Source organism: Pleurodeles waltl, chromosome 4_2 (assembly GCF_031143425.1).
Source record: "Pleurodeles waltl isolate 20211129_DDA chromosome 4_2, aPleWal1.hap1.20221129, whole genome shotgun sequence".
Lineage (NCBI taxonomy): Eukaryota > Metazoa > Chordata > Amphibia > Caudata > Salamandridae > Pleurodeles > Pleurodeles waltl.
This window is the reverse complement of record NC_090443.1, coordinates 623,460,921-624,614,353: the sequence shown is the minus strand read 5'-3', so window position 1 is coordinate 624,614,353 and position 1,153,433 is coordinate 623,460,921. Positions and strand designations below refer to the sequence as shown.

Sequence of the window (1,153,433 nt, the reverse complement as noted above, 5' to 3'; positions counted from 1 at the left end):
GCCAGAACAGTAATGATTGTTGCCATCTCCCTCCAACCATCCACAAATAACTAAAAAGAGGCTTTGCCGGAAATAATCGCAAATAAATCACAACAGTACATTTAAGAGATTTGCCCTCTAACCTGCGAGAAAAGGGCTGGGATCTGTTTTTTTCCCCTGGTAAATTGCTGAGGGCTGCATTCGAAAACTCGTGGCTAAAGCCAATTTCCTCATACGCCCTCTTTACATAGGCCAGCCACGGTATATTTAAGCCTTTATAGCATTCAAGCAGCCATTAATTACATCCCTTGTAAGGGGAGCTTCTTCCAAACGGACAACCATAGTAAAGGTAGACGTGTGCGGATTATGCCACCCAAGTACCCTAAGCCCAATTTGTGGTGCCATATAAAATGCGAAGTAATGGGAGGACGGACAAGAGCTTCCTACAAAACTTCTACTTGGATTGCTGCACACTTATCTATGCCCCAAATTTCCACTCCATACGAGGCCACTGGTATGCACTGGGAGGTATATATCTTCATTATTGGGCCAGTTGACATGTCTCCTGTAGGGAAATTGAAACTGTACCACAACCCAACAGCCCATGATAGCTTCTTCCTTCACTGTACTAAGTTCAGTGCCCAAGATCCTGCTGTGCTGAAGGTAATGCCCAAATAGGGGAAAGTCCAAGTCCTTAAAAGACGCTTTTGAACTACTTCAATACTTGAAAAGTGTTGAGGCTTCAGGCTACATGACATTGTAAAAGACTTAGAAAAATTAGATGTTAAGTTAGGACTCCCCATGAATTGTACAAAAGAGCAAAAAAATAGACGTAGGGCCAGAGGCATACGGGCAATTAACACTGCATCATCTGCATAAAACAAAGCCAGGAGGGGAGCTTTTTTATCGTCGGTACATCCCTGCTACAAGATACTAAAGGGGGGGTGAGATTGTTTTTATATCAAATAAATAACAATGGTGCAAGCACACACCACTTTCATACCCCCTTTAAAAAACAGTCTCATCGGAGAGTTCTGGCCAAATCTGACCCTGGCCTTTGTGTTAGCATGCAGGGTGACTAGCAAGTGAACAAGTGCTACATCCATGCCCATACCCAGTAGGATTTTCCAGAGTTTTGATCGATTAACACAATAAAAACCCATAGACAAATCCACAAAGGTATAGGTAAAGTGGCATTTGTTTCGCCACTGTATACGTCTGCAAAATTAAATTTACATTCAAACACTGTTCTATAGTGCCCACCTAAATCCTAAAATGTTATTGGCATCAGTTTAAAATTCTCTTTCACACATTCCAACAGCCTATTGTAAATGTCCGTGCCCAAGATTTTAGCTGGCATGTCGATTAGGGAGGTTGGATGTTAACATCCTGCTGAGGACTGGCCCCCCTTCTTAAATATTGGAACAATGGTAGAGAGACCCCCTGGGGTGGGTATATTGCAATGGGTCACGCTGTTAAAAATGTTAGCCAACAGTGGGACTATAAATGCGAATTGCATTTAATCAAGTCAATCTGAACCCCATTTGGCCCAGAAGACTTACCACTTTGCTGTATGTAGTGGTAACTTCCTGCAACATTGCTTGGATGGCCAAGCCCTCTATGTCTATGATTGGAGGGTCAGCCATGACATCCGCATAGATCTGAGTAAAGTGGGCCACCCAAGTGTCACAGCGAATGTGACAGCTAGTTTGGGACACGTGGTTCAAAAGTCTCAATCTAGGCACCTCTCCCCAAAAGAACCTGCTGTTCTTAGTTTGATAATAATTTGATTAATACAAGAGTGGTCTGGGTTACTATTAAAGAGTGGAGGAAACTGAGGATTCCGGCAATACCTCAAAGTTTAGTATTTTCCAATTGCACCACTGCTGTCTTGTATTAATATTTACCCAGGGTCTTTAGGTTATTGTGTGGTTACCCTGTGTCATATAATGCATGCTTAGTTTGAGCAGCGTAAGCTAATGTGTCCCACTGCTGGTTGATGAATTTCCTCCATCGCCTGCACAAAGAAATCCTGCATGCAATTTATTTTGTAAACACAGTTGCATTTCTGCCCTTTCTCTGTGGCGTAGAACAGCGCAGTAAGGTAATTTGCTGCACCGCCCTGCGCCACCATTTCAATAAATGTGCCCCTATCTTTATTGTGTTTTCCAAGCTTTAAGAAGTGAAATTGATTTGCAAATTAGACATGACTTCACCCATCCCTTTGAATACTGCCTCCATATTTGTGAGAGGAAATAGGTCTATGCACTACTAGTATCTGACTATATGATTTAAGGACTCCCACGTCCCTCATGATGTCTTAAGAGACAGCTCTTAAGATAATATAGAAAACCAGGTGATTCATCTCTGTAGGGCAGAGATGCATACAAACCAAAATGTGCATTTGCCACACTGCCCACAAAATGTATCACCTGATGCATAATTTGCAAATTTTAATAAAAAAATGAATTTAGCTCACATTAATCAAATGTTAAAGCAGTTGCTAACACAGTGCTACTCTAGACTTTTTTTAAAAGTGAATTAGTAAACTTCAGCTATTAATCACTGTAATGAGTCATATAAAGAGGTGACAATGTTCCCATCTCCATTTGATGGACCAGGCAAAGGGCTTTTGTCTGCATCAGGAAACAAAAAACATAAGAGCTTCATTTACCAGCCCTTTGCCCCACTGCTGCACAATTTTATTCAACACAACGTTGGCGCTACCAGTGCACTACACTGCTCCATGTTTACAAATGGAGGCATTGGGCCCAATGTGTCAGTTGATTAAGCCCTGTGTCCCATTATACCCGCGCCAGGTATAATGTATGCAGGTTAGGCGTTCCCACTGGAAAAGCTGCACAGAACAGATGCAGTGAAATATATATTTTACTGCATCATTCTACAACTTCACTGGGTCAAAATTTTACCCCCTGCGAAGAGCAGGCGTACAATTGGCACAGGGCTTTTTCCCATGGGAATCTCCTCCCATTGCTGGAGTTGCGTCACTGACATAATGTATGTTTTATTTCACTATTAATAAGCATCTATGTTCACATTACAGATGCTCTTCTCACAGCTGCAGGTATTCCAAAAGTGATGTCAGACTTAAGAATATTATTCATTCTCTTTAAGTCCCAGGTCCTGAATTTTAAAGTACTTCGATAAGAGGCATACGCATACTACATATGAAATGAATTATTCTATTCTGCTGAGCTGGTTTTTTTAATGGAATGAGGTGCTACATAATTACCACAAAATGTACCTTTGCTTGATGCATAAATTAGTCAAGCTTGCTGTACATTTTGTTCCTCCACTGGCACATAATTGCTGAGGCTCTTACCATAACAAGAGAAAATAGAGATGAGTGTCTCAGTTTAATCGCAATGTACAAGGAGGATTATGTGCTAAACTCTTCGTTTTGACAGTCTTTTAACCTGCATAGAGTAAAGAGTTGAATTACTGGGTGAGTTGTATTGCACACAAAGCTTGTATAGCAACAATAATAAAAGTATTTTGATCAGTCAGATTAGACAGATCACTACTTATATCATTACTTAGCAAATGCATTTGGAAATAAGCTTCAGTCCTGAGCCAGATTTATCAAAGTGTTGTGTTGCCCTTGCGTCACACAAGGTAACACATGGACAACAAAACATTAAAGTCAGATTTACCAAGCCATACAAAGTCACCTTGAGATGCTTGGTAAATCTGGAGTTCACAAGATAATGCAAGTCGCTGCCTTGCGTGACTCTGCCCCAGGGAGGCGTTCCATAAGAAGAGTGTAAGTGTTCCCACTCATCCAACCATGAATTCTGGTGCATTCCCAGATTTACTATGAGTTTTAGAGGCATAATATTCAAGAGCGGCTTAATAAGGAGAAATAGCTTTATGTTTCCTCATTTTTCCTCTTTCTAAGTGTGCTGCATTCTGCAGAATGCATAGGCAGAGGAAAAAGCCCCAGATGATTCTTTTTGTGCAGGAATGTGTACCTTCCTGCACAAAAAGAATCATGTTTGCAACACATGCACCCTTGCTCGATGATGCAAGGATACCTGTTGTTAGCTCTAGGCAGCCAAAAGTGTACCAGGGCAAAGAGTGACCAGGATTGATGCATCCTGCTCTCTCCATTTCATTCAGCGCAGCAAAGAGTTTTGCTGCATTGCATTGCATCAAATATTGATAAATCTGCCCTCTGGTGTCTACAAAACCTATTATGAAGACACAGGTGTTGTAATCAGGCAAGTGCTAAAGAGGAGGCTGACCATCTCAAGTTGGACACAGAGACATTTCTATATTAGGCAGGACTTCCTGTTTCTAAGAAAATCTGCCATATTTCATTCTATCACATCAGCATTATAGTCTTCTGTATGAAGGTTGATGAAGATGGTGCAGCGCTGTATTGTAGGTTTCTCACTGCTCTATTTCTCTGTTTCGGAGAAGCTTGGGTGTCCTCTGGGAACCAGGCGCTCCACTATCATGAAACCTTCTGTGCAACGAGGGATTCTTAAATCATCAACATGGGTAAAACATGAGGCTTCTTCAAGCCTTTGCCTAAGGGCCCATTCTTCCAGATTTTTAGTATAAAATGTGTCGTGCTCCCGGTGGTTTCCACTGTAATTGTTTCCATTTCTGTATCCCTCGTGTGATATTTGTGTTGTTTATCTGTCTAACGGTGACTTCTGAGCCTGATTTTCATTAGTAATGCCAAGAACCACAACGAATAAGCAAGCATTATATATGTGCAAAACACACAGACGCAGGACTCATATTTATTAATTTTGTACGGGCACTGGTGTGAGACAAATCAAAGTGAACAATAGCGTTGATCAACGTTCACGTGCAAATTTACTAGTGGCAAAATGTTTCATGATTGTAGTGCTAATCGGCGTTGCATTCTGTAGCTCAATCCCTAACGATGCATGAATAGTAGATGGTACACAATCGGAACTTTGCGAGTACCCATAGGAGCTACTGCAAACCAATACTCATTAAAAGTCACACAAAATAGTACGATCTGGGATGCATGGAACACCAACATAAGCAATAGGCAAAAATATGGACGGGTGTCATTGAGTGATGCTTCACATCATAGTATGTATAACAATCAAGAAAAGTACACTGGTTACAGAAGTTACCTTAGAGGCGATCTGCATAAGGACAATTGTGCTCATCGGTATGCCTCAAGCACAAATGCCACAGAGGATACCACTGGATTGTGTTTGCACTGAGGCACAGATCTTAGGGCCAGATGCAGCAAAGGTTTTTACCCATTCTGTGTCTATGGGAAAAAGTGTTTGTACATATGGCCCTAAATCACTTCCACTTTTATGTGAGCGTGGCGCTAAATGCCTTTGGATGGGCAATGACGTATTTAGAGCAGAACAATTGCAAATACAATACTACACAAATTTTGCCCAGTTTTTGTGGAGTGACGTTATATAGCAAAGCTGATTTTAAAGGAGTATTGCATTGCACAACTCTTAGTACATCTGTCCTCATGGAGAACAAAAGTAACTGTGGCAAAGATCATATTGATGGGCACAGTCATACAATGCCCTTGAGTCTATTAAAGTATAGTGTCCAGATCCATCTTAACTCAATTGCATTCTGGAATCACAAATATATTCGTAAAATCAATCTAACTTGGATTACAGTCAGAATAAGGTGGGAAAGTTCTGCTGTGCTGCAAAAATCAACAAAATATTTCAATGCATGCATGGATCTCACACGCGAATGACTAATGTGCATTAAAGAAGCCCAAACAACCTTGCTGAAGCTACGGAACATATATTACAGTTGATTAAAAAACCCAATTTGCACGTTTCGTTTAATTAACTTGGTTTAATGGCAAGCTATCTCCAATATGCTTCTGCAGTCAGTACAGGAGTAAATTACTTACAAACAAACCAAACCAACCTTAAAGCTTAATTCAGGGTCAATCTTCATAAGTGCAACAAGTCTTTAAAAATAAAGTAAGTAATCAATAATGTATTACTGCTTTGGTAGAAACGTTTGCCTTTATAATCCATTTCAGAGTAATTGGAATTTGCGAATTATGTACACATCACGTGTGGCTTGACAACATTTTATCTATTTCCTACAATTTGCTAACAAGCTGCATTACAAACACAGTTTAATAATCAAGATTAGTATTCTAGAGCAGAGAGTAAAGCACAAAGGAACTTTTGAATCTCCATGAAGGAGAGTGTGTTTTAAACACTATGGTGGTCATTACAACCATGGCGGACGGTGTTAAAGCTGCGGTAATACCGCAAACAGGCCGGCAGACAAAAAAAGGGAATTACGACCCTGGCGGAAACCGCCAACAAAGACAGCCACTTTAACACATCGCCTGCCACGGCGGTACAGACAAACAGCGCGGCGGTCACCGCCAACAGACAGGCGGAAGACAATGTACCGCCCACACTATCACAACACACCAATCCGCCACCTTTTCCGGGGCGGATTCACCGTGGATAAAAACACGGCGGAAACAGCTTTTGCTATGGGAAAACGCTCACCTCAACACATCCCACGAGGAACGACGACTCCATGGACCCGGAACTACAAATCTTACCCGCCCTTGCATTCCTGCTCATTTACGACCAACAGCGACGTAGGTGAGTACTGCACCTACGACACAGGGGAGGGGGGAGGCAAAGGTTAAGGAGACACCCACCAAACACCCCCACCCTCGCATAATACAACATACATACCAATGCAGTCACAAAAATCACATTACCAACCCACAATCCCCCTGGAAGAATGCAATGACAAAGCGAAAAGCGGTCAAACTTTGTATTGTGCCAATCTAGTACTCATTAGAAAATATACGGATATATATCACGAAATCTGTCAAAAATAAATGTACAATACAAGAAGTAGTGCAGATATGTACACAACAATGTCCGTGCACCAACAGTCCAAAATTGCATGGGCGACGCCCACAATAGATACCTGACCAAAATCCGAGAAAACACTGTCGGGCCATCAGATAGAAACACTACAGGCACCTCAGGGGGAAGGGAAGGGGGGGCACCTCAGCCACATGAATGCGAAGCCAGATCCACGACGGGGCTAGATGCCCATTGATGTATCCTGGGGTGTGCAAAGCCACAGTCTCTCAAGTCACTACAGTGGGTGGCTTGCCCACTGTGCCATCCTGGGGAGTGCAAAGCCACAGTCTCTCAAGTCTATACAGTGGGTGGGTTGCCCACTGTGCCATCCTGGGGAGTGCAAAGCCACAGTCTCTCAAGTCTATACAGTGGGTGGCTTGCCCACTGTTCAATCCTGGGGAGTGCAAAGCCACAGTCTCTCAAGTCTATACAGTGGGTGGGTTGCCCACTGTTCAATCCTGGGGAGTGCAAAGCCACAGTCTCTCAAGTCTCTACAGTGGGTGGGTTGCCCACTGCTTTATCCTTGGGAGTGCAAAGACACATCTTCGCAAGTAGATGCAGTGCTCAACTGGTACTGGGTGGGACTGTTGCCCAGACTGGATGAGTCTCCGCGTGAAAGTACATGTCCTGTCACAGTCCCAGCTGCACATGGGAGAACGATGCCTGATGTGCCGGACTATTCATACCCACACGGTCTTTGCCCTGTTCAGCGGTCTTCACCATGGCGGTCTTGGCCTTGTTCAGCGGTGCTTTGCCATGGCTGCCTATGGACTGTTCAGCGGTGCTTTGCCATGGCGGTCTTTGCCCTGTTCAGCGGTCTTCACCATGGCGGTCTTGGCCTTGTTCAGCGGTGCTTTGCCATGGCGGTTCTGGTACGGATATTGGTGTGTGGCATGACGATCTCCACACTGGACATTGGTGTGTGGAATGACGAACTCCACACTGGACATTGGTGTGTGGCATGACGATCTCCACACTGGACATTGGTGTGTGGCATGACGAACTCCACACTGGACATTGGTGTGTGGCATGACGATCTCCACACTGGACATTGGTGTGTGGCATGATGAACTCCACACTGGACATTGGTGTGTGGCATGACGAACTCCACACTGGACATTGGTGTGTGGCATGACGATCTCCACACTGGACGTTGGTGTGTGGCTTGATGTTCCATCATTGCCCAGCGGGGCTGTGGGATTCTGGACCCTCCTGGGCTGTGACTCCAGCGGTTGCGGTGGTCTCCTGACCAGTAACGATACTTGAGCCCTCCTGGGCTGTGACTCCGGCGGTGGTCTCTGGACCAGTGACGATACTTGAGCCCTCCTGGGCTATGACTCTGGCGGTGGTCTCTGGACCAGTGACGATACTTGGGCCCTCCTGGGCTATGACTCTGGCGGTGGTCTCTGGACCAGTGACGATACTTGGGCCCTCCTGGGCTATGACTCTGGCGGTGGTCTCTGGACCAGTGACGATACTTGAGCCCTCCTGGGCTATGACTCTGGCGGTGGTCTCTGGACCAGTGACGATACTTGAGCCCTCCTGGGCTATGACTCTGGCGGTGGTCTCTGGACCAGTGACGATACTTGGGCCCTCCTGGGCTATGACTCTGGCAGTGGTCTCTGGACCAGTGACGATACTTGAGCCCTCCTGGGCTGTGACTCTGGCGGTGGTCTCCTGACCAGTAACGACGGTGCTGGCGGTTGTGTCTGGACCGCCGGAAATGATGGCGCACTTCTCCGCCGTGACACTCACAACAGGTTGGGGAGACTTCCTCGGGACCTTCCCTACCTTCTTTTGAGTTACAGATGACTCACCAATCGCCTTGGATCCCATTTCACTGTTTGTACCACCAGGAGTCTTGACACGGTCCCGTCGTCCACTCTCCAATTTCGGAGCCTTTACAGGGGGTGGGCTGACAGTGCCTTGGCTCTGGGTCCTACTGCCTGCCCTGGTGGACGGTGCACTCCAAAAACCTGGAACACGCACCACTGGTACTGGAGGCTTTTTGGCTGAGGGGCTACGTCGGGACTGATGAATTGGAGGGGGGGGGCAAAAAGGTCAATTTGACATAGGGACAGTTTCTGACGTACACTGGGATGGGTAGTTGGAGGGGATCTAGGAGTGGAGGAAGAGGAGGTGGTTGTAGGAGGTGTCACTTTAGCTGTTTTGGGTGCAGGTGCAGGTACTGGAGGCTGTCGTGAGGTGGATGGATGTTGGGTGAGTGATTGCCGGCGTTTGTGTACTTTGGGAGGGGGCGTCACAGACACACTGGGAGAGGACACAGGGGACGTGTATATGGCAGTGGAGGTGGTGAGTGCAGGTGAGCGGCTTGTGGTGCTGGGTGTCCTGGTGCGAGTCCTAGTGCCTGTAGATGTGGTGCACGCAGGTGTGTGTGTAGACGAGACTGGGAGGAAGGAGGGAGAAGAGGAGGAGGGGGACACAGTAGAGACAGTGGATGTTGCTGTGTCTGTATGGGTCTGATGCTTGTGTGAGTGCCTGTGGTGTGTGTGGTGCCTATGTTTGCTTGAGCTACTTTTGGGAGTTGACTTGTGTGCATGCTGGTCTGTAGGTGTGCTTGGGATGGGCTGGGGTACAGGGAATTGGGTCTGGGTGGAGGAAGTTGGAGGGGGGAGGCTGGACACAGGGACAATGGCTGCCATCAGTGCTGAGGCCAGAGATTGCAGGGTTCGCTGAAGGACAGCCTGACCAGAATGAATGCCTTCCAGGAATGCATTACCGTGTTTCAACTCTCGTTCTACACCCTGGATGGCATTCACAATGGTAGACTGCCCAACAGTGAGTGACCTGAGGAGGTCAATGGCCTCCTCACTGAGGGCAGCAGGGGTGACAGGGGTGACAGGGGCAGGGCCTGAGGTGCCTGGGGCGAAGGTGATGCCCACCCTCCTGGGTGAGCGGGCACGGGGCAAGCGCTGAGGGGCTGCTGGGAGGGCGGTGCTGGTAGGGGAGGTGGCGGCTGTACCTGTAGAAGTGGGGCGCACAGATGGTGCCGCCACCACAGGGGAGCTCCCATCGGCGGACGAGTCCGTGTCGCTGTTTGGTGATCCTGTGGCCGACGTGAAGCTCCCCTCGCCCTCCTTCCCACTGGTGAAATCAGAGTCTGTGGTGTGGCCCTCCATGGCCATGTGGGATGCAGCTCCCTCGTGCTCCGATGCCACTGTACCTCCGCCTGATGATGCTGTTGTACAGAAGGACAGGGAGAGCAGAAAAAGGGTGGAGACAGAAGAAAGAGAGTTTTAGTGCATGGCATACCGCTACCGTTGGCGGACAAGACAAACGCAGCAGCCCCCTGCATTATGCCGTGCTCCTGCCCTCTGCACATGCTATTTCTGGGAAATGGCCTACATGGCAATGGTAGACATCTGCCCACATGGATGGCAAAGGGGCAACTATACATCAATTTGCCATTTTTTTTGAGCTGGGGTAGAGTGCCACATGGCCTACATAACGGAGGGGCCTTGCCTACCTAACTCGCCCTGGCCTAGGGACACCCACAGCCCACCACCCCCACCCAGACAGCTCCACAGCACGCAAAGTCCATTGCATGAGGTTGAACTCACCCCCTTGTGTCTGCTGTGATGTCCTTAAGCGCCCATCCAACTCCGGGCAGGCCACCGCCAGGATCCGGAACATCAGGGGGGTCATGGTGCGACGGGCACCCCTCCCACGTTGGGAGGCCATCCCCAGCTGAGCCTCCGCCGTCTTCTTGCTGCAGCGGCGAATGTCCTCCCATCTCTTCCGGCAGTGGGTGCCCCGTCTATGGTGGGCCCCCAAGGTCCGGACCTCCTTGGCGATGGCACGCCAAATGTCCCTCTTCTGGTGGGCGCTGACCTACATGACATGCACAAGGAAAGAGGAACAGTCATTACCTACTGCACCGTCGTTGTAATTGGCCCCCTCCCAACTCTATCCCTGTGGCCCATTCATCCCCATGCATGACTGTTCTATGTACTCTGCCCCCTTCCCTCATCCACACAGCCGTCTCCACCCAGGCCTAGTCCATACAACGTGCTCCCTGTGTACTAACCTGTTGGTCTGGAGGACCGTAGAGTAGCGTATACTGGGGGAGGACCCCATCCACAAGTTTCTCCAACTCCTGTGCAGTGAAGGCAGGGGCCCTTTCCCCAGACGCAGCAGCCATCGTCGCTTCCAGACAGAGGTCACAGCAGCACTAGCAGTGTAGGTCCTCTCCTGTCGAAGGTCAGGTATCTAGTGATTGAACAGATAGAAAATGGTGGTGACGTCCGCGGCGGTGCGCATCATCACCGCCAGCGCACCTGTTCATTGGCTCCTGGGACCCATAGGGTCCAATGTTAACCAATGCAGCATTGCCCCGCGCTCTACGACTTCCTACCGCGATGGTGTCCAACGCCAGCGCAGTTACCCCACAATTCCATTGTCCCATTTCAGAGGTCAGGCAGCCGCCATTTCAGGGGCCCACATGGCTTCATTTACTACTGCGTCACACATACCGAGGCCTACACTCAAAACCTTTCCCGGATGGGTTAATTGTCTGGTGTAGTCTTGTGTATGACTGTGGGTACATACCTGGAGGAATGTTGACAGTTTTTATGCTGTTGTCCTTCTTAGGCACCGTCAGTTGGGACATATTGGAAGATGGCGGAATCCGCCGGTGTACCGACCGCTGGTGGACCTGTTGACAATGGAAGAGCGACATGTCATCGTGACCTACCGGTTTGACCGTGCCACAATCCGGGAACTATGTACCCTGTTGGAGCCAGACCTGATGTCACCAATCCGCCATCCGACTGGAATACCCCCTGACGTGCAGGTGCTGTCAGTGCTCCATTTCTTTGCAAGTGGGTCTTTTCAGACAACAGTGGCCATGGCATCAGGGATGTCCCAGCCTATGTTTTCCAACGTCTTGTCCAGAGTGTTGTCTGCCCTGCTGAAACACGTAAGGAGATACATCATTTTCCCTGAGGTGGCGGATTTGCCTACAGTGAAAGGTGACTTCTATGCCCTTGGACATATCCCGAACGTCATAGGTGCCATTGATGGGACCCATGTAGCTCTGGTCCCCCCCGCAGGAAAGAACAGGTGTACAGGAACCGGAAGAGTTATCATTCAATGAATGTCCAGATGGTATGTTTGGCAGACCAGTACATCTCGCAGGTAAATGCAATGTTCCCTGGCTCAGTGCATGACGCCTACATCCTGCGGAATAGCAGCATCCCTGATATGATGGCTCAACTCCAGAGGCACCGTGTATGGCTATTGGGGGACTCTGGTTACCCCAACCTGTCCTGGCTACTGACCCCAGTGAGGAATCCCATGACCAGGGCAGAGGAACGCTACAATGAGGCCCATGGGCGGACAAGGAGGGTAATCGAGCGGACCTTCGGCCTCCTGAAGGCCAGGTTCAGGTGCCTCCATATGACAGGTGGGTCCCTATTGTACTCACCGAAGAAGGTGTGCGACATCATCATCGCCTGCTCCATGCTCCATAACTTGGCATTGCGACGCCAGGTGCCTTTTCTGCAGGAGGATGATCCAGATGACCGTGTTGTTGCAGCTGGTGAGCCTGTGGAGCCTGTGGACAGTGATGAGGGGGAAGCTGAGGAAGATGAAAACGACAACAGGGAGTCAGTCTTACAGCAATATTTTCAATGAGACACAGGTGAGTACAATTTCATGGTTCACATTATATTACATTTCACACGTCTACCTCTATCCTGTACCTACATTTCACTCCCTATTTGTTAACTGAGTTGTCCCCTTCCATTTCAGTTTTACTAATGTGTTAACCTACGTGTCAACAGCTTGCACCCTTGAAAGGCTTGTGATGTGTGACATTGGTATGTTGACCTTCCAATGGGTAACCTTTTTTAACACTGTAATTGACAATACAAAGTTCACAATCATTGACTGACTCCAATATTATTTAGGTTTCAAGGGTGTTTATTGAAGGACATCAAAATGTAGGGGGGTTGTGAAATGGGGAGAGGTCATGGTGGAAGAATGTCCATGGCAGAGTCCAGTCTATTAGTCTCACAGGTACATTGCACATCTGGCCATTGGAAGTGGAGATGGGGCAGTTCCAATCTGGACAGGGTAACAAAGTGGGACAGTGGGGGGACAATCAGGGTAGTCCTATTTCCTGGTGGGGTCTTACCATCTTGCTCTGTCCTGTTCCTGGATCTCAGGGCCCGCTTGCGTGGTGGTTGTCCGTCTGCAGGGGGTGGGGTGCTGGTGTGGTGGTCCTGTGGCGGGGCGTCCTGTCCACTAGCGCCGGCGGAGGTGGTGGGCATTTCATCATCCTGGCTAGTGTCAGGGGCCCCTTGGAGTGTCACGGTGTCCCTCAAGGTCTTTTTAATGTCCGTCAGCACCCCTACGATGGTGCCCAGGGCAGAGCCGATGGTCCTTAGCTCCTCCCTGAACCCCAAATACTGCTCCTCCTGCAGACGCAGGGTCTCCTGCAACTTGTCCAGGACCGTTGCCATCGTCTCCTGGGAGTGGTGGTATGCTCCCATGATGGAGGATAGGGCCTCGTGGAGAGTGGGTTCCCTTGGACTGTCCGCCCCCTGTCGCACAGCAGCCCTCCCAGTTCCCCGGTGTTCCTGTGCCTCCGTCCCCTGGAACGTGTGCCCACTACCACTGCCCCCAGGTCCCTGTTGTTGTGGGGGTGGTGGGTTAGCCTGGGTGCCCTGTAGTGGTGGACACACTGCTGATTGACCTGTCCTGGGTAGGGAGGTATGGGCCCACTGGGTGGGTGCTGTGCTGGTGTTCCCAGAGGGTGGCAGTTCTGTGTTGAGCTGTGGCTGGGCAAGGGGAACCGACTGTCCTGAGGCCCACGATGGTCCGGGCTGGTCATCAAGATCCAGTAGGGCAGAGCTGCTGTCGTCACTGTGAGCCTCTTCTGGGGGTGGAGTGGTGTTGTCTGGACCCTCTGGTGTGGTGACGTTCCTTCGGGGGTCTGCCACTAGTCCGCTGTACCGCAATGTGGTGCCTGGATACCGTGGAATGCACCTTCCCCCGTAGGTCATTCCACCTCTTCTTGATGTCCTCCATATTTCTTGGGTGCTGTCCCACAGCGTTGACCCTGTCGACTATTCTTTGCCATAGCTCCATCTTCCTGGCTATGGATGTGTACTGCACCTGTGAGCCAAATAGCTGTGGCTCTACCCTGATGATTTCCTCCACCATGACCCTGAGCTGCTCCTCGGAGAAGCGGGGGTGTCTTTGGCATGACATGGGGTGGTGTGTGTGATGTGTGAGGTGGTGTATGTGTTGATGAGTGTGGTGAGTGTAGTGGTATGTGGTGTTTTGGGCATGGATGTTGTGTGGGTGATGGTGTAGTGTGCCTCTATGTGATGGTGTTATCTATTCTGTGCTGTCTCTCTCTGGCCTTCGTCTCTAATTTCTGGTCGTAGGGGTTTGTGGGTGATGTGAGTTTGTGTTTTATATTGTATTGGATGTGTGGGAGTGGTGTGTGTATGTGTATCAGGTGTGTGTATTTGTAATTGTCCAATGTGGCGGTGTTTTGGAGATGTGTGTGTATTTTGAGCGCGGCGGTGTGTACCGCCAATGGAATACCGCGGTTGAAAGACCGCCGCGTGGATTCGTGGGTCGTAATAGCATGGTCGTGTTTCTGTTGGCGTGGAGGTGGAGGATTTGTTTCCGCATATTTATCGCTGACCTTTGGTGTGGCGGTGTTGTGTGGGTGTCTGAATTTTGGCGGATTCTGTGATGTGTGTCATAATAGCTGTGGCGGTCTCCCGCCGCCGCTGCGGTGTATTGGCGGTCTTCTGCACGGCGGTAAGCGGCTTTTACCGCCAATGTTGTAATGACCCCCTTGTAAATGTGGGGGTTATGTTTTGTTGCCAGAGTAACTAGAAGCACGCAAGTGATGGACTAAACATAAATAAAAAGGACACCCGTTTCTCCATGCAATACTACTCACATTTTACATTGGCAAGATCTATTTCATAAAGTTAAATCAGTAATCAGAGGCGGGCACCTGCCCCAGTGGCAAAGGGGAGGAGATAAACTAGCGCTTACAGTGCTCCCCAGACTCCTGCAGAGCTGGCTGCTTTGTGGGTATGCAGGAGAATCCACGTCCAATCAATCACTGTGCCAGGAGGAGCGCATTTGTACCTGTTGCAAGGGGGGAGATAGACTAGCGCTTATAGTGCTCCCCAGACTTCCACACCACAAGCTGCGCTGTGTGTCTGTAGTTGGCTCCATATCCCGTTCCATCACTCACCGCGCCGGGAGGCGTGCACCTGCGGCAAAGTGGAGGAGACAGACTACCACTGATAGCGCTCCCCAGACTCTTGCAGCGCGGGATGCATGCTGACTGTGCCTGGGCAAAGCCCGGGCTAAGGGCAGGCTTGTCTTGTGTCCGTCAACGTCAGGAAGATGCAGGGCAGGACGACACCTTCAGCTTTGCAATTGTCTAACGGTGGCAAGTGTTTTCCATTCGAGCCTTGAGCTTGCCTTCTGTTTCAATAGGGCCCTTGAGATGCAACACTGGTGAAACGGAAATTGCAAGGGGAAAGAATTGTCACCTCTAAAACCCCAAACGGCATTACACTCCCTTCAGGTGCGAGCCGTGGGGGTGGTCATAGACAAAAATATTGTTTTAGCAGAACAGCGTCTGTGACTAGAACTAGAAGAGTGTCCACAAGGTCTCTTGGGGTCACAAAGATGCACTGGGGAAGAGGCACCTTCAGCACCACATAGTACGCAGCCTAGTGTGACTGTTCAGCCAGTACAGTCTCCAATCTTCACATCCAGTATGTCATTGAACTCTGATCCCCTAGACATCAGAGAGTATGGGCCATCTGCCAGAAGAAATAAGAAAGCTAAACAAACAGATCCAGGAACACTAGGGTGTTTAGTGCAAAAGACAGTATGCCTACTTTACGACCGCCAGTCACTACTGCTATACCTCACAACACTGGTGGTCTAGTAGATGCAACTATTCTAGACTAGGATTATGTTTTAAATAAATTCCAGCTAATTGTGTCTGCGAGTCTGTCTCTGATGATAGATATACTATGCAAATTCGAAGCTGCAGTTTCTCAGCTGCCAAATTCCCCTGCTAATTTGCTGGACCACAGAAACACTGCTCACGACCCTGCAGGGGCAGATAAAATGTCACAGGCTTTGAGTTATGTTTCTACCACGCCCTAAGGATCATCAAAGGCCAGATTGCCCTCTCTTTGTCCCCATCCTGCCCACTTTAGTCAATGCAGGAGGATATGATGTAAAGTTGGGGGTGCACCAGCATGTTGGTGTGCAGGGGGTACTCGAGCCTCATTAGGAAAACAAACCCAAGGACCTAGTATTAAGCAGCAGCCTATTCCCAATCCATCCCTACTCAATCTCCTCCCCCGATTGCTGCCTCCATGTGGCTGCATCACCTGACACACAATATTTAAATACCCCCAGTTGAAAAACAAAGTTTGCCACTGGTTGTTCCATAGCACAGACTTTAATATTAATGAATTTGAGGACATTCTGTTTGTGAGAAGGTTTGGGTGGGTTGGTCCTTCAGCAAGCCATAAGAACAGAGACTGTATAGTGGTGAATTGTAAAAGTCCAAGTCCCGCTCAGTGATTAATCTATTGTGGTCCCAGGAATCAGCAAAAGGGCATTGGCACTGGCATTAAAATTGTCCCATTGGGGTATTGTCACCTAAGACCTGGACTTGGCCAAAAGGAACTTCCACTCAGGAATAGAAGCCGTCACCAAATGGGTAAGAGAAAGCTGCCTCATGCTCAACTCCGAGATGACTGAGCTCATCGTCTTTGGAAACGCCACCTCAGTGGCCCACATCCCTCAGCGCCCCCCTGCACCGACTGAGTATGCCCGCAACCTAGTAATCATCCTCGACTCCTGCCTATCCATGACCCGTCAGGTAAACTCTGTCGCCTCCCCCTGCTGGCACAAACTGCACAAACTTCGGAAGATCTTCAGATGGATCCCAGCAGACTGTCGCAGGACAGTCACCCACGCCTTAATCACTAGCAAGCTTGACTATGGCAACGCCCTTTACACCAGCACCTCAACTAGGCACACCAAAAAACAACAACTCATCCAGAACGCCGCCACTGCCAGACTCATTCTGGATCTCTCTCGCCGAGAACACATCTCCTAACGCCTGAGGACCCTCCACTGGCTCCACTGGCTACCGGTCGAGAAGCGAATCACCTTCAAGCTTCTCACCCACACGTATAAGGCCATACACAACACAGGACCAGCCTACCTGAACCACGACGTCTCCTTCCACATCCCCGCCACATCCCTCTGCTCTGCCCAGATGGCCATGGTCACCATTCCTCACATCCGCAAAACCACTGCTGGAGGACAATCCTTCACCTACACTGCAGCAAAGAGCTGGAACAACCTCCCCCTGCACCTCAGACAAAGCCCGTCGCTCACCATCTTCAGGAAGAACCTCAAGACGTCGCTCTTCGGAAGAGGCATCTCTCCTCCCCTACCCCAGCGCCTTGAGACTTTCACGGCTTTACAGATATTGATTGATTGACTGAATAGAAAATCTGTCAAATGATCCAAACTCTGCTTTGATACTGACATTTTAACAAACATTTATGATACTTTTAATGCTAGTCTTATGACATCACAATTGCTTGCCCACAATTATAATTTATTCAAAGATCTAAGATCTAAAAAGAAGTCCTTCCAGCAGTCATCTGCCTGATTCTCCAAGGAGTGCTGTAAGGCAAAAGGGCAGCTAACTGTTGCTGTTAAAAAGAATTTGAGAAACAATTTCTGATGCTCAAGCGAACAACAAACATGTCCACTGTATCTACTATACAGAGCTGGATAGATTCTAATTGCTTAGCTATGGTCGAGGCAATAAAAAAAATGATCCCCTCACATTCTGGCACATTCTTGCTCATGGAAGATCTCATAGCTCTATACCAGCAATAAGACCTCAACAGTAGGTGGACCACTTTTCTAACATCTATACCGAAAATGGCACAGAGGAAGTTGTATCCAAGGCAAAAGTTTTGGACTTTGTAAATGATACCACTGATGAGCCAATTCTCTTCAAACTCAGGTCCATCCAAGCTATGCAGCCAGAGAAGGCACCAGGCCCTGATAAAGTCCACGGTGACCTGTTTAATTCTGAGCCCTCTATATAGGGGGCCTTACACAAATGCATTGTCCAATGGGATAGTTGAAGGTGGGAAAGTCCCTGAATCTTGGCGGAGTGCAGAGATTAGCCCAGTACACAAAAAAGGTGACAGAAATGTCCTTGTAGGAGGCTGGCCTGGTTTGTAGTGGGTACCTTGGGGACTTACACCTTACACCAGGTCCATTTATCCCTTGATAGCGAAAGTAGTAGTGTTCTAGCAGCTTAGGCTGATAGAGGTAGCTATAGCAGAGCAGCTTAGGCTGAATTAGGAGACATGCAAAGCTCATGCAATACCACTTATAGTTACACAGTACTTATGCACAAGTAAAGACAATACTCAGTGTTACCAAAACTAAAGGTATTTATTTGGGTGACACAGTACCAAATATATATAAGAGACAATACTCCTTCTGGAGGTAAGTATTATACACAATATATACACTAGACACCAAAATTAGACAAGTAAATAGTCATTAAACAATGCAAACAGTAGGAAATCCTATAGAATGCAATGGGAGAAAATAGGTCTAGGGGCAACACAAACCATATACTAAAAAAGTGGAATGTGAATCACGAATTCCCCCCTAGACAAGTGCAGTGTGTGCAGAATTTCCGGGAGAATACAGTAAAGGTAAGTAAATTACCCCTTCCCAGATCCCAGAAAAGCAGGAGTAAAGTACTGCAAGTTTCCTGAGTACACACTGCACCTCGTTTTGGGATTTTACAGCAGCCAACCAAGTCTGCAAAGAACAACTGCTGGAATACTGGACCTGAAGACCTGAAAAGGAAGGGGACCAAGTCCAGAAGTCGAAAGAAGTTCCAGAAAGGACAGGAGCCCCTGCCAACCCAGAAGAAGGTGCAAAAGAAGAGACCCTGGTTAGTAGAAGACTGCACCCTAGGAAGATGACAGTGGGTTCCTGCATGATGCAAAAGATGTCCCACAGCGTGAAGATCGTTGCAGATGAGATTTCATGTTGGAAGGTGCCAACAAGCCTTTGGCTATGACAAAAGTGCTTTTTTCATCAAAATGGCGCTGCATGGACCCAGGAGGGACCTCGGGGCCTCGACTCTGTGTGAGGAGGAAGAGGGGTCTCCAAGTACTTTAGAGAGCCCACAGGATGCCAGCCAGCACCCCCAGAAGCCACAGGATCTGGGTTCAAAGGAGGTGCAAAATGCAGTTGATACATCACAACAAAAGAAGGTCCCACGCCGCCGGACAACAACTCAGCGAGTTGAGCGTTGCAGGGTGGAGTGCTTGGGACGTGGGCCAGGCTGTGCACAAAGGAATTTTGCAAAGAGTGCACAGAGGTCTCAGGAGGCGATGAAGACATGATACACAGGGGTACCATTGTTCTTGGAGAAGGCAAGGTCTTACCTCCTCCAAATTACATCAGCAGGACCTCAGGACAGTCTATGTCGATGATGTCCACCCTCTCTGTCCTTAGGAGCATGCTCGTTGCCATTAGTCCCAGGGTACTGGTCATTCCCTTGCAAGGTGCCTGCTTGGAGCAGGGGAGTGACTACGTCACTTCACAGGAGATATCTTTGGTCCTTCTGGTATAGGATGAAGACAGGGAGTCCCCAGAGCATGCACACCGTGCAGTTGCTGACTTGGAGCTGAGGTTGCTAAAGAAAAGTGTCTCTTGTAGACACTTTGTTGCAGTTACAGCGTTTCTTGGAGCAGGCTGCGATTGATCCAAGATCAGAAGAGTCTGAAGTTGTTGCAGAGGATTCCTGAAGGAAACCTGCAAGCAGAAACTGAAGAGAACCCACAGGAGAGACCCTAAATAACCCTGATAGGGGGATTGGCTACCTTATCAGGTATGGCCCTATCAGGAGGGGTCTCTGATGTCACCTACTGGCACTGGCCACTCAGAGCCCTCCAGAGTGCCCCACACCTTGCAAAGCAAGATGACTGAGGTCTGGGACACACTGGAGGAGCTCTGGGCACCACCCCTGGGGTGGTGATGGACAGGGGAGTGGTCACTTCCCTTTCCTTTGTCCATTTTCCTGCCAGAGCAGGGGAGTGGGGTCCCTAAACCAGTGTAGACTGGTTTATGCAAGGAGGGCACCATCTGTGCCCTTCAAAGCATTTCCAGAGGCTGGGGGAGGCTACCCCTCCCCAGCCTGTAACACCTATTTCCAAAGGGAGAGGGTGTAACACCCTGCTCTCAGAAGAAATGCTTTGTTCTGGCTGCCCAGATCCCAGGAGGGCAGAACCCTGTATGTGAGGTGGCAGCAGCTGTAGCTGCAGTGCAAGCCTCAGAGAGCTGGTTTGGCAGTACTGGGGGGTCTATGCTGGAGCCCCCGGATGCATGGAATCGACTCCCTAATACCAGATTTGGAATGGGGAGACACTTCCATGATCTTAGACATGTTACATGGCCATATTCGGAGTTACCATTGTGAAGCTGCATATAGGTTTTGACCTATATGTAGTGCACGTGTGTAATGGTGCCCCCGCACTCACAAAGTCCGAGGAAATGGCCCTGAACTATGTGAGGGCACCTTTGCTAGTGCAGGGGTGCCCTCACACTTAGTACATTTGCACCTAACCTTCAGCAAGTGAAGGTTAGACATATAGGTGACTTAAACGTTATTTACGTGCAGTGAAAATGGCTGTGTAATAGTGTGTTCTCTATTTCATGCAGGCTGCAATGGCAGTCCTTTTTAAGGGTTTGTCTGAGCTCCCTATTGGTGGCAAAAGAAATGCTGCAGCCTGTATGGATATCCTGGAACCCCAATGCCCTGGGTTCCTAGGTACCATATACTAGGGACTTATAAGGGGGGTCCAGTGTGCCAATTGAAACTGGTAAATGAAGTCACTGGCCTACAGTGACAAATTTAAAAGCAGAGAGAGCATAAGCACTGAGGTTCTGATTAGCAGAGCCTCAGTGACACAGTTAGGCACTACACAGGCATACACATTAGGCCACAAACTATGAGCACTGGGGTCCTGGCTAGCAGGATCCCAGTGAGACAGTAAAAACACACTGACACACACTCACAAACAGGCCACATGTGGGGGTAACAATGCTAGAAAGAGGCTACTTTCTCACAGTCCCCAACAATTATTGGTCTATAAGTCTTATAGAAAACCTCCAGAAGGAATTTTGTCTTCAAGCTCGACTACTTAACTGAGTTGATCAGGCCTCTATTCTGTCCAAACTACAGGCCGGTTTTCACTCCAAGGTGAACATAATAGACCAAATCTTTTGTTTTGACCTTATTGTTAAGAAATATTTTAGGCTCTCCAAGGACCACCTTCATGGCTTTGGTGGACCTCAGGGCAGCTTTTGACCTTGTTCCTGGGCAGCACCTTTGTTCCAATCTAGCGATCATAAGCATAGACCATGCATTATTAGAAATACTCATTCGGTTACACAACAACACTTCCACACAAGTTAGGTGGGGATTGGGTGGTGAATTGACTGACCGCATACCTGTTGAGCGAGGGGTGCGCCAAGTGTGTGTACTTGCACTGACATTGTTTTCATTGTATATTAATGATGTGGCCAAATATTTAAGTGATTGTGCTCATGATTCCCCAAGGCTAGTTGGAAGTCCCATCCCTGTGCTGTTTTTTTGCAGATGACACTCTTCTGCTTGCACAAATCCTGCCTGGGCTCTAAAACGTGCTTAATAAATTTACTGACTATTGTGACACCCGTGATCCAGAGGTGAATATCTAAAAAAAAAACATAGATCTTATAATAGTGGCTTTTTTTAATAAAAGGGCCTTCCCTACAAGTGGGTAAAAAATTACAATATCTGGGGATCAGAATTGATAAACCTGGAATCCCATATTCAAAAAAGCAAACTAACAGTGTGTCATTCAGCATCAGCAATTTTAAAGAGGGTTAAGGCAAATACTCCCAAATCTGTATCAGGGCCGCAGCTCAGGCTATCACAGGTTTGATCTCAAAGGAAAACAGCTTTTTTGAGATACTTGTTTAGCTTACTACAGAGCACCCCATCACACCTTTATTTTTCAACATTAGCCTTAAAAGGTTGGCGACATGGCATCGCTAAAACCCCATGTTTACTAGACTAGGCTGTGGTCCACTCCAGAACTGAGGAAGTCATGAATTTGGGTGAACACATCACCTTGGTTTGAGTATGTTAAATTCCACCTTAACGCTCTAGGCGTGAGTGTTTATTGGAGTTATTCCTCTTCAATTAATGCTGGCACAAACAGTGCCATAAAAATGCCATTTGAAATAGTAACACCATCAACAAAAAATAAAAAAATCATAAATATTTATAAAGCGCGCTACTCACCCGTGCGGGTCTCAAGGCGCTAGGGGGAAGGGGTTACTGCTGCTCGAAGAGCCAGGTCTTGAGTAGTCTCCGGAAAGCGGAGTGGTCCTGGGTGGTCCTGGGGATGGTGGGGAGGGAGTTCCAAGTCTTGGCCGCCAGGTAGGTGAAGGACCTCCCACCCGCCGTAGTGCGGCGGATGCGAGGGACGGCGGCGAGAGCGAAGTTGGTGGAGCGAAGAGGACGGGTGGGTGTGTAGAAGCTGAGGCGGCGGTTGAGGTATTCGGGTCCCTTGTTGTGGAGGGCTTTGTGTGCGTGGGTGAGGAGTCGGAAGGTGATCCTTTTGTTGACGGGAAGCCAGTGCAGGTGTCTCAGGTGGGCGGAGATGTGGCTGTTGCGGGGTATGTTGAGGATGAGGCGGGCGGAGGCGTTTTGAATTCGTTGCAGACGTTTCTGGAGTTTAGCGGTGGTTCCTGCGTATAGGGTGTTGCTGTAGTCCAGGCGGCTCGTGACGAGGGCGTGGGTCACGGTCACCATGGAATACCACTGAAAGTTTAAAGCTGGGGACTTGGTGTATGACTCATGTAAGCCTTCACCTGCAAAGGAAATGCATATGGGCATGATTCAACCATCCTTGGATTGTACCTTTTTTATTAAATGTAAGATGGGTACACCATTAGTTAATAAATAATAAATAGGTGGAAAAGCCATCAGTCTACATTGGCAGCATGTTTGTCTTGTAACCATAGGATTGAGGATGCTGAACATGTACTATTTTTCTGTCCTGTGTGCGAGGCCTAAATGGATTTGGATTAAGCCACTCTGCATTTCTATTGACGTTGGAAAGTTTAAGGAGGCTTACTGAATGTTGTGGTCTGACACTAGGCAGGTATTACAATTTGGTATCAGCTGATACGCATATGCCACCTGGTTCACCACCGACCTCTGGACCTCCAAACATGTCTGCCGCAAACTCGAGAGGAAGTGGCACCAGGAAAAGACACCAGCCACGCACACAGCCTTCAAGAACACCATCCACAAGCACCACCAGCTCATCAGAGCCACCAAGAGATCCTCGTTCAAGGAACGTATCGATAACAACGCGAACAACAGCAAAGAGCTCTTCAACATCGTAAAGGAACTCTCCAACCCCAGCTCCAGCACCAACGGCATCCCACCTTCGCAAGACCTCTGCGACTCCCTCACCACCTTCTTTCACCGCAAGATCACTGACATCCACAACAGCTTCAACAACATGACCTCACCAGCAGCCACCAACACCTCCGACTCCTCGCCCCCCAACCACACCAACCTCCTGCTCTCCTGGACACACGTCAACGACACCGACACCAACAAAAGTAATAAACACCATTCATTCCGGCTCTCCATCTGACCCCTGCCCCACTACATCTACAACAGAGCAAGCTCCATCATCACCCCCCAACTTTGTTTGATCATCAATAGCTCCTTCGAGACTGCCACATTCCCGGAAAGCTGAAAGCACGCCGAGATCAACGCCTTAATGAAAAAAAAACAGGTGGGCCCCAAGGACCTAAAAAACTACAAGCCCATCTCCCTGCTTCCGTTCCCAGCAAAGCTACTCGAGAAGATCCTCAACAGGCAACTGTCCCACCACCTGGAGGAAAACAACACTCTAGACCCATCTCAATCTGGCTTTCTCAGCAATCACAGCACCAAGACTACCCTCGCCGCAGCAACCAACGACATCCAGACCCTCCTGGACAAAGGTGAAACTGCAGCCCTCATCCTCCTGGAATTCTCGGCCACCTTTGACACCGTCTGACACCATACCCTGCGCACACGCCTCCACAATGCAGGGATCTGCAACAAGGCTCTGGACTGGATCACCTCCTTCCTCTCCGACAGAACACAGAGAGTCTGCCTCCCACCATTCCTATCTGAAGCCACCAAGACCATCTGTGGCAAACCACAGGGTTCCTCCTTCAGCCCAACACTTTTCAACGTCTACATGGCACCACTCGCCAAAATCGTCCGATCTCACAAACTGAACATCATCTCTTACGCCGACGACACACAGCTGATCCCCTCCCTCACCAAGGACCCCGCCACAGCCAAAACCAACTTCCACGAGGGAATGAAGGCCGTCGCCAACTGGATGAAGAACAGTTGACTAAAACTCAACTCAGATAAGACAGAGGTCCTCATCCTCGGCCCCACCCCCTCCGCTTGGGACACCTCCTGGTGGCCGCCCTCACTGGGAGCTGCACCAATGCTCCCCAACCACGCCCGCAACCTGGGTTTCATCCTTGACTCATCGCTCTCCATGACCCAACAAATCAATGCAATCTCGTCTCCCTGCTTCAGCACCCTTCTCATGCTCTGCAAAATCTACAGGTGGATCCCTACGGAAACCAGAAGAATGGTTACCCAGGCCCTCGTCAGCATCAGACTGGACTACGGCAATGCTCTCTATGCGGGAACCACTGCAGCTCTCCAGAAAAGACTGCAACAGATACAGAACACCTCCGCATGCCTCATCCTCAACATCCCTCACCACAGCCACATCACAGCCCACCTGAGAAAACTTCCTGTCAACAGAAGGATCATATTCAAACTCCTATCCCACCCCACAAAGCACTCCACAACACTGGACCAGCATACCTCCACGATCGGCTCACCTTCTATACCCCGAACCGTCAGCTCCGCTCCGCCGAACACGCCCTCGCCACTGTCCCACGCATCCACAGGACAACATCCGGTGGCAGATCCTTCTCCTACCTCACGGCCAAGAACTGGAACACCCTCCCCATCCACCTACGGCAGACCAAGGACCTACTGATCTTCAGGAGACTCTTCAAGACCTGGCTGTTCAAGCAGCTCCCCCCCCCCAAAGTGCCTTGAGACCCTCACAGGTGAGTAGCGCGCTCTACAAATACACTGATTGATTGATTGATTGCAGTGTGGCTATTTTGCTGTTTTGGAAAAAAAATGGGTGTTATGTTTTGAAAATTGTGCATATCATTTCTATGAATCACTTTCTTGCTGCTATATATGCTTTCAATTTAGGGGGAAATTGGGTGCTATGCTCTGTAAAACTGTACTCTCTTTTATTTCTATGAATTTAGTTTATTATTTTTCTAACAGCTTTTTCATTAGACTGTTGCAAAGGTATATTTTATTGTTGGTTGTTTTTTACGAAGAATATCAATTGTTTAATAACTTTTTATGTAATTGTTAGACCTGGAATCCTTAGGATGGTCTTACCCCAGGCTTTTTGCCTTTCACCTCCTGTTTTGTTTCTGTATCGCTTTGTTTTGTTTGTTAGGACTCTTAGCACTTTACCACTGCTAACCAGTGCTAAAGTGCACATGCTTCTCCCCTAAACGTGGCAACATTGGTGTTTTCACAACTAACATATTTAATTTACTTGTAAGTTCCTTATTAAGTGGTATCCCCTATACCTAGATCCATCAAACTAAATGCTTCTAGTGGGCCTGCAGTACTGACTGTGCCACCCACTTTTGTAGCCCTGTAAACATGTCTCAAGCCTGCCATTGCAGAGCCTGTGTGTGCAGTTTCACTCTCACTTTGACATGGCTTTTAAAACCTCTTGTCCAGTCTTAAACTCCTCTTTCATTACCTATGTCACCCCTAAGGTAGGCCCTAGGTAGCCTGTAGGGCAGGGTGCCATGTAAGTAAAAGGCGGGACATGTACTTTTAAGTATTACATGTCCTGGTTGTTAGACCTGACAGCCTTAGGGTGGTCACCCCTAACTTTTTGCCTGCCTCCCTCCACTTTTTGGATACTGTTTTTGCTGGTTTTTAGACTCTACATACTTTACCCCTGCTAAACAGCACTAAAGTGCATATGCTCTCTCCCTCTAAACATGGTAACATTGGATCTTACCCAATTGGACTATTTAATTTACTTGTAAGTCCCTAGTAGAGTGCACTATGTGTGCCCTGGGCCTGTAGATTAAATGCTACTAGTGGGCCTGCAGCACCGATTGTTCCACCCACTTAAGTAGCCCCTTAACCTTGTCTCAGGCCTGCCATGGCAAGGCCTGTTTGTGCAGTTTCACTGCCAATTCCACTTGGCATTTAAAAGTACTTACCAAGCCTAAAACTCCCCTTTTCTATATATAAAACACCCCTAAGGTATGCCCTAGGTAACCCATTGGGCAGGGTGCTGTGTAGGCAAAAGGCAGAACATGTACCTATGTAGTTTATATATCCTGGCAGTGTAAAACTCCTAAATTCGTTTTTACACTGCTGTAAAGCCTGCTTACTTCATAGGCTAACATTGGGGCTGCCCTCATACATTTTATGAGTGGTAGCTGCTGATCTGAAAGGAGTAGGAAGGTCATATTTAGTATGGCCAGAATGGTGATATAAAATCCTGCTGACTGGTGAAGTCGGATTTAATATTACTATTTTAGAAATGCCACTTTTAGAAAGTGAGCATTTCTCTGCACTTAAATGTTTCTGTGCCTTACAATCCACGTCTGGCTGGGTTAAGTTGACCGCTCCTTGGCAGACAGGATTGAACTGAAAGGGGAACTGGTGCACTTCTAAGCTACTCTTTGAAGTCTCCCCCAGGTACATTTGGGTATATAAAAAGGGCCTCTGCCCCCACCAACTCCGACACTTCCTGGAGAAGAAACTTGTAACCAGAACCTGCATCCTGCCAAGAAGAACTGCCTGGCTGCCCAAAGGATTCCCCTGACTGCTTTCTGGAAGGACTGCTGCCTTGCTGTTGCCCTGCTGCCTTGTCTGGCTGAGGTGAAGAAGTTCTCTCCAAGGGCTTGGATAGAGGCTTCCCTCCTGTTCCCTGAAGTCTCAGGACCAAAAAGACTTAGGCCCTCATTCCAACCCTGGCGGTCATAGACCGCCAGGGTGGATGTCAACGGAAGCACCGCCAACAGGCTGGCGGTGCTTCATTTGGCATTCCGACCGCGGCGGTACAGCCGCGGTCGCCCAGCCGGGTCCGGCGGTTTCCCGCCGGATTTCCCCCGGCTGGGAGAATCCTCAGCGCCGCCATGGGGATTCCGACCCCCTTCCCGCCAGCCTGTTTCTAGCGGTTTTTACCGCCAGGAACAGGATGGCGGGGACAGGTGTCGTGGGGCCCCTGAGGGCCTGCACTGGCATGGGCAGTGCAGGGGGCCCCTAACAGGGCCCCAGCATGATTTTCACTGTCTGCATAGCAGACAGTGAAAATCGCGACTGGTGCAACTGCACCCGTCGCACCCCTGCAACACCGCCGGCTCCATTCGGAGCCGGCTTCTGTGTTGCAGGGCCTTTCCCGCTGGGCCGGCGGGCACTCCCTTGGCGGGCGCCCGCCGGCCCAGCGGGAAAGTCTGAATGGCCCCTGCGGGCTTTTGACCGCGGAGCGGCCAAGTGGCGGCGTAAGTTTGGCGGCCGCCAAACTTGGAATGACCACCTTAATCTCTTCAAGAAGGACTCCTTGTGCTGCAAAATTCGACACACAGCCTGCTAGAAACGACGCACAGCCTGCACTGTGGTGAAAATTTCAGTGCACGCTGAACCGGAACGACGCAGCCCGACTTCGCAATGAGAAGATTGACGCAGCCCCAGCGTAGTGACCAGCAATTCGATACACGGCCCACTGGATCGATGATTAGCCAAGCCGGAACGATGCAGCCCAACTTCCAGAGAGGAATCGACGCAGCACCTGCCGTGAGGTAGAAAATTTGACACAACGCCCACCGGATCGGCACAGCTCCTGTGACTTCGTCCTGCCAGCACAGGAAATCCACGCACCATCCCAGGGGCATCTGAAAACCTCGAAACCCAAAGAGGATCCACGACCGAGCACCGGAAATCGATGCACAGCCATCCCTGCATGAAAACTAAATGACACATTGCCGTGTGCGGCCCGAGTACTCAACGCACACCCCATTGTTTCCATGCATCTCCTCCTCTGCGGTTCTTTGCAGAGATTTTTCACGCAAACCAGGTACTTTGTGCTTGAAAGAGACTTTGTTTGCTTTCAAAAGACTTAAGACACTTTATATCCCTTCTCAGTGATATTTCTACATTCACTTATTGCATCTTTGATCATTTTGACATACATTTATCCAGATAAATATTATATCATAGGACAGCATTGGTAATTCCTTACTGCACCATTAAGATGTAATTCCTGATCATAAAGCAGTAGCTGCCTCATGTTTCATATCATTGAAATCCTAATGATCAGTCCTCTTTATTGGTAAAGTCGGATTGATTGTTACTATTTTAGAAATGCCATTTTTAATATACATAAGCATAGGGGCATATTTAAGAGCCCCTAGTGCCACCTTAGTGTTGCCAAAGCATCATTTTATTGACGCTAAGGTGGTGCTAAAGTGGTATTAGCCCAGCACCATATTTACAAAGAGCACAATCCATGCATTGCGCCACTTTGTAAACCCTTGCGCCATATTATTCCTGCTCCAGGCATAATGTATGCAAGGGAGGCGTTGCCCCATTGGGGGGGGGGCGAAACAAATGGAAATCTAAAAGAATTACTTGCTCCATTTTTTTTCGATACTTTTAACACCTGGTCAGAGCAGGTATTAAAAGGGGGCATACAATTATTTATAATGGGCCCCTATGTACTCCGCAGGAGTAGCACCAAAATGTTGGCGCTACTCCTGCAGTGTACATCAACAGCGTCAATAAAAATTATGCTATTGCCCTCTACCCTGCACAAAATACGACGCACACATGGTGGTAGTATGGGGGTGTTAAAGGATGCAAGGACTTTCCTTAGTCTGCCCCACAGTATTTTATAAAAGAAAGGTATGCTTCAAGTACAAAATCTATGCTAGAAGTCACGCACAAACCTTTGCACTACTGTGCAAATGTGGGCATGTGGCGCTAGGAAGCTGGTGCATAGGAAAAGAGCAGCAGCACCATAATTTAGTAGATATTGCTCTGCAATTCTATATTTTCCAAGAGCAATGCAGTGCAGCAATTTTGCTTGCTGTGCTGCATTGCACAACGTCTTCCGACAATGCACTCATCTTAGGGTGAGAGCTCCCCCATACAATAATACCTTTTTTATCGGCTAAATTATCTCAGTAGTATAATGTCCCATTAGCTCAGGTATACAAAAGGGACTAGACAAACAAGATGACGATCCTGTTTATGCTCAGGACATTTTTAAAATGCATCTGAATCCTTGGTGTTAACAAAAACAGCCTCGTGTAATTTGTCTACGGAGGAGCTTTAGGGATTTATAAAACAGTACAGCGATATTCCCTTTTAATGTTTATAAAATGAGCTCATGCCCTTGAGGACTGTAAGCCAGTCAGGTTTTCAGGCTAAACCCTGAATACGCAAATAAAGCACATTTAAATGCAGCGCATGCAAATGTTTATCATGTATATTCCTTTTTATGTCATAAAAGCCAGCATGGTTTATAGCTCACAAGGACCCTGACTTCATACTTTTGCGATGCACAATCCTACAAGTTTGACAATTTTCTGTCAGACAGCAAATGTTTTTGGACTGGTTAACATTTTTTAAGGTTTCAAAGTACTTTTGAATCTTTGAAGCTTCTAAGCATCTCCTTAGGTTTATTCAAATTCAACTGGTGCTTTCTCACTGTCAGCAATCAAAATAACTCTGAAATAAAGCAGGGACGTGTGTGCATTTGGGAGCGGATGCTTAGGGCTCAAATGTGCATGTCATACACAAATGGCTCTCCTTCCATTTTCACAAGAAACATGCGACAACAACGATAAAACATATGTCTGACATTTTTATCATTTGAGGGCTGCTTGCTACTAACGCGCTCTTTTCCCAAGATGTCGCATACAATAGGTGGATGTGCTTTTTACTTACACTAAATGATGAACACTAAAGATTTTTTATCTCGTTTTGTCTGTGATCTGCTATCGAGAGAGCAGAGGCAGAATTAAGGCGCTGGTGACCTCCATTCTTGTCTTCAATACGATTACTTTTATTGCCACGACACAAATGTCTACGTCAATGTAGTCCTTATGAAAGGTGACAGACTGGAAGCGCTGTAGGATGAATTAAACATTGTAGAATGTGCTTTGCATCGAGTAATACAGCGACAAATGCTGAAACGTGCAACGGCAGGTATGAGAGCCTTCAATATATGTTTGAAAGCTGCAGCTGAATACTGTTAAGAAAAACCTTTCAGGTAAAAGTAGTAGTTTAAGGAGGGTGTCGGAGTATTTCCTTACAGGACCCCTTTGTGGGGCTGTAATGTCCCCTAAGCAGGGCACATTAAAATGTGAAAACATTTTCTGAAAACAAATACTGCGCACAATAAAAAAATAAAAACGTGCATAACAGAAACGCATACATCTGAAATATCAAGATCTGTTTACAAAACTTCACATTTTTGATGTTCTTTTGTCTTCTTAAACAACTAATGCTCAAGAGGTTTATTGCAGAATAGAGCTGCACACCTAGAAAGAGGAAAAAGCCTCCATTGTTTTTGTGCAGGAAGATGTCCCCTACTGCACAAAAACAATTGTGCCAACAACGTAGACACCTTTGAACTATGCTGCAAGGGTGCCTGCATTGGGGAAAAACACCAATTTGTGCACCTGCACAGGCACAAAGGACAAAAATTCCCTGTAAGTAATTAATATATCACATTCCTGGCCTTTCCTTTTCATAAGGGCAGCACAGCAAAAAGCCTTACTGAACTGCCTTGCACCAAAAATTTAGAAATGGGGCCCATAGAGTTTGGTGCACACATTTGTGAGTCACTAATGACCTGGAATTCCCAGTGACTACACTAGCTGCACACTGCTGGTGGGTCAAGAGCACCTCTGGGGGCGGGCATGCACTACATGGCCTGTGTGGGCTAATGCCAGCCCAGTGTTAAAATACCTCTGTGGCATGCTTCTTCTTATCAGCATAGTTAGGCAGAGGCATGGCATTCTGACCATTAAACATATGTGACCCTTGGAGTCATTGAAGCAAAATTATATATTAGCAAAGGAGACTCAGCTATAAACTCACAGCATATTTGTACTTACCAACAGCTCCCCCCAACTCCAAGGTAATCAAGGAGGTCAGCCTCCCAGCTGACCACATCTGCCCAGTAATGCTAGAGCTGATGCACTGTGCGCCCACCTTGAAAATCCTTTGCATGTGCAGCCACACCTCCCACCATCTCCTGGCCCTGGGTTGGATAGCCCTGGATTACCTGACCTCCACTGACAATCATGTTGGGAAGGTAGTGGATTATCAGCCACAGGAACCCCCAAATGTCTGCTTGGACATGTTGCACACTCTGACCCTCCTAGACATATCCCTCACCCCAAAAAAGAAAATACTCAAATAACAATAAAATACCTAAGACCCCCCAACCACCCTCGATGTGTGTAGTTGTAATGTGTGAGTATCTGTGTGTGAGTGTGCAGTTGTGGAGGATGTTGTGGTTATGTTATGTGGGGTGCAGAGTAAATAGTGTGTGTATGTTGTGTCATGGATGTATGCTAATGTGTGTTTGTGGCATGCACCTGTTGTGGTAGAATGGCGATGGATAATAGTGTGTATGTGGTTGGATGCAGGAGGACACATATTGCAAAGGTACAGTGTGTTTGTGCAACTTACCTCTATGCCATAGCTACTGCCATTGTCCGATGCTTATTGGGTCCTAGAATGTCCTCCCTCTGTCAGCAAACCAGTTTGGCGGTAGCAGTGTCAAGATCTCAATCAGGGCCTATGTATTTTTAATCCATAGTCACCAGGATCTCTTCTTCTCGTTTAAATTTATAATTTTCTGTGGAATTTATGAATGCCGTTGTATCACTTATGTAGGTAGGGTGATTGATAGTGAAGGCTTCAATAAAGAAATCAGCATATTGTGACCAATAGTTTTAGGATGGAGTTACATCCAAAAATGATTGGACGTCTTGGTGGCTTGAGAGGATCTTTATGTATTTTTGGTAAAATATCAATTGCAGGAACTGAAGGATCTGTGTTGTTTACAAATGCTGATTATTTAGCAGTTAACCAACAATAATCCAAGCCTTTAGAGCTCAAAGAAAGAATGTGTTTTCTTATCTCCCTGTAGGATTCCTGGGGAGCTTTCTATAATGATCCTGATGAGAAGTTGTCTGTTTACTTCTTCATTATAGACAGATCTGTCCATGATCACAATCATTCCTCTCTTGTCAGCCAGCTAAATAATGACCTCTTGTAAGGACTGTGGATGTTGGAGAGCTATATGATAATCCTTGGTTAGATTATCTTGACTGTAATGCAGGATTTTAAAGAGGTTGTCAAAATGGTATTTTCAAATGTTATAATTTCCTTTGAAACCATGTATTTTGTCGGGCTGAATGTTGTATTGTGAAAGACCTTGGTGTCATGCAGGGATTGGCTCCTAATTTGAGAAGAAATGTTTGATATGAACAGATCTGAAAAATGGTGATGTTGAATACAGGTTTCAAATTGATCATTGTTGTGTGCTGGAACAAATGAGAGCCCAGATGTTAATACAGAATTTTCAGTTTATGTTAGAATATAAGAGGGATAGGGAGTGTCTGATACCTATCTACCATTCATAATATTGATTTCTTGTTTGTCTCTGGCCGGGGGTATACTGATTGGGGTACAATCCTCTCCTCCATCCCCTCTGTCTCCTGTGGGGGCCTGAGTCCCTGTGGTTCTGGCCTAAAAAAGCCTGATGAGGGGGTCATGGTCAACCATCATGGCCGTATGGATGTGATCCACAGTGGCTCTGTGTCCAACTCTGTAGACCCACAGCTTTCCGGTGTACTGGCATACTCAAATCCTCTTTCAAGCTGAAATACTGGCTGGGGGATCAACTACAGATGTTGATGATATGTTTCTTGCTGTTTTAAAATCAGCACAGCAACAAGTTTTCCCCTGTGGCTTCTCCAGCAAGGCTGCATCATGGCAGCGCTCAGGACAGGCCAGCGGCTGAGGCTGGTAAAGGAAACTCTCTAGAGGCCTTCACAATGTGAGAAGCCCACCTGAGATCTAGGGACACTGCAACAGGTGACCAGGGGGCAGCAAGAGGGCCACTGAAGGTCACCGGGCAGCTTTAATTGGGCACCTGCCTGACCTCAACATGGCAGCTGGCACGCAGTGGCTCCTGCACACACCGTCAGCAGAGAAGTGTACAAACTTTGGAGTGTGCGAGGTGAAATGCTGCTCCCACCAATTGACTCTTGCACTCTACAGGCCTGGTGGCAGTGATCTCCCTGCTCCTCCTTGGTTCTAGGCCCATCACACCCTCACGCTGCTCACCCCTAGATCCCACCCTATGAGACTGGGCCCACCGCAAACTACTTGACCCCAGCTGCTCTTCTGAAAAGGCCTGACTACTGCATCCCTATCCAGTGCGAGCCCATAGAATTGGCGATTGAGGGCTGATAGCTGCACATTGCGTGATCACCAAGAAGTTTTGGGGGGAGCAGACCCGACCATCTACGGGACGAGCAGACTCTACTTCACCTTTCCATAAGAAATATCTCAGTACAGGGATCACTATGTCACATGCAAAGACCCCCCACCTTGGCTCCAAGACACTGCATGAGCTTCTGGTCTGGTTCTTTCTCGTTGCCAGGTTACCTTGTGCTATCTATAGGTGACCACTGCCTAGTTGGATAGGGGGCTGGCTCACCCTGCCAGAACATCAGATATCATCTGCCTGCCTAACTTGCTCTACTGGACCTGACTCCACCGGCCATCGCCATTGGTACTGACCTGCACTCCCTTGTTCCCGGGGTGTCCTTTGGGCTGTTTTTTCCCCCTGATTGCCAGTTGATGGCCCCCTGATCACTGGCATCCAGCTCTCCAGTATTAGCAGGTTATATGTCATCAAAGAGGACACAATCCAACAGGGTGACAAGTTACTTCTCCCAAGCAGCAGCAAAACACCTGAGTGAAGCTCCATACTCTGGCAAGACCAAGACTTCGACGAAAGATTACCTCTTGTCATCTCTCAGTGACTTTAAGAAGGAATTCAGAGAGGAGCTTAGAGCAGATTTAACCTCCTCTCTGGAGACCGTAGGAGCAGAACATCAATGCCAGGCTTTTCTCATTTCAGGCCAATTTAGACTCGTGGGAGTGCGCACACTCAATCTCAAACAGAAATGCTAAGATCTAGACCAGAGAGTGTCCCCGCTGATGACCGAGACAGAATTCATGTGAATGCAACTGCAAATGTTTCTTCTCAAGTGCGAAGACCTACAAAATCACTCCAGACGGGATAACATCTGAGGTCTGAAGAAAGGAGCAGAGGGACCGGACCTGGAAGCCTTTGTGGTGGGCATGTTCTCAGAGCTCCTGGAAGAAATCAAGCAGAAGTGAAACTGGAGAGAGTTGACAGGGTAGGGCCACAAATGTCTGGAGATTGGAAATACCCTAAAGACGTTCTTGCCAAACTGGTGCCCTTTAAGACTAAAGAACTGATTCTTCAGACAGCCTGAAAGCATGACCTGGTTGCATTTCAGGGTGCCATATGCTCCCTTCTTCAGGACATCACCCCGGCTACCCTAGTGAGATGATTGCAACTCAAACCTGTAAACGACTACATGCCCAAAGAGCATGTTAAATACTGCTGAACTTAACCCTTTGACATATATCCTTTGAGTATCATAATAAACAGCAACATTTAACTGACATAGAGGGTGCAGCAGCACTGCTGGGCCTGCCTACAATAGCACCCCGGAGCACTGAGGGTGAGAGAAGAGACAACCCTACAGATCATGTGTTAACCAAACACGGTGGAAACTGGCAGACGCAACGTAAAAGGAGGCGCACTGGCAAACAAAACACCCTTGTGAGCTCTCCATATACCACTGCAGTAGACTCCGGGGAGGGTCCCCAGGAGGAACCTTGCTGGACTCAGGTGCAGTCACGATATCTTGAACTGCCCTGCTACATGCACCTGGGGCCTGCTATGACTTTGAACCAGGGAACTAGCCCAAAAAAATAACTGTCAAGGAACACCCACCACAGCCCCTATTTGAGAGAGTGGACCTATTAACAAAGCACAGATAACTTTGGTAATTTAAGAGAAGCCTGCAGAGTGTGACAGTGGGCATGGACCAAAGATCCCAGATTTTATGCCATTTGTGACTAGTTGGCTCCAATATTTTTATAGATTTTTCATATTGTTGTTGCATCTGTGGAGACGAGTGAAGCTGGAGTGGATGAGAGGAGGGTGGGGCTGAGAAGGGGGGTCAAGCAAGGTGGGGCTAGTGACACTGGAATAGAAGCTATGTTCATGTAGTCGCTACCTCTGCCATCCCGAACCACTAGCATGACACCCATACATTTAGAACCAATGGCTTTGCACACTGTCTGCTGGATTATTAAGGGCCTCAATTTCCCAGTTAAACATCACAAATGGTGGAAATACATACTATACCAATACCGCGGTGTGGTAGCACTGCAGGAAACCTACCTCAAACATACTGAAGACCATAGGTTAAAACACAAGTCTTACCTACTGATCTACAGGTCACTGGCAAGAACTAAACATAAGGGGTGGCTTTGTTTTTCCACTCATCCCTGAAATTCCAAATTACAGGCTTCAAATTGGATGAGGAGGGAAGACTTCTCATGGTTAAAGACTTCGTCAGAAGACATAAATATATAATAGCCACAATTTACCCTCCCAACTTGGGTCAAGTGGATTTTCTCCTCTCTCTTCCCTCCCTCTTAGGGTGGTTTGTAGAGGGAGACATTAGAGTATTGGGCACCTTTAATCTAATTTGGGATCTCAGTTTAGACAGCACTCATCCCCATTTACAATATATACAGGCACTTTTACAAAATGTGCGAAACAGAAGCTGAGGAAGCTTGATCTGCGAGACGCTTTGAGATCTCTTCCCCAATGACACAGAACTACACATTCTGTCATTCCCATCATACATATTTTTAGACTCAACTGTGTATTTGTTAACCAAGTTTTACAACATTCTATCACAGCAGCCAACATTCACTGGTGGGTAACTGATCCAAATGGAAGATAGAAAGACCGAAGTATTTAGAACCTTCTACAAAACACTTCAGACACTGCAGACACACCTAAAGAATTCTAAGCGGAAGGTACTCTGCCTAAAATCACACCCACTCAGCACACATTTCAAGAAGAACACATTAGCAATGAAAAGGTCCAAATGGCAATACAGTCCCTCAAGTTATACAAATCCCAGAGACCAGATGGGTTCACTGCTCAGTTTTACAAGACATTCAGTTCCGACCTAGTCCCAAATTTGACTAGCCAGTTTAATTATATAGAAGAGAGATAAGCTGTGTCCCCTTCGATGGGAGCACTCTGATTTCTGACATCCCTAAAAGGGGGAAAGACCCCAGCAAATTTGCGTCTGTCCGCCCTATTGCATTGCTTACCCTTGACACAAAACTATACACTAAAATACTAGCTGATTGGCTTAAAGACAGTATGCAAGAATTGATCCATCCGGATCAATCTGGTTTCATTAACGGAAGACCCATGACAATCTAAGAAGAGTGATCCACTTGGTGGAAAAAACAGCCAAGAAAGAAATACCAACTGTGTTACTGCAATTTGATGCCAAGAAAGCATTGAACAGGGTGGATTGGAACTTCCTCTTTCATTCTCTCAAACACTTTGGTGTGGGGGACAAATTCATAGCGATGATCTGGGTCAAAGATGCACACCCCTACTCCAGAGTTCTAGTGAACAGGACCGCTTCTGACTACTTTCCACTAGAACGGGGCACCAGGGAAGGAAGCCGCCTTTCCCTTCTTTCATTTCCCCTCAGCATTGAACCCCTAGCCATTAGAATACAGGCCTTCCACCTCACACAGGATTTGCCTTGTTGATTAGATATCCATAAAATATCCTTGTTTGTCAACAATGTCCTCCTGGCTCACCTACCCCCAAGAATCACTGTCAGCCTTGCAGGTTTAGCTCCAAGCATTTGAGCCCATTACTGGCTTCAAGGTTAAGCTCCATACTTCTTTTTTACTTAACCTTACTGACTGCACAATAGTAATTATGGAGGTGATAGCCTCCTCACCCTTCCAATGGGCCAAAAAGGAAATAACTTATCTAAACATAAAGGTCACTCCAAGAATGAGCGACCTTTATAAAGCACATCATCCCTACTACTACAACAACTAAAACAAGACTTTAAGAACTGGGCCCCACTAAATTTGACTTTGTTAGGTCACGCTAATGCTATAAAAATGATAGTATTACCGAAAATCCTATACCTTTTCCAGGTCCTTCCTATTGACATGGATAGAGACATTTTTTGACACCCCACTCAATGTTTACTGTCTTTATCTGGCAAAATCGTAGAGCCTGACTACCACATAAACTATTGACCCTGCCTAAAGAGGAGGGTGGTTTGGGTCTCACAGATCTTCCTCTATACTACAAAGTGGCACACTTGTGAATAATAATGGAATGGTCCTTGACGGAATCTGAAAAACACTGGCTGCATAAGGACAGGGCAGTGACGGAAAGAACTACTTGAGATGTCCTGTGGGAACCTAAGACCGACCGCCTGCCCAATGTCTACTTAAGCACTCTGACTAGAATGACTTTGAAAGTCTGGGATGGGGCAACCCCTGTATACAACATGAGGACCTTTCCTTCACCCTACAAATCTACTCATTACAATAAGATATTTCCACCATCTTTAACCCCTGGCCCCTTTGAGGCTTGGCGAAAGGGAGGTTGCATTTCCAGATCCGACCTCCTCTATAGGTGGCAAATTCTTACGTTTGACAACTGCTGCTGTGACTTTAACCTGTCAGACACAGAGCTTTATCAATATACCCAACTAAAATACTGGGTGATGCAGGCAGTCACTAGGGATCTACTACCCATGGAGAAATGTGTGCACTTTCCAAGGGGATACTGGGGATGTATCTCCTTCCTCTACTCACTCCTGCCCCCCCTGCCAGCACTAGCACTCCTAGACATATACCTCTCTGGGACCAGATATTAGGGATTCCAGTTCCCCCAGAACAATGGCGTAAACTTTGGAATGATATCCCCAGATTCAACAGGTCAATGGGTCTCAGGGATGCACACTATAAAGTGCTTTATGATTGGTACCTAAACCCAGCAAAGCTCCCTAAAATATTTCCAGGGACATCGGATAGATGTTGGAGGGGATGTGGGCTCTTGAGAGATTTTCGATACATTTGGTGAGATTGCCCCGCAATACGCCCTTATTGGATGGAGATTTTAACACAGGTGAGGCTACCCTCTGCCCCACATGCCACGGTTTGTCCTTCTGGGGTTGTAGACCAATCCCTTAAACATCAAAAAGCAGCAGATCAATCTATTTTGTGGCTGGGCTTAGAAGCAGCTAAGATGACTCTGGCTGCAGCCTGGATGAAACCTGAAGTCCCCTGAGGGCCTCATCATGGGTGAATGACAGATATTCTAACAGATTCTTGGAAAAGCTTTGACTACTACTACATATGGGGCCCCTGGTGAGGTTTCAGTCCATCAGCCTTCTTCTATTTTCCTGCCACACGTACACAAGAGCGATCCACCTGAATCAGCTTTAAGCCTCCATGCTCTCTCAAGAGGCCCTAATCCTGGCTCCTGCTGGGTCTCCAAAGATCCTCCAGATGAACTCATTTCCACTTCTTGCAAACTAGCCCTTTGTATAACTAACATGCATGTAGGGGCATATTTACAAGAAAGTGGTGCATCAGTCCCAATGCACCACTTTACTTGCGTTCCCCTGCACACCCTAACCACACCATGGTTACACTGCATTTACAATATGATGAACCATGGCAGTTGTTACCACAACAGCATCTAAATGTTTTACATTATTGTGGTGCTTTGCTGCACTAGGGCCAAACATGTTGGAGCTAGTGCAGCAAAGCACAGAGAGGCCCATAGGCCAATACTTTAATGCCTGCCTCTGTCAGACATTAAAAATTATGGAAAAAATGAAGCATTGAAATCTTATATTTTCACTGTGCCATGTTTTAGGCCTACCTGGGGAGTAACACATGCCTTGCATTCATTATGCCTGGTACAGACATAATGTGTCTCAAGGGGTTGCAAAGTGGCGCAACTCATGCATTGTGCCACTTTGTAAATATGGCATGTTGAATGGCCTACTTAGAGCCGCTTTAGCATGAAAAAAATGATGCTAATGTGGTGCTAGCAGGCACTATGGGCTTGTAAATCTGCTTTATCTGTTCCCACCATTTTGGGATGTTGGGGGCAGGGGTTATATTGGGCACTGATGTAAAATATTGAGATATGCTAAATGACATTGATGTAAATGGGTACTTTGTTAAGTTATTTGCACACTGACGGACCTCTATGTATGACACTGTTTCAAACTTTGGCATCTATTTTGCAAATGAGGTCTAATACCCTGACATCTTGTTTTTTAAAATAATTTCTATGCCAGAAAAAACATTAAAGACATTTTGAGAAAAAAAGCCTAATGATATATAGATGGTTGGTTGCTGTAATAGTTGATGAGTGAACTGCCTGAAGCTTGGTCGCTATCTGTGTCTGAGCCTGTATCCGAAAAGCTTAGGGGCTAGCGCAGTTGTGCATCATTTTTTTAAAATTCAAGCTGGCATCATTCCTTAGCGCCATCCATTTGCGTTATTTAAGAAATGATGTAGGATGGCGCTTAAGGAATGGTTAACGTAAAAAAAAAGTTTTGTGGACCATAAACATGTTGCAAAAGGGTTAGCAACATTTTTTACCGCATTGGAGTCAAAACAAAATGAACAAGCAGGAAAGAGCGCACTTGCAAGAGGAGATGAATTTGTCAGACCAGGAGAGACCACAGGGAAACCCCATTCACCCAAGTACCAGCCAGGAGGGCCCAGAAAAGTCCCAGGAGAAGAGAAAGCACAAGTGTTGCTTTAGCGAAGAGGAGAATGACATCCTGGTCAGAGAGGTGATGGAGCACCAACACCAGCTCTTCGTCTCCTCCAAAATGCCAGTTGGTAGGAGAGATGCAATATGGCAGCAAATAGTGGTCAAAGTCAACAACGTCGCAGAGGTGAAGAGAACTGTCACTGAGTGCAAGAAGCGCTGGCATGATTGCAAGCACAGGACTAAGGAGAAACTGGCCAGGAACCAAAAGGCAGAGCACTGCAGACTGGAGGGGGAAATCCCTCACCACAGGAGGGACTGGATGAGCTAGAGGAGATGGTCACAGTGGTCATACCGGAGGAGCTGGTCACTGGAATCGCAGGAGAGCGCAGACTACCAAGAACCACCACAAATGCAGGGTAATTTGCGGGGGGATATCTGGAGCTCCACAAATGATAGAAGGGGAAGGAACATAGGACACACTCAATGCATCCAAAAGGGTTGCATCGGGACACATAGACCCTGAGTCAAGACACACCATCCCCACCCAAGCCACACATGTACTGACGCTTTGGTTGTGCTATGCACTCCAACATATACATAAAGTCAACATAAGCCACTCACTATGACTATACTCCACCATGTAAATATGCACCATATTTCCTGGAAGGCAAGTGCAAATATTGTGGCTGTGCCATTACAACACCCATTGCATATTGTCAAAGCCCCTGTACCAACACAACGTACACATCAGAGACTAGGATGGAAGTCCATACCACCCCATGGGTGGTGTCAGTGTGGTGTCTCTGGCCAAATTGCTTCCTTTCCTCATTGCCACATTGCCTTTACTCATGTGTGCTGCATCTTGCAGCACACATTGAAATGCCATCTCATCAAAAATAGCTTGTACATGTGCAGGAAGGGACACCTCCCTGCACATGAACAAATCATCCCTTCAAGGCAACCACCCCGTCATCATGCTTCAGCAATGCCTGTATTGGTGCAGGGGGTATTGCAGGGCTGTACTGTATTCAAGTAAATATGGCACATCCCTGTGTATCTAACCTGCTGCAGTGTACTGCAAAACATATTGCAGCTGCCATGAGCCATGCCACATGAGGAAAATCTGTCCTAAAGCTTGCAAGCTGTGGAACACAACCCATACGGGGTGAACTCACGACTCAGAGACAACCATATGCGCCATATGGAAATGGCCACAAAATAAAAAACATACAGCATATTGTGCATGTCTGTGAACATCATGTGCGCAGCTTAAAAAGACGAAACGCAGCAGGCCTAAAGAAAACGCGACAATCCCTATTCGTACCCAGTGAATCACAATATGTGTAACAATAGTGGCTATATAGAGCCTATGGTGTGCAACTCCACCAAGGCCCCTGCTGCAAAAAAAAGCCTAAGAGTCAAAAGAGAACCCCAACAATACAGAACGTTTAGGGGATGCACCACTCCAAAATATCCAATAAAACACAGTAAATATAAAAAGTCCAATGCTGTTCAGTAAATAACAGTGCAAAGCTTCTGTAGATTTCTTCCTGAAGACTTTTAATTGGTGTAAGGAACTTGTTCCAACATAAGGTTCATGGAAAAGAAACAGCCAACGCGTTTCGCCCAATACAAAAGGGCTTCTTCAGGGCTGCAAAGTGACAGATAACCATGACAACATAAGATAAAAAGACATGAACAGGGTAACATGAACAAAAACATTATAACATACAAATGCTACTTTACATACATGTAACAAAGACAAAGTTACTTTGTAAATGTACAGCAATGGTTCATAGAGACAAAAAATAGACAATATTTTAGTCCCTACCAATGTCAGGTCATGCATAATCGACAGAACCGGCAAGGATCAGTGCAAGGGTCAGAGATAGAATTCAAGAAGTACAACGTGAGAAAGTGTGTACGAAAACGTAATGGAGCGAATTTATCATGAGGAAAGAATCACGCATGGTGATATAGAGAAGCAAGAAAAACATCCCTCTGCCAATAGATCGAGATTCCCATAAGTAACCAGAAAAACAATGTGAGATAGCAAGAATTTTCTCAAGTCAAAAAACGTGCCAAGGTCATACTCCAAATGAGACAAAAATGTATTTGGCTCACAATGTGCAAGTGCACGGAAGCACAAAGTAATCCTAATGGGAAAGGAAAGAAAAGAAAAGAAAAGAAAATACAAACCTATAACAATATATATAGTCAAAAGCAGGGGTCACTAGTTGCATAGCCACAGAACAAATGTATAGCATTATCCTCCCAAATCGCAAGTCAAGTTAGAAGAAAACAGGGAGGAAATGGGGAGGGCGAAAAAATGGGCATTTAAATATGTATGTGCCAGTAGTAAATTGAGGGACCACTGTAAAGCCTATGTCCCCCAGTGTATAGTCAATCAACATGAATTAGACACGCAAACGGCACCATCGACAAACAAATTAGAATTGCAAGGTGTAGCCGTGTTCAAAAGAAAAAGGCTATTTCAGCCTTACCTGGGAAAGAATACCGCAGTACACTGCTGCGTGGCGATCGAAGTTATTTCAGAGACCGGTAATTGAAAACACAGACGGGCCCGGTCGTAAGCCACCTGTCCCACCGTTTAAGGAAAAAGCTCCGCAATAGATTGCCGCGCGGCAATTGAAATAATATCTGGGGCCGGAGTTAAAAATATAGACGGGCCTGGCCATGTGCCGCCTATCCCGCTGGTAGAGTAAATAATCAGCGTCCAGGTAGGTGAGTTTAAAAGAGAGAACACCGGTTGCTTGAAAGTCCCACCCTAGCCGGGAAGAGAAGTGTAAAGATAGACGACAGGCTGTAAAAAGCGGTTGTCATATTATGATCGATATGCGGCGGCCATATTGAAATAAGAAAAACATGCCCAAGAGGAGTACAGACCCGGTAATTTGGGGAACTGAAAGAAAAAACAACAACAAACCAAGAAGAATATTAGTAGAAAAGGACATGAAAAATCTAAAAAGAGATATATATAATAGAACTAGTGAAGTGCAAGAGAGAGAAGGGAACTGGGAGAGAAGGGAGAGAGAAGCAGTAAAAAGCCCAGAGTAGGAAAAAGCACAGAGTGAAGAATAAAAAAGCCAGTTCTTTTCCCACCAGGGCAAAGATACTATCACAAAAATATCATCCAGGTCAATAGAGAAATATGAAATTACAAAACAAATGACAATACAATTTTTAATTATTCCTAGAAAGAACCTATTTTCATGATAATGGGAAAATAGAATATATAAATAATTTTTTGATTAACCCCAAAAACAAATTGTGGAAAGCTCCAGCTTCCATGAGCATAGAAGATACATATAACATTATTCCCTTCTGTGCCCAGGACGTAATGGTTACGTCCTGAGGCACAGTGCTCGTGTGCCCAGGACGTAACCATTACGTCCTGGGCACAGAGCCCAGAGGGAGCGCTAGCGCTCCCTCTGTGGGGTTCCCCCCCACCCCCCCAAGGCAGGGCTGGGACGGGAAGACCTTCCCCTTCCACCCCCCCACCTCCCCCCTGTGATGTCAGCGCGCGATTGCACGCTGATTGTCACAGAAGGCCTCCTCCAGCTCAGCTTCCAGCGCGATCGAAAGAGAAATGCAAAGCATTTCTCTTCCGATCACGTGGAGGAGGCCCGGAGAGGCTTCAAAGAGACGGAAATGTATTTCCTTCCCTTTGAAGTCTCTCTGAGCATTTCAAAAGCCAGATTGCAAACAATCCGGCTTTTGAAATGCCCACTAGACATCAGGGATGTTTTTTTAGAAAAAGGAAATTGGCATAAGAGAGCGACACCAGGGATATATATATATATATTTTTTTATTTTAGAGGTGGGGAGCGACCCCTTAGGCAAGGGTCGCTTCCATAGGGGGCAAATTATATTTAAGCCATTTCTGCCCCCCTTGGGAGCAGATTGGCCTATTTGTATGAGGCCAATCTGCCCCCAAGGGGGACAGAAACCACTAGACACCAGGGAGTTTTTGTTGTTGTTGTTGTTTTACAGATGGGGAGCGACCCCTTAGACAAGGGAGTTTTTTTTTTTTTTTTTTGTGAATTTCACGCAAGGGGAGCTACCCCTTAGGCAAGGGTCATTCCCCTGGGGGACAGATTTATTTTAGGGCATTTCTGCCCCCTTGGGGGGCAGATCAGCCTATTTTAATTAGGCCGATTAGAAACCACTAGGCACCGGGGATTTTTTGTTGTTGTTGTTGTTTTACAGATGGGGAGCGACCCCTTAGACAAGGGTCGCTCCCCTGGAGGAGCAAATTGTATTTAGGCCATTTCTGCCCGCTTTGGGGGCAGATCGGCCGATTTTGGGTCAATCTGCCCCCGGGGGGGGGGGTAGAAACCACTAGGCACCAGGGATTTTTTTTTTTTGCGCCGTCACGCAATGGGAGCGACCCGGTAGGCAAGGGTCGCTCCCGGGGGGGTTGGGGAGGGCAAATTTATTTTAGGCCATTTCTGCCCCCCATGGGGGCAGATCGGCCTATTGTTATTAGGCCGATCTGCCCCTAGGGGGGGCAGAAACCTCTAGGCGCCAGGGCACATTTTCTTTTTGTGTTTTTTTTGTTTGTTTGTTTTTTTAGAGATGGGGAGCGACCCATTAGGCAAGGGTCGCTCCCCTGGGGGCCAAATTGTATTTAGACTATTTCTTCCCCCCATGGGGGCAGATCGGCTGATTTTAGGTCAATCTGCCCCCAAGGGGGGCAGAAACAACTAGGCACTGGGGATTTTATTTTTGCGCCATTGTCACGCAAGGGGTGCGAACCCGTAGGCAAGGGTCGCTCCCGGGGGGGGGGGGGCGGGGGCAAATTTATTTTAGGCCATTTCTGCCACCCCTGGGGCGGATCAGCCTATTGTTATTAGGCCAATCTGCGGGTGCAGAAATCTCTAGGCACCAGGGCGATTTTTGTTTTGTGTTTTTTTTTGTTTGTTTGTTTTTTTAGAGATGGGGAGCGACCCATTAGGCAAGGGTGGCTCCCCTGGGGGCAAATTGTATTTAGACCATTTCTGCCCCCTTTGGGGGCAGAACGGCCTATTGTTATTAGGCCGATCTGCCTCCAGGGGGGGGGCAGAAACCTCTAGGCGCCCGGGCGAATTTTCTTTTTAACTTTTGTTTTTGTTTGTTTGTTTTTTTAGAGATGGGGAGCCACCCATTAGGCAAGGGTCGCTCCCCTGGGGGGCAAATTGTATTTAGACCATTTCTGCCCCCCTTGGGGACAGATCAGTGGATTTTGGGTCAATCTGCCCCCGGGGGGGCAGAAACGACTAGACACCGGGGATTTTTTTTTGCGCCAATGTCACGCAAGGGGAGCGACCCCGTAGGAAAGGGTCGCTCCCTGGGGGGGGGTTTGGTGGGCAAATTTATTTAGGTCATTTCTGCCCTCCCTGGGGGCAGATCGGCCTATTGTTATTAGGCCGATCTGCCCCCGGGGGCAGAAACCTCTAGGAGCGAGGGTGAATTTTTTTTGTGTGTTTTTTTTTTGTTTGTTTTTTTAGAGATGGGGAGCGACCCACTAGGCAAGGGTCACCCCCCTGGAGGGCAAATTGTATTTAGACCATTTCTGCCCCCCTTGGGGGCAGATTGGCGGATTTTAGGTCAATCTGCCCCCAAGGGGGGCAGAAACAACTAGGCACCAGGGATCTTTTTTTTTGCGCCAATGTCACGCAGGGGGAGCGGCCCCGTAGGCAAGGGTCGCTCCCCGGGGGGATTGGGTGGGGACATTTATTTTAGGCCTTTTCTGCCCCCCCAGGGCCGGCTGAGCTAGAGGCCAAAATCCACAGGTTGGCACTTTGCAAAAAACACCTCTGTTTTCTGTGAAAAAATTTGATGTGTCCATGTTGTATTTTGGGCCATTTCCTTTCGTGGGCTCAAGGCCTACCCACACAAGTGAGGTACCATTTTTATTGGGAGATTTCGGGGAACGCTGGGTGGAAGGAAATTTGTGGCTCCTCTCAGATTTCAGAACTTTCTGTCACCGAAATGAGGGGAAAAAGTGTTTTTTGGGTCAAATTTTGAGGTTTGCAAAGGATTCTGGGTAACAGAACCTCGTCAGAACCCCACAAGTCACCCCATCTTGGATTCCCCTAGGTGACTAGTTTTAAAAAATGCGCTGGTTTGCTAGGTTTCCCCAGGTGCCGGCTGAGCTAGAGGCCCAAATCCACAGGTAGGCACTTTGTAAAAAACACCTCTGTTTTCTGTGAAAAAATGTGATGTGTGCACGTTGTGTTTTGGGCCATTTCCTTTCTTGGGCGCTAGGCCTACCCACACAAGTGAGGTATCATTTGTATCGGGAGACTTGGGGGAACGCTGGGTGGAAGGAAATTTGTGGCTCCTCTCAGATTCCAGAACTTTCTGTCACCGAAATGAGAGGAAAAAGTGTTTTTTGGGTCAAATTTTGAGGTTTGCAAAGGATTCTGGGTAACAGAACCTGGTCAGAGCCCCACAAGTCACCCCATCTTGGATTCCCCTAGGTGAATAGTTTTCACAAATGCGCTGGTTTGCTAGGTTTCCCCAGGTGCCGGCTGAGCTAGAGGCCAAAATCCACAGGTAGGCACTTTGTAAAAAAAACTCTGTTTTCTGTGAAAAAATGTGATGTGTGCACGTTGTGTTTTGGGCCATTTCCTTTCGTGGGCGCTAGGCCTACCCACACAAGTGAGGCACCATTTTTATCAGGAGACTTGGGGGAACGCTGGGTGGAAGGAAATTTATGGCTCGTCTCAGGTTCCAGAACTTTTTGTCACCGAAATGAGAGGAAAAAGTGTTTTTTGGGTCACATTTTGAGGTTTGCAAAGGATTCTGGGTAACAGAACCTGGTCAGATCCCCACAAGTCACCCCATCTTGGATTCCCCTTGGTGTCTAGTTTTAAAAAATGCACTGGTTTTCTAGGTTTCCACAGGTGCTGACTGAGCTAGAGGCCAAAATCCACAGGTAGGCACTTTGCAAAAAACACCTCTGTTTTCTGTTAAAAAAATGTGATGTGTCCACTTTGTGTTTTGAGCCATTTCCTTTTGTGGGCGCTAGGCCTACCCACACAAGTGAGGTACCATTTTTATCGGGAGACTTGGGGGAACGCTGGGTGGAAGGAAATTTGTGGCTCCTCTCAGATTCCAGAACTTTCTGTCACCGAAATGAGAGGAAAAAGTGTTTTTTGGGTCAAATTTTGAGGTTTGCAAAGGATTCTGGGTAACAGAACCTGTTCAGAGCCCCACAAGTCACCCCATCTTGGATTCCCCTAGGTGTCTAGTTTTCAAAAATGCGCTGGTTTGCTAGGTTTCCCCAGGTGCCGGCTGAGCTAGAGGCCAAAATCCACAGGTAGGCACTTTGTAAAAAACACCTCTGTTTTCTGTGAAAAAATGTGATGTGTCCTCGTTGTGTTTTGGGCCATTTCCTTTTGTGGGCGCTAGGCCTACCCACACAAGTGAGGTACCATTTTTATCAGGTGATTTGGGGGAACGCTGGGTGGAAGGAAATTTGTGGCTCCTCTCAGATTCCAGAACTTTCTGTCACCGGAATGAGAGGAAAAAGTGTTTTTTTTGGTCGAATTTTGAGGTTTGCAAAGGATTCTGGGTAACAGAACCTGGTCAGATCCCCACAAGTCACCCCATCTTGGATTCCCCTAGGTGTCTAGTTTTCAAAAATGCACTGGTTTGCTAGGTTTCCACAGGTGCCGGCTGAGCTAGAGGCCAAAACCCACAGGTAGGCACTTTGTAAAAAACACCTATTTTTTCTGCGAAAAAATGTGATGTGTGCACGTTGTGTTTTGGGCCATTTCCTTTCGTGGGCGCTAGGCCTACCCACACAAATGAGGTACCATTTTTATCGGGAGACTTGGGGAAACGCTGGGTGGAAGGAGATTTGTGGCTCCTCTCAGATTCCAGAACTTTCTGTTACCAAAATGAGAGGAAAAAGTGTTTTTTTGGTAAAATTTTGAGGTTTGCAAAGGATTCTGGGTAACACCCCATCTTGGATTCCCCTCGGTGTCTAGTTTTCAACAATGTGCTGGTTTGCTAGGTTTCCCCAGGTGCCGGCTGAGCTAGTGGCCAAAATCCACAGGTAGGCACTTTGTAAAACACACCTCTGTTTTCTGTGAAAAAATGTGATGTGTCCACTTTGTATTTTGGGCCATTTCCTTTCGTGGGCGCTAGGCCTACCCACACAAGTGAGGTACCATTTTTATCAGGAGACTTGGGGGAACGCTGGGTGGAAGGAAATTTATGGCTCGTCTCAGGTTCCAGAACTTTTTGTCACCGAAATGAGAGGAAAAAGTGTTTTTTGGGTCACATTTTGAGGTTTGCAAAGGATTCTGGGTAACAGAACCTGGTCAGATCCCCACAAGTCACCCCATCTTGGATTCCCCTTGGTGTCTAGTTTTAAAAAATGCACTGGTTTTCTAGGTTTCCACAGGTGCTGACTGAGCTAGAGGCCAAAATCCACAGGTAGGCACTTTGCAAAAAACACCTCTGTTTTCTGTTAAAAAAATGTGATGTGTCCACTTTGTATTTTGGGCCATTTCCTTTAGTGGGCGCTAGGCCTACCCACACAAGTGAGGTACCATTTTTATCAGGAGACTTAGGGGAACGCTGGGTGGAAGGAAATTTATGGCTCCTCTCAGGTTCCAGAACTTTTTGTCACCGAAATGAGAGGAAAAAGTGTTTTTTGGGTCAAATTTTGAGGTTTGCAAAGGATTCTGGGTAACAGAACCTGGTCAGATCCCCACAAGTCACCCCATCTTGGATTCCCCTTGGTGTCTAGTTTTAAAAAATGCACTGGTTTGCTAGGTTTCCACAGGTGCTGACTGAGCTAGAGGCCAAAATCCACAGGTAGGCACTTTACAAAAAACACCTCTGTTTTCTGTTAAAAAATGTGATGTGTCCACCTTGTGTTTTAGCCATTTCCTTTCGTGGGCGCTAGGCCTACCCACACAAGTGAGGTACCATTTTTATCGGGAGACTTGGGGGAACGCTGGGTGGAAGGAAATTTGTGGCTCCTCTCAGATTCCAGAACTTTCTGTCACCAAAATGAGAGGAAAAAGTGTTTTATTGGTCACATTTTGAGGTTTGCAAAGGATTCTGGGTAACAGAACCTGGTCAGAGCCCCACAGGTCACCCCATCTTGGATTCCCCTAGGTGTCTACTTTTCAAAAATGCACTGGTTTGCTAGGTTTTTCCCAGGTGCCGGCTGAGCTAGAGGCCAAAATCCACAGGTAGGCACTATGTAAAAAACACCTCTGTTTTCTGTGAAAAAATGTGATGTGTCCACGTTGTGTTTTGAGCCATTTCCTTTCGTGGGTGCTAGGCCTACCCACACAAGTGAGGTACCATTTTTATCGGGAGACTTGGGGGAACACAGAATAGCAAAACAAGTGTTATTGCCCCTTGTCTTTCTCTACATTTTATTCTCCCAAATGTAAGGCAGTGTGTAAAAAAGACGTCTATTTGAGAAATGCCCTGTAATTCACATGCTAGTATGGGCACCCCGGAATTCAGAGATGTGCAAATAACCACTGCTTCTCAACACCTTATCTTGTGGCCATTTTGGAAATACAAAGGTTTTCTGGATACCTATTTTTCACTTTTTATATTTCAGCAAATTAATTGCTGTATACCTGGCATAGAATAAAAAATCCCATTACAAGGTGCAGCTCATTTATTGGCTATGGGTACCAAGAGTTCTTGACGAACCTACAAGCCGTATATATATACGCAACCAGAAGAGACCAGATAATGTAACGGTATATTGCTTTAAAAAATCTGACATCACAGGAAAAAGTTACACTGTAAAACGTGGAGAAAAATGGCTGTTTCTTTCACCTCAATTTCAATATTTTTTTATTTCAGCTGTTATTTTCTGTAGGAAACACTTGTAGGATCTACACAAATGACCCTTTGCTGAATTCAGAATTCTATCTACTTTTCAGAAATGTTTAGCTTTCTGGGATCCAGCATTGGTTTCTCACCCATTTTGGTCACTAACTGGAAGGAGGCTGAAAGCACAAAAAATAATAAAAATGGGGTATGTCCCAGTAAAATGTTAAAATTGTATTGAAAAATTGGGTTTTTTAATTCAAGTCTGCATGTTCCTGAATGCTGGGAAGATGGTGATCTTGCCACTGCAAACCCTTTGTTGGTGCCATTTTCAGGGAAAAAACCACAAGCTGCCTTCTGCAACCCTTTTTTCCAATGTTTTTGAAAAAATCTAACTTTTCGCTGTATTTTGGCTAATTTCTTGGTCTCCTTCAGGGGAACCCACAAAGTCTGGATACCTCTAGAATCCCTAGGATGTTGGAAAAAAAGGACGCAAATTTGGCGTGGGTAACTTATGTGACCAAAAAGTTATGAGGGCCTAAGCGCGAACTGCCCCAAATAGCCAAAAAAGGCTCGGCACAGGAGTAGGAAAAGGCCTTGCAGCGAAGGGGTTATTGAATTAGCATTTCTTTTAACACATACATAGATAGAGATCTAATAAAACATATTGTCAATCAAATGGATCGATTGAAAAAGGCTTCAATATACAACAGTCAAATAAAATAACTCTAGAGAAGATCACTATAATGAGATAGTTTTAGAAGAAAGGCCGTATAGAAATCTCAAGGGGCATGTATTTCAGTGATCAAATAAAGGTAATTGTGAAAATATGTGGTAGACAAAAACATCTTATAAGTAATAATGAAATTCATGGTCTGTATTGTGTCCCAGCTCAACTGCTCGTAAACGGCATATCCAAGCTGCCTCCCTCCTGCGTACTTGCAGTTCTCTATTTCCTCCTCTAGGATTTGTGGGATATGGTCAATCCCTTGGAACCAAATCGAATTGTCTTGAGGGTGGACCAGTCAGTGTCATGTGTGATGACAGTGGGTACCTATTATCATTATTCTTAATGGAACGTACGTGCTCCTGTATTCTATGTTTAAGAGGTCTTATAGTGCTACCCACATATATTTTATTGCATGCACACCCTACAATGTAGATCACAAATTTGGTGTCGCAATTAATAAAACTATTAATTGTGTAAATCCCTGTGTTGTTACAACAAAAGTTACTGGTTTTGTCCAGACCAAAAATGCAAACATTACATTCATGACATGTGTAGAAACCAGAAGGCTTGGTGGGAAGCCATGTAGTTGCATTAGGTGCAGAAACATAACTAGGGCAAAGATAATCCCTCAGTGTCCTGCCTCTTCGGTAGGTAATCTGAGGTGCTCTGTGAAGGGACCCTTTGAGTCCAGGCAGGTCAGTTAGCAATTGCCAGTGAAGTTTGAGTATTTCATAAATACCCTGACTGTGGACCGTGTATCTAGTCACAAAGGACAAATGTTTGGTGTGTTTTTTGTTTGTTCCCCTAGTTTTCAGGGTCAGGGTGTCCTTTCTAGATGTACTCATAATACATTGTTCTCCTTTTGAAAGGATCCTGTGATTATAGCCTCTGTTGGTAAATCTCTGTTTGACTAGTCCAATCTGTTCACAAAATTGGTCATCGGTGCTGCAATTACGCCGCACGTGTGTCATCTCACCAAAAGGAATATTATTAATTACAGAAGATGGATGCGCACTGGTCGCATGTAGGAGGCTATTGCAAGACGTGAACTTCCTGTAGAGGACACTTTGAATAGAATTATGTTGTTTGAAGAATCTTATGTCCAAAAAATCGATAGTGTCCCTACTGTAATGGAGACTGAGTTTTACATTATAAGGATTTTTGTTGAGGAAGGCGTGATAAAAGGGAAGTTGTTCTATAGACCCATTCCAAATCAAAATGATATCATCAATATACCTCCCCCAGATTAAAATAAATTCTGTCCAGGGGGAGGCATGTTTGCCCCATGCATGTATTTTTTCAAACCAGCCCATAAAGAGACAGGCATATGATGGGGCAAATTTGGAACCCATCGCTGTCCCTTGTATTTGATGGAACCACCTGGTGTTATGCAAAAAGTAGTTTCTGGAAAAAATAATATCAATCATTTCAAGAAGCATCTGGTTATGGGCATTATGGTCAGCAGAGCGAGTATTTAAATAAGAGGTAACGGCCAACAGTCCAAAGGATTTTTGGATACAAGTATAAAGACTACTAACATCCATTGCAACGAATAAAAGGTTATCTGACCATGGAAAGTCCTCAAACTTATTGAGGATGTCTTTACTGTCCTGTATAAATGAGGGTAAATTACAAACAAACCTTTGTAAAAAGAGGTCCACAAATTCAGATAGCCTCTCATTAGGAGAATCAATCCCCAATATAATAGGTCTACCTGGAGGGAAGTTACCATCTTTGTATATTTTCGGGAGGATATATATGCAAGGATATCTCTGATGTTTCACAAGAAGGTATTTATACTCATGGTCAGAGAGTAGACCCTGTTCATACCACCCCCACAATTTGTTGTTGATTTATTCTGTCAGCTCAAGAATTGGATTAGTAGTGAGACATTTGTAACAGGCAGTGTCAGCCAATTGTCTATCTCCTCCTGCATATAGTCACTTTTATTCATAATGACTACATTACCGCCTTTGTCTGCCTCACGGATTACAATCGATTGGTCATTTTTTAGGCTATTGAGGGCCTTACGTTCTAGTGTGGACAGATTGTCTTTTTGCCGCCATTTGATTTTGAGCGTGCTTAAATATTTGAAAAGGTCAGATGAAACCTTATTCACAAATAAATCACTATTGCTGTGTGTATTGGTAGGTGTAAATTTGGACCGTAATTTGAGGCCACTAGTAATATTGAGATCCTCCTTAATTCCAAAATCTATTCTGATGTCCTCAATAGGCATTTCTCCACCATCTTGTAAAGACATCAGTAATTGTAAATCATGTAAGTCCGATATAGATTCAGTGACTAAATGGGTATCATCACCAATATGATCCACAGTCTGAAATGAAGGGATTTCACTGCTATGATGCTTACCAAAGCGGGAAGAAAGGTAATTCTTCAATTTCAGTGGCGAGTAAATTTTAATAAGTCAACAAAAATTTCAACCTGGTCATTAGTCTGTGTGGGACAAAAACCCAAGCCTTTCATCAGTAAATTACATTCCATTTTACTCAGGGGAAGGTCAGATAGGTTAACAATAGTCAAATCGCCCCCTGGTTCACTTGCCTTAGGGGGGTTAGTGCTAATCCTTCTTGAAGAGGGTATGACCCCCCTGTTTTTCTGAACCTTTTTCTCCATTGTTTGCCACCCCTTCTGGTCTTGTTTCTCTCCAGTTTGTTTTATTCCAAGACGTAGTTGTTCCATTTCGACAAAAAAATTTGAGGCACTGTGGGGAGTTTGCTTGGAAGGACAACTTTCTTTAGAAGCACTGCTGTCCAGATAGGACATAGAGCTACCACTAGAAAGATAGGTATCACTTGAGTGTGTGCCCCTATTAGTTACAGGTTCAGTGACCTTAACATTATCGTATTTTCGAGCAAAACTATAGATTCTACCTAATTTATAGTCAAGGTCATCACGTTTGACTTTACGTAATTTTTTGTCACGATGATAGATTTGATAGTCGTCTACTATCCTATTCAAGATCTCATAGTTCTTTTTGATAGAATCTTTTTGGGAAGTTCATCAATCTCTTTTTCCATTGTCTCTATGTCACCCTGCAGTTTAGTGACCTTTTTATCATTATGTTTTATTAAAATACGCATCATATTCAATGATGCATTTTGCAAATTGTCCTCCCAGTCCTTGAGTGCTTCCTCATCTAGGTCATCATAGGTTGGAAATATCAAAATTCTAAGACCTCTAGGTATTTTGTGGTTATCTAGATATTTTTGTAAGGTGATCCCGTCCCACCATCTTGCTAGCTCTTGCTTTTTTAATTTTTCTAATTTTTGAAATTTTACCTTTAGGCTATTGGTCTGGCGTGTAAGTGTACTAGTTGAAACTGAGCCAGTTGAGTGTGTAAATAAGTCCCTTGCCAGTTCTTCATGATTGTCTTTGAACCGTGACATGTTAAATTCGGGTAGGGTGTGAGTAGGAGCCTTTACAATGAAGTTAAAAAGACGAAATGCAGCAGGCCTAAAGAAAACGCATCAATCCCTATTCGTAACCAGTGAATCACAATGCGTGTAACAGTAGTGGTTATATAGACCCTATGGTGTGCAACTCCATCAAGGCCCCTGCTGCAAAAAAGAGCCTTAGAGGCAAAAGAGAACCCCTACAATACAGAACGTTTAGGGGGTGCACCACTCCAAAATATCCAATAAAACACAGTAAATATAAAAAGTCCAATGCTGTTCAGTAAATAACAGTGCAAAGCTTCTGTAGATTTCTTCCCAAAGACTTTTAATTGGTGTAAGGAACTTGTTCCAACATAAGGTTCATGGAAAAGAAACAGCCAACGCGTTTCGCCCAATACAAAAGGGCTTCTTCAGGGCTGCAAAGTGTCATAAAATCATAACAACGTAAGATAAAAAGACATGAACAGGGTAACATGAACAAAAACATTATAACATACAAAATGCTACGTTACATACATGTAACAAACACAAAGTTACTTTGTAAATGTACAGCAATTGTACATAGAGACAAAATATAGACAATATGTTAGTCCCGATCAATGTCAGGTCATGCATAATCGACTGAACCGGCAAGGATCAGTGCAAGTGTCAGAGATAGAAATTCAAGAAGTACAACATAAGAAAGTGTGTACGAAAACGTAATGAAGCAGATTTCTCATGAGGAAAGAAGCAAGCATGGTGTTATAGAGAAGCAAGAAAAACATCCCTCTGCCAATAGATCCATATTCCCATAAGTAACCAGAAAAACAATGTGAGATAGTAAGAATTTTCTGAAGTCAAAAAACGTACCAAGTTCGTACTCCAAATGAGACAAAAATGTATTTGGTTCACAATGTGCAAGTGCACGGAAGCATAAAGTAATCCCAATGGGAAAGAAAAGAAAAGAAAAGAACAAACCTATAACAATACATATAGTCAAAAGCAGGGGTCACTAGTTGCATAGCCAAAGAACAAATGTATAGCATTATCCTTCCAAATCGCAAGTCAAGTTAGAAGAAAACAGGGAGGAAATGGAGAGGGCGAAAAAACGGGCATTTAAATATATATGTGCCAGTAGTAAATTGAGGGACCACTGTAAAGCCTATGTCCCCCAGTGTACAGTCAATCAACATGAATTAGACACGCAAACGGCACCATCGACAAACAAATTAGAATTGCAAGGTGTAGCCGCGTTCAAAAGAAAAAGGCTATTTCAGCCTTACCTGGGAAAGAATACCGCACTACACTGCTGCGCGGCGATCGAAGTTATTTAAGAGACCAGTAATTGAAAACATAGACGGGCCCGGTCGTAAGCCGCCTGTCCCACCGTTTAAGGAAAAAGCACCGCAGTAGATTGCTAATTATTGAAATAGATTGAAATAATATCTGGGGCCGGAGTTAAAAGTATAGACGGACCTGGCCATGTGCCCCCCGTCCCGCTGGTAGAGTAAATAATCAGCATCCAGGTAGGTGAGTTTAAAAGAGAGAACACCGGTTGCTTGAAAGTCCCACCCTAGCCGGGAAGAGAAGTGTAAAGATAGACGACGGGCTGTAAAAAGCGGTCGTCATATTATGATCGATATGCGGCGGCCATATTGAAATAAGAGAAACGTGCCCAAGAGGAGTACAGACCTGGTAATTTGGGGAACTGTAAGGAAAAAAACAACAAACCAAGAAGAATATTAGTAGAAAAGGACTTGAAAAATCTAAAAAGAGATATATATAATACAACTAGTGAAGTGCAAGAGAGAGAAGGGAACAGGGAGAGAAGGGAAAGAGAAGCAGTAAAAAGCCCAGAGTAGGAAAAAGCACAGAGTGAAGAATAAAAGAGCCAGTGCTGTTCCCAACAGGGCAAAGATACTATCACAAAAATATAATCCAGGTCAATAGAGAAATGTGAAATTACAAAACAAATGACAATACAATTTTTAATTATTCTTAGAAAGAACCTATTTTCATGATAATGGGAAAATAGAATAGATACATTTTGTGGAAAGCTCCAACTTACATGAGCATAGAAGATACATATAACATTGAATTTACATTTCTTTTAACACATACATAGATAGAGATCTTATAAAACATAATGTCAATCAAATGGATCGATTGAAAAAGACTCCAATATACAACAGTCAAATAAAATAACTCTAGAGAAGATCACTATAATGAGACAGTTTTAGAAGAAAGGCCCATGTAGAAATCTCAAGGGGCATGTATTTCTATCATGTGTGCAGCTGTACAAGTAGCTGCAATCTCACCATCGGGCAAGATTGAGGGCCAGATCAAACAGAAAATAAGGTGCGTGCTGCTGTGCCAAATTAGGCAGCATCACGCACTGTCATTTTCAAAACACACGGATGCGACATATACATAAGAGAACAGTGCACCCCATGTACCGTCTGCGAATTTTGGAAATTAGCTGTTGTGCGTCAACACAGCCACCCTTGCACCATAGTACAAGGATGGCTGCGTTGAGGGAGAGATTGTTTTTGTGCAGGAAGGAACATCTTCCTGCACAACAACAAACTTAAAGGGTAATTTGCTCTCACTATGTGTGCTGCAGAATGAAGCACACATAGAAAAGCAAAAAATCTAGGAGACATGTAAGCATTATTCCTAGATTTTGCCATGCTAAACCCACCCCTGTGCTGGTGTTAGATATTGACATAGTGTCTGGTTTACAATTAGTCCCAAATCTGAGGTAGTGTCAAACACAATGCACACATCTTGCAATCGAAGTGCAGCGTGTGAGAGGGCCATTTATACAAGGTTGCGTCAAGAGACAAAAAGTGGCTTCATGTCACCTTGTAAATATGGAGCAGGCCATTGAGCCACCAGAGCTTCAACAAAAGTGACACTTTGATGGAGCTTGGGGCACCTACATATGCCCTAAAATACCTAGTGAGCTTGACCCATGTGTGATACACAATGCTACACATAGGTACAACTACACCCTTGGTTCAGTAACATGACACTGAGCCTCCAGTGGCAAATAAATGATGTCCCATGCCAACAGCCAAAACAATACAATATTGATTTTACACTATCTCATTGCAGAGGATGATGGCTTACCTCCTGCCGACCTGCCTTTCCTGGATTTTGCAGATGACATGGATGCCCAGTTGCTGACCATTAATGAATAGACTCTCCAGAATGTCTTAGAATCACTCCAGACACCACCTCCAGTTGCAGGGAGGACACACAGCATTTCGGGGTCTCCCATGAACCACCCAGCTACCAACACAACCCACCAGCCAGTACACACACAGCCCTGGACTCCAAGGACCCAAAGATCAGCTTTCAGAAGACAGTGGTAGGAGTCCAGCAGGAGCTGGCTAAGCAGGTGCGGGTTGGTATAGAGACCATGGGAGGCAGCTTGGAGGGACTGCGGACTTGTCTCAGTCAAAATAAGGACAACTGAGCTGCCATAAGAGGCACCCACTCCCCATTACGTGGACTCCAGCAGGCTCTGGCCAACATAGCTGCTGTCATGAAGCAGAGGCTACAACAAATGCCCTCCCAAACTGGCAGCAGCTAAACAAACAACAGCCTGGGGGCTATGCAGAATACCCTGGAGTCCATACAGCGGGAAGTGGCCTCTCTCTGGGAAAACATAGCTGTCTACTACTGTGATGTTGCTGCAGTGTTGAAAAAGCAGCAGTTCCTCCTTGCTGCAGTGATGCCTTATATGTTCCCATAAATAGCAGCTGCTGGGGCCTTTGACTCCACATCTCTATCCCCTAAAGTGTGTGTGGCCCCCTCTACCTCTACAACAGCATTAGCCATGGCACAGGAGGCACCACACACAACAGAGGATGAAGATGTGGAAGGAATAACATTCACAAGGAAGAGCACCGGCAGCACCAGTCTGTGCCACATGACAGTTTCTTCTTAGTGCTTGGCATTGTCTCTTCCAAACCCATTGGCAATGTTTTTAACTCCTCACTAATGCACACTACTCCTAACCATGTCTCATGACATGTCCCTCAACCCTGGACTCCAATTGTGCTACATATGGCTAATGTTCACTCATGGACATTGTATAGAAATAACAAATATAATTGAACCTATAAATAAAGCACCTTGTACACATGTAGCATTTCTAAGTTTGCTGTGATCCAGCTACTCAACTTAAAAATAGCATTGTGTCAATCCATGTCAATGAGTACAGAATACCAGTACATGAGTGCATGACTGTCAGACACAAAGCCACACACTAGGATCCTATCATGAGAAAGGTGAATAATGATTGTTGGAAAATGGGTTATTGGTAAGGGCAGGTAAGTACCTACACTTAGCAGAAGGACACTAACCTCCACTTAGGTCCAGTTTGGTATCAGTAAATTAAACCCAGCTCAACCCTTGGTAGCTTGGCAATGAGCGACAAGGCTTAACTAAGGAGACAGAGTGTAAAGCATTCAAATATTACAAAACAGTAATTAGATAAAACACAGGAAACAGTTTAAAAATCCAAAATCAATTTATAAAAATAGAAAAATGAATAAAATCAGATAAGGAGAACCGGAGATATGAATTTTTAAAGCATTATTACTTTCTAGCGCATAGAAACAAAAAGCGCCAATCTGAGCATCTTGTCGCACCTCAACCGGAGCAAAGTCAAAGTTTAAGGCCGACCGCGATGGAGCCTGGCTCGGCTACAGGCCACAGGAGGCCTCGGTCAAAAGTTTACCTTAGGACTAGTCGTTTTTCCGAAGATTTTCTTTATCTGGACTAACCTGCCAGTACAATCCGACCTCCTGCAACTCTTCTTCGGATACGTGTCACGGGAGCCCTCAGTGGAGATTTTTACCTTCAGACGTAGTCATTTTTTCGAGGTGAAAATCCTTAGACCGGGGCAAACCTGGATCTTGATCCGACGTTCTTGGAGCCCTCCTCGGATACGCTGGCTGGGAGGTCCCAGTCAACTTTCTACGTTTGGACTTAGTCTCTTTTTTGGAGAGTTTCTTCACCGGGACAAACCTGCAAGTCAGGCCGGGTCGCGGTTCAGGCAAGCCAGCTAGAGTTGCCGCAGCGGGTCGGTCCCTCTATGGAGCTTTTTTCCAAAAGTTCTCCAAACTTCTGGATCTTCTCCCAGATGTTCCTTTAAGGTACGTTTGGGGTCCACAGCTCACCCCAAGGTTCCAGAAGCTCTGAGATGCTCCTTCAGGTGTGGACTACAACTCCCAGAATTCACCTGGTGCAAACTCCTTTTTGGCCACTGGACAGTGGTCAGCTGGTTGGTTTCTTCAGTAGTTGGTTCAGGGGACTCTTGTTAGCAATTTTTCACCTGTAGGAAAAAGGAAGTCCCTCCTTGAACCAGTTGAAGCCAGGGAAAGTTCTTCTTGTGGTGAAGCCCAAGTGTGCAGCTGGTGCAGTCTTTTGGAGTGCAGGGTCCAGGTGCAGGCCAGGGGTCCATCAGGGCAGTCCTTCTTCTTCTGTAGTTCTTCCTGGTAGGGATCTGGTAGGGAACTGGTACGGAACTGAGGTGTGGGTGCAGGTCTGCCAGTTTTAAACTTGCTCCTGGGTGAAAAACAGGGGGCTTCTGGTTCTCCAATCAGGGGTAGGGTCCTTCCCCCTGTGATGACCACTTCCTGGGAAGTGTGGCAAAAATAAATCCCGGGGGACAACATTCCTCAAAAATCCATCATGGCTGATTTTTGGAGGTTACATCTGGCTGAGTCCACCCACTGGTGTGGCTAAAAATCTTAAACACACTCCTCTCCTGCCCTCTGTTAATCTAGTCAAGGGGGCACCTAATTGTCTGGGATTGCAGGATGTGAGGGTGTTGCTGGGTTTCTCCAAATGTCCTTCTCTACCTTTGAAGACCAGTTTGGCAGCCCTACCCCTTCCTGCTTCACCATCTGCTGAGGGGAGACCTCCTCCCCCAGGCACATCTCTTTGTGTGGAGCCAGTCCACTACACACCTAATCAATGCAGCCTGGCCAGGCTGCCAGAGGCTGACCAATCAGAGCACAGCAGCAAAAACACTGCAGGGCTGAAGTTGAAAACTTTTCAGGTAAAGTTTAAAACTCTTTGCCTGAACAAGTTATAATAAATCCCACAACTGGAAGTTGTGGGATTTATTATAACAATTAATTTGATACCAAACATCTGGTATCTGTTACTTAAGGGGACTTTAAAAATTAAAATAAAGTCTCCCCATTCTAGCCTATGGAGGCATTCACTACAATGAGGGAAAACACATTTGTCTGTTTTACCTCACCAGGGCTTATAAAACTATTTTAACAAGGTCCCTGCTTATAGTTACATGGCACCCAGCCCTAGGGCACACCTTAGGGGTGACCTATATGTACAAATAAGGTAGTTTAAGACTTTGGAACTACTTTTAATTCCAAAGTCGAATTTGCATATAACTTTAATTTAAAAGCAGCCAGCAAGGCAGGCCTGCCTTTAAAATGACACTGGGCACCTCAGCAGTGCTCCTACGGGTACACTACCTATGCTGGGGTCCCTAAACCTACATGCCCTACCATGTACTAGGGACTTATAGGTAGGTTGACTTAGCCAATTATAATTAACCTAATTTGCATACTGCTTTTACACAGAGCACAGGCCCTTGGACTGGTTAGCAGTACCCAAGGCACCATCAGAGTCAGGAAAACACCAGCAAAAAGTGGAGAATGGGGGCAAAAAGTTAGGGGCCTCTGCAATCAGCCCTGTTCTCTCACAATGATGTTGTCGGGTACAACCAACTTACTGAGTATTCTATATAGATTTTGAACAGATATCGTTTGAAGGAGTCAATGGAACTTTACCAAGATGGGAGTACCAGTACAACTTATTTGTGTGGTACAGGAGAAGCTAACCTTATCTGTGATGGCCACTTGTCAGTGTTGCAGGATACAGTTGTAGGCAAATTTGGATACAGTTCCAAATTTGCCTGTTGTCAGACGTGCCACACTTGCCAACAATGAAATTGCAGGACCCCACCAATGACAGGTCAAGTACCATATTTACCTATCCAAGATAAAGTATACATACACATTGTGAATGTCTGGTTCACTGGATGGCAATTGTATGACGGTATATAGTTGACGGTATATAGCAGCCAATCTGACAGCTCATTTTTCATAGGGGATGCACATGGTGATCCTTGGAAATCAAGACACTAAGCATACCCGAGGCCATTCCTCCAACCTGGTCAGTGCACTCATGAGAACCCTCAGACACTCAATCAACTTACAAAATTATTAGGCAAAGAAAAACAGGATTTATAGTAAAACCGTTTACTTACAACTAACCTAAAAACTACCCTATGCTAAACTAACCTATACTAACTTAACTTAACTAACAACTACACCTATCTAACCTATTCTAAACTTACCTTACACATGTAACACCACACTCTAAACATTGCCCCCCCCCCAAACCCTTTAAGAGACAAGATACAAGTAGGACAACATAAACTATGACTACACATGTACTAACCTAACCTATGGCCTAAACAAATATACATTTTTTGGGGGGGTTTGGTACTTTTTATTTTTGGTATTTTTAAATAATTTTTTATATACACAATACCCCAACATGAACCCACACCCATATAAAGTGAAGAAAAATCCACCCCCCAACTACACTTAACCTAACCTATGCCTACCCTACATTAACCTAATACTACCCATCTAAAACCCAATCTAAAACTGCGTACAACAGTAAATGGGATGAGAAGGAACTGAGAGGTTGACGAACAATACAAGTTAATTTCTTCAATTTCTTTAGTTTCTTTTTGATGTAACGCAACATCCTCCTATTCTCTGCACTCTCCTCCTCCAATTTTTTAAGTCTGGCTAAACACGTGTCTTGTTCAAACTGTCTTTCAACAACTGCAGCAGATGGCTGAACAGATGCCTTATGTGGAGGACCGTGGACCTGCTGAGAACCCCTGACCCCTGATGTTTTTCCGACACTGTCCTTGTGTGGCTGTGTCTGCTGTGGAGGTCCACCATGTGCAAATGCACACCATTCCCCTGATTCCTTCTCACTGCTGAACCTCCTTCCCATTTGGCGGTATCCTGCTTCCACCTCCAGTATGTGCTGGTAACTTATGGCCCTGCAATGAAAAGCGTGTCTCTGGTCTGGCTGTTGTCATATTGGCAGCTGAAATATAGGGAGAAACAAGCATCAATTTCAGCATTGGGTGGAGTTTGGGCAGACATATTTTGTACCCTGCATCTGCAGATAACAAACACAGTCCACCACACATTCCTCAACAATGTCTTACTCTTAATGTATGACTATTTCCTAAGAGCCATCTACAGTATCATGTACATGTCACTGAGATGACTGCTATCCATTGTTAAGCAACAGGGCCCAGAGCTGAGTGGACAAAGTTGTCCATGATCAACATTTGTGTCATCAAACTTGTGAGGATCAGGTGCCCCAACTAGTCTGGATTGCCTGTGTCCCTGTGCATAAGGGGGGCTGGGCATGCAATCCATCACCTAGACACCCCTAGTGAAACATCAAGGCTTGCCCAGTCAGTATGGATGCATGGCTGGGCCATACGATAAGGGGTCTGGAAACTTCCCACCGCCTATTCTAAGGTTTGGTAAATTCTTATTCATGTGTCCTTGTGTAAGACCTGGCATGAGCATATGTTACAAGGGGGCACACCATTGTCCATGATGTGCCCAGATGTAAAACTGATGCAATGCCCCCAACATTTTGGCCAAAGCCTGACCTGCACATCAAAGTGGTCTACACGTTACATAACTAAAGCCCCCTACCCTGTGATATGTTGTGCTACATGTGTTTAGAGACACATACATAGTGGCTTATTGATGCCCGCATGCTCACAGTGCATTTGGCACTGCACTGGGTATTGCAACAGTATCCTGATACATTGTACATCATTTTCACATGCATGTCAGACATCATCAAAGGAACAGGTACACACACAGCATTCACATCATGTGCATATGTGATGTGATGTGACCTACATGACTCACAAATATCATGATGGCAGGACCATGTTGTGAAAACTGCTGAGATGTGGTGTGGAAAGAATCATAGATGTTTCCCACAACCATCTGGAGCTGAATTGTTTACTAATTATGTACAATACAGACTGTTGTTCAGATCAGTACGGGTCCTTGCAGTACTATAGCCTCAATATATATCTGAAGGGTAGTGAGGCACGTGTGTTAAATGTGTCTCTTACATAAGCCCCTAGAGACCTCTGAAGATATAACCCACATCTGTACCATCTTGTCAGTAAGTGTAAGCTATGTGTGGTACACAGTACTGTCAATAGTGCTGTGACAAAGTGGTTGTCAACAGGCATGCTATGAACATAAACAGCTGCCCTGACACCTATCATGGTAGACATCAATGAATATGTGGCCAGCCATTACAATTCCTAATACACACAATTCCATGCTAGCACATGTTGCCCCTCATGCTATAAGCAAGCCATTCTCATTGCACAATACAGACATGGGGGCATATTTAAGAGCCCCTAGTGCCACAGAAGCATCACTTTTCATGAAGCTCCTGTGGTGCTATGCCCTGCGCCAAATTTACAATGTAGCGTTAAGCCACTTTTAGTGGCTTAACGCCACCTTGTAAATACGGCCCCTTTACATGCAGCACTTAGGGCCAGATGTAGGAAAGCTTTAGCGACTCGCAAACGGCGAAAAACACTGTTTGCGAGTCGCTAAAGCCCATCTGGTATGTAGAAATGCATTTTGCGAGTCAGAACCGACTCGCAAAATGCATTTCAGAGTCGCAAATAGGAAGGGGTGTTCCCTTCCTATTTGCGAGTCGCACTGGTATGCAATTCCATTTGCGACCGCGAAAGCGGTCGCAAATGGACTCGCAGTTACCATCCACTTGAAGTGGATGGTAACCCAATCGCAAACGGGAAGGGGTCCCCATGGGGCCCCTTCCCCTTTGTGTCTGGCATTCAAAATAATTTTTCAGAGCAGGCAGTGGTCCAATGGACCACTACCTGCCCTGAAAACTACCGAAACAAAAGGTTTCGGTTTATTTTTCAAAGTGCAGCTCGATTTCCTTTAAGGAAAACGGGTTGCACTTTGAAAAAAAAAAACTGCTTTATTTAAAAGCAGTCACGGACATGGAGGTCTGCTGTTCCCAGCAGGCCTCCATCCCCGTGAGTGGCCTGAATCGCTATGGGGTCGCAAATTGCGACCCACCTCATTAATATTAATGAGGTGGGTCTTTGCGACCCCATAGCGACTCGCAGAAGGTGTCTGAGACACCTTTCTGCATCCCAAATTGCGACTTGCAATTTGCGAGTCGCAGGGACTCGCAAATTGCAAGTCGCAATTTGGGAAGTTGCTGCATCTGGCCCTTAGTGTCGCAGAAGCGTGCAATGGATGTTGCTGTGGGTGTGACACAGCAACACCCACTGCATTTTGACGCTGCCCCGATATACGAGCTTTTGTAAACCTGAGGCAGCACAAAAATCTAATGCCACCCAAGAGGTGGTGTTAGAGCCGCACAACGAGAAAAAATGCTTTAATTTCTCCTTGTTTTTTGCTCTTTCTATGTGTGCTGCATTCTGCCATTTAAGATTGTTTTTGTGCAGGAAGTTGTGCATTGTATTCAATTAAATACAGCGATTCCCTGCATTGTGAAAATGATGGCGCACGATGCTGCCAAATTTGGTGCAGCACAGTGGACCGTCACTTTCCATTAAATCTGGCCCTTGATGTCACCATCCATTCTCCAATGATATCATAATCATTCCACACTTAAGAATGACTCACACCAAACCCTGGATTGGCACACCTGATGCACAAGATGACATTTACTGGCTGCATTGAGGTCTTCAAATCGGGCCACCTCACCAACAGTGTGGGTCCACCTGCAAGTCACAAATGGAAAACATTGATTAGTGTAATTTGTACATATCAGTTAATGGACGACATTTTTCACTGTCAACTTGTTAGACCGATTGAGCAAGTCATCCTAGTGGTAGATCAGAGCAACTGACAAACATCTGTGATGAGTCAATCACACATAGTCTCAGATAATGTAGACCCATGGACCTACAACCCTTCACTGTCCTTGACACTCCTATGGTGATTCCTACTGCACCATTTACACATGGCATTGTCATGTAGGTGTCTGTTAGCTTTACACCTCCATGACCATATGGGACTGCATGACACTGTATACCTCATCTGAGGGTCATGCAATGGTTGTTGCAGTGCCTATCCCGTTGTGACACCCATAGGATTTGAGCCTGCCCCAGATGTTGTAGACATCTACCTCATTGTCATAGCAAACTGACAAACAACTGCCCAGGGGCTGTGTGGGTATTTCAAAGTGTTGAGGAATGCTGTTATGCATCCTTGCATAAAGTAAGTAATATGTGTGTTCCATCACAAGGCACATACACGGTTAATAATGCTATGTGTGTTTACTCATGTAAAAATAGTTGTACCTACCTGCACAATGACTGATTGAAATCATGCATGTATTGCACATGATGTGTGGCCAGCCATTGTTGGCATGGAATACCATTATTTGTATAGGGAGAGATAAGAACATGACATATACCTCAACACGGATACACTTGGTCTTTGGTCCGAGGATGCATTTGTTGGTGCAGTTTACTGAGTAATGTGCCAGTGATGGAGCAGGTGCAGGGCAGCCCCAAACTGTCAGTGATAAGCAGCAGGCCTGTGGAACTAACTCAGCACATGTGTGTGTAGTTATAGACATAGTTTAGGGTGTATGTGGTATACAATGTACAGGAAGAGGAAAGTGCTAGTAGTCTGGACCCAGTGCATGGTCAAGCTCCCTTACCTGTCCTTGGCCAATGAAACAAAGGGGTTGATTGAACAACAGTGGTGCAGCACCAAGTGCATCACTACAAGCCTTATGGCCCTCAGTGCATCCCTACCCCGCCATATGTGTGCCTAAAGAGAATTAAGGCACAGCATGATGCAGGTAAGGTCCATCCTCATCTATTTATGTGTAGGTAAATGATGTACTCAGCAGGAGTTGCAACACAAAAGATCATCATGACTTCTGCTGAGTATATGAGGGCCCATTACAAACATTTATATGCCTCCATATTACACCTGCTGTCAGCAGCCGTTCAGAATGCATGAAATATGCAATTTAGGTATTTCTCATTTTTCCGAGTGGCTTATACATTTGCCTTGTTGGACTTGGTATCCTTACGTGGTCTCCCCTAAAAGTTTGCCTCTGTTTCCCTGGTTGTTGATGTATGCTGGACTCTGTTTTTGCTGTTTTTGTTATTCTGGGCACTTTACCACTGCTATCCAGTGCAAAGGTGCAAGTGCTCCTATGTTAAATGAATGTGTAATTGACTTTCAATGATTGGCATATTTGATTTACTAGTAAGTCCCTAGTACAGTGCACTAGAGGTGCCCAGGGCCTGTAAATCAAATGCTACTTGTGGACCTGAAACACTGGTTGTGCCACCCACATACGTAGCCCTGTAAACATGGCTCAGACCTGCCACTGCAGTGTCTGTGTGTGCAGTTGTAAACTGCCAATTTGAGTTGCTGAGTGTACCCACTTGCCAGGACTAAACCTTCCCTTTTTTATGCATGTAAGGCACCCCTAAGGTAGGCCATAGGCCGCCCCATGGGCAGGGTGCAGGGGCAGGGTACAATGTATGTAAAAGGAGGGACATGTACTTATGTGTTTTACATGTCCTGACAGTGAAAAACTGCCAAATTCATTTTTCAATGTTGCAAAGCCTATCTCTCTCATAGGTTATCATGGGGACTGCCTTTAAATATTATGAAAGTGCACATTCCCTTTGGGAGCAAATAGAAATCTGCAAATTAGGGTCTCTGAACTCACAATTTAAAAATAACGTCTTTTAGTAAAGTTTGGTTTAGATTGTTTTTGGATTGTGTGTTAGATATTCTTGCTCTAACCATTCTGTGACTCTGCTTATTAGTGGATTCCCTATCTAGGTCAGTTTGACAATTGAGCTATTTGCACCTCTCTCTAGACAGTGACACAAAGGGAGCCTGCATATCCTGATGAGCCATCTGGTCTGAGGGAAGGGGAGGAGTGGTCACCTATACCTCACCCATGCAGACTCCAACCCCCTGGTGGGTGCCTGGGGCCTGGCCTGGGCAAGGCATGATCCTGTAAACAACAGAGATTTCTCTTTGAAGTAGGCATACTTCAAAGGCAGAAAGGAGTATAAGAAAAGGACCCAAAACCCCTGACAATCAGATTACTTCTGGAATCAAGAGGAACCTCTGCCAAGGAGAAGATCTGAAGAGCTGAGGAGAAGTGCTGCCCCGGCCTCTGACTGTGCTTTGTTGGGCTATCCTGCAGTTGCTGCTTCTGCCTGTGAAAGGGGACAAAGAGTGGACTTTGTTGTGCATACCTGCTCGAGAAGAATCTCCAAGGGCTTGAATTGAGCTTGCCTCCTATTGTTGAAGTCTCAGGGCCATCAAAGATTTCCCCTGGCAGCACCTGGACTCTCTGCTGAGACTCCTGCCCTGCAAGTGGTGCCCTATCCAGTTCCTGGGCCCTTGAAAGTTGAAGATGGCAGCCAAGAACTAAAAATCCATGCACAGTTCACCATGCAGGGAAATTTTCAACGCACCCTTCGTGACTCGGCTGATAAACGACGTGCCGCCAGCTTTGCAGTTGAAATCAACGCTCTACCTGCATTGATCCACCTGCATTGTGGCTGGAAGATCAACGCAACAACGCAAACCGCACGAAATTTGTATCTTGACTTGTGTATGTTGGAATTTTGTCGTTTCGGTATTGTTTTGTTTAGATAGATTACCTATTTTTCGAAACCTGTGTAGTGTCCTTTTGTAGTGTTTTCACTGAGTTACTGTGTGTGTTGGTACAAATACTTTACATTGCTTCTGAAGTTAAGCCTGCCCGCTCGTGCCAGGCTACCAAGGGGGTGAGCGGGGGTTAACTGAGTGTGATTCTCCTTTACCCTGACTAGAGTTAGGGTCTTTGCTTGGACAGGGGGTAACCTGACTGCCAACCAAAGAACCCATTTCTAACACCTCCCAAACAAGTTTTGGTACCCCCTCCCATACATGATGTATGGCGCAGGCCTCATTTTTTTGCTGCTCAATACCAAGTTGCACTATGCATGCATAACAACACTTTGTAATGGTTGTGCAGGGAAGATAGTATATCTGCCCTGCCTCGGCTACATTATTGTATGGCCTAAGGTGGCACTGAGGCTCTTCATAAAGGTAGCACAAAACATGTCCAGATCGATAACCATGACATGGGCCACTCAACAATATCTGCAACTGATATGCACATGCAAAAAATTGACTTTGTATGGAAGTGAGATACTTAGCAACTGCTCCACCAATCTCAATGCCCAGATGATCCAGCAGATCTTGCTCCCTTGTGATGAGGTCTGCCCATTAGTGCTTCAGTTGGTGACCGTTCTTTCCTGTCGCAAACACTCTTGTCAGGTGGTGGAGCACCATGCCCCACTGCAGCTTCCTGGACTCTGTGGGGTAGCCTTGAATGACACGACCACCCAGTACCAGCATCATGGAGAGGTAGTGCTGTACCAGCCATATTAAACACCCCAGCTCATTCCAATCCTGGCCATCCTCCCTGTCCCTGATATACTCGACTGCAAATGCAGTTCACCCAAAAAGAAAAAGAAAAATCCCTATGACAACCCCAACTACCCTAACAACTATACTACCCAGACAAACACCTTGCAATTCAGAGACAGAAACAGAACACTTAATATAAAAAAGACAGGTTTAAAAGAAAAATAAAATGCAACAGCTACAGGATACCACACAATAAAAACTCACTGTACCATGTTTGCAGGCAGGATGTCCTGTTTCATCACTTCCTGGGTCTGTGTGTTACGTTCCCTATCATGCGCCGTTTTTTTGCCACATGACGTCATGAGTCGATTTTTCCACATTTGTGCGTGAAATGGTCTGTGGACATGTGACAGACATTCAGGGGCTAGGAGTCTTTCAGCTTAGGAGAATAGTAAGGTGTGTGCGTATGCGTGTTCATTTTTGACGCATGGCGGTCATGTGTCAGTGTTTCACCAGTGTGCATGACATTGCCTGTGGACGTGTGATAGTCGTTCAGGGGCTAGGTGTCTTTTAGCTTAGGAGAATAGTATGGTATATGCATATGCGTGTACATTTTTGACGCATGACGTCGTACATCGATTTTTCACCATGGTGTGTTAAAAGGCGTGTGAACGTGTGACAGACACTCAAGGCCCAGGCGCCCTTTTACTGGAGTTGTAATTTTTTTTACAAATGACGGGATTGCGTGGAATTTTGCAATGTAGGCCTTGCGTGCTCCCTGATTCACTTACCATATCACATGGGCTGTGCTACAATGTTGTATATATGGTATGGCTACCCTTGTGTAACTATCCAGTCATGTCATAACGGTGACATTGGTATGTTGAATCTATAGGTCTATTAATGAGTCTGCTGCATGTGATTACTCATACCTTGGGCATATGTGCATGTGCAGCTACACTGTGTCTACATACATGTTGCCACATGTGTGCTATGTGTGTATATATGTGTTTGAATACTAATTTGTGAGAGTACTACATTGTTATGTCTGATATACAAATGTACACATAACAACAACACAATATATATGATGGTCTATGTCCAACCCATGGTAATGCGAGTGTCACCCTTGACAATTTGTACTCAGAGTATGCAGTGGACTAGGACTGGGTTAACATCATGTTACCCCTGGCAATGGGCATGTGCATTTATGTCCACTTATTGGTGTGTTGTTGGTGTTTACTTCATGATGCTCTGCTACACGTTTGACATATGGTTCCCTGTGCATCTTAATTGCAGGAGATGGTGTGTACACATGTGTTACTGAAGGTTGGTATATGATGTGTGTGTGTGTGTAAAGACATGTGTAGTGTCATTTCTGTAGCATATGACCACAGTGGTGTGTTCATGGGATGTGAAACCTCACATTACTATCTTCCTACATGGACAGATGTTGCCATTTGACAAATGGATGTGTAGTCACATCAGTGCCACCTATGTTTCCATATGTCGAAACACATGTGAAGGTCATTTCTTACAGGCACTGATCTTGTTATACCTATGCCCTTACATTTTGTGCTAGGTTGCCTTTTTTTCAGAATTTATACACATAAACACACCTGAGGTATTACAGTGGTACATGTGTGCTGAGATATGTGGTATATGTGTGCATGCCATCAAATAGGCACTCACATTTGTCCACATCATGTTTGTTATGTCTGTCACATACAATGGCATAACACTGTGTAGCAGTGTTCTAGTCTAGCATAGATGGCAGCCTACTCATCATCACAACTGTGTGAGTTTGTATGGCAATACAAACCCATGGTTAAATGTGAAGGGGCAGGTTAATGGAGCTCCAGTTTACTCAGCCCCCGTGCACATACATCAGGCTACTGACAATGTCATACGTTTATGTAGCCAGAGCAGTGGTATTTGGGTTTTTTGAGCAAGGTTCTAGCCTCTTCGTGATTGCTACTCAGCAGAACAATGCACATTCCCCTGCAGACAAACACATGCACAATTGTGATCAAACAGAACGGGATATCAAATTTTCTTCTGCGGTACTTGATGGCAGCCTTCCCCTCTCATGTACAGAGGACTGGGTACCTGCACGTGTAGGACATGTCTCATTATTTGATGTCCTTAGTTATTTCCATGTGCAGCTTGTTTAGGGGTTGTATATCTGTAGTGACTTCAATTTTGGGAACATGCCAGGGTAGAGATAATGTTGTCTGTCACTGCCTCCTGTAATGGTGGCATGCGATGAGCAAATACCAGGGTATGGTAGTGGCAAACATGACTGGGTTATCTACTGACCTGGTCACCCTCTCTGTACATATATTAAGTGTTGACATATAAACATTGATGTGCTGCACAGTAGGTATTTGTCTATGCGTGTCCCTGTGAGAAAACAGGGCTGATTACAGAGGCCACCTAACTTTTTGCCCCCATTTTCCACTTTTTGCTGGTGTTTTCCTGACTCTAATGGTGCCCTGGGTACTGCTAACCAGTCCCAGGGCCAGTGCTCTGTGTAAAATCAATATGCAAATTAGGCTAGTTATAATTGGCTAAGTCAACCTACCTATAAGTCCCTAGTATATGGTAGGGCATGGAGGTTTAGGGAACCCAGCATAGGTAGTGCACTGCACTGCTGAGGTGCCCAGTGTCATTTTAAAGGCAGGCCTGCCTTGCTGGCTGCTTTTAAATTAAAGTTATATGCAAATTCGACTTTGGAATTAAAAGTAGTTCCAAAGTCTTAAACTACCTTATTTGTACATATAGGTCACCCCTAAGGTGTGCCCTAGGGCTGGGTGCCATGTAACTATAAGCAGGGACCTTGTTAAAATAGTTTTATAAGCCCTGGTGAGGTAAAACAGACAAATTTGTTTTCCCTCATTGTAGTGAATGCCTCCATAGGCTAGAATGGGGAGACTTTATTTTAATTTTTAAAGTCCCCTTAAGTAACAGATACCAGATGTTTGGTATCAAATTAATTGTTATAATAAATCCCACAACTTCCAGTTGTGGGATTTATTATAACTTGTTCAGGCAAAGAGTTTTAAACTTTACCTGAAAAGTTTTCAACTTCAGCCCTGCAGTGTTTTTGCTGCTGTGCTCTGATTGGTCAGCCTCTGGCAGCCTGGCCAGGCTGCATTGATTAGGTGTGTAGTGGACTGGCTCCACACAAAGAGATGTGCCTGGGGGAGGAGGTCTCCCCTCAGCAGATGGTGAAGCAGGAAGGGGTAGGGCTGCCAAACTGGTCTTCAAAGGTAGAGAAGGACATTTGGAGAAACCCAGCAACACCCTCACATCCTGCAATCCCAGACAATTAGGTGCCCCCTTGACTAGATTAACAGAGGGCAGGAGAGGAGTGTGTTTAAGATTTTTAGCCACACCAGTGGGTGGACTCAGCCAGATGTAACCTCCAAAAATCGGCCATGATGGATTTTTGAGGAATGTTGTCCCCCGGGATTTATTTTTGCCACACTTCTCAGGAAGTGGTCATCACAGGGGGAAGGACCCTACCCCTGATTGGAGAACCAGAAGCCCCCTGTTTTTCACCCAGGAGCAAGTTTAAAACTGGCAGACCTGCACCCACACCTCAGTTCCGTACCAGTTCCCCACCAGGAAGAACTACAGAAGAAGAAGGACTGCCCTGCTGGACCCCTGGCCTACATCTGGAACCTGCACTCAGAAGAACTGCACCAGTTGCACACTTGGGCTCCACCACAAGAAGGACTTTGCCTGGCTTTAACTGGTTCAAGGAGGGAGTTTCTGTTTGCTACAGGTGAAAAATTGCTAACCAGAGTCCCCTGTACCAACTCCTTAAGAAATCAACCAGCTGACCACTGTCCAGTGGCCAAAAAGGAGTTTGCACCAGGTGCATTCTGGGTGTTGTAGTCTGCACCCTCAAGGATCATCTCAGAGCTTCTGGACCCTTGGGGTGAGCTGTGGACCCCAAAAGAACCTTAAAAGAACATCTGGGAGAAGCCCCAGAAGTTTGGAGAAGTTTAAAAAATGGTCCATATAGGGACCGACGCGCCGCGACAACTCTAGCCGGCTTGCCTCAACCACAACCGATTTGCAGGTTCGTCCCGGTAAAGAAAATCTCCAAAAAAGAGACTAAGGTGGTCATTACAACCCTGGCGGATGGTGTTAAAGCGGCGGTAAGACCCCCAAGAGGCCGGCGGTAAAAAAATTGCAATTACGACCGTGGCAGAAAACGCCAACAAAGGCAGCCACTTTAACACTACGACCGCCACGGCGGTATAAACAAACAGCGCGGCGGTCACCGCCAACAGACAGGCGGGAGACAATGTACCGCCCACACTATTATGACAGGCCAATCCGCCACCTTTTCCGGGGCGGATTCACCGCAGATAAAAACACAGCGGAAACAAGAATTTCGAAGGGAATATGCTCACCTCTACACACTCCACAAGGAACGAGGACACCATGGAACCGGAACTCCAAATCCTACCTGCGATAGTCTTCCTGCTCCTCTTCCTGGAGCACGAACGCCGGCGGGGAAGACCACGGTGAGTACTGCACCTACGACACAGGGGAGGGGGGAGGCAAAAAACAGGGACACACACACTTAACACCCCCACCCTCACCCACTACAACACACACACTAATGCATATCAATACATCACAGTTACACCCCCAACCCCGCCGGAAGAATGCAAAGACCAAAGAAAATGAGTGTAACCATCGGAATATATTAAAAACAAGTATGCAGAAACATATATACATACACCATGCACAAAATAAATACCAGGCATAGTAGTCCAGGTACTGCAAAAAGAAAGTCCGTGGAACACTGGGACCACACGGTATGGGCGAGGCCCACACAAGATCTCCGACCATGACGGAGAGAACACTGCAGGGGCATCAGATACCAAGAAAACAGGCACCTCAGGGGGAGGGAAAGGGTGGCACCTCAGCCGCTTGAGTGCACAACGCCAAATCCACGAGGGGGCCACATGCCCACTGTTCAATCCTGTGGAGTGCAAAGCCACAGTCTCTCAAGTCTCTACAGTGGGTGGTTTGCCCACTGTTCAATCCTGGGGAGTGCAAAGCCACAGTCTCTCAGGTGGATAACGGTCTCCACTGGTTCTGGATGGGGCATTGTGCCCAGAGTGCTTCATCCTGTGAAGGACAGAGGTAGTGGATGGATCTTCCACTGGTTCTGGAGGGGGACTGGTGCTCAGAGTGCTTTATCCTGTGAAGGACAGAGGTAGTGGATGGATCTCTCCACTGGTTCTGGAGGGGGACTGGTGCCCAGAGTGCTTTATCCTGTGAAGGACAGAGGTAGTGGATGGATCTCTCCACTGGTTCTGGAGGGGGACTGGTGCCCAGGGTGCATCACTCTCCACGTGACGGACCCAGTTGCGTCAGTGCCCCTGCCGCTCATGGGCTAGCGGTGCTTGAGTTGGTGGTGCCCTGTTCAGCGGTGCTTGAGTTGGCGGTACCCTGTTCAGTGGTGCTTGAGTTGGCGGTGCCCTGTTCAGCGGTGCTTGAGTTGGCGGTGCCCTGTTCAGCGGGGCTTGAGTTGGCGGTGCCCTGTTCAGCGGTGCTTGAGTTGGCGGTGCCCTGTTCAGCGGTGCTTGAGTTGGCGGTGCCCTGTTCAGCAGGGCTTTTGCTGGTGGTCCTTCATGGCCCAGCGGGGCTGGTGCTGGCTGTGGCCTCCTGGGCAGTTGGGCAGTTGGGCTGGGGCTGGCGGTGGCCTCCCGGGCAGCTGGGCTGGGGCTGGCGGTGGCCTCCTGGGCAGCTGGGGCTGGCGGTGGCCTCCTGGGCAGCTGGGCTGGGGCTGGCGGTGGCCTCCTGGGCAGCTGGGCTGGGGCTGGCGGTGGCCTCCTGGCCTGCTGGGCTGGGGCTGGCGGTGGCCTCCTGGGCAGCTGGGCTGGGGCTGGCGGTGGCCTCCTGGCCAGCGGGGATGATGGCAGTCTTCTCCGCTGTGCAGCTCTTCCCAGGCTTGCTGGGTTTCTTGTGGTCCTTCCCCACCTTGGAAGGTGTCAAAGCTTACTCCACACTCCCACCGGGACCCCTGGGAGCGGCTTTGGTGGCTGGAGTCATCCCCCTCTCCCGCCGGGCACTGGCCAACTTCTGATGCTTCACAGGTGGGGACTGTCAGTGCTGTGGCTCCGTGCCACACTGGCTGTCCTGGTGGCCGGTGCACTCTACATACCGGTGACTACAGGCACCACTGGTGCCGGAGATGTTTTGGCTGAGGTGCTACTTCGGGACCTATGAGATGGACGGGGTAGGGGAGGTGTGGGAAAAATGTCAAGGCTGGACAGGAAAAGCTTTTTGGACACACTGGGACGGTTAGCTGGAGGGGGTTTGGGAGTCGAGGAAGAGGTGGTGGTAGTAGGAGGTGTTCGTTTGGTGACTTTGGGTGAAGGTGCATGCGCTGGAGGCTGTCGTGAGGTGGATGGCTGTTGGGTGGGTGTGTGCCTGCGTTTGTGTATCTTGGGAGGGGGCGTCACAGACACACTGGGAGAGGACACAGGGGACGTGTGAATGGTAGTGGGGATATTGACTGCACGTGAGCGGGGTGTGCTGGTGGGTGTGCTGGTGAGGGTCGTAGTGGCTGTAGAGGTAGTGCATGCAGGTGTGAGTATAGAGGAGACTGGGAGGGAGGAGGGAGACGACGACGAGGGGTACACAGTGGAGGCAGTGGATGTTGGTGTGTATGCATGTGTGTGTTGCTTGTGTGAGTGCCTGTGGGATGTGTGGTGCTTATGTTTGCCAGAGCTTCCCTTGTGTGTTGAGGTGTGTGCAGGCTGGTCTGATGGTGTGCTTGGGATAGGTAGAGGTACAGGGGATTGGGTCTGGGTGGAGGAAGTTGGAGAGGGGAGGCTAGAGACGGGGACAATGGCTGCCATCAGTGCTGAGGCCAGAGTTTGAAAAGCTCGGTGAAGGGTCACCTGACCAGAATGAATGTCCTCCAGGAATGCATTAGTTTGTTGTAACTGCCTTTCTACACCCAGGATGGCATTCAAAATGGTAGACTGCCCAACAGTGAGGGACCTGAGGAGGTCAATGGCCGAGGGGCTGCTGGGAGGGCGGTGCTGGTAGGGGGGGTGGCGGCTGTACCTGTAGATGCGGGGGGCACAGATGTTGCCGCCGCCACCACAAGGGAGCTTCCACCAGAGGACGAGTCCGTGTCGCTGGTGTCAGCTCCTGTTCCCGCCGTGGAGCTCCCCTCGCCCTCCGTCCCACTGGTGAATTCCGAGTCCGTAGTCTCACCCTCCAGGGCCATGTGGGATGCAGCTCCCTCGTGCTTCGGTGCCACTGCTCCTCCGCCTGATGATGCTAATGCACACAAGAACAGGGAGACCACAAAAAGGGGGGGGGGGGCGACAGAAGAAAGACATGTTGAGTGCATGGATTACCACTACTGTTGGCGGACATGACAGACACAGAAGCCCCCTGCACTACGCCGCGCTCTTGGGCTCCACTGTTCAATTCCTGGGAAATAGCCTACAAGGCTATGGACAACATCTGCACACATAGATGACACAGGGGCATGACTAGGTGTACTTGGTACTCTACAGAGGTGGGCTGGGGTGCCACATGGCCTGCCTTACGGAGGGGCCTTGCCTACGGAACTCGCCCTGGCCTAGGGAAACCCACATCCCTCCTCCCCCACCCAGACAACTCCACTGCACGCAAAGTCAGCAGAATGAGAGTGTACTCACCCCCTTGTGTCTGCTGTCATGCCCTCAAGCGCCCATCCAACTCCGGGTAGGCCATCGCCAGGATCCTGAACATCAGGGGGGTCATATTGCGACGGGCACCCCTCCCACGTTGGGAGGCCATCCCAGCTGAGCCTCCACGTCTTCTTTCCCCAGCGGCAAATGTCCTCCCATCTTTTCCGGCAGTGGGTGCTCCGTCTGTGGTAGACCCCCAGGGTCCGGACGTCCTTGGCGATGGCACGCCAAATATCTTTCTTCTGGTGGGCACTGACCTACATGAAATGTACAGGGGAAGAAGAGAAGTAATTACCAACTGCACCGTCAAAGTGATTGGCCCCCATCCCTAACCTGGCACATGCATTCACCGTCTTTCATGCACGCAGCACTCTGCCCCCTTCCTTCTTACATCCAGCCCTCTCCACACAGGCATAGCCCATACAACATGCTCCCTGTGTACTTACCTGTTTGTCTGGAGGACTGTAGAGTAGCGTGTACTGGGGGAGGACCCCATCCACGAGCTTCTCCAACTCCTCCGATGTGAAGGCAGGGGCCCTTTCCCCAGACGCACGAGCCATTGTCTCTTCCAGACCGAGGCCACAGCAGCACTTGCAGTGTAGGTCCTCTCCTGTCGAAGATCAGGTATCGAGTGATTGAACAGATAGAAAATGGCGGTCACGTCCGCCTGGGAACCATAGGGTCCAATGTTGACCAATGCAGCATTGCGCCGCAGTCTTCGACCGCCTACCGCGACGGTGTACAACGCCAGCGCAGTTACCTCACATCCCATTGTCCCACTTTAGAGGTCAGGCAGCCGCCATTTCAGGGTCCCACATGGCTTCATTTTCAACTGTGTCACACATACCTAGGCCTAGACTCAACACACATACAGGCCACCTTTTGTGTATGATTGTTGTTCTGGGTAAACTGTGGGTACATACCTCTGAGTTGTTTGACTCTGTGCTCGCTGTTGTCCTTCATAGGCACCATCCGCTGGGACATGTGAGGAGATGGCGGCATCCTCTGGTGTACCGACCGTTGGTTGACCTGTCGACAATGGAGGAGTAACATTTGATAATCACCTACAGGTTTGACCGTGCCACAATCCAGGAACTGTGTGCCCAGTTGGAGCCAGACCTGATGTCAGCAATCCGCCATCCCACAGGTGCTGTCAGTGCTCCATTTCCTTGCAAGTGGGTCATTTCAAACAACTGTGGCCATGGCATCAGGGATGTCCCAGCCTATGTTTTCCAACGTATTGTCCAGAGTGTTGTCTGCCCTTCTGAAACACATGTGGAGCTACATCGTTTTCCCTCAGGTGGAGGATTTGCCTACAGTGAAAGGTGATTTCTATGCCCTGGGACATATCCCCAACATCATAGGTGCCATTGATGGGACCATGTGCCTTCCCCCCCCCCCACAGGAGTGAACAGGTGTACAGAAACCGGAAGAGTTATCATTCTATGAATGCACAGATGGTATGTTTGACAGACCAGTACATCTCCCATGTGAATGCCATGTTCCCTGGCTCAGGTCATGACGCCTACATCCTGCGGAATCGCAGCATCCCTTATGTGATGGGTCAACTCCAGAGGCACCGTGTGTGGCTATTAGGTGAGCACATGGAAGCTAGTCAGTGGGAATGGTTGTCTGGGGTTATCCCTCCAGGTTCGTGTGTGTCTAACAGTTGCCCCTTGCCATTTGCAGGTGACTCTGGTTACCCCAACCTGTCATGGCTACTGATCCCAGTGAGGAATCCCAGGACAAGGGCAGAGGAACACTACAATGAGGCCCATGGGTGAACTAGGAGGGTGATCGAGCGGACCTTCTGCCTCCTGTTGGCCAGGTTCAGGTGCCTCCATATGACAGGTGGATCCCTTTTCTACTCACCAAGGAAGGTGTGCCAGATCATTTTGGCCTGCTGTATGCTTCACAACTTGGCTTTGCGACGCCAGATGCCTTTTCTGCAGGAGGATGGTCCAGATGGTGGTGTTGTTGCAGCTGTGGAGCCTGTGGACAGTGATGAGGAGGAAGCAGAGGAAGAAGACATGCAGAACAGGGACTCAGTGATCCTGCAATATTTCCAGTGAGACACAGGTAGGAATACAAACCTGCCTACTACATGTACTTTGACACTACTACCTCTCTCCTGTCTGTCGTTTTTCACCCAGTATATGGTCACTGAGTTGTCACTTTCCCTTACGATTTCACAGATGTGGGTCCCACTGTGTGACATCCGCTTAGATTTCTCATGGACTAGAGCTGTGTGACATAGGTATGTAGGCATTACTTTTTAAAAAACATTTTGTCACTGTAATTGCTAATACACTATTTCGAAATCACAGACAGACTCCAGATCATTTTGTGCTTTAGGTGTGTTTATTTAAATGCTCAATATTGGAGGGGGTAGTGAAATGGTGAGGGGTGATGGTGGAGGAATGTCCATGGCAGAGTCCAGTCTATTAGTCTCACAGGTGCATTGCCCATATGGGCATAGGAAGTGGAGCTGGGGCAGTTTAATTATGGACAGGGTGACAAAGTGGGACAGTAGGATGACAATCAGGGTGGTCTCATTTCTTGGCGGGGATCTTGACATCGTGCTCTGTCTTTGTCCTGGATCTCAGGGACCATTTGTGGGGTGGTTCTCCCTCTGCAGGGGGTGGGGTGCTGGTGTGGTGGTCCTGTTGCGGGGCATCCTGTCCACTAGCGCCAGCGGAGATGGTGGGCAGTTCATCGTCCATGCTAGTGTCAGGGGCCCCTTGTAGTGCCAAAGTGTCCCTCCTGGTGTTGAGTGCTTCCTTCAGCACCCCTACGATGGTGCCCAGGGTGGAGCTGATGGTTCTGAGTTCCTCCCTGAAGCCCATATACTGTTCCTCCTGCATGTGCTGGGTCTCCTGAAACTTGGCCAGTACCATTGCCATCGTCTCCTGGGAGTGGTGGTATCTCCCATGATGGAGGAGAGGGCCTCGTCGAGAGTGGGTTCCCTTGGCCTGTCCGCCCCCTGTCACAGAGCAGCCCTCCCAGTTCCCCTGTGTTCCTGGGCCTCCGTCCCCTGGACCGTGTGCCCACTACCACTGCCCCCAGGTCCCTGTTGTTGTTGGGGTGGTGGGTTATCCTGGGTTCCCTTTAGTGGTAGACACACAGCTGATTGACGTGTCCTGGGGACAGAAGTATGGGCCCGCTGGGTGGGTGCTGTGCTGGTGTTTCCAGAGGGGGGAAGGTCTGTGGTGGCCTGTGCCTGTGTGAGGGGAACCGACTGTCCAGAGGTCCCCGATGGTCCGGGCTGGTCATCTAGATCCAGTTGGACAGAGGTGCGGTCATCACTGTGGGCCTCTTCTGTTGGTGGTGTGGACATGTGTGGACCCTCATGTCCGGTGACATTGGGTAGGGGTCCTGCAGGAGTATAAAAGGATGTTTATTAAATCTGTGTGTGTAATGGTGTGCAATGGGTGGGTGACCGTGTACCCCAGTGCTAGCATTCCTGTGTGGGAGCTTGTGTGATGATGGTTTAGGTCGGTGTAAGGGTATGTGCAGTGGGCATGGTGATGGGTGTCCATGCTTTGTTGTTGGATGCAAGGCTTGGTGTTGGGATGTGTGGTTTGTGATGTTGGGACATATGTGAGGAGTTGGGGTGCTGGGGGTGAGGGCAGGGGTATGTGATAGCATGCAGGTAGGGTGGGGGATGTAATATTAAAGATTTGGCTTACCAGAGTCCATTCCTCCTGCTACTCCTGCGAGGCCCTCAGGATGCAGAATCACCAAGACCTGCTCCTCCCATATTGTTAGTTGTGGGGGAGGAGGTGGGGGTCCGCCGCCAGTCCGCTGAACCACCAGGTGGTGTCTTGAGACCACAGAACGCACCTTCCCCTGTAGGTCGTTCCACCTCTTCCTGATGTCTTCCCGATTTCTTGGGTGTTGTCCCACTGCGTTGACCCTGTCCACTATTCTTCGCCATAGCTCCATCTTCCTAGCTATGGAGGTGTGCTGCACCTGTGATCCGAATAGCTGTGGCTCCCCCCGGGACGATTTCCTCCACCATGACCCTGAGCATCTCCTCCGAGAACCTGGGGTGTCTTTGCCGTGCCATGGGGTGGTGTAGGTGATGTGTGGGGTGGAGTGTGTGGTGATAAGTGTGGTGATATGTAGTGGTGTGTTGTGTGAGGTGTGTGGAAGTTGTGTGGGTGATGGTGTTATGTGACTGTGGATGCTGTTGTTCTTGCTGGTGCTGTCTCCCTCTGGCCTTCTTTCTGAATTTTTGGTCGTTGGGGTTTGTGGGTGATGTGGGTGTGTGTTTTATATTGTATTGGGTGTGTGGGAGTGGTGTGTGTATGTGTATCAGGTGTGTGTATTTTGAATTGTCCAATATGGCTGTGTTTTGTAAAAGTGTGTGTATTTTGAGCACAGCGGTGTGTACCGCCAATGGAATGCCGCGGTTGAAAGACAGCCGCGTGGATTCGTGTGTCGTGATAGTGTGGGCGTATTTCTGTTGGCGTGACGGTGTCGGTTTTGTTTTCGCCAGTTTATCACTGACCTTTGGTGTGGCGGACTTGTGTGGGTGTCTGACTTTTGGTGGATTCCGAGATGTGGGTCATAATAGCTGTGGCGGTATTCCGCGGCCGCGGCGGTGTGTTGGCGGTCTTCTGCACGGCGGTAAGCACCTTTTACCGACAATGTTGTAATGACCGCCTAAGTCCGAAGGTAAACTTTTGACCAAGGCCTCCTGCGAGCTGTAGCCGAGCAGGGCTCCATCGCGGTCGGCCTTAAACTTTGACTTTGCCCCGGTCGAGGTGCAACCACATAACCCGATTGGCGCTTTTTGTTTCTAGGCGCCAAAAAACAATAATTCTTTAAAAATTCATATCTCCGGTTCCCCTTATCTGATGTAATTCATTTTTGTGTATTTTAAAGATAAAAATATAATCCAATTTTATAAATTGGTTTTGGAGTTTTAAACTGTTTCCTGTGTTTTATTTAATTACTGTTTTGTGATATTTGAATGCTTCACACTCTGTCTCCTATGTTAAGCCTTGCGCTCTTGCCAAGCTGCCAAGGGTTGAGTTGGGTTTAACTTACTGAGACCTAACTGGACCTAAGTGGAGGTTAGTGGCCTATTGCTAAGTGTAGGTACTTACCTGCCCTTACCAATAATCCATTTTCCAACAGTCCCTTTTCATGTTTTTCAGCAATACTGGTAAGGTATGTATTGTCTCCTACATTGCTCCCATTCTTCTACAGCAACATTGTCTGGTCATACATGGACATGATGCAACATGTGACTTGTGTAATTTGTAAATGTGCACACCTCCTACTATTGGCTACATGATAGTTACAGTCCCATTGACAGTATTTGTGAGATGTAATGTGTGCCACACACACATAACATTTCACCTGCTACAGCACTTGTGCTGTGTCCAAGTGACCTCCTATGTTGTATTTGCAAGTATCCGTGGCTATCCCTCAGCTGTCCATCCACATCCTCTATTGAAAATGGGTATGCATTTCTTCCAGCATGCCACAACCTAGGTAACTCTTACTATGACTGAATGAAGTTGAGGTGTAAAATCATTTCAGTGCTGTATTTATCATTAGCCAAAGGCAACATATATGATTAGTTCTACTCCCATTCAGTTTAATGATGGGTCTCTGACATTATTGACCAATACTGGACATAGTTACACATCCCACACCTGATTGCGATATTGGAGGCCAAAACATGTATGGGACCATTGTTACTGTTGCTAGCATGCACTTGTTCTGTCATGTGAGTGACAATGCGTGAAGTGTATTCCTATGTGCCATGTGATGTTGTTATACAGAGCATACTAGGTAAAATTGTTGACACATGTCAAGCATCGTTGATACTAGCAAACCGGTTCCTATCTAGGACATACACCTGTACATCAATCTTCACATGGATTTGCTGTGGGATAGTAATTCTGCCCCCATAGTTGCTTAATTTGTTTGGCAACCCATTGTGCACTCCATAGCCAACGTGTGTTCCATACGTGAGGTACACTTCACCATGTGTCAGGGTTGTGCCCAATGGCAGTGCCAGGACATTATTCCATAGATACACTGCGCAGGCTCTGCATCCGACATTGGTTACAATCCCTGGACAATTACTGAAGGTCCATAGTTGCCTATGATGTACCTCCCTTGTCACACATGCACCATTCAGACAAAGCTGCAATCATCCTTAGATGTGACAGTGTTCAGTTCCAACATTACTTACACTTCATTTGTTCACAGCCTCTACCTTATGTGTGCACCGATGCATACATCTTGGTAGGCATGGTGTTGTTGTTGTGGGGAATGTGCAAGGAATTAGCACCTTGGCCACTTAACGGCAAAATATATTTAGTGATGTATCGATCTTGGCCTTCAGGAGTAACATGCCCGTAAATTGAGTGTCACTGATATGTGAGATTGAGGCAGTAGACCTTCTTACATCACAAACAATGTTGCTATCATACTTGTAACTTTTGTGTTTCTTACCTGCTCCCTGAGATTTGAGTCACATTCCAAAGGTATATGTAGTGGAGAATTACTAGACCAAGGTGAATCAGGTGCAAAGTATTTTATTTGTGCTATTTACAATGTGATGTTGTTAGTCCAGTCACTATGTATAGAAGTTCTCCACAATATTGAGTCTCCTGTGAACTCCTGCAGCACTGTTCTCTTGTTTCCCCATCCAAATTATCTGCTCCATCATCATCCTCCTCCTCATTGGGGACATCAACCTGTTCATCCGAAGGGACATTTGTTCTGACACAGATGTTGTGGAGGATTGCACATGCCAGAATGATTTTGCATAAGAGTGGTGGATGTAGGATGCTGGTCTGGCTTATAGTGGGTACCTGATGGTACTTACACCTATTGCCAGGTCCAGTTATCCCTTATTAGTAGATTAGTAGTGTTCTAGCAGCTAAGCTGATAGAGGTAGCTATAGCAGAGCAGCTTAGGCTGAACTAGGAGACATGCAAAGCTCCTACTATACCACTTATATCATATAGCACTATATCACAAGAATCACAGTACTCAGAGTTACTAAAAATAAAGGTACTTTATTTTAGTGACAATACGCCAAAAATATCTCAGAGGATATACTCCCTTAGGAGGTAAGTAAAATACACAAAATATACACACAAACCAAAATCAGGTAAGTAGGGGCAACACAAACCATATACTAAGAAAGTGGAATGCGAACCACTTAGGGACCCCAGGCCTAGTGTAGTGTGTATAGAGTCACTGGGAGTGTTAAAAAACACTAAGGGTGTCCAAGATACCCCACACCAAGACCCTGAAAAGTAGGAGTAAAGTTACCCTATTTCCCTAGAAACACCCTAAAGTCGTGATAGGATATTCTGCAAAGACAACAATGACTGCAAAGCACTGAAGATGGATTCCTGGACCTGAGGACCTGTAAAGGAAGGGGACCAAGTCCAAGAGTCACAAAAGTGTCCGGGGGGCAGGAGCCCACTAAACCCCAGATGAAGGTGCAAAATGACTGCCTCCGGGTGGAAGAAGCTGAAGATTCTGCAACAACAGAAAATGCCAGGAACTTCTCCTTTGCACAGAAGATGTCCCATGGCGTGCTGGAGGATGCAGAGTAGTTTCCATGCAGAAAGACCGGAAACAAGCGTTGCTAGTTGCACAGGTCGCAGTTCAAGAAAATGGGTGCTGCCCGGGCCCAAGAAGGACCAGGAGGTCGCCCGTTGGAGGAGGAGACAGAGGGGGCACTCAGCAGCACAGAGAGCCCATGCAGAAGCAGGCAGCACCCACAGAAGCACTTGAACAGGGGTTCAAGAAATCTGAGCACGGGTGTAATCTCAACACTACAAAGGAGGGTCCCACGAAGCCGTTGGTCAACTCAGCAAGTTGAGCAATGCAGGACAGAGTGCTGGGGACCTGGGCTATGCTGTGCACAAAGGGTTCCTTGCAAAAGTGCACAGAAGCCCTAGCAGCTGCAGATCACGCAGTACACAGGATTACTGTCTGGCGTGGGGAGGCAAGGACTTACCTCCACCAAATTTAGAAAGAAGGACCACTAGACTGTCGGGGTCACTTGGATCCTGCTTCTGTGTTCGAGGGACCAGGCTCATCAAGATGAGTGGGGACCCAGAGGACTGGTGATGCAGAAGTTTGGTGCCTGCGTTAGCAGGGGGAAGATTCCGTTGACCCACAGGAGATTTCTTCTTGGCTTCCAGTGCAGGGTGAAGGCAGACAGCCCTCAGAGCATACACCACCAGGAAACAGTTTAGGAAGCCAGCAGGATTAGGCGCTAAAATGTTGCTGGTAGTCGTCTTACTACTTTGTTGCAATTTTGAAGGTGTTGTGGAGCAGTCAGCAGTCGATACTTGGCAGAAGTCGAAGAGAGAGATGCAGAGGAACTCTGGTGAACTCTTGCATTCGTTATCAGAAGAGAAACCCACAGGAGAGACCCTAAATAGCCCTCAGAGGAGGATTGGCCACCTAACCAGGTAAGCACCTATCAGGAGAGGTCTCTGATGTCACCTGCTGGCACTGGCCACTCAGAGACCTCCACTGTGCCCTCACACCTCTGCATTCAAGATGGCAGAGGTCTGGGACACACTGGAGGAGCTCTGGGCACCACTCCTAGGGTGGTGATGGACAGGGGAGTGGTCACTCCCCATTCCTTTGTCCACTTTCATGCCAGAGCAGGGGCTGGGGGATCCCTGAACCAGTGTAGATTGGCTTATGCAAGGAGGGCGCCATTTGTGCCCTTCAAAGCATTTCCAGAGGCTGGGGGAGGCCACTCCTCCCCAGACCTTAACACCTATTTCCAAAGGGAGAGGGTGTAACACCCTCTCTCAGAGGAAATCCTTTGTTCTTCCTTCCTGGGACTGGGCTTCCCGGACCCCAGGAGGACATAAGCCTGTCTGTGGGTTAGCAGCAGCAGTAGCTGCAGTGAAAACCCCAGGGAGCTAGTTTGGCAGTACCCGTGGTCCATGCTGGAGCCCCGGTGATGCATGGGATTGGCACCCCAATACCATATTTGGCATGGGGGAACAATTCCATGATCTTAGACATGTTACCTGCCCATATTCTGAGTTACCATTGTGAAGATACATATAGGTATTGACCTATATGTAGTGCTTGTGTGTAATGGTGTCCCCGCACTCTCAAATTCCGGGGAAATTGACCTGAACAATGTGGGGGCACCTTGGCTAGTGCCAGGGAGCCCTAACTCCTAGTAACTTTGTACCTAACCTTCACCAAGTGAGGGTTAGACATATAGGTGACTTATAAGTTACTTAAGTGCAGTGTAAAATGGCTGTGAAATAACGTGGACGTTATTTCACTCAGGCTGCAGTGGCAGTCCTGTGTAAGAATTGTCTGAGCTCCCTATGGGTGGCAAAAGAAATGCTGCAGCCCATAGGGATCTCCTGGAACCCCAATACCCTGGGTATCTGGGTACCATATACTAGGGAATTATAAGGGTGTTTCAGTGTGCCAATCAGAATTGGTAAAAATGGTCACTAGCCTGCAGTGACCATTTTAAAAGCAGAGAGAGCATAAGCACTGAGTTTCTGGTTAGCAGAGCCTCAGTGACACAGTTAGGCACCACTCAGGAAAACACAGTTAGGCCACAAACTATGAGCACTGGGGTCCTGGCTAGCATGATCCCAGTGAGACAGGCAAAAACAAACTGACACACAAGTAAAAATGGGGGTAACATGCCAGGCAAGATGGTAGTTTCCTACAGTGGACATACAAGAGGCTTCCTCCTCTCAGGGCCAGGCACCTGAACCTTAATTTCAGAAACCCAAATGTCCTCTCCACCACATTGCATGCTCTTCTGTGCCCTTCGTTGTAGGCACACTCTTCTACCATTGCGGGATTAGCAAATAAAGTCATTACCCATGGCTGTATGCCGTATCCTCTATCAACTGCAAAGGAATGAGAGAAGATATGATGGTAAAGTTTGATAGTGGTTTGGAATATACCATGGCAGTTGTTAGTTGGAGTTGGAGTGGTGACTCAGACTTGCTTGTGGTATAGTGTATGTTCCTGTTCTAGCGAAATGGTTTAATTGGACTATGTTGATGGGCATAATAATCTTAGGCAGCGCCTCAAAGACCTGGGAATTTTTATATTGATTCCAAAGTGAGGGTTATAATTTAGCAAAAATGTGTTGTGTAGTCCATATCCGAACCAGTGACTTATTGTTAAATAGAACCTACCTCCTCCTTGCACCATAATGGTGTCAGATGTAGAGACACCATGGTGGCCCTACAAAGCCAAACTGTGCCGTCCATGTTACACTTAGTGACCCTTTGTGGCAGATGATGGTTGTGCAGCCATCAAGTGAACAAGGGTGTATGTCACACATTTTTAGGACGATCTCATTTGGTGCAGTAGTATCTCCAGGAAGCCAGGGGCATGTGTCTGTTGTGAGAGAACAGGGCTGATTGCAGAAACCCCCTAACTTTTTGCCCCCAGTTTTCACTTTTTGCTGGTGTTTTCCTGACTCTGATGGTGCCCTGGGTACTGCTAACCAGTTTCAGGGCCTGTGTTCTGTGTAAAATCAGTATGCAAATTAGGCTAATTATAATTGGCTAAGTCAACAGACCTATAAGTCCCTAGTATATGGTAGGGCATGTAGGTTTAGGGAACCCAGCTAAGGTAGTGCACCCATAGGTGCATTGCAGAGGTGCCCAGTGTCATTTTAAAGGCAGGCCTGTCTTGCTGGCTGCGTTTAAATTCAAGCTACATGCAAATTTGACTTTGGAATTAAAAGTAGTTCCAAAGCCTTCAACTACCTAATTTTTACACATAAGTCACACCTAAGGTGTGCCCTATGTGCTCCTAGGGCTGGGTGCCATGTAACTATAAGCAGGGACCTTATACAAATAGTTTTATAAGCTCTGGTGAGGTAAAACAGCCACATTTGTTTTTCCCTCATTGTAGTGAATGGCCTCCATAGGCTCTAATGGGGAGACTTTATTTTAATTTTAAAAAACACCTTAAGTAACAGATACAGGAAGTTTGGTATCAAATTAATTGTTATAATAAATCCCACAACTTCCATTTGTGGGATTTAATATAACTTGTTCAGGTAAAGAGTTTTAAACTTTACCTGAAAAGTTGCCAACTCTAGCCCTGCAGTGTTTTGCTGCTGTGCTCTGATTGGCCAGCCTCTGGCAGCCTGGCCAGGCTGTCTTGATGAGGTGTGAAGTGGCCTGGCTCAGCACAAACAGATTTGACTGGGGGAGGAGATTTCCCCTCAGCAGATGGGAAGCAGGAAGCGGGAGGGCTGCCAAGCTGTTCTTCAAATGCAGGGAAGGACATTTGGAGCAACCCAGTAACACCCTCACATCCTGCAAACCCAGACAATTAGGTGGCCTCTTGATTAGATTAGGAGAGGGCAGGAGAGGGGTGTGTTTAGGATTTTTAGCCACACCAGTGGGTGGGCTCAGCCAGATGTAACCTCCAAAAATCAGTTTCAGCCATGATGGATTTTTGAGGAATGTTGCTCCCTGGGATTAATTTTTGCCACACTTCCCAGGAAGTGGTCATCACAGGGGGAAGGATTCTACCCCTGATTGGAGATCTAGGACCCCCCTGTTTTTCACCCGCGAGCAAGGATAAAACTGGCAGACCTGCACCCACACCTCAGTTCCCTACCAGATCCCTACCAGGAAGAATTACAGAAGAAGAAGGAGGACTGCACCAGCTGCATACTTCGGCTGCACCACAAGAAGGAGGACTGCACCAGCCGGAGGACTGCACCAGCTGCATACTTCGGCTGCACCACAAGAAGGACTTTGCCTGGCTTCAACTGGTTTAAGGAGGGACTCCCTGTTTGCTACAGGTGAAAACTTGCTAACCAGAGTCCTCTGCACCAACTCCTGAAGAAACCAACCCACTGACCACTGTCCAGTGGCCAAAAAGGAGTTTGTGCCAGGTGCATTCTGTAGTCCACACCCTCAAGGAGCATCTGAGAGCTTCTGGAAACTTGGGGTGAGCTGTGGACCTTAAAAGAACCTTGAAAGAACATCTGGAAGAAGTTTGGAGAGCTTTGGAGAACTTTTGAAAAAAAGCTCCATAGAGGGACCAACCCGCCGCGGCAACTCTAGCCGGCTTGCCTCAACCGCGACCCAGCCTGACTTGCAGGTTTGTCCCAGTAAAGAAAATCTCAAAAAAAGAGACTAAGGGGGTTATTCCAACTTTGGAGGAGGTGTTAATCCGTCCTAAAAGTGACGGTAAAGTGACGGATATACCACCAGCCGTATTACGAGTCCATTATATCCTATGGAACTCATAATACGGCTGGTGGTATATCCGTCACTTTTAGGACGGATTAACACCTCCTCCAAAGTTGGAATAACCCCCTAAGTCCGAACGCAGGAAGTTGACCGGAACCTCCGAGCCACAGTATCCGAGGAAGGCTCCAAGGACGTCAAATCAAGATCCAGGTTTGCCCCGGTTGAAGGATTTTCACCTCAAAAAACAACTAAGTCCGAAGGTAAAAATCTCCACCGAGGGCTCCCGCAAGGCGTATCCGAGGAAGAGTTCCAGGAGGTTGGATTGGACTGGCAGGTTCGTCACGCTCAAGAAAATCTCCGGAAAAACGACTAAGTCCGAAGGTAAACTTTTGACCAAGGCCTCCGGTGGGCTGGAGCCGAGCCGGGCTCCATCGCGGTCAGCCTTAAACTTTGACTATGCCCCGTTCAAGGTGCGACCAGATGACTAGATTGGCGCTTTTTGTTTCTATGCGCTAGAAAGCAATAATTCTTTAAAAATGAATATCTCCGGTACCCCGTATCTGATTTGTTTCCGTTTTGGTGTCACTTTATAGCTAAAATTATTTCCTATTTTTATAAATTGAGTTTGGATTTTTAAAACGCTTCCTGTGTTTTATTTAATTACTGTTTTGTGATATTTGAATGCTGGATGCTTTGTCTCCTAAGTTAAGCCTTGTCGCTCGTTGCCAAGCTACCAAGGGTTGGGCTAGGTTTAATTTACTCAGACATAATTGGAAATAACTGGAGGTTAGTGGCCTATTGATAAGAGTAGATACTTATCTGTCCTTACCAATAACTCATTTTCCAACATCTGTCAAAGGAGAAAGAGGTCACCTCAGTGGGGGGGGTAGGAGGGGCAGGTCTGTGGTCTGGGAAGGATGAACACTTAGAAACATGCCAAGAGCCACATGGAGATCATTAGTCATAACAATACATATCCCTCAGCTGCCCTGGTGTGTGTGGTGAGACAACAGTGATGTAATATGACATAGTTAGAACTACCTCTGTGTCAGAACGATGAGACATGGCATAGCAAGGAGCTACGAATGGAAAAGTGTATTGCAAGAAAGCCAGACCTGTAGAAATGTGCTCCTTAACCTGACAGTGTCACACATGTGGTTCAGCTAGGAACAGATGATTTATACGACCCCATTGGGGTATCACATCCTACATGAGATGTGGTCATAGGTAAAAATGCAGCATCTGGCAAGAGGGAATTTAAAGGCAAATTGCTTAATAATGCCACAGTTGCCTAATTCGGAGGATGTGAAATAGGGAGCAGTATAGGGAAAGTAAAAGCTAGTCCACCACTACAAAAGGCTGCATTCATCAATGGTTTGACACTGTGATGGATGTATCCAGTCATGTATGAAAACTCAGTAGATACAAATATGCAAATAAAATATTACTACCATGTGGGGTACAGCCTGAGCCACAGGCCTCAAGTCCACCAAGACATGTCAGTACTCTGGACATAGCCACACATAGGGGGTCATTATGACCCCGGCGGTCGGTGTTAATATGGCGGTAGTACCGTCAACAGGCTGGCGGTACTTACCGCCACATTATGACATTGGCGGGTTGGCTGAAGCCAACCAGCCAATGTACTAATCTGACCTCCATGGCGGTAACAGCCACCGGGCTGGAGATAGCCATCTACAACCTGATGGATGCCATTGTCACACCTGCAGGATTATGACCCCCCCTACAGTCATGGTTTTCGTGGTGTTCGTAATACCATAAATACCATGGCGGTAGGCCCTATCAGTGACAGGGAATTTCTTCTCTGTCACTAATAGGATGCCCCCACCCCTCTACCTTTCCAAACACCCCCCAAACCCCTCCCTACCTCTCCAAACACCCCCCCCCCATGCCCCACCCCTACAAACAGGCCCCCCATGCACACACACACACACTTATTCGCACATGCATACACGCATGCACACATCCAATCACACACACACATTTGAACACACTTCAAAACATACATGCGGACACACATTCCGATTTCTATACATACACGCATTCACACTTCCATACATTCACGCATGCAATCAACAAAAAACACACACCTGCGTTCACCACACACTCACATATAAATGCACATACACACACACCACCCCACCACCCATCTCCCTTGTCAGAGACCTGACTTATCTGGATCCAGGGGGTCTTCTGGCAGGAGAGAGGATGGGGTGCTGCTACCGCCGGCAGAGCCCACCAGCAAAACACTGCCAATATGACTGGCAGGCATCTACTGGCATGGCGCTGCTAGTGGTAGCAGTGCCGCCTTACTGCCATCCACCAGGATGGCCACAGCTGTATTTCCACCCTTCTTGTGGTGGAACTCCAGCTGTAGTTATAATTTGCGGACAGCTGGTAGCCGTGCTGATGGTCTTTTGGCTGCTGTCGCCACGGCGGTAGGCGTTTTTTTACCGCCAATGTCATAATGAGGGCCATAATGTTGATGTTGTAGGCACATGAGTCAACGTATGGTTTGGGTTACCTCATGTGTGGCAGTAAGTTGAATACTTGGCCCTGAACGAGGAGTTGGTAGGTACAAGTACAAGTGAGTTGCCCTGTATCAAAGGATATGTCATACAATGCAGACATCCAATAATTGGCAATCATCAACTGGTGTGGGGGTATGTGCAAGTAACTTACAGATGTGTGACATTGACCGTAGCCTCAGTTCTGATAGACAGTACCCACTGTCTGATTTGATGGTGCAAAAATGGAATGCAACCTTTCAATCTAAAGAGACAGATATAGGAAAGACATGGGAGGGGCATGGCCTCACATATTCCTGTGGTCTCTCAAGGTGTATTTGGTACATAGATTTGGCCTGGATATGTGTAAACCATTCAACCATTGACCACAAGAATGAACGATGTGCATGCAAGGCAGCACAACAAGGCCCTGTGCCATAGTGTACAGTATGAAACCCAGATGGCAGATGCTTTACAAATTGTGTTCAAAAGCCACTTTACATGCACAGTAGCAGTCGGTATTTTGATGGCCACAGGGAATGCATCCATGCTAGGGATTAGTTGTAACCTGAACAGTAGTAGTGTCCACATGTTAAGACACAATCAGCAGAGGCTTCACAGAAAAGAATGCAAATCAACTTGGCAAATGTGAACAGGATCTCATCTCATGACTGCAGGTAGGCTTAGTGAGCTATGTGACTGTATTGCAAAATGTGTCATGTGAAGGATATGTCTGCTTTGTCTGCCACGCAGTTGATTAAATAGAATTGTAGATATATTGCCATCTGAAAACAAGCCAATGTGCAAATTGGACTCCATACCTCTGAGTAACAGACATCCAATGCTACAATGTTGTATACAAGTTGAAGCATTAGCAAGTCTGAATGAGATCCACATTATTCACGTCAACATCTAACATTGTTCTCTCACATTGCAGAGGATGTACCTACAACTCCTGACAGCTGCATATCAGGGAGGGACAATCTAAATGACAATGAAATCCTAGATTAAGACACCCTCTGGGAATTACTGGACTCCTTCAACACACCATTTCTAGCTGCAGGAAGGGTGAACAGCAAAGTGGGGTCTCCAGAGGGTCCATCCAGCACACACCAAACACCACCTGCAAAGCACCCCCAGCCACGATTCCAAGGAGCCCCAAGTAGTTTTCAGCACTGTGCAGTAGGAGTCCAGTGAGAGATTCTAGATGGTGTGGGTGGGGATGGAGACCATGGTAGGGCATCGTAAAGTCAATCCATAAGTGCCTCAGTCCAAATAAGGGCACCTCATTCACTATTTGAGAGACCTACACTCCACTTAGTGGACACCAACCAGCCCTGGATGATATTGCTCGCATCATGAGGTAGAGGCATGAACAACTGCCCTGCCAAAGTGGTACCAGCAAGCTTGGCAAACAGCTGGGGCAAATACACAACATCCTGGAGACCCGGGAGTGGAAGCTGGACATATATATCGCCACTATGGATGCCTACCGCCGCAACATTGATGCTTTGCTGACCAACTACCAGACCCTTTTCAGTGCAATTCTGCCTCACCACTTGGCCCAGAGAAATGCTGGTGCTGACAGGGGATCCACATCTTTAGCCCCTGATGTGTGTGCACATCCTTTGCATCTGGCACCTCCAGCACCTCCCTTACAGGAAGCAGCACAAACATCAGAGGAGGAAGATGTGGACGTTACCGCCTTCAGATGTAAAACTTCCCAAACTCTGTGCCAAATTTACTGTTTCTACTTTGCAATTTGTTCCTCCATTCCTGTGTACATGACAACTGCAACTGTCCTCATTTTACTGTCCCATCTGTTAACTTCAAACAAATTAGGGGGGCCAATGTGGCTTTACTCCCTATTGGCAACTCTCTTCCTCACCTCACTGAAACACTCCCCTTTCACATATGGACAACGCAATTAATCCCCCCATTTGACTTGGTTTCGACATTCTGTGGCTCTGATCAGATGTTGGGGTTGTTGTACCAAGGATGCCACTTGCAACTTGCTCCTATGTCCACTTGTACATAAAAACACTTCACACATACAGCCTGTTTTATGTCTAGTAATTATAAGATGGAGTACCCCATCTTTGTGCTGGCCTTTAATACTCTACAGAAACGCAAACTAAAATAGCATGGAATAGACAATTATAGAATTTAGCCCAGGGAAAGGATTCAAATATATGTGAAATGTATGTGCATGGAAACTAGCAAGTAGTCACCCAAAGTCGCATGTATGAAGATCTCCATCCAAAGATATCTCAGTGTTCATGCACAAATATGTGACTGTCCAGGTGGTAGATATGTGAGTTGATGCTAGCCAACTCTCGACTATGATGTGACAAATAAGTGTTGCAAGGGTATGTGAGAAAGTGTATAGGAACTGGATGTGAGTCAACACATCCCTGATAAATCTGAATTCCATCAGATATTTGTCCTTACTTTACATGCAGCATCACTTACGGTACACAGTACAACATTTGGATGAAAAGCTGTATGTCATCTGTTGGTTATCCACAACAAGAATGGCACTTTGTCTGCACGTCATGGTGAATGATCCATTTAGCAATTCCTGATCAAACTTACCATTCTGTACTCCTTTGGTCCTTCAACCTGTCAACTATGTTTACAAGTAATGTCATGAAAGCCAATGTCATGGGTCTAATCCAGCAAAGCCGTATATGTGAACTGCCACACTGTGAGTAAGGAAGCAGTATTGTAATTAAATAAAAAATATTTATTATACACAAAAATGCAAGTACTATATTTAAAAACAAACTAAGCTAACCTGCCTTACACACTAACACTAACAAAGTCCATCCTAATCTATGCAAACTATTCTATCCTACCTTTACCCACAAACAACCTAGGCTACATATACTTACTGTAGGCATAACTACACATAAACACATTAGACCTATTAAACATACATCCCCCCACACACCTTAATACACAATAGGACAAGAGGCACACATACACTAAACCTATACATAAACTAAACATAGAAATGTAAACAAATATATATTTTTTGTTTTTTCTTAAAGTTTTGCTATGTTTTTAGTTTTTAATATACACATACTATATATCAATCCCCATCCACTAAAGAAACTAACAACCCTAATTCCCAAATAACAACAATGAAATATTTAAAACTAATGCACCTCAAAACTACCTAATCTAATACTATTCTAATCCTTACACTATACTATGCACACATCAGAATAACAAGAGAAAACAACAGAACAGTGAAGGACCAACTTGTTCAGGTCCTCTACAGGTGGGCCATAATAGTGTCCACTGATTTCTGTAGTCTGTCCAATTTAGCCAACACAGTTGCAACCAATAGTTTCAGGCTTGCCAGCCTCCGGTGAATGTCAATATTGTCATGCGCTGCACTTGAGCTAGGCCCGGGTGGATCTGGACTACCTGTGGTGGCAAGGGTGGTGGGGCAGTTGAGGGCCCAGGAACAGCTTCGGTATCTTGTGGAGTGTTACTATTCTTACCCACATCACTTGGGATTGCCCTCTCTCCCATTGTAGCTACCCATGGTGGTGAGCTTCAGGATCCTTCAGCCTTTATCCTTGCCAACCTCTGCCCCTTTCACCTGAATGCTATGCAGACACGTCTGATGTGGCTTTATCTCTCCAGGCAGTGGACATATGCATGTTCCTGCTCTGGGTTCATGTTTTCTGTTGGAGAGGTAGGGGAGATGTTTCAGACTAAGATTAACTTGTCCCTGTTGTCTTCATTTACATGCATGAACCTGTGCCATAAGCATCAACACATAGCTGCACAAGTGGCATTTCCAGCTCCATAAATGACTCCTATATTAGTCATCATGCACAACTGTCACAGGATGCATGTTATTCACCTAATACTTTGACCATGTAAGGATCTATCCCAAGAAGATATGATGGGATCATTATTAAGAGGACAGGACATCCAGAATTTTTTCTACTGATTATTCACCTCTGAAATGAACCTATTTCTGGCCTAGTATGTGTAAAAAAAAACTGCAGTGGGTGGAGTGTGAAATGGCCTGCATGCAGACAACAATGTGCACACATGCCTGTGGGGTTGAACACATTATCCTTATGCCTGTCAGAACGCTACAAAGGTATGGACACATGTCCTCTATAGGGTATTGTGTATATGAGGCCATGAGGTAGGCATTTAGCTGCATTGTCATGTGTGTAATGCTGACATGTTGAACATTTACTAAAACATAATCTGTCTACAGTGGTTAATTCATAAACACGTCTGTGTAGACCAGTCAAACTAAGGGTCTCATTGAGAAGGCCCTAACGGCAAAATGCGCCACCAGAGCGTAATTTGTATTACGCTCCGGTGGCACAGTGTGCCAGCCCATGTTTACAAGGCCACAAGGCCACCTTGCATGGGTTTTCATGACAATGTAAATATGTCACGAATGACCCTGCGTTAAAGGGGCATTCCAAGACTGTTGCGTGGGGTGTTCCCACAAAACACCCATGGATGGAACCCAAAGGAATGTGACCCATTGATTTACAAGTCTGGGAATGCGTCAGATTCCTACACTATCTTAGGGGTGGTCTAAGAATAACACAACGGGAAGAAATATCTTAATTTCTGCCGTTTTTTTTCCTATATGTGTGTTGCATTCTTCAGCACACATAGAAAGAGAAAATCAGCTCCTGCGATTGTTTATGTGCAGGAAGGTGTCACTAACTACACAAAAATAATTATCCCCACAACACAGGTACCCTTACACCATGGTGCAAGGGTGCCACCATTGGTGATAGGCAGCAATTTGTGTGCCAGTGCAGGGGTAGAGGGCAGAAATGTGCCTTTTCTTGAGATATGGTGCATTTCTGCCCTTTGCAGGTGGTGTAGAGCGGTGCACCAAGGCACTTGCTATGCGGTCTGTGCCACAGGCCCTAAATGTGTCTAACATTGCCATGTGGACAACAACACTAGCAATGTGCATCGTACAGGCTGAGAGACGTTCATCTTACAAATGTGTTGGTCACCTCACATTCCATACCAACATACTTTGTCACAAAAAAGCAAACTGGATATTGATTCTCCATCACCATACCCTATCTCACATGTCACTGATATGCAGTGCTCATAAAGATGCGCAGGTACCCATGATGCTGGGAGGACAAGTGCAGCATTGAATGATTTTTGTGTGCCAAGGATTGAAGGAAAGTTTGCCATTACCATGGAGAAAGGACCTACTCACTCACTGCAACAATTTCAGTATGTGATATGCACAATATTTTAGCTACCCTGATTTACACATGTTGAATATGCAACATCATAACTGCTTCAGCAGCATGTGCACCGGTGTGGAATCATGTTTAGGGATGTTGAGTGTGCTGTCATGGTCTGCCAGGTCCACTGTAGTACTAACATTGTGTAAACACAAAACCGCTAGGGATCTCAGAACAAATAGCAGACTGTGTAGCATGAATATCTGAGAAGCCTTCAATCAATCTGACTGTACCATACAACAATTATGTTGCAGGTTTTGGGTCACAGATTGTCATCTCTTGTCCATGGTACATGTAACATATTTTTCTAATCAAACTTACCTGATAACATATAGGGCAGGTGATGATAGATGTGCCATAAGCATCAACAACATAGATTGCACAACATCAGAACATAATGTTGTGATACAACCATCATGTGTGTCTCATTGCATAGAATATTGTACTGCAATGCAAAGTGAGCTTTACAATTGTTCATGCCACTTGGGCGTACTACTGTTGTGCACCAACATGTCAGCAAAAGCTTGGTTTAGTCGGCCTATGATATACCTTACACATGCATGCACAACAACATATGTAAACTCAGACATTCTTGACAGTGTACATAATCAGGAGACACTCACTGGTAGCATTAGGACCCTGGAAGGTGTCCACCTCACCACAGGTGTAGTTAGCAGGTCCACCTGAAAGACAGGAAAGGGTACAATGCTTAGTGAATGCTGAACATCTACAATGTGTACCTATGTAGCACAGTACATTGACGTCAATAATGACTGGTACTGCCAATACATTGGACATGAGTACAGGGCTAAGTTTGAAGGTACAGATAATGGATGTAGGTTCCCCATGTTGCAGGGTACTTTGACAGTATCTGGCACCTCACGAATCAAGTGCTGGAGATTGTATGTCAGTACTCACTAAACAATTCCCAAAGTCTCACATAGCACTGATAGGCCTAGCCCTCACAGCATAGTGTATATTTGTAAATGTGATGCCACTGTGAAAAGACCCCTGTGCCATAATATTTGTAGTCAACAGTCATTCAGAGTATAGCGGTATCCTGACCAAAATATGTGCCTCAAACATCATGATACATTAGTCGAGGATGTTGTCGAAGCCCCTGTGTGTCGCAGGAATGACACTCCAAAGAAAAGTTTTGTGGAGCACACTGTGGATCCATATCTGCAAGGCCACTTCAAAAAAGCCTGTGTTGCTTTTCATGGCCCCATAGAAATGGAGTAAGTCATAGCAGCACAAGTTGCTGCATTGCCTCACTTTGTGTCAGGGAGGCGTTCCTTGGATGTTGCAATGGGTGTACTGACACAACACCCATTAATTTTGAAGCATTCCCAGACTTACACATTGTTGTAAACTTGGAAATTTATCAAAATCTTATACAACCCCAGGCGTGTCATAAGGGTGATGCAACGGTGAGTAATATGTTCAATTCTCCATATTGTCCTCTTTCCATGTGTGCTGCACTTTGCAGCATACATAGAAATCAGAAAAGGACTTTTGTGATTGAAGGGACACCTTCCTGCACAAAAACAATCATCCCTGCATCGCAGCCACCAGCACTTTGTGCGCCATTGCAGGGGAAAATAACTGGAATGATCTGTATCTTGTAGATACAACGCATTCCTGCACTTTTGTTTTAGACACAGGCAGCGAGGCAGGAAGGCTTGAGATGCTGCTCTGAGTCAAAATATTGTAATTGAGGCCCCTAAATCTTGACATTTTTAATGCAAACACACAATTACAGGATCATGCAATCTATGAACTTACCGGTAGGTCCTCCAATTTAGAGTCCCAGCTGATCAAGTAGATCCCCCTCTCGGCTCACAGTGTCTTCCCAAAGTTGTTTGATTTGGTGGATGCTCCGAGTGACATTGAAAATTCAGGCCATCTGATACTGGACCTTGGCCCAACACTGCTCCAGAGTTGGGTATCCCTTCCTATCTCAGCCTCTAGTGTTTAACATGTTTGGCAGATAGTGGACCACCAACCAAAGCAGTCCCCAAAACTCCACCTCCAACATATTTTTTACTCTGACCCATCATGACATTATCAAAAATAAGAAACCCCACCTGAAACACAGCATTCTAAATCGTATCATTCGCCCTACTCCAGCAACTACTAAACCCTGAAAAGGACAGACAACCAACAATACAATTGTACAAGAATGGACAATATACACTTACATGACATCAATGACAATAAAACTACACAACAAGGACAGCAGACAGCACAATAGGACCAAAGAAAACACTCACACTCCAGACATCTCCAACTGCCAGCACAGAGAAAAAGACTCTAAAGTGAAAGTGAAAGGGAGTTCACACTTCTTGGTTTGCAGCCTGGCTGAGACATTGCAACATTTCCTCAGTGCCTGCGTCACGTTTTCAAAGGAAGCGTCACTTTTACTACTGAAGCATCACTTTTTTTGGGAGTGTCACTTTTCCAACTGTTGCGTCATGCTTCTTTAGAAAGAGTCACTTTTTGTAACACAAGCATCAGTAGCATTATGTTTTCTCCACAAACATCACTTTCCACATCAACCTTCAAGGGCGTAATGTGGCATAATAATACCTCATTTCTCCTACTCCAGCAGCAGATGTGCTACTTTGTGTCTGAATGCATCACTTTTCATACAGAAGCATCAATTTTGTGACACATTGCTTGGAATAAGCATATGTGGTGTTGAAATTTGAATGTTTGCACATCTTCTTCTTACTGAGGAGCTTTTACACTTTGCCTGTGTTGCATGTTTATGTTGACTTTGTGTATATGAGTGAGTTGTTGCATTCAGGGGTGCTTTTTATGACTGACATACATTGACAGTGCATCCATTTTTGTGATGCTCCAGTGATGCAAGCTGCTGACCCATACCTACAAGGAGATGCAAAGCCACTTTGCATGCCTTACATGGCCTTGTGGTCATGGAGTAAGGGAACACTATGCAAGTTTCTGCTTTGCCTTACTTAGCATCAGGGAGGCATTTCCATGGCTTTGCTTGGATGTTAAAATGCAACACCCATGGATTTTGATGCATTCCCAGTTTTACAAAGTTAAGTAAACTCGGAAATGTGTCAAATGCCTATGCCATCTCAGGAGTGGTGTATGGTTGATGCAACGGGGAGTAATATCTTTCTTTATATGTGTTTTGTACTCTTTCGTAGTGTGGTGCATCTTGCAGCACACATAGAAAGATGACAACTCCTCTTGTGATTGTGTTTTGGCAGGAATGTATCCCATCCTGCTCCAAATGCAATCATTCCCACAACTGAGACACCCTTGCACCATGGTGCAAGGGTGCCTGCACTGACCCGTGGCAGCAATTTCTGTGCCAGCGCTGGGGAAACGGACAGGTATTCACCGTATCTTGTCGATACGATGCATTGCTGCCCTTATGTTTTGATGCAGGAAAGCAAAGCGAGAAGGCTTTCTGTGCTGCCCTGCGCCATAATGTCGTATATGAGGTCCATGGAGCTGACACTAGGACAGACAATATATCTTATTGTGACAAACACAGATTTGTAATACTGTTCCCATATCATGTCAATAATTGGATGACGCTGGTTATATTATGAATGTCTTGACAGAGGTCTGTCACTGCTGATCAGTGCCAAAGTGCATGTGATCCCTGTCTAAATTATATGTGTATATGGCTTTTCCATAATTGGCATTTTTGATTTACTGGTAAGTCCCTAGTAAAGTGCACTAGATGCGCCCAGGGGCTGTAAATCAAATGCTACTAGTGGGCCTGCAGCACTGGTTGTGCCAACCACATGAGTAGCTCTGTAAACATGTCTCAGACCTGCCACTGCAGTGTCCCTGCGTGCAGTTTTAAACTGCCAATTCCACCTGGCAAGTGTACCCACTTGACAGGCCTAAACCATCTCTTTTTATAAATGTAAGGTACCCCTAGAGTAGTCCTTAGGTGGCCCCATGGGCAGGGTGCAGTGTATGATAAAGGTGGTACATGTCCTGATGTGTCCTAACAGTGAATTACTGCCAAATTCGTTTTTCACTGTTGTAAGGCCTATCTCTATCATAAGTGCTGCCTTTAAATATCCTTAAAGTGCAGTTTCCCTAAAAGATCTGAAAGAGATCTGGAGTTTGCGGTCTCTGAACTCACAATTTAAAAATACATCCTTTAGTGAAGGTGGTTTGCAGATTGGTAGTTTGAAAATGCCACTTTTAGAAAGTGGGCATTTTCTTGCTTTAACCATTCTGGGATTCTGGCTGTTTGTGGATTCCCTGTCTGGGAAAAACTGACATTTGGGCTGTTTGTAAATCTCCTCTAGACAGTGACACAAAGGAGATGGGATGCAGCCAGCATATCCTGATGAGCCATCTGGGCTAGAGTGGAGGGAGGAGTGGTCACTTAGTGGTCTGTGCCTGCCCTCACACAATGCAGTCTCCAACCCACTGGTGTGTGTCTGGGGGATGGCCTGGGCAAGGCAGAATTCTGTAAACAACAGAGACTTTTCTTTGAAGTTGGGCAACTTCAAAGGCAGAAAGGGGTATAAGTAGTGGACCCAAAATCCCAGACTTTAGATTTCTTCAAGATTCAATTCTGGAACATCTGCAAGAAGAAGAGCTGAAGAGAAGTGCTGTCCCTGCCTGTGACTGTGCTTTGTTGAGCTTGCCTTTGTGGTATATTCCTGCTTGAGAAGAATCTCCAAGGGCTTGGACTGAGCTTGCCTCTTCTTCTGAAGTCTGTGGGCCATCAAAGACTTCCTCTGCCAGCACCTGGGCTCTCTGCTGAGACTCCTGCCCTGTCAAGTGGCCCTGGGCCCTTGAAAGGAGAGGCTGGTGGAAAATCAAGAAGATCCAAGGAAACGATTCTGGACTGATGCCGCTGCCGAATCCAATGATTCTGCCTACAACCAAAGCCGTGGTCCACACTGGAGTGTAACAACCCCGCAGGCCTGACACCGCTGCAGCCAAGCTGAAGTCCGCGCTCCGTGGAAGTCGCTGCATCACATCGTGACTGCCAGATACAGACTTCCCCAGAACTGCGATGATCCAACGCTTCGCACTGCCGCTGTCTCACCTCCAATGCTCCGCAGCAAGGACCCGACACCTCTTCGTGACACCTCTGCTCTGCAGCACCGGAACTGACACCACAATGTATCCAGCTATGCCGCGATCCCCGACTCCATGCACCGGCTTGTTTCCTATTTTTCACAAGCCATGCACCGGCTGTACCTGGGGGTCCGTGTGACTCCATGACCAACGCCATTGATATCACCCATTCGAAGCACTTGTGTTTCTAAGCGCTATACTGAAGCTTAATCTTTAAAAAATCTGAACTTCGTTAGTGTATGTTGGATTTTTGTCATTCTGGTCTTGTTTTGTTTAGATAAATATTGGCTATTTGTCTAACCTGGTGTTGAGTGAGTAATTTTGTAGCTTTGTCCCTGAATTAGTGTGTTTGTTGGTACAAATGCTTTATAGATTGTCTCTGGGTTAAGCCTTTATGCTTGTGCCAAGCTACCAAGGGGGTGAGCAGGGGTTAATCAGGTGTGTTTCTCCTTTGCTCTGACTAGAGTGAGAGTCCTTGTTTGGACAGGGAACAACCTGACTGTCAATCAAAGACCCCATTTCTAACATTGGTGATCAGCGGTGAGGATAGAACTTACATTTGTACTTGACATACAGTGATTAAGTGTACACTACTGTTTCTAGTGCAGACCACTATGTAACCACATACCACTTGTTTTGTGATTTTGCTTTTTTCTCTTCTTGGACTTCACCCGCTTACATTTTTTTACTTTTAAACTTCTCATTGGGAACTCTTTGTTCTGCCTCGGAACTTTGCACTTTTGACTTGCCATAATGTCTCAATCTGGATATGCACCAGCTGGAGCTGTTTTTGAGTTGGAGAAGCTGGATAGTTATACAGTTGCTCAACTGAAACAGTTCAGTAAGGCTATTGCCTGTCACATTAGGAGCTCCTCCAAGAAGGAGATGCTGCAAAACAGCACTGAGAGCCTGGATGACAGCCAAGGAGGTTGGGGGGGGAACACAGGGGAGGAGATTGAGAGTGACGAGGTACAAAACAGCCATGAGGGTGTTGTACAGATACCTGTATTGCCTGGGGGGAGGGTCTCCAGGGTGGGTAGCAGTGTGTCCTCTAAGGTTCTGACTCCTGAGGACTTGCAGGACTGACAGGCAGAGAGAGCTCACCAATTTGAGATAGAGAATCTCAAAATGGAGATGGAGGAGAGGGGGTGGCCATTGTGGAGAAGAAGATACTGCTGGCTCATGAGCTTAGTTTAAGGGAACTAGACCAGAGGAGCAAGTCTAGTAGAGATGGGGACACCAGTACCGTAGTGCAGTCTGAAAGAAGGGTGCTCATTCCCAAAGACCAAGTTTAGGATTCCAAGAGGGAGGATGATATCTACTTGTGGTTTAAGTGGTAGGAGTCTGCTCTCTACGTGAACATGGTCCCTGAAGCACATTGGGGGACGGGTCTGTGGAAGCACTTCGAGGTAGAAGGGAGGGACACATTGGCATCCCTAGGGGATCCTGAGGGACTCACCTACACTATCATGAAGGGCGCCCTACTCACAAGGTATGGTCTCACCCCTGAGCAGTATAAGGACAAGTTTACGTCCTGCAAGAAGAAGAAATCCCAAGCATGGTTAAAATGTGTTGATTCTTTCTGCAGGGCACTGGATGGTTGGGTGTAGGGCAGAAAGGCAACAACTTATGAGGGGTTTTACAACTTAATTGCTTGGAAGCTCTTGTACAATCTAGTAGGCTGGCCTGGTTTGTAGTGGATATCTTGGGTACTTACACGTTACACCAGGTCCAGTTATCCCTTATTAGTGAAATGTAGTAGTGTTCTAGCAGCTTAGGCTGATAGAGGTAGCTATAGCAGAGAAACTTAGGCTTAACTAGGAGACATGCAAAGCTCCTGCAATACACATATAGTCACACAGTATTTATACATAAGTAAAGACAATACTCAGTGTTACCAAAAATAAAGGTAGTTTATTTGGATGACACAAGGTCAAAAATATCCTAAAGGCAATACTCCTTCTGGAGGTAAGTATTATACACAATATATACACTAGACACCAAAATAAGGTAAGTAATGAGGCATAGGATAATGCAAACAAAAGGAAATGCTTTAGAATGCAATGGGAGAAAATAGGTCTAGGGGCAACACAAACCATATACTAAGAAAGTGGAATGCAAATGATGATTTCCCCCCTAGACAAGTGTAGTGTGTAGAGAATCGCTGGGAGAGTAAGAATACAGTAAAGGTAAGTTAATTACCCCACCCTAGGGCCCAGGAAAGTAGGAGTAAAGTACTGAAAGATTTGAACCACTACAGTCGTGATTAGAGTTATTTCAAGAACCAAGCAAGACTGCAAACAACACATGGTGGATTCCTGGACCTGAAGACCTGCAAAGGAAGGAGACCAAGTCCAGAAGTCAGAAGAAGTTCCAGGAAGGACAGGAGCCCCTGCCAACCCAGAAGAGGGTGCAAAAGAAGAGTCCCTGGTTGGGTGAAGACTGAAGCAATGCACTCATAGAAGATGTCAGTGGGTTTCTGCATGATGCAATGGATGTCCAAAGAAGAGAAGTTGGATGCAGGCGAGTTTTGGTGCTGGATTCTTCCAAAAAGCCTAGGTTCTGGTAAAGTTGTGATTTGCTTCAAAGTGGTGCTGTGTGGACCCAGGAGGGTTCTGGGGGCCTCAACCCTGCATGAGGAGGAAGAGGTGGCAAGATCAGACAGCACCCACAGGAGTTCCAGGACACCCAGGACACGTGGACAAAGGAGGTGCAAAATGCGGTTGGTGCAGCACTAGCAAAGGAAGGTCCCACGCCGCTGGAGAACACCTCAGCGAGTTGAGTGTCGCAGGATAGAGTGCTGGGGACCAGTGCCAGGCTGTGCACAAAGGAATTTTGCAAACAGCGCGCAGAGGCCTCAGGAGGTGAAGAAGACGCAGTGCACAGGGTACTGTCGTACTCAGGGAAGGCAAGGTCTTACCTCCTCCAAGTTGGGACATCAGGACCTCAGGACAGTCTGTGTAGAAGGGCTCTACCACCTGTATTCCAAGGAGCACACTCGTCGCCAGGAGAGGAGTCCAAGAAAACCGGTCGTCGACTGAGAAGGTGTTTGCTTGAGCAGGGAAGTGACTCCGTCACTCCACTGGAGATTTCTTCAGTCCTTATGGTGCAGGGTGAAGACAGGGAGTCCCCAGAGCGTGCACACCATGGAAACCGTTGCAGTTGCTGGCTGGAGCTGAAGTTGCAGTGGAAAAGTAGCCCTTGTGGATACTTTGTTGCTGTTACAGCAGTTCCTGGAGCAGTCTGCGGTTGATCCGAGGTCAGAGGAAGAAGTAGTAGTTGCAGAGGATTCCTGCTGGAAACTTGCAAGTAGAACCTAAAGAGAAACCCACAGGAGAGACCCTAAATATCCCTGAGAGGGGGGTTGGCTACCTTATCAGGTATGGACCTATCAGGAGGGGTCTCTGACGTCACCTGCTGGCACTGGCCACTCAGAAACCTCCTGAGTGTCGCCACACCTTGGAAAACAAGATGGCTGAGGTCTGGGATACACTGGAGGAGCTCTGGGCACCACTCTTGGGGTGGTGAAGGACAGGGGAGTGGTCACTCCCCTTTCCTTTGTCCAGATTCGTGCTAGAGCAGGGACTGGGAGGTCCCTGAACCGGTGTAGACTGGCTTACGCAAGGAGGGCACCATCCGCGCCCTTCAAAGCATTTCCAGAGGCTGGGGGGGCTACCCCTCCCCAGCCAGTAATACCTATTTCCAAAGGGAGAGGGTGTAACACCCTGCTCCCAATGGAAATGCTTTGTTCTGCCTTCCTGGGACTGAGCTGCTCAGACCCCCAGGAGGGCTGAACCCTGTCTGTAAGGTGGCAGCAGCTGTAGCTGCATTGCGAGTCTCAGAGAGCTAGTTTGGCAGTACTGGTGGTCCATGGTGGAGCCCCCAGGATGTATGGAATAGGCTCCCCAATACCAGATTTGGAATGGGGGACAATTCCATGATCTTAGACAACTTACATGGCCATATTCAGAGTTACCATTGTGAAGCTACATATAGGTATTGACCTATATGTAGTGCACACGTATAATAGTGTTCCTGCATTCACAAAGTCCTGGGAAGTGGGCCCAAACTATGTGGGGGCACCTTTGCTAGTGCAATGGTGCTCTCACACTTAGTAACTTTGCACCTAGCCTTCATTAAATGAAGGTTAAACATATAGGTGACTTATAAGTTACTTAAGTGCAGTAAAAATGGCTGTGAAATAATGTGTGCACTATTTCACACAGGCTGCAGTGGCAGTCCTGTGAATGGGTTTGTCTGAACTCCTCATGGGTGGCAAAAGAAATGCTGCAGCCCATAAGGATCTCCTCGAACCCCAATTCCCTGGGTACCTAGGTACCATGTACAAGTGACTTATACAGGGGTTCAGTGTGCCAATTGGAATTTGTAAATGAAGTCACTAGCCTATAGTGACAAATTTGGAAGTAGAGGGAGCATAAGCACTGAGGTTCTGGTTAGCAGAGCCTCAGTGACACAGGTAAACACTACTGACAACACACACATTAGGCCACAGACTATGAGCACTGGGGTCCTGGCTAGCAGGATCCCAGTGAGACAGGCAAAACACACTGACATACAGGGTTTTCACTATGAGCAGTGGGCTGTAGCTAGCAGGATCCCAGTGACACAGTAAAAACACACTGACATACACTCACAAACAGTGGGGCTAAAAGTGGGGGTAACCATGCTGGAAAGAGGCTACTTTCTCACATACAGTCTTTGTTTTTCAGAGCTGCACCAGCACCTGATTGACAGTAAGCTGACTGTTGGCAGGAAGCTTGCGCAGGAAGTGAACCATTGGGAGAGCACTGGGGTCCAAAAGAGGTATGGGGAGACCACATCAAGGGGGGGCAGGGTCCCTCTCAGATGAAGTGGGAGGGGGTAAGGGTAAACAGGGCGAGTTCTCTATAGGGCCCGAACCTAGTTCCCAGGGTAAGGATTTCCAGCCCCCAGTGAAAAGCAGCCATGGTGTTCGTAAAAGAGACCAGCAGAGGGGGGTCCCCGCAGGTGTTACGCATGTGACCAGGTGGGTCATGTGAGGGAGGATCCCACAGGAGCCAGTGTGACTGCTCTGAGAAGTCACCTGGTGTCTGAAGAGAAGGTTGTTCCCCAAGTACTTCACCAAGTAGTAGCAGTAGACAACTCAGGCCGTCTGTGCAGAATGGGGCAGGTTCCCTTTGAATGGGGGGGTCTCTGATGCCTTGAGAGTAGCTGTGAGTCCAACCCTGCCTGTAGATTGTCTGCTTGGCAATAACCTGGAGGATTCCTCTTGGAAGGAGGTGGAACACAGGTCTTGTTTGGAGATGTTGGGTTTGCCTGGGTGGGTGGGTGTCATTGACCGGGTCCACCCGGTCAATGACAGCTCGTCAGGGTGATCAGGAGACCTTAGAGTCCAAAAGAGTGGCCCAGGTGTCTGCCAGAAGGAGGAAGGGCAAGGGGCACAGGAAACCTTCTCCAGAAGTTCCCACGGTCCTAGAGGAGGCTGAACCTGAGGGGATGTCCCATAGCCTACAGGGAAATAGGTGGTTGAACTGGGAGAGGTCCCTGATCTGACTCAGTGGCAGCAGGAAGGGGGGCCCACCACAGAAGCATTCTGTGAGGGACAGAAGACATGTCCTTCTCTGGAGGGTTTGCGGCAGCAGGCTCCAGACCAGGCGTCTGGCAATGAGTCTGGATCATACTTGATCTACTGGGAGGACAGCCTCCTATATAGTGAGGTTAAGGTTGCAGAGCTTGGGTCAACCCGTGTGCTGGTGGTACATCAGTGCTTGAGAGCCTTCCTACTGGGTCTGGCTCATGACGTGCCTTTAGCTGGACAATTGGGGCAGGACAAGACCTTTGAATGGCTTGTCACCTACCTTTACTGGCCCCAACTGTGCAGGCACTCTTTTGTTTTTTCAATATTTTTATTAACAATTTGCTGTTATACAAGTACAGAATAATTTGGTGTGGCAGCTGGTGTTTCCCATGCAGCTCAGGGTGTTACATACTTTGGTCGAACATCACATACTTTCTTTTACCTTTACCTCAATTTAAATGTTTTATGATCTAATTCTGAAGCCTCGTGCATTTACTTGTGCGCCATATGAGAGCTATGCCATCAATCTGATTGTTGTACATCTAAAACAGTCTTTAACTAAAATTAAACAGGTTAATGGTGCGATGAAACTTGTAAGGGCAGGCTGTTCCATTGTCTGAAGTCAACCACTTCTCCGTTACCCTTTGGAGCAGAGTTGGCACTTTTCATGCTATCTGTCCCTTTTTAATCCCAAGACGATAACTCCCTCAAATAATGCCAGTTTCCCTCTAACCCCACTTGTCATTTCTGTGATCTTGGGCCGTGTATCCCATATCTGTCTTCACTTCCCTTCTAGCGTCTTCTAGGTTCCAAACCCTGGATTCATCCTTCCCTACCCCAGGAGTTGTGTCATTGCCGACCTCTATCTTGGTCCTTTAGTTTAATTTTTATGTCAGTCCCTCTGTAGTTGTGTCCGTACCCCTCAGCATCCCCTCCCATTTTGTCAGTATCTTCTCCCATTCTGGAGCGATGGGGGTCTGGCGGAGTCCATGCTCCTCCTCTCTCTTCAGTATCTGCAGTTCTGCTCTGGCCCACTTCTCTACTTCCCATCTCCATTCCATCACTGATGGGCATCTGGGGGATTTCCACCCCAAGGTAATCAGTCTCCGGTATAAAACCAGAGCCAGGTCCAGAAAACGACCCCTCACCTTCCCACGTGGGAGTCCCGTTCTAAGACCCAACAGGCACATATTTGGGGATAGGGCCAAATCCCTTTACAGTAGTCTGGAGAGGTCCGCCAACACAGTGCCCCAGCCCTGTCGCAGGTCGGGCAGCTCCACACCATATGGTTGAAGTCTGCGTTCACATCACTGCACCTGGGGCATGCCCTGGGGACCCCCTGTACATTAAAGATAAGCGGTGTGGGGTGAGGTACGTCCTGTGCGTTTAATTAAATTGAGTATATCTCAATCTCATGTTTCTCGACACTTCCCTTGGGTACACTAGCACTCTACTCCACTCTGAGTCTGTTATTTCATTTTCCAGGGATCTCTCCCACCTCTCCCATAGGGATTGCATTGGGTCAAGGGCTCCTTCCTGTTGGGCTCTGTAAGGAAATGCCTCCTTGGCATGGTTACCCCCTGACTTTTTGCCTTTGCTGATGCCAAGTTATGATTTGAAAGTGTGCTGAGGCCTGCTAACCAGTCCCCAGCACCAGTGTTCTTTCCCTAAAACTGTACCTTTGTTTCCACAATTGGCACACCCTGGCATCCAGGTAAGTCACTTGTAACTGGTACCCCTGGTACCGAGGGCCCTGATGCCAGGAAAGGCCTCTAAGGGCTGCAGCATGTCTTATGCCACCCTGGGCACCCCTCACTCAGCACAGACACACTGATTGTCAGCTTGTGTGTGCTGGTGCTGTGCCATGCCAACCTCACACTGCCTATGGCATAGATAAGTCACCCCTCTAGCAGGCCTTACAGCCCTAAGGCAGGGTGCACTATACCATAGATGAGGGCATAGGTGCATGAGCACTATGCCCCTACAGTGTCTAAGCAAAACCTTAGACATTGTAAGTGCAGGGTAGCCGTAAGAGTATATGGTCTGGGAGTCTGTCATACACGAACTCCACAGCACCATAATGGCTACACTGAAAACTGGGAAGTTTGGTATCAAACTTCTCAGCACAATAAATGCACACTGATGCCAGCGTACATTTTATTGTGAAATACACCCCAGAGGGCATCTTAGAGATGCCCCCTGAAAACATACCCGACTTCCAGTGTGGGCTGACTAGTTTTACCAGCCTGCCACACACCAGACATGTTGCTGGCCACATGGGGAGAGTGCCTTTGCCACTCTGTGTAGGAAAGTACCATCTTGCCTGGCATGTTACCCCCATTTTTCACTGTATATATGTTGTTTTAGTTGTATGTGTCACTGGGACCCTGCCAGCCAGGGCCCCAGTGCTCATAGGTGTGCCTGTATGTGTTACCTGTGTTATGACTAACTGTCTCACTGAGGCTCTTCTAATCAGAACCTCAGTGGTTATGCTCTCTCATTTCTTTCAAATTGTCACTAACAGGCTAGTGACCAATTTTACCAATTTACATTGGCATACTGGAACACCCTTATAATTCCCTAGTATATGGTACTGAGGTACCCAGGGTATTGGGGTTCCAGGAGATCCCTATGGGCTGCAGCATTTCTTTTGCCACCCATAGGGAGCTCTGACAATTCTTACACAGGCCTGCCACTGCAGCCTGAGTGAAATAACGTCCACGTTATTTCACAGCCATTTTACACTGCACTTAAGTAACTTATAAGTCACCTATAAGTCTAACCTTTACCTGGTAAAGGTTGGGTGCTAAGTTACTTAGTGTGTGGGCACCCTGACACTAGCCAAGGTGCCCCCACATTGTTCAGGGCCAATTCCCCAGACTTTGTGAGTGCGGGGACACCATTACACGCGTGCACTACATATAGGTCACTACCTATATGTAGCTTCACAATGGTAACTCCGAATATGGCCATGTAACATGTCTATGATCATGGAATTGCCCCCTCTATGCAATCCTGGCATAGTTGGCACAATCCCATGATCGCACAGGTCTGTAGCTCAGAGCTGGGTACTGCCAAACTGCCTTTCCCAGGGTTTGACTGCAGCTGCTGCTGCTGCCAACCCCTCAGACAGGTGTCTGCCCTCCTGGGGTGCAGCCAGGCTTGGCCCAGGAAGGCAGAACAAAGGACTTCCTCAGAGAGAGGGTGTTACACCGTCTCCCTTTGGAAAATGGTGTTAGGGCTGGGGAGGAGTAGCCTCCCCCAGCCTCTGGAAATGCTTTCATGGGCACAGATAGTGCCCATTTCTGCATAAGCCAGTCTACACCGGTTCAGGGACCCCTCAGCCCTGCTCTGGCGCGAAACTGGACAAAGGAAAGGGGAGTGACCACTCCCCTGACCTGCACCTCCCCTGGGAGGTGCCCAGAGCTCCTCCAGTGTGCTCCAGACCTCTGCCATCTTGGAAACAGAGGTGCTGCTGGCACACTGGACTGCTCTGAGTGGCCAGGGCCAGCAGGTGACGTCAGAGACTCCTTCTGATAGGCTCCTTCAGGTGTTGTTAGCCTATCTTCTCTCCTAAGTAGCCAAACCCTCTTTTCTGGCTATTTAGGGTCTCTGCTTTGGGGATTTCCTTAGATAACGAATGCAAGAGCTCATCAGAGTTCCTCTGCATCTCTCTCTTCACCTTCTGCCAAGGAATCGACTGCTGACCACGCTGGAAGCCTGCAAAACTGCAACAAAGTAGCAAAGACGACTACTGCAACTCTGTAACGCTGATCCTGCCGCCTTCTCGACTGCTTTCCTGGTGGTGCATGCTGTGGGGGTAGTCTGCCTCCTCTCTGCACTAGAAGCTCTGAAGAAATCTCCCGTGGGTCGACGGAATCGTCCCCCTGCAACCGCAGGCACCAAAGAACTGCATCACTGGTACCCTGGGTCTCCTCTCAGCACAACGAGCGAGGTCCCTTGAATCCAGCAACTCTGTCCAAGTGACTCCCACAGTCCAGTGACTCTTCAGTCCAAGTTTGGTGGAGGTAAGTCCTTGCCTCCCCACGCCAGACTGCATTGCTGGGAACCGCGACTTTTGCAGCTACTCCGGCCTCCGTGCACTTCCGGTGGAAATCCTTTGTGCACAGTCCATCCTGGGTCCACGGCACTCTAACCTGCATTGCACGACCTCCTAAGTTGTCGTCCGGCGGCATGGGACTCCTTTGTGCAACTTTGGGTGAGCACCATTTCTCTCCACTTCGTAGTGCCTGTTCCGGCACTTCTGCGGGTGCTGCCTGCTTGTGAGAGGGCTCCTTGTCTTGCTCGACGCCCCCTCTGTCCCCAGACGCAATTGGCGACATCCTGGTCCCTCCTGGGCCACAGCAGCATCCAAAAACCCTAACTGCACGATTTGCAGCTAGCAAGGCTTGTTTGCGGTCTTTTGTCAGGAAAACACTTCTGCACAACTCTCCACGGTGTGAGGGATCCATCGTCCAAAGGGGAAGTTCCTAGCCCTTGTTGTTCTTGCAGAAACTTCAGCTTCTACTGTCCAGTAGCAGCTTCATTGCATCCACAGCGGGCATTTCCTGGGCATCTGCCCATCTCTGACTTGCTTGTGACTTTTGGACTTGGTCCCCTTGTTCCACATGTACCCTCGACTGGAAATCCATCGTTGTTGCATTGCTGGTTTGTGTCTTTCCTGCAGAATTCCCCTATCACGACTTCTATGTCCTTTGGGGAACTTTAGTGCACTTTGCACTCACTTTTCAGGGTCTTGGGGTGGGCTATTTTTCTAACCCTAACTGTTTTCTTACAGTCCCAGCGACCCTCTACAAGGTCACATAGGTTTGGGGTCCATTCGTGGTTCGCATTCCACTTTTGGAGTATATGGTTTGTGTTGCCCCTATCCCTATGTGTCCCCATTGCATCCTATTGTAACTATACATTGTTTGCACTGTTGTCTAATACTATACTGCATATTTTTGGTATTGTGTACATATATCTTGTGTATATTTGCTATCCTCATACTGAGGGTACTCACTGAGATACTTTTGGCATATTGTCATAAAAATAAAGTACCTTTATTTTTAGTATATCTGTGTATTGTGTTTTCTTATGATATTGTGCATATGACACTAGTGGTACTGTAGGAGCTTCACTCGTCTCCTAGTTCAGCCTAAGCTTCTCTGCTAAGCTACCATTATCTATCAGCCTAAGCTGCTAGACACCCTATACACTAATAAGGGATAACTGGGCCTGGTGCAAGGTGTAAGTACCCCTTAGTACTCACTAAAAGCCAGTCCAGCCTCCTACATTGGTGGCAGCAGTGGGATAAGTGCTCTGTAACTACTTACCACTTTTGTCATTGTACTTTTCATAAGAGAAAAATATACAAAACAAGTTCAGTGTATGTACACCTAACCAAAATGTTTTGCATTTCTTTTCTCACCTCTTTTCTAAAGTGCTGAAAAGTACCTCTAAACTTTCTAAAAAGTTCTTTAAAAGTTTTTTAAAGGTTTTTTCTGTCTTTCTAAAAGTTCTGAAAAACTTTTTCTTCCTTTTTCTATCACTTAAACACTTTCTAAAATGTCTGGCACAGGCCAAACTGTTGTTCTGTCCAAACTTGCTTATGATCACCTTAGCTGGAAAGGAGCAAGGAGTCTCTGCATAGAAAGAGGTTTAAGTGTAGGGAAGAATCCCCCTAGAGAACTGTTAGTGAATATGCTTGTTGAACAGGATAAGGCAAGAGCTGGCACAACTGTTGAAAAGTTAGCTGATGGTTCCCACTCTGATTCTGGGGCACCCCTAGCAAAAGAAGTGGGAGGGAAACTTCCAAGCCTGCCCCCTAGCAAGCCACCTAGCATAGTTGGTACTGATGTTGAGTCACATCATACAGATAGTGTGGTCTCACATCACAGTAAGAGTATTCCTTCTTATCATAGTAGAAGTGCTGTTTCTGTTAGCCAAGCTGTTAGGGTGCCTTCTGTTAGGGCCAGGTCTCCTTCTGTTCTATCTCAGCATACTTCTGTCTCTAGACATGCCTCACCCACCCACCCTGATGACAGAGTGTTAGAAAGGGAGCTCAATAGATTGAGAGTGGAACAAACCAGACTGAAGTTCAAGAAGCAACAGCTGGATTTGGATAGGCAGTCCTTAGAGGTGGAAAGGGGAAGACAGAAATTGGGTTTAGAAACCCATGGTGGCAGCAGCAGTATTCCCCATAGTCATCCTGCAAAAGAGCATGATTCCAGGAATCTGCACAAGATAGTTCCCCCTTATAAGGAGGGGGGTGACATTAACAAGTGGTTTGCTGCACTTGAGAGGGCCTGTGTTGTACAGGATGTCCCTCAAAGGCAGTGGGCTGCTATCCTATGGCTATCATTTAGTGGAAAGGGTAGGGATAGGCTCCTTACTGTAAAAGAAAGTGATGCCAATAATTTTGCAGTTCTTAAGAATGCACTCCTGGATGGTTATGGCTTAACCACTGAACAGTACAGGATGAAGTTCAGAGAGACCAAAAAGGAGTCTTCACAAGACTGGGTTGATTTTGTTGACCATTCAGTGAAGGCCTTGGAGGGGTGGTTACATGGCAGTAAAGTTACTGATTATGAAAGCCTGTATAACTTGATCCTGAGAGAGCATATACTTAATAACTGTGTGTCAGATTTGTTGCACCAGTACCTGGTGGACTCTGATCTGACCTCTCCCCAAGAATTGGAAAAGAAGGCAGACAACTAGGTCAGAACAAGGGTGAACAGAAAAGGTCATACAGGGGGTGACAAAGATGGCAATAAGAAGAAGGATGGTAAGTCTTCTGACAAGGGTGGGGACAAATCTAAAAATGAGTCTTCATCAGGCCCACAAAAACACTCTGGTGGGGGTGGTGGGTCCAAATACTCTTCACATCAAAACAAAGAAAAGAAACCATGGTGCTATTTATGTAAAATAAAAGGCCATTTGACAACAGATCCCAGTTGTCCAAAGAAAAGCACCAAGCCTCCTACCACTACAACCCCTACTGCTACACCTAGTGTCCCTACTAATAGCAGTGGTGGTGGGAGCAAACCTACTAATAGCCAATCCAAGGGAGTAGCTGGGCTCACTTTTGGTAACTTAGTTGGGGTTGGTCTTGTTAGGGAGACCACAGAGGCTGTGTTAGTCTCTGAGGGGGCTATTGATTTAGCCACCTTAGTTGCTTGTCCCCTTAACATGGATAAGTACAAGCAACTACCCCTAATAAATGGTGTTGAGGTTCAGGCCTACAGGGACACTGGTGCCATTGTTACAATAGTAATAGAGAAACTGGTCCACCCTGAACAACACCTACTTGGTCACCAGTACCAAGTAACCGATGCTCACAACAACACACTTAGCCACCCCATGGCTGTTGTAAATCTCAACTGGGGGGTGGGGGGGAGGGGGGGGTTTACTGGTCCAAAGAAAGTTGTGGTTGCCTCAGATTTACCTGTAGACTGTCTACTTGGAAATGATTTAGAGACATCAGCTTGGTCAGATGTGGAGTTGGAGGCCCATGCAGCAATGCTGGGCATCCCAGGGCATATTTTTGCTTTAACCAGGGCTCAGGCCAAAAAGCAAAAAGGACAGGGTGACTTGGATTCTGGAACAATGGACCAAGTGCTCCCTAAAGCTAGGGCTAGTAGAAGTAAAGCACTACCTACTATCCCTCCCTCTACAGTGGATTCTACTTCTGAGGAAGAAGAATTTCCTCCCTGTGCAGAACCTACATCAGAGGAGCTGGAAGCAGACACTGCTGAGCTTTTGGGTGAAGGGGGGCCTGCCAGGGAGGAGCTGAGTGTGGCACAGCAGACCTGTTCCACACTAGAGGGTCTAAGACAGCAAGCTGTCAAACAAGCAAATGGGGATGTCAGTGACTCTCACAGAGTTTACTGGGAGGACAACCTCTTGTACACTGAAGCAAGGGATCCTAAACCTGGAACTGCCAGGAGATTAGTGATTCCTCAGGAGTACAGAAAGTTCCTCCTAACTCTAGCCCACGACATTCTCTTAGCTGGACATTTGGGGCAAATGAAAACGTGGGACAGGCTTGTTCCCTTGTTTCATTGGCCTAGAATGTCAGAGGACACAAAAGAGTTTTGTAAGCCCTGTGAAACCTGTCAAGCCAGTGGCAAGACAGGTGGCACTCCAAAGGCACCCCTTATTCCACTGCCTGTGGTTGGGGTTCCCTTTGAAAGGGTAGGGGTTGACATAGTTGGCCCCCTTGACCCTCCTACTGCTTCAGGCAATAGGTTTATCTTGGTGGTAGTGGACCATGCCACCAGATATCCTGAAGCAATTCCTCTAAGGACTACTACAGCACCTGCAGTGGCAAAGGCCCTCCTGGGAATATTTTCCAGGGTAGGCTTCCCAAAAGAGGTGGTATCAGACAGGGGAAGCAATTTCATGTCTCTTACCTAAAGGCCATGTGGAAGGAGTGTGGTGTTACATACAAATTCACCACACCCTATCATCCACAAACAAATGGACTGGTGGAGAGATTTAACAAAACTCTCAAAGGCATGATTATGGGACTCCCTGAAAAACTCCGCAGGAGATGGGATATCCTTTTACCATGCCTCCTTTTTGCTTACAGGGAGGTACCCCAGAAAGGAGTGGGCTTCAGCCCCTTTAAACTCCTCTTTGGACACTCTGTGAGAGGTCCTCTAACACTTGTTAAGGAGGGTTGGGAACAACCTTTAAAAGCTCCAAAGCAAGACATAGTGCACTATGTACATGGCCTCAGATCAAGGATGGCTGAGTACATGAAAAAGGCCAGTAAAAACCTTCAGGCCAGCCAAGAGCTCCAAAAGCAATGGCATGACCAGAAGGCTGTTTTGGTTCAGTACCAACCAGGGCAGAAAGTGTGGGTCTTGGAGCCTGTGGCCCCAAGAGCACTCCAAGATAAATGGAGTGGACCCCACACAATTGTTGAGAAAAACAGTGAAGTCACCTACTTAGTTGACTTAGGCGCTGCCAGGAGTCCCCTTAGGGTGCTCCAGGTCAATCGCCTGAAACCCTACTATGACAGGGCTGATCTCACCCTGCTCATGGCAACAGATGAGGGACAGGAAGAAGAGAGTGACCCTCTCCCTGATCTCTTCTCTTCCACAGAACAAGATGCTCTGGTGGAAGGGGTTGTACTGGCAGATTGTCTTACTGCTGAGCAGAAAGACCACTGCATAAATCTCCTGGGTCAGTTTTCTGAACTCTTCTCTACTGTGCCAGGCACCACTTCTTGGTGTGAGCACACTATAGATACTGGAGACAGCTTGCCTGTCAAAAGTAAGATCTATAGGCAGCCTGACCATGTCAGAGACTGCATAAAACAAGAAGTGCAGAAAATGTTAGAACTGGGAGTCGTTGAGCACTCTGAAAGTCCATGGGCCTCTCCTGTGGTACTTGTACCAAAACCTCATTCCAAGGATGGAAAGAAGGAAATGCGGTTTTGTGTAGACTATAGAGGTCTCAACCAAGTAACCAAAACTGATGCTCACCCTATACCCAGGGCAGATGAGCTCATAGATACACTGGCATCTGCCAAGTATCTAAGCACTTTTGACTTGACTGTAGGGTATTGGCAGATCAAATTAGCAGAAGATGCAAAAGCAAAAACTGCATTTTCAACCATTGGAGGCCATTACCAATTCACAGTAATGCCTTTTGGATTGAAAAATGCACCTGCCACTTTTCAAAGGTTGGTGAACACAGTCCTGCAAGGGCTGGAAGCTTTTAGTGCAGCATATCTGGAGGATATAGCTGTCTTTAGCTCCAGCTGGGATGATCACCTGGTCCACCTATGGAAAGTTTTAGAGGCCCTGCAAAAGGCAGGCCTCACTATCAAGGCTTCAAAATGCCAGATAGGGCAGGGGAAGGTGGTTTATCTGGGACACCTTGTTGGTGGGGAACAGATTGCACCACTTCAGGGGAAAATCCAAACTATTATAGATTGGGTTCCCCCTACTACTCAGACTCAGGTGAGAGCCTTCCTAGGCCTCACTGGGTATTACAGGAGGTTCATTAAGAACTATGGCTCCATTGCAGCCCCTCTTAATGACCTCACATCCAAGAAAATGCCTAAAAAGGTATTATGGACAGCAAACTGTCAGAAAGCTTTTGAGGAGCTGAAGCAGGCCATGTGCTCTGCACCTGTCCTGAAAAGCCCTTGTTACTCTTAAAAATTCTATGTCCAAACTGATGCATCTGAATTAGGAGTAGGGGCAGTCCTATCACAACTGAATTCTGAGGGCCAGGATCAACCTGTTGATTTTATTAGTAGGAGGTTGACCCCTAGAGAACAACGTTGGTCTGCCATAGAGATGGAGGCCTTTGCTGTGGTCTGGGCACTGAAGAAGTTGAGGCCATACCTGTTTGGCACTCACTTCATTGTTCAGACAGACCACAAACCTCCACTTTGGCTAAAACAAATGAAAGGTGAAAATCCTAAATTGTTGAGGTAATCCATATCCCTACAGGGAATGGACTATACAGTGGAACATAGACCTGGGAGTAGCCACTCCAATACAGATGGACTCTCCAGATATTTCCACTTAGACAATGAAGACCCATCAGGTAATGACTAGTCTTATTGTCCTTCGTTTGGGGGGGGTTGTGTAGGAAAGTACCATCTTACCTGGCATGTTACCCCCATTTTTAACTGTATATATGTTGTTTTAGTTGTATGTGTCACTGGGACCCTGCCAGCCAGGGCCCCAGTGCTCATAAGTGTGGCTGTATGTGTTACCTGTGTTATGACTAACTGTCTCACTGAGGCTCTGCTAATCAGAACCTCAGTGGTTATGCTCTCTCATTTCTTTCAAATTGTCACTAACAGGCTAGTGACCAATTTTACCAATTTACATTGGCATACTGGAACACCCTTATAATTCCCTAGTATATGGTACTTAGGTACCCAGGGTATTGGGGTTCCAGGAGATCCCTATGGGCTGCAGCATTTCTTTTGCCACCCATAGGGAGCTCTGACAATTCTTACACAGGCCTGCCACTGCAGCCTGAGTGAAATAACGTCCACGTTATTTCACAGCCATTTTACACTGCACTTAAGTAACTTATAAGTCACCTATATGTCTAACCTTTACCTGGTAAAGGTTGGGTGCTAAGTTACTTAGTGTGTGGGCACCCTGACACTAGCCAAGGTGCCCCCACATTGTTCAGGGCCAATTCCCCGGACTTTGTGAGTGCGGGGACACCATTACACGCGTGCACTACATATAGGTCACTACCTGTATATAGCTTCACAATGGTAACTCCGAATATGGCCATGTAACATGTCTATGATCATGGAATTGCCCCCTCTATGCCATCCTGGCATAGTTGGCACAATCCCATGATCGCACAGGTCTGTAGCTCAGAGCTGGGTACTGCCAAACTGCCTTTCCCGGGGTTTGACTGCAGCTGCTGCTGCTGCCAACCCCTCAGACAGGTTTCTGCCCTCCTGGGGTCCAGCCAGGCTTGGCCCAGGAAGGCAGAACAAAGGACTTCCTCAAGGAGAGGGTGTTACACCCTCTCCCTTTGGAAAATGGTGTTAGGGCTGGGGAGGAGTAGCCTCCCCCAGCCTCTGGAAATACTTTCATGGGCACAGATAGTGCCCATTTCTGCATAAGCCAGTCTACACCGGTTCAGGGACCCCTCAGCCCTGCTCGGGCGCGAAACTGGACAAAGGAAAGGGGAGTGACCACTCCCCTGACCTGCACCTCCCCTGGGAGGTGCCCAGAGCTCCTCCAGTGTGCTCCAGACCTCTGCCATCTTGGAAACAGAGGTGCTGCTGGCACACTGGACTGCTCTGAGTGGCCAGGACCAGCAGGTGATGTCAGAGACTCCTTCTGAAAGGCTCCTTCAGGTGTTGCTAGCCTATCTTCTCTCCTAAGTAGCCAAACCCTCTTTTCTGGCTATTTAGGGTCTCTGCTTTGGGGATTTCCTTAGATAACGAATGCAAGAGCTCATCCGAGTTCCTCTGCATCTCTCTCTTCGCCTTCTGCCAAGGAATCCACCGCTGAACGTGCTGGAAGCCTGCAAAATTGCAAAAAAGTAGCAAAGACGACTACTGCAACTCTGTAACGCTGATCCTGCCGCCTTCTCGACTGCTTTCCTGGTGGTGCATGCTGTGGGGGTAGTCTGCCTCCTCTCTGCACTAGAAGCTCCGAAGAAATCTCCCGTGGGTCAACGGAATCGTCCCCCTGCAACCACAAGCACCAAAGAACTGCATCACCGGTACCCTGGGTCTCCTCTCAGCACGACGAGCGAGGTCCCTTGAATCCAGCAACTCTGTCCAAGTGACTCCGACAGTCCAGTGACTCTTCAGTCCAAGTTTGGTGGAGGTAAGTCCTTGCCTCCCCACGCCAGACTGCATTGCTGGGAACCGCGACTTTTGCAGCTACTCCGGCCTTCGTGCACTTCCGTCTGAAATCCTTTGTGCACAGTCCAGCCTGGGTCCACGGCACTCTAATCTGCATTGCACGACCTCCTAAGTTGTCCTCCGGCGGCGTGGGACTCCTTTGTGCAACTTTGGGTGAGCACCGTTTCACTCCAATTTGTAGTGCCTGTTCTGGAACTTCTGTGGGTGCTGCCTGCTTCTGAGAGGGCTCCTTGTCTTGCTCGCATGCCCCTCTGTCCCCAGATGCAATTGTCGACATCCTGGTCCCTCCTAGGCCACAGCAGCATCCAAAAACCCTAACTGCACGACTTGCAGCTAGCAAGGCTTGTTTGCAGTCTTTCGTCACGAAAACACTTCTGCACAACTCTCCACGGCGTGAGGGATCCGTTCTCTAAAGGGGAAGTTCCTAGTCCTTGTCGTTCCTGCAGAACCTTCAGCTTCTACTGTCCAGTAGCAGCTTCTTTGCATCCACAGCTGGCATTTCCTGGGCATCTGCCCATCTCCGACCTGCTTGTGACTTTTGGACTTGGTCCCCTTGTTCCACATGTACCCTCGACTGGAAATCCATCGTTGTTGCATTGCTGGTTTGTGTCTTTCCTGCAGAATTTCCCTATCACGACTTCTATGTCCTTTGGGGAACTTTAGTGCACTTTGCACTCACTTTTCAGGGTCTTGGGGTGGGCTATTTTTCTAACCCTAACTGTTTTCTTACAGTTCCAGCGACCCTCTACAAGGTCACATAGGTTTGGGGTCCATTCGTGGTTCGCATTTCAGTTTTGGAGTATATGGTTTGTGTTGCCCCTATCCCTATGTGTCCCCATTGCATCCTATTGTAACTATACATTGTTTGCACTGTTTTCTAATACTATACTGCATATTTTTGGTATTGTGTACATATATCTTGTGTATATTTGCTATCCTCATACTGAGGGTACTCACTGAGATACTTTTGGCATATTGTCATAAAAATAAAGTACCTTTATTTTTAGTATATCTGTGTATTGTGTTTTCTTATGATATTGTGCATATGACACTAGTGGTACTGTAGGAGCTTCACTCGTCTCCTAGTTCAGCCTAAGCTTCTCTGCTAAGCTACCATTATCTATCAGCCTAAGCTGCTAGACACCCTATACACTAATAAGGGATAACTGGGCCTGGTGCAAGGTGTAAGTACCCCTTAGTACTCACTACAAGCCAGTCCAGCCTCCTACACTCTGTGGCTAGTAACAAAGCCTGTACTGGGTGGAGGTGCTTTTCACCTCCCCCTGCAGGTACTGTAAAACCTGGCGGTGAGCCTCAAAGGCTCACCCCTTTTGTTACAGCGCCCCAGGGCACTCCAGCTAGTGGAGATGCCTGCCCCCTCCGGCCACGGCCCCACTTTTGGCAGCAAGGCCGGAGGAGATAATGAGAAAATCAAGGAGGAGTCACTGGCCAGTCAGGACAGCCCCTAAGGTGTCCTGAGCTGAGGTGACTCTGACTTTTAGAAATCCGATTCCCCCAATAGGATTAGGGTTGTTCCCCCCTCCCCTCAGAGAGGAGGCACAAAGAGGGTGTAGCCACCTTCAGGGCTAGTAGCCATTGGCTACTAACCCCCCAGACCTAAGCACACCCCTAAATTGAGTATTTAGGGGCTCCCAGAACCTAGCAAGATAGATTCCTGCAACCTGAAGACGAAGAAGGACTGCTGACTTGAAAGCCCTGCAGAGAAGACGGAGACACCAACTGCTTTGGCCCCAGCCCGACCGGCCTGTCTCCCCACTTCAAGAAAAACTGCAACAGCGATGCGTTCCCCAGGGTCCAGCGACATCTGAAGCCTCAGAGGACTACCCTGCATCTAAAAGGACCAAGAACTCCCGAGGACAGCGGCCCTGTTCCCAAGAAACTACAACTTTGCAACAAAGAAGCAACTTTTAAAGACCACACGTTTCCCGCCGGAAGCGTGAGAGTTTCCACTCTGCACCCGACGCCCCCGGCTCGACCTGCGGAGAACCAACATTACAAGGAGGACTCCCCGGCGACTTTGACCCTGTGAGTAGCCAGAGTTGACCCCCCTGAGCCCCCCCAGCGATGCCTGCAGAGGGAATCCAGAGGCTCCCCCTGACCGCGACTGCCTGCTTCTAAGAACCCGACACCTGGTAAAGAGAAAGCACCCGCAGCCCCCAGGACCTGAAGGATCCGACCTCCAGTGCAGAAGCGACCCCCAGGTGGCCCTCTTCCTTACCCAGGTGGTGGCTACCCCGAGGAGCCCCCCCCTTGCCTGCCTGCTTCGCTGAAGAGACCCCTGGGTCTTCCATTGAAACCTATTGCAAACCCAACGCCTGTTTGCACTCTGCACCCGCCCACCCCGTGCCGCTGAGGGTGTACGTTTTGTGCTGAATTGTGTCCCCCTCTGTGCCCTACAAACCCCCCCTGCTGGCAGACTGGAACCGGGGAACCCCCTTCTCCATTGAAGCCTGTGCGTTTTGGGCACCACTTTGACCTCTGCACCTGACCGGCCCTGAGCTGCTGGTGTGGTAACTTTGGGGTTGCCCTGAACCCCCAACGGTGGGCTACCTTGAACCCAACTTTGAACCCTGTAGGTGGTTTACTTACCTGCAAAACTAACAAACATTTACCTCCCCCAGGAACTGTTGAAAATTGCAGTGTCTAGTTTTAAAATAGCTTCTTGCCATTTTTGTGAAAACTGTACATGCTATTTTGGTTATTCAAAGTTCTGTGGCAAGGCCGGGGAATGAAGGGGTCCCCCAATCCTCTTGCACACCTCTTCCAGCAAAACATGGCTACTTTCGTCATCGGACTATCCATTTGGCGTGCCACCTTCTTATTAATCAACTGCGCAATGACTCGATCCGTACCTCTATCTCCAACAGTAATCCTTCTGTCCAGGTATCCCTTACCAGCAAACCAACTGGCGACCCATTGCAGCTGGCACGACAGGTAATAGGCCTCAAAATCTGGAACTCCCAGGCCTCCTGCTAAAGTTGGTCTACAAAGGGTTGGGAGTGCAGTACGTCTGCACCCGTCATCCCAGATGAGCTCCCTAAGTAGAGTATTTAACTCACAAACCCACGCTGAAGGAATCAATAATGGTAAGTTAGCAAAATAATAGAGGAGGCAGGGGAGAATGATCATTTTAGATAAAAAAAATCTGGCCATGATGGATAATTTTAATGAGCGCCAGAAACCGACTGAGGCTCTCAGGGAGCGGAGTGCCCATCCAATGTTTCCATCTCTCAGGTCCCCAGTCTGTCTCATGGTATATTTGTATACCCAAATACTTAAAAGTGCGTGAAGCCCAAACTATGTCCCCAGGGCAGGAGGAGGGTCACCCATAAGTTTGTGTTAGGGGAAAAACAAATGTCTTGCTTCTGTTGAGGCACAGACCTGAGAGTGCACCGAAATAGTCCAGCGTCTGCAAAGCCCAAGGTATGCCCGACTCTCCATCATTGAGGTATATAAGTATATCATCGGCATATAATGAAATAAAATGTTCTGATTGACCCCATTTTACTCCCTTGCCAGTGCCCTTGCTTCACATTGCAACTGCCAGTGGTTCTATGGCCAGAGCAAATAGAAGCGGCGATAGCGGGCACCCTTGTCGCATCCCTCGGTATATAGGGTAGGTATCCGATATCATTCTGCCCATCCTCATCCTCGCCAGCGGGGACATATACAGTAAGTCCACCCATTTTATCCAGCCTTCTCCCATTCCCATCTGCCACATCACTGTTCTCAGATAGTCCCATCTGACCGAATCGAAATCTTTCTCAAAATCTACTGCAAGCAGCACTCTTGCCCTTGGCCTCTCTTCTTCGGGCATGTGTAAGATGTAACAAGCGCCTCAAGTTCAAAGAGGTGCTGCGGTACGGGACAAAGCCATTCTGATCGGTATGCACTAACCCGGTGATGTGGCATGGGACTCTATTGGCTAAGGCTTTACTGAGAATTTAAAAATCGTTATTCAACATCGACAGGGGTCGGAAGTCCGTTAGTGAGGCCTCTTACGACTTCGTTTTGGGCAAAGGGACCACCAGTGCTTCCCTAAGCGAGTCCGGTAGCATTCCCCGTTGCAATACCTCCGTATACATCTCCACCAACTGGGGGGCTAACAGTGTGGAATATTTTTTGTAAAAGTCCATGGGAAATCCATCCGTCCCTGGGGTCTTTCTGGGGGCCAGCTGTGCTATAGCCTCCTGTACCTCGTCAACCGTCAGCAGGCCTCCTAAACTATCCTGTTCCTTGGGTGCCAGCATGGCCAGAGGGATTGGATGCAAAAAGTTGTCAAGGTCATCTGCTCTAAGCTCTCCCGGGGCCCCGTAGAGATGGGAGTAGTACTCTTTGAAGGCGTCATTTATGGGACCCGGCATACACTGACGTTCTCCCCTTTATCATTGACACTTGTAATGGGTCCACTGTCCCCTTCAGCCCTCACTAACCACACCAGCATTCTACCTGAGCGGCCCTCCTAAGCCTGGAGTGATGCCAGATATTTCCGAAGGCTGTGACAGCGGAGCTGCTCTTCCAACTGGGCATATGACTTCCGTACCTGGACATATCTTTCCTGCACTGCGTCCCCGTTCTCCCCACCCCGTTCCCCTTTGTGTATTATCCTCTCCAAACTATTCAGTTCGCGTTCTAGGGTGCGTCTCACTCCGACTGTCTGACCTAGACAAAAATCTCTAGTTGTCACCTTGAGAGCCTCCCATTCCAAGGATCTTGAAGAGGCTGATCCTTTATTGGTTTTAATATGGTCTGAGAGGTGTAGGTGAAGGTATTCTCTGTATGCTTTGTCCTCTAACGAGCCGGGGGTCAGTCTCCATGTTGGGCCTATCCATTGTCGCCTTCCAGGTAACCAGTAGGGGGTTATGGTCTGATACTGTGCGAGCAAGGCATTCTGTGCGGGTCATTCCCTGTGCTAGATCTGCTGTACACACCACCCTATCTATTCTGGTATGTACTTGGTGTAGTCCCGAATAGAATGAAAAATCCCTCTCAGTGGGGTGTTGTACCTGCCATACATCCACTAGGCCCCACGCATTCATCCATTCTCTCAATTTTCTCACCACTCTATGTGTTGCTGCCCCTGTAACAGGCGGAGAGGACCGCTCTAAGTCCACATCTAATATTCCGTTAAAGTCTCCCCGATTAAGATACCCCCGGTTTGTTGGCGTGTGAGATGACTCGAAAGTTGCGTTAAAAAGGGGACCCGATCTTGGTTGGGGGCGTAGACAGTGCCCAGGACAATTGGAGTTCCATGAAGCCTCCCCTCCGCTATCACAAACATACCCTTAGATATGACTTCAAAGGGAACCCCCTCTCGTATCCAAATCAAGGCACCCCTTGCGTACGCTGAATAGCAAGTGGCAAACACCTGCCCTCTCCATCTACGCCTCAATCTCTCTACCTCTCTTGTGGTTAAGTGGGTCTCTTGTAGCATTGCCACTAGTACACCTCTTCTTTTAAAAAAGGACAGTATTCTGTGATGTTTGGATGGGGACCTCATACCGCGTACATTACATGTTAGTATATTATATTCCACCATGGGGTTGTCTTATTAGCATTCCAGGTTGCCCACCCATGCCCCGGGTACAGTCTCTCCATGTTTCGGGGTGTTTACATAAGTATTTCTCTCCGCTCTGCCCATCGCATCTGCAAAAGTTGTAACTGTAAAACTCAACTCCCTATTCCCAGGGCACCTAGCAAACAGTAGGTTGCCCAATAAACTGTGCAATAGTGCAACATGTTCAACAGAGTATCTAAAGTTCTCGCCAGTCTGATTGGTTGGACGAGAACTCGTGTGGGGGGGGCATAGTCCGGATGTGCCACGTGTACATACAATTCACCTTGCCCCAGGGTCGTGGTATCACATCTGTTACCCAAGTTCGTCTGATGTCTGGGGGGTTACCTTCGGAGCCTGCGGCGAGGATTCCGATCATCCTATTGAGGACCCGGCCGTGCCATCTGAGTCCACTCCGGAGCCTCCCAGGGGGGATGCCTCTCTGCTCATGGAAGCCCCCCCTCAAGGGCTGCTCGCTTTCCAAGTTCTTTCTGTGTCTGCGTTGGTATCCCACGTGAGCGGTCCCTGTTCCTCCGCCTCCCTGGAATGCTGCGCTTTCTAGTATCTCTTGCGTTGACTTTTGCACTCTGGGCCGACTGCCCCCCCCCATGAGCTTCATACCATTCCCAGGCCTCCTCAGGGTTCTGAAAAAACAAAGATTTACCCTTGTGCGTCACTCTCAAGCGAGCCAGGAAGAGGAGTGAATACTGAATCCCTGCCGCTCTGAGGGCCTTTTTGACTGCCATGTACGAGTTTCGCCTGACCTGGACCTCAAGGGTGAAATCTGGGAATAATGTCACCTCTCCATTCGCAACTTTGAAGGGGCCCGTCTCCCTGGCCCTCTGGATTAGGGCATCCCTGTCTCTGTAATGCAGAACTCTAGCTATCACCGCTCTGGGTGGTCTACCGGGGTAAGGGGTCTCGAGGGCACTCAGTGTGCTAGTTCAAGCATAAAAAACGGAGTCAGGTTGTCTGCTGCTACAACCGTGCGCAACCACTTTTCCAAAAATGCCACCATATTCGTCCCTTCCGCTCCCTCTGGCAGGCCTACCACTCAGATATTGTTCCTTCGGTTCCTCCCTTCTGCGTCCTCAGCTCTCTGTTCCAGCCGCTTCACTCTGTCGTTGAGGTTCTCTACCATTATTGGTATGTCTCTTTCTTTGGGAGTGATATCCGCCAATGCGGTCTCCGCCTCTTTAACTCGATCAGTTAGTTTTTGATGGTCTGCCCTCAGAAGCCCCACCTCTATAGCCACTTGATTGATCTCGTGCTGTAGTGTAGCTTTGGTGTCTTCGATTGCCCCTAGTATCTTGTCGAGGGTATCCTGCACTCTAGTCTGTGAAAAATTCAGAGGTTCCCCCTCTTTGGGGTCAGTGTGTGTTGGGCGGTCCATAGCTTTGGTCTTGTGCCAGCTTTTGGATGACATCGGACTTGCAGTGCTTCACTTTGGTGTTAACAGGAAGGTGAGCAGGACCATTATATTTCACTAATTCACGTAAGCTCAAAAGCTTATCTTAGGCCAGTCAGTCACATCCAGCAGTCCAAATCAGCTCTTCCACTCAGTAGTGTTGTGGTTTTCTTAGAATGTTCCTCCTCTTTCACCTGGTTCTCTCACTCCTGGGGGCCCAGCTGACCCTTCTTATTGTCGCCCTAAGCACCGGGTCCAGGTCTTTACTGCTCTGCACTTCCAGCGTTTCCTCTATCGGGTGCAGTACACCACCCAGGGCAGTAGCAGCTATTACAGGCCTTCTCATTTCAACCTTCACCTTAGTCCAAGTGCGCTCCCTCCTTCCAGCTAAGTTTGGTAGGATTCACCCCCTCACTTCTGCTTCACGTTCTTTTGGGGAGCTGGACTCACTCCTCGTGTCTAAAGATTGTGCGCAGTGTGAGATCGCTCTGTCCGCACAGGTGTTTCACTTACTTTCGGTCCTCATTCCCCAGCGTCACTTCCCCGTTGTGGGTGCCAGGTCCGCACCGACACTGCCGGCGGGCCAGGCACTCCACCACGCCCTCACCGCTCACGGGCGCTCTATCCAATGCACTGCAGCATGTTCTCTGCTAGGCCGGGGTGAGACCGCCCTTCAACGTCCTTGGCAAGTCTCCTGGGCTTGTGCTCTGTACCTCGGTCCTTGCTATCCAGCATTACTTCTCCGTTGTGGGTGCTGGGCCTGTGCCAACACCGCCGACGGCCCGCACACTCTGTCGCGCCCTCAGCGCCCACGGGTGCTTTATCCAATGCACTGCAGCGCATTTTCTGCCAGGCCTGGGTGAGACCACCCTTCAATGTCCTCTGCAAGTCCCCTGGGGGTGTGCTCCGTGCCTCGTTCCTTGGTCCCCAGTGGTACTTCCTCGTTGTGGATGCTGGGCCTGCATCGACACCACCAGCAGACCGCGCACTCTGTTGCACCCTCATTGCACACGGGTGCTTTATCCGATGCACTGCAGCGTGTCCTCTGCCAGGCTGGGGCGAGACCGCCCTTCCATGTCCTCTACAAGCCCCCTGGGGCCTTGCTCCGTGCCTTGTTCCTCATTTCCCAGCGTTACTTTCTCGCTGTGGGTTCCGGGCCTGTACCAGGACCACCGGTGGCCCGCTCACTCTGTCGCGCCTTCAGCGCATATGGGCGCTTTATTCAATGCACTGCAGCGTGTTCTCTACCAGGCCAGGGAGAGGCCGCCCCTCTACGTCCTCTACAAGTCCCCTGGGGCTGTGCTCCATACCTCGGTTCTTGTTCTCCAGCGTTACTTCATCATTGTGGGTGCCGGGCCTGCACTGACATCGCCAGCGGACTGCACACTCCGTTGCGCCCCCAGCGCACACAGGTGCTTTTTCCGATGCACTGCAGCATGTTCCCTGCCAGGCCGAGGGGAGACCGCCCTTCAACATTCTCTTCAAGTCCCCCGGGGGTGTGCTCCATGCCTCGTTCCTTGTTCCCCAGCGTTACTTCCTCGTTGTGGGCGCCGGGCCGGCACCGACACCACCGGCAGACCGCGCATTCCGTAGTGCCCTCAGCGCACACAGGCGCTTTGTCCGATGCACTGTAGTGTATTCTCCACCAGGCCGGGGGGAGACCGCCCTTCAATGTCCTCTACAAGTCCCCTGGGGCCGTGCTCCGTGCCTCGTTCCTCATTCCCCGGTGTTACTTCCTTGTTATGGGTGCCGGGCCCGTGCCGTCACTGCCGGCGGACCACGCACTCCGCTGCGTCCTCAGCGCACACGGGTGCTTTATCCGATGCACTGCAGCATGTTTTTTGCCATGTTGGGCGAGATCGCCCTTCAACGTCCTCCTCTGGCAAGTGCCGGAGCCGCCGACAGGGTTGCTTCACCATGCGAGTCCCTGGCCTCGACGACGGGCGCAAGCCCAACGGTACCGGCTCCAGCGAGGCCCCCCAGGCTCTGGGATCGTACTCCCCCTCGTTCCTCTGGACCCCAGACGCCTCTGGGTACCGACTCTCCAGGTCGATGGTCCCTGAAAGTGGGCTGATTTCAAGGATTAATTGTATGCCCCTCCGGAGCCACGTTCTCAAGCGTGCACCATCTTGGCTGCTTGCCACGCCCCCCAATGTGCAGGCACTCATATGCACACTGTAGGTCTTGCCAAACTTGTCAGGCAAGTGGCAAGAGCTGGGGAGAGATATGAGTCTCCCCTCCAACCTTTTCCTGTGGTCAGCACCCCATTTGAAAGGGCTGGTATTGACATTGTGGGGTTTCTGGATCCCAAGACAGCCATGGGTAACAGGTTTATCCTGGTATTGGTGGACCATGCCACCCGATACCCAGAGGATATCCCTCTGACGTCAATCACAGCCCCTGTGGTCGAAGGTGCATTGATGGGGGGGTTTTACCCGCATGGGTTCTCCAAGGAGGTGGTATCTGATGGGAATACCAACTTCATATCTACGTATATGAAGTCTCTATAGAACGAATGTGGGGTAAACTACAAGCTTACCACTCCTTACCATCCCCAAGAAAACATCTGGGTGAGATGTTATACTGCACTTTAAAGGGCATGCTCATGGGCCTGTCAGAGCCCTTACTGTGTAAGTGGGACATCCTCTTGCAATGCCTTTTGTTCCCCTACAGGGAGGTGCCACAAAAGGTTCTTGGATTTAGCCCTTTTGAGTTACTGTATGGTCACCCTGTCAGGGACCTTTAAATCTCGTTAGGAAGGTGTTGGAGAAAGCCTTCAGTAAGCCCATGTCAGATATATTCAATAACATGCTGCCTTTTAGGAACCAGACTTCCCGCTTCAGTAAGCTTGCTAAAGAGAACCTAGAAGCAAGCCAGGAAGATATGAAATTGGGGTACGACTAGAATGCCACGCTGGTTGAGTTTAATTCTGGGCAAAAAGTGTGGGTGATGGCCCAAATGGAGCCTCACGCTCTCCAGGACAAGTGGACTGGGCCTTTTGAGTTGGTGGACCTCAAGAGTGATGACACCTATATGGTGAACGTGCAGACTCCTAGGAACCCTTTGAGGGTCCTGCATCTGAACACCCTCAAGCCTCAGTTTGACAGGACATAAGTGACTATGCTCTTGGCAACAGATGATGGGGTGGAGGAAGAGAGTGAGCCTTTTCCTGACCTCCTGTCTGCCAAAAAGAAAGATGGTTCAGTGAAGGTTGTGAACCTCTCCACCTCACTGACTCTAGAGCAATGGAGGGACTGCCACAAGGTGTTGGGACAATTTGCTTCATTGTTTTCCTTGATCCCAGGGATCACTTGTTTGTGTACACATGATGTGGACACTGGGCACAGTCCTCCTGTGAAACATAATGTTTACCAAGTGACTGAAAAGGGTATGGCCAACATTAAGGATGAGGTATCAGAAATGTTAGCTCTTGGGTTTATTGAGTTTTGCAGTAGCCATTGGTCAGTCCTGTGGTCTTGGTCCCAAAAGCTGGTGCTCCTGGTACCACTCCCAGAACTCCGGTTCTATGTGAATTACCAGGGACTCAATGCAGTCACTAAGACTGACGCGCACCCCATCCCCCGAGCTGATGAGCTCATTGATCAGTTAGGGGCTGCCAAATATCTCAGCGCGTTTGAATTAATATCTGGGAATGGGCAGATTGCTCTGACTCTGGGGTCTAAGGAGAGGTCTGCATTCTCTACCCCAGATGGGCACTACCAGTTTAGGGTGACGCCCTTTGGGATGAAAAATTCCCCTGCCACCTTACAAAGGCAGGTTAACCAGGTATTGGCTAGACTGGATGATTTCAGTGCTGCCTACCTGGATGACATTGCTGTGTTTAGCTCCACTTGGGAGAAACACTTGCAGCACCTCTGCAACGTGTTAGAGGCCCTGCAGATGGCAGGCCTCACCATTAAGGCTAGCAAGTGTCAAATAGGACAGGGTTCTTTAGTGTACTTGTGGCACCAGGTAGGGAGTGGACAGGTGATACCCCTACAAACCAAGATTGACACATTTCTGGCTTCGGAGCCTTCCAAGACCCAGTCTGAGGTGAGAGCCTTTTTAGGTCTCAAAGGTTACTATAGTAGGTTTGTTAAGGGGTATGGCAGCAGTGTTGCTCCCCAGAGTTAACTTTCAAGAAGCAACCAAAGATAGTGATCTAGACTGAGTCTTGCCAGACAGCTTTGGATGCCCTGAAGGCAGCCATGTACATGGCACCCATGCTGAAGGCACCCAACTTCTCTAAAGAATTTCTTGTGCAGACTGATGCTTCAGAGCATGATGTAGGAGCAGTGTTGTCACAGCTAAATGAAGAGGGCATTGACTAGCCTGTAGCCTTCATTAGTAGGAGGTTACTTCCCCAGGAACGTAGGTGGAGTGCAATTGAGCGTGACACTTTTGCTGTGGTCTGGATGCTGAGGAAGCTGACAGCCTACTTGTTTGGGACTCACTTTCTGGTTCAGACAGACCCCAGGCCCTCAGATGGTTAATGCAGGGTACATGATTGGGATTTTTTGTTTACTAGTAAGTCCCTAGTAAATTGCACTACAGGTGCCCAGGGCCTGTAAATCAATGCTGCTAGTGGGCCTGTAGCAGTGGTTGTGCTACCCACATGAGTAGCCCTGTAAACATGGCTCCGACTTCCACTGCAGTGTCTGTGTGTGCAGTTTTAAAATGCCAATTTGACCTGGCAAGTGTACCCACTTGCCAGACCCAAACCTTCCCTTTTATACATAAGGCTCCCCTAAGGTAGGCCCAAGGTAGCCCCAGGGGCAGGGTGCAGTGTATGTTAAAAGTGGAACATGTCCTGATGTGTGTTACATGTCCTAACAGTGAAATACTTCCACATTCGTTTTTCACTGTTGCAAGGCCTATCCTTCTCATAGGTTAATGTGAGGGTTCCCCTTTGAGAGCAAATAGGGATCTGGTGCTTTGGATCGGTGAACTCACAATTTTGAAATACATCTTTTAGTGAAGGTGGTTTGTAGATTGTTAGTATGAAAATGTCACTTTTAGAAAGTGGGCATTTTCTTGCTTTAACCATTCTGTGACTCTGGCTAGTTGTGGCTTCCCTGTCTGGGTCAGACTGACAGTTAGGCTGTCTGTGAATCTCCTCTACACAGTGACACAAAGGGAGCTGGGGTGTAGCTTGCATATCCTGATGAGCCATCAGGGCTAGAGCGGAGGGAGAAGTGGTCACTTACACCTGAATGGACTGTACCTGCCCTCACACAATGCAGTCTCCAAGCCCGTGTCTGGGGCCAGGCCTGGACAAGGCAGGATCCTGTAAACAACAGAGACTTTTCTTTGAAGTTGAGCACATTCAAAGGCAGAAAGGGGTATAAGTAGTGGACCCAAAACCCCAGACATTAGGGGCCATATTTATACTCCGTTTGCGCCGAAATTGCGTCGTTTTTTTTGACGCAATTTCGACGCAAAACTAACGCCAACTAACGCCATATTTATACTATGGCGTTAGAGGCGAATAGCGCCAAAGTTCCCGGAATGTGCGTCATTTTTTAGCGTGAACCCCTTCCTTGCGTTAATGATATGCAAGGGAGGCGTTCCCGTCTAAAAAATGACTCCCAGGCCTTTACGTGGTATTTATACTCCCGGGCAAAAGAGACGCCCGGGAGTTGGCGTGGCTAAAAACGGCGCATTTGCGCCACTTTTTAACGCCTGCTCAGGGCAGGCGTTAAGGGGCCTGTGGGCTCAAAATGAGCCCACAGGTGCCCTCCCATGCCCCCAGGGACCCCCCCTGCCACCCTTGCCCACCCCAGGAGGACCCCCAAGGATGGAGGGACCCACCCCAGGGACATTCAGGTAAGTTCAGGTAAGTATAATTTTTTATTTTTTATATTTTTTTTGGGTGGCATAGGGGGGCCTTATTTGTGCCCCCCTACATGCCACTATGCCCAATGACCATGCCCAGGGGACAGAAGTCCCCTGGGCATGGCCATTGGGCAAGGGGGCATGACTCCTATCTTTACAATGATAGGAGTCATGTTGATGGGGGATGGGCGTCGTTAAAAAATGGCGCAAGTCGGGTTAAGACGATTTTTTCGACGTAACCTGACTTGCCCCATTTTAAGACGCCCATGCGCCATTTTCCCCCTACGCCGGCGCTGTCTGGTCTACGTGGTTTTTTCCCACGCAAACCAGGCAGCGCCGGTCTGATTGCGCCGTCTAACGCCATTCCATAAATACGGCGCCCGCATGGCGCTTCAGAATGGCGTTAGACGGCGCAAAACTTTTTGACGCTAAACTGCGTTAGCGCAGTTTAGCGTCAAAAAGTATAAATATGGGCCTAGATTTCGCCACAATTCACTTCTGGAACCTCTGCTAAGGAGAAGAGCTGAAGAGCTGAGGAGAAGTACTGCCAATGACCGTGCTTTGTTGGGCTATCCTGCAGTTGCTTCTTCTGCCTGTGAAAGGGGACAAAGACTGAACTTTATGGTATATTCCTGCTTGAGAAGATTCTCCAAGGGCTTGGACTGAGCCTGCCCCCTGTTCTAAAGTCTCCGGGCCACGAAAGACTTCCTGTGCCAGCACCTGGGCTCTATGCTGAGTCTTCTGCCCTGCCAAGTAGTGCCTAGTCCAGTCGCTGGGTCCTTGAAAGGAGAAGCTGGTGGAAAATCAAGAAGATCCAAGGAAACCAACTTCAAACGACTCTGGACTGATGTCACTGCCGAATCCTGTGATATTACCTGCATCCGAAGCCGTGGCTCTCGCTGGAGTGTGATGACCCTACAGACCCAATGCTTCTACAGCCCCGCTCAAGTCCATGACTACGTGGCACCATGTCGTGACCGCCGAATACCGACTCTGCCAGAAGTGCGTGCATCCAACAATTTGCACCAATGCTGCATCATCTCCACCACTCTGCAACAAGGACCCAAAACCTCTTCATGACACCTCTGCTCCTCCACTCCGCAGCACCGGAACCTATGCTGCATCGGATCCAGCGATGCTGCGTTTCCCGACTCTGTGCACTGGATTGTTTCCTCATTTTCACAAGGTACTGTACCTGGGGGTTTGGTGACTCCGTAACCAGTGCTATTCGCGTTGGATTATTGGGAATGACTCCACCACAATGCACTGATATCACCAATTCGAAGCATTTGTGTTTCTAAGCGCTATCCAGAAGTAAAATCTTGCAAAAAGTGATAACTTTGTGTATGTTGGATTTATGTTGTTTTTAGTCTTGTTTTGTTTAGACAAATATTGGCTATATTTTATCCTGGTGTTGAGTAATTTTTAAGTGTTGTCGCTGAATTACTGTGTGTGTTGCTACAAATACTTTACAGATTGTCGCTAGGTTAAGCCTTTCTGCTTGTGCCAAGCTACCAAAGGGTGAGCAGGGGTTAACCAGGTGTGTTTCTCCTTTGCCCTGACTAGAGTGAGGGTCCTTGCTTGAACAGGGGTCAACCTGACTGCTAACCAAAGACCCCATTTCTAACAGTTCATATATGTGGTCCAACTATGAAGTGTTTTCATTGTTGTCATACATTTCTGCAACTGATCTTGATTTCTGTCTGCATTACAGATAATGGGCCACATTTTCCATTTTCATTCACAGGGCAACACCAAAATGATTGTGAATGCACTGCATATAAGGTAACATGGTCATATGCATATATATATATATATATATATATATATAATAATGTGGCCACAATATAAGTATACAGACGCATTAATGTTCTTTTCCCCTGCACTGGTTCACAATGGACTTTATCTATATTGTGATGGGGTGTCTGTCAGTTACTGCACATTTACATAAGTATACAGACGCATTCATGTTCTTTTCCCCTGCACTGGTGCACAATGGACTTTATCTGTATTGTGATGGGGTGTCTGTCAATTACTGCACATTTGCAACACACATACTCTGTAGATGTGCACAACAATCTTCCACATAAATGCATTTGACACATGTTGTCGATGTGTACACATGTTTTTGACTACATAATTCTGATCTGTCATGTTACATACACATGTCCAACTCAGTTTCTGATTGGCTAGGTTCACACAGGTTAGGTATCGATGTATGGAGAGTTAACAGTAACTATGAAAATAGAGCCCATAGACCTGTGTTTTCAAAACTGTTTATTTACATATTTACGGTCGTTTGTCAATGTATTTGCACATGGCATATATTCTGATCACATAGGATTAGTCCAAAAAATAATTGTTGACTATGTTGTTCCTTCTGTGTATTCCAGCTGCAGTTCCAACTATTTTGGCTCTGTTTACCTCATCTGAGTCATCCTCCTCCTCTGGTTCCTGCACATCCTGGTCCCATGGGACATTTGTCCATACACAGTGTTGAGCAGGATACAGCACACTTTTTGCGGGGACTACAGCAGTCGGCCCTGGATAAATCTAGGTACCTGAAACATGACTTCAACAGGCCAAATTTGCTTTCCACTACGCTCCTGTTCTTGCCTAGGGCTCTGTAGTATTTTTGCTGTGCCTCAGACTGTGGATATTCAAACGGGGTAATGTCCCACGCCTGTAGACCAAATCCTTGGTCAGCTGAAAAGGCAAAGGGAGATGAGTCCTGTGACATGTAAAATTGATGAGTGCATTTAAGATGTGCCCTGATTTATGGTACCAGTATAGGGTACACCCCTCCTACATGTGGACTGTGAGGTTTATTTAAAAGCAACTTGCACCACTGGTGCTTGACTTTTTGGGAGGCACTGCAGCTCATGAGGTGGAGCCATGTGTAAATGGCCTTACTAAACCACTTTACATGACTTTTCCTGACCTTGTGGTGATGGAGTATGGCTTGGAACCTCAAGTTCCTACATCGCCTTTCTCTATGTCAGACCTGGCCTTCCATGTGTGTTTTAGGGTTTTTTCCATGCAATACCCATGGTTCTTGATGCATTACCAGATTTTCAGACATCTGTAGACTTGGGTAAGCCTCTGTATCTTGTGGCCCCTCAGGGAAGACAAAACGTAGAGTACTATCTATGTTACCCCTTGTGTTAATGATGGGACCTGAGTTAGATGTTTTTGTGCAGGAAGTTATCACTACTTGCACATAGACAATTGTACCAACAATGCAGGCATCCTTGCACCATCATGCACATGTGCCTGTGTTGGCACGAGGCACCAATTTGTGCACTTACGCATGCGGTAGGAAGAGGACTGTGCCATGCGTAATTGATACGACCCATTCTTGTCCTTAATTTTGAAGCAAGGGTAGCACTGGGTTAGGTCCTCCAGCTCTGCCCTCCACAAACTATGTTGGAAATGAGGCCCTGTGTGGGTTATCAGACACAGATGTGTCCATTGGATCATTCCACATTTGTTTTTGTTTTTTGTTACTTGCTATGTACTTACTAACCAGTAGGCTATTCACATATTGGCCATTCTAAATCCTTTCATTGATGATTGAGTGGCGAAAGATGTATGCATGATGCACTGTCCCAAGAATTTTGGCCAGGATGTTGGTAAATAGGCCATGATGATCCACAATGGCCTGGATGTTCATAGAGTGGCTGTATTTCCTGTTGCTGTATATGTGTGCCATAACTGCTGGAGGAACAAGTTGCATATGTGTGCAGTCCGTGGCACCCACCAAATGTGGAAAGGCAGCAATGGCGTAGAATCCTTGTTTACCTTGAACTGCATTTGCTGTGTGTTGGGGAAAATGCGGTACTGTGGTGTCAAGGATATGATGGCATCCAGGACATTACTGAGGTACACAGAGAATGATGGTTGGGAGATACTAGCCACCCTCGCTGTGGTAGTCGGGACCGCCCCCGACGCCAACATGTGGAGCGCGGACATGTGCTTCAGCTGTGGCGGTATGTTGGTGACTCAGGCAGTTCTTGTTTGGAACCTAGGTGATATCTGGTGTAACAATTGGACAATCAAATGCCTCTGTAGCCGGTAGTCGATGATGACTGCATCTTCCCTTAGGTTAAGGAGGGTAATCCGCTGATAATATACACACTCCCATCTTCTGCACACTCTTTGTGGTGAGGGGTGGGTTGAGGTGGGGGTGGGTGGACAAGTTGTGGTCTTCTCTGTGCAACTCCTAGCTGCAAGATGAGAAGTGCCATGTTGTCACTGGGCTTAACAGACTATTCTGTGTTCTCTTTATGCTCCAGTGCCAATGCATCATTTCGTATGCCTGGGTTATTGATGTCCAGAAATGTTGACGCATTTGTACACTTGTGGTAAAACTCAATCTGATGCGTCTCTTTTAATTTTCTTTGTAAATATCTATGCATCAGTTTTGAGGTAAAACTTTTCAAAGAACACCTAACTTGCATCCATTAGTACTTACATAATGCAGCAGGATGAGGCGTAGACCACTTTCGATGCAGGAGAATTAAAAGGACACATCTGCCTAGATGTGACACCTTGTAAAGATGGAGCACTGACTGCACTGCGCCGGAATTGGCAGCGCCTCGCTCCTTCATTTTCACAATGCATGGATGCACCGTATTTAATTGAATATGGTGCACCCCTGTGTTGTTCCCGCACTGGTGTGCAAGGATGTCTGCGTTGAGGTGTTTGATTGTTTATATGTGGCAAGGTGTCCCTTCCTGCACATAAACAATCTATAATGGCGATTTGGCCCTTCTGTGTGTGCTTCAGAATGCAGTACACACAGAAGTGCCAAAGCATAATTTTCAAATGATTGTTTATGTGCAGGAAGGGACACCATCCCACACATAAACAATGAAGTCTGGCATTTTGCTCTTTCTAGACATGCTGCAGAATGCAGCACGCATAGAAAAAAAAAAAAAACGAGAAGGAATAAAAGTATTCCTCCTCGTTGCGCCTTGCTAACGCTACCCCTGGGGTGGCGTTAGATTTTGGTGATGCCTCAGGTTTACTAAAACTCATAAATCTGAGGCAGCGCCAAAATACAATGGGTGTTGATGTGGCACACCCACAGCAACACCCATTGCACGCCCCTTCCCCGCAAAGGGCTACGTGTGACGGAGCTGTATTTACAAGTTGGCATTAAACCACAAAAAGTAGCTTAACGCCACCTTGTAAATATGGCGCAGGGCATTGCGGCACTGGAGCATCCCTAAAAGTGACGCTAGGGGGCTCATAAATATGCCCTTTAATGCGGTGCCTTTTAGTGTTCTCTCCCTCATTTTTTCATTAAATCCCCTCTCAACATTAACGCCCTAATCAGTTTCCAATGATTATTTTCATAATCTCATCTACAGTTAAGAATCGCCATATCATCTGGAAGCATGATGCTTTCTCTTTACGGAGCGGTTGCTGCTCGGCACACTCTCCGATTAGCCCCTTGAGGCCACGTGCTTTCCTCATCACATTTAGGCCCATATTTATACTTTTTGACGCTAAACTGCGCTAACGCAGTTTAGCGTCAAAAAGTTTTGCGCCGGCTAACGCCATTCTGAAGCGCCATGCGGGCGCCGTATTTATTGAATGGCGTTAGCCGGCGCAAGCAGACCGGCGCTGCCTGGTGTGCGCGAGAAAAACCACGTACACCAGACAGCGCCGGCGTAGGGGGAAAATGGCGCATGGGCGTCTTAAAATGGGGCAAGTCAGGTTACGTCGAAAAAATCGTCGTAACTCGACTTGCGCCATTTTTTTTCGACGCCCATCCCCCATCAACATGACTCCTATCATTGTAAAGATAGGAGTCATGCCCCCTTGCCCAATGGCCATGCCCAGGGGACTTATGTCCCCTGGGCATGGTCATTGGGCATAGTGGCATGTAGGGGGGCACAAATAAGGCCCCCCTATGCCACAAAAAAAAAATGAAAAATAACAAAAATTATACTTACCTGAACTTACCTGTACTTCACTGGGATGGGTCCCTCCATCCTTGGGTGTCCTCCTGGGGTGGGCAGGGGTGGCAGGGGGGGTCCCTGGGGGCAGGGGAGGGCACTGTGGGCTCATTTTGAGCCCACTTGTCCCTTAATGCCATCCCTGACCCAGGCGTTAAAAAGCGGCGCAAATGCGCCGTTTTTGGCCACGCCCACTCCCGGGCGTCATTTTTGCCCGGGAGTATAAATACCACGTAAAGGCCTGGGAGTCATTTTTTAGACGGGAACGCCTCCCTTGCATCTCATTAATGCAAGGAAGGGGTTCACGCTAAAAAATGACGCTCACTCCGGGCACTTTGGCGCCCGAAGCGTCTAACGCCATAGTATAAATATGGCGTTAGTTGGCGTTAGTTTAGCGTCGAATTTGCGTCAAAAAAAACGACGCAAATTCGGCGCAACCAGAGTATAAATACGGCCCTTAAAGTCTCCTGCCGTTCAGGTGGCAGTGTATGTGTGTAAGGGCGTATTATCCCGGACATTCATATTTTGTTTATTTTGTAAAGATTTACTCCACACGGTGACGCATCGAAAGCTTCTGCTTCAAGCTATATTAATCCTTGTTGAAATGTTACTGGCTCCACTCTCTCGACCACATGCTTAATGTGAACAACTACTATGCTACTACCCTTCTGGGTGTTGGGATTTCGAGGTATTTTATATTTCCATATCAACTCTTATTCAAGTTTTCTACTTCTACAGCGATCACCGTATATTCAGTTTTCTGGACCAGATCTGCTTAACGCTACAGTGTCATATCTATTTCAGCCAAACAACAACTTTACATTATCATAATAAGTGCAGTGATATTCTTTCTATGATGCATGTTATATAACAATCCTAAATCACATTTATCATAGTATCTCTCTGGTTATGGTTTTAACTCACTTGTTTGCTTGCAATATACTTACAAGTAACTATGCAAACAGCTGTTCTGTTCATGATATGTCTTTTTAACTCTGTCATAATTATTTTGTATTTTGTGTACAATCATCTTCAACCATGGTAACTTTATATAGGTGTTAGACCCCATTTCGATGTTTGAAGATGGTCTCGCGGATGTTTACCAAGTGAGACGGAAACGTTGACGCACAACCCATTTTTCCTCTGGACAATTTATAACACTAATAAGAGTTTCATTTGTGTCAGAAGACATTCTGTAGTTGTATATTTGAAATTGGGTAGATGTTGCATATGTCAAGCGAAACCTTGAAAGTTGGATTACATTGTAATAAACACTGTCAATGTAAGGTAAGATATTGTAGGTTAAGAACCCCTATATTATCTTTATGAATATTCTTAGAAATCTTTCTTTTAATGAGTGCTTTATTCTAATACAAATGTGAAAACACATACACCTGCCTATATGATTGGTCTTTTTCTCTTTGAATGCATGATTGATGTAAATCCCTTGTTGGTACTTTTATCTACTTTATTGCAGGTGCACTAGTAGCATTTAATTTACATGCCCTGGATACAGCTAGTACTATTTTGCTAAGGAGAAATAAATTAAGGGCCATATTTATACTTTTTGACGCAAAACTGCGCTAACGCAGTTTTGCGTCAAAAAAATTAGCGCCGGCTAAGGCCATTCTGAAGCACCATGCGGGCGCCGTATTTAATCAATGACGTTAGCCGGCGTTAGCCGCCGGCGCTGCCTGGTGTGCGTGGAAAAAAACGACGTACACCAGGCAGCGCCGGCGTAGGGGGATATGGAACTTGGGCGTCAAAAAATGGGGCAGGTCAGGCTGAGGCAAATTTTTCGCCTCAACCCGATTTGCGCCATTTTTTTAGACTCCCAAACCCCATAGAAATGACTCCTGTCTTAGCAAAGACAGGAGTCATGCCCCCTTGCCCAATGGCCATGCCCAGGGGACTTCTGTCCCCTGGGCATGGTCATTGGGCATAGTGGCATGTAGGGGGGCACAAATCAGGCCCCCCTATGCCACAAAAAAATATATATATACTTACCGGAACTTACCTTAATGTCCATGGGATGGGTCCCTTCAGCCTTGGGTGTCCTCCTGGGGTGGGCAAGGGTGACAGGGGGTGTCCCTGGGGGCATGGGAGGGCACCTCTGGGCTCCTTCCGAGCCCACAGGTCCCTTAATGCCTGCCTTTTCCAGGCGCTAAAAAACGGCGCAAAAGCGGCCGTACGTCATTTTTTTTGACCCGCCCACTCCCGGGCGTGAATTTTGCCCGGGAGTGTAAATACGGCGCACATGCCTCGGAGTCAATTTTTTAGACGGGAACGCCTACCTTGCATCTCCTTAACGCAAAGTAGGTGTCCACGCTAAAAAATGACGCAAACTCCATGGACTATGGCGCTAGACGCGTCTAACGCCAAAGTATAAATATGGATTAGTTTTGCGTCGGAATTGCGTCAAAAAAACCGACGCAATTCCGGCGCAAACAGAGTATAAATATGCCCCTAAATGTTCCAATTTGGTGTGATACAATTCTACCATGTTTAAAGGAGAGAGAGAGAGCAAACACTTAATCACTGCTTAGCAAAAGTAAAGTGAACAGAGTCCTAAAGGCCAACAAAAACAGGTCCAGAAAACAGGAGTGTGGGGGCAAAACTGTTTGGGGGTGACCCTGCAGAAAGGGTCAAGTCCAACTGTGTGTTAACATTATATTAAGGGAAATAGCCATTAGGCATATTGCCTGCTGGAATATTTGGAGTATGTAAAGTTGTACCAATCATCACAAACTTCAACTTAAATCTAAGGCCATATGGGTTTTGTGAGAAATTGATTTGTTGGTTGACTGGGTTGTTAAACCTGGTCAAGTTACAGCCACAGCCACAGTCACTGTGAGGCTGAACTACAAGCAGTCACTAAATTAACCTGTGCTTAACCCTGGATAACGTGGCACATAAACCAGTCAGACTTAACTCAGAGGCAATGTGTAAAACATTTCTGGAGCACTCAAACAGTAATAACGTGAAAACACAACACAAGAAAAATCCCAACCCAATTTAGCAAAATATAGCAAATTATAATAAACTATTTGACACCAAAATGACAAAACTCCAATCAAAAGAACTGGAGCTGGTTCTAAGAGCAGTTTTTAGCCAAAATGTAAGTCCCAGGTTTTGGATTTTGCCAATCTGAGGACCTTTAGCACCTCCACCAAGGGTCAAGGGCTGGAGAGGCACCATTTGGGAGGTTAGCAGCCACTCAGGCTGGGTACAGGTGCAGGTTCAAGATGGTGGAAGCCTGTTATGTCCCTGAGTCTCTGAAAAGGAGGCCAACAAACTAGCCCTTGAAGTCACTCTGGTTGTCCAGGATTTAGGTGGAGAAGCTGGGCTCAAGTAGCAGGGCAGGCCTCTGACGGTTCATGGCAGGCACCAGGCAGCAAAGCAGTCCTTCCAGTTGCAGCAAATAAGTCTTGTGGTATACACAGCAGGCCACAGCAACAGGCAGTCCTCTGAGAGGACTTCCGCAGGTCCAGAAAGTGAACTGAAGAGTTCGTCAGAGAGCCCTATTTCTTTTTATTCCTAGTGCCATCTATGATGTGGGGAAAGATTCTAGAGGTTTCTCTTTGAACTACTTGAAAATTCCTGCCCCCCCCCCCCTGGTTTCAAGCTGGCTGCATAGACAATGAATTAGTAACAAGCCCTTTGTGTGAAGGCAGAGCACAGTCTATGCATTTGCATGTTGGGCTGTGCCAAGCTCCGACCCTGTATCCTTCCTGAGATGGGCCATTCAGGCACACCTAATCCCTCTATTGTGTGACTGTCTGGGAGGTATTTACAAAGTGCTAACTGTCAACTACACCCAGTCATGTTGTTGTGTAGCCATTTTAAGTACTGCTCCATGCACGTTAGTTTAATAAACTAGGCCGCTGTGCACCTTGACCTAGATATATTTTATTAAGATTCGCCCTGTTACTTTTACAATAACCAGTTTTACGGTCTTGTTTTAATTTCTTCTATCAAACTGTTTTGCTTAGTTCAGCACTGTGTTCTGAAACAATGCATTCTTGATCACCCTGTGCTTCAGTCAGGGCTACAGTCTGGTAGATTGCTGGTAAACGTAAAAGTTTAGTCTCCAACATTCATAGAAAATACACATCCTTACGTAGGGACATTTTCTTAGCACATCTGCTGTGTTAGTTATAAAAACACTTTCTAGTCATAGTACACGTCAAGAGGGAGATTTCAGCCAGGGAACCACAACTGTATGCTGAATGCTCAGCAGCAGATGCTGATGCAGATCACAGGCCTTTGCTCAGGTATGAGGGTTGATGTCCTCCCGAGGGGAACCTGAAAGGCAGGATTAGAGCTTAAAATGCTATGCTCGAAATATGATTTATATAGGGAATAGCCTTTCGACTCTAGTGGCACTATGATAGCATTATTCTTATGCTTCAGTCTTCACTATTTTAATATTGTTGTGTTGTTGTATTGTTGTGTTGTGTTGTGTTGTGTAGTTCCGGTTATTGCAGCTCACGCTTTGCTATCCAAAATGCAGTCGTTTTCTTAAACCAATCTTTAAAACTTATACTGCCTTTATTGTCATTTATATATGAGACCGCACTGTGTATGAGAGAACCGGTTGTGACTTGAGTGACCACGACTTCCCTGAGAAGCACCAATATGTCATGCGCTCGGCTGCCCAATCATCTCTACCTCTTGGGAGAGATGAGGCACTGCTAGTTAGCCGGAGCAAAGCCCGGATTTGGAGCGACAAGTGTCATCCACCGTGGGTCAGACTCAGTCTCCCACACTGTGAACGATCTTGCTGCTCAAAATCCAGTAGTCTCATTAGAATAATGAGAGCCTACACGACAATGTGACCCAGTGGAGGCTGCAGGCATCAAAAGAGAGAGGACAAGAAAACGCCATCTTAAAAAATGTGGCATTTCCAATATTGTAAATTAAAATCTGGCTTTTTAATACCATTTAATAACTATTTCATAGATATCAAACTTGAAATGCTTAGCTGCCCAAAGTCAAAGGTTAGCACTTGTTAAGTGTAATAACACAACACAATCTTATCCTATGGACAGCTAACTACATGTTCATCCTTTTAATTACAATGCACTCTGCCCTACAGGCTACCTAGGAGCTACATTTGGGGTGACGTATATGGAATAAAAGGGGAATTAGGCAAGACCTGGCAAGGGGGTTATGTTGCCAAGTTGAATTGACGGTTTAAAACTGCATTCAGGATGCAAGGGCAGGCCTGGGACATATTTTTATGGGCAAGTTAGGTTTGTGACACAATATGTGCTGCAAGCATACTATCAGCATTTAAGTTACAGGCCCTCAGTATATGGTATACCACTCTACAAGGGTGTGAGCCAATTTTACAGTGTTTATAGGAAAGACCGCAAGCACTTAGCACTGGTCAGCAATGGCATACTGCACAGAGTCCCAAGGCCAACAAAAATGAATTCAGCAAAAAAAGAGAGAAAAAGGCAAAACTTTTGAGAGTGACTCTGCAGAGAGGGCCAGGTCCAAAAGGTGTATTATGGAGTTGATGTTAATGAGGAGCCGCTTCATGATGACGTTTAACATATTTATGGAGCTATGTAGCCTGGTGTGGGTCTAGTATTAGCACCAGCAATATGAGAACCATGGGTTGGGTGAATGGCCAAGGTGTGGGCTTAGAATGTGATTGATATTAAGAATTAGAAGCAATGCCTAGGATTTAATATAGCATATTGTATTGATTCAAATGATTACATTTGTGTTTTAGATTGTCTGTATATGAATACATGTATGTTTTCATTAAAAGGGCTAATGTGTTTTTGTCTTGTCCCCTTTTATTTTCTCATACCTACAACTCAAGCATGTAATGATACCTCATGTGCATTTGAAAATAATTATTTTACCAACAAATAATGCTCAATTATTGGGTTTCACTTCTAATATAAAAGGGGGCATACTTACAAGCCCTTTGCACCTCTTTGCACCACCCTAGCATTATTATTTTTAATGCTAAGGAGTTGTTAAGGAGGCCCTTACCATGCACCATATTTACAATGTGGCGCAATGCATGCATCTTGCCACTTTGTAAACTCCTGCGCCACAATATACCTGTGCCAGGTATAATGTATGTAAGGGGGCATTGCGCAGTGGAGTTTACAAGATTTCCTGCAACACTTTTTTCATCATTTTTAATGCCTACTCAGGGCAGGTGTTAAAGTGACGCTCCCATAATAACCTATGGATCTCCCTGTGCTTTGCTGGATAGTACTAATCCATCAAAGTGCCACAATAACGACATAAATTATGATGCTATTGTGCTAACTAACGTGTGCCATGGTGCACTGTATAGTAAATACAGCGCTACCGTGGTAACCGTAGGGGGCGCAGGGCAATGCAAAAAAGTGGCACATCAGAGTTGATCTGTTACTTTCTTGTAAATATGCCCAAGGTATTTTAAAAATGTATTTAGAATGTGTCATCTTGCTTGGTTCAAGTGCTTAGATGTGTAATCTAGTATTCCAATGATATACTCAGAAGCAATATGCCATAATGCTTTTAGGGGAAGATGAAAAGTGTGAACATGCATCTATCCTCTCTGTGTTGTTATTTTTATTGCAATCTTAAACAAACAGTTATGGATTATGACATGTGTATGATGGATTTTAATATGGCAACAATTTTTTTTTTTTTGGTTATATCTTCGCATTACTGGTGCTGAATTTAAATATGAAGTTTTATGAACTGTGTTATATGCTCACTAGGTCCTGGGGTAATATAATTCTTATGGTACTATATGTATTCTCTGACCGGAACAAAATAAGGGGCTTATTTACAAGCCCCTTGGCGCAGGGCGGCGCAGCAAGTGTCTTGCTGCACCATCCTACTCCCCTGGAAAAGGGCAAAATGTTCTGTATCTACAAGATATGGCACATTTCTGTCTTCTCTCCCTGTGCTGGTGCACCAATTGCTGCCTAGCGCAATCACAGGCATCCTTGCACCAAGAGATCCATGGGTGTTGCATGGGAACACTAACAGCAACATCCATGGAACTCTCATTTAAAGCAGTTTTATGCATGAAAGGGGCCCATATTTACAAGGCCATTAAAAGCCACACAAGGAAGGCTTTGCGTGGCCTTGTAAATATGGGATGACACACTGTGCGACCAGAGCGTAAAACAAATGACACTCCAGTGGTGCAGTGTGCCGGTAAGGCCTCCTAAATGAGGCCCTAGAAGTGTAATGTATTCCTAAGGTTCTGTTTTGTCTGCACTTAGATCTCTTTAGATGAGATATGTGGATTGTATATAGTAGAGTAGATTGTCACCCATGTTATCATTTTTTGCAACTTCTTTGAAGATTTTACCTGTATATATGTTTTTTTTTTCTAATTTGTAGCACTGGATGAAGCTTGTGATTTATGAGCTAAACTCCTTGGCTGTCTTGCTGTGTTTTATGCTGCTCATCAGAAGAATAGTAAAGAATAAATACTAAAGACTCTTGGACTTCATCTTTTCTTGGACTGAAGAGACTTTATTAGTTATTTTGTTGCCTCTCCATTTTATGTTGTTACTGGTGGATGTCTGCCTAATTGATATTCCACTTTATTTTTGGAGGCCAAAGAGTTTGCATAACTGCACATAAGTACATGTATGTATGTTTTGGCCTGCATTGGACACACAACAGTAGGGCTTTATAGAATATAGTCAAATTGAGACCTGGTAATTTTCATATAGGCAGCTTTTAATGACATATGATTCGGAAATATCAGGGGTGATTCAGATGCGGTCACTTAAGTATAAAATCTGTAACATTGTGATCTACTTTGAAACTAAACATTTCAAAATTAGCGAAATTAAAACAATGATTCTATGTCAGGACCGGAGGCTTCAGATTATGCTTTTCTCTCTCTTTACTGCAAAAAAACAGCAGCCAAATAAAACACTTTACTTCCAAAAACTACATTTCCCATAACTTCTGTAGTCCATAATGTCCACAAATCACAGGTCTGCCCCCTGTATATCTAACTCTGAAAACACAGTCCTTCCTCTTTCTTTGCTGCTCGCAGCCTGAGATAAGTGTTTTACCCATTTATGCTCTTATTTATGACAACTGTTATTACGATTTTATGTGTAATTGCAGTGTGGAGCTGGAGAGGTGCTTGAAATGCATCGTGGTGCTTCAGTTTCATTTTGCCTCTGCACACGTGTGATCGCTTTTCTACTGAGGTTGCGATCATGCTGCTAGCGCTATTTAAAGTTTGCTGCGTGACGCGTGGTTATTACAGAGCTTTGCCCGACTGAATGAAGCGTCAGAGTCCTTAGGACTCCGGGACCACATACGCGGTGAAAAGAGGACTAGTCCTCTTTCTCTCTTCACCGTCGCGCATGCGCTCTCCCTGTCTCCTCAGCAGTGTATGAGGCATTCGGGAGAGACGCTGCGTGATCGAATGCACATTTAAATTACCGATCTATTTAGCACCTGAATGCCGACGGGGCGAATAAACGTGATTAGGGCCTTCCCTTCGGGGTAATGTGCAGGAACTCCCTCCACATCCTAATCTGCATTAAAAAAAAACCACACTATAAATATATATATATATATATATATATATATATATATATATATATATATATATATTGACTTTTGTGAGCCTTCCTGCTAGGTTACTTTGCAACACCCCCCATTGAACTCCTTCATTCACCTCACAAGAATCATGGCGTACAACGCCGAAGAGGATGAATATGACCAGGATCTTCCTGAAGTAGCTGATGATCAGCATATGGAGGAGAGATTCGTGGAAGCCTTGGGATATCACCTCCAAGACTCCGTAAATCAGGCTCTTATAAAGGCTTTAAAGCCCTTTACTCAACCACTGGCAAGATTTGGTTACCGTGGATTGAAAGAGCGCCCATTGATTGAATCTGGTTCCCACCTTGGCCAGAGTATATATGGGGGATTTCCCAGACGAGCCTCTCAGGGACCAGCCTCATCAGCAGAAATCCTGGCTCAGATGGCTGCATCGGTGATAAAAGACCACGAATATGGTTCCTTTCCGGCCCTGGATGTTTCGGAGACCGGGATTGAATCACCTGTTCATACAGAAGGCAATGCCTCTTCCAATTCTCCATCCTCAGGTTCTGATCAAGATCAAGCTGACCCCAAACCTGCGGGTAAGTGCAAACGTAAGTTGCGTAATATGCAGAAAGGGGACCAACCTCCCCGCACATTGTCATTTGACCCTGAAAATATAATTCATCCACGATCCACAGAGTGGATTCTATGTGCAGAGGTGGCACATTACTAAGAGGACCGAATCAGTAAAGGTTTTGATCGAGACGTACGCAATACTTTGCGATCCGAATGCCCTAGGCCGTCATTGCTGAGCAAGATGGCGGAGACGCCTGAGCTTGAACCCAATATGGCCACATTCATAAAGAAATTTTCGAAGGACCCTAAAAAGAGCTTAGAACAGGCCTGGAAAAGTTGTCAGGACAAGCTTCTAAATATTTCTGGCCCTCTAACAAAGATCTAGGAGCTAGCTGTTCAAGCCAAGGAATCTAACACTCCCATAGATCCACACATTATTTTGGAATGGGCACTAAGAGCCACAATGCTAATTATGCCATGTCTAGAGAGCGCAGATGCTCATTTTTTATAAGAATCGATCCCAAGCTAGCGGAGCTAGCCACTAACGAAGCAGGTTCTTTGGTGAATGGCTTGCTCTTTGGAGACTAATTAGTCAAGGACTTTTCATAGATGCGGAAGTAGAGGCTCTTCTTCTCAAACATGCCATCATCAGATCAAGCCCTCATCCTTCCGGCTTCGACAGCTCTATTTTTCTCATGCTCAATATAAAGGAGTTCAACACCTGGGTGGTTTACCTCCATTTCAAGATGGACGGTATCCATCTATTAAGAGATCTACTTCAGGAAGGAGACTAAATGGTGCATCTGGATCTCAAAGACGCTTACCTTACGGTTCCTATTTTCTAACCTCATCGCCGGTATCTTCTATTCCAGTGGCGAGATCTATGGTACGAGTTTTCAGCTCTCCTGTTCGGGCTATCTTCCGCTCCTTGGTGTTTAATCAAGCTTCTAAGACCGGTGGTACAATTTCTCAGCGAAAGGAGCATTTGCCTCATTATATATCTGGACGACATTTTGATCATGGGTCAGACAGAAGAGTCAGTCTTGTTACATCTCTCTTTGACGGTCCAGCTCTTGTAGGATCTAGGGTTCCTTATCAACTCAGACAAATTGATAATGATTCCGTCCAAAGTTATAGAATTCTTAGGTTTTCAGGTAGATTCTGTCAAAGCCCAACTGGTATTACCTTCTGCGAAGAGAAGTTCCATCAAGAAGGAGTTGAGGCGAGCCTTTGCCTCTCCGACTATATCATTGAAGACCCTGGCTCGCCTTGTGGGTCTATTAGCTTCATCCATTCAAGCAATTTTTACAGAGCCTCTTCATAACAGAACCTTACAACTTTTGCATCTTCGCAGGGGACTATCATATTTCGAACAAATTGGCCTGTCTAAGTAAGCCAGAGAGGAAATTGAGTGGTTGCTAGCTCACATGGATGCTTGGAACGAACGGCACACCCATCTTTGCATCAGTCCCGGAGAGTCCGATGCCAGCAGATGGGGCTGGGGAGCTCGTTGTGGTTCAGTCCAGACGGGGGGGCGATGGTCGACGGAAGAACTGAAACTTCATATCAACTGTCTAGAACATTTAGCGGGAGCTTTTGTAATCCGATCCCTTTCCCCTCGACAAGCCAAATATGGCATCCTTCTTCGTAAGGACAACATCTCGGCGGTTCAATATATCAATCGACTGGGGGGAACCAGATCGCATGTTCTGGTGGGGATTGCGAAAGAATTCTGCCAGTTTTGCCTTCATCACCACATTTTGGTGACAGCAGAATATTTACCTGGTCATTCCAATCTGATAGCACATTGGAACTCTCACTTCCGCAGAGATGGCAGCGATTGGAAATTGAATCCTGTAGTATTCCAACAACTGAATCTTCAGTGGGGCCCTTCTTCAATGGACCTATTTGCCTCAAGACTCAATGCTCAACTGGATCGCTTCTTTGGTTGGAGGCCCGATCCCTTAGCACTGGGGACAGATACATTTCTGCAGAATTGGGAGACAGGGATCCTTTATGCGTTTCCCCCTTTTTTCCATGATTCAGAGAGTACTCTCTCATGCGAAAAGACAGAAGTCAGAATTGATTCTTGTGACACCAATTTGGAAAGCTCAACCTTGGTTTCCAGTTGCGATGTCAATGTCTTGTGCACAAACTATAGAGATTCCCGGGGAACCAAATCTATTGCTGAACCCAGTGGGATCTCAGCACCCCCTGATAATGCTGGGGCAGTTATCGCTCATGGTGTGGAGAGTTTTCGAAGATGATAGTAAGTGCAAGGAGTTTCGGACAAAGCTTTGTTATTTCTCTCCCAAACTTGGGCCCCTTCAACCCACAAGAGGTATGAATCTTCATGGAAAAGATGGGTTAGATGGTGTAGTGAACAATGTGTTGGTCCCCTGGGGACAAATATTACTGTAATCGTTAACTTTCTTTTTGATCTAGCCTCTCAGGGTCTAGATTACAGAATGATTAACAATTTCAGATCCGCTGTTTCTGCGGGTCACCCTCACTTGGAAGGGAAACCTGTAGGTGAAGACTCGTTAGTATGTAAGTTGCTTCGGGGAATTAAAATGGTAAAACCTCCCCAACCCAACTACTCAGCTTTATGGGACATAGATGTGGTGTTACGATTTTTAAGAAATTGGCCATGCAATGAGGATCTTTCGCACAAACAGTTATCAGCAAATGTAACCGTATTACTTTGTCTTTTAACCTGCCGACGAGTCTCAGATGTTCGGGCCTTGGATTTAGCAAGTAGAGTATTTACTCCTTCTAGAGTTTCATTCACTATTTCTAACTGTACAAAGACAGCTTCTAGATGTGTAACTTATCCAGCATTTCCACATTATCAGAAATGATGTATTGTCAAATGTTTGAAGGACTATGAAGAGTGTACTCATACACTTTGCAGAGATTTTCAAGGGCAAATGCTAATTTCATTACAAAAGCCTTTTGGTCCAGTATCTGCAGCTAATCTGGCCATATGGGTTCGATGGATTATGCGGAGGCTGGAATAGATGTTTCAATGTTTGTGGCACATTCAGCTAGTGGAGCTCTCTAAGACTTTTTCAGTTGGTTCTCGTTTGGAGGCTATAATGAGAGCGGTTGATTGGTCTTCTGATTCCACATTTAAAGTTTTCTATTACAAACCTATTTTTGATGTTGTTTCCACAGTGGTGGATCAGCTTTGAACTAGCATAATCTGAAGTCTCCGGTCCTGACATAGAATGAAAGAAAATTCTAGCTTACGCATCAAGAATTTTCTATTTTATTAAGGACACAGAGACGAGGATTATCCCAGCCTTTAGATATTGACATTCTTTATCCTGTTGTTCTGTTTGGCAATACTATGTACGTTATGTGAATTATATGTGCCTTCCCATCATGTTAGATTGCATGTTTCCTTTATTTTTCTCAGGTGGCGAAAATAAAAATACCTGATTGATCTTGTGGTAACAAAGAAGGGAGAAGTTGGTTTCTTCAGACAGAAAGACAGTCGACGACCTCGTCAATGGAGTTACATTTTTCAGTTTCCAGTTCCTAGGAGTCAAGTATTTGTTTGGAATTATTGCAAAGAAAGAGGAAGGATTGTGTTGTCAGAGTTAGATGTACAGGGGGCAGACCTGTGATTGGCGGACATTATGGACTACAGAAGTTTTGGGAAATTATGGAAATGGGAAATTTAGTTTTTGGAAGTAAAGTGTTTTAATTTGCTGCTGTTTGGTTGCAGCAAAGAGAGAGAAAAGCATAATCCTCGCCTCCGTGTCCTTAATAGAACTGAAAATTCTTGACGCGTAAGGTAGAATTTGTTTTATTCTCTTTACAAATGTATCTTGCAGTCCATTTTTAGTGTTTTGTTATGCAACACTGAGGGTGATTTATAGTATGCAATTGTGAGTTTGTGTTCTTACCTGTGAACAAGGAAACAGGGGTTTCCGAAACGCATCGGGTTTTGGGTGCCTGGATGCAATAAAACTTCACCTTTGCAAGACATTATTTTGTTGTGACTGTTTTACTCACCTTGATTGGTTTTACGATGAGGTTCCTGCCATGAGAGACTCTTTTGGTGATTTGTTGGGGATCACGACCCCGCCTAGGTCTGCCGCATTGTGGCTACGGACATAGCAACTAACAGCATTTGTATATGTATATATATAATTTGCACAGTGGCAGTCACCACTGTGTAGTTATACGTGAGTCAGAGCTACCATAGGAAGATAATTTCTTGTTTTGCTAATAATTTTTGTGCTGTTTATCAAATCTTCACAAAACTTTCAGAACAAATGTTCATCCAGTCATGCTCCTATCTGGAAAGCTTCAAGGTGACTTAAAAAAGGGAGGGCCCAAAATACTTTTTTCCCAATGCATTTTGGATCCAGAGAAAATAGCTGAACAGAATTACAGTAAGGGACAGATATTTCAAACATTTTTGCGATCACAAGCAGCCCAATGGGATGTTTGTGATTGCATAAATGCATTTTGGTTTATATCAAGTCCAATTTGCGATTCAGTAACTTGTTAGCAGATTTGCGACTACATACCGATTCGGTATTAGGAAGGGGGCGTGTCAAGGTTGTCCCTTCCTAATACCGATAATAATAATAGGTACCGTATTTTCCGGCGTATAAGACGACTTTTTAACCCCTGAAAATCTCCTCAAAAGTCGGGGGTCCTCTTATACGCCGGTATACGGTGTGCTGAAAGCCACCGTGCGTTGCATTTGGAAATCGATTCCAAGCGTATGATGGGTTCCGCATCCCACAAGATTCAGCTACTTGTGGACACAGAGCTGATTGGTCAACCGTGAGTTGAGCTGTCCTTACCGTGTGCCGCAATCCTCGCTGGCAGTTGTCTGGACAGGCACGTATTCCTGCATGTGCTCCAGGCTATTCCACTTGCACTGTTTTATGTTTACATGTTTGATGACAAATAGCCTTCTGTTTATAAGTGACAGTTTTCCTACTAAGTACCTGCATGTCATAAGCATTTGAATTAAAATTACCATGTTAAAATCAAATCTGATGTTTTAAAATTTTTATTTGGTGTGCGTTGGAAGAGGGGTAGTCTTATACAGCGAGTATAGCCCAAACCCTATATTTTAACATGAAAAGTAGGGGGTCGTCTTATACGCCCAGTCGTCTTATACGCCGGAAAATACGGTATGTATAATTGTTTTGTGACCCATTCGCAAAGGGGAAGGGGTCCCATTGGGACCCCTTCCCCTTTGTAAGTGCATTCAAGAACATTTTTAAGAACAGGCTGTGGTACCACGGACCATTGCCTACTCTTAAAAAAGGTGAAAAGAAAACTTTTCATTTTTGTTTTGTAAATGCATCCCATTTTCCTTTAAGTAAAACGGACTGCATTTGGAAAAAAAAAGATTGCTTTATTTAAAAGCAATCACAGACATGGTGCTCTGCAGAGCCCAGCGGGCCACCATCCCTGTGATTGTAGCTATTCGCAATGGGTCGCAAATTGCTACCTACCTCATGAATATGAATGAGGCAGGTCCATTTGCGAGCCCATGCGAATCACTATATGAAACTCCTGGAGTTCCATACATTCCAATAGCGATTACTTAATTGTGATTTGCAAAAAATCGCAAATTGGTAATCGCTATTGGAATTAATTTTACATCCGTTCCTAAATGTTTTATGCTGCTCATCAGATGATTAATAAGGAATACATTATAAAGAACTCTTCGGTGTGACTGATTGCAAGTATCATGCAACATCTGGAATAAAGTAAAGAAAAGAATATAACTAGGACACATGATCAAGCTTCACAAACCTATATTCAGGCCTTCCAGTTTTGACTGTGATCCAAGGTTGTAAGAAATTATCAACTCCACCATGGCCAAAAACAAGGCAACAGGAGCCAGCAGTCAGCAACAGGCACACCTGTAGCAGCAGATCCTCTTGAGGTGTCCTCAAATGCCATTGCATGACTATCCCAAAGTGAGGCCTTGCAGGGGGCATTAAAGAGTGTGGATGTCCACTAATCATCCATTCTTCCATATCACACATATAAAGAGCTGCAAGCCACACTATTTACTTCAATTGTGGTGGCAGTAAGTGATCAATGCAGAAAGATTGGCATGATATCATTACCACACAATGGCTCCTGGCTTCTGTGTCTTCTTCTGATCTTAATATATTTTTACAAGAAGTCTCACTGCTGAACTTGGGTGGATGACAAGTGAATGTCTTATAATGAAACTCAAACAAATTATGGCTCAAGCTCCAGATAGGTTCTGCTTCTTCCAGTTGGGCAAAGTTCATATAAGATTTGTTTTAACTGTGGTGCCTGGGGACAGCTCTCAACTTAGGTATAGGCTATGAATGTCCAAGGGAAACAAGCACTCTCTGTACAAACTGAAAGGTCTTCAGAAGGTTTATATTCATTTGCAGGACCTAAGGATATCTGATTCACAGTCATCTGTGCCCAGGATATCCGAACCTCTGCAATAAAATAATTCTTTAAGCAGCCTAACACTATGGAAGTGTTTCAGAAAGTGAGAGCTGATCTTGTGGTACCCAGTCAGACTGCTTTGGATAGCCCTAAAAGATTATAGGTCATGTAGGTCTAAAATATCCGTACCTTTGATTTTGAGATGCCAGTGGCAGCAGGGTTTGACAATGAAGCCTAAAAGAATTTTGTAAATAGGGGATCTTAAGAAACATCACCTTCTGCGTAGAAGCATTGATAGATGAAAGCATAAATGTCAGACTGATAGCTCAGAGGGATGCAGCCTTAGGTGCACTATATTTATAGTTGAAGATGTATTTGTAAAAAGTACAACCTCTGTCCTCAGAATGATGTCTTTAATATATAACCTGGTCCAGTGAAATGTATGTAGTACATAGGTCAGTGAATAGAGATTAGAAATTCCAAATAAAAGTTATCTAAAGCTGATCCAAGTACTACAGCAAACACCCAATCCTTCCTACTCTTGACAGTGAAAGCAAAGGCACATGATTCACATGGCACTGTTTCACGGAGTCTTTGTCTAAAGGGACTGAAGACCGTTGGGACTTATGGGACTAGGAAGCATATTTTCAAGCCCCTTGCACTGCTGTTGTGTCACTTTTTCAAACCTTGAAATCATATCCATGAGACCATGCAAAACAACTCTGCATGGCTTTGAATGGCCTCATAGATATGGAGTAAGGCAAGCCAGCTCAAATCACTAGGTTGCCTTATTATGTGCAAGGGAGGAGTTCTATGGGGGTTGGAGTGGGTGTTCCCACACAATACCCATGGAGTTTGATGCATCCCCACAATTTATAAACCTTGTAAACCTGGGATGTGCCAAAACCTTACGCCTCCCCAGGTGAGGCGCAATGAGAACAAATATCTTCATTTCTCCTCATTATTCTCATAGAAAGAGGAAAACGCCACCCAGGATTGTTTCTGTGCAGAAAGGTGAACCTTCCTGCACAAAACCAATTCTGCCTACAACACATATACCCTTGCACCATGGTGCTTGCATTGGCGCTAGGCTGTTAAAATTGTGCCAGCACAGTGAGAAAGGACAGGAATGCGCAGTATGCCACAGATACAGCACATTCCTGCCCTTTCCCTTTGACACAGGGAAGCGCAGGAAGGTGACTTGCCCCGCTGCTTGTGCCAAAAGCTCATAAATAAGGGTGTTGGGGCCTCATTTACAAGTCTCTAGCAGCACACTGTGCCACTGAAGCGGCATATTTTTTTACGCTCCGGTGGCGCAGTGTGCGAGCTCATTTTTAAAAGGTCACGCAAAGCGGCCTTGCATGGCTTTTCATGGCCTTGTAAATATGGACCCCTTTTATCCATAACTCTGTGTGAAAAGGGGAATTCCATGGGTGCTGTTGTGGGTATTCACACGCAACACTCATGGAATCTGTCAGAATATGACACATTCACAGATTTACAAGGCTGGGAATGCATTAGATTCCTAGACCACCTCAAGGGTTGCGTTAAAGTGGCACAATAGGAGAGAAATAACATTATTTCTCCACATTTTTCCTCTTTCTGTGTGTGCTGCAGACGGAAAATGCCATTAGTGATTGTTTATGTGCAGGAAGGTGTCCCTGCACATAAACAATTATCCCTACAATGCAGGCACCCTTCCACCATGGTGCAAGGTTGTCTACATTGGCACTAGGCAGCAGTTTGTGCACCAGCACAAAGGAAAGTACAGGGATGCGTCATATTTCTGTAAATGTGGCGTATCCCTGCACTTTTGAAATGACGCTGCACGGTGCAGCAAGCTGGCATAATTTCTTTGTAAATGAGCCCCTTGGGGGCATATTTTTGAAGCCCCTAGCACAACATTTGCATAATTTATTTTTACACAAATGTGGCATTAAGGTGGCATTCCCCACGTGCCATCTTTACAAAGTGGCGCAATGCAAGCATTCTGTAACTTTGTAAACCCTTTGCGCCGCATAATGCCTGCGCCAGACATAATGTATGCAACGGGGGGCCCCAGAAAAATGTCACAGTGAAATTTACTAGATTTCACTGCGCCATTTTTAACATCATTATTAATGCCTGCCTGAGGCAGGCATTAGCATGACACTCCCTTTGAAAACAATGAGCCTTCCTGTGTTTTGCTGCATTAGCACCTTAATGTATGGCGCTAATCCAGCAAAGCGCCACATTACCACCATAAATTATGACGCTAATGTGCACATGATGCTCTTGCTGTGCCATATTGTAAAAATGGCACACACATGGTGCTGTTAGGGGGACGCAATGGGGCACTAGAAAACTGGTGCATCATGAATGATGCCCCACTTTTCCATAGATATGCCCCTTAGGCCCAGATTTATACCTCTTGACATAAAACTGTGCTTACGCAGTTTTGCTTCAAAACGTTTAGCGCTGACTTGTGCCTTTTTGACACCACCCAGGTGTCATATTTATATTATGACACTGGGTGGTGCTAAAAATAGGTTAGAGTAAAAAAGTTTTACGTTAACCATTGCGCCTTGTCGTAAGGCAAAATGACATTAACGCCGAAAAAATGACTCTAACCTGTTTTACGACAAGTAAACATGTCACAAAATGGAAATGCACAATTTTTACCCGCCTTAGCATCACATACAGACGCTAACGGAGAAAACAGTGCAAAGGAGAGGCAAAATGGAGCCAGAAAGCCAGGAGAGACCCGAGGGTGACCCCAATCAACCAGGAACCAGCCAGGAGGACAGAGACAAAACCCAGGGGAGGGAGAACAAAAAAAGAAAGTGTTGTTTCAGTGCAGAGGAGCACAAAATCCTGGTGAGATAGGTGACTGAGTATCAACATAAATTCTTCATCACCTCAAAATTGCCAATTGGCAGGAGAGAGGCAATTTGGCATCAGATAGTATACAAGATTAACAGTGTGGCAGAGGTGAGGAGAACCGTAACAGAGTGCAAGAAGCGCTGGCATGATTGTAAGTGAAGGACAAAGTATAAAATGGCACGGGACATCAACGCAGCACTAAAAAATAGAGGTGGTAGTCGGGCACTACACGAGGACTTGGACAAGATGGAGGAGATGGTTGCAGCGCTCATCCCAGCAACTGGTCACTGGAATCGCAGGACAGGACAGCGCAGACTACCAGGAAACACCACAAATGCAGGGTAAGTTGCATGGGAGAAACTAATGATAAATTGTCAAGTGCAATAAGGGGTAGGCACATAGGACTCACACAATGCATGTCAAAGGAGCGCAGAGGGACACATTGTACATTAAACAAGTTGCACCATTCAAATAGAAGCTACACATGTACCTACGCCTTGGTAGTGCCAGGCACTGTAACACATACACAACCTAGACATATGTCAATCACCAGGCCTAAATACCTGCATGTACATATGCAGCACATGGGATGGATAGCATGTATAATAACTGTGCCTCTGGTAGTGTCATCACAACATCCCTTGCATATAATCATAATAACCCTACCAACATGACCAAGACTTCAGCGACCAGGTAGTCAGTCAATACCCTACCTGGGGTCACATCATGGTGCTGCCTCTTGCAGTAACACCTTTCAACTGCCTTGCCTTATTGCCAAAACATGTGTGCTGCATCTTACAGCACAAAATTAATTGCAACTGTCTCAGACATGTGCCAGTAGCACCATCACCCCGCACATTGGTAACACAGCCACATAAGACAACCACAACTCCATCATGCAGTGAGGATGCCCCCTGGATGCCGGGAACCATAATCTGAGCAGGTGCTGGGGGAATAGCAGTGTGGTCCTGTATCACTGGAAACATGCCTCCACCCACACCAACTAAACTGGTGTAGTGTGTAACCACACATGTTGATGTTAAACAGAAATATGCCACTACAGAAAATCTGCACCACAGATAGCAAACTGTAGGTCACAACAGCTACAGGCTGAGCCCACAACTATTCTGACACAACCATGTGAGACACATAGGAATGGGGAAATAAACACACACATACAACACATGGGGTATGACTGTGAACATAATGAACATAATGTTGTATAATTCCACATTGATGGGCGGGGATAGTGCATGGGAAGTTTGGTGTTAGTAAGACTGCCAATGCAGTGTACCTTTTGCAGTTGGCATGATGAGTCACACGTATGGGTGGCGGTGGAAATCTGCCTGCTCATTGTAGCTCTGTGGGGCACTTAGCACCACATTGTTGATGGATCAAATAGAGTCAGTGCCAGTCTTGGGGTGCTTTGGGTGTGACAGGACACGCTGCACTTAGCCCTGCAAATCAGGCAGTGGAAAGGGCAAAGGAGCAGGGCATAGGACCCCCTGCACTGCCCATGCTAGGTGCATGGGCTGTGCAGGGGAACCAGGGGCACACCACACCACATCACCACCAACGTTTGCATGGAGATTTCAACATGAGGAGATATCAATGGTAGCAAGAGCAAAGTGCCCTGGCAATGCCAACCCTGGGGAGGTGCAAGGTTTCAGTACCACATGGATGTAAGTGAAACATGTAAGACTGGGACAGCGGCATATTCACATGTGTGGTGCTGTGTCTTGAGCACTGCAAAACCCATTGCAAGGCCTCAACATGCAAACTGATGCATAGGGAGACTTGACAATGACAAGTTGGTGTCAAGCCGCAGAAAGGATATACATCACACCTAGGAGATATGATGCAGCCAATTGCCCCACCTGAGCTTCCCGTCATGTGACACTCAGGCGGGGCAAAGGGCTGATAGACTGCAACCATGTTGTACAGGAACAATGTTAGGGTAGCTATGATAACAATGGGCCTCCATTAGCAAGTCAGTGACGTGACATATCAACTGCCACAACACAGAAAGATTGATTTTACACAATCTCATTGCAGAGGATGATGGCTCTCCTGCAGATCTGCCTGTCCTGAAGTACCCCGATGACCTGGATGACCAGCTGACAACCAGCAGCCAAGAGACCCTCTAAGAAGTCCTCCAGACACCACCTTCAGTCGCATAATAATGTAGCAGCCATCCCAGATGCCCCACCCAACACCCCAATAGTATGACCTACCAGCATCGACACAGCTTAGGACCCAGGGACCAGCTTTGAGAAGACAGTGGTAGGAGTCCAGCGGGAGCTGGCCAAGGAGTTGCGGGTGGGGATGCAGACTATGGCAGCAAGCCTAGAGGGTATGTGTACGTGCCTCGTTATGGCCAATGAACAGACTGCAACCAAACGAGGCACACACTCCCCAATGCATGGAGTCCAGCAGTGTCTGAGGAACATAGCTGCTGTCATGAGGGAGGGGCCACAACAGCTGCCCTCCCAAACTGATTGAGAACAAGCTGGACTCCATGCACCGGGAAGTGGCCTCCCTCAGGGCAGACATGGCTGCCTACCACAGGGATGTTGCTGCTATTCTAAAAAATCAGTTCATCCTTGCTGTAGTGATGCCATATCTTGTTCCACAGATGGCAGCTGCCGGCCATTGGGAGTCCATATTTCAAACCACTGACGTGTGTGTGGCCACCCTCTTCCTTCCCACCACCATTAAGGGCAGAGGAGACACCACACACATCGGAGGATGAAGATGTGGAACAGATCATCTTCACTTGTAAGAGTTCCCGGTAGCACCAGCCCATGTCACATGGCCAGTGTTTTCCTTTGCCCTGTGCTTGAAATCATGCCAGTGTTAGCACAGTTGGATATGTGCACTCTTGAAAGACACAGTGTTGACCTCTCTGCTATGGACTGTCATTGTCTCTCACGTACAAATGGGCAAATCATGTTCCTCCGCACTTAACAAAACTTTACCCAAGCATGTCTCATGACATGTCCCTCAACCCTGGACTTGTGTCACATTTGTATGGATTTCACCAATGGAGTCACCAATAGGGTCACAGACCTGGACATTGTAAATATTACACTATGACACTTGTGAATAAACACCCCCAACACAACCACCATGTCTTTATGTATTGTGACACATCTACTAAGGTTAGGAATTGTGATGTGTGTGACCATGTTTTTAGTCACAGAGTATCAGTACAAGAGTACAGAAATATGGGGGCACATATCTATGAACAGGGTTCCTACATAATAAAGGACAATTCTGGTCTTATCCCCTACAAGCTATTCACTGAGTATGTCAAAAATGTACAACACATGTATGCTTCACCCACTACATACGGCAGGAATGGCTGTGAAACAGTTCTCGGGTAATATCATCAGCTGGGAGTACCAGTAGAACACATTGGTGTGAAACAGAGGTCTTAACCTCATCTGTAATAGCCACTGGTCAGTCTTGCAGGATAGATTTTAAATGTAGGCTGTTGTCAGATGCGCCACAATGCCCAACATTCCTACACAGGACCCTAACACCGACAGCTGAATTACGACAGCTACCTCTCCAATACAAAGTAAACATAGTTACCCTGAGTGGTGGGTACACTGGATGGCAGCTGCATAGACAAGCGAATGTGTTGTTGCTGCCAATGTGACAGCTCAGTCGTAAACAGGTGATGAACATGTCAAGAGAGGGATTTCGATGCAGAACAGAATCCCTAGGCCAACACACAATTTTCACTGTGCACTCATGGGAAGTCCTTGAGACACAAACATATGACACAAAAAGTAAATGAGTACACAAAAATGTTTATTAACCTGAAACTAAACTAAAAAAATCAAGGTAACCTATCCTCACCTAAACTAACCTATTTTAACTGTACTTAACCAACAACTAAACCTAACTACCCTATGCTAAACTTACCTAACACATTTAACAACAAACTCTAAACATTAGTCCACTGCCCCCTAACCCCTTTACATTATGAGACACATGCAGGACAACATATTCTAAACTACACATATACTAACTGTTGGCCCTTTTCCCTTTTGCAGGGTCATCCCCAATCTTTTTGCCTTCTGCCTCCTATTTTGTCTGACCTGTTGTTGTTGGCTTTTAAACTCTGAGCACTTTACCGCTGCTAATTAGTGCTAAAGTGCATATGTTCTTTGTGTAAATTGCATGGTTGATTGGTTTATCCATGATTGGCATATTTGATTTACTAGTAAGTCGCTATTAAAGAGTACTAGAGGTGCACAGGGCCTGTAAATCAAATGCTACTAGTGGGCCTGCAGCACTGGTTGTGCCACCCACATTAGTAGCCCTGTAAATATGTCTCAGACCTGCCACTGCAGTGTCTATGTGTGCAGATGTACACTGCCAATTCGACTAGGCAAGTGTACCCACTTGCCAGGCCTAAACCTTCCCTTTTCCTACATGTAAGACACCCGTAAGGTAGGCCCTAGGTACCCTCATGAGCAGAGTGAAGTGTATGTTTAAGGTAGGACATATACTAATGCGTTTTATATGTCCTGACAGTGGAATACTGCCAAATTCGTTTTTCACTGTTACAAGGCCAATCTCTCTCATAGGTTAACATGGGGGCTACCTTTAAAATTATTAAAGCATGGATTCCCTTTGGGAGCAGATAGACATGTGGAGTTTGGAGTCTCTAAGCTCACAATATAAAAATACATATTTTAGTAAAGTTGATTTTAAGATTGTGTGTTTGAAAATGCAACTTTTAGAAAGTGAGCATTTTCTTGCTTAAACTATTCTGTGACTCTGCCTGTTTGTGGATTCCCTGTCTCGGTCAGTTTGACAGTTGGGCTGTTTGCACCTCTCTCTAGACAGTGGCACAAAGGGAGCTGGGGTGTAGCCTGCATATCCTGATGAGCCATCTGTGCTAGGAGGGAGGGGAGGAGTGGTCACTTACAACTGAAAGGGCTGTCCCTGCCCTCACACAATGCAGTCTCCATCTCCCTGGTGTGTGTCAGGGGCCTGGCCTGAGCAGGATTACACAAACAAGAGAGAATTTTCTTTGAAGTAAGGCTACTTCAAGGTCAGAATGGGTATAAGAAGGGCACCCAAAACCATAGAGTTTAGATCACTTCTGGAACCTCTGCCTGGAGAAGAGCTGAAGAGCTGAGGAAGAAGAGCTTCCCTGCCTGTTACTGTGCTTTTTGGAGCTATCCTGCAGTTGCTGCTTCTGCCTGTGCAAGAGGACAAAGACTGGACATTGTGTGCCTTCCTGCCTGTGAAGAACTCTCCAAGGGTTGGAAACTGAGCTTGCCTCCTATTGTTGAAGTCTCAGGGACAGCGAAGATTTCTCTCTGCCAGCACCTGGAGCCCCTGCTGAGACTCCTGCCCTGCCCTGCCAAGTGATGGCCCATCCCGTTCCTAGGGCCTTGAAAGGAGAAGCTGGCAGGCTAAGTTTGAGAAATCCATGTACAGACCGCAGTGTGTGAAAAGATTCGACGCAACCTCTGGAAAAACAACGCACTGCCAGCTTCACAGCTGAAATCAATGCTCTGCCTGCAGCGCAGCTGGGAGATCAATGCCCATGGCTGGAGAAAACAACGCTCAGCATCGCTGACGGAGGCTGGTGAGATCGCAACCCACACTGTGCCGTATTTGTATCACCGTGCGGCAGGATTTCCGATGCATACATTGCTGGGCATGTAAAAACGATGCAAAGCCTGCCTGGACCCGACAGTGCTTGTCCGGATCGACGCATCACTCTCCTACAGAGAGAAGAAATGACACATGCCGATCTGACTGAAGCAGAAACGACGCACGGTCTCGCTTTTGAGTGATATCAATGCATCGCAGGCTTCTTTCGATGCATACTCGCCCTTGCTGGGTTATTTTTGATGCAACCCAGGTACATTTTCACGCTAACAGTGATAGTGTTCTGTTTAATAAAACTTGAAGACTCTTTTTACATTTGAATTAATAACTTGTGTATGTTGGATTTTTGTCATTTTGGTCTTTTTGGTCTTGTTTTGTTTAGATACATATTTTCTATTTTTCTAAACCTGTGTTGTGACATTTTGTAGTGTTTTCATTAAGTTACTGTGTATGTGGGAACAAATACTTTACACCTAGCACTCTGAAGTTAAACCTGCCTACTCGTGCCAAGCTACAAAATGGGTGAGCGGGGGTTAGCTGAGGGTGATTCTCTTTTACCCTGAGTAGAGAGAGGGCTCTTGCTTATACAGGGGGTAACCTGACTGCCAACCAAAGATCCCATTTCTAACACTAACTATATCTAAACAAATGTATATTTTTTTGTATATTTAAAAACACATATATACCCCAATATCACCCCCCACCCACCCACAAATTAACATATAAAAAGTAGAAAATCCACCCCACAAACCCACTTATCCTAACTAAACTACATACCTGCACTAACCTAACACTAACCCCCTTAAACCCACTTTAAGACATGAATATAAATGAGGAGGGAGGAGACAGAACTGAGAGGTGAGAGTTCAAAAAACAATCATAGATTTGCCTTCTTGAGGGTCTTCTTTATGTATGTCAGTCACTTTGTATTGGCTGCCACCTCCTTCTTCAAAATGTCCAACCATTGCAATACAAGTGAGACGTCCCTCTGTAGATCCTGCAGAATATTAGGGTCCATGGCAGCAGGTGTTTTGGGCTGATGCACCGAGGTCAAAGCTATTGCAGTTGTGGCAGGTGTTGTTATGGCAGCTGTGCCCCCATGCACTGCTGTGGAGCTGGGTCTCCTCTGTGTGGCCGCTGCCAGTATGGGGCCCCCCTGTGTGAATGCCCGCCATTCCCACGTTGATCTCTCAGCACAATAGCGGTGAGCTATTCTCTAGAATCTAGATTCCACTGCCAGGATATGGCGGTAGCGAACTGACCTTTTTTGGAATGCACGCAGTTCCTCATTGCTCATGTTGGCAGCTGTTGAATGGAGACAGGTAACCATCAGTGTCAGCATGTGTGGAGTATGTACAAATTATTGGCTCACACTCTACATCTAATTACATATACACTCCAACTCACATTCCAGAAAAGACAATAGACCTGATAAATTTAACAACGCTGCCTTAGTATAATTTCATTGACAACTAAGCGACGACACAACAAGATTATGAATCAAACCAAATGAGGTGTGCATTGTGTCTGTGTAAAATGTAATAATGCAAAGGCAGCGTAAACTTCACAAAGATCAGGTCCAAACGTCCTCATCTTCTGTGTCAATTTTCAATCATATATCACCAGTGACTTGAACATGTTATTGGGAGGATGGGATGCTGTTGATAACTATAAGGGGTCAGTGCTGATAGGTACACATGCAAGCCTGATCAATATGACTGTCACTTACACAGTGAGCATCATATCTACCTAGAAATGTGGTATCCATCTCCCCCTGCGCTTAAGGGGGGATGGTCATGCAATCCATCATCTCAACTGTCGTAGTCATCCACCCAGGCATGCCCACTCATACATGGAGTCATGGAATGGACCATATGTTAGGAGGGCTGGCAACTAGGAAGCTGGTATCCTTTGGTCTATCACATCTACATTCGTGTGTACAGATGTAGACACCCATCAATACCTGATCTGCCAATACCTCTCCACACATATCCATTTCCATGCCAGCATACGTTTGGCCTTGACCTGCATGCACGTCAATTACATTCCACATAAGTGTTAAATACATGGAGTGCAAAATATGGAGCGCCAGACTGGGGGACAATTGCCAGCCCAGTCCTCCATATTCATGACAATACAGGGATGCACCAAATTGGGTTCAAGATGGTGCATCCCTGTGTTGTGAGAATGATGGAGTGACCCACTGCCAATATTCTCACAGCGTTGCACTGCTTAGTCACATATGGCCCGACATGTGGCTTGTCATCACCTTGTTTACACAATGCTGGCCATTGAGCACCACGTGCCTCACAAGATGTGACCCTCTGGTGGTGCATGGGGAACCTTTCAATGGGACACAATGTCACCATCCATCCTATTTAGATATCTGATCATTTGACAAGCTTATCACATCTAGCACTGTGTGCAACACACATGACTCAGTCACACCAAACCATGGATTACTTCACAGGGCACACATTATCACACTTACTGGATATGCCTGGGTCCTCATATAGTGCCACTTCACTGATTTGTAGGGGGCAGGTTCACCTGTGAGATATGAAAGGAAAACCATGCTTAGTGTCATATCACTGTCACTACTCATGGATATCAAATTTCAGAGTGTACTATTTTAGAGGAGTCAGCTAGTTATCCTAGTGTAAAACAGTGCAACAAGCACACCACTACAAACACATGATGACACAGACACTCAGGTGAGTGAGAGCCCCACATCTGCTCACTTACACTGGGCCAGAGACTCATGTAGTGCTACACCCTGCAACAACCATATGTGGGCAATCTATAGAAGATGGAACTCCATGGTATAAGTGGATGTTGTGTAACAAATACATGACACTACCCTGGTGCTTTGCAAGACAATTGACTCAGGTACTCAAGCTTGTCCTGCAAGGTACCGAGAGGCACTATGTGATGGACATGCAGCTCAATACTAAGTCTGCAATGATCATGCACCGAGTAATTCATGACTGATGTGGCAAAGGTGTCTAATGGTATCAAATGCCCCATTAACATTCCCCCTCAAGGCGGGTAAGCCTCCTTTGCTGACATAATGGCAGGGGCAGGGGCAGGGATCATGTGCGTGAAATGATGACAAAGTAGCACTATACATGCATTGCCCTACTTTGTTGACACAATCCAGGTAAATATGGTAGGATGCCGTGTCTTGGCGTATCATACATGACACTATGCAGAGGCCCAGGTGCCACCATGGCCCCTGAACTGTGTGAATTAGCGATGGTTGTGCATGACTCATCTGACCTGCATTTGTATAATGGTAGGACATGTGAACTCTGGGGGTTATTACAACTTTGGAGGAGGTGTTAATCCGTCCCAAAAGTGATGGTAAAGTGACGGATATACCACCAGCCATATTACGAGTCCATTATATCCTATGGAACTCGTAATACGGCTGGTGGTATATCCGTCACTTTACCGTCACTTTTGGGACGGATTAACACCTCCTCCAAAGTTGTAATAACCCCCTCTATGTCTAGATTGGCGCAGTTACACTTCATTCTGGTTGCATACAACCTGTCCACAAGCATTGCATGCAGCACTCCAACACATCTGCTACTGTCATTCAAGAGCAGTGAACAGTAAATAGTATGCCAATGGGAGACTCACCAACAGGTGCACCGATCTTGACAGCAAGATGATTGAGCAGATCCTGCTCACTGGCCACCAGATCTGCCCAGCGATACTTGAGCTGGTGCTTATTCCTGGTGCTCTTATAGACCCTCTTCAGGTGGTGGAGCACCTTGCTCCCATGCAGCTGCCTGGCAACGGTCTGGTAGCCCTGGATGACTCTGCCCCCCATCCCCAGCATCATCGGCAGGTAGTGGGCTATTAGCCACACAAAGCCACTTAACTCTTTGTCTCCATCCTGGTCAAACTCCCCCTACCAGACATGTTATTACTGGAAAGGTTGACTACAAATACTTAAGCCCAATAAGTAATCCCAACTATCCCAACTTAACAACTAGCCCGGACAGACACTCCACAGTATAAATACAAATATACACAAAAGACACACACGATTACAAAAACTGGGACAAAATGCAGACAATATTTAACAAAACACAACAGGAGGGACACCACAAGATACAATATGCAAGGAAATCACAACAACCAACTCCAGAACACAACCACACAGTCTAAGTGGCACAGACTGTAAAGAGAAAGTGAAACTATACCCACTGTACAGTGCTTGTAAACAGGATTTCCTATTACATCACTTCCTGTCCCAGTGTGTCACGTTTTCAGTTATGTGTATTTATATGACACATTTGACATTTGCACGTGTATCATTTTTATTGACGCATTACTGTTATGCATCAAATTCACTGGAAACCCGCATTGAGAAGAGTGCGAAGGTGGAATTCACGCTAAGGGCCCATGTGTCATATTCTTTGCGGATGTTTTTGATGCATTTGCGTCAATTGTTTTGACTCAATTATTGATTGCGTGTTTTTGTTCCAATGTCTTTAGATGCACCCTGTATCAACATACAAATCAGATGGGCTGTGCTGCAGTGTGCATATTGTGTAGGGCCACATGTGTTAGTCCATGCAACAATGTGATGAGGGTGTGATTGGTCTGTTAAAATGATGTGTGTGTTAAAGAGTCAACAGCATGCAAATAGTTGCCTGTCGTGCATATGTATGCATGTGTGCCAACAGTGTATCCACATATATATGGCAGTCAGTACAATGCAATAGTTCTGGTTTGTGATTGTTAACTGTGTTTTTGTATGCGATGTGTGATGTTGTCATACACAGCATAATATTTCAAACTAAATACACAGCTCAAGCATTATTGATGATGGCTGAACCAATGCTACCTAGGAAATGTTACCCGACAAATGTCTCCATATGTAGATTTGGAGTTTATGGAGACTTGTGTATGACCTTCATATATGTCTAACATGTGTACATCTTTGGTACATACTGTGCATAACACACTTTGCCTACATTCCACCCAGATTATGTTTTGACCATAAATATTTGACTAAACTCATTGCATTTAGCAATGGTTGTTGGTTTTGTGTGGTAGTTCTGCAGCCCTAGCTGCATATGTTCTCATCCATACTGAAGTGCATTCCACAGACGTGTCTGTGCAATGTGTGAGGTCATGTGTACTCTGTGTCAGGATTGGGCCCCATGGCAGTACAGATTACCATGGATGTACTGTGCAGGCAAAACTTCTTTCATTGCTTGTTATACCTGGGCAAATTGTGCTGATAATTGTTACCAATTATGTCCCCCCATTGTCACACATTTTTCGTGCAGCCATTGCAACTCTCACACTGAATTGTGAAAGTGTTCTGTTCCAACATGACTAAATTTCTAATTTAGGTCATCCACTAACTCATGTGTGGGCCACTTGAATACTTCCTATTTGGACATGATGTAGTTGTGTGTGATGAGCTATTGATGAACAAGCTGGCAACATGGTTGTACAAGATATGTTGTGGTTCATAGATTGTGTCCTTCAGATGTCACATACCAGTGATGAGGCTATTAGTGATGTTTGTGATGGTGGCAGTGCAATCTTACACATCACATATCATGTTGCAACAGTACTTGTCAGATTCGTATTTGTAACATGCTCCCCGAGATTAGACTCACAATCCTATGGTATATGTAGTGGAGATTGAAGAGACCAAAGCAGGATTTGTTGTATAATTGAAGTGTTTAGTTACAAATATCTACAGCTCGCAATGTTCTGGAAGGAGGTCGGTGAAATAGTTAATAAAATCTTACCTTTGAACTGTCAGGTAAACCCCACATTGGTTATTTTTGGCTGTCAATTGGACTCCATGAAGCTAAATAGAGATAATGCCAAACTGCTTTTCTATATGATGTTATTGGCTAGGAGGGAGATATGTAAGAAATGGACAAGTGCCTCTCCCCCGACGGCGCTAGAGAGGAAAGATTTGTTATTATATAATCTAATGTTGGATGTAATAGAAAACGAGGAAGCAAATAAGAAATATGGATTCTGGGATCCATTGAAGAGATGGCTAGAACAGTAATAAATGGTCGGTCCGATGATTACACTAAGTGCTGGTCCCCGGAAATGCTTTGAAGGTGTTCCTTTATTTTCTTTAAGGCTCACTAATCAGGGATGTGGATTACTCCAGACAGTAGCCTCTAGTGGGAGATTGAATGCTAATTGAATCGATCTCCTAGATGAGGCCTCCATAATACAGTGGTGCCAGATAAGTGAATGAGGAAAAAAAAAAAAATTAAAAAATTGACAAGGTGATTTAACTCCTCGGGTGCCCAGGACGAGGTGGTTATGTCCACTGACTTGGCGCTCAGGCCCCAGGGACGTAATCACCTCATCCTGCTATGGGCCCTCAGGGGGAGCGCTAGCGTTCTCCCCCACCCCCCCAAGGGCCTGGCACCACTCTCCCCTGGGCAGGGATGAAAGGAGAATCGCTTCCCCTCCACGCCTAGACCCGCCCGTGACATCTGATGACGTCAGCGTGCGATCACGCGCTGACCTCATCAGAGGCCTGCCCCTGAGCTTCCAGCGTCGATCAGAGGAGAAATGCTTTTGCATTTCTTTTCCGATCACTGAAAGGGCCGAGAAAGGCATCAAAGGAAAGGAAAGGTCTTTCTTTTCTTTGATGTCTTTCTCAGCATTTCTGCTTCCCAATCGAAAATGCCCAATAGACACCAGGGATTTTTTTTTTAGGTAATGGACATGAAGGGAGCGGTCCCTTCGGCAAGGGCCACTCCACCGGGGGCCAAATTATTTTTGGGCCATTTCTGCCCCCCCGGGGGCAGAATGGCCTATTTCAATTAGGCCGATCTGCCCCCAGGGGGGACAGAAATGGCTAGACACCAGGGATCGTTTTTTTGTTTAGTTTTGTTTTAAATGTGTGGGGAGCGGCCCCCTAGGCAAGGGTCGGCCCCCGGGGGCAAAATTACTCTCAGGCCATTTCTGCCCTCCTTGGGTCAGATTGGCCTATTTCTAGAAACCACTAGACACCAGGGCCCATATTTATAGTTTTTTAGAGCCGCATTTGCGTCATTTTGTGATGCAAAAGCGGCGCAAACTTACAAAATACAATTGTATTTTGTAAGTTTGCGCCGCTTTGCGTCGAAACGTGGCGCAAATGCGGCGCTAAAAAAGTATATCATCAGCTGGGAGTACCAGTAGAACAAATTGGTGTGAAACAGAGGTCTTAACCTCATCTGTAATAGCCACTGGTCAGTCTTGCAGGATAGATTTTAAATGTAGGCTGTTGTCAGATGCACCACAATGCCCAACATTCCTACACAGGACCCTAACACCGACAGCTGAATTACCACAGCTACCTGTCCAATACAAAGTAAACATAGTTACCCTGAGTGGTGGGTACACTGGATGGCAGCTGCATAGACAAGTGGATGTGTTGTTGCTGCCAATGTGACAGCTCAGTTGTAAACAGGTGATAAACATGTCAAGAGAGAGATTTGGATGCAGAACAGAATCCCTAGGCCAACACACAATTTTCACTGTGCACTCATGGGAAGTCCTTGAGACACAAACATATGACACAAAAAGTAAATGAGTACCCAAAAATGTTTATTGACATGAAACTAAACTAAAAAAATCAAAGTAACCTATCCTCACCTAAACTAACCTATTTTAACTGTACTTAACCAACAACTAAACCTAACTACCCTATGCTAAACTTACCTAACACATTTAACAACATACTCTAAACATTAGTCCACTGCCCCCTAACCCCTTTACATTATGAGACACATGCAGGACAATATATTCTAAACTACACATATACTAACTGTTGGCCCTTTTACCTTTTGCAGGATAATCCCCAATCTTTTTGCCTTCTGCCTCCTATTTTGTCTGACCTGTTGTTGTTGGCTTTTAAACTCTGAGCACTTTACCGCTGCTAATTAGTGCTAAAGTGCATATGTTCTTTGTGTAAATTGTATGGTTTATCCATGATTGGCATATTTGATTTACTAGTAAGTCGCTAGTAAAGAGCACTAGAGGTGCACAGGGCCTGTAAATCAAATGCTACTAGTGGGCCTGCAGCACTGGTTGTGCCACCCACATTAGCAGCCCTGTAATCATGTCTCAGATCTGCCACTGCAGTGTCTATGTGTGCAGATGTACAATGCCAATTTGACTAGGCAAGTGTACCCACTTGCAAGTCCTAAACCTTCCCTTTTCCTACATGTAAGACACTCCTAAGGTAGGCCCTAGGTAGCCCCATGAGCAGAGTGCAGTGTATGTTTAAGGTAGGACATATACTAATGTGTTTTATATGTCCTGACAGTGGAATACTGCCAAATTCGTTTTTCACTGTTGCAAGGCCAATCTCTCTCATAGGTTAACATGGGGGCTGCCTTTAAAAATGATTAAAGCATGGATTCCCTTTGGGAGCAGATAGACATGTGGAGTTTGGAGTCTCTGAGCTCACAATTTAAAAATACATCTTTTAGTAAAGTTGATTTTAAGATTGTGTGTTTGAAAATGCCACTTTTAGAAAGTGAGCATTTTCTTGCTTAAACTATTCTGTGACTCTGCCTGTTTGTGGATTCCCTGTCTCGGTCAGTTTGACAGTTGGGCTGTTCGCACCTCTCTCTAGACAGTGACACAAAGGGAGCTGGGGTGTAGCCTGCATATCCTGATGAGCCATCTGTGCAAGGAGGGAGGGGAGGAGTGGTCACTTACACCTGAACGGGCTGTGCCTGCCCTCACACAATGCAGTCTCCACCTCCCTGGTGTGTGTCAGGGGACTGGCCTGGGCAGGATTACACAAACAAGAGAGACTTTTCTTTGAAGTAAGGCTACTTCAAGGTCAGAATGGGTATAAGAAGGGCACCCAAAACCATAGACTTTAGATCACTTCTGGAACCTCTGCCTGGAGAAGGGCTGAAGAGCTGAGGAAGAAGAGCTGCCCTGCTTGTTACTGTGCTTTTTGGAGCTATCCTGCAGTTGCTGCTTCTGCCTGTGCAAGAGGACAAAGACTGGACTTTGTGTGCTTTCCTGCCTGTGAAGAACTCTCCAAGGGTTGGAAACTGAGCTTGCCTCCTGTTGTTGAAGCCTCAGGGACAGCAAAGTCTTTTCTCTGCCAGCACCTGGAGCCCCTGCTGAGACTCCTGCCCTGCCAAGTGGTGGCCCATCCAGTTCCTGGGGCCTTGAAAGGAGAAGCTGGCAGGCCAAGTTTGAGAAATCCATGTACAGACCGCAGTGCTGGGAAAGATTAGACGCAACCTCTGGAAAAACAACGCACTGCCAGCTTCACAGCTGGAATCAATGCTCTGCCTGCAGCGCAGCTGGGAGATCGATGCCCACGGCTGGAGAAAACAATGCTCAGCATCGCTGACGGAGGCTGGTGAGATCGCAACCCACACTGTGCCGTATTTGGATCACCGTGGGGCAGGATTTCCGATGCATACATCGCTGGGCATGTAAAAAAGATGCAAAGCCTGCCTGGACCCGATAGTGCTTGTCCGGATCGACGCATCACTCTCCTGCGGAGAGAAGAAACAACACATGCCGATCTGACTGAAGCAGAAACGACGCACAGTCTCGCTTTTGAGTGATATCCATGCATCGCAGGCTTGTTTCGATGCATACTCGCCCGTGCTGGGTTATTTTTGATGCAACCCAGGTAAATTTTCACGCTAACAGTGTTAGTTTTATGTTTAATAGAACATGAAGACTCTTTTTACATTTAAATTAATAACTTGTGTATGTTGGATTTTTGTCATTTTGGTCTTTTTGGTCTTGTTTTGTTTAGATAAATATTTTCTATTTTTCTAAACCTGTGTTGTGACATTTTGTACTGTTTTCATTAAGTTACTGTGTATGTGGGAACAAATACTTTACACCTAGCACTCCGAAGTTAAGCCTGCCTACTCGTGCCAAGCTACAAATGGGGTGAGCGGGGGTTAGCTGAGGGTGATTCTCTTTTACCCTGACTAGAGAGAGGGTCCTTGAGTAGACAGGGTGTAACCTGACTCCCAACCAAAGATCCCATTTCTAACACTAACTATATCTAAACAAATCTATATTTTTTTGTATATTTAAAAACACATATATACCCCAATATCACCCCCCCACCCACCCACAAATTAACATGTAAAAAGTAGAAAATCCGCCCCACAAACCCACTTATCCTAACTAAACTACATACCTGCACTAACCTAACACTAACCCCCTAAAACCCACTTTAAAACATGAATACAAGTGAGGAGGGAGGAGACAGAACTGAGAGGTGAGAGTTCCAAAGACAATCATAGATTTGCCTTCTTGAGGGTTTTCTTTATGTATGTCAGTCACTTTGTATTGGCTGCCACCTCCTTCTTCAAAATGTCCAACCATTGCAATACAAGTGAGACGTCCCTCTGTGGATCCTGCAGAATTTTAGGGTCCATGGCAGCAGGTGTTTTGGGCTGATGCACGGAGGTCGAAGCTATTGCAGTTGTGGCTGTTGTTGTAATGGCAGCTGTGCCCCCATACACTGCTGTGGAGCTGGGTCTCCTCTGTGTGGCCAATGCCAGTATGGGGCCCCCCTGTGTGAATGCCCGCCATTCCCACGTTGATCTCTCAGCACAATAGCGGTGAGCCATTCTCTAGAACCCAGATTCCACTGCCAGGATATGGCGGTAGCGAACTGACCTTTTTCAGAATGCACGCAGTTCCTCATTGCTCATGTTGGCAGCTGTTAAATGGAGACAGGTAACCATCAGTGTCAGCATGTGTGGAGTATGTACAAATTATTGGCTCACACTCTACATCTAATTACATATACACTCCAACTCACATTCCAGAAAAGACAATGGCCCTGATAAATTTAACAACAACGCTGCCTTAGCACAATTTAATTGACACCAAAGCGACGACACAACAAGATTATGAATCAAACCAAATGAGGTGTGCATTTTTTCTGTGTAAAATGTAATAATGCAAAGGCAGCGTAAACTTCACATAGATCAGGTCCAAACATCCTCATCTTCTTTGTCAATTTTCAATCATATATCACCAGTGACTTGAACATGTTATTGGGAGGATGGGATGCTGTTGATAACCATAAGGGGTCAGTGCTGATAGGTACACATGCAAGCCTGATCAATATGACTGTCACTTACACAGTGAGCATCACATCTACCTAGAAATTTGGTATTCCTCTCCCCCTGTGCTTAAGGGGGGATGGTCATGCAATCCATCATCTCAACTGTCCTAGTCATCCAACCAGGCATGCCCACTCATACATGGAGTCATGGAATGGACCATATGTTAGGAGGGCTGACAACTAGGAAGCTGGTATCCTTTGATCTATCACATCTACGTTTGTGTGTACAGATGTAGACACCCATCAATACCTGATCTGCCAATACCTCTCCACACATATCCATTTCCATGCCAGCATACGTTTGGCCTTGACCTGCATGCACGTCAATTACATTCCACATAAGTGTTAAATACATGGAGTGCAAAATATGGAGCGCCAGACTGGGGGACAATTGCCAGCCCAGTCCTCCATATTCATGACAATACAGGGATGCACCAAATTGGGTTCAAGATGGTGCATCCCTGTGTTGTGAGAATGATGGAGTGACCCACTGCCAATATTCTCACAGCGTTGCACTGCTTAGTCACATATGGCCCGACATGTGGCTTGTCATCACCTTGTTTACACGATGCTGGCCATTGAGCACCACGTGCCTCACAAGATGTGACCCTCTGGTGGTGCATGGGGAACCTTTCAATAGGACACAATGTCACCATCCATCCTACTTAGATATCTGATCATTTGACAAGCTTATCACATCTAGCATTGTGTGCAACACACATGACTCAGTCACACCAAACCCTGGATTACTTCACAGGGCACACATTATCACACTTACTGGATACGTCTGGGTCTTCAAACAGTGCCACTTCGCTGATTTGTAGGGGGCAGGTCCACCTGTAAGATATGAAAGGAAAAGAATGCTTAGTGTCATATCACTGTCACTACTCATGGATAACAAATTTCTGTGTGTACTATTTTAGAGGCGTCAGCTAGTTATCCTAGTCTAAAACAGTGCAACAAGCACACCACTACAAACACAGATGACACAGACACTCAGGTGAGTGAGAGCCACACATCTGCACACTTACACTGGGCCAGAGACTCATGTAGTGCTACACCCTACAACAACCATATGTGGGCAATATATAGAAGATGGAACTCCATGGTATAAGTGGATGTTGTGTAACAAATACATGACACTACCCTGGTGCTTTGCACGACAATTGACTCAGGTACTCAAGCTTGTCCTGCAAGGTACCCAGAGGCACTACGTGATGGACATGCAGCTCAATTCTAAGTCTGCAATGATCATGCACCGAGTAATTCATGACTGATGTGGCAAAGGTGTCTGATGGTATCAAATGCCCCATTAACATTGCCCCTCAAGGCGGGTAAGCCTCCTTTGCTGACATAATGGCAGGGGCAGGGATCATGTGCGTAAAATGATGACAAAGTAGCACTATACATGCATTGCCCTTCTTTGTTGACACAATCCAGGTAAATATGGTAGGATGCCATGTCTTGGCGTATCATACATGACACTATGCCGAGGCCCAGGTGTCACCATGGCCCCTGAAATGTGTGACAGCGCGATGGTTGTGCATGACTCACCTGACATCTGACCTGCATTTGTATAATGGTAGGACATGTGAACTCTATGTCTAGATTGGCGCAGTTACACTTAATTCCGGTTGCATGCAACCTGTCCACAAGCATTGCATGCAGCAACACATCTGCTACTGTCATTCAAGAGCAGTGAACAGTAAATAGTATGCCAATAGGAGACTCACCAACAGGTCCACTGATCTTGACAGCAAGATGATTGAGCAGATCATGCTCACTGGCCACCAGATCTGCCCAGCGATACTTGAGCTGGTGCTCATTCCTGGTGCTCTTATAGACCCTCTTCAGGTGGTGGAGCACCTTGCTCCCATGCAGCTGCCTGGCAACGGTCTGGTAGCCCTGGATGACTCTGCCCCCCATCCCCAGCATCATCGGCAGGTAGTGGGCTACCAGCCACACAAAGCCACTTAACTCTTCGTCTCCATCCTGGTCAACCTCCCCCTACCAGACATGTTATTACTGGAAAGGTTGACTACAAATACTCAAACCCAATAAGTAATCCCAACTATCCCAACTTAACAACTAGCCCGGACGGACACTCCACAGTATAAATACAAATATACACAAAAGACACACAAGATTACAAAAACTGGGACAAAATGCAGACAATATTTAACAAAACACAACAGGAGGGACACCACAAGATACAATTTGCAAGGAAATCACAACAACCAACTCTAGAACACAACCACACAGTCCAAGTGTCACAGACTGTAAAGAGAAAGTGAAACTACACCCACTGTTCCGTACTTGTAAAAAGGATTTCCTATTACATCACTTCCTGTCCCAGTGTGTCACATTTTCAGTTATGTATATTTATATGACACATTTGACATTTGCATGGGTATTTTAGATGCATGACGCACGTGTATCGTTTTTATTGACGCATTACCGTTATGCGTCAAATTCACTGGAAACCCGCATTGAGAAGAGTGCGAAGGTGGAATTCACGCTAAGGGCCCATGTGTCATATTCTTTGCGGATGTTTTCGATGCATTTGCATCAATTGTTTTGACTCAATTATTGATTGCATGTTTTTGTTCCAATGTCTTTAGATGCACCCTGTATCAACATACAAATCAGATGGGCTGTGCTGCAGTGTGGCATATTGTGTAGGGCCACATGTGTTAGTCCATGCAACAATGTGATGAGGGTGTGATTGGTCTGTTAAACTGATGTGTGTGTTAAAGAGTCAACAGCATGCAAATAGTTGCCTGTCGTGCATATGTATGCATGTGTGCAAACAGTGTATCCACATATATATGGCAGTCAGTACAATGCAATAGTTCTGGTTTGCGATTGTGAACTGTGTTTTTGTATGTGATGTGTGATGTTGTCATACACAGCATAACATTTAAAACTACATACACAACTCAAGCATTATTGATGATGGCTGAACCAATGCTACCTAGGAAATGTTACCCGACAAATGCCTCCATATGTAGATTTGGAGTTTATGGAGACTTGTGTGTGACCTTCATATATGTCTGACATGTGTACATCTTTGGTACATACTGTGCATGACACACTTTGCCTACATTCCACCCAGATTATGTTTTGACCACAAATATTTGACTAAACTCATTGCATTTAGCAATGGTTGTTGATTTTGTGTGGTAGTTCTGCAGCCCTAGCTGCATATGTTCTCATCCATACTGAAGTGCATTCCACAGACATGTCTGTGCAATGTGTGAGGTCATGTGTACTCTGTGTCAGGATTGGGCTCCATGGCAGTGGCAGTACAGATTACCATGGATGTACTTTGCAGGCAAAACTTCTTTCATTGCTTGTTATACCTGGGCAAATCGTGCTGATAATTGTTACCAATTATGTCCCCCCATTGTCACACATTTTTCGTGCAGCCATTGCAACTCTCACACTGAGTTGTGAAAGTGTTCTGTTCCAACATGACTACATTTCTAATTTAGGTCATCCACTACCTCATGTGTGGGCCCCTTGAATACTTCCTATTTGGACATGATGTAGTTGTGTGTGATGAGATATTGATGAACAAGTTGGCAACATGGTTGTATAAGATATGTTGTGGTTTATAGATTGTGTCCTTCAGATGTCACATACCAGTGATGAGGCTATTAGTGATGTTTGCGATGGTGGCAGTACAATCTTACATATCACATATCATGTTGCAACAGTACTTGTCAGATTCGTATTTGTAACATGCTCCCTGAGATTAGACTCACAATCCTATGGTATATGTAGTGGAGACTGAAGAGACCAAAGCAGGATTTGTTGTATAATTGAAGTGTTTATTTACAAATATCCACAGCTCGCAATGTTCTGGAAGGAGGTCTGTGAAATAGTTAATAAAATCTTACCTTTGAACTTTCAGGTAAACCCCTCACTGGTTATTTTTGGCTGTCAATCGGACTCCATGAAGCTAAATCGAGATAATGCCAAACTGCTTTTCTATATGATGGTATTGGCTAGGAGGGAGATATGTAAGAAATGGACAATTGCCTCTCCCCCGATGGCGCTAGAGAGGAAAGATTTGTTATTATATAATCTAATGTTGGATGTAATAGAAAACGAGGAAGCAAATAAGAAATATGGATTCTGGGATCCATTGAAGAGATGGCTAGATCAGTAATAAATGGTCGGTCCGATGATTACACTAAGTGCTGGTCCCCGGAAATGCTTTGAAGGTGTTCCTTTATTTTTTTTAAGGCTCACTAATCAGGGATGTGGATTACTCCGGACAGTAGCCTCTAGTGGGAGATTGAATGCTAATTGAATCGATCTCCTAGATGAGGCCTCCATGATACAGTGGTGCCAGATAAGTGAATGAGGACTAAAAAAAATAAAAAATAAATTGACAAGGTGATTTAACCCCTCGGGTGCCCGGGACGCTGACTTGGCGCTCAGGCCCCAGGCCCCAGGGACGTGATCACCTCATCCTGCTATGGGCCCTCAGGGGGAGCGCTAGCGTTCCCCCCCCCACCAAGGGCCTGGCACCCCTCTCCCCTGGGCAGGGATGAAAGGAGAATCGCTTCCCCTCCACGCCCACGCCCAGACCCACCTGTGGCATCTGATGACGTCAGCGTGCGATCACGCGCTGACGTCATCAGAGGCCTGCCCCTGAGCTTCCAGCGTCGATCAGAGGAGAAATGCTTTTGCATTTCTTCTCCGATCACTAGAAGGGCCGAGAAAGGCATCAAAGGAAAGGAAAGGTCTTTCTTTTCTTTGATGTCTTTCTCAGCATTTCTGCTGCCCGATCGAAAATGCCCAATAGACACCAGGGATTTTTTTTTTAGGTAAAGGACATGAAGGGAGCGGTCCCTTGGGCAAGGGCTGCTTCACAGGGGGCCAAATTATTTTTGGGCCATTTCTGCCCCCCGGGGGCAGAATGGCCGATTTCAATTAGGCCGATCTGCCCCCAGGGGGGACAGAAACGGCTAGACACCAGGGATAGTTTTTTTTATTTTGTTTTTTTAAATGTGTGGGGAGCGGCCCCCTAGGCAAGGGTCGTCCCCCGGGGGCAAAATTACTCTCAGGCCATTTCTGCCCTCCTTGGGGGCGGATTGGCCTATTTCTAGAAACCACTAGACACCAGGGCCCATATTTATAGTTTTTTAGAGCTGCATTTGCTTCATTTTGTGATGCAAAAGCGGCGCAAACTTACCAAATACAATTGTATTTTGTACGTTTGCGCCGCTTTGCTTCGAAACGTGGCGCAAATGCGGCGCTAAAAAAGTATAAATATGGGCCTAGGTATTTTTTTTCTATATAATATTGAATGAGGGGAGTGGCCTCATGGGCAAGGGCCGCTCCCCAGGGAGGCAAAATATTTTTAGGCCTTTTTTGCCCCCCCTGGGGGAAGATGGGCCTATTATAAGTAGGCCGATCTGCCCCCGGGGGGCAGAAACCCCTAGAAACCAGGGATCATTTTTTTTGTTTATTTATTTTTTTTTATATTTGGGAGTGACCCCTTAGGCAAGGGTTGCTCCCCGGGGGGCAACATTACTCTTAGGCCATTTCTGCCCCCTTCCTTGGGGGCAGATTAGCCTATTTTTATTAGGCCAAAACCACTAGACACTAGCGATTTTCTTTTTTCTTAAATTTCACGCAAGGGGAGCGACCCCTTAGGCAGGGGCTGTTTCCCTGAGGGAGGGGGCAAATTTATTTTTAGGCCATCTGCCTGGGGGCAGAAACCACTTAGGCATCAGGGATTGGTATGTGTGTATGTGTGTGTTTTGTTTGGGGGGCAGCCCCTTGGGCAAGGTTCACTCCCCATGGGGACACATTACTGTTGACCATATCTGCCCCCTTTGGGGGCAGATCAGCCTATTTTTGGAAGATCTCTCTGCTCCCAAGGGGGGAAGAAAGCTCACCAGAGACCTGGGAAGATTTGTTTTTCAAAATAAGATGGTGGGGCTATGGCCGTACTCCCGCCGCAAATAAATGGGGCCAAAGTTGTTCTGCCCACCAGTACGCAGCTAGGGCAATTACCCCGATCCACACACCGGGGGGGGCAGAAAGTCTACTAGATGCCAGGGAATTTTAAAAAACAAAAAATAGTGTGGTGGTGGCTACCAACCAGTATGGCTGGTTATGCCCTCACCCCAACTGAAGGGTGTAACAGTCTTTCAGCTCTCCCCCTGCACGCTAAAACATCTTATCCCACAGCAAACAAGAGAACATTTGATTATTTTGGGACTTGGTTTTACATTTGGGCCATGAGATCTTGGCTAACACTCAAAATCATCCCACTTAGAATGATGAGGGCTGCACTTTTTGGACTTTGGGACGCTGCCATGTGATAAATACACACATCCTAGACACATCTGAAAACTAAACATCTGGGTGAGTCCAGGGTGGTGTGCTTCACATGCACCCCGCATCATTTTCTTACCCAAAATGCCCTGCAGACCTCCAACTTTGCTGGAAATCACACATTTTTCCCACATTTTTGTGATGAAACTTTCTGAAATCTGCAGGAATCCACAAAATTCCTACCACCCAGCATTCTCTTATCTATGCTGATAAAAATTCTGCTGCACTTGTCAGCCTAAAAATGTTTATTTTTCAAACTGCCCTTTTGGACGTGCTTTGGTTCCCCTTCAATTTTGACATGTTTTTGGCTCTTCCCTGTCACAGCCACTTGGCCCACCTATACAAGTGAGGTATCATTTTTACCGGTAGTCTGAGGAGAACGTTGGGTGGCAGAAAATTTGTCCTGGTATTATGATCCCACACAGAAATGAGGCAAAAATGTGACTCTTTTTAGCTAAAAAGGAGGTTTGCTGAGGATTCTGGGTAAGAAAACATTGGGGGATTCATGCAAGTCACACCTCCCTGGACTCCATCGGGTGTCTAGTTTTCTGAAATGTCTGGGTTTGGTAAGTTTCCCTACATGGCTGCTGAGCCCAGGACCAAAAACGCAGGTGCCCAACACAAAAAAACAGGTAGTTTTGCATTTGATAGTTTTTATGTGTCCAGATAGTGTTTTGGGGCATTTCCTCTCGCAGGCACTAGGCCTTCCTACACAAGTGAGGTACTATTTTTATCAAGAGACTTGAGGGAATTCTTGGTGGAAGGAAATGTATGGCTCCTCTCACATTCCAGAACTTTCTATCACCGTAATGTGAGGAAAAAGTGTTTTTTTGCCAAATTTTGAGGTTTGCAAAGGATTCTGGGTAACAGAACCTGGTGAGAACCCCACAAGTCACCCCATCTTGGATTCCCCTAGGTGTCTAGATTTAAAAATGCACAGGTGTGGTAGGTGTCCTTAGGTGCCAGCTGAGATAGAGGCCAAAAGCCACAGCTAGGCACTTTCCAAAAAACAGCTCTGTTTTCATTGGAAAAATGTGATGTGTCCATGTTGTGTTTTGGGGCATGAAATTGGTAAAACCCATGTTTTATCTCCTGCTGCTTTTGCTGGGTCTTGGGGAAGCTGATGTGGTGGGATGTCAGGGAGATTATTGCATCTAATAACTTTGGTAGGAATGCAGAAAATGACGCCTGTGACACACCAACAACCAGGCCACTCGTTGTTTGAAATGAGCCACTTGCCACCATGTGCAGGACAGCTAACAGCTTTGTCACAGGTGGTATGTTGTGTGGAGTCAGCAGGCTGGCTGTTATTTGTGGCTCAATGTGGTGCAGCAGGTGAAGTATGGCTTGCCAGTTGAGTCTGTATGTCCTTATGATGTCTTGTTCCCTGAGGCCATGTACGGTTGTCCTGTTTCTGAATACCCTCTCCTGCCTTCTGCGTTGCCTTTGTGGGCCGCGTTGTGGTGGTTGTGGTTGCTGTTATTGTTGCTGTCCTCTGCGTCATCTTGCAAGCTGGAGCAGTAGCACTTCCATCTTGTCCTCTGGTTTTCTGATCTTGCTTCTGTGTGTTTTCCTTAAGTAGTGATGTGCTTGCCTCATTTAAATGCCTGGTCTGACCCAGGCATCAAAATTTGATGCACATCAGAGTTAACATAATTTTTTGGGTCCACCTCCCACCGGTGCATCTTTTTTGCCCGGGTGAATAAATATGGCACAAAGGGCTCAGAGTCATTTTTTGACGGGAACACCTACCTTGCATCTCATTGATGCAGGGAGGTTTCACGCATCCAAAAAAATTATATTAACTCCAATATTTTGACGCTAGACGGGTCTAGCATCAGAATATAAATATGGAGTTAAGCTTGCGCTGAATTAGTGTAAAAAAATAAATGAGGCTAATGCAGTGCAAACAGGATATAAATATGGCCTTAGTGTCTTTAATACTTGAAAATGGGGCTAGATGCAGCTTAAAAAAAACAAAGCAATAGGAAGAATTACAAAGTTGTAGTAACATACAATATTGGTCAGGTAAAGAAATGTGCATAAAGGCATTACCTTCATCACTCATAGCAAACACACAGTAAGCATAGGTACATCAGTTTCAGAGTGCAACATACAATTGAAGTCAGAATTTCAAGCATTCAAATGTTGTCATTTCCATTAGATCATTGCAGATTGTCTACCGATCTTTGGTCTCACCATACTATAGCATTGGCACAATTTCTGGAACCATTCACAAAGTACCCCACCTGGATAATACAGGATCAGATGTCATAATGCTGGTCAAAATGAGAAAATGTATGCGGATAACAGTGTCTTGGATCAATACACTCCTAGCCATGTTATGCATAGTTCAAAAAAGAAATCGTCACAGTTCTTACCCTCCCTGTCAGGCATTAATGCTTACAGATCTATTAGATGCTCTTGTCTGAAAGGCAATCCGTTTTTGGAATAATGGGGACTCCTTATAAACAAATGTAGTATGTTTATTAATAACTTATCAATGTGGATGTATATTCTATAAGAATGGTATAGCTGGATGGGTGATAAGGTCTTTCATGGATGGTGAGTGGATAGGCAACACTGTGACACATTTGATTCTTTTTTCCCAAATAAGGTGGTGGGAGAGCTGTATCTAGTTAATTGAAACCTAGAGCGAGAGTATTTATATTGTCATCCCACAAATGGAGGTGATGATTGGTCTCTGGTAGAAAGAGAAGAAGACTGTTGGAAAACAAATTCTCCTGGCCCGACTGTCCAGAAGATTAAGCATCAAAAACGGGGAGCGCATCCAACATCAGATTCTTGCTAGTGCATCCAAAAATCACGAATCTTAGTATAACGACATTTATAGATGAATATTTCGAAAGCAAATCACAGGTGACATAGAAACAGGCATCAAATTTGCACTACTTAAAGTCAACAAGACACCTCCAAATTATCAAAAAATAAAGTATTTATTGGTAATTTAATGATGTCAGTGACAGTAATTTTCATAGCATTGCAGGCAATTATGAGAAAAACTAATATACCAAAAAAAAATCTAAATCCAACAAGGAAAGCAGATATCGTCATATGTCTGATACATCCTCATAATTCAACCAATCTGCATAGTTTATATAAAGCTTAATGTGCACACTTACACATCTTTGCAGCCCAAGTCATTTTAAACCCACATTCTTTTTGATCAATACAAAATATCACTCTGTGCATTAGAGCAATAGGAACATTGATATAGGCAGCATCCATAAAACTGGAAGCAACACACAGAATTTTAAGTACAGTTATGCAAATGCTAAACTAAAAAAGTAAAGCCACCATTTTGGCAGTTCTAAAAAAGCAATGATTTCTTATGCCTTTATCTTCAGTTTGAAAATGAGAAGCTGTGTGCTGTTACTGAAACTGAACTGGCGACAGTGAGTGCATATTTGCTATTAGAGGGGAAATATTTTTCTTGTTTCCTTATGTTTGATTCAGTTGTACTCCCTAAAATAAATAAATCAAAACAGTGACTACACATCTATGCCAGTCGCTTAGGTCTTTAGCTTACAAAGTCTATCTGACGAAATGAATCATCTGATATCTGAGCCTGCATATCATCTCAAACCAAGCACACGTGAGGGTGCTCCATCTGTGACCTTCAACTTAAAAGTAAGTACAATATATTCACTTACTAAGGAAATAACACGCTAAAACGCTGTTAAGGAAGACAACAAGTATTACGTCTGTACCCTCCTCAATGTACTTACTAGAAAGAAGTACCAATTGCATTCTTTTGTCTCTTTTTTCACATGGGCTTTGAATTACGGTGTTGGCACGATTATGTAGCCAAAAGCTTTAGGAATATTGCACGTAATTACACTGATGCTGGGCAAAGCTGTACCAAACCATGTACCACATCCCATCTTACGCTAGTTATAGTACTCGATCAAAGTGGTTATTTTTAACCAGTCCCAGCATATAGAGGCCTATTCACAAACTGCACTTAGTAGTATATTTAGTACCACTACAATGGTACTACTAACAGACTACAAAATGCTAGTCACATACCTACATGCAAATGTCTAGGCCTCCACCTCTCCCTTCTTTTGTGTGAGATGATTTTGAAACCAGCAGTGGAGACCTCGGCACAGATAATTATATGTATTAGTAGTAACGCGAGACAGGCTGAGGGGAGTGGCTGGAAAATGAGCTGATTATTAAAATGGGAGGGGTTAAGGAAGGAGTAAAGAGGGGTTATGGGCAGGCTACAGAAGTGTTCAGGAAGAGATTCACCCACTCCAAGTCTCAAATTACCCTTTTATAGTTACTACACTTAAAATGGACCCAAAACAGCTGCAGATGTAACCCAACTTAGAGCAAGAGTACGTCCAGCACCATACATGGCCAACCACTGGTCCTGAAATACCTTCCCATAGAAATATTGGAGTTAGAGACTAAAAATAGAACCCCACTGGAATTACTGTTATATTAAATAAAGTTAAACTATTTAAACACATACATTTAATCTAATGTTAGAATATATATAAACCATGCATTATTGTAATTTTGTAAATATGTTAATAACCTTATTAAATGGTAAAAATTAAGTAACTTTCATTTTTATTACATTAGAAATATCTATAAACATCACAACTGAAAATAATAATACCTTTTTCTGAGCGTTGGGGTGGTAACCCACTCACAAAAGGTAAGGAGATCACCTAGGACCCATCTCCCTCTGGTAGTGTAAAGAAAATGGGAATAGGTAGTGGTCCACAGAACCACTGCCAACTCTCCAAAAACACTGAAAAAAACATGGGCCTTATTTATACTTTTTGGTGCAAAACTGCACTAAGGCAGTTTTGCCCCAAAAAGTTTTGCACCGGCTTGCACCATTTTTTAGCACCAGCTGGGCACCATATTTATGGAATGGTGCAAGCCGGTGCAAAGGGTAGGCTAGCTTAAAATAAAATGACGTTAGGCAGTTTTGAGTCAAAATAAATGATTCTGACTAGATTAGCATCATTTTTTGACGCTAAGGGGCATATTTATACTCTGTTTGTACTGAATTAGCGTATTCTTTTTTAACTCTAATTCAGTGCAAAACTAACTCCATATTTATACTTTGGTGCTAGACCCATCTAGCACCAAATTTATGGAGTTAAAGTCATTTTTTGGAAGTGGAAAACTACCTTAATGAGATGCAAGGTAGGCGTTCCCGTGCAAAAAAATGACTCCATGGCCTTAACACCATATTTATACTCCCATGTAAAAATGGTGCAAGGGAGGGAGGAGGGGTCAAAAAATGGGGCAAAGCTTGCTTTGCCCCATTTTTTAAGACCAGGGTCAGGGCAGGTGTTAGGCGACCTGTGGCCCTATTTCCATGGTGGAACACCATGGAATAAGCCCAGAGGTGCCCTCCCTAGGCCCTAGGGGCACCCCCACCCACACTAGAGGGACTGCGAGGATGGGGGACCCCATCCCAGGTAAGTACAGGTAAGTGCATTTTATTTTTGAAAGTGCCATAGGGGTCCCTGAAATGGGCCCCCATACATGGCACTTGGTGCAATGGCCATGCCCAGGGGACCCCTGTCCTCTGTGCTGGCCACAGGGGTGGTGGGCATGACTCCTGCCTTTTCTAAGGCAGGAGTCATGTGGCATGGTAGGTTTAGCACCATAAAATGACGCTAATCTGGTTGAGTGATTTTTTTTTTACACTAACCTGCCTAAAGCCATTTTTTGGTGCTAAACCCTCTTCTTCTATACTGCCAGCCCCACCCGACTAAAGTCATTTTTTAAAAACTCTAGCCTACCCTTTGCACCGGCTTGCACCATTCCATAAATATGGTGCCCGGCTGGTGCACAGAAATGGTGCAAGCCGGTGCTAAACTTTTTGGTGCAAAACTGAGTTAGTGCAGCTTTGCAGCAAAAAGTATAAATAAGGGCCAATATTTTGTACGTTTGCGCCACTTTTGCGTCATAAAATGACATTAATGCGGTGCAAAAAAAGTTTAAATCAGGGCCTTGGTGCTAGATGAGTCTAGCACCAAAGTATAAATATGGAGTTAGTTTTGCACCGAATTAGAGTTAAAAAAAAATGACACTTATTCGGTGCAAACAGAGTATAAATATGCCGCAGAGTATAAATATGCCCCTAAATATGGCGTTAAGGCCATAGAGTCATTTTTTGCACGGGAACGCCTACCTTGCATCTCATTAAGGCAAAGTAGGTCTCCACTATCAAAAAATGACTTTAAATCCTTAAATTTGGTGCTAGAGGGGTCTAGCACCAAAGTATAAATATGGAGTTAGTTTTGCACCGAATTAGAGTAAAAAAAAATGACACTAATTTGGTGCAAACAGAGTATAAATATGCCCCAATGTTTTTTTTAAAACACAGCCATTTCCTTTAAGGAAACTGGATGCATTTAAATAAAATGCACTTTATTTAGAGCAAACATAGTGGTATGCTGATCATAGTAGGCCACTTTCCCCGTGATGGCCACCAATTGAAGTGAGTTGTAATTCATGACCTACTGCATGAACATTAATTAATAATCTCACATTGTGACCAACTCCGATTCCTCATTTTGTGAACCAACATATTCATTCACAGGTCAGTTCACAAAATACTTTAGTGGTCTCAAAAAGTAGGTATGCAAATTTCTACCTCTTTTTGCAGCCACATTTCAAACACATCTGGCTCTTGGAGCTTATTTGAGAGCTGGAGAACCAGTTTGGGTCCTAGAAAAACAAACTATTGCCGACAAACAAAACCGTTGATATGCTGTTTCCAGTGTGGCTCTATATGGTACTTGGGATCTTCAGCGGAACTACCTTCATTTGTTCGGTGGCTATTGATACGTTTCAATAAGTCCATGCTGCCTTCTACATAAGTGGTTAGGCATTGTTTTTCATGGAGTACCTCAATTATCACTAATGTTGTAATTTTCTTGTTCTGTTATGCTATAAGAAGGTAAACAGAGTGTATTGCCAACATCATCACCAATGCCTATATACGAATGACAGAGGGACTGATTTACATCAAGAAATGTAATGATGGTGGTGAAGTGCACTCAGTGGCTGCCACACATATCTCTGAAATAGTAATACAAAAGCAAAATGTATCTGCTTGAGTTGAGATGAAATTAAACCCCCTCTGAGTGCCCCATTCCTCTGTACAACACAGCCTCCCCATTAAGAAAGCTGAATTCATATAGTTATGAAGACCTTATGAAGAAATTGAATGATTTTTGGTCTATCACAGGTTTAAAGCGCAGCGGGCATCCCGGTTATGCATCATTAGAATTAACATGGCTAAAACATGTAAAGATATATCTTTCAACTGATTTGCAAGTATAAGAAAAGCCGTTCTTGGAAAGAAAAATCTTTCTAAACCAGAAAGACTGGGCATTCATCTCCCTAAAATGGTATTATGTCAGTGCTTCAAAATTATGCATACATTAATCTATTTACGGTTTTTTCACTTATAATAATCATTATACTGCTTCCAGCTAATATTCAAATGGTCAAAATCAATTGTGTTTCAAACTTTTTTTCACTAGAATTGTAACTGAAAATTTCACAGTGCAATGTAAAATAATACTCAAACGACTAAAGAGGCTATTCAAATGCCCTGTCATTTCCTCCATCAAGTGTGCATCCCCAAGTACTCTAAGGAATAACTCAACAGTTAAACATTCTCAAACACAATCATTGAGAACAAAAAGTGTCAAGGTTCTATAGAGCACTTCCGTTCTCATTATCCAATTAGGCTCATTCTGGCAGCTAGTGAACTTCACAAATCGTTTTGTGGTACTGATCCTTTCCTTCGTTTGGGTGTAACTTAGGCTATCTACTCTTTGTAAAAAAATTATTAAAACAATTTATCAGATGTATACGTGAGCAATATTGCTTCAACAACACCTCAACTCAAAAGAGCCATTTAAATCAATAGGTAGTAAACTATTTATTTCAAATATCTAAAATGCACCCCTTTACATAAATGTTAAATGTCATCTATTCAGGTGTTTATGCAACATTTCCATAACCAAAAACCGTTACTGCCAAAGGCAATTTTCATTTTTTAACATGTGTGAGAGTTATGTTCTGCAGATCCTCTGTAGAGTTGGTTGTTGCAAGGAAACCTATTATTTCGACATTACTAAAATATTACCACAGGAGTATTGACAATGTTATCTCAGTGGAACAACCAAGGAATGATTGTGCGCCTTATTATCCATACTCAGGGGCGAATTTACTAAATGTTAGTGCAACCCAAAGAAGCAAGCCAAGTTGCTGCACTGTTTTGCATGAAAAGGAATGAGCAGAATTCATGCTCAACATATTTACAACTATATATTGTGCTGTTTAGCTCTCTTCCTATGCTGATGCCCATATAGCTATCTAGCACCAATGCAGCCACCCTTGCGTTGCAATGCAAGAGAGCCTGTGTTACGCGCAGGATTGTTTTTTGCAGAAAGGTATACCTTCCAGCACGAAAACTATCCTTAGAGGCATATTTCTCTCTCTATGTGTCTTGCTGAATGCAGCACATGTGGAAAGAGAAAACAAGGAGAAATGCAGATATTCCTCCTTGTTACGCCTCTCAATGCAGGCACACCATTTAGGTGCAAACCCAGGTTTACTTACTTCGGTAAATCTGTGTTTATGTCAAAATACATGGTGCCGGAACCAAGTTGTGCAACTATGAAGCAAAATGTTACTAAGTTTGGGACTCAATATGTTTGCTGTGTTCTGTGTTGTTAAACAATCTATTACTGCTAACCTATCCCTGAAGATTATTCAGCATTTCTGGCAAAAAATTATGCAGTGGAAAATAGCTTTTGCACTTAAAAGAAATCACAAGTTCCAGAGGATTATCCATGTGATGCTCCTGCAGTGCTATGTATTCCGAGTCACAAAAAGAATTCAGGATTGAGGTTCAGGTTTATCTCACTTGGGGTTCTTGGAGACAAAATAAACAGCTTCAGCAAGAGTTTGACAAACAATGTATCCAATATTGATGAATCCGCACCTGCCACAGCATTAAATCTTGACCTGCTGGAAGATTCTTATTTTTATTTAAAAAACTATGTCCGGTGGTAAAAACTTGAACCTGGTTGACCCGCTTAATGTATCTACACTCTACTCCATCATTATCAGGCTGAAATGTCAACTAGGTACCTGTCAACCACAAACAGTGACGTTCATTGGAGCTTTACCTTTATAGCTACTTTTTTTCCCCAAAACGTTCATAATTCATACTTTCAGTTCCCCTTATCCTGTTTACTGAGCTGTGTGTCTTTGTGCTCACTATTTTTTTCCTATTGTTCTACTTTGGTTTGTCAATTGTATTGTGTTATGTTCTTTGCTTTAAAGTTGCAGTACTGCTGTACTTAACATACACGTCTCTGGGACCTGCTTGCTGCTTGAGCCATAGCTAGCAAAGGGTTGGATGAGATTTTCTCAGAGGTCTGTTTTGACCTAATCACAGTAGGTTTATTACGTTGGTAGGCATATTCTCCAAATTAAGACCCCATTCCCAATGTGAATCAGCTATCATTACTCCTTTGCCACTGCCCCACTTTGTTTCAGTAGTTTACTTATTGAACTTCCTCCATATATGCATCTACATTCTAGACTTAAACATTTAAAATCTCTACTTATATATAGAAAGGTTGGCTGCTGAACCAGGCACATGATCACTAATTAGTCATACATTAGGTAGGCAACATATTTTTTCTGGTGGTTAAAAGTCTGAACAAGAACTCCAGGAATCATCAGTATGTCAGAGAACTAGTTTCTGAGAGAGTTATGAAATTCAAGAACACTGAACATAATAACATCGAGAATAACTCATAACGTTTCTCTCATCTTTGCTCCCAGTCATTTCTATCCAAATCCTTGACTTGGAATTTAAATGCATTGAGTCCTAGTCAACACCCCTTTGATCACACTTTGCCTTTTCCTACTTCTGTGGCATGTTACTACTTCTGGGGCACCAGTCTTGGTGCATATTCTTCCATCATCTTCAAAGAGACATGAAACATCAGTTCATAATAGATGTAAAAAACACTTTAGTTGACTAGCTCTTGAGAATCCACAACCAAGTTGACGGTTTCTTCAAAATTCCATAGACAAAACAATGGATAAACATTGAACAGTATGCTTTCCAGGGAAAACCTTCCGATACCAAACATTAAAAGTATAATAAATGACCCATCCTTGAGTTGCAAAATGTGGTATTATTCTTCCTAAAATGTATGTTTTTAATTGATGGCGGATGTTCCCTTCAAAAAGCTTCGATAAAGATCTGAGATGAGATTATGGGATTTATTAGTATATGAAGAAGAAAAACACATCTTCTTAGAAACTATAATTTGGTAGCTATTCTGTAGAAGCACAGACAAAAAGCATCCTTTGTGCTACAATCATCCACAAACGTGGCCATGGCTGATCTGTGTTACAGTAACCAATAAATTGTACATTCAATGTATTCAGTAGAGTGTATTATTTGAACTCAATGTCGATCTTCAAAGCAAAGTAACTGATTTAGTTTTCAACATGAAAAAGCTGCCATTGTGAGTGCAACGTGTTTTAAAAGTGTTTTTAAACAAAAATCTTAGTGTGTCTCAATTTACAAGTGTGCAACGATGAAAATCCCAGCTGCCACGACGGCTCTTATTTTAGTATATACTACCCCAAGTATCATCGTTACAACGACGGTCTCACAAATATGAAGCATGTTGCTAGAGAAAACCACGAACACGGTTTTTTGAAAAACATGTCAAACCCCATGGATGGTACTCAAGATGGATGCACCACTCCTGATACTATTGCTAGGTGTCAACTTTAGCTAATTTTTATGCCGAGAGGAGAAACGAGAAATATTGCCCCCTTTTCCCCAGTATTACATTGGCTACAATCCTCATATTGCACTGGACTAATATTTCTAATACAAATTCAGAAATCATCCATTACCTCTCATATGTAGACACTCGCCCTATTTACATATTTACACATTTGACCAAACCACACGAGAGAGAAAACATGCGACATTCTGCATAGTGAACAAACAAATGTAGAAGGAAAAATGAAGAGAATATTTCTTATATACAGGATTATTCTATGGAACAAACATATTATGGACATTAAATGCTTTTGTGGCTGTCAGATTTCCAGTGAGCAACACTGCAAAACAGATAAAAACTTGTGGTGTTTGTGAAATGTTTTAAAAAATGTACATGGAAATGTTATGATGAGTGATAAAAGCCTCACGACAAAATAAAAGTGAACTTTTTAAAGTCGGTGAGAATCCCATTCTCAGTGAACTTTTATTTCAGAGTTTAGATTAGATTCATGTCACTGGCGAGAGGTGGTGCTGTTTTACTATTTATTTCTTAATGCTAGATCATATTTCAAACTCGGACAAAAGGTGTTTCGCTCTCTGCCATACTATTTAAACCAAATGTACGGGTTGTATGTGGGAACAACGCATGCAAGGCTGAAGCTTGGTCTATAAGAATGGGGGGGTGGGAGCTTCAGATTTTCCAACAATCACGCTGGCATTTCTTGTTAAAACAAATTATACAGCAAGCAGGGCACACAAGAGGGGCTTAAAGGACAGCTGAAAAAGATAGGATTGTGGAATGTTAGGGGTGCTAAGTGAGAGAATACACATTATTGTGTAAAATAACCAACATGTGTAGGCCCAGATTTATGAACAAGAGGCGCGTCAGCTGTGATGCACCACTTTTTAATGCGTTCCTGTACTGGCACCTAACGACACCATGGTTGCGCTGTATTTAACATACGACTCACCATGGCGGTAGTTAGAACAATAACGTCAACATTTTTTACGTTATTGTGGCACTTTGCTACACTAGCATAAAAAATGTTGACACTAGTGTAGCAAAGTGCAAGGAGGCCCATTGATTTAAATGGGTGCATAGTTTTAACACCTGCTCTGAGCAGGCATTAAAAAAGATGCCAAAATTGCACAGTGAAAATTGTTTAGAGCCTCCTAGTGCCGGAATGCCCCCTTTGCATACATTATGCTTGGCACAGGCATAAGATGTCGCAAGAGGTTACGAAGTAGTGCAATGTATGCATTGCGCCACTTTGTAAATATGGCACGGGGAAATGCCACCCTAACACCACATTTGCATTAAAAAGAATTGCGTGGCACAAGGTGGTACTATGGACTTCTGACATCTGGCTCAACCAACATGTTTAAAGTCTTTCCATGCACAGAGAGGGAGAGAGTGCGTGAGTTTTTGTCTGTGTGTGTAAAAATGTATGTGCTCACCATACCCTACTGAAAGCACCTGTCCCCAACTATTTATCACAAAATACATTGATCCGGGGAGTGTAACACGCCAAACACCTCCCACTGAAGCTACACACCTGAACGCAAGCCTTTACTGTGTTGTTACTCTGTAGGTTTTACAGCAAATGTGTCTTTACCACGCATGCATATACCATGCATATTGTTAAAACAACATGCCTTAAGGAAAATGCTGGACTTCGGAATTGTATGATTTACTATTCCAACTCCAGTCTGAGCAAAAGTATTGAAAGCCTTAGACTTTAAAAGTCCAACACTGCTTTCCCTGAGGCATGTCGTTGTAACAACATGAGTGGTACATGAATGCGTGGTAAAGATGCATTTGACGTAATGGCCATGTTGTAACTGCAGCACGCAGTTCGACCGTCATGGTAAAGGTTGTTTGCCCAGGGCTTTATGTCAATTCCTTAAGCCAGGAAAAAACAAAAGCCAACAAGAGGGGAAGATGTATATAGTAAAATGTGTGTGTCAAATATGTGTTTTTTTGTGAAATCACATATCTTACTGTTATGCGGGTGTCTTCATGTCAGGGTGTTAGGTAAAGGGTGCACTTTGAGTACTCATCCCATGCGAGCACCATAACACAGAGTTGTCACTCAAAACAAGATTATGTGTGATTATGATGTAATTAATGAAAAAACCATTAAAAACCTGGCCTTGCATGATTTTTATCATTCACGCAATGCAGCTCATCAGTATTTTATACAGAGCCTCATTGCAGGCGGACAGAAAAACTAGAACTCTATAGGGCAGTACATTTCCTGAAAGATGGATGTTCTGCTCATGTTACAGGTGCGTATGTAAAATAAATTTCTTTTTTAAATTCAGATGGTAAAGTGAGTCACAGAAATTCTTCTCCCGGACTGACTGCAAATATTGTATTTATGTCTTAGGCTGCCTTCATTTTTTGGCTAACCATCCCTTATGCAGGAACCTTCCTTCCAATCTGTTTGAAATCAGTGTTGTTTTGCCTACTGTATGTTGTGTTCCTATTCTGTTATTCCTTGTGCTTTCATGAAGAGGTAAACAATTTAGATACATATTGTTGATGGGGACAAGAAAAATGGGCAAATAGTTGGCCTCCAGTCTAATGGCACAGACAAGCAACAGAAACAATAGTTATAGAGTTTCTCCAAGTGAGAGGAGTATGCAGCAGTGTGGGCCTCACTTTGGAGGAGGGATAGCTATGAACACGTTCACCTGAACAATGTAGAAGAATAAGGTTCAAATCCTTCTGTGATTACTTATGGTCCGATGCTGAGCTGACATGACCCAAAAATTCGGACTGGACTGCTTCTTTAGCTTGAGGATTAAACTGATTTTAATATGGTTTGGTCCCATGGGTAAAGGGTGAGGAAAGGTAAAATATAAAACTGTCCTGAATAAATGCAATGCAAAAGAGATATCTGACCCGAGCTATTCAAGGTACACTTTACAGTGAGTTTGATGGCAACATGAAGTATGAATTTAATTACAAGTCAATTGAAGGAGGGAAATATACAATCAAAGCAAGAATTAGTCGCAACATAGGGAAGTGTGCAAATGACTTACTCATAATCCTCATTACTCCAAGTCCCACTCTTCTTCATAACAATTCTAATGAATTAAGATGAGTCCTCATCATTGAGAAATGTATGAAGTTGCCTAATACGTTCATGTGGTTGGTGAGCAACTGCATGATGCACCTACTTGCTTTTGAGTCACACTTCATGGAATACTACAAGCAACATTTCAGGCACCCCCAAACATACCTGCTACTCTCTGCTGAAGCCAGAAACATGTCTAGAATCCAAGCACTGGCTTTGCCAGCACTGGAGGCAAACACTTTTCTACTTGTGAGTAATTCAAACACATTATGAACTGCATCTACCCGAATGCAATGGAGAAATGGTGCTGAGTTGCAAGAAAAGTGCTCCAACCCTCCATGATTGCTTGGCTCCTATGGCAGTCCTGTGGTTGACAAGCAGGATGCCCTTGGATGTCACTGTAATTCTAGCACCCCCAAATCTGTCTGTTGTTCTCTGCAGAAGACATTCAAGAACCCAGAAACATGAATTCAGAAATTCTAGCACTGATTGTACCAACACTACTGGCAGTATGCTCATGTACTCTTTATTCCTGTGGTGTTGCCATGTAGAGAAGTAGGGCCTTATTCAGTGTTTGGTAGAGCAGATATGAAGCAACTCCCACAGTAGTTTTTTCCATTTAGAAGTTGGGCAGCTCTCTTTACGCTGGTGTAGACTGTGCTGGTGGGACCACTGTACAGTCATCGTTGGTGTTCTTTTGGTTACACAGCCACCGCTGTTAGAGCATCAGGAGATCCGTGAGGCATGGTGGACACAGGCAAGAAAAATATATTTTTTCTTTTTTTATAAACAAATCACTGCTTTCAGATTTGTTTCTAAAATACAAAAAAGAATGCCTAATGGGGTACCATAATATGAAGGCCTACGTAGCATTTATTTGTGACAAAAATGTTCCTGCCAGGTTGACAAGATCACTTTCTTAGAAAATCACCCAACCAATAGGCAGTTCAATCTTAAGCCCTTATTATAAGGTTTTGCACCACAAAAGGATGATGGATGGAGTGCTGAATAAAACAAACACTCACCCCCAGTCACAGATCTGGGTTTAATCCATCATTGTTTGCTCACCATGCCACCCCAGTTTGGAACCAGACATATACAAATCAGTCTTGACCCTGTTCCTCCTGGGAACAGTCCAGCCTGAACTGCCAGGCCAGGTCCTCCCTGGACTGGGAACAAACATCCTGAGATCATTTTCAAGTTATCATCCTTCATCAGCAAGACTAGATTGAATCCAGTGGCACAGTGAGCATGGGATCCACATCTGGGCAAACTCTTACCACTTAGGGCAACTTTAGCAACACAAAAGGATGAAGGACAGAGTGCTGAACAATGCAAAACACTCACCCCCAGTCACAGATCTGGGTTTAATCCATCGTTCTTGTGCTCACCATGCCACCCCAGTTTGGACCAAGCCATATGCAAATCAGTCTTGACCCTGTTCCTCATGGGAACAGCACAGCCTGAACTGCCAGGCCAGGTCCTCCCTGGACCGGAAACAAGCATCCTGGGACCGGTGTCAGGGTATCACCCTTCATCAGCCAAGGCTAGCTTGAATCCAGTGTCACAGTGAGCACAGGACCCACATCTGGGCAGGGTATGCCCAGAGGTGGGTGCCTTGCTTGCTGATCCTGACTGATTTGCATATGGCTGGGTTTGAACTGGGGTAACGTGGCAAGCAAAATAAGGATGGATTAAACCCAGATCTGTGACTGGGGGTGATTGCTTGAAAAGTTTCAACACTCCATCCATCATTTTATTTTGGGATGTTGCCTTGTGCACCCTAAGTGGCTAGGGTATGCCCAGGCGGGGTTCCCTTGCTTGCTTCATCACTGAAATCAAACTAGCCTGGCTGATGAAGGGTGATACTCTAGAACTAGTGCCATGATGCTTGACTATTGTCCAGGGAGGACCTGGCTTTGTAGTTCGGGCTGGACTACTCCCATAGGGAGCAGGGTCAAGACTGATTTACATATGGCTGGGTCCAAACTGGGGTGATGTGGTAAGCAAATTAATGGTGGATTAAACCTAGATCTGTGACTGTTGATGAGTGTTTGAAAAGTTTCAACACTCTGTCCATCATTTTATTTTGTGATGTTGCCACGTGTGCTCCAAGTGGATAGGGTGTGTCCAGACATGGGTTCCTTGTTTGCTGCGCCACTGGATTCAAGCTAGCCTGGCTGATGAAGGGTGATACCCTGAAATGTGTCCCAGACTGCTTGAATCCTGTCCAGGGTGGACCTTGCTTTTCAGTTTGGGCTGGACTGCTCCCATAGAGAGCAGTGTCAAGACTGATCTGCATGTAGCCGGGTCCGAACTGGGGTGACTTGGCAAGCAAAATAACAATGGATTAAATGCAAATCTGTGAATGGGGGGGGTGAGTGTTTGAAAAAGTTCAACACTCTGTCCATCCTTGTATTTTGTGATGTTGCCTTGTGTGCCCTTAGTGGCTAAGGTATTCCCAGAAGTGTGTCCCTTGCTTGGTGCACCGCTGGATTCAAGCTCGCCTAGCTGATGAAGGGTGATACCCTGGAACTGGTCCCAGAATGCTTGACTCTTGTCCAGGGAGGACCTGGCTTTGCAGTTTGTGCTGGACTGCTCCCATATGGAGCAGGGTCAAGACTGATTAGCATATGGCTGGATCTCAACTGGGGTTATGTGGCAAGCAAAATAATGGTGGATTAAACCCAGATCTGTGACTGGGGATGAGTGTTTGAAAAGTTTCAACACTCTGTCCATCATCTTATCTGTGATGTTGCCACGTGCACCCCATGTGTCTAGGGTATACCCAGACATGGGTTCCTTATTTGCTGCATCACTGGATTCAAGCTAGCCTGGCTGATGAAGGGTGATACCCTGAAATTTGGCCCAGACTGCTTGAACCCTGTCCAGGGTGGACCTTGCTACGTCGTTCGGGCTGGACTGCTCCCATAGAGAGCAGGGTCAAGACTCATCTGCATATGGCTGGGTCCGAACTGGGGTGACGTGGCAAGCAAAAAAAGGATGGATTAAACCCAAATCTTTGACTGGGGGGTGAGTGTTTGAAAAAGTTCAACACTTGATCCATCATTTTATTTTGTGATGTTGCTTTGAGCGCCCTTAGTGGCTAAGGTACGCACAGAAGTGTGTCCCTTGCTTGCTGTGCCTCTGGATTCAAGCTCACCTAGCTGATGAAGGGTGATTCCCTGAAAATGGTCCCAGGATGCTTAAATCCTGTTCAGGGACAACCTGGCTGTGCATTTCGGGCTGGACTGCTCCCACTGGGAGCCAGGTAAAGAATGATTTGCTTATGGCTGGGTCCACACTGGGGGTGATGTGGTAAGCAAAATAACAATAGATTAAACCCAGATCTGTGACCGGGGTGAGTGTTTAAAAAGTTTCAACACTCTGTCCATCATTTTTTTTGTGATGTTGCCTTGTGTGCCCCAAGTGGCTAGGGTATGCCCAGATGTGGGACCCATGCTTGCTACAATACTGGATTCAGGCTAGCCTGGTTGATGAAAGGTGATACCCTGAAACCGGTCCTCGGATGCTTGAACCCTGTCCAGGGTGAACCTGACTTTGCAGTTTCAGCTGGACTGCTTCCATAGGGAGCAGGGTCAAGACTGATTTGCATATGGCTGGGTCCAAACTGGGGTAAAGTGGCAAGCAAAATAAAGTTGGATTAAGCCCAGATCTGTGACTGGGGGTGAGTGTTTGAAAAGTTTCAACACTCCATCCATCATTTTATTTTGTGATGTTGCCTTATTATATGGTTGCCTGTTTTGGTGGGCTGAAACTGATGATTATGAATTTTCTCTCTGAAGTGATTTGATTTGAGATTTTTTAAAGCACGCGATTACCCAAAGGCATCTTGGGGTTGACCTTTTCTTGTGTCTAGGCAATGCCTGCCATAAGGGGGACAAAGACTAAAGGGAGAAAGAAAACAGCCAGGTTTTTAGATATTTGTGAAAACTAAGCCTCACTTTTAATGTGCAGGAGCAATCTGTTACAGAGTTTACATGTGGAATAAACAAAACTGCGGCCACCCAAGGAAGCATTCTTAATTCTTGAAACAATCACTAAACTAGAAGCTGTGGATCTAAGCAATCTTTTGGGGGCAATCCACCTAAATTGTTTCTTAAAATAGTCTGATCCAATTCCATGCAAGGCTTTACATGCCAAGCATAAAGTCTTGAAGGCAATCCTTTTCCTGACTGGGAGCCAAAGAAGTTCTGCAAAGGCACCTACTACTTGACATGAATTTAGGTATTTTTTTGTGGGTAATATCTACACAGCCCCAGAGAGGCCAGGCCCTTCTTAGTGTGGTTTTCCCTGATTCCGGGGGAAAAAGTGCTGACATATCCTGCCTAGTGGTGGACATAAAATGGTGGCCTCACTGGCCTGTATTATGCCCCTGACTCTGTCTGCTTTGAGTATGTGGAAAGCATCAGCTGGAGAGAAGATGGGTGTTGGGAAAAGTGGGGTGAGAGAGCTAGGGGCTAGTGAAGGATTGTCCCTGTCAGGGGGAGTTTTGTTTGCTCCTCCTGTACTGCTCCCAAGATTTGGGTTGGGCTGGACTGTGTTCCAACCTGTAGACCCTGCAGCATGCAACAGGGTCCAGTATCTTTAGATATGAACATTGGAGAACTGATAATTCCAGACCCAGAGGCACTCAGAATTGCAGGTGGCTGAATTCCATCCAGCACTATCAGTCAGGTTGACATTTTGCCACATGTAATCAGGACATCAATAGGAACCCTATCTTCCACAGGGTGGATTTAGGCAAGGTATTATGAGGCTGACCATCTGGCAGGATCTGAATGAACCCTTTTGCATATCCCAGTCTCATGCAGTAGCTTAACATGGTAAATGAAGGCTTAATCAATTTCTCGACTAGACTAGAGGGGAGAATGAAGAAGTCAGTTACCCTTAAAGATTAGATATATTAAAAAAAAGATCAACAGCCTGCACACTTCAAATATTCGAAGTGGCACCTTGTCAGGAGATGAGGGTCCTAGATACATTAGTGAGAGTATACTACCTGGAAAACATTTCCAAAAATGATATTCTTGGTTCAGAGACCTTAATCTCCCAAATGCACTGACGCAAGGTAATTTCTACTAAACTAAATCATACCCTTAATAGGGAGAGGGTAACAGTCTAAAACTGTAAAAAAGGTAAAGTGATGTACCCTTGGAAAACCAATGAAATGCCCAATAGCAGCAGCCACAAATCTCAAGGGGAGGGGCAGGGAGAAGGTGGTACGGGGTGAATTAAATAATAATTTGAATGAAAAAAAAGTACCTGTTTCTTCTGCTGCTGCCGCCTGCCTTGATCCTCTTCCCTCAGTGTGGTCTGCCAGCATTCCCTGGGACACCAGCACAGGCTCCCCAGCAATACCGGCATTACACTCATGTTACACCTAGCAATGGGAGCAGCGTCAGGATTGGTCTGAGTGCTTGGTCTGCCCCCTAGACAGTGCACTAGGGTCTGTGAAACACAGCCGGGTTGGAGAAACCCAAGTGCGCATGTCAGTTGGGCTGGCCTAAGATGGTCAGCCAAACTAACATGCACACTTAGTGCACTGACTCCACTGCTCCTCTCCCCCCCCCCCCCCCCATTGCCCAGCCCTGCCCCTCCCTGCACCTCCTGGCAGAGCCAGCAGCTGAAAAATAAAAATATTTAAAATATTGTTTTATTTTTCAGCTGCTAGCTCAGCCGGTGGGGCAACACTCTTTCGCCACTGTGAAGGAGCCGCCCCTTCCCAGTAAGGGAAATGAAGAGCAAAAGACGCAATTTTCAAACTAGGAATAAATGACTTGGCATGTGAAATTTGGCATGAGAATTTCCACCATCACACAGAAGGCGTTAATAAAAGCCAATTTAGGTTGGCATTTTTCTTAAAAACCTGCTATATAAGCATCCTGGTATCCAGGAATTTGGATGCATTACTGGACTGAGGATTTAAGTCATGAGAAGTACACCAGCCCATTAAATGAGATCAATGTCGAATGCACATTAAAAAGATTGGGGTGTGTGGATGCCTGAATTCCATTTTCACTAGGTTGATGGAGAGAAAGAGTGGACATTGAAATAACCTGAACTGACCCACAGGGCAGATAGAACAGAAGGGGCAATGACACCCAGGGCTACGATCGTGCATTTAGGGTCAACCTCTGCTGCTTCCAATTGAATATCCTGTAGCACTGATAAACAAATAGAAACTGGAGAAAATACATCTAGAGGCCATGGAGAAAAAAAGAAACATTAAATTTAGCACTTGCAACCGTAAACAATATGTCTGGGATTAAAACGTTGGGAGAAAGGAATATTCCTGTGTGGCACCACAATATTTTCTGGGAAAGAAAAAAGGGAAAGACAGAAAGAGGCAATGATGTGACAGAGGTGAGGGCACATGTTATTGTGTTACAAATATATGGATACAGAGGTGAAGCAGGCTTCCATGGCAATCAAAATTATTTTTTAATTCTAAAAACTAGATTGAGATTTTGAAGCTTTGCATGGTCCGTATCTGTAGTTGCAGGGAGCTCTATCAGTTACACTCCACCACGGTAGAATGATGCAAAGGGAGGCAATGTGCTGTGTAAATTATTGGATCCCAAAAGCGAAAATTGCTTACCTACTTAATCATATAGGCAATTTCTTAATTCGTTTTCAAATATGCACAAATAAATAGGAAAAACAGCAATTAACAAGTTATTGAAGTTAAAAAAACTTTTTGTGGTCTAGTGACAATGCAAATTAACTTTTGTGTCTCTATCTGTAATTGCCTAACAGAGATTTCACTGATAAAATAAGGGGCATATTTAAGAGTCCCTTGCACCACTGGAGGATCAGTTTTAGTGATGCTCCGGTGGAGCTATGCACTGCACCGTATTTACAAGCCACTTTTTGTGACTTAATGCCACCTTCTAAATACAGCCCCTTCATAGGCAGCCCTCTGCATGGAAGGGGTGTGCAATGGGTGTTGCTCTGGGCGTGCCACAGCAACACCCATTGCATTTTGACGCTGCCTCAGATGTACAAGATTTTGTTAACCTGAGGCAGCGCCAAAATCTAACGCCACCCTAGGGGTGGCGTTAGCAAGGCGTAATGAGGAGGAATACTTTTTTGCTTTTTCTGTGAATGCTGCTTTCTGCAGGTCGTATAGAAAGAGCAAAATGCCAGACACTATTGTTTATGTGCGCGAAGGTGTCCCTTCCTGCACATAAACAATCATTTCAAAATGGCGCATTAGGCACTTCTGTGTGTGCTGCAGTTTGCAGCACACACAGAAGTGTCAAATCGCCATTAGTGATTGTTTATGTGCAGAAAGGGACACCTTCCCACACATAAACAATCAAACCGCTCAACTCAGACATCCTTGCATGATGGTGCAAAGATGCCTACGTTGGCGCAAGCAGCTTCATTTAGTGCCAGCACAGGGGACAACACAGGGGTGCACTGTATTCAATTAAATACGCCGCATCCCTACATTGTGAAAATGACAGAGCGCAGCACTGCCAATTCTAGCACAGCGGTCATTTTCAAATATGGGCCAATATGAATAAATAAAATTGACTCGAGTGAAATAATTGTGAAGCGTGTCTGTGTGCGCGCTATACAGTGGACTTTTTAGTTGTTTTGCAATGGTCCACTGTCTTAACAGGCCTTGAAAAGGTGACGTGATATTTGCAAAAGATAGTCTTCATTTGAACATACCCAACTGAAACACATCCATTTACAATGCTCACCACCTAAATTATTATTTTAAATGCATTTTCATTTCATTAAGAAAAATAAAATGGCCAATGCAAATTACATGTGTTTTTAGCTTTGACAATATATTATTATATTTCCTATTTATAAATATGTTAGCACACTTTTAAAGATTATCCAGATAACACCTGTGCAAAATAAAAAGGGGTTGCAAATAAATAGTCTAGTAAAAAAAAAAAAAAGATACGCCTGTAAAATATATCTGAACGATATTAGACTGTTAACGATTACATGGGTTTGTACATTCTGCAGAAAGTTCAGTATCCCGAAGGAAACAATTACTTACAAATTCAGATAGAGGTACATGGTTTCTAAAATTTCCCGAAAACGTTTGTCACTTTCTTATCAATTTAACATATACTCTTCATTCTACAATGCTTAAGTTATCATGATGCTACTGCTCTGCCTGTCAAAGAACTGGATTAGGGAACAAAATAAAATTGCTATTAAAAAATGTCCATTGTCCTTTAACCTCATAGGTGGCCAAGTTTGGGAGTAAACAAAATACTGGAGCGCGGCATTCCAGAAGAATTGCGGATAAAGCTGGAAGACGATGTTCTCATGATGATTTGTGAAGTCACTGGAATCAAATACCTAAAATGAATAAGAATATAGATCAGTAAAAATGGAAAGGGCGCGCTTATAAAAGTAGCATTAGCTGTAGCAATCCGAAGATCATAACAGTTACTGACGCTACAATGAATTCTACAAACTGTGCATCATAACGTGAGCTATCTCTTCAGTCGGAAAAAAAGAAATCCTGCACAACGCTGGACATCTTTATGAACTTTATAAACAATAAGTGGACTTATGTTTATATGGTTTATGCACGTAAAGTAACATTATCACCTAAACACTGAAAGTCATCGTTCCCAGTAAAGAATGTGAATTAATTAATAATACAGAAATACACCAAGAGTTGTACTTTAGGCACTGCCAAGGAGGCAAAACTTGGAAAAGTTGTAATTTTATGAATATCACCTGCAGACATTTGGCTGCATTGTTTGCAGTTTCTTCCTCCACTTGAAACGCGCGGCCGCTGCTGGACTGATTTTAGGAACTCTGAACCCCAGTGCTCCACAGTTTTACTGAGACATTTCTGATTTAGAAATGCAAAACTGGAAAAACACTCTAATTAATTAATCAACAAACACATTTTATTGAGTTTTCGACATCTGTAGCATAAATGACTATATTGAACGTAAAAAGCGCAATCACGAAAACGGCTTGCTGTGCTGGGCCCCTCTCCCGTAGCAGGGAATGACAGGGAAAGTTGTCCGATCCGGCAGAGTCCAGTGAAGAAGGCAGCGGTGGCAGGGGCTGCCTCCGGCCAGAGATCAGCTAGAGATCAACTGGTGGCTATACCACACACGTGCTTCATACTGTTGCTTACTTCAGTTCTTTAGCTGACTAGTTTAAAAACTTCTGTAGACTGCACCTACCATCACCCCTCCTCATAGCTGCTTCTTGCAATGTCTACAATCAGAATAATTTGTATTACTTCATCACCTCACAGTTAAATTTACAGTTGCCATGGTCTAACATCATCTGTAGGCTCATCTATATTTTGACAATGGCCACTGACACGCTGTGTACTAAAGTAATGTAATGAAATCTTTAGCCTCATAATTTCAATAAGGTGATAGAAGCACTACCTGAAGCTTCAATTTGCACGATAGCTTTAATGCACATAAAAGTGCCTTTAAGCAGAATAAAATCATATTCTATCACAGTAAGAACAGCAATATCTGGTGCTTCTCTATCTTCAGCTTATTAGGACTGGAAATTTCGCCTAAGGAAAGGACCTTATCCATCCTAGAGGAACTACTGAAGGAGAAACAGAAAACTTATGTAATCAACTGTTTGACTGCTCTTTAACTTTAATGTCACTTGGCGCTGCAGAAAGCATTGATGGTGATCACCCTAAATCAACACCCAAGAACACCTTCATGACAGCATAAGAACATGATCTCATGGAGCGTGAACTAAAACTTGCACATGGAATGAGTAACACTCAGAATTGCTTCATGATTATACATTATAGGATGTGCCCCCTGAATATGAATAACTGCACTATCGATGGGACACAATATCGAGGACAGAACGCTGAAAATAAAATACTGACAGGTACGCAAGTTTAGATTTTCTACACCTAATTCCACATATATGTACCTACATGATACATACATATTCAAGGTATGCAGATGTGGAGACACTGGAATAATAAATCCATACTTCCTTATATGCACTTATCTTTCAATGTTTTGGCCCTCAATATTTCGTCCTCAGCCTTCTTGTACTACAGTATTGTTGATGTAGCTATTCAGTAGTACAAGCCAGTTTTGGGTATACTTAATGGCACTCCAGGCAGCATCATGTAACCAATTACTCTTTCAAATACCAACATCTCAGCCACACCCCTAAAAACAGAGCATTTTAAAGACTGGCTAATAAGATATTTTGTGAAAATCTCTGGTGGCATGCTCACACTGCCCTCGTGTTACATTCTAGACATACATTTATGGAGAAGTCTCTTGTTAGTTCTGCATATATGTTTGACTATAGAAGGTGGATTATGACTTTGGGAGGGTGACTGCCTGCCTCAAGAAATAATAGCACTTCTTGTCAGGGAAAAACTTCAAAGTTACTAAATTAACTTAAACATAACCCCCGGTAGCTATGGCACACAGCAGACAGGCTTAATTTGTGGCAATGTGTAAAGTATTTATGCAGTACTAGAACAGAAATGAAATCAAAACACGAAGCAATACAAATCCTAAGTTAAATAAGAAAAATAGGCTAACATTTATTAAACAAAATGACACTGAACTGACAAAAATCTAATAAGGTAACCGGAGAAATTAATTTTTAAAATGTTATTCAAAGATAGCACCAAATAGCATAAAACACCAATGGTAGTCTGTGAAATCAGGAGACCTGGTTTTAGGCATGATTTTAGGTTGACCACAATGGAACAGGAAGAACCCAATGATGAAGCATGCCACCAAGGGGTAACCCGGGTGGGTGAAGGTTACACAACAAAAAGCCTTGTGCTTTTTCCAGAAAGGAGGATTAGCCCACAAGTTTGAGGAGGGCTCCTGTTTCTAATGTACTTTCAAGTAAGGAGGATGAGCCTTGCTCTGTAAATACCTGTTACCTCTCCCCATTTCATATATAAATTACCACAACTGAACCCTGGTCGGATACACCAAGTGGATTAGTCCTGGTGAACATTATGGAAGTCAAAAAGTTCTAAAAAGTTTCTAAGTCCTACTTCAGAAAGATACTTTACCACTTTTTTGAAAAAAATGTTGAAATTGCTTCTAAGTCCCAATGAAGAAAGGGTCTTTGTCACTTTTTGAACAGGAAAAATCCTACTCGTGTGGGCTGCCACTGAAATTCAATCAACCAATCTATTAGTTGATTTATAGAGAGCAGCTAATCACCTGCTAGGGAATCCAGGAGCTTCCATGTTATAAGGGACTCATTCGAAAAGCCAGGTCTTGAGATCTTCTTTGAATTCTGGTAGAGAAGGGAGCTCCAGAGCTGGAGGTGGAGGCTATTCAATATCTTTGCTGTAAGATAAGAGAAGTGTCCTCCACTCGTGCTTCTGTTGATGAAAGGAATCTGGGTGAGCAAGAAGGAGGCAAAGTGAAGTTGTCTGGAAGGTTGGTGAAAGTTCAGAGAGTGGTTTATGTAGGTCAGTCCAAGGTTGTGCAGCACTTTGTATTTGTGGGTTAGTAGCTCAAACAGACACCTCTTCTGAACTAGGAGGCAGTGGAGTTCCCTGAGATGGAGGGTGATGTGGGTTTGCAAGGGAAGGTCAAGGATGAGTCTGGGGGTGGTGTTCTGAATGGTCTGTATTCTCTGGAGAAGGTGTGTGGCGATCCCTGAGTAGAGGGCATTGCCGTAGACCAGTCTGCTGGTGATGAGGGCTTGAGTGACGGTGAGCTTGGTGTTCAGGGGGAATCATTTGAAGATCTTTCATTGCATCTGCAGAGTGAAGAAGGAGGCAGCGGAGACTGCGTTGTTCTGGGACTTCATGGTAAGCCTGCTGTCAAGGATGATGTTGCGGTTCCTTGCGTGGTCTGTTGGGCAGGGTGCTGTCCCTACCACCACCAGGAAGTTTTTCAGGGTAAGTTGTTGTTGCTGAAGATCAGTACTTCCGCTTTGTCAGTGTTGAGCTTCAGGCAGTTGTTTCTCATCCAGCCAGCAACGCTTGTCATATAACAGTGGGAGCTGGTTCTGGTGGTGGTGGGAAACTTGGACATGGAGAGAGTGAGTTTTGTGCCATCTGTGTATATGATGTTGAGTTCATGGGATATGATGATGATGGCCAGGGGTATCATGTAGGTGTTGAAGGGGGTGGGGCGATGAGGGAAGAGCTCATGCAAACACTGCAGATGATTTCTGTCAACATCAGGGCAGTGCGCGCTCTACGGGTGACTAGAATGCAAAAACCTAACAATTTCAAGCTAACATAATGTATGCATTGTGCTGATATGATGTTGTTTAACCTTTTGCATTACAGAGTTCAATCCTGAAGACTTATGTTTAGCATGCATAGAAATACTGTTCACATGCAATGTACTGCTGCAGGCTTTCAGACTGTGTCAGGGTATGGTCCCCGTCCAGGGCCTTCTAGAAGCTTTCCCTGCAGCATGCCTGGGTGTGGTTGGTGGGCTGGGCTAAGACTCTATAAAAGGGAGCCAGCCCAGCTCCACTTGCTCACTATTCAGAGGTCCCGGTGCAGAGTAGCAGCAACTTCCTGAGCTCCTGTTCCTGAGGCCTACTTTGATCTTCCAGGCCTTTTCCCCTTCATTTACATTGGTGATCCTTGATCAGGGCTGTAAGATGGAGGTCGGGCTGGACTCCCGATCCCGTTTTCGAAGGCATCTGAGCTCTTGGGCCTAATTTTCATGTTGAGAGATTTTACCTTGTGCGTGTGAATATGCTCTGGGTTTTTTCTGGCATTTACATGTTAATATTCGAATCCGCAATACGCGCGATTCGTTCCTCATGCTTTAACCCTTGATATTCATTGTGCGCTACCATTTCTTGGCAGTTACATGGTGGCATTCGAATCGGCAAGACGCGCGATTTGTTCCTCGTGCTTTAACCCTTGATATTCATTGTGCACTGCCATTTCTTGGCAGTTACATGGTGGCATTCGAATAGGGAAGACGCGCGATTCGTTCCTCGTGCTTTAACCCTTGATATTCATTGTGCACTACCAGTCCTTGGCAGTTACATGGTGGCATTCAAATCAGCAAGATGCGCGATTCATTCCCCGTGCTTTAACCCTTGATATTCATTGTGCGCTACCATTTCTTGGCAGTTACATGGTGGCATTCGAATCGGCGCCATTCAATTCTTGTGTGTAATTTATTTTATTCCTTGTACGCTACCATTTCCTTTTATTCATATGGTAGTCTTCGAATCTGCAAGTCGCGGGATTCCTTTTCTTGTGTTTAATTCATGATATTCAATGTGCGCCACCACTCCTTGGCATTCACATGGTGGCCTTCGAATCGGCAAGTCGCACGATTAATTTCTTGTGTCTAATTCATGATATTCATTGTGTGTTACCATTTGATGACATTTATTGGCTGACATTTGAATCAGCAGAACGTGCAATTAATTTCTTGTGTTGAACTCATGCTATTCAGCGAGCGTTACCATTTCATGGCATTTACTTGGGGGTGCTCGAATCGGCAATACGCGCGATTCAGTTCTTGTGTTTAAAATCACAGTGTTCATTATGCGCTACCACTTCATGGCATTTCCTACGTGACCTCCGAGTCGGCAAGACATGCAAGTTATTTCTCAAGTTTAACTAATGTTATTCATGGTGCTTAATCATTCCATGGTATTTACAACCTTTGTGAAATTCTGCAATGTGCGTAATTCATGTTCCTGCAATTTTGAGAAAACCAAAAAAATGCTAGAGTTCTAGATGTGATGTTGTATGTACATAATAAGTTCCTCAAGCACGATTCATATGATGGATTAGAAATCATTCAGATTATTTCCTGATCCTCATGCAAAAGATAATACTTGAATTTGAAAGTTGCATTTAATCCTTTCTTGATTCCCTCACAGGTATCTAGTCATCTTGAACCCTAGTTATTTAAGTCTATGCTTAGGTTGTCCATGTTTTCAGAATGACAATGCTTAGAGTCATAGCCTAGTACTGATTAATATGATATAATCTTGATATTGTGTGTTTTAACCTTTTTGCTTCCTACAGGTCTTCTTCCCAGCTATTCCCTTCCTAATCCCCTTTTCCCCACTTGGACTCTCTTGGATTCTGTGACAATTCTAATCAGAGTATTGGAACTGTCTTGTGGTGGAAGTGTTGGGAACGTGCACAGACCCCGATGATCTGGTGACTCCGACAATTTCCTTGGGTTCAGAGATGAAATGTGAACTTTTTGTGTTCCTCCAGTGAGAAATGAGAAGATCCATCTGACAATGTCCTCTTCGATGCCAGTGTTGTGTAGTCTGGTGATCAGTGTGGTGGGATACGGTGTTGAAAATTCCTGAGAGGTCAAGGAAGATCAGGGCCACTGTCTCTCCTTAGTCAAGAAGAGTTTGGATGTTGTTGGTTGTTGCCATCAGTGGGGTCTTGTTGCTGTGGTTGCTACAGAATCTGACCTGTGAGGAGTCAAGAAAGTGGTTCTGATCAAGTTGTTTGTTGCTGGCTCTTTCCAGCATCTTGGCTGGAAAAGGGAGTAAGGGGAACGCCGGTAGTTCTTGAGTTCACTGGTGTTGGCTGACAGTTTCTTGAGCAGAGGTTTGACCTCGGTGTGTTTCCAGTCTTCTAGAAAGGTGGCCATAGGGATCGAGGTGTTGAGCAGGGAGGTGAGTTTGTGACTTATTCTGATGCTTCTGAACTTGACGATATGGTGTGGGATGGGGTCCATGTGGGCTCCTAAGTGGATAAAGTTCATCATGGTGCCCGATTTTGGGGAATTGAACAGGTTCCATGTAGTCAGTCGGTGGTCAGTGCTGGTTTTGGTGTCGCTGTTGGTGTGGTGATTGAGGAAGTTTGCAGACTTGGGTTGGGATCCAAAGGTTGTGTAGATAGTAGCTATCCTATTGTGGAAGAAATTGGCAAGGTTATCACAGACTTCCTGAGAGGGGATGGTGCTGTTCTCTGTGGCTGGAGGGTTAGTGAACTCCCAGACGATGTTGACAAGTTTCTTGATGTGGTTGGCACTAGACAGAATGCAAATCGCAAGGGTGTCTTCCTTTCCCTCACTAGCTGGTGATTGTGGTTTAGAGTGTTTTTAGTGAGGTTCTCTCGTTGACCTTGATGTGGATAGGAAAAATCAGAGGGGAGTGAGAAGCTTTAAAAGGAGAACCCTGAGCCTCCCAAATATCAACAACTCAGAGAAGGTTAGTCTTATCCGTTATAATTCCTTTACCTCTAAAGAATCAATTTGTAGGGTCCTACATATCATTGGATAAATGTAGAGTCCACACACAGCTTAATTACTACCAAATGTGGCATGCTTCATCATAGGAACCTCACCCACTAAACCTTGTGTAAGTGGGTGTGCTCAACACAGTTTGTAAGCAGAGCTCTTATCTAAGAATGAGGGACTATTGGTGTATGTTAAAATGGCCTTCATGATCCTAACCCCATTTTATTTTTGAGGTCCTCTGCCTGGGTTAAAAACAGGAGGATGTTGTCGGGTATTATGGCCCATAACATCAGTGGTTTGACATGTTTCAACCTTCTATGTGTCACTCAGGGTCAAAAGGCTTTCTTCAGGACCAAAAAAGAGATTTATCTAATCCTTATACTACCAATGTGTCAACAATTATATTAAACAAACAACATGTAGCATGCATGCAACATATAGACCATAATAGACCTTTTCCCCTTTATAGTCTCTGGATAGAGGAAAGGAAATTAAGTTAGACATGATCTCAGGGTTTTAACTCTCACCCCTTTACATGGTGTTTATACATGCTCATTGCACAACATGCCTTGGTGTGCATTCAAGCATGCAAACATGTGAGGTATCACTGCTCTCACGCTGGTGGAACGTCACCCTATATGATGTATTGTGGGAAATCCATTTGGAAGAACTTTAGAAAGCACATTTTTAAAAAACACCAATTAAATCAAAATAAAGTGACAAACCATGCACACATGAGTGACTACAGAAAGAGGTCTGTCCTTTAACCTACATGTAACACATAATCATTAAGCTCCATAAGGCAGTGGGGGCAGGCATCCCTGTAGTCACACACAGAGGAGAAAATAAGATAATGAGGTGAAGGGAATATTATGAATCCTCTGGTTCCAGTGAGCCCCAAGTGCCCCTCAACTTACTGTGTCAAGGGACATCGTCCTCTTTTAACACCTATTTGGCTCCCTGTACACACTGGATATTATCTCCATGGAGGCCAGGAGGCTCTTAAATGGAATAACCAATTTTAGTGCACTATGTTTTGTGACTGGTAAGTTTTTTGTGTGTCATCCGAGCAATGGAGCGGCAGGGTAATGTAGTACCACATTTTACTGGCCCTCTATAGATTGAGGAGATAGTCACAGGATGCTTTTGGAATGCCTATATGCAGCATTTGGGGTAAAGGGCTTTACATTTGAGAATGGCTGGACAAAATCATATCATTCCCTGACCTCCACTTGGTTTGAGACAAGAGGTCTGCAATCACAGCAACAGGCAGGGTTCGGGGCTGATGGAAGATGTAGTCCCACCTCACTCGCACCCACCCTCGCTTGATTTGAGAGCAAGGTCTGCAATCACTGTGCATGATGGGACAAGGGGGAAATAGTCATGGGTCAGTTTAGTAGACTGCAAAGAAGGTGTGATGCAGTACAAGTGTATTCAGATATTTGCAAAGGATGGTGGTATTATAAGATATTCCATCTTGGTATGTCGTCATTCAGTCATTGTTTATGAGTTGACAATTTATAGATCCAGCGTTGCTCTCCCTCGAACAAGATTTTCTCCAATAGTCTGCCGTCCACCACAACTTGTTCCGTGATTACCCATTTGAGGTCTTTAACTGAGTGTCTCGAATTTATGTAGTGTTCTACCATTTTTGTGGTGTTGCGTCCACAGTGGATATTGCTCATTTGTTCACATATTCTTGTGCTGATTTGTCTAGTTGTCATTCCTATACGTTTAAGAGTGCACGGACAGGTTATCATGTATATCATCTGTTTTGTATTGCAATTTGTGTGTTTTTTCAATTGCCATGGGGAACGTACACCCAGATCCATTTCCTTCATTGGTGTTGTTAAATGACAGACACTGCACTGCCCATAAGGATAGTGACTTAATGCTCTGGGTAGGCCTAGGTCATTGTGTATGGTGTTGACCCTTTTAACGGTGTGCTTGGGTCCTGTATGCACCAGTGTGTCTCTAGTACTTTTGGCTCTTTTGTGTGAGAACAAGGGGTAATCCCATTGTCTATTTCCTGTATTTAGAATATGCCATTTGCGTCTGATAATTTTCTTTATATTGTCGGGAGCGATGTTGAATGTTGTTACATATGCTAGTGGGGGTTCTGTATTTTCTTTCACTGGGGTGTCAAGTAATGCCTCACAATTATGATTCTCTGCCTTTTTCTTCATTTCCATTATTGATCCATTCTAGGTACTTCGATACTCTCAGTTTATTAACTGAATTCTCAGCCTATTGTTTGAAGTCGCTAATAAGACTGCAATTCCATTGTAGATGGAGGAATTGTCCAGACAACAGGAGGTTTTTCCGTAGTGGACATGGGCGGAAACTGTAAAAACTGAGAAGGTTGTTCTTAGCAGTAGGTTTGTAATGAGTGTCTGTTTGTAGTGACCCCCTTCGGAGAATATTTTTGCATCCACAAAGGTCAGCAATTTATTGCTGGTGGTGTGAGTGGATCTCAGATTTCTGTCTTGACTATTCAACCATGTGTTGAAATTCAGGACAGTGTGAATGTCTCCCCTCCATAGCAACAGGATGTCATCAATGTAATGTTTCCAATTGGAAATGTGTTGGTGATATGGGTTGTTTTCATGTAGGGTGTGCTTCTCTCTTGATTGTACACATACAGTCCAGCTACTCTTGGGGCAATGGTACTGCCCACTGATGTTCAAGTAAGGAATTATAATGGATAAGGCTAACCCTCTCTGGTACAGTGAGTCCTTGCTGTTGAGCTATCTTTGTTTGTGTTGTTTGCAGATGTGTTTTGCCACTCTGAGTTCTCTGGTGTACCAGTTGGTCTGCTTTGTGGATCTTCTTTGGCTGTTGTTTTTGATGAGGGAAAACTTGCCCACGCAGCATGTGATCCATGAGCTGACATTTTTGATCTTTGGTTGAGGGATGCAGCGGTGTTGGAGCCACTGAGGGTGTTGGTCCTTTGAGTGCTGCATATTTTGCTCCAGCAATGGTGGCGGGGGGCATTCTGCCTCATGTGGAGTGTTTTGCCACTCTGAGTTCTCTGGTGTACCAATTGGCCTGCTTTGTGGATCTTTTTGGGCTGTTGTTTTTGATAAGGGAAAACTTGCCCACGCAGCATGTGATCCATGAGCTGAAATATTTGATCTTTGGTTGAGGGCCGCAGCGGTGTTGGAGCCACTGAGGGTGTTGGTCCTTTGGGTCCTGGATATTTTGCTCCAGCAATGGTGGTGGGGGGCATTCTGCCTCATGTGGATGTTGCCATAAGGGCTGGTGATGTTAAAGTAGATTTTGTGGTGGTCGATACAGGGGAGTTTGGTGATTTAGCTGTACTTTACACTGTCCTGTCAGTGAACATTGAGTCCAGCATGTGTTCTGCGGTGTGAGTGGGGTCATGGACGTGTTTGGTGAGTCCTATATTGTTCCTGCATTCGAGGAAGTTCGTGGTGTTGCTGTAGTGGAAGCTGAAGTCACTGAGGAATATGAAGTCCTTGGCAAGTGGTGGGGTGAGATTTGTGATGGAGGTGCAAAAGATAGGGTGAGGTCCAGGGGGCCAGTAGGAGAGGGTGCTCCTGATGGTCGCCTTGTGGACAGTTTAGATCCTGAAGTTGAGGTGTTCAATGATCGGGTTGGGGATGTCCATAGTGGTGGTCCATTGGATGGGCTCCTTGTGGATATAACGATTACTCCTACGGGTCTGTTGATTCGCCCTGGAAGATGACCTTGTAGCCATCGGGTATTGATGTGGTCATGTCAGGGTTGGGACGTGGGGGTTAAGCCTGGTTGCGGTGAGAAATGTAATGTCGGGTGCGATAGCGGAGATGATGCATGCAAGTTGGTGGTGGGGTGCTGTAGTGGCATGGAGGGGGGACTGGGTAGTGGTGGGTGGGGTGATTGCAGGTGTGAGGTTGCTGGTAAAGTTACACTGGGTGCTTGTGAAGTGGCCTATCGTAGTATGGGGAAGGTGCAGCAGCAGCATTGGCTAGGGAGTCCAGGATTTCGTGTGTGGAGGTCAGCAGCAAAGTAGGTGAGGATGGGGGCAGAACCAGGGTTTCTGGTGCTGGGCGTGGTCCAGGCATGGACAGACTCAGACTGGCTTGCCTTTGGACTGCTTCAGGTGTGCCAGCGGCATGCCCGCTGCCATAAAATAGGTCCTAGGAGGTGGAAGGGATGCAGGGGTTCAGTGGGCAACCTAGCAAAGGCAGGAAGGAGAAGGTGGGAAACATGCGGGAGAGCAAGTAAGGAGCAGGGGAGGTTGGAGGGCAAAGGAGGGGTGTGGAGGCGCTGGCAGGGGGGAGAAAGGCAACCACAAAAGCAAACTGAACAAAGCAAAAATGAAGAAACAAGAATGAGAGAGCGCAAAAGTGGTAGATAGATAAACAGACAGAAAACAGAAGCAAGACAAGAGTGAGGAAGGAAACAGTTGTAAAGAGATAGATGCAAACAAAAGCGAAACAAAGGTTAGAAAGCAAAAGAGGAATGAGTAAAGGACAAATTGGCAGCAAGAGAGAGGGTGTCAGATTGACAGCACAGAAGTCTGAGAAGGAAAAGGGCAGCTGGAGACCCAGATCAGCCATCTGAAAGGGCCTGGACTGGTAGGAGGACCAGTCAAAGTGAGTTAGGAGCCTGGGTCTGGGTACTTGCTCCAAACTGTAGCTGTCACTGTTGAACCAAATGCGAAATAACTGAGACACAGTATTCCAGCTGAGAGCACTGGAAATTTCTTGCTGAAAAATGTCTAAAATGCAGAATGGGACTTTGTAATTGTTTTGGAGATACTAAGAACATTCTCTGTAACAAATCCCAAATACAATCCCATTTTGAGTAACTGCTGGTTGAATACTCTTTCCTTTGAGTCCCTCTGGAGCTCAGGAGGAAAGATTTTCAAACGTTTCCAAATTTTCTTCGGGTGCCGAAAAAGGAGTACATTTCTAAGGCCCCCAGGCCCTCAGGGAAGCGTACTAAGACACTTTCAGGGTGTCAGGCAGTGGCCAACAACAAAGTCAAAGTCAGGTCAGTTGCCTCTGATCAGCTATATACTTCAAGGAAAAAACCTGTTGTAGCTTGTTGTGTACCTGCAGCTACACAAGTGGTCAGCCAATGGACCCTTGAAACCAGATCTTTGTCCTGTGTAAAAAGAGGACCAGTATTTTGTCAGTCTTTCAGGGTTCCTCTCAGGTCACAGACAGCAGGTCTAATCCTCTTCCTAAGCATGGTGCAACATTTATGCCTGGCACCAACTAGTGTGTGTGGGGGGGACTCTGGTGCACTCTCTAACCAATTGGATAAAAGTTCCCAGGGGCAAACTTTCTCCATTTTTCAGTAGTTTCTTTTGCACTGCTGCAAACAATATCACAGGTCCCTCATCCTCAAATTACAAGATGTGGAAACCCTTCTTCCCTTGTGCAAAGCCCGTGTGCTTATCCACATATGTGGTCAGAGTAATGGCAGTCCCCTCCTCTCTGGTCACTTTCTGATCAGTTCTTGAGGTAGCCTACCCCCAACTAGGTTTGGTGTGAGCCAGAATATAGGGACAAATGCTGGGTCTTTTAAGGTGTCACGTAACATTTCCTTGTGACAGGGTACCCACTTTGATGTCACTTAAGCTCTTCGAACCACCCTAACTGATCTTCCTGCAAGGGGGAGAAAACACATCCTCACACCTAGGTCATTGTCTTTGCTCTGGGAGCAGTTTTCAACCATCTTTCACACTGCATTCAGTCCAGGTAAAGGCTGTGCTGTTGCTGGAGAGCATGTGCAAATTAGCCTCCAGCAGTTTCGGGTAGTGTAACTTTCTGAAAGTTTGATTTCCAATGTATCCAATAAAAATCTGTTTTCATCATTAGACTGTATTTTTATTATATATAAAAAATAAGCCTTTGAATGGAGTCTGTAGCTAGTGCAGGTCAAACGTTATAGATTAAAGTGCATGATCTATACTCTAATTTTTCCTATTCGGCAGTTTCGACATGACCAGTCACAATTTCATTTTGGGCCTACTCACTATTCAAACATGCCCTTTCTGATGTCACACATGTTCCACTTAATATTATGCACTTTAGTTTATGGGCAGCAAGGTGTGCTTAGGGTGGGTTAATTAATATTTAAAATCAGGTTTTGCTACATGTCAAATGGGTGATTTGGACAGGCCCGACAGCAGGGTTCAAGCTGCTGCTGTCAGGCGACACAGGGTAGGTTTCAGCCATGTTTTCACTGCAACTATAGTGGAGGCACAATGGGTGCTGCAATCTAAAGGTGGCAATTAACTTTCCATGCCAGGTGTGTATTTCTGCACCAAATGCAGGAAACTGAATTGAGCCAAACAGGTTTAAACCAATTTCTACATGTTTAAAGAAGGAGCAAGAGTACTTTACTCCTGTTTATCAGGGATACCATACACAGAGTTCCAATTCCAGCAATCAAGTAAGGTAAATATGGGAGGAACATCATGCAAAAGGTGTCACTTTATTCACAGAACATATGATATCCATTTTTAAATCACCAGGTGGTTCTAAATGATAAATGAGCTATTTGAAAATAAATGATCTACTGGTATGTCCAGAAGAAAAGAAAATCCAAAAGGACTGCTAAACAGACAACATCATTCAAACAATCCTCCACTGACCCTGGATAATGCCCACTCTCCTGGTGTATCACTCTATCACCAAATGGAAATAGTGAAAGCTTGTGAATCTAAGCATGGTCCAAAACTCACGACAACTCACAATAGTACTCGAAAAAGGCCAAAACAGCAGAAATGCACCTGCTATTCTGTGCACAAGAAGAAATATCATAATGTCTGCACAAGTCTACACACTCTTACTGTATTCAAACTGGTGTTATCCCACCTCTTGGTATGGTATCCCACAAAATGACTGTCAAATTCCCCAAATAGATGTGGCAAAGATCCAAACTACCTAACTGTATAGAACAGAATGCACATCAGTCACCAAACTCTCATTTTTAGATCAGGCAGAGGGAAAAAGTTTAAAATAATACATTAATTTGTGCAAATCTCTGGCAATACAAACCATTGGGCCTGAGCTTTAGCTCAGCAGCACTTAGGCAAAAACTCTAGATCCCATTGTAAGATTAACCTACTTACAAATGAGGCTCTTCTGAATAAATTGTTTTCAGAAATATCTGGTTTTGGTAGGTTTTCCTAGATGGCAGCTGAGAACGGCCCAAATTTCGCAGCTATCCATACCACCAATAAAGGTAATTTTTCATGGTAAAAATTTCATGCCTCCACTCCACATTTTGGGGCCATCCTTGACACCAGCACTAGGTCCAGACACACTTGGGTAATGTTTTTATCTGGACACCTATTGTGGAAAACAGTTATGAAGGTCCAAGTGTAAAGTGCCCGAAGCCCAAAAAAGGTCTCAGCACTAAGGGTGAAAAAGCCTCACCAGTTAAGAGATTAGGAAATATGGTATCCAACTATAACGAAGGTTTACGATTTGCCTCTTCCCACCAACTACTGCTGATTGTTATTGATTTTTAAAAAAATATTGTACCTTTATTTTAGAATCGTTATGGTATTAGTTCACTACTTTTAACTGTTTGCTTTTTATTGATTAATTAAACGCAGCATTTGGAGCAGAATACATATTAATAAAATACACTTTACAAAGGCAAAGCCTGCCCATGACCAATGGGACCCAACAGCCTTTCAGAAACCCACTCCATCAAAGTCGACCTCAATGTGCGTCTAGCTCCAGATCCCCTCCAACCATTAGCTCTTTAAATCTTGTTGTTAATTTTCAACTTCAAAACTTTAACAATTATGCCTTTGGCTCCCTTGAAAATATTTTGACCATTTTGGTGTCACCCTTTATTAAACAGAATGATGAACATCACTAGAATTTCCTTCTTGGGATCAGTATTTGAGGTGTGTCAGTACCGAACAGGTGTTTTGGGAGTTAGTTGGTGCAGAATAAAATACTTTGCTAAGCAGTTGCAACAAATAAGGTGCCAGTTCGGGAAAGGATCAGCCCCACCAATACCTTCAACGCATCTATCACATCATCAGCTGTATTAAAGACACAGAAATGTTATGCTACGTTACGTTCTGAGTACTTGTAGAACGCACAACTCACCCAGGAGGGTATCTCAGTGGAGATACGGGGGCCGCATCGGCAGTGTCTGTGGTATAGGTAAAAGGCCACGTCGTCAGACTCCTGTGGAATTGAAATTCTGAGGAGGTAACTCAGTTGTTTAGGGGGAGACTGTTCCAGGCTTTAGGAACGAGGTATTAGAAAACGGAACCACAGGCTTTGGCATGCGTATTCAGGGGCATGTGCAAGTAAGAGGCTGGCTGTGTGTGAAAACTGATGCACTGTTAAGGTATGCGGGGCCTTGGTCGTGCAGGAACTCACCAGGAAGGCTGGAATCCCTAAACCATAGCCTCCAATGACATGATGGACAGGCAATTCACACAACAGACTGCAATTGAGGCCCTCAGTTTTATGTAACGACAAATGTAACATAGACTTCGGGAAATGTGAATTTCATGGAGATGTGTCAAAAAGAATAATTGCACAGTTTTCAGCTTTAAATGTTTATATTTCTCCAGCCCATTCAATGCATTAACAACATATGCAGTATATAAGATTTCAGGTGAATACATGCATGGTTTCAGGAATTCAAACTATGTATTTGGTGCATTTGTGTTACACACAGTAAAGCTAGCACATAAAAATCCTATTTTGTCAAAATAAAAAGTGATTAGTCCAGAAAACATTTAAATTTCATCAACAAAAAACAAAGTCTAAGTAAAACAGCAAGTGCAAATGCTTCCCAATAAATTAGTAAGAAGACTGAGTGGGATTGCTCTAACTCCATTTCAGTGTCCCTCTGAGAGTGAACACTGACCTAATTCTCTATAAATCCATCCAACAAGCGCTATCGCTTCAATCATTAAAAAATCATTACTGACATTAGAAATGTTTCTTGATCAGTTGGTTTGTAACAGACTAAAATAGTTTACTATATGAAAAAACAAGGGATCCTGTAGAGCTTTCTTCACTTTATTAAAAATTCAGAACAATGTGGGACCTGAAAACTTAGGGGAGAGGGTTCCAGGAAAACTCTGTGAAGAAGAATCACAGAATCACTTAAAATGAAATATCATGGTCTGCAACAAAATAATGCCAGAGACAGCAGGAAAAAATAGTAAATTTAATCTGAAAAATCACTACGTACCACACTCTGGATTAAACATAATAGAAGCTGATATGTAAAGGTTCCATATTGATCACATTTTTAAAAAAGTGTTGAAACTGAGTTAAGAAATCGGATGAAGGAATTCTAAAATGCCCATTGCTGGGAAAGAAAAAGATCTCTCCACATGGCTCTGGAAATCGTACCACCCTGCCCGAGTCCAACATACTAAGAAGTAATATATGACCACCAATGATCATGGGTGTTAAGCCCTATTCTATCAAAATTCTTTTGACAAGGAACTAGACCCACAGTGGTGCTCTGAGGAACACACCTTGTTCATCATCCTTGCATGAGTGCAGCTACTGTCTGTTCATTTGACTGCAGAGGACTGAAACTGGTAGCAGCAAAAAGGATTTTAGTACTGAGGCAGGCCTTTGTTAGAGAAAGGGCCAGCCAGCCTCTGTCACCTTTTTCAATACTTTGCCAGCTGTTGGACTTTTTCCTTTACGCAGGGTCATCCCCAGTCTTTTTGCCTCCTTCCTCCTGGTTTTTCTGACCTCTCGCTGTTGGCTCTAGGACTCTGAGCACTTTATCACTGCTGACCAGTGCTAAAGTGCAGGTGCTCTCCCATCTAAAGTTGGTATGATTGGCTTATACCTCATTGGCATATTTTATTTACCTATAACTCCCTTGTACAGTGGTATCTCTATACCCAGGGCCTGTAAATTAAATACTACTAGTGGGCCAGCAGCGCTGCTTGCGCCACCCACTGAAGTAGACTTTCAAACCTGTCTCAGGCCTGCTAGATCAGGGCCTGTGTGCGCAGTTTTCTGCCTCAGGGACCTGGCATCTAAACTTACTTGCCAGGCCCAGAACTCCCCTTTTACTACATGTAAGTCACCCCTAAGGTACGCCCTAGCTAGCCCTATGGGCAGGGTGCCATGTATGTAGAAAGGAAGGACATGTGCCACATTGCATGGCCTGTCCTAGTAGTGACAAACAGCCTAACTTGGTGTCTCACTGCTGTGAGGGCTGCCTTCTCATAGGATAGCATTAGAAATGCCCTGCCTTATGTGTAAGGGGTATTGTCTGATTTATGAGGGGTAGCGTAGGCATGTTTGGTATGGTTGTGATGGTGATAATAAATGCTGCTTACTGGTGTGGGTGTATTTTTTATTACTATCACAGAAATGCCACTTCTAGAAAGTGCGCATTTATCTGTGCTTATGACTCTGGTGTTTTGCAGCTTGACTCCAATCCACGTCTGGGTAGAGTGACAGTTGGGGCTTTGGGCATACTTTTCAGACAGCCTGTACACAGGGAGGGTGGAGGTGTCACAGAGGTGCATCTGCATACTGAATAGTCTTCCTGGGCTGAGAGAAGGGAGAGGCGGGGCGCACCTGCATTTGTAAAGACTGTGCCCTGGCCTCACACAATAGGGTCGTTAACCCCCCACTGATGTTTGGAGCCCGTGCTGAAAGGAGAGAGGGGGCACTCCCAGAGCCAGTTGTAACTGGCTGGAAACTCCTCTCCCTACCATTGTAAAACACTGTAAGAACTGACTATAAGTACAGGGGAATTTTCCCCACAATTTGGAAACTCTTGGAATCATGTCGGAACTGGACACCAAAGGCTGAAAGGACTCACCAGGGACCGCCATGGACTGCTGCTGCTGTGCTGACCTGTGACCTGCCTGGTCACTGTGAAGGACTTGCCACTTGCTGCCTTTCCCTTGTGCTGGCCTGTAGCTGGGCCCTCCACATGAGGACCTTGTCTTAAGATTCTGCTCCCAGGGGCAGGGTGCTGTGGCCCTTGATCCCTGCATCCATTTCTTCACGAGGGGTGCTTCTCCGTGGTTGTGGCTGCCATAGCACTGATTGCAGCGCGCTTACGGAGCCTTGGGAGCTCGTAGGCTCCTTGCTGCATTGTGCCCCTTTAAATAAGATCACCGCAGCGGGCCGGGAAGCTGGAAGAACACTCGCCACCGCATCAGGTGCAGGCGAGTGTCTGCTTGGGCCCCAGGAGAGGTCTGATCTTTTTGTGGCTTCACGGCAGGACCAGGGGAAGGCGCGGGGAGTGCCCCCTTCCCCCTGGCCTCTGCGTTAGGAGCAAGACGCTCCTTTTCTGCTGTTAGGTAAAACGGGCATTATTGTGGGCCCCCCCCTTGGTGGAAGGACCAGTGGAGGCCCGGGGGGGCCCCCAGAGATCACAGGTCCCGGTAGGGGCCTGTCATTAAACCGGAGGGGGTGCGTGGTGCCCCCCTCCTGCCCTAAGTTGTTTTTGCTGGCTTTGACCCCCTTGTGAGGGCCGGTTGAGGCCCTGGGGGACCCCAGTAATCACGTTCCCCAGAGGGGCCTGTCTATAAAAGAGAGGAGGTACATGTCGCCCTCCTCTGACCCCAGAGTATAAGGGAGGCCCCCGTTTTGTGCATAGGAGCACCGGGGGCCCCATTGTTCGCCTTCTAGGCACTGGAGGTGCCTTCATCCAACCAGGTACTGTTTAAAGGACCAATATAGTTGCAATCCAAAGTTCTTTCTACAGACTTTTGTTTGATTCATATATTACCTCCCTGCGTTTGATGTTCTTACATACGTGTATGCAAATGTTCCTTTTATGGATATGCTTGCTAATATGTTTTTCTAACTTGCCATATGTTTTCTAATGTTCCTATTATGGGCATTTTATGATAATCTTATGACAAGTGCTGTGATGCAATAACTTGTTTTCCTGACTACTGCTTATGTTGCAGAATACTGAGTAACCTGTGTGTTATGTGTGACTACTGCTAGGTTGCAGAGTAACTAATGTGTAACGTTCTGACAACTGCTAAGGTAGCAGGATAGTACTGATATGTGATGTTTGGTCTGATAATTGAGTTGTGTACAATACAGTATATTTTCATATAATCTGGTGTTGTGTTTCCTTTGTGGTGGGGATATTGCGTCACATGTGTTGTGTGTGTTGTGCAGACGCTTTACACATTGCCTCCGGGTTAAGCCTGACTGCTTGTGCCAAGCTACCAAGGGGGTGAGCAGGGGTTATCTTGGATGTGTAACTCCCTTGCCCTGACTAGAGTGGGTAAGTTCTGCCTGGCTGAGGTGCATACCCTAGCCAACCAGAAACCCCATTTCTAACACTGGTCGTCAGCGGTGAGGATATGACTGGTGCTTGCACAATACCATTGTGACTCATTATTTCACTACAAGGATTGCGTTTAGACCATCACATGTTTGGCTTCTCTTAACTTTCTCTCTTTGGTCATTTTTCCTGTTTTCAGTTCTCACGCTTGGGTATTGTGGTTGTCACATTTGAGTTATTTGTACCTTTTCAAGATGGGGCTTACCTTTGATTTAGAGGACCTGCCGTTTTACACGCAGGAGGAATTAGAGGTGTTCTGTAGAGAGAGAGGGCTGCCTGTAGAAGGGGACCTCAGGAGATCTCTGAATTTCTTTGAAAGGTTTGTGACATATACCCAGGGAGGGAGTCTGCTTAGGGAGTACCCAGAGGATCTTGAGTGTAGCGAGGGTTCCCAATGGGAGGGCTCCCAGACCTCATCCCTAGAGAGTGGTAGAGAGACTGATCAGGAAGGTGAGAATGACCGGTTGGGGACGCCAGTTGACAGGGAAAGCCCCAGTGATAGGGAGTCCCTTGCTGGGTCCAGTGTAAGAAGCAGGGCTACCTCTCATTCATTGATGCCTGATGAGCTAAGAGATAGGCGGGAAGAGAGGGACCTGAAGTTACAGTTAGCGCGCCTAGCTGTTGAGGAGAGAAGGGCTGAGTTAGAGAAAGCCTTAGTACAGGAGAGAATGGCAGAGGCGGAGAGGGCCTTTGCCAGAGAAAGACTCGCTCTAGAGCGCAGTCTGAAGGTTCTGGACTCACCGGCGCTGCAGGTGGAGTCCAGTGGTGGCAGCAATGTACAGTGCTGTAGCAAAGATGTTCCTCACATACCCATAGATCTGGTACCTAGGTTCCAAGAGGGGGGTGACATACGGCAGTGGTTAAAGGAATATGAGAGGGCTCTGGTAGAGCGCAGGATCCCTGAGAAGGATTGGGGAACTGGCCACTGACTCTAGAAGAGAGTGACAGGGAGGGGTACTCCGCTGTAAAGAATGCACTGATTGTGAAGTATGGTTTTTCCCCTCAGGAATACAGAAAAAGCTTTATGGGTGGTAAGAAACTATCCCACCAATCTTGGGAGGAGTTTGTGGAGGATTGCTGCATTGCACTAGATGGATGGGTGAAGAGTAGCACAGTAAACAATTTTGAAGGGCTGTTTAATCTGATTGTCAGAGAGCACCTGCTTCGCTGTTGTTTTTCAGAGTTACGCCAACACTTGTCAGTGTGTGAGCTCTCTGACCCCAGGGATCTTGCAAAGGAGGCAGACTTCTGGTTGCATACCAGAGGGTCTGGTGTGGCATTAGGGGGTGTTCCTAATGAGAGTGGTCTAGGTGTTTCCCAACCAGGTGTGGTGGGAAAGGCTTGTGTCCCAGGTAGGTCCCAGTGTATTGGGGCAGGTAAGGCACCCCATGTCCAGTCTCAGATGAGAAGAAATGGGGTTGGGCTGAGGCCCAGGGTACCCGAGCTCAAGTCCCAGGTCCTGGAGGGTTCCATGAGTGAACGCCAGGAGGTGAGCCTATACTGTGCCGTAGGGCCAGCTGCTCAGAAGGATCCCATTTTGTCATTAGGACTTGGACGGGTGGCTGGTGATAGCGTTCCGCCGGTCCTGGTGTCTGGTAGTCTCGCTCTACAGCGGAGGAGGCACAAATCCAGGCATAGGGTTGAGAGGGGGCTGCGGGCCCCAGTGGAGAACCTGGAGGGTCAGGGGTCAGCTCTGAGAGCAGAGACCCCCAGGAATGACCTTGGTGAGACCATTTCTGGGCTGGGGGGAATCCAGACTCTGCCAGATGGGCAGAGGTCAGGAGACCTGCGCCAGCCAGACTCTTGTGTGGCCCTTGGGGAAGGTGTTTCCCTGGTGGGGGGTAGGTGTGCCCCCCAGGAAGTCCTGGTGCACCAGGCAATGATTCAACCGGGTGGTGACTCTGGGTTGGATGATCAGGTTCAGGGGGGAAACTCTGACCTGATGGGCAGTAGGTGTGCTCCCAAGGAAGTCCTGGTGCGCCAGGCAGTGGTTCAACCGCAGGGTAGTGACTCTGGGTTGGATTGCCAGATTCAGGGGGTAAGCTCTGATCTGGTAGGGGGTAGGTGTGTTCCCAAGGAAGTCCTGGTTCGCTGGGCAATGGTCCAGTCTAAGGGTGTCGTCCCTGGACTAGATAGACAGGTTCAGGGGGTAAACTCTGACCTGGTTGGGGGGGCGGTTAGAGTGCTCACCCCCCGTGTGAAACTTCTGGTGGCTTCTCCCGAGGTGGGGAGACGCAGGACTCTGGAAGTGGGGTTCAGGGAGGGGGAAGCCCGCCCCGGACCCCGGTGCAACCCAAGGGTGTCGTCCCTAGGTTGGGTGGTCAGTCGCCAGGTAGTGATCCTGGGCTGGCGAGAGAGTTGTGCAGGGCTGCTGTACCCAGCACCCTGGCAAGTGTGGATTCTGGTGATACTCCTCCTAGGAGAGGAGGGCGGGATCCTAGACGGAGGGGTAGAGGGAGGAGAGCCTCGCCTTTAGACCCTGTAGAACCTATTGGTGCGGACCCTAGGTTGGTGGATCAGTGGCAGGGTAGAGCCCCTGAACTGATTGGAAGTGGAGTGGAGACAGGTTGCTTTGCACCTGGGACTACCGCCCCCCACTTGTTATGGTTTCAGAGACCAGAGGCTCCTAGATGGCCTGGGGCCTGGTTCTGGCCATTGGCAGCTAGAGAATCCCCGTGGGTTGGTCTAGGCTGCCTGGGAAGCATTGACAGAGAGATCCAAGTGGAGTCAGGAAGGCGTAGAACTGGAACATGCCCCTGCTGTTGTGGGCCTGGGTCCTTGTTTATCGCCCCAATCAGGGAAGTACATCAAGGTATTGATTGTTCTCCCCTGGCTTTTTGGCTGGTAGGGGGTTGTGTTGGACTTTTTGCCTTACGCAGGGTCATCCCCAGTCTTTTTGCCTCCTTCCTCCTGGTTTTTCTGACCTCTCGCTGTTGGCTCTAGGACTCTGAGCACTTTATCACTGCTGACCAGTGCTAAAGTGCAGGTGCTCTCCAATCTAAAGTTGGCATGATTGGCTTATACCTCATTGGCATATTTAATTTACCTATAAGTCCCTTGTACAGTAGTATCTCTATACCCAGGGCCTGTAAATTAAATACTACTAGTGGGCCTGCAGCGCTGCTTGCGCCACCCACTGAAGTAGACTTTCAACCTGTTCAGGCCTGCTAGCGCAGGGCCTGTGTGCGCAGTTTTCTGCCACAGGGACCTGGCATCTAAACTTACTTGCCAGGCCCAGAACTCCCCTTTTACTACATGTAAGTCACCCCTAAGGTACGCCCTAGCAAGCCCTATGGGCAGGGTGCCATGTATGTAGAAAGGCAGGACATGTGCCATATTGCATGGCCTGTCCTAGTAGTGACAAACAGCCTAACTTGGTGTCTCACTGCTGTGAGGGTTGCCTTCTCATAGGATAGCATTAGAAATGCCCTGCCTTATGTGTAAGGGGTATTGTCTGATTTATGAGGGGTAGCGTAGGCATGTTTGGTATGGTTGTGATGGTGATAATAAATGCTGCTTACTGGTGTGGGTGTATTTTTTATTGCTATCACAGAAATGCCACTTCTAGAAAGTGCGCATTTATCTGTGCTTATGACTCTGGTGTTTTGCAGCTTGACTCCAATCCACGTCTGGGCAGAGTGACAGTTGGGGCTTTGTGTATACTTTTCAGACAGCCTGTACACAGGGAGGGTTGAGGTGTCACAGAGGTGCATCTGCATACTGAAGAGTCTTCCTGGGCTGAGAGAAGAGAGAGGCGGGGCACACCTGCATTTGTAAAGACTGTGCCCTGGCCTCACACAATAGGGTCGTTAACCCCCCACTGATGTTTGGAGCCTGTGCTGAAAGGAAAGAGGGGGCACTCCCAGAACCAGTTGTAACTGGCTGGAACCTCCTCTCCCTACCATTGTAAAACACTGTAAGAACTGACTATAAGTACAGGGGAATTTTCCCCACAATTTGGAGACTCTTGGAATCATCTTGGAACTGGACACCAAAGGCTGAAAGGACTCACCAGGAACCGCCATGGACTGCTGCTGCTGTGCTGACCTGTGACCTGCCTGGTCACTGTGAAGGACTTGCCACTTGCTGCCTTTCTCTTGTGCTGGCCTGTAGCTGGGCCCTCCACCTGAGGACCTTGTCTTAAGATTCTGCTCCCCAGGGGCAGGGTGCTGTGGCCCCTGACCCCTGAATCAATTTCTTCACGAGGGGTGCTTCTCCGTGGTTGCGGCTGCCATAGCGCTGATTGCAGCGCGCGTATGGAGCCTTGGGAGCTCGTAGGCTCCTTGCTGCATTGAGCCCCTTTAAATAAGATCACCGCAGTGGGCCGGGAAGCTGGAAGAACAATGCGCACCGCATCAGGTGCAGGCGAGTGTCTGCTTGGGCCCCAGGAGGGGTCTGATCTTCTTGTGGCTTTACGGCAGGACCAGGGGAAGGCACGGTGAGTGCCCCCTTCCCCCTGGCCTCTGCGTTAGGAGCAGGACGCTCCTTTTCTGCTGTTAGGTAAAACGGGCATTATTGTGGGCCCCCCCCTTGGTGGAAGGGCCAGTGGAGGCCTGGGGGCCCCCAGAGATCACGGGTCCTGGGAGGGGCCTGTCATTAAACCGGAGGGGGTGCGTGGTGCCCCCCTCCTGCCCTAAGTTGTTTTTGCTGGCTTTGGCCCCCCTTGTGAGGGCCGGTTGAGGCCCTGGGGGGCCCCCAGTAATCACGGTCCCCAGAGGGGCCTGTCTATAAAAGAGAGGAGGTACATATCGCCCTCCTCTGACCCCAGAGTATAAGGGAGGCCCCCGTTTTGTGCATAGGAGCACCGGGAGCCCCATTGTTCGCCTTCGAGGCACTGGAGGTGCCTTCATCCAACCAGGTACTGTTAAAGGATCAATATAGTTGCAATCCAAAGTTCTTTCTACAGACTTTTGTTTGATTCATATATTACCTACCTGCGTTTGATGTTTTTACGTACGTGTTGTTCCTTTTATGGACATGCTTGCTAATATGTTTTTCTAACTTGCCATATGTTTTCTAATGTTCCTACTCTGGGCATTTTATGATATTCTTATGACAAGTGCTGTGATGTAATAACGTGTTTTCCTGACTACTGCTTATGTTGCAGAATACTGAGTAACCTGTGTGTTATGTGTGACTACTGCTAGGTTGCAGAGTAACTAATGTGTAATGTTCTGACAACTGCTAAGGTAGCAGGATAGTACTGATATGTGATGTTTGGTCTGATAATTGAGTTGTGTACAATACAGTATATTTTCATATAATCTGGTGTTGTGTTTCCTTTGTGGTGGGGATATTGCGTCACATGTGTTGTGTGTGTTGTGCAGACGCTTTACACATTGCCTCCGGGTTAAGCTTGACTGCTCGTGCCAAGCTACCAAGGGGGTGAGCAGGGGTTATCTTGGACGTGTAACTCCCTTGCCCAGACTAGAGTGGGTAAGTTCTGCCTGGCTGTGGTGCATACCCTAGCCAACCAGAAACCCCATTTCTAACACCGGTCCCTACAACAACTTCATCCATCAGTGAGCACGACGTGTAGCCTGCCTATGTGAGTATATACAATTGCAGATGTGAGTGAAGCAACTGTGGTGATGTGGCTTTTATTTTGAATGAGGACAAAGCCAGTGACACCTAAAATGGAGGGAGGGAGAGAGAGTACAGACAGCCAATGTAAACTCCAGGGTCATTTCAGTCATTCCAGGAATGTATGTAGTAGGCAGGACAGAACAGTGTTTAGGAAAGGCCAAAGTGGGTCCATCTGAGTCAGGGAATCCTCCCCCGCAACCCACCCCTTTCTGGCCCTTGGTTCTCTAGGAGAGTAACCCCTCAATGGATAACAAATAGATGAGTTAGCAAAGATATTTTTAGTACCCTTCTTTAGGGATTCTCCTGAGAGGAGACCCCCATTTACACTCCACCTTCCTGCCTTTAACTTGAAGAGAGGGACCTGGGTGAGTGCTGAGGAGGGGCACTATGTATGCCATTATAAGACAAAGATGCTGCTCAAAAGAAGAGAGGACTCCAGCAACATTACTGCAACAGGAGGCATGTCCTGTACTAAGACAATGATTATGAGGGCCCGAGTCTGAATGTATCTCCTCAGCCGTGGTCACAAGTTCACCCTTTGGTCAAGAGTGTTCAGAAACTGAATCAGAGGCATGTACCTTTGAGAAAAATAGTGTCAGGTTGTGCTGAATTCCCCTCCAAAAACCAGATGAGGTTAGACTTTCAAGAATTCTAATGTGCTAAGAAAATATCAAAACTAGCCTGAGGTGAGCCACCACTGTGACTGTCTGGGTGGTATAGTTGCAATTGAGACTGAGGAACTCTCAATTGGCATGATCACCATGATCATGGACTCCACCTTCTCCAGGCTGCTCAAATGTACCAGTTGTTTCTAGGTACTGGCTATCCTTCCAACCTTCATTGGCTGGGCAAGGGTTGGAGCCTCACTGCATGGCAGGCAATACACTGCACACCACCTATGCCGGGCTCACTGTTGCTGACAGCAACACACCAGGCACACCTGCTGAAGAGACTGCACAAACATTCCAGTAGAGCAGGTACTGTGAACTTCTTTCTCAAGTGAGAAGATAGTGGTCAAAAGTGACTAACCAATAGCTGTGTGAGCTAAATGGCAAGATCAATTCCCCTCCATAATAACACTAAGACTCCCCCTTGCAGAGATATATGTCAAGATATTTCACATTCATAGAATGTCCCTCTAATCCCCTTTTATTGTAAGCCAGAAAATGCCTTTTACCTGCTGCGTAAAGTAAGTCTAATTCTATGTAGGACAGCAACAAAGGGCCTCATTCTGACCCTGGCGGACGGCGGAGGCCGTCCGCCAGGGTACCGCCGCTGAATGACCGCACCGCGGTCAAAAGACTACGGCGGCCATTCAGACATTTCCTCTGGGCCGGCGGGCGCTCTCCAAAAGAGCGCCCGCCGGCCCAGAGGAAATGCCCCCGCAACGAGGACGCCGGCTCAGAATTGAGCCGGCGTAGTTGCAGGGGTGCGACGGGTGCAGTTGCACCCGTCGCGTATTTCAGTGTCTGCTTAGCAGACACTGAAATACTTTTCGGGGCCCTCTTACGGGGGCCCCAGCCGTGCCCATGCCATTGGCATGGGCACGGCAGGGGCCCCCAGGGGCCCCGCGGCACCCCCTACCGCCATCCTGTTCCTGGCGGGCGAACCGCCAGGAACAGGATGAAGGTAGGGGGTGTCAGAATCCCCCATGGCGGCGCAGCTTGGAGACCGCCGGTTTGCCTCTTCTGACCGCGGCCGAACCGCCGCGGTCAGAATGCCCTGCGGGGCACTGCCGGCCTGTCGGCGGTGCTCCCGCCGACCCTGGCCCCGGCGGTCTTAGACCACCGGGGTCAGAATGACCCCCAAAGTCTTTTAATAAACCAAAGACCTGGCTAGAAAACAGTATATTAAAAGCTATTTGTTGTTTGATGAGTTCCAAGGGCCAGCCACATGTACAAAGCTTTTTTCTCATCCCAAACAACCCGATTTACAGAATCGGGATGTTTGAGACATGCGAATCGGGCCGTTTGCGACAGGAAAAAAGCATTTGGTGATGCACAAACCCAACTTTGCGATTTGGTAATCTCATTACCGAATCGCAAATAGAGTTTGCAAGTCGCAATTAGGAAGGGGCGTTCCCTTCCTAACTGCCAGTCGCAGTGCGATGTATGATTGTTTTGTGACTGTGAATGCAGTCACATAACAATCGCAGTTAGCAACAATTTCAAATTGGCACTAACCCATTCGCAAATGGGAAGGTGTCCCAATGTGACCCCTTCCCCTTGTGAATGGTAGCGAAAATATTTTTTCAGAGCAAGCAGTGGTCCCACGGACCACTGCCTGCTATGAAAAACAGAAAAGAAAACTTTTCATTTTTGTTTTTGAAATGCATCCCATTTTCCTTTATGGAAATGGACTGCATTTTTAAAAAAATACTTTATTTAAAAGCAACCACAGACATGGTGGTCTGCTGTCCCCAGCAGGCCACCATCCCTGCGAGTGTAGCCATTCCCAATGGGGTCGCAAATTGAGACCTACCTCATGACTATTAATGAGGTACGTCATTTGCAACCCCATTGGGAATCGCAAACAGTGTGAGGTACACTGTTGTACATATGGGGGTCATTACAACCCTGGTGGTCTTTGACTGCCAGGGCTGTTTTGTCGGAAGCACCGCCAACAGGCTTTCAGTGCTTCCTTGGGAATTACGACTGCAGCGGAAGCCCAGGGGATTACATGTCCCCCTCCCGCCAGCCTTTTCATGGCGGTTTGAACCACCATGAAAAGGCTGGCGGAAAGGGGAGTTGCGGGGCCCCCTGCCACAGCCCCATGCAGCTTTTCACTGTCTGCCCAGCAGACAGTGAAAAGTGCGATGGGTGCAACTGCACCCGTCGCACAGCCGCAACACCGCCGGCTCCATTTGGAGCCGGCTCCCGTGTTGCGGCCCAGTGGGGATCTCCAAAAAGGCCCCGCGGGAGTGCGGCCGCATTGGTGGCCGCCCGGTGGTTTCAACTCCCACCAAGTTTGAAATGAGGGCCATGGTTTTGTGACTCGCAATTTGCAATTAAAAAATGAGTCGCAAAACTCTGGGTCGTACATCTGGCCTTAAGTCTCTAACCCCACACCATTAACTTCAGCAAACCATCCACGAAGAGTCTAGGGCTAAAGAAGCATACTTGGTGCTCAATTTTGGATCCAATAGTATGGTTATGCCCAGGTAACTGGCTCTGAATGCCACAATGTACACAACTAGTACTTAGTTAACCGGGGGCTCCTGGAAACGTTCCAAAACTCATATAGTAGGAAAAGGTCAAATGCAGTAACTGTCTTCCACAACAGTTTAAGATTTTGGTACTGGGACAGTCATGTAACCCCACAATCTCACTCAAAACACATAATTTTAGGAAAACATCTCTTGAATTATCCCTGCTAATTCTAACTGTCTTGCTGGAAACAAACACGGGCAAAAAGAATATTGAAGATGGAGTCCAATATTTAGTGCTGCATAATATACCATTTCTTCAAAGACATAGTAGGAGACTAATTTTGGGGGGAATGTAGACAATTGAATAGTGGGGACAAGTTCAGTAAATATATCACAGAAGTGTACTCTCAATTTCAAAAGAACAAGAATTTTGTTAGCTGATAGCTGCTAATGAAGGTGACATTAGGACTGAGATGGAAGAAACTGAAACAATGAATTGGTAGAAAAATCCTTCCTATCACCATCAGCAGAACTAGCAAATAGCAAGGAGAAGACAGAAACATGTTGTTGGGGTGCCTATTAGAAACTATGCAAACAGAGAAGAAATATGACCTTATCATTTACACCATAGTGTAGGGCAATCAGGAAAAGAAAGGAAGGAATTGGAAGCAAAACAAAAGCAAGATGAGATAACTACAAAACGTATACATCTTGAATAACCATTACATAGAAGTGAGTATTACAATGTCGGCACAGGAGAAAAACACCAACACCTTCAACATGAGTGCTGCAAAAACAACAATAGGGGGTCTTCCCAGAGACGTGTTAAAGCATGGGCAAAATGGGCTCTGGCCCAGGGCCCCAGGATTTCAGGGGGCCTCCTGATAGAGGCAGCTCCGTTCTACAGAGACCCTTGCCTGGTGACCTCTAATAATTCTTAAATATATTGTTTTAAACACTGTCTTCCTTTCAGCTATTTTTAATGTGTCTATTACAGACATTTTGCAGACAATGTTTTTTTATGTTTCATATAACATCCATAAAAAAGATTCTTTTATATCAAAACTAGACCTCACATCTGAGAAATGGGATGGTGTCACAGAGATTATTTGCAGTAATATTAGTGAAAACACATCATTATCCCTGAATATTAGGTGTAAACACATTTAGAATTTGGAGGAGTGTGCCTGTACACTGTCAGTGACCTATCCAAAGAGGCCATGAAAGAGCTGATATTGGATCATAAATTCAAAGCTGTTCCGAACATGGGCCCCCAAAATACGTTTAGCCCAGGTCCCTCAAAATCCTTTAGATGTTCCCGGGTCATCCCTCATTTAAATGATACAAAATCAACATGCAGCTTTCCTCTTTAGGTCAAGCCTAGGCAGCACATGCGCTGTCTCTCAATAAGCTGTATCTACTGTATGGGGCTTCAGCATGCCTGTGACTGGTTCCTTCATGTGTTTTTCAAAATTCCCTTGTTTTTGTTGTTGTATAGATTACATTTGTCCCTCCTTTTTGCTCACGCCCTGGAGACTGGCCCTCTCACATGAATAAACTCACCATGGGCCATATACATTGGTATATTTTATTCTTTTGTCTCAGCTTTTAATTTAGGATTGTTCTATTTATTTGTGGTTTTGCTCCCGTGCGGGTTTCCCCACACCTCGCTAATGTGACACACTTTCAGGACTGTAGTCTTCATTTAGGCACCCCGTGTGTAGGTATTTTCTTCTCAACCTTTTGTTTGCCATTGTTTAATGTGTTTTAATGTTTAAGTGAGTTTATTTTTACCATCGGTATGTGTTTTCATGGAAGAGACGCCGCCGGGACTCGAGCCCTCTTTCTCAGTTCCTAAGTCGCATGTCTATGGGCCACACCATCATTCTCTCTATTGAGGACTCAAGGAGAGTGCATTTGTTATTTCGCTGCATTCCTCATGCATGTCTCTCTCCCTGCAGTGCCTGCCCCTTCCACACAAAAAGCTGGTGCTTCTCAACCTTTCAATTGCAATTGTTTAATGAACTTTAATGAATTTTTAAGTTTTAATGTTTAGTGGGTTTATTTACCATGTAGATGTTTTTTTCAGGAAAGAGCCACCGCGGGGATTCAAACCCAGTTTTCCAATTCCTAAGTCGGTAGCTCTGAAGGTTACGCTACATCCTCTCTAGTGAGGATTCAAGGAGAGTGTATTTGTTATTTCACTGCGTTCCTTATGCGTCTCCCCCTCTTTTTGCTTCCATGTCCTTAAAAAAGCTGATGCACGCTGAGCAGTTATCTCGTATCTCACAACCAGTGTTCCCTATAGGGTGTGCGTGAGCGCACCCTAACTACACTTAGGCCCATAGTTATACTTTTTTTGCGCCGCATTTTTTGTATTTTGTAAGTTTGTGCTGCTTTTGCGTAAAAAAATGATGCAAATGCAGCGCTAAAAATTTTTTTAATATGGGCCTTCGAGCGCAATCTCTAATGTGATGCGTTCACCCTTCACAGGTCACACAAAGGTGTGTTGTAGGGCAGTTTGTAAGACGTGAGCTGAGCAAAAAAACGATCACTTGTTTTAAGGAGTGCAGGATTTGTGCAGCAATCGTGGGTGAAATAGCAGACCACTGTGGAACAAGAGAGCATGAGCAGTATGTTAGTATTCCTCTTGCACAGCAGTGTATCAGGGCTGCAGAGGCTCACAGCTTGAGCAGGAAGTGACTCCCGCACCAGTCATTTTCTGCACTGTTTTCCGAGTCAAGCGGCTGCTGTTGGCCTTCACGGTCAGCGGCGGCTCTCTGGGCATGACTTGTTCCTTACAGATGAATGCAGTTTTAAAGGTAATGCTAATCATCATTGTTCATCGTCCAACGGCATGAAGTGCGGCATGCTGATTGTTCTTTATTTGAAGTCTGGCGTGCTTAGTCTCACTGTAGTGACGTAGAGGCAGGTAAAATACATTGCATAAACCCTCTGAAATTGTGAGTTGGTTTAATAAGGATGAAACCTACCAGGCCCTGAAGAGTAAAGTGCTCTAGCTGCAATCATCCAGCACGAAGTCAGTGACTGAACACATTCTACATTTCACACAGTTGAGAGCACACATCACTGAACATTGCAGCTAGTGCATTTCTATATAATATAAATGATATAAGCAAAACATTAGTAAAAGGTGCATCACTTACCTGTACTCAGAAGGCAAGCATTTAGAGCTTAATTTTAACTACTACTTAATTTACAGAAGTCCTTTCTAAAACAGCCTCTTTCATCTTATGTCATTATGTGCTCCCAGTGCATCAACACAGTTAAGATCAGTCATTTTATAGAGCTTCTTTGCCATCTGTGAAGCATTCCCCTACTTTTTTGCAAATTAGAGAACCGTCTTGGAATGGTTAATTCTTATGTTTTAAATGCTTCAGCTGAAGCGTCATGCAGTGAGTCACTTGTGATGTGAAACCTAAGATGTGCAGACAGCTAAATAAGTCTTTCTGCCAGGGTGCCTTGTTCCCTGAAAGACATGCAAATGTGTGCAATGAGTTAATCTGCAAATGTGTATGGTCATCTGCAAATGTACAGGATGCTTGGGAGCCGGTATTGGCCTTAATTGATGGAATCACTCAAAGCTTTGTGATGACAAAGATTTATTTTGGGGTGGTAGTGCAAAGAAATAACAGCTGAGCTGTGAATTGCATGTTTTTAATTGAAATTGTATTTATATAGAGTTTACAACCCCTACTGATGTGGCGAAGGCACAGTTATATAAAAAAAATTGCATTACATTCAGTCTGGGTATTATTAGAATCTGTATTTTGGAAGCATCATTTTATTTTAAACCTTTTTGTGCCTTTTGTAGCAATCTATATTATACTGTGTGTAACGCAAATTTAAAATAATTACTTACATATTTCCACAGCACTGAAAATACACAAATCACTATTCTCCACTGCACCAATCAAGATTTAGGCAGTCATTCTGACCCTGGCGGTCAAAGACCGCCAGGGCGGAGGACCGCGGGAGCACCGCCGACAGGCCGGCGGTGCTCCAATGGGGATTCCGACCGCGGCGGTAAAGCCGCGGTCGGACCGGCAACACTGGCGGGCTCCCGCCAGTGTACCGCCGCCCCATTGAATCCTCCAAGGCGGCGCAGCTTGCTGCGCCGCCGAGGGGATTCCGACCCCCCCTACCGCCATCCAGATCCCGGCGGTCCGACCGCCGGGATCCGGATGGCAGTAGGGGGGGTCACGGGGCCCCTGGGGGCCCCTGCAGTGCCCATGCCACTGGCATGGGCATTGCAGGGGCCCCCGTAAGAGGGCCCCTAAATGTATTTCACTGTCTGCTGCGCAGACAGTGAAATACGCGACAGGTGCAACTGCACCCGTCGCACAGCTTCCACTCCGCCGGCTCGATTCCGAGCCGGCTTCATCGTGGAAGCCTCTTTCCCGCTGGGCTGGCGGGCGGCCTGAAGGCGACCGCCCGCCAGCCCAGCGGGAAAGTCAGAATTACCGCCGCGGTCTTTCGACCGCGGAACGGTAACCTGACAGCGGGACTTTGGCGGGCGGCCTCCGCCGCCCGCCAAGGTCAGAATGAGGGCCTAAATTTGGTGACCCTCCAGTTACAGACTTCCACAGTGTATGAGCTAATAGTGGCTTCATAGTGTACTATAGTGCATTTCACACTAACAACTTTTTAAATTCATTTTTCATTTAAGCTGCGTGTTATTTTATATGTAGCTACCTGACAGTAAAAGACCAAAAAACGTACAGAGTATTTTTTGTCACACTCTTGACCCCCACCCCAATGCACGCTGCCTCCCCACCCCCTTTGCATGCAGTATCAAAGTTCTCATACTTTTTTAATGCACTTCGACCACGGGACATTTCAATGATATGAAATGTATTTCTGGCTAATACAATTCACCTACGTCAATTTGCGTAAATAAAACACCCGGGCGTCATACATACATGCAAATGCTTTATAACACGTCACCAGTAGCTCTAACTCTCGCAAATGCGAGACCGATTACATTGAAAATGCTTTCTATACATTTTTACCAGACCTGGCAACCGGAAGTCGCCTCTTGTGAGGGCGGAGGATAAATGAAGTCCTGTTAGTTAAAGTTTTCATTGCCCTTTTACAAGACACTACCAATACATTAGAAGCTGTTACGTCGTGTTTACCTGTGGTGGTAGTTTTACTTTGAGTTTTGTGGTTTTACATACCAATATATCACTCAAGACACACAAGATGGAACCTGATCACTGAAGTATTTTGGAGCATTCGAAGTAGTCCTCATGCAGTACTTTTTTACTACCTCTTACAAGTCTTTGTAAATCAGTCCCAAATATCTTTAATGGAAACAAAATGTGATTGTACAATTAGCAGAAAAAGAAAGCACTGTGCTCTCGTTGTACTTTTACTTTGAGAGAGTTAGGCTTTTCGGTCTGTAACAGTAAATACAAGGGTGCTCCTGTACCAATCATTCTAGTACTCATAAAGGCTTTTGGGACTCGGCCTCTCTGTGTCTTATGGGAGGCAAAATTGAAGATTTAACAGACCTTCAAATCGGCAGTAGACTGCTATTAACCTGAGATCAATGAAGTTTCAAAAACGTAATCAAATCCAGTTCACCAGCTTAACGTAAACGGAAGATTTAGATTTTCAGTATGACTAGTCCTGCCTGAAATAACAATACTAAATGGGAAAACGCAAAGCTGCTATCATTACACCTGGTGAACATCTTATGGACAAAACGTATTTTGTAAGACACAAGATATTTACTAATTAACAGAACTGGCATTTGTATCGTCTAATGAATGCAAATTCAGCACGTAACGTGCATTTGATATGTATTATCAGGTTTGTGGAGTAGGGGGATCCACTGGGGATATAATGAGCTTGTGCGTTTTCAGTGTGCTTGTCATCCTGGATAAAAAAAGTTAATCTTTAAACAACGTTCTTGTTTTAAGGAGGAACGTCTCCGATATGTTGTGGAGCTGTGCCCTTCCCATCCTTTCTTCTTTTATCTCTGAAATGTCCTTTGTCTTTTTTAAATAGTTTGTGGGGACCTTGATCAATAAACTCCCCTATAGCTACAAACTGTTTCTTCTCAGCCACGGGGTTTTAATGTATTTTGGAAGGAGAGCTCTTAAATTAGCCTGTCCATCCTGCAGTTTCGATCGGGTAGCCATAACAGGCATAACAGCACTCAGTGGAGCACCCTACTCACTTTCCAACATATATAAATTAAGACCACAGGCTTGAGTCAGATTGGGACTCCTTTGTCTTTATTTTTTTATGTTTGAGACAAACGTTATATGCAAAAGTTTTCTAGTTAATATTGATCACAACAACGTGTCCACAGTAAATAATTTGTGAACATTACAGTTGCACCTTTCATTAGGCTACCGGTAGCTGATAGCACATATTCATTTTTGTAAGAATGTCAGTTGCAAGTCAGAGGATGGATGCTGCCCATAAAAGACCACCCCACTCCCACTTAATACTCTACTGTTCTTTGTTTGCAAGGCTGTCACAGTGGAATATAAAATGCTTCCCACCACAGCCTCTCCCGGACAGAGGATCCAATCATCATCACATAGGCAGGGATGAGGCAAGATGGAGATGGTGTGAGCTAGTTTACCTGAGATCAGGATAGAGGAGGCGCTGCTTGACTGGAGCATTAACGGCAGTCACAGTAGCTGCAGCCCTGTGGAGACGTGGCTCTGGAGACGTTGTTCAATCCTGCTGGAGGTGGCCTCAAGACACGCATTTCACGGTCCCTGGTCTCTGGGAAAGGCGATTTAGCCTGGCACGGACACGCTGCTGCTGGCGAAAAACCAACGGAAGCGTAAACTACCCTAGGAGATCCTGTGGGTATCCTCATGGGGTAGAATTTCCTTTTGTAAAAACGGAACGAGGCAGAAGCGGCTCAGGCACTCGCAAGCTGCTGCCGAAATCTGGTGAGCTCAGGCTATTGGGGAAGGACACAAACCCCACAAAAGATACCACTCCTGCTGTGGCTCTGGTTGCTGGGCCCCGGCCCTCCATAGCTGACTGCCTCATGGTGACTGTGGGTAGGGGAGCTAGAAAGTTCCTTGTAATACAGGATGTACATAGGGACAAAGAAGAGACTTTGATTAACCTACCTGGAAGCTTAAATAAAGTGGATTTCCAAGGGGCAGACCGTGACCTCGTCAACAGGTAGGCTTTGACCCCTCCCTCAATCTCTCTAGTGAATCCACCATATGCCCAAAGGATTTGATGCCCCAACATTTTGGCAGCCTGCTTCTGGATTCCGCAGCCTAGGTCAATGACATTTCTCAGCATATAACTGGGGGTGGGGGGCTGTGGTAACTCCTACACAGACTGACAAGAGCTACTCCCTAGAGGGGCTCCATCCTCTCGCTATATACCCCCCTAAATACATTGGCCAGTATAAGTATGTGTAAGACTGCTCCAGCCAGTAATAGCGGGACCTTCACAACCTCCATAACCTCAATGGTAGAGGACATAGGATTGGATACGTTATCTGTGCTTGAGCTAACTGAAGAAGGCAGGATCCACAAAAATGATAAGGGCCTTGCTACCATATAAAAGACCCTCTGGTGACAACCAGAGACAATACTGACATATACATGGTACTAGAGGAACTCCCAGAACAGGCTGATAGTTTTTTTTTTGTTAACAGAAGGCTCTAACTCCTCTTGCCCTGAAGAGGTTTACTCTGTATCTAAACAACGACTGACTCATCGGAAGACTTGAGTCCAGTAACAGCACATAGGCATGCTAAGCGTCATAGAAGGACTGAGACCCAGCAGTCTGCTGATGGGGGGATATAGTGAGGAATCTACCAGCCCTTGGACTGAAATGGTATTACTCAGCACCTCAGAAGATCTATGATTATCTGCCCAACCTGCAGCAGCACCCTACACTGTCTGCAAACCCAGCGGGTCCAGCAGGAGAGCTGACACTGAAACTGATATATCATTGCATCAAACAGCATCAAGAAGAGACTTGCTCCGATGGGAGTAAGGCAAGGATAGCAACATAGAAATGTCAGGGAGCAATGAGAAAGATTTTTAAAGCTTGTATTGAAAGTTTAGAAAGGATTTTTGCAGTGGAAACCCAAGCTTAAATACTAGAGACAGACCTGATGGGTCTCAAGGGTCAATCATGGCCCAAGAAGCTCAGATCCTACATTTACAATGGATGCTTGAGGATTTTGGGAATAGACAATGACGAAACAATGTGTGAATTCTGGGCCTTGTAGAAGGAGTTAAGGGCAATGACATCAAGACCTTTGTGAGCCAGCTATTCAGGGGGGCCTTTCCTGGACTGGAATCCTGGACCTGGGAACAGGAGGTGCAGAAAGTTCATCGGTACCACCTTATGCTGAGAAAGCAAAACCAACCATGGGGGTTGGCATGCCCGGCCTATGGCAGCCATAGTGCTTTTGACAACTTTTTTTTGAGACGGGCTGTTTTTGACAAGGTGCGGCCTGATTCCAAACTAAGCTTTGAGGGTGCTCTTTCTTCACAAGTCCAAACTTTTGTCATGTCACTGCTGAACACCAGTGGAGACAGAGACAACTCATCAAGCCATTTCAGGACAAGGGTGCAGAGGCCTGTCTGGTGAACCCTGCATGGCTTAAACCCCTCTTCAAGAATCAGACCCATGTGTTTACCTCTGAAATCAAGGTTAACAAGTTTCTAGATGAACTTGGGGATCGTGGTTGATGGTGTAAATTTCACAGGTGGATTTGCACGGGAAGCATGGGCTAGTTAAGTTAAAGTTTTGTTAAAATCTCCTCTTGATCTGTTCGTTCTTCTCCCTTTTCTTTCCTTTTCTTTCTGTTGTATAGTAATGTTTCAGATTACTTGAGGAGGAACTTGACCGCAATCCATGAACTAGCTCTCTTATGCACAGATGACTTGATTATACTTTTCTTATTCTTTTTGGTGAGAAAGGGGTTTGCACTTGTCCATATTTGTGCCGGGGGGAGTGAGCCATCACTCCGACCTTGGTCTGGATGCCTTAATCAGTAGATCTAGGAGGCGTGGGAGTGGGGAGGGGGCTGGCACCCAGGGGTGTTGGATGGTGGAGTTGGGGTGCAGGGTTGGAAGGGAGTAGGAGGGGTGGTAAGCAAAAAAGAAGTGGAGAAACTTGAGAAGTTTATTACATTTCAGCATGTTGGTTGGCAGCAGCTAGTTCATAAGAGACTGTACTTTGAGTATTGTTTAAGGATGAGTCTGTGGGGTTTAAAACATCTAGATTTTCATAGATGGACTGAGTAGCTCTTTTACTTATTGCTACTATTAATAACTGTGGGCTTAGTCAGCAGCTAAAGAGAAGAAATGTAGCTGGAGGGCTGAAATTACTGCAGACGGATATATGATGTCTTCATGAAACTCATATATAAGGGAGGCATAAAAAACCTGCTGGAAACTCTGGGATATGATCTACTGGGGTACACTACACAGGGTACAAACACACAGGGGCGGCAATATTTGCATGTGGGAATTTTTGCAGACTGATAAATATGGCAGATGGGTCTTACTCGAATGTTAGTTTGCTGAGGGGTTAGCCACGATTTTCTCTATCTATGGCTCGAATTTGGATAACTCTACTGTCTTAGAATACATGAAGAATGAGCTGGCACTCTGGCCAACACCAATTATTGTTTGAATATAAACATATTGAGTGGGCAAGGGGACTTAGATGAAGGGCATTATTCCAGCAGGAAACCCAAGGTTTATCGAGCACTTCAGCATCAGAAGCTGAGTCAGGGCCTGGTGGATATCTGGCAAAAGATCAAGTTCCCAGATACTGGGTACACTTTTTTTCTCTGCTCCACACAGGAATCATGTCAGATTAGATTATTTCTCTACCTCCATGACTATGGTCAGTGGGTTACAAATAGACAAATGTCCATGGATTTTTTCAGATCACGATCTGCTGGTGATTGAAGTTTCTTCCCAGGACAGTAAATGGTCCTCATAGATGTGGTCATTTGATAGGGAACTACTATTTAATGATGAATATGTTTCTCATATGAAAGAATGGATCCCAGAATTCATGGAGAGAAATAGATGTAGCACATCTGCTGCCATGTTCTGGGAAGCACTGAAGGCTGGAATAATGGAGACCTTCTGTTTTAGATTTAAACCACAAAGGATCCTCTTCCAGTTTCTGAGAGAGAAATGCAATAAACTCTCTGCTGTAGAAGCTCAAGTGGCTGAGACTAATGCTGATGGGGGTGAATTTCAACAAATTCTGCATAAACTAGCTGTGATTAAATCTGCTATTAATAATGTATCAACAGGTAAGGCTGCTGAATAATATATGGTGCAAATGACAAATATATGGCACACAAAAAAGAGCGTTATGAGTGCAGCGAAAGAGTAGGTCATCTGCTAGCGCTCCGCACTAGGCAAAAACAGTCTACGTATGGGGAAATATCAAAGATCAGAGATAAGGGGGTGTCAGCTAGCTGATACCCCTGAGGTAATTAAGAAGAAGTGTTTATAAATTCTACCAAGAATTGTATCAAACTGAAGATGGGGCGGAGAACCAGGGCATTTCTCAATATCTGGATTCCATTGTGGTGTGTAGAGTCCACTCACAAGATTAGGCCTTCCTGGAGGCCCCCTTCTGCTGTGATGAAATTTATGAAGTGCTCAAAGCTCTTCTCTCAGGCAAAGCAGTGGGCATGGATAAAATCCCTCTAGAGTTCTACCAAGTGCTTTTCACTGTTCTAACAAAGGACCTGACTGGGACTTTATGTGGAGTACAGAAAGGCCAACTGCCCCCCTCTCCTGGGCAACCACTAATATTGTGATTTTTCATAAAAAGTGATAACCACCTCATGATCCTGAGTTATACAGACCTATAGCTCTCATACAGCAATGCTAAATTGTAATAACAAATTCTGGCTGTTAGGTTAAGTCAGATTATCTGCAAATTAGTATCGCCTCGACAGCACGGCTTCATACCTGACAGAAGAACTACTGATAATGTCAGACAAGTTATAGCATTATTTGACAGGGCTGGTGTGAAGGGGGTTTCTATAGCCTTTGTGCTTTTAGATGCAGAGAAAGGCTTTTGATCAAGTGGCACTGTATTACCTTTGGGCAGTGAAAGGATGGAATAACTTTGATGCTGGGTTCATTAGGGATGTCCAAGCGGTTAATAAAAATCATACAGCAAGGCTCAAAAGTATGGGTGGCGAAACTGATCCGGTGCAAATGAGCCAGGGTATGAGGAAAGGGTGCCCATGCTCACCCATTACTTTTCTCTTTATATATTGATCCTTTTATAAGGAAACTAGAAACCAATGATTTAATTAAACCAATGAAGTCTCAGGATTCAGCACAAAAATACTTTCATTCTCTGATGATATCATGGTTTTGACACCTGGCCCAAAAGTAACTATCTTGAAGCTACAAAAGGAGGCTATAAGTTTTGGAAAGATTTCAGGTTATCCTTTGAACTGGAACAAGACACAGCTGGCAGTAAATGATCGGGTACATCTACAGGATAATCGAATTGTGGATAATGCAGTCTAATTGGGAATAAATATTATAGCTAAAATAGATCAGGTGGTAGAATTAAACGTGACCGCCGGTAATACAAAAGACTAAATTGGACTTTAGGAAAATGGACAATCTCCATCTCACAATAATTGGCCACTGTAATATTATCAAAATATTATTTCTGCCCATGGTTCTTTACTTTTTTCAGGACCATACTTTTAAAATTCAAAAAGCACTAGTATCCAGTAGCTTCATATGGTCTTACACTAAAGCTAAGAGGGCCTTAAAGTATATGATGTTTCCCAAGGCAAGAGAGAGCTGGGCTGCTCCAAATTTCAAGTTCTATCCATGGGTGGCCACCTTGCAATACATAAATTACCTAGTTGGTGGACAGTAGATTGACTCCCATGAGGTGGAGATGACACCCACAATTCATGAAGTGCTATTAGGAGAGGAATGCTAGGCTCTATTTTTGAGAATCGTTGAGCCAAGCTACTACAAAAGATCAAATTTAATAACCTACAAACTGCCTTTAAGATAAGGGTGGGGAGGTTAAGAAGAAGATTGGTATTTGGATATTTAACTTTTATACTCCCATGTGGCAGTCTATGATTTTCAATAATGCATACTGCTAAAGGGATAAGAAAATTAGGTGACCTTTTTGATAATAACCAATTGATGTCTTTCGGAGACCTTCAACTGGAATTTAATCTCGAAAAGAAAGGCTTTTTAAAATACATACAGTTTAGAGGCTTTTTACATAGAAAGTGTGGCGGAGCTACTAGATTCAATAAGGAAACATTACTAGAATTACTCCACAGCACTATTGTCACATAGGTTCTCATTAGGATAATGAGACTATTGGATTTGGACGGTAGGATAACCTAGGTTGTGGGTACTGAGTACAGTTCCACACCTGGTGACCGCTGTTGCCCTAATCCGGGGTTTCCGGCTATCTAGCAGTGCCCCATCTATGACCAAGATGATTGTGGCTACCGAGCTCATGGTAAGATAGACTCCCCAGGGAATCATGGTAGATCAGATCGCATCCCGTTCTCTCAGTTACTAAGATCTCACTCAGGCAAAGACAACAGAGGCAGAATATATTTAAATATGCATTTATAAAAGTATCTGCATCTTAGATAAAAGCAGGTGCATAACAATAAGGAGGATAATGAAAGACAATGGAAGCAGGCATGTGACTAAAATTGTAAAACACAAGAACAGTCCTACCTTGTTGTCTAAACAGGGGAGTGGATCTATAATCCCTCGCCTAGGCTAAGTATGAGCACAGCATACTAAGCCTAATCTGCCCTTCGGGTTTCCCCCTGGGAGAACATCAGCCCTCATACCTGGAAAAAGAGGCCTGAGGTCTAAAAAGACAACTTCCCCATCTGGTTCAGTGCTCAGCCGTAAAAGCAGGTAGCTGTAGCGAAGCTTGCAGCGATCAGCATACCGTTGTGGTCATCTGGCTGGAATCTCCCTCTAACGTGCCTGGGGCTAAGGGGTGTTTTATAATAAAAACTGTGACATTCCAAGAAATGGTCCAAACGTATGAGTGTGTTGTTTTCCGTGAATGCAGGAGACCCATCATACCATGTTTGTCGGCAACCCTATCTGACTATAGCCTTGGAGAAAGCCCAAAGTAAGCTATATGTCCTACTAAGAACACAGTGCTTTCCTAGGTGAAAGGACAATAAGATACAGAGAATTAAAACAGCACGGCAAATGTATTGAGTAGCTATTGTTAGAAAAACAAAGCGATGCCTAATAAAATGTAGACGGGTGAAGTGCAAAGCTGCAGAAGTGGTTAGCTAAAACAACATGCTTAGAGCATGGCTAAATTAGCTACACAACACAATGGGCTGTAGGAACAGTCATATTTATGAATATGACTTTATGCTCAATGATCTTTAGAACCAGTCAGACAATTGGCTGAGAAGGATAAGGGCCACAGACAGCTTCGAGTCACTAGAACTCAACAATATTCTATTATTATCTGCGGGGAAGTAGTCACATTTTAAAACACATTTTAACTTCTACTACACTCTGGCTAAAGTAGTGCCTGCACTGTCAAAGTCTGGAATCACACATCTTTCAGCTGTAAAGGCCCTAGACTCTTATAAACAAGAGATATCTCACTTTCTGTGGATTGTCTTACACACTTATGTGGCATTATCTCCCCAACTAATGCTCTGAGGAGTTTACGACAATGCAGTTGGCAGTGATGGGCAATTTTTTGTTTTTATTGCAATGGTGGTATCTCATATCTGTATTGCTTCAGTCTGTCTTAATCCAGATCCTCCTGCACTCCATCAGTGGTTGGCCAGGCTGCTCTTACTGTTTCATCTAAAGAACAGCCTATATCTTCAAACGGGCAAAAAAGCTAGGAAGAAGGGGAAGAAAATCTGGGCTCCTCTGGAGGAGTGGCCACGAGGTAGCCTCAGTCAGTACTTTAATCTATTAATAACTGTTTTGATGTGCCTTCCACGCTCAATAACCTGTGGTATATACTGTATAACTGGTCTAAGAAAATAGCCTAATATTATCAGGATGATTGTTTGGGCGGCTATAAAAGTATATTTTACTATCACTGATGAATTTCGATACATGCAGTAAATTATGAATTAATGTAATGAAGCAACTGGGCATGTTGAAATGACATATTGAATTTTGTCTCTTTCCACCAAAGTATATGTACATTTTCTTTATTATTATTAATTGGAGCATGCTGAAATTAATTAATGATGACTTATTTTGTGAAAAAAGCAATACAAATATTTTTTTTAAACCATAGGCAGGGACCATTGCGTTGCATTCTGGAATTGTGATCATCCCAGGATCCTCACTAAGGATGACATGTGTGACCTAGACTGAAAAACTGAACCGTTTGAGCTTAAAGGATGAAATAGCTGTGTTTGATAAGGGGACTCAATCAACTGCCTGAATGTGGACATAAAAAATCGGCTACATGTGCTCACTCAGACGTTGTGCTTGCATTTACAACTGATATTTAATTTTTAGGAAATCAAAGTGTAAAATGCAGAAACACATAAACAATGCAAGAAAAACATGGACAAATACAGACATTTTGTTTCCCTATCTACAATAATGACGTGAATGCGTACAATACCCGGGAAATTGCTATTAATACCACAGTATTTTGTATTGTATTATTTTAAACTATGTTTTATGTTGAGTTATGTTATGTGTATCTGTAAATCACACTATCACCAGTGAGGATATCCTGGCTCTCTGTAGACATGTGTGTCTAGCCCTACCTATGGTAGGATGGTTAACTGAAAAGCCAGGTCTTCAGGTTCTTGCAGAATTCAAGACTAGAGGAGGAAGCTCTGATTTGGAGAAGGAAGTCATTCCAAGATTTAGGAGCGATATAGGCCTGACCTGGTTCTGTGTATGTGTGGGATGTTGGTGATTAGGAGTCCACCAGAGCAGAGTAGTCTGGATGGTTGACGGAAGAGGACTGTTCAGGTTGTGGAGAGCCTTGAAAGCGTGTGAGGAGTTTGAATTGAATGCCAGTGTAGCTCACTGTGGTGTGGTGTAATGTGCGTTCTGTGTGGGAGGTTGAGGATAAGTCTAACTGCAGAATTCAGGATGGTCTGTAGCCTTCTAGTGAGTTGTTTGGTGATTCTGGCATGGAGGGTGTTCCCATAGTCAAGCCAGCTGGTGATTAGGACATGAGTGACAGTTTTTCTTCGGTTGCTTGGGAGGCGTTTGAAAATCTTCCTCAGCGCCTTCAGGATGTGGAAGCAGGATGCAGTGACGGGATTGCTTTGTGCAGTAATGTCCAACTATCTCTAAATTGAGAGCCCCTAGTGTTTTACGTGGTTCATAAGCCCCCATTATGTAGCTCATGCATACTGCATTCAGCAGTACCCAGGGTTTAAAGTCATATATTCAGACCCAGATTTCCAAAACTTTTGCATTGGGTTTGCATCACAAAAGTGTTGCAAACTTGCACAATTTGTTTTGTTGGATTTACCTTGCAGTGAAGAACTTATCTCATTTTAGGAAACTGCCTCGAAACTAAAGCAAGATTTGCTTCAGTCTGGGAGCAGAAAGGAGAGTGCCATATCTCCATATATATGGTGCTTTACTCTTCTCACCCTGTCACACACCACACCACAGCAACTCTGGGTGCTACGCTGCATTGTTCAAGTGTTGTAAATCTGGTGCTAAGTTTTTTAAGTGGTTGACTGACTATTCTGTGCTCCCTGATGTGGAATTTCCATTGCAGCGGTAAAAGACATTCCCAAGCTAAACTGACAGCCGTAAATGCAATCAAGGATTGAACAGAGAGAAAACACTTACGTCAGTGAATATCTTGCTGATAATAATGAAAATGAGCAGCCTATTAAAGCTGAAAACCCTGTTAAGGTTAAAAAGATGGCAAACTACAAAGAAAAGTCTGCACATGAGTGCTTACAAGCAGTCCTATCTTCATGTCACATGACCATGGGTATCCAAAACTCCTTTCGTGCCTACCAAAAGCATAATGTACTCACATTAATGATAAAACGGAGGTTTGTCCCTTTTTTGGGATGATCTATAGTATCTCCCTCTCTCACCCTGCACCCCATACCTCTCTCTTCCTCATCTTTCCCCACCCAGCATCATCTTGCCCCCCAACCCACTTGTTTCTTTTTAACCATTTTCCTCCATCAATTCTATCAAAAGGCAGCCACTTTAAAATGTTTTCATCCTTCCAAGACAGACGTAATTATGAGGGTATAAATAGTTTTGTAGTACTTCAACAAATTCCATTAAAAATTGACAGTCATGCGTCCACATCCACTGAGGCCACCTTTGAACAAGATGTATTATAATAAAGCATAAGGAATTCAAAGATGGCCACCACAAAAGTGCGTATATCCACAGTAGCCCTTATTAAACAGCATTTATTAAAATTGTACAATTACATTCAAAGATAGCTGCCATGGATGCACATACATCTGCGATGGCCATACTTTAATGCATTTAGCCATGTCTTAAAACCTGCTCTAAAAATGCCCACCACAGCTGCATGCACATTTGTGTCAACCAGAGGCGTAACAAAACTTGAGTGAGGCCCTTGCAAAGTACTTTGAGAGGGCCCCTCCACCCGACCCAGTCAGGGGTGTGCTGACCGTGCGCAGTGTACGGCGCTGAGGGGGCCCCTGGAGCTCGGCCCTCTCACCCCCTGCACCGAAGGGCTGCAGGGGCCTTTGTTACATTACTGCTGTTAGCTAGCTCAACCAAAAAACACTTTGAGAAAACCAATAGGTTTCATTGCTAAAACGTTCTGGCTACAGATAATGGGGAAATCTGCGTAAAGGGCGAGTCTCATAAAAAGGAAAACAGGAGTTTTGAACAGAGCCACTAAAGGAAGATAACTGACAGAAAAATAATTACATGTATCATTTCTAGCAGAACGGGGTGCAGATGCGGTGCATGGACGCAGTCTACGGACAATCCACTGTACAGTGCCTCCAGCATTAGCATTCGAAGCTCAGCAGTTACGCCAGTGTCCTTGAGACACCACTAAGAGACATGTTTACTGATAAAGTTTAGAGATTAGAGAGATGCCTACCTCGTATCATCCCAATCGGGATTTACTCCAGTCACTGATCCTCTGGCATCCATTGCATATTTATAAACCAGCAGGAGGCAGTCTTTGCAAAGCTTTACCAGTCGCTGGCAACACTGGAGCTGCAGAGGACTAGCCATTTCTGTGCTTTTACTGAATATTGTCTCCCACGATGTCCTGTAGAAAAGGAAACAGAAAAGGCCACATGTTTTCGGTTACGAACAAAAATCAAACAGTTTTGCAGTTAAATAGCAGGATTACCAGGGTAAAACAAACATCATACTTTACAAATGGTAACAATTGTAAACTATTGCATACAAATATTCAGTGACAGTGGCATAATGGTAACAATTGTAAACTATTGCATCCAAATATTCAGTGACAGTGACATAATACAATATATTGTGCTCTCCCCTGCAGAATGTGATAAGGGGACACCTGAGTCTCCCATATCTCAAAATTATTCACTGGCCTTGGAGTGAATGGGGGCGCCGCAGTACTACCAGGAACACGTCCCTAATATTCATTAGGCAGGTCTCATCTCGGTGATCGCATTACAAAACGCATAACTATTTTTTAAAGCAGCCTTAAAGAAACTGAATCTTCTGTTTTTAAAGGTGTTTTTGGCAAACTTCAGTGAGAGCAGACAGTGGTCCCCTGGATGACTGTCTACGTCCCTCGAAGCTGCCACCCCCATCCTAAAGTATTTCTGTCCCTTTCAGAATCAACTTGGGGGTCAGTAACGGATCAATGGTTTGCAAATGGAATTGAGATTGCAAACTTGGACTCATATCCATTCCGAACTGTAATTTTGTATGGGTCGTAAAACTCATTTTGGGAATCTGAAAAACTTTTCTGAATCCGAAAATGGGATTAGTACAAATGATTAAAGGTTTTGGGTATCCCCGTATCAACTACTGGGGATTTGTGGGCTCCCGATTGGCAATCACATTTTTTTACTAATCTAGTCTGTCATCTTCATTTCCAGCGTGGCAATAGGCTGTAGGAATAAGTTGTGGAGACGTGTATGAATAGTAACACATTTGTGAGTTTGTGTGTGGTCCCAACTTTCAGGGCATCATTGCCCTGGGATGCCAGCTCCCTAAACCTAGAAATATTGACCGTAGATTGTCAAGAAGTGCAAGTTAGAAAATCGACTCATCTTGCCATCAGGGAAATGAAAACAAAACACATATATGTGTTAAGATAATTAGGAGCATTTGACATTTATTAGTCTATCTTAGTAAACACAACACATCCTGCCGGAAAAAAACACTTAAAGAGCTACTTTATTGTTCGTTCAACATTTGACCTTTTTCAACGCTATATGGGGTTGCTGATGCACCTGCCAAACACCTAATTCCAGCATCACTTATCGGTGTCCCGCTCATGATTACAAAGTGTGCATCGGGTCATCTGTGACTAACTCATGCTTCCATGGTCCACAAGGCTATGCAAGCCGAAGAGGAAAGGGAGTAGCTAGGAAAAGGAATAGCTAGCATCTTCCCCTGTTGCCATGCTTGCTTTTAAAACAGGGTGCCAGGAAAGCTATCAGTTGTCACAGGATGCCTTACTTTTCATTTTCGAGAGAAGAAGGTTCCTCAATCGGCAACAAATGTCATGTTGCTTATAGAAACGGCACATGGTGTGTGGGCCAACAGTCCTCTGTCTCTGACCCACTTGGTACAAAATGCTACTTACGAAGGAGGACCCGGAGTCCCGACCTAGTGACCCCTAGTCCACCCCAGTAATACCCAGATATTGCCAGTAAGCCCTAGCCCAGCTAACTGGCAAGTGATCTGGTGCCTTCATCCACCCAGTGCAGCCCAACGAATGTAAGTTCAGTCAACAGAATCCCCAACCATCCAAGTGATTCACATTCGGGCATGGCTGCCAATCCAGTGGTATGACTCCTTGGTCTTGTCCAGTGATGGCCACTTTAAATCTAATGGCCTCCTCTTTTCTAGCCCAGTAACTACCTGTCTGGTTCAGGACATACACTTATTTCAGTGAAAAATAACACTCCCTGCCAGGCCTAGAAACGATGATTCCAGCCCAATGACTATCAGTCCAACCAGGCGCCACACAAGCCCAGCGAGGTAACCCCAGTCCAACCCACTGACTGACAGTCGAGCAACTCTCAGTCTAGACAACTGGAATCCCCGGGCTCAGTCCAGACTCCAAATTGTTAAGAACAGTGAATGAAAATCAAAGGTAGTGTTTTCAATACATATGTTTTTTAATATGTATACAGTGAATGAATCCACGTGTGTGCGCAGTAGTAAAAACATTTAGACAGAATACTGTTATTTTAAAAAGATTGAATACATTCAGATTGACTTACCTTTGAATAAAATTAGTACTGTGCAGAAAGAGTATCCAGAGTAACGTTCCTCCATGTACAGAAGCTTTAATTGCTCAATGCTATTCCTATGTACCATTGCTCCCAATTACATACTTTGTACTCTTACTTTTACTTAGAACTGTTGTAGGAAATTGGGTGGCTAATTGAGACAGGCAGAAACCCCAGTTGCATACCACCATAGTCACTACACTAACCTGTGCTTAACCCTCTGGTAGTTTGGCACAAAAGCAGTCAAGCTTAACTTAGAGGCAACGTGTAAAGTTTTATGGAGCACACAAACAGTAATAAAAAAAACACAACAGAAGAAAACGTCCAACCTGATTCAGAAAAACAGAGTACATTTTAGTAAATAAAATTATACCAAAATTCCCAAAATTTAATCAGTAGAACGAGTTATGAGCTTTTCAAAGTTTAGGTGAAAATAGCGACTAGGAGCTTTAAGTAAAAGTCACCAGTTCAGGGTTTTAAATTACAATTCAATTGACTGTAAACGTAATTTCTCTATTTTTTCCCAGACTGACGTTAGCACCCATTGAGTGCAATAAGTTAAACCGGTGTTAGTCTAGGGGAGAGATAATCTTACAACTCTGAAAAACGAATTCAGAAGTTTTTCACTGCTATGACATTTACAATTTAAATACACGTGTCCTACTTTTTAAATAGCAAGAATCCTACCCTAAAAGCCTTTAGGGCCTACCCTAGGGCTGAATTACAAGTATTAAAAAAGAAGGTTCAGACCTGGTAAAAGGTTTATTGTGTCAAGTGCCAAGAACACTTTTAAATGCACTGAGGCTGCAGTGGCAGGCCTGAGCCACGTTTTCCACTGCTACTTTAGTGGGTGGCACAATGGGTGATGCTGTCTACTAGCAGCTTTTAAACTACAGGCTCTGGCTACCAGTAGTACAATTTACTAGGGACCTACAAGTAAAATAAACATATCAATTAGGTGTAGACCAATTTAATTATGTTTTAAGGAGACAGCACAAGCGCACTGATTAGCAGGGCTATAGTACACAGTCCTAATACCAACAAAACAAGTTCAGCAAAGTCGGAGTGAAGGCAAAAAGTCTGGGGAATACTACACTGAGGAAATGAGGTCTAATGGCTACTTACTCCTTCCTACGCATAATCTTACTCTTACATACTTAGAAATGCACCTCCTAAGCACTACTCTTACTCCTACTTTGACTTCTACTGATTCCTACATATTCTTTTGTATTACTCTTGCTTAATCCATCTTTTACTCCTTCTTGATTTTACTCCTAAATGCACAGAATCTTACTCGGACTGCTGCTTCTACTTCTACTTTTTCTACTTATTCTATATTGCTCCTATTAATAACCATACTTACTTTTACTCCCACTCATGTCTATTTCTATTCATTCATAGCTCCACCCACATATTTACTCCTAGTCTTACACCTATACTTGCATCCAGTTACTTGTACAGATATTCCTACTTAAGTCTGTTTTTACATTTACTTACATCTACTCTCTCTTCTTCTCTTAATCTTACTTATAAACTTAATCATACTCCTACTCATATACTTACCCCTACATACTTCTACACATACTCTTGATTATTCCTGCATACCCCTACACTTAATCTTACTCCAACTCAAATTATTACACTTACTTCTTCTTCAGCCTCTACACTCACTTGTATGTATGGTTACTCTTACTATTACTTACACTACTCTTAGTTCTACTCTGCTAATTAATCCTAGCTTCCCCTCCTTACTTCTCATTTACCCTTACTCCCTCTCATGTCCATTCAATCCCAATCAAACTCCCACTTATAACTAGCAGTACCTCCTCTTACCTTTATTACTATTAGCAGCTGCTCTTATACCCAGTTATTTTTAATTGTATACCCAGTTATTTTTACTTTCATACCTACTTAAGTTGAATTTTACTCAATTTTACTCACATGTTTCTTCAACTTATTTCTACTTTATATTATGCCTATTTAGTCATACTATTAATTAATTTGTCTGTCCCTTTGTCTCTGTCCCTTCATATCGGTCCTTCTCTGTCACTGTCCTTATCTCCGTCCCTGTCCTCTCAAAAGCCCATGTTTCTGTGCTGCTCTGTTACAAGGCCTTGTCATTCTCTTTGTGCTTATTTCTCTCTGTTCCCTTATCCTTGTCCCTCTCTCTGGCCCACAGTCCCTACCCCTTTCTCTGTTGCCATGTCGCTGTTCTTTTCTCATTCTCTTGACCCTCTGTCTTTGTCAATCTGCTGAGTTCCTCCTACATTGCCTCTATGCCTGTGCATGTCTCTCTCTGTTCTCTGGTCCCTCTATTTCTCTATCTATACCCAGCTCTATGCCCGTCAGTCTTCATTTTTGTCCCTCTTTCCTTGTCTTAGTCTCTCCCCTGTCGATCAGTACCTGGGTATCCGTCCATTTGTCTTTGTTCTTCTGTCCCTACCCTTTGTCCCTTACCCCCCACCCCTCTCCCTGTCCTCATTATTCTCTCCATGTCTCTTTCGAGCCCTGCCCTTGACTCGGCCTCTTTCCTTCTCCCTGTTGCCCTGTTCCTCATTGAACCTGCTCCTCTTTCCGTTGCCCCGTCTATGTTTCTGTCACTCTGGCCATATCCATCTTTCTGTTATCTTTTCTATTTTATTCTCTTCCCTAACTAACTCTGACTATCTGTTATATGCACTGTACCTTTGTCCATGTCTTTCTGTCTCGGGCTCGCACAGAGGACCTGAGGGGTACTTGTGAGAAGGAACCAGGTCAATGTCTTGGCTGGAAGGAGGGCAATCCTAAAGTCCTACCTCTAAGTTTCTACAGCAAAGAGTAAAGAGCAGTAGAGCCAAAGCCAGTGAGAAGACTATAGAAAACCTAATTAAAAATAATGGAGCCTGTAGGAGCCTGGTTGTGAAACTGGTGCCTGCCACCAGGGGCTGTCTGGCCTATAGGCCAATCTGACAGTGTCAGAAAGTTTGGTCTGATAGGTAAGAGCGTGTGCCGCTTCTTTTGGCTGTTTGTGCCTTTATATGATCTGGTGAGACAGTTTTTATAGTTGATTTCCCTTACATTGAACATTGCCTACAGCAAGGGCAAATGGATGCAGTCGCCCATACCTTGTACAACACATATTCTGCATGTCCTTACAAGTTCAAAACTGCCTCTATTTACAGAATGTGGGCCACTTTTCTAGATATCAGATTCGCCAATTGGGCCCTCTTTAACCTATTGGGTGGCCAGGACGAGCTGGTCTCGCCCTCAGCATCGGTTGCCCCGTGCCGAGGACGAGACCAGCTCGTCCTGCTATGGATCCCCGGGAGGGAGCGTTAGCACTCCCCCAGATGGCCAAGCACCCCCCTCCCCTGGGCAGAAATGGAAGGGGAATTGCTTCACCTTCCACCCCCTCCCCCGTGACCCCCCTGTGGCGTCTGATGATGTCAGCGCCATCAGAGGCCTTCCCTCTGGCGCTGGACGCTCAGCTTTGCATTTCTCCTCCGATCACGTGGCGGGGCAGAGATTCATGAAAGGAGAGGAAAGGCCTTTCCTCTCCCTTCATGTCTCTCTGAGCATTTCTGATGCAGATCACGATCGGGCAGCAGAAATGCCATTGGACACCAGGGAATTTTTTTTGTTTAGCATTTATGAAATAAGGGGTGTGGCCCCTTGGACAAGGGCCGCTCCCCAGGGGGGCAATTTATTTCTAGGCCATTTCTGCTTGGGCAAGAGTCGCTCCCGGGGGGGGGGGGGAATTATTATTAGGCCATTTATGCCCCTGGGGGGCAGAAACCACTAGACACCAGTTTTTTTTTTTTTTGGGGGGGGGGCTATTTCAAATAAGGGGAGTGGCTCCTTGGGGGGGGGGAATTATTTCTAGGCCAAATCCACTTGACACCAGGGATAATTTTATTTCTTGTTTTTTTTCATTTATGTTTGGGGAGCGACCCCTTCGGCAAAGGTTGCTCCCGGGGGGGTGGGGTGGGGGGGTGGATTATTATTAGGCCATTTCTGTCCCCGGGGGGGGGCAGAAACCACTAGACACCAGGGATTTTTTTTTCCCGTACTTGCGCATAAGGGGAGCAAGGGTCGTTCCCGGGGGTGGGGGAAATTATAATTAGGCCATTTCTGCCCCCCCTTGGGCATTGGCCATAGACACCATGGATTGGTGTGTGTGTATGTGTGTGTTTTGTTTGGGGGGGCAGCCCCTTGGGCAAGGATCGCTCCCCATGGGGGCACATTACTGTTGGCCATAACCTTGGGGGCAGATTGGCCTACTTTTGGAAGGCCCATCTGCCCTCAAGGGGGGCAGAAAGCCCACCAGAGACCAGGGAAGATTTTTTTTTTCAAAATAAGAGGTTGGGGGTATGGTCATACCCACACCACAAATAAATGGGGCCAAAGTTGTTCTGCTCACCAGTGGGCAGATTGGGCAATTACCCCTGATGCACACCCTGGGGGGACAGAAAGTATACTAGATGCCAGGGAATAAAAAAATAAAAGAAAATAGTTGAGTGGTGGCTACCAACCAGTATGGGCCTGGTTATGCCCCCACACGAACTGAAGGGGCTAACAGTCTTTCAGCTCTCCCCCGCACACTAAAACATGTTATCCCATGGCAAGCAAGAGGACATTTGATTATTTTTGTTTTACGTGTGGGCCATGAGAGTTTGGCAACTCTCAAAATCGCCCCACTTGGAATGGTGAGGGCTGCACTTTTTTTTATTTTGGGACGCTGCCATGTAGAAAAATCCACAAGACCTAGACACATCTGAAAACTAAACATCTAGTTGATTCCAGGGTGGTGTGCTTCACATGCACCCCGCACCATTTCCTTACCAACAATGCCCTGCAAACATGCAACTTTGCTGGAAAGCACCCATTTTTCCCACATTTTTGTGATGGAACCTTCCAGAATTTGCAGGAATCCACAAAATTCTTACCACCCAGCATTGTCTCATGTATACCAATAACATTTTTGTTGCACTTGTCAGGCTAAAAATGTTTTTTTTCAAACTGCCCATTTGGACCCACTTTGGTTCCCCCTCAATTTCGATGTGTTTTTGTCTCTTCCCTGTCACAAACATTTGGCCCACCTACAAAAGTGAGGTATCATTTTTATCGGGAGACTTGGGGGAATGCTGAGTGGAAGGAAATTTGTGGCTCCTCTCAGATTCAAGAACTCTCTGTCACCGAAATGTGAGGAAAAAGTGTTTTTTTTAGCCAAATTTTGAGGTTTGCAAAGGATTCTGGGTAACAGAATCTGGTGAGAGCCCCACAAGTCACCCCGTCTTGGATTCCCCTACGTCTCTAGTTTTAAAAAATGCACAGGTTTGGTAGGTTTCCGTAGGTGCGGCTGAGCTAGAGGCCAAAATCCACAGGTAGGCACTTTGCAAAAAACACCTCTATTTTCTCTGAGAAAATGTGATGATTCCACTTTGTGTTTTGGGGCATTTCCTGCCACGGGCACTAGGCCTACCCAAACAAGTGAGGTACCATTTTTATCGGGAGACTTGGGGGAATGCTGGGTGGAAGGAAATTTGTGGCTGCTCTCAGATTCCACAACTTTCTGTCATTGAAATGTGAGGAAAAAGTGTTTTTTTAGCCAAATGTTGAGGTTTGCAAAGGATTCTGGGTAACAGAATCTGGTGAGAGCCCCACAAATCACCCCGTCTTGGATTCCCCTAGGTCTCTAGTTTAAAAAAATGCACAGGTTTGGTAGGTTTCCCTAGGTGCCGGCTGAGCTAGAGGCCAAAATCCACAGGTAGGCACTTTGCAAAAAATACCTCTATTTTCTTTGAGAAAATGTGATGTATCCACTTTGTGTTTTGGGGCATTTCCTGTCATGGGCACTAGGCCTACCAACACAAGGGAGGTATCATTTTTATCGGGAGACATGGGGGACCGCTGGGTGGAAGGAAATTTGTGGCTCCTCTCAGATTCCAGAACTTTCTGTCACCGAAATGTGAGGAAAAAGTTTTTTTTTAGCCAAAGTTTTAGGTTTGCAAAGGATTCTGGGTAACAGAACCTGGTCAGAGTCCCACAAGTCACCCTGCCTTGGATTCCCCTAGGTCTCTAGTTTTCAGAAATGCACAGGTTTGGTAGGTTTCTCCATGTGCCGGCTGAGCTAGAGGCCAAAATCCACAGCTAGGCACTTTGCAAAAAACAGCTCTGCTTTCTTTGTGAAAATGTGATGTGTCCACTTTGTGTTTTGGGGCATTTCCTGTCGCGGGTGCTAGGCCTACCCCCACAAGGGAGGTACCATTTTTATCGGGAGACTTGTAGGAACGCTAAGTGGAAGGAAATTTGTGGCTGCTCTCAGCTTCCAGAACTTTCTTTCACCGAAATGTGAGGAAAAAGTGTTTTTTTAGCCAAATTTTGAGGTTTGCAAAGGATTGTGGATAACAGAACCCGGTGAGAGCCCCACAAGTCACCCCATCTTGGATTCCCCTAGGTCTGTAGTTTTCAAAAATGCACAGGTTTGGTAGGTTTCCCCAGGTGCCGGCTGAGCTAGAGGCCAAAATTCACAGGTAGGCACTTTGCAAAAAACACCTCTGTTTTCTTTGAGACAATGTGATGTGTCCACTTTGTGTTTTGGGGCATTTCTTGTCGCGAGCACTAGGCCTACCCACACAAGTGAGGTATCATTTTTATCGGGAGACTTGGGGGAACAAAGAATAGCAAGTGTTATTGCCCCTTGTCTTTCTCTACATTTTTTCCTTCCAAATATCAGACAGTGTGTAAAAAAGACGTCTACTTAAGAAATGTCCTGCAATTTACATGCTAGTATGGGCACCCTAGAATTCAGAGATGTGCAAATAACCACTGCTCCTCAACACCTAATCTTGTGCCCATTTTGGAAATACAAAGGTTTTCTTGATACCTGTTTTTCAATCTTTATATTTCAGCAAATGAATTGTTGTATACCCGGTATAGAATGAAAACCCACGGCAAGGTGCAGCTCATTTATTGGCTCTGGGTACCTAAGGTTCTTGATGAACCTACAAGCCCTATATATCTCACCAACCAGAAGAGTCCAGCAGACGTAACAGTATATTGCTTTCAAAAATCTGACATTGCAGGAAAAAGTTATAGAGTAAAACGTAGAGAAAAATGGCTGTTTTTTTCACCTCAATTTCAATATTCTTTTATTTGAGTTATTATTTTCTGTAGGAAACCCTTGTAGGATCTATACAAATCACCCATTGCTGAATCCAGAATTTTGTCTACTTTTCAGAAATGTTTAGGTTTCTTGGATGCAACATTGGTTTCACACCCATTTCTGTCACTGACTGGAGGGAGGCCTGAAAGCACAAAAAATCGTAAAAATGGGGCCTATGTCCTAGTAAAATGCCAAAATTGTGTTGAAAAATTGGGTTTTCTGATTCCAGACTGCCTGTTCCTGAAAGCTGGGAAGCTGGTGATTTTAGCACTGCAAACCCTTTGTTGATGCCAATTTCAGGGAAAAAAAAACACAAGCCTTCTTCTGCAGCTCTTTCTTCCCATTTTAAAAATAAAAAACGAAATTTTCACTGTATTTTGGCTAATTTCTTGGTCTCCTTTAGGGGAACACACAAAGTCTGGACCACTAGAATCCCTAGGATGTTGGAAAAAAAGGACGCAAATTTGGTGTGGTAGCTTACGTGGACAAAAAGTTATGAGGGCCTAAGCGCAACCTGCCCCAAATAGCAAAAAAAAGGCCTGGCACCTGAAAGGGAAAAGGCCTGGCAGCGAAGGGGTTAACTTTGCTGCCCACACCTATTATCTGTCCCAGTATGAACCTGCCTGTGGCCAGGAGGAAAATGCCACAAACCACACTGAAATTTGTTCAGTTGGGCACTATATCAATAAATCATGTGATTATTTCATACTGCATTTTTTCCCTCCTGCACAGGTGCCCAATGGCTGTCGATCCTCTAAAATTGCCACCACTATATCCCACTGAGATGGTAAGGCCTTAGTGGGCTGCAGAGAAATCAACAAGTGTGTGTTAGTGCATTTTTCAAAGGGATACCAATTAGGAGTAACCCCCTGTGGAACCAGATGGTGTGCCCGCATTCTAGCTTCACAGGCTGGCCAGAGTGACATGTAGGATTGCTGTTTTGCAAGAGGTCTCCCCAAGAAGCTTGGGAGAACACTCTACAATTGAAGTAAGCATCACTGCCAGGGCCAAGGTCGCTCTCCAGTTGTCTACAGCCTACGCCCATTCCTGTAAGAGCATCTATGGTCTAAAAGGGCAGAAGCAAGTGAAAAACACAAGATGTCTGCACAGCCTCAGATCTGGGTTTGTTAATTGCACCACAGGGGGACTTAGGAACACACATCAAAATTAAACACTAGTGATAAATAAAGTTAAAGGTACAGAGCTGCTTCAAAAGAAAAAAATGGAAAGTGAAAACCCCTCGTAAGAAAGAAAGACTTCTCAGCATTCAAGATGACACAGCAGCTCACAGACTGGAGTTGCAAGCCCACCTAACTATGTGAACTTGAGTATGGCTAAATATTTTGGCTTTATTCAGAAAATTAGGATATGTGTTAATGTGAGACATATTTGCATGTCACGGCCTCAAAATGCACCTTGGTCCTGGTTTATCATGCCCATTGTCTATTATACTGACTTTGAAGGATCACCCTGACAAGAATTGTGAGTAATTCTTGAAGTGGGCAGACACTCACCTCAAATTATAATCCAATTTTTAAACACTTGTAGTACTCTTGATCCTACTTCTGAATTCCAGGGGTATGCCAGGGGTACTACAAGAGCAAGTCATGTCTACTGATAACCAAGTCGTTCTGAATCAGGCCCTACAGTTCTAGGGTCATAGGGTCATATGTTTTTTAGGTCTGACTGAATGCACGCAGTCTCTTTAGCGGAGATCATTATTTCAAAGCATGTAGGCTTGTGTCATTGACTGTGGATATGCCTGTCAAAGACAGTCACCCTTCCTTTTAAAATTGTGACTGTTTAGACAAAGTCCATGGACCTGACCATTTTGATCGTAAAACCCATACTGTTGCCAGAGATCTCTCTGGTGGTACCGCTTGCCTTTAGGATCATGGCAGATTGTATGCAAATTGTCACAAGGTGCCCTGCACATAAATGAAAAAGATTTGGTTTATGAGGATAGTTGCCTCTTGTATTGAATGTTTAGGGTACCTGGTGTCCACCCTAGAGGTTCTGCAAGGCCCCTTTCATCAAGGTTTCAGTTTGCAATTCCACAAGATATCTGGTAAATATTTGTAATTTAGTACATATCCTTTATTTGTGTGTGCATTAAATAACTTTTCGTTTCTTAAGAAAAAGAACAGAATGTATTTCTCTTAGAGTGGGTGTGATTCTTTTATGTATAGATATGGTAAATAGTCAACTCTGAGCGATATGTAAGCTAATCAGTTGTGCAAATACAATCGCTAAATAAATATGCCAGACACATCAGCTGCTTTTCTCAACATGTTAAAAACATAAAAGAGGCATTCATGTTGTGCTGGCAGTCTATATTCATGTTCGAAACAAATCTTTCTGGTGCAAATTGGATGTGAAAATGCGACTGTCAAAATACAGTATTCAAGCATCTTACTCAAATGCTGAAATACTTTTATCACTTTAAAATGGAAATGGGTGGTTTGAAATGTTGCCTCATAAAATATATATACATTTACCACAGAAACTCCTGCGGGCATTTTTTCGTTCCAGTAGGGCATATTTAACATTCTTCATCTTTAAAAATATATTTTCTATTGAATGCAATGCATCTTTTTAAAGATGGTGCCCTGTACGGTCTACTGTATCATTGTTCACAGCATCTCTCCCTGCATCCCTTTGCATTTCATATGTGTGTTTCATGGTATGCAGTGCTTTTCTCCTTCAACAGCTAGGTAATCCAATCAGAACATGAAACAGCAGACCAATCCCTTCAAAGAGTCTTTCCTTCGGCAAATATTTATATTTGAAAGTCCTCACCCTTTCTTTACAAAATCAAAAGTAATGTACCTCTGAAAATATATAATGGATTTATTTTAGATACTTTTCCCTATCGCTTAAGCAAACTCTTTTTTATTATTACATTTCCCCAGGGAAAAAAATAAAAATCAGTACGAAGTGGTTTCAGGGTGCTTGTATATTTCCTCTCGCACCCTCATACTGTAACCAACTCCCCCCTCCAGTGTGACGTTTGGCTAGCTTTGTTTATAATAATTTAACGTCTGTATAAAATAAAATCTCCGAAAGCACCACAGTTAAGGGGCAATTAAATCAACAAAACAGAACCTTAAAATGCTCTAAAATTCACTAGTTGTGGTTTGCTAATGCATCGTCACGCACTGCTAATGATGCTTACCACCACTGCACACAGCCAAAGAAGAGTAATGTACAATATACTTACTTACATGGGTTTAGAGACAGCTCTCTTCAGTCATTAGTCTGCTGAGTATCATTCACATTTTGCTCCTGTCGCACACAGCCGGCAGCATGAGGAATGGAGGGGGTCAGCCTACTTCAGCCACTTGTTCCATTCAGAGTGTGTGAGAGTGTTCTACTTAAGCATAATGTCCTCACCCACAGAGAAAGTAGTATCCATCAGTACCCTGGACGTGTGCCCATTTTGTGTATTTTAATAATATTTTGGATTTTTTTAATCTTTTAACTTTGCGAAGGCCCAGCAGCTCTTCAGTTATTGCTGGAGGGCTTTTGGTGCAGCTTGCAATGTTATACATCCTATCATCTTTGTGAGAGGGATTCCCACCCATTCAAAGATGTCCACTTTTGAATGTGCATGCACACATGCACATGCATGGTTGGCCGTCCTTGCGAATGAGCTTCCAAGTGATCCAAAGACGTATGCCTTTTTAGTGTGCATGTGCGTGCATGCTCACAGATGGGTGACCCTCTCTGAATGGGCTTTATATCCATTGAAAGGCAAATGAACATGCAAGAGCAGACAACTTTGAATGTTTGAGTAAAAATATATCACAAAATCATTCAAAGATGTCCGCCTGTGCTTGTGCTCACACATGTATGGACAGGCGGTCATCTTTGAATGTTTCTGTAAAACAGCGCTACAAAAACACTAAAAGATGGCCAGGTGGGTGGTCATTTTGTTAAATGTTTTTGCAATTAAGATTTAGAAGAAAATAAAAAAGGCAATGCAAGGCAAATACTCTTGCAGTCAATGCTAGACCTATTGCTTTTGCTAATGTAAAATTAATCAGCGTTTAGGCTTCAGTGAATTGTTATTATGTGTTTCTCCTTTTCAAATCAAACTTTAAAAATACAACTGTTAGTGTCCTCTGCAGAAAACAGGAAGAATTGGAGGATACGTTGCAACGCTAAAAACATATATCAGCTATGCAGTACACCTATAACAGTAGTTCAACGGTGTAATATGAGATATTCTTTTCATGTTTCATGTTTGACAATGGTTTATTAATTACTAATTTCAGTTATAATTACTTTATTTTTTAGCTTTCTTAACTTTAGGAAAGGAAACTAATTGTAGGACAGGAGCCATGGCCCTGCCTGCTCGAATTTCCTATTAGGTCTATTGAAACTGGTGGTCATTTTAATATAATTGCTAATGCCACATACTGAGGCTCTCACAGGTGGGTCATTAATTGAAGTGATAGTTATCGCACCTGATAAAATATGAGTCAGAATTTATTGAGTACAATGAATATCACCCAATATCGAGTTTTCACTCATAATCAGGAAAGCTTGAGGATTATGGTGCTTACTGCACCAAATTGTGGATGTCCCAATATTTACTGGTACTTCACCCAAGTAAATATTGACAAGTTTGGCATGCCAAAATGTACCGATTTACATCGCAACACTCGATATCCGGTGATATTCATTGTACTCAATAAATTCTGATCCATATTTTATCAGGTGCGATAACTATCGCTCCAATTAACGACCCACTTGTGAGAGCCTCAGGAGTTACCGCACATTTCAGAAATACGGGCCTTACTGTCAAGGCAGTAGTGTTTGGAAAACGTGTGCGGAGATGCCCATGTTGCCGCATGACATATGTCAAGGACAAGAACTCCATGTGCTAATGCTTTAGCTCTGGTAGAATGAGCACGCAAACCCTAAGGGGGTTGCTTCTTAGCCAATGCGCAGCACATTTTAATGCAGAGTACAACACATCAGGAGATGGTCTACTTCTGCATTGCCGACCTTTCTTCCCACCCTCCTAACCAGAGAAGAGTTGATCATCCACCGGGAACTCTTTTGTACAATTAGGTAGAACGCAAATACTCCTTTAGGGTCTAGGCAGTAGAGTCTCTCCTCTTCCTCAGAAGGATATCGGGGTGAGTAAAAAGTAGGCAAGGTGATGGTTTGGCCTACATGAAAAGGAATAACCACTTTTGGCAGAAAAGAGGGCTTAGTGCAAAGCACTACTTTGTCTACGTAGATGTAAAGGTAGGGTGGCTTAGATGACAATGACTTAGTTCACTCAACCCGCGGGCAGATGTAATGGCCAAAAGGAAGGCTGTTATTAATGTTAGAAGTCTGAGAGGACAATTGTGAAGTGGCTCAAAAAGAGTGCACATTAGGAATGTCAGAACCAAATTCAACTCTCATTGAGGTATAATGAATGGGAATGGAGATAACATATGGTTAAGACCCTTAAGGAACTCAATACAATTGGAGACTTAAACAAAAGAAGTTAATGCAGAGATAGCAGATAAATTTCCTTTTGGAGTACCCATATTAGAGCCCTGCTGAGCCACAGAAAGGATAAACAACAGGACCTCAGAGAAAGGCGCAGAGGGGAGGTCAACAGACGTTTCTGTGCACCATGCTACAAATTTCTTCCAACAACAGGCGTATACCATTTTGGTGGAGGGACACCTGGCTGCCAAAATAACATTACAGACTTTGGGCAGAAGTCAAAAGTGTTCAATGGCCACTGCTAAATCTCCATGCAAGAAAGTGGAGACTGAAAAGGTTTGAATGGAGAACCTACAACTGCTACTGCAACAGAAGATTGTACCGAAGGGGCAGTCTGATCAGAAGATTGATGCCCATGCTCAATAATTTGGGCTACCAGCCTCTTCGTGCCCAGTCTGGAGCCACAAGGATTACTTGGGCCCCGTCGTTCTTGATCTTCTTGAGAACTCTGGACAGAAGTCGTATGGGCAGAAAGGTGTACAGGAGGCGTGAGTTCCACTTGAGATGAAAAGCGTTGCTGAGTGCTGCCTTGGAAACTCCAATGCACAATACTGCTGACATTGCGCGCTTTCTGTACAGGCGAACAGAACTAACCAAGATTTGCCCCACTGCTGAAAGAGACCTTGTGCCACTTCCAGATAGAGGCTTCATTCGCGATCGACCATGCATTGGCGGATGAGCGCATCTGCTATGATGTTCAGAGAGCCTGCCAGATGTTGAACCATTAAGGAAATGCCCTCATGCTCCAGCCATGTCCAGAGGCTCAGAGCCTCCAGTCAAAGGGTCCACGACCCCACCCCCCCCCTGCTTATTGCAGTACCATATGGGGTGGTGTGATCCATGAACACCTGCACTAGCTTCCCTTTGAGAGAGGGAAGAAATGCTTTCAATGCTAGTATGATCAACTGGAGCTCCAACAGGAGACCAGACACCTTAGATCTCAACCTCTCCAAAGTGGCCGACTCATCCCAGGAGTGACGCATCTGTCACTACTCTCAGATCTGATTGAGGAACGGAGAGGGATCTGCCTCTGGCCCAAACGCGGTTCTTTAGCCACCACCACTGCAGATCTTGCGCAGTTCCCTCCAAGATCAAGATCTGGACTATGTCAAGACATTCTCCTGATGCTGTACCCACTGTAACTTCAGGTCCCACTGCAGAGCTAAATATACCATCTGGAATGTGTCACCAATAGGATGCAGTAGGCCATGAGGTTCAGCAGCCTCAAAGTAATTATCAGGATAGAGGCTGACATATCGGTATTATAGCCTGAATATCCTGGACTCGTCGCTCGTGAAGATAAGCCTGAAACTGCACTGTGTCCAAAAGAGCTCCAATGAAAGCGAGCGTCTGAGAGAGAGTCAGGTGTGTCTTCAGCACGTTTATAGTGAACCCTAATGAATGCAGGAGGTCCGCTGTAGTCTGGAGGAGGGAGTCAACAGCATGGGGTGAGCCCGCCTTCAATAGCGAGCCATATTGATAGGGTAAGACTGAAACCCCTGATCTGCGCAGATGAGCTGCGACTACCATCATCATCTTGGTAAACACCAAAGGGGCACTGGTAAGGCCAAAGGGAAGCACAGTGAACTGAATGTGCTTGTGGCCTACAGTGAACTGCAAGTAACATCTGTGAGCAGGCAGGACGGAAATATGACAGTAAGCATCCTGCAAGTCTAACACTACCATCCTGTCTCCGAGGTCCAGGGCAGATAGAACATGTGACAGAGTGAGCATTTTGAACTTCTCCTTCTTGAGAAAGAGATTGAGGGACCATAAAACTAGGATAGGGTGGATGCTCGTGTCCTTTTTGATCACCAGAAAGTATTAAAAATAACAACCACGACCGTCTTCTGGCACAGGAACCCTCCCTATGTCTCCCTTGGCCAGGAGAGCTGTAACTTCCTCTTGGAGAAGTGCCAAATGAGCATCCATCATTCGGACATAGGACAGTGGCATAGATGGAAAGGTACTTTTGAAGGGAAGGGAGTAGCCCCTTCAGACTATCTGCAAAACCCACCTGTCTGACATGATGAACTTCCAGCAGAGAAGGTGATGGCGGATTGTGCCTCCGATTGGTCCCTGATGAGGAAGTGTCAGACTAGGAAGGTTTGGAGTCAGCTATAGGGGGAGGGGGTGACTGGTCAGACCGCTGGTTCCCTGACCCATGAGTATGGTGGATCTTGCGTCCCTGGCCACGCAGAGGCTGGGCAGCATTCATAGCATGGTGGCTGGAGGAGAACCGACGTGGCTGGTTGCCCCTTCTGTAGCCACAAAAGTGGCAAAAGCAGACTGTAGGGGATAAGGGACCACCATGCAGCCCAAGGACCTGGCCGTAGCATGAGAATCCTCGAAGCACTCAAGTGTCACCTTTGTTTCTGAAGAGATGGGTGACATCAAAAGACATGTCCATAAGGTTAGCTTAGACGTCCCCTGAAAAGCCAGACATCCTCAACCAGGAATGACGCAACCGCTATGGCCAGTGAGAAGGTCGTGTCAAGTCCACATCACATTGTGAACTTAGATGCATCTCTCCTGTCATCAACTGCTTGGGAAAGTACAGTCTGGGCCTCCTCTGGATCTGTGGCAGTACTTGTGCAACCGTATCACACAGCGTGTGGCAATAACAGCCCAAAAGGCATGTGGTGTTCACAGACCACGATGCCAGGCTGGCACAAGAAAGCATCTTCTTCCCCAGTGCGTCCAGCCTCTTGGATTCCCTATTCAGGGGTGAGGAAGGTAATGCACCCTGGGAAGTGGAGGCTTGGATAACCAAGCTCTCAGCTGGGTTGTTGAATCATGAAACCTGGGTCAGCCGGTGCAGGGCAATGGCTGAGGGCAATATTCCTGTTCATAGAAGAACCTGAGCTGGGTTTGGACCAACTACCCAGAATGACATCTGTAAGGGCTTCATTAAAGGGGAGCAGGGGCTCAGAGGATCAAGCCACATGCTGAAGCACTTCTGTCAGGAGGTTAGTCCTGACTGCCACCAAAAGCAGCTCAAGGTCCAGGACCTTAGCTTCTCTCTGTACCACCACTGAATATGAAACTCCCTCCTACATAGCCACGGTAAGGGGAGAGAGCATGGCAGTATCTGGGGAGCTATTCAGTCCACTGGCTTCACCCAGATCCATATACCAGTCTTCACCCAGATCCATATACCAGTCAATGTGTTAGAAATGGGGTCTTTGGTTAGCAGTCAGGTTACCCCTGTCCAAGCAAGGAGCCTCAATCTAGTCGGGGCGAAGGAGAAACACACCTGGTTAACTCCCACTCACCCCCTTGGTAGCTTGGCATGAGCAGGCAGGCTTACCTCAGAAGCAACGTGTAAAGTATTTGTTCCACCACACACAGTAATGCAGTGAAAACAATACAAAATGAACACCACACCAGTTTAGAAAAATAGGTAGTATTTATCTAAATCAAACAAGACCAAAATGACAAAAATCCAACATACATAAGTTAAAATATAAATTTTCAAAAGAATAAGAGTCTTACTTCATAGAAAACAATGGAAACAATAATTTTGCACAAAATACCTGGTTAGTGTAAAAAATAAAGCCACATGGGCGAGCGTGCTTCGGAAAAGGCAGCGATGCATTGATTGCTTCCTCGCAAGGGAGACCGTGTGTAGTTTCTTCTCTGGTCGAGTTGGCGATGCGTCATTTTTCTCCCGCGCAGTGAAGCAATGCTTCGATTTCTGGACGGGGCACCTCGGATCCGCGCAGAGTTGGGTTGACTTTGACGCCCAGGGACGAAGCGTTGAAAATCCTGTGGCACGGTGTTAGTCTCATGTGTCCTGCCCCACGCTGCATGGGGATTGTGTCGTTATCAGCAGCTGCAAGCGGGTGTTGCACGTCCTTTCTCCAGCTGCCATCCATTGATCTCCCAGCCGCAATGCTGGTGTACAATTTTAGCTGTAAAGCCGGCGACACATTGTTTATCAGCCGCGTTGCAGATAGTGCATCAAAAATTTCCCCGCACAGCATTCTGCGTATGGATTTTCAGCTCTTTCCTTCCAACTTCACTTTTCATGGAAACCACTTGGCAGGGCAGGAGACTCAGAAGAGAGTCCAGATGTTAGCAAAGGAAGTCTTTGGAGGCCATGAGACCTCAAAACAGGAGCCAAGCTCAGTTCAAGCCCTTGGAGATTCTTCAAAAGCAGGAATATACTGAAAAGTCTAATCTTTGCCCCGTTTCACTGGCAGAAGCAGCAACTGCAGGATAGAACAACAAAGCAGAGTTACAGACAGGGGCAGCACTCCTCCTCAGCTCTTCAGCTCTTCTCCTTGGCAGATGTTCCTCTTGGTTTCAGAAGTGATCTGATTTTCAGGGGGTTTGGGTAGCGGTATACCCCTTTCTGCCTTTGAAGTAGGCATGCTTCAAAGGAAAGTCTCTGTTGTTCACAAGATCCTGCTTTACCAAGGCTAGGCCCCAGACACATACCAGGGGGTTGGAGACTGCATTGTGAGAGGGCAGGCACAGCCCATTCAGGTGAAAGTGACCACTACTCACTCCACTCTAGCACAGATGGCTCATCAGGATATGCAGGCTACACCCCAGCTCTCTTTGTCTCAATGTCTAGAAGGGATTCACAAAAAGCCCAACTGTCAAACTGACCCAGACAGGCAATCCACAAACAGGCAGAGTCACAGAAAGGTTTAGGCCAGAAAATGCCTCCTTTCTAAAAGTGACATTTTCAAACTAACAGTCTAAAAACAAACTTCACTTAACCCCTTCTGTGCCTTGGACGAGATGATCTCGTCCAAGGCTACAGTTCCCCTGTGCCTTGGACGAGATCATCTCGTCCTAGGCACAGGGGAACTTGGGGGCGCGCTAGCGCGCCCCCGTGCACCCCCTTCCCCCCCCAAGTCGGGATGGAAGGGGAAGACCTTCCCCTTCCACCCCGACCCCCCCCCGCCCCCCCCTGTAACGTCAGCGCGCGAGCGCACGCTGATTTGTCACTGGGGCCTCCCTAGTCGCGCTGGAAGCTCTGCTTCCAGCGCGATTGAAAAAGAAATGCAAAAGCATTTCTTTTTCAATCACTTGGGAGGCCCGGAGGGGCTTTAAAGGGAAGGAAAAGTATTTCCTTCCCTTTGAAGTCCCTCCGAGGGTTTCAAAAGCCGGATTGCTTGCAATCCGGCTTTTGAAACCCCACTAGACACCAGGGATTTTTTTTATTTTTATTGAAACACACAAAAGGGAGCGACCCCTTGGGCAAGGGTCGCTCCCAGGGGGGGCATTTTTTTGAGAAGGCCTTTTCTGCCCCCCCTGGGGGCAGAAACCTCCAGGCACCAGGATCCATTTTTTTTTTTTTTTTTTTTATGTTTCATTTCTTTTTTTTTTTGGTGGGGAGCGACCCCTTAGGCAAGGGTCGCTCCCCTTGGGGGAAAATTATATTTTGGCCATTTCTGCCCCCCTTGGGGGCAGATTGGCCTATTTTGATGAGGCCAATCTGCCCCAGAAACCACTAGACACCAGGGAATTTTTTCTTTGCGTGAATTTCACGCAAAGGGAGCGACCCCTTAGGAAAGGGTCGCTCCCTGGGGGGGAGGACAATTTATTTTAGGCCATTTCTGCCCCCCATGGGGGCAGATTGGCCGATTTTAGGTCAATCTGCCCCCAAGGGGGCAGAAACCACTAGGCACCGGGGATTTGTTTTGTGGCGCAAATGTCACGCAGGGGGAGCGACCCCGTAGGCAAGGGTCGCTCCCGGGTGGGGTGGGGGTTGGGGGGTGTAAGGAAATGCCTCCTTGGCATGGTTGCCCCCTGACTTTTTGCCTTTGCTGATGCTATGTTTACAATTGAAAGTGTGCTGAGGCCTGCTAACCAGGCCCCAGCACCAGTGTTCTTTCCCTAACCTGTACTTTTGTATCCACAATTGGCAGACCCTGGCATCCAGATAAGTCCCTTGTAACTGGTACTTCTAGTACCAAGGGCCCTGATGCCAAGGAAGGTCTCTAAGGGCTGCAGCATGTCTTATGCCACCCTGGAGACCTCTCACTCAGCACAGACACACTGCTTACCAGCTTGTGTGTGCTAGCGAGGACAAAACGAGTAAGTCGACATGGCACTCCCCTCAGGGTGCCATGCCAGCCTCTCACTGCCTATGCAGTATAGGTAAGACACCCCTCTAGCAGGCCTTACAGCCCTAAGGCAGGGTGCACTATACCATAGGTGAGGGTACCAGTGCATGAGCATGGTACCCCTACAGTGTCTAAACAAAACCTTAGACATTGTAAGTGCAGGGTAGCCATAAGAGTATATGGTCTGGGAGTCTGTCAAACACGAACTCCACAGCACCATAATGGCTACACTGAAAACTGGGAAGTTTGGTATCAAACTTCTCAGCACAATAAATGCACACTGATGCCAGTGTACATTTTATTGTAAAATACACCACAGAGGGCACCTTAGAGGTGCCCCCTGAAACTTAACCGACTGTCTGTGTAGGCTGACTAGTTCCAGCAGCCTGCCACACCAGAGACATGTTGCTGGCCCCATGGGGAGAGTGCCTTTGTCACTCTGAGGCCAGTAACAAAGCCTGCACTGGGTGGAGATGCTAACACCTCCCCCAGGCAGGAGCTGTGACACCTGGCGGTGAGCCTCAAAGGCTCACCCCTTTGTCACAGCCCAGCAGGGCACTCCAGCTTAGTGGAGTTGCCCGCCCCCTCCGGCCACGGCCCCCACTTTTGGCGGCAAGGCTGGAGGGAACAAAGAAAGCAACAAGGAGGAGTCACTGGCCAGTCAGGACAGCCCCTAAGGTGTCCTGAGCTGAGGTGACTCTGACTTTTAGAAATCCTCCATCTTGCAGATGGAGGATTCCCCCAATAGGGTTAGGATTGTGACCCCCTCCCCTTGGGAGGAGGCACAAAGAGGGTGTACCCACCCTCAGGGCTAGTAGCCATTGGCTACTAACCCCCCAGACCTAAACACGCCCTTAAATTTAGTATTTAAGGGCTACCCTGAACCCTAGAAAATTAGATTCCTGCAACTACAAGAAGAAGGACTGCCCAGCTGAAAACCCCTGCAGCGGAAGACCAGAAGACGACAACTGCCTTGGCTCCAGAAACTCACCGGCCTGTCTCCTGCCTTCCAAAGATCCTGCTCCAGCGACGCCTTCCAAAGGGACCAGCGACCTCGACATCCTCTGAGGACTGCCCCTGCTTCGAAAAGACAAGAAACTCCCGAGGACAGCGGACCTGCTCCAAGAAAAGCTGCAACTTTGTTTCCAGCAGCTTTAAAGAACCCTGCAAGCTCCCCGCAAGAAGCGTGAGACTTGCAACACTGCACCCGGCGACCCCGACTCGGCTGGTGGAGATCCGACACCTCAGGAGGGACCCCAGGACTACTCTGATACTGTGAGTACCAAAACCTGTCCCCCCTGAGCCCCCACAGCGCCGCCTGCAGAGGGAATCCCGAGGCTTCCCCTGACCGCGACTCTTTGAACCTAAAGTCCCGACGCCTGGGAGAGACCCTGCACCCGCAGCCCCCGGGACCTGAAGGACCGGACTTTCACTGGAGAAGTGACCCCCAGGAGTCCCTCTCCCTTGCCCAAGTGGAGGTTTCCCCGAGGAATCCCCCCCCTTGCCTGCCTGCAGCGCTGAAGAGATCCCGAGATCTCTCATAGACTAACATTGCGAACCCGACGCCTGTTTCTACACTGCACCCGGCCGCCCCCGCGCTGCTGAGGGTGAAATTTCTGTGTGGACTTGTGTCCCCCCCGGTGCCCTACAAAACCCCCCTGGTCTGCCCTCCGAAGACGCGGGTACTTACCTGCAAGCAGACCGGAACCCGGGCACCCCCTTCTCTCCATTCTAGCCTATGTGTTTTGGGCACCACTTTGAACTCTGCACCTGACCGGCCCTGAGCTGCTGGTGTGGTGACTTTGGGGTTGCTCTGAACCCCCAACGGTGGGCTACCTTGGACCAAGAACTGAACCCTGTAAGTGTCTTACTTACCTGGTAAAACTAACCAAAACTTACCTCCCCTAGGAACTGTAAAAATTGCACTAAGTGTCCACTTTTAAAACAGCTATTTGTCAATAACTTGAAAAGTATACATGCAATTTTTATGATTTAAAGTTCCTAAAGTACTTACCTGCAATACCTTTCAAATGAGCTATTACATGTAGAATTTGAACCTGTGGTTCTTAAAATAAACTAAGAAAAGATATTTTTCTATAACAAAACCTATTGGCTGGATTTGTCTCTGAGTGTGTGTACCTCATTTATTGTCTATGTGTATGTACAACAAATGCTTAACACTACTCCTTGGATAAGCCTACTGCTCGACCACACTACCACAAAATAGAGCATTAGTATTATCTATTTTTACCACTATTTTACCTCTAAGGGGAACCCTTGGACTCTGTGCATGCTATTCCTTACTTTGAAATAGCACATACAGAGCCAACTTCCTACATTGGTGGCAGCGGTGGGATACAAGACTTTGCATTTGCTGGACTACTCAGCCAATACCTGATCACACGACAAATTCCAAAATTGTCATTAGAAATTGATGTTTGAAATTTGAAAAGTTTTCTAAATTCTTAAAAGACCTGCTAGGGCCTTGTGTTAGATCCTGTTTAGCATTTCTTTTAGAGTTTAAAAGTTTGTAAAAGTTTGAATTAGATTCTAGAACCAGTTGTAGATTCTTAAAAAGTATTCCAACTTTTAGAAGCAAAATGTCTAGCACAGATGTGACTGTGGTGGAACTCGACACCACACCTTACCTCCATCTTAAGATGAGGGAGCTAAGGTCACTCTGTAAAATAAAGAAAATAACAATGGGCCCCAAACCTACCAAAATACAGCTCCAGGAGCTTTTGGCAGAGTTTGAAAAGGCCAACCCCTCTGAGGGTGGCAACTCAGAGGAAGAGGATAGTGACTTGGAGGACAATTCCCCCCTACCAGTCCTATCTAAGGAGAACAGGGTCCCTCAAACCCTGACTCCAAAAATAATAGTCAGAGATGCTGGTTCCCTCACAGGAGAGACCAACACCTCTGAAATCACTGAGGATAGCCCCAGTGAAGAGGACATCCAGTTAGCCAGGATGGCCAAAAGGTTGGCTTTGGAAAGACAGATCCTAGCCATAGAGAGGGAAAGACAAGAGATGGGCCTAGGACCCATCAATGGTGGCAGCAACATAAATAGGGTCAGAGATTCTCCTGACATGTTGAAAATCCCTAAAGGGATTGTAACTAAATATGAAGATGGTGATGACATCACCAAATGGTTCACAGCTTTTGAGAGGGCTTGTGCAACCAGAAAAGTGAACAGATCTCACTGGGGTGCTCTCCTTTGGGAAATGTTCACAGGAAAGTGTAGGGATAGACTCCTCACACTCTCTGGACCAGATGCAGAATCTTATGACCTCATGAAGGGTACCCTGATTGAGGGCTTTGGATTCTCCACTGAGGAGTATAGGATTAGATTCAGGGGGGCTCAAAAATCCTCGAGCCAGACCTGGGTTGACTTTGTAGACTACTCAGTGAAAACACTAGATGGTTGGATTCAAGGCAGTGGTGTAAGTAATTATGATGGGCTGTACAATTTATTTGTGAAAGAACACCTGTTAAGTATTTGTTTCAATGATAAACTGCATCAGCATCTGGTAGACCTAGGACCAATTTCTCCCCAAGAATTGGGAAAGAAGGCGGACCATTGGGTCAAGACAAGGGTGTCCAAGACTTCAACAGGGGGTGACCAAAAGAAAGGGGTCACAAAGACTCCCCAGGGGAAGGGTGATGAGACAACCAAAACTAAAAATAGTAAAGAGTCTTCTACAGGCCCCCAAAAACCTGCACAGGAGGGTGGGCCCAGAGCCTCTTCACAAAACAATGGGTACAAGGGTAAAAACTTTGATCCCAAAAAGGCCTGGTGTCATAGCTGTAAACAGCATGGACACCAAACTGGAGACAAGGCCTGTCCCAAAAAAGGATCCACTCCAAACTCCCATCCAGGTAACACTGGTATGGCTAGTCTCCAAGTGGGATCAACAGTGTGCCCAGAGCAAATCAGGGTCCACACTGAAGCTACTCTAGTTTCTGAGGGTGGGGTGGATTTAGCCACACTAGCTGTCTGGCCGCCTAACATGCAAAAATACAGACAGCAACTCTTAATTAATGGGACTAGAATAGAGGGCCTGAGGGATACAGGTGCCAGTGTCACCATGGTGACAGAGAAACTGGTTTCCCCTGGCCAATACCTGACTGGAAAAACTTACACAGTCACCAACGCTGACAATCAGAGAAAAGTACATCCCATGGCAATGGTTACTTTAGAATGGGGAGGGGTCAATGGCCTGAAACAGGTGGTGGTCTCCTCAAATATCCCAGTGGACTGTCTGCTTGGAAATGACCTGGAGTCCTCAGCATGGGCTGAGGTAGAACTAAAAACCCATGCAGCAATGCTGGGTATCCCTGAACTGGTGTGTGTGAAAACAAGAGCACAATGCAAGGCACAGGGTGAACAAGTAGAGCTGGAGTCTGGAAGAATGGCCCAGCCTACCAAGAGGAAAGGAAAGTCAGTTGGGAAACCAACTGCAACACAGCAAAAGAAAGGGAACCTCTCTTCTCAGGAAGAAGTTCTGCCCTCTGAGGGAACTGAGCCTTTGGAGCTTGAACCTTATCAGGTTGAGCTCTTGGGCCCAGGGGGACCCTCAAGGGAGGAGCTGTGTAAGGGACAAGAAACCTGTCCCTCTCTTGAAGGCCTTAGGCAGCAAGCTGCTGAAGAGTCCAAAGGCAAGAAAAATGGAACGCATAGGGTCTATTGGGAAGATGGACTCCTGTACACTGAGGCCAGAGACCCCAAACCTGGTGCCACTAGGAGAGTGGTAGTGCCTCAGCTGTTCAGGAAGTTCATCCTAACATTGGCCCATGACATTCCCCTTGCTGGACATTTGGGACAAACCAAGACGTGGGAGAGGTTAGTCAACCACTTCTACTGGCCCAATATGTCCAACATGGTTAAGGAGTTTTGCCTCTCCTGCCCCACCTGTCAAGCCAGTGGTAAGACAGGTGGGCATCCAAAGGCCCCCCTCATTCCACTTCCAGTGGTGGGGGTTCCCTTTGAAAGAGTGGGTGTGGACATAGTTGGTCCACTAGAACCTCCCACAGCCTCAGGAAATATGTATATCCTGGTAGTAGTGGATCATGCTACCAGGTATCCTGAAGCTATTCCCCTTAGGTCGACTACTGCCCCTGCAGTAGCCAAGGCCCTCATTGGTATCTTTACCAGAGTGGGTTTCCCTAAGGAGGTGGTGTCTGACAGAGGTACCAACTTCATGTCAGCATACCTAAAGCACATGTGGAATGAGTGTGGAGTGACTTATAAATTCACTACACCATACCATCCACAAACTAATGGCTTGGTTGAGAGATTCAACAAGACATTAAAAGGCATGATCATGGGGCTCCCAGAAAAACTCAAAAAGAGATGGGATGTCCTCTTGCCATGCCTGCTTTTCGCTTACAGAGAGGTGCCACAGAAGGGAGTAGGATTCTCACCCTTTGAACTTCTGTTTGGTCATCCTGTAAGGGGACCACTTGCCCTTGTTAAAGAAGGCTGGGAGAGACCTCTCCATGAGCCTAAACAGGACATAGTGGACTATGTACTTGGCCTTCGCTCTAGAATGGCAGAGTACATGGAAAAGGCAACCAAAAACCTTGAGGCCAGCCAACAGCTCCAGAAGTTTTGGTATGACCAAAAGGCTGCACTGGTTGAGTTCCAACCAGGGCAGAAAGTCTGGGTTCTGGAGCCTGTGGCTCCCAGGGCACTCCAGGACAAATGGAGTGGCCCTTACCCAGTGCTAGAAAGGAAGAGTCAGGTCACCTACCTGGTGGACCTGGGCACAAGCAGGAGCCCCAAGAGGGTGATCCATGTGAACCGCCTTAAGCTCTTCCATGACAGGGCTGATGTGAATCTGTTGATGGTAACAGATGAGGATCAGGAGGCAGAGAGTGAACCTCTCCCTGATCTTCTGTCATCAGACCCAAAAGATGGCACAGTAGATGGAGTGATCTACTCAGACACCCTCTCTGGCCAACAGCAAGCTGATTGTAGGAGAGTCCTACAACAGTTTCCTGAACTCTTCTCCTTAACCCCTGGTCAGACACACCTGTGTACCCATGATGTGGACACAGGAGACAGCATGCCTGTCAAGAACAAAATCTTTAGACAATCTGACCATGTTAAGGAAAGCATCAAGGTGGAAGTCCACAAGATGCTGGAATTGGGAGTAATTGAGCGCTCTGACAGCCCCTGGGCTAGCCCAGTGGTCTTAGTCCCCAAACCTCACACCAAAGATGGAAAGAAAGAGATGAGGTTTTGTGTGGACTACAGAGGGCTCAATTCTGTCACCAAGACAGATGCTCATCCAATTCCAAGAGCTGATGAGCTCATAGACAAATTAGGTGCTGCCAAATTCCTAAGTACCTTTGACTTGACAGCAGGGTACTGGCAAATAAAAATGGCACCTGGAGCAAAAGAGAAAACAGCATTCTCCACACCTGATGGGCATTATCAGTTTACTGTTATGCCCTTTGGTTTAAAGAATGCCCCTGCCACCTTCCAAAGGTTGGTGAATCAAGTCCTTGCTGGCTTGGAGTCCTTTAGCACAGCTTATCTTGATGATATTGCTGTCTTTAGCTCCACCTGGCAGGATCACCTGGTCCACCTGAGGAAGGTTTTGAAGGCTCTGCAATCTGCAGGCCTCTCTATCAAGGCATCCAAATGCCAGATAGGGCAGGGAACTGTGGTTTACTTGGGACACCTTGTAGGTGGAGGCCAAGTTCAGCCACTCCAACCCAAGATCCAGACTATTCTGGACTGGGTAGCTCCAAAAACCCAGACTCAAGTCAGGGCATTCCTTGGCTTGACTGGGTATTACAGGAGGTTTGTGAAGGGATATGGATCCATTGTGACAGCCCTCACTGAACTCACCTCCAAGAAAATGCCCAAGAAAGTGAACTGGACTGTGGAATGCCAACAGGCCTTTGACACCCTGAAACAGGCAATGTGCTCAGCACCAGTTCTAAAAGCTCCAGATTATTCTAAGCAGTTCATTGTGCAGACTGATGCCTCTGAACATGGGATAGGGGCAGTTTTGTCCCAAACCAATGATGATGGCCTTGACCAGCCTGTTGCTTTCATTAGCAGGAGGTTACTCCCCAGGGAGCAGAGTTGGAGTGCCATTGAGAGGGAGGCCTTTGCTGTGGTTTGGTCCCTGAAGAAGCTGAGACCATACCTCTTTGGGACTCACTTCCTAGTTCAAACTGACCACAGACCTCTCAAATGGCTGATGCAAATGAAAGGTGAAAATCCTAAACTGTTGAGGTGGTCCATCTCCCTACAGGGAATGGACTTTATAGTGGAACACAGACCTGGGACTGCCCATGCCAATGCAGATGGCCTTTCCAGGTTCTTCCACTTAGAAAATGAAGACTCTCTTGGGAAAGGTTAGTCTCATCCTCTTTCGTTTGGGGGGGGGTTGTGTAAGGAAATGCCTCCTTGGCATGGTTGCCCCCTGACTTTTTGCCTTTGCTGATGCTATGTTTACAATTGAAAGTGTGCTGAGGCCTGCTAACCAGGCCCCAGCACCAGTGTTCTTTCCCTAACCTGTACTTTTGTATCCACAATTGGCAGACCCTGGCATCCAGATAAGTCCCTTGTAACTGGTACTTCTAGTACCAAGGGCCCTGATGCCAAGGAAGGTCTCTAAGGGCTGCAGCATGTCTTATGCCACCCTGGAGACCTCTCACTCAGCACAGACACACTGCTTACCAGCTTGTGTGTGCTAGCGAGGACAAAACGAGTAAGTCGACATGGCACTCCCCTCAGGGTGCCATGCCAGCCTCTCACTGCCTATGCAGTATAGGTAAGACACCCCTCTAGCAGGCCTTACAGCCCTAAGGCAGGGTGCACTATACCATAGGTGAGGGTACCAGTGCATGAGCATGGTACCCCTACAGTGTCTAAACAAAACCTTAGACATTGTAAGTGCAGGGTAGCCATAAGAGTATATGGTCTGGGAGTCTGTCAAACACGAACTCCACAGCACCATAATGGCTACACTGAAAACTGGGAAGTTTGGTATCAAACTTCTCAGCACAATAAATGCACACTGATGCCAGTGTACATTGTATTGTAAAATACACCACAGAGGGCACCTTAGAGGTGCCCCCTGAAACTTAACCGACTGTCTGTGTAGGCTGACTAGTTCCAGCAGCCTGCCACACCAGAGACATGTTGCTGGCCCCATGGGGAGAGTGCCTTTGTCACTCTGAGGCCAGTAACAAAGCCTGCACTGGGTGGAGATGCTAACACCTCCCCCAGGCAGGAGCTGTGACACCTGGCGGTGAGCCTCAAAGGCTCACCCCTTTGTCACAGCCCAGCAGGGCACTCCAGCTTAGTGGAGTTGCCCGCCCCCTCCGGCCACGGCCCCCACTTTTGGCGGCAAGGCTGGAGGGAACAAAGAAAGCAACAAGGAGGAGTCACTGGCCAGTCAGGACAGCCCCTAAGGTGTCCTGAGCTGAGGTGACTCTGACTTTTAGAAATCCTCCATCTTGCAGATGGAGGATTCCCCCAATAGGGTTAGGATTGTGACCCCCTCCCCTTGGGAGGAGGCACAAAGAGGGTGTACCCACCCTCAGGGCTAGTAGCCATTGGCTACTAACCCCCCAGACCTAAACACGCCCTTAAATTTAGTATTTAAGGGCTACCCTGAACCCTAGAAAATTAGATTCCTGCAACTACAAGAAGAAGGACTGCCCAGCTGAAAACCCCTGCAGCGGAAGACCAGAAGACGACAACTGCCTTGGCTCCAGAAACTCACCGGCCTGTCTCCTGCCTTCCAAAGATCCTGCTCCAGCGACGCCTTCCAAAGGGACCAGCGACCTCGACATCCTCTGAGGACTGCCCCTGCTTCGAAAAGACAAGAAACTCCCGAGGACAGCGGACCTGCTCCAAGAAAAGCTGCAACTTTGTTTCCAGCAGCTTTAAAGAACCCTGCAAGCTCCCCGCAAGAAGCGTGAGACTTGCAACACTGCACCCGGCGACCCCGACTCGGCTGGTGGAGATCCGACACCTCAGGAGGGACCCCAGGACTACTCTGATACTGTGAGTACCAAAACCTGTCCCCCCTGAGCCCCCACAGCGCCGCCTGCAGAGGGAATCCCGAGGCTTCCCCTGACCGCGACTCTTTGAACCTAAAGTCCCGACGCCTGGGAGAGACCCTGCACCCGCAGCCCCCGGGACCTGAAGGACCGGACTTTCACTGGAGAAGTGACCCCCAGGAGTCCCTCTCCCTTGCCCAAGTGGAGGTTTCCCCGAGGAATCCCCCCCCTTGCCTGCCTGCAGCGCTGAAGAGATCCCGAGATCTCTCATAGACTAACATTGCGAACCCGACGCCTGTTTCTACACTGCACCCGGCCGCCCCCGCGCTGCTGAGGGTGAAATTTCTGTGTGGACTTGTGTCCCCCCCGGTGCCCTACAAAACCCCCCTGGTCTGCCCTCCGAAGACGCGGGTACTTACCTGCAAGCAGACCGGAACCCGGGCACCCCCTTCTCTCCATTCTAGCCTATGTGTTTTGGGCACCACTTTGAACTCTGCACCTGACCGGCCCTGAGCTGCTGGTGTGGTGACTTTGGGGTTGCTCTGAACCCCCAACGGTGGGCTACCTTGGACCAAGAACTGAACCCTGTAAGTGTCTTACTTACCTGGTAAAACTAACCAAAACTTACCTCCCCTAGGAACTGTGAAAATTGCACTAAGTGTCCACTTTTAAAACAGCTATTTGTCAATAACTTGAAAAGTATACATGCAATTTTTATGATTTAAAGTTCCTAAAGTACTTACCTGCAATACCTTTCAAATGAGCTATTACATGTAGAATTTGAACCTGTGGTTCTTAAAATAAACTAAGAAAAGATATTTTTCTATAACAAAACCTATTGGCTGGATTTGTCTCTGAGTGTGTGTACCTCATTTATTGTCTATGTGTATGTACAACAAATGCTTAACACTACTCCTTGGATAAGCCTACTGCTCGACCACACTACCACAAAATAGAGCATTAGTATTATCTATTTTTACCACTATTTTACCTCTAAGGGGAACCCTTGGACTCTGTGCATGCTATTCCTTACTTTGAAATAGCACATACAGAGCCAACTTCCTACAGGGGGGCAAATTTATTTTAGGCCATTTCTGCACCCCGGGGGCAGATCGGCCTAATATTAGGCTGATCTGCCCCGGGGGGGGGGGGGGCAGAAACCTCTAGGCGCCAGGGCAATTTTTTGTTTTGTTTGTTTGTTTGATTTTTCGAGATGGGGAGCGACCCATCAGGCAAGGGTCGCTCCCCTGGGGGGCAAATTGTATTTAGGCCATTTTTGCCCCCCTGGGGGCCCATGGGGGCAGATTGGCCGATTTTAGGTCAATCTGCCCCCAAGGGGGCAGAAACCACTAGGCACCGGGGATTTGTTTTTTGGCACCAATGTCACGCAGGGGGAGCGACCCCGTAGGCAAGGGTAGCTCTCGGGGGTGGGGTGGGGGCCGGGGGGGACAAATTTATTTTAGGCCATTTCTGCCCCCCCTGGGGGCAGATCGGCCTATTACTAGGCCGAACTGCCCCCAGGGGGGGGCAGAACCCTCAGGGCACCAGGGCCAATTTTTTTGTTGTGTTTTTTTTTTTTTTTTTTTTTTTTTTAGATGGGGAGCGACCCATCAGGCAAGGGTCGCTCCCCTGGGGGGCGAATTGTATTTAGGCCATTTCTGCCCCCCTTGGGGGCAGATTGGCCGATTTTAGGTCAATCTGCCCCCAAGGGGGCAGAAACCACTAGGCACCGGGGATTTGTTTTTTGGCGCCAATGTCACGCAGGGGGAGCGACCCCGTAGGCAAGGGTCGCTCCCGGGGGGGGTGGGGGCTGGGGGGGGCAAATTTATTTTAGGCCATTTCTGCCCCCCCTGGGGGCAGAACGGCCTATTATTAGGCCGAACTGCCCCCAGGGGGGGGGCAGAACCCTCAGGGCACCAGGGCAAATTTTTTTGTTGTGTTTTTTTTTTGTTTGTTTGTTTTTTTCGAGATGGGGAGCGACCCATCAGGCAAGGGTCGCTCCCCTGGGGGGCGAATTGTATTTAGGCCATTTCTGCCCCCCTTGGGGGCAGATTGGCCGATTTTAGGTCAATCTGCCCCCAAGGGGGCAGAAACCACTAGGCACCGGGGATTTGTTTTTTGGCGCCAATGTCACGCAGGGGGAGCGACCCCGTAGGCAAGGGTCGCTCCCGGGGAGGGGTGGGGGCTGGGGGGGGCAAATTTATTTTAGGCCATTTCTGCCCCCCCTGGGGGAAGATCGGCCTATTATTAGGCCGAACTGCCCCCAGGGGGGGCAGAACCCTCTAGGCACCAGGGATTTTTTTTTTGTTGTGTTGTTTTTTTTTTGTTTGTTTGTTTTTTTCGAGATGGGGAGCGACCCATCAGGCAAGGGTCGCTCCCCTGGGGGGCAAATTGTATTTAGGCCATTTCTGCCCCCCTTGGGGGCAGATTGGCCGATTTTAGGTCAATCTGCCCCCAAGGGGGCAGAAACCACTAGGCACCGGGGATTTGTTTTTTGGCGCCAATGTCACGCAGGAGGAGCGACCCCGTAGGCAAGTGTCGCTCCGGGGGGGGGTGGGGGCTGGGGGGGGCAAATTTATTTTAGGCCATTTCTGCCCCCCCTGGGGGCAGATCGGCCTATTATTAGGCCGAACTGCCCCCAGGGGGGGCAGAACCCTCTAGGCACCAGGGAATTTTTTTTTGTTGTGTTGTTTTTTTTTGTTTGCTTGTTTTTTTCGAGATGGGGAGCGACCCATCAGGCAAGGGTCGCTCCTCTGGGGGGCAAATTGTATTTAGCCCATTTCTGCCCCCCTTGGGGGCAGATTGGCCGATTTTAGGTCAATCTGCCCCCAAGGGGGCAGAAACCACTAGGCACCGGGGATTTGTTTTTTGGCGCCAATGTCACGCAGGGGGAGCGACCCCGTAGGCAAGGGTCGCTCCCGGGGGGGTGGGGGCTGGGGGGGGCAAATTTATTTTAGGCCATTTCTGCCCCCCCTGGGGGCAGATCGGCCCATTATTAGGCCGAACTGCCCCCAGGGGGGGGCAGAACCCTCAGGGCACCAGGGCAAATTTTTTTGTTGTGTTTTTTTTTTTGTTTGTTTGTTTTTTTCGAGATGGGGAGCGACCCATCAGGCAAGGGTCGCTCCCCTGGGGGGCAAATTGTATTTAGGCCATTTCTGCCCCCCTTGGGGACAGATTGGCCGATTTTAGGTCAATCTGCCCCCAAGGGGGCAGAAACCACTAGGCACCTGGGATTTGTTTTTTGGCGCCAATGTCATGCAGGGGGAGCAACCCCTTAGGCAAGGGTCGCTCCCGGGGGGGGTGGGGGCTGGGGGGGGCAAATTTATTTTAGGGCATTTCTGCCCCCCCCCTCCCGGGCCGGCTGAGCTAGAGGCCAAACTCCACAGGTAGGCACTTTGCAAAAAACACCTCTGTTTTCTGTGAAAAAATATGTTCTGTCCACGTTGTGTTTTGGGCCATTTCCTTTCGTGGGCGCTAGGCCTACCCACAGAAGTGAGGTACCATTTTTATTGAGAGACTTAGGGGAACGCTGGGTGGAAGGAAATTTGTGGCTCCTCTCAGATTCCAGAACTTTCTCCCACAGAAATGTGAGGAACATGTGTTTTTTTAGCCACATTTTGAGGTTTGCAAAGGATTCTGGGTAACAGAACCTGGTCCGAGCCCCGCAAGTCACCCCATCTTGGATTCCCATAGGTGTCTAGTTTTCAGAAATGCACAGGTTTGGTAGGTTTCCCTAGGTGCCGGCTGAGCTAGATGCCAAAATCTACAGGTAGGCACTTCGCAAAAAACACCTGTTTTTTTCCAAAATTTAGGATGTGTCCACGTTGCGCTTTGGGGGGTTTCCTGTCGCCGGCGCTAGGCCTACCCACGCAAGTGAGGTATCATTTTTATCGGGAGACTTGGGGGAACGCTGGGTGGAAGGAAATTTGTAGCTCCTCTCAGATTCCAGAACTTTCTGCCACAGAAATGTGAGGGACATGTGTTTTTGTAGACAAATTTTGAGGTTTGCAAAGGATTCTGGGTAACAGAACCTGGTCCGAGCCCCGCAAGTCACCCCTCCTTGGATTCCCCTAGGTCTCTAGTTTTCAGAAATGCACAGGTTTGGTAGGTTTCCCTAGGTGCCGGCTGAGCTAGAGGCCAAAATCTACAGGTAGGCACTTCGCAAAAAACACCTCTGTTTTTTTCCAAAATTTAGGATGTGTCCACGTTGCGCTTTGGGGTGTTTCCTGTCGCCGGCGCTAGGCCTACCCACGCAAGTGAGGTATCATTTTTATCGGGAGACTTGGGGGAACGCTGGGTGGAAGGAAATTTGTAGCTCCTCTCAGATTCCAGAACTTTCTGCCACAGAAATGTGAGGAACATGTGTTTTTTTAGCCAAATTTTGAGGTTTGCAAAGGATTCTGGGTAACAGAACCTGGTCCGAGCCCCGCAAGTCACCCCTCCTTGGATTCCCCTAGGTCTCTAGTTTTCAGAAATGCACATGTTTGGTAGGTTTCCCTAGGTGCCGGCTGAGCTAGAGGCCAAAATCTACGGGTAGGCACTTCGCAAAAAACACCTCTGTTTTTTTCCAAAATTTAGGATGTGTCCACGTTGTGCTTTGGGGTGTTTCCTGTCGCCGGCGCTAGGCCTACCCACGCAAGTGAGGTATCATTTTTATCGGGAGACTTGGGGGAACGCTGGGTGGAAGGAAATTTGTAGCTCCTCTAAGATTCCAGAACTTTCTGCCACAGAAATGTGAGGAACATGTGTTTTTTTAGCCACATTTTGAGGTTTGCAAAGGATTCTGGGTAACAGAACCTGGTCCGAGCCCCGCAAGTCACCCCTCCTTGGATTCCCCTATGTCTCTAGTTTTCAGAAATGCACATGTTTGGTAGGTTTCCCTAGGTGCCGGCTGAGCTAGAGGCCAAAATCTACAGGTAGGCACTTCGCAAAAAACACCTCTGTTTTCTCCCAAAATTTAGGATGTGTCCACGTTGCGCTTTGGGGTGTTTCCTGTCGCCGGCGCTAGGCCTACCCACGCAAGTGAGGTATCATTTTTATCGGGAGACTTGGGGGAACGCTGGGTGGAAGGAAATTTGTAGCTCCTCTCAGATTCCAGAACTTTCTGCCACAGAAATGTGAGGAACATGTGTTTTTTTAGCCAAATTTTGAGGTATGCAAAGGATTCTGGGTAACAGAACCTGGTCCGAGCCCCGCAAGTCACCCCTCCTTGGATTCCCCTAGGTCTCTAGTTTTCGGAAATGCACAGGTTTGGTAGGTTTCCCTAGGTGCCGGCTGAGCTAGAGGCCAAAATCTACAGGTAGGCACTTCGCAAAAAACACCTCTGTTTTTTTCCAAAATTTAGGATGTGTCCACGTTGCGCTTTGGGGTGTTTCCTGTCGCCGGCGCTAGGCCTACCCACGCAAGTGAGGTATCATTTTTATCGGGAGACTTGGGGGAACGCTGGGTGGAAGGAAATTTGTAGCTCCTCTCAGATTCCAGAACTTTCTGCCACAGAAATGTGAGGAACATGTGTTTTTTTAGCCAAATTTTGAGGTTTGCAAAGGATTCTGGGTAACAGAACCTGGTCCGAGCCCCGCAAGTCACCCCTCCTTGAATTCCCCTAGGTCTCTAGTTTTCAGAAATACACAGGTTTGGTAGGTTTCCCTAGGTGCCGGCTGAGCTAGAGGCCAAAATCTACAGGTAGGCACTTCGCAAAAAACACCTCTGTTTTTTTCCAAAATTTAGTATGTGTCCACGTTGCGCTTTGGGGTGTTTCCTGTCGCCGGCGCTAGGCCTACCCACGCAAGTGAGGTATCATTTTTATCGGGAGACTTGGGGGAACGCTGTGTGGAAGGAAATTCGTAGCTCCTCTCAGATTCCAGAACTTTCTGCCACAGAAATGTGAGGAACATGTGTTTTTTTAGCCAAATTTTGAGGTTTGCAAAGGATTCTGGGTAACAGAACCTGGTCCGAGCCCCGCAAGTCACCCCTCCTTGAATTCCCCTAGGTCTCTAGTTTTCAGAAATACACAGGTTTGGTAGGTTTCCCGAGGTGCCGGCTGAGCTAGAGGCCAAAATCTACAGGTAGGCACTTCGCAAAAAACACCTCTGTTTTCTCCCAAAATTTTGGATGTGTCCACGTTGCGCTTTGGGGTGTTTCCTGTCGCCGGCGCTAGGCCTACCCACGCAAGTGAGGTATCATTTTTATCGGGAGACTTGGGGGAACGCTGGGTGGAAGGAAATTCGTAGCTCCTCTCAGATTCCAGAACTTTCTGCCACAGAAATGTGAGGAACATGTGTTTTTTTAGCCAAATTTTGAGGTTTGCAAAGGATTCTGGGTAACAGAACCTGGTCCGAGCCCCGCAAGTCACCCCTCCTTGAATTCCCCTAGGTCTCTAGTTTTCAGAAATACACAGGTTTGGTAGGTTTCCCTAGGTGCCGGCTGAGCTAGAGGCCAAAATCTACAGGTAGGCACTTCGCAAAAAACACCTCTGTTTTCTCCCAAAATTTTGGATGTGTCCACGTTGCGCTTTGGGGCGTTTCCTGTCGCGGGCGCTAGGCCTACCCACACAAGTGAGGTATCATTTTTATCGGGAGACTTGGGGGAACGCTGGGTGGAAGGAAATTTGTAGCTCCTCTCAGATTCCAGAACTTTCTGCCACAGAAATGTGAGGAACATGTGTTTTTTTAGCCACATTTTGAGGTTTGCAAAGGATTCTGGGTAACAGAACCTGGTCCGAGCCCCGCAAGTCACCCCTCCTTGGATTCCCCTAGGTCTCTAGTTTTCAGAAATGCACATGTTTGGTAGGTTTCCCTAGGTGCTGGCTGAGCTAGAGGCCAAAATCTACAGGTAGGCACTTCGCAAAAAACACCTCTGTTTTCTCCCAAAATTTAGGATGTGTCCACGTTGCGCTTTGGGGTGTTTCCTGTCGCCGGCGCTAGGCCTACCCACGCAAGTGAGGTATCATTTTTATCTGGAGACTTGGGGGAACGCTGGGTGGAAGGAAATTTGTAGCTCCTCTAAGATTCCAGAACTTTCTGCCACAGAAATGTGAGGAACATGTGTTTTTTTAGCCAAATTTTGAGGTTTGCAAAGGATTCTGGGTAACAGAACCTGGTCCGAGCCCCGCAAGTCACCCCTCCTTGGATTCCCCTAGGTCTCTAGTTTTCAGAAATGCACAGGTTTGGTAGGTTTCCCTAGGTGCCGGCTGAGCTAGAGGCCAAAATCTACAGGTAGGCACTTCGCAAAAAACACCTCTGTTTTTTTCCAAAATTTAGGATGTGTCCACGTTGCGCTTTGGGGTGTTTCCTGTCGCCGGCGCTAGGCCTACCCACGCAAGTGAGGTATCATTTTTATCGGGAGACTTGGGGGAACGCTGGGTGGAAGGAAATTCGTAGCTCCTCTCAGATTCCAGAACTTTCTGCCACAGAAATGTGAGGAACATGTGTTTTTTTAGCCAAATTTTGAGGTTTGCAAAGGATTCTGGGTAACAGAACCTGGTCCGAGCCCCGCAAGTCACCCCTCCTTGAATTCCCCTAGGTCTCTAGTTTTCAGAAATACACAGGTTTGGTAGGTTTCCCTAGGTGCCGGCTGAGCTAGAGGCCAAAATCTACAGGTAGGCACTTCGCAAAAAACACCTCTGTTTTTTTCCAAAATTTAGGATGTGTCCACGTTGCGCTTTGGGGTGTTTCCTGTCGCCGGCGCTAGGCCTACCCACGCAAGTGAGGTATCATTTTTATCGGGAGACTTGGGGGAACGCTGGGTGGAAGGAAATTCGTAGCTCCTCTCAGATTCCAGAACTTTCTGCCACAGAAATGTGAGGAACATGTGTTTTTTTAGCCAAATTTTGAGGTTTGCAAAGGATTCTGGGTAACAGAACCTGGTCCGAGCCCCTCAAGTCACCCCTCCTTGAATTCCCCTAGGTCTCTAGTTTTCAGAAATACACAGGTTTGGTAGGTTTCCCTAGGTGCCGGCTGAGCTAGAGGCCAAAATCTACAGGTAGGCACTTCGCAAAAAACACCTCTGTTTTCTCCCAAAATTTTGGATGTGTCCACGTTGCGCTTTGGGGCGTTTCCTGTCGCGGGCGCTAGGCCTACCCACACAAGTGAGGTATCATTTTTATCGGGAGACTTGGGGGAACATAGATTAGCAAAACAAGTGCTATTGCCCCTTGTCTTTCTCTACATTATTTCCTATTTTTTCTACCATCTATTTGAGAAATTCCCTATAATTCACATGCTTGTTTTGTCACCCCGGAATTCAGAGATGTGCAAATAACCACTGCTCCTCAGCACCTTATCTTGTGCCCTTTTTGGAAATGCAAAGGTTTTCTTGATAGCAATTTTTTACTCTTTATATTTCAGCAAATGAATTGCTGTATACCCGGTATAGAATGAAAACGCACTGCAGGGTGCAGCTCATTTATTGGCTCTGGGTTCCTCGGGTTCTTGATGAACCTACAAGCCCTATATATCCCCGCAACCAGAGGAGTCCAGCAGACGTAACAGTATATTGCTGTCCATAATCTGACATTGCAGGGAAAAGTTACAGAGTAAAACGTAGAGAAAAATTTATGTTTTTTTCACCTCAATTTCAATATTTTTCTTTTTCAGCTGTTATTTTCTGTAGGAAACCCTTGTAGGATCTACACAAATGACCCCTTGCTGAATTCAGAATGTTGTCTACTTTTCAGAAATGGTTAGGTTTCTGGGATCCATCATTGGTTTCATGCCCATTCCTGTCACTGACTGGAAGGAGGCTGAGAGCACAAAAAATTGCAAAAATGGGGTATGCCCCAGTAAAATGCCAAAATTGTGTTGAAAAATTGGGTTTTCTGATTCAAGTCTGCCTGTTCCTGAAAGCTAGGAAGCTGCTGGGTTTAGCACTGCAAACCCTTTGTTGATGCAATTTTCAGGGGGAAATCCACAAGCCTTCTTCTGCAGCCACTTTTTCCAATTTTTTTGAAAAAAACGAAATTTTCACTGTATTTTGGCCAATTTCTTGGCCTCCTTCAAGGGAACCCACAAAGTCTGGGTACCTCTAGAATCCCTAGGATGTTGGAAAAAAAGGACGCAAATTTGGCTTGGTTAGCTTATGTGGACAAAAAGTTATGAGGGCCTAAGCGCGAACTGCCCCAAATAGGCAAAAAAAGGCCTGGCACAGGAGGGGGAAAAGGCCTGGCAGCGAAGGGGTTAAAGATATATTTTTAAATTGTGAGTTCAGAGACTCCAAATTCCTAATTTCTATCTTCTCTCAAAGGGAATCTGCACTTTAATAATATTTAAAGGCAGCCCACATGTTAACCTATAAGAGAGATAGGCCTTGCAACAGTGAAGACTGAACTTAGCAGTATTTCACTGCTAGAACATGTGCAACACATCAGTACATGTCCCACCTTTAACATACACTGCACCCTGCCCATGGGGCTACGTAGGGCCTACTTTAGGGGTGCTTTACATGTATAACAAGGGAAGGTTTAGGCCTGGCAAGTGGGTATACTTGCCAAGTCAAATTGGCAGTTACAAACTGCACACACAGACATTGCAGTGGCAGGCCTGAGCCAGGTTTACAGGGCTACTAATGTGGGTGGCATAACCAGTGCTGCAGGCCCAGTATTAGCATTTGATTTACAGGCCCTGGGCACATCTAGTGCACTTTACTAGGGACTTACTAGTAAATAAAATATGGCAATCATGGATAAGCCAATTTACACATACATTTCACTTAGGAGAACTTGCACTTTAACACTGGTTTGCAGTGATAAAGTGCCCAGAGTATCAAAACAGCAAAAACAGAGTCCAGCACACATCAACAACCTGGGAAACAGAGGCAAAAGGTTAGGGGAGACCACACCAAGGATGCCAAGTCAACAATGGGGTCTTGAAGGTCATATTCCAAATGGTCCAGCAACCTTTCCACTTGCTCAATGTAACCTAGACCATAGTAATAAGGCTCAGGATCCATCATAGAGGGCAAGGCCCCTGCTGGTGCTGGCGTTGTATGACGCCCATCTGACTTCATGTCAGATTCAGCAATAATGGTCTGGATGGCCCGACCCGGAGGCATGGGCAGTGCTGAGAGCCTTGACATAAAAACCAGAGCCGGGGAAGGTAGAAGTGGTATGACCGGTGCCGATTCGGATCCATGAATGGATCCTTGGGTGCCCATTGGAACCGAGGCTGAAGCTACCAGTGTGAAACCCAAATGGGCCCCTTCTGGCTCTATGAGGCTGAAAGGCATGCCAGAGGAGTCAGACTGCCCAAGAGTATAGCCTCATAAAACTGTTTGAGCTGGACAGGGGTTGCTCCCCGAAACTCAGGGAAGCTCAAATTCAGCCCTGACGCAGGCTCCTCTGGTGGAGGCCTAAATCGACGATGCTCCCGTTCCCTCATCTCATTGGCTGACGAATGAGATGAAGTCAAAGAACGTTTTACCTTCTTTGACTTCTTCTCATGTCTCGACTAAACCGAACGTTCCGAGGACTTGGAGTGGGATAAAGAAGATGGGGATGGGCTCCGCAACTGAACCAAAGACCTTCCTCTTGATCGAAATCGGGAATTATGCAGAGCCAAGAGCCAGGCTGCTATCAGCTTTAGGGACCGTTCCCGCAAAGCCTTCTGATTTGTGGTCTGGCACTCGGAGCAAGACCTCCGTCATGGTCCCGATCCAGACATCAAAGGCACACAAGGTGTGGATCTGTCACGGTCATCGCCCAAAGTCAGGACTTAAACCCGGTCTTATGCAAAGACATCCCTCAATGCACCAGGAGTAGAAACACTAAAAAAAGCTGTGACAAAAGTAAAAAAAAAGACCAGTCAGAAAGTGACTATGGGGTAGTTCTTTTTTCGGATCAGCATTGGTTGGTGCGGAAAGAAAAGAAATGACGACAGTCACCTGGGTGGTACCTATTTAGGACCCACAATGTCATATCCAGTGTAGGCGATACTGACAACAGACATGGAGACAATTGATGCCACCTAACGGTGCTCAGGGGTGCTGCTCAAGAATAATGTCTGGATCCAGACTGACATCTGGGTGAAATTCTAAGGTAAGGAATCTGCAACTAGATGTCTCTATCAGAATGGACTTAATTTCTAGTTTATCAGCTGAAGTACAACCCAGAGGCAGGTGATGTGTGATTGTACAGTTAAATAAACTCCCACAAACCCATCCCCACTTGCACCAACACCACCTTCCCTTGTTCTTGAACATAGCTACCAAGGTTTCTAAAGTTTTTCATGCCTACATATTGAATCCCTTAAAAGTTATTTGAACTGCATGGAAGTACCTTGGAAACATGAATTTGTGTAGTTCCACTTAAGGGAATTGTAGTTGTGGGGTCAATTGTGACTCATAATGTTGCTGGGTACCAATGAGGGTGCCAACTAGTTTTGCAATACCTTGAAAGTGGGCAAGCCAATATAGCCTTCGCCTAAAGTCTGGGGATTTGTCTTTTTCCCCACCATGCCATAATTGCTTGCTTCACCTTTAATAGTAAGAGGGACCTCATTTTTCATTCTTTAAGGGACAGATAACAATAAATATGTGTGTATAATTATAGAAGTTGAAAGACGTACACAGAAAGAAAAAATCCCACATATTTAGAAAAATGTACTCCTCTTTTCAAATATAAGGTTCAAATAGGCCACCTGTATAAGTATGGACCTGGAGAGCAATCAAAAGATGGTAAAATGTCATGATGGATGCCAACAAACCAGAACATTAAGATAATTGCAAACCAACACACCATGACCAAACATTTCCAATATATTTTTAGCAAGGCTGTTAAGGACCAATGAAGCTGGATGAGACTCCTGGGAGGAGACCTGCCTCTAAACAACTGGAGTATTAGCTAAGGGGGGTGAGAACCCAGCTTAAATATTCATCACAATCGTTGTCCAGGTGAGCCAAAAAAGTCACTAAATAAACCTGTGCTTAACCCTCAGGTAGTTTGGCACATAAGCAGTCAGGCAGAGCTTACAGGCAATATTTAAAGTATTACTGCAGAACTAAGAGAGTAATAATTTGAAAACAAAACACAAGAAAAGTTCCAACCAAATTTTTACAAATAGAAATATTGTAAAAAATAAATAAAATAAAAACAACAAACTGGACATATTAATACTTCTACCTGAATTAAAATAGTATCAAAAGGCACACAGTGCCATTGAAAGTTATGTGGTAAAGCTAGACTAAATCAAAATCAAACGTTAGGGCCAACAGCGAAGAAGCACAGGTGGGAGGCAGGGACATGGCTAGTCCCGGTAGTAAGTTTACCTTCAGATTTAGAAACTTTCATGAAGAAAAAGGGGTTGTCAATGATTGTTTAGTGTGACAAGGCGCAAGTTGGATGCGAAACAAGGCTAAACAATGATGGGTTACTGAATTACTGGGTCTCAGTGCAGTCATCGATGAAGGCAGGAAAGCTCCACGCAGGCAAAGTTCAAAGTCCGTGCACAGGAAGGTCTTGACATCAGCTTTGGCTCTGCATCGGTCTCGGTGAAACCTTCTATGTTCAAACTTAGAAATATAGCCCCAGATCCTAAAGAATGGGGAGGAAGAGTACACTCTAACACCAGCCAAGGATCCAGGAACTGAGGGATGCAGGACACCAATGGGGTTTAGGACTCACTCCATCAACAGGGTCTAGGGCAGGTTCATTTGGTACAGGTCGGCAGGGCAGTTACATGAAAAGGCCCCTGGAAGCTTGATGTGTCCCTGTGGCTCAAAAAAGAGGTCATCCAACTGACCCTTGGAGCCACGTCTGGGTCCCAGGTACAAGGCAAGTAGGACCAGTCTTCCTTAAGGATTCAGGGCAGTCCTTTTTGCTAATCTTCAAAGGTCCAGAAGTGTTGTGAAACGGGTTCTGGGGATGCCAGTTCCATGCCCAGTACTAGCCTGTTGGTGGGTGAAACTCCTAGTCACTCTCTAACCAATGGGGTAAATGTTCCCAGGAGTGACACTACTCACTTTAACAGCACTTCCTGGGTGTTATTTTAAACTATCTGACAGGGCCCTTTTCTACCTAAATCAACATGGCAGAACCCTTCTTCACCTGCTCAGAGCTTCCTGTGCCCACCCAGAGGTGTGGCTGTGATAAAAGGCAAACCCTCCTTTGTGGTCACTCCAAACCAGTTCTGCAGCAGCTCTCTCCTCCCACTGTGTTTGGAGCCAAGCTGCATAGGAAAGCAAAGGGTAGGTAGGCTTAGGTGTGAGCTACATCTGTCAGTGATACGGAAGACACCACTTGACGCGCAGGAAGGTGCACATCTCCCAGGCCATCATGCTCAAGGAAAGAAAACACCTCTCCACACCCTATCCTTTTGTCTGCAATACATATAACACCTCAGGAGAGCCATTAACAGTCAAGTGACAGTGAACACTAGCAGAAAGGCACATTTTGCTTAGACAGAGAAATTACTTGCTTCTAAAAGTGTAAATTCTAAAATAGTAATATAAAACCGAACTTTACAAATCGGTTGGAGTCTAAATTAACATTATTATTAAATTCCTATTAAAATGAGTCCTTGAATCATGGCACTTGCTGCTCCCAAACTGAAACTAAACTTTATAACTTGTTATAAAGTAATCCAGTGTTTTCTTATGGGAGGGCATGCATTGCCAACATGGAAAAATGGCTTTGTAGGATTTTCACTGCCAGGACATGTCAAACTTTAAGTATACATGTCCTACCTTTAAACCATATGGACATCTAGGGTGTACTTTAGACTCGCAAATACTAAATGGGAAAGTTTACGCCTTCAAAAAGGTTGATTTCATCACATGGAAGTGGTAGGTAAAAGAACTGTACACAAAGGCTGCATGGGCAGGCCTGGGGACATGTTTTACAGTGCTACTTCAGTGGGTGGCACAATGAATGCTGCAGCCCCCTTGTAACATTTAACTTACAGGCCCTATGTACACAGTGAATTGAATTAAATATGCCAGGTAGGTGTATGCCAATGTTACCATGTTTAAAGATGAGGGGGGCAATGCTTTCCCACTAGTAAGGTAGCAGAAGTTAAGTGTGTTGAATCTTATGCCAACAAAAACAAGGACAGTTAAAGAAGGTAAAAATATGGGGTATTACCACACAAAAGATGGTCATTTCCAACACTATCCTATCTCTTCCTCCACATATCTAAATCATACGATACCTGATAGATTATCTAACTATCATTTGCTGTTTTAGTGTTCCTCAGATACCAAGAGAAGCCCTGTTAGTAGAATGCCAAAGCATGGGAGTAAAATGATGGACTTTAAAATTGTAACAGAGAGACACAATTGAGGACATTGAGACACGGAGATACAAACACTGTGGCCCATATTTATACTTTTTTTGCGCCGCGTTTGTGTCACTTTTTGATGCAAAAGCGGCGCAAACTTACAAAATACAATTGTATTTTGTAAGTTTGCAATGTTTTTACGTCAAAAAGCGGCACAAACGCAGCGCTAAAAAAGTATAAATAAGGGCCTGTGTTTGGTAACATAGATGTGAAAAAATGGTAAAGCAGTCTGAATTATTTATTTATATAGTGTTCCCTTCACACAATAAATGATTAAGGGCCAGATGTAGCAAAGGTGTTTACCCATTCTGTGTCTATGGGAAAAAGTGTTCGTACATATGGTTTATGACTGCCAGGTTGTAGGACCGCCGACTGCCACATTATGACCATGGCAGTTGTGCTGCGGTCGGACCACCATGATTCCGCGTCCTGATGGGTTAGCGGTCCACGCGGTTCATATCCGTCAGGGCAGCGCTGCCCTGGGGATTACGATCTTGTTCTCCTCCAGCAATTTTATGAAAATCCATGAAAAGGCCTGGTGAGAACTGGTGCAGGGGCCCCTCGGGCAAGCACCGAGTGGGATACTCGTAATGGGCCTGGCGGAGAGGCAGCCACAATGTCGGCAATCTACCCATCGGAATTTCAGTGGACGGGTTTTTCCATCAGCTGAAATCCAAATGAGGCCCAGTGTGTCTTACTGTAAACAAACTAAGCCCCTCATTACGACCCTGGCGGTTGGCGGAGAAGTGGCGGTCTTCCTGCCAACAGGCTGGCGGTAAAAAAAATGGAATTATGACCATGGTCATCCGCCAGTTCTTCGTTCCGAACACCAGGGCGGAGATGACCTCTGGGCTGGAGACTTGAGTCTCCAGCCCGGCGGCCGTCCCAAGACTGTCAGCGGTATCACGACCCGGCTGACCGCCATGGATTTCATGGGGTTGGAAACCGCCATGAAATCCATGGCGGTAAGCACTATCAGTGCCAGGGAATTCCTTCCCTGGCACTGATAGGGGTCTCCCCCAACCCCCACACCCCTCACCCCCCAAAGGTGGCAGGACCCCCCTCCCCACCCCTACCCCCAACATCGCAACCTAGACACACACCAAACATGCATGCAGACACCACCAACACAAATATCCGCACACATATCAACAAACATGCCAACAGCCACACACAGAGACATACATGCAGACATCCATTCAGACATACATACAGACAGACACGCACATTTCCAAACACAAAACACCCCGCATGCATACACGCACTCACACACCCCCTCTACATACTCACACGCACACCTCCATGCATGCACACAACACCCCCCCACCCCCCTCCCCTAACAGACAATCAACTTACCTGGTCCGTTGATCCTCAAATGGGTACGGGATCCATGGGGGCTGCTCCGCCGCCAGCACCCCATCAACAGAACACCGCCACGCGGAATCACGGAACGTGATTCGGTGGGCAGTGTTCTGTTGACGGGGCGGTGGAGCAACCTCCACTTCCCCACCGAACTCCAGTATGGCTGCTGGCGACTCTCCGTCCAGAAAAGGACAGAGGGTTGCCAGCAGTCATAATTTGCCGAGCGGAAAACCACCTGCACTGGCGGTCTTCAGCACGGTGGTTCCTCGGCAGTCTTGCAAAAAGACGGCCGAGGTTGTAATGACCACCTAAATGTTTGTGTAAAGTAGTCAATGCATAGCAATTGTTGTACTTAGTCTCTGAAATTTTACTTCTAGGTCACCGTTGAAATTTCTACATCAGCCTCCAACTGCATTACTGATGTAAGATACATCAATTTTTTAAACCTGTTTAGTGGTACAATTTTAGAGACAGAGCATTCGCACAATGGCACTGGGTAACAGTGTCACAGCATAAAGATTCCTAATAACACCAAAAATGGAGTTCAGGGAAAGGCAAAAAATCTAGGGTGGCCATCAAATTAATTAAATTCAATTTATTAAACCTAAGTCAATGGTGCAACAATAAACATACATCATGCAAAAGTTAAACGCTACAAAATGCAAAAAAGCAAACATAAGTGAACTACAGAACATAAGATTAAGAAGCTGTGATGAAGTGGATTCTGTTTTTTTTTTTATTTGGTCCGCCTATATTTTGAATCTCGGCTCTGACTGAGTCTCAGTAACTAAGGCCGTCATTACAACCCTGGCGGTCGGTGATATAGTGGAGGTAATACCGCCAACAGGCCAATGGTAATAAATATGAAATTCTGACCACGACGGAAACCGCTCAGACAGACAGCCACTTTAACACACCGACCGCCAGGGCAAAATCAACAGGCACTATGGCGGTAAACGCCTACAGCCACTGTATAATGACACACCAATCCGCCACCTTTTCTGGGGCAGTACCAACAACATCAAAAGCCTGGTGGAAACACTGCACAGAAGGGAAATGACTCACCTCTAGAGACTGAAGGAAAAACCACGCCATCATAGAGCCCGAGTTACATGTGTTCCCCATGCTCTTCTACATTCTGCTCCACTACGAACACCAATGCCAGCGAAGATGACCACGGTGAGTACTGCCGCCTAGCACACAGGGGAGGAGGAGAGGAAAAAGAGAGTGACACACACACGCAACACCCCCAACCCATAAGCACAACCAGATGCACTAACATTACATATTCACCCGTACTCATCAGGAATAATGCAAGGACAACCAAAATAGAGTAGAAAGAGTGTAATAAGATAAATATATTAGTAATATGTGCAGCCAAATTAAAAAGTATGTACATATTCACAAATCAAGGGACACTGCCCAGTCCTCAATGTCCGTGGGCCACAGGGCCGCATCACAAAGCCCAAGGCCCCACCTCACTCCTGCAACAACACGCAGAGAACACTGCAGGGGCATCAGGTTGAAAATAGCCAGGCAACTCAGGGGGTGGGGGATGGGGGGCACCTCAGCCAGAAGATGGTACAACGCCACTGGTCCTGGAGGGAGCAAAATGCCCATCACTCTGTCCTGGGGAGCGCAAGGCCACAGTCTCTCAAGTGGGTGACTTGCCCACTGGCTCTGGAGGGGGCATCATGCCCTGTGCTTGGTCCTGGGGAGTGCAAGGTCACAGTCTCTCAGGTGGGTGACTTGCCCACTGGCTCTGGAGTGGGCAACATTCCCATTACTCTGTCCTGGGGAGTGCAAGGCTACAGTTTCTCAAATGGGTCACTTGCCCACTGGCTCTGGTGGGGGCAACATGCCCATTACTCTGTCCTGGGGTGTGCAGGGCCACAGTCTCTGAAGTGGGTGACTTGCCCACTGGCTCTGGAGGGGGTATTGTGCCCAGTGAGCTTCATCCTGTGGAGGATGGGGTGAGTGGATGGCTTCTTCACTGGTTCTGGAGGGGGCATTGTGCCCAGTGAGCTTCGTCCTGGGGAGGATAGGGTGAGTAGATGGCTTCTCCACTGGTTCTGGAGGGGGCATTGTGCCCAGTGAGCGTCATCCTGGAGAGGATGGGGTGAGAGGATGGCTTCCCCACTGGTTCTGGAGGGGGGCATTGTGCCAAGTGCAAAGTCACAGTCTCTCACCTGGGTGTCATACCCACAGGATTTGCAGGGGCCAGGCCACACAACAGCCCATGGACGCAGGACTACACACTGTCTGCCGGCTGGGACGGCTGCTCAGTGGTGACAGTGGTGGTGCTGGTGGCAGTGCTGGCAGTGTTCGCAGGAGGCGCCAGCCCATCCCCTGCAGCCTCAGATGGCTGCCATTGGGGCTGCTGCTGGTGGCGGTGCTGGCAGTGGTGGGGGAGGCTCCAGCCCATCCCCTGCAGCCTCAGACAGCTGCCCACTGGGGATGCTGCTGCTGGTTGCAATGCGGGCAGCTGTGCTGTCAGTGGTGGGGGAGGCTCCAGCCCATCCCCTGCAGCCTCGGACGGCTGCACCACCATGGTTTGTGGTGTGGGGTCCGAATGAGTCCCAGCACCAGGCCCCTTGTCTCTACTGCCTGCTGTTGCAGGTCCCTTGTCCTTCCTTCCTGCAGCTGGGGCTGCCTCCTTGCCCTTCCTTCCTGCAGCGGGGGATGACTTCTTGCCCTTCTTTGACACACTTGTGGCAGGCACCCTTTCCGTCTGACTGGCTGGTGGCCGGGATCCTTTCCCACCTGGAGTAGCTGGGGACAATACTGTGCCCGTGGACTTTGTGGCTGAGGTGCTTGCCTGGGTTTTGACCACCCTGGCCTGATGTGAGGGACGGGGATGAGGGCTAGGGAAGAGGTCAGTGTTGGCGAGGAAAAGCTTCTTATGGAAATTGGGGCAGGAAGAGGGAGATGGTTTGGGAGTGGAGGAAGAGGGAGTGGTGGTGGGAGATGTCAGTCTCCTGTGTTTGGGTGCAGGTGCATGGGCTGGATACTGTTGTGAGGTGTATGGCTGTTGGGTGTCTGAGTGCTTGCGTTTGTGTACTTTGGGAGGAGGCGACACAGATACAGTGGGAGAGAACACAGGGGATGTGTGCATGGATGTGGGGGTGGTGACCACCAGTGAGGGGTGTGTACTGACAGGTGTGCTGGTGATGGTGGTAGTGGATGAGGATGTAGTGCTTGTAGGTGTGAGTGTAGACGCAATTGGGGGGGAGGTGGAGGATGAGGAGGAGGGTGATACAGTGGAGGCAGTGAATGTTGGTATGTCTGCATCTGGATGTTGTTTGTGTGAGTGCCTGTGGGATGAAGTGTGGTGCATGTGTTTGCCATGTCCACCTTTGTGTGTTGTCCTGGGCGCCTGATCGTCTGCCTGTGTGCTTAGGATAGGTAGGGGTTGAGGGGAATGGGACTGGGTGGAGGAAGTTGAAGGGGGAAAGGGTGGAAACAGGGACAATGGCTGCCATCAGAGAGGAGGCCAGAGCCTGGATTGATCTCTGTTGGGCCGCCTAGCCAGTGTAAATGCCCTCCAGAAATGCATTGGACTGTTGGATTTGGGCTGCCAGCCCCTGGATGGCATTCACAATGGTTGACTGCCCAACAGAGATGGATTGCAGGAGGTCAATAGCTTCCTCACTCAGGGCAGCAGGGCTAACTGGGGCAGGGCCTGAGGTGTCCGAACTATCCCCACCAGTCTCCGCCGTTATGCTCCCCTTGCCCTCCATCCCACTGGTGCCCTTACTGTCAGTGGATTCGGCCTCCTGGGTCCTATGGGATGCAGCACCCTCCGTCGCTGGTGCCTTTGTTCCTCTGCAATGATGGTAATGCACATAAGGACAGGGGGACAAAACAAAAAGGGGGGGGAGACAAAGGATACACTTGGTAATGGTCGCACCAACACCATCGTTGATGTACACAACACACTCACACGCAGGGACCAGCCCCATGCATTAGGCAGTGCACTACCAGTCACAATGCTAGTCACCAGCCCATGGATAGGGACATCCAATGCAAATTGCAGCATACCTGAGACCCACAGACCCTTGCCCAGTAGTGGATGCCTACTAGCATGGTTGAAGGACTTTCACATCAGAATCCTGCACAACATGGGACCTAGATTGCAATGCCAGGCCTGGCCTAGGGGCACCTACAGGGCCCCCACCCCCCACCTGGATACCACCCCACCAGGTTTAAGTTGAAATTAGGGCACTGTACTCACCCCCTTGTGGCTGCTTTGATGTCCTGAAGCGCCCATCTAGCTCCAGGTAAGGCCACTGCCAGTATGTGGGCCATCGGGTGGTCAGGGTTCGACGGGCACTCCTTCCTCATTGGGAGGCCATCCCCAGCTGGGCCTCTGCCATCTGCCGTGCCCAGAGTCTCAGGTCCTCCCACCGTTTCCACCAGTGGGTGCTCCACCTGCTGTAGACCCCCAGGGTCCACACGTTCTTGTCGATGGCATTCCACATACCCTTCTTTTGATGGGGCTGACCTGCAGGGAAATAAACACACGGAAAGGTATGAGTCCGACCGTCCTGCCTGTTACACTCATGGCCCACCATGCCCCTTCCCATCCCCATTAGCACAGACATAGCCCACCATACATGCTCTATGCTGCCCAGAGCCCATCCACCAACCCCCCCCTACATGAGGCCTTCACACACAGCACTCCATGCACTCACACCCCATGCATCATACTCGCAGTGTACTCATCTGTTGGTCTGGAGGCCCATACAGCAGTCCGTACTGGGGTAGGACCCCATCCACCAGTCGCTCCAACTCCACCAAGGTGAAGGCAGGGGCCCTTTCCCCAGTAACATGAGCCATGGTCAGTTCCAGACACAGGTCACAGCAGCACTTGCAGTGTAGATCCTCTCCAGTTGAAGGTCAGGTAGCAAGTGAGTGCACAGATAGAAACTGGTGGTCACATTTGTGGCGATGCGTACCGTCACCGCAGGTGTACATCACCATTGGCCACTGGACCCCATAGGGTTCTTGACCGCCTCCCGCAATGGTGCACAACGTCAGCAGAATTACCTCATTCCAACCTGTCCCTCCATACCGGACAGGCGGAAGCCATTTAAGGGGGGGTGCAGGCCATGGATTCTAACTGCGTCACAGTACACAAATGCACTATTTGGACATCTGCAAGAAAAAAATGTTACAATCACATTGAACTGTGGTGGTTGGAATGTAAAGATATTGACCAGCTACTCACTCTTTTGCCCCATAGATTGCAACCGCTGTGGATGAATAGGAGATGTAGACATCTCCCCGTGTACGGACCCCTGGTGGATTTGGCAACAATGGAGGACAGGCACATTATCCTCACCTATAGACTTGACAGGGCCACAGTCACAGAGCTGTGTGCCCAATTGGAGCCTGACCTAATATCTGCTATCCGTCACCCCACCAGGATCCCCCCTCTTGTGCAAGTCCTATCAGTGCGCCATTTCCTGGCAAGTGGCTCTTTCCAAGTGACAGTGGGCTTGGCAGCAGAAATGTCACAGCCAATGTTTTCAATAGTGCTGACCAGAGTGTTGTCTGCCCTGACTAAACACATGTGCAGCTACATTGTTTTCCCCCAGGTGGAGGATTTGGCCACAATGAAAGTTGCCTTCTATCCAATGGGACATATCCCCAACATCATTGGGGCAATCGATGGAACACATATTGCATTTGTCCCCCCCCGGCGAAATGAACAGGTGTTCAGAAATCGAAAGAGTTTTCACTCCATGAATGTCCAGATGGTGTGCCTGGCGGACCAGAACATCTCCCACATCAATGCAAAGTATCCTAAGTCTGTGCATGATGCCTCTATCCTGAGGAATAGCAGCATTCCCAATTGTGATGGCCAAACTCCAGAGGCACAGGGTGTGGCTAATAGGTGAGCCCTGATTCCCACCGAGTGGATGTTGGTGTATTGGTTACCTGTGGGGATGTTAATGAAGTGTTATTGTTTCTGTGTGTGATATATTGTGCATAGTTGTATTGCCCTCTATGGTTGGATTTGCGCTGGCACCTTTTCCTTGTGTGAGTTGTTATGTGGTGGGCTAGGTGATTCTCTCTAGTGTGCATGCTGTGGTGATAGGTGTCCATGCAGGTCTGTGAGGGATGTCCATGCATTGGTGTTGCATGCAGGGCTTGGCATTGGGATGAGTGGGTTGTTATGGTGGGATGTGGGGGGGTGGAGTGATGGGAGTGAGGGTGAGGGTGGGGTATGTCATGGCATGCAGGAGGGGGGTGGTAGTAGTATAGAGTTGATTTACCAGAGTCCAGTCCTCCTGCTACTCCTGCCAGGCCCTCAGGATGCATGATTGCCAAGACTTGCTCCTCCCATGTTGTTAGTTGTGGGGGAGGAGGTGGGGTTCCACCACCAGTCCTCCGGACAGCTAGTTGGTGTCTTGCTGCAATGGAACGTACCTTCCCCGTAGGTCATTCCACCTCTTCCTGATGTCATCCCTTGTTCTGGGGTGTTGTCCCACGGCGTTGACCCTGACCACGATCCTCTGCCATAGCTCCATCTTCCTAACAATGGATATCTACTGCACCTGTGATCCAAATAGCTGTGGCTCTACCCAGATAATGTCCTCCACCATGACCCTTAGCTCCTCCTCAAAGAACCTGGGGTGCCATTGTGGTGCCATAAGTGTGGTGTGATTGGTGTGGGTGAGGGTATGTAGGGTGATGTGTTGGGGTGTGTGTTGTGAGGTGTGTGGGTGGTGTATAGGTGATGGTGGTATGTGGCTCTGGTTGGGTGGGTGCTCTTGCTTTCTCTCTCTCTGTTGGCAATGGTTAGTAGACGTAAAGGGTTGTGGGTAATGTTGGTGTGTATTTTATAGTGGTGTGTGTGTGTGGTGTGTGCATATGTGTCAGGTGTGTGTAGTTTGACTGGACCAATGTAGTGTTGTTTTGTTAGGTTGTGTGTATTTTGAGTGCGGCGGTATGTACTGCCAATGGTTTACCATCATTGAATGTCTGAAGCGGTGATTCATGAGTCATAATGTTGTGGGTGTAGTTCTGTTGGTATAACGGTGCGGGTTTTGCTACCGTCAGTTTATCACTGACCTTTGGTGTGGCGGACTTGTGTGTGTGGCTGTATAGTGACGGATTGGTATGTGTGTGTAATAATATGGTTGGCGGATATCTGCCGCAGCGGCGGTATGTTGGCGGCAGTCGGCATGGCGGTAAGTGGGATTTATCGCCAATGTCATAATGAGGGCCTAAGTCTCATTCTCTGTATGCTTTGGTAAAATGGCTTTAAGCGCTAACAGCTAATACTGTTTTTCGAAATGAAGCTTACCACTTTACATCGCTGCTCTATATATGTGACCACAAGTGAACAGTGCGAGCACCCGTGCATGGACTGAGCGCATGGGACTACTTTTTATCTCAGACCCGTATCTGCATCCAGACAGCCTGTTGAAGATGGGACTAGGAAAATTAAGTCCTATGCTACATCCAAACAGAAACATCCTAATTTTTTTCCGGCTATAACATGAGCCTTAAATGTTTTACTGTGATTCTGTAGCACTCCACTGTATGTCTGTATAGCATTCATACTGTAGACGAAAGCTGGACCAAAACATCAACTCATACACATTGGCTCAGCGTATAGAATAGATGAAGTTTAATGTCACTCTTCCTAGGTTTAAAAAGGTCCTGAGTGCAAAAATAATATTATCTTGGTCATATATGAACTTCTTCAAGTACTCTAGGTGTTGCATTATTTTTCTGAATCAGCCCCTATGGCGAATCTGTCCTTGAACCACCCTGGTGTCCCACATAATTACCTTGCTGGAATGGAGATCAAAGTATCTCACAGACAACAGCCTCATTTGGCGAGGTTGGGGAAAACCTGCTTGAGCTATTTAATCTCCACTTGCTGATAAGCCTGGGCAGGGTGCTCTCCTTGGATATTTTTGAGACATTGGCCAGCTTGGGGTGCCAGTCAGGGACAAACCTAAATAGACTGGAACAGCTGACCAAAGCTTGAATTCCCCATTTTAGAAAACTACTAAAATGCTGTTCAAGGGGATAGTTTGAGGTGGAGGGATGATTTGGTGCCTTTGGAGTATGGAGAGAGGATTAACATTTAGATGTGCTGAGACATGCAGAAGGCAAAGACAGATGGGCCCAGCATGAAAGAAACCCATGTCACATTCAACCATTGTCTGGATTGAAGGGACAATCTTGTCTTCCACTGACATGACCCTGTTGTACCCTGTTGTACCTGTGCCATCATTGGTCTCTCCATTCACTCTGGTGGACTGTAGAGGGTGGACTTTCTGGAGACCCTTGATGTGAGGGTTACTCTCAGACTTCTGTGGACAGGTACTACGGAGTACACCATTGGGGGGGACCCCAGTGCAGGCAGGTAGCATAACCTGTCTTGAGGGACACAGGGTGCTGCTAAGGGAGACTGTGGGCCAAGGAGATTACTAGGAACCCAAACGGAGGAGCAAGCCCTGGGTTTTGTTCAGCTCCCTGCTGTCGGAAGAAGGAAGATGGATGCTGGAGCAACAGGAAAGCCTAAAACAACAGGCTGAAGAGCAGGGCCACAGCTCTATTTCATCGGAGGGACAGCAGTGAATTACCACCCACAGACAACATATAAATATTAAGAGTCCGGGAAGCCCTGAATAGACACTCCTGATGTGAAAATCACACCAAGGAGGACAGAGAAAGCAGTGTGTGCTTGTCCTGTGGGTGGCTGGTTGGTGGGTTCCCAATGCTGTTGGACAATGCAATCTAGACTGTGTTCTGTGATTTTGGAAATACAATACTTAAGGATGCCAGTGCCTCAGGGACCAGTACATGTGGTGCCCCACAACCCCAAACCTTTCTATTCCCCCAAGAAAGGCTAGTGCATCATGGGAGGATTGTGCACTATTAAGCATTGCAAAGCTTAAATGTTGGATTTGCTCGCTGGGAAGACCAGCAAAAAAAGAGATTTGTGGACCTTTGCAGAAAGCTTTGCACAAAGCTCTGAATTCGCTTCAACACCTTACATCTTGCCATAGCCATCGTTCCTCTGTTCAACTACTGATTCACTAAGTTCAGGTTCATGGACTTCTGGCGCAAAAACACACACCCAACAACAACTAGGCTAAATTGCCCTAGCCTCTGATGACTGGACCTTGCTCTTTGCAATTCTGGAATGCAATGGGAACAACTATCGGTGGGGATACAAGCCTACAGGACTGCAAGTAATAGGTAAGCCTCAAGGACTGAGTCTCCCCTGTGGCACATGATGCACCATCTGGACTACTGTCTCCAACCGTTCACCTCTTAACTGAATGTTCTTTGCTCCACTGCACGTGAGTGCAAGAGCCACCTCCCTTAACTAGATATCAAGAGTGCTGAGACCCAGGTTGTCATATGTGAACCTGCAGGCAAGCCACACTGGACCACTGCACTGATGTGGGTGTGAGCAACCATGTGAGTGACCAAATCTTATACTGATGTCCACTTCCATTAGGACAATTAGGATCCTCATTTATAACAAAAGCTGATATTCACGGGGATCTTACCTACGTTAAGGCTATAAGCATTACACCTAACACGACATATTCCATATTATCATTGAGTTTCATTTTAATTACAGACAGTAACCAATGCATTAATAATAGTGTGAAGAAAATAAGCCTCTAATGTGTATAATATATGTTGTTGTTTCATAAACATGAAGTTCAGCACTACAAGTTTTACAAAGGTATAGCTTTCCATCACATCACTGTAATATAAAATAGCTTCCTAAGCGGCGGTGTGCAAAAGAATGTCCAGGATATGCAATCTCCTGGCTGTGGGAGAACATTGTAATTCGTTGCAACAATATATACACATTAATCATTTTTTGTCAAGGACATTGATTTTAGTCTGCACATTGACCTTAAAGTAATTGGCATTGTTTCATTTGTTTCGTAAAAAATGCCAGTTGTTTCAGATCAAGGATTTGGCGTCGTTTTTTAATGTGATTCTGATTTTGAATATAAGCTTTCAACAAGAAAGACTCATTGCAGTGGCTCGTGACCTACATACTAATATGATGTGTTATATTTGTTTATGGAGATAATTTAACATATTGTAAAAACATTTGGTTAGAATGCAAAAGTTTTGCTTCATTCATCTAGCACATCATTAAAGCATCTCCATAGATATCAGCGACCTGAGTTGCCGCGACTAGTCCCTTAGTGTGGGTTAAATCATAAGTTTACAATCAGCTGCAAGTTGTGAGTGTCCAAAATATGCACAGGTCTCAAGCCTAGAACAAATATTGAATCAGTCATCTAAAACTGTTTTATAGGGTTTTTTAAAAACAGGATTGCTTTTCAATATGTGTGAATCAAATATTGCCAAAAATATGAATTTTGGTTCCTGCCAGCCCACCCAAGCATTGCCCATTTAGACTACGTCAGACTCATTTGGGTGTATTTGATGTTCCAAATAAACATTAATTTGCAGAGGGTTTCCCTATTCTGATCACTAAGTAAACAGCCGTGGAGGTCTTCCCCCCGTGTTCGTGATTGGTCATGTGTTATTTTCTTACTCAGTGTCTTTTTTCTTTCTAGCCATGTATGTTCATTTGGGTTGTGTATATGCTTGGTTTAATACTGTGTATATACTGAGGACTGCCACATTGTTATGGGGGAGAGGGACTATTGGCAAAGTTGTAGTTAGGGTAACCTTTTCATTCTTCAGTGGCAAAGCCTGTTTTTACAAGTCAAAGACTTAGGGCCAGATGTATCATCAAGGCCATTTGCGATTCGGAAATAGCGATTTTTAAGAAATCGCTATTTCTGACTCGCAAAGTGCCATGTATCACATTTGCAAATCAGTAATAGAGATTTCTTAAAAATCGCAAATGCTATTACCGATTCGCAAATTGCAATACCGGCCCCATTCGCACCTAGGGGCCTGTTGGCCCATATCTGCAAATTTTTTGTATTTCCAAAATTGCGATTTCTGAACCAGAAATCGCAATTTTGGAAATGCAAAACCCCAGGGTGCTGGGGGCCTAAGGCCCCCTCTGCTGCACCCCTACATTTTTTTGGGGACATGTAAGGTGCACACATGCCAAAAGGACATGTGTGCTTTACATGTACAATTTAAGAATGCATTTTAAATGAATTTTTAAATTTTGCACGTGGTTACCACCAAGTTCAACTTGGTGGTAATTAGCTGTTCCTAAATGCCAAAATCGCATTTAGGAATTGCTTCAAGGAATCCTTATTTGCAGTTTCTAATTTAGAGAGTCGCAATTTGTGTCTCTCTAAACAGGGTCGCAATTTTAACCACTTCGCTGCCAGGCCTTTTCCCCCTCCTGTGCCAGGCCTTTTTTTGCCTATTTGGGGCAGTTCGCGCTTAGGCCCGCATAACTTTTTGTCCACATAAGCTAACCAAGCCAAATTTGAGTCCTTTTTTTCCAACATCCTAGGGATTCTGGAGGTACCCAGACTTTGTGGGTTCCCCTGAAAGAGGCCAAGAAATTGGCCAAAATACAGGGAAAATTTTGTTTTTTTCAAAAAAATTGGAAAAAGTGGCTGCAGAAGAAGGCTTGTGGTTTTTCCCCTGAAAATGGCATCAACAAAGGGTTTGCGGTGCTAAACTCAGCAGCTTCCCAGCTTTCAGGAACAGGCAGACTTGAATCCGAAAACCCAATTTTTCAACACAATTTTGGCATTTTACTGGGGCATACCCCATTTGTGCAATTTTTTGTGCTTTCAGCCTCCTTCCAGTCAGTGACAGGAATGGTCATGAAACCAATGCTGGATCCCAGAAACCTAAACATTTCTGAATAGTAGACAAAATTCTGAATTCAGCAAGGGGTCATTTGTGTAGATCCTACAAGGGTTTCCTACAGAAAATAACAGCTGAAAAAGAAAAATATTGAAATTGAGGTGAAAAAAACATCAATTTTTCTCTACTTTTTACTCTGTAACTTTTCCCTGCAATGTCAGATTATCGAAAGCAATATACCGTTATGTCTGCTGGACTCCTCTGGTTGCGGGGATATATAGGGTTTGTAGGTTCATCAAGAACCCGAGGAACCCAGAGCCAATAAATGAGCTGCACCCTGCAGTGCGTTTTCATTCTATACCGGGTATACAGTAATTCATTTGCTGAAATATAAGGAGTAAAAAATAGCTATCAAGAAAACCTTTGCATTTCCAAAAAGGGCACAAGATAAGGTGTTGAGGAGCAGTGGTTATTTGCACATCTCTGAATTCCGGGGTGACCATAGTAGCACGTGAATTACATGGAATTTCTCAAATAGATGTCTTTTTTACACACACCCCTATATTTGGAAGGAATAAATGTAGAGAAAGACAAGGGGCAATAACACTTGTTTTGCTATTCTATGTTCCCCCAAGTCTCCCGATAAAACTGATACCTCACTTGTTTGGGTAGGCCTAGCGCCCGCGACAGGATATGCCCCAAAACACAACGTGGACACATCACAGAAAACAGAGCTGTTTTTAGCAAAGTGACTACCTGTAGATTTTGGCCTCTAGCTCAGCCGCCACCTAGGGAAACCTACCAAACCTGTGCATTTCTGAAAACTAGAGACCTAGGGGAATCCAAGGAGGGGTGACTTGTGTGGCTCGGACCAGGTTCTGTTACCCAGAATCCTTGGCAAACCTCAAAATTTGGCTAAAAAAACACATGTTCCTCACATTTCTGTGGCAGAAAGTTCTGGAATCTAAGAGGAGCGACAAATTTCCTTCCACCCAGCATTCACCCACGTCTCCCGATAAAAATGATACCTCACTTGTGTGGGTAGGCCTAGCGCCCGCGACAGGATATGCCCCAAAACACAACGTGGACATATCACAGAAAACAGAGCTGTTTTTAGCAAAGTGACTACCTGTAGATTTTGGCCTCTAGCTCAGCCACCACCTAGGGAAACCTACCAAACCTGTGCATTTCTGAAAACTAGAGACCTAGGGGAATCCAAGGAGGGGTGACTTGCGGGGCTCGGACCAGGTTCTGTTACCCAGAATCCTTTGCAAACCTCAAAATTTGGCTAAAAAAACACATGTGCCTCACATTTCTGTGGCAGAAAGTTCTGGAATCTGAGAGGGGCTACAAATTTCCTTCCACCCAGCGTTCCCCCAAGTCTCCCGATAAAAATGATACCTCACTTGTGTGGGTAGGCCTAGCGCCGGCGACAGGAAACACCCCAAAGCGCAACGTGGACACATCCTAAATTTTGGAAAAAAACAGAAGTGTTTTTTGCGAAGTGCCTACCTGTAGATTTTGGCCTCTAGCTCAGCCGGCACCTAGGGAAACCTACCAAACCTGTGCATTTCTGAAAACTAGAGACCTAGGGGAATCCAAGGAGGGGTGACTTGCGGGGCTCGGACCAGGTTCTGTTACCCAGAATCCTTTGCAAACCTCAAAATGTGGCAAAAAAAACACATGTCCCTCACATTTCTGTGGCAGAAAGTTCTGGAATCTGAGAGGAGCTACAAATTTCCTTCCACCCAGCGTTCCCCCAAGTCTCCCGATAAAAATGATACCTCACTTGCGTGGGTAGGCCTAGCGCCGGCGACAGGAAACACCCCAAAGCGCAACGTGGACACATCCTAAATTTTGTAAAAAAACAGAGGTGTTTTTTGCGAAGTGCCTACCTGTAGATTTTGGCCTCTAGCTCAGCCGGCACCTAGGGAAACCTACCAAACCTGTGCATTTCTGAAAACTAGAGACCTAGGGGAATCCAAGGAGGGGTGACTTGCGGGGCTCGGACCAGGTTCTGTTACCCAGAATCCTTTGCAAACCTCAAAATTTGGCTAAAAATACACATGTTACTCACATTTCTGTGGCAGAAAGTTCTGGAATCTGAGAGGAGCTACAAATTTCCTTCCACCCAGCGTTCCCCCAAGTCTCCCGATAAAAATGATACCTCACTTGCGTGGGTAGGCCTAGCGCCGGCGACAGGAAACACCCCAAAGCGCAACGTGGACACATCCTAAATTTTGGAAAAAAACAGAGGTGTTTTTTGCGAAGTGCCTACCTGTAGATTTTGGCCTCTAGCTCAGCCGGCACCTAGGGAAACCTACCAAACCTGTGCATTTCTGAAAACTAGAGACCTAGGGGAATCCAAGGAGGGGTGACTTGCGGGGCTCGGACCAGGTTCTGTTACCCAGAATCCTTTGCAAACCTCAAAATTTGGCTAAAAATACACATGTTACTCACATTTCTGTGGCAGAAAGTTCTGGAATCTGAGAGGAGCCACAAATTTCCTTCTACCCAGCGTTCCCCCAAGTCTCCCGATAAAAATGATACATCACTTGTGTGGGTAGGACTAGCTTCCACGAAAGGAAAGGGCCCAAAACACAACGTGGACACATCACATTTTTTTATAAAAAGCAGTGCCTACCTGTGGATTTTGGCCTGTAGCTCAGCCGACACCTGAGGAAACCTAGCAAACCAGTGCATTTTTGAAAACTAGAAACCCAGGGGAATCCAAGATGGGGTGACTTGTGGGGCTCTGACCAGGTTATGTTACCCAGAATCCTTTGCAAACATCAAAATTTGGCCCAAAAAACACTTTTTCCTCTCATTTCGGTGACAGAAAGTTCTGGAATCTGAGAGGAGCCACAAATTTCCTTCCACCCAGCGTTCCCCTAAGTCTCTCGATAAAAATGGTACATCACTTCTGTGGGTAGGCCTAGCGCCCACAAAAGGAAATGGCCCAAAACACAACGTGGACACAACATATTTTTTCACAGAAAACAGAGGTGTTTTTTGCAAGGTGCCTACCTGTGGTGTTTGGCCTGTAGCTCAGCCGGCCCCAGGGGGGGGGCAGAAATGCCCTAAAATAAATTTGCCCCCCCAACCCCCACCCTCCCCTGCCGGGAGCGACCCTTGCCTACGGGGTCGCTCCCCCTGCGTGACATTGGTACCAAAAAACAAATCCCCGGTGCCTAGTGGTTTCTGCCCCCTTGGGGGCAGGTTGACCTAAACTCAGCCAATCTGCCCCCAAGGGGGGCAGAAATGGCCTAAATACAATTTGTCCCCCAGGGGAGCGACTTTTGCCTGATGGGTCGCTCCCCATCTCTAAAAAAAAAAAACAAAGAAAAAAAAGAAAAATTCCCCTGGTGCCTAGAGGTTTCTGCCCCCCCCCCCCCGGGGGCAGATCGGCCTAATAATAGGCCGATCTGCCCCCCGGGGGGGCAGAAATGGCCTAAAATAAATTTGCCCCCCCAACACCCACCCCCCCCCCGGGAGCGACCCTTGCCTACGGGGTCGCTCCCCCTGCGTGACATTGGCGCCAAAAAACAAATCCCCGGTGCCTAGTGGTTTCTGCCCCCTTGGGGGCAGATTGACCTAAAATTGGCCAATCTGCCCCCAGGGGGGCAGAAATGGTCTAAATACAATTTGCCCCCCCAGGGGAGCGACCCTTGCCTGATGGGTCGCTCCCCATCTCTAAAAAAAGAAACAACAAAAAAAAAAAACACAAAAAAAAAATTGCCCTGGCGCCTAGAGTGTTCTGCCCCCCCCGGGGGGGCAGTTCGGCCTAATAATAGGCCGATCTGTCCCCCGGGGGGGCAGAAATGGCCTAAAATAAATTTGCCCCCCCAACCCCCGCCCCCCCCCCCGGGAGCGACCCTTGCCTACGGGGTCGCTCCCCCTGCGTGACATTGGCGCCAAAAAACAAATCCCCGGTGCCTAGTGGTTTCTGCCCCCTTGGGGGCAGATTGACCTAAAATTGGCCAATCTGCCCCCAGGGGGGCAGAAATGGTCTAAATACAATTTGCCCCCCCAGGGGAGCGACCCTTGCCTGATGGGTCGCTCCCCATCTGTAAAAAAAGAAACAACAAAAAAAAAAAACACAAAAAAAAAAATTGCCCTGGCGCCTAGAGTGTTCTTCCCCCCCCCCGGGGGGCAGTTCGGCCTAATAATAGGCCGATCTGTCCCCCGGGGGGGCAGAAATGGCCTAAAAAAAAATTGCCCCCCCAACCCCCACCCCCCCGGGAGCGACCCTTGCCTACGGGGTCGCTCCCCCTGCGTGACATTGGCGCCAAAAAACAAATCCCCGGTGCCTAGTGGTTTCTGCCCCCTTGGGGGCAGATTGACCTAAAATTGGCCAATCTGCCCCCAGGGGGGCAGAAATGGTCTAAATACAATTTGCCCCCCCAGGGGAGCGACCCTTGCCTGATGGGTCGCTCCCCATCTCTAAAAAAAGAAACAACAAAAAAAAAACACACAAAAAAAAAATTGCCCTGGCGCCTAGAGTGTTCTGCCCCCCCCCCCCCGGGGGCGACCCTTGCCTACGGGGTCGCTCCCCCTGCGTGACATTGGCGCCAAAAAACAAATCCCCGGTGCCTAGTGGTTTCTGCCCCCTTGGGGGCAGATTGACCTAAAATTGGCCAATCTGCCCCCAGGGGGGCAGAAATGGTCTAAATACAATTTGCCCCCCAGGGGAGCGACCCTTGCCTGATGGGTCGCTCCCCATCTCTAAAAAAAAGAAAGAACAAAAAAAAAAAACACAAAAACAAAATTTGCCCTGGCGCCTAGAGGTTTCTTCCCCCCCTGGGGGCAGAAATGGCCTAAAATAAATTGCCCTCCCCCCCAGGGAGCGACCCTTGCCTAAGGGGTCGCTCCCTTTGCGTGAAATTCACGCAAAGAAAAAACTCCCTGGTGTCTAGTGGTTTCTACCCCCCTTGGGGGCAGATTGGCCTCATCAAAATAGGCCAATCTGCCCCCAAGGGAGGCAGAAATGGCCAAAATATAATTTTCCCCCAAGGGGAGCGACCCTTGCCTAAGGGGTCGCTCCCCACCAAAAAAAAAAAAATTAAAAAAAAAAAAAAAATGGTCCCTGGTGCCTAGAGGTTTCTGCCCCCCCTGGGGGCAGATCGGCCTAATAGTAGGCCGATCTGCCCCCAGGGGGGGCAGAAAAGGCCTTCCCAAAAATATGCCCCCCCTGGGAGCGACCCTTGCCCAAGGGGTCGCTCCCTTTTGTCAATAACAATAATAAAAAATAAAAAAACCCTGGTGTCTAGTGGTTTCTACCCCCCTTGGGGGCAGATTGGCCTCATCAAAATAGGCCAATCTGCCCCCAAGGGGGGCAGAAATGGCCAAAATATAATTTTCCCCCAAGGGGAGCGACCCTTGCCTAATGGGTCGCTCCCCACCTCAATAAAAAAAAATGAAACAAAAAAAAAAAAATGGTCCCTGGTGCCTAGAGGTTTCTGCCCCCCCTGGGGGCAGATCGGCCTAGTAAGGCCGATCTGCCCCCAGGGGGGGCAGAAAAGGCCTTTTCAAAAAAATGCCCCCCCTGGGAGCGACCCTTGCCCAAGGGGTCGCTCCCTTTGGTCAATTTCAATGATAAAAAAAAAAAACCCTGGTGTCTAGTGGGGTTTCAAAAGCCGGATTGCAAGCAATCCGGCTTTTGAAACCCTCGGAGGGACTTCAAAGGGAAGGAAATACTTTTCCTTCCCTTTGAAGCCCCTCCGGGCCTCCCAAGTGATTGAAAAAGAAATGCTTTTGCATTTCTTTTTCAATCGCGCTGGAAGCAGAGCTTCCAGCGCGACTAGGGAGGCCCCTGTGACAAATCAGCGCGCGCTCGCGCGCTGACGTCACAGGGGGGGGTGGGGGAGGTCGGGGGTGGAAGGGGAAGGGATTCCCCGGTCAGCCCTGACCTAGGGGGGTGGGGGGGCGGCCCTCGGGAGGAGCGCTGCCATGGACGTAACCATTACGTCCGTGGCGGGGAAGGGGTTAAGGAATCGCTATTTTAGCGATTCCTTAAAATTGCGTTCAGCATGTATTTCATACATTATGAAATGGCATTTTGCATTCGCAAACGGGCATTCACACCGTTTGCGAGTGCAAAATTCTTTCATACATCTGGCCCTTAATTACTGCTAACATGAACATATTGTTGACTATACAACAGCTCTCTTCTCTCCATTCTCCAATGTGAGAGTTAACTCAAGATTGTGATGTATAGGCTTGCATGAGAAGTAGTGATAATATGTCCCATAATAGCATGAGGGGGGAAATTATTTTGGATTGTAGGAGAGTGCTGATCACCAGCGTCAAAAAGGAAGTCACAACAGGTCCCTTAGAGACCTCCCCTACAAACATGTTCTAAAAGTGAACAGTAATTTTTGGTCTCCATCAGAAACCATTCAAAAGTCACAAGCAGCTGGGCAGCCGCATGCTGAGTAGACCCAGTCCATCCTGAAGTTCAACTCACATCATTATTTTTCAGGATGTTCTAAGTCTCCTGCATCCCCAAATCAATTTGTCATTGTATATTTAGAATTTATAAGGCTCAGGTTTAGGAAGTGTTACTGGCAACATTTCAACTCGCTCCTGTCATGAATAAAACAGTGTGTGCCATCTTTGCAGATCCGTCTTCAGTTCCTCATTAAAATGCTGGATAGTTTGCCTTGTACAAGTCCTGGATGGTGGGAGGGATGTGCACATAATTATTTTTATCTTTCGCCCATTTAAAGCACAAAACAGATTCCAGATGTATTCTTGTCTCCAAGTCTCATCCCCATCAATTCAAATATTGGGGATTCACAGTAAAAGGGGACTTCCTTTCATAATGGTATGGATATCTAGAATTCTCTGGGTGAATCTCTCGTGATTCCTCAGCAACAAGAGGATATCACTGGCAAATAAATATATTCTGTGATCTATAGAATTAAAGGGCAAACCATTGGCCCCTCGTTCCTGCTCATTTTAAGGTCTAGGGATTCCTCTATCAAGGCAAAGAGGAGAGAGGAAATTGAATACCCCTACCCGGCGCCTGTACTTAACATAAAGGGCATCGATTACCCATTGTTTACCACAACTCTGTCAAGGGGTGTGACTGCCTGTTGGAAATGCCCCCTCTCTACAGGGTCACTCCCATATTTTTCGCCTTTTAACTTCCACTTTTTGCTAAATTCTCTTTTGTTGGACTTAGGGCTCTGAGCACTTCACCACTGCTGACCAGTGCTACAGTGCATGTGTTCGCTCCATAAAAGCTGATTTGATTGGTATATACCTAATTGTCATATTTAAGTAACATATAAGTCCAGAGTAAAGTGCACTATCTGTGCCCAGAGCCTGTAAATTAAATGCTACTGGTGGGCCTGCAGCACTGCTTGTGCCACCAACCCAAGTAACCCTTAAACATGTCTCAGGCCTGCCACTGCAGAGCTGGTATGTGCAGTTAACACTGCCATGTCGACTTTGCATTCAAAACCTCTTGCCAAACTGTAAATTCCCCTTTTACTACATATAGGTCACCCCTAACTTAAGCCCTAAGTAGCCCATAGAGGAGGGTGCTATGTAATTAAAAGGCACAGCATATATTTTTAAGTTTGACATGTCCTGGTAATGAAAAACACCCACATTTGTTTTTCACTACTGAACGGCCTACCCCTCTCATATATTAACAATGGAGATTCCTTATTACATTTAATAAGCTGTAATTCCTAATTGAGAAGGAGTAGACATGTCATGCTTAGTACCGCTGCAATTGTAATAATAAATCCTGCTTAATAGTAACATTGAATTTATTGATACAATTTTGTAAATGCCTCTTTTAAAAAGTAAAACAACAATAGATACTTATGCTGATAATTATTTTGTCCATACAGTTTCTGAGAGTGATCAAGCTTTCAATTTTCTTAACCTCATAGTCAATTAGTTAAATCTTTAGTTACTTTAAACAAAATATTTATACAATTTCCATATTCTTAAGACAAGCACTGCACTTTTGACAGTATTTTAAGCCCAAAGAATAAAAAACACATAAACCATATTTTAAACATCAACCTCTTGGACCTGGCCCTTTTTGAGGGTCATCATCAAACTTTTTGCCTCCTTCCTCCTACTTTTTTGACCAGTTTTTGTTGGCTTTACGACTCTGTGCACTTAACCAGTGCTAAAGTGCACATGCTCTCTGTATAAATTGTATTTGTGATTGGCTTTTCCATGACATATCTGAATTACTAGTAAGTCCCTAGTAAAGTGCACTAGAGGTGCCTAGGGCCTGTAAATCAAATGCCACAAGTGGGCCTGCAGCACTAGTTGTGCCACCCCCCCTGAGTAGCCTTGTAAAGATGTCTCAGACCTGCTACTGCAGTGTCTGTGTGTGCAGTTTTTAAAACTGCCAATTCGACCTGGCAAGTGTACCCACTTCCCAGGCCCAAACCTTCAGTTTTCAATCATTTAAGACATCCCTTAGGTAGGCCCTAGGTAGCTCCATGGGCAGGGTGAAGTGTATGTTAAAGGTGGGACACGTACTGATGTGTTTTACATGTCCTAAAAGTGAAATACTGCCCAATTCGGTTTTCACTGTTGCAAGGCCTGTCTCTTTCATAGGTTAACATGGAGGCTGCCTTTAAATATACTTAAAGTGCAGTTTCTTTTTGAGAGAAGATAGAAATGTGGAGATTGCGGTGTCTGAACTCACAATGTAAAAATACATATGTGGTAGGAACACACAGAGAACAGTATCTGGGGTATGACCATGGCGTTTATTACTGGGGCCTTCGACAACAAAAAGAAAACAAAATAAAGGAGTTCAGTCTTCTTCTGGGTATAGTTCAGTGTTATTATTTTGCCTGTTTTCCTCTCCTCTTTCATTCGCTTTCTTAGGTGCTGTCTATTTCATTTGTTACGGGAATGTGTCAACTCCCTCCAAGCTCTTCGTCACCCGGGATCATGAGGAGAAAAGAAAACAAAGGCCCTCTTTCACATAAGTGCTGTCTGATTGTATTTGTATCTTTATTTTTCTTTTCTTAGGGGCATGCAAGCATACCCACAGGTACCGTGAGGGGAAAGGGGGCGGGGAAGGTAGGAACTTACGTTAGTCGGCATAGAGAAGTATGCACCGGAACACCTGGGTGTCGTGTGTCAAGAATTCTTGGGATCACTCTAGTGCCGCCGTCAACCATAGAACACCTGGTTTGTATCAATGGGTGGAATTAGAATAGTGTCAACTGTGTCTCTATGCCCCCCTTTTCCTTTTCCCATTCCTGTCCTTTTTCCCTGTGCCCAACCCTGAAACCGATCACGTAAGCCTGCAACGAGGCTGGGAAATCAACATATCGCAGCTGGAGAAACGACACAACACCCGCTTGCAGCTGCTGATAATGATACAAACCACATGCACCGCAGTTTTCGAACACCGTGCAACCAGATTTCTCACGCATCATCGCTGGACGTCATAGTCATTGTGAACCTGCGCAGATACGAGGTGCCCTGTCTGGGAATCCGTGCATCGCTCTCTTGTGGGGTAAAAGACTACGCATTGCCTACCCGAACGGAGAAGAAATGATGCACAGCCCACTTGCGAGTAAAGTATTGATGCATCGCTGACTTTTCCGATGCACGCTCGCCGTGCGGCTTTATTTTTAACGCAAACCAGGTACTATGTGTAAAATCAACGTTTCCATTGTTTTCTATGGAGTAAGACTCTTATTCTTATACAAAATCATATCTTGACTTGTGTATCTTGGATTTTTGTCATTTTTGGTCTTGTTTGATTTAGATAACTATTGCCTATTTTTCTAAACTGGTGTGGTGTCCCTTCTGTAGTGTTTTCACTGTATTACTGTGAGTGTTGGTACAAATACTTTACAAATTGCCTTTGAAATAAGCCTGACTGCTTGTGCCAAGCTACCAAGGGGGTGAGCAGGGGTTGTCTTAGTAGTGTAACTCCTATGGACCTGTCTTGAGTGAGGGTCCCTCTTTGGACAGAGTGCAAACTGACTGCCAACCAGGGACCCCATTTATGACACAAACCAATAACAAAACACAGTTCACCCTTGTTTGATTTCGAAGTGGTTCAACCTTGCTGAGCAAATAGGCCCAACCCTTGAATTCAGTACTTTTAGAAAGTTCGCATTTTCCTGCCGTTAGCCCTGTGCGCCTGCAATCTGTCTCCAAAACATGTCTGGGCTGGGTTGACAGCTGGGATTCTGTATGCCCTCTAGAAAGCCACAAACAAAAGTATCTTAGGTGTGATTGATGGGCCATCAACATTCTGATGGGCCATCTTGGTTAACCCCCACTTATCCCCTTGGTAGTTTGGCACAAGCAGGCAGGCTTACGTTCAGAAGCAATGTATAAAGTATTTGTACCAACAAACACAGTAACTGAGTGAAAACACTACAAAATTACACAACACATTTTAAAAAATAGATAATATTTATCTAAACAAAACAAGACCAAATTGACAAAAAATCCAACATACACAAGTCAAGATATGAACTTTTAAAAGAATACTCCTTAGAAAACAGTGAAAACGGTATTAGTGCACAAAAGTACCTGGGTAGCATCAAAATAAAACCGCACGGGTGAGTGTGCGTTGAAAAAGGCCAGTGATGCGTCGATTTCTCACCCTCAAGCGAGAATGTGCATCATTCCTCCTTCCGTCAGGTCACATGTGTTTTCTTCTCTCCCACAAGAGAACGATGCGTCGATCCGGATGGGCACCTTGGATCCGGCCATGCTTTGCATTGATTTTCTGCGATGTTGCATTGAAATTCTGTTGCATGCTGTCAAGAACCTGCAATGCGTGGGGGCTTGCATCGTTAACAGCAGCCGCTGTGGGTGTTGTGCATCATTTCTCCAGCCATGTTGTGTCAATCTTTCAGCCACAATACAGGTGGAATGTCAATTTCAGCCGCAAGGCCAGCGGCGCATCGCTTATCAGCCTGTGAGGTGGGTGGTGTTTTGAAAATTTCCCCACATGACGGTCTTTGCGTGGTTTTTCAGTTCTTAGCTGCCAGCTTCACCTCTCCAGGGTCCAGGAACTGGATAGGACACCACTTGACAGGGTAGGAGTCTCAGCAGAGAGTCCACATGCTGGCAGGGAAAGTCTTCGATGGCCCTGAGATTTTAACAACAGGAGGCAAGCTCAGTTCAAGCCCTTGGAGATCCTTCACAAGCAGGAATGCACAACAAAGTCCAGTCTTTCTCCCCTTTCACAGACAGAAGCAGCAACTGCAGGATAGCCTAACAAAGCACAGTAACAGGTAGGGGCAGCACTTCTCCTCAGCTTTTCAGCACTTCAGCTCTTCTCCTTGGCAGAGGCTCCTCTTGATTCCAGAAGTGATCTGATTTTCAGGGGTTTTGAGTCCACTACTTATACTTCTTTCTGCCTTTGAAGTAAGCAAACTTCAAAGGAGAGTCCATCTTGTTTGTAAGATCCTGCCTTGCCCAGGCCAGGCCCCAGACACACACCAGGGGGTTGGAGACTGCATTGTGTGAGGGCAGGCACAGCCCTTTCAGGTGCAATTGACCACTCCTCCCCTCCCTTCCAGCACAGATAGTTCATCAGGATATGCAGGCTACACCCCAGCTCCCTTTATGTTACTGTATAGAGAGAGGTGCAAACAGCCCAACTGTCAAACTGACCCAGACAGGGAATCCACAAGCCGGCAGAGTCACAGAATGGTTTAAGCAAGAAAATGCCTACTTTCTAACAGTGGCATTTTCAAACACACAATCTGAAAAATAACTTTACTAAGATGTATTTTTAAATTGTGAATTCAGAGACCCTAAACTCCACATTTCCATCTGCTCCAAAAGGGAATCTGGATCTAAATAATATTTAAAGGCAGCCTCCAAGTTAACGTATGAGAGAAGTAGGGGTTGCACAGTGAAAACTGAATTATGCATTATTTCACCATCAGGACATATAAAACACATTACTATATGTCCTACCTTAAACATACTCTGTACCCTACCCATGGGGCTACCTGCGGCCTACCTTAGGGGTGCCTTACATGTAAGAAAAGGGAAGGGTTAGGACTGGCAAGTGGGTACACTTGCCAAGTCGAATTGGCAGTTTAAAACAGCACACACAGACACTGCAGTGGCAGGTCTGAACCAAGTAGCAGCTTCAATCACTGGAAACAGACTGATAGTGCTGCTGAATGGGTATCCTACAGGATTTGGACTTGGGAGCACAGGAGGAGAGGGAACTAGCTGCATCGCTGCACACCAGCACACCACTGGGGCGGGAAAGACTGAAATTGGGTCTTCAAGGATCCCAGGAGATTCACTGATGAAGGTGCATAATAAACACTTTTGACTGAAGTCCTGAAGAGACAAAAGGGAACACTTGAGTATGGCCTAATAGCCTGCATTTCGTACTGCAGCCACCAGTGAATGGGTAATAACCTTGACCATGTTACATGAAGAAGGGTAGGATGAGATTTCCCAGGCCGCTACTAGAGCTCTAACCTTAAGGGGGACTGTGTTGCTGCTTTTGAATGTCGTATTTCTTTTTCATAAGTGGATTTAGAATTTGATACCACTTTTTCTCATTAAAGCAAGTATTTAGCTGGACATTGATTTATTGTTTGTACTGTCTGCACTTTGAATTATAAGTTGTGTTCACTTACCGGTATCTACACCCCTCCCCCGGAGGGAGCCTTGATTGTTCAACCATGGCTACCACTGAGAGTCAAGTGCAAAAGAGGTACTTGGCCTAGTTGAGCTGGATCCATAGTAGAACAGGCCTGGAGATATCAGGAGTAAAAGGACTCAACCTCCACGGTTGGGCCCAGTAGCCCAAGGCATGCCCCACGGCCATCTGAAAGGGGCTGTGATACTACTCCATTGGTGGCTGTGCCTTGCACTCTAGGTATCAGCAATATGCCTTATGCCCTTTTCCGATAATCCAGTCCCAGCCCCACCTCTACAATCTTCAACAATTAAAAAGACAACATTGAATATTATGCATTAAAGGAATGAATCCTGGAGTGGTGAGCTGAATCCCTCTGGGCGTCGTGATGGGCCCACATCTATGAGCAATGGTGTAGAGATTAACATTTTAGTGCCATAACAAAAAGACAAATTATGTGACAAGATGACTGAATATGATGTAGTTATCGAAGATTTACAGTCAGAACACACATTGTTCTTACCCTGAATTACAGAAACAATTCCACAGGCCCTGGCCATGGCTCCACAGGAGGCGGTTTATCACACGGTTAAAACTACGGTATAAATGTAAACATTCGACATCAGAAACCTTCCAGATGCGCTGCAGCACAGAACGAACGCTGACTCGGACTATATCCAAAACCTGCAGAAAAATAATTCAAGTAATCAAGGTACTTCAAAACACAAGCATATTAAAGGAAAAACCTCGCGCCAGGACCCTGTTTTCTTTTTCGACACAGAATAAACGGCACAAAGTAATCACTTCACATCACAGGCAGACTCCAAAGAAGTGTTATATTTCATTTTCGAACATCCCTGCCATGCCATTCTTCTAAATCAGAGCATCAAATTGCGTTATAAATATTAATATTTTTATTCTGGTCCGCTTTGTTGAAATTACGGGCGCTGACCTTCAGAATGAGAGGCAAGCAACAAATGCGCATCTTCATGAATGGGTTTTATATAATAATAGCGGTATTTACAGCGAGCCGGTTTAAATCCTGGGGCAAGCAGTCAGTGCAGAGTTCTAGATTGGAATTCAGTTGGCAGTCGCTCAGGGTGATGTCTTAATCAACGAGGCCATTATAGCATTATCAGACCCACTGTGAAATGTCAGCACTTCTCTATAAGAAATGCACATACCTCCTCCTGCTGAGGAAGAATGACGCAACATGGGCGGAAACATCATTGCCTGGGCATCTCCTGCTTGGTACGAAACTAACACTATGGGGCATATTTACACTCTGTTTGTGCTGAAACAGCGTTATTTTTTTAATGCTATTTCAGCGCAAACCTAGCTCCATATTTATATTTTGACGCTAGACCCATCTAGCGTAAAAATTTTGGATTTTAAGTAATTTTTTGCCTGCGGAAAACTACCTTGCGTCAATAAGATGCAAGGTAGAGGTTCCCGGGAAAAAAATGACTATAAGGCCCAGGCGCCTTTTTTATCCTTCCATGTAAAAATGGTGAACGGGAGGGAGGTGGGCCTAAATAATTAGTGCCATTATTTAACGCCTGGGTCAGGGCAGGTGTTAGGGGACCTGTGGGCCTTTTTCCATGGTCAGAGACCATAAAAAGAGTCCACAGGTGTCCTTCCCTGGCCCCAGGGAAACCCCCACCCACATCAAGAAGACGCCTAAGGATGGGGGGACCCCATCCCCGGTAAGTAGAGGTAAGTATATGAAAAAAAAAATTAAGTGCCATAGAGGGGGCCTAACTTGGGCCCACCTACATGGCTCTCGCCCCAATGGCCATGCCCTGGGGAAATAAGTCTCATGACTCATGTCTTTACTTAGACAGGAGTCATGTCCATGAGAGCTGTGCACCAAAATATGGCACTAATCAAGTTACAGTCATTTTCTTGACTCTAACCTGGCTAGCTCCGTTCTTTGACATACAACCTCCAGTTTTCCCTCCACCTCCTCCACCTGGTTAGCGTCAACTATTTTGACACTAACCAGGCCTTACCGCCGGCTAACGTCATTCCAACAATATGATGCCCAGCCGGCATCTTGGGATGGCGCTAGCTGGCGGTATACTTTTTGATGCTAAACTGCACAGTGCACAGTAGATAATTATTTATCTGGACAGCCAACATGTGTTTCTCTCCCTTTGATGTACTGACCTGGGGCTTTTCAAGGCTATTTGCTCACATCCTCTGGAAAAGAGTCAGATTGTAGGGTAAATCGTCACACCTCACGACTCCTATGAGTAATGCCTGAGTTTGGGTCCTCAGAATTATACGGTTAGCTTTCTGTGATCCTCCTGAGTGTCAGAATAGCATTTTAGTGTTTCTGGTTGGTATGAGAGGAGCTGGTTTCCAGTTATACATTCTTCCAGGTGGTTCTTATTTAGCTAAATCTGCCTGCATGAGGCCCAACGAGGTTTGGAGGGGCTTTAATTAGAGGACACGCTGAAAGATGGTGTGAGATGTGATGTGTGCTTTTTGGTTTGCTTCATTTATCTGTGTGCCGTCATATGAGGTTTTATAGGGCTTTTTCTAGAAGGACGGTTTGCATCAGATGTGGTTGTTTAGTCTCTGCAGTCGTCAGGTCAGTCTGGTTAAGGTAGGAGTATGTATTCTCAAAGTGTACGAGTCCTGTACGAACATGTTTAAAGAGAAGACAAAATCCTGTGTGGAAAGGTAACCAATGAAGAGGGATAGTACGACTGAGCTCAAAGGTCTTTTATTGTACAAATCTGGCGTTTAATATGGATATCACTCCGCCTAAAGTCAATGTACAAGTGAAAACAGTAGATACATATAATAAAGATTTCTGCTTGTCATGCAGCGTAAAAGAAAGGCAACAGATGTTGTGACATTATTCTCATTACCTTATGTAAACCCCCTGCGTGAAAATAATAAGAAACAAACTTATGACCAGATATGCAGCACCAGTCTAGAACTTTATGCCACAGATATTTTGCACACTTTAGCTTTTAGACACATCATTGTTGGTACAGATTTTTTATGTCATGGCTTCATTACAAAATTAGAAATGTATCTAAAGAAAAATACATTCCTAATTTTATTTTAGAAAGGAACATATATAACATTTAATAGAGTGAAAAACTAGCAAATACAAACTACAATTTCAAGGTACTGATGCCAGATGGTAGGAGACTCGGGCATATTTACGAGACCCTTGAGCCACCATTGCATCACTTTTTGTGATGCAACAGCAGCACAAACCTATAAATCATATCTATGAGACCACACAAAGCCACGTTGCATGGCTTTGAATGGCCTCATAGATGTACGGTAAGGCAAGGCAGTGCAAATCTCTGTGTTGCCTTACCCTGAATTAGGGAGGCATTTCATGGGTGTTGCAGTGGTTGCTTCCGTGCAGCACCCATGGATTCTGATGGCTCCCCATATTTACAAGACCTTGTAAACCTGGCGATGAGACAAAACCTTACACCTCCCCAAGAGGACAAGGACAAATATCACTACTTCTCCTCATTCTTTCTTCTTGCTGTGTGTGCTGCATTCTGCGGTGCCAGTATGGGGGGAAGGGCAAAAATGTGCTGTATGCCATATATACAGTCCATTCCTTTGCCTTTGGCACAGGGCAGAGCAGCAAGGTGACTTGAGTATAGGCATCTGTGTGATCAGTGTCTTTGGTGCCTTCCTTCAGATATTTTAGGGCTATCTGAGAACTTACTGTTTACTAATGCCCCCTTACTACAAGATGATTGCTGCCAGCTATATGAACTTAGATGTTTCCAGAATTGTAGAGGGGCACTGTCTGGGCATAGGACTTCATTTCGTGAGAATGTCAGTCATTGCAGAAAGGACATTGCATGCCTTTTGAAGACAGCACTGATATGACACAGTGTAATGTCCTTAACCCCTTTTCTGCCTTCTATTTGCTGATGAGAGCAAAGAAATGGCAAAGGTTGTAAACTACAGAGAGCAAATGTGGTCTTCCAGCTCGTTTACTTTTACTTTCTGTTGTTGGCGTCATGACCCACTGGTCCAAAGATAGGAAGGGAAAGGCCAGGGGTACCAAAGGACAAGCCAAGAGAAACAGATAGTACACTTTCTTACAACTAACTGACGTTCATCAAAAATCAGGAAAGGAAGACAGAGGAGATATGGTAGCAGTTCCCGGCCTAGAGAAATGTTCGATTGTAGAAGGCCATATTTCACAATGAACAGATCTGATATAATTTACTCTCCACGAGATGCATAAATATTTTCGGACGTTTTGCAATGCATTTTTCATAAGGCTTTTGCGTTTCTTTAGCCTCTTGCTGTTGCATTTTGTCCCAGTGTCTCCTGGTTTAGCTTGGAGTGTGACATGTTTTTACATTCACATATGTAGTATTAATCAGTATTTCACTTAGGTCATAGAAGAGGACAAGCTGAGTAGATTTCTGGAAGTCATTTTAGCTTGACTGAACTACAACTGGATACATGCATCTAACATGTTGCTAACATAACGTGCTATGAATAAGTGGCCTACAGAATCTCTGCTACAGTGGCTAAATTAATGACTTTAGGTCGAAGGGAAATAAGCTCTAATCCGTGCTTCTCCACTCGATAACAATATCTGCTTCTAGGCAAATTACTTCTTGTCCATTTGCCTTGCATTCTAACACCTGCCTAATCTGGAAAAGTTTAACTATAGGTTGAATGACAGCATGAAGTGCAATACAAATTACTGGGCATTTAAATGCGTTTTCATTAACAGATGAGTGCCTCAGGTCTCTGCCCATCAGAGAACATGTGGTGGCACCTTCGGGGAACTGTGACCATAAACATTGCGGCTTGGCAAGTTCAGAACAAGGAACTTCCGCTATACAGGTAAGATAAAAGCTACAAATGATTTTCTAGAAATAAAAAGATAACCCTACGAAAATGCAATTAAAGCAAGTGTGCCTTTACAGTATTAATCAAGGATATGTATGGAGGATGGACATGTATGAATCAAGAATTTACTGATGACTGCTCTGGGGTGGCACAATGTGTAGAGCGATCATGGGTGACTTCAGTTCCAGAGTAATTCCTAAGTGTACAAGTCACGGTCTGGACCTGAAATCTGTGAAACGGTGCCTCAGCTTCATGTGAGGACTGCTGCAGGGAGACATGGCTGACAGGTGACTCCCAGTCCACAGTCGCCCATGAGTCCAACAGCCCTGCATAACTCCGGCAATGCAAGAGAAAACAACACCTTGCACTACTATAGCATGTCAGCTGGAGCAAATCACGGGGCAAGGGTGGGATTATGTGCACATGTGCACTAAGTGAGCGGTAAAGGAGTGGGCTGTGTTGCTCAAATTTTATTTAGAAGAGAAGATACAGGCATTGAACTGAATTTTGTCGGATAGTTCTTGAGTGGTTTTAGTCCTCCTTAAGTTATTGCACTGGTATGTAGTTGCTTCTTGCGATTTATGCGATATTTCACTTTATTGAAGGTCCCTAGTTAAGGGCAAAGGCTGGCTTGAAGGTGAAGAACTCGGACTCGGGCTACGTACGTCCCTATAAGGAACCAAGTCAATAAGAGGTTAGATTAGGACATTTATTTTTCTCAGTTGTGGATCTAACTCTTGACAAGTATCAAGCCATGTTACCTTCGTTGTTGCTATTGTGAGAGAACATTGTCGAGTATGTCAAAAAGAGCCAAGCTGCCACTATGGATGGACCTATTCATGAAAGGAAAATCAACATGGTCTCCACTGTGCTCGTTTTTAAAATGCATACGGTTTTTTAAAAGAACAGATTATTACTACCGAAACCTCTGGTTTAATTAAATAAAAGATGGCTTCTTCTGATGGACTATCACCAAACGCTACTAATGACTGGCAGGAGACGTTAGTGCCGGGTGGCTCACGTCACACGGCGCACAAACTTGCGAGGAGCGAGCGAGAAGCGAGAAGCGAGGCACCGAGGCGGTGGGAGGCTTTCACAGGCAGCAAGGGGGGTGTGAGTCAAGGCGAGACTGCGCTGACCCCGTCAACACCCGTCAACACCCGCCCCAGCGCTTCAACCTCAGCTCTTGCCCGGCTCAGCTCAACCGAGGTTCCAGACTCTAGTGGCTCCCGGAGGAGAGGCAGCGGTAGATGAGCCGTAGTCCACAACACAGCACAGAAGGCCCTGACCCTTCACCCCATGGACTGATCTGCGGGAAACAGCCCTCATCTCACAGCCCTCATCTCACTAACAGAAGACAGAAGCGGAGATCGTGGAGCTCCTGGGGGGGTGCATGTGAGAGCCAGAGCACAAACTCGGTTCAACGGAGGCTCGCGTGCCTAGAAGGGTAGAGGCGGACGAGCACGGCCACAGGTGAGAGCGGCGAGGCTGGAGCGGCCCCGGCTCAGACTGCGATTCGGCGACCCAGAGAAACGGAAACCCGGGCGCCCAGCAAGGTTGTAACAGTGCCGTCTCGGTCCAGGTACCTGGATCCTGGCAGACAGCGAGAGACCATCAGACGACGCGAAGACAACTTAGCCGGTAGGAGTGGGGTGCATCGGCGGGGGCTGGGGCTACTGCGGATTTGCGCATCCTGGGGAAGACACTAACGCCTGGAGACAAAAAGCTCCTGCTGCGTAGGTAGCTGCTCGTTTTATGGAAGCCTTGACCGCCACCTTGGATTAAAATGAGTGATTAGGAGCAGGAGCTATCTATCTTTGACTGGCCTCCCATTTTCGCAGACCCGCTTTTATGCATTGTTCAGAGGACGGAGAGGCAGCTAAGTGCGCGGGTCCCTTTTTGGTCTGAATTAACTTACCGACTCATCTTGAGACTCCGGTTCTTCGTTTATTTACAAGTGCCCTCCCCCAGCCAATCTGCTCGCTTCGAAGCATCGACAGCCCACAGACTGACCTGATCCGCGGCTGCCCGTCTTTCGTTGTGACGTTTCCGGGGGTGAGATCGTGCACGGCGCCGGCTGCGGGGGGTCGCGGACTCCGGGCGGACTCCGGGCGGGGGAGGCGAGACAGTGACGAGGTGTGGAGGCAAAGACGGAGCAAAGACGGAGCAGAGCAAGGGGCTCTGTCGGTGTTTGTATACTGCCGAGACCAGGCTCTTTCGGTGTCTGTGCCCGGATAAAGGGCGGACAGTTTGTGACGAGGTTCTGGTTTATACAGGCGGCTGACCTTTGTGACCTGTATACCTGTACACTGAGAGAGTTCATTAAGTGTTTTTTTGGGACTGTATGTAGGTTGTGTATATCACATTTTGTTTTCAAGCAGCCCTTATTATCTTATTATTTGTGCGTAATTTGGAAAAGCCTTATTCGAATTTAAAGTGATAATTAGTGACTGTTAAGCATGTCAAAGCAAAAAGTCCCCTCTATACCCCAGACATTGGATAATTATTTAGTGAAGATTGTTAGTAAAATTAATTGCGAGAAGAGACAATCCCTAGGGCTTAGCAGCCCCCCCCCATTATTTAGTGTGCAACTTTCACCTGCTCCATTGGCTCCACTGGCTCTGGATGACAGTAGTAGTGTCTGCACTAATTCCGGTGTTCCTGATAGGGAAATGATTATGCAGAATACTTCTACCTTAGCCGATCTAGAGGTTTCTACTGACCCCATAGTGCAACATCCACCCACCCCACTTCCTAGAGTGGTTAGAGCATGTAGAAGGACCCAGACTAAATGTGGGGGAGCTCGGCCCGCAAAAAAAAGATTAGTCAGCCCACTCAAGAATCCAGATAAGGATGAGGATAATATGGCAAATATCGACGACGTTAAACTAGATGCAGAAAAAACAAAAAACTTAGTAAGTATTATTGACTTAAAGATTAAGGGTATTGTCAAACCTCTTATGGTAAAAATTGATCAGCTAACCGCGGAGGTTAATAGATTAGGCGATCTCCTCAAAACAACACTGGTGGAAGTAGATAGTGTGTCAGCCCCAATAACAATAAGTGATCATGATACTCAGGTTGCTCCTCCCGGTGATGTTACAGGTTTAGATATTAGTATGAGTGTTTTACAGAACTACCCGACAGCACAGTCCTTAGCCTGTAATGATAGCCAGGTTGTTTTAATACCTGATAGAAAAGAGGATTGGACTGAGGTAAGGCGAAGGCGCGCCATTAATCTCCCTCCTGACTGCGCACCATATGTGGTAGTTTTAGCTAATGTTCCCCCTGTTGCAAAGGGGAATCATCAGGAAACCCACGAGTCTTTAAAAAATAAAAACGTTTCCTGGATGCACAGGCATTGTGGATTCCCAACTGAACTCTCAGATCAAGTTCTGACTACCAGAAGGGTAAATTGGATAGGGAGCTCTAAGAAAAGTTTTAGTGGTGACTGTGTCATTATAAACTTTAAACACCCTCAACATGCTGCCACTGTATTAATAAGAGCTGCCTTATTACCAATTACTGATAATAATGTGTGTGCCCGCTCGCTTGCTTTCTTTTACAGCCATCATAATAATGCCCCTTATGGGAGTAGAGGAAGTAGATTATGCCCTGCTACACACAGGCTATACCCTGATATTTCAATGCAAAACCGGTTTCAACCCCTAAGTTCTCTGGATGCAAATGATTGACTCAATGAGGGAGGGCAGTTCTTACCCCAGGTGATTATTATTCCCTGTGTGAATACCATGGCCCAAGAGATGCCCAACAACACAGAAATTGAATTGGCGGTGGATATAAGGGCACCGCCTGATTGTGGGGACATAAGAAATTCAAACCAGAATGCGAATTGGGGACGAAACAATGGTATGGTGCCTGATAGTAATTGTGTTAGGGGTAAGGATACTATTACTATTGTTTGTTGGAATGTGGCAGGGCTGAAATCGAAGGAGAGGGATCCGGGATGGTTAACGTTTATTAATGCCCATGACATTTTATGTCTTCAAGAAACATGGTGTAAAGATGAAGTTAACTATGAGGGATTCGTTTCTTACAATTTACCGGCGTTGGGAGGTGGTATAGGTAGAGCGAAAGGCGGTCTCCTTATACTTGTAACGATCTGTCGTCCTATTGTGGTTAAAAAGTATATACCTGTAGGGGACCTTGTGCAGATCCTCTGGCTTGTGGATGACAAAGACCATAATGTTTTATTGATTAACTATTATAATAACATTTTTGATGTTACCCGGGTCAAAGTAGTAACAGACTTAGCGGGCGCTGTCGAAAATCTATGTCTGGAACAGAATGTTGTATTTGACTTCATCTGGGTAGGGGACTTCAATACTACTTTGTGCGATTTGTCTACACAAATGGTTTGTGGGGTTACTAACAGTGCCGGCTGGGATGTCCCGCATTTTGGACATAACAGTTATGGGGAAGCACTGCATAAGTTCATGGGCTGTTATGACCTGGAAACAGTGGAGTGCTGTAAAGATGTTAATGGTTTACCCATTCCCACTTTTAAATATTGGCACACCAGCTCGGTCATTGACCATGTGATCACATCTTCTAATATTAGTTCTTACTGTGATCCACCAAGAATTGAAGTAACTACCCTAAGTGACCATAACCGTATTATTCTGGACACTACCCTTTGGACCGGTAGTTCGGTGGATGTGGGAATTACTATTTCTAATGTAGAACCACATAGGACTAACGGTGTAAGGCTAAGATGGATTGGTGAAAGAGCCGATGATTTAACTAGCTCCATAATTAATGAGAGCCTGCTGGACATTGCTTCTATTTTAAAAAATAGTTCTGACTCTGAGAGGGTTTTATATTGTTTTAACCAAATTAATAAAGCTATTGATGCCAAGTTTACCAGTCGCAATAGTAGGCAAAGTAGGAACGGACCGAGATGGTTTAATCACCTTTGCACTTCCGCACTAACTGTCCTCAAGCAGGCTTTAGCAGCGAGGCCCAGGGACAAAAAACTGGTAAATAAATTAAGAATGGAATATAAATGTGCGCTCAAACAGAGGAAGGGTGAACTGCAGCAACAGGCTTGGGATTCCCTCAACCAAGCTGCTGAATTATCAAATTGTACATTATTTTGGGCCACAGTCAACTCGCCTTTTCTAAGGGATGAAAAAACACCACAGTTGACTTCTAATGTTTCTAGCGAGGGTTGGATTGCACATTTCTCCAGCATTTTTGACTCTGATAAAGACAATGATCCTAGTCCCAATAAGTGGCCTACTCTGCCTTTGGATATATCCGTTAGTGAGGTTAAATATGGTATACGGGCTAGTAAAGGAGGGAAAGCTCAGGGCCCGGATGGGGTACCTATAGGCGTTTATAAAGCTGCGCCAGATGTCTGGGGCCCCCTTTTAACCATTGTTTTTAATGTTGCCGTGTGTGCCGGGGCCCCTGTAACTTGGGGTGAATCAATCATTGTGCCAATTCATAAAAAGGGAAGTAGATCTGATGCTAAGAATTACCGCCCGATCTCTCTCCTTGACTCTTCAGTCAAGGTTATGAGTAGAGTGATGTTAGTAAGATTAGAGGAATGGGCTGAGCAGGATAGCATACTGGCTGATAGCCAGTATGGTTTTATGAAGGGACGAGGTACGCTCGACCAGTGCATCAATCTTGATCTACTGATCGGGAAGTATACTGAAGCGAAACCCGGTTCCCTGTATCTTTGTTTTGCTGACCTGAGCAGCGCATTCGATATGGTAGATCATTCCATTTTATGGCCAACTCTGTTAAATTTAGGAGCCCCAGAAGGTATAATCTTTTTCCTCGCTAGGTTATACGAGAAATTGAAAACCAACGTACGTTTTGGAACCAGAGGAGAATGTACTCCAAAAATTTGTGTTACACGAGGAATTAGACAGGGTTGTGTTTTGGCACCTCTCTTATTTATTTTATTTATTAATGGAATTGATGATATTTTAAAAAAGGTTAATGCTGATGCTCCTCAGATCAACGGTGTTCCGGTGCCGGTGTTATTATATGCCGACGACGCTGTTTTACTCTCTCGAACACCTGTCAGATTACAACGACTAATGGATAGTTTTTCCTCCTTTATTAAAGATAGAAAACTAGTAATTAATAAGGGCAAAACGTATACCATGACCTGCTGAGCTAAAGCCAAAACGTTAAATGCCTTTTTTATAGACGGCGAAAAGGTGCAACAGGTGGATAAATTTTGTTACCTAGGTATTACCTTCTCTAACGACAGGAAATGGAATAATGAATTTAATAACATCCGGAATAAAATGGCAAAAAATGCTTATGGTATTTATAGATTTGCTGCAAAAGTTGGGGATCGTCGAACCAGGGATATGCTCAAGATTTACCAAGCTAGATGTGTGACTATTGCTCTGTATGGGGCAGGAGTATGGGGTTATAGCTGTACCTACAACTTACAGTTGGAGGAAAATATGTTTCTAAAAAAGCTCCTGTCTTTGCCCATCTCTGCCTCAACTGAATTAAGCCATCGCGAATTAGCCATTAATTATTTAACTGATCTGATATCACTTAAACCATTGATGATCTGGCGGTCTTTTTGGCTTGGCGATGAGAAGCTACTTAACAGGACTATTGTTGAGGATTGCCTACGTTTGGATAAATATCAAGATATTCCCTGGGTTAAATATGTTGTTGTCTGTTTTTCAGACATTTTTAATCTGAATATTTTAAATAATCCTAGTGCAGCAACCACGATCTCCAAATCAGAAATGAAAAGTATATTTCTAACTTATGCAGAAAGGAAACGAGCAACCATAGCCGGATCATTGTCCTCCGTCATTTTCTATAATAGATACAATCTAATGGAGGGTTTTCCATCTTACCTAACTATGGTGACTAGGAATTCTCATAAATTTGTGCTAACCAGACTAAGATTTGGGATGGCACATTGTTTAGTAGCCCATCCAAACATTAAGAAACACCCGATTGGGCCATGTAGGTGCGATAATGTATCTACACAGAGCACTGTGCACCTTCTGCTGTTCTGTAAACTGTATACATGTTTTCGTATAGTATTTTTGAAACTTCTGTTTGTTAAATACGGAACACATACAGTTAAACATGCCATGGCTTTAATTTTTTATCTACAATCGGCAGATATTTGTTTTTATACTGCCACCTTTTTAAATCAGTGCATCAATTCCAGGAAAAGTATGAGTTTCTAATGTATTTTATTATTCATTTTATATATTTATGAGTGACCATATGTATTATTCAATGAGCCATTAACAATAATTAATAATTGTAAGTTTTAATTGCAATGTCTTTGTAAATATGTACTGTTGTCTTTTCTTTTTTCCTTGTTCATGCTTTTATGGTCATTTATATGTGCTGAATAAAGCTTTATGAATTGAATTGACTGGCTTGGTATTTTGACTCATCATTGGTTAGAGTGTAATAAACTGTCAAAAACCTGTATCTGCATCCCATCCTGAGGTTGGGAACCCACTGTTATTGACTCATTCCCTGGGAAATGAAGAGGAGAACAAAGGTTAAGTTTAAGGTGGTAAGGCCCTCCGAGATGTTTGAACCTTTTGGCAATTTATGCACTTTTGGGTGCCCTGAACTAATGATTGTTGACCCTAGCCACATAGGGCGCACATAGCAACATCACAAAAATACTGGGGGTGAGCGTTTGAAAAGTTTCAGCACTTCATCCATTATTCTTTTGTGTTGCTAAAGTTGCTCTAAGTGGGAGGGACATGCCCAGATGTGGGTCCATTGCTCACAGTGCCACTGGATTCAAACAAGCCTGGCTGATGAAGGGTGATATCCTGAAACCGGTCCCAGGATGCTTGTTTCCGGTCCGGGGAGGACCTCGCCTGGCAATTTGGGCTGGACTGCCCCATAGGAAACAGGGTCACGACTGATTTGCATATGGCTGGATGGATTAAACCCAGATCTGTGACTGTGGGTAAGTGGTTGAAAAGTTTCAGCACTCCGTCCATCATCCTTTTGTGTTACTAAAGAAGCCTGTAAATATGCCGTTCCTGTAAGAATAGATCCAGTGGGTCCATTGCCATTGCAAATAATAGGGGGGACAAAGAGCATTCTTGTCATGTGTCCTAAGTATTGGGAATGGGTCTGGTGTGAGACCATTAGCTTGGACCGGGCCACAGGCTGTTCATATAAGAGCTTGAGGAACCAGTGTGGAATCTCAATAGAGTGGTCATTAGAAAAGTACATTCCTTAGAGTTGGATGCCTTTTCTGCATCCAGTAAGGCCATAGCTGCCTCCGTCTCAAGGTCCATAACTACTGAGAAAACTGTTCTATGGTTTATTGGTGTTGACATGTGTGGCACGATGTCAGGCTGGGCCAGGGAATACAATTTTTTCCATGAGTAGAGAGAGGGGATTTGCTAGCATTTTAAAAAGTATTTTTGTTGTCTAGATTTATTAGAGGCAATTGGCAATAAGATGTGTATCCTACTCTGGTCTTTCCTCAGACTGGGAAGTACTTTGGCAATAGCTGGACTGAGAGCCATCACCTGCAGCAGTCGCAGGTGAGATTTGTCTCAGCTCAGTAGGTTGCGGTTTTTCTTAACCCAGAAAATGGTTGAAGACATTCTTTTGTGAAGGACAGGAGTAAATTTGTTTTTAGTTTCCAAAAGTAGTGGGGCTGAACGGAAGATGTTTCTCGATAGCGACGGGCTGGTTTTCCTCATACAGAACAAATTAACACATTTTCAAATTTGCAAAGGTGGACTTATATTTCTGAGCACCCAAACGTGTTGCATGTGAATACTCCTTTAAACTACAACCAGAGCAGCTGCCACGTGCCAGAGAGACCTTCTTGAAAACTTTGTGACGTCAATGCAGGTAGTAAATTTGCCCTACTCGCAGGAGTGGCCACGCAAGAGCAAATTCTCTAACTTTCACTGTGAATCAGGTCCTATATGAAAAAGCCAAATTGTATTGTCAAACCTCTTGTGGAAAGACACTTTCTTTTCATTCGATGTCAAGATGTGTGCTGTTTTAGGGGCGGCACCGTTAACTCAAAGGAATGTGAAGATCAACATTTTGCCAACTGAGGCTGGCAAGTAGGCCGGTAGAAATAAGTCACTCACTAAAATGCGAATCAAGCTCTGTTTTTCTAGTATGTCTGTTCACTGTGTATGCATCTTATTCTAAAAAAAATAATCAAAAAGAGTGTGCTAAATAAAATCAAAGGGGGCAGGAGGGGGAAGGGGAGAGGTCGGAGCAGCTAAAAACCTAGAATTTGCTTGTTATAGTTATAGTTATATTCGCCGCGTTCTTCAAGTCAGACTCTGGCACTCGCATGCATGTCCTGAAACACAAAGTATCACAACTGGCAACAGACCAGAACGGAAAGCTGGACACAGCAGGCTGACTTTTATCTGCTTCAATGTTATTAAAACATATTAGCGCGATAAAAGGCCTTTTAATGCAATGTAACTAAAAATGACATGCCAGCTGTGGCATACCTTGGCATAGGATGCCATTTCTATCCGATCCACTTGCCATCTAATACATATTTAATGCTGCTTCTGGCACAGTATACACTGAAACACCCTCCTCGGTCCAGGCAGAATTGAGTGCTTCATTTCCGTCTGTAATAAACTTGATATTCTCCAGGGCGCACAGCGCATCTGCTGCTTCGCCTTGCATTCCAAAGGAGAAGGACAGAGCTGAGTATGACATGATACCTGTGGGTTATTTAACACTGAGCGATACTTTTCCAAATTGATTGGTTATGATTATCCAGTTTGTCATATGTCAGGTATTAAAACCAGGGCGTTCTTTTGCGCATATCGTCCTTGTAGTGTCTGTATTATAGTTTTATTTGAACTTCATGTACCTCGTAGGATTTCTTCTCATCACATTGAAACCTTACAGCTTGATGACGAGCGCTTTATCAGCTGCTAGAGGCCCAGAGCCTGAATTCTAGCCCTGAGTAGCAGGCGATGGCCTATAATGAAGTAGAGGGCTTTTGACAACCTCAAACAGAAACCAACAAGGCTATTGTAACATTCCACATACTGAGGGTAGAATATGATCTTCAATGGAGCTGTCAACATTCTAATGTTCTAATATAGCCTTAGAACCCGCCGTAGCAGGCTCTACCTGCCATTAAAGGCCCGCTCCCGCGTTACAGGCCTGAGCCGAACAAGGGAGCAGGACTTTAATGGCCAGTATAGCCCAGCTACGATGGGCTATAAGGCTATTAGAACATTCTGCCAGTTGAGGGCACAATGTTCTAATAAATAAAATGAAGTCCTTACGGAACCCAAGGGGATTAAAATCCCCTCAGGCTCTGTGAGGCCTTTGTTCACAGCTGATGCTGTGAACAAAGAAAATGGGAATGTTGATGCTCGGTCTTTTACCGGCCAGTAAAAGCCCAGAGCACTCCATTGTCTCCAATGGAGCTCCCAATATTCCAATGTTTTAATATGAGTTAAAAATAGTTCTTTGTCTTAGTAGTGTCACCTTCCAAGGGTTAAGACTGGAAGAGGACTAAAGCAATGTTGCAAGACAGTAATTCTTTTCAATTTCAATCTCAAAATAAAACCTCCAGTAATAAATGGGCAAATACACAAATATTGTATTACAAATGCTTAGCTATACTGCATATAAAATAATAAACTATACTGCATAGAAAGAAAAGTAAAAAAAACATTAAGGAGGTGTTTCATTTGATTTGATTGATTAATTAATCATTTATACCCTGTGACACCACAACTCTATTCACCTGTAGACAAAAAGAAGGCAACCGAGTAATCAAAGTATCATCCCTTCAATAGTCACCTGACAGAGATCACCTTACAGCAAAGTCTGATGCCAAGAGCAAATCTACATAGCTGGAAGAGGGGGCTGTGGGTAAGCAGTTATATCTGCTTCCACAAAATAAGGAAGACAGCCTTCAGAAGATGGAGGTTTTTTTCAGCGCCTGGGTCAAGGCAGGCGTTAGGGGACCTGTGGGCCTATTTCCATAGTGCAACACCATGGAATAAGCCCACAGGTGCCCGCCCCAGGCCCCAGGGACACCCCCACCCACACCAGAGGGACAGCAGAGGAAGGGGGGGCCCCATCCCAGGTAAGTATTTTATTTAATTTTTTAAAGTACCATAGGGAGCCCTGAAATAGAGCCCCATACATGGCATGTGAGGCAATGGCCATGCCCAGGGGACCCTTGTCCCCTGTGCTGGCCACTGGGGTGGTGGGCATGACTCCTGACTTTTCTAAGACAGGAGTCATGTGGCATGGTAGGTTTAACGCCATAAATGACTTTAGGCAGGTGAGAATCATTTTCTTTACTCTAACCTGCCTAACGTCATTTTTGGGTGCAAATCGCCCTTCTTCCATACCGCTAGCCCCACCCGACTAACGTCATTTATTTTTACACTAGCCTACCCTTTGCACTGGCTTGCACCATTCCATAAATATGGTGCCCGGCTGGTGCACAGAAATGGTGCAAGCCGGTGCTAAACTTTTTGCTGTAAAACTGTGTTAGTGCAATTTTGCCCCAAAAAGTATAAATCAGGGCCTCAGTGCATTCTGGACTCCTGAATGACTTCAGGTCCATTTAAGAGTGAGACATGCATAAACAATAATGTCACCACTCAACTTAGATCTTATATGCAAACCTACCACTAACTGTAAGCATCTGGTAAGAATGTGCTAAAATGGCATGTTTAAAAAAAGGTACCATATACCACTGTGCCACTGTGGTACCAGAAAATACCAGAGCATTGTCTGAAATAAATTATATGTCCTAACTTTCTTCTGAAAAAATTTCTCCGCTTTGGAATGAATATCAGAAAACTGACACCCCACCCAGAGGGACGATGTTTCTGCAAATATTTAGGACATATTTATGGTTGATGAATTTCTCTGAAAAAAACAAAGGTTAAAGGGCTGACATAGCTGGTGATAATGGGAGGTAAAACAAACCGTTTTAACCTAAACAAAAAACTGACATTTGCCAGTTATAGTTATCTCAAGTAACTATAACTTGTGCCCTAACGTAACAACAACTTGGCCCCCTCCAAAGACAGTGTTGTCTTCAATGATGTCATTTCAGATGTTGCAGTGATATTGTCATTGAAGTCATAGAACATGTCATGATTGATGTAATATGCAAGGTAATTAGCTGTATGTGGCAAAGGCGTGCGTTATAGTTACTTTAGGGCACAAGTTATGGTATTTGAAATAAATAAACCTGGTGAATTCAGTTAGTTAAAAGTTTTTTTCTCATATAAAGTCAGGTATTATTACAATTCCTACCTATAACGTCACTTTAACAGTTGTTTTTTTCAGTTTATTTTTATGGGTTTTCTTTAGATGTAAAATAAGATGTTCATTGCCATGTGCAGCATGGGGTTGGACACAAGGCATGCACCCAACCTCACAACGGTGCCCAACCCTCTTTTCTAAAATGTATAAATATAAAAGGCAAGCCTATCGGCTTCATCAGCAAGTGAGCACATCAACGTATAAAAAGAAGACATGTTGACTTTGTGAAAAGAACACCAATAATCATAATTAAATCTATGTTTTATAAATACCTACATTGCAATGTTTAATAATACTTATTGTCACATTATATTAGAAATAAAGCATTTGCAACCATAAAGGAGTCTTTGATACTCTTTGGTCACATTTTTAAGCCACAAAATGTAGCTATGGTGCCAAGGTCAAGGGGAATCTGAAGTCCAGCTGTAGAGCACAGAGCTCCAGGTTGAAGTGCTTTTAAAAACAGGGTAAGCCCTCCTGGGGTCAATGCCCCAGGCGATCTACTGCATTTTTATATGTTGCTGGGGGGCTGCTACGCTCACTCCAACCCTCCACAACTGTTAGAAATGGGGTCTTTGGTTGGCAGTCAGGTTACCCCATGTCCAAGCAAGGACCCTCACTCTAGTCAGGGCAAAGGGGAAACACACCTGGTTAGCTCCACTCACCCCCTTGTGGCTTGCATGAACAGAAAGCCTTATCCCAGAGACAATGTCTAAAGTATTTATACCAACACACACAGTAACACACTGAAATACTACAAAATGGACACCACACAGGTTTAGAAAAATAGTAAATATTTTTCTAAGTAAATTAGGCCAAATACAATAAAAAAGTCCACAATACACAATTCAAAATACAACTTTTGCAATTAAAAACACAAAAGTAGTGCCTAAAAGCACCAATGCTACAATTTGATGTTAAGCGGCATCGTGACAGAGACGCTTCCCACAATGCTACGCCACTGGTGCCATTTACGGAGTCACATGGACTCCCAGGTACAGTACCTTAACAAAAGTGTGGAAAACAGGCCGGGCACAGAGTCGGGGGTGATGCGTTGCTGGATCTGAGGCAGCGCTGGTTCCGGTGCTGTGAGGGGAAGGAGCAGAGGCATCATGAAGAGGCGTTGGGTCCTTGCTGCGGAGCGGTGGAGGTGAAGTGGCGTCGGATGTGAGGAGTCAGTCCCTGGGAACCTCTGGCAAAGTCGAAGTCCAGAGAAGACATGATGCTGCGGGGCTACTTCACGGGGTCGCAGTCACATCACAGGGTCACAAGCGCTGCAACAGAGTCAGGTGTCACGAACGTCGGTGCTACAACACTCTGATATTGTGAGTTCCTGGGGACGTCAGCGGCATTGGTGACGTGAGGCCTGCAATGTAGTTGGGGTCGTAGCACTTCTGCAAGGTCCATGGCTTCAGGTGCAGGTGGCATCACGAGTTCCGTGCAGCAGCATCCTTAAGAAGTCACACAGCGTTGTTTCACAGGATTTTACTAGAAATTCATTATCAGGGGCCCAGGAACTGGAATGGCACTTTTTGACAAGCTAGAGAGAACAGCATGTAGACTCAGAGACTGTTTGGTGAAGCCTTTGCTGTCCCTGAAGCTTCAAAACAGGAGGCAAGCTCAGTCTAAGCCCTTGGAGATTCTTCTCAAGCAGGAATATACCACAAAGTTCAGTCTTTGTCCCCTTTCACAGGCAGAAGCAGCAACTGCAGGATAGCCCAACAAAGCACAGTCACAGCCAGGGGCCGCACTTCTCCTCGGCTGTTCAGCTCTTCTCCTTGGAAGAGGTTCCTCTTGGTTCCAGAAGCAAATCTTGAAGAAATGTAAAATCTGGGGTTTTGGGTCTAATACTTATAATCCTTTCTGCTTTTGAAGTTGCCCAACTTCAAAGAAAAGTATTTGTTGTTTACAAGATCTTGCCTTGCCTACGCAGGGCCCCAGACACACACCAGGGGGTTGGAGACTGAATTGTGTGAGGGCAGGCACAGCCTCTTCTGGTGTAAGTGACCACTCCTCCCTCCACTCCAGCCCAGATGACTCATCAGGATATGCAGACTACACCCCAGTTCCCGTTGTGTCACTGTCTAGAGAGATTCACAAACAGTCCAACTGTCAGTCTGACCCAGATAGGGAATCCACAAACAGGCAGAGTCACAGAATGGTTAAAGCAAGAGAATGCCTACTTTATAAAAGAGGCATTTTCAAACTAACAGTCTGAAAAATAACTTCACTAAAAGATGCATTTTTTTATTGTGAGTTCAGAGACCACAAACTCTATATTTTTATCTGCTCTCAAAAGGAAGCTGCACTTTAAGAATATTTAGAGGCAACCCCCATGTTAACCTAAGAGCGAGATAGGCCTTGCAAGAGTGAAAACCAAATTTGGCTGTATTTCACTGTCAGGACTTGTGAAACACATCAGTGCATGTCCCACCTTTAACATACATTGCACCCTGCCTGTGGGGCTTCTTAGGGTCTACATTAGGGGTGCCTTACTTGTATAAAAAGGGAAGGTTTAGGCCTGGCAAGTGGGTGCACTTGCCAGGTCGAATTGGCAGTTTAAAACTGCACACACAGACACTGCAGTGGCAGTACTGAGCCATGTTTACAGGACTACTCATGTGTGTGGCACAATCAGTGCTGCAGACCCACTAGTAGCATTTGATTTACAGCCCTAGGCACCTATAGTGCACTTTACTAGGGACTTACTATTTAAATCAAATATGCCACTTATGGAAAAGCCAATTTCACATAGGGAGACCTTGCACTTTAGCACTGGTCAGCAAAAACAGAGTACAGCACACAGTAACAACCTGGGAAGTAGAGGCAAAAAGTTAGGGGAGACCACGCCAAGGATCCCAGGTCTAACAACAACAATAAAAATAAATCTTCCTGGTGCCCTTGCCCCTTCTAGGGGCACCACCAGGATCAAAATATCTACATCAAATATATATATCAAAAGCCCTCAGAGGCGATGGCGAGCCACTCCTTAGATACATGAGTAATAACTGAGCAGCTCCAACCACTTATTCGTTATTCTTTCTTTTTATTTTTTATTTGGGTGTCCTCATCCCACCTGGGGCACTCAAATGTTTTATCCACTTTGGGGCCCATACCTGCTCATCAGCCAGCACTTATTTTGGGTGCCGGTGGGAACCTGTCATTTGTCTTTTACATAGGTGCCCAGTGCCAACCTGTGGCACCCACACTTTTTTTTACAGTAGGGGGCTGCAGAGGAGCTCCAAACCGCTGGGAAGCCTGGTAGCTCTCCAGCAAGCACTGATTCTTGGTACAGCAGAAGCCTGCTCCATTCCTTTGCTCTTGCCCTCCCACCACATCTGCCTAGGGGGGCAGGGTACCTCTATTCTGCTCCAGTATGTTTTTAAAAACTGTTTATCAAGACAAGGGACTGTGTCCCCGAGCCTTAAAGTGGCTGCTGGCACATTTCTGTTGATGTGGTGGCAGCCAATCAGATCTTATCTTTAGATGTATGGGATCGGCAGACCCTCCACTGTGTAACATTTACATAAATTCTGAACCTTATTTGCTCAAAAACTAATAAACAGATTTACAGATTTAATGAGAAGCATGCTTTCTGGACCAAGAGCTAGCTTTCTGCCAAAGTTGGTGCAATTTCATTCAGCCTTGTTTTTCAGAATAACTGTCCAGTTTTCTTATGGAAAATAACAATAGGAAAATGTGTTTTGGGGCCCCCCTTTTTCTCGCCCCTTGCTTGAAGGATGAGCCAAAACTTTCCAGGAAGAAGCTGAGGTGAATGAGACTGTGTAGGAAAGTTTTGTGAATATTTGTCAAACGGCCCCAAATTTATTAGCAAACAAAAACAAAATCAATTCATTTCCTACTGAAACGTTTGTCCTAATCATAACTATCCACTAAGTAAAAAAAAAAAGAATTATATATATATATATATATATATATATATATATATATATATACACACACACATATAATACTTTTTGGACACAATATAAGTATATATATATATATATATATATGCAAAATCTTCGCAGTTCTTAAAGACTGCCACCGGCTCTATGAGAGTCAAAAGGTATATATGAATCACATTTTTAACTGTTCACCATGGAAAGATTCCAATTTGGAAACAGGTACTGAATGCCTTTGGCTTGTGATTCCCAGAGCCAGTCATTTCACGATTAGTTGGCCTGCATTATGACATTTGTTGTACTTATCAAGGAGCGTTAAGTGTTCATGCTGACTTTTCTCCGTTGTGACTCACGAGGATTTTTGAATTTGTGCACCGAGATTCACAAAGCATATTTCAAAATTCAGATAAGGGCAGGGTTTGAGAATGAGAAATCTATTCATGAACGTGGCCCTGCAGTTAAAATGATATATGTCTATAATTTTGGTTGTGTCCTTCATTTTGGCCATGCAGTGAATTAAAAACCGTTTTGATATACTTATGCGATTTCCCATGATCTGGAACAACTGAGGTGTGACTTGTTCCTGAACCTTAATGACATCTCCTTAAATGATAATCATTCAACCTGTAATGTTACAAACATATGAACATTGCCACAGCTTTCTATGAAGCAGAAACATGGGCGTGGTGTTGAAAATGAGCCTCACCTTTCTTTGCTTTGAAGAGTCTAATTTTATCAACCAATAAGAAGCAACTTTCGCTTTGTGATGTTTCCAGTTGTCCCTGATCTGCAGAATCAAAAAATACAGGCAAGAAATTAAAAATAAAAACACATATTTATATTTTGAAAGAATGTTGGCACATTATTCTTTTACTTTTCATATTAATTAAGCAATTTAATGCAACATACAAAAAAACTGACAAACGAAATCTTATTGCATGCCTTCATATCCAAATTGTGTTTAATTTGCAATTACAGATCACAAAGCGCTCATTGTGACCCCTTGTGAATTTCAAGAGTAAATGGGACGCAAAGAGTAAATGGTGTCCTCCCACATTGTGAAAATGAAGGAAATGAAGGCATGTACACATGCCATCCACCTGTTATTGCAGTCGCAAAGCATTAAGTGGTTAGCAAGTACCAAGGGAGAAGATCACCCTGACAAAGTGCAACCTGTCAAATTTTGATAGATTATGCTCTGCTTGTGAAGACTAGGGACATCTGGATGAGCATACAGCAGCTCCATGGACTGCTGCATGCTCTCCTCAAGCTCACAATCAGTGTGCCACTTATTGCATTGTGATCCATTTTCCCATTAATGGCATTGGTTACAGTCCTGGCATACTGCACCTTCAAATTCTGTGAAGGAGTTCTGCTGCCTCTTGTGGGCCTCAATCCCTAAGATCCCTGCAACCACAACAGGTCTCAAGGGGTCAAATCTGATTCCCATCAGGGATGCTGGCTGGAAGTGGGAGTGCAGGAGGCTCTGCAATCCCCACAGATAACCTTAAAGTAGATCACATTGAAAGTTTGCTCCATAGAGGCCTTTGCAGGCTTGTCTTGCTACAATTCATGCTTTTTCAGTGACACACAATTAAATAACTGACAGCAGCTTCTGGCCCACTGCTGATAATTCTATTACTCTCTTTGAGTTTCCTTTCTCTGACTGCACAGTGCTTGGCTTCTTGACCTTTCTAACACTGTTGCTGGGAAGCAGGAGAATGTTAGGATACAGTATGCCAATGTTTTATAAAACACATGTAAACAAAAACATTTCTAGTATTTAAAAATAAATCTGCAGCAATGCTTCATACTGGGGCTGATTATCGGTATACAAGCTGTTTATTATACCGAAAAACATTTTGCCGCCTGCACTGCAGCGCTTAATTAAACAGCGCTGCAGTTGTAGGTGGTGAAAAGCTTGTGGTCACAGTGGGGAGGAAAGGGCAGCGGGGGCATGGCACAACCCCCACCTGTAAAAAGAAACAAGCATTTGCAAAGTAATAGGTCTTGCATTAGCAAGAGTTAGAGTGGTTGTGAGGTAAATGATAATGACAACCTCGTATTTGGGACCTTATAAATATTTAGCCATGCAGCACATTAAACCTTTATCAGAAATGTTTGTGCATTCTTTCATACACTTGGCATTAGACTATAATGGTCTGAACAGCCCCAATAGACCACCACAGTAAAAATAGCATTTGGAAGAAACATGGTCATGTAACCACATATTCAGCCCTTAAAGGGCATAATCACATAAGAAAGACTGATAAATAACATCGTAGTGTAACCATATAATCAGCCCTTTTAGAGCATAGTGTATTACACATTTTCAGGCCTAGCAGGCCTTATAAATACAAGTTATCTGTGGAGTCAATTACACAAGGGTGCAGTGCCGCAGGCTGTTACTAGATGTCCCTATAGAGGCAACAACAGAAGGTGCAGTACCATTGATCATAGCTAGATGGCCCTGTAGAGTCAACAGCAGGAGGTGCAGTACAACTGGACGTGGCTAGATGTCCCTGTGAAGCCAAAAGCACTCAGAGTGTAGTGTTACAGAACGCTGCCAGAACTTCTTCTGACGTCAGAAGCTCAGAATGTCCCCCAAACCCAGAAATGGCTGGAGAAGTACAAGGTTCCCAGTGAAATGGCTGAAATATTTAGCCATGACACATATTAAACCTTTATCAGAAATAAACTGTGTTTGTGCATATATTAAACTTTATCAGAAACAAACTGTGTTTGTGCATTAGAAGAAGGTGCAATACAACAGGTCTTGGCTGGATATCCCTGTGGAGCCTACTGAGTTAGAAGTGCCTTGGGACAATTATCATCCTTCAGCCCATGGAGAGCATAGTCCATTGTACATTTGCAGGCTGAGCAAGGTTGTCAGAATATTATTACAAACAAGGCCCTTTTAATGCAAACTCCTCTCAGCTGTAAAAACAAAAGCTCCAGGTATCAGAGAGAAGTTCAAATATCCATTGAATCGTGGAAGAGGTTATGATTTTTGGGCCCCTCTAAACTAGTGTGGCCCACAAGATGGCCTGGACATTAAGAGTGCATCATTTGGAATGTTTTGATGGTGGCCCCATTGCCCTAGGACCACCACAGTCTGAGTTATGGCCAAATATGTTTTGTAAAAGGAATGCATGCAAAGCAATATGGGGTAAGTTTCACTGAGTGTAGTGAACATTGTAGTCTCAGCTCTCCCGCTGTGCAGGGAGAGCCGCTGATTCGGATCCTGGGTCAATTTCTTGCTATAGAAAGTCTAACACCACAAAAACGAATGTACAAAATACACACACAACACAACTACTTGTACTTACTAATTATGTAAGGTAAGGACCAAGTGAAAGGCAAATGCTAAAAACAAGCTACAAACTTCAAAATGCTTACAAACAAGGCCCTTATAACACAAGCTCCTCTCAGATGTAAAAAACAAAAGATCAGCTCCCAGAGAGAAGTTTAAATATGCATTGAATGGTGGAAAATGTTATGATTTTTGTCCCCCCCTCTAACCTAGTGTAACCCACAAGATGGCCTTTGTCAGAAGGAGCACATCATTGTGAATGTTTTGGTGGTGGTCCCATTGCCCTAGGACCACCATAGGCTGAGTTATGGCAAAAAATGTGCTGTAAAAGGAATGCCTACAAAGCATTATGGTGTGAGTTTCTTCGAGTGCAGTGAAGATTGCAGTACCAGCTCTCCTGCTATGCGGGGAGAGCCACTGTTGAGGATTCATTCCTGGGTCAATTTCATGCTATATAAAGCCACAAAAAATTTACAAAACACATGCACGACACACCTACTTGTATTTACTGATTATGTAAAGTAAGAACCAAGTGAAGGGCAAATGCAGAAAAGGAACCGCGAGCGAGAACACGAGTGCTTACTGACAAACATGAAAGGCAGGAAACAAAAACAAATAATCCGTCCAAATAACAGAAAAACATTCTAGACGTAATTAAACTGTACAGGAAGTGAAGTATCGGCTGCCAAACCAGTTAGAAGGCAGCAAATTAACAGCAACACTGCCTTCAACCTATAGTAAGCGGCAGGTAGTGGCAGGCGGGAGCGAAGTCCTATACTCATTCCAACAGGTCTTGCAGACAGCGCATGAGCGCTGTCTAGTCTCGACCTAAAAAAGGCAATCACTGAGTGTCTTTATCAGACCCACAGTATGTTGGGAAGTAATAATGTACTAGTAAACACGGCTGTTAGAGTGGTGTTTACATGTGTGGTATTACCTACCCATTTTGAGTTCTGTATCTCGGGTAACATGTCAGGACCACATTTTTCAGATGCACCGAGCTACAAATCTCACAACATTTCAATATTTCAGGGTGCAAATTTTGCCAGGTTTTACCAGACAAAAAGTGTGTGGGAAAAAATGTAGTTTTTTGGAAAGTATCATTTTAGTGGGAACCAAACAAACCTGTGACATAGTGCTGGTTACCATCTTTCTTCAGTATTGGCACCTGAAAGCCTCATATCCCTGTATATTACATTTTACATGCATTATTAGTTTTGTGTAAACAGTTTGTTTGATGCCGTTTTACAGTGTCACTTATAGGACTAAAAACGCAGAACAGCAGAAAGAATCCTGGCTCCATAATAGGCAGCAACATGCTGATGGTTAATGTACAGAGGGAATAAAGTATGGATCAACTGTTACTGCTCGTAGGCCTTATTGTTACCAGAAAAACATGCTGAATGTGAGGCACAACCCAGCAGAGCATTATTACAACTACTGGGTGCTAACTCCTTATACAGCGTGTTATTCAGCTTTGTGATATGCAATGTTAAACGTAGTTACAAAGAGTCAAATTATTCTTGAAATCAATGTTATTTATCCCACAAGTGCATTAACCACTGAACCAATGTGCCTTTAAGTGACGATCAATTGTTTTCAAGTATCAGCTCTTGGTCATTCAAAGCTATGCTAAGGTGGCCCGAGTCCTTTGTTCTAAGCACCCACCAAAGTGTGCTTGCTTTTAGGTGTGACAGAAAGATGTGAAAGGAAATAAGAACACATCTTATTTAGTTTATAGTATTTACTAAGTAGCTAAATCTCATAACAAATATTATGTGACCACTAGTTTCAATTTTATTTTTTACAAATCATTAAATAAATATTAGATGGTACAAAGTTACCCTAACCCACTGATTTACTAGTTGTATCAGAGCTGATTCAGGAGATAGTAAGGCTTAGTGGGTTGATAAGCGACAGGATAGGTTCAGCTTACCTTTCTGCCATAGGGGTCAGCACCAGGTTACAAGGTTATTCTGACATTTGTAGCTGCTAATCATGGTTAGGGTGAAGTTGCAAAAATTAGTGATGGATGTTGTTCAATATGAGCTCCACGCTGCAAACTTCCTGCCCAGCAATCGAACTGCGCATATCAGTTTTGAAGATTTGGTTGCCAGATTACATCTTGTGGGTAGGACCTATCTTTCCATGATGTGTTTTTGTTTAACACATACATTTATTCTGTGAGTTGCATTTTTTTTATTTTATTTACACCCTTTTGACTAAAATGATTTCTACCAAGAAAAAATAGAAATGGTGTGACCTGCCGAAAGGACGTGACCTGGCAATTATAGGGAAAACGCATGAGATGACACAGGCCACAGAGCTCGTCCTCTTTTGAACATGGCTTCTGTTCCTGGCACAATATTGTAAGAAGCACAGTTCCAAAAGATAGTACTGAAGGTTGTTATTCCATTTTAGATCAGCTCTACGTGACGTACTAGGCATAGAGTAGTTCTGAGGGCAGTGTTTAGCACTCTAAAGTTTTTTTTATCACACTATTCATTATTGCAATTACTTTTTCTGATGGACAGTACCTCTGCTGTGACCCCGTGTTTCAGAATGAGATGAAATCCCAAACATTCTGTTACATTTTAACACTTGAGCTTGTTCTCATCCTGACCGAACACTCTTAAAATATATTGCTTACCAGTGTGGATGACATGTCGCTCCTACACCTTGTAGTCCTCATTGTTTTATGCAACAATTCCTACAAGTCGATTTACACACACACAATTCATTGTCTCTGTATAATTGCGTGTGATTAAAAGTTCTCTGACACCCTATATTGGTATGAATAGCGTTATAAAGGAAATGAAATACACTGGAGATTAAGGGAATGGAGAGATGTGTGACAAGGTCATTGGCGGGACCAGACAAAGATACAGAGGGGCATATTTAAGAGCCCATTGTGCCTCCGGGGCATTACTTTTTGTGACGCTCCGGTGGCGCTATGCCCTGCACCGTATTTACAAGGTGGCGTTAAGCCACTTTTTGTCACGTTGTAAATATGGCCCCTTCACACGCAGCACTTTGCGTGGAAGGGGCGTGCAATGGGTGTTGCTGTGGGCGTGCCACTGCAACACCCATTGCATTTTGATGCTGCCCCAGATTTATGAGTTTTCGTAAACCTGAGGCAGTGCCAAATTCTAACACCACCTCAGGGGTGGCATTAGCAGGGAGCAACGAGAAGAATTACTTTTATTTCTCCTCGTTTTTCGCTCTTTCTATGTGTGCTGCAATCTACAGCACAAATAGAAAGTGCAAATTGCCAATTAAAATTGTTTATGAGTAGGAAGGTGTCCCTTCCTGCACAAAAACAATCTCCCCCTCAATGCAGCCATCCTTAAACCATGGTGCAAGGGTGGCTGTGTTGCCACTTGGCTGCAAATTTAGCACCAGCTCAGGGGACAACACAGGGGTGCGCCGTATTCAATTAAATATGGAGCATCCACGCATTGTGAAAATGACGAAGCACGGCGCTGCCAATTTTGGCGTAGCATCGCGCTATGTCATTTTCTGTTAAATATGGGCCAAAGATTTTGCAGCCGGCCTTGTACATGACATTAACCTACTGGGCTTAGCGTGGTTCTGAGTGCAGTGTTTGACACACTAGTTTATTTTCCACACTATGGTTGATGACAACTACTTTTTCTGGAATTACATTTATGATGGGCAGTACTTCTGCTGTGGCCCGGTGATTCAAAATGAGATTATTTCTGATATGAAACAATTTATATTTTTTATTTTGGCAATGCACTTGTTTTTGGAGCTACAAAGAACTAATTAATCTGAGGCACCGTTGGAACTTTGCGAAGTGATAAGTCTTTTCTCAATGTCACGATGAGATACAGTGTGTTTTCCATTGTTTGTGTTTTTATGTGTACATGAGCGAGAGGTTGAACAATAAAAACAATTATTACACCTCCATGAACGTGAATATGCCGATCTTTTTGCACAACCCTGGTGGCAACAGCGAGTGGTCATAATTTTAGCCACACTTTTTTAGTATTAGAGGCTACTAGAGAAAAAGAAAAGGTTTTCGAATTTGTCCACCCAGTGGTAGAAGCTTAATAAACAGTGTCACTTTGTGTTGAGACACCTTTGGTCCCCAGGGCTGTCTTTAGAAAGACTACTGCATAATTTTAAACCCGGCTTTTTCTAGAAAAAACAGAATTGTCATTCCACTGGTGTACTTTAGCTGCACAAAGAGGCAGTTTCTAGGGAGTATGTATTATCTGCAAAAAACAGTGGCTTACCGCTCCATGCGTTAGCCATATATTTATGAACATGTGCTCTGAAATGCACTAATGGACCTCACTCACTTCCCAGCTTCCTCGTGCGCTACCTGGGATTCGTTCCTTTCGTACACTTGCTCTTTAAGTAGAATAGGGATTTTTCACAAACTGAAGACCTTAGCAAGCTGATGCTGCTGGAAAGCACCTCCCGCCATCAAAACTGTCCCAGCACTAATGATTCCCATCCTCTTTCTATAAATGAGATGGGCAGTTTGCTGTTTTTATGAAATGTCGGTTTGCCGTGCGAGGGTTTCAAACATCCCTCTCACTCCGAAGGGAGAGGCTGGTCACAGTGCAATGCAAAAATCATGCTGGGGCAAATGGAAGCGCAAATCACATTCAAGTTTCACGTTTATTTTGTTTTATATAATTAATTAAAAAAAATTGAAACGCTAAAGTCAATGGAAATTCATACAATATTGGCAAATGATCGTCAAATAAAAATAATAAAAATACACATAAAATAAGATAATTATGTTTATAGGTGGAATAACAGATATTAAAAGATTTGGGCCATGTGGGCCCGTTTATGACCTTGTAAGGGCCGTATCTTATTTTATTCCTTATGGGCATCTCCTCATGAAGTGCAAATAAGCAGATTTAACAGTTTCAAGAGTAAAAGGAATGTGTTATTGTTCGTGTGCATCAGAGGCTCATTAATGAGTAATTTTAACTTTGGGACTAGGGGTGACCCGTTGAAATGTGCAGTACTTCTCAGTTCTTAATTTACCTGCTAACCAGTTTAGTGTTAAAGTGCTTGATATCCTTGTCCGTGCTCTACCCCAAAGCCACAAAGCTTATTTGCTTCCAGGGTTTAAGCTTTCATTCCTGGGAACACTTGGTGCTGCTTTTGCTTTCTTGTTTTCAATTGTAAACTCTGTGCTTATTGTGCAAGGAGTTTTTATAAATCATGCCGGCCTTACTCGTTCCTTAATTTTTAGGGTGCATGCGACACACCACCATTCTCTGGCCCAATATTGCGGAGTTCCTTTAATGCTAATTTTAAAAACTTTCTTCCATGATAAACTATGGGGATAGAGGCTCCACTCAACCAAGTGGTTAAGGCTTGCTTGCAGGTGCGGATATGAAGTTTCAGAAATGTTGGTTTTAGTAACTTTCTTCTTTGACTCATTATCACCGGACACAAACAAAGGATATGTACTATTGAATCTAGTTTGTATCCACATAAATGAAAGCAATGATTTGACTTTTGGGTCTTCCAAGTTGGGATTAAATCTTTGGTATCCATATGCCCAAAGCGATAAAGCACAAACTGATATTTTAAGGACGGGAAAAATGAGCTGATGTCCTCCTGCAGTCTCAGGCTTTTATATGAGTTGATTACTATCCAAGCATGCCATCTCTTTGCGTTTAAGTGAGACAAATATCTGGTTTAGCAATTGATTACCCTAAAAAAACAAATCACATTCGTACAAAGAAAGGATAAGAAGCCACCTGATAGGAGCAATTGTGATTCTAAAACAAATGTCGCACTATGGGCCATATGTACGAACACTTTTTCCCATAGACACAGAATGGGTAAAAACCTTTGCTACATCTGGCCCTATATCCTTTGATGCCTGGCCACTTTAGCGATATAAATAAAAAAAAAATAGGCATTTGATAACTGAACCTGCCAGTATAAACATTAAAAATCATCAAATAATAAAAAAATAAGAGACAACATTGTGTGGGGACTAAAGGGATGAAAATGGAAAATTCATAAATGCATGGAAGTAGTACAGATCTAAGTTTAGATCAAGTTTTGCCCATGTGGATGGCTAGGGCCCTTGACTTTATCACAGAATGGAGTAATTAAACCTTTCGGTGCCCTGGATCAATCGGAAAGGATTAAATTCCCTCATGTTGTCCCTAGGTTAAGTGACCTAGAGACAATTAAAAAAAATAGCTGCATGAAAGAATCCCTGTGTCAGGAGCATGAGGGGACCCCAACATGACAAGGCTTCATGAAGGGGCGTTGCTGCTTCATTAAAGTCCTTGACATTGCAGGCAAATGAAGAGGATAACAGTCCCTTAATTGATCTGTGATAATGACACTGATAATCTCAATATGTTTATATCATACTATTTGGTTGGATCGGAAATATAAATTACCAAGAACTCTATAATAAACTACATTTAAAAATACAATTAAAACCATTCCCAGCCTACTGCTTTCAAAGTACACATTCCTTCTTCCTTTTCCTCCTTTGAGACATTTTCTTTCTCAGTATGGTCTAAGAATGGAACTGTCTCTCATACTGAGGACAAACTTTGTGTAGATTAATCGAAAAAGTGATTTTATCATGGTTACTCCTATTTACTTTGATACTTCTTAGTATCTAACGCAATGGAACAAAATATATGGAGAATAATGTAATGTTAACTGTTTAACTCAATATTGTCAATTGTTAAGCTACAACTGTGAAGACAAATGTTTTTTCAAAACTGTATGGACATGCAGAAATAACAAAAATTCACAGACACACTATAGGTGGCTGATATTGAAGCACATCTACCAGAACCTTACTGAAAGTATTCACAAAACGGCTCTGTTCCTCTTGTGCCATTTTCTGCTCTTGACAGCTATCCAAAGTCAGAGTATGGAAAATGCCAAACGTCCAATAGGGTGTTCTCACCGGAAGTAAACCTTTATCTTTAAATATTTAAATTTCCTCTTTCATCTTTGCTTGGATTCAAGGCAATAGTAACTTGAAAGAGGAATACACCATCTGTATGCAGCAGTCTCGATCTTTCTTTGGTAACTTTATGAGCGCAGACTTCGAAAGAGATTATGGCTATGCAAAATACTCCCTGCCACTCTAAAGGTGATTATATTACCAAGAGTGTGCCTGATGTTGTAATTGCACATCTCAGCCAAATAATGAGCTCACTCAGAGTTCTTTTGTAATCCCATTTTGGTCAGAATTATGAGTTTCTGCCTGAGTATTTAGAAAGCAACCCTAATTGGGGGCAGAGAGCTCCTAACAGCTCTGTGCCCCAGAGCCACTGAACCCATTGCACTAATGAAACCTATGCCCTTGACAAACCCTGGTGACCCTGGATAATAACTCTGAAATGCAGACGTGAACATACAACCAGCCCAGGAAGACTCACATATATTGTCTGTGCTTGCTGAGCACAACCTGAATGGTGAGGTAGAACAACCCTTTTCAAACATCAGTACATATACTGGTTCTTCTGGGATCTTTGTTACCTCTAATCAGCAGCCTTTATGACTCAAAGAATGGAATGTTTAGGTTACTATGATGTTGGAGATATCCTAGGGTAAAGACCTCAAGAAATGTGAGCTGGGGCCAATGTTTTGTTTTCATTTCTGTTTCACAGCAGGTGCCATCCTTGGAAATTTGGAATATCTTCAAATCAGACCTCATGAATACTTAGTTGTGGAAGAACTTAGTAGCAGGTATTATCTTCTCTATATCAGCTCTTTCAAACCATCTTGAGGATGGGTGGGGCAAGCCTATGTGTATGGGAGGGGCATGGATGTGTAGAAGCTGACATTAAAAATTTGTTCAGAGGTATATTCTATACCTAGTGAAAATCAGATAATCTAATGAGACTATCTAAATTCGCAATTTTACTTTTTGCCCCGCTCGCGTTTTAACTGTGCTGTAGATACATGTACAATTTAGATCTTACATGGCAGAAAGGGACATATTTTTAACAATAATTGTAATGTTATGATGTTGTTTTTGAAGGTTTACATACTCTGCCAATGAAGACTCAAAATACAGACTTTTAACTGGTAAAGAGGAGTCTGTGCTCCATATGATACTGTTGTGGAATACCAGCTTTGGGACTTTCTTTCAAATAACTATCAAATCAAATATTGTCTGGTGAGCTAAAAAATCCCACTTTTTGGTTGGGTTACTTAAACTATATTTTTCCTGAAAGTTGGAAAGGGGCTGTAATCAAACTTATTAAAAATGGCCCTTTCTGCAGGGTCATCCCCAAGTTTTTGCACCCCCCCCCCTTCTTCTTGCTGGATTTGTTTTTGTTGACTTTAGGACTCTGGGCGCCTTACCACTGTTAATCAGTGATAAACTGCATACACTCTTTCCCTAAAACATGGCAATGTTGGCTTATCCACAATTCGCATATTTAATTTACATATAAGTCTCCAGTAAAGTGCACCATGTGTGCACAGGTCCTGTACATTAAATGCTACTATTGGGTCTGCAGCACTGTGTGGTGTCCTACCTTTGCTTGTTATGGAATCTGTCTAGATTCCATGAAGAAATGTTTGTGCGTGCGGGTGACCGATTGAGAAGGAGTGAGAGGCGTCAGTTGAGTGCGCTGGTGGTTAGGGTTTTTGTCCAACTGTACTGAATAAACCTGTTCTTCCTACCAGTGGACTGCTGCTTCTCGATATTTTATTCACATCCGCTACCACACTTGGCGAAGAGTGTCTTACGAACCTGGCAGGACCCTAACACCAGGAAAACATCAGTGGGGAATGCATGGATCCCTGCTTTAAGACTGTGAGTGACACATCATTTGACGTCTTTCTACGTTCTCTCCACTATTAGCGAAGTAATTTAACTCGCTGCAACGCTATAGTGCAAACAGTTTGTTTTTACTAAGCGGATATTTGAATTACCTGTAATGGCCGCTTTCAGCCTCGCGCTTGCTCTCAAGCGCAAGAAATGGCACGAAGAAGCCTCGCGACAGACATTCCTCGAGGCTTGCAAGCGCTCTCGAATTTCCTTCTCATGCCATCCACGAAGGACTTTATTTCCCTGTTGACGCAAAAGATCCTGCCTTCCTATTCCAGGCAGAAAGAAGAAATCAACAAGGGACTTTATTTCCTATGTCAGCGTGTAGCACCCTGACCTACAGAATAAGAAGAACAGTTTGGCTGCCATTTAATTTTTGTGTGAGACAGCATTTTCCCTATCAGTGTGCAGTACACTGCAGTACACTGATATACAAATACAAGTGGAACACTCTAGCCATGTATATTAATTAAACTGGAAAAGACTATTAGTCAAAGGAAAGAGATAGAAGAGAAGAATATTCATTCTTTGTTCTGTTTTATTTCACTATATTTATACATTTCGTTTCTTTTTCTCCTTATTTTTTTTTTCCAGTCTTACCTTCTATTTGGAAATGCAGAATGTACCTGCACCAGCATTTTTCTTATCCTCTCCAGATGAACCACCAGTTCCATGGGTGAAGTGGAAGAAGGTGTTCTCGCATTATGCAAGAGTGTGTGGAACGTCATTAAGAGCCGAAAGGAAAACCTCTCTTCTAATGCACTGTTTAGGGTCAGAGGGTCAGGAAAGTTTTGAACATCTTCCAGATCTTCAGGACCAAGAAGCCACAAACCTGAACAAATTTCAAATTTGTATCAAGAAATTGGATTTACACTATCTGCCAAAAGTTAGCACAGTTCTTGAAAGATTTCATTTTGGGCGATATACTCAACGTTCAGGGGAAACAATTGAACAGTATATCACTGAATTGCGTAAATTGGCTTCAAAATGTAATTTTGGAGCATCTTTAGAAGAAAGACTGAGAGATCAGTTGATGCTGGGTAGCAGTTATAAAAAGGCCTGGGAAGGCATGTGGCATAAAGACAATCCATCTCTACAAGATGTGTTGATTACTGCAAATAATTTTGAACATTCTAAAGCATGTACTGAAGTTTTAAAGAAGGAAATGCCACTGGTCTCTAATAATTCTGAAAATAGAAAATTAGATTTTGTTCATACCATACAAAAGTCTAAATTTACCAACAAAAGCACTGAGACTAGTAAAGTCATTGGTGTTTTCCAGCAAGGAAAATGCTTTAGATGTGGCAACAAAGGTCACTTTGCAACCAATAAAGGATGTCCTGGTTGGAAGGCTGTGTGTAAATCCTGTGGGAAGAAAGGACACTTCACCAGATGTTGCAGATCCGTAAAAGACTCCAAAGAAGTACAAGAAATAGACTTAAGTGAAAAGGACCCGGATGAAAAGTACAACATTTTTCAAGTTAAAGGATTTTCTCCTAATGGTCCGATAGAACAAGTCAAAGTCAACGGAAGTGTAGTTAAAATGATCTTTGATTCGGGTGCCAAGATAACTTTGATCCTGAAAACGGTTCATGAAGATGAATTGGCGGGGCGAGTTCAAATGTTTAAGCCAGACATTAAACCTAAGGGTTATGGTGGTGTTCCAATACGCCTGTTCGGATATTTCTGGGGAACTATTGAATTAGGTGACATGATTATACCCGGAAAGATATATGTTTCAATGAAGGGCAATTCTTTAATAATCTGGATACACCAGCGTGATCTTAACGTATACTTAGATCCAAAAGCTGAGTTCCCTGTGTGCATTAAGAAGAGGATGGTTAGGTCGGTGTATGTTGATTCTGTTAATGTGCAGGAGGAGAATGCATCTATGGAGAAACTAGAAAGTGGTGTGAAATGCACGAAAGAGTTTCCGGAGGTATTTACCCAAAAAAATGGGATGCCTTAAGAATTATTTACACCTAATAAAACTGAAATCTAATGCCAGCCTGATGGTAGCTAAAGTTAAAGGGGTACTGTTATCGGTACAACACAGTATGAAGATGGAATTGGATAGGTTAGTAAGTGAAGGAATTATACAGGAGGTGGAGGCTACGGAATGGTTGTCTCCCGTAGTTATGGCCCGCAAGGCTAATGGGGGAGTGAGATTATGTGTGGATTTGAGGGAGTTGAACAAAATGGTAGTGGTGGATCACTATCCCCTGCCTAATATATCTGAGTTGTTGTGTTTTCTAGATGGTGCCCAGCACTTCTCGTCCCTAGATTTACGCATATCATCAAATAAAGTTACATCCAGATTGTCAAGAATTAATTGCTTTTGTTACACCGTTTCGTACATTCAAGTATGCAAGAATGCCATTTGGGCTGATTTCTGCCGCTGCAGTGTTTCAAATAATTATGGAACATGTTCTCAGTGGTCTAGAAGGTGTAAGAGTATACCAGGATGATGTGTTGATTGTGGATTCGTGTGGAAAGGAGCATGATGTGGGGGTGAAAGAGGTGTTATCGAGACAGAGTGACGCGGGGTTAACCCTGAAGACAGAAAAATGTAAGCTTAATGTAAGAGAAATTGAGTACTTGGGTCATGTAATAAGCAACACTGGTATTCGGCCAAAAGAAGACCTGGTCAATACTATTAACAGTCTGAGATCTCCACAAAGTAAGGAGGAAGTGTTGAAGTTCCTGGGAATGACTGAGTTTTATAGTAAGTTTATTTCCAATATGGCTCAAACAACTACAGCCATGAGAGAACTGTTGCGAAAGGGGAAGGAATTCCTTTGGACAGAAAAATGTGAGGAAGAATTTTGTTTTTTGAAACAGAGTCTGAATTCTGCTCCAAATCTGGGCAGCTTCGATAGTAGAGATGAAACGTGGGTAGTGACTGATGCAAGTTCCAAAGGATTGGGAGCAGTCCTAATGCACAAGAAGAATGGGGTGGAACGGACAAACTTGTTCGTCTCGCGTGCACTGAGAGGAGCAGAGTATAACTATTCAGTGGTAGAAAAGGAGGCGCTTGCCGTGTATTGGTCAGTGTACCAAATTGAGAAAGTTTTTGTGGGGAAGGCAGTTTTTGGTTAAGACGGATCACAAACCACTGAAAGAAGTGTTTGGTAAGAAAGGAATTGATGTAGTGTCACACAGGATACGAAAATGGGTTGTGGAGTTGCAGGAATTTAGTTTCGAAGTAATGTATATCCCTGGTGTAGATAATGTGTTGGTGGATTGCATTTCAAGGATGGTGGAGGTTGATAGCAAATTGGGTAAGGATGGTGAGGACTCTGAAGAAGAAATTAAAGTTTGTGAAATTTTGGAAGGAATTGTTTCTGAGGAACAGTGGAAGGATGAGTTAAAGAAGGATGAGGTTTTGATGAAGGATATTCACAATGTAGGTAAAGCTTGGTGTGAGAAGAGTAAGTGTGAGGATTGTATGAAAGGATTTTGGCAAGTCAGAAATGAATTATCAGTGATGGACGGACTACTCATGAGGAGCACGAAGTTGGTTCCACCTGTTGGTGTGAGGCATATGTTGATGAAGCATGCTCATGCTAGTCATATGGGCATAGCCAAAACTAAGGAAAGAGTGAGGGAAGGATATTGGTGGCCTGCCATGGACATAGAGATTGAAAGATTAGTTAGGAAGTGTGTTGAGTGCTCTCAGAGTGATAGAAGCTTGAAGTATAGGACACAACTGATGGTCTTAAGAGAGCAAGCTAGTGGTCCATGGTCAGATATAGCACTTGACATCTTGCGACCGATAAAAATTAACTCTCTTGACAGGTATGTGTTAGTATGCATTGACATGTATTCACGTTGGCCAGAAGTAAAAATGGTGAATTCAGTGGAATCTAGAGTGGTCATTGGATTTTTGGAAGGTTTGTTTGAGAAGGAAGGTTTTCCTGCTTCAATTTTATCAGACAATGGTGTACAATTTACCTCAAGTGAGATGGAGAAATGTCTTCCAGAAAGGGGGATAAGACATAAAAGGGCTGCTCTATACCATCCTGAGAGTAATGGTGTTGTGGAAAGATTCATTAAGGTCTTGAAGGAAAGTATACAGTTGGCAGTGTCTTCAGGTGGTAATTGGGAAGTTGCCATAAGTAAAAAGGTGAAAGAGTATCACTTTACTCCACATTCTTCCACTGGAGTTTCTCCGTTTCAATTGTTCAGAGGAAGGAGACCTAATACTCACATTATGCCCTCATGGGTTGCTGATAAAAGATTGTTGGTGGACAAGCAGGTTGATGATACTGGAGAGTGGAAAGAGAAGGAGAAGATGGTGCGTAGAAAGGTGTTGTTTGATGAGAGAAAGGCAGTTAAAGAGACAATAGTGAGAGTGGGAGACTGGGTGAAGATAAAGTCACCTAAGAAACTAGGTTCTTGTAAATTTAGTCAACCCTTCAGGGTGATCAAAGTATTTAGGAATGCGGTAAAAGTGGATAATCATAAAGTGTGGAACTTGAACAGAGTGGCAAAATGTATTCCAGTCAGTGAGAGTGACTTGGAAGTGAGGATGCCAAGTAGTAAGTTTTCAGGAAGCAACTCTGTGCCAGGATGCAGACCTCAACGTGTTTGGAAAAGGCCTTCTTATATGAAGGATTATGTCTTATAAAGGGTTAATATTACATGCATATCTTGTACATCTCTTTAATAGATGTTTTTTTTTCTCTTACTGTCTATGTTACTTTTGCAACATAGGGTAAAATTGTATTGGAAAAAAAAATGTAAATTACGTTTTTTTATGTTGAAGTGAGGGAGGTGGTGTGGTGTCCTAGCTGTGCTAGTTATGGGATCTATCTAGATTCCATAAAGGAATGTTTGTGCGTGCGGGGAGATTGATCGAGAAGGAGTGAGAGGCGTCAGTTGAGAGCGCCGGTGGTTAGGGTTTTTGTCCAACTGTACTGAATAAACCTGTTCCTCCGACCAGTGGACTGCGGCTTCTCGATATTTTATTCACATCCGCTACCACACACTGCTTGTGCCGGCCATGTAAGTAGTCCTTTAAGCATGTCTCTGGCCTGCCACTGTAGAGCCTGTATGTGCAGTTTTACTCCCATGTCGACATGACATTTAAAACTCTTGACTCCCATTTTATTACAAATGAGATACCTCTAAGCTAGGCTCTAGGTAACCCATGGGGCAGGGTGCTGTGTAAGTAAAAGTCAGGACATATATTTTTTAGTTTAACTTGTCCTGGGAGTGAAAAACTCCCAAATTAGTTTTTCACTACTGTGGGACCTACCACTTTCATGGGATAACACTGGGGATTCCTTAATGCATGTACTAAGTGTAAGTCCTGACTGGAAGGAATTAGAGCAGTCATGTTTAGTACCTATGGAATTGTAATAATAAATCCTGTTTAATGATAAAGTCAAATTTATCATTATCATTTTACAAATGCCACTATTATGAGGTTGTGATTTTTGTGCTCTTAGCCCTGTGTGCCTGATGCCTGTCTACACATCTGGGGTGGGTGACCGCTGGGCTGTGCATTCCCTCTATACAGCCACATACAATGGGAGATTAGATGTGACTTGATAAGCCTCAATAAGCCATTAACTGGCTGGTTGGAGAGGTTGCAGAGCTTAGCACTGCCTCATTTACAACTCAATAGGCTTGTCCTCTCCACACAAAATAGGGATGCATTGTCACTCCAGCCGGCTTGGAGCCAGGACGGGGGAGGCAGGGCATTTGTGCATTTCAAAAGTATGCCTCTAGAAGCTTCTCCAGCCTTCCAGAACCAAGTGACCAATGTATAAATACTGGACCTCAGACACCACCACTTCAGTACACTTCTGGACCATTGAAAACTCTGCCAGGAAGGATGACTGAGTGACTGAGCTTCAATTCACTCCTTGAGCTATTTACATTCAGCTCAAAATAATACACATATTTTTGGTTGGAAGGAATAAACTTATTGTGAATGTTACTGGGCCTCGTCCACACAAACACAGATAAGACAATACGGAGCTAGTACTTGCAGGATACAGAGGAGCCATAAGTCATCTTAAATATCCCTAAATCTAAATTAAAGAAAAATCTCTTGCCTTTCATGTTTCATCCCAAAGTGATGGTAATTATTTATTAAATAAACTGTCTGTCTCCGTAGTCCGATCTTTGTAGAGCACAAATACAAACTTTCCCTATCTCTCGAAACTTCCAGGTCCCTTAAAGAGATACAAGATTTTCAAACTATGAATATGAATGACCCACTTTTACTAAATTCCATCTATTTATTATACAGTAAATTCAAATGAGTGTATTTGCCGGTGTGTCAGGTAATGAGGCACTGTGAGGCACGGGAGAAGGCAAACATGGAAAAGTATGCACACAGGACTTTGGAAATTACAATGTTTGATGTGTACAACTACTTTCTCGGTCGGAGCTGCAGTCCCACCTACCAGAAGATGAGCATAAATAGACACATGTCTGGGTCATTAGAGGAAGATAAAGTACTTAGGCCTGACTCACAGAGAATTCCCTTTTCTGGCAACAGCGGTTGTTGTGACTCTTCTGTACTTGCATTAGTTTGCACTCGGCTTGACTTGTTCCTTCACCTTTATTGCTTTTCCCTGTTTGCTTTCCATGATGATCCTGTACCCTCTCTGGTTGTGCCTTGTTATCTGCATCCTTACCCTTTTCCTGAGTTTGGATTCTTCATCCAATTTCCTTACTTTTTAGTGCTGTAGCGATCTTCATCTTTGTTCCCTGTGCTAGTTTTGTCATACACAGAGGCCAGTACAGCGGTCCATCTGCGTACACTGGGAAATCTCCAATCTATGGTGTTTATATCTCTTAGTTTCCTTCCTATCATAGTAATTTGTGTTCTCTCACTCGTAGGTGGAGACCTAGATTTGATAAGTCTAACTTGAGATGCTGCGCATAATGAATCCAATAGAAATCTTCGAACTACTAGCCTCCCTGAGTGTGTGTCTCCCTCTCCCTCTCACTCTCTTTCTTTCTATCTCTCTCTGTCTCTCTCTATCTCTCAGTTTCTCTCAGCCCTTTTACCCGTTAGTCCTGATCTTCTGTACCATCCTTAATCAACCTCTAGCCTAGAGGGAAAGGGAGATATTGGCCTCAATATATTTGCACTTGCAATGCTGTGTACATGTCAGTTTGTTAGACCCTTATGTGTAATTGTTTTTAGTGTCATAAATCCCTGCCTCCATTGTTTTCTATGGGTGTGGGTTGTGGTACCTGTGAGTGGCCAACTGTGGTGCTTGACTAACTCTTTTATGGGTGGGCCCATTAACATAGCCCTCTTTAAACACGTCCTTTCACCTACCTAAACTGAACATACCCTTCCCTAAATACCTGCCATTTGATAGTAAGCATTCCCCATTTTCCAGTCACTCCCCTGATTCCACCCATGTTTCATACAAACGTGTTTACTTACTTGTGCAAATATCTCCATCTAAATTGCAGAGATCTCCACATAGAAAAGACAGGAGAGGAGGAGGACTATGCATGTAGGTATGTGAACAGCATTATTACTTTGTGTACTACAAATACATTTCTTGAATAGGCCCCAGAGTTTTTAATTTCCCAAAAACTATTATAGCTAAAACATTCTGAAGATGCTCCTCCTTAATTTGCAGCAAAGGTCTTTGAACAGCATCTCTTCTCCCCTGTTTATAGGTGACATCGTTAACACTGAGGCACTGAGATGGAGGAGAAATACAGAATGCACCAATGGTTCAGATTTGCAGTTTCAAGCACTATGAGAATTCATAGCAATTTTGTAAACCATCTGTACCTAGAAAAAGGGGAGAAGGGATGCCACTCGAAAGAGTAGACAAAATTCAAAATAGAATAATATATTGGTTTAACTTCATTTTAAATTGATTTCATTTTTAAATCGTTAAGGGTTGTATCACTACAGCTTTATATTAATGTGCAATAATTAAATGCATTCCACCTCAACAAAGCTGATTTTAGATGTGGCAAAGACGATTTTGTCCCCTACTCGACAAGTGGCTTCACTACTCTCACAGGACTCCCAGATTAATCTCTAAGACCAGATAGGAGAATCATCAATATTGCTCCACAACTCATCAAGAAACTCAAGAAAATTCACCTACATGTCACTATCATTGGAAAGCTTGTATTGGCTCTAACTTCAAGCCTACATCATATTCAAGACCTGCTGCATCACTCCCAAGTTAGATGCAAACATTACCCCAGCCTTTGAGAAAATGGATATGTAGAAATACACTCAAGGAAAAACCTGGAAACAAATCTTCTCCATCTAAATTGAATAACATCCCTTCACACATCAGCTTGCCAAATCAGCACTGCAATTCAGAAAAATATGAAAACATATCTCTTCAGGGAACATTTAATCTAGTGCTAAGAGACACTAACACCTTACGCTTTAAGGCACCATTTTCTCTTTCCTAATCAATTTCTGGCATGTACACAATTTTTAATCATCTTAGTTCCCTGTGTGTGAATGCCAGTAACGCTACTGGACAACAGAAATTGCTCTCTGCTAGGTTAACACAGTGGCCCTCAGTCAATTCAAGCTCATAACCTTGAACTGGGCACAATAAGGACTTTGTGCACAAATCAGGATTTCAACTTGTGTGACTTTTCTCTGGTGGAATTTATTCAAGGAACCCCCCTGCTTTTCCAATTTCTACAGCTGCAAAAGGGGGACTACATGTGGTATCAAAATGGTATCACCCAGTAAGGGGTGTGGAACTCCGAATGGGAATATGACACAACACATGCTGAATACTGCACCTTAAAACATCCACCTGATAAACAAGCATTGGCAAAGCCGGGACTTCCTGACTTGGCGATGGAGCTATTGGCTTTCCCACTGCTAATTTTCTTTGCTTCAAGTGACTTTAACATTCCTAGACATGCTTGGAATCAATGTGCCAGCCATATTGAAAGGTTAAAGAATGTCAAAAGCAATCTAAGATGACAGCATGTGTGAGGATGCACTAGCAGCTATCTTGAAATGGTTTTTATTACACTTTACGCAAAAACATAAAAAAATGGCCGTCTGTGCATGCACACTCATGGGAAGCCACTTTGGAATGCTTTCTGTCAAAGTCAGTCTTAACAGGTCTACTCAGTATTACATCCTTCCGAGGTGAATCAAATGAGCTGGCTATCAATAAATATATGATTATAGAACTCCAAGATGCCCCAAGCGATGAATATTTGCTTTACAAATAGACATGTTATGTTAATGTGCTGACACAATGTGTGTGGTGTAATTTCACCACTATGGTTTGTGAAATAGCTCTACAAAATTCAAAACCTCTGGATTCAATGAGCTAATTCTTGTAAATAGCATTGTGCATGAAGGTGTTTGCATGTTTTAGCACATTAAAGCCAGACCAATTGTCTTTACTAGTGGCACTTCGTATGCCATAAAAAGACAATAGGAAGCTACACTACAATGTATAGTAAAAAGATATTGCTACAGAACTCAATGGTACTCGTATTATCGATCTCAGAAGGATGAAAAACTAAGGTCCATATTTATACTTTTTTAGCGAAGCATAAGTGTCATTTTTGATGAAAAATCGGCGCAAACGTACAAGATACAATTGTATTTTGTAAGTTTGCGCTGCATTTGCGTAAAAAACTACTCAAATGCTGCGCAAAAAAACTATAAATATGGGCCTAAGTGGACCCCAGGAATTCAAAACTCTCCCCATGAGGTCAAACACAAATTCCTGGGGTCGATATATTGGTTCACTGATCCACCATACCCATTTTTCATATGATTTATAGTATTGCCTTAGAAGCCGAAACAATAACTAGCCAAGCTTAAATAAAAAAGAAATGCAAACCCCATCTTTCAGTTGAATAAAATGCTTCTTCACACTATCGCATCAAATGCTGAACCACGAATGACAGCAGAAAAAGAAGGAAAAATATGCACATAAAACAAAATATATGTGTACTTTAAAGATATGCTTTCATTGATGCTGAAATAGAAATTGGCATTTACGACCTTTATCTGCTTTTTTGTGAAATAGCATTATTTAATGCTCAGATAAAAACATGCATTAACTTATCGTTATCTAGCCCTGGCCCTGACATCATTACACTCACATCCATTCATGATATAAATATTTTTTATTCAACATGATTTGTTTAACCCATTACTACGAGGCTCCATTGTACTGTAAAGGGATGCAATGTTTGCTCTACTTAATGACATGTTGCGTGGAAGTGAAAGCTCTCTTAGCAATAGCACTTTGCTAATAGGGTCTCCTTTCTATTTTATGTAAAAGAAATGCTAGTACTGTGAATGTGGTGTATATTGTGGTGGTTGGATGCAAAATGTGACTGACACCACAACAGACCACTGGATTAACAGGGCTGATAGTTATACTTAAAGTTATTGTTGGACCTGGCTCTTTTTACAGAGTTAGCCCTAATTTTTTGCCATCTTCCTCCAAATTTTTCTAACATGTGTTGGTTGTCTTTAGGACTCTGGGCACGATACCACTGTTAACCAGTGTTAGAATTTGTATGCTCTCTGTCTAAAATGTACTTGTAATTGGTTTCTCCATGACTGGCATCATTGATTTACTAGTAAGCCCCTAGTATAGTGAACCAGGTTATGCTCAGGGCCTGTAAATCAAATGCTACTAGTGGGTCCGCAGCACTGATTGTGCCACCCACACGAGTAGCCCTGTAAACATGACTCAGACCTGCCACTGCAGTGTCTGTGTGGGCAGTTTTAAACTGCCACTTTGACCTGGAAAGTGCACCCATTTGCCAGGCCCACACCTTTCCTTTTACTACATATAAGTCACCCCTAAAGTAGGCCCGAGGCAGCACCATGGGCAAGGTGCAGTATATTTAAAAGGTAAGACATGTGCATGAGTGTCTTACATGCCCTAATAGTGAAATACTGCTAAAATTGGATTTCACTATAGCAAGGCCTATCTCTTCCATAGGGTAACATATGGATTGCCTTGAAATATCTTTTAAATGTAATTTCATTTTGGGAGCAGATAGAAATGTAGAGTTTGGGATCTCTGAACTCACACTTTAAAAATACATCTTTTGATGAAGTTGGTAGTGAATTGTAAGTTTGAAAATGCCACTTTTCAAAAGTGGGCATTTTCTTGCTTAACCATTCTATGTTTCTGCCTGAGTGTGGAATACATGTCTGCATTGGGCTGTTTGTGAATTCATTCTAGACAGTCACACAAAGGGAGTTGAGGTGTGCCTTGCTTTTCAAGATGGGTCTTCCTGAGCTAGAGTGCTGGGAGAAGCTGACACTTGCAACTGAATATGGCTGTACCTGTTCTGACACAAAACAGTCTCTAACCCCCCTGGAGTGTGTCTGGGGCCAAGACAGGGAAAGACAGAGCCTTGTGCACTACAAATACTTTTTTTAGGGTTGCCTACTTAAAAGACAGGAATGGGTATAAGTACTGGACCTCTAACACCACAAAGTTAGAACACTTCTGGACTGAGGACATTCTACTGGAGCTGGATGGTATTGGAGGAACTGTCATTCTGCCTATCACTTTGTTGTACTGGTCTGCTGCTTCTGTCTTGGGGGTTGAAGGACTAGACATGGATCTAGGACTCTCAGCTCTGTCTTGCACGTGTTCAGGGCTCCGTAAAATCAGGGATTTCTCTGTGAATTATTTATTTTCAAAGAATAGAAGTAGAATATCGAAATACCCCATATTATCATTGGTTTTGAAATTTTAATCAATGCTATGGCTCGATCTTAATAGATTTCTTCTCATCCACTAAAGGGCAATAGTTTGAAGCTAGAGTCAAACTGTTGATTCACCTCATGAGTCATGGCTACCCAGAATACAATTGCAGAGTTTGCTGGACCTGAGAACTCTTACTCCTCTTCTCTGTGTGCTAATGGATATAAGTGAAGCCAACAATATTTTTGAAATATGTCTTTTGCAGTAACACCGTTGATGATTTTGGTCTATTAAATGTTAAACCATGTTAATAATGCTTTATTTTCCCTCCTATTATTCAGACATGTCATGTTGTATGATAACGGTTATGATAGTTACTATGCATGCCATCCCAATCTTGTCTATTTAGAGCAATACAAATGTGACTTTGATGTGGAAATCTAAACTTTGATTACCCCCCATATCTTTCTGCTTCATGGTGGCCCTCAAGACACCTGGTGATTACCATCCTTCCAACCTTTCTGCTTTATCTCACTCAATAACCCTCCGTTCCGAATCATGGTGGTGAAAGAGTGTAGCTTGGCTGTGCCACTATGTCTCTGGGAAAAAGAACGTAAAGGGGTGATCAGTTTCTGGTGATCAGAAGATGGTGGCCACATTTTGTGCAACATTTAATACGATTCATTTAATTCCTGCACTGCAAAGCATGTGAGTGGAGTGCATCTTTGTTCATGTAATATAATCAATTTTATGATTATCTTTCTGAAATTAACGTTTTAATAGTACTATTTTGTACACCCATCTTGTATTTTCTTATTTGTTGTGTTTAGAATGTATGTAATTCAAAAATATATTTGTGTTTTAATAACTTGGCTGGAGTGGAGGCCTACACATATAATTTTCTTTTTCCATTTAGCATTCATTGTGGAGTTGTTTTTTCTTAAATGTTTCTTTCGAGATTCAGGTATTAGGAGTGGAAACTGAGTCAACAAGAAACTCACTGAAGGATTAGAAAGCCTGGGGCGAACTATGCAAGGATGAAGAGAGGAATATTCTGGAAGCTTGGGAGGCATAACTCTTTTGAATTTGCTGAGACTGAAGAGTATCAAGATGAGATGCGTCAGGGGTTAAAAATTGTAACTTCCAATTAATTTTAATTAGGGTTTAATTTGAGAAGCATCAACTTTGATGTCATTGTCCTGGGGAATTATGATTTGCGGAGGGTTTAGTTAGTGAAGATTCAGACCCTTGCCTGTCTTTAGAGCTGAACAGACCCTTATGAGGTACAGACCTCATACTTTTATGTGGCTTCATGCCATCACACCTCTCTTAACAGAATATTCTACGGAATTTCTGTTTGCAGACTTTTCTCAAATATTTTTCAGGTTAGGATGGTGAGAGCTTAGTTTAAATGGTTAGGCAGGAGAGTTTGGTTCTTGTGACCTAGAATCATATGCTTTTCCTGATCTTTTGTATCATTGTAATGGAAGTTTAAGTCTTGTGTATGCTAACAAAGTTTAACATTGTGCGACGCTTTAATTCTCCTTTATTTATATTATATGTTTATACTATGGCTTTGAGGTTCATTTATGTAACATTGACTTAGAGTCTGTAATAAACCCATTTAACACTATGAATTGACTCTGACTGTTATTATTTGACATTTGGGTTCTAATGAAATTGTTTGATGAAATTGAAATGTGTTACCCCTCACCCCTAGAAAATGAGAAGAAAAGATTCATCAGACCCCAGAATTAGTAAAATGGCCGCAGGCTCTATCAGTGGGATTATTTGCACACTTTTTCAAGGTGTATGCCAACTCAGACCTCCACCCCACCCTGTGAGTTTGTTTATGTAATTACACTGCATTAAAGCATTCACTAGAAGTCATCAAAACCTTTTCATTTAAAAAAAAAAAGAAAACATACAGTGGAGAAACTAACATTGGTTGTTGCAAAATAATAGTCAATCTTTCTTTTGTAATTCATTAAGATATTCTTGAGCAAAATAGATGTCTGAGAAGATCTTTAATGAGCCTTTTGCGAGCACCTTTCATTTAGCCGGCTATAGGAGCATTGCTTAAGCACTTCTTGTTTTAAAGAAAGAAGTGAAGTGTCTTAGTTCCCTCCTCTGCTTTGAGGTTTCATAAGACCTATTGAAGTAAATCCCAAAATTTAATTTATTTAATACTTTAAACTCCTTTAGTCACAAAGCTACAGCTAATATTGTTTTCTTTTGTATGAAAACCACCAAAATTCACCAAAATATTTATTGGGTGGGAGTTGTTTGGTCTTGCTGAGAAACTAACTCATTGAGCTCTGGTAATTATTATGTCTTCCTCTTTAGTCCCTGGTAGGACCTGTGATCAAACCAATCTCTCTACTACTTCTTTGATGGATGAGTTTTGCTCTCTCTCTGTCCTAGGATCCCTACACATCTCAGACTAGATTTCCTCATTATATTTTCCTGAATCTCCAATTGAGATTATAAGAGGGATAATTATTTTTGTAATGATTTGGTTTGTTTTTAAAAAGTGCATTGGGAATCTTCACATTCTGATACTCTTTGTTGAAAATCTTCAACTTGAGTGGCAAGACCATGATGTTTTTAATATGCTTTGTATCTGAGAGCACAGCGATGATGCAACTGAAGTTTGATTTGTTTTTGATACTTTAATTTCTGCCACAATTATTTGGGTTCAATATTCGTGACCAGATTCAGATTACATGCTTGGAGTAACTGCTCCCTATCCTGATGGCTGACCTGCCCCAACTGCTGGTCCTGCTAAAGGTGAATAATGGCCTGGCTCCCTGGCTTCTGATTACTATTTTTCTGTGAGGGGAGATTAGCTTTTTAGATGACTGTTGGTGCATCTCACGGGGATGTAGAAATAACACCATCATCCCCTGTGTGAGTCTTTGTATTTAACTGTTTAGGTCCTGCACCTACCTGGTAAGCTTTAGTTGTGAAAACAGAGTGTCTTATTCAGAATCTCAGTATGCGCGTCTATGAATGAATTGGGTGGAATGGTCTCTGAATCATTACTGTGACTCTCTGCTACTGTGTCTCTGGTAGACTTGTTTTATTTTAAATCATGTTAATTGAGGTTCTTCAATTGCTGAAGTTCCGTGTTATGATATTTAATACTTCCTCCTCCCCCTATGTTCAGACACTAAGGCCGTGATTTATGCTTTTAGATGCTAAACCACGCTAACGCAGTTCAGCGGCAAAAAGTATACCGCTGGCTAGCGCCATCCTAAGGTGCCCGCCAAGTGTCATATTTATGGTATGACGGTAGCCGGCGGTAAGACCCGGCTAACATCATAAAAAGGATGCTAGCCAGGTGGTGGAGGCGTAGGGGGATCAGGGGGGTTAGCGTCAAATGATGACGCTAGTATGGGCAGAGGCATAAATAATTACTCTAACCAGACTAGCGTCATTTTCTGACATTAAAACCCCATGGGCATGACTCCTTTCTTAGTTTAGGCATGAGTCATGCCACCCACCCCCCAAATGGCCATGCCCAGGGGACACATGTCCCCTGGGCATAGCCATTGGCCCAAGTGCCATCTGGGGGGCTACAAAAAATAAAATTAAATACTTACCTGTACTCACCTATATTTACCTGGGATTGGATCTCCATCCTCTGCTGCCCCTCTGGTGTGGGTGGGGATGGTGTCCCTGGGGCTAGGGAAGGGCACCTGTGGGCTCTTTCCATGGTCTCTGACCATGGAAAAAGGCCAACAGGTCCCCTAACGCCTGCCCTGACCCAGCAAGCTTAGCACTATTATACAAGCCCCCCAACCCCTGGGCTTGATTTTAGCACCAGGGGATAAATATAGCACTGAGGCCATATCGCAATTTTTTTGCCCAAGAGCCCACCTTGCATCTCATTGACGCAAGGTAGTTTTCCACAGGCAAAAAATGACTTTAACTCCAATATTTTGGTGCTAGACATGTCTAGTGCCAAAATATAAATATGGAGTTAAGTTTGCGCTGAATTAGCTTAAAAAAAATGATGCTAAGTCAGCGCAAACAGAGTATAAACATGCCACTTAGGGCCTTATTATGAGTTTGGCGGACCGTTTAGGCCATCCGCCAATCTTCCGATGGGGAGGTTGCCGCCATAGTGGCTACCTCCCCGCCGGGCCAATTATAAGTTTCCTGCTAGGTCAGTGGGCGGAAACGTGAGTTTTTACCCGCTGGCCTAGCGGGAAACAGCCTACAGCATTGTCTCTGGCTCGTAATCGAGTTAGCGGCAATGTTGTAGGATGCAGGGTGCACCAGCACCTTCGTAATGTTCACTGTCTGCAAAGCAATTGTGCAAGCAAGGGGGGGGCCCTGCACAGCCCATGCCAAGCGCATGGGCAGTGCAGGGCCCCCCCGGGGCCCACTGCACCCGTTCTCCACCAGCCTCTTCATGACGGTGCGTGGAGAATGAGGTCGTAATCCCCAGGGCAGTGCTGCCCTGGTGAATTAGGACCATCGCAACCACCAGACTGCTGGGATCTCTGATTCTGGTGGTGCAGGTGGTCCCACAATGGCACGTCCGATGTGGTCAAAATATGGTGCTTGGACCGCTGCATTGGCAGTGGTCCGACCGCCATCCACAAGTCTGGCGGTCAAGTGACTGCCAGACTTGTGATGAGGCCCCTAGTTGTCATTGTCCCCTGTTCTGCTTGCAATTTCTGATGAGGGAGAGATTAAGGTCCAATCCCAGAAAGGGAAAATCTGTTACCAATTTCCTTCTCTTCCATGCCCAAATGGGCACAAACAATTGTATTCTTGAGCTCTTTGTTACTCTGACACTACCTCTGATGAATAGTGTTTAGCTAATGTCATTTAATGAAATGGTAATAGCAGATTTCTCTAATTCATTTACACAGGTTGCCTATTTATTTAATACAGCTAGCATTTTCTGCCCCCGTTTTTGTAAGGTGAACCCGTGCCTCTTCTCAATGAAGTGACCCAATTTTAGCCTTATTCGTTTGCTGACGAGTTAGCATATCAAGAGAGTTTATGTGATACCCTAATTTAAGGGGGAAACTAGATATCAGCCAAACACAATTTTTCCTGGTCGTGTGGTGGCTCATTTTCTTCTCAGCGAAGTCAAAGGAAAACAAAATTTCTCCCTCCTCCAGCTCCATTTTTCCAGGGATCTTTCAATGTGGCTTCCAAGGACCCTGAGCTGCACACCTGGTGTGCATTGGCATGTAAGAAGCTGGACAGGATTTTTAAAGCACTCCACCTATTGCTGGGGCGCAGGACCAAATGGGATTTAATTTGAATGTTGAGCACTTCAGGCCTGCCAACTCTCACGGTGCCACCATGTGTTACATAATATCTGCTCCTTTTATACAGTTACCTGGTGAGGAGCCAATATCATATGATGGCAGGAAAGATGACCATGAACAGCATTACAAAGAGTGGATTTCCAGCTGATTTTAGGAGGCTCTGGGCTGCCCATTAAGAGGTGTGGAAACACCCCAGGACATCAGTGGCATCCTCAACAAGCTTTTGTTTTTTAGGAACAGGGGTTGGGAAGGAGGGGGCAGACTGTCTCTTAGGTAGCTATTGGCATGAGGCTCAGACCCTCCTAGGTCATGCCCCCTTCTTAAGAGTAAAATAATTGTGTAAATTGGCATGTCTGGCACTGTACCATTGCCTATCCGCCTTGTCTCCTCTGAAAATGTCTTTGGGGCTTGGTTTCCTCCAGAATGGAACTCATAGGACTGGTGAGGAAACAAACCACTCTAACCAACATGCATGGAGCTTCACCTTCTGGCATCCGTGTGGTTCAGCAGTACAACCAAATGATTCTTGATTCTAGGGAGCTTGGGCAGGTCTCAGGAACCTCATCCATGCACCTCCCTCGTTTCCCGGTCATGCTCCTTCATGACGTTAGTTCTGCAGAAATCCTAGAAATTGTCATGATCCAGCTCTCACCTCAAACTTCCAAATCTGAAGACATTTAAAGGTCATTTCAAGGCTATGAAAAGTACAATTTCCGATGGAGGATCTGAAACTTGTAAGTACTATTTACTGTCAGTGAAACAAACATAACTACTACTAGATAAGTTAAGTTTCAAAACCTCTCAGTCTCTATGAATTGCTGCATGGCATATGGAATACTTAACCCCTCGGCTGCCTGAAACGAGGTGGTTTCATCCTCGGCCGTGATGCCTATTTCAATTAGACTGATCTGCCCCCCGGGTGAGTGGGGGAAGAAGACACATGGCACCAGGGATACAAATTTTTAAACTTTTTAGAGGTGGGGAACGACCGATTAGGCAAGGGTCGCTCCCCTGTGGGGGCAAATTCTTTTTAGGCCGTTTCTACCCCTGTTCGGGCACTAGGACTACCAACACAAGTGAGGTACCATTTTTATCAGGAGACTTGGGAGAGTGCTGGGTGGAAGAAAATTTGTGCCTCCTCTCAGATTCTAGAACTTTCTATCACCGAAATGTGAGGAAAAAGTGTGTTTTTTGCCACATTTTGAGGTTTGCAAAGGATTCTGGGTAACAGAACCTGGTGAAAGCCCCTTAAATTACCCCATCCTGGATTCCCCCAGGTGTCTAGTTTTCAAAAATGCACAGGTTTGGTAGGTTTCCCTACGTGCTGGCTGAGCTAGAGGCCAAAATCCACATCTAGGCACTTTCCAAAAAACACATCAGATTTCACTGTAAAAATGTGATGTGTCCATGTTGCGTTTCCTGTTGTAGGCACTAGGCCTACCCACACAACTGAGGTACCATTTTCATCGGGAGACTAGGGGGAACACAGAATAGCAGAACAAGTGTTTTTGCTCCTTGTCTTTCACTACATTTTTCCTTCCAAATTTAAGACAGTTTGTGAAAAAGAGGTCTATTTCCGAAATGGTCTCTAATTCACATGCTCGTATGGGGACTGTTAGAAATGGGGTTTTTGGTTGGCAGTCAGGTTGCCCTCTGTCCAAGCAAGGTCCCTCACTCTAGTCAGGGTAAATCACACACAATCCAAAATCAGCCTGTGCTCACCCTCCAGTAGCTTGGCACGAGCAGTCAGGCTTTACTTAGAAGGCAATGTGTAAAGGATTTGTGCAATAAATCATACAACACCATAGCATAACATCACAAAAATACACCACACAGTGTTTAGAAAAATATATAATATTTATCTGGGTATCTTCAGGTCAAAACGATCAAAGTTGCAATACGAATTTGTAAAGGTATCACTGAAAAGTGATATAAAGGAGGTGATTCTAACCGCGGCAGGCGGCGGTCACCGCCCGCCATGCGGTTACCGCCAAATGACCGCACCGCGGTCTCAAGACCGCGGCGGCCATTCTGGCTTTCCCGCTGTGCTGGCGGGCGACCGCCAAAAGGCCACCCGCCAGCACAGCGGGAAAGACCCAGCAACGATGAAGCCGGCTCCGAATGGAGCCGGCGGAGTTGCTGGAGTGCGACGGGTGCAGTAGCACCCGTCGCAAATTTCAGTGTCTGCTAGGCAGACACTGAAATTCTTTTTGGGGCCCCCAGGGGCCCCGCGGCACCCCCTACCGCCATCCTGTTCCTGGCGGGAGACCCGCCAGGAACAGGATGGCGAGGGGGTGTCAGAATCCCCATGGCGGCGGAGCGCGCTCCGCTGCCATGGAGGATTCTGTAGGGCAGCGGAAAACCGGCGGGAGACCGGCGGTTTTCCTAGTCTGACCGCGGCCGAACCGCAGCGGTCAGAATGCCCTGCGGGGCACCGCCGGTCTGTCGCGGTGCTCCCGCCGACCCTGGCCCGTCAGAATGACCCCCAAAGTGTCTTAAGTCTTTAGAAAGTAAACAAAGTCTCTTTCAAACACAAAGTACCTGGTATCTGGTGGAAAATCTCCTCAGAGGGCCACAGGAGAAGAGGTACGTGGAAAACTGGTGTGTGCGTCGATTTCTCCTCAGCACACACGGACTTGCGTCGTTATTTTCCACGCGGGGAGTCGTGCGTCGTTTTCCGGCGCGCGGACAGTCTCTTTCTGTAGTTCGCGGGGAGTACCAGATGTCCTGGGTCTGTGCGTGGATTTTCCTGCTTGTTTTCTGGCTGCGCGTCGTTCTGCGGGGCTGCGCGTTGAAGTTTCGATCTCACGGCAGGCGTCGCGTCGATTTCTCCTGCGGAGTAGGGCGGCGTTGTCCTTGCGAGGCCGTGCGTCAAAGTTTTGATCTCACGGCAGGCGTCGCGTCGATTTCTCCTGGGAAGTCGGGCGGCGTTGTCCTTGCGAGGCCGTGCGTCAAAGTTTCGATCTCACGGCAGGCGTCGCGTCGATTTCTCCCGGGAAGTCGGGCGGCGTTGTCCTTGCGAGGCCGTGCGTCAAAGTTTCGGTCGTCCCGAAGGCGTCGCGTCGATCAGCGTCAGTGTGCGCGTTTTTCTTGCCGCGGAACAAGCTGTGCGTCGAAAAGTTCGGCGCACGGAGCGTCCAAGAGGAAGAGAGAAGTCTTTTTGGTCCTGAGACTTCAGGGAACAGGAGGCAAGCTCTATCCAAGCCCTTGGAGAGCACTTTTACAGCCAGACAAGAGTTCAGCAAGGCAGCAGGCCAACAGCAAGGCAGCAGTCCTTTGTAGAAAAGCAGACAGGTGAGTCCTTTGAGCAGCCAGGCAGTTCTTCTTGGCAGGGTGTAGTTTCTGGTTCAGGTTTCTTCTCCAGCAAGTGTCTGATGAGGTAGGGCAGAGGCCCTGTTTTATACTAAGTTGTGCCTTTGAAGTGGGGGTGACTTCAAAGAGTGTCTAAGAAATGCACCAAGCCCCCTTTCAGTTCAATCCTGTCTGCCAGAGTCCCAGTAGGGGTTGTGGCAGTCCTTTGTGTGAGGGCAGGCCCTCCACCCTCCCAGCCCAGGAAGACCCATTCAAAATGCAGATGTATGCAAGTGAGGCTGAGTACCCTGTGTTTGGGGTGTGTCTGAGTGAATGCACAAGGAGCTGTCAACTAAACCTAGCCAGACGTGGATTGAAGGGCACAACAAGATTTTAGTGCAAAGAAATGCTCACTTTCTAAAAGTGGCATTTCTAGAATAGTAATATTAAATCCGACTTCACCAGTGAGCTGTACTTTATATTACCATTCTGGCAATACTAAATATGACCTTCCTGCTCCTTTCAGATCAGCAGCTGCCACTTCAACAGTGTATGAGGGCAGCCCCAATGTTAGCCTATGAAGGGAGCAGGCCTCACAGTAGTGTAAAAACGAATTTAGGAGTTTTACACTACCAGGACATATAACTACACAGGTACATGTCCTGCCTTTTACCTACACAGCACCCTGCTCTAGGGGTTACCTAGGGCACACATTATGGATGACTTAAATGTAGAAAAAGGGGAGTTCTAGGCTTGGCAAGTACTTTTAAATGCCAAGTCGAAGTGGCAGTGAAACTGCACACACAGGCCTTGCAATGGCAGGCCTGAGCCAGGGTTAAGGGGCTACTGAGGTGGGTGGCACAACCAGTGCTGCAGGCCCACTAGTAGCATTTAATCTACCTGCCCTAGGCACATTTAGTGCACTCTACCAGGGACTTACAAGTAAATTAAATAGTCAATCATGGATAAACCAATCAGTAGTACAATTTACACAGAGAGCATATGCACTTTAGCACTGGTTAGCAGCGGTAAAGTGCCCAGAGGTCAAAAGCCAACAACAACAGGTCAGAAAAAATAGGAGGAAGGAGGCAAAAAGTTTGGGAATGTCCCTGTCAAAAAGCCAGGTCCAACATGACCCCCTACCAGCCTAAAGCCAGGGGAGAACAATCACTATCCTGATGTACTTCCCTGTTTGAGGCGACAGAACAAGGACCCAGGCCCACAACAGCAGGGGCATGCTCCAGTTCTTCGCCTTCCTGACTCCAATTGGATCCCTCTGTCCATACTCTCCGGGCCCACTAAGCCAACCCATGGGGAACCTTTCTCCTTACCTGCGGATCCCATCTGTGCAGCACCTAACCTTACTTTGCTCACAGATGTATCCCAGGAGCAGGATAGTACCACCATGACCAACACAGTGGTGTTGCCCACTCTACCCCTGGCGTGTGACACTTGTCCCCTCCCCAGGGATAACTCTGTCCACCCGGACAGCAAGCCACAGTGATTACTGACAGCTGCCAGGGATGAGAGCCAGGTCCCAGGCCTCTCAAAGCTCTCCAACCACTGTGGCTGTGGAGAGTGGGGGGCGGTAGCCCCAGGTGCTGGGCACCCTTTAACCACTCTCCCTTCCACCAGGTCAGGGATGACAGCCTGAACCTGGTCCTCCCCTCTGGGGCTCTGTACCCTCCCTCCTGGAGCGGTACCCCCAGAGTCCAACATGGTCAGGGTGCTTACAGAAGTCGCCCTGTACCATTCCTCCACCAGTGCAGGGCTGTTAACCTGCAACTGGCCCTCCAACCTGGGGTCTGTACCTTCAGGTTGGACTAGGGCCCGGGGTGAGGCTTCCCTCCCCCTGCCCTCCCTTCTGGGGTCCAGCACCCTCCAACTAGGAGTGGCCTCCTCAGAAGACAACATGGTAGGGGCACTGTTATCAGTAGCCCCTCCCTCCAGGTCCGGGGGGACACCCTGAACCTGGTCTTCCAGCCCAGGGTCTGTACCCTCAGGTTGGATCACTACCTGGCAAACCAGGACTTTCTGGGAGGCACACCTACCCCCCACCAGGTCAGAGTTTAACCTCTGCACCTGACCATTCAATTTAGAGTCACCACCCTGAAGTTGAACAATTGCCTGGCACGCCAGGACTTCCTGGAGGGCACACTGACCCGCCACCAGGTCAGAGTTTAACCTCTGAACTTGGCCATTCAACTCAGAGTCACCACCCTGAAGTTGAACAATTGCCTGGCACGCCAGGACTTCCTGGAGGGCACCCTGACCCTCCACCAGGTCGGAGTTTAACCTCTGAACCTGGTTCTCCAACCTAGGGTCACCACCCTGAGGTTGGGCAACTGCCTGGCCCACCAGGACTTTCTGGGAGGCACACCTACCTCCCACCAGGTCAGAGGTTAACCTCTGAACCTGGTTCTCCAACCCAGGGTCGCCACCCTGAGGTTGAACAATTGCCTGGCACGCCAGGACTTTCTGGGGGGCATACCTACCCCCCACCAGGTCAGAGTTTAACCTCTGAACCTGGTCATCCAACCCAGAGTCAACACCCTGAGGTTGGACAATTGCCTGGCACGCCAGGGCTTTCTGGGGGGCACACCTACCCCCCACCAGGTCAGAGTTTAACCTTTGAACCCGGTTATCCAACCCAGAGTCAGCACCCTGAGGTTGGACAACTGCCTGGTACACCAGGACTTTCTGGGGGGCACCCCTACCCTCCACCAGGTCAGAGTTTAACCTCTGAGCCTGGTCATCCAACCCAGAGTCAACACCCTGAGGTTGGACAATTGCCTGGCACAGCAGGACTTCTTGGGAGGCACACCTACCTCCCACCAGGTCAGAGTTTAACCTCTGAACCTGGGTATCCAACCCAGAGTCACCACCCTGAGGTTGAATCTTTGCCTGGCATGCCAGGACTTCCTGGAGGGCACACTGACCCTCCACCAGGTCAGAGTTTAACCTCTGAACCTGGTTCTCCAACCTAGGGTCACCACCCTGAGGCTGGGCAACTGCCTGGCACACCAGGACTTTCTGGGAGGCACGCCTATCTCCCACCAGGTCAGAGTTTAACCTCTGAACCTGGTTCTTCAACCCAGGGTCACCACCCTGAGGTTGAACAATTGCCTGGCACGCCAGGACTTTCTGGGGGGCACACCTACCCCCCACCAGGTCAGAGTTTAACCTCTGAACCCGGTTATCCAACCCAGAGTCAGCACCCTGAGGTTGGACAACTGCCTGGTACACCAGGACTTTCTGGGGGGCACACCTACCCCCCAACAGGTCAGAGTTTATCCCCTGAACCTGGTTAGCCAACCCAGAGTCACCACCCTGAGGTTGAACCATTGCCTGGCAGGCCAGGACTTCAAGGGAGGCACACCTACCTCCCACCAGGTCAGAGTTTAACCTCTGAGCCTGGTTCCCCAACCCAGGGTCACCACCCTGAGGTTGGGCAATTGCCTGGCACGCCGGGACTTTCTGGGGGGAACACCTACCCCCCACCAGGTCAGAGTTTAACCTCTGAACCTGGTCATCCAACCCAGAGTCAACACCCTGAGGTTGGACAATTGCCAGGCACAGCAGGACTTCTTGGGAGGCACATCTACCTCCCACCAGGTCAGAGTTTAACCTCTGAACCTGGGTATCCAACCCAGAGTTACCACCCTGAGGTTGAATCTTTGCCTGGCATGCCAGGACTTCCTGGCGGGCACTCTCACCCCCCACAAGGGACACACCGTCCCCAAGGGCCACACAAGAGTCTGGTTGGCGCAGGTCTCCCGACCTCTGCCCATCCGGCAGAGTCTGGGTTTCCCCCAAACCAGAAACGGCTTCACCTGGGTCATTCCTGGGGGGCTCTGCTCTCAGAGCTGTCCCCTGACTCTCAAGGTCCTCCACTGGGGTCTGCAACCCCCTCTCAACCCTATGTCTGGACTTCTGCACCCCCTCACTAGGAGGGGTACTGCCAGACACCAGAACTGTTGGGATGCTGGCTACAGTCACCACCCCAAGTTCTTCTGACACTGCGGGGCTTCCCTCAAAAGGTGGTCCTACGGTACAGGCTAGGCTTCCCTCCTGGTGTTCCCTCATGGAACCCTCTAGGACCTGGGACCTACCTGGGACACTACAATCCTTTCCCAGCTCACTCGGTTGGGAACCACCTAGACCACTCCCTTCAGGAGCACCCCCAAATGCCTCTTCAGACTCTCTGGTACTCACCCAGAAGTCTGCCTCCATTGTAAGTTCCCTGGGGTCAGAGAACTCACACTCCACCTGGTGTTGACGTAGCTCTGGAAAATAAGGACCAGACATATGCTCTCCAGCAATTACATCACTCTGCTCTTCACATGTATTAACCACAGTACCCTTCACCCAACCACCCAGTAACTCAACCTTGGAAAAGCACTCTACCTCACCCTCCTGAGACTGGTGAGACAGTATCTGTCTGTCCCTGACACTCAACCCATACTCTTCTGGGATGTCTCTACACTCTATATCCAGGACGTCCACCAGGGGGGAACCCTTTTCTCTGTCACTCTCTGCTAGACTCAGTAAAGTGTCCCTCCCCCCAGTAGGAATATGACTCCCTGTGCCAGTTCCCCAATCCTTCTCAGGGACCCTGTGCATGACGGGAGCTACCTCATACCCTTGAACCGCCTGGGGTGTGTCAACTCCCTTCTTCAAGTTGGGCACCACATCTCTGGGCTTGTGCCTTTCTTCAGCAGTACTAGATGCAAGATTTTTGCTGCCACCATCTGAACTGGACTCAGCCCTTCCGGCCTCCAGTTTCAGCTCTTTACAGCTCAGCTCTTGAGCTGCAATCTTTTCTTCTTCCAGGGCTAAGAGTCTTTTTGCCTCAACCTCTGCAAGATACTCCTCTAATTGTTGCTCCTGTCGCCTTTGACTTCGGAGCCATTCATCTATCTCTGGGTCTCTTTCCTCATCTGAGTAGTCTTCCTCCTCATGTGAGCAGTCTTCCTCCTCATGTGCGTAGTCCTCCTCCTCATCTGAGGGGTACTTAGTCATTTGGCTTCTTGCTGCCTCTCTCTCTGCCAATCTTTCCTCCCCCCAGACTATGTAGTTATGTAGCATCTCCGCCTTAGTAGATCTCCTTGCTACAGGAAGGCCCCATTTTCTGCAAAGCTTCCTTAGGTCAGCCTTAGTGAGGTGGTCAGTACGAACAAAGAATGAGTAGGTAAGCAATCCCATTCTGATACGATCTTACCAGCAAAAACCAAAATCCAAAGTCCAAAATATCAATAGTATATCCAGGAGGACATCAGAGAATCAAAAGCCAAAAAAGATGAAAAATCAAGTTGACCTTCAACTGTGGGTAGGTAGTGAAATACTTAGCTACTGTATGTCACTGCACAAACACAAGTCCTATCCTCACCGCTGATCACCAATGTTAGAAATTGGGTTTTTGGTTGGCAGTCAGGTTGCCCTCTGTCCAAGCAAGAACCCTCACTCTAGTCAGGGTAAGTCACACACAATCCAAAATCAGCCTGTGCTCACCCTCCGGTAGCTTGGCACGAGCAGTCAGGCATAACTTAGAAGGCAATGTGTAAAGCATTTGTGCAATAAATCATACAACACCATAGCATAACACCACAAACATACACCACACAGTGTTTAGAAAAATATATAATATTTATCTGGGTATCTTCAGGTCAAAACGATCAAAGTTGCAATACGAATTTGTAAAGGTATCACTGAAAAGTGATATAAAGTGTCTTAAGTCTTTAGAAAGTAAACAAAGTCTCTTTCAAACACAAAGTACCTGGTATCTGGTGGAAAATCTCCTCAGAGGGCCACAGGAGAAGAGGTACGTGGAAAACTGGTGTGTGCGTCAATTTCTCCTCAGCATACACGGACTTGCGTCGTTATATTCCACGCGGGGAGTCGTGCGTCGTTTTCCGGCGCGCGGACAGTCTCTTTCTGTGGTTCGCGGGGAGTACCAGATGTCCCGGGTCTGTGCGTGGATTTTCCTGCTTGTTTTCCGGCTGCGCGTTGTTCTGCAGGGCTGCGCGTCGAAGTTTCGATCTCACGGCAGGCGTCGCGTCGATTTCTCCTGCGGAGTCGGGCGGCGTTGTCCTTGCGAGGCCGTGCGTCAAAGTTTTGATCTCACGGCAGGCGTTGCGTCGATTTCTCCCGGGAAGTCGGGCGCCGTTGTCCTTGCGAGGCCGTGCATCAAAGTTTCGATCTCACGGCAGGCGTCGCGTTGATTTCTCCCGGGAAGTCGGGCGCCGTTGTCCTTGCGAGGCCGTGCGTCAAAGTTTCGGTCATCCCGAAGGAGTCGCGTCGATCAGCTTCAGTGTGCGGCGTTTTTCTTGCCGCGGAACAAGCTGTGCGTCGAAAAGTTCGGCGCACGGAGCGTACAAGTGGAAGAGAGAAGTCTTTTTGGTCCTGAGACTTCAGGGAACAGGAGGCAAGCTCTATCCAAGCCCTTGGAGAGCACCTTTACAGCCAGACAAGAGTTCAGCAAGGCAGCAGGCCAACAGCAAGGCAGCAATCCTTTGTAGAAAAGCAGACAGGTGAGTCCTTTGAGCAGCCAGGCAGTTCTTCTTGGCAGGGTGTAGTTTCTGGTTCAGGTTTCTTCTCCAGCAAGTGTCTGATGAGGTAGGGCAGAGGCCCTGTTTTATACTAAGTTGTGCCTTTGAAGTGGGGGTGACTTCAAAGAGTGTCTAAGAAATGCACCAAGCCCCCTTTCAGTTCAATCCTGTCTGCCAGAGTCCCAGTAGGGGGTGTGGCAGTCCTTTGTGTGAGGGCAGGCCCTCCACCCTCCCAGCCCAGGAAGACCCATTCAAAATGCAGATGTATGCAAGTGAGGCTGAGTACCCTGTGTTTGGGGTGTGTCTGAGTGAATGCACAAGGAGCTGTCAACTAAACCTAGCCAGACGTGGATTGAAGGGCACAACAAGATTTTAGTGCAAAGAAATGCTCACTTTCTAAAAGTGGCATTTCTAGAATAGTAATATTAAATCCGACTTCACCAGTCAGCAGGACTTTATATTACCATTCTGGCCATACTAAATATGACCTTCCTGCTCCTTTCAGATCAGCAGCTGCCACTTCAACAGTGTATGAGGGCAGCCCCAATGTTAGCCTATGAAGGGAGCAGGCCTCACAGTAGTGTAAAAACGAATTTAGGAGTTTTACACTACCAGGACATATAACTACACAGGTACATGTCCTGCCTTTTACCTACACAGCACCCTGCTCTAGGGGTTACCTAGGGCACACAATAGGGATGACTTATATGTAGAAAAAGGGGAGTTCTAGGCTTGGGAAGTACTTTTAAATGCCAAGTCGAAGTGGCAGTGAAACTGCACACACAGGCCTTGCAATGGCAGGCCTGAGCCAGGGTTAAGGGGCTACTGAGGTGGGTGGCACAACCAGTGCTGCAGGCCCACTAGTAGCATTTAATCTACCTGCCCTAGGCACATGTAGTGCACTCTACCAGGGACTTACAAGTAAATTAAATAGTCAATCATGGATAAACCAATCAGTAGTACAATTTACACAGAGAGCATATGCACTTTAGCACTGGTTAGCAGCGGTAAAGTGCCCAGAGGTCAAAAGCCAACAACAACAGGTCAGAAAAAATAGGAGGAAGGAGGCAAAAAGTTTGGGGATGTCCCTGTCAAAAAGCCAGGTCCAACAGGGACCCCGAATTTCAGAGATGTGCAAATAACCACTGCTTCTCACCACTTTTATCTTGTGCCCATTTTGGAAATACAAAGGTTTCCTTGATACCTATTTTATATTTCACCAAATGAATTGTTGTATACCCAGTATACAATGAAAAACCATTGCAAGGTGCAGCTCATTGATTGGCTCTGGGTACCTATGGTTCTTGATGAACCTACAAGTCTATATATCCCCGCAACCAGAAGAGTCCAACAGATGTAACATTATATTGTTTTCAAATATCTGCCATAGATGGAACAAGTTATAGAAGAAAATGTGGACAGAAATGGCTCTTTTTTCACCTCAATTTCAATATTTTTTTATTTTAGCTGTTACTTTTTGCAGTAAAATCTTGAAGGATGTACACAAATGACCCCTTGCTGAATTCAGAATTTTCTCTACTTTCCAGCATTGGTTTCACACCCATTTCTGTCACTAACTGGAAGGAGGCTGAAAGCACAAAAATAGTGAAAATGGGGTATGTCCCAGTAAAATGCCAAAATTGTGTTAATAAATGGGATTTTCTTATTCAAGTCTGCTTGTTCCTGAAAGCTTGGAAGATGGTGATTTTAGCACCAGAAACCCTTTCTTGATGCCATTTTGAGGGAAAAAACTGCAAGCTTTCTTCTGTAGCCCTTTTTTGAAAAAAACTAAATTTTAGTTGTATTTTGGCTAATTCCTTGGTCTCCTCCAGGGAAACCCACAAACTCTGGGTACCTCTAGAATCCCCAGGATGTTGGAAAAAAAGGACGCAAATTTGGCGTGGGTAGTTAATGTGGACAAAAAATGTATGAAGGCCTAAGCGCGAACTGCCCAAAACCAAAAAAAGGCCTAGCACAGGAGGGGGTAAAGGCCTGGCAGTGAAGGGGTTAATTATGACTTGTGGCAATGTCAATGTGAAGGATACCACCTCAAAGTTACAAAGTATATTATAATTCACTTTGCACTTCCTGACGACACACATATCATTTATTCACCATACAACATCAAACAAAGTTTTATTGCCACAATGCTTATGTTCAACCTTAAACTGTTGTAAACGACATCAGTAAAACTAGCAAGGGTGTTTAAAGGAAGGCGGGATTATATCATGAACCCCAAGATATTATCAGTTTTTCTTTGTATCTGGGTGGTGACTTGACTTGGTATTCAGTGCAGGTAATTACACCGCGAGAAGAAATGTCAGACATCATTCATCACATTTTGAGTCTGGGCCCCAGTATTTTGTTGCACCACTTTACTATAGGAAAATAGAATCAAATCTGTGACGTGACGCATGGTATTAAACAGCTGTAGCTGGTTTCATTTAAGAAGAAGGAGCACATTGTGAGCTTCCTTAGGCCCACATACTTACATATAAGTAATCCGTGGGTTTGTTACTTCAGTTTAATTAACTAAGACCCACAGGAGGTGGTCTCACAAGTCATCACATAAAACGGCTCTGATTTGTCAGTGCAATATACCTACAAAAGGCACCGTATTTCTCCAAAAAGTAAACAAAATGAGAACCTGGTAATATAGCTTACGGCAGATAACATACAAGAATTAAAAGGAGGTGAGAAAAGGCATGCAAAGAACACTCCACACTATTTGTAAATGTAGGGAGTCAGGTTACTTCAAGCTGTGCCACAGAGACAAACAACCAAAAACAAGGTATCATATTCTCGTCGAGGCTACTGTGTGCAGTGTTTTATCTTGCACTAAATGCAGATTATCTGTGTTGTAACGAGACTGTGTACAGTGAGGGTTAACCTGACCATCTGATTATTATTAATAGAGATGGAATAAGCTCTGTACCTCACTGAGCACAGCAGTGAATGGTAGGACACAGCATGTATTGGATAACAAGGTTGTCTCAGTATTCACATTCACAATGCTCCTGCACTGTCAACCTGGTCTCTTAAGGTCCCAAGGAGTTGGGGTAAGCAAGTAAATTTATTCAAAAGACAATCTTCTCAGTTTTAGGATTTCTTTTCCTACTGCCTGGATGATGTTTACTTTTTCACCAGTGGAAAGGGTGGGTTTTGAGTCACTGTTCCACAGAATGCGAGAGGGAGTGGAGATTGGAATGTAGAGAGAGAAAGCGTGGGCATGAATGGAAAGGATAAAGAGAAAGAAGACAAGTTATGGAGGAGGGATAGCATGGGGAAAACAAAGGGGAGGGAATAAAGGGAGAAATGGAGAAGAGAGGAAAGAAAGGAAGGAAAAAGAGAGCGTCAGCTGTAGCAGGGAGATGACAAAGTCAGTAAATAAAAGGGAGACTATAATGGTGAACACAGAAAGAGGTAGCAAGTTAAAGGAAGCGAAAGAGAGACTTGGGCCCTCATTGTGAACTTGACGGTAATCACCGCCGACCGCCGTGCTGACGGTGAACAAAAGACCGCCAGTGGCAGTGAACTGCATACTGCCGAATAATGATGCCAAAAAGATAAACCTCCAAAAATCCAGCAACCTCCACCCACCACCACGGCCAACGACGGCAGAAAGGCAGTATTCCCAACCCCACCACCACTATGCAGACAAATCTTCCGCCCAACAAATCATGATGCACAAATCAGCTTGGTGGACAGTGAATGCCGAACGACCATTGGCGGTACGGACCGCTACGGCCTGCAATGGGACCCACCAACAACAAATGCACACATTGGCAAGTTTGAAACCCACACACCCGACACACATCCACAACACTATAAAACACACACATACACACCCCACAATCCTTTGCAATGCCAATAGCACAACAGATATTGACAACACAACACTCATACACTGAACTCAACATCACACAAGTCACACACACAAATACACACCCAAAACCCATTCATACCCCAAACACCAACCAACAGCACAATCTTCAATACACCTACAACACACCACCCACAACACACACCATTACACCCCCTAAACATCCCTGCTTCACAGACAGGAAGCTAAGGACCATGGTGGACGAAATACTCAGGGTCGAGCCACAACTATTCAGGGCACAGTTGCAGCAGGCACCCGTGGCCACGAAGATGGAGCTATGGCAGAGGATAGTTAAAAAGGTGAATGCAGTGGGAAACCATCCACACACAAGGGAGGACATCAGGAAGAGATGGAACGACCTGTGCTGGAAGGTTCGGTCCATGGCATCGAGGCACAACATCGCCATACAGAAGACTGGGGTGGTCCCCCACCTCCTCCTCCCGAATACACCGATTGGGAGGAGAAGGGCCTGGCTATCCTGCACCCAGAGGGCCTTACCGGAATCACTGGAGGACTTGACTTGGGTAAGTCAACTACAATATCTTAACAGTCACCACACCTGTAATGCATGTATCACCCCATCCCCTCACTACCATCAGGACATCATTCCCTACCCAGTCCACAACACCCACATCCATGTCCCCTGCATGCCCAAAAGCTCACAAACAAAGCTCTAGCCAGCCCCCTGTGCACAGTCACCTACCCCCGCATGAAATCCCAGTGGCACTACAGCACCCACAATGCACCTCCACCCCCCACATAAAATGCAACAAAATGTACACAAAGTGACCGTGCCTGCCACTACAGGGGAATATAAGCATCAAAGAGTGCAGACCAGTGCAGCAATTGCCGAAAAAGTACAGGACACCCACATGTCTATTCTCCCACACACAGGCACCACCACCCATGCCACCTGGATGGAGATGTCAAGGAGAGCCAGTCCTCCACCTGAAGACGGAGGCCCCACTCAGGAGAGTGCAGAGGGATGTCTGGACACAGAGGAAATCCCTGGCCCATCCCACAGTCCTGGACTGTCACCCTCCAGAAGCCCCACCCAGGACACCACTGACACCCTTACACTCAGCCACCATCATCAGTTCTGGCCAAAAGACCCCATACTAGTCCCTCCTGGCAACGGACTGGCTGCCCACATGTACAGAGGCCAGAGTCTCCACCCACCAACAGGCAGGATGATGACGGGCCCAGTGCAAGTGGGACTGTCAGACCTGTGCAGGGGACTAGGGCCAGTGGGAGGGCATCAGAGGCCCAGGGGGGTGGCCAAAAGATGGATGCTACAGCCCAAGAGGTGATTTCTGAGGTCCTGGGAGCATACCACCATACCCAGGACAGGATGGGCCAGATCCTGGCCACTCTGGAGCAGAATCAGAGGCTGCAGATAGCACACCACCAGGAGGCCATAAACCAATGGAAACAGCTCAATGCCACCATGGCTTCCATTGCAGGGGTGCTGCAGCCCCAGTACCACAGCCAGCCTGAGTCCTCCACCCACCTGCAAGCTCCTACCACTAGCCATGACACTGCCCTGCCATCTAAATCTGCAGCACCCACTAGACTGGTAGCAATGCCAGAGGACTTACAGGACACCAGCACCCCTACCACTGCAGCCCAGCTGCACCTTCCCAAACGTGCCCTCAGACCTAGATATCCCACTGAAACACCAGCCAAGACCAAGACCAGCACCAAGAAGTGAGTCTGCCCTGACCTTTCTCCCTTGTGTGCCACTGAGCTACCTTGTTGACATGCCACTGCCATCACACCATCTTCCAATGGCCACATGAACTATACCCCAGTGCAACTAACAGCTTAGCATATGTACCTAAGTAGTTTTTTCACCATGTGCCCGCTCCCTTTCACTGTCCCAACACGTATGTATTTATTGCCGTTGAATAAATACACCTATGCACTCAAATTATATGTCCTTAATCAATATGAGAGATCAATTATGAATGTGAATGCATTCGCCAGTTACTATCATCGTCACACTTTTATTGCAGGAGGGGATCCAACACACTGTCGTGTCTGAAGTATGTCACGCTTTACCTAAAATTGTGTTCCCTAGCACATGCCACTTCAGTTATGATTTAGCACTGTCAAAAGACACCACAGTACTTATTACATTATTCTGACTGAAACTATGCAGTGAAGACATCAGCATCATTGAACAGTACCTTAGAGTCACTGGAAGTATAGCCAGATTAGCTGGTTCCTGGAGTTGAGATCTTCCCCCCTCTTCTTCCTCACCATCACTCTAATCCTCTCTCTGAGGTTGCAGGGCTGGTTGGACAGCACCCTCCTCTTCCAGGAGAGGGATAGCTTTCCTCACAGCCATGTTGTGCAGCATGCAGCAGGCCACCACTATCTTCCACACCTTGTCAGGGACATAGCACAGGGATGCCCCAGAGAGATAGAGGCAACAAAATCTTGCCTTTAGGTGTCCTATAGTGCGCTCCATCACCCTCCCAAGTACGACCATGGGCCTTATTATAATTACTTTATGCATCTGTCCTGGGATTCCTCACAGGTGTCAGGAGCCATTGCAAGTTGGGCTAGCCAGAATCACCTGCAACAGTGGGCGAAAGAGGACTTGAACAAACTTCTTTTACTTGCATACAGCCTGGCAGTCAGCTATGTAACTGATCCAGTGCTGCTGTTTCTCAGGACAAATGAATCATGGACTGATCCTGGAAACCTGGCATTGACATGTGATATGTACTGATCAGCAGTACACACCAATTGTACATTCATGGAGTGATAGTTCTTACGATTTCTATACACCTGTTCATTCACTCCTGGGGGTATGAGAGCTATGTGGGTTCCATCGATGGCACCTATCACATGTGGGATATTAGCAAAGGCATAGAATCCAGATTTTATGGCGGTGAGTTCAGCCCTTTGGGGAAACTGGACATAAGTTTGCAAGTGTTGAATGAATGCATCCAGGAAATTGGACAGGATATGGCTGAACATTGTCTGTGAGACCTCTGCAGCAATGCCCACTGATACCTGAAATGAGCCGTGGCCAAAAAATGGAGCACAGATAGCACTTGCACAGTTGTAGGGATGGCATGCTGATTACGATTGGCTGGCTTCAGAACAGGGTCCATTTATGCACAGAGGTCATGGATTCTAGCTCTATTAAGTTGGTAGGTGATTATGATGTGACATTCCTCCATAGTGGCCAGATCTACCAGGGAGCTGTAAACAGATGGGCCCCTCCCTCACCACGTTGGTCTGTACCTATGGGGGAGGAAAGAACACATTTTGAGTGTCAACATACACTTGCCTCAAATGATGTCACTGTACTTTTCAAAATGCATCAAATAGGTAACGCACAAAAACAGAAAGAATGAGGAACACCGTCAGGTTAATGTGTGCTGAGGTTTCTCTGTCAAAATGGCATCACATTGTATACACACTTCCAACCGGGACTACATGTGTGTATCAAGTAATCATGTCAGTATTTGACGAATGGGAGAAAGAATGGGGCCATGGATGAGGTCCCCGGCAAGGCTATTGAGACGAGGTGAAAGCAAAATGGCAGCCTCCTGCCATCCAGGTATGGTAGTGTGGAAGTGACTTAATTCCGCTGGTGTTAGTCGTCATGGCGGAAGGCGGTGTTCACAGCTGTGCACCTAATCATTTGATTACCTGGTTGTCAATAGGGAACCTGGCCCAACCATGATCGCCGCCGGTGGTGATGGTGCACACCACCGCGATATCTACCGCCATTTTGACAGACACTTGACTCCTGCATCACATGAAGGGTAGTACTCCACTGCGTGTCCTGCTGTGTCCTGACTCTAGTCCCTGAGACGGCACGTATCACAGGGGAACGGGCCCCGACATTCACCGCGGAGGAGCTGGAAAAGCTGGTGGATGGGTCCTACCCCTGTATGCGAACTGGTGAGTTGCCATCTGTCATCCTTAGATGTGTGTGATTGTAGCAGATGCCTGTATGCATGTTTGTTTGAAGTGTGACTGGCACTTTCTGACTGTACTTTGCTCATATGCATGCCTAAATGGGCCATGTCGGTATGAAGGGGCATGGCATTTGTGTACGGGGCACCCACACTGATGTCTGTTTCTTATCTCTGTGTGTCCTATGCAGGTCAGCGCCCATCAAAAGAAAGGCCTGTTGCAAGCCATCGCCAAGGAAGTGCGGACCCTGGGGGTCCACAACCGGTGGAGCACCCACTGCAGGAAGCGGTGGGATGACCTGAGGCGCTGGGCCAGGAAGACCGGAGAGGCCCAGCTGGGGAAGGCCTCCCAACACAGAAGGGGTGCCCGTCGGACCATGACCCCCCTAATGGCCCGCTTTCTGGAGGTGACCAATCCGGATTTGGATGGGTGCTTGAAGGCAGCACAGCAGCCACAAGGGGGTGAGTACCAACACTGTTGTGATACCACTTTGATGGGTGAAATTGGGTGCTGTGGGATGCATACATTGTAGTGCCAGGCACATAGACAGGTGTGCCCCTGCAGTCCTGCCCCCTCCACGTCCTTGGGATAGTGTCATAGCTAGTTTTGATAGGTCTGTAGGCCTATGAGGGGTCCCCTTATTGTCATCTGGTATTCATTGTGGCCTTACAGACTTGTAATTGCATTGCGTTGACAAGGTCTCTCATAGGTGTACTTCACACAGTGTATCAGAGTCGTTTTTCATGAAGGTTATGTGGTGTTTTCTGGGGCCATGCCTACTAGTCAGGGGCACATTCATAACTCAGGTTGTGTCTGCTGAGAGTTCATGCCTGACCTGGGAGGGAGTGTCTGTGATCCAATATGTACATATTTGCAGGATTTGATATACTTCATAGCATCATCTGGCAAGGGAGCTGAGGCAGCGGCGAGTGGGGATGCAGCAGCCCACGGTTCCAAGGAGGCAGAGTTAACCAACGACAAGGGGACCAGGGGGTTGGAGAGTGAGGGAAGTACCACAGGGGAGGCAACTACCACTGGAGGTAGTGACTCAGGTACCTCCGCCAATGGCAGCACCCTGGTGGTGGCGGACCCTACCGGGCCCACCCATTCTTTGTCATCTTCCGCCACCCCCATACCATCACCGCCCTCCCAGTTGCTCTCCACCGAGTTGCCCGTGCCCGCTCATCCAGGAAAGTGGGCTTCTCCTTTGCCACGGCACAGCTACACCTGGTACGAGCACTTCCTCAACGTCCACTCCCAGACCTGGTTCCAGACCCCCTCCAACTGCAACTAAGAAGCTTTTCCTATCCTGTGTTGACCTGTTTGAACCCACTGGCCCACCCCGTCTTGTCCTTAAACGTTCCCATGTCCTTGCCCAGTCCACTCCTTCCTCGTCTAAGTCTGCCCCAGTCCGCTCTTCCCATTCCTGTGCCCCTTCCTCAGGGAGGAAGAAGCCCTGTATTGCCCCAGGTCCCTCTGCCACCCTCCAGTCCAGGCCCACTCCCCCTCCTTCCAAGGGCAAGCCCAAACACCCTCCACCTCCCAAACCTAAGCCCAAGACCCCCATTCCAGAACTAAGTACCCACCCCCGCCACCCATTGCCCCTGTTCCCTGAGGTGCCTGGCTGCCACATTGCTGCCTCTTTCCAGTGGAGTTCCCTTTGCACACGTGGGAGTCACGTTTGGGCTATATTTGCCCTTTAGGGACTTTTCGATGGAATGGCCAATAAATGTATTTATTCAATTAAAATGTAAGTGCCCAGTAGTGCTGTTGGCACAATATAGTGATGTTGTTCAGCGTTTCACTGTGGGGGTGTGGTGTGCACAGGTGTGTACATTGGTGCAGGTATTTGTTGGCTTGTGTCTGGTAGGTAAATGTTGTTATGGTATATATGGCTTGGGATGGTGGGAGGAGTTGGGAGTGTGTTGCGGGGTGGGGTGGGTGGATGTGTAACTGTGCCTTTTCTTCCTATGTGAACTAGGCTGCGGTACTTAACGTTGTCGTGTTCATTGACGGTCATGGTCCTGGAGGAATATGGCAAGGAAAAGCACTGGCATTATTTCCAACTCTCGCTCCATGTCTGCTTCGCCATGTTCTGTGTACCTCCAGAGTCCCGCCCCAAAACTGATGGTGGTGTGGTGTTTCATTATTTGTTGGGTGGGTAGGGCCTTTTCGCCGGTCTGATGGCGGCCTCCCCTGTCGTCGTTGGGACTACAAAAATGGAGGTGTGTGGATGGCCCGCTACTTGTTTCTCATGTGCTTCATTATTTGGCGTTCTGGACCACCAGCCTGTTGGTGGTAGTTCCCGCCACCGCTGACGGTGCAGTGTTTACCTCCATGTTCATAATGACCACCTTTGTAACAATAAGAATGTCAGAGAAAGGATAAGAGGACTGAGAAGGGAGGCAGAAATAGAGCAGGAGACAGGGAATGGAAGACAGGATATAGCTGTGAAAGAGAGAAAGAGGAAAGAGACTGAGCGGGCTGCGGGACTAAAGGGAAGTGAAAGAGTGAGCATAGGACACAGACAGAAGACAGTAAAGTGAGGATGAAGGCAAAAAAGATATGGAATGAGGATAAATGAGTAAACAGTAAAGGGACCAAGGAGACAACAAGAAAAATTTGGAGAGAAACCAACTAGATGGGGACATGTTGGATAAAGTGAAAGGAGAATGAAGGGAGAGAAAAGAGGGGTGGAGGTAGGTAAGAGACAAGAACAGGTTCATAGCTATCATCAGTCTAGCAGGGGCTGTGGCAGTGAGCCCAAGAGGTTGAGGAGCCCAATGCACCTCAGATAGGAATATCTGCTAATGCTGATCCTTGGGGGCAAATGGGCCCATTTTCTTGAGTGAACAAAGGCATCTTGACCAACGACCTACATCAGTGCATCATCAGTCTGCTCCTTCCAATGTCAGGGCCTGCGCATACAGATATAGATATTGAGAATGGTAACCACATGATTTGGCCGTTTTTAACCATTCCATACCTTGCAATCACAGCAAGATTTCCATTGTGAGTCACATAAAAGGTGGACATCTCTTTGCCACCCCTGTCCAAATGGTGTTTTGGTTCATTAAAAATTATATTTATTTCCAAATTATGCAAAGTAAGTTTGTGAATCTGCTCCTAATACTATGTTAACAAAATCAAGAGCAACTATCTGACTCCGGACATTCCCCCACAACCACCAATAAAGAGGCGTTACACTATTTATCTCTATCCTATGATAATGTACACATCCTTGAATCATTCCTTTTGTACTACTCTGAGCAGATTTACACCGCTCTCTAACATGGACTGTACTCTTCATATACATTTAATGGGACTATTATCAACACAAAACTCTCCTTTTTCCAATTCCACTAGATTATGAATTGGAAAAAGAAGGAAAAGCAGGCACAGGCATGATTGGATTGAACGTATTTTTTTTTTCGGGTCTGTCTAGAGAAAGCTCTCTCTCTCTCTCTCTCTCAATATATATATATATATATATATATATATATATATGTGCCAGAGCTTGTGTCATCAATACGCAATACAGAGAGGGAGGTGCAATGGAGTGGCTACACACAGCCACTGATTGCTGCAGGTGTCACTCGCATTGTACAGAAGTCCAATCTAAAGTTGTTTGGGAATTAAAACTGTCAGCCATGACATTCAATCAATGTATTTGTCAATCAATCAATTTATTTGTAGAGTGCAGCGGGGGGCAGAAGTGAAGGTCAGAGGGGATCAGGTGAAGAGTCAAGTTTTGAGGTTCTTTCTGAATTGTGATAGAGTGGAAGATCTTCTGAGGTGGATAGAAGGGAGTTCCAGGTCTTGGTGGCGTGGTGGAATAAGGACCTTTCCCCAGCTATGGCCTTCCAGACGCGTGGGACGGCGGCGAGGTCGGAAGCAGAGTTGCCAGGTGGGAGTGTGGAAGTGGAGTCTTTGTTTGAGGTATTCTGGTCCAGCATTGTGGAGGGCTTTGTATGGGTGGGTTTGAAGTTTGAATGTGATTCTCTTGTCTATTGGGAGCCAGTGCAGGTCTCTCAGTAGGGTGGAGGTGTGGCTGCGTTTGGAGGCATTCTTGATGAGACGGGCAGAGGTGTTCTGGATGAATGTAATCTATTCTGTACCTTGGTGGTGGTTCCGCCGTAGAGTGAGTTGCCGTAGTCCAAGCAGCTGTTAACGAGGGCCTGGGTGACTGTTCTTTTGGATTCGGTTGGGATCCATTTGAAGATCTTCCGGAGCATGCGCATGGTGTTGAAACAGGTGGAGGAGTCTGCGCTAGCTTGACGGTTCATCGAGAGTGCTGAGTCCAGGATGAAACCGAAGTTGCGGCCGTGGTCGGAGGGGGCCGGAGAGCTTCCAAGGGCAGTGGGCCACCAGGAGATGTTCAGGCTGAGGGGTTGTTGCAGATGACTCGGACTTCTGTTTTTTTGGTATTTAGCTTGAGGCAACGCTCCTTCATCCAGGCTGCAACTGGCCTCATTCCGTTATGGAAGTTGTCTTTGGCTGTGAGTGGGTCGTTGGTGAGGGAGTTGATTAGCTGAGTATCATCGGCGTATGAGACAATGTTGAGTGTGTGGCTCAGAAAGCATGTCAGAGTTGTATCAGAGTTGGCACCAATCTGCTATGGAACTCACAAAGTAGCCCTGTGGAGCTGAAAAGCCCTGCTAGGACAGACTGTAGGCACCACTAACCTCTTCTGAATCTCATACCACCAACATCATAACAAAATGTTCATCCAACAACCAGTAACCTTTCTCCAGTGACTATCTCCTTCTCTCCATATAGTCACACTCCCAACCACCACTAACAGAAACTTATTTCCTTGTGAACATCCTAACACTAACTGTACAGCTACCACTAAACACCCCTTCCGTGTTTTTCATCCTACTTGTTCAGTCTGTACACATCCCATCTCTGCTGGAGTTAGATTCGAAACATCTATTCATATCCCCTAACTTCTGACCCATCTTTGCTTCTAGCTTTTTGTCAATAAACATTAGACTCACCAATGTACACACCCCAAGGATTCGCTCCGTGCCAGTGCCAAGGCCTCGATTTAGTGCTCTGGCACCAATCCATTCCCTCTCATATCCAATTGTATCTCTTGAAGGTTGTTTTATTCCTGTGCTGCAGAGTTTTCATTCTCAAAGTCACATACTCAGCTTTGCAATATAGCATTTATATGTAGTGTTATAGTATAATATAGTTTTTCTGTAGCTCCTCGTGATGCTGGCTACATTTGCTTCTCTGCAGCTTCTCAGAGTACTGCAGCTATCCTTCCTAGAAGAATGCTTCACATTGCAATATCCTAACTGTGGTCCTTCTAAGAAAAAGACTACCTTTATCTGCCCTATTTGACTTGTCAGCCTTAGGCTGGTCTTCCCCCAAACATTTTGCCCCTCCTTCTCCATTTTACTGAACCTATTTTGGTTGGCCTTAGAACTCAATGCTCAAGCGCTTGTACTCTCTCCTTAATACATGGTGGAATTGGCTAATACCCAATTGGTATACTTAATTTACTTGTACGTCCCAAGTAAAGTGGCATTTCATGTGCCAAGGACCTGGAAATTAAATGCTTCTAATGGGCCTGCAGCACTGGTTGTGCCACCCACTTTAGTAGCACTGTATAACATGCCCCAGGCCTGCCATAGCAGCCTGACTGCAGTTTCAGACTGCAATGTGGAGTTGACATTTAAACCTCATAGCTAAGCCATAAACTCCCTTTTATTACATAAAAAGCACCCCTAAGGTAGGCCCTAGGTAGTCAATGTGCAATTAAATGGTTGTGCATCTACCCTTAACTTTTAAATGGCCTGGTAGTGGAAAGCTACTAGATTTATTTTTCAGTACTATGAGGGCTACGCCTCCCAGAGTATAACATTGGGGATTCCTTATTATATTTAATAATCTCTAATTTCCAATTGGAAGCTGGTTGCTTGTCATGTCTGGTGTTGGTGACATTGTAATGATAAACCCTCTTTAATGGTAAAGTCAATTTTTTCAGTATATTTTGAAAATGCCACTTTCTGAAAGTGGGCATGTTCCTGTCCTTAGCTCTTTTGTGCCTGTAGCCTGCCTTGGGTCATATGACTGGGTGCAGCTGACAGACTTTGTGAATTCTTCCCAGGCAGTCACACAATAGAAGGATTAGGTGTGCCTGGATGGGACAGCTGCTGTCAGGGAGGGGGCGGAGCTGAGCACAGCCCCACTTACAACCGAATAGCCTGTGTTATACCAGCCCTGCATTGTCACTTCAGCCAGCTGGGAGTCTGGGCAGGTGTGATAGAGAATTCCATGCACTTCAAAGCTACTCTCAAGAAGCTTCTCCCACCTTCCAGAACTTCTCTCTGCCAGGAAGAAGGACTGCTATCTTGCTACAATGGCTGCCACTCTGCTGTACTGCTGCTGTAAAGGAACTGCTGCCTTACTGTGCTGGCCTGCTGCCCTCTTGCCTGGGGATGAAGAACTAGACCTGCAACCTCATCTTGAACCCAGGACCCCAGGCTGACTGAAAGGGCTTGTCTGCTGGCCTCCAGATCTGAGCCTCAGGGACATAAAAGGCTCCACAACCAGCTCCTGGACATGGCTGGAGTGCGTTCCTGACACCAAATTGTGCCTCTTAGGTCCTGGACCCTTGGTGTAGCTCACAGGCTCTTGAAATCAAGCTTTTGGGCTATTCTCGACAACAAAAGGCCCATTCAGTCGTGAACCGCACCACTTGCACCGAAATTCAGCACAAGCTGCTGCCAACCCACCTCTTTGCAGAGCAAGCATCGATTGTCCACAGAGGACTGCCACTGCGAAGTTCCAGCCTGCCCATCTGCAACCCCCGGCCTGCTCTCCGTGCCATGCTTACCAATGCCTGCGATGCACTCTTTGCTCCATGCAACCCTCTCCAATGTGAATAGGACTCTTGGCACAAAACATGAGAAGGTAAGCCTTCAGCTGGACTAATCTAGGACTGTATCCAACCCACGCACCATCATGGTCAGCCTGAAATTTTTACTTTGACCGGATCCAGCACGACCAGATATCTCCAGTTGGCATTTTATGCTTTTCGGTGATATTTTTCACTTTTATATTTAAAGATCATAACCCGGTTCTACTGATCGGATTTTTGTTATTTTGGTCTTGTTTTATATATTAAATTCAGATCTATTTTTCTCGCCCAGTGTCTGATCTTTTTGTGTGGTATTTTTACTGTGTTACCATTTGAAGTGTTAATTTGGGGTTTGCGTGTGCCTTACCCTGACTAGGATTGTGGTTGCTGCTTCACCAGGACACACACCCCAGTCAATCAGTAATCCAATTTCTACCACACCCAGATGTGATCAAGCTGGAATTCGCACTGGCGTGCCCCTCAGCTGTCCTTCTCACTAGACTGCTACTCACTGCACCAGCTTCCTAGTCCCAAAAGTGTTCCTCCCATCTGTGAAGACGCCTTCCAGTAGCCCCAGCAGAGCTTCACACTGACTACTCCATTCTCAGCTGTACTTTTCATTGTACAGGCCCGATAGCTGTTGTTTATCACAGAGAGCACACCAGAGCTGCTGGGTTTCTCACATTGTGCTATTTATGGGATTGACCTCCCACTGTGCTGCTTGATCAACATTTCACTACAACAGCTCTTCCATGTCCAATGGTGCTTCCCACATGAGTACCCCTGTAGCTGTGCTGCTCACTGTTGTGACCCTACCCCCACATTGTACTGTGTCCACTCACTTTAATTTTCATTTGAGAGCAGCTTTTCACTGACAATGAAAACCTTAACCCTTTTCTGTTGATGGAATCTAATATACATCAGGACACAAGGCTCTAACTGCTAACCCTGGGGCCTGTTACTGGTATCTGATGAAATTTCACAACCAGCTCCCTTTGGAATGGGGCCCAAAGATTTCCTGTGGGACAAAAAGGAGCAGGGCAGATCACAGGTGTGTCAGATTGTGAGGAAAGAATGTAAAGCTTTAGTATTAGTGGGTGCACATTAGACACTGATATTACGCCCCACATACCAGGAACTGTAGGATGAAATTTCACCAAACCACGAAAAGGTGCAGCATGATGAAAAAAACTTAGAACCATGAAAATCTGTTGATGTTTCATTGATTCCTTTTTAAGTAATGTGCCACCACACTGCTGTAAGAAAACCCATAAAAAATTGCTGGACTCCTTCTTTTAGCTCTCGAACCCTTTGACAAATCTGCAATAAATGTGCTACCCTTCTAGATTGAATTTGCAATTATGATTTCCACAAGTTTAGCTAAATTGGTCATGGATGAAACAAATGTATTAAAGATGCAAAAAGAGGTTTCCCTTTGGAGTCAGGTGTCACGGTTAACGAGAGATGAGTGGCTGCAATTATATAATAATAATGGCAGGGAGGCCAAGCGATCTCTGGCAGAGGTCAATTGTTCCTAATGGAGGCAAGCTTCAATCCAATGCTATTTCTTCATATTCATTTGGTGTAACATTCATATATGTATCTTTTAGCGTCACTGGGGTGGACATTTTTTAAATGGATGCAGTCACTCTTTAACACAGCGTAGATAATTTACTAATGTTTCGCACGTAGCACAAAACTACGTAAAGCATTGCACTGATTTACTTACATTATGATGAAACGCCTCGCATGTGCAACCTGTAATACATAAACCCTAATGTTGGGGGTCCTGCTATGACAGAGTCCCTGAGACGCATAAAACATGTAGGATGATCAAAGTCGGGTTTCCTGCTCCAGCATTTACCTCTTCCAATATTGCCTCTGCTTCTTCATCTGTCTTTCCCGGAAACCTGATCCTCATGTCGTTGAGGACAACGAGAGTCTGCTTTGTCAGTTCTTCCTCTTGCTCTTTGGTCCTGTGAGGCAACAATGTTTCGCTCTACAAAAGAAAAGAAAATATTCTGAGGGGAGCACGGATTAGCACTACAGCAACATTTTATTAGAGAGGTTTTGACATACTCATAAACTCATGGTAGAATTTAAATGAAGTAACTTTATTCCACACTGATTTGGGGCGTCCTTCTCAAAGTGCGCGCAGCCTGTTTTGCATCCAAGTCTAGGCCTCCTCGCAAACAATATCTTTAGCAACAGGAGCCGTCATGGAATCACCTCGCTCCTCTGGGGGTTCTTCATTACCTACGCTGCTGTGCCAAATGAATGCATTTCCCAAAATAAACACATCGATTGATGGAATCGTTAAACTAACTGTGACATTTCAATTATGCGCTGCCGTTTTTCCAGCAGCAGTGCGTCTAACCACGAAGAAGGCAGGGCGGTGAATGTCGCAAAATGAGTTATGAGGAGTTCAGCCATGTTCGTGGGGCAGAAAAGAAATTACGACACATGAAGTGGAAAACTGAGCCCTGAGAACTAAAGGAAAATGGCGCCAAAGGCATGACGCCCTAATAAATACAATTGTCTTGTGAGACAGTCACGTACATCACATGAAAGCAGATAGATGTTGTTGTGTGAGGAGCGAGCATCTTATAGGAAACTTAACTCAGATTTGATTTCGTATTACACATCCTGAGGAAATAACGCAGAGATATACTGTAGGGCACGCCATTCAAATACGCATGGCGGAAAACTGTTGACTGTTAGCTCGCTCAATCTGCGCCACTTGAAAGATCGTGGTCTGTGCACTGCAGGCTCCTGTCTGTGCCAAAATCAAGATTTCCAGAGCAGTCACAATGAGACCCAAAGTTTAGCAAATATGATGCCTCTATTAGTCTAGCAGGTGCTTCCAATAGAATTTTTTTTCTCAAATTTCCTTCACCAGGCAAACGCTTTATAAAAATTTAATTAAGTTAATAGTTTGTAGGGAAGCAACACACAAAGTGAATGCATAAAACTAAAGTTGTGATAATACCGACATAAGTGATGTTTCAAGTTGTTACTGAATGTCGGCAGACAATGTGTACAGTAGATGAGAGAACACCCATGCTGCTTAATTTAGTAGAATGCATAGAGCGGTACATTGACGACTGCTCGCCAAGTCAAAAAAATAATTCTGGATCACCTTGTATTAATGTAATTGTGAGTACTCATTCTCATATAGAACCAAAAAAGGCCCACTTCAGTTTCTTTAGCATGCTGGAGTACCCAATAGCTCTTTTTTTATTTTCATAATTGGGGGCATATTTATACTTTGTGATGCATTTGCGCCATCTTTTTACGCAAATGCGGCACACACTTAACTCCATATTTATATTTTGACTGTAGACATGGCTAGCGTCAAAATATTGGAGTTTGCACCATGATTTGGATGCGTAAACCTACCTTGCATCAATGAGATGCAAGGTAGGCGTTCCCATCCAAATATGGGGCTATCTCCACAGCACCTTATATATCCCCCCGTACAAAAATGACAAACGGGTGGGATGTGGCCCCAAATAAAGCTTATCGCCATTATTTAATGCCTGGGTCAGACCAGGCATTAGGGTACCTGTGATCCCATTTACATGGTCATACACCATGGAATGGGCCCACAGGTGCCCACCCCAAGCCCCAGGAACACCCGCGCACACACCAGAGGGACACCAGAGGAAGGGGGACCCCATCGCAGTTAAGTAGGGTAAGTATAGGTGATTATTTTGGTTTATCTTTTTTAGTGCCATTGGGGGCCCTAACAAGGGGCTGCCTGCACGGCACTGGGTGCAATGGCCATGCCCTGAGGACACTGGTCCCCTGTGCTTGTCACTGGGGTGGTGGGCATGACTCCTGTCTTTTCTAAGACAGGATTCATGTTTTAGGATGGGTTTGCGCCTGGAAATGACGCAAGGCTGGTTAGCGGCATTTTTTATTTTTGCTGTTGTGCGGCATTTATTGACGCACAACCTCCTAACCCCATGTCATTTTTGTTGACGCTAGCCCAAGCTTAGCACCGGCTTGTGCCAATCCATTCATATAGTGCCCAGCTGGTGCTCAGAAATGGCGAAAGCTGGCAGTAAACCTTTTGGTGCAAAACTGCGTTAGCGCAGTTTTGCACCAAAAAGTTTAAATATGCCCCATAGTGTACACATCTTGCTTAGCCATAACTGTCAATTTACGAAATAAAAAGACCATACAAAGAATATTAATGACAATAAAATCAGTCACAATGTTGTTAAAAAAGAGAAAACTTCCACAATTTTCCGAATTGGTTCTCCTTCATCTGCTACTTGGGTCATTCTGCTGTAAACTGCAAAGTGAACCTGCAGTCTGGAATTAATTTGTTGAAGCCTGAAAAAATGGGGTAATGGAAAGAATGATGCATTTTAACATGCATGCCAGGAAACCTTCACCAGTATCTTACTGAAAAGAAGATACCACTCTGGATAGACACAATTTCTAATAAATGTCAAGCGGTTCATTTCTTGGTCAAAACCATGAGTGTGAAACACTGCTCAAAAGGTGCTGAACAGTTAGTATTAAGCAACACAATTCGCAAATATTTCACAACAAGGAGCTGTAATTTAAAATAAGAATTTGGAGGCTTTGCAAAGAAGTCAGGTCTTGTCCTGAGACGAAGAATTAGTCTGCAGCTTAGTTTGCCTCCAATGTATGCCTCTGCATGCAATAGCGAAGCAAAGCAACCAGTAGAGCGTTGAAGTGACACAGGTATTAATAAAAAATGACTGCATATGTGTGATACAAAGAGCCTTCCTTGTCAAATACGACAGCTGTGGAGGGAACATTTACAATTATGAAAATATAATTAAGTTGGATACTGTTTCCAACATGTTTTTGTTTGAATTGGTTTTGTGTTTAAAAGAGCAAAATTAATTTAATCTCTTTGCTTCTGTATCTGTGTTTTATATAATCCAAAATGAGTACTACCACCTTCAGATCCACCTTGCTTTGTCTTAAGCTTGAAACATGTACTCCCACTGGATTCTGCAGACCTCTGTATAATTGTGTGGTGACAGAAGTTAATTTAATTTTTCAGTTTAAGCTTTGCAGGAAACCCCGCATGGGTATTTCAGGAACTTAACAGTATACAGAACATTGTTGCATGAGCATGTTATTGAGTCCTAACTCTGGCCTGATTAATAATGTGGTGTAGCGCGGGTTGGTGGCATGAATACTCAAACAAACATAATATTTTTTGAGATAGCAGTGAAGTGTCCAATAATAAGTTGTGTGTTTTAGAATCGATAAGTTGTGACATTTAATTTTGATTGTGTGGATAGGCAACAGAGAAGGAGGGACACATTCTAGGCATTTAGGGCCATATGTACGAACAAATTTTTCCCATTGACACAGAATGGGAAAAACCCTTTGATACATCTGGCCCTTAGTGTAACTTTACACAATAAAAATGATAGGTTCTGAATTTTCCTGACTAACATGGCAAATAGTTTCAAGTACTGAAAAAGAACGCTCAAGTTTGTCTGTGTAACCAAGGGATAGATGTTTGGTATCTTCCAGGGTTGAAAGCAGTTGAGGACTGATTTCACTATTCTAGATTCTTAACCCAGTACTCTGATACTGGTCTCTTCTGGGCCATCCTTGACGGAAATCTGCACGTACCCACTGGAGTTGTGCAATTTACTGGAACAGGATTTGTCTTAATTTCCCTCTCTAAAAAGTAATACAGCTTTCCTTGGTTCAATGTACGTTTGAAAGCTGTGTTTCATGGGTGGACGGCACACTGAGCACATCTGCATGCCAGGACTCCAACCTGCAATACTATTTTATGTGAGTGTTCACTTTTGAATACTACAAATGTTTCTATAAATGTAATTAAACTACAATCTGGGGTTGAGGATAATGAGCCATCCAGGAGGGCAGAGCAAGCTTTAGTGGGCATGGGCACTATATATATATTTCAAGATGAGAGTTGTCCTGATCATACTGCATGTAAATCTGGGGATGGGTATAACTACTGACATGTGACTCATTTCTGGAGAAGGTCTCTTGCAGAACATGTATAGGATTCCCAGCAGGATCCCTGAGATAGTGCCAGCATAATGTGCCACAATGCATTTGAAGTCAAGTTGGCTGAACTCGCTAATGGTGGGTAAAATGAAGGAGACCAGAGAACTCCTTCACCATGAACTTACCCCCAGCTATTAAAATAAGATGGGAAATGAATTTCCTTGTAACACTGTTCACAAAAAACCTCGTAGCATAGAAAAAGGGAGTGCAAGAACATTTCAGTATTGCTTTATGAGCACTGATTAACAGTATGCTTGACCTTGTGGCACTTCTGAACCAGTTTAGATACACGCAAAGGTAATCTCTGACTGTTGTAAGGTGACTTTTTGCTTCTTGACTGAGCAGAATTAAAAGAGTGTGTTCACAATTCTGTTTTCAAAAATCAGATACAAACTGAGAGTTAAAGATTCCCAGCCACATCTGCATGGATATTTGAACCTGATTTGTCTGAGAAAGCTCCATGCTTAAAGATGCTGCTTCATTAGTGCTTGATTCCGAAGGGCTGCATCTAACAGATGTAGGTGCTGGTGAACTTCAACAAAAATGGGTTTGGAGCAACTTCAACAATAACCTGATTTGAAATTAAAGAAACTACAAGTCAGTCTAATGCCTTAGAAGACTTACTTACAAGAAGCGATGTGACGAAATTATAGCAGAATTAGCCAGATCTAAAGATACAGCTCCACCTCAAAAATGATTAAACTGAAGAAGGGTTTCCAGAAAATATCACACAAAAGTGTGTACACATATACTAAAGAAGTCTACAATATCATAAAAACAGGAACATGCTAACAGAAGCAAGAATTCATTTTAAAAAATAAACCAAGCAGGGTGGGCTGCAGGCTCACAGTGGTCATTCAGTTGTCAGTCATGTGGACACTTTCAGCAGATGCAACTTGGCTCAGATTTGTTTCAAGGACATGATTTCTCACCAAAAGTCAGACCATTTTTGAAAGAGTAAGAGGTTAAGGAAGAGGGCGCACCAGACAATAGACAAAGAGGGTATTTAACAATCTTCCAAAAGATGAGAGGGTTGCACCACAATCGCTCCAGCAGAGACAACATATGTATAAAGCAAACAAACAGCATGGGTGTATTAGTGATCCTTGACAAGGAAACATACAGAAAAGTATATATATGACTTCTATCCAATACAGAGAATACAAGAAATTAACAATAGACTATACTCAGGATATAAGAATAGAAAAGTTCAGTTTGGATGAAGAAGGAGAAGCAACCAGTTTGATTACCAAAAGAATAGTCAGAATACCTAGGGGCCACTGATCCAATAGACTCTGCTTCTCTATCCTCCCCAATCGTTCTACATCTTAAAGATCAAAACATGTGCTCCTACTGAAATGACACAAATGACATCTTGTACCTTTTTCAGTATCTAACATATAATCTGGCTGTTGATATTCTGATCTTTCTTAGTGTAGTGTCATTTTGTATCAACATTTCCCAAAAGTCTAATCTGTCTTTGACAAAGGAATAACTGAGAGAGCCAATTGGTCTCCTTTTATCTTCATTGACTTGTTCAGTGATCGCACCACAAAAGTAACTTTTTTTCCAAATAAAAGGGATGTCGATGGGAGGTTGCTTCACTCTAATTCTGTCTAAAGTATATGTAAATCACCAAACTCTAACCCTTACAATACCACATGCACCTAGGGTAACATTACACAGTCATCCTCATTATTTGGTAAGGCTCCAAGTGAGAAGGATAGGCCTTAAGTGAGTGGTTTAAATCCAAAGGCCCATGTCTAAGATTCAAAATGACTCTCAACAAAAAAATGTTATCTTTTAGGATCTCCTGCTGAAATCAAAATATGGATCCCCAAAGTGGGAGGCTTATAGGAAACCAGCTGATAGAAATTATTTACTCATTATTCACAGCTATAACCAAAGGACTATTTGTGAGAGTTCACCTCTTTTTCATTTTCTAAGGCTCCTGTGTGACTGTTCCCAAAATGAAAAATCAAGACACAAGCCACCACAATGTCTGCAAAACTACAAGTCTGGAAGTAAACACCCTGTGAAAATCATTGTGCTACATGGAGGGAAATACACCTGCAAAGCACTTTTTGTATCACATAGAACACGTAAAAAAGACTTAAAGACTTGTGTAACAACATTTGACTCCCTTTCTAATCAGTTTAAAAACACAGTAATCAAACATTGGAAGAGTTATCTAGCATGAGCAAGAAAAATCCTTACATTAGACAGGCCGAAAGCGTTAGAGTCCATCTGATTCACGTACGGTAGATGATGTCTGTACATGTTAATTGGTTTTCTCCTGTAGGAAGCTAGCCTGGTGTGTGGTGGGTACCTATGGTACTTACACCTTATACCAGGTCCAGGTATCCCCTCTTAGTGAAGTGTAGGCAATGTCTAGAAGCCAGGTTCTCTAGAGGTAGCTGTGGATGAGCAGCCAAGGCTTATCTAGGAGACATGCAAAGCCAATGTAATATCATTGTAGTTACACAGCACTTACACACATGAAAGAATACACTCAGTGTTACAAAAATAAAGGTATTTTATTAAGGTAACACAACACCAAAAATACTATAGAGGCAAAACTCCCTTAGGAGGTAAGTAATACACAAGATATATGCACTAGATGTCAGAAGTAGGCATAAGAATAGTTAGAAAACAGTGCAAACAGTGTAAAACACAATAGAGAAAAGTGGGCCTGGGGGAGCACAAACCATATACTAAAAAAAATGGAATGCAAGAGTGTCACCCCCACCTAGGTAAGTGGAGTGTGTAGAGGGTCGCAGGGGGTACCAGGAAGGAACAAAGGTAAGTATCACAACCCCCTGAAGCAACCAGAAAACAGGAGTACTTTACTAGAATTTCCCCAGAACACCCACTTAGAAGAAAGGAAGAGAATTGCAAAAAACAGAGATGACTGCAAGAAACTAACAGTGGATTCCTGGAGAGAAGGCCTGAGGAGAGAGGGAACCAAGTCCAGAAGACACTAGTGAGTCCAGTGGGGGCAGGAGCTGAGGACAGCAGGAGTTAGATGATGGTGAGGAAAAAAAGTCAGCACTGCAGTCCCGGAGTCGGAGTTGAGTTCCTGGAGAATGTAGGCGATGTCCCAAGCTGGAAGGAAGATTGCAGTTAGGTTTGCTTGTCCGGATTCCACCAACAAGCCTTGGCACAGGCAAAACTTGTGGTGGACAGAACGTGGTGCTGTTGGGGACCAATAAGACCCAGGAGGACTCAACCCAGGAAGGGGAATCAGAGGGGGCTCTCAGTTTTGCAGAGAGCTCACAGAAGCACAGGCAGCATGCACAGGAGTTCCACAGGATGCAGACACAGAAGTTGCAAAAGGAGCCCATGCAGCACTACAAAAAGGAGTCCCACTCCACAGGAGAGCCACTCAGTGAGCTGTGCAGTGCAGAAAGGCATGCTGGGGGCTGTAGCTACATGATATCTGAAGACCCCTTGGAGGAAGTGCCAACAAGTCTTGGCAGCTGGTACTGTCCTGCGTGGGAAGGCAAGGGCTTACCTCCACCAAAGTTGGAAAGCTGGTAGAGAGGACCATCTGAACTACTTCCGACCACCACCTGTGTTGCAGGATCCACGCAGCTCAGCAGGAGAGGGAATCCATGCAGCTGGTCATTGTTGCTGTTGGTGCCTGCAGGTGCAGGGGATTGACTCTTTCACTCCAAGGAAGATTCGTTCTTCTTTCCTGTGCAGACTGAAGATGGGCTGTCCTCAGAGGTTGCATGACCAAGGAAATGTTTTAGAAGTTGGAAGGAGCAGTGCAAACAATGTTGCAGGACGAAGTCTTCATATTTGTTGAAGATTGTAGGGTCCTGGTGAGTCCAGATGCAGTTTCTTCGGTCAGAACCCGAATCTGAGGAACCACCCAAAAGAGAGACCCTAAATAGCCCTGAAAGGGGGGATTAGTCACCTAGCTCGGTGATCACCTATCAGGAGGGGGCTCTGACGTCACCTGCCTGACCTGGCCACTCAGATGCTCCCAAGGTTCCCTGCCAACCTTGGATTCAAGATGGCAAAACCCAGGGACCCTCTGGAGGATCTCTGGGCATCACCCATGGGGAAGTGATGGACAGGGGAGTGGTCCCTCCCCTTTCCATTGTCCAGTTTTGCACCAGAGCAGGGACTAGAAGTCCCTGAACTGGTGTAGACTGCTTTATGCACAGAGGGCACCAAATTTGTCCTTCAAATCATACCAGTGGCTTGGGGAGGCTACCCCTCCCAAGTCAAGTAACACCTATTTCCAAAGGGAGAGGGTGTAACGCCCCTCTCCCAAAGAAAATCCTTTGTTCTGCCTTCCTGGGCTTCAGCTTTTCAAGCAACAGGAGGGCAGAAACCTGTCAGTGAGGTGGCAGCAGCTTGGGCTGCCTGGAAAACCTCAGAAGGCTGTAGGAGCAATGCTGTGGGTCCTCTAAGGAGCCCCCAGAGTGCATGAGATCATACAACCAATACTTGCAGAAGTATTGGGGTACAAATCCAACATGTTTGATGCCAAACATGCCTAGGTTCAGAGTTACCAATATGGAGTTACCAATATGGACCTATGTCCAGTACACGTGTAAAATGACATCCCCCACTCACAAAGTCCAGGAAAGTGGATCTGGAGCTTGTGGGGGTACCTCTGTTAATGCAGGGGTTCCCTCACACACTGGTTCCTGCACCCAGCCCTCTGGGATGAGAGAGCCACCATAGGGGTGACTTACAGTGACCTTGTGCAGTGACCTATAGTGAAAACAGGTGCATGCACCCGATTCACGGAGTCTGCAATGGCAGTGCTGCAGAACCCTTTGTATGGGCTCCCTATGGGTGGCAGAATAACTGCTGCAGCCCATAGGGTCCCCTGGAACCCAAATCCAAATGCCCTGGGGACCTATGTACCATATACTAGGGTCTTACATGGGGTTACCAGTATGCCAAATGTGCAGTGAAAACTGGTTCCAGCAACCAAATTTAAAGGAGAGGGCATAATCACTGGGATCCTAGATAGCAGGATCCCAGTGAACACAGTCAAACACACTGACAAACAGGCAAAAAGTGTGGGTAACCAAGCTAGAAAGAGGCTGCTTTCAACAACTCCACAGTCCTTTCAGCCTTTGTATAGTAACCAAGAGTACCACAAGATCACCAAAATTGACCTACATCTATTTACAATTTAAAATCTAGTCAGCTCGGAAATACTTGGCACTGTCCTATACAGTTTTAAAACCACATATTTCTTCCCTCTCATGCAGACGGAGTAGCTGTGGTCTTGCTGGAAATAACAACAGTTCAGTACAGATCCAATGCTCTTAATGATATGATATGATATATATATATATATATATATATATGAAATTTCTTGGTGTTACCGCCATGCACGTTTACATGAACCAGAAATAATCCCCTGGAGCCAATGTGCAGAAACGGAGAGGCACGAGCCACCTTTGTCTGATGCCATGACTGAGCATATCCTGACCTTTCCACTGACCTTTTCTCAAGAAACCTGGCACCTTCAGAATGAATAATTAAACATTTTAACCACGGAATTAAGAAATTACACCGATATTTGGCTATCATTTGTGGTGAGTTGGACCAATTATCCATTCCTGGTAGTCATGGTGAACCATCGGTAATCATTTTTCACAAGTGGCAATGCGAAATTTCTCTTTCACCCTTCAAATTCAAAATATGAGTGTGCTCGAGTTAATTCGTTTAAGCATTCTATGAAGTAAGATCAATAAAAGTGAAACACGAATGTCTTTTTATGTGAAATCTATACGTACATTTTCAAAGCTATGGGTAGGATTACGAGTGAGGCTGTTCATTATGGGCAAAATGCATGATGGTGGGAATTCTGTAACTGGATGTTATGCTTCAGTCCCAGAGCAGGAATTCATAAATAGTAGGAACTTAACAAACTCAGCAAATATTAATATTCATGCCCCACGTGTACGCCAATAACTTTACTCATCCTAAATGTTTGCATTAGTACCGATACTAGAAAAAATCTAGGCATTAGAGGATCATTTTACTCACCGCGGATGAATAGATTGTACCCAAGGTGGTGGTGTGAGGCACTCTGTTCAGAAATGGACTTCGATTTAAAGAATGTGATCTGTTCCCTGATAACGGCCTCCTTACTGGTGTGGATGGTTTTGCAGAAAAAACTCGCTGTTCAGAGCAATGAGACTGTGACGTCATGGCAGACATTGAACGAGGACAACTCACAGAGCGCCTTATGGGGGTTGTAGAAGATGGTGAGGATGTGTGTGACGGCACTTTTACATTTTTGAGAGGGGGTTTCCAATGCATCCTACCTGCATAAGAAGACATATCTCGTTAAAACAAAACACAATATGTATCTACATTACAAATCTTAGGTCCTTGTTCGTGTGCTCATGTATCCTTTACTAGCCTCTTCCATACTATATGGTCTTCACTTACCTGAGAGATATGTTTTTTTATACTATAACTGTTAGACAATAAAATGTACAATATGCATTATAGGAATTGATAATAAAACGCTCAGAGGTACTGTTCCTTACAACAGGATACATTCATCCTTATCTTTATTCACAGGGAAATACATCACCTCATTTTAAGGCCCTAAATTATCACAATATATCACATTACACGCTCCTTGAACTTGACAAAAATAGTAAAACTAACAAATAACTAAACTCAGAGAAGGCGATAAAAGGCAGGTATAGGTTTTGCCCAGAGAACATGCGGTTTCTAGTTGCAAACAACTGTAGCCCCTATGTGATGTCCTTGCCATTGGTTACTGTGCTTGGATGACTAGCAATCAGTTCCTTGGCTGTTGTTGCTGAAGTCAGTGCTGCACAAAACGTGCTGTATCTGCACTCTCAGTGGCACAACAGACTCCAGGGACAGTTTGTCCACATGCTGGGCATCACAGGGCAGTAAAAGGAGCAGATGCAGTTTCTCTTTTAGGGCTGAGGGGCTGCACCCCTCTGAAATTCCTACACATTCATATAAAAAATATCAAATAGATCGATCTGTTTAGAGACACAATCAAATCACTAAACAAATCAATCCATTTAAGTCTGATCTGTCTGTCGCAGACTGACTGCCTTGCCACGCTTTGAAGCACGAGACGGAAGCCAGGGAGTAAATCAGCTTTCTACACTGTGACGCATGATGCAGGGCTGACTGCTTTAAAGTACTTCATTTCCATTGTGGTCTATGGCAGTATCCATTATAGGCCAGTGATACTTTTAGCATCATGATTTTGGGCGTCAGAGTCTTCATCCTTGCATGAGGGCAGCCATCTGTCATTAACAGGCATGGTCCCCACCATTTTCCCATTCGTCATGCAGTAGGAGTGGATGCGAGCATGTGCGATTTAGTACTTTGTCTTTGGTAACGGTAAGTGTTATAATGCTAATCTTGTGTTGTTTTTACTTTACTGAGACCCATTGTCACACTAACCTCCCCCATGTGACACCCCAGGCCCTGGCTGCAGATCCCTGGCTCCTTTAGAAGTGGAGCTGCTGTATTTGTTTCTCGTGGAACTGTTCCAAAAGGCGAGCAGGGTCCTGCTCCCTTGCAAAATGGATCCAAATATCTGAGTCAAGCGAAAGGGAATAAATACATGCTTACAGTAAAGGTAGTTATCTGCTGTATGGCATTAAAGCCTTTCCCATCTTCATGCCATTAAAATTAATGCCACAAACATGGATTGATATGCAAGCAATGAATGTTAAAATGTATGTAATGTGTGTCAGCCCTATAGTTCCTCTTATTTCACTTTTTACTTAATGTTGCATTCCCCAAGAGAGTTAGCTGTTTCATCATGCTGTGTTTCTTTGCATCATATTACTCTTGCATAGTGCATACTTTGACTCGTGCCAGGTGTTTATGAGGGCCTTTGATTGAGAGTGCTGGTGCAGAGGCTGAAGGAAAAGCAGTGTCTGACAGTGGGTTGGTCTCTCTGCAGAGCACACAGAACAATGGTTATTTATTACAGTTGCAAATGAAATTCAGTGTGAATGTGTGTGAAGGGGTGCGTCAACATATTTAGAAGGCAAAAGCAAAATGAACTAAAGTGTTTAAATGTGAATACGTGCAGTATATGTTTGGGGTGGTAAGATGTGGGCGATGCAAGTGAGTGCTTTCAGTGAAGAGGGCAAAGCGGGTGCTGAAGAGGATAGAGAGGAGGTTGAAAATGTGCTGATCGATGAGATGTGAAGAGAAAAAGGGATACATGTCTAACGTAATGCACACATAACTGAAGGCCATACTCCTTCCATAGACCTCAATAAAATTTAAGTCACAGTCTCACAAGTTCAGAATTGAAACATTTCCAATATTAACTATTTATAACTAGTCATTTTTGTTACTCATTTATCTTAAACTGCTAACAACCACTGATAAAGCCAATAGTACTGGCAAGTTTTAGGTGTATGTCAGTTGTGTTATATTTCTGGATGCAATAAGATCTCAGAGAGAAACCAAAATACAGGCTGGGTGGCACACTATAGGAATAACAGAAATTTATTTTCCTTGTTCCCTTTTAGAGAGCTCCCACTTTTCTCATCCCACTTAAAGATTTGTCTGCATATATATCTGTAAGCTTGATTGCAGCTAACAGTTCTGGGTGCTTGCTGATGGCTGGTTAGAGCATTTTCTTCCAAAGTTGATGCAGCGTGCAGTGCAAGACAATGGGCAAGCACACGCTTTAAAGGGTCTTAAGTTGTCACGCTGTAAAATGTGCACATTGAAGTAACTGTTGAACATATTAATGCAGTATGATATGGGGCAGTTTTTAATGTGTTTAGTATTTCAAGACTATTCGTTCCCACTCTTTATAAACCTTGCTTTCTCACTAAATTAATTTGCTCTCAAAAACACCATTTGTTAATCTTTTTTTAACTTTTTTCTTGTGAGGAGGACTCACCTAGGACCCCATGTTTGACCATTAAGCTTGCTCGCTTCACTGGCTACATAAAAATCATACCCAACTTTTACGCCCCACCACTTTCAAATGTCACCAGCTGCCACTGAAAAGGAGGCTGGCAAAGAAACCAAAGCGGTCAAAACTGTGACCATTGGTAAAAATAAAACATCAAAAACATACCTGAATCTTACCCATACAATGCTTGCCTAAGTACTGGGTTTTGTGGGGAACAAGTATAATAAATATTGTTTTCTTAGGGAGACAATAAAGCAATTTGGAAATTCAAATTGTATTTAAAGTCAGTAATTATTAAGTGTAAGTACGATCACACAATCAACAACTAAAAAACAAACTTTTGTATCCCCTTTAAAGCTGTTTATAAATTAAGAAATGTATTTTGGCCAGTGAGAATCTTGTAGCTGATCAGATGTCAGAGTACTGATGTTTTCACCTGCAGAGTTAACCTGACTAAGTTATCCCATTCTCCCTTGACCTACGAAGCTAGCACTGGGGCAAAAGCAAGATGAAGACGTACACACTTAAGAACTCCTTCAGCTCACTGTCAGCTATACTTCTTTGAGACTGAATGTAAGAGGTCAAGGTTATGTGTTTATGACTTCTTTCTGCAGAGGGTTGGAGTTGACTTTATACTGTAGCAATCTCAGTACCCTTAAACATGATGCGCTTTGAAAGCTGGAGGTTATACTTCCTGACGTTCAGAGCAAGACCCAGCTTTAACTGCAGCTGAATGATGGACGGAACTGCCAACCTTGAATATGTGGCGGTGCTCTGGTGAGCGAATCCTTGCTATATGGGACTAGTGCTAGACTACGACTCCATAGGTCAGCAACTACCAGTGCCATGCACTTGGTGAATATGCCAGGTTCCTACTTCCAGATGAAAGGTTGGATCCTGGTGTGGTTGTGCTGGGCATCCATCATTAAGCACAGATAATTTCTGTGGCAGGGATGAATATAAATGTCACCCATTTGATTAAAGAAAGTATATTCTGTATAATGGCAAAGCATGAAACCCAGTTTTTTAGATACTTGTTGAGTTTATATAGATCCGACTTCTAAAGCAAAATACTCCATGCATTTGCTCCTTTCGCATACCTTGTATGGTGCTTTTCACAAATAATTTGAGGATCTCGTCTTTCGATTCTTATAGGTGTTTGTGAACCTGCTTTCTTGATGGATCTGAAGGAGGTCATTCTGTGACCTTAAAGTTCTTCCCTGGGTGGACCATATTCAGTATACAGCTGTTTGACTCTCGGTGATGCCAATTCAGCAAAACATGATGGCACTAGACCTCAAACACAAGGACAAAAATGGAGGCAGAAATATGAAAGGGAGTCAGGACCGCATGTTCTGGCTTTGAGGTTCAGAAGATGGTCCTCATCCTTGGCTAGACTAGTTGTTTTGACCTCTGTGCTGTCTCAGAGAAATTGTATATGTGGAATTATGCAGCTAACGCAAGGTAAGTAGTATGTTAATTGTTCTGCTTATTTTCTCTGAGTAATGCTTTTCTCAGCTGTGCAATTAGTATAAATCGAGACCACAAAGCTTATATTAAACGTGTCAGTGGATTCAATTAGTCAGATCTTTATTTGACTCACGCTGGAGTTGCAAAACCTGTGCGTGCCATTACAAAATGCACACTTAAAGAAACAAAGCATTCAAATCTTTAGCAATGTCGTGCACGGTAAACGTCCCGTCCCCGCCCTATGAACCTCCCCGTCCCCGCCCTATAAACCTGTTACTATGCTTCAGGTTTTTATGGGCGAGCGCAAAGCGATCCGTCCCGTGTTGCAACCTCTCTTTGGGCTTCAAACCACGCCCATGTCAAGTCAGTGTCTTTCATTGGTTCGTGAGCTTGCCTTTTAAAATCTGGTTGCTTTCATTAGTGAAAGGCATGCATAAGTCTTGCTTTTTCCTGTGTTTAGCCCACCTCGAGCACAGCAACCAAGTACTGAAAACATACGAGGCTCCAAGTTTTCCGTCCGGTTTCTGGACTACTTTTTCTCTTTGCATGACATCGACTCTTTTACATAGTTAATTGCACTTTTGCTAGTTACATAGATAATTGCACTTTAGGCGGTTACATGGATAATTGCACTTTTGCCGATAGGTTTCACTACGAGTGAACTGTTATTTCCGTTTGTGTGTCTGCTTTGCACTGATGGTGCCCGTCAGCTCGCTTATGTGAAACTTTTACTTTTCAGTTTATATGACAAGAAAAGTCCGGTTAGTTATGTGAAACTGTTCAATTTTCATTTTCAATTTATGTGGCAAGAAAAGTCTGGTTAGGAGTTTACAATGCTAATTGCTCTAGCTCAAGCAAACGTGAGACCGGTTGCATTGCAAATGCTTGTTTACTGTGCTGCAGCAGGCACTTAAATAAATAAACAGCAATTGAAAAAAAGTCAATTACATAGTCGCCCATATTAGCCACTTGCTCTTCTTCTGTAATAGCTTTCCTATTTCCAGGATTCTTCCACAGAGCAGAGCTGCTGTGTCATCCGGCATATTAAACAGTAGCAAATAAAAATGCTGCCAGCCTACATTGTGGAAAATAAAGGTGATGTTCAAACTGCCCATACCAGCTTGACATATACAGCTATATTAAAACACTCTTTCCCATTGAACCTCGCTCTCCTGACCTCACTATAAGTGAGATAATTACTGAAACGGTAAAGAAATGAGATAAAGTGCTTCCCCTTGCTGTACTACTTTTCCAAGGATGACTCACTAAGGGCCTCTTTTCGAGTTATGATGATAAATACATAAAGCCATCAGGTAGCCAGAATTAACCATTCTGACAGATACCTCCACAAATATATACTCTTATGAGGAGTTAAGCCCAGAGGAATGTGGAATAACAGTGTGAACCTGGGTTTACCATATGGAATTACAAATGGAATTGACAATTCCATGGGTTTTACGTACATATTTACCAACTGCTCTTAGCAAGGGATAAACATGTGTGACTGCTGGTGAAGGGCGGAAAGGGGGAATGGGGTTCTTGACAGTGGGCAATGGAATGAGAGGATGTTGTCTACCAGGGGTAGTACATGTTCCATCTGTGCTTCATTATTGCATAGGACAGGTGGTGGGGGATAAGGCAGGATGTGCTGCAACACTCTTCCTATGCAATTTTATTGGGTTGATTTTATGGTCAGTAAAATCCTGTAGTGTTTCCGGAAGCATGAATTGCATTCGATTTACCACATTGCTTAGTCTTTTATAAGGATAAAGTAGACAACAACATTGATATATTTTTTGTGCTCACTTTTCAGGTCTGTGTTACAACCAATTTAAAGCCAGTGGTAACAAAAATAAGAATGCCCTATTTAATTTCACCTCTTAAAAAGCGCAACGATAGAAAGAGGTACGTAGATCATTTAAACGTACTTTTTGTTGTTGCAAATGAGCTGCCTCAGTGTTAATACTTTGAGGTGACGTTATTAATTGCAATGTGCTATAGCAGAGCTAAATTACAATTATGATACTGAGTGTAGAAGTCGGAAAAAGCTTGCCGAGGCTGACCGCAATGCTTGATTTGTGTGGATGGTTGCAGGTGGTGGACACGGACCCTCATTTTGAGGAGCAGGGCATATTGTTCATCATTTGACTTTGGCCCAGAGCAAGACAGAGAAAGTAGAAAAGGGAAAAAGAAGGCAGAAGAGCAAGATAGAGACATAACTACAAAGAGAGAACACTGGGAAGGAAATTCCTACAGGAGAGAGCTAAAGATACATAAAGTGTAGGGTGAACAAAGTAAAAGGTCTGAGGTTGTGTCCTGACTATGCAACCCAGTATATAGCAACCATGTCATTTGGCGGTGCTGACAGTGGAGCACTAAGAAAAACATTTGGTCCTTGCACTTATTTAACAAATTAAGCTCTACAGACCACCAAACTAACTTCCATGTATATATATATATATATATGTATATATATATATATATATATATATATATATATAATATATATACACATATATTATAAATATAACATATATAAATGGCAATAAATATTTCGTCCATTGTATGTCTTAAATCTATGCTAAAAAGGGACATTTCCCTCAAATACTTTAAAATACCCCTTAGACCTTCTAGACATACTATATAACGTTGGTAGGTAATATTCATTTAACCACTGTGGAGCATTTTTACGTTTTTAAGATTTGAATTATTTCAGAAAGGGAAAACTGCCAAAAGTCTTAGTTAATAGTGATGTTTACAGATTAAATTAAAGAAAACTATTTCTACATTTTCCAATGGAGCAACTTTCAGAGGCAACAATATTTTCCTCAATATCTCTATATCAGGTAAGATTGATTTAGAAACTAATGCTTAAGAGGTCTCCATGTTGACTTTCGTAATGGCAAAATTAATGCAGAATTAACAACACTGTAAGAACACAATGCTGCTTTTAATGTGATCATAAAAAACCTTTAGTATAAACTCAAAATGTATATCACCATGAACTAAAGTGGCAAATTACTAAACTTTATGTTCAATAAAAATGATTGACACAGACGCTGAGGTTGAAACCTTTGCCACACATATATTGGGTCTTATACCAAATATAATATAGACTTGTGTTCCATTAATCACAAGTCTAGTAATTATAGTTTTATAAGATGTTTACTTGTCACAATCCTGGCATGTACTACTTTTAAAAATGGTGCAAGCCCAGAAAAAATCCCTATTGGAATAAGTGTTTTGAGTAGTGAACATACTAGACCGTTCCAAAGATTTATATTTTTGTTCATCAATATCATATGAAACTCTTTTCTCTTTTTTCTCATTATGATCTTCCTTTTCTAGTTCCTCTTCAGACTCTGAGCTGCAGCTGTTACTGCTGCTGTTGCACGTGCTGTTGCTGCTGCTGTAGATCTTGTGTTTCTTTGAGGTGGTTGTGCTTTCCGGCATGGATGACAGAGTCTGAAATACAGAAAAACAAGCAGGATAGCACCAAATTCACCAACAATGAAGCAACATCAATTAGATATATAAATCCAGAACATACAATTCTACTTTATGCAGTACATCTTAGGCCAATGTGAAATGTATTTTACAACAGAGTAATGGTGCATCATTTGTGGAATTTTGCATCATGCTTGCTATGCAAAATTCTTGATACCACACTATTATGACTGGTCACCTTATTAAAAACCATTGACACAAAAATTGTACTTTGGGAGCACAAGAACAACGGGAATTACTCGTGTAAGCAGCTGTTGGTTACAGCATTTATGTTTTCTATGCTACTTTTCAAGCACAAAAAGCGCAGGAGAATTTTGCACTAAAATATTGCATCAAACGTCAGAGTTCCACTTCATGTAATTTTATATAATTTTTCTGAAAGTTCACTTAATTACACAAAAGGAAATGTTGCAAACTTGGCACATGCGCAGCATATTTGTTAGTCCAGAAAAGAACAAAGGCCATGTCTTATATTTGGTGAGTACCTTTTGGTAATAAATATATTTTTTAGGTGAATGTACAGAAGGCTGAGATAGTCCATACATGCTATCCACATCACAAAAGCAGCACAAATAATTGGGGTATTCAATTATCTAACAAGCACATTAGATGCATTGGTATATAAATAGTGAAGGCTCTATTGATGAAACCAACAGCGAACCCCAACACCCTCAGTAGCTACAGACCCATCTCGCTCCTGCCTTTTCCAGCTAAAGTAATGGAAATGCCATCATTACCCAACTTGCAAACCACCTATAACCCCATCAACTGCTATCAGTCTGGTTTTCACACCAACCACAGCAACAAAAACAGCCATCATTGTGGCCACCAATGACTTCTGCAGTATCCTCAACCAAAGAGAAACAGCTGCATTCATCCTCCTTGACCTCTCTGCAGCTTTCATTTTGTCTCCCACAACTCGCTCATCAGAAAGTTTCAACACTTGGTTATCTGCGGAACAGCCCTCAACTGAATACCCTCATTCCTCACAGACAGAACGCAATGAGTTAGCCATTCCCTTACACATCAGAACCCAAGAAACTCATCTGCAGAGTTCCTCAAGGAATGTGCTCAGCCCAACACTTTTCAACGTTCATACAATGCCTCTTGTGGACATCATCAGAACCCATTGCATCAACATAGTATCCTACACAGGTGACGCACAGCACATGCTCTCCCTCACCAACTCATCAGCGTTGTTGCTTGGATATAAAATAACTGCTTCCAGCTCAACACAAACAAAAAACAAACTTCTTATTTTTGGCAACAACCAATCCAACAGGATGCCTCTTGGTGGCCCTCTGAAATTGGCCCCTACCAATCCCTGCAGACCACGCCAAGAACCTCAGGATCATTCTGGACACCAACCTTTCCATGAGCAGGCAGATCAAAGCCAAAGCCTCATCATGCTTGCACATCCTTTGAATGCTATTAAAGATTTTCAAGTGGATCCTACTTAATACAATATGAACCATCATTCTGGTTCTTATCACAAGTAGATTTGACTATATAAACGCCCTCTACTTCGGAATCCCAGCCCATGTTCTACACACTCCAAATCACCGAGAACGCCGCTGCTGGACTTATCCTGAATATTCCACGAAATAACCACATCTCTCCACACCGCAGCAATCTCCATGGGCTCCCATTCTAAGTAAGATGTAAGTTCAAGCTACTCACCCACACCTACAAAGCTCTCCACAACACCTGTCTAGTCTACCTCCTGCACCACCTTAACTTCTACCAGATACCTTCAATCTTCATCTCAGGCAAGAGCACACCTCCCTTGCACCACCCTCCTGCAACACCTCAGAACCTCCCCATCCCTCATGGACTTCTGAAGAAACCTCAAGACATGGCGCTTCCAGACAAAACAGGCATGATTTTCCCTTCACCTCTCAGGCCTGCCCTACTCAGCACCTGGATAACTTAGCGGATGTTTAGCAGCGCTCTACAAATCTACATAACAAGAACACATCCAAAGTTGTGGTGATACATATTGAAGAAGCCTTAGCCAAGAGAACTAATGATAGTAATGGACAGTGTCCATTGACTCTGGTGAAAAGTTATCATCAAGCACAGTGTATTAGTAATACATTTCCATATATATTTTCAACATTTATAAAGTAGATATGTAGCACACTAATTATAATTAAAGTTTGGTTCAAACATGCTTGTGATCTATTTTCAGATAAGCGTTTAAGACAAAGGGTGTTAAGTTGATAAGTAGGAGACAAGTTGATTTGAAAGATGATCAGTTGGCAGGTGTTTTTCTCAGGCAAGTAAAGGCTTTGAGAAAGGACACTGAAATTTAAATATACATGAACTTTAATCAGTATGCTCTTACTTAAAGGTGGGAGTTAAGAGTCAAGGCCAGTTGATGTAATGAACGCAAAAAAGGATTTTCTTTTTCAGTGAGTAAATACATATTTGTTACGGCGAACAAATAATAACTGTCCTAGGAAATGCATGCAGAGAAGGCTGTGCATTATTTGCAAATAAGAACAGGCACACAAGCCTCTTCAATAGCTGAGTGGATAATCAGAAATGGCGCAAGAGTGTTTTATTTTTCACAAAATGTGATAAGTTTGTGAATGAAAGAGAAGTTGAGTTTAATGGTCAGTTCACAAGTGTTTCATTCTAACAGCTAATCTCCCTGAGGATTCCAAAGGCTGCGAAAAGGAGATAAAAGTAAAAAGAAAAATACAAGAATTAGTGTGTTGTTACTTTGCCAGTGGCCAAAAAAGGGCAGACCCACACAATTTCAGCTAAAGTCAAAAGATGTAATCAGAAATGCCAATCCAGTACATTATTAAGCCACCTGAACAGGCACACTAGACTGCATTAGAGGCTGCCACATGGATCCGAAGGCCAGACTCCATTTTGAACATGTTAGCCTATCTACTTTAGACCCATATGTCGCTTGTCACTATCTTTTGCATAGTTTGTAAAAAGGTTAAATCATGCAAACAAGGGCCTTGATAAACACCTAAGGCAAAATAAGTTTGAGACCAGTTCCCTAATATCTATGTTTCAAGGTCAGACAATTGATGCATAGTGTAATCATGTAGTCTGAATTGACATACTTTTGTGATAGAGTTCATACCGGATATGTCTTTAACTATCATACTGGCTCATACAGGTTAGGTCTGGACCTAAGTTGAAAGAGCCCTTGTAGGGTAAAGGTCAGTAGTCAATCCTAAAAAAAAAAAAAAATCATGGACTCACCATCAATTCAGGAAGGTCTTAGCCCCAGATTATCGCAAGAGGTCCTTCAAGACTGCCATACAGTTGCAGCATTCACCCCTATGCTGATGTCAGGTAGAGAGATTCTCAGCCCAGATGATGTGTGTTTGAATTTCGAGGGAACATTCTCCCCTGGCTGAAATCCAATAACCACAGCTTCTCTGCTGTGAACAGTTTTGAAGTGTACTGAATCCCAGGAAACTCTTGCAGCAAGTTACCTACTTCATGCTCTCACAATGTAATGCATAGAAGTATTAATAAGGGTGTTAGGTTGTCAAGAACATTCCAACCATGTTAGAAGAAAAAGTTACTTACCTGCAGTAATGATCTTTTTGGTGAATAGAGTATACACCAAAAATATCATTTGGTGGCAGCTGGAAGTACTCACCTGTAAAACAGTCTCAGGTCACAAACCGACAGTAGGGTGTGCCAGTCTCGGTTAACAGTTGAAGTGTTCTTCCTGAGGCCATATGGCGCCCATACTGGGGTAACAATGTAAGTTTATGTTTTCCAAACCTTCAAGGCAAGAGGACAGACTGACATCAACTGAGTAATGTTGTATCAAAAAAAATCAGTTTGGGATCTGATCAACTTTCTCTATAACTCATCCATCAAATGGGGAGGCAGATGTGTTGGTGAGGAATCTGCAGGTAGACAGAGTATCCACTAAAAAGATCATTACCACAGGTAAGTAACATTTCTTCTGCTGGATACTTCTACCTGCAGATTCCTCAACTGTAGAACAGCTATCACAGCAATACCGTACCCAGAACAGTTAATGGTTGGTTAGACCAGAAAATACTGCAAAAGAGATAGGGCAAAGTTCCCGTCACTGTGCACCTCGAAGTCCAGACAGCAGTGCTTGGCAAAGGTATGCAAAAAATGCCCATTGCTGCCTTTCAGATGTCTGCTATAAGGACAGCTCTTGCAAGAGCAGACTTGATGGCCCTAGCCCTGGTGGAATGGGCCCTGATCCCCTCTGGTGCTTCTTTCTTTACTGAGACGCAGCAAGTCTTAATACAGAGAATAAACCACCTAGATGGTATTCTCTTCTAAATTACCCTGCCCCTTTTTCGTACCAGTGTCCAATGAAGATTTGATCATCCAGGTGAACAGCTTTTGTACGGTCCAGATGGTAATTGACCTCCCAACTAGGATCCAACCTATGCAACCGCTCATCCTCTTTAGTAGAATGGGGAGAAGGACAAAGGTTGGAATGGTAATGGATTGACCAAGGTGAGAAGGTGTCACCACCTTAGCAAGGAAAGCAGTCCTGGTACACAACACCAATTTGTTCAGGTAAAAAGAGGTGAATGGAAGACGACAACTAAGGGCTTGCAACTCACTCACTCTTCTAGCAGAAGTGTTGGTTATTAGAAAAACCGTTTTGAATATCAACATAGATAATGAGCATCTAGGAAAAGTCACAAATAGGGTCCTCATTAAAAAAGTCAAGACTAAATTCAAATCCAACGAGGGAACAAAAAAAGGGAGTTGGAGGGTAGAGACTAGTCAGTACTTTGAGTAAATGCATGACATTAGGAGATTTGAAAAGAGACAGCTGATGTGGCAGAAAGAGGAAAGAAAACAAGGCAGCTAAATACCCCTTAAAAGTGCGAACTGCACAGCCCCTCTGCACAAAAGAAGCACATGTTGCAAAATATATGATAATTTAACCTGTAACAGGTCCACATTATTTTCTGCACACCACAAAAGAAAGTTGTTCCATCTGCCAGAGTACGCCAACTTAGTGGAAGCAAGCAATACAGATAGGATAAAATCATCCACCTCTGGTGGCAGCTAGAAGTAGCGCAGGAGACCCCTCTCGGTCTCTAAGTATGTAGGTGTACGCTTCGGAGACTGGGGTGCAGAACCACCACCCCCGACTGTGAGAGAAGATCCAGCCTTAATGGCAGGCGTAGTGGGGGGCATCTGGTGAGTCGGAGAAGGTCTACATACCATACCTGTCTGAGAGGGTTATGAGAATAACTTGGGCCTGGTCTTGATGAATCTTCCTCAGAACCTGAGGAGTCAAAGGTATGAGGGAAACAAGTAATGCAGCTGAAAGCTCCACCTTAACTGAAAAACAACCCTCAGAAGTTCCCTCAACAGATACTGGAGGGTACAGTACTGTTGGCATTGAGCATTGTCCAAGGAGGCAAACAGATCTACCTGAGGATTGCCCAACTGGCGAAGGTATCCTTGACTACCACGGACAGGAGACACCATTTGAGATCTGCAAGATGATGCCAGCTGAAGCTGTCTGCTTTGACATTCAGAGACGCCATTAGATGACTAGAGGTTAGCAAAATAATCTGGCAGTGTAGTCAAGACTACAGACTCATTGCTTCCGACAGAGGAGCTGAGAGCCTACTGCCCCTTGCTTGTTTACATACCAGACCGCTCTTGTGGTAAATATCAAGATCTGGGAAGACCATCCTTGGATGGAAGGGAGGAAGGCCTTGAGCACCAGTCAAATCACCCCACCCACAGTCCTAGCAGGTTGATGAGAAGAAATTGTTCTTCTGAAGAAGAGAGGCCTCTGATCTCCAGATTCTCAAGATGCATTCCTCACCTGATAGTGGAAGCATCCATTGCAACCATGGTCAATGCTGGAGGGAAGAGGGAAGGTCATCCTAGAACTCAAATTTGCCTTGTTCCCCTACCAAGCCACTTCTGCTGCAGCACTGGGGGAGATTATGATAGAATCCAACAGACTCCCCGTACTGAAGCCACTGTCTATGGAGGCAGCACTGCAGGACCCTCATATGTCAATGTGCGTGTGTGATCAGAAGAATAAGGGAAGCGAGCAGACCCAAGAACCTTAGGAACTCCATGACTGGAATTCCTGTGCCTTAGAAAAAGAGTGAGATACCCGATGATCTAAAATGGGCAACTACCATGGCCATCACCTTCATGAAGACTCAAGGCATTGAAGTCAAACCAAAAGGTAGCACTGCAAATTGGTAATGCATAGAACGCACCACAAACCCCAAGTACTTCCATTGTGACCACAAAATAGGGATGTGGAAGTACACATCCTGCAGGCTGACAGGCACCACCCAGTCTCTAAGTTTCAACACTAATAGTACTTGAAATAGGGTCAGCATCTTGAACTTTTCCTTTTTGCGGATAAGGTAATGTCCCTAAGATCTAGGATCAGATGCAGACTGCTGTCCTTCTTGGGCACTAAGAAGCAGAGTGCATAACAATCTAGCTCCTTCTCCTGTTCTAGCCCCACTGCTCCTTTTAATAGGAGTGCTGCCACTTCTTGTTGTAATATTTCCAAGTTATCCAGAGTTGGGGTGATGGAAGAAGGGGGAATAGAAGGTTAGGCCTGCAGGAAGGGCTTACCTTTCCACAATGTGAAGGAGCCAATGGTCTGCAAGCTCCAGGTGTGAACCGAGAAGAGAACTCGGACTGCTCTACAGTGGGAGCCTTTTCTCCCAACCATTTGGAACCATCAAATGGAAGGTCCAATAAATTTGCTTGTACATCCGAAAAGAATCCTCAAATCTTAAACCAGGCATGTTTTCTAATGGTCACCGAAGTGCCCATGGACCGGGCTACCAAATCAGCAGTATCCAAACCTGACTTAATGTGTCATTCTACATTCTGACTATCTGTGAGGACTTCTCGGAAATGGCCTTTCAGGTGTTCAGGCACATAAGAAACCATTATCTATAGCATAACTAATAAAGCTTGTACATATTGAGCCAACAAATAATTTGCATTTAGGGATTTTAATGCCATACGTCCAGACAAAAACATTTTCTTTGCCAATGCCTCTAAATGTTTAGACTACCTATCTACTGGGTTAGATGGAAAGGTCCCTTGTAGTTGACTGGAAGAGTCAGGAGCTTGAATCAGCAGCCTCTCTGTTGAAGGGTAGGTCAACTAAAAGGCAGGGTCACCTGCAGCTGGGCGGTAAGATCTGGCCACTAGCCATTTTACTAGAAGGACAAAAGAAAACATTTCCCAGGCCAACAGAGTCTAACAAGTCCTCATTAAATAGTGATAATGGTTCAGAGGCTCATAATAAATTAACGGCTCATCATACATTAGTTTTAAATTCCTTGCAGGTAGCTCTAAATCAAGAACGACAGACACTTTTTGAATAATTGAGTGCAGTGACAAAACATCTGGAATAAGAGGGTCAACATTAAACTGCATTTCTATCTTTGGGGAACCGTCTAGGCCACTAGCAGATGGCAACCCAGGTAAGGCAAATAGATCCACTAGTTCATATTCTCCATAAGGTGTTTGGGTCAGAGTCAGAATCAAACAATTGTACCACTCTTCTTTAGTCACAATTTGGGCCTTCCTACGTGACCTCTGGTAAGGAGGATCTGTTAGTTACGGAGGAGGTGGGGGTGGTAAGGAATATGACTGCATAGTCTGTAGAGGCTGGGTTTGTGCTTTCTGAGGCCACACAAGGCACAGTGTCACTAGAGGGTGAGTACAGTTAAGCAATGGCGAAAAAGGAGGATTCTGTGTCGGTGCGGTCAGGCTGACGCTGAATGGCATCAAGGCCAAAAACATGAGGTACTGTTGAATTCTCTGAAAAATAATGAACATTGTGGTCAGTGCCTAGACCAGGGAACTCCGGCAGAGAAGGTCTATATATAGAAGGTTCTTGCGCTGAAGTCTATGGAATGAAAGGAGACAGCACTTGTGGAGTCACCATCATTGCGGGAACAGTGACGCCAGGTAGTGGGTCTGACGGAGGAACAGGTGCACAGGTGTCGGGAGCATCACGCTCCAAAGGATCAACTCTGAGGATGAACATCCTGTGGGAGTCTGGGATTGTTTTGGGGACTTACTTTTTCCTGAGTGCTTCTTGAGGTTTTTTTTGTGCTTCTTCCTTCGGATCCCAGATGAGGAAGGTGATCTGGAACGGGGTCAAATATGACTACTATAATGTCTATCATCATGACTGGCTATAAAGAGCTTTGCTTTGTGCTCTTTGGTGACGTTAGGTTCATACTAAGGCAAGTGTCGCAGTGACAGGAGTCATAGTCAGAATAAAGCCACCACAGACAAAATGGGTGGGGGTTTGTGATGGACACCTGTCCCTCACAATCCTGGCAGGGCTTAAAGCCTGAGCACTTGGGAGGGGACCTGGTAAAGCACAAAAGAAAGTTCTTTGAAGAAAAATCTCAGGAGAGAGCAAGCTCTGGATCCATGTTGAAAGTGTGGAAAAAGGGAACTGATGTCATAGCGCCACGGTAGGGGCTATACTACCTAGGGAACAATACCTGACATTACTTCTGGCATCGCCCAAGCCTGGTGCTCCCTACCAGTGTTTGAGTGCTGTGAAGTTTTCTGGATCCAGTCTGATGACTGGGATAATTCTACAGGTGGGGAATATGCGGGTAGAAGAATCCATCAGAAGTGTTCAAATTATTCTCACTGTCAGTGAAATGCATTAGTGATGTTTTAATTATCTTCTGTGTGGTAATGCATGTACTAAGCAACAGGATGAGATTTGAAATAAAAACACTTTTAAATGTATTGTGTCTTTTTTAAGTACAGTACTTCTTTGTGCTATTCTAAAGAACACAATTAAGTGTGAATTACCACTGTATTCTCAAATCCTTTACAGGACTCTTAGTAGCACAGAAAGCACACACACCACATGAACAAGCAAGTTAAGTTGGACTGTGTGTGGCTACAACAACTTGAACTTTCATGCTCAAGAGTTGGTGCGCTGATCTAACTTCAGGCATCCGTGGATGGGAAAGCCAAATGTTGATGAATAGCCTTCGGATCTGTGTGAATAAATGAGCTCGAAGTGGCCACGGTATTGGCTTTATGCACCACATCAGTCTAATAGCTTGTGGCACAAAGTGCAACTGCATGCTCCAGACTTAGGAGATCCTGAAGATGGCCAATGAGAGTGCCTGATGCCGGTGTGGCGCAGCCTTATTGACATGAGAACCAAGCACAATGACCAAGTTGTAGGTCTTTAAGTGGCAGACCAAGACTAGAAAGCAGCATCAATGAGGAATACGCCGAAAATGGAAAGGAGTTTGCAAATGAAAAAGAGGGAGCTGATCCAAGTGCCATTACAGAAAACAATAGCAAATTAAACAGCTGGAGTTCCAAGGTTGAAATCTCTCCATTAGTGACAACTATCCATCCACAATAGTATGTTATGTACAGCCTGCCATCAGCGTTTAGCCTGTAACTTGATCCCATTGATGAGCTGTGCAGTGGCAGCATGGTCATGGGGAGTTCATACACAACATGGCTTTCAGTGCAGCTCTTCATCTATCCCATAGTCCTTTACCATACTTTAATAAAAAAAAACAATAACCTATACTACGCCAACCTCTGCTATCTTCATATAGGCTGCCTTTTCTCCTTCCGCCTTAATGTTTTTAAAATTTTAAGAGCAATAGCTGGTGTTCTGCCACTCAGTCCCCCCAGCCACTGGCCAGCTGTCCATTTTTCGTTTTTATTCTACCTGGCCTTCATTTTTTTATTCTACCTGGCTTTATGCATCTTTCTCCCCGACACTGAACATTCAAAGTCCCTCTAACACTAAGGGCAGTGCTCTTCAATGTCATTGAGAAAGCAGAGAGCAGGTGTTGTCGTAACGATGACTTCATCAGACCCACTGGAAGCATGGAGAGAATTGTGCTGGGAGTGGCTCTGACAGAGATACTGTGAGGATGGAGAGGACTCAACCTTCCTGTCACTAGATTTCAAAACTCCTAGAAGGCAGAGGAGATCGCTCATCTTTCCCCACCTCCCTCAGATCTACAGGTCCGCGGAGACACACGGAAAGAAGGGAAAGTTAGGGGAAGAGACAGTCAATAGTAGGCACTCCATTGTTTCATTCGAGTCTCTGAAGATCTGGGAGAGGAAACAAACACATTTTTGGTCCTATACCTAGGTTCAGATCCTGCTTTCACTCTTCAGAGCAGCGAATAACCTAGTTGTGAATCTAGTATTGTGTTCAGAAAAGTCTAATAGAAGCCACACATTACATCATAATTGTCTAGATTCATATAGAATGGCCTTATATTAATCCACAAAACTCAACTTACTGCATATTAACCATGTTTTAAGTTGCGAAGTTTCACTGGGCATGCTACTTCCGATCTACCCCAACTGGGAGGTTAATAATAACCTGTTTCTACAATCCCACAATTACAGTAGGATCCTGTGCTTTTCAAAGCAATAAAAGTTAGTATAAACCACATGCTCTCTTTGTGACCTAAATATAATGCAATTATCATCATCAAAGAGTGATAAATCTTGGAGAGAGTTATTTGATAAACTACCCACCTTTCCTTCCCTATCTCCAGGTGTGTCAACTGTCCGTTTTTGTTACATAGTCAGGTTTTACCGCCAAGTAAAGTCGAAGCACAGTGAAACGCATTGTTTATTTGTGTCCGGATGATTACATTACAGCGGAAAAGCAATACTACTGTTGCATTTGTGTAACAAATTATTTTCCACTTCTACTTCATCAATACTTTTACAATACAAATTATGTAATATGCTACAATAATAGAACCAGAAACACAATAAGCAAGTGTCACACTGAGTGAAATCTTTAATTTTTATGTTTAAGTTGAACTAATTTTCTTTTATCCTTTTAATTTTATGCTTTGTTTTTCACAAAGCATGTAGGATAAAAGATGCAATACAATAAAAAATCCATTAAATCAAGTAATGTACTAATGACAAAATGTTAGCAGTTTTGGAAATCATGCAAACACAGGCAATATCCTCATAAGCACTTTGAATATAGGAGAGCTAATTATCTAGAAAGTATCAACTATTTTACTGCCAATGTAACTAAATGTAACTGAATTCTAAAAGTGCTCACAGCACTATGGCCTTGATTTTGACACTGGGGAGGAGAGGCAGAAAAAACAAATTCACCTTGTGGCCGCTTCCTGCTCTGGTGGGGAAAATAGACCCACACAGCCTTACTGACGTTCGGGGAGGTCTTGTTTGAAAGGGGAGACTCTCAGGTTATGGAGGACAGCTCTGACGTAGGATCAGAGACTGAGACAGCAGATACTGGGACAGCATCTGAGGGATAGGATAATGGTGAAGAATCTCGGAGGGATTTTTCTGTCAGAGGAGTTCCATTTGATAACTCCTCTTCCATTGATTATGAGGGAGGTGATGAGGACAGTCCTGCTGTCCCTTCGCAAGCACAGTCTGTGCAGCAGGACAATAGCGGTTTAGCCCAACCCAGAGAGCAGGTGCATGTGGCGGCAAGCACAGAGAGAGTGCTCTCTTGGGAGCTCCCCAATTTAGTTCAGCCCTAAATTCCACCCCCCAAATCGTATTGTGGAGACATCAAAATCATCTATCACAAAACAACCTGTTTTTTTAAGGCAGGCATCTGTGTTTTTGGTCCTGGACTATGCGGCCATATAGGGAAACCTACCAAACCTAGACATTTCTGGAAACTAGACATCTGGGGGAGTCCACAGAGTTATGATTTGTGTGGATTCCCCAAAGGTTTCTTACCCAGAATACCCTGCAAAGGTGAATCAAAACATTTTTTTTTCTTGCATTTCTGTCACATAAACTACAGGAATATGCTGCGATCCACAAAATTCCTACCACCAAGACATTCCCCACCTGTCCTGATAAAAACGCTACCCCACTTGAGTGCCTGTGTCTAGTGCCTGCATCAGGAATGGATCACCCCAGGGTCAACAGTTGCCCTCATGTAAGGACCAACATTGACCTTTGTGTGATCTATTCCTGTTGTGTGCACTAGGCCTACCCACACAAATGAGGTACCATTTTTATTGGGAGACTTGGAGGAACGCAGGGTGAAAGGAAATTTGTGGCTCCCCTCAGATTCCAGAACTCTGCCGCACTGAAATGTGAGGAAGAGTGTTTTTTGTCAAATATTGAGGGTTGCAAAGGATACTGGTTAATAGAACCTATGAGAGCGCCACAAGTTACCCCATCCTGGGTTCCCCTAGGTGTCTAGTTTTCAAAAAATGCACAGGTTTGCTAGGTTTCCCTGGGTGCCGGCTGAGCTAGTGGCCAGGCGCGCTGACTTCGGATTCTATTCACGATTTTTCAGAAGAGCGGAGCCATGAAGAACGCTGACCACTGGTGTTGGCAACTAGGCCCCTGTCCCAAGAAATACATTCACAGAACAGGGAGGATGGGTGGTTTGCTAAGGAATCTGAAGTTAGATATACTCTCTACCAACTAAGGTGTTACCAAAGGTAAGTTACTTTTTCATCTGATAGACTTTTAGCGGCAACAAGCAATACTATCCATGGAGGTGGGTCTGTAGACCAGTTTCAGAAGAGGAAGTCCTGCAGGACTGAATGAGCAAAGTGCCTGTCATGAGGGACCTGAGTGCCCAGGTAGTAATGTTTGGTAAATGTGTGCAGGGAAGACCACGTTGCCTGCCAGATATCTAGGACCGGAACTCCATGTGCTAACATGGTGGTGGAGGGTTTTGCTCTGGTAGAATAAGCGTGCAAGCCATCAGCGGGTTGCTTCTTGGGCAATCCGTAGCAGATTTGAATGCAGATCCTGGCCCATCTGAAGATGGTCCTTTCTGCACAGCACAAACCTTTTCAGCTCTGACATACCCCAAAGTGTTGAGCATCCACCCGGAATCCCCATGTGTGGTCAAGGTAGAATGCCCATGCTCATTTGTTGTCCAGACAAAGGAGAAGTTTCTCATCCTTTGGAGGGTGAGGTGGAGCATAGAAAGCAAGTAACGTGATGGACTGAACTACATGAAGTGGCGTGACCACCTTCGGAAAAAAGAAGGCTTGTATGTGAAGCACCACTTTGTGAGGATGAATAGGCAAACAGGGCAGCTTAGATGACGAAGTCTGTAGTTCACTAATTCATCGGGCAGATGTTATTGCCACTAGGAAACCCGTTTTGACAGTGAGCAACAGCATGGGAAAATTGTGAAGTGGCTCAAAGGGAGCACACATCAAGAATGTGAGAACCAGATTCAAGTCCCACTATAGCAATAAAGTAAGAATGGGGAAAAAGATTAACTAAACCGTTCAAGAATCTATGTATAATACGAGATTTGAAGAGAAAAGGTTGATCAGGCAATCTTAGGAATGCAGAGAGAGCAGAAAGATGACGCTTAGGAGTGCCCAGAGCAGAGCCCTGCTGGGCAAGAGATAGAATAAAGAGAAGAACCTGTGAAAGGGGAGCAGAAAGGGGATCAACATTTCTGCCCGAAAACCAAGCCACAAATTTCTTCCAACAGCAGGCTTATACCATCTTGGTGGAGGAACGCCTGGCTGCCAAAATGATATTACAGACTTTGGGAGGACGTCCGAGGCTGTAATCTGCCGCCACTCAATCGCCGCACTGGAAAGCAGAGGCTGGACAGCTTCGGGTAGAGATCCCTCCCCTGCTGCTACAGCATAAGATGCCTCAGACAGGGCAGACTGATTGGAGGATCGATGGTTAGGCTCAGTAGCTGAAGATACCAGACTCTCCATGCCCAATCCGGGAACACAAGGATTACTTGGGCCTCGTCATTCTTGAGATGTTGGCAGGGGAACGGTAGTCATGAATGTGAGGGAGTAGCCCTTTCAGACTATTTTCAACACGCACCTGTCCAGTGTTATGGACTGCCACAGGAGCAGGTGATGGCATATCCTGCTACCAACTGAGTGTCCATGATGGTAAAAGAGCAGATTGGGAGGGTATGTTGGCTGCAGCTGTGGGTGGGCACGCAACTGTGGACTGACCTGACCTCTGGATGCCTGTTCCACAAGATCTGTGGATACAACACACTCGGCCACACAGAGGATATGGAACATCCACAGCATGGTGGCTGGGTGAATACTGATGTTCTAGGTTGCCTCTCCCGTAGCCACAAAAGGAGCGAAAAGCAGACTGAGGGTGGCGCAGGGCTGAACATAAGCCCAAGGAGCAAGCTGTAGCCCAACTGTTCTTAAAACGCTCAAGTGCTGAGTACGCTTTGTCTCCGAAGAGACAAGAGCCATCTAAGGGCATGCCCATTAAAGATGTGATATCCCTTGAAAAACCAGTAGGCTTCAGCCAGGTATTTCGCCTAAGGGCCAGCGTAGACGAAACTGATCTGCACAGTGAGTCTGTTGTGTCAAATCCACAATGAACAGTGAACTTGGCTGCATATCTGCCATCTGTTATAGCTTGGAAAAGCACAGCCCAGGCTTCCTCTGGGACTGCTGAAGGCAGCACTTGAGCAACTGTGTCCAACAGAATGTGGCACTAGTGGCCCAAAAGGCATTTGATGTTCACCGACTGCAATGCCAGGTTGGTGGAAGAAAACATTTTTTCCCAAGCACCCCCAGCCTCTTGGATTCCCTCTCCAGAGGAACAGCAGGGAACGTGCTACAGTTAACATGGGAGGTGGAAGCCTGGACCCCCAAACTCTCAGGGGAAGGGTGTTGAGTGAGAAGAGCTGGGTCCCCAAGAGTGGGGTGATTGTGACAGGTGCATGTCCTATTTGCAGGAGCCCCTGTGTTGGGCTTGGACTAGGTATACAAATAGACATATGTAGGGGCTGTGTTAAATGGGAGGAGTGTTTCAGAAGGGGAGAATCGCAACTAAAGCACCTCCGTCAAGAAATTAGTGTTGACTTGCACCGAGGACAGCTGAAGGTCAATGCCCTCTGCACCACCATTTCAAAAGATGCTCCCTCCTCCGTAGCCACAGTAGGAGAAAGCATGCCAGTAGCTAGGAAGTGTCCAGGCCACTGGCTTCACCCAGTTACTCACACCAGTCCATATCTTGATCATAAGGATGAAGTTCCTCAAGGTCCAGTGACTACATCCCATTCCTCCCAGAGTCCTAATCATAGAAATTGGGCTCAGGAAAAGCTCTCGATAGACCCGGATACGACATTTCGCTATGCCACCTTCAGCTCTGCATCAGATCAAACTGGGGAAAGCACCGCCGGTGTGTGCCTTCTGCGCCAAGAGTGTTGGCATTGGCACCGAGGAAGTGTGAGGTGGTACAAATGGTGCTGGTGCAGATCACGAAGGGAACCTTGGGACCAAACTGGTGCTAGGGCTGGAGCCACTGGTGAGGAACCAGAAGGGGCCCCTGCTGACCTCACGGGACCTAAAGGTGCGCTGGAGCAGTTGGTCCGTCTAAATATGAGGCACAAGGCGTACTAAAATTCTATTAGGTGGATTGCTGTGGCTCCCAGAAACTTGGAGAGGGTGGAGTTAGCCCAGGTGCAGGCTCAACTGCTAATTGAGGCCTAGAATGTGGACGCTCCTGCATCTCATTGGTCGACAGATCTGGAGAAGTTGAAGAACGCTCCGACTTCTTCTTTTTGTGCCGGACTTACCCGAATGTCCAAACAACTTGGAGTGAGATGATGACCTTGGACTCTGGGACCGATCCAGGACCTCCCGCTCAAGCTTGAACTGCGCAGCTTCACATGATGGACCGCCATCAGCTTTAGGGACCACTCCCTCCAAGCCTAAGGATTCATGGCATGGGAGCCAGAGCATGACTTCAGGTCATGTTTGCATTTGAAGCACCACAGACAAACAAGAGGCAGGTCCGTCACCCATATTGGCTGGCGATAGGCCCACATGGCCTTCATTGATGTCATCCTGCCACATCAGGAGGAAACCTAAAAAAAACTCAACAATAAAGTGAAAAAAGTACAGTCAAAAAGTGAATGAAGTGATAGGTTTTCCCAGATCGGCACTGACTGGCATCGAAAGAGAAAAACTGACGTCAGAGCGGCTGAGTGGTGCCGATATAGGTCTTGGGGGTGTCATTTCTGGTGTGGATGACACTGACAATGTACGCAGAGCCGAACGCTGTCACCTACTGGCGCACAGGGGTACTGCTCACAAAATATCTTCCGGATTCAGTCTGACACCTGGGATAATTCTAAGGAAATTAATGTGCAGCTAGAAGTCTCTATCAGATGCTGCTGATACTGCCACCTGCCAGGTCTATTCTATCATACTAGGGCCAGCCCCCAGACATGCTTTTATAATGTTTTTCTGCAAGAACTGCATGAGTGGAAATCAGAACTGGAGACTGTCCCCCACATGTACACTGGATAAGAAGAAAGACTGCTCACCATTCCCTAAAGGAAAAACTTGTGTTGTTCTCTTGAATGAGGAAATATGTTGTTACTCATTTACTTGAGTGCAGCTGCAAAAGTTAAGGAGCTCCTTCACTTGTATGTGGATGCTCTGCTTAACGCACAGCGTGTGTGAGATGCTATATTGCGTGTGTTTTTTCCGGAGTGGGTATCTCTGTTTTCTAAATGCTATTATTATGAGTCTGTTGCCAAATTTATTGAAACTTTGACTGTGTAATATGCACAGCACTGAAGCCCATAGGCAGTGCTTAATTTGAGCCAGTAGTTTCCGGTGCTCTGCACTGGCATTTAATTGTGAGCACCAGCACTTATGACAAACTGCCACATGATGGCATTGCGTGTTTAACTTAGAAATGAGGACCACAAAAGGCCGTTATTAATTCAATATACATTAGAAAGGACTAATACCTGCCACACAAGCCATTCTTATAGTAATGGGCTTCTGGAATATTCTGATGTCATGGTTAGTAGTTGTGTTGGTACTGTCATAGGCAGCTCTAGCAGGAGAAATGGGTTTGGCAAATGACAATGGTCTCCTAACAAGGGCCCTGGCACTTAATTTATTTTACAAATTAAGTACTGTATAGGTACATGAGTTACAGAAAATCAGTTCAGCACACTCATGATATCTGCACAATACTGTAGGGAAGGATAAGGGGCTTCCATTGCTTGGAGAGATTAGTCCTTGTGCTTCACATATTTCATTAATACACTTTACCATGCTGTCTCCGCTTAGTCAAGGGTCTATTAGCAAGATGGGCCTTAAATAACCCATGGGCAGCAAACAGGTTTAGTGCTACAAGCCCTGCCGGCCTACATTACAGCAGCAACTGGAGTTTGTAGAAGCTCTGGGCTTTAAGCAAGTTCAGTGCTGCCATTAACCATTTAGCCCAAACCAGTATTAAAAGTGAGCTACACATCTGGAAGAAAGGGGTGGGAAAAATTAGGCACCAATATTTATTTATCCATGTGTTATAAATTATGCACAGAAACAGACACTGAAACAAAGAACAACAAGGGGAGAAGACATGGCAAGCTATCACAAGCCCTCCTGCAAACACCATTCTTACACTAAAGTAAATGTTTAATATGTGCTACAGGTAACAATAGGGGCACTGGTATTGTTCAAAATACATTTATTATAAGTATTGTCCCAAGTTCACTGCTCCTACTTCATTACACAGATCAAAAAAAATAACACAAAAGTGGCCCAATCTGCTCCAGGCCAATGAGTTTAAACTGCACAGGAAGGCCAATGGACAACTACACTGGGTGAAACTGTGAACCTCAATGACAAGAATAAGCAACTGCCAACCAGATGTGAAGATAGATCCAAGGAAGACAATCCCCTTCCGGGACTGGTCTTCACCCTTCCCTGGGAAAAGGTAATCCCCGGTGTCAGGATCAGTCTTAGGGACAGGCAAACACTGCAAAAGTCAAAATACTGGGGAGTCCCTAGCATGGAGTGCTGCACACACAAGATCTAAAAAGGAAAGTTGACCTTGCTAAACCTCCTTGGCTCTCATGGTAAATGCGGATGGGCAGTTAAGGCCTAGTTCAGAGGAAGTGATGTGAGATAAGTTTAGTAAGAGTACAATATAATTATTACAGTTTCAATAAAGATTCGGTGAGGAGGGTAATTTGGGGAGTCCCTTGAAGATAAGCAGTTTGCCATTTGTTTTGTCTGGTTAGCGAGCTGAAACGAGTGTGTGACGGAGGGGCGCTACTTATAATAATTTGAAGGTGGTGAATGAACTGTAAAGGAAGGTTATAGCTATAACTGTAGCACTTTTAAAGGTTGTGTAGTTTACACTGGTTTGTATAGGGAAAATAAGTTGTCCTAACTACAACTCAGCTTTAATCTTTGTTTTTTTTATTGAAATGCAATTTGTTTTAACTTTCAATAAAAATGTATTTTCAATCGTAGATTCGAGTGACGCAAATGGAGAGTTGTTATGTGGAGTGTCATACAGTACAGTGGAGGAGGGTGTTTAAAGTCTATTGTCAAAGAGCAGAGTATAATAGATTGGAATAGAGTGGAGTAAAATAGAGCATATAGTGCAGTGTAGCAAAGTGTTATATAGTGTACTGGCATGGTGTCTCATATAGTGGAGTCAAGTATCGTAGACTGGAGCAGCGAGTTGTACAGTGGAATGGCATGTCAATCAGTAGAGTAGGGTATCACAGACTTTCACAGAGGGGAGTAGAGTGTTTTAGGGTGGAGTAGGGTGAAGTAGAGGGCCATAGAGTGGAGTATCATCAAGTAGAGTGTCGTACAGTACAGTGAAGGAGAATGTTGTAAAGTGGAATGCCCTGTCCTATAGTGGAGTGGCATTTCAAAGAGAGAAGTTGAGTGGTGTGTCACTGAGTGTCATACAGTGTAGTATTGTGGCGTAGAGTGGATCGGCATAGAGTGGAGTAGAGTGCAGTGCCACAGAGTATAGTACAGTGTTGTAGAGTGGAGTTGAATACAGTGGAGTAGAATGTCAGACAGTAGAGCAGCATAGAGCAGAGTACAGTACAGCGGCATAAAGTGGGACAGAGTGGAATACAGTGGAGTGGAGTACACTGGATTGGGGTAGTGGAGAGTGGGGTAAAGTGACATACAGTGGAGTGGCATATCATAGACTATAGTGGCATAGAGTGCAGTAGAGTAGAGTGACATAGCATACAGTTGAGTAAAGTGTCATAAATTGAAGTTCTGTGTTGTATAGTAGAGTGTAATAGGGTCATATTGCATTGGAAAGTGATGAAGAGTAAAGTAGAGTAGAGTGGCACAAAATACAGTTGATGTTTGTAGAGTGGAGTGGTACACAGTACAGTACAGTGTTGTACAGTGTGGTAGAGTGGATTGGCATACAGTATTAAAGTGTACAATGGCAAAGAGTGTCATAGAGTGGAGTGGCATACAGTGAAGTAGTAGAGTCGAGTGCTGTGCCAGAGTAGAATGGAGTAAAGTGCGGTGCAGTGGCATACAAAGAGTTGAGCACAGTGCCGTATAGTGGACTAGAGCATCACAGAGTAGAATGGGGTGGAGTATTGTACAGTGGCATACAGTATAGTACAGTGTTGTACAGTGGAGTGAAGGGGTATAGACAGGAGTTAAGTATCTGAGAGTGTCATACATTGTAGTAGAGGGTCCTAGCATGGAGATGCATAGAGTACACTATGGAGCAAAGTTGTGTGGAGTGGTGTGCTGTAACGAAGTGTGAAGTAAAGTACAACAGAGTGTACTAGTATGTCATAAAGTGGTATGGAGAAGAGTGTACTGTTGTGGGTTAGGTAGTGAATTGTTATAAATTTGAGTAGGGTCTAGTACAGTACAGTGGACTGCTGTGTCATATAGAAAGGTGTGGAAAAGAGTATTGTACATTGGAGTGCACTGGTATAGAGTAAAGTATAAAGGAGTAGAATGTTGTATAGTGCCATGATGTGTGGTAAACTTTTATACAGTGGAGTTATATAGAATGTTGGTGAGTGTCATACAATGGAACGATGTAGAGTGGAGTGGTGTACAATGTAGGGGCATAGAGTGGATTATTGTAAAATGGAGAAGCATACAGTGGAGTAGTGTACAGTGTAATACTGTACAGTGGAGTGGCATAGAGTGGAAAAGTGTAGAGCTCAGTGGTGTACTGTGGAGTGGTGTAGAGAGGTGTAGGGTACAGTGGATTAGACTAGAGTGGGGTGGCATACATTTAAGTGGTGTAGTGCAGATTCAAGTAAACTGTTATAAATTGGAGCAGTGCCTCAGATAGTAGAGTGGAGTGCTGTGTTGTACAGTGTTGGAAACTGACAATGAGTGGAGTAGAATGTTGTACAGTAGAGTGTAGAGGCAAAGAGTTGAGTGCAAATTTGGACAGTGAAGTGTATGGGGATAGAGTGGAGTAGAGTCTAGCAGAATGTAATTTAGTGTAGTAGATGATTTTGTAGAGTGGAGAAAAGTACACTGGGGTGGCATAGAATGGGGTAGAGTACAGTGGTGTGGCATAAAGTGTAATAGCATATAGTGTAGTAGCGTACAGTGGAGTGGCATAAAGTGTAACAGCGTATAATGTAGAAGTGTACAGTGGAGTGGTGTACAGTGAAATGGTATAAACTGGAATGGTGCATTGTGGGTGGGGTAGAGTTTAACAGCATACAGTGGAGTGGGGTAGAGTGGAATACATTAAAGTAGAGGAACAAGGACTGAAGTTGTGTATACTGTAATAGCATAGGGTGGAGTGGTATACAGTGGAATAGCACTGAGTGGAGAAAAGTGGATTGCCCCAGAGCAGAACAGTATACAGTGGAATAGTGTAGAGTGAAGTGGCATACCGTGGAGTTCTGTAGACTGGAGTGGTGCACAGTGGAGTGGGGTAGAGTGAAACAGCATACAGAGGAGTGGCATCTAAGGGACTAGCATAGAATGGAATGGTGTAGAGTGGAGGGATGTACCCCCAGTTGCGTACAGTAGAGTGGTATACAGTGGAGTGGCATACAGTGGAAAGTGTAATCAGTAAAGTGATGTAGATTAGAATAGCGTATAGTGGACTAGAGTAAAGTGCAATGGCATACAGCAAAGTGGTGTAGACCGGAGTGGCATACACTGGAATGGGGTAGAATGTGATAGCATACAGTGGAGAGGTGTACAGAGATTAGGCATCCAAGGAAAGAGCGTAGAATGAGTGGAGTAGAGTGGACTGACATACACTGGAGTGGAGCAGAGTGAAATAGCATACAATGGAGTGACATACAGTGGAACAGCATAGAATGTAGAGGCATAGGGTGGAATCGTGTAGAGTGGAATAACATATACTTGAGTAACCGAATAGCAAAGTGGTATGGCATATAATGAAGAGGGGTGGATTGGAGTTGCATACAATGTAATAGCAAAAAGTGGACTGGAGTAGGATGGAGTTCTGCACAGTGTAATAGCATAGAGTGGAGTAGAATGCAGTATTGTACAGTGGAGTGGCACAGAGTATGAGAGTGTATAGCAGAGTAGTGTACAATGAAGTAGGGTATAATGGAGTGATTTAGACTGGAGTGGCGCACAGTGGCGTGGGGTAGAGTGTAATAGCATACAGTAAAGTGGCAAACACTGGAGTGGCATCCAATCAAACAGAATAGAATGAAATGGTGTAGAGATGAATGCCATACATTGGAGTGGCCTATAATGGAGTGTTGTACAGTGGAGGTGCATAGAGTGGAGCAGAGAAGATTGGACTTTCATAGAGTAGAACAAAATAGAGTGGATTAGTGTATAGTGTAGTAGCGCCCAGTGGAGTGGTGAACAGTGGAGTGACATAGGCTGGAGTGGCGTACAGTGTAGGTGCGTACAGTGTTAGAGGGTAGTGGCATACAGTGGCATTGTGTACAGTGTAATAGCATAGAGTGGAGTGACGTAGAGTGGAGTCTTGTACAATGGAGAGGTGGAGAGCGGAATAGTGTATATTGGAATGGTTACAGTGGTGTGGCATACAGAGGTATGTGAAATTTAGCAGCAATGGAGATTATGGTGTGCAGAGTAATGCAAAACAGCGAATTGTACTGCTTCAGAATTACCCATGAACCCATTAGTGCAGGGCCATGCATTGTGGCCTTGCATTGCCTTGCAAATCTGACTAAAGTATTGCATTGCACATGCGACACCATGCTCGACACAGGGGTACTGCAATCAAATAATAAAGCTTGGCCTTAGTTTTATCTTGGGCCATGGAATAATGTGATAACTTTGCAGTATACCATGGTACATGGCAATGACAAGCCAGTATAACTCGGTAATGGCTGTTTTTAGGGAATGAAAAGGCAGCCATGTTGTTTTGACTACACTTTTGTAGTGTTCCGTGTTAGGGTCTTGGGAAGAGGTAAGTAGTAGGTCATTACCCATAACTTCTTCATTAAAATGGCAATAGGTAGGGACATTATTTTTTTTAATAGATTTACAGCAATGTACAGCAGTGGTTTCAGAAAATGTTGTGAAATTCTGAGAAAGTAATGTGGTGACAGATATCACTATGTTTAAATTCCTTATAACATTAAAACAATACTTACCCTCTGTTGGACCTGGCCCTTTTACAGAGTCATTCCCCAGACTGTTTGCCTTTTGCCTCCTTATGTTTCTGGCCTTTGTTGACTCTGAGCACCTTTTCACTGCTAACCAGTGCTAAAGTGCATGTACTCTCCCTTACAAAATTGGTATGATTGACTTATACCTAATTGGCATATTTAATTTACCTATAAGTTAGTTGTAAAGTGGTATCCCTGTATCCAGGGCCTGTAAATAAAATTCTGCTATTGGGCCTGCAGCGCTGCTTGCGCCACCCACTGAAGTAGCCTGACAAACCTATCTAAGATCTGCTAGTGCAGGGCCTGTGTGCGCAGTGTTCTGCCACAGGGACCTGGCATCTAAATTTACTTGCCAGGCCCAGAACTCCACTTTTACTACATGTAAACCCTAGCTAGCCCTATGGGCAGGTTGCCATGTATGTAGAAGGCAGGACATGTGCCAGATTGCGTGGCCTGCCCTGGTAGTGACAAACAGCCTAACTTGGTGTCTCACTGCTGTGAGTGCTGCCTTCTCATAGTATTGCATTGGAAATGCCCTGCCTTATGTGTAAGGGGTATTGTTTGATTTGTGAGGGGTACCGTAGGCATGTTTGGTATGGTTGTGATAGTGATGAGAAATGCTGCTTACTGGTGTAGGTTTTTTACTATCACGGAAATGCCACTTCTAGAAAGTGTGCAATTATCTATGCTTATGACTCTAGTGTTTTTCAGGTTGCCTCCAATCCACGTCTGGGCAGACTGACAGTAGGGGCTTTGTGCATACTTTTCAGACAGCCTGTACACAGGGAGGGTGGAGGCGTCACAGAGGTGCCTCTACATATTGTAAAGCCTTCCTGGGCTGAGAGAAGGGAGAGGCGGGGCACACCTGCATTTGTAAAGGCTGTGCCCTGGCCTCACACAATAGGGTTGTTTACCCCCACTGATGTTTGGAGCCTGTGCTGAAGGAGAGAAAGGGCACTCCCAGAACCAGTTGGAACTGGTTGGAACCCCTCTCGTCCCCATTGTAAAACACACTGTAAACTTAGTATAAGTACAGGGGAATTTTCCCCACAATTTAGACATCATTTGAGACATCACTTTGGACATTCTTGGAACTCCAGGAATCTTACCTGGAGCTGGATAGGACATGTTGAAGTGACTCATCAGGACCACCTTGGACTGCTGCTGCTGTGCTGACCTGTGACCTGCCTGGTCACAAGGAGGAACTGCCACTGCTTGCACCCCCTTGTTGTGCTGACCTGCTGCTGGGTTCTCCAGCCCTGCGCCCCCTTCTTCACCTGTTGTCTCCAGAGGCAGGGTGCTGTGGCCCCTGACCTCTGTAAACTCTCTCAAGCATGAGGAGTGCTGCTCTGACTGACTAAAGCACTGTGGAAGCGCTCCTGCGTGCCTTGTTGGTGCTTTTTAAAGCACTTCCTGGCTGCCAGAAATCACTGCCGCAGCTCGGGGTCACCGTGGGGCCCCTCGCGCTCTTTAGGAATTGCTCTCTGTGCCCGACTCACCACCGGGGCCAAAACGCAAGGCATTTGCACTTTTAAAAGCACCCTTTCAGGCCCCCAAAATCACCGCCGCAGCCTTGGAATCTGCTGTGCCCAAAGAACAAGGATCGCGCTTCTTCCAGTGCCCCCGGGGCACGAGTAAAAGCAAAGCGGAGCAAGAGTGCTCCTGTCAGCGCCCCTGGGGCACGGTCCGCTCCTTGGAGTGTCCCCGGGGTACCAGCCACCTCCGATTCTCCAGGAATCACTGCGGTGGCCCAGGACTCGCACACCACATCCGGTGCGGGTGAGTGTCTTCTCGGGCCCCAGGAGGGGTCGGAGCTTCAAAAGCCTCACGAGCAGGACTCGGGGGACGGCGAGGGGAGCGCCCCCTTCACCCAGTCTCTGCCTTAGGAGCAGGATGTTCCTTTTTCTTCAAAACTGGCATTTTTGTTTCACTTACAACAGGGAAAGGAGACCTCGACGGAGGCCCCTGTCCTCTCGCCCCAATAATTGTTTGTTGGGCCTCGCCTGGCCCCACTCCGTGGACAGGGTGTAAAGAGGCCGAGGCAGGCCCCCACCAAAGTTACGGGCCCCCCGAGCAGCCCGATTACCATGATGAGAGGGTGCCGAACACCCCTCTCCTCCAGGAGCACCGCGTGGCCCTCGTTGTGCGCACAGGAGCGCCAGGGGCCCCTATGCTCCTCCTTTAGGCACTGGGAGTGCCTCTTCTTCAGGACACCAGGTACTTTCTAGGAGATATTGGCTCCAGGAGCCTAGTATAGACCTTGGTGGGTTTATAGGTTTCCTACCTTCTTTCCTGCCATTACATATATGTGCTGATGTTCCTTTTATGGGCCTGAAATGCTGATATGTATTTTTATGACTTGTGATATGTTCTCTAATGTTCCCTTTATGGGTATTTATGAGGTATTCATGACAAGTGCATAGAATTCTTACTGTAATTCCTGACTACTGCTTATGTTGCAGAATCCTGGGTACTTACGTGTTCTAATGTGACAACTGCATGTTCCTGCAGAGTATTAGTAACTTGTGTAACGTTCTGACAACTGCTAAAGTAGCAGGGTATTACTAGTGTATAATTTTAATCTAATGATGTATTGTGCAATACAGTATATTTTTACATAGCTCAGTGTTGTGTTTACTTTGTGGTGTACATTTTACGTGACGTGTGTTGTGTGTGTTGTGCAAACGCTTTACACATTGCCTCCGGGTTAGGCCTGACTGCTCGTGCCAAGCTACCAAGGGGGTGAGCAGGGGTTATCTTGAACGTGTAACTCCCTTGTCCTGACTAGAGTTGGTGGGTTCTGCCTGGCTTAGGTGCATACCCTAGCCAACCAGAAACCCCATTTCTAACACCCTACTTAACTGCGGTACACAAAAAGCATCATCTCTGCACCATAATGTATATCGCTGCCAAATTTCATGTAAATCTTTTTAGGCATTTTCACGCAACATGAAATACAGCAGTCTATGGAAAATGTATTGGTGTTTTGGGATCCCACCTTTTATCTTGGCAACCCCTTAACGATTCACCACAAAAAAATTACATAATTTGAAAATGCTATTGGTCTGGTACGTTTTGTGGTGATTTTTCAAATGGGTGGAAAGTTATTAGGAAGCTAACAGCTGAGAAATTCCTATCTTTGGAAATAGTAAACTGTAGCTACAGAGTGGCAATCAGATTTAATGTGATTTCTTTCCTTTGATCTATTGTATTTGTTATGTATTTGTTTTGTATTTGTTTATTGGTTTACATAGCAACGTGACCATAAATATGTCTTTTGATTGTCCATGTAGTAATTATGAAACATTATATATACAGTCTACTTTTAGAAGGATTGTGCTACATATGAAACCAAAAGTGAATGAAAGCCAATCACTGTTGTTATAAAAATTAAGATTATTATTGTTTTCTTAATGACCAATTATCATGTCCTCCATATAGTAGTTTGTGTAGCTCACTGCTACATCACTTTTCCACTCTGTTGCACATAGCACATAAGAAAGATGTTTTGTTGAGTGCAGTTTTATTTTGTGAGCCTCAGGGGATGCAAAGAAAACGTATGTAGATTAAAGATGTATTCTATTAATTACACATTTGTTTATAGGTTTCTATTAGCATCAATGGGTCTTTCGGTTGTTCAATCTGAAACTGTAAACATGCAGTCTAGTTTATTTTTGGGGTTTCTTTGCTACTTTTACTAGTATTGTGCTGCAAGACACCATTAAGTTATTGGTGGCTATAACTTCATAACCATTTCATAACATACGTTGCAATAGCTAAATAAGGAATCATTTACACACTCAGCCAGTCCCAAAAATGTATTCTGCTGAAAAGGCCATAAAAGATCAAGGTAAAAACATATTACACAAACAGTTTTTTCAGACAATAGGCAATTAAAAAAGAACAACAGCATATAAAAGACAATTAGTTAAAAATATACCCATGACAATAGGATGTGTCAAGGCCAGACTCAAAACCTGGGCCAATCAGCAGTATTTCTTCCTAATGCTGAGATCCTTGGCTGAAACTAATTACAGCATCACAAATCTCAGGCAAATCAAGGTACAGTAAAAATCGAAAACCTTCCTGATGTGAATTAAAACTATGTGAATGCAGGAGTGGAAGTAAAAAATACAATCTCACTGATTTATATAGTGCACACAAAAGAAAAAAGTGCAATGTGCCTTGCCCCTTATTGTGGGAAAGCTAAAAAAAATGCAATGTCCCCAAATGGAGCCTGCTTAAATCAAACCTATATTGAGTATGTCCTATATAAGAAAGGTAGCATTTCAACTTGTGACCAAGTGCTAGGACATGACAATGTGCCAGAGAGATAAGCTGAGCAGGTTACTGCCTATGCATAAGCTGCACCTACTGAAAAAAGGCCAACTTTAAATAGGCTCTAGCAGACCGGGAAGCTCGCGCAAGATTATTGAAAAGCTCGATGGCTCCCAATCAACTAAACGTGTGCTTAAGGTACCCAAGCCAAGACAGTCCTGCGTAATATGTTTAGAGAATCCTAACTCCGGTTTGCCCAAATTCTAACCACACTAATAAGGGTGCCAGACTCAAAATGCTCCCCTCCTCCAAAATGTAATCCCACTTCTGTGTTAAAAAAAAAAAAGGTTGGCGTTCCCTGAAGTACCATCAAAAATCTTCAAAGGAAGCTAGTCTCTAAAAGTTGAGTGCAGAGCAAACACAAAACTGCCACACTCCAGCCCCATGCACCATGGCTTTGTTTGTTGCACCCTCAGTAACATCAAGGACCTTCAGTTAGCTTGTGGGTCGAAGGGCAGTGTCAAATCACAGAAACTCTCTACTTTGGCAACTGAAGCACCCAAAATACAAAAGGTTTTAGATTTAGAGCCTCATTACGACTTTGAAGGTCTTTTAGTCTGACCGCCGAAGCCGCTGCAGGCCACAGACCGCCAGTGCTGGTGGTCTGTTGCCCGCCATATTAGAAGTCATTGGAGGACTTCCGCCCATTTATGGGCAGAAGTCCGACTCCGAAAAGACAGTTGTATCTCCAGCACAGCCACACCAGGAAGACTTGCCGTAATATGGCTTGGCGGAGTCCTGCTGGCATGGTGGTGCTGGCAGTGCAAGACTACCAGGACCTGTTCCCTCCTGGATGACCTCCTCGACGGAAGGTAAGTGATCATCCAAAAGGGGGGGTGGGATGTCTGTGTGTGTGGGTGCGTGTGTTATGTGGAGGGTGGTGGTGAATGCGTGCATGTATGGGATTGAATGTGAATGTTTGAGTGTGTGTATGTGTGCGTGTATGGGGGTGTCTGAAAGCGTGTGTGCGAGCAAGATGGGGTGTGTGTCTGCATGTCTGCAAGTGAGTGGGGGGGTGTCTGCATGTTTGCGAGTGAGTGTGGATGTATGCGCATGCTGAGTGGTGTGTATGTGAATGCATGTGTGCGTGAAGTGTTTGGGGGTGTTTGTATTGTGTGGACAGGTGGGGGGGTGCACGTGTGTGGACATGTGGGGGTGCATGTGCCAGCAACAGGAACGGGGATTCCTGTCGCTGGGTGCGTGACCAACTGGCAGGCCAGGCGGTGTTGTGGAGGTATGCCATATGTCAAGCCCCACAACTCATGATGTGGTGGTTTTTACCACTGAGTCCACAGCAGTAAGACCTCCACAGCGAGGCCAGCCTCATAATGAGAGCCTTAGTGTTGTTTATAAAAGACTTCTGCTGGTTAATAATCAAGCCTAAGGATAGCATAAACTCTAAAAGGTGTCCAGGGTTTTCTGAAGGCTGACTGCAGTCCTAGCTAATAGGATGAAACTATCTGCATAAAGAAGTACCCAATTTTGTTTCAGTAGGTGAGCTTCTAAACCATGTAAATAAATTAGAAACAAAAACAGCGCTAAGGATGCAGCCCTTCACAACACCTTGATTACGGGATACAGTTGATGTACTTGCTCTCCCTGGGCCAATACGGATCTTAACCAAAGTGTTCCAGTGCAGTCACCTAAGAAGAGCAACCAGGAGTTTTTCTTCCACCGACTGCCCAACATATCCCATAATTTGGTCTTACTGACACTGTTGAAAGCGTACAACAGGTCCATGAATGCTACGTATAAATATCCTTTCATGGACTTGCTGTGCTTACCAACAGTGAGCGATCGATAGGTCAAAACACAGCTCAACCATACCCATTCCTTGTCTGAAACCATATTGGGCTTTAAAGAAACAGAGAAGATGTCATTTAAGATAGCCCAACCCTATAGTCATGCCAAAAGGACCCTACCCAAGATCGTGACTGTAGAATCTAATGGGGAGATTGGCCTGTAACAGACTGGGTCAGATATATTACCTTTTTAAAGCTAGGTACTACAAATGCCTCTTACCATGTGGAAGGGAGTTATCCAATAATAGCAGCCCTAAAAACGTTGGTGAGTATTTGGGCTCAGAGGTCAAGGTTATCTCTGAACAGATTTGCCGGGACTCCGCCTGGCCCTGGAGCTTTCCTACACTGGCTATGCTTAACAGCCGCCTCATATTCCTTCACAGTGATGGACTGCCTGAGCTTACATAGTCTCATGTACACTGCTCCGAAGTTTCATTGCAGTCTATCCAGCCATTTTGCTGCTACTTGAAATACAAAGGTCTATGCAAAATGCATTGGATTTCAAGCATGTTTTTTTGGGCCACGCTTTTTTCTTTGCACCCCCTTGACAAAAGGCTGCAAAACTTTAAATCGTCCAACCATATAACAGATGCAACAGGTTTGAAAGTTTTGCGGAGATTCGTCAAATGAGGGCAACGTTATTAAGAGACAAAATTCCAAGAAATCCCTACTTCGGGTAATCCTAACTATATCTACAGAGTGGGGGTTGGATGTTTGTGCGGGTTGGGCACTTATGAGCGGTTGGGTGCTGGGGCTAGCCAGAAGCAGAACCCTGTGCCCAAACCCCAATCCAGGGGCCGTGCGAAGCAGGAGCTTGGGTGCATGTGCACTAAACACAGCTGAAGCACATGCACAGCCAGACAGTTTGCAGTAGGCTTCCAGAGGGTGTTGGACATATAAATATGATAAAAACAGAGAAATTCACTGAGAAAACCAAGTGTTAAACTGACGTTAAGGATAGATCTTTGCTTACATTTACAAAAACCCAGTATTTAAAAAGAAAAAAAAGTTTTAAAGTGACGTAATAGCTAGGTTTTAAAATGGGATAAGTAATAAGATATAAAAAACAAGAAGGTACTGTAATTCACCAATTACAGTTTAGTGAACTAACTATAACTTTTACCCCATCATACAATGCATATGACTGCATATATTATATTATTCAGTACACTCTCTCAGTGTTGTGTGGTGCGGTGAGACAGTGGGGTGTGGAGCAGCAGTGGTGGTTGAGAACACATGGAGGGTTGCAGAGAGGTAGCAGTGGGAGGGTCTGGATTCCTGGCACTGGGCACAGTCCAGGCACAGAGAGACACAGATGGGCTTGCCTTTGGTGGCTATGCACAATGAGGATTGGGAGCATCCAAGCCCCAGGGACACCCATCCCCTGCAGATGCCTAATCCATATTTTGTTTTTTAGTTTTTTTGTTCTTAATTTTTCTTAGATACCACTTAGGTACTCCTGTGGTGCCCAAAGCTCAAGCTTCACCCAATAGAACCGTGGTACTGTACAAGCTGTCTCATGGAACCTTGTGCAGTACTTTGGGGTGAAACATGAGTGGTGTCACCCACAGGAGAGGCTGCTCTGGGGTCCCACGAGAGAACAGCGGTACCCACTGCACACATTTTGTTTTATATATGGCCCCAGTGGGTGCCTCTGTGTCCCCCAGAGAAGTGCATGGGGATCAGCTTGTCCCTACCCTGCTGTCTTATAAACCAATTTTTATTTTTTTAGGGCACTGGGACCAAGTCCCCGACTTCTCTAATGCCATTTGCAACATTTCTGTCCGAGTTGCAGCCATCTAATAACATTTCTTGCACTGTGGGACCCTTCCCAGTTGTGCAAGAATGAAATGGCTGATGGGAGAAAAAACTGTAGCCTTCCGGAGGGCTCTCTTTGTAAATTTTTGGAGCAGTGGTACTCCCATAGAACCACCCATTAAGATATACCTACTTTTTTAACCGCTTCAAGCTCAAACCAAGCACCTCTTTAAACATTTATTATTCATAATCAGCTGAGTGATTTACCCCACATAAAAAAACATACTTTACAAATAAGGTTCTATTTTTTGCCACATTTGGTGTAATACCATTAAGCTGTATGTTTTCCATATCGGAGAGCACATTTTCCTATGGAAATTAATATGGGAAATAAATGTTCTGGGCCTCCCTCTTTTTCTTGGTCCCCACTTAAAGGATCTGCACAAACATTTACATGACAGAGCTGAAATGGATGAATATTGTTTTCTGGAAGGTTTTGTGTAGATTTGTCAAATGGTGAAAAGGTTATTATGAAAACAAAAATTGCTCTTAATAGGGAAAGTATGAGAAAGTATGATTATATGATTACACAGTGGCTATATATATATATATATACAGATATATATATATGTAGATATATATGCACATATTCACTTAAAAAAAACTAAAGGTTACAGGGACGTTCTAGTTGGGCTCACATTTTAAATGCCCAAAACCATACAAATTCAGCTGTTATAATCAGAGTTATTTCAAATAACTATAACTCGTGCCCTGAAGTAACTACAACTGCGTCCCAGACATGCACTGTTTTCTTTTTAATTTTACTGCAGGTATAGTTACCTTAGGGCACGAGTTATAGTTACTTGAAATAACCCTAACTATAACAGCAAGATTTCTATAGCTCTGTATGTTTAAAATGTGAGCCTAACTATAATGTCCCTGAAACCTTTGCTTTTTTAGTGAATTTCTATGGTTATTTTAATTCTATTTCCTGGCTATACAATCCCAGTAACCTTTGTTTTTTTCAGTGAATTTCTAAGGTTTTTTCAATGTGAAGTAATTTAAATGACTTTACTTTAATCCAACCACTACCGCACATGGACTTCAGCTGTGTGCGGCTAGGCCATTTTCCATACTTGTAGTTTTTTAAAGGAAGTACACAATCTCTTGTATCAGCATCAGTTGACAGGCAAGAACCCACTCGTCACAGCCACTACATAAGATATTGTGCTCAAGCAAGGATACAAATACCTCTTCAAGGTTTACAGATACGTTTTCAGAGTGAAAATGCAGAGAAAACACACTTGTTTTGCCTTGGCGATGCGCATGAAGATAGGATGATTAGTAATTTACAGAAGTCGAGCTTCGAAAATGAGATATATGCCAGGGTGAATCAGGCCCTGCATATTTATCTATTAGAAATATGCAGGGCAGGATTCATTCTTTTTTTAATTTATTTTGCAGGGACCGGGGGGAGGGCCTCAAGACCCCCGAGGTCCAAGCCACTTCTCACCTCCTGTAGGAGCCAGCATTGCTCCTGCATGCAGGGAGCTGCTGAAAATGCATGTCTGCAGCCAGCGAAAGCGATGAACTCTCCGCTTCCAGCAAGTGAGAGTATTTATACAGCTCTGGCTTGCTGGAAGTGGAGTGTTTGCTAGGTTTTAAAATGAGATAAGTAATAAGATATAAAAGACAAGAAGGTACTGTAATTCGCCAATTACAGTTTAGTGAACCAACCATAACTTTTACCCCATCATGCAATGCATATGACTGGATATATTATATTATTCATCACACATTAAATGGTATGTCAGCATGGACCCCCTCTTTATAATTCAATGCAGCCCTGAGGAGATGGTGGTTCCCCTGGGCTCCATGGGTCTGCAGGGCCCCCCTGTTCTTTTCCATTATTAGCCCAGAGGAAGTGGGGGTCCACGCGGCGAAACTCACATATTTGTAAAATATAGCCTCGGAGAGGTGGTGGTCCACAGGCCACCCCCTATTTATTTTATTATGAAGCCCCAGGGTGGTGGTGGTCCCTAGGGCGCATGGGGTCCGCGTCACCCCCCAGCCCAGTTATCACATGTAGCCCCAGGAATGTGGTGGACCCAGGGCTTTTTAGAGCCCTAAGAGGGGGGCCACGTGTGCCCCACTCCTCTTTATTTATTTTTTATAAGGGAGCCTGTCCTTGGGACCTGGCCCACCTGGGGCAATATTAAAAGATTAAAAGCAACTCAGGAGATCGTGATTGTTTTTTGTTTTAATTAACCGCAAAATGAACAAATATTCACAAAGTTTGCTGTGAATTTGTTTTGTAAAAAAATCATTTTTTGCTCTGGCACGGTTCCAGAGGGATCCCTGGACCAAGGCTAGGGAGTTAAGTCATTTCTACCCAATCCCCTTATCTTTTTTGTGCATTTATTTTAGGGACTCAGCTGAAGCTGAGTCTCAAAATGGAAGCCAACATTTCTGGTTAAAGTGTTGGCAGCCAATCAGATCTCTGCACGAGATCCAGACTATTCACTAATTATTCGCACTTTTAGATATACAACTTTAGATTTCCTTTAATAATCTTGAAAACTACTGAATGGATTCACCCCAAAGAAAACAAGCATTTGCAATGCAATGGGTCTCACGCCTACTCGAGTTAAAGCTGTGAGCTTTGTAAACTCCTAACTGGACATTTCTTGCCACATAAAATGAAAAGTAAAACAATTTCACATAAGCGAGCCAACGGCCACCATGAGCACAAAGCAAACACACAAAAGGAAACCGAAGTCTGCTCAACTATGGTGGAGGAGCATCGTCACCCCCACCCCAGCAGCAGGAGCTGCAAAATGAAAAATTAAAATGATAATAAACAGGGTTTACTATCATTTTTATTTTTCAGGGGTGGGCCATGGGTGATGACAGGGATGGAGGGGGAGTGCACAGCACTCCTCACAGTGTGCATGTATGTTTGGCTGGCCGTCTTAGGCTGGTCAAACACACATGAACACTCGGCTCTGTCCCACGCGGCACTGTGTTGCCGGGTTGGAGAGAGCAGGCAGAGGTTCCCACTCTGCCTCTAAGCGCCAAGCCAGGGCACTCCAGCCAATCCTAATGCTGCTCTCATGCGACAGCAGCATCTGGATTGGTTGCTGGGCAGGCTGGGAGCCTGTGCTTGCAGTAAATGGAGCGGGAGCCAGAAGAGCGGCAAGGCTGCTGTGGCGGCGGAGAGTTTCTTTTTTTTTAAATTCCTTTATGTTGTTGTGTCCCCACCCCACAGCTTTGACCCTGGTCTGCCTCTGGTTGGCATATATTGTTAAATTACATCATATGACAAGCAGATCGCATGAGAGTGGCTTAAGCGGCAATGGAAAGAGAGAGCAGTGCAGATTGGTATGATTAAAAAGTGAGAGGAACATAATATTTTGTAAAATAATTCACATTTTTTGGGCTTTCAAAACAGAGATGAGAGAGTGCTTGTGCTTTGTCAGTGTGTGCATGCATAAATCCCAGGTGAAACCCGAGAGACAACTCCCCATACACAACTGAAAGCACCTGTATCCAACAATTCATCAGAATATACATTTATTAGTGGGGTTGTAACACCTCAAATACCCCCCTGAAACTACACCCCTGAGTGGGAGTGAAGATGAGTAAGTGAGAGAATGTGAGTTAGAGTGAGTGAGGAACCTGCCAATTTAGAACTGCAGAGAGACAGGAACTGAAGAAGTAAACGCAGCTTCCCTTTTCGCAAACACCCTTCATGAAGCATAAGAAGGTCTAAAACATGCGGGACACTTTATTTGTATTCTACCAAAAAAAATAAGGCAAGGAGTGAAACAAAGCCGCATCTACTAAAATATCAAAGGGGCTGGTCCACCTAAAACTGATAGCATGCCTGTGTACATGGACAAAGAACAAGTAAATACTCAATAAAAATCCTGAAATGCTGGACTTCTTACAGGGTACCAAATATTATTTTATGAAAATGAAAGTGTGTCTTTGGGCACAGAATGGTTTAACATAAGAATGGATGCAGGAAAATGAAGCGCATGGTGTCCCTGCCACTTGAGAATGCTACAGTCATGTCTATGCCTGGGCCTGAGTGGGACAAATGGACAAGGCAGGCCCATGCATTGTAAAGACCAATAGGACCACAATGGGACAGAGTGGAAGGATCCTGGTCCCCCAAAATATGTACTGGTGGGCCCACTGGCACCGGCTGGCGCAATGTAACCACTGGGTTAAGGAGAGGGCACTGTATGGCCATAAAGACAGGGTGTTGGGTCGTTATAAAGTAAGGTTTCATTTTAAGGTGTAGGTTAGCATGGGGTTGGTACACTTACTCTTTAATCTATCTTCCCCAATGTAGTGGTAATCTCAGAAGTGGTAATTTCAACTGTGGTAATCCCTGCAGTGGTAATCTCAGCAGTAGTAATCACAGTAGTGGTAATCACAGTGGTGGTAATCTCAGTAGCGGTAATCCCTGCAGTGGTAATCCCAGATGTAATAATCACAGTAGTGGTAATATCACTAGGTGTAATCTCAGTGGTAGTAATCACATGAGTGGTAACCTCAGCAGTGGTAATCCCTGCAGTGGTAATCTCAGAGGTAATAATACCAGTATTGGTAATTTCATCAGGGGTAATCCCTGCAGTGATAATTTCAATGTTGGTAATCTCAGCAGAGGTAAACCCTCCACTGGTAATCTCAGAGGTAGTAATCACAGTAGTGGTAACCTCAGCAGTGGTAACCCCTGCAAGGGGAATCTCAGAGGTAGTAATCACAGTAGTGGTAATTTCAGCAGTGGTAATCCCTGCAGTGGTACTCTCAGAGGTAGTAATCACAATAGTGGTAATTCAGCAGTGGTAATCCCTGCAGTGGTAATCTCAGAGATAGTAATCACAGTAGTGGTAATCTCAGAAATGGTAATCGTGGCAGTGGTAATTTCAAAGGTGGTAATCTCAGCAGAGGTAATCTTTGCGCTGGTAATCTCAATGATAGTAATCACAGTAGTGGAAACTTTAGGAATGGTAATCCCTGCAGTGGTAATCTCAGAGGGGCTCATTTCAATATAGTAGATTCTATGTAGCGGTACATGGACTTCGTGCTGGGTCCTCGGTCTGATATGTTCATTGCATTTGTGTGTGAATAACGCTCAAACTTTTTCTGTTTATAACGCGCTTCCCTGAATAACATGTTTTAACCACTTCCTTCTCAGCGAGAAAAAGGATGTCTGAACTCAGTACAGCTCAGCGCCTTCCTGAGGGGCACCATCCTCATCTAAAGGTAAACATCTTCATTTGTTTAGTTTTTACTCCACAGACTAGGGCCTTATAAAACAATGGGACCCGGACAGAATCTATTTCACAAGCATTTGCAATGCAATGGGTTTTGTGTTTACTCGAGTTAAAGCTATTAGTGTTGTAAATTCCTAACTGGACTTTTCTTGCCACATAAACTCAAAAGAAAAACGTAAGCGAGCCTACGGCCACCATGAGCACAAAGTAAACACACAAGAAGAAACAGAAGTCCGCTCGCAGTGAAACTTATCAGCAAAAGTGCAATTATCCATGTAAACGCAAAAGTGCAATTATCCATGTAACCGGAAAAATTGCAAATATCCATGAAACAGGGTTGATGTCATCCAAATCGCTCGACTTCTGCCCAGTGAGATCGTGCTGCCTAGGAAATAAAGTGAAAAAATAGTGCAGAAACGATACGGAAAACATTGAGCCTCGTATGTTTTCAGTAGTTGGCTGGTGCGCTTGAGGTGGGCTAAACACCAGAAGAGGCATGACGTATGCATGCTTTCCACTAATGAAATCAAGCTCATTTTAAAATTCAAGCCCATTAACCAGCCAAACGGATGGGCTTGATATGGGCGTGGTTAAAAGCCCACAGAGAGATTACACCAGGGACGGAGCGCTTTGCGCTCGACCCTAAAAAGAGATCTCAGGACCAAAAGCTAAATTTCTGCCAAATTTGGTGTAGTTCCTTTCAGAGGTTCGGGCTGTAGTCGTGTTCATACTGCCTATGGGAATTAAAATAGAAAACACACTTTTTTTTACCCCCACACCACCCTTTGCCTCAGCCTCTGCTTGAAATTCAGCTCGAAACCTTCCATGCAGAAAATGACTGTTTGGGACACTTTGGAAAATGTTGTGAAGCTTCATCAAACAACACTTTTGCAATAGAAACTAGGTCCTAACTATACCAGTCACCAGTAGATTATATATATATATATATATATATATAGATATATATATATATATATATATATATATATGTGCCTGTGTGTATATATACACACACATATATGGAAATATATGTGTGTGTGTACATATATATATATATATATATATATATATATATAGATATATATATATATATATATATATTTGTACAGATATATATATATATATATTTGTACAGATATATGCACGCTATGTATATATCATAGACAATGATAAGTACCAAAGGAATAGTGACAGAGGAAAAGAAGTAAGACTTAACTAACTTAGTAGCGATGAAACTGGATGCTTTCCACCCCCAATTTAACTAGCAATAACTTGCAAAAAAACACACTAATCTACTTTTATCCATCCTGTGATTTTTGTTTCCCCACCGCATCTGCGAAATAATATTGTGAAGTTACAATATGATCATCATAGTGCACTATGAAACCTTGGCTTTAACAAAGAAGTGGAACTCCCAATCGCAGAGACAACATGATGCAATTTCCTTCAATAATGTCGCGCTTGAGAACAACAGTGAAGTCACCAACTGTATTTTACTTTAGGGTCACAGGCTAGGAAAAGTTAATTTCCTCAACCTTATGCAGGCAAATACCATTTGAAATCAAGTCACAACGGGCCTTGCTTCCGTGAAGCGTGTCTCAGAACAGAAATCACTCTCACTGTCAGCAACACAGCAGGTTGAAACTGAACCCCACCGCCAGTTACACCCTACCTCGTGCCCACTGACTAGGTAAGCCTTATTGTTTATGTCTGTGCAGGATGTTTCGGACCGGTAACGAACCACTTCTCGAACTTTATATTTTTACATTTCTACATTCAATTAGTCAGATGGTTACTAAGTACAAGGCAGACGTTTAGGCCATATTGCACCAGTTATAACATTCAGCTCAAGGAATTATTTGAAATGAGGCATAAAATGTTAAAATGAGAGTGCAAGATGCTTTTGTTCAGAGAAGACATACTATCTTGAAGCGAAGATCCATCAGTATTCACGGCGACACTCAAACACTCGAAGCTCAATTTCCCATGAACACGAAATGAAAAAATAGAAAGATAAATCAGAAACACTTTTTTTCTCAACTATATATCTTCACAAACACCTAGGGCCATATTGGAAAACCTCCCTTCCACCTGCCTTCTGATAGAAAATGGGGAAAATATTTGATAAGTCACGTCTCATATCGCTTAGAAAATCTTTCACAACAGAGGGACAGGAGATGATGTATGAAAAAAATCAAAGACGGACATATGCAAAAAAATGATCAATCAATATTTACCGCTGCTATTCAATGACATTGTCTATAAGGACCTACAAATTAAAAAGCCAGCACAAAACTGGTTAGCATAGTCTTTATGTAAATCAGTTGAGTTTTATAAGTGAAATCTTTGGTTATTAGTTTTTCATTTAGTTGACTAAAGACACACTAACACTTCCAAAGTAGTACTCAAATATAAAATAAATGTGTCTGGGCATGTAAATCCCTGAAAAATACTTACTATAACACATTTACAACTGTGCATAAGGAACTTCCACACTTGTTGCAGATGTACTAGCATTAAATCTGATTGTAGGACAGAGTACTGTTTCTTGACACCACAGATGGACCATTTTTTGTGGAGGAGCCACTGTTATCACACAAAGGCCTAAAGTCTGGTAAATCCCATCTACAAGCAGTATCAGGTGCAGACACTTGTGTAATTTATTAAAGGACAAGTTACTTACCCTCGGTAATCCCTTATCTGGTAGGTAATTTATATGGCTGCAGATTTCTTACCTTTTAATTCACCACAGGCTTCAGACTGGATCCAGAAGATTTTCATGAGCATTAACCCTGCACGTTGGTAGTTGGTGTTGATCAGCTACACACCCATCATCAGCATCATTGCGCGTGATATGGGTCCTATATGGGTGACACCCTGGCACGCTGACGTAAGTTTCTTTTCACAACTTCCCATGTCAGAAGTGCAGAGCCATGAAGAACACTAACTACTGGGGCATGACAACTAAGGCTCTCAAAGGGGAGTTCCTGCCCCTAGAAATCAGTTCACAGAGCGGGAGGATAGGTAGATCGGTAAGGAATCTATAGCTAGATATAGGCCCTCATTCTGACCCTGGCGGTCAAAGACCGCCAGGGCGGAGGACCGCGGGAGCACCGCCGACAGGCCGGCGGTGCTCCAATGGGGATTCCGACCGCGGCGGTAAGGCCGCGGTCGGACCGGCACCACTGGCGGGCTCCCGCCAGTGTACCGCCGCCCCATTGAATCCTCCACGGCGGCGCAGCTTGCTGCACCGCCGCGGGGATTCCGACCCCCCCTACCGCCATCCAGATCCCGGCGGTCGCCGGATGGCGGTAGGGGGGGTCGCGGGGCCGCTGGGGGCCCCTGCAGTGCCCATGCCACTGGCATGGGCATTGCAGGGGCCCCCGTAAGAGGGCCCCTACATGTATTTCACTGTCTGCTGCGCAGACAGTGAAATACGCGACGGGTGCAACTGCACCCGTCGCACAGCTTCCACTCCGCCGGCTCGATTCCGAGCCGGCTTCATCGTGGAAGCCTCTTTCCCGCTGGGCTGGCGGGCGGTCTGAAGGCGACCGCCCGCCAGCCCATCGGGAAAGTCAGAATTACCGCCGCGGTCTTTCGACCGCGGAACGGTAACCTGACGGCGGGAATTTGGCGGGCGGCCTCCGCCGCCCGCCAAGGTCAGAATGAGGGCCATAGTCTCTACCAGAAAAGGCATTACCGAAGGAAAGTAACTTGTCCATCTGATAGAGACTTCTAGTTGCAGATTCCTTACCTCTGAATAGTTCCCTAAGCAATACCATCCCAGGGGGTGGCTGCGAACCATGTTCAGACTGGAAAGTTCTGCAGGACCAAGCAGACAAAGTGCCCGTCCCTACGGACCTGACTGTCCAGGCAGTAGTGTTTGGTAAACGTGTGCAGAAATGCCCACATTGCCGCCTAACAGATGTCAAGGACTGGAACTTCACATGCTAACGCTGTGGTCACAGCTTTAGCTTGAGTAGAATGAGAACACAAACTCTCAGGGGGTTGCTTTTTGGCCACTGTGTTGCAGATTGTGATACAAAGTATGACCCATCTGGAGATGGTTCACTTCTGCATTGCCCCACCTTTCTTCGCACCCACATACCATATAAAGAGTTAGTCTTCCACCCAGGACTCTTCGATACAACCAAAGTAGAACGCGAATGCTCTTTTTGGGCCCAGGCGGTGGAATCTCTGTCCAGTGTGGGGTTGCAAAAAGTAGGCAAGGTGATGGATTAGCCTACATTAAATGACATGACCACTTTTGGCAAAAAAAGTCCCTACTGTGAAGCAACACTTTGTCTGGATAGATAGAAATGGTTGGCAGCTTAGATGACAATGCCTGGAGCTCACTTACCCTGTGGGGAGATGTGATCACCATAAGGAAGGCAGTTTTCAACATGAGAAGCCTAAGTGGACAATTGTAGAGAGGCTCGAAAGGAGCACACATCAGAAAGGTCAAAACCAAATTCAGATCTCATTGGGGTATAATGAATGGGGATGGATGAAAAAGATGTGCAAGACCTTTGAGGAACCTCTTTCAATAGGGAGACTTAAATAAAGGAGGGAGATCGAGCAACCTTAAAAAAGAAAAACAAGCACACAAATATCCTTTATGAGTGCCCAAAGCTCTGCTGGGCAAGGGAAAGGATAAACAACAGGACCTCAGAGAGAGGGGCAAAAAGGGTGTGAACAGATTTGTTTGTGCACTATGCTACAAATTTCTTCCAACAACAGGTGCATATCATTTTGGTGGAGGGGCGTCTGGCTGCCAAGATGACATTACAGGCTTCAGGAGAAAAGTCAAAAGCTATCAACTGCTGGCACTCAATCTCCACGCAAGAAGGCAGAGAGTAGACTGGTTCGGGTGCAGAACCCTCCCCTGCTGCTGCAACAGAAGATGCTCCTGAAGGGACAGTCTGATTTGAGGATTGATGGATATGTTCAGCAGCTCAGGATACTAGACTCTTCATGTCCAGTCTGAAGCCACAAGGATTACTTGGGCCCGGTCATTCCTGATTGTCTTGAGAACTCTGGTAGGAGTGGTATATGGGAAATGCGTACAGGAGGCCTGAACTCCACTTGAGACAAAAAGAGTTTACAAGTGATTACCACCTGGGAAAGTCCAATGCACAAAACTGCTGAGATTGCCATTTTCTGTGGAGGTGAACAAATTTAACCATGGCTCTCCCCACTGGTGAAAGAGATGTAGCGCCGTCTGAGTTCTTCCGCTCTGGCATTCAGAGAGCTCACAAGATGTTGAACCACCAGGTATATGCCCTGCTGTTCCAGAGGGGCAGAGCCTCTTGACAAACAGTCCCCCACCCTACCCTGACCTGCTTGTTGCAGTACCACATAGCTGTGGTCCGTAAACACCTGCACCATCTTTCCCTTGATAGTGGGAAGGAAGGATTTCAATGCCAGCAGCATGGCAGCAGCATCACAAGGAGCTCCAACAGGTTGATGCGAAGGCCCACTTCCGCCATAGACAAGAAGCCTCTGATCTCCACCTCCCTCAGGTGGCTGCCCCATCCCAGGAGTGATGCATCTGTCACTATTGTCAGATATGGTTGGGGAAGGGAGAGGGATTTGCCTCTGACCCAGTCATGGCTCGTTAACCACCACTGCAGATCTTGCGCAGTTCCCTCTGAGATCTGGACATTGTCCAAGAGATTCCCCTGATTGTGCGCCCACTAGAACTTCAGGCCCCACTGCAGAGCCTGAGTATGCCATCTGGCATGTGTCACCAGCAAGATTCAGGAGGCCATGAGGCCCAGACGCCTCAGAGTCATTCTCACTGAAGTGCTTGTGGCCTAACATGAACTGCAGGTAGCGTCTGTTGGCAGGCAGGACAAGCATATGAAAATAAGCGTCCTGCAAATCCAATGCTACCCTCCAGTTTCCTGGGCCCAGGGCAGATAGAACCTGAGCCAAATTTAGCATTTTGAACTTCTCCTTCTTGAAGATATTGAGGGAAAGAAGGTCTATGATAGGGTGAAGACCCTTGCCCTTTTTGGGAATGAGAAAGTAGCAGAAATAGAAACCACAGCCTACTTCTGGGACAAGAACACTATCTTTGGCTCACTTGGCCAAGAGAGGCGTAATTTCCTTGCAGAGAAGGGACAAATGATCCTCCATCATCTGATTGTAGGATGTGGCATAGATACAGTGGAAGCCTTGAAAGGGAGGGAGTAGCCCCTTCGGACTATCTGCAAAACACATCTGACTGACATAATTCATTGCCAGCGGAGCAGGTGATTGCAAATCCTCCCACCAACTGGCCCATCATGGGTGTGGGTCAGACTAGGAAGATTTAGAGGCTGCTGAGGAGGTGACTGCAGACCTACCAGACTGCAGACTGACTAGACCGCTGGCCACCTGACCCATGAGGTCACTGAGCTCTGCACCCATGGCCGCGCAAAGGCTGGGCAGCATGCGCAGCATGGTAGCTGACTGGGAATGGGTGTAGTTGGAGCCTCCTTCCATAGCCATGAAAGGTGGAAAAGGCAGACTGGGAGGGAGGTGGGGCTGCCACATGGCCCAAGGACCTGTCCGTAGCCTGAGAATCCTTGAAGTGCTTAAGTGCTGAGTCTGCCTTGTCTCCGAACAGAGGGGTGCCACCAAACAAAGGGTATGTCCATCAAAGAAGCTTGGACATCCCCTGAAAATCCAGATGTCCTCAGCTAGGCGTGGCACATCAGGGTCACTGCTGATGAAACCACTCTGCTCTGCCTAGTGAGTCAATCGTGTCCAGTCCTCAACAAATTGTGAACTTTGCTGAGTCTCTCCCATCAACATCAGCCTGAGAGAGTACATCCCAGGCCTGCAACACTTGTGCAACCGTGTCCCACAGTGTGTGATAATAGAGGCCCAAAAGGCATACATTGTTCACGGACCGCAATGAAAGGCAGACGGAAGAAAATATCTTCTTTACAAGTGAGTCCAGCCTTTTGGATTCCCTGTCCAGGGGAGTGAAAGGGAACTCTCACTGGGAGGCAGTGGCTTGGACCACCAAGTTCTCAGGTGTGGATTTTGCGTCAAGAAACTTGGGTCCCCAGGTGTGGGTTGATGGCGGCTGGCAATCATCCTGACCAGGTACTCAGTAGGATGTCAGTGAGGCCCTCACTGAATGGGAGCAGAGATTCTGAGGAGGAAGCTCCCGGTTATAGCACCTATGTCAAGCGATTAATCTCTGTTAGAAATTGGGTCTCTAGTTGGCAGAGGTATACACCCTTGTCCAAGTAGGGACCACAATCCTAGTCAGGGTAAGTCAAAACACAACCCAAATTATCCTGTGCTCACCCTCTGGTAGCTTGGCATTGAGAAGGGAGGCTTAACTTAGAAGGTAATGTGTAAACTATTTGTGCAATAAATCATACAGTAGCACAGTATCAGGTTTAGATAAATAGATAGATAAATAAATAGATAATATTACTCTGAATAAAATAAGGTTGAATTGATGCAAATTCAATGTACACAAGCAGAGTTATGAATTTTGAAAGATTAAATCCCACTAAAGCACTTAGAAACACAATAGCTCCAACTGGAGCTATCACAGCATCACTGACAGAGTTGTTCCCAATTCTCCAACAACACAGGTGCCGGTCACAGGGTCGCACAGACCCCCAGGTACAGTACCCTTTGAAAATGAGTAAACAAAGATGTTGCACGGAGTCAGGGAGATTAGGCGTTGCTAGGGCCGGTGTGGTTTCAGTCCCCTGCGATGTTCGGGGAGGTGAGGTGTCCGTTCGGCACTGTGAAGCAGGTTGAGGAGAGGCGTTGGTTCTGTCTGGTTGCAGAGGAAGCTGGTGTGGGGTTGGTGGCGATGCCTCCATTCCTTGTGACCTGGCAGGCTCGATGGATCCAGTCGGTCAAGACGTGATGTGTTGACTTCGCAGTGTCACAATGACCCTGCATTCATGTCAGCGGTGTTGTTGCAATGTCAGACTTGTGTTGGAGGCCGGGGTTGTTGCGTGCAGAGATGGCCATGAAGCAGGAGCAGACTGTGGCATCTTCGCTGGCATTATTGAAGTCATTTCCTGTGTCCCAAAAATCTGAAAACTAGCTACAAGCCAGTAGAAGATGTCTTTGCTTTCCCTGAGACTTCAGAACAGGAGACAAGCTCAATTCATTTGGAGAGCACTTTTGGGGAAAGCAGAGTCCTTCCAGCAAAGTCAGAGGCCAGCACGGCAACAAGCAGGGCAGCAGTCCTTCTCAGCGAAGCATTCCAGATGAGTCTTTTGGGTAGCCAAGCAGCTCCTCTGGCAGAGGTCAAGTGTAGATCCAGAAGTGTCTGATTTGGTGGGGTCAGAGACCCAGTTTATATACCTCAAAATGCCTTTGAAGTGGGGGAAACTTCCAAGAGTGGTTTTGAAGTGCACAAGTTCCCATTTCAGCCCAGTACTGCCTGATGGGATTATCAGTGCTTTGTGTGAGGGTATGCCACTGGCCTTTGAAATGTAAGTGGGAGCCCCTCCACCCTTCCTGCCCAGGAAGACCCATTCAGTATGCAGAGGAATGCAGATGTGACTGAGTGCCCTGTGTTTATGGTTGTCTGGATGGAATGCACAAGGGGAACTGTCAACCAGCACAGAGAAGACATGGATTAGAGACAGGCTGTAAGGCACAGATGGAAGTAAGTGCAGAGAAATACCCATTGTCTAAAAGTGGCATTTCGAAAATAGTAATATTAAACCCAACTTTACCAGTAAGCAGGATTTTCTATTACCAGTCTGGCAATACAAAACAAGACACTGCTACTCCTTCCAGATCAGAATCTACCACTTAACAGTACATGAGGGCAGAGGTGAAGGCCTCACAGTAATGGCAATTGAACTGATGTGTTTTTCACTACCAGGACATGTAAAACACATAAGTACATGTCCTGCATTTTACCTACACAGCACCCTGCCCTATTGGTTACCTAGGCGCCTACCTTAATGGTGACTTATATGTGGAAAAAGAGGGGCTTAAGGCTTGGCAAGTGGTTTTAAATGCCAAGTCGAAGTGGCAGTGAGACTGCACACACAGGCCTTGCAATGGCAGGCCTGACACATGGTTAAAGGGCTACTTATGTGGGTGGCACAATCAGAGCTGCAGGCCCACTAGTAGGATTTAATTTAGAGGCCCTTGGCACATATAGTGCACTTTACTAGGGACTTACAAGTAAATTAAATATGCCAATTGGGTAGGATCCAGTGTTACCATGTTTCAGGGAGAGAGCACATGCACTTTAGCACTAGTTAGAAGTGGTAAAGTGTCCTGCCTCCTAAAGCCAGCGAACATGAGGTCATAAAAAGAAAGGGAAGAGGGCAAAAAGTTTGGTGTGACCCTTCAGGGAGGCCATTTTCCACCAGAGCCTAGATACCTTCAGACACATCCCATTCCCGATAAAACCCCGATTGTATGTTGCGGTTGTCTTATAATTGTGGTTGTATGCACAAAGACAACAACCTTGAGTAACAAGTTCATGTTGGTAGCTTTCCACTCCATCCAGCCATGCTAGGCTCCTGAGTGCCAAGATTGTAAATCCTTCCAAAACCATGCACTTGTGGCCCATAAATAACCTCAACCATGTGTTGCAAGAATCATGTTATCTGTATTACCAAGCATTCAATCTGGTGTGTGATCCAGCTAAAAAGAAACCAGGCCTTTAACACATCTATCTGGGGTCGTAGGATCAAGAGGCCTAGCATGTGGGATTTATGGAGGCTTACCTTGAACCTCAACATCTCTCCATGTTCCTTTAACTTTCACATCAGCTGTGGGATAGCCCTCTATGGCTCATTCAGTGTCAACAAAATAGCATCAGTGTACATTACAATCTTAGACTCTTCTGCCTATTTATACTCCAGCATCTTCTTGTTATTGGAGATTCTTTCAGCCAGCACCTCTATTTTGAGTACTAAAAGAATAGGAATGAGGACAGAACTGTTGTGTACCACACCTGATCCCAATGAGTGGGGACATTACACCACTGACTCTAACAAGTGAATGAATGTCTCTAGCTACAGAGGGTCTAAGTTCTAAATCTAGGTCCCAACCCAACCATCTCTAGGGTCCAGCTCTGGAACTGCCAATTGACCGGGTCAAACTTTTACCAACATTTAAACAGAGCAGGATATCCAATATCTGGGTTCTGTGGGTATTGTCTGCAATATAGTTCCTCTTCTTGGTGTTATGACCTCAGCTTCATCCGGAGATGAAGCCGGATTGGTCCAGGTCAAACAAACTCACTGGGCCTAGCCTGGCTGACAGAACTCCTGTAAGGAACAAAGCATCTATATTTAGTAAATAAATGGAGCGGTATTTGGTAGGATCCTTCCATGGCTAAGGGATCATTATTACTATGGTTTCCCTCATGGTGCAAGCTGTTAGACCTACTTGGAGATTGTGTTAGAAAATGTGGTTAGGATCGGGGTAAGTACTCTGTACTAGGACTAGTAAAATAGGGGCACAAACCCATCTGCGCCTGTCACCTTACTGTTCTGTAATTTAGAGATGCATGTGATGACTTCCTCTAGTCTAAAGTACTGCTTCAATCTGTCTTTCCTTGTAAGGGATTGTACTCAATATCCCTCAAAGTTGGAGGGCATTATTTTCCCTGCTGTGTACAATGTACAGTAGAACTCATTGAAAAAAGAGGCTATCTCATTATCTATTACCGTATTCAGGCCATTTGGGTCACTGATTGTTTGCATCCTAAGCCTTTTGCGTTTGGCCCATCCTTTACCTGCTAGTAGTCAGTGTGGCCTGCTGCTGAAGATTTTTTGCTTAGGGTGGGTTGAGGTATATTGCACTTTGACTCAGTGCAGAGCCTTCACCTGCTACCTAACTGCTATGAGTTCCCACCATAATTTCATGCCATCTGTACTCTTATGTACCTTTTCCAGTTCTTCCAGCTGGACTTTCAACTGTATGGGTTTGTCCTGTCTATTTCTATTCATCTCCAAGAAAATGCCACCAGGCATCCAAGTGCCAGTGCTTTGAGATTCAATGGGATTGTCTTCAAATTGGCTATTCCTAAGTAAGGAACAGCCACTCTCCCTCTGTGCCCGTGTACCTAACCACAGTGAATATTGGGGCATGGTTTGGCAAAACTATACATCCTATGTCTGATGAGGATAAGCGAGGGGGTGATTGGATTGTCATTGAGCCTGGTGTAGATTTGATGAACGTTTATGGTTAATTGATGATTTATAGATAGAGGGACCCTCATGGCAAAAAAAATGTTTTCGGTTGACTTGCGGATCTACCGCAGTGCACAATGCGACTCCCAGTGTAAATCTGAGATGGTTAAGCAGATTCTAAGCCCAAATGGAGAAAAAAAACTCACACACCATACCCCTGTCATGCACGGATGAAGGGGGTTGTATTAAGGTACTCTAATTATATATTACTTTGTGTTAAAAAAAAACATAGAAATTCACTGATAAAAACGACGGTTACAGGGACGTTATAGTTAGGATGACGTTTCACCTACACAAAACCATAGAAATTCTGTTATGCTTATCTGCAGAAACTATAATTTGTGCCATTAATTATGTTTAGGCCACAAGCTACAGTTTCTTAAAATAAGTACAACTATAAGCATAACTATAACTGCTGAATTGTTATTGTTTGTGTGGTTAAATAAGACCTTAACTATAACATCCCTGTAACGTTTTTTTTAAAGTGAAGTGAATTTGTTTTTTTTTATATATATATGGAAAATGTCACTTACCCAGTGTACATCTGTTCGTGGCATGAGACGCTGCAGATTCACATGCTGTGCATTATCCTGCCATCTAGTGTTGGGCTCGGAGTGTTACAAGTTGTTTTTCTTCGAAGAAGTCTTTTCGAGTCACGAGACCGAGGGACTCCTCCCTTTCGGCTCCATTGTTCATGGGTGTCGACTCCATCTTAGATTGTTTTCCCCGCAGAGGGTGAGGTAGGAGTTGTGTATATAGTAAAGGTGCCCATGCAATGGAGTAAGTATGTATGTACATAATGTGTATAAAACTAGTAAGTATTTACAAAATTTACAAATGTACAGGTTTTATTCAACTTAAAACCGCTACAGGCTCCCGGGGAGGCGGGAGGGCACATGTGAATCTGCAGCGTCTCATGCCACAAACAGATGTACACTGGGTAACTGACATTTTCCGTTCGATGGCATGTGTAGCTGCAGATACACATGCTGTGCATAGACTAGTAAGCAGTTATCTCCCCAAAAGCGGTGGCTTAGCCTGTAGGAGTTGAAGTTGTCTGAAATAATGTTCGTAGTACAGCCTGTCCTACAATGGCTTGTTGTGTTGTTAACACATCTACACAGTAATGTTTTGTGAATGTATGAGGCGTAGACCATGTGGCTGCCTTACAGATTTCTGTCATAGGTATATTTCCTAGAAAAGCCATTGTGGTGCCTTTCTTCCTAGTGGAGTGAGCCTTTGGCGTAATAGGTAGATCTCTTTTTGCTTTGATAGAGCAGGTCTGAATACATTTCACTATCCATCTGGCAATGCCTTGTTTGGATATTGGATTTCCTGCATGAGGTTTTTGGAAGGCTACAAACAATTGTTTTGTTTTGCGAAACTGTTTTGTTCGATCAATGTAATACATCAGTTCTCTTTTAATGTCTATTGTATGTAAGGCTCTTTCGGCTACTGAGTCTGGTTGTGGAAAAAAGACTGGGAGTTCCACTGTTTGGTTTAGGTGGAACAGTGATATAACTTTTGGTAAGAATTTGGGATTTGTACGGAGAACCACTTTATGTCTATGTATTTGTATAAAGGGTTCTTGTATAGTAAATGCCTGTATTTCACTTACTCTTCTAAGAGATGTGATAGCTATTAGGAAGGCTACTTTCCAGGTTAAGTATTGCATCTCACAAGAGTGCATGGGTTCAAATGGTGGACCCATGAGTCGTGTTAATACAATATTGATGTTCCACGAGGGGACTGGTGGTGTTCTCGGGGGTATGATTCTTTTTAAACCCTCCATAAATGCTTTGATGACTGGGATTCTAAAAAGTGAAGATGAATGTGTAATCTGCAGATAGGCAGATATTGCTGAGAGATGTATTTTAATAGAAGAAAATGCTAGTTTAGATTTTTGTAACTGTAATAAGTAGCTTACAGTGTTTTTTGCGGAAGCATGTAGTGGTTGAATTTGATTATTATGGCAGTAATAAACAAATCTTTTCCATTTGTTTGCATAACAATGTCTTATAGTAGGTTTTCTAGCTTGTTTAATTACCTCCATACATTCTTGTGTAAGGTCTAAATGTCCAAATTCTAAGACTTCAGGAGCCAGATTGCTAGATTGAGTGATGCTGAATTCGGATGTCTGATCTGTTGTTTGTGTTGAGTTAACAGATCTGGTCTGTTTGGTAGTTTGACATGAGGTACTACTGACAGGTCTAGTAGTGTTGTGTACCATGGTTGGCGAGCCCAGGTTGGTGCTATTAGTATTAGTTTGAGTCTGTTTTGACTCAATTTGTTCACCAGATAAGGAAGGAGTGGGAGAAGGGGAAAAGAGTAAGCAAATATCCCTGACCAACTTATCCATAACGCATTGCCCTTGGACTGAGAAGATGGATACCTGGAAGCGAAGTCTTGGCATTTTGCGTTTTCTTTTGTTGCAAAGAGGTCTATTTCTGGTGTTCCCCAGCGTAGAAAGTAAGTTTGTAGTATCTGGGGATGAATTTCCCATTTGTGTGTTTGTTGGTGATCTCGACTGAGATTGTCGGCCAACTGGTTTTGAATCCCAGGGATGTATTGTGCTATTAGGCGAATGTGATTGTGAATCGCCCAATGCCAAATCTTTTGTGCTAAGAGACACAGTTGTGATGAGTGTATCCCTCCTTGTTTGTTTAGGTAATACATTGTTGTCATGTTGTCTGTTTTGACAAGAGTGTGTTTGTGGGCTATTAGTGGTTGAAATGCTTTCAATGCTAGAAACACTGCTAACAGTGCTAAATGATTTATATGCAGTTGTTTTTGCTGAACATCCCATTGTCCCTGTATACTGTGCTGGTTGAGGTGTGGTCCCCACCCCATCATAGAAGCATCTGTTGTGATTATGTATTGAGACACTGGGTCTTGGAATGGCCGCCCTTTGTTTAAATTTATAGGATTCCACCATTGAAGCGAGAGGTGTGTTTGGCGGTCTATCAACACTAGATCCTGAAGTTGACCCTGTGCTTGTGTCCATTGTGCTGTTAGGCACTGTTGTAAGGTCCGCATGTGTAGTCTTGCGTTTGGGACAACGGCTATGCATGAAGACATCATGCCTAGAAGTTTCATTACAAACCTTACTTGATAGTGCTGGTTTGGGTACATGTTTAACATTATATTTTGGAAGGCTTGTACTCTTTGTGGACTTGGAGTGGCAATCGCCTTTTGTGTGTCAATTGTTGCTCCTAAATATTGTTGTATTTGGCACGGTTCTAGATGTGATTTTTGGTAGTTTATAGAGAACCCTAGTTTGTGTAGGGTTTCTATGACGTATTGTGTGTGTAGAAGACACTGTTTCTGAGTGCTGTTTTTTATAAACCAATCGTCTAAGTAAGGGAATACGTGCATGTGCTGGCTCCTGATGTAAGCGGCTACTACTGCAAGGCATTTTGTGAATACCCTTGGGGCTGTTGTTATCCCGAATGGTAACACTTTGAATTGGTAATGCACGCCTTGAATTACAAACCTTAAGTATTTTTTGTGGAAAGGATGTATGGGTATGTGGAAATAAGCATCCTTGAGATCTAATGTTGACATGTAGTCTTGTTTTTTGAGCAAGGGAATCATGTCTTGAAGTGTCACCATGTAAAAGTGATCTGATTTGATGTCAAGATTCAGTGTTCTGAGGTTTAATATGGGTCTCAGAGTTTTGTCTTTCTTTGGAATTAGGAAATACAGGGAGTAGACACATGTTCCTTTTTGATGGTTGGGCACTAGTTCTATTGCTTGTTTTTGTAACAATGCTTGTACTTCTAGTTGTAACAGGTCTAAGTGTTGTTTGGACATATTGTGTGCTCTTGGAGGCACATCTGGTGGCAATTGTAGGAATTCTATGCAGTAACCATGTTGGATAATGGCTAGGACCCATGCGTCCGTAGTTATGTGTTCCCAGTTGTGGTAATATGCGGTAAGTCTCCCCCTACTGGTGTTGAGTGGTGGGGGTTTGTGACATTGAAGTCACTGTTTGGTTTGTGGGGTTTTTGGGCTCTGGAATTTCCCTCTTGGTTTAGGGAATTGTCCACCCCTATATTGTCCTCGAAAAGCTCCTCTCTGATACTGGCCCTGATATGTGGGTCTGACTTGTGCGGTGGAAGGCTCTGTGGTTTGGGAACGAAACCCGCCCCCTAAAGTGCGGCTTTCTAAAAGTGCCTCTGCTCTGTGGGGAGTAGAGCGTGCCCATGGTTTTGGCCATGTCTGTGTCTTTTTTGAGTTTTTCTATTGCAGTATCGACCTCCGGCCCAAACAATTGTTGTTGTTTGAACAGCATATTCAGCACAGCCTGCTGGATTTCTGGCTTAAATCCGGAGCTCCGTAACCATGCGTGCCTACGAATTTGTTACTGCAGTGTTCACTGTCCTTGCCACCGTGTCTGCTGAGTCCATAGCCGACCGTATTTGGTTGTTAGAAATAGTTTGACCTTCCTCAACAACCTGTTGGGCACGTTTTTGGTACTCTTTGGGAAGGTATTGAATGAGATGTTGCATTTCATCCCAATGTGCCCTGTCGTATCGAGCCAGTAGATCCTGAGAATTGGCAATCCGCCATTGATTGGCTGCCTGTGCTGCCACCCTCTTGCCTGCTGCATTGAATTTCCAACTTTCCTTGTCGGGCGGTGGTGCGTCTCCTGAGGATTGGGAGTTTGCCCTCTTTCGTGCTGCTCCCACTACCACGAATCAGGAGTTAATTGTTGAGTGATAAACACAGGGTCCGTTGTGGGAGGTTTATATTTCTTCTCCACCCTAGGCGTGATGGCTCTGCCTTTTACTGGGTGCTGAAACACTTGTTTGGCATGTTTTAACATGCCTGGCAGCATTGGCAAGCTTTGGTATGAGCTGTGAGTAGATGACAAGGTGTTGAACAAAAAGTCGTCCTCTATGGGCTCTGCATGCATTGCTACATTATGAAAAGTAGCTGCCCTTGAAACCACCTGCATATATGCAGTGCTGTCCTCAGGTGGTGACGGCCTAGCCGGGTAGCAATCGGGACTATTGTCTGAGACCGGTGCATCATACAAGTCCCATGCATCCGGGTCATCTTGGGTCATCCCCGTGTGTGTCGCCGACTGCATCATTGGTGGCATTGCCACCGGGGACAGTTGTGGCGAATGTAATGGAGAATGCTGTGGCAAGAACCTTGGTGGTGTTTTCTCTTTAGTCACTTTCGCTTTTGGCTGCATTTCCGTCTCATGGAATGCAAGCTTCCTCTTCATTTTTATTGGAGGAAGAGTTTGAATTTTCCCCGTGTCCTTTTGTATATGCAACCTCCTCTGGGTATGGTCTGGCTCTCCCATGCCCAGTTCTTGTTCAAATCTGTGCCCTTGCAACTGAGTTGAAAGGCCTTGCTCTTCTGTATAGGAGCCTGGTTTCGGCTCTGAGGCTGCATGTTTTTTAGCACCGAAGCTTTTTTTACAGTCTTTTTTAAGCGTTTTCAGAGGAAACCTCCTTGACTTTAGGGGTGCCGAACTCTTGGTGCTGAGATGGTTCAGAGCCGGTATCTTGACCAGAGTCGGATGTCTTCGGCTGCTGGGAGGCCTTTTTCGGTACCGATGTTTGGTCACCGTGTTTTCGGGTTAAGCCATGGCCTGTTGGCAGTGGCATCCCCTTGGCCTTCATTATCTTTGAGTGAGTCTTTGGCGGGGCTGGTTTACTCACAGTTTCTTGCTGCGTCTTCGGCTGCTCACTTTTGGACTCCTCCGAGTCCGAATCTCGAATGTAGAACCTCTCCTCTTCATCGACGTCGATCTGCTCGGCCGGTGTCGACACCATCTGGAGTCTTCGAGCTCTTCGATCTCGTAGTGTTTTCTTGGATCGAAATGCCCGACAGGCCTCGCAAGTATCCTCCCTGTGTTCTGGGGATAAACACAGATTACAGACCAAGTGTTGGTCTGTATAAGGATACTTTGCGTGGCAGTTGGGGCAGAAGCGGAAGGGGGTCCAGTCCATGAGGTTTGAAGATGGACGCAGTCGGGCCGACCAGGCCCCGCTGGAGAGTGGAAGCCCCGAAGGGCCGCCGGAGCGCTTCTTTCTTCGGTGTTGATGTGCTAACACTAAACCGGTACCAAGCGCGATCAATACCGTCAAATTTTCCGATAACTAACTAACTTTCCCGAATTGAAAAAAGGAGCGAAGAGGAACACGTCCGAACCTGATGGCTGAAATAAAACAATATAAGATGGAGTCGACGCCCATGCGCAATGGAGCCGAAAGGGAGGAGTCCCTCGGTCTCGTGACTCGAAAAGACTTCTTCGAAGAAAAACAACTTGTAACACTCCGAGCCCAACACTAGATGGCAGGATAATGCACAGCATGTGAATCTGCAGCTACACATGCCATCGAACATATATATACATATATCATAGGGGCAGTCACCACTAGATAGTTATATAAGTTAGGATTGAGTTTCCATATGAAATGCCTTTTTTGTGGTGCTGTGCCCCAGCCAAGTCCCAAGATGGCTGCCAACACTTCCTTGTTGAAGTGTTGGCAGCAAATCAGATCCCAGCACCAGATCAGGAGGATTTGCAGAGCCTTCGGGTCGCTACATATACAAATTCGTTTTTTCTTCAGTATTTCAAATACTACTGATCAGCTTGACACCAAATAACTAAAAGTGCACTTTCAGGACCAAGAGCTAGCTTTCTACTAAATTTGGTGTAAATCCTTCCACTGGTTCGACTGCTATTCCTGTTCAAAATACCTATGGAAATTAACATGGAGAAAACACGTTTTGGGAACCTCCTTTTTCTCGGCCCCCGCTTCACAGATGACCTAAAACTTTCCGGACAGCAGCTGCCGTGAGCATCATATTTTTTGGGAAATGTTGTGAAGATTTGCGAAATGGTGCTAAAGATATAGGCAAGTCAAAAAAAATTATTTTTCTATGGAAACATGGTCCTAGCTATAACTACCTACTGGCAACCGCCAGTACGATATATATATGTATATTTATGTATATATATATATATATATATATATACACACACATACACACACCTTATACATTATTTTTCAAACAAAAATATTTTGGTAGCAGTGCAAACTCTCATAATGCTTGTGATTCTTCATTCACTACTTTTGACTCCGAACTTTCTTACCCCACCAAACAGTACCTGACTGCTTTCAATCATGTACAGCAGTGCACCTTTGCATCAGTTTTGTGGCTCCGGTAAATAAGTCATAGCCAAGTATTACACATTATTAGCGTAAAATGGGGTATTACAATACATGCTTTGTTTCCACTCACTGCTCACAATAGTTACTAACTGGATGCAGTAAGGATTACACGAGCGGGATTATTGACTGTGTGCATGTATTTCTCTTGATTTATCCACGCACGCTCTCTTAGGTGTTTATTCATCTCCACATACGGGAAAGAAAAAAAAAAAAAAACACTGTACCCTTGCAAAACCACCTCAACGACACAATGTTCTCAGGATGTGTTACAATATGATACTCTACTGTAAAGTGTTTGGTGCACTTTGTAAAAGGAGTATTTACCAACGTTGATTTAAAATAATTGTTACGTGATGTCATCTTGGGACTACTGAGTTGTTTCACAACATGTTGCTTGTATTCACACCTATTACAAAAGTCTCGTAAAAATAAGTATTTTTAATTCTTTCATCTTTCTTTGTCGGTTTCTCTCTAGTCATTCTGTACAGTACATTCCAAGAAAAAGTGCCGACTCGCTAACCATCCCAAACAGAACAAACAAAAAAAAGTACTCCTGACCAAAGCCTACAGATCAGAGAACAATGTGAATACTGTGTCCAAGCGAGCGCAATGGGATTCCAGGTTTTGGCACCAGAGACGTTGAATGATCCGTGATGTCAGAACAAAAGCCAGACCAGCCAGAAACATTTTACTTGAATGAAAGTCCCAGTCATGAGGAAAAGCTGATGCTGCTCTTAGCAGAGAAATATGTGATTCTGTGTTGACCTCTCCGAACTAACATAAATAATTAACAATAGAGATGCAGAATATTAATTAACTATAGTTCCCAGCTAGTGGTATCCTATAACGAGGTGTCCAAAATGGCGTGCAAGCTCCTGAGCTGACAAAAAAAAGCAACAAAGAAGGACATGCTGTGTCTCGAGAGCTCTATGAGGCGCCAAAAGAAAACTGTACTCAAAGGGCTAGACAGAGGAGTACGTTGAGTTAAATGCATATTTGAAAAGAACTAAGAAGTCCGAGGTCTAATTGTTGTTGCTCACTCTTTGTCCAAAAACAATAATTTTGAAGAGAAAAACAAGAATGCCACAGCGGTGAGATGTGCGACTGGGCATGCCAGAGCGTATGGGGTATCTTATACAAGGCTAAACTAGCAGAGTAAAGTGTTCTTCATTCATGGAGTGGAGAAAGAACAGAGATAGCAGGGGAGAAGGGCACAGCAGTCAAAAGGAGAATCGAGATGCATGCGCACAAATTGACTGCAATCTTCGAATATTTTTTTTTTGTTAACCCGTTTGCTGCCAGGCCTTTTCCCCCTCAGGTGCCAGACCTTTTTTTGGCTATTTGGGGCAGTTTGCGCTTAGGCCCTCATAACTCTTTTGTGCTCATAAGCTACCCACACCAAATTTACGTCCTGTTTTTTCCTACAACCTAGGGATTCTAGAGGTACCCATAGTTTGTGGGTTCCCCTGAAGGAGACCAAGAAATTATCCAGAATACAGCAACAATTTCATTTTTCGTAAAAAATTGGAATAAAGGGCTGCAGAAGAAGGCTTGTGTTTTTTTCCCTGAAAAAGGGCATCAACAAAGGGTTTGTGGTGCTAAAATCACCATTTTCCCAGCTTTCAGGAACAGGCAGACTTGAATCAGAAAACCACATTTTCCAAACAATTGTGGCATTTTACTGGGACATACCCCATTTTTACTACTTTTTGGGGCTTTTAGCCTCCTTCCAGTTAGTGACAGAAATGGGTGTGAAACCAATGCTGGATCTCAGAAAGCTAAACATTTCTGAAAAGTAGACACAATTCTGAATTTAGAAAGGGGTCATTTGTGTTTTCATAAAGAAAATAACAGCTGAAATAAAAAGAATATTGAAATTCAGGACAAAAAAACTGCCATTTTCTTCACATTTTACTCTATAACATTTTACTGCGATGTTAGACTTTTTAAACCAATACACCGTAATGTCTGCCGGACTCTTCTGGTTGCAGGGATATATAGGATTTGTAGGTTCATCAAGAACCCTAGGTACTCAGAGCCAATAAATGAGCTGCACAATGGGTTTTCGTTCTATACCGGGTATACAGCAATTCATTTGGTGAAATATAAAGAGTGAAAAAAGGTATCAAGAAAACCTCTATATTTCCAACATGGGCACAAGATAAGGTGTTGAGAAGCAGTGGGTATTTGCATATCTCTGAATTCTGGGGTTCCTATACTAGCATGTGAATTACAGGGCATTTCTCAAAGAGATGTCTTTTTTACACACTGTCTTACATTTGTAAGGACAAAATGTAGAGAAACACAAGGGGCAATAACAATTGTTGTGTTATTCTGTGTTCCCCCATGTCTCCTGATATAAATGGTACCTCACTTGCGTGGGTAGGCCTAATGCCCATGACAGAAAACGCAACATGGATACATCACATTTTCCCAAAGGAAACTAACGTGTTTTTGGGAAAGTGCCTAGCTGTGGATTTTGGCCTATAGCTCAGTCGGCACCTAGGAAAACCTACCAAACCTGTGCAAATCTAGACACCTAGGGGAATCCAAGATGGGGTGACTTCTGGGACTATCACCAGGTTCTGTTACCCAGAATCCTTTGCAAACCTCATAATTTGGCCAAAAAACACGTTCTCCTCAAATTTCCGTGATGGAAAGTTCTGGAATCTGAGAGGAGCCACACATTTCCTTCCACCCAGCGTTCCCCCAAGTCTCCTGATAAAAATGGTGCCTCGCTTGTGTGGGTAGGCCTAGCGCCCAGAACAGGAAGAGCCCCAAAACACCACGTGGACACATCGCATTCTCCCAAAGAAAACAGAGCTGTTTTTTGCAAAGCACCAAGCTGTGGATTTTGGCCGCTAGCTCAGTCGCACCTAGGGAAACCTAACAAACCTGTGCATTTTTTAAAACTAGACACTTATGGGGCTCTCACCAGGTTCTGTTATCCACAATCCTTTGCAAACCTCAAAAATTGCCTAAAAAAACACTTTTCCCTCACATTCCGGTGACAGAAAGTTCTGGAATCTGAGAGGAGCCACAAATTTCCTTCCCCCAAGTCTCCTGATAAAAATAGTACCTGACTTGTGTGGGTAGGGCTAGGGCCCACTAAAGGAAATGCCCCAAAACATTATGTGGATACATCAAAATGATCAAATACTAAACTACCTGCTTTTGCGGGGGTGTGGACCTGCGTTTTTGGTCCAGGGCTCAGAAGCGATATAGGGTAACCTTCCAAACTCAAACATTTCTGAAAACTAGACACCCGAGGGAATCCAGGGAGGTGTGACTTGCATGGATCCCTCAATGTTTTCTTACCCAGAAGATGCTCTGAGATGCTCCTTGGGGGTGCGGACTACAACTCTCAGAATGCACCTGGGACAAACTCCCTTTTGGCCACTGTACAGTGGTCAGCTGGTTAGTTTCTTCAGGAGTTGGTGCAGGGGACTATGGTTAGCAATTTTACACCTGTAGCAAACAGGGAGTCCCTCCTTGAACCAGTTGAAGTCAGGCAAAGTCCTTCTTGTGGTGAAGCCCAAGTGTGCAGCTGGTGCAGTCTTCCAGAGTGAAGTGTCCAGGTGCAGGTCAGGGGTCCAGCAGGGCAGTCCTTCTTCTTCTGTAGTTCTTCCTGGTAGGGATCTGGTAGGGAACTGAGGTGTGGGTGCAGGTCTGCTACTGGGTGAAAAACAGGGGGGTCCAGGTTCTCCAATCAGGGCAGGGTCCTTCCCCCTGTGATGACCACTTCCCGGGAAGTGTGGCAAAAATAATTCCCCGGGAGCAACATTCCTCAAAAATCCATCATGGCTGAAAGTGTTTTTTTTGGAGGTTACACCTGGCTGAGCCCACCTACTGGTGTGGCTAAACATCCTAAACACACCTCTCTCTTGCCCTCTCCTAATCTAATCAAGGAGCACCTAATTGTTTGGGTTTGCAGGATGTGAGGGTGTTGCTGGGTTGCTCCAAATGTCCTTTCCTGCCTTTGAAGACCAGTTTGGCAGCCCTCAACCTTCTTGCTTCCCCATCTGCTGAGGGGAGAGCTCTTCCCCCAGGCATATCTCTTTGTGTGGAGCCAGGCCACTTCACATCTCATCAAGGCAGCCTGGCCAGGCTGGCAGAGGCTGGACTATCAGAGCAAAGCAGCAAAAACACTGCAGGGCTGAAGTTGGCAACTTTTCAGGTAAAGTTTAAAACTCTTTACCTGAACAAGTTATATTAAATCCAACAACTGGAAGTTGTGGGGTTAATTCTAACAATTAATTTGATACCAAACTTGTAGTATCTGTTACTTAAGGGGATTTTTAAAATTAAAATAAAGTCTCCCCATTCTAGCCTATAGAGGCCATTCACTACAATGAGGGAAAAATGAATTTGGCTGTTTTACCTCACCAGTTAGTACACTTACATGGCACCCAGCCCTAGGGGCACATAGGACACACCTTGGGGGTGACTTATATGTAAAAATAAGGTAGTTTATTTCCAAAGTCGAATTTGCATGCAACTTTAACTTAAAAGCAGCCAGCAAGGCAGGCCTTTAAAATGACACTAGGCACCTCAGCAGTGCACCTATGGGTGCACTACCCATGCTGGGGTCCCTAAACCTACATGCACTACCATAAACCACAGACTTATAGGTAGGTTGACTTAGCCAATTATAATTAGCCTAATTTGCATACTGATTTTACACAGAGTACAGGCCCTGGGACTGGTTAGCAGTACCCAGGGCACCATCAGAGTCAGGAAAACACCAGCAAAAAGTGAAAATAGGGGCAAAAAGTTAGGGGGCCACTGCAATAAGCCCTGTTTTCTCACAGGATGTGAGTGTTGGAGGAGGGTTTAAATGTTTCAGAAAATAAAAGCATGTGCTCATGAAGCTTAAAAAAGAATGCAAGCGGCCTGGCATCATTTTGCAGCTGCCAGGCTCTAATAATAATAATAATAATAATAATAAAAACGTATTAGATGGAGGGAAAGCCATACTGGGAGCATTGGGGTAGAGGAGGTGAAAAGTGAAAAGGCAGCCTTAGGCTGGGGAAGACTTCAAGGAAATACAAACACTTTTCTGGAGTGCTCAATGGTAAATAAAAATGATCCCAAGAAGTATGCAATGAAAGTATACAGTTTATCCAGTCAGAACACTGTGAGACTAAAATGCTCCTGGAAAGCACAGAGAGAGAATACACAGGGAAACTGTTAGACCTGGCATCTTTTGGTGTGTTTCCCCTACATGTTTGCCTTCTGACCTCCTGTTTTTATGGTATGCTTGACTCTGTTTTTGCTGGTTTATTGTCTCTGTGCACTGTACCACTGCTGGTCAGTGCTAAAGTGCAAGTGCTCCCTATGTAAATTGTATTTGTGATTGGTTTATCCACGATCAGCATATCTGATTTACTAACAAGTCCTTAGTAAAGTGCACTATGTGTGCCTAGGGCATGTAAATCAAATGCTACTAGTGGGCCTGCATCCTTGGCTATGCCACCCACATGAGTAGCTCTGTAAACATGTCTCAGACCTGCCACTGCAGTGTCTGTGTGTGCAGCTTTAAACTGACAATTCGACCTGGCATGTGTACCCAATTGCCAGGCCCCAACCTTCCCTTTTACTACAATTAGGCCCTAGGTAGCCCCATGGGCAGGGTGTAGTGTATGTTAAAGGTAGGACATGTACTGATGTATTTTACATGTCCTGACAATGAAATACTGCCAAATTTATTTTTCTCTCTCTCATAGGCTAACATGGGGACTGCCTTTAAATATCTTTTAAGTGCAATTCCCCATTGGAGTTTGGGATCTCTGAACTCACAATTTAAAATACATCCTTTGGCAACGTTTGTTTTTAGATTGTTAGTTTGAAAATGCCACTTTTAGAAAGTGAAAATTTTCTTGCTTAACCATTCTGTGCCTCTGCCTGCTTGTTTATTCCACAAGTGGGTCAGACTGACAGTTGGGCTATTGTGAATTCCCTCTAGACAGTGATACAAGGGAAGCTGGGGTGTTGCCTGCATATCCTGATGAGTCTGGGCTAGAGTGGGGAGGGAGGAACCAACACTTACACCTGAAAGGGCTGTGCCTGTCCTCACACAATGTGGACTCCCGCCCTCGGGAGTGTGTCTGGGGCCAGGCCTGGGCAAGGGAGGATCTTGAGAACAACAGCGACTTTCCTTTGAAGTTTGCCTACTTCAATGGCAGAAATGAATATAAGTAGTGGACCCAAAACCCCAGATTTTTATAACACTTCTGGATCAAGAGGAACCTCTGCCAAGGAGAAGAGCTGGAGGAGTACTAGTGCCCCATTTGCTGTGTGTGCTGGGTTGGCCTGCAGTTGCTGCTTCTGCCTTAAAGAGGGCAGAGACTGGACTTTGCTGTGTATCCTCGTTGTGTAGTTTCTCCAAGGGCTTGAAGCAGAGATTGCCTCCTGTTGGAAGTCTCAGGGATATCAGAGACTTCAGTTTCATCTGTCTACAGCACTGGGAACTGTGTGTTTTGTGCTGCAACAGAAGCAAAACCACTGTGACGCTGTCAACGATGCTGTCAATGACGCTGCTGACTGCAACGTGACCTGTTCACACCGCAGCCTTGGCATCTCTGATGCCGTTGCTCCACACTAACACTGATGCCGTTGCCTACACTGTGGCCTGTGGACACCGCTCGTGAGGTACACAAAGCACTGTCCCATCCCGCACCACATTCCGGTCCATCGACACCAGCACTATCAACTCCATCATCATCAACAGACGCCTCTATCTGCACCCGACCCTTGGGCACCGCACAGAGCCCACCACGCATCGCACCACCACCTTGGGCCTGCTGATGACAGAACTTCAGCAACGCTGCTGCTGCTGCCTACACCGTGATCTGGAGACACCACACGTTGCACGGCCCACTTCACACCACAGTCCTGGTCTCACAACACCTCACAATGCCATCACTGAGCCGCTGCCTGCACCGTGACCTGTGGGCACTGCCCATCACATCGTCCCGCTTCACATAGCAGCCTCGCCAACTTCAACACCAGTGCTCCTGACTTTGTCATCAGCCCGGAGTTCTATCTGCAACATGTGTAACTTCAACGGCCCAACAACCCCTGCACCGACCTCCGGAACCGACGTCTGCGACACCAGCAACGCTGCACGCCGGATCCCATTGTGAAGATCACAATGCAGTGCATTTCTAAGGTACTCTTTGCAGGTCTTGCCGACACCATAACTGGCCTGCAACTCCGCAGCAGGCCTGAACTGTTGGATTGTTGTTCACGATGCCGTGATAGCCACAGACGGAGCTATTGACTTCAAGGAACTGTATTTTTAAGTTAATTCTTGAAATTCCGATTTTAATTACCGTATGTTGTATTTTTCTCGTTTTGGTCTTGTTTTACACAGATAAATATTGGTTATTTTTCTAAAACTGGTGTGGTGTCCTTTTGTAGTGTTTTCACTGTATTACTATGTGTTATGTGCAAATACTTTACACATTGCCTCTGAGATAAGCCTGACTGCTCGTGCCAAGCTACCAAGGGGGTGAGCAGGAGATATCTGAGCTGGGTGTCTTCCTTATCCTGACTAGAGTGAGGGTCCCTATTCGGACAGGGTGCAAACCGACTGCCAACTAGGGATCCCATTTCTAACAGACACCATTGTATCAAGAGCAAACAAGTGGGACAAAAATGCTATTCCCTGAGCAAAGTGGTAGCTCGGAGACCACTCTAAGCATATGTTATGCACTGGCAGTGCTTACTTGTAATAGAATGAGTGCCAGTGCCCAAAGTTCTGCTCAGAAGCCCAAGGCTGTCGCTATTAAATGTCGGTGTGCCGAATACCAAGGCTGTGTTTTTGAATCCACCTCATGCCAGTTCCAGACACTCCGGACCCATTTATCGCTTGCAGGTTCCTGCTTGCTTCCTTCGTGACCCTGTTTCCAACTTTCCCTTCCTCCTCCTTTCCACTTTGTCTGTCTCATGCTCTTGTTAAATGACTGATGAGAAAAAATAACTGCTGGCCTCCAAAAATGAATGCAGAAGGGCCCCACTTGCAACAACCGGCTCAAATTAGGCACAGTATATTCGTAACCATAGATTATGCCAAAAGACAAATATGGCTGTCTGCAGCCAAGGCCTAAAACAATAGGTTACCCTTGAAAATATTAACAAGAAAAAACAAGAAAGAGTCCACCACCTAGGACAACAGAATGAGGAACTAGCACTGAATAAAATAAAGGAAAGTCAGCACTGTAAGACACAATAGACATGATCTTCTTTCACACACCGAATGCACCTATTTTATATCAGCAAAACCACCGTCCTTAACCTGCTTGCTCCATGAACCACTGAGTTTCTAGCTGGAAGCACTTCCGTCTGGAAGAACATCATATTCTCACTGCTATTACAATATTGTTTTAGAAGGAGTACCTGTCAGTGTGCAACAGAATCATAATACCATAAGCTTCTATGACTGGTATTAAGTAACAAAATGAGGCATTTAACATGTTTGTATTCCACTTAATTTTGCCCATACTTTGAGTTTAAAAAGTGGAAAAATAATTAGCTTGCCAGAATTGACACAATACTCTGAGAGGAAAGAGGGAATTCCCAGTGGTTACAGTGCCTATGTCTGCACAGATACAAACAGTTTTTCTTGCACATTAGCATACTAGTCAGGTGTCCTCTTGCAACTTGTAATACCATCTGCCAGGCCTGGTAGTTTGGCTAACAATGTTTTGCATACTGGAATATGCAGTTTAAATTGTCCGATTATCTGTTTGTGCATCCACCTTCGCATGAAAAACACTGTCGCCTAAAAAACACACAAACATTTTAGAGATAAATTAGGGGACATTATGTCATATTTTATAACTAGCCTTTTACGTGCCTATTTTCCCCGTTAGAATAATCTATCATACAAAAAACTGATTGCAGTAAACGCAGAGAGCAATTTTAAAAAGTGATTGCAGTTTGTAATTAATAACATCAGAATTTCACTGCTAACGTTACATTTCATAAATTGTTTTTACTTCTGTCTCCTTTTTCTCGTCATTACCTGACATTTTAATTGCAACTCTAAAACAACTGTATTACTTAACCAAAGTGATCAAGCTATCAGTCATTTCTCTTACTCACGCATTCATCTCAAGGCTGATTTCCAAAGGAATAATGACCCAGCATAGTGATATAAATAACCAGTATGAGGGAAGGGGGCAGAGTAAAACAATAATACATGTAATAAAGTGTCCAGAAAACCCAGTAAAATGTCAAACTTGACAAGTTAACAAATAATATTTTTCAAACACCACATGTATTGTACTATTTACCATAGAATTCCTTAGATTTTCATAATCTGTCCTAAGTAAATTTGTCCTTTCCCAACAGCAGAAATGTATTCATATTCTAACAGCCTCTGGTTGACGTGAAAGAAGGGTAAAATATTTTAATATCTAATTTGCATATTTTGGATGTCACTTTATCCTTCTGAAAATAGTATGACGTTTTCCGACCACTCTTTAGATGGAAATCCCAATGTGCAGACCTGACCCATGGGGCAGCCACAGGGGAAGGGGGCATATAATGGGTGGGGGTCAGGGGTGGGGTAAATCCCACCAGCCTACCATGGGGAAAAACTGAGAAAAGGCATGAGGTGAAGTCCTGGACTATTTTGACATTGGCCCCCACCCCGTGGCACTAGACAGTATTTCTGCCCCTTAACGGGGTAGAATAGCTGTTTATCTACACCCTGTCTCCACATATGTCAAAACTAACACCAAAGAAAATCCAATTTTCTCTCATTTGTCATGGTGAATGGTTGCACTATTTGGGCTCTGGGTTAGCTGTGAGCTGAGGAACCCTACCAAGTCAGAGCATTTAGGAAAACTAGAGACACATGGGAATTCAAGGTGATGTGGTTTGCGTGGATCTCAGCACATATTCTTACCCTGAATGCCCTATAAACATAAATGTTTGGTTCAAAAAGGCTATTTTTACCTTATTTATGTGACAGAAAACTCCACCAGTTTCACCCTACAGGCAAAGTCTTACCACCCTGTGTTCCCACATTTGTCCAGATTAAAAGCCTGCCTCCTATGTGTAGGTGGATCTAACACGTCACAGGATCAGACTGAAAATGTGTAACCATGTGGATACCTCAATTTCACTATATTGACTTCACACAATTAAAGTTTTAACCGGTTCCTGTAGTGGGCAATAGGTCTGCCCACATACCTGTGGTACTGTTGTTATCAGGAGCAGTGTGGGAATGCTGGGTAGGAGGAATGTTGTTGATCCCCAGAGATTCTGGAACATTCCCTCACAGAAATCTAAGGAACAATCTGTATGTTCAGCAACAGTTTAACTTTACATGGAATTCTTAGCACAAAATATTTGTGGAATCCATGCCGGTCACTGCCCTGGACTCATATTTGGGTAGAACTACTATATTTCATAGGTACATACTAAAAAACTGTAAACATGTGAATACCTATTTTTCGCCATATTGACTTCAAACTATCCACGTTTTGGCAGGTTCATGATGAGGGCAATAGGACTACCCACACGAGAGGGGTAATATTTTTATTGGGAGAGGTGTGGAAATGCTGATGGTAGGAATATTGTTGATCCTCCGAGGTTCTGGAGATTTCCCTCACAGACATGTTGGAGAAATCCATGTTTTATTTAGCCAAAGTTTGAAGCTTGCAGGGCATTCTGGGTAAAATAAATGTAGTGAGGTCAATGCAAGCAAATTCAGAAAGGAAAATCACAATGTTTGTTGTGTTTTGAGGTCTTTCCTGACATTGGTGCAGACCTACCTACACACAAAAAAAGTACTGTATTTAGCAAGATTTGGAATACTGAGTGGTTGGAGGTTTGTGGATCCCACCATTAGATACCAGAACGTCCCCTCACAGAAATGTGAGGAAAATCCATGAATTTAGCCAAAATCTGACGTTTGCAGGGGCATGACAAGTTAGTGACAACCATACAGACAACACCACCATCGACTCCCAGGTGTATCTCTGCCTGAAATGTCTAGGGTTCGTAGATTTCCCTGCATGCTAGCCTAGGCCAGGCCCAAATAACTCAACCTCCCACATCGCCAGACAGAGTGAATGTGAATGGAAACAATTTGATGCTTCCTTGTTGCAATATGGGGCCCTTCCTGTCACTGATAATAGGCCTACCCACACAAGTAGGATGCAATTGTTATTGGGAGAAGTATGAAAACACAGAATAGTAGAATATTTGTTATTATCAAATACATTTATGTCTATTTTTGGCTTCCAATTGTAAGCCAACATATAAGTGAGAACTAATTTTACAAAATGCACTATGAATCCCATGATATTATGGGTAACCCGAAAATCTGAGTTGTGCAAATAACCACAATTCTTAAAAGTATTATCTTGGTACATTAAAAAATGCATAGGTTTCCTTCATACCTATTATTTATTCATTGGATATGAGATACAATATGAATTGATTCACTGCCGGTACACAATGAAAAATCATAGTAAACCGCAGCTCAGTTGGTCTCTGAGTATTACATGTTTTTGGACAACCAACGGTATATCTCTGTAAACAGAAAGTCAGGTGGATTTAGAGGTACATTATCTTTTTCTAGAAAAATATATTTTTCTTTTAACAGAGTACATAGTGCATATCAACAAGTACATCTTCAAAAGTGTAGTCAAGATAACAATTCTGCTTTGAAGGTTCTAGTGGTAGTTATAGTTAGGTCTGCTGTTCCATAGGAAACATTTTTTTGTGTTGCTAATAACGTCGGCACTGTCTGATGAATCTAAATGAAACTTTCCTAAATAGTGCTACTTTTGACCAGTTTGACTGAGGTCCCCAGGGCCTAACAAGGCTCAGGAAGGGGGGCATTCATCCTCCCTCTCCTTCACTTAAAGAAAGCGCCACTGAGGGAATGGGTCCCCATGGCCTATCAAGGCTTTGGGAGGGAGGCCATGTGCCCCCTCCCCTTTAATTAAAAAAAGGCCTAGGGGATGGGGTCCCCAGGGCCTAACAAGGCTAGAGAAGGAGGGCCACTTAGTTCCCCCTCTCCTTTACTTAAAAAAACATCCCTGGTGGATTGGTCCCCAAGGCCTAACAAGGCTTGAAGAGGGGAGTCACGCGGCCCCCTCCCCTTTAATATAAAAAAGCCTTGTGGGATGGGGTCCCCAGGACCTAAAGAGAAACAAGGAGGGGAAACCTGTGCCTCCCCTCACCTTCTTTGTACGTGTTGGTCCCAGGGTTGGGCTCCCTGGGGACTATAATGGTTAGGAGATGGAAGCCCCACAGCCCTCCTCCCCTTTTTAAAAAAAAGGTCCTAGGGATTGGGTCCCCAAAGCCTAATGAGGCTCAGGGTGGGAGCCCTGTGGTCCAACTCCCCTTACAAAAAAAGTCCATGGGGGATGGGGTCCCCAGGGTCTGAAAAGGCTCAGAGATTGGGGCCACTTGGCCCCCTCCCCTCTAAAAATAACATAAGGCCCTTGGGTTGGGTCCCCAGGGCCTAATGGGCTTAGTGAGGTTTGGAGAGAGGGGACCCTCTTGGCCCCCTCCCCTTTAAAAAACATAAGGCCCTGTGTCCAAACCCCCAAAGGCTGTGTTGGCAGGGGTTTACCTTTACATTATGGAAATAAAATATTACTTTATGTTAAAAAAATTCTACAAATTCACACAAAAATCAACATTAATGTTTTGAACTAAAAAAAAACACAGAAATGTACCAGCTATAGTTAGCAGACCCCTGCTTGTGACCTCACCCAATACATCACTCATGACATGTTCTGTGACATCATTTATGACAAAACTGATGACACCTCAATTGACGTCATTGATGATATCACTCATGACATCATCCAAGCTTCATTTGTTCATATATTGCTCTATAAATCAGTATGGCAGTACAGGCCTGAACAAAGTAGGGGCATATTGCTCATGCATCTTTGCCCACAAATGCACCCTGCCTTAGAGATGGAAGGCCTCCCAGGGGTGTGACTTACCTATAATGCATGCAGTGTGTAGTGGACATGCCCGTTTTCCATTTTAAGATTGCACAAGGCCACTCAGCGGCCATGCCCGTTTTGCATTTTAAGATGGCACCAGGACATTCAGCCTGGAATGGCAGTCCTGGGTGCACTTGGATGCATGGTTCCTCAGGTGGCACAATCTGTGCTGCTGCCCTCAGGGGGCCTATCCTTAGTACCTTGTGCCCTGGGTACCTTAGTACCATTCACTAGGGACTTATAGGGGCACCTAAAGGTGTTTCCAATTGTGCCAGTGCATCACAACAGTTTTGGGAAAGAGATCTGGCCAGGGAACCTTGTTAGCAGGGGCCCTGGGCACTAACAATTTTGAAAGGACATCAAATACCAGGTAAAAGGTGGGGGCTAACCATGTCAAAAGAGTCTTTTTCTCACAGTCCACTAATTCTATTTCTAGTGATTGCTATTTTTCTGAGACTTGACGTTTGGCCAAAGGAGTATCTCTCAATATGTGGTCCACTGTATAAGAATTGCTTGCTGCCCAGATAAGTTGGGGCAAGGAGACCAGGAATTTATTTGTGGCAGTGTACTCTTCAAAGTAGGTTTGTATTTTTTCTTTTTCAGCCGGACTCCTGTATTTCAAAGTCAGTATTCTCCATCCGTGTGGCTTAGGCAACTGCAACTGTAAGTTGAGGTCATTTTGATTATTGTATGGTCAAATATTTCATGCTCAATTATCAAACAGAGAGATGCAACGCACAGAAGAGTTGTTTTGAAGAAAAAGTAGTCAAGTCGTGAATGGGCAAAGGTGCTATTGGGACATGGTCCATGATCAAGATGGTAAGAAGGGGTCTATCAGTGTTATACAGTTTTTCGGGGGGGTATACCTGTGTAATATGGGACTCAGTGCAATGGTACACACATCCCCTATCAAAGGTTTAGCATGGCCTATCTGCGTTAAGGTTCAGTTTGGCATGAGGCAAAAGGGAGTTTAAGTGTTTTAAATGCATATATTGAGCCAATCACGTATTGGGATTGCTGGATAGATACTTTTTTCAAAGATAAAGTGCCCCACCTTGTCATTCCAAGTTTTTGTAATACGTATTGCTAAGCAGTTGTGGAGAAGGATAGCCACACTTCTGTGGCCCAAAAGCAGTCAGGCTTAACTTACATGTAATGTGTAAAGTATTTATGCAGCACGCAAACAGCAATACAGTAAAACACACAGCACAAGAAAAATCGTAAACCTATTTAGAATAATAGAGTACAGTTCCATAAAGGAAATGATACCAGAACAACAAAAATCCAATAAGTAGAATTGAAGATAAAAGCACTAAGCCCCACTTGTGGTCATCTGGTCACACTAGACTGGGGGAAAGTCACATGTTCAGGCTGACCACGATGAAGCACAGGTTGGATCCAGGGTCTAGATTGGTCCCACTATAGAGTTACCTCCCAAGTCTGGAGCAAGGAGTTCTGTTCTTGCTGGAGAAGGCAGAGGAGGAAGCTTTCAGTGCAAAGAGAAGGATGAATGTTAAAGACAGTCAAGGCTGTAATGCAGAGATCTGGTCAGCATGGGAACTTGGTACTGGTGGGTGTTGCAGGATGTCACTGCTGTTGTGTGAAGTGCAGGTCTCACATTGCTGCTCATTGCAGACAGTTGCTGGCGCAAAGAGCAGATTTCACCAAAGCTTTGTGTTTGCAGTGGTGTTGCGAGACAGAGCTTAGGTATGAACAGTCCCGTTCATGGTCACAAGGAGGCCAAACTTCAGGATTTCACCTTTCATTCTTGGAGGAGATTCCACTGATGACAGCAATGGGTCCAAGACCTGGTGGGCACCTGTTGGGATTCATGACTCACTCCAGCAGAGCCCAGCAGCAATGATTATTTTCTTTGGGAAAATGATAAACGTTATACACAAATGACCCCATCATGAATTCAGAATGTTGTCTACTTTTGAGAAATGTATAACGCACCATGTTCAACACATGAACAAGATTCCTGTGGTGTGACTGAACATGTCTCTGGCCACAACCACTGCATTGAACACATGTACTCTTGTTCAGCAGGTCTAAATGAGTCCTTATAATCAGCCCGTGCTCCACTGCAGTCGGCCAGAATTTCTAAATTTGGCCCAGTCCAGCATGACCAGATATCCACAGTTGGTGCTTTGTGCTTTTCAGGGCTATATCTCCTGAAGTCTTTCAAATTGCATATCTCTGGTTCTACTGATTGGATTTTTGTTGTTCTGGTTTTATTTATTAAAATTGACGCTATTACTCTAAATTGGGTTGGTGTGGGATGTTTTTATTGTGTTTTGTTTTTATTTTATTCCAGTTTGAAGTACTGCAAAAATACTTTGCATATTGCCTCTAAATTAAGCCTAAATGCTCTGTGCCAAGGCAGCAAAGGTTTGAGCATAGGTTAATTTGGCCTTTCCTTGTGCATCACCCAGACAAGGATTCTGGTTTCTGCTTAGGTGGGGTTTCACCCCCTCAATCAGTAACCCAATTTCCAACAAAGAATATATACATTTTTTAAGTGTTTATAAGCAAGGGCCCAGCAATTTCCTCACAATGTAGTGTTATTAAAACTAAAGCCCTTTAACAATTGGAGCTGCAAGTAAAATGATATGCAAAAGAAAACTGCAGATAGAAAGAGAAAAAATAAATCTAAAACACAATGGGGGTCATTTCAACATTGGCGATAAAAGCCGCTTACCGCCATGCAAAAGACCGCCAACACACCGCAGCGGCTGCGGAATTCCGCCACGGTCATTATAACCCACAGCTCGGAATCCGCCAAAATCCAGACACCCACACAAGTCCGCCACACCAAAGGTCAGTGATAAACTAAACTAGTGATAACAAAACCTCCACCGTCACACCAACAGGAATACGCCCACACTATCATGACCCACGAATCCATGCGGCGGTCTTTCAACCGCGGTATTCAATTGGCGGTACACACCGCTGCGCTCAAAATACACACACATTTACAAAACACAACCACATTGGACAAATCGAAATACACACACCTGATACACATACACACACCACTCCCACACACCCACCACAATATAAAACACACACCCACATCACCCACAAACCCTTAAGACCACAATTGCGACTGAAGGCCAGAGAGAGACACCACCATCTACAAACTAGCATCCACAGGCACTCAACACCATCACTCACACAATATCCACCCACCTCACACAATACACCTCTAAATATCACCCCACACATCACAACACACCCCACCCCACACATCACCCACATCACCCCATGGCACCACAAAGACACCCCAGGTTCTCTGAGGAGGAGCTCAGGGTCATGGTGGAGTAAATCATCCGGGTAGAGCCACAGCTATTTGGATCACAGGTGCAGCACACCACCATAGCTAGGAAGATGGAGCTATGGCGAAGAATCGTGGACAGGGTCAATGCAGTGGGACAGCACCCAAGAACTAGGGGTGACGTCAGGAAGAGGTGGAACGACCTACAGGGGAAGGTTTGTTCCGTGGTCTCAAGACACCACATCGCGGTAAAGAGGACTGGCAGCGGACCCCCACCTCCTCCCCCAGAACTAACAACATGGGAGGAGCAGGTCTTGGCGATTCTGCATCCTCAGGGCCTCGCAGGAGTAGATGGAGGAATGGACTCTGGTAAGTCAAAGCTTCATTATTACATCCTCCACCCTACCTGCATGCCATCACAAACCCCCACCCTTGCACTTACCCCCATCACTCTAACTCCTCACAGATGTCCCAATATCACAAACCACACATCCCAAATCCAAGCCCTGCATATAACACCAAAGCATGGACACCCATCACCAATGCATGGCCACTACACATACCCATACACCCCCCTAAACCATTATCACACAATGTCCTACACAGGAATGCAAGCACTGGGGTACACGGTCACCCACCCATTGTACACCATGGCACACACAGATACAATAATCATGCCTTTACACCCCTGCAGGACCCCTACCCAATTTCACCGGACAGGAGGGTCCAGATATGTCCACTCCCCCCGCAGAAGAGGCCCATAGTGATGACAGCAGCTCTGTCCAACTGGATCTAGATGACCAGCCAGGCCCATCTAGGACCTCGGGACAGTCGGTTCCCCTCACACTGGCACAGGCCACTACAGAGCTTGCCCCTCTGGAAACACCAGCGCAGCACCCACTCAGTGGGCCCATACCTCTGTCCCCAGGACACGTCAATCAGCAGTGTGTCCACCATTACAGGGAACCCAGGCTAACCCACCACCCCAACAACACCAGGGACCTAGGGGCAGTGGTAGTGTGGGCATACGGTTCAGGGGGCAGAGGCCCAGGAACACAGGGGAACTGGGAGGGCTGCTGTGTGACGGGGGAGGACAGCCCCAGGGAATCCACTCTCCACAAGGCCCTTTCCAACATCATGGGAGCCTACCACCATTCCCAAGAGACTATGGCAATGGTACTTGCCAAGTTTCAGGAGACCCAGCGGCTGCAGGAGGAACAGTATTTGGGCTTCAGGGAGGAACTCAAATCCATCAGTTCCACCCTGGGCACCATTGTAGGGGTGCTGAAGGAACTCGTCAACACCAGGAGGGACACTGTGGCACAACAAGGGTCCCCTGACACTAGCCTGGACGATGAACTGCCCACCACCTCCAGCGGCGATAGTGGACAGGAGGCACCGCCACAGGACCAACACACCAGCACCCCACCCCCTGCAGATGGAGAACCACCCCGCAAACGGTCCCTGAGATCCAGGACAAAGACAGAGAACAATGCCAAGACACCCGCCAAGAAATGAGACCACCCTGATTGTCTTCCTTCTGTCCCACTTTGTTAGCCTGTCCATACTAAAAGTGCCCCAGCTCCACTTCCTATGCCCCTTTGGACAATGCACCTGTGAGACTAATAGACTGGACTCTGCCATGGACATTCCTCTACCATCAGCCCATTTGACAACATCCACCACTATTGAGCACTTAAATAAACACCCTTAAATCAAAAAACAATCTGGAGTCAATATGTGCTTTCGAAAATGTGTATTTGCAATAACAGTGGCAAAATGCTATATCAACTGTAATGTCAACATACCTGTGTCACACAGCACTAGTCCATGTGGAAACAAAGCAGATGTCACACAGTGGGACCCACATCTGTGAAATCGTAAGGGAAAGTGACAACTCAGTGGCCATACACTGGGTGAAAATGACAGACAGATGAGAGGTAGTAGAATTAAATCACATGTAGCAGGCTGTGTTGTCTTCTTACCTGTGTCTCACTGGAAGTATTGCAGGATCACCGTATTCCTGTTGTCTATGTCCTCTTCTTCAGCTTCCTTGTCTTCACTGTCCACAGGCTCCACAGCTGCCACAACACCTCCATCTGGACCATCCTCCTGCAGAAAAGGCACCTGTCGTCCCAAAGCCAAGTTGTGAAGCATACAGCAGGCCACGATGATCTGGCATACCTTCTTTGGTGAGTAGAATAGGGAACCACCTGTCATATGGAGGCACAGGAAACTGGCCTTCAGGAGGCCAAAGCTCCTCTCTATAACCCTCCTAGTTCGCCCATGGGCCTCATTGTACCGTTCCTCTGCCCTTGTCCTGGGATTCCTCACTGGGGTCAGTAGCCATGACAGGTTGGGGTAGCCAGTCACCTGCAAATGTCGAGGGACAACTGTTAGACACACACTAACCCTTAGAGACAACCCCAGACCCAGACAACTATCCACACTGAATAGGGTCCATGTCCTCACCTAATAGCCACACACGGTGCCTCTGGAGTTGCCCCATCACATAAGGGATGCTGCTATTCCGCAGAATGTAAGCGTCATGCAGTGAGCCATGAAACTTGGCGCTCACATGGGAGATGTACTGGTCAGCCAAACACACCATCTGCACATTCTTTGAATGGTAACTCCTCCGGTTTCTGTAAACCTGTTCACTCTTGCGGGGGGGGGGGGCAAGGCCACATGTGTCCCATCAATGGCACCTATGATGTTGGGGATATGTTCCAGGACATAGAAATCACCTTTCACTGTAGGCAAATCATCCACCTGAGGGAAAATGATGTAGCTCTGCATGTGTTTCAGCAGGGCAGACAACACTCTGGACAACACGTTGGAAAACATAGGCTGGGACATCCATGATGCTATGGCCACTGTTGTTTGAAATGACCCACTTGCTAGGAAATGGAGTACTGACAGCACCTGCACTTGAGGGGGGGTTCCTGTGGGATGGTGGATAGCTGACATCAGGTCTGGCTCCGACTGGGCACACAGTTCCTGGATTGTGGCACGATCAAGTCTGTAGGTGATGATCACATGTCGCTCCTCCATTGTCGACAGGTCCACCAGTAGTCTGTACACCGGAGGATGCCGCCATCTCCTCACATACCCCATCAGACGGTGCCTAAGGAGGAGAACAGCGAGCAGAGAGTCAACCAACTATGAGGTACGGAAACACAGCATAATCTGAAATATTAGCAAATCGACATATGCCTGTATGAGTGTTTAGGCAAGGCCTAGATATGTGTGATGCAGTCCAAAATAATGCCATGTGGGCCCAAAATATGGCAGCTGCCTGACCTGTAAAGTGGTACAATGGGATATGAGGTAACTGCGCTGGCGTTGTATACCGTCGCGGTAGGCGGTCGAAGACCACGGTGCAATCCTGCGCTGGTTAACATTGGACCCTATGGTACGCACCGCCGCGGACATGACTGCCATTTTCTCTCTGTTCAATCACTTTATACCGGATCTTTGACAGGAGAGGACCTACACTGCAAGTGCTGCTGTGACCTCCACCCCACCCCAGCACCTCAGCCACAACATCTGCGGGACCATTGGTGCCAGTAGTAACCGGCTTCTGGAGTGCGCCAGGCAGCAGGGCTGCCAGTGTGGGGAAGGGGCACAGTAAAACCGGCAAGTCTGGGAAGATCTGCACGGCGGACAAGACCGCCACCATCCCCGCTGCCCAGGACACCGCAGCCACCAGCCCTGCTGCCCAAAACACCGCCGCCAGCAGCACCACTGCCCAAGACACCTCCGCCAGCAGCCCCGCTGCCCAGGACACCGCCGCCAGCAGCACCGCTGCCCAGGACACCGCTGACAGCAGCACCGCTGCCCAGGACACCGCTGCCAGCAGCACCGCTGCCCAGGACACTGCCACCACCAGCCCGCTGACCAAGATACCTCCGCCACCAGCCCCGCTGCCCAGGACACCGCCGCCACCAGCCCCGCTGCCCAAGACAGCCCGCTGCCCAGGACACCGCTGCCAGCAGCACCGCTGCCCAGGACACCGCCGCCAGCAGCACCGCTGCCCAGGACACCGCCGCCAGCAGCACCGCAGGCCAGTGAGCGCCAATGATTCTGACGCTACTGAGGCCGCCACGGGCAGGATGAAGCACTCTGGGCACAAAGCCCCCTCCAGAACCAGTGGAGAAAGACATCCACTACCTCTGTCCTTGGCAGGATGAAGCACTCTGGGCACAAAGCCCCCTCCAGAACCAGTGGAGTATTACATCCACTACCTCTGTCCTTGGCAGGATGAAGCACTCTGGGCACAAAGGCCCCTCCAGAAACAGTGGAGAATGTTATCCACTTGAGAGACTGTGGCTTTGCATTCCCCAGGAAATAGCAGTGGGCAAACCACCTACTGGGGAGACTTGAGAGACTGTGGTTTTGCACTCCCCAGGATAAAGCAGTGAGCAAACCACCCACTGGAGAGACTTGAGAGACTGTGGCTTTGCACTCCCCAGGATACAGCAGTGGGCAACCCACCCACTGGAGAGACTTGAGAGACTGTGGCTTTGCACTCCCCAGGATAAAGCAGTGGGCAAACCATCCACTGGAGAGACTTGAGGGACTGTGGCTTTGCACTCCCCAGGATATAGCAGTGGGTAACCCACCCACTGGAGATACTTGAGAGACTGTGGCTTTGCACTCCCCAGGATATAGCAGTGGGCAACCCACCCACTGGAGAGATTTGAGAGACTGTGGCTTTGCACTCCCACGGATACATCAATGGGCATTGAGCGCCCTCGTGGATCTGGCGTCGTGCACTCATACGGCTGACGTGCCCCCCCTTCCCTTCCTCCTGAGGTGCCTGTTTTATTTCTATCTGATGCCCCAGCAGTGTTCTCTCCGTCTTGTTTGGGTATTTTGTGTGGGCCTCGCCCATGCCTTTTGGGCCCTGTGGTCCACAAACTATGATAGTGGAATACCTTGGGCTTGTGTTCTTGGTGTATATATTTGTTTATAGTGTGAATATCTTAATATATGTATATATTTTTTATTACTGTCTTTGTATATATTACAAACGTTCAACTCATTTCCTTTTGTCCTTGCATTCTTCCAGTGGGGAATGGTGTAACTGTGATGTATCATGATGTATTGGTGTGTGTGTTGTCGTGGGTGAGGGTGGGGGTGGGGGTGTTGCGTGTGTGTGTCACTGTTTTTTCCCTCCCCCCTTCCCTGTGTCGTAGGTGCAGTACTCACCGCGGTCTTCGCTGCCGGCGTTCGAGCTCCTGGTAGAGGAGCAGGAAGATAAGGGCTGGAAGAATCTGAAGTTTCGGTTCATGGCGTCCTGGTTCCTCGTGGGATGTGTAGAGGTGAGCGTTTTCCCTTCCAAGTCCTGTTTACGCTGTGTTTTTGTTTGCAGCAAATCCGCCCTGGAAAAGGTGGTGGATTGGTGGCTTGTAATAGTGTAGGCAGTACATTGTCCTCCGCCTGTCTGTTGGCGGTTACCGCCGTGGTGTTTGTTTGTACCTCCTTGGCGGTCGGAGTGTTAAAGTGGCTGTCTATGCTGGTGGTTTCCACCACGGTCGTAATTCCATTTTTTTTACAGCCGGCCTTTTGGCAGTTTTACCACCGCTTTAACACCGACCGCCAGGGTTGTAATGACCACCAATATCTTTTGGATGGGGTAACTCCACCAATTTGGCACAGAACTACACATTTTGAATACATGACCTTTTTAAACCATAAATGGCAAGAAACACAGATGTCCTCTCCGAGTTTCGGTTTTCAAATGTGCATTAAAAACAATACAACTCAATATTTTGTTCATTCCAGGCAACGTAGTCGACAGGGAATGCCGCAAATCACATAACTCATGTCAGGAACATGGTACCCAGGCGTGCCTCATTTTCATCATCATCATAGAGAGTCAGCACTATCGTTTTTAATTGTAACTCTGTATTGAAGATACAGTTATACAATAAGGTAGACAAAACTGAGGCTGAAGTATTACAATGTTTTACTCAGCGAAATACAAGTGTGTCAATTCAGTCTCTTCCAGGCCACGCAGCACTATAACAATGCCTTGGGCAGCAGGTATTAGTCCTTTTTAAATCACATTAAAGTAATATACAGCTGTTGTAGTGTTCATCTTTAAATTAGACAAACAACACCACTATGCGGCAGACAACATAGGTACTGCTGCTGACAATTAGGTGTCAGTGCAGAGTACTGGAAATCAAAGGCTCAAATTAAGCACTGATTTCAGGTGTTTTCTGAGGTCAATGAGTAAGATATTCTTTCATTTCCAAGCAATGTAATGCGAGTTCAGCTTTAAGGGCTACTATTTATCATTTCCCTGAGAAAATGATGAAAGAAAGCAAATATTTCTTGAAAAACAGAGTATCAAATTCCACAATTTTGACACAGGTAGAAAGATGTTAAAATTCACCACTTTTCCTAGATGTGTACCAGCAACAAAGACTTATTTAAATTCTGACTAAAGGCCATTGCCCCTTCTCCATTTGAATGGAAATGTCAGGTTACTCCATGACCATAAATGCAGTCCAGAGCAAAATTTCAATTACGTAGGTTTACTTAGTGTAAATTCTGTAATTTTAAACTATGCTTTTATGTGAAATGCCGTGAAATTATGCCATCACACCCACACCACTTCGCGCAACTGGAGGTCAATCGGGTAACAATGTATTGTGGGAGCACCACAATAAAGCAAATGGACAAAAAGCATGTGGATATTGCTCAGAGCACTACTGTTTTTCGGGCTCTTTTTTAGTGTGAAGGTCGGAAAAGTGACCAAAGTGTGCATTTCACACCAAAATGTAAATGCAAAATATTGCATTGCGTTTTGCATAACTATAATTTTTCTGAATTGTTTCTTAACTATGCAAAAAATATCAAATTTTGCACACACCCTGAATAAATGGTGGTGCAATATTACCAAAGCAATGCACAAAATGTAGCCCCAATCTAAAATGTATGATTTACAAAGTCAATAATATCTAAGGTGTGAGGGCACTCACACGTTTTGACCAAAGAGAGGAGTATGACTTTCAGCTTCATATCTGACCCTCTGACTTCATTACTCATCAACATCCTTCTATAAGTGCCCTCTCCATTGGATATTATTACTTAAGTAACACTCCGTCATTTGCAAAGAAAGCCACAGGAATTTTTTTTTTAAAGCAGCTATCCCAGCCCAACATGAGAGTGTGCTACCAGAACCATTTTACAATTCGTATTGTAGGAAATAAAGTTTTTAAAGTTCTAATAAGGCCATGCGTTTGCGCATTTGAAAATTCAGTAAGATATTAGGGGTCAAATTTACAAAATTTGCAGCACCGTGAAGTGTCACTTTAGAGACACAGGGATGCGCTGTATTTACAAAAATACCGGTGCTAAATTTAGCTGCCTGCACCAATACAGGCATCCTTGCACCATAGTGCAAGGGTGTCTGCATTGAGGGGAGTGATTGTTTATGTGCAGGAAAGTGTACCTTCCTGCACATAAACAATCTACTTTGGCGATTTGGCACTTCTATGTGTGCTGCATAATCCAGCACACATAGAAGTACCAAATCATAATTTTTGAATTATTGTTTATGTGCAGGAAGGGACACCTTGCTGAACATCAACAATCATTCAGGGTATTTTGCTCTCTCTATGTGTGCTGCAGAAAGCAGCACACATGGAAAAAGAAAAAATGAGGAGGAATAAAAGTATTCCTCCTCCTTGTGCCATGCTAACGCCACCCTTAGGGTGGCATTAGTTTTTGGCGCTGCCACAGATTTACGCCTTCTTGTAAATCTGTGGCAGTGTCAAAAGCAATATGTGTTGTGGTGGAACACCCACATCAACACCAATTGCACGCTCCTCTGATGCAGAAAACTGCATTAGAGGGGCAAATATTTACAAGGTGGCGTTAATCTTGTAAATGTGGTGCATTGCACAACGTCAATGAAGCGTCACTAAATGTGACGCTCCAGTGGTGCTAGGGCCTTGTAAATATGGTCCTAGGTGTTTTCTGTAAATTCTACATTGTCGCACTACATCATTGGGGTAACTTCACCCAAATCATACATGCACTGGAGTGAAATGACATGGTCTCGAAGTCCCCTTTTCTTCCATGACATCACAGTCATGACAGGCCAATGTGCATCTTTAAAAACAAGCTACTGTTGAAAGTTAGCAATAAGAGAATCAGAACAAATAAACACCCATCAAATGATAACTCAGTAGTCGACAGGGAGGCAGCAGCAGCAACACAGGGATGGCAATTACTACTGAGTCCCCCATCTTCTTGAAGCTCTTCACCACAGGAATAGTATTTTATAATAAATGTGAACCTGCGATCCCTGTATAAATGCCAGTCTCTAATTTCCTTATAACAGGCAATGTGTGTCAGCCCATTTCACTTGTAATAAAGAAATTACATAGCCGTTCAACTGCAATAATTTATTATAGCTGAGTTTTGAGAGATTGCCTGCTGGCAGAGCCAGATACCCAGATAATAGGCAGTCCACAGAGAATCATTAAAGCTGCATTTTAAAAATGAAAAGGAAACATTTTCTGCTTTGTTTCTCTAAATGAACAGGGACAAGCAAAAAGCAGATACTTATGGCAACATGTTTATGTTTTCCACGCTTAAGGTACTTATAAAAAAGGCAGAATTTTTCTGTATTTTTTTATGCATTTTCAGCTAAAGCCTTTTTTTAATCTGGCTTGGCAATTAATATCACACTGCTTTTTGGTGTGTTTAATTTTACACTGGAGATCATAATAATGTTCATCTTTACAAACATTCTATCTCTTTCATAGGAAGTGCACCACACCAAGGTTATACGTTATTTTTGGGAAGAGGTATGGCATGTGTTAGACTTTTTTGCTTATGCAGGGTCATCCCCAATCTTTTTGCCTCCTGCCTCCTATTTTTTTCGGACCTATTTCTGCTGGCTTTTGAACTCTGAGCACTTTACCACTGCTAACCAATGCTAAAGTGCATATGCTCTCTGTGTAAGTTGTATGTGATTTGTTTATCCATGATTGGCATATGTGATTTACTAGTAAGTCCCTAGTAAAGTGCACTAGAGGTGCCAGGGCCTGTAAATCAAATGCTACTAGTGGGCCTGCAGCACTGGTTGCTCCACCCACATAAGTATCTCTGTAATCATGTCTCAGACCTGCCACTACAGTGTCTGTGTGTGACGTTTTAACTATAAATTCGACTTGGCAAGTATACCCACTTGCCAGGCCTAAACCTTCCCTTTTCTTACATGTAAGGCACCCCTAAGGTAGCCCTAAGGGCAGGGTGCAGTGTATGGTTAAGGTGGGACATATAGTAATGTGTTTTATATGTCCTGACAGTGAAATATTGCTAAATTCTTTTTTCACTGTTTCAAGGCCTGTCCCTCTCATAGGTTAACATGGGTGCTACCTTTAAATCTGATTAAAGTGTAGATTCCCTTTGGGAGCGGATGGACATGTGGCGACTGGGGTCTCTGAGCTCACAATTTAAAAATACATATTTTAGTAAAGTTGATTTTAAGATTGTGTGTTTAAAAATGCCACTTTTAGAAAGTGAGATTTTTTTTTTGCTTATACCATTTCTGTGACTCTGCCTGTTTGTGGATTCCCTGTCTGGGTCAGTTTGACAGTTGGGCTGGTTGCACCTCACACTCGACAGTGACACAAAGGGAGCTTGGGTGTAGTCTGCATTTCCTGATGAGCCATCTGTGCTAGGAGGGAGGGGAGGAGTGGTCACTTACACCTGAAATGGCTGTGCCTGTCCTCACACAATGCCGTCTCTGACCCCCTGGTGAGTGTCTGGGGCCTGGCCTGGGAAAGGCAGGATTTCACATTCAAAAGAGACTTTACTTTGAAGTAGGCCTACTTCAAAGGAGAAATTGGTTATAAGAAGGGCACCCAAAACCACACACTTTAGATCTCCTCTGGACATCAAGAGGAACCTCTGCCTGGAGAAGAGCTGAAGAGCTGAGGCGAAGTGCTGCCCTGCCTGTGACTGTGCTTTGTTGAGCTATCCTGCAGTTGCTACTTCTGCCAGAGTAAGAGGGCAAAGACTGGACTTTGTGTGCCTTCCATCTTGTGAAGAAATCTCCAAGGGCTTGATTTAGAGCTTGCCTCCTGTTGTTTAAAGTCTCAGGGACAGCAAAGACTTCTCTCTACCAGCACCTGTAGTCTCTGGAGAGACTCCTGCTCTAACAAGTGGTGCCCTATCCAGTCCCTGGGCCCTTGAAAGGAAAGCTGGTGGAAATCCAAGGAAATCAACTTTGGACGGCTTCGGACCAACGCCGCTGCTGAATCCAGTGACGCCGCCTGCAACCGACTCCGTGATGTTCACTGGAACGCGACAACCTTCACAGGCTCGATGCCGCCGCAGCCCCTCTGAAGTACGCGACTCTGTGGAAGTGGCTGCACCATGTCGTGACTGATGCCGCTCGAAGTGCGCGGATTCAATGTTTCGCACAGATGCCACGATCCCGACTTCGCGCATCGGCTTGTTTTTACTCTTCACCAAAGGTACTGTACTTGGGGGTCTACGCGACTCCGTGTCCGGCGCTGCTGGTGTCGGCTTGTTGGGAACGACTCCGTCACAATGCCGTGTTAACACCTCATCGAAGCATTTTGAGTTTCTAAGCGCTATTTTTTAGTTTAATCTTTAAAAATTCATAACTTGACTTGTGTAAGTCGGATTTTTGTCGTCTTGATTTTGTTTTGTTTAGATAAATATTTCCTATTTTTCTAAACTGGTGTTGTGTCATTTTGTAGTGTTTTCATTAGGTTACTGTGTGTGTTGGTACAAATACTTTACACCTAGCACTCTGAAGTTAAGCCTACTGCTCTGCCAAGCTACCAAGGGGGTAAGCAGGGGTTAGCTGAGGGTGATTCTCTTTTACCCTGACTAGAGTGAGGGTCCTTGCTTGAAGAGGGGGTAACCTGACTGTCAACCAAAGAACCCATTTCTAACAGCATGTCTAAGTATTATATGAAATAAAGTACCCTTTACATATGTTGTATCGATATTTGAGGTCATTTACAAGTTTCATAACCTCATAAAGGAACTCAGCCTTCAGCCTCATTCCTCTATTTGCTCACTGAACTCCTTAGTGACTTGCAATATCCTCATAATGGACTTGCACTATCCTTATAATGTACAATAGTTTTTTTTTATATAATCAATAAATATTTATTTCTCCTTTAATAACCAACTTTTCAGTCGCTTTAGAATACTCCGGTGGGTGTCTTCCTCTCTCAGAAGTAAAAGTTAAACAAGTGGAAATTGTCATATTATTTTACGTATCTCCATGATCTGTACCTCAAGCTAGATAAACATTAAACTTCCTCAGGTTTTTAAGGATGTTTGAAGGATCAAACAGTGCATGTTTGGCATCTTTTCACAATACAGTTACAGTTAACAAGTGAACCCATCATGACTGGGACTTAAGTAGATGCACCAGAAATCAGGGTGCTCTGACAGCACTAACTTATGACTCGAGAGACTTCCCTATTCATAATTCTAGGGTGCATTAGACAGAAACACATTTTATAGATCACGCAATTCCAAATACCAACAGTTTCCTTAGCTACAGCATGTCTGCTAAGAGTCTTTTGAGCTCTCAGTTGGCGGGGGTTGACACTGCAGAGCAGTGCCTGTTTAGAACCACAAGTGCATTTTCAGACAAAGCTAAGAAAACACAAAGCTTGCACTTCAAAAAAATCAGGACGATTGCTGTAATGTCTTGCCCGAACAGAGCACTGTGCTGAAATCATTAGTTCTCCCTTCCTCAAATGGTAAATTTAAGTGTATGTCACGGCAGAAATTGACAAAATGTGTCCTATAAACATGTTTTGGACAGATGCTCACATTGTACCTATTTTGTATACATAGCTCAATACTGTATTGCACATCGTCAGCAAGTGTTAGTAGACGTACCCCAAGAGCCTATGAGATTAGAGGGAGATGATATGCCAATGTGGCTTGCTTGTGGAACCAGATATTAATCTCCACTACAGTAAACTCCTGAAAACTGAATTAGAAGTGTTCTGCCAGAGACCTATGAGGACAGGTGTTAGACCTGGCATCCTTGGCGTGATCTACCCTAACTTTTTGCCTCTGCTTCCCAGGTTGTTGCTGTGTCCTGGACTCTGTTTTTGCTGTTTTTGTTACTCTGGGCACTTTACCACTCCTAACCATTGCTAAAGTGCAAGTGTTCCCTATGTGAAATTGTATGTGCAATTGGCTTTTCCATAATTTGCATTTTTGGTTTACAAGTAGGTCCCTAGTAAAGTGCAATATAGGTGCTTAGGGCCTGTAAATCAAGTTCTACTAGTGGGCCTGCAGCACTGATTGTGCCACCCAGCCCTATAAACATGGCTCAGACCTGCCACTGTAGTGTCTGTCTGTGCAGTTTTAAACTGCCAATTCAACTTTGCAAGTGTACCCACTTGCCAGGCCTAAACCTTCTTTTTTATACATGTAAGGCACTCTTAAGGTAGGCTCTAGGTAGCCCTATGGGCAGGGTGCAGTGTATGTTAAAGGTGTGATATGTACTGATGTGTTTTACATGTCCTACAGTGAAATGCTGCCAAATTTAGTTTTCACTGTTGCAAGGCCTATCTCTCTCGTAGGTTAACATGGGGGGGTGCCTTTACCTATTCCTAAAGTGCAGTTTCCCTTTGAGAGCAGATAGAAATTTGGAGTTCGAGGTCTCTGAACTGACAATTTAAAACTTCATCTTTTAGTGAAGTTGTTTTTTAGATTTTTAGTTTGAAATTAGACATGTTCTTGCTTAAACCATTCTGTGGGTATGCCTTTTTGCAGATTCCCTGTCTGGGTCAGACTGACAGCTAGGCTGTTTGTGAATCTCCACTTGACAGTGACACAAAGGGAGCTGGGGTGTAGCCTGCATAGCCTGATGAGCCATCTGGGTTGGAGTGGAGGAAGGAGTGGCCACTTACACCTGAATGGGCTGTGCCTACCCTCACACAATGCAGACCCCACTCCCCTGGTGTGTGTCTCAGGCCTGGCCTGGGCAAGGCAGGATCCTGTAAACAACAGAGACTTTTCTTTGAAGTTGGACAACTTCAAAGGCAGAAAGGGGTATACACTTTGGACCCAAAGCCACAGACTTTAGATTTCATCAAGATTTGCTTCTGGAACCAAGAGGAACCTCTGCCAAGGAGAAGAGCTGAAGAGCAGAGGTGAAGTGCTGCCCCTGCCTGTGTCTGTGCTTTGTTGGGCTATCCTGCAGTTGCTGCTTCTTCCTGTGAAATGGGACAAAGACTGGACTTTGTGGTATAATCCTGCTTGAGAAGAATCTCCAAGGGCTTGGACTGAGCGTGTCCCATGTTCTGAAGTCTCAGGGCCATCAAAGACTTCCTCTGCCAGCACCTGGACTCTCTGCTGAGACTCGTGCCAAGTGGTGCCTAATCCAAGCCCTGGGCCCTTGAAGCGAGAAGCTGCTGGAAAAACCAAGAAAAAATGTGTAAACCGACTGCGGACTGATGCTGCTGCCAAATCCTGTGACGCTGCCTGAAGAGCGATGACCATGCAAGCCTGATGCCGCTGCAGCCTCGCTGAAGTCTGCGACTCCATGGAAGTTTCTGCACCACATCGTGACCGCCGGATATTGACCACGCCGGAACTCTGCAATCCAGCATTTCGCACCAACGCTGCCTCACGTTCACCGCTCCACCGCTAGGACCCGGCGCCTCTTCGTGATGCCTCTGCTCCTTTGCTCCGCAGCACTGAAACTGGCACTGCCGCGGATCCAGCGACGACACGATCCCCAACTCCATGCACCAGCTTGTTTTCACATTTTGCTAAGGTGCTGTACCTGGGGGTCCATGTGATTCTGTAAATGGTGGCAGTGGTGTCGCATTGTGGGAAACGACTCCGTCACGATGCTGCTTAACATCAAATTGCAGCATTGGTGTTTCTAGGCACTATTTTTGTGTTTTTAATTGCTAAAGTCCTGTTTTTAATTGTGTATTGTGGAGATTTGTTGTGTTGGTCTTATTCTACTTAGATAAATATTTACTGTTTTTTTAAACCTGTGTGGTGTCCATTTTGGAGTGTTTCAGTGTATCACTGTGTGTGTTGGTACAAATACTTTACACATTGCTTCTGGGATAAGCCTTTCTGCTAGGGCCAAACTACCAAGAGGGTAAGCAGGGTTTAACCAGGTGTGTTTCTCCTTTGCCCTGACTAGAGTGAGGGTCCTTGCTTGGAGAGGGGGGTAACCTGACTGCTGACCAAAGACCTCATTTCTAAAAATGGGGTAATTAGGAAGTACCTGAATGGGGCACTGTACTTCTTATCTGATTGACCTCTAACCCCTTTAAATAAATACATAAAAAATATATGACATAGGTTGTAAGTCTGCAACTGCAAGAGAGACCCAAACTGTGCTGCAGAACACAATTGACAACTCCAGTCATTGCTGAATAGTTTGCTTTAGCCTTCTACAGTCATTTGTAGGAAATGTCTTCTCTAATGGCTTTCCAAGGGAGAATTAGCAGAAAAAAAGCAGAATTAGACAGCATGTGATCCTAATCCTCGGTCTTTGGAGAGATGGCATGTGGTGAAGATTCACTCAACACATGTTTAGTCTCCTCTCAAAGGGGGCTAGGGGTGTCTGTGGGCGCTAACGTCCCTGTATCACATGGTCCTCTTCTGTCGAAGGGTAGACAGATTTTCACATGGGGCAGTCCAATATGATCCGGTACAAGCTTCTCCAATATGTGAAAACAGCTGAGATCAACAGATTCTCTAAACAAAGGTTCAGGGCCACAAATAGTTGTGTTGGCATGAACCAATGGAGCACATGCAGTGAATGGTGCCTATCTAGGAGGACCAAACAGTGATTGTTGAAATACTGCAAAAGTCTCACGCACTTACAATCGCATGGAGCCAGCTACTAGCCCAACTAAATGCAGCACGATGTTATTGCTAGTGGTTGGGATTTTCACAAGTCTTCACCCATCATCTTCAAGAGTTCCTCAGCGTACTTCAATAAATGCGATGGGAATGTCCAGATATGGTTCCTGTGCCCACTGTGCCACAAGATGGCAGATATGCTTCACTGAAATGAGGCCTAAACCAGTCTGGATTTGCTTGTGCTGCCATTTAGAGCCATTCGAGTATGGCAGTTTGGGCTACATAGTTCATATTGGAGCAGTAAAAAGGCTGAATGACATATCACTGATCCCTTTCTAAAGTTCCAATGGCAGGTGGGGGAAATGATAGAAGGGAATGTGTTTGTGAGTAATTGCATTGGCTGACTTTAGTTACACATAGCTGGCTGTGACAAGAAAGGTTGACATGCTTTAAAATGAGATGGACTCATCTGATTCCTTCACAGGGACACAGTTATTACAGAGCCTTATGATGTCTGAATATTCTGCCCCCCTAACATGCACCCAACTTCCTCCCAAATGCCGAGCCGACTATCCTACATAATATGGTTGGTTAGTCAGGGGCATAACGCAAGCCACTGCTGCACAGAATCCCTCAAACATTTGGGCCCCCCTACTCAGCCCAAAGTCTCTGAATATTTGTGAGTTATTGGTGACTCAGGGGGATGTTATGACATTCTGCAGGGTGGTCCCATCATTTTGCGTTATGCATTTGTGATTGGCCCAAGCTTGTGAGGTAAGGTGAGTCAAAAGTGACCCTCACAGCGGATTGAGAAATCAGAGGCTAAAAAATTGAAATAGGATTGCTCATCATTTACATTATATTTGCCTGTCTCATCTGCTAGATGGTAAGTTATGCATGTTTTTAAGTTATTACATGACTCACTCTGGACATCAGCAAGAAATATGTTCAAGTTCCTAAACAGACTTCTGAAAGTTCATGGCATCCATTCAAGATGAGCAAGCATTACAAAGCCAATAGGTTTCTCCTGCGTATAGTAAAAATAAATTACACACACACACGGACAGCAGCAGACACAGTTCAAGCTAACCTCACACACAGAACAAGTTAAATGTATACAACAGGCATAAACAGTGTAAATAATCTTTTACACACCACATGTGCAGCACATTTCAGGAGTACAAGTGAACCGTCTTAGTTTGCAAGGGAAAGATGAACAAGAGAAAAACAAAATTACACACTGATGTGATCAACATCCCAAGACTACTTTCTCCACCTCCTCAATATTCAATATTTTCCTCAGTATTTAGACTGAACTTGCTACTTTGTATGAACAGTGGACATCCTGATCTTAAATAGCTCACACCACTTGCACTTATGAGCACTGCGCCATCTGCATATTTGCCAAGTATGTCATTAACCAAATGGATATAATAACAATTTACTTTTTGAAATTCAAAAAGCCATTGTGTGCTTTCACTCAATGAATGTGTTATTATTTAGACTGTAATGAGACTCACAAAATATGTATTCTAGTTTTGCAAGTATCAATCAACCATAAATATCAAACCATAATCTTTGATATTTAATCCTCAAGAAAGTATTGAAACTCATTATCTATGTTAATCTCCATTACGACTGCTCTGAGTTTCAATATGAGTTCCCTGTTATAATATCTTGGATCTAAGGTTATATGTTGTGTCCCATGACATTTGACTCCTAGGCTCATTGCTCATGTAGTGCTCGTAGTGCAATGAGCAGTAATCAGGCACCTTATTTTATTTTGGCTGATTCTGCTGATGAGTTCAGCCACTCTCTCTTAAAGTGCTCTTACTGTCGTAACAATGTAGATTTCACCACATTTACAAATTATTGTGCTAACAACATATCTGGTAGCAAATGTGATGTTTGTACCTACTCAGTACCTATTACTTGTATTATTCTGTAAAGATTGTATTTTGACAGATGTTGCAGTTTCCACACTTATAGAAACCCTTTCCAAATTGTGTGATGGTTGTCTGGTATTTTATGTACTGGATAACTAGGGCCACTATGTGCCTTCCCACTGAGAAATAGGAGTATCAAGTAACCCATTTCGCTATGGTTTCATTATTCGTAAGTAAGCTCCAATGTCTGTTGAGTATTCTACTAAATTTGGCTGTACATATATATGCCATAAGAAGTTATTAGTCTAGTGACCTCTGCTCTCACTCTGTCATATTTGTTTCTTATCTGGAACAAACCTCACTTGCCTATCTTGTGCTTTAGTCCTCATTGTGGCTTTATCAACCAGAGGTTTCTGATAGCTCTTGATAAGAAATCTGGTCTGCATATCTTGAAGACTTTTCAAAGATCCAAGTTCGAGACCTCGGATGTGATATGCTTGCTTGTGACAGAGTTGTGAGATGTATCTTTACCATACATTCCACCTTCTATCTTTTGCAGGTTAACGCAAGGTTCGCCAGCTCAAAAGGAAACATTTAGTTAAGAATGACACTTATAATGTATGCATTATGACTGAGGTATTGAAAAACTATTTTTTTAGTTCCCTACCTGTTCCTGACCAAATCATAAGGTTGCCATCTATGCACCTCCCCAACAATGTACTTTGTCTACCAATTTACTTCCATGTGTGACCCACACATGCACACTCTCACACCAGCCCAGGAACAGGTTGGCATATGAGGGGGCAAATCTGGAACCCATAACAGTTCCACACAAACTTTGGTTTCAGTCTCCATTGAACAGATATGTGTGGTTACAAAATAATGTTACTCATCTTCCAGAGCACATTAGTATATTCAAAGAAATTGGCTAGTCTTTTTTGAGAAAGTATTCCAGGGCATGGATTTCCCATTCATGTGAAATGTTAGTATAAACTGTGTGACCAATGTTAGTATATAAAGCGTGACACTTATCCCAAGTTACATATTAATTATGTGTTATGTATACTGAATGTAGGATAGTAAGTTACTGACGGATATTTGTAAAATATGTCTACATGTTCAGAAATCTTCTCAAAGGGTTACTGAATGCCTGAGGTTATCGGCCTGCCTGGTGGAGAATCAGCATTCATGTGTATGTTAGTTAATGTGATTAGGCCCAGGAATCTAGGCTTCCCTCCTTCAAATACCTAAATTAACCTTCATTAATGTGTCTCTGGTCCACCCATAGAATCAAACCATTTTACAACAGCAGATTACATCTCCATTCCAGATTTCTTCTGCTATTAGTCAGTAGCAACATTTTGGACATATGCTTTCCAACGGCCTCTTCAGACTTTGACAAGTGGCCACAACACAATTGCAAGGACACCACAGCACTCATAAGCAGCCCTCAATATAATATCAATCAAGAAAAGTCCACGGAAAACTTGAACGATTAGACCATTTTATTGATGTCTCAAAGCATCAGTCTTGCAAGCATTCAAATGAAGCAACATCCACAGCCAACACGTGTTTCGTCACCTCTGTGACTTTTTCAAGGCTGTAAAGTATACAAAATACAATAAATATAGAAATCAAAGAACAAAATAAGTCATTTGAAGATTAGGACAGAAAACAGAAGTTTACAGACTTCAAATAGAGCCACGTAAAGGTCAAGGTATACACGTCGACATGCTCAAAAACAAAAATTGAAATGGGCTATGTACTATAGTGAAGGCCATGTGAAGGAGCCAAAAAAGGAGACGAGCACTAGAAAACACAAAGGGATGACACCAGAAGGATATTTGTGCAGTAAAAAAGTGTCAAACAAGAAAAACATGCAGACAAAAAGAATAAGATTAGGGCTGGGTCATAGTCAGGAGGCAATGTAGCCGATGCAGTAACGTGGAGAAGCAACACAACAAGATAAAGTGCTTTACCACCAAATCCAACAGAAAAAGAAAAGAAGGAGACACCAAGGTTATTAAAAAACCAAGCAAAGTATTTACCTAAAAAGCCGCCTTAGGTGTCATGAACTGAGTACACACCATTCTATATCCCAATCACAACCATGGCAAAAAAGGCAATAGAAATCAAAATAGATAAATCCCGATTATTGTAGACATTCTGTTTCTGAAAAAAGAAACAATAAACGGAATCCAAAAGGGAGTAATTACAAATATGATGTAATCCAAAACACCTTACATACAAGTATGAAAGAGCAACATGCTACATACCCTAAAGTACTTGGGTTTAGAAAGCTACATAGCGTTGACTACCTAGTAATGTAACAAGGTGCCCATTATACTAACGTCCAGTAACATTCAAGATTCATTGATGGTTGGTGACCATGATAAGTCACACGCCAAAAAAGAAATATCTGCAAAAACAACAGATGAAGGGTGGAATTCAGAACAAATTAAACACTCACCCCAATCATAGATCTGAGCTTAATCCATCAGTGTTTTTGCTTGCCCTGCCCTTCCAGTTTTGACCCAGCTTTATGCAAATCAGTCTTAACCCTATCTTAACTCTCTCCTGTTGTTTTTGCAGGAGAGTTGAAGGCAGCCTTTGATGTCCCTGAGACTGCAGGAGAAGCAAGGGCAAGCCAGCAAGCTCTTGCAGATCACTCTGAGGTGAAGGTAGAGTCCTAACAGCAGGGTCGGAGAGCAGAAGGCAGCACGGCAAAAAGCAGAAGAGCACTCCTTCCAGAAAAGCAGTCTAGTTGAGTCATTTGAGCAGCACAGCAGTTCTTCTGACAGAGGTTCAGTGCCAGGTCCAGAAGTGTCTGATTTTGGGGGTCAGATACCCAGTATGTATTCCCAAAAGTGGCTTTGAAGTGGGGGAGACTTCAAAGAGTGGTTTTACAGTGCACCAGTCCCCTTTCAGTCCAGTCCTGTCTGCCAGGCTATCTGAAGGGATTATCAGGCCTTTGTGTGGGGTCAGGCCCTTGTCATTTGAAGTGTAAGAGTGAGCCCCTCCACCCTTCCTGTCCACGAGGAGCCATCAGTATGCAGATTAATACAGATGCAGTTGAGTGACCTGTGTTTGAGACTACTTGGATGGATTACACAAATGCAGCTGTCTCCCAGCCCGGTCCAGATGTGCATTTGAGACAGGCTGTAAGGCACACAGAGCAGTACGAACATGCCTACTTTCTAAAAGTGGCAATCCTACAATAGTAATGTTAAATCTGACTTCATCAGTAGAGATGATTTATTATTACCATTCCATAGATATGAAACATGATGTAATTACTCCTTTCTGATCAGGAATTATAGTATAAAAGTATATTAAGAAATTCCCAATGCTGGCCTATGAGAGGAGCAGGTCTACAATAGTGAAAAAAGACTTTGGTAGTTTTTAACTATCAGGACATGTAAAATGTAAAAGTACATATCCTGCCTTTTAAATACACTGCACCATGCCCTGTGGGTCACATAGGGCCTACCCTAGGGCGACTTATATGCAATAAAAGGGGAGTTTCATTCTTAGTAAGCGGTTTTAAATTCCAAATCAAATTGGCAGTAAAATTGCACAGACGGGCCTTACAATGTCAGGCCTGAGACATGGTTAAAGGACAACATATGTGGCTGGCACAATCAGTGCTGCAAGCTACTAGCAGCATGTAAATTACAGTCCCTGGGCACAATTAGTGCACTTTACTCAGGACTTATAAATGAACATAATATGTCAATTGGGTAGAATCCAATGTTACCATGTTTAGGGGAGAGAACACACCTATTTTAGGACTGCTCAACAGTGGTAAAGTGTGCAGAGTCCTAAAACCAACAAAAACAAGATCAGTTACCAATTAGGAACCAGTGGAGTCTCTGAAGAAGAGGTCTGTCATTAGCATGGCAGTTTAACCAAGCCACTACTCAAGCCACATATTTCTGAATTATTTCTGTGTGTCTCAAGAAGTTGTTGGAGCCACCTAAATATTTAGTGCTAAACTGAGTTGGATCTCCCTGGCTATACTCTAGTGCTGCAATCTTCTGTAAGAAAAGGCACTAGCTTAGACAGCAAAGATATGTAGCGGTAGTAAGACTTGTCAGGTCATTTGTGTTGCTCTCCATGCCATACACATTAGCAAAAATCATCATTTGGGTTTTGGCCTCTTTGGAGAGAAGAGTTTCAGAAACCTCTAGTTTCAAGAACTTATATGACTCATTCAGCTTTTTGATGAAGACATGGTTGCACACCAGCATTAGCTCAGTCTTTCGAGCACAGAGAGAAAGACAGCTCTCTAGAATTCAATTGTCAATATAATCCACTTGTTTGGACAGCACAGTGGAGTTTGATTTAAAAACAGATGCTCCTGTTCAATAACCTCCAAATTACCACTTGACAGTGTAGTGTGGTTAGTTTTACGTATTCATTGCGCTTTAGCTTCAGGCTTTAGGCCTTTGTGCATTTTGCCCTGAATATATTTTATTCATTTGCTAATAGCTTAGAGCCTCTGTGCACTTTGCTCTACATGTTTTTTATTAGGCTTCGTACTGTTATTTTTCAAATAGCCAGTTCTACGGTGTTGTTTTTTATTCATATCACACTGTTTTGCCTACTTCAGCACTGGAGTTCTCCATAACATGTTTACTCTGTGCTTCAGTCAAGGATACAGTGTGGTACATTGCCGATAGACGTGGTAAGAGTTTAGACTGGGCATTCCTGCGTAGGGACATTTTGTGATCACGCTGACATGTTAGTTATAAAATTACTTCCTTGTCCCAGTACACGCAAGAGGGAGATTCCGACCAGGGAACCACAACTTGACGCTGACTGCCTCGTTGCAGATGCTGAACCAAGATCACAGGTCTTTGCTCAGGTATGAGGGCTGATATCCCCACAGTGATTCTAATAGGCAAGCTGAAAGCTTAACATGCTGTGCTCTAAATAGAACAAGCAGAGGGAGAGTAGAAACGGTTAGGAATTATGATAGCTTTATTTCTATGTTTTACTCTCCTGGTTACTATATCCATCCTACTATTTTGTACTGTTCTGGTTATTGCGGCTCACGCCTTAATATCTAAAATACAGTTGTTTTATTAAAACATTATATAAAACTTATACTGTCTTTGTCATTTGTATATGAGACCATATTGTGAATGAGAGAGTTGGTTTGGATCTGAGTGACCGCGACTTCCCTGAGAAGTTCCAAAGATGTCATGCGCTCGGCTGCCCAATCATTTCTTCCCCACGGGAGAAATGAGGCACTGCTAGTTAGCCGGAGCAACAACCGGATTTAGGGTGACAGAGTTCCTTACACGTGGGTCAGACTCAGTCCCCCACACCGTTATCAATCCTGCTACCTAGAAATCCAGTAGTCTCATTTAGAATAATGAGAGCCCACGCGACATGGCGCCGCCAACGTTTGGTCTGGCTCTAATGTTTGGGTCCGACTGACTCTCTCGGTCTCGTATATATTTTGACTCCTCGGTTCCGTATGCAGAGACATCCGTGGGGCTGAGGGTTTCCGCCACCACTGGTTGGGTACATCCTATTACTTAGTGGTTGGTTGTTCAAGCTTGAACTTTGAAAGGAAAAAACCCCGATATTGGTGTGCCTTCTCTGACCTGCAGCCGTTTTTTATGAAATGGCGAATCCTAATGTAGTGAACATAGCAATTAATATGCGACATCCGCTCACGGGACATCTATTGACACATGGACTGACAGTCCAGGGGGGTCCAGTCACTTTTGTGGTGGACGCCCATGCAGCCTTTAGAACTGAACTTTTTTATTCTTGGGTCGCTTTTCCAGCAGTGGATGGGGGAACAAATACTTTTCACGAATACACAGTTCCGAATGCCCCTGGGCAATACAGGGCTTACGCTTATTTAGAAATATCTCTATCTTATCAAGAACACCATAATTGGCTTGATGGCGCCCTCCCACACACAATAGCACAAGTATGGTTAGGTCCACTGAGTAATGATGGTCCTACCTGGCCTTTATTGGCCACATATACACCACATCCTGCGGTTGCTCAATTGGCAGTGGTTGCAGTTCGTCGTTTATATACAGAATTAACAGCTACATATAGACGATTAGTTCAGTTTGTAATGCAGACATTAAATACGAATGCAGCGCGTGCTGCTCCAGCGCACCCACAGGCAGTGGTTCCGGGTCTTAATCCGGCCACTGTACACTCAGTTATGGGTAAAGCACCGGCTAAACGAGAGGAGACTCCGTTTTGGCTGGCGCAAAAAATTAATACGCTGGAAGCAGTATTTCCCCATACGGGACCTCAGGATAAACATAGAATTTTGACGATGTGTTTGCCGTACGGGATGGTTCCTCCGGTGGACCTTTGTAATACCTGGGGCATGGTGTTTGCTGCGCTCTACACTACGGCACACGGTACACCGACATTAGCTAATTTACCGGACGTACTTAAGCAGATACAGGAAGAATATGGGGCTGCCCCTGCCTTGGATTTGGGCATGCAGTTGCTGAGTAATTTTGCCACAGTTTCTTCTATTATTTTGAGTAATCTCAAAGGAGAGGCAGTAGCACTAGCTGTGCGTATGCGTCTTCGGGATGTTCCGCTGCTTCAACAGGAGCAGGAGCTTCCGAGAATAATAGCGGAAACATATTCTAGTATTGGTCGTGATAGCCTAGGGGCTAGACCACAAAAACCCCAGTTACAGGGTAAAAATAATAAAGATCATGCTAAACAGCAACAACCTGAGGGTTCGAAAAAGCGCTGGGAAAAGAAACAGCAAACACCTAAGAAGGATGATGGGCAGTCTCCGCAGCCGGAGACCACTCAGAATAAGTATAATCTCAGGAAAAGGGATACTTTGAAGACGCCTGATAGATATCAATATACTGATACACGCCAATCTCGTTCCTTTCAGGACTCCTCGGAAAAGAGAAGTGAGAGAGGTGGGCGGTCAGAGCGGAGGACGGAGTACGTGAAACCGAGACAGGATTCACAACGCTCAGCAGAGGTTTCTATTAAACAAGAAGAGAAACCGCTGCAACAGAAACAGCAATTCAAAAAGAAGAAAGTGGCAGCTGTCTCAGTTAGACATGCCGCTCAAGAAGAGAGTTCTCTTGACGAACAAGACATGGGCGTTAGCACTGTTAGACAGCGCGGCAGAGGTCACAATAGTTCGCCGGAGTCTTCTAGAGCATCTGGAGGTGAAAGCAACTGATGACTTCATACAAGTCGAGACGGCGGATATGCGAGTCTCTGATCCTGATAGAGTATATGAAGTAACTCTGCGATTGGAAGGGGACATTGACCGTGTTATAAACGCCATTTTTTGGGACCATGTGGTAAAATCATATGATGTTCTGTTGGCCGAACAAGATTGGCCACCTGACTTTGTTCGCGACTGTCCAGTTGGGGAGGAGGTTATTGCACCTTCCTTCTCACCACTTGTTCCGAGAGAACTCGCGGAGTCCTATAGTAAATCATGGGCTCTGGCACAGGCTCCCGCCTTGTATAGAAATAACGTGGGGTGGGACAGACAATCACCTTATCATGTAATACCGATAAAGGGCGAACCTCAGCCACAACCGCAATATCCTATCAAATTTGAGGCTAGGGCATCGGTTAGGAAAATTCTTACTGAATTGGAGTATCAGGGTGTTATTGAGCCCTGTGTCTCGCCGATGAATAATCCCTTGTTTCCGGTTGCTAAACCGGACCATTCATATAGGATAGTGGTGGATTACCGACATTTGAATAGTCATACACGCACATATGCAATACAGAATTCACATAGCGCAGCGCTTATGAATAATATAGTGCGTAAAAAATACAAAACAACATTGGATATCTCGAATGGATTTTTCTGCCAGAATATAGCACCCGAGAGTCGGGACAATACCTGTTTCAGTGCGTTTGGCTCTCAGAAATTTTTTTGTCGTTTGCCTCAGGGGTATAAGAATAGCCCAGGACTGTTTTCGGCTCGTGTAACTGAAATGCTGCATGAGTTCGACCCTGAAGCATTATCATATGTTGATGACATATATCTGACAGATGATGAGATTCTGCAACATCTAAGGCGTGTATCGCGCATTGTTGTGGGATTTGCAGATATTGGCTATAAGTTCAATTTTAAGAAATCAAAGATTGCTTTCCTCAGCGTCATTTTCCTGGGATACGAGTTGTCGAGTGAGGGTAAGAGCTTAGCGCCACATTTTTTGGAGAAATGTGCTTTATTGCAGCCTCCTAATACGGTTCGGAAGCTCCAGTCATTGTTGGGGTTTCTGAATTTTGGCAGAACTTACATTCCTGAATATGCAACGCGTATAAAACCATTATACGAGTTGATTCGCCCTAATTTTTCGAGTAAACTTTGGACGATTGAACATACACACATACTGCGAGAATTACAGAGTGATCTTTTAGCAGTTAAACACTTACACACTCGGGACAATAAGACACATTTAGTGATCAGGGTAATACCTGGGGCTGTTGGGTTTACTTATGTCACCTTTAATGAAGGGGAGACTGTCCCGATTGCATACAAATCTCACTTGTATTCTGCTGCAGAGCAACGTTTTGCACAAACTGAGAAAATTCTCACTGCAGTACAGATGGCTGTTATTAAAGAAAGACCGCTGGCCCAGGGTCAACGCATAGTTGTCGTTTCCCCGGTTCCGGCCTTAGAGGCTGTTACTAAAGCGAGTGTTCCTAATTCGAAGGCTCTACACCCGCGATGGATACAATGGGCTACGTCTTTGACAGCCACTGATGTAGATTATGTATTTGACCCTAAACTGCAGACTCAAGAATTTCTTCAATACGAAATAGAATACCCTGTTCCTGCTGGTACATTGCCTATTGACCAATATGAAGTGGTCATGTATACTGATGGCTCTGCGCAACCGGCGGTTGGGACTAAACAACAATATTCTGCTGCATGTGCGGTGGTGAGCGGCACTATGGAGGGGGAAGTGTTCTGCCCCCGACATACTTATACTAAAACCTTGGGAGATTGCGCGGCACAGCTGGCTGAGCTCAAAGCTCTATTGTTAGCGTTGGAGCACGCGGATCCGGCACTTTTAACCTTGCTGGTCTGTGACTCCTACTACTGTGTGCAGTCTTTCAATGAATATTTACACTATTGGAAGATGAATGGGTTCAGAGATTCTAAAGGCAACACCATTAAGCATAAAATGTTATGGGGTAAGGTTGCGGATCTAAAGGAAACGCTTCCTAAAGTCCATGTTGTGCATACACTTGGACACCAGCGCGTTGGAATACACGTTGCTGGGAATACTTTGGCTGATGAAGCCGCGAAGTCGGCAGTGGCTGTCGCCACTGTGGCCGCAGTGACTCGTTCGAGTTCAAAACCAGACACAGAAATTTCAGCTGCCATACAAGCTACTGCTGATGGCACGCCCTTTCCTAAAAGGATTTCCTTCGAAATATAGTTACTGCTTGAATGGTGCACTAAATGCTACTGTTACAATTCCAGTCATTGGTGTACGTGAAATTCCCAATAAAATTGAGAGACCTCGATTAATTTCTGCAGCACATGAGGGGGTGGCTTCTGCACATGCTGGGGTGGCTGCCACAATTTCACTTTTACAGGCTCGTTACTGGTGGCCTGGTCTCTATAAGGAGACAAAACAGTATGTCCTTTGTTGTGACATTTGTCAACAAATTAAGACATCGTCGGCTAGACGCCCGCAGCAGACGCCCCTTCTGATTTCAAACAAACCATTACAGTGTGTGTACTTGGATCATTGTGGTCCGCTGACACCAGATAGTGCATACAAATATATATTGGTTGCTGTAGATTCGTGCTCCAGATTTGTATGGGTATGGCCACAACGCTCGGCTGACGCTCGCACTGTTATTAAAGATTTGCGCATCTTTGTCGATATATTTGCAGTTGCGGCTTTTCATTCGGACCAGGGCCCTGCTTTTGCCTCTAAGGCATTCAGGGACACCATGGCTTCGTTGGGGGTCCAACTCCAATTCTCGTCTCCATTTCATCCCGAGGAAAATTCTGTCGTGGAGCGTTTAAATCGTGATTTAAAGCAGTCCTTAACGGCCAGAGTTATAGGTACGGGTCGTGGTTGGCTAGCCCACCTATATGGAGTACAGAGAGCACTTAATAACTTGCCTAGAAGGTCACTGGGGGGTCGTACTTCATATGAGTGCCTGTTCGGAACACGAATGTATGTTCCTGATCTAGATGGTCCTGGTGTGGAGGCGGCAGATACGCCCTTTGACATAAATGATCGTGTCACTGTTTTGCAGGAGTTAAAACAATTCCGTGAAGATAACTCTTCTGCCAATGCTGCCTCCTCAGGAATTAAGGATGAGCCAGTAACACCTACTGGTTGGATACCCAGGATTGGGGATCTGGTGCTTGAAAAGGTCGCAGTTAAAAAAGAATTTGGTCCTTCTTATCGAGAACCTGTCCCTGTGTTAGGGGTGAGCGGCACGAGAACTGTGATTTTACCGCCGCTGCGAGGGGCCAAAGGAAATCGCTTTGTTTCCATTGATAATGTCAAGTTACAACATGTGGCCGATTCTGCACAGCAAACCAAGGGGGACACCCAGTAGTTCCGGAATCCCTCTCACTACTGGGGATGAGGTCCCGCTGCAGGTGATTTTCACCGACACTGTTTCCTCTCCGAGCTTGGGGAGGGTGGATGATGATCTTGCGATCGTTCCACCGACGGCGATTAATATGGAATCTTGTGATCAAATTGCTGTACGTTCTACTGATGTTTCTGAACATGTGGTTTATAGCGTGCCACGGCGGGAGTCTCTGTCTGCTTCTTCGTTCAGAGTTGCACCTTTTGTTAGAACTGCTTCTGGCTGCTTCAACGACGCTGATAATGATGGGTCCGGCTCCTCGTCTTCGATGTCTTCTGTCCACGGTCCACGACGGCTGCTGGGATGGCTTAAACGAACATATTTTGTTTTTCCTTGGAACTATTTTTGGCTATTTTTGGCCGTGATGACTATATTATTATGGTTGGGATTTGTGGTTACTTTTTTTCTGATAATACATGGTCATTTTCTTCCAGATCGATCAACATTGAGCACGTGGAGACTGTGTTGAAACCACATTTATCGTCTCATATGGTTCGAAGAGACTTGTCCACAGTGAACATTTCTGCTATACCAGTTCCGGATGGAATTTTGTGGGATAAAGTAATGTTTGATATATATGGTCCCACTGAATTGATTCAAATACTGTATGTCCTCAAATTATCAATGAATGATATTGTTATACCTGGCATTGTTTCTGATGATTGGGATGTGAAGACAGTAGATTCTATGCTAACGGATTTGCAATATTATACTGTCTATGACGATGAAGATGCTTACCAGTTTAGAGATAATCATGGTGACATGTTTTGTTACAACTATTATGGATACCACTTTATTCATAAAGCTAGTAGCCCTAAGTCCATGTTTAATTATGTGCAATGGGAACATTGCTCGACTCCTCCACAAGGGAGTTCAAAAACGTATTATGACAAATTTGCATATTTTACTGGGCATGATCCGCGTAATGCTAGGTCCTACTATTTTAAAGTTACACCGTATTCTAATAAGCAAATGTTATTGACCGATACTAAATTACTGTATTCTAATTTGTTTGTATCTAAACTGTCGGTCGAAGGATATGAATACTGGTTGAAAACTGTTGACTTGAAAAGTGTTTGGGGTACGAAAAATTGGCAAATGCGAGGCAGGGACACGTTATTTAGAGCATGTATTATCCCTGTGCAGATGATTTTCCTCAATGGCACAGTACAACAGACTAGCTGTTTGGGCTTAGCGACAATTAAGGAGTTAACTTTGCCTAGTATACCTGTCCCTTCTAAATTACAAAATTGGCAGCACTATATGAATGCTACTTTCGGTGACTTTACACATTGGGTCCAGAATGGTACACTTAACACTTCATCGTTACATCCAGGCAGGTGGTTATTATGGCCTGTAGACACTAATATGTGTCATCAACATTTTGTCACCTCTTCAGGGGGGTTCAGGACTAGTAGGGCAGACCCTCGTTACGTTTCACCAGAACATGCTGATATTATAGCTACATACAGTGTGGGGAAGCTGTGTCAGCAATGGTTGAAGTCCTCCACGCTGGATGCAGTTAAGTCACATCTCATGTTACTGTCTAATAATACTGATTTACAAGATTTTTTGTCAGGTCCCAGAGTACCACGGAAGAAAAGGTTCTTATACGAGGTTTATAATGAGATTTGGAAGCTTTCACAACAAGAGGCTGCAGCCCGGTTGAGGCAGATTGATCAAGCAAATCTGATGCAGACTTTGGTGGTCATTCCGACCTAGGCGGGCGGCGGTTGCCGCCCGCCCGTCGGAATCCGCCTGAATACCGCCCCGCGGTCAATTGACCGCGAGGGGTATTCTGACTTTCCCGCTGGGCCGGCGGGCGATCTGATTCAGATCGCCCGCCGGCCCAGCGGGAAAGCGCCTTCCACAAGGAAGCCGGCTCGGAATCGAGCCGGCGGAGTGGAAGGCGTGCGACGGGTGCAGCAGCACCCGTCGCGCTTTTCAGTGTCTGCATCGCAGACACTGAAAAGCCTAGTTGGGCCCTGTTAGGGGGCCCCTGCCGTGCCCATGCCATGGGCATGGGCACGGCAGGGGCCCCCAGGGGCCCCGCGACCCCCCCTACCGCCATCCTGTTCATGGCGGCTTTCCCGCCATGAACAGGATGGCGGTAGGGGGGGGTCAGAATCCCCTCGGCGGCGCAGCGAGCTGCGCCGCCTTGGAGGATTCTAAGGGTCAGTGGAAAACCGGCGGGAGACCGCCGGTTTTCCCGTTCTGACCGCGGCCAAAGCGCCGCGGTCAGAATGACCAAGGGAGCACCGCCGGCCTGTCGGCGGTGCTCCCGCCCCCGTTGGCCCTGGCGGTAGGGAACCGCCAGGGTCAGAATGAGGGCCTTTGTCTGTTGTTGATAATGGCATGCATACCCTTTCTGAACGTGTTTACACGATTGACAGCATTGTGTCCTCTGCTATTGACATTATTAAATCGGACATGTCTTCTTTATATCATGGGCAGATTCAGACGCGGTCCATCATGTAGCTGGGTTGGACTCTTCAGACCTTGAAGGCGGGTCGCGTTCCATGGCAGCACGTTCGTGCCAGGGAGATCTTTATCTCTTTTAATTTGACTCGTCAACAACAACTGATGGCTAAAAAGGAAGCGACATATGTTATGTTAAATATTGAAAAATTAGAGAAACTGCCTTTCACGGTAGCTGAGATTCCGTCAGCTGAATGGTTGATCCATGGGCTTATTAATTTGCCTATCTCTACTTTGCAATTTACTTCGTGTTTGAAGCATATTCCGGTGGGTAGATATGAACTATTGGGAGACAGTTACATACACGAGGTGTGGGACCTTCCCTTTCAGTACAGATGTGTTAATGGTTTGAAGGAGGTTTTTCTTAGCGGCAGCGAATGCGAAGCTTCTGTCAGCCATTCAATGGTTTGTAAACAGCTGTCCTTGCACGGGGCGTGTAATGCTTCGATTGCTAACTTAGCTTGTTATCTGAAGGGAGTTCCAGTCCCGGTTATTAAAAACACTTTCCAGGTGCTTTCTAACGGCAGTTACACTGTTCTTAACAGCGAACGCTGCTGTGGCATGCGTGCCGGAATAGTTTACATCGTCGTTGTCAACAATGCCGTTACGTGCTGCGGGAATGTGTTGTTTCCCCCCACTCAAATTAGGGAGGTAGCGGACATCTGGCCTCATATTGCTACTTCCAAGGTTGATTTCGACAAGTTGAGTCGGCTAAAAGCTTTATTGTTTCAAAAGCATGTGGCCCTTACATCTGCTAGCGAGACCTACGCACTTCAGGTGGCAAGGTCATCGGCGGAGATACAGTCCCTTTTGAATACTAACTTTCCGACTCACTTCGGTGAACTTGTGGGACGTATATTTAATGCATCCAGCACTGCTGGTATTGCACATTTTTTCAAAGTCGTTGGTGTTGGTTTTGCTCATACCTTCTCTTCAATATTCGGTTTGATACCCTCGGCTATACATTCTATTTTCTGAAGCGTTTTTGGGGGTTTCCCGATTACTTTGGCTTTATTGGCTGGAGTCTTGCTGTTATTGCTATTTTTTCGCAATGGCTGTCCCGTCACGACGAGATCCTGTACTGCTGCTCCCATCAGCGCAGCTGTGTCGTGAACGCATGATGCAGCATTTTGGAGCACCACTCCTGGGACAATTGGAGTGCGACTGGTCTCTGTCATTCAGACCGGTTTTGGATTGTGTGCAACCCGTGTTTCGGTGCCTTTGGTGCTCGTTTGAACATGCACTGGCTCTCTGTCTCTCATTGCAGCGCCCTCCAATGGTCGATGCTGATCTGTTGATGTTCCCGATGAGGGCTCATTCCTAGACTTGTGCACTACGGATGCGCTTGCTTCGTGAGGCAGTTTATGAGATTCCCTTCCTGGAGGAAGATGGTAGTGTCTCTTTCATAGGCCCTACACGGGGTGCCGCCCTGAATGGTTTTGGGGCTTTGGATCACACCTGCTCCATGGTACTTTGTGGCGTGGATCTTCCGATATTGACATATATCGAAGTGGAGGAACTCCTACATTCTATTGCTTCTGTCTGATGATTGGATTTTACAAAATTGACACTATATTGAATTTGGTTATGCTCACATGTTACCTAAATTTATGACTTTGTTGTCTTCTCACCTTGTCGAAATACTTGTTTTAGATATTGTTTATATTTAGGGCATACTTTTATGTTATTGGAACCACTTGCTACCGACAAGGGGAGGGTGTAGTGTGGTTAGTTTTACGTATTCATTGCGCTTTAGCTTCAGGCTTTAGGCCTTTGTGCATTTTGCCCTGAATATATTTTATTCATTTGCTAATAGCTTAGAGCCTCTGTGCACTTTGCTCTACATGTTTTTTATTAGGCTTCGTACTGTTATTTTTCAAATAGCCAGTTCTACGGTGTTGTTTTTTATTCATATCACACTGTTTTGCCTACTTCAGCACTGGAGTTCTCCATAACATGTTTACACTGTGCTTCAGTCAAGGATACAGTCTAGTACATTGCCGATAGACGTGGTAAGAGTTTAGACTGGGCATTCCTGCGTAGGGACATTTTGTGATCACGCTGACATGTTAGTTATAAAATTACTTCCTTGTCCCAGTACACGCAAGAGGGAGATTCCAACCAGGGAAGCACAACTTGACGCTGACTGCCTCGTTGCAGATGCTGAACCAAGATCACAGGTCTTTGCTCAGGTATGAGGGCTGATATCCCCACAGTGATTCTAATAGGCAAGCTGAAAGCTTAACATGCTGTGCTCTAAATAGAACAAGCAGAGGGAGAGTAGAAACGGTTAGGAATTATGATAGCTTTATTTCTATGTTTTACTCTCCTGGTTACTATATCCACCCTACTATTTTGTATTGTTCTGGTTATTGCGGCTCACGCCTTAATATCTAAAATACAGTCGTTTTATTAAAACATTATATAAAACTTATACTGTCTTTGTCATTTGTATATGAGACCATATTGTGAATGAGAGAGTTGGTTTGGATCTGAGTGACCGCGACTTCCCTGAGAAGTTCCAAAGATGTCATGCGCTCGGCTGCCCAATCATTTCTTCCCCGCGGGAGAAATGAGGCACTGCTAGTTAGCCGGAGCAACAACCGGATTTAGGGTGACAGAGTTCCTTACACGTGGGTCAGACTCAGTCCCCCACACCGTTATCGATCCTGCTACCTAGAAATCCAGTAGTCTCATTTAGAATAATGAGAGCCCACGCGACAACAGAGTGCACATATGTTAGAAGGTTTATTGGTGGTGGGTACACAAGTACCCTAGTTATATTGCAGGGTAACAAAAATAATAAATATGGCCCCTTGAACATTGTGAGAAAAATAATGGGTTTAAGGTAAGTAGGAAATATTTTCTGAAAGTAAACAGTTGCCATTCTAAACACTGTTATGTTACGTTATGTTATGAAAAATTATAGAGCGCATAGCTATCCTAAGGCCTCCCAGCCATATTTTTAGTAGCCGACGAAAGGGTAATTCGTGGCTGGTTTGACAAAGGAAGACAGGTAGGGAGTTCCAGAGTTTAGCTCCGAGACAGGACATGGATCTTCTGCCCCATTTGGCCTTTTTTATTGGCGGGATTTACGCTAATGCTGCCGATGTTGACCTAAGAAGTCTAACGGCTTATAAAAGATAACCAAAGTTCGCAAGTACGGAGAGCCTTTGACATAGAGAGCTCTATGGATGCAACAAAGTGTCTTGAACTTTATTTGTTGTCTACTGTCTACAATAGTGATGTTGTGAGTCTAATGTAGCTGGCAAGAAAGCATATAGGGTATTTCAAGTGAAAGCCACATAGGCATGTCTGATCTTGGAGGACAAAAATGAAGAGGCATATTGGTGTACTACTTTATAAACCACGAAAAGGGACTTGAATTGTATGTGCACTGCTAATGGACGGCTGCATAGCTTAGCAAAGTAGGGAAAATATGATCTCATTTATAAAATCCTACTAAAGGTTAGGCAGCAGAACTGTATGTTGCAAGTACTGGACAGAGAACTTTGAAGAGACTAGGTAAATACTATTTCCTTTGTTCAGGCAAGATAGGAGAAAAGCACTTTTGGCATATGTTGAAAAGAGCTGTGTAATGAACTTAGGCCCTCATTACAACCCTGGTGGACGGCGATAAAATGGAGAAAAATACTCCCAACCGGCTGGCGGTACTTTTCCCCATAGTATGACATTGGCGGTTTGGCTCAAGCCAAACCGCCAATATACCACACCGTCCGCCATGGCGGTAACGACCGCCGGGCTGGAGACTGCAGTTTCCAGCCCGGCGGCTGTCACTAGCCTGCCCGTGGAATTACCATGGTTTTCATGGCTCCCTTACCGCCACAAAAACCATAGCGGTAGGCACTATCAGTGACAGGGAATTCCTTCCGTGTCACTGATAGGGGTCTTCCCTACCCCCCTCCCCTGGTTCCTCTCACTGCAAACCACCCACAACATACAAGCACCTTCACCCACCATCTAACACACACATATACACACTCATACCCACATTCATGAACGCATGCATACATCCATTCACACGCACATCCACACACACTGACATACATATATGCACACACGCATGCACACAACATACACACACACACACACAGACAACACGCATTTCACACCCGCATACACGCACGCACAGACATACATACACACACACACCCACACACAGACAACACCCCCCTCCCCTGTCGGAGCACCTGACTTACCTGATTGCAGGGGGTCCTCTGGCAGGAGACGGGACGGGGCGCTGCTGCCATCAGCATTGTCCCCTAGCAGAACACCGCCAGGCCCTATCATGTGTCATGATACGGTCCGCGCCGGTCTACTAGCGTGGCACTGCTGCTGGCAGCAGCGCCACCTTACCTCCATCCACCACCATGGCCGCAACCGGATTTCCGCCATCCTTCTGGCAGAATTCTGGCTATGATCATAATGTGGCTGATGGCTGGTAGCCGCAGCGACAGTCTGTTCTAGCCCGTCGCCGTGGCGGTAGGCGGTATATACCGCCAATGTTGTAATGAGGGCCTTAATTATTGATTGGGGTGGATGGTAATCCACCGCAAGTGATAAAGTCATCAAAAAGTTAGGTCCAGTCAAGAGTTTCAGTAATTTAAACTTGGAATCAACTCCTGGTAACTATGGCCCTCATTCTAACACCGCCGCTGGCGGGAACCGCCATATGGCCGCTCCGCGGTCGAAAGACCGCTGGGGCCATTCCGACTTTCCCACTGGGCCGGCGGGCGCTAGCCAATATAGTGCCCGCCAGCCCAGCGGGAAAGAGGCCTGCAACACTGAAGCCGGCACCGAATGGAGCCGGCGGTGTTGCAGGTGTGCGACGGGTGCAGTTGCACCTGTCGCACCTTTCACTGTCTGCTAGGCAGACAGTGAAAAGCATACTGGGGCCCTGTTAGGGGGCCCCTGCACTGCCCATGCCACTGGCATGGGCAGTGCAGGGACCCCCAGGAGCCCCAGGACACCCGTTCACACCAGCCTGTTCCTAGAGGTAAAAACCGCCAAAAACAGGCTGGCGGGAAGGGGGTCAGAATCCCCATGGCGGCGCTGCTTGCAGCGCCGCCATGGAGGATTTGGCCAACTGGGGGAAATCCGGCGGGAAACCGCCGGACCCGGTTTTCTGACCGCGGCTTTACCGCTGCGGTCAGAATGGCCCAGGAAGCACCGGCCGCCTGTTGGCGGTGCTTCCGTCATTTTAGCCCTGGCGGTCTCGGACCGCCAGGGTTAGAATGACCCCCAAAGTCACAAAGCGGACAGACTTAACTTATAGAAAATGTGTAAAGCATTTAGAAGTACCAAAACAGGTTAAAAGACAAAGGCAGAAAACAACAAAACTCCCACACCAATTATTAAAGCTAGAGAAATGTGTAAACGTAGCAGCACAAAGCACAAATGATAGTCTATGGAGTGGTAGGCCAGGGCCTTGGAACAATTTGAGGCAAACTGAATGGGGCCCTTGTTGGATGCAATACATAGATTGGTCCTGGTGAAAATGTGGAAGTCAAAAATGTGAAAATGTTTTTAAGTCAAAATAAAGAAAGGCAATTTGTATTTTTTCTAAAGAAATGTGGTCAAATGTCTTCTAAGTCCCAACGCAGAAAGGGACTTTGTCACTTATTGAGAGAAAAATCCTCCCTAAGGGTAGGCCACCTTTGTAAAACAGAAGGCCAAATACTTTAAGCAGGTTGGTCCTACTGGAACTCTAGAGCTTAGGAGATTTCCCGCTGAAAACTTTCTAAAACCCAACACAGAATGGGCCTCAGTCATTTTTCTTTCAGATGTATTAGGAGCCTTGACTGGCATGAACCTGAATTTAAATCTAACTGCTGGTCGGGTACTTTTCCTCACAAGTCCTCCTGAGGCTCTGGAGGAAACATTTTTCAAGGTTTCCAACCTTTGTTTTAGTTCCCAAACAACAACATGAATACACTTCTAAGTTCCCTAGACCTCAGGGGAGGGCACAAAAGGTCCGCCAAGTGACCCTTGGAGTCCACTTCTTTGCCATGGGTACAAGAGAAAGTAGATCCATTCCTTCAGGGCCCTCTCAAGTCACAGACAGCAGGTCGACTCCTCTACTGATCTTCTGTAGGTCCAGTAAGTGTTTTGAGGATGGTGCTGGGCACTCCCTAACCAATGGGGTAAATGGTCCCAGGGGCAATCCTACATACGTTTTCAGTAGTTCTTGTTTGCCTTATTGCAAACAGACCCAAAATGCCACGTGCCAAGCCATTTTAGAAAATGGAAAACGTCTTTGTCCATTTTAAACTTGGGATCTGAGGCCTAGGGATGTGTAGGAGAATGGACTATGGAAATCATCAGTGTATACCGAAATCTAACACTAAAATCCAGTTTGAAGCTGGTCCTATGCCAAAAACAAACCAGGAGACAGAGGTCTAGTAAGACAAAGGCAGGGGCCCTCAGGTACCATAGCATTAGCTTGTGGCTCAAACAGACCTGTCAAGCAGGATCTTACATTGTGGTGCCAGCAGGAAATAAGCCCCCCCATCACCCTTCTGCTGAGCTCAAAGGAGTCAATCCTGCCCATTTAGGTTAACTTGTCAACCACAGTGTGCTATTGTGTAGCTCATAGAAGGCATTTCTTTTCACACCTCATTCAGAACTAGAAAATGGTAGGATCTGCATTAGAGTTAATGCAAATTAGTCTCTAGGAACTTCAGGCAAGTTACATTTTCTTAATATTTACAAAAAAATCTGTTGAATTACATTTTTATTAAATATAACTGCTATAAAATGGTTAATTAATTTTCTAACTGGTTCCATTTGTGAATAGTATTAGTATTTTATTATGTACTCTGATTTTCTACATAGAACGGCTAGACCTACCACAATAGCTTTTTGGGCCTTGTTACTGTATGAATATACTAATTTTCTACGTGTTCTAGTTTTTAATGCCCTAACATGTGGGCCACAGGGTTTACAGAGGGGTAGACTACTAATAAATGAAAGATAGATTTTTACCTCTCAAAAAGGGTTACAACAAGAAGTCACACTGCAGATTTTACACTGCAGAGGTCATGTTACAATCCCAAGCCATAAGTCATGTTTCCTTTATCACATTAGATGATGGCACTACAAGTGCTGTAATCCACATGTGGCATTTACATTTCCATGTCAAGGGTGGAATTTATACACCACAAACTATGGCCTTGGAGGAGAGTTACATTTGTCAATCAGAGGTTAGCCACATTCTACATGTTTTAGGGGTCAGAGCACATACACTGGCACTTGACGGAAGAGCCCTAGTGTGCAGAGCCTAAGATTGAATTACCTTATAAAAGTCTCCTTTCACCAATTTTGATTCATTTAATTTGAGGTATGCTTGGATGGATGCTTTAATTGTTTTTAGAGATGTGCAATGAGAATTGGAAAAGTGTCACTTTTTCTTAGAGGATGAGTTTTTTTGCCAAGAAAACTCACAGATTCTTTTCCAAATCAAATGGAGTTGAGTACATTCCCATGGAAGAGCACCAGAAATTATGAGCCCATGGTGGTAACTCCAAGATTATTAGCAGAACTTCTGTATGTCATATTTATTTTCAGGTAGTCTGGTAGACTGTCTGACATTAGGTTTTGGTTGAGAAAACACATTATGAAGGAGAAGAATAAGTATTATCTTTGTGGAACTAAGCCGAAACAAAAACCTGGGTGTCAACAGCATACATGAACAGACTGATAGAGTATTCTTGCTAATGGGATCATTAACAAATTAATGAGCATTGGTGGCATGGGTGGACCATGAGGTACACTCAAGCGAACTGTCTTTGAGCCAGACTAGAAAGAAGCAGCAAAAAACGGTTGTGATTGGTTATCTAGAGAGACAGACCGACAATAGGGAAGTACCTGTCATGTAATAGGCCAAGGACGATAGATCAGGAGGGGAATATTGATCGTGCTGAAGGCTGCTAAAATATTTAAGATAAGCAGCAGACAGATACTATCATTACATTCCTAAAACCTGAGTTAATTCATGTTAAACGTTCCATGAGTTTGGTTATTATGCCTCTCAAAACTCAGTTTGATAAGGGTCCAAGATATTGTTTGTTTCATAAACATCCTGAAGCTGGCTAGTAGCTGCTGAGTCCAGCAGTTTGGTGAGAAATGGTTGATGTTAGAGCACCCAAAAAACTAGCCATCTCTTTCTAGTCACAAAACGGTTTTAAGCAGTGGGTTCATCAAAGCTGATGTCCAGGATCAAAGTACACACCCATACTCCTGATTTATTTTGCGGCAAGGTGAGTAATTAATAAAATAAAGTTTACAAAGAAGAGTTCACCATTTGGCTAGCATCTGATAAGAAAAATGTCAAAACGTGTAGGTACTACTACCTACAGGAGATGATTATATGACACTTTCTACTGTTGGTCACGGCAAAGAGAGTACCCCTAATTTGACAGGCAAGCATATGTTCTTGATTTTCTATAAAAAATAGGAAGGTAAGTTATAAGACTATGGGGGTTATTCTAACTTTGGAGGATGTGTTAATCCGTCCCAAAAGTGACGGAAAAGTGACAGATTTACCACCAGCCGTATTCCGAGTCCATTATATCCTATGGAACTCGTAATACGGCTGGTGGTATATCCGTCACTTTACCGTCACTTTTGGGACGGATTAACACTCCTCCAAAGTTAGAATAACCCCCTATGTGTGCCTGACACCCTATTATTTTCGATTTTTCTTCTACCTGAGTGTTCAAATGTGAAACAACCTTGAAGATTTCTTCTACTTTATTAGGATAACTTGACTCGAAATATGTGCATTCCTCACTACTACAATCTGATCCTTATAAAGGAGACAAAAGTTTTTGAAAGACTGGCTGGTACTTTGCCTGCCACTTTTTTTCCACACAGCAGGTTTTAAATGTTCAGTCTCAAAATGTAATTTGCCTCTGGGGCGTGTTTGATATTTTTGGTTAGAAAACAAGCTTTTTCAGACTCCCTCTCCTTAGCTGTACGTTTTCGAGTGGAAAATGAGAAAACAGTGTCCCAAATAATTTGTCAGGTTAAAAAAGATGTGCCGCAGGGAGGTAGAATTAGTGCCACAGAATTTTAGTTCCTGGGGTTTAGGGCCTGAGTTGGACTTCCTAGCACATGGAATGTAGAATGAGACTGCAACTTGATCTCACTAACGAAATCTGTTTGAAGGATTAACCTTAAGAAGTTCTGATGTTGACAAATTGCCCTGCGCAATTGTTCATTAGAAAAATATTTAGAGAGGCAAGGTTATACACAAACAGTTTTATTTGAGGCCACTTCCGGACATCAGGCCAGAGATTTAAATCTCCAAGCAAGACAAGAGGGGCATAGCGACTGAAACCAGTCCTGATAGAATTACGTAATAGAAAGGTATCAAAGCTGTTTTGGGACAGTGCACATTAGCACAACAGAGTGGTCAACCTGAGAGAAAGCATTAATCAGTGAATTCATTAATCCTAAACCTGAAACAGAACCTTCTTGTGCTAGAATCACCAAAAGACTTAGGGCATCATTACGAGGTCGGCGGACGATTTAGGCCATCCGCCAAACTTCTGATGGGGAGGTTGCCACCATAGTGGCTTTCTCCCACCCGGACCCATTAAGAGTTTCCCGATAGGTCAGCGGGCAGAAACCTCAGTCTCCACCCTCTGGCCTAGTGGGAAACAGCCTATAGCATTGTCTCCGGCTCGTAATCGAGCCGGCGGCAATGCTGAAGGATGAAGGGGGCACCAGCACCCTTGCAATGTTCACTATATGCAAAGCAGACAGTGAACATTGCAACGGTGCTGGCCAGGGGGGCCCCTGCACCTCCCATTTCAAGTGCATGCGCAGTGCAGGGGCCCACCTAGGGCCCCCTGCACCAGTTCTCTGCCGGCCTTTTCATGGTGGTGCTACCACCATGAAATTGCTGGCGGAGAACAAGACAGATTAGGACTGCCGCAACCACCAGACTGCTGGGATCTCTGATCCTCGTGGTGCTGGCGGTCTGTCTGTGGCCCAACCACCATAGTCATAATGTGGCGCTAGGACCACTGCATTGGCGGCGGTCCGACCACCACTGCGAGTCTGGCAGTCTGGCGGTCGCCAGACTCATAATGACCCCCATAATGCTTAATTGAAGTACTGCATTCTGTGTGTCCAAGAGTAGATAATCGGCACAGTAAATTAGATCAGCTTGCAGCATTCACCCATGTCACCTCCAAACTGCAATGCAGTCCTTGATTATATGGCTCCATCCCGCCACTATTATGACTATATGAAAGACTTTAAAATTGAAGATCACCTGGAAAGTGACAATTTTCCACAGAAGATAAAACTAACAATTGGTAAACATAAATTGGCAAGGACTTGCACTACAGGTGTAGGAACAGTGAGATCGAGGGCAGTGTGCGTGAAGGGGTCCTCCAGAGCTGAAGAGCAAGTGTTACAAAAATGGGTTTGCTTCATTCAGACCGTTCTATTACTTAGATACCACTGCTCATGATAACAACTGATACCGGACCGAAGCAATGATAATCTTACACTATCAACTGATAAATAGCTATCCAAAACTTAATAAAGATAAAAGCTGCCAGTCGGAAAGCTAGAATTCATGGTTCATGGTTTGCGCAAAGAGAAAAGAAAACGTTTTCATTTATCATGATTAGTCTCCAGTTCACAACAGGAGGCAAAACTAAGAAGAAGTGAGTTGGTCAAACAACGTAAACATTATTAGACGTTAATTTAGGAGGTCAAAAGATCTGCAAAAGAACAGTTGTGATGTTTTGTTCATAAAACATGCTCTTCATCAAATTACAGTACCTTCTGGAATTGGGTAAATACCCGGGTCAACTGAGTCTCTGACCATAAACAATATAAATATAGCTGTGTGGGAAGAGTTGTAGCTTTCCTGTTTAGGACCAAATATGCCCCACGGAAACCTCTCCCAAAAAGGTCAAACAATCCTCTAGGCAGAGGATATTTACAAGAAAAGAATTTGCAGGGAAATAAAGAAGCAATAGCTTCTATTTAACCAATCCAATACCTTCGCCCTGACAGGGTTTTTACATTAATCCAACCCATAAGAAAGGAAATAAGGATGGACCCTCTAAAATGATAGAATGATAGGTCTCCCCGATGTGGAAACTAAATATTATACCTCAATAATTCTAAAAGGTGTTCAGGAGTCGGCAGATCGGATGAACCTGATATCATGGTATACCACACAGGATTTCGGAAAAACAGCAGAACCATTGATAATATTGTGATGTTCGGCCTATTAGCCCACACCGCTATATCCAATAAAAGCTCCTTAAATATCTGCTCTGGCAATAGATGAAGAAAATGGGTCTGCCAGCAAATACATTAAGGTGGTCATTCTGACCTCGGCGGTAAAAGGCGCCTACCGCCGGTCAGAAATCCTCCATAATTCCGCCGCGGTCGCAGTAATCCGCCACGGTCATTCTGACCCGCAGCAGCCAAACCTCCGAAAATCCGACAGCCACAACAGACATCCAGACCAGCGGTCGGCGGAAAAGTGGAGGAGACCAAACCTCCACCGTCACGCCAACAGAAATACGCCCATGCCATTACGACCCACGAATCCACGCGGCAGTCTTTCAAACGCGGTTTTCCATTGGCGGTACACCCCGCCGCGGTCAGAATACACACAAACGAACAAAACTCAGCCACATTGGACGATTTGAATTCCACACACCTGATACACATACACACACCACTCCCACACACACAATACAATATAAAACACACACCCACATCACCCACAAACCCCTTCGACCAAAATCCAAAAAGAAGCACTGAGAGACACAGCAGCAATCACAGAACACCATCACACAGAGGCACACTACACCATCACCCACACAATATCCACACACAAAACAACACACACCACCACACTCAACACACTTAACTACACATACTCCACCCCACACATCATACACACCACTCCATGGCACCCCAAAGACACCCGCGCTTCTCAGACGAAGAACTCAGGGTCATGGTGGAGGAAATCGTTCGGGTAGAGCCCCAGCTCTTCGGCACACAGGTCCAATACACCAGCATTGCCCGGAGGACGGAGCTATGGCAGAGGATTGTCGACAGGGTCAACGCTGTGGGACAGCACCCCAGAAATCGGGAAGACATCAGGAAGCGATGGAACGACCTACGGGGGAAGGTGCGTTCCATGGTATCCAGGCACAACATCGCCGTGCAGAAGACTGGCGGAGGACCCCCACCTCAACCCCCACAATTTACAACATGGGAGGAGGAAGTCTTGAACATCCTGCATCCTGACGGCCTCGCAGGAGTCGGCGGAGGAATGGATTCTGGTAAGTTGAAGCTTCAATACTGCTTCCCCCCCACCTGCATGCCAAATCATACCCCAACCCTCACCCCCATCCTCGAACCCCACCCTCACCCCCACCCCCATCCTCACCCCCACCCTCACCCCCACCACCATCCTCACCCCCACCCTCACCCCCACCACCATCCTCACCCCCACCCCCAGCACACCTATTCCCTGCCAATGTCTCACCATCACAACCCACACATCCCAAAACCTAGGCCTGCATGCGTCCACTAAGCATGGACACCCATCACCAAAGCATGCCCAATGCATATACACATCCCCCCCACAAGCCACCCTCACCAAAGCCCCCACACACGAATGCCAGCACTTGGGGACACGGGAACCCACAGATACACCCATATGGCACACATTGAAACTATAACCATACCTCTATACCCCTGCAGGACCCGACCGCCAACACACCGCCACGGAGGGCCCAGACTTCTCCACACCCCCCACCCAAGAGGCCGTCAGCGATGACAGCAGCTCTGTCGACCTGGACACTGATGACCAGCCCGGACCATCGGGGACCTCTGGACAGTCGGTTCCCCTCAGACAGCCACAGGCCACTACAGACCCAAACCCCTCTGGGAACACCAGCACAGCTCCCACCCAGCGGGCCCATGCCTCTGTCTCCAGGGCGCGTCAATCTGCGGTGTGTCTACCACTACAGGGCACCCAGGATAACCCACCACCCCAACAACAACAGGGACCTGGGGGCAGTGGTAGTGGGCACACCGGCCAGGGGGCAGAGGCCCAGGGAAACAGGGCAACTCGGAGGGCAGCTGTGCGACAGGGGGGGGACGGGCCCAGGGAACCCACTCTCCACGAGGCCCTCACCACCATCATGGGAGCATACAACCGCTCCCAGGAGACGATGGCGACGGTACTGGCCAGGTTCCAGGAGATCCAGGTACTGCAGGAGGAACACTATCGGGGGTACAGGGAGGACATCAGAGCCCTCGCCTCCACCCTGGTTACCATGGTAGGGCTGCTGCAGGAACTCATCAACACCAGGACGGACACTCAACAACAACAAAGGGCCCCTGCCACTAGCCTGGACCAAGAACAGCCAACCACCTCCGCCGGCGCTAGTGGACAGGAGGCCCCCGCACAACAGCAGCCCACCAGACCCCCACCTCCTGCAGGAGAAGAACCACCCCTTTTTGTTTGTCTTTCTGTGCTTGTGTGCATCAGCATCATCAGGCGGAGGAGAAGTGGCATCGGGGCAGGAGGGAGCTGCATCTCACATGGCCCAGTAGGGCCATGCCACAGAGTCTGACTGGACCAGTGAGACGGAGGGCGAGGGGAGCTCCACAACGGGGACGACTGGACCCTGCAGCGACACGGACACGTCCTCGGAAGGGAGCTCCCTTGCGGGGGGGCAACATCCGTGCCCCCGCCATTACAGGTACAGCCGCCAGCCAGCGCACCATCTCCGCCCTCCCAGCAGCCCCTCAGCGTTCGCCCCGTGCCCGCTCTGCCAGGAAGCCGGGCATCTCCTTCGCCCCAGGCACCTCAGGCCCTGCCCCTGTTACCCCCGCTGCCCTCAGTGAGGAGGTCATTGACCTCCTCCGAACGCTCATTGTTGGGCAGACTACCCTTTTGAATGCCATCCAGGGGGTGGAGAGGGAGGTTCATCGCAGCAATGCGTACCTGGAGGGCATTCATTCGGGTCAGGCTGCCCATCAGCGATCGTTCCAGGCTCTGGCCTCAGCACTGACGGCAGCCATTGTCCCTGTCTCCTGCCTCCCTCTACTAACTCCCTCCTCCCAGTCTCCTGTTCCTCTGCCTGTCCCACCCACACCATCAGACCAGCCTGCACACACCTCAACACCCAAGAGCAGCTCATCCAAACATAAGCACCACAGATCACGCAGACATTCACACAAGCAACATTCCGATGCAGACATGCCAACAGTCACTACCACCTCTGTGACCCCCACCTCCTCGTCTCCCTCCTCCCTCCCTGTGACGTCTACACTCACACCTTCATTCACCTCACCATCAGCCAGTGTTTCCATCACCAGCACACCCTCCAGTACAGTCCGCACACGTGCAGTCACCACCCCCACTGCCATTTACACGTCCCCTGTGTCCTCTCCCACTGTGTCTGTCACCCCCTCTTCCACACCACACAAACGCAGCCACCCACCCACCCAACAGCCATCCACCTCACGACAGCCTCCCGCTCCTGCACCTGCACCCAAAGACAGCAAACTTGTTTCGCCTACAACCACATCCTCTCCCTCCACTCCCATACCCACTGTACCTACCACTCTCCATTGTCCCAAGAAAATCTATCTCTCTACTGCTACCTTCTTTCCTGACCCTGAGCCCCCCCCTCCTTCTCGTCGGGGTAAGAAGAGCACCTCAGCCACCACCAGCCCTGCAGCCCCCTTGACAAGGGTGCAGGGGTATTGGAGCCCACCAGCCCGCAGGTCTGGATCTTCGCCCAGCAGCAAGGGGACAGCCAGCCCACCCCCTGGGAAGAGGAGCAGAAGGCGGAAGGGCCGCCGCAGGAGCCCGGGTTCTATATCCCCCCAGGACACTAGCCAGCCACCGTCAACAGCCACAGCTCCACAGGGAGGAAAGGGCCACAGACTCCCGACTAAGGAGGGCAAGGGCAGCAAGGCGGAGAAGTCAGGCAGCAGGCCTGCTGCCCATGGAGGACCCGTCACAGCTGCCCAGGAGGAGCCCACAACCCCCATAGCCGCTGCCCAGGGAGGAACCGTCACAGCTGCCCAGGGAGAGCCCACCACCCCCATAGCCGCTGCCCAGGGAGGAACCGTCACAGCTGCCCAGGGAGAGCCCACCACCCCCATAGCCGCTGCCCAGGGAGGACCCAGCCCAGCTGGCCAGGAGGGCCCCACCACCCACAGCCCAGGTGGGCATTGAAGGAGCACCATCCCCGCTGCCCAGGAGGGCACCACCAGGCAATGAGCAGTTGGCCATAGAATGGCCGCCGTCTCCAGCACCGCTCCGCTGGGGACCGCCGTCTCAAGAACCGCTGAACTGGGCCCTTCAAGGCAAGAACCGCTGAACTGGGCCCCGCCGTCTCCAGCACCGCTCCGCTGGGGACCGCCGTCTCAAGAACCGCTGAACTGGGCCCTTCAAGGCAAGAACCGCTGAACTGGGCCCTTCAAGGCAAGAACCGCTGAACTGGGCCCGCCGTCTCCAGCACCGCTCCGCTGGGGACCGCCGTCTCAAGAACCGCTGAAGTGGGCCCTTCAAGGCAAGAACCGCTGAACTGGGCCCTTCAAGGCAAGAACCGCTGAACTGGGCCCCGCCGTCTCCAGCACCGCTCCGCTGGGGACCGCCGTCTCAAGAACCGCTGAACTGGGCCCTTCAAGCCAAGAACCGCTGAACTGGGCCCTTCAAGGCAAGAACTGCTGAACTGGGCCCTTCAAGGCAAGAACCGCTGGCCCTTTGGCAGACGTGGCAGGGCAGGATCTGTCTCGGGCAGGGCTGCAGGATGTCCTCTGGCCAACATGTCTCCTCCAGGGGCAGTGGAGTCTGTTATGGACTGTTTGGACTGTGGCTTTGCACTCCCCAGGATGGCCCAGTGGGCAGGCCACCCACTGTATGGACTGTACGGACTGTGGCTTTGCACTCCCCAGGATGGCCCAGTGGGCAGGCCACCCACTGTATGGACTGTACGGACTGTGGCTTTGCACTCCCCAGGATGGCCCAGTGGGCAGGCCACCCACTGTATGGACTGTACGGACTGTGGCTTTGCACTCCCCAGGATGGCCCAGTGGGCAGGCCACCCACTGTATGGACTGTACGGACTGTGGCTTTGCATTCCCCAGGATGGCCCAGTGGGCAGGCCACCCACTGTATGGACTGTACGGACTGTGGCTTTGCACTCCCCAGGATGGCCCAGTGGGCAGGCCACCCACTGTATGGACTGTACGGACTGTGGCTTTGCACTCCCCAGGATGGCCCAGTGGGCAGGCCACCCACTGTATGGACTGTACGGACTGTGGCTTTGCACTCCCCAGGATGGCCCAGTGGGCAGGCCACCCACTGTATGGACTGTATGGACTGTGGCTTTGCACTCCCCAGGATGGGCCAGTGGTCATGGAGTCCCCTTGTGGATCTGGCGTTGTGTACTCAAGTCACTGAGGTGCCCCCCCCTTCCCTTCCCCCTGAGGTGCCTGTCCTTTTTTCTTTCTGATGCCCCTGCAGTGTTCTCTCCGTGGAGTTCTTGTCGTGGGACTGGGCCTTGCCCCTTTGCTCAGGACCCCTGTGGTCCACGGACAGTGGTTGGACTACATATAGTAGATGTATATATTTTGTACATAGTTTATTTATTTATTAGGATTACTGCTGTCCATTTTTCAATATATCTGCCCGTTTAAGATCTCTTCTTTTGGTCTTTGCATTATTTCGGAGGGGGGGGTTTGTGGGTTGTGACAGTGATCTGTGGGAATGCATTGATGTGTGTGTTGTAGTGGGTGTGGGTGGGTGGGTGTGTGCCGGTAATCTTTTCCCTCCCCTGTGTCGTAGGTGCAGTACTCACCGATGTCTTCCGCGCCGCCGGGCTTGCTCCTGGTACAGGAGTAGGTATAGGAGTGCGGGGATGACCTGTAACTCGGGTTCCATACTGCCGGAATCTCGCGTGGAGTGCGTAGAGGTGAGCGTTTTCCTGTTCGTAGTCTGTTTCCGCCATGTTTTTATCGGCGGTGCTCCCGCCCCGGAAAAGGTGGCGGATTGGTGGGTCGTGATAGTGTGGGCGGTACATTGTCTGCCGCCTGGCTGTTGGCGGTGACCGCCGCGCTGTTTGTTTGTTCCGCCGTGGCGGTCGGAGTGTTAATGCGGCGGGCTGTGTTGGCGGTTCCCGCCAGGGTCAGTATTGCATATTTTGGACCGCCGGCCTGTTGGCGGGTTGGCCGCCGCTTTATCACCGACCGCCAGGGTCAGAATGAGGGCCTAAATGTATTGAAATAACTGGATTCAAATCAAATTTGGAAGAGATGGCACCCTATCAAAAAAGTATAGGTAAACAAGGTCTTGAAACAAGGGTGTTTGCTTGTCCCTATTTTATTTCATCTGTTTGTGGCAGATTGGAGTTCTCTATCTTAGGAATGTCTGTGGAAAAAATTAGCCTGGAAATTTAAGATGAAAAAGTTAAGATTACGTTTGGGCTTTTTTGATGTCGGCAAGAACACTCATGTCCGGAAATACACCAGAGCCAGGAAGGCCTGTCTGTTTTACATATATTTTAAGGAGTCAATGGCGCACTTTCCTTCGTAAATGCCAAACGTTTAACCGTGAAAGAAGGAACTGCTCAAGCTTTTGTTTTGCCGGCTTGTCATGTCTCCTTGTTTTCGAGGAACTGACAGTAGACTAGTGGTAACATTTCTTAAATTTATGGACAAAGTATTAGAGGTCATCGCCATATAACCAGACACCGTCTGCATATGGATGGTTCATTTGTAGTGACGTCAGCTGTCTGTAACTACAGTGTCAATTTTTTAAAAGTTAACTGATATAGTATTTACCTGAAAAGTATTAAACTGTACTTTGGGGCTTCAGATTTATTGATTCTGCTATAGTTATGACCTTTTAATGAGGATCGCCTTTGAATATATTTTACCTAGAAATATTGTGCCTGTATCGATCAAAGCAGTACTGTTTATCGGGCCAGAAGCTGATTTCTCCTGGCGTTGTGCTTTTTTGTACCAAGAAAGAACTAGCACCTTCAATTGGTTCTATTCTATGAGATATTTTATTATTTTTATCATAATTGTATAATGAGTTGTACTGCTAATTTTAAATGGTTTTAACTAAGTAACCAAATAAAATATGTATATATAAACAAAAAGACCTAAGGCCTCATTATGACATTGGCAGCAAATGCCGCCTACCGCCATGGCGACGGCTGCCAATATACTGTCACTGTGGCTACTGACCGTCCATGGAATTATGACCGTAGCTGAAATTCTGTCAGAAGGCTGGCGGAATTCCGGCTACGGTCATGGCAGCGGACGGTGGTAAGGTGACGCTGCTGCCAGCAGCAGCACAACGCCAGCAAAACACTGCCTACTGTATCATGTTCCATGATACAGCCTGACAGTGTTTTGCTGGTGGACGAACAGGAGGGGGTGTTGTGTGTGTGTGGGGGTGTGTGACTGTGTTTGAATGCATGCATGCGTGTATAATGCATGTGTAATGCGTGTGTGCATGAGTGGGTGTGTACGTGCATGTTGTGTCATGTGATTGCATGTGTGCCTGGATGTATGTTCGTGAGTGTTGCTGTGAGTGTGTATGAATGTATGCATGTGTGGGTGAATGTGTGTATGCGTGTGTGTATGGGTGTGTATGTATGTGCATGTATGTGTGTACAGTATATGTAGGAGGGGTGGGAGGGGGAGTGGAAGGGTATGGGAGGACTCTGGGAAGGGGGAAGGGTGCGGGGGAGACCCCTATCAGTGCCAGGGAAGGAATTCCCTGGCACTGGTAGTGCCTACCGCCATGGTTTCCGTGGTGGTTCAGAAACCATAGAAACCATGGCGGTGGGTGGGGTCAAAAGCACTTTGCTTTAAAGTGCAGCTAACAATAGACATCAATTGGAATTAGAATGCTCTGGCTTTTTTAACTTTTGTGAATGCACTACTAAGAGTCAATGGATTTAGGGGATGCTGTGGCTGCAATATGTACTGCATAGTTATACATTTACTGAATTTCCCACATAAGTCCCATAAGTCACACAATTTGCTGATTGCATCAACAATGTTGGCTCTATATCACATGGAAACAAAAAGGGCATAATTACTCTTATAGAGAGGGTCTAAGGCAGAAGTATTGAGGGGTTTAGGCAGAGTAAGGGAGGGGTTTGAGGATGGATAGTCATCCACCCACAAAAGAATAAGCCTACTACTATTCACAAAAGGCACTTCTAAAGTTACTAAAGGCAGAAGGGGACATAAGAGTAGTAAACTAATCCAGTTCAAGGTCTAGCATCACACATGGCTGATGCCTGGTTTTGCAACTCCCTCCCATAGAAAATAATCACACTTGAACTTTAAATTAAAACACCATAGGAAATTATGTTAAATTATTCAAAATATAAATAAATAATATAATATACTCTACCAAGGGAGACTCCACTGTTGGGTGGGGAGCTGCCTCAGGTAAAATAGAGTGAACATTTAAGATAGCTTAATACATTTCAAAGTAAACTAGTAAAAATATTTTTATGTTAAATATTATTATAAATTAATTTCATACATGTATTTTAAGAATAAAAGAAATTAAAAAAAATTGACAGCACTATAACTTAATAATAAATTAATAGGCTGTACAGTGTCTTTAGTTTCTGTCATGCATCATAGACTTTGCCTCTTTTCACAGCCCTGAGTTCTAGGCTCCGTCTGGTGGGACCCTTCATCTCAGGTACACTCGTTATTCTTTCAATGAATGGAAAAAACACAAGAAGCAATGCATTAGTGGTTGATCATCTTTCATCTACTCTGAGACCAATGTTTCAAGACAACAGGTGCTTTTGGTTACTGATGGGGGGTAGTCTGCAATATTTGTCAGCTTAGCGTCTGTACTAAGACCCTGGTGCCAGCTTCCACAACCTTAGCACTTGCTAACAGTGCTCACCTGGAAACCTGAGACCTTGAGCTGTTAAAGTGACCTAGAGGGCCCATGTTGTTCAAAGTACATTTTCTCAATAATTTTTCAACAATCGGCTATCGTACCCTTAAGTAGAGACAACATATACTATAGTATCCCATAACTGAACATAAAAAAAAATGTTGACAAAAGAGCAAGCAGGGAAGGAAGTATCAAATGCAAACTTTACTAACCAATGTCAGATCGACAGTCAAGAACAGGTTTAACATCAATGACTTCGTGTTGGAACAAGAAGCTCATCGGATGTTTATTAGAGAAGCTTCACTGACTTTGGACTGCTTATGTATTTTTGATCTTTTCTCATTAAAAAAACTTGGAATCCTATACATTGAAAGATTGGAGAAATTCTAAAATAGTGCTGCAATAACATATTATGAGTTAATTAACATCTGTATCCCTCAGTGCACACTTCCATGATACAGGCCTTTTTGAGACAATAGTCACATTTTAAATGCGACTTTGGGATTTTGGTTCTGCTCAAAGCAACCTAGTGGGAAGGTTGTTCCAGCCTAAAAATGACAGTCAAGGAGGTCACATGAATTTTAAAGCATCTTTGACACAGAGATTCTATTCTAGAGACCTAAGAGTTCTGACCATCTGATATGAATGGTAAAAGATGCCATGCTTGGTTGTATTCCAGAATGTCTTCAACAAAAATATACACTGACATAAATATTGTAGCCTAATTACCATTCCCTAAAATACTGCTCCATTGGGTGTAGATTTTTTTTACAAAGATGAAGAATAGTAACCTGTTTCTAGATTTCTGTTTGAAACAGGCACAAGCCATTTAACATTATTTTATAAATGGGCAATACCTAAAGCCATTAGTCAGTGTGGCTCTTGAGGCTGTCACATTTCCATGAACTTTCTTTCATGAAAGTGCAGCACTGGATGCTATTTCTAGACTGCCTTGTTGAGTAACACTCGAGGGCATATTTACAGACCACCAGGGCCATCGGACCATCACTTATAGCAACATTCTGGTGGCACTGTTTACTGCTCCACATTTACAAGGCAGCACTAAGCAATGCTTTGTGGCTTAATGCCGCCTTGTAAATATAGTCCCCTCTGATGCAGTTTTCTGTGGCAGAAGAACGTGCAATGGGTGTTGCTGTGGGCATTCCACCACAACATCCATTGCTTTTGATGCTGCCCCATATTGACAAGGAATCGTAAATCTGAGGCAGTGCCAAAAACTAACGCTGCCCCAGGAGTGGTATTAGCATGGCACAACGACGTGGAATATTTGTATTCCTCCTCATTTTTTCTTTTTTTATGTGTGCTGCATTCTGCTATTGTAGATTGTTTATGTGAAGGAAAGAACACCTTCCTGCACATAAACAATCATTCCCTTCAACACAGACATCCTTCCACTATGGTGCCAGAATGCCTGTGTTGGAGCTGGCACCTAAATTTAGCACCAGCGCTAGGGGAAAGACAGGTGTGCACCGTATTTTTGTAAATACAGTGCATTCCTGTGTTGCAGAACTGACGCAGAGCTGCCAATTTTGGTGCCACACCATGCTGCGCTAGTTCCATGTAAATATGCCCTCCAGTTTCATGATGTACCAGAAGGCAATACCTCAGGTTAGTACTGCATTACCCATAGGCATCTCCAAGGTAAAACCAACACCACTGCCCTGTCAAACATTTCAATGTGCTAAATAAATACGCCAATGCTATGCTATGCAGGTGATGGTTGTTATCATAGCTCTAATTGCAGGTCCTGTATGTTACAGAGAAAGCAAGAAACTTTCTCTTTACACTTATATTTAGATGTATTACTAGGGGGTACACTTACAAGTCCCATGCGTCACTGGTGCATCACTTATTTTGATGCTCTGGTGGCACAGAGTATAGACCCAATTTTCTGAGGCCATGCAAAGCCACTTTGCATGACTTTTCATGGCATCATACATATGGAATAAGGCAAGGCAGCTCAAGTCGCTTCCCTTCCTGCACAAAACAATCCTGCATGCAACACAGGCACCCTTGCACCATGGAGATAGGCAGCAAATAGGGCACCAGGGCAGGGAGAAGGGACAGAAGTGCTGGGTATTTTATAAATACGGTGCATTTCTGCCCTTTCCCTGTGGTGCAGGACAGCACAGCAAGTTCACTTGCTGTGCTGCCTTGCTCTACTTTCTTGTAACTATGACCCTAAATATTAATGGACACAGAAGCTCCCCTTGAAAATATCATTTTGATGAAACAGGAGTAAAAGCATGTCAAAAATGTCAACTGTGATTTTAAGCATGTACATTATAATGTGAACATAACTTCCACATGTACATTTGTATATTTACTTTTGCGAGTCCTATAACTTGTGCTTCATTTGTGTGGACTAAATAAATATGCTAATGCTATGTTATGTAGGTGATGGTGATTATAACTGCTCTAGTTGCACCTCCTGTAAGTTACAGAGAAAGGAAGACATTGTAGGGGTCATTATGACTTCGGCAGATGGAAAAGCCCGTCTGCCAAAGTCCCGACAGGCAGGTTGCCGCCAGTGAGTCCGCCTTCCCGCAGGCCACATTAACAGTTTCCTGCTGGCCCAGTGGGAAACAGCCTACAGCATTTTCTCTGCCTCATAATAGAGCCGGTGGCGATGCTGGCCATATTCCGACTGCCACAGTGGCCCTGGCGTTCAGTGGCTTTATTCTACATCAAAGAGACCTTGTTAGTCAAGGAGCCATTTCTTTTCATGTTACACCTCATTAGTCAAATGATGAGACCCAAATGAACTTCTTTTCCAGCCACCACTATAAGAAATTGGGTTACTAGCTGAAGGAGGTGACACTCTACTCAAACAGCAACCACAGTCCTTATCAGAGTGAAGTCACAAGCGAACCCTAAATAAACCGGTGTTCAACACTTGGCAAAGAACAGTCAGGCTTACCTTAGAGGCCATGTGCAAGGTATTTATGCAGCAATTCACACAGTAATAAAGTGAAACACAACAGAAGAAAAATCTCACACCAACTTAGAAATACAGAGTATAATTTAACAAAGTATTTAAGATAAAAATGACAAACATCTAATCAGTAGAACCAGAGCTATGCAATTTTAAAGATTTGAGTGAATATAGCACTAGAAATCACAAAGCACCACCTGTGGTTACTTGGTCACTCCGTAACAGGACACAATCACAAGTTCAGGCTGACTGAGATGGGGGCGCAGGCCAGGTACAGGGACCAAGTTGGGCCCATTGAACAAGAGTACGTCAAATCCTGGTTGCAGAGTGTTGCGAGGTTCTGCGTCGAGGATGCGTTATGCACCTGAGGCGATGTGAAGTCTTGGTGTGGAGATGTTTTGCACTGCATAGGATCACAGAAGCCATGAAGGTGTGATGCAAAGTCCTGTGTTGTCAATGTGTTGTGCACCACCTGGTTCCAAAGAAATTGTGGGGCTTGAGATGTGGAATAATTGTTGAGGGTGCTGTCGATGAGGGGCCTGTGAAGTGTCAAGGATGGTTCGCATAGCAACTGTTCCCTTGGTGGCTGTGGGATCCTATGCAAAGACCTGTATGTAGTTTGGTGAGGTGATCCATCTTGTTGCGGTTCTGATGTGGAGTTCTGAGAGCCATTGTGTTGTGTGGCGGCCGATGTGCTGGAACCACAATTCGGCTAGCAAAGCCCCTTCAAGTCCACTTCTTAGAGTCCAGGACTCGTATGGCACCAATTAAGGGGGCAGAACACACAGCTTGCAGAGTCCAGGTGCTTGGTTCAAGTTGTTGGAGCCTGTTCTGTCCCTGAAACTCTGATCAGAAGGCCAACCAACTAGCCCTTGGAGTCTCGGTGGTGGCCTGTGGTTCAGTATGAGGGTCAAGTCCTTCTTACTCAGACGGGAGGGCAGCAGTGGCAGTCCTTCTTGCAGCAGAGCAGCAGAGCAGTCCTTCTTCTGAGTCTTCCACAGGTTCATTTGTGTAGTGAAGAGTTGGGTCTGAGGGTACAATACTGGGTTCCTACTTTGTAGTAGTAGAATGTTATGGAGGTTTCCACTCCCCTGAGTTGTTAGGCGTGCCCTTTCTCCCTGCCCTGGTTCCAGCTCGATTGGGGACACAAGACACTAGTGACAAACCCTTTCTAAGTTTTTTCAGGTAGAGCATTTGTGATGTGCAATCATGGGAGGTGACAGCTCCTCCCACTTGTTAAGTCAGAGTGGCCCATACTGACAACACCTAGTGTCCCTTTGTCTCACTGTCTGGGAGCAATTCAGAGAGACCAACTGCAAGCTACATCTAGTCATGTGGTCCAGGAAGCTAGATGCAGATACCAATTGGCTAGGACATGAAAATGCCAATCTTCTATAAGTAGCATTTAACGAACTGTGACTTGAAATCCGACTTTACCATTAAAGAGGACTTTAAATTAAAATTCTTTAGATGCCAAACTTGGCCAGACTTCCTGTCTCAAATGAAAGTTACCACTTATTAAATGTAATAAAGAAACCTACTGTTAACCTATAGGAGAGGTAGGCTTTCCTGTAATGAAAAATTAATTTAAGATGTTTTTTGTCCCTACCAGGACATTTAAAACGTAAAAGTACACATTCAACTTTTTAAATATGCTGCACTCCGCCCTATAGGCTATTTAGGAGCTACCCTAGGGGTGACCTATATGTGTTAAAAAGGAAGGTTTAGGCTTGGCAAAAGGTTTATTTTGCCAGGTGGAAACAGTAGTCTAAAACTACATTAAACACACAAAATGTGATAGGAGGAATGTTTGCAATTTGTCTAACCACTGGCAATAACTCAGGGTAGCATCCCAACCCATCATTCTTTTGTACAGAATGCCACCCCAGCTTAGACTCAGTGAAATGCAAATCCGTCTTAACCCTTCTCCTCATGGGAATAGTGCAGTCCAAGCTGCCAGGCCAGGCCTTCTCTGAACCGAAACACAAGCAGCCTAGGGCTGGTTTTGTGATGATAAAGGCTCATGAGCCAGGTGAAGCCTGGTTCAGTTGCACAATGAATGTGGGACCTAAGTCTGGGCATACCCTTGTCACTTAGGGTAGTATATCAAATAAACAAAAGGTGATGGAAGGAATAGTTGCAATTGTCTAACCACTGGCAATCACTCGGGTGGCATCCCAACCCATTGTTATTTTGCTTTCTATGGCATCTCAGTTTGGACCCAGCCATGTGCAAACCATCCTTGGCCCCGCCTCATGGGAACAGTCCAGTTCGATCTGCCAGGCCAGGTCTTCGCTGAACAAGATCTCAAGAAACCTAGGATCAGTTTCACAATGAAAAGGGCTCATCAGCAAGATACAGCTCAGTTCTAGTGGCACATTGAACACAGAACCCATGTCTCGACATACCCTTACCACTTAGGATGGCACATCAAACACACATTAGATGATTGGAGTAATGCTTGCAACTACTCATGCCAGGTCTGAGACATGTTTAAAGGGCTATGTAAGTGGGTGGCACAATCACTGCTACATGTTTACTAGTAGCATTTTAATTTACAGGCCCTAGGTACCACTCTCTCTGGTACATACAAGTAAATTAAGGCCCTGATTTATACTTTTTTTGTGCTGCGTCAGCGTAATTTTTTGACAATTGTATTTTGTCGGTTTGCGCTGCTTTTGTGTCAAAAAAGTATGCTAATGTGACGCATTAAAAGTATAAATCAGGGCCTAAATGTGCCGATTGGATGCAAGCCAAATTCACCATGTTTAAATGAGAGAGCGCAAACACTTTAACACTGGTTAGCAGTGGTACAGTACGCAGAGTACAAAAAACGGGTTCACAGAGCAGGAGGACAAAATAAAATTTGCAGGCGATCCTGCAGAATCCATCTCTTAGAGTACTTTTTGTGTTATTGAAATGAGATGTTTCAGAAAGCCATGAATATACCTATTCAATTGATAACCTCGTTGTGGGATCTTCCACTTCAGCAGTCATAGCACAAGAACATCTGCGTGTCACAATATAAGTGTATGTACTTGCAGGTAGGATAATTGTGTAAACAATTACAATAAAAAAAGAAAGAAATGTTCTGTATGTAACAGTTCGTCTAACTTAAGTATTATATTCTATACAATGCTGCCATCTACAGGATTTGGGTGCAAGGTGGTTCTTTGTAAAAGCACTGACTATTTATATTGTTGTTTCTGGTACTACATTACTGTCCATAAAATCTGAATTAATACACTCCGGTGGAAAGAATATTACAAGAAATTATTTTGATAATTATGATCATCACACTTAGGTATAGTTATATACTAAGAGAAAATAATTCAATGAAGATTTTTTTTGCAAACAGAGAACTGAAAAAGAAACAGGTGATATCCCCCCCGATGTGAATTCTATATTTTGCAACCAGGTCTCTTCAACCAGTTGCACCTTTTACTGGTCCAAGAAAAGACAATGACCATCACAAATATTAAAACCAAGGAGTTTCCTCTGATGGGAATACTAATTTATTCTAACTTCTGCGTTTTATGCAATATGAATTAATTTACCTTATTGTTTTTTCTTGCGAAGTTGTCCAACACTGAATCATTTTAGTTTCTAGCGTGTTTACTTCTTATTCTCATTTTTCTTTCGGAAATACCTACCTATTACCGTTAAATGTGCATTCAAGCACAACATAAAGGACGTTACATATGTCACTTCATGTGTATATCAACACTTTTATTTGCTGGGAAAATGCTGGCATTTTTGTTTTCTGCAAACCCACATACAGATTACTTGCTACCACCATCGAATTAAGGTCCAGATCTACAAGAAAGTGGCGCATTTGTCCCGACGTGCCACTTTTCTTGCACCACCCTGCCCCACCTAACAACACCATGGTTTATGACCCTATTGTAGTGCTTTACTGGATTAGCGAAATAAATGATGGCGCTAGTGCAGCAAAGCACTTGGGAGGCCCATAGGTTACTATGGGCCTGTCTCCTTAACGCCTACCCTGAGCAGGCGTTAAAAATGATGGAAAAAAATGTTGCAGTGAAATCTTGAAGATTACACTGTGCCATTTTTTGTGGCCTCCCTGCGTGGGAACGCCCCCCACCTTGCATAAATTATGGCCCATATTTATACTTTTTGACGCAAAACTGCGCTAACGCAGTTTTGCCACAAAAAAATTAGCGCCGGCTAACGCCATTCTGAAGCGCCATGCGGGCGCCGTATTTATTGAATGACGTTAGCCGGCGTTAGCCGCCGGCGCCGTCTGGTGTGCGTTAAAAAAAACGACGTACACCAGGCAGCGCCGGCGTAGGGGGATATGGGGCTTGGGCGTCAAGAAATGGGGCAAGTCAGGTTGAGGCAATTTTTTCGCCTCAACCCGATTTGCGCCATTTTTTTTCACTCCCAACCCCCATAGAAATGACTCCTGTCTTCTGTCCCTTGGGCATGGTCATTGGACATAGTGGCATGTAGGGGGGCACAAATCAGGCCCCCCTATACCACAAAAAAAAATAAAAAAATAAACTTACCTGAACTTACCTTAATGTCCCTGGGATGGGTCCCTCCAGCCTTGGGTGTCCTCCTGGGGTGGGCAAGGGTGACAGGGGGTGTCCCTGGGGGCATGGGAGGGCACCTCTGGGCTCCTTCAGGTCCCTTCAGGTCCCTTAACGCCTGCCTTTTGCAGGCGCTAAAAAACGTCGCAAAATCGGCCGTACGTCATTTTTTTTGACCCGCCCACTCCCGGGCGTGAATTTTGCCCGGGAGTATAAATCCGACGCACATGCCTCGGAGTCGATTTTTTAGACGGGAACGCCTACCTTGCATATAATTAACGCAAAGTAGGTGTCCACGCTAAAAAATGACGCTAAATCCATGGACTTTGGCGCTAGACGCGTCTAACGCCAAAGTATAAATATTAAGTTAGTTTTGCGTGGGAATTGCGTAAAAAAAAACGACGCAATTCCGGCGCAAACGGAGTATAAATATGCCCCTATACGTGTCACGGATAGAATGTGGCGCAAATTATGGTAGTGTGGCGCAAGGAGGCTCAAGGGCCTTGTAAGTCTGGCCCTAAGCTTTCTGAACATCAACTTGATATTAGGGATTTATTTTAGGGAGCCGAGGGTGTCATGACAATGCACTATGTTGGTCATTCTGACCCTGGCGGTCTTTGACCGCCAGGGCGGAGGACCGCGGGAGCACCGCCGACAGGCCGGCGGTGCTCCAATGGGGATTCCGACCGCGGCGGTAAAGCCGCGGTCGGACCGGCACCACTGGCGGGGTCCCGCCAGTGTACCGCCGCCCCATTGAATCCTCCGCGGCGGCGCAGCTTGCTGCACCGCCGCGGGGATTCCGACCCCCCCTACCGCCATCCAGATCCCGGCGGTCGGACCGCCGGGATCCGGATGACGGTAGGGGGGGTCGCGGGGCCCCTGGGGGCCCCTGCAGTGCCCATGCCACTGGCATGGGCATTGCAGGGGCCCCCGTAAGAGGGCCCCTACATGTATTTCACTGTCTGCTGCGCAGACAGTGAAATACGCGACGGGTGCAACTGCACCCGTCGCACAGCTTCCACTCCGCCGACTCGATTCCGAGCCGGCTTCATCGTGGAAGCCTCTTTCCCGCTGGGCTGGCTGGCGGTCTGAAGGCGACCGCCCGCCAGCCCAGCGGGAAAGTCAGAATTACCGCCGCGGTCTTTCGACCGCGGAACGGTAACCTGACGGCGGGACTTTGGCGGGCGGCCTCCGCCGCCCGCCAAGGTCAGAATGAGGGCCTATGTCTCCAAAGACACAAGTCTTTTGCAAGTACACCACTGGCTTCACCATCTAACACCTGTGTCAAAGTCTTCTCTGTTGTTTAAATTCATCAATGCTTGGTAGGGACCAACCTAACCTCACGCTCTGGAGCAAGTGATAAAATGTGGTCTGTCTTTTTTCCTCCTTCACCTAAATTACTTTTTGTCTTTGTAGTTTTCTGTATCAATAACTGCTTTCTTTTGGTATTTCTGACCTTGCTATATAATTGGTCAATAGTCCAAGTTTTGTAACGCTAAGTTAAAGATTGTTTAGGTAATGCAATAAATGATTTATAACACCTTCGAACTCGCGTGAACTGGTAGTGGGGAATGCTGCTATTGGTGCTAATAGGCAGGGCCGGCTTTAGGGCGGTTTGACCGGTGCAACTGCACTAGGCGCTGACCTGGCAAATGGGAAACTGACCTCAGGGGGTGCGCTGTGTCCTGCAATCATTTACAATTTAAAAGCACTTGCTGCAGAGTTCCTTGTGCGTCCAGCTTTCAGGCAGCAATAGAAATGTCAAGATAACTCTTGTGATTAATGTTCCTGCTAGAGAGAGATATCAGAGTTTTGTCTAGTGGACCTTTTAATTCACAATAAAGTAGCGAAGAGGGGTAATACGCCTGCTAAAAAGAACAGATTTTTATTTTATGTGGTATCTGTGTAGAATAGTGAAACCAGCCTTTAGCGGCACTTTAAAACAAATGAAATATATGTGAGGAAGGGGCTATGGAGCGATGAGGGGCACTTTTGCCTAGTGGTGGAGAGGGAATCCGAGGAGGTGGTCAAGAGGTGGCATCAAAAAAGATTGTTACACCAGGCACCACTAGGGCTAAAGGAGGCTCTGCTATTAGGATGTACATGACTTTCGTGTTCCAATCTGGGAAAGAGAGGAGGGTGGATCTAAGATTATTCTTAAGCAGCAGAAAGACAGAATCACCTGGTAATGAATGGCTATCATTTACCACCTAAACGGATGTCTTTTGTAAGTTCTTTTATTGAACATTTTCAACATATTTTTACATAAGAATAACAAATTAACATTTTTCAGCGATGATGGTATATAGTACAGGTGCCATGTCGAGTTACACACCTAAACATCCCAGCTTGTTGTTAAACTAACAGAATATAATATTACTTAGATATGACCAGCATGAGCCCTGTCAGGTAAGGACAGAAGGTACCTAGTCATAGGTGCTGAGAAACCTTTGGCTGCAACTTTCGTGGAAACTTTTCCGCATATGTCTCTAGTTGGTCTTTACAATATGCAATATCACTGAACCACTCCCTAAGCTTTGGGCATTACTTTTCCCCCCAATTTATAGCCACTCTCCTCTTGGCCGATAATAGAGTTACTGCCATCAGCGTATGGTTTGTTGGGTGCAGTGGCTTAACATATCCCAGAAGACATGTACGTGGATCACAGGTCATAGGTTCCAATGTCACCTCTGCTAGGGCTTCCATGTCTTGTGCCCATCCTGGTGAATCTTAGCGCACCCACATGCCAAATGTAGAAAATCCGCACAAGTAGCCCCGCATCTTACACAGATATTGTCAAACCTGAGCCCATATCCAAGCAACTTAGCAGGTGTGTATTACATCTGTTGCAGGATCTTGAAATGGATAATTCGTAAGTTACAGTTTGATGTAAGCCTCCCTATTACGGCACAGCAAAACTTCCATTCTGACACTCTGAGTGGAGGGTCCAGGTCAGTGTTCCATTTATCTAACATTGCACTTGAGGTCTTTACCTCATCGGGCTCTGCTGCAGTATATAGCTTAGTAATCAGACACTGGTGGGTGGAACTAGTGAGCAGTGTCTGAAGTATCCGACAGTGATATCCAAAGTTGCATGTATGTGAAGTGAGTCAGGGGTAATCGGCAATGTTGCTGTGGCAATGCCAAACATTTCAGAAAGTGACCTTCCGGAAAGGCAGCTCGCATTGTCTTCAATCACACTCTGGACAAGAGGGCCAGAGCTCTAGGTTCGTTCGTAATAGGTAGGGGTGGGTGATATGCTTGTGGAAGTGCTGGTGCATATGGTGAGTTTGTCCCTGCATGTTTACTGAGTGAATGCCAGGCTCTTGTGGTGCAGTTCATAATGTTAATGACCCTACAGGCCACTCCACTCCGTGTGTGTGGAATCATCGAGTGAAGTGGTATAGGATGCACGTCGTGCTGTTCAATTGATAAATGCTGTGTATACCTAAAGGGATGCACCCTATAATGTGTGTGTTGTGTTTGGGCGCATAGATAATATAGATATAGTTCCAGACTATTGAATTCCCCCTGATCATTGGGGAGTATATGCTCTCTCCAGGTGATCCTTGGTTGTTTACCTGCCCATGCCAAGTTATTTCTTGTCAGATTTGAGAGTTTTGAAGAAAGCCTACATGAGCTTTATAGGTATAGTGATAAATAAATAGAGTAACCTCAGCAAGACTATCACTTTTATCACTGCCACCCGGTCCACCAAGGACATCAGTAGCCATGACCATTGTTGCATCTAGTCTTCCAGTTTAAATACTGCCCTGCCATAGTTGTACCTAATCACTAACTTCAGGAGCTCAGTGCAACCAGATGCCTAAATATTTGAAAGTGTCTGAGCACCATTCCAATGGGAACTCTAGTGCATGAGGTTTGGTAATGGTAGTGAATGGCATTATATAGAATTTCTCCCAGTTACTGCTTAAACCGGAGTGACGCTCGAACCGTAGATATTTGCAGATGAGTGTTGCCAGATGAGTCGCAGGATTTTGAACAAATATTACCATGTTGTCTGTGTACAGCGATATGGCTAATAGGTGAAGACAAAATCTCAAGGCAGCTGAGGCATGCCGGTGTCGAATCACACAAGCCTGAGGATCTAGTACTAGGGCAAAAAGGATCAGTGACAACAGACAGTCCTGCCTCGTGCCCCTGTGCACCTTAATTATATTGGATGTGAGACCATTGACTCGTACCTCAGAAACTCCCTGTGAGAGCCATGCCAGGGCAATATCATCCAGATACTTTGGTATCTCAGCAGAAGGCACCATCTCCCAGGACTCATAGAGTTGTGAGTAGAAGGCAGAGAACTCAGCCAGAATTGCCAGTGTTTGAAAACAGGGTGTGCCATCTGGTTTACTTACACAGACTATGTGAGTGTTTGCCCAGGGTTCCCCCCTCTCCACATGCCCTTGCAACGTGTCTGCATGAGAGGTGACGGGCCTCTTGGTCTGCTCTCACACTTTATGTAGTGATCTACTCCTAGATGGCTGCCAGGGTACTAGGCCTAGGACTGGGTTCAACATGTACTCATGCTTTAGAACATGTACAGTTGACTTTATCTTCTGTAATTAGGCTCATATGTCTTTCAGTATTCCCCCTGTGTGCCTATACATACCCCCCTAATAGTGGCTTTAGTGGCTTCCCATAGTGTACCCGCACTCTCCACGATGTCCTTACTGGTGATAAAGTATTCTAAGATAGCCTTATGTAGTCCCTCTAGTAACACTGTGTCCAACAGTGCTGTAGGGTGTAGTCGCCATTAGAACTGTTTGGAAGTGTGTGTAGGGATGGCCAGTACCAGTCTAACTGGACAGTGATCTGAAAGCACTTTGGGCATGTGACTGATGTCCCTCACCCATGTCTGGACCTCTTTCATTACCAGCCAGTGGTCTAGGTAGGACCATGACCATGCACCAACGAGGTTAATGTAGACACCTTTGCTCCCAGATTATGAAAACGCCGTAGGTCAGTGAGTCCATAGTCTGCCATGCTATCTCAAAGAACCTGGGCCGATTGTTTACCTTGCCAGCTCGCTGCAGCTGACTTGTCCAATTCCCTCCTCAAAGCAGTTCTGATGGCAGTAAGGTGTGCAATCAACTCTAAATTTGAGTATAGGGTCGTCGATGTTGGGGCCATAAGTATGGTCACCATAGTGCCACTTGTTTACCTTGTACAATAATGTAGTATCCCTGGTCATATGCCTCTCAGTGTGTGGCTCTGTATGGCACTCAGTTAGAAATGGGGTCTCTGATTGGCAGTTAGTTTGCACACTGTCCGAGTAGGGACTCTCACTCTAGCCAGGGCAATGGAGATACACACTTAGATAACCCCTACTCACTCCCTTGGTAGCTTGGCAAAAAGAGTCAGGCTTATATCAGAGGCAATGTGTAAAGTATGTGTACCAACTCACACAGTAATACAGTGAACACACTACAAAATGGACAACACACCAGTTTAGAAAAAAAGGCAATATTTATCTAAATTAAACAAGGCCAGAACGACAAAAATACACAGGTAAAGTTATGCATTTTCAAAGTAAAAAGAGCCTTACTCTATAGAAAACATTGGAAACATTGTTGGTGCACAAAGTACCAGGTTTGCGTAACAAATAAAGCCGCCTGGGCAAGCGTGCGTCGGAAAAGTCAGCGAAGTGTTGTTTTCTCACTCGCAAGTGAGGCCCGCATCGTTTTTTGGATGGGGCACTTTAGATCCGTGCAGGTTCTCAATGATTTTGATGCCCATCGATTATGCATGTGAAATCCGGCTGCACGGTGATGGAAAACTGCGCAGCGTGGGGTTTGCATTGTTTTCAGCAGCTGCAAGCGGATGTTGCATCATTTCTCCAGCCGCAATGCAGGTGATGCAGTGATTTCCCAGCTGCGATGCAGGTGGTGCATCGATTTCTGCTTTCAAAGGGAAACTGGACTTAAAAGATATTTAAAGGCAGCCCTCATGTTAACCTATGAGAAAGATAGGCCTTGCAACAGTGAAAACCAAATTTGGCAGTTTTTCACTGTTAGGACATGTAAAACACATCAGTGCATGTCCCACCTTTTACATACACTGCACCCTGCCCATGGGACTGCCTAGGGCCTAACTTAGGGGTGCCTTACATGTAAAAAAGGGAAGGTTTGGGACTGGCAAGTGGCCACACTTGCCAGGCCGAATTGGCAGTTAAAACTGCACACACAGACACTGCAGTGGCAGGTCTAAGACATGTTTACAGGGCTACTCATGTGGGTGGCACAACCACTGCTGCAGGCCCACTAGTAGCATTTGATTTACAGGTCCTGGACACCTCTAGTGCGCTCTACTAGGGACTTACTAGTAAATCAAATATGCCAATCAGGGATAAACCAATCACCAATACAATTTACACAGAGAGCATATGCACTTTATCACTGGTTAGCAGTGATAAGGTGCTCAAAGTACTAAAACCAACAAAATCAGGTCAAAGAAAATAGGAGGAAGGAGACAAAAGTTTGGGGATGACCCTGCAAAAAAGGTCAGGCCCAACACACTCCCTTCTTAACCAGTAGGAGCCCCCCTCTAGCATATGTCGAGCAAGAGGAAACCACCAATAACCTGTCCATCTCGATCCCACCATGCTTGCTAGACAATGGTGTTGATCTAAGTAGGCAAGCAACAACCAAAAAGTGGGTGAAAACTATGTGAGTAACTGGCGCTCTTGCTCACAAAAAGTCTCCCAACTGTTCTAGATAAACGGTGACTCTAACTAGGGCTTCACCCCCACTAAACCCCAAACGATAACTCCAAAGAAGTTATCCAATACATAACACTATGTAGTGGCACACGTTAATATCAAAAGATAATTACATAGTATTAACACAAGTCAAAATGAAGGCCAAAGTGTGTCTATCCCAAGTTTTGAAAAAACGTTTATTTTAAATAGATTGTTCTGATCCAAGTGAAATTGACGTCCCCAAACTCCAAAAGAAATGTAATCTTGTTCCAAATAAATTCACATATCCGATCTTCAAGAGTAATTTCAAATTCCACTTATTGTTCAAAAGAAAATCACATTTCCGATTCTCAAGAATATTCTTAAATTCCACTTGTTTGTCAACACGCGTTTCGTCCGGGGAATAACCCAGGACTTCCTCAGGACCTCCTTATAATTCTAGATTTGGTTCCTATTCCATATTCAAAAGCCAAAACACGTATCAGTTGATCTGTCCAAACAAATCTTAACTCCTCTGTTCAGTCACAGTAGGATGCCTCATACATATATCGGCCGGCGTATCCTATATAATTTCTTTATATTCAACTAGTGCCTGATAACGGTCTTCTGCGAGTACGCCGAACGCCACTATCAAAAGGGAAAAATTCCCACTGCACCATTTTAAAATCTGTGGTCTTCTGGTTAATGCTCTCTTTATTCTTTCTCTCTTTCTATCCAACGGGCAACAGTGTCTGTGAACGAGATATTTACGAAATTTTATGTGGAGTCTTACATATAACCGCCTCCGAGTAACCCCTAACTGTAAATCTATGTCCCATGTCCTCAATAGCCTTGTGAAAATCACAATTTCTGCTGCAATTTCGTCTCGCTCTAACCATTTCCCCTAATGGTATAACCTCAATTTGATGTTTGGGATGCGCACTTGTTGCATGCAACAAGGTATTGCATGATGTTGGCTTTCGGTATACCCTGCTCTCTATCCTGTTGTTTTCTACAAACAATTCAACATCTAAAAATTCTATACAAGTTGTACTATATTTATGTGTGAATTTTATATTTACCTCATTCTTGTTAAGATGGCTGCAAAAACTCTCTAATGTTTCCACATCTCCTGTCTATAGCATAAAGCAATCATCGATGTATCTCCCCAATATAGAATATGTGTATGCCAAGCCGCTGCCCCCGGACCCACACCCACTTTTCCTCAAACCACCCCATAAACAGGTTCACGTATGTGGGGGAAAATATTGAACCCATTGCAACTCCCTGTTTTCGTTTATACCAATCTCTCTTGAAAAGAAAATAGATGTTACTCAAAATAAGATCAATCATACATAGTATCATGTGCGTATGTTCCATCAGACTAGCTGATCTTCTGTTAAGAATATATTCAATTGCCTTCATTCCACATTCATGTTGTATACTGGTATATAGTGCTACCACATCCAAGGTTACCATGATCATACCTGGTCCCCACTGAATATCTGATAACAGGCTCAATATGTGTTTAGTGTCCTTGATATATGAAGGCAAATTGCATACAAATGGTTGCAAAAATATATCCACAAACTCTGACAATCTCTCAGTGGGACCCTCATACCCGAAACTATCGGTCTTCCTGGTGGAAATTTAGATTGTTTGTGTATCTTAGGCAGTGTGTACAAGCATGGAAATTTGGGACGATGTACCTGTAAATATAAATATTCCTCCTCATCTAGTAAGTTCTTGTCCCACCAGCTTTTTAATAGTGTATTTATTTTCCCCGTTACTACTGGTATCAGGTTATATGAAAGCCTTTCATAACAATTGGTGTCACATAGTTGTGTGTAAATCTCATTCTCATAATCTACAAGTTCATAACTACTGTATTCCCACCCTTGTCAGCTCTTTTGATGATTAGGTCAGCATGCAACCTCATTCCCTTGATGTTGTATTGTCTTTTTTCCCCAGGAGGGGTGAAGCACCACATTCCGATCTTGATAATTCAGGAGCCGCACAATAATGGGGCATGGAGGGGCCATGGGGGGGTGCTTTGCTGGCAGAGATCAATGTTCTTGTTCCATTATTAGCACACTAGAAAGCTGTTCTGGTCCAAATATTTCTCTTTGTTCAACGTAAAGCTCCATCTTCCCGGTGTTGGTGGTCTCCAAAATGCAGAGAATTCTCAAATTGTTGCGGTGTGAACTCACCTCAAGATCTTGATTCTTGGCTTGAATGATCTCCAGTACCTCCTCCATGTTCAGGCATGTCTCTTTTGTGGTTTGCAATGTATCTTTGGTCATGGATATGCGCTGCTGCACCTCTGTCAGTCTTGTTGCTTGTTTGTCTATTTTAGTTGTTATGTGGTCTATGCTCAGATTCAATGTGTCTACTTTGCCATCTATCAATTGTAAGCTCTGCTGCATAGCCAGTAGCATGTTCGCCAGTGCAGTGGACCCTTCAGATTGGTTATCATGCTCAGACTCTGAGACATCATCACATGGAGGCTTGCTGGCATGCCTGGTTTCAAATGTACGGTGAGTCTGGTGCTTGTCCATCTTTCCCATTGCAGGGATGTGGTGACAATGTATTTCACACCAGGAGGTTTAAAAAGTTCACTTACTTAGGAGTTCAGGGCATCAGCAGCTGCCTGATAGCCAACAATGCAGCAACACAGTCACCCTTAGGACTGTCCCGAGTGCACTAAGCGCCACTGCACCTCCAGGAAGTACACATGTAGGTCCTTTCACAGCGTGTTCACTTCAGCCTATGCCAGCAACCATTGTAGAGTACAGCGAGTGGTTCAGGACCAGAGCGCAACACAGCAGTTCTGCAGTTAGGTAACTGGTCTCCTCTTCAGTGTGTCCACAGCGGCACGTGGGCCCCACCTTCCAGGTCCCCTCACAGCGTGTTTCTTTCAGTCCAAGCAGGTTGGCAAGCAGAGCGGTTATCAGCCACTGAGTTGGGGGTGTTGCCCTTCAGTATAGTAATCCCCTGCATGCTATTCGCTTCCTGTGGCTGACATGCATCGCAGGTGGTGCTCATCGCTGCTATCTCTTCATGCATCTGTCAGAGCCAACGAGGTCCAATCGCTACTCCACCACCCACACAGCGCCTCCAGGCTACCTGCCATGCCACACCGCCCCTGCTGTCCCTCCTGGTGCCTTCTGGGGTAATTGGGTTTGCTGCACCACTGCTGCCAAGTCATATTTCTGAGGGGGATTATTATGCCTCGAATCTACTGAATCTCATGCTCCTGCAGTTTGGCACCAGCACCATGTTTCTGTTACTCGCAGCACTCAAGGTTGCCGTCCATGAGGCGTTGTCAGCCACAGTGTCTCGCCAAATCATAATTGCAGGTGCCATCCACTCTCGTCATCATCCCCAACACATGGCGCACTGTATTCAGGGCAGATGGATGACCGGGTGCAAGCTTTTGAATGTATTTGTTTCCCGGTCCACAGAGTAGCATTACAGTGCAGCCATCTTGCGTCAGGCTCTTTAGTGCCCCCTAACCTTAAGGGAGGACTGACATACATAAATAAGGTGCTAAACCAGAAGAAATAAACAAAACTGACTTAAATTGTCTCAAATGGAGAATTCATCCAAACTTTCAAGCTTATTATCAAGTGAGAGTTAGGTTAAAAAAGAAACATTTCTTTTACAGAGCTGGATTAAGAAAAAGAACATATCTTTTACAATTGTTTGAAATCCTTAATGACAAATAAACACACCTTGACATGTGTCCACTATATGCAAAGGTGGTGCACATAAAACCTTTACAAATATACACCTTTTTGTCTAACCCAGCTACCTTTTGCAGAATGCAGTCTGCCTGTCCCTCTGCCTTTCTATGATTTAGAACACATAATGGAAATGTGAAGGCTTGTTTTGTTAACCAGTGCTAATATCACACAAGTTATGATGGAGATTAATATGTCACACCTCGTTAACAGTGTAGGGCTTTCCTCCAATTTTAACAGACCGGATAAAACTTAATAAATTAATGTTTACCGATAAGTAATCTTTTGTTACCTCAATTGTCCATATGATGAAATAAATATTAGCCTTCCTGCCCTCATATCCAGGGTTACTAATTCAATTTGTATGTAATGATTAAACTCATTTGTATGTAATGATTAAACTCACTTAAATGCAAATATAGTCAAATATCCCCATATAATTGAATCATTGCGAGCAGATAATTAGCATATAATAATACATTACAGTTGTTGGGTCGAGAAAGTACCCTGCATGGTAAAACGACATGTACCCTTACTCAGAGTGCCCAACTACATGTGAAGCTGGAATCTTGACTTTTTGCTTGGCCATAGCTTCAGGCTACTCTAGAATGTGTGCAGAGGCCTAAGCCTTCCCTCCTAATGTGAGGTTCCAGAATCACTTATGTCCCCTGGAGAGGTGCACCAAGTATGCCCTCATAGTGGGGCTAGGTCTATTGCACACATCCTGGGTGCATCAAATATAAAGCTGTGGTGCCAGTGTAACATGTTTTGGAAATCAGTAGCCATTGTCGCTCGCTGTTTCAAGACCTTTTCCTCTGTATCAAGTAAAGGTGAGCCTACTGGCTCCTCTTGTGTAAAATTCTGCTGTTCTGTTCTTATGTAAAACCCAGATTCTTGTGCTAATATGTTGTGAGCATGTCAAGTGCATGGATTCAGTGAGTGTGTAGCATATGCATGATAGCAGGCCTCCGTATGTTGTGACAGTCTCTGGACTAGTTTTAGTGGGATCTTCTTTGGATTCCCATGGTTGAGTATGGCACAAGAAAGAGGATGGAGATAGCTTTCCCATACACTGGAAGTGTACTGAATGCATTTCTGGTCATGGGGGATGGAGGATCAGACAATGAAGTGAAAGGATAGGGACAGGGTTACCATTGCAAATTCAATGAGAAACTTTTTAGCAAGACCTGACAATTAGTTCTTTATGAACACAGCCCTTTGTAGACAGTAGGGGTAATGGATGCAGACTGCAATTCCTGTTATTCATGATGAGGCGGTTTCTAGACAGGGCCTGCCCTTTTGTCTATCCTAATAATTTCTTCAGGGTAGTTGATGACATCCTGGTACAGAGCTCTCAGAATCCATTATGCCTTTGCTGTGGATACTCCTGCTTGGAGCCAGCCCCATTAATCCCTGCTGTGAGACCCATTATCCTGCATAAAGGCTGTGTCTGAGGAACATCTAGAAAATGTAATTTGAAAGAGAACCACTCCAAACCCCTTTTGGAGCTTTAGACAGTGGATCTACATTCCCTTTCAGGAAAATCTGTATAAGTAGTCCCAAGTTCTTCATGACGAAGGATAGGAGTGCTCCCCAGAGAAATCAAACGACTACTGTGTGACTAAGGCTGCTGTCTGTATGACAGCCAGTCTCCCCGAGGTGAGGGAATATCACCTGAAGGTTGCAACTTCTGCTTAAGGACTTAGGAGTCTGCCTAGTGCCTAGAAGCCTACCTGCCAACTGAGAGAGGGAAAAAAGTGTCTGTCTCTGCAGGAGAAGAGACTGTCCAGGAGGAGAATGGCAGTGTATCCCTAATGTGAAGAACACTCTAAAAAAGCTGACTGCCCTAGAGAACAAAGCCAGTTGGAACGTGAGCTGTGTGGGGGTCCTCTGGCATCTCTGAGAAGTTTAAATATGAACTGAACTAAGACTATGCAAGTACGACCACCACTGTATTATTTAGCAGCCTGTTGTGGGTTGAAGAACTGGTTCTGCCACTGCTGATGCTGCAAAGAGGAGTTGCATCATTGGAGAAGCAGAGCTTGATTGGCATGGAAGGCCGTAACTGCAGAATACACTTCACCCCTAATGAATGGGCCTGGAGGCTGCAATTGTGGGCACTCATCTGATACAAACCAGAGGTTTGCAACTGCCGAAGAATTTGTGCCGCTGCCTGGCACCTGCTATGCTGACTCCATCCAGATATTCCTATTCAGAAGGGAGTTCACTGCTGCGGCCCCCTGCAGTGTGCAGCTGGTTCTCCAAAGAGCAGGTACCTGCCACACCATTGGGGCTGCAACAACCATTGAGCAGGTAAAGCAAGACTTAGAAACTTAGGAACAAGGAAGTAAAAGCAAGCAGGGGAATCTGGCATGCAGACTTTAGACTTTTTGCCAAGGTGAATATCTGTGGTGAGAAAAGTTGCACATCCAAGTAGTAGGTTAAAAGGAAGTGATCTATGCTTGTGTCTAATGAATGCCTGTGCCTGAATCATCCTGGGGAACAGAAGACATTAAAGATCTCCTACAAGAGGAAGTATAGTACTGTACTTAAAATTGTACCTGAGATTATAAGACTGTAATTGTAAATCCTGATGAATTATGTAATATTTCATTTTGCTGTGAAATTAAAGTACTTTGTTTCATGAAAAGATAAGAAGTGAGTTGGTCAATACGTTATTGTGCCTGTTGGTTAAACACTAAGGTGGTCATTACGACCCTGGCGGTCTGAGACCGCCAGGGCTAAAGTGGCGTCCGTACCGGCAACAGGCTGGCGGTACGGAGACCCATATTTCGACCGCGGTCGCAACGCTGGGGCCGGTGGTTTCCCGCCGTTTTAGCCCCGGCGGTGATAATCCACCAGGGCAGCGCTGCAAGCAGTGCTGCCCTGGGGATTATGACTTCCCTACCGCCAGCCTGTTTCTGGTGGTTTGCACCGCCAGGAAGAGGCTGGCGATAAGGGGAGTCCTGGGGCCCCTGGAGGCCCCTGCACTGCCCATGCCACTGGCATGGGCAGTGCAGGGGCCCCTTAACAGGGCCCTGTGCAGCTTTTCACTGTCTGCATAGCAGACAGTGAAAAGCGCGACGGGTGCAACTGCACCCGTCGCACGGCCGCAACACCGCCGGCTCCATTAGGAGCCGGCTCCTATGTTGCAGCCGCATCCCCGCTGGGCCGGCGGGCGTAAACTAGGTTTGCGCCCGCCGGCCCAGCGGGGATGTTGTAATGGGCACCGTGGGAATGCGGCCGCGGTTACAGCTTCGCCACCCACCAATGTTGTAATGACCCCCTTAGTGAGCTCTTGTGCCTCACATTAACTCTCTGAGAAGTCTAACTACCTTGGCAGTCAAATGCAAAAAGGTTAGCAATTGGATTAGCTTTCAGAGTATTAGAAGATAGGACCCCAGGCCATCACTGGCAACTGACCTCACCTTCTACAATTGGGGGTTGAGTGTCCCCTAGCCTCCTTGTGGCATCCTGAGAAGGGCTGACAATGGTGCAAAATAGGAACTCGTTTTTTAATTAGATTGGTATAACCCTAAACGTTGTGACACATAGCTCCACTTAAACCATATATATATATGATTGGCAGGTAAATATATGCTAACTTTTCTCAAAGTAGCATAACTAATACTTTTATTTCATGTAACTTTATGCTTTAAAATACTGGAATTGGCATTCTGGGGTTACATGAGTTCCCATCTGGAGGGGCCCTGTCTGGCAGTTCAGAGTGGATTATTTCTTTTGGAGCAGGACCAAGATTGAGTTTGGATGGCCGGTCTCTGTCTATAGCAGCATTATGGGCTAAGAAACAATGGAATGGAATGAGTCCTGCGTGATCCCCAGTGGCTGTGATTAATTCAAGCAGTACTTACATTGCTTTGTTTTTGTTGTAGTAGGTGAAGTAAGTGCAGCAAGGCAGCCTGGATGTAGGTTGCAATCTTACAATGTCACAGGACTCAAGGTTTACTTGGCCTCAGTAGGACAAAACCAGTTTGGGGTGGTCGTATTCCCATTTGAAGGGAGCCTGGCCTGGTAGTTTTGGTTGGTGTCTATAGAAGCAGCAACAAGACTGATTTTAACAAGGTAGTCTCATTCTAACATGGAATAGTGGGCAGAAAACAATGGACAAGAGTGCAGCCTTGGTGAATGCCACTGGCTGAGATTAATGCAAGCATTCCACCATCACTTTGTTGATTGTTGTACCTGGCTTATACAGCAGTCAGTTGCTTGCCCTAGAGAGGTAGGGGGCTGAACCAAGGGACCAGCAGGGTGTCATGTCTACTACTTTCTCTCTTCTCCCGGCTGGAAGGCAATCCTAGGACTATGAATAAGAGGAACACGATGATGGAGAGAAGGAGTGGGTCAGGGACCAGTGACACACTTCAGAGACTGAGACATCTGTATAGACTGTGTCAAACCTGGGATATGCTGTTTATTCAAGATACATAAAGATAATCAGAACTGTAATTCTGAAGTGTAGATGTCTACATGCACATCGATTTAAAATAAAGATTTATATTTTAATAATCGATATTCTTACATAGAGCCCACTAGAACAACAACATGTCATTGAGAAAAAATCAATATGAATAACTGCAGCAGCACCGAGGCCCAATACCACTTGCATAAGCACTGACCTTGCTGCAAATAGTACTGCATAAAGTTTAATATGCAAGCTGGAAAACTGGGATTCTGTCTCTTATGAGTCAGGTTAAATTTCACGTGGTTGGAAAATGTTCTGAAATGTTTAAACTTAACCTCTACAACTATCCTGTTAAGGATGGAATAATGGAGTAGTGTGAGTATTAGAGTTAACTCTAATATTACTTCCTCTTGGAGTGAGGAGCTTCTTTTTGCATGAGGTGGGAAAAGGCAAAAAATATAAATTGCAAAAACCTATGCATTAGTCATTAGTTAAGGGTTTCAAGAAGTTTAAAACACAACAGTGCTACACTTATTGGACTACAACTTCTGGAGGTAGGAATGACACAATATTATTAGTATTGCACTAAGAGAGCTCCCTGTGAATACCAGCTTTGCTCATTATTGGTGTGAACCCTGAATATCGAAGCCAGAATATCATGGGAGGTAATTATCGAGAACAAAATATTAAATCCAAAATACTGAAAGGTAGGTATAGATTTTCTATATTTCTATACCTCGAATCAACAAATATATATGTATATGGTACAAAGATGTGGAATAGTAAATCTATACTTTCTCCATATGCACTTCGGTATTTTATCCACAATATCCTTGTGCTATCATACTAATTATATAACATGTCCAAAGGGCCTGGCTATCAGCAAAGGAAAAAGTAGGGTAGCTCCTCACCCACAGCATTTACAACATTCTGAATCGCTGTAAAATCTATTCCTCCAAACCTCTAACAGCTGTTCAATAGCAAACCTGGTAATCTATCAAATTACCATTGTGCTTGACAGTAAAAGCACCTCAAGTTTTGTAGCACAAAATATTAAGCTGCCAAATAACAAGTAACATAGGCCAAAGTGGGTCATAGTACGAGGTGTTACAGGCAAGAGCCATTACAACCAAAAAAGCAAAAGTAGACGAGAAAATAGTCGAGCAATCGGAGAAGCGATATACCTTATAATACTGTTATAAAATGAAGCACCACTCAAGCACCTTGACAGAGAGCAAGGGTGAAGATCTGGATAAAGGCAGTGCTTAATTTGTGCTTGTTGTTTCCGGTGCGGAGCACAGGCACTTCTTTTTTAGGGCCGGCACTTAATTTTCTACCTCAAGCATTTACTGCAAGCAAAAGACACATATGGGAAAGACAGAGGAAGAAAAAAACAAAAAGGCGTCACAATGGGAGAAAACAGAAAGCTGCAAGAGTTTGCTGAGGGGGAAGGGAGTGGCTTTGAAGAGGTCCGAGATAGCTTCAGGACTTAGCTGCCTCAGTATTCCGTGTTCGCACATTTAATTGCAGCAGCTGCATGTTTTAAGAGGAGGGCTTTGGGCACCAGCACATTTTTATTTACAAATTAAGCATTGGATAGAGGTGAACACATCTGTTGATCTTCTAAACGCTCACCATCAACAAATGAATGAAAGAGGTGATCTGTCATAGGAGGTGACATGCCAAAACGGGAGGAGTGCAGTAGCAGAATTTGAAGGCTGGACGGTGCAGGAATGAACACCCAGTAGAATCTAGTGCTGACCTACAACGTAATACCTAGTCAGGAAACTAGGGGAGAATAAGGCTGTGGAGTTGCGAGAGAGGAACAGTTGTCGAATGTAGAATTAAGAGGATACTGAAACACTAATGGTGAGAAATACAACAGAACAAGTCACAGGATGACAGGACAAAAGATGCAGCTTGCAGAGCCAGACAGATTAATCTCATCATTATAAGATGCTACAAGGCGATGAGAAATTCGTTACCAAAGCAAGTCTTGTATGACTCAAGATTAGACCAGAGAAGCTCTAAAGCACTCTGCAACGGAAAGGATCTAAATGCTCCAGTGTCAGGTCATCTTTTCCCCATGTACAGCCCTTTTTTTCTACACAGGGTATCCTCAAATGAAAGTACACCTTGGAGCTCATATAGTTAATCAAAGTAAGAAGACTATGAACTAACATCAATAGTCTGCTTACTTTGAAAGATACTAGGAAACGTCTGCATGATTCTGTAGGGAATGACATATATTTTGTTTTATGGGGGAGAGGATGTGGCATTAGCGTTAGGCAGGGCTGCTGACTTTGGAATGAGGGAACTAGGTTGGAGTTCTGGGGTCAGCTCACCAACCGATGTTTTAAAAAAAATCACTATACCTCTGCCTAAAAAAAATAATCTGACCTTGGGTAAAGTAAATGGTGCTCCTTTGAAGTTCTCTTGTGCCCTTGGGCCGAGTTTGCACTATATAAAACTGCTAAATGGAGGGCGTGGCCAAGGCATCAAGATGGCGGTCGCACTCTCGTAGTGCTCCGGACCCCTCCGTCATCCGCCTTAAACAGCGCACTTAATCTGCCTTCATCGGCGACAAATACCCACTACCGGTGCTATTTGGTCTCCCCTGGCGGAGCCGAGGGAATCTCTGGGCCCCGTGGCTCAGCTGTGCAGCGCCGATTGTCTGGGGCGGTCCGCACTCAAAATGGCAGACGCACACAGCTGGTGATCGGAGCGGAGCCAGCGGCCCAGGGTGGCGAGGTATCTGACCTGGTCGGCGGCCGCCTGGGAGAGGAGCGGGCACCTGCCGGAGTGGCACAGCAGGACGAACGCTGAAGGTGGAGCCGCCGGACGGTGCGGTCGCCACGGGAGACGGCGTAGAGGTGGATCGGGGCACCCAGACGACGGAGGCGCACCCGGGGAACGGAAAGGCAGTGAGCCGTGGAGCTGAGGCATGGCTGACTGGTGAGCTGCGGGAAGCGGTGCTGGGAGGCGAATCGGGGGCAGCCTATGCAGCGAGGAAGAAGGGCACCGCCTGCCTCAGAGCAGGGGGCGCGGTGTCCTGGGCCCCCTCCTCCCCCCCTGCTGGCTGGGGTGCCCAGATTTGAGGAGACGGTGGTGAGGAGAGGGACCAGAGGCGAGTGGTGGCAGACTAGTGGCAGGTCGCAAGTGTTCCTCCTCCCTCCCCCCCACAGCAGTTTCTCTGGGTCCTGACGAGGACTGTGGGACCCACAGAGGACAAAGAGAAGAGGATGCTAAGAAAGAGCCTGATGAAGAGGGGTGATCTGGGCAGCTCAAAAGAGGACATATGGTCTTCTGAGTCTCGACGCCGGGTCACCACAGTTGACACTGAGTGTGGTTGGATGGTTGAATATCGACCCCAAGATCCTTGAAAGGGCCTGCTGTCCTGAGGTGAAGAACAAGTTTGCATCAAAACCTAGGCCTTGAAGGGTGGCTATGATGGCCCTGTGATCCCGCATGGGGTGCTAGCTGAACTCTCTCTGTGCACTCCGACCATGGTGTCTTGAACCATAGCTGGGCCTTGGAGGGCAGCAATGGGCAAGGACAAATCAACGCGGCCACCAATGGCACAGATGCGCATAGACCAATTTATTACGGGTTCTGGTGGGACCCATGCTGAGGACCGTTCTCTGAGCGGTGGAGATGGTCCGCCAGCGGCTTCCAGCGACCTGGCAGCAATTCTTCAAGCTATTCAAACGTCTCAGACGGCTGTAGAGGCCAAGATCGGGGAAGTACGAGTGGATGTGTCCCTGGTTCGTCAGGACCTCCGTAACGCAACAGCCTGAATCACGGAGGTGGAACCAAGGATATCCACAATGGAAGACGATCTGACTGCCCTGAAGACACAAGAATCTGCCCGCACGTCAGAGCTATATCGGAGAGCCAAAGATGCTGAGAATAGGTCCAGGCGCAACAATCTTCGCATTGTGGGCCTTCCGGAGAACACAGCGACATCATCATTGGCCTCCTTCTTGGAGGACTGGTTCCGCTTCTGGATGCCGGAGGACCGCCTCACCCCATGGTTCACGATTGAACGGGCCCACTGGGCTCTGCACTCCAGACCTCCACCGAGTTCCCCGCCCAGACTGGTGATACTCTGTCTCTTCAATTTTAAGGACAGGAACGCTGTGCTGCAGCGTCGCTCCTTTTTTGAAGTAAAGCAGAAAATGAGAGCGATGGACATATCATACCACCTTTTATTCCCAGCAAAACTCCAAGTGGTACACAGGAACAAGACTCACTTCTTCGAGCACCCAGCCGCGGCGTGGTCTTGGTTGACGGAAGAGGTACCGCTCGGCCCACCCAGTGAGATACAATGGCTAACCCAAAATGGAGTGCCAACGAACAGCCAGCAGAAGCGACCATCTGGCCTTCACCAACGGATTTGCTCGAGGAGGCGTAGGGCGTGCCGGGACTCTCGCTCCGGCTCCCCCTTGGAAACCTCTACTAAAGAACTATCAGGTCAACGAACGAAGGCAAGTCGGGTGGGTAATTGGGGAGACCCGGAGCCGCAGGGATCAGCGCATACCCACTTTGGGACATTGGAGGACTCAGATCTGTCCCGAAGCCTGATGCTTTGACTCTGCTTGAAGGGAAGAGATAATGGAACAGGTGATGCACGCTCTGATGGGAACACTACCACAATGAGGTTGCTTACTATTTAACGCTCTTTTGATCTGACACTATTTAAGTACCTTCAGCTCCAGCATGCCCTGGGTGCTCACATGACCCCCGCTATCCCGATACCGGAATTCAGTCCACTTGAGGCCAAGCTGCTCATGGGCAATCTAGGGCGAAAGGGTGTTTCCCAGATTTATAAAATGTTAGTTAACAATGCCCCGGGCTGTTTGGATTCGAATTGGAATAAATGGGAGTTATGGGTGAGAGAGGCGCTGATGGCGCTTAGAGTGCTGGTGGTGTCGGCGAGGCTTCGCGGGGTGCAATTTTACTACTTACAGAGGGCATATCTAACGCCTGACAGTTTGTATCGTGCAGGGCTTTGCACCACAGCTCAATGTCCACGATATGCAGGGGAACCGGCTGTTTTTTTTCATATGGTATGGTCCTGTCTGGTGCTACAGGTTTATTGGGGAAAGGTAATACGCTAACTGAATGCGGTGCTGGGGCAGGAACAACAGATGTCCGCCAAATTAGTGTTAATGGGTGTGATGGAAGAACTGAGGGGCACGCGAGCGAACCGTGCCTTTGTGAGTAAGGCCCTGTTGGTCACTAAGAGAGGCATTGCAGCTGCTGGGAACTCATCTATGGGCCTGTCCCTTCAAAAATGGAGACATGGGGTGGACTAGTGCGCAAACCAAGACAAATTGGTGTAGGAGTCAAGGGGCTGTCCCCGGAAACATGAGAAGGTGTGGGGAGGGTGGGTGGGACTGCTGAGGTAGACAGCTGGGACGTTGTGGCTCCTGCTGTTATGTTAAGAAATGGACTGAACGTCTGTCGCATGGATTTGTTTAATGTCAATGTACTCTGGAGTTGGAACTCACCGTACTCACCTGTGCAATCTATTTTGAGCTTTCTTTTTCCACTTGGTTTCCCTTTCCCTTTTCTTCTTCAAAACAATAAAAATGTGTTTATAAAAACTGCCAAATAAATAAATATGCATTTCAGCTGTTGATATACAGACCCAACATTTAACAATGAAAGGTTTAGTGCTGGTGCTGAACGCAACAAGTAAAAAAAGTAAGAAAAAAGCAATAGGAATGTTTATCTATAGCAGTAACCAATAAGAAGACAAAGAACTGGGGGTTTGATTTACAGCCTGGCAAACAGATTACTCTGTCACAACAGTAACGGATATCCCATCCACTAAAATCTAAATCCCATTATATTCTAAGCGATTTAGATTTCAGCGGACAGGATATCCATCACCATTGGATTAACCTATTCGCCAAGATCTAAATCAGGCCCTAGGTCACTTAAATGAACTAACTTACCACGTTTATTATGAAAGATGAGGGTCCTATGAATTGCAAAAATGTCCTGTGATGTATGAGCTGAAGACATAAAATGGAAAGCAAGTGCCAGACTTGAAGAATATTAATAGGGAAAGGAAATGAGTTGGAGAATTATGTGACTTTTGCTTGGGGATGTGATGCTGATTTTACTAATATAGACCAGGGGCAATAAGCCTCCTCCCCCGAAGGACAAAATATGAGATTACAGAAAGCAAAAGCAGTCATATTGTGAGCTTTGCTGGTACCTGTAGGGACTATTACACAACAATCAACAATATGGAAGGTGTCACAACGTCATGTTACAAAAGATACTGTCAATGATTAAGTTATTGAAGATCTGGGCATTTTAAAAGGCATATATTTGTGATTTGTGAAATCAAAAGGAAAACACAAAAGTTATTTAAACCATTGAGATCAAATATCTGCCTTTAACTACTGATTACAAGAACATTAATCCTAACAGATATGCCTAAAAGGCGTATAGTTAAAAATATAAGCCTGATAAAATCAATGATACATGAAAGACACACGTGCTTATGTTGTAACTTTCTAGGGGTACCTTTGGTCCTCGTTGACTGCTTGACTTCCCTGTTAGTTTTTCGTCATCCAGTTCACATTGTTCAAGGAGGTCTAAAATATCTTCTTCCTACGTATATAGAGGTGCAACTATTAAAATACAGGTCATATTCACACTTATAAAAAAAATGTGTATTAAATTTAACTAATATGTTTCGTAGTTCTTTCTGTATTGCCTGGTGTCTAATCCTAAACATTCCTAGTGATACAACCTGCACCAACAATGCAAAACCTTCTCCAAAATAATGTACAGTACAGGTGAAAAGCTTCCCATTATATTAATGTGGCTTTATTTTTTTCCAGTTAGTCTGTGGTTAGCTTTGTATTGCTTCATGACTTAGATTTAAATCCCCATGTGTGGAAACACCAGTCTTGATTACTAGATTTCCTGACTTTACTCTTTATTTCATTAATTTAAAAAGGGCTTTTCTAGCATCCTTTATTATTCCATACAACATTAGACTAGATGTCCGAAATGTTTTACCCGTTATGAGTCCAGCATTTCGCTAAATGTGTGGGTTTGGGATAGCTTAAACGTTTTTTCATAAACAAACTTTTATGGACGGCTAAAATGGTTGAAAAATGGTTTTCAAATCACTATTTAGAAGTGGCATGCTGTGGGCATCCCTTCTAAATATCAATGCGGTATCAATGGTTTGTCATCAGATTCCCATTGCAAACCATTGATGAGTTACTGACTTCCAAGTTAGAGTAGTAACTTGTTCCCCAATGGGAAGGGATTCAGCCATATGTTTCCGGGGGTGCAGGTAGTAGTCGCGGGGCCATGGCCAACTTTCATTGAAACTTTCCAAAAAAGAACAATTTTTGTTGAAAGCAGCCATGTTTCCTTTAAAGAAAATGGGCTGCATGAAATAAATCATTTTAGAAAAACAATCACAGTTATGGTGATCTGCTGACCCTTGAGTCTTTTCTCCAAAGAGTAATGATTTTTAGGGTTTGCTTGACCTATGTGACCGGTGGATGACTGAGACTTCTAGGTTTGGATCACAAACATTTTTGGCTGGTGCTATTTCATGTCCTTGATGACCTTAAGGCAGTGCATGCTTTAAATACTTTTTACCAGAATTCTGGAGGTGACAATGATAACAAGAGCATTTGTGCACATTTAATGTATGGCATTTTGAGTGGTGGTGATGTCTTCTGTTACTTTTTGTGCAGCTATTATTGTGCTCCATTATTACTATATGATTCTGTTGAGTTGTACTGTGGTTGTGCTGTTTAGACTGATCGTTGTAATGTCTCTTGCTACACTTCAACTCTTTTGTGATTTTGCTTTGAATATGTTATTCTGTTATGTTCAGTTGTTTAAGTATGTGAACAAATGTAGCCATATTTCCAATCAAAAGCAGCACATACCTTGAAAGTTCCTTTATTGCAAGCAAAATCTTCCCACTGCCTAAAGTGGTAAAAGAGCACTGTTTGAGCTCCTCAACTACTTCCGGTCCAGTCAACCCCAAACTATGGCAGTTTCTTAACTTGGTGCTCCCAGTGCTCAGTTTATGTAGTGGCATTCTGTTTTACTAACCAGATGATTTAACTATCGAAGAAAGGATAACCCGGAAGAGAGCAGGTAACCCGTCTCTTTCTTCAGCTTCCACCTCACATCCAATTTAATCTTCTTCTTACAGAGCTACTGTAATCATAGCTGAGAGCTCGGGCTGAAGCAGAGCCATGTATGTATGCCCACTGCACAATACTGCAATTTCCACAGCTAAAACCTTTGTTCTTAGATGAAGAGGAGAACTGCAGATTGGAAATGTTATATTGGTATTTACTGATCAGTTACGAAATTTGCCACTACATGCAAACGACTACAGCAAAATGAAAGCATTTTCTCACAAAGAAAACAATAAAAAGAGAAAGCCCTGGCGACTCCGCTAATGGCCTGCCTGGCACAGAACTCTAAGTAAGCCAGGTGGTCTTCAGCCAGAGGAGCTGGAGACATCCCTCCTCTGATCTGGTGGACCAGAGGCTGCCTGCCAAATTCTATACAAGCCCGCAGGCTACAGCACAGAAGGCACCCAGCTGGAGAAAGCACTGAACTATTCTGACAACTTTATATCAGCCTTCACCACCAGCCCCTGTTACCATTTACAAGTCTCAAGAAACTATGGAAGTTATTTACTAATGTGTTCGTGTTTGTGGCACCATGTGACAAAAATCATTGCACCAATTTAATAACTGCTAAAAAGTAACCATGCGCCCCTCATTAAAAGTCTAGCCGTAAACACCGATACTCAATGCCTTTGACGCTTATGATAACTTTAATTCGAACTCCCTTGCACTCAATTACTGCTGTTGCCTACTTTTCTGGTCGGGCTACTATTGCACGATTGTTGTATTTTTACTTCACTTTTTAGTGACTACACCTTGGTAACGTTTTGACTGTGTACTTCCTCGGCCATTACAGTCACTTGCAGGATTTTTGCACCTGTAAATAGTTTTGTCTTTTCTGGCCCATCCCTTCCTTAGAGTTAGCGTGACCTCAGAAAATTATGATTATCCTCTAAAACTAACTATTAATTGGTTAGGGATGTGGAAGGCACGGCTTGGGTGCTCACTTTCTTTGTTATCAATAATTGCTCCAGCAGCCAAGTCTGTGACATCCTGTCAGGCATCTCACAATATCTGTTCCTTGCTACAGTTGAAGAAAAGAATGATGAGCCTTTTAAGGTTGTAGTTTATTTTTCTCACAGTTCTTTTTAAAATGTAGTTCGAAATTTTATATAGTGCAGAATGTTGCCATAATTACTTGAAGGCCCTAATTATAGAGTCATGACCTGATTAATGTTGTTCCCCTATTTCTAACTTCTGTGTACAAGCATTACAAAATATTTAGGATTTTAAAAGAGTATCTTACTCAAGGGCCTACTTACATTTTGTGATGTTTTCATATCTAGCTTGCAAGAGGAAATAAAGAACGGTTTTCTGAACAGTGTAACACTACATTTTAATAACTACTTGCGTGTTGTGTTATGTTCTGGTGATACAGTTTCAAATCCATGATTGTGAATGCACATCACTCTTGATTCAGATGAGGGAAGGAATTAGGATGGCCACCTTCATCCAGTTCATTATGGAAGATGTTTCCAGTTCAGTACTTTTGAGTGACAATCTAATGAATTCTGGGTTTTGTAGTCTTGAGTAGTGGTACTTAGACCAGCACACCTGAAAACAATAATTGAAATTTAAAATGTGAGGCAGGGAGACAGGGTGAGTAATGACCTGGAGAGAGTTGGTCACCTTAGACAGGATTGAGACTCCCGCTGTGACAGACACAACCTACACCCACAATGCTATGTGCTCACTGGCTAGTTGTCTTAACTAAAAATGACCATTATGAGAAAATAATTATTGTAAATGCAAAGTCCACTGTGTCTTTTTTTAATTACATCGCTTCAAAGTTCGGGAACAGATTTTCCACTGCTAAGATTACATAACCCTTTGTTAGAGAGCAGTATCCTGTATAACAACTAGACCCCTGAACACGCTAGGGCCCAATGAAAAGCACATTGAAGGAACAATAAAAAAAAAGGTAAGCCTGCTGCGTGTGCTTAGCATTAGAACCTTGTAGCACGTACATTGTGAGTTCCACACGCCATTTGGTATAAAGCGACTCAATGGTATGATTCCAGTAATTGCTTGAAACCGGTTATAGGTTCCTAACGATGGCTGTTGGTTGCCCTTTTTAACCTATTTCTGTTCTTTCTCTCAGAAAGACACAGGCTTGTATCAGCAAATGGGACAAAAGGCTCCTACTTGTGTGCGGGTGCACTCAAACTGGGTGCATCACGCACAGTTCTGGGCCAATGCACCCCATTGACCAAAAAAAGCACTGACTTGCACATGCTGTTCAAGTGTGCACATGTGCAGGAAAAAGTGTAGGAGACAGACACCGAGCTCAGAGTGGTCCTAACAATCTCTGATAGTGTGCATGGGTTATCTTGAACTTTCAATGGGGCCCTCTGGCTCCCTACGAGACTGGATGCAATACTAGGTTGCACTCGCTGGTAAGGCTCCCTTCAAGTATCCGCTTGACGTATTACAGGCATCCCTCAAAAAGTTAATGCATCCTACTAAGGTGTGCACTTGATGGAGTAGTTGTTGGATTGCTAAGTGTGTGTTATCTCCCAATTGATACATGCGCAAGAAGTCTGCCGCTTCTTGCCTAAGCACATGTTTTGTTAGCGCCAGTATGCCCACAAGCAATGAAAATGGGAATGTTTGTATCTGAGTGCAGCACAAGTAGGACAAGTAGCTGAGGGAGTTATTGCATTGAAGGAACAGAAGTATAATTTGGCTCGTTGAGTTATATACCCCAAAACCTATATTCTCCAACTGTATCCAGTACGGAGTTTTCTGCTGGGCGGGAGGCATTTCCTCAGGTTGCAAGAGCCCTAGCACTGTGAGTTTGCAAAAAACGTGCCAAACAATCAGATAGTGGTTTTGCTGGAAAATCGGACAATCTTGAAGACCCGCCGGTGTTAAACATGTTTTCGCAGAATAAATTGTTGTCATTATTACAGCATACCTATCATTAACACTTCTGTAATCAAATAGCTCTCTCTCATGAGAATGGTAAAATAATGTAATATTCTTCTGAAAGCTAGTTCATCAGTGACTTATTTTGACAAAAGCGCAAACACTGCACCTTCATTCTTTTTAAAGGGTTGTTCATCTCTCGCTGCAGTGAGGCTGCTCTCCCGGCCAGGAATGTCTGGAAAGCCGTAGTTAACAAACGTTCATATTTTTCCAGGAGGAACTTATCATCCGGGGGATAAATTCGCCTGTGGGAAAAGAAAAGTAGGCCTTAGAGGACAGGATAATAATGTGCAAGCATTGGGGGAATTAACAACATCACAAACAAGAAATGCTTAACGTGTGAAATGTAGATTTCTCTCTTAAGTGTGAACGATCATCAGTTGCAAAGTCTAGCCTTGACTCTAGTTAGAAAAGCTGAAGAATCCATTCTTTATCCCAGAGCAGATATCCACAAAATTGTTTATTATAGTGTTCTGCATTGATGTTCATGTTACCCTGTGACCTCTACAGTCTAAGGGTACATGGCGCTGCCTGCTTCCAACATACCCACTCTACATTGCTTTTACAAAGTGTTCAAGGTCAAATACAGCAACAGAAGACTGCTAAGAGCAGGTGATCCGAGATGCTCTACATTTAGTGTAGAGTGGATTGAAAGACCACATGGTAGGTGAAGAGCAAAGTTGTGAGTGTTTTATTCAAAGGTGGGAAGCCGTGCTAGCAAGAGGAAGAGTGTTCCAGAGTTTGGTGGGCAGAGCAGAGAAGAACCTGTTTCGTCATCATGCATATTTGAAAGGAGGAAGTTAACAGCTGGCTGAGCGGGGAGCATCAGAATCAGGCATATGATAAGATTTGTTGTGTCTGTATTGGAGGACTAAAAGGCAATTGTAGGTTACACGAAACAGCTTACTTGGGGCCTGATTTAGAGTTTGGCACACAGGTTACTCTGCCACAAACATAGTGGAGTATAAGCCAGCGGACTGTGAGCTTTCCACTGTGGTGCCCCAGTTGGTCCCAATAATGGAAACCTTACTCTAACAGTCTGACTTAGTGATGGCCATCAGAGTAAGGGCATCACACTGCTTTACTTATTTAGGCAGATGGTTTGATTTTCACTTTTTCTATGTTACCGCCAATAATTGCTGTTCCAATTCACATAGCTTGTCACACTCTTGACATGATTTTCAGCTCCTAGAATGCATTCAGTTTTGAGTGTGACTTACTCCTCCCTTGAACTGATCATTCCACCACTTACTTCATCTGCACATACTGTTTCACACCACACTATTGTAGAACATTTCTTCCAGAAGCTGGGTGAGAGGTAGGGTTCTGGGAATGGCTTTAATTATTTCAGACATTTGCAGGAAGGTACCTTTTCTGCCTTTTCAATCTAGGTTTAAATCTTTACCTTGTGGGGTCCCACTGGGATTCCCTCTGAGCCCCTCAGCCTTTAATATTTATACTTGCCCAACAGCCTATAAAATCCAGCCATTTTGGTCATAATTTTACTGCTATGCTAATGTCACACAGTTTCTGATGTATCTCAACTTTGTAATAACCAGTACCAGTGTCAGATACCATTAGGCTATGCACAAATTACAAGTTTTATGTAAATCGCTCCAAAACTGCAGGTCGAGTTCCCACTGTATGCAAATTGAAAGCACCATGAGTGCAGCTACAAAACAAAAGAAACAATGACAAGTAACTGGCAATTATGCACATCGCTCAAATACTGCCGATCGAGTTCCTGCTATGGGAACTTGATTGGCAGTATTGGAGCGATGTGCATAACTACGAGTTACTTGACATTGGTTCTTTTGTTTTTCAGTCACGCTCATGGCAGCTATGGCGCATTCAAGCTTTATACGGCACAATGGGCAGTTTTGGAGCACTCTGCGTGACTACTAGTTACGTCGCAATTGTTTCCATTTTTTTATTCACGCTCATGGCAGACGTGGCGCTTTCAGGTTTTATACAGCACAATGGGCAGTTTTGGAGCACTTTGAGTGACTACTAGTTACGTCACAATTGTTTCTGTTTTTTTATTCACGCTCATGGCGGACGAGGCGCTTTCAGGTTTTATACAGCGAAATGGGCGGTGTTAGAGCACTTTGAATGACAGTTACTTCTCATTGTTTATTTAGTTTTTCCGACGTGCTCATGGCGTCTATTGCACATTGACATTTGGCACAGCGTAATGGGCAGTATTAGAGCGCTTTGCATGACTGCCAGTTAATGCTCATTGTTTCATTTGTTTCTCATTTGTGCTCATGGTACCCATTGCACTTTCAAGTTTTACACAGTGCAATGGGCTTTATTGGAGTATTTTGCATGACTCCCAGTTACTTCTTATTGTTTGTTTTATTTTTACTTCTCGTTCATGGTACCCATGGCGCTTTCAAGTTTTACACACCGCAACATAGAGTATTGGAGAGCTTTGCATTGCTACCAGTTGCTTGTCGTTGTTTGTTTTGTTTTTCCTTTGCGCTCATGGCACTTTTAAGTTTTATACAGAATAATGGGCAGTATTGAAATGTTTTGCATGGCTACCAGTTACTTCACATTGTTTCTAAGTTACCTCACATCACAGTTACGGCGAGGACAATGCATCCTGTTTGCAAACAGCTTACAAAATGTCAGCATAAAGCTTCTTTAACTATAGTTAAGCACTTACATTTTGTTCAGTGTTGTATAGAGCTGTGATACCCTATCCTTCACATTTCTTGTTTCACTGTTTCTCATTAAAAGTTTGCTTTTATCATGCATGATCTTTAGAGCTGCTTACTCACTTGTATTATGAAGCAGGAAAGGACCAAATTATGAGGCAGGGTGAACAATTTATGTGGCAAAAAAGTCCACTTATCCCTTTAAAATGCCAATAGCACTAACTCTCGCAAATGCAAGACCTATTGTATTGCAAATGCTTGTTTGTATTTATTTTGGATGTGTCTGAAAGCTAGGGGCATAATGGACAGACATATAGGGCCTGAGTACGACCTAGGAGTGGGGGATACTCCGTCACAAATGTAACAGCTATCCCGTCCGCCATATTACAATTCCATTATATCCTTGGCGGGCGGGATATCTGTCACATTTTTGACAGAGTATCCCATCCGCCAAGGTTGTAATCAGGCCCATAGTCTAGATGAACTAAAATGCTTTTTCTCAGTATTGCAGTTATTCCAAAAACTGTTTTGACGGCTCCTGAAATCAGACACACTAGATGTGCTAGACACTTTTCTTTGCAATGAAATAAATGCTACAAATGCTTTGCATTCAGCTGCAATATTATTCAATATCACAGAACATCTTAGGCACTCTCAACTACTCAATTGAATTTGTATCACACTGGTCAATTTAATTGTCCTTTAAACTGGCATTGGTTAATTTTTCCTTATCCTGCAAAAACAAGAAGAGTTAGTATATTTCTGAGCAAACCTACAACAAGGTATTTCGAAGCCACCTATAGTAAAATTAAAATATTGCCCCAAAATACATAGTTTTAGTAACACGTTGCTCACAGCACTGTATAGCAATAATATGCATTTGAATGCAATGAAAAGACTAGTGACATTTCATGTACTTGTCAGGAAGTTTTGGCATTGTTTGTTCCAAACACCTGTAACCAATATGTTAATAGAACAGGACATTGGAGCAGGTAATGTGTATAAAAACGTCTGTGAATTTTTGTTGTGTTCCTTACTATTCTGGTGGTGATGTGTTCTGTTGCTTTTTTAAGCTGATGTGTATGTTTGCTAAATTATTGCAATGTCAGTTTGTTTTTCTGTACTACATTTGCTAAGCGTCCTATTTTGACTGTTTTGGTTTGATGTGTCTTGTTATGTTTTGTGCTGTTATGCTGTTTTGGGGATGCTTTGTGTTATGTTCCATTGTTAACTTTTGATATATCAACAAATGCTGCTACATTTTCAGCTAAAATCAGCACTTACTTTGAACATTTTTATGATGAGCAGCTATTTACCACTGTCTATTGTGTCTAATGTGGAAAAATAGAGCTGCCCAGCTCTTTAATGACATAGGAAAACAGCCAACTCAAAACTGTGGCAGAGACTGTGCCTTAACTTAGTGCTCCCAGTGCTCACTTTATGGGATATTTTCCATACTCTGTTATGTACTGAAGTAGTCTTTTATACATGTCTCATGCCTGCCATTGCAGTGCCTGTGTGTACAGTTTTAAACTGCCATTTCAGCCTGGAAAAATAACCCCTTTGCCAGACCCAAACCTTCCTTTTTAATACATATAAGTCACCCCTAGGGTAGGCCCTGGACAGCCTGGAGGACAGGGTGCAATTAATTTAAAAAGCAGGACATGTACTTTTAGGTTGTACATGTCCTGGTAGTGCCAAACTTAAATTTGTTTCACTTCTGCAAGGCCCATCTTTCCCAGAGGATAACATTGGAGTTGCCTTATTACATTTTGTAACTGTTCATAAATTCTGTTCGGGAAGAGATAATTTCTTCAAGTTTGGTGTCTCTGGGATCGCAATTTAAAATCCTAACTTGTAGTGAAGTCAGATTTTAAATTCCAATTCTGAAAATGCCACAATTAGAAAGTTTCCTTTTTCTTGCCTTAGCCATTTGGGGCTTGATATATCAAAGGGTTTTACCCATTCTGTGTCCATGTGAAGAATATTTTAGTACATATGGCCTTTGGTGCCTCTAACCTATCCCTGGTCACATGACTGGCTGTAGTTAGCAGCTCGACTCTGTGTATAACCCCCAGACATCTACACACAATGGGAGACTAGGTGTAACTTGACAGCCATCCTGGGCAGGATGGGAGGGAGGGGCTGGTTGCAGCCTCACCTCACTTACACCTGAATAGGCCGTGTCCTACCCCGACACAAAAGGCTGTATACCACTGGAGACAGGGCTTGGAGGGCAGGACATCTGTGCACTTCAAAGGCATGTCTTTGTAGTCTCCCGCACTTCAAAGGTATAACTGGGTATAAGAGCTGGTCCTTGGCAACTACCACTTCAGTACACTTCTGGACCTGTGGATACTCTCCGTGGAAGAAGGACTGCTGTACTGCTGAATAATTGCCACCCTGCTGCACTGCACACTGCTGGATTCCTGCTTTGCTGTGCTTACCTGCTGAATCCTGCCTTGGAAAGGACTGGACCTGCATCACTTGAACCCAAAGTGACTCCAAGGGCTGCTTGGCTGGCCCCCTAACCTGGAATCTCAGGGACATAAAAGACTTCCAACCACCCTGCTTCTGCACCTGTTCTCTGCCATCTGTGAGTCTACCCTGCCAGGTGACGTCACCCCAGTCCAGGACCCTTGAAACCAGACTTAAGATGCTTAGCAGCAGAACCAACACATCCTCGGCTGAGCAGCACATTCTTGAGCAGAACCATTGTATTGCCGCTGCTGCGTTGATTGGAACTGTCGCAAAAGACTTGCATCATCACCTCATCCCACATCTGGGTTCAACGCCATGGCCTTCGGAACCACCACTGTGTAACACTTTTCCTGACGCAAGCTCCTTGCATCTACCATTGACGGAAGCCTCTATAATGATGCCAAAACTATGCATCACAGCTTCAATGCTTATCAGAACCAAAGCATTGCCTTGATGTCTCAAAGTTACTTAGACACTGGCACTTGCATAGAAAGTCCTGTCAAAAGAATCCTCGACATTGACGGAACAGGACCTCCGACTGCAGAATCACTGCATCTCGGAACGGACGCATCATCTCAGCAGTGAGACACATCTACAGCGTAGATCGATGTAACGCCCCTCAACTATTATTTACAGTACTTTGTTCAGCACGTCTCACTGGGTCCCTGTAGCCAGCTCATGCTCCCTTGCATTTTGCCTGAACTTGTAAGTTTGTCCCAGGCCAGCGTGACCAGATACCCCTAACAGTACTTTGAGCTTCTCAGCACTATTTTACTTACATTTGGTCTTGTTTTATTTATTAAAATCTGTTGTATTTTTCAACTTTAACTCTAACAATGTAAGCCTTCTGAAGAGGGAATCATGAGATATGGAAAGCTCAGTTGCAGACTTCTTAAATGTCTAAAGCACCTGGAATATTTGTACAGAATGCAAATTTCACTTTATCTATTTTGCTTCTCCCTGTATGTGCATGTATGGCATTTTAATTATGCTACTGTATCAGTACCTTTAGCTTTGATATACATAAAGGTCCCATTTTAAGTGTGGGGGAGAAGCTGCCCATCTACAATTTGAATGATTAAAATAGCACTGACAATCATCATCAGTGTGTTTGCTATGTAAAAAATAAATGTAGGCAGAAGACGATCTTCCAGTGCTCCACAAATCCAAAGATTGCAATTCACTAGTCCACATACTTTTAAATGACCATAAATGAGTAGCATGATAGTAAATAAAATGTCTCACAAAGTAGATGGACAGAATGGTATTTTATTTGACAAAACAAGGTATTCTGTGAGTTTTCATCTTGGTATCAAAAGAAGTAGGTAAAAGAAAGGCAGCGATACAACAGTCTTTCAGACATGGAGCCATGTGGTCACCATATGGATGAGTTGAAAACACAACAGGAAATGCCTAAAAAGAACAGAAAATGCACATGAAAACATAAAGTGGTATTACCTGTAGTTCCCCATATGTCTATTTTCATATTCCTCTCTAGATAGTTGCTTACGGACTTGTACGAGGCTTTCTTTCTAGAAGATGAGAAATACAACAATTTCATGACAACTACTATAAATGTGATTATACATTCAATTCTGTCATTCCTCAGCAGTGTTGTAGAAATTTCTAAATAATCTTGTGTAATCGCTTTCTCTGGGGCATTGTGATATTTGGGATATTGTTTAATGACCTTGTAAAAACATAACTTTGAAATCTCTGCCTTTCAGAACCTACGCAAAAATTGGTAAAATCAAACACAAATGCAGATACAGATTACCAGAAATGAGTTTGTTTGATGTATGAGGAACTGACGGCACACCTCAATTATAGGAAATAGCTAGATAACTATATAAGTTACAGAGATATTTAGGCAACTCCACAGGGTAATCAGGAAGAAAATAACAGAGAGAATATAGAAAAAGTTTTTTAAAAGTCTTTCAAATATAGAAATTTAACCACTTGGCGGCCAAGGACGTAATGGTTACGTCTGGTGGCGCACCGCTGAGGGGCCACAGACGTAACCATTACATCCTTGTACCGGCCCTCTGGGGAAGTGCAAGCGCTCCCCATGAGGGCCTAGGGCTGGGATGGAAGGGGAATCGCTTCCCCTTCAACCCCCAACCCCTGTGCGCTCCCCCCAATGACATCAGTGCGGGAACCTCTGCCATGGAGAAGAGCTGATGAGCTGAGGAGAAGTGCTGCCCCTGCCTGTAACTGTGCTTATCCTGCAGTTGCTGCTTCTGCCTGTGAAAAGGGACAAAGACTGGACTTTATGGTATATTACATTCTTGTGAAGAATCTCCAAGGGCTTGATTTGAGCTTGTCTCCTGTTTTAAAGTCTCAGGGCCATCAAAGATTTCCTCTGTTAACATATGGACTCTCTGCTGAGACTCCTACCCTGCCAAGTGGTGTCCTATTGAGTCCCTGGGCCCTTGAAAGGTGAAGTTGGCAGACAAGAGCTGAAAATCCACACACAGAACGTCATGCAGGGAAATTTATGATGCACCACCTGCAACACGGATGATAAATGATGCATGACCGGCTTCGCAGCTAAAATCGATGCTCCACCTGCATTGCAGCTGGGAGATCGATGCATTGTGGCTGGAGAAACGATGCACAACACACGCCTGTGGGTGCTGATAAGGACGCAAACCCCACACAGGGTGGTTTTCTAACACTGTGAGACAGGATTTTCCACGCATCATCCCTGAGCGTCAAAGTCTGCCAGACTATGCTCAGATTCGGGGTGCTCTGTCCTGAAATTGAGCATCGCTCTTTTGCTTGGAAGAAAAACAAAGCATTGTCGACCCGAATGGAGAAGAAACAACGCATGGCCTCACTTGTGAGGAAGGAATCGACGCATTGCTGCCTTTTCAGATGCAGGCTTACCCGGGCAGCTTTATTTTTTACGCTAACCAGATACTTTGTGCAAAATCATCAATTTCCATTGTTTTCAGTGGAGGAAGACTTTTATTCTTTTGAAAATTCATATTTTAACTCGTGTATGTTGGATTTTTGTTGTTTTGGTCTTGTTTGATTAAGATAAATATTACCTCATTTTTAAATTGGTGTGGTGTCCATTTTTTAGTGTTTTCATTGTATTACTGAGTCTGTTGGTACAAATACTTTACACATTGCTTCTGAGTTAAGCCTGCCTGCTCGTGCCAAGCTACCAAGGGGTGAGTGGGGGTTAACCAGGTGTGTTTCTCCTCTGCCCTGACTAGAGTGAGGGTCCTTGCTTGGACAGGAGGTAACCTGACTGCCAACCAAAAAACCCATTTCTAACACTCTGGTGTAAGTGTGCTTTTGGGTGTCAGTGTATTTATGTGAGAGACAGTATATGTAAGTGAGTGAATAAAAGTGATGAGTGTGAGTGAGAATGTTTTGTTATGCTTGTCAATCTGTTGTTGGCCCTGACATACTGAATTTAATTATTATCTTATAGAGAGACCTGTGGTAAAATATTGATGCTGGCATACGTAAGGCAATTATTAGCATGGCAGACACTTGTGACATGGGAAATACTGGTAATGACATACTTGATGTAATTCTTGGCATGCGAGACACCTAGAAAATATATTGGTACTTGCACGTTGGAGAGATTTCTTGGCACAATGAAAGACAACCTTACATATGGGAGAGGGACAGCCATGAAAAACTGTTTGTCCTGACATTCTAGAGTAATGTTTGACAATAAGGGTCAACTAATATACAAGGACGAAAAGAACAGAAATATTGCACTGGCATACTGGAGGTGTGAGAAAATGGGCTGATTGCAGAAGCCCCCTAACTTTTTGCCCCCATTTTTCAGTTTTTGCTGGTGTTTCCTGGCTCTGATGGTGCCCTGGACACTGCTAACCAGTCCCAAGGCATGTGCTCTGAGTAAATGGATTATGCAAATTATGATAATTATAATTGTCTGTGTCACCCAACCTATTGGTCCCTAGTATGTGGTTGGGCATGTAGATTTAGGAACCCCAGCATAGGTGGTGCACCCATAGGTGCACTGTTGAGGTACCCAGTGTCATTTTAAAGGCAGGCCCACCTTGCCTACTGCTTTTAAATTAATATTACCTTCAAAATCGACTTTGGAATTAAAAGTACTTCCAAAGTCTTAAACTATCTTATTTTTACATATGTCACCCATAAGGCATGCCCTAGGTGTCCCCAAGTTTGGGTGCAGTGTACTATAAGCAGGGAGATCTTATAAAAGATGTTTTATAAGCCAAGATGAGGGAAAATGGCCACATTAGTTTTTCCCTCATTGTAATGAATAGGATCCATAGGCTAAAATGGGGAGACTTTTTTTTAAATTAATAAAATATCAAAAGGAGCTTCAAGTTTGGTATCCAACTGATTATTATAATAAATCCAACAACTTGCCATTGTTGAATTTAATTTAACTAGTTCTGGGAAAGAGTTTTAGAATTCTACCTGAAAGTTGCAAACTTCAGCTCTGTAGTGTCCTTCAGTGATTGGCCAGCCTCTGGCAGCCTGGCAAGGCTTTCGTGATGAGGAGTGAAATGGCTTGAGCTGAAGACAAAGAAAATGCCTGGGGGAGGAGATCTGCCTCAGCAGATGGTGAAACAGGAGTTTTAGCCACACCTGTGGCCTAACCTCTAAAATTCTGATTCTGCCATTTTGGATTTTTAAATAAAGGAAGTGTTCATCAAAGAGGGTGGTAGCCTGCCTGTGATTGGGCAGGTGCCCTTCCCTCCTTTCCACCACAGGAGCAATGGTAAATATGGCAGAACTGCACCCACACCTCAGATCCCTTCCGGAAGAAGATACTGGAGAAGAAAGACTCCCTTGCCAGACCCCTGACCTGCACCTGGACACTACACTCAAAAGGACTGCACCAGCTGTACACTTTGGGCTTCAACAAGAAAAGGACTTTTTCTTGCTTCTGCAACTCCAGGAGTGGACTCCCTGTAAGCTACAGGTACAAAGGAGATGCCCAGAGTCCCCTGCATCAAGTCTTGCAAGAAGTACCCAGCTGACCAGTATTCTGTGGCCATTGGAAGATTCTGACGAGGTGCATTCTGGGAATCGTACATAGTCCTAACTCCCAAGGAGCAACTCAGAGCTTCTGGAATCTTGGATCAAGTTGTGGATCCTTCAAGGACCCAAACACGACCTCTGGAAGAAGATCCAGCAGGTTTGGAGACATTTGGAGCAACTGTTGTAAACAGCTCCATAAGTTGAAGGGGTGAATTGTGGGAGTTGTAGTCCCAGACCCCAAGAGACAAACCAGAGCCTCTGAACCCATGGCTGGTGCTGTGGACCACTTTCCTGTAACAAGAAACATTTATTTCAGTAAGTGTAACAGTGTGACATCATTGGTGATCTGAACTCCAGGGTTGTCCCTGTCCAGTGTGACCTTTTTTAACCCTTTGAGCGCTATTTCCTTCTTAGCGCTAGAATTACTTTTAATCTTTAAAAATTCATTTCTCCGGTTCCCTATATTGGATTTTTGTCATTTTGGTGTCATTTTAAAGATATAAATATACTAACTTTTTATGGATTGGTGTTGGATTTGTATTGTGTTTTTTGTTTTACTTATTTAGTTATTTGTGATTTTAAAATGCTTTACACATGTCTCCTAAGTTAAGGCTAACTGCTTGTTGCCAAGCTACCAAGGGTTGAGTAGGGATTAAGAGCCACATGTAGCAAAGTCCAATATTGCGACTCGGAAATTGCGAGTCTGTCCGAGTCGCAATTTCCGAGTCGCAATATCAGATGCAGAACGGTGTCTCAGACACCGTCTGCGACTCGCTATGGGGTCGCAAAGACCCACCTCATCAATATTAATGAGGTGGGTCGCATTTTGTGATCCCATAGCGAGTCCCTGCACTCACAGGGATGGTGGCCTGCTGAAGTCAGCAGACCTCCATGTCTGTGACTGCTTTTTAAATAAAGCAGTTTTTTTTTCATTTTGCAGCCCGTTTTCCTTAAAGGAAAACGAGTTGCAAAATGAAAAAACTTCCGAAACCATTTGGTTTCGTTTTTTCAGAGTAGGCAGTGGTCCATAGGACCACTGCCTGCTCTGAAAAAATATTTTTAGCGACATTCACAAAGGGGAAGGGGTCCCATGGGGACCCCTTCCCTTTTGCGAATGAGTAACCACCAATGTGACACTGGTGGTAACTGCGAGTTGCTTTGCGACCGCATTCGCGGTCACAAAGCAATTCTGAATTGCGATGCGAGTCGCAAATAGGAAGGGAACACCCCTTCCTATTTGCGAGTCGCATTCACAAATTGCAAGTCGGTACTGACTCGCAATTTGTGAATGAGCATCGCGTTAGGCTGTTTGCATGGCGCAAACTGCGATTTTCGCAGTTTGCACCATGCAAACGGCTTCCTACATCTGGGGTCAGTTTACTTAGACCTGACTGGATCTAATGGGGGTTAGTGGCCTATTGCTAAGTGTAGGTACCTACCTGCCCTTACAAATAACCCCTTTCAAACAGAAGGCATCTATAGCTTATGGTGCACCCTTGACAAAATGCTACTCCTGGCACAAGAGAACTAATTGTTGACCTTTGGTAGCATCCATAGAACATTTTGGAAAAATTGAGTCAACTCCTTGGGAGCGTCAGGTTTCACTGTCTTGGTACACCATGAAAGAATTTGAAAATGTAAAGAGTGCGTATAACTTTTTTGAACATGTATGTGAAAATTATGCATTAAAATTCACTGTATAACTACCTTATTTTCAACATTTTCATGGGGAGAGAAGCCCAGAGTAGAGACCTGGCTTTTTCACTTTGCTCGTTCACACAATACTGGGCAAGTACTACATCCCATAATTTTCAAACATGAAGTGACCACTAAAATACAGGTGGAATATAAAATAGAAGTTTGGCTGTGTAATTAATCAGGACGTTTTTATGAAACTTCAGCAATACCAATTATTGGTATGTTGTCATGACAACATCACAATAATTGATATAACTTCCTGGAAAGGAACAGGGTCAATGGGTGACACTGCCTGTGTTGTCATTAAGGTCAAAGGGAATGTTGTGTCACCTCCACTATCCCTGTCATTTTGGCAAATTGATGCTCGTGTTGAGGCTGCGCTCTTAGTTCTGTGAAGACTCCAACAAATCAAAAATCTACAGACCACACAATTACTACACCTCCTCTACAGGACCACATTTCACGTGCCCTCCTAATGCTTCAATGTTGGTATTGCAAGCAGACATGCCTTTTAACCCAATTTAATGTGGCTGTTTCTAAATGCTGTAATATTTTTAAAACAATACACAAGAATGAAGATTAGTCTTTAAAATATTAAACAGTCACAATTAATGAGGGGGAATTAGAATGGGACAGGAATAGATTGACTAAATGCCTCAGTACCAGTTCCTCTTTCCTTCTCTCAAGTGTGTGACGTTGTTTCTCCCAGTCAGTCGAAGACGGCGAGAGCCTCTTCATTGATCCTTGACCATATAGTCTCTTCTGAGCTTGGGCTTTTTGCTGCGCAAGATTTTTTTTCTTATCACTTGCCCTAGAAGCAGAACACAATTTGAGTTGGTCACATATAAATACATTTACTCTACAGGCACATGCTGGTTTTGATGTATAAGTGGGCACCTCTGCTACCAAGAATGTGCTCAGTTTGAACTCATAAAGTATGCTATTGATGTTAAATGTATGTTGTCAATATTCAATTCATATTTTTCTCTTTTAATGATGTCTTATATTACATATTTTTTTTTATTTAGAAGAATATCATGTCCATCGTAACCAACTGGTTTATGTTTGCAAAGCTTCTACAGTGTGCTGCCTGCCATGTCTTCGTCTTTGTTATAGTAAACATTTACTTGACTACCAACGGTTTCGGACGGTTGTGGATTCATGGTTGTTAGGAATCTAATGTACTCTTTGCCTGGAATTTCACAATGAAAGATCATGACCTCACATCATGGAAAATAAGTTAAACTGTAACACATCGTATTGTCAGAACTAAAGCACACGCATTCCATACTATAAAGCTAACGCTGTTGAAATGCAGACCCAACGGCACCTGCCATTTCTGGTACATGCTATAGTGGGCAGAAGAGGAAGACAAATGTGAATGACACAACAAAAGACCAATGGATAACGAGGGCTGACTATAGGTAAGTATATTATACACGTGCGCGCACACACACACACACACAGATTCTCTCTCTCTCTCTCTCTCTCTCTCTCTCTCTCTGTGAGTGAGAAAATACATAATGGGTAACTTTGTAATACAGGTTAATAGCGACACGAAGGGGTTCTGGTGACATTTAGAAGCCATAAAGCACATTTTAAGGGAATAAAAGAAATATATTAAAAATGTGCTTTTCTTTGTAGTATATTGGAACTATATAGCAGGTTTAAAAAGACATACTTAAAAAAAGGAAGTGCAATGTAGGAGTATAAGGTTTTCCTGACAGGTTCTGTGTTTGCAATATTTATTTTCACACACTGAGGATTCATTAGTAGATGCTTGCATGATGGCTGGGCTGCATGGCGAGGGGTGCTGATTTAATGTTCTAAAAGCAGGATCATTATTGTGAAAGCTTTTCTGTTTTTAACCTGCAAATACCAAAAGCTGTTTTTAACTTTTTTATTTGTTAAGGGAATAACAAATATCCTGCAAATGAATAAAGCAATGTGAATTATAGGAAATAATTCACAGACCTCATTTCTGTGAAATACAAGCTATGAAACTACTAACAGACATTCAATAAGGCCTAGCCATGTCACACACATATAGATAAAGATATAGCATTCAAAAGATCTAAGCTAATGCCAGACCTAGTCAGTGCACTACGCAACACGCATTAGGAAGGTTTCTGCATTCAGATATCCAGAATCATATGCCACTTGCCCATTAATAGATAACAGTCTGAGGTCCTTGCACTAACAGGCCAACCATGAACATTAAGTGGTGAGGATGAAAGTCTACTAGGTTCTTTGCTGTCACCCTTAGGAATTCTTTACATCTAGAGGTACAAAATAATCCAAAATGTACTGAAACATAAAGACACCAAAATGCACAAGTTACTTCACACAACTGTGTGTACAAAATATGATCTCATCCGAAGGACCACCAAACCTTTGTGTCATTATAAGACCCTCTGCCCAGCACAGAAAATGTAATAGTTTTCAAACTTCAAACAAGGGATGAAGCCTCCTTTCACGAAAGGATTGTGACAAGGAAGCACAGTACGAGGTCTAATGGGTTCTACCAATCAGGCATTTGCTCCTGTCCTTACTACTTGGAGTAGCAGAGAAGCCCAGGATTCAGCCTTATCTGATTTGCTGAAACTATACTGAAAGGCAGAGGTGCTGCATCATCCTTCAGGAGTTTAGTGATTTACAGAAAATATTAAATTTTTCTTGTTTATTGCCCACCTGTAACCTGTAATGCTGGTGAGGCATGTGATTGCTTGCACAGGTGGCTGCTCTGAAAAGGTCAGCTATTGAAGCACATATGACACCTGTCTGTGATGCGACAATTCCACGTGTAGAGCGTTCTTCTGCCACTTAAGGGTTGTGAAACCAAACCAGTGAATGAATAATGCAATGAATGCAAAGCCCCGTTACCCGAGTAGTAGCACAATCCAGCACTACAGACTTGGATGGCTCCAGGATGATCAGTAGTTTCAAACAAGCCAGACCATATGCATTTTATAGTTTTCTATGCCTGCAGTTTGTTTAAATTGTTGCTTGATCCTAGCACTCTGGGTTCTACAATTCATTGCCAGCTTCGAAAATAGTTTCTGAGTCACAATTTAACAGCTCTGTAAGTTCAGGGCTGAGCTACAGGTTGCTCCGTTTATTTTCTCAAACAGCTTTACCCACAAGACTCGTCCAAATATTGTCTGTTTTGAACTGTCATTTTGAGACTGCAACTAAACAGTTCCTGATTCACAAAGTTTCTTACTACATGAGCCAAATTGCACACAGTAAATATTGGGAACTCTGCATGGGTAACTGGTGAGTTACGTGGTGCATTGAGTAGGAAAATGTTTTTCAAGGAAATACATTTCCGTGAACAAGAAAATGTAAAACATGGATTGTATCAATAGCTACGCTCAGCTAGGGGCAGAGCCGAGTTCATCCATGAACTGCAAACAGCACAAGTGGAAAACAATGAGCAATGATTTCATCTTTGTTTCCAAGCTATACTTTCGGCACTTCATGCACTAACTCGAAGAAACTCATATATTTGAGTTTTAGACACTGAAAATGCATAAAAACAGGCACCCGGTTCTGCAATGAACCAGCACAAGATATGGCTCTATATTTTTTAATTTCTGTTATTTCATAACCTGATAATCCAACACAATCATTTACTACAAAATGCATCAACTCTGTTCATATAGGGTTGGGAAAACACAGGTGTGTGCTAGAAATGTATGCAAATTGCATAACTTTTCATGCATATGCTCCAAAAATAGTAGGGAACACATGTCTGTGCTTTCAGTGAGTTAAGTAAACAATGCATAGGTGAACACCTTCACCTTCAGAAATATAAAACTTCTCCGTGAATTAGGTAGTCAACCTTTACTAAACTATGCAACGTAATGCACCAAGAATGGATTATGGTCACTTTCGCGTGACAGGAAAAATCTTGTGTCCAAGATAAAATAACGTTAATCAACAAACAAAATTCAATATGACTTATTTTTTATAATAATACAAATGAAGTGTGTCTTGTATAATGTTTTCAGGTCGGGGTTAACCACTTTGTAATCCTGCAAATAACAGATTTTGCCCATTCCGGATATCAGTAGAATGTATGTCTGAATTTACTTTCTTGAGATCGGAATATGTGTCTTGCTGGCTGCAAACACATGTTATATGTTAGACCGCAATAACATTTGCCCTAGTGGGCTAGGCAACATTTCACATATTTAATAAAATCCTATACTCTTAGGTTATACAATTATCTGGTGTGATAAACAGCACATTTTACAATTGTTGTCCTAAAGAAGGTGCATGTCATGCAGATTAGGGTGCTCTCTGCACAAAAATCTGCATGTCCTAGTGTTTACGGAAGGTTTTTCTCGTTTGTGCGTTTTACGCAGGTTTGACTTGCCTAAATAAATGCAGGCATTAGGACTTAAAGCCCCCAGTAGCTACTGTGAGTAGTGAGTTCCGCACCAAAGTAATTCTGGAATTCAACCCAGTGCAGTGGGCTTTGAAAATGACTGCTTGAGATATGATACACATTTTGAATAGAGTAGGAGGGAGGGGGGCAAGGAAGGCCCTTCCTTGATAATGGAATTTTTTTTGGATCGGATTTAAAAGGAACCAGTTATTTGTAGATGATTTTCGGAAATGCGCTAAACAAGTTGAGTTCTTACATCCTTCGTGCATTTACCTATCTCGGCTGCAGGCACAAAGGAATATTTTAATATCTATGCCTGTGATGCACGTGTTGTTTACGATTAAAAGCCACATTGCCGACTGCATATTACCAGTAGCATGGGACAACAGTACTAATACTAGATGGCTGGACCGAAGAACACCAATACCGCACCTACCACTGTCACCAATAATTGTATACTATGTCACTTAGACCCAGATGTAGAAAGCATTTTGCATGGTGCAAACTGCGAAAATCGCAGTTTGCGCCATGCAAAATGCCTTTTGCGATGCACATTCACAATTTGCGAGTCGGTACCGACTCGCAAATTGTGGATGCGACTCGCAAATAGGAAGGGGTGTTCCCTTCCTATTTGCGACTTGCATCGATATGATAAATTGGTTTGTTACCGCGAATGCGGTCGCAAAGCAATTCTCAGTTACCACCAGTGTCACACTGGTGGTAACCCATTCGCAAAATGGGTTTTGTGAATGTTGCCAAAAAGGGTTTTTCAGAGCAGGCAGTGGTCCAATGGACCACTGCTTACTCTGAAAAACCGAAACCAATGGTTTCGTCATTTTTTTTATTTTGCAACTCATTTTCCTTTAAGGAAAACGGGCTGCAAAATAAAAACAAAAAACTGCTTTATTTAAAAAGCAGTCACAGACATGGAGGTCTGCTGACTTCAGCAGGCCACCATCCCTGTGAGTGCAGGGACTCGCTATGGGGTCGCAAAATGCGACCCACCTCATTAATATTAATGAGGTGGGTCTTTGCGTCCCCATAGCGACTCGCAGTCGGTGTCTGAGACACAATACTGCATCCGATTTTGCGAATCGGATATTGCGAGTCGCATCGACTCGCAATTTCCGATTCGCAAAACCGGACTTTGCTACATCTGGCCATAGATGCCGGAATAATGCATACAAGTGCGCTAGTTTGAGGGAACAGCCACCACAAATACTATCAAGGACAATTCCAATCATAACATGTATGAAAATGGTCCACATTTCACGATCTTCCTTGTTCTTTCAGACTCAATGCACTGAAGGATGATCCATGACCTGATACGTTTCCAATCCTTAATTAGATCTTCATTTAAAATAGTTTTATTGAATCCAGCGCGTGTCGATCTTGCTTTTCTACGTTGTTTCTCAGGCCTCAGGTTTCATAAATTAGATCCGTTAGTTAAATCAGCTCCCCAGGGCACATCTCTTGACAGCCTGCATGGAGAACTCTCCTGGGGACAGATTCAGACTGATTTAACTTATTTATGAAATCTGTGGTCAGACAGGCCAGACAAACAACATAGAAAAACAACTGAATACATTCATTGAGCAAAGCAAGCTGTATAGCGAGCCCTGAAGACGTTCTTAAAGAACACGACGCCTGGGCTACAATTAAATTGTTTTAAATCCAATAAAGGACTGGAATGGGCATGTCATAGATCATCCTCCATTACACTGAGTATGAAAGAATAAGGAAGCTTGCAAAATGTAGAGAATTGTAATACATGTAGAGACGTCATGACATTAGACATTGTTGGTACGAACATAGTATTAATTGATGCATGGGGGAACAGTATTTGATTTTGAGGATTGGAGGGGACATTATATTTGCATCTTCTGGTGCCCCCATGGAGACTAGGTTGAGAGCTCCACCCTTTCCATCAATAACTGAGCATTGCAGTAGTACTAGAGATTTATATTCTGAATGTGCCTGTAAATGTAATGGGAGCTCTCAGAATATCTTGCTACCTCTCTTCGTTGTCTGTACATTATTATATGAAACATTGAGTCAACACTGGCTAGTGCCTGTTATTCGAAAATGTGATATCATGAGAGGCAACGAAGCTCAAATACGACCTACTCACACAGCAAGCAATATATTTGCAGCTGTCGAAGACGGGGGAGGCTCATGGCTGCCAATGTATCCAATAGTCTGCTGTGGAAAGCATTGGGACGGTGAGTAGTGAGAATTCAACAACAGTGATGCACTATATGCTACTTTTACCGTTATAATGTGAGATTTCTATGTTTTTGTATTAACTGATGTGGACACTGTGTGTACTTAATGAAATTAAAACTAGGACAGTAAGGATTCTCCATTGTAGGCTTTAGGGTTGACTTGATTTTCATTTTTCTAAACTGAATATGTAATCGTGTTCTAAATGACTACATGTGTGTTATTTACATATGGTAAACTGTTGGGACTACCTGATCAAACTGTAGTATTTGAAGACCACTGCCAGAAGCTTTTAATCAGGTGATCTCTAAAGTTGTTGTGGAAATATATGAACCATGTAGCATCTGTGAATAGTGTGTTACTATATTCTGTTTTTTAACATGGTTTCATAATGTTTCTAATAATAAGACACCGCTATACTATTTAAAAAAATACCTCTTGCAAGAACCTGCTTCCCTAATCCTAGTAATATTAAAGATCAACTCACTTTAAAATATGATTATCCAGTATGCTGTCTTTACTCTGAAAGAGATCCACACTGCTGCCTGGAGTATATCATTCCTCTTTTTGTAAACTAATATATTTTGTTAGTAGTTGCTAGAGTTTTAAAACAATTTGTTTACCTCCAACAAACTCCCTAATTTACAATAGCAATTTCCTCTATTATTCTGTACCCACATTATGAGTCAGTCAGTGGCCAGTTAGACTTGTAAAACAAAGTATAATATTTAGGGCCTGATTCTAACTTTGGAGGACGGTGTTAAACCGTCACAAAAGTGGCGGATATACCACCTACCGTATTACGAGTCCATTATATCCTATGGAACTCGTAATACGGTAGGTGGTATATCCGCCACTTTTGGGACGGTTTAACACCGTCCTCCAAAGTTAGAATCAGGCCCTAAATGTGTTAAATTAGGTTTTTCACAACCACCAAACCCACCTATTCACAGACAGCGTAGTGTCAAACAATAGTTTGAATTTATTTCCAAGGTACTACCGATATAATAATTCCCTTAAAAATAGGCCTACCCACCCAGAAGAAATGTTTGTTTTACCTGAAAATAAAGGTTTGTTATAGTGGGTACATTAAAAAACTATGATATAGTAAGCGGCATGGCCTACACCAAAAGAGCCAAGCGAACTCTGAAATGGCTCCTGCCCAACTCCACAAAGCAGTGCCAGAATCCTGCCCGATTTCAATAATGAACCCCCAAGAAATTCCAACGGCTTCCTGATATTCACTCGCTGTCCCCCCGGGATGAATGGATGGTGGGAGGGAGCTGAAGAACTGTTGGTGCAGAGCTGCATTCAAATCAAGATGACAACTGGGAGGTGTGCAGCCTGGTTTGAAACAAAGGAAGCAACTCCACCTGAGCAGTGGGGAGCTATGCTGAATAACATTGGCTACTGGCTGCTTCTGCTAGGCAGAGTTCAAAGAAGGGAGAGGACCATGAAGGAGATGAGAGTGGGTTGAGCTGAGCTGCAGTTGCTCCAAGACTGTGGCTGGGAGCTGCGCGGTCTAGTATGGACAGAGAAGTGGCTCTGACTGAGTGTTGTTGGGCATTGCTGGTGGCTCCATCCAGCAGTGGGTTCAATCTGGACTGGTAGACCTCGGTCAGTAGAACTGGGGATAAGGGCAAGTAAACAGTACATCAGAGAGGTGAGATTCCTCATTTGGAGGATGTGCATACAGAATACAAAACAGTGTCAGGTTCACTGGCTGAGGTCTTTGGAGTTGGCACGACCCTCTGTTAGATTGCGGGCATCCCTAACTATGAGGGGAGTGCTCTGTAACAGCCAGTGTCCTGGGAAGAGGGCAACCAGGATGTCTGGAGTGCCAAATTGAAGTGCAGGTAAAGTAGCAAGAACCTTTGTGAGTGGATTATATAGAGTGAATTGCTCACCTAGTTGGAGGGAACCCTGAGAGGTGAGAATCCAGAAGAGGGCAGAGGGGCATGCAGAATCATATGGTCCTCTTTCCTGTATGCTGTAGAGTGTAGCAGGGAAACCAGTATGCTGACCTGACTGCAGATGAATCTGAGAAGCCCTAAGGAGACATGGTTTTAAGAGCAGAGGGGGCAGCCCTGAAGAAACTCCCACATGGGGATGACGTCCAGCTATTCACATTGCCTCCAATAGGTAAGAGTTATTAAAAGAAGTAAGAAAATGGGAAGGTACAAGCTACCAAAATCCAGAGGAGGTACTACTGATGAGGATTCACTGACTGGTATTCCACCACTAGTTGAAGATACAATGGCAAAGGATACATTTCTCAATATCTTAATACAGATAATGGAATCCAAAGAAGCACTGGAGCAAAAAATTGACACATTGGCCATAGACCTCAGCGTACTGGAGGCTGATCAGCAGAAAACAGTGGAAAGGATCCCAGAAAATAAAAAAATCCTGGATGTCCTTCAGTCTGCAATGAAAGAAATCTTTCAGCACATGCCTGACATGCAAAAGGAAGTCTCTGTGTTGAAACCCAAAGAAGGAGATGTGGAGGGAAGATTCCATTGCAACAATATAAGAACTATGGGTCTATCTGAATAAGCGAAAGGCCACTATATGGTCACCTTCCTGGAATTTTGGATACTGACAAGACTACAGCATTTCAACATATAAAGAGCCCATACAGTGCCTGCAGCATTGCCTGCGTCTCTTGCATCCCTACATTTGACAGTGATCTGGTTACTCAATTACCACAATTGAGAATCTGTCCTAGAATCATCCTGAAAGGCGAGCTCACTACTTATAGAAACCCAAAGAATCTTCATTTTTCATGACTATACTCCAGTTGTGAAAGCTAAAAGATGCTTCTTCCTAGAAGTACATCAGCGACTTTGCTACCTAGATGTTAAATACATATTGATAATTTACTGCAATTTTAAACATTATACTGGATGACAGAACGCTCTTCTTCTCTGAACCCAGTGAGGCATGTGACTTGTAAACCCAGTGGGTATTGAATCATAACAAACAGATTCCCAAAGCTCTGCCTCAAAGACCAGAGAGATCAAAGACGAAAAATGATTGATGAGCAAGTTCCTCCAGACTAACAGTGGAAAAGATTGTAATCAAACGAAAAGAAGTATTAAACATTGCCAGTCAATGGGATCAAGAGTGATCACCAGAATGGGACCCTGTCTTGAACCCTGACTCTTAGCAGCTAGAAACACATGAGGAGAAAGTTGAGAAGGATGATTCTGTGCTGCCAAAATAAACACCAATGGTAGCAAATGAGATTGTATCCTGAACATACTGGTGTTGATTCTCCCAGATATAAACTGATCTGAATCTGTACAACAACTCTCATGGGAATAGACACTGCAGAACTGAGCAATATTAACATGGGTACCTGAAGGGTCCACTCACCAGCATTGCAAAGCCTAGTGACAATATGTTATGGGCTGTCTTCATAATAGCATGGTACCAAAAGGTTGGATGGAGAGAAGAGCCCTAAGGGCACATACATTGTGCAACTGTGATCATAGCTGAATTTCTGTGGAGGGTGCAGGACATTACCCAAGATCACGCTCCACTACAATACTTTACTCGAGTCCTAGATGGAGAAAGTTTCCCATTACACTTTGGGTTAAAATGGGCATCAGTGTAACTACACCAGGCTATGCGGGGAAAACAGTAGAAGATGTTATTTGTTTAAAGTTAATTACTAGGTGTGGCCAGACATATATTAGTTGTGAAGCAACTCAGCAAGCCACAATGCAACAATCAAAGGTACATCGCTTAGCATGGCTAGAGCAAGGTCTTGCCCTAGTTGTTTCCCAGTAAGGAGAGATATTCTTGTCCTTGCTTCATTGATAATCATCAATGTTTGGTACTCACAAGAATGATGTGTTATCATGGAATGTGCATGGGTCTGAAGTCTGATAAAACCATGCAGAATTTACACCTGCATGAAAAATGGAGGTATTATTATTAAATTTCTTCAGGACACACCTAATCAAGAATGAATTAGAGAAATTGCACCATAGGTGGGAAGGGCAGTTATTTGGCACTTCAAATTCTTCCTATGCTAGAGGCACACTTACAAGGATAGACCTGGCCAAACATATAATTAACAGGGAGGGTAGATAAACAATATTAGATGGTAAATTGGTTGGTTGATTGATTAGTTTGGTCACATATTCAGCGAATACTGCACAACCTGACTTCCTTGACTCAGTGGCTAGACATCCCTAATCACCTGGGCTGCACAATGCTTTGAGGAGGGGACTTAACTATGTCCCAAACATCAATATGGACAGATCACTGCCAGCTATCAAGCTACCCACCTTACAACAAAGTTCTCTGAAAGTTGATGTATGGCGCATAATGCATCCTGAGTGATAAGAGCATTCTTATTGCTCACATGTATACACCCTCCATTTGAGAATCAATCTGTTCCTGAGACACCGAACATTTCAGGTGGAGATTGCTCACTTTGAAATTTGAGTAAAACACTATCAGATCATGACCCATTAAAGTTAGTTTTGGCATGGATGCGCTTACAAGAAAAATGGTGATGTGTCGCCTGCAGCCCCAGCTTTTCTTGGACCACCATTTAGAGTGGTACTCTGAACCATTGAACCATGATCACACAGTTATTCAAAGAAAATCTAGGCACTGCAATGGACCCAACCACTGAATGGGGACCATTTGCAGTAACAATAAGAGGCGTTTGCCTGAGTATGTTCAGGAGGGATTTAAAACAGGCATTAACAACACAAGAAAACACATTAAAGGTGCTTAAGAGTGGAGTTATTATCAATATGAAGAAATGTTCCAAGTTAATACAAAGAAATAAGGACTACAGAAAATCCCTGGATAGGTTCAGCCTTCATCACTACGTGGTTGTAATGCAGGTTTATGTAGTTTGTGGCTCTGTTGGAAAATGGGTTATTGGTAAGGGCAGGTAAGTACCTAAACTTAGCAATAGGCCACTAACCTCCACTTAGGTCCAGTCAGGTCTCATTAAATTAAACCTAGCTCAACCCTTGGTAGCGTGGCAACGAGCGACAAGGCTTAACTTAGGAGACAAAGTGTAAAGAATTCAAATATCACAAAACAGTAATTAAATAACACACGGGAAACAGATTAAAAATCCAAAATCAATTTATAAAAATAGGAAATATTTGTATCTTTAAAATGACACCAACACGAATAAAATCTGATAAGGGGAACCAGAGATATGAATTTTTAAAGAATTAATGCTTTCTAGCGCATAGAAGCAACAAGCACTCAAAGGGTTAAAAAAGGTCACACTGGAAAGGAACAAAGTCCAGTGTTCAGGCCATCCACAAGGTAACATTGTCACACTTACTTTCAGAAGTGTTTGATTCAGGAAAGTGGTCCACAGCACCAGCCAAGGGTTCAGAGGCTCTGGTGTGCCTCTTGGGGTCTGGGACGACAACTCCCACAATGCACCTCTTCAACTTATGGAGTTGCTCCAAACGTCTCCAAAATTCTGGATCTTCTTCCAGAGGTCCTTTTTGTGTCCTTGAAGTGTCCACAGCTTGATCTAAGGTTCCAGAAGCTCTGAGTTGCACCTTGGGAGTTGAGACTACAATTCCCAGAATGCACCTGGTCAGAATCCTCAAATGGCCACTGGACGCTGGTCAGCTGGGCTCTGCTTGCAGGACTTGATGCAGGGGACTCTGGGCAGCTCCTTTGTACCTGTAGCAAACAGGGAGTCCCTTCTTGATGCAGTAGAAGACAGTTAAAGTCTTTTTAGTGGTGAAGCCGAAGTGTGCAGCTGGTGCAGTCCTCCAGAGTGCAGTGTCCAGGTGCAGGTCAGGGGTCCAGCAGGGCAGTCCTTCTTCTCCTGTAGTTCTTCCTTGTTGGAATCTAATAGGGATCTGAGGTGTGGGTGCAGGTCTGCCAGTTTTATCCTTGCTCTTGGTTGAAAAATAGGGGGGTCCTGGTTCTCCAATCAGGTGCAGGGTCCTTCCCCCTGTGATGACAACTTCCTGGGAAGTGTGGCAAAAATCAATCCCAGGGAGCAACATTCGGCAAAAATCCATCATGGCTGAAAGTGATTTTTGGAGGTTACATCCGGCTGAGCCCACCCACTGGTGTGGCTAAAAATCCTAAACACACCCCTCTCCCGCCCTCTCCTAATCTAATCAAGGGGGCACCTACTTGTCTGGGTTTGCAGGATGTGAGGGTGTTGCTGGGTTGCTTCAAATGTCCTTCTTTGCCTTTGAAGACCAGTTTGGCAGCCCTCCCCCTTCCTGCTTCACCATCTGCTGAGGGGAGATCTCCTCCCCCAGGCACATCTCTTTGTGTGGATCCAGGCCACTTCACAACTCATCAAGGCAGCCTGGCCAGGCTGGCAGAGGCTGGCCAATCAGAGCACAGCAGCAAAAACACTGCAGGGCTGAAGTTGGCAACTTTTCAGGTAAAGTTTACAACTCTTTACCTGAACAAGTTATTTTAAATCCCACAACTTCCAGTTGTGGGATTTATTATAGCATTTAATTAGATACCAAACTTCTGGTATCTGTTACTTAAGGGTTTTTAAAAAATTAAAATCAAGTCTCCCCATTCTAGCCTATGGAGGCCATTCACTGCAATGAGGGAAAACAAATTTGTCTGTTTTACCTCACCAGGGCTTATAAAACTATTGTTATAAGGTCCCTGCTTATGGTTACATGGCACCCAGCCCTAGGGGCACATAGGGCACACCTTAGTGGTGACTTATATGTAAAAATAAGGTAGTTTAAGACTTTGGAACTACTTTTAATTCTGAAGTCGAATTTGCATGTAACTTTAATTTAAAAGCAGCCAGCAAGGCAGGCCTGCCTTTAAAATGACACTAGGCACCTCAGCAGTGGACCATGGACCCAAATGCAAACAAGGAAATTGAGCTACTGTGTGGTGGTACAAAACAGATAAAATTATCGGCACGAATGGAACTATCTATTCAGATAAGACAGAGTCATTGGGTTCTGAAGGCTTTATTTGCTAGGAAAAATTATGTCAGCTTAGTCGACTGTGATGTTCTTCAGAGCCAAGAAGCCAGTGCCAGAGGATGTTGCAATTTAGGCAAAAAAAATTAAAGTGTACAGTGGGATACCCTGGTGATAAGCTATTTACTACTAAGGATGGCAAAACATTTACCCTGGGTTGCTGGTTCAATATGTAATTGAATGGGAGGTTTTATATCCTCACGGAACTGACACACTACATCCTGATAAAAGCAATGGTTTCTTTATAATGGGTCACTTATGGATAGTGCATCAACAGCCTCTTACTCCTTAGATTTCTTAATTTTATCACAATATGAACCTTCATCCATCTTTAAAATAAGATCGATGTTTTATTGCCGCTGGCTAGTGAAAATGGAGTAAGACATCAGAGGTCAGTCTGGCCTTTTCTGGGCTGCCAAATTTCTTTCATCTGTTCACAGCAAGAGTCCATGAATTACCATCAAGTCCAGCCACTGCTTGTTAATGTCTGCGGTAGGGTTCATGGTGTCCTGGTTATGTTGCTTCACCAGAGATTGGAGAGGATCATTTTCATCCTGCAGCCTTTTAGCCATTGTGGGCCTTACCAGCACCATGGTCGTGAGGATCTGTTGCACTGATGTGTTAAACTACAAGCCCTCTTTCTGCTGGAAGAATTCCATCTCTCACAGTGTAAATCTCTGTCTGCCACCATACATGCCCACATCTCTTTTTCAGGTAAATTCAGATAATAAACCAAGTGGAGTAGTGACAGCCAATGGTAACATGGGTGTGTGTAGCTTAGGAGTGCGACCACAGCATAACCGGGGGATTGTCGCAGAGGTCCCGTCAGAGACCTTGATGGAACAGTGATGTGGAGGACTGCTCATGGCTACAGACATCAGGTGAGTGTTGGGTCGTAAGAAAGATAGAGAAGGTCACACGACCTAAGGCATGTGTCTGTTACCAGCCATAGGTGATATGGGACAGTGGCAGCCTTAGACCCTCACCATGATCAACGGGCAATGCAGCTGCCAGCTAATCCTCTCAACCTATGGTCATTTTGGTGATTAATCAGTATCACACCTAGATTATAACCAGCAAACTTACAGATTGCTGAAGCTTAGAAAAGGGTGCAAAAAAAAAAGCACTGAGGTGGCAGAGCGGCAGATCGGCAGAGGCGAGGCCGGAAGGCAGGTAAGTGATTTTTTTATTTTAATTATGATAACTCCCTCCCCGTGCTCTGCGCGCTGTCCCACCAGCCCTGCCCTCTAGCAACGCATCATCACCCTGGAACACCCACTCTCCACCACTAGAGTAGGTCTCATATTACACCGATGTGTGGTGTGGTAATAGTATTCCTGGGTGAAATTGATTTGAAAGTGATAATTGGTTTAAGAGTGCAAATTTACCTTTTGTGAATTGTTGCATTCATAAAACAAACATGCGATTTTACATACACAAATGGTTTAGTGAATCAGGCAATAACTGCACCTGACCTAAAGCATAAAGTTGGCTTCCTCTTTACTCATTGTAGAACCTCCCTCTTCCCAAAACCCTGATACCCTTATACCATTAACACAACCACTTCGAAGACTGAGACATTAGCTCATTTTTGCCAACAACTATTAAGTGATTTGAAGCTAAGCATATTTTTGTTATGTAGCAATTACACACCAATAGATAAATATTGTTATTGTTCAATTCTGGTGTTTATGAGTTAAATAAACACATGGGGCCTGAAAAACAAAGGCAAACTTACACTTATGTAATTTTACTGTTGTTTGCTGTTCACAAAGGTATTTTACGACTAGAATCTTTACGAGTGTGGAGTCTCTGCACATAAAAGATAGGACAGTCCTTTATTTTATGAGTAGAGACTCCACAATTGTAAAGATACTCCTCATAAAATACCTTTGTGAATGGCAATTAATGGTAAACTTAAACAAAAGTGTAAGTTTACCATGGTGAATCTGGTGCATGATGTTTTACAAGAAATGCAAGCTCTTAAGGTGTCTGAAACTCAATCATGTTTCCCAATAAGTGAATCCTTCGTTCCCCGTTTCATAACCTTGTAAAAGGCGAACAGTCTCACCTGATGTTGAGAAGCGTTAAGGCGTTCAAAAGTACTCCTTTTTTGACATCATAGTCTATTTTTTGGTCAGTACCAAAACTAGGGGCTCGATTAATCTGAAAAATTGGAAAACGCAAAGCAATAGTTACGTAAGTATAATTTTATCTCTCACTATACAAGAGCTTCCCTTTGTATTCAAATCGAAAAGCACAACACACTCATATGATTAGCTACACCATAACATGAGATCAAACTGAATTTATTGTAATAATATGAAGACATTTCGGGCCATGAGAGTATCTAGGTAACATAGATTCCCACCCACAATTCCCGAACATTTTCTCAATTTTGAAGATGCGTAGAAACCATTGCAAATGGTTCACAAATGTACAGATGTCAGAGATTTTCAGGCATACTTATATCCTATAACTTATCGATGTGCAAGCAATCTTCCGGAGCAAATAGTCTTGAAATATACTGTTGCATTTTTCCCTTTCTTTCTCTCTCTCTCATTAAAAATCTTGTCAACGCATTTCCATGTAAATACATTAATTCCCCTACATACTTGAGAATAAAAGTAAGTTTGAAGAACTTTCCCACTCTTCTTGCACACCGACTGCATCCTTTTTCAGGACCCAGGGCATATGTGCAAACAGGGCGAAAAAAGCAAGCGGAAATACGTATTAATACCCAGAAATATATCATTTTGTCTGTTGTCCCAACATTTCGAGTGTCCACTCCGACAATTATTTCCAACCAGAATGTATTGCTTCAAGAAATCTGCAGTCCTATTTTTGCAACTAAAGGAACTCTAAATCACACTCAGAAATGTCCCATTATGTGTTTGTAAACTATATGAATAATTGGAGAGGTGTTATGAAATGGCTTTTTCACTTTAAGCCAGAATTTAGTAAATTTAGACTTTTGACCAACCGACACTCATGACTGCAAAAGTTTGATTAATTGCCCTTATGTCTTTAACCCCCAGTTTAACACATTCCAATCACTATATCTAAAATGGTTTTATTCAACCTTATTTAATTATTTGTATATTGTATAAATAGGCCCTTCTTAGGATTTCATTCCATTATCACCAGGAGCCGTTTTTAAAAAGCTAAATAAAGTAGTAGTAATTTGCAAGTTATTTGCACAGGGCCTTAAATTGATTAACCCAGTACAAAAACACACATTGTTTCTTTTAAATATAATAATGTGCATTTGCAAATTAATTTTTCTGGAGGGCTCTAGACTATGCCACTATACATGCAAGTATATCTGCGAGGCCAAATTGTCGAGGCATTTAACTATTTCAAACTTTGTCACCTACCTATTAAATATCCTGAAGTTGATACTATTATCCTGTGAAACTGTAGAGGGAGCGGAAAGATCTGAGTGATAACTACTATCTATGGTGTAAAACCACCATAGGTGCATAATTCTATATGGAATGGGATTGCCCCATCATTCAAGGTTACTGGGTTTGCAAACACAACACCACAGAACTAGTCACCAGGGCATCACTTGCATTATTGACAGGGACGGCTTCTCCGCTATGGCGGAGGAACGTAGCCCCCCTGCCGGCAGCAGCAGCCGCAAAACGTTTATAGTAAAGACATTATAACCTCTGCTTATTATGTTTTAACTATAAAGGGGCGGGCCACAGGAGTGACCAGGACAGAGGGGGAGTGCACAGCACAACCCCTCAATGTGCATGTATGTTTAGCCGGCTGTCTCGGGCCGTCCAAACACACATGCACACTGTGGTCTCTCCAGCCTGGCACTCTCCAGCCTGGCACTGTGATGCCGGGCTGGAGAGAGCAGGCACAGGCTCTGAGTCTTCCTGGGAGTGCCCTGGATGTGCACTCCCTGCCAATCCTAACGCTGCTCTGAGCAGCATCAGGATTGGCCGAAGGGCAGGCTGGGAGCCTGTGCCTGCAACGCAAGATGGAGCGGTGCAGTGGTGGCACTGAAAAAAGGTACTTTAAAAAAAAAAATTATATTCATTTTTTTTGTTTACAACCCTGCCACGTGCCACCCCACAACTTTTTCCTCCTGCGAACCTCGCATGATTATTGGGTATGATGGAGAGCTGGGAGGGATCCCGGGGAACCCACCTGTTGGTGGCCATGGGACTAAGTATTGTGAAACGTGATATTATTGCTCATCATTAGTATTCATTGACACAATGGCTTCTGGGAATAGACTATAGTGCCAAGGTGGAGGTGTCAGTGTAAAAAGCACAAGGATATCAGTAAACACCATGGTGGGATAACTTCCAAAGTATACTAAATATAATATAATGAAATTCATTGTTGTACAATTTGCTTGGTGTAACCTGTAAGACAAATGCTCTGTTTAAACATACCCTTTATTCGAGACATCAGTGTCACCCAATGTCTAGTAAACGATAGAGCATGCACTGCCTCAGGTGAGTCTTAACCCCTTCCAAGCCACAAACATAATGGTTATGTCTGTGGCTGCACCTCACAGGTGCCACGGAAGTAACCATCATGGCCATGTACCGGCCCTCGGGGGAAGCGCGCTAGCACTCCCCCCGAGGGCCGTAGGTCAGGGCTTATGGGGAATCACTTCCCCTTCCACCCCAGACCCCCCCGAACCCACCCAGTGACATCTGATGACGTCAGCACGTGATCGCGTGCTGACCTCATCAAAGGTCACCTCTGATGCAGGAAGAGAAATGCTTAGCATTTCTTTTCCGCTCAGGACGAGGGGGGGAAGCAGAGGCATGAAAGGAAAGGAAAGGCCTTTCCTTTCCTTTCATGTCTCTGCAAGCATTTCTGATGCCTAATCGCGATGCGATCGGGCAGCAGAAATGCCCACTAGATACTAGTTTGTTTTTTTAATGTTGTTGAATAAGGGGAGCGGACCCTTGGGCAAGGGCCGCTCCCCAGGGGGCCAAATAATTTTTCAGCCATTTCTGCCCCCAGGGGGGGCAGAAAACCCCTAGACACCAGGGATACATTTTTTTTTTTATATGTATGTGAGGAGCGACCCCTTAGGCAAGGGTCACTCCCAGGGGGGGAGGCAAATTATTTTTTATTGGCCCCCTGTGGGCAGATCAACCTAATATAATTAGGCCGATCTGCCCACCGGGGGGCAGAAACCACTAGACACCGCAGAAGTTTAATTTTTTTTATACTTACGCGTAAGGAGTGGCCCTTTGGGCAAGTGACGCTCCCCAGGGAGGACAAAATATTTTTAAGCCTTTTCTGCCCCCCCTTGAGGCAGATCTGCCTAATCTAATTAGGGCGATCTGCCCACCCTGGGATATATATATTTTTAATTATACTTTATGTTTTTATGTATGGGGAGCGACCCCTTAGGCAAGGGTCGCTCGCCTGGTGGGGAAATTGCATTTAGGCCATTTCTGCCCCCCCACATGACATTTACCCATTTAGTTGTGAGTATGGGCTTGACTTACATCTTGACGGTATTAGCACAAATCCACGCAGTGGTGGACCCGAGTAAGCCGTCAAGTTAACCGCCGTATTTTAAATGTATTGCGACTGAGGCACTGACTGCCACGAAGGAGTGTTCTTCTGAGCCGTCAGGCTGGCGAGTTCCCACTGACCATTTTTAGATGTTACAGTTCTGCAGGCAGATTGCTGATGGAGGGAGGCAATCTCGGGACCCTATGGACATCTTATAGCAGCAGTGGACATGGAAGAGAAGGAAGTCTAATGCACACACACACCCTCACACACACACTGTACCTTAACCATATGTGTTCCCTTGCATTACACACCTCATACACACTACTATCCATTGCCATTCCACCACAACACATACATGCATAAAACAAACATTGCCATTCACCCATGACAAAACATACACACACTATTGATAATAAACCCACACACAACAGAACCACGGCAACCAACACAACTACACACTCATCTACACAAGTACACCCATACAAAAATACAACTACACCCGACAATGGCCACCACAAAACAACAACATTAATTTGAATATTACACACAGCAACAGAATGCACAACCAAACATGCACAACATCAGACCCATATGCAAGTGGCACACATACAGACACAAAAACATCACCCACTCCAGCTTCTTCCACATTAACCGGCCAATCCAACTGCACACACACATACACGTACTGACTCACATATACAACTGGAAGCACAAGTTCCCAGGTACAAGTCCCATTGCCTATGGACATAGTTGACAAGTGTGAATGTTATGTCATTGTGGTGCCAGCATTCATTTAGCAATGAATACTGACACCAAAATGACATCTGTGTATGTTTGCGATATGTGCCTTGTACCAGTGTGTCCCCATCCATGTCCAGCACAATTGTGTTCCTGACTCATGCATGTCACAGTCATTTTAAGAAATTACCATCACATGTAAATGTCTGCAGTGGTCCTAAGCTCATGTGCAGTGTCCACACCATGTAGACTGGCAATGCAGATTCCCTACCTTTGGTTCTGAAGACAGCGGTGGGGTTTTTTCTCAGTGGTCCATTGGCAGCAGTGACAGGAGGCCTGGTCCAGTTGTGTCCAGTTGAATACTAAAGTGCCAAGTTGGCTTGGTGGGAAGGCACATTCAAATCAGCTCAGCGGGAGGATGGCTGGAGTCCCACCTTCAGCTGCTTTTTTCACCGTCAGTACGGTTGGGAAGTTCTCACAGAGTTGGCAGGACTTGGGCAGGTTATCATCTATGGGACCGTCAACATCTAAATTGGGCAGGCGAACCACCTCGTAGGCGGACAGTTTTCGTAAAAAAAACAATGGTGGGACAGTTACCGCCAAGAATGAAATCAGGCCCTATTTGTTTCAAAATGCAACATTAGACCATCCACAGGATCACCATTCGCTTGCTGATGTATGCTAATGTAGTACACTCTTTTATCACAACCAGTGATTTAGGCCAGCATCCCTACTCTCAAAATAGTTGCTGCACCACTGCCTCCCTGGTGCCTTTAAGTTTGCACCATGTATCTATGGACAGTAATACCATCAACTACCACGAATAAGGCAGGGATGGAAGGTAGACTCTAATAGCCCTTCTGTGAATGAGAAGTGTGAGGCTTGTGAGCAGGCAGCAGCATTAAATATTGATGTTGTTCAACGCCTCAGCTTGATCCCTCTATTGTATCTTTTTATAGGTGTTTAACAATGTACTACTTCTGTGAGTATTTATGTGTTGTCTTGAAACTAGCTGTTTTATGGCATTATATTAACTACTTGTAGTGCTTTACAGCAGGTTGGAAAAGTACAATCTTATTAGTATCAGTAAAACGCTTCATTTGTCATAAACAAAGTATTCTCAGTTTGTGGAATTCACAGTCATCCTAGCTGCCTACTGCTTAATATGGCAAAAGTTACCCAGGCGCACCTTACGAAGGAGGCGCCCCATTATGAACATAAACCTTTTATTTCATCATTCTGCTTTGTTTGCTGCCACAACTGTAAGTAGGAGATAACAGTAATTTACAAAATGAGATGCTTCAACTACAATAAGGCATGACATAAGCGATCTCATCGGGATTTATAAACACGCTTTAATTGGTTGCATTGTTTTTGCTCACATTATTGCTGTACATTTTTTTGCAAGCTCGAGTTTGTTAACGGATCGGATTACTGCCTGTGTCCTAAAAGAGAAGGTATAAAAGAGCACGTATAGAAAGACATCAAGACTCTGTTTTTCATTCATGTATGCTTTTACTTTTGAATAGCTGAATGTGAATATGGGGATATGCAAATAAAACTACACAGGGCCTGAATTCACTCTTTTTCTGTTACTTACATTTGCATTCAATAACTTCTTTCTTTGCGAACATGGTGCAAATGTGAACAGATTTCTAGACTACCCACTACTAGCAAATCTAACAGGTCTGACTTTACTACACCAATGAATGAAACGACAGACATGCTCAGATACGCAGAGACAACTTGGACATGTTAGATTTCTGTCTGTGCCTTGTTTTTTACCCCTACTCTGACAGGCCTTACCCCCCTCAGGTGCCAAGCCTTTTTTGGGCTGTTTGGAGCAGTTTGCACTTAGGCCCTCAAAACTTTTTGCCCACACGAGCTTCCCACGCTAAATTTGAGTCCTTTTTTTAAAACATCCTAAGGATGTTAGAGGTATCCATACTTTGTGGGTTCTCCTGAAGGAGACCAAGAAATTAGCCAAAATACAGTGAAAATGTAGGTTTTTTTTAAAAATGGGAAAAATTGCTGCAGAAGGCTGGTGTTTTTTCCCCCTGAAAATGGCATCAACAAAGGGTTTGCGGTGATGAAATCACCATCTTCCCAGCTTTCAGGAACAGGCAGACTTGAATCAGAAAACACGTTTTTCAACACAATTTTGGCATTTTACTAGGACATACCCAATTTTTACTATTTTTTGTGCTTTCATCCTCCTTCCAGTTAGTGACAGAAATGGGTGTGAAACCAATGCTTGATCCCGGAAAGCTAAATATTTCTGAAAAGGAGACAAAATTCTGTATTCATCAAGGGTTAATTTGTGTAGATCCTACAAGGGTTTCCTGCAGAAAATAACATCTGAAATGAAAAAATATTGAAATTGAGGTGAAAAAAAACAGTAATTATTTCTACACGTTTTACTCTGTAATCTTTTCCTGTGACGTCAGAGTTTTTAAAGCAATATACTGTTACGTCTACTGGACTCTTCTGGTTGCGAGGATATATAGGGCTTGTAGGTTCATCAAGAACCCTAGGTACCCAGAGCAAATAAAAGAGCTGCACCTTGCATGTGAGTTTTCATTCTATACCGGGTATACAGCAATTCATTTGCTGAAATATAAAGAGTGAAAAATAGGTATCAAGAAAACCTTTGTATTTCCAAAATGGGCACAAGATAGGGTGCTGAGAAGCAGTGGTTATTAGCACATCTCTGAATTCCGGTGAGCCCACACTAGCATGTGAATTACAGCATGTCTCAAATACACGTCTTTTTTACACACTGTCTTATATTTGGAAGGAATTTTTTTTGTGAAAGACAAGGGACAATAACACTTGCTTTGCTATTCTGTGTTCCCCCAAGTCTCCCGATAAGAATGGTACCTCACTTGCGTGGGTAGGCCTAATGTCCGCGACAAGAAACGCAACATCTACACCTCACATTTTTACATTGAAATCTGACATGTTTTTTGCAAAATGCCTAGCTGTAGATTTTGCCCTCTAATTTAGCTGGCACCTAGGGAAACCTACCAAACCTGCGCACTTTTGAAAACTAGACACCTTTGGGAATCCAAGATGGGGTGACTTGTGGGTCTCTCACCAGGTGTTGTTACCCACAATCCTTTGCAAACCTCAAAATGTGGCCAAACAAACACTTTTTCCTCAGATTTTGGTGACAGAAAGCTCTGGAATCTGAGAGGAGCCACAAATTTCCTTCCACTCAGCGTTCCCCCAAGTCTCCCGATACAAATGGTACTTCACTTGTGTGGGTAGCCCTAGCGCCCGCAACAGGAAATGCCCCAAAACACGTGGACACATCACATTTTCCCAAAGAAAACAGAGCTGTTTTTTGCATAGTGCCTAGCTGTGGATTTTGGCCTCTAGCTCAGCCGGCATCTAGGGAAACCTACCACACCTGCACATTTTGTAAAACTAGACACCTAGGGGATTCCAAGATGCGGTGACTTGTTGACCTCTCACCTGGTTCTGTTACCCAGAATCCTTTGCAAACCTCAAAATGTGGCCAAACAAACACTTTTTCCTCACATTTCGATGACAGAAAGTTTTGGAATCTGAGAGGAGCCACAAATTTCCTTTCACCCAGCGTTCCCCCAAGTCTCCCGATAAAAATGGTAGCTCACTTGTGTGGGTAGGCCTAATGCTTGTGACAGGAAATGCCCCAAAACACTATCTGGACACATCAAAATTATCAAATACAAAAGTATCTGTTTTTGATCCTGGGCTCAGCAGCCATCTAGGGAAAACTACCAAATCCAGTCATTTTTTAAAACTAGACACGCGAGGAAGTCCAGGGAGGTGTGACTTGCGTGGATCCCCCAATGTTTTCTCACCCAGAATCTACAGCAAACCTCAAATTTGGCTAAACAAAATCACATTTTTCCCCCATTTCTGTGTGGGATCACCACACCAGAACAAATTTCCTACCACCCAATGTTCCCCTCAGTCTCCTGGTAAAAAGTATACCTCACTTGTGCAGGTGGGCCAAGTGCCCGTGACAGGGAAGAGCCAAACACATGTCGAAATTGAGGGGGAACCAAAGCGGGTCCCAAAGGGCAGTTTGAAAAAAGCATGTTTAGGCTGACAAGTGAAGCAGAATTTTTATTGGTATAGATGAGACAATGTTCGGTGGTAGAAAGTTTGTGGATTCCTGCAGATTACGGAAGGTTCCATCACAAAAATGTGGGAAAAAGTGTGATTTCCAGTCAAGTTGGAGGTTTGCAGGGCTTTGTGGGTAAGAACATGGTGTGGGGTGCATGTGAAGCACACCACCCTAGAATCAACCAGATGTTTAGTTTTCAAATGTGTCTAGTTCTTGTGGATTTTTCTACATGGCAGCGTCCCAAAGTCAAAAATGTGCAGCCCTCACAATCCCAAGTGGGACGATTTTGAGAGTTACCAAGCTCTCATGGCCCAAATGTAAAACCAAAACCCAAAATAATCAAATGTCCTCTTGCTTGACATGGGATAAGATGTTTTAGTATGCGGGAGAAGAGCTGAAAGACTGTTACCCCTTCAGTTAAGGTGGGGGCATAACCAGGCCCATACTGGTTGGTAGCCACCACCCCACTATTTTTTTTTCTAATTCCCTGGCATCTAGTACACTTTCTGCCCCCCCCCCGGGTGTGGAAACCTCCAACTTGACTGGAAATCACACATTTTCCCCACATTTTTGTGATGGAACCTTCCGGAATCTACAGGAATCAACAAAATTCCTTCCACCGAATATTGTCTCATCTATACCAATAACAATTCTGCTTCAGTTGTCAGCCTAAAAATGTTTTTTTTTCAAACTGCCCTGTTGGACCCGCTTTGGTTCCCCCTCTATTTCGACATGTGTTTGGGTCTTCTCTGTCACAGGCACTTGGCCCACCTACACAAGTGAGGTATAATTTTTAACGGGAGACTGAGGGGAATGTTAGGTGGTAGGGAAATTTGTTCCGGTGCGGTGATCCCACACAGAAATGTGGGAAAAATATGATTGTTTTTAGCTAATTTTGAGGTTTGCTGTGGATTCAGGGTGAGAAAACATTGGGGGATCCATGGAGGTCACACCTCCCTGGACTCCCTCGGGTGTCTAGTTTTCAGAAATGTCCGGATATGGTAGGTTTCCCTAGATGGCTGCTGAGCCCAGGATCAAAAACGCAGGTGCCCCCCGCAAAAACAGGTAGTTTGGTATTTGATAATTTTGATGTGTCCAGATAGTGTTTTGGGGCATTTCTTGTCATGAGTACTAGGCCTACCCACACAAGTGAGGTACTATTTTTATCAGGAGACTTGGGGGGACGCTGGGTGAAAGGAAATTTGTGGCTCCTCTCAGATTCCAAAACTTTCTGTCATCGAAATGTGAGGAAAAAGTGTTTGGCCAAATTTTGAGGTTTGCAAAGGATTTTGGGTAACAGCACCTGGTGAGAGACCCACAACTCACCACCTTGGTGCCTAGTGCCTAGTACACAAGTCTTGGATTCCCCTTGGTGCCTAGTTTTCAAAAGTGTGCAGGTTTGGGAGGTTTCCCTAGGCGCCGGCTGAGCTAGAGGCCAAAATCTACAGCTAGGCATTTTGCAAAAAACATTTCAGATTTCAATGTAAAAATGTGATGTGTCCATGTTGCGTTTCCTGTCGCGGACATTAGGCCTACCCACGCAAGTGAGGTACCATTTTTACTGTGCGACCTGGGGAAACACAGAATAGCAAAACAACTGTTATTGTCCCTTGTCTTTCGCTACAGTTTCTCCTTCCAAATGTACAACAGTGTGTAAAAAAGACGTCTATTTGAGAAATGCCCTGTAATTCACATTCTAGTGTGGGGTCCCCGTAAATCAGAGATGTGCAAATAACCACTGCTTCTCAACACCCTATTCTGTGCCCATTTTGGAAATACAAAGGTTTTCTTGATACCTATTATTCATTCTTTATATTTCAGCAAATGAATTGCTGTATACCCGGTATTAAATGAAAACGCACTGCAAGGTGCAGCTCATTTATTTGCTCTGGGTACCCAGGGTTCTTGATGAACCTACAAGCCCTATATATCACCGCAACCAGAAGAGTCCAGTAGATGTAGCAGTATATTGCTTTAAAAACAGGAAAAAGTTACAGAGCAAAACGTGTAGAAAAATTGCTGGGTTTTTTCACCTCAATTTCAATATTTTTTCATTTCAGATGTTATTTTCTGTAGGAAACCCATTACCCCTTGATGAATTCAGAATTTTGTCTCCTTTTCAGAAATGTTTAGCTTTCCAGGATCAAGCATTGGTTTCACAACCATTTCTGTCACTAACTGGAAGGAGGGTGAAAGCACCAAAAATAGTAAAAATGGGGTATGTCCCAGTAAAATGCCAAAATTGTGTTGAAAAATGTGTTTTCTGATTCAAGTCTGCCTGTTCCTGAAAGCTGGGAAGATGGTGATTTCATCGCCACAAAACCTTTGTTGATAACATTTTCAGGGAAAAAAGCACAAGCCTTCTGCAGCCCTTTTTCCCATTTAAAAAATAACAACGACATTTTCACTGTATTTTGGCTAATTTCTTGGTCTCCTTCAGGGGAACCCACAAAGTATGGATACCTCTAGAATCCCTAGGATGTTGGAAAAAACGGACACAAATTTGGCCTGGGTAGCTTATGTGGACAAAAAGTTCTGAAGGCCTAAGGGCGAACTGTCCCAAATAGTCAAAAGAAGGCTTGGCACCTGAGTGGGGGAAAGGCCTGGCAGCAAAGGGGTTAAAAACAAGGCACAGACAGAAATCTAACATGTCCAAGTTGTCTCTGCGTATCTGAGCATGTCTGTCGTTTCATTCATTGGTATAGTGAAGTCTGACCTGTTAGATTTGCTAGTAGTCGTTAGTCTAGAAATCTGTTCACATTTGCACCATGTTCGCAAAGAAAGAAGTTATTGAATGCAAACGTAAGTAACGGAAAAAGAGTAAATTCAGGCCCTGTGTAGTTTTGTTCGCATATCCCAATAGTCACATTCAGCTATTCAAAAGTAAAAGCTTACATGAATGAAAAACAGAGTCTTGATGTCTTTCTATACGTGCTCTTTTATACCTTCTCTTTTAGGACACAGGCAGTAATCTGATCCGTTAACAAATTCGAGCTTGCAAAAAAAATGTACAGTAATAATGTGACCAAAAACAAAGCAACCTCATAAATTTGGTAGTGATTCTGTGAACACGCATAATTAAAGCGCGTTTATAAATCCCGATGAGATCGCCTATGTCATGCCTTATTGTAGTTGAGGCATCTCACTTTGTAAATCACTGTTATCTCCGACTTGCAGTTGTGGCAGCAAACAAAGCAGAATGTGAAATAAAAGGTTTATGTTCATAATGGGGCGCCTCCTTCGTAAGGTGCGCCTGGGTAACTTTAGCCATATTAAGCAGTAGGCAGCTAGGATGACTGCGAATTCCACACACTGAGAATACTTTGTTTATGACAAATGAAGCGTTTTACTGATACTAATAAGATTGTACTTTTCCAACCTGCTGTAAAGCACTACAAGTAGTTAATATAATGCCATAAAACAGCTAGTTTCAAGACAACACATAAATACTCACAGAAGTAGTACATTGTTAAACACCTATAAAAAGATACAGTAGAGGGATCAAGCTGAGGCGTTGAACAACATCAATATTTAATGCTGCTGCCTGCTCACAAGCCCCACACTTCTCATTCACAGAAGGGCTATTAGAGTCTGCCTTCCTTCCCTGCCTTATTTGTGGTAATTGATGGTTTCACTGTCCACAGATACATGGTGCAAACTTAAGGTACCAGGGAGGCAGTGGTGCAGCAACTATTTTGAGAGTAGGGATGCTGGCCTAAATCACCGGTTGTGATAAGAGTGTACTACATTAGCATACATTAGAAAGCGAAAGGGGATCCTGTGGATGGTCTAATGATGCATTTTGAAACAAATAAGGCCTGATTTAGTTCTTGGCGGTAACTGTCCCACCATTGTTTTGTTTATGAAAACCGTCCACCTACGAGATGGTCCGCCTGCCCAATTTAGATGTTGACGGTCCCATAGATGATAACATGCCCAAGTCCTGCCAACTCTGTGAAAACTTCCCAACTGTACTGACGGTGAAAAAAAGTGTCTGAAGGTGGGACTCCAGCCATCCTCCCGCTGAGCAGATTTTAATGTGCCTTCCCACCAAGCCAACTTGGCACTTTAGTATTCAACTGGACACAACTGGACCAGGCCACCTGTCACTGCTGCCAATGGACCACTGAGAAAAAAAAACACCGCTGTCGTCAGAATCAAAGGTAGGGAATCTGCATTGCCAGTCTACATAGTGTGGACACTGCACATGAGCTTGGGACTCTGCAGTCATTTACATGTGATAGTAACTTCTTAAAATTATTGTGACACGCATAAGTCAGGAATACAATTGTGCTGGACATGGATGGGGACACACTGGTACAAGGCACATATCGCAAACATACACAGATGTCATTTTGGTGTCATTATTAATTGTCAAATGAATGCTGGCACCACAATGACATAACATTCACACTTGTCAACTATGTCCATAGGCAAAGGGACCTGTACCTGGGAACTTGTGCTTCCAGTTGTATATGTGAGTCAGTACGTGTATGTGTGTGTGCAATTTGATTGGTTGGTTAATGTGGAAGAAGCTGAAGTGGGTGATGTTGTTTGTGTCTGCATGTGTGTCACTTGCATATGGGTCTGATGTTGTGCATGTTTGGTTGTGAATTCTGTTGCTGTGTGTAATACTCAAATGAGAGCTGTTGTTGTGTGGTGGTCATTGCCGTGTGTAGTTGTGCTTTTGTATGAGTGTGTTTGTGTAGATGAGTGTGTGCTGTGTTGGTTGCCCTGGTTGTGTTGTGTGTGGGTTTAATATCAATTTTGCATCATGGGTGTATTGCAATGTTTGTTTTCTGCATGTATGTGTTGTGTTGTGGTGGAATGGCAATGGATAGTGGTGTGTATGAGGTGTGTTGTGCAGGGGAACACATATGGTTAAGGTACAGTGTGTGTGTGTGTGAGGGTGTGTGTGTGCGTGTGCCTTCCTTCTCTTCCATGTCCACTGCTGGTATAAGATGTCCATAGGGTCCCGAGATTGCCTCCCTCCATCAGCAATCTGCCACCAGTACACTGTCTGCAGAACTGTAACATCTAAAAATGGTCAGTGGGAACTCGCCAGCCTGGCGTTTTAGAAGAACACTCCACTTGCGGGTTACTCGGGTCCACCACTGCGCGGATTTGTGGTAATACCGTCAAGGTATAAATCAGGCCCATACTCGCAACTAAATGGGTAAATGTCATGTAGTAGGGCAAAGTCTTCAAAATGGCCCATTTGTATAACTTAATTGCCAGAAACAACTACTGGAGTGGTATATTCATTTTGTCTGAGAAAGTGCAAGGCCTTAGTTCACTATCACAGTTTAGGGTGCCATGTTATGACGAACATTGGAAACTGCAGCTTCTGCAAAAGAACTGGCATTGTACTATGAGCCTTCCACTGCCAAACAAACAGATTGTGTCCCAGGTTCCAACATGAGTCAGATGGTCTCAGCAAGACACACATACTCAGGAATTCAAATAAAGGTGCACATTGTACATGTAGGTTTATTTTCAGTAGCATTTTGTTGAATACAAATGTCAAATTATGAACCATATAACATTACTGAATACTTTTATACTCACCCACCAATGATTTTGGGTGTTAATATGGGACAGTTTATGTATGCTGTGTTGCTGTTTTAACTTGTTGCGGATGTGGTATAACATATAAAATAGACCAGAAGATCTGAAGAAGAATGAACCTGCTTTCTGTGACCCCTGATGAGCCCTGAAAAACTGGTCCTGCTCTCTCTTTTATCCAGGGCATAGAGGAGGACTCCAAAAGTCACTTGGCTGACCTGCTGCATGGCTCCAGAGAGACAAAAAGCTGCAAGAGGGCTTTTCATGAAGTAACCAGCTGACCAGTGGCAAACGGACATGGACTGGACCCAGGTGATGCCCTCTTCCTGGCACAGTGTGATCCTCTAAGTGACTCGCCTTCGAACCTGAAGGGTTACAAAAATGTACTCCAATGGTAAACTGAGACTTAAAAGGCTACAGGCCTGATTTAGAGCTTGGTGGAGGTGGTTACTTGATCACAAATGTGATGGATCTCCCGTCTGCCATATTACAATTCTGTTATAGCCTATGGAACTTGTAATACAGCAGATGGGATATCTGTCATGTTTGTGGCAGAGTAACCCCTCCGCCAAACTCTAAATCAGGCCCTAAGTCAGAAGATCAAATGTTTGACCAGGCGTTTGTGATGCCCCATGACTTGAATATAAAGATATAACACATGACAGGACTGAGGCTCAGTGGCCTTTAACACCCATCATGGAATGGACTTACAGAGCAGCTTTCTATCCACATGTAACTCTAGACTGTATATTTCTATGATGTTATCACTGATGTCATCAATGATGTAATTAACTATGTAATTTGGAATGTTCTTGGTGATGTCATCAATGAGGTCATTTAACTTGTCATGAGTGAAATAACATATGATGTCATAAGCAGAGCATGGAGGGGACACAAGTTCTAGTTAGTTCAGTAAACTATACCTGGAGAGTTTCAGTAGTTTCATCTTTTTTATTTCACCTAACACTATAATTGTACTCTAACCTTGTGTGTGTGTATATATGCACATATATATATATATATATATATATATATATATATATATATATATATATATATATATATATATATATATATAAATTGGACATACATACATATTACCTAGTGGCAGACACCACTAGGTAGTTATAGTTAGGACCATGTTTCCGTAGAATAAGCATTAATTGGCTTGCCTATATCTTTGGCACGGTTTGACAAATCTTCATGACATTTTTGAAAAAAAAGTGTGCTGGTGATTCTTGTTCCACATTGGAGGTTTTGGGGTTGTCCATCAAGCGGGGGCCGTGAAAAAGGGGACGATCAAAAAACTTGCATTTCCCCTGTTAATTCCCATAGGAGTTTTGAACACGACTACAGCCCAAAGTGCTGGACGGAATTACACCAATTTTGTCAGAAAGCTAGATTTTGTTCCACAGATTGTGCTTTTGGTTATTTGGTGTAATTCCATTGTGTATATCTAGGGCTGTGGATCCTCCATGGCGACGTCATGAATAATAAGAGCTTGTGCAGAGAGCTGCAGAGCTCTTATTGGCTGACAACACTTTAAACCAGGAAGTGTTGGCAGCCATCCTGGGAGCCAAAAAAAAGTGAAAAAAAGAAAGGGGTCCAGGTAAGACACACCATGACCCCTCAGCCCTGGTGCTGGGGTCACAGTTGGACCCCGCCAGGGCACAAAAGCACAACAATGTCGCAAATTCATGGCGAACATGTAAGAAAAAACAAGCACAGGCTCCAGCACTTGTTTTTATGAAGCCCCGGGCTGGGACAGGTCCCGGGGTCATGTTGAAATAAAGGAAGAGGGGGCGCACGGGTCTCCCATCTTAGGGCATTTTTATGTCCTGGGGACCGCCACCTCCCCAAGGCATAAATCACATAGAATGCATGGTGTTGGACTTTTGCTTATGCAGGGTCATCCCCAGTCTTTTTGCCTCCTGCCTCCTATTTTTTTCTGACCTGTTGCTGTTGGCTTTTCAACTCTGAGCACTTTACCACTGCTAACCAGTGCTAAAGTGCATATGCTCTCCGTGTAAATTGTATGTAATTGGTTTATCCATGATTGGCATATTTGATTTACTAGTAAGTCCCTAGTAAGGTGCACTAGAGGTGCCAGGGCCTGTAAATCAAATACTACTAGTGGGCCTGCAGCACTGGTTGTGCCACCCACATAAGTAGCTCTGTAATCATGTCTCAGACCTGCCACTGCAGTGTCTGTGTGTGTATTTTTACACTGTAAATTCGACTTGGCAAGTGTACCCACTTGCCAGGCCTAAACCTTCCCTTTTCTTACATGTAAGGCACCCCTAAGGTAGGCCCTAGGTAGCCCCAAGGGCAGGGTGCAGTGTATGGATAAGGTAGGACATATAGTAATGTGGTTTACATGTCCTGACAGTGAAATACTGCCAATTGTGTTTTTCACTGTTGCAAAGCCTGTCTCTCTCATAGGATAATATGGGGGCTACCTTTAAATATGATTAAAGTGTAGATTCCCCTAGAGAGTAGATGGACATGTGGAGTTTGGGGTCCCTGAACTCACAATTTAAAAATACATCTTTTAGTAAAGTTGATTTTAAGATTGTGCGTTTGAAAATGCCACTTTTAGAAAGTGAGCATTTTCTTGCTTAAACCATTCTGTGACTCTGCCGTGTTTGTGGATTCCCTGTCTGGGTCAGTTTGACAGTTGGGTTGTTTTTCACCTCACACCAGACAGTGACACAACGGGGGCTGGGGTGTAACCTGCATTTCCTGATTAGCCATCTCTGCTAGGAGGGAGGGGTGGAGTGGTCACTCTCATCTGAAAGGACTGTGCCTGCCTCTGACAATGCCGGCTCCAACCCCCTTCTGTGTGTCTGATGACTTGCCTGGGCAAGGCAGGATTTCACAAGTAGGTGTGAGTCCCCTTTGAAGAAAGGTGACTTCAAAGACTAAAATGGGTATAAGAAGGGCACCCGAATCTACAGACTTGAGAAACACTTCTGGAACCAAGAGGAACCTCTGCCTTGAGAAGAGCTGATAGCTGAGGAAGACGTGCTGCCCTGCCTGTGACTGTGCTTTGTGGAGCTTTCCTGCAGTGCTGCTTCTGCCAGAGTAAGAGGGCAAAGACTGGACTTTGTGTGCCTTCCATCTTGTGAAGAAATCTCCAAGGGCTTGAGTTAGAGCTTGCCTCCTGTTGTTTGAAGTCTCAGGGACAGCAAAGACTTCTCTCTGCCAGCACCTGGAGTCTCTGGAGAGACTCCTGCTCTGACAAGTGGTGCCCTATCCAGTCCCTGGGCCCTTGAAAGGAAAGCTGGTGGAAATCCAAAGAAATCGACCTCGGACGACTTCAGACCGACGCCGCTGCTGAATCCAGTGACGCCGCCTGCACCTGACGCCGAGACCTTCGCTGGAACGCGACGCTCTTCGCAGGCCCGACGCTGCAGCAGCCCCGCTGAAGTCCGCGACGCTGTGGAAGTCGCCGCACCACGTCGTGACCGACGCCGCTTGAAGTGCACGGATTCAACATTTCGCACAGACGCTGCGATTCCCGACTTCGCGCATCGGCTTGTTTTCACTCTTCACCAAAGGTACTGTACTTGGGGGTCTACACGACTCCGTGTCCGGCGCCGCTGGTGTCGGCTTGTTGGGAACGACTCCGTCACAACGCCGTGTTAACATCTCATTGAAGCATTTTTGTTTCTAAGCGCTATTTTTGAGTTTAATCTTTAAAAATTCATAACTTGACTTGTGTATGTTGGATTTTTGTCGTTTTGGTCTTGTTTTGTTTAGATAAATATTTCCTATTTTTCTAAACCGGTGTTGTGTCATTTTGTAGTGTTTTCATTAAGTTACTGTGTGTGTTGGTACAAATACTTTACACCTAGCACTCTGAGGTTAAGCCTACTGCTCTGCCAAGCTACCAAGGGGGTAAGCAGGGGTTAGCTGAGGGTGATTCTCTTTTACCCTGACTAGAGTGAGGGCCCTTGCTTGAACAGGGGGTAACCTGACTGTCAACCAAAGACCCCATTTCTAACACATGGGCTGAAGCGCCTCCCCCCACAGCCCTGGAGATAACCACCTCCCTGGGGCTTTGCTTTATAATGAATGCGGTGGGATGCGGGCCCTCTGCTGCCCCGGGGACTGCCACCTCTCCGGGGCTTTCATCAAATATAATGCAGGGGGTCAGCTACCTCCACCCACCCCCCCAACAGTCCCAGGGACCGCCAACTCCCATGGCTAAAATCAAATAGAATGAGGGGGCACAGCTCCCCTTGCAGCCCCAGGGACCACCACCTCTTTGTGGCTGAACTAAAATAACTCTGCTGTGGACCCCCATGCCCCAAGGACCACCACCTCCCCAGAAATATTTTACATTGGAGGGGGGCCCTCCTCATGGAGCCAATAATGGCCCTGGGACAGCCACCACCCAGGGGCGGCCCCTGCTATGTCATTGGGTGCCCAGCCCTGCGATATAAGTGTTGACAGCTCCCACCAAGTCGGAGCAAACACTCTACTTTCTATAAGTAAGAGCTGTCAAACTGCTCCTGCTTACAGAAAGTACATTTTTCATCTGGTTCCCTGCACACAAATATGCATGCAGGGAAACAGATTAAAGCATTGCTGTAGGAAGCGGGAAGTTGCTATTTGAAGCAGCTCCCTGCTTGTGGGAGCAATGCCAGCTCCCACAAGATGCTGGGAGCCACTAGGACCACAGGGGCCTTGAGGCTCTCCGAGGCCCTGTCACTCTCTCTCTCTTTTCTCTTTACCATCCCATAATTGCATGGAAAACAGAGAGTGAGAGAGAGATTGTTATTGCAATGGTCACTCCATGCAATGACTTCATAGCATCAAACTAGCAAGTTGTTTGGTGCAAATGTTATACTTTCTTTTTATGGGCAGCAGACAAGAGTCATTTCTGGCCTAATGCTAAAGCTTTTGGACTGTAGGTAGGTTGAAGGTTCAAATCCTAGCATCTCATGACAGTGTGTCTGCTTATTTTCTAGTGTTTTGACTGTTAAAACTTCCTAGCGATGGAGCATTAAAGTCTTTTCCCCCTCAAAATCTGTGGGTTAAATGTCATAGCTACGTCTGGGCACTGCATAATAAGGAGTCACCTCTGGCCTAGTGGTTAAGGTCTCAGACAGGCACACTGATGGTTGAGGGCTTCAGTCCAGGTGAGTTGATGGTCAATTCCTACTTTAGTTTCTTTTCAACTATAAATAGTTAAGTTACATACTGGAAGGTGATCTCACTTCTTTTAATTGAAAAAAACATTTTTCTTTTCAATTTGTTCAGAAATATCTTTTTCTCATTATATCATTCATCAAAGCCTGAAAAAACCCTACTGCTGTCTCTGGCTCTTTCTCTCTGTGAAATATTTCTCTAAATCGCTCTCTCTTTCTCAATCTCTCACTTTCACTCTCTCAGGGTTGGGTGGTTAGGGGGGTTAGCCATACGGTCTGGCTGCGGACCGTATCCTGCGGCCAAACCCACTGCACATTGGCAAAGGCTGTGCACAGTCAAGGTTGGGTTGTTATAGGGGGTTGGTCACAGGGTCTGGCCGCAGCCCAGGACCTATAGCCAACCGCTGCCACGCATGGCCTATGCCATAGAAATTCACTGAAAAAAACAAAGATTGCAGGGACGTTATAGTTCAGAATTAAAATTAAAAAAACATATAAATTCACTTAAATAACCAAAGGTTACAGGGGTGTTATAGTTAAGCTCACGTTTTAAACGCACAAAACTATAGGAATTCCCCTGTTATAGCTAGAATTATCTCAAGTAACTATAACATTAACATTATAGTTACCTTAGGGAACAAGTTATTGTTACTTGAGGCAACTTTCTATGGTTTTGTACGTTTAAAATGTGAGCCTAACTATAACGTCCCTGTAACCTTTGTTTTTTTAAGTGAATATATGTTAGACTTGACAGCCTTAGGGTGGTCACCCCTAACTTTTGCCTGCCTCCCTCCACTTTTTAGATATTGTTTTTGCTTGTTTTAAGACTCTGCACACTTTACCACTGCTAACCAGTGCTAAAGTGCATATGCTCTCTACCTTTAAACATGATAACATTGGATCATACCCAATTGAATTATTTAATTTACTTATAAGTCCCTAGTAAAGTGCTCTATATGTGCCCTGGGCCTGTAGATTAAATGCTACTAGTGGGCCTGCAACACTGATTGTGCCACCCACCTAAGTAGCTCCTTAACGTTGTCTCAGGCCTCCCATTGCAAGGCCTGTGTGTGCAGTTCACTGCCAATTCAACTTGGTATTTAAAAGTACTTGCCAAGCCTAAAGCGTCCCCTTTTCTACATATAAGTCACCCCTAATGTATGCCCTAGGTAACCCATAGGGAAGGGTGCTGTGTAGGCAAAAGGCAGGACATGTACCTGTGTAGTTTACATGTCCTGGTAGTGTAAAACTCCTAAGTGTGTTTTTAAACAGCTCTGAGGCCTGCTCTCTTCATAGGCTAACATTAGGGCTACCCTCATATACTGTTTCAGTGGTAGCTGCTGATCTGAAAGGAGTAGGAAGGTCATATTTAGTATGGCCAGAATGATGATACAAAATCCTGCTAAATGGTGAAGTTGGATTTGATATTACTATTTTAGAAAGTGAGCATTTCTCTGCACTTAAATCCTTCTGTGCCTTACAATCCACGTCTGGCTGGGTTCAGTTAGCAGCTCCCTTGTGTATTCACTCAGACACACCCCAAACACAGGATACTCAGCCTCACTTGCGTACATCTGCATTTTGAATGGGTCTTTCTGGGCTGGAAGGGTGGAGGACCTAACACTTACATGTCAAAGGACATTAGCCTGCCTTCACACAAAGGACTGCCACACCCCCTACTGGTACCCTGGCAGACAGGATTGAACTGAAAGGGGACCTTGTGCACTTCTAAGCCACTCTTCGAAGTCTCTCCCACTTCAAAGGCACATTTGGGTATTTAAACACGGCCTCTGCCCCTACCAACTCAGACACTTCCTGGAGAAGAGAACATGAACCAGAACCTGCAACCTGCTAAGAAGAACTGCCTGCCTGCCCAAAGGACTCACCTGACTGCTTTCTGTGAAGGACTGCTGCCTTGCTGCTCTCTGGCTGTGCTGAGAAGTGCTCTCTAAGGGCTTGGATAGAGCTTGCCTCCTGGTCCCTCAAGTCTCAAGCCCAAAAAGCCTTCATCTCTAGAAGAAGGACTCCTTGTGCAGCGAAAATCGACGCACAGCCTTCCAGAAACAGCACACAGCCTGCATAGTGGTGAAAAATTCACCGCACGCTGAACCGGAACGACGCAGCCCAACATCGCAATGAGAAGATTGACGCATCTTCCTGTATGCAAGAACAACTGTTTCATCTCTTCTCTGCCTTCATGTCCACGTGCAGGGAAAGAGAAGAAACCTCCACTGCCAGTGGGTGGGAGCACTTTGACAACCAGAGAGGTTGCTTTTGCTTGGTGGGACTTGTCAAAGTTCCTGCCAAGCAAATAACTATGTCCCAGGTTGGGCCCCCCAAGGACACAGCAGGAGCGGGCCTTGCGGGGTGGTAGTCCCCGGGGACATTATTGACTCCAAGAGGGGGGCCGCGTGGCCTCCCACTTTTACTTCTCAGGGACAGCCCCAGGGAGGTGGTGGTCCCAGGGACTCTGTGTGGCTCGGGAGTGGGGTTATGCGGCCCCTATCCCACTGTTTTAAAAGCAGTTGGCCCCGGTGAGGTGGTGGCCCCGGGGGCCTAGTGGAGTCTGTGTGGTCCCCCATTACACATTATTTAGCCCCAGGGAGGTGGTGGTCCCTGGGTCTTGGCGGGGAGGTCTCTACAGCTCCTGCATTACTGGTTATTTAGCCCCGAGGAGGTGGTGGCCCCCAGGGCTTTTAGAGCTTCAGGAGGTGGCCCGAGTGCTCCCCTACTTTTTTATAAGTGAAGCACTGGGGACGTGGTGGTCCACTGGACTGCAAGAGCCTCAGGTGGATGCCACCACCCGCCCACCTGATTTCTTAAACAATGTCCCTGGTCCCTGGGCCTCCCAGTGGCATTTTTCGAAACAAGTGTGGGGGCCGGCACTTGTTTTATTTTCTTAATTTTCACCGAAGTTGCTGCAATTTTGCTGCAATTTTCGGTGAAAATGTTTTTAAAAATGCTTTTTCGCCCTGATGGGGTCCCTCCTCTGGGACCCCAGCAGAGAACTAAGGGGTGAGTGTATTACTACCCTCCCCTCTTTTCTTTTTTCAATGTTTTTTTCAGGGACTCAAGCAAAGTCCCAAGATGGCTGCCAACACTTCCTCGTTGAAGTGTTGGCAGCCAATCACATTTCAGCAGGGGGACTGTCAGATCCTTGGAGGATCCGCATCCCTAGATATACAAATTAGCTTTTGTTTTGATATCTCAAAGACTACTGAATGGATTTTCACCAAATAACAAAAAGGACACTTTCTAGACCAAAAGCTACCTTTCTGTCAAATTTAGTGTAATTCCGTCCAGCGGTTCGGGCTCTACTCATGTAAAAAAAAAAGCCTTTGGGAATTAACATGGAGAAAATAAGTTTTGGGACCACCTTTTATTCTCGACACCCGCTATAGTGGATCACCCCGAAAATTTCCAGACAGAAGCCAAAGTGAGCGTCACATTTTCGAGAAGATTCATCAAAGGCACTAAATATATAAGGAAGCCTAAAAACACTTTTTCTGTAGAAACTAGGTCCTAACTATAATACATAGTGGTGACTGCCACTAGATAATATGTATGCATACAGATATATATACATATATATATTTACTGAAAAAAACAAAGGTTGCATCTACATTATAGTTAGGCTCCCATTTCACTCACACAAAACCAGTGAAACTCAGCGGTTATAGTTACCTGAGGTAATTTACACCCCCGCAATGCACTGCTTATGATAGACTGGGACGCGGCTTGAGAAAATTGCCAGTGGCTGATGTTAATTCAAGCATTCCATCCAAGACTTTTTGCACACTTTAGTGTGTCGCTGTAAATGGGTCAGGTATGCCTAGACGTGGGTCTTCTGCCCACTGTGTCACTAGAACCAAGCTATACCAAGCTGTAGAGCACATAACAAGTGTGAAACCGGTCCTGGGTTGCTTGTGTTCCAGTTCAGGGAGGACCTGGCTTGGCAGTTCGGGCTGGACTGTTCCCATTGGAAGAGGGTCAAGACTGATTTGCATATAGCTGGGTCCATTCTGAGGTGGCATGGTGTGCATAACAACAATGGATTGGAATGCAGCCTAAGTAATTACCAGTTGTTGAGATTAATTAAATGCCACCCATCCTGTTTAGTATAATTTAGAATACTTATATATTAACACCATTACAAACTGCCACATTGCTTTGGGTTAAGGCAATATCTTATTTGTAACATAACTTAAAGAGTTGCAACTTCTGTTTGTATTTAAGGCACCAGTGGGGATGTTTCTTACATTTCTTCTAACACTATCACTATTAGTGTTGCTCGAGAATGGGCCCATACATTTGCCATTTGTTCTCATGTGTACTAATCGTATTATTGCTCTTCTTTCATGATCAAGTCTTCCTAAATTAGGCATGGAGGGTGAAATAAAATTGTTTGTGGCTTTTTACTGTAATTATGTCACAGTGGCATACTAGTTATTTGAAACAGCACTGATCCTGCGTTAGTATGGTTGAGTTTTTCATCAGTGAATCTGTGATTGAGTGTGAATAATAACCGGCCTTACGATTTATTATTTTATGTTAATATATAGTTGTTCTAGTAGTACGTGGCAAGATAATTCGCAGTACCTGGGTCTCTGAGTAGTATTGGACTATAACTGCTTCAAATCATGTCATGCAGTTTCCATTCGACCTACTTCTACCAACAGGTCTTCATAACAGCAACACAACATTTAACTGAAATTGAAATATAGAGCGGTGACATGTTGCCTTTTCTCCTCTCATGAAACTGCATGCTCTTGTGTTATTTGTTGCAACTGAGTGATAAGAATGTCAATGGAGCCTGCATTTTGATTTGTTGTAATGCTTTATGGTAATTCCATTTAACAGGCAGTTGTTGGAAAGTCAGCTGGTTGGTGGGCACTTGAAATAAAGTTACTGTTCTGAACATTAAGCGTGGCGTTTATTATTATTTTATAAGAACACATTCTCAACAGAAGTAAATAACAGATTCTCTCCCAAGAAAACGATCATACTCAAAATTTTAAAAAATGTGACTTACCTCAAGAAGCCATGGTTTTAGTTTTCTATCCAGAAGAATGTCAAATCCTAAGACTTCAAAACAGACGCTCTCGCTTCCTGGCGGTTGCCCAGGCCTGCACATACGGTAAGCATGAAGGACATGCGGTTCTGCTACTATCAAAGTCTTTACAACTAATTCCTAAGGAGAAAGCATAAACAGAAAATTGCATGATGGAGGGGTTGGGAGACACCCACAAGCCGCAGTGGCACAGATGCTATATGCAGTGTCATAATGGAACATATGGGGCCGCGCATCAGAAGGGGATGAGGGGCGCCTAAGTCTCACACATCTCACAGATATTCATCTACCCTGGCCTTTTGGGTGGGGGGGATATAAGCGTTGGGGGCCACATGGGGGTTGCGAGTCCCCCTGCAACTCGGGGGCTTCAGGGGCCTGCTTTACACTCCTGGCCGAGTAGCCACCTGTCATCTGACAAGGCTTGGGTCAGTCCTGTCTTTTTAGCCAACAGCATTTACTTTCTGAACTTTACAAATAAAAGAAAAACTTTGCTAGCTGCTGCTGGATGAAAGACAAGGACTGGCCTGTAGTGTCGCACAGGACCCAGGTGGGAATAATAGCAATGTCCTAAAGAGGTAATCATTCAGTATAGTGGTTTAATATATTCATATAATTGTGTAAGATTAAATCATTCTAAATAGACACATTTCAGATCAATCAATAAGCAATATTGAACAAAATGTCGTTAGAAATTGTGCATTATTTATAATATTAAATCAAACAATTAATAGTTTTTTATAAAAATGTGAAAAAGTACTCAGTGCAAAGTGTGGACATACAAGCATTAAATCAATTCAAGAAAACTAGGGCGTGAATGAATCAACATCATCATCCTAGTGACATCGAATTTTGAAGGACACAGTGGCTGTACGAGGTGTCTGTACTTTGACCCCTTTATAATTGTAGTCACCATCAGTACAATAAAAAGTCAAGCATGAGCACCAGTGGCGGACAATAATTAACAAAAAAAAGTGGGATGGTATTATTCAAAAACAAAGCTCAAAGAATGAACTAAAGGATGCCATGGTGTTCAAAACAAAGAGGACCTCATAAGAAATTATATAATATATATGCTTCAATTAGCCAAGCGACCATGAATCTAATATACAACTAATTTGGACCACAAATAAGGGCTCATAATCAGTGTGCCAAACGTAAATGAGCTATCATAGTGAGATAAAAAAAACACGTGTTTTTTTATCAAAAAAGCTGGCAAAAATCAAGAGTTCACTGCAGACTTAATCGTAAACTGGAATTAAATTCCCAGAATGTGATAGACAAGATGGAAATAATAGGAAACACTACATAATTATTAACATATCAAATGGGTTTGAGGGATAATCAGATAGGTTCCTTATAATGAGTGGAAATGCCAAACTCGACTCAAATTGTATGAATTTCAAATGGGATGTACTGAAATAAAGCGCTCTGCCTCATTAAAACCAACTTAACGACAGAGTCTCTCCATCGGAGCCTGTTACAAAATCACTGCACAATCTCAAAACAACTTAAGGAATGGGACACAGAAAAGCGATACAAGGTAACAGTGTCCTGTCAATGAAGAAAGTAACCGAAAGGAGAGACGCCCATTTGCTACCAAATGAAATGAAGTGCACAAGGAGCGAACTGGTACCAAAGTGCGCAGAAGACACCACAATCCTCAGTCTCCTTCAGCGTATGGGTGTTTGGGTGTGAACAGCAAAGGGGTGCATAGCGCCACAGAAAGTTATGTCAAGATGGTACCACGTCCAATTAAGGAGTGGAAAGCAAACTAAAACCCAGTTTGTACATAGTGACAGATGATCTCGTGTATTTTTAAGAACACAAATTAGAATGAGCAAATAAGCAAAAACATTTTCTTGAGGACAGAAACTGGAATTAACAAATAATAGAAAACACTACTTTAGAAGATCGTGGTTTGCAGACCAAAGAATTGGAAATTGGAAGAAAGTTAAAATGTAAGAGAAAAATGATATGTTCTACACATGAAACACAGAGGAATATGGTATATCTTTCCACCCAAAAGGGAATAAACTCATCATCATCTGATGTAAACAGACTGCCTATTGCTGTTCACAGTAGGTCCGAAAATGAATGCACTTCAAAATAAAGTAAGGCTCAAATGTTCAAAAATAGCTTATTTCAAGTGTAGATGTCCATGCATTGCAACTGCAGCGGGGGAGGTAGTGGTATGTGTTTTTCTCAAATGGAATGAAGATAAAATGGATGACCACATTGAGGGAAACTGTCCATTGTGGTTCACATTCAAGATGGAAAGTTAGATTATCATTCCATTCTATTTGTCGAAAGTGTTAAGGACATTAAGGTCATTTACAATAGAATTACATAAAGTATACATCTCCATTCAAACGTGTCAATGACTGGTGCTACATCAACAGCCCTGGTGGTTTTGCAATCACTTAAATGACCTTTCTCTACAAGTCTGTCTCCCTTTGTTGCCCTGTCATGAACGCTGCTACTAAAAGGGGATTAGTAACGCAACATTTGATATGACATTTGTGCTGTATAATTTGTGTTTTCATTTTTTGCATAGTCTGTCCAATGTAAATTAGTTAGCCTAGGCACCAAATGGAATAGATGACAAAAGCAGAATTACAGACAGAAAAATCCTGTACTTTATATGAAATCTGGTCATGTATAAATTCCCTGGTGTTTGTGGTAAGGTCAGATAGTTCACAGAGTACAGAGAGTACAGCCGCCACATTGTTGTTCCCATAATAGTGAGAGATGTCCCCAGGTTTGGATAATAGATGATTTTGAAGCTAGGTTCTCTGATGCTTGCATGAGCGAAATAGATCTTTGCCATTTCTTGCATGTTTGAACGAAAATAAAGGCGATCAACTATTAAGCCATAGACTGTAAAATTCTCCAGTTTTGTTTAAATAACTTTGGTAACGAATTTGCAGCAGGGCTAAATGTGGTTACACAAGTTATATACGTTTGAGTGGTTCCTTGGTATGTGAGGTGAGTATTCTCCAGGGCACCCCCCTGCTATGTTCATGGAGTATTTTATAACGCATTTAGTGCACCCTCTTCCCAGTAATCTTCTACTCAGTATTTATGCCTTCCCTCAATAAAAGTCTTCCTCCCACTTACAATTTCACCTAATCTGTAAAAAATTTCAAAAGGATAATACATTCATTAAGGCCAAAGGATAATCCCTATCATACTTAAGTAAGGAATTTCACTCCATTTGGGTATTCTAAACAGGCTGGTCCCTAAGTTACTATTTGCATTTCTAATGTTAAGAGTTAGAAAATGTAAACTACAATTACTATATTGAAATGTCAATTTCAAAAGTCTCTGGGACTGGTTAAGCCAGTTGAACAAATACCTCTGAGATTCAAGTTTTCCATGTCATATCATGAAGATATCATACACATAATGTTTCCTAACCCAGATATTTTCTTTAACTGGATTAATGGTGTATATAATAATACATTTTTCTATATCATCAACCTAGAGTGTGGCAACACTTGATTTGAAGCAGGAGCCCATAGCGACTTCTATTATTTACATAAAAACGTTTCTGTGAAACATAAAACAGCTTTTGGTCAGAACTTTGTATAATAGGGAAATTAGAAAGTCAGTACAGACTGCAACTGGAGTAGATATCTTATTGAGCCAGTCTTCTATCGCTATAGTGGCATCTTCTTCGGTAATATTTGTGGATAGTGACTCAATGTTTGAAACTTACTAACAGCTCTTGATGAGTGTCAATAAAAAATATTTATTGTGATTGATAAGATCAGTACGGCTGCTTACAAACTGATAGTTTTGCGTACAAACAGCTGAGAAGTGAAATTGATAAATTTGCACAAAGAAGAGTTCGTTTTTTATTGTAAGGTATGTATTAAAGAAGGTCCTGCTTCATCCTGCTGCAGCATTTTCACTGCCCCTCCATGCCGTCAACAGTACATATTTATACCTGCCAACAGAGAAGAAAGGAGCCTATTTTCTTTAGCCTGAGTTAACCTGTGGTATTTAAAAGTTACTTATGCAGATAAAAGAAAGGAAGAACTGACTAAACAACTGTGGGGAAAATTCGAAAGAATTAGTATATCACCTTCTTTAAAGTTCTCCATTATGCAGGTAACAACGAAGAAGGAAGAGCCCCTCAACAGTATGAAGACATCTGGAGTTGGGCGTTTCAGATGTTTGGCAGTACTAGTACTAGTACTAGGGAATGGACTTCAGGAAGTAACACAAGTAGTCTTATTCATTTGGGTACCAAGGCCAACTAGACAAAGGAAAACTTAAGTTATTGCAATTCATCACCCGGTATAATTTAGGATGGTTCTCTTCCCTGTGTATATTTCTAGATAGCTAACGTAATGAAAATGCTATCTAAAGAGTATTATGTTTCTTCGTAACTTGTCCTATGAAAATATTTTTTGTTGGTGTGTGCATCTGTACTGCTCAAAGGCAAGAGGTAAATATATTTGACTTATCATCAAAAATGTGGCTTTTGCCACTTAGACTGGTCTCTAAATAGTTCAAGAGTGTGTTAATAAATGCATTCTACTATATTCATAAAACATGTCACTACTTGCCCCTCTCAGAAGAGTACTTTTTAAATGTTTTTATTAAAGTGTGTTAAATAAAATCAGTCCTCAAAATTAATAAAAATATTACCAGACCTGCGGGTCAAGTAACTTGAATAATCTATTCAAACTAACTGTAATGTACTTGATCTGTAAACGGGTCTCAAATTGTGTGATCCTAGGCAAATAGTTTACAGAGTTGCCTTTTTCTTCATTCTCATATATGATTGCAACTTCAAATATGTGAGCTCGGCATTTCTGCAGTACAAAAAACTTCCTTTGTTCGATTACCTAGACTAAATTTTGCTCAATGTATCACAAGAATATAGCCCACATATAGGGGACAAATGACCCATGACTTGCTTTAAGTTAACTAATAGCATTGCCATCAGGGCAGGAGGATTCTCAGTTCGTTTACACACTCACTTTTAATAAATATATTACTACACCACAATGTGGTAGCATACTGTAATGTAGACACAGACAATTTCTAAGAAATGTCCAAAAACCTTTCCACTAACTTGCAGCTTTACTGTTAAAACTATATAGTGTATTAACAATCTGCGAAAATTGGGCTTCTGAAAACATATCCTTTCCAAATCAACAAGTAAAGAATTCTGATTTGTTTTCATCATATTAACATTTTTTCACCACACAAGTACAAAAAATGGGCTTTCACATCTACTGAAATACATTTTGAAATGTTTGCACAGTTGACTTAGTCATTTAAATGCTATGTGTTATGAAAAATCTGACAATCTATAGCCTTTTATTTCACACTCTAAACAGCAGGTAAGGCAGATCACCTTACAAAATCCTGGAACTCTGCAGTCAGAAGGAAAATGTATTGAAAGACAAACTGAGTTTTGACCTCTGTCTGTGAGCATATAGCAAATGTGACATACAAAACAAGATTTAAAGGCACATTTTATTGCTGCTCCAGTTTCAAACTGAACAGAACACCTGTTCTATGGCTCAACTTGATAAAAAATGACTCACCATAGCAAGTGGTCGAGTAGATTCGGGCCCTGAAAATCAAACTAATGTCACACAACTCTGGTACACGCTGAGTCTTCTGAAGACGACTGTGTGAACGGATTTAGTTCATTTACAGAAAAATGTAAAGATGAGATCTATTCAGATGATGATATTGGAGGAAAGTCTATAGTTCTAGCCTTGAAACTGAGGATCTTCTTTTTCAAATGGCTGATGGGGTAGAAAAATGATTCTTTTAATTGTGAAATTGTGGTTCTGAAAGTAACATGCATGGATAGGAAAATGACACCAAGCTGTCCATGAAAACAGGAACAATAGGACCCTATTCAAACAAATTAACTTCACATGTGTAGATTTAGTCACATACAAATTTACTCTTACACTTTGTAGTAACTTTATTACTTTTGGCTATTCACCATTTTGAAGTGCATAGTTAGTATAAATTGTAGAATTACTTATCTCCGCCCTTTAAGTTTAGAGGGCAGAGTCTGCATAAATATAATTTATGGCCATAAAGGTAATAAGTAACTACAATTGTACTTTATATTCTGCACAGTTGGTGAAGACCTCTGCCCCTGGGGCGAAGAGGTTCACACCTGAGGTAGAGACCTCTGCATGGAAGGGAATGGCAAAATTATATAAACCTAAACCAAATCATACATGTCTGATACCCATTCCCTTTCAGCAACATAATATTCTCCACACCACAGGCTCTGTTTTGTTTCCCTCTTCATCTTTCTGCTCCTGCAGCCACCATTGTTAGAAATGGGATCTTTGGTTGGCTGTCATGTTACCCCCAGTCCAAGCAAAGACCCTCACACTCATCAGGGCAAAGGAGAAACACACCTAGCTAACCCCTACTAACCCCCTTGGTAGTTTGGCACGCGCAGGCAGGCTTAACTCAGAAGCAATGTGTAAATTATTTGTACCAACACACACAGTAATACAGTGTAACACTACACAATGGACACCACACAAGTTTAGTAAAATAGGCAATATTTATTCAAATCAAACAAGACCAAAAAACAAAAATCCAACATACACAAGTTAAAATATGAATTTTCAAAAGAATAAGAGTTTTACATCATAGAAAACAATGAAGGTTTTGATTTTGTACAAAGTACCCCGTTAGTGTCAAAAATAAAGCTGCACATGCGAACATGCATCAAAAAAGGCAGCAATGCGTCGATTCCTTTCTCGCAAGGTAGGCTGTGTGCCGTTTCTTCTCCGGTTGGGTCAGTGATGAGTAGTTTTTCTACCTCGCAAGAGAATGATGCGTTAGTTTCCGGACAGGGCACCTCAGATCTGCTCAGAGTCGGGTTGACTTTGATGCACAGAGACGATGCATTGAAAATCCTGTTGCACGGTGTTAGAAAACCGCACTGCATGGGGTATGCGTTATCAGCAGCCGCAATCGGGTATTGTGCGTAATTTCTCCAGCCGCGATGCATTGATCTCCCAGCCTTCATGCAGGTGGAGCATTGATTTTAGCCGTGAAGCTGTCAGCACGTTGTTTATTAGACGCGTTTCAAATGGTGCGTCGAAAACTTCCCCGCACGCGTTCTGTTCATGAATTTTCAGCCCTTCTCTGCCAACCTCACCTTTCAAGGGCCCAGGGACTGGATAGAGCACCACTTGGCAGGGCAAGAGTCTCAGTAGCGAGTCCAGATGTTAGCAGGGGAAGTCTTTGATGGCCCGGAGACTTCAAAATAGATGGCAAGCTCCGTTCAAGATCTTGGAGATTCTTCTAAAGCAGGAATGCACAAAAACATCTGGTCTTTGTCCCTTTTCACAGGCAGAAGCAGTAACTGCAGGATAGTCCAACAAAGCACAGTCAGAGGCAGGGGCAGCACTTCTCCTCAGCTCTTCTCATAGGCAGAGGTTCCTCTTGAATTCAAAGGAAAGTTTCTGTTGTTCACAAGATCTTGCATTGGCCAGGCCCCAGACACACACCAGGGGGTTGGAGACTGCATTGTAAGAGGGTAGGCACAGCCCATTCAGATGTAAGTGGCCATTCCTCCCTCCAATCTAGCACAGATGGCTCATAAGGATATGCAGGCTACACCCTAGCTCCCTTTATCTCATGGTCTAGAGGGGATTCACAAACAGCCCAACTGTCAAACTGGCCCAGACAGGGAATCCACAAACAGGCTGATTAAGCATGAAAAAATGCCTACTTTCAAAAAGTGGCATTTTCAAACTAACAATCTAAAAACCAACTTCACTAAAAGATGTATTTTTAATTTCTGAGTTCAGAGACTCCAAACACCAAATTTCTATCTGCTCTCAAAAGGAATCTGCACTTTAATATTTATTTAAAGACAGCCCCCATGTTAACCTATGAGAGAGAAAGGCCTTGCAACAGGGAAGACTGATTTTAGCAATATTTCACTGTTAGGACATGTAACAGACGTCAGTATATGCCCCACCCTTACCATACCCTGCACCCTGCCTATAGGGCTACCTAGGACCTACCTTAGGGGTACATCACATGTATAAAAAGGGAAGGTTTAGGCCTGGCAAGTGGGTACAGTTGTCAAGGTGAATTGGCAGTTTAAAACTGCACACACAGGCGCTGCACTGGCAGGTCTGAGCCATGTTTACAGGGCTACTAATGTAGGTGGCACAACCAGTGCTGCAAGCCCACTAGTAGCATTTGATTTACAAACCCTGGGTAGCTCTAGTGCGCTTTACTAGGGACTTACTAGGAAATGAAATATGCCAATGATGGATAAGCAAATTACACATACAGTTTACATATGAGCACTTGCACTTTAGCACTGGTTAGCAGTGGTATGGTGACCAAAGTATCAAAAACAGCAAAAACAGAGTTCAGCATACATCAATAACCTGGGAAGCAGAGGCAAAAAGTTAGGGGAGACCACGCCAAGCATGCCAAGTCTAACATGCGCCCCCCAGCTGAAAGTGGCAGAAACGACACAGCCTCATTGGAGTTCTCATCACTAAGGGTGAAGAAACTGGACAGACTATCAGCTTTGGTGTGTTCTGTACGAGGGAGGTGTTCCACTGTAAAGTCCATACCCTGTAGGGAAATGGACAACCTCAACTGTTTTGGATTCTCACTCCTCATTTGCATGAACCAGTTGTGGGGCCTGTGGTCCGTTTGAACCCTGAAGTGACTCCTAAACAAGTAGGGTCTAAGCTTCTTCAGCGCCCAGGCCACAGCAAAAGCTTCACGCTCTATTCCACTCCACCTATATTCCCTGGGTCATAACCTCCTGCTAATGAAGGCTACAGGTTGATCTAGGCCCTCTGCATTTAGCTGTGATAACACTGTTCCTATACCATGCTCTGAGGCATCATTGTGCACAACAAACTCCTTGGAGAAATCAGGTGCTTTCAGCACAGATGCTGGGCACATGGCTGCCTTCATGGCATCAAAAGCTGTCTGACAAAATCTCTTTCCAGGTCATCTTCCTTGGTTTCTTCTTGGAAGTGAACTCATTCATGGGGGCAACAATGCTGCCATATCCTTTGACAAAACGTCTGTAATAGCCAGTGAGGCCCAAATAAACCTCACCTCTGGTCTTGGGAGGATTCCAGGCCTGATTGGTGTTAATTTGTGGCTGTAGGGGTGCCACCTGGCCACTCCCCACATGGTGTCCAGTCAAAGGTGCTAAGGTATTTGGCAGCTCTCAACCAATTGATGAGCTCAGGGGATGGGGGTGCGCATCAGTCTTAGTGACCGCATTGAGACCCCGGTAGTCCACACAGAACCAGAGTTCTGGTGTGGCATCAGGAGCAGCAGCCTTTGGGACCAAGACCACAGGACTGGTCCAAGGACTACTAGAAAACTTGATTACCCCTAGGGTTAACATCTTTGATACTTCATCTTTGATGATAGCCCTGACCTTATCAGTCACCCTGCAAACCTTCTGCTAACAGGTGGACTGTCCCCAGTGTCCACATCATGTGTACACAAGTGGGTGACCCCTTGGATCAAGGACAACAGGGAGGCAAACTGGCCCAAACTGACCCAACACCTGACGACAGTCCCTCAGTTGTTCTGAGGTCAGGGAGGGGGAGAGATTCACTCCCTCCACAGACCCATCCTTCTCCCCAGCAGACAGGAGGTCAGGAAGAGGCTCACTCTCTTCCTCCACCCCATCACCTGTTGCTAGGAGCATGGACAATTCATACCGCTCAAAGTGTGGCTTGACGCTGTTCACATGCAGGACCCTCAAGGGGTTCCTGGGAGTCTGGAAGTCCACCAGGTAGGTGACTTTGCTCCACCACCTCAAAAGGCTAGGTACACTTGTCCTGGAGCGCCCTAGGCTCCACCGGCGCCATAACCCGCACTTTCTGTCCAGGTCAAAACTCAACCAGAGTGGCATTCTGGTCATACCTCCGTTACATGTCTTCCTGGCTTGCTTCTAATTTCTCTTTTGCAAGAGCTCTGAAGCGGTCAGTCTGGTTTCTAAAAGACACCATGTAACTGAATACATCCTGGGGAGGTTTACTGGGGACTTTCTGTAAGCCTTCCTTCACCAGATTCAAAGGTCCCCTGACAGGGTGAAAATACAGTAACTCAAAAGGACTAAATCCAAACCCTTTTTGAGGCACCTCCCTGTAGGTGAACAGAAGGCATGGTAAGAGGACGTCCCACGTATGCCTCATGAGCTCTGACAGGCCCATAATAATGCCTTTCAAGATGCGGTTGAACCTTTCACCCAGACCATGCTTTTGGGGTGGTAAGGAGTGGTGAACTTACACGTTAGCCCACACTCCTGCCACAGAGATTTCATATAAGTAGATATGAAGTTGGTAGCCCTATCAGATACCATTTCCTTGGGGAACCCAATGCAGGTAAAAAACCCCATCAATGCATGTCCCACCACGGGGAGGTGATTGACCTCAGAGGAATGGATTCTGGGTACCGGGTGGGATGGTCCACCAAGACCAGGATAAACTTGTTGCTGGCTGTCTTGGGATCCAGAGGCCCCACAATGTCAATTCTAACCCTTTCAAAGAGGGCACTAACCACTGGAAAAGATTGAAGTGGAGCCTTGCATTTCACCCCACTTTTGCAAATTGCCTGACAAGTCTGGCAAGACCTACAATGTGCACCTGAGTGCCTGAGCATCTAGGGCCTATAGAAGTGGGTGAAAAGCCTGTCAAAGGTCTGGTCTTGCCCCAGATGTCCAGCTAAAGGCACATCATAAGCCAGACCCAGAAGGAAGGCTCTGAAGCACTGGGGTACCACCAGCACACAGGCTGGCTCAGGCTCAGCGACCTTAGACTCACTATACAAGAGGCTGTCCTCCCAATAGATCACGTAAGATCATGGCTCCTTGCTAGTTGCCTGGTCTGCAGCCTGCTGCCACAAAACCTCCAGAGTAGGGCATACTTTCTGTGCTTCACAGAATCCCTCCCCGGTGGGTCCCCCTTCCTGCTGCCACTGTGATAGCTCAGGGCCCTCCCCCAGCTCAGCCACCTGTTCCCCCTGTAGACTCCGGGGTGTCACCCTCAGGTTCAGCCTCCTTCATGACTGTGGGAACTTCTGGGGCCGGTTTCCCACACCCCTTGCCCTTCCTCCTACTGGTGGACCCCTGGGCCACTGTTTCAGGCTTTAGGGGCTTCTGGCCATCCTGATGGGCTGCCATTGACCAGGTAGATATGCATACCCAATCAGGCAGACCCAACATCTCCAAGTGTGACATTGTGTTCCACCTCCTTCCAAGGGGAGTCCTCCAGGTCACTGCCAAGCAAACAATCCACAGGCATGGTTGGACTCACAGCTACTTTCAAGGAACCTGAGACCCCCCCCCCCCCAACATTCAAAGGGAACCTGTGCCACTCTGCACAGGCTCTCTGAGCTGTCCACTGCAACTACTTGGTGAAGTACAAGAGTCACTGCATGTGCTGAAGGACAATACTAAGGGCAGGTTTCTCAGTGCAAACCCAATTATACAAAGGTATGTCTTTATGGTAACAATGCCATTAACAGATTGTAGAAGATTACTATCACATAGGTGATAGCAGTATACCAGTACATAGGTGATACCAGTATTAATTGCTTTATTAAAGTCAAATCTGACTGTAACATTTATATGGTTAATCTGTTTTATAAATGTCCTTATTCCAGTTGTAAGGTTCTCTTTTGTTGTCCCACCCACCACCTGCCACAATATTGACTTCTGCTTCTAGCACTGCACCAAAACCTAGGCTGGCACCACAAAGCACAATGACTGTAGAGACTGGTAAGGGAAGTATCTGTTCTTTTGGCTATTGACAAGGTAGTTATGTCTATTGTAACATATTTGCAACCTGGTCAATATGTCATGCAGGTGATGAATAGTGTATATATTAATAAAAATAATCCCAGTCTGCAAAAAAGAGGATATGAGTGACCTTCCCACCTACAGGCCTACCAGCTTGTTAGGCAATTGCAAACAGTTTTTAGTAAACAGGTATTTTTCAAAATACAAACATGGATGGATGACAACCAAATCCCGTCTAATCTACAAACTAGTTTTAGGGCATATATGAACTGTACAGATCAGGTGTTCGTATTCTTATTAATTCTATGGATGACAGTCATCATTAATAAAAGGCACTTGTATGTAGTATTTGTAGACTTAAAATCGGTCTTTGACATGATTCCTCTGTAAAAGCTATGGCTAACCTTGAAAGAGATGGGGATGCTGTTAGAATGGAATCTTTATTAATTAATTAGATTACATAGTGGGAACTATACACTATGCACAAGTAAGATGGTGCAACAAGGGTAAATTAACAGACTGCATAGATATATTGAGAGTAGTGAGACAGGGGTGTGTCATAGCCCTAACTGTGTTCATGCTCTACATAAGTGGATTAATAAACACCTTATATGACTGTAGAGGTGATTACCAGTGGCTAGCTAATGACCGAATTCCAGCTCTCCTCTTCACGGACAATAGGCTGCTAATCTGTAAAACACCTATGGGATTACAGAATATTCTAGATCAATTTTCAGACGCATGTTTGGCCTGGAAATAAATGTTACTAAAACCAAATTCATGGTATTCCAGCCACATAAGGCCTTTAGTGGAAAAATGAGGCTAGGATCAGTCAATTTTGAACAGGTCGAAGATTTTGACTACCTTGGTGTGAGATTGTCTAGTAATCAATCATGGGCCGCCCAGATACTGAAAAATCATATGTCGCTCCAGCATGTTAAGGCTGCAATTACGAAAAAATTAAACAGGTGTATTTTTCACCAATATCACCATTTCTCAGATTTTACTGTGCCAAGGGACTGACTGTGGCCCTCTACAGAGCAAAACTAAGGGGCTTTGACAAAACCAGGGGTTTAGGCATAATAGAGAATAGGTTTTCTCGATCAATGCTGGTCCTGCCCAAAGTTCTCCACTTACTCCCATGTGCCTTGATTTAGGCTGGCAATGTTACACATACCACAGCTCTCAAACCCCAGATGGGCAAGTCACAGATCCCAGTGAAACAGGAGGTTGCAGATGGTAAAAAGCTGGAAAGCCAACAAGTGATACCCTGGCTCAAACATGTTAAAATGTGGTTGTATGACCTGGGCTTGCAAATTGCTTGAGATAATCCAGGGAGTCTATTAGGGGAATCGTATCCCAACTGAGGAATAGATATTGCGATTGCACCCAGAGCAGATGGATGCCTTTAGCAGCACATGGTCCTTTATCAGGGCATTTTAATTATATTAAATGTGTCTCAGTCTTTGGGCAATTCCTTAATTGAATAGAACCTCCTCTAGCATGATCTTCATTTCTGAAGCTTAGATCTGGGATCCTCCAAGTGAATAAGCTCAGGAATATGTGGCAGGTGAGAACCATATTGCCCACGTGTCCTGCATGTTTATCTAGCACTGAAACTGTGGAACATTTTATGTTTTTTGCCCTACCTTTGCAAAGCGGAGAATGTGGCGACTGTCCATAGTGTGATATGCAGAAGCCATGCACATTCTAACATCTAAAAACACTGAGGGCCTCATTACAAGTTTGTGGGGCGGAAAAGGCTGTCCGCCAAACTCCCACGTTCAGGAGACCACCAGTGCTGTCTCCTTCCCGCCGGCCTTATTATGAGTTTCCCGCTGGGTTAGGGGGCGGAAACACAGTTTCCACCTGCTGGCCTAGTAGGAAACTCACAACAACAACAGTGAAAGTATATATTGTCCGATAAAATTGCCATATTTGACTTGGCATTCTTAAGGAAGCACTTTAAGGTATGTTAGGCCTTGTCTTAACTTGCAGGGGAGGAATCTTTTTAGGTTTCAAAGTCAGTATTTAAACCATCCAATTATCATTATCATGTATGATTTCAGATGGCTCACTCCACTATGTATGTATGGAAGATGATAGTCAATGTCAAAATAGAATAGATTAGGTGGAAAGAAGTAAACAGAGAAAGAGAGCGAGAGAGTGTGTATGTGTGTCTGTGTGTATTTGTTGTTATGAATATGTGTATGTATGTTAATGTTCAGCTGCCTTTTTTATTAATTGCAGGGTATAGCTTATTCAGACACCCAGGTATGCATGGGCAGTGGCTCTGGGCTCAATTCACAAAAGCATTCATGAGTATGTGAAGAAGCAGTACTACAGGAGTACTCTATTAAATACTCTTGCATGCCTTTCTGAATTGGTCCAGAAACATCCAGCTCCCTATTAGGAAAAGTGTACGAAGCACACAATCTTTCTATTTGTATTAACTGTACATAAATATCCCTTAAAAGTTCAATTTTATTTTCATGTTAGAGGTTTTGGGGTTAATTCACAAAGGCATGTAAGAGTACATCAGAGTACTACTGAAATACTATTTTATATACTTAAACATGCCTTTGTGAATATGCCTATCTGTGCTTCAATGAAACATTCCTGGTCAGAAGTGGCAAGGTTGTCATGATTGGCTTGTATCATCACGTTATCGCAATTGTCAATGTTTGTGCATAGGACCTCATTATAAGTTGACCAGAGTGGTATCCCCAGAGGTGATATTACTCTGGCCAATTCAGAGTGGCCCAGTGTTTCCACTCTCGGCAATACTGGGTTTAGTGGCAAAGGACCCATTTTTTCAGGGTGCTGATCTGCACCCTGTACAGTAAAACTGCTTATGAAGAGAAGGAGGGGTGTAGCATAGCTTCTGTCCATCCCTTCCAGATTCAAAAGGGAAGCAGACAATACTACCCAGGGAAGACTAAAGCATTCTCTAACCCCAGATGTCTTCCGCATAACCCACACCAGCCCCACTAATTTTGACCACTAGCTCAGAGCAAGTAGTGAATAGCAGCAGATTTGTCTCTGGAATCTGGGAAAATGTGTAAAAAAGGAACCTGTTGTTCCATGACCACCAGGGTAATTCCCAGTCTGGGGATAAAATCTCAGAATGGCAAAATCTAGGAATGGGAATAGTCAAACTTCTTCTGAGTGTCCCTGTTTCCTGCCCTGTAAAATTGCCCCAACTGAAATTAATAATAACGGGGTATTACTAACTATAAGGGGATTTATCAAGTGATTACAAGTGAGACCCTGATAGTCTCCTTAGAAATGAGGGCCCTCCAGGGGAATCAGTAGTTTCAGGCCCAATTCTTCTACTAATTTTTCATTTTTCTTGGGCCATTCACTATGAGATTTCAGCTGCTTACAGCAGACAAAATCAATGAGCAGAATAAAACAAATCTGCATTGTACACTTGGATCTCATAAATTCATGGGGGCATGTGATGAACCATTTGGGAAGCTTACTGTACGGATACAGTGCTCACATAACCTGCTTTGAACTCCAGAGGCATTGTTTCCCAGTTAGAGCGTTATCTTCATTCAGCCCCCACTTCACAAAGGCTACCAACAAAGCTGATATTTGAATGTAGAGCCGACGAATCAGACTCCACCAGTGGAGGATGGGTTACTCCGTCACAAACGTGGCAGATATACCGTCCCCCATACTACGATCTCCATAGGCAATAATGGAATCGTGATACGGCAGACAGGATATCCATCATGCTTGTGATGGAGTAACCCCCTCTGCCAAACTCTAAATTAGGCCCTTAGTGTTTACTGTCTTCATACTCACTTAGATGGGAACCTTAATATCTACAGCACTTGAGTGTATTGAATTAATATTGCATCTCACTGTATTAGGAGTAGAGATAAGCCCTGAATTCAGCCAAAGTGAGGCAGCAGCACTTAAAGGATAATTTATGTATGCTTTTCTTGGTGAACAGATGGATTAGGGATTCATGGAAGTTTAGTTAAAGGATGTAATGCATTTTGCTTATCTCTTTTAGATGCTGCTGCAAGTTCTACACAGTGGAGTTTTGGTAATCTACCTAACTAGAAAAAATAAAGTATGTCATTGAAAAAAATCAAGTTATATATCAAAACACTGGATTGCTATTTCAACAATAAAATAAATCATATAGGGCTAAATACATTAATATGGCATAGTATGGCAGGACGCTGTCATTTACAGACAGCACATTTTCCATTAAAAAAGCTATTAAATGTTCACAGACCTGCAGTTTTACTGATAAAAGTAGGTAGGGTACAACTGGCATATGTGGAAATCGATTTTTAGTGACTAATTATCATTTCTCATCACTAAGTATCTTGATTTATTTTGATCCTATTAAAACTCTTTGATTCCAACACACTTCAGAATTACAGAAACTGTGTTTTATTTGTGCTTTCATAACTGCTTGGGTATTTTGAAATATTTGTCCAATACCTATAAATGTATTTAAATTGTATTGTGTTAAAAACAATTGACATCCCTTCTTTAAATATTGTATGTTTGTGTAAAAAAGTAAGGATGTACATCTGCGCCTTGTACTCCAGCAAGATTGGCACATAGTTCACTTTAAAAAAACTTTTCACTTTTCTGCCAGAAAATGAAAAGTAAACACCAATCTCCAGGTTAAATGAATAACCAGACATTTCTCAGAAGCCATAGCCTTACATTTGACCTCTGGCTCGGACGCACAGCAAATGTAACAGGAGAAACACAAAAGACAACATTTAAAAGAATCTTTGTTGCTCATTCACCTTGTGAACTCCAGCATGGTTATTTCTGGGGGTGCTGCAGGAACCCGGCATCCCTACTTCCAGCAACTATACACTGCAATGTAAAACCGGACCAAAATTGCGTGCTCTCATAAAAACCATGCAGTGCTTAGATGTGAAAGTGTTGGGAAAGTTAATCGATACTTATAATTTTGGGACACACTCAATGCTTTACATTTTATTGAAGGAGCAAACGTGTTTGTCCTTTCTTCCGATATACTACTATACGTAGCTCACTAGATGGAAAGTAAGATTACCCTAGGTAAAGTCATGCAAATGCCCTTTTGGCAAATTTAAGCATGCATGGGAATATCATTTTCACATTTGCAGCACTTCTCTCTCTTTAAGAGGGGAAGGTGAGTCAGTCTTAGGGACCGCAAATGTATTCATCACATGGGGAGACATTTCTTCTTTTGGAAACATAAAACATTGATAAGAAATGGGGTTTTCACTCATCTCATCTGGTGTATACCAACGTCATTTAGAAAGTTAGAAGGACTCAGACATCTTCAACATTGTGTGATGGTAATGAATGCTCACTGGTCAGATAGCAGACAACTGTGTCCATGCCCAGTTTTGTTCTCCATGGATGTCGTAAGAAGTATGTACACATCTGTCACCACTGTACAGGTGGGCATCTACTGTTTAGGGGCCAGACCTCACCATGTTTGCTAGCGGTCCTCTGAGGTTCCTAGTTTGTGCCTGTAGTTGCAAATGGTGGCACTGACACTAATTTTGGGGACCACAGCTAATTGTTCATTATCAGAGTTTGACCCAGAGCAAGAGAGAGGAAGGCTAAAAAGGGATGGAGAAGGAATGAGAAAGATAGGAAAACAGTGACAAACAGAAAAGGCGGACAAGAACAGGAACCTGCAAGAGTAAGATAAATAGACAGCATGTGTAGGGTGGTGGACAAAAGAAGCATCGGGTGGAATCAAGTCTAAGCACCCTTGGTATTCAGTAATGCTGGCAGTCAACAACGTAATTCTTTTACATATTAAGCCTGCTACCACAGTGGGAGAAAATATCTGTTGAGAGATGGGCATATCGTTTCTAGATATGCCAACGCAAAAGATAAATAGCCAGGGTGGGAACAAATGAGATACCTTGATACCTTTTATAGATATTTTTCTGGACACTATCCTGGAGGTTTAATATATTCAAACCAAAATACATTTTTGGATCAGAATAGGTCTCCGAAAACATAGCAGGGTCTGAGTTGAATAAAGCCTTTATATTTTTCGGAATTCTTTGTGGATACACAATTAAATATGTCGCTTTTGTACACTGAACAATGTGCTAGCCAACGCTGCACAAACAATTTTGACTTCTATTCTGGCCATGAAACATGGCTTCAGCATTTCAGGAAAGCACTCAAATTGACAAAACAATACAATGATTTCTTACTGAAATGTCATTCCAGAATTTGACAACATCGTGGTCGTTTGTCTGCAGAAACTCGGTGAACCATCTGATGGAGCGCTTGCTGCCTTTATCTTCGGTTTCATCCCGTTCGAAATTCTCGTTGTGTTTATTCACGGAGTAGTTTGTCAGATGCATGTACAGCTGGCTCTGCAACATGGAAAGATAGAGACCATCTCATGTAATGTGTGTTCACCACAGGCGTCTAGCAACCGGCAGAAACAAACCACCACTATCACACCGAACGGCCATCACTCTCTGTTCTCATCTTTAATGCAACACTTAATTTCATATTTAGTGAGATGAGCCACGTATTAGCCTGTCACCACTGTATAATTTGAGAATCTGCAATCTGGAAACGCTCCTCGCAGCTGCTACATGCATACGAGCTGTCAATGTTCATGTAAGCAATAACTACACGGAAGAGCTATGTGCACATCGCCATTAACATATCTCCTGGCACCATTATTTCTGACTGCCACAGGCAATGGTGTCTCATATAGCGGGAAAAATGATTCCACCGGGTACCCATCTCCATCTGTACCGTTCACGACCAATGAATCAACCGTCTTTGGTTTTGCCTTATGCCTGCTGAGAAGCGCTAACGCAGCAGAGGCTGATGTGTTCTGCTAATGTGCCATGTATCTCGCAGACTGATTGCGCGGAGCTGGGTGTAAGAATTTATCCTTGTAGAGCTCCACCACAGTGGATTAACGTATCATTTCTTAATGTTACTCAACACTCTCTTATCAAGGGTTAGACTGGGGAACCAAAGCGGCCCTGGAAAAAATGCTCAGACCAGTCTGCTCCCTTCATTTCCTCGCACAACCTCTCGCTTTCCATCCATTCTCTCTGGCCCCGTCTCTCAACTCTCCCTCTTTCTCTCTTATCGCTTTCTCTCTACATTCATTTTCTCTCCTTCTCTTTCTCTCTTTTTTGAAGCCTCGTGTGCCTGCTGCAATTAACCGTGCGGAGTTACGAAATTCACAGAGGCACCGAGAGGGGTCCCATGCCCTAAACATTGTCCACCAAGGGCTCCAGCCCAGGGGGGGAAATGCCCAATGGACTGAAAGGCCTGTCTCACCCTGCTCTCACTGATCTAAATTTGAATGTTTGAAGTATGATGCAAACAATATACATTCTCTGATACAAAAGAGACAACAATTAGAACTAATATGAATATATAAATTTCAACAATTTATTACCATATCTAAAATAGCATATTTGAGCATGTACAAATAAATAAAACAAATAAATGTGAATGGACAGATTTGCCAAGGAAAAGGTGCAGTGACATTCTCCAGAGCATGAATAGCCAGCCTTTAGAGATGAACAACTGGTAACAAACTTGATCACTTTGCAACCTGCTTTACAATAACGACAGGTCATTTGAAGAAGTTTTTAAAAGAATCTGTTTGTGGCATGTAGTGCTGTAGATTCACATGCTTTTCTTACTCCTGCCCTCTAGTGTTCGATTAGGATGTGTACAAGTTGTTTTTCTTCAAAGAAGTCTTTCAAGTTACAAGGTTGAGTGGCGCCTCTTGTCGCTGATAGTGCACACAGGCACCAACTCTATTGTTAGATTGGTTTCCCACAAGAGAGTGACAATGGAGCATGTAAGTGTAAGTAATGAGATGTCCATGAGAATTTAATGTAAAAAAAACTGCAGTGTCCAGGGATGAGGGTGGGCACATGTGAATCTACAGAACTACATGCCACGAACAGATGCTTACAGGATGAGTAACATATTCCTTTCAAAGCATGTGTGGCTATAGATACACATGCCTTGCATAGACTGTAAAGCAGTCCCCTTCAGAAGTGGTGGCTAACCTGTGGGTGTTGCAGTTTTTTGAAAAAGTGTACAAAGCACTGCCTGACCTACATTGGGTTGTTGAAGTTCAAAAAAACATCCACACAATAATGTTTTGTGAAGGTGTGTGGTATAGACCATGTAGCCACACATATGTCAGCTATTGGAATGTTTCCTGGGAAAGCCACAGAGGTTACTTTCTTCCTAGTATAGTGTTCTCCAGGAGATGTAGGTAAAGTTCTTTTGTCTTTACCATAGCATATTTGAATGCACTTTGTTATCCATCTGGCTATGCCTGATTTAAATATAGCGTTCCCTTTATGGGAAGGTGAAAAAGCAAGCAACAGAAAGCTGCCTAGTTTTCCTGAAAATGTAAGTTCTATCAATGTAGAGGCTAAGGGCCCTTTTAACATCTAATGTATGGCGAGCCCTCTCTGCAGCTGTATCTGGTTGTTGGAAAAAAACTGGTAACTCGATTGACTGAAGTGAAAATAGGAGACAACTTTAGGGAGAAATTTAGGGTTTGTGTATAGGACCACCCTGTCTCTGTGTAGCTGGAAGAAAAGTCTTCAACGGTTAATGCCTGGAGCTCACTAACACTTCTAAGTGAGTGACTATAAATAAAAGTTTCTAAGAAAAGAACCGAAGGGAGCATGTGTTCCCATACAGTGTGTACAAACAATATTAAGATTCCATGAGAGTGCAGATGCAACCCATGGTGGAATAACTCTTTTGAGCACTTTTCATGAAGGCTTTAATGACTGCTATCTTGAATAAAGAGACACGTTGCCTTTTTTGAAGATGGACAGTTATTACAGCCAGATGAAATCTTATGGATGTGAATGCTAACCCAGATTTTTGTAGCTAAAGCAAGTAGCAGACAATTTGTTGTGCATTATCTTTGAAAGGGTGAATGAGTTTTGAATGACAGTAGCTGACAAATCCTTTCTACTTTGCCGCTTAGCAAGCACTAGCGGGATGTCTACAGGCACTTTTAAGCATGGTCATACATTCAGATGGCAAGTTAAGGTATCCAAACTCTATAACCTCAGGAGCCAAATCAACAAGTTGAGAGCTTTGGAATCTGGGTGCCTGATTTTTCTGTAGTTCTAGTCCGGAGTCGGTCGAAGTCGATTTCCTTGGATTTCCACCAGCTTTCCTTTCAAGGGCCCAGGGACTGGATAGGGCACCACTTGTCAGAGCAGGAGTCTCTCCAGAGACTCCAGGTGCTGGCAGAGAGAAGTCTTTGCTGTCCCTGAGACTTCAAACAACAGGAGGCAAGCTCTAAATCAAGCCCTTGGAGATTTCTTTACAAGATGGAAGGCACACAAAGTCCAGTCTTTGCCCTCTTACTCTGGCAGAAGCAGCACTGCAGGAAAGCTCCACAAAGCACAGTCACAGGCAGGGCAGCACTTCTTCCTCAGCTATCAGCTCTTCTCCAGGCAGAGGTTCCTCTTGGTTCCAGAAGTGTTTCTCAAGTCTGTAGATTTGGGTGCCCTTCTTATACCCATTTTAGTCTTTGAAGTCACCTTTCTTCAAAGGGGACTCACACCTACTTATGAAATCCTGCCTTGCCCAGGCAAGGCCTCCGACACACACCAAGGGGTTGGAGTCTGCATTGTCAGAGGCAGGCACAGTCCTTTCAGATGAGAGTGACCACTCCACCCCTCTCTCCTAGCAGAGATGGCTAATCAGGAAATGCAGGTTACACCCCAGCTCCCTCTGTGTCACTGTCTAGTGTGAGGTGAAAAACAACCCTTCTGTCAAACTGACCCAGACAGGGAATCCACAAACAAGGCAGAGCCACAGAATGGTTTAAGCAAGAAAATGCTCACTTTCTAAAAGTGTCATTTTCAAACGCACAATCTTAAAATCAACTTTACTAAAAGATGTATTTTTGAATTGTGAGTTCAGGGACCCCAAACTCCACATGTCCATCTACTCTCTAGGGGAATCTACACTTTAATCATATTTAAAGGTAGCCCCCATATTATCCTATGAGAGAGACAGGCCTTGCAACAGTGAAAAACGAAGTTGGCAGTATTTGACTGTCAGGACAAATAAACCACATTACTATGGGGGTTATTCTAACTTTGGAGGAGATGTTAATCCGTCCCAAAAGTGACGGAAAAGTGACGGATTTACCACCAGCCGTATTACGAGTCCATTATATCCTATGGAACTCGTAATACGGCTGGTGGTATATCCGTCACTTTACCGTCACTTTTGGGACGGATTAACACTCCTCCAAAGTTAGAATAACCCCCTATATGTCCTACCTTATCCATCCACTGCACCCTGCCCTTGGGGCTACCTAGGGCCTACCTTAGGGGTGTCTAACATTTAAGAAAAGGGAAGATTTAGGCCTGGCAAGTGGGTACACTTGCCAAGTCGAATTTGCAGTTAAAACTGCACACGCAGACACTGCAGTGGCAGGTCTGAGACATGATTATAGAGCTACTTATGTGGGTGGCACAACCAGTGCTGCAGGCCCACTAGTAGCATTTGATTTACACGCCCTGGGCACCTCTACTGCACTGTACTAGGGACTTACCAATAAATCAAATATGCCAATCATGGATAAGCCAATTACGTACAATTTACAAAGAGAGTATATGCACTTTGGCACTGGTTAGCAGTGGTAAAGTGCTCAGAGTTCAAAAGCCAACAGCACCAGGTCCGAAAAAATAGGAGGCAGGAGGCAAAAAGATTGGGGATGACCCTACATAAGCTAAAAAGTCCAACAGTGCCCATCTCCAAAAGGTTTATGAAAGACAGGATAATGTTGGAGACCATGCCCCCCCTGCTTCTGTAGGTAATACATGGCTGTCATGATGTCAGTCTAGACTAAGACAACCTTAGGAGTGAGGTGAGGTAGAAATGCTTTCAAGGCTAGGTGAACAGCTTGAAGCTCTACGTAGTTGATATAGAGACCCCGGTGCTTGTTGCTCCACTTATTTCATGAATACGGAAAGGGGCACTCCACCTTCCTCATGCAGTATTTGCAACAAGCTTTTTGGAGAAAAAGTGGATTGCAACCAGTAGGGAAGGAGACTGTACGTATACATAATTTACTCCTCATTGCGTGACTGGGCTTTTGATAAACTCTTTTAAGCCAAACCTTTGATTTGTTTAAAGTGTAGCACTCTACAATTTTATATGTAGAGGACTCTAGACATTGTTTATTGTTGATTAATCAAAATTCTTCTATGTGAATGATTTATAGTGTTATATAGTGGTTTTGGGTGTAGGGAAGCACAATTTTTTTGGTCTTTAATATTTCTTGTAAAATAGCCTGACGTGGTTTTAACTGTTTTGTGTATATGTAAGATGAGGCAGTTTTGTGTCATAAGATGATATAAACTGAATAATGAAATGTTGTTGGAAAATGGGTTATTGGTAAGGGCAGGTAAGTACCTACACTTAGCAATAGGCCACTAACCTCCACTTAGGTCCAGTTAGGTCTCAATAAATTAAACCTAGCTCAACCCTTGGTAGGTTGTCAATGAGCGACAAGGCTTAATTTAGGAGACAAAGCGTAAAGCATTCTAATATCACAAAACAGTAATTACATGAACCACAGGAAACAGTTTAAAAATCCAAAACCAATTTATAACAATAGGACATATTTTTAGCTTTAAAATTACACCAAAACGATTACAATCGGATAAGGGGAACCGGAGATATGAATTTTTAAAGAATGAATGCTTTTTAGCACTTTGAAACGAATTGCGCCAATCTGGTCATCTGGTCGCACCTCGACTGGGGCAAAGTCAAAGTGTTAGGTCGACTGCAATGGAGCCCTGCTCAGCTCGCGGGAGGCCTCTGTCAAAAGTTTACCTTCGGACTTAGTCGTTTTCTTGAAGATTTCCTTCAGTGGGATGAAGTCGCCAGTCCAATCCGACCTCCTGGAACTCTTACCCAGATACGCGTCACGGGAGCTCTCGATGGAGATTTTTACGTTCGGCCTTAGTTGTTTTTTTTAGATGAAAATCCTTCGACTGGGGCAAAGCTGAATCTTGATCCAACGTTCCTGGAGCCCTCTTCGGATACACTGCCTGGGAGGTCCCGGTCAACTTTCTACGTTCAGACGTAGTCACTTTTTTGGAGATTTTCTTCACCAGGACGAACCTGCAAGTCAGGCCAGGTCGCGGTTGAGGCAAGCCGGCTAGAGTTGCTGCAATGGGTCAGTCCCTTTAAGGAGCTTTTTTCCAAAAGTTCTCCAAGCATCTCCAAACTTCTGGATCTTTTTCCATATGGTCTTTCAAGGTTCTTTTGAGGTCCACAGCTCACCCCAAGGCTCCAGAAGCTCTGAGATTCTCCTTGAGGGTGCTGATTACAACTCCCAGAATGCACCTGTCACAAACTCCAATTTGGCCACTGGACAGTGGTCAGTTGGTCAGTTTCTTCAGGAGTTGGTGCAGAGGGCTCTGGTTAGCAATTGTTCACCTGTAGCAAACAGGGAGTCCCTCATTGAACCAGTTCAAGCCAGGCAAAGTCCTTCTTGTGGTGAAGCCCAAGTGTGCAGATGGTGCAGTCCTCCAGAGTGCAGTGTCCAGGTGCAGGTCAGGGGTCCAGTAGGGCAGTCCTTCTTCTCCGGTAGTTCTTCTTTGTTGGAATCTGGTAGGGATCTGAGGTGTGGGTGCAGGTCTGCCAGTTTTATCCTTGCTCCCGGGTGAAAAACAGGGGGGTCCTGGTTCTCTAATCAGGTGCAGGGTCCTTCCCCCTGTGATGACCACATCCTGGGAAGTGTGGCAAAAATCTGTCCCAGGGAGCAACATTCCTCAAAAATCCGTCATGGCTGAAACAGATTTTTGGAGGTTACATATGACTGAGCCCACCCACTGGTGTGGCTAAAAATCTTAAACACACCCTTCTCCTGCCCTCTCCTAATATAATCAGGGGGGGGCACCTAATAGTCTGGGTTTGCAGGATGTGAGGGAGGTGCTGGGTTGCTCCAAATGTCCTTACCTGCCTTTGAAAACCAGTTTGGCAGCCCTCCCCCTTCCTGCCTTTCTATCTGCTGAAGGAAGATCTCCTCCAACAGACACATTACTTTGTGTTTGTTCAGCCCAGGCTACTTGACACTTCATCAAGGCAGCCTGGCCAGGCTGCCAGAGACTGGCCAATCAGATCAAAGCCACAAAGCACTACAGGGCTGAAGTTGGCAACTTTTTAGGTCAAGTTTAAAACTCTTTACCTGAACAAGTTATAATAGATCCAACAAATGCAAGTTGTGGGATTTATTATAACAATTAATTTGATACCAAACTTGATGTATCTGTCACTTGAGGGGACTTTATAAATTAAAATGAGGTCTCCCCATTCTAGCCTATGGAGGCCATTCACTACAATGAGGGAAAAACGAACTTGGCTGTTTTACCTCACCAGGGCTTACATAACTATTTGTATTAAGGTCCCTGCTTATAGATACATGGCACCCAGCCCTAGGGTCACATAGGGCACACCTTAGAGGTGACCTATATGTAAAAATAAGGTAGTTTAAGACTTTGAAATTACTTTTAATTCCAAAGTCCAATTTGCATGTAACTTTAAATTAAAAACAGCCAGCAAGGCAGGCCTGCCATTGAACACTGGGCACCTCAGCAGTGCACCTATGAGAGCACTACCTATGCTGGGGTCCCTAAACCTACATGTCCTACCATATAATAGGGAATTATAGGTAGGTTGACATAGCCAATTATAATTCACCTAATTTGCATACTGATTGTATACAGAGCACAGGGCCTGGGACTGGTTAGCACTACCCAGGGCACCATCAGAGCCAGGAAAACACCAGCAAAAAGTGAAAAATGGGGGCAAAAAGTTAGGGGGCCTCAGCAATCAGCCCTGTTTTCTCACAAATGTGAATAATATATGATTATCCCCAGGATTAATATACTGTGTTGTCTATTCTGTTGTAAACAACTAATTGATAGCTGGAAGGGGGCTCTTGTGTTTTATGCAATGCAGAGCCCGGTATCATATCAAGGCTGCTGTTAATGAGGGATGCAGGGGCCTACACCAAGGATGCATTGCACAGCGGTAGTTCTGATGAGGCCACTGACTGCAATGCGATTGTGATGCAACGCAGGTCTTTGCAATGGAGTGGTCCACGCAGCAGCGGTGATGTGTCTGCTCTGGGTTGACCTGAGCAGTAGACAAGATGCATTGTTTCTGCTGGAGTTACAGAGGCCAGCAGCGGACTTTAGGCCCCCATTCTTAGTGTCCAGGACACTACTTGGCAGGGTAGACTCACTGATGGCAGAGTCCAGGTGCTGGGGTAGGGGTTGTCTTTTTAGCCCTCTGTTCCTGAGGCTCAATCCAAGAGACCAACCAACTAGCCCTTGGAGTCACTCTGTGGTCACTCTGGGGTTCAGGGTTCAACAGATGCATGCCCAGTCCATCTCATCCAGGCTAGAGGGCAGCAGGCAGCAGATTAGCACAGCAAGGCAGCAGTCCTTCAGAGCAGCATTCCATCTGAGTGGCAGTCTTTTCAGCAGCACAACAGTCCTTCTTCCTATCAGAGTTTTCATGGGTCCAGAAGTGTACTGAAGAGTGGTGTCTGAAGTCCAATATTTACACCCAGCTCTACCTATGAAGTGGGGAGAAGCTTCTAGAGGGTTCCCTTTGAAGTCCCGCCTTCCATGTCATGGCTCCAGACTAACTAAAGGGGGTATGCAGCCCTTTGTCTGGAGGCCAGACACAGCCTATTCAAGTGTAAGTAGGGCTGTGCTCAGATCCACCCTGCCATCCTGCCAGTGATGGCCCATCTAGGCACACCTATGCTTGCTACTGTGTGTGGCCATCAAGGAGAAATATACAAAGCCCAACTGCCAACTATACCCAGTTATGTGATCCAGAGAGAGTCTTCAAGAACCAAAAGGCTAAGGCAGGAAAATTACAACTTTCTAAAAGTAGCATTTTCAAAATTGTAATTTATAATCTGGCTTCACCATAAATTTGGATGTTTCATAACAATGCAGAAGGCATGGAACATGACTGAATTGCCTGAACCCACTTGGAAAATACAGCTTATTAAACGTTTTTCACTTCCAGGACATGTAAAACTTAAAGGTGCATGTCCAACTGTTTAAGTACACAGCACTGTGCTCTCTGGACTGTCAATGGCCTACCAGAAGGGTGCCATTTGCATTAAAAAGGAAGGTTTGGGTTTGGCAAAAGGTTTACTTTGCCAGGTCGATATGTCAGTTTAATACTGCACACTCTGGCTGCAATGATAGGTCTGTGAGACATGTAAAGTGCGTCTTGAGTGGGTGGTACACTCGATGCTGCAAGCCCACTGGTAGCATTTAATATACAGGGCCTAGGCACAGGTAGTGTCACTTTACTAGGGAGTTATAGAAATTAAATATGTCAATTGAGTATAAGACAGTTCTAACATGTTTTAAGTAGAGAGAACAGAAGCACTTGAGCACTGGTTAGCAATGGTAAAGTATGCAAAGTCCTAAAGCCAGCAAAAAATAATTCAGCAAACCGGACGGTTGAAGGGAAAGTTAAGGAGTAAACCACACCAAGGATGCCAGGTCTAACATGCAATTACTGTTTATTCAAGATTTCTTGAGGCATTTTTTAGATAAGCTGATAAACTTCATATTAGTTTCCACACACTTCTCTGCTGCTTCAGGGGATCAGCTTAAGATTTCATGTCTCAATACATAGTTAACTCTATAACTATGTAGAATATTCTAAAGCAAAAACTTTAATTGGTGGGATGCTAAGGTTGCAATATGAGGCTTAAGGCTTCTGGAAATTAGCCAGTTAGCTACTTATACTCCTGCAATGAACTGCTCATAATCACACAACATCAAAAATGACATCATTGAAAGCATCACTCATGACCTCACCAATGATATCACCAATTAGATTGGATTTGTAGCATTCCCCCCACCATCAGTTTTCTTCTTACCCTGTGCACCCACTGGATAGCGCTCTCACTGGTGCTCACCCACAGTGTCACTTACATGCCCACTTACTTAAACACTCACATGCCTTTATGCACTTATCACACATTCACCCACTGTACCCTTTACCCACCAATACATCACCTTTTTCTCATGTACCCATTTAATCATGTACCAAGTCCCCCACCCTCTACACACACACACAAGCAGCAATCCTCTTATTCACCCACTTTGAGCCTCATTTAAAGATGGCAGACGTCCTGCCATCTACCATATTTAGAGATATTTTTGAGACTGGAGTGAGAAGAGGAAATCAGACCTCCTCTTTCCCCTTGTCCTTATTGTTTGTGAGACTGGTCTCAGAATAGTAAAAATGCTGCTTCTCCCATATATGCATTTTCCACTATGCTTGTGGGACTAGAGTTCGAATGGCAGGTCTAAGCCTTCCTATAAATATGTACTTTTCCCATAGTTTGTGGACCAGGAGTTAGAATAGTACATTTCACTTGCTTTATTTATGTGATTTAATCAACGTTTGCGGCGCTGGAGTAAGTTTAATAATTATAAAAAGCATAAAAAATGATTTTAAAGATTATAATAGCATTTACTCTATTGTGATAAATCGGAGTGTTACATAGTTTTACATTTTTCTACAATGTTAGTAGAATTTAAGATAAAAAATGTCATCCATTCAGAGATACAGTTGAATTTTTTTAAAGATGTTTCAGGATTTGTGGAGGACTCCGGTTCACACTAATGTGAGAAATTGAATTTCTATTCTGTACGGCTCAGTACTGGGAACAAATATTGCAAAATCTCAGGGTTATATAAAAGTGAATTCACTGATGTTGTTTGAAAGTAGGACTTTTGCAAGAACAAAAGAGCCATATATGTGCAGTTAGTTTTTAATTTTGCACTTTTTCAGCAGTAAAGGTTTTTATGCCGGTTTTAGGGCCTGATTTTGAGTTTGACAGACGGGTTGCTTTATCACAAATGTGACGGATATCCCGTCTGTCGTATTATGATTCTAATAGGATATAAGGGTGTCGTAGTTTGGCTTGTGCTCTAGGCAAGACTGCTGGTTTAAGGATGACAGTACTTATGTTTGTAGGTGACTATGCCTGTCCTACAACAAGTCACAACTGTCGTCCCAACCCTCCCGGCTCACAAGCAGCACCTCACAGGAACCCAAATAGTGAAAGGTGATTTGTGACAGCCTTTAGGCATGGGCTCAAGAGTGTGACATCTCAGGGAGTGTCGTGGTTTAACGGAGAGTACCCCTTTCTGACATTAACACCATGTCTCAAACACAGGCAATAACGAAGATGTAGTAAGGTTTCAATAGGTTTTATTTAACAAAACTGCAATCTACTATAAGTTGCATGGGCTGCAATGATTAGGATAATGAATAGTGCAAGAAATAGAATGGTAAAGATAAGAGTCATTAATACAAAGACCCCCACCATCTTGCAATGACATGAAATGGCATGAGAGATGAAATATGTCCTAATACCCTAACAATGTAAACCTAATCTCTAACCTAAAACAGAGCTAGGTGTGTTAAACCTAATCTGCCAATGCCATGTCCATGATAAGAGCCCCCCAACCCTCGTTACCGTGGAACAGGTCCCTAGCTCAGACTTCGTAGGGACAGGAAGGCTGGGTCAGCGTCAAGGCGACGTGTAGCATCAATAACAGCAATGGCATCTGGTCAGAATCCCTCTGACTATCTGTCTAAGTGAGGTACCTTTATACAGATCTGCTCGGACCCCTAAAGTAGGTCTTTGTCACTTGCTATTGACACCTTAGCGCGGTGGCACTGATTCCGTGAAACTAAAACACTGGCTTAAGTAGAAACAAGGCAACCATTTTAAAAGATATAATTAAATAAATGCGCTAAAACAGAGCAAACTAAGTAGGGTAAAAGTCACTAGGTGATGGGGGCACAAGTCTGCAAGCCATAGGCTAAGCTAACTCCTGTTTCCTATTAAAACAAACTAGGATTCACTATAAGGGGGTTGTAATAGGCAGAGTAATTCCATCTGACAAACTCTAAATCAGGTTCTTAGTTTCTTGGCTCTTAAGCAGCCACTGAGGTGGAACACCCTTTTTATGTACAGGACAAACTCATAACTTTTTTAAAAATTTGGTTTGATAGGAAAACCTATCAAGCTAAGTTGTCGGATTACATGATGAGAGAATATTAGAATCATTACTAATGTGTACTTACATTTTCATTTTTGCACTTTTTAAGCCCTTTATGGTTTGTGATTCTTAGTATCGGTAAATCGAAACCAGGGCATCTGATCATTGCTTTGCTGGGTTTACAAAGGATTTACAAAACTCTGTAACAAAGCATTATAGAAGTTTGAGTAGTTAATGAGGATTTCTTGCATCACATTCAATTAGATCTTAGGTTGCAAGTCATCGTGCAAAGGAGACTACATTTTTGGATGCGCTTCCTTTTTAGGGACCCAATACAGCCTGATGGCTGCCTGAATCCATTGTACTTAAATTCACAGCTTGGACGGCAATTCATTGAAAAAAAATAGAGAGGAAGCAAAATGTGGAACAGGCAAGTACATCTTCTGCAACCATGCAAGATGCAATCTGTTAGGAATGGGGATTCTGGTTGGCTAGGGTATGCACCTAAGCCAGTCAGAACCCACCACTCTACTAAGGGCAAGTAAGTTACACACCAAAGATAACCTGTGCTCAACCCTTGGCGTGGGGTGACTTCAAAGGAACCCTTTTAAGTGTAACACATACCCCTTTCAACCTAGCACTGGCTCCAAACATCAGTATGGCATAAATCAGCCCTTTGTGTCAGGCAGGACACAACGTATGGGCATTTTAAGTGTGAACAACCTTTCCCTCTCCCAGCCCAGAAACACTATCAGTTTTCAGATGAATGCAGATGAATCTCCTGTCACATCCAGTCCTTCCTGTTTGTGGCTGTCCTAACCGGAAGTGCTAGATGTGGATTGGAGTGAGGCTGTAAACGACATACTTATAAGTAATGTAAACTCCAAGTACACCAGTAAGTAGGATTTCTCATTACCATTCAAAACATACCAAACATGTCAACGGTAGTCCTTCCAGATCAAAATTAACCACTTAAAAGTATATAAAGGAATTCCCAATACTAACATATGAAAAAGGAAATAGGAGGTTTGTTACTACTAGGACATGCAAACCATGTCCTACCTTTTATATACACATCACCATGTCAATAGGGCTACCTAGGGTCTACCTTAGGGATGGCTTAGGTGTAGAAAAAGAGGAGTTTCAGCCTTGGTAAGTAGTCTGAAATGCCACGTCAAGGTGGCAGTAAACGTCACACACAGACACTGAAGTGGAAGACCTGAGACAGGTTGGAAAGGTAAATTTGTCGATAGCCCAATAAGCGCTGCAGGGTCACTAGTAGCATTTAATTTACAGACCGTGGGTATATGGTATACCACTTTACAAGAGGCTTACAGGTAAATTAAATATGCCAAACAGGTATAAGCCAATCATACCATGTTTTATGGCAGAGATCACATGTACTTTAGCACTGATTAGCAGTGGTCAAGTGCCCAGAGTGTAGGAAAGTACCCTCATTTTGCCATGGTTACCCTCATTTTCTGCCTGATGTCAGTGTGCTTGACTGTGTTCACTGGGATCCTGCTAAACAGGACCCCAGTGATTATGCTCTCTCTCCTCTACATTTTGTTGTTGCATACTGGTAACCCAGTATTTCACCCACAATTGTCATACTGGTGCCCCCTTATAAGTCCCTAGTATATGGTACCTAGGTGCCCAGGGCACTGGTGTTCCAGGGGATCCCTGTGGGCTGCAGTATTTCTTTTGCCACCCATAGGAAGACCATGTAATGACTTCTGCAAGACTGCCATTGCAGCCTGCGTGAAAAGGTGCATGCAGCCTTTCACTGCCATTTACACTGCACCAGGTCACTTATAAGTCACCCCTATAGCAGGCCCTCCAACCCTGAGGGCAGGGTGCAGAGTACCTGTGTGTGAGGACACCCTTGCACTAGCAGAGGTGCCCCCACGACCTCCAGGACCATTTTCCCAAACTTCGTGAGTGCGGGGACGCCATTTTACGTGTGTTCTGGACATAGGTCACTACCTGTTTCCAGCTACATAATGGTACCTCCGAATATAGGCATGTTTGGTATCAAACATGTTGGAATCATACCTCAGGGCTTTTGCAAGTATTGGTCGTATGACTCCATGCACTCTGGGGGATCCTTAGAGGACCCCCAGTATTGCCATTACAGCCCTCTGAGGTTTTCCAGGCAGCCCCAGCTGCTGCCCCCTCACACACTGGTTTCTGCTCTTTTGTTGCTTGAAAAGCTCAATCCCAGGAAGGCAAAACAAAGGATTTATTTTGCGAGAGGGGTGTTACACTCTCTCTCTTTGGAAATAGGTGTTACAGGCTTGGGAGGGGTAGCCTCCCCAAACCTCTGGAAATGCTTTGAAGGTCACATTTGGTGCCCTCTTTGCATAATCCAGTCAACACGATTAAGGGACCCCCAGTCCCTGCTCTGGCGTGAAACTGGACAAAGGAAAGGGGAGTGACCACTCCCTATCCATCACCACCCCAGGGGTAGTGCTCAGAGCTCTTCCAGAGGGTCTCTGGGTTTTGCCATCTTCGATTCCAAGTTGGCAGGGAACTCTTGGAGCATCTGAGTGGCCAGTGCCAGCAGGTGACGTCAGAGCCCTCCCCTGGTAGGTGCTTACCTGTTTAGGTGACTAATCCCCCTTTCAGGGCTATTTAGGGTCTCTCCTTTGGGTGGTTCTTCAGATTCAGATTGCAAGACTCCAGCAGGAATCCTTTGCCTCCTCTACTTCACCTTCTCACCAAAGGAAACTGCATCTGGACCCTCCAGGAACTCTACAAACTGCAACAATAAGAAAAGGTGACTTCTGCAACATTGTATCTTCAGCTCCTGCCAGCAACTGCAACTGTTTCCCAGTTATGCATCCTCAGAGGACAGCCTGTCTTCAGCCTGCACCAGAAGAGCAAAGGAATTTCTCTTGGAGTGAAGGAGTCCCGTCCCTGGTTCAGCAGGCACCTCACTGCTTCGATGACCGGTGGCGTGGGTCCCCTCTCCTGACAAGTTGTGTGGATCCCGCTTCACGGGTGGTGGACTGAAGTGGTCCCAAAGGTCCTAACGTATTGCTGTCCAACTTTGGTGGAGGTCTCCCCATGCAAGACAATACCCCCATGCACCGCATGTTTGCAATTGCCAAGGCTTGTGGGCATCCTTCCACGAAGTTTTTCGTGCACTGTGCAGCTCCAGCCCCCAGCACTCTATTCTGTGACACATATCTTCCTGAGTGGTTCTCCGACGGCGTGGGATCCTTTGTGTAGTGCTGCGTGGGCCTCCTTTTGCACCTTCCTTTTCCCCGTGCTGTGGTACTCCTATGCATGCTGCCTGGTCTTCTGTGGACTCTCTGAATTGCTAAGAACCCCATCTGACTTCCCCTCCTTGGTAGAATCCTCCAGTGCCTCTCAATGTAGACGCGATGCCGTTCTCTCTGGACTTTCTATAATACACTGCGAGCTGTTCCAACTGCTATTTGGCGAATGAATTTAGCGAGACGAGCCAGTTTTCACATGTTCATGTGTTCGATGGAACAGTTTTACTAAATTATTACATTCAGGTATCCGAGACTAGGATATGGAAAATTACCCCCTCAAGAGCCTAGATAAAGTCCTAACTAGGACGAAACAGGTGTAGGCTGGAGTTGTTGGCTGTTTTTTCCAATCTGAGTGAACTTCACGATCATGAACAGAACAATTTCTGATTGAATTCTGTTATTGGGTTGAACCTTATTATCACCATCAGGATTTTTTCTGGATGGATTCATTTTGGACATTATTTTAGTGTTTGTTTTTGATCTATGTATGTCTAACTTGTACTGTCAAATACTGTTTGTCTAACCTGTACCGTCAAATACTGTTGAAGATGTTTTAAACATTGGTTTATTTTATTGTTTGCTTTTGATCTATGTATGTCTAATTTGTACTGTCAAATACTGTTGAAGATGTTATAAATATTGGTTTTCTTGGAATACTTGGTGTTTAGGGATTGCATCTCTTTATGTGTCTGCTTCATATCTTTCAAACGTTTGTACATATTTATTATTTTCATAGGAGTGATCCACATATTTTTCTATTTGTAAGAATCCTTCAGGTCCCTCCTGGTCCCGGGCAGCGCCATTTTCCGCTAACCGCAAGCTTTGTGTGTGCCAAGGCCTGTTGGCAGACTCCAGCAACGCAAACCAGACTGCAATCCTCCATCCCGCATGGGACATCATCTGCACCAACCAGAAACCTGCATCCATCTTCTTGGGTGCAGTACTGACAGTAGTTCGTCACCAGTGGTTCCTCTCTTGCACTTTCATACGGGTTAGCAGGGGCTACTGTTCTCCCTAGACTCTTCTGTGCTTCTTGAACTTGGTCCCCTTCTTCCACAGGTCCTCAGGTTCAGGAATCCACAGTGGGCATCTTGCAGTCTCTTCTGGTTCTTGCATAATCTTCTTTCTCGTGTTTCTGTGTGTTCTGGGAAAGTTCCTGTACTCTGCTCCTACTTTCCTGGGCTCTGGGGGGGTTCTACTACTGACCTTTGGTGTTTTCTAGTACTCCCAGCAACTCTCTACACACTTAACTTGCCTAGCTGTGAAACCGACATTCACATTCCACTTTCTTAGTATATGGTTTGTGTTCCTCGTAGGTCCATTTCTAACTATTGTGATTTTCACTATTTGCACTGTTTTCTAACAGTTTTTACAACTGTTTTTGCATACTAGTGTATATAATTTGTGTATTACGTACTTCCTAATGGAGTATAGTCTCTATGGTATTTTTGGCATTTGTGTCATCAAAATAAAGTACTTCTGAGTGTTTTATTTCATGTGTGTGAGTACTCTGTGACTACAGTGGTATTGAATAAGCTTTGCATGTCTCCTAGATAAGCCTTGACTGCTCAGCTACAGCTACCTCTAGAGAGCCTGGCATCTAGGCACTGCCTACATTTCACTAATAAGGGATAACTGGACTTTGTATAAGGTGTAAGTACCATAGGTACCTACTACAAACCAGGCCAGCCTCCTACACACAGTCCTAAAACCAGCAAAAGAAAGCTCAGAAAAATAGGAGGGGAAAGGCAAAACATTTGGGGATAACCCCACAGAAAGGGCCATTTCCAACACAATCCCTGCGGGATATTGACTAATTGAAGAAATTCTATAGGAGGAGCAAAAAGAACATCAATCCAGGTAATCAAATTGTGGCATTGCATTGGTTACTGTGGCATGTTCATTTGTTGTGCTGAATAAAATTGGGATGCTTAGCTGAAGCAAATTAAAGAACATCAGAAGATTTTAATTTTTTCTTCCAGTTATTCCAGCTATTTTTTTGTACTTATTTTAAAAAATGCTAGTGAAGAGAAAGTACGGCTATTTTTGCTTTCCTCAAAAAAAAAAATATCACAAAAAAAATATGTTGATAAAAGAAAACAAATGCTACTTTTCAGAGCCAGTCTTGTTGATATAAAAGATAAACAACACGTTTTTTGATTTTGTGTGAGTGAGTGAGAGAAAATGAATGAAGTGCAGAAGCTGAGGTGAATGAGTGACTTAAACTGTGGATCAGAGAGCAAGTCAGAGTTTGCCAAAGGAAGGAAGAAAGTGAAAGGTACTAATTGGGTGAATGTAAAAGATACAGCGTCATAAAAGTGAAGGAAAGTGAGGGTGGGAGGGAGAGAATGTGAGAGAGTGAGTGCACAAGAGAACGGAGACCTGCAATTGTGAGTAAGACACTGAATGACATGTGGTGAATAGAGTGTATTACAGTGAGTGAAGGTTTCTGAAAGTAAGGTAGTCAGTATCTAAAATATTGAGTGAGTGACAATGATGTAGAGAGTGAGAAAAAGTACACTGCTGAGTGTGAACGTTAGGGAGAATGAATGAGTAACTGTGGGTGAAAACGATTTGGGTGTGAGGGAGAGTGTCAGAGAAACAAAGTGCATGAGATACTGGGAGAGTGAGAAAATGTCTGAGAGCCCAAGTGAAAAGGAGTGAGTAAAGAGTCAGTAAGAGTGAGTGCTAGAGAGTGATAAAAAGTAAGGGAGTCAACAGGATTGAGACAGAGTAAGTGTGCATGTATGGAAGTGTGAATGTGAGTGAGTGAGTGAGTGAGTGAGTGAGTGAGTGAGTGAGAATGAAGGAGTGAATAAAAGTGAATAGGGTGAGAAGGAGAGGGAAAAATAAATGAGAATATAAGTGCAAGGGAGTGAGTAACTGTTGGCTGAAAAAAGTGAGACAGTTTGTGTAAATTAAAGGTAGTCAATAACAGAAAACCTAAGTGAGTGAAAATGCACACTGAGTGAGATCAGGTGATTGTGATAAAGGGTGTGTGGGGAACACTGATTTAAAGTGAAGAAGGGTGTGTGAGAGGATGTGACATAGGCAAATTGCATGAGAGTGTGAGTTGACATATGACTCAGGCACTGAGATAGAGGGACTGACCCTCTTCTATGCACTGCTGTTCACCATTCTTTCTAAGACAATTCAACTAAAATAAGTGGCTATTTGCCTAATTGTTCTCTGTCTTTTTAATACCTAGGTTAATGCATTTGCAGTAGAGCTTGCTCTGGTTGCAGAGTTCTGCACCATCTGACCATAATAGTCAGACTAAGAACACATCACTAAATTCCCTGTGACTTTCCACTTGCTATGGAATAAGACTGCACACACATTCCTTAAAAAGTTCTGTCTCTTGGATGTCTTAAGCCTCTGGATGAGTTTTGCTATCCCTTTCCCACATACTACAGTCTCCTCTTGTTCTCTGTGAGATGAATTCATCCTGAATGTAGAATGCTACTCTCACATGAATCTTCTAGGTAACATTTTCATAACCAGTCAAAGGTTTTTTTTTAACTTCATCTTGTTAACAAAGACATGGGTTGAACTTGGCATAAGTTTAATTTATTTACTTAATAGCAAAAAGGGCTTTTCTACCCGTCAGCTATTTCCAAGAATACTTCATTACAGATGTTAATTGGCTCGATCAGGCCAAACGTCCACCATGCATAGATTGTTCTTCAGGATAACATGATTTCATAATCATTGGTAGTTCTTGGTATCATCTTCTCAGTTTGAAAAAATACTGCACAAACTATGCTTTCTACTGTATGGTGTCCAGTGATGAAGTGAAAAGATAATGGTGCTGATTATGATTTTGGTGGTAATTATCGCCTACTGCTGCGGTGACGCCTCCAGCATACCACCTTGGTGGCAACCATCCATCTGCCAGATTATGAGCACTGCCTGACTTCCGATACAATAAGGGCAGAAATCTGGCAGTGTTCATACTGGTGGACAGTGGTGACTTGGCGCTGCTACCACCGGCACCGCCCCGCCAGTAGAACATCGCCAGCTGTATTTTGAGCTGAAATACAGCCTGGCAACATTCTTCTGGCGGAGCACTGCTTGCGGAAGCAGCGCCCTTCCCATTTCCTGCCGGAAGACCTCCTAGCCTAAGGTAAGTGGGCTTCCGACAGGGGAGAGGGGTGGGCGGGTGGTCAGTGTTGTGTGTGTGTGTCTGAGTGTGTGAGTGCATGTGTGAATGCGTGTGTGTGTGTTCTGTTGTATGCCTGGTTGTACACATGTAGGTAAATGCATGTAAGAATGGTGAAGTGAGTGCATGTCTGCATGTCAGTGTTCCTGTGTGTAAGAATGTATGAGTATGTCCGGACGAGTGCATGTATGCCAGTGAATGAGTGAATGCGTGTATGGTTGTGGGGGGGGCTGGTGTGTGCATGTCTGTGTGTATGTGCCTTTAGGGGGGGTGTGGGGGGTGAATGCATGTATCGGAGGGGATGAGGGGGTGTGAAGTGTGTGTGGAGGGGGGGGGTGAGCCTGTTCCCTGTCACTGGTAGGGTCTACCACCATGGATTTCATGGTGTTGCTAATGCCACAGAAACCATGGCAGTAGGCAGGCTAATAATGCCACCGCCAGTACTCTATGGGCCGCAGGGCCGGAGATTGATATCTTCTGCCCGGCGGCTAATACTGCCATGGTGGTATGTGTGCAGCCAACCCTCCACACTCATAATGTTGCTGTATGTACCGCCAGCCTGTTGGCAGTACTACAGCCACATTAACCAATGCGGCCAAAGGACCGCCAGAGTTAAAATGAGGGCCAATGTTTTTTCCAAAGGAGAAACACAATATTGGTTACAACTCCATATTGTTTTTTCTAACCTACCTACTTGTTGTACTTCAAAAAGTAACCAATCACACAAAAACATATCTAATTATTATTGTTGCATTCAGGGCACTGCTTTACGGTGAAGAATTATCATTCTGCATCTGGGTCACATTTCTTTTCTAGGCTTGACAGTGTGCCTGATCTTATGGAGTTGATAGAGACATGGGATTGCTTCAGGTGGATGATACATAGATTGTCATTTATGGAATGAAAAGGCATCAACTTTTACCTTTGGTGGAATTCATTTCAATGTATAACTACACTTATGAGTGGCAACCTTATGTAATGATTGTGGATTGTAGAAAGAACAAATATAAATATATATATAAATATATATATATATATATATATGTGTATGTATATATATATATATATATATATATATATACATATATATATATATATATATATATAATATGTGTGTATATAGCAGAGGTCCTCAAACAGGGTGGGCCCTAGAGGGGAGTGGGGGGGGGGGGTACAAGACTCTGGCCAAAAGAAACATTATACAGATAACAGGCCTTTGTTTTAAGCAGAATCATGTTATTGCATTTTTTTAAAAAGTAACAGTACTTAACTGCAATGTTAAAATAGGTTTAGACAGATTTAAACATTGCCATCTTTATAAAATAATTGTGAAACGTTCTAAGGGGGGCCCAATGATTTGTATTTTTCAACTGGGGGGCGCGGAATTAAAATTTTTGGAGACCACTGATATATGGTCAGTAAAAAAAACAAGGGTTAAAGTAACATTATAGTTAGGTGATAAATTAGTGATAATATTAACGTTTTGAACTGAAAGAAACACAGAATTTCACTAGTTATAGATAGCGGGGCTAACTAAAAATTGCGCCCCACCATGCATTGCTCATGACCTTACATATTACATCACTCACGGCATGTTCTATGACTTAGCACTATTCAGTACCACTACATGCTACTTTGATGCCTTGAAAAAGTCATCTTTGACAAACACGTGTCGGCTGTCTTCTTGAGTTCGATTTTATAAAAAAGACGGAACTGTAATCATCATTGGACCAGTCATTTTTACCAATAAATTCGACCTGCTGGAGAAGCAGTCCATCACTGGACTGTATGTGCTGTGGGTTCATTTATATGTTTCTGATTTACATTGTTCACTGTTTGGTAGCTTAGTGTCTGTTGCCTATCGAGCACTCATTACACTGTATTCTATTTGACGCACCCTGCATTAGGAGGTGCAGAATATCTTCATACCACTGCTACCAGTCCCTCTTATTTCTATGACATCATTTATAACATCACGAATGACATAGCAAATTACATCACTGATGAAATCACTGTTGACATAATCTGAGTAGTTTGATTCATAGTTTAAATAGAGGTTGTGGCCAACCCCTCACATGCAGCCAATCCACGTAAAGGCAGCCAACCCCCCAAAGGCAGTCGACTCCAACCTAAACATGCCCTTTGGCCGTGCACGGCAGGGAGCTGGCCACAGGGCCTGGCCCTGGGGAGCCTATTACCAGGGACCTTTTTTTTTTTTAAAGGGGAAGGGGGTTGTGTGGCCCCTCCCAGAGCCCCTCCCCAAGCCTTATTAGGACCTGAGTACCTCATCCCCAAGGGACATTCTTTCAATTAAAGAGGGGGGCACGTGACCTCCTCCCTGAGCCTTATTAAGCCCTGGGGACCCCATCTTCCAGAGCCACTACTTAAAATAACAAGCATTTACAATGCAACGGGTCTCGCGTTTGCTCATGTTAGAGCTGATCGCGTTGTAAACTCCTAACACGACTTTTCACCTATCGGGCAAAAGTGCATTTATGTACACAACCCGAAAAAGTGAAATTAACTATGTAAAGCGCTCGACTTCTGCCAAGCGAGATCGCGCTCGTAAATTAGAGAAAAAGAAGTCCACAAGCCCGATGGAAAACAGCGAGCCTCGCATGTTTTCTGTACTTGGTCGCTGCGCTCGAGGAGGGCTAGCCACCGGAAAAGGCATGACTATGCGTGCCTTCGACTAATGAAAGCAAGCAGATTTTATTAGGCAAGCCCACGAACCAATAAAAAAACACTGACGTGAAGTTGACAGGGCTTCGAGCCCTTTTCTAAATACAAAAGCATCTCGCTGCGATACGCATGCGCGAGCGCATGCAACGCAGGCTCGACCCTAAAAAGGAGGGGTGCGAGGTGGCTCTCCTCCCTGTGCCCTGCTAGACCCTGGGGACCCCATCCACCATGGCCACTCTTTTAAATTAAAGGAAGGTGACATGTGTGGCGCCCCTTCCAAGGCTGATTGCAGACTAGAGGACCATATTACCTGGAGCCTGGTGTGATATTCAGGAAAAGGAGGGCTCACGGCCATCTTCCCGGGCCAATTTCGGCTCCAGGGACCACATCTCCGGGTCCCTCTACAATTAAAGATGGGTGCACTGGTGCTCACCCACACAACCCCTCTCCCTTAATGTAATAGGCCTCAGAGAAGGGCCCTCAAGGGCCTCTAAAGATTTGATGAGGGGGGGCCACGCAGCCCCCTCACTTTATGAACACAGCCCAGGGGGTAGGCTCCCTGGGGCCTTTAGTTAGTAAATGATACTGAGAGTCTCTCCCACGATTGCTGCATTTTTGTCCTTTTGTTTTCTATTTGGCCCAGGAAGAGGGAGGTCCCCTCCATGGGGCTTAGGAGGTCAGGGTATCTCTACCCTGCCCTTTATATTATTTATATTTTTTTGTTTTCAAGTTCGGGGGGGACTAAGTCCTCGACTCCTGTAATGGCTGTCAGTAACATTTTTCTCAAGTTGCTGGCAGCCAAACTCGCCTTTGTGGGAGTCTGACTCCTGTGGAAGCAAGATGACCCGAAGGAACTAAAGCTCCCTGTGCCAATCAGAATGCTCCATTTTTACATTGCTGCTCCCACAAGAGTCTTCAGACTTTCATGGACCCAACCTTTAATATATACTATAATTTTTGTTCCTTAATTTCTCAAAAACTACAGAATAAATATACACCATCTCATAAAAAGCACAATCTGCAGACCAAGATCTAGCTTCCTGACGAATTTGGTGGAATTCTGTTCAGCAGTTTTTGCCTTTTGCTGAAGCCCCTCTTAAAGAAGTCCATGGAAAATGCATTCAGATTTTGCGTTTTGGGACCCCCTTTTTACTCAATCCCCTTGTGACGAATCACCCAACATTTTCCAGAAAGGAGCTGAGGTGGATTAAGTTTTTATTTTGAAGGTTTTGTTAAGATTCTTCAAATTATGCTAAAATGAGTAGCAAACCAAAAAACACTCTTTCTATGGAAAAGCAGACCTAACTATAACTACCTAGTGTTTTTTTTAAATATATATATATATATATATATATATATATATATATATATATATATATATATATACATATATATATATATATAAAACATATAAGAGCTCATCCCCGAGAGGGTGCTAGAGAAAAAAGAATTAAGAAAACAAGAATCTAAATTGATCACCACCTTGGGGACTGAAATACTTTATGGCCATAATACGGATGCAGAACTTAACGTACATCTGTACCCTAAAAATCTGTGTGCAGCACATCAGCATTTTCTAGGTTTTAGAATGGATTGAAGATCTTGATGTTAATTGATTTGCCCATTTACCTTATGTATGGTTGTAGAAAAATGTTTGGAAAGTATGAATTTATTTTAAAATATGTACAGAAACATGACAAATTGCCATAAAGGAAGACACAGATTGTTGCAATTATGTGGGGAGAGATGGTGATTCTAATACTGAGAAGCTTGATTGGACTTTTCATTAGTATTTTTGTCTGTTAGTACAATGCACTTTAAGTTGGCTAGTGAGGATGACACTTTTTCTTTCAGATAACTGCCTGAGATAGTATTTTATGTCCTTGAGTACAAGGAAAGTTGAGGCCCCTCCCCCTTTACTGAAGGTACTTTGCACTTTAGGATCAGCAGCGTAATTAATCAAGAACTATTTTAAGTATTTGTATTTTTCGCAGAAGCACTTTACACTTTAGGATTTAAAGTTAATTAAATTAAAAACCTTTCACACACTTATAGTTCCTGAGAAAGTGTTGTACTTTCCTTGATTGGGAGCACACTGTTTTGAAAGTTATCTGAGAATGTTGTAAGGAGAGCCCCCTTCACATCGAAAGTAATAGGCATCTTGGATTAAGAGTGAACTAGGTTAAGAATTATATGATGGATTTGCACTTTACACTGCAGTACTTTGCACTTTAGGATTTGGAGTGCAATAGTTATAGATGTACCCATTTTTTTCAATGTGCACTTTCAGCTAAAGAGTTAAGCACTTTTCTTAATGGAGGAATGAAATGAATTGGTAATGAAATGATTTAGGGGGTGATTCTCACCCTGGCGGGCGGCGGAGGCCGCCCGCCAGCGTTCCCCCCTCCAAAATACCGCTCCGCGGTCGAAAGACCGCTGAGGGTATTTTGGGTTTTGCACTGGGCTGGCGGGCGACCGCCAAAAGGCCACCCGCCAGCCCAGTGCAAAACACCCTTCCCACGAGGACGCCGGCTCAGAATTGAGCCGGCCGAGTGGGAAGGTGCGATGGGTGCAGTGGCACCCGTCGCGTATTTCAGTGTCTGCAAAGCAGACACTGAAATACAAAGTGGGGCCCTCTTACGGGGACCCCTGCAGTGCCCATGCCAGGCCCCCAGGGGCCCCACGACACCCCATACCGCCATCCTGTTCCTGGCGGGCGAACCGCCAGGAACAGGATGGCGGTATGGGGTGTCAGAATCCTCCATGGCGGCGCAGCGAGCTGCGCCGCCATGGAGGATTCATTTGGGCAGTGGAAAACCGGCGGGAGACCGCCGGTTTTCCGCATCTGACCGCGGCCAAACCGCCGCGGTCAGAATGCCCTGCGGGGCACCGCCAGCCTGTTGGCGGTGCTCCCGCCAACCCTGGCCACGGCGGTCCATGACCGCCGGGGTCAGAATGACCCCCTTAGTGATGTATTGGTTATTTTCGGAAGGATATATGCAATAAAAATTGGGGGCATAACACATATTAAAATGTAGGGAGTTGGTAACATTACAATGAAAGCCAAATGATTGGAGGTGGTTCATACTTGATATTCTCAACAGTTTTTATATATACATTATATGAATTGTTATGGTTTTGACAAGCTCACTTTGTGAACTTATAGATAGGATGGAAATTTACAAAACTAAACTTGATTATGAAATGTATAGTTTGATTTCTAAATGTGTCAACGATATAGATTGAGTACCTCGAAAGATCCACTGAATCACAATCTTGTGCAAAAGAATAGGAGAATAACACATCTAAATGGTTAGAGATTTACCTAATCTGTTGTTTACCATGAAAAGTAAAGAGGAGTATGGGTCTTTATAAAGTATTAGCTACAGTGATTGAATAACAGGTCCAGTTGAAGGCATCTTGCCGAAATCGGTTGGCCATGATTTTTCTTTTAATGCACCCTTGATTTGTTTTGACACGAAAATAAATGCTTCAACTATGTACCAGGTGCTGGGGAATAATTTTTTGCCCCTCATTATCGGAGTCTGTATGTATATTACACTTCACAGTCAGCACTAGCACCAGTGTGGTTATAGTTAGGTCAGGCTTTTCATAGGAAAGGTATTTGATATGTAATGTCAATTGTGATACCACATATCAAGTTACAATAAAGTGAGTTATTGTTTGTACAGACAACTGTAACTGACCACATTCTGTTACATAACCATAACATCATTGTACGTGTGCGTTTTTCGAGGAATCTAATAGGCTTTTATAAACATATATACATATATTATTGCCGACAATATCATCTAACAAAGCTCTTCAGTGAATATTTGGAGTTTCTGATGGTCCACTATAATCTACTTTCATAGTTTTATATTCCACTACTCTCAACCCTCTGTGCACTCACTGTCTGTCTAGAGAGGTCTCCACAAAAGAGAAGCCTTAATATTTGAATTTTAACACACAACCTGTCATTTCTTGCATGTGATAACTGTTCCTTCAAGAACAGGTTTCGCAACTTGGTGGCTGGGAGTAGGGGGAGTTTCAGAAAAGCAGTGATGCACTGTGGGAGACACAAATTAATGGGTTGTATTTCAAGGTACCAAGGTCAAGTAACTCAATCTGCACTTACATTCATTGACCAATAGGAACTGCGCACATATCATCAACGTAAGCACAAACTGAGGTGTGTAGATTTACTATTCTAACTCCATGTCTACTTACTGTGACAAGGGGCCACATGCATCAAAGAGTTTTACCCATTCTGGTGTCAATGGGAAAATATGTTTGTACATATAACCCATAACATTTTTCATCAATGTTTCTGGTAGTCAATGTTGAGCAACATTGTGTTCCAAAATACTGACACTGTAAAATCACAGGTGTAAGTATACTCTTCCAACTCCACATCTATTTACCTTGAGACTATGTTGCTAGTCAATATTGTGCAAAGTTGTGTTCCAACATACTGACAAGGTAAACACACAATGAGGGCTTTAAATTTACTCTTCCAATTCTACATCTATTTACCTTGAAAGTATGTTGGTAATTGTGTAGTCAATTGTTGGTCAGTCTAAAAAACAACCGAAGTAACTGGTTTCTCGAATGACTGCATACTGCATCCATTAGCTCTGGCTAGCCTGTTGTTAATGAACGGTTTTCACAACAGACCCATAAATACTAGGAATGCTTGCAAAATACTCTAAAAAGACGGTAACCTGTGAAAGTTATCTCCTGTGCAAACAGCTGTAAATACTTTTGACAACGAATTGTCCAAAGTAAGTAATAGGGGTATCTTGCAAACCAAAGTTTGCAAAGTACTATTTTATACATAAAAATGTTTTCTGGTGAAAAGTTAGCAACTCCACCAAGAGGTACATATTGCCAAACAATAGCATGATATAACGGTTTGATGTAACTCATTAACAATACATGGTATAAAGAGACTATACCATCATGTGATCTGTGAAACCCTTTATTAATGATATATAAATTGTTCATCTTTTGTTTTAAAACATGCTTACTATACCAATGAGTTGATGGCTGCATATTTGTTTCGGGGTTCCAAAACTGGTTCCGGTTACACATACTTAAAAGGAAAATGGAACCGGAAACTCATGTTCCCTAACAAAAGGCAAAAAGTTGCACTGCTGCAAAGAACAAAGTTTGCTTCTCCAGTATTAGGGCTCAATATCTGTAAAGTAGCATCATCGACAGAAAGCACCTTGTAGCCTGGTCAGTGGTATAAAGCACTACATAAATGCAACTTCAAATTTCAAATAGCTGTTTAGGTACATTCTTGTGGATATTACTGGGTTTAAAAGCTGAGGTTGTTTTATATATGAAAGGGCTTCTTTTTCTATGATCACTCCCTCCCCCCACAGGTCTTTGGACTGACGCTGCTGTTTTTTTTATTCTCTATGGCACTGGACCTTTCTGTCTAGGCCCCAGAGCATGTGCTCTGAACCCTTAAGTTTGAGTACAATTGGCTAAATCTGATTGGCTCACTTAAAGTACTTTTAAGTCCCTAGCATACAGTACAAAAGGTACCCAGGGTTAATAAGTAAAATGCCACTAGTGGACTGAGGCACCTAATTGTACCACCACAACAGTGGCAAGGAGAAAACCTGACTCTAGGCCTGTCACTGAAGCCTAGTCGGGCAGCTTTAACTATGCCAAACTGAGGAGGTAAAATAAACCATTTTGCCAGGTTAAAAGCTTCCATTTTATTATTAGACGGACAACCCAATGGAAGGCCTGAGTAGTCCGCATGGCTCTTTTTAATTTAACATGCTCTAACAGTGAAAACATAAAATGGCCATTTTCACTGCCGCAAGGACAGGAGTCCCATTGGCTAACATAGAGTTTCACTAGCCACCACCCTAAGTGCTACCTTCCATTTTAGACCACCAAAGATATTACGCTAAGGTATTATCAAATTAATCACTACATTAATCCTGACTCATTGCTGAGATCTGCTTTAACGTAATGTTTATTAGGGAGGTGACTTTAGGTAGCCACCACTTTGTTGCTTAAACCTTTGGTAGCCCTTCATGTTAATCTGTAGCACTTGTCACCCGATACAACATGCTGTTCCCCCGCTAGGAAGTGAGAAGCACTCCCAGGAAGATGGAACAAAGAAAAGTGATGAAGGGAGGAAGTTTGACCATCTCCAGCAGGACGATTACTGCATGGTGGCCACAGATGGCCCAGCTTCAAAGAGGCTACCGCCTCAGTGAAGCAAGTGGCAATCACATCCTTGCATGCCCGCTCCTTTGTCCAGGCAGAATGGCTGGCATCTCTACCAGGGGGGAAAAACCTGTTGCAGAACATGTTTTTCTGGGGAGAGGCTCATTATGCTTGGTATATCCCAGAGGTGCACCCAAGGCTTCTCACAGGGGGAGAAGGCTTGCGCTATCTCGGTTTAGAGTAGAAGGGGCGGGGTATCCTAGATTGTTTGAGGACCAAACCCCCAGAAAGTGACATAAAGTGTAGCCTCATGGGATCTATTGCCTCACTGGCTAGTGAGTTGTCCCCTCCCACAAATGAGAAGATGGCATAAAAGTGGCATCTAAAACCTGTAGTCCTCTGGTCACTGCTGGACTGGCAAGAAGACAGAAGGCGACCTGCCCTGCTGCTCCACAGACCCAGCAAAGAAAGGCTACATCAAGGTAGGACTGCACTTGCTGACTCAATGGACTGGCAAAGAGGACCGTACCTGCTGTGACCACTTGTGGAAGAAGAGCCCCACTTGTACCAAAAACTCAAAGAAGATTGCCCTGCTGCTCCCTGGACCCAGCAAAGAGAGGTTGTACCAAAGTCTGGACTGCACCAGCTGAACCTGAGGGAATCCACTTGTGCCAGGACAGAAGACGTGACTCCAATGGCAAAGTGGATAGCCCTCTGTTCAGCATCCAGGATACAAAAGCTGAAGGGAGCTTGCACTTCTGAGAGCTCAGCTGCCCAGGTTCACCTGTGGCCTGTGGACACTGAAGTACCTGCTGGGAGACCAAGTCCTGACCTGCTGAAAGAGTCTTCAAGTCCATGGCACTCATGGCTGTCATCACAGTGGACCGTGGTCCTCCTGCAAGAAAGAGACGTTCAACTGTGGACAACTGTTGTAACCAGAGACATGTCGGCCAGTGGCAACTGGACTTGCACTCAACTTTACTGAAGCACCATGAGAGATAAAAACCTGTGGCCCATTGGGGTGGGTACAGGAACACTCACTGCATCTCTTCCACAGCTCCAGCATTTTCAGCAGCCTCAGCATCTTCTCAGCATAATGTGTCTTCAGCACCAAGACAACTTCTTTGCTGAAACATGAATCCAGGAGAAATCTTCCCTGAGAACGCTGGGACTGTTGGACCTGACAGTTAACTGTCTCCATGGACCTGAGTGGTCCTCCTGACTGGCTTGTAACCCATTGTGGCCAGTCCAAGAGAGGATTGGTAGCCATGCTAGACATTTGACTCAGTAACAGCAAAGCCCATTACAAAGATTTATTGGAACTTAAAAGAATTTGCTTACCTTTTAAAAAATCACACCTCCGGTTTCCGTCGATAGATTTTTGATGTTTTGGTATCTACTTTAAGATAAAAATCTACTCTATTCCTATAAATTTATGTTGTGTATTCTTGTTTACCTGCCGTTTCTGTACTTCTAAATGCTTTACATTTGTTCCTTTGAATACATTTGTACCACATCTACCCAGGACTGAGCTAGGGGTTTTCTTACTACCCCACATAATAACCTAATTTCCTTAATTGTCACTGTGACAATACAATTTTATTGATAAAGTACATTCAAGCATTATTTTCTGAATAATTTTACACATCAGCTCTTTAACATACCAATTAAATATGAAATGTATACTCCATACTTGAGTCAGGAGCTAACACTAACATGCATATTTTCACTTACCAAATTAGATTCACTAGGAGGATGATACTTCTCAGTACCCATTCTCACAAGTCCATCGTTATACAAAAATATTCGTAGTGGGTCACAGGAGGTCACTAAAATGTAAATCCGCAAATCAAACTTGTAACCCTCCATGAGAAAAGGCTTGTCAAGGTACTCCTGCACAATCAAGTGCTCTTGAGATTGTAGTTTGTCTCCGCTTCTTATCAAGGAGATCCTGTTAAAACATACATAGAAATGGTAATTAAAAAGATCATCTCTGCATGCGGCTACAATATATAGGCTAGTTCAGCAAATACAGAAACACATTGGGTATTTGCAACCTGTTTTATTGCACAAAATAAACAATAACCTCAGTTGTGGGCACTAAAAATATTAGAAAGCCATGCCTAACTCTAAACACCTCAATACACAGGCATTCAAAGCGGCAAGGGTAGTGTTAACACCTATTAAATAAACTTCCTGGACTAAAGAATCACCCACAGGCCCCTCTAGATATTAATTGGTTCATCAAGAAGACTATGAAAAAAAAATCAGGAGGCGCTGACATGAAGGGGGAATAGTGTTACCACTCGCAAGCACCTCCAAATGTTGCTTGCTGAAAATATTAATGACTTATGTTAGAAATGGCTTTTCTGCAGGGTCACCTCCAAACATTTTGCCTTCCAGCTTCTCTTTTTCTGACCTCACTTTTGCTTGCTTTAGGACTCTGCACACTTTACCACTGCTAACCAGTACTAAAGTGCATAAGCTCTATCCCTTAAAACATGGTGACATTGTCTCATACCCAATTGGCTTAATTTACTTATAAGTCCATGGTAAAGTGCCCTACATGTGCCCAGGGCCTGTAGATTAGATGCTACTAGTGGTCCTGCAGCACTGGTTGTGCCACCCACATAAGTAGCCCCTTAACCATGTCTCAGGCCTGTCATTGCAAGTCCTGTGTGTGTAGTTTCAATGCCAATTCGACTTGCCAAGCCCTAAACTCCCCTTTTTCTACATATAAGTTACCCCTAAGATAGGCCCTAGTTAACCCATAGGGCAGGGTGCTATGTAGGGAAAAGGCAGGACATGTACCTGTGTAGTTTATATGTTTTGGTAGTGTAAAACCCCTAAATTTGTTTTACACTGCTGTGAGGCCTGCTCCTTTCATAGACTAACATTAGGGCTACCCTCATGTACTGTTTGAGTGTTAGATTCTGATCTGAAAGGAGTAACAAGGTCATATTTAGTATGGCCAAAATGGTAATACAAAATCCTGCTGACTGGTGCAGTTGGATTTAGTATTACTATATTAAGAAATGCCACTTTTAGAAAGTGAGCCTTTCTGTGCACTTAAATCCTTCTGTGCCTTGCAATCCACCTCTGGCTGGGTTAGTTGACAGCTCCTTTTTTCATTTTACTCAGACAACCCCAAACGCAGGATGCTCAGTCACACCTGCACACATCTGCATACTGAATGGGTCTTCCTGGGCTGGGACGGTGGAGGGCCTGATGCTTACATGTCAACGGACACTGGCCTGTCCTCACACAATGGACTGCCAAACCCCCTACTGGGACCCTGGCAGACAGGATGGAACTGAAAGGGGACCTTGTGCACTTCTAAGCCACTCTTTTAAGTCTACCCCACTTCAAAGGCATTTTTGCGTATATAAACTGGGTCCCTGACCCCACCAATTTAGACACTTCTGGACCTAAACCTGCAGCCTGTCAAGAGAAACTGACTGGCTGCCCAAAGGACTCACATGGACTGCTGTGAAGGGCTGCTGCCTTGCTGTTTTCCATGCTGCCTTGCTGGCCTCTGACTTTGCTGAGAAGTGCTCTCCAAGGGCTTGGATTGAGCTTGCCTCCTGTCTTCTGAAGTCTCAGAGCCAAAAAGACTTACTCTCTGCAAAGAACTCCTTGTGCAGCAAAATGTAGACGCACAGCCTGCCAGAAACATTGCACAGCCTGCACCGCGGTGAGAAAATCACTGCACGCCGAACCAGAACGATGCAGCCCGGTTCCCCGAGTGGAGATCGACGCAGCACCTGCGTTGCAACCGGAACTTCGACGCAGGGCCCACTGGATCAACCCATGGCCGAGCTGGAACGATGAAGCCCAACTTCCTGTGAGAAGAATCGACGCAGTGCCTGTCGTGCAACAGAAATTTCCCCACATCGCCCACCGGATTGACGCATCTCCTGTGACTTCATCCTGCATGCCCAGGGTTTCTCTGCATCGTCCCTGGGGTGTCCAAATACCCTGCAACCAGAAGAGGATCCAAGTCTAAGTGCTGGAAATCGACACAAGGCCCTTGCTGCGTGGAAAATACAGACGCATCATCTGTGTGTGCCCAGAGAAACTGACGCAAACCTCCCAGTTTTCAACGCACCTCCTCCTCTGCGGTCCCTTGCGGCTAATTTAGGTACTTTGCAAACCAGGTACTTTGTGCTTGCAAGAGACACTTATTGCTTTTAAGAACTTGAGACTCTTTTATCATTTTCTAAAGTGATATTTCAGTGTGTACTTATCAAATTTGATCGTTTTGACCTTATTTTATCCAGATAAATATCCTGTATTTTTTTAAACCTGTATGATGTATTTTAGTGGTGTTTATACTGTGTTATTGCATGATTTATTGCACAAATACTTCACACATTGCCTTCTAAGTTAAGCCTGACTGCTCAGTGCCAAGCTACCAGAGGGTGGGCACAGGACAATTTGGATTGTGTGTGACTTACCCTGACTAGAGTGAGGGTCCCTGCTTGGACAGGGGGTAACCTGACTGCCAACCAAAGAACCCATTTCTAACAACAGGTATGCCCTAAACTTCTGTGGCATATTTTGCAAATTTACCAAAAAAGTGTATTTTCCTTGTGATAGTCTGACTGTTTTTCTGTGAAGTTTACTGGATCACTGGTGATTTTACCGAAAGAAATATGAAACTGCACACACAGTGAATTTGTGCAGTAATTAACTTGCCCTATTTTTTAGGTCTCCACTCTAGACGCGCATGCGTGTCTTGAACCGATACTGATGTAATCTACATCATGGGCCCACAGCCTTCCCATTTGCTGACACCATCATCGCTCCATTTGCAGCATCCCCATTACTGAAGGGCATGCCTACATCATGCCTCTTCCGCTGCTTAGCCCTCCCAAGGGCACTGCTCAACTACTTTTTAACCTTACGCAGTGGCGATTTTTCATCAATTTCAGGACTACTTTTTTCTTTTTAAATTGGGTGACGGGGCCGCCACACGTTAGGGGCACTGGTGTGTTGAAAAGAGTCGAAGGGGCCATTTCCCTTGCTTCCACAAGGGCTGATAGCAGCCTTGCTGCGCTATTGCAGTGCATATGTGCTGTGAATGTGAAGCGCTCCCACTTTCGCATACTTACTGAGGCTCCTGTTTTTTCTTTTACTTATCCTGTCCTGATTTTCAAGCCATCCTCAGGAACGCTGTTTTAATTCACTACTAGTGAAAGCATGCAAACTCTACATACCACATGAGGTGAAGTGAGCTCAATCCCTGACTCCCACATTAGCAAAGCTTTTCCTCAGGGAAGCCCAACACTCACCCACTGTACCCCTGGCCCTACCCACGCTTGGCGTTTCTCTTCTTCTCTCCAAGCAAAGGTTGCTAACCACTGATGTCACTTCCATAGCCATAGTTTCCGAGACATCTGAGCTCTAACTAATGCCAAGACATTTAAAAAGTTTTTTTATGCTTTATTTTTTTAATTGTTTACGACTTTTTATGTAGCGATTCAGCTGCTAGCACCAAAGTTGTAAATGATGCTTCATATTTACTTTTTGCGATCAATGTTATTCGCCACTCCTGTAGGCCGCCTCCAATGCATACTATCCCAGCCTTCTCCTGCTCAGTGTTGTTCTTAGTCTGTCTCTAACAACTCTGCATAATATTGCTGCTTCATCTTCAATGCTGAGATATAACGTGAAGTACATGTGTAGTTTCAATGCTTTTCCTCATGTGAGTTGTAGTTTGCTAAGAGCTTGTTGAATGTTATGCAGCTTTTACCAGACTTCATGAGCCGGCATTTCTCACACAGAGACACAGTGTTGTTGCTTTACATATTCACATCGGTGAGTTGACAGTAATATGAAGACAAACGGGGAACAACAAAAAGAACGAAGCCAAGGTAAGTACAACGTTTTTGTGGTACTTTATTTTCCCGCTCGTGAGCTGCGTTACTTTACTGCTGTTTCTGTGTGAGGTACTTTAGGCCCAAACAAGGTAGGAAGGGAATTCTAACAACTTTGCTGGCCAACTGTGTTGTTTTAGAACCTGCACTTCTTTATTTTCGGACCCCGAGTACCAGCAATTCTCGCCAGAGGTGCAATACTTTTATTTGGAGAGTGCCATCACGTTTCAGAAGCAAGGAAGTATTCTAGGCCAGGCTACCTATATTTTTTCCACTTGAAGCACTGGGTTGAACTAACGACATGCCTTTGTTTCAGTACTTCCCAACTCATTATTTGTGCAATAACCTGCCGACCTTGCAACCATGTGCTCTTAGAAGACCAGGGGCCAGATGTAGCAAACGATTGCGACTCGCAAACGGGCCGAATCGCAATTTGCGACAGTGCAAAATCGGAAATGGGATGCAAAAAGCCCATTTCCGACTCGCAAAAAGCGATGGGACCCGTTTGCGAGTCGCATCCGGTGCGACCCCATTTTGCGACCCGCAAATTGCAAGTCGCAATTTGCGAGTCGCAAACCTTATGCAATTGCAACTCGCAAATTGCGACTAGTCGCAAAAAGCCCAGTTTGCATGTCCCATTTACCACTAACTCAGAGCAGGTGGTAACCATTACCAAAGTATAAAATGGGACTCAGAAGGCATCTGGGTTACTCAAGATGGCGGAGATATACCTGATAGCAGTGAGGAGGAGAGTCTACGCAGCCCAGCAGAGGAGGAGGAGGGGCCACAGACAGGAGAAGATATATAGAACCAGGCAGACTCTTTTTCAGCAAACTGAAGAGGAGATCTATGACAAATACCGCCTTAGCAGCGCAGCCATTCTAGAATTAATAGATTTACTGAAACCACAGCTAGAACACAAGACTCTGCGTGGCTGCGCCATCCCTACGCATGTGCAAGTACTATGCGCACTGCACCTCTTGGCCTCAGGGAGCTATCAGGGGGTCATTGCCGTGGCAGGTGGGGTATCCCAAAGTGCAGTGTCAAGGTTCCTCAGGGTATTCCTAGATGCCTTAGTCACGCACATGTCTCACTTCATATACTTACCAAGGAATGAGGCAGAAATTAAAAGCACCAAGCTGGACTTTTACCGCATTGCCCACTTTCCTCATGTCATAGGGTGTGTAGATGGGACACACATTCAAATATGCCCCCCTGATAATCTGGAACACATTTTCCGCAACAGGAAGTGTACCCACCCACTCACTCAACATACAGGTTGTTTGTGATGCCCATTATGTCATCACGGACATCGTAGCTAAGTTTCCTGGCAGTACCCATGACTCATACATTTTTAGGCATAGTGGGATACATCAACGCCTGGAACGTGGGGAATTTGGAGACGGTTACCTCCTAGGTAGAGCCACAGACACTTGCAGACATACACACAGGTCACTGTGCACGACAATCTGGACTTCCTAACCGTGTACTTTTGTGCCCAACAGGTGACAGTGCATATGCTCTCAGGCCTTGGATCATGACTCCGTTTTTAACACCCAGAACTGAATCAGAGAGGCAATACAACAGTGCGCATAAGAGGACCAGGAACCTGATCGAGCGCACCTTCGGACTGCTGAAGGCAAGATTCAGATGCCTCCACCACAGTGGAGGCGCCCTCCAATACACCCTCCAATACACCCCCATTACCGCTTTCAAAATTGTGGTCGCATGCGCCATCCTCAACAACATAGCCACCCGACGTGGGCTACCTCTCACCCCTGCAGACCCAGATCCTGATGATGAAGAGCAAGAACAACCACATCGCCATCATGGGGATAGGAGTCTAGCTAATCAAGGCAGACTGAGACGGGACCACATTACAACGCAATATTTTGGACGGTACGTGTCAACACCCACCATACTCACCTATTAACCATTTGTTAAGTGGAACAAAAATAACTGTTTTATTAATGTCATGAAGAAACTATATACAAGTTGAAATTGTCCATGGGCAGGAAAATGCCAACCAGTCATGTGGCACATTAACGCCATGTGCCACATTAATCTGTCCTGGCTGTTATCTATGATCTCCTGCCCCTCCTGCCAGCCTGGCTGGTCCCTGCTACGTCCATGGTGCTGTGCCTACCACTCCTCAGCACCCTACTGTGAGTGGCAGAGACACTGCTCACTGTTGAGCCCTCCTCCCAGGTGTATTTGTTGACTTCCTGGCTGTGATGTCATCATCATGTGCCAGGAAGTGTTTCCAGAGTGTTCTGGTATGCTTTCTGGAGTGTTCTGCTGCATCTGCAAGCAATTTTGAAGGTAATGGCAATTTGCGACACCCACTCGCTAATTGCGAGTTCGTTTTTGCACACTCGCAAACAGCGACCTCGCAAACTGCGGACTCGCACACAGCGTTGCGAGTCCGGCTGCGAGTCGCAAAATCGGATCGCTTTTTTTTCTGGCATTCCAATTTGCGAGTCGCATTTTGCGAGTCGCATCAACTCGCAAAATGCGAGTCGCAATTTTTATTTTTGCTACATCTGGCCCCAGGTCCTTTAAACCCACAATCGAAACAAAAGAATCGCAGCATTGTTCACTCTCATAAGAATCCCCACTTTAATGCCCAACCTGTGGCTTCCTATCTGGCTTTGCATAACGAAACTCAAAGGTGTGTCCCGTCTGCACCCCAAAATCCTGTGAACCCCCTACTGTCACTCCTCCCCTACACTATAACTCTTCCCTGGCTTCTTTCTCTCTTCTCACCCCATTGCTCTTTTCTACCCTTCTCCTCTCCCACTTCCTTCAGTTTTCCCTCTCCACCTCCTTATCCTTCCTTCTCATATTTATTTATATATATAAATATATATATATATATATATAGAGAGAGAGAGAGAGAGAGAGAGAGAGAGAGAGATGCTGCGGTTCTTTGACCTGTGATTTAGTTTCAGCTATAGAGGGATGCTCCAGGCAGAGGGCTAAAAGACTACCATTGACAAAGTCAATAGCTCTCGGATTGCTGAGACTAAATGGCATTGCCAATGCTTGTTATTATTTGCTCACAGCCTGACTGAGCTCCTAAAAGTATAAATGCTTGCACCACTGGGGATAAAACCTCCCACGATACCAGTAGTTCATCTCCCAAAGATGGAATGAATGAATGAATGATGTATTTCTATTGTGTCTCGGTGAACATTAACGCATGACAACACCTTAAATACAAACTTTTGGATTTTGTTTACAAACTTTACATCACTTAAAATACATTCTTTATATACAAATATATAATTATATATATAACAGAGTTGTTGATCTGTAACCTCATTGTCTTAAAAGTAATTGAACGTTTTTATTGCAAGGGTTTGCCACTGCCTTTAATAAATTGAATAACGACATAGATAGCCTAATAATCATACTTGAATTCATCCGTTCTACGGAAACTGAGGTTAGTGGAAGAATAATGACCTAAAGATAGCCGATTCGTTTTATTTCATACGTATTTACGTGTTTTCTATAGCACCAGACAGCTGACTTTCATAGAATGTGCAGGACATCGCATGGGACCCAATAGCAATCCAGAAGGATATGGGTAGGTGGGTACTCTGGAAAGAACTGCGCGGCAAGTTAGGTTAGTATGATTAGGATGGACATTGGTTGATGGTTCTAGGACTTTTTACTACAGGAAGGCCACCACTGCGCACTTTATGCTCCTAATCCTTCATCATTGTGGCTAATTGCCAATCACATCTTGAATCCGCCCGGAGGAGTATTTAAGTTTCACTATTTTTTCTGTTGTCTCATTAGGTGTGCCCTTTCACCTCCATTGGAATTCATGAGAAGCTAACTTCTGCCTGGGAACAGACAGTGTATGACCTGGTAACACTGAGGAGTGAGGCGGGCTGATAAAAGTCTCTGAAAAATTACGCAGCAGAAAATAAATTTGAAGCGTCAATTTTCCAAAAGCTTTTTTTTTTTGGCTTGCTCTCCAGTGCTGCCAGGGAAAGAAGCTATTGGCTTTTCAATGCTTGTTATTTTTTGTGGTATTTTCTTATGCTTCCTGCTGGCCTCTTCAATAGCAAGCTACTTTAGGGGGAGTAGAAGTGGGCAAAAAAAACAAAAAAATACACTTCCTTGTCCACTTCATGGTGATCGGTCACTACTCAGTAATTTTTTAGATATAATCATTTTAAAAAGGCGCCAGAAGGGCTTAAAGCGGTGAACAATTTTGTTTACCTTTGCCATCTTACGATGAGATTCAGTGATTAAAGACTCCTGCCAACATTTAACATTTTTGACAAATTATTGCTGGGAGAATGGCTTTTTCCCATCTTGAAAATCGTGAATCGATTCAGGTTCACAATTTTTACACTATGGAAAGCCAACAGCAATGTGCGGGCACCATGAAAATTGTTTGACTCTGGAGGAGTGTTTTGGGGGGCTGAGTTGGTGAAACTGAGGGAGTGGGAGAGACCCAGTACCATGCAAAATTCGCGTGCCATACCAGGAAAAAATACAGAAAACAGCAAGTGATTCATGAGTCAATACAATAACGCAAACCTTAATTTCAAGTAGTGAAATCTTCCACTATAGTGTGAAAAGTCTTGAATTGGATTTGATGTGTGACTTTAAGAATAGATTAAAAAACAGAAAGGGTATAAACCATAGACAAAGAGAGAGACAGAGAAAAAAGAGAGGGGAACACCCAAAGGTCGCACAGAAAAAGGTGTGTGAAGCAGGGTTTCGGTGCCTGCACAGGGTTGGGTGTAGAGATCTGGCCCCGCTGCGAAGAGGCAAAGACTATGGGGAACATGGGATGGCCACCACTAGCGGGTTAGATGCCCGAGCCAAGCTCTGCAACCAACAGCAATTAAGCACACCCAAAGGTTATGCGTACCAGGTGTTGGGAAGAAAATATATTCTAAAAAAGGACCTCGTAATTCACTAAAAAAATCAAAGTTAAAACCTGATTTATGGTGCTGGCTCAAATGTGTCACCACTCAAATTTGACAGTTATGGTTCACAGCATTTCTTTCAGGGAATATTGAAAGGCAGACAGACATAGATAGATAGATAGATAGATAGATAGATAGATAGATAGATAGATAGATAGATAGATAGATAGATTACAATGGAGGTGTTCTTGAGAAGGTATGCGAACATAGAAAAGGGGAAAATTTTCACATTTCCTGGAATGGTTACACCTTAAGCAGATAAGCACACTAGACATGTTTATCAATGATTACATTCTTGTGTTTTTGCAAAACGTCTACTATCTCAGTCATGTACTAACTTGCAACTAACATTCTTTAAAAACGTGAAATTAATCGGAAATAATATTGGTCCTTGTGTACTTGCACCTAAAATTCTATAGAACATGTATCTTACGCATGTAGTATACAATGTCCCTTACACACCACTCATTTTAAAGCAGAATGTAATTCATTTCAAAAGAGTACCACTAGAGGGCACTCCAACATTATTTGTGATAACTAGACTGAAAGTATTGTAAATTCATCATGTTTTATAGTATAACGCCAATTGGCATTACTCGTTATACTAGGCAGCATCATTGCGCAGCGTTTTGCACACATTCAATATTTTTATGCACTTTATACAACACGTCATGTTTATATATTATATTATACATGGGAGTGTGCAATTGTTGGATAAAATCACATCTCTTATTACCTTCCTACAATCCAGTGATATCTCTAGTCGCCTGTAACTGCTGTAGCTGCTCAACAAAAATATGCAGGGCCGGCTTTTTGCGCGGACCAAGCTATGATGGCTGTCGAGCGCTGTGTTTCAAAATAACATGTGGGGTTAAAAGCACTGCTCCAGAGCTCCTTGCTCGACCAGGACTTCTTCAGGCAACAATAAAAATGTCAAGATAACTCTGTTGACTAATGTCCATGCTGAAGAGAGGAGTTTTGACTAGCGTCAGTTATGATTTTTCCTGACGTAGCGCAGCTGGTTAATGTGCCTGTTGCCAAGAACACATACTATGCAGATCAAACAACTGAGTGCGAGTGAACAATGAACAGCGCTATACAAAATTAAATGTATGCCAGAGAGTGGCTATAGAGATATGAGGGCCACTGTTGGAGCAAGGTAGTGTGGGAATTCGTGGAAAAGGTCAGTAGGGGGTGTGCCAAAAAGATTAACACACTGAGCACCATCAGAGCTAAAGCCTCCCCTGATAATAAGTTATTAAAGCTGAGTTGTGACATTATAAAGCATACACTAGAGCTAGCAGCTAAGAGGAAAGGCAGCTCACAAGGCATGATTACTGATGCAATTTAAACAAGAGCTAGTTACTTTCTTCTGACAGATTCTTCTAAAATGAAGTGATCAGCAGCAAGGAGATATTTATGGCAACATGTTTTTTGCATATTTCTGGACATTACAGTGAAGGTAGATTCTGTTTGTTAATACGCATTCAGAAAAGCAGGATTCTTCATCTGACTTACATTAAACTGATTTTAATATCTTATTAGCAACAAATTACAAATGCTTTTTGGGTGTATTTAATGTTGTACCTCATATTCTGCTTTTTTTCATGTCTACAACCATACCATCTCTTTCATACGGAGAAGCAAGACACCAAAGTTTTAAGTTGTTTGTGGAAAGGGTGATGGTGTGATTATGTATTATAAGGAATAAAGTACCCTCTGCAGTACGTTAAAAGGATATCACCTTGGAATTCCTTGACGTTATCAAGGAACTTGATCTCCAATGCTCTATTTATTCACAGAACTCCTCTGTGATTTGCAATATCCTAATAATTATATGGAGGGAGTACTTTAGCCCATATGGAACTAAAATTAAATGCAAGCTGTACAGTAAGACAGTGCCTAAACTTACCCTACAGTTCTGCCTCAATAACCACTTCTCACCTCTCAGTCACACCTAAGAAAATGTGCTAAATGTCATGGTAGATCATGCAAATACATATTTTGTTTGCAATATGTACCCCTCTCAGGAATCCGAAACAGAATTAGTAAACAATTGCCTAATATGTGAATTAACTTACACAACACATTTGCTGCCAAGGGAAATGAAAAAAACTGATGCTGAAGGAAGGCGTTATATTTACTATTGTTTTGGCTCCAATAACCTACTTTCATGCCCCTTATGAAGCCCAAATTGCTTTTACCTAGAATAAGTATCTCTACTGTTTGTTATTTACGGTTGAAAGAGAGGGGAGGTATTGGTGACTTGCCTGAGGTTGAAAGAGCACTCCAATTCTATGGGAGCTGGCAGGCAGAAAAGCATTTCAGTATGAAGGTGGAGCGAATGAATGTAATAGGCTGCAAACTGCATACAGAAACCAGTACTCAAGGTTGCACCAAGTTAAATTAGATTTTTAGGAAGCAGTCCGCCTCTAGATGATTGGAAAAAATCCTCTTCTGGACCACGTTCCAGCAGAACCTATATGCCTCTACTGAGAGGGATTTCTTGGCCAATCACTCTCTTTTCAAAGGATGCATGTTTAGGGGCACAGCCTTGCATGATTTGAGATTCCGTCTTTGAAAGTAGGGCCGGAGTTTCGATGTGGTTGCTTTGGCTCATGCTTAACACTTGTCTAGCTGCAACAATCAGGATCTTCTATCTTCTTATGTGTGAGAAATGCAGAGCTCTCAAACTTCTGACACAGCAGTAGAGCCCAAGATAACGCAAGATAAAGAGTCATTTTCTCATGGTAAAGACATCACTTTTGAATACTTTGTTAACCTGAGCTTGAGCAAGATATTAGGCCACCTTTATAGCTTTTGTACAGGCTTCAGTGCAAGTCCACTTTCTTGAGCCAAACATAGGTGTCTTTGTATTCTTTTCCATGCTCCTTGTTAGAAAGGGGGTCTCTAGTTGCATCCTGTCAATTAGGGACCCTCAATCTAGTCAGGGTAAGGGAGGCACACAGCTAAAAAAAAACCCTGCTCATCCCCTTGGTAGCTGGGCATGAGCAGTTAGGCTTATCTCAGAGGCAATGTGTAAAGTATTTGTGCACACACAGTAACAAAGTGAAAACACTACAAAAGGACTCCAAACCAGTTTAGAAAAATAGCCAATATTTATCAGAGTAAAACAAGACCAAAATGTCAAAAAGCAACATATACAAGCTAAGATCAATTTTTTTTAAAGATTAAGGGGGTAATTATGAACCCCGGCGGTTCAGCCTGCCATGCCGGCGGCGGGTGAAAAGACCGCCACCGGCATGGCGGGCTGAACCGCCATATAATGAACACATGGAGGGCTGCAATAGGAGGCCCTCCTCCACCGCCAGGCTGCCTCCGACAGGCAGCCTGACGGTGGAGGGAATCATTATCCAACAGGGCAGCGCTGCTGCCCCTCGGATAATGATCCCTACTGCCACCATCCTTTCCCAGGCTGGCGGAAGGGGTGCTCCGGGACCCCCCTGGGGGCCCCTGCACTGCCCATGCACTTTGCATGGGCAATGCAGGGGCCCCTGTGCAGTGCCCCATTGCGCAGGCCACTGCCCGATTTACAGGCAGTGATCTGCGCGACGGGTGCAGCTGCACCCACCGCACAGAGGCATGAGCCGCCGGCAGTGTCCCAGCCCAGCAGAATGTTCTTTATGCGGCCGGTGGAGTCCCAGGGGGGCTGGCGGTCAGTTGAATGACCGCCAGCCTGAACACGGTGGTAAACACCGCTGTGTTCATTATGAGGGCCTAAAACTCAGTAAAGCGCTTAGAAACACAATAGCTCCAACTACAGCTATCACAATGTCGTTGACAGAGTCATTCTCAACAGTCCAACCCCACTCACGAGGAAGTGCGGGCCAGTCACAGAGTTGCACGGACCCCAGGCACAGGACCTTTGAAAATGATGAGGAAGAAAAGACGTTGTACGGAGTTGGGAAGGTGAGGCATTGCTGGGCCGGGTGCGGCGTCAGGTCCTTACTGCTACCGGGGAGGTGAGGCATTCCTTCCTTACTGTTAGGGAGGTGAGGTAAAGCATCGGTTCCTTACGGTTGCAGGGGAGGTGATGTGGCATTGGGGGCAAGGCATTGGTTCCTTACAATTCGGCAGAGGTCAATGAATCTAGCGGGTCATGACGTGAGGCACCAAGACTTTGCAGTGTTGCGATCACACCATGGGACCACAGGTGTTGTGGTGGTGGCAGAGTCAGAGTCCAGGTGTCATGGACATTGGAGACACAGCATTCAGGACTCACACTGTGGCGGGACTTTGGAGACGTTGCAGTGGCGTCGGGACAGCAGCGTCGATTGTGGTAATTTCACTTAGCGGGGACCATGGCTTTGGTGCAGGCAGCGAAGTTGAACAATGGAGCCAGTTCCAAAGTCGCTCTGGAGTCGATGTACTTGGTTTCTTCTTGGTTACACCAGAACTCACTCCCAAGGACTCAAGAATTGGATTTGGCACCACTTGGTGAGTCAGGACTTTCAGCAAGAGAGCCAAAGGTGCTGGCAGATGAAGTCTTTGATATCTCTGAAACTTCTAACAGGAGGCAAACTCAGTCCAAGCCCTTGGAGAACCTTTGAAAGCAGGATGTAGGAAGCAAGGTCCAGTCCTTTCACTCCCAGGACAGAAGCAGCAAGCAGCAGGCCAGCACAGCAAAACAACAGGCAGAGTGGCCGTCCCTCCTACGGCACCTGGCTCTTCTTCCTGGCAGAATGTCCTCAGTCTAGAAGGACTCTAAAGTTGTGGTCACAGAGATCCAATACTTATACTCATTTCTGCCTTTGAAGTAGGCAGACTTCCAAGGAAAGTCTTTGTAGTTTACAAGATCCTGCCTTTCTTGCCCTGGCCCCAGACACACTCCAGGCAGTTGGAGATTGCTTTGTGTAAGGACAGGCACAGCCCGATTCAGGTGCAAGTGTCAGGTCTTCTCACCACTCTAGTCCAGGAAGACCCATCAGGATATGTGGGACACACCTCAGCTCCCTTTGGTTGACCGTCTAGAGTAAATTCACAAACAGCCCAACAGACATCCTGGCACAGACATGTATTCCACAGACAGGCAGAGGCACAGAATGGATAAGCAAGAAAATGTCCACTGTCTAAAAGGGGCATTTTCAGACTTACAATTTAATTCCAACTTCACCAAAAGATGTATTTTTAAATTGTGAGTTCAGAGACCCCAAACTCCAAATCAATATCTGCTCCCAATGGGAAATTACACTTGAAAGATAGTTGAAGGTAATCCCCACGTTACCCTGTGGGAGAGATAGGCCTCGCAATAGAGAAAAAGCTAATGTAGCAGTATTTCACTATGAGGACATGTAAAACACACCAGTACATTCCCTACTTTTTAAATAAACGGCACGTTGACCATAGAGCTGCCTTTGGGCATACCCTACGGGTGAGTTACATGTAGTAAAAGGGAAGGTTTGGGACTGGCAAGTGGGTGCACTTGCCAGGTCGAGCTGACAGTTAAACTGCACACACAGACACTGCAGTGGCAGGTCTGAGACATGTTTACAGGTCTACTCATGTGGATGGCACAATCAGTGCTGCAGGCCCACTGGTAGCATTTGATTTACAAGCCCTGGGCACACATAGTGCTCTATTCTAGGGACCTACTAGCAAATCAAATATGCCAATCATGGATAAACTAATCACCAATGCAATTCTAGAAAGGGAGCAATTGCACTTTAGCACTGGTCAGCAGGTTACAGGGTAGAACTGAGGTGCCCTGATGGAGCTGCGCCCGAGGTCCCAGTACTGTAACAGCAGAGTGTACTGACTGTAAGAACTGAGGTGCTCTGGCAGACAGCGAGTGTGGGTCCCTGACACTGGCATGTCTGAGGCTTGGAGTGTGTGAACCGAGGTGCATTGATGGAGCTGCGCCCGAGGTCCCAGTACTGGAGCAGCAGAGTGTACTGACTGCAAGAACAGAGGTGCTCCGGTAGAAAGCATGTGTGGGGTTCCTAGCATTAGCACTGCTGAGGGCTTGGAGTGTGTGAACTGAGGTGCACTGATGGAGCTGCGCCTGAGGTCCCAATACTGGAGCAGCAGAGTGTGCTGACTGCAAGAACTGAGGTGCTCTGGCAGACAGTGCATGTGGGGTTCCTGGCCCTGACGCAGCTGAGGGCTTGGAGTGTGTGAACTGAGGTGCAATGATGGAGCTGCACCCGAGGTCCCAGTACTAGAGAAGCAGGGTGTACTGACTGCAAGAACAGAGGTGCCCTACAGACAGAGCATGTGGGGTTCCTGGCACTGGCAGGGCTGAGGGCTTGGAGAGTGTGAACTGAGGTGCACTGATGGAGCTTCGCCCGAGGTCCCAGTACTGGAGCAGCAGAGTGTACTGACTGCCAGAACTGAGGTGCTCTGGCAGACAGCACTTGTGGGGTTCCTGGCACTCACACAGCTAAAGGTTTGGAGTGTGTGAATTGAGTTGCACTGATGGAGCTGCACCCGAGGTCCCAATACTCGAGCAGCCGAGTGTACTGACTGCAATAACTGAGGCTCTCTAGCAGATCACGCATGTGGGGTTACTGGCACAGATGAGGGCTTGGAGTGTGTGAACTGAGGTGCACTGATGGAGCTGCGAGTAGGATTCCAGTATGGAGCAGAAGTGGCAGTGTCTTTAAGGATTGCTGAGCCCTGTTAGAGCTGGGTGCCTAGGCTATGAGCAGTTACAAGCGATCCTCCACCTTCGCTCTCAGGTCCCCACAGGCAGGCACACTCGGTAAAGGAAATCCAAGCCAAGGGAGGGCTGAAGCCAGGCAGCTGATAGAGGGTACAGAGAGCCCACAAAGGCCAAATGTGTCTAAGATAACAGCCTGATTTATAGCCTTGCTTACAGCTAAGCTCAGTGAAAAGGAAAGCTTCCCTGGACAGGAGCAGAAAAGAAAGTGAAAAAAGTGTCCCCTAAAGACCAGATAAACAGGACAAGGCGTTATTATACAGTAGTTGGACCCTGCTCCCACACAGAAGAAGGAGGGACAAGAAGCATGACTGACCACTAGTAAGCAAGGATTTTTAAATGACACTGAAACTAACAAATGAAATAGCTGGAAGCCCACAGAAGAAGTGTACTTAAAAGTATGCAAGAGGTTGTATGATTACACTCGGCCTAAAAAAAGCAGCCCCTACAGGTACTTAAGTGGTTGCATTGTGTGTTTGCGGGTGGTCAAGTGAAGAAGATGCAAGGAAGTGCATTCATGAGAGTGAAAGGAGGGTGCTGAAGATGAAAAAGAGATGACATGTTTGATACGCAGATGGACAAGATGTGAGAGAAAAAGGATGTACATATTTAACAGAATGAACATAACGGGAGGAATTGAGACACTCTTAAGAACGCTAGCCCTTCAACAGGCCTCTGTAATGTTTAATTTATAGCCTCTCAATTTCAAAATTGAATATTAATTAGTGGCAATAAAATCATTGTTATTACTGTGTTACCATAAGGAGCAAACACACACTGACAAAGCTAATAGTTGTGGCTGTTGTTTTATGTGTGTCAGTTGATGTGTAAAATATTGGGAACATAGTAATCGAAAGCTCAGGAAGGAACCATAATACAGGTTGGGTGGCACATAATGGGAATCACAGAAAATTAGCTTTAAGTTATGCCCCTAATTATGTATGTAACGCCCCTCTCAGAGCTCCCCCCTGCTTTTTTGATCCCACTTGAAGCCCTGCTTTGGATTCCATACAGGTGTAGCACAAGAGCAACCCAAAGGAATGGGGTTTGTTGGATAAGCCATGGTATATGATCTGAGTAGTTCACCCAGGAACTTCACTGTGCAATATATGTTCGTACACATTATACAACCAGCCATGGTCAGTGGTATACCATAGAGTAGCAGAGAAGCAACCAATAAGTGACCAGCATACTATATAACTGAGAGCTCCACATGGGAGGGGCAAAGATCAACCCAAAGCAGTGGGTAACTGTACATGCTACATCTTCTGACAAATTCACCCTCAAAAAGCACGAGGAGACAACCCATGGGTAATTAAAGAAAAACTAGTCAAGGCATATACTCTGCAGGATTGACCCGAGAGTGGCAGGGAGCAACCAATAGGAACTGCAATTATGTCATCACCTATAGTATTTGCTATGAGGAGCCCATACCGCAGTGGCAGAGGAGCAACTCAGCTACTATGTAAAACAAGGTTCCACCAATGTATTTCTTTGTGTAAAGAAAATATAAAGATGGGTGCGAGTCTACAGCAGACTGTCCTCTTCTGTGTCTATGCTTTGAGTGTTACTTGGATTAAGGATTGGTGATTTGCAAAGGGTGGGCTAACGGTTGAGTGACTGGTTCTTGAAAGCTCAGCATCTAACAGTGGGAGACATGGAGATCATCGAGTTAAATGCTTGATTCTGAGATACGTTGTCATTCCGTCACCAGTTTGAATCATGCAAGTACAACATAGGCTTCCCTCTTTCTGTGGTTGATACACTGAGTACAATTAACTGTGGTATCAGTAATACCAGTTATTTATAGAGAACAGAAACAGCAAAAGGACTGCATAAAGCACTACAGAAGAACACATTTTTATTAGATTATGTTATTACTTAAATGCAAATTTCTTTGTTCTTATCTCAAAAGCCCACCCCTATTTCTCTTCCTGATATTCTCATATTTCATTGCCTACTTTTTTTTATCAGAGGCCACTTGCCACCTCAGAGGTATCTTTGACTCCCCCCTAACCTACATTAACCACATGTGATACCGCTTACATGCTAAAACTCTACATAAACAAAACACATCTCTGTCCCTTTATGACCTTTTGAGTTACAAGTCTGCTGGGCCACCCTCTCACCTTCAGGAGAGTTTATTATTTCTCCTCCCATCTTCATTCCCACCCTCTTAGCTTCTGTAGAGTTTATTAATGCTTCTCCCAGATTGTTTGTCTTTAAAAACTCAATGCAACCCACATTAAAGCGGCTGTGCTCTGCTTAAGCCTCCACCAGCCTCACTTGTTTTAACTGACTTCTTTTTGCTTTAAATCGTACAACTGCATGTATATTCTTGCACTCCATACCTAATCTTGTATCCCTGGTTTTCTTCTTTACCAATGGCTGCTAATTACGAATCTCATCTCAGATACTATTTTTTACCCTCCATTACCCCAACACTCCATCTCCTTTTTGCTAATTTGCCCTCAACCAATTCAAACTCTGGGACACCACAGCATCATCTATTCTTCCGTTCATCGTACTCTTGATTTCATACATACCTGATTGTAAACCTTTCACTTGCCTTTCTCGAGTGAACTGTAGCATTTATGTTGTTCCTTACATGAACTGATCACAACTGCACTGTAAAATACACAAAGGAGTAGGAGGGCTGCCAACATTAAGTGTAGGGAGTGCTGCTATCATTAGTGCCAGGAGGCACAGCCATCTTTAGCATCTAAGTGCTTTCTTTATTTATGCCACTGAAGTGCTTATTGTTGGTGCTTTAACACTTATAAAGTATCAGCAACATGGAGTATTACAGAAAGTTTAATCATGCTTATTGCCAAGGGCTAAAGTCATGAATAACCTCTAAAGGCTGCATACTCAAGAAATGCCTGGCAACGGTCTAAGGATGAATGTCCAGGTGTGCAGATCTATGGAGGGATAGTTTGCTCTCAATTGCATTAGTTATGTGTTCAGTCAAAGAAATTACACTTTTTAATTGGCAGGGACTAATCTTTATTTCCATGTTTGAAACTTGGCTCCTTAACAGGGAATAACGTTAATACCATTTCTTACATGAATAAAGTCCATCTCTTAAGTTTCTTCCTATCCCCTCACCCTTCCCTCATGTCAATTTAGCATCCTTTTAGCAGACTCTTCTCCAGCCCCTGGCAACTATCTGTCAACTCTTTCCCACCTTTGGAAATGGTCAGAGATTTTAGCCAGCAAAGGGCATGAGTAACTCCTATTTCTAGAGCAGGAATGGGACTCGATCATCCCTAAATTTGCTAAAGTTTTCACCATGGGGGAAAAACATAATTCTCTGCAGACAAAAAAATGTGCATTTGCACAGTAGATCCGTTTGCAGGCTTGTGAACCCCATACAGCAACATTGAGATCCCAAATGGAAAATTACTTGACATTCCCATGAGTACACCTGGAAACCTGCGCCTGGCACAACTTTTTTTTTAAAGAAAAACAAGAATGTTGGTGAATAGCAAAAATTACGCTCAGGGGGAGGTGGAGAACTTGAATTATATATTTTGAAGTGTGCCCCATGAAGTTTAATAACTTCATTGTAACAGGTGCTACTGCCTTAAAAAATATTGTAAACTTTGCAAGAAATGCCATTTGTCCAGTGGCCCATTTGGGCACAATGCTTAGTCAGTAGGAAGAAAATACAATTAGCTCATAATTTCCTGATAAATACCTTCAACTTTAACATGCTACTTAAGATCACCTGTTGCTCTGGAGTGATTTTCCCTGAAAATAGCTTTTTGGGAACACCCCACCCGCTCTTTCTTAGGTTTCAGTGTTTTGCAAAAATGACCACTTCAGTATTTTAAAAGGATTTTCAGCTATCTGCCAAACTCGTCTTCCACCGCAGCCATTGCCATATTTTTTTTATTTGATTTGTCACCCTTCTTGCCTTGCTTTTCCAAACCAGGAATTTCCATGCTGTAATCTGTCTTAAATATGTTCAGAAATATGGTTTGCCAGTTGATATTTTTTTCTTGTTGCCCCCCCATCTCTTTAAATCCTTCCCTCACAAATTCTAGTTCCATTATGCTACTTTCTAAGGGATTCTTCACCACCATCGCCAAGATCATTTTAAGATGCTTCTCTTAAAAAAAAGGAAAGGGAAAGATGCTCCTTCCTGTAGAAGTTTGTTAGCCTATTACCTTTGTTCAGCACCCACAGCTATAAGTGCTCCACGAACATATGCTCTACATGCGTCGCTAGACATATCTTCAGGTGTGCAGCAGCTAATGTTGTCAAAATGTCTTTAGCTTTTCCTGGCATTCCGATAAAACGTCTGGGTGTGCAAACAATGAAATATCTTCACTCCAACTGCACCTGGTTACATTTCTGCCTCTCTATCTCCCCATATTAGAAGCAATACACATAGCCCAAGGTATGGTTCACAAGTATATGAAGGAGAATGTGTCAGGAACTCTGGCAAGGACCGGGGCAGGGTAGAAAAAGTTACAGAATATGGGTTCAAGAGCTGCTGAGATTGCATAGGGAGTTAGATGAGAAAGGTGACTTGGCTCTCTCAGCAGGGTCATCCCCAAATATTTTGCCTTCTCTCCACCTGTTTTCTGAATTTGTTTTTGTTGGCATTAATACTCCATGCACTTTGTGACTTCTTACCAGTGCTAAAGTGCTTGTGCTCTCACCTTAAAACATGGTAAAAGTGTTCAACAACTGAACGGCATAATTAATTTACTTATAAGTCCCTAGTATGTGGTACTACTTGTACCCAGGGCATGTAAATTAAAAACTAGAGGGCCTGCAGCATAAAAAAATGTAGACTTTGCACTTGTGTAGCGCACTAGTCACCTGTTAGGGTCTCGAGGTGCTGTACGCATACTGCTGTGGAACCCCTCCTGGCTTTTCCCTGTGAGGCACCCACTCCTGAACAGCCCCAGGGTGAAGCCAAGCATCCAAGCACTGTGAGGGCTGTTGTGGAGATTAAGCAAGCTATTGCCTGGAGTGGGACCCATTAATAAGATTAGGCACTGATGCAAGAATTATCAGGTCCAAGGGAATTAAGCCCAAGAGCCCCCAAGGTGGGACTTGAATGCTGGTCCAGGGCCAGATCTCTGCATCAGGGTCTGACGCTCTGACCATTGTACCACACTCCTCCACTACAAATACAGCATACATTGTGCCACCCACCAAAGTAGCTATTTAAAACATGTCATAGGCCTGCCATTTCATTTCATTTTAAACTGCCAATTCAACCTGGCAAAATAAACCTTTTCCCAAGCCTAAACTTTATTTTTCATTACATATAAGTCAGCCCTAAGATAGGCCCTAAACAGCCCATAGGGCAGGGTGCATTGTATTTAAAACATAGGGCATGTGTTTGTAAGTTTTACATGCCCTAGTAGTGAACAACTGAGTCCAAAATGTGTTTTTCTCTGTTGTAAGGCCTAACTATCCCATTGGATAACATTGGTTTACCTTACCAAATTTAGTAAGTGCTAATGTTTGGTTGGGAACAGATCGGGATGTCAAGTCTGGGCTCAAATGACTTGTAATTGAAAATTATCTTTAATGCTAAAGTCAGATTTTAGATTGCAAGTTTGAAAATGGCACTTTTAGAATGTTTTATTCCCGAAACGAGTCGAAGGCCTTCTAGGAGTTTCTAGCTGCCTAAGCCTGTTAAGAGTTCCTCCTTCAAGAATGAGTTTTGGGCCCAGGCAGTAACCAATGGCTGGGGAAGGAGATGTACCTTGCCCTACTTACACTTCAAAAAGCTGCCTCCAGCACATACACAAAGGAAACTGATGCTAGTTGTTGGATCTGGATCTCTGCAGGGTCACCCACAAAACTTTTGCCTGCTTTTGCCTGCTGAATTCATTGTTGTTGGCGTTAGGACTCTGTGCATTTTCCCACCGCTAACCAGTGCTAACATGATTGTGCTCACTCCCCTAAAACATGGTTTGAATGGCATATACCTAACTTGCATAAGTGATTTGCTTATAAGTCCCTTATAGAGTGGTATACCATATAACCAGCGTCTCTCAATGAAACTCTACCAGTGAGCCCGCTGCACTCATTGGGCCACCCATTTAAGTAGCACTCTAAAATATGTCCTAGGCCTGCCATTGCACTCTTAGCCTAGCTTTTTAGCGGCCATGTTGAAGTTGCAGCTACAACTCCTTGCCAAGCCTTAAACTCCTCTTTTATATCATATAGGACCCCCTAAAGTAGGCCTTAGGAAGCCCATAGGACAGGGCGCTATGTCCTCATAAGGTTGGACATGTATTTTTTAAGTTTTACACAGCCTGGTAATGAAAAACTCCCAAATTTGTTTTCCACCACTGTGAGACCTACCCCTCACATAACATTGGGTATTCAGTATTACATTTAATAAGTTGTCATTTCCAAACGAGAGCTGGTAGCTATGTCATGTTTGGTGCCTTTGCAATTGTGGTGAAGAGCCATATTTAATGGTAAAGTTGTTTTTTTCTGCCCTCAGACTTTTGAGCCTGTAGCCTGGGCTGGGTCACATGACTAGGTGTAACTGATAGACATTTACACAAAAGAGGGATTAGGTGTCCCGTAAAGGGCCATCTGCTGGCAGGTGGAGCTGAGTACAGTCCCACTTGCAATTGAATAGTCTGTGCTCTACCTCCACAGAAAGAGCCTAATAACCTCACATTGTTAGTGGAGCCATCTTTGAGTTAGGACAGCAGTGGCAGGAAAACTCTACTTTGTTCTTTCTTGGGTTTCAATTATTGAACTTCAAAACCACTGTCTAGAAGCTTCTCCCACCTTCGAGGACAATGGCACCAGGATATAAAGAGGGGACCTCTGGCACCAACTCTTCAGTTCACTCTCAGAGGACTGCCTGCTGGTGTGACCTGCTGTGCACTCTGCCAGACTGCTGCTGTACTGGAAGGACAGCTTTGCTGACTGGAGCCTTCTTTGAATCCCCAGAAGCCAGTCCAGCTGATGAGCCCCACTTCTTTACCTGTACCCAGAACTACCAGAAGTAACCCCAAGGGCTAGTTTGCTGGCCTCCTGTTGAGAGCCACAGGGACATAAATGGCTCCCACCATCTTGAACCCGCACATGGATCCAGCCTCTGTGAGTCCTGAACCCCCAAGAGATATACCCCCAGCCCTGGACCCTTGGCTGTGGTGCTAAAGGTGTTTAGATGACCAAAAACGAAAACTGAGGACTTAGGGGGTTATTACAACTTTGGAGGAGGTGTTAATCCGTCCCAAAAGTGACGGTAAAGTGACGGATATACCACCAGCCGTATTATGAGTCCATTATATCCTATGGAACTCGTAATACGGATGGTGGTATATCCGTCACATTTGGGACGGATTAACACCTCCTCCAAAGTTGTAATAACCCCCTTAGACAAAAGTGCTCTGAGAACCAGGAGGATACCAGGACTAACCTGTTCGCCTATCCGTCCAAGGTGAATGACCGGTCAGATTGACATTGCTGCTTCTCCTGCTACCTTCTTCTCTGCAGAAGCAAATTCGTTTTAGAAATCCTCCTCCAAAGGGGTATTCAACCATGTGGAAATGTGTTTGGCTATGCCCCGCTGGAGATTTCCGACCTCCATTTTGGCAACTAATTTAGAAGGTAAAAATCTCCAACGTGACTTCGACTCAAGGCGATCTGAACAACGACATTCCCTCCATGGACACCTCCTGCAGCCTTGCTCAGCTGAACTTTACCTTCTCAGAAAGCTTTTCTTAGAATTTCTTCTAAGTCCGAATGCAAATGGCAACCAGACCCAAAAAACCTCTTGTATCCGAACCACGCCCCATCATTTTTAGGAGCTATACTTATCTGAAAAATTTAACCTGGAAAGCTCTGGTTCTACTGAATGGAATTTTGGGATTTTGTCATCCTGGTATCATCTTATTTATTAAAATGTGCTCTATTTTTCTAAATTGTTTTGGGATTTTTCTTGTGTTGTGTTTTAACTTTATTACTATTGAGGACCGTGTAAATACTTTAGACATTTTATATAGGTTAAGCCTGACTGCTTTTATACCAAGCTACCAGAGGGTTAAGCACACGTCAATTTAGTGACTTTCTGTGGTTCACCCTGACAGGGATTATGGTTGCTGTCTGCACAAAGGAACAAAAAGTCAAAGAAAGCACAGAAAGAATAGGCGCTAAAGAGGAAATACAGCATTCAGAATAACAAACACTCAGGATGTGCAAAACAAGCAAACAAAAACGTTAACAATAGAGGAAATATGAGATAAACTACTTGGGAGCTCTGCATGGTAACCCTGAAGCCCAGTAAGTTCTTCGCCCACAACTGCAGTTACAGATTCCAAATACTCATATATAGGAGGTACATATAAAGGCGGGTTATGTGGAGCTGATGCCTTTGGTCACGTTATAAAAGTAACACAAAGCTAATACTCAAAGACAGTGAGTAAATTTGTTGGTAGAGGTCTCACATCTGTTAACCCCTAAATGTCCCTAATACCTTCAATCAATTTTGGTGCTCAAAGTTGGACAAACATTGGGACTGCAACAGCAAGATTTTTCCACCTCGGGAGTAACTGTGCCACCATAGTTAATTCTCAAGATTTACTTTCAGACTAGGTCACTGGTTTGAAACTAGAAATTTGCCAATGGGGCTAGACTGAATGCTCTACCTAGAGCTGCTATCCTTGAAGTGACTTCTGTGGGTGGTGATGTGTGCATCTAGTCATTATGTGTGTTGCACCTACTTATCCTACTATGTTTAAATAGGTTACAGTGTTAGGTATGAAAATCTGTAACTGACCGAATTGCGGGAACCTGCTTGAGTGAAAAGATGGCAATTTGAGCAAAAATACATGTAATAGAATTGCTGGTGACAGTAATACATACACATTGAAGTGAAGATACACAAGTGGATTGGTTATAAGAGTTTATCACACTGTCAGGAGTTTAGCAGCTAAACACCATGAGAGGGTCAGGACTGGTCTATGATAAAGTCACATTATTGTTGCCACATCGACTCACAAACACTAGAGTTAGATATGAGCAATATTATCCAGGAATTTGCATTGACCATCATCTTTCTTAGTGGACGTTAGTAAATGCCTAATGTTTAGCTTTATAGCAGTGGCAGAGAGGCTTAGTAGATTCAATTAACTGTATAAGAAGTTCAATTCTAGCCTTTAGAAAGGTTTGAGAAGCAACGGTTCTTCCAATTCTGTCTTTGGGGTTGTAGTTTGGTTTATTGGCTTTGATCAAGGCATAAAAAAAAGTTTACGCTCTTTATGAAGGTGGATAGTCAAATTGAGATATTCTATACCCTATGAGGGTATTCACTTATAATGATCTTACAACTGAATGTAAGGTGTGATCATATGACTTTTTTAGTGGCAACTTCAGATAAGCACAAATGCTCCGGACACCCTACTGAAGCTCACTGGGGCTATATCCTGTGGGGTGGTGCTGTCTCAGCGAAGAGCTGAGAGCCTGTTTTTTCCATTCCTGTGTGTGTGAAATTAATTAATTTATCCCAATATTTCTCTGCTTTAGGGTTTGGATTTCAGACAGTACAGCTCTGAAATAGTGAGCAGGGTTTGCCTCTTTCTGTTTCTGAGGAGTATTCCTAAACAAATGGTCTAACTCAGAGAACTACTGGGTTACATCAATTCATTCTACAAACTGTAGTTGCATAAAACTAGGCACTCATCTATGTACTGAGCCAGTACTGTTTGGCCTAAGGGAAATGTTTTATGATTTGACTTCTGCATAGTTTAAGCTAAATGCAAAGATGTCCTTGGTGATTTGCGCCATCAGTGCAGATTTTCATGGCACACATTTGAAGCCTGCCCATGTAGAGGAGTGATATATTGTGTCCACTGCAGCAGGCACACAGTTGATGTGCCACTAGCCCACTAAAATCACACCCAGGCAAGTTTGCCTCCATCCGTCTATGTCCATTCAGCGCCCGGCACCAGGTACACTGCCTGTCACCCTACATACTGCTTGGCAAGACCATCTACTTTAGTAATCGTTTGACTACATCTTTCACTTAAACCTTCCAATTCTTCCACTAAACATATCACTCACACTCATCTAAGTAAGCTTTTTCCCCCACACAGTCTTCTTCTGGGCTGCCCACCCTCTCTCATCTTTCTCACATCACCCAACTCAATTCTAACCAGGGATTTGGACACGCAATGCAGGCAACACAGACTTTGTGTTTGCTTGCCTCCCTTGATCTAACTACTCCCATGTAGCCCGCATGGATAAAAGAGGTGAAGGACTCATAGTCATTTTATAAACACTCTCTTTGAGTCAGTGAAGTAGATTTAGGTGATTTCCCTCTTGTGAAAATCTTAGAGTTTTCTTTTATACTTTTGGTCCAACATTCCCACTTTTGAATGTTACTCTACTATGCTCCTGAGCCAGTATCTTTATTTGGCTCCTTTATTGACTTCATCCGCCTTGATGTCATGTCAGCACCTCTTTTATACTGTTTGGTAAATTGATCATCTTGGCAGATTTCCTTAAATGCCCTGACTCTGACATTCTTTTGGTCTCTTGTAGTGACCTAGGTCTCAATTAACATGTCGCAGGCACCACACAACATGCCTTGGATTTTATTTTTCCCAATACTGATAATATTTCTGATCAGGTCCCTTAACCCTTTATATGGTAGGATCACTGTCTTCTCCATTCTATCCTATTCTCCCTTGGTCTTCTTCTCACTCTCTTCCTACTACTGCTTCTTTATTATGTTGGTGGAAACCCCTCCATGCCACCTTTAACCCACTCTCGATCTTCTCCTATTCCTACTTTCTCTGACTACCTGCCACCACTCTGTAGTAGCCAATAAATTTAATTTTTGGATCTCCTCCACATTGGTTCTCTTTTTCTAATTACCAATTCTCAAAACCCCTGCCACTGTTATTCTGAATAGTGGTGAGGAAAGGTCTAAAACTACGCTGCAAAAAATACAAAAGAAACTGACTTCAGGCTTACTCTTCTTCCTCTCTTACAGTGAAACCAGCCACTCTCTGTTTCTACATAGCCAATTTACGCTCTACACATGCCTTATACTATGGAGACAAAATATCTCTTTCAGTCAACTCCTCTAAGGAAATTTTAAACATTGTCAACCCCCTCACTCATCCAGCTTGGTGGTCTAACACAATTACAGTTTCACAAGAGGACTTTAAAATGTTTACATGACAAAACTATTAATATCTGTGACTCCCTTACTACTTCTATCTCCACTCAAGATCCTGCTTTAGCACATCTTTTCTTTTTACCCTTTCCCTGCTTGATTTAGACTCACCCTTAATATTTTCACCCTTCACCTTGGAAATAACAATCAATTTCTTCTAGGCATCAAATATTGTTCTCCCATTGATCCTTACTCTGCCCACACCTTTCTTTCAGATCCATCATCCATTGGTCCAGGGTTTCGAGATCTATGAAACCTTTCTCTCATTCAAGGAATTGGTCCTACTTGTTGGGAAAAGCAATGGTTGTTTCCCCTCTTACAAAAAATCTACTTCAGACCCTAAGGTTCATAGCAACGTCTGCCCTATCTCACTTCTTCCGCTGCCATAAACATCTTCAAAAAAAGGAGGTCAATCAACCAATATCTCACTTTACTAACCAACATAATATTCTAGACCCTTGCCAAATCAGTTTTCACCCTAATCATGGCACTAAATCAGCCATATATGCGACTCTTGGTGACCTAAGGCTGCTATTAGGTTATGGGAAGCTCAGGTACACTAATCCTCCTTAATCTAGTTGCAGCCTTTTACAAAGTCTCCCATCCAGTTCTTTTATCCTGGCTTCATTCTACTGGACTCAGAAACAGTGTCCTTATATGATTAGCTAAATGAGAATACACAGGCATTATGCCTCCTTTTGACTTCACATCCCTTGATGTTCTGCCAGGTGTACCTCAGAGCTCCCTCTCTGGGCTCCACACAATTTAACATTATGTTGCCCCCTCACTCACTTCATTCAGTTCTTTAGCATAACTTTTCATTCTTACTCTGTTGGCATGCAGATACTTTTTCTATCTGAATATTCTCTCCCATCTAGTTTGCAAATGTCCAACTCTGATTGACTTCAGTCATCTCACGGACGCTGAATAACATCTTGAAGATTACCATCAAGAAGCCTGGCATTCTTATCGTTGGAATACCTTTAACTTACTCTCGCCACTCAGCTTGGTGGCCCTGTGAACTTGATGTCCCTTGGCCAACTGATAGAGAAGTCTGTAACCTAGGTTTATGGATTGATTCCTCACTCATGTTAACAGCTCACACAAACAAAATATCTTCCTTTTTTTTTCATCTGCGTCTTCTAAAAAATATTAATTTTTTGTGTATTTCCTCCCATCAGGCATGGCTCAATCTTTTATTCTACTCAGGTTTGACTTTTGCAATTCTCTTTACCTGGGTCTTCCTCAACACTTTTTGTGGTCTCCTTCGGATTCAACATTCCTGCAGTCAGGCCCATTTTTAATCCACCAAAATGCTCTCACATATCCCAATATCAATATTAAACTTCATTGGTTCTCTATTCCTGCACACATCCTTTTCAAGGCCATGTCATGGCACACAGGGTGTCCTAAAAGCCTGGCTCTCTTTTTTCTGCAAACTAAACTTGTTCCTTACTGACCACCCCGTAATCTTCATTCCACTGCTGTGTTCCTTCTGAGTGAACTGAAGATATTGTACTCTTAAAGGGTGACAACTTCTTTTCTTAACAGGAAACTACATTCATCAACTCACTTCTCCTCAGTAATCGGCGTATGACAAACATCGTATTTCAGACTACTTATGAAAACTTTCCTTTTTTATGTTCCTTCTGTGATTTACTGCTTATTCTGATATACAGGGGCAAGCTGCGATGGCCAGCCCCGGCTACAGGTGGGGGCAATGCCTGGCCGGGGGGGCTAGCGCCAACGGCCTCGTGCCGTTGGCGCTTAATTTAAAATTTTGCACGCTAGCGCCTATTGGCTTGGGGGGGCAGCGGGGTCACCTTTGCGGTTGGCAGGGGCATTTAAACCTGGCCTCAAGCATGGCATACTCACCTCACTGTGGAGAGTGCTGGGTCCCTGCTGACCACCAACGCGACCCCCTTTCCTTTTTCTTGGAGGAGCCCTCCCCCCTTTCTTCTCGAGACGTTGATGGTGGAGATATCATTGATAGCTTGGAGATTTCCAGAGACTGTCATTGCTTGGTCCTACATTATCCCACCTAGGGTGTGGGGTATAGGTGTGCCTTCCAAGAGTCTGAATATGTCAGTAAGGCGCCTCAACAGTAGGTTGCGAAGGCTCCTCGACACAGCCCATTTGAAGACAATTCCCCATGGTTGCCTTAGGGGGAAAGCCTTTTTTCACAAAGATGGAGTTCACCTTTCCGCTCAGGGCAATAAACTGTTTATCGAAACCTTGTTAGCCTTTGCAATGCAAGTCTTGACCAAATCCCAGGTCAGTCCAGCAGGTGGGGAGACACGTTTGGTCGGTTAACCAACCGAGCCTGTGGCAGTGAAGGGGTCGGGTTTGGCCACATATCTGGTAGGCACCTTGGCAGCGGGGGACAAGAAGGCATGCAAATTCCTGAGGCATTTGTTTTTCAACTATGGGCAGAAGTACTATGGAGTTTAAGGCAGGATCCGAGACACCCGCTACTGCAATTGTCCGTGGCTCTACAGGTACTTTAGGACACTGCCCTGACATAGTGGGGAGTGGGACCTTGCGCTCGGGTACCAGAATCAGGCCAGGTTGCCCAGGCCCATCTCCCAAAGGGTGGCAGGGAGTTGCTCTGGCTTGTTGATTTCGGGCTCAACTGGCTTGCTGGCCGGTGGGTCCTCTCTCTCAGTGAGGGAGTGGGGGGAATTTGGGCTTGTTCAGTGCCCATACAAATGCATGAGAGAGCCCAGTGGCTAGCACTCGGGCTCACTAGTCTTTAAGGGCGCTAAGGACAGGGGGGTGGCCAAACTTAACCTATAATCTTATGTTAGTTGATTTATGTTAGTTGAGTTAGGTCTAGCCTAATTTTACATTTAAAAAAAAAAAAATCTTAATGTTGAATTGATTCAAAAGTGTGTTATACTAATATCTCATAATTTGTAATAAATATGGACTGAGAGTTGTATTCTCATGGCGCAAACTATACATCTCAGGTCAATTTCTGTCGGGTGTTGCCAGAGGGGATGGTGTGTCACAAGGCATGGCATGGGGAAGGTACCACGGATTTCACGCTCTAAGAACCCGGGCCTTGGCACGGTCCCCAGCCTGTTACTGTCCCCTCCTTAGCGCCAGGATTCCCTGCTAGGTGACTGTGCCGCTTTAGAAATTCTATATCCTCTTAAATGTATTTATTTCTTGTGAAAATTCTTCATTATATTTATTATGAAAGAAATTGCCCTTCTTATTATAAACATTTGCTACTTTAATACGAGTCTGCCACCGAACTCCAGAAGGAGATATGAATACGTCATATTAGGTAAAAGTCCAGTTTGGTTGAGTGGTGGCACATAGGAAAGTGGAGTGGAGTCAATGGAGACATTGCCATTTGCTGGAATATTTTTATATGATAGATGGGTACAAATGGCTATATTTGTCAATATGTTGCATAAATTGAAACTAAATTTGATGGACGTCAGAAAAAAACGTTCTGGGATTATGCCAGACTAATAAAGCCAACATTAGCTGACTGGTTTGTATATTCATATAATTTCTAGGTTTGAAAGGTCCTAACTCCCTCCACCTTGTATGTGCACCTAAGCTTCGTCTTTTTTACCCTTGTATATTTGACAAAATGTGCATTTAAAGTGTATCATTTGACACCTATTTTACAACAACAGTCAATGAAAGGTCCCACCCTCAAAGCACCCGTAGTCCACGCAATGTGAACTAAAAATAAGATGTTTTCAGGGTGCAGTATTTCAGAAGCATCTTCTAAAATGTCACATAGGCAACCCAGAACCCCAGCTTGCACAATCTCTCAGAAAACGCTACTGAAGCATATCCTGCAATTAACCTTTCAAAACTTGAACTTAATGTTTATAATTTGATGGAAAAAAATCCCTCGGAGACTCCAGACCTACTAGGCAGAAAAAGATATGATCTCCAAGGCACGTGGTTTAGTTTTCCAATCGGATATGTCCTTAAATACCCGTGCTAGAAGGTTACGTATCTGTAAGCTAATCAGATCTCACTGAATGCTTACACTATCTGATATCAGAGTACTGGAATGTTTCTAAATTCACTTAAGACAAAAATGTTTTTGAAATAAAACACCATTATGTTACATGCTGGTTGTAAAAGGTCGTAAATGTTGCAACACATTACGGGCCCAAACCGAAGACTAAGATGCATAATAAAGGCGAGAGCAATTAACAGCAATTAATGCCTGGCAGTTTATGGGTAATACAACTATTAGCCCAATCCCTCTAACCTCTTTCTTCACACGCAGACGCACGTCCGCGTTTCTTCCATCTGCAAGAAAATCCTGCTCTGCACTGCACAGCAGGGTCACTTAAAATGCAGGCAGACAAGTTCATCTTCATTCCAACTCTTCTGAACAGAATACTAATAACAAGTCAATGGCAGCAGTGCTTGCCTTCCAATATTTCTGTCCTGTGATGTTTTTAGCCACTGTTTCTCCTTCAGAGCACTAAGACATAGGGTGGGTCATAGGTGGAAGGCCAGGGACTATGTCGGGCAACTCCATAGTCTCATATCCCCTTGCCTGATCCTTGGGGAATCTACAGCTGATTACTATACTTAAAGAAGAATCCACGTGTATGTTAAAAATTACAGCCACGCCCTTAAAGAAGCATCACGCTTGGCCAGCTATATTTTAACAGTTGTACAATCATAGGTGCCACCTGAAGAACGGGAAGGAGGATGTTGGGGGAGGCAAGAAAGAGGTGCAGGTTTGTTGAAACTGAGCAGTACTGTCAGAAATAGGCGGATTTTGTTAGAAAATTCTCTTCTCAAAATAAAACAAAATGCACTTCCTCGCTACATAACTGAATCTATGACTCATGTCCATAACTTTGGGAGTGTCAGAAACCGCACAGCGTGCAAGTTGCTGCCTACTATGTTTTGTTTATACAAATCAGTTTGGACTTTTCCACATCACAGATCCATTTATACTTATGTTTCTTTCTCATTTGTAGTTCAAACATAATCCCTGCCTCCATTACATTTTTTAAAGAAACTACCTTAAACAATCTCTGGATGAGGTGTGGGTAGTTAAGTATATTTTAGCCGGACTAACCAAATTCAAATGTGAAGTAGAATAAATATGCTACCATACATTGGAAGCAAGAGCATCTGATTTCAAACTTTATAGTGGGATGCCAAACGTTTTGTGTTAATAGCCATTTCAGCAGACCTTAGATTTTATGTGGTGGGCCCTAGTCCCATATGCTTAGTAAAGAATGACACAAACACTTGTATATGTGCATAACTAGTCTCGGACACACATGCCTGGCCCGCTTTATTAAAAGGGTCACGAGACTGGTGATTCCCGGGATGGATAGCGGTGGGGTGGGTGAATGTACATCCTAGATGGAGGGGCTGCTTCGAGATATGTCCAGCAGAACGCCATATTCCTCCCAAAACAACAAAACAAACATCAACATGTCCAAACTGTGGAAAACTAAAACAAAACAAATAGATATCACTGGGTCCCTCAGTCTCTAGATTCAATCAGCAGGAGTGCAGCAGGCACATGGACTAACAAAGCTGTCTGCAACAGCAAATCATTGTTGTTGGACTTGGCGCTTTTTGCGGTACCAACCCCAAACATTTTTCCTTCACCCTCCTGTTTTCTTAACCAGTTTTTGTTGACTTTTAGGACTCTGCGCAGTTTATCATTGCTAACCAGTGCTAAGGTGCTTGTGCTGTTTCCTTGAAACATGGTAGAATTGGCTTACTCCCAATTGGCAAATTTAATTTACTTGTAAGTCCCTAGTAAAGTGACACTACCAGTGTCCAGGGCCTGTAAATTAAATATTACTAGTGGGCCTGCAGCAATGATTGTGCCAACACTTAAGTAGCCCTTTAAGCATGTCACAGGTCTACCATTGCAGCCTGCGTGTGCAGTTTTAAACTACCATTTCGACTTGGCAAAATAAAACCTTTTCCCAGGCGCAAACCTTCATTTTTAATACCTGTATGTCACCACTAGGATCGGCCCGGACTGCCCAAAGGGCAGGGTGTTGTGTATTTAAAAGGTTGGTCATGGATTGTTTCGTTTTACATGTCCTGGTAGTTGAAAAACCCTTTTTTTACTACTGCAAGGCTAACCGGTTCCATAGGGTAAATTGGAGTTACCTCATTACATTTAATATGCTGTAGCTTCCAAATGGGAACAGGGAACCAGTTCATGTTTGGTGTCTTTGGATTTGTAATGAAAATCTCCTTTTATGGTAAAATCATATTTTAAATTACAGTTTTGAAAATGCCACTTTTAGAAAGTTGGCATTTTCCTGCCTTAACCATTTAGTGCCTGCAGCCTGTTACTGACTCACATGACTGGGACTAGCAGACGGTTGGACTATGTGTATTTCTCCTAGACAGACATACACAATAGAGGGCTTGGATGTGCCTGGATGGGCCATTAATGGCAGTACAGAAGGGTGGAGCTGGTCACAACCCTACTTACACTTGAATAGGCTGTGTCCTGCCTCCACATGAAGAGATGCATGCTTCAGATAGTTGAGAGTGGAGCCAGGGCAGGGGAGGCAGGCCCCTGTGCACTTCAAAAGAAAACCAAAAGCTTATCCCACTTCAATAGAGGCACCTGGTATAAATATTGGATCTCAGACACCAACTCTTCAGAACACTTCTGGACACGTGGAGACTCTGTCAGGAAAAAGCACTGCTGTACTGCTGAAAGGACTGCCACTCCAATGAAAAGCTAGCCTGATGGCTATTGCCTTGCTGGTCAGCTACTGCACTGGATTGCTACCGTGCTGTCCTCCTGCCTGAGACAGAGGGATTGAACCTGCAACTGAACCCAGGACTCCCAGAGTGACAACAAGGACTAGTCTGCTGGCATCCTCTTTAGAGCCACAGGGGCATAACAGGCTTCTAACCACCTGAACCAGCACCCACATCCAGCTGGACCACGCCCCAAGTGGTGCCCCTCAGGTCCTGGACCCTTGGTGTGGTCTCAGTGGAGCTGATTAAAGTTTCTGACCTCTTCGCGACCACAAACAGGTCCATTGGTGCCAAAACCTTTTTGCTGGATGCCAATGTGGAGTTCCGGCAACCCAATTTTTCATGCTACAGCATTGACCGTTAGTGAGGAGCAATATCACAAAGCTCCGGCCCAACTGTTTGCAGTGACAACAGGATCTTTGTGCTACAGTGATGACCGTCAGCAAAGCCAGGACTGCCCTTTGTGCTAAATCAGTGACCGTCCACAACACTTAACTCCTCTTCGCAGCCCCCTCCACTGCAAACGGGACTCTTTGCGCTGGACTGAGAATGTAACTTTTCAGCGGGTCTAACGTGGTCTCTGCATCCGACCCTTTTCCCCTTCATGATTGGCCTGAAATTGTGACTTTCTCCCAGTCTCCTACAACCAGATAGCTGCAAGTGGCGTTCTGTGTTTTTCGGTGTTATTTTCACTTAAATCTTTCAAATTGCAAATCTATGGTTCTTCTGATTGGATTATTGCTGGTTTGGGCTTGATTTACAGATTACTTTTTGCTCTGTTTTTCTAAATTGGTGTGGGATTTTCTTGTATTGTGATTTCACTTTATTACTTTTGAAGTATTGCATAAATACTTTACACATTGCCTCTAAGTTAAGCCTGACTGCTCTGTGCCAAGCTTCCAAAAGGTTGAGCACAGGCTATTTTGGGGTTTGCTTCTGCCTCACTCTGACAAGAATTTGGTTGCTCCTTTAGTTGGCTTTCACCCCCTCAACCAGTACCCCAATTTCTCACAGATGACCGCACTCATTTTTAACCTCACTGAATCAGGGCACAAATACTGACGCATGGAAGTACAACATCATCTGACATCATACTTCTTGGAGTCATGTCCACAGAGTATAGATTTGGTCCACCCTGCTGACGCTCAGACTAGTTTGTGGTTAATGTAAAACTTTCAAAATGAGTACATCAGGAGTTTTGCTGGAGTCCATTGCAAAACCTTTGTAGCCTTGCTTGACACTCTCAAGACAACCTTGTAGGGATTTGGAAATTCAACAATGACTTTCTGAGGTTTTCCTCTGAAGCTTTTCTTTGGAGGCTCTTCCACCTCCTGGTATCTGTTGGTGGAGCATTTTCAAAACCATGTCTCACTTGGGGAGGCCATGGGAATGCCTGTGGTCTGTGTTTTGGCTGCATGTGTAACACGCATGGGGTGCTACAGGACTGCAGTGGAACCACTGCCTAGTTACTCATGCAACTGTAGGGATAGATGGGTCACTTTCATGATGTGCTACAGACAAATAGACCAGGAAGCAGATGGCATGAGTAGATAGTTGCTGGTTAAGTGGTCCTTTTAGAATGTCATGGGCACTTCATGGGGCTTGATGTTTCAATGTTGTCAGACTACTCTCCGACTGGAAGATGCACCACAGATAGTAGCAGTGATGTACATTACAGGGAGTGGCACTATGGTGATACAAGGAGGATAAACCTGTACAACAAGTGTCAATGACTTGCATTCATAGTTACAGAAATTCAGCCTTGGTTCATCGATGGTCAGAGTGTTGGAGTGATGTTATCAGATAGCCTTCGTAGCTGTGCGACTCTGAGTTGCTGTACTCAATGTCCTCTGCCTTGTGCAAAGTATCTGTATCTTTTGGTGTACATGCCACAGTTTACTAGGAAGCGCTGACTGTCTGTAGACATTTACAATGGGAAGTTTGGAGCATAGCTCGGTTAGTGTTTGTATGTGGCTTACTCTTGGTTCTCCCACTGGGCTAAAGCAAGGTTGCTTTTACTCCACATCAGAGGCTCACTTAATGTTAGACGCACTTACAGTAATTGTCTCCAAAGACAAATTCCAGGCTTGGCCCCATCAAGGACTTCTCTCCTTCCAAGCTTGGTCGGTCCCATGTTTCCCAGTGTGAGCAGGTTGGTCACACTCCTTTCCTTCTTCTCTGTGCTCTGTCACACACCTTGTTCTCAACTATGCTCATGAGAATTGTAGTTGCTCAAGTCTCTTCTCCTTCTTCTGGGTGCAGCAGTATGCACTGTCATTAGGACCAGACAACGGGGCAGCTCTGTTTTTGAAGGTCTCTCTAGTCAGATCAACCGATTTTGGGGTACTTGGCTCGGGAGTTCTAGTGATCAAGGCAGTCACTCATCCTCTCTATTGCTCTTCTTCTCTACTTTGGTGTGGCATCAGGCCACATGTTGCCTGTTCCCTCATCAGAGACCTTCTCGGATCTCCAGCCCCGTCAATAGAAGGAGGCTTGTTTTTGCCTTACCTTCTCTTGATAGCACAGTGCTTGCACCAGAGTCATCAATCACAGTTATTGAGGGTGGGCACTATGGTCCGTAATGGTGCAGGCAGAAGGGTCTTTATGACCTGGCCATGTTTCAGGTGCAGTATGCTCCCATCCTTCTTAGGGCAGAAGAAAAGTAATAGCGCTCTTGTCTTTGCACATCCAGGCTTTCCCGTCCTCTCTCTTTGTCTCTTGGAGGATGATGGGCTTCTGGCACTTTTGTGTCTGGGTCTGGGGGAGGTTTTCAGTGCTGGGGCTAATCAATGACATGCCATCAATGTCGTACAACTATATTGGGTCTGTGGGCCTTCTGGCACCACTCTGCCTACACCACAGTACAGGGCCCCTGTTGGACTTTTTTGCTTATGCAGGGTCATCCCCAATCTTTTTGCCTCCTGCCTCCTATTTTTTCTGACCTTTTGCTGTTGGCTTTTTAACTCTGAGCACTTTACCACTGCTAACCAGTGCTAAAGTGCATATGCTCTCTGTGTAAATTGTATGTAATTGGTTTATCCATGATTGGCATATTTGATTACTAGTAAGTCCCTAGTAAAGTGCACTAGAGGTGCCAGGGCCTGTAAATCAAATGCTACTAGTGGGCCTGCAGCACTGGTTGTGCCACCCACATATGTAGTTCTGTAATCATGTCTCAGACCTGCCATTGCAGTGTCTGTGTGCGCAGTTTTAACTGTAAGTTCGACTTGGCAAGTGTACCCACTTGCCAGGCCTAAACCTTCCCTTTTCTTACATGTAAGACACCCCTAAGGTAGGCCCTAGGTAGCCCCAAGGGCAGGGTGCAGTGTATGGTTAAGGTAGGACATATAGTAATGTGTTTTATATGTCCTGACAGTGAAATATTGCTAAATTCGTTTTTCACTGTTGCAAGGCCTGTCCCTCTCTTAGGTTAACATGGGGGCTACCTTTAAATCTGATTAAAGTGTAGATTCCCTTTGGGAGCGGATGGACATGTGGAGTTTGGGGTCTCTGAGCTCACAATTTAAAAATACATCTTTTAATAAAGTTGATTTTGAGATTGTGCGTTTGAAAATGCCACTTTTAGAAACTGAGCATTTTCTTGCGTATATCATTTCTGTGACTCTGCCTGTTTGTGGATTCCCTGTCTGGGTCAGTTTGACAGTTGGGCTGGTTGCACCTCACACTAGACAGTGACACAAAAGGCGCTGGGGTGTAGTCTGCATTTCCTGATGAGCCATCTGTGCTAGGAGGGAGGAGAGGAGTGGTCACTTACACCTGAAAGGGCTGTACCTGTCCTCACACAATGCTGTCTCCGACCCCCTGGTAAGTGTCTGGGGCCTGGCCTGGGAAGGGCAGGATTTCACATTCAAAAGAGACTTTACTTTGAAGTAGGCCTACTTCAAAGGAGAAATTGGGTATAAGAAGGGCACCCAAAACTACAGACTTTAGAAACACTTCTGGAACCAAGAGGAACCTCTGCCTGGAGAAGAGCTGATAGCTGAGGAAGAAGTGCTGCCCTGCCTGTGACTCTGCTTTGTGGAGCTTTCCTGCAGTGCTGCTTCTGCCAGAGTAAGAGGGCAAAGACTGGACTTTGTGTGCCTTCCATCTTGTGAAGAAATCTCCAAGGGCTTGAGTTAGAGCTTGCCTCCTGTTGTTTGAAGTCTCAGGGACAGCAAAGACTTCTCTCTGCCAGCACCTGGAGTCTCTGGAGAGACTCCTGCTCTGACAAGTGGTGCCCTATCCAGTCCCAGAGCCCTTGAAAGAAAAGCTGGTGGAAATCCAAGGAAATCGCCTTCGGACGACTCCGGACCGACGGCGCTGCTGAATCCGGTGACACCGCCTGCACCCGACGCCGTGACCTTCGCTGGAACGCGACGCTCTTCGCAGGCCCGACGCCGCAGCAGCCCCGCTGAAATCCACGACTCCATGGAAGTCGCCGCACCACGTCGTGACCGACGCCGCTCGACGTGCACGGATTCAACGTTTCACACAGACGCCGCGATCCCCGACTTCGCGCATCGGCTTGTTTTCACTCTTCACCAAAGGTACTGTACTTGGGGGTCTACGCGACTCCATGTCCGGCGCCGCTGGTGTCGGCTTGTTGGGAACTACTCCGTCACGATGCCGTGTTAACATCTCATCAAAGCATTTTTGTTTCTAAGCGCTATTTTTTAGTTTAATCTCTAAAAATTCATAACGACTTGTGTATGTCGGATTTTTGTCGTTTTGGTCTTGTTTTGTTTAGATAGATATTTCCTATTTTTCTAAACCGGTGTTGTGTCATTTTGTAGTGTTTTCATTAAGTTACTGTGTGTGTTGGTACAAATACTTTACACCTAGCGCTCTGAAGTTAAGCCTATTGCTCTGCCAAGCTACCAAGGGGGTAAGCAGGGGTTAGCTGAGGGTGATTCTCTTTTACCCTGACTAGAGTGAGGGTCCTTGCTTGAACAGGGGGTAACCTGACTGTCAACCAAAGACCCCATTTCTAACATTGGTGATCAGCGGTTGGGATTTGGACTTGTATTTGTACTTGACATACAGTGATTAAGTGTACACTACTGTTTGAGTGCAGACCACTACGTGACCACATACTACTTTTTTGGTGATCTTTTGCTTTTTCTCTTAAGGACTCCTTTTTGTTCTACTTCCATGATTTTGCTGATCCCTTGACGGATTCTTTTTACTTTATTGGGAACTTATTTTCTGCCTTTGGAACTTTGCACTTGTGACCATCATGTCTCAATCTGGAGATGCAACAGCTGGAGCTGTGTTTGAAATAGAGAAACTGAAGGAGTACTCAGTTGCTCAATTGAAACAGTTCCTTAAAGATCTTGACTGTCCCACTGAGAGCTCCACCAGGGAGGAGGAGCTGCAAAAGGCACAGAGGGCCTGGGAGACAGTCAAGGAGGCTGGAGGGCACACAGAGGAGGAGAATGTGGGTGGGGAAGTGCAGAGGATACACAGTGGTCTAGTGGAGGTACCTGTTACGCCTGGGGGGAGGGTCCCCAGGAGGGGTAGCAGGGTGTCATCCAAGGGGTCTGACTCCTGAAGAGTTACAGGACAGACAGGCAGAGAGGGCTCGCCGGTTGAAGTTCAAGGAGTTGAGGATGCAAAGGGAGAAGGAGTTGGAAGAAAGGAGGAGGGACTTAGAGATCAAAAAGAGGATTTGGGCTTATGAGCTCAAAATGAAGGAGCTGGAAGTCATAAGGGCTGAGTCCAGATGGAATGGTGGCAGCAACAATTTTATATCCAGTGCTGCTGAAGAAGTGCACATGCCCAGAGATGTGGTGCCCTACTTGAAGGAGGGAGTTAACACACGCCAGGGGGTTCAGGGGTATGAGGTAGCTCCAGTGATGCACAGGGTCCCTGAGGTGGATTGGGGAACTGGCATGGGGAGTCATATTCCTACTGGTGGGAGGGACACTCTACTGACTCTAGGTGAGAGTGACAGGGAGAGGGGTTCCCCCCAGGTAGAAGTCCTGGTTATGGAGTGTGAAGACATCCCAGAAGAGTGTGGGTTGAGTGTCAGGGACAGCCAGGTACTGTCTCACCAGCCTCAGGAGGGTGATGTGGGGTGCTTTTTCAAAGCAGAGTCACTGGATGGTTGGGTGAAGGGTACTTTGGTTAATTCATGTGAGGGGCTGAGTGATGTAATTGCCGGCGAGCATATGTCTAGTCCTTATTTTCCAGAGCTACGCCAACACCAGGTGGAGTGTGAGTTCTCTGACCCCAGGGAGCTTACAATGGAGGCAGACTTCTGGGTGAGTACCAGAGAGTCTGAAGAGGCATTTGGGGGTGCTCCTGAGAGGAGTGGTCTAGGTAGTTTCCAACCAGGTGAGGTAGGGAAGGATTGTAGTGTCCCAGGTAGGTCCCAGTGTAGTGGGATGGGTGAGGGACCCCATGTCCAGTCTCAGAGGAGAGGGAATGGGGATGGGTTGAGGCCCAAGGTGCCCGAGATCCGGTCCCAGGTCCTGGAGGGTTCCATGAGGGAACACCAGGAGGGGAGCCTAGCCTGTACCATAGTGCCATCTGTTGAGGGAGACCCCACAGTGTCAGGAGAACTTGGGGGGGCGGCTGTAGCCAGCGTCCCACCAGTTCTGGTGTCTGGCAGTACCACTCCTAGTGAGGGGGTGCAGAAGTCCAGACAGAGGGTTGAGAGGGGGTTGCAGACCCCAGTGGAGAACCTGGAGGGTCAGGGGTCAGCTCTGAGAGCAGAGCCCCCCAGGAATGACCTTGGTGAGACCATTTCTGGGTTGGGGGGAATCCAGACCCTGTCAGATGGGCAGAGGTCAGGGGACCTGTGCCAGCCAGACTCTTGTGTGGCCCTTGGGGACAGTGTGTCCCTTGAGGGGGGTAAGTGTGCCCCCCTGGAAGTCCTGGTGTGCCAGGCAAAGGTTCAACCGCAGGGTGGTGACTTTGGGTTGAATGATCAGGTTCAGGGGGTAAACTCTGACCTGATGGGGGGTAGGTGTGCTCCCAAGGACGTCCTGGTGCACCAGGCAGTGGTTCAACTGCAGGGTGGTGACTCTGGGTTGGATGACCAGGTTCAGAGGGTAAACTCTGACCTGGTGGGGGGTAGGTATGCCCCCCAGAAAGTCCTGGGTTGCCAGGCGGTGGTCCAGTCTGTGGGTACAGACCCTGGACTGGAGGATCAGGTTCAGGGTGTCCCCCCTGACCTGGAGGAAAGGGATACTGCTAACAGCGCCCATCCCATGTTGTCTTCTGAGGGGGCCACTCCTAGTTGGGGGGTGCAGGACCCCAGAAGGGAGGGCAGGGGGAGGGAAGCCTCACCCCTGGCCCTGGTACAACCTGAAGGTACAGACCCCTGGTTGGCAGACCAGTTGCAGCTTAACAGCCCTGCAATGGGGGAAGAATTGTGCAGGACTGCTTCTACAAGCACCCTGACAGTTATTGACTCTGGGGGTGCCGCTTCTGCAGGGAGGGTACAGAGCCCCAGAGGGGAGGACCAGGGTCAGGTTGTCGTCCCTGACCTGGTGGAAGGGAGAGGGGTCAAAGGGTGTCAGGCACATGGGGCTACCGCCCCCCACTCTCCACAGTCACAGTGGTTGGAGAGGCCTGAGGTCAGGCTCTCATCCCTGACAGTCGTCAGGGGTCACTGTGGCTTGCTGTCCTGGTGGACAGAGTTGCCCCTGGGGGTGGGACGAGAGTCACACCCCAGGGATGGAGTGGGCAACACCACTGTGTTGGCCCTGGTGGTGCTATTTGCCCATTGGGATACATCTGTGAGCAAAGTAAAGTTAGGTGCTGCACATATGGTATCTGCAGATGTGGAGAAGGGTTCCCCATGGTTTAGCTTAGTGGGTCCTGAGAGTATGGAGAGAGGGATCCAACTGGAGTCAGGAAGGCGTAGAACTGGAACATGCCCCTGCTGTTGTGGGCCTGGGTCCTTGTTCTATCGCCCCAATCAGGGAAGTACATCAAGGTATTGATTGTTCTCCCCTGGCTTTAGGCTGGTAGGGGGTTGTGTTGGACTTTTTTGCTTGTGCAGGGTCATCCCCAATCTTTTTGCCTCCTGCCTCCTATTTGTTCTGACCTGTTGCTGTTGGCTTTTGAACTCTGAGCACTTTACCACTGCTAACCAGTGCTAAAGTGCATATGCTCTCTGTGTAAATTGTATGTAATTGGTTTATCCATGATTGGCATATTTGATTACTAGTAAGTCCCTAGTAAAGTGCACTAGAGGTGCCAGGGCCTGTAAATCAAATGCTACTAGTGGACCTGCAGCACTGGTTGTGCCACCCACATATGTAGTTCTGTAATCATGTCTCAGACCTGCCATTGCAGTGTCTGTGCGCGCAGTTTTAACTGTAAGTTCGACTTGGCAAGTGTACCCACTTTCCAGGCCTAAACCTTCCCTTTTCTTACATGTAAGACACCCCTAAGGTAGGCCCTAGGTAGCCCCAAGGGCAGGGTGCAGTGTATGGTTAAGGTAGGACATATAGTAATGTGTTTTATATGTCCTGACAGTGAAATATTGCTAAATTCGTTTTTCACTGTTGCAAGCCCTGTCCCTCTCTTAGGTTAACATGGGGGCTACCTTTAAATCTGATTAAAGTGTAGATTCCCTTTGGGAGCGGATGGACATATGGAGTTTGGGATCTCTGAGCTCACAATTTAAAAATACATCTTTTAATAAAGTTGATTTTGAGATTGTGCGTTTGAAAATGCCACTTTTAGAAACTGAGCATTTTCTTGCTTATATCATTTCTGTGACTCTGCCTGTTTGTGGATTCCCTGTCTGGGTCAGTTTGACAGTTGGGCTGGTTGCACCTCACACTAGACAGTGACACAAAAGGAGCTGGGGTGTAGTCTGCATTTCCTGATGAGCCATCTGTGCTAGGAGGGAGGAGAGGAGTGGTCACTTACACCTGAAAGGGCTGTGCCTGTCCTCACACAATGCTGTCTCCGACCCCCTGGTGAGTGTCTGGGGCCTGGCCTGGGAAGGGCAGGATTTCACATTCAAAAGAGACTTTACTTTGAAGTAGGCCTACTTCAAAGGAGAAATTGGGTATAAGAAGGGCACCCAAAACTACAGACTTTAGAAACACTTCTGGAACCAAGAGGAACCTCTGCCTGGAGAAGAGCTGATAGCTGAGGAAGAAGTGCTGCCCTGCCTGTGACTCTGCTTTGTGGAGCTTTCCTGCAGTGCTGCTTCTGCCAGAGTAAGAGGGCAAAGACTGGACTTTGTGTGCCTTCCATCTTGTGAAGAAATCTCCAAGGGCTTGAGTTAGAGCTTGCCTCCTGTTGTTTGAAGTCTCAGGGACAGCAAAGACTTCTCTCTGCCAGCACCTGGAGTCTCTGGAGAGACTCCTGCTCTGACAAGTGGTGCCCTATCCAGTCCCAGAGCCCTTGAAAGAAAAGCTGGTGGAAATCCAAGGAAATCGCCTTCGGACGACTCCGGACCGACGCCGCTGCTGAATCCGGTGACACCGCCTGCACCCGACGCCGTGACCTTCGCTGGAACGCGACGCTCTTCGCAGGCCCGACGCCGCAGCAGCCCCGCTGAAATCTGCGACTCCATGGAAGTCGCCGCACCACGTCGTGACCGACGCTACTCGAAGTGCACGGATTCAACGTTTCACACAGACGCCGCAATCCCCGACTTCGCGCATCGGCTTGTTTTCACTCTTCACCAAAGGTACTGTACTTGGGGGTCTACGCGACTCCATGTCCGGCGCCGCTGGTGTCGGCTTGTTGGGAACTACTCCGTCACGATGCCGTGTTAACATCTCATCAAAGCATTTTTGTTTCTAAGCGCTATTTTTTAGTTTAATCTCTAAAAATTCATAACGACTTGTGTATGTCGGATTTTTTTCGTTTTGGTCTTGTTTTGTTTAGATAGATATTTCCTATTTTTCTAAACCGGTGTTGTGTCATTTTGTAGTGTTTTCATTAAGTTACTGTGTGTGTTGGTACAAATACTTTACACCTAGCGCTCTGAAGTTAAGCCTACTGCTCTGCCAAGCTACCAAGGGGGTAAGCAGGCGTTAGCTGAGGGTGATTCTCTTTTACCCTGACTAGAGTGAGGGTCCTTGCTTGAACAGGGGGTAACCTGACTGTCAACCAAAGACCCCATTTCTAACATTGGTGATCAGCGGTTGGGATTTGGACTTGTATTTGTACTTGACATACAGTGATTAAGTGTACACTACTGTTTGAGTGCAGACCACTACGTGACCACATACTACTTTTTTGGTGATCTTTTGCTTTTTCTCTTAAGGACTCCTTTTTTTTCTACTTCCATGATTTTGCTGATCCCTTGACGGATTCTTTTTACTTTATTGGGAACTTATTTTCTGCCTTTGGAACTTTGCACTTGTGACCATCATGTCTCAATCTGGAGATGCAACAGCTGGAGCTGTGTTTGAAATAGAGATACTGAAGGAGTACTCAGTTGCTCAATTGAAACAGTTCCTTAAAGATCTTGACTGTCCCACTGAGAGCTCCACCAGGGAGGAGGAGCTGCAAAAGGCACAGAGGGCCTGGGAGACAGTCAAGGAGGCTGGAGGGCACACAGAGGAGGAGAATGTGGGTGGGGAAGTGCAGAGGATACACAGTGGTCTAGTGGAGGTACCTGTTACGCCTGGGGGGAGGGTCCCCAGGAGGGGTAGCAGGGTGTCATCCAAGGGTCTGACTCCTGAAGAGTTACAGGACAGACAGGCAGAGAGGGCTCGCCGGTTGAAGTTCAAGGAGTTGAGGATGCAAAAGGAGAAGGAGTTGGAAGAAAGGAGGAGGGACTTAGAGATCAAAAAGAGGATTTGGGCTTATGAGCTCAAAATGAAGGAGCTGGAAGTCATAAGGGCTGAGTCCAGATGGAATGGTGGCAGCAACAATTTTATATCCAGTCCTGCTGAAGAAGTGCACATGCCCAGAGATGTGGTGCCCTACTTGAAGGAGGGAGTTAACACACGCCAGGAGGTTCAGGGGTATGAGGTAGCTCCAGTGATGCACAGGGTCCCTGAGGTGGATTGGGGAACTGGCATGGGGAGTCATATTCCTACTGGTGGGAGGGACACTCTACTGACTCTAGGTGAGAGTGACAGGGAGAGGGGTTCCCCCCAGGTAGAAGTCCTGGTTATGGAGTGTGAAGACATCCCAGAAGAGTGTGGGTTGAGTGTCAGGGACAGCCAGGTACTGTCTCACCAGCCTCAGGAGGGTGATGTGGGGTGCTTTTTCAAAGCAGAGTCACTGGATGGTTGGGTGAAGGGTACTTTGGTTAATTCATGTGAGGGGCTGAGTGATGTAATTGCTGGCGAGCATATGTCTAGTCCTTATTTTCCAGAGCTACGCCAACACCAGGTGGAGTGTGAGTTCTCTGACCCCAGGGAGCTTACAATGGAGGCAGACTTCTGGGTGAGTACCAGAGAGTCTGAAGAGGCATTTGGGGGTGCTCCTGAGAGGAGTGGTCTAGGTAGTTTCCAACCAGGTGAGGTAGGGAAGGATTGTAGTGTCCCAGGTAGGTCCCAGTGTAGTGGGATGGGTGAGGGACCCCATGTCCAGTCTCAGAGGAGAGGGAATGGGGATGGGTTGAGGCCCAAGGTGCCCGAGATCCGGTCCCAGGTCCTGGAGGGTTCCATGAGGGAACACCAGGAGGGGAGCCTAGCCTGTACCATAGTGCCATCTGTTGAGGGAGACCCCACAGTGTCAGGAGAACTTGGGGGGGTGGCTGTAGCCAGCGTCCCACCAGTTCTGGTGTCTGGCAGTACCACTCCTAGTGAGGGGGTGCAGAAGTCCAGACAGAGGGTTGAGAGGGGGTTGCAGACCCCAGTGGAGAACCTGGAGGGTCAGGGGTCAGCTCTGAGAGCAGAGCCGCCCAGGAATGACCTGGTGAGACCATTTCTGGGTTGGGGGGAATCCAGACCCTGTCAGATGGGCAGAGGTCAGGGGACCTGTGCCAGCCAGACTCTTGTGTGGCCCTTGGGGACAGTGTGTCCCTTGAGGGGGGTAAGTGTGCCCCCCTGGAAGTCCTGGTGTGCCATGCAAAGGTTCAACCGCAGGGTGGTGACTTTGGGTTGAATGATCAGGTTCAGGGGGTAAACTCTGACCTGATGGGGGGTAGGTGTGCTCCCAAGGACGTCCTGGTGCACCAGGCAGTGGTTCAACTGCAGGGTGGTGACTCTGGGTTGGATGACCAGGTTCAGAGGGTAAACTCTGACCTGGTGGGGGGTAGGTATGCCCCCCAGAAAGTCCTGGGTTGCCAGGCGGTGGTCCAGTCTGTGGGTACAGACCCTGGACTGGAGGATCAGGTTCAGGGTGTCCCCCCTGACCTGGAGGAAAGGGATACTGCTAACAGCGCCCATCCCATGTTGTCTTCTGAGGGGGCCACTCCTAGTTGGGGGGTGCAGGACCCCAGAAGGGAGGGCAGGGGGAGGGAAGCCTCACCCCTGGCCCTGGTCCAACCTGAAGGTACAGACCCCTGGTTGGCAGACCAGTTGCAGCTTAACAGCCCTGCAATGGGGGAAGAATTGTGCAGGACTGCTTCTACAAGCACCCTGACAGTTTTTGACTCTGGGGGTGCCGCTTCTGCATGGAGGGTACAGAGCCCCAGAGGGGAGGACCAGGGTCAGGTTGTCGTCCCTGACCTGGTGGAAGGGAGAGGGGTCAAAGGGTGTCAGGCACATGGGGCTACCGCCCCCCACTCTCCACAGTCACAGTGGTTGGAGAGGCCTGAGGTCAGGCTCTCATCCCTGACAGTCGTCAGGGGTCACTGTGGCTTGCTGTCCTGGTGGACAGAGTTGCCCCTGGGGGTGGGACGAGAGTCACACCCCAGGGATGGAGTGGGCAACACCACTGTGTTGGCCCTGGTGGTGCTATCTGCCCATTGGGATACATCTGTGAGCAAAGTAAAGTTAGGTGCTGCACATATGGTATCTGCAGATGTGGAGAAGGGTTCCCCATGGTTTAGCTTAGTGGGCCCTGAGAGTATGGAGAGAGGGATCCAACTGGAGTCAGGAAGGCGTAGAACTGGAACATGCCCCTGCTGTTGTGGGCCTGGGTCCTTGTTCTATCGCCCCAATCAGGGAAGTACATCAAGGTATTGATTGTTCTCCCCTGGCTTTAGGCTGGTAGGGGGTTGTGTTGGACTTTTTTGCTTATGCAGGGTCATCCCCAATCTTTTTGCCTCCTGCCTCCTATTTGTTCTGACCTGTTGCTGTTGGCTTTTGAACTCTGAGCACTTTACCACTGCTAACCAGTGCTAAAGTGCATATGCTCTCTGTGTAAATTGTATGTAATTGGTTTATCCATGATTGGCATATTTGATTACTAGTAAGTCCCTAGTAAAGTGCACTAGAGGTGCCAGGGCCTGTAAATCAAATGCTACTAGTGGGCCTGCAGCACTGGTTGTGCCACCCACATATGTAGTTCTGTAATCATGTCTCAGACCTGCCATTGCAGTGTCTGTGCGCGCAGTTTTAACTGTAAGTTCGACTTGGCAAGTGTACCCACTTGCCAGGCCTAAACCTTCCCTTTTCTTACATGTAAGACACCCCTAAGGTAGGCTCTAGGTAGCCCCAAGGGCAGGGTGCAGTGTATGGTTAAGGTAGGACATATAGTAATGTGTTTTATATGTCCTGACAGTGAAATATTGCTAAATTAGTTTTTCACTGTTGCAAGGCCTGTCCCTCTCTTAGGTTAACATGGGGGCTACCTTTAAATCTGATTAAAGTGTAGATTCCCTTTGGGAGCGGATGGACATATGGAGTTTGGGGTCTCTGAGCTCACAATTTAAAAATACATCTTTTAATAAAGTTGATTTTGAGATTGTGCGTTTGAAAATGCCACTTTTAGAAACTGAGCATTTTCTTGCTTATATCATTTCTGTGACTCTGCCTGTTTGTGGATTCCCTGTCTGGGTCAGTTTGACAGTTGGGCTGGTTGCACCTCACACTAGACAGTGACACAAAAGGAGCTGGGGTGTAGTCTGCATTTCCTGATGAGCCATCTGTGCTAGGAGGGAGGAGAGGAGTGGTCACTTACACCTGAAAGGGCTGTGCCTGTCCTCGCACAATGCTGTCTCCGACCCCCTGGTGAGTGTCTGGGGCCTGGCCTGGGAAGGGCAGGATTTCACATTCAAAAGAGACTTTACTTTGAAGTAGGCCTACTTCAAAGGAGAAATTGGGTACAAGAAGGGCACCCAAAACTACAGACTTTAGAAACACTTCTGGAACCAAGAGGAACCTCTGCCTGGAGAAGAGCTGATATCTGAGGAAGAAGTGCTGCCCTGCCTGTGACTCTGCTTTGTGGAGCTTTCCTGCAGTGCTGCTTCTGCCAGAGTAAGAGGGCAAAGACTGGACTTTGTGTGCCTTCCATCTTGTGAAGAAATCTCCAAGGGCTTGAGTTAGAGCTTGCCTCCTGTTGTTTGAAGTCTCAGGGACAGCAAAGACTTCTCTCTGCCAGCACCTGGAGTCTCTGGAGAGACTCCTGCTCTGACAAGTGGTGCCCTATCCAGTCCCAGAGCCCTTGAAAGAAAAGCTGGTGGAAATCCAAGGAAATCGCCTTCGGACGACTCCGGACCGACACCGCTGCTGAATCCGGTGACACCGCCTGCACCCGACGCCGTGACCTTCGCTGGAACGCGACGCTCTTCGCAGGCCCGACGCCGCAGCAGCCCCGCTGAAATCCGCGACTCCATGGAAGTCGCCGCACCACGTCGTGACCGACGCTGCTCGAAGTGCACGGATTCAACGTTTCACACAGACGCCGCGATCCCCGACATCGCGCATCGGCTTGTTTTCACTCTTCACCAAAGGTACTGTACTTGGGGGTCTAAGCGACTCCATGTCCGGCGCCGCTGGTGTCGGCTTGTTGGGAACTACTCCGTCACGATGCCGTGTTAACATCTCATCAAAGCATTTTTGTTTCTATGTGCTATTTTTTAGTTTAATCTCTAAAAATTCATAACGACTTGTGTATGTCGGATTTTTGTCGTTTTGGTCTTTTTTTGTTTAGATAGATATTTCCTATTTTTCTAAACCGGTGTTGTGTCATTTTGTAGTGTTTTCATTAAGTTACTGTGTGTGTTGGTACAAATACTTTACACCTAGCGCTCTGAAGTTAAGCCTACTGCTCTGCCAAGCTACCAAGGGGGTAAGCAGGGGTTAGCTGAGGGTGATTCTCTTTTACCCTGACTAGAGTGAGGGTCCTTGCTTGAACAGGGGGTAACCTGACTGTCAACCAAAGACCCCATTTCTAACAGCCCCTCTTTCACGTGCGTCACTTTCAGCCTTCTGTACCAAGCATAGTACATCCTGATGGCCTCCTTCCTTGCTGTGAGGAGATGGGGCCTCAACAGTAATGAGCAATCTCTCCCACCACAACAGCAGTGGAGTGTTGGGTAAACTGGACATGAGTCAGCTTGATGGCAGATGGGGAGCTGCTCTTTCCCCACTCAGAAGCACCAGCAATGTAAAATGACTGGTCAGTGCCTGTGTTGGGTAGAGCATACACATCTGTAGCCCTTTCTACTGCTGCCCTTGTTCAGATGGTGCAATACCACACCTCACCTCGAAGGGACAGTAACATGATCAGTCTGTGACTCATCAGGCACATCAACACAGGTAGATCCATGAAGAGCTGAGGTGAGTGGTTCTGGAGCAGTTGCAGAACAGTGTAGGGAACATACCTGGGGGCTGACAGCCCCCCCCCTCACAACTTCTGAATGCGTAAGACAGCCAGTTGATCTCTTTATTTTCCTTCCCTCAGCCTGCCATCTAGCCACTGGCTAAAAATTGGCTCCATAGCACCCAATTAATGGGCTAGAGCTCCCTCCATACGGAATTGCATCTCGATCCTGCCCCTCCGGCGATCCTAGCCCAAGGATCACCAATAATAGCACCGATTCTTACTGAGTTATTGAATCTGTCACTGGAGAATGGCATTTTTCCTTCTCAATGGAAACATGCGATTGTTAAACCTCTCCTTAAAAAACCTCATTTATACCCCCTAATTTTACAAAACTATAGACCCATCTCCCTGATACCAGCCTTTGCTAAAATATTAGAAAAACATGTAAATAGCCAGCTGTCTATTTCTCTTGATGACAATAATATTTTACACTCCTCTCAGATGGGTTTTAGACCATTGCACAGTACCAAATCGGCTCTGATTGCAGTGATGGAAGGGGCTAGACGGCCCCTTGATGATGGTCAGGTGTCAGCAGTAGTGTTACTGGAATTGAGTGCCGCCTTTGATACAGTAGACCATAGTATCCTTGTCCGGCAGATGAAGGAGATAGGAGTCACGGGGACTGTGCTAAGTTTGTTTAGTGAGTTTTTAAGCACAAGGTCATTCCAGGTACTGGATAGATCTTTCTACTCACGCAGTTTTAATAGTAAATGGGGTCTACCTCAGAGCTCCTCACTTAGCCCTTCATGGTTCAACGTCTATATGCTACCCCTTGCTAAGGTTGTGGAGCCTTTTGGCCTCTCTCTGATAACCTATGCCAATGATACACAATTGGTGTTTTCTCTGACTTCAATCCACAACTCTTTAGACACCTCGCTTGGCCCCTGCTTATGTGTAATATCTAATTGGATGTCAGATTGTAAACTTAAACTTAATGCAGACAAAACAGAGGTCATGTTCTTGGGCTCTCAAGTTCCTTTAACGCCATCTTTCTCTGCTGTGTCTTCTTTGAGAGAGCTTGCAGCACCCAAGGAATACATTAAGAGTCTTGGGATTTGGCTTCACCCGTGGCTAACCATGGATCAACAGGCAAAGAAAACCTCGGCCTTGTGCTTTGCCATATTCAGACTCCTATGGAAGGTGTTTAAAATCCTTCCATTTGTGGCCAAGAGACTAATTATACAGGCATTGATTAGTTCACGCTTGGACTATGGGAATGCCCTTTTTTAGGGTCTCCTAAGTATGTAAAGAGGAAACTCCAAGTGGTACAGAACACCGCTAGACTGCTTTTTAATATTCCTAAATATGAATCAGTTAAATCTGGATTTCTTACCCTGCATTGTCTCCCAGTCGAGCAGGGAATTAAATTCAAGGCCCTATGTTATATACATAGAGCCCTACATGATAAAGGGACCCCTCATCTGCGATCTTTGGCCACGTTTTATAAGCCCCGAGACACCTTAGGTCTTCATCAGCAGCTTTAGCAGCAATCCCCTCTGTAAAAAAGGCCAGATGGGGCGGAAGGTCCTTGTCGTATCTAGGTACGAAGCTATGGAATTCATTGCCTTTATCATTGCGGCTCACCGACCAGGAATACATTTTTAGGCGGCTACTGAAAACATGGCTATACTGATCTCTTTTATATTCACTGATAGGTTCTGCTGAAGCACTGGGAGGCCATTGGGTAGCTATGCGCTATATAAATTGACTTAACATAACATAACATAACATAACATAACGAAGCCGTGCAGTGAGATCTCTCTACTCTGGCACCCTCTGGTAGCACACCAGCAACACAGCAATATATGAGCGATCTGTATTTTCTATTCTGCATGGCATTTCGCAGCCTCCAGCTAATTGAGTAGCACATCTGGACTGACCTGCTGGCTATCCTCTGCGCTGCATGTACACAGGGTGCAGTTCTCCTGGCAGTTGACACCTTTCTTGCTCACTATATGGGAAGACCAGCATCCTGTCTCCCAACCAGCTGCCTTTACAGCGTTGGTTTCCCACCCTGAAGAACCTCACCAGAAGACACACTTGCTGCTTGCTCCCATAAGCCAACACAACTTTACAACTCAGCTTCACCCACAGCATTGACTTTCTCCATGCGGGGCTGAAGAGCTGGATAGTTTCTCTCAGTGGCCCCAACAGCTCCTGCCACAAAGTCCTTAGTGGCACTCTGCCGCCAATGTAGCTATGCCATTCACTGCCTCATGTTTTGCAGCCTCAATGGATTCCTGCAGTACTCACCTCACAACACCATCCTCCCTGGCAGGGCTGCAATGCTTGAGGCAGCATCCTCGACTCCTGAGCCAAAACAGAGACCATTATTTTCAACCTTCACTGAGCGAGGCAATGAAATGTTTGGTCGGACAGGTGCGGCAGGCTGGGTAAAGGCTGCTATGTTGTCAATGTTCTGTTGAGGGACCAAGGCCCACATGCTTAGCAAAGAACGACACTGACACCAGTAGTATGTGCGCATAACTGGCCTCTGGCTGGTAACTCCTAGGACGGATAGGTGTGGGGTCGGTGTATTTACAGCCCAGAGGAAGGGGCTGCCTGAGTGATGTGTCCAGCAGGACATTACATTACCAGGTGATAAATGATATTCTTCCATGTTGGGCGACACCATTTCAGATACCTCTTTTTGGGGTCAGTTTACTGCACCTCTCAGAGAACAATCTATCGGACTCAGTGTGAGTCTTGTGGTAAAACTGGAAATAAGTGCTCATTCCGAGGCAGTGACAAATGGCACATGGGCCTTGATTGTTACTAATGCAAATCCTTCCAGGTGCCACATAAAGTTATTTGTGTTAGGGTAAACAGGTCAGAAGGTACATCACATACGGTTTACTTGTTAATAAAACTGAAACCGCAATTTAACGTTTGGTGCTTCTTGGTTGCAACTTGGAACTCCTAAATCACTGGCTGTCAACTTCTCAAAGGAAATGTCACTTCAACATTCTATAATACAGTAATACAGAAATATTTATCCTGGGAAACAGAGGAGGCTTTACAGGTTACATTCTCGTTTACACTTGCCAAATGTCTTAAATATATTTGAGGTTGTTACACAATCACATTTGAGTTTTACAGTTTGATTTTATTAGGCGTACCACTGAAGAATGCTAACTTCTTGCTTTTCGGCTCTCGAAGCAATTGTGTGTGTGTAGTTAGAACTCCCCTTACCCCTCTGATGCCCCCCAGGTAGGTTTACCCATGTTTGCCTCTGGAACTTGTATTATTACTGCACTATGTGCGTGCAATTGACACAGTTACTCACCCATGGCCCATTGCACCATTAGCGGGCTTCACTATAAAGGTTTTTTGCCTTCGCTTCTTTCGCAGCTCTTTTGCGTAGTTCTGGAATTGGGTATGTTCTGCGGGAAATATCCATGTTCGTGGAATAAATCCATATTCCTGAGGCTGAGACTTGATCATTCTAAAAAAAAGTAAAACATGAATTTAGAGCAAAGACCCCATTGAGGCACGCAGATGTTTTTGCAAGAGAGAAGAGACAAATGACACAACAGTTCTGGAAACAAAACAACATTGTTACAAAATGTGTAGCACAATAGAATCTGTTTTAAAGGGGTACTGTGTCTGTACAATAAGCCATTGAACCAGTAAGTACAGTGTAACAACAAACATAACGCTTTAAATGACATACCATTTACCAGTAAGATTACAAAAGTCGTGGGCAGCTGAATTATTTTAGTTAAATCAGAATTACTGGAATATATATTTGGCATTCAGAATCTTGTGCAACTGTAGTATTAACGCACTATAAACAACTGTCCCCTCTCCATGTTTAAAAACTGTATGTGAGCTGACCCTCCAGAAGTGGTTCTGACAAGGGGGGGAAAGACAGGGCCCTGCAGCGCGGGGTTGCAGCACTTTAAGGTCCCCTAACCCATCAGGTGGCCCTCATTCAGGAGAAGACCAATGACTATCTATGAGATAAGGGAGATTATGAGGCCCCTCTTCACATTCTTCAGGGTGGAGGGATTAATTTTGCTTTAAGCCACAAGTACGCACAAGTGGCAAACTCTGGACTGCTATGCCTCATAGGAGGTGTTGGGAGACAACACATCTTCTACACCAAGAAGCAATTTACATCTGAGAGTTGAAAATCACATATTTGGTCACAAGTGATTTACCAAGAATCACACAATTTTAAGTACTGTGAAGAGGCCAGGATTTGAAGTGTGGTCCGCAGATTATAACGTCAGCAGTTCAGCCACTAAACAGCATCAAAACACGTGCAAACAACTTTCCCACAAACATCCGATGGTTTTCAGTGACTCATTAGTTGCATTGCCACCTTACAAATTGGTATTTTTTGCTTCCATGTAGCTGTGCAAACCTGGCCAAGCCTGCTTTATCTTTCTGCATGCTGCCCTTCTCTGTGTATGCCATATTGTGCTGGAATTTGGAGCTCCTTCATCCCCTCTCAGATTCTTTTAAGAACGACAGCAGAAGGTGATCCGCAGTGCACGCCCACATCCATGCCCAATCTCCTTCTGTCACTTCGCCCATAAGTCATTTCATTAAAATACTAGGGGTAGCAGAAGCAACATCACACGCTATTTGACCTTTACTTTCACTCACACACACTCCCTTACACATACACACACATTCACTCTTACAAAAGCACAATCTCAGCCACAAGCAAGCATACAACATACATTTAAAAGCTTTTTTTTACTTACCTCAGCTGCCCGATAGGGTCATATTCCAGCTAGCTGAAACGTATTTTTATTACACTATTAGTGAATAATATAATATTATTCAATAAAACAGTAATACAAAATGACTGAAAACTAGGAAAGTCGATCTCCAACCAACGTGTATAAGGCAAGCTGCCCCAGTGTTCTTGGCACTAACTTGGCCACCTCTGAGGTCAGGGGTCGCAAAGGCAGTACCGGGTCACAAGGGGTAAGGCAAGGATTGCAGCTGCGACCCTTGGTGACCCCTAAATGACGTCCATGACTCCACCCTCTTGTTTCTAACTTACTCCTTTGCCCGTTCTGCACTGCAGACGTGATTTACAGAGCCACACAGATACACGCATAGGATGCCTGCTAGTCACTACACATGGAGCCTCATCCACGAGTTAAATGAATGCCTCGACAATGACATCATCATCACAAGAGCAAATAACATTGACAGGAACTTGGCTGAGAAATAAGGCTGCGGGGTTTCTGCGGAGTGTGAGAAAGTAGTCTCTTTCTAGCACGGTTACACCCACTTTTGGCCTGCTTGTGAGTGTGTGTCAGTGTGTTTTTACTGTCTCACTGGGATCCTGCTAGCTAGGACCCCAGTGCTCATAGTGAAAACCCTACTTATCAGTGTGTTTTGCCTGTCTCACTGGGATCCTGCTAGCCAGGACCCCAGTGCTCATAGTTTGTGGCCTGTGTGTGTGTTGTCAGTAGTGCTTAACTGTGTCGCTAACCAGAACTCCAGTGCTTATGCTCTCTCCACTTCCAAATTAGTCACTATAGTTTAGTGACTTCATATTCTAATTCCAATTGGCACGCTGAACCCCCTCCCTCCTTATAAGTCCCTAGAATATGGTACCTAGGTATCCAGGACATTGGGGTTCCAGGAGATCCTTATGGGCTGCAGCATGTCTTTTGCCACCCATAAGGGGCTCAGACAAACCTTTCTTCAGGACTGCCACTGCAGCCTGAGTGAAATAGTGCACACACTATTTCACAGCCATTTCCATGGCACTTAAGTAACTTATGTGTCGCCTATTTGCCTAACCTTCATTTACTGAAGGCTAGGTGCAAAGTTACTAAGTATGAGTGTACCCTTGCACTAGCAAAGGTGCCCCCACGCTGTCCAGGGCCAATTTCTCAGACTTTGTGAGTGTGGGATACCATTACACACGTGCACTATATATAGGTTAATAACTATATGTAGCTTCACAATGGTAACTCCGAATATGGCCATGTGAGGTGTCTAAGATCATGGAATTGTCCCCCCATGCCAATCCCATGCATCCTGGGGGCTCCACCATGGACCCCCAGTATTGCCAAACCAGCTCTCTGAGGTTTGCACTGCAGCTACAGCTGCTGCCACCTCAGAGACGGGTTTCTGCCCTCCTGGGGTCCGAGCAGCTCAGTTCCAGGAAGGCAGAACAATGCATTTCCTTTGGGAGGAGGGTGTTACACCCTCTCCCTTTGGAAATTGGTGTTGCAGGCTTGGGAGGGGTAGCCTCCCAGAACCTCTGGAAATGCTTTGAAGGGCACAGATGGTGACCGCCTTGCATAAGCCAGTCTACACTGGTTCACGGACCCGCAGTCTCTGCTCTGGTGTGAAACTGGACAAAGGAAAGGGGAGTGACCACTCCCCTGTCCATCACCACTCAAGGGGTGGTGCCCAGAGCTCCTCCAGTGTGTCCCTGGCATAAGCCATCTTATTTTTCAAGGTGTGGGGACACTCTGGAGATCTCTGAGTGGCCAGTGCCAGCAGGTGACGTCAGAGACCCCTCCTGATAGGTGCATACCTGGGTAGGTAGCCAATCCCCCTCCCAGGGCTATTTAGGGTCTCACCTGTGGGTGTCTCTTCAGATTCAGCTTACAAGACCCCTCTACATCCTCTGCTTCAGCTACTGACCGTCGGATCAACCTCAGACTGCACCAGGAACCGCTGTAACTGCAACAAAGTATCCAGGACGACTTCTGTGACCTGCAATTTCAGCTCCAGCCAGCATTTGCAACAGTTTCCAAGGTGTGCACGCTCTGGGGACTCCCAGTCTTCACCATGCACCAGAAAAACTGAAGGAATCTCCCATGTAGTGACAGAGTCAACTTTGTGCTACTGCAGGCACCCTTGCTGAGCTTTTCTCGGGCGATGTGGGATCTTCTTTTGTTGTGCTGCACCAACCACACTTTGCATCTTCTTTGTCCCCATGTCCTGGGACTCCTGTGGGTGCTGCCTGGTCATCTGTGGGCTCTCTCCAGTGTTGGGAGCCCCCTGTACCTCCTCAGTCTGAGTTGAGGCACCCAGGTCCCTCCTGGGTCCAAGCAGCGCCATTTTGACCCAAACCATGACAATGTTTGAGCCAAGGCTTGTTGGATGAATCCAGTGATGTAAACAGCCTGCATCCAACATCTTGACGTGGGACATCTCCTGCACCACGCAGGAGCATACAGCCATCTTCTTTGGTGCTCTTCTGCAGACTTCTTCTAAGCAGGAGTCCTCTTTTCACCATCGTCCAGGTTGGCAGGGACTCCAGTCCTTCCTGGAATCTTCTGTGACTTCTGGACTTGGTCTCCTCTTTTCAAAGGTCTTCAGGTCCAGGAATCCACCATTTGTTGCTTGCAGTCTTACTTGGTTCTTGCAATAACTCTTATCATGACTTGTAGTGTGTCATGAGGAAACCTGCAGTACTTTACTCCTACTTTCCTGGGCTCTGTGGTGGGGTATTTTACTTACCTTTGGTGGTCTCTTACACTCCCAGTGCTCCTCTACACACTACTCTTGCCTAGGGGGGAATTTGTGATTCGCATTTGACTTTCTTAGTATATAGTTTGTGTTGCCCCTAGGCCAATTGCATTCTATTGTATTTTCTACTGTTTTCACTATTCTATGACTATTTACTTACCTGATTTTGGTCTCTAGTGTATATATAGTGTATAGTACTTACCTCCAGAAGGAATATTGCCTCTAAGATATTTTTGGGCTTATGTCACTAAAATAAAGTACCTTTATTTTTGGTAACACTGAGTATTGTCTTTTATTGTCTATAAGTACTGTGTAACTATAGTGGTATTGCAGGAGCTTTGCATGTCTCTTAGTTCATCCTAAGCTGCTCTGCTACGGCCACCTCTAGACGCCTAAGCTGCTAGAACCCTGCCTACATTTTACTAATGAGGGATAACTGGACCTGGTATAAGGTGCAAGAACCTTAGGTACCCACTACAAACCAGGCCAGCCTCCTATACTGAGGGATTTATTAAGGATTTCACTGGATTATATTTGAGAAGGCCATTGTTTCTGACTGGAAATGGCATTGGAAGCTCGCAAGTAAATTCAGAGCAGCTGGGTGTAAGGTTTGTGGCACCTTTGAAGGAAGAACTGGGCACTGAGTGTCAAACCCAATAGTTATTATATCAGCGTCACTTACGGGCTGCTAAGTATCTTAAAAAGACATTAACTTGAATTATGTTCATTCATAAATTAGGATACGTTTTAAAGAGAGGCTCCATGTTGACCACATACAATACTCTGTAAAAAGACTCCAGTAGATAAACACATTTCTAGTCAACAAGCAGTGGCCAGTGACAGGGAAGTTATGCTATTTTATCAAGCATTTGTCTGGTGCGCAATGACGTTGGTGTGGATTTGTAGTGCTGTAGCTTCATCTGGGGGCCAATGGGTAGTCACACGCTTCATGAGTGGTTGAAGAATTGTCTGGTTACACAGAGTCTTTTCTGAGAATAGGGGTATGTGATAAATGACCCTCTAAGCTGTACTCAAATACAGAGGAAGGGGACTTGTCACTCCACCTGTGCACACCATTGCAGAACGCATGGAATGTGCGGTGCCTTGACAGTTTCCTAAACTGTTGGTGTATGATGATATTTGCGAGCGTTGGGATTGTGCTCAATCTCTCTAAGTTTGCTGTTGTGACCGATCTCGACCACGGTGGGATACGCCAATGAGTCTGTGCCAGTTTTGAAAAAAAGTGTTGCATTCATAAGGGTACGGAAGCCTGCAAGAATGATCTTGTGGGAAAAGTTGGGTGTAATGCATGAGTGTAAAAGATGGGCTCCTAATGTGATTCAGTAGGTTTGTCTCTGCAGCGGAGACATTTAGAAGAAATTCAGCGCACTTGCCATACATACGTTGGGTCTGAGCAGCACTCTATGCATACCATAGTCTGGTTTGCAAGTTTATTTTACAGATCATGGATCTTCTGTGTCACTGGTCTCGAATTGGGACAAGCGATATCACAGTAAGTAGTTGGAGAGGTGTCAACATCAAAGACACCAGCAGACAATAAAAGACAAAACAAGTGAACAATTAGGTTGTAATTTAATAAGGATTTGACCAGGGGATTGCATTGTGCAAAGTGAAACAAAGGGACGTAAACATTGCGTCGACTTATCATTTCAAAAGCCCTTGTGCACAATGCAGAATTGCATAGAGCTACACCAGTACCTGTGTAACCCTTAGTAAGTAATTCCCTTAGTGTGAATCAAAGAAATGGCCCTCATTTAAAGGGTGACAGAAATGAATGACAACAAGAGAACAATCAGAACACCATTTGCTTCAGAACACTGGAACATAATGCACCATCCCTAGCATTAACATGAGTCAGCATCGTAGATATAATAAGTAGAGCAGAAAGGGATGGGCAGATTTGTGACACACTTAATTCTAAAAGATTGACAGAGCAGATAATCTTAAATAATGCAAAGGACTGAGTGGGACGATTAACAAAGTAAAGGTCACATGTACAAATGTCAATTGCGAGTCTTAGTATTATTCGTGAATTTGCGGCCCAAAGAAATGAATAACTATAAGTTGCGCCCTTGCCGTGCACTGCTAATTAACCCACATATTATGGCACCCATGACATCTTTGATAACATCCTTGATAATATCAATGTAATTTTTGCAGTAATAATTTTTAGGAAGAACTGTGCATTGCAAGGGCGTGAGTTATAGTTACCTTAGGGCATGAGTTATAGTTACTCTAAGTAACTCTAACTATAACTGCTGAATTTCTATGGTTTTGTACATTTTAAATGTGAGCCTAACTATAACGATATATATATATATATATATATATACATATATACATTGTGTCAATCCTATGCTTAAAGACGTTGCTATACAAATGGCAAAAGACTTAGGCTCTCATTACAAGTGTGGCAGTCTCAAGACCGCCCTATTATGACTGTGGCAGATGGGCTGCGGTCAGACCGCCGGCACCACCAGATTGCTGCCTGTCGATGGCCTGGCAGTCTCGGCGGTCACAATCCGCCAGGGTAGTGCTGCAAGCAGCACTGTCCTGGGGATAACGAGTCCCCTTTCCGCCAGCCTTTGCATGCAAAGGCTGGCGGAAAGGGGAAGTCGGGGCCCCCATGGTCAGCCCCAGCACACATTTCACTGCCTGACTTACGGGCAGTGAAATGCGCGACGGATGCTTTTGCACCTTACGCACCACAACATTGCCGCCAGATCAATTACGAGCCGGCGTCAATGTTGTGATGAGTTTTCAGCTGGGCCAGCAGGGGGAAACGCTGTTTTCACCCGCTGACCCAGCGGAAAACTCCTAATATGGTGGGCAAAAAACCTCTATTACTGGCAGTCATTTGCCTGCAGCGGCTTCGGAGGTCCTATGAAAGGACCGCCAAAGTTGTAATAAGGCCCTTATTCCCTATCTAGCTCGGTGTGGATAGCACTGTGCTGATCCTATGCTTAAAAACTTTGCTAGGTAAACAGACATTTGAGGTGAGCAAAACTAGAGTGTAGCTGGTGTTGCACGGTGCTCCTTACTGGAGCTACTCTCCACCTAAACTTGGGAACGACCCAGAGTTCTCTTTTCTAGTTAGGACCTCGGGCCTGATCACGAGTTTGGTGGTCTTGGTACCGCCATCATGGTGGAATCACCACAGCAACATTGGTGGTTTGTCTGCCCTACTATTACAATGCACGCAGTTACATAAACGAAAGACCACTGCCGTCCTGCCACCAGAAAATCTCGACCACAGTGGGATAGGCCAATGAGTCTGTCAGAGAGCGGACCACCAGTGTTACCCCCAGCCCAATTACAAAGTGCTTTCCCGAAGACGTGACTGTGGAGGTGCAATCACCACATATGAGCTGATGGAAGAGAAGGATATAAGGCTGAAACTCACCTGTACTCAGCTTCACATATCCTATGCCGCCATAGAGTTGATCAAACATGTCCTGCTCATGCTGTTCCTGCTTGATTATTTCAGAAAACAACACTGTCGTGGATGCAAGGGACAATAAGCTAAACTCTTTACTCTTTACCATTTCCATCGCCTCCTCAGGAAATAGATACCCTGCAATGGGCCTGGCAAGGGGTTTCTAGTCCCTGGGCCACACATATTTTGTGGTCCCCTGTTCGGAATTGTTCTCAATGTATGATTCAATTACAGCTCTATGATGACTTCATTGACCAGGTCACTGACAGTGCACAGGCACATTCTACAAAAGTCAGCATGTGTGCACATCTCATAATCAGGGATAGTGATGTGTGCATTAAACTGTGTCAAACAACAGCACCTCCTCATCAATTGCACACATATTAATCTCTGTAACACCCTCATATTGCTCATATCTTAGGTCCTGTTGTAATATCAAAGATACATCTGTATGGATGTGTTATGAAACTGAAACACACCTTCTCTGCTAAATCTCTGCAATGGACTCTCACATATCACCCACATCTAAAGGTAATGTCAGAAACATTCAAAGGTTACAGTGTAAAGATTCTCTGCAGAATAGGTATGCCTTTACCGGGGGACCACTGAAAGGCTGGGGCCCTGAGCCACAATTCATTTTACACATGCCTCAAAACCTCTATGTGCACAGGACCTGTGGCTTTAAGAGTACCAGGGACAACCAATTGCATAACCAAGTGCCATGCATATATGGGAAACGTGTAAGTGCAAGTAATTAAAGCAAACACAGCAGTAACAGCATTTGTCATACACTTAAAGTAGGTGTAGGGTACCCACACAAAAATGGACACATCTCTATTAAAATGATTACAAAGGTATGATAATTAAACACCCTCCATTTGTGATTAAACAAATCTCTAACTAGCACACATTAAACATATATCCAATCTAAATCACAGGTAGAAGTGCAACCTAAATTATGTTGACATTGGCCAAGCCAAGCTGAAATTAGTACCATATGAAATACTACCCAATGCAATGTCACCCGCAATTGGAATTCATCCCACATATCCATCCATTGAACATTTCCCCTTGCCCTGGGTGACTTTGGCACTGGTTCCAAGGGCAGATCATACTAACCACATCAAATGGATCATCAATCAGGGTGAAACAAACACAACTGTAGGCACACATCCAAAAGTATTCAAGAACATCAAAAAGGTAGAAAAGTAAAGGCAGGACTAATGTGTACTTAAACAAGCAATATTTAAATTTACAAAAAGAAAGACTTGGAGTAAAGCAGAGGTCAATGACCAGTCCAAGGACATAATTTGTGGTCCAGCACACTGCTGTTCCCCTAAATGTGACTCTCATTACACTGCCATGGGAACATCCCCAAGAAGGGGCATCTAGTGGCCAGTCCAGGCACCTCAATGATGTCACTTGGGAGGGGTGGGGTCAGTTTTGGGATGGGAGGGTTTGGTTTTGGGAATGGTAGGCCTGATTTTGGGAGAAGTGTCTTTGGTTTTGGAGGGAGTTTAGTCTTCTGAGGGGTATTGCTGGGTTTCGTGGTGGGGGGATCAGGTTTCTCAGGGGTGGTTTTGGATGTGGAAGGGATGGGTTAGGGTGTGGAGAAGGTCCTTTTAGCTTTGGGAGGATGGTGGTTTTGACAGGGTTAAAGACAAGGGAAAATAATATGCTTTCTATGGGAAATTGTGTAGGCTGTTCTTAAGGAAGTTGGGGTTAAAAGGTAGAGGCAGTAGAAGTGTCAGGTGTGGGTGGGTGTGTTTTTGGTGCAGGTGTCTGTGTCTCTGATCTATCTTGTTTGTGTTTTGTAGGTGTTTGTTGTGTGGGTGGGTGTGGGCATTTGCGTTTTTTCGTGGTGTGTGATGTGGACGTGATGGTTATGCTGGGTGTTGTGGATCGGTCTGGTGGTGCGACTATGGTGTCTGGAGGAATGCTGGGGGTGCTTGATGGGTCTATGAGTGCGAGTGTGGTGTCTGGGGGAATTCTGGGGGTGGTGGATGGGTCTGTGGGTGTGGTTGTGATGTCTGGAGGAATGCGTGGGTGGTTAATGGGTCTGTGGGTGTGGTGTCTGGGTTAATTCAGGGGGTGGTGGCTGGGTCTATGGGTGTACTGTCTGGGGGTATGCTGGGGATAGTAGTGGTGGAATTTTGGGATGGGTGGAAAGCTGTCATAAAGGAGGAGGGCAGAGCCTGAAAAGATCTCTGTAGGGCAGACATAGCACTGCAGATGCCTTCCAGGTACGCCACCATCTGCTGCAGATGGCCGTCTTGCACCTGGATGGCATTCAGTAGTGCTGTCTGACCCACAGAGATGTTTCTCAGGAGGTCAATAGCCTCCTCACTCAGGGAAGCGGGGGTAACAGGGGCAGAGGGTAAGGTCCTGGAGGGAATGAGACGGTTCCCCTCTTAGGTGAGCGGACCCAGGCAACTGGATGGCGAGCAACAAGGAGGGTAGAGATGGTGGAGGTGTAAGACAAAGATTGTGCTGGCCCTGTGTGTTCTGCCACTACTAGGGATGGTCCACTACAGGTCGACAATTTTGATGACGTTGAGTCTGTGTCCTCTGTGGCACTCCCCTCACCCTTTGGGCCACTGGCTCCCTCAGTGTCTGGGGTCACGACCAGAGATACCGTGGCCAGCTGCTTCTCCGCAGATGCTAACCCTGTCTTCTGCGCTTGCCTGAGATGCTGAAATAAAATATAAAAATTGTTTCATTGCATGTGCCAGAACATACTTGAACAACGGCTCTGATCACAGAACATTAATGAATTGTGTAGAAGACTCCAGCTACAAGGTCCACTATGTTGGCTTTGACATTAGCAAGAGCACATGCATGCATGCTACATGACCTGTAAACAGTGGCTCACAGTAAAGTCATAACCGTAGACAGCTCCAATTGCATAAGAGACGTTGTCTGATCACCATACTCGTGTATCAACTAGGATATTTGTATAGTTTGGCTCTTGTAGTATACCTTAGTAACTTGATGTCATCATATAGTATGGAAATGCCAAAATCATTACTATAGATTCCACACAAGGTCCTGCAATCAACAAAATGTTCATATACCTAATGCTATATCATGATGAAATGACCGTCCACTAATACAGCTATGTTGCAACAATATGTACAGTAGCAGAAATAAGGTAACATGGAAAGCTCATGTCACAATGTTGAAACTTACTAAAAGTAACTTCCTAATATGTCCAATGTCAGAAAAGACTCATGAAAGCTGTACTTAAGTAGCTTCGCTATGTATCACATGTAGCACAGAAAAGTAGAATGGAGACAATCTGGGACAATTATCTGGGAGATTTGTCTACAATTATCCACAACATAATGAATCAGCTAGGCCTAGGGACAGCCACAGTCCAGGTGTTTACTGGTGAGAACAACATTCTTACATTGCATACCTAAAAGCCAATAGTCCATTGGAAGGTTGTTGAGGCTCAGGAAATCACTATTACCTGAAGAGGTGGTTTAACATGTTTCCTAATGGAAAGGCACATCACTGTACCTTTTTATTATGTAAACACAAATTCCACTGTATTACTGAATGAAGACACACACATATGATTCCCACATTTCTGCATGTCACTCCCTGATGCATGTCACCAGTCAGCAAATGAACCTTCACAAACCAACATGAGCAAATCACATAGCTGAAAACCTACAGATCAATGGCATAGAAATTCACATTGTGAGAAATTACTATAAGTCTACATGTCATGTCCTTCATTGCTTCATCAATTGAATCTAATGACATTGAGTAATGAATTAGGGTATGTGTGACCCACCCTCCAATGTCTTAACACTCCTGTCTGTGGTAACAAATGAACTGTATACCCATCACAAATAACTATTTTCTAACACAGTTTGGCCTACACACACATTTGTGATGAAATCAGACATCAACCTATGAAGGGGTGTAGATTATGTGTGAAACAGCAGTGCATATGACACTACAAAAAGGAAAGGTACACATGCCAACATGTAGTCACTAATACTGATGGCACCAATGATGTTTGATATTGCATGTTACAGTACACTCCCCACTTACCAAGGGGACGTATTGCTCAGTGACTTCACCCAAAGTGCACTGTATGCTATGTCACATGTAAGAGGGTCACCATCACATGAGACACAGTAGTGAGGGAGAATCACTTTTAATACACTGAAGACAAGTGGCCTGTTAGGTGCAATTGTCAGCCAGAACACCAAACAGCATGACCTGATTAATCACTTTACTCAGCCATGTGTCTACTCAAGTCAGTAAGTTTATAGTGGACTGGAGTCGGCTGTGTTCCTGGTCACAAGGACAACAGGCAAAGCACATCAGCATGCACCTACTACCAGACCTACCCAAGCCATAATTCTTCTTGTGCGTCACACGTGGGCCACCCCCAGTATTGATGGGGAAATGACTGCCTGTGAAACACAAAGTTGTCAATGTAAAATTTATGACTCTGGCCATGACGTTGTGGGTCCCTCAACTGACCATCAAGCTCAGTCTGGGCCACCGCCAGTATTAGGGCTATTAGGGGATTCAGGGTCTGGCGTACACGCCATCCACGATGGGAGGACAGCCCTAGCTGGTCCTCCATGATCTTCCAGGTGCAGCATCTTAGGTCCTCCCACCTTTTCCGGCAACAGAACTTCAACTTCTGGGTGATGGCTCTCCAAATGGCTTGTTTTTGATGTGCGTTGACCTGTATGGATGCAATAGATGAATAAAAATATCATAACTGCAAATTTTAGGATATGTGTTTGTTTGACACACATTTTGAATACATCTAGCACAAGCATTATTGAGGTAACACACTATGGGGGTCATTACAACATTGGCGGTAAATGCTGCTTACCGCCGTACAGAAGGCCGCCAACACACCGCTGCGGCCGCGGAATTCCACCACAGCTATTATAACCCACAGCTCGGAATCTGCCAAAATCCAGACACCCACATAAGTCCGCCACACCAAAGGTCAGTGATAAACTGCCGATAACAAAACAAACACCGTCATGCCAACAGGAATAAGCCCACACTATCACGACCCACTAATCCACGCAGCGGTCTTTCAACCACGGTATTCCATTGGCGGTACACACTGCCGCGCTCAAAATACACACACATTTACAAAACACTACCACATTGGACAATTCCAAATACACACACCTGATACACATACACACACCACTCCCACACATCCAATACAAGATAAAACACACACCCACATCACCCACAAACCCTTACGACCGAGAATTTAGACGAAGGCCAGAGAGACAGCACAGCATAGACAACCCCACCATACAGAGGCACACAACACCATCACACATACACATCCACGCACAAAACACCACACACCCCTAAACATCACCCCACACATCACAACACACACCACCTCACACACCACCCACACCACCCCATGGCTCCGCAAAGACACCCCAGGTTTTCTGAGGAGGAGCTCAGGGTCATGGTGGAGAAAATCATCCGGGTAGAGCCACAGCTATTCGGATCACAGGTGCAGCACACCAGCATAGCTAAGAAGATGGAGCTATGGTGCAGAATTGTGGACCGAGTTAACACAGTGGGACAACACCCAAGAACACCGAATGACATCAGGAAGAGGTGGAATGACCTACGGAAGGTACGTTCCGTGGTCTCAAGACTCCACATCGCGGTTCAGAGGACTGGCGGCGGACCACCACCTCCTCCCCCACAACTAACAACATGGGAGGAACAGGTCTTGGCTATACTGCATCCTGAGGGCCTCTCAGGAGTAGCTGGAGGAATGGACTCTCGTAAGTTAAATCTTTAACTACTTCATCCCCCACCCTCACCCAATCACTCCAACTCCTCACATATGTCCCACTATCACAACCCACCCATCCCAACACCAAGCCCTGCATGCAACAACAAAGCATAGACACCCATCACCAATGCATGGCCACTGCACATACCCACACACACCCCTAAACAATTATCACACAATGTCCTACACAAGAATGCAAGCACTGGGGTACAGGGTCACCCACCCATTGCACACACAGATGCAATAATTATGCCTTTACACCCCTGCAGGACCCCTACCCAACGTCACTGGACAGGAGGTTCCAGACATGTCCATTCCCCACACAGAAGAGGCCCACAGTGATGACAGAAGCTCTGTCCAACTGGATCTAGATGACCAGCCCGGCCCATCTGGGACCTCAGGACAGTTGGTTCCACTCACACTGGCACAAGCCACAACAGAGCCTACCCCCCTCTGGAAACACCAGCACAGCACCCACCCAGCGGGCCCATACCTCTGTCCCCAGGACACATCAAGCAGCAGTGTGTCCACCACTAAAGGGAACCCAGGCTAACCCACCACCCCAACAACAGCAGGGACCTGGGGGCAGTGGTAGTGGGCACACGGTTCAGTGGACAGAAGCCCAGGAACACAGGGGAACTGGGAGGGCTGCTGTGCGACAGGGGGAGGATAGGCCCAGGGAACCACTCTCCACGAGGCCCTCTCCAACATCATGGGAGCGTACCAGCATTCCCAGGAGACGATGGCAACGGTACTGGCCAAGTTTCAGGAGACCCAGCGTCTGCAGGAGGAACAGTATTGGGGTTCAGGGAGGAACTCAAATCCATCAATACCACCCTGGGCACCATTGTAGGGGTGCTGAAGGAACTCGTCAACACCAGGAGGGACACTGTGGCACAACAAGGGGCCCCTGACACTAGCCTGGACGATAAACTGCCCACCGCTTCCGCCGGCGCTAGTGTACAGGAGGCACCGCCACAGGACCATAACACCAGCACCCCGCCCCCTGCTGATGGAGAACCACCGCAAGTGGTCCCTGAAATCCAGGACAAAGACAGAGAACAATTCCAAGACCCCGCCAAGAAATGAGACCACCCTGAGTGTCATCCCTTTGTCCCACTTTGTCACCCTGTCCATCCATCAACTGCCCCAGCTCCACTTCCTATGCCCCTTTGGAAAATGCACCTGTGAGACTAATAGACTGGACTCTGCCATGGACATTCCTCCACCATCACCCCTGACCATTTTACAACCCCCTCCAATATTTAGCACTTAAATAAACACCCTTAAATCCCCAAACTATCTGGAGTCAGTCTGTGTTTTCGAAAATGTGTATTTGCAATAACTGAGGAAAAATGCAATATCCATTGTCTTGTCAACATACCTATGTCACACAGCTCTAGTCCATGAGGAAACAAAGCAGATGTCACACAGTGGGACCCACATCTGTGAAATAGAAAGGGAAAGTGACAACTAAAGGTCCATACACTGGGTGAAAGTGACAGACAGAGTATCAGATGTAGCAGGCAGTGATGTCTTCTTACCTGTGTCTCACTGGAAGTATTGATGGATCACTGTGTTTCTGTTGTTGATATCCTCTTCTTCTGCTTCCTCGTCTTCACTGTCCACAGGCTCCACAGCTGCCACAAGACCTCCATCTGGACCATCCTCCTGCAGAAAAGGCACCTGTCGTCACAAAGCCAAGTTGTGAAGCATACACGATTATCTGGCACAACTTCTTTGGTGAGTAGAATAGGGAACCACCTGTCATATGGAGGCACCTGAACCTGGCCTTCAGGAGGCCGAAGGTCCTCTCTATAACCCTCCTACTTCACCCATGGTCCTCATTGTAGCGTTCCTCTGCCCTTGTCCTGGGATTTCTCACTAGGGTCAGTAGCCATGACAGCTTGGGGTAACCAGAGTCCCCTGCAAATGTCGAGGGACAACTGTGAGACACACACTAACCCTTATGGACAAACCCAGACACCTAGTCACACTGTATAGGAACCATGTCCTCACCTAACAGCCACACACGGTGCCTCTGGAGTTGCCCCATCACATAAGGGATGCTGCTATTCCTCAGAATGTAAGCGTCATGCACTGAGCCAGGAAACTTGGCGTTCACATGGGACATGTACTGGTCAGCCAAACACACCATCTGCACATTCACTGAATGGTAACTCTTCTGGTTTCTGTACACCTGTTCACTCTTGCAGGGGGGGACCAAGGCCACATGTGTCCCATCAATGGCATCAATGATGTTGGGGATATGTCCCAGGACATAGAAGTCACCTTTCACTGTAGGCAAATCCTCCACCTGAGGGAAAACTATGTAGCTGCGCATGTGTTTCAGCAGGGCAGACAACATTCTGGACAACACGTTGGAGAACATAGGCTGGGACATCACTGATGCTATGGCCACTGTCGTCTGAAAAGACACACTTGCCAGGAAATGAAGTACTGACAGCACCTGCACTAGAGGGGGGATACCTGTGGGATGGCGGATAGCTGCATCAGGTCCGGCTCCAACTGGGCACACAGTTCCTGGATTGTGGCACGGTCCAGTCTGTAGGTGACAATTACATGTCGCTCTTCCATTGTCTACAGGTCCACCAGCAGTCTGTACACTGGAGGATGCCGCCATCTCCTCACCTGCCCCAGTGGACGTGCTCTATGGAGGAGAACAGTTAGCAGAGGGTCAGCCAACACTGAGGTACGAAAACACAACTTTATTGCACACATTTTTCAATCCGCTATGTCCCTGTCGTAATGTGTATGCAAGGCCTAGATATGTGTGACGCATTTAAAAATAATGCCATGTGGCCCCCTGAAATGGCGGCTGCCTGACCTGTAAGTTGGGAGAAGGGGATATGAGGTAACTGTGCTGGTGTTGGACACCGTCGCAGTAGGCAGTCGAAGACCGCAGCGCAATCCTGCATTGGTTAACATTGGACCCTATGGGACCCAGGAGCAAATGACGATTTACGCCGGCGGTGACGGTACGCACCGCCGCGGACGTGACTGCCATTTTCTCTCTGTTCAACACTTGATACCTGATCTTTGACAGGAGAGCAAGTGCTGCTGTGACCTCAGTCTGGAAGAGGCAATGGCTCATGTGTCTGGGGAAAGGGCCCCTGCCTTCACCACGGAGGAGTTGGAGAAAATATCGGATGGGGGCCTACCCCAGTACACGCTACTCTACGGTCCTCCAGACAAGCAGGTAAGTACACTGTGAGCATGCTGTATGGGCAATGCCTGTGTGGAGTGGTGTGGATGGAAGATAGGGGGGGAGAATGAGGCGTGCATGAAACAACGGTGAGTGCATGTGCATCATGGCAAGGGTAGGAACGCGGGCCAATGACTGTGACATTCTGGATGGTTATATCTTCTCCTTTTCCCCTGTACTATTCCTGTAGGTCAGCGCCCACCAGAAGAAGGATATTTGGCGTGGCATCGCCAAGGAAGTCCGGACCCTGGGGGTCCACCACAGTCGGAGCACCCACTGTTGGAAAAGATGGGAGGACATTCGCCGCTGGAGCAAGAAGACGGCGGAGGCCCAGCTGGGGATGGCCTCCCAATGTGGGAGGGGTGCCCGTCGCACCATGACCCCCCTGATGTTCTGGATACTGGCAGTGGCGTATCCGGAGTTGGATGGGTGCTTGAGAGCATCACAGCAGCCACAAGGGGGTGAGTACACCCTCATTCAGCTGACTCTGCCTGCATTACGAGATGTCTGGGTGGGGGAGGAGGGCTGTGGGTTCCCCTAGGCCAGGGCGAGTTTAGTAGGCAAGGTCCCTTCGTAAGACAGGCCATGTGGCACCCCACCCCACCAGTGTTCAGAGCCAACTACACCTAATCAGGCTCGTGTGACTTCCATGTGTGCAGCAATCGGGCATAGGCCTTGTACCCCATGTCCCTGTGATTAATTAGGGAACTCTAAGTGCGAGGCATAGTGCAGAGGTCTTCTGTGTCTGTAGTGTCTGCCAATTGTAGCGGTATTGCATGCACTCGACATGTCTTTCTTCTGTCTTTCCCCCCTTTTTTTGGTCTCCCTGTTCTTGTGTGCATTAGCATCATCAGGCGGAGGAGCAGTGGCACCGGAGCAGGAGGGAGCTGCATCCCACATGGCCCTGGATGGCGAGACAACAGAGTCTGAAGGCACCAGTGGGACGGAGGGGGAGGGGAGCTCCACGGCGGGGACAGGAGCTGCGACCAGCGACACAGACTCCTCCTCTGATGGTAGCTCCCTTGCGGTGGCGGGCCCCTCTGTGCCCCCGCATCTACAGGTACAGCTGCCACCCCCCCTACCAGCACCGCCCTCCAAGCAGCCCCTCAGTGTGTGTCCCACGCCCGCTCACCCAGGAGGGTGGGCATCTCCTTCGCCCCAGGCACCTCAGCCCCTGCCCCAGTCACCCCTGCTGCCCTCAGTGAGGAGGCCATTGACCTCCTCAGATCCGTCACTGTTGTGCAGTCTACCATTCTGAATGCCATCCAGGTTGTAGAGAGGCAGTTGTAACAGACAAATGCATACCTGGAGGGCATTCATTCTGGTCAGGCAGCCCAACAGCGAGCTTTTCAGACTCTGGCCTCAGCACTGATGGCAGTCATTGTCCCTGTGTCCAGCCTCCCCCCTCCAACTTCCTCCACCGAGACCCAAACCCCTGTACCTCAGCTTATCCCAAGCACACCATCAGACCAGCATGCACACACCTCAACACACAAGGGAAGCTCAGGAAAACATATGCACCACACATCCCACAGGCACTCACACAAGCATGATACCCATGCAGACATACCAACAGCCACTGCCTCCACTGTGTCCCCCTCCTCCTCGTCTCCCTCCTCCCTCCCTGTCACATCTCCACTCACACCCGCATGCACTACATCTTCATCCACTACGTCCATAACCAGCACACCAATCACCACACACCGCTCACGTGCACTCACCACCCCTACTACCATTCACACATCCCCTGTGTCCTCTCCTAGTGTGTCTCTGAGCCCATCTCCTAAGGTACACAAATGCAGCCACACACCCACCCAACACCCATCCACCTCACGACAGCCTCAAGCCCATGCACCTTCAACCAAAGACAGCAAATGGACACCTCCTACAACCACTGCCTCTTCCTCCACTCCCAAACGCCCTCCATCTACCCATACCAGTGTGTCTAAAAAACTTTTCCTGTCCAAACTTGACCTCTTCCCCTCACCTCCCCCACCCCTTCAGTCCCCTAGGACACACCTTTCCAGGTCCCAACCCAGCACCTCAGCCACAACATCAGCGGGAACAGTGGTGCCAGCAGTAACTGGCTTCTGGAGTGCGCCAAGCAGCAGGGCAGCAAGTGTGCCAAGGAGCCAGACCACGGGCAGTTCCCCGCCTCAGAAGCATAAGAAGTAGGCCACTGCCCGGAGGGAGAAGGGCAAAACACCTGCCACCAAGGGCTCTCCCAGGACTACAGTTGGGAGTGGGAAGACAGCTGCGCCACCATCCAAGGTGGGGAAGGGGCACAGAAAGAAAGGAAATTCGCCGCCAACCTGCACAGCGGACAAGACCACCAGCAGCACCGCTTCCCAGGACACCGCCGCCACCAGCACCGCTGCCAAGGACACCGCCGCCAGCAGAACCACTTCCCAGGACACCGCCGCCACCAGCACCACTGCCAAGGACACCCCGCCAGGACACTGCCGCCAGCAGCACGCTTCACAGGACACCGCCGCCACCAGCACCGCTGCCAAGGTCACCGCTGCCAACAGCACACCGCCACCACCAGCACCGCTGCCAAGGACACCGCTGCCACCAGCACTGCTTCCCAGGACACCGTCGCCACCAGCACTGCTGCCAAGGACACCGCCGCCAGCAGCGCCGCTGCCCAGGACACCGCCACCAGCAGCACCGCTTCCCAAGACACTGCCGCCACCAGCACCGCTGCCAAGGACACCTCTGCCACCAGCACCACTGCCAAGGACACTGCCGCCACCAGCACCGCTGCCAAGGACACCGCTGCCCAGGACACCGCTGCCAGCAGCACCGCTTCCCAGGACACCACCACCACCAGCACTGCTGCCAAGGACCTCGCCGCCACCAGCAGGCACACTGAGCCACCCACCAGCATCGCAGTCCAATGAGCGCCGCAAGCACCGCCGCTACTGAGGCCGCCATGAGCAGGATGAAGCACTCTGGGCAGCAAGCCCCCTACAGAACCAGTGGAGAAAGGCATACACTACCTCTGTCCTTGGCAGGATGAAGCACTCTGGGCAGCAAGCCCCCTCCAGAACCAGTGGAGACTGTTATCCACTTGAGAAACTGTGGCTTTGCACTTCCCAGGATAAAGCAGTGGGCAAACCACCCACTGGAGAGACTTGAGAGACTGTAGCTTTGCACTCCCCAGGGTAGAGCAGTGGGCAAACCACCCACTGGAGAAACTTGAGAGACTGTGGCTTTGCACTCCCCAGGATAAAGCAATGGGCAAACAACCCACTGGAGATACTTGAGAGACTGTGGCTTTGCACTCCCCAGGATAAAGCAGTGGGCACACCACCCACTGGAGAGATTTGAGAGACTGTGGCTTTGCACTCCCCAGGATAATGCACTCTGGGCAGCAAGCCCCATCCAGGACCAGTGGAGAAAGGCATCCACTACCTCAGTCCTTGGCAGGATGAAGCACTCTGGGCACAAAGTCCGCCCCAGAACCAGTGGAGAAAGGCATCCACTACCTTAGTCCTTGGTGGAATGAAGCACTCTGGGCAGCAAGCCCCCTCCAGAACCAGTGGAGAAAGGCATCCACTACCTCAGTCCTTGGCAGGATGAAGCACTCTGGGCACCAAGCCCCCTCCAGAACCAGTGGAGAAAGGCATCCACTACCTCAGTCCTTGGCAGGATGAAGCACTCTGGGCACCAAGCCGCCCCCTCCAGAACCAGTGGAGAAAGGCATCCACTACCTCAATCCTTGGCAGGATAATGCACTCTGGGCAGCAAGCCCCCTCCAGAACCAGTGGAGAAAGGCATCCACTACCTCTGTCCTTGCAGGATGAAGCACTCTGGGCAGCAAGCCCCCTCCAGAACCAGTGGAGAAAGGCATCCACTACCTCTGTCCTTGACAGGATGAAGCACTCTGGGCACCAAGCCCCCTCCAGAACCAGTGGAGAAAGGCATCCACCACCTCAGTCCTTGCCAGGATGAAGCACTCTGGCCAGCAAGCCCCCTCCAAAACCAGTGGAGAAAGGCATCCACTACCTCAATCCTTGGCAGGATGAAGCACTCTGGGCGCCAAGTCCCCTCCAGAACAAGCGGAGAAAGGGATCCACTACCTCAGTCCTTGGCAGGATGTAGCACTCTGGGTACAAAGACCCCTCCAGAACCAGTGGAGAAAGGCATCCACTACCTCAGTCCTTAGCAGGATGAAGCACTCTGGGCACAAAACCCCCTCCAGAACCAGTGGAGTATCACATCTGCTACCTCAGTCCTTGGCAGGATGAAGCACTCTGGGCACAAAGCCCCCTCCAGTACCAGTGGAGTATCACATCCACTACCTCAGTCCTTGTCAAGATGAAGCACTCTGGGCACAAAGCCCCCTCCAGAACCAGTGGAGAAACGCATCCACTACCTCAGTCTTTGGCAGGATGAAGCACTCTGGACAGCAAGCCCCCTACAGAACCAGTGGAGAAAGGCATCCACTACCTCTGTACTTGGCAGGATGAAGCACTCTGGGCAGCAAGCCCCGTCCAGAACCAGTGGAGAAAGGCATCCACTACCTCAGTCCTTGGCAGGATGAAGCACTCTGGGCAGCATGCCCCCTCCAGAACCAGTGGAGACTGTTATCCACTTGAGAGACTGTGGCTTTGCACTCCCCATGATAAAGCAGTGGCAAACCACCCACTGGAGAGACTTGAGAGACTGTGGCTTTGCACTCCCCAGGATAAAGCAGTGGGCAAACCACCCACTGGAGAGACTTGAGAAACTGTGGCTTTGCACTCCCCAGGATACAGCAGTGGGCATGGAGCCCCCTCGTGGATCTGGCGTCATGCACTCATCCGGCTGAGGTGCCCCCCCTTTCCTTCCCCCTGAGGTGCCTGTTCTATTTCTATCTGATGCCCCTGCAGTGTTCTCTCTGTTTTGATCGGGTATCTTGTGTGGGCTTCGCCCATGCATTTTGAGCCCAGTGGTCCACGGACTATAAATGGTGCAGTACCTGGACTTATATTCTTGGTGTATATATCTGTTAATAGTGTAGTATATATTTTTGTGTACTGGATTTTAATTGATTACACTGGTTACAATAATTTCCTTTTATCTTTGCATTCTTCCGGGGGGGGGGGGGTTGGAGGGTGTAAATGTAATGTATCAACATATATTTGTGTGTGTGTTGTAGTGGGTGACGGTGGGGGTGTTGCGTGTGTGTGTCACTCTCTTTTCTCTTCCCCCTCCCCTGTGTCGTAGGTGCAGTACTCACCGTGGTCTTCGCCGCCGGCGTTCGTGCTCCTGGTAGAGGAGCAGGAAGACAAAGGCAGGTAGAATATGGAGTTCTGGCTCCATGGCGTCCTGGTTCCTCGTGGGGTGTGTAGAGGTGAGCGTTTTCCCTTCCACGTCCTGTTCCCGTCATGTTTTTGTTCGCGGTGAATCCCCCCATGAAAAGGTGGCGGATTGGCCTTTTGTAATACTGTGGGCGTTACATTGTCTTCTACCTGTCTGTTGGAGGTTACCGCTGCAGTGTTTGTTTGTACCGCCGTGGTGGTCAGAGTGTTAAAGTGGCAGTCTATGTTGGCGGTTTCAGCCATGGTCATGATTCCATTTTTTTTCCACCAGCCTGTTGGCTGTTTTACTGCCGCTTTACCACCGGCTTGGCCTACACTACACTGACTAAGGCAGCCCACTAACATCATGTAGCCCAGAGCCAACCAACGTACTGTGAAGTGTGCTACTATCAAACATAACACACCATTGTGGACACCTGAAGGCCAAACTACTTGTGCATGACTGTACAGGCACCTTTACAGACAGGCCCATTGACTTGATGTATGCAGTCCATAGAGGCTGGTACCATAGTTTAGACTACATCCTAAGACTTAGGTCACAACGAAAGGGCTGGCATGTGTGTCACTGAGAGCCTCCTCTCTGGGGATGTGTGGACATGTGGGCTACTTATTGGGATATCATACTACGTCGATGGAGTTTGTGTGGTATGTACTGCATTCACAGGACACATCATTTGCCATATAAGGCACTGTTACAGAGATGACATTCAACATACCAGTTTATGTCTTGTTTGGTTGGTTGAATGTAAAAGCTGGTGATTCACATATCATGATTTCTTCAGAAGTAACCAACTATCTGCACTGTTAGTTTGTCACATGTGCAATAGGCCTGTATACTGCAAACATTACCCATGGAAAAGGGACAACAGACCTTTAGGAGAAAGGGGCCGGTCATTAGTAAATGTCACATATTGACAATGTGGGTCAATGGAAAGAACTTTCAGTTCAGAGGTTACCTCAGTCACCATTCCAAATGTAGTCCATGTAAAAGCAATCAGGGCTACTATTGGTTCAGAAACATAATTTTGGGAACATCCAAGGATCTTCAGGTCTACAGGTAGATTACCCTGTGCATCAGTCCTATTGCCACAGTAACTCTACCCCACCCTGGGCCATTGCTCATATTGGACAAAACTCTTTGTTAGACTTTGCTCTCTGCAGGCTGAGCACACTGAACCCACATGAACATCACATTTCCACTACTTCAATACATAATAGTACATCTTGTGGCCATTCATATGTGACCTCAAGGTTGTGTGGCACTCTGAAGGGCTCAGTGAGATATAGGTAGTTCTCAGACAACAGTTTGATGAGGCCTGAATCTGGGCTGAGTGATATGTGGGACTGCACACATGGCTAACATCATCCTCAACTACTTTTAACAGTATACATACATAGCTCATGCTGTAATGCATAGACATTTCTTTGCTCATTTACCAAGATCTGATTAGCAACTATATCATAGGTACCCTGAAATATATACTTTCATTAGATATGTACATGCAGCACAAGGAGGATCCAGGACTTATCACGCATCACAATGGTGATGTTAAGTACACAACATTACATGTTTATCATACGTAGAGACCACAGTAGTCTGAATTCACTTTGGGACTCAGAGGCACTTTGTAGCCCGTGGGAATGGAAAGGATGGAGTTGAACAGAGTGAAATATAAATATGAGATAGTTACCTGTTCCTTTGGTGAGTCACTGAGCTGGCCATACAGGGGAAGGACCTCTTCAACCAGTTTCTCTAGCTACTCTGGAGAGAAGGCAATGGCCCTCTCACCTGATTGGCCTGGCATGATTGCTCCCAGAGGTAACAAGCAGCGGCTCTAATGGAGGTAATGATAGCAGCAGTGTAAGGAGGAAAGTGAGTTATTTTTCAAACCACAGCATATATGTACGCCATGTATTCAGTCATCCCTGCAGACGGACACAGCCATTGGTCTGCGTTTTTCACAATCACCAACGTTAGCCTGTGCCGATGGCTGGGTCCATCGTGGATGAAACCTCCCACCACGTGGTCAACTTCTGCCAGCGGAGGTAGGCTCCAAATGTCCAGTATGCGAGGTCAGGCATCTACCATTTTAGCTATTGGAACTACAGTATTGATGACTGTTAAGTGCATCACTACCACTATAAATGTGTTGTAACAAGTTTACATATGTATTACGCCATTGGTCTGTAATTTCTTTTACACAAACATCAGTGTAGTGCGTTATTGGGCATAAATGCCATATTACCGCAGTTCACTCTACACCGCAAGCTAATGTGATTTATGAGAATAAATCAAACTTTACAATATTAATGCACTTGTGATACATTTTTAGATGTATAATGTGTACATTTCTATTTCAGACAAGCATGATGGGGATTATAGGAGGATGTTGGACAGTACATAACTATTCGGTGAATTATGTGTAAAGCTTTCTGAACCAGTCATGTTTTGTCACATGACTTTTACTTACTCTTCATATATGTTGCTATAGACACTGTGACCAATGCTCTAAATTGTTTATACTCCACACATAGGCACCCTGGGAGAGAGAGGAGATGACAGCCTCCAGTGTACCACCCATTTCCAGACCTTCAGACCATGGAAGAAAGGGATGTAGTCAAGAAGTTTTATCTGACTAGTCAAACAATATAGGATTTATGTCATTCGTTGGAGCCTGATAACCTGCCTCAAAACACTAATCCTATATGTATCCTATGAATTGTGAGACTTATGGCAGAATTGCATTTTCAGGCCACAGGTTCCCTTCAGTATACAGTGGCTATATCTGGTGGTATGTCACAACCAATGTTAGTGGTGTATTACAAGATGTTCTTTCAGCAATGATGAACACATTGACAACTACATCCGATTCCCCAAGCGTGAGGATTTAGCCAATATGAAGGTTAACTTCTATGGGTTTGGTCGCCGCCCACATGTGGTTGGAGCCCAAATCCCCAGGTGTGAAGATTTACCAAATGTGAAGGTTAACTTCTATGGATGTGGTCACCTCCCACATGTGGCTGGAGCCATTGATGGCACCCATATTCCATTAGTACCACCGCAAGTCAGTGAACAAGTATATCGGGACAGGTAGAACTTCCATTCTATCAACATGCAAGTTGTCTGCTTAAAGGATTTGTATATCTCAAACATCTGGGCCCGGTTTCCAGGTTAAGCCCATGATTTCTTCATACTGCGAAACAACACCGTACCCCAACTGATACCACAACTACCGCCGGAGAGGGCCTGACTTGTTGGTCGGTCCGATCTGTCCTTACTTTGTGTATGTAATGTCAGGTACTTTGATCAGAAAGTGTATGAGTTATTGTAGCACTTATGTCTTTCTTCTAAATAGGAGACTTAGCATTTCCCAATTGTCCATGGTTATTGACACCGCTGAGGAATCCAACAATGCCAGGGGAAGTCCGCTTCAGTGGGGCTCATGGAAGAACACAGTGGCCAGTGGAGCGGGATTTTGGGCTCCTGACGTCCAGATTCAGATATCTGGGCAAGACTCAGGGAGCCCTCCTCTACTCACCTGGGAAGGTGTGTCAAATCACCGTGGCCTGCCGCATGCTCCACAACATATCCCTGTGATGGAACAACCCTTATATTGCAGAGGATGGAGTTCCACTGGGTGAGGATCCTGAAAATGCCAAATGATGATGATAGTGGTGAAGATGGAGGATCTGACTTGCATCAAGACCTCATTGACATCTTCTTCTCATAAGTGTAAGTATGTTGTGAAATGTCATGACTTTGACTTTTAAAGCAGCTCTTGTTGTAATAATGTCAGGAGTATGTTCATGGAAAATATTAGGAAGCTGAAGCACTGCTAAGTTCTGGAAAAAGGTAGGTGTGGAGGAAGAGTTTGAGACATGCTCATTTTGTTAGTGTTGCTTTGTTTAGCTTAGATTCTTGCCATGGACTGTGTTTTCCAGAGGTTTACTGGGTATATTGTGTCATATGCATGGTACCTTCTCCATGGCATCTTCATTTGGGCATTTCAGAGTTGTGACATTAGCAGGTATATGATGCTGTTTGGACATACAAAGTAGACATGGATTGCTCCTGGGAATGTCTGTCACAAACTTTGGGTATACAAAACTTGTACCAAGACAGCTTGCACAGTGATAGGATGGAAGATAAGAAGAATCTATTGGACTTGTCCGTAGTCGTATGGTGGCCATAATGCATTATGTGTGTCATCATGTGCTCAAATAACATGCTGTAGGTCCAAATTAGGTTAGTCTCCCTTACCATTGGCTAAATTCTCATTTTTGTATGAACTGTATGTAGCTGTTAATGTGTCTCATCACTGTAGGCCAACGTGCTTGTGGCACATCACTGACATTTGTTTGTGACATTCTACTGGATGCAGAAACACTGGATTGTAATGGCTCTGTGATCAGAAACTGTTGTACTGCCATCTGTCTGAGTCTTGGTTTAAATGATGTAGGATTCCTTTTGTGAAGTGGGGGATATGACTTTAGCTGATGACATAGACCAATTTTGTTTTGCCTATTCTACAGGAAAATGTCTGATAGATCCCCTCCTTCCATGCTGATAAGGTCTGCACCTGTAAATGTGATCTCTTACACAGAATAATTTGGCATGTATGATTTGCTATATTTCTGCCATCATGCCGGCCTAGGATTGGAACAATGGAATAAAGATGTCATAAGACTCTTGTTTGCATGTGTTGCTGTGACATGGTTACGATTCTGAGATAAGCTTTGTGTACATGCAACATATCCATGCTTACACAAGTATCTCGTTTTTGCATTGTAAAGTTCACATGGTATTACACATCTACACTTCTAGATGTGACATTTACTACAGCAGACAATGAGTTTGTGACTTGTGCATTTCTTATAGTGATAAAGGTGAAGACATACATAGTGCAAAAACAAGCATAAAAGTAAAGTGAAGTAGTCAGTTATGGTGAATGAAATCATAGCTGTAGATACCAACTTATCTGAAATCCAAAGTCCAGAATACTAATCCCATCAGAAAGGTAAAAGTGTCCAGAATTAGTCCACAGAGTGAATGTGTTACACAACAGAGTAAATTAAGGTTGAGGTTTCCTGTTGGCGGCAGTGGGTGTCTTGCCATCCGTAACTCCTGGGTTTTTGCAGGGACATTTCCACTAGTGAGGGTGGGGGAATTTGCTGCTGCTACAGAGGCAGGAGTGTCTGCAGGTTCACCTGGCAGGGCCTCCCTTCCTGTGGCTGCCACACACATAGATGGGCTAGATGTAGTTGTACCACAGGAAGAAGTAGATGGTGGTGGAAAAGCCCTGCACAGGGTTTCACGAAAGTCCATCAGCACCCCTATTAGGGAGCCCATGTTGGAGTTATGGGCCTTCATCTGATGCCGTATGTCCCTCTGCGGCTGTTTTATCTCCCACAGTTTGACAAGTATCTGGCCCATCACACCTTGGGACTCCTGATAGACACCCAAGACTTGGCTGATGATGTCCTGGGTGTGAGTGGCCCTAGTGGCCTCACTCCGCAAGACCCCAGTAACCCTGCCACAAATACTACCCCCACGAGCCTGTGCCCTTGGCCCAGGGTGCCCTCTCCCACTGAGTTCTGGTTTCTCTGTGACAGGGCTGGTGATTCTCACCTCAGTATCTAGGACTGAGGGGCCAAGATGGGACTAGCTGTGCTAGGTACACAGGCTGGGGGGACTGGGGTTGGCTGAGGTGTGTTGCAGCTGGGTGGGAGATATTGGTGTGGGCACAGTGAGACTCACTGTTGCCATCTGCTCAGGTTGACCAGATGTGCCAGGACCGTCCTCCATGTCCACACGTCCAGGAGGTTGTCACCACTAAGGGCTTCATGTTGGGGTTGAGTGGGGGTCTGTTAGGTGGACAATCTCTGCCCATGAGCTGTGTCAGATTGGCCTGCTGTGAAATAGAGAGCATTGTTATTAGTGGAAGTGTGGAATCTACATCCAAATGTTTTGTGTCACAGTAAGTAGAGACCTAGGAAAAACAAAAAAAGCTCGGGAATTACTATTGTGATATATTTCTGTGGTATTGAACTTGTTAACAAGACATTTTTAGACAATAAATACATGTATTTGAATTGAACAGCTCCTTAGATATGCTGATCTGTTGCATTTTGGGTTAAGGAATGAACATGCTATCTCACAAACATTAAAGCCAACACAGTAGAGAAGTAACATGCATTTGAGCATTCCAAGGCCTAGTTGTGTACAATACAGGCAAACACACAACTTGGCTGTATGTTTAGCATTTGTCATCATGGGAGCAGTGCAGAGTCAAATGGTCTCTTGCGACTTCCAATCAGCTGACCTAACTTAGGGGGTCATTCTGACCCCGGCGGTCTAAGACCGCCGGGGCCAGGGTCGGCGGGAGCACCGCCGACAGGCCGGCGGTGCCCCGCAGGGCATTCTGACCGCGGCGGTTCGGCCGCGGTCAGAAGAGGCAAACCGACGGTCTCCCGCCGGTTTACCGCTGCCCTTAGAATCCCCCATGGCAGCGCAGCTTGCTGCGCCGCCATGGGGGATTCTGACACCCCCTACCGCCATCCTGTTCCTGGCGGTTCGCCCGCCAGGAACATGATGGCGGTAGGGGGTGCCGCGGGCCCCTGGGGGCCCCTGCCGTGCCCATGCCAATGGCATGGGCACTGCAGGGGCCCCCGTAAGAGGGCCCCGAAAAGTATTTCAGTGTCTGCTAAGCAGACACTGAAATACGCGACGGGTGCAACTGCACCCGTCGCACCCCTGCAACTACGCCGGCTCAATTCTGAGCCGGCGTCCTCGTTGCAGGGGCATTTCCTCTGGGCCGGCGGGCGCTCTTTTGGAGAGCGCCCGCCGGGCCAGAGGAAATGTCTGAATGGCCGCCGCGGTCTTTTGACCGCGGTGCGGTCATTCAGCGGCGGTACCCTGGCGGACGGCCTCCGCCGTCCGCCAGGGTCAGAATGAGGCCCTTAATGTCTTACAGATATTTGATGTACACACTTGGTATGGTGTCACTCATGCCATTAATAGTTTCAGTTGAGGAGACCAGGCCAACATCAAGCTAAGTAGGCAGACATGTCTCCGAGTAGAGTACTAGATGTAGATTGCTCAGTCCATGAGAACTGAACCTCAGGTGTCACTCTCTACTTCCCAACACTTGACAAATGGTTGACTTCATGAGAAGTGAACACCAGTTGTAACATATCAGACAAGTGAAAATAGACAAAAAGACAATTGTGTCTTGCTTTCTGTTACAGAAACAGGGCCTCATTGTAGTTGTGGTCATGTAACCCTCTACTTCCCAACACTTGACAAATGGTTAGTTGTACATACCTGTTGTCAAAATGCAGTTAGGCTGGACCATACATTTACATATTGACACATATCATGGGTCCTTTGATGATAATGTACTAGTAATACACTTACAGACCCCATTCCAACATGTGGCATGCAATGGAGATTGATACATGTGATCTTATATGCAACAATACACATTGACACTGACAATCAAATATCTCTGATACTTTGAGTAATTCATGTTAGAAAAGTAGATAGACAACACAATAGCAAAAGCTGAGATGAGCGTGTACAGGACATTGAAGTGTTGTGACAATTAGTGAGGTGTAACATACCAGACACCACTACCCCAGCTATTGCTGTCAAGTCCTCAGGATTCAGGATGGCCACGACTTTCACCTCCCAAGGAAACAGTTATAATGGGGCTCTGGGAGGACCACCGCCGGTCTTCTAAACCTCCAGGTTTTGCTTGGAGGCCAGGGAATGCCCCTTCCCCCTCAGGTGGTTCCACCTCCTTTGTGCACAAGATGGTGCCTACAGCATTCACTCTGTTGACTATCCTTTCCCACATTTCCATTTTTGTACTGAGAGGAGTATGTTGGACTTGGGCTCCAAACAATTGTGGCTCTACTCCTATCATTTCATCCACCAGGACTGACACCAGCCTCTGAAAAACATGGATTTTTTTGACATGACATAACTCTAACTTAAAGTGGGTGACAATGACAAAAAAAAAAGCAAGTGATATTCAAACAAAATGCAACAAGTGTGTGGAAAGTGTTAAATGGGATAGGGAAAAAAGGACTGCCATTTCTCACATTAAAAAAGTCTGGTCTCTGTCTTACAGTGCTGCAGTAGAGAGGCAAAGGATCATGGTCTTGGATGGTGTGTGTTTTATAGTGTGACTTGCAGGTGTGTCCACTTGGCCAATGGATATCATCTGTGTTGTTTTTTAATCCATTCAATGGGCATTGTTCTGATGCTCTGCTGACAGCATACCGCGAAGGCCTACCGCCATCAAGGAGCCGCCACAAGGGGACTGCTAGTACAAATCTAGTTTCGTAATCGGCTTGGCAGATCGCCAACATTGCAGTTTGCCGTGGCACTGGCAGGAACCAGTCCATGGACGAGGTTGGTGGTTTGGGCTGCATACATCATAATATGGCAGGTGGAAGACTACTGGCTTAGCGGTCTTGTTGGGACCGCTGCTGTGGCAGCACGGCGGTGAGACTGCCAAACTCGTAATCAGGCTCCTAGTTTCCATAGAAAAAGCGTTTTTTGATCTGCCTATATCTTTGCCACCATTTGATGAATCTTAACAAAGTTGTCCAAAAAAAGTGTGCCAAACAATCTTCCTGTTCATGGGAAGTTTCTGAGTGATCGGTCAAGCAAGAGCTGAGAAAAAGGGGGGTCAAAATAAGTGCATTTTTCATGCTAATTCCTATAGGAGTTTTGACCACGACTACAGCCCAAACCACTGGACAGAATTACACCAAATTTGGCAGATAGGTAGTTTTCGGTATGCAGATTATGGCTTTTTTTATTTGGTTTAGATTCATTCAGTAGTTTAAGAGAAATTGAAGGAAAACCAAATGTGTCTTTCTAGAGGCGCAACGTTTTTGCGAATCCTCTCGATCTTGGGCATAAATCTGATTGGCTACCAACACTTCAACCAGGAAGCATTGGCAACCATTTTGAGGCTCAGATTCAGGGTGGTTGGATTAACGTTGATAGTAATTTACATTACTTTACATTAATAAAAAACATAGAAATTCACTAAAAAACCTAAGGTTGGAGGACGTTATAGTTAGGATACAGAATTTACAAAAAACATAGTAGTTCACTTACAAAAACAAAGGTTACAGGGACCTTAGAGTTAGGCTCACATTTTAAAAGTATGAAGCCATAGAAATACAACAGTTATAGTTATAGGGGGTTATTCTAACTTTGGAGGAGGTGTTAATCCGTCCCAAAAGTGACGGAAAAGTGACGGATTTACCACCAGCCGTATTACGAGTCCATTATATCCTATGGAACTCGTAATACGGCTGGTGGTATATCCGTCACTTTACCGTCACTTTTGGGACGGATTAACACTCCTCCAAAGTTAGAATAACCCCCATAGTTATTTAAAGTAACTATAACTCGTGCTCTAAGGTAACTATAACTCGCTCACTCGCCATGCACTGCTAATCACCCCATATATTGCAACACTCATGACATCTTTGATAACATCATTGATAATATGAATATAATATTTGCAGTAAAACTATTGAGGGGAAAAACTGTGCATGTCGGGGGCGTAAGTTATATTTACCTTAGGGCACGAGTTATAGCTACTTGAAAAAACTCAAACTGCTGAATTTCTATGGATTTGTATGCTTAAAATGTGAACTTAACTATAACATCCTTGTAACATTTTGTTTCTTAAGTGAATAAATTTATATATATAATAATATATATATGTCTACATATATATTCACTTACAAACGCAAAGGTTACAGGGACGTTATAGTTAAGTTTAAAACCTTAGAAATTCAGCAGTTACAGTTAGAGTTATTTCAAGTAACTATAACTCGTGCCCTTAGATTTCTATCGCTTGCGCCACTGCCATGCAGTTTTTTCTTCATTAATTTGACTGCTAATACTTCATTGATATTTTTAGTGATGTTATAAAAGTTGTCACGATTGCTGTAATATCTGGAGTAATTAGCAGTGCATGGAGAGGGAGCAAGTTATAGTTACCTTAGTGCCTCAGTTATAGTTACTTGAAATAACTCAAACTGATTATTTCCAAGGTTTTGTATGAGTAAATTCAGAACCTAACTGTAATTTTCCTGTAACTTTTGTTTTGTAAGTGAATTTCCATGTTTCTTAATTCTATTTACTAACTATTAGATCCCTATAACCTTTGTTTTTTTCAGTGAATTTCTATGGGTTTTTTTTAATGTAAAGTAATTTTAATCACTAGACAATAATCCAACCACTGCTGTGCATGGCAGTGGTTTTTGCCTGCAGGGCCTGCAGCCAAACTCCAATAACCACCCAAACCTGCACCACACATGGCCTTCACAGTGTGGCAAGGGTTACCCACTATAACCACGCAACTCCACACACGGCCCAAAGGTCTGTCTCTCTGGGTGTGAGAATAGGTGTGAGAGGGTGTCTCTGGGTGTGAGAGTGTCTGTCTGGGTGTGACAGTGGGTGTGTGAGGGTCTGAGTGGTTCAGAGAGTAGATATGTGATGGGCTGAGTGGGTCTGTGAGTGGGTGCGTCAATGTCTGGGTGAGACTGTGAGTGCATGTGTCACTGTCTGGGTCGGTCTGTGAGTGGGTGTGTGAGAGTCTGAGTGGGTCTGTGAGTGGATGCATGAGTGTCTGTGTGGGTCTGTGAGTGGGTATGTTGGGGTCTGAGTGGGTATGTGAATGGGTGCAAGAGTGTCTGAGCGGGTCTGACTGGGTGCATTAGTGTCTGAGTGAGTCTGTGAATCGGTGTGTGAGGGTCTGACTGGGTCTGTGAGTGGGTGCGTGAGGGTCTGAGTGGGTCTGTGAGTGGGTGCATCAGTGTCTGAGTGGGTCTGTGAGTGGGTCTTCAGTGTCTGAGTGGGTCTGTGAGCGGGTGCATCAGAGTCCGAGTGGGTCTGTGAGTGGGTGCTTCAGTGTCTGAGTGGACCTGTGAGTGGGTGCATCAGTGTTTGGGTGGGTCTATGAGTGGGTACGTAAGGGTCTGAGTCGGTGTGGGGATGGGGATGGAAGAAAATGACTGAAAGAGAGAAACTGAAAGAGAGGGAAAGATAGGGAGAAGGAGAGAGATAGAGAGTTTTATAGGTTTTGATGAATGATATACATAGAATGAGATTTCTGGACAAATTGAAAAGAAAAATGTATTTGTCAATTAAAAAGAGTGAGATCACCTTTCAAGCTGAAAAGAAACTAGAGAAGGAAAATGAACACAGACTCACCTAGACTGGAACTCTTAACTTGTAGTGTGAGGTTCTGAGACCTTAACTACTAGGCTAGAAGTGACTGCTTACTGTGCTTTGCTCAGACTTACCGATGATATTCAGCCAACAGATTCTGATGGGAAAAAGACTTCAATGTTCCATTACTAGAAATGTTTAACCGTCAAAACACTTGAGCATAAATAGACACGCTGCATGAGATACCATGATTTGAACCTTCAACCTACTGAGTAATAGCCCCAGAGCGACCCCCCCAGGGCAAAAAAGCATTTTAAAAAAACATTCTGCAGGCATCGCAGCGTATCCACCGAAAATGTTAAAAAAAACAAGCGCGGGCTCCCACTCGTTTTTAATAAGCCCCGGGCGGGCCAAGCCCCAGGGGCATTGTTATTTTAATGCAGGGCGGCAGCCCGGTCCCCCTGCTGTCTCGGGTACCACCACCTCCCCAGGGTGTTAAACAAATATGGTGCAGGGGCCTGCATGGCCCCCCTGATGCCCTGGGGACCACCACCTCCCTGGGGCATCAAAGAAATATGTTGGTGGGGAAATGCGGGCAGGCACAGAGAGGAAACTGCTCTCACAGAGAGGGAGCTCCCTCTGTGACAGCAATGCTGACTCCTGCAGGAGGTGGGGAGCCAGCTGGGACCATAGAGGCTCCCCCCATGGTCCCCAACATTGAGACTGGGTGCACTGGGGGCACCCACGTCACATGGCTGGGCCCCAGTTGATGGGGTCCCGAGGCCAAACCAGCCCTGGGGAGGAGAACCATGTGGCCCCTGCCAAGAAAAAAATTATTAGGCTGGGCACCGGGGGATGGGCTCCCAGGGCCAAGATCAGCCGAGGGAGGGGGTACGCATGGCCCCCCTCCCCCGCAAAATAAAACAATTAGACTAGTCCTCGAGGGATGGGATCTGAATGGGTGCTGGCTGGGAGCCTTCAGGGGCCTTGGAGTTCCTCCACAGTCCCAATGAGTACATGAAATGTGTTAGTCCCAGGCATGACCAGGGTACCTAAAAAACAAAAGGAATAATAAATGAGCAGCATAAGCTGCTAATTTATTATTCACTGTTCCAATCAAGGAGCATCCATTAATGCCCTGTCAGGGCTTTAATATTATATTGTTTTTACCCTGGCGATGCCATCAGAATATACAGGGGGCACCATTAAGCATCTTTTAAATGTTGTGGATGGCTGCAGAGATCATATACATGCATATATATATATATATATATATATATATATATATATATATATATATATTTTTTTTTTTTTTTTTTCTTTTTTTTTTCGATTGGGCCATGATGAAGGCACTTCGGTGTTAAAACGCGTAGCCAAGTCAAATAAAGAACTTGGATTGAGAAGCTGACACCTTGGGTGCGACTTTTTTTGCTGTATGAAATTAGGTAGCAGGAATATTAAATTGATTTATAATGGGGGCCACGACCGCTGTTCAGCACCAGCCTCGCATGGTGGATGTAGGCGGCTTTCAGTGGAACTGTTTGTTTCGCTGTATATATATATATATATATATATATATATATATATACACATACACATACACACACATACACACACACACACACACATATATATATATATACACACATATATAGAATATATATACATATATTGGGTAGTTACACTTAGGTCTGTATTTCTATAGGAAATGCATTTTTTGTTTTCCACAAAATTCTCATCTACTTCAGCTCCTTCCTGCAAATTTAAGAGTTATCCATCAAGCAGGGGCCAAGAAAAAGGGGGCTCCCAAAACACATTTTCCTCTTTCATTTTTCTAGAGGAAAATTGAACAGCGATACCACAAAAATGGCTGAGCGTATTTACATCAAATTTGACAGAAAGCTAGATTATGGTACAGAAAGTGTGCTTTTTGCAATTTGGTGTAGCTCCATTCAGAAGTCTTTGGCACTTAACGCACAAAAATTTTATATATTTCCGGCGCTCCCATCACATCAATAACAATGTGGCAGCAGGCATCTTATGAGTCAGGGCTCAGTCCAGAGTCCTGACAAATAGGTTAAAAAAAAAAGACATCAGGAGAAGTTTATGGAAAGAGGAAACTTACCTCTAAAAATGTTTTTATTAAGCCACAAATTTGAGGAGGATCACAAATTTGCAGCAAAATCTTTTGAAAAGCATAAGCCCTTGTGCTAGCGTCAACATCCCCCCCCCCCCGGGGTGGGCAAGGGCCCCGGGGGAGGCACAAAAGATTATTTATGGGAAGAGAACATGTGGCCCCTCCTCCCTAAGCCTTGGGGAGGCCCCGGGGACCTCATCTCCCTGGGTGGTCATTGAAATTTGAACATAAGGGTGGTTTAAATAGGCCCTGGATTACCGATCCCCTGGGACCAAATGCTTTAGAGAAGGGAAGGGGACATAAAGCCCACCTCCTTGAGCCCTAATAGGCCTCAGGACACCATACTCCAGGGATGGCTCAATTACTGTGTCCTAGGGAGCCTACCCCCCGGACACAGTAGTTTCCCTGTCAGCATTAGGGCAGGCAGGGAAACATATACCTGCTCTCTGCTCCCACCCAGTGTGAGCATTATTAGAGCTCCCACCATATGGGAGCAGGCATGCAAGCAAGGAAATACATATTGCTCCTGCCGAGTGGGAGCAAAAGACAACAGCTGCTCCCACCAGGCAGGAGCAATGCCAGCTCCAGCAGCACCTAGGTTGGGTGCCTGTGGGGAGCCAGCCGCTCCCCCCACAACCCCATCATATTATTTGGTGGGGTGCCCTGGCTAGGTACCAGGGAACCCACCCAGAAAGTGTACAGGAATTAAGGAATGGGATCCCTGGGGTCAATTAAGTCTTGGGGAGTGGGGCTGTGTGCCCCCTCTCCTTATTTCACATTATGGCCCGAAAGGATGGTGTCCCTGATGCCTCCCACAGACCCTGGGAGGTGGACCATGTGCTTGAAGTTTCCTGGGGAGGGGGTTGCACCAATGGGTTGGATGCAGGGCCTGGCCACAAATTCACGCTGCACATGGCCTTTGGCCATGTGTTTGCCTGGGGTTGGCTGTTCATGTGGTGTTGGTTGCAGCGTGTGGCCTCAAGCAAGGCCGTGCACTAATTCTACACCATGCACAGTCAAAGTCCATGTGCAACGTGGGATTCACTTTACGTATGGTAATATAATATCACTTTAGGTTAGAAAAATCTATAGAAATTCTCTGAAAAAAACTGAAGTTAAAGAAACCTTATAGTTAGGTGAAAATGTCAGTTAAAACATACAGTTTCAAACTAAAATCTCCACAAGGCTCGATGGCGACCGAGGACTGGAAATCTAGCTTCTGCCACTCTGAGCTTTTTCCTGCCAGCATCAACGTCTTCCTGAAACTTGGTCCAACAATGACTCCTACTCGGATACAGCCTTCTGCCTGCCCCACTGAAATCCACCTACTCCTGGACTTTTTTTGTCAAAAAATGTTCTCAACCTGAAGGTAAGCCAAGACCAGCCCCAATCCATCCCTTGTATCTGACCCGCGCTCCATCATGGTCAGCCTCAAATCTTAACTTGGCCACGGTCTCACAACACCAGATAACTGTGGTTGGTGCTTTGATCTTTTAGGAGACATTTAACACTAAAAACCTTAAAAATTCACAATTCTGGGTCTATTGACCGGTTTTAATTTGCTTTAATGTTATTAAGATTTAATCTATTTTTCTAAATTGGGCTGGGATTTTTCTTGTGTTCTGTTTTTACTTTATTTCTGTTTGTGTGCTGCATAAATAATTTGCACAGTGTCTCTAGGTTAGGCCTGACTGCTTTTATGCCAAGGATTGTGGATGTTGCTTGAGTAAGGTTTTCACGCCCTCAATGAATAACCCATTTACGTACAAGAAATACAACTATTCTCCATCTGCAAAGTACCCAAGTACCCACACAGATGAAGGCAATAAAAAAAACTGAAGCAATTATCTATTTATGGATGCAACACATTATTTTAACACGTATGATGGGGTTTACAGCATCACAACATTAGACCTAAAAACCTTTCTTCTGAGTGCCTTCCTCACATCAAGAGATTATTAAGGATGAGATATTTTACATAGGCTTGCCATCTTCCCAGGACTACTAACATAGTTTTTTCTAGTACTTACCTTTCTGACAAGCCAGAATAATGTGTTTGAAAGCATGAGTGGAAATTAATATGAAAACTATTGAGTATAAGGATGATCCATTTTATAGAATTACTTACTTGGTCATGTTTCTTGATAAGCAATCCTTCCTACATATCTCTCCCATTCCTGGAAAATGGTTAATTCGCTGTAACAAAGGTTGACATTAGTTAATGCATGCTTTAGAAACTTATTTAAAGCATGATTTTGTAAATTCAATTGACTGCATGTGTAGGCTTATAAAGCAATGTGCATGTACATTTTGACTGGCACAATTATTGTGTCTTAGGGAATTAATTTGTCACAAAGTGACTGTTCTTTCCCAAAATAAATATTTTATAATACCATTGTAACTAGACCTGGCAGAAATTTTAATTACGTTGGCAAAATTCTTGTAATTTACAAATCTTCTCTTGTGCTTAATTTCCAATTTTAATTGACGTTTCTCACTACGCAATTTTGTATAATTTTTCAACTGGGCCAAACCAGAGCATGCAGAAAATACTTACTAAGGGCCATCTTTTGCTTAAACTGATTTCCTGTGGGTATCTCACAAGACTTTGTACCCAAGGTGCACACTCATGTGACAAAAGTCACACAAGATAACTGTAAACCACATTTCATTCTACAAGTGTAAATTCCCATATGTTATATGGAATTTCTTGAAATTTCAAAAGAAAAAGTATGCAATTTTGCCCCCCTTAATTGTAACAACAGTGTCTTCTGCCTCTTCCAAACCACTATGATGAAACTAGTCTCCTAGATGTTCTAAAGTTAGGTCCCATCTGTTTAGTTTTATAAGCCATGAGAAATTAATATGCAACAGTGCTCCTCTCACCATACAGGGCTCTTCAATGAGATCACAAGGATGAGTGGTGGGAACCAAGAATCTACAAAGGCCAAGTGTACTAATTATTGACAAAGACTATGGGCCTGATTTAGTTCTTGGCGGAGGGGGATACTCTGTCACAAATGTGACGAATATCCCATTCACTGTGTTACAATCCCATTATATTCAATGGATAATATAATAATGCAGATGGGGTGTCTATCATGTTTGTGACAGAGTATTCCATCCCCCCAAAACTAAATCAGACCCTATGTGTACAATTTGGTACCTGCATCCTGTGTCCTGGGGCACATGACTGGGTGTAGTTGCCAGTTGGCCTTTGTGTATTCCTCCCCAACAGTAAGACAAAGAGGGACTAGGCATAGGAAGGAAGGATTTACATTTGAAATGGGCTGCCTCCAGCACACTCACAAAGAATTTAAGATAAGCCTATTTTAACTCCCGACAGCTTAGAGCCAGAGCAGGAGAAGGAAGGAAATTCCATAACCAGATGTGGCAGAAGTATGAAAGTTTCTCCAACTTTAAAAGCTGAACACATTGATTCCTCAGACTAACACTTTATTACACTCCTCGACCCATAGAGGACCTCAGAAGGACTGCCTTGTACTCTGGGGGACTGCCCTGCTGCTTGAGACCTGTCTTTCTACTTCAAGGATAGAGGATCATCTCCCTGAGTCCAGGGCACCCAGAGTGACTTCATGGATCAGTTGGCTGAATACAGGAATACAACAAGCTCCAGAGGCGTCTCTGAAACTCCCCAGCTGACCTGCTGCACTGGACTACCTGGACCTGCAAACAGCCCTGCTGCGCTATGCTGGAGTGAGTTCCTGATCCCCAAGAGGTGCCTCCCCAGTTCCTATACCCTTGGCTGGCATCAAAGACAGCTGCTTTTGGCCTAACTGAAGGTTTAATTAAATCGAAGAGTGATTCCAAGCCCTGCAAAAATGAGTGACTCAAAGAGCCACAAAGCCTCGCTGTTTAGCCTCATTGGAACAGACACCAGACTACAAAAAGCCTTGCGAAGCAATGCAGCGCAGTCCATGCACCAAAGACACAAGGTACATTTCTCAGCGGGCCAAACTTGGTCCTATTGTGCCTAGCCTGTGGCTCACCTATACTTGTGACTTTGTCCCAGTCCAATGTGACCGGAAGCCCATTACTGGTGCACTGCACTTCTAGGCACTATTTTCACCTAAGTCTTTAAAATTGCATATCTTCACTTCTACTGATCCAAGTTTTGTTGTTTTGGCTATTTACTAAATCATAATCTGTTTATTAAATTGGCTTGGGATTTTTCTTGTGTTGTGTTTTTAATTTAATACTTGATTACTGTTGTTGCTTATTGTGTGCTGCATACTTAACACACTGCCTTTTAGTTAAGCCTCACTGTTTTTTTACAAGCTTTCAGAGAGTTAAACACACGTCAATATAGTGATCTTTGTGGTTCACCTTGGCAAGGATTGTGGTTGTTGCTTTGTGAAGGACTTCACCCCCTCAACCAATTTCTCACAGTTCCATTCACTGGATCCAAACTGTTTGGGGATCAGTTTGAGTCCATGATAATCAGTTTGTTGAGGATAGGAAACTGCTAGCTTCAGTACATCAGCCTTCTAGAGGGAGATTATTCAGATCTTGAAGGGCTTTGGTCCAGACTTCTAAAATAAGATGGGAAGTCAGCCATTTCAGGGGAGGGTATGCGCAGAGGAGTCCTTTATGCAGAAAAATCTAGGAATCAGCAGCCCGATTCTTCGAATCAAGGGCAGCTACAATAAAAATCACGATTATGCCACAATAAAATAAACAACTTCTTTGGGAGTTGCCTCAGGATCTTTCTGAGTGCTTCTGAGGAGTCAGTGAAGAACAATTTAATTCTTCAGATAATCTGGGAGGGTTATTGCATAGAATTCCAAGATGTTCCTCCAGATGTTTTTTTGTGTAAAACTCTTGACTGCAGCTCCAGTAAAGAAGGAGACTCTTCTGAGGGGAATTGAAATATGGATTTAAAAAAGAGCGATTATTAAAGTACCCTGTAATCAAAGGGAAAAGGGTCTTATTCAATCCTATTTTTGGTGGCAAATCCAAATGGGCATTTCACACCAGTTCTGGATCTAAAGTCAGAGAATTCATTCATACCTCATAAAAAGTTCAAAATAGTGACTTTAAAAATTATCCCTCATTTTCTATCCATTGGAGACTTTTCAACATCTCTCGATTTGAGAGAGACATACCTACAAGTGCCAGTTCATCTGTTTTTTCAGAGAGTTATGGGTTTTGTATAAAAGAGGAACACTACCAGTTTCAGGTATAATAATTTGATCTCTCTTCTTCTCCCAGGGTTTTACCAAAGTGTTGGCTGTTCTTGTGGATTTATTGCATTGCCCCTCTTCTTTTTTAAAGGCACAACTGCAGATCATGAAAGTATTCAGGATGGTGGAGAATCAAAGACTTTTAATAAATCAGGAGAAGTCTCACCTAGTCCCTTCTCAAGACCTTCTGTTCATTGGGGGGCACTTCAGGACAAATATGAGGAGAGCTTTTCTGACACAATTGAAAATAAGGACTTTAATATTGGAACTGGCTTTGATATTATCGAGTCAAAGCCAGACTGCTAGACAATGGTTACGGTTACAAGGCTAAATGGCATTGATAATAATTGTTTTTAAAACACATCTCTTTATTGAGTTTTGTTTCAAAATGTTAAACAATTCAGCAATGACATACCTTCACGTGCATACAGTGGCAGTAGTTGTATACCATGCCAACAATAAATTCAAGGGGTGTCGCCCCAACCAAAGGCATCAGCAACCATGATTATTCCCTGGGCCAGACTCCACATGTATACATTGGTGAATCATCGTCTAACCTTTTGGAGTCCCTGTTCTGAGAATTCTGAGCAAACCATTCCTGTGAACTCAGGCATAATACAACAATTGCAGTGGTGGCAAAAGAAAGGGAACTTGAAAAAGGGGTTACCTTTCTCCACTCAATCTCTAGTGTTCTTGATGTCAAATGCCAATGAACTGGACTGGGGAACTGTTGTAGGGCAGGAAACTGTGTAGAGTCTTTGGTCAGCAGAGGCAAGGGAGTCTTCCAACTGGAGGGAACTAAAAGCGTTCCAGCTGGCATTAAATGATTTTTAACCCCAGATTTTTCAGCAAGAGGTCAGATAACAGGATTGTGGTCTGTTATGTAAATCATCGGGGAGCTCACAAGTTCCCGCTTTGAATGCATCAGATTTGCCGGTGGGCAATATTGAGGGGGTCATTCTGACCGCCGGGGTCGGCGATAGCACCGCCAACAGGCTGGCGGTGCTCCGCCGGGCATTCTGACCGCGGCGGTACAGCCGCGGCCAGAAGCGGAAAGCCGGCGGTGTACCGCCGACTTTCCGCTGCCCATGGGAATCCGCCATGGCGGCGCAGCTTGCTGCGCCGCCATGGGGATTCCGACCCCCTCACCACCATCCTGTTCCTGGCGGTTCCGCCCGCCAGGAACAGGATGGCGGTGAGGGGTGTTGTGGGGCCCCTGGGGGCCCCTGCAGTGCCCATGCCAATGGCATGGGCACTGCAGGGGCCCCCGTAAGAGGGCCCCACTTTGTATTTCAGTGTCTGCTTTGCAGACACTGAAATACGCGACGGGTGCCACTGCACCCGTCGCACATCCTCCACTCCGCCGGCTCCATTCGGAGCCGGCATCCTCATGGAGGGGTGTTTCCCACTGGGCTGGCGGGCGGCCTTTTGGCGGTCGCCCGTCAGCCCAGTGGGAAACCCAGAATGACCGCTGCGGTCTTTTGACCGCGGTACGGTCTTCTGGCGGTTCCCTCCAGGCGGGCGGCTCCCGCCACCCGCCGGGGTCAGAATGACCCCCTAAATTTGTTAACACTGAGGATGATTCACCTGCCGGGGTTCCAAATGTGCAGGCAGACAAACTGAAGAGGATATTTCCAACAATATCCTCAGTGTTGTTGAAAACCCAGGTGTTTCAGAAGTTGATAAAGAGGTTCAGTCTACCTGATGTAGGAAAATGCAATTGTTCAGAAATATTGCACAATACTTACATCCTCCAAGGCTTGGAGGTTTGATGCAATGCCAAACAAATTGCCGGAAGAGCTGACTTACACATTCCCTCCAATGCCATTAATTCAGAGAGTCCTAATAAAGATAAAACAGGACCAGGCATGTGTACTGTTAATGGTTCCATGTGGGAGCCGTTGTCCATGGCTTCTTTTGCTTCTACAAATGACAGAGCTCCTGCACTGGAACATTTCTCTGGATCCCTATCAATTGCTATATCCTCAGATTTCTCAAGAAGGATTGAGCTGACTTCAATTGGTGGCGCACCTCTTGAAAGGGTGAATCTGGAAGCTAGGGGTTGTCCTGTGGAGATAGTATTTTTAATTTAGCTGTCTAGGCGTCCTGCTACTTTAAAAGCTTACTCCAGGCCTTGGAAGTCATTTGAAAAATTGTGTGTCGGGAAAGTTTCATGTGGATGGAGGATTGATAAAATTAGGATTCTAGACGTTCTAAGGGAAGGTTTTGATCTGGATTTAGCAGTGTCTACTTTGTGTGTCCAATGGATGGCAGTGAGAGCACTTGAAAAAACAGGGTGTGAGGCTTTAGCCCCTTTGTTGGCTAGATTGCTGATAAGTATTGTTCTAGTTTTTTGTCCAGCCCTGAAGTCTCAAGAGCAACAGCTTTTTAAATACATTAGGTGCTAGAAGAGTCCTCTCACATTATGTGGAGAGGATGATGGTTTCTGAAAAGTGGATGCATTGTTTGTAATGTTTGGATTGGCAGGGCAAGGATTAAAAATTTCTAATGTAAAATTAAGTAGATGGCTAAAGGGGTCATTATTACTGCTTATGAATCTAGAGTTGACTTGCTTCCACACAAGGTCCAGACGTATCGCAACCTCTTGTGTAGGTTTTAAAGGCGCATTACTGATAAACTATTGCAATGGGGCAACATGGGATATCTTGATAACTTTATATCACATAACAGATTATTGGTGGAGAAAAATATATCTGCAACATTTGGGATTTCGGTGTTAAACGCAATACGGAATCAGTGATGAAGTTAATCATGATTCACATTTTTGTTTATAATAAATGTTTCTGAGCATCAAATACAGTGAAGTCAGTTTTTATGAAGCTGCTAAAGAGATACTTGGGTGTTTGCTTATACAGTAATGAGTGTGATGGGAGGTTGAACTTGGCAGAAATGGCTGGTTATTTATAGAAAACTTCATTACTCCAAGTCTATGACCACCCCGTCACAGTCCGGTTTACCATTTCTCCCTTTCCTAGGGAGTTTTCAGCTTCATTTACGTGGGCTTGGGAATACAGGATATGAGGTCAGTTCTCATGCTTTTTATATCAGGTGACAGGTATGCAGTATGTGGCCTGAGAGGAGGGGTGGGTACCATTGTATTTGTTTTTTGAGCTTTCTGTCAGGGGAAGCATAAGCTCATAGTGTAATGACTGTGACAAAGGTCATGAACCTGAAGTAATGATGTTTACTGGTAAGTAAATGGACAATAATTGGAATAGTTAATTCAGTAAATGCATGTGAAAATCACCCTGTAAAATTGCACCATTATGCCTTGCTTTTTCAGAATTTTCTCTGGGGAGAACCATCAAACCCCAACCTACAGAGAGTCAGTCTTTCTCACTTAGGTTGCTTAGTTCTATTTGAGGAAGATATTTAAGCCCCTACCACTTTAAAGTTCACGAGCCACCACTGGGCTCTGGCAGTATAATTCACAGCTAATTGTAATACTGCATTTGTTAAGCTTCTTATAGTAAAGCATTTTGTGAACTTATGGTACTGAGGATTTTCACGTTTGATTGCATTTTGGTAATTTTCAGGGTTTGCAGCATTGAGGTTAGTTGGTATATTTGCTCAGCTTTTAGTACGGTTAAGACTTCATGAAATAAGGACACCTGGCCTCATTACGAGTTCCCCAGTGTACAGTGCAATAATTATTGCACACGTAAAATCTGACAATGAGATGTTTGGATTTCATCATATGTGGTGATTACTGTCTATTACAAGTTTTGTCCCCAAAACGTAGATTTTAGTGGCTAACGCACCAAACTTTGCATGTCCCAGTATCTTCTAGATATATTTCCCCTGATAACTTTTGGGAGGTTTCTGCTAAAATCTGCATCCAGGGGATGCAGATTTAAGCACACATGGTATTACTGGCGATAAAATCTCCACAACTCATATTTGAGATATAAGAAGTAAGAGTTAATTATTGGAGTGAGGGCAAAGGGGCATTTTTGAACAAGTGACACTGGAGGCACAAAAACCTGCTGGTACACAACGTACTTTACATTATGTAGCACTGGAGTATTTCAGGAGCTGATAGCATTTAATGGATTTTATGGTGTAATTGGTGTTGTTCAACTGTGTCATGATATTGGCTGATGCCACAATACCATGAACACACTACACATCGTTTCACAACTTCACTACAACATATGATCCCATAATGAACGCATGTAGATCATTTGATTGTATTACCTATTTCTGTACCCTTTTCTAGAATTGCAACAAAGGACAAGCTGGTAGGCCTCCCAAATGCTACAGGCCAGCACCCCTTGTCTATTTCAGAGGCTGGAGAAAACAAAGCATACCATTTCTTCCAAGAACTTGATAACAGATATCAATGCCTATTTTCTAAAGTAATGAGTGCCAATGCCCAAAGGGCTGCTCACAAGCCCCTGGTCAGAGTTTTTAAATGTCAGCATGGCCAATACCAGGAATGCATAATCCTGACCTACCTCAGACCTCTTTATTCCAGTGCCAGACACTCCCTGCACTTTTACTACACTCTTGCAGGTTCCTGCTTTTTCACTTGGTGACACTTTTTCTGTCTTTTTCATCCTCCGTCTTTCCAGTTTGTGTGTTTTTCTCTTTAGCCCTTGGGAAATGTCTGATGAGGGAAAATAAGGGCTGGTCCTCAAAAATGAGTGAGCCCCACCTGAAACTGGCTCAAATTTAGCATTGCAGACAATACTAGGAGAAGAATGTTGATAAAATGTATTCTTTATAGGTAGCAGGCAACACAAAACTGTACAAAAGAGGTAGGTAGAAAAGAGGATAATGAGGACTTGGCCAGTATAGAAATGTCTAATGAGCTGTCTCTGCCCTTCAAATCCTCCAGTTGGTTTGGAATTGATGCACCTTCTTCAGGAAAGGAGGACTGTTATTTCCTGATGTGTTTCAGAGTCGTTCATTAAAGTGTATGTTACTCCTGTTTTTTCTGATTAGTGCAACTAATCAGATGAACCTTGCCCTAGAGTCCATAGAACACTCAAGAGGACAAACTGCTGTAGCCTTGACCAATACCATACGTCTATATTTTACCAAGCAAATAACAGTATCTTTTGCATCATACCCTGTCTAAGGAACGTTCCCTTTGAAGTGGACCAGAAACAGAAATGGGTCAGTTCCTGTAAGCATGCAGGGTTGTAAAGCCCAAAGACCTCTTTGCACTGCCACTAAGATGCCAGTTAATGTTTTCTGGTGTCAAACTACAACAAGGGTCACATCCCAATCAGATATGTATGTGTGAATGTACCTAAAATTCACACAACCAGATTCTGAGGAGACTATTTGAAATTGGGGGCACTGAAGAATAATGAGAAGCAAGGGGACAATAAATATGTTGGGGAACTAAGGGTATTTTGTATTCTCGCCTGTACCTCCTTGAATTACTTGGTTTATTTATCATTATATAGGTCTCAGTTCCCCAATAAGATGTCAGGAAGCCCGGTCTGGGGGCTTGAATTATCAGTTCATCCACTGCAGGGGTCACCCCATTGACAGAGGTTAGGATCTCCACAGGTTGCCTATCCTCTGAAGTTACTGTGCAGGAAGGTCCCCAAACCTTTAGGAGGGCCCCAAACACTCAAGCAGCGCCATCCTGCCCAAGCTAATCAATAGCTGTGAGGTATGGGATATGTAATTTCGCACCAGTGATGTAGCTGGTCGCGGGGCACTACCATTATCAATAAAATGTAAGCAGAGGGGAGCTGCCCTGACTCCCCTCCGTGTCCGTGTGGAATGTGTTTGACCTGCCGGTTATGTGTGAGACATAAGAATAGAGTGTGGCCAGTGGGTGAGGCTCAGAAAGGCACAGAGCGAAGAGCAGAAGCCGCTGACGCCACCTAAATTACACTCCCTGTTTCAGCATGTTATTTCTGCGCTAGCAAACGTGCAGGCAAGTATAGTGCCTTTGTCATTGAAGGGGACCCGTCTGCACAAGCCCCACAATGGAAGTACTGGGTCGACAGAGTTCTACTATTTTTCGAGGCCACCAAAGTCGAAAATGCACAGAAAAGAGCTATGATCTTGCACCTCGGGGGGAAGACATCTACAAAATATCCAAGAACCTCACAGAGGCCACCCCCAAAACACATTTGACCTTGGTAGCTGCCCTAAACATGCATTTTGAACCCATGGCAAACTCTGACTACAAATGCGTTGTGTTCAAGCAAGCCAGACAACAAGCAGAAGAATTGATCAATTCATTCCACATGAGGCTCAAAGACCTAGCCAGTTCGTAGATGAGACCGAAGAGATCGGAAGCCAAGTGATTGAGGGGTGCCCGTCAGCAAAACTGCGAGAGAGAATCCTTGAGGAGTCTGGGAGGTCCCTACCTGACATCCTCATGATGAGACGTACTAAAAAGTTATCCAAGGCCCAAGCCTCACATAGTGAGGCAGCACTCCAAAGACCAATCAAGGAAGAACCAGTCAACACAGTGGCACTGCTTCCTAACAGAGCTAGACACAGGAACAGCCAACTGCCATCAAGGCCGTGTGGGTACTGTGGTGGACCATCACACCTACCAAGTGACTGCCCCGCCTGAGGAAAGAAATGCGCAGGCTGTGGGAAGCTCAATCACTTTGTGAAAGGGTGCAGATCGAGCAAACCACGACCAGGGAACACCTCTGTCAACGCCCCCACAAGCAGGTCCGAGAGAGGCAGTGACATGGACGACGACGACGCTGAAGAACATGTCATCCACTCCCTGTTCACCATAGGCAATGAGGCCCAATCATCGAAGAAACTGCCACAGTGCCAGATCAAGGTAGGCGCACATCCAACCCTTGCTGTTGTTGACACTGGTGCCTCCATAAACATCTTGGCTGCAGATGTGGACCACCAGATGGTTCCTGCACCTACCTTAGATGCATCAAAGGTAAAGGTGTAAAAGTATGGCCAGAATACGCCACTTGCACTCAAGGGTAGATTCCAGACATCCATGGCATATGGATCGCGGTCAGTTCACGCACAAGTATATGTGGCTGAAAAAGGACATGGGATGCTATTAGGGTGCCAAACAGCAGAAGATTTGGGCATCGTCACCTTTGCTTTTGGCATACATCAAGAGTCGGTGACTGAACTCTCTCACCAGTTCTGCAAAGTATTTGAATGTATGGGCTGTTATAAAGAGGAAAAGCTACACATCGATAAGACTGTGAAGCCAGTGGCGCTCCAGCACCGATGCATTGGTTTCCACCTCAGACCACAGGTGGAGAAAGAGTTGGACAAACTTGAAGCAGCTGGCATCATAGAACGAGTCACTGGACACACGCAGTAGATATCTCCGATAGTGGTCGTGGGGAAGCCCAAACAACCAGAGGAAGTAAGCATCTGTGTAGACATGTGTCTTCCCAATGTCACCATCAAGCGTGAAAGACATCTGACCCCCACAATAGATGACTTGATAGGTGAACTGAGCGGATCCTGTTGGTTCTCCAAGCTGGACTTATGCTCGGGGTACCACCAGTTGGTTCTAGTGAAGGAGTCACATTATATAATGACGTTTACAAAGCATGTAGGATTAAAGCGTTAGAAAATAATGAACTTCGCTATCTCTAGCACTGCTGAGGTTTTCCAGAATGTTATCCATGAACTTCTAGTAGATCTGCCTGGCACTATCAACGTCAATGATTACATCTTAATCCATACAGCGACCATCCCAGAGCATAATTCCAGTCTCAAGAGCGTGTTACACCGAATCAAAGAATCCGGCGTAACCCTTAACCACTGAAAGTGTGAATTTCTCACCAGCAGGATCTTGTTTTTTGGATATGTGTTCTCAGCGGATGGCGTGGCACCTGATCCTAAGAAGGTGCAGGACATTAAGAACGCGCCCCCAACTGTTGTAGTTTAGCAGCGATTAGATTAAGCATTAGCAGAAGACATCTTGTATTTAGTAACTATTGTGAACATTTCGCGGAATCCATTTTGTATTCATGGCAGCCATTTTCTCTGCCACATGCTACCATGTGCTCTGTCCTACCTTTCTGTTAACTACTCTTGAAAATCTGCCTAGTGACAAGTTATATTTAGCATCTCCCACTTTCGCACATGCTCAGTAAGGTCTGCAGCTGTTAGTCCTTGAAAACTGTCAGCTCCTCCTACCTGTCGACTGTGCATTTTCCACATGACCTTACATGTATGCAAGTCTTGCTTATATAATTGTACCACCTCCTTTTAGCCCCTGCGTGGGTATAAAAGGACCATGCTCTCTCAGTTCAGTGTGCTACTTCAAACATTACCGAAGGGTGCTGTTTGAACTGTGGTACCACCTCATGAGGTTAATAAACTTTGTCTTTTATTTCAGTTTCTGTGCCAACTTCTTCCTACATGGTCTGAGGACTTTGTGCAGAGAAAGGTGAACCACTTGCACTAGAAGGCCTTGCTGAGGCTTACTTCAACACAACCACCAACGTGACTGAAGTCCGAAGCTTTTCTCGGAATGGTCAACTACTGTGACCGTTTCATTAAAGACCATTCCACGCTGACACAGCCACTCAGAAACCTGACAAAGTCTTCGGAATCTTGGGTATGGGGATCAGCCCAACAAACTGCATTTGAAGGAACCAAGGATGACCTATCCAGTGATATCATTCTGCGATATTTTGATCTCCGCAAAGACACAAAAACTGCAGTTCACGCTGGCCCAAAAGGCCTAGGATCCGTGATGCTCCAAAAACAAGACAATGATGAGTGGTCACCAGTGGCATTTGCGAGCCGGTCATTGACTGACACCAAGCAACGGTATTTGCAAATTGAGAAAGAGGCCATTGCTGTGCACGTCTAAACCACCACCGCGGATAGAAAAATGGATGCTCCAATTGCAGGACTATAGGTGTCATTTGGAATACCGGGCGGGGTCGGATAACCCGGCTGACTACTTGTCTCGCCATCCGCGAGCTGCCACCATGAGCAAGATCCAAGAAGCTCATGAAACCGAGGAGTATGTGAGGTATGTGTCTGCCAGGTCCCGACCATTGCCTGTCTCAACTGACATGATAATTCAGGCCACGGAGCAAGATGACTGCCTTCAGAAAGCTTTGCAAGCTATCCGTTCCAACCAGTGGCATGCTGTGAGGAAGCAATTACCCTCGCTCACACCCACCTCCAAACGAATAATGGAGAGTTTGTACCATGTTCGCAAGGAACTATCAGTGGATACCGATGGGTGATTGCTGTGAAGCTACCAGCTGGTCATTCCGTCCTCACTCACTGACCAGGTAGTGCACTTAGCACACAATGGACACCAAGGTATGGTGAAAACAAAAAGTAGATTATGGACAAAGGTGTGGTTTCCCCTGATGGACGAACAAGTTGAGAACCTGGTGCGATTGTGTGAATGATGTCAAGCCTCTGGGGACCCCAGCTGGCCCGTCCCCGTTGAGACGAAGCCAGGTCGAAGACAACCATGGGTTTCAGCCAGTCTCGAATTTGGGAGCCTACCTGATGGCCAATACACCATGGTGATGATTGACGATTTCTCCAAATATCCAGAAGTTGAGATCATCCCCACTCTCATCGTTGAAGTCGTGATCCCCCAAATAGAGAAAATCCTAGCCACTCATGGCCTTATCTCTGAAAATAAAAACTGACAACAGTCCCCCATTTCCGAATAAGGAGCTTGCCTCTTACTTTGAGACCACTGGCATCCGACATTGATGGATTACACCGCAATGGACCCAAACGAACGGGGAGGCCGAGAGATTCATGCAACCCTTAAACAAGATTGTACAAATTGCTGCAGCCAGTGGACAGTCAAGTGAATATGCCATATATTCCTTTTTACTGAACTATCGATAGACTCCCCATTCGACTACTCGCTAGGCTCCTGGGTATGTCTCCCTAGGTAGAGCAGTTGTGGATTCCATTCCTCATCACCAGCAGTGGATGCCTGGAGCCATTGATGATCTTCAGGTTCATCAGCGACAGATCAGTGTAAATCACAAGGCCAGCCACCAGCATCATGTGAGAGCTTCAGACTTACACGTAGGAGATGCTGTACTGCTAAAGGAGCACTTTCCTGGAAGCAAGTTCCACCTGCATTTGCTAAAAATCCTTGGACCATTGTACGCCGGTATGGATCCATGGTTGTGGCTCAGCGGGGGACTTCCACTGTCACAAGGAACATTTCCATGTTCAAGAGGTTTCATCCCCCACAGCCACGTGGTGGAGAAGAATCTGACCTGCTGTTGTCTGATATTGATTAGATGCCCATTCCTGACTCAGACAACGGTCTCTCAACCTCTCAGTCAATGTCCAGTCCAAATTCCAAACCAGCTGCGACATTTGAACACCTGTTGGTGTTCCAGAGCGTGATCCTAGAACCAACAGATCCACTCATACCAAGTACAGTTTACATGGCAATCTCACTCCATCTCAACAATTGCGAGACCATCTGGTGTGAGCTGATGCCCCTCTTAAGTTTGTGATTTTCAGTTATAGTGTGCTATTTGTTTTTGGGAGGAATGTAGTGTTGCGCTAGTGATATAACTGGTCGCAGGGCACTACCATTACTAATAACATGTAAGATGAGGGGAGCTGCCCTGACTCCCCTCTGTGTCCTTGTGGAATGCGTTTGACCTGCCAGTCATGTGTGAGAAATTATAAGAATAAAGAGTGGCCAGTGGGCGGGCTTCAGGAAGGCACAGTGCGAAGAGCAGAAGCCTCTGATGCCACCGAAATTACACACCCTCTGTCAATGTGTTATTTCTACGCTAGCGTGCACCGACACTAGAGGATACTCAGAGGCCCAAATCACATTCTGTGGGGGGTATCATTTTGCAATACACCACTGAGTAAACTGGATGCCGTGAATTGGGTGATAATAAACATCTTTTAGCTCTTAATGGCTCCAACAGTAGCCATCGGGGAAAAAGTCAAGCCCTAAAAATACTCTTATGTTAAATGTATGTTTGTTACTGTAATGAAATCATAACATTACTTTGACCGTATATTAAGTTATTTAGGTGTAATAAATCCAACAAACTGAAGGATATATAAACTATTGCCAGTAATTTACATTCACTCTGCGAGGCTGCAAAAGTCATGCTTATTGCATACCTGATAGTTCCTGAGCTCCGCAATCTTTTCATGCTGCACTGACGAGTCGCTCCAAATAAGATTGGCTGTTTCATCTTCATCTGGTATCTTTAAAAATCCCGCCTCCTCTATTACTAGCCGAACTGTAGTAGACAACCACAATAATGAAAACGTAAATATGCAGCGTTTTATTTCCTACTCCAAACAACAGGCGAAAAATACACGTTGTTTACAGGGGTATAGCATCCGGGGGTGATTCGGGGTGTTACACCGCCCTAGAAAATGTATTCAATAGTAAATAGTTGGGTACATGGGCTTTCAGTCGGGTATGATGAAGTGCGTTGGATTTCAACCTGGGGTTTTCATATGCCTACCCTGACGAAAAAAGCACACACGCACAGGTCTCTGTTTGGAAGGCTTTAAAGAATGTTGATTAGTTTGAAAAAAATTGTGTTTTAGGTGCCCCTAACAATGCGCCCTCCTCTATCTTTCCACTGCCCCTTAAGACCCCCTCATGTCCTGCTTCTCATATATTGTGTTTTAACAACTTATCCCAGCACGACTGTTGGGAAATCTGAAGCTCACACACCCCAGTCTTATTGACCAAGCTACGCCCCTGTTTGTTTACTTTTCTGTTCAGCTTTTGATAACATAAATCAGAATGTACAATTTACTTTATATTCTTTCGAGTTCACAATTACATTTGCACACACAGTCAGTCAGTATTCTCTGTTCGGCTCATATCGACCATAAAAGACATAAAAACACATAAAAATGAACAAAGAGATACTGGATATATTCAATATATAAACTAGATAAAAAGCGCATTGCAACTATTCTACAAAGGTCCAAAATACACATAATATAATATCAAAATATGTATGAGAAACATTCAGTCTGTTGCATCAATGTTATAGCATATGCACGCGCTGCAAGAGCTGGCCATGGTTTAATGAGCAGTGGGAACTCAAGTGATCTCCCAAAGTGCACTGAAGCCATAGTGACAATGTAATTAGAATCTGATCCTTTGTTTTGGTTTATTCTTGGAATAAGGGTGCCCCAAAAAATGTGAGACTATCTAAAGTCTGTAGACGGTGTATGGACAACAAATGTCAACTTTAACTAAAGTCCTAGCAAGACGCATACTTCACTTATTTTAGACCATTTATTAATACATTGCATTGCGTCACGTTCCATGTAAATGGCTTTCTGTTCACAGCTTATGTGCCATATGTGAATTAACCCACTAGTTCTAGATCTGAGAAATATTTGCAAGTCCAAATTTTATATTTAGATTCGACGGTTCAGGTTTCTTTGTGCACCAGCGATATCTGGAGTTTTGCTCCCAAACTAATGTTTATAAAGGTTAAGAATTAAATAGTGCGTGCATGTTAGCCAGGAAAAGGAAATATAGTTTATTAGCAAGTTGACCTAAGAGGCAAACAGTCTGAATGGCAATCGAATTTCCCTTCAAAACAAAAGAACGTGCCATTTTGCCAAGACGTGATTTAAATAATATTTAATAGGTTCAATTTGTGAAGAAAATTGGATTTTATGGAAAATCCTCAGGGAGTTAATTTATGGTTGCACCCTTGATCCCACATTTGTTAGTTCACCTACATTTAAGCAAAAACGTGCACAATATAAAAAAACACTGTAGTTCATATTTATGTGCGGAAAATCTGGTTGTTTCATGGGCAAAGTGCACATTGCAAAAATCATATGTTCAAGATCCCTTGAGTAACCTGGCTATATGAAAGTTTTCTCATTGGAGAATTAATAATGGACATCCTACCCATGAACAAGTTACCTTGAAGTATGTAGGCCACAAGCATAACTATGTAATTGGCATAGGCTAATATGACTATGCCTACTAAGCAGACAGCTGCGTGACAATCTTTGTTGACAGGGGAGGATCTGGTTAGGGGAATTCCAATCAATTAAAAGTTAAGGTAGAATGAGTGTCAAAATATGTCAGGAGAATCAAATGATGCCATAAAAGAAGCATAGATTAGTTTGATACCATGATGCAGTGAACACAGAGCAGGGAAGATATCCAAACAGTTAGTCAACCCACTTCCAAAAACCCTACCTATCCTACACTATATGTCTTTAAGAACACCACAGATATCCACCGCCCCCTCAATCGCAAAGTGAACAATCCCAAAAGGTAAACACTTTACATGTTCCTGCATTCCAACCTCAGGAAATTCCTCAACTCCTTTAGTGTCACCACTATGTACATGACATCCTACCTACTTGAATCATGCAAATCCTGCATTACTTTCTGGGAGGTAATAAAACCACTTATTGGGTCACTCCTCCACCTACTGGTAAGCCAAGTACCAAACACAATGAGACTCAGCCCCTGATATATAACTACTGTTAGACCTGACAGCCTTAGGGGTGTCTTTCTCCAACTTTCTGCCTGCCTCCCTACATAGTCTGAACTAGTTTTTGCTGGATTTAGGACTCTGTGCACTTCCCACTGCCAACCAATGCTAAGGTGCTTGTGCTCTCTCCCCTAAAACATGCCAACATACTCAATTAGCATACTTAATTTACATATAAGTCCCCAGTAAAGTGCTCTACATGTGCCTAGGTCTGTAAATTAAATGCTACTGGTAGGCCGGAGGCACTGTTTGTGCCACCCGATTAAGCAGCCCCGTAACCATGTCTGAGGCCTGCCATTGCAGTTTAAACAGCCAGTGGCAGGGCAGTGCAGGGGCCCCCAGGGGCCCCACGGCACCCGTTCCCGCCATCCTGGTTCTGGCGGTGACAACCGCCAGAAACAGGCTGGCGGGAAGGGGGTCGGAATCCCCGTGGCGGTGCTGCAAGCAGCGCCGCCATGGCGGATTCCCTGCGCCAGGGGAAAACCGTCGGGAAACCGCCGGTTCCCCTTTTCTGACCGCGGCTTTACTGCCGCGGTCAGAATAGCCCAGGAAGCACCGCCAGCCTGTTGGCGGTGCTTCCGCTGCCCTCCGCCATGGCGGTCATGGACCGCCAGGGTCGGAATGACCCCCTAAATCTTCATTGGAGGGAAAAATCGACGCCGCAGTACTGGAAGTCTCACTGCTTCGCGCTGACCATCGCAAATTAACTAAAAAGGTGAACAACACAGAAAGAGCATTATAAACCGTCCAACCGGAGGAATGGCGGCGAAGGGCTGATGAGCATAAGAATGGGATCTCGGGAGCAGCCCACATAGTTCCTCACAACACCACTCAATACAATGAAGAAGGAACCTGTATATAATATAATAACCTGGAATGTGAAGGGTATGGTGGGAATAAATAAACAAAATAGGATACATGCATATCTAAAACGCCACCATATCCATATAGCAATCCTCCAGGAAACACACATCACACCGGAAGACATCATGCGGCTAGAAAAGAGTTGGGCGGGACTAATATATAGCTCTGGCAACTCGTTCTCCGCAAGAGGATAGCCCTGGGGGTCCCCTACACAGTGCAACGCAGCATAACAGATAAGGATGGTAGGTTTATACGACTAAAGGGGCTGTTAGATGGGGAGGAGCTAATGATTAATGGGCTATATGTCCCGAACATTAGACAAGGTGATATCACAATTAACAAATGACCTAACTACACCCTGCGTATGGGACGGGGACATGAATTGCGTCCCGCAAATAGAGATGAATAGATCACACGCCCCACTGGTGGCCACCCCAAAAGCGAAAAATTCCCAGACATTACGATTGCGGATAACAGAACGCCACCTGATAGATATATGGAGGCATCTGCATCCGCACGACAGAGAATACTCCTACTACTCCCCAGTGCACCTTCTTCACGCCCGGAATGACCTCATCCTTACATCACAGGACCTAACACATAGAATAATGAGTGTAGACTACGCCGCCAGGGTAATCTCGGACCACTGCCCACTTACTGCACAAATTAGATGGGGCAGACCTCGCACCTGTATCCCAACCTGGCGCCTACAAACTAAACTACTACATGACCCCCCGTTCAGAAAGGAGATAGTGTCATGGCCACACAAACTTGCCAAGTCAAATCAAAGAAGTGCATGAGAAAAGCAAAGAGATATCCTCAGTGGAGACAGCAAAGCCCAACTGGAAGAAGGTTTGCAGAGTAATCTTGCGCTTATTTCAAAGGAAGAATCAAGAAGAGAAAATCCAAGATGGCCGCTGTGAGTCCTGAAGGTTAGTTACAGTTCTAGTCTTGCAATCGGTTGGTTGCTAGGTTACGAGCTCTCCAGCTGGAAGCCTTGCATTTCAACTGAGGTCTGACAGGAATCAGCTGTGTGGAGAGAGAGCGCGCTTCAGAACAGAAACTCCTGTGAGGTAAAATTACATTTGAAGATTATATTACAGAAAACGGATATATATTGTCAAGGTTTATTCGAAGAGTTTGATAGTAGACCGTTCCCATGGAAGTCGGCAAGGCTACAGAGTTAATGTATGAATTAACCTTATGTTTACAAGGTTCTTGTTTAAGATATTAAAGTCAAAGAAAAAACGAACTTTAAAAGAGCAAGCATCTACAAATGTCAAGGTTATAAACAAAGGCCAAGTTTAAAGGAGAAACAAACTGTTAACAAATAAGCATTTACAAATTCAATGGTAATAAACCAAAATAGAGTTTAACCCCTTCGCTGCCAGGCCTTTTGCCCCTCCTGTGCCAGGCCTTTTTTTGCCTATTTGGGGCAGTTCGCGCTTAGGCCCGCATAACTTTTTGTCCACATAAGCTAACCAAGCCAAATTTGCGTCCTTTTTTTCCAACATCCTAGGGATTCTGGAGGTACCCAGACTTTGTGGGTTCCCCTGAAAGAGGCCAAGAAATTGGCCAAAATACAGGGAAAATTTTGTTTTTTTCAAAAAAATTGAAAAAAGTGGCTGCAGAAGAAGGCTTGTGGTTTTTCCCCTGAAAATGGCATCAACAAAGGGTTTGCGGTGCTAAACTCAGCAGCTTCCCAGCTTTCAGGAACAGGCAGACTTGAATCAGAAAACCCAATTTTTCAACACAATTTTGGCATTTTTCTGGGACATACCCCATTTTTGCAATTTTTTGTGCTTTCAGCCTCCTTCCAGTCAATGACAGAAATGGGCATGAAACCAATGCTGGATCCCAGAAACCTAAACATTTCTAAAACGTAGAAAAAATTCTGAATTCAGCAAGGGGTCATTTGTGTAGATTCTACAAGGGTTTCCTACAGAAAATAACAACTGAAAAAGAAAAATATTGAAATTTAGGTGAAAAAAACATAAATGTTTCTCTACGTTTTACTCTGTAACTTTTCCCTGCAATGTCAGATTATAGAAAGCAATATACCGTTACGTCTGCTGGACTCCTCTGGTTGCGGGGATATATAGGGCTTGTAGGTTCATCAAGAACCCGAGGAACCCAGAGCCAATAAATGAGCTGCACCCTGACGTGCGTTTTCATTCTATACCGGGTATACAGCAATTCATTTGCTGAAATATAAAGAGTAAAAAATTGCTGTCAAGAAAACCTTTGTATTTCCAAAAAGGCCACAAGATAAGGTGTTGAGGAGCAGTGGTTATTTGCACATCTCTGAATCCCGAGGTGACCATACTAGCATGTGAATTACAGGGCTTTTCTCAAATAGATGTCTTTTTTACACACTCTCCTATATTTGGAAGGAAAAAATGTAGAGAAAGACAAGGGGAAATAACACTTGTTTTGCTAATCTATGTTCCCCCAAGTCTCCCGATAAAAATGATACCTCACTTGTGTGGGTAGGCCTAGCGCCGGCGACAGGAAACACCCCAAAGCGCAACGTGGACACATCCTAAATTTGCGAAGTGCCTAACTGTAGATTTTGGCCTCTAGCTCAGCCGGCACCTAGGGAAACCTACCAAACCTGTGCATTTCTGAAAACTAGAGACCTAGGGGAATCCAAGGAGAGGTGACTTGCGGGGCTCGGACCAGGTTCTGTTACCCAGAATCCTTTGCAAACCTCAAAATTTGGCTAAAAAAACACATGTTCCTCACATTTCTTTGGCAGAAAGTTCCGGAATCTGAGAGGAGCTACAAATTTCCTTCCACCCAGCGTTCCCCCAAGTCTCCCGATAAAAATGATACCTCACTTGCGTGGGTAGGCCTAGCGCCCGCGACAGGAAACGTCCCAAAGTGCAACGTGAACACATCCACATTTTTGGAAGACAACAGAGGTGATTTTTGCGAAGTGCCTACCTGTAGATTTTGCACTCTAGCTCAGCCGGCACCTAGGGAAACCTACCAAACCTGTGCATTTCTGAAAACTAGAGACCTAGGGGAATCCAAGGAGGGGTGACTTGCGGGGCTCGGACCAGGTTCTGTTACCCAGAATCCTTTGCAAACCTCAAAATTTGGCAAAAAAAACACATGTTCCTCACATTTCTGTGGCAGAAAGATCTGGAATCTGAGAGGAGCCACAAATTTCCTTTTACCCAGCGTTCCCCCAAGTCTCCCGATAAAAATGATACCTCACTTGTGTGGGTAGGCCTAGTGCCGGCGACAGGAAACACCCCAAAGCGCAACGTGGACACATCCTAAATTTTGGAAAAAAACAGAGGTGTTTTTTGCGAAGTGCCTACCTGTAGATTTTGGCCTCTAGCTCAGCCGGCACCTAGGGAAACCTACCAAACCTGTGCATTTCTGAAAACTAGAGACCTAGGGGAATCCAAGGAGGGGTGACTTGCGGGGCTCGAACCAGGTTCTGTTACCCAGAATCCTTTGCAAACCTCAAAATTTGGCTAAAAAAACACATGTTCCTCACATTTCTGTGGCAGAAAGTTCTGGAATCTGAGAGGAGCTACAAATTTCCTTCCACCCAGCATTCCCCCAAGTCTCCCGATAAAAATGATACCTCACTTGCGTGGGTAAGGCCTAGCGCCGGCGACAGGAAACACCCCAAAGCGCAACGTGGACACATCCTAAATTTTGGAAAAAAACAGAGGTGTTTTTTGCGAAGTGCCTAACTGTAGATTTTGGCCTCTAGCTCAGCCGGCACCTAGGGAAACCTACCAAACCTGTGCATTTCTGAAAACTAGAGACCTAGGGGAATCCAAGGAGGGGTGACTTACGGGGCTCGGACCAGGTTCTGTTACCCAGAATCGTTTGCAAACCTCAAAATTTGGCTAAAAAAACACATGTTCCTCACATTTCTGTGCCCGAAAGTTCTGGAATCTGAGAGGAGCCACAAATTTCCTTCCACCCAGCATTCCCCCAAGTCTCCCGATAAAAATGATGCCTCACTAGCGTGGGTAAGGCCTAGCGCCGGCGACAGGAAACACCCCAAAGCGCAACGTGGACACATCCTAAATTTTGGAAAAAAACAGAGGTGTTTTTTGCGAAGTGCCTAACTGTAGATTTTGGCCTCTAGCTCAGCCGGCACCTAGGGAAACCTACCAAACCTGTGCATTTCTGAAAACTAGAGACCTAGGGGAATCCAAGGAGGGGTGACTTGCGGGGCTCGGACCAGGTTCTGTTACCCAGAATCCTTTGCAAACCTCAAAATTTGGCTAAAAAAACACATGTTCCTCACATTTCTGTGCCCGAAAGTTCTGGAATCTGAGAGGAGCCACAAATTTCCTTCCACCCAGCGTTCCCCAAAGTCTCCCGATAAAAATGATACCTCACTTGTGTGGGTAGGCCTAGTGCCGGCGACAGGAAACACCCCAAAGCGCAACGTGGACACATCCTAAATTTTGGGAAAAAACAGAGGTGTTTTTTGCGAAGTGCCTAACTGTAGATTTTGGCCTCTAGCTCAGCCGGCACCTAGGGAAACCTACCAAACCTGTGCATTTCTGAAAACTAGAGACCTAGGGGAATCCAAGGAGGGGTGACTTGCGGGGCTCGGACCAGGTTCTGTTACCCAGAATTCTTTGCAAACCTCAAAATTTGGCTAAAAAAACACATGTTCCTCACATTTCTTTGGCAGAAAGTTCTGGAATCTGAGAGGAGCTACAAATTTCCTTCCACCCAGCGTTCCCCCAAGTCTTCCGATAAAAATGATACCTCACTTGCGTGGGTAGGCCTAGCGCCCGCGACAGGAAACGCCCCAAAGCGCAACGTGAACACATCCAAATTTTTGGAAGACAACAGAGGTGATTTTTGCGAAGTGCCTACCTGTAGATTTTGCCCTCTAGCTCAGCCGGCACCTAGGGAAACCTACCAAACCTGTGCATTTCTGAAAACTAGAGACCTAGGGGAATCCAAGGAGGGGTGACTTGCGGGGCTCGGACCAGGTTCTGTTACCCAGAATCCTTTGCAAACCTCAAAATTTGGCTAAAAAAACACATGTTCCTCACATTTCTTTGGCAGAAAGTTCTGGAATCTGAGAGGAGCTACAAATTTCCTTCCACCCAGCGTTCCCCCAAGTCTCCCGATAAAAATGATACCTCACTTGCGTGGGTAGGCCTAGCGCCCGCGACAGGAAACGCCCCAAAGCGTAACGTGAACACATCCACATTTTTGGAAGACAACAGAGGTGATTTTTGCGAAGTGCCTACCTGTAGATTTTGGCCTCTAGCTCAGCCGGCACCTAGGGAAACCTACCAAACCTGTGCATTTCTGAAAACTAGAGACCTAGGGGAATCCAAGGAGGGGTGACTTGCAGGGCTCGGACCAGGTTCTGTTACCCAGAATCCTTTGCAAACCTCAAAATTTGGCTAAAAAAACACATGTTCCTCACATTTCTGTGCCCGAAAGTTCTGGAATCTAAGAGGAGCCACAAATTTCCTTCCACCCAGCGTTCCCCCAAGTCTCCCGATAAAAATGATACCTCACTTGTGTGGGTAGGCCTAGTGCTGGCGACAGGAAACACCCCAAAGCGCAACGTGGACACATCCTAAATTTTGGAAAAAAACAGAGGTGTTTTTTGCGAAGTGCCTACCTGTAGATTTTGGCTTCTAGCTCAGCCGCCACCTAGGGAAACCTACCAAACCTGTGCATTTCTGAAAACTAGAGACCTAGGGGAATCCAAGGAGGGGTGACTTGCGGGGCTCGGACCAGGTTCTGTTACCCAGAATCCTTTGCAAACCTCAAAATTTGGCTAATAAAACACATGTTCCTCAAATTTCGGTGACAGAAAGTTCTGGAATCTAAGAGGAGCCACAAATTTCCTTCCACCCAGCGTTCCCCCAAGTCTCCCGATAAAAATGATACCTCACTTGTGTGGGTAGGCCTAGCGCCCGCGACAGGAAATGGCCCAAAACACAACCTGGACACATCACATTTTTTCATAGAAAACAGGGCCTACCTGTGGATTTTGGCCTCTAGCTCAGCCGGCACCTGGGGAAACCTAGCAAACCAGCGCATTTTTGAAAACTAGAAACCCAGGGGAATCCAAGATGGGGTGAATTGTGGGGCTCTGACCAGGTTCTGTTACCCAGAATCCTTTGCAAACCTCAAATTTTGGCTAAAAAAACATGTTTTCCTCACATTTCAGTGACAGAAAGTTCTGGAATCTGAGAGGAGCCACAAATTTCCTTCCATCTAGTGTTCCCCCAAGTCTCCCGATAAAAATGATACCTCACTGGTGTGGGTAGGCCTAGCGCCCGCGACAGGAAATGGCCCAAAACACAACGTGGACACATCAAATTTTTTCATAGAAAACAGTGCCTACCTGTGGATTTTGGCCTCTAGCTCAGCCGGGCCCAGGGGGGGCAGAAATGGCCTAAAATAAATTTGTCCCCCACCCCCCAACCCCCCTACCCCCCCGGGAGCGACCCTTGCCTATGGGGTCGCCCCCCCTTGCGTGACATTGGTGCCAAAAAAAAAATCCCCCGTGCCTAGTGCTTTCTGCCCCCCTTGGGGGCAGATTGACCTACAATCGGCCAATCTGCCCCCAAGGGGGGCAGAAAAGGACTAAATACAATTTGCCCCCCAGGGGAGCGACCCTTCCCTAATGGGTCGCTCCCCATCTCTACAAAAACAAACAAACAAACAAAAAAAAAACACAAAAAAAACAATTTGCCCTGGCGCCTAGAGGTTTCTGCCCCCCCCGGGGGCAGATCGGCCTAATACCAATAGGCCGATCTGCCCCCAGGGGGGCAGAAATGGCCTAAAATAAATTTGCCCCCCCAACCTCCCCGGGGAGCGACCCTTGCCTGCAAGGTCGCTCCCCTTGCGTGACGGCGCAAAAAAAAGATCCCTGGTGCCTAGTGGTTTCTGCCCCCCTTGGGGGCAGATTGACCTACAATCGGCCAATCTGCCCCCAAAGGGGGCAGAAATGGTCTAAATACAATTTGCCCCCCAGGGGAGCGACCCTTGCCTAATGCGTCGCTCCCCATCTCTAAAAAAACAAACAAACAAAAAAAAAACACAAAAAAACTATTTGCCCAGGCGCCTAGAGGTTTCTGCCCCCCCTGTGGGCAGATCGGCCTAATACCAATAGGCCGATCTGCCCCCGGGGGGGGCAGAAATGGCCTAAAATAAATTTGCCCCCCTCCCCCCCCCCCCCGGGGAGCGACCCTTGCCTACAAGGTCGCTCCCCTTGCGTGACGGCGCAAAAAAAAGATCCCTGGTGCCTAGTGGTTTCTGCCCCCCTTGGGGGCAGATTGACCTACAATCGGCCAATCTGCCCCCAAGGGGGGCAGAAATGGTCTAAATACAATTTGCCCCCCAGGGGAGCGACCCTTGCCTAATGCGTCGCTCCCCATCTCTAAAAAAACAAACAAACAAAAAAAAAACACAAAAAAACTATTTGCCCAGGCGCCTAGAGGTTTCTGCCCCCCCTGTGGGCAGATCGGCCTAATACCAATAGGCCGATCTGCCCCCGGGGGGGGCAGAAATGGCCTAAAATAGATTTGCCCCCCTCACCCCCTCCCCCCCCGGGGAGCGACCCTTGCCTACAACGTCGCTCCCCTTGCGTGACGGCGCAAAAAAAAGATCCCTGGTGCCTAGTGGTTTCTGCCCCCCTTGGGGGCAGATTGACCTACAATCGGACAATCTGCCCCCAGGGGGGGCAGAAATGGTCTAAATACAATTTGCCCCCCAGGGGAGCGACCCTTGCCTAATGCGTCGCTCCCCATCTCTAAAAAAACAAACAAACAAAAAAAAAAACACAAAAAAACTATTTGCCCAGGCGCCTAGAGGTTTCTGCCCCCCCTGTGGGCAGATCGGCCTAATACCAATAGGCCGATCTGCCCCCAGGGGGGGCAGAAATGGCCTAAAATAAATTTGCCCCCCTCACCCCCCCCCCCGGGGAGCGACCATTGCCTACAAAGTCGCTCCCCTTGCGTGACGGCGCAAAAAAAAGATCCCTGGTGCCTAGTGGTTTCTGCCCCCCTTGGGGGCAGATTGACCTACAATCGGCCAATCTGCCCCCAAGGGGGGCAGAAATGGTCTAAATACAATTTGCCCCCCAGGGGAGCGACCCTTGCCTAATGCGTCGCTCCCCATCTCTAAAAAAACAAACAAACAAAAAAAAAACACAAAAAAACTATTTGCCCAGGCGCCTAGAGGTTTCTGCCCCCCCTGTGGGCAGATCGGCCTAATACCGATAGGCCGATCTGCCCCCGGGGGGGGCAGAAATGGCCTAAAATAGATTTGCCCCCCTCACCCCCCCCCACCCCCGGGGAGCGACCCTTGCCTACAAGGTCGCTCCCCTTGCGTGACGGCGCAAAAAAAAGATCCCTGGTGCCTAGTGGTTTCTGCCCCCCTTGGGGGCAGATTGACCTACAATCGGCCAATCTGCCCCCAGGGGGGGCAGAAATGGTCTAAATACAATTTGCCCCCCAGGGGAGCGACCCTTGCCTAATGCGTCGCTCCCCATCTCTAAAAAAACAAACAAACAAAAAAAAAACAAAAAAACTATTTGCCCAGGCGCCTAGAGGTTTTTGCCCCCCCTGTGGGCAGATCGGCCTAATACTGATAGGCCGATCTGCCCCCAGTGGGGGCAGAAATGGCCTAAAATAAATTTGCCCCCCTCACCCCCGCCCGGGGAGCGACCCTTGCCTACAAGGTCGCTCCCCTTGCGTGACAGCGCAAAAAAAAGATCCCTGGTGCCTAGTGGTTTCTGCCCCGGCAGATTGACCTAAAATCGGCCGATCTGCCCGCAAGGGGGGCAGAAAAGGACTAAATACAATTTGCCCCCCAGGGGAGCGACCCTTCCCTAATGGGTCGCTCCCCATCTCTACAAAAACAGACAAATAAACAAAAAAAAAACACAAAAAAAACAATTTGCCCTGGCGCCTAGAGGTTTCTGCCCCCCCGGGGGCAGATCGGCCTAATACCAATAGGCCGATCTGCCCCCAGGGGGGCAGAAATGGCCTAAAATAAATTTGCCCCCCAACCCCCCCGGGGAGCGACCCTTGCCTGCAAGGTCGCTCCCCTTGCGTGACGGCGCAAAAAAAAGATCCCTGGTGCCTAGTGGTTTCTGCCCCCCTTGGGGGCAGATTGACCTACAATCGGCCAATCTGCCTCCAAGGGGGGCAGAAATGGTCTAAATACAATTTGCCCCCCAGGGGAGCGACCCTTGCCTAATGCGTCGCTCCCCATCTCTACAAAAACAAACAAACAAAAAAAAACCCACACAAAAAAAAATGTGCCCTGGCGCCTAAAGGTTTCTGCCCCCCCCGGGGGCAGATCGGCCTAATACCAATAGGCCGATCTGCCCCCAGGGGGGCAGAAATGGCCTAAAATAAATTTGCCCCCCCACCCCACCCGGGAGCGACCCTTGCCTGCAAGGTCGCTCCCCTTGCGTGACGGCGCAAAAAAAAGATCCCTGGTGCCTAGTGGTTTCTGCCCCCCTTGGGGGCAGATTGACCTACAATCGGCCAATCTGCCCCCAAAGGGGGCAGAAATGGTCTAAATACAATTTGCCCCCCAGGGGAGCGACCCTTGCCTAATGTGTCGCTCCCCATCTCTAAAAAAACAAACAAACAAAAAAAAAAACACAAAAAAACTATTTGCCCAGGAGCCTAGAGGTTTCTGCCCCCCCTGTGGGCAGATCGGCCTAATACCAATAGGCCGATCTGCCCCCAGGGGGGGGCAGAAATGGCCTAAAATAAATTTGCCCCCCTCACCCCCCCCCCCGGGGAGCGACCCTTGCCTACAAGGTCGCTCCCCTTGCGTGACGGCGCAAAAAAAAGATCCCTGGTGCCTAGTGGTTTCTGCCCCCCTTGGGGGCAGATTGACCTACAATCGGCCAATCTGCCCCCAAGGGGGGCAGAAATGGTCTAAATACAATTTGCCCCCCAGGGGAGCGACCCTTGCCTAATGCGTCGCTCCCCATCTCTAAAAAAACAAACAAACAAAAAAAAAAAAACCAAAAAACTATTTGCCCAGGCGCCTAGAGGTTTCTGCCCCCCCTGTGGGCAGATCGGCCTAATACCAATAGGCCGATCTGCCCCCAGGGGGGGCAGAAATGGCCTAAAATAAATTTGCTCCCCTCACCCCCCCCCTCCCGGGGAGCGACCCTTGCCTACAAGGTCGCTCCCCTTGCGTGACGGCGCAAAAAAAAGATCCCTGGTGCCTAGTAGTTTCTGCCCCCCTTGAGGGGCAGATTGACCTACAATCGGCCAATCTGCCCGCAAGGGGTGCAGAAAAAGACTAAATACAATTTGCCCCCCAGGGGAGCGACCCTTCCCTAATGGGTCGCTCCCCATCTCTACAAAAACAAACAAACAAACAAAAAAAAAACACAAAAAAAACAATTTGCCCTGGCGCCTAGAGGTTTCTGCCCCCCCCGGGGGCAGATCGGCCTAATACCAATAGGCCGATCTGCCCCCAGGGGGGGGTAGAAATGGCCTAAAATAAATTTGCCCCCCCAACCCCTCCGGGGAGCGACCCTTGCCTGCAAAGGTCGCTCCCCTTGCGTGACGGCGCAAAAAAAAGATCCCTGGTGCCTAGTGGTTTCTGCCCCCCGTGGGGGCAGATTGACCTACAATCGGCCAATCTGCCTCCAAGGGGGGCAGAAATGGTCTAAATACAATTTGCCCCCCAGGGGAGCGACCCTTGCCTAATGCGTCGCTCCCCATCTCTAAAAAAACAAACAAACAAAAAAAAAACCCACACAAAAAAAAATGTGCCCTGGCGCCTAAAGGTTTCTGCCCCCCCCGGGGGAAGATCGGCCTAATACCAATAGGCCGATCTGCCCCCAGGGGGGCAGAAATGGCCTAAAATAAATTTGCCCCCCCACCCCCCCCGGGGAGCGACCCTTGCCTGCAAGGTCGCTCCCCTTGCGTGACGGCGCAAAAAAAAGATCCCTGGTGCCTAGTGGTTTCTGCCCCCATTGGGGGCAGATTGACCTACAATCGGCCAATCTGCCCCCAAAGGGGGCAGAAATGGTCTAAATATAATTTGCCCCCCAGGGGAGCGACCCTTGCCTAATGCGTCGCTCCCCATCTCTAAAAAAACAAACAAACAAAAAAAAAAACACAAAAAAACTATTTGCCCAGGCGCCTAGAGGTTTCTGCCCCCCCTGTGGGCAGATCGGCCTAATACCAATAGGCCGATCTGCCCCCAGGGGGGGCAGAAATGGCCTAAAATAAATTTGCCCCCCTCACCCCCCCCCCGGGGAGCGACCCTTGCCTACAAAGTCGCTCCCCTTGCGTGACGGCGCAAAAAAAAGATCCCTGGTGCCTAGTGGTTTCTGCCCCCCTTGGGGGCAGATTGACCTACAATCGGCCAATCTGCCCCCAAGGGGGGCAGAAATGGTCTAAATACAATTTGCCCCCCAGGGGAGCGACCCTTGCCTAATGCGTCGCTCCCCATCTCTAAAAAAACAAACAAACAAAAAAAAAACACAAAAAAACTATTTGCCCAGGCGCCTAGAGGTTTCTGCCCCCCCTGTGGGCAGATCGGCCTAATACTAATAGGCCGATCTGCCCCCAGGGGGGGCAGAAATGGCCTAAAATAAATTTGCCCCCCTCACCCCCCCCCGGGGAGCGACCCTTGCCTACAAGGTCGCTCCCCTTGCGTGACGGCGCAAAAAAAAGATCCCTGGTGCCTAGTGGTTTCTGCCCCCCTTGGGGGCAGTTTGACCTAAAATCGGCCGATCTGCCCCCAAAGCGGGCAGAAATGGCCTAAATACAATTTGCCCCTCCAGGGGAGCGACCCTTGCCTAAGAGGACGCTCCCCATCTGTAAAACACAACAACTACAAAAATCCCTGGTGCCTAGTGGTTTCTCCCCCCCGTGGGGGCAGATCGGCCTAATAAAAATAGGCTGATCTGCCCCCATGGGGGGCAGAAATGGCCTAAAATAAATTTGCCCCCCAAGGGAACGACCCTTGCCTAAGGGGTCGCTCCCCTTACGTGAAAAACAAACAAAAAAAACTCCCTGGTGTCTAGTGGTTTCTGCCCCCCTTGGGGGCAGATTGGCCTCATAAAAATAAGCCAATCTACCCCCAAAGGGGGCAGAAATGGCCTAAATATAATTTCCCCCTATGGGAGCGACCCTTGCCTAAGGGGTCGCATCCCACACCTAAAAAACAAAAGAAAACAAATAAAAAAAAAATAAAAAAAAAAAAGTATCCCTGGTGTCTAGAGGTTTCAGCCCCCACTGGGGGCAGATCGGTCTAATAATAGGCCGATCTGCCCCCAGGGGGGGCAGAAAAGGCCTTAAAAAAAAATGACCCCCTGGGAGCGACCCTTGCCCAAGGGGTCGCTCCCTTCTGTCAATTTCATATAAAAAAAAAAAATCCCTGGTGTCTAGTGGGGTTTCAAAAGCCGGATTGCAAGCAATTCGGCTTTTGAAACCCTCGGAGAGACTTCAAAGGGAAGTCAATACATTTCCTTCCCTTTGAAGCCCCTCCGGGCCTCCCCCACGTGATCGAAAGAGAAATGCTGAGCATTTCTCTTTCGATCGCGCTGGAAGCTCTGCTTCCAGCGCGATGGGGGAGGTTGTGTGATTGTCAGCGCACGCTCGCGCGCTGACGTCACAGGGGGGGTGGGGGGGGGGTCAGGGGTTGAAGGGGAAGGGATTCCCCTGTCAGCCCTGACCTAGGGGGGTGGGGGGGCGGCCCTCGGGAGGAGCGCTAGCGCTTCTCCCGAGGGCAGCATTCAGGACGTAATGGTTACGTCCATGGCGCCACACGGGCGCTGCCATGGACGTAACCATTACGTCCGTGGCGGGGAAGGGGTTAAAAGAGAAACGAACTTAAATAAACAAGCATTTACAACTACAAGTTATCGACAGATGTCGAAGTAAGGATGGAGAAACTAACTGTAATAAACAAGCATTTACAAATACAAGTTATCATCAAATGTCGAAGTAAGAAAGGAGAAACGAACATTAATAAACAAGCATTTACAAATACAAGTATTGACAGAAGTCACAATAAGACAGGAGAAATTAAATAACATCAGCTGATTTGAAGAACGCATTATCACCAACTATATATATATATATAGCAACATAAAACCAATCTCTAACAAAGGTTGAGAAGTTCTTCCAGAATCAGTAATAAGCATTTTTTTAAGAAGAGCTATCATTTATAGAGAGAAGCAAGGCTACAGAGAACTCAGGATGAGTGAAGAAATAGAATTAAAGAGAATTAAGTGTTGAGAGTAGAAAGTGAAAAACTGATGTTGTATGTCCCTAGTAATCGCGACTGTGACTCTTGCAGGTGCTGTATCCAATCTTAGATGTGAAGAGGCAGACTGAGTACTGGCGTTCATCATCTCTGTGGCAGTCTCTCTACCATCCCATTCCCCTTTCCCCCTCCGGGGTACTCAGCACGAAGGATTAATATTCGTTGTGAGTAGCTCGGGTCGGGACTGAGGAGTTATCTTCTGCTTCTGAGGAAATCGAATTGAAGTATCCTGACAGATTGAAGTGCCATCACCCTAATTTTAGGGAAAAAAACAGATTTCCTCCTGAGCAGAATGGCAGAAGGAATTGATATAAAAGCATTAGCCACCGTTTTGGAAGGGTTACAGAAACAATTAAATAACACCATAGAAGAAACAGTCCAAATAAAACAGCTAATAAATGAGTTAGGGAACACCGCTAAATCAAATGAATCTGTGTTTTCACAAATCCCTAGCCCTTCACAGTCTGCAGGTATATCCACTCAAGTAATTCATGCGGTTTCCCCTATTATTCCTTTGGCTCAACCAGAGCGCTTCGGTGGGGATCCAAATAAGGCGCAGATTTTTCTGACCCAATGCTCATTGCATTTTTTATGTAGACCAGTCATTTTTTCCGAAGACCAGTCCAAAGTGGCATTTATATTGTCTTATCTGACAGGAGATGCGGCCGCATGGTCCATGCCAATAATTTCCAGAAATGATCCTGTTTTATATAATTTCCAAAATTTCAAGGAAGAGTTCTTAAGAATATTTGATCGGCGAACTGCAGCTCAAGCCACTGACAATGAACTACTGGAAATCAGGCAAGGTAATAAAGATCTAGTAGCCTATCTGGCTCATTTCAATAAACTCATTGTAGAGACTGCCTGGCCGGAGTCAAAAAGAGCCGCCATATTTTATCGTGGACTGAGAGATGAATTGAAAGATGCCTTAGCACAAGTTCCAAATAGACCCACCGAAATTTCGGAGTTAATTGATCTTGTGTTACAGATTGACCACCGGTTAACTGAACGCAGAGCAGAAAAGAGAAGAGAGTATCGATCATTTCCCCTGAGAATTGATTGCGTAAGAAATGATCATACGAGAGCCGGAGAAGGGATAACGATAGAAGAACCAATGCAAATTGGTTCCATCCGAGGTCCTTTATCTAAGGAAGAAAAAGAGAAAAGAAGAGTGAATCAACTATGTTTATATTGCGGTGCATCTGGGCATTTTGTTAAAAACTGTCCCAAGAAACCCAAAGCTCTTCAGTCGGGAAAAGGCCAGTTTCATCAGTAGAGAGAATTGCCCTGATAAAAGCAGAACCCAAGACAACTCCTTTAGATCAATGAGTGGCGAATACCTTACAAACCGCAGCGCCACATTTGGTACAAACAGTATCAGTTAAGACCCTTGAGAAGGAAATTCAAGGGATCTCAGTTATGATAGACTCTGGAGCTACGGGCAACTTCTGTGATATCAAATACGCTTGTAAAATGGGTATTCGATTTATCAAGAAATCTACTTTGGAAGTAGTAAGAGCTGTGGATGGAACCAATCTTTCTTCAGGACCCATTTCCCATGAGACCGAACCAATTCAGATGCAAGGTTTTGGTGGACATCAGGAGCAGATAATCTTTAATTTGATAGATGCTCCACAATTTCAACTCATTTTGGGTCTGCCCTGGCTTACAGAACATAATCCACAAATTGATTGGAGCAAAAGAACGATCAAGATGAATTCCTCTTACTGCAAAGAGAATTGCTTTCATGATGGAGTGGAAGTGTCCACCAAGTCCCAAGCGGCCTGTTTATCATCACACTCTTCAATGATCTGTGCACTAAAGACAGCAGAAATCCCAAAAGAATATGAGGATTTAGTCGCCATTTTTGATGAAAAGGAGGCTGAGAAATTGCCACCACATCGACCCTACGACTGCAAAATTTAACTGGAACCAGGTGTGATATTGCCATGTAGCAGAATATACGCATTGACCGAAGCAGAGAATCAACATTTAAAGGAGTTTTTGGATCAATATCTTGCTAATGGTTTTATTCGTCCTTCTGAATCTCCAGTGTCATCCCCACTATTTTTCATACCAAAGAAGGATGGGAGTCTTCGAACTTGCATTGATTATCGAGCCCTCAATCAGGTTACCATCAAGAATCGATACCCACTGCCTTTAGTGTCAGTTTTATTATACAGGGAGTGCAGAATTATTAGGCAAGTTGTATTTTTGAGGATTAATTTTATTATTGAACAACAACCATGTTCTCAATGAACCCAAAAAACTCATTAATATCAAAGCTGAATATTTTTGGAAGTAGTTTTTAGTTTGTTTTTAGTTTTAGCTATGTTAGGGGGATATCTGTGTGTGCAGGTGACTATTACTGTGCATAATTATTAGGCAACTTAACAAAAAAAAATATATACCCATTTCAATGATTTATTATTACCAGTGAAACCAATATAACATCTCAACATTCACAAATATACATTTCTGACATTGAAAAACAAAACAAAAACAAATCAGTGACCAATATAGCCACCTTTCTTTGCAAGGACACTCAAAAGCCTGCCATCCATGGATTCTGTCAGTGTTTTGATCTGTTCACCATCAACATTGCGTGCAGCAGCAACCACAGCCTCCCAGACACTGTTCAGAGAGGTGTACTGTTTTCCCTCCTTGTAAATCTCACATTTGATGATGGACCACAGGTTCTCAATGGGGTTCAGATCAGGTGAACAAGGAGGCCATGTCATTAGATTTCCTTCTTTTATACCCTTTCTTGCCAGCCACGCTGTGGAGTACTTGGACGCGTGTGATGGAGCATTGTCCTGCATGAAAATCATGTTTTTCTTGAAGGATGCAGACTTCTTCCTGTACCACTGCTTGAAGAAGGTGTCTTCCAGGAACTGGCAGTAGGACTGGGAGTTGAGCTTGACTCCATCCTCAACCCGAAAAGGCCCCACAAGCTCATCTTTGATGATACCAGCCCAAACCAGTACTCCACCTCCACCTTGCTGGCGTCTGAGTCGGACTGGAGCTCTCTGCCCTTTACCAATCCAGCCACGGGCCCATCCATCTGGCCCATCAAGACTCACTCTCATTTCATCAGTCCATAAAACCTTAGAAAAATCAGTCTTGAGATATTTCTTGGCCCAGTCTTGACGTTTCAGCTTGTGTGTCTTGTTCAGTGGTGGTCGTCTTTCAGCCTTTCTTACCTTGGCCATGTCTCTGAGTATTGCACACCTTGTGCTTTTGGGCACTCCAGTGATGTTGCAGCTCTGAAATATGGCCAAACTGGTGGCAAGTGGCATCGTGGCAGCTGCACGCTTGACTTTTCTCAGTTCATGGGCAGTTATTTTGCGCCTTGGTTTTTCCACACGCTTCTTGCGACCCTGTTGACTATTTTGAATGAAACGCTTGATTGTTCGATGATCACGCTTCAGAAGCTTTGCAATTTTAAGAGTGCTGCATCCCTCTGCAAGATATCTCACTATTTTTGACTTTTCTGAGCCTGTCAAGTCCTTCTTTTGACCCATTTTGCCAAAGGAAAGGAAGTTGCCTAATAATTATGCACACCTGATATAGGGTGTTGATGTCATTAGACCACACCCCTTCTCATTACAGAGATGCACATCACCTAATATGCTTAATTGGTAGTAGGCTTTCGAGCCTATACAGCTTGGAGTAAGACAACATGCATAAAGAGGATGATGTGGTCAAAATACTCATTTGCCTAATAATTCTGCACTCCCTGTATCAAGTAAAGAATGCTAGAATCTACACCAAATTGGACCTGCGAGGAGCATATCATTTGATTCGAGTGGCTTCAGGGGATGAATGGAAAACCGCTTTTCGGACTCGATACGGATTATTTGAATATCAAGTGATGCCTTATGGGTTATGCAATGCTCCCACTGCCTTCCAGCATTACGTTAATGATATATTATGACAATTACTCGACCGGATTGCCGTGGTTTATATAGATGACATTTTAATCTTTTCCGACAATCTACAGGAGCACATTTCCCATGTTCGATCCATCCTCACAAGGTTGCAAGAAAACCATCTCTATGTAAAATTGGAGAAGTGTGCATTTCATGTGGAACGAGTTGAGTTCTTAGGATTCATTTTGTCACCAGAAGGAGTTAGTATGGATCCTGCCAAGATAAAGACAGTGCAACATTGGCCTTCTCCTTGCAATGTCAAAGAGATCCAGAGTTTCTTGGGGTTCGCTAATTTTTATCGAAGATTCATATCCAATTTTTCTCAAACAGTTACACCCATTACTCGATTGTTGAAGAAAGGAGTGAAGTTTGAGTGGACAAAAGAAGCTGAAAATAATTTTTTGAAGAATTCCTTCGTCTCAGCTCCAATCTTGCTCCACCCCAATCCAGATGAGCCATATTATGTGGAGGCAGATGCTTCAGATGTTGCCATAGGAGGTATCCTTTCCCAGCGTCATAAAGATACAGGTCAATTACATCCAGTGGCCTATTTCTCTCGAAAATTAACACCACCAGAGATAAATTATTCAATTGCGGATTAGGAGCTATTGGCAGTCAAATAAACTTTTCGTGAGTGGAGGCATTACATTTTGGGAGCTAAGCATAAAGTGACCGTTTACACGGACCACTGAAATTTACAGTTTTTAAAATCAGCTCGAACTCTAACAGCTAGACAACTGCGTTGGTCCCTATATTTTGCAGACTTTGATTTTGTTATCACTTTCAGACAAGGAAAAGTAAATGGGAAGGCAGATGCTCTATCTCGAATTGATACCGGTGCAGTTAAAGAGCCTCCAGAAAAAGAATTGATTATTCCACAAGAGAAGTTCACATCTGCCATATTGTATGAAAATTTAACCAAAGAAATTCAAGAAAACTTAACATTCGAAGGAATGCTGAAGTGGTCCAAAGAAGGCCAAGGAAGAGAAATCAAAAAAGGTTTGCCATACTTTAAAGGTGCACTGTATGTTCCGACTGTGGAGCTGCAAGAAAAAATTCTTCAGGCTTATCATGACGATCAATTGGCTGGACACAAAGGAATTCAAAAGACTCAAAATCTAATACAGCGAGAATTTTGGTGGCCAAAAATGAGAACTCAGATAAGATAATATGTGTCAACTTGTGACAAATGTCAAAGAGGGAAATCAAATAGAACAGCTTCACAAGGTCTGTTAAGACCTTTGCCCACTGCACCCCATGCCTGGCATACTGTTACTATGGATCTTATAGTGGACCTCCCTAGTAGCCAAGGTTTTAACACTATCCTAGTTTTTGTAGACACTTTCACTAAAATGGCACATTTCATTCCTTTGAAAGAAATCCCTCGAGCCCCACAGGTTGCACAGTTGTTTACACAACACATAGTACGCGCCCATGGTATCCCAAAAATTCTAGTTTCAGACAGGGGGTCCCAATTTGTTTCTCGCTTTTGGAAGGCCTTTAGTAAAAGATTAGGAATTGATTCTCATTACTGTACCAGTTACCATCCTGAAACCGATGGGCAAACAGAGAGAGTGAATCAAGAGTTAGAACAGTATTTAAGACTCAATTTATTCGATAAAGAGAAGGAATGGCCCGAGATGATGTGGGCAGCTGAATTTGCTTACAATAATGCTGTTCATTCCACCACTGGGTTCACCCCATTTTATCTGAACCATGGTAGACATCCTAATGTAATGTTGGGTAAAGAAGATGATTCAGTGCCTGCAGTAGAAGAGATGGTGAGGGATTTGCAGACCACGTTAGTTAGGGCTAGAAAAAACATCATTCAAGCAAAAGACTCATATAAGAATCAGGCTGATAGAAAAAGAAGAGAGAGCCCCATTTATTCGAAAGGAGACAAAGTTTGGTTATCCACTCGTCATTTACGTCTCAAAGGAAATCGTAAATGTCAGCCACGATTTATAGGCCCATTCAAAGTTGACAAGATGATCAATCCAGTGGCAGTTAAATTGCAGTTGCCAGCTCATCTAAAGATACATCCTGTTTTCCATGTCTCCTTGTTAAAGAACAGTCCTCCAAATTTACGTCAAAACTCCCCTCCAATTCCTATCCAGATTAGCTCTGCAGAAGAGTATGAGGTCAATCAAATCTTAGATTCCAAAATCCGTAATGGCCAGCTTTATTATCTAATTGATTGGAAAGGTTATGGTCCAGAGGAACGATCCTGGGAGCCGCACGAGTATGTACATGCTTCAAGATTAGTGAGAAACTTTCATAGAACCTACCCAAGCAAACCTAAATTGGAGAACTGTTCCTTGAGAGGGAGTACTGTCATGACCACACAAACTTGCCAAGTCAAATCAAAGAAGTGCATGAGAAAAGCAAAGAGATATCCTCAGTGGAGACAGCAAAGCCCAAACTGGAAGAAGGTTTGAAGAGTAATCTTGCGCTTATTTCAAAGGAAGAATCAAGAAGAGAAGATCCAAGATGGCCGCTGTGAGTCCTGAAGGTTAGTTACATTTCTAGTCTTGCAATCGGTTGGTTGCAAGGTTACGAGCTCTTCAGCTGGAAGCCTTGCACTTCAACTGAGGTTTGACAGGAATCAGCTGTGTGGAGAGAGAGCGCGCTTAAGAACAGAAACTCCTGTGAGGTAAAATTACATTTGAAGATTATATTACAGAAAACGGATACATATTGTCAAGGTTTATTCGAAGAGTTTGATAGTAGACCGTTCCCGTGGAAGTTGGCAAGGCTACAGAGTTAATGTATGAATTAACCTTATGTTTACAAGGTTCTTGTTTAAGATATTAAAGACAAAGAAAAAACGAACTTTAAAAGAGCAAGCATCTACAAATGTCAAGGTTATAAACAAAGGCCAAGTTTAAAGGAGAAACGAACTGTTAACAAATAAGCATTTACAAATTCAATGGTAAGAAACCAAAATAGAGTTTAAAAGAGAAACAAACTTAAATAAACAAGCATTTACAACTACAAGTTATCGACAGATGTCGAAGTAAGGAAGGAGAAACTAACTGTAATAAACAAGCATTTACAAATACAAGTTATCAACAAATGTCGAAGTAAGAAAGGAGAAACAAACTTTAATAAACAAGCATTTACAAATACAAGTATTGACAGAAGTCACAATAAGACAGGAGAAATTAAATAACATCAACTGATTTGAAGAACGCATTATCACCAACTATATATATATACATAGCAACATAAAACCAATCTCTAACAAAGGTTGAGAAGTTCTTCCAGAATCAGTAATAAGCATTTTTTTAAGAAGAGCTATCATTTATAGAGAGAAGCAAGGCTACAGAGAACTCAGGGTGAGTGAAGAAATAATAGAATTAAAGAGAATTAAGTGTTGAGAGTAGAAAGTGAAAAACTGATGTTGTATGTCCCTAGTAATTGCAACTATGACTCTTGCAGGTGCTGTATCCAATCTTAGATGTGAAGAGGCAGACTGAGTACTGGCGTTCATCATCTCTGTGGCAGTCTCTCTACCATCCCATTCCCCTTTCCCCCTCCGGGGTACTCAGCGCGAAGGATTAATATTCGTTGTGAGTAGCTCGGGTCGGGACTGAGGAGTTATCTTCTGCTTCTGAGGAAATCGAATTGAAGTATCCTGACAGATTGAAGTGCCATCACCCTAATTTTAGGGAAAAAAACAGATTTCCTCCTGAGCAGAATGGCAGAAGGAATTGATATAAAAGCATTAGCCACCGTTTTGGAAGGGTTACAGAAACAATTAAATAACACCATAGAAGAAACAGTCCAAATAAAACAGCTAATAAATGAGTTAGGGAACACCGCTAAATCAAATGAATCTGTGTTTTCACAAATCCCTAGCCCTTCACAGTCTGCAGGTATATCCACTCAAGTAATTCATGCGGTTTCCCCTATTATTCCTTTGGCTCAACCAGAGCGCTTCGGTGGGGATCCAAATAAGGCGCAGATTTTTCTGACCCAATGCTCATTGCATTTTTTATGTAGATCAGTCATTTTTTCCGAAGACCAGTCCAAAGTGGCATTTATATTGTCTTATCTGACAGGAGATGCGGCCGCATGGTCCATGCCAATAATTTCCAGAAATGATCCTGTTTTATATAATTTCCAAAATTTCAAGGAAGAGTTCTTAAGAATATTTGATCGGCGAACTGCAGCTCAAGCCACTGACAATGAACTACTGGAAATCAGGCAAGGTAATAAAGATCTAGTAGCCTATCTGGCTCATTTCAATAAACTCATTGTAGAGACTGCCTGGCCGGAGTCAAAAAGAGCCGCCATATTTTATCGTGGACTGAGAGATGAATTGAAAGATGCCTTAGCACAAGTTCCAAATAGACCCACCGAAATTTCGGAGTTAATTGATCTTGTGTTACAGATTGACCACCGGTTAACTGAACGAAGAGCAGAAAAGAGAAGAGAGTATCGATCATTTCCCATGAGAATTGATTGCGTAAGAAATGATCATACGAGAGCCGGAGAAGGGATAACGATAGAAGAACCAATGCAAATTGGTTCCATCCGAGGTCCTTTATCTAAGGAAGAAAAAGAGAAAAGAAGAGTGAATCAACTATGTTTATATTGCGGTGCATCTGGGCATTTTGTTAAAAACTGTCCCAAGAAACCCAAAGCTCTTCAGTCGGGAAAAGGCCAGTTTCATCAGTAGAGGGAATTGCCCTGATAAAAGCAGAACCCAAGACAACTCCTTTAGATCAATGAGTGGCGAATACCTTACAAACCGCAGCGCCACATTTGGTACAAACAGTATCAGTTAAGACCCTTGAGAAGGAAATTCAAGGGATCTCAGTTATGATAGACTCTGGAGCTACGGGCAACTTCTGTGATATCAAATACGCTTGTAAAATGGGTATTCGATTTATCAAGAAATCTACTTTGGAAGTAGTAAGAGCTGTGGATGGAACCAATCTTTCTTCAGGACCCATTTCCCATGAGACCGAACCAATTCAGATGCAAGGTTTTGGTGGACATCAGGAGCAGATAATCTTTAATTTGATAGATGCTCCACAATTTCAACTCATTTTGGGTCTGCCCTGGCTTACAGAACATAATCCACAAATTGATTGGAGCAAAAGAACGATCAAGATGAATTCCTCTTACTGCAAAGAGAATTGCTTTCATGATGGAGTGGAAGTGTCCACCAAGTCCCAAGCGGCCTGTTTATCATCACACTCTTCAATGATCTGTGCACTAAAGACAGCAGAAATCCCAAAAGAATATGAGGATTTAGTCGCCATTTTTGATGAAAAGGAGGCTGAGAAATTGCCACCACATCGACCCTACGACTGCAAAATTGAACTGGAACCAGGTGTGATATTGCCATGTAGCAGAATATACGCATTGACCGAAGCAGAGAATCAACATTTAAAGGAGTATTTGGATCAATATCTTGCTAATGGTTTTATTCGTCCTTCTGAATCTCCAGTGTCATCCCCACTATTTTTCATACCAAAGAAGGATGGGAGTCTTCGAACTTGCATTGATTATCGAGCCCTCAATCAGGTTACCATCAAGAATCGATACCCACTGCCTTTAGTGTCAGTTTTATTATATCAAGTAAAGAATGCTAGAATTTACACCAAATTGGACCTGCGAGGAGCATATCATTTGATTCGAGTGGCTTCAGGGGATGAATGGAAAACCGCTTTTCGGACTCGATACGGATTATTTGAATATCAAGTGATGCCTCATGGGTTATGCAATGCTCCCGCTGCCTTCCAGCATTACGTTAATGATATATTATGAGAATTACTCGACCGGATTGCCGTGGTTTATATAGATGACATTTTAATCTTTTCCGACAATCTACAGGAGCACATTTCCCATGTTCGATCCATCCTCACAAGGTTGCAAGAAAACCATGTCTATGTAAAATTGGAGAAGTGTGCATTTCATGTGGAACGAGTTGAGTTGTTAGGGTTCATTTTGTCACCAGAAGGAGTTAGTATGGATCCTGCCAAGATAAAGACAGTGCAACATTGGCCTTCTCCTTGCAATGTCAAAGAGATCCAGAGTTTCTTGGGGTTCGCTAATTTTTATCGAAGATTCATATCCAATTTTTCTCAAACAGTTACACCCATTACTCGATTGTTGAAGAAAGGAGTGAAGTTTGAGTGGACAAAAGAAGCTGAAAATAATTTTTTGAAGAATTCCTTCGTCTCAGCTCCAATCTTGCTCCACCCCAATCCAGATGAGCCATATTATGTGGAGGCAGATGCTTCAGATGTTGCCATAGGAGGTATCCTTTCCCAGCGTCATAAAGATACAGGTCAATTACATCCAGTGGCCTATTTCTCTCGAAAATTAACGCCACCAGAGATAAATTATTCAATTGCGGATTAGGAGCTATTGGCAGTCAAATAAACTTTTCGTGAGTGGAGGCATTACATTTTGGGAGCTAAGCATAAAGTGACCGTTTACACGGACCACTGAAATTTACAGTTTTTAAAATCAGCTCGAACTCTAACAGCTAGACAACTGCGTTGGTCCCTATATTTTGCAGACTTTGATTTTGTTATCACTTTCAGACAAGGAAAAGTAAATGGGAAGGCAGATGCTCTATCTCGAATTGATACCGGTGCAGTTAAAGAGCCTCCAGAAAAAGAATTGATTATTCCACAACAGAAGTTCACATCTGCCATATTGTATGAAAATTTAACCAAAGAAATTCAAGAAAACTTAACATTCGAAGGAATGCTGAAGTGGTCCAAAGAAGGCCAAGGAAGAGAAATCAAAAAAGGTTTGCCATACTTTAAAGGTGCACTGTATGTTCCGACTGTGGAGCTGCAAGAAAAAATTCTTCAGGCTTATCATGACGATCAATTGGCTGGACACAAAGGAATTCAAAAGACTCAAAATCTAATACAGCGAGAATTTTGGTGGCCAAAAATGAAAACTCAGATAAGACAATATGTGTCAACTTGTGACAAATGTCAAAGAGGGAAATCAAATAGAACAGCTTCACAAGGTCTGTTAAGACCTTTGCCCACTGCACCCCATGCCTGGCATACTGTTACTATGGATCTTATAGTGGACCTCCCTAGTAGCCAAGGTTTTAACACTATCCTAGTTTTTGTAGACACTTTCACTAAAATGGCACATTTCATTCCTTTGAAAGAAATCCCTCGAGCCCCACAGGTTGCACAGTTGTTTACACAACACATAGTACGCGCCCATGGTATCCCAAAAATTCTAGTTTCAGACAGGGGGTCCCAATTTGTTTCTCGCTTTTGGAAGGCCTTTAGTAAAAGATTAGGAATTGATTCTCATTACTGTACCAGTTACCATCCTGAAACCGATGGGCAAACAGAGAGAGTGAATCAAAAGTTAGAACAGTATTTAAGACTCAATTTATTCGATAAAGAGAAGGAATGGCCCGAGATGATGTGGGCAGCTGAATTTGCTTACAATAATGCTGTTCATTCCACCACTGGGTTCACCCCATTTTATCTGAACCATGGTAGACATCCTAATGTAATGTTGGGTAAAGAAGATGATTCAGTGCCTGCAGTAGAAGAGATGGTGAGGGATTTGCAGACCACGTTAGTTAGGGCTAGAAAAAACATCATTCAAGCAAAAGACTCATATAAGAATCAGGCTGATAGAAAAAGAAGAGAGAGCCCCATTTATTCGAAAGGAGACAAAGTTTGGTTATCCACTCGTCATTTACGTCTCAAAGGAAATCGTAAATGTCAGCCACGATTTATAGGCCCATTCAAAGTTGACAAGATGATCAATCCAGTGGCAGTTAAATTGCAGTTGCCAGCTCATCTAAAGATACATCCTGTTTTCCATGTCTCCTTGTTAAAGAACAGTCCTCCAAATTTACGTCAAAACTCCCCTCCAATTCCTATCCAGATTAGCTCTGCAGAAGAGTATGAGGTCAATCAAATCTTAGATTCCAAAATCCGTAATGGCCAGCTTTATTATCTAATTGATTGGAAAGGTTATGGTCCAGAGGAACGATCCTGGGAGCCGCACGAGTATGTACATGCTTCAAGATTAGTGAGAAACTTTCATAGAACCTACCCAAGCAAACCTAAATTGGAGAACTGTTCCTTGAGAGGGAGTACTGTCATGACCACACAAACTTGCCAAGTCAAATCAAAGAAGTGCATGAGAAAAGCAAAGAGATATCCTCAGTGGAGACAGCAAAGCCCAAACTGGAAGAAGGTTTGAAGAGTAATCTTGCGCTTATTTCAAAGGAAGAATCAAGAAGAGAAGATCCAAGATGGCCGCTGTGAGTCCTGAAGGTTAGTTACATTTCTAGTCTTGCAATCGGTTGGTTGCTAGGTTACGAGCTCTCCAGCTGGAAGCCTTGCACTTCAACTGAGGTTTGACAGGAATCAGCTGTGTGGAGAGAGAGCGCGCTTCAGAACAGAAACTCCTGTGAGGTAAAATTACATTTGAAGATTATATTACAGAAAATGGATACATATTGTCAAGGTTTATTCGAAGAGTTTGATAGTAGACCGTTCCTGTGGAAGTTGGCAGGGCTACAGAGTTAATGTATGAATTAACCTTATGTTTACAAGGTTCTTGTTTAAGATATTAAAGACAAAGAAAAAACGAACTTTAAAAGAGCAAGCATCTACAAATGTCAAGGTTATAAACAAAGGCCAAGTTTAAAGGAGAAACGAACTGTTAACAAATAAGCATTTACAAATTCAATGGTAAGAAACCAAAATAGAGTTTAAAAGAGAAACGAACTTAAATAAACAAGCATTTACAACTACAAGTTATCGACAGATGTCGAAGTAAGGAAGGAGAAACTAACTGTAATAAACAAGCATTTACAAATACAAGTTATCAACAAATGTCGAAGTAAGAAAGGAGAAACAAACTTTAATAAACAAGCATTTACAAATACAAGTATTGACAGAAGTCACAATAAGACAGGAGAAATTAAATAACATCAACTGATTTGAAGAACGCATTATCACCAACTATATATATATACATAGCAACATAAAACCAATCTCTAACAAAGGTTGAGAAGTTCTTCCAGAATCAGTAATAAGCATTTTTTTAAGAAGAGCTATCATTTATAGAGAGAAGCAAGGCTACAGAGAACTCAGGGTGAGTGAAGAAATAATAGAATTAAAGAGAATTAAGTGTTGAGAGTAGAAAGTGAAAAACTGATGTTGTATGTCCCTAGTAATTGCAACTATGACTCTTGCAGGTGCTGTATCCAATCTTAGATGTGAAGAGGCAGACTGAGTACTGGCGTTCATCATCTCTGTGGCAGTCTCTCTACCATCCCATTCCCCTTTCCCCCTCCGGGGTACTCAGCACGAAGGATTAATATTCGTTGTGAGTAGCTCGGGTCGGGACTGAGGAGTTATCTTCTGCTTCTGAGGAAATTGAATTGAAGTATCCTGACAGATAGCCACACACATCTCTTCATATTTCACCCAAAATGTTGGGACAACAAGCTCCAGAGCTATTGAGTTGGATGCACACAAGACAGTCATAAGGGGGATATGTATATTAACGACAGTGGGTGTACGACAAACACTGAAGCGTGAGCTCCGTAATCTAGAACAAGAGGTTCACTCTTCTGAGTGCAATTTTGCAAAAGGCACGATCACACAAGCGGAGCGCTCTAGTATACGCACTAAATGGAATGAGACAGATAATCGACTCAGGCACTTTGACCACTGACATTACATGGCCCGTACACACGGAGAAGGGGACAGATCCGGCAAACTACTAGCATGGCTCATAAGCAATGAATGTCGGAATTCCCCTATAGGCACCATCCGCCTCGATACAGGAATAATAGTTAATACACAACCAGAGATAAACATTGCCTTTAGAGAGTACTATGGCTCACTATGCAAGGCGCGACCCCCACCTACTGCGATACAATTAAGGGAGTTCTTCAACAGCATTACCCTGAACCGTCTAACGGCCACTCAGGTGGCGGACTTAGACAGGCTGATAGATCTTACTGAAGTGCAACAGGCACTACAACAATTAACCCATGGCAAGGCACCCGGTAGCGATGGTATACCCATTGAATACTACAGTACGTTCTCATCTCAAACTTTAACCCCATACCTAGCAATGCTAATGGAGGCTCTAAAATGGGGCCAGCTCCCTGACACTTGCCGTGAGGCGCTGATAGCGGTACTACCTAAAGAAGGCCGTGATCCATTAGATGTACGCTCCTACAGGCCACTATCGTTGCTAAACACAGACTGCAAATTACTTGGCAAAATCCTAGCCAATCGCCTGCTCTCATACATATCAGAACTGGTCCATCAAGACCAATCTGGCTTTATCCCTGGCCGCAATACTTTTAGCAACATTAGGAATCTACTGCGCCTGATGGAAAACTTCCCTGAAGGTGGGTGTCATCGGGTAGCAGTATCACTAGACATAGAAAAAGCGTTTGACACACTAGGGTGGCCCTTCTTGATAGAACGCTCTGTCGCATGGGCTTTGGGCAGACTTATATTGACTGGGTGAAAGTGTTATACTCCAATCCAACAGCTAGGGTTAAGACAGGCGACACGATCTCCGAGGCACTCAACATAGAAAGTGGTACCAGGCAGGGATGCTCATTATGTCCGCTCCTGTTCGATCTGGCCATTGAGCCACTGGCCGCCCGTCTCCGCATAATGGCCCCGACTTGGGGCGGCCTTGACGGCCGGGCGCATCTGATAGTGTCTTTATATGCAGATGATGCGTTGATTTTCCTCCAAGATCATACGGAATCCCTGCCTGGCCTATTGAACTTACTGCAACAATTTGGCTCGGTAACTGGGTTGAAGGTGAACTGGGCAAAATCATGCATATTCCCCATGCGCCCAGTCCCCGCAATCCACAGGACACTATCTGGACTGGGTGGCCTGATAGTGGTGCCACGCCACTTTTAAGTACCTAGGACTAAACATATATCATGATAGTCGGGAGCTAAGGGACGGCAACCTTGGCCAAGTGATTAGATCCATAAGGGGCTCCCTGCCCTTTTGGTGCTGCCTGCTTCCTTTTTCACACCCTTGAACAGTTTACTGACTGATCTAATATGGGGCAATGGCCGAAGACGCGTTGCGTTATCCAAAGTATATCAACCACTTACTCTGGGGGGACTAGGGGCCCCCAGATTTGAATTATACTACGCGGCCGCCCAATTGCAATGAATATCTACCTGGATCAGGAACCCCACCAGCGCAGAAACACAGAGGTTTTTATCGGATCTCGGCAGTACCGAGGTATTGCATTATCTCATGAACCGCGAGTGCCCTAAACATGCATGCAACATCCTATTGACTACTGCGAACTGGGTCTGGGGCCGATTTGCACTATTAGGTGATAAAATCCCACAGTACTCCCCTAGGATCCCACTGTTGGCTCACCCGAAACTTGCAAAAATTGCGACCAAGGTGGGGTTTGAGCACATGGGGAGGCAGAGGCGTACGCACAATTGGTGACATATATAATGACGGGCAACTCCAAACATATGAAGCACTGGCTGACAAATATACCCTAGGACAAGGTGGCTTCATAGTCTATGGAGCAGTACGACAAGCAATACGAGCATGGTGGAAAAGCGGCAATGCGGATCCTAATATTTCTCCCATACTTCATGATTTACTACGAAGCATAACCGCCCCAACAAGCGTATCGAACATATACAAAACCCTTACCACTCAGATCGAACATAAACAGGAACAAGCAAAAAACAGATGGGACTGTGTACTATCAGAACCCCTAACACAGCACTCATGGAAACAAGCTATGAAAATGATTTATGAAGTATCCCGTAACCCCCGCTTCCGGTACACGCAGTTCAATTATGTGCATCAAACATACCTATCACCACACCGCATAACGCGCATGTTCCCCCGGTCGCCTCAGTCGTGCCCCAGATGCGGAACAGCAGAAGCCACTTTCTTTCATATGACATGGGACTGTCCCCCAATCCGAAACACGTGGAGTGACATAATAACTTTACTAGCCGAGTGGACAGACACTACACTAACCACCAGACCCCGAATTATGCTTACTGGGCATAGGACCCTGCCCCAAAAATTGCAAACAAACACTTCGATGTATCGCCCTAGCATTGGTGATGTACAGGCGCCTCATAGTCATGCAACGGAAAGCGCTGAGCGCCCCTAGTATGGCCCAATGTAGGGCTGAGCTGCTATGGTGGGCTAAAGCTGAAGCGCAGACACTGCAGCTCCTCTTGGACAAAGGAATCCTGGTCAAGGGCCTAGACACTTGGAACTCTTTCGTGATTGCTGTAGAAAGCAAGGATGATGAGCATCCTCCCTGAAAATAGTAAATAACAGACAACACCCAATATTCAAATGAGGACTACAAGACACTAACACAGGTGCTCATTGTCACACACATAACAAGTCGTAAACCAACATATGCAACCGAGATATGGCCTATGAGGACAGCCCAGGTATATCACTAGGGGGCCGGAACACTTAACTACATGACCTGCTCTAATGTGTTCAGCTGCCGTGGGTGCTCCCTTCTGCTCCGGAGCTGCCACGCCATCGCCTTTTCCTTGAGTGGGGGCTGGGCCCCCAGTCCTCTCCTTGAATTACTCCTGGGCTGTGGGGGGTGGCAGTGCGGCCCTGGCCAGGGAGCGGGCTTGTCAGAGCTAGAGTGGGGGGGCTGTACTCCCCCCCACACCTTATTCACCCACTCTGCTCTCTTCCTCCCCGACGGCGCTCGCTCAACCCGCTCCGGCTCTTTTCTTTATGTCCTTCCTCTGTGCCCTTAATTCTTTCTACTACTATCTCATATGGTGAGCCAATTATGCATCTCAAATGTATATTATCTCATCGCCCTTTTGCCCTCGGGAGCGCAGGCTCCCGCGCTTCCATGTGTGCATGGGGGGGGTGGGGCTCCTGCACAGGAATTGAAAATGTGGCAAAGCAAGATAATTTCACTGTATCTGTGCCCTGGAGCAAACTGTAATCACCTGTATCTCACTTTAATGTTGCCTGTTGGCCGATATAACAATAAAAACATATTTTTAAAAAAAAAATAAGAGATTACATGTCAGCTGCTGTCATGCAATGTCTCTTACAAATGGTGGGGAAGATTGCAGGTGAACTGGCACCATTGAATGTTCTGAAGTGATTACAAGGGCGAATCATCGCCACTGCACTCACAGCAGGAGAATACTTAAGAGCAATGCAATTGTCTTTGTCAATACTGCCAGCAGGGAGAGACTGAGATCCCTTATATCAATGCAATGCCTTTACTCTGATCAAGGATTTCAGATCATTTGCAGATTTACAGAAATGCTGCTCCAACTGGCCTAGCATGATATGTTGAGAAATGGTGGGAAAAAAAGTGCAGCGCTTTTAGATGATTAGGCACCACTTTGAGTATTCCAATGTTATTAAAAGCTGAAACTGTCAGCTCTACTCTAAGAGCAGTAGAAGAGTTGAGGGTACAAGTTCACCTTTGTCCTAACAGCCAGAACATAAGTGACTGAGATAGCTTAAGTCAGCAGATTGTCTTTAGTCCATTCAACGATTTCAGCTCTGTTAGGGATTAACGAAAGTGCAGATTGAACTGGGGCAACCATTAGGGTCATATTTGTCAGGGCTTCCTGTTGACGTTTAATTTATGTGAAATTTGCATCTATACCAGAATGGGAAAAGTGTAACTTTATATATCCTAGAAAAGTCCACATAACTTGTCAAATAGAAAATCCATTAGAAAATGGCAAATGTTGTTGTGAGTGCATCTACAGTGCTATCTTTTAATGCATTTTTTATTATTTTCATAAATTTAGTTCAAAGGTGTGCACACATCTGCAGTGGCCATCTTTGAATGGGATTTATTAAATAGACCATATTTCTAAAAGATTCCCACCGCACATGCAAGCATGGTTGGCTTTGTTGATATGGTTGCAAAACCGTTTTAAAATGACCATCCACTCACAGTTTAGGGGACAGGTAAAAGAGATCCAGGGGGCTGAGCATTAAGCCAACACTGGAGGAGAGAATGGTCAATCGTCGGGGGGAAAAAAACAAGGGTGGTGGAAAGGGAGCAAGAAGTGAAGAACAAAAAAAGTATCTCCTCACAAGCACTAAAATACAAGTTCTAAAATAACTTTTCGAAGGATTCCTCAAACATTTAAAATACTGTGACACTGAAATGCTTATTGGCTGGACAAACACAGGGATAGGGAGGAAGGCAACTGAGTTAGGAGTAGGGAAGTGAAATGGGGAACAAAGCCATCCTATCATAAGCAAGAGGCAGCCCCAAAGTCCACACTTAGTTTAAGATATGTATTGGAAATCATAGGACACCAACAGACAGCTAAATCTTGCACTGGTTGAGACCTAAGGTTTGAGTGCATGTTCCATGCATGTAATGTTTTAGGACTGACTTTTTGTTATTTTCTGTACATAAAGATGTACCTTTTCATTTTTACAATATGCAGCTCAGACTGGATCTTTGCATTATTATGTGTTAATAATGTGCTATAGTGTCTTTCACTTTCAAACCTATTACTACCTCCTGGAGTGCACCTAGACTATTCAGTTTGGCTACCTTCAGAGAATCAAGTAGACAAAGGAAGTAACTCACTTATCTAAATAGTACATGAGGCCTTGGGATACCAGTTGTAAAAACAGTATTCATACTGCCAGTAACCAATGACAATCTCAAGATCAAGGGAACCAGTCTTCTAGTAAACCACAGACATTTTTTGTGTACTGTTTTGTGTTTCAAATCATTGAAAACGTTTAGGCCCGGGTACCTGGCCTCCATTTATGACTCAGTGGGGGGTCCCAGCATTCCAATAAGGATTCAGTGGAGTTCCACAGAAGTCAAAAGGTTAGATAAGTAAAACTTTATCTTATTGGCCCAAGAGTAAGAATTGGAGAAATTATATGAATAACATTAAATTTAGGAAGAAGACATTTTAAATAAAAAAATGACAGACGCAAAATATATCAGCACAGCCGCTGCAGGAAAAACACCAAACCTAAGCAAAACAAAAGGTAACAAATGGAGCCAATAACACTCTGTGTACAGTAACAGAACTGAAAAAATCTGAAATTTCGAAATCAAATAAAACGCAAATAAAATAGCGAAAATTCATGTTATAATTCTCGAATGTGATGAATAAATATGGGATGAATGCTTTTAAGGGATAAAATGGTAACATATATAAGGGTTTTTGACAGGATGCATTTGAGAAAATTCTCCAAGAAAGTCAAGAAGAGCTTGACAAAATATTTTGACTATTTGTGGTTAAAGTTTCGGTATTAAAAAAAGAATAATACAACAGAGATTCTGGACCAGAGGTACTTAGTAATTAATTATTTAAAGCCTAATAGGCAGAGTCCTGCTCTTTGGAAATGAGCTAATGTATCTATTTTTGCAAAGAAAGGAAAAATTAAAAAATATCTTCGTGCTGTTGCTAGCTTACCATTCAAAGACATGCCAGAACTGCCACTTTCTGCCTTTTAGAGATGATCAGTTTTAAGGAAAATAAATACATGCACAAATCCTATCCATTTTGAACAATGTATCAATACCTATATGGCTTGAAGATGGCGTCACATTATTTCCAGAGCAATCCGAATACTCACTTAATCGTTCTAGTTTAACTTCTATTTAAGGTTTTCTCCATCTTTTCTCTCTTTTAACCTATCAACCTATCAATGCCCCTAGCCCATCGCCCCTCTTAAGCACATCTGACTGTACACGAGCTATAGACAAATAAACAAAATAAAATATATTTTTCTTCCCGTTCTCTGCCACAGTTTCAGAAGCACATTTTACACATTGCTAGTAGAAAACGCTGTATTATCAAATTAACTAATGTAGCTAAAATGTCAGTGTGGCCTAACATCTTGTTTCGAAGGCAATTAGTCAATACCAGGCTGCCGGTTAACCCTTTTATGAAATTCAATGCTAAAATACTTCTGTAAAAACTCGCGTCTGATCATTACGACTTTGATTTATCGAAGCCCATGGGAAAATATTGAGATTTACGAGGGATTAAAAATAAAGGTTTCTACATAAAACAATCTAGGAACACTGTTAAGTGTGGTGGAAACTGACCCAATGGAAAAACAAGAAGTATAGTAGCAAATATGCTCCAATATACAAAATTGCGGCATGCACCTCTAGGTTTCAATCTTAAACGGGCTTAAAGAAATTCCTCAGAGATCTCCGCGGGAAGAATCTCTAGCTTACAATATTTCAGGTGCAATCTTTGTTCACTGAACACATATGAAAAGCAATGCATGGTTTTGTGGCGAGGCTTCTGCTTTTTGTGTGCTTGCAAATGTGTTGGAGAGTCGAGGACCCATCATGAGTCCGTCTTGCTGAATAAGCAGCAGATGCACCCTTAGTCCATGAAGCAGAACCAGATAGAATCCTGAACTCTAATAAAGACAGTGCTTACTGATTTCATTCATAAGGGATGCACTGAACTCAAACTGCCCTCTTGAGCTGCAAAACTCCATGAAGCACTGGTGATCAGACAAGCCTGATGCTTACAGACAGGACAGAACTGACATAAGAGACAAGAATGATGGTGCTAAAAAGGTTTCGATCCCAAAAAATATAGTTTCAATGACTTTATTGAAATTCTTGAGAGCTATAATAAATAAATTAATAATAATAAATTCCTCCAAAGACCTGAGGATATAAAAAGGACAGAGGAGACCGTGGTCGACCATTCCTCTCAGGTGACTGTGAAAACAACATCTCTATTGTAATGTAAGATACATTACCCTCTTCAGGATCAGTACCTTCATGGGACTTTAGGGCTACTAGCTACTGGCTATCCCACTCTCTTTGGTACAGAAACAAATCTGCTAGATTAATGTTGTTGAGGAAGCAGGGAGGGTCGATCAATTGTCGCAAAGGCATCAGGAGGGAGGATAAAGAAGAAATAGAGGCCCCGCCCTTCGAATAATCGATTTAATACATCTTCAGTCTAGGATTGGTAGGCACATAGGAACATCTACCTATTGGGTTTTACTAACACACATCAGGATTAATGAGGTTGAATTGAACCACCAGTTGGACTTCCTCAGCTGCATTTTTTACCTGTTACTCAAACATGGGTTCTAAGTGTGTATGCCCTAGAAAGGGCTTTCAGTAGCATTAATCTTTGAGAGGCTAATGTCTGACAGGCCCAATATCAGAACTACAAATGAGAAGCCACCATAGATACAGCAAGCAGAGACAGTTAAAGGCGACCTGAGATATTAAACAAATTTGTTTCTCAAAGTCAAGAGGGCTTGCACAGTCAGCGACATCCTCGACAATGAATGCTGAGCTTGAAAGTCTGTTATGACAGCATAGTCTCTGTTGTGGCAGCAGAATGTGGTTTTAGCTGATGTTACTGCTGTGACTGCTATCGTGGTCCATGCTGTTGCTCAAGCTGTATCACTGTTCTGGTCCCTGCTTTGTTGGTGCTGTTGCCTCTGCTATTGTCGCAGCTGTAGTCTTTGCTGTGGTTACAGCTGTCTTCTGCCATTATGCATGTAAGGGTGGTACCTGTGGTCACTATTGTGGTCCCTGCAGCGAATACACCTGTGGTGGAAGCAGTCACCCCTGTTGTGTTCTCTAATGTTCTTACAACTAACATAGCAGCTGGTTAAATTACTGGTCATAGCTGCTGCTGGTTTTATAGTTCACGGCTGTGCAGACGAAATGATGGCAGCTGTTGTGGATGATGTGATGCCAACTGTTGATGCTGTTGTTGTTCTACTTTTGTTGTTGCTGTTTTTCCATTTGTTGCTACAACTTGGTTACTGCTGTTTCCCTTTAATTGGTGACATTTATTGTGGGGGTTGCTGGCCGTGCAATGGTGGTAGCTAAGGTTGCTGCTCCAGTCTCTCAGTCAGCGGTGGTGGCTTCTATGGTCGCTGGGATGCTGTAAACTTTTGTTGCTGTTGGTGTCCCTGCCACAGTGGCAGCTAAGATTCGGCTATGGTCCTTTATGTTGCTGTGATTGCTGCTCTTATAATTATTATTGTAAATGCTGTGCTCCTGCATTGGGGGAAGATGGGGTTGCTGTTTTATTCTCCACCATGATCACAGCTGTGGGTTATTCTGTGGTCCCTGCCATGGTGGCACCAGTGGTATTTGCTTTGCTCAAAATTAGCATTAACAGAGTTTCTGCTTCTGTTGTTCATTCTTTGGGAGAAGCTATTGTTGCTTTTGATGTTGCTTTTCTGGCAACTGTGGTTACTACTGTGGCCACAGATTCAAATGCAGCTGTGGTTACTAATTTGGTGCATGTTGTGGTGTCATCTGTTGTTACTGCTGTGGTAACCTCTATCGTTTCAGTAGTGTGTCCTACTGTGGTTTCCGGTAAGCAGTTTTTGCCATGAGGGTGAATGGGGCGTCCCTAAAGGTCATCCCTGTATATTTTTGCTTTGTTAATCATATGAGTTCTTGCAAACAACCACTGCTCATAAGATTATCAAAACCTAAAAAGAGTGTGTCTCTTCCGAGGTGCTCTCATGAAATAACTGACCAATTAAATGGTCAGCTTCTTTAAAAATGCTAATCAAATGTCAGTGCCCTTCTATGCACACTCTTTTTAACGTCTGGCATTAGTCACAACCTTTTTTCCCCCAAAGAAATCTACAAAAATATATACATATACTTATATACATAGAGTGGCTTTCAGTCAGCTTTCATCATCCATCGGTCTGCTCAGATGTCGTTCACATTTTTCTTCTAGCTACAATAGCATACAGTACTGGGCAACAAGCAAGTCTACCTCAGACATTTGGGGGGTCATTCCGACGGCCGGGGACCGCGAGAGCACCGCCAACAGGCTGGCGGTGCTCCCTTGGCCATTCTGACCGCGGCGGTACAGCCGCGGTCAGAAACGGAAAACCGGCGGTGTACCGCCGGTTTTCCGCTGCCCATGGGAATCCTCCATGGCGGCGCAGCTTGCTGCACCGCCATGGGGATTCCGACCACCATCCTGTTCCTGGTGGTTTTGGCTGCCAGGAACAGGATGGCGGTATGGGGTGTCGTGGGGCCCCTGGGGGCCCCTGCAGTGCCCATGCCAATGGCATGGGCACTGCAGGGGCCCCCGTAACAGGGCCCCACTGAGAATTTCAGTCTCTGCATAGCAGACACTGAAATTCGCGACGGGTGCAACTGCACCCGTCGCACCCTTTCCCGGCATCTTCGTGGAAAGGGGTTTCCCGCTGGGTGGGCGGGCGGCCTTCTGGCGGTCGCCCGCCCGCCCAGCGGGAAACACAGAATAACCGCGGCGGTCTTCTGACCGCGCAGCGGTATTCTGGCGGCTCCCGCCGTCACTGCGGTTACCGCGGCTGGCGGGAGTCAGAATGACCCCCTAGGTGTCTTGACAGTAAGTGATGGCATTTGCCTATGCATAACATGCACAGGTGCCAGAAGGTGATCCTTTAGGTGCAACGTACTGGTGGGCCAAAGCATCCTTTTTAAAGAACAAACAAGTATTTTTTATTTTGTATTAGCCCAGCAGCTCCTGAAACACTGCTATTGGACTCTCGTTGTTGATTGTTTATTTTGCCGAGGACGTCTCCACTGTGACTGCCAATTAGTATATACTCACGCTTAACAGGGTATTACGTTGCAGAGCTCCCTGAGGCGGATAAGTATCACTTTAGTTGGCCTGCCAGTTGTGTGTATTTTGAGTGGGGGTGCTCTGGACATCAGTACACTCACTGAAAGTACATGCGTTACATAAGAAGTGAACACTGATGTAAGAAATTGGGTTATTGACTTAGGAGGTTAAAAACCCTACTCAAGCAATAACCACAATCCTAGTCAGGGTGAAAAACAAAAGTCACTAAATTGACCTGTGCTTAACCCTCTGGTAGCTTGAACCAAATGCAGTCAGTTTTAACTCAGAGGCAGTGTGTAAAGCATTTATGCCGCACACAGACAGTCAGAAAGTGAACACATAACAGAAGTGAAAATCCCAACTTATTTTAGAAACTTAGGATAGGTTGTAATACATCAAATGTGACCAGAATGACAAACATCCAATCAGTAGAACTACAGTTGTGCAGTTTTAAAGCTTTAGTTAGGTATACCACCTAAAAGCACAAAGCACCATCCAGAGTCCTCTGGTCATGCTAGACCACAGGAAGTCACAAGTTCAAGCCAATAAAGGGACCAGGTTAGTATAGTTGAAGGAGGTATGTTCTAAAAGTCTGCCATGAAGAGTCCAGACCATCACAATTTCTCCTTTTCTTGTAGAGGAGTGGATTCTGATGGAAGTAAAGGTTCGATGACCTAGGGAGGCACCTCTTGGGGATCAGGGACTCATTCTAGCAAAGCCCAGCAGGGCTCAGAAAGGTTAATGTGCAGGTCCAGGCAGGTCCAGTTGCAGATATCATCAGGACAGTTGTAGGGAAGCCTCTGGAGCTCGTTGTGTCCCTGTAACTCAGCTCAGAATAGGAGGTAAATCAACAGACCCTAGATTAGCTCAGGTAGCCTGGAATGAAGGGGCAGGTCCAGTCTTTCTTCGCAGACAGCAGGGCAGGCCTTTAGCAGCACGTAAGTCAACTGAGGAACAAAACAAGCCTTAAGGAAAAAAGCAGTCCTCTGGTAGCAGCAGAACAGTCCAGAGGAATAAGGCAGGCTTCAAGAAGCAGGCTAGTTCCCTGAGGAACAATCAGGTCTCAAGCAGCAGGGCAGTCCTCTGGGGAACAAGGCACTACTTCTTCTGTAATGTCCGCAAGTCCGGGAGTGTACTAAAGAGTGGCTCAGGAGATCTGATATTTATACCTGGTGCCATCCTTTGAGGAGGGGAATCTTTCTAGGCTATCCCCATATCTGAGTGTTCCCTTCCCAGGCTCCAACAAGTCTGGGGTGACAAAAGACTAGTGCCAGCTTCCTTTGAGTGTGCTGGAGGCAGACCCTTTGAAATGTAAGTGGGGCAGGGAACAGCTCTGTCTCCAACCATCCTGGCAGGAAGGCCATCCTGCCCACATCTAGTCCCCTATAGTTCACTGTGTAGGCCCAATTCGCATTAATAATGGGGGAGAGGGGTTCTTAACAGGCCCTTGCAACTGGAAACTCCTAGAAGGCCTCACAAACCCTTTTTCTGGGAGGGGTGTAATTCCAACTTTCTATAAGTAGCATTTTCAAATTTGCAATGTAAAACCCAACTTAGCAATAAAGATTATAATAAGTTACAGTCGAAGCATGATATTTATACCTGCTCCCAATGAAAAGCACAGGGGAAACAGTCCACCTTCTGCATGCACACTTGCATCTATAGCTCTCAGGCCATCCCCTCAGTGTCCACGGGAAATTGCTTTATTCTTACACAGACGCAAAAGTATTTTCTGTTGCTTTTCGGCTGGCGCGGTTCTCATGTATTTGCTTGTGCTGTTCATATAGCCTTATTGAATGTCTTTTATTTAATAAGTAGCTATTTCTGCAACAATCTGGGTGGATGCTAACAACTTTAATTTAATTCCATGATGCCCCCCCAATTTATACGTGCTCCAGGTGAGGGATGTGCTTTCGTCTTTTCCTTTTTAAGCCAGTTCAATTGAAGGTAGACCTATTTAAGTATTTACTCAAGTTGAGTCTTTTTAATTTTAATTTTGATTTTGATCTAATTTTGCTATTTCTCAGAATGTATACTTGTGAACAAAAGATGTGGCATGCACCAATTACGTAAGTTGGAAAGAGGTCAGTATATTACACCTCTTAGCAAAGCTCAAACCACAAGAGATTCAGGCCCATATTTATTATTTTTTAGCGCCGCATTTGCTTCGTTTTATGACGCAATATCGGCGCAAACTTATAAAATACAATTGTATTTTGTAAGTTTGCACCGCATTTGCGTCAAAAAATGACGCAAATGTGGCGCTAAAAAAGTTTAAATATGGGCCTCAGTACCTTCATAGTTACACTCTGGTTCTATGTCTTGCAGTCTTGAGCTGAAAATGACACAAAGGCTTTTGAGTGAAATTTAAGGTGACATTTTGAAACTATTTGAACACACTCTCATGCGGAGGCGAGTGTTGTTTGAGAACAATCTGGAGTCTTGCGGTTGAAACTGGCTGCTAGTTGAGGACCATATTTGTGAAAACTCAGCCACAATGTCGTCAGAAATTGTATACTGGACAGGGACAGTTTATTGTAAAATGTTAAACTTATTACAAATGACCAATCGCAACAGCACAAGCACCAATTTACCATGTTTTAGGGAGAGATCACAAGCACCTTAGCACTGGTTAGCAGTGGTAAAGTCTACAGATTCATAGTGTCAACAAAACGAATTTAGAAAACAGGTGGAATTAAGATAGAATTTTGTGGGAAAACCACACCATGGATGTCAGGTCTAATCAACTGGGTAACGCGGACTGTGAAAATGAGCATTGAACAGTTGTAAGCAGTGGGTGTATTTGTCAAAGGTTTGAAACGTTGTTTTGTATCATTCTTAAGCTTGACAAAGTGAGCCTCATCAACCCATGATTCTTTAGAACAGGTATTTTGAGAAAATATTTTTGTGACTTGCCGCATCTTGCCTTGTATAGTTTTTACCAGACAGCAAGTTAATTAATAACGAGCCCTTCCTGCTTTACCAGCAGGGTGGTTTGGAACTGAAGCTTGCCTTAAATTATCTCATCAATAATCAAAATGCTTTAAAGTATAGGACAGTTTTAATGTGAAAGCAAATGCCTTTGTTTGTCTCATTTTCTCATTCATGGCCTTTCCTTCACGTTTTGAGATCCTGTGAAGGCGTAGTCATGATTCTTACACATAACATCGTTTGTATTCATTTTTAGCTTACTTTAATGACCAGACATGTCTCATCAAGGCAGTTCCAGAACACATTTCAAAATGCTTTCAACTTATATTTTACTGTTTTAAGCGCGTACTGGTAAGGGACAAAAATACCAGCTAAACCTCGGACAGTGGTGGCATTAAAGTATTTGTGCTGGCAAAAAACAAACCTTCTGAGTGGCAACCCTAGCAGTGCACTGTGACCAAGCTACATAAAGAACCACTTCAAGCAGGAACTTCACAATAGATTCCAATACATCAATTAATTGTGATTGACTAACGTTCTTTTAATATGTTTTTAATATGTTTTTAATATGTTTCCACCTTTAAAAAGAGCATAATATTTCTGTCAAGAGTGCATTAAACAGAATTTATCATGATCTGGTGCTAGGACCACATGGTGTCAGGGGAAGAAAAGGTTGATGGTGTTTCACATTATGTGGCTGGCTCAGATAATCTTGTGACATTATAGACAATAAGTATTCACACGTGTTTTTTCTGCTCCTGCCACCTAGCCTGTGACTGTATGCCCATATATGACAACACACCAGATTCAGGCAGGAGTTTCACCTTTTCTAAAGCCAAAAGTGGATTTAGAATAGTTTTCTCTTGCCTAAAATTACTTCCTCTTCAATGTATGTCAATAGGGAAAAAAAAGACTCCCTCTTAATTTTTGAAAATCACCCTCCTTCAATTTGAGTTCTGGAGTTACCCAATGCCTTTTGATTTTTCTTTTTTTTTTTATTATGGGGTATATTTATGAAACGGTTATAGAACACAGGGCAGCAAGCAAAGTTGCGGCTCTGTGTTGCTTTGAAAGGAAGAGAGCAGAAATGCACCATATCTACTAATATGGGGCACATATGCTCCCTCTTAACACTGGTGCTCTTGAGGACACCTATTGCCAACACAGGCACTGTCCCACCTTGCTGAAAGAGTGCCTCCATTACGGGCAGCATTGTTTTTGTGCAGAAGAGGAACCCTTCCTGCTTAAAAAGAATCCTTATAGGCATATTCCTTTTCTGTGTGTGCTGCAGAATGAATCACGCATGGAAAGAGGAAATAACGAGGGGGAAAAATAAATGTCTCCTCATTACATCACTCTTGGATAGGTGCACCATTTTGAAGCAAACCTAGGTTTATAAGTCTTTGTAAATCTGGGTTTGCATCAAAATACATTGGTGGATGAAAGGGAACATCCATGCTCCATCCATGTAATGCCTACATAATACAAAGTAACACAAGGCAGCGCTATGTGCTGCATTGCTTTATTTTGTATTTAGTAAACCACACCAAGCCATGCACAATGGCTTTGCATGGCTTAGTAAATGCCAAAAAGGATTTTGTGTCAGCGTTGAGTCACAAAAGTAATGCAACCCTGACTCAAAATCTTAGTAAATCTGGCCTATATGTATAATATAGTTTCTTAAAGGGATTTTCAGACAGCTCCTTTCATCCACTGGTCTTCTGTCGAGTCATTCACATTTTGCTTTGCCCACTACAGCATACTGCATGGGCAGTGGTGCAGCCCACTTCAGCCACTGTCTATCTTCATTTTGAGTGATTGCATTTTGCTCTTTCACAAGAAGAGTATCAGTACACAAGGTAATTCCCTTTAGTACTAGTTTATTATTACTTTTATGTTGCCTTTGTGTTTAGAGTCTAATGGGATAGCAGGAAATGTTGTTGCTTTTGATGTGAGCGTGGAGCACATTCCAGCTTTATTGATTTCTGTCTCCTACTAATGTTGTTTTACATTCTTTTTGGAGTAGCTGTTTAGCTGTCTGCTAGCATTTCAAAGCATACACGATTGTGTTGATTTGAAACTATTCTTCATAAAATTATCTTCTTTCTAGAATGAATGCAATAAAGTGGATTTATAATTGCACTCCTGTATGTCATGTTGGTATGTATCTTTAATGAGAACTACTGTTATACTTGTAAACAAATGCCATCTACATGTCCTGCTCGTGTGGCTGTTGAGTATGCTTTCCACACTCAGGTATGCAGAGCTTGGAGAGATACTTAACTTCTATATTACTACCTGAAGCTGTGCCATTTATACCAATTTCTTGTCCGATTTTTCTGTCTGTCTTTGCAAATCTCTCTGTCTGACTTTACAAGCTGCTTGCTGTAATAAAGCTTTCAGCCAAATTGTATCCATAAGTCTTCTATTGTGTCATTTATATTTTTCTTCCACCCTCTCCTGCGTGCATTGTGGGGCAATGGGTCAGCCCATTTCAGCATTTGCCTGGCTTCACAGTGAATTACAGCATGCTGGGCTTTAAGAAGGAGCTCATCCACGCAGAAAATGTTTCCCTTTAGTGTCAGGGACTACTATGGTAACATACTTTTTTGAGACCAAAAAATATTTTTGCCTTTAGCCAATGTGCATTTTGGATTGATGAGGGTCTGACAGCTTCCGTAACTATAACATTATGCAAAAATCAGGAGAGAACAAAACAAGAATCAAAAATCCAACACAATGGTGGCCAAAACTAGGCCTACTGACTTTGCTAATGCTTGTTCTTTTTTTAGCCATGAAATGAGGTCAGGCAAACACTTAAAATTAGCACTAGCTAAACTAATAAACAAAAAAAATAATTGAGTATAAACGTATCTACTGGCCACCTAAAAGAAATTGTTTTCCTTCATAAACAACCTGCCTCTGAGCAGACAGGAAAGCCACAGTTATTGAGGAAACAGCGACCAGCTTGTACCCTTCTCGTGAACGGGAGTGACTAACAGCTCTTGTTATTATATTTATGTAGAACACAAGAAGTTGCCTGTTACATAGGTCAAGACAAGGTGTCAAGAGTAATGGATTCATTTACAGATTGGCATAATGGTGGCCCACCATGAAATGGCAGATGCACCATTTCACTAAACCTACCATCACCCTACCCCATTTAGAGGTGGAGAACCACAGGGTGGCCATCAACAGAACTTCAGCTGGCTTCAGTTTCCGAAACATTTGGCATGATGTCCCAACGACCACAGGCCTTCCAGAATGCAGTAATGTTCACTTCACTCTATTTAGGAAGGGGTACCCATCATGACTGGCATACAGAACACACAATGGCCCTCAAACGCAAAGAGAAACTTCCCTGCACATCATGCCTATACTTACTTTGTTTTGGAGATTTGTTCTTGCAGAGCAGGCATATCAAGGTAGGTGCCTGCTAGGCAAAGAACATGTGCTTTTACTAGAGCCACTACAGCGGTAGCTCCACTGAAGGAACAGAGATTCCCACTAGAAAAGCAGGGCTCTGTAAATTGGAATGAAGGTCATCTCTCAGGGGAGTAAACCCCCAACCATTGCTGACCTGGCAGGTCACTGTGCTGTCCCTGCAGATCTAAATAACCTCCTAAGACAAGGAAAATAAATGAAGGGATAGTGGACAATTGCTTGTTTACACATTAATAATCTTATCATAGGGAAACTGTTAAAAGTATCTCACTCATCATTATGCAATATAATGGTTTTTTTTCTATGTGTCATGTTAACCATATCTATCATAAAAGCAGAACAACTACAAAGTTACCGCAGTGCCCACAAACCTACCAATTTCATATTTGGTGCCTGCGATATTTGCTGTTATTATCCCATGCTTTTTTTTCTTCTTCCTGGCTTTCCTTTTGCTGGGAGGTTCAAACGCAAATTCTGAATTCAAAGCAAGGCAGGATGTTTCTTGGTTGTCTTAGAAAAAATCAAAGTATATTTGAGTAAGAATTATGAAAATGGAACTATAAATTAAGAGCAAACATGATCAGGTCAATATGAACATCATTATTGCGACTGCATGGATTAAACCAGGAAACAGAAGAATCAACAAAGGGTATACTCTAACAATAAAATAAGTTAAACCCCTTAAATACTTAAATTAATTAATAATACTTTAGCAGACTTTGAAGACGTTTAAAAAAATTTTTTTTGGCCTTATGATACAAGATTTCAACATATCATTCACTTTGAAGCAAAATGCTGCATTGTTCTCTGCAATTAAAGCAATCTAACACAAAAAGCCCGATGTTAAACCCGTCATCCTTTGAGTAGTTTCCCCCTGACTTTTTGACTTCAAACCTCCTGTTTCTGCTGGCTTTAGCATTCTGCACACTTCACCACTGCTGACAAGTGTTAATGTGCTTGTGCTCTCTCCCTTAAAATGTGTTTACATTGGCTCATTCCCCATTGGCATATTTAATTTACTTATAAGTACCTAGTAAAGTACACTCTACGTGCCTTGGGCCTGTAAATTAAATGCTACTACTCTGTCTGCAGCACTGACTGTGCCACTCACTTGAACAGGTCCTTAAACATGTCTCAGGCCTCCCATTGCAGAACCTGTGTGTACGGTTCTGAATTGCCATGTCGACTTGGCAAAGTAAACCTTTTGCTAGGCCCAAATCTTCCTTTTTAATATATATATATATGTCAACCCTAAGGTAGGACTAAGACATCCCTAAGGGCAGGGTGCATTGTATTTAAAAGTTTGGCATGTACTTTTGCGTTTACATGTCCTGGTAGTGTAAAATAAAACACCACTGCAAGGCCTATTACACCCACATGTTAACATTGGGATTAATTTATTAAATCTTATGAGTGTAATTCACAATCTGGAAGAGATACACTTTTCGAGTTTGGTGTCTCTGGAGTCACAATTTAAAATCATAACTTATGGTAAAGTCAGATTTTAAATTGCCATTCTGAAAATGGCACTTTTACATAATTGGCATTTTCTTACTTTAGTCATTTGGTGTATTCTGCCTGTCTCTGAAAACACATCTGGGTGGGTGTCACCTGCGCTCTTGTGCATTCTCTCTAGACAGCCAGACACAAAGGGAGCGTAGGTGTGACTGATGGGCCATCCACATCCTGAGTGGCCTTCCTAGGAAGGATGGAAGGGGGAGCTGACACTTACACCTGAATGGGCTGTGTCCTGATCCCACACAAAGGGCTGCATAACCCCCTGTAGTGAGTGTGGATCCAGGACAGGAAGGGCAGGGACCCTGTGCACTTCAAAGGCCTCTCTTTGAAATCTCCCCTACTTTAAAGGCACCACTAGATATAAGAACTGGACCTTAGACGCTACCAACTCAGAACACTTCTGGACCTGTGGATACTCTGACAGGAAGAACTGCTGTGCTGCTGAAAGGAGTGCCACTCTATTGGACTCCTGTTCTACTGTGCAGACCTTCTACCTGCTGCCTCCTTGACTGGTAGTGAGAAGGACTGGACATGAATCTCCCCAACGCAGAACCAAAGTGACTCCAAGGGCTTGCTGGTATGCCTGCTGTTCTTCTGAGGTCTAAGGGACACAAAAGACTTCTAACCCTTCTGCTACAGCTCCTGGAACCATCCTCAATCAGATCCTGACCCCCAAGTTGCGCCTCTCCAGTTCTTTGTCCTTGGGAGTGGTCTCTGGCTCCTGAAATTAAGCTTCTGGTCTCTTTGCAACTGCAAATGGGCCCACTCGCACTGGAACCCTGACACTCACCCTAAGAATCAGCATGAGCCACTGCAAGTTCATCTCTTCACACAGCAAGCATTGCCACTTGTGACCACAAGGCTACAGTCTGCCCTGTACAAGGCCCGGATGACTTTTCACACCCACTGACCACAACCAGCACCATTCTCCTTGCTCTCCATGAACTTCTTTCCTGCAAACGGGACTCTTGGCTCAGCTCTTAAGAAGGTGAAACTTCAATGGGACTTGTCTAGGACTATATCCAACCCGCTCGCCATCACGGTCAGCCTGATCTTTTGGATTTAACTCAGTCTAGGGTGACCACTTTATGCTTTCAAGCACTATGTTGTATTTTAATCTTTAAAAATCCATATCTTGATTTCTACTTATTGGATGTTTTGTTGTTCTGGTCTTATTTTACTCTCAAAGTTAAGCTATATTTTTCTAAACAGGTTTGGTGTTTTTTTGTGGTGTTTTCACTGTTTTAACTGTTAGGAGTGTTCCACAACTACTTTACACATTGTCTCTTAAGTTAAGCCTGCTTGCTCTGCGCCACGCTACCACATGGCGATAATGGGTTAATTTCTGGTGTGTATCTGACTTACCCTGACTAGGATTGTGGTTCCTGTTTGGACAGAGTGCATACCTCTGTCAACCAGAAACCCAATAACTACTATATCCATCTAATGCCAAATTGAATCTAAATTCTCCCTGATTGGCCTTTTTGCTTTAAAAAAAAATATTTTTACTCTACCTGACTGTTTGTGCCCATAACCTCATCTGCAAAGATGGATTAGAGCAGGCCAACCTGGATAGCTACACCGTGGCTCAGCTCAAGGAGATTTCTCAGGAGAGAGAGCTGTCTGTGAAGAGGAGCACCAAGAAGGGGAAGCTCCATAAAGCCCTGAGGGAATGGGCATATGATCATCAAGATAAGAAAAGTGAGGATGACCAGAGCAGGACCCACAGTCTACAAAATATTAAGGGGGAGGGTAACATCCTCACACGATTGGAGATCACCACACGTGCAGGGAACAGTGTGTCCTCCTGCAACCTGCCCCCAGAGGAGTTGGAGGACAGGAGAGAAGAAAGAAAGCTCAGGCTGGAGCTGGCCAAATTGAGGATGGAGAAAGAAGAAAAAAAGTTGGTCATGGAGGCAAAACAAGCAGAGGCGGAGAGGGCCTTGGCTCAGAAACAGCTTATGCTGGAACATGAAAAGAACATGAGGGAGCTGGAGCTTAAAGCAAGGCAACCTAAAGGTTCCAAATGTGATAGTGACAGCACTACTTCAGTGCCCTCTGGAAACAAGAGGGTGCAAAAACCTAAAGACATGGTAACTGACCTTGTGGTGGAAGATGTCATTGACAGATGGTTTGAGATTGCTCTGCAGATGCACAAGATGCTTGAGCAGGATTGGGAGGCTAGTCTGTGTAGGTAAATCCCTAGAGAGGGGAGGTAATATCTACTGGCCTAGATGCAGGAGACAGGATGAAGTATCCCCCCTGTGAAAGAAGCCCTTTTCAGAAAGTATGGTCTTAACCTACAAAAGTACAGGCAGAAGATAAGAGACAGTCAGAAGCTAGCTCACCAGACTTAGGTGGATTGTGTTGATTCCTTTTGCACAGCACTGGATTGTTGGGTAAAAGGCAATTATCAGGGGCTGTACAACTTGATTGCAAAGGAGCACATATTCAGTCTTTGCTTTGCAGATTTGCACCAACATTTGATTGATAGTAAGCTCACTGACCCTGGAGAGCTTTCTAAGGAGGCAGACCACTGGGTCAGCACCAGGGTCCACAAGAAGGTTTCTGGGGGGCAGGGGGTCACAACAAGAGTGGGCATGGTCCCCTCAGAAGAAGGAGGGAGCAAGAAAAAAACAAAAGCAAGGCGTTCTCTAAAATGATTCAAACTAGCTCCTTGGGGCAGTACTCACATCTCCTAACAGAAAAGGGAAAGTGATGGTTCCATGATAGTGAGTCTTCAGGGAAGGTACCCCCTAAGTGATATAAGGGGCAACAAGAGGTGTCCCTGGGTAACAGAGAGATGGTACAGAGGACCGCCATGCCTAGCAAGACTCAGAAATATAGGCAGTGGGTCACCGTCAATGAGCAGAGGGCAGAGGCTCTGAGAGACACTGGAGCCACCATGACAACTGTGAGATGTCATCTGGTGTTCTCAGAGCAGGTAGTCCCAAATGAATTCCACCAAGTTGTAGCAGCCGGCAACCATGAAAGTCGCTACTCAGTGGCTGTGGTTCACTTTGAATTGGGGGGGGTTGGTTCTCAGGTTCCTTGAGGGTAGCTGCGAGTACATCCATGCCTGTGGATTGTCTGCTTGGCAATGACTTGCAGCATACTGCCTGGAATTAGAGGGAGCTAAGGTCCTACTTGGAGACGTTAGGGTTGCCCAAGTTGGTGTGCCTTACCTCACAGTCCATGGCACCTCAAGAAGGTAGTCAGGAGGGCCTGAAAGAATGGCCCAGGGGCCTGTCAATAAGAGGAAGGACAAGGAATGCAGGAAACCCGCTCATGAAACATTCACAGTCTGGGAGGAGACTGACTCTGAGGGGGACAACCCAGAGCCTACAGGGGAGGATGTGGCTGAACTAGGGAATCATCCTGAGCTGACCAAATGGTAGAAGAAAGGTGGTCCCACCAGGGAGGAGTTCTGCAGGGTGCAGAAGGAATGTCCTACACTTGTTGGCCTACTGCAGCAGGCCGAGGCCCGGGCAGCTGGCAATAGCACCACTGATCTCTAGATTTAGTGGGAAAATGGTCTCCTCTATAGTGAGCCTAAGGTTCTTGAGCCTGGGGCCACCATTGTGTTGGTGGTCCCCCAGTGCTACAGAGCCTTACTACTGGGGCTGTCAGGTCATTTGGGGCAGAACAAGACCTTTGATAGGCATGCTACCCACATTTCCTGGCCTCAAATGAGTAAGGCCTCAGATGTGTTCTGCAGATCCTGGCCTACCTGCCATGCCAGTGGCAAGTCAGAAGTGAAGTGCAAGGCTCCCCTACAACCTTTTCCTGTCATTAGCACCCCCTCTTTGAGACAGTGACAATCAACACTGCTGGGCCTCTGGACCCGAAGATAGCCATGAAAAACAGGTTCATCCTGGTTTTGATGGACCATGCCATTCGGTACCCCAAGGCTATCCCCTCTGAGAACGGCGACTGCATCCGTGGTGGCCAGGGCACTGATGAGCATCTTTACCTGTGTCAGGTTCCCCAAGGACTTTGAATCTGACCATGGTACCAACTTCAGATCAGGGTACATGAAGGCCAGGTGGCAGGATGGTGGGGTAACCTACAAGTTCTCCTTGCCTTACCACCCACAAACAAATGAGCGTGTTGAAAGGTTCATTTGGCTCATTAAGCGCATGAAAATGGGTCTGTCAGAACCCATAAGGGGGATGCCCTCCTGCCATGCCTTTTGTTTGTCTACAGGGAGGTATTGAAGAAGGGAGTTGGAAACTCACCCAGGAGAATCTGGAAGCCAGATAGGAGGACATGATATGGTGTTATGACCCAAGTGCCACTCTGGTTGAGCTTCAGCTGGCCAAAAAGAGTGGGAGACCAAGCCCGTGGGGCCCCAGCCTCTACAAGTCTGATGGTCTGGGCCTTATGAGGTGAAGGAGTGCAAGAGTGATGTCACCTATCTGGTGGACCTCAAAAACCCTAGGAACCCTCTGGGGCTCCTGCATGTCAACGGCCTCAAGCCCCACTTTGAGAGGTCTGTGCTCACCTTGCTGTTAGTCACTGATGTTGGGATGGAAGAGCTGAGTGAACCTCTTCCAGACCTCCTTTCCTCTAAAGAGCAGGATGGGTCAGAGGAGAGTTTCAGTCTCTCCACTAAACTAGCCCTAATGAACAGAGAGAGTACTGCCAGTTGTTGGGGCAGTTTGCCTCTTTGATCTTCTTTAATCCAGAGTTCAATACATGGTGATCCCATGACATTGATACTGGAGACAGCCTTCTTGTAAACAATCAAATTTGGAGGTTGTCTGACAAGGTGAGAGCCAGCACTAAGGAGGAGGTCTCCAGGATGTTGGTGTTAGGGGTTACTGAGTTCTCAAGCAGCCCTCAGTCCAGCCCAGTGGTGCTGGTCCCCCAGCCTGCCCTTCCAGGGATTACACCCAAACTTAAGTTTGTGTGGACTATTGTAATTTCAATGAGGTCACCAAGATTGATGTGCACTCCACCACTAAGCTGATGAGCTCATAGATCTGGTAGGAGCTGCCAAGTTTCTCTGCACGTTTGCCTTAACACCTGGATACTGCCAATAGCCTTGACCAAAGAGGCCAGAGGTCTGTATTCTCTACCCAGGAAGGGCACTTCCGGTTCAAAGTAATGCCTTTCTGGTCAAAGAATGCTCCTGCTACATTCCAGGGGTTGGTAAACCAGGTCCAGACTGGGTTGAAGAACCTCAGTGCCGCCTGCCTATACAACAGTGTGGTTTTCAGTTCTAACCGGGAGGACCACCTGTGCCACCTCAAGGAAGTGCTTCAGGCTCTGCAGAGAGCAGATCTGACTCTCAAGGTCAGTAAGTGCCAGATAGGGCAGGGCTCTGTGTTCTTTTTGGTTCACCAAGTAGGAGGTGACAAGGTGCAGCCCCTCCAGGCCAAAACTGAAACAATCCTTGCTTGGAACAACCCCAAGACCCAGACAGAGGTGAGGGCCTTCTTAGGCGTCACTGGCTATTACAGGAGATTTGTCAAGAGGTATGGCCCCATTGCTGCCCCCTTGACTGAGCTGACTTCCAAGAAGCAGCCACATTAGGTGATCTGGACAGAGGCCTCCCGGAAAGCATTAGATGCCCTGAAGGAGGCCATGTGCATGGCACACTTGCTCAAGGCCCCTGACTTCTCCCAAGAATTCATTATGCAGGTAGACACCATAGAGCAGACACAGGGGCCATGCTCTTGAACCTAAATGAAGAGGGCCTGGATCAACCTGTAACCTTCATCAGTAGGGGGTTACTTCCCAGAGAACCAAAGGGTTGGCTAGAGCTCCCCACTTTCACCTGGGGGGAAACACTTGTTAGACTTGGCATCCTTGGAGTGGGTCCCCCTGACTTCTCTTCGTTCCGACCTCCTGTTTCTGCTGACTTCATTTTTGCTGGCCTTGGGATCCTGCACACTTTACTGCTGACCAGTGCTAAAGTTCCTGTGCTCTCTCCCTAAAATGTGTTTACATTGGCTCATCCCAACTGGCATATTTAATTTAATTTAATTTACTTATAAGTTCCTAGTAAAGCTCACTCCATGTGCCCAGGGCCTGTAAATGAAACACTACTAGTGGGCCTGCAGCACTGATTGTGCAACCCACTTGAGTAGCTCTTTAAACATGTCTCAGGCCTGCCATTGCATAGCCCGTGTGTGCCGTTTTAAACTGCCATATTGAACTGTAAAGTAACCATTTTGCCAGGTCCAAACCTGCCCTCTTTATACATATTAGTAACCCCTAAGGTAAGCCCTGGACATCCTAGAGGGTAGAGTGCAATGTATTTAAAAGGCAGGATATGTTCTTTTACGTTTTACATACCCTGGTAGTGGAAATCTCCCAAAGTTGTTTTTCAGTACGCAAGGCCTATCTCTCCCATAAAATAACATTGGGATCACCTTACTACATCTCTTAAGTGTAATTCACAATCTGGAAGAAATAAACTTCTTGAGTTTGGTGTCTCTGGAATCACAATTTGAAAGCACACCTTATGGTGAATTTGGATTTTAAATTGTAATTTTAAAAAATGCCACTTTCAGAAAGTTGCCATGTTCTTACTTTAGCCATTTGATGCCTGCGGACCGTCTCTGATCACCTGTCTTGAGTGGGGGACAGCTGAGCTTTGTGTGTTCTCTCTAGATAGCCACACACAAAGATAGCCTAGTGGTCCCCTTATGGGCCATCCTGTGCAGGATAGGCGGGAGAAGCTGTACACCACCCCACTCACACCTGAATAGGCTGTGTCCTGTCCACACTCAAAGGGCTGCATACCTCCCTGTAGTGAGTCTGGCACCAAGGCAGGAAAGGCAGGACATCTGTGCACTACAAAGGCATGTATTTGATGTTTCCCCCACATCAAAAGCACCACTTGGTATAAGAACCTCAGACAACACCACTTCACTACACCGAACCTGTGGATACCCTGCGAGGAAGAAGGACTGCTGGGCTGTTGTCTGCCATTCTGTTGGACTACTGTTTGCCTGACTCCTGCTTCGCTGTGCTGACCTGTGCCTGCTGCCCTTTTGCCTGAGAGGGAGAAGGACTGGACCTGAATCTCTCCAACTCAGAACCAGAGCGACTGCTAGGGCTAGCTGGCTGGCCTCCTGATCGGAAGTCTCAGGGACATAACAGACTTCCAACCACCTTGTTCCTGCACCCGGACTCTGCAATCTGTGGGTCTGTCCAGCCAGCTGGTGCCAACCCCGTCCGTGACCCCTGGAATTGGGCCTAAGGTACTTGCTCCAGCAGAACTAACACATCCTCTACTGTGGGAGCAGAATCAGTACATCAACGCTGGTGCATGCAAAAAAATCAATGCATTACACTACTGCGTGGGTCAGAAGCGGGGCAACCAAAATCACATTGCCACTGTACTGCGCATCTTGGAACCAGCACTTCACCTTCAGAACAGACACTGCAACGTTCTTCTTGGTGCAAGGTCCCGCATCCCCATCAACTGCAGCCTTGATGTCGAAACTCTGCATCGCAGCCCTTGCACTCACCTGAGCCAACGTGGAGAAATCAGTAGTATTAAGCCCCGCTCAATGGGTGGAAAGTGGTCGTCCTGAAGGTTGGTTTGCTTTGAAGTTTCGGAACAGCCAAAAACATGAACAATTCTAGGTATCCACAAACTCCTCTCCAGCCCATTGCCACTCTTGAATTAGTCACCGATTTTTGAGTAACTCCCTTTCAGAATAGAAAGTGGATCACTCCCAAACTTACTAATGGTGCTTGGGAACGGCTTTCACCATGAGGAAAATATTTTCCTTGCAGATTAAAACAAGCATTTGCAATGCAATGGGTCTTGCATATTTTGAACAAGTTAATTGTCATGCTTTGACATTGGTGGAAACAGAGAAAAGTGAGCTTAACAAAACAAAATTAGCTTTAAAAAATAAAACTTTGCAATTTTGTTTGTCCTGCTGGGCACGTTTTTGCCAGTCACAAGCCTTTGTTTGCAGGGCACTGGAAGTTAGAACAAAATAGTACCTCGATCACGTCGGGAGCAGAGGACGGGCACTACTTAAGTGGAAATCAATTAGTGCTTGATCCCTGCTTCACACAGAGGAACGGAAATAATGCCAGACATTCCTTGATGAATTACGATGCTGTGAAGAGAGCGCCACGCACACCAACAAATGGTGAGCGACAGGCAAGCTCCAAGCCCTTTATTGAACACAACAGCATCTCACGTACGAGACGCATGCGCAAGCGCATACACTCACATCCTCAACCCTAAAATAATCCTGTGCACAGTGCTCTGCAATGGAAAATTCCACAAAAGGGGAATATGAGCGTGCAGTAGAAGCATTAGTGAAAACTACTCCTGGCACAGCTTCCCAGGCACACTTCTGGGAATGTTTGTGAATACCAAAAATCATTAAAATATATTAAGGAGGACATTTAACTACTAGCTTGTTTTATGAATTTTTTGTGAATAGGTCCCAATAAGTTTTGACCTCGAGACATTCATAAAATGTTGGCAGAGTAAAACATTGGCCAATGTGGAAAGGTGTCACAGCTTTGGGTAACAAGACCAGCCCGGTAACTACCACTAACTTGCCTGAAAAGAAGGTGGGGTAGTGTTGTTGCACTGAGAGCACCTGCAGTTCATTCCCATGAGGTACAAAGGTAATGGCAATTCGGAAGATAGTTTTGAGCAGCAATAGTGTCAGTGAGCAGCTGTACATTGACTCAAAAGGCGTGCACAAAATCACAACAGGTGATAATGAAACAAAATGGTTAATCAGGTAAACAAAGAACGGCTTAAAGGGCAGACAACCATTCACTCTGCCCACTGTAAGAGCTTTCTGGGCCAACAATAAAACAAACAAACACACATCTGAAAGTTCAGCCTGCAGAGGGTCAGTATGACCAGCGCTAAACCAGGCAAGGAGCCTCTCCCAGCATATATGGACTTTTTTAAAGGGTGTCAGTCTGCAAGATAACAGTGACTACTATGGACAGTAGATCAAATACATTTAACTGCTGCCACTCAACTGCCATGCCTGGAGGTGTAGGTTGCAGAGACTCAGGTGTAGGACCCTCACCTATTGCTTAGACAGGAAGTCCTCCCAAAACGGTAGCCAGATTGGAGGACAAATGCTCTAAACACCAAATTGCAGTAGAATGGACACTGCACTTTCTCGTTGCTTGTGAACAGATCTAGCCAGTACATGCCCCACTGGCATAAGATGGCCCTTTCTAACGTGGAGGCTGGGGGTAGAGGCAACTCATAATCCACCACCTAATGTCTGCTCATCTTAAATGCTCTGGCATGATGGCTGGCTACCACAAAGATGTTCTGCTTGTCCACCAGGGGTCTAGTGCCTCCTGGTACAGGATCTAGGATCCCAATCCACCCCGCTTGCTTCAGTACCACATGGGGGTCATGTTGTGTGTGAGGACCTTGGTCACCCTCCCATTGATTAACAGCTGGGAGGCTTTAAGGGCAGATGGACTGCACAAAGCAGAAAAATGTTGATAAGAAGCTGACCCTGTGTCTGAGACTAGATGCCTTTGATATCCATCTCTTCATGGTGATCCCATGAAGTCTAGGAGGAGACAGTACAGTGGCAAGCAGCAGATGAGGTTGGCATTTGTCTGCCACCAAAGAAGATCTTGAGGTGTCTCCTGTGGAATCTGGATGCATTCGGAGAGGCAACCCTGACGCTGGGCCCACTGTAATGTGAAGTTCCACTGCAGGGTCTGCATATGTCACCTGGAATTTAGAACATGCAGGATGCAGAAGGCTAGAAAATATAAGAAGCTTCAGAGCTATCAACACCAAGACCTAGGATTGAGCTCAAAACTTCGAGATCATAACCTGAATTTCACAGATGCACTGTGATAGTGGAAAGATCTTGAATGCTATAAGGTATAGGATAACACCTATGAAGGTTATCCTCTGCATGGGGCTCAGTAGGGACTTTCCCATATTTATGGAAACCTCAAAAAGGACACGAGTTCCGCCATCATCCAGGGATGGGCAATGAATGAATGGAGTAAGTCTGCTTTGGGCAGCCAGTTGAGGTATGGAACACAAATATTCCCATCCTCAGAAGGTGGGCATCGACAAAAGTCACTACTTTCGTGAACACTCAAGGGGCCTGGGAGAGGCCAAAGGGGGGCACAGCAAACTAGAATTGTTCTGACAACACCTTTAACTGTAGATAATGCCTGCAGGACAACAGGATGAGCATAGGAAAATATGTGGGCTGCTACTTGAGAGTGACTATCGAGTCTCTTGGGTACACACAGCAAGATAAGAGACAAAGTGAGCCTTCTGAATTTGTTTTTCTGCAGAAAGGCATTCATAGGGCGAAGGCCCTGTATAAGCTTGAGACCTCTGTCCTTCTTTGGTGCATGGAAGAAGCATGCATAGTACCCCTCTCTTTGCTCTAAAGAATGCACACACTTCCTGGCATGTCTGGACAAAAGGAGTCTGAAGGATGAGAAAGATCTACACTTAGGGAAGAAATTACATGCCCTCCCTCCTACCGGCTGAGTACAGACATGCACAGGCAAGCTACAGGGCTTTGGCAGGAGCTGCATGAAAAGAAAACTGTCTTGGCCTTGGCAAGAACCTCATCCCCAAAGGACTGGACCTGCTGGTGTTGCACAGGGTGGGATTGCTGGTGTTGTTAATAGGCTAGCCACCTTCCTGTACTGTTGGTGGAAGATAAAAGCTCCCAAAGATCATGCTGTGGTTAGACTGTCTTTTAATCAATCAAAAGTTCAAACCAGCCTTCTCCCCCAAAAATCTAGCACTGTCAAAGGGATGTCCATAAGAGACACCTGATCATCGCTTGTAAACAAGTATAATCGCAAACAGTCATTTGTTTTAACAGCTGTCCTGGTGCCAACAGCTCGCATACTCAGTCTATGACATACATACCAGCACACACTGTATACGTCATTGTGTCCTGGCCATCGTGTATTGTTTGAGCCAGCAAGGTCATGAGGTCTTCTGGGACAGCTAGCAACATTTTGCTGGTCATGCCCCATAAAAACCTGGGTGTACAAAACTAGCTAAAGAGAATATTCTCTTTACAAAGGCAGCAATATATTTCAACTCTCTATACAGACTACTTATCGGAAATGCATTAGGGCTGACTTTACTCATCAACACCTGTACCACGAAGCATTCTGCCTTAGTCAAAAAAAGTAAAAAAATAAAGTACAATAACAGGGGTCACCGGGGCTGGCCTATGACATCCGGCAATGGGTTGACTGACTGGAGAGCCCGAGCATAGCTTGGACATATAGGTGCTGGTAAGGGGCTTGATAGATGTTAATAGTAGCTCTGACAGGATTGGACTTGGTTGATGGATTTCAGTCAACAGGTTTACCTTGATTTGAAAAGTAGGCAACTGTACAACTAGATCCTGTATGCCCTTCATACAACTACTGCAAAAGAGGCACTATCTTCGATTGATGGACCAGTTGGCAAATCACACTCAGGGCCTGATTACGACCTTCGCGGATGGGATGGTCCGCTGTATTACAAGTTCCATTATATCCTATGGAACTTCTAAAATGGTGGGCGGGTTATCAGTCATGTTTGTGATGGACTTTCCCATCCACCAAGGTGGTATCAGGCACTAAGTCTCTGGAGATGTATCCAGCACACTGGCATTTTGAAAATCTAGGTTTAGTACATTTTAGTACAGTGTTTGTGGGACAGGTTATTCGCCACCTCATTGTCATCAGCATCATGGGGATTATGCCACATACCCTAACCACATCAGAGTCTGATCCAAATAAGGCATCTAGCCTCTGATAGTACTGGTCATAGGCAGAGGTTGAGGATTAGAGTAAAATTGACTGGTCACACCTTACTGATTTCATAGCGTCACATGAGACTGCAACTGGCTGATAATACCTTTTGGATCACAAACCGGCATTGGAATCAGGTCCCGGACATGCATCAGCAGCACAAAAGGGACTAGAGTGGACTTGGGAGCTGGAAAGTAAGTGTGACATAGAGTTGGAATGGGCTCAGGCATAGGCCCTACAAGGTCATCAGGTGTAGAAGCAGGAACCCTTCATAGAACTCTAACTAGAGCTCCTTCAGATCCTTGCCATGGGGAAAAGCACAAGGTTTCTCACCAAACTGCTCCATGCAATAGCAATTGCTTGTTGTGACATGGCACCTGCACCCAGTACATTCTGCGAGGAGTGCCTATCCTTCCCAGAAGCCCTTTTCAGATAGAAAATTCTGACCTAAACTGCTTCATTGGGATTTCATGTGCTTGGATGCACCATAACTAATTGTCAGTGCACTGCTAGCCATTTTCAACACTAGAAATATCATCTGAAGCTTATTTTAAGATAAGAGATTATCTACAACAGAGATCTTCAAACTGTGAGGTGTGGTTCTTGGGGTCTGTGGCTGTATTCCCAGGGGGTGGGGGTGGGCACAAATGTGGCTGCAAATACGTGTAAAAGAAAAAACTTGGAGATGCAACGGGTGATTTTCCATGTTGTCTTAGGGGGTCATTCTGACCCTGGCGGCCGGTGACCGCCAGGGTCACCGACCACGGGAGCACCGCCAACAGGCATTCTGACCGCGGCGGTTCAGCCGCGGTCAGAAACGGAAAGTCGGCGGTCTCCCGCCGACTTTCCGCTGCTCGGGTGAATCCTCCATGGCTGCGGAGCGCGCTCCGCAGCCATGGGGATTCTGACACCCCCTACCGCCATCCTGTTCCTGGCGGGTCTCCCACCAGGAACAGGATGGCGGTAGGGGGTGCCGCGGGGCCCCTGGGGGCCCCTGCAGTGCCCATGGCATGGGCACTGCAGGGGCCCCCGTAAGAGGGCCCCACTGTGTATTTCAGTGTCTGCAAAGCAGACACTGAAATACGCGACGGGTGCAACTGCACCCGTCGCACCTTCCCACTACGCCGGCTCCATTCGGAGCCGGCGTCCTCGTGGGAAGGTAGATTTGCCCTGGGCTGGCGGGCGGCCGCCCGCCAGCCCAGCGCAAATCTCAAAATACCCTCAGCGGTCTTGTGACCGCGGAGCGGTATTTTGACGGGGGAACATTGGCGGGCGGCCTCCGCCGCCCGCCAATGTTAGAATGACCCCCTTAATGTCTTAATTTACATGTACCAGTTGAAGCGCAAACAAATGTGTGTGGAAACTGTGATACTGAGTGCCATGGGGCATGGTTAGTATGTGTGGAGACAGAGTCAAAAACATGGGTAACAAAAACAAAATATTATGTATTTCATTGTTTTTTTTTTTACATTCACGTAACTGCACATAATATAATACACACTAACCTTACATAGAAAATAAATGGGTAGTTAAACTACAGGGTAGGAATGTACTATTTCATGTTATGGAAACTCAGTTAGTTAATGCAACCAACGCAGATGTCTGTGTGTATCACCAGAGAGCTACAGAATTAATCCTGATTGGTGCAGTAAGGAACAGTGACTTGTTTATTTATAGTATGACAAGGTCCCAGCCGGTGACAGAAAGTACTATAAATATGTCATTATTTTAAAATTGTATTACACAGTATAGCACGGGATAGTGTAAAATGATTTAATGTTTCAGATAAAACAAGTGCTATAAAATATACATATTAGTAATTAAGTAGTAAGACTGTATTTAGCAAAATATTTTTATGTGTCCATCAAAAAGAAGCACTCTGAGTTCGCTGATTCCATTCTTATGTTACCCCTCAAAAACTAAATATTTGTCACCATGAAGCTACAAGTGACTATCGATTAAAGCCGATACTGGCTCTACAGCAGCCTTTATACTTGGTGATTAACCAACTGCACACATTTACATTTCTTTTAGGTAGAAGACACCCTGGAGAGAGGGAGCACATTTCTTCTTTAGCACTCTATCCCTTTCTCTGTCTCACATCACAGAAGCTCCCCTGTCCCTTCCTTCGCTCTCAGTCAGAGGCATCTCAACATCAGCATTAACTGTTCAAGGCAGGTTGTTTGGTAAAAAGGGTGAGTCAAGGTGGTAGTACGAAGGAAACCAGCAGGTTTGCATTCCGATGCAGAATCCTGATCCTCCATATCTCTGGGTCCTCAGAGTATCGGTCAAGGAGATAGAGGAAAGGAGGGAGATCCAATGATATCATCAAACAGATGACCTAGAGTGGGGATGCTATGTGGGGGCTACATTTTTGTTTACTGGGCAGATACAGCTTCCTCAGAGAGATGACCCAGGGAAGAGGGCAATATATAGGAGGTCTTTTTTGGAAAGGACAATCACTAACATTAATGCAGCAGGTGCTCTGGCTAGTGGGCCCAAGTTAAGTATCTATTAATATTCAAAGGGGTTGCTAGCATTTGGGCCCAGGTCATCTTTGCTATGTACAACAATGGGCCAAGTAACAAGGTTAGTTAGCGGCAGGTGTTTTGATTTTTTTTTTATTTATTTGTATTTATTTTTTTACCACAAAGCAACAGAAAGCCTGCTTTGGCCCACAGGCCTAGGAGTGGGGGCCCAGTGGTGTGGGCGGAGTAGACAGACCAGTGCATATCTGCTGTGCCAATGTTGCTTTGGGCCTCCGAGCAATGGCCCAAGGGAGGAACAAGAAAAAGAGCAGTGAGGAGGTGAGGTGAGTGTTGGGTCTGCTTAGCAACCAAACCCTATCTCTGTGTCCATTTTTTCTTTGTTTCTTGGTTTACTTTTGTGAGACATGTCCATTCTCCGTACCCTGTAGTTGCCACCTTGTGAGGTTTGGGCATGCACCCAACACCATTCTAAACTGCACTTCAGAATCTAGGGCCAGATGTAGCAAGCAGTTTTGCCCATTCTGTGTCCATGGGAAAATGTGTTCGTACATATGGCTCCTAGTAACTCTGCCTTGCAGGGAAGACCTCAAGCATCTTGCTGGCTTGAGGGCTAGCCGCCCAAACCAAATAACTCTAACAGGACATGCTTGATCATCGTGTCTTTAATTTTCCGCCACATGAATGCACTACACATGTGATCCTTGTGGTTCACTGGCTCCCATGCTCTGATGTCCCATCTACATTTCACTTTGATTGCCCTTAGAGAAATTCTTGGCCAGGATCAGTGCTTCACCCATTTAGTGCTCCAAAAATCCTCACAGAACATAACCCTCTGTTCTAGACTGGCACCTAAGCTGATGGCTTCTCTCACACAATAAAGAGACACATTGGTGGAACCTCATTCTCCATATAGGCAGCCAAATTATGGAATCCCTATTCTCCCTTGTAAAGACAAAAAATGTGCAAGATCATTTTGAATTCAGCAGGAAGTAAAGTTCTGTCTCTTACCCAAAAGATGACCACAAAACACCTCCAATATCCCATACAGGGTCACTATGAACATCCGGTGGCTTGGTCCTGTACCAATCCAGAGAATTGGAAAATTCTATCCCCTCAAGTATGGTAGGAACAATCACTTCTGCAAGTATTTCATTCCATTCAATGCATAAGCACAGCTACAAGATCAAAGTGATAACACAAACAATCAGCTACTTTGGTGCACAACATCAAAACACTTCCCAAACATACCACATTCACAAGGACACTGCTCCAAATAAACACAATAATAATAAAAAGCTGAAACATTCTATGCCTCACTCCGTTACATGCTTGCACTTGCTGCAACACCAAAACACTTCTCACAAAGACCAGACTTCCAATATTGCACCAACCAAGGAAAATCAATGATTTACTGTGCTAACTGTTAATGCGCTCAGGAGCCTCGTAAGAGGTATGATGTAGTCTATGAATGCAACTAAAATACAATACAATAGGGTGTGCATTTGTGCCTGCAAGAAACCCACACTAATTGTCTCCATGTGAAGATAGCATCTCTCCTCTTCAGTACCTAGGTCTCTCTCTGATGGTAGAAGAGCCATTGATCTGCAGGGACCCCAAGAAATCAATCTTCAAAATGACCAGAAGACAATAACTGTAAATGGTGCACTAAGAGAATGTTCCGAGTCTTATAACTTTGGACTGTGAAACATAGGATCCTGTTTTCTTCCTTTTATCAGTTGTACCATTTAGAATGTACATACATGTTAATTGTCTGGCAATCTTGACCACTTAGCACAATGAGCAATGTTACTTAATGGTTTCTAAAAATTCTCAAAGCAACAACTCTGGCTCAAAATTGTTCTTGTTGTTTCAACTGGATTAATTGAACTGTGCTATCGATGGACCTTCACACCATTTCTTTTGAGCTAGGCCTTAATTGTTCGACCAGTGTCAAGGGGCATGGGAGGCTAACTTTCCCATGCAGACTCAGTACCCATTGTCGTGGCTGGTAAGAAACATACACAATCTCCTCTTTGCTACTGCCAGCAGTCACTACAACTGCAAGCATCAGGGCAAAAAACCTTCTGACAAATGATCAGCTCAATCAGATGCTGGAACTATCTATCACGTTTCACTGCCCTGTGCTAGATGGTCCCTGAATGAGCTTATAGGTACAAATAAAAAGAGAGATAGAATTAAGCACACCCTGTGCACATACATTTAAATAATATCTTAATCAGATACATCTTAATCATAATATAGTAATGATTTTAGGGAATTTATCATCATGCATGAGTTGGCCAAACATATCTGTACAGTAGTAAATGCATATCTTGAGCTCACAGCTTCCTGCACAGTAAGATCAAACCACTCACACCAGAAAATAGAAGTGAACCTGGACAATTTTTCATTTTTGTTTCACAAAACATCATAGGCTTAAACCATTTGGTTGGAGGAAAATAATGAAAACAGATTACCTAATTTGCGTGTGCAAGAAGGTTATTTTAACTTTGGAAGGCTGACTAGCCACCCACCCACTGGTGTAGTGGAAGGACTAACCAAGCCTGTTTGGCAGAGGACTAGCTACCAAATCAAGAGATTGCCACCTAGTGAGTGGATGACAGACTCCTGACAGACCAGTGGGCATCTTGAACACTGTCAATTCTCAATAGGGAGGTATTCGTGAAACTGGTCTGATACGGGAAACATGGAAAACATTATGGCCCTCTTTACAACACTGGTGTTAAAGCGGCGGTAATACCGGCAATAGGCCGGCGGTAAAAGAAATGGGATTTCGACCATGGCGGTTACCGCCACTTTAACACACCGACCGCCAGAGTGGTAATGGCCACTGGGCTTGAGACTTCGGTCTACAGCCCAGCGGCCGTCACAATCCCAACCTCTGGATTACGACCCGGCCTACCACCATGGTTTTCGTGCCAAACTTACCACCACAAAAAACCATGGCGGTAGGCACTATCAGTTCCAGGGAATCCCTTCCCTGGCACTGATAGGGATCTCCCCCATCCCACTCCCACTCCCACTCCCCACAGTCCGCCCCTCCTCCCCCTCCCTCTCCTGCCCCCGCACATATACACACCCACATGCGCACCCATTTACAAAAATGCACACACCATACCCACCACCACCCACGCATGCACACATACATACCCACACACCGCAACACACACCAACATACCTTGTCACACATATGCATTCACAACACAAAACACTCACAATCACTCATTCACGCATGCATCCTACGCGACTCACACCCGCATGCACGCATACCAAAACATACACACCCCCACACACACCCCCCTCTTTGGTCAGAGAAACCGACTAACCTGCTTGGGGTCCTCCAGCTGGAGACGGTCCACAGCGCTGCTGTCAGCAGCAGTGTCCGCCAACAAAACACCTGCCAGGCCGTATAATTACTAATGATACGGTCGGCGGTGTTTTGCTGACGTGGCGGTGCTTCTGTCAGCAGCGCCACCTTACCGCCGTCCGCCGCCATGACCATCGGCGGTGTTCCGCCAGCATTCTGGTGGAATACCATTGGCGGTCATGATACACGTAGACGGCTGGTAGCCACGGCGGCGGTATGTTGCCGGGCATCGCTGTGGCAGTAGGCGGTCAATACCGCCAATGTTGTAATGAGGGCCAATATGTCAAAACAGGCAACAAAAAAGTAGCTCAGCAAAAGTTTGCAAAGTATGGGATGATTTGTGAGATCTCTATGATAATGGATAATTATAAGAGAATGAATAAGAAAAGCAAAAGAAGGAACTATTTTCCCATGTTCTCCATGTTGTTCTATCACTAGTCAATATAACTGCTTCTCTTTTTCCAAATAGTTACGTTATTATAGTGCCAACAGTGCTTGTTAAAATTTTTATTTACATGTTCATTATAGTTCGGACATTATGGCACATGCTACTGGACAATGGACCTCACCATAACTGCAAACTATAGCTGAAACACACTGTATTGCATGCTAAATTAGACAATTACAAAGATGTAGCTTATACTACCCATTTCAAATGATTAATGTTGACTATGTTAAGAATATTATCTTGTTTTGGATAGGGTTAAATTATATTGATGAAAGATAAAACGTAATAAAATATTGCAAAAATATCAATGACCTCATTCGTTTTCTTATTGTATAGCTTATTCGCAGGCATTCTTTCCTACATCTTTATTATATTTCTTATGCATATTTAACTGTCTGTCTTCTCTCTACTTTCATTAACACCACTCCTCTCTTTGTGTAACAGCTACACATTTCTCACGTTTTCTTTGTGTCCCTGGCTTGCATTGAAATAGATTAGCCATTTTAGAAAGCTTGCACTAGCAGTGACTATATAACTGTACTGTGTCTGAAATACGTTTCTAAAAAAAAAATGTTTGCAGTTTGAATACTGTCAGTCTGGCCTCATCATTGCTGAAAAGGTTTTACGACAACCTGTAAATAGGCATTAATAGTAAAGGCACGCAATTGTATTCTTTCTAATTCTTCAAACTCAATGGCTAAAGATTACAAAACAGCTGACACATACATCATATTAGTAGTGTTAATTCTACTTTCCTATTACAAGCAAATAACTTACAAATTTTCACACCAGTATTGCTACACTGGTGCCTTGCTCCCTTGGGACATGTGCGGCCCTTTTCCTCTTGAAACCTGCTTATATATTGTACAGGCAGATCCTCTCTCACAGTGCCAATCGTTATGGGGGTGTTAGAAGCTCGCTTTGTTAATGTCATTTTGGTACGTCTTAATAAGACTTGAGAAAATCATTTTGCTATACATAAGCCAAAACAATCAGCTTTGCTATTGTTTTTTTATATCTTTTTAAGAGGCCGCTCACACTCATTACCAAATGGGTTGTGTGTGACTTTCCAAACTATTCTCCCCCTATCTCTGACTGTTACTTTTTAATATTCACACTTGTGTGTGACACACATTAGCATATTGTTAGAAATTGGGTCTTTATTTGGCAGAGGAATGCACCCTGTCCAAGTAGGGACCACAATCTTAGTCAGGGTCAGTCACAACACAACCAAAAATATCCTGTGCTCACCCTCTGGTAGCTTGGCACAGAGCAGACAGGCTTAACTTAGAAGGCAATGTGTAAAGTATTTGTAAAATAACTCATACAGTAACACAGTGGAAACACCACAAAAATAAACCACACAGGTTTTGAAAAATAGATAATATTTATCTGAATAAAACAAGATCAAAATACAAGGTACATAAGCAATGTAATCACTTTTAAAATGTTGCACATAGCCTTAATTCACAGAAACCTGTGAATGTGTTGAATTTATCACAAAGTACCTGGTGTGCGTCCAGAATAACGATGCAGAGGGCCGCAGAGGAAGGAGGAGTGTTGAAAAAGAAAGTGATGTGTGGGTTTTTCTGGAGCGGGAGAAGCAATGCATTGTTTTCTTGCATGCGGCCACGCGATTAGTCCATTTTTTTCACACTACAGGTGATGCGTCAATTTTCTGTCACACAGACTTGGTCCTCACTGCAATGCAGGGATTGTTATGACACCCAGGGACGATGCAGCAGAAATCTGGATGTGCTGGGTAGACGAGGCAGGCACTGTGTCAATCAGGCCAATGGTGCAGCGATTTTCCATCCACGAGACAGATGCTATGTGGATTTCCGCAAGCAGTGCGTCGAATTTTGCAGGCATTGCGCTGATTTTCCGATGCACAGGATCTCCTTGAAGAGGTGAAGTCTTTCTTGGCCCTGAGACTTCAGGAACTGGAGGGAAGCTCAATCCAAGCCCTTGGAGAGCACTTTAGGAGGAAGGTAGAGTCCTTCCAGCAGAGTCAGGAGCAGCTGGCAAAAGGGCAACAAGAATGAAGGCAGTCCTTCAGCAAAGCAGTCCAGATGGGTCCTTTGAGCAGCACAGCAGAGCTTCTGACAGAGTCCAGTTACAGCTCTAGAAGTGTCTGTTTTGGTGGGGTCAGAGACCCAGTTTATGTACTCAAAAATGCCTTTAAAGTGGGGGAAACTTCAAAGAGTGGTTTTGAAGTGCACAAGTTCTCCTTTTAGCCCAGTCTGCCAGGATCCCTGTGGGGATTATCATTACTTTGTGTGAGGACAGGCCACTGGCCTTTGCAGTGTAAGAGAGAGCCCCTCCACCCTTCCTGCCCAGGGAGACCCATTTAGTATGCAGATGAATGCAGATGTGACTGAGTGTCCTGTGTTTATGGTTGTCTGGGTGGAATGCACAAGGGGAAGTGTCAGCCAGCACCGACCATAAGTGGACTGGAGACAGGGTTGTAAGGCACAGATGGCAGTAAGTGCAGAGAAATACTCACTTTCTAAAAGTGCCATTTCAAAAATAGTAATATTAAATCCAACTTCACCAGTGAGCAGGGTTTTCTATTACCATTCTGGCAATACTAAACATGACAGGGCTACTTCTTCCAGATCAGAATCTACCACTTAAAAGTACATAAAGTTATATGAGGGCAGTTGTAATGCTAGTCTATGAGAGGAGCAAGTCTCACAGGAGTGGTAAACGAATTTGTGAGCTTTTCACTACCAGTACTTGTAAAACACATAAGTACATATCCTGCCTTTTATCTACATAGCATCCTGCCCTATAGGTTACCGGGGGCATACCTTAGGGGTGACTTATATGTGGAAAAAGGGGAGTTCAATGCTTGGCAAGTAATTTTAGATGCCAAGTCAAAGTGGCAGTGAGACTGCACACGGAGGCCTTGCAATGGCAGGCTTGAGACATGATAAAGGGGCTACTTGTGTGGGTGGCACAAGCAGTGATGCATGCCCACTAGTTGCATTTAATTTAAAGGCCCTGGACACTGGGAGTGCTCTTTACTAGGGATTTACAGGTAGATTAAATATGCCAGTTCGGTAGAAACCAATGTTACCATGTTTAGGGGAGAGAGCAAATGCACTTTAGCACTGGTCAGCAGTGGTAAAGTTCACAGAGTCCTGAAACCAGCAAAAACAGGGTCAGACAAATAGAGGGAGGTGTGCAAAAAGTTTGGGGATGACAACTCTAAGGTTGTCAGTCTAACACATCTCTTTTAAAGATAAAACAGGCTCATATATCATTGTGTTTTAATAGGGATGCTAAATTCTATGGCAGAAATATATGATTATGCTTTTTCCATCTTTACTACTCCAAATAGCAGCCAATCAAAAAACAGTAAAAACACATATATAAACTACATTTCTCAAGAGGCTTTAAACCACACTTCTTTCACAGTCCACCAACAGTATGTAGACATAGCCTGCAAAACAGTGAAGCACCATCTTGACCGCCACTTTCTTTGCTGCTCCACAGTCAAAATAAGTGTATCTCCTTTTTACAATCCCATGGTGCCTTTAATTATCAATGTTGTTGTAAAGTTATATGGCTCTGATATAGCAGTGTTGTTTGCCTATGCAATAGCTTGTGTTTGCCTTACAAGTGTTCTTCAGGATTTGAAATCACTCTCTTGTCGATCTGCTCCGCTTTCTCCTAGGTGTGTGTTGCACACGTTTTCTTTTGAAGTCCCAATTTCAAATTAGGGCCTTTGGCCTTCTGTTTCGCCTCCTGTCAACGTGGTTGCTTTTGGAAGGCAGCCGCATGGAGTCAGGACGCACATGTAGCTAAATTAGGCTATGTGTGCGCTCCTCTGGGAATCTTGCCGACGGGTCTCTTTCACTTGTACTCGGCAAGCTCTGGATTTCATCATGCTGGTGCCGTCTTCCCCGGGCTGCCACAACAGGGGCTTGCTAATAGGCAATTTAATGAGTCTTTTGAATATTTTTAAATAAATCTGAGTATTTAATTATTGCATGGAAGGTTGAATCCTTCCAAGAATGACTAGGAAATTTTGGACCTTCCATATATTTTGAGGTTTATTCATACTTGGGCCTGTAACCAGCCTTTTGCTCCCACCAATGTCCTGACGGACAGAGCCCTTCAAGGCTGCTATAATTTTCTAATTTTGGGTCTTATTCTCTTATTTTTCAGCCGTTTGACCCTTGCTTCCCTTTGGGGACTTATGATTGGGAGGCTTACCACTCTTTGTAACCATGTCTGATTATGAACACTCTAAGCAAGACCTTGAGGCTTATGGGCCTAATGAAGATGAAGATTACTATATGATGAAAGGCTGGTAGAGGTCATTGACCAATCGGTCCAACGCTTTCTTGACAAAGTCCTCACTTCGGCCCTCCAATCCCTTGCGAAGACACTTGTGGACCTCTTTGGAAGCCCTGCTGCCCCCTCTACTACCACTTCCCAAGCACCTCCCAAACCCCCTTCTCCCTTCTACAGATCTCTCCTGGTCTCATTCAGATACTTTTTCTAAGTTGTTCCAAGGGGTTTTAGGTGAGCATATTTATAGTGCCAAAAATTGCTCATGCTCTCCTACCTCACTGACATCCCCTGGTACTGATACAGATACCGATTCCACTTTTTCCTCACACCGGTCCCAAGCCACTAAACTGGAATAAGAAAAGTAAGTGTTTTTCTTCCTAGCCGTCCAAGTTCCCTTCCCACTAGTCTCTTCATTTTTTAACCCTCCAACATAATTCATCCCAGGTCCTCTGATTGTGTTCCAGCTTATGCATTTGCAGGCAATATGCAGCATTATGTCCACAAAAGGTTTGACAAAGATGTTCGGTCCTTTCTCAGAGCAAAGTCTCCCTAGCCTGATCTTCCTTGACTTCACTGACACTGGACATTTACTCCAATAGGCTCACATTTCAAAAGCAATACACCAAAGATCCCAAAAAGGGAATAGGCAGAGCCCTCAGAGTTTGTCAGGATAAACTTCTGGATGTTTCCAGCCCCTGGTGAACATTCTAGAATTGGCTCTCCACTCACAAGACATGGGCACCCCATTAATCCTGATGGGCTTGCGAGGTGGACCCAATGTGCTATTTGAATGTAGGGCAATGCCAACTGTGTCCTGGCCTCTGAAAGATGCAAGTTGGTGCTTCTGAGAACTGACGCCCCAGTTAGCTGAATTGGCTACTGCTGAACCTGGTCCCTTAAATGAATGTCTTCTTTTCAGGGACCGATTTGTCAAAAATATTAACAAATTCCTAAACTCTTTCACTTCACTGGACAAGCCTCAATCTTATCTGAAGAAGGTATTCAACCCCCTTTTCGGCTGGGCTGGCCGTGGCAGAGAACATCTGACAAATCATTTCACCTCGCAAAGTTCTCAACGAGGTTTCGTATATCAACGCAGAGGATTCTGGCAAGACCTCTCCAAAGCAGGTTTCTTCCCCTCCAGGTTCAGAGGCTTTCAAGGGCATTATCACAGAGGAGTCAATAGGGGTTACCAAGTCTCCACAGGTAATGTTTCCTCCTGTTCTTTCGAATCTTCCACTGGGGGGCAGATTATGACACTTTGTACACAATTGGGCCAAGATCTTGACAGATTGTTGGGTGTTAGACACAGCTCAGGGCTACCATATAGAACTTTCTCAGTTGCCTTTTCAAGTATCACCTCCCCTTCTTTTTTCCCATCTAGACATGAAGTTCATAGACTCCGAGATTCTAGATCGTTTGTCGAAACAGGCTATTGTACCAGCTTTTCCACAACCAAAGTGTTTCTGCAGCAATGTGTTTCTGGTTCAGAAGAAAGGTGGAAGTCAGAGGCTGGTTCTCAACCGCAGAGAGTTCAATCCCTGGGTGTTTTACTGTTATTTCAAGATAGAAGGTATTCACCTTCTGTATGATTTGCATCAAGAAAAAGATTGGATGGTGCTTCTAGGTCTCAAAGGTGCCCATCTCTCTGTTCCTATTTTTTGATCCACACAGGCATTATCTTCAATTCCAGTGGTGAAAGTGGTGGAACAAATACCTCTCCCTTCCATTCAAACTCTTGTCAGCTCCTTGGACATTCACCAAACTCATGAAGCCAGTTGTGGACATTTGAGTGGGACGGGGTTTTGCTTGATCATCTATCTAGATTATAAGGTTCTGATGGCTCAAGACAAGGCTCAGCTCCTAAAGCATCTGTCTTGAGCTGTGTCCCTGTTGCAAGACCTGAGGTGTGTAAGCAATCCCAAAAAGTACATGATGATTCCTTCCCAACAGATAGAGTTTGTGGGTTTTCACGTGGACTCAGTCAAAACCCAACTGTTCCTTTCTTTGCAAAAAGTCAAATCTAACAAACGGGAGTTGATGACAACTCTGTCCAATCAGATGGTATCTTTGAGATCCCTGAGTAGGATCATGGGTCTTTTAGCGTCTTCTATACAAGCGAGCTTCCATGGTCCGTTACACTACAAAGCCCTTCAACGCTTGAAGTTTCAGCACCTTCAAAAAGGTCTCACATACAATTCTCAGGTTCCCTTATCTCCAGAAGCTCAAGGAGAACTTCAGTGGTGGTTTCTTCACATGGAAGCCTGGAACGGCAGAACCATTTTCAGGGCCGTGCTGGATGTCATCATCAAATCCTACGCCAGTAGTTGGGGCTAAGAAGCAAGGTGTGGGCACTTTTCCACTGGCAGTAAATGGTCATCAGAAGGGTTAAGTCTTCATTTAAATTGCCTACAGCTGTTGGCGGGTTCCTTTGCTATAAAATAATGTGTCAGCAGTTCAATACATCAATCGATTGGGGGGCATCAGGTCTCACCTTCTTGCGAACATCACCAGGGAGTTTTGGCATTTCTAGCTCAGTCACAAGATTATGGTGCTAGCAGAATACCTTCCCAGCAAAGACAACAACATAAAGGATTGGAACTCCTGGTTTCTGGTGAATTACAGCGACTGGGATCTCCATCCTCGACTTTTCCAGAAGGTGGTATGTTCCCTGGGTCTGTGTCAAGGAGAGTTTTTTGCATTTCGACTGAATGCTCAACTGAAAGACTTTTACTGTTGGAAACCGGATCCGATAGCCCTTGCCATGGACAATTACCTTCAGAATTGGTCCGGCCAGATGAATTATGCTTTGCTGGCTTTTGCCATGATTCCAAGGGTTGCAGCTTGGGTCTGACGGCAGTCAGCACCATTAGTCCTGACCTCATTCTGGAGATGTTGGTGTCTCTTCCTATTCTTCTTCCTGCATTCACACATCTGTTCTTAGATCCAGTGGGCTCTCTACATTCTCTTCTCCTCCAAGGTCAGTTGGTTCTCATGGCTTGGAAAATATCAGGAGACACGGACAAGTCGAGGGCATTTAAACAGCAGTTGCCACTTTAATACAACAAGCTTGAGCTCCTTCCACCCACAAGTGATATTCTTTCTTTGATTCCTGGCCAGATAATACTGATTTGTCCAATAAACAGATTTTTGCTAAATTGACTATACTTCTATGTTTGGTTTCGTGTCGAGGGGTTTCAGATGTCAGGGGCTCTTGACTTAGCAGGTAGGTTGTTTTCATCTAATGGCATTCCTTTCATTATTTACAACTATGTCTCGGTCTATTGATTACCAGTCTTTTCCTCATAATGCAAAATTATGTATAGTCAAATGTTAGAAGGTATATGAGGAACGCACATTGATTTGTAGATCTGGTCCCTTGGGCCCTCTTTTGTTAGCACTTCAGAAATCCTTTAAGCCAGTATGTGCCACTACTTTGGCCCGATGGGTTAATTGGGTCATGGCAGAAGCTAACATTGATGTATCTGTGTATGGGGCTCATACTGCTCGGGGGCTATGGCATTCAAAGCATTTGTGCTTGGCCCCCAATTGCAAGATATTGTATGTGCCACTGATTGGTCATCTGATTCTGTTTAAGACTTTTAATTACAAGCCTATTGTGCATGCTTCTTCTGTTGTGGTTTGTCAGCTTTGAACCAGCACAACGGGAGCTTCCAGTCCTGCCATAGAATAGAAAATGTTCTAGCAGTTGCAACAAGAATTTTAGATTCTATTAAGGAAATGGAGGTGAGGTTTATCCCACCCATTGGGACAGGTAAGATGTGGTGGTAATGTTGGTTTAATATCTGCTATGTATCTCATACTTGTGACTGTTATCTTTTGCCCGCCCTTGTGATTATTTCAGGGTTGTGGTTCTGGGTTCCCATATTCATTTTTATTTTAGCTTCCGATCAGAAGCAAGGCTGAAGCATCTTGGAGCACCAGTTTTTTTTGGGAGTCAGTTCTTTTCTGGAATTCTGGGAATCTACTGGATTCGTGGTTTGGTGGTTTGTTACTATTATGGAGACTGTTTGTGATTAAAAGTTGGCTGCTCCTATCACAAAGAAAGAGGCAGTCAAGATGGTGCTCCACTGTTTTGTTGGTTATGTCTATATACTATTGCTGGACTTTGAGGGTGGCGTGGTTCAAAGCCTCTTGAGAAATGTAGTTTATATATATGTTTTACTGTTTGATTTGCCGCTATTTTGGAGTAGTAAAGATGGAGAAACCATAATCATTGCCTTTGATTCATTAATAGAATCTAAAATTCTTGTAACAACTGCTAGTAAATATTCTATTCACAGGAATAATGTCATCAACCGCCAGGGTTAAAGTGGCATTCGTACCACCAACAGGCTGGCGGTACGAAATGCCATATTACCGCCACGGTCACACCGCCGGGACCGGCGGTTTACCGCCATGGATGTCCCAGCGTCAGAATCTGCTGCCCTGGGGATTTTGACTCCCCTTATCGACATTCCCGGTGGGCCGGTGGGTGGAAACTCTGTTTCCGCCCGCCGGCCCAGTGGGGAGGTCCAAATGCGGCTGGCAGGTTTCCGGTTCAGCCTTGGCGGTCAGCCTCGTCCGAACGCCAAGGTTGAAATGAGGGCCAATATTCTTAATTGAATTAAATGTGTTACTCAAAGTAACCACAAACAGAGGCTTTAAGTTTTACAGTTCCAGTCAACAGAGCATCACTGTTTTAGACGTGTAAATTTTCTGCTATGACTAATGCTGTAGCTGCCACCAAACTCCTCACACAGTGAAATTTATTTTCTTCCAAAAAGCTCTGCTTGCCAAGAATCTTTCTCAACAGAAACAGAGTGCTGATCACTCCCCCGCACAGGCATAACACATCGGAAGAGCATAAACAGGAGAATGCAGCTGCCCTTCAATGGACAAATGCAGGCACAGAAAACTGCCATAACAGTTGTGAGAGAGGACAACTGTTGCCTCTTTAAAAAAATAAAATGCCAGCATCTATAAGTATAAACACAGAATGCTGATTTACATTATGCAAATATTTTCAGAGCAGGCACACGTACACTGACATGTTCAGTACTCAAGAATAATGTGGAAATATTTTGGGGAAAAAGTAAAGATATCTTAAAAAACGCCAAAGAATATGAGTATTTCATAAATGTACAAATAAGTTGATGTAAAGTTGGAGAGGTATTCATGGATGGGTGGAATCCGCATACCCCACTATTCATATACATTTTTATAACAGTGAAAAAAGCTAAACAAACCCCACAGCATCTAGGCAGCCTGTTTTGGAACATTCAGCTTGCCCAGTGCATGGAATGTCCTAATATCAACTACAAGTATTTCTCTCTCTTCAATCTTGCTACAAATAAAATTGGCTGGAAGGCCAGAGGTGAGGTTCGTTAAAAGTTTTTGAACATACAGCAGCCAGTGGAAACAAACTCCAAAAATCCAAAATTTTGACTCAGTTAATGTCAGATGTAGTAATGAAGCTGTGATTCCCCTACCTTGGTATTTGGTGGCAGTAGCAGCATATTTGCACAGTTTTTAATCACTAAGGGCCAGATGTCTTAAACATTTGTCCAGTCGCAAATGGCCTGATTCGCATAATTGGGATGTTTGGGACCAGAAAAATGCATTTTGGTATATATTATTTCCAAATTGCAATTTGGTAACATGTTACTGTATCGCATTTTGGAATTGTGAATACATACCGATACTGCATTAGGAAGGGGCGTGGTTAGGGGGTTCCTATCATAAACCGAATCACAGTTGTATGTAAGAATCGCAATTATGAAATCAGTATTCCTACTGAACTCCTTTGCATTTCATTAGCGAGTACTAGGGGGTCGCAAATAGACCTACCTCATGAATATTAATGAGGTAGGTCACAATTTGTTACCCCTTAGGAATCACAGCCATCAAAAGGATCGTGGTCTACTGGGCTCAGCAAACCACCATGTCTGTCATTGCTTCTAATAAAGCAATCTTTTTTTTTTTTTTAAACGCAGGCTGTTTTCCTTAACGGAAAACAGGAGGCGCCTAAAAAAGAAATAATAAAAGTTTTCTTTTCATTTTTTCAGAGTAGGCAGTCCATATGACAACTGCCTCCTCTTAAAGAATGTTTTTACAAACATTCACAAAGGGGAAGGGGTCCGTTGGAAATCCCTTCCCATTTGCAAATGGGCTACCACCTACTTGAAGTAGGTGGTTTGCAATCGCATTACTGTCGCAAACCATTCTTACATACCACTGCAATTCGGTATTAGAAAGGGAAGCCCAAAACACTCCCCTTCCTAATTCCAAATTGGTACTTATTCGCAATTCTAAAATGCGATTTGGTAACATGTTACTGAATCGCAATTTGGAATTTATAGATACGAAAATGCATTTTCCCAGTTGAAATGGGCCAATTCTGTGAATCGGGCCATTTGCGACCAGAAAAACGCTTGATACATCTGTTCCTAAAGGTTAAGGGTATATTGTGAAACTGGTGGATATAGACTGACTCTAAATTTGAGTAAATGGTAAAACAAGCAATTAATTTTGGTCCCTCATGCAAGGTGTCTTTGAGTGCTGAGATTCTGTAGCCATGGGTGAGTAGTGAAGCTGTTAGCATAGGTAGCTACCGTGTTGGAATATCTGGCACTTCCCGGAAGGAAGGAAGGAAGGAACATTGCAGCTAGTACCTGGACTGAAAGGGGATAGGTGACCAATTCAGGAATGCCACAGCCTAGAGTTTATCACACATGAAGTATGTAAACTGCAGAATCAGACAGCACACTGGTGGCCATATGAGCAGTTATAATGAAGTCGCCTAGTAAGGGTGCAGCTGCAGGCCAAGAGGAAAACAGACAAAGGATTCAATGTTGAAAGAAGAATAACATTTTCTGTATATAGCACTAGTGCAGGAACTCCATGGCGCTACACTGATCAGGAGACACAGCAACAACTCTTTGCAGGAAAATGAACTAAGTATTTAAAGTTTCCTTTCTGGGGCCCAACTAAAAGTGGAATGTGAGTTCCTTTAAAGCATTGCAGATTGAACATTGATGGTTTTGCTTTTTGTTTCTTCATTTGCGTTTTAACCATATATCAACCATATTTCATCTTTCTATCAAAATATGATCTTCCTTTTATAATATATCTTGAAAAGGTATAATGTATAATGAATATCACATCTAATTCATACTTAATTATATAAATGTGTTTTCCTAACTTATGCTTGGAGTAAATTGTCTAGTTTTCTGAAACATATGGAGTAGTGGAATCCATGCTATTAAGGGAAACAAACATTGAAAAATAGGTTGATATTTCTGTAGTCAATATTTGACATTTTATAAGAAATTTTGTGTGCGTTTTATGAAACGGAAGCAATTCAGTAGCAAATAGTGGGAGAAATATGGCCCTTTCTGGATAAAGCTATAGGTTGTACATGAAGATGTAGACAGTTTTGGAATCCAATAAACATTGTATTTACTATATTTGGGACTAATAAGATATGGCGCGCCTAAAAACAAAGAAATACTGAAAATGATTATCTGACTTAAGCCCAATATTAAATTACAGCAAAAGTCAATCTAAAAGGACAAAAGGGGAGAGTTTGAACCTACGATTAACATGAAATATAAGTTTTGCGTTTTTTTTTTAAAAAGCTAAAAATTATATGTTCATTACAATGAAAACATTCACAAATCTACTGAACAAAACGGTAAGTTGTTTGCTTACAAGTTGCCCAAAATGGGGCCTTCAACCAAATTATACAGGATAAGTGTAACTAGTCAAATAAAATATTCTGCAACTGGCATAAATTATTTGATTTTATGATTATTTTAATAGTGTATATGAGTCTCAGCTCTCAACTGATTAAGCCATCAAATGAAAATGTCACTTACCCAGTGTACATCTGTTCGTGGCATTGGTCGCTGCAGATTCACATGTTGTGCACAGTCCGCCATCTGGTGTTGGGTCGGAGTGTTACAAGTTGTTTTTCTTCGAAGAAGTCTTTCGAGTCACGAGACGGAGGGACTCCTCCTCTTTGCTTCCATTGCGCATGGGCGTCGGCTCCATCTTAGATTGTTTTCCCCGCAGAGGGTGAGGTAGGAGTTGTGTGTGTTAGTAATAGTGCCCATGCAATGGAATGAATAAGTATGTACAAATTAAGGTTAAGTAATATATATATATACAAATGTACAAATGTTGAAGATAACTTCCAACGGCTACAGGCTCCCGGGAAGGCGGGTGGGCACATGTGAATCTGCAGCGACCAATGCCACAAACAGATGTACACTGGATAAGTGACATTTTCAGTTCGATGGCATCTGTTGCTGCAGATACACATGTTGTGCATAGACTAGTAAGCAGTTATCTCCCCAAAAGCGGTGGCTCAGCCTGTAGGAGTGGAAGTAGTCTGAAACAAAGTTCTCAGTACGGCTTGACCTACTGTGGCCTGTTGTGCGGATAGCACGTCTACACAGTAGTGTTTAGTAAATGTGTGAGGCGTGGACCATGTGGCTGCCTTACATATTTTGTGCATTGGAATGTTTCCTAGGAATGCCATGGTAGCGCCTTTCTTTCTGGTTGAGTGTGCCCTTGGTGTAATGGGCAGTTGTCTCTTTGCTTTAAGATAGCAGGTTTGGATGCACTTAACTATCCATCTGGCTATACCTTGTTTTGATATTGGGTTTCCTGTATGAGGTTTTTGAAATGCAATAAACAGTTGTTTTGTTTTCCTAACCTCCTTTGTTCTGTCGATGTAGTACATTATTGCTCTTTTGACATCTAATGTATGTAGTGCCCTTTCAGCTACTGAGTCTGGCTGTGGGAAGAACACTGGTAACTCTACCGTTTGATTTAAGTGGAACGGTGAAATAACCTTTGGTAGGAATTTAGGATTGGTTCTTAGTACAACCTTATTTTTGTGTATTTGGATAAAAGGTTCTTGTATTGTAAATGCCTGAATTTCACTTACTCTTCTTAGAGATGTGATGGCAATGAGAAATGCAACTTTCCAGGTTAAGAATTGTATTTCGCAAGAATGCATGGGTTCAAAAGGTGGTCCCATGAGTCTTGTCAAGACGATGTTAAGGTTCCATGAAGGAACAGGTGGTGTTCTTGGTGGTATTATTCTTCTTAGGCCTTCCATAAATGCTTTAATGACGGGTATCCTAAACAGTGAAGTTGAATGGGTAATCTGCAGGTATGCAGATATTGCTGCAAGGTGTATTTTAATGGAAGAGAAGGCTAGATTTGACTTTTGTAAGTGTAGTAAGTATCCCACTACATCTTTTGGGGATGCGTGTAATGGATGAACTTGATTATTATGGCAGTAGCAAACAAACCTTTTCCATTTGCTTGCATAGCAGTGTCTAGTGGATGGTCTTCTAGCTTGTTTTATGACTTCCATACATTCTTGAGTGAGGTTTAAATGTCCGAATTCTAGGATTTCAGGAGCCAGATTGCTAGATTGAGCGATACTGGGTTTGGATGCCTGATCTGCTGTTTGTGTTGTGTTAACAGATCTGGCCTGATGGGTAACTTGACGTGTGGTACTACTGACAGGTCTAGTAGTGTTGTGTACCAAGGTTGTCTTGCCCATGTTGGTGCTATTAATATGAGTTTGAGTTTGTTTTGACTCAATTTGTTTACTAGATATGGAAGGAGAGGGAGAGGGGGAAAAGCGTATGCAAATTTCCCTGACCAGTTCATCCATAGGGCATTGCCTTGAGACTGTCTGTGTGGGTACCTGGATGCGAAGTTTTGGCATTTTGCGTTCTCTTTTGTTGCAAATAGGTCTATTTGCGGTGTACCCCAAATTTTGAAGTAAGTGTTTAGGATTTGGGGGTGAATCTCCCATTCGTGGACCTGTTGGTGATCTCGAGAGAGATTGTCTGCTAGTTGATTTTGGATCCCTGGAATAAACTGTGCTATTAGGCGAATGTGGTTGTGAATTGCCCATTGCCATATCTTTTGTGCTAGGAGACATAGCTGTGTCGAGTGTGTTCCCCCTTGCTTGTTTAGGTAATACATTGTTGTCATGTTGTCTGTTTTAACAAGAACGTATTTGTGGGTGATGATGGGTTGAAATGCTTTTAGTGCCAGGAATACTGCTAGTAATTCGAGGTGATTTATATGCAGTTTTGTTTGATGTACGTCCCATTGTCCTTGGATGCTGTGGTGATCGAGGTGTGCTCCCCACCCTGTCATGGAAGCATCTGTTGTTATTACATATTGTGGCACTGGGTCTTGGAACGGCCGCCCTTTGTTTAAATTTGTACTGTTCCACCATAAAAGCGAGATGTATGTTTGGCGGTCTATCAACACCAGATCTAGAAGGTGACCCTGTGCATGTGACCATTGTGATGCTAGGCACTGTTGTAAGGGCCTCATGTGCAGTCTTGCGTTTGGGACAATGGCTATGCATGAGGACATCATGCCTAGGAGTTTTAAAACCACTTTTGCCTGTATTTTTAGTGTTGGATACATGGCCTGTATGACCTTGTGAAAATTTTGAACCCTTTGTGGACTCGGAGTGGCTAATCCTTTTGTTGTGTTGATTACCGCTCCTAAGTAGTGCTGTATTTTGCACGGCACAATGCGTGATTTTGTGTAGTTGAGGGAGAACCCGAGTTTGTAGAGGGTTTGTATGACATACTCTGTGTGTTGTGAACACTTTGTTAGCGAGTTGGTCTTGATTAGCCAATCGTCTAGATACGGAAATACGTGTATTTGCTGCCTTCTGATGTGTGCGGCTACTACTGCTAGGCATTTGGTAAATACTCTTGGTGCGGTTGTTATACCGAACGGTAAGACTTTGAATTGATAGTGTATTCCCTTGAATACAAACCTTAGGTATTTCCTGTGCGAAGGATGTATCGGTATGTGGAAATACGCGTCTTTGAGATCTAAGGTTGTCATGTAATCTTGTTGCTTTAGCAGTGGTAACACCTCTTGTAGCGTGACCATGTGAAATTGGTCTGATTTGATGTAGGTGTTTAGTATTCTGAGATCTAAGATTGGCCTCAGTGTTTTGTCCTTTTTGGGTATTAGAAAGTACAGTGAATAGACTCCTGTGTTTATTTCTGTACATGGTACCAGTTCTATTGCTTCTTTTTGCAGTAGTGCTTGAACTTCTATTTCTAGGAGGTCTAAATGCTGTTTTGAAATTTTTTGTGTTTTTGGTGGGATATTTGGAGGGATCTGTAGAAATTCTATGCAATAACCATGTTGGATAATTGCTAAGACCCAAGTGTCTGTTGTTATATCCACCCACGATTGATAAAACTGACTTAGTCTTCCCCCCACTGGTGTTATGTGGAGGGGTTGAGTGACTTGTAAGTCACTGTTTGGTTGTTGGGGTTTTGGGGCTTTGAAATTTCCCCCGGTTTCTCGGGAATTGTCCCCCTCTGTACTGGCCCCGAAAACCTCCCCTTTGGTACTGTCCCTGGTAGGTAGACGGTGTTGATTGTGAGGTGCTGGCTTGTGTGGCCTGACCCCGAAACCCCCCTCTGAAGGTTGTTTTACGGAAGGTGCCGAAAGTGCCTCTGCTCTGCGGGGAATAGAGCGCGCCCATGGCCTTGGCTGTGTCAGTGTCCTTTTTCAGCTTCTCAATCGCCGTGTCAACCTCTGGTCCGAACAATTGTTGTTCGTTGAACGGCATATTGAGTACTGCTTGCTGTATTTCTGGTTTAAAGCAAGATGTGCGTAACCATGCGTGCCTTCTGATGGTTACTGCAGTGTTTATTGTTCTTGCAGCTGTGTCCGCTGCATCCATAGAGGAGCGTATTTGGTTATTGGAGATGTTTTGTCCCTCCTCAACCACTTGTTTTGCCCGCTTTTGAAATTCTTTGGGTAGATGCTCGATGAGATGCTGCATCTCGTCCCAATGGGCTCTGTCATAACGCGCTAGGAGCGCCTGAGAGTTTGCGATGCGCCACTGGCTTGCAGCTTGTACAGCGACTCTTTTCCCATCTGCGTCGAATTTTCGGCTTTCCTTATCCGGGGGTGGTGCATCGCCCGATGTGTGTGAATTGGCTCTTTTGCGAGCTGCTCCTACCACGACTGAGTCTGGTGGCAGTTGAGAGGTGATATAAGCAGGGTCTATGGGAGGTGCTTTATATTTTTTCTCTACCCTTGGAGTGATCGCTCTACTCCTGACAGGGTCTTTGAAGATTTGCTTCGCGTGCCTTACCATTCCTGGAAGCATAGGCAGGCTTTGGTAGTTGCTATGGGTGGAGGAGAGGTTGTTAAAAAGGAAGTCATCCTCGACAGGTTCTGTGTGTAACGACACGTTGTGGAATTCTGCTGCCCTAGCTACCACCTGCGCATAAGCTGTGCTGTCCTCGGGTGGTGAGGGCTTGGTAGGGTATGACTCTGGGCTATTGTCTGACACTGGGGCGTCGTATAGGTCCCAAGCATCTTGGTCATCTTGGCTCATGGTGGTGTGAGCCGGTGAATGTGACGGAGTTTGTGCCGGTGATATCTGAGTTACAGGTGGAGGAGAGGGTGGCGGAGTTGCTTTCTTTGCCACCTTTGCTTGTGGTGTCAATTGTTCAGTTTGGAACTCTAGTCTCCTTTTTCTCTTGATTGGTGGGAGAGTGCTAATCTTCCCTGTTCCACTCTGGATGAAGATCCTCTTTTGTGTATGGTCTACATCAGTAGTCTGTAACTCCTCTTCAAACCTGTGTTTACGCATTTGAGAGGACAATGATTGTTCCTCTGAATATGAGCCGGTAGTGGGTTTGGTTGCTGGTTGTTTTGGCACCGAAACTGTGTCTTTTTTTGTTTTCGGCTCCGAGGTGAATCTCTTCTTTTTCGGAGTCGAGCCTTCTCGACGTGGATCATCCTCGGTGCCGCTGTCTCTGCGTCGAGCAGCGTCGGCTCCGCTTTCTCGGCAACACTTTCTCGGTCCCGAGAATGTTGCGTGCCTGTGTCTCGACCCGAGTCGGACGATCTGGGCACCAGTTCGGCCTTTTTCGGTGCCGATGGATGGTCACCTTTATGTGTTGAGCCATGGCCAGTTGGCAGTGGCGTCCCCTGGGCCTTGTCTGTTTTCTTGTGCTGTGTGCTTTTCGGCGTCTTACTCACAGTTTCCTCGACGTCGAATTCATCCGAGTCCGATTCATGGATGGAGAAGGCTTCCTAATCTTCTCCTTGTTCCTCGAACTCTCGGTGTTCTGTCGGCGTGGACGCCATCTGTAGTCTTCTGGCTCGACGGTCACGGAGCATTTTTCGGGACCGGAACGCACGACAGGCCTCACAAGTTTCTTCTTTGTGCTCGGGTGACAGGCACAAGTTACAGACCAAATGTTGGTCCGTATATGGATATTTATTGTGGCATTTAGGACAGAATCGGAACGGGGTCCGTTCCATCGGTGTCGATGTTACACGCGGTCGGGCCGACCAGGCCCCGACGGGGGATCGAAATTACCCCGAAGGGCTACCGGAGCTCTTCACGATTCGGTGTCGATTCTAACTATCCCGATCCCGAGCGAAACAATACAGACGTAGTTTTTCGAAGTTTTGACTATCTTTCCGTCCCGAAACCCGGAGCGAAAAGGAACACGTCCGAACCCGAGGGCGGAAAAAAAACAATCTAAGATGGAGCCGACGCCCATGCGCAATGGAAGCAAAGAGGAGGAGTCCCTCGGTCTCGTGACTCGAAAGACTTCTTCGAAGAAAAACAACTTGTAACACTCCGACCCAACACCAGATGGCGGACTGTGCACAACATGTGTATCTGCAGCAACAGATGCCATCGAACGATAGTGTTATCTTGGATATGGAAATGCCCTTTTAAACAGACAAATAGTTCAGCCCGATTAATGAAGCAACATAGAAACTGGAAATTGAAGGTTTATTAAAAGTATGAAAAAAAGGAAGCATGAACCAGGTCTAGAAGATTCCCTGCTGCATCAACTTTTTGCCTCAATACATGTTTACTATATGCTGTTTATTAAAAGTAGGTAGCTAGATTTTGCTTATCACTGTGCACCAGAATAAGAGACAAAGGGGGTCATTCTAACTTCGGCGGGCGGCGGAGGCCGCCTGCCAAAGTTCCCCCGCCAGAATACCGCAGCGCGGTCAAATGACCGCCGCGGTAATTCTGACTTTCCCGCTGGGCGGCCGGGCGACCGCCAAAAGGCCGCCCGCCCGCCCAGCGGGAAAGCACCAGCAACGAGGATGCCGGCTCCGAATGGAGCCGGCGGAGTTGCTGGTGTGCGACGGGTGCAGTTGCACCCGTCGCGATTTTCAGTGTCTGCCTAGCAGACACTGAAAATCAATGTGGGGCCCTGTTAGGGGGCCCCTGCATTGCCCATGCCAGTGGCATGGGCAATGCAGGGGCCCCCAGGGGCCCCACGACACCCGTTCCCGCCAGCCAGGTTCTGGCGGTGAAAACCGCCAGAACCAGGCTGGCGGGAAGGGGGTCGGAATCCCCATGGCGGCGCTGCTTGCAGCGCCGCCGTGGAGGATTCCCTGGGGCAGCGGGAAGCCGGCGGGAAACCGCCGGCTTCCCTTTTCTGACCGCGGCTTTTCTGCCGCGGTCAGAATAGCCCCTGAAGCACCGCCAGCCTGTTGGCGGTGCTTCCTCCGTCCCCTACCCTGGTGGTCTCGGACCGACAGGGTAGGAATGACCCCCAAAATCTTGAGCTATGCAGTCAGTCAAGACCTGTTTCTTTTCTTAATGTTAATATTAAGATTTTCATATCCAATATTGCACAAAAAATTGAGTAGACTAAACAAAGGCCTTACTAACTATAATCTAACTGGTTGTATTAAGGAACAAAACGATAGCAAAACAAGTGAGAGAGAGTACATGGATATAATTCAAGTTTCAGGGAATAATATGCTGCTCACAACACTACTAATTGTCGATTTGGAAAATGGTTTTGCTAGGGTAGTTGCTCTTCTTTATTGCTCTCTAAACTCATTTTCTTGCAAGATCTTTAAGTATGTTAAAGGACTATTTGGGGAAAACAAAGTGTAGTCACTGGAGACAGTGAAGCTTAAAAGTTGAAATGGGAACTTCATGTGGGTGCCTTTTTCCACCATTATTTTTTAAAGAAAATGTGCATTTAAATAAAAGTTGAGGCTCTTACTTAAGCATTAGCAGATGAAAACTGTAACTTTCTTCTGCCCAGGGTCCACCAACCACTATTCTGTCCACCAATTTTGAGGCAGTACAGGATGCAAGGACAGCATTAGCCAGATGCCACTTTGCTGATGATAGGATTGCCCTATTTAAATACAATTTCTTTATATATATTGAATGCATCTGGCTCATGTAATACAGGAGATAGCATACACAAAGGGCTTTTGTACAGTGTGCAGAGATGGTGTACAGATAGGTTAAGTAGGAGTGATGGATATATTTGATTCAAATACTTATATAACATATAGCATGTGATCTTCACCACTCAAAAGACCACTGTTATTGCTTTATACCTTAATAGGAGTTCAGTTCATTTGAAATTCAATGCATAGGCATACAAATGTCTATAAGTGCTCACATCACATTCAGATTTTAAGTGATATTGCCTGTCCTCTGCCCATTCAAAAGACTGCCTGCACAATGCTGCAGAGGGGAAGGAGGAAACCCCTGAGTCCGTCAACAGGGACATCAGTGTTTGAATATATTAATCTGGCACCTTCTTTATTTAAAAAAGGTGACTCAACAAACTCAGAAATCAAGAAGAGGGGTCATCCATGCCCATGTGTTTGTTCAGGGAAATCTACTTCCTTTAAAGTTGAGCTGGATAAAGTTGGTAAGCAGGATTGAGTTGGAAGGCAGGCTAGTACTCCACTCAGCCACAGTTGAAAAGGGGACTCATCATTTTGGGTTAATGGAACTTTGGACCGCTTTTATGCCACAAAACAGGGCATCACTTTGAACCTAAAGTATCTGGAAACTGTATTAGGCACTGCAGTTTGTCAGACCTAAATTTTAATGAATGAATGACTGTTTTGCCATGCTTGTCCCACTCCATAGAAAGTCTGTCTCAAACAAGAGGACAGAACCTGCGCCCCCCACATCATCAACACTAAATAATTCCTACCCAGCGGCAGGATGAAAAGGAACCAGTGTCCAACAAACAGCGGCAGAAAAAAACTGTGAGGACTAAAGAGGAAGCAGATTCACACAACCCTGCATGGTGAACACAAAACCAGTGGCCCCTCAAATGACAAATGTAATGGTTATTTTTCTAGATAGCATGGTGCACTTGTGTGGCCTCAGTTGCACTAGAACAAAGTGCTCCAGAGACTCGATGTTCCTGCTGATCAAAACAACCTATAGAAGAAGTAAAAAAGAATTGGAACAGATAAAAGAACTGAAGAAAGTGATGAAAACTTAATCAGCCATTTCCGACTCAGAACGTTATTAGCAAGCATTGACAAGTAGATAAATGATTTCAAGGCTAACACAGAAAACCTAACACAAAAGGAACTCCAAAAGGATATTAGAAATTCTTCATGTGGAAAAGTGTACTGATGCACTAAGATACTACCCCACTGTCAAGGCTGTAGCAGATGAAGATTCATAAATTTCTCTGACAGCTCGTCTTACTCAGAAACTTCAAGTGATACAACACCAGCAATAAGCACCCTTGAGGGTCAACCCAGGAAGAGGCCAAGGGAAAAGGTGGTTAAAAACCAGTCAAGGAACGGGGGAGAAATGAATAAGAAAGAAGACCTACAAATGGGGTAACAAGACCTAGGTGGTCATTACAACCCTGGCGGACGGTGTTAAAGCTGCGGAAATACCGCAAACAGGCTGGCGGACAAAAAAAGGGAATCACGACCCTGGCGGAAACCGCCAACAAAGACAGCCACTTTAACACATCGCCCGCCACGGCGGTACAGACAAACAGCGCGGCGGTCACCGCCAACAGACAGGCGGGAGACAATGTACCGCCCACACTATTATGACAGGCCAATCCGCCACCTTTTCCGGGGCGGATTCTCCGTGGATAAAAACACGTCAGAAACAGCTTTTGCTATGGGAAAACGCTCACCTTAACACACTCCACGAGGAACGACGACTCCATGGAGCCGGAACTCCAAATCCTACCTGCCTTTGTCTTTCTGCTCCTCTACGACCAACAGCGACGTAGGCACAGAAGATACCGGTGAGTACTGCATCCACGACACGGGGGAGGGGGGAGGCAAAAGTTAGGGGGACACCCACCAAACACCCCCACCCTCGCATATCACAACATACACACCAATGCAGTCAAAAATATCACATTAACAACCCACAATCCCCTAGGAAGAATGCTAAGACAAAGCTAATTTCGGTCAAACATTGTAATGTGCCAATATACATGTCATACAAAAAAATACTTATATATATCTCGAAATCTGTCATATTTAAATATACAATACAAGAAGTAGTGCAGATATGTACACAACAATGTCCGTGCAACAACAGTCCAAAAATGCATGGGCGAGGCCCACAATAGATACCTGACCAAAATCCAAGAGAACACTGCCGGGGCATCAGATAGAAACACTACAGGCACCTCAGGGGGAAGGGAAGAGGGGGCACCTCAGCCGGATGAATGCAAAGCCAGATCCACGACGGAGCTCCATGCCCGTTGATGTATCCTGGGGAGTGCAAAGCCACAGTCTCACAAGTCTCTACATTGGGTGGCTTGCCCACTGTTACATCCTGGGGAGTGCAAAGCCACAGTCTCACAAGTCTTTACAGTGGGTGGGTTGCCCACTGTTACATCCTGGGGGGTGCAAAGCCACAGTCTCACAAGTCTTTACAGTGGGTGGGTTGCCCACTGTTACATCCTGGGGAGTGCAAAGCCACAGTCTCACAAGTCTTTACAGTGGGTGGGTTGCCCACTGTTACATCCTGGGGAGTGCAAAGCCACAGTATCACAAGTCTTTACAGTGGGTGGGTTGCCCACTGTTACATCCTGGGGAGTGCAAAGCCACAGTCTCACAAGTCTCTACAGTGGGTGGGTTGCCCACTGTTCCATGCTGGGGAAAGCAAAGCTACATTTTTGCAAGTATCTGCAGTTCTCTACTGGTACTGGGTGGGACTGGTGCCCAGACAGGATGAGTCTCCCCGTGAAAGTTCATGTCCTGTCACTGTCCCAGCTGCACATGGGATAAGGATGCCTGATGTGGCGGACTATTCATACCCTCACGGTGTTTGCCCTGTTCAGCGGTCTTCACCATGCCAGTCTTTGCCCTGTTCAGCGGCCTTCACCATGGCGGTCTTGGCCCTGTTCAGCGGTGCTTTGACATGGCGGTCTTTGCCCTGTTCAGCGATGCTTAGCCATGGCAGTCTTTGCCCTGTTCAGCGGTGCTTTGACATGGCGGTCTTTGCCCTGTTCAGCGGTGCTTTGACATGGCGGTCTTTGCCCTGTTCAGCGATGCTTAGCCATGGCAGTCTTTGCCCTGTTCAGCGGTCTTCACCATGGCGGTCTTGGCCCTGTTCAGCGGTGCTTTGACATGGCGGTCTTTGCCCTGTTCAGCGATGCTTAGCCATGGCAGTCTTTGCCCTGTTCAGCGGTCTTCACCATGCCAGTCTTTGCCCTGTTCAGCGGTTTTCACCATGGCGGTCTTGGCCCTGTTCAGCGGTGCTTTGACATGGCGGTCTTTGCCCTGTTCAGCGATGCTTAGCCATGGCAGTCTTTGCCCTGTTCAGCGGTCTTCACCATGGCGGTCTTGGCCCTGTTCAGCGGTGCTTTGACATGGCGGTCTTTGCCCTGTTCAGCGGTCTTCACCATGGCGGTCTTGGCCCTGTTCAGCGGTGCTTTGACATGGCGGTCTTTGCCCTGTTCAGCGATGCTTAGCCATGGCAGTCTTTGCCCTGTTCAGCGGTCTTCACCATGCCAGTCTTTGCCCTGTTCAGCGGTTTTCACCATGGCGGTCTTGGCCCTGTTCAGCGGTGCTTTGACATGGCGGTCTTTGCCCTGTTCAGCGATGCTTAGCCATGGCAGTCTTTGCCCTGTTCAGCGGTCTTCACCATGGCAGTCTTTGCCCTGTTCAGCGGTGCTCTGACATGGCGGTTCGGATACTGACATTGGTGTGTGGCATGACGAACTCTACACTGGACATTGGTGTGTGGCATGACGATCTCCACACTGGACATTGGTGTGTGGCTTAAAGTTCCATCATTGCCCAGCGGGGGCTGTGGGATCCTGGTCCCTCCTGGGCTGTGACTCTGGCGGTGGTCTCCTGACCAGTGACGATAATTGAGCCGTCCTGGGCTGTGACTCTGGCGGTGGTCTCCTGACCAGTGACGATACTTGAGCCCTCATGGGCTGTGACTCTGGCGGTGGTCTCCTGACCAGTGACGATACTTGAGCCCTCCTGGGCTGTGACTCTGGCGATGGTCTCATGACCAGTGACAATATTTGGGCCTTCCTGGGCTGTGACTCTGGCGGTGGTCTCTGGACCAGTGACGATACTTGGGCCCTCCTGGGCTGTGACTCCGGTGGTGGCGGTGGTCTCCTGACCAGTGACGATACTTGAGCCCTCCTGGGCTGTGACTCTGGCGGTGGCCTGACCAGTGACGATACTTGAGCCCTCCTGGGCTGTGACTCTGGTGGTGGTCTCCTGACCAGTGACAATAGTCTCCTGACCAGTGACGATACTTGAGCCCTCCTGGGCTGTGACTCTGGCGGTGATCTCATGACCAGTGACGATACTTGAGCCCTCCTGGGCTGTGACTCTGGCGGTGGTCTCATGACCAGTGACGATACTTGGGCCCTCCTGGGCTGTGACTCCGGCGGTGGCCGTGGTCTCCTGACCAGTGACGATACTTGAGCCCTCCTGGGCTGTGACTCTGGCGGTGGTCTCCTGACCAGTGACGATAGTCTCCTGACCAGTGACGATACTTGAGCCCTCCTGGGCTGTGACTCTGGCGGTGGTCTCATGACCAGTGACGATACTTGAGCCCTCCTGGGCTGTGACTCTGGCGGTGGTCTCATGACCAGTGATGATACTTGGGCCCTCCTGGGCTGTGACTCTGGCGGTGGTCTCATGACCAGTGACGATACTTGAGCCCTCCTGGGCTGTGACTCTGGCGATGGTCTCATGACCAGTGACGATACTTGGGCCCTCCTGGGCTGTGACTCTGGCGGTGGTCTCTGGACCAGTGACGATACTTGGGCCCTCCTGGGCTGTGACTCTGGTGGTGGCGGTGGTCTCCTGACCAGTAACGATACTTGAGCCCTCCTGGGCTGTGACTCTGGCGGTGGTCTCCTGACCAGTGACGATACTTGAGCCCTCCTGGGCTGTGACTCTGGCGGTGGTCTCCTGACCAGTGACGATACTTGAGCCGTCCTGGGCTGTGACTCTGGCGGTGGTCTCCTGACCAGTAACAACAGTCCTGGCGGTTGTGTCTCGACCGCCGGAAATGATGGCGCACTTCTCCGCCGTGACACTCACAACAGGCTGGGCAGACTTCCTCGGGACCTTCCCCACCTTCTTTGGAGTTACAGCTGACTCACCAATCTCCTTCAATCCCATTTCAGTTGTTGTCCCACCAGGAGTCTTGACACGGTCCCGTTGTCCACTCTCCAATTTTGGAGCCTTTACAGGGAGTGAGCTGCCAGTGCCTTGGCTCCGGGTCCTACTGCCTGCCCTGGTGGACGGTGCACTCCAAAAACCTTGAACACTCACCACTGGCACTGGAGGCTTTTTGGCTGAGGTGCTACGACGGGACTGATGAACTGGAGGGGGGGGCTGGGGGCCAACAGGTCAATTTGACATAGGGACAGTTTCTGACGGACACTGGGATTGGTAGCTGGAGGGGGTCTGGGAGTGGAGGTAGAGGAGGTGGTTGTAGGAGGTGTCACTTTAGGTGTTTTGGGTGCACGTGCAGGTACTGGAGGCTGTCGTGAGGTGGATGGATGTTGGGTGAGTGACTGCCGGCGTTTGGGTACTTTGGGAGGGGGCGTCACAGACACACTGGGAGAGGACACAGGGGACGTGTAAATGGCAGTGGAGGTGGTGAGTGCAGGTGAGCGGATTGGGGTGCTGGGTGTCCTGGTGCGAGTCCTAGTGCCTGTAGATGTGGTGCATGCAGGTGTGTGTGTAGACGAGACTGGGAGGGAGGAGGGAGAAGAGGAGGAGGGGGACACAGTGGAGACAGTGGATGTTGCTGTGTCTGTATGGGTGTGGTGCTTGTGTGAGTGCCTGTGGTGTGTGTGGTGCCTATGTTTGCTTGAGATACTTTTGGGTGTTGACTTGTGTGCCTGCTGGTCTGTAGGTGTGCTTGGGATGGGCTGGGGTACAGGGGATTGGGTCTGGGTGGAGGAAGTTGGAGGGGGGAGGCTGGACACAGGGACAATGGCTGCCATCAGTGCTGAGGCCAGAGATTGCAGGGTTCGCTGAAGGACAGCCTGACCAGAATGAATGCCTTCCAGGAATGCATTACCATGTTGCAACTCTCGTTCTACACCCTGGATGGCATTCACAATGGTAGACTGCCCAACAGTGAGTGACCTGAGGAGGTCAATGGCCTCCTCACTGAGGGCAGCAGGGGTGACTGGGGCAGGGCCTGAGGTGCCTGGGGCGAAGGTGATGCCCACCCTCCTGGGTGAGCGGGCACGGGGCGAAGGCTGAGGGGCTGCTGGGAGGGCGGTGCTGGTAGGGGAGGTGGCGGCTGTACCTGTAGAAGTGGGGCGTACGGATGGTGCCGCCACCACAGGGGAGCTCACATCGGCGGACGAGTCCGTGTCGCTGGTTGGTGATCCTGTGGCCGACGTGAAGCTCCCCTCTCCCTCCGTCCCACTGGTGCATTCAGAGTCTGTGGTGTGGCCCTCCATGGCCATGTGGGATGCAGCTCCCTCGTGCTCCGGTGCCACTGTACCTCTGCCTGATGATGCTGATGTACAAAAGGACAGGGAGAGCAGGAAAAGGGGGGGAGACAGAAGAAAGAGAGTTTTAGTGCATGGCATACCGCTACCGTTGGCGGACAAGACAGACGCAGCAGCCCCATGCATTACGCCGTGCTCCTGCCCTCTGCACATGCAATTTCTGGGATATGGCCTACATGGCAATGGTAGAAATCTGCGCACATGGATGGCAAAGGGGCAACTATACATCAACTTGCCTCTGTTCTGAGCTGGGGTAGAGTCCCACATGGCTTACATTACGAAGGGGCCTTGCCTACCTAACTCGCCCTGGCCTAGGGACACCGACAGCCCACCTCCCCCACCCAGACACCTCCACTGCACGCAAAGTCCACAGAATGAAGTTGTACTCACCCCCTTGTGTCTGCTGTGATGTACTGAAGCACCCATCCAACTCCGGGTAGGCCACCGCCAAGATCCGGAACATCAGGGGGGTCATGGTGCGACGGGCTCCCCTCCCACATTGGGAGGCCATCCCCAGCTGAGCCTCCGCCGTCTTCTTGCTGCAGCGGCGAATGTCCTCCCATCTCTTACGGCAGTGGGTGCCCCGTCTCTGGTGGGCCCCCAGGGTCCGGACTTCCTTGGCGATGGCACGCCAAATGTCCCTCTTCTGGTGGGAGCTGACCTACATGACATGCACAAGGAAAGAGGAACAGTCATTACCTACTGCACTGTCAATGTGAGTGGGCCCCTCCCAACTCTGTCCATGTGGCCCATTCATCCCCATGCATTTCTGTTGTAAGAACTGTGCCCCCTTCGCTCTCCCACCCAGCCCTGTCCACCCAGGCCTAGCCCATCCAACGTGCTCCCTGTGTACTAACCTGTTGGTCTGGAGGACCGTAGAGTAGCGTGTACTGGGGGAGGACCCCATCCACAAGTTTCTCCAACTCCTGTGCAGTGAAGGCAGGGGCCCTTTCCCAGACGCAGCAGCCATCGTCGCTGCCAGACCGAGGTCACAGCAGCACTAGCAGTGTAGGTCCTCTCCTGTCGAAGGTCAGGTATCTAGTGAGTGAACAGATAGAAAATGGTGGTGACGTCCGCGGCGGTGACGTCCGCGGCGGGGCGCATCATCACCGCCAGCGCACCTGTTCATTGGCTCCTGGGACCCATAGGGTCCAATGTTAACCAATGCAGCATTGCGCCGCGCTCTACGACCGCCTACCGCGACGGTGTCCAACGCCAGCGCAGTTACCCCACAATTCCATTGTCCCAGTTTAGAGGTCAGGCAGCCGCCATTTCAGGGGCCCACATGGCTTCATTTACTACTGCGTCACACATACCGAGGCCTACACTCAAAACATTTCCCGGATGGGTTAATTGTCGGTTGTAGTCTTGTGTGTGACTGTGGGTACATACCTGAAGGAATGGTGACAGTTTCTTCGCTGTTATCCTTCCACTGACGGTGCGACATATTGGAAGATGGCGGAATCCTCCGGTGTACCGACCGCTGGTGGACCTGTTGACAATGGAAGAGAGACATTTGATCGTGACCTACCGGTTTGACCGTGCCACAATCCAGGAACTATGTACCCAGTTGGAGCCAGAGCTGCTGTCACCAATCCACCATCTGACAGGAATCCCCCCTGACATGCAGGTGCTGTCAGTGCTCCATTTCCTTGCAAGTGGGTCATTTCAGACAACAGTGGCCATGGCATCAGGGATGTCCCAGCCTATGTTTTCCAACGTGTTGTCCAGAGTGTTGTCTGCCCTGCTGAAACACGTAAGGAGATACATCATTTTCCCTGAGGTGGAGGATTTGCCTACAGTTAAAGGTGACTTCTATGCCCTTGGACATATCCCCAACGTCATAGGTGCCACTCCGCAGGAGTGAACAGGTGTACAGGAACAGGAAGAGTTATCATTCGATGAATGTCCAGATGGTCTGTTTGGCAGACCAGTACATTTCGCAGGTAAATGAAATGTTCCCTGGCTCTGTGCATGACGCCTACATCCTGCGCAATAGCAGCATCCCTGATATAATGGGTCAACTCCAGAGGCACCGTGTATGGCTATTGGGGGACTCTGGTTACCCCAACCTTTCCTGGCTATTGACCCCAGTGAGGAATCCCAGGACCAGGGCAGAGGAACGCTACAATGAGGCCCATGGGCGGACTAGGAGGGTTATCGAACGCACCTTCGGCCTCCTTAAGGCCAGGTTCAGGTGCCTCCATATGACAGGTGGGTCCCTATTCTACTCACCGAAGAAGGTGTGCAACATCATCATCGCCTGCTCCATGCTCCATAACTTGGCATTGCAACGCCAGGTGCCTTTTCTGCAGGAGGATGATCCAGATGACGGTGTTGTAGCAGCGGTGGAGCCTGTGGAGCCTGTGGACCGTGATGAGGATGAAGCTGATGAAGAAGAAAACGACAACAGGGAGTCAGTCATACAGCAATATTTCCAGTGAGACACAGGTGAGTACGTTTTCAGGTTTAACATAACATTAACTTTCACACATCTACCTCTATCCTGTACCTACATTTCACTCACTATTTGTTAACTGAGTTGTCCCCTTCCATTTCAGTTTCACAAATGTGGTAACCTACGTGTCAACAGCTTGCACCCTTGAAAGGCTTGTGATGTGTGACATTGGTATGTTGGCCTTCCAATGGCTAACCATTTTTGACACTGTAATTGACAATACAAAGTTCAAATTCATTGACTGACTCCAGTTTTATCAGTGTTTCAAGGGTGTTTATTTAAGTGCATAAACATGAAGGGGGGTTGTGAAATGGGGATGGGTTATGGTGGGAGAATGTCGATGGCAGAGTCCAGTCTATTAGTCTCACAGGTACATTGCACATCTGGCCATTGGAAGTGGAGCTGGGGCAGTTCCGATTTAGACAGGGTAACAAAGTGGGACAGTGGGGGGACAATCAGGGTGCTCTTATTTCCTGGCGGGGTCTTGCCATCTTGCTCTGTCCTGTTCCTGGATCTCAGGGACCGCTTTCGTGGTGGTTGTCCGTCTGCAGGGGGTGGAGTGCTGGTGTGTTGGTCCTGTGGCGGGGCGTCCTGTCCACTAGCGCCGGCGAGGGTGGTGGGCATTTCATTGTCGTGCCTAGTGTCAGGGGCCCCTTGGAGTGCCACAGTGTCCCTCAAGGTCTTTTGAATGTCCGTCAGCACCCCTACGATGGTGCCCAGGGTGGAGCCGATGGTCCTGATCTCCTCCCTGAACCCCAAATACTGCTCCTCCTGCAGACGCAGGGTCTCCTGCAACTTGTTCTGGACTGTTGCCATTGTCTCCTGGGAGTGGTGGTATGCTCCCATGATGGAGGAGAGGGCCTCGTTGAGAGGGGGTTCCCTTGGCCTGTCCTCCCTCTGTCGCAGAGCAGCCCTCCCAGTTCCCCTGTGTTCCTGTGCCTCCATCCCCTGGACCGTGTGCCCACTACCACTGCCCCCAGGTCCCTGTTGTTGTTGGGGTGGTGGGTTAGCCTGGGTGCCCTGTAGTGGTGGACACACCGCTGATTGACCTGTCCTGGGTAGGGAGGTATGGGCCCGCTGGGTGGGTGCTGTGCTGGTGTTCCCAGAGGGTGGAAGGTCAGTGTTGGGCTGTGGCTGGGCAAGGGGAACCAACTGTCCTGAGGCCCACGATGGTCCGGGCTGGTCATCAAGATCCAGTAGGGCAGAGCTGCTGTCGTCACTGTGGGCCTCTTCTGGGGGTGGAGTAGTGTTGTCTGGACCATCTGGTGTGGTGACGGTCCTTCGGGTTCCTGCGGGGGTATAGGTACATGATTATTGCATGTGTGTGTTTCATGGTGTGCAATGGTTGGGTGTGCGTGTACCCCAGTGCAGGCATTCCTGTGTGGGGGCTTGTGTGGTGATGGTTGGGGGGTGTTCTGGGTATGTGCAGTGGGCATGCTTTAGTGATGGGTATCCATGCTTAGTTGTGTCATGCAGGTCTTGGTGTTGGGATGGGTGGTTGGTGTTATGGGTACATTAGTGAGGAGTTAGGGTGATAGGGGAGGGTGTGAGGGTGGGGGTGTGTGATAGCATGCAGGTAAGGTGGGGGATATGATAGTTAAGATTTGACTTACCAGTGTCCGTTCCTCCAACGACTCCTGCGAGGCCCTCAGGATGCAAGATGGACAAGACTTGCTCCTCCCATGTTGTTAGTTGTGGGGGAGGAGGTGGGGGTCCGCCGCCAGTCCGCTGAACCGCGATGTGGTGCCTGGATACCGTGGAACGCACCTTCCCCCGTAGGTCGTTCCACCTCTTCCTGATGTCCTCCCTATTTCTTGGATGCTGTCCCACAGCGTTTACCCTGTCGACTATTCTTTGCCATAGCTCCATCTTCCTGGCTATTGATGTGTGCTGTACCTGTGAGCCAAATAGCTGTGGCTCTACCCGTAGGATTTCCTTCACCATGACCCTGAGCTCCTCTTCGGAAAAGCGGGGGTGTCTTTGGCGTGCCATGAGGTGGTGTGTGTGATGTGTGAGGTGGGGTATGTGTTGATGGTTGTGGTGAGTGCAGTGGTATGTGGTGTTTTGTGCGTGGATGTTGTGTGGGTGATGGTGTAGTGTGCCTCTGTGTGATGGGGTTCTCTATTCTGTGCTGTCTCTCTCTGGCCTTCTCTCTAATTTCGGGTCGTAGGGGTTTGTGGGTGATGTGGGTGTGTGTTTTATATTGAGTTGGGTGTGTGGGAGTGGTGTGTGTATGTGTATCAGGTGTGTGTGTTTGGAATTGTCCAATGTGGCTGTGTTTTGTAAGAGTGTGTGTATTTTGAGCGCGGCGGTGTGTACCGCCAATGGAATACTGCGGTTGCAAGACCGCCGCGTGGATTCGTGTGTCGTAATAGCATGGGCGTGTTTCTGTTGGCGTGGAGGTGGAGGATTTGTTTCTGCATGTTTATCGCTGACCTTTGGTGTGGCGGGATTGTGTGGGTGTCTGAATTTCGGCGAATTCCGTGGTGTGTGTCATAATAGCTGTGGCGGAATTCCGCGGCCGCAGCGGTGTGTTGACGGTCTTCTGCACGGCGGTAAGCGCCTTATACCGCCAATGTTGTAATGACCACCTTAGTCCCGATATACAGCCTCCCCTATGCTACATCCAATACCACAGGATGTAGCATAAATGTCTACTTGAATAAGGTATGTAATTCATACCAATAACACAATTGGACTTGAATTCCACCAGTTCTTCAAGAAAATACAACTAAGAATATAATTTTCCAACAAGGATGACACCTCCGTCAAATGTTCACCAGGTTTAACAAAAAAACAGTAACTTTTATCCATCAGCAAGTAATATTCCTTTGGAAGTTCTAATCTTTGAAATATCCATCCTGAGGGAATTGGATAACATTGAGGAAAAAAATAAATATTTCAAGAACAACCATCATAGACTCAGAAACTGGTCCTTGAAAGACTGAAAACGGAAGAGAATATAATCATTAAACCATCCAATAAAGGTGGGGATATAGTTATAATGGACTGTGATGACTCTGAGAGTTAGATTATCCATCAACTTGAACAGGAAGCATACTAAAGAAGAATACTAGGGGAACCCTCACCTTCTATTCAGGAAGAAAGAGACAGGCTGTAGAAGCAGGTATAAATGAAGGATGGCTAGATAAAGAAAATGATTTCCTTATTACCAATACTCCACGAACACCAGTAATATATACTTACCAAAAATCCACAAGGACCACCTACATCCACAAGGTTGCCTAATAATATCTGGGGTAAACTCCCAGTTGAAGCCACTAGCTAAATATGTTGCTTTCTTCGTGAAACCACTGATTACACAAAATCTCACCTTTTTAAAAAAACACAAAGGACATCTTGAACGAAAATTTAACAAAAGGAATTTGAGGTAAGTGATGAATTATTGATGACATTGTATATAGTCATTCTGTATACAAATATACCCCAAGACGCAGCAATCAAATGGAATATTTCCTGGAAAGGAGACCTGGACCTCATGAAGTTCCCACAAAGTTTATCTTAGAACTGATATAGCTATGTTTAAAAATATTTTTTCTACCTCTACCAACAGTACTTTACACAGGTTAAGGGTACTGCCATAATGTTAGAAATGGGGTTTCTGGTTGGCTAGGGTATGCACCTCAGCCAGGCAGAACCTACCCACTCTAGTCAGGGCAAGGGAGTTACACGTCCAAGATAACCCCTGCTCACCCCCTTGGTAGCTTGGCAAAAGCAGTCAGGCCTATCCCAGAGGCAATGTGTAAAGCGTTTGCGCAACACACACAACACATGTGACGCAAAATGTACACCACAAAGTAAACACAACACTGAGCTATGTAAAAATAATCTATATTGCACAAAACATAAGTAGACCAACATTACATGTAAGTATTACCCTGCTACCTTAGCAGTTGTCAGAATGTTACACAAGTTAGTAATACTTTGCAAGAATACGCAGTTGTCACATTAGAACATGTAAGTACTCAGGATTCTACCACATAAGCAGTAGTCAGGAATTACAGTAAGAATTCTATGCACTTGTCATGAATACATCCTAAATACCCATAAAAGGAACATTAGAAAACATCTCACAAGTCATAAAACTACATATCAGCAATCCTTGCCCATAAAAGGAACATCAGCACATATATTTTATGGAAGGAAAAGCAGGTAGATCATATAGATTCCCCTAGGTCAATACTTGGCTCACTGAGCCTCTATATCTCTAAAAGTACCTGGTTTCCTAGTGTAGAAGAGGCACTCCCAGTGCCTAAAAGAGGAACAAGGGGCCCCTGGCGCTCCTATGCACGAAATGGGGGCCACGTGGTGCTCCTGGGTAGAGAGGGGCGATCAGCACCTTTCCTTGTAGAAAACGGGCCCCTCTGGGGGCCCGCGATTTGATGGGGACCTGCCTCGGCCTCCACACACCCTGTCCTTGGGGTGGGGGCCAGGCGAGGCCCAACAAACAAGTATTGGGGCACGAAGGAAGGGACCTCCGTCGAGGTCTCCCTTCCCGGTTCTCTCAAGGGAGAGAAGTGCCCGCTTTAAGGAAAAGAAAGGAGCATCCTGCTCCTAGGGAAGAGACCGGGGCAGAGGACACTCCCTGCGCCTCCCCCGAGTCCTGCTGGTGCGGGTCTGAAGCTCGGACCCCTCCTGGGGCTCGAGTAGACACTCGCCTGCACCCGATGCGGTGTGCAAGTGTTCTCAAGCAGCTTCCTAGGCCGTGTAGTGAAGTTTTGCTGACAAGTTGGAGGCGGCGGGTGCCCCCGGGGGCGCTCCCAAGAGCGGACCGTGCCCCGGGGGCGTCGATAGGAGCACACCGGCTCCGCTTGACTTCTGCTTGTGCCCCGGGCGCCTTAGATAAGTTTGACAGGCTACTTCAGTGGGTGGCGCAAGCAGTGCTGCAGGACCACTACTAGCATTTAATTTACAGACCCTGGGTATAGGGATACCACTTTAAAAGGGATTTATCGGTAAATTAAATATGCCAATTAGGTATAATCCAATCATACCAATTTTGTAAGGGAGAGCACATGCACTTTAGCACTGGTTAGGAGTGAAAAAGTGCTCAGAGTCAAAATGTCAGCCAACAAAGGTCAGAAAAATAAGGAGGCAAAAAGCAAAAAGTCTGGGGAATGGCCCTGTAAAAGGGCCAGGTCCAACATGACCCCCTACCAGCCTAAAGGCAGGGGAGAACAATCAATACCTTGATGGACTTCCCTGCTTAGGGTGATAGAACCAGGACACTGGCCCACAACTGCAGGGGCATGATCCAGTTCTATGCCAATATGAACCCAGTTCAATTCCTCTGTCTATGCTCCCAAGACAATCTAAGCTAACCCATGGAGGCGTCCTAGTTGTCTGTGGCCAGAGCCAGGTCCCAGGCCAGCCCAGGGCCTCTGGTCTCTGAAACCTCTCAGAGTGGGGGCGGGAGCCCCAGGTGCATAGCATCCTGTTTCCACTCTTCTTCCCACCAGTTCAGGAGTTACCCCCTGCCCCTCCTTCTAGAGTTCTGCACCCTCCCATTAGGAGTGATACTCCCAGAAGTAATGGTAGAGAGACTGGGGACAGCCTTCTCCACCTCCAGGCCAAGGGAGCTTGGACCCTGGACCTGGTTCTCCAACAGAGGGGAGGTACCCTTGGGCTGGTCACGAGTTAGGGGAGCGTCCTCCCTCAAACTCTCCCTTACAGGAACTGAATCCCTAGGGACTGCATCAGTAGGGATGCTGGTTACAGCAGTCTCTACTCCCAGATCTAGGGGGTTGCCCATGATCTGGTCTTCCATCCTAGGGACGGTACGCTTGGGCTGGACAGGAGTCAGGGGAGTGCCCTCCCGCAAACCCTCAAAAGGAAGGGTCCGCACCCCCCTCTGCAGGGTGGTGCTGCTGATCTCCAGAGTTCCCCCTTCTCCTTCAGACTCTAGGTGATCCCTTTTAGAGGATCGGCCTTTGGTAATGACTACCCACCTGCCTTGGGGCCCCTCCCGGGTGCCTTCCAAAACCTGGAGAGGAGGACAGGTCCCTGCGGATCCTGCACCCTCCCTGCTCAGAACGTTGTTGGGTCGGTTAAATTCTCGCCTTGTTGCACCGATAAGGAGCCCTCTAAGACATACGGAAGAGGATAGGTCCTTAACAATCCTACTCCCTCCCCGCTGAGAAAGAACTTGGCCTGGAGTATCCAGAACCTCCCCCACCCCTTCCAGGGGTGAACCTAAGACGGCCCTTGATGTCTGACCACTTCCCCTAGCACTAAGCCAGAGGTCAGCCACCTTTGCAAGCTCCCTGGGGTCAGAGAACTCACAGTGTGACAGGTGTTGGCGTAGCTCTGGAAAACAGCAACGGAACATGTGCTCACTTAGAATGAGACTAAACAGCCCTTCATAAGTGGTTACTCTGCTACCCTCCACCCTCCTCCTCAGGGTCCTCACTACTCTCATGGGTCTCTCTAGGGTCTCCCTCAGAACCACCCCTCTCTTGGGCCTATTTTTGTGCTACTGAGTCTGCCTTCTCAAAATTGAACAGGGCTCTCCTGAGGATCCCTTTATGGGCTTCACCCTCTATAAAAGGTATACCTTTCTCCCTGCAGAATCCCTTTAACTCTTCTATAGTGTAAAATAACATATAATCCATGTCAAAGGTAGATTCCATTTTGTTAAGAACACAATACTGGCATAAAGCTACAAGAGTCCAAAGTGCGAGTATACAACACAGGAGTAAAAATAAAAATGACTAGTTTGAGAGAACAGGAGAATAATTTTTTTAAAAAAGAGAATTAAAACATGTAATGGTCTAAGTGCAATTTGCGGTGCAAAAATGAGTCACAAGGTGCTGTGCAAGCGCAAGTCCAATCCCACCGCTGCCACCAAGGTTAGAAATGGTGTTTCTGGTTGGCTAGGGTATGCACCTCAGCCAGGCAGAACCTACCCACTCTAGCCAGGGCAAGGGAGTTACACGTCCAAGATAACCCATGCTCACCCCCTTGGTAGCTTGGCACGAGCAGTCAGGCCTATCCCAGTGGAAATGTGTAAAGCGTTTGCACAACACACACAACACACGTGACGCAAAATGTACACCACAAAGTAACACAACAGTGAGCTATGTCAAAATAATCTGTATTGCACAAAACATAATTAGACCAACATTACACGTAAGTAATAACCTGCTACCTTAGCAGTTGTCAGAATGTTACACAAGTTACTAATACTCTGCAAGAATACGCAGTTGTCACATTAGAACACTTAAGTACTCAGGATTCTGCCACATAAGCAGTAGACAGGAAGTACAGTAAGAATTCTATGCACTTGTCATGAATACATCCTAAATACCCATAAAAGGAACATTAGAAAACATCTCACAAGTCATAAAAATACATATCAGCAACCCATGCCCATAAAAGGAACATCAGCACATATATGTAATGGAAGGAAAAGCAGGTAGATCATATAGATTCCCAATGTAGAGAAACTACTAAAAGAGCTACTTGAATATTCATGAAGATACAATAATCTTCAAGAATGAAAACACTATAATTTATGATGATTGCAACTTTGTACAGTAAAATCTATTATAGACATATGATGCTAGGCTGCCATAATCTGGTAATTAGACACAAATCAACTTGATCCTATTATAACATTGGATATTTATTTCATTTTTGCATGATTATGCTAACATAAAATTTATAGATATCACTGTGAAAAAAGACAATAATGAAGGAACAAAATACCTAACTCAGACATACCACATACACACTAAATGGAACAGAATAGTGAAGAATGTAATATATACAAGTGAAGGTTAACAACAATACAGCTAATCCTAATGACAAAATAGGACTAAAACAATTCTTTAATGATGAGAATGTATAAATATAAAATCTTCTAATACAACAATGATAATAATAATAATAATGATAATAATAATAAACTGATAAACAAAGAAAATACTAATGATGTGGCTCTGTCGAAGTGGTTCCGTAGGGACCAGAGGCCTACGTGCGTTTCGGTGTTTTAGGTTGTTCTAAGTCACCTTCTTCAGGGGCGTTCCCAATGATACTGTTCTCCAGTAGTCTAATCTTTGCAGCCAAATCTTCTAGTCAATTCAGTTTTGGATTCTAGATATGATTTTTGATAATGTAGTCTGGATATCTAATAAGGAAAATTAGATAATACTTTATAAATACCACTGTGCTAGCATCTTAGAGGTCACCTATCTTTATATTGCATATATGTCACTCAAAGGTGACTTATTGTTATATTAGAGTAAGTGCCCAAGGAGTCAGAATACACTTTAAATTATATTTTTAGTGATAGAAATTAGAGTATCAGAAAAAAAGTGAAAAACTTTATTTTTAAGAAATAGAGGCATGGAGTACAACAAGGGATACCCTTCAGTCAATTTCTACGGGTCTGCAGAAATTGCTCGAGTCTTCGTGACTTTGAACATCACGCAAACATTTTACAACAGAAATTCCTCTTGCGAGGGTACCCCAGAAAACTGGTCCGAGACTCTTATAAAAGAGCAAAGTACTACAATAGAACCAGTATGTTCGAGAAACAAAACAAAAAATCTTCACCTTCCATAGTTTGTGTAATCCAACATTCTAATCTAAATGAGAAAATCAGAAAAATAATCCTTACCAATTGGAATATTCTCAACAGCGACTCTACCCAAACACCCCTTGAACGTCCTCTCCTATCATTTAGGAAAAACCAAAATATCTCGAACAAATTAGTGAGAGCTTCTCTACCTAAAAATGAGACTTTTTGTCAGAAATCCATAGACGGTAATCAACCTATCACAGGCAATCATAAATGTGGCAATTGCAAAGCATGCCCTAGATCTATTGTAGGCGACACTCTTATGTGGAAATGTAACAAGTACAAATTATCTGATATGACCAATTGTAAAACAGCCAATTGTGTCTACCTTATCAAGTGCCCGTGTCCCCTACTATATGTAGGAGAAACAGGGAGAGGAGTCAAAACTAGAATATTGGAGCATATGTCCAATATTCGAAATGATAAAGAGAATGCTCCATTGGTCACACATTGGAAACAGTATGGACATAAAATTGATGACCTCTCTTGGACTGTCCTAGAAAGAATTAAGAACTCTGGGCAGACAGAGGATCACAAAATCTAGAAAAAAAGAGAAGTTTTTTGGATCTTTACACTAGACAGCTGTGAAAAAGGACTAAATGAATATACCCCATGGGAAAATGCCATCATATAAGGTAAGTTCCCTAATTAATTTCTCCCTATGTGTGGTCATTTATTGTGACCCTAAATGCAATTATTCATTAGCAGACTTCGCTCAAAATAATCTCAGTATTTCCTCTAGGGCTTTTTCCCATAGAGTCAAGCACTGTTATTAGTGTATTTATTCTTTATTTCACCTCACTTCAAAATCTAAGAGTGATCTATCTCTTTATTTTGTCTCATTTTCTTTTGATTATATTTTCCTTACTAGCATTCCAAAGAATAGTTTCCATTACCAACTAGAAGTTGCCTCTATTAGGATACACCTTCATTAATTGATGGATACCCATTGTAAATTACCTTGATATACATTAACATCTATATAATTGTATTTCAGGGTTTATCCTTTTGTTTTAAAAAAAGCAATGTTTTAAAAAAACAATTCTTAGTTATCATAATACACTTTGCTATTTCAGTATGGAATGCTGTTAATTGTTTAGTCACATTTGGAGAATATTTCATCTATATTCAGATTATTTCTATATACATAAATTTATCTGATACTATTAACATTGTTTCTAGAAAGAGTATGTTCTATACTCCCTAATCTACCGATTAATTTTCGCTCGCGTCTTTTATTACTTTCAATATGGCGGCTGTTTTAGACCGCTTAATTTTCTTTCATCGCGGTGGTCTAGTATGATCAGGAACGCCACACCGCTCTCCCATAAGATCGGCCGCGTGTAGGGGCAGCTGACTCTAGTCAGCAGGAGAGGAGCGGACCAGCATCACGGTCAGCCAATTTCAAAAGTATTCATTCTATTTTTTGCCATATTTCTTCTTTGTCATAGTATTTCAGAGCATGACCCTAGCGGGTTATAGTAAAAGCGCTTCAATACCTTTGTTGTTCTTCTTTGTATCTTGTGTTAGCTTTGTTCATCATATCCCATATCTTGGACTTGTTTTCTGCATTTTTCTGACTCCGATGAAGGATAACAGACCCCCATATGGATTTAATTTGAATAACTACAACTGGTCAATTTCAGGTGAATATTAGTGCATATTAATAATATCACTAATAGATATTAATAACATCACGAATATCTATTGAATATAATTAATTCATTCATTAATGTGTGCTCTAGTTAGTGTATTTAGCAATTCTGGCAGCTGTTTAATCAGATATCTATTCATGTATTGATAACATGTTCATTATTATTCAACCAGTTCGTCCTTTTTTTACAACAATTGGCACCATCACGCCTTTTAGCGAGATCGCAATAGTCATCAAGACAAACATATCCCAAAAATGCCATAAAAAGACTCCTCAAGTAAGGTTCTTTATTATAATCTACCACTATTATTTTTAACATGCACCAGGACGCATGCCTTCACTGAATGGAACCAATGAACGTTGATAGCACAATGTAAGGCACATTCTAATTACAATATACTAACTACTGGTTTCCCTAATATTATCTAGACTCAATTATTACAACTAATTGATTATTTGGTACTCCATGCCTATATTTCTTAAAAATAACGTTTTTCACTTTTTTTCTGATACTCTAATTTCTATCACTAAAAATATAATTTAAAGTGTATTCTGACTCCTTGGGCACTTACTCTAATATAACAATAAGTTAGGCCTCTGGTCCCTACGGTACTACTTCGACAGAGCCACATCATTAGTATTTTCTTTGTTTATCAGTTTATTATTATTATCATTATTGTTATTATTATCATTGTTGTATTAGAAGATTTTATATTTATACATTCTCATCATTAAAGAATTGTTTTAGTCCTATTTTGTCATTAGGATTAGCTGTATTGTTGTTAACCTTCACTTGTATATATTACATTCTTCACGATTCTGTTCCATTTAGTGTGTATGTGGTATGTCTGAGTTAGGTATTTTGTTCATTCATTATTGTCTTTTTTCACAATGATATCTATAAATTTTATGTTAGCATAATCGGGCAAAAATGAAATAAATATCCAATGTTATAATAGGATCAAGTTGATTTGTGTTTAATTACCAGATTATGGCAGCCTAGCATCATATGTCTATAATAGATTTTACTGTACAAAGTTGCAATCATCATAAATTATAGTGTTTTCATTCTTGAAGATTATTGTATCTTCATGAATAATCAAGTAGCTCTTTTAGTAGTTTCTCTACATTGGTTATTTTCCCTGTTTGAGCTACGCTTATTCTTTCAGGGAATCCCCTTATAGTTATTAGATCATATAGATTCCCCTAGGTCAATACTTGGCTCACTGAGCCACTATATCTCTAAATGTACCTGGTTTCCTAGTGTAGAAGTTGCACTCCCAGTGCCTAAAAGAGGAACGAGGGGCCCCCGGTGCTCCTATGCGCGAAATGGGGGCCACGTTGTGTTCCTGGGTAGAGAGGGGCAATCGGCACCTCTCCTCGTAGAAAACGGGCCCCTCTGGGGGCCCACAATTTGATGGGGGCCTGCCTCGGCCTCCACACACCCTGTACTTGGGGTGGGGGCCAGGCGAGGCCCAAAAACAAGTATTGGGGCGTGAAGGAAGGGACCTCCGTCGAGGTCTCCCGTCCCGGTTCTCTCAAGGGAGAGAAGTGCCCGCTTTAAGGAAAAGAAAGGAGCGTCCTGCTCCAAGGGCAGAGACCGGGGCAGAGGGCACTCTCTGTGCCTCCCCCGAGTCCTGCTGGTGTGGCTCTGAAGCTTTGACCCCTCCTGGGGCTCGAGTAGACACTCGCCCGCATCCGATGCGGTGCACAAGTGTTCTGAAGCAGCTTCCTGGGCTGCGCGGTGAAGTTTTGCTGGCAAGTCGGAGGCAGCAGTTGCCCCGGGGGGGGATCCCAAGAGCGGATCGTGCCCCGGGGGCGACAATAGGAGCACGCCGGCTCCGCTTGACTTCTGCTTGTGCCCCGGGGGCACTGGAAACAGCGCGGTCCTCGTGCTGAAGGCAATTAAGATGCCCGGTTTGCGGTGGTGATTTGGGGCAATTTAAGAGAGCGCTTTTGACAGCGCTATGGCTCAAATCTGCAGCCCGGGTTGCGGCAGTGATTTTCTTCTGGCAGTAAAGCGCGCTTCTGGAAAAGCGCTTTAACGGTCACAAAGGAGCACTCCCAAAGCGCTAGGCAGCAACAGCACCACTCCTCATGCTGGAAGAAATGTACAGGGGTCAGGGGCCACAGCACCCTGCCTCTGGAGACAACTGATGAGGAAGGGGGCACAGGGCTGGAGAACCCAGCAGCAGGTCAGCACAACAAGGGGGTGCAAGCAGTGGCAGTTCCTCCTTGTGACCAGGCAGGTCACAGGTCAGCACAGCAGCAGCAGTCCAAGGTGGTCCTGGTGAGTCCTTTCAACAGCGTCCTGTCCAGGTAAGGTTCCTGGAGTCCCAAGAATGTCCAAAAGATGTCTAAATTGTGGGGGAAATTCCCCTGTACTTATACTAGGTTTACAGTGTGTTTTACAATGGCCAGGAGAGGGGGTTCCAACCAGTTACAACTGGTTCTGGGAGTGCCCTTTCTCTCCTCCAGCACAGGCTCCAAACATCAGTGGGGGGTAAATTAACCTATTGAGTGAGACCATGGCACAGCCTTTACAAATGCAGGTGTGCCCCGCATCTCCCCTCTCTCAGCCCAGGAAGGCTTTACAATATGTAGATGCATCTCTGTGACACCTCCACCCTCCCTGTGTTCAGGCTGTCTGAGAAGTATGCACAAAGCCCCAACTGTCAGTCTGCCCAGACGTGGATTGGAGGCAAGCTGCAAAACACCAAAGTCATAAGCACAGATAAATGCGCACTTTCTATAAGTGGCATTTCTGTGATAGTAATAAAAAATACACCTACACCAGTAAGCAGCATTTCTCACCACTATCACAACCATACCAAACATGCCTACGCTACCCCTCATAAATCAGACAATACCCCTTACACATAAGGCAGGGCAATTCCAATGTAATCCTATGAGGAGGCAGCCCTCACAGCAGTGAGACACAAAGTTAGGCTGTTTGTCACTACCAGGACAGGCCACGCAACATGGCACATGTCCTGCCTTCTACATACATGGCACTTTACAAGGGACTTATCAGTAAATTAAATATGCCAATTAGGTATAATCCAATCATACCAATTTTGTAAGGGAGAGCCCTTGCACTTTAGCATTGGTTAGCAGTGAACAAGTGCTCAGAGTCAAAACGTCAGCCAACAAAGGTCAGAAAAATAAGGAGCAAAAAAGCAAAAAGTCTGGGGAATGACCATGTAAAAGGGCCAGGTCCAACACATAGGATGTCCATTCTCTCCAGAGAGGGCCAGAATGTTCATGGCTAAGTACAAAGAAAAAAGGAAAGACAGTGATAATATGTTTAAAGAACAGATATCCATATGGAAGAGATTCATAGATGATATCTTCATGATATGGTGATGAGACAAAGCAGGACTCCACAACTTTGTGGAATGGCTGAATAAAAGGATACTGGACATAATATTCACAACACAGTTGAGTCATTAGGAAATCAGTTTCCTGCTTTTGACTATTAAAAAAGAAGGAAAAATATATACCACCCTGTACACTAAGGCAATGGATAGAAGTACTTTTCTGTACTACAGTACTGGCTACCATAGAAACCTAAAGGACAACCTCCCCTTCAGCCAATTTCTGCACATATGGAGAAATCGTTTCAGGGTAGGAGGATTACTTGAGAAACACAGTAATATTACTCACTAAACTGAGGGAGAGAAAATATCCTTAGAATCTTTTTTATAAAGGGTTGTTCGTACACACCAAGAGAGTATCTCTTGGAACATAAATAATGTAAGGAACTGGACAGGGTGGTCTGCGCAAATGTTTCAAGAAAAACACCAGGCAATTAAAAACAACATTAGAAATTATTGGAACCAAATTTCCTGCTTTAATCAATTAAAATTAACCCACGTTTGCATTAAAAATAAATCAAAACTTGGGAGATTTTCAAGTACATTCTAATACTGAAACACAAGGATCCCCATCCAACCTGAAAAACATGCTGGGCCTCCCACCTGCAAAAGGCTACCACAAATGTGGAAACTGTGCTGTGACTGACAGTACCATACAAGGTGAAGAATTTACATCCAAAAGTCAAGTCAAAGGACACTCCGAATTCATCAACTGCAATACTAAAAGCATTGTAGATTGCAGCCTTTGCACAATGCAACAAGGCATACGAAGGAAAGACTAACCAAGAGGTCAAAAAGCATACCCAACTACAAATACCAGCATTCTTTGCACCAAAAGCCTCAGTAGAAACTGCCTACAAAATAGCACACCAACATGCACCAGTTTCTATAGCAGAAAGCACGCCTTCTCTAGGTGCCACTCCTTAGAATAATTAATTTTCACTTGATGAAAAAAGATGTAATATGAAACATTCTGGACTCTTGTACTTGCAGCAAGACATAGCCAAATAACAAAGCATGAACATCACAGCATGTGGACCTCGACACAACATTTCCTAAGATTCCAGTGAGTCACCATGGCATCACACTTAAGCACTTTGTACATGATTGACTAATGTTCCAATTTTAGATCTGTACCAGGCAGCCGGGTTGCTTCAGGTGCCTGGGAGAAACAGCAGTAGCCTGCACTGCCATGCTTCACAACTTATCTGTGTTAGTGTGCATCACACGATAAACAAGTAAAATAAATAATTCTTTAAAGGTATGGAGATCTTGAAATCCTTTGCTAATGACTCAATTCTTCCATGATTACATTATCTCTTTAGTGACTTTTTCTTTCAAATATAGGCCCATATTTATACCCAGTTTGCGCTGAAATAGTATCATTTTTTTACGCTTATTCAGTGCAAACTTAACTCCATATTTATATTTTGACACTAAACCCATCTAGAGCCAAGATATTGGAGTTTAAGTCATTTTTTTGGATGAGTGAAATTACCTTGTGTCAATGAGATGCAAGGTGGGCGTTCTCATCCAAAAAATGACTTAAAGGCCCTGGCACGTTACTTATCCACCTGTGCAAAAATAGTGCACGGGGGGAGGCAGGCATAAATAATGGCGCTATACCTGCTTGGTGCCATTATTTAATGCCTGGGTCAGGGCAGGCATTAGGGGACCTGTGGAGCCATTCCATGGACAGACACCATGGAATGGGTCCACAGGTGCCCTCCCCAAGCTCCCACCCCCACCAGAGGTATAACGGAGGATAGGGGTCCCCATTCCAGGTAAGTAGGTTAAGTGGAGGTAAATATTTTTAAAGGTTTTTTAACGTGCCATTGGGGGACCTCAAATGACCCCCCAACATGGGACAGGGTGCAATGGCCATGCCCAGGGGACCTTTGTCCCCTGTGCTGGTCACCGGGGTGGTGGGCATGACTTCTGTCTTTTATAAGATAGGAGTCATGTGGTATTGATGGTTTTGCATCAGGAAATGACGCTAGGCTGGTTAGAGTCATTCTTTTTTACTCAAACCAGCCTAATGTCATTTTTTGGTACAAAACCCCCTTCCCCCATACTGCCACCCCCACCCAGCTAACGTCATTTTTAATTAAGTTAGCCCACTCTTTGTGCCAGATTGTGCTATTCCATAAATGTGGCGCATGGCTGGCGTCCTGGAATGGCACAAGCCGGCACTATACTTTTTGATGCAAAACTGCGCAAACGCAGTTTTGTGTAAAAAAGTATAAATATGGGCCATAGCGCTGTGTGATTCATACTTCTAAAATAGATGCACAAGTATTTTTTTTTAGGTTTAAGATCTCTTTTACTGATTTTATAGAGATAAGAACAATACAAATTCTCCCACCTACAACCACCGGCCGGTGGGGAGACAGGTAATGGAGGGGGATGTGGGGAGGGAGGGAGGGGACAGGGGGACACAGCATAATAATTACATCACTCAGTATGCATACTCATAGCATACGTTGCAGGCTGAAAAACCTTGTTGGGATCACATCAATCAGCCCATTCAAAGGGAAGTCTGGGTGAGACTCGTCAGTTGAAGGATGTGTAAGTATGATGGGCATGTTAGTTCCCTGAATTTGTCCAACAAGTATTGGATACATGGGCCACAGGTTTTATCAAAGAGGGGCAGTGAGCCAGTTGCTACTGCTGTCAATTTTTCCATACCCAGTGTGGGTGGGAATGGTCTCGGAACACCATTGTGAGAGCAGTAGTTGTTTAGCAGCCCCCAGAGCCAAGGCAATAGCCCTACCCTTAGGTGTGCGAAGTGGATATGTTTGAGGGTTGGGGAGGCCTAGTACTATGTAGCTTGGGAACCGCGGTATGGTAGTACCATGTATGTCATCTATTGGGGGGCGTGGCCTGTGACCAATGGAGCTGCACGCGTAATGCGGCGCTCTCGGGCCACAATCCAGGCCCGAAGCTTAAATCCTGCCATAATAACGACCGGAGGTCTTAAAAAACTGAAGAGAAGTGATCGGAGAATATACAGCACATGTAGAGACCGCGGTGATTCACTTCGGGGCAGAGTTTACCCGGAAAACTCCCCCCGACAACTTCGCGACAGAGCAGTGAACCCGTTGCAGCTGTGGCCCGCGGCTGAGAGTATACGAAGGTCCCGTAGAGGTGAGGGCCCCCACCCCATTCATCGGAGGGCACGAGGGGCTCAGACACCTTCGCCACAAACAGCGAGAGCAACAGTACGAAGCAGAACATCAGCAAATGCGGCATAGAGTGGCGCCCGCGGGCAACAATCCAGGCCCGAAGTTTAAATCCTGCCATAGTGACGACCGGAGGTCTTGGTGATTGAAGAGAAGCAATTGGAGAATATACAGCACAAGTAGGAACCGCGGCGCTCCACTCTGGAGCAAAGATCGCCCGGAAAACTACCCCAAAAAACTTTGCGGCTGCCGCAACCCAAAATGGCAGCCGCAACATAACAGTGAGCTCGGCTTAGAGGACATGAAGGTCTCGTGGAGGTGAGGACCCTCACACCATTCATCGAGGGACACAGGGGGCTCAGACACCTTCGCCACCAAGGGCGAGAACAACATTACGAAGCGGAACATCAGCGAATGCGGCATAGGGCGGCGCCCTCAGGCCACAATCCAGGCCCGAAGCTTGAAGCCTGTCATAATAACGACCGGAGGTCTTAAAAATTGTAGAGAAGCAATCGGAGAATATACGGCATAAGTAGGAACCGCGGCGCTCCACTTTGGGGCAGTGGTCGCCCGAAACCCCCCCCCGGACAATTTTGCGGATGCCGCAACCCAAAATGGCGGCCACGACAGAGCAAAGAGCCAGTTACAGCCGCGGACCCCGGCTGAGAGGATACGAAGGTCCCGTAGAGGTGAGATCTCCCACACCATTCATTGAAGGGCGCAAAGGACTCAGACACTTTTGCCACTAACGACGAGAGCAACAGTACGAAGCGGAACATCAGCGAAGGCAGCGCAGTACAGCGCACTCGGGTTTCAATCAAGGCCCAAAGCTTAAACCCTGCCATAATAACGACCGAAGGTCTCAAAAATTGAAGAGAAGCATCTGAGACCTGTTATAATGGTAAAACCAAAAAAACAAGACAAATCACCAGTGGGGGACTCCTCGCACACTGAGAATACACCCCCAACGCCCGCCAGAGAATCACAAACAGGGCACGAACAACAAGAAACAACTCTGGACACTGTGCTGCTGGCCATTAAAGACTCCCGGGAAGCGCTTGAGCGTAAAATCAATAACCTCACCGCAGATCTTTCCCTTTTGCGAGACGACCACCGTAAATTAAAGGAAACGGTGGGTTTGCACGAAACTATGCTGACAGGGGTATTAGCGGCGCACAAAGACTCATCCTCAGAAATTAAAGACCTGACCACCCGGCTGAAAACATTGGAGGCAAGGACGGAGGATGCAGAAAACCGAGCCCGACGGAACAACATCAGACTGGTGGGGGTTCAGGAGGGGGCGCAGGCCTCCGCGGCTAATACAGAAGTATTCCTAGAACAGTGGCTTAGAGACACGATAGCATCAGAGGGCTTGTCACCATTTTTTGCGGTGGAACGAGCCCACAGGGTCCCTGGCAGACCACCCCCACCAGGAGTCAGGCCACGGCCAATAATCGCTAGATTACTCCACCACAAAGATAGAGATTACGTACTGTCACAATCCCGCCAGCTAGGAGAGATTCAATTGGATGGCCAAAAGGTTATGATATTCCCAGACTTTACAAGAGAAACATAGGCGCAAAGGGCATCTTACATCGCAGTAAAACGAGTCATGCGTGAGCATGGTATAAAATATGCCATGCTCTTTCCAGCAAAACTCCGAGTGGAATACGATAACAGAACCCATTTATTTCTCACACCTCAGCTAGCGATGGAATGACTTGAATCACTGAACATCCATTGCAGAGCAACCCGCGACAGGACATTCCGAAACCCCGGGAAGAAACGTAGCAGATCACGGAAGAAGACCACAGAAGCGGCTCCATCGAAACGTCAGTCACAACAGGAGATGCGTGATGCGGTGGAAACAGCAGCAGCGTTAAGCGGGCGAGACTTCCATACACACCGGACCCCAGATGCCGCATCAGACGTTGACTCAAACTGTGAACATTCCTCAATATCCTCCCAGGACACTCTCGTCGGCTTGCCTTTGATCACCCCAAGAACGGCGGACGAGATTATTTGACCTCGCTAAAAGAACAAGTTGGCAAGTGAGCGGACAATTGTGGGGGAACCATGAATATAGAGCGATAGGATCCTAGATGTCATTTCTTAACCAGCACATTACACATGATCGGGCCTGGGGAAGGGTCCGGGACGCTGCCTCTTGGTCTCTGGCACGCCTCCCTCCAATAGGTTGATAATTAAGATTACAATAGTTGTAATGGTTTGGACGGGGAGAGTTGTAGGTACCGGTCCTGGGGAGAGGGAGTTACAAAGGGGGTTTGATTTTGGTTGTGTTGTTTTCAGGGTTTATCAGGCACATCTATCACGCAGTCCAAACGGTTCACACCTTAGATTACGAAACTCAATAGGTATGTCCAGTAGTAGTAATAGAGCGGTGCTAGCGGACCGCCTCTACACCCTTCCTTAAATTATGACCACAGAATACAAGATAATCACATGGAATGTCAGGGGCCTAAATAACATGTCCAAGAGGTACAGGGTTCACAGCTATCTTAAATGAAGGGGAGTGCACATAGCTATCTTACAAGAAACTCCCTTGTTGGAGCAGGAGATCAAGGCCTTGAAAAAGCGCTGGAGGGGACAAATATTCACTACTACCCACTCAACGTTTGCAAGGGGAGTGTTGATATGGATCAGACCAGGCATCCCATTACAGGTTCTTCAGACCTTGATCGACACTGAGGGGAGATATGCAGTGATTTCTGGTAGATTGGACGGGAGAGAGATAACTCTTGCGGGACTATACGCCCCAAATCACGAACAGGGAAGATTCCTAGACAGATTATCACTGATCATGAGCACACCTCTCACTAACACTACGTTAATAGGAGGAGACTTTAATTGTGTAATGGATACCACAATGGATAAATCGCACCCACCATTGTCACTATCCGTAACCCATAAAACAGCACTGCACTTCCAGCAGTGGCAAAAACACTGGCAACTAATGGATTGTTGGCGCAAAATTAATCCCCCCAATAGAGAATACTCTTTCTATTCAGCAGTTCACGACCTGCATGTACGACTGGACACCTTTTTGGCGTCTCCAGAGGTGCAGTCTGTGGTGGCGAAGGCCGAGTATCTTGGCCGCACCATCTCAGATCATAATCCCTTATTGATTTCTTTGGCCTGGTGCGGCGAGAGACCTTTGATTCCCACTTGGCGTCTGAGAGCAGAGTCACTTGAAGACGAGGCTTTTAGAGCCCAACTGGGCACGCAGATTACGGAATTCTTCGAGAACAATGCTGGATCTGCCTCGTCCAGATCTGTCGAATGGCACTCCTTTAAAACAGTGATCAGGGGATATTGTATTAGCACAATTGTGGGAGTACGGAAGGTGCTAGAGATAGAACTAACCGATCTTGAGAACTCCCTTAGGGATCTTGAACGTAGGCAACCAACACAACCCGACCTCTCAACACAACTAGAAGAGACACGGGCTAGAATAATAGAAACTAACACTAGACTGTCCTGCTTCGATTACAAACAATTCTTGCAGAAGCAACATACAGAGGGCGACAGAGCAGGTGCCCTACTGGCCTGGCTGGCCAAACCGCCCCAACATCAAACCATAGTGGTGGAGTTAGAGACCACCCCGGGTATTAAAGTATATGGACAGAAGGAGATCAATGCCACCTTTCTTAAATATTACTCAGAGCTATATGCCCCCCCCACCGAAGTACTCCACGACGCTCAATTACAAAATCTGGGGAACCTTAACCTCCCGGCATTGAAAGGGGAAGATAGAATAGCCCTGGCGACTCCCATATCGCTTACAGAAATAAAGACTGCAGTCCAGAGTATGGCAAGGGGCAAGGTACCGGGAGCAGATGGTCTCCCTTTGGAGTTCTATCTTACGTATCAGGACTCATTAACCTCCCAGCTCAACATCTTATATGCAGAGGCATGGAATAACAACAGCTTGCCTCCTTCCACTACAGAGGCCATAATGATTCCCCTTCTGAACCCACCAAACCCCCCACAGAAGGTCGATCATACCGCCCACTATCAATGCTGAACTTAGATTATAAAATACTAAGCAGGGTACTAGCTAACAGACTTCTACCATACATGTCCTCATTAATCCATCAAGACCAATCGGGATTCATCCCAAAGCGAAGCACTGCCCAAAATATCCATCAATTGATCTCACTCCTTCATGCCCTGCCCTCTGATGCAAATAGAGCAGTAATCATCTCGATAGATGTCGAGAAAGCTTTTGATAGCCTACGATGGGACTACCTAGAACAAGTGATGCTGCAGCTAGGATTAGGGGAAGGGTTTGTCAAATGGACGAGGCTTCTCTACACAAACCCCACAGCGAGAGTACGCACTGGCCATACAATATCCCCTTCCTTTGCCATAGGTAGGGGTACAAGACAGGGCTGCCCGCTATCACCTTTGCTTTTTGCGTTGGCAGTTGAGCCTCTCGCCCAATCAGCTAGGTCCCAGAGGTTCTACGAAGGCATTACAATCAACGCATGGACGCATCATATTGCTCTCTATGCGGATGACATGTTACTCTTTCTCCGGAACGCAGAGACCGATCTACCTGGAGCAATGACAATGTTAGACAACTTTGGGGCTGCATCTGGGCTCCGGATAAACTGGGGGAAGTCGTCCATTTTTCCAGCTACTGGGGGTATCAAAGAACCAATGGACAATCGGGGTCTCCCGTGGTCCCCATCCACATTCAAATATTTAGGGGTCAATATCTATCACTCCGCTGAGGATTTACTAGAAGGGAACATTCAGAGCACGATTAGGAGTATCAAAAACAGCATGATATTCTGGCAGACACTTCCGCTAGCGGTCACTGGGAGAATTGCACTAATTAAAATGATAGTATTACCTAGAATGTTATATTACTTCGCAAACATCCCACTCATTATACCGAGGGTGGTATTTAAAACAATTTCGTCCTTGATTACAGGATTTATATGGGGAACCAACAGACAAAGGATAGCATTGCGCACCCTCCAGAGAACAACAGCAGAAGGTGGTTTGGCTGTTCCTGACTTTGAATTATACTATTGGGTGAGCCAACTCCAATGGCTGGCGCGATTCATTAGAACACCCCCAGTGGGGGAAGCACTGAGAGCCCCTTTCCACTGCTCCTGCGATAGAATTCTGGGCATTCTACTAAACCCCAAGAAACAGAATAAACCACTTTCGATAGAATGGGAAGCATCGCGTCACTGCTGGGAACAATACCTAAAACGAACACATACCAGAACACCGTATTCACCAGAGGCCCCCCTGATTTGTATAGGAACCATCACAGGAAATCATGTGATAAGGGGTATCACCCAAATCATGGCACTTCAGATCGAAACCATAGGAGCTCTATATAATAATGGGAAACTGTGCACTTATGCAGAACTACAGGAAAGGTTCCAGATCCCACCAGGGGTGTTCCTAACCTTTAACGCAATTGCTAGGACTCTTCGTAGGCAATGGGGCACAGGACTAGAAGAACCCCCCAGACATAATACCTGTGACCAAATATGCACTATAGGAGACCAAGGGAAGTTGATATCAGGGATATATACATCTCTACTAACCAGCATATGTCTTCCCTTAAAGAAACTTAAGACCAAATGGCAGGGGGAACTAGATGTTACAATAGATGACGCACAGTGGACCAGAATAACCACACACATACATACAGTTTCCAGAAATGCCAGGTTTAAATTAATAAACATATATGTTTATCACAGAGCTTACTTAACCCCATATATGATATCAAAGATTTATGGTGTAGAAAATGCCAGCTGCCCTCAGTGTGCAGAACTAGCAGCAGAATTGCTGCACATGCTCTGGAGTTGCCCACTAATGGGGGACTACTGGACGGGGATATTTGAGGCACTCTCCACTTGCACGGGCAGAACATTATCCCGATCAGCCATGGTGGCGGTTTTGGGAGATTTCCCCCGCCCCAGAAAGCATAAAATCACAAACCGATTCATAGACCTGGCTTTGATACTAGCAAGGAGAGAAATAACTTCACACTGGAAAGATCCGAAGGGCCCACAGATAAATCGTTGGAGAAATGCATTAATCAAGTTGGCGGAAACTGAAGGGACAGTATTACTAAGGGAAACACTCAGGGGCCTAGGAACTAGAGACAAAATCAGATCATGTATAGTTGACCAAGATATTCCAATTGAAGATCGTACAAGAAACCAAATAAGTGACTCATTTGTGAACCAAACAAACACCTCTGTATAATTGATGAGAAGTGCGAAAAGGGAGAGGGAGGGGGAGGGGAGATTACAAAAAGATGGGAAGTTATTTTGTTCTGTATGCGTTTTCATGCAATTATAAAGCAATAAAAGAGATCTTAAAAAAAAAAAATGTATGTCATTTATTGCTTGGAGGATGGAATGCCAAAAAGAGGCGATCTTTGGGCAGTGCCATAATATGTGTGTAAGTGTACCTTCCTGTCCGCACCGACGCCAGCATTTGCCGTCGCCTTGCACCCTCCACTTGGCCACCTGTGCAGGTGTATAGTATATGTAATGGGCTATTTTCAAAAACATTTCTTTAGTGTTCGTGGCTTGCGCGGTGACCCATGCCCAGTGAAGGACATTGCACCATTCCTTGTCTGTGAATGTACACTCGCATTCTCTCTCCCATCTGTGCCTCGCTGGTGTTATGAAGAGTGTGGTTGGTGCGAGCAGTAAAGCATAAATGTCAGACAAGAGTGGCTTGTCTTTGGTCAGTAACCACTGTTCAAATCGCGTAAGGGGTCAGCTCGCATGCGGACGTACTGCAGGCGAGGTCACCCAGTGGTGAACAGCCATGAATTGCCAGTATGCAGATGTTGGGAGGCCGTACCCTGCTTGGAGGCTGTGGAAGTCCATGACTCTGTCCTTGTTGAAAAGGTTGCCTATCCTCTTGCTGTTCGCCTCCTGCCAAGGTATAAAGGCAGGGTCACCAAGTGCAGGGGGGGAGTCTGGGTTGCCCATGATCGGTGTCTGTTGGGGAGGCCGACATGGAGAGCCCTTTAAGAACCTGTACTTTGTCCCATGCTCCCATCATGGCCCTCAAAATCGGTGAAACATACTCTCCTAGTGGGCGGTGTTTCTTGGGCATCCATGGTACCTTCCAGATGTGGACTCCTACCACCGCCTGGTCGATAAAACACCAGTATTTCTCTGTCAGGGGCCGGCTACATTCAACCATGTAGCGCAGCTGTGCAGAATAATAGTAGCTCAATAGGTGTAGGACTCCCAGCCCTCCCTCGGTCTGCGGAAGGTATGCCTGAGCCTTGGTCATTCTAGCCCTCTTACTGTTCCAAATGTACTCCCAGATAATCATTTGCATTTTGTATAGAAGGTTAGGGGGCGGCTGCAGTGGCAGTGTCTGAATAAGGTAGAGTATCTTAGGCAGGAGTGTCATCTTGACCGCGGCTAGGCAGCCCAGCCTGGAGAGGCCATGTGTCTTCCACTTTGCTAGGTCTGGGCGTGTAGTGTTGAGTATCCTATTGTAGTTACTGTCTATCATTGCCTCTATGGTGGGGAGTATCTGCAGGCCCAAGTATGTAATCCCCCGTGCACCCTACGAGAAGGGGAGAGTAGCCTCCAGGGATGTCCTTTCAATTTCTGGAGTAGTGAGGTTCAATATGGACGATTTAGCGAGGTTGGTTTAAAAAACTGATACCCTATCAAAAATCGTTAGTTCCGCCATGACCCCGGAGAGAGAAGTCTGAGGCTGGGTAAGTTATAGAAGCATATCGTCTGCTTATAGCGCCAATTTGTGCGATCTACCACCAGAAATATCCGTGTGCTGCTGTATATGCACAGCAAAGGACTATATATAAGGCAAATTATAAAGGTGAAAGGGGGCATCCTTGTCGAGTGCCCCTTAAGATGGGGAATTGTTGGGATAATCCTCCATTCACAGTGACCATGGCTCTAAGTTTATCGTAATTGTATCGAATCCACTCATGGAACCTGGTACCAAGCCCAATTTTCCTTAAGACTGCATGGAGATGCTGCCAGTGTATGTGGTCAAAGGCCTTTTCTACGTCAATGGAGAGAAGGAGAGCAGGAATTTTAGAGCGATGAACCTTGTCCAGTAAGTGGCATAGTCTCTTAGTGTTATCGCTACAGGACCGTTCAGGTATGAGCCCGGTTTGGTCCAGGTCTACCAGATCCTGCATGTGCAGGTTCAGCCTATGTGCTAAGATCCCCGTGAAGATGTTCGCTTCCACATTTAGTAATGTGATGGGTCAGTAAGAGAAGCAGAGCTGTGGGTCTTTCCATGGTTTGGGGATGACTGTCACTATACACAGTTGCATTGCAGGTGGAAGGGAATGGGATGAGCCCATTGTAAAGCCTGGCCAGCACAGGGGCTAGCTTAGTGCCGAAAGATTTATAAAATTCCACTCCAAATCCATCTGCGTCTGGAGCTTTACCCAGCTGTAGCCGGTGTATGTTCACAAGGCCTTTTGTGGGTGTACTATCTCTCTCCAAAGTGGCACTTTCTACAGGCGGAAGTAGGGCCAAAGGAGCGGAGTCCAGATAGTCTGCCATACCTTTATAGTTGATCTCCTCCACGGAATATAAGTCTGAGTAGAACCGCTCGAACTGTTGACGGATCAGCTCTTCCTGACATGTCAGTGTACCGCTGCTCCGTGGCCTGCGTACGGAGTCTATGGGCAAGTAGACGACCTGCCCTGTTTCCCCCAGCATAGAACCTTTGCTTAGTTCGGAGTAGGGCGTATTCCACCTTATCCTCATCCAAAGCCCTTAGCTGTTTCCGATGTGTGGTGATCTGCCTCCTTGTGGCCAGGAACCCAGTCTGCTTATGTGCCACCACTAGGGCCCTTATGTCATCTTCTAGCTGTTGATGCTTATTACGACGTACGGCATTCTGTCTCGCTGCTATCGCTATGAACTGACCTCTAATAACTGCTTTAAAGGTTTCCCAAAGGGTCGTGATATTGGTTGTGGGGGTATCATTTATAGTTAGAAAGTGGCTTAGAGTGTCCTCAATTTCTGCCAGGGTATCCTTATACACTAAGAGTGTTATGTTAAGACGCCAGTGTCATATACTTGGTGTGGAGGCGGATAGAGCAAGGGAGAGCGTGAGCAGGGAATTATGTGCGATTGAGGCCACTCCAATTGCAGTGGTGGACAGAGTGGTAATATGTGTAGCAGTGAGGAAAAGGTTTATATTGGCATATGTCTGATGGGCAGCCGAGAAGAAAGAGTATGTTCTGTCCGCTGGGTGGTGCTGACACCACATGTCAGTCAGTCCAGCCCCCTCAAGCCATTCCTGAAAACCCTGTGTGAAGGCACCTGTCTGTCCATATCTCTGGATGGACCTGTCTAAGTGGGGATCTGGGGGTATATCCACCCACTACAATATCTTCGTCCGATGTTTCTAGGACCCTTCCCAATGCATCTTTTAGGAGGCATCCTTGGTGCTCATTTGGCCCATAAATGTTAGCTATCGTCAGTCTGTGCGCTTGCATGTCAATTTATAGAGAAAGAAGCCTCCCAGGAATCTCAGCCTGCCCCTGAATCACTTTCCCTGGGAAATTTGTGGCCAGCAAGATCGCCACCCCTGCCCGTTGTCCGGGACCCGATGAATGGAACTGACAGTCAAACCAGCACGTCCTCATTTTTTTCCAGTCCTGGCAAAGTAAGTGTGTCTCCTGTAGTAGATATATATTGCTCTTCAGGTCTCTAAGCTGCAGCAGAAGGGCCTGTCTCTTCACTGGGGCAATAAGGCCTCTTACATTAAGACTAAGGCCCTCATTACAACATTGGCGGTAACTGCCGCCTACCGCCAAGGCGACGGCAGCCAACATACCGTTGTCGTGGCTAACAGCCACCCACCCACATTATGACCCTCAACGGAATTCCGCCAGAAGGCTGGCGGAATACAGCCGACGGTCATGGTGGCGGATGAGGGTAGGGTGGCGCTGCTGTCAGCAGCAGCGCCACAGCAGTAAAACACCGCCTGACGTATCATGAGCAATCCCGTCTCCAGCCAGAGGACCCCCAGCAAGAAGGTAAGTCAGGTTCTCTGACAGGAGAGGGGGGTGGAGGGTGTTGTGTGTGTTGGGGGGGTTCTGTTTATGAATGCGTGCATCCACGTGTGAGTCGCATTGAATGAGTGCCTAACTGGGAGTGTACGTGTATGTTGTGTGTTGTGAATGCGTGTGTGCGACAATTTATGTTAGTGTGTGTTGCGGTGTGTGGGTATGTATGTGTGCATTCGTGGGTGGATGTGGGTATGCATGTGCGTATGTGTGTATGTGTGTATGTGTGTGCGCGTGTGGGTGTCTAAATGTGCAGGGGTCAGGAGAGGGAGGGGGAGGGTCGGGGAGGACGGGTGAGGGGGGCAGAGGAGACCCTATCAGTGACAGGGAAGGAATTTCCTGGCACTGATAGCGCCTACCGTTATGGATTTCGTGGCGGTACGGTTGCCACGAAAACCATGGTGGTAGGTGGGGTCATAATTCTGAGGGTGGGATTGTGACGGCCGCTGGGCTTGAGACTGAAGTCTCCAGCCCAGCAGCTGTTACCACCCTGGCGGACAGAGTGGTACATTGGCAGTTTGGCTTGGCTTGAGCCAAACCGCCAATGTCATAATTTGTGAAAAGGTACCGCCAGCCTGTTAGCAGTACCTTTCCCCAAATTACCCCAGACCGCCAGGGTCCTAATGAGGGCCTAAGTACGGTTATCAGTGGGGAAGTTGATAGGTGTCGCTGTGCTGTACGTCTTATGACTGGTGCAGTGTAGGAGTGTCCCCATGCATGTGCCCAGGAATGATAAGATAAGATGGTGCCACCCCCTCTAGGATAATGTGGGAAGGTAGTAAGAAATGAACATTTAATATGGGATAAACTATTAACAGCGTTCCCCGCCTGGGAACAGTCATTAACAAATCTGGTGGTCCCTGCCTGTTAATCAGTCCATTGGGAGTTCAAACACTACACCGATAGATAGGAGCTCCGCCAACCGGTTTTCCCAGTCTATTGTCTCTTTGCCTGTACCATCTTGTGGACTACCAGCTGAAGTTATCCAAGAAGCATCAGTGTGGGAAGAGAAGGAGATCCCACACAGCAAGCCAGGTCATCTCAGTGGTCTGAGTCAGCTTCTGATGCGTTATCCTGGCTGCGTAGACTTCTGAGCAGTGCCGCCCTCTCCTTTTGACTCTCAACCGTTGAGGGTTTGTGAGTTTCATGTCGTCAGTTGTGTGTTTTTGTGCATCCCCCATTTGTTCCTGGCAGTTGTGCCTGTGATGCTGATTTCTGGGCCTGATCTCCAAGGTGCAGTCCCTGCACCACTTCCAATCTGCGGATGCTACGAGTTTCATTTTGCCAGGTAAAGTGGAGCCGGAAGGGGTGGCCCCATTTATATCTGATACCTTTCTCTCTGAGGTGGTCTGTCACAGGTCGGAGCGACCTACGTCGCTGCAGCGTTATCTTCGATAAGTCTTGAAACAGGCCGATCCAATGGCCCTCAAACTCAATGGTTGCTGTGTTGTGGACCGCTGTCATTATGACCTCTCACTGTTTATAGTAATGCAGACAGGTTAGTATGTCCTGAGCCTGGCCCAGCATGCGAGCAGGATAGCCAGCTCTATGCATTCTGTCAAGCACAATGTTCTGCTCCTTCAGGGCCGGGGCCACGTGGCAAGAAAGACGCACCACAAAATACTCCAGGGCACCCTTCACTGCCTGCACAGGTGCTCCTTTTAGTCGAATGTCAGAGTGACGTGATCTATTCTCTAGGTCCTCTATTTGATACTGCAATTCTTGATTTTTGTCTTGTAGGGTGAGGAGTTCTCTCCTGTGACAGTGCAGTTCCTTCTCTCGTGCGTCATGCATCTGTTCTATTGTGTCCACACGCTGTCCCAGGTCGACCACCTCTCTCTTAAGGTCTTTAATTTCTGCCGCTATTTCTCGCTTCAGTGTTGCGAAATCTTCACGTAAGGAACCGAAGAGTTGTTCCATGAATGCTCTTGTCAAAGGCTCCTTCCGATAGCCCCGGCCCAGCCGCCTCTCCACCCTCCATCTCCGGAATCCCAGACTGTGCCGCCTTTTTGGCAGGGGTTTTATTGAAGAGGTCTTTGAGGGAGCCCTCCTTCTTAGTGTGTCTCTGAGACGCCATTCTTTGTAGTCCATGTCCTGTTAAGGCCTTTATTTGGTCCACCATCCTCCTGTTGCTGCCTTGGCCCACTCGCTTGTTCTGGGGATCCCGTTTGCGCTGATGTCTGCGTGGGCTTTGCTATCCCATGATTAAGCGGCCAAGAGTAGCGTGTTCTTTCAAATATGCAGCAGCCCACGCCAGCTGGCCCCCGTCCCGCTCCACCCGGGGCCCCGCTCCTGAAATGTCCTCTTCCTTTGGTCTGAGTTGGCCCAGCACTCTGGGTCAGTAGGCCCGATCACCTCCATTCTGCTCAACTGCAGCATTCGGCCGCACATCCAGCGCTGCTCAGGCCTCAGCCATGGCTCCTCACCTGCTCCTGATTGTCCAAGTTTTACACGCTCTGGCGGGGACCGCTACCCCTCAGGGGCCTCTATGTCGTGAGCACCTGTCCCCTTTCTTTCACGCTCGTCCTGCTCCACTGACCAGGCTCACAGTGCTCCACGGCCCATCCAATGAACAAGGCCGTCCAGTGGCATATGGGCGTGCACAGCGCGGACCCCCTCCTTCTCCTCCCCGCAGAAGTCTTCACCGTTGGGGCTCTTTCTCCACGCTCCACACCAGGTTCTGTCTGGGCCCCAGCGGCCGCCTCAGTCGGCCCCTTCTCTGCCCCTCACTACTTCACCGTCTGCCCGGAGATGTCCGGGCTCATAGTGTAGGGGGGTCCACACTCCGGGTCACCTCACGGCCGCCATCTTCCCACCGCTCCAGCAGCGGCCTGTCGTGGCCCACACCTCTGGCAACCCGCAGTCCCTTCCGCGCGGTTACAGCATCCGAGCATGGGGCCCGCTGCCCCCAACCAAACTCAGGGGCCTTCAAGGGACACAGGGAGTGCTGCCACACCCCGGATGATGTATTTGGGTGTCCGGTCTGCTACATAGTCCGACAGCAGAACTCCGGGAAAACGCTCCTACTCGGCGGCCATCTTGGCCACGCCCTGACTATTATGTTTTTTTGGTGTGAGAAGGGACACACATGCAATGAATGGATATTTAAATTTAAAAATGCATTGCCTTTTGTTCACAGCACACACTTTGCATGTCTCATATCAAGCAGGTCGAAAGGCGTCAGTGGTATTAAGCACACTGGAGTATTTGTGTAATACAGAACATTTCCTTTAAGAATCTAGCGTATAAAGCCACACAAACTATTATCTCTGGGAAAATTCAGAAAACAAAACACCTACCTCTGAGACTACATTGACTCTAGTGATATAACAAACCACAGGAAAGGACTTAAAAGTTCATGTTTTCTGTGATTTGCAGGACACTGAGCTTTAATATCAGGGACGGCTCCTCCGCAGTGGTGAAGGGGCATCACCCTGTTGGATGAGCCAGCAGATGAAAAATAAAATGATAGCATGCTATTGTTTTATTTTTTCATTTTTCATCTGCTAGCTCAGCCAGCAGGTGCAGGGAGGGGCGGGGCTCGGCCACGGGGGGCAGGGAGAGTGCACTAAGTGAGCTAGTGTGCTTGGCCGGCCGTTTCAGGCCGGCCAAACACACATGCGCACTCAACACAAACTTGTGTCTGAGCGGGAGTCATTGCCGCTCAGACCAATCCTGACGCTGCTTACATGCTATGTTTAGCATGTAAGCAGCACCAGGATTGCTGGGGAGCCTCTGCTGGTGTCCCATCTGGGACACCACAGGAGGTGTGAGGCAGCAGGAGACAGCAAAGGGAGACGGGAGGCGCAAGATAAGTGGTTTCTTCACCCCATCGCTCATCCTCCTCCCACTCACAACCCCTCCTTGACTTATACAGCAGCCGCCACTGTCTAATATTTGTACTTATGTGATGTATATATCTTGACAGTCAGTTAAATAACAGCTTTTCAAAGTGTGTCATTTATATTTGTTGCTTGTTATGTCTTTCAGCATGTTTGCCTTCTAACTTGCTTTATTATGTTTTTCCAATGTCTTTAGGTTCAAGGTTTGAGTGGACTGCTTATAACCAATTAATACCTAAACCATACTAAAAGTAGTGCATGTGCGATCACTGATTTAATTCCGTGTGTATGTTTCTTTTTTAATGCTGTTCAGTAAGTATGGCATCCCCTTCTCATAATGCTGCTGTGTTACTGCTAACAGGCATTGACAAACCCAATGTTTCTAGCTTACAGTTCAAAATGCAGGCCACACCTAATGAGTTTGTGTGTAAGTGGTAGGTATCATGGAGCCTTTCATTGTCAAGTTTACAAGGTTAGAGCCTTTGCAAATAAAGAGAGTTTTCTTCTATTTTTTAAGTAATAAAGAATTGCAAACATTTCCTCATTAAAGATTAAGGCCCTCATTATGAGTTTGGTGGTCCCACCGCAGGACCGCCAAACTCGTGGGCAGGATGCCACTGCCATGGCAGTGACGTCCCCCACAGCATATTATAACAGTGCTATGATATTGGTCTCGGCTCACTTAAGGGAACAGAGGCCAATATCATAGCACACAGCACCGACAGAATGAGCACTGTCTGCAAAGCAGTGAGCATTCCAAAGGTGCAGGGCAGGGGGGCCCTGCACTGCCCATGCCATGGGCATGGGTAGAACAGGGGCCCACCTATGGCCCCCGGCACTGGCTTTCTGCCAGCCTTTCCATGGCAGGGTCCCATCATGGAAAGGCTGGTGGAAAGCTCTGTTGTAATCAGCCAGATGGTGCTGAGTTCAGCTCCACCCTAGAGTACAGCTCAGGCCACATCACCACATCAGGAACTATGTTCCCAGCAGGGACTGCGGTCTTTAGGTGGGTCCACCCGCCAAGGTTGTAATGTGGCGGTCGGACCGCCTGGAGTGTGGCGGTCCAACCGTTAGCACAAGTGTTGCAGTCCTCGGACCAACACACTCGTAATGAGGGCCGACAATGTGCACTAACCATTGCGATTTAGCAAAAAAAAACAAAGTAGAATATTTTTATTCATGTCCTAGTAGTTACAATCCATTTTTTCAAACTTGTTATAAACATATTATAAACTACAGGTAGGTGATTTATAAAGTCCCTATATCTACTTTTTGTTTTAAAAAATGAACAATTCATGCTGAAAAAAGACAATGCAATAGCTGAGAAAGAAACATACCTTGCTCATTAGGCAGTGATGGCATTATGCCTGTGGGAGGTGCATTAGCACAGTGTCTATTTTATGTCACACTCCCTAGAAATGAGAAAGATTCCACATGCGAATGTGCTTAATCCCTATGTCAAAACATCTCAATGGGAAACAAGTTTCAATCTCTGACAGACCTCTGGATGCCTTTCCACTGCAGTGTCTGAAAAAGACAATAGGAAAACTGCCATCAGAGAAAGCACAGGTTTGTACAACAGATGCATTAATCATTCATGTCATGCAGCAAAGGGGTTCTTATCTACACTTTGAAACTCTGTCAAAACAAAAATGCACCCAAAGTGTAGTATGCAAGATACTTCATGAAGGTTTGTGAAACTGAGAAAAGGAGTTGTTTTTAACTAACAAATCTGCTCAAATATTGTTTTTAAAGGATGAAAAACAGAAACAAAAGCCAAACGGAAAGACGTACTAGTATACAGTGGGTAAACAACATACTTTGAAAAACAGGAAAGTTGTAATGATGCATAATGCGGTATGGAAAAATGACAAATTCCACCTTCGGATGAAATAGCAATTAATGGATGATTAACAGAAACTCTAGCAACTATGAATGAACTTTTAAAGGTATCACTAACAGAATATCAAGGACAAAATTATTGTGTGGACAGAATATCGGGTCACAAATATCGAGGATCGACATATCTAGAAGGTAAATGCAATTAGGTAAGTATAAACTTTATCTATGTACCTTGAAGATATATATTTTGTCAAGGTACATTTAGGTGGAGTTAACAATAGTAAAATGTTGCTTTCCCATAGAAACGTACCTTCATGATATTATTGACACAATGTTTGTCCACAAGATATTGTGGACTCAATATTTTTACCAAACACTCTTTCAAGCTGGCTTTATCATCATTTTTTAGCCTATTATTTTCCAGCCCTATTTCTATGCCGAGCACTGGCACTGGCAATGCTAATACATCTGGCTTTAATCCCACAATTATAATCATGGAAAAGTACACATTTGTACCTGGGGAAGCAATGACTTTTGGCTGTCACTGCAGAAGAAGTGAAAAACTCACTTATCCAGGCAGTGAGTGGCGGCAAACAGCACAGCAGCAGTGGTATGTGGGATGAGACAGTTCTTGATGTGGTCACCTAAAACATATGACTTTTCATAAATATCCCTAATGGTGACTGCAGTATAAGTGAAGCAGTAAAGGTTGCAAGGAAGGTGGGATTTTTATGCAATCTTAGCACATTTACATACATGTTACATATATAAGATAGATATTTTTGCAGGTCTGTGTGCCTTATCTCCCTCTCTGGGGACTTCACACTCAATGATCAATTGCAGTGTAGGTGTGTATTGGATGAGACAAAGTCTCCTCCTGTAAACAAAACTCACAATTGCTCTCAGGCTCTCTCCAAATGGCTCGTAGGGTAAGAGCGTTTTAGATGTTAGGAGGTGGGTTCAGGTTGTCCCACAGTATCGTTCTGCATTAGCCACTTAGGTTCAGAGGACTGAGAAAGAAGTTACCTGGAGAGGTGGAGTTTCAATTCCCCATTGACTTACAGTATGAAAGGACCAGTCAGAGAGCCTGTGGTACTTTGCTTAATATTCTGCAAGGGTGAGAGAGGCTTAGGGCCAGATGTAGGAAATCCATGAATTGCGACTCGCAAATTGCGAGTCAGAGAGACTCGCAATTTGCAAGTCGCAATTCAGGATGCAGAACGGTGTCTCAGACACCTTCTGCGACTAGCTATGGGGTCGCAAAGACCCACCTCATCAATATTCATGATGTGGGTCGCATTTTGCGACCCCATAGCGAGTCCCTGCACTCACAGGGATTGTGGCCTACTGTAGTCAGCAGACCTCCATGTCTGTGACTGCTTTATAAATAAAGCAGTTTTTTTTTTCATTTTGCAGCCCGTTTTTCTTAAAGGAAAACGAGTTGCAAAATGAAAAATAAACCAAAACCATTTGGTTTCGTATTTTTCAGAGTAGGCAGTGGTCCATAGGACCACTGCCTGCTCTGAAAAAATAATTTTGTCGACATTCCCAAAGGGGAAGGGTTCCCATGGGGACCCCTTCCCTTTTGCGAATGAGTTACCACCAGTGTGACACTGGTGGTAACTGCGAGTTGGTTTGCGACCGCATTCGCGGACACAAAGCAATTCAGCATGGCGATGCGAGTCGCAAATAGGAAGGGAAAACCCCTTCCTATTTGCGACTCGCATTCCCAAATTGCGAGTCGGTACGGCTCGCAATTTCAGCATGTGCATCGTGTGAGGCAGTTTGCATGGCGCAAACTACGTTTTTCGCAGTTTGTGCCATGCAAACGGCGTGATACATCTGGCCCTAGGTTTGAAAGCGTATACATTGTGAGGGGGGAATTGACAATGTAAAGCAAGGGTCTAAGAGATTCAGTGGCTAGAGATTTATCGATGATGTTGAGAGTGGCCATGTTGTGAAGATGAAGTTAGTAGTGATTTGAAGACATTTATGGAATCATCTAAGTAATGTTTAATCTGAGCCTAGTTCAAGAACAGATTGGGTTTTGTCAGAAGTGTTATGAGTAATGTCAATGATGTGCTTGATTAATCGATCTTTTTGATGAAGTGACTGAGGTTTCGGGGAGGGGTATGATTCAGTAATGGACAGTATTGTAGAGCTTTTTCTGCTTGTTGGATTAGATGTTAGTTTATGGGTGGATGCCATCCTTTCCTGGAGTAATATCAAGTTTTTGTTCGGACATTATGAATAAATGTGATTATGATTCCATAGCTTTTCAAAACCTTTCATTTACCTTTGGGTGTTGATGAGCTTTTCAATTATCTTGGCCTGTTGTGGACATTCATAGTTTTGTTTATGTTAGGCATTAAAGGTCTGGATAGCCATGATGGGTGTCCGAAGCAGAGTGATGGTGCCTTCTATAAATTAGTCTGGGATAGTGAGAAGGGTTTGCTGGGACATTTTCTATTGAAAGTTGTTTTAAGGTTCTTCTTTGAATATCAAGTTGATTCAGATTGTCCATTGCAATAACATAGTGATATGAATTGAAGTGAACTAGCAAACTGACCAATTGCGAAATCTAGCATCTTGGAAGATAAGTGAGTAAGGTAACCAATGAGGTGGTCTAGATTGTTGCTTACTAAATGAGTGAGGGTCATGATGAGCAAGGAAAGCTAGAAGACATAATAAAGAGTCCCCTAGGAAGATGTTGTTGGCGTTGGCAAGCCTGCTGGAAGCTGGAAAATAAGAGAATTATTTGGCGAAATCTTAGTATTGTTAGAACTCCGATATGACCCAGATATTCAGAGGACATCTCCAGGAGAAACTGATGACAGAATCTAAGAGCACTAGATAAAAAGTGCACCCCAACAAGATTTAGATTCTGCATTGCATTCCAGAGGGGCTGCACACTCAGTGAGAGATGGTAGACTCCTTGCTTGATAGTTGTGACATAGGTACAGTGAGTGGATGTCTATGTGCATCTAGAATGCAGTTACCTATAAAAGATGCATCAGACTGCCACCCAGATGTAACACATAGAAATTGTCACTGGAACTACAATGAAGCTACTAAACAGTGCATTATAACATTAGGGGATTGCTTTTGCTGCAGTACACATCCCATCTTACATACCTCATACACTCATCTCCAGAAGACATCAACACCGCCTGTAATACTCTAATACCACTCACCAGTACTAACTCACATTCAAATCCTTCACAGAAAACCACTATATCTATAGCCCCTCTCACTATTCCACAAAAACAAGACAAACCACACACATCGGCACATCAAAATAACACAAACTTTCATTATACTTTCCATCACACCCACTCCCAACCTCATGACTACACCAAGAATACAAATTCTGACCAATCTTTACCCCTACATTCTCACTCTTCACAAACATCTACCACTTGCACCCCAACACAGCAACACTCATTCACCAGCTTCTCATCCATTGCACAGTTTAGAGCCTTACATTATGATCAACATGCTCCTCCACCACCCCCAACCCATACTCCTTCCACATTAAACAGATGCAAACAAAATAAACAACATGCCACTTTTAACAACTTTGCATCCCCTTCTCAATTATATAATAAGGCTAACCTACAAAAAAAGTACACTCTTCATGTCTCCCTCAACCACAAGTTTACCACCAACACACACAGACCCAACAAAATGCTTCTTAAGCCTGCTGGAAGAGGAACACTATATTGAAAAACAGGACTATTATAACCCTCACACAGCTATCACAACTAACAACACACCTGCTACAAGCTCAAAATATACTGCTCACCCTTCTCCTAAACAAAACAAAATAGCCACCAACACACTTTTTCTAAACTGCCAGATCATAAATGATCGATCACTCACAAAAAACAAGCACCACATCTACAACCTGCTCACAGACACACAACCTGACTTACTATTCACAACAAAATCGTGGTTGGGAGATGACATGGCCACAGTGTCGCATGAAGCCATTCTTCTGGGCAATCAAACCATCACAACAAACTGTATAGGCAAGAGAGGAGGTGGACTAGCTATTATATTCAAACAAGCAATAAATCTCAGTAAAACAGACAACATTTCCATACAAGGTTGTGAAGCCCTCCTCACCAGATGCCACCCTACTACAACTTCCTCCTGTAACTTTCTCCTCCTTCACAGATCTCCACCTAACAACTCAACATTCCCAGACGCTTTTCTAGATACAGTATCAAACCTTTTTACATTATACTCAAACCTAAGCATTATTGTGGACCTAAATATTTGGTTTGACAAACCCAATATGCCCCCTTCCAAAAGCTATAACCACTGGCCTAGTCACATTGAAACTACATCATATTGTACACAGTCCCACACACGTCGCCAGACACATCCTAAATGTCATTTTTGCTAAGCCTGAACTAGTTACCATTCATAGCATCACTCCAATCAAATGGTCAGACCACTATTTCATAACTTTCTGACATAAAGCACCACAAATCAGCACACACTACAACTACTTACATACATGCACCTATCGACCATGGAGCAAACTCAATTTTGATGACTTAGAAACACAACTAACAGCCAACACAGATCTAGATCAATTAATTCTGTTCCAAAACTTTATGAGTGGCTAAAGGAAGCTTTTAATATCCTAATACCACTCAGAAAAAAACTAAACAGGACAAAAGAAAACTAACACCTTGAAGAAACACATAACTTAAAAAGATAAAGCAACAAATCAGAAGATTGCAGCAGACCTGGCTCAAAACAAACAACATTCAAGACAAACTGCAGCTACACAAACGTAACAGAAAATACAAATCATCAATCAAATAAGCAAAAAAGGTACTTCTCAGACAGAATTCAAAATGCTAAATCTGCAACCAAAGAATTTTATAAAATTCTCAATGAATTTCGAAAGCCTGAATGCATGGAAGGAAGTCATCCCACTACTCAAATTTTCACAAATAAACCGGCAGCTCATTACATAACCAAGGCAGACACATTGGACTCCTATTTAAAACAGGAAAAAAAATAAAACAGAAAAAACCAGCAGCACCAACCCCTTTCCTAAAATCCCATCTAAGAACAAACCAACCCAACCTCTACAGTCCTTCAAACAAATATCACAAGGTGTATTTATGAATTTGGTCAATGCAAGCAGGCCTTCCAGTAGCCCTTCTGACCCTTGTCTACCACACATCTTCAAGAACATTCTTTTATCAACTTCTGCTGTCACACCTGTAAGAATCTTCAAAAACTCTTTAACTACAGGAACTTTTCCTGAAGACCTGAAAAAGGCGTACATACAACTGTTATTGAAGAAAACAAACCAAGACCCACAGGATCCCAACAACTACAGACCAACCACAAATGGACCTTTCCTGGGCAAACTCATACAAAGAGCAGCATTCGCCCAGATGTCACAATTCACTGAAGACAATTCCATACTTTCAGACTACCAAACTGGATTCCACCCAGGAAGAGGCACTGAATTGGCACTCATAGCAATCTGGGATGATCTTATTCGACCGCAATGGAGTTGCTGCACTACTTCTCTTGGACCTCTCGGCTGCCTTTGATACGATTGACCATGACACCCTAATTCAAAGACTCCACAAAGCCGGCATACAAGGGACGGTTCTCGACTGGATTACATCCTACCTTTAAAACACAACTAATATTATCTGTTCTCTCCCCTTCTCGTTCAAACCGTACCTCACAAAAGCAGGGTCCCCCAAGGATCAATCATCTCACCTTTTCTTTTCAACATATACATGATATCATTACCAGAAATGATCAATGATTTTCATCTCACATGCTACAACTATGCAGATGGCACACAAATATTACTTAAATTGGAGGGCCCCAAAGACATTGAAAACTCACAAATCTTCAGTTGTCTTCGAGCCATTGATCAGTGGATGACTTGGAGACATCTCAAACTTAATGCCTCCAAAACGGAAATACTCATTTGTGGTGACTGGAAAAAAGATGACCCACTGTGCACTTGGCCTAATAATCTCGGACCACCTCCTCAATTATCCGAGGAAGTTAAAAACCTTGGAATTACCATGGATTTCAAGTTAATAATGAATGCCCAAGTGGACAAATTAGCACAAACATGCTTCATCACCTTGAAGACTCTGTGACGCATCTTCCCCCACCTCGGATTTCCACACAAGGTACAAGCTACTATCTCTCTTGTACTATCCAAACTGGATTATGCCAATGGCCTCTACCATGGATCATCTCTATCTATTATGAAAAAACTACAACGTATTCAGAACTCTGCTGCCAGGCTACTATTACATGCAAAGCCACAAGTCCACATCTCCCCTGCCTTGAGAGCACTACCCTGGTTACCCATTGCCAGAAGATCCACCTTCAAGATGCTTTATCACCCACAAAGCTATACATGGAACAGGACCGCTTTTTAATCAGAAACAAAATAACCAAATACATTCAACAAAGAAACCTCCACTCAAGATTGCACCCTGCCTTAGAACACCACCATACAAGAAAAAGACTATATATGGAACATCCTTCTCCGTTCAAGCAGCCAAACTATGGAATTCATTACCCCCAAATATAAGATCCACAGATACCTATCTTGTCTTAAAAAGACTACTCAAGAGTTGTCTCTTTCCTTCATAACCACCATATTCAAACAGCAATGGACTGCATATGCCTGTGTTGATAAATATTTTTAATCTGATTATGTGTATATTCTAGATATGTATAGTTCTTTAGGAAATATGTATCGCAACTATGTCATAACAATAAATTACACATATACTCTTTAATCCTGTTTAACAAATGTATATTTACTCACGGTTAAATATGTATATGTATGCGTACATATATATAGATATATATATAACTGTGTGTGTGTGTGTGTGTTTGTATGTATGTGTGTATGTATGTGTGTGTGTGTATATACATCTATATATTACACACTTCTCTTCCGTGGATATAGGAAAAAGGCAGCACTCCACAGCCACAACGAATTCAATCATGTTTATTCACCTACAGGGACGCGTTTCGGCGTTGCCGCCTTCATCGACCTGTGAGCCGCCATTTTAGCTCGGTTTTTATACTCCAATTACAATGAACTCAATTAACATATATCATGCGAAAAACTGTTTTAGTCACAAATTTTCACCATACATTTCAATTAACCAGCAATTAAATACAATTAGAAAATATACAATGTAAAAATGCATTAGCTTGTCGAGTGTCAATTCTTCAGTGTTTATAAAATGTGTTAAACTAACCCTCGCCTATAATCCATAAATACAACTATCTCTATTCAGTCAATGATCCTTTTCAAATTCATTACCATTATGATTCAATAATAATATGCGTGCTGAATGATGATCTACATGAAATTCATTCCTTTATATACACTTATTTTCTTAGTGTATATATGTATACATATATAGTGACAAAATATTCTCATCAATCCTTGTGAGTATGGATCTCTCTAAAATTACTTTATTAATATAAGTGAAAGTGCATCTCCTCACTACTATTCAATCCATTTGGCTCTTTAGTATCAAATGCCAATATGTATTTGGATTCTAATTTCCTTAAATGTTTTTCTCTGTCTCCTCCCCGAACATCTTTTTTCACTCCATCTATCACGCTATACATTATTTCCTCTACTTTACCTCCGTGTACTTCATGTATGTGTCTAGCTACCGGGTAAGTCTCATCTCGATTTAAAATTGCCCTCAAATGTTGCTAAATTCTTAGGTGTACCTGCAATTTTGTGCTGCCTACATACATTTTGGGACAGCTGCATTTTAGTATATACACCACATGGTCGCTTTTGCAATTGTATTTGCCTCTGATAGAGTGTATGATTTTACCTCCTACTTTAATAAAACTGATATTCTCTCCATTTTTGCAGGCTTTGCATTTAACCTCTTCTGTGCCTTGGACGAGATGATCTCGTCCAAGGCTACAGTTCCCCTGTGCCTTGGACGAGATCATCTCGTCCATGGCACAGGGGAACTTGGGGGCGCGCTAGCGCGCCCCCCGTGCACCCCCCTCCCCCCCCCAAGTCGGGGATGGAAGGGGAAGACCTTCCCCTTCCACCCCCGACCCCCCCCCCACCCCCCCTGTGACGTCAGCGCGCGCGCGCGCGCTGATGTGTCACAGGGGCCTCCCTCGTCGCGCTGGAAGCTCTGCTTCCAGCGCGATTGAAAAAGAAATGCAAAAGCATTTCTTTTTCAATCACTTGGGAGGCCCGGAGGGGCTTCAAAGGGAAGGAAAAGTATTTCCTTCCCTTTGAAGTCCCTCCGAGGGTTTCAAAAGCCGGATTGCTTGCAATCCGGTTTTTGAAACCCCACTAGACACCAGGGATTTTTTTTTTTTTCGTAGAAATTGACAAAAGGGAGCGACCCCTTGGGCAAGGGTCGCTCCCAGGGGGGGCATTTTTTTGAAAAGGCCTTTTCTGCCCCCCCTGGGGGCAGATCGGCCTTATTAGGCCGATCTGCCCCCAGGGGGGGCAGAAACCTCTAGGCACCAGGGACCTCTTTTTTTTTTTTTTTTTTTTTTTTTTCATTTTTTTTTTATTGAGGTGGGGAGCGACCCCTTAGGCAAGGGTCGTTCCCCTTGGGGGAAAATTATATTTTGGCCATTTCTGCCCCCCTTGGGGGCAGATTGGCCTATTTTGATGAGGCCAATCTGCCCCCAAGGGGGGTAGAAACCACTAGACACCAGGGATTTTTTTTTTTTTTTTATGGTTATTGACAAAAGGGAGCGACCCCTTGGGCAAGGGTCGCTCCCAGGGGGGCATATTTTCGGGAAGGCCTTTTCTGCCCCCCCTGGGGGCAGATCGGCCTACTATTAGGCTCTAGGCACCAGGGACCATTTTTTTTTTTTTTTTTTCATTTTTTTTTTTTTTGGTGGGGAGTGACCCCTTAGGCAAGGGTCGCTCCCCTTGGGGGAAAATTATATTTTGCCCATTTCTGCCCCCCTTGGGGGCAGATTGGCCTATTTTGATGAGGCCAATCTGCCCCCAAGGGGGGTAGAAACCACTAGACACCAGGGAGTTTTTTCTTTGCGTGAATTTCACGCAAAGGGAGCGACCACTTAGGCAAGGGTCGCTCCCTGGGGGGGAGGGGAATTTATTTTAGGCCATTTCTGCCCCCCCTGGGGGCAGATCGGCCTATTATTAGGCCGATCTGCCCCCAGGGGGGGAAGAAACCTCTAGGCGCCAGGGCAAATTTTTTTTTTGTGTTTTTTTTTTTGGTTCTTTTTTTTTTTTTAGAGATGGGGAGCGACCCATCAGGCAAGGGTCGCTCCCCTGGGGGGCAAATTGTATTTAGACCATTTCTGCCCCCCTGGGGGCAGATTGGCCAATTTTAGGTCAATCTGCCCCCAAGGGGGCAGAAACCACTAGGCACCGGGGATTTGTTTTTTGGCGCCAATGTCACGCAGGGGGAGCGACCCCGTAGGCAAGGGTCGCTCCCGGGGGGGGGGGGGGGGTGGGGGTTGGGGGGGCAAATTTATTTTAGGCCATTTCTGCCCCCCCGGGGGACAGATCGGCCTATTATTAGGCCGAACTGCCCCCGGGGGGGGGGCAGAACACTCTAGGCACCAGGGCAATTTTTTTTTTTTGTTTTTTTTTTTTTGTTGTTTCTTTTTTTAGAGATGGGGAGCGACCCATCAGGCAAGGGTCGCACCCCTGGGGGGGCAAATTATATTTAGACCATTTCTGCCCCCCTGGGGGCAGATTGGCCAATTTTAGGTCAATCTGCCCCCAAGGGGGCAGAAACCACTAGGCACCGGGGATTTGTTTTTTGGCGCCAATCTCACGCAGGGGGAGCGACCCCGTAGGCAAGGGTCGCTCCCGGGGGGGGTGGGGGTTGGGGGGGCAAATTTATTTTAGGCCATTTCTGCCCCCCCGGGGGACAGATCGGCCTATTATTAGGCCGAACTGCCCCGGGGGGGGGGGGGCAGAACACTCTAGGCACCAGGGCAATTTTTTTTGTGTGTTTTTTTTTTTTTTGTTTCTTTTTTTAGAGATGGGGAGCGACCCATCAGGCAAGGGTCGCTCCCCTGGGGGGGCAAATTGTATTTAGACCATTTCTGCCCCCCTGGGGGCAGATTGGCCAATTTTAGGTCAATCTGCCCCCAAGGGGGCAGAAACCACTAGGCACCGGGGATTTGTTTTTTGGCGCCAATGTCACGCAGGGGGAGCGACCCTGTAGGCAAGGGTCGCTCCCGGGGGGGGGGGTGGGGGTTGGGGGGGCAAATTTATTTTAGGCCATTTCTGCCCCCCCGGGGGACAGATCGGCCTATTATTAGGCCGAACTGCCCCCGGGGGGGGGGGGGCAGAACACTCTAGGCACCAGGGCAATTATTTTTTTGCTTTTTTTTTTTTTGTTGTTTCTTTTTTTAGAGATGGGGAGCGACCCATCAGGCAAGGGTCGCTCCCCTGGGGGGGCAAATTGTATTTAGACCATTTCTGCCCCCTGGGGGCAGATTGGCCAATTGTAGGTCAATCTGCCCCCAAGGGGGCAGAAACCACTAGGCACCGGGGATTTGTTTTTTGGCGCCTATGTCACGCAGGGGGAGCGACCCCGTAGGCAAGGGTCGCTCCCGGGGGGGGGATGGGGGTTGGGGGGGCAAATTTATTTTAGGCCATTTCTGCCCCCCCGGGGGACAGATCGGCCTATTATTAGGCCGAACTGCCCCGGGGGGGGGGGGGGGGCAGAACACTCTAGGCACCAGGGCAATTTTTTTTTTGTGTTTTTTTTTTTTTGTTGTTTCTTTTTTTAGAGATGGGGAGCGACCCATCAGGCAAGGGTCGCTCCCCTGGGGGGGCAAATTGTATTTAGACCATTTCTGCCCCCCTGGGGGCAGATTGGCCAATTTTAGGTCAATCTGCCCCCAAGGGGGCAGAAACCACTAGGCACCGGGGATTTGTTTTTTGGCGCCAATGTCACGCAGGGGGAGCGACCCTGTAGGCAAGGGTCGCTCCCGGGGGGGGGGGGGGGTGGGGGGGGGCAAATTTATTTTAGGCCATTTCTGCCCCCCCGGGGGACAGATCGGCCTATTAATAGGCCGAACTGCCCCCGGGGGGGGGGGGGGGCAGAACACTCTAGGCACCAGGGCAATTTTTTTTTTGTGTTTTTTTTTTTTTTGTTGTTTCTTTTTTTAGAGATGGGGAGCGACCCATCAGGCAAGGGTCGCTCCCCTGGGGGGGCAAATTGTATTTAGACCATTTCTGCCCCCCTGGGGGCAGATTTGTCAATTTTAGGTCAATCTGCCCCCAAGGGGACAGAAACCACTAGGCACCGGGGATTTGTTTTTTGGCGCCAATGTCACGCAGGGGGAGCGACCCCGTAGGCAAGGGTCGCTCCCGGGGGGGGGGTGGGTGTTGGGGGGGCAAATTTATTTTAGGCCATTTCTGCCCCCCCGGGGGGCAGATCGGCCTATTATTAGGCCGATCTGCCCCCCGGGGGGGGGGGGGCAGAAACCTCTAGGCGCCAGGGGAATTTTTCATTTTTTTCTTTTTTTTTTTCTTTTTTTTTTTTTTTTAGAGATAGGGAGCGACCCATCAGGCAAAAGTCGCTCCCCTGAGGGACAAATTGTATTTAGGCCATTTCTGCCCCCCTTGGGGGCAGATTGGCTGATTTTAGGTCAACCTGCCCCCAAGGGGGCAGAAACCACTAGGCACCGGGGATTTGTTTTTTGGTGCCAATGTCACGCAGGGGGAGCGACCCCGTAGGCAAGGGTCGCTCCCGACGGGGGAGGGTGGGGGTTGGGGGGGCAAATTTATTTTAGGGCATTTCTGCCCCCCCCCCCCCCCCCCTGGGGCCGGCTGAGCTACAGGCCAAACACCACAGGTAGGCACCTTGCAAAAAACACCTCTGTTTTCTGTGAAAAATATGTTGTGTCCACGTTGTGTTTTGGGCCATTTCCTTTTGTGGGCGCTAGGCCTACCCACAGAAGTGATGTACCATTTTTATCGAGAGACTTAGGGGAACGCTGGGTGGAAGGAAATTTGTGGCTCCTCTCAGATTCCAGAACTTTCTGTCACCGAAATGAGAGGAAAAAGTGTTTTTTGGGCCAAATTTTGATGTTTGCAAAGGATTCTGGGTAACATAACCTGGTCAGAGCCCCGCAAGTCACCCCATCTTGGATTCCCCTGGGTTTCTAGTTTTCAAAAATGCACTGGTTTGCTAGGTTTCCTCAGGTGTCGGCTGAGCTACAGGCCAAAATCCACAGGTAGGCACTGCTTTTTATAAAAAAATGTGATGTGTCCACGTTGTGTTTTGGGCCCTTTCCTTTCGTGGGCGCTAGTCCTACCCACACAAGTGAGGTATCATTTTTATCGGGAGACTTGGGGGAACGCTGGGTAGAAGGAAATTTGTGGCTCCTCTCAGATTCCAGAACTTTCTGCCACAGAAATGTGAGTAACATGTGTATTTTTAGCCAAATTTTGAGGTTTGCAAAGGATTCTGGGTAACAGAACCTGGTCCGAGCCCCGCAAGTCACCCCTCCTTGGATTCCCCTAGGTCTCTAGTTTTCAGAAATGCACAGGTTTGGTAGGTTTCCCTAGGTGCCGGCTGAGCTAGAGGCCAAAATCTACAGGTAGGCACTTCGCAAAAAACACCTCTGTTTTTTTCCAAAATTTAGGATGTGTCCACGTTGCGCTTTGGGGTGTTTCCTGTCGCCGGCGCTAGGCCTACCCACGCAAGTGAGGTATCATTTTTATCGGGAGACTTGGGGGAACGCTGGGTGGAAGGAAATTTGTAGCTCCTCTCAGATTCCAGAACTTTCTGCCACAGAAATGTGAGGGACATGTGTTTTTTTAGCCAAATTTTGAGGTTTGCAAAGGATTCTGGGTAACAGAACCTGGTCCGAGCCCCGCAAGTCACCCCTCCTTGGATTCCCCTAGGTCTCTAGTTTTCAGAAATGCACAGGTTTGGTAGGTTTCCCTAGGTGCCGGCTGAGCTAGAGGCCAAAATCTACAGGTAGGCACTTCGCAAAAAACACCTCTGTTTTTTTCCAAAATTTAGGATGTGTCCACGTTGCGCTTTGGGGTGTTTCCTGTCGCCGGCGCTAGGCCTACCCACGCAAGTGAGGTATCATTTTTATCGGGAGACTTGGGGGAACGCTGGGTGGAAGGAAATTTGTAGCTCCTCTCAGATTCCAGAACTTTCTGCCACAGAAATTTGAGGGACAAGTGTTTTTTTAGCCAAATTTTGAGGTTTGCAAAGGATTCAGGGTAACAGAACCTGGTCCGAGCCACACAAGTCACCCCTCCTTGGATTCCCCTAGGTCTCTAGTTTTCAGAAATGTACAGGTTTGGTAGGTTTCCCTAGGTGGCGGCTGAGCTAGAGGCCAAAATCTCCAGGTAGTCACTTTGCTAAAAACAGCTCTGTTTTCTGTGATGTGTCCACGTTGTGTTTTGGGGCATATCCTGTCGCGGGCGCTAGGCCTACCCACACAAGTGAGGTATCATTTTTATCGGGAGACGTGGGGGAACGCTGGGTGGAAGGAAATTTGTGGCTCCTCTCAGATTCCAGAACTTTCTGCCACAGAAATGTGAGGAACATGTGTTTTTTTAGCCAAATTTTGAGGTTTGCAAAGGATTCTGGGTAACAGAACCTGGTCCGAGCCACACAAGTCACCCCTCCTTGGATTCCCCTAGGTCTCTAGTTTTCAGAAATGCACAGGTTTGGTAGGTTTCCCTAGGTGCCGGCTGAGCTAGAGGCCAAAATCTACAGGTAGTCACTTTGCTAAAAACAGCTCTGTTTTCTGTGATATGTCCACGTTGTGTTTTGGGGCATATCCTGTCGTGGGCGCTAGGCCTACCCACACAAGTGAGGTATCATTTTTATCGGGAGACGTGGGGGAACGCTGGGTGGAAGGAAATTTGTGGCTCCTCTCAGATTCCAGAACTTTCTGCCACAGAAATGTGAGGAACATGTGTTTTTTTAGCCAAATTTTGAGATTTGCAAAGGATTCTGGGTAACAGAACCTGGTCCGAGCCCCGCAAGTCACCCCTCCTTGGATTCCCCTAGGTCTCTAGTTTTCAGAAATGCACAGGTTTGGTAGGTTTCCCTAGGTGGCGGCTGAGCTAGAGGCCAAAATCTACAGGTAGTCACTTTGCTAAAAACAGCTCTGTTTTCTGTGATATGTCCACGTTGTGTTTTGGGGCATATCCTGTCGCGGGCGCTAGGCCTACCCACACAAGTGAGGTATCATTTTTATCGGGAGACGTGGGGGAACGCTGGGTGGAAGGAAATTTGTGGCTCCTCTCAGATTCCAGAACTTTCTGCCACAGAAATGTGAGGAACATGTGTTTTTTTAGCCAAATTTTGAGGTTTGCAAAGGATTCTGGGTAACAGAACCTGGTCCGAGCCCCGCAAGTCACCCCTCCTTGGATTCCCCTAGGTCTCTAGTTTTCACAAATGCACAGGTTTGGTAGGTTTCCCTAGGTGGCGGCTGAGCTAGAGGCCAAAATCTACAGGTAGTCACTTTGCTAAAAACAGCTCTGTTTTCTGTGATATGTCCACGTTGTGTTTTGGGGCATATCCTGTCGCGGGCGCTAGGCCTACCCACACAAGTGAGGTATCATTTTTATCGGGAGACGTGGGGGAACGCTGGGTGGAAGGAAATTTGTGGCTCCTCTCAGATTCCAGAACTTTCTGCCACAGAAATGTGAGGAACATGTGTTTTTTTAGCCAAATTTTGAGATTTGCAAAGGATTCTGGGTAACAGAACCTGGTCCGAGCCCCGCAAGTCACCCCTCCTTGGATTCCCCTAGGTCTCTAGTTTTCAGAAATGCACAGGTTTGGTAGGTTTCCCTAGGTGGCGGCTGAGATAGAGGCCAAAATCTACAGTTAGTCACTTTGCTAAAAACAGCTCTGTTTTCTGTGATATGTCCACGTTGTGTTTTGGGGCATATCCTGTCGCGGGCGCTAGGCCTACCCACACAAGTGAGGTATCATTTTTATCGGGAGACGTGGGGGAACCCTGGGTGGAAGGAAATTTGTGGCTCCTCTCAGATTCCAGAACTTTCTGCCACAGAAATGTGAGGAACATGTGTTTTTTTAGCCAAATTTTGAGGTTTGCAAAGGATTCTGGGTAACAGAACCTGGTCCGAGCCCCGCAAGTCACCCCTCCTTGGATTCCCCTAGGTCTCTAGTTTTCAGAAATGCACAGGTTTGGTAGGTTTCCCTAGGTGGCGGCTGAGCTAGAGGCCAAAATCTACAGGTAGTCACTTTGCTAAAAACAGCTCTGTTTTCTGTGATATGTCCACGTTGTGTTTTGGGGCATATCCTGTCGCGGGCGCTAGGCCTACCCACACAAGTGAGGTATCATTTTTATCGGGAGACGTGGGGGAACGCTGGGTGGAAGGAAATTTGTGGCTCCTCTCAGATTCCAGAACTTTCTGCCACAGAAATGTGAGGAACATGTGTTTTTTTAGCCAAATTTTGAGGTTTGCAATGGATTCTGGGTAACAGAACCTGGTCCGAGCCACACAAGTCACCCCTCCTTGGATTCCCCTAGGTCTCTAGTTTTCAGAAATGCACAGGTTTGGTAGGTTTCCCTAGGTGGCGGCTGAGCTAGAGGCCAAAATCTACAGGTAGTCACTTTGCTAAAAACAGCTCTGTTTTCTGTGATGTGTCCACGTTGTGTTTTGGGGCATATCCTGTTGCGGGTGCTAGGCCTACCCACACAAGTGAGGTATCATTTTTATCGGGAGACGTGGGGGAACGCTGGGTGGAAGGAAATTTGTGGCTCCTCTCAGATTCCAGAACTTTCTGCCACAGAAATGTGAGGAACATGTGTTTTTTTAGCCAAATTTTGAGGTTTGCAAAGGATTCTGGGTAACAGAACCTGGTCCGAGCCACACAAGTCACCCCTCCTTGGATTCCCCTAGGTCTCTAGTTTTCAGAAATGCACAGGTTTGGTAGGTTTCCCTAGGTGGCGGCTGAGCTAGAGGCCAAAATCTACAGGTAGTCACTTTGCTAAAAACAGCTCTGTTTTCTGTGATGTGTCCACGTTGTGTTTTGGGGCATATCCTGTCGCGGGTGCTAGGCCTACCCACACAAGTGAGGTACCATTTTTATCGGGAGACTTGGGGGAACATAGATTAGCAAAACAAGTACTATTGCCCCTTGTCTTTCTCTACATTTTTTCCTTCCAAATATAGGAGTGTGTGTAAAAAAGACATCTATTTGAGAAATTCCCTGTAATTCACGTGCTACTATGGTCACCCCGGAATTCAGAGATGTGCAAATAACCACTGCTCCTCAACACCTTATCTTGGGCCCTTTTTGGAAATGCAAAGGTTTTCTTGATAGCAATTTTTTACTCCTTATATTTCAGCAAATGAATTGCTGTATACCCGGTATAGAATGAAAACGCACTGCAGGGTGCAGCTCATTTATTGGCTCTGGGTTCCTCGGGTTCTTGATGAACCTACAAACCCTATATATCCCCGCAACCAGAGGAGTCCAGCAGACGTAACGGTATATTGCTTTCGATAATCTGACATTGCAGGGAAAAGTTACAGAGTAAAACGTAGAGAAAAATTGATGGTTTTTTCACCTCAATTTCAATATTTTTCTTTTTCAGCTGTTATTTTCTGTAGGAAACCCTTGTAGGATCTACACAAATGACCCCTTGCTGAATTCAGAATTTTGTCTACTTTTCAGAAATGTTTAGGTTTCTGGGATCCAGCATTGGTTTCATGACCATTCCTGTCACTGACTGGAAGGAGACTGAAAGCACAAAAAATTGCACAAATGGGGTATGCCCCAGTAAAATGCCAAAATTGTGTTGAAAAATTGGGTTTTCGGATTCAAGTCTGCCTGTTCCTGAAAGCTGGGAAGCTGCTGAGTTTAGCACCGCAGACCCTTTGTTGATGCCATTTTCAGGGGAAAAACCACAAGCCTTCTTCTGCAGCCCCTTTTTCCAATTTTTTTGAAAAAAACGAAATTTTCACTGTATTTTGGCTAATTTCTTGGCCTCCTTCAGGGGAACCCACAAAGTCTGGGTACCTTTAGAATCCCTAGGATGTTGGAAAAAAAGGACGCAAATTTGGCTTGGTTAGCTTATGTGGACAAAAAGTTATGAGGGCCTAAGCGCGAACTGCCCCAAATAGGCAAAAAAGGGCCTGGCACAGGAGGGGGAAAAGGCCTGGCAGCGAAGGGGTTAAAGCATTTATAGAAGCCATCTTGGGGTTTGAGCCAATTAGTATTAGACGTTACCTTTCTCACGTCACTCTTGACTAAAATATCTTTCATGGATGTTCCTTTTCTGTATGTTATAACAGGTTTATTGCTTATTTGTTCCCCAATCACAGGATCACTCTTAAGCATGTGCCAATGCTTTTGTAGCAACTTTCTCATCTCCAAGTGTGCCATGTTGAAAGTGGTTATAAACCTCGTTGTATTCTCTAACTTGTTCAATCTCTGTCCTGTTCTGTTACATGTCCTAGATACTCCTCCGTCTTGTCTAGAAAATAGAAGCAAATCCCTGGTACGTGATTTTACTTTTCTCACTGCCCTTTCTAATATGGGTTGAGAATATCCCCTATCATGTAATCTGTAAACCATTTCTCCTTGTACCTCTTTAAAATTTTGCTCTGTGCTCCAAATTCTTTTGGCCCTTAGCAACTCACCGAATGGGATATTATCAATCAATGATTGTGGATGATAACTAGTGGCATGCAGAATACTATTGCCGGCTGTTGGCTTTCTATATAATGTTGTTTCTATTTTGTTATTGACAATCATTATTTTCACATCTAAAAATTCAATCTCATAATTATGGACTTTCCCAGTGAATCTTAAATTACAATCATTTATGTTGATCTCTTCCAAAAACTGTGTAGCAGTACTCATATCACCTTTCCAAATTATAAAAATATCGTCTATATACCTTAACCACAAAACCATCTATATATGTGTATGTTATTCTATGCTTAACATGTTCATAAGTCATTGCATAGCTCCTAGATAAGTTGTTATATTAGATACTTATGAATCCCTGCTCTCGTTTTATATCACACTGATCAAATGTTTTATTATCATAAGCATTTCGCTATTTAAAAATTGAGGAAAGATATATAAATGTTAGAAAAGTACACTTATTAATTAACTTCAAATATTACAAATCTTGAAAGTCTGTGTTTAAACAATACTACTTTTCTTCTCATATTATACCCATTATTATATCCCTTCAACATATATTCCCTTACTATGTATTTAAATATCTATTTATTTATTATTCTCGTCCTACTGTACTACAGAAAAATTAAATAAAAATATATAAAATACAATCTGTAAATAAAATTCAAATTATAAATAAATAAATTAAAGTAAAATAATAATAAGAATAATGAATAAATAAATTAAATAAAAATAAAAATAATGATTAAAAAATGTATATATATATAAAATTATAAATAAATAAAAATAATATGAATTTACTCTCTTGTAAGCTTTACTTTGTCTACCCATCACCATATGTAATGTATCTATCAATCTATCCTCCATCCCCACTCTGACTCATCCCAAACCCATTCTACTACTTTTATCTCCAAAATAACCCTGCCTAAGCTCTTCCCCCCTCTCCCACATCTAGCTCACCCAAACCTCAGTTTACTACCATGATCTCCCTAACAACCATACTAAATTCTCCCTCATTTCTCTCACCTTAGACTCATCCAAAGCCCCTCCTGCTAATGTGATCTCCCTAACCTTTTCCATAGATTCTTCCCTCCTCCATCTCCCCTCTACTCAACCCAAGCCTCATCCTATTACTATAAACTCCCAATTAACACTTCTGGATACTTCCCTCCTCTATCCCTCCATTACTCTAGCCAATCCAACTAACAAACCCACATATTCTCTGCTCAAATTAACTCATAATAATACTAAAACTCTACTCATATTTCTCTATACTAATCCACCACTAATTCCTTTTGGGTTCCGGAATAGGGTGCTACTTGCTGAAAAGCGCTTTGACGACTCATCAGAGGTAGTAAGTGCTATATAAATACATTACAATACAATACAATACACAAGTACCAGAACGGATTTATAGTCACTGCATTAACACATGGCTATGAAAAGTGCCATAAAAGAAATTCTACAAACAAGTGGCTCATATATTTAAAAAAAGTGGCATACTCTAAAAAAGTGTGCTCTCACAGAGACTAAAAGTTATCTCACTGTGTAGATTCAGCTACATTTTCCATCAATGGACATAAATATAATTAAAATATGTAATTCTACATATCGACCTGGGAACATGTTAGAAAAGTGACAAAGTTATTTCCCACTTAATATTCAAAACCCGATTTAAATGTGAATCGTGTTTCTGATAAACTGAGTGGAAAATTATTATAAATTGTACTATATGCTGCCTGAGTCAGAACCGTCTTAACACCAGTTCTGCCACTCATAATACCTCTGAGTTTGAATGTACATCCTTATCTGAGCTTACAGACTTGGCTCAGAAGTCAATGGCCTTCCATAGCACAGGAAGGTGCCTTTGTTGTTAAGTGCTGACCACTTAGCAGGGATTAGCTGTATATTAGGGTACAGTAACAGCTGCCCAGAACATATTTGGACCAAGGAAAACGACACCTGAAGAAGACGACAATGCGGGCAGAAAAAAAGATCCTGCCTCTTGCTGAAAGAAGAGAACTTACTCAGTGAGTCCTGATTGCTACTGGCATCCAGGGAGTGGAACTACTTTCCAAGGGTCCGGTGGTCAGCATTCTGTTTGCCAGTTCGTAAAGCTGAAGGACTCCTGAATCCAAGAGGACCCAGCTGACCTCAGCTGTCCCGACAATACAGAAAACTTTGCTGGTGGGAGACCTGGTGCCTAGGTGTCTGTCTTTGGAGCTAGGGGCTGAAGGACTGATCAGAAAGAATTTTCCTTGCAGTTGAATTAAGTGGGACCTAATCATTGTTTCCATCGCTGGAGAAATGGGAAAATGTCCTGAGGTTTTCTCAGAGAGGTTGTACCCAAGACAGCATAAAAACCAGGCTCCTGAAGCTAAGAACTGCTTGCCGCACTAAAAACGGGTTCAGTGGGATTTTACAGGGAAGGTATCTGGCCTCATGGAGACAAGCAAAGTTACAGCTTCTGGGCTTGCCCAGCTGGACATTCTGAGAACCAAAAAAGCCACAAAGTTTGAAGAGATTTCCTTGGACTGGGGCAAGGCTGCAAATCTATCCATCCAGCTATGTCCCATGCTGAGCCTTTGGTGCCAAAATCAACACCTTTAGTTGGAGCTCAATGATGAAGTGTCCAACTCCAAGAAACCATTGACAGCTGCAGTCTTGGACGTTGGTCCACTGGAACTGTGTGTACAGTTGTTTTTCAATAGTGCTTTACTTTTTCCTGGCCGCTTTTTGCCTTCAAATTTAAAAATGCATATATCCCATTCACCTTACTCTATTTTGAAGATCTCAATGTCCTTTTAATAGCTTTCCTTTGTTTCTAAATTGGTTTGGAAATGTATTGTGCTTTTTTCTTGACTTCAAAATTCCAGTGCATAAGCTTAACACATACGTCTCTGGGGACTGCATACTGATTTTGCTTAGCTACCACAAGCTGAGCAGAGATTCTCTCAGAATTGTGTTGTGACATAACCAGACTGTTTTTATTCAGTTGCCAGGGTCCACACTCACAAATTAGAGAATAACTGCTAAGAAAACTATTTTGCTGTTGTTATTAAATATACAAACAGGAGAATGCTGTTTAAATCAATGGAAGGATCATCTCTCACCCCAGGCACTATTATTAATCAGACACAATAAAAAGAAATCACAGCATTCAACATATCAATGCACCTGTTTTTCAAATTAAAATGTGGCTGTGCAAGATGTTTTGAACTAAGGAATTACCAGAAATAGGAATCAGCTGTCATTGTGTTACCTCTAAGGAGTAATTATCCAATTGTGTGACCTGTAGATTAACAAAATCCCTTTTTGTCTTTTGTTCAAATTATCAGGTTGTGCAGGGCATGCCACCTCAGTGCACAAAAAAGTAATGGTAGATGTAAACTGGAAATTGGATTACAAAAATTCCATAAAGTCTCCATAATGTTAAAAAAAGACACAGCAATGTCTACATATTACCTTTGCAAAATGCACGTGGAAGTGCTGGTCAGAGATCATCAGCTTTCTTGAATACACTTCATCATCCCCACATTATTCTGCAAAAGAGAGGAACACAAGGGCATTTTTATTGAAAATGAATATCACAATTGTGGTTTTAATATTAGAAAAACTGTTACTTCAGATAAAAGTCTACATACACTTAGGATGAAACTGATCTAAACCCTCCATGCAATATATGGACATTGTCCACCAGTCACTGTCCAGGTGGTCTGCTCTTTACTATTTTGCTACAGATATTGAGAAGGTTTTATCTGGTGCACTTCTGAGGCTCTTAGTCTAACGACAGTTTATTCCAGCAGTGACAGTCAATTGTTCAAATTTCTTGACCTACACACATATGTTAAAGGAGTCAGTGACGTTTGTACTAACACACAATTGCAATTTGTTTGGCTTACAAATCGAAGACACAGGAATGAAACTTCATTCACCACATTCTAGGCTTATGATAGGTGAAGACTGGCATGTGCCCTGGTGTCACCATTGTACCGGCATGCAATCAGGGCCAGCTTTAGCGCTGGTGGTGCCCGGTGTGACAATCTTCTTGGTGCTCCCCCTCATAACCTCCTCTTTGGACTCCCTCACTACCACACGGCAAAAGCCCCCCTCATCACTTCAAGCCCCTCTCAAACATACAATACATTTGTTTTAAAGCTCTGGTAAAGGCTGGCTTTACTAATCCTCTGAGCTATCCACATAAAATATAGATCTGTTCTTTGCAGCAGGCATATTAACACACTGCGCTACTTTATGGCGATTCAAAACTGCCAGTGGACAAAACTCTAATCTCTCTTGCTAGCAGAAACATTAGTCACTAGAGTTATCTCGACATTTTAATCGTTGACTGAAAGTTGGACACACAAGGAATTTTGCAGCAGGTGATTTTACATGGTAAGGTAAATCGTAAGATATTGCTAAGTATAGTGCAACCCATGAGGTCAGTGTCCCCCTCCAGTTCAGCACCCAGTGTGGTTGCACCATCTTAAAACTGGCTCTGCATGGAATGACCTACATGCTGGGATGCTGTAGTAAAATAGGTATGTTTGACCACTGACTTTGTGTTGCATCACTTTGCATTTGGATTAGTTATTCAGTGTTCACCAATTGCAGATTACATTTTGTATTCAGTTTAGCTGCCTATTAACTTTATTGTGGCGTTAGACATTGCAGTTGAGACATTGCAGTTGAGCTGTGTTTTTCCACATGTTAAACTGTGCTTGTTTTTCGTATTTCTTTCTCACTAACCACGGACAGTTAGTCAGTTAGCATGATAAGAAAGTAATTTTTCTTTTTTCAGTGCAGGGAATGGTGTGGCCTTGGGAGGAGAGCCTTCAAATGTTGGCCAGTTTTCAAAGTTTTTCTTCCAACTCTGACCAACAGTAGCCAGCATGTTTGAATATTTCTCTTTCATAGGAGAGTTTTTTCTAGAAAGCCCTTTCGGTTCTTGCTCAGTAGCAAGGGAATTTCCAAGACCTCGGTCACAATTAGACGTCGAATGTCGCAGTTGAATGGGGGTCATCTTCTTGCTGGCATGAGAAAGATGAAGAGCTTGGCAGGCCCTATGGTGATGAGCTTTTACTTTATTCTTTGCTTTGCAATTATGCTATACTATAATCACATATATTTGCTGTGTACATTGCAGTTGAGAATCATTTTTATATATTTTCCTTTCACTGCTGTGATATTTTTAAACGTGTGCTTTTGAACTACTAATCTCATTTTTTTAGGAACCTCGTGCTGAAGTAATAATAAATGTCTTCTTTAAACTGAGAAGTGCATTCCAGAGATTTTTGTCAGCTTGGTCATTAGTGAAAGCAAAACAGATGCCCGCTAGATATCGATTATCAAAGTAAACAAATCATCACATCCAAAATACTGAAAGGTAAGTTTCGGTTTTCTTGACCTAATTCCACACATATGTACCTAGACAATATATATCGTCAAGGTATGTAGATGTGGAGTTATGAACAGTAAATGTGTGCTTCATCTATATGCATTTATCTTTCAATATTTTGTTTGTCCATATTTTGTCCACGATAATCTTGTACCATGAAACTCACAGCCTTGATATTCAGTAGTACAGCACCACATGCTGCATTTTTTCCCATTTTGAAACAGGAATGGGCATTAATTCCTGTTATCTTAAAACATGATTAAAATGGAATTGAGGTATTCCGTGGGCCATATGCTAGTAGTTGTATCACAGAATGCCAATTACAAAAATATCATCTGACATAAATATCAAGGGCTAAATATTGTTTACAAGAATATCGACCCACTGGTGCAGATTTTCTAAAGCTAACTGTGATGGGGTGATATTTCTCTAAACAATGTGTTTAGATCACACTCTTTTTGTAAGGCGATATTTAGACCGCAATATTTTGGTACCATACCATGCTGGCAGCATACTCAAATTCCTTAATATATTTTGTAGGTGATAAGTTAATCACACAAATATAGAAAATATCTGCATGGAATAGTGTCCTATACGTTTTGAGGAAATGAGGCAAGGTAGATGCAATTGTTTCACTGAATCATCACGTTTTTGCTTCCTACAGATCTGATGCTCTCTAAGTTCAGACAAAGAAAATACTCAATATGCAATTAAAGGATGTCCTTGAAGAACTAACCAGTGCCTCAAGGGCAAGTGGAAGCTGCAATATATTTTTAGAGAATGAGTATAAACAAACCGTGTTCTACATCATTACTAGACCAATTTGTACATACAAAGCGCATTTAGTTAGCATACATAGAGTCTTAACGTAATGAAATCAGTTAGACAACATCACCCAGTGGCACAGAATTTCTGGTTGTATCCGGCCATTGACAGGGAATTATTATGCATTGTTTTTTTAATCTAAATTATAAGGTAGAACCTGGGAGAACAGACTGTGTCAATATTAAGCCCGGTTAATTGTGAACAAAGGGCTCCATTTTAAATGGAGACATAGAACAGGAGGAGAGGCTCCATGTATTCTTAGTTTATTTACAACCTATATACAAATTTTATTCAGTTTTATTTTAATAACCAATATGGGAAACCTATTATTTCTTCAACGTCGTACTAAATTATGTTGTATGAAAACGATTCTTCAGAGGGAATCAGCTATGCAGTTTAACAATTAACCACCCTAATATGTTTAGTTAAATGGATTAATCAATTAATAATATTTCTATACTGTAATTGTACATTACTTTTTATTTCCAGTTCAGCTCCTTGAAAAAACAAGATTTGTAGGCATAGAGAACAGGTTTCTGTCTATATGATGCATGGGATAAACTACATTTTGAGGGTCATTCTGACCCTGGCGAGCAGCGGACGCCGCCCGTCTGGCGGGAACCGCCAAATGGCCGCTCCGCGGTCAGAAGACCGCGGAGGCCATTCTGACCTTCCCGCTGGGCCAGCGGGCGCCCGCCAAGGGAGCGCCCGCCGGCCCAGCGGGAAAGGCTCTGCAACACAGAGGCCGGCTCCGAATGGAGCCGGCGGTGTTGCAGGGGTGCGACGGGTGCAGTTGCACCCGTCGCAATTTTCACTGTCTGCAATGCAGACAGTGAAAATCTCCCTGGGGCCCTGTTAGGGGGCCCCTGCACTGCCCATGCCAGTGTCATGGGCAGTGCATGGGCCCCCAGGGGCCCCACGACACCCGTTCCCGCCATCCTGTTCCTGGCGGTAAAAACCGCCAGGAACAGGATGGCGGGAAGGGGGTCGGAATCTCCATGGCGGCGCTGCTTGCAGCGCCGCCATGGAGGTTCTGCCCAAGCAGGGGAAATCCGGCGGGAAACCGGCCGATTCCCTTTTCTGACCGCGGCTTTAACGCCGTGGTCAGAATGGGCAATGAAGCACCGCCAGCCTGTTGCGGTCGCTCTGATTCGTTTCCTCCTTTCCATGTCAGATCGCGCACGGCCCCTTGACCATTCTTTTTACAGGCAGAGCGGAGTGTTGCTCATAATTTAGCAGCATTGCCACTTCATATGTGGGGCACAGAATGCATCCGCACACCTGTATGCACCTGCTGGAAGCAAAGGAACACGTCCTCTTTTTACTTCTGGTGCCACGCATGCGCCCGGACATTCCGCTCTGCTTTCAAGTGTTTTTCTCTGATCGCATCGCATGTATCATGTGCAACGTGTGCTGCTTAAGCTTCAGTCCCAAGAGCGCCAGGCAGGGAGAAAAAAACAGTGTAGGGCTTTGCCTTAAGGGTTTGTGCAGATGCTCCCTCCACATTAAAAGCTTTGTTGCCTCATTTAAGCTTTTTTGCTTGCTGAACCTGCTGTGCTGCCCCCCCTTTGAAATCCTCTGGCCCTCCTAGTCTAAATAATGGCGTACTACATTGAGGAGGAAGATTATTATCAAGAGACTCCCAGGAAGTGAGTGAAGAGCATCATATGGAGGAGAGATTAGTTGAGGCCTTGGGCTGTCATGTTCAAGACTCAGTTAACCAGGCTCTAATTAAGGCACTGAAGCCTTTTACTACCCCCTTGATGAGGTATGGTCACCATGAGCTCAGGGGACGGTCCCTTGTTCCGAATATGTCTAGGGATGACCGAACATCTGATTTGGGCCTTGCCCAACAAGCCTCTATGGGTCGTGCATAATCGGCGGAGGATCTTGTGCAGATGGTTGTGTCAGTGCTAATGGACCATTAATATGATCCATTATCTTCGTTAGGAGCCTCAGGCCCTTCTCCGGGACTCTCCATCATCACACTTGATGCCTCACAGTGGGCCTCCTCCCATTCTTCCGATTCAGATCAAGATTATACAAAGCCATCGGGTAAACGCAAACCCAAATCCAGAAATATTGAAGAAGATAGCCAGACACAGAGAGATTTGTCCTTTGCTCCGGAATCCATTATTCATCCCCAATGCACAGAGTGGGATCCTTGTGCCGAAGTGGCACACTATGTACAGGACAGAATTCGGAAAGGCTTTAATCGAGATGTCTACAGTACCTTATAGTCTGAATGCCCACGCCCCTCATTACTGGGTAAAGTAGCGTAAACACATGAATTGGACCCCAATTTAGCGACCTTTATAAAAAAAGTTCAAAAAGGACCCCAAGAAAGGCTTGGAACGAGCATGGAAAGGCTGTCAAGACAAATTGCTTGACATTTCCATTCCTATCATAAAGATATTAGAACTAGCGGAACAAGCGAAAGAATCGAATTCTCCATTAGATGTTGAGGTGATCTTGGAGTGGGCTCAGAGGACCATGTGTCTGTTGAGCAATGGCAACTGCATGATGTCTACTGAGCATAGACGTTTGTTTCTGATGAGGATTGATCCTAAGTTGGTGGAGTTGGCACCTATCAAGACTGTAACAATGGCAAATGGCATGTTGTTTGGTGAGAAATTTGTGAAGGACTTCGGGAAAGTATGTGACCACCTTTTTGGCCTTAGACAAGGCCCAAACATTGATGAAGAAAATGTTCAGTGGAGGCCTTTTTGTCCGGTCTGGGCCGCTTCAGCGGTCCAGTGCCTGGCCGTGGATATTATCCCAAAGGGAACAATGCGGTTCCTATACCGCATCTGAATTCTATCATTCCAGATCTAGAGTAGGCCGGGCCACGCTTTCAGAGGCAATAACCAAGGTGGTTTCTCTGCAGCAGATGGCACTGCAACAGGTGAAAATCATTCAATTTTCAGAAGTAATTCTGGGGGAATGATACAGGGATATATGTTTGGGAGACGATTTCTCAAGATCCATGGATCTTGCAAACTGTTCAGGGGTTCAGGCTAGATTTTTATGCCTCTCCCAAGCAATCCACTCCCCCTCAAGATATTCATTTTTCCCTGAAAGACAGCAGTTTCATAGATCTAGAAGTCCCCGCTTTGCTTCACAAACAAACTATAATCAAAACAAATCATCATCCTTCGGGTTTTGTCAGTTCAATCTTCCTGGTCCAAAAGAAAGGCGCAGGCTCCCGTCTAGTACTCAGTCTTTGAGATTTCAACTCCTGGATGGTCTATTGTCACTTCAAGATGGAGGGTATCCATCTTCTAACAGAACGTTTACAAGAAAAAGATTATCTGGTAAGTCTAGAACTCAATGACGCTTACCTAACCGTTCTAAATTAAGGAGTGCATCGAAGGTATCTGCAGTTCTTCTGGGGAAGTCAATGCTACAAGTTTACCGTCCTCCCCTTCGGCCTGTTGTCGCCCCTTGGTGTTTTACCAAGCTTTTGAGGCCAGTGGTTCAATTCCTCAGAGAAAGAGAAGTTTGCCTCATCAACTACCTGGACGATATCCTCATCATGGCCCAATCAGTGGAGACCGTGCTGATGCATTTGTCATGGACGATGCAACTTCTTCAGGATCTGGGTTTCCTCATCAATCCAAAGAAATCTATCTAGATTCCGTCCCAAACCACAGAAGTTTTAGGTTTCCAGGTAGATTCTATCAGACTGCAACTGTTGTTGCCTCTTTGGAAGAGGACCTCTATCAAGAAAGAGTTGAGGAGAGCCCTTGTCTCTCTGACTATATTATTGAAGGCCCTGGCTCAACTAGTGGGTCTTCTAGCCTCCTCCATCCAGGCGTTCTTCCCAGTACCCCTTCACTATTGAGTGCTGCAGCGACCAAAGATCTTACATCTTCGCAATGGTCTGTCGTACTTCGAGCAGATCCTATTATCCAACGAGGCCAGAGCGGAAATAACCCGGTGGTTAGATCATATGGATGCTTGGAATGGCAGGGCAATATTTACAGCCACTCCAGAAGTAGTGGTAGAGTCAGATGCCAGTCTTTGGGGCTGGGGAGCTCGCTGCAGCTCGGTATAATACGGGAGATGATGGTCCTCTCTGGAGAAGACACTCCACATCAATTGCCTCGAGCTGCTAGCGGGGGCCTTTGCGATTCGGTCTCTCTCCCCTCACAAAGCGTGTTGTTGTATTCGGCTTTGCATAGACAACATTTCAGCAGTGTGTTATATACATTGTATGGGGAGTACCAAATCTCAAAGTCTTGGTAACGATAGCCAAGGATTTCTGGGAGTTTTGCCCCCAACATTGGATTTTTGTGATGGCGGAGTACATTCCAGAATGGTCCACCCTGGTTCCAGACTGGAACTCTTGCTTTCTGAGAGATGGCAGTGATTAGAAAATGGACCCTCTGAAGTTTTCCAGTATGAATCGGTTCTGTGGTCCATGTTCAGTCAACCTGTTTGCTTCACGGCTGAATGCTCAGCTGCCCCAAAGTTTTAGCTGGAGACCGGATCCCTTAGCAATGGGATCAGATGCATACCTTCAGTCATAGGAGACAGGACTCTTATAAGCCTTTACCCCGTTCTCCATGCTTCAGAGTACTCTCTGAGGTGAGGAGACAAACAGATGAGATTGTTTTGGTGACGCCTTTGTGGAAGGGTCAACTTTGGTTCCCTGTGGCAATGGCACTGTTGTGTGCTCATCCAATATGCATTTCCTCTCATCCATTTCTGTTGCTGGACCCAGCAGTGTTACCTCATCCGCTGATAATGACAGAGGAGTTGTGCTCATGGCATGGAGACTTTCCGGGGACATTGGCAAATGCCAGGAGTTTCGGAAAACATTTTATTTTTCTTGTCTCAATCCTGGGCACCTTCCATTCACAAATGATGTGAGTCATCTTGGAAGAGATGGACAGGTTGCTGTGGTGAATAATGTATTAATGCTTAAACCATTCTGTGACTCTGCCTGCTTGTGGATTAACTGTCTGGGTCAGTTTGACAGCTGGGCTCTTTGCACCTCACCTATAGACAGTGACACAAAGGGAGCTGGGGTGTAGCCTGCATATCCTGATGAGCCATATGTGCTGGGAGGTAGGGGGGGAGTGGTCAGCTACACCTGAATGGGTTGTACCTGCTCTCACACAATGCAGTCTCCAGGCCCCTGGTGTGTGTCTGGGGCCTGGCCTGGGCAAGGTAGGATATTACAAACAAAAGAGACTTTCCTTTGAAATTTGCCTACTTCAAAGGCAGAAAGGGGTATAATTATTCAACCCAAAACCCCTGAAAATTAGATCACTTCTGGAATCAAGAGGAAACTCTACCAAAGAGAAGAGCTGAAGAGCTGAGGGGAAATGCTGCCCCTCCTGTGACTGTGCTTTGTTGGGCTATCCTGCAGTTGCTGCTTCTGCCTGTGAAAGGGGACAAAGACTGGACTTTGTTGTGCATTCCTGCTTGAGAAGAATCTCCAGGGGCTTGAACTGAGCTTGCCTCCTGTTGTTGAATTCTCAGGGTCATCAAAAACTTCCCCTGCCAGCACCCGGACTCTCTGCTGAGACTCCTGCCCTGCCAAGTGGTGCCCTATCCAGTCCCGGGGCCCTTGAGAGGGTAAGTTGGCAGACAAGAATTGGAAATCCACACACCGAACACTTTGCTGCGAAATTTTTGATGCACCTTCCACAACGAGGCTGATAAACAACACACCGCTGCCTGTGCAGCCAAAATTGACGCTCCACCTTCATCGCAGCTGGGAGATCAACGCATCACGGCTTGAGAAACGAAGCGCAACACCCGCTTATGGAGGGTGATAACGATTCAAACCCCATGCAGCGTGGTTTTCTGATACCGTGCAAATGGATTTTTAAAGCATCGTCCCTGGGTGTCCAAGTCAACCTGACTCAGCACGGATACAAGGTGCCCCGTCTGGGAATTGACACATCACTCTCTTGCAAGGGAGAAAAACGATGCATCGCTGACCCGACCGGAAAACAAAACGACACACTGGCTCACTTGCGAGAAAAAGGATGGACCCATCGCTACCCTTTTCTGATGCATGCTCACCCGTGCGGCTTTATTCTTTACGCTAACCAGGTACTTTGTGTAACAACAGCATTCTCACTGTTTTCTAAGGATTAGGGGCCAGATGTACGAAGCCTTTTGCATGTCACAAACTGCGAAAAACGCAGTTTGCGGCATGCAAAAGGCCGAACGCGATGCTCATCCTCAAATTGCGAGAATTTGGGGATGCGACTCGCAAATAGGAAGGTGTGTTCCCTTCCTATTTGCGAACGCATCGCCATGTTCAGTTGCTTTGTGACCGCGAATGCGGTCGCAAACCAACTCGCAGTTACCATCAGTGTCACACTGGTGGTAACTCATTCGCAAAAGGGAAGGGGTCCGACCGGAAAACAAAACGACACACTGGCTCACTTGCGAGAAAAAGGATGGACCCATCGCTACCCTTTTCTGATGCATGCTCACCTGTGCGGCTTTATTCTTTACGCTAACCAGGTACTTTGTGTAACAACAGCATTCTCACTGTTTTCTAAGGATTAGGGGCCAGATGTACGAAGCCTTTTGCATGTCACAAACTGCGAAAAACGCAGTTTGCGGCATGCAAAAGGCCGAACGCGATGCTCATCCTCAAATTGCGAGAATTTGGGGATGCGACTCGCAAATAGGAAGGTGTGTTCCCTTCCTATTTGCGACCGCATCGCCATGTTCAGTTGCTTTGTGACCGCGAATGCGGTCGCAAACCAACTCGCAGTTACCATCAGTGTCACACTGGTGGTAACTCATTCGCAAAAGGGAAGGGGTCCCCGGGGGACCCCTTCCCCTTTGTGAATGCCGAAAACAATATTTTTTCAGAGCAGGCAGTGGTCCTATGGACCACTGCGTACTCTGAAAAAAATGAAACCAAATGGTTTCGGAAGTTTTTTCATTTTGCAACTCGTTTTCCTTTAAGGAAAACGGGCTGCAAAATGAAAAAAAAACTGCTTTATTGAAAAAGCAGTCACAGACATGGAGGTCTGCTGACTACAGCAGGCCACCATCCCTGTGAGTGCAGGGACTCGCTATGGGGTCGCAAACTGCGACCCACCTCATGAATAATGATGAGGTGGGTCTTTGCGACCCCATAACGAGTCGCAGAAGGTGTCTGAGACACCTTTCTGCATCCCATTTTGTGAGTTGCAAATTGCGAGTCGGTCAGACTCGCAATTTGCAAGTCTCAAAATTTTAGTTTACTACATCTGGCCCTAAGACTCTTATTCTTTTGAAAATTCATATCTTGACTTGTGTATGTTGGATTTTTGTTGTTTTGGTCTTGTTTGATTTAGATAAATATTACCTATTTTTCTAAACGTGTGTGTTGTCCATTTTGTAGTGTTTTCACTGTATTACTGTGTGTGTTATTACAAATACTTTACACATTGCTTCTGAAGTTAAGCCTGCCTGGTCGTGCCAAGCTACCATGGGGTGAGCGGGGGCTAACTGAGTGTGATTCTCCTTTACCCTGACTACAGTGAGAGTCCTTGCTTGGACAGGGGGTAACCTGACTGCCAACCAAATACCCCATTTGTAACAGGGATGACATATGATTGGACAGTGATATGGACTAATGGGAATGTTGGGAAACGTAGTTTTCTGTTTAAAGTTTTTTCATTGGCTGTTGTTTTTGGTGCAGTAAAGAGAGAGAAGCATAGTCCTCGCCTCCGTGTCCTTAATAGAACTGAAAATTCTTGACGCCAAAGCTAGAAAACTTTTTATTCACTCTGACAATACAAAAAGTCTTATTGAGTGAAGTCCTTTCAGAATTAGAGGTATTACAGATCGTCAAACTGCACTATAATGAACACTGATTCACCAAAACGCCAATGTGAGTGAAAGTAACATCATATGCCGGAGACGTTGTGGGCCCTAGACCAAATGTTGTCAACTCCATGACACAGACACTTTGATTATCGGTGTATTTGGCCTGGGGTTGTGTGTGGAGGGAGGCGGGGCCTTGCGGTGTGTCATCAGGTGACTACAATGCACTCTGGCCACCATCACGAGAATAACATCACACTTCCTGTCCCAGACATAGCCATTCAAAAGCTTTACATTTCCTACTAAAGAAATAGGTCAATGGCAGGCAGTGGAACCTTCTCAGAGTATATTGGCAGTGGGAGTCCTGTTTACTTTTGCTTCATTACAGTGCCGCCAAAACAAATTTTACACTTAGATTGCTACCACCAATGTTGCATCACTGAAATCATAGTAATTGTGAAAAACCCAAGCATTAGACAAAGAACAACTGTAGTAAATGAGCCGCGCCAATTCTGTTTCAGTAGTATGTGTGCAGAGGTGCATTTTGCAGTACATCGTCCAAAGTGAAAGAGTTGAATGGTTTTGTATTGTACTGTCATTTACATATATCACATTTTCCATGTAAGAAGCCTTTTTAATGGCCACTAAATTTGCATCAGTCATGCAGTTTTACTGTTAATCCTATATGGCAATCAAACTATAATAAGTGGAAATCCGGGTTCAGTGCATATTTATCATTTGCGAATCGCACCAGTAACGTATCTTGGCTTGTTGTGAACTTATTCAAATGTTTGTTCCATCACATTTCTGAAGTACAGAAAACAAATAATATGCCTCATTTGTATTTTCCATACTTCTGATATATTTTTAAATATTTGTGTATATCATTTACACTTATTTACATTGTATTGTGTGTCAGAAATCATTTGAAACTCCGTGTACTACAGCAAGATTGTTATTTGGTTTAAATAAGAAAATTCCACACTTTTCTGTCAGAGAAAGAAAAAGTAAGTACTAATCCCCGTGTTAAAGGTATAAGCAGCGATTTGCAAGAAGTCATTACAATGGGCCTCTGCCTTTGAACAAACATATTTGACAAGATAAAAATAAAATGTTAAATGCGTCTTTATAGCTCGTTCTACTTTAGACCTCCAGTTAAATTTTTTGGGGGTGCTGCAGGCCCTCCTAAATCCCTACTTCCACCAACTCTGGTTCATGACAACACCTTGATGAACCCTGAGACCAGGGCTAGCAAGGACAATGACAAGGGTGCCAAAAGTGAAATCCGGGTATAGCAACTGCTACCCCTGGCTATACCACATTGACATCCATGATGCATTGTATAAACGCAAATTCAAAACCTAATGTGCTGTACATATGAGTACAATGCAAATAGGTCTGTATTTAGCCTCTAAATTTGTAACGAAAAATCCCAATATGTGTATAAATGGTCATAATACCTCCGGTAGTTATCCCTAAGGGAGCCATTCATTGCCATTTAGGTACCGTTTCTTGGAGGAGAACATCACACTTCAGACACCAACACAGTGGGAAGCAAAACTCACTATCCTGGTACACATGACTCCCAACCAGAACTAAGAGAATTACAGCTTGTCTGGCTAGAGCCATGTATTCCATGTGTAGTATTGGCTTTAGGAGGTTATAACAAGCATTGGCAAATCCAAAACATTTCCCATATGCAAGAACTGTTGTCTTTGCCAATGTCTTTTAGCCATGCTGTACACCAGTGTGGCTGTTGTTCAGCGTGGTGTGGGGAACAGTGGCGTGGAGGAGAGTGGCATAGAGTAAAGTGCCATAGAGTAGGGTAGCATAGAGAAGAGTCACGAAGTGTAGGGTGGTGTGAAGTAGAGTCGCAGGGAGTAAAGTGGAGTTAAGTATAGTGGAGTGGCATGGAGAAGAGTGTCATGGCATGACATAGAGTGGCCTAGACTGGCATAGAGTAGAGAGATATAACATAGGGTGGCATAGAGTAGAGTAACACAGAGTGAAGTGGGGTAAAGTGAAGTGGCATAGAGTGGATTGTGGAGTAGTGTAAAGCAGAGTGGAGTGGCACAAAACAGAGTGGTGTTAAGTGGTGTGAAGGGGAGTGACATAAAGCAGAGTAGCATAAAGTGGAGTAGGCTAGAGTGGCATATAGTGGAGCGACGGTTCGTAGTGAAGTGGCATAGAGTGGAGTAGCGTACAGTGGCGTTGAGTGACATGGAATATAGTAGAGTGGAAAGGCATGGAGTAAAGAGTTATGGAATGGGGCAGAGAGGCATGGCATAGGGTGGCATGGAATAGAGTTGCGTAGACTGAAGTGGCATAGAGTGGAGTTTGCAGTGGAGTAGAGCAGAGTGGAGTGGCATAGAACAAAGAGGTATAGAGTAAAGCTGCGTAAAGTGGCATAGAGCTGAGTGACAAAAAGCAGAGTGGTGCAGAGTAGAGCGGCACAGAGTAGAGTCATGCAGAGTGGAGTGGCATCTAGTGGAACGGTGTATAGTGGCGCAAAGTGGCGTGGAATGGCATAGAGTGGCGTGGATTGGTATGGGAAAACATGGAGTGGTGCTTTTGAGTGGAACTGTATTGGATGGAGTGATGTAGAATGGCATGGGGTGGAGTGGATTAGAGTGGAGTGGTGTAGAGTGGAGTGGCATACACTGGCATAGAGATGAGTGGTATAGAGTAAGTGGCATACCTTGGAGTGCAGACTGGCAAAGAGTAAAGTGAAGTGCAGTGGAGTAGAGTACAGTGGCGTAGAGCACAGTGGCATAGAGTACAGTGGCATAGAGTTGGGTGGTTTAGAATTGCACGGTGTGGCACAGAGTGGCATAGAGTGAAGTGACATAGATTGGAGTGGAAAGTGGTGTAGAGTAAAGGAGAATGGCATAGAGTGGAGTACTATAGGGTAGAGTGGCGTAGAATGGACTGGTGTAGAGCAGCAGTTCTTAAACTGTGGGCCCTGGACCACTGAGGGTCCACAAAGCCTACTTAGGGGATTTGCGACTGCTTATAAAATTAAATAATATTATTAGACTAATGAGGTGTGAATAAATAAAGAAGCAAAACATAAACTTGAAAATTTAAAAACGTTCTGTAGCTGTGAAGAAATTTGAAACTAGAGGCTATAAATTTAAGTGGGTATCTTTGTATTGATTTGTTGAGCAGTGCAAGTGCATCAAACAGAATAAAGCAATGAACGATGGGTGACCTCCATTGAATTGAAAAGGCTTCAACCACTGTATTAAAATGTAAATTTATGTTAGATTTGTTTGTCAATTAAATCAAATATTTCACCATTTGTACATTTGTTTGATGAATGCATGTTTCTGTATATTGTTTTTCAGTTCAAAGCATTGAACTTGCTAAGGCTGGGGTCCCCAGCTTCCAATAACAACTCACTGGGGCTCCCAGGTTTCAAATAAAGATTTAATAGGGATCCCTGAATTCCAATAATGATTAAGTGGAGTACACAGAATTCAAAAGGTTAAGAACCACTGGTGTAGAAACGGAGTGGTGCAAAGTTGAGTGGCATAGAGTGGAATATTGTAGAATGGAGTGGTGTGAGAGACACAGAGTGTCGTAGAGAGCTGCAGAGTGGTACAGTGTGGAGTGGCATTGAGTGATGTAGAATGGAGGGGTGTGGAATGGCCTAGAGTGGCATGGTGCAGAATGGCATGGAGTGGCATGGAGTGTCACAGAGTGGCATGGAGTGTCACAGAGTGGCAGAGCATGGAGTGACATGGAGTGGTGTAAAGTGAAGTTGCATGGAGTGGCATGGTGGGGCCCAGATTACCATGGTGTATCACTATGTGGATTGGAGTGGAGTAGAGAGGGATAGAGTAAAGTGGCATAGAGTACAGTGGTGTAGAGAGGAGTGGCATTGAGTGAAGTGGTGAAGAGTGAAGTCTAGAGTGGTACAGAGTAGAATGGAGTGGCGTAAATAGGAGTAGAGTATAATAGTGTGAAATAACGTGGCACAGAGTGGACAGGCATAGAGCGCAGAAGAGTGGAAGAGAATTGAATGAAGTAGAGTGAAGTAGCGTATAGTGCAGTAGAGTGGCATAGAGTGGAGTGGAATGCGGAGAGTGGAGTGGAGTAGAATGGAGTGGCGTGTGACAGAGTAGAGTAGAGTGGAGTTGCGTAGAGTACTGTAGAATGGAGTGGCATAGAGAGGAGTGGTGTAGAGTGGAGCGGCCTAGGGTCAACTGGCACAGAGTGAAGGTGGTGTAGAGTGAAGTGTAGCATGGCATAGAATTGAGTGAAGTGGCATAAAGTGGAGTAGTGTGGAGTAGTGCAGATTGCCTTAGAGTGACATTGTGTGGAAAGGAATGGCGTGGCATGGACTATTTTGGTGCAAAGTAGATTAGAATACAGTAGAGTGAAGTGAAGTAGTCTGGCATGGCATAGAGTGGAGTGGCATAGAGTGGAGTTGCACAGAGTACAGGGGAGTGGCGTAGAGTGAAGTGCCATAGAGTAGAGTGGAGTGGAGTAGTGTAGAAAGGAGTGAAGTAGAGTGAAGTGACATTGAGTAGAGTCGCATAGAGGAGAGTGGAGTGGTACAAAGTAGAGTGGCATAGAGTGGAGTTGCATGGATTGGCATAGAGTGGAGTAGTACAGTTGTAGGTTTAAGTAACTTGCACAAGGAACAAACTTAAAATTAATGCTAACATAGTCCTTAATGACGTAGAGGGAGGTAGTATTGGTTACACTACTTTACGCAAAGATTGTTAGACGGGAAGGAATAGGTTCCAACCCTTATAGCCCTCGTAGATTTTTGGCCTTTTGGCCCACCAAGTGTGTCTATATAAGTGTTTCGATATTTGCTGTTATGAGTGGTTTTCACCAAGTCTCACTCACTCACTGCTTACTCTGGCAAAATGGGTTTGAGTGCTAACCACCACCGCCTGCTTTTTTTTTAAAAAGGGTCCACTCCTACAAAGCGGAAGTAAGAGGCCAGGGGTGAGCAGACCTCACAGAATTTTATCCCAAATAAACTCTGCAAATTTCCACAGGCGTCCGCCACAGGGCCAAAAATATGCCGCTCGAGCTGCAATTTAGTGGCAATAGCACAAGAGGGCTGAAAAATCAGCACGAATGACACCATGCATTGCACAAGAGCACGCAGCCATTTGAGTTGATTTTGCTGCTGCTGGAGTAGAAAATGACATTCGCGACCTCCAGCATTAGAAAATCACACAAGGGGACACTAAATTTTGCTTGCCATCACCAGTTCATATTTTCTGGAGCCTCACAGAGAGAAATTCCACCACGTGGCAAATGGTAGAATATGGCCGGAACTCCGTTAAAGAGTAACATGGAATGACAAATTCCACCAATTCCGCAAGCGAAATGAAACATTCCACCCACCCCTCCTCTAGGCTGGTTGCACACAGTCACATATGCACAGTATGCATACACCTATGTAGGTTCAGCAAGTGGGATGATTGATTAACTCAGCCTCGTACCAGCACACAGATAGCCTTGCACAGTCTGGACCTTTAATAAATTGTTTTTAGCCTGTTCAGCCTTTATAATCTGATTGATCATTCAAAATGAAATATGAATATAGTATAAGGGAGTAGTGCTTCACTGAAAGAGTTTAAGTGTATTTACACTGTAGGCAAAAGATGCACTGAAGTATAATTTCATATTGGCTGGGCATAGAGAGAAGTTCAACATGAGCTTCTCTAGGAAAACAAGGGTCCAAAGGGCATTAATCATAACTGCACTCCTTCATGTAATTTAAGTTTGGTCATATTTTGCTAAATCAGCCCTTAACTAGATTTGGGCTTTGAACTACTGAGCTGGGCCACGTTAATTAATCTGCTGGCCAGTAGGCAGATGAAAGCCTTACCCAATTAATCGGCCCATCTGGAAGAAATTAAGCATGCTCTTGGGCGGGGAAAGGGACAGAATCTACATATAGTAAATACGCTCAGACTGCCTGACAATCCAGGAAATGCCCTGCCCAGGAAATTAACAGCAGAGAAGTCAAACCTCTGGCTAAAGTTTCTTCAGCAGTTCACTTTGAAGTCTGGTGAGAAGGAACCAGTTTTGCAATGGTAGGTAGTGACAGGGCTTAGAGTTCTCAGAAGGCTGTAACCGGTAACCACTTGAAGTCACCATCTTTGAAAGTTCAAAGATGCTGTGCAGCAAGAAAGGTACACAGGTCAAGTGATGATCTGCCAATTTTTGATTGGGCAGAAGTGCGTGCCCACATTCTGGAAGTTTCCAACCTCACTTAATAACCTGTGCACAAGAGGGAAACATTGAGAAGCACTGGTTAATACAGGACTCCAAGGAAGGATTGACCAATGGTGGATGGACCACTGTCTAGACTCGTAAGACAGCCTGGATTTGTACTGACTTGGACTCTGTGGATCTGTCTCTCCAGTGCCAGTGGCACTCCTCCAAATTCCATCTGATGGACAGTATAGGGGTAGGCTTGTTGGAAGACCCTGGAGGACAGGGGTCACCTGGGGGGTCTCTGGACTGGTCCTGTAGAGGGAGGACAACCAAAGGAGGACCTCTTGACTCCTGCTGGCCACATACACATCCTGCAAGAAGTCAGGAGGTGGCAGGACCTGGGAAATGCAGGAACAAAGGTAACGTGTCCTGAGAGCTTCAAGATGCTGCTGAAAAGTCAAAAGAAGTACCAGGAGCCTAGTCAGAAGAGCATGTCTTTGGCGTGAGGAACTAAAGGGCAGGGCCTGAGCTCCCCGTCACCCGAAGGAGACCAGTGAAATAAAAGCTCATGCAAAACACCACAACGTTTAACAGGCCACAAGGTCAAAATGGATAATCCTTGTGGCTAGCATCTGCCACCAGAAGCTTAATGCTCATCCAATTGAGTACCACAGGGCTGGAGAAAACAATGTTTGAGTAGGTCCTTTTCTTTTTGGCCTGTCTGACGGGATCCTCTTGGGCAGCCAGGCCAAAGAAAAGGTGTCCACATCACATTGGCTCTGTCTGGGACCCCTGGAGAGCCAGTATGAATGCAGTTCCCTCCAGGGTACCAACTAGACTAGGGATCCGTGTGGCCCAGGAAGAAGATTGCTCTGGAGGTATGCATGCAGTACTCCCCTTCATTTTAATTCTACACCCCCAGGGAAGGCCAACACCATGGAGATAGAGTGGAGCACCTCTAGGTTCTGAATCAAAGCTCCGAGGTGGGGCAGAGAGGTGGAAGTACTGTGCTGTGCCTCCTTCAAATCCCCTTGCCCATATCCAAGGGGATGCAAAGAAGTGGCGAACAGGAAAACCCATCTCTGTTTGTGAAAGGAAAAAAAAGACTGCTGGCTTCTGCACAACTCAGAAAACAGTGTTGACTTAGTGGGGAGTTGGCCCAGTCACGCGGGCATGGGCTCCTGAATAGCCCTTGGACTTATACGTTCCCAGATTCCCCACAGGAGGGCAGGGGTACTCAGATCTAAAAAATAAGTCAAGCTGCGTCTGAGAGTGTTCTAAAAATGAAAAAGAAATATAGGAGAAACTACCTCTGGGCTAAGTCACAACCCGTAGTGCCAAGCTCCACTAATTTCCATGTTTGTTATGATGTCCCCCCAGTAGGGGTAAGGGCACCATATTGTTTTCTGGTCAGTTCTGGAGTATATCAGGTGAAATGGCACACTCCCAGGAGAGTCCCATTGTCTCAGTGTAGTGGTACTCTGAGACTCCCAGAAGAGTGAATTTATGGCCTTCGGAGACATTCGGCTTAATTGAAAAAATTCCAAGAGTTGGGGTATTTAGGCTCATTGGTTTGGGTTTCATAGGTGTTTTTTCTAGGTTCTGAGGCTGCTTTACAGCCGATGTGGAACGAGAAGACAAAAAATAAACAATTCATATACTGTGTTGAACTGACCAGTGATTGCTGTATTGCCAATAATGATATTGACAGGGAATTACTGAAAATATTGTTGCCCGCTATTGAAAACAGGTACCATACCGTTATATATGTTAATACTGACTGCAGTGTGGTTTGATCTTATCATTCTGTTTTTAACGGCTGTGATAACATTCTGACAGTCTTACTAGGCCTGACTTTTATTAACCGCACTCACAATATATTTTAAGCATATAAGAGTGTTGTGGCTCTAGGATACAGGGCTTGCTGGTACACTGATCAGTGGAGGTGCCTCCAGCCCAAGGGGTAGAGGGATCCCTAAGGGTGTTACATGATAAGCTGAATGTGTCTTTAGTGTCCACTTCCTGTTGTTAGGAAGGCCCTATAGAGTGTGTCAAAATAGACCATGCTGTATATTTTGTAGATGTGCATGCAGTATTTAGTTGAGGGGGAAATAGAGTATTTTTATTTTTAAATGAAGACAAAGTACTGATTAGACAACAATGTATTGAGTGTTCTTTGCTGCGTTTCTGAGTGCCGAGTCTCTTGCCCCTACAGTATCTTGCCTGAGTAACCTTGGACTGCTCTGCCTTGCTACCCTGAGGACAAAGTTAGGGCTCTAAATATCTACTTGACCACTCACTCGCTATGGACAGTTTTATTTTATGAGCTCAAGCTATTTTTTGATTCCACTCCACCCTTCTGGCAAGTGGACAAAGAAGAGGTGTTCTGTTCAATCAGAAACTGAATTAGCAATTAAGATGCCTTTAAATCTTATTCTTGTCACAGTTGCTCTGTGGTCAGAGACAGAGGTCAAAAGTCAGTTTGTCTTCTTGCAATGCAAATACTTTTCCTTGTGACTACAGAGTTCCAGGATTTTGTAAGGTGAACTGTCTGACCTATGTGAAATGAAAGGCTTTTGATATCAGGTTTTTTCTAACACACAACATTTATATAACTAAGTCAACTTTACAAAAATTTCAAAATATACTTCAGTAGCTGTGAAAGACCATTTATTGTACTTCTGTGTGATGAAAACAATATCTTAATAGGATGAAAAAAGAGTCAGAACACTTGGTGATGTGCAAATGATTAATGTTTTCTGAAACCTAATTTTCACAGGTTATTGTTAATACACTATATAGTTTTATCAATAAAGCTGAAAGTTAGTGGGAAGGCTTTTAGACAGTTCTTGGAAATTTACTGTCTGTAAATGACAGTGCACTACCACATCACTCTTTAGTAATATATTTATTTAAAGTGAGTGTTTAAACATAAACTGAGAAACATTCCTGCCCTGATGGCAAAGCTATTAGTAAACTAAGAGGCAAGTCATGCATGGATAATGCGTACTCTGTATGCGGGCTAGATTTATTATACATGGAGCAAACGTTTAGTGTATTTAATCAAACAAAAGTGGATTGTTTTAAGCAGAAATGCTGAAGGCACATATTTGAAGATGCACTCATATGTGAGAATAAATAAAAAGCAGACTGTAAAATACAATATTTGCCTAGGATCACACAATTTGAGACCTGTTTGTGGGTCAAGTACATTACAGTAAGGTCAAGTAGGTTAGTCAAGCTACTCGACCTGCAGGTCTAGTAACATTTTTATGGTTTTTTGAGGCCTGCAATTGTTATAAAGGGGTACTTGTTTCCCAATATAGGGTTCTGCAATACCAGGGCCTTAGGGCAACAGTGGCAAAAGACCCCAGTTTTTTACAGTTGGGTCTTTGGACCTCCTGTCTGTATCGGACCCTCTGTCCCAGATTCCTGAAAGTGTTGAAGCCCTGATCATCTTGACTGCATTTTCTAAAATGATACAAAAAGAGGTAACAGTGTGGTAGTAAGGAACAATAGCACACAACACACATTGTGTTATAACTCAGTAAGAGTTATAGGTGTATGGTTTCATGGTCACAGGAGTCATGAAGGTGGCAGCAGCAAAATAAAGAGCCTGGATTACTCTATGTTGTTTCCACATATGTAGTTCTACAAGCCTCTTAGCAGCTGTTGAGAGATAAGGATAGGATAAGTGGTTTGCTTTGAGAGAACAAGTCTCTGTGGTTGAGAGATGCCATTTCTACTACCGCAGTCATTTTGGAGCAATGTCTTTTATTGTTGCTATCCAATATTATATGCTGCAAATGTGGGTGCCAATCAAATTAGCCACATAACAGTTATTGTTTCAAACACACACTCAAAGTCGGTAGACTACTAAGTTCTGCAATTCCTCTCCAAGTAAGAACTGAATTAAGAGCAATATTCTTTTCTTTCTACACATTTCAATAGTGTTCAAGAATTCTATTTTTTTTATAAATCTCACAAACAAACGCGAAGTAGAATTTGAGTGTATCCAGTAACCATAAGCAGATCACAGTCCAAGATTCAGAACATAAACCATTGTGGAGAACTGTTCCTGTTAATAGATCTGTCATCTTGTTTTCAATATCTGTGACACAGGAAGTCTCTGAGGCCTTCAGGTCTCCTTTCCATCCCTATCTGTGTATGATTCCGAACCATAAAGTGCAAGAACCTAATCCATCACCATTACTGCAGATATATAAGCATCACCATGGACAGCTGCGGTCTGAGTTTTACTAGGTCTCCTCAGTGAGCTCTGAGTCCAATGTTATTTTTAGTTATACGTAGGTGTCACTTCACACAGACCCCTACCAGGCCACACCCACTCACTCCCTTCTAGTTTGCACTCTGGGGGCAGGGGTTGACCGAGACCCCGACTGAATGAGGAATAACATGAGGAACTTCTGTGTAGCTTGTATTACTGATACTGGCAGAAATCACCGTATGCAATTCCTGGAGTTAAGAGTTTGATGCTATGGAAGGAGGAATAACTGAGCGCACCCATTTTTCCAGGATGATATTCCACGTGGAATTCCCAATTGTATGGGGTTTTACGCAAGCATTTAGCACCTGGTATCAGCAGGTGGTAAATGTCTTTGAGGGCTCCAGAGTGGGGCAGGGACGGAAAAAGGGGAATGGGCAGGAGAAGGTCTGGAAGGAAAAGATGTTGCCTGCCATTACATTCTTCCCCTGTGCTTTGACTAAAGTTCGGGTTGCATTTACAGCCTAAAATTTTCAGAAAAGAAAAACGTGTCCGGCGTTTCTCCTCCTGGAAAACCCAGATGCAGGAACACCAAACCACTTATAATTGCACAGAGCAGAATTACACATTGGAATTTTACTCCAGACAACGTGAAATAAGGGCCCAAGTATTAAGTCAGGTTTGCAGAACTCGTGATACAAGCCCACATGGTCATATGAAGTCCTTTGATGAGGTACTACATGTGAAATGTCCGGGAAAAGGGTCAAAATACTTTTATCTTAATAAATTACTTTTCATTCTTTTCCATGTACATTTAGTTAGTTATTAGTAAGCAATTATACCCTTTTTCCATCTTGGCATGTAAGAGGTACACAAAGTCATTCATGTTTTCTGTAAACTGGGTTTGGCTGGTGCACTTTACCGTAATTGTTTTGTTCATTTACTCTTATATTACATGTATTTTATCAGTTAAAATATTGTTGTCTTGAAAGCAAGGATAAGCAGATGATAAATCCAATACACAGCGCTAAGTTAGAACTTTACTATTTTTTTGATAGTTTAAGATGTCTCACTTCTCTTGCTGTCTGTAGGTTTTGTTGTGCGAAAACAACTATTTGTTGGGCTGTGCATGTTATATTCACCACTCTGTTAGAGCAACAGTACTCCAGTAGGGCACAACTGGCTACAACTAGTAAATAATTTCTGTTACTTCAGAAGTCACTCCTATTTTTACTTTACTTTCACTTTGTATAGAAAGCACCTACTCATTTAACTATCAGGTGACACTTACTTGTACAGGGCACAACTGGGGCTCACTTTGTTTATTAATAGCTAGATTTGCGTGGTGTGTGAGCTCGGTTAAAGCATATTAAGATGGGGGAAGATGGGCAATTGACTGAACCCATTAGGGTAAACCGAGGAGTCAGAGGGGTGTGCGTCCTCACACCCATCCCATTTTTACTCTAAAATAAACGGGGTTGGACAGGGTTGGGTGTGATGCGCTAAAAGTGAGGGGGAGGAGGGTGCCGGCTCTCCTCTTTGCCGACGATACCCTACTGATATCAAAGTCACCCCAAGGGCTCCAACAGTTATTAAACAACTTTAACTCTTTCTGTGATGAACGGGGGCTGGAGTTTAACAGCTCTAGGACAAAATGCATGTGTTTTTCCAACTGAAACGAGAAGAGTTTGATGACTCAGAAAAAGAAAGGCTAACAAATATTCATATATCATGTAACAAAATCGTATAAGGTAGTGTGATTTAAGCAAAGAAAAATAATGTACGTGGGAAATTGTGCCCACGAGGTATTTCGCCATTATTATAAACTAGCTTAATTAATCACGAAGAATCGACAAATGTAGTAATCCGTTATAATTGCACATGGACTCTATGATTTTCTTGTTGAAACTGTTATATGCTTAGCTTAAATTTAGCTGAGGCTTTGGCCTAGTTTGCCTGGTCTCAAATTTAACTGCGTGGTTTTCACTTGTATTAACAAAGACACATTTTACTTTAAGGTTGTATTTTTCCAGTAGAAATGACTGATACACTTATCTCAAGGTTTCGTGCTAGGCTAGTTTCATCCCCTTTGAAGCAAGGTCAGTTTCTGCAGGTGCAGATAATAAAAGCTCTGATATAGAATGAATTGGCAAACTTTGTTGCAACTTGTGTTCCAAGGCCCCAAGGACACCTAATGCATAAATAAGTACTAGGAGAAAGACACTATTCATTGGTCAAAAGGAAGCCACCCTATGAACCCTCCAATGGAAGACCCTGAAGAAATTGGAATGTTTCTTACTTAAACCCACCGGACAAAGAGAAGTCAGCCATTTTCCTTGATGCCATTTTGAAGCCTGAAGCAAGACGCCATTTTATATGACATTTTGATGCCTTTTCTCTGTCGCAGAGAAAGAGACTTTAAAGAATTCTCACCCTAGAGACTTTAAGTTTAATTTTGCCCCCGTCCTGTCCATGCATTAACTTTTGCCCCATTCTCCTTGCTGCCGCAAGGAAACTTGCTTTAAATTTGCCCCTTTGAAATCTGCCCCATGCTGATCGAACCAGTACCCTGAAGGACAAAGACTTTTCCTTGAATGCTAATTGTATGTGGTAAATATGAAAGGATAATTGTATTATGCATTGTGTTTTCCTTCTTAGGTACCAACTGCTTATTTTGATAGGGCCCAAGCTAGAAGTTTTCTAAATTTGTGTTGACTAAATTTGTTTTGCATGAAGCCCCACATGCCAATGCTAATTAGAAGTCAGTTGAGGTATTCACTTGATGCACCATACTAAATTGAAATCCTGTTATGCTGACCGATGTATGCAACTAGTCAAATTCAGTTGCTTATATTAGTGATTTGCATTGCTATAACTGAATGCATTATAATCCAGATTTTGCGTAGATTGCATTTCTTCCGCCGCTATGGACAGCTAGTAATGTTGGGTTATGTATATCATTTGATTTTGAGACTTACTTATATCGTGCTAGCTTTGTTAATATAGGGAAATAAACTCATTAACTTTTAATAAACTGGTGTGGTTATTCATGACTGAAAGGTCCTGTTGCGTCAAAATACTGATTGTTATTGATTACTAATGTGTTGTTTGATCTATTAATTGAGTATTGGTTATTGATTATAAATGGATATTGAATATAGATTCGAGTGATCCGACTATTCTTGGATGAGGAGAACCCAACTCGGTTAAAAGGTTCACCAAACTCCAGCGTGTCCAAGTATAAGTAATTTATAAAGACTGGACGCGCTATCAAGTTGTAAGAGACGCATGCTAGTTGCATGCATTGATTTACTGCAAATCTTTGACTATCTAGGTGTAAGACTTACCCCTAACCTGAATTGGGTCCCACAACTAGAAAAGATATGTGCCATTAATTCAGCAGACTGCAGGTATAGCCAGGATCCATGGACAGACATTCGTCAAGAAGGGTTGACCCAGCCTTAGAGATTTACAACACCAAGGCCCTGGGGCAGTATTGTATGGGGCAGAATTGTGGGGATGTATGAACACAAACAGTTTGCCAATGGTCGAGCATAGGTTTATTAGATCTCTATTGAATCTCCCTACAAGTACCCCTCCGACCCCTGTTTATCTGGACTTGGCACAAAGGAGGATTTCCCCAAAAAACTGAATGTAGACTCCTATCTTTTTGGCACTGGTTGTGGTCTACCTAAGCTCCTGAACCTTATTGGGCGGGCCTAAGAAATCTTATGGTATCTCCATGTGTGGCAAAAATCTATCGGTTAAGATCCATTAAGGCATTCCTAGAGAAATTGGGTTTGGCAAATTATTGGCTCTCACCTGAGGAGATGTGTTTGATCCCTTTAGCTAGGGTCAAAAACACCTATTGGGAGTTCATAGCCATGGAAACAGTGACATGGTGCAAGGGATCACTTTCATTAGATTTTACAGATATACAGATATTAAACCTTGCCAGCGGTAAGAACCAGCCATTGACGAAATTGCCCCGGTCCTTGCACAGAAGTTTTATCTTCAATTCCGATATAGAACCCTACCAATCAAAAAGTTCTGCAGCAAATGGCACGTGAAGGATTCACCAGACGACATGTACCCAGCATGTCTAGGGGCTGGGAAACACTGACCCATATCCTGTTTTTTTGCCCATGTTATTACAATACAGGCACAGTGGACAGTCCTCATTTCCAGGAATACTGGCACTAGCTGGCAACTAGAAGCATACCGAATACTTAGCACTGATGCACGTAGAGTAGTGTTTTTTGGACCTGATGGCATTATGGATTAGGCATTCTAAGTGCATCCTATAAAAGTGAATAATTGATGTGGGGACTATGAATGCAATAGTTCATTTTCTTAGTTCACTAACGCTGTACTAGTTTGGACCACCTTAAACAGAGAGAACCTAATGTAGGTAGCTACTGCTTTTCTTGATCTTTATAAAGTTTTATTGTTATGTATTTGTCCTTTTATACCCTCATAGTAGGACGGAAGTAATACCTTGTTTTGGGCAAAAGATGCAGCTTTATGATTATTCCACATCGAGATAAGTTTCATGTTTGTTTTTATTGCTCCTTTTGTGGTTCAATATTTTGAAAAATGTCCTGGGGTTTGCGCAACTAGTTATTTTCCTCAGGAATTCATTAAGCAAATTAAACTGAAAATTTACTTTTTTTTATCATGACTCATTTTATTGTATGTGGCTAAGGTTTACTTCCTCTTTATTTCGGTCTTATAGTCTAATAGACATGTGTATAGCTGATAAGCATACGCTATAACTGCACAGGTCACTTGAAAATGAAATTGTCGATTGTACGCTGGACGGCCTGTGTCATTAATGGTTCCTAGTTGAAATTGTACAGGTTTCTATATTTTGAGGCAATTTTTTGTATGCTGCTACTGAGTCACAGGACCATAACACATGACACAGACTAACATGGCAGAGGCCCTGGATCAAGTACAGTTATTATGAATTAATCCTGCTGCTAATGTGATTTGTTTCTTTTTATTCGATATGCTCGCCCTGAGACCATTTTGTGATGTACATTTGTATCTGCGATCCCTTTTAGCATGATGTTATTGAAATGTATGTGTAATGTGTGTGTTGTACGTTTATGATCTAAGTGATTGAAAATATAGTTTAGGATGATGATGATTAAGACTCCGCAACTCTCCAACTTGAATTTTGCCAGTGAACTGCTCATAAGCATCCACTTACCTGAGGAAGTGTAAACTTTAATGGTGGATAAGCCATGTGAAAAGTAATTATTGCATGACAACCAGGTAAAACAATATATTTATATTCTCTTGTGCGGAGTAATAGAGTTCAGGTCGTTTTCAATATATGAATCCAGCACCGTTTTTTCCAACATGACTTCATAATACTATTATTATTATTATTATTATTATTATTATTATCATTATTATTATTATTATTATTATTATTGTTATTAGGTGGAGCGTAAAATACTGCAGAACCTAAAGAGAACATGTAGGCATAACATTTCAAGCTGGACTGGGATTATCACAGTAAGTGTGAAGTTATACCAGAGCCCAATATGTCCTTGAATATTAGACGGTGATGGATAAGTCCTTGGCCTTGCTGGTATGGATTGTGTTGCGGTCAATAGTCGATGGAAGTGTTTTCGACATCCTAAATTGGAGGGTTTTATTAGTCATGACGAGGAAGAACGTGTGTTTTCCAAAAGTGGCGGGAGGGGAGTATGACAGGGTGACCCCATGTCCTCACTTCGCACTAGCAGTGGAACCATATACCGAGACAGGGAGGAGGAAACAAAGGCATTAAGACCCATATTGACTAGCTCTATGCAGACGACATGTTGCTTTTCTTCAATGATGTACAGGACACGCATGATTGTACTATGAGGGCACTGGAAGGTTTCTGTGAAACAGCAAGGCTCCAGGTCAACTGGAATAAATACAGCAGTTTCCCCCCACATGAGCGGTGAGGAATGTCTGCAGCATGCCAGTGGTTGAAGTGGGTATCTCCACATTTCGCTACCTACAGGTGCTTATCCATCACCATCATTAGGACATACCAGAGGGAACATCGGGTTAGCATCAGCTGTGATTAGGGGGAGTGTTTCTTTCTAGACAGCACCGCCATGGTCCGTGGGAAGGAGAAAAGCCTTGTCACAAATGGTAGTCTTTCCAAACATTTTGTGTTCCTTTACGGCCCTGACAATTTGCTCCAATAGAAGTTCTTTCCTGAGTTGCACGCCATGCTGCAGTATCTGCTAACAGGCTCAGGAAGGCCCAGTAAAAGGGGGCCCAGTGTTGCGGACTACGAGCTGTCCGATCTGCCTGCTGAGCTGCAAAGGACAACCAGTGCACCAGATGTGGCGAAGCAAGGGTTGGGACACTAGCTCATATGGTAAGGGAAACATTGAATATCCTCCTTAGACCCAGGGATGGGAACCCATTGTAACATTTACATTTTTGCTGATGCTGTTGGGTTTGAGACTCAGCAGCGCTTTCTTATCGAGGGCGTCAGGGCTCCGCCCCCTTTACTTTCACCCCCCCCACAAGGCATGTAACAAATGAAAGTAATTCTGAGGGTAAAAACTGATTCAAAAACACATTTACACACTTTATTTGTCTTGCTGAGGGCCGAGGCTGCAGCCTGCTCCACAGTGCCATTCACTGTGCTTTTTGTTGCAGTGACGCAGGCATTCACTAAAACCACAGCCCCAAAAGCTAGAATATTTGCCGGGCTGACATTCTCACAGCCCTGAGACCTGTGAGGTCATCAGCTCGGCAAAGACATAGCACTGAGTGCCAGTCTACACCCCCTGACCACATGGGTTTACAATTAGTCCCCTGGGTATTAGTCTGGAGTCCTGTAGCGCCGGGGCTTCATGTCAATCAGTGAGTAGAGAGCATGCTCACTCCACCCTTTCTCAACTCCTCACAGGGTTCCACCTGTGACGAGTTGGGAAGGGGTTGGGTCAAGGCTGCAGGCAGGAAGATACACTGAGCAAACTCTAGATGTATGCTTCCCACGCTTCAGTGAATACGGGATGCCATTAAGCTCCGATGATTAATTTCCATCCAGAACACTAGTGTTGTACAGAGAAGGTGATACATTCGTCTGGTTAAACTTTTACGTTGAAGGAGCTTTCCTCCAGTCCAGATAGTGCCCCATGACCCCAACTGTGTAAGGTAAGTAAAAAACTTAGCAGCTACACTGGGCCTGATCTAAGTGAGAAGCAGATCTAGCCTAATCATTTCATCTGTGCTTAAAACCAAAAAAGAATGAATTGTGTAATGTAACTGGTACTGAAATACCTTGTGCTATATAAAACTGCAAAAACTAAAACCAAAAGGTAATCTTTTCAAACTAATTTCTTTTAGCAAGGTATGTTCGGTGATCAGTGATAAGGTCCGGGCACATAATTACCACCTTTATTTTGTGGAAGGAAACTCATTGGTGATGTTTTAGAGAGGATTGCTATTTAAAAAACACTGAGTTTCTTTTAAAAAATGGTCCATTCAAGTCTGGAGCCTATGTGACTACTGCCGCCAAAATAGATCACATGCTCCAGTGTTCTGGGGTACACTGTCTTAAATAATCTCCAATGCTTCACCCCAACAAAAAAGGTGTAGCAGAACAGAGTTTGAACGTGACAACTAGGTGCTATATCAAAGGGCATGGTCTCCTTAACACCCTCAGCTATCCTATAGTTAAGCCAGTAGCATTGAGACAAACCTGATTAGTCTGCCAGGCATGGTATTGTGTATTTTCCTGCAGTTTTGATGTAGCGCGAAGTGCATGCGAATCAGAAAGAAGGGGCCAAAAAGCATCTCATATTGATAACACCCAGAGACTATCAGGGACCATCGCAAACCTTCAGTGACAACTTGGCACTGAAAGTTTGCGATAGGTCCTGGCGTTGTATGTGCATGCAGGTGAGGGATATTGCAAGGGGCTGAGGGGCAAAATGGTACCTAGTCAAAACAGGTGAGAGTGCTGAGTTACCAAAGTGTGGCAGCCTGGTGCAGCTTTTGGGCTGTATTTGGTTAAGTGCTATGGGAACAAATTGATGAGGACATTGATGAAGCACATGCACAGCCTGCATGTCAGCGGTTTAAATGAAAAGAGAGCTGAATCAGTCATCATGACATGTTTATAAAACTGTGTGCCATCAACTACAGTGACAGCTCCCAAAAAATGTTGTGCCTCCTAACGTGAACCCTCAACAGCCCGCCTCAACCCTACCCCCCAGCTCAGCCCAGCCCCACCACTCATAAACTTCACCAGCCACAACTGACCGTGACATATGCATAGATTGATAACTTGTGTGCATGAGATTCCCCTGTTGGGGATACCAGGACCCCACTCCAAGAATGGGTGACACACCAGCAAACAGGCAGAGTAAAGGGTTAGCCCAAGCAGAAGATTTACATGAAGGTTGAGCCCTTAGATGTTTTCAGGATTTAGCATAGGACTTCAATATCCCTGTGGGACAGTTTCGACTGCATAGGTCTTAACCATGACACTTATGTGAATATGGGAGAAATGGGATGATGAACCTCCTCGGCGTGGGGCTGTAAACAAGCTTTTTTTACATTATTTGTGAATGCCTGGACTTAGATGTTTATTGGAGGGAGGTTAGCCAGGTCCCGAAAGAAGCCACAAATTGACAGACAGATGGACGCCAGCGAATCACTCACTGGACATATTCTCACACACAGTTTGAAATTGGGCTCTCTAGTTGGCAGGGGCATGCACCCAGTCCAAATAGGGGGTAACATTCTAATCAGAGTATGTCAGACACACACTAAAAGATAAACTATGCTCACAATCTGATAGGTTGGCACAGAGCAGTCAGGCTTATCATCACAAAAAGACTCCACACCAGGTTAGAAAAACAGATTATGATTTTTTATATAATTTATGATCCAATGAGTGGAAGTCGAGATATGAATTTTAGATGAAAAAAAGAGATGTAGCGGTTAGAAGCAAATATTGCTTTAGGGATTACTTGAGGTCGCTCTGCACTGGGGCAAAGTCAACAGTTCAATGTGACCACAATGGAGCACAGACCGGGAACAAGAGCCACGCAGGCTAAGAGAAGAGAGTACCTTGAACCTGGTTGCAAGTATGAGCTGCCGGGATGATGCGTCCATAGATGTGTCGATTTTACTCCTGCATTCAAGGGAATCATTGATTTTTAACACACGTTGATGGTGATGCATTAGTTTCCGAAGACAAGCGTCAGAGCTATGATGCATTGATTCCAAAGACGTTGCACTGGGTTTCTCCATGCTGTTGAAGGGATGCGTTGATTTTCCTTCAGGGATGGTGGCAATGCAGTGGTTTAATTGCTGTGTCAATGCAAATGCATTGGGTGCCACTTCCGGCAAGCAGGCGATGCATCCTTTGATGCAGCGGTTCCGGAGGTGCTCCTCCAGCCCTCCCGTGCAATGTGCCAGTTTTACTCTTACAACAGGGTTGATGTTTAAATTGCCACTTCCAGCAGGCAGGAGATGCATCAATTTCACTAGTGCAAATATCTGGGTACATTTCTAGTGAACCAGGCTCAGGAGCAGATGTAGAGACTTTGATATCCCTGAGTCTCTAACAACAGGGGTAAGCCAACAAGCCCTTGGGGATCACTTTGGGGTGCAAGACAGAGTCCAGCTCTCCCATAGCAAGGTCAGAGAACAGCAGGCAGCAGGACAGCACAGAAGAAAAGCAGTCCTTACAGGTTAGCAGTTCAGCAGGATAACAGTCCTTGATGCAGCACAGCAGTTCATCTGAGTCCAGTTGTAGATCAAGAAGTGTCTGATTTGGTGGGGGTCAGAGACCCAGTAGTTATACCCAAATGGGCCCTTGAAGTGGGGGTGACTCCAAAGAAGGTCTTTGAATTGCACAAGTATTCTTTCTTCTTTAGGCATGGCTCCAGACTATCAGTAGGCGGCAATCAGTCCTTTGTGTGGGGACAGGCACTGCCTATTTAGGTGTGTCATCCCCCCTGCCCTTCTTGTCCAGAAAGAGTCATCAGAATACAGATGAGCACTCAGACACACCTAACATTTCTGTCTTTGTGGCTGTCTAGAGGGAACGCAAAAAGCGTAGCTGGCACTCACCCCAGCATGTATTAGAGACAGGCTGCAGGCACACACAACTGTAAGAGAAGAAAAATGTCCACTTTCTAAAAGTGTCATTACTGAAATAGTAATGTTAAATCCGACATCACCAGTAAGGAGGGTTTATAATTTTCATTCCAAAGATACAAAACATGATCACCTACTCCTTTCTAATTAGGAATTACACTTTAAAAGTGTGATAAGGCATTCCCAATAGTAACTTATGAGAGGAGTCGGCCTAGCCGTAGTGAAAAACAAATTTTGGTGTTTCCACTTCTAGGACATGCAAAACTTAAAAGTACATACCCTACCTTTTACTAGCACAGCACCCTACCTAATAGGCTACCTAGGGCCTACCTTCGGGGTTACTTACGTTTAATAAAAGGGGAGTTTAAGGCTTTGCAAGGGGCTTTAAATGCCAAGCCAAAGTGGCAGTCCTGAGGCATGTCTATAAGGGCTGCTTGTGTGGCTGATACAAGCAGTGCTGCAGGCCCACAAGTAGAATTTAATTTACAGGCACAGGGCATATGTAGTGCACTTTACTAGGGACCTATAAGTAAATTAAATCTGCCAATTGTGGATAAGTCAATGTTACCACATTTTAAGGAGAGAGCACAAACACTTTGGCACTGGTTCAGTGGTAAAGAGCACAGTTTGTAAGGCAAACAAATATGATGTCAGAAAAAGAGGAGGAAGGCAAAACGTTTGTGGTGACTCTTCCGGGAGAACCTTCTTTCAACACACCCACAAAAATGTAAACGCCATCAGCTGGTTTTCTGACCTCGCCATGATATTAGCGAGGCAGCAAATAGCCATGAACTGAAAAACAGCATGGGGACTGAGCCAGAAACTCGAAAGTCAGCGGAACGTAAAAGCACCCTGCTGCATATGGAGGTTGAGAATACTTAACTTGGCTTAAGCACAGGACAAAATACTTTCTGAATTTAGCAGTGCGTAGGAGGACAGGGTCACCCTTGACATCACATTTACAAGAGATACATAAAATGCCGGACTACTGGAGTTTCACCTTGATCATACTGTTGGGCTAGTGCTGGGTCTGGTTAATGAGGGGCAAAGTATGGGCCTGATTTAGAGTTTGGCAGATGGGCAACTCCGTCACAAATATGACGGATAGCCCGTCTGCCATATTATGATCTCTATAGGCTATTATGGGATTGTAATACAGCGGACAAGATATCCGTCACCTCTGTGACAGGGTAACCCCCTCCACCAACCCTAAATCAGGCCCTAAATCTGGAGCCATATGGCTGGAATAAAGACTTCCCTAAAACACAATGTTGACATTTAGGCCCTCATTATGAGTCTGGCGGTCCTGGACTGTGAGACTCACGGTGGCGGGCTGCCCCTGTCATGGAGCTCCGCCAGCCATAATATGGACATGGCAGAGCCGCCAAGTTCGAAACACCGCCAGGCTGCCGCGAGCTAGCAGCCTGGCAGTCTGGGCGTTTGTAATTCTCCAGGGTGGTGGGTGGTCCAACAGTGCAAGTTGGCGTGAAGTGTGGTCTAGCAGAGCAAGTTGGCAGTCCCCATCCCGCAGTGCTAGCACACCGACCACCCATCCACCTTAATAAGGGTACTGCACCTCAACAAACAGAAACCCCTTGCAGCACAGAGACACCCAAAGACCCCGGAGAGTGATGTGGCGGCCACAGAGCTTGAACAGCAAGGCTTCTGCTTGGGTCAGAGACTCAGTCCTCACAGCACAAAGGCTCAAAGATGGTGGCAGCGTGGCTATTGGGGCAAAGAGGCCAACCACAGAGGGCCTGAAGAGATCATATCAGATACTGGAGAGGACCTGTCACTGGCCCCACTTGAGGGAAAGATGCAAAAACTGAGGTGGGTGTTTCTTCCCCACCCCAGTCTCTCCTAATCAGCACCAAGGCTGAACCCTGGGCCCCACAAAGGGAGCCACAGGCAGCAATGGGATCACCATGAGGGGAAGACCACATGATCAAGAAGGAGGGGACGAGGCTTGTCCCCCTCCACTTCCGAGCCTCCTGTAAAGACTTGGTGTACTGACACCTCTGCCGCAGGGAGAAGCTGCGGGATGGCTGGGTGGCAGCGAGGCCTCAGGAAGAGTGACGATGTGCCTGGCGGGAGCAGCGAGTGAGGAGCCTCCGTGTCAGAGGACAGGCACATGTGGCCCCAAGTGAAAAAGAGCATGGGAGGCTTCTTTTCTGTTACTGACTTGCCTGAGGGATTCCCCCCCCCTCCCCAACTCCTCCCCATAGGGAGGGAGAGAGGAAGGAGACGGAGTCCACATTTACCCAGAAAAAGAAACCTGGGCAGGCACAGGGGCAACAACAAAGAGCAACTATGGAGAATGCCCAAGAGACAAACCCATAAACAGGGGCATATACGGAGAGCAAAGCTGGGCAGAGGACTGGTGGGCCGTCCATAGAGACACCACCCCATGTTGGTTGCCATGCCACCCATTGCCAAGGTCAATGACAAAGCCCCACTGAAGCAAGGAAAAATTGACAAATTCAATAAACTTCTAGCGCAGCCAACACAAGAGAGGAGGTCATGGGGCCAGGATGACGCACACAGGCGGGGCTGGAGGAGAGCTCCACCCAGGCACATAGGCCATCTTGCATGCAATTGAAGAAAGACCCCTGCAACCACCTAAGAGAACAAAGTTTCTCCCAGGGATGCCCTGACTATAGACAAAGAGAAGGCAGGGTTAGCACAATGGCATTGAGTCCGTAGAGACCATTGCAGTAAATCAAAATCAAACGCCCTGGAGGACAACCTGGCTTCCTGCGGAACAGCATCAGAGGACCACTCCTCAGATATGGACTCTGGCAATGAGTCAAGCAAACAACACCTGACAGAGGCCTGCAAAGAGACTCGACACTAATGACTAGGTGGCACCCAACAAAATTATGAGTTATGAGGTGAACTGGAGCTGAGTGAGTATGGAAGGGAACGAGGGAGGGAGTGCTTGACTTCACTTGAATGAGGAGAATGGTTGAATAGATGAAAACGGAATGGGGTGGGTGACAGGCCTTTCCGGGGTTAGGGAAATGGGTAGTTTAAAACCCATGCCAGGGAAAAGTGGAGAAGGGGGTGCAGTTGTGGTTGTCAATCCAGGTTGTTAACTGTTGAGCGCAAGTCCCCATGATCAAAGCTCTGAAGGCTGCCATGCTACTGAGTATGGCAAAGGGGAGATCTGGCCTAGTTGTTAGTGATGCTGAGTCTGGAACTAGGGAGGCAAGTTCAAACCATGGCTTCGGGTCAATATTCAGGGCAACTAATTTAATCTCCCTGTGCCTCATCTGGCTCTCTCTTAAAGCACTCCAATGATGTCCGGTTTAAGCATGCACTATATGAAGCTGCAAAAAATTATTAACAAATAATAAAAACATTATGAGAAGGTATAGCGCAGAGCAATAGAAACAATGGCTAGAATGTAATCTCTGTGAGTGCAAGCACAGTTGTTTTAAGTAGTAGTGCAGGAAATAAGCAACTTGGTGAGGTTTCAATCAACCGTCAGGGTGATAAAGTCACACATGCAGATGGGAAGAGCTGAGCCACTAAATCTCAATGAAAATTAAACTTAACTGTGCATAATGGTTGGATTCATCTCAGTCACTCGTAACTACTCAGGCTGCATCCCAATCCATTGTTTTTTTGCCCATCATGCTACCTTAGACAGGAACCAGTCTTATGCAAATCAGCTTTGGTCCAGCTTCAAGAGGAACAGTCCAGCCCAAACTGCCAGATCATGTACCGTCTGAAAAGGAATATATGCGCCTCTACTGTGTCAGCCTAGTTAGGCCTCATTAGTGAGAAACAGCTTGAGTCCTGTGGCACAGAGAGCACTGGACCCACATTTGGGCATACCTGTTGAATTCATAACAGCGAGATGAGGAAAACAAAAAGGAATGCTTGAATTATTGTCAGCCAGTGGTAATTACTTGGGCCATTTTCCAGTCAATTTTTTGCCCACCATACATCGTTACACAGGAACCAGCCGTAAGCTAATTATACTTGGCCCTGCTCCATTAGGAACAGTCAGGCCAGGACCCCTCTGAATGGGAACACAAGGAACCTAAGACCGGGCTCAGCCTAGAATGCTCCCTTGGTGATGTACAGCTTGAGCCCTGTGGAACAGTGAGCACAGGACACACACTTGGGCAGGGCCAGTGCACAAGGTGTTAGTCTGAGAAAAATACAGAATAGAGATGGGTAGGATGCTTGAATTAATCTTCACCACTGAGAATTACTCAGGACCCCATTTGAAACCATTATTTGTTTACCAACTGTACCACCTGACACAGAAACCAGCCATATTCAAATTACCCTTCATTCTGTTCCAATATGAATAGTAAGCCCACATTGCCAGGCCTGGTATTCTCTGAAAGGGAACACAAGCAAACCACGACTGGTTTCAATTAATTAGGCCTCATCAGTGAAGTATAGCTTTAGTCCTGTGGCACAGTGAGCACGGGACCCAAGTCTGGGCATACACATCACACTTAGGGTGTCACAATGAGGAAAACAAAAAGATGATGGATAGAATGTGTGAATTAATCTCAGCTACAAATAATTACCCACATGACAGACCATCCTTCATATTTTTTACTACCATGCCACTTCTGAAGAGGAACACAAACAACCTCAGACCAGTTTCAACCTGGATAGGCCACATGAATGAAGTGCACAGTGCCCTGACTAATCAGCCAGTTTTAAAATATCCTGGAAACCCCCTGCCATTTCAAATGCCTTTGAAGCTACCCTTTCTAAATGTGCTCCAAACACTGAGGAATTAACCCCTACATCTTTCATAATATTTTTCACCCACCTATACACAGTAAGTGAAGACACCAGTTATACGGCTGCCTTAAACAACAACTGAGACTTAAAAAAAAACTCTCAAACCAGCAGCACATCTCTCATAATCTTTCAGAGTTGCAACCAAACACTCATCATGTGGCAAAGCAGAATAAGGTATATTAATTTACAAGGTATTGGTCTTTGTACTCAAACAAAAACAAACCTATTCAGATTGATGCACCTTTGAATTAGCTCCAAAGCCCTTATATCTAAACATCCTATATGATACTAAACATAAAAATGTAGTTAGTTTCAGCATCAACCTGTTCATCTACTCATTGCAACAACTTCCTCTTTAAAAATCCTATTTATATCCCAAAGAGAAGAGTATCTAAAAGGAGGTTTAGCAATCCCAATAGTCCCCAAAAGCCTCCTAGCCAAAACATTTTGTCATTGAGTCAAATCAATCAACATAGTGAGCCACAGTTGCCAAGCTATAGAAGTTAACAGTTTTATAGGAGAAGACTTTCTGAAAATCTCAGTTAAGAAATTTACTATATGAAGTATGTGAGTTGAAATGGGATCTAAACCCCCTTTCCAAACATCAACTAAACCATTTCTGTTAAGTCACTCTAAAAGCTCTTTTCGTGTCTAGGGCCAAGGACTTCTCTTGAAAGTCCAAGCGCTTCCCACACACTCATGAAATCTTTCACATCACTGAAACCACCTGACCTTGCTCTACCAGTTTGTGCACCTATTGCATTTGGCCTGTCAATAATCCTGGAACCCACGTAATTACAAATGGGTAATGCATTGAACTAGCAACACCTTCAGCTCCTGCCAAATAAGTACCTTCAACAGATTCCACAAAATTTCCAAAAATGTTGAAAATACATATGGACTCTAACTCCCACAGTCCTTAATAAACACGTCTTCTGCTGTAGACCCTGGATTTATCTGGCATCTGTAAGACATCTGCACCTGTGCATTCAGTCTGCTTGCAAAAAGATCCACTTCAAGTAGCTGCAAATAGTCCTTCCATCTGCTGAATTCTCCAAAATGCCTCTCTGCTCAAATGCAGGTTGCTCAAATCTTGGAAACAAGCCCACTGTTCAACTGGTCGTACCCGAAATGTACTCTGCCTGGCCTATTATCCCTTTCTCTAAACAATATTCCCAAAACACTTTGACAATCTCCATTAGACCCCCTTGATCGGGGACGCCTCCATTTTGTTCACATACCTCAGTGCTGAAACGCTGTCCATTCTTAATATCGCACAACAACTTGCCGTTTCCCTTTTCACTCAACAAATCGCAAATAAATCAGCCAATATTACCAAACAATTTATGTGTAATTTCTTCTATTTCTCCATCCACCAATCCCCATCTACATCTGCCCACATCTTGCTCCTCAACCATCCTGATTTGGATTGATTACACTAACAAATTTGGATACTTGCCAAAGATATTCTCAACAATCTTCAACCACCACATCAAGTCCTCCTTTGCCTCCCCTGACAATGCTTTCCACTTGAACTACCTCTTGCACAGACACAAATAAGCTACCAACAAATGTTGTATGGCACGACAAATTAACAGCCCTCAAAAAACTGATTGAAACTTTGAAGACAGCAAAGGTATCTTTCAGGCCAGCATTCCCAACTAAATCTGCCCTTGTTGCATTTTTTAATAAATTACTCTGCTTATCATCAGCTGAAAACCAGTTTTAACATTCTGTCCACTGGGTACATGATACAGCTTAAGTACTGAGTTACAGGACTTGGCACGAAACATGATTTCTCTCATTTTACAACAAAAGATAAGCACTCCATTAATCTCACCGCCATCTGTACCTGCTGCACCAGAATTTCCCTTTTTTGATCTATTAATAAATCACCAAGATACATTCCCAACCTTATCCCCAGGTCTCAGCCAAGCTCCAACCAAACAATGAATCTTCATGAACAGCAACTTGCTAATGCTAAACCAAACACAAGCCTACTGAATCTCCATATTTTATTGCTACAATGGTATGGCAAAAGCCTTCAATGCTCCATCCACACTTGAACTGTCAATCATGTATCTTTTAAATCTAAGCAGAGCAACCAATTTCTCTCCCTTAATAAATTTCTTAACAGATGGATTCCCTTCACTTAGAAATGACCGTAAAGAATCTCAATCATTAAAGTATTTTAGACTGATCCCTGGAGACATGTCCTTCCTTTTTTTCTTTCCAATAAAATATTACAGACAAAACGTTCCTCCATCACTGACACCTGCTCTACTGATGATTTCCAAATAATTGCTTCATCTCTTGATCGACCACAGATATTTCTCCCTTGCTGAAACTCAGATACCTTGGCACCCTCTCCTGGAATGGTTGTAGTATGAAATTCAACCTAAAACCTCTCTATCATTTATGGATCCTGAGTTATCGTTCTTTAATTGTTGACAAAGTAGGTGAGTCTGCCACCTATTTTTGACTGAGAATGAATATGGTCTGCTTCTGAAAATTACTGTTGCAGCTTTCGTTTCTCAATTTCCACCTGTACACCTTGCATATTTTCTCTGCTTCTATGTATAAAATGCTTTGCCTTGGGTATTGGAGCTATGAGGGAGAGCTGAATAAAAGGGTTTTCATACGACAGGTAAACAATACCCTGGTGAGCCCCTGACAATGACCAATGAATCCTGTGTTCACCCATCTTTACAGAAATCCTATTTCAAAGACCTTTCTGATATCTCCCTGAGTGGACTCTATAGAGACAAATGTACCAACATATGTTGAAATGTCCTTTATAAGCTTACAAACAAGTAGCATTCCTAGTGCCAGAGCACCCTCTTTATTATTAGGTAATTCCACAAAAATAGGTTTTAATTGAGCAAAATGCCTTTTCCAATTTTTCATTGATAGGGCTGTGTTCGAATGTGAACACTGTATCTGTTGCTTTACCTAACCAGCATCCACCTGTTTTTCATTAATGTCATATTCTCAGCAAATTAAACATCTTTTTGAACAGGCCTGTCAAGTCCAGTCATCTAACTTGACAATTCCAGAGGACTTTTTCCAGTCCTTTCTGGGGTTCTCTTCCTCCTTTACCAATACATGCCAAGACCTTTGTATCTACTGTGCACTACTCCACACTACTGCACTCTACTTTGCACCACTCCACTTTACAACACTCCATGCTACTGCACTCTAGACTACATAACACTACGCCTCTCCACTCTACCCTGTACCACCCTACTCCGAGCAAATTCACTCTTTGCTACTCTACTTTACACCACTGGACTCTTCACCACTGCACTCAACACCACTCGAGTCTAGGCCACACCAATCTACTCTGCACACCTCCACTCTATGTCACTGTACTCTACGCCACTCTGCAACACTGCACTCTATACCACTTCACACTACACACTACACCCCTCTACTCTACCCTGTACCACTCTATTTTATACCAATCACTCTTTGCCACCCTAGTCTACACCACTGCACTTTTTGCCACTGCTCTCTACACCACACCAATCTAGGTACACCAATCTACTCTGCACAACACTACTCCACACCACTGTAGTATACGACACCTTGGAACACTGCACTCTATGCCACTGCACTCTATTCCAATACACTCTACACCAATGCACTTATACCACTTTAATCTACTCTGCACCACTGCACTCTATGCCACAGCACTCAACACCACTTTGGTGTATGCCATTACACTTTAAGTAACTGCACTCTATACTGCACCGCTCTGCTCTATGCCACTTCACTCTACTCTGAAACAATGTACTCTACGCCACTGCCCATCACATCACTCCACTTCATTCTGCACCATTCCACTCAATGCCACTGCACTGTATGCCACTCTACTCCTAACCACTTCACTCTACGCCAATGCACTCTCCACAACGTCATTCTCTCACTGCACTCTATGTTACCACTCTCTATGCCACTCCACACCACTCTTCCCTACTGCACTCTGCCACTCAACTCTTCAACACTGCACTCAGCTCTATGCCACTCTACTCTCCACTACTCCACTCTCCACTACTCCACTCTACACCACTGCACTCTATGCCACTGCATTGTATGGCACTATACTCTACTCTGCTCCGCACTATTCTGCTCTACTCTTTGGCACTGCACACTATGCTACTTGACTCTACTCTGTGCCACTGCCCTCAGCATCACTCAACTCTACGCCACTCCTTCTCTGCCCCACTCTACGCCACTGTACTCTACACCACCTCACTCTACGCCACTCTACTCTATTCTGAGTCACTCTACGCCACTCTACTCTGTGCCACACCACTCTGCGTCACTCTGTCTCACTGCACTCAACTGTGCACCACTTTAATGTATGCCACTGCATTCTACAATACTACATCGTCTACCTTTGAATTCAATGCCACTGCACTCAATGCCACTGCACTCTATGCCACTATACTCTGCAACACTCTATGCCAATACACTCCACGCCAGCCTACTCTACACTATGCCACCCTAGTGTATGCCACTCTATGTGACTCAACACTATGCCACTCCAATTCACAATACACTGTCACTCAGCTCTGCAACACTCTACTCCACTCTTCACCATTCCACACTATGACACTACACACCACTCTCCTCACCACCACAATCTTTTAGCCATGCTGAACAGCAGACACGCTGGTGTTTTCATGGCTAAAACACATTGGCAAAGCCAATAGCTCTTGCATAGTCTAGACCTACTCACTTTGCCAATGCTTGTTTTTCTGGGAAGCCTCAACCTCCCTTGCTATATCCACTTCTTCAGAGTAGGTCTCGAAATCTGAGTTAAATCTCCATTTCTGTGTTATCCGATTATTACACACGTTATAATTACTTTTCTTCTTACACAGTCCTTTCCCAGAAATACTCATCGTTTGTTCACCATGCATGTTCTCAGCGCTGACCAACATGTGGTTCCACTGCAAACCCTCACCATCTCCCACTGTATTCCTTTTGTGCTTAACTGCAACATCAGCCTCATCCACATGCTACCTTTTCCTAGTCACTTACCTCCTTTATTTCTCTCCTTAGTGAATCTGCCCTCACCTGCTGACCAAGATCTTTCTCTTCAGAGACTGGGCCTCTAATTGTTCGTTTTTTTTACAGGCAGGAAATGGTGGTACGTCAGAAGGGGGAGATACATGCTTCTATTACTGAAAGTAAATCTCCATCCATATTTCTGAATTGCAACTAGGTGGTTATTTACGCCCAGGTAGAGTAGTCTAGATCTACTTGCACCAGGATCTTCACTCACAGCATTTAATTTGTGAATTGGGCATTACACGAATACAATAACAGAGCCACGAATTACTTCTGCAGCTGAAATATATTCCAACACGCAGCATGTGTGCAGGATCATGCATACTGTGGATGCAAAGAGCAATCACGAGCTCACATTACCTTTTTGTAATTACTCATCAGATTATAAATGAATTGGCATGAACGATATACACAGGCACTAGACTGCCTTTGATGAAACACAAAAGAGCTTATCAAATACAGCTAAATAATAAATGAATGCGGCGAGGTGAAGAGAAACTTCGAAATCCTCACTTTCATGCTTCAGTGCGGGTATCAGTCAGAAACCATAAACTGAACATAAATAGACTGTACTAGAACAAAGCGTTTCTCACTCGGGTTTTAAAGGCTTGCTAGACATTAATTGCTAATTTCAAATCTACCTGTAAAAGGTGATCATTTACAAACATTGACTAATACAAGATTACATTTCACCATTTATGTTTTAATCCTACATTCTTTTTCAATGTTCTTTGTGAAGTTGCACAGCCTAATCCACATTTCTTCAACTACTATGTTAATTACTCTATAATTATATATTTGGAAACCAGGCATGGTTGAAATTGTAATTAAACTGGAGAAATTCCCGTAATTTTGCGTTATGTGAAACACTAAACATCTTTACAAATTTTGCATTGCACAATTTTGTGTAATTTTTTCACACAAAGTCTTGTTTGTGTAGAAGATGTCTCACCAAGAGACATTCTCTGCTCGAACCAGGCTGCTTACGAGTATCTTGCAAGACTTATATTTTTTTATCTAAAGTGAAGAGTCATGGTCGGTATTGGCAAACCACATTTCGATCTAAAAGCATATTTGTGAGAAATATAACATGTTTATAGAATTTGAAAATTTATCTCAAAACACAACACTACAGTGGAAAATGTTACAGCTTCATAATCGTATCCAAGCATTTAAAAAGCTGAAGCTAAGTACCATAAAATAATGGACGGAATCTGTGTTCTGAAAGGGAAGGTCACATTTTCAAAGGAGATGTTGGAGGGAATAACATTATGGGCCTGATTCTAACTTTGGAGGACGGTGTTAAACCGTCCCAAAAGTGGCGGATATACCACCTACCGTATTACGAGTCCATTATATCCTATGGAACTCGTAATACGGTAGGTGGTATATCCGCCACTTTTGGGACGGTTTAACACCGTCCTCCAAAGTTAGAATCAGGCCCTATTTGTCCACCAGGATAGGAAAATGGTGCCATGAACTAATAGCAAAAGCAGGAAACTGGCTCCAGTCCATTGCATAAACGAATCTGCTATGCTTTCACAACCAGATTGACTCTACAGCAAAAATAAAAAGACACACAGGTTACTGCTAGTAATATTCAAGAAACGTACACGGTACTATAGATGTGGATATGTAAGTACAGCTGATTAGCTGTGGGCAGGCTGCAGTCCTAGGGGCAATGCAACCAAATTTGCTTCAGTGTGTTGCATGAAAGGGAAAGAGCAAGACAGTGCTTTCTCTCTCTCTCTCTCTCTCTATATGTATATATATATATATATATATATATATATATATATATATATATCATTTTTTTTTTTTTTTGTAAATATATATATATATTATTTTCAGCAGCCGGTGCTTCCAGGAGGTTCGACCAACTCCGAAAATAGTTAATGAAACAAACAAATGGGACGCACTCCGTAGCAGAATAATGTTGTTTATTCCTTCATATACAGTCTACAAGTTTCAACCATATCGGTCTTGTTCACGACTGTTAGTCCATCTTCAATGTTTGTAATATATACCTCTTACAAACCCCAGAGCATTCTGGATCTTGTAGTTAATGAATCATATTACAATAAAAGACAATGCAATTAAAACAAATGTTGATTAAAATAATTATTATATACTCCATAAGTCAACTAAACATATGCACTGCTTATCACCAACATCATTATGTCTCAATTAGATTTTCACTTTGCATGTAAATAAATTAATCCTCAGTGGGATCTTTCACTGATTGTCACCAACTTGTCACCACTGAGAGTTAATTTATGTGCATGTTAAGTGAAAATCTCACTGAGAGCTAATGAAGTTAGTAACAATCAGTGAAAGATCCCACTGAGGGTTAATTTATTTACATGTGAAGTAGATATATATATATATATATATATATATATATATACACATACATACATATTACTTATTGGTAGTCGCCAGTAAGTAGTTATAGAGTTTCGGGGTGATCCGTCAAGAGGGGCAGAGAAAAAGAGGGAGGTCAAAAAAAGTGCATTTCCCATTTTAATTCCCATAGGGATTTTGAACACGACTACAGCCCGAACTGCTGGACAGATTTACACAAAAGCTGGCAGAAAGGTATTTTTTGGTCCAGAAAGAATCCTTTTTGTTACTTGGTGTAATCCGTTCACTAGTTTTTGAAATATTAAAAGAAATACAAATTTGTATATCTGGAGGCACGAAGGCTATACAAATGCTCCTGATCTCATGCAGAGATCTGATTGGCTGGCAACACTTCAACCAGGAAGCGTTGGCAGCCATTTTGAGACTCGGCTGAAGCCAAAAAAGAGAAGAAAATAAGAAAAGGGGGCAGGATACTGTTAAAAGTTTTTTTTTAAATCACTGCTAAAATTGTGGCAAATCCGCAAATTTCACTGTGATTTGAAAAAAAAATAAAGTGTGGTCTCATGCGTTTGCTTTTTATTTTACTCCCGGGTGGCCAGGGGCATAGTAAAGAAATAGGAGGGGGCAAACGCCCCCCCCCCCCAGAGCTAATGAAAGCCCTAGGGACTGCAACCTCACTGGGGCACTGCTTATTAGGTATGCGGGCAGGCCGTGCACTGGGGACTGCCCCGTCTCCGGGACAAAAGTTGTTACAATACAGATCTCTCCCCCGCAGGCCCCGGGACTGCCACCTCCCTGGGGTAAATGAACTGAAATAAATGCAGGGGAGCCTGCGTGCCCTCATGCCCCGGGAACCACTATCTCCCTAGGGCAACATAGAGATCTAATAGGGGTGGTCGTGAGGACCCCCCCCCCGGCCCAGGGGACTGCCACTTCCCCGTGGCTACAATAACATATGAGAAGGGGTTCTGTCACAGATCCCTGGCCCCGGGTCCACCATCTTTCCGTGGCATTAAATTAAAGATTGAGGAGTGTGGCATGGCCTCCCTCATGGAGCCATAGATGGACCACCACCCCCAGGGCCGGCTCCTGTTACCGCCCGAGGTTCCCACCCTTGGGCTGGAGCTGTTTGCTTTTGCTAGGAGGTAGCTGACAGCTCCCACTAGGCAAAAACAAACATAACTGCACTTTCCACAAGCTGAGTTTTCATCTGTTGCCCATGAAGAGATGAAAACATTGCTCCCACAAGATGTGGGGAGCCAGCTAGGACTGTGGGGGCCTTCAGACTAGCCCCCACAGTCCTCTCCTGGCACCAAGCATTTTGCTTGTGCACCGCTTTCAATTCAATCTATGGAGAGAGCACTGTAATGGCAATAGCCTCTCCACAAAATGACTTCAAAGTGGCACACAAGCAAGATGTTTGGTTTGAATGTTATAGATAGGTTTTGAGACACAGCAGATCAGTCTCATGTCTGGCATACTGGTAAAGCTCTTATACTATCACTCAGTAGGTTGAAGGTTCAAATCCTGGTATCTCATGGCAGTGTATCTGTTTATTTACTAGTGTTTTGACTGATAAACATTCCTAATGATGGAACATTTACATCTTTTTGCCATCAAAATCTTTGGGTTGAATGTCATATCTATGTCTGGAAACTGCATAGTAAAGAGTCATTTGTGGCTTAGAAGTTAATGTCTCACACACTTACCCTGAAGGTTGAGGGTTCTAATCTAGATGTGTCAATAGTCACACTCCTGCTTTAATTACATTCTAAGTGTGATTGCACTCTTTTTACATGACAAATACAGTTTTCTTTTCAATTTGTCCTAAAATATCTCATTCCAAGTATATCGTTCATCAAAGTCTAGAAAAACACTCTTGGTGGTTATAGGGGGTTGGCCGTAACGTCCAACCTCCCCCTACACATGGCCAAAGGCTATGCGTGGCGAGGAGTTGGGTGGTTATAGGGGGTTGGCTGAAGGGCCTGGCCATAAGCCAGGCCCTGCCTCCAACCGTCACCGGGCACAGCCGAAGCCCATGCATGGCGCGGCGTTGAGTGGTTATAGGGGGTTGGATGCAGGGCCTTGCAGCAGAACATAAGGTGCCCATGCACTACTATTTACCCCACAAATTACAGCACTCATGACATCTTTGATAACATCGATGATAATACCATTGTAACATCTGCAGTAAAATTATTGATGAGATAACTGTGCATGGTGAGGGAGCAAGTTATAGTTACCTTAGGGCACGAGTTATAGTTACTTGAGATAACTCTTTAAATGTGAGCCAAATAACTATAATGTCCCTGTAACCTTTGTTTTTTAAGTGAATTTCTATGCTATTTTTTAATTATCTTTCCTAAGTATAACATTCCAGTAACCTTTGGGTTTTTAAGTGAAAAAAAAAATAATGTATATATGTATATATATATATAGAGAGAGAGAGAGAGAGAGAGATGTGTGTGTGTGTGTATGGTGCTGGCATATTTTCAGACTGCTAGCAGCATGTACACACGTATGCACCATACTTCCACGGCATGTGCGTTATATCTTGCACAGGTTTTGTAACTCAAAAAAAGTTTTCAGCTGGACAGTAAATTGTTTATCTAGACATTATGACAGTATGTATCACTTTTTTCAGTTTTCACTGGTGCGATGCTTTGATAAATCTGCACCTTTATTATGGGATGATGGAAATGGTGCCTACGAACAGTAATGAGGCAGTTCGCATCAGATAGTTTACTGAATTTTAGTATGCACACATTTTGAGGGGCAAAGCAACCTCCACCATCCTTCTCTCAAGAAATAATTGCAAAGCAAAGTCAAACCAATATCACTTTGGTAGGAAGCTCCAAACGTAGTCTAATAACAAGTTAAACTTCAAAAATGACAATGTCCAAAAATGAAGCCAAGACTCACCACAAAAATACAAAACATACGCAAGACAAACACAACAAGCAGGATTCAAGACAATTATAAACGGGCCACAAAGCAGGTAACAAAAGGGAACACTGAAATGCTGTTCCAATGTAGATGAGCCGGAAAAAAACAGAGTGAGTATTAGGTTGCAAATCCAGAGGCAAGAAATGTGAAGGAATGAGCTACATGTTTTTGCAGCTTATACAATGCTGAGAGGGAGGATTTACTTTCTACCGCTAAAGTTTCCTCAGTGCTGCCTGGACTGGTAATACCACCGGCACTGGTGAGCACATTCATATGATGCCTCATGCAGCCTGTCGGCTTCTGGATGGCAGACACTGGGATCATGGCAGAAGTTGTATCAAGAATGACAAGGCACGCCAAGTGCAGGAATGCATGACAAGCCAAAGCTATGATGCATCTTGCTCATCAGACTTGATAGAGACAAGATGTCTAGGTTACAGAGACATTCTGATGCCCAACAACAAAAACATAAGACTTTGTACTGCTGGGTTGTCATTATATAATCCACATAAAACTGAAATAGAAACGTCTAGCTAATATCTGGCAACATTGTGAATAGGTGGGCACATCCATTCGTGTAGTTTGCACCCAGGCCCATTGCATATTAGTAGTTTTCTTGTTTTCTTTTGGGTTACCTGAATGTTATGTTCTCCAAGACCCTCGGCTGGGTGTGCTCTCCTTTTCTTGTTTTAATTCATTGTTTCCTATTGTAACTACATTGACTTTCCTGCACCAGCATAAGATTGGTTCAGTTTAACTGGAATCACATGGAGGATCAGCTGTTCCCCTGTAAGACAGAGGTGCATGTCAAAATACTGTATATCCTGATGTCCCAGTTTTTTCACATACCTGGGGCAACATCTTGTTTACTGTTCCCAGGTGTGCCTTGGACCCCAGAGTTGTTTCTCTCTTGTTCTCCTGTTCCCTGTTGTGAGGCTATCTAGTGGCTAATCTTGTTACTGGGAACTGAGTGTACGTAATTTGCCTTTTCAAGAACACCAGATCTTAAAAGAACAACGTCTTTCCTCTTTCCACTGACAATGTTGGCACTGTCGGGCAAGAAGGAAAGTAACAGGGCCTGAGCTCCCACTCCCAACACGATTAATGAGGCCACACAAACGCAGGAACTCTTAGGTATCCTTCCTTGCTAGGGACAGCAGAGTGAGCATGGGGGTTGTGCTGGGGCATGGCAACGGGATCTTGGCACTGATTAGCTGGTGCGTACACTTGACAGGACAATAAATTTGGATGCGTCTTATTGAAGGTGGTACAATTTGTCCGAAAGTAATCCAAACTAAATAACGGAGTTTGATTTTAATTGTAGTGCATATGTGGATATGTATCGATTAACCTTCATAGATATATGAGGCACTAAGGCAGCTTAGTAGTGCTTTTCAACAATTAGTAATGTCCACTCCAGTAGTTGCATGGAGCGAGGGAAGGATAGTGATGGCACTTTAATGAAAAGACCGCTTTTTGCACATTATAAAAGCAATATTGAGGCGCTATCTTTCTAATTTATTCTTTATCAGTGGGCACCTAATGCTGCCTCCCTGGACAGGTCTTGTGAGTCGACAAGGCTGAGGGAAGCTCTTGAATATTTGTTTATTCTGACACAGAAAACAGGAGGAACACAAATTATAGTGTTAGTATTCATGTTTACGTATACGTTGTTCCATATGTACCAGATCCAGTACTTCTGATAAAATAAAGGACTTGATGGCATTATGGATAGAGTCCTGGAGTTCATCTCTACGAGGGTGGTTTCTTCAGGCCTCTGGGTTTCCGTCATCAACTGATTAAATTGTTCTACTTGCGCCAGGAGATTGTTTGACTCATGACCAGGTTCCAACAGCTCAAGATCCTGTTATGATGCAGGTTGTCAAACACGAGCTCACCTTGCCGCTATCAGAACTGCACACAAAGAGGAATCATTCTTTTCCTGTACTGGGTTTGCCAAAGCAATCGTATCACTTGAGGAAAACAATACCAATGCAACATCGGAGGAAACTTTATGGTATATCGTGGTGAGACACAGAAGTGTAACATGAGAAAATGTAACATGAGAAAATGTAACATGAGCTCAATAAACGGTTCAACGTTATTTGAGATCCTAATAAAATTGCACAGTGGGGTCTAAAGCCAACACGGCCACAGGCCCCTCCAGATGAAGAAGTGGACATGGAGGAAAGAGACACGACACCTGGTCCCAGCCACAGTGTGAGACAGCAAGAGCCAGAAGCACCACTACGTCGCAGACGCAGAGTCCAGGTCCAGGCAGTGGCCCAGGAGGATATAGGGGAGGCATCCATGTCTGCAGCTGAGGCATCCCTCCTATCTGGTCAGTGCCTGCAAACAAGGCTATTGAGGATTATTTCAGGGGCAATGCAGAGGATGGAGCACAATTTCACTCATGGCCTGGCAGAAGTGAACACACAGTTCACAAGACTGAATGACAATGTCAGTGACCTAACACAATCAATACACCAACTGGTGACGGAACTGGTGGCTGAGAGACAAAGTGCAAGGCGCCGTGAGCGCCAACTAGTGCAGAGATTTGACCGCATGGCAGCGTCCATTGTCCGTCTAGCGTTAAACACCACAGGCCTGTCACGACGGACCGTGAGCCTGCAGGTGGAACTGGGCCACTTTGCAGGGGATGTGGCGCGGGGACTGGGCCGCAGTAGCCACGCTGTGGACATGTTGGAGGCCACGCAGGTGGCAAGGGGCACGGCTGAGACCCCTCAGGACAGTGAGGAGGGGTCCACTATCAGCAGTGCATCTGCCACAGACACACGTGTACTGCGGAGTGGCAGTGCACATCAGGGGTCTGCTGACCCACCTGGCACGAGCCATGCTGGGCGAACAGGGAGGAGGTGTTAGGCACAAACACTGCAGGACTCATGAGGCACATGCAGTTAATGTGTCCTCATTAAGGGTGGACATGTGCAGCCCCTTAACGACAGTTCTGTTCTTTAGTTATTAGGTTCACTTATTAAAAATTTTTGTTTGATCCACTTCACAACTGGGTTCTTTGTGTGTGACATTGGTGAGTGTGGTGTCTGTTGCCATGTACCTTCCAAAGTATTGGTTTGCAATGTGGTTCTGTCTCTGTCTGCCTTGATTTGCAATGTTTCTATCCCCAGGCTGGCAATGTGGTAGCTCTTGCTCGTTATCCTCCGAATCAGGGTCTGCAGGGGTGAGATGTAGCCCACGTCTGGTGGCAATGTTGTGTAGGATTGCTCATGCGCCAATGATCTTGAATGCTGTTATTGGGGCATAGTGGAGCGCACCTCCACTTCTGTGGAGGCATCGGAATCTTGCCTTTAACAGTCCAAAGGTCCTCTCTATGACATTTCTGGTCCTCCTATGTGCACTGTTATATCGCCTCTCATTCTCATTGCTGGGTGTTAGGTACGTGGTAAGTATCCATGGTCGTAGCGCATATGCACTGTCACCTGTTTGGCAAAAATTAACAATGTTAGCAGGGCATGGATGCTTTCTACAGTGACCTGTGTGTATGGCTTCAGGGTGTCTTCAGCAATACCTAAGAGATATCCGTCTCCAAACTCCCCACGTTCTAGGCGTTGGTGTATCCCACTGTGCCCGAAAATGTAAGAGTCATGTGTACTCCCAGGAAATTTGGCTACCAAGTCAGTGATGACATAATGGGCATCACATACCACCTGGATGTTCAGTGAGTGTGTACACTTCTGACTGCGGAACAGATATTCCAGATTTGCAAGAGGGCATATTTGTATATGTGTCCCGGCTACACACCCTATTACATGTGGGAAGTTGGCAATTCTGTAGAATTCCAACTTGGTGCTGTTAATTTCTGCCTCATTCCTGGGTAGGTATATGTATCTGGACACGTGTGTGAGTATGGCATCTAGGAAACATCTGAAGAACCGTGAGAGTGCACTTTGCGATACCCCACCTGCCACAGCAATGACCCCCTGATAGCTACCCGAGGTCAAGAGGTGCAGTGAGCATAGCACTTGCACATGTGTGGGGATGGCGCTGCCGCACACAGTCTGTTGTTGAAAGCTGCGGATTGAGTAGATCAATTAATTCTAAAATTGCTGCACTGCTGAGTCTGTATTTGCCATAAATCTCCTCCTCAGTTTGTTGGAAAAGTGTCTGCTTGGTTCGGTATATCCTCTCCTGTCTCTGGTTCCTCCTCCTCCTCTGCTGGGCGGCGTGGACTCTCCTCCTCCTTGCTATCACATATATTTCCGCCATTTTGAGTAACCCAGATGCCTTCTGGGTCTCCTTTTATACTTTGGTTCTGGTTACCACCTGCTCTGATTTAGTGGTAATTTGGGTGTGCAAAATGGGCTTTTTGCGACTAGTCGCAATTTGCGAGTGGCTTTTGCATATGGTTAGCGACTCGCAAATTGCGACTTCCTATTTGTGGATCGCAAAATCAGCTCGCTATTTTTGCGAGTCGGTAATGGCTCGCATCGCAAATTGCACTATGGAAAGGGGATTTTTGCATCCCATTTCCGATTTTGCAGGGTCGCAAATTGCGATTCGGGCAATTTGCGACTCGCAAATTTTTGCTACATCTGGCCCATAGTCCTGTCCACTGTCTTTATGCCCACTGTGCCACGTCATACATCTACCAGTCATATACAGATCAGACTTGGTACTGCCCCAAGAGAAAAACTCCAGCCTGAACTGCCAGGACAGGCTCCCTATAGACAAGAGCACAACCTACCACAGATCACTCCCCCCCTTGGACCTCATTAATGATGTGCAGCTTCAGTTCAAAGGTATAGTGAACACTGGGCATACCCCTTACACAAAAAAGCAAGTGTGGATTGCCTGAATAATTCTCAGCCAGTGGTAAAAACACAGTCATGTTCCAGTTCATCATTGTCTTGCCCCGCAAGGAACTCCTCACATAGATCAGCCTCATGCAAGTCATACTCAGTCTTGCCTAAATAAGAACAATCCAGCCTGAACAGCAGAGCTAAGTTTCTTACAGTCAGGAACACTCTACTGGTTTCAGACTAATTGTGTATCATCACTGAGTTCTATGGGACAGTCAGAATGGGACCCGTCCCGGGCATAACCATTGCAATCAGAGCATCTCATATAGAAAAAAGTCATGGGTATAAACCATGAATTAATGTCACTCACTGATAAATTCTCCATTGCTTCTACTCTCCTGAACTGAGACCTAAAAAGTTCTCAGGCCTTATTCCCCATCTCACATGTCTTTGTGCTATGCAGACTGGAGTGGTCAAGTTCTACAGTTTCATAGTTGGTGCATTACGCTGCTAGAGGTGACCAAAAGGGAGAGGGTTATCTCCAGACCATCTTGCCAAATCTTCTAATGGCAAGGAAGACCAGAAGACCTTTTTGGTACCACCTGGAGAGATCAATTTGAGCAAAATGAAGGCTGGCCTTTGGAAGTCATAGAAGTCTGAGTTCTTGATGGAGCAAAGGCATTAGTGGGGGAGGCCATGGTAAGGCCAGGCATTGAACAAGTTCAATGCCTCACAAACAATAGCCAAACCATAAAAGATCACAGCAGTGGTGAGAGATAGCAATTATACTCTCCTGGGAAAAACAAGTCAAACTGGCACTTATCAAAGATTTGTTAGATTAAGAAGCTAAAGAAAAAATCATAAATAAGAAAGTTATCGGAGAAGTAGCTCTCCAACCCTAGATCAATAATCAAAAATTTACATCATAATGAATAATGAAAAGTGTATTCATTTGGTTACTAAAAACTGTATAAAATGTCTACAATCCGCTTGTGAAACAGAGGCTAAAAACTGTTAATCACCGGGTTGACTAGTGATACAAAAAACTATAGGTCACAATAAAAATAAACATATAAACATTCTAAAAATAAAAACTATGCCAATAAAACTATAAGGAAAATGTGTCAAACAATTAAAATGTATCATTTAAGTATTTTAAAACAGTATTGATACATTTAATCACTTCTCTGGTCATACTCAGATCTTGGCCAAACAACATAAAGCATACTGTCTCAATATAGGTTGTATCATTGTGTCTACCTAACAAAAGTTTAAGTGACTTTTTTCTAACCTGTTTCAGAGAAGGACAAATACAAAATATATGAATCAGGTACTCAATGGAGTTGTGAAATAATCTACACATAGGAGGATGGGTGCAAGCAGTTGACCAACTAACTCTAAACTCCCGGAAAGGTAGCAGCAAAAAAAGTAGTCAAAGAAAAACGTTTCTGTCATGCCTAACAATTGGGATATGAAAATTGGGTGTAAGGGTGCAAGTGGTATAAGAATGTCCGAGATATCTAGCACCCTCATTCCCACTAAATGATTCCAAATGACAGACACACAATAAAACCTTCATTGCTTTCTTGCCCACTGCCTTAAAAACTTGTGAAGTCTTTGCAGATATACAGAATATCCTCTAAATTCTGAGAGGCCAGCAACTAAAAATGTCACATTCACATTCAGTAATTGGCAAGTCAAATTGAGATCAAGCCTTAGCTGGACATAAGAGGTCAATTGTTAAACATGAAATATAGCCTTCAAACCTGAATTTGCATATGGCTTGGTCTAAACTAAGGTGGCATGTTGTGCAAAAAAACAACAGACTGGAACGTGATCCCTGGGTAATTACCAGGATTAATTCAAGCTGAGATTAATTCAGATATTCCACCCATCACTTTTTAGTTTACTTCAGTACAACGCCCTAAGTTTGACGGGTATAGCAAGACCACGTGGTCTTGTGCTCACTGTGACACTTAATCCAAGCTAATTCCAACTAAAGAGTCCCAACCAGAGCAAAACCGGTCTTGGGTTGCTTTTGTTGCAATTTAGGAAGCACCTGGTCTAGCAGTTCAGGCTGGTCTGTTCCTTTTGGATCAGGGTCAAGACTTAACTTTGTATGGCTGGATCCAAATTGAGGTAGTATGTTGTGCAAGATAGCAATGGACTGGGATGCGGTCCTCAGTAATTACTAGGGGCTGAGATTAATTCAAGTATTTCACCCATCACTTTTTTGCATACTCCAATGCAATGCCCTAAATGTGAGAGGTATACTCAGACCTGAGTCACATGCTTACTGTGCCACTGAAGCCATTCTACACCTGACTGGGAGCCCTGACGAGGGCAAAAGCAGTCTTGGGTTCCCTCTGTTCTTGTCCTGTGAGGACCTGGCTGGACATTTTGGAATGGGCTGCTCCTATTGGAGCAGGGTCAAGACTGATTTGCATACGCAGGGTGCATACAGAGGCCACGTGGTATTCAAAATAACGATGCACTGGGATGCTGTCCCAAGTAATTACCAGTGGCTGAGATTATTTCAAGCATTCCACCCATCTTAACTTTAGTAAATTAGTGGTAGGCGAAGACCTAATTGTACAGGCCCTATCTGGGAAAAGGGGAAATAAAGGAATTTCATCTACTAGAGCCCTAATCTCCAGTTGTGCTTGCCATTCTGTGTAACTTGGCCCTTTTCAAGGCCTTCAAACGTCTCCCATCACACAATGCTCAAAGTCCGAAATGTTTCCCATCTTAGAATGCACAAGGCACCTTCCAATTACCATAGTCGTAGCTGCGTGGTCAATCTCCACATGGTGCAAAATCTTAAAATCCAGAATGTAAGCAAATCAAGACACTGATATAAAAGTATAATCTAGAACTTCTGACCTTGAAAATGAAAAGAGTGTGTAACAGATAGGAATGTGCTGCCTGAACTGGCTTTTCACCACCATCAAGTTGAGTGTGCAAGAAGACTTAGTGCATGGATACCCAACTTATCAAATTTCTCCAAAGACACATAACAGTGGAGTGAGTATACACAACAGAAGGTCAGTCTGATTAATAAAAATCATCCCTTTCTAATGTCAGAGCTAAATTCAAATAAAAATAAAATCACCATTTGACATGATACACAGAAAGCCTACAATATCTAGTGCGAAAGAGGAGTTATTAATAGTCTTAATGATTATGTGGGTGCAAATAAACATTTACTAGTAATAAAACATCAATAGCACAATTAATCTATTCCTGATCTCTGTAGCTTGACAATGTTCACTATGGGTTTCTAAAGCAGTACAGCAGAACCTACTAAATACAGCACCAGACCTACTTTTGCATGCCCCATACCATTTTATTGATAAGGATATAATCTACAGGGCAGCACTGAGGTCAGAGCAACTTGACAAGGCCTTGATATACACAAGATATCATACTCAGTAAGGAAATGAAATTTTAAACTGGTGGATATCTTATTAATTTCTTCCAACCAGCAATATTAGAGGGTAACTGCTTAACTTTACAATCTAGTGGTTGAACAGCCACTGGATTGTTTAAAGATATTCTAGGAGCAGTGTTTTTTATCAAGTGAAATTGATGATTCTAACCAAGATGAAGCACTTTGTCACACTTTGGGATCACCTTTCTGAAGTTCAAAGTTGAGATTAGCAGTGTGCCCCTTTTAATTGAAAATCATTTAAAGGAAGCAATGACTTACCATCGTTAGGTAAGATTAGTTACTGCAGCAAACTTTAAAAAATGAATACCCCAAGAATCAAAAGCCTCAGAATGATTGCTCTGCTCAGCACATTGCGATCCTTCCAGGCATATTCTGGACAAAGTAGAAGCTCCAAAGATCTCAGACTTTTTACTTCGAATTAGCTTGTAGCCTTCCTGCTCTGGTCAGGGACCCCACAAATTATTAAAGTGGACAGGCCACACCATATTTGAGGGAAAGCTTCTTTAAGCTCATCAACCTTCTCAGCAGGAGCACTATCTAGAGCCAACACATTGAGTTGAGACGTTACATGGCCAGGTGGACTTTGAGTGAAAAGAGGCTCCTTATGAACAATCTATCACCTGATACCACAACAGTGTTACCTAATTCCTCTGCTTTGGAACCACCAACAGAATACATTGCAATTCATCTAGAAGAAGAGGAGAAGTCAAAATACATACAGGGGCTTAAGAGATGCTATAATCTTGGGGAATATATATATACCCTGAGCTCCTTTGTTGGGACAATATTTTAGTCAATAAATTATAGGAATGGGGCCCCTATCCTCCTTAGAAAAAGATGGGATAGCTATGCCAGTAGATCTTATAGTTGGATGTTGAAGATTATTCATTGACTGGTGTCTTGAATTTTTATAATGAAGACTTAAACATTATAGGGCAACATCACTCTACAAAACAGACTGAGAACCATGGTAAAAGAAATGTATGTGTGTGTGGCATATAGAAATGCTCTCTGGGCCTACTACCTCCACTTCTCCGGTTTAAGCATTGCAAAAAAGGACCCCTATAGATTTCAAAGTAAGGGCAATAAAACATTGAGCAAAGTTTTGATCCCTCTAAGCCTTACTTTATTTCTAAATGTTCTTCATGTTCTTTCTAGAAAAGAACAGCAAAGTAAATTGTTGTTCTAAGTCAAGGGAGTGAAATTAATCATCGCATAGACTAGATAAAATAACAGACGCCATCAGGCCTACCACTGGTGTAAAAGACAGACTGTTGGCTTTAACCAAGGGTAAGCCATTTGGAGAATCATCTTGTCTTAACTTACAATGCCCCAATGGCACTGGTGTTTAGACAAAATATATGAGAACAAAATATCATGAGTACAAAATATTGTTTCAAGGATATCAAGAAAAACATATTGTGAAGGTAAGCAAAGTTATACTATATATAACTCCACATATATGTACCTTGACAATATATATATATAACTTTAAGGTGTGTAGACGTGGAGTTAAGAATACCTCACCCTGGGATAATGGTATTTACCATGTGTGGTAAATACCTCACCCTATTCCTACAAACTCGGAATGACTATGACTGTGGAATGAGGCCGTATTCCATAATTCACTTGTGCTGTTATTCGTCAAGTGTTACACCAAGGGTGGCTGCATGAAACATTCATAAACATAACATTTAATAAAACAATAAACAAATAGGAGGTGGCCTCTTCAACCCTCAGCCTCTGGACTGCATGTCTGTAGCCAGCTTCCCTGTTTGCCATTAGACATGCTAAAACGTATACATGTGCCGACACCACCAGGGCTCGAGCTGTGAATGTTCGGAGGGAATATCGCACTGGTTCTCACACTGACAAGTTGGGACTCTCCGCTCTCATTATTCACCCACTAGGTGGCCATGAAGAGCACTAACACTTAGCTCGAGGCTTCTTTCGGAAATGAGGACTCCACAAAACATTGCCAAAAAAATAGATGGGGAACATCAGTGACAAAGTAAACAAGCATTTGCAATTCAATGGGTCTCACATTTGGTCGAGTTAGAGCTATTAACGTTGTAAACTCCTAACTGGACTCTTCTTGCCACATAAATTGACAATGAAAAGTAAAATAGTATCACATAAGCGAGCCGATTCAAAGTGCCAGGGCATCAGCATGAAGGAGCACACAAAAGGAAAAAGTTGCTCGCAGTCAAACGTATTGGCAAATTTGCAATTAGCCATGTAACACGGGCGATGTCCAAGGCGGTAACTAAACTGCCCCAAGGAGGGACAAACGTAAAGCATTTACCAACAAAAATAAAGGATTTTTGAAGGGCAAGCCCATGAACAAGTGGTAGTGATGGGCGTGCGGCAGGCGTGGTTAAAAGCCCAGATACATAACAACACGTCGGAAAAGTAGCGCTTGCGCGCTGCTATGCTCAACCTAAAAAATTATGGTATGACATAACTCACAGCGTGTCAGTGACTTCTGTCCTTACAACAACTCATTTAACCATAAAGTGACTTGTAGCAAAACATTTGTAACCCCTACCCCACATAACCACTATCTCAGATTATGGCATTTCAGAGCCAGCATTTTCATGATCTGAAATATTTTGTATTCATGTTTTCCCAGTTGCTAGAATATTACTGTTAATGAACTGTAAAACAAAGTATGTATCTTAAATAGATGAAAACATGCAGTGCCTTTAAACCAAATGTGCTCATTTTGTGCAGGAGTGGAATTAGCACAGTCTCCCTCCGGGTTAACTAGTCTATACATAGGACTAATGTCCCCTTATGTACGATCATAAATAAGTTACACTGATGACAGCAGTCTGGACTAAGCTAAACATTTGCCTACTGCTGCACATACATCCATATCAATAATATTCCAAACGAAAATATGTATACCCTTCTGAGACTGTTTAACTTACATGAAAAGATTTTGTTATTTTGTATGAAATATAAGCATCGGATAAACCATTTCATTATGACCATTAAGCGATCTATATTTATCCTCATACAGTAATTATAGCTCTGTGGAACGAGACACAATGAGGTCAGTGAAAGAATGAAGACCTCAAGAATCATTTATTTCCACTGAAGTCACCCAGGCTTCATTTTCACCCAATAAAATTGCAACGCAATTATCCAGGGAGTTCAAGATCCCTAAAATGCAATCACTGTCTCTTTCCTTGAGAACGCAGAGTTTTGGAAAACATAGTTTGTGCGACGCTGGTAAGTTATGCTTAAAGATGCAATGTATTTTATTAAAGACAAAACTGTGCAAAACCAGTGAGGCTGCGTATGATGCCTGTTTTTTTTATTGAGAGACCGTTATCTTTTAGTCGATACATCTGCTCAAACCTGGGTCAACTATGAGAGCATAAAATAAATCAGAAAAAAAAACAAAAGTTTTACAGATCTCAAAAACACGTCTATAATGACATGCAATATAGATGGCCGAGGAAAACGGAGAACCTATTTGCCCTTAAAATTGTTATTTCTCGCTCCTAATTCAATGGTTCAAATTTAACTGACATGAAATACAAAATATATTGGAAGTAAGCCCTGTCCTTATTTGCTAAAAAATCTGTCCAGGAGAGAGAATTGATACAAACGAGCGCTCGAATGAGCCTTTGCAATGATGCCTATTTAAAGCTACAAAGGACTATTCCAGAATATGCATCAGATAAATGTCACTTTTCCAATGACAATTCATCCAACCATCAAACAGATATTTAAAGTTGAAGTTCACGGTCTAGGAAGAAATGTATTGTGAATTTAGTTTTTTATAATATTGCTAGATCACTGGTCTTGATGCATAGCCTTGACAACCCTTAATGTCAACTATTTGTGTTATTTATGCATGAACACGTCCGGAATGTCCCTGGATGCCTAGGTGCTTTGGAGCCATGGCATTTATCAAAGCTCTGTGTACTTTTGCAATAGGGAGAGGATTTTCATCACACTTTGTGACCAGTCGCCCTCATGTCAGAGGAAAATCTTTAACTGGTATGTAAGGAAATAGGTTTAGCCCCACTTTTGGCCCCCATTTGGATTATTAGCTGCTAGTTTATCGACTCTGAGTGTGCACTGAGGCCTGCTGTCCAGAACTCAGTGGCAGTGCTCAGTCTCGTTACCAATGTTATGTCGAATTGGATGTCCCCAATTGGCAAGTACTAGGTATAAGTACCTAGTATATGGTACCCATGTACCCATGGTATGTAAGGCAGTGTGCCAACACAAGGCTGCAGCACCGGTTGTGCGACAAAGCGTGTGTGACAAAGCGAAAACATGGCCCCAAGCTTGTCAGTGCAAACTGGAAAGGCAGTGTCACACTGGCAGTTCAACTTTGCCATTACCATTAATGGCAAGGCCACTTATCGGTTAACAACATATAAGTCTGCCCTAAGGAAAGCCTATAAATCCGTAAGGCAGGGAGTTGTATTTTGTTAAGTAGGACACATATTTTTAATACGTCTTAACAGCAACACTTCCACATTGCAATTTTGCTGTGGATAAAGTTAGTAGCCTCACTGGCTAAAACAGGGCTACCGGTTGGCATTAGACTACCTAACTGGGTCATATAAATCATGGCATTAAATGTGACATGATGGACAAATTGATATTTATGTCACTTTTAAAGGCTAGCCAGATGCCACACCATACAGCAACACTGGACCAGATGTACAAAGCCATTTTGCATTTCTTAATGGTCCGAATATCTATTTCGGGCCGTTAAGAAATGCAAAATGGGCTTTTAAGGTGTACAAAGCCCTTAAGGGAATCACCAATTGTGATTTCTACCCAGTAGGAAATCGCAAATAGGGATTATCTATCTGTGATTCCTATCCAGATGTACAAAGCATTTCCTAGATGTGAATTGAGCATTTAGGAAATGCAATTACCATTGACGTCAAGTCGATGGTAGCCATGTGATATTTAACCCCTTGGGTGCCCCGGACGAGACCACCTCGTCCGGCTATGGGCCCTCCCCCAGATAGCCGCACACCCCCCTCCCCTGGGCAGAGATGGAAGGGGAATCGCTTCCCCTTCCACCCCCGCACCCCGTGACACCCCCATGGCGTCTGATGATGTCAGCACGCTTTCGCGCGCTGACCTCATCAGAGGCCTTCCCCCCGGCGCTGGAAGCTGCCGATCGAAGGAGAAATGCAAAAGTGGAGGGGGGAGAGAGGCATCAAAGGAGAGGAAAGGCCTTTCCTCTCCTTTCATGTCTCTCTGAGCATTTCTGCGGCCCGATCACGATACGATCGGGCAGCAGAAATGCCACTAGACACCAAGGAATTTAAATTTTTTTTAACATTTACTGATAAGGGAAGCGGCCCCTTGGGCAAGGGCAGCTCCCCAGGGGGGGAATTTATTTCTAGGCTATTTCTGCCCCCCCTGGGGGCAGATCAGCCTAAAATTATTAGACCGATCTGCCCCCGGGGGGGGGGGCAGAAATCCACTAGACACCAGGGATCATTTCATTTATTGTTTTTTTTTGTTTTTTTTATGTTTGGGGAGCGACCCCTTGGGCAAGGGTCGCTCCCGGGGGGGGGACAAATTATTATTAGGCCATTTCTGCCCCCTCGGGGGCAGAAACCACTAGACACCAGCTATTTTTTATTTTGTACTTGCGCATAAGAGGAGTGGCCCCTTGGGCAAGGGCCACTCCCCAGGGGGCAAATGACTTTTAGGCCATTTCTGCCCCCCCGGGGGCAGAACGGCATAAAATTATTAGGCCAATCTGCCCCCAGGGGGGGGCAGAAAACCACTAGACACCAGGGATAATTTTTTCTTTGTTTATTTTTATTTTTTTATGTTTGGGGAGTGACCCCTTGGGCAAGGGTCTCTCCCGGTGGGGGGGGCAATTATTATTAGGCCATTTCTGTCCCCCCGGGGGAAGATCGCCTATTTTTGTTAAGCCAATCTGCCCCCAAAGGGGGCAGAAACCTCTAGACACCAAGGATTGGTGTGTGTGTATGTGTGTGTTTTGTTTTGGGGGGGAAGCCCCTTGGGCAACGGTCGCCCCCCATGGGAGCACATTACTGTTGCCCATAACTGCCCCCCTTCGGGCAGATTGGCCTATTTTTGGAAGGCCAAGGGGGGCAGAAAGCCCACCAGAGACCAGGAAAGATTTTTTTTTCAAAATAAGAGGTTGGGGGTATGGCCATACACCCACCCCAAATAAATGGGGCCAAAGTTGTTCTGCCCACCAATGGGCAGACTGGGCAATTTCCCCCGATCCACACCCCAGGGGGAAAGTAAGTCTACTAGATGCCAGGGAATAAAAACAATAAAAGAAAATAGTGGGGTGGTGGCTACCAACAAGTATAGGCCTGGTTATGCCCCCACCCGAACTGAAGGGGCTAACAGTCATTCAGCTCTCCCCCGCACACTAAAACATCTTATCCCATGGCAAGCAGGAGGACATTTGATTATTTTTGGTTTTTGTTTTACATTTGGGCCATGAGAGCTTGGTAACTCTCAAAATCGTCCCACTTGGAATGGTGAGGGCTGCACTTTTTTTTTTTTACTTTGCCATGTAGTAAAATCCACAAGACCTAGACGCATCTGAAAACTAAACATCTAGTTCATTCCAGGGTGGTGTACTTCACATGCACCCCGCACCATTTCCTTACCCACAATGCCCAGCGAACCTGCAACTTTGCTGGAAAGCACACATATTTCCCACATTTTTGTGATGGAACATTCCAGAATCTGCAGGAATCCACAAAATTCCTACCACCCAGCACTGTCTCATCTATACCGATAACATTTCTGCTGGACTTGTCAGCCTAAAAACGTTTTTTTTTTCAAACTGCCCTTTTGGACCAATTTTGGTTCCCCCTCAATTTTGACGTGTTTTTGGCTCTTCCCTGTCACAAACACTTGGCCCATCCACACAAGTGAGGTACCATTTTTATCGGGATACTTGGGGGAACACTGGGTGGAAGGAAATATGTGGCTCCTCTCAAATTCCAGAACTTTCTGTCACCAAAATGTGAGGAAAAAGTGTTTTTTTTAGCCAGATTTTGAGGATTGCAAAGGATTCTGGGTAACAGAAGCTGCCCCACAAGTCACCCCATCTTTGATTCCCCTAGGTCTCTAGTTTTCAAAAATGCACAGGTTTGGTAGGTTTCCTTAGGTGGCAGCTGAGCTAGAGGCCAAAATCCATAGGTAGGCACTTTGCAAAAAACACCTCTGTTTTCTTTGAGAAAATGTGATGTGTCCACTTTGTGTTTTGGGGCATTTCCTGTCACGGGCACTAGGCTTACCCACACAAGTGAGGTACCATTTTTATCGGGAGACTTGGGGGAATGGTGGGTGGAAGGAAATTTGTGGCTCCTCTCAGATTCCAGAACTTTCTGTCACCGAAATGTGAGGAAAAAGTGGGTTTTTTTAGCCACATTTTGAGGTTTGCAAAGGATTCTGGGTAACAGAACCTGGTGAGAGCCCCACATGTCACCCAGTCTTGGATTCCCCTAGGTCTCTAGTTTTCAAAAATGCACAGGTTTGGTAGGTTTCCCTAGGTGGCGGCTGAGCTAGAGGCCAAAATCCACAGGTAGGCACTTTGCAAAAAACACCTCTGTTTTCTTTGAGAAAATTGGATGTGTCCACTTTGTGTTTTGGGGCATTTCCTGTTGCGGGCACTAGGTCTACGCACAAAAGTAAGGTACCATTTTTATTGGGAGACTTGGGGGAACGCTGGGTGAAAGGAAATTTGTGGCTCCTCTCAGATTCCAGAACTTTCTGTCAACGAAATGTGAGGAAAAATGTTTTTTTAGCCACATTTTGAGGTTTGCAAAGGATTCTGGGTAACAGAACCTGGTGAGAGCCCCACAAGTCACCCCGTCTTGGATTCCCCTAGGTCTCTAGTTTTAAAAAATGCACAGGTTTGGTAGGTTTCCCTAGGTGGCGGCTGAGCTAGAGGCCAAAATCCACAGGCAGGCACTTTGCAAAAAACACCTCTGTTTTCTTTGAGAAAATGTGATGTGTCCACTTTGTGTTTTGGGGCATTTCCTGTCACGGGCACTAGGCCTACCCACACAAGTGAGGTACCATTTTTATCGGGAGACTTGGGGGAATGCTGGGTGGAAGGAAATTAGTGGCTCCTCTCAGATTCCAGAACTTTCTGTCACCGAAATGTGAGGAAAAATTGTTTTTTTAGCCACATTTTGAGGTTTGCAAAGGATTCTGGGTAACAGAACCTGGTGAGAGCCCCAAAAGTCACCCCGTCTTGGATTCCCCTAGGTCTCTAGTTTTCAAGAATGCACAGGTTTGGTAAGTTTACCTAGGTGGCGGCTGAGCTGGAGGCCAAAATCCACAGGTAGGCACTTTGCAAAAAACACCTCTGTTTTCTTTGAGAAAATGTGATTTGTCCACTTTGTGTTTTGGGGCATTTCCTGTCTTGGGCACTAGGCCTATGCACACAAGTGAGGTACCATTTTTATTGGGAGACTTGGGGGAATGCTGGGTGGAAGGAAATTTTTGGCTCCTCTCAGATTCCAGAACTTTCTGTCACCGAAATGTGAGTAAAAAGTTTTGTTTTTTGCCACATTTTGAGGTTTGCAATGGATTCTGGGTAACAGAACCTTGTGAGAGCCCCACATGTCACCCTGTCTTGGATTCCCCTAGGTCTTTAGTTTTCAAAAATACACAGGTTTGGTAGGTTTCCCTAGGTGGCGGCTGAGCTAGAGGCCAAAATCCACAGGTAGGCACTTTGCAAAAAACACCTCTGTTTTCTTTGAGAAAATGAGATGTGTCCACTTTGTGTTTTGGGGCATTTCCTGATGCAGGCACTAGGCCTACCCACATAAGTGAGGTACCATTTTTATCGGGAGACTTGGGGGAACATAGAATAGCAAAACAAGTGTCATTGCCCCTTGTCTTTCTCTACATTTTTTCCTTCCAAATATAAGACAGTGACGTTTACAGAGAAATGCCCTGTAATTCACATGCTAGTATGGGCAACCCAGAATTCAGAGATGTGCAAATAACCACTGCTCCTCATCACCTTATCTTGTGCCCATTTCAGAAATGTTTTCTTGATACCTATTTCTCACTTTTTATATTTCACCAAATTAATTGCTGTGTGCCCGGTACACAGTGGAAACCCGTTGCCAGGTGCAGCTCCTTTATTGGCTCTGGGTCCCTAGACTTCTTGATGAACCTACAAGCCCTATATATCCCTGCAACCAGACGAGTCTAGCAGACGTAACAGTATATTGCTTTTGAAAATGTGACATTGCAGGAAAAAGTTGCAGAGTAAAACGTGGAGAATAAAGGCTGTTTTTTACCTCAATTTCAATATTTTTTGTTTCAGCTGTTATTTTATGTAGGAAAGCCTTGTAGGATCTACACAAATTACCCCTTGCTGAATTCAGAATTTTTTATACTTTTCAGAAATATTTAGCTTTCTGGGATCCAGCATTGGTTCCATACCCATTTCTGTCACTAACTGGAAGGAGGCTCAAAGCACAAAAAATAGTAAAAATAGTTCCTGAAAGCTGGGAAGATTGTGATTTTAGCACCGCAAACCCTTTGTTGATGACATTTTCACGGAAAAACCACAAGCCTTCTTTTGCAGCCCTTTTTTCCCAGTTTTAAAAAAAACCGAAATTTTCTCTGTATTTTGGCTAGCGGAGCAACCCTTGCCCAAGAGGCTGCCCCCAAACAAAACATACACACACACTAATCCCTGGTGCCTAAGTGGTTTCTGACCCCCCCCCCATAATAGAAATAGGCTGATCTGCCCCAAGGGGAGCAGAAATGGCCTGAAATAAATTTGCCTCCCCACGGGGAAGTGAACCTTGCCTAAGGGGTCGCTCCCCTTGCGTGCAATTGGCGCAAAAAAAGAAATCCCCGGTGCCTCGTGGTTTCTGTCCCCCTTGGGGGCAGATCGGCCCAATAAAAATAGACCGATCTGCCCCCAAGGGGGGCAGAAATGACCTAAAATAAATTCCCCCCCCCCTCCCCAGGGGAACAACACTTGCCTAAGGGGTCGCTCTCCGTGCGTGAAATTGACGCAAAAAAATAAAAATCCCTTGTGTCTAGTGGTTTCTGACCCCCCCGGGGGCAGATCGGCCAAATTATAATAGGCCTAAAAATATTTTTCTCTCCTGGGGGGCGACCCTTGCCCAAGGGGCCGCTCCCCTTATGCGCAAGTATAAAACAAAAAAATTCCCGGAGTCTAGTGGTTTCATAGGCCAAGTGGGGCAGAAATGGCCTAAATACAATTTTCCCCCCAGGGGAGTGACCCTTGCCTAAGGGGTCGCTCCCCATCTGTAAAACAAAAAAAATAAAAAAAATGTCTGGTGCCTAATGGTTTCTGCAAAGCATTTCTCTTCCGATCGCGCTGGAAGCTAAGCTTCCAGGGCAATGGAGGTGGCCTCTGATGAGGTCAGTGCGCAATCGCGCCCTGACGTCATCAGACGTCACTGGGGGGGATCAGGGTGGAAGGGAAAGGGCTTCCCCTGCCATCCCTGCCCTGTGGGGGTGAGAGGAAAGCCCACGGAGGGAGCGTTTTAAGCTCAGGTGCCAGGACGTAATGGTTACGTCCTCGGCACAGGAGCACTGTGCCGGCTGATGTAACCATTGCGTCCCCGGCACAGAAGAGGTTAAAGGTAACATGTGTCTTTGGCAATATCCTTGAACCATTACCTTCTGCTCAGTCTAGTTTTTGTCTTGCTACGGAGCTGAAGTTTTCTTCATTGTGCTCCCAGTTTACTTCTCTACAATTCCTATTGTGTTTTCCCAAGTGCATTTAGGAAGTTGCAGGCCTTTCCTCCACCTCAAGAAGCCACCTCTGGTTTCTTCAAGAAAGTAGCCATTGACAATTCTGCTAGTTCATCCTGCCATCACACCACCGATAGCTAATCCCAGAAAGTTGTTGTACACAGAGGAAAGCCTTTTTGTATTTTCCTGAGATAAATACAGCACTCATGGCACTCTTGACTTCAGATCACGTTACAATCGGAGAGAGGACCAATGAAGGACTGCCTACCTGCCCTTGGACCTACACAAAGAGAGGCTGCATCTTCAGAAGGACTGCACCTGCTGCAATTTGGGTTAGCAAAGATTGGACTGCCCCTGTGGGTCCTGGCTCGGGGAAATGTTGATTCCCAGCCCCAGCCCACCACAGTGACTCCAAGGATCAGTCGGCTGATGTCCTAAAAACCGTCTCCAGAGAAAAAAGAGATGAAGTTGCCTGAACCAAAAAGTTGGCAGCCACCGCAGAAGTTTTTCTGCTACCAGTTGCCATGCACCCAAGAGGACAAATATAAGATAGCCAAAAGTTGCACCTTCGTCTGCCTGAACCAGTTCCCTTTCCCCCTGTAGCTCTCTGGTAATAATAATAACAACAACAATTATAATAATAATAGTTACTATCACTGTTATTATTATTATTATTATTATTATTATTATTATTATTGTTATATAATTACTATTATTGTTGTTATCATTATTATTATTATTATTATTATTATTATTATGCTGCATTCTTTAAAAAAATCTCTTGTCATTTTATCCTTTCCCTCTAGAGCACTCTGATAATAATATAAATAATAAAAATAATATTACTCATCATGGTCATCATTATGGCTACTACTACTAATAATAATAATAATAATAATAATAATAATAATAATAATAATACCAGTTATTTTATTCCTATTCTCATTCTATGCAGGTATAATAATAATATTAATAATAATAATAATAATAATAATAATAATAATAATACCAGTTATTTTATTCATATTCTCATCCTATGCAGGTTATTTGGTTTGTTGGGGTACATGGTGGGAAGATAATTCAATGATAATTAGTTTACTTTTGTATGAATTTATTAATATTTATTGACTAACAATTATGTAAATTGTGTAATTATATATTTTTGTTACATATTAGGTGTGGGTTGTTGTGTTTGTGGGGGCATAGGTTGGGAAGTTATTAAGTAATAATTATTTAATTGATTATTAAATAGGGTAATTGTGTATACTTATTTATTTTAACTATATTTTGAGTGTGGACTTCTACGTTTGTAGGAGTACAGTGTGGACATTTAATTAAATAATGAATTAGTAACATTTTTTAATTTATAATTATTTATTACAGTTTTGAATAATCATGCAAATTGTTTAATTGCTTTTTAATTTTATATATGTAGACAATTTTCCTAATAAATGTTTTATATTTCTGGTCAACTAATATGGTTATTAAAATATGTTATGTGTTTGACTGCAGTATCTTCCCTACTGTTGCATAGACTGGAGTGGGAATAGTAAATTTTACCCTTCTGAATTTCAGCACTTTCCCCACTGTTGAATAGATTGGAGTGAAAATGGTAAATTTTACCCCCGCAAAGTCCAACACTTTCCCTACAGTTGCACGGACGAGAGTAGGAATAGTAAATTTTACCTGAGCGAAGCCCAACACTTTCCCTACTGCTGCACAGATTGTAGTGGGAATAGTACAGTTTAACCCTCCAAATGTCAGTGCTTTCTCTACTGTGGCACAGTCTGAGAGAAAATAATAAAGGTTTTACCTCTTCCAAATTCAAACACTTTCCTTACTGTTGTACAGACTGGAGTGGAAATGTGGCAATATCCAACACTTTGTCTACTGTTGCTCAGACTGGAGTGGGAATAGTACGTTTTACCCCTACAAAGTATAATGCTTTCTCTACTGTTGCACAGATTGGAGTGGGGATTGTGTATCTATTATTCCCAGACTTTAATACTTGTTTACTATTGTTTAAATGTGTGCAATATTATTATTTGATTATTTGTTTCAGTTTACATTATTTGTATATATATATATCTTTATATATGTTTTATAATATTTTAGTAATGGTTATTTTAAATATTTTGGTAAGGTATTTAATGATTTGTGTTTGAGTTGGTTGCATTGTTTATGGTTTATATATTTATATATAAATGTGTATGTTTTTATAGTAGTAAATTGGAAAAAAAATACAAAAAAATCAATATAATGTAAAATAAATATTTTGAGTAATAGTGATATAGTATATATTTATGTATATCTAAACCTACACACACATGTATTTATGTTCACATAGGTACATATCTATATTTAATTTTAAATCTTACTTAACATTATGTAATATATATTATATTCATGTTATGTATTAAAATATTAAAATATTACTGAAACAATTTATTTTTTTCTGATATTTTTGTACTTACTATTATAAGTATAGGGAAACGATATTTGTGTCATCGATATTTTGGACACAATATTTGTGTGTCATTATATTTTTGTAATCAGTGTTATGTCAGTGATCTGCGGATATGAGTGGAGATACAGGCCGCAATAGCTTCAGCTTGAATGTGCTGTCCTGGGATGTCAGAAGCCTAAATGATTTCAGGAAAGTCAGGAGTACCATGGCTTACCTCCACAGACACAACATCTCTGTGGCAGTTTTACAAAGAACACAAATGACCCCCAAATGTGGGGAGTAAATTGCCCAGGGATAGGAAATAGCACAGTACGTTTCTCATATTGCTCAAAGCCAGAGGAGTTGCCCTATTTATACATAAAAGGGTTCCCTTTCAACATACACATCAATATGATCAAAGTAGATATCTTACAGTGCAGGGTAAACTAGGCAGCATTTTATATTTTTAAATGTGTCCCAAATACAGACAGATGACCCAGACTTCTTTGTCAAGCACTTCACGGTTTGAATTAGGCTAAATCCATGGAAAGTGTTATGGGGTGACGATTCCAATACACTAATAGGGATGGTCAAGGATTGCTTAAAACTCGCAGTTCTACATGATGTGCAGCTTCCAAAATATTGGGTCTCATTTCAAGTTTGGCAGTCTGACTGCCGGACCGCCGCGGTGGCGGCTGACAAAAGACCACCATATTACGAGTTGCACAGCCAGGACCACCAAAAGTAAAACAATATCCCAACACCGCCAGGACTCTGGAGGGTGGGAAAGAGGCGGTCGGACCACTGGCACAACCAGCCCATCAACCAACCACCGAACCTATTACAAGTCGAAAATTGCCATTGCAGTCTAGTCATGGTCGTCTTCAAATGGCGGTGCGAACCGGGGAAATAGACAGTCCCCACAATAGTACACAGCACCACATTAGATGGATTTGAAAACAACACAGCTGACACACATACATACATACAATCAAAACACCAACAAGCCCCACTATAAAACACAACCCTCAACACACAACAATCCTTTGCATCTACAATGCCAAACACAGAAGCCAGAGCAACCTCGGAGTAAAACAAATCATAGATCAGGCAGCCCACCATCTCTCACAGCGCACAAATCACACATCCTCACAATAACACCCGCACACATATTTGCACTCTGTCACAATATTTACTCCCCGTCACCCCCTCATCACAAAGCACCTACAATTGTGTCACTGAGCCTCTGTTGAGTATCTGTGCAAATATATGTGGTATTGCTGTGCAGTGTGTGTGTGCTGGCTGAAGTGTGTGTGTTGTGAATGTGGGGGTGTCTGTGTTGCAGTATGTGAGTGTGTGTGTCTGGAATGATAGGTGTAGCTGCTGGCCTTTGTGTTTTCCCCCATAATGTTTTAGGTACCAGTACACATTTGTTATACATGTTAATGATACAGGTAGGTGTATGTACTTACGGTTGGTGTCCCTTGTCTTTCGGCAAAGAGGAGCAGCGACATGACGTTTAGGAATTGATCCATGGTGGCTCCGGACATGTATTGCTGTGTGCGGGTGAGTGTCTCCCATTAAAGTGCTCATATCTGCATGCTGATCCATGGTGGTTGGACGACGGTGGTCACATTGGCGGTGTACAACCTCGTAATAGGTCTGGGGAAACATGATCTACGCCAGCCTGTTTTTGCCTCCAGAAGACAACAGCAGTCTGTGCAGTTTGGCGGTGGGGGCAGACCGCTGGCGGTCTTCTATTTGCTCAACCGCCAAACTCATAATGTAGCGGTCCACTCCACCAGACTGTTGGCAGTCGGACTGCCACCACCAACATGGCTGTCACAGGACTGCCAAACTCATAATCAGCCCCATTGTTAGCCTTAATACAGCAGTATGGGCTGGTGGATATTTCGAGAAGCAGGAAACCAGAGACATGAGTTTATACTTACTACTCAACAGTACAAGACACATTGTTGTGACTAGATTATTGGCTCCTCTCTAGGTATGTATATATCAGGGTGACTACAGGGAAGATATTATCTCACACGCTATCTGATCACTCGCCTATTCTGTTATAATGTAAGATTCCAGAACTTGTTGCCAGGAACAGGCTGTGACAGTTTACAGAGGAGGCCTTGCTGGACTCTGTTTCAGGACAGATATTTGTCAAGCAATTGCAGAGTACTTCCAGTTTAATGTGGGCTCAGTCACCACCCCAGGTGTTATCTGGGAGCCCTTCAAGGCCTTCATAAAAGGTTTGAGCATTGCTAAACAGTCTGGTGATCTGAGACCCCTCCAAGACATTTTGATGAGATTAGAGGCACAGAAACCTAGGGCTTGATAAAGTATCAAGTGGTGGGGAGCAAGGTGACATTAGGTAAAATAAAAAGCCTGGAGGATAAATATAATGATGTAGCAGAATAGGCAGCCAAATTAATGGTCAGATAAGCTGCAGTGCACCATTATGGCGAGGGTTAATGCCCAGGCCAAACACTAGCGAACCTATGTAGACTGCAATATGCAGTTCCACATGTTCTGAAATAGAACTAGAAACAGTGGGGTGGGTAGCAACGCAATCTGGTGGGATAAATAACTTTTAGCCAGAGTTAGAGAATTTTATGCCATCCTGTACTCAGCTAAAATAGAGCCCACTGCACAGGATCTGTTGGCTTAGGCAGGGCTAGGATGATAGAGTTAGAGAGATCAGAGAAGGAACCCATTTGTGCTCAAATAGAAGTAGCAAAAATCTGGGTAGCCATCGGGGATCTCGCTGGGGGGTAATACTCTGGAAGTGGTGGTTTAATAACTGATTTTTACACAGCATACACTGCTGTTCTTGTACCTCATATGGCAAAATTGTTAGAGGAGGAAAGACAGAATAGCGCTTTACCGTCAGCATTGTGTGAGGTTGTTATAGCTACCATACTGAAATCGGGCAAATCCCCATCTAAGACTTCCTCATATTTGCATCTAGACCTAATTTATCTGGATACTAAGGGCCCTATTACGAGTCCGGGAGTCAAAAGATCAGACCACCGCAGCTGTGGCAGTCGGACCACCACATTACGACCCTTGTGGTAGGACTGCCAAAAGACCACCGTCTCCACCAGGATCTTTGATCCCAAAGGGTTGTCAGCTGTCATGATTGTAATCAACCACGGTGGCGCTGAAGTCAATGCTGCCATGCTGATTACAACCATGTTCTCTGCCAGCCTTTTAATGGCTAGCAAAGAACGCCTACTGGGGGCTACAGGGGGGTCCCTGCACTGCCCACTACATTGTTGTGGGCAGTGCAGGGGCCCTCCCTGCACAGGTCTGTCAGAATGCGCACTGTCTGCTTAGCAGATCACGCGCATTTCGAGGGTGCTAAGGGGGCCCGCTGTATGATGGTTTGAGACTCAGCTCTATATGGAGCCGAGTCCAGTGCCACCGCACATTTTCCACTGGACTGACCGTCAGAAACCGTCAGCCCAGTCAAAAACCCGTAATGGGGCTGGTGGGGAGCCCGTCAGAAACGTGGCGATATTCTCATCGGAAGTTTGGCGGTATGGCTTTTCTGACTGCCAAACGCATAATCAGCCCCTAAAATACTGGGTAAGATTTTGGCCAAGCATCAGATACTATATATGCACAACATCATATTAACTGATCAAACAAGTTTTGTTTATGAGTAGGCAGCAATGCATAATATTGGATTACTCTTCAGACTGATGCATCCAACAGCTCTGGAGTTGCTCACAACAGCTATTTTTTTTAGATGCTGAAAAAACAGTATTACGGCGATGGCAAGGCTAGAAGTGGGAAGAAAGACCATGTGGACTAGATTAGGCTAATATTTGCTATGCTAACTTCTGGCATAATTATATCAAATTAAAATCTGCATTGTTTTGAGTAGCAAGGGGTACCAGAAAGGGGTTTCCACTGTCATCACTCCATTTTGCTATAGACATGGAACCACTGGCTTGCATCCTCAGAACCCTCCATGTGAATAAATGTATACTCATGAGGGGGTCAGAAAACCTCAATCTCACTTTACCCAGATGACATTCTACTATATCCCTATAGCCCACTGTAGAGGGCTATATCGGACATTAAAGGCCCACTCTAGCGTTTACAAGGGAGCGGGCCTTTAATGGCTGTTTACCCCAGCTATGGTGAGGGACAAGGCTATGAGAACATTATGTCCCATTAGGGCAGAATGTTATATTTGGTAAAACGAAGTCCTCATGGAGCCTGAGGGGTGCAATTTCCCCGGACTCTGTGAGACATTTGTTCACAGCTGTTGTTGTGAGACAAACACTGGAATATTGGAGTTCAGGGCTTATACCAGCCATTAGAAGCCTGACCTACTTGGCTGTCTTCACTGGAGTGCTCAACATTACAATGTTCTAATATAGATAAAATACCCTGATAGGAATCCTTCACCATCATCAGACCGATCCTGAGATCTAAGATTTGATAATGGGTCAGGCATCCATATTAATTGGACTAAGTCTATACTACTCCCCCTCACTCTGTGCACAACATGCCCACACCTTAATTACACTCTGCAGTGGAAAGCAGACTCAGTGCAATATTTGGGAATACAAATTCACAGAAGTGCAGAGGTTGTCATGTGGGATAAATATTGGACACTGCTTGACAAACTAAGATACCAAAATGAATAACAGATTAAGCTACTGCTGTCCATAGGAGGCAGAATAGCCCTGATTAACCCCATTGGTGCGGGTGTCAACCACTGGCCGACGTCCGCATACCCTCCCTGGTGCGGGTTACAGCCAGTGGCTGAGGCCAGGGAGGAGTTTTAAAAATCCATTGGATTATTTTTTTTAACCTGGGAGATGCTGAAGAACTTATGCATCTCCCCCCGCCCCACTTTCTCCCTTCTGTGATGTCAGCCCGCCTCGAGGTGCGCTGATGTCACATTTTTCCCCACCGGAGCAGCAGAGGAGCAGGTAAGTGTCTTCTTGCCACTCCGGTGGGGAATAAAAGGCCAACATGGCTTCCCCAGATGCCAGGGAGGCATCAATGGAAAGGGGAGAGTCTCTCCTTTCCATTGATGCCTTCTGCGCACTGTTTCCTGGCCATGGATTACAGCACAGCTGCAATCCATGGCCAGGAAATGGCCCTAGGTACCAGGGATCTTGTTTCGGGGGTTGGTCCCTGTGTAAGTGAGCCAGTCCCCCATGGGGCCACAATAAAAAAAAAAAACATGTTAGGGTTCTTCTGGGGAGTGATCGCGCCCCAAGATACTAAAATTATTATTTAAAAAATAAAATAAATTGCAGGGTCGGCCCTATCTTTACCTTTTTATTATTATTTTTTTTTTTATGGATTCCACTGTGGGGGGCGATCATGCCCTATGGGGACATTTTTTTGTTTTTATACATGTGGGTCATGATCAGCCCCAGAGAAAGCACATATAAAAAAAGAAGTGACGTAGAGACTCTCTCTCTCGCTCTCTGTGTGTGTGTGTGTATTTATATATATATGTACATATATATATATTTATATATATATATGTACATATACATATATATATAGATATATATGTCTATATATATATATATATATATATATAGATAGATAGATAGATAGATAGATAGATAGATAGATAGATATATATATATATATGGCCTCACCAAACTATTCCCGAAATACAGAGGCTCTTCACGTGACGATCCGACCATGGATTTGGGAATTCCACAAATGATGCAAAAAAATGTTCTTATAAAAATGGAAGAAAAGGTCAGGACACTTCCAGCCAGTTGCAAATGGTTTACTGTCACACAATGCGTTTCATGTATATATATAACGAGAGACAAATCTCTCTATAGATATGTATGTATGTATGTGTATATAGACATATATATCAAGTTTTTACATGTGTTATTTTTTGAGAGCTACAATCGGCCCCCCAGGGAACCCACACATATATAAAAGTGATTATATATATATATATATATATATATATATATATATATATGTATATATATATATGTATATATATAAAGAGAGAGAGAGAGAGAGAGAGAGAAGAGAGACATGGATTCTCTCTATATAGAACTAGATCTCTAGATCTGTCTTTTGTCTAGTGACAGTTTTGACGCCATAAATTAACACAGATGGTTTATATGCCTGCTGCACAGGATTTACATGTATTTAGCTGAGTGGATTAGTGAAGCCAGGCGTTACCTGCGCTTTCAAACAAATGAAATGTATGTGGAGGGGGGCTATGGAGATATGAGGAGCACTTTTACTGGGTGGTACTGAGTGAATTCGAGGAGGATGTCATGGGAGGCAGAGCACAAAAAATGACTGACATACTGAATGCCACCAGCGCTAAAGACTGTGGCGACTGGTATGTGACAAGGTGAAGTAATAGCGTGCCTTATTTGTTTTTTGAGTGTCTTGAGTTGTGTAGCCATTTTAGTTATAGCTCCATGCATGTTAATTTAGCACACTAGGCCTGCAGCTGTGCACTTTACCCTAGATATATTTTATTCAGCTTTGTTTATTATTTTAACAATAGCCACATTTGTGGTCTTGTTTTATTTCTCTCTATCTAGCTGTTCTTTTGCCTAGGCCAGAACTGTGTTCTTAAACAAGACATTTCGTTCACTCTGTGCTTCTCCCAAGGCTGCAGTAAGATAGGTTGCTGGTAAACGTGGGAACGCTTTGTCTCTGGTATTCATAGAAACATACAAATGCTTATGTAAGGACATTTTCTCAGCACATCAGCTGTTTTATTATAAAAACACTTTCCTGTCCCATACATGTTAGAGGGAGATTCAAGCCAGATGACCACGACTGCTGATTGCTGAATGCTTCACTACAGCTGCTTTTGTAGACTTCAGGCCTTTGCTCAGGTATGGGGGGGTGATGTCTTTACAGGGGAACCTGAACGGCAGAACTAGAGCTTAACATGCTGTGCTCTACTATAGACTAGGTAGGAATTAGTCTATTGACTCTAGTGACAATATGGTAGCATTATTTCTATGCTTTACTCTCCTTGTCACAATCTTAATCCTGTCATGCTTTATCGTCCTGGTTATTGCAGTACACGCTTTAGTATCTAAGATGCAGTTGCTTCATTAAAAACCTTATTGAAACATATACTGCCTCTGCTTGTCCTTGTATACGTGAGACTAATGTAACTGGGAGAAACAGATGAGATCTGAGTGACCACGATTTTCCCTGAGGAGTCATTTGTGTCATGCCCTCGGTTGCCCAATCATCCCTGCTCTTGGCTGGAGATGAGGCACTGATAGTTAGCCGGAGCAAAACCCAGATTGGGGCGACAGGTGTCACCTGTCGTGGGTTAGAATTATTCTCGACCACCGCAGACGATTCTGCAGTTCAAATCCAGTAGTCTCATTAGAATAATGAGAGCCTCCGCGACAAGAGAACATGCTGATTGAGGGAAGAAGTGAAGGTAAGGTGACCTTTACTGTTGTATGCATCACACACACACCCACCAGCAATTTTGTGACTGTCTACGTAGGCTAGTGTTTTAGAGCAACAGTTTAGCCAGTAGCAGACATGGCGTCTTGTTGGATGACTGCTGCTTAAGACTTAACTCGTGTTACAGAGGACAGCTCTGACGTAGGATCAGAGACTGAGACAGCAGATACTGAGGCAGCATCTGAGGGATAGAACAATGGAGCAGACTCTGGGAGTGATTTTTCAGTCAGAGGAGTCCCATCCACCAACTCCTCTTCCAGTGATTCTGAGGGAGGTGAAGAGAACAGTCCTGCTGTCCCTTCGCAAGCACAGTCTGAGCAGCGGGACAATAGCGGTTTAACCCAACCCAGAGAGCAGCATGCAGCAGCAAGCACAGAGAGAGTGCTCTCTTGGGAGCACCCCAATTTAGTTAACCCCTAAATTCCACCACCCAAATCGTATTGTGGAGACATCAAAATTATCTATCACAAAACAACCTGGTTTTGTAAGGCAGGCATCTGCATTTTTGGTCCTGGGATCGGCATCCATATAGGGAAACCTACCAAACCCAGGGTGAGTCCACGGAGGTGTGGCTTGTGTAGATTCCCCAAAGTATTTTTACCCAGAATACCCTGCAAAGGTGAAATGTTGAATAAAAACTATTTTTTTGCATTTCTGTCACACAAACCACAGGAATATGCTGGGATCCACAAAATTACTATCGCCCAGTGTTTCCCCACCTCTCCTGATAATAACGCTACCCCTCTTCAGTGTCTGTACCTAGTGCCTGCGTCAGGAATCAATCACCCCAGGGTCAACAGTTGCCCTCCTGTACGGACTAACATTGGCCGTTGTGTGATCCATTCCTGACACGGGAACTAGGCCTACCCACACAAGTGAGGTACCATTTTTATCAGGAGACTTGGGGGAATGCTGAGTGGAAGGAAATCTGTGGCTCCTCTCAGATTTCAGAACTTTCTATCATCGTAATCTGAGGAAAAAGTGTTTTTTTGCCAAATGTTGAGGTTTGCAAAGGATTCTGGGTAACAGAACCTGGTGAGAGCCCCACAAGTTACTGCATCCTGGGTTCCCCTTGGTGTCTAGTTTTCAGAAATGTCCAGGTTTGCTAGGTTTTTCTAGGTGCCGGATGAGGTAGAGACCAAAATCCACTGCTAGGCACTTTTAAAAAAACAGGTCAGTTTTCATAAGAAAAATGTTATGTGTCCATGTTGTGTTTTGGGGCATTTCCGTTTGCAGGCACTAGGTCTACCCACACAAGTGAGGTACCATTTTTGTTGGGAGACTTGGGGGCACGCTGGGTGGAAGGAAATGTGTGGTTCCTCTCAGATTCCAGAACTTTCTATCACTGACATGTGAGGAAAAGGTGTTTTTTTGCCAAATTTTAAGGTTTGCAAAGGATTCTAGATAACAGAACCTGGTGAGAGCCCCACAAGTTACCCTATTCTGAATTCTCCTAGGTGTCTAATTTAAAAAAATGCATAGGTTTGCTAGGATTCCTGAGGTGCCCGCTGAGGTAGAGGCCAAATTCCACAGCTAAGCACTTTGCAAAAAACAGGTCAGTTTTCTTTGGGAAAATGTGATATGTTCACATTGTGTTGTGGGTCATTTCCTGCCCTGGGCACTAGGCCTACCCACACAAGAGAGGTACCATTTTTATCGGGAGACTTGGGGGAATGCTGGGTGGAAGGAAGTTTGTGACTCCTCTCAGATTCTACAACTTTACAGCACCGAAATCTGAGGGAAAAGTGTTTTTTTTTGCCAAATTGTGAGGTTTGCAAAGGATTCTGGGTAACAGAACCTGGTGAGAGCCTCACAAGTCACCACATCCTAGATTCCCCTAGTTGTCTAGTTTTCAAAAATGCACAGGTTTGGTAGTTTTCCTTAGGTGCCTCCTGAGCTAGAGGCCAAAATCCACAGCTAGGCACTTTCCAAAAAACACATCAGATTTCAATGTAAAAATGTGATGTGTCCATGTTGCATTTTCTGTTGTGGGAACTAGGCCTACCCACACAAGTGAGGTACCATTTTTATCGGGAAACTTGGGGGAACGCAGATTTGAAGAATAAGGCCCTCATTACAACCCTGGCGGACAGTGTAATGATGGCGGTAGGACCGCAAACACGCTGGCGGTAATTACTGCCCTATCATGCCAAACCGCCAATGTATCACACCGTCCACCACAGCGGTAATGACCGCCAGGCTGGAGACAACAGTCTCCAGCCTGGCGCCCCTCACTAGTCCGCCTGCTGGATCATGACCCCATATACCGCCATGCATTTCGTGGATTTTGAACCACCACGAAAACCATGGCGGTAGGCACTATCAGTGCCAGGGAATTCGTTCCCTGGCACTGATAGGGGTCTCCCCCTCCCAAGAGTCCTTCCCCAACACCCACAACCCCCCTACTACCTCCCAAAGGTGGTAGGGACCCCTCCCCTCCCCCACCCCCAACCTCCATGGGCCCCCCAGACATACCCCCCACTCACGTATGCACACACCACTCACACACATACACGTGCACATACATGCACACATGCACACATACATACACAGTACATCCCCACTACACACATCACACCCCCCGCACACATACACGCACCCACACGCCCCCTCTAAACACTCACACCCCCATTCACGCACACACCACACAACACTCCCCCTCCCCTGTTGGATGATCACCTTACCTGACTCAGTGCTCATCCGGGAGGGAACGGAATCCATGAGGGCTGCTCCGCCGCCAGCACCCTGTCACCAGAACACCGCCACACCGAATACTGGAACATAATTCGGTGAGCGGTGTTCTGATGACGTGGCGGTGACGGAGGAGCAGCCTCCACTACACCGCTGACCGCCAGTATGGCTGCTGGAAGCTCTCCGTACAAGAAATGGCGGAGGGTCGCCACCAGTCATAATCTGGTTGGCGGAAGACCGCCAACACTGGCGGTCTTCGGTCCGGCGGGATCTCAGCAGTCTTTTGAAAAGACTGCCGAGGTCGGAATGAGGGCCTAAGTGTTTTTGCCCCTTGTCTTGTTCTACATTTTTCCCTTCCAAATGTAAGACAGTTTGTAAAAAAGAAGCCTATTTGAGAAATCCCCTTTAATTCACATGCTAGTATGGGGACCCCGGAATTCAGAGATGTGCAAATAACCACTGCTTCTCAACATCTTATCTTGTGTCCATTTTGGAAATACAATGGTTTCCTTGATACCTATTTTTCACTCTTTATATTTCACCAAATGAATTGCTGTATACCTGGTATACAATGAAAACCCATTGCAAGGTACAGTTCATTTACTGGCTTTGGGTACCTAGGGTTCTTGATAAACCTACAAGCCCTATATATCCCCACAACCAGAAGAGTCCAGCAAACGTAACAGTATATTGCTTTAAAAAATCTGCCATAGCTGGAAAAAAGTTACAGAAGAAATTGTGGACAGAAATTGCTCTTTTTTTCACCTCAATTTCAATATTTTTTTATTTCAGCTGTTACTTTCTGTAGGAAAACCGCCTTTGCTGAATACTGCTGAATACTGAATTATGGCTACTTTTCAGCAGCTAAGGGGTTAAGATGATTGTTTTGACATGCTTTTGAGTCTGTTTTCTGACATTCCAATACCATGGCTTAGATCTTTCTAAAGCTGGTTACGTCTGCAGGGATGAGAAAGGTCTAGCCTGGCAAACATGTATAAAATATAGGGTACCCTCAGTCAACGAGCCATAATACTTTGAGGCCGAGGATAAGTAGGAATGTAAACACTGTTTGTTGAACATAATCCACTCAGCCATTTGACTTACGGACAGACCATGGGCGTAACACAAGCCCCTGCAGACCCTGTGGTCCAGGGAAGTGCAACCAACCAGGGGCCCCCAACACTTCAATGGGGCCCCCATTCAGCTGAAAATCAATGAACACTTTTGAGATTGGGGAAACTTAGAGGCCCCTCATCACATTCTGCAGGAAGGCCCCATCATTTTCACTTATTCACTAATATATATCATTTTATTTCATTTTAAATATATGTATATAAAACATCATATAATATTTATGAATGTCAACTAGATATTGGATGACAATTTTTACTCCGCTTATGCAAATAATGGATATTGCACTTTCCCCGTCGCCGCGGGTGGATCTGTTGGAGTGGTCCAACAGAAAATACACCACGCAGGTGCTGCTCCTCCAACTCAAGCAGCAAGTCTCTTTATGCTTGTGATAGAGGAATAGGCCTTCCATCAGGTAATGGCTGCCAAGTGTGGCCTTCTACAATGACAACATAGACACTTTTGTTTCACGAATACAGCTAACCTCCCGCCCCATGAACATCTGGAACCAACAAAAACATTTTCTCCTTACTGTGAATCAAGCTGCTGGGAATGAGCAGAGGCCAAACATGAATCCCAGTGAATGACGAGAGTTTTTTGCACATTGATGTGTACACGGCTGCTCCGTCTCGGGTTTGAAGGAGGCGCTCATTGGCCAATGCCTCTGTGTTCAAGTAGTATATCTTGCTACAGTAATGGGTGCTCGTTTCAAACGTTATGATGTACGATCAATTCCCTACTGGTCTGGTGTCGTGTACAAGCCTGTACTGCATGTTTATTTTATTTTTTAAAGGAAGATGGGTTAAAAGAGTTATAGTTATTGAAAGACTAATGTAGATACGTGCATCCCTGCTCAATGTCTAATTTATGCAACGAGGGGGCTTGTTTACAAAAGCCGCAACTTAGCCAACTATTAATACATATCATTATTGGCAACAGTGGTACCAGCAAGGATCTAATGCTGCTACCTGCGTTTAGCTATCCTTGAAATGGATACATAAATACAGCACTGCACTGTTTATACTGTCATACGTTTTGAAAGGGCACCGTATAAACACTTTTTTTTAGCACAGCAAAATGTTAGAGATGTGCCATTGCGGTGGGGAAGTATTGTTGTTAATAAATTGTAATCTGTTTAACTAGGAGACCCACATTCTAATCCTGATTGTCTCACTACGCCAAAGTGTATTGTTAGCCAAATCATGTTACCCCCCCCCCCCACCCCACTCCTCTCCCTTCCCCCCGAGTAGGCTAGCTCCCTTTTCTGCCTCAAGTGACGTTAGTAGGAAGTAGCCTGAATGAGCTATCAAGAGTCACATGGTCCATGGCACACCATCCTCTTACTATACCCACCTGTATTGTGCCAGTGCCATTTCACTGTGAGCAGAGCCTGCTTACAGAATTTTTTATAATGTATTATGGATTTAGCAGCACTTTAGACGGTTGAAAAAAAATATATTCTATTTGCTAACGCTCCATGATCATTATTGTTTGCTTTTGATCTAAGATACATTTCTAAACCCCATTCTGGTTCCTGGGAGAAGTAGAGGTAGCCCAGGGCCCTACACAGTATATGCACCTTCTCCCGTTAGTAGCTTTAGTGACATAGATCACATTGTTTTGTTTGGTTTTATTTTTAAATTAAGCATATTCATGTGTCCTGGTAAACACAGTAAAACCACATTCATTGCTTCTGATGGATGGTAACTGGAATGGAAGAACACACTGTAGAGTTGCTGGGGATCTGCAAGTCTGCACAATAGGTTTAACTCACTGATCCATTTTGACAATTAAATTTCAGAGCTGAGCACCCACACTACCATATTTGGAGCCTTGCCTGCGACGATGTACATCATTAGCGTTCTGAGGACGTTCAGCGCAAGCAGACAGCCTGCTCAACGATTTTTGTACATCCTGTAGTAGATGGAATAGGAGATTCAGCCATCCATCTTTCTGAGACTGATAAATGTTCATTGATTTGTATAATGGTAAGTAACATCTCTTATTAACATTCTGAGAAATCTTCTGTCCAAATTCCTTTACAAAAAAAGTCAATATTCAGAAAGTTGATATACACATGTAGCGAGTTCAGAACTGCTTTCACACCACTATGATTATAGCAAAAGCCATTACAGTTACTACACATAAACTCAATGTTGATGATTTATCTAACTCTGACAAATAAGAGCTACCCTCTCAGAACTCTAACCAAGTGGCTAAATGCAAATTTCTGCAGGAGGTGCACGAACCATGATCTCTTTCTTGCCAAACGTAATAACTATTGCAACTACAGAATAATAATTAAAAAAATTCCAAGCTAGACATCATTCTTAACATAATCAGGGGCAGCTCCTCCATAAGGGTGAAGGAGCGTCACCCCCCCAGCCAGCAAACCATTTACCCAAAAACTATAATAATAAACTTATTATAGTTTTTGAGGGAACGGGCGGGGCCACGGGGGTGACAAGCAATGAGGGGGCTCGGACTGGCCAAACACACATGTGCAGAAGGGTTTCTCCAGCAAAGCAACACAGTTGCCGGGCTGGAGAGAGCCTGCACAGGCTCCCAGTCTGCCGCTCCCAGCCAATCCGCAGAGGAGTGGTGCGGCACGGGAGCGGTGGTAGGTGTTTTTTTTAATATATATTTTTTTATGTAATATGGCCTCGCCACCTCCTCTGTACGCGCCGCCCCACCCCCTCTTTGACCCGCGAGCCACGACTGAGCATAATATGTGGTTACATCGTAAAAAGAGAGACCATCACATCACACACACATTCACATTCATTCACCCAACACGCACACTGTTTTTCTCGCTCTAACTCACACCTCTACAAAAATTGCAAAATGGGGCCTCTTTTGTGTGATCCTGTATCGTCCACCGTATTGGGAATGTGAAATTTAAACCACACTGGGCAAGATAGCACAGACCTTTGAGGGGCTAGGGTGTGCACAACGGGGGAGGAATGTGTGTGAAGAGAGGCTCCCACGTATTTGGGAACAGAGGTACAGCGGCATGTTACCTTCTCATACATTTTATTCTCACAACATCTGAGACACAGTGGTGTAATACAAAGCTATGGGAGCCCCCTGCAGAGTATGAAGAAGGACCCTTGAGTCTAGCATATCTCACAGATATTCATTGGACTTGGAGTGAATGGGGTTCTTCGGAAGGGTTTGGGCCCCCTGAAGTTGGGGCTCTCCCTACGATGCATGGGCTGCACGGGCCTGCATTACACCCCTGGAGCCACATATGTAGTAATCGAAAGACTCACCCCACCATGCACACACAATTGAGTATGCCTTATAGATAGTGTCTCACCCACAAAATACTTTGAAAGCAACACCCTTTTGCCTCCAGGCCTTCACACCTACTTTTGAAACGGGTGCTGCTCTAGTATTTTCAGACCTTTCCTCAGGGAAGAAGCTCTGCCTAAATCATTCAGTATGGAAGGGGAGTAGGGAGACTGTGGGACATATAAAGCCTAATGGTGTGACTATTCACGTCGTTACCATCATATTCAGTTTGGATTCTCCATATGTCGTGCAAAATGGCAGGTAAAAGCCCCTATTTCAAAAGTACAGTTTGAATGATGGTGCACTGTCCAATTGAAACCTCAGTGCTTGATTAAGAGGTCATGCATGGTCCTTTCCACCTCGCCCCCAGCTATAAAATAATGCACATCAGAAGCTTACTCTCGGCGCGGGGATGAAGTACAGAATGCCACACAGGCACGATCCTCTCCCATAGCCTCGACATCTGCTGCACTTGCACTTTACATTCTAATTTATCAGAACCTGCTCGGCTCTCACTATGAGTACCGAACTCTCCTAGGCCAAGAAGTAGTTCCAGGACTCAGGGGTGGACCAATATGGAGCAACTGCCAGCTCTATGGGCTTTCCACAAAACAGTTGTAAAGCTGAAGTGCAAAACTGCCACGATTTACCTGCTCAGTCAGAAAATGTATTAGTACATTGGGTGCTGCACTTATCATTAAATTAAACTATAAGGCTGCAATACCTTTGTCAACGTCGAGAAATCAATGAAAAGATATAAAGTAAAGAAAAACGCAACATTGCACATCAGAAATTATATTTGAAAAAGTGCACTAATCTGCAGCTTCTGTGACAGCCTAGAGACGGCCATTTAAGAAACCATATGTGACGTCACCAACAATGATGATGATACAAACTGTGATGTCATGCAGTGACGTCATGAGCAGAGCAAGAGTGTTATGATACCAAAGATAACCATGATTATTAACTGTCAGTGGATTTTAGGACCTTGATCAGAAGCAATACGGCTCAAACGTGCTAAACATTATTATATATCTTCATAATGTTGGTTAGTTAATGACATTTTTGGGGTTTGTTAATGATATACTTTAACAGCTACCTGTAATTTGTTTTCAGTCCTTCCCTTAGTGCCTGCTAGGAACAAGGCATGGCATTTGCCCATGCCTGAAGGACCCAAATACCCTACCCCACCACACTAGGCATGGTCTAAGCAAACTGCCAGTGTCCCTACATCTCACTGGGTATGGTGGAGGATATTTAGAAAACATTCTTGTCATAGGATGTCAGACCTTAGTCAGGGGGCCACGGGAAAAACCGGGGTTGGTAGGCCATCTCTGTACTGGTAGAGATAATTTGCCAGTGGTGTCCTAGAGGCCTATTACTATGGCTCAGTAAACTGGGCCAAGTACACTGTTTCCGCATTTGCCTCTCAGGAAAGCGAGAGTAATCAGTCAAAAGCTTCTACACTACACAGTTCAATTGGATTCTCAGTTACTAGGTTCTAGTTTTATTTAGGTTCTTTTTTGAGGCACTGCACACCTTTGAGTAACTCTCCCCGCAATAGCATATTTCTTGTGTCTACAATCCCTGGTGTATATCAGTGTTATAGGCACCGATCTGGTAAAGGAGCATTTCACTTAAAAGTACTTCAGTAGCCTGATGCATGAATCAATACAAACAGCTGTCTCCACTCAAGTCCACCAGGGCAAAAGCCTTATGTTTGTACAGCAGAGTTCTCTGCACATTCAGTCATTCATTTCGCTCAGCCATGAACGGGTGGATGTCTTTGGCAGTTGCTTCCTCTGGGGTAATCAGGGCTTCCACACTGGTGGTGATAAAATAAACCAGTGACCATCCCAAATGGATCTCATGTGTCCCATTAATTAAACTCTAATCATGCACAGAGTCCTAATACCACACATGCTATACATTCACTGCATACACACACACTCAAAATGCACATGGAATACCAGCTTGAGGTCTAGGTTTCACATTAAAGCAGAATTTACACATCAATGTTAAGTAGGTCACGCTCTCTCCTGATACAGATAAAAAGATCAGGTTATAGTAAAGATACACAAATAATCTGTATACTGCTACCACTGCTTTATGTGACTTAGCCAGGGAATGGGCAGTAGTCCTATGCTCATTAGGAGGGCGTGATTGGTGCACCCCTCCAGGCCATGGAACAGGTTGTGAACCTTGCATTATCAAGGACAGGCCTATTGCTCTGTGCGCACACTAGCTTATTGTCATTGACGGGCCAAACAAAAAGTCAGGATACCAGTTTCATATGCAATTGGATTCTCAGGGCAGGTGTACATGCCCATCTACCATGGAGGAGACATTCCCCATCCCAACACATGCTATGCCCACTGTCCCTCCCACCTGAGCCCACTGGGCAGAGCCTTTGGCGATGCAAAACAGGTTCTGGGCACAAGGTTCTTTCTCACCAACCTGGTTCTTTCATGGTTCTGAGCAACATGTTTCTTTCCCACAACTAAGAGAGCCTGGTCAGGATAGCCTTTTCATTGGCTTATAGGCTCTGGGCCGAAGTCATCAACTTTCCATTGCCGATCCCTGAGAAGCTGCTAGGCAGGCTCAAGCTAGGGTACAAGCCATGTGATTCAGCCCTGTCCTGGACCTTGACGCATGCAGTCACTGTGACTGGCATATCTTTGCACTCATAAGCCAAACTTTTTAACCATTTTACACTTTTTTGGACCCATGTGAAGTGTTTTGGAACCCTGTATGTAAATGTATTTCAGAATAATTGCATAGAGGGTAGCAAACCAGGAAAATTGGTCCGCAAAATGTATGTATTAATGATGTGATTTTTCTTGAGAGAAAAATGCATTTTATACATACATTGAAGAACCTTGACACCTCTTGGGGTTATAAGGGCTCTATATGGCCCTTATAATGTATTCTGTCACAGTGATATTCATAAACCAGGATAGCTGTGAACAAGGCTTTTTCTTTCATACCCCAGATGCTTTGAGAATTGGTATAGTTAAAGACGCTTCTTAAGGGCATGCAGGTAGAATAAAGCTGAGTGTAGCAATAGGGGAGCTTGCAATAGGAGCAAGGTGAGCTGACTTCATGTGACAGGGTGGAGAGGACAGTAAAAAGACGAGTTGCAAATCACTCAAGTAGGTTCCCGGACAACTAGAGAAAGTGTGTCCGGGGGTGTAACGAAACTTGAAGGGGCTCCCCTGCAAAGTACATGGAGAACCACTTCCCCGACCCGGCCAGGGGCCTCCCGTCGGTGCAAAGTGTACTGTGTTAAGGAGGACCCCTACAGCTCAATGGTCCCCTGAACCACTGAGGTTGAGGGGGCTAATGTTACACCATTTTGTGTGGCGTAACAACAAAACTGCTGACTTTGGAACTGGGAAGCCAAGTTCAAGTCTCAGCGTGGGCTCAGTGTCCTGTTATTCTGGACAATTCACTTTATCTCCCCCTGCATAAACAATCATGCAAAAAAATGTGAAAGTATAATGTAAATAGTGCTAATATAAAGCGCTCTAATAGGTTCGGGTCGAGTTTGCACTATATAAAAATGCAACAAACAAAAATGTACATTGTTCAGATAAATTGTTATCTTTTCTGACAAAAAGGAAGCAGAAAATAAACTACTATTGTCTCAGAAGAGAAAAGCAAACAATATTTCTGTTCCGGTAAAGGTGCCAAAATATCCAGATTACCAATACTGGTGATGTTTTCAAAATTTTAAAGAGAACAGACAACATAACCACAGAGGGAAAAGGGGTAGTATCCTAGTTTTAACAGATCTTGGGCCTGATTTAGATTTCTCCAGAAGTAGTACTCTGTCACAAATGTGACGGATATCCCGTCTGCCATATTATGATTCCAATTGGATATAATGGGATCGTAATATGACAAACAGGATATCCGTCACATCTGTGACAGAATATTCCCCTCTGCCAAGATCTAAATCAAGCCCATTGTTCTTTAATAGTTTATACATGTACTTTTCTGAAATGTGTTTTTTACATTCTTTATCAGTGTAAATTTAATTGCAGCTCTCTGGGTGTCTGTTATGTGTATCAAATTATTTATGGTTCTTCATATTTAACCATTCGCTTTTAGATAGGACTATTTTTAATCCATACCATAAATTGGTTATTTTAAATTATAATATATAGGATTCTGCAGTCCCTGTACAGAAACACGTCTCTAATTTCTTTACATTAGGCGACTTGTGACCACCCAGTTGCCTATTATAAAGAAATGACGTAAAAGTGTCACGGCCAGGCGGCAAGCAAGCAATTTTATTTCTGAATAAACAAATTAGGACGAGACAACATCCCACCAAGACAAATGCATGATCATTGTGTAACAATAAACTGTAGATCGATGACATAAAATGCACAAAATAGTTTTCCCTTTTCAATCATTTTTACCAACAGACAGCAAAACCATGGCTTTTTGCCTTTCAGTGACATTTACTCCATTTACAAAATAAATCGGTGTTCAGATTGTTTGAGGGTGGGTGGGTGTGATGGGCAATGGCCACATTGATTTCCGCCATCCCTTTAGGGGGGCCACAGCCCTTTGGCGGGACCCCAATAATGAATATCTGTGTTATATGGAAGAGCCAGGGATCCGTATTACATTCTGTAGGGGGGAAAGGGCTCATCATTTTGTGTTACGCCACTGATTTCTGGTGCTCCTGAACTGCCACAAAGATGGCGCTCTCCTACACAAATACAAGCTGTCGACCTATAAAACCTTATGTCGCAGTCAGGAGAGTAAACAAGGTGTGATGAGAGAAGGGTTGCACAGTAGTGCGATCATAAGCTTTCTGTATATAGTTTCCAGGCGGCCAGCTCAGAAGCAGGGAAATAATTGAACCTGCAGTTTCTTTGTGATGACAAAATCAATGATTTCCCTAACATAACACTTAGGAAATATACAGCAGTAAACTGAAACTGCTTAGCGAGGCACGAAACGGCTCCGCAGTTCATTTTGCAATGTCAATAAATACTCTAGCAGCTAGTAGCGTGCTCTGACCATTTCGAGGTACTGAAGGTGCATATCTAATTTAAACTGCAATGCAGCAAGTGCTTTGTAAATTTGTTTGTAATGTCAAGGTGTTTTTCCAATGTCTACAGAAAGTATATAAAAAACCAAAGTACTTTTCCTGCGTTCTTGAAATAAAATGGAAATGTAACTTTTATTTAAAAGCAATCAATACTTTGAAAGATGCTATGAACAACAATGGATGTAAAGGAGTACACCGAAATGAACAACTATGGAAAGCTTGCATGCAGCACATGTGGCGCAGTCGCCTCTGTGTTTCACCAGTTTCCCTGGCATCACTATGACATTTATGACCATTTGTCACTAAACTCAAAAGATACACTAATAACACTAAGGCCCTCATTACGAGTTTGGCGGTCTTTTCTGAAGACCAACGTGGAGGTGGTATCCCGACCACCATATTATGAGCTACATACTGAAGACCGCCCAAAGACAGCCACAAATCTGATACCGACAGGCCAACCGAGGGCGGGAGAGAGGCAGTCCCACCACCAGCACTGCCACACCGACAACATTCCACACTCCATATTATGATCCACAAATTGCATTGCGGAAAACCATTGGCGGTGCGAAACGTCACAGTCAAAAACACACCTCAGCCTGAACACAACACCACATTGGACAGTACAAATACCCCACAGCTGAGAGACATACACACATTAGACACAGCACTATAAAACACACCCCCACACAACCCACAATCCTTTGCAACTACAACCACAGACAGACACAGCGAGGACCCAAAAACCGATTACTTAACACTGATACACCATAGGCACATATACACCTCACATTCAGCACACACCATACAACTGCGCCATCAACACTATACACACGTCACAACTGCACACAAACAGCACAACACACCAGCACACACTTTTAAGCATTCCACACACCCCATCAAGCACTAAACACTCCACCCTTGCACACAACAACCCACCCAAACCACTTCACTACCACCATGTCCCCTAAAAAGCACTCACAATTCACAGACGAAGAGTTGAGGGTCATGGTCGATAAAATCGTTAGGGTAGAGCCACAACTGTTGGGAGCACAGGTCCAGCAAACATCCATAGCCAGGAAAATTGAGTTATGGTGGAGGATCATCAACAGAGTACAGTGGGCACCATTCATGCACAAGGGAGGACATCAGGAAGAGGTGGAATGAGCTACGGGGAAAGGTCCACCAGAGGTCCATCACAATACCAGATTGCCATCAAAAAGACTTGGGTCGGACCCCCAGAGTTCACAAAGTGGGAGGAGAAGGTCTTGGCCATCCTTCATCCTGAGGACCTGACTGGAATACCTGGATGACTGGACTCTGGTAAATCACTAACACTTCCTTGGCACCAATGACTCCTGTACAGCATGCATCCGTACCTCCCTATCACTCCCCAGTTCACCCCATCTTCCACTTACTTCCCCCACCCAATCACCTAATGCCTCTCCCCTGCATACTACACCACCCCACTTCCACTATCCCCACACAGTCCCTCCCTAGTGCACAGATAGCACTCACAATGGCCAGCACTACAACTCCCACAGTGTATTATTCCATACTCATGAAAATCTGCTATTCCCACTTAACAGTGGAACACCTGCATGTAAAACCATCGCACCATCTACACCAACTGGATGCTTCGACTGCGAACTACTACATGGCAATGACAGCATATACTATCCACAACCCTCAATGGAATATGGAACCAATGTCACAACCCTTCACCCACAAACAATGTCTGTAGTACCGCATCTGTCATTGCCATCACTGGGAAGCAAGTCACGCCACTGTATGCATCAGACAATCATATGAACAAGTACACCTCCACAATGTAACTCACTCCCTCTCATTCCACAGGTACCCCTGCCACCGCCACCCTGCAGAGGATGCCAGAGACAGACAGCCCTTCCCAGGATGAAGGCCCCATTGAGAACTACTACTGGAAGTCTGGACATTGATGACTTACCTGGCCCATCTGGGACAATTGGTCAGTCCACCACCACCAACCTCACCCTGCCCACATCTGAGCTCCCCACCCCTGTGGCAACAACAGCACAGCCAACCTCTCGTCCCCAAACCTGTGTCCCAAGGACTGGTCAATCAGCAGTGTGCTCCACAGTACAGGGACCAGAGTCTAACCCTCACATCCAAGACGATGAAGGCCCTGTTGTAACTGGGAGTGGGCACACCATGCCAGGGGCACAGACACAGCCGGCCAGGGACAGTGGGAGGGCACCTGTGGTCAAGCTATGGGGCATCCAAGGGAAATGACTGGGCAGGAGGCCATCTCCCAAGTCCTGGGGATATACTAGCAATCCCAGGACAAGATGGGCCAGATACTCTCCACCTTGCATGAGAACCAGAGGCTGCAGAGGGCCTTTCCACTAGCCACATACAAACTGAGCATTCCATTTCGCCACAGCTAATAGAATGGCCCTGCTAGAGGACCCACAGGCCACTAGTACCCCTCCCTCTGTAACTGAGAAACCACCAGGCAAATGAGGTCATCCATCCAGACATTCTGCAGAACCTGATGCCATGACCAAAAAAACTGTGCTACCTGCAGCTGGGCCAACTGCTCTGATGATTTCATCCACAATGACCCCACTCTTCACCCACTGCACTTGAGAATCACATTGACCAGCAAACGTCTGTAAGATGGACAGAAGGGGGAGCAGTGTGCAGCAAGTTTGATAGTAGAACAGACATATTCTGAAATGCCACCAGTCTAGCCAGGGACCAGAGTAGCACCACCTAAGTGACCTGCAGATATACCAAGACAGGGACAACCATCATGATAGGAGTCAATGTTGCCCACTAAACACACATGCAGTACATTGTCGTCCTCCCTAGTGCCAACTGGTGAGTGGAATACAAATACAGATTACCATGGCAGATCCACATTTTCATGAATTCCCAATGGTTAATCCCTCACAGCTGACATTACACAACTAAAGGCAAGTTCCACTGACTGGCATAAGTTAGGTTCCATATTTGTCCACTGTGTACAGTGAGGATAAGTAGCTATACTGATAACACTACTTTGGTTGGCAGTCCTTATGCATGTAATGCTAACCAACAGCATAGTAAACATAGCTCTGTCATTCGAACAGTAAGACCTCCCCTGATAGCACACACCAGGAGAAGCAATGTCACAAGGCAGACAGGAGTACAGTTCACATACAAAACAGTTAACACATACCTGAATTTCATTGGAAGCATTGGTGGATCAACTCTATTCTAGAGTCAGCTGCATCCTCATCATCTGCCTCCTCATCACGTTCTATGTCACCATCAGCCACTGGTCCAGCTGCCACCTCCTCAACATCCAGTAATGGTATGTGACGTCTTAGGGCCAGATTGTGTAGCATGCAGCAGGCAACAACAATTTGGCAGATGTTTAGTGCTCTGTAGAGCACGGCACCTCCTGAAACGTTTAGACACCTGAATCTGGCCTTCAGTAGCCCAAAGGTCCTCTCGATGACATGCGTTGTCCTGCCGTGGGCCTCATTGAAACAGTTTTCCCCATCTGTTGTAGGGTATCTCACTGATGTCAGCAGCCATGGAAGGTTAGGATAGCCAGAGTCACCTGTGTGCACAAAGGTTGGACCTATCACAATACCAGTAGGGACACAGGATAGAATGGGAAGAGAGGTGATAATACAGTTGCACAAGTACTATTGGATATATACCAATGAGCCAGGCCCTCTCTCTCTGTAGTTGTGACATCATGTGTGGGACACTGCTGTTTCTCAGAATGTAGGAGTCACACACAGATCCAGGAAACTTGGCCATCACTTGGGGATATACTGGTCAGCGTGACACCCCACCAGGACACTTATGGAGTAAAGTTTTTTCCTGTTCCTGTACACTTGTTCATTGACCTTGGGAGGAACAAAAGCAATGTGGGTGCAATCCATGGCCCCTATCACATGAGGGACATGTCCCATATCATAGAAGTCAGCTTTAACAGTGGGCAAATCCACACGTTGGGGGAACCTGATGTAGCTGTCCAGGTGTTTGAGTAAAGCACACAGTACATTCTTCAACACAAGACTGAACATCAGCTAGGATATCCCTGCTGTCAAGCCGACTGTAATCTGAAACAAACCTGAGGCAAGGAAGTGTAGCACTGATAGGACCTGTACTGCGGGAGGGATGGCTTAGGGATTATGTATGGCAGGCAAGAGATCCATCTCCAACTGGATACACAGTTCTATGATGGTCTGATGGTTCAGACGACAGGTATGGATGATGTGTCTTTCTTCCAGGGTAGCAAGGTTGACTAGGGGCCGGTACACTGGTGCATATCTCATTCTCACAATTCTCACCATCGCACAGTATTTAGGAATAGGAGAGAAGAAAAGCCACAGGTCAACAGTTCACATGCCACCTAACACTGTACTTGTAGCACACAATAGTAATGTGGACATAACGCTGAAGTATAAACAATATATTTGGGCATGTAGACTGAACATGTATGCCATCCTAGGTTACTGTAGCAGACCCAGACAAAAAGCTTGCCACACAAGAAACATGTGGAACTTCCATTTAACAACACCCTATTACCCCCAGGTAATAAGGTGTATGTAACTTTTTAACATACAGATATGGTTAGTCCGTCTATGAGGCAGCAAGTGACTGCACATGAACTGTCATTGTCATCAGTCCATATAACTACACTGTCCATGAATGTCACATGTGTGAACCCAGCTTTGATGTGTGAACTTGGTCAATTTATGCACTTGTCACTACAATTCATCATGACGCACTTATTATTCACCTACAATACACTGACAACATGTAAAATGGCAGCCGCCTATCCTGCATGCACAGAACAGATGGAAGTGACCTCATTCCGCCAGCATTAGTCATCATGGTGGTAGGTGGCCGCAACTGCTGTGTAACTCCTCATTGGATAACATTGTTGCCTTTGGGAGACTGGGGCCAATGATGATCACCGCCCGTGGTGACGGTCATGAATGCGGCAACCATGACCGCCATTTTCTGTTGCACAGTTCACTTGACTCCTGACACTCGTGCAAGCAAGACCTCCAATACGTGAGCTGCTGTGTACTCTCTGGGAGCCATAATGCCACATCCTGCAGGAGATAGGGCCCCTGCCTTTAACCAGGAGGAGTTGGAGAAACTAGTAGATAGGCTTCTACTCCTGTATGGACAGTTGTTTGAGGCACCAGAGCAGCAGGTGAGTCCAATTTTTACTGTCGTGTCTGATAGTGGTGTGTGTGAGGCTGAAAGGCATTGTGATGATGCACACTGAGTGGATGCATGGAGGTAGCAATGGAGTTGGTGTTTTTGTGCCATTAAGGCACGTTAGTGTGGGCATGAGAAGTGTCTGATGTGTGAAGTTCACTGCTGTTGCTGTGATGCCACTCTACAATATTTTCTCCTTCTGTCTGTGTCACCCATGTAGGTCAGCACCCATCAGAAGAAGGTGATTTTCCATGATATCACCAAGCAAGTGCAGATAATGGGGGTCCATAGCTGGCAGAACACCACTGCAGAAAGCGGTGTGAGGACCTGAAACGCTGGGCCTGTAAGACCTCTGAGGCCCAGCTGGGGATGTCCTCCCAATGAGGGAGGGGTGCCCATCAGACCCTGACCCCTCTAATGGTCCTCATTTTGGCAGAGGCCTACCCTGAGGTGGATGGGTACTTGAAGGCAGCACAGCAGCCACAAGTGGGTAAGGACACACTCACACCTTGCTAATGTTAGGCTTGTACGGGTATAGGTGGTCGCCTACTAATGGGAAGATGTAGTGTAGATCACTGATAGATGCACATGGGCTATGGTTATCAGCCACCTGGCAGGATTTGTATCAGATATGTGTGCCAATACCATGCAGACAGTGACTTATGAGGGGACTAATTCCATGTTTGGGTTTGTCTGGACACCCTTCACATATTTTGAGAGATAGCAACTTCTTCCTTCAGCATCAGTATACCTGAGATGTTACGGCATTGCCATCAGTATTACTCTGGCACAATGACAGAAGTCATTTGTGAGTTCTCAATCAGCTGTCTTTTCCTGAATGTGTAAATGGCTGCAGGGGGCCAAGACATTACTGACCACATTGTACATGGACTTGTGGTCATGCTACCTTACCATGCAGGATTCTGTTGGGTAAAAGGTACAGGATATGTCAATGTAATTGACCATGGGAATGTGGCAAGTACTATGCAACTGTGCATTGCTAGACCCTTCATAAAGTCAATCAGTGCCAATGTTCCCACATTAGAAGTTTTTTTCAGCATAGCTTTTGTTTCCCCTAAGATTTCCCTCAGTTATCCATGTCAATGTAAAGGCATGCGTTGCCATGGCATACCAAAAGAATAATAAGTTGTTGCTCTGTGTGAATGATGTGTACGTATTGACCCATTCCACCCTTTTTTTCTCTCCCACCCTGCCTCCATCTCCTCCTCTGCATTTGTGTGCATCAGCATCATCAGGTGAAGGAGAAGGGGCACCGGCGTGTGGGGAAGCTGCAGCCCATGGGACCCAGGAGGCTGACACCAGCGTGGCCCAGGGGATCAGTGGGACAGAGGGCGAGGGGAGTGCCACGAGGGGGACCAGATCTTCAACAACCTCTTTGGACACTCCCTGGTGGGGTGGACCCATCTGAGATAGCCCAGCCCCAAACTTTTCCGCCACCCACCTTATCAGCACGCCCTCCCTGTAGCTCTCCACCCAGCAGCCCACGCCCGCTCACCCAGGAGGGACCCTCTACCCCTGCCCCAGTCACCCCTGCTGCCCTCAATAAGGAAGCTATTGACCTCCTGAGGTCCATCTCTGTGGGACAGTTGACCATCTTGAATGCCATCCCGGGACTGGCATCACAGATGCAGGAGAACAATGCCTCCTTGGAAGGCATTCACGGTGCCCTGATTGCCCTGCAGAGATCCTGTCAGGCTCCTCGTTCATCTTCCATACCTCCTCCAGCTACCTGTGCCCAATCCCACACCCCTCTCCCCACATCTATCCAAAGTACACAGTCAGACCACAATTCATCCATCTCAACAGACACGGTTTGCAAAGACAAACACAGGCACCACAAGACCCACCTCTGCCATGCATACAGACAACACACACATGCAGACACAACCACATCACTCCCTACACAGTCTCCCCCACCACCTCCTCCCTCACAGACACTACACCACTCAAACCTGCTATCCACACTCCCAGATCCAGCCACCAGTCCCCTCATACCGACTGTCACCACAATAGCAGACCCGCGTACATCCACCCCATACACCACATGCACACTCACCACAACTACCAACACCCCCACATGCAGCACATCCAGATTACCTGCGGGAACCACCCCAACAGACACTCACTGCCATCTCCCTGCATCTCCTCCCAAGACACCTAAACGCCCGCTCTCACCCACCCAACAGACACCCACCACACATATTGCTTCTATCCACGCACCTGCACCGACACCTACACGTACACATCTCACAAGCACTCCCTCTCCCTCCACTCCCAAATGTTTTTCCCATGACCACCCTTGTGTCCCTAAAAAGAATTCCTTTATGAGTTTTCCCTGTTCCCTCCCACTGTCCCAGCTCGTGGTTCCCCCAAGCTTAGATTGGATTTTAGATTTAGATTGGTTGTGTGCTATTGTTACGTGTTGCTGCCAGTATGTGTTGTCCTATGGAGGTGTGCGGTGTGCCTTTCTGCCAATGCTTTTGTGTGATTGCAATGCTGTTGTCGCTGTGTGACTTGGTGGTGTTGGGTATGAATGTGTTTGACAGTGACGGTGGTGTGTGTTTGCGGTGTGGCATGTGTATGACACGTGTATGTTGGCCCTGGTGTACGTTGTTTGCGTGTGTGTGTATATGTAGGTATACACACACACAGACACCCTCCCCCCCTTTCAGTTGCCCACTTACCTTTTCCATTGAGAAGGATGTCCGGGAGGGGATAGGTCCGGATGATCTTGCATTGCCATGCGGAGACCTGCTGCCGTGGCGGTGCTGGCAATATGCCTGCCACTTTGGAGTTGGACTTCCGCCCAGAAATGGGCGGAAGTCCTCTAAGGACTCCTAATATGGTGGGCAAAGACCGCCAGCACAAGCGGTCTTTGGCCTGCTGGACTTGCTTCAGCAGTCCTGGAAAAGGACCGCCGAAGTCGTAATGAGGCCCATGGCCTCCACCGGCCTGGAGATGCCTACAACTGGCTGCAGCAGTCTCTGCGCACTGGCAGTACTGGCGGTGTATTGGCTGGATTCCGTTCGGATCACCGCCATAGTCATGATATGGCGGTCTACTCCACCGGCCTTGCAGCGGTGGGACCACCACAGCCAGCTCGTAATGACTACCTAAGATTTAAAAGCAGTTCTTCAAAGGTGGGCTACACCTGAAAGCACAATAAAGTATCTGAACAGAAACAAAAAATGGCAAAGCCAATAGGTCTTACCTTTAAAATATAAGTACTAAGCCATTTGTAAAGAATTGTTTAAAAGAAACCAAATGTCATAATACAGGACGAAAAGAATAACATATCATACAGTATTTCACAACTGTACACTGAATTCAATACATTCAATCTGTGTAAATTACCTTTTTAATTTTTCATATACTTTTCACTCAGGAACCTATGAACATAATCTAAAAAGAAAAAGGAAGTGTGAACATTTAAAGGAAAAAGCTAGGCAAGGCCTAATTTACTTTTCATAGGACTCAGAACTGAATATATGGGCTTCCAGGAGAAGAGACATCTCTTTTTAAGTCATGTTAAGCACACCTTCTCCCTCAAATCCCAGTTGAGTGAAGCAGCCAGCCCTTAACCCAGAACCACAAACAAATTTTGCAAGCCAAGGACTGTGCATTTATGCAATAAATGGAATTCTTGAGCTAAAAAAATAAAATAATATATGAAAGCTTGCTTGTTAGTGATACCCCAAAGTATCCAAAAAATGATGCAAGGAATGACTGAAATAATCTCAGCCACTAGTAATTACTCAGGCCACATTCCAATCCATTGTTATTTTGCACACAATGCCATCTCAGTTTGTCCCAATCATACGCAAGTCAGTCTTGACCCGGCTCCAACTGAAATAGTCCAACCGGAACTGCCATTCCAGGTCCTCTCTGAACCAGAACATAGGAACCGAGGACAATTTTGTCCTCGCTAGGGCTTATCAGTCAAGTATAGCTTGGTTCGAGTCACACTGTGGGCACAGGTTCAAATCTGGGCATACTGGTCCCACTTAGGGGAACAGACGGAAGAATACAAAAAAGTGATGGATGGAATGCTTGAATTAATCTCAGACACTGGCAACTACCTGGACCACATCCCAGTACATCATTATTTTGAACACCGTGCCACCTCAGTTATTTGCAAATCAGTCTTGACCCTGCTCCTATGGGGGGCCAGACCCCAATACATCCTTATTTTTCACAGCATGCCCACCGAGTGAGTACCAGTGGCTCAGAGTGGCACAGGGAGGGAAGGAATTTAAATATAATTAATTTACCTTTATTGTTAATTAATCTGTTGTTCTATGTATTAAAATGTATTTTGTTATTACTATTGTATATTTACATTTGTACATTTTGAATAATTCTGTTTATCATACTGTTAGAACTGTCAGCCTTGGGGTGGTCCTCCACCAGACGTTTTGCCTCTCCTCCATTTTTGCTGGACCTTTTTTTGTTGGCCTTGGGATACTGAGCACTTTACCACTGCTAACCAGTGCTAAAGTGCATGTGCACACTCCTTAAAAACATGGTAATATTGGCTTATACACAATTGGCAAGTTTAATTTACCTTTACATCCGTAGTAAAGTGCACTACATGTGTCCAGGCCTGTAAATTAAATGCTACTAGTGGGCGTGCAACACTGATTGTGCCAACCACTTAAGTAGCCCTTTAAACATGTCTCAGCCCTGCCACTGCACAGCCTCTGTGTGCCGTTTAAACTGTCATGTCAACTTGGCATTTAAAACCCTTGCTAAGCCTATAGGTTACCACCAATGTAGGTCCTAGGTAGCCCATAGGGCAGTGTGCAGTGTAATTAAAAGGTAGGACATGTATTTTTAAGTTTTACATGTTCTAATAGTGAAAGCTCTCAAATTTGTTTTTCTCTACTGTGAGGCCTACCCTTCTCATAGGATAACATTGGGGATTCTTTAATACATTTTAATAAGCTGTAATTCCTGTTTGAGAGGATGTAGATATGTCATGCTTAGTATCTATGGAATAGTAAGGATAATGGTAAAATCAGATTTATTGTAACAATTTTGAAAAAGCTACATTTAGAAAATTGGCATTTTCCTGCTCTTAGCCCTGTGTGCCTGCAGCCTGTCTCCGATACAAGTCTGGGGTGGGTGACAGCCGGGCTATGTCCATTCCCTCTAGACAGCCACAAACAAAGGGAGCTTAGGTGAGACTGATGGGCAACCTACATCCTGATGGGGCAGCATGGGAGGGAGGAGCTGGACAGCCTCACACTCATACCTGAATATGCTGTGACCTGTCCACACACAAAGGGCTTAACAACCCTGTAATGTCAATCCAGCCAGTTTGGAGCCAGGGGAGGAAGGGAATTCCTTGCACTTCAAAGCCACTATCTAGAAGCTTCTCCCACCTTCCAGAACCATGGCACCAAAGGATAACCATTGGACCACAGACACCACCGCTTCAGTACACTTCTGGATATGTGGATACTCTGCTAGGAAGAAGGACTGCTATGCTGCTACAAGGACTGCCACTCTCCTTGATTGCTCCTCTGCTGGACCCCTGCTCTGCTGTGCTGACGTGCTGCCTGTTGCCCTACTTGCCTGGGTAAGAAGGACTGGACACACATTACTTGAACCCAACACGCAGAGTGACTCCAAGGACCAACTGATTTGTCTCCTGTTTTCTGAAGTCTCAGAGACATAAAAGGCTTCCAACTTTCCTGCTATACCACCTGGACTCTCCCATCTGTGATTCTTGCCCTGCAAGTGGTTCCAATCAAATCGTGGGCCTTGGTAGTGGGTATAAAGTGCTGCTTCAACCAGACATCAATGCTTTTGCGCTGCTTTGAACTGGCGCATCTCCATCGACAAATCACTGCTGCTGCAAGGATCGAGTGCAAAGCATTGCCGAATGTATGGCGCATCACGTCCATTTCTGACGCATTTTCCAACTTTGTGTGGCTTGGAGCCTGCGCTTCACCTCCATTCCAAGGATCGCCGACAATGCATCGCCTCTGCTGTTCCTCACATCTTCCTCGACGTCGACACAAACAAGGTACATTTTCAGCTGCACAGGTCCTTGTATTCAACCCACACTCCATCGCAGTTGGCCTGCCTTTCCAGAAGTTGACCGGGTCTAGCAGAACTAGACAGCCCCAGCTGGCGCTTTATACTTTTAAGCACTGCATTTCAGTTTAATCTTTAAAAATTCATAACTGCAGTTCTACTTATTGGATTTTTGTAAATTTGGTCTTGTTTTGTTCATTAAATGCAGTTTTATTTATCAAAAAAGTGTGATATCTTTTTACGTGGTGTTTTCACTGTTTTACTGTTCAGTGTTGCACAAATACTTAACCCATTGCCTTTTAAGTTATTCCTGACTGCTCTGACTCAAGCTACCATGAGATGCTCATTTATTATTCACTGCTCCAGATACGAAGTGCCCCATAATGCCCTGTGAGGGCTTTTTAGTAATTGCATTTATCCTGGTGGTTCCGCTGGAATGGGCATGGACATCACCAAGCATTGTTTAGTGTTGTGGAGGCTGCAGGGAGTACAGCAGCCACCCAGCAATATTAAAAAAACAGTAATTCTCTAGGGTGATTAAACCCATGACCCCAGGAAAGCGTACCATATTCTTTAATGCACTGACAGCTGGAGCTCTGTACTCTTCACCTAGAGTGCTGGGCACTCTTTTCTTAGTTTTTATGGCTACCTTTTGTGGGCTAAAAAATTTTAAATGAAAGACTCAGAAACGTTGTTTTTTAAAAATAAATCTGTGTTTTCTTTTATGGAAAACTACTTTTACTAAACATTGTTTATGTCATTGAATTAAATATATATTTGATTATAATTACTGGACATTTTTTGACAAAGACAATAGGTTTTCTTTATATATGTTGCTATGCTGACTCCTTGATTAAGCCAGTAGGCCCATTTATTATATTTTGGTGTTCTGACTCTTTGGCAAAGTCAGTATTTCTGTCTTACTTAAAATAACATCTTTTGTAACGTTATATAGTTAGCCTTTTGGGATAGGGTGCAGGGCCTGACTGCAGGCCTGACCCTTTACCCAACCCCATGCAGCACATTACTGAAGGCTGGGTGACAGCAAGAGGTGGGTGCAAGGCCTGGCCGAATGCCAGGCTTTGCACCCAACTGCATGTTGCGCACGGCCAAAGGCACTGCGCTTCAGGGGTTACAGAGCTCATGGGGGTTTGGCACAGGGTATGGCCACAGGCCAGGCTCTGCACCCAACCCTATATCATTCACAAAGGCTGTGCGCAGCAGCGGGTAGGAGCCCAGTGAGAGGTTGGGCACTCATTGCGGGAAAGGCACAGGGCCTGGCCTCACTGATAACACCACTGCTACATCATTGATGGCAACATTGTGTATGGTGGGGGCATGAGTTATAGTTAATTTAGGGCCTGAATTCCAGATACTTGAGATGACTATAACTGGTAAATGTCAGTGATTTTGTTTGTTTTAACTTTAACTGTTTCAGCTAATCTAATTATAAAGTCCATTTAACCTTTGTTTTTCTTCAGTTACTATCTCTCTCTCGATAATATATATGTATATATGTGTGTGTGTATATATATATATATATATATATATATATATATGTATGTATATATTTATGCATATATAAACATACTGGCGATAGGAAATTATAGTTAGGACCAACCTTTCCCAGAGACAAAGCATTTTTTTATTTTTGCTAATAACTTTGGCACCATTGGTGAAGCTTACCAAAATTTTTAATGCAGTGTACAAGTTACTTTAGCTGCTGTTTGGAAATTTTACTGGTGATTCATCAAGCAGGGGCAAGAAAAAGCAGGAGTCCCAGAATACTTTTTCTCTGTTCTATAGCTAAGGGTATTATGCAATCTTTAGACAAGGCTGCAGCCCGAACCTCTGAATGGAAATACACCACATTTGGCAGGAATATAGTTGTTTGTGCGCAGATCATGCTTGTTTGTGATGTCGTGCAAATATGTTCAGTAGTTTAAAAAATATCAAAAGGAAAAAATATAGAAATCTAGGGATGCAGATCCTTCACAGATCCACCCACGGGGGATCCATAGATACAGACAAAAAGGAAGTTCCTGATTGGCTGGCCGCAGCCTGAGAAAAAAGTTGTGTCTGCCATTTTCTTTCTCGGTCTCCCGGGAGGGAGGTGTTGGGGGAGTGGAATAAAGTGAAAAATGACATTAGTGGTCAGGTTACAGGTATCCTCACCCCGAAGGACACATGGTGCGCAAGGAATTGCCAAATAATTTTTTGGGGCTGATTCGCATATCTGTAGATCCCTGCAGACCTCAGTGCGGCCTCCAGTGTAACTTCCGAAGGATCCAGGGATCCGGCAAGAATGAAAAAATAATAAACATGCACTCACATGCCCAAAGCCCGTGCACAGCAAGGGCTTGTGCCCCTGACGTGTGGGCGGAGTTAGCAGCAGGGCAGTGGCCAACACCCTTGGCGGCATTTGTGGCATTGGTTGTATAAGTGTATGGTAATTATATATCACTTTACGTTAAAAAAAATATGGAATTTCACTGAGAAAAACAAAGGTTACAGGTACGTTACAGGTAGGTTTACGTTTTACCTACAAAAAAATCATAGAAATTCAGAAGTTGTTGTTTTACCTATAGTTATGCTAATCTGAAGATACTATAACTTGTGCCATTAAGTAACTTCAGGCTATGAGTTATAGTTTCTTAACATACATATAACTACGAGTATAACTAGAATTGCTGAATTTCTATGGTTTTGTGTGGGTAAAAAGTAAATATAGATATATATAAATACGTATATTTATATATAATTGTACACATATATATATATATAGATATATATAAATATATCTATATATATATAAATATGTTATAGTGTTATAGTTAGGAGTGAGAAAAAAAACATAGAAATTCACTGGCGGGAGTTGGCTGCAGCATGTCTCTCTAGGTGTGGAAATAGGAGTGAGGGGGTCTATCTGGGGGTTAGAGTGGCAATGAGAGTCTCTTTCTGGGTGTGTGCATCATTGTCTTAGTGGGTGCGTGAGTTGTCCGTGCAGGTCTGTGAGTGGGTGCATGAGGGTTTCAGTGGGTCTGTGAGTGGGTCAGTGAGTGTCTGAGTGGGTCTGCCAGTGTGTGTAACAGTGAGTATGTGAATATATATATTTTTTCTTTATCAACAGGATTCATGACCCCCATTGTGACGTTACACTGGGGGCCACGCTGATTCGCAACTCTACAATTGTCAAAATAAAGGGGGTTTAACCTTTTAAACTCATAAAGGATCCCTCACAAACCCATTCATTACCCCAATGGGGTCAGAGTACCACTACCCTGACCCCTTCCATCCATTTCTCAGTGAAAATCTATCCCCGGGACTGTTGCTGGTTGATAAAATGGTGGCACAACCTTCTGAACACCTTGCGGCCAGTCAATCGCACTGCTCCATCTCACCTGTGGATTTGTGACGCTACACAAAGGAGTCACAACAAATTTGCATCCCTATATATACTAATTTGTTTTCCAGTTAATGACTAGAAAACTACCGAACGGATTCACACCAAATCACAAAACAGTCGCTTTCTGGGCCAGGATCTACCTTTCTGCCAAATTTGGTGTAATTCAGTCTAGTAGTTTTGGCCTTATCGCTGTTCTAAATCCCTGTGGCAAAAATGAATGGAGAAAAAGTGTTTTGGTAATATATAATAGGTAGGTATAGTACAGTAGGTGACATATTATATATATATTTCCTAGTGGTGGTCGCCAGTAGGTGGTTATAGTTAGACCTAGTTTGTACAGGAAAAGCATTTTTTGTTTTACCAATAACTTTAGCATTGCTTGACAAATTTTCATGAAATATTCAAAACTAATATGAGCCTCGTCTCAGCTCTTGAAAGTTTTTGGGTGATCTGTCAAGCGGGAGTGGGGAAGAGGGGGTTCCAAAATGTATTTTCCCCATTCATTTTCCCAAGGGGTCTTTAGACACGACTACAGCCCAAACTGCTGAACAGAACTACACCAAATTTGACAGGAAGCTAGATCTTGGTGCACAGACTGTGTGATTTGGTGTAAATCTGTTCAGTAGTTACTGAGATATTAAAGGTTAAAAAAATATATATAGGGATGCAGAGCATCAGCGGATCCAACTATACCCATGCTGGTATTTGATTGGCTGCCAACACTTCAACCAGGAAGTGTTGGCAGCATTTTGAGACTCAGCTTCTGCAGAGTCTCCAAAAGTGCAAAACAAAAGGAAAGGGAGCAGTGTAGGAATTCCCTGATCCCTTAGGCTTGTTCCCAGGACCCCCCGGGACTCTGCCAGGGTAAAAAAGCATTTTTTTAACATTTTCTGAGAAATCCATGGATGGATCCATAGATTCACCAAAATACTTTAAAAATTGCGATACCCCTCGCTTACTGTTTTAATACCCCCGGGTGGGTCAGGTCCCAGGGGCACTTCAGGGATTTAAAAAAGTGGTGGGGCTGCACAGGGCCCCCTTCAATGGCTTATTGAAGCCATGGGGATCACCATCTCCCTGGGGCTACAAAATTAGAATGATGCAGGGGGCAACGTTGACCTCCACCCCAGAAGTCAGAGGCTACCACTTCCCCAGGCCTACAAAAATAAAGTTACGCTAGGGGACAGCACGAACCACCCTGGGCCCCAGGGACAACCACCTTCCCAGGGCTATAACAATTAAATTATGCAGTGGGCCGCGAGGACCACCCCCGCCCATGGCTCCAATATTAAAATAAAGCAGGAGCCACGTGGACCCTCTGGGCCCCGTGGAACATCACCTTTTCAAACCTAAAATTAAAAAAAGATAAAGGGCTGGGCCGACCACCCAGGCCATATATGGCCCCAGGGACCACCACCTACCCGGGGTCTGCCCTGTGCTGAACAAAGGAGAGGGCTACACTGCCCCCTCCTGGAGCCATATACGGCCCTTGGGACCACCACCCCCCAGTGTCCAACCTCAGGAGGTAGCTGTTTTCTTTAGCTTGGTGGGTGCTGTGACAGCTCCCGCCAAGCAAAAGCAAACACTCTGCTTTCAGCAAGTGGGAGTTTGCTGGAAGCGGAGATTTCATCTTTTTCCCTGCCCGCAAACTTGGAAAGAGATGAAGGTATTGCTCCCTCATGCAGGGAGCTGTATTTACAGCAGCTCCCCGTGTGCGGGAGCAATGCTGGCTCCTGAAGGAGGTGTGGAGCCGGCTTGGACCACAGGGGCTTGAGGCTCCACTGCCCAATGCACTTAACTGGGTGCCCTGGGTGGGGTCAGGGCACCTGGGAGGATGTAGCCTGGCCCTGGTAGATGGGGTCCCTGGGACTAAAATCTGCCTAGGTAGGGGGGCCTTGTGGTCCCCCTCCCATAATAAAATTAGTATTTGGCCCCAAGGAGGTGGTGGTCACCGGGAGCTGGAGGTCCATACTGTGACCCCTTATATATATTTAATATATCCCAGAGGAGGGGTGGTGGTCCCCAGGGCCAAGAGGGGTCCGAATGGCCCCCCTACAATTATTATAATGTATCCCCAGGGAGGAGGTGGTCCCCAGGCCCAGAGGGGTCTGTGTGGCCCCCCTCATATATTTAATGTTGTACCGGGGAGGTGGTGGTCCCCAGGAGCTGGGACAGGACCCATGTAGCCCCTAACATTTTTTTATATGTTGTCCTGGGGAGATCAATATCCACGGGGCCCGAGGGGGCTCGTGCAGCCCCCTAAACATATATATTTCATGTTGCCTGGGGGAGAGATGGTGGCCCTAGGGCCCAGGGGGGGACGCACCCCCCTCATATATTGGGTGGTTATAGGGGGTTGGCTGCAGGACCTGGCCACAATTGTGTAGCCAACTCCTGCACACACAGCCAAAGGCCATGCGTGGTGGAGGTTGGTGTGGTTATAGCGGCCTGGCCCTTCGGCCTGCCGCGCATGGCTAAAGGCAATGCGTGGTGCGAGCTTAGGTGGTTATAGGCAGTTGGCCACAGAGCCTGGCAGCCAACTCTCGCTGCACAAGTCCAAAGGCAGTGCGTCGCCATGGTTGGATTAACAAATAGTAATTACAATTACTTTACGTAAAAGAAAAACAGAAATTCACTGAAAAAATTAAAGGTTACATGGATGTTACTGTTAGGGAACAGAATTAAAAAACTATAGCAATTCACTTAAAATCCAAAGGTTACAGGGACATTATAATTAGGCTCACATCTTAAACACACAAAACCATTCAAATTCACCTGTTATAGTTGTTACAGTTATTTCAAGTAACTATAACTTGTGCCCTAAGGTAACTATAACTCGCTCCCTCGCCATGCACTGCTAATCATCCCAGATATTACAGCACTAACAACATTTTATAAATAATTGATAATATTACTGAAACATTTGCAGTATAATTATTGATGAGAACAGTATGCATAGTGGGGGCACAAGTTAAAGTGACCATAGGGAACAAGTTATAGTTACTTGAAATAACTCCAGTTATACCAGGGGAATGTCTATGGTTTTGTGTGTTTAAAATGTGAACCTAACTATAACGTCCTTGTTACCTCTGTTTTTTTTAAATGAATTTCGATAGTTTCTTAATTCTATTTCCTAACTATTAATTCCCTGTAACCTTTGGCGAAAAATATTTGTAGAAATTCACACTTTGAGCCATCGGGAAGTGGCGGTGCCCGGGGCATAAAAATGCCCTAAGAGTGGGGCCCCTTGGATCCCTCTCCTTCATTTTTAAATAAATTGACATGCCCACCCATGGGGCTTTAGTAAAACAAGCAGGGGAGACAGCGTTTGTTTGTTTTTAAATGTGCAGCTAATTTGCGAAATTCACAGCAACCTTTTTTATTTTAAGTGCTTTTCTGCCCTGGTGGGGTCCCTATGGGACCCCAGCACCAGAGCTAAGGGGTCAGGGTGTACCTACCCTGGCTCCTTTTTTTTTTTCATATTTTGTCAGGGACTCGGTTGAAGCCGAGTCCCAGTATGGGTGCCATCACTTCCTGGTTGGCAGCCAAACCAAACTCTGCGGATCTCTGCACAAGCTCTTATTATTTGTGAAGTAATTGGAGAGGAACCATGGCCCTACATACGTATTTGGTTTTCCATTCATTTCTCTTAAACTACTGAACGGATTTACACCACATAACAAAAACCGTAATCTGCAGACCAAAAGCTAACCGTCCAGCGTTTCAGGCTGTAGTCGTGTTCAAAACTCCTATGGGAATTAACAAGGGAAACACACCTTTTTTGCACCCCCCTCCTTTTTCTCCACCCCGCTTGATGGATCACCCTGAAACTTTCCAAGTGTAGCAAGAAGCAGCGGCACACTTGTTTGGAAACATTTTGTGAAGATTTGTCAAATGGCACCAAAGATGTATGCAAGTCAAAAAATGCTTTTTCTATGGAAACATGGTCCTAACTACGTATTGGCGACAAAAAGTAGGTAATATGTATATATATACATATATATATTGAGAGAGAGAGATATCTATAAATATACAGTTCTATGCTTATTTTAATCTTTTTCTTAAAGTGTTAAATGTAGCTACTTTTATATATTTATGGTTATATTTAAAATTAGTTACTTTTTGGTTGCATACATTTTTTTTAAATTCTACATTAATTGTACTTTCACTATTTTAATTTTAATCTATTTGAAACAATGGATATTTATATGAATCATTGATTAACACTGTGGGGGTCATTATGACTGCGGCGGACGCTTTACACGGTCTGCTGAAGTCACGACTGTCAGGTTTCTACCAGTGTGGCTGCCTTCCCTTGGGCCCCATTACAAGTTTCCCACTGGCTCAGTGGGCGGAAACGGCCTACAGCATTGACACCGGCTCATAACAGAGCCGGCAGCAATGCTGTAGTGCGTAGGGTGCACCAGCAACCGTCACAATGTTCACTGTCTGCAAAGCAGACAGTGTCGCGCAGCGTGCTGCGGCACGAGCCGAACATTCGGCTCGGGCCGCACCTTGCGTCTGCAGGACGCGACGCGCCCCCAGTCTGCTGTGTGCTTTGCGATGCCCCAAATTAGGCAATGGGCCACGCTCTGTTTCTGTGCACCGCGTTTTTCGGGCATCCTGACCCCTTTTACCTGTTCTTTTCTTTTCTTATTTTTCTGGGACATCTGGTTGTACCTTCCTTTATGTTTTTTCCCCCTTCCCATGTTACCTTTTTCTTCCCAGAATTCCTTGTTCCCTATTCTCTATGGTTCCTAGTCTATTCTGTTCTATGTACTTTTCCCTATCTAAGATGGTGTCCTTTTACTTCCTGTGGGTCGTTTCCTGTTTAGTGGTATTTAAGTGCTGTGTTTCTTTCTTTCCTTGCGCTGCAACACTTTCTGTTTGGATGGTGTCTTCGCTCCTGTTTCTTTGCCTTTCTGTGCTGGTTCTCGTCAATTCAGTGTATTATCTATATTTTGCCTCTGTTGATTCCTGTTCTTTTGTTCCTGTTTCAGGAATCTATCTGTTTGGAGGTTTTTTCCCATTTTCAGGTTTTTTTTCCCTCTGGCGCTATTTCTGAAGGGCACGGTCTGTTCTTGGTGTTTCCATTGCCTACAGCACCGTGGCTACCAGAAAGAGTCACCCCTTTCTGGGCCAAAGCCGAACATTCAAGACCCACGCCACTCGATCTGCGGATTCCAGGCGTAAGCAGCACGTGAGCCGTGACAGACAGTGAACATCACGATCGGGCTGGTCAGGGGGGCCCCTGCCAAGTGCATGGGCAGTGCAGGGCCCCCTGCACCCCGTCTCCGCCAGCATATACATGGCGGTGTTACAGCCATGGAAACGCTGGTGGAGAAGGGGGGGTCGTAATTCCCGAGGGTGAAGCTGCTTGTAGTGCAGCCCTGGTGGATTAGGACCACCAGGATCGCCAGACCCTCCTGTGGGAGAGAAATGGCGGTGCTAGCAGTCCATCCGCAGCACAACTGCCGCGGTCATGATGTGGGGGTCAGACAACCACCAAACCAGTCGGGCCATGGCTTTGGCAGTAGTCAGACCGCCAACACGATCTTGGCAGTCAATAGCCCGCCAGGGTCATAATGAGGCCCTATATACTTTACACTGTATTATGTTTTATTCTAATATATTTTTTAAATATTAATTTATACTTTATATTCATTAAAAAAATGAATACTCTTACTTTGTTTTTTATGATATTCCCCTACACAATATATTTGACAGAATTTTTTTGTCATTCCAATTATAAATATAGGAAGACAATATTAAGGTAAACAATATTTTTGTACCTCGATATTTATGAGCACAATATTTTATCATAGCACTATAAGAACTTCTGTACTCCAGGACCAGAGCATTCTTCAAAACCACCTAGGACCATCCAGTTGCCCAAAATCATAGTGTCTCAGAATAAGTGAATCCTATCCATCTTGAAGCTGTGAGTTTAGGTTGAAGAACTGTTTTTTCAGTTAAGAAAAGCACACTTCCCAAAAAGGAGGCTGGGATGCTGGATCCCCTCCTAACCATTAAACTTCCAACCTTTTAAACTCTTTATAAAAAAAGTGGTTGCCCCTGCAAGAAAGGTTGAGGGGATGACATACGGTTGGGGGGGTTGTACTAATTATACGTTGTACTAATTTTCCTAAGGCCTAGGGTTCTGAGGATACCTACACAACCCTTGAATCAAGGAAAGCAGGAGCGCTAACTGGTTTGACCTCCTTAGGGCTCTCGATGGATAGAAGTCCATCTGCTTCTGCCAGCTCCTGAGAAGCCTCTGCAGAGAGAAAATTGTGTGATGCATATGAGAGGTTAAAGAAATAGTGGGTAAGCTTGGCATTGCTGTTGTTGAAGTACCCCATCTGTCACCTGCCAAGCAAGTACATGCCTCTGATATATTATTTTGATGGAGGAATCTAAAGAGTTTGCATAGTTTAATTTATTGTTAAGGAACTGTTCAACGAAGTAGCAACCAATGGATGATTTTTAATGGATATCAAGGCTCACACCTCCTATTTTGTCACTCACATGAAAAAGCAATAGGATCAATTTCTTATGCCAGGAGATGATGTAAGCATTGGCATCCCCTAAAAGACACATCACACAGTGCAGCCATCCACTGATGGCCACAAAGTCTAACTCACACCCTTTTCAAGCATGACTAGAAGTGAAACAAGCCATCAGTAACTTCTAAATGGTAATCTTGCAAATGCTTTGAACCATGGTCCTTACTACAGTGACTACTGAAGGAAGGAGACCATGCAATTTTAAAATGGCCACTCTCTGACAGTTGGGCGGGTGGCAAAAGGCCAAAATTAAATTTACAAAAAGAGAGTAGGACGTGGGGGTAAGCAGGCAGATGGGGAGAGAGGAAGAGAGGCAGACAGGGAGTAGGGAGAGAAGAGGGGAAAAAAAACAGTCCCTCTAAGCCTCTGCAAAGCAAGGTATGAGGTCAGCAGTGGAAAGGACATATCATCCAAACAAAGCACTATGACCCAAAATTATTTTCAGTGGGACACACACATGAATATGGAGGACAGCTATCAAATCGTGAGTAGGGAAGTGAGAGAGACAATAAAGCCATTCAGTCAAAGAAAGGAGCTGACCCAAAGCCCACTTTAAGTATAGGTAATGTACTGTAAACAATAGGATTGCTAACAGATAGCTGAAGCTGTCTGCACCTGATACCTAGAAAGCATATGTTATCCCACTGCACAATCTCTGGTCCTCTTGTTCAATCAGAGTTATTCACTAGCAAAGTCACACAGCAATGCATGTTACTTCTGGAGAGTACATTCAGGACAGTACCTTTAACCCTCCCTCGCCCTGGATGGGAAGTACATTAAAGCACAGGGCGGGGCACGTTCTTTCCATGTTTCTAACCTTCACGATTATTGCTTACAAAGGGATGGGTTGAGAAGCAGGATGTTGCTGCAGAATGTCCATGCAGCTCCAGAAAGAAAGAGGCTGCTGGATGACTGCAACCTCATTCAGACTAAAAGCTCTTTCGTATAATCAGAACCAATACATGTTTCAATTGTAGGTTGAGTGGAGTTCGAGTCCGTTTAGAAATTGAGTGATCAATAATGCACATCTTTATTAAAGCAATCTGAGGCTAAAAGATGTATATTATGCACTTACCTCCATCCCTATGTCCCCTGAGTACTCAGCCCTCGAATCTGAATGTTATGCATTAGAATAGAACAGCACTGCTGCAGTTGAACCTGGGAAGGCGCCCCAGTGTTGAGAGAAGTAAACCGAACAGTAGGACAAGAGTAGTAGCATTTTATTCTGACCTGTTTCTCAATCCCTTTGTCATTCACAAATTTGGCACGAGCATTCTACGTGACTGCCTAGTCAATTGAAGACGTGCTTTTGAGCTTGCCTTCTAAAAGGCTTATGTTGCTGGTTTACTTATTAGAAATCATTTCTGCAAGTTGCCCTTGCTGGAAGGCCTTGAATCACGTTGCAGACAAGAACGTTTAATCAGCTCTTTGCCACACCCGCTGGCCTTTCACCGATGTTATTGTGCTGCAGAAAATACTGTCACAGGTTTCCGGCCGTCATATCAATAGACACATTAAAAACGTCATAATAGCAGAGGCCATCTTCATACTTCCAGGCGTCACTGCCTTGCCTTCAATATTATAGGAAAAAATAACAAATGGAACACATTTGACATTCTCCCCACTCATCTTTTAAGGTGCCTCCAAAAACATTAGCTTCCTTATTTATTGCAGACAATTTACACCCAACACAAAAACAGACCCCAGTTTAAAAAGAGCAATTCCTGCGACATCGGAGGAGCTTCTCCACCTATTTGGTGCATTTGGACTGGCAAGATTAATTACCCGAGCTTTAAAAAATAATTGGAAGGCTTTGGATACAGTGATCACTCCATAGATAGACAATTACAGCTACACAAGCTTTCTACCTGACAGCCACAAAGTCGACAAATTCTGAAACTATAATAACCCCCTTTCCAACAGTATCCTGATTTGTTTTTATCAAGCTTTAAGTGTCTAAATTATTTGTGGTAGTGTATGTTGTAAGTAAGAGGCCAATTAATATTGTTATGACAATGGGGACATAAAGCATTGAAGCAGCCAAAATTAGCTTTTCTAAAACTTGCCACTCCGTGGTGGTCGTAAGCAAAGTATTTTGCTGGCCCATGATTTATCAACATAGTCTTAAACGATTTAACCACCATGTTTGAACTACTCCATAATGAATGCCTATTCCAATCTGAAAGTAGGAGTCTTACTGCCAGTCTACAAGTATGATTGCACTATCCATCCCTCCTCCAGGTCAACGCAATTAGATCATTCAATGAGTGACGGATGAGCCATTAGTAACTACTGAAACTGATTTACAAGATAGGCCCTAGTGGTGAACAACGTTAAGCGGGCTAAGGCCATTTCTAATCACAATGAATTCTGCAGATATATCGTACACAGACTAAATACTCTCTGCGAGCAGTTGCTTTGGTCAGTATCTAACTCCCTCCTCAACAAATGGAATTATGCCATACAGCATTTTAGCTTATAGGTCAGTGTGAACCAAACTTAATATAAGCCTCGACAAATGGCATGAATTTTGCAAATGCCTTGATAGGCATAGAGGCATCTTCTCTAATATCTATGGAAACATATTACAACTCAAATTATTAGAACCCCCACACTGCCAAATAGGTATAGAAGGCTGCTACATGCCAAATGTTGATGCCCCCAAGTTACTAGTACACTCGCTTTATGCTTGCTAAAACAATAAATTTTGCTATGCTTTGACTTATACTGAAGTTATTTCCAGAACTATTTTCCAAACTGTAAATATTCAGGGCTTCATCGCAACATTGGCAGACCACCAATACCGCAGTGGCCATCGGACCAACACACTCCAGGCACTCCAGGCAGTCCAAACACCACATTACGACCCTGGCGGTCGGACGGCCAAGAGACCACCGTCCCCGCCAGGTGCATGGTGCCCGATGGGCTGACAGCAGTGGGAGTCGTGGTCAGCCACGGGAGTGCTGAGTCCAGTTTCCACCAGCCTTTCCATGGCAGGGACCCCTCCATGAAAAGGCTGGCAAAAACACAGTGCAGGGGGCCCCCTGGCCAGCACCCTTGGAATGCGCTCTGTCTGCTGTGCAGACAGTGCGCGTTCCGAGGTTGTCAGAGGATCACTCTGTGCGAGCCAAGGCCAATGCCGCTGCAGTGTTTCCACTGGGCCGGCAGGTGGAATCCTCCAAATATGGATGTTTCCGCCGGTCAGCCCAGCAGAAATGTTATAATGCGGCCTGGGGAGAGACTGCCAGCTCAGCTGCAGTCTCCGCTCCGCAAGTTTGGTGGTCAGCTCGTTCAACCGCCAAACTAGTAATGAGCACCTCAGTCTTATTAGCAGGTGCTTGAGGCCTACTATACTATTTCCAATAAAATAGAAACAATGCATTTGTGATGGCTTTAATGGAATGCCAATCCAACTTAGTTTGAAAAGACACCATGACGTCTGTAGCTCTAACTGGAATTGCCAGATATACATTAATGAGCAGGGTTGTCAATACATACCCATTAGCGCTAAACTACTGTTTTATATGATGTTATTGGCCGGGAGGGAAATATGTCAGAAATGGGCAAGCGCATCCCTTCGATGATGTCAGAGAGGAAAGACTTGTTAAGATATAACTTTGTATTAGATACAAGGGAGACAGTGGAAGGACTATAAGTTCTGGGAACCATTAAGAAGATGGCTAGAGAAGTAATATCTGGTTTGTACTATGGTTACATTCTGTGCTGGTTTTGGGAAACACTCTGAAGGTGTGCACTAAAGCACTACTAATCAGAGAAGTAGACCATTCCAGACAGGAGCATCTAAGAAGAGGTCAAATATCTGTTAAAGGACCTTTGGACGAGGCCTCCAAGATCGGATGTTGCCGGTTAAGTGAATGAGGACAAGAAAAAAGAAAAAAAAAGAAAAAATTAAACACCCATGTTTTAAACCCCATTACACATGTTGAACCTGTTCTCCAACTTAACTCTCCCCGGGCCTCTGAGCAGTATAATCATACAATAACTGAAGCGATCCCTGTTGATATCCCATTTAGAAACCTTTGATCTCAAGCAATTCTTTTACAATCCACGTGATCAAAAGATGCCAATGGTAATTTCTACATCTGGAGAGAATTATAGACTATAATAAAAACATCATTACATAATTGATTGTACACGGCCCGAGAAAGTGAGTTTAGGTAATCAGTAAAAAGCCTAACTTCTCCATCAAACGCTCAGCATAAATGTTTGCCTCTATGAAGAAATGTAATGAGAGTGAGGGCTAACGTTGGCCACGTCGTGATAGCCACTCACTAAATCAGCTCTGGCACCATAAGCCTTCCAAGGGCCATGTGCATATACTGATGGGCAATAACTCTACAACATTGAATTTACTTATGCCTAGGTCTCCCTTCCACTGTGGTGTTGTCCTCAGCACATACCTCTGCTTCTTTGGCCTTTAGAGAAAGCCTTCATTGTTCATGGCAACAGGGCGCCCGAGGTGCATCTGGCACTGCACTGCGTTGGCATGTGATTTAGACTCACTTTCTGTGCCAAAGCATGCCATCACAGTGACACTGCTACAGACACTACCTCCAGCCAGGGGGTACTGTGTCATAATGCAGCGGGTGGGAGGCCACCAGCTTGGAGCCTTTCTCCCAACTGCCACAATGGTGGTCCGGCGGTCGGACCGCTGAAGTCATAGTCAGGGCCTTAGTTTGAATGTAGAAATCTGCACGGCAATTTTCGCCCAAAGCTATCCAACAATGACTCTCCCTACTCAGACACCCCTTGCACGGCTGAGCTTTACTTTCTCAGAACATTTTTCTCAAGATTTCTTCTAAGTCCAAATTTAAGCACTAACAAGGCCCAATCCACTTTATGTATTCGAACTGCGCCCCATCACCGTCGACCATATTTTTCCACTTTGACCTGGTTTCGTGTGACTACGTGTCCACGGTTGACGCTTCAATTTTTAGGCACTAGTTTTCACTAAAAACTTTAAAAATTCATAACTCTGGTTCTACTGAATGGATTTTTGTCAAATCATTTATTAAAATATATTTTTTTGAATTGGTGTGGGATCTTTCTTGTGTTGTGTTTTTACTTTATTGCTGTTTGTGTACAGCACAAATACTTTCACATTGCTTTTAAGTTAAGCCTGCCTGTTTTTTGTGCCAAGCTACCCACAGTTAGGCACAGGTTAGTTTAGTGACATTTTGCGGTTCACCCTGCAAGGACATGTGAGTGCTGCTTAACCAGGGATTACACACCAGCCAACCAACAACATGATTTCCCACAATCAAGATTCAATAAATGTTGGTTTCAAACTCATTCTTCTACTGAAGGGGAACAGATTAGAAGCATTGCTTATGGAATAAAATATCGGCCTACTCTCATGCTGCTGCAGCTCCACTTTTGTGGCAATCTTAATCTGGGTAAGGATGATACAAAACTGAAGTTATAAAAAAGCTGAGGCTGAGGGATATATTCAACCATGTTTCCTCTTCTTTTAAATTCTGCATCTGACCAGTAGAACACTTTCAAATGCAAAAATAACAGTTGGTGCAGAACAAATCAAACATTTACCCCCAGTCACAAATCTGGGTTTAATCCATCAGTTTTTTTGCTCACCATGCCATTCCAGTTTAGACCCAGCCATATGCAAATCAGTCTTGACCCTGTTCCCCATGGGAACAGTCCAGCCTGAACTGCCAGACCAGGTCCTCCCTGGACCAGAAACAAGCATCCTGGGACCGGTTTCGGGGTATCACCCCTCTTCAGCTAGGCTAGCTTGCATCTGGTGGCATAGTGAGCATGGGACCTACGGCTGGGCATACCCTTCCCCCTTGGGGCAACAAATGCGAAACGAACAGTTGATGGACGGAATGCCGAACAAATCAAACATTCACCCTAAGTCACAGATCTGGGTTTATTCTATCAGTTTTTCTGCTGACCATGCCATTCCAGTTTGGAACCAGCCATATGCAAATCAGTCTTGGCCCTGTTCACCATGGGAATAGTCCAGATGAAACTGCCAGACCAGGTCCTCCCTGGACCGGAAACAAGCCTCCTGGGACCAGTTTCAGGTATCACCCCTCCTCAGCCAGGCTAGCGTGAATCTGGTGGCATAGTGAGCATGGGACCCAGGTCTGGGCATACGCTTCCCACTTGGGGCAACAAATGCAAAAAGAACAGTTGATGGACGGAATGTAGAACAAAATAAAAACATTTACCCCCAGTCACAGATCTGGGTTTAGAACATTTTGTCACACTTTCTGGTTATTTACATATATAACGGACACAGAATGTACTGCCTTTTCTACCATGCTAAGAGCTGTGTGTATGATAAAAGTCAACAAAATGGTTAAGCTAAAATTACAGTGAACTCCAGACTACCATATGGTAATCCACCTAAATGTCAACTAAAAAAAAATCGTGAGACCATAATATAGTAGCTAAATATTGTGAATACAAAAATATTGTGGAATAAAAGGTTGAAAGTAAGTGTATCTTTGTTATTGTTCTACAGTAATTCTGAAGTTTAAAAGATTGCCTAACATACAATTTTTTATTATATTTTTCATTGTCCTGGATTACGTTTTTCTATTATTCGTTTTTGTGAATGTATGTGTCATTATTATTTTTAAATATTTTAACATTGTATTTTTTGGGGAAGTCTGCTTTATAGGGGACTATAAGAGGTAAGTCGATGGGTAGTGTTTTTTTAAATTATGTAATAATTAATTTTAGATTATTGAAATGAAAATTATTATTTTTATTTATTTATTTTAATTACTTATTTTATTACATAATTATTATTTTTTAAATTATATAATAAATATAACCTTTACATTGTGGGGTGTTATTTTTACAATACATGTTATTTATTGTCATTTATTTAATGTTGTATATTTGCAATGTTTGGCTTTTTTGTTTATATGTTTTCTAATTTAAAAAAAAATAAATTACTTTTTTGGGGGGGGTGGGGTTCATTGTTAGATTGGGTGGGTAGTCCTAAAATAAAGATATATATACTAGTTATTAATAATTGCTTTATGTATATATACTAACTGTGATTTATTTGTTATTTAACATGTTTATTTTTCGAACTGACAAATCTGATTAGATGAACATTTGGTATAGTATTCATCTATTAAATTATTAACATGGATTGTGGGTGGAATGTATTTTTTAAAGGAAGTTACCAAATTATAATTAAGGCTTCCACATTTCTGTTTTTACTGATTTTACAGAATAATACAGACAGAAAACCATCTTTCTTCCTGTCTGTTAATTTTTAAATATGGAAAATAGGTTTTCTTTTGGATGCTTCTCACTAAAGTCAATCATGAGTGCTAGGGTAACAGTTAGGGAGATTGATAACTAGGGGAGTTACAAAAGAAAGATTTCCTACTGAAGCTTAAATAACTGCAGATTTAAGCTGTTCAAGCTGTTGTACAATACAAATGCTTTCAGATGATTGTATTGTACAGTAGATGGCTAAACCCCTTGAGACTTTCAAACAGGATGAAGGGCCTCATTACGAGTTTGGCGGAGGGGATTACTCCATGACAAACACGATGGATATACCACGCACAGTATTACAAGTTCCAAAGGATATAATGGAACTTGTAATACAGCGGACGGGATATCCGTCACGTTTGTGATGGAGTAATCCCCTCCGCCAAACTCGTAATGACGCCTTAAATATTTGTTGGTTAAATAAATGTAGAAATATACCAATTGACGCTTCATTTTGTACACTAAGCACAAAATAAATTTGGATAAATATAAATGAAATGAGAAAATAAATAGCCATGGATAAATACAGGTGGAAATGACAAAAAATAAATACCAAAAAATCTGTAGCCATAATTATAATTATTTTATTTTATGTATTTATTTTGGCCTTAAAATAATATTTCATTATCAAAGATGGTTCTTGTTTTTTGGCATGTGCTTTTTATGTGGGGGTTTGAGTGGTGTTGTTTACTTTAAATATATATATTTTTTTAATTTGGAATCTATATTATTTTTTAAAGCCGATCTCAGTTTCTTATTCTTGATGTTTTAAATAACTTTAAATGTGTACTTACATTATTTAGGTGTATTTAAGAGGCATATTTAATCTAACCCCTCTAATGTATTCTCCCTAATGTTCATTAGTCCGGAGTTAGAAGAGTTAACCTATTCAAACCCCAACACCACCGAAGCATGTACTTTCTCCAGTGTTTGTTAGACTGGAGTTAGAACAGTAAATCTGACCTCCTGACCCCCCTCACCGATGCATGCAGTTTTCCAGTGTTTGTTAGAATGGAGCTAGAATGGTAAATTTGCTCTCCCATGTATTCACCTTCCTCATTGTTTGTTAGATTTGAGTTAAAATAGTAAGTCTAACTTCCACCCTCTTGTAAGCACTTTCACAATGTTTGCTATATTGGAGTTAGAGTAATAAATCTGCAACTGACCATGTATGTGGTGCACTTTGTTACACCACAGTTAGAAAAGTAAATGTGGCACCCCCCTCCCTCCTCCACCCCCCCACACACACCCAATGTATGGACTTGCCCTATAGTCAGCAGGTTGGAGTTAGAACAGTGAATTCCGCCAGCCCCCTCACCTCACTGTATGCACTTGTCTAGTGTATGCAAGATTGGAGTTAGAATAGTAAAACAGACCCAAATAAAGTATAGACCAGTGGTTCCCAACCTGTGGTCCATGGACCCCAGGGGACCATGACACATTCCAAGGGGGTCTGCAGGTCTCCAGCGCCTAGCAAAGCCTTCTGAAGAAGAGCTGTGCCTCTTGTTCTTTTGAGGCTGAACAGCGTTCGGGCAGCTCAAGCCTTGAGCCGGCAGGAGGGCACTTCTTCAGCTGGGCCCTATTGAAAAAAACACAAGTGTTTTCATATTTGATTTGTGCATCAGTTTTAAAAGCATTGCAAATTTCCTTGTATATTTAGCAGTTTTCTGCAACACTAAAAGTGTCAAGATAACTCGGGTGACTAATGTACTTGCAAGAGAGAGATGGGAGTTTTGTATTGTGGATGTTTTGATTCTTCTCAGGTAGCACAGATGGGTAATATACCTGCTGCAAAGAAAGTGTACCATGCATATCAAAGAACAGCATTTTTGTGTATAGCACAGTGGGCTACTGCTTTTGTCACAGAGATTCTTTATTACTGTGCAGTTCATAAGTTAAAATTGTGAACTAGCACAGTGAGCTATGAACTGCCCTCAAAGAGCTGCATGCAAACTGCATGGTACTAGTTAGAAAGTCATATTATTTCCCAGTCATTCAATATCCTGATGCTGCTAAAAAAGGTTTGTTGGGTAGTAATAAAATATTATTATTAAAGTCAATGCTAACCACTGTGTTATATTCTGTGTTATATTCTGAATCCTGAGTTTGTGCTTCTCCAGACCAAGCACTCTCAACAAAATGCATACTCCTTGTAGTTCCCTTTGCCTTATGTAACATTTTCTTTACACTGATGTACTCCCCTTTGCAATATGTAACATTTTCTATACACTGAGTTACACAAGTATGATTCATTGTTTCTGTATGTTTGTTATGTAAAGTGCTCCATCACCCTACGCTGGTAACAGAGTTGCTACAAAACAAGTGAATACATGTGACAGAGGGGCTATGGAGAGATAAGAGGCACTGTTGAAAAGTGATAGGGAATCATTGAAGAGCCCCAACAAATATTGTTGTATTCTGGTGCACAGTAAAGCCATCATTTACTATGTTTTAAAAGCTAATACATTTGAATTTTTTATGGAAAATGTGTTGTGGAATACACCATTTTCCCCCAGATTTTTTTGGGGAGAACACCCAATGCCCACCCCCCTTTTGTAGTGTCGCTGCACCCACTAGGTACCCTAAGGAGGCTGTTCGGACAACATTTGCCAGGAGCCTTGTACTGCTAAATAGACCACTATATGCATAAATGACAATAAGCCTGATTCAGGCTGTCTCCCACCTGAAATTGACTATGCTTCAATACATTCTCCAGAATGCTTCTTTTTAAAAAAAAAAAATCTCCCACTATCCTCTTCTAAGTTGTTGACATGTATGTGTATGCATTTATGTGAAAAAGCTTTTCCCCCATCTTATGTACCTGAAAAAAAAAAAAAGAAATTGCTTGGGAAATGTGAGATCTGACCTGAGGATTTAACTTTCCAAAATAAAACCAAACACTGAAAAGTTAGTCAGGGAGATGCAGCACCAGCTTTCCCATTAACACTTTTCGATTTTTGCATATTTTTTTCAATATAATATAATAAAATCTTTAGTAGTTTGAGTGTTTGGAGTGTACCAGTAAGTGTATTTTTTGTGAATTATTGTTTTAATGTCTGAAATTTAAATCGTACAAATTGCTTGGGGGTCCCCGGTTTCCAGTAGTGATTCAGTGGAGTCCTCTGGAGTCAAAAGGCTGGGAACCACTGGTATAGACCCCAGTGTGTTTCAGAATGGAGTCAGAACCGTTAATCTGCCCCGTGTATACGTTTCTAAATATGCAAATCTTAAACAAACACATAAAAACAGCAGCAGCGCTAACTCTTCTAGACTGTACTGAACTGAATAAAATGTACAATGCGAACAATAGCATTGTTTTCCCAAGAATATTGAGACATACCCCACACCCACGTTTTTAGTACATTACAACTGTCTCAACGGGGATAATGCTTCCCTTCAATTATGCAAAAAGAAGGCTAAATTTAGATACTAAAACGGGCTTCCTGTTCCCATGAGGAATTACAAGAATCGTTTACTTATAGCTACCACACCATGTCACCTCTTTTGGTATCTAATAACTGTGTTTTCCTAGTAATTTTGCACTGTCATTTTAAATCAGAACGCGTATTTGAATCGCCGTAAAATTTCCAAGGCAACGTCCCTTCATGACATGCGAACAGAATTATTCCCCTGTTAATTGGCGCTCTCCCTTCGGAGTCTATCTAATCTGGGTACTCAGAAATGAGAGAAGACGCATGTCTACTTAAATGTTTTTATGGAACGATTTTGCTGGTAATGTTTTTTGCGGTGATGGAAGCTGAACCAGTGAAACTGACCTTGCAATTTCAAGGATGCAAAGTGCACAAATTGAAAAATAATTTTAAAGCACCGGGGAAAGCAAAATCGGATTTCTCATTAAACTTGTAATGTTGCAGAGCTCAGCTAGCACAAATATTTTTGGCAGATTTGCCCACATTAATCCTTGTGTTGTCGAGGATTAAATTTTTTAAACGTGTGTGTGCAGTCTGTCATATAACATATTTTGAACTAAATCAAGCAGCTGCATTTACAGTCTATGTTGACAAATGGTCTAATTCAGAAAGAGGGCATTACTTGGCAGGAAAAGCCAGATTTTCAAGTAATAGTCATGTAATAGTGCCCTGGAAGCTAATCAAAATATGCCTGAAAACCTTTGACCATGTTGGTTGGCCCATTTTAAGGAATTTATTATAATGCTGATTAACACCGGACATTCATTAGGCAAACATACACAGTTCATGATAACTTTCTTCCAACGTATGTCTTTGGAGGATGTCCTAACTTCTCTCATTGAGCAAGATCTAAAGCATCAATGGATGTCACAAAGGGTGATATCTTTGAGTCACTGCCAGTCATCATGCTGTAAGCACTTTCCTTTGACTATGTGTTGGAGATCAGTCTGCATGCTTAGTTTGCTACAGTCCCTTGCTAGCCCATGGCGAGGCAGCTACACCCACAACACTTCTATATTTGGCCCAAAATTCAATCCTATATTCACAAACCCAACCAGGCATCTGAATATGTATTCCAAATCTCCCGTCCCTTCTTCGAGATGATTTTCTTAACTTGTTGCCGAATTACATTTTAAACAAGTGCAAAGGCATCACAAGCCTATCTACAATTAAGGGAAAGTATGGAAAAGTTGGCTGCCACATGATAGCTGTTTATTCATTAATGGCACAGGCTATAATTTATTAATTATCCGTAAAGTAAAATACTAGCAATGTATCAAGCGTGCAGGGAAAATTGTGTAGTGTGCCGTAGGTGCAACTATGCAACAGAATGTCCTGAAAATTCTTCAAATCTTCCTCTTTTGCATACTCACATGGATGTTTCACAGACGTTGCTAGGTTGATACCAGAAGTAAAATGGACCCTTCTCCAAGATGGCTCTGTTTGGGTCATGCAATTATTGCTGTTCCATCACTTCTTGAGTAAGGACAGTGCTCCAAATGATTCTGATCCTCTACCCACTCCTCTCATTCAGCACACTCTTGTTGAAGTGAAACAGCTGAAATCTGTGAGAAAGTGGATTATTAGTTGGTATAGGAAAGTGCCCCTTTCAATCAATCAACCAATCAGGGATTTGTAAAGCGCACTACTCACCCGTGAGGGTCTCAGGGCGCTGAGGAGGGGAGGGGGGGAGTATGTGGAGGGGAGGTCCTGCTACTGCTCCAATAGCAAGGTCTTGAGAAGTTTCCTGAAGGAAAGGAGGTCTTTGGTCTGGCGCAGGTGGGTGGGAAGAGTGTTCCACCTTTTGACAACGAGATGTGAGAATGATCTACCTCCGGTTGTAGTTCTGCGGACGCGTGGGACAGTTGCGAGGGTGAGGTCGGCGGAGCGAAGATGCTGGGTCGGGGTGTAGAAGGAGAGTCGTCTGTTGAGGTATTCTGGTCCAGTGTTGTGCTGTGCTTTGTGACCGTGGGTGAGGAGTTTGAAGGTGATTCTCTAGTTGACTGGGAGCCAGTGCTGGTTTTTCAGGTGGTCTGTGATGTGGCAGTGGTGGGCGATGTCCAGGATGAGGCGTGCGGAGGCGTTCTGGATGCGTTGCAGCCTCTTCTGGAGTTTGGCCGTGGTTCATTTATGTATGGTCAACCCCACACTTTGTGCCTCTAATGCTGATGTGTATGACTCTGTTAGTGCACTGGAAACCTGCTAACAAGGCCCCAGTGCCTGTGCTTACTTCCTAAATTGTTATGTTGACTTGGTGATTACATGATTGTCAAGACTTTACCCCCTTTAAGTTCCTAGTAGATGGTACCCAGGGTACCCAGGGCTTAGGTGGTAAAGGGTCCCTAGGGCTGCAGCACAAGTTTATGCCACCCTGAGTGACCCTCCCAAAGTACTGGAGGCAGGCCTACCATTGCAGACAGACGGAGCAGTGCAAACTGCTTGAGATCAACTGTGCCCTTGCCAAGAGTGGCACAGTCCAATGCATTGCCATACATATATGTCTGACACCTCTAAGGTAGGCCTCTGTAACTCAGGAGGTAGGGTGCATTATATTTAAGGTGCAGACATATAAACACAAGCTTCGGTGTCTCTACACCATGCTTTTCATTAAGCCCCAGTTGACCAGGGCTGCTAGCTCCATTATGGTACTGCCTATATATGTTGAGTTTGGTGTCAAACAACTTGCTTTCTCTCCGACAACACAATTCTCGTGTGGAGGAATAGCTGGCATGCCCCCAGGAGCCACCTCTTATTGTGTTCTGGCCGAGCAGCCCATGCTTTTTCCGTGGTTGCTGCTGCCAAGACAGGTTTTTGACCTCCTGCAAGGTAGCCTGGGCGGTCCAATGAGGACATAAACAAAAGGCTGAAGAAGGGAGGAGGACACACCTCCCGCTCCCCAGCTTGGCTATTGAATAGAGCCATCCGGAAGGTGTGTTTCAAAAGCTTCACCACCCCTGCTAGCCATCCACGCTGTCCTCTAGTGAGGAAACAGCCCTTCCCCTGCCCTCAGGCACATTTGCTCGTGGACAGGTGGGAAATTAGGTATGCAGGATGGTGCACACCCCCCAACCCCCCGGCTGGCTGACCACACCTCTAGAATGAGCAGCCCGGTCTGTGCACTAAATTTTGATTTCTGCCATTTTAGGAGTGGTAGAATAGAGGGTTATGGGTAGCTAAAGGTGACGTGTCCCACCGAATGTGGTCACCTCAGGGGCAGTTTAGCTGTAGAAACTAGCTGCCCATTGACCACTAGTCCCCATACCTCTAATTCCCCTAAATCCAGGATTTAAGAGACACCCCTCACACCACAACCTGAGATCTGATTGACCAACTTCAAAGAAGGACCAAGAGAAGCTCTGCATCACCAACAACCTGACTCAGCCCACTGTTCTAAAGCAAAAGAGTGAAACTCTGCCCCTTGCGGCAATAGACTGGGAACTGTGTGATTGATCTTTGTCCTTGGCTGAAACTCATCACTCCGGACCAGAGGGACACCTGTGGAAGCCAAATGCACCTTCAGTCTCCCTGGGAGTAGTAGTGGCCCTAGTCCCCTGCAAGCTGCAGGTAAAAGCAACTGCAGAATCAGATTCTTCACCGGCCATCGGGACCGCCATGGAAATGTCAAAAACCAGGTGGTCACGTGTCTTCTAGGAGCCATAGTCCAGCCAGCCTCCAAGATTCAGGTTGCAATATACCACTCCCTCGGACCCCGGGAAGTTCTCAAAGGATTCCCAAACTTTTACTGCTGCCAAGGCTTGTTGTGTGCCAGTCTGGCAATAAACCACCACATTCAACACCACATAAGCAGGTCACAGCATGCAACCTGCAGCCAACATCTGCAACCCAGCCCCAGCTGAGACTCTGCATATCTTTGTCAGCGACGTTGTGTAAGCTGTAAAGTTATCACCAGTGCAAGTCCTGTTCAGCACCACAGATAGCTAGGACAAGTCTACACCCAGGACCCATGGACCAGAGCGAAGTGAACTGACTGCTGTGACCTAATCCCTAGACTCGTACAACTTTAACCCTGGAAGTGTTCCCAGCAGCACTACCCCCAAGTGATAAAAGTTACGCAGGGGCTCCTTGCTATTGATTTCAAGACAAATTCCATCCAGTACCACAGGCAACCAGGACAACTCTGCACCCAGATGCCACAGGCTAGGTAAAACTGCACTGATTATCGCGATCTGGTCCTGATGACTGCACAACCTAACCCCCAAAAGAGTTCCATGAACTCGTTTTCTAAGTGTGCTTTTGCAACCAGTGTCATTCTCCCATAGACTTCAATGCAACGTTTAAATGCCAGTTCTGCTGTGATTGAATATTGCTTCTAAAATCTATAACTACAGTTATACTTATCCAATTCTGTTTTTTGGTGTCTAAATTTATATAAAAATAAGCTTTATTTTTATAAATTGGTGTCAGATTTCTTTTGAGTTTTGTCAATTACTTACTGTCCATGTTGGTGCTATGAAATGCTTAACATGTTCCTCTAAGTAAAGTCTGACTGCTCTTTGCCACACTACCAGGAATGAGCTAAGGATTTACTAGTGTGAATCCAAGGACCGTCTTTGGGGTAATGTGAAAGTATTCAGGGCCGGCCTTAGCGCTGGTGGCAGCCTGTGTGATAGTCTTTTTTGGCACCCCGTAACCCCATGACCACCGCCTCAGATTCCCTCACTATCACACTGAAAATGGGTCACTCATCTCTCCATAGTACCCCTTTCAAAAGAGGTATATTGACATGTTAATTGCTTCCTGAAGGCTGGACGGACAAGGAACTTTTTAGAAGGTGCTTAAATCGCATGCTTCATAAGTTATTGCTAAACACAGCAACCCCCCTGAGGTCATATCCCCCTCATCCAGGTCAGCACCTGGTGCAGCTGCATCGCTCGCACCACCCTAAAGCCAGCCCTGAGAGTATTACACAGTGAGGACTAACCCCCCCCACACCATGTAATACTCCATTTTCCTACAGTTGGGTGGATGGTAGTCCCCCAAAAGTAATAGTAATTCAGCCTTAACTCAACCCCTGGTAGCGAAGGCACAGAGCAGACAGGCTTTTAGCAGCTGGAAGTTCCAAACTAGTTAAAAAGCTGAAAACACAACAATACAAAAATCCCACTCCAGTTCATAAACATAGAGAATATTTAATGAAGAAAGTGACATCAAAACAACAAGAATCCAGAGATATGAATTTCTAAAATTTTAAATAAAAATAGCACGAAAAAGCACAAAGTGCCAACAGCGTGGAACTGGTCGTGCTATACCAGGACAACCGCAAAGTTTGAGGCTAACCCCAATGGTGTGTGGGTCAGATATAAAAACCAGGTTAATCCAAGTCAAAAAGTTATCTACAGTCTCAGAAAGTTTCTGAGAAGATAGATTCTTCAGCAGAGCAAGGCAGCAAGCTGGATCTGAAGATGGAGCCATTAATCGTGGATTAGCGGACAAGGTCTTGATGAAGGTGTCAACAAAAACAGGAGAAGCTCTGAGAGAGAAAAGTCCAGATTCCATGCCCAAGAAATTGTTGATGCTGATCAGCTACCCCTCGGCGTCTGGCCTGGTAAAGCTGTCTACCTTCAGACTTAGGGCCTCATTACAAGTGTGCCGGTCTAAGGACCGCCACACTTACATTGATAGTTGGACTGCCGCACTCCGAGTGGTCCGACCACTCAATTAAAACGTTGGTGGCTGGATAAAGACCACCATCATAGATCCCGACAGGGGGGAGGCGGTTAAACTTTTAACCAGCCATGGCGGTGCTAAACTTAGAGGTGTGGCCAAGTTAATGAACAACACCTCCTTTGTGCTCACTCAAAACCAGTTCTGGGGGCAGCTCTCTCATACTGGGTCTAGTGCCTTACTGGCTTCCGGAACAAAGGACAGGGCAGGTTCAGGTGTTAGCTACATCTGCCTGTGACATGGTAGGCCTCTTGAAATAAAATTCAGTTCTTTGGCACTGCTCAGATGGTCAGCCAGGCAGAGAAACAGAACACCTCCTCCCACTCAAGGCCCTTATTCCAGCTCTAGGAGCAAGTTCACGCCTCTTGAAGGAGCTATTCAGCTCATGAGTGACAGTTGGAAAAGGGTGACATTTTTAAAGCACCTTTTGTAAGATATTTAGTACAAATCCAATTTTACCAATGAACTGCAGGTCTGAAAAAAATCATAACAATGTTACTAGACCTGCAGGTCAAGTAACTTAAATTATCTACCTGACCATAACTGTAACATACTTGACCCATAAACGGATCTCAAATTGTGTGATCCTAGTCAGAATTTTTAGTTCACAGAGTAACCATTTTCTTCATTGTCACATATAAGGGTACCTCGCAATCCGACATGCAGAAAGGTGTCTCAGACACCTTCTGCGACTCGCTATGGGGTCGCAAAGACCGACCTCATGAATATTCATGAGATGGGTCGCAGTTTGCAACCCCATAGCGAGTCTAGGCACTCACGGGGAGGGTGGCCTGCTGGAGACAGCAGACCACCATGTCCGTGACTGCTTTTTTAATAAAGCAGTTTTTTTTTCTCTTTGCAGCCTGTTTTCCTTAAAGGAAAACAAGCTGCAAAAATAAAAAATTCCGAAACCATTTGGTTTCGTTTTTTTCAGAGTAGGCAGCTGAAAAAATATTTTTGTGGGCATTCACAAAGGGGAAGGGGTCCCATGGAGACCCCTTCCCTTTTGAGAATGAGTTACCATCCACTTCAAGTGGATGGTAACTGCGAGTTGGTTTGCGACCGCTTTCGCGGTCACAAAGCAACTCTACATCGCGATGCGGTCGCAAATAGGAAGGGAACACCCCTTCCTATTTGCGAGTCGGACTCACATTTTGCGAGTCGGTACCGACTCGCAAAATGTGATTCTGCATTGTGTTCAGCCTTTTGCGCCTCGCAAACTGCGTTTTTCGCCGTTTGCGAGGCGCAAAAGGCTTCATACATCTGGCCGTTAGTTTACTAATAGCATTGCCATCAGGGCAGGAGTATTTCTCAATTTGTTTAAACAGTCACTTTTAATAAATATATTACTAAAGCATGATGTGGTTGCACACTGTCATTTACAGACAGAACATTTCCAAGAGATGTCCAAAAACCTTCCCACTACCTTGCATCTTTAGTGATAAAACTATATAGTGTATTACCAATCTTTGAAAATCGGGTTTCAGAAAACATATTTATTCTTTGCACATAACCAAGCAAAGTGTTAAGATTTGTTTTCATTCTATTCAAATATTTTGTTTTCATCACACAGAAGTACAAACAATGAGCTTTCACAACCACTGAAAGATATTTTAGAAATGTTTGTACAGTTGACTTAGCTAATTTAAATGTTGTGTGCTGGGAAAAAACTGACAAAATCCTGAAACTCTGCAGTGAGAAGGAAAATTAATTGTAAGACTAAATGACTTATGACCTCTGTCTCTGAACAGAGAGCAGATGTGACACAAACAAGATTTAAAGCCATCTTTATTGATCCTCCACTTCCTGACTGAATAGAACACCTAATCTTTGTCAACTTACCAGATGGGGTGAGTAGTCCTAAAAATAGCTAAACCTGATAAAATGTGACTGGCTATAGCATGTGAGCAAGTAGATTTTTCAAGGCCTGAAACAGGTTTGAAATAAATATTTTAAAAGTCGAAGAACGAACTTTTGAGATTGTTCCTAGGTAGAGTTAGCATAATTCGATTTTAATATTAATGCCAAAAGTTTTCCTCTGGGACAGCTAACCATGCTACAATGAGAACAGATTTTGGGTCATTGTAAGGACATGTTTTATAGCAAACAGTTACATGTCCTACTTTTAAATATCATGCATTGTGCCTATTAAGCATTAAGGCATAACTAGGGCTGACTTATTAATATCTAAAAGGAAGTTTTAGGGCAGTCAAAAACTTATTTTGACAGGTTCAATTTGCAGTTTAATCCTCTGCAGTCAGGTTTTGCACTGTCACTCTAGTGGTGGCACAATGTGTGCTGCAATTTACTAGCGACATTTTACTTACAGGCCCTGGATGCATTTTGCAAGGTAAGTTGCATATGTCCATTAGGAGTCTAGCCAAGTTCAACAATGTTTTAGCAGGTGAGCGAATATACGCTGGGACCTGGTTAGCAGAATTCCAGGGCACAAAGTAAAAAAACAGCAACATCAGCCCAAAAAACATGGGGGCAATCATGTGAAAATAGTCATTTTCCTACAAAATTTGTGCACTGGTGCTAGACTAGTCCTAGAGGAGCAATAAATAAGTCTCCCCACCACAGCGGCCAATAAATGTTGTAGTGAGGCATCACTGTTCCATTAAGTGCTTAAGTATAGAAGACACCAGGTTGTGCTACTCCTACCCCTTACATAAAATACTGAATCCTGATATATCACCTGACTTCAACATGGCTGCTGGCAATTGGTAGTTTCCTGTATGTCAGCAGAATGCGCTACTTCGTGGAGCCTATCACCCTCCTCCACCTTTTATGAAATATGATCACCTGCTAAGCAAGGGTTACTGTGGATGATGCAGGTGGCAGTGTTAGCTGTGGTTAGCCTTTTGTGGTACCATAATTGAACACCACTGTGACCGTCATAAAGCTAGGAGGAAGGACGGGCAGTTATTCATTCTAATTCCACTCTGCAGGACTGCAAAATGACATGGGATGTACTTGATGTGGGGTGTCGGCATAAATAATAACAATGTGCATCCACTACAGTGAAAGCATGTTTCCCTGTTAGTGGACTGCAAAGGAAGCACTGCTGTATCATACTGATACACCTTATGCACCACTGAGCTTTGTAAACCACTGAAGAGAAAACACTTAGACCCTCATTATGACATTAGCAGTGTACTGACAGCCACGGTCAAAGTGGCAGTAATACCACCAACAGGCTGGCGGTAACTACTGTGAAATTATGACCATGGTGGTGAGACCTCCCATAGACAGCCAATGTACCACACCAACTGCCAGGGCGTTAACACCACCGACCATCGCGGTAGCCACCTACAGCCAGGAGGAAGTCAAGGTACTGCTCACCATATTATGACATAGCAAACCACCAGGATTTCTGGGGTGTTAGCAACGCCATCAAATGCCTGGCGGAAACATATTACAGAAAAGGAAAGACTCACCTTCAGGGACAGAGATGACTCTGCGGCCGCCATGGAACCTGAACTCCAAGTTTTTCCGACACTCTCCAACGCCATGGCTGTCCTGGAGCACCAACGCCTACAAAGACGACAATGGTTGAGTACAGCCGCCTCGCACACAAGGGAGGGAGGGAGGAAAAGGAGAGTGACACACACATGCACAACATACACCATACACACACAACCAGCTGCACAGTACATTGACAGTTACAGGACCCAGGAGCAAAGAATGCAAGGACACACACCTGTAGTACAATCACCGTAATTTGATGCCAACAGCCACCAGCCACCATAATGAATAAATAACTATATACACGTCAATGTACTAAAGGGCCACATGGCCACAGGGCATTGTCCAAGCCCCAACTTGACTCCTGACATCAACTGAACTCCACTGTTCAGGGGCATCATGTTGGAAATGGGCAGGCACCTCAGGGGGAAGACGGGCTGGGAGCAACTCAGCTGGAGTTGGTATCATGCCCACTGGTTCTGGAGGAGATTTTGATTGGTATTTGTCTACTTCCCTGTGCAATATTTGTATATTTGTACAATTTAGATATCTTTGCTTGTTTTCATGTACATACATATGTAATAAATATCATTTCAGAATTTATTTTATTGTTTTTCGGTTTGGTATATTACTTGGATAGTATTGAATATTGGTTGTAGCTCATTTTCTTTTTCCTTGTACTCAAGTCCTTCAGTGTCAGTGTTTGTCACCTCCTTTCCCCGCCGTGGTGCTCCCCTCGCCCTCCGTCCCACTGGTCTCCTCAGCATCAGTGAACTCTCCCTCCTGGGTCCCGTGGGCTGCAACTCCCTCACTCGCCGGTGCCCCTGCTCCTTCGCCAGATTATGCAAAAGCACACACATGGACAGGATGACAGAAGAAAGTAGGGAGGGGGAGAAAGAAAGGGAGCACAGGGTCAATTACAGCACCAATACCACATATGGCATACACATCACCATCAAACACAGGGACCAAGATTGAGCAGTATGCACCACACTGGCAAACCACTAGCTAGGTACCACAGCAGGTAAGAGCCAAACTATGGCATCTGCACCCATCCTGGGTCCTACTAAGCCCTGTGTGACATGGAAAGCCACCTAGCTAGCTATCCAGATTTTGCTATTCACCTAATAACCCTGAGCTGGACTACGCAGCAATGTATGAGCTGGCATAAAGGGGCATCCACTGACTAAACCCCATCACCAGAATTCCCATGCCAGGCAACAAAAATGGTTGTCACACACACTAGACTTACCCCCTGGTGGCTGCTGTTATGGCCTCAAGCCCCCATCCAGCTCTGGATAGGCCACCACCAGTATGCGGGCATCAGGGGGGTCAGGTTCCAATGGCAACCCCTTCCTCATTGGGAGGCAGTCCCCAGCTGGTCCTCCACGGTCTTCCATGCCCAGCGTCTCAGGTCCTCCCACCATTTCCTGCAGTGGGTGCTCTGCCAGCTATAAACCCCCAGCGTCCGCACCTCCTTGGTGATGACATGCCACAAGCCCTTCTTTTGATGGGCGCTGACCTGCAGGGAAAACACAAACAGAGGGACACCATGAATCCGAATTTCCAGCCTGTCATACATATGGCATTCAGACATAATTTGCCCCTCAAATGGCACAAATTTCACCCGGAGCTCTGCATGTACACTATCACCAGCCATACCCCCCACCCAAATGACACACTGCCAGCACACACACACATCTCCATGCAGCCTTGTTGCATGCAACGTCCCCATGGTGTACTCACCTGTGGTCTGGAGGCCCATACAGCTGTCCATACAGGGGTAGGACCCCATCCACCAGGCGCTCTAACTCCTCTGAAGTGAAGGCAGGGGCCCTTTCCCATGTGGCACAGGCCATGGCAGGTTCCAGACACAGGTCACAGCAGCACACGCAGTGGAGGTGCTATCCAGTGGAAAGTCATGAATCAAGTGAGGTCATAGTCAGAAAATGGCAGTCACGTCCACGGCGGTGTATACCATCACCCTGGTGGTGATCCTCATTGGATACTATACTCCATAGAGCCCTATGGTAGCCAATAAGGAATTGCATGGCAGTACATACCACCATGACGCCCAACGCCGGCGGAGTGAAATCACTTCAACCTGTCCCTAAATACAGGACAGGTACCTCTCAAATAAAGCAAATCCCAGTTAGTCCAGTCCATACCAAACATTACACCATGCACAGCTGCTCATCCACCTCCCCTGGGCCTTCAGCCAGTCTTCCCCCTCTGCAACCTGAAACCTTGAGAGATCACTCCTATATGGAAGGAATGAGTGCAAAACACAATTGTGAGGAGGTCCACCACCCTCAGGCATTTCAGCAGGATTTCCAAAACCTGACCAGCTCTTTCCACTGATCCGTCCATATGAAGAACAACCCTCCCTGCAGTACGACCCCACAGCTCCAGGAACTTTTACAGCTAAAACTGTGGGCATATTTCCAACTTAGCCAAGCATCTCAAGGACACCACAGCCTACAGTTGGTCCATTTTTATTGTATTAAGAGTGAATAATTACTCACTCTTGGTGTAATAAAAATAAAATACAGACCCGCTTCGGGTCCAGCAACAACTGAGACAGTCAGGACATTGTTTGATTGCTGACACAGGTGCATGAAGGTGCCTGCGCCAGCTGTCAGATACTGTTCATAGCTTGTGAAATTCCATCACTATGAGCATGTATGTGTGACTATGTGTGTGTGAGTTAAAGTGCAAGATAGTCAGTAAATGAGCGTGTCAGAGTGAGTGACAGTAAGGACGAGTATATATGAGAATGAATATGAGTGAGGTAGAATGACAGTGAGTGTAACTGAGTGTTACTGTGTGTGAGATACAGTAAGACTGATGAATTCAGAATGAGTAAAAATGAGTGGTACTGAGCTAAAAGGAGTGGCTCAGACTAGAATGAGTGAGACTGTGTAAATCCGTGAGACAGAGTGAGACCGAGTGAGTCAAAGTGAGAGAGTAAACTTAGGGGATTATTTTCCAGAGGCCTGCGTTCCCAGATCATCACTTTTTTAGATGGACCGGTGGTGCAGGTCTCTCAATCATATCTATAAGGCAAAGCAAAGCCACCCTGCATGGCTTTGCATGGCCTAATAGTTATGGAGTAAGGCAAGGCAGTTGAAAGCGCTGCGTTGCTTTACTCTGCATCAAGGAGACATTCCATGGGTGTTTGCAGTAGGTGTTCTCATGCAGCAGCCATGGATTTTGACACTGCCCAGATTTACAAAGTCACATAAACCTGGGCAATGCCAAAACCAGAGTAGGCATAACAAGAACACAGTTTTAATTTCTCCTTGTTTTTTCATCTTTCCGCTCATAGAACGAGGGAAACGCATCCATGGATTGTTTTTGGGCAGGAAGGTTTCCCTTCCTGCACAAAACCAATCCTGCCAACAACACAGATACGCTTGCACCATGGTGCCTGCATTGGCACTAGTCACCAAATTCTAAGCTGGCACTGGCTGAAAGGACAGGAATGCGCCATATCTCGTAGATACAGTGCATTCCTGCCTTTTCAAATTGGCATAGGGCAGCGCAGTAAAAAGATTTGCAGTGCTGCCCTATGCCAAGTCTTTATAAATGAGGTCCCTAGTGCAAGAAAGTGTGAGAGAAACCTTCAAGAAGAACTCATTGGAATTAGAGCCAAGGATTACGCCCAACCACTTTTAAAGGTCACCAGCTGCCACTGGTGCATTGTTGTCTCTAATATATGTGCAAGGGACAACTGCCTGCCACGAATGGAAGCAAGAATCTGGACTGCACTAAAGCTATTATTCATCAGCAATGAACCGCAGCAGTATGGAGCAGTGAAGTGAACATGGGGTGCAGTCAGTGTCAATAATGCAAAGGAATTTACTGATTTCTTCAGTGTTCCTTTGTAGAATAATCTCTAGATGAGAGCTCTCACTGTGTATTCAGGAGCCCAGTGCAGTCATGCAGCAAAAGGCAACACTGCATGTGAGACTGGACTTAACCCTGTCAGAGACAGCCTGTACTGCAAATGACTTCTGTGCTAGTAGGAGAAGCAGACAGGGGGCCTGTAAAACTGGGCCGACACAGTCAGAGGCTGCCTAACATCTTGGACTGCAAACCAACTTTGTGCTAACAGTAGCAACGGAGTGGCCCGGCCTGTGAGACTGGCCTGCCTCTATGAGAGGCAGCCTGACAACCTGCACTGCAAAGCAGCTGTGTGTTACCAGTAGCAGTGAGGAAGCCTGTGAAACTGGCATGAATCCGTCAGAGGCAGACGGACACTGCACTGCAGGACAACATACAAGGGACTTTGCTATAGTTTTGGCTTGCATAAAGCATTCTGAAACAAAAAGGAAGCTAGCTCAGGAAATTAAAAACTCATCATTGCAGGTCACAGGTTTGAACCTTGGCATGGCCATTTTAGCATTTCATCTTTCTGAGTTCAGGAAACTGAGTAATCAAAGGTGTGACCCCAACCAAACATCTTACAGGGGTGCACAAAGTGGAACAAAGCAACATTGTTTAATGGGCACATTTAACTTGCAGGTCATTATGATATGCTATTTATCTAGTGTATTATGCCAATCAAGGCTGCCACAAAGTGGTAATGCTTGAAATGTCCTAATATGAGGTTGGTCAAATCTTCCTTTTTGCCACAAGGCCATATTTCCACTTGAGTCTATCCTTCTAGTTCCCATTATTTGATTTATAAGTGTTCTTGTGTTGTTTGTCAAATTCAGGCGCAGTAGTAATTTCTTAAAATGTACTGCTGTATTATGAACTTACCCTCATTAAACTCAACATAGCATCCACATCCAAATAAGCCAGATTCTTCCCATAGATTTCATTGAGATTACATTACATGCATGTCTTCCCCACACTTCGACACTTGGGCTCCTCCACTGACTTCATGGGCGTACTCTCCACAAACACTGGACCTCACTCTCAATGCAGGCTCTACAAAGTTTAGAGGTACGATCAATACTGAATTTCGAAGCTGGTCATGCACCTGTGAAATTGAGTTAAAGTGTGATTTTATATTAAATAAAGGATTACGAGTCTGTTCCCCTTCATATTGAAAACACGCTTCCAAGTTCTAACAAGGCTGTTTAAAGGTACCTGTATAGACAACCTGTTAAACTATTACACATTTGCAAAACGAGGATCTCAGGACTCATTAATTTATCATTCTCACCCTCGTGTAAGCCCCTTTCCTGGCTCACAGTAATAACATTTTATTTTGAGCACGATATGAAACAATTGCTGGACTGGTGAGCCATATATAAAAACAATACATAAAATAAAAGAACAGTGTTCTGCTGTCTGCAAAATGTGTTGTTGTGGGGCTTACTACATGTTTATTCCCAACGTTTATAAATAGAACAGTAGTTTAAAATGCCTTGAACAAAATTGTGATGTAAACCCTAAAATCCCAGTGTTAGCCCCTTAACTACTGAGGCTCCTCCGATCGACACTGAAAGAAATTATAACTTTTTGTCCTGGCTAAATTTGGGACTTTTTTCTCTACATAGCAGAGACTTTAAAGGTACCCATGAATTCTCTTGAAGGCAACCAAGAAAATTGTCCAAACACAGCAACATTTGTTTTTATTTTAACTGGAAAACCGTGTTGTGCAAGAAAGAGTTCTTGTTGTTTTTATCTAAAAATGGCACCAGAAAACCCACTTCCCAGATCCTAGGAGCATACAAAGTTGTAAAATAAACTTTTTTATTGCAGAAGCTGCATTGTTCTATGCGGTAGTCGATGTTTCCTATTTTATATGGTTTCCAACTACTTGCAGTTTGTGGGCGATACAGGTGTGAAAATCCATTGGTAAACAAGGAATGCTAAACATTTCTAAAAATTTGAAAAAGTTCAGAATTCAGCAAATGGTCATATGTATAGATCGCGTATTGAACCGTCAAAGGAACTTGCGGTTGAAATTGAACATAGTGAAAATAACAAGGGATAAAAAAGAACAGGTAACAACGTTTTCATCTCTAATTTTTTTGCCGTGATGTTCAATTTAGAAAAGTAATACATCATTATGTACATCACGTTTTTCGGGTCACATGGATATATACTGTGTGTTAATTGTACAAAGCTTCGCAATACCCAGAGCCAAAAACTGAACTCCAATTTATAATGAATTTTATTGTGAACCAGCCATACATTCATTCATATTATAAAATCTAATGCGTGAAAAAAGGGTATGAAAGAACTCTATGCATTTTTTAAATGTGCCCAAGATAATTCGTTTAAGAGAATGTCTTATTTGTACAACTCTGAGGTTGGGGGTGCCATTCTATCATATGATTCGGAGGGCATTTTGCAAAATATGTTCTTTCTTGCATACTGACTTACTTTTGTAAACTAAAAATGTAGAGAAATTCAATTGATAATAAATAAGTGATGTCCAACAATTCTGTGCTACCACCCTTCTCTCAATAGAAATGGTATCTCACTTCTATTTTTCAACCTATCATCAGCCACAGGAAAGCCCCCAAAATGCAACAAGGAAAAATCAAAAAATTTACCTTGGAAATTGACTCATTCTAGTGATGTGGGTAACTGCGGTATTTGGGTCAAGGCTAGTCTAACACTGAGGGAAGCCTACCAGCCCCAGACATTTCTGAAAATTAAACCACAGCGGTCCCAGGTGGTGTGACTTTTCTTGATTTCACTATGTCTTCTTTTCAGATTGCCTGCAATTGTCAAACTTTGCTTGAAATCATGGATTTTGCCTTGTAAATTGAGGCATTCTGGTCATGTGAGTAGCTGCAGTTTTGGGACCTGGGCTTGGCTGCCACCCAGGGAAGGCCACCAAACCCAGACATTTGTGAAAACTAGACACCCAGGGGACTCCAGGGTGCTGTGACTTGTGTGGACCTTACTAAGTTTTCTTAACCAGAACTACTTATAAACAACATATTTGCTAAAATGACAGATTTTCTTTCGTTTTCTAAACAAAAAGGTCTCTACTCTGTAGGCAGTCACATAATTTCTACCAACCAGTCTTCTCACACTTCCCTTAATAAAAGAGTTAGTCCACTTGAGTGGCTAGGCCTCTCGCCTGTGATAGGAATCGTCCCAAAAGGCAACAAGGAAAGATCAAGATTTTGCATTAGAAATGTACCAATTTTGGTAACGTGGATAGCTGTGTTTTTAGGTTGAGGGTAGGCAGTCACCAATGGACCCTACCAAAACCAGACATTTCTGAAAACCAAACACCTATGTGAAAGCAATGAGGCTGTGGGCCTTGTATGGATCTCTCCACATCTTCCTACTTAGTATGCCCTTGCAAACATCAACCATTGACTAAAATCACAGATTTTACCCACATTGCTGTGAGGGAAAGTTCCAGAATATGCCTTGATCCACAAAATTCCTACTTCTTCCCACACTTTGCGTGATAAAAACAGTTCTGCCATTATGTAGCTGTGCCTATCATCCACAATACGAAAAAAAGCCCAAAATGCAACAAGGTAACATCAAGATTTTGCTGTGTAAATTGACACACTCTGACGATATGGTCAGCCTCAGTATTTGGCCCTGGGCTCGGCCACCAACCAGAGAAACTTATAAAACCTAGAATTTTTTTAAACTAGATACCCAGGGGAGTCTATAATGATGTTGTGTATGGATCCCAATACATTTGCCTTGGCAGAACATCCTGACAACATCACACTGTAGCTAAAATCGGGGATTTTCCTCACATTGCTGTGAGAGAAGAGTTCCAGAATTTGCAGGGATCAACAAAGCTTCTACCACTAAGAGCTCCCACACTTCTCCTGATAGAAATGGTACCTGACTTCGTGACTGGGCTTGTCGCCTGTGAGAGAGACTGTGTGGGGCATTTGGCAGTGGGGCCACGATTCGACACCTTATACTTTTTTTCTTACAAACTCCCTTGTGTTTAGTGGACTTTCTCAAACTTCCTCACCCATCTCCCTTCCCATCCAGGAATGTTAGATTTGGGGTACATCCCCTAAGTGTTCTTCTCAGGAGCCTGATAGGGTGATAAAAGAAATTGGGGGGGCACTTGCCCATGCCTGTGGGGTTACTCCCCCATCCCTGGTGTCTAGTGGTAGGATCCCTCTTTGGGAACCGCCTTCCTGTGGTAATCCCCAAGCATGGATCCACTAGGAAGTGATACCATTTTGATCAGTGCTCAAGGGGCCGAGATATGCCCCTGGAGCAACAATCAAAGTGAAAGCGACCAGTTCCTAATGGTGTCTTTTCACTTTCACACTATGTCACGTCAGTGCGCTGTGTGTGCTGCTTATTACAAAGTCTGAAGAAATAATAATCTTGGGATGTAGGAGAAGCCCTTTCCACATGACCCGAGATCATTTTAAAAACAGTACATCCTTCAGGTTAAACCTGAAGGATTAACTGCACTGCAGAGATAATGTGAAGGATGTCAAGGTCTTGCCCTCCACTTACAAAATGTTAAGAAGTAACAAAATCTGAAAAGGGATTTTGAAGTGCTTCTTCAATGGTATGTTAAAATGTGTGCTTGTGTGATTGGGTGAGTGGATGAATGTAAATATTAGTCAATTGTTGGATGATTGCATGCAGTTATTGATGAATGCTCGACTAAGTGCATGGATGGACGGATGAACAGCTGAGAAAGTGCATGGATGAAAAACTGAATATCAGGATTGGTAGGGGAGAGCATCTCTTTCCTGCCCACAAAACACAGCCACTTTTCACACCATTCACTTACTCATCTTACCATTGATTCAGACATCCGTGTACTCTCATTCATCAATCATTCATACACTCATATACTAACAAGACAATTAATCCATGCACGTACTTATCTGTTCATCTAGCTAACCAATTATCTATTGAGCCAACCATGCACCCTCTCATCCATATATTCATTCACTAAATCATGCAATGAATCATCCATTAATTCATCCATTCATGCGCTCAGTCACTCGCTGTTGGGGCAGGAATGCCTTGGGCATGGTAAAAAGAGATTAATCCCCGGCCTGAGTGCCTGAATGCATGTAATACTGGTATCCTTACCTTTTGTTTGGACATGTATCCACGCTCATCTAAAGAGGAAACCAAGGCAGAGCTCTGTCCATGGTAACACGAGGAGCCTGTTCTGTCATTGAGAGGGATGCACAAAGCTCATAGCAGTCACAGAAATACTTGCTACCTATGCTCCACAATAGTCATATAAAGCAATGGAGGAAAAATATCTACTTTTTGTGAATCTTTAGTTGTGACCAGATCTCTATTCTGTGTCATAATAGAGTGGGCACTACTGGCACCACTCATGTCTACTTGGTGTTAACTGCAATCCCTTTTGCCAACATTTCATGTGCATTTCGAGCACAGGTAGGCAAAGTAAACATGTTTTGTACATGTGTGATAGTGGGACTCTGTGACAAGAATACAGAGGACCAGTGGAATCCATTTTGGATGGCCCACGGTTTAGCCTGGTACAAGATGGAGAGTGGACATAACTTCCACAGATAGTGGAAGTGTATTGACTGCATTCATAAAAACGCACAGTGGTGGCTCAGACAATGAAGTGAAGGAGGATGGAGTCAGGGCTACACCTGGAAATTCTATGGCAGGACCGGGGACTCTGGATTATGCTTCTCTTTCTTCACTGTTTATTTAACATCAGCCAATCAAATTAAACTTTTAACAAAAACTACATTACCTATGAACATCTATATTCATGTGACCAACCATAGAGCACCAGCCCTATAAAACCACATTACAGCCCACCAGCTTCCTCTTTCTTGCCACAGCCATAGATAAGTGCTCCTTTATTGCCACTGCTATCATTATTGATTTTTCTTGTTGATATTGTCTGTTTTCCACACGTTCTTGGGGAATAAACATAGTCCCCGCAAGTGCCAATTTGTGGGGTGGGAGCAGTACCTTTGGCAGCTTCTCCACTGCATTTCGCATGAGGATGCAGTCCTCTTTTGATTGCCCACTTCACATGCGCATTGATCCGATTCTGAAGTTTTATATTCTCCGATCAGCTCTCCATGCAGTGCGCTTTGTAGCAGGCATTTTCTCCCCCCTTGAATGCACAACGGGGCAGAACAACGAGCTTAAGGGCCTGGCTCAGGATAAATGCACCCTTTGCAATTGCTCCTATAATTCTGGCAAATAAGTAACCATTTTGGTAGGTGGCTCCCTCCACAACAGACTTCTGGCACAGCAGTGTTTCCACTGCTTATCATTACTAATATTATATTACTGTTGACTCACCTGCTTGGGTTGATTTCCCCACCTGAACCTCTTCCATTCATCACAGCCTGCCGGCAATGACGTAAGACAATGATGATGATCAGTATCAGGATAACGAGGTGCTCCATGCATACCAAGGGCCAGATGTAGGTAGAAAGCAAATTGCGAGTTGCAAATTGCGAATTGCGAATCCTTCCGACTCGCAATTTGCTATGCAGAAAGGTGTCTCAGACACCTTCTGCGACTCGCTATGGGGTCGCAAAGACCCACCTCATAAATATTCATGAGGTGGGTCGCAGTTTGCGACCCCATAGCGAGTCGAGGCACTCACGGGGATGGTGGCCTGCTGGAGACAGCAGACCACCATGTCCGTGACTGCTTTTAAATAAAGCAGTTTTTTTTTTCTATCTGCAGCCCGTTTTCCTTAAAGGAAAACGAGCTGCACATAGAAAAAAATACCGAAACCTTTTGTTTCGTTTTTTTTTCAGAGTAGGCAGTGGTCTGCCTTCTCTGAAAAAATACTTTTGTGATCATTCACAAAGGGGAAGGGGTCCCATTGGGACCCCTTCCCGTTTGCGAATGAGTTACCATCCACTTCAAGTGGATGGTAACTGCGAGTTGATTTGTGACCGCTTTCGCGGTCGCAGATCAACTTACATTGCGGTGCGAGTCGCAAATAGGAAGTGAACACCCCTTCCTATTTGCGAGTCGGAAACACATTTTGAGAGTCGGTTCCGACTCGCAAAATGTGTTTCGGCATCACGTGCGGGCATTAGCGCCTCGCAAACGGCGTTTTTCGCCGTTTGCGAGGCGCTAATGCCTTGCTACATCTGGCCCCAAATGAAAGAGACACATGTGGAGGCACTGGGATACCACGTGCAGGACTCCGTGAATTGGCCCTAAGGCCCTGAAGCCATTTACTCAGTCTTTGGTTCATTTTTTCAGATGAGAATAGCTGGGTGAATCTATCCAGACAAGCCTGATCCCTCAAATAGCACCCAATGCCTCAGATCCCTTCGTGAGCCAGCATTTGTCAGATCTTTGTCTGCAGACATACTGGCACAAATGGCAGCCTCATACTGTGTGACCACGTATATGGGGACTCGGCTCCTCAGGGCACATCAGAGTCCTTCCCTCTAAAACCTCATACTCAAGAGGTTTCCTACGACCCTTCCTCTTCCTCTGACTCAGAGAAGTCACTATGAGAGTCACAAAGGATTCCCCCCTCAAAGAAAAAGCACAAGGCGCTTTATCTCTCCTCAGCCATTCCAGGTCCAAGTATCTGGAATCTCTTGTTTGACCCAGAGAATATAGTTCACCTACGATCCACTGAGTTGGTTCCTTGTATGGAGGTAGAACACTAGGGGCAAGATAGACTGTGCAAAGGCTTTGAAAAAGAGGTTAGGAGCACCCTCTGGTCCGAATGCCCTCGCCCTTCTCTCCTTTGGAAAGTGGTGGACACACCGGAGCTAGACCCTAATATGACGACCTTCTTGAAGAGGCAGAGGGGGGTGAATGCAACAATTCCAACTTCTATCCATCCCGCTACAGAGGAGGCCACAGACGTGCCTCCAGAGAAGGTTATCGAGGTGGAAACAACACACTACAAGTAAGAACAATACCCTCTTTAGGGGTGGTTTTGAGGGGAAGAATACATTTCTTTATGACAAAGTGGGTACAAATCACACAGGACCCATGGGTTCTTCAGTTCATGGAGGGGTTCCGTCTAGATTTTTACTCTCTTCTATTCAAACATTCCCTCCACTCCATCTCCATTTTTCCCTCTCAGAGCATGCCTTTGAAGAGAAAGAAATTCATTTGCTCCTTCAGAAAGAGGCCATCATAGAGACTCTGGCCCATCCTCGAGGTTTCCTCAGCATAATTTTCTTGGTGCAAAAGAAAGGCGGGGTCCCGCTTGGTACTAAATCTCAAACACTTCAACTCATGGAAGGTGTATCACCATTTCAAAATGGAAGGCATATACTTACTCAGAAACCTTTTAAGGCAAGGAGGTTGGTTAATGTGTCTCGACTTAAAAGATGCTTATCTTTTGATTCTGATTTACACTCTCCACAGGAAGTTTCTTCAGTTTCAATGGGGCCTTCGTTACTACAAGTACACTGCTTTTCCTTTTGGTCTGTCCTCGGCCCCTTGGTGCCCCACCAAATTATTGCGGCCTGTGGTACAACATCTTGAGGAAAGAGGAGTGAGATTGATTATCTATCTAGACAACATCCTGATCATGGCTCAGGACAGAGAGACAGTTGTTTACCATCTCTCTTGGTCAATTCAGTTTCTCCAAGACATAGGGTTTGTAATCAATGCAAATAAATCCAACACGTTGCCTTCCCAGGTTATCAAATTCTTAGGCTTTTCAGATAGACACCATTAAGGCACACCTCCTTTTAGAGATATCCAAATGATCCTCTATCATGAAAGAGTTGAAGGGAGCCCTTGCCTCTACGAATATATCTTGGAGGATTTTTAGCCCATCTGGTGGGACTCTTGGCATCCTCCATTCAGGCAATCTTTCCAGGTCCCTTACATTATCGAGCCCTTCAACGTTTAAAGATTGTACATCTTCTGAGGGGCCTGAAATATTCAGAGCAGATTGTTCTGTGAGAGGAGGCCAAGACAGAGACCTCCTGGTGGCTCTCTCGCATGGAACGGCAGAGTGATATTTGCCTCTATTCTTGAGGTGACCATAGAGTCAGATGCCAGCTGGTGGGGTGCAAGCTGCGGTCCAGTGAAACAGGGAGCTGGTGGTCTCAGAGGAACTTCGATACCACATCAATTGCCTGGAACTGCTGGCTGGAGCTTTTGCAATCAAATCTTTATCTCCCTGGAAAGCTCAGTGTTGTATTATTCTCAAGATGGACAACATGTCTGTAGTCAGATACATTAACCTTTTGGGGGGTACAAAATCTCACCTGCTGGTGGAGATAGTGAAGGATTTCTGCCATTATTGTCTCAAGCACCAGATTTCAGTTGTAGCTGAGTGCATCCTGGGCATGGCCAACGTGACAGTGGAATGGAACTCGTGATTTCTCTATGATTCCAGCGACAGGAAGCTACTTCCACAGGCACTGAATCTTCACTGGGGGCCTTGCACAATGGACCTTTTTCCTCTCATCTGAACACCCAGCTACCAACATTTTTCAGCTGGAGACCGAACCCTCTAGCAACAGGTTCGGATGTTTTTCTCCAGTCGTGGTCACAGGACCTTTTGTATGTGTTTCCCCTTTCTCTATGATCCAGACAGTTCTCTACCAACTGCAGCGACAGAGTGCAGAGATGGTCTTAGTGACCCCATGTTGGAAGGCTCAGCCCTGGTTCCTGTCAGCGATGGCCTTGTCCTGTGATCTACCAGTGCAGATACCATTCTTCCTGGACTTTCTCACAGATCCCATGTGTCTTCCACATCCCTTGATTTCCCAGGGAGTTCTGAATTCAGCAATGTTCTTCATATCACAGTCCTGGGGCCCCTCTATTCATAAGTGATATGAACAGGCTTGGAGACGATGGGTTCATTGGTGTGGTGAACAGGGTGTGGATCCTTTAGGGACAGAAATTCATGTCATGGTGAATTTTCTTTCCGATCTGGCCACCAAGGGTTTGGCCTATAGGACTGTTAATAATTTTCATTCAGCTATCTCAGCAGGGCTTCCCAATGTCCAAGGCAGACCTGTTGGGGAACATCCATTAATTTGTAAGCTTCTTCAAGGCATTCAAATGGTGAAACCACCTCAACCTAAATACAGTATTGTAAATATTTGGTATTATGAGATGTGAATGTCGTGTTGAAATTCCTTAGGAATTGGCCTTGCAATTAAGATTTCCTGCAGGTGAGTATCAGACATAAGAGCTTTAGACATTAGAGGTAGAGTATTTACTTGCTGTGTGTTGTGCAATGCATTAAAACGTATGAGGACTGCACACATGCATTTAGACAAGATTTGGCAGGTCAATTGCTTATTTCTTTGCAGAAGTCTTTCCGCTCGGTCTCTTCGGCCACTTTAGCCCATTGGGTTAAGTGGCTTTTGGGTGAAGCAGGTATCGATGTGGCTCGCTTTGGGGCACATTCGGTTCATTGAGCCATGCTCTCTAAGGCACTTTCCAGAGGTTCATGCTTGGAAGATATTATTGGTGTGGCAGATTGGTGTTCTGATTCTACCTTTACAGTGTTTTATCATAAGCCTATTGTTGATGTGGCTGCTGGAGTGGTGAATCAGCTTTGAGCTAGCAGAATTCGCAGCCTCCGGTTCAGCCATAGAATACAAAATGTTCTGGCTGTTGCATCGAGAATTTGAGATTCTTTTAAGGACACGGAGCCAAAGATGATCTCACCCAGAAGGACGGTTAATGTTATGTTGTTGTTGTAACTGTATTATGTCACAAAAGGCAATACATATATGATGGTGTTCTTTTATGAAATTACTCTCCCACTTATATGATTGTTCCAGTTAAAGTTTGGCTTACTAAGTTCTTCGTATCCATCAGGGACAAATGCTACTTAAGGTCGATTGCTGTCTCTATGTAAATGATGCCTTCCAGTTCAAGGTGTAAAGCCTGCAGTTCTCTGGTGTTCAAGCTCTTCAGTGGCAGTTCCCGAGTTCGTCTTCGATGGTCGGCCTCCCCCCATCCAAGATGTCAGGTTGAGCTCACGTTAGAGCTCTTGTGTTTTCTCAGTTGATTGGGGTTGTGTTATTGCAGGGCGTTGGACTATTTGTGTTTTATGAGCCTGTTTCATTGGACTTGAGCAAAGAAAAAGGAAGATGGTGGGCTGTAATAAGGGTTTATAGGGCTGGTGCTCTATGGTTGGTCATGTGAATATAGATGGTCACGTGTAATGTAGTTTTTGTTAAAGGTTTAATTTGATTGGATGCTGAGAAATAAACAGTGAAGAAAGAGAAGCATAATCCTCGCCTCCGTGTCCTCAATAGAATATAAAATTCTTGATGCAACATCTAGAAAATTATGTATTCAATAAGAACCTTGTTAGCACAGGACTGACTAGTTTATCATGCACAGTGCCATTTGGTAGATAAAAGGGGTGAGGGAAATTCCGTAGGTGGAAGAAAGTTAAGTAGATGAGAGAAGGAATGTAATGAATCCAGATATGGAATCGTTCCATCTCATCCCAATGTGCAAAGTTTACATTTTGGAAACATGAAATCTAAAAAAGTACACTGGGTGTATGCAATCTACAGTTTTGAAATAAAACCCAAACTCCAAACTGAAATGGCAAAGACAAAACAATCTCAAAGCCATCAATATAATTGCTGCTTCCATTACATGAAAACAACAAAGGGTTGGCTGAATACCATTTTAATGATACATAGGAATAGATTTAGTGGCAAATAATTTACAACAATTACGAAACAGATATTTTTGTGCTAAAAGAAAAGGTCCAAAATCGAAAATAGTTCATTGTCCAGACAATACTCGAAGCCCAGTACATGGCAAACAATTTTGAATATAATTACTGTTACCTATCACAGTTCATACTTTTATCATCACATACTGAAATAATAAGCTAGACTCACCACCGTGATTATGAATCCATGGGCCTCACCTTCTTATTCCATCACAGCTCACCAAAGAAAACCTGTCAACATAAGAAGGGCCGTGTTTTTATCAAATATTATGATTGTCATTGTTTCCATGAAGTCTTTGTAACTCTTCCCTCCTCTTTTCTCTTACTAATAGCTTTGAAAAGTACTGTCTCAACATATTATCAAACGGATATATTTTGCTAATGCTGCAAGCGCATCTCCGTATGCTGTCTCGCTTGTTGTCTAAAAGTGAGACAGCATGCCACATAGATATGAGGATACAGCATCAGGAAGCTAATTAGTCCATCGGCCTGTTCAAGCAAATGGTCATCGGAGCCAAAGTCTGATGCCAGAGTAGATAATGAATTGAATTCATGTTCTTGGTGTGCACTCTGCTACTTTTAAATTTCAATTAAAACACATACTTCACAAGAAACTAATCCACTGGACTCCCTTCTCAGAAAATCACAGCCCAGCAGGCAATTTTCCAACCTAGTAGGAATATAAAGGTTATCTGAAGAGTAGACACATAACAGAGGGGAAAGGGAATATAAAAGTCATTAAAAAATATTAAACCGTACCTACCTAAACACATTCCTAGGACATATCACAACTATGCTTTGAAGTGCATAACAGATAACATCAGTGTTAGAAAAGGGGTTTTTGGTTGGCAGTCAGGTTACCCTCTGTCCAAGCAAGAACCCTCACTCTAGTCAGGGTAAGTCACCCACAATCCAAATTATCCTGTGCCCACCCTCTGGTAGCTTGGAACGAACAGTCAGGCTTAACTTAGAAGGTAATATGTAAAGTATTTGTGCAATATATCATACAATAACATAATATAGCACCACAAAAATACACCACAGAGTGTTTAGAAAAATATATAATATTTATCTGGGTATTTGCAGGTCAAAACGATCAAAGATGCAATATGAATTTGTAAAGATATTACTAAAAAGTGATATGAAGTGTCTTCAGTCTTTAGAAAGTAAACAAAGTCTCTTTCAAGCACAAAGTACCTGGTTTGGAGTGGAAAATCTCCGCAGAGGGCCGCAGAAGAGGAGATGCGTGGAAAAATGGTGTGTGTGTCGGTTACGCCCCTTCACACACGGACTTGCGTCGTTATTGTTCACTCGAGGAAGACGTGCGTCGTTTTCCAACATGCGGACCATCTCCCTCTATGGATAGTGGGATTACCAGATGTCCCAGGGTCTGTGCGTGGATTCTTCGGCTTGTTTTCCGGCTGCGCGTCGTTTCGGAAGGCTGTGCGTGGAATTTTCTTTCTCATGGCAGGCGTCGCATCGATTTCCCCTCAGGAAGTCGGGCGGCGTTGTCCATGCGAGGCCGTGCGTCGAAGTTCTGGTCGCCCCGTAGGCGTTGCGTCGATCAGCGTCGGCATGCAGCGATTTTCTCGACGCGGATCAAGCTGTGCATCGAAATGTTCGGCGCACAAAGAGTCCAAATAAAAAAGAAAAGTCTTTTTGGTCCTGAGACTTCAGGGAACAGGAGGCAAGCTCTATCCAAGCCTTTGGAGAGCACTTTTACAGCCAGACAAGAGTTCAGCAAGGCAGCAGGCCAACAGCAAGGCAGCAGTCCTTTGTAGAAAGCAGACAGGTGAGTCTTTGAGCAGCCAGGCAGTTCTTCTTGGCAGGATGTACTTACTGGTTCAGGTTTCTTCTCAAGCAAGTGTCTGATGAGGTAGGGCAGAGGCCCTGTTTTATACTAAATTGTGCATTGAAGTGGGGGTGACTTCAAAGAGTGGCTAAGAAATGCACCAGGTCCCCTTTCAGTTTAATCCTGTCTGTTAGGGTCCCAGTAGGGGGTGTGGCAGTCCTTTGTGTGAGGGCAGGCCCTCCAACCTCCCAGCCCAGGAAGACCCATTCAAAATGTAGATGTATGCAAGTGAGGCTGAGTACCCTGTGTGTGGGGTGTGTCTGAGTGAATGCACAAGGAGCTGTCAACTAAACCTAGCCAGACGTGGATTGTAAGGCACAGAAAGATTTAAGTGCAAAGAAATGCTCACTTTCTAAAAGTGGCATTTCTAGAATAGTAATATTAAATCCGACTTCACCAGTCAGCAGGATTTTGTATTACCATTCTGGCCATACTAAATATGACCTTCCTGCTCCTTTCAGATCAGCAGCTGCCACTTCAACAATGTATGAGGGCATCCCCAATGTTAGCCTATGAAGGGAGCAGGCCTCACAGTAGCGTAAAAACGAATTTAGGAGTTTTACACTACCAGGACATATAAACTACACAGGTACATGTCCTGCCTTTTACCCACACAGCATCCTGCTCTAGGGGTTACCTACGGCACACATTAGGGGTGACTTATATGTAGAAAAAGGGGAGTTTTAGGCTTGGCAAGTACTTTTTAATGCCAAGTCAAAGTGGCAGTGAAACTGCACACACAGGCCTTGCAATGGCAGGCCTGAGACAAGGTTAAGGGGCTACTGAAGTGGGTGGCACAACCAGTGCTGCAGGCCCACTAGTAGCATTTAATCTACAGGCCCTAGGCACATATAGTGCACTCTACTAGGGTCTTACAAGTAAATTAAATAGCCAATCATGGATAAACCAATCAACAGTACAATTTACACAGAGAGCAGATGCACTTTAGCACTGGTCAGCAGTGGTAAAGTGCCCAGAGTTCAAAAGCCAACAACAACCGGTCAGAATAAATAGGAGGAAAGAGGCAAAAAGTTTGGGGATGACCCTGTCAAAAAGCCAGGTCCAACTTGACCCCCCACCAGCCTAAAGCCGGGGGAGAACAATCACTATCCAGATGTACTTCCCTGTTTGAGGCGATAGAACAAGGACCCAGGCCCACAACAGCAGGGGCATGCTCCAGTTCTTCGCCTTCCTGACTCCAATTGGATCCCTCTGTCTATACTCTCAGGGCCCACTAAGCCAACCCATGGGGAATCTTTCTCAGATCAGAGTCAATGGGTGGCACTTCCCCCTGTCACCAAGAGGTAGGGCCTCGATGCACCTTTGCTGAGCTGAGGAGGTTGCGCCCATAGGAGCTGTGACCTCTTAAGCTCAGCAAAGTTCAGCTCGGGCAGCCAGGATTCTGCACAAATCGCGCATGTCTCGCTCCTGGCTGCCTGATCTGAAAATGAAGAGTGTCTGTCAGGCTGACCTTTGCTCAGCCTGACAGGCACATTTCATGAGGGGCAAATGGTGGGAGTGCGTGGCCTCTCCACCCTTAAGGATGGGCCATGGCTGCTATTTTTAGTCTGTGATTGTAAAATACATGGAAAAAATGAAAGTAAACAGCAAATAGCTATTAGATGCCACTGGTCACTCTGGGCTAGCGTGCCAAATTCAAAAGGTCCCGTTTTTTTCCCTTTTTTCTTGAAATCTTCTCTGTCCAATTATAAAATCAGGACCACACTTTCCAGAATGCCATCAAGGGAAAATGGATTGGAGAAGCTAGTCATGCATGGATCTCAGAATCTTGGCACTGGAAACCACATTTGGTGTGTGAATCTATGTTGGCAGGGTTCCTTACTAAGAAATTAACTTTTCACTCATGCTCATTTTTTATGGGGGCAATGGTTCAAATAAACTAGGTAGGTGAGCCTGAGAAATAGACCTCATATTGGCCTCCTTTTTATTTTGTATTTGGTATAAATGATCTTGAGGATTTTCATAATGCAGAAGAGGTTGATACCCCAAAGGTTGGCTCTAGGAAGATGCCTGCTCTCCTATATGCTGATGACTGTGTTCTAATTGAAAGAACAGGAATAACCTAAAAAAAACTCCTTAACAGGTTTAATCTTTTTATGAACTATTTGGGCCTAAGGACAAATACCGCAAAAGCACATGTTATGGTTTTAGGGAAAACCTGCTCTGCTCTTACTGAATTAAATAAATTACTGGCGAGAAACTCTCAAACATTTTCTCCTTTTTCATATGTGGGTGTTTCCTTTCATAACAAATGCACATGGACTCACCTAATGATTGTCAGGAAACAAAGACTTCAACAATCCACTGAACCAGTTTTTAGATTTGTGAGGAATCTAGGTAATAAACCCCTGCCTTCCATGATTAGTATTTATAATGGAAGCTGCCTTGCTTTGGCGATATTTGGAGCAGGGATTTGGGGCTATTGTAATGTGGATGACGTTCAGAAGTCAGATTTTTTTTTTTTAATGAAGATTGTTGTCTGTCCCTGATAGTCTGCCTATATATCTTTGCCACAAAGAACTGGGACTAGTTCCATTAGTAGATTGTGTTACCCTCATTGGTGCAGGCCCACACTCCCTCCCTGGTGCTTGTCCCAACCATTTGCCGACACCAGGGAGGGGGTTAAAAAATCGTCCGGTTTTTATTACTCAGGGAGACGCGGAAGAATGTCGCATCTCCCCCCACCCGCCCCTCTGTCACATTTTTCCCCACCGGAGCAGCGGAGGAGCAGGTAAACGTCCTCTCTCTACACCGGTGGGGGGAAAAAAGGCCGAAACTGCCTCCCCAGCTGCCAGGGAGGCACCGATGGAAAGGGGAGAGTGATCCATGGCCAGGAAACGCCCCTAGGCACCAGGGATCTTGTTTAGGGGGGTGTTGACCCCCATGTAAGTGGGCCACGCCCCGTGGGGCACAAATAAAAAAAAAAGAATAATTTTGGGTTCTTCTGGGGGGCGATCGTGCCCCAGATTATAAAATAAATGTAGTTAAAAAAAAAATGGCAGGGTCAGCCCTTCCTATATGGGCCGACCCCTGAGGGTAATTTTATTGAAATAGTTTTCCCTGGGGGTGATTGTTTTTTTATACATGTGTGGTTTGCCACGATCGGCCCCAGGGAAAGCACATGTAAATATAAAATAAAAAATAAAAAAAAGAAGTGATACGAGAGACAAATCTCTATAGATATGTATGTGTATGTGTGTGTGGGTTCATATATATATATATATATATATATATATATATATATATATATATATATATTTACATGTGTTGTTTTTCGGGAGCCACAATCGCCCCCCCAGGGAAACCACACCTATATAAAAGTGATATATATATATATATATATATATATATATATGGAAAATGTCACTTACCCAGTGTACATCTGTTCGTGGCATTAGTCGCTGCAGATTCACATGCTGTGCACATCCCGCCATCTGGTGTTGGGCTCGGAGTGTTACAAGTTGTTTTTCTTCGAAGAAGTCTTTTCGAGTCACGAGATTGAGGGACTCCTCCCATTTCGGCTCCATTGCGCATGGGCGTCGACTCCATCTTAGATTGTTTTCCCAGCAGAGGGTGAGGTAGGAGTTGTGTATGCTAGTAATAGTGCCCATGCAATGGAGTGAATACGTATGTACCTAATGTAGTTTAAAGTAATATATTTACAAATTTACAAATGTTCAAGATCAACTTCTAAACGGCTACAGGCTCCCGGGGAGGCGGGTGGGCGTATGTGAATCTGCAGCGACTAATGCCACGAACAGATGTACACTGGGTAAGTGACATTTTCCGTTCGATGGCATGTGTAGCTGCAGATACACATGCTGTGCATAGACTAGTAAGCAGTTATCTCCCCAAAAGCGGTGGTTCAGCCTGTAGGAGTTGAAGTTGTTTGAAACAATGTTCGTAGTACTGCTTGACCTACTGTGGCTTGTTGTGCCGTTAACACATCTACACAGTAGTGTTTGGTAAATGTATGAGGCGTAGACCATGTAGCTGCCTTACATATTTCGGTCATTGGAATATTTCCTAGAAAGGCCATGGTAGCACCTTTCTTTCTAGTTGAGTGTGCCTTTGGTGTAATAGGCAGTTCTCTTTTTGCTTCAAGATAACAGGTTTGAATACACTTAACTATCCATCTAGCAATGCCTTGTTTAGAAATTGGATTTCCTGTATGAGGTTTTTGGAAAGCAATAAATAATTGTTTTGTTTTTCAAATAAGTTTTGTTCTGTCAATGTAGTACATTAACGCTCTTTTGATGTCTAATGTATGTAGTGCTCTTTCAGCTACAGAATCTGGCTGTGGGAAGAACACTGGTAATTCTACTGTTTGATTCAAGTGGAATGGTGATATGACTTTTGGTAAAAATGTAGGATTTGTCCGTAGAACTACTTTATGCTTGTGTATTTGAATAAATGGTTCCTGTATGGTAAATGCTTGAATCTCACTTACTCTTCTTAGAGATGTAATGGCAATTAAAAATGCAACTTTCCATGTTAAGTATTGCATTTCACAAGAGTGCATGGGCTCAAAAGGTGGACCCATGAGTCATGTTAAGACAATGTTGAGGTTCCATGAAGGAACTGATGGTGTTCTTGGTGGTATAATTCTCTTTAGGCCCTCCATAAACGGTATTATGACTGGTATCCTAAATAGTGAAGTTGAGTGCGTAATTTGCAGGTAAGCTGAAATTGCGGTAAGATGTATCTTAATGGAAGAAAAAGCTAGCTTTGACTTTTGCAAATGTACTAAGTATTTTACGATGTCTTTGGCAGATGCGTGTAAGGGTTGAATTTGATTATTATGGCAGTAATAAACAAATCTTTTCCACTTATTTGCATAGCAGTGTCTAGTGGTAGGTTTCCTAGCGTGTTTTATGACCTCCATACATTCCTGTGTAAGGTCTAAGTGTCCGAACTCTAGGACTTCAGGAGCCAAATTGCTAGATTCAGCGATGCTGGATTTGGGTGTCTGATCTGTTGTTTGTGTTGCGTAACAGATCTGGTCTGTTTGGTAGTTTGACATGAGGCACTACTGAGAGGTCTAGTAGTGTTGTGTACCAAGGTTGTCTTGCCCATGTTGGCGCTACTAGTATGAGTCTGAGTTTGTTTTGACTCAACTTGTTTACTAGATATGTAAGGAGTGGGAGAGGGGGAAAAGCGTAAGCAAATATCCCTGACCAACTCATCCATAACGCATTGCCCTCAGACTGATCTTGTGGGTACCTGGATGCGAAGTTTCGGCATTTTGCGTTTTCCTTTGTTGCAAATAGATCAATTTGTGGTGTTCCCCAACTCTGGAAGTAAGTGTTCAGTATTTGGGGGTGAATCTCCCATTCGTGGATCTGTTGGTGATCCCGAGAGAGATTGTCTGCTAACTGATTCTGAATTCCTGGAATAAATAGTGCTATTAGGCGAATGTGGTTGTGAATCGCCCAATGCCATATTTTCTGTGCCAGGAGACACAACTGTGTTGAGTGTGTCCCGCCCTGTTTGTTTAGGTAATACATCGTTGTCATGTTGTCTGTTTTGACAAGAATGTGTTTGTGGCTTATTATGGGTTGAAATGCTTTCAGCGCTAGAAATACTGCCAATAGTTCTAAGTGATTTATGTGAAACTGTTTTTGCTGAGTGTCCCATTGTCCCTGGATGCTGTGTTTATTGAGGTGTGCTCCCCACCCTATCATGGAGGCATCTGTTGTTATTACATATTGTGGCACTGGGTCTTGGAAAGGCCTCCCTTGGTTTAAATTTATATTGTTCCACCATTGAAGCGAGGTGTATGTTTGGCGGTCTACCAACACCAGATCTAGAAGTTGACCCTGTGCCTGTGACCATTCTGCTGCTAGGCACTGTTGTAAGGGCTGCATGTGCAACCTTGCGTTTGGGACAATGGCTATGCATGAAGACATCGGGGGTCATTCCGACCCCGGCGGGCGGCGGGCACCGCCCGCCGGGCGGAAACCGCCCAAAGACCGCACCGCGGTCAAATGACCGCGGGGGTCATTTCAACTTTCCCGCTGGGCCGGCGGGCGATCTCCAAAAGATCGCCCGCCGGCCCAGCGGGAAAGCCCCTGTAAAGAGGAAGCCGGCTCCGAATGGAGCCGGCGGATTTGCAGGGGTGCGACGGGTGCAGTGGCACCCGTCGCGATTTTCACTGTCTGCTAAGCAGACAGTGAAAATCTTTGTGGGGCCCTGTTAGGGGGCTGGCATGGGCAGTGCAGGGGCCCCCAGGGGCCCCACGACACCCGTTCCCGCCAGCCTCTTACAGGCTGGCGGGAAGGGGGTCGGAATCCCCATGGCGGCGCTGCAAGCAGCGACGCCATGGAGGATTCCCTGGGCCAGGGGAAAACCGGCGGGAAACCGCTGGTTCCCCTTTTCTGACCGCGGCTTTACCGCCACAGTCAGAATAGCCCGGGAAGCACCGCCAGCCTGTTGGCGGTGCTTCCTCTGCCCTCCACCCTGGCGGTTTGAAACCGCCAGGGTCGGAATGAGGGCCATCATGCCTAGGAGTTTCATCACCATTTTGACTTGTATTTTTTGTTTTGGATACATGGCCTGTATTACATTGTGAAATGCCTGAACCCTTTGTGGGCTTGGAGTGGCAATCCCTTTTGCTGTGTAGATTGTCGCCCCTAAGTATTGCTGTGTTTGACACAGCAGAAGGTGTGACTTTGTGTAGTTGATTGAGAAACCTAGTTTGTGGAGGCTTTTTATGACATACTTTGTGTGTTGTGAACACCGTTCTAGCATGTTGGTTTTGATTAACCAATCGTCTAGGTACGGGAACACATATATTTGCTGCCTTCTGATATGTGCAGCTACTACCACCAGGCATTTTGTAAAAACTCTTGGCGCAGTTGTTATTCCGAATGGCAACACCTTGAATTGGTAATGTACCCCTTGGAATACAAACCTTAAGTACTTTCTGTGTGAAGGATGTATCGGTAAATGGAAATATGCATCCTTTAGGTCTAGTGTTGTCATGTAGTCTTGTTGTTTGAGCAGTGGGATTACGTCCTGTAATGTCACCATGTGAAAGTGATCTGATTTGATGTAGGTATTTAATGTTCTGAGATCTAATATAGGTCTCAGACTCTTGTCTTTTTGGGGTATGAGAAAGTACAGAGAGTAAACTCCTGTTCCTTTCTGTTGGTTTGGTACTAATTCTATTGCTTCCTTCTGTAGCAATGCCTGAACTTCTAGTCCTAGAAGATCTATATGTTGTTTTGACATATTGTGTGTTTTCGGTGGGACGTTTGGAGGGAATTTGAGAAATTCTATGCAATAACCATGCTAGATAATTGCTAGGACCCAAGTGTCTGTTGTTATTTCCTCCCAATGTTTGTAAAACTTGGTTAGTCTCCCCCCCACAGGTGTTATGTGTTGGGGATTTGTGACGTGGAAGTCACTGGGACTTTGGAACTTCCCTCTATTCTTTTGGAATTGTCCCCCTCTATATTGTCCCCGAAAACTTCCCCGCTGATACTGGCTCTGATAAGTGGGTCTTGTTTATGAGGTTGTGGGTTCTGTGCTTTGTCCTCGAAACCCCCCCCCCCCCCGAAACTGTGTCTTTCGAAATGTGCCTCTGCTCTGTGGGGAGTAGAGTGCGCCCATGGCTTTGGCCGTATCTGTGTCTTTTTTAAGTTTTTCGATGGCAGTGTCCACCTCCGGCCCAAACAACTGTTGTCCGTTAAATGGCATATTCAGCACGGCTTGTTGTATTTCCGGCTTGAATCCTGATGTACGCAGCCATGCATGTCTCCTTATTGTCACTGCTGTGTTTACAGTTCTAGCAGCTGTGTCTGCAGCATCTATTGCTGACCGTATCTGATTGTTTGAGATACTCTGTCCTTCTTCCACTACTTGCTGTGCTCTTTTTTGGAACTCCTTGGGCAAATGTTCTATAAAGTGTTGCATTTCGTCCCAATGAGCCCTATCGTATCTGGCCAACAAAGCCTGTGAGTTTGCAATACGCCACTGGTTTGCTGCCTCTGCCGCCACTCTTTTTCCTGCTGCGTCGAATTTTCGACTCTCTTTATCTGGAGGTGGTGCATCTCCTGAAGTGTGTGAGTTCGCCCTCTTGCGAGCTGCCCCTACTACTACTGAGTCCGGTGTTAGCTGTTGTGTGATGTACACGGTGTCTGTTGGTGGCGGTTTATATTTTTTCTCCACTCTTGGAGTAATGGCCCTTCCTTTTACAGGCTCCTCAAACACTTGTTTGGAGTGCTTTAGCATTCCAGGTAGCATGGGGAGACTCTGATACTGGCTATGTGTGGATGACAGCGTATTAAATAGAAAGTCGTCTTCAATTGGCTCTGAATGCAGGTTGACATTATGAAACGCCGCTGCCCTTGACACCACCTGTGCGTAGGCTGTACTATCTTCTGGTGGTGACGGTCTAGCTGGATAACAGTCAGGACTATTATCTGACACTGGCACATCATAAAGATCCCACGCGTCTGGATCGTCTTGACTCATCCCTGTATGAGTCGGGGATTGCATCATTGGTGGTGTGGCTACCGGCGATGGTTGCGGAGAGCGTGGTGGAGACGGTGGCGGGCTTACTTGTTTAGCCACCTTAGCCTGTGGCTGCTTGTCCTTCTCCTGAAGGCAAGTTTGCGTTTTATTCTAATAGGAGGGAGAGTGCTGATCTTCCCTGTTTCTTTTTGAATGTAGAGCCTTCTTTGGGTGTAGTCTGGCTCCATTGTCTCTAGTTCCTGTCCAAATCTATGTGTTTTCATTTGTGAGGACAGTCCTTGTTCCTCTGTGTAGGACCTTGTCTTCGGTTCCGAGGCCGGATGTTTCGGTATCGAAACCTTTTCGGCTACTTTTTTCGGTTCCGACGCAACCTTTTTTATTTTCGGCGTCGTGGTCTCTCGGTGCCCCGACCCATTTCGGTGCCGCTGTCTCGGTGCTGAACTTGCTCGGTGCCGCTGTCTCGGGCCCGAGATTGCTGTGTGGCGGTATCTCGACCGGAGTCGGATGACTTCGACACCAGCGTGCCCTTTTTCGGTGCCGATGATCGGTCACCTATTTTTCGGGTTAAGCCATGGCCTGTTGGCGGTGGCGTCCCCTGGGCTTTTGTTGTCTTCTCATGAGTTTTATGTTTCGACGTCTTACTCACGGTTTTCGGCGTTTCTTCGGGATCGAGCTCGTCCGAGTCCGATTCCTGGATGGAGAAGGTTTCTTCTTCCTCCTCGAAACGCCCTTGTCCTGTCGGCGCCGACGCCATCTGCAGTCTTCTTGCTCTTCGGTCTCTTAATGTCTTCCTCGACCGAAACGCTCGACAGGCTTCACAGGTATCCTCCTTGTGCTCTGGGGACAGACACAAGTTACAGACCAGATGCTGATCTGTATACGGATACTTGTTATGACATTTTGGGCAGAAGCAGAATGGGGTCCGTTCCATCAGCCTTGAAGAGACACGTGGCCGGGCCGACCAGGCCCCGACGGGGAATCAAAAAAAAAAAACCCGTAGGGCCACCGGAGCTCTTCAAAAGTCAGTGTCGATCTGTTGTAACTAACCCGATACCGAACGCAAACAATACCGACGATTTTTCCGAGATTCTAACTAACTTTCCGACCCGAAACACGGAGCAAAAAGGAACACGTCCGAACCCGATGGCGGAAAAAAAACAATCTAAGATGGAGTCGACGCCCATGCGCAATGGAGCCGAAATGGGAGGAGTCCCTCGATCTCGTGACTCGAAAAGACTTCTTCGAAGAAAAACAACTTGTAACACTCCGAGCCCAACACCAGATGGCGGGATGTGCACAGCATGTGTATCTGCAGCTACACATGCCATTGAACATATATATATATATATATATATATATATATATATATATATATACACATATGTAACAGAGGAAATGCCATTCTTCACAGGCATTCAGAAAGACCGCACTCCACAGTTTTCGGTTGAGAAACAGAGTTTAATGGCAACGCGTCTCGATCAAAAGATCTTCCTCACTGCCAATATACACATATGTATCTATATATAGGGAGAGAGAAAGAAATAGATCTGTCTTTTGTCTAGTGTAGTTTTGATGCCGTAAAGTAGCGCAGATGGTTTATTTGCCTGCTGCAAAGAATATACATGTATATGTATTTAGCTAAGTGGATTAGTAAAGCTGGCATTTGTTACATGCGCTTTAAAACAAATGAAATGTATGTGTGAGGGGGACTATGGAGATATGAGGGGCACTTTTGCTGGGTGATACTGAGGGAATTAGAGGAGGAGGTCATGGGAGGCAGCCAAAACTGACTGTCGTACTGGGTGCCACCAGCGCTAAAGGCTGTGATGATGGGTATGTGGTAAGGTGAAGTAATACTGTGTCTTTTTTGTTTTTTCTGTGTCTTCAGAGAATCCGCTGAATCGGAGAAGAAGCGAAGGTAAGGTGACGACCGTCACTATAGGACACATCACACACAAGCAATTTTGTGGCTCTATCTGCCTTCTACGTAGGCTAGTACTTCAGAGGAAAGGTTTAGCCAGTAGCAGAGATGGGGTCTCATTGGATGACTGCTGCTCAAGCCCTAACTCAGGTTATGGAGGATAGCTCTGAGGCAGGATCAGAGACTGAGACAGCATCTGAGGGAGAGGACAATGGGGAAAAATCTGGGAGTGATTTTCCTTCGGCAGAGTCCTATCTGACGACACCTCTTGCAGAGATTCTGAAGGAGTCGATGATGACAGCTGTGCTGTCCTTTCGCAAGCACAGTCTGTGCAGTGGGACAACATTGGGTTAGCCAAACCCAGAGGGCAGGTGCATGCGGCCACAAGCACAGACAGAGTGCTCTCTTTGCAGCTCCCCTGTTTAGTTCAGCCCCAAATTCCAACTTTTGGTGGTGACGCTGGATGTAAAGTCGATACAGTCAACTTTTTGCCAGATGACTACGTCCATCTATTTTTGGATGTTGCCTTCCTTCAGGAAATTGTGCAGCAAACACATTTGCGTGCAGACCAATTTCCTAGGGAGCATGGAGGTACTCTAGGGATCCATTCTAGGGCACATCAGTGGACTCCCACTTCGCTGGCGGAGTTGAAGATATTTTTGGGCCTTATGCTCAAAATGGGGTTAGTGCAGAAACCCACCTTGCAATCCTACTGGACGACTCGCACAGTTTGGGTAACACCCATCTTCGCACCATACATGAGCAGAGATCGTTTTTTGCTACTGCATCGCATGCTGCATTTCAATGACAATTCTGCTGCATTGCCAGAGACCATCCAGACCATGATAGGTTATTCAAAATTCGGCCTGTCGTGGAACATTTGTCTGCCAGGTTTCCAAAGATCTATACTCCTGGAAAGAATATAGCAGTCGATGAGTCCTTGATCCTGTACAAAGGATGGCTGCTGTTCAGACAGTGCATTGTAAGCAAAAGAGCTCGCTATGGCATAAAGCTGTACATGCTGTGTGAGAGCTCTTCTGACTATGTGTACAGCTTGAGAGTATATACAGGGAAGGACTCTACCCTAAACACTGTAGGTTGCCCTCCTGCGTTAGGGGTCACAGTAGGATTGTATGGGAACTTGTCCAGCCACGCATTCACAAAGGTTATAACCTTTATGTGGACAATTTCTATACAGGAGTAGAGCTGTTCAGTGAGCTCTACAAAGCTGCCACTTTGGCCTGCAGTACAGTTATTTGTAACCGCAATGGATTCCCACAGGAGCTTTTTTGCAAGAAGCTCCAGAAATCCCAGAGTACTGCATTGCATTCCAACAAACTGCTTGCAGTCACGTTCTTGGATAGGCATGATGTATACGTGCTCACTACAATTCATGAGGAGACCACTTCCCCCATCACGGTTTGGGGTCAGATGGCCCAAGACCACAAGTCCATCTGTATATTTGATTACAATAGGTACATGGGCGGAGCGGAAAAGAACAACCAGGTTCTTCTACCATACAATGCGTGTAGTAAAACTCGCACTTGGTGCAAGAAACTGTTTACCCACCTGATCCAGATGGCAACATACAATCGGTATGTTATTACTGTTAGACAACCACAGGAAGACTCATGACTTTCCTTCACTTCCAGTTGTCTGTAATTGAAAGCCTCACTGCGGTTACAAAAGCAGCAGCAGCCTCCACCTCATATGATCTGGAGGATGTGGCAAGGCTGCAGGAGCGACACTTTGCTGATCGCATTCCTAAAAAACCCAAAAATGATCGTCCATGTTGCTGCTGTAAAGTGTGCTCGAAGCATGGAAAGCGGCAAGAGAGTCGGTATTACTGTCCCCAGTGCCCATCTCAACCAGGACTCTGTGTCCTTATTTGCTTTATGTTGTAACATACTAAAGCAAAGTTCTGGGAAATCGACTGAGGTGGAGCTGCCGTTGGGTAATCCTTTCAGTGGCTGTGCATGGATACCGAACTTCCATGGGCCACTGCTTCATTAGGCAACCAGCCATTGAATTTTACTTCATTTACTTCAGGAAATCATGGTCTTCCTTATGGCCTGCTTGAGACCTATATCCACCTTCAGAACGTGGTAGGTGTTCTTTTCAATTAACATGCATTATAGTCCCATACTGCACATATTAGTGGACAGAACGTATGCCACATTGTCATGGAGGACCCTGTGTGGCAGAATGTTAACAGCATGACTGACTTTTGAAGTGCTTGATAGGAAACTTATGTATGCTACACAAGGACCACCATAATTGCCAACGAGAACCAGAGTAAGTGTTATAAGTCAAACAAATGTTCTGTCGGACATATTCACCAACATTTCTACTTGTTTGAAAGTGTGCAAACTCAATTTGTAGCTTCATTTTCAAAGCAAAAGTAGAAGCGTTAGTGAATGAGTCGTACAGGATATTTGTTTGACGTTTTACTTTAGAGACCTTAGGATTTCTTCACCAGCATGTATGCCTTAGTTTCAACGGTAGATATGCTCGCTCAGTTTGAGGAATAGGCCACCCAAGGCATACTCGGACACCCCCAACTTGCATCCACAAACTAGTATAGGTTCACTTGGCAATTATACAGGATTAGTCAGGACTCTGATGAGAACAGATGCATGAACGGGGAAGGGAAACCTTATGGTAGGTTTGCCTTCACAGGGATATTTCACTGGTAGAAGGCAGATAGTAAGGGTAGTACAGATGTATATCATCTATAGCTATGGATTCAAACCCACTGGTGCCATTCCAGCACTGAAGGACAATGGGTCAGTGTTTGTCCTGCTTTTCATGTTCATCCTCCATCAGAACTTAGTAGATGTTCAGTTTGCTGTATGATAAGTGCATTACAGTCACAGCACTGCACATAATGTTGGCTGGGACATATGCTACATTCTCATAGACTCCCCTGTGTGCCAAACACTACCCTTTTTCATAGACTATGACCTTCTCTACAGGGAACATAGCAAGAATTCCCCCGCATGTCTCCCTTAGTTTCATTTTGAGGAATCTCTTTGTACAGCATACTTGGACATCCCCAACTTGAATCCACAAACTGAAAGGAGTTGGATTTAGCACAGTGAGTGCGCTAAAGGAGCATGAAAAACTTGTTTTCCTGAGCCTCGGGTGGCTGTCATGGGAGTCATTAGTAAAGGTTTGTTACGCATGCCTTTGGTAATGTTCAAGGAGAAGGAGGCTGTTACTTGACAGGTGGTAAAATGTAGTCAAACTTATTCCGTCCTGTGGCGTATGAATGCGATGAGCCCTTGTCTGGTAGCAGTAAGTTAATGTGAGTGCAGTGATTGGTTGGATTGGGTCAGTGGCCGGCGGTATGAAAGGGTTGTTTGTTGTGCATGAATCGCGTGTGTATGGACCATAAAGAGGTTGGTGCCTGGACTTGCGTGGCTCTCACCAGTTTTCATTCACCCAGAATCCCCTTGAAATCACAAAATTTGCTTATCAAACACTTTTAGCTTGCATTTCAGTGAGCGGAAGTACTGGAATCTGCAGACAACCACAAATGTTCTACCACCCAGCATTCCACTAAGTCTCCAGGGAAAAACTGCCTCACTTTAGTGAGTGGGGAAGTGACCTTAACAGGGAAGTACCCAAAACGGATTGTGGAGACATCAAAATTACCTACCACAAAACAGCCTTGTTTTGTAAGACAGTCACCTGAGTATTTGGTCATGGGCTCGGCTACCATGAAGGGAAACCTACCAAACCCAGACATCTCTGAAAACTAGACACCCAAGGCAGTCCACAAAAGTGTGGTGTGTTTGAATTTCACTAAGTTTTCCTGCCCAGAATACCCTGCAAAAGTGAAACATTGATTAAAAAAACAACTTGTCCTTGCTTTTTCATCACAGAAACTACAGGAATGTACAGGGCTCCACAAAATTCCGACCACCAAGTGTTTCTCCACTTGTCCTGATAAAAACACAACCCCACTTGTGTGCCTGTGCCTAGTCTAGTGCCTGCGTCAGGAATGGATCACTCCAGGGTTAACAGTAGCCCTCATGCAAGGACTACCATTGGCCCTTTTGTGATCCATTCCTGTCGCAGACAGTAGCCTACCCACACAAGTGAGGTACCATTTTTATTGGGAGACCTGGGGGAATACTGGGTGGAAGGAAGTTCAGATTCCAGAACTTTGCACCACCGAAATTTGAGGAAAAAGTGTTTTTTGTGACAAATTTTGAGGTTTGCAAAGGATTCTGGGTAACAGATCTTGATGAGATCCCCACAAGTCATCCCATTCTGAATTCCCATAGGTGTCTAGCTTTCAGATTTGTCCAGGTTCGCTAGGTTTTTTTAGGTGCCGGCGGAGTTAGAGGCCAAAATCCACAGCGAGGCACTTTTAAAAAAACTGCTCAGTTTTCTTTCGGAAAATGTGATGTGTCCATGTTGTGTTTTGGGGCATTTCCTGTTGCGGGCACTAGGCCTACCCACACAAGTGAGGTACCATTTTTATCGTGAGACTTGGGGGAATGGTGGGTGGAAGGAAATTTGTGGCTCCTCCCAGATTCCAGAACTTTTTATCACCGAAATACGAGGAAAAAGTGGGGTTTTTTGCCAAATTTTGAGGTTTGCAAAGGATTCTGGATAACAGAACATGGGGAGAGCCCCACAAGTCACCCCATTCTGCATTCCACTAGGTATCTAGTTTTCAAAAATGTATAGGTTTGCTAGGTTTCCCTAGGTGCCGCCTGAGCTAGAGGTCAAGATCCACAGTGAGGCACTTTGCAAAAAACAGGTCAGTTTTCTTTGGGAAAATGTGGTGTGTCTATGTTGTGTTTTTGGGCACTTACTGTTGTGGGCACTAGGCCTATCCACACAAGTGAGGTACCATTGTTATCGGGAGACTTGGGGGAATGCTGGGTGGAGGGACATTTGTGGCTCCTCGTAGAATCCAGAACTTTCCATCACCGAAATGTGGGGGAAAAGTATTTGTTTTGCCAAATTGTGATGTTTGCAAAGGATTCAAGGTCATAGAATCTGGTGAGAGCCACCACAAGTAACTCCATTCTGTATTTCCCTCGGTGTCTACTTTCCATAAATGTATAGGTTTGTTAGGTTTCCCTGGGTGCTGGCTGAACTATGGGCCAAAATCCACAGCTAGGCACATTGCAAAAAAACACGTCAGATTTTAATGTAAAAATGTGATGTGTCCATGTTGCTTTTTGGGGGGTTTCCTGTCCGGGCACTGGCCTACCCACACAAGTGAGGTACGATTTTTATCGGGAGACATAGGGGAACACAGAATAGAAGAACAAGTGTTACTGCCCATTGTCTTTCTCTACATTTTCTCCTGTAAGACAGTGTGTAATAAAGAAGTGTATTTGAGAAAAGCCCTGTAATTCATATTCTAGTATGGAGTCCCCCGAATTCAGAGATGTGCAAATACCCACTGCTTTTCAACACCTTATCTTGTGCCCACTTTGGTAATTCAAAAGTTTCCTTGATACCTATTTTTCACTCTCTATATTTCACCAAATGATTTGCTGTATACAATGAAAACCCATTGCAAGGTGCAGCTCATTTATTAGCTCTTGGTACCTAGGGTTCTTGATGCCCTATAAGCCCTATATATCCCTGCAACCAGAACATTCCAGCAGAAGTAAAGGGGTATTGCTTTTGAAAATCTGACATCGCTGGAAAAAGTTACAGATTAAAACGCAGAGAGAAATGGCTGGTTTTTTCACATGAATTTCAATAATGTTTTTATTTCAGCTGTTATTTTCTGTAGGAAAACTTTGTAGGATCTACACAAATGACCCCTTGCTGCTTTCAGAATTTTGGCTACTTTTCCGAAATGTTTAGCTGTCCTGGATCCAGCATTGGTTTCACACCCATTTCTGTCACCAACTGGAAGGAGGCTAAAAGCACAAAAAATAGTAAAAATGGGGTATGTCCCATTAAAATGCCAAAATTGTGTTGAAGAATGTGGTTTTCTGATTTAAGTCTGCCTGAACCTGAAAGCTAGGAAGTTGGAATTTTAGCACCGCAAAGCCTTTGTTGATGCCATTTTCAGGATAAACACCACATGCTTTCTTCTGCAGCCCTTTTTTCCCATTTTTCAGAAAAAAACGAAATGTTCGCTGTATTTGTGCGCCTTAGTCTCCTCAAGGGGAACCAACAAACTCTGGGTACCTTTAGAATCCCTAGGATATTGGGAAAAAAGGACGCAAATTTGGCATACACAGCTTATGTGGACCAAAGGTTATGAATGCATAAGCACGAACTACCCCAAATAGCCAAAAAAGGGCTCAGCACTGGGTGGGGGGGAAGGCCCAGCAGCTAAGGGGTTAAAGTAGCACCCTTATCATTATGGAGATCGATAAGGGTCAAACAAGAAACTTTGTTTAATCAAGTTTTGATTAATGACTTCAAGTCTTTAGACAAAGTACAGAACATCCCTTGGTTGTCTGATGTAAAGGAGCAGCTGGCCTTGCGGAGAGAAGACTGTTATTTTAACCTCTCCATTAATAGCGTCCATCCCCAAAAAACTGCTTTTACGCAATCTTCTCACTATATTTCCCCAACAAAGGCTAGAGCTTGAGTCTAAAAAGAAGTGGCTAACATAATTTTTACCTCTTGTTAATACTGTGTCCATGGAATCATATCTGATGTTTACTCTTTCCCACTCACAAAGATTTTATTTGACCAGATTTAGATTTGGTATAGCCCATGTATAGGATTCTTATCATAGTTCTGATTATCATGATTCAGACTGGGACGTCTGTTCTTGTGATTCAGTATCAGCCCTGTGTCTTCCACACTTTTTCTTTTTTTGTAAATTATATACTCTCCCTCAGAAACAGTTTCTGATTCCCTTTCTGAGGCACCTGAATATTAGACACTGTAGACCTGTGCTGTGTTATTTAAAGCTCCTTCTGTCGAAGCACATCTGCCTGATGGTGTATGAATTTCTATCTACTGCCACTTGCCTAAGGAAGCTGGTGGGGAAGTAAATGACTAAATGTGGTATTTCCCGTGACAGAACTGTTCAACAGCGATAGGTAGCACTTTGCTTTCCAAGTAAAAGCGCTCTTCCTGAAGCCTGTATTTGCACTTAAGCACTTTTCGTATGGCTGTCATTTCATTAAAATGTTATTGATTTTTATGTATATATATATATATATATATATCACTGTATGCTTTGATGGTTATACTATTCATGTATACTATAAAGAGTATCTGAGTCTGACCTCATACACATGTAATGTGGATTCTTGCATAAATTCCAGGAGGCATTATCTTTGTTAGGCTTTACTCCTTTAACCAGTATTAGTTGCTCGTGTGGGAATTGTTGCTCCATTTAAAAAATACATGAGTATGGGGTCATAATTCGGGTGCAGAAAAACAAGAAGTTTGGAGAATCACAAATGGTGACAAAGGATCCTGGCAGCACCCAAAATGAGATATGTGGTATTGCTATAATGACTCAATATTGTATTGTAGCCTCTATATAGTGTTTTATAACCCTGACAAAGTCATAAAGTGCACTGAGATTCTTTGGGATACTAGAGTACCCTTTCTGGAGTGCAGGGAGGAGGAGGGATTAGGTTGTAAATTGACCAATATTGCAAGTATTACTAATGAACATATTTTAGCCAATGCCTGTGCAGCTATATTTTAGAGTGAGTGCACTGGGAACCCATTTTTTCAATCTGCTCATTTCTATGTATTGTTTTTTATTTTATTGACAGTTAAGTAAAGTGATTCGATATACCAGTCAACTAGCTCAAAGTGTTTTTAAAGAGAATGTGGGATTTGGTAATGATGCAGTGTAGTCATACAGCTAGGATCAACCATACAGCAGTGTGTCTATTTATCTAGATTATGGAGTCGTTGATAAAATCTGCCTGATTGTATTGTAAAGCCTTACTCAAGGGGAACACAAAAAGGTCACCTTAAACCTTCCTATGTAGGTTCCACGTTTTGGTTTAGAGTGCATCAAAACTGAGGAGAGCAAGGGGAAAGGTTCAACTAAATATGGCAAGGTGTGTAGAATTCCTAATACCCAGTGCCCACGACCTACTGTTTGTGCTCAAGGACAGGTTTGCATGATTATGTTGTCCACAGTACAAGCAGGCTCAAATTCTGCAGCAAAAACCATTGGGATGCCAGTCTACAGTGTCACCATATTGTATGCTGCTAAGGCAAGTCAGTCTCTCATACGTGTTAGATTTATTGAATGGTATATATGGTTCTTTAACGCAACGCTTTTACTGCTTGAATAAGCGTTATTAGGAAATACAGTGGGTTGCAAGATATCAGTTCCAAAATGAAATTGTGCACATGTTTGCAAAATGCAAGTATTTGTGGCCCCTTAAAACAATCCCGAATGCTCCAAATACATGCAGCATAAGGGAAGGAAGATGTGTGACTCCATTTTGAAAGCAAACAACTACCGCAAAATATTTGCAACTTGAAAACAACAGATAACAATTACATACAGTTTTACTAAGCTACAGTGCATTTATCATTTGAGTACAAAGGTTTGATGAAGCATGCCAGTGTTAAAACACATAAAGAACATAACAATAATGTATGATCACTTTAAAACAAGTATGGGCAATATTTAACCAATATGGGCCTCAATACTTAAGAAAGTATTGAAAGAGTAGCTGTAGGTCTTTGAACGTATACTGGTGCAGATTTACGACTTCAAGGAATTCAAAGGAGTTTACATAACAGTGGCAGGTTTCCAGGGCTACTGCTAACAGAAGTGTGAATACCATTTTGGCTTGAGTAACTAAATTTGTTCATGGGAAAATATAACAAAGACTGTAAATTCACTTGACAAAAATATGTATTTACTCCTATTGGGAGGCAATCTCTTCCCACCATGGAACCATTTTTACCCCACCCCTTAGGAGAAAGTTCTAACCTTTTCCACGGTGGGAAAGCGTTGGAAAGGAGCAGATGAATTACCATAAACAGGTACATTTGTGCGCACAAACCTACAGTGCATTTCAGCCATAAAATTATCATTTTCAGCCAACTACCAGCCACTTTGAGCCAGTGCTTAATTTGTAAATATAAAGGTGCTGGTGCCCAAAGCCCTCCTCTTAAACAAGCGGCTGCTGAAATTAAATGTGTGAACCTGGAATATTCAGGCAGCGTAATCCTGAAGCCACCTCGGGCCTCTTTAATACATACAAAGCCACTCCCTGACCTTTGGCTCACTCTTGCATTCTACTTTCTCCCATTGTGACGCTTTTTCGTTTTTCCCTTCATCTGTCTTTCTCATATGTGTCTTTTGCTCGAGGCAGAAGAATAAGCCCCAGCCCTCAAAAATAAGTGCCGGTGCTCAGCACCGGAAACAACAAGCACAAATTAAGCACTGCTTTGAGCCCATCGTCTCATTCAAAAACCTTTGTTTAAGTAAGTCTTTCAATGAATGAAAAACGTTTCTGTAAGACAAACTTATATCTATAGACAGCCCATCACAAAATACTCCTTCAGAAACTAACCTATGAAAGAGAGCAATGATATATGCTGTACTCCACTAAAAACAGACATCTGGCAAAATGAAAGTGATGGCATATTCACAGCTCTACTGTTATCAGAAAGCTAGCTTATCCACAACCTGTGCATATTCAAAGTTTTGAAGTAACCAGAGCCCTGGTATGTTCAGAGTCCTGCATAATCAGAAAGATGTACGATTAGAGCGTTGCAAGAATCCCAGTTTCCTCCTATGTGCCCTAGCATAATCACTGAGGCTATTATCAAAACTCCGATATACTCAGAAAGTTGCCCTCATTTGTCACCTAATTCCAAGGCACAAAAAGGAACAACTAGATTGTCAGAACCCCTTTTAGGTTGCCACGAGGCAAACAGAAGCTACTGGGCCCAACCGTGGGGGTTGAGGCTTTTTACTCCTGATTTCCCGGGGTCCAGACTTACTGTGGATTCTGAGCAGCTGGGTCAAGTACCCTTTCAGCACTTGACTCTCAGTAGCAAGGTGGGTCAACCAGTCCAAAACATTGCAGAGCTGGGAGGCTTCCAGATAGCCGTGAACTGTATAAGAATGCAATAACACAATATAGGAGGATGAATATAGGGTCACAACTCAAAACGCATTCAACAGCAGCAATAAATGATTGTCCAGCCAAATACTTGCTTTTATGAAAAAAGGAATATTTATATTCACAAACAAAGTGAAATACAGCATACACAAACACTACACACAGCCACCTGAGGTCACGGCTCTAGTGTTCAATGGCAGCTTCCCTAGTGCCACTTCCCTCTCAGTAAATGTAGTGGTTATTCCCCATTCACTATAAGCAATATTCAGGTTAAGAATCACTAATAGTCAGTCTCTCAGGAATCCAACTCCAACTCTTTTAAAGTCAAAAGTATTCCAGCATCCGAAGCGCTATGTGGCAGAACAAGTTCCCTCTGGTGCTTCTGGCCCTAAAATCAGTCTTACCACCTCCTGCAGAGATTGCACGACCACAGTCTATGGCAGCGTTTCACTCATGAATGTCAGAGAGAGCTAGAGCAGCTGCTGTTGGTGAGTAGCACTCACGGCTTTACAGGGCAGAGGCTGAGCATCCACTGCTCTTTCTCCAGTGAGACCATAAGTTCCTCTGATCCGTCCCTCTGGTGAGGGATTGATTGCTCCAGTTCCGATCCTTAGTATGGCAGCCTGTACTCATTAGGACAGCTTGAACCAGACAATGGTCCTAATCCTCTAGGGTGGCCCACTCTGGCATACGGGTTCATGGACTTTAATCCGTACATGGGCGATGGCCTGATTGCCACAGCAATAATATCTTCTTCACAGTGACCCCCTCTGGCATACCGGGCTGCTGACTTCCCTCATCCCATGGGCTATAAGGTGATTGGCACAGCAGTGATGCAAACCACAGCTAACTGCATGGCAGCTCCCTCTGGCATGGAGGGTCACTGACTTGAATCTGCACATAGGCAACAACCTGATCATTGCAGCAGCCATCTCCTCACACCAGGTCACATGGATCCACTTTGCCAGGACCCTACTCTGGACCTCACTCTATCCAAGTACACTTGTGCTGCTAAATATCTAGCTAAGGTAGTAGAATTCTATCACTATCGGGTAGTGCTTTGGGCGCTTTTCCCAGTCAAACAAGACCACAATCCGAGAGACAGGCCTATGTAATGACGTAAATAATTTGTTAATTCGAGAAAGTTCAGGGAGTGATAAGATCAGGCCCTTACAGGTCAACCTTGTGGATGATGACCAATGTTTTCAAATTGTCTCTTTGGTTAGCCAGTGCAAGGCCTTTAACATTGTATTGGTGTGATTTGCCCTGCAAATTATGATAATTTTGTTGTTGCAGATGGTTCTGGCTCTAAGTCCGGTGTAAAGAGAGATGCAGTATGCCAATATTGATGTCAGCAAGATCAGTTTGATGTTTTTTAAATATGCAGTGCATGAAGGAGTGTATATAGTAAACATATATGGTGGAAAACATTCTTAATTGACCAACTAACTGAAAATATGAAAGAAAGAAAACAGTGAAACATGACCACTAGGAGAAAGCAAGCTAACAGAGAATACCACAATCATTCATCCACCCAAAAGTCAGCATAAGTTAAACAAGGAGATTAAATAAATGTTGTCATCACTAATGGATCTGGCTCTAAAATAGCCAGCACATTGGAAACTTAAACAGAAAGCACAATTGGAAATTCAGCAATATCTATCTAACTGGGCAAAATCAAACATCTAGTCAGAAATATGAAAAAAACAATAACTCCTTAAGGGTCTAGATTCTTCAATTAAAAGAAGCAAATTAAAGCCATGAAAGTGAAGAGCAAACCCCCCCAAAAAAATCCAAACAGATTCCAGAGTAGTGAAGCTACGACTACAGCCTGAAGAAAATGAGCAACCTGGAAAAAAGCCAACAAGCAGTCACCTTCAACAAAGAAAAAGTACTCTCCTTCCATAGCAAAACTCAGGCTCCAAGACAAAAGACCTATGACTGATTTGAGAACCATCAATCCAACAAGTGGTCAAGTCTATTCTATTCTATTTGGTCCTTGTAGAGCGCATAGCTACCCCACAGGGTGTCCCAGTGCTAACTCAACTACATCAACAGAGGCATCACACGCACCCTGAAATAATCAGAACAGGTGTGTGTCAAGTGGAATTTAAGGCAAAAGTCCACTACGCAACCTAAAACTAGTAATCTGGTCAGTTGTGCCAATGAAATCTTAGATTTGACTGGAGAAGCCAACTGGTGATGAATCTCATTCCAGGACTACACTAGTAATAAATGGCATAGTCCGAGAAGCATGCTTCACTGACCAAAAGGAGACAAAGAACCTTTGCAACAGCAGATACCTTTCCATTACAAATGCAGGACCAACCCAAAACCACTGGACTACCTAAGTGGCTGATTTATATTTAGGCCGGTCCGCAAAGAGGATGGGGCAAAATACTGCAGCCCAAAGATGGAGGGGCCGCCCTCCTGATTTCTGAATGACTGCCAAGCAGGCAGTATTTTAGAAAAGCATTGGCAGGAAGCCATCACAGTGGTTCCAGTTAATGTATTTTACTCTTCACTACTGTATCAAACAGTATTCTTTTTTTATTTACAAAAGGAAAATCATAAAATTGGATTTCTTTTTACAAATCTAAATAAGCAATGCTCTCCTCGCCATGGGAGTCATCACCCATGATGGGGGGGTGCATTATTTTTTTATTTTCTATCCTTCACCGCTAGAGTTTGCCTGGCGGTGACAGACAGTAAACAAGCATTTGCAATGCAATGAGTCTCGCATTTGCTTGAGTTAGAGGTATTAATGTTGTAAACTCCTAACCGGACTTTTCTTGCCACATAAATTGAAAATGAACAGTAAAACAGTTTCACATATGCAAGCCGATTCAAAGCGCTATGGCCTCCATGAGCATCTGCGAGAAGGAGACACACAAAAGGAAAAAGAAGTTAGCTCACAGTCAAACGTATCAGCAAATGTGCAATTAGCCATGTAACAACAGGGTAATTGTCCAAGGCGGTAACCAAACTGCCCCAAGAAGGGACAAATGTGAAGCATTTACCAATGATAACAAAGGATTTTTGAAGGACACGCCCACAAACGAGTGATAGTGATGGGCATGAGGTGGGTGTGGTTAAAAGCCCAAATAAATAAAAACACGTCAGAAAAGCAGTGCCTGCACGCTGCTATGTTCCACCTAAAAATGGTGATATATAGGCCCATCCTAATTGGGCGGACGGACATGTAGCCCATGTCCTCTGCAGGGCCGTCAGAGGAGTTTGGCCACAGTGGAGGGGAAGTAGTCTCTGCCGTGGTCAAACTTAAGTTCTACCTGCTTATAGATTGGGTGGGGCAAACTACTGTGGGTGGGGAGGGGCATGGCCTGAGAGCCTCAGACTGTGGTCACGTGAGCCTGCTGCTCCGCACCAGCCCAGAAAATATCCTGCGCCATCCGTGCACTGGGGCTCTCACAGGTAGAACCTAGTCATGGCGACAGAGTGGGCGTCGCCCTGGGTGTATAACAGGGGACTGAAGAACCCCGAGATGCAGAAAAAGTTGCTGCTAAGGCTGAGCTGGCCTGCCAACTTGTCCCACAACAGCTGCCAATGGGAATCTGATGACCCACAGACTGGAGGGATCCTCGGAAACTGTGCCTCTAGACAGGCGAAGCATGCCTCCTGCTATTGGTTGGGAGGAAGAGGAGAGACATAAGGGCCCGGGCACTGATTGAGAACAAGCCAAGCTACCTAACCCCTGGGACTCAAGCTGCAGTGGCAGGCCTCGAAACCTGTATTGGGGCTTTGCGTCGATGCCGGAGGCAGGAATGTTCGCTGAACTGCAGTGCTTGTTGGCCCATTAGGATAACCATGACTGGAGACATTCTAGTTGGCCCATAGTGGTGAGAACAACCTGAATGGGCCTGACGGATTACTGATTTCCTACTCTGGGCTTTAGATTGCTGGCAGAGACACAGGGTGACGGGCCCCTGGGGAAATCGTGGCTCAAGCATCAGAGGTGCAGTTAGCGGGTGGTGAGGCTCCCCAGGCATACAGCGGCACAGAGCCCGGGGCCACACAGAGATAACAGTAGGTGGGTGAAACCTTTGACATGAAGCTCTACAGGAGGTGATGCAGGGCATCTTGGGCCCAGCTCTGAGCCCAGTGCAGGCTATCCCCGCATTCCTGCCTGGCTTCCCCCGGCTTCTTCTCCCGACTCCTTCCTTTTTTTCCACTGTTTGCCCCTCCCACTTGTGGGGGTTAGGGAGGCATTGTGAGACTTGACCGCTGAGGTCTGCAGCGTACACCTTTTAGAGCGAAGGGGGCAGATGAAGAGAACAGACTCTGATTTTGCCCACCTGCTCCCCACTGAGATGTTATGTATGAGTGACCCACAGATCTAACGGCCTGAGCAGACCCCTTATACTTGCTGGGAGTCCATGTTGATGTGGTTCCCCTCCCCAGGGGGCTGGGAAAGGAACATGCAGGGCCCTTCAACCTGTCATGGATGGATTCTCGGCAGCGGGTCAGCTCCTCAAGGAGATGGCACAAGCCTAATAGTACCAGTGGGGCCTGAACAAGACAACAGCTTACTCTTGTGCAACACTCCCTCTGTTGCTAAATGTGCAGGGCCAGTGGATCCGAATAGTTGATAGCCCAAAGGACAGGGCTGTATACTGCTAATTACTTGCCCTCAATGGCTATCAAAACCTTCAGGAACCGTGCTGCCCCCCTCCCATGACAGAGAAGTGCAGAGCGGGAGTAGTGGAGTGATGCTGAGCTACAGTTGGGCAGCTGCGGGGCCAGGTATTTGACGGACCCTGGGTGCTCTCATAGAGATAGTCCTCCCCTGAACTGACATCTGCCCATGGGATCAGATTGCCCCAAGCCTTCTAGCCCACCCGTAAGACTACAACCTACACTGGGGTAACTGGCACCGCCAGCATGGAGAAACCGAGGAACAAGCCAATAGGAAAACTGCCTGATTCAGGAGAGCCCTCCCCACCCCCAGCTGGGGAGTCAGAAGTTCAAGACTCCCTGGATACTTCCATGCACTCACATGTGGATAAAGTTCTTGCCGCTGTAGCAGTCACTAAGTTCACCCTTCAGCAAGACATCAGTGCAGTGTCAAAGGGCCTTGGCCTATTGCAAGCTGAACAGCACCAGTTGGCTGACTGTGTTAAAGGAATGGAGACCTCCATAGGAGAACTACAACATGAACATACAACGCAGACCAATGAAGTGGAAGACCTATTGGAACTGGTGTGCATAATAGAACAGTGGGCAGAAGATAGGGAGGATAATAACTGGCAAAACAATTTCCGAGTGGTGGGGCTCCCTGAGGGTGCAGAAGGGACTGGCATGGTGTCTTTCTAGAAAAACTGGATTCGGAAGGAGGATGCACTAAACCATCTTACACCTTTCTTTGTGCTGGCGAGAGCCCACAAGGTGCCGGCTCCCCCTCTGGTGTCTAGAAACCAACCTGCCCTGTAGTGGCCAGACTGCTGCATTATAGGCATAGGGACATTTCTTCAAGAGAGCACAAACTGGCGGCACTTTTAGTCTAGACAATGAAAAGGAATCAGTGTTCTCAGATTTTACAGCAACTCTCCTGGTGCAACAGACATCGGTCCTAGCGGTCAAAAAGGCCATCGGGGAGAAGGCCTGCAGTACTCGCTGATTTTTCCTGCCAAACCTAGGACGATTTTGGCTGGCACCACTCACTTCTGTGAAAATAAGGGTGCAACATGGATATGGCTGGAGGTATCCAGAGCTGGGTCACCGCTCCCCAAAGCCCGGCCAAACCTAGAGCTCCTAGGTAAAGGCCTAAGAAACAAACCAGAGGTGCCTAGCATGGCAGGATCTTGAAAAATCTGTCCCCATCCCAGAAGGGCTGCAAGACTGCTCGCAGTGGCTGAGACAGCAATGACGCAACAGATGGATGCTGAGACTGGATCTCCTCTTTGGAACATAAATCACTGACCTCCAAATCAGAAATGTCTATCCTTAATGAGGAGGGCCTGTCTAGCATGACCACCCAATGCACAACAGACCTTATATAAAACGATAGTGCTAGGACTCCACTGCAACACCACCAAGGATTTAGGACTAAGTACATATATATAACTGGGGAACACTGTGAATGAATGATGTTGCTCTCACTTTAACTTACCGGCCTGTGCTGGGGGTTACAGACTATCGACCGTGCCCAGGGGGCTTTCTGGAAGTCAGATGAGCACTGAGAACTGGGCTGGTGCAGCAATTTGGAAGCTCGCCTTTCATAGCTTATCCCACTTAGATTTGTCCCTGTTAGGAGTCTGGAGGTGGCATTCTATTAACAAAGTTTTTAAAGTTTGGGTGGCTGGCTGTTGCTAAACTGCTGTTAGGTTGGGGTGTCTGTAGTTGGGGTTTTGTTTGGGGTCGAGACATTGGATGCTTCTGACAGGGGACTGCTGGGAGGAGCTGGGCAAGACACATGGGAAATACACACCATTTGCCTACATGGCAGATCTTAAATTCACCTTAACCATTATGACCTGGAACATTAGGAGGATGGGTTCCACCTCTAAACACCACAACATACACTGGTTTTGAAGAGGGAAGGAGTACTGGTGACCATGTAACAGGAGTACTGGTGACCATGTAACAGGGGACCCACCTTAGGAGGGGAGATTGACTGTTTACAGCATAGGTGGCATCTCCTACTTGGCTTATGCCAGGGGTGGGCTCATATGGATCAGGGCATGACACCCTTTGAGCTCATTTACTCTACCATCAACAAAGAGGGAAGATATGTGTTGATTAGAGGCAAACACCTAAGCCGAGACTGCAATGACTCTACTGGGTGAATTTGACTCTGGGTCAACAATGCCAAGACATACCTGTTTCCCATGACAGCAGGCGCCCAAATCCGTGGAAAATGCTCCAGGATTTGACTTGGTCTCCGGTGACATTCCTACACCTGGGAATACATGTGTATCCCTCAAGTCCTGTGTCCCCTTCTGGAGCTCTATGAAGCTGCCTATCATGGCTCGGATATCATTGTCCAAAATGGCCATGCTGCCGAGACTATTATACCTTTTTTACTAACCTCTTGGTTTTGACAATTGGACACCCTCCTTAGGGACCTGATATGGGACGGCAGTCGCCATAGGGTTTTTTTGAGGCTCTCCGGCACCCCCCAGATGAGGGAGGCATAGGCACCCCTGATTTTGAATTGTATTTCTTAGCGGCACAGCTCCAATGGTCCACCAAGTGGCTTGATGGAGCACAACAGGAGCAACTGGGTCCCACAGGTTTGTCTAGTCATCAAGGTGCCCTGTTGGCAAAGTTACTATGCCCAGCAGTGGAAACTCCCAAACCGGGAATACTACTAACAGTGCCCTTGAAATGTGGTAGTCGGTGCTTACATAGGACCGCTGGAACCCCCTTTTATGCCCCGCTACTGCCATTGGCGGGGCTTTCGAACGGTGACCCGCTTTTCTTTTTTACGGAGGACCAATTTGGTGCTTCGACAGATGCTGGTTTAGAAAGAGTAGGAGATTGCTATCAGCTGGGGACACTGATCCCGCTGGAAAACATGATGACCCAGTATGAATTGCCTCAGGCCAATTTTTAAGGTACGAATCACTAACCTGAATAATGTGGGCAGGTAACCGAGATGAACCTGAGACACACACTGTACTCCAATTACTAGTGACCATGGGCACTGCACAACATTTGGTAAAACGGTTTTACCAATCACTATTGGGAATGGGCTGGAAGCCACTGGTGGTGATCCGTGATAGTTCTGGAGCACTGTTAGGATGGGAACTCAAGGACTCACAATGGAGTAAGAGCTTGGCATATCCCAAAAGAGTCTCCAGAAATATGAGGCAGAAATACACCTGATTTAATTATGTTCACTTGACATCCCATAGATCATCTATGGTGGGGAGCCACAAGCCTGCCCCAGATGCACATTCCTAGATGCAGATTTTGGTCACATGAAGTGAATTTGCCCAAACCTGCGACTGTATGGGGAAACAGTGATTCATACACTCAATACCACCCTTTGTGACACACGTGCCTGCACAGTGGAGCCTACCTGTTAGGGCTATTTCCTAGGCCTTGGACCCAGAGAGTGGGCACTACATTCCTAGATCTGGCCCTGGCATTGACCAAGAGATGTTAGATAAAGGACGTCACGACTTGGGCTAGGGCTGAAGAGAGAGCTCTGATTACAGAGGATGCCTGTGAAGTGTGAAGATGCCCAATAGTGGAGCTGTGGCCGGAAGTACCGGAGGCCTGTGAACACCCAGAAGAGGACTCAGGAGTCGGTGTAAAGGAACAGGATACACCAAACGAAGGGACCAGAGGACTCCCTGGGAGACACAGATAGAGACAATGAGATGCACTAGAAAGTGGACCTGGCCTCAACCCCAGAGGTAGAAGTGTCTTTCCTCATGGCTACAAAAGTGCAGAACTGGGGAGGCTCTACAACCTCCCAACCTGCTACTCTCACTCTCCCCACTAGATGGCTAGCCATGGACAATACGCAGACCTGGTCTTTCACCACACCAAACTCCTGTGGGCCATTGAGTGGCCCCCCAATACTTTCATACAGAACACTCCGATGCTACTGTATTAGGTTATCGGATCAACCCCAGGGACAGTTTAGTTTGCTTTTACTTAGTTTTAAGATTTGTAACATTTTGACCACTACAAATCCCTTGATGTTACCATAGAATGTTAGCATACGCATGCATGTGGGCTGAATGAGATGATCAGCACGAGTCATGCATGTAAGTGAATATATAGGTTGACTGAATCCTGAATCCTAACACAGCAGTATAGAGGACATACTTAGCTCACAGAGACCACAAAACCCCTTAGTATCACATGACGAGCAAGTGATCAGAAAAGAAGGGTAGAATATATTGTTGTTAAATATAACAGTTTTCGAACACTGATACCCTATACATTATAAATGCATATGTACCAACTGTGTGTGCATCTATCCACAGGTTGGCCTCCTGATGAGACAGCCTCAATGCTTATAAATTGTAAAGCTGCTTTCAAAAACAACTACTTTATAATTTAAATGCCAAACAAATGAGTTTAAAAAAAAGATTTGGTGGGGAGGGAACTCCATCACAGCTGCAACAGAGTTCCCTTCCTACAAAAAATATAAATCAGGCCCAAAGTGTTCTGCAAGCTATCATGAAATTTTTTTGCAGTATCAGGTCTAAGATTATGAAAAAGAACCAACCAACAACGAGATGCCAACATTAAAGATGTAATCTGCATGAGAACAGGCAGGAGCTCCTCAATAATCTTCATACGGAAAATAAATCAATTTGCCCTTCAACACAAGAACTGGGACACAGCCACACAAGCAGCTCTAAGAAATACTCTTTGTATGAGAAGGGTGGGCAAAGACCAAAAAAAAGGATGAACACAGAACACAAAAGAAAATATCAAAAGATTCTCACTGTGTGCTGTTAGCACAAGACATGTAGGAAAGTGGAGTATTATGTAGTGCTATTGGTTAGGCCTTACTATGTAATACTCTCACAATACCCAAAAGATGGTCTTTGGATTCACAAAAATATATCCTTAGATCAGTCCTGGTATCGTGGCAAAGAGCAGTCAGGCTTTACTAGAGAAACATGTAATAAGCATTTCAAAGAACCAACATGGACAACAAGTAAAGGGCAAAACTTAAAAGAAATCTGAGACTTATTTATAAAAATGAAGCACATTTTTTAATATTAATTTAGATAGCACAACAATGTTGATCAGATAAGTATTACCGGAGTTATGGAATTTCAAATGAAAACTAATTTAATACACTACAAGCTGTCAAACTTTTATCATTGCAGTCAACGGGGACAATTACGAGTGACACTCATCCGCTTGTGTAGTGAGTTGAGAGGAACCCACTTGTAGCTAAGGTGATGCAGCCCCAGGACCAAGCAGCAACAGTCAGACCAATTATACTTGGCTCATGGGGCTCGGGTGCAGAGGTGTCCTGGCTTTCCTTGGTGCTGGAGTTGCTGGCTTTACCACTGTGAAGGTGCAGGCAAAGAAACAGATGCAAAAACTTGACCACTGAGCCACTGGTAACAGTAGATGCATGTGTTGCTGTGTGCCCTCCGGTTGTAGTGTTAAGTAAAGGTGGTGATGACAGGACTGGCCACCAACAAGTCTTGGCAGTGGTAAGGTGGAGAAGAAGCTATATCCCCTCCTTGGGGGAAATTAAATCCAGATGACCTGGACTACACTTCCCACAATGCACAGGGCTACCTGCTTTGGGTGTTCCCTCGGAGGGCCCAATGGCCAGTGCTTCTTCGGTTCTGTTAGGTGATTTTTACTTGTGGTGTGCAGGAGACTAGTGCCACTAGTCCAGGGAGGTCTTGCAGTGGCTCACAAAGGGTTCCTTCTGGCTGGGTGAATCAACCTTTGGTCCAGGACGAGTCGCAGTCGAGCAGTTCCAGAAAGGTTGTCACAGGTTCAAGGTATCACGCCTTTTGTTTGTGCAGGTTTCTGTTGTTGTCGATGTGGGGTTTCCTTCTGTCCTTTCTATGCAAGTTGTTGCAGATCTGAGGTTCTGATGCCAGGGGTGCCCCTTAAATCCTAGATTTAGAGGTGTTAGGGGTGAGGGTGCATGTAGCCAATGGGCTACAAGCCCCAGCGGCTCATCCACCCCTGAGGTGACCACATTCGGTGGGTTGGGGCACCTTCTCTTCCCAAACGCACTATTATGCCACTTTTCAAGATGGCAGACGTCTTCCTCAGCTGTACTGACCAGGTAACACAACCTAGAGGTGGGCTAGCCTTCTGGGGGCATACACCTTCTTACTTAACTAATTTTCCACCTGCCTGTGTGCAAATGTGCCTTGGGTTGGGGGGATGGCTTTGTCTCCACTGAGGCTGCTTGCATATCGAAGACAGTGTGCCCTTTGAAGCTCGCCACCTTGATATGCCACTGCACTAGCCTTCGTGGGAGGGAGGGAAGAAAGGAGGAAGAGAGGAAGGGAGGTGTCAACTCCTTCCTGTCCAGGCATTCGTTCTCACTCCAGGGAGTGCTCATACTTCTGCCCAGGGGGTCAGAATCCTGTCTTGACTGCAGCAGCTGGGAGTTAGCAGCCAGAGCAGAGGAAAACTGGGTCAACTAGGTGGGCAATCTCTAAGGTTGCCACATGGGTGCATGCCACGTCACCCTCGACACAAGATTCTTGTCAGGGGTGAGGAGGTATGTTGTTGGATACCAATCATGACCCATTTTGGCAGTTCCATAATGGAGTTGGCAACCTCGGGTTTGCCTGGGTGTCAGCCCATGTTATCCTATGGACCGCCTTTCACTCAATGGAGCCTTTAATGGAAATGGCCACCATAGAGACTGTTAGACCTGGCATCATTGGTCTGGTCTCCCCTGTCTTTTTTGCCTCTGATTCCCATGTTTTGACTGCGTGCTGGACTTTGTTTTTGCTGTTTTGGTACTCTGGGCACTTTACCACTGCTGACCAGTGATAAAGTGCAAGTGCTCCTGTGTAAAGTGTATGTGTAATTGGCTTTTCCATGGTTTACATATTTGATTTACTAGTAAGTCCCTAGTAAAGTGCACTAGAGGTGCCCAGGGCCTGCAATTCAAAAATTCAAATGCTACTAGTGGGCATGCAACACTGATTGTGCCACCCACATTAGTAGCCCGGTACACATGGCTCAGACCTGCCACTGCAGTTTCTGTGTGTGCAGTTTTAAACTGCTGCCTAAACCTTCCCTTTTTAGGCACCTCAAAGGTAGGCCCTAAGTAGCCCCATGGGCTGGGTACAATGTGTGTTAAAGGTGGGACATGTACTGATGTGTTTTACATGTCCTAACAGAAATACTGCCAAATTCAGTTTTCACTGTTGCAAGGCATATCTCTCTCATAGGTTAGCATGGGGGCTGCCTTTAAATATCCTTAAAGTGCAGTTTCTCCTTGAGAGCAGATAGAAATATGGAGTTTGGGGTCTCTGAACTCACAATTTAAAAATACATCTTTTAGTGAAGTTGGTTTTTAGATTGTTAGTTTTAAAATGCCACTTTTAGAAAGTAGGCATTATCTTTGTTTGTGATTCTCCTCTAGACAGCAACACAAAGGCAGCTTGGGTGTAGCCTGCATATCCTGATGGGCCATCTGGGCTAGATTGGAGGTAGGAGTGGTCACTTACACCTGAATAAGCTGAATAGGCTGTGCCTCACACAGTGCAGTCTCCAACCCCCTGATGTGTGTCTGGGGCCTGGGCTAGGCAAGGCAGGATCTTGTGAACAACAGAGACTTTCCTTTGAAATTTGCCTACTTAAAATGCAGAAAGAGGTATAAGTAGTGGACCCAAAACGCCCAGACTTTAGATCACTTCTGTAACCATGAGGAACCCCTGCCAAGGAGAAGAACTGAAGAGATGAGGATAAGTGCTGCCCCTGCCTGTGACTGTGCTTTGTTGTGCTATCCTGCAGTTGCTGCTTCTGCCTGTGAAAGCAGACAAAGTCTGGACTTTGTTGTGCATTCCTGATTGAAAAGAATCTCCAAGGGATTGAACTGAGCTTGCCTCCTGTTTTGAAGTCTCAGGGCTATCAAAGACTTCCTCTGCCAGCACCTGGACTCTCTGCTGAGACTCCTGCCCCACAAAGTGGTGCCCTACCCAGTCCCTGGGCCCTTAAAAGGTGAAGTTGGCAGAACAAAAGCTGAAATCCATGCACAGAACGCCATGAGGGGAAATTTTTGACACAGCACCTGCAACACGGCTGATAAACGATGCGCCACCCACTTCGTGGCTGAAATCATCGCTCCACCTGCATCTTGGCTGAGAGATCAATGCATTGCAGGTGGAGAAACAACACAACACCTGCGTGCGGCTGCGGATAATGACGCAAACCCCACACATTGAGACCATATTTCTCACACATCATCCCTGGGCGTCAAAGTCATTGTGAACCTGCGCGGATCTGAGGTGCCCTGTTTGGAAATCAACGCATCGCTCTCTTGTGAGGGAGAAAATCTAGGCATCGCCTACCCGACTGGAGAAGAAACAACGCACGGCCTCCCTTGCGAGTAAGGAATCGACACATCGCTGCCTTTTCCAATGCATGCTTGCCTGTGCAGCTTTATTTTTGACGCAAACCAGGTTCTTTGTGTAAAATCAACGTTTCCATTGTTTTCTATGGCGTAAGACTATTATTCTTTTGAAAATTCATATCTTGACTTGTGTATGTTGGATTTTTGTCATTTTCATCTTGTTTGATTTAGATAAATATTACCTATTTTTCTAAACTGGTGTGGTGTCCATTTTGTAGAGTTTTCACTCTATTACTGTGTGTGTTGGTACAAATACTTTACACATTGCTTCTGAGATAAACCTGACTTATTGTGCCAAGCTTTCAAGGGGGTAAGCAGGGGTTATCTAAGCATGTTTCTCCATTGCCCTACCTGGACAGAGTGAAAACTGACTTCCAACCAGAGACCCCATTTTCCAACAAGGACATATAAGATTGCACTTGCATGTCAATACCTTTAATATAATACACCCTGCTTTCGGGGTGCAGGAGGCCTTCCTTAGGGGTGACTGACATATATTAAAGGGAGTGCTTTGTCTGTGAATCACGTGGTGTGGGCGCAGTCGAGTTCAAGCGGTTTTCACTGCACCCACAGTCTGCAATGTCAGGACTGCTGTCAGTAGTTTACTTGTGTCACTCATAGTGGCACAAACAGCGCTTCGGGCCCTGGTGACCTCTTTAACACCCATGCCCTGGGTACCACTGATACCATATACAAGGGACTTTTAAGGGGGGTAAAAGTGCTTACCAGCTGGGGATACCAATTCACAGATACCAATTTAGGGAGAGAGTACTGGTACTGGGGCCTGGTTAGCAAGTCATAACTAAGCATCTAGAGCAACAACTGGGGGGTGACCATCCAAAAATAGCACTTTCCTACAGTACCTAAAATACAATTTAAAAGTTGCTAAATTCAACCAAGGGAAGGGTTTGAGTGCCAGGTAATTTGGGGTAATGGATGTAGCAGGCGCCAAAACAACTGGTGAGAGCTATGCAAAGATCTCCTGAGCAAGGATATGGAGAACAACTCTAAGGGCTTCCTCAAGTAGCCTGCCAGGAAAGTCTCCAGACCTGAAACTCAATTCTGGCTAGACTGGGATGGAAATTATAAATAAATATTGTCTCCTGGAATAGAGCTGCTCTTGGTTAGAAGGCCTCAGATCAGTAGGTTTAACATTTCTTGAAGATAATGACATCATCCTGTTGCAGGAAACATAGAACCTTACCCCAAGGATTCCAAACCATTGGCATACCAGCAGTACAAAAAAGACAGTAGGAACTCAGAAGGTCTCCAGACCAGCTGCCAGCTAGACAAAATGAAACAGATGACTCACAGAACCATCATCAGTCAAACGTTACTCATAACAGATATTCTTCTGTGCAATAACACAGCATTCAGGCTTAGTACTCAAAGACTTAGTACTCAGTACAATACACTAAGTGTACCCAAAAAATGGGATTGGAAGATTTGCTTGTTCTACCTAAAGGTCATGAAGAAGACAATTTGTACCAGCATGTAATTTCAGCATGACAGGGGACTTCAATGCCATACTAGGCAAATGAGGAGGGGACAATGCTATTCTCATGAAACCCAAACAATCTCTTTGAATGCCAATCTTGAATCAAGAATACCCTCAAAAAGATCTTAAAATAAAAGGCTCTTAAAAACTTCTACACCCATGGTATCTGCCCTGCATATCAGAATGTATGATGAACAAGGTACTGCATCCAACTGCAGTGATTAAGTATTTTCACTCATCTACATCCTAATTACCCTAGTAAATGATCTCAATTCTCTGATGTAAGATTGATCTGCAGAGTCACAAGCGACCACACTCTGCTGATTCGCTTAGAAAAAGAAGCACTGACGCAGAACCCGCAACACATGCATGCCCAGCAGTCTCTATTAAGTCCAAGGAAGAATCAAACTAAAGTAGAAAGGTGTTGTCAAAGAGGCTGTAGAGGAGAGGAGATAGCTTTGAGAAACCACACTTTCGAGACAAAGAATTGTAAGCCATGTTGAAAATCATCATTTGGAGCACACTAGCCAACCACAGCAGAAAGTGCTGTCTTTGAAGAGATAGGCAATTTGTAACCACTGTACATCTAAGGCAAGAACAGGGAAAAACATATACGACAAGAAAATAAAATAAATCCTCCACAGAGCACTGAACAGTGTTGCAACAAACTTCTTCAAGATGGTTCCTGGCAGTCTTCAGAAAGATCACTTGTTTTTTAGTTCAAAATCCCATCAGCCTCCTGGGTTAAACAATTTCAGACCAAAATTATTAGGATTATGACAAATGAAGCCTCAGACCTCACAACCTCAACAGCGTAGGAAGAACACAAAATGGAAATCAAAAAGTGGCTCTTTCTTAACCAAATTAAAGAGGTGATCTCCAGCTCGAAAAGCAAAAATTACCAGGGTCAGCCTCTCCCAGACCAAATTTTTAATAGCTACCCATACTGGTGGGTGAACATTTTTTAGGTCCTTTTTCATCACTGCACTGATACCTGGACCAGAGCCAAGACTCATGGCTCCATAGCGTCATAGTGCTGATAGACAAGAAAAACAAGATGTTAAATACAATATCATACCAGTCCATCAGCATAATAGGCAAAGGAGTTAAGATACTCACCATATAATACTGAAAGACAACCAGGAATGGGAAGATAAGAAAGGTACCTGAACCATATACCAAGGCAGATTAAGACCTGGCCTCATCACCATCACCTAGTCCTTCATTCTTCAACACCTGGCTTTAAAATACTCATCATAGAAAAGAGATTGGTGGTACACAGCATCCCTAGATTTCTCAGTCACATTTGACCATACTGACTGAAACAAACTAAGGTCCAAAGTGAAAGAGAATCTCAGAATTCACTCCTGTTTTAGTTTATCAAACATCTATACTCATACACATTTCTGCAGGTGAAGTATTGTACAAATGCTGACCTAGCATCAACCTTCCCCATTCAAACCGGCGTAAAGCAAGACTACTTGGATGCCCCTTCGTTTTCAATGTTTTTAATTTAAGGATCTCTTGAAAATGAAAACAGACATAGAGAAAATCCAAGCAGATTCTACTGTACTCTGACAGCTCAGTGCTTCTGGCACACACTCAATATGTCCTCCAGTGACTAGTTCTGCATACTGAATACTAGTGCAAAGATAACAGCATGTAGATTAAGAAAGCAAAAACCACGAACATGGTCTGGGGCTCACAATCCAAGGAAACAATATATACTCCATGTTATCTGGATTAGATAGAAGCAATATAAAACGTTTATGTCCATCTGGGCATAACTTTTACCACATAAACCTCTTTGAAACCACAGTGAGAGAAGACCTCTGGGAAACTGAAAGCAATTGCCAACGGAATCCTCTGCTTCACATGCCACTTTGGACGAGGAATGCTGCATTTTAAACCAACCATAACCCAAGCACGAATTGATTTGATCACTTACTATAGTGCAGAAATTGGGTCGGCCTTGAAAGAAACTTGGACCTGAAAGCCTCATAAAGGAAATTTATGAAATCTCCAACAACAAAAATTATCGCCAGCAGCAGCACTCCAAGTTGATTGCGTATACACTGCGGTCTAAAGTGCTGCAAATATGATGTAATATGATGAGTAATGTGGCTAAACGGGGCAAAGCACGTTCATCTCACCGGACTGACTTATTCAGGGAAGAACTCATCAAAAACAAAGCTGAAAAAAAGGTGGCTCAAGAAGCAATACAATTTAACTTCCCTACTAGATGTTTCTTTCTTAAAGACTTCCCTCAAGCCAGCCAGCTCCCAAAACAACACTCTGAAGGAAATACACAAGAGACGACCGCCAAGAGTAGCAGGAGAATGTGGGTCTGATTAAAAGAATAAAAGCATTCCATGGATCAAGATCTATGAGCTACATCCATAACAGCAAGTATATCTCTCCAGCCTTCAAGGCAGGGATGGGGGCAGAAAGTCTTCTCTGTCTAAATTCATCCTGCTGGGCTCACTTAAAAATAGCCACAGATGGAACAAAACCTCTAAGCCAGAATATTTTTATATCAAATAAAAACATTGCACATACTCTCCTTAAATGTGAATGGTACTATAAAAACAGAAAATCCCTCTCAGAGAAAACATTAAGACTAATTCACTCTGAAGACCACTGAGGCACTTTAATACTCCTCCTGGAAGATCATTTCCCAGAAACTACTCAAATCTTAGAACAAACAAGACCAGAGTCTGGCATTAGGTTGAGCATCGCATTATTCATAAGTACTGCAAAAATGCTGAAAGCATCCCCAAAGTATTTTTACTGGGAACATAGGCTCTTGATATTAACATACGCACAATACGGCATTGCCTCTGTACACATGATGTTCTAGAATTATTTGTCCTCATGAAAAACGAAACTATTTTTAATCATCAGGTCATTTTGACTACTATTTAGTGAAACTTGTTTACAGCAATTTTATGTTTTCTGTTATTATAGGTTTACCTTCTTCTATGTTTATTTCATACGTCCCATCTTCTTTCAAACCAAATTGTATTGCATCTATAGGTCTGCTCTGCCACAGTGGTGAGCATTTCATCAGTGCCCAAGAGGTACTTTATTATCTTCGATATTAAACCAGTTATTTTCTTAAAATCAAGACAACTGTACCCACAAGCACACTAGGAGAGAGACACACACATCGAGGCCTATGCACACATAAAGCCATACAGACACACGCACAGGCACAGGCACAAGTACAAACACTCGCACTGATGGGAAAACACACAGACATACAGGCTTACACGGACACACACACTTACACAGACCCACAGACACACACAATGGTAGGCCCTTGCCACGGCCTCGCCAAGTTACCTGTAGAATGCGGCTGCATTGAAGGACAGCTGGCCACGTTCTAGCAGCATGAGGACAGTGATGCTGCAACAGACGAGGGCTAACAAACGGGGCTGTCGCACTGGATGCCGACCAGTGAAATTGCATCACGCCACATTGTTTCTTTGGAGCCATGTTTTTTTTAACAGCCACTGCAGTTTATTTCATGAGCAGAGCTATCCTGTTTACAGTTTCTTTGTAACTATTGCTTTTTATAGTCAGTTCAGCTTATTTCATGAGCACAGTGTCCTGCTCACAAACCTAGCTGCACTGACTTAAATAACAGGTTGTTAGGGAAAAACGCAATGAGGCTTGGATATTCCAATAGGGAAAGCCCATAGGCATTAGCAAAACTTTTTCATGTTATTAGGGTCGAGCCTGAGTTGCATGCGCTCGCGCATGCGTATCGCAGCGAGACGCTTTAGTATTTAGAAAAGGGCTCGGAGCCCTGTCAACTTCACGTCATTGTTTTTTATAGGTTCGTGGGCTTGCCTAATAAAATCTGCTTGCTTTCATTAGTCGAAGGCACGCATACGCCATGCCTTTTCCGGTGGCTAACCCTCCTCAAGCGCAGCGACCAAGTACAGAAAATATGCGAGGCTTGCTGTTTTCCATCGGGCTCGTGGACTTCTTTTTCTCTAATTTACGAGCGCGATCTCGCTTGGCAGAAGTCGAGCATAGTTAATTTACATAGTTAATTTCACTTTTTCGGGTTATGTACATAAATGCACTTTTGCCCGATAGGTGAAAAGTTGGGTTAGGTGTTTACAACGTGATCAGCTCTAACATGAGCAAACGCGAGACCCGTTGCATTGTAAATGCTTGTTTTTACTTGCATTTATGGTATACAATTAAATGTGGTATCTGAGCATTGTGGAAAGAAACACACAAATCTGAAAAACTCAAACCGACAATAAATGTTTACCTTAAGTTATACCAGAATTCTTGTTTAGGAAGTAACCCGACCTATCCTTTTTTATTTACCTCTACCTCTACCTTGTTCCTATTTCCTATCTCTCTTACAGCTCCTTTTATAATTTATTTTAACTCACCCTGTTTACCTCACCTCATGCTCTAGCGTTTTCTTTACATGTCTCTCTCTACCTCCTTTCTATGTCTTTCCCATCTCTCTCTACATCATCCTTTGGCTTTTCAGATGTATTAATCTTACCTCTTTATTCAACACATGTGTCTCTCAAAGTCACCTCTTTGTATACCTCATCTGTCTTATCTTTCATCTCAATCACTCTACCTTTGCCTCATCTCTCCTTCTAGACATTTCGTCTTATTTTTTAAAATACCACTTTCTCTCACTCTGCTGTGCATCTCTCCATAATTCTTTCAGTACCTCACATCTGTCTACCTCCTCCCCTCTTTGCCCCTGTAAGGAAATGCCTTCCTTGGCATGGTTCCCCCCTGATTTTTTGCCTTTTGTTGATGGCAGTTATAATTGAAAGTGTGCTGGGACCCTGCTAACCAGGCCCAAGCACCAGTGGTCTTTCCCTAAACTGTACCCTTGTTCCCACAATTGGCACAGCCCTGGCACACAGATAAGTCCCTTGTAAATGGCACCCCTGCTACCAAGGGCCCTGTTGCCAGGGAATGTCTCTAAGGGCGGCAGCATGTCTTATGCCACCCTAGGAACCCCTCACTCGGCACATGCACACTGCCTCACAGGTTTTGTGTGCTGTGGGGAGAAAATGACTAAGTCGACATGGCACTACCCTCAGAGTTCCATGCCCGCCTCTCACTGCCTGTGGCATAGGTAAGTCACCCCACTAGCAGGCCTTACAGCCCTAAGGAGGATACACTATACCACAGGTGAGGGCATATGTACATGAGCACTATGCCCCTACAGTGTCTAAGCAAAACCTTAGACATTGTAAGTGCAGGGTAGCCATAAAGAGTATATGGTCTGGGAGTTTGTCACACACGAACTCCACGGTTCCATAATGGCTACATTGAAATCTGGGAAGTTTGGTATCAGACTTCTCAGCACAATAAATGCACACTGATGCCAGTATGGGATGTATTGCAAAATAGACCCAGAGGGCATCTTAGAGATGCCCCCTAAATACCAGTCCAACTTTCTGGCCACATGGGGTGATTGCCTTTGTCACTCTGTGGCCAGGAACAAAGCCTGTACTGGGTGTAGGTGCTTCTCACCTCCCCCTGCAGGAACTGTAACACCTGGAAGTGAGCCTCAAAGGCTCATGCCTTTTGTTACAGCACCCCAGGGCACCCCAGCTAGTGGAGATGCCCGCCCCTCCGGCCACTGCCCCCCACTTTTGGCGGCAAGGCTGTAGGAGATAATGAGGAAAACAAGGAGGAGCCACCCACCAGTCAGGACAGCCCTAAGGTGCCCTAAACTGAGGTGACTCCTGCCTTTGGAAATCCTCCATCCTGAGATTGGAGGATTCCCCCAATAGGATTAGGGATGTGCCCCCCTCCCCTCAGGGAGGAGGCACAAAGAGGGTGTAGCCACCCTCCAGGACAGTAGCCATTGGCTACTGCCCCCCGGACCTAAACACACCCCTAAATTTAGTATTTAGGGGTGACCCAGAACCCAGAAATCAGGTTCCTGCAACCTATACAAAGAAGAAGGACTGCTGACCGGAAAGCTCTGCAGAGATGACAGAGACAACAACTGACTTGGCCCCAGCCCTACCGGCCTGTCTCCAGACTCAAAGAACCTGCACAGCAACGCATCCGACAGGGACCAGCTACCTCTGAGGACTCAGAGGACTGCCCTGAACCTGAAGGACCAAGACACTCCTAAGAACAGCGGCACTGTTCAACAACAGCAACATCTTTGCAAGAAAAAAACAACTTTTAAAGAACTCACTCTTCCCACCAGAAGCGTGAGACTAAACACTGTACACCCGACGCCCCAACTCGAGCTCCAGAGAACAAACACTGCAGAGAGGACTCCCAGGCAACTGCAACAATGTGAGTAACCTGAGATGACCCCCCTGCATCCCACAGCAACACCTGCAGAGAGGATCCAGAGGCTCCCCCTGACCGCGACTGCCTGGTAACAAGGAACCCGACGCCTGGACCAAGCACTGCACCCGCATCCCCCAGGACCGAGAGGAACCAACCTCCAGTGCAGGAGTGACCAGCAGGCGGCCTTCTTCCTATCCCAGTCAGTGGCTGGCCCGAGAAGCCCCCCTGTGCCCTGCCTGCATCGCCTAAGTGACCCCCGGGTCCCTCCATTGCTTTCAATAGCAAACCTGACGCCAACTTTGCACACTGTACCCAGCCGCCCCTGTGCCGCTGAGGGTGTGTTTTGTGTGCCTGTTTTTGTCCCCCCCAGTGCTCTACAAAACCCCCTTGGTCTGCTCCCCGAGGACGCAGGTACTTACCTGCCAGCAGACCGGAACTGCAGCACCCGTGTTCTCCATAGGTGCCTATTATTTTTGGGCCCTCCTTTGACCTCTGCACCTGGCCGGCCCTGTGTTGCTGGTGCGGTGACTTTGGGGTTGCCTTCAACCCCCAACGGTGAGATGCCTATGCCCAGGAGACTGACTGTGTAAGTGCTTTACTTACCTGAGAAACCTAACAATACTTATCTCCCCCAGGAACTGTTGATTTTTGCAGTGTCCACTTTTAAAATAGCTTTTTTCCATTTTAACCTATACTGTGTATATTACTGCTTTAATTCAAAGTTCCCTACTTACCTGTGTGAAGTACCTTACATTTTATGTATTTACTTCAAATCTTGAATCTTGTGGTTCTAAAATAAATTAAGAAAATGTATTTGTCTATATAAAAACTATTGGCGTGGAGTTAAGTCTTTGAGTGTGCGTTCCTCATTTATTGCCTGTGTGTGTACAACAAATGCTTAACACTACCCTCTGATAAGCCTACTGCTCGACCACACTACCACAAAATAGAGCATTAGAATTATCAGATTTTGCCACTATCAACCTCTAAGGGGAACCCTTGGACTCACTTTGAGATAGTATATACAGAGCCAACTTCCTACAGCCTCTAACTCATATCTCTTTCTACCACACTTCTATGACTCATCACTCCTCAGTGTACTTCACCCACTGTTTTTCCTATCTCTACCTCTCTCTAAAATCTTATTTGTTTCTCTACCACCCTGTCTCTAGCATATCTAACTCATCTTCTGTAACATTCTAGCTATTGTCCTTTCTTTACATTACATCTACTACTACCTCTATTATATCTCTACCTCATCTTTGTCTCTACCTTCCTTCCTGACCTACTTCACTTCCCTCGCTATACCATTTTCTTTACCACTCTATCCTCCACCTGACATATCTCATTTCTCTTAATCAGCAGAACAAAAGGTCAAAGACTGGTCAGAGAAGTGTACTTACAGAATGAGGAGAGGAAAGAAAATGCAGGGCGTTAGACCTGGCAGCTTTGTGGCGTGTCTCCGCTGTCTTTCTTCCTTCTGACCTCCTGTTTTTATGGTTTACTGGACTCTGTTTCTGCTGATTGATTATCTCTGCGCACTTTTACCACTGCTAATCACTGCTAAAGTGCAAGTGCTCCCTATATAAATTGTATTGGTGTTTGGGTTATCCATGTTAGATTTACTAGTAAGTCCCTAGTAAAGTGCACTAGAGGTGCCCAGGGCTGGTAAATCAAATGCTCGCAGTGGGCCTGCAGCACTGCTTGTGCCACCCACACGAGTAGCCCTGTGAACAACTCAGACCTGCCACTGCAGTGTTTATGTCTGCTGTTTTAAACTTCCAATTCGACCTGACAAGCGTACCTACGTGCCAAGCTCAAACCTTCCCTTTTACTACATGTAAGGCACCCCTAAGGTAGGCCCTAGATAGCCTCATTGGCAGGGTGCAGTGTATTTAGACGGTAGGACATGTACTGGTGTGTTTTACATGTCCTACTAGAGAAATACTGCCAAATTCGTTTTTCACTGTTGCAAGGCCAATATCTCTCATCGGTTAACATGGGGGCCTTTAAATAACATTTAAGTGAAGTTTCCCATTGAGAGTTGATAGAGGTGTGGAGTTTGGGGTCTCTGACCTATCGAGTTGCACTGCCCTGCTTTGCACCACAACCCTGGTCTCACCGACTACGTCATCTGACGCCGCCACTAAACCGCTGCTTGCACTGTGACCTGTGGGCCCCCCACTCCAGCATCACCTTGCTCACACGGCAACCTAAGCATCCCCGAATCCCCAGCTCCTGCTGACACTGGTGCCACTTCCTGCACCGTGGCCTGTGGACACAGCTCCTGAGGTGCACAAAGCACCGCCCCGTCTCACACCGCAGCCCCAGCCCACCGATGCCAGCACCATTGACTCCAGTGTCATCAACAGATGACCCTGTCTGCACCACGAACCATAAATGCTGCACGGAACCCGGCCCGCACTGCACTGCCTACTTGGGACTACCGACGACAGTGCTTCAGCAACGACGACGATGCTGCCTGCACCATGACCCTGTGAAACAGGCACATCGCACCGCCCCACTTCACACCGCAGCCCTGGTCTCACAACTCCACTGGACGCCGTCACTAAGCTGATGCCTGCACCGTGACTTTGGGACACCGCACGTCACATCGTCCCGCTCCGCTCATCAGCCCCGATGCCATCCACACCAGCGCTACTGTCTTCATCAGCGAAGAGCTCGATCTGCAATGTGTAGGAAGTTGGCTCTGTATGCACTATTTCAAAGTAAGGAATAGTATGCACTTTTAAACTCTAAAATAAATTGTACAGCCCATCATAATCATTAACACCACTGCCTTGAATCCAACCATCCAGTGTTTTCACTGAGTAGTCCACAAAATCAACCCAGGTCTGGCTAGAGGTTTTTTGAGCCCCCCTGAATCTAATTCTACAGGGAGTGCAGAATTATTAGGCAAATGAGTATTTTGACCACATCATCCTCTTTATGCATGTTGTCTTACTCCAAGCTGTATAGGCTCGAAAGCCTACTACCAATTAAGCATATTAGGTGATGTGCATCTCTGTAATGAGAAGGGGTGTGGTCTAATGACATCAACACCCTATATCAGGTGTGCATAATTATTAGGCAACTTCCTTTCCTTTGGCAAAATGGGTCAAAAGAAGGACTTGACAGGCTCAGAAAAGTCAAAAATAGTGAGATATCTTGCAGAGGGATGCAGCACTCTTAAAATTGCAAAGCTTCTGAAGCGTGATCATCGAACAATCAAGCGTTTCATTCAAAATAGTCAACAGGGTTGCAAGAAGCGTGTGGAAAAACCAAGGCGCAAAATAACTGCCCATGAACTGAGAAAAGTCAAGCGTGCAGCTGCCACGATGCCACTTGCCACCAGTTTGGCCATATTTCAGAGCTGCAACATCACTGGAGTGCCCAAAAGCACAAGGTGTGCAATACTCAGAGACATGGCCAAGGTAAGAAAGGCTGAAAGACGACCACCACTGAACAAGACACACAAGCTGAAACGTCAAGACTGGGCCAAGAAATATCTCAAGACTGATTTTTCTAAGGTTTTATGGACTGATGAAATGAGAGTGAGTCTTGATGGGCCAGATGGATGGGCCCGTGGCTGGATTGGTAAAGGGCAGAGAGCTCCAGTCCGACTCAGACGCCAGCAAGGTGGAGGTGGAGTACTGGTTTGGGCTGGTATCATCAAAGATGAGCTTGTGGGGCCTTTTCGGGTTGAGGATGAAGTCAAGCTCAACTCCCAGTCCTACTGCCAGTTCCTGGAAGACACCTTCTTCAAGCAGTGGTACAGGAAGAAGTCTGCATCCTTCAAGAAAAACATGATTTTCATGCAGGACAATGCTCCATCACACGCGTCCAAGTACTCCACAGCATGGCTGGCAAGAAAGGGTATAAAAGAAGGAAATCTAATGACATGGCCTCCTTGTTCACCTGATCTGAACCCAATTGAGAACCTGTGGTCCATCATCAAATGTGAGATTTACAAGGAGGGAAAAAAGTACACCTCTCTGAACAGTGTCTGGGAGGCTGTGGTTGCTGCTGCACGCAATGTTGATGGTGAACAGATCAAAACACTGACAGAATCCATGGATGGCAGGCTTTTGAGTGTCCTTGCAAAGAAAGGTGGCTATATTGGTCACTGATTTGTTTTTGTTTTGTTTTTGAATGTCAGAAATGTATATTTGTGAATGTTGAGATGTTATATTGGTTTCACTGGTAATAATAAATAATTGAAATGGGTATATATATATTTTTTTTGTTAAGTTGCCTAATAGTCACCTGCACACACAGATATCCCCCTAACATAGCTAAAACTAAAAACAAACTAAAAACTACTTCCAAAAATATTCAGCTTTGATATTAATGAGTTTTTTGGGTTCATTGAGAACATGGTTGTTGTTCAATAATAAAATTAATCCTCAAAAATACAACTTGCCTAATAATTCTGCACTCCCTGTATACTCCTCAGTGGAGAATCCAAAGCCCTCAATCAGGGTTCCCTTCATGAGGTCATAAGATTCTGCATCTTTTCCAGAGAGTGTGAGGAGTCTATCCCTACACTTTCCATTGAACATTTCCCAAAGGAGAGCACCCCAGTGAGATCTGCTTACTTTTCTGGTTACACAAGCCCTCTCAAAAGCTGTGAACCATTTGGTGATGCCATCACCATCTTCATATTTAGTTACAATCCCTTTAGGGATTTTCAACATGTCAGGAGAATCTCTGACCCTATTTATGTTGCTGCCACCATTCATGGGACCTAGGCCCATCTCTTGTCTTTCCCTTTCTATGGCTAGGATCTGTCTTTCCAAAGCCAATCTTTGGGCCATCCTGGCTAGCAGGAGGTCCTCTTCACTGAGGCTATCCTCAGTGATTCCAGAGGTGCTGGTCCCTCCTGTGAGTGAAGCAGCATCTCTGACTATCACAGTTGGAATCAGGGATTGAGGGTCCCTGGGTTCCCTAGTTAAGACTGGAAGGTGGGAATTCTCCTCCATGTCACTAACATCCTCCTCTGGGTTGTCATCCTCAGAGGGGTTGGCTTTTTCAAACTCTGCCAAAAGCTCCTGGAGCTGTTGTTTGGAGGTTCTTGAGCCAATTGTGATTTTCTTTAGGTTGCAGAGTGACCTTAGCTCCCTCATCTTAAGATGGAGGTAAGGTGTGAGGTCGAGTTCCTCCACATTCATCTCTGCACTAGACATTATGTTTCTAAAAGTTGGAATACTTTTTAAGAATCTAAAACTAGTTCTAGAATCTAATTCAAACTTTCACAAAACTTTTAAACTCTAAAAGAAATGTTAAACAGGGACTAACACAAGGCCCTAGCAGGACTTTTTAAGAATTTAGAAAAATAGCTCAAATTGTAAAAATCAATTTTCTAATGACAATTTTGGGAATTTGTCGTGTGATCAGGTATTGGCTGAGTAGTCCAGCAAATGCAAAGTCTTGTACCCCACCGCTGATCCACCAATGTAGGAAGTTGGCTCTGTATGCACTATTTCAAAGTAAGGAATAGTATGCACAGAGTCCAAGGGTTCCCCTTAGAGGTAAGATAGTGGCAAAAAGAGATAATACTAATGCTCTATTTTGTGGTAGTGTGGTCGAGCAGTAGGCTTATCAAAGGAGTAGTGTTAAGCACTTGTTGTACATACACACAGGCAATACATTAGGAACACACACTCAGAGACAATTCCAGGCCGATAGGTTTTTGTATAGAAAAATATCTTTTCTTAGTTTATTTTAAGAACCACAGGTTCAAATTTTACATGTAATACTTTGCATGAAAGGTATTGCAGGTAAGTACTTTAGGAACTTTGAATAATCACAATAGCATATATACTTTTCAAGTAAAACACATATAGCTATTTTAAAACTAGACAGTGCAATTTTCACAGTTCCTAGGGGAGGTAAGTAATTGTTAGTTCTTGCAGGTAAGTAAACCACCTACGGGGTTCAAGTTTGGGTCCAAGGTAGCCCACCGTTGGGGGTTCAGAGCAACCCCAAAGTTACCACACCAGCAGCTCAGGGCCGGTCAGGTGCAGAGTTCAAAGTGGTGCCCAAAACGCATAGGCTTCAATGGAGAAGGAGGTGCCCCGGTTCCAGTCTGCCAGCAGGTAAGTACCCGCATCTTCGAAGGGCAGACCAGGGGGGTTTTGTAGGGCACGGGGGGGGGACACAAGTCCACACAGAAAGTACACCCTCAGCAGCGCGGGGGCGGCCGGGTGCAGTGTGCAAACAAGCGTCGGGTTTGTAATAGGAATCAATGGGAGACCAAGGGGTCTCTTCAGCGGTGCAGGCAGGCAAGGGGGGGGGGGCTCCTCGGGGTAGCCACCACCTGGGCAAGGGAGAGGGCCTCCTGGGGGTCACTCCTGCACTGGAGTTCCGATCTTTCAGGTCCTGGGGGCTGCGGGTGCAGGGTCTTTTCCAGGCGTCGGGATCTGGGAGTCAGGCAGTCGCGGTCAGGGGGAGCCTCGGGATTCCCTCTGCAGGCGTCGCTGTGGGGGCAACTCTGGCTACTCACGGTCTCGTAGTCACCGGGGAGTCCTCCCTGAAGTGTTTGTTCTCCACAAGTCGAGCCGGGGGCGTCGGGTGCAGAGTTGCAAGTCTCACGCTTCTGGCAGGAAACGCAGTTGTCTTGAAGTTGCTTCTTTGGAAACAAAGTTGCAGTCTTTGGTGAACAGGGCCGCTGTTCTCAGGAGTTTCTTGGTCCTTCTAGAGCAGGGCAGTCCTCTGAGGATTCAGAGGTCGCTGGTCCTGGGGAAAGCGTCGCTGGAGCAGTTTCTTCAGAAGGGGGGAGACAGGCCAGTAGAGCTGGGGCCAAAGCAGTTGGTGTCTCCGTCTTCTCTGCAGGGTTTTTCAGCTCAGCAGTCCTCTTCTTCTTAGGTTGCAGGACTCTGAGTTCCTAGGTTCAGGGGAGCCCCTAAATACAGAATTTAGGGGTGTGTTTAGGTCAGGGAGGGCAGTAGCCAATGGCTACTAGCCCTGAGGGTGGCTACACCCTCTTTGTGCCTCCTCCCAAGAGGAGGGGGTCACATTCCTATCCCTATTGGGGGGATCCTCTATCTGCAAGATGGAGGATTCCTAAAAGTCAGAGTCACTTCAGCTCAGGTTGCCTTAGGGGCTGTCCTGACTGGTCAGTGACTCCTCCTTGTTTTTCTCATTATCTCCTCCGGCCTTGCCGCCAAAAGTGGGGCCGTGGCCGGAGGGGGCGGGCAACTTCACTAGCTGGAATGCCCTCTGGTGCTGCAACAAAGGGGGTGAGCCTTTGAGGCTCAACGCCAGGTGTTACAGTCCTGCAAGGGGGAGGTGATAAGCATCTCCACCCAGTACAGGCTTTGTTACTAGCCACCGAGTGACAAAGGCACTCTCCCCATGTGGCCAGCAACATGTCTCGAGTGTGGCAGGCTGCTAAAACCAGTCAGCCTACACGGGTAGTTGGTTAAGGTTTCAGGGGGCACCTCTAAGGTGCCCTCTGGGGTGTATTTTACAATAAAATGTACACTGGCATCAGTGTGCATTTATTGTGCTGAGAAGTTTGATACCAAACTTCCCAGTTTTCAGTGTAGCCATTATGGTGCTGTGGAGTTCGTGTTTGACAGACTCCCAGACCATATACTCTTATGGCTACCCTGCACTTACAATGTCTAAGGTTTGGCTTAGACACTGTAGGGGCACAGTGCTCATGCACTGGTGCCCTCACCTATGGTATAGTGCACCCTGCCTTAGGGCTGTAAGGCCTGCTAGAGGGGTGACTTATCTATACTGCATAGGCAGTGTGAGGTTGGCATGGCACCCTGAGGGGAGTGCCATGTCGACTTACTCGTTTTGTCCTCACCAGCACACACAAGCTGGTAAGCAGTGTGTCTGTGCTGAGTGAGGGGTCCCCAGGGTGGCATAAGATATGCTGCAGCCCTTAGAGACCTTCCCTGGCATCAGGGCCCTTGGTACCAGGGGTACCAGTTACAAGGGACTTATCTGGATGCCAGGGTGTGCCAATTGTGTATACAAAAGTACAGGTTAGGGAAAGAACACTGGTGCTGGGGCCTGGTTAGCAGGCCTCAGCACACTTTCAAATCAAAACATAGCATCAGCAAAGGCAAAAAGTCAGGGGGTAACCATGCCAAGGAGGCATTTCCTTACACAATGCGTGTGACTTCAAGGGCCAGATGACCCCGCACCGACCTCCAGAACCAACGCCTGCAATGCCAGTGACGCCACTCTCCGGATCTCTTTGCGAGGATCCCGACACCCTGCATTTCCAAGGTACTGTTTGCAGTTCTTCCTGACACTGTAGCTGGCCTGCAACGCCAGAACGGGGCGTGAACTGTTGGTTCTGTTAATCATGATGCCGTGATAGCCCCTGGTAGAGCTATCAACTTCAAGGAACCTGATTTGTAAGTAATTCTTGCAAAATTCATATCTTTAATACCGTATGTGGGATTTATGTTGTTTCAGTCTTGTTTTAAATTGATAACTATTGGCTACTTTTTCTAAAACTGGTGTGGTGTTCTTTTGTAGTGTTTTCACTGTGTTACTGTGTGTTATGTGCAAATGCTTTAAACATTGCTTCTGAGATAAGCCTGGCTGTTCGTGCCAAGCTACCAAGGGGGTGAGCAGGGGTTATCTGAGGGCGTATTTCCCTTATCCTGACTATAGTGAAGGTTCCTGCTTGGACAGGGTGCAAACCGACGGCCAACTAGAGACTGAATTTCTAACACAGGGGAAGAAATTTTATGCAAAAATAATTTTATTATTATTTTGTCCATGCCAAATTCATCCAATAGCAGGGAACAATCCTTGGATCAGCACTTGCTTTTGCAAGTTGTAGTAAGAATGCCAGTTCTGAAGAGGGATTACACATGTCATGCAACTAAAGCAACTATTTCAAGTGCCATGTCCTGTTGATACATTTAAACACTAAGCACTAATCCCATTAAACGTCCATCAAATCAAGATTATCGTATTTTTCCTACAAAAAAGAGGTACGGGGTGCTAAGACACTGAATTCCAGTTAAAATGTTGCTGTGGCAAGGGAAATGTTTCTTCGAGCTTGTTTTTGTAAATTTTTCATTGGAGCACATTGGACTGCTTGAGCTATGGGCTTTGTTTTTTGCTGTTGTGCAGACCTCTCAAGTCTAAGGTATAAATCGATACTGTAATGTAATAAACTGAAATTGTTCCGACCTGGAGGCCGCAAAAATGTCTTGCTTAGAGCCCCACATATCTTTAGAATGGCACTGGGGACAATTTCAAAACACATTTGGCTTTCATTTTTATTTCTGGGGGAAAAACATAAATATTTAAAGTTGCAGAAAGAGTTATACGTTTGCATCTGAAAGGGCACATGAATGTTAAAAAAAACAATAAGTCATGTGATCTCAAAGTGACTGATAGCACAAAATGTAGATGTTAAAGTGCATGTTAAGTAGGTGATTGGTAAGTGTCAATGGAGTTTAAAAGACAGCTTATGTGCAGCATTTAGTTAATAACAATTTGCAGGCCGTATCATATAATTTGGTTCAAAAGCAATGGGAGGGGAGGCAAAGGGAAAAAAACAGAAACAAAGTTGTTATTTTGTACTTCCAGAAGTATAATTGCAAACTGGAAAGTAAAGGAATCCAGAGCTTTGATACTCTGATATTAATATATTTTAACGGTTTTTAGCTGATTGTGAAAGACTCAGGCCAGAATAGAAAATGAGCAACCTTTATTACCAAACAATATATGTCGACAAAGAGAAGTATGATTGGAGGCCCCATAAAATCATATTATGACCTGAAAGCAGAATCTCCAGCATATTGACATTGTCAGGTATCTCTCAACAATTAGACATATTATCATGATGAACTAGCATTAAAAAGCTAGTTTTACCTCTTTTTTCAAATGAACTGGGGGAATAATAGGAAGGGTAACAGCAGAAAATGTTATATATTTTGGCGAATAATGAGGGTCATCTGAGATATGGTTTGTCACGATCAGTGCTTGTTCTTTCTCAGCCTTATAAATCATGTCCCTGACACAGCAGAATAGTACAGCCTCGAGCAACATATGACTTTGAGGCAAACTGACTGCAGATCCTATAGATGAGAGAAATGTTTACTGGCCATTGGTTCCTAAAAGAAAGGAAAATTATACTGCAGGAAGTCATTAGCCATTAACTGCCTTGATACAGATTCCTCGGGGAAAACGACTACAACAGTAAACAGAAAAGAAGATGCACATGCTGGAGAAACTATCCTGTATATAACACTAGACATATATGTCAGCTGTGCACACCACATTGAGAAGACCCAACTGAATGCATTTGCCAAACTGGTGGAATCGTACCCATTGCTGAGGTTGGATAACAAATATAGCAAATAAATCAGCTTACCATGGGTGTAGCAAACTTCCCACACTCACTGAGAAGTCTTTTATTTTATTTATTTTTTGTCCTCATTCAGCCTCGCTTACTGAGACACCTCTTCGTTCCTGTAACCTTTTCACCCTCTTGACTAAGAAGAGAGACTCAAGTCAGGGGGTGCACCTTTGTAACTCCCGGTCTGCCTAAACAGACCGGCTGAGGTGTCGAACTGTGCTTAATCATTGGACTGAGGCAAAGAAAAGATCATTGGGACAGTTTCACATAGATACCCAGCAGTAAACTTAGCAGGGGAGCAGATTTAGGCTATTCCCTGCCAATTTAATAATGGTGACCACATTTCTACGCTTTTCTTTGAGCCCTGCACATTTAGGTCCATATTTGCCGCACGGAGAGCAGCATTCAACCAGTCAGTATAGCTCGGAGAGTGCTCCTTTAACCATTTTTTGCAGATTTCATTCCGTCCCAACACAATTACATAGAACACAAATGAACGATTAGTTTTGTTCACCCTTTTCCATATCCCCTCATCCTGGAGCTGCCCAAATATAATTAATGGGAGTGATACATTAATTTTCCAGCCTAACATAGATGATAATGCCCTAAAAACCTCCTCCCAGAACAACCGGATGGCAGGGCAGTCCCAGAACATGTGTATATCCGTTGCTCCTAGCCCGCCACATTTCGGACACTTGATCACCTCCCCCTTCTTAAATTTGGACAGTTTTGCCGGAGATATGTATGCTCTATGTAGAGTATAAAGATGGTTTTTCCTTAATGGGGCCGGCTTCACTACTTCATACAATGTCGTATACGAGTTCTTCCACCATAACCCAATCTTGTCGCCTAACATCACCTTGCCCCATAACTTGCTTGGTAGGTCAAAGTTCTCATCCAAAGTTTCTAATATTTCCCAATACCAAACCGCCACCCTCTTCCCCGAAGCCGAGAGCGCCAGGTCTAAAAAAGAGTCCTCCAGGGCATTTACCACTCCCAATCCCCCCTTAGTCTTATCTGTAAATATTTTAACCTGGACAGAGAACCGTCCGTTATTCTTACCAATTCATCCCAAAGGCATAAAGTACCATCTCGCGCAATCTCCCCCCACCTTTCCACACCTGCCCTTTTAAGTGGTAATGCAAGGATATCCTGACAGCATTCGGGGTGCCCGGGGAATCCCAGATAGGGGCCTGATAGCTATAATAATATACACCTAACCGCTGCCTCAACTGGTACCAACTCCTTGCCACTCCTTGCAGCACTTTTAGTTTAACTTTTTTGAAGAATTTAGGGTCACCAAATTTAAATAGAAAAGATTGTAAGGCCCCTTTTTCAGACAACACCATAGCCTTGTACATTCTGCCCACTGCTGAACCGTCTGGGGATATAAACAGCATCCTTGAGTTTTTAAACAAGAAATCCCACGCATAATATGTCAAATCAGGGAGAGCCAGTCCTCCTTTTTCCCTCCTTCTGCGTAGCTTTTTCCATGATATCCTCGGCCCCTTTGACTTCCAGATGAAACTACTTATCGCATGTTGCATTTTATCTAGGTGTCCCTTGTGCATTGCCAAGGGTATAGCTGAAAACACAAAGTTCCATTTGGGCAGAATAAACATCTTAATTAGATTTATCCTCCCAAGAATCGTCAAAGGGAGACATGCCCATTTTTGTAGCATAATTTTACATTCTGCCAATAACTTTCGAGCATTCCTTTCCGCTAAGTCCTTCAAATTTTGGGTCACTAAGATACCCAGGTACCGTATTTCCTGCTTATTTGTTATTGACCCTACTTCCATATTCCACTGCATAGTTTCTGTTTTCCCCACATTAATCCGGTACCCTGATATCCTTCCAAATAGTTCAGCCAGATCTTTGATTGTGTTAAAGGCAAGGGGCAGGTTATTAGTATATATTAGTAGATCGTCTGCATATAAAGAAATGTTCTTTTCCCAGCCATTGCAGCAGAAAGGCGAGATAAGAGGGTTTTGTCTGATTTTTCTAGCAAATGGCTCAATATACAGATTGAACAATACCGGCGACAGGGGGCAGCCCTGCCTCGTACCTCTTAAAATAGTAATAGGGCCCGTAAGTTTACCGTTCACCAAAATCTTAGCACAAGGGGATGTATAAATCCGGTCAATTACCCCACAAAACTTGGAGCCTAAATTGGCCCGCCTCAAAACCGATTTAAAAAAATTCCAATTAACTTGGTCGAAAGCCTTTATTGCGTCTAAAATAATAACTGCCAAAGGCGACCCAAACGTTGTGGCCATATCTATTGCCCCGATCAGTTCGAAAGTTAATTCATGCAAATATCTGCCTTTAGAAAAGCCTTTTTGATCGGGGTGCACTAGATTATTCGCTATCCTATTCAGCCTATCCGCTAGAAGCTTAGCTAGCAGTTTATAATCGCTGTTCAGCAACGATATAGGCCTGTATGAGGCACACTTTGCTGGATTTTTATCCGGTTTCAAAATTAATGAGATCACGGCTTCATTCCATGAAAGAGGAATATCATTGCCAAATTCCAGGATCCCTCCAAACAATTCTGTCAATACTGGGATAACTGAGTCCCCTAATGCCTTATAAACTTCCACTGGAATACCATCCGGGCCTGGTGCCGTTCCCGACTTACTACTAGTCAGGATTCTCCTAGTTTCCTCAGCCGTTATTGGGGCGTTCAATGCTTCCTTCTCCTGCAACGATAAACCTAAAAATCTATCAGCCCCCATCCAATCCGTTACCATACCTTCATCCACCTCTAGCCTTTCCGAATACAGTTGTGAAAAAAAAAATCGAAAGGCCGATTCTATTGCCGCCTCATCTGTTCTTTTTTCACCTGAATGCTCCACTTCAACCTCCTTGATGTAGTTCCTAACACGCTCAGCTTTGCCTTTCCAGGCTCACAACTTCCCCGCATTTTCCCCGTATTCGAAATGGGCCAGTTTGCTTGCTTCCCATTTGCTTTGAATTCTTCCCTGTAGTATCTTTTCCAACTGGCTTCTCAACCCATCCCAGCTGGACCTCAAAGCCTCCGTCTCCCCTGCTTCAATTATTTTAACTTTATATTTTCGCATTTCCTGCTCCAGCGCATAAATCTCTTCTTTCTGCCGTTTATGTTTCTGGATGGAACAACTCCTTAACTCCCCACGGATGACCGCTTTAAACGTGTCCCATACTACAGATAAAGGAGCGGAGCCCAAGTTTACACTAAAAAAGAATTTGGCTTCCTTACGCAGCTTTAGCAACACCTCCTGATCTAATAACAATGTCCGATCAATCGTCCACCGGTCACTACAACTTGTCTGACGAAAGCACATATTTAACACCACCGCAGAGTGATCTGATAAATGCGAGGGCAGATACGCAATATTCTTCACCTCCTCTCTCAAACGCATATCTAATAGAAAATAATCAATTTGCGACGCATGTCTATATTTCTTATTAAAAAAAGAAAAGTCCCTGCTATTCCCTGCCCTTTGCCTCCAAATATCGCACAAACCAAATTCCTTCATCATTCTCCTTAAATACTGTTGCGACTTAGGTGTACCTCGTGATTTACAGTTATGCCTATCCAACTCATTGTCTAATACCACATTGAAGTCACCCATCAAAATCACCGGGTCCGAAAATTCCAGAAGCTGAGAAAAAAGCTGCTTTAAGGGTTCTATATCGTCACAGTTGGGCCCATAGTAGCCTGCTAAGACCAGATTCCGATCCCCAAATTGTATTTTAGCTATCATCCATCGCCCTGCTAAATCTGATCTAGACTCCAGGATTGCCACACACCCCTGCTGTGCATGTTTAACTAAAATTGCCACCCCTTTATTATGATAGTTGTGTTCTGTACATGCAAATGTTCGAACCCATCTTAGTTTTTGTACTATGTTAGTACTCTCCACCTTTGTGAGATGTGTTTCCTGCAAAACTAAAATTTGTGCCGTAGAATCCTGCAGATACTGTAATATTCGTTCCCTTCTTCCTCGCACCCTTAAGCCATTGACATTCCATGAAAGAATTTGTAATGGTATATTCTGCAACCTCTGGCTTCCCTCCCTGCTAACCATCTATCAATCTTAGGTAACAGATAGCTGAGCTGAACGAGGCACTACTTTTTACTTTCTTCCAACTCCCCCTCCCCAACCCTAAACCTCCCCCCCCTCTCTGCCCCCTCCCCCCCAGCCCCACCCGTGGAGAACCCCCCCCAACTAAGGACCATAATGATCCAATTTTTAGAGCGCCCCCAGGTTCCTGGGAGAATTTCATCATTGCACATTACACGCAGCCTTATTCCGTAGACTGCGCATTTTTGACCACAACCAATAATTCATCCGCTTCACTAATGTCTCTGATGTTATACATTTTGTTGTTATACATGACCCTAAGGAAGGCTGGATATTTCAGCTGGACCGAGACCCCCAAAGATTTGAAAATCTCCAACCGTTTCCCCAGTTCCCACTGCCTATCCATAGTCACCCTGGATAGGTCAGATCTAATCTCAAACACAATATCCTTCACTCTTAAGGACTTCTGTTTCAATGCTCTAGATAAAATATTTTCCTTCATCTGGTACGACAAAAAGTTTATCAAAATTTTCCGAGGTCTACTACTGTTTGTTCGTAGCTTAAAGGGGTCTCGATGGATTCTCTGAATATCCTTCCCGATTTCATCCTCGGTCTCCTCCAGATCCACTGCTGATTTGATTAGTGATACTACAAAGGCTTTAAAATCGCTCCCTTCCGCACCTTCCGGCACTTTCAGCAGTTTTAGATTATTTCTTCTTGAATAGTTTTCCATCTGCTCCACCCTGTTTTTTAGAGCCTGTTCGCTCCTCTTCAATGTATCGATCTCGCCCTTATGCTGTACCAGCTCCTCCTTCATACCCCCAATCGCTTCTTCCAGGGCCTGCGTTCTTTCCATTACACCATCAATTTTTTTTTCTAAATTAGCACAAACCTCTCTTATCTCCCCCTGATTTACTTCTGAGTTCGCAAAGCCCTTTTTTACATCCTCAGAAATGGACAAGATTAACGCCTCCAACGAGGAACTCAGTAAAGGGGAGATCACTGAGGCAGCTTGAGGGGGCTCCAGCACTGCCAACTTAGGTGCGAAGTCTTGAACCTCTGAAGGGTTATCATTTGGCGTCTGAACTAGTACTGGGGCCGTCTGTTCTTCTACTGGCCGTGGCGGGGGGGACCTCGTCCCCTCCCTGCCCCCACCCGTACCGTTTTCCACCTGCCTGGTGGTAACCTCCATTGCAACTCTAACCTGCCCAGGGGTAAGTGTAACTACCTCAGGTCTCACTTTAAAAAAAGATCTTAGAGAGGGCGTCAACTTATCTCTACCCTTAAGCTTGCTCTCTCCCGCTTTCCTCCCCGCACTCCTACCTCCTTCCCCAGGTTTAGGTCTCAGGATTTTTTTTGCTGATCCTCCCTTGTCCCCCTACTCCTCTGTAATCGCAACCAAATTGTCCTGGGGCGACTGGACCGTCCCCTCCACTCTTGTTAAGGGAAGCGGGGGAGCAGGGAAGACGCCCCCCCCCACGCTGCCTCACCGTTTTCTTCCTGGCTCCCTTCTCTGGATTCTCTTTGGGTTGCTCTCCCAGCCGCAACTTTTCGGTTGCTGTTCCGCCCGTTCTGCAGCTACCGCTGCCGCTATTCCCCCAAAGGGGAATTCGCGCCACGCTTTTAAGGGTCCGGCGCAGCTCCAGCGCGGCCCGGTGCCACCGCTGTCCTCCAGACTGCCTCGGGTCTCACTAATTGCGGCGCACACATCCGTGTGCTTGCAGCTGCAGCCCGCAGCCCGCTCGGCCACCGTGACCTGCCACGCCCACAGGAACCGGAACAGGAAGCGCCCTAGCGCGCTACGTGACCTCCGTAGCCCGCCATGTTCTCCTTGCTCCCCATGAGAACTGCTTCTCTCACTGAGAAGTCTTGATCAGATTGGAAAATTAAGCGCCTGTAAATCTGCACATGGAACGGTTTTCCAGGCATACTCCCAGGTAAAATGTTTGTGAATTCTTGAAAGTTGGAAAATGATGTGCAAGCAGAGGTGAAGAAATTCGCATGTATTTTTCTGAATTTCTTTGTGAATGGTGTACACTCCTTTTTTGGGTACCACGTATTTGAAAGGAATCAGATGTCAAAGGCACATTACCAGGTCAATCCAATTGTAAAAGATAAAAGGATAGGAAGACAAAAGTAAGATGTGGGGATCATAATATGAGTTCTGGTATCTTTTGTCAGATAGATGCTTCCCAAGCACACTGTGGGACACCTATTCTTTGTTGGAGGTTCACATTAAGCAAATTCAAAGCCTTGCAACACGTTTTTAGTTGTGCACTTTCATTGCCAAAACTTGAAAGTAAAAAATTTAGCAGCACAGAGGTCTGAAATTTTCTGATTCCATACTTGAGGTTGTCATCCACTGCAGACGTTCTTATGCGTATCCTGGTATTTATTTAAAGTTTGTATATTAGACATTCAGGACTAAAATTGACCCAATTTCTAAAACAAACTTGGAATGGATGATCTTCTCAAGCATTGTAGAGTGAAACCTGAGATGTTACCAACTCTAACTATAGGAAAAAAGTATCTTTCCAGACCGCTTAAGTAAGAACAGGTTTAAAATCACAGATCCTTCTCTCTCCCGGGTTCTCATGCCCAGAATTAAACCCACTGGACTACCCCAAACTGAAAGTAAGAGGCCTTTCAGAAAACAACTCAAGGCGTGTCTTTTCACCCTCTAGTTGTATCAACCTCTGCTTTCTTTCTTTCCGCTGTAGCGCCCGGACACTTCTTGAAGTAACCGTGTGCTCTGGAAATCTCATCATTCATTCATTCATTCACATAAGGAAATGTGCCCAATGCTAAGGGGTTTACAAAAGAGAGATCCTTTTAAGAAGCAACGAAAAAGGAAAAAATAAGCTTTTCCAAACGCAACTACATTTACATGGGAATAGTTACCAAAATGTGAATCAGGTGAAATATGCTTATTTCATTATTTAAATACTTTTTGCATTTTAAACGGTCGCCCAAGAATTCAGGACCACTCTACGTGCACTCTGGAAGTTAGCATTGCCTTGTGGTGCCCAGTGCCCTACTGGTTTAGGGCACACGAAGATCCTTATAGGGTGCTAAACAGAATGTCCTACATATGGGTCTCGATTGTGATTGGTCAAAATGTGACCAATGAGAATAGAACAAACAAGATGGTGTTGGTGTTTCAGCTATTTTGAATGGTTCCTTTTGAACCAATTGGAATTGATCCCTCTATTTAATTCTGATCAGTTGACATTGCCCAGCCTTTCCTGGACTATGTTAGGAGGGTAAATATTTTCATGCACAGGAGATGTGGGACATCTGAACTACTTTTTACCAGAGAGGCTGTCATGGTCTGGGACTCAGTAGGGCTCCACCTGACATTTTGTGTCTGTGGATTTGGATACTGGAAATAGAAGACCTATCCAGGAATCCATGTACATCATGTGCAGACTCATAAAAACAGTTTTAATCATCTCTACCATTTCGCAGACGGTGATTTTTGTTTGCCTTCATGGACAAAAATGTAGAGAAAACTGACAACACAAGCTAAAGGAGCTGAAAGTTAAATCGTATCCTATTTTAAAACCCAGCAATCTAAACACCTTCACAAAACGAAATATGTTAAAGAGATGGCTAAAGACATGCAATACAAATTTCTAACAGGCAGTGAGTTTCACATGGCTGTGAAGGATTGTACTTCTCTGTGCTCCACGTTGGCCCAAGAAGAAAGCGGTTGAAATTGTAGTAGGATGGAAAGGTTCATAATTGTATTTTTGGAATCAAATTTTAGACTTCCTGAGCAAAGTAACAAAGAATCACCGCTCCAAGGAAATGTCTCACTTTCATCAAGATGCCAGGAGTCACTGCATAGGAAAGTAACAACTAAGATTAGAGATTTGACCACTTCAGAAGGGAACACAAAGGACAGAAGTCACACGGTGTGGGTGTGGGCTGAAAACAGTAGAACCCTCACAGTTCTAGACGCCAAGAAAATTATGACACACAGACTCCACCTCTTTTGAAGTTTTGGAAAAATCCACTTGTAGAGCATGCACAGATATAAAGCATGCCAATCAGCTGCTGTATGCAAGAATGTACTGTCAACCATGGTATCCTGTACTGTCACACCAGTAGATTCAAATAGTAGACTGCTGACAGAAACATTTGAAGGGTTTATGGGCATGGGGAGATCACGGGGCACAGTGGTGGTTGGGGCATTTTAGCACTGCTGTCACACAGCCTGACCTACTGCCGAACTACAAACTGGTCCCCAAGTACGCCCTATCCACAACTGATTCACAGGGAAAGCACTCCAAATAATCTCAGTGAGGTAGTGTGTGGTGATCAAGCCTCAGAACAGTCATGAAAACAGACACAATAAATATTGTCCAGCCCAATGCTTCTTTTTATAAAAGGGAAGTACACTAATATGCCTAACAAAGCTCAGTACTACGCACTTTAATAAGCTGTAGAGACAGAGTTGTAAAAGCAGGCACTGTGAGGTAAAATACAGGGACTAACATGCAAAAATTATGTCATAGATGCGAGCTCACACTGTGTGCACGAGCAGCTTCACTCATATTCTTTACCCATAGGCCAGTCTTTAATTACACCACTACTGAGGCTTGTTGTGGCATTATCAAGTAACCCCTGCAATGTTTAGTAGTTCAGTAACCCCTCCAATGTTTAGTAGTCTGGACAAATGTTTTCCTTGGGATTGTTCGTATGACGTATGGCCTTTAGATCATGATATTAAACCTGGTCGAGCATCTGGCAAGGCGATCACAGGTGCAGTGACTCCAATCAGCATGGAAGTGGAGAACAGCTGTGAGATCACAGGCAGGTTTCCACAGTCTGCAGCTAGTAAAAGAGAGGATCTCTCTCCTCATGGCATCTGGGAGTTTGAAGTCGCTTTGTTGCTGACCCTGGCAGATTCAGCACAGTTTTATGGCTTTAGTCAATGGGTCATGATACACAATGGTCATGGTCTCACTGCTCTTGTCTTCCGAATGATGTCAGTCAGCACACCATACAATGATAAGTCACACTTCACTCTCTGATCACCCATGGTCTACTTCTTTACTTTAATCTGCTCTTCAGGGCTACCCCAAGCCCAAGGATAGAATCTGGCTCTCCTTCCCTTCGACAGTGGACTCCTGCAGGGACAATGCAACTTTTCCTCTATTGGCAGACAGTACAAGCGCCCAAGAAGACTCACAGCTCTTCCAGAAGCATTGTGCGGACTTCCAGGTGATGCCCTGAACTTGGAGGAAGAGAAATCTGGAACTAATTGACAGGCTTACGTAGTCATTTCCTAGGCAGAATATGCGGATCCTAATGTCAGTATCCTGGAACCGGTTTAGAGTGGTTCCTTCCCTTCATGTATTTCTCCATAGAAGAGCAGACAAAGTGCTTGACTTAGAGTTTGGCAGAGGGGGTTACTCCATCACAAATGTGGCGGATAGCCCGTTTGCCATATTACATTCCCATTATAGCCTATGGAGATCGAAATACATCATACAGGATATCCATCACATTTGTGATGGAGCAACCTATCTACCAAACACTAAATGAGGCCCAAAGTCTTTATTCAGGCAATGACTCCACCGCAGGTAGAGATGAAGTCATCTGCAACTGTAGCACGCACAACTCCGGGCACAAATCTGGGTCTCAGAATGGGTAAAAAGTGCCTATATCTCAGAGCTCCAACGGATGTTCTTGTGTGAGCTGGATCAATGTCTGAGTTCCAGATACCATGCAGCTAAGTTGCTCAGAGCAGGTGTGTACAACAATTTTACCATGAAGGGGACATTCCCATCCCAACAACCGCAAACAGATTATTCATTCAAATCAATATTCTGCACTGCTCCACCTTTGTAGCTCAATTTGTTAAGGTGTGCTAGAAATGGGGTCTCCAGTTGGCAGTGGTTTGCACCCTGTCCAAGCAGGTGCCCTGACTCTATTCAGGGTAAGGTAGCCACACAGTTAAGATAACCCCTTCTCACCCCCTTGGTATCTTGGCTAAAGGGCAAGGTGTAAAGTATGAGTACATACATACATAGCAAAACAGTGAAAACACCACAAAAGTAATCCACACCAGTTTAGAAAAATAGGCAATATTTATCTGGGTAAAAGAAGATCAAAATGACAAAAATACAATATACATAAGCAAAGATATCACCTTTAAAAGATTAAATGTAATTGTTGTTCCTTAAATTCCATGAAGTTCTTGACTGAGGCAAAGTACCTAAGACACGTCAAAAACAAAGACGATGCGGGCCACAGGGGAGATGATGCGTTGAATGAGCTGGAGATGCTTTGGTTCCTTACTGTTGCAGGGGAGGTGACACTTCAGTTCCTTATTGCTAGGCAGGATAGGTGACGCGTCGTTTTTTTACAGCCACAGGAGAGATGATGCATAGTTTGCGGCATGAAGCAACAGTTCCTTAATGCAGTGCAGTGTCGGTGAAGGAAATGGCACCCAAGGACGATGCTTCAGTGATGAGTCGGAACTCAATCTGCGATGCATTGATCTCACAGTGATGAAGCAGGCGCTGCATCAGAGTCAGGGTGGTATGTCACAGACTCCAGTGATGCAGTGCTCAAAACTCATGCAGCTGTGATTCTTCTGATGCACTGCGACAGAAAGCTGGGACCTGCATTGGACACCATGGTTGTTGCATCAAACAGGGATCACGCTCCGGTGCAGGCAGCGGCAATGCGTCGAATTCTTGCAGTGATGCGTCTGCTCAGAATGATGCAGTAAGTCGATGCATGGATTTTCTCCTTGTAGCACCAAAAACCTCCTTCAAGGGCCCAGGCTGGATTTGGCACCACTTGGCAGGACAGGACTCTCAGCAGAGGAACCCAGGTGCTGGCAGATGACGGTTTTGATGTCTCTGACACTTCTTAAGAAGAGGAAAGCTCAGCTAAACCCCTTGGAGAACCTTGGAAACTAGGATGTAGAAAGCAAAGTCCAGTCCTTTCACTCCCAGCACAAAAGCAGCAAGCAGCAGGTCAGCACAACATGGCAACAGGCAGAGTGGCAGTTCTTCCTACAGCATCAAACTCTTCTTCCTGGCAGAATGTCCTCAGTCCAGAAATGTTCTAACTTTGTGACGTCAGAGTTCCAGTACTTATATCCATTTCTGTCTTTGAAGTAGGAGAACTTCAAAGAGAAGTCTGTATAGTGCACACAGCCCTGCCTTTCCTGCCCAGGCCCCTGCAACACTTCAGGAGGTTGGAGACTGTTTTGTGTAAGGACAGGCACAGCCCTATTCAGCTGCAAGTGTCAGCTTCTCCCATCACTCTAGCTCATGAAGATCAATCAGGATATGCGGGGCACACCTCAGCTTCCTTTGTGTGACTGTCTAGAGTAAATTCACAACAAGATCAACTGTCATCCTGACCCAGACGTGTATTCCACAGACAGGCAGAGGCACAGAATGGTTAACCAAGAAAGAACCCACTTTCTAAAAGTGTGATTTTCAAACTTACAATTTCAAAACCAACTTTAAAAACAAAATGTTTTTTTAAATTGTGAGTTCAGAGACCCCAAACTCCATGTTTCTATTTTTAGAAATGGGGGTTCTGGTTGGCTAGGGAATGCACCTAAGCCAGGCAGAACCCACCCACTCTAGTCAGGGCAAGGGAGTTACGCACCCAAGATAACCCCTTGGTAGCTTGGCACGGGCAGTCAGGCCTATCCCAGAGGCAATGTGTAAAGCGTTTACACAGCACACACAACACAAGTGATGCACCATCCCCACCACAAAGGCAACACAACACAAGTTATATAAAAATAAACTGTATTGTACACAACACTCTTAGACCAAATACAACATGTCAGTACTACCCTGCTACCCAAGCAGTTGTCAGAACATTACACAGTACTGTTACTCTGCACAAACCAGCAATAGTCACATAAAACACACAGGTTACTGATTATTGAGCAACATAAGCAGTAGTCAGGAAAAAATGACTAAAGAAATGCACTTGTAATAAGGTCATCATTAATGCCTATAAAAGGAATATCAGAAAACACATGGCAAGTCATGAGAAGCATTCCAGCATGAATGCATGGGTCATAGTAAACATGCCACTAAGAATCACTTGGTAAAAACATCATCTACGAATGCACACCAGGAGAAACATCCACCAGTAATGAGCATTTTATCATAACAACGATGACATGATCATAACGGCATCTGCGATTACGTCATACATGGCGGGCCGGTAATTTCAGATTCATGTAAGGACCACAGAAGGTCCTGTGCCCCCAGTACAGACAACAGTGCAGGGACAGGTGACCCCCACTCCTCACTCGGGGGCCACCTTGTCTTCTTTGTATTTTAGCCAGGCGGGGGCTCTCCTACCCGCCGGCGTGGCTGGGAAAGCACTCTTCGGTGCTCCACTCTTCAATGGGAGCTCGGGAGGGGAGACAAAACAGCAAGGGAATCCTGCACCCTCCAACCCAACGGCCAGACCTCTCAGGTCCTCTTCCTGTGGTGGGACTGTCACTAGCAGCCGCCCCCATCCTCGCGGCTTAACTGGCAACTCAGTGGCCCCTTCCTCAGCGATTGTTAGCAGCTCCCCGGCCTTTGCACGGGGAGCAGGCTTCTTCCTTTGCTGCGGCTCGGCCGCACTGAACACAGGCTCCCGAAGTGGATGCCTGCTTGTGCCCCGGGAGGCACTTCTTTACGGCTCCCCGCACCCCGAGAGCACCACCAGGAGCACTCCTGCTCCCACCTTCGTCTTTCTGTGTCCTGGGGGCACGTCACAGAGCGCGATTCGGATGCGCCGAGGAAATACGGGCTGCGGCGGTGATTTCTTCACTTGGCAGTGGCTTCAGGAAAAGCGCTTCCAAAGCACTTTAGCAATGAGAAGAAAGGGTGCTCTCAAGGTGCTGTGTATAGTAAGCAGAGCGCTACTCAGGTCGATTAGGCTCCAACACAGGAGTTGCACTGTCCTCCTGCTGGCATATAAATGGTTGCAGAGGACAGGAGCCACAGCACCCAGCCTCTGGTGACACAAGGGGGGCACAGAGCGGCAGGGCCCAGCAACAGGCCAGCATAAGATGGGATGCACTCAGTGGCAGTTCCTCCTAGTGATCCAGCAGGTCACAGGTCAGCACAGCAGCAGCAGTCCAAGCCAGTTCCTGGTGAGTCCCTCTAGCAGCATTTTGTGTTCAATTCTAAGTATGTTTCTTGCGCGTAGGTGTCTCTCTTACATGGGGAAAATCCCCTGTACTTATACTAATTTTGCGCAGTCTCCACAAAAGGGGGAGAAGGGGATCTAACCAGTCCTAACTGGTTCTAGATTTGTCCCTTCTCTCCTCTAGACAGGCTCCAGACATCAGACAGGGCTAAAAAAGCCCTTTGTGTGAGGCCAGGGCACAGACTTTACAAATGAAGGTGTGCCCCACTCTCCCTCTCGCAGCCCAGGAAGACCATTCAGTATGCAGATGCACCTCTGTGACACCTTCACCCTCCCAGTGTACAGGTTGTCTCAAAAGTATGCACAAAGCCAAGCTATCACTCTGCCCCAGACATGGATTGGAGTCAAGCTGCAAAACACCAGAGTTATAAGCACAGAAAAATGCTCACTTTCTAGAAGTGGCAGTTCTATAATGGTAACAAATAATCCATGTACACCAGTAAGCAGCATTTTTCACTACCATTACAATCATACCAAGCATGCCTATGCTACCCCTCATAGATCAGCCAATACCACCCAGATATAAGGTAGGGCATTTTCAATGCAATCCTATGAGAAGGCAGCACTCACAGCAGTGAGACACCAAATAAGCTGTTTGTCACCACCAGGATAGGCCACACAACTAGGCACATGCCCTGCCTTCTACATACATAGCATCCTGTCCATACGGCTAGCTAGGGCCTACCTTAGGGCTGACTTACATGTAGTAAAAGTGGAGTTCCAACCTGGCAAGTAACTTTAGATGCCAGGTCCCTGTGGCATTAAACTGTGCACATAGGCCCTGCGCTAGCAGGCCTGAGACAAGTTTGAAAGGCTACTTCTCTGGGTGACGCAAACAGCGCTGCAGGCCCACTAGTAGCATTTAATTTACAGGCTCTGGGTACCGGGGTACCACTGTACAAGGGACTTACAGGTAAATTAAATGTGCCAATCAGGTATAAGCCAATCATATCAAGTTTACAAGGGAGAGCACATCCACTTTAGCACTGATCAGCAAAAAGTGACCAGTCATAAAATCAGCAAAAAGGGTCAGAAAGAAATAGGAGGAGGAAGGCAAAAGGTTTGGGGAATGATCCTGTAGAAAGGGCCCGGTCCAACATCTATTTGCCTACAATGGGAAACTAGACTTAAAAGATATTTCAAGGCACTCCCCATGTTACCCTATTGGAGAGATAGGCTTTGCAATAGTGACAACCGGATTTAGCAGTATTTCACTATCAGGACATGTAAAACACACCTGTACATGTCCTACCTATTACATACACTGCACTCTGCCCATGGGGCTCCCTCGGGCCTACCTTAGGGATGACGTACGTGTAGTAAAAAGAAAAGGTTTGGGCTTGGCTAATGGGAGCACTTGACAGGTCAGAATGACAGTTAAAACTGCGCACGCAGAGACTCAGTGCAGGTCTGAGATATTTACAGGGTTATTCATGTGGGTGGCACAATCACTGCTGAAAGCCCACTAGTAGCATTTGATTTACAGGCCATGGGCACACAGGGTGCACTATACTAGGTACTTACTAGTAAATCAAATATGCCAATCATGGATACATTAGATCAACAATACAATTTAGACAGGCAGCACTTGCACTTTAGCACTGGTCAACAGTGGTAAAGTGCCCAGAGTCCTAAAGCCAGCAAAAACTAAATTCAGCACAGGATCAAAAACAGGACGTCAGAAGAAAAAAGACAGGGAAAACCAGACTAAGAACTGACAGGTCTAACAAGGTGCAAGAACATCTTAAGAACTCAATAGAGTTTACATGTATATTCCACTCTTAGGAAATGTTCCCCATTTTATGAACTGGTCCCATAACGCAGCCAGAGATGTGAGCCTCCATCACTTTTTCGATGTCAAAAAACAATCTTCTGTTCCTCATCTGCATGTGCAGAAGCTGGCAAAGGAGTCTTGCTTCCACATCTTGGTTCCAGCAGAAGACCTGTATAACAGACTCATCCTCAGACGAGCTGATTGGAGCCTATTCATCACATTTAAGTGTAAAGAACATGAAGTAATTGGCTGATTTGAAGAAGACAGAAGCAAATCTAAACTATTTCACTCATGGTTTCTGAAGGCATGCTCATGGATAAGCATAGTGCACATAACCACTATTGAAAAGGTCAACTGAATCCAATGGATACTCTTCTGCAGTCACATTTCATTCCAAAAGGTACCCAAGAGTCCTATGTGTCTCCTTAACTGTATGTCTCCTTTGTGGGTCTCAAGGCGCTGGGGGGGAGGGGCTTCATCCGAACAGCCAGGTCTTGAGGTTCTCCCTGAAGATGGTGAGCGACGGGTTTTGTCTGAGGTGCAGGGGGAGGTTGTTAAAGCTCTTTGCTGCAATGTAGTTGAAGGATCGTCCTCCGGAGGTGATTTTGCAGATGTAATGGATGGTGGCCAGGGCCATCTGGGTGGAGCGGAGGGATCTGGCGGGGGTGTGGAAGGAAACGCAGTGGTTCAGCTAGGCTGGTCCTGCGTTGTGTATGGCCTTGTACGTGTGGGTGATTAGCTTGAAGGTGATTTTCTTCTCAACTAGTGGAGGTAGCCAGTGGAAGGTCCTTAGGTGTTGGGAGATGTGTTCTGGAGGTCCAGAATGAGTCTGGCGGCGGCGTTCTGAATGAGTTGTAGTTTTTTATGTTTCTAGTTGAGGTGCCGGCATAGAAGGAGTTGCCGTAGCCGAGCTTACTAGTGACTAAGGTGTGGGTGACTGTCCCGCGACAGTCTGCTGGGATCCATCTGAAGATCTTCCGAAGTTTGCGGAGTGTGTGCCAGCAGGAGGAGGCAACTGAGTTTGCCTGGCGGGTCATGGATAGGAAGGGGTCGAGGATGATTCTTAAGTTGCGGGCCTGCTTAGCCGGTGCAGGGCGGGGTTGAGGGATATGGGCCACTAGGAGTCGTCCCAAACTGAGGTGGTGTTTCTGAAGATGATGAGCTCAGTCTTGTCGGAGTTGAGCTTGAGGCAGCTTTCTCTCCTCCAGGTGGCGACGGCTTCCATTCCTGAGTGGAAGTTGCTTTTGGCCGTGTCCGGGTCTTCTGTGAGGGAAATGATTTGCTGTGTGTCATTGGCATATGACACGATGTTCATACCGTGGCTTCTGACGATGGGAGCAAGAGGGGCCATGTATACGTTGTGTACGTTGAACAGAGTGGGACTCAGTGAGGATCCTTGGGGACTCTGCAGTTGACTCATTTGGGTCTGGTGTAGGGTGGGAGTCTGACCCTCTGCGTCCTCCCGGAGAGGGAGAGGAAGGAGTGGATCCATGTCATGGAGTCTGGTGCACACAGTGCTGTGGGGGATCGTGTCGAATGTTGCTGAGAGGTCGAGGAGTAAGAGCGCTGCGGTGTGGCCGCGGTGTAGGGAGTAATCGGATGTCGTTGGTGGCTGCCAAGAGGGCTGTCTCCATGCTGTGGTTGCTGCAGAAGCCGGACTGGGAGCTGTCCAGGGAGTGGTTGGCCTCGATGAAATTCCATAGTTGTGCATTGATTGCTTTCTCCAGTACGTTGGTGGGGTAGGGTAGCAGCAAGATGGGCTAGAAATTGTTTAGTTCTGATGGGTCGGCTGAAGGTTTCTTCAGGAGAGGGTGTATTTCGGCATGTTTCCAGTCCTCGGAGAAGGTGCCAGTGTTGATGGAGCAGCTGATTGTGTTCCGGAGCTCAGGGGGGGGGGTGGATGTGCTGTCTCTGATGTATATGTGGTGCGGGCAGGGGTCAGTGGGGGCTCTGGAGTGGGTGCTGTTCATGATGCTGACTGTTTCCTCTGTGGTGAGCTGGACCAGCTGTAGATGGTCTGGGTGGGTTCTGGGGGGAGGAGTCGGTCACAGGTACCAGTGCCAGGATTTTTCGGGAGGTAGCTGTCGTACATGTCCTGGATCTTGTGGTGTAAAAAGGTGGCGAGTTTGTCGCAGAAGTCCTGTGATAGTGGGATGCTGGTGGCTTCGGAGGGGGGGATCTGTGAACTCAATGATGACTGAGAAGATTTACTTAGAGTTGTGTGCGGAGGAGATGATGCGCTCACGAAGTGCATCCTTCCTTGCGTTCTTGATTTTTTGTCGGTGGGCGGCGGTTGCAGCTCTGAATGAGGAGAGGTTTTCGCTCATTTGGCTGTTCCTCCATTTCTTCTCTAAAGGTCTCTGGGTATGCTTTGATTCTTGGAGTTCGGTGGTGGACCAGCTGGCTTCCTTAGGTATGTGTTTGGCCGGTGCCAGCTGGAGGTGGACTAGGGTGTTGGCGCATTCGGTGATCCATGTGTTGAGATTGCAAGCTGCTGTGTTGGCATCATCAGATGGAGGAGGGAGGGATTTGGCGAGCGATGAGGTGAGTTGCTTGTTAGTGATTTTGTTCCATTTCCTATGGGGGGTCCTGAGCATTTGGGTGCGGGTGTGGCTGCTGGGTGCAGTGATTGTGAAGTGTATCCAGCAGTGGTCAGTCCAGTCTGGGGTGGAGATGGTTTCCATGGTGATACGGTTGCTTGAGGTGAAGATGGGGTCCAGTGTGTGTCCTGCGATGTGTGTGGGTGCGGAATGTCTAGTGTCTAAAAAATTCAAATAAAATTATCTTGAATAAAAAATGCTATGCCTGGTGAATAAATGTTTAAAAGTTAGAGGAACCTAAATAACTGGAGGAACAAATCTTCCATATCATCTAGCAAAAAACCTATGATTCATTAACCATATTTTGATATTTTTTCCATCAGATAAATTCTTGGGGAGAGGTGAAAAACCTGTTTCTATTCTTAGATAAAAAGTATGGAACAGGCTTGCATTAGAACACACCACATCTTCTTCATTATTAGATTTTATGAAGCATGGAAAGCCTGTTATTTAAAATGTTTGCATAATAATGCCAATGTTGATGTAAATATTTGCTACCTACTAAGGCCCAGATTTAAGAACCTCTAGCACCACATTAGCGTCATTTTTTTAATGTTAATGTGGGATTAGGCTTCAAAAATCACTTTGCCATATTTACATGCATCCATTATGCCACTTTGTAACCCCTTGCGCCACATTATGCCTGCACCAGGCATAATGTATGCAAGGGGGTCGTTACCGCGTTGGGGGGGGGGTTTGAAAAAATGGTGCAAAGAAATGTAAAAGATTTCTTTGCGCCATTTTTTGTGGCATTTTTAATGCCTGCCTGTGCAGGCATTAAAAATGCCACACAAAATGGCATAAAAACTTTTGATGCTAATCCTGCAAAGTGGCAAACTAGCGTCAAAACTTTTGGTGCTAATTCTCTAACTACTGCCATGGTGTGCCATATCTTAAATACGGTGCACACATGGTGGCGTTAGGGGGGCACTAAGGGGTGCAAGAAAAGTGGCGCTGCATAGGATGCAGTGCCACTTTTCTTAAATTTGCCCCTAAATATTTTTACTTCATATTAAATTATGTTATGTGAAACACTTTATTATGGTGAGACAATTTATCATAACTTAGTCCTTTCCTGACTTTGTGATTGAAGATTGAATAGTTGTGTTCTTAAATTTATGCTTCCAACAAGATATAAATAATTCTCTGAGAGACAATATGAAGTCATTGAACTTTGAATATTTGAAAGAAATCTCTTTTAAGTGTCACAGATGAATATTCAATGTGAGAAATGTCTCTCCTTGTCATGGATAAATGTCTAATTTGACATGATTGTTCACAAATAAACACTTCTTCAGGGCTCAGATATCAAATTCTGAACAAATTATTCACTCAGATCAATAATTTGATCTTACAATTGAAGATGTCTGTCTCATGAATACAATCAGAACTAGCTTGAGTGCCTTGCTCCAATATCTCTATCCCCCTAGATATGTCTATCTCTAGAAACCATTTGTGATAAATAATGATCACAAACACTGGAAACACCTGAAAACGAGAACCTAATTCTATATTAAGTAAAATTACTAAATTTTTCAAACAATTTGTGCCAACATATATCCTTTGCAATTGCAACCAATTCACAAACACTGTACTGGAAAGGAGAAAAATCACAATCATCCCACAATCATCCCACTAAAGCCTGGTGAATCTGTTACAGTTTTGCTAACTGTACCATTCAGTGTACCATTTGTTCGCCTCATGATGTCAAACACACAAAACAGACTGAAACAAAGAAAACACAGAAACACAGAGGCAATTGTAAAGGAGTGAAATTGTAACACTGCAAAGTGTCTCAGAGTTTGACAAAGTGGTCAGGTAGTGAAATACTCCTGCATAGGATCAGGGTGTGTCTGTTAGATATCTTGTGACCAGGACACACTAGAGGGCACTACAGAACCAACCATATGTAAATCAACCTTAGGGCCTGATTTAGATCTTGGTGTTCGCACTGCAAAGCTGCATCAGCGGCAGACCCAAGAAGACCACCAAGTTGCCGGTCTTCCACCCATCGTATTTAGATGTATTACGGCTTAACCAAAGACCGCCACAATGGAGTGCTCTTCCAAGCCGTCAGGCAGGAAGGTTCCCATGGGGTGTATTTATATGGTACAGTTAGAGGGATCGTGTACTGGCAGCGGTTTCCTGACGGAGAGAGGTCATTGTTGGACCCAATGGACATCGTACAATCCCAGTGGCTGTGAAATAGAGGTAAGTCACACAGACACTCTCTCTACCCTTCACATATGCATCCCCCTGCATCACACATGACACACCACATACACACCATTGCCACTGCCATTACACCACAACACAACACCTACATGCTGAAAACACACATACATGTACAACCATCACACAACATACACACACTAGGGACACTGCACCCACACATGGCACAACCACAACAACCAACACACTCTTCTACACAAACACACACACACAAGCATAACTACACACATTGCGACAGCGACCGCCACACAACAACATGCACCTGAGTTCTACAAGCAGCAACATAACACAACATACACACAACATCCAGGCCACATGCACGTGGCACACATTCTGACACACCCACATCACCCAGTAAACCTCCCTCCACCTCACCCAGCCAATCGCATCACACACACATATACACGTACTGACACACACACACACACAACTCAAGCAAGGCATGACAGGTATAGGTCTCCTTGCAATATGCACACATCGACACATTGGACAAGTGTAAATGTACTGTGATTCTGGTGCCAGCATTTATTTGGCAATGAATACTGGCACCATAATGACAGCTGTGTATGTGGTCGATATGTGTTGTGTACCAGTGTGTCCCCACCCATGTCTGGCCCACCTGTGTTCCCGACATATGTGTGTCACAGTAATTTTAAAAAATTACAGTTGCATGTATATGTCTGCAGTGGTCCCATGCCCATGTACAGAGACACCCCCCCACAATGTGAACAGCCAATGCGGGTTGCCTACCTTCGTGTCCAGTGACAGGGAGTCCTGTTGTCATCAGGGACCTGTGGCAGCAGCAACAGAGGGTCCTGTCCAGCCATGTCCAGCCAGAAATGGAAGATGAATCAGGAGAAAGGGTGAGTTTTCAGCCCCTTTGTCCCCCAATCCGCCAAGTCAGAAGTGGAGGTCGCACTGCTCGTTTTTGCTTGGAGGTATATCACATACAAATGTGCTCAGCTGTAAGTGTTTCTGGAGTCTTGCCATCAGCCACTCTTTCTTATGGCTCCATTGGAGCAGATGGGATTACTTGGTGGAGTCGGTGAGTCTTGGGCGACTTAAAGTCTATGGGACTGCCAACATCTAAATACGGCAGGAGGACCGTCATGGCAGCTGATGGCTTTTCAGTCAGAAAACTGATGGCTGGACTGTTACCGTCTACATTTAAGAAGGCCCTTAGTCTTACAGTAGACTGGTATCAGACTTTATGGCCCTCCTCACTGAAGTGAAGTGTGAGTCTCTACAGTACAGTGAACAGAACAACTCACTATTTTTTTTAGTTACTAAACATTAATATTCACTAAAACAATAAACATGAAGAGGCTCCACTTACAGCAGGTCACTGGACTTACTTAAGCAGGAGGACCACCAGGCATCTCTGGACTCCAAAAAATTAACAGATTATGCCACTAGCCTGGACCTGAGCAAAACTGAATAGATTGTGCCACTAACCTGGACCTAGGCAAATAGGGGTTGATGAGTACCCATGGACAGAACAACTAAGGGCCTTAAGGTACACCAAACATTTCCATAAGGAGCGCAAAATGTGCAATTTGGAGCTCATTTTAGGATTAAAAAAACCCTGAAACAATTGAACAAGGAAATGCACGGAAATCTCAGGGACAAATGAAACACTGCAGAGCCAAATCAGCTGTACAGGTAGTCATGGACTTGGCTTTCACTTTCACATAAGGTCTGGTTTTATTGCTCACTGGATACGCTTCCCACGGCTGATTAAGCACGTTATAACCCTCAACATGCTATCATTATTTGAGAGGAGAATGTTTAACTGTGCCAGGAGAAATGTCATTGCGATAAGGAAGCCTGTTTGGTTCCATCTCTGTGACATGAGACAAGGCCTTTTTACCCCACAGCCAAGGCAGTAAGAAAGAATGATGGAATAAACTGTGCATACAACATGGCTCTCTGACTATAGTTGAAGGTTCAAACAAATGTTAACATCACTTTTAGGACCTGTTCACTAAGCAACGTGTCATTGGCATCAAGAGCCTTCTCCCCTGTGTCCCAAGTGAGATACTATGAAGTTGATCTTAATTAAAATACTCCTCCAACTCTTAGGAGGAAGGCCTGTTTGCATATTGGTCACACCACATAGAACATATTGTTGTCAGTGACGCAAGGTTTCAATGTTTACATGGCAATCCGTTATTGTAACATTCCTGTCAAGTTCAAGAACTTTCAAGAACAACATCAAGTAACTAAAAATATGAAGTAGTCATTCTCTCAAGAGTCCACTCCAGATTTCCTAGGGGAAGTAATGACCTTACAGCTCTGCAATAACTATCTTGCAGAGGGGGGCTGATGTTGCAACCGGCTCGATAGGGATGCCTTTAAACAACCAGACTTCTCTTTGCTCCTTAAGATGAGGAGAGGGTAAATACCCTCAAGGCGGGGAATGCTGGATCACTAAGGAGCATGTGGTTTATATCCTCAACACATGATAACTTATCACAGAGAATATGGCTAGATGACTTGCTCATGAGTGCCTCTTCACAGTGTAATGGTTAGCAATGGGGTCAACATAGTGTCTTGAAAAATGGCCCATCAGCCTCAATACAGAAGAGTCAGCTATCTTAAGAGAAGCGCTTAAGTCAGTAGAATACAGTTGCATCTTTTAGTGGTGTGTTACTTTCACTTGAACGAATGACTAACATCCCTTGCAATGTTAAAGGGAAGAGCAGTAGTTGTGGGTTGTCATAGCTCTGCAGACTGGTACTCACTAGGGACAGCAGTAAGGGAGTAAAATCCCTGAGTTGTGAGGCAAAACTTTTTCAAGGGCATTGTGCAGCACCACCTCACTCAATAAAACAATATCTACATGAACTGCCACCCCCCCAAACGAATTAACAGGGAATACATGTGGAACGGTTAGGGCTAAAAGTAAATGGAAGTTAGGTGACCTGCAGGCTGAAATGAACCTAACAGGGTCAGAAATAAAGATGGGGGTAACCCAAAATTCTTATGTAAACATGTGTCTTCTTTTAAAGAAAACAATAAGGCGAAGTTCAGTTAGCAATGCTCCCACATTATGATGCTGTAGAAGAAAACAACACTAAAACCATTACAAAATAGCCCCCTACTGGAAAGGGAGTGCATGGTCATAGCAATCCAGCATTCCATCCCACTTCATTTAACTCCCAAATACTACACCAGTACTTGCCCTGCAGACTTGGGAAAGCTGAAACAGATACTTAAAGAGCCAGAGAGACGGTGTGAACCATGTCACGGGTGCTGCAGAGCAGTCAAGGAAGCTCGGCATTCAAGCAGAGGACAAGGGTGGTTCCACCTTTATGTGCCTCACAATAGTAGAATGCTGAGTTTGTCTTGGTCTGAGGCAACAGCTCGGTCTCCAACCTACTGAAGGTAATAAGAGCCTAGCAAGGATGCAAAACATGCACTTATAAGAATGCGTGCCCTACAGGTCACTTGGTGAACCAACAACAAAAACAAACCCGGGGCATAATAACTTGAATGCACAGCCAAATGTAAATAATGACATAAACAATATTACAAACATTATTTTGGTAAGGTCAACATACTTAATTTGGGGAAAGAGGACAGGGGCTGAAGAAAAGCTAAGACAACAAGAAAACATAGGTATTAGTACTGAAAGACAGAGTTAGCATAAAACTACATGGTTTCGTTTAGAAAGATATAGCTAATATATGAGAAACAGAAATGTCAGGAAAAAGCAATAAGAAGGGCTAACAGCAGTAGGAAACAAAAGACTATCGGGATAATCTGGACTTTAGTGTGTGGCTCTTCAGCCTCTTGGGTGTATGTATGTGTTTATAATGCATGCAATTACCATGCATGCCTTTTCCACACTGCCTTTACCATCCAGGTGTCTTTACCACGCGTGACTTTACCACCCATGCCTTTGCCATTCATGGTAAGTATATGCAAGGTAAGTATATATAATGATTACTTTTTAACCTTTAAGCTTTGATTTGCATTCAGAGGTATTATTTCTGCCTCTGTGTTCCCTGGTTGGAGGTCACTGCAGGAGGACTCCTTTTAAACTCTGTTTGGTCTAGTGCAGTCGCAGGCACTTGGTCCAATCACACAAGTGTCACAGCATTTGTATTGGAACAAGTAGGGCAACGCTTGTGTTAGGAATTTTGTGGACTCCTGCAGACTCCATAAGTCTCCATCATTAAAAAATGAATGGAAACGTGTGATTTCATGCAGGATTTGATGTTAACATTGTATTGTGAGTAAAAAAAAACTGATTGGAGCCATGCAAGTCACCCTACCCTAGACCTCCCCAGGTATCTAGTTTGGTGCTGGCTCAGCTAAAGTCCGAAATCCACCTTACAAATAAGGGGTTATGTGTAAAAACATTTAAGAAACCCAAAAAGCAATCTACCACAAATAGCCAAAAAAGGGCTAAGCACTGAAGTAGGGGAGGGGTGTTGAAGGTCTAGCAGTTGATGACTTACCTCTTTTCGTAACAGACTATCTGCAGATTCTATTACACGTCTTCCAAGAACTGAAGACGTTTCTAAGCCACCATAAAGTTAACAAGCATTTTCAATGCAACAATGCAGCGCAATCGCGCTGCATGGAAAATAAACAGATAAAGTAGCCCGGACACCATGCTGAAAACATCGAGCCTCGTATGTTTTTAGTAGTTTACCGGTGCTGTCTAGGTGGGCTAAACACCAGAAAAGGCATGACGTATGCATGACTTTCACATATGAAAGCAATCGGATTTTAAAAGGCAAGCCCAAGAACCAATGAAAGTGACTGACGAGACATGGGCTGGAAACCCAAAGAGAGATTACAGAATGGGATGGAGCGCTTTGCGCTCACTCATAAAAATGTATTACTTTTTTGGTACTTATATTCTGTTGTGATTCTCAATTATTCTATATTTACATAAATTAATAAATGTATACTTAAACTGTTTCTTCCCCTCCTTAACTTGTTTATTTTTTGAAGGTTTTGCTACTTATAATTTTCAAAACCATGTTTATGATCTTGATTCCGGTGTAATTTAATATACCTTTGGATTCAGATGTTCCCTTCCCTAGTTCATTCCCTCCTTAGTTTCTTTTATTTTTGCAAATGTTTTTTATCACGCCAAATTGAATGTTTATTAATTTTCGTAATTGTTTTTTTAAAGAACATTTCTGTATTGTAGGTTTATATTACCTCTTGCTTCGTGTATTTATTGTAATTTAATCTCAGAATATATTACTAGTTTATAATTTAATAAAATCTTTTGAAACGCAAAAACGTCCAGTGGTCAATATTTTTAAATTACAGGTGTTGGAACGTCCACAGGGAATGCAAGAAGATGGCGTTAATACACTATAAAAATATTATACACTATATATATAATAAACTACCTCCTTAATTCGTCATATCGCATAGTTCCAGCAAACAAATACAGTACTGTGTTGCACGTAAGCATTTAAAGAAAGGCATTCCAATACCATGTCATGGAAAACACTTTATACAACTGCCTAATGAAAAGTATCCACAGCACCCTGCCCTAAAACAACTTCCTGTTTCATTTATGTGAAAGTTGCCTGGCAACTGCGATACATACTATGCTTTATGCAAGCAGGTTTATAAGAAAGGGAAATATTACACAGCTTTAGTTAAAGAGTTTCAGTGTAATATCTGCAACTAAATGTAAAGAGTTTTTTCACAAATGCAGTAGTACTTTTGTTGTACTGTTGTTGATGTCTCAAAAATGGACTTGAGTGTTTCTTGTTGTGTCATTTTTCCACCAACCCTTTCCATTATGAAGCTACAATAATTACACCAGCAGAGGAGTCAGTGCTTATTGTGCTACAGCACTGAGGCTGAGAGTCGGGTGTTCCCGGAAGAAAGGCCCGCCTATACCACTTCAACTTGGGGAAAATATCATTTGCCACCAAAATGGCAGACACGGGAAGCATTAATAAACAGTGATTGCACTGCAACCAAATAAAAGGGCTGCTGGCATTATACTTCAGGATTGTAGAAGGCAGACACATCACAATTCTCACTGCACTGTTACTATAACTGGATTTCACAGTCTGCGCGCTGAAATATTTAGATCATTGAAGTTATAAATATACACTGTAACTATCCCTCCTCCGCTCAAGGAACAGCAGCGGCCATCAGAAAACGGGGTGCTTTGTTGGTGGTTACGCCCCGTTCAAATCCTAACTCTGTAAATGCCACCAGATCAGGCCTATAAATAGTCAGAATGTTTCCAACCATACGTCTATTCACTCAGCTACTCATCATCTATTAACTCAGTCATTCATCTTGGTACTCATCCACCTAAGGACTGAATATTGCATTCACCCCCTCTGCACCGCCCCACCCATTCCTATCCACAATCCACACAAACGCACCAGTCAGGGAAGGCACACTTTGAGTTAACAGAGTGGCCGACTGTATTTGCGGCTAGCTTGTGAGGGGTGTGGCAGAGCTTCAGGTAGCCTGACACTCGTTGTCTGTTAATGAAGCAAGAGCGTTGTCAGTCATGTGAGACTGTTACACTCTGAGGGGTGTGAGAGTGCTGTTGGCAGTGTGTGACTGTTGGCCTGTAAGAGGTGTTAGAGCGCTATCAGTAGTGTGAGACGGCTAATGTATGAGTGGTGTGTGCGCTGTCAGTAGTGTCGGACTGGTCCATTGACAGGGGTGTGAGCGCTTCTGCAAGTGTGTGACTACTAGTCCATAAGGAATTTGATAGTGCTTCTGGTAAGGTGTGACTGCTACTCAGGTGACTGTCGGAGTGCTAAAGTGGTGCAAGTCTGATAGTAGGTGATGGATGGGTCTAAGAATCCTTCCTGGACTGTGTGCATAGTGCCCTGTGAGACCGATTCCTGTCCTGTGTGACCACACAGATCACTAACAACAATTCCTAATTCACCATGACTGGGGATTTCTCACAAATGAAATCTTATTTTTTCTTTGTCGAGTAACAGATTGAATCACACTGTTCGCCATGATTATATTATCTTTGTAAAAGTAAGAAAAATAGTATCAGTATCACTGATTTAGAATGAAATTAGATCACGTATAAGTAGTATACTATATAAATGGTGTACAACCACTGTTGTTGATTAATATGCGTTGGATGGACTACAATACATGGTTTGGTAACTAATATATATTTCTAAGATGATACTTTATTTAGACCAGTGGGGACATTAGATTTGATAATCTCTGTCCTGACGATGGTCTAATGTACATTTGGTGAAGAGACCAAAACGTTGACTATAGTCTGCTGTTTTTTAAGCAAAAAAGTTTTTATGAACATCAGCCAGTGACACTTTAAAAGAGTACTTTGACTAAGAAACATAATCAAAATTGTCACCAAGGTTTTGTTTTGATTGTGTTTGCTTAGCCTGTGGTTTGGTGTTTCAAATGTTATTGGTCCACACTGTTTTTGTAAAAAAAAATATTGAACTGAAAACGTATTCAATAAATAGGAATGTTAGCAAAAAACGTTTTAAGTTTTGGTACTCGTGTTGTCCTGTCTTAACATGTAGTGCGACTATAGTTTGATGCCTGTTAGGCGAATACTTAATGCTACAGAGATTATGTTGATTAGTTAAAATCATCTGTCAAAATAATAATTAAGAGAAACAATATTCAATAGCAACCCTTGAGGAATTGCATTTGGTAATTGTAGAAACCCATCTTCCACAGGAGGAGTGTGTAGCCTTGTGTGATAGAAGCCAATTTAGCAACAGTACTAATGTGTCAAGGAGAGCGGGCAAGGAGTCAATGGAAGATAGGTATAGGGTCAGGGAGTAACAGAGGGGGAAGAAAGAGATGCAGAAAGCGAGAGAGAAAGAAAGAGGGCGGGAGAGGGAGAGAGAGAAAGAGAGAGAGAGTCTAAGAACAACTGATATGTAGAGGGGTGAGGTACTTGTCTTGCCGTTTGATGGCAATGACTGACATACGATGAGGTTACTTAGGCTTACAATTACATGGCTGTCATATGATGTCAAATGATATGACACCCAAGCACATCACCATCATTATATCCAAGGAAAGACTGCAAACTTACAATCTGTAAATGTCCTGCAGCCTGCCGCGCTCCATCTGCAAAACATCCCAGGAAAAATACAGATGAGACCCGACCCAGGATAGGTGCCACCCCTTATGGCACCAACAAGGGAACATGTGCATAGGATGGGATGCTTGGATTTATCATTGTATTGACTGACAAGTAATGAGGTACCATGAAATGTGATATCAATGAGTGACGTACGACGAGTATCAGTGCATATGATGGCAATCACTGGTATACGATGGAAGTATCAGTGTACATGATGACAATGATTGGCATAGGATGTAACAGAAGGCCTATAATGCCACTGACTTCCAATGAGCTAATGTGGGTCATCCAGCTTTTTGCAATAACACTGTGTTTAATGTAGCTTCATAAACACCTATGAATGGCACAGACCAGACATTTCTCAACTACCTTTTTTGAGCAAATGTATATTTTTTAAATGTGGAGTTGAAAGTTGACACTTCACACCTCCCAGAAACAAAGTTAGAGCTTAATTTGGTTACCACAATCTATCCAGAGATGATTGTATGTGGTATTTCTATTGTACAATCTTAGCCAAAAGACATTAACGCACTGTACAGGGTCAAAGATAGCAATAAAGCCAATGAGTTATGGGAGGAGTAGCTGCGTTATGGACAGCTGATGTACTGTGACGTAGTGTTCTTTAAAGAGGTGAGTTTTCAAGCATATCTGGTTCTGCCTTTTGTACCAGGAACTGCTCCATACAATAATTTGCTCTCACTGTCTGAAGCAGCACATTGGTCGATATCCCCCTACTGATGCTAGGGAGTGTCTATGCCAATGTGATATTACTGATTTCCTTTATCCTCAAGTGTAAGTAGAGCTTCTTTTCCAGGTAGTGTTTTTGGCCTAACTCTGCTTTATGTCTCTATAGAGCGTTTGAGCTAGATTTTTGTCTGCTGCTTCCAAGCTCATTTGCATTTATCTTTAATGTACTTCCTTCCACCCAAGAAAAAAATGTCTGCAATTCAGTCACTTTACTTAGCTTTTCCTGTCTCATTAGTTTATATTATCCAGTTCTCCCAAGTTCTCTATACGTCTTTCAAAATGTTTTCACTTGCATTCAATTATAAGATTATCTAAAGAAGAAAATAGTAAGATTTACATCAGTCAGGCCCCAAATATTATCCTTCCAACTTCAAGTCTGGCTACAAACACAAGAGGGGATTATAGAACTTCCCAGGCAGATCTAATAAAATGATTTCTATATGTGGCACCTGAGGAGGCCTGCGTTCCTGTGGGCGAATGGAAGAAGTACTAGCCACCTGCCTCAGTCCTACTATGCGACATCTACTGAATTAAGAAATCCTGGAGTGATCATGGAACCCCCCCATATGACTTGTCTCCAACTAATGTAAGTTACAAGAAGTGCTTTCTGCTCCACGTAGATTCTTCAATACATCTTACCACACTTAGGATACAAATAGAAAGTACAGGCTACCATCACCTTTGGTGGCCTGGTACTTCTTCCATTCATCCCAGGCATAGATCTTTGTTTAGGCAGACTTCAGTTTAAAGTAGTCCCCTGGCACTTGTTGGTCGATGGCACAAATGTAGCAGCCTAGTCCTGGGGCCTCTAGGTGCATTGGGTTTACCAGCTTCCTTATGGTCTGTGTGCTGCTGACATAGTTGTAGCAGGTTTGGTTGAATGACATAATAACGTAAAGTAGTGGATTAAAGAAGGCCATAACTGAAGAAAGATGATTGAGCCTTTTGGTACATCAAAGTTGGTGCAGAAACAAGCTGATGTGAAAGGGGGAAGAGAGATAACATTATAGCTGTCAAAGATATTAGAGGGCAAAGTGATAGAAATGTCCCTTCCTGTGATACTGGTGGGATACTGATGTGCAAACCTGTGAAACAGATATGCTGACTTTGTGTTTGGCTCCGCTCTGCAAACATGCTAATCTAGTGTGTGTGCAGAGTCCTAGGCCTGCCAAGGTAGTATGAGGTCAAGAACCTGTTTTGTGACCTGGACATTATGCTTGCCTTCTGAACCAACATAATGCACAAAGTGGATGTGGTATTGTTCTGTGTTTTGTGGACTATTAGTCTTGTCCATTTTCTTCATCAAACGATTGTGTGGTGTACCAACCACACTCATGTAAAACTCGGCTTTAACATGAACTCCAGACCTTGCACTGTGTTCTGTATGCATGTCAACTGCATGTGTGTGTGATAGATGTGTAATGAGTATGGCAGTAAGAATCTGTGCATAGTAGCAGTCTGAGTACTGGGACCAGTGGGATCCATTTTGGATGGTCTCTGGTTTAGAACGGCAAAAGATTGAGGGTGATAGTGGAAAGGTATTGTCTGTGTTCATGTGGCTGGAGAAACACTATGGCTCAATCCTCCATAAAATGCAGTTTCTCATCCACAAAGCAGGTTAGGAGTCTACTGTGTCCACTTGTAAGCAGCAAAGGAGCAACTCACTGAAAACACAGATTCCAAAGACTAAAAGAAACGCAAGTCTATGGGATCCAGCTAGAAGAGGGGGAAGTGCAACCAACTAAAAGACAAAGCTTGTCAGAAATAACAAAAGGAGATAAAATTATAAAGTCTGCCTAAAAGTGGCTTAGGTGCAACCCACTTAAAGACACTGATTCTCAAAACTATTAGGTGAGTGTGCCAGCAGCGTTTAACCCACTGGAAGATACAGTTTCCCAAATCTACCAGATGTTTATAATTATGACTTCCACTTCGGAGAGGCAATGGTGCAGCTCATTAGAAAAACAGTTTTCCACATCTTCCAAGAGATCTATAACACTATGCTGTCCACCTGAGACTGAAGAATGTTGAAATACACAGCCTCAAAAAGCAACAAAAAATTGAGAATTCATAGAGTCCATTTAGGAGTAGCATAGGAACAACCCATTGCAAGAAGCAACTTCCCAAACCAACAAACAATTAACATTCTATGGATTCCATCCAGGCACAGTATAGACAGGGGCGGCTGGTGTTCAAGGGCTAAGGGGCTGCGCCCCTAGCCTTTTCTGGCCTCTCTAGTGAAGCATATATTTAATTACATGATGAAAGTAAAACTTTTTGTGCACAACATTTTCCGAGTGACAGTTGTGCACTTTGAAAAGCCCCACTGCGCCTGTGTCAGTATGTGGCTGAAAGCTGCACAGTAGGGCTGACAGGGCTTGCCCACGCAAAGCCCTTACGTTTTCTCAGAACGCAGTGACGTGACGTCCTTGGCTTATCTCCTCCTCCACCAGTAGCCCTGATAGTAAACAGCCTGGAGCGTTTTTTGTTCAGCCCGGGTTTCTGAAAACTTCATGTCACTCCGATATTATTATCCACCCTTTCCTATTTACTCAAATGATGGGGTGTGATCAGAAGGGTCTACGTACCAGAGGTCACATTATATTAAAAGAATGTGGCATTGTGCAAACAAAATCCCCTTTTCCTGCATTACAAGCAGTCTGTGGCAGAGAAATGGAATAAATACAATAAATAACTCCATCCAGGGCTCTCTGGGAGACAGGATTGTGACCTGAAGACCTCAAGTCATAAAAATGCCAAAGACAACCCTGCACACAAGTAAGTTGGAGCTCTATCTTTTTTTACAGACAATAAGAAAAAAATCTGTTCTCTCTGCTCTCCTCTTCTTTCACTGCCTCTGTAGGTGATTTGGCTCTCAAAGGCAGGAATGGTTCCAGTAATTTATCATGGCTAGTTACGCTCGTTTTATTTCTTCTGCAGACTAATGACGTGATATGTCATATTAAACATGTAATCCGCAGCTCAAATAAACGTGTACCTTTTATCACTGAAACTTCTACATCCCAGCCGTCTAACATTCACTGACATAGAGCCCACTCTTTCCCCCATTCCTCACGCAGTAGAAGTGGATGCAAGCATGAGTAACTTGTTGTCTTGTCTTGAGTAATGGTAAGTGTTATAATGCTAACCTTATGTTATCTTCATGGTACTGAGACCCCTTGCCACACTGACCTCCCCCACTGTGACGCCCCAAGCCCTGGCTGCAAATCGCTGGCTTCTTTAGAAGTGGAGGTGCTGCATTTGTTCCCTCATGAAATTGATCCAAAAGACGAGCATGGTTCTTGTTCCCTTGCAAAATTGATCCAAATATTGGATTCAAGCACAAAGGGAGAAATATGTGCTTACTGTAAAGGCATTTATCTGCTGTATGGCCTTAAAACTGTCCCTATCATCATGCCCTTAGCATTAATGCCAAAAACATGAATTGATATGCAAACAATGAATATTAAAAAGTGATTTAGTTTCTCTTATTTCACGTTTTAATTAATGTTGCTTCCACCAAGAGAGTTAGCTGTTTTATCATGATCTGTTTCTGTCTTGCCTAGTGCACACTTTGATTCGTGCCAGGTGTTTATGAGGGGCTTTCATTGAGAGTGCTGGTGCTGAGGCTGAAGGTAAAGCAAAGTGCCTGTCAGTGTGTTGGCGTCTTCACAAAGCACACAGAACAATGGTCACGTTTTCCAGTTACATTTGACATTTAGGGCCAGATGTATCATGAAGGCCTTTTGCGATTCGGGAATAGCGATTTTTAAGAAATCGCTATTTCCGACTCGCAAAATGGCATGTATCACATTTGCGAATCTGTAATAGCAATTTCTTAAAAAGCGCAAATGCTATTACCGAATCGCAAATTGCGATACCGGCCCCATTCGCACCTATGGGCCTGTTGGCCCATACCTGCCAATTTTTTGCATTTCCAAAATTGCGATTTCTTAACCAGAAATCGCAATTTTGGAAATGCAAAGCCCCAGGGTGCCTTAGGTCCCCCTCTGCTGCACCCCAAAATTATTTTTGGGGACATGTAAGGTGCACACATGCCAAAAGGGCATGTGTGCTTTACATGTACATTTTAAAAATGCATTTAAAATGCATTTTTCTATTTTGCACATGGTTACCACCAGGTTCAACCTGGTGGTAAATAGCGATTCCTAAATGCCCAAATCGCATTTAGGAATGGCTTCATACATGTGCTAAGAAATCGCAAATAAGGAATCCTTTTCTTATTTAGAGAGTCGCAATTTGCGACTCTCTAAACAGGGTTGCAATTTTAAGGAATCGTTATTTTAGCGATTCCTTAAAATTGCGTTCAGAATGTCTTTCTTACCTTCTGAACTGGATTTTTGCATTTGCAAACGGGCATTCGCACCATTTGCGAATGTAAAAAACCTTGATACATCTGGCCCTTAGTGTAAATGTGTGTGAAGAGGATGCACAGAGGTCATAATATTTAGAAGGCAAAAGCAAAAGGAAATAAAGTGCTTATATGTGAATGAGTGCAATGTATGTTTGGGGTGGTAAAATGAGGGAGATGCAGGGAGTGCATTCAGGGGAGAGTGAAAAGAGGGTGCTGAAGAGGAGAGAGGAGGTTGAAAATGTGCAGATGGATGAGATGTGAAGAGAAATAGGGCAAACATATCTAACATTAAAGAACAAATAACTGAAGGCCCTACTCCTTCCGCAGGCCTCAACAATATTTAATTCATAGTCTCACAATTTTAGAATTGAAACATTTTCAATGTTAATTATTTATAACTAATCATTGCTGTTACTCATTTATCTTCCACAGCTAACAAACATTGACAAAGCCAACTGTACTGGCAGGCTTTACGTGATGTCAATTGTTGTGTTATATTTCTGGACGCAATAACATCTCATTTTGCATTTTCCCTTTTTAGAGAGCCCCCACTTTTTTCATCCCACTTAAAGACCTGTCTGCACATATTTATGTATGACTGGTTGCAGCCAGCAGTTGTGTGTGCTTCCTGATGCCTGGTTAGAACATATACTTCCAAAGTTGATGCCGCATGGAGTGCAAGACAGTGGGTAAACACACACTTTAAAGGGCCTGAAGTTGTTGCACAATTCGCACATTAAAGTAAAGGGTGAACGTATTAATGCAGTAAGATATGTGTTTAATATTTCAAGACTATACATTCCCACTGCTTTATAAACCTGGCTTTCTCACTAAATTTATTTCCTTTCAAATGGACCACTTGTCAATCTTTTTTCTATTTTTTCTTGGGTGGAGGACCCACCCTGGACCCCACGTTTGTCCACTGAGCTTGCTCGCTACATAAAAGTCGTACCCAGACTATTACGCCCCACCACTTTCAAATGTCACCAGCCGCCACTGAGTATAGACTAAACCTATTGGAAGACTAGGCTTTGAAAACCATCAGAAAATAAGGAATGAGTCGAATCCAATATATTGGCAGTGTGGGTGCAACCCACTGAATAAAACAGCTTCCTAAAAATACCAGACATTAATAATCTGTGGAGTCCATCTAGACACAGTATAGACCGACCCCACTAAAATACTAGGATTGATTTGAAAACCACCAGATCATTAAGAATCTGTGGATTCTACCTAGTAGCAGTGTAAATGCAACCCACGGAATGACACAGCTTCCCAAAATTACAGAAAATGTAGAATCTATGCAGTCCATCTATGCACACCGGAAGACGTAGCTTTGAAAACCATCAGAACATTAGGTTCACTTGACTGGGGAAAGGGAGACTCCACTCAACGGCACTCTGGGCTGAATCATAAGCTAGCACCAACATCGGTATGGAAAATAAAAAATGTTTCATTAATCATATTCCAGCTACAAATTACAAAACGAGAAAACGTCATTTATTTAATTCAAAGACTGTGCCTGTCTGATTAATTTTAAAAAATGTCTTGAATTCAGTGTTGCACAAATAATGATCATACAGCTAGGCCCAGCATTGTTCCTTCTGGATACACTTGCTCACCACTTCTCTGTGCTTCCATTAGGTTCGATCAGTGCACTGGTTGAGTATGGAGGAATTGTGGATTTAAATTTGATGACGGTCTCACTCTTGAAAAAGAGTTTGACACACCCAGGAATCCATGCAATTACAAATTGTCTGTACTGTGTAATGGCTGTCGTTCTTCTCCTTTAAAGAAAACACTGCAGGGTGGTTTCCCATAGACTGGATGTGGCTACTGTAGAGGATTGTGCCTCAACCCACACCAGACACCAATAACACAGATAAAGATATTTCAGAATGCAGCTACCTTTGGAACATCAAAGAGAAAAAACACTTACAACTCAGGGCTTCCTGGGCCTTTGACTAGTTACCTAGAGGTCTGTACAAAGTTCGGGTCCTCAGCATATTGCCCAAACAACTGTGTGGTGCTCTTGCTTATCGTGAATGCACCACCAATTCCTAAAAGTGCATGAAATATATATTCTTTCTATGATAACTTACCAAACAAGGCACCAATCTTTCTATCATAAAATTAAGGTGTCATTGTTTTAAGCAGCTGGGAAAACACACATTTGTAGAAATATATCATCTTTAGGACAAAACTATTATACCAACTAGAGGTCCGATTTAGAAATATCACTAAATGAAAAGAACACCAATATTCCCTAATTATAAAAAGTAGTTTGTTTCTTAAAATGTAAGCAAGCATGTTTTAGTAGATATCCTATCACTCTCCCATGAAACCTAACCACCCTCCATTTCCGGCGTTTGGGTCCAATCTGTCCCAGGCTCCATATGCCGAAGCACTTCCCAGACACGTCTGTTGTCACACTTTAAAACACGGCCGTTTTTTACTGTCCACCAATCTATCCGATGCATTGCAATGTACTCTCCCAACAGTGCTGTACTGCTTCAGAAGCATTCGTCTTCGTGCGTTCCTTATACAGCTGCCAAGTCATTAACCAGGTTAAAATCAAAAGGACCCGAAGCCCAACTCCGCCAGTCGTCCCCCCCCCCCCAAGCCCAGCCTTGCCCTGCTAGGAGACGAGCATATCGCTCTCCGGGTGGTGTGCACGCGCTTCCACCCCATCACCGTCCACTATGTGTGACTCATTAATCTGAACATACGCGCTGGATGGGCCCTGCCGCAGTGCCTGTAATGGATCGCACTATCGCTCTGTGACACGAGCCGTGGGAAAAGTTTTTTTTGTGGAAGCGATTTTTAAATAATTGAAGCAATGTTGTTCCAAAATTATTGCTGTAAGATAAGTCGCTTCCTGGTTGGCCACGAAATAAACCTTTAAAATGTATGTACATGACAAGATGAAAGTAAAAAAAAAACAGTAACTAGACGACGCCATTTGGATGAAATATCTTACTGCTGAGTTTTTAACTTGCACCCTACATAAAGTCATGCGCAACCCACTTATCAAAGAGACGAAAACACAAGAAAAGGCGTATTGCCTACGCACCACGTACAAACTTGGAGCAAGTAAATAATGTCCCATCCCAAATACGGAAAAAATGAAAAACATATCTTAAGCATGTAAAGACTGCGCGGTATATATAAACAGATATAACACAGTAAACAAGGGGAGACACTGTATGGGATGGCGCCACCCTGCCAGAGTGCCCCTGTCATCCAAGTGACAACAGAGCCTGTTATTTGAGACCACTGTAAGGGTGTGAACCCTGCTCTGTGGTGCCAACGAACCATGGAGTCTCATCCGCACGACATTACTTTATTCGCCAGCTGTGCTCGCTTGCCACCACATATGAGGTAGATTATTCTTATGTGTTCACGTCTAGCTCGCCCCGCAACCCCTAGGTGGCAAGGTTCAGTCGCACACCTTTGCTGACTGCAGCCTCCCAATACCTGGTCTAAGGGGGCTGCGCAGCCAAGGATGCTGAATCATCAGCAGATGCAGCATCACGACCCATTCATGACATCAGCACATGGCTGCTAGAGAGCATCCGCGCATCCTTGTCTTCAGCGTTCTCCCTGCCAGGTATCAGCATCCCCCGTGCATCTCCGAGAGGTGCATAACCTCTTTGCCACCCCTGCATAAATTATGCCAGCATCAGCATTCCCGTGCCAGAACATGCACCCACAAGCCGACACTAGCACCCCTTTCCCCACATCAGCTCTACATTTGCCCACACGAGCACTTCCTCTTAACACCTGCTCCCCATATGCCCACAGAATCGTGTACCCTTGTTCACAACGGATCCCACTATGCTCACACACACCATTTACCGGTAATGGCACATTCTAATTGCCCCGTACTTGCATTACTTGTGCCTGGTGAAGGGATACACGTACGATTTCGCCACTACCCTACTTCTCCAGGAAGTGGTCCATGCTGCCCTTGGCATGTCAAGGAGCTGCAGATGTAGGGCGTACAGCTCTCTTACCGGCAGATGCCGCAGCTGCTCCGTTCCCTCTTGGAGGTTGAGGGAATGTGTCAGCCTTCACTGCTGGCCGATGCTCATGTCAAGGAGCTCCTCAGTGTAAAGTGCCCACTGGTATACCGCACTCCAATACCGACCGCCTCCGCCCTGCCACTGCTCATCGGTCATAGCTCCGCACATTGCTGCTGGAGGTTAACGCCGGACGGACTCAACCAAAAGAATCACACAGGGGTGGCGCAGTGAAGCGAAAACTACAAAAGGGCTATATGAGAATGCTGACGTCACCGGTCTTCTCTGTAGATCGTTTCTGTGTCGGAAAGCCAAAATGAAACCATCGTGGACTGCCTCTGTGCAACAGCAGGGACTTCAGGCGAGCGTTTGGATGTTTCCACCCCTGGAACAAGGATCTTAGTTCAGCCCCCGGTGCTTCCCATTCTCGAACGCAAACACTCGTCCTAGCAACGGCAGAGGCAACGCCAACCTTCACAGGAGAAGTAGCTGAGGGGTGATACAGAGCCGACGGAAGGAGTCAAATCCCGTAGCTGGTCTGAAGGAGACAGCCTAGTAATAACAGATACAGGAAAAGTAAAATGTATAACGTCTTGGAATTAAATGGGTAGCACGCACGAGGCTTTTTTTTAGTCTTACTTTACTCAGGGACGTTTTAAGGTCTGGGCAAAGTGGGCAATTGGCCAGGGCTCCCACATTCCATGTCACCCACCCCCCAACTCGGTTAAATTATCTCTTTCTCCAGTCTCACTTGTCTGTCAGTCCGTCTTCATCACTTTCTCTCGCTATCTGCTTCCGACTCTCTACATACCTGTATAGTTTTCTATCTTCCCCTTATCTATCACTGCCCGCTCCCCCTACTTGCCCCATTTTATTTTCTCTCTACTTCTCTCTGGCACTTTCGTACACTACCTGCTTGCCTCTACCACTGTCCTCTCTCCCTTTCACTACTCCAGCTATCTCTCTGTCTATGTCATATTGTATGTACGTCACCTCTCCCTACCAGGCCCGGACTGGCATTACCGGGCATTAGGCGTTTCCCCGATGGGCTGGCAGAGTGGGGTCCGGTTTCACAGGTTGGCGGGGTGGTTTTGTAACTGGGGACCAGTCGGCCACGTATCTACCTGTAATGCTCATAAATAAACTATGTAAAGCAAATGTTTTAAAAACGTGTCTTAAAATCATTTGTTTTTTCATTTTTTTATTTCCTTTCTCCTGCAGTCAACAACCTGGCCGGCTGGCCCACAGCAACAAAACCGGTACTTAACGGCAGTGAAACTGGTCCCCACTCTGCCAGTTCCTCAGTAAAACACTACGCTCGCTCAGTACATGCAGTATAGGGGCTGGTCTTG

General features: G+C 44.9%; 1 protein-coding gene across 2 annotated transcripts; it reads right to left on the bottom strand.

Moving 5' to 3' along the window:
- Window positions 1-201,392: 201,392 nt before the first annotated feature.
- TTLL7 (tubulin tyrosine ligase like 7) lies at window positions 201,393-1,152,259 on the bottom strand. Of its 2 annotated transcripts, XM_069232205.1 has the most exons (24): window positions 1,152,076-1,152,240; window positions 1,061,605-1,061,666; window positions 1,034,673-1,034,844; window positions 917,405-917,481; window positions 895,763-895,952; window positions 815,867-816,001; window positions 769,056-769,177; window positions 754,892-754,959; window positions 717,442-717,600; window positions 664,812-665,028; window positions 634,860-635,024; window positions 616,809-616,967; window positions 592,767-592,861; window positions 577,769-577,916; window positions 571,865-571,938; window positions 565,372-565,507; window positions 560,683-560,769; window positions 411,467-411,671; window positions 403,838-404,118; window positions 393,639-393,773; window positions 338,852-338,932; window positions 317,610-317,770; window positions 246,961-247,134; window positions 201,453-201,993 (listed from the first exon to the last, which is right to left on the bottom strand). In XM_069232205.1, exons 5-24 carry the CDS (start codon window positions 895,785-895,787, stop codon window positions 201,873-201,875), a joined length of 2,748 nt encoding a protein of 915 aa, XP_069088306.1. In that variant the 5' UTR covers window positions 895,788-895,952; window positions 917,405-917,481; window positions 1,034,673-1,034,844; window positions 1,061,605-1,061,666; window positions 1,152,076-1,152,240; the 3' UTR covers window positions 201,453-201,872. The 2 variants fall into 2 exon arrangements, with proteins under 2 accessions (XP_069088305.1, XP_069088306.1); XM_069232204.1 differs by lacking the exon at window positions 1,034,673-1,034,844 and having other exon boundaries at window positions 201,393-201,993; window positions 1,152,076-1,152,259.
- Window positions 1,152,260-1,153,433: the final 1,174 nt, after the last annotated feature.

Excerpts from the sequence above, each read along its gene's own strand:
- TTLL7 (XM_069232204.1), bottom strand. The coding sequence starts at position 895,787 with ATGCCATCACTGCCTAATGAGCAAG. Across the intron at positions 754,960-769,055 it reads CGGAGCTCAGGAACTATCAG|CGAATTAACCATTTTCCAGG; the intron begins GTATGCAATAAG and ends CCTTTGTTACAG. Across the intron at positions 201,994-246,960 it reads CCCGATTGGGATGATACGAG|GTATTTGATTCCAGTGACTT; the intron begins GTAGGCATCTCT and ends TATTCATTTTAG.